Source organism: Bos grunniens, chromosome 4, assembly GCF_055505025.1.
Source record: "Bos grunniens cultivar Pamir isolate PY7600 chromosome 4, Bosgru_T2T1.0, whole genome shotgun sequence".
Taxonomy (NCBI): Eukaryota; Metazoa; Chordata; class Mammalia; order Artiodactyla; family Bovidae; genus Bos; species Bos grunniens.
The window spans coordinates 19,331,961-20,397,928 of NC_141168.1; the positions used below are offsets into that span (position 1 = coordinate 19,331,961).

Here is a 1,065,968-nt window from a genome sequence, read left to right on the forward strand (position 1 = left end):
ACGGTTTCAATACCTTTCAATAAACTAATTACAAACTGGTCTAATGATGCAGCCAAAGTGCCTTCAAAGTTGAAATATTTTTGTCACCTGGTCAAAGACTCCACTTGAGCTAGGAATGTTGACGGGGTCCATATCTCCCCACTAAATCAAAGCCAACTGCCAGTGGGCAGTAGAAAAAGGAACTAATCTCTAGGCACATATGTGGAACGATTTATAGACTGGTGCTTAATAAGAGCAGAGTACCTTGGAAAGTGCAAATGCAGAAACATGAATAGTGAATGCAGTTCTTTTACAGGTGAACCTTAATAGGCTAAAGGTACTCATGGGGATGGATGGAGGGGATGAAAGGGAGGCATTATCCTGACTGGGTTTTGTTGACAGCAAAGACTCTGCAAGGAGAGGCATGGTGGAAAAGCCTGAAGAATGTTTTGTTAGCCTCTCACCTAATATTGCTCCTCCATCATCATTTAGCCAAAATAGCAGCCCATGAATCAGTAATGAGCTGAGGTGAACTAGAACACAATCTCCCACAGGAAAAGCAGTCCTGTAAATAATCATGGCATTCCCTCTTTCTTTAACCTTACGACATGGCAGGAAGCCAAAGGCGCTCTGCTGTGTGAAGGGTGATTCTTAACACATCATACACTAACTCCCTGATTTTCTGTGAAGGCAAGGGTGCGAATGCTAATCTCCACTGCATAGAGTGTGAAATACTTAAATTCTCAAGAAGTATTCCATCCCAGCCCCAACTTTAAACACCTTGCTAAATCTTACTGAAGTATTGAAAACATAAATACAAAAGGACAGGCTCTGAAAATCACTGACTTGACAAATAGAAAAAGAAAGACCATTTTCAGTATTTCATAGAGTGCCCCAGCAAGCTCTCTCTTCCAATCATTCTGAGTTTTATGAACTTATTTATCCTTGTGTTCTTTAAGCCTGGAGGAAGGAAAGAGAAATGGAAAGAAATCAGCTATGTTTCCTTAAAGGACCTTCCACTGAAGAAAGTTTTCTCCCAATTACCAAAAACAGTCTTCCAGTTACCAAACGTGTCCTTATTCAATATGGTGACCATATCCTTCACACTTGGATTTTGACAGGCTTTCTTATTTGTCCTGATTGTATGAATCCTATCACACTATATTCCTAGAATGACATCATAATGTCTTGTTAATTCTGTAAGAATAGAACTCCAAACAGAATTTAATGCTCTAAATAGTTATCAAGTTCTACTAAATTGTGGAGGTATTAAAAAAAAAAAAGAACTATATAATTTCATTTATGGGTCCTTGACCATACGAAGCCTTATTTAAGAAAAGAAACATTACAGTCCTTTACCCACTGAGAAGACAGATTTCTTTAGGAATAAGAGATAACACATATTTTCCCATAATATGTAACTCTTGGTTCCATATATCTGAAAGTCTGAAATTGTTTCATAACTTCTTTGGTTTAAATGAAAAACAAAGGTAAATATGCTTTAGGAAGCACTGAATGAGGCAATATAAAATACTATCTTTCACCAATTGAATTATTTTAAAATAATTTCCAAACATAAAAATTCAAATTTTATCAACCTTTAGTTGTGGGATTCTCTAATGGAGTGAAACAAAGGGCTTTATTCCCATTAACTTTCTCCAGAAAATAATGCAACAGATCAGCATCCTTAGATGTGCAATATCGAAGCATTTGATCTCAATCTCTTTTTTCTCTGGCTTGCTTTTAATTTAATTAGTTTTAAGCCTTAAGCTTTTAAAAGTGAAATCAATCAGAAGGCGAGAGTGTAGAGAATCATGTTCCAACGCTTCTCATGTAAATTCAAATTTTAGATTCTTCTTTGGAGTAAAACAGGCTCCTCACTGTCTACAAGCTTATTTCTGAGTTACAAAAATTCTCTCCATGTTTTTCCCTATCTTATCATGTTTTCCTCCTGCATTCTCGTACTCAGTCTGGGCTGCCAGAGGACACCTTTTTCTTGCATCTGGAAATTTAAGCAGCAGACAACTTATTTAAGCAGACAGTAATGTCTCCAGGTCTGTCAAATAGATGCATTTTCAATCTTCCAGTACTTTCAAAGAAGACATAGAATCTTGGAATACATTTCCATAAAGGGTAAGGAGCATAATGTTATTCAGAGCATTTAGCAAGTAATACCTGCCTCATACTTATTGGACTTTAATTCTCCTAGAAATAAAATATAGGGAACATTTTAATCAGAGAAAAACTTGTCATGATCTTAGCAATCCATCCCCCCCCTCAATGTTTCTCTTCTTCCCAGTCTTTCAATTTTCCAAAAAAGGCACCAGAAGTAAAGTAAATGTTCAGTCCTATTAGGGTCACAAGTAAAATCATGTCATTCAAGAATATTTCAACACAAATGAATGCAAACTGACATGTGTTCCATTTTTTTAATTTAAAAAGAAAAATAAAGAACAATTAGCTCTCAATATCTAATTTCTATAATATAATTTTTAAAGGACAAAACCTTGACCAGCAGAACATTGATGTATTTAGATATATATATATCTCATTACAACTACAATATTAAATTGTTAGTAGGATTGGCCAAGGTTATATGCTCATGCTCAGTCACCCAGTTGTGTCTGACTCTTTGCGACCCCATGGACTGCAGCCCATCAGGCTCCTCTGTCCATGGGATTTTTCAGGCAAGAATGCTACAGTGGGTTGCCATTTCCTCCTCCAGGAAATCTTCCTGACCCAGGGATCAAACCCACGTCCTGTACTGCAGGTGGATTCTTTACTACTGAGCCACTGGGGAAGCCTAAGAGGGTTATATATCTAGGTTATTGCAATGTATTTTCTTTTGTTCTTTGGAAATGTTCATGGAAGCCATACAATCTATGTTAGAGAATGACAACATGGAAAATCCTGACATCATGTAGTTAAACTGGGAATGGAGGAATACCTTACAGAGTATAAACATGTAGTGACTGAATCCATATATGCAACTTGCTCTTGGTGGAGATATAAAATATTACATAAAATACATTAATTGCAACGAATCATTTGTCTCCTGTCTTTTGGTTGTCAGATCCATCAAATACAGGAGAAAGAAATCTTCAAGTATCTTAGTTTACGAGATTCTTAGAGAATTACATGAATATCTCAGTTGCTATAAATGACCAACAGATTGAGATGCTTGCAATAAATGATATAAATTTTAGACTTCTAAGTCCAGAGTTGTATGCTTTTAAGGTGGTCATAGCTAATAATTCAGCTTCTCATCAGTTTCATTAGAGATATGCCAATCTGCTATCTTGCAGCAAGGAGGAAGAGAGAGTTATTAGGGGTCTATTCTGGGATGTGGTCAGGAAGAAAATGGGCAAGTTGTGTGTAACTGTTCCGATTAAGAATTCCTGAAGTCTCTGAATTCCTTCCCTCTATATTAAGCTAAAAAATATCTGGCCATTTAAAGTAGATTTCTATTGGCACCATTTGGTTTATGAGTTAAATTTGGCAACTTAACCAACACTGGAAATTGAACCCAGACTCTGGTGAAGGCATCCTTATCAAGAACCTTGATCATATCGAAAATGGGATTCCACACTCCTAGGAAGTGCATTTCTAAAGCCCATTTGAACAAATTTTATTCTATGATAATTATATTGATTGAGATTAATTCCTAAAAATCTTGTTGAATATATTTCCCCTTCCAAATTCTGATTATACATTTCATCCCATAGTCTCTGTTTAGTTTAAATTCATTAATTTATGCTTTCCTGCGTACAAATTGTTTATTAAGTGCTCAGCACAGTTACTGGTGCCAGGGGTGCAGCAAAGAACAAAATGAGCCCCCCCCCCCCCTGCCACCAAACTCCTGTTTTCATGGAATTTACACTCTTGCTGGAAACACAGACAATGAACACAATGAAAAATGTTTTGGTTACATCCCACTGCATACAAAACCACCTAGTTCATCTCCTGCCTCTCCTGGTGGGCTGACTGGACTCATCTGGACTCAAGTGCTTTTGTTCCGTGTGATGTTAGCTTGAAGGGCTGGGATGTCCATTGTCCAACGCAGCTTCCTCATGTGCCTCACCTCTTAGTGGAAACAGCTGGAGAACTGGATTCAAGTGGGCCACTGGAGGGCTGGGCCTCTCAGTTTCTCCATGTAGTCCACGGGCTCACTCTTTCCGCAGGGTGTTGTCTGTCTCTACAGAGTCTACCCAGGGGAGTTACCAGCCTTTTCACGGGGTAGCACAGAGCCCTCCCAAGCACAAAGTCGGAAGTCAGCATGCCCTCTGAAGGCTTAAGCCTGGAACTGGCTCAGCATCCTTTCTGACAGATTCTCAAGGTTCAAATGAGTTGCAGAGCTGCCCAGATTCTCCAGGAGGGGGACTACCCGAGGGAGTGAGTCCCAGGAGGCGGGGTTCACTGGGGACTATGTCTGGGAACAAAGGACACAAAAAAGTAAAATATATAGTGGATGGTAGTTAAGTGCAACAGAGAAAATAAAACACCAAAGGGCAACACAATATTGGGCAAGTGTTGCAATTTCAAATATAACATCCAGAGGAAATCTCCAGGAGGAGGTGACATTCAAGCCCCCAAAAGTTGGAAGGAGGTGAGGGAACAAGTCAGGCAGGTGTGGGAACTTCCCTGGTCGTCCAGCCGTTAGGAATCCGCCCTGCAGTGCGGGGGACGCAGGTTTGATCCCTGGTCGGGGAACTGGGTTCCCACACACTGTGGAGCAACTGGGCTCACGCGCTGCAGCAACTGGGTCCACGTGCCATCCTCGCTGGCAGGAGAGTGTGGCAGCAGAGACGGCAGCAAGGGCGGAGAGTGCAGAGGCCTGCAATGGGAGCTCCCAGCACCTGAGCAAGAACAGGGAGCCTGGGGTGAAGCAAGCAAAGGGGAGAGGGGTAAGAGATCAGGAGGGTCAGGGGACATGAGGTCAGCACCAAGGCGCTTTGGCGCCACAGGATCCATTTAATTTCTCCTGTGGGGGACTCTGCTTCCTCAGTCAAGGAGGGGAAGGGCCAGGAATGTTGGCAAGAGCGCCGGTGGCTCAGGTTTCTTCACGCTTAAATGTTTACTAATATATCTGCTGCACAGCTCATATCCCATTATTTCCCTCGAGATCCATGCAAGATACGTGGCAGTATTCTCAATTGCCTTGATGTAACAAGCTGCACGGTCCATCTCCAGTTTGGTTTTCATCTGTCTCAGCCCCGTGACAACTAGTAAAAAGAGATGCATGGGGCATGGGAACAGGAAGACTCTGGATTTTAGTCCGTGCCTCCCAGTGAAAATGGTAATATTTGAGGTCACAGTTCCCTCAGTTTCATTTATCCAGAAACCAGATAAACAATCACAAAAGCCAACAGTTCCTAGAAGTTTCACCCACAGTGTTCCAGGCAGCCCCATCCATGACCTTATTTCCCAGCTCTCCTTTATATGACTTTAAATTTCCTGTATCAGAATTTTAATGTCGGTGCCATTGCTTTTTATGATATTTTAGCTTGAGAATTGATTCCACATACACCAGTCATCTCGGGGTGGGGGAAGGTCTGTGCCCTATTCTGTACCTAACAGCCTCCCCTATGCTTTTGTGCTCATTTCTGCATCCTTCAGTGTTCTTTGGTTACAAGCAACAGAAACTGCTATTCTTAAACTGAACTGTGTGTGTGTGTGTACACACAAAGGAATTCCTTGAAAGGATATTGAGTAGCTCAAAGAATTGAGTGGAAGAGCCTAAGGAAGGATAGAGGATCAGAGGAACATTGAGATAAAGACACAGACACCTAAGAATTCCTCACATGCCTCCGTTCCAAACTCTTTCGGTCCCTCCCTGCCCCTGCACTCTTGGGATGCGCTTCCTGGCGAGGAGCTGGGGTGACCTCTCTAGGGCCACGTGGCACTTCTCTTGTCAGAAGTCCATAGCCTTCTGATTGGCAGCCCACCAAAATCACACGGAGACCAAGTAGAGAAAGTCTTCAAAGAAGGACACACTTGTCAGAAATAAAAAGAAGACATTAAAAATGAAGATTCAAAGAATAAGTATTCTAGTTTTATTTTAATGACTTTCGAGTTAAAAATAAAGCATACTAGGAAATAAGCACTGACATCAGTTGGAACCATATTGTGCAGAAATTTGAATGAAAAGGAGCTTGTTAGGTGACAAAGAGTTGTTGGTATTTTTTAGTAGAAGATTGAAGTGAGAAACAGTGTTTACACTTGAAGAATTTTAGTCTGTCGCCTGGAAGTGGTTTATAAGGTGAATTTGAGTAGTGCAGCACTGAAAATGTGAAGACGATTTAGGAGGTTGTTGGACTTTTCCAACTGAGAAATAATGAAGGCCATCTGGATCTGTCATCCACTTTTGCCTCTGGCGACCCGCTCATTTTTTTCTGTTTCTTTTTCTCTTCTTCTATCCCTGTTGCCTGATTATTTTTGTTGTGATCCAAGGAGATTTGACTTAATAACACACTCTGCTTCATGCTTTGGGAGCCCGATGCCACATGGAATAGATACCTCAGAGAGTAAAGCCGATTTGGAGAGCTGACCAGTTGTCATAGACATCCTGCTTCTCTGCCTTCAAAGCCCTCTGTTTCCATTTGAATGATCAGGTTCACCTTGACTGACAGACTTAGTCCCAATACGGACTTTGTGCGAACCATCTTTGTCGTTATTTAAGATGATCTCATACAATAAGAAGAAATTCGTCATTACTCTCATGCTCAACTTGCATCCAGGTGTAAGAAACCTCCATTTTATTACCCTTTTCTACTACGTCCTTAATTAACTTCTCTGTAGTTAGCCTGGTATCCTTACCTTATAAATCTGGGCTCTGTTTTCTGCTCTCAAACCCTTGCCCCAGTCGACACCACCACTGTCCTCTGTATAGTCCTGCTCTGAATCTCTTCCACATCTAGACCGGCTCATCGGATGCAAATCAAATTTCCAGGCTAGGAAATTATCCCAATTTTGATTGAGCTTAGTGTACTTCCTGCCGTGTTTCCTGGGCTATATTTCAGTAAATATTTCACTTTTTTCCGGACTTCCCTGATACTAGCCTCTGGCCAACCTGTGGCCTGTGTCTGTACTTTCCAGATGCTGAGCGCTGGCTTTTATCTGCTGGGCTGGACTTTCCCCCTCCCATTGGCAACTCTGTCTCCTCTCCCATCATCAACTTTTCCTTTCCTTTCTTTCAGCAGCTCCTATCCATGTGTGGAGAACTCTGTTCTTATATGTAAGCCCTCCTGAATCTCCCTGCCTGCTTGAAGTTTTCCCCTTCATCTCCAGATAAATGCCAAAGTGTGCATGCACACTCAGTCGCAAAGTTGTGTTCAACTCTTTTGTGATCCCGTGGACTGTAGCTGGCCAGGCTTCTCCGTCCATAGGATTTCCCAGGCCAGAATACTGGGAAATGGGTTGCCATTTCCTTCTCCAGGGTATCTTCGCGACCCAGGGATCAAACCTGTATCTCCTGCTTGGCAGGTGGATTCTTTACCATTGTGCCACCTGAGAATCCTGTGCTAAGATAGGGAATTCATTTAAAGGGAAGAGAAAGGGACAAAGGAGAGAGTAAAGAAAATACAAAAGGGTGATGTAAAAGTTCATCTTATCTACATACTAATAGGGACTCTCCTAGATATCAATTACATAAAAATTCTAGAGAGAGCTACTAGACGGAGTTGTTTACCTGGAAACTGTTGGAGAACTAATTTGATAGAGAAAAGGGTAAGGAATGCTAAAACCAAAATACTAATTCTAATGCAGTGATTCTTTATGTTTTTTTGTTGTTGTTGTTCCATGAGCTCCTTTAGCAGTCTGGAGAAGGCTGTGGATCCCTTCAAAGAATGCTGTAAATGCTTAATATAAGCTATATTGGAATATAAATAATTCCAATTATATTGAAATGCAGTTTCTATACTTAGAAACATTTTTGATGCAGAAATATTTTTGCTTCACTATTAACTCACTAAATTAGATCTAGAGTTAAGTCTAATAACTATTGAAGATAGTGGTAATATGCATGATATTTGTAGCTATCTGTGATAACTGTAGTACAACGAGACTGTTATTTTCTTCATGACAAAGTCAAAAATCCTGCTTATACTCTTTTGGTTTGTTGCCTACATTTGCAAGGGAAGAGAATGTTTAATTTTAGTTCAGTTAGAGATGAGTGAAAATAAACATAATTTGTTTTCCTATTTAAGTCCTGGATTCCCACGTTTACTTCAGGCACTGGTTGGTTCAGAACCATATTCCAATCGAAGTCACAGTCATAAGCAAGACAGTAGTGTTGTACTGCAATCTTTAGTGGCCTCTTCCCTGGTGGCTCAGACAGTAAAGCATCTGCCCACAATGCGGGAAACCTGGGTTCAATCCCTGGGTCGGGAAGATCCTCTGGAGAAGGAAATGGCAACCCACTCTAGTACTCTTGCCTGGGAAATCCCATGGATGGAAGAGCCTGGTAGGCTACAGTCCGTGGGGTCGCAAAGAGTCAGATACGACTGAGTGACTTCACCTTACCTTACCTTCAGTATTTTATCAGACTGGGAACTGCCTTTCCTCCCTAACACTTCCTGAAATGTGAAAGTGTTAGTCACTCAGTTGTGTCCAACTCTTTGTGACCCTGTGGACTGTAGCCCACCAGGCTCCTCTCTCCAGAATCGGCCTGCAATGTGAGAGACCTGGGTTTGATCCCTGGGTTTGATCCCTGGGTCCGGAATATCCCCTGGAGAAGGGCATGGCAACCCACTCCAGTATTCTTGCCTGGAGAATTCCATGAACAGAGGAGCCTGGTGAGCTACAGTCCATGGGATTGCAGAGTTGGGCAGGACGGAGCTACTAACACTTTCACTTTCTTTACTGTCTGAGACACCAGGGAAGCCCCAGGCTCCCCTTCCTGCTAAGCTCCAAACACACCTTTCTTTTCCTCCTTGTTCCCATTATTTCCTCCTTTGGGATACTAGCTTTCCTTGTACCAGTGCCACCACGTGCTCCTCCAATTCTTACCGAGCTTCCTTTTAATTCATTGTTCTTGAACTCACACACTGGCTTATTCTTTAATTCAATGAACAGTTTTTAACTGTGACAGAAAAGGAATATTACATCTCTGCCCAGATCAGACTTTTATGTAATGAATGAGTTTCTGAAAACTTATTCTATTCTTTCATTCTGAAAAAATAAATATTAATCTTTACATAAGAGAGAAAATTCATTTCATGTCAAAGTGATTATTAAAGCCTGATATGTCATTATTTTTCTCATTATAAATTAACACTAGGATGGGAAAATTGTTTATAATATGGGTCTTTCATTCTTTATACTATCTCTTGTTTAGTGTTTGTACTAAATGTATGGTTCTCAAAAGGAAATCATGTTATTTCTGAGAGTCATAAAGATGTTTTTTCTGACATCTGCCTAAGCTCAGCTTCTTCAGTAGCTAACTACCATCAACTCTGCTTCGTAATTCCTAATTATGTTTCTCTTTTCAGAATGGTTTTTAATTTACCATACTTCAATTTCTAAAATTATGTAAATTTTTTTTTTTTTTTTTTGCTGATTTTCAGTAGTTGGGAATCTACATAGAGGAAGTCTCCCAGAACTTGAAAATATAGTTGAAAAAGAAATGGATTAATCAAAAAAAATCAATGATTACTAGGTCACATGCAAGGAAAACTTAAAACCAAAGGCTGTTTGATCCGGAAATTGAGTGGTGCAAGATTGATGTCACAGAATTATCAAAAAACGATGTGTCAGTAAGAACTAGGAGTCTGGAGGTGGTGGGGAGAGGTGAGAAATGATGAGCAGTATAGGTACAGAGGCATTGCAGTAGTCCATGTGGGAGTGCCATTATGAACATACTCAGCAGAGGGGAAACCTAAGCCAAACACCTTATCACAACCACTGCCTCGACAGAACTGATCTCATGGAACAAACATCTGAGCCCCATTTATGTCCACACGTGGGAAGAAAATCAGCGTCATGTCAGAATGAGTATTGTAGCCCAGGAGAGTTGTTTTCATCACTATAAATCAGTACGTGGGGATTATGATTTTTCTACTTCAGTTCTACATAGCTGAGTTGGTAAAGAATTCACCTGCAATTCAGGAGACCCTGGTTCGATTCCTGGGTCAGGAAGATCCACTGGAGAAGGCATAGGCTACCCACTCCAGTATTCTTGGGCTCCCCTTGTGGCTCAGCTGGTAAGGAATCCACCTGCAATGTGGGAGACCTGGGTTCGATCCCTGGGTTGGGAAGGTCCCCTGGAGAAGCGATAGGCCACCCACTCCAGTATTCTGGCCTGGAGAATTCCATGAACTGTATAGTCCATGGAGTCACAAAGAGTCAGACATGACTGAGCAACTTTCACTTTCTGTAACATGGTTAATGGGAGTCCCCTCTGCTTCTCATGTCCAGAGTTAGTATGCTGTTAATTCACTTGGAGTGAGTTGGGGTTAGTCCTTGAACCATGAAATGCTATTCAATGTAATGCAGTCCTGTGGTGTAATTTCCAGTGTGCAGTTTGCCTTTTCCAAGTGATACTTCTGTTTCATGTAACTGTTTTTGGAATTTTTACTGTTGATATAAGTCATTAAAATTGCCAGAGTCGAAAGTGCTCTGTATTAAAATATTTAAAATGATTCAACTTCATAGTAATACAATACATATTCACAGTAATATGTACTTCTTTACTCCAATATCTATTGGGATGAATAGAATTAAACCCAAGTTAAGAAACCCATCAAAATTAAATTACCAGGAAATTGTGTTCCCAACCAGTGGACTGCAAAACAAACTTTAATAACCCTCTGAAAGAAGTATCTTCTCACATTTTATGAGAGTGGAGAAAAGAGAGATTTCAGGATGATGCACATAGAGAGGAGAGTTCTTATATATCAAGAAAAATCTTCAAGATTGGAATGACACTTCTTACAGTATTTACATGAGCTGTATAAAGACTCATAGAAAATGTGTGTGTAGACTGTCATTATTATAGTATCTGGTCATGTTCTGGCTAGCTAAAAAGCCAGTTTGAAAGGAAAATTTTAATAGGGCAGAGATAAATAACATACAGCAACAGGAGATTTATTTTCTTTTGGTCATCCTGTCACACGATGAGCTCATTTTTAATGATACTCCAATGTATACTAAGCACAGCAAGTATTATTAAAGAATAAAATATTCTGCCAATGTGGAAAATATATGAGATGTGTGGTCTTTCTATCATTATCTTGATTAACTGGATAGAATCCATGAAAATATGTATTTGCTCTCTGGGTTTTCCAGCAAAATCCCTCACATAGTTTTCCTATCCAGGAACTCTGATTGAACTGTCCTGAGTGTATTTATTTAAGTTATTACTTTTTAAACAAATACTCTAATGTATTGCCAAATGATGTGCGTGTGCATACCGCTCTCCCTTCCCAAACACACCCTGCATTTGGCTGCCTCAAAGAAGAAAGCAGGACTGATGTAGCTGTTAGTCAGCTTGGGCTACTATGACAAAGACTGGGTGACTTAGACAACAGACACTTACAGTTCTGTAGGCTGGGATGAGAAAGATCAAGGTGCCAGCAGATTTAGTGCCTGGTGAGGGCCCCTTTTGTGGTTTGCAGATAGCCGTCTTCTTGCTATATCCTCGTATGGCACGGAAATAGATAGTCTCTTCTTACTAAGGGCACTAATCCTATCAACATGGGGGTTCCACCCTCATGAACTTATCTGAACCTAATTATCTCCCAAAGGACTAGTTACCCTCTTATTCCATTGGGAGTTAGGGTTCCAACATACATTTTGGGGGACACCAACAGCCAGTCTATAACAGCTGCTCCAGGTTAATCTCTGCCTAATGGTAAGTACATACTTGGTAGCTTTTGTGTTACATCAAAGCATCACATAGCAGTCCTGGTCACAAATCAGATTCTTTGTACATTCTCAATACTGACAAAAATCCCAAGGACATCTCTGATGAGTTTGAAATCAATACTCATGGAGTTTTATTAAAGAAGTTATGGAAATAATGGAATTATTCTACTAAGAGCTTTAATTAGATATGAGAGGAAACCCCATTGATTTATCAAGACATGAGGAAATCTTGGTAGATTTGGATCTGACCAAGACAAACCTGCAAAATGTTCCTTTACTAGCAGTTTTGAAAACCTCAAAAGCAGCAGGTCATGGAACTCTGCTGCTTCACGATGAACGTGAAGTCAGATGTAGTCTGATTGTCTCTTCCATTTAACCTAATATCTCCCCTGTTACTTACTATTCTATTTATATTGTTCACAATCACATCAGCGGAACCTCCAAAAAGGTCTATGTTAACAAGGGATTACTGAGCTCACAGGCTCAGCATGCAGTGCCAAATCATAACCTGGAGACACGAGTTGTCCACCGATTAAAGAGCTTTTCCAAGAGGGTGAAGTTTTGCTATATCACTGGTATCTCTCTGCAGCAATTGGTTTTCAGTTTCAATGGCACATTGTTTTGAACTCCATGATATCATTACTAGAAGTGGAAAATATATGAGATGAAGAATATATGAAAAATATATGAAGATGTAGGAGAAGTACATCTAACCTGAGGTAGCCAGCAAGGGTGCCCACACAGTCCTGGCTCTCTGTTAAACCCTCTGTTATTTTTGGTCAGTCAGTTCAGTTGCTCAGTTTTGTCCAACTCTTTGTGACCCCATGGACTGCAGCACGCCAGGCCTCCCTGTCCATCACCAACTCTCGGAGCCTACTCAAACTCATGTCCATCGCGTCAGTGATGCCATCCAACCATCTCATCCTCTGTCATCCCCTTCTTTTCTCACCTTCAATTACAGTGATTTCAGTCAGTCCTCTGTTGAACAAACCTAGAGCTTTCTAATTACCTAAACTAAGTAAAAATTTTGCAGGCCTCTAATTTTTATCTAGAGAAACCATGACCCACTACTTAATACCAACGATTTCTGCCAGTGAGAAAATTCCTATTACAGACTTGGGCTCTGCCTCTCTTTTCAGTATTCATACATATCTTGTCTTTGGTAATTTAGTGCCATCATGTGACCCATGACACTCAGGAGTCCCATCATCATCATTAAGATCAGGCAACCCACTCTGATAGTAGTGTCAGGGCTCCTCTGACCAATCTATTTTGCATACCCCTTGTGAAGGAAGTATCCTCTGGACTTATGGGGGGAGGTATTCAGGGAGTGGGTGGGCAAGTCTTCCACCACATTCCAGTCTTCCTAATCCTTTGCATACCTATGTTGGAAGGTCTAGCAAACATCTTATCTTTACTCTATGCAGATCACTTTTGGGTCCAGGTTCTAGTCAACCAAGCAAATGAAATGTTGAGCTCCTCCAGCCACCTTTGCCAATGTTTTGAGTACAGAATCGTATCTCAATTCATCACTAGCAATGTTTAGCTGCAATCCAACAGTATATTCCTTATACCTCTCATGAGTAGCTTAGAATCCATTCCTCTGCAGGTTTCCAAGATTTCTATTGACACAAATTAGCACATTTTTGAGGTCCTCCTCAAAAGTTACACTTTTTACTTTACAGTCTAAGATTGCCTTTACTCGAGTCCTTTTATAGCTCTGGAAACAATGAGAAATGGTGGGGGCAGTTCATAAGGAGGATCAGTAGTTCTCTAAATTTAGTAAAATTAAGAAATTATTCTGAAATGTTATCAGAGAAGCCCATTACATAGTCTTCGGGAAAGAGGAGATGAATCTCCCTGATAGGACATAAAGAGCTTTCTTTATGAGTCAAAGATACTTGGCAGAATTCAGGGAAAGTTTCCCAGCTTTAACAGAATCTGCCCAGATGTCCCCATTCCAATTTTCTTTTAACAAGCAAATGATAAAATTATTCTGGTAGAATCTTGGACTGGGCATATTCTTTCCCCAAATTCTCCAGTTAACATACAACCAACCAACCAACCACCTCGTTATGGTTATTTTTTCTAACACTTTTATGGCTGCAATGCTTGACCTACCAAAGTTGTGTGTTTTTTATAGACACTTTATTAGAGACATCTACAGGTGATAATTTAAGGAACTATCATGCTATCATCGACTATCAGTGTTTCCCTGAGCAGCACATCAACAACAGCACAGTAACAAGTACAAATAACACAGAATTCATTCAGAGAAACCCTCTTTGAGGTTATGCTTCTCTAGAACCACTTCCAGCACCAATATCTGAAATCAAGGGTATATGAAAGAAGCTGTTCTTAAACATGATATAGAACAAGAAATTTATCATAATATTAGGCTCTTCCCAATTGTGGGAACTGTAGGCAAATCTATGCAAACTGTTGCCTTTGGAGCTAGGTTGGGCTTGAAGTCTTTATGAAGTCAGAGAGCAGAGAAAACTGTAACTTGTAGAAATAAATCAGAATCCAAAAGTACAAACTGGAGCCAGAGTCTGTTCCTGGCTTACCTGGATGATGCTGGAGGCCCGCAGGAAAGCTGGCATCTTTTATAATGAAGCTGTAAATGCACATAGGCCAGGACCTGAGAGACCAAATGAGAAGATGTGATGGGAATTGGGAGGCTAGGTTAGATGCTGCCCCATGTCAGCAATTGAATTAGCAGACAAGGGACTACACACATGGATGCCACATCACCTTAAGTTCTATACCCACCATCAGAGCATTAGAATGGGTGCTTCTTCTAGTTCACCTTCTAAATCTTGCACTTATTTTTCCTGTGAGCATGTCCAATCTAGAAATTCAAGAACTTTTTATTAAACAAGTTTTGAATAACAAGTAAGGATGTCAGCAATTCAATTTTTTGCAAAAGTAATGGTAAGAAAAATCAAATAATGAACATTCAGAATATACAAGATACTTTTAAATCAATAGGGCTTCCTTGGTGTCTCAAATGATGGAAAAAAAAAAAATCTCCTGCAATGCAGGAGACTTGGGTTCGATTCCTTGGTCAGGAAGAACTCCTGGAGAAAGGAATGGTTACCCACACCAGTATTCTGGCCTGGAGTATTCCACGGACAGAGAAGCCTGGAGGGCTATAGTCCATGGAGTTGCAGAGTCAAACAGGAATGAGTGACTAACACTTTAAAACAATACTCAAGTGCATAGCATTGAAAGTGACAGGAATAAAAGTAAAAACCTAAAAATAAATTATTTAAAGTCATTATCAAACTTGTCCAGACTTTACAAATGTTACTTACTTAAACGGATTGGTTCCATAAATGAACAGTGTATCAGTCAGTGTTTGCTTATTTGTTTCTAATAAAGTTTATCAGCTCAGTCACTCAGTCCTGTCCGATTCTTTGGGACCTCATGGACTGCAATATGCTAGGCTTCCCTGTCCATCACCAACTCCTGAAGCTTACTCAAACTCACGTCCATTGAGTTGGTGATGCCATCCAACCATCTCATCCTCCGTCGTCCCCTTCTCCTCTCACCTTCGATCATTCCCAGTCTCAGGGTCTTTTCAAATGAGTCAGTTCTTTGCATCAGGTGGCCAAGGTATTGGGGTTTCAGCTTCAGCATCAGTCCTTCCAATGAATATTCAGGACTGACTTCCTCTAGGATGGACTGGTTGGATCTCCTTGCAGTCCAAGGGACTCTCAAGAGTCTTCTCCAACACCATGGTTCAAAAGCATCAATTTTCTGCACTCAGTTTTCTTTATAGTCCAACTCTTACATCTGTACATGACTACTAGAAAAACCAAAGCTTTGATTAGACGGACCTTTGTTGACAAAGTAATGTCTCTGCTTTTTAATATGCTGTCTAGGTTGTTCATAACTTTCCTTCCAAGGAGCAAGTATATTTTAATTTTCTGGCTGAAGTCACCATCTGCAGTGATTTTGGAAACCAGAAAAATACATTTCGTCATTGTTTCCATTGTTTCCCCATCTATTTGCCATGAAGTGATGGGACCAGATGCCATGATCTTAGTTTTCTGAATGTTGAGTTTTAAGCCAACTTTTCCACTCTCCTCTTTCACTTTCATCAGGAGGCTCTTTAGTTCCTCTTCACTTTCTGCCATAGCTGTGGTGTTATCTGCATATCTGAGGTTATTTATATTTCTCCCCACAATTTTGATTCCAGCTTTGCTTCATCCAGTCCAGCATTTCTCATGATGTACTCTGCATATAAGTTAAATAAGCAGGGTGACAATATACAGCCTAGACTCACTTTCCTGATGTGGAACTGGTCTGTTTTTCCATGTCTAGTTCTAATTGTTGCTTTTTGACCTGCGTACAGATTTCTCAGGAAGCAGGTCAGGTGGTCTGGTATTTCCATCTGTTTAAGAATTTTCCACAGTTTGCTGTGATCCACACAGTCAAAGGCTTTGGAATAGTCAATAAAGCAGGAGTAGATGTTTTTCTGGAACTCTCTCACTTTTTCAGTGATCCAATGGATGTTGGCAATTTGATCAATAAAATTTATAGGTTAATAAAAAAATCAAGGACATATACATAGGAAGAGAAGAGGGAGCAAAAATGCTCATTTGTTTTGAAAGTGTACTGATTTAGATTTCATAGTTAGACATTAATGCTATTGTTTGTATAATTATGATAAATAAATACATAAATATAAAGCATGAAAAAATACAATTTAAATTATTGATATAAGAAAGTAAAAAATAACAATAAAATAAGCCAAAAGAAACCAAAAAGAAGAAAAAATTATGGATAAAAAATGAATAGAGAAGAGAAAAACTTTAAATCAAATTAATGAATCAAAATCCTGGGAGGTGAAAAAGAAGAAACATAAACAAATCAAACAAATTATACAATCAAATACAAATGATAGCTAGTAATCAAACATAAAAATGAAGAAAGCACAAATCTACAAAATAAAAAATAACAAAGGGGAGAAAATCCACTTCCATCCATCATGGCTGAATAAGCTTGCATGGAACCAGCCCTCCATCAGGCAACAACTGTAAGGATTGTCAAGGCATAAAATATAATTATTTGAAAGTACTTGAGAAAGAATGTGAGCACAGAGATTTGGGAGGGGAGCCAGCACTTGAAAGAAGCAAAAGACAGAGGGCAAGTTTCCCTTTTATTATGGTTTTCAGCCTTAAGGCAGGTCATAATCTTAACCACACAGAATGGCAAAATCTCTGATAGGAAATCAGCATCCATTTTCATCTAGCAAGTTCAAAGAAAATGGGACAGCTGATAGATAATGAGAAAGGAATTTTAGAGAGGAGAGAACTAGAGAGATGGAGTCCCAAGCTTTGTGGAAATCCCGGCTCAAATCTCTGGCTGACACTTTGGTCATATAGACACATAAGGTAGACACAAAGCAAGCCATTAAAAAAAGAAAAAAATCAAAGACTAAATTGCAATGTCAGATGTCATCTTAGGGCTGGTAGTTTAACTTCAGGAGAGTTAGTTGACTGCTAAAATGAAAAACAAAACAAGTAAAAAACAAAACACCTCATTGGGAGATTGTAACAGAATCCAGTCGAAATGTTGGTGTGAAACTAGTAAAGGGTCAAAAGTGCACCGGTTACCCAACTCAATTCTGCAGGCTTTTCCAAATGAATGCATTTTACTTTTTTAGAGAATTTTGTTCCCTTCTGAGAAAGTACGTGAAGCTCAAGCAAAGCTCCAATGGCTGCAAAATGTAGGAAAGTTGTATGTAAGTAGTGGAGGGAAGAGCTGATGGATCTCCTATCTAAAGTACGTCCAAAGTATGCAATTTTATAATCACTTTCAGGATAACAGAAGTGAGCAGAAATTCGATATAATTTTAGTAGCTGTAAATCAACCTCAGACTTTAGGGTCAACTGGCTGGTTTTCCAGTTACGCCCATGTTCTGATAGTACAACTGAATATGCCCTACTTCGAAACTCCAGAACTACTCTGGAGTGCCGCTGAAGGTGACAACCCTCAGTCCACTCTTGTTCAGCTCACAGTCTCTCTGCAGCTCTCCACTCATCACACCTCTGTCACATCTGTTCTTCAGGCAGCACAGTATTCTCCTTCCTGGAGGTCACTCCTTCCTCCAGGAACTGGAGGAATTGGAGAGGAGGGAAAAAGAAAGAAAACGAATGGAGGAAAGGAAAACATCAATATATCCATGTGTATTGAATCAATGTATCTGTAGAGGGGATCAACAATCAATTAGAACGTTGTTCCCACATAATTCTGATAATCAACTATGACCCAGAAGCTCTTGTTTGGGACCACTCTAAAATGTCTCCATGCCATAGCCATATGGAGGCCTCCAACACTTGCTGAGAATTCAGATTCTTCGCTCAATCTGACAACTGTGCTGAAGTCAGAGATTTCCTTAGGAAATAACTGCAGAGGAATATACAAACATCACCCACCTCCTTCTAGACAATATAAACTCAGTTCAACATAATTACCATGCAATCACAAATGCAAGTCATGTGTAAAATTAAAATTTCTAGTTCTCAGTTCAGTTGTTCAGTCGTGTCCAACTCTTTGCGACCCCATGGACTGCAGCCTGCTAGGCCTCCCTGTCCATCGCCAACTCATGTCCATTGAGTTGGTGATGCCATCCAGCCATCTCATCCTCTGTCGTCCCCTTCTCCTCCTGCCTTCAATCTTTCCCAGCATCAGGGTCTTTTCCAAGGAGTCAGTTCTTCGCATCAGGTGGCCAAAGTATTAGAGTTTCAGCTTCAGCATCAGTCCTTCCAATAAATATTCAGGTCCAATCTCCTTTAGGGTGGACTGGTTGGATCTCCTTGCTGTCCAAGGGACCCTCAAGGGTCTTCTCCAACACCACAGTTCAAAAGCATCAGTTCTAGTAGCCACATTTTAAAAAGTAACAAGTGAAATAAATTTTATTAATATATTCTATTTAACCCAATACACCTCCAGTTGTAATCATTTTTATGTGAAATATGTATAAATAATTTTCATTATCTTTTTTCCATATTAAACCTTTGAAATCCTGTGTGTGTTTTAACATTTTCTGCAGATCTCAATTCTGACTGTAGCATTATTTATGTTTTCATTCTGCATCTTTATCCTCCATCCTCAAAATGTGAGTTTTGTGCTAGGAAAACATATTCCAGAGAAAAATGAAAATCAAAAGCCAAGCACAGTTGCGTGCAGTCCTGCAAGCCTCATGCAGCTCACAGTCTCTGTGTCTCAGCCACAGTTGGAGAGCCCAAGCTGAAAACCTCAGCCATGTGACGGGGTTCAGCAAAGTGACAGCAACCTCATAAGGGAGCCTGAAACTGAGGCCAGTAAACTTCTAGCACGTGGAGGGACCTGAAGTCCGGTTTGCGGAGACAAGGCCACCATCATGTGGAGCCTGTCGGAACTGCAGTGCGATTCACGTCCCCACTGCAGGGAGGAGACTCCAATGACCAAGATGTCAGTCAGTGCACACCACCTGCTCAGCATACCTAAGACATGTCCGCGAAACCCGGAGGGGATCCAGAAAACCTTCCGAGAAGACCAGTTAGTGTTTCAAAAGAAATAAGAGTCAGCCTGAAGTAATTAGATCTGTGACCAGAATCAATGAAATCATAAAACGTGAAACAGAGCCTTAGACAAACCCACGCCTCCTGAAAGCAGGGTTCATGTGGTAAAGTCTGAAGTATAGGATAGGGCAAAATTCACACTTTTGAACAGAAAACTTTTGGGTAATATAAATTATAATAGGAAATACAGATTTTAAGTAAAATAAGGGCTATGGGATGATGAGCATTTTTCTTTTTTTAAAGTATTCAAGCCAGTATAGTCAGTCATCAGGAAGATTTGCAATGACAACATGTTTTCTTCCAATTGGCAAATTGCTTTGACAATATTAAGGGACTTGTCCTACTTCTAATACAATTCTATACATAGTCTGTCTTCTAGTTTAAAAACACTGCATACAATAATATCCATATTGGCTCTTGATAATCACATAATCTTTTCTACAAGCTCAGAAAGTATGAGGTTGGTAGTATATCCTGGAATTATAAGAGAGTTTCAAAATATTCAAATACATAAGATGTAGTCTCATGTAATTGTGAAGTTAATGAAATGACCAGGAAAAAAAATGTGTTGAAGAAAATGGGTAACAATTATGTTTTATGCAAAAACGTGGTACTACGAATAATATCATTTTGTGTTTTCACCATTATCTTCCATTGAAAGATCTATGTTTTCTTTTCTCAGAAAGAACTCCCAAACACATGGATATCTGTTCCCTGGAAAATTCCAGGATATATTATTAACCTCACACTTTCTGGGCCTGTAGAAAAGATTCTATGATAATCAAGAGCCAATATGGATTCACTAATAAGTATATGTCAGAGCAAATTAGTCTGTTTTGATAGAGTTGACATGTTGAGTATAATGGCTTCTACATGGCATTTAAACAAAGTTACCCTTATTTCTAGTTATTATAATAATATAGTGAAATATATCTAGATTATTCTACTGCAAACCATTGAGCCATTGATCCAGAGATGCTTAGTTTTTTTTTTTTTTTTCCTGTATTTAGGAACATTTCTAATAGAATATTGGTAAATGTTTATCTTGTTCTTTTAATATTTTAGCAATGACATGACTAAACGCTTAGAAAATATGGTTATCAAATGTGCAGATGCCATCATATTTGGGGGATGGCTAATATGATAGACGTCAGAATGAAGTCTTAAAATGATTATGACAGGTCTAATTCAAAATGATGAAATGTAACAAAGATAAATGATCTTGTGTTTTAATAAAAACAGAAAATTCTACAACTGGATTGGAGAGACTTTTCTTTGGAATAATTTGCATAAAAGTGACCCAGAAGTTTTGCTTACTAAAAAATAAATATAGATTTGGTAAGATCCGTACACATTTATTTTACTGAAATGGAACTGTTGGGCCTGATAAATCAAATTTGGTAACAGTCCCCACCACACTCTGTCCTAGTCAGATAATATCTGACACATTGAGTTTATTTTAGTGCTGCATTTTTTGAGAGATACTGACAAAGTAAATGGTACACGGAGAAAGGGTTTTGAGATAGTAAGTACTGTGGAAGCCACTTAAAAAGGTTCATTTTAAAGAACTGCAGTTATTTCCAGTACAACAGAGTGGTTAAGCTCACAGATTATGGAGTCAAAGAGCTGAGTTTAAGTCCCATAATAGCCCATCAACTTTGGCTTTCTGACTTTGGATAAGTTATTTAGTTTGTTTGAGGCTCTGTGTATGTAGATTGTTTATAATAATAAAGAAAAAGAGTAGATGATGGCAGAAGTTAGATTTTGAAGAGATGATGGCAGTGGTGGTGTTGGGTTAGTCACTAAGTCATGTCCAACTCTTGTGACCCCATGGATTGTAGCCCTTCAGGCTCCTCTACCCATGGGATTTCCCAGGCAAGAATACTGGAGTGAGTTGCCATTTCCTTCTCCAGGGGATCTTCCTGATCCATGGATTGAACCCATGTTTCCTGCATTGGCAGGTGAATTTTTTTACCGCTGAGCCACCAGGGAAGACCAAAGAGGGGATACACAGAAGAAGAGATATTCTACCTAGCTCTGTAAGGTAAAATCAATAGAAGAAAGAGAATTTTAATATATTCTAATAATCTAAATGTGTTAATCACCAATTACACTACCCAATAATTTAAATCACCTAATTTGCATTTACAAGCAATGAGTTCTTTGTTCTTGCAGCTATTCCAGAAAGTTCAAAGTACCATCTCTCTGGAGATGCCTGCTGTCAGTTGGAGGTTTGACTATAGGTATGACCAGGCAATGGCACCTCACTCCAGTACTGTTGCCTGGAAAATCCCATGGATGGAGGAGCCTGGTAGGCTGCAGTACATGGGGTCGCTAAGAGTCAGACACTACTGATCGACTTCACTTTCACTTTCCACTTTCATGCATTGGAGAAGGAAATGGCAACCTACTCCAGTGTTCTTGCCTGGAGAATCCCATGGACGGAGAAGCCTGGTAGGCTGCAGTCCATGGGGTCGCACAGAGTTGGACACGACTGAAGCGACTTAGCAGCAGCAGCGGCAGCAGCACCAGAAGCATGACCACTAATTCCCATCTATGTAGCTATTCCATTTAGTCTTTCAACAAGCAGTTATTATCGCCAGGCACTGCACAACCAACAGACAGGCAGGTAGCCTGCCTGAGTCTGTGAGTCTAATGGAAATACGCACACATGCTCAAACAATCACATCACGATGGGCTAAGGGGCAAGCATGGAGCAGTGAAGTACAACAAAGGAGGGGAACCTAAGACTGACACAGTCACCTGTCTAGAAAGATTTCTTAGCACATTGCCCACCTCTGTTCTTATTTGAAATGCAACCCTTTAGAATGAAGACACTAGAATAGCTTAAAAGGTTTTTTCCTTGTTTGTTTGTTTTTAATTAGGCCGCAACAAATTCTCTTCTTCAAAATCTTATTCTGGTTTTCTAAACATGTCTCTCAGCCCCAAACCCTTCTGGGGACTCCCCTGTGGAAGTTTTCTGATTTCACCTTTGAGGGAAGTAGAGGGGAAAACACAGAATGCTTCTTTCCATCTTGTCTTCCTCTTCTCAGAGACTTAATTATTTTTTAAGAAATAGACCAAATCTCCCCATTTCTGAGAAGTGAGGAACAATCATTACGGATCTGTGATTGAGGTCCCAAATAATTTCTATTGACAACTATTTCTTCCAGTTATTAAATTAGCCTCCCTTTTGCCTGGACTAGGGTGTTTTATAATTGCTTTGGTTCTTTGGGAAAATACAGACATCAGTTTTCTGACTTTATTCCCTAGCTATATGGACGTCCTTTCCCTTAGACTGCTGCTTCCCTTGGCTTTCAGTAGGATGGACAACAAATAGTCATCCCATTTTGAAAAGGATAGAGGAACACAATCCGTTTCTAGGGTTTGAGCATTCTGCATCAAATCTGAAGGAAAAGAAGATACCTATGTGGAGAGCCGAATGGGATCACTGTGGACTTAAACCACAGCTTTTACCTAGGTTCTGTGTGCCTGCTAAGTTGCTGCAGTTGTGTCACAGTCTTTGTGACCCTATAGCCTGTAACCTCCAGGCTACTCTGTCCACGGGATTCTCCAGGCAAGAGTACTGGAGTGGGTTGCCAGGCCTTCCTCCATACCGAAGTCATAGCACATTTCAAAATGTTGTAGCTTTGTTTTCCCACTTTCTCCTCTGACCGCTGAATCCATTCCACATTCAGTGCACAGACTGATTAGGTAATGAAGATGTATAATCAATCACAACCCTGGCATAAAGACAAGGAAGACATCCTAGCCGGAGACATCTGACCCCTGGAGAGAGAGGACGTGCTAAGGTTGGTGGGTTGGCCAGAGAGGACATTTTTCTCCTCATACAAGTCACATTTGAATCATTGAAGTACTTCAGGAGTTATTTAGCAGAAAATTTTCTGTTCTGTTGTTATTTTGTTCAAATCTTGCTTTAATTTCTCATTTTATTATTGACTTATCAAAGCTTATGGCATGATAATTTTTGCTTTTTAAAATTTATTGAAGCTTTTTTCTTTGAGGAGAAGTGTATGATCAGTCTTTGTCAATGTACCAAGAACTCTTAAATGAGAGTGTACTTCAATTTTCAAAACATAATATGACTAAAGGGAATGAGTACAAAAAGTGGATACTGGATGATTTAAACCATGGCCAAGACAAAAACAACAGCCAGTTTTCAACAATTCTATAGGTATGTTAACCAGGATAAAAGTGAAAGTGAAAGTTGCTCAGTCGCGTCCAACTCTTTGAGACCCCATGGACTATACAGTCCATGGAATTCTCCAGGCCAGAATACTGGAGTGGATAGCCTTCCTCTTCTCCAGGGGATCTTCCCAACCCAGGGATTGAACCCAGGTCTCCCACATTGCAGGCAGATTCTTCAGCTGAGCCGCCAGGGAAGCCCAAGAATACTGGTGTGGGTAGCCTATCCCTTCTCCAGTGGATCTTCCCAACCCAGGAATTGAACTGGGGACTCCCACATTACAGGTGGATTCTTTACCAACTGAGCTATCAGGGAAGCCCACTTAACCAGGATGAAAATAGCATAAACCTGCAGTGGCCATCCTACAGCCCTTTCACTTCTTGAATTCTATCTTTTTTCCTAATAATTTTTCCATTAAATTACCTGGGTTATCTAGATACACAATCTTACTGTCTTCAAATAGTTACTGAGTTAGTTTTTTGGTTTCTGACCTCATTCTTACAGAAGGTAGTCTGAATATTGGCAGATTTTGTTCTTTTAAATATAACCAGAAAAATGTCCTATGTGTAACATTTTGATTTCAGATTTTTTTTTAATCCTGAATACCTATAGACATTTCTCTTTTGTCCTTATAATAAGAAGAAAAAAGTTATGTGGGTTTCAGTGTGGATTTATTTTCATTGAATTCTCTGGCACATGATGAACCCAATTCTATCTTCATGCTAATGTTTTTCTAATTGTTTGTTTGATTTTCAGCTAAGGACATTATGCTTTTTGTTACTGTTGTTTTAGATCTAATTATTCTGCTGCTCACTCAGGAACAACCATCACTCTGAGTTTGTATCTTCATTATTTCTTCTCATTATCTATTGTAGTCTAGGTTGTTTTCTTATCGTATTCTTTCCTTCTGCCTTATAGGAAACTTCTCAAGATTGTCTGGTATATCACCGAATCAATTTTCTGCAATGCTAATTCTGCTGATTAATGCTGTCAAAGGTGATTAATGTCCTTCTTCTCAGCTGTAGTTTCAGTTTCCATGGAATTATTTCTTACCCCACCCACCTCTAATACATTGTACCTTGTTCAAGTCTTAAACTGCCCAGTGCTCTTTTCCTGTTTTTTCTCTGTCCTCTCTAGGTTTAGAGTCCTTGCTCCAAGTTGATCAAACACAAAGCATGCTATCTCTGGAACATCCCAATGCCAGGGCTGTTCCTGACATTCTTGAAAGTCATCAAAATGTGTTGTCTACCTTCCCTTAATTATTTTCTGGAAATTGCATCCACTAACTGAAAGACAGATCTTGGTGGGGTAACGTGGGAACAGCATTCCAACAGCATAAAAACCAAGTTCTCATATAACAAGGAAATGTCTGATTAACTTTCAAAGAAGTAAACAAGGTGGCAGAGTTTACTCAGGAAGTCTTATGTTCCTTCTACTAATTTAGTAGTGGTTTGTCCCAAACTATATTTTTCATTAACTACAAAAACAGTGGAAAAAATTTTGGGTTTCAGTTTTATTGTGCTGTGAACTTATATATTGTGATCTCATAGACAAATTAATGGAAATGAAGTCAACCACTGTGCACAGGGAAAGATCCAGATTTTGGGGGGCCTGGAACTTTGGTAATCTTAAGAATCAATTTTAAAATTTCCTTTTTCAATAATAAATTATTAATATTGTAATGGCTGGATGTTCGTGCTTCCCCAAATTTCATATGTTGAAATCCTAACCTCCATTGTGGTGGTACCTGGAGGTGGGGTTTTGGGAGGTGATTAGGTCAAGAGGGTGGAGGTCCCCTGAGTGGGACTGTGCTCTTATAATAGAGACCCCAGAGTGCTCTTTTGTCCCTTCTGTCATAGCAAAGAGGAACTCACCAAGCATAGGATCTATTGGTGCCTCAGTCTTGGACATTTCATCTTCAGAACATCATGAAAAATGCTGGACTAGAGGAAGCACAAGCTGGAATCAAGATTGCTGGGAGAAATATCAATAACCTCAGATATGCAGATGATGCCACCCTTATGGCAGAAAATGAAGAAGACCTAAAGAGCCTCTTGATGAAAGTGAAAAAGGAGAGTGAAAAAATTGGCTTAAAGCTCAACAAAACTAAGATCATGGCATCTGGTCCAATCACTTCACAGCAAATAGATGGGGGAACAGTGGAAACAGTGGCTGACTTTATTTTTATGGGTTCCAAAATCACTGCAGATGGTGATTGCAGCCATGAAATTAAAAGACGCTTACTCCTTGGAAGGAAAGTTATAACCAACCTAGACAGCATATTAAAAAGCAGAGACATTACTTTGTCAACAGAGCTCCGTCTAGTCAAGGCTATGGTTTTTCCAGTGGTCATGTATGGATGTGAGAGTTGGACTGTGAAGAAGGCTGAGTGTCGAAGAATTGATGCTTTTGAACTGTGGTGTTGGAGAAGACTCTTGAGAGTCCCTTGGACTGTAAGGAGATCCAACCAGTCCATCCTAAAGGAGATCAGTCCTGGGTATTCATTGGAAGGACTGATGTTGAAGCTGAAACTCCAGTACTTTGGCCACCTGATGCGAAGAGCTGACTCATTAGAAAAGACCCTGATGCTGGGAAAGATTGAGGGCAGGAGGAGAAGGGGACGACAGAGGATGAGATGGCTAGATGGCATCACCAACTCAATGGACATGAGTTGGTGGTGGACAGGGAGGCCTGGCGTGCTGCAGTTCATGGGGTTGCAAAGAGTCAGACACGACTGAATGACTGAACTGAACTCAACTCAACTGAACCGTGAGAAATGAATGTTATTTTTGTCATAACAGCCTGACTAAACTAAGATAATTACCTATTAGGCACAAAAATAAATATCAGTTAAGAAAGGGAAAGGAAATCAAAAGATTATAAAAATTAACAAGCTGACAAATATTGGTTAAAGGATTACGCTTTTTCATTGTGGAGGCTCATGACAGTCTTCTGCTTGTTAGCTTTGGATGTTTCTGGTTAAGTAAATATTGCCACAAACCTCATTCCATAGTTCATCAGGCACTCTATCTATCAGATCTAGGCCCTTAAATCTATTTCTCACTTCCACTGTATAATCATAATGGATTTGATTTAGGTCATACCTGAATGGTCCAGTGGTTTTCCCTACTTTCTTCAATATAAGTCTGAATTTGGCAATAAGGAGTTCATGATCTGAGCCACAGTCAGCTCCTGGTCTTGTTTTTGTTGACTGTATAGAGCTTCTCCATCTTTGGATGCAAAGAACATAATCAATCTGATTTCGGTGTTGACCATCTGGTGATGTCCATGTATAGAGTCTTCTCTTGTGTTGTTGGAAGAGGGTGTTTGTTAGACCAGTGCATTTTCTTGGCAAAACTCTATCAGTCTTTGCCCTGCTTCATTCCGTATTCCAAGGCCAAATTTGCCTGTTACTCCAGGTGTTTCTTGACTTCCTGCTTTTGCATTCCAGTCCCCTATAATGAAAAGGACATCTTTTTTGGGTGTTAGTTATAAAAAGTCTTGTAGGTCTTCATAGAACCGTTCAACTTCAGCTTCTTCAGCGTTACTGGTTGGGGCATAGACTTGGATTGCTGTGATATTGAATGGTTTGCCTTGGAAATGAACAGAGATCATTCTGTCATTTTTGACATTGTATCCAAGTACTGCACTTCAGACTCTCTTGTTGACCATGATGGCTACTCCATTTCTTCTAAGGGATTCTTGCTCATAGTAGTAGATATAATGGTCATCTGAGCTAAATTCACCCATCCCAGTCCATTTGAGCTCGCTGATTCCTAGAATGTTGACATTCACTCTTGCCATCTCTTGTTTGACCACTTCCAATTTGCCTTGATTCATGGACCTGACATTCCAGGTTCCTATGCAGTATTGCTCTTTACAGCATTGGACCTTGCTTCTATCACCAGTCACATCCACAGCTGGGTACTGTTTTTGCTTTGGCTCCATCTCTTCATTCTTTCTGGAGTTATTTCTCCACTGATCTCCAGTAGCATATTGGGCACCTACTGACCTGGGGAGTTCCTCTTTCAGTATCCTATCATTTTGCCCTTTCAGCCTTACAAATAGCTGTGAAAAGAAGAGAAGCGAAAAGCAAAGGAGAAAAGGAAAGATATAAGCATCTGAATGCAGAGTTCCAAAGAATAGCAAGAAGAGATAAGAAAACCTGTTTCAGCGATCAATGCAAAGAAATAGAGGAAAAAAACAGAATGGGAAAGACTAGAGATCCCTTCAAGAAAATTAGAGATACCAAGGGAATATTTTATGCAAAGATGGGCTTGATAAAGGACAGAAATAGTATGGACCTAACAGAAGCAGAAGATATTAAGAAGAGATGGCAAGAATACACAGAAGAACTGTACATAAAAGATCTTCACGACCCAGATAATCACGATGGCGTGATCACTCACCTAGGGCCAGACATCCTGGAATGTGAAGTCAAGTGGGCCTTAGAAAGCATCACTACGAACAAAGCTAGTGGAGGTGATGGAATTCCAGTTGAGCTATTTCAAATCCTGAAAGATGATGCTGTGAAAGTGCTGCACTCAATACGCCAGCAAATTTGGAAAACTCAGCAGTGGCCACAGACTGGAAAAGGTCCGTTGTCATTCCAATCCCAAAGAAAGGCAATGCCAAATAATGCTCAAACTACCCCACAATTGCACTCATCTCACACGCTAGTAAAGTAATTGTCAAAATTCTCCAAGCCAGGCTTCAGCAATATGTGAACCGTGAACTTCCTGATGTTCAAGCTGGTTTTAGAAAAGGCAGAGGAACCAGAGATCAAATTGCCAACATCCTCTGGATCATGGGAAAAGCAAGAGAGTTCCAGAAAAACATCTATTTCTGCTTTATTGACTATGCCAAAGCCTTTGACTGTGTGGATCACAATAACCTGTGGAAAATTCTGAAAGAGATGGGAATACCAGACCACCTGATCTGCCTCTTGAGAAATTTGTATGCAGGTCAGGAAGCAACAGTTAGAACTGGATATGAACAACAGACTGGTTCCAAGTAGGAAAAGGAGTACATCAAGGCTGTATATTGTCACCCTGCTTATTTAACTTATATGCAGAGTACATCATGAGAAACGCTGGACTGGAAGAAACACAGCTGGAATCAAGATTGCCGGGAGAAATATCAATAACCTCAGATATGCAGATGACACCACCCTTATGGCAGAAAGTGAAGAGGAACTAAAGAGCCTCTTGATGAAAGTGAAAGAGGAGAGTGAAAAAGTTGGCTTTAAGTTCAACATTCAGAAAACGAAGATCATGGCATCTGGTCCCATCACTTCATGGGAAATAGATGGGGAAAACAGTGGAAACAGTGTCAGACTTTATTTTTGTGGGCTCCAAAATCACTGCAGATGTTGACTGCAGCCATGAAATTAAAAGATGCTTACTCCTTGGAAAGAAAATTATGACCAACCTAGATAGCATTTTCAAAAGCAGAGACATTACTTTGCCAACAAAGATTCATCTAGTCAAGGCTATGGTTTTTCCAGTAGTCATGTATGGATGTGAGAGTTGGACTGTGAAGAAGGCTGAGTGCTGAAGAATTGATGCTTTTGAACTGTGGTGCTGGAGAAGACTCTTGAGAGTCCCTTGGACTGCAAGGAGATCCAACCAGTCCATTCTGAAGGAGATCAGCCCTGGGATTTCTTTGGAAGGAATGATGCTAAAGCTGAAACTCCAGTACTTTGGCCATCTCATGCGAAGAGTTGACTCATTGGAAAAGACTCTGATGCTAGGAGGGATTGGGGGCTGAAGGAGAAGGGGACGACAGAGGATGAGATGGCTGGATGGCATCACTGACTCGATGGACGTTGAGTCTGGGTGAACTCCGGGAGTTGGTGATGGACAGGGAGGCCTGGCGTGCTGCGATTCATGGGGTTGCAAAGAGTCGGACACGACTGAGCGACTGAACTGAACCGAACTGAAAATCATGCCATGCCCATGATACCTGCTCTTTTATCTTGCAACCAGAAACTTCATAGACAAGTATGTGTATGTCTATATTACAAGCTTTTCACTCACCAGGGTAGAGGGTAAAAACATACAAGCATTTTTTCCCCTTTGCACTGAGCAAAGGACCAGAAGTAGCAATAGAATTGTTTTGTAACAGAATTACAAAATTTCAGAGTGAGCATGGATGTAAAAAATGGCATATGACCTTCTCACGAAAGTTTTATTAATTTCAGTTTACGTGAAAGATCAGAACATCACACACTGGCATCAAAAGCGGAAATAGATGGCATTTCCATTTAGTATCACAACTAGGCTGCTAGAAAGATATCAATACTCTAAATATATATTTATTTCTATTTGATGAATGCCTCTATGTATTTCTATTTAGTTTTGAATATTATTTTAATATATAATTATACATTAACATGAGAACTTTGGACTATTTCAAACTATGATGTTTCTTGATTTAAATTTAAAAGTCAATACAGACCTTACAGGAATAGCATACCCTATTTGTTGTTCAGTTGCTCACTTGTGTCTGACTCTTTGAGACCCCATGAACTGCAGCATGCCAGGCTTCCTTGCCCTTCACTACCTCCCTGAGTTTGCTCAAACTCACGTCCATTGAATCCATGATACCATCCAACCATCTCATCCTCTGTCATCCCCTTCTCCTCCTGCCTTCAATCTTTCCCAGCATCAAGGTCTTTTCCAATGAGTTGGTTCTTTGCGTTAGGTGGCCAAATATTTACCATCACGTTACTTGAGTGTAATTTCTTTTGATTTTAATTAATAGAATTGAATATCAAATTTTCAAACTGACATTTACAAATTAAAGATGGTTTTTATAACTGCATTAAAATGTTTTTGATTCTACAGCAGAATTAGTGACTTTTCAACTTTCCCTGAGGAATAATGCTTTTTTCCAAGTAAAACTTGGCAGGCAAGCAAATCAAAATAAAAACAATTGTAATAAAAGAGAGGCAACCCCAGAGTCTTGATTTTGGCTTTGTTTCTGCATATTGCTCCATATTTATATTGGCTCTCATCTATTTTCTATAAAGTAAATGGAAAAAAAATCTAGTATATGAAGAGAGGGAAAAACAAAAAGTTGCAATCAGACATCCCACACTAAAAGGAAATTCAGCCTCATCTTTGTTTCTATCTATTAAAGAGAGTCCTTCTTGTCACCGTTTTCAAAGCATTGATACTAAGTTCAGGATAAAGGAACATGGACATTCAGACAGATCTGAAAAAGATTGCTGTTTCACTATTCTTTTGCATGAAGGTTACTTCTATTCTCAACTATTTTATAGTAGAACGGCAGAAGCCAGTAATAGTTCAAAGCAACTTTAGTCGATCAAGTAGCAGTTGATATTTAGTAACTGGCCTAAGACTGGCCTATGGACTGACCAAAGGTTAAATAAAGCTCCAAGAAAAAGATCAACTTGTTCCTTGATGAAACTCTTGGTAACTTCGGTTTTTGAACCATTAGCCATCTATTTATCTATCATATTCTGAGTTTTAAGTCAGCTTTTTCACTTTCCTCTTTCACCTTCATCAAGAGGCTCTTTAGTTTTTCTTCTTTTTCTGCCATAAGGGTGGTGTTATCAGAATATCTGAGGTTATTGATATTTCTCCTGTAAATCTTGATTCCAGCTTGTGCTTCATTCAGCCAGGCATTTTGCTTGATGTACTCTGCATATAATTTAAATAAGCAGGGTGATAATATGCAGCCTTGTCATACTCCTTTCCCAATTTTGAACCAGTCCATTGTTCCAAGTCTGGTTTTGCTGCTTCTTGACCCACATACGAATTTCTCAGGAGACAGGTAATGTGGTCTGGTACTCACGGTTCTTGTAGAATTTTCCAAAATTTGTTGCGATCCACGCAGTCAAAGGCTTTAGCATAGACAATAAGCAGAAGCAGATGTTTATCTGGAACTTTCTTGCTTTCTCCATAGTCCAACAAATGGTGATGTGATCTCTGGTGCCTCTGCCTCTTCAAAACCCAGCTTGTACATCTGGAAGTTCTCAGTTCACATACTGCTGAAACTTAACTGGAAGGATTTTAAGATTAACCTTGCTAGCATTAGCATAATTATATGGTAGTTTGAACATTCTTTGGCTTTACCCTTATTTAGGATTGGAATGAAAACTGACCTTTCCCAGTCCTGTGGGCATTGCATTCAAAACAAAACAGCAAATTTGTTTTCCAAAATTCCCAAAGTACAAAAATTTCCAAAGTGCTGACATATTGAGTGCAGCACTTTTATGTCATCATCTTTTAGGATGACATCTTTTAAGTAGCTCAGCTGGAATTCAATTCACATTACCTATATTTTCTTCCAAAGCCTTTATGATTTGGTTTTTGCATTTTGAGCTACATAGAATTTCATCTGCTAAAAAAAAAAAAAAAGAATTTCATCTGCTATTAGAAGTGAGCTAGAAAATTCATTTGATTTTTTTTTTGCAAAATAACTAGCCTGTTGCCTAAGCCACTATTGAAGAATTAATTTTTCATATTTGAAAAATATTTTTGTCATATACTAAATTTGGAGAAGGGAATGGCAACCCTACTCCAGTATTCTTGCCTTGAGAATCCTATGGACAGAGGAACCTGGTGGGGTACAGTCCATGGGGTCACAAAGAGTTGGACATGACTGAGTGACTAACACGCACACATATACTAAATTATATTAAAGCTGATTTCTGGACTCTACTGGTCAGTTTATTTGTTTAACTGCCATATACTCTTCATTTCAGTCTATTGTTCTTACTCATCCAACCTCCCTTCACACTTTCATATACTTTCCACATGTACCAGACTCAGTTTCCAAAGTAGTCTTCCTATATTTCAGACTATGTCTAATAGTCATTACACTTGTGTTAAGAGTTTCTTACATCTTCCAACCTACACATACCATGTAGCACTTTCATGTTTTCAAAGCCTCGATTCAAGTCCTCCTTCTTCTAAGCAGTCTTGCTTTAGAGTCTTGTCACATTCTGAGAGCCTTCTCTTACGCTGCCAGGGAACTAAATCTATACTTTCCAGAGTAGTTTTCATATGGTTAATCACTGATTTACTTGCATGTCTCCTCCTCTAGAAAGCGCAGAGAGACTGTGGCGTGTCCAACTTATACACTCAGTGCCTGGAGCATAGTAGGTGTCCAATATATATCTTCAAGTGAATGAGTAAGTTATTATATTAAATGAAGTAAAATATTCAGAGAAAGGAAAACACATTGTTCCCTTGAATAATTCAGAACCATTTCAACTGAAAACCTGCGCCAAATGGTAAATTATAGAAACCAGAGAAGCAAGCAAAAGCTCTGTTTTTGTTAATGTCTGCTACACTTGGAGGAGGGGAGTGAGTGATTTCATGGCCAAAAGTAACCTCTCTCTAATAGGAAAAAAAAATTTTTTTAAAGAAGCATGCCTGGGGAAGGATATCAGAAACAAGGTGCTTTTAATCCTTTCAGTTTATTTTTTACCTTTGTTTTGGCCCCTGAAAACAGAATTCAGATCTTGGAGCAGAAAATGACAGTTTGATGTAAATTTTCTTGCATTAGGAGCACAGAGGGATATTGGACATGAGGGAAGAGGAAAGGATATTATGGAATAGCATAGTTCATATTTGGCCCAGATTGCTGGGATGGCAAACGCAAGGCTTGGAAGGTGTTTGTGACATAATCATTGATTAGAGTAATGAAGCTTTTGCATTGGAAAAAAAAAAATCACCAAGATGTAAAAACCAATGTCAGAGCAGTTTCTTCCCCAAATGATTTTATTCTGAGAACATGATTCTCTCATTCAACAAATATTGATACTTATTAAGTCAATACTCTATGCTCAAGATTGTATGAAACTATGAAAATTACAGCAGAATATGGCAAAGTCCACGCCCTCATTGAGATTCCCCTGTTGTGTGTTCAATCCACTGAAGAGAAATAGGGGCCAGTGGTAGTCCAAATTAATGGTAAGTTTAGGTTAGAGAGAATTAACATGTAGCTACTTGTTTATATTCTTTTCCTTGTATTTTTTTCCTTCACCAATGAAGAAGTTATTAAATAATTTGTATTTAATTATTAATTATTTTTCAAAAATATTTTCTTTCTTTTGTATGTACTCATCCAGTAGTTTCCATGTCCATTTGCCAGCAGTGACTTGGAGAAGGGAATGGCTACCCACTCCAGTATTCCTGCCTGGAGAAGCCCATGGACAGAGCCTGGTGGGTTCCCAGTCCAAGGGATCGCAAGAGTTGGACACGACTTAGTGACTAAACTACCACACACCCACCAGCAGTGACTACTGGTATGACAGGTATGATAGCTCAGAGGGAGCAAAAGTCTCTAAAGTGATTCTTGCAGCCTGGTATAGATGAGAATCAGCTGTGGGGTTTAAAAAATGGGCCTCTGCTTCGGGGACCCCAAGGTGAGACCCACTGTTCTATGGGACTGAATACACATACTAGGGACTGCTGATGACATCGGTACTTACAAAGTAAAGTGATGGCATTTGAACAAACAGATCTTTCTTCCCTTAGTGATTTCTTCACAGATACCAAGACGTTGATTGCTTCAGTGACGTAGCTGCTCCTATGAGAGAATGAGGAAAGAATTCCTGTTTTACTGTTGGTGGTAGCCCTATCCCACACATAGAGATGGTGGGAAACACTAATTGTAGATGAGAGAAAAATTTGCTTTTATACAACGTTTGCATTGAATAGATGGTATATGTAATTTTGATCATCACCAGTTAGTAACAGATATCACCCTCAAATAGACATTTAGATAATTGGTGTCTAGTTTAGTAGCTAAATTTCACTATCTGATCCATTAGGGACGGATACAAGTGGAATGCTGAGTTTTATATGTTCCATTCTCCACCCTATTTAAAAAGCCATTAAATCATTAACTCATTAATGGGCATATAAATCTTGCCAGTGATGTCATGCTTTTTCCTGTATATGTGTAAACCCTTATCCTTGCCTGACTGGAAAATCTCTCTCTGTTTTTCCCTCTCTCTCACACATGCACACACACACACACACAATATGCTCACACATATTCATTCAGGTACACAGATAACTTCTCTTTCAATTTTTGTTGGACTCCTCTCTCTCTGTAAAAACAATCAGGATGACAATTTAAAAAAAAAAGAATTTGAAAGAAATATTTTTCTTCCTCTTCTCCTCTCTGGCTGCCTCCCAGCAAACTAAGCTATGCAGTTCTGGATCCTGTCTGACACATCTTAACTACTGACATTTAGCAGATGCTTCTCCAAGAAAGGGGGGAGGGTGAAGGTGAAGCAGGGGTGCCATAGAAGTAATTAGACTAACGATGTCTCAATTACCAAGATGTTCCTGCAGTGGTCCCTTCTGTTAGCCAATCTGGATCAGGCTGTCTTTAGGGAAGGAAAGGTTGAGTGAAACGATGCATCGGCTTGTGTCTCCAATAGGGTAACTCCGAAAGTTTAAAGAAGTTGTAAGTCTAATTTCCATACCAAACAATATGCAGGTAAATCCAAGCCTTAATCTGTATAGGATCATTGAACTGGCAAAATGAGACTGAGGCAGAGAGTTTTGTTTTGCAACTCTCTCCTCAGGTGTGGCCGGTTGAGATGGCTGGTTTGATATGTGATGGTCTACATTAATGTTAATGATAAATAATTCACTTGTTTCTTTCTGGATGCATCTCACATACTGGTAATACTTCGATAAAGTCCAGAGAAGTCCAGGCTTTCTAGCTCAGCTCAGAAATTCAATTTATTCTTCCAGGAGTAACTTCTGTGAACATTTGTGTCAGCCCTCCTTACACTACTATAAGTGTGGTACTTTCAGTTCTACTTTGAACAAGCTATAACACCTACTGTTTTCCTTGTTGATCAATGAGTTAAACAAAATCTTTGATGTGTTGATTTTACATCTGTATAAGAGCCTTACATATATATACTGTTTAAAGAATTACCTTTTTCCATCCTCTTAATAACTGTCCCTCCCCATTTTTTTTTTGCTATTTTAGTTAGTAATTTCTATAGCTTGCACCAGAGAGTTATCATTATTAGAAAAAAAAAATTTTTTTATTAGAACAATTGATTTGTCAAAACAAATCATAATGAGAAGGTTGTTTTGAGATTTTAAGGTTAGCATAAATAAAAGTAAATAAAAGCTTCCCAGGTGGCACTAGTGGTAAAGAATCTGTCTGCCAGAGCAGGAGACAAAAGAGATATGGGTTCAGTCCCTGGGCTGGGAGGTTCCCTGGACTGGGAAATAGCACCCTGCTCCAGTACTCTTGCTTGGAAAATTCCATGGGCAGAAGAGCCTAGTGGGCTATAGTCTATGGGGCCATAAAAAGTTGGACATGACTGAGCACAAATCAAAATATGTCCATGAAATAGTAAAATATTCTTTTTTAAAGTATCATAAAATGTTAGTGCCTATTGCTAATGAGTGGAATTGAATGGAGTTAAGAGAATATTTATTAAGACTCTGGTGATACTCCTTCCTGCTGGGGATGAAACTACTAAAGGTATTGATTTTTTTAAGGTAATAATTTGGAGCTTTACTGTCTTTAGGTAATACAATAGGTAGAAGGAAATTTCTAATTTTTCAATGACTTCTTCAGCATTTTTTATTAGTGTCCAAATGGAACTACTGTGATTTCCATGACTGCCTATTATTTTATGCTATTTTCTTTTTGTGTGTTTTTGGTTTTTGATGCCTTAGTTTCAGAAGTAAACTTTCAAAAAACCCACTGCAGGATGAGTTACAGATGCTGTCACGCTTGGTTGTATTGTGTGCTGATTTTATTAGTTTCAGAGCCTGACTTCTGACCCCGCCCCAAGACTGTGTTCTCTGCTCTATTTACAGTCCTGTAATCTCAGAACTGCCAGCTGTAATGAGCGTAATTCCAGCAATCTGGCAGTGCCACAGCAGAAAGCGTTGAGGAGTCTGGATTTGCCGCGTGAAGGCATTAGTGACCTCTGTTATTTTGGTATTTGAAGATCAAAATGCTTCTTGGGACAGATGATTCCTCCTGCTAAGAAATTGAGGGCACAAGCAGGCATGGAATTAGTATAATTCAACATGAATGGAAAGTTACACATTTTAATTAATACTATTTTTAGGTAACTATTCAAAGACTGTAGTTAAGACAAAGTTCATTAGCAATATATTTTCTCAGTGTTTTTTTTTTTAATCACGTGTTAACCATTGATTGGCAGAATGTTAAGATGCTGCCCCCTTCCCCAAATTTTCATCCCTGGCATGCATGCCCTGTGCAATTCTCTCCTCTTCAGTGTGGTTGGGAACAAGGACCATGACAGGATATCAATCCAGTGATTAGGTCACAAATTGACTTTGAGTTCATCAGAAAGGAGATTATTTGGGGTAGGCCTGCCTGAATCAGGTGAAGAGGTAAAGGAGGGTCACGTGTTGGAATCCGTCTCTAGGCTGGCATGGAAGAAGGCAAGTGAACACGTGACCTGTCTTGGAGGAGGACATGTGGCTGAGGCAGCCTCTAGGAGCTGAGAGTGAGCTCCGTTGACAGATAACAAGGGAAATTTCACCCTGTAAGAAGTTGGATTCTGCCAACAACCTGAATATGCCTGGAAGAGCACCTCAAACCCCAGGTGAGCCTGCAGCCCTGCCAGCACCTGGGTACCAGCCTTGTGAGGCCTGAGCAGAGAACCCTGTTCCATCACGCTCAGCCTTCTGACCTGCAGCATCTGGGAGATAATGAATGGGTGGTTTTCAGCCACTAAGTCTGTGGTGATCTGTTATGCAGCAAAACAGACACAGCCACTCTTCAGAAGCAGGCATTACGGACTCCAAAGGACATGCTTATTGTAACTGCAGACCTTGAGAAAACGAGAAGAGAGGGAGGCCCTTAGGGAGAGTCCATGCTAATTAGTTTCAGTAGAGTAGCACAGAGCCTGCCTAGGACGCCCTGTAGAACTTGAACGCAAGCACCCTGTCTGGTACGACAAAGCAGTGCTTTTTTATGCAAAACTGGGTGAGGGATGACTTTCCCCCCATTCTGCTGTGGCCTGATCCTTTTGTAAAATAAACATAAATTGATAGAAAAGCAAAACTTATTAAAAAGGACATTCAAAATATAGGTCTCAATTTTTTACTATTCAACAGCCATAAAATTACTCTGCCAAACTGCCCTGTGATGGTGGTTTAATTGCTAAGCCATGTCCAACTCTTTGGGACCCCAAGGACTGCAGCCTGCCAGGCTCCTCTGTCCATGGGATTTCCTAGGCAAGAATACTGGAGTGGGTTGCCATTTCCTCCTCCAGGGGATCTTCTCGACACAGGGATAGAACCTAGGTCTTCTGCATCACAGGTGGTCTCCTGCATTGCAGGTGGATTTTTTACTGACTGAGCCACCACGGAAGCCCTAAATTGCCATACCATGTTCCAGATGTCTGTTCTCAACTTCAGTGGTTGTCTTATTGCACATCAGTTACAAATGAAAGACCACCAGCAGTATGGGAACTATGATATGAGGGGTGCTGTGTTAAGAGACATCAAATACTCAGAATGGCCCTTACTGCTGTGCCTAGAATGGATCTCTAGTGCTCAGCAAAGATGATTTGCCCATGTTCAGATAGGGTTGTGCCTAATAATAGAAGGATGCTATCCAGTTTGGGAGTTAGTTGGTTACTTCTTAGTTTGGCATAAACGGGCCCCTTGAACTTACAATAAAAAAAAAAAAAAACACACATATTGAATAACTCCAGCTCCACTATTTAAAAGCCATGGGGTCTTGGAAAGTTTCTTAGGCTTGAGATATTTCATTTCTCTTATTTATAAAAATGGCAATAATATTAGTAATCTGTCTCATATGGTTGTGAAGATTAATGAGGTAACATGTATGTACATGTTTTGTAAGCTATTAAGAACTCTACATGTATATGAATTAACAGTATTACTATTCCCAAATTCTCCCTCAATAATTCATTTCAGCATGCCATGCCCAGAGGAGAGGAAATTACAAAAATCTGACCATGTGTTCCAAACAACTTGGTTTTACTTGTACTAATAGTTTCTGGGAATGCTTGGGGACTAATGTGTGTGTGAATTGCAGATACTGAAAAGATCTCTTTGTTACATTAATAACAGGCTCCTCTGCATGTCTTGTTTATGTGCAGAAGGCTCCTAATTAATAACATAAGCGGGGATAATGGTCACTGAATTCCACCCTCTAATCACGGCCTCCATTTTGCAGTTACTCTCAGGGGTATGCGAGGCAGGAGTGAGCCGCGAATAACTCCCACCCTACTGCCTGCCGCCATCTGTGAGCTCCACGGCGTCACGACAACACAACTTCTAGAAATGGAATAGGGGAAGGAAGACAGCAGCCTGGGGCTTTACAACAAGAATCCGGCTCCATAACAGAGCACTGCTCAGTGAGACTGTCCAGCGGCGTGTTTATTTTAGACGTAAATAGAATAACAATTTTAGATCACTGCAAGTATTTCCCTTCACTCTTCTAAGATTAAAATATCTCTCTCATGTGTCTCTCCTACCTTCTCTCGTTAAAATCACTTTAAAACAGATTTACTGTCTGATAGTCTTATTCCAGTTTGAAATTAAAAGGCAGAAACAGTACTGGGGCCTCCTAGCTGGGTTTTTTTTTTGCCTTTCTATAGGAAAAAAAATATATTCCTTTAAATATGTTTCCCAGTTCACTATCCATTGCATATATTTCTTATTTTTATGAGTAAAACTACAAAAAAAAGAAAAAAAATCCTTCAGAGAGGAGGCAGTCTCTAGTGACTGACTTGCCATACATTACTTTGTTTATTTATTATGGCTTCGGTTTCATTCCACATTCATGCCTTCTGTATTATCCCAATAATACAGTTTAATAAAAAGATTCTGTTGTCTTACAGAATCCTTATGAAAACCGAGTATGCTTTGGGTGTGGGGGAGACCAAGAAATAATATATTTTATCTAATGACAAAGCACAGTTTTTAGATACAGTGGCTGCAGTTGGTGGGCGATCTACAGTTTAATAAGCAGACCTAATAGGCACACTCCCAAGCAAAGACCGATGGAATGTTCCCTATTGGTCGGGGCCACTGAACTTCAGCTGTTGACAGTGACCTCAATTTTTAAACAATTTTTATTGGAGTATAGCTGCTTTACAATGTTGTGTTAGTTTCTGCTGTGCAGCAAAGTGAATCAGCTGTATGTATGCATATATCCCCTCTTTGTCACCGAAGCGCATTGAATAGAGCTCCCTGTGCTCCGTTCTCATTAGTTAGCTATTCTATACATAGTAATGCATGTATGTCAACCCTAACTTCCCAATTCACCCCACCTCCCCGTTCCCCACTTGGTGTCCACACCATTAGTTCTCTACACCGTGTCTCCATTTCTGCTTTGCAAATAGGTTCATCTGTACCATTTTCCTAGATTCCACATATATGCATTTATATACAATATTGTTTTTCTCTTTCCAACTTAATTCACTGTGTATGATGGTCTCTAGCCTACCTGTGGGGCATTCCCTGACAGTCCATTGGTTAGGACTCAGTGCTTTACTGCTGAGGGCCCAGATTCAATCTCTAGTCTGGGAATGAAGAGCTCACAAGCCTCGTGGTTCAGTCAAAAACAAAGAACATACCTATGTCCCTTCAAATTACAACTAACAGCCAGTGGAACATTTAATAGGATTAAGAGTGTAACAATAACCCTGTATGTGAGACAGCAAAAGAGACACAGATGTATAGAACAGTCTTTTGGACTCTGTGGGGGGAGGGGGATGATTTGGGAGAATGGCATTGAAACATGTATAATATCATATAAGAAATGAATCACCAGTCCAGGTTCAATGCATGATACAGGGTGCTCGGGGCTGGTGCACTGGGATGACCCAGAGGGATGGTATGGGGAGAGAGGTGGGAGGGGGGTTCGGGATGGGGAACACGTGTACACCCGTGGCAGATGCATGTTGATGTATGGCAAAACCAATACAATATTGTAAAGTAATTAGCCTCTAATTAAAATAAATAAATGTAAATTAAAAAAAAGTAAATTGGTTAAATGATTTTAAAAAGCAAGTAACTGTGCTCTTCATCATAATTAAAGATCTCTAAAATGTGAGAAAAAAAAGAGTGAATAGGTTCATAAAAATGATAAAATAGAAAACATTTTAATGATAAGAACTCTGAATGACAGCATTTTAAGGTAGGTTCTGGTTACATCATAAAGTAAGGGGTGGGGGAGAAGAAAGAATTCAGTGAGTTTTCTCAGTTTTTCTGAACTCTATGCTGCGTGCTATGCTTAGTCACTCAGTTGTGGTCAACACTTTGCAAGCCCATGGACTGTAGCCTGCCAGGCTCCTCTGTCCATGGGATTCTCCAGGCAAGAATACTGGAGTGGGTTGCCATTCCCTTCTGGGGATCTTCCCAACCCAGGGATCGACCCCAGGTCTCTTGCATTGCAGGCGGATTCTTTACGGTCTGAGCCACCAGGGAAGTCCTCCAAATTCTATACAACTTCCCAAATCAGAACTTCTCTTCCTGTGCCAATTCATATTCTATTTTACTCAAAGTTTCATCTTACTCAAGTGAATTATGGGGTACCCATAGTTTGAGGTATAATTTAACTATGGCCTTCTATGCCCAGTTCAATAAGAACTCTTAGGTCTGTGGCCTAAAATGTGTTCATTTAAGTTCTGGCACAATACTAATTCCTGTGTTTATAGTAATATTAACAACCAGGGCATACCTCTACCAAGCACTCTGTGTAACTCTTAAGTCTTCCAAACAATACATCTTGTCAATATACAATGTCTGCTGCTACTGTGAGGTTGACACTATTCTGAGTAAGAAGCCAAGGACATGCCAGGTTCTAGCCACATCTTTAAATCTGCTATGATTTAAGTCTACTAGACATGGAACTGACTCAGGGAATGAATAAGTAAGAACCAATAACACGGTTTTACAAGGTGGCACCAAGGAAAGTTACAACATAGTATAGAAGCAAAAATTGAAAGTAAGGAAGATAACTGGTTTGGACATGAGTGGCTTGAGAATCCAGCTAGAAGGATCCTTTTAATTAGCTTGTTTGTCTTGCCTCTCCTCCACTCATTCTATAAACCTGTGTCCTGTTTCCTGGTCCAAGGTTTTCCTGGGAGAAATTATCTGCAAATATGTCTATCCAGGCACACTTTCTCAAGCTTGTGAAATGTTAGTTGCTCAGTCGTGTCCAATTCTTTGCAACCCCATGGAAAGCAGCTGGCAAGGCTCCTCTGTCCATGGAATTCTCCAGGCCAGAACACTGGAGTGGGTTGCCATTCTCTTCTTCAGGGGATCTTTCTGACCGAGAGACTGAACATGGGTCCTCTGCATTGCAGGCAGATTCTTTACCATCAGAGCCACCACGGAAATCCATTCTCAAGCTTAATCCCTGTGAATGTACCTTCTCCATTTCAGTATGTTTCTGAAGATTCCAGAGATTCACTGATTTCTTAGTCCTCAATTCCTCTATTTTTGCACACACCACTTTCTTATTCTAAGTTTGGCCATATCCATCTTCCTCCATACTCAGGTTAGTTCCCTCCCTGGATTTTGTATGTCGTGCTCTAATTTCCTTGTTTTTATGACTCAATTATTTACTTTTGTACCTGATGACTACCCTTGATTCTTTTCATCTGTGTGGCATTAACGAGAGCAGCTGGTCCTTCTGTTAGCTCCTCGCATTGACATCTCTCTGTTGTCTCACCTACAACTGGATAAAAATAGCAATAGCTACTGCCAGCTTTAGTTCCAACAAGACTTCAGGTTCTGCCTAGGGACACTATCATGTAATGATGATAAGACAGTGTAAATAAAGTGTATAAAATTCTCCAGGAAATAGGCAGTTTGAAGTAACAACGGGCATTTGACCATCAGATGGAAGAAATACAATAATTAGTAGGAAAGGTTTGGAGTATATGTACAAACGGGTTATTAAGATACTGTTGATGCACAAAATCTATAATATTATGAAAGGTCTTAACGGATCCAACATCTGTTGGATTATCGAAAAAGCAAGAGAGTTCCAGAAAAACACTTACTTATGTTTTATTGACTATGCCAAAGCCTTTGACTGTGTGGATAAAAACAAACTGGAAAATTCTTAAAGAGATGGGAATACCAGACCACCTGGCCTGCCTTCTGAGAAATCTGTATGCAGGTCAAGAAGTTACAGTTAGAACTGGACATGGAACAACAGACTGGTTCCAAATCAGGAAAGGAGTATGTCAAGGCTGCATATTGTCACCCTGCTTATTTAAAAATGCAGAGTACATTTTGCGAAATGCTGGGCTGGAAGAAGCACGAGCTGGAGTCAAGATTGCCAGGAGAAATATCAGTAACCTCAAATATGCAGACGACACCACCCTTATGGCAGAAAACAAGGAAGAACTAAAGAGCCTCTTGATCAAAGTGAAAGAGGAGAGTGAAAAAATTGACTTAAAACTCAACATTCAGAAAACAAAGATGATGGCACCCAGTCCCATCATTTTATGGCAAATAGATGGGGAAACAATGGTCATAGTGACAGACTTTATTTTTTTGGGCTCCAAAATCACTGCAGATGGTGACTGCAGCCATGAAATTAAAAGACGCTTGCTCCTTGGAAGAAAAACTATGACCAACCTAGGCAGCATATTAAAAAGCAGAGACATTCCTTTGCAAACAAAGGTCCATCTAGTCAAAACTATGGTTTTTTTAGGAGTCATGTATGGATGTGAGAGTTGGACTATAAAGAAAGCTGAATGCCAAAGAATTGACGCTTTTGAACTGTGGTGTTGGAGAAGATTCTTGAGTGTCCCTTGGACTGCAAGGGGATTCAACCAGACCATCCTAGAGGAAATCAGTCCTGAATATTCATTGGAAGGACTGATGCTGAAGCTGAAACTCCAATACTTTGGCTACCTGATGCAAAGAACTGACTCATTGGAAAAGACCCTGATGCTGGGAAAGATTGAAGGCAGCAGGAAAAGGGGATGCCAGAGGATGAGATGGTTGGATGGCACCACTGACTGGATGGAAATGAGTTTGAGCAAGCTCTGGCAGTTGATAATGAATAGGGAAGCCTGGCGTGCTGCAGTCCATGGAGTCACATAGAGTTGGACACGACTGAGCGACTGAACTGAACTGAAAGAATCTGCCTGCAATGCAGGAGCCTCAGGAGATATGGGTTCGATCCCTGGGTCAGGAAGATTCCCCTGGAGAAGGCAATGGCAACCCACTCCAGTATTCTTCTCTGGAGAATCCCATGGAGAGAGGAGCCTGGTGGGCTGCAGTCCATGGGGTCGCAAAGAGTCGGACACAGCTGAAGCAAATTAGCATGCAGGCAAAATTGAGTAGGTTTGTGTTTTGTTTTTTCTTTAGTGTGTTTATAAATTCCCTTTCAAAGGAAATATCTATGTTGACCAGATAGTAATTAAAAGCATGTAATGTAAAGGAATATTCTGCAGGAGAGATTTTATTACTCAACTTTTCCCAGCCTCATCGAGATACCAGTTATAAAAAAATAAAATCTATCCATTTTAAGTGAACAGTTGGATGAATTTTGCTAACAAACAGTTGGATGAATTTTGCTAACAGAATACTGACCAATTTTGGTCAGACCAAAATCATAATACATAGTTATTGGTTGTCGATTTTTCATAGAAGCCCTTTATAAGATTGCAGAATTTTCCTTCTAATCCTGGTTTGTTAAAAGTTTCTTTCTTTTTTTTTTTACTAGAAATGGGACTTGAATTTGGTCAAGTACATTTCTACACTGGATTGAGATTGTCAGATATTTTCTTCTTTTTTGGTTAGTATATTGTGTTGCACTGATGAATCCTTTGAATGATAAACCAATCTTGCATTCTTGGATAAACTCCACTTGATCACTATGTATTATCTTTTTAAATACAATATCATATTCAATTTTTTTACTACATTTTTTAGCATATTTTTACTGTCAAATTTTGCATTTATGCTCATGACAGGTATTTATCTACACCTAAAAATGTCTAGTTTTGGTATCAAGGTAATTTTGGTTTTGTAAAATGACTTGGGGGTTATTATGGACTGAATGTTTTTGTCCCTCCTAAAGTCATATATTGAAGCCCAAATCCTCAATATGATTGTATTTGAAGATGGGGTTTTTAGGAGGTAATTTGGATTAGATGGGGTCAGGAGAGTGGGGCCCTTGTGGTGAGATTAGAGCCATTATAAGAAGAGACTCCAGAGATCTTGAGCATGCCCTCTGTGTCTCTCCCTTTCTTCCTCTCTCTTCCCTTCCCCTCCCTCACGCATGCATAAAGAAAACGTTATATGAGCACACAGTGAGATGGTGGCCATCTACAAGCCAAGAGAAGAGGTCTCAGATTGAAATCTACCTTGATGGCAACCTTGATTTTGGACTTCCAGTTCCAGAACTGTGAGGAATGAATTTCAGTTGTTTAAGCCATTCAGTCCATATTATTTTATTATGGCAGCCCAGCAGACTAAGTCAGGGGACTGAGAGAAGCAATTCCCAGCATCATTGAGGAGGAGAAAAGGGTCTGGAGCCCTAGAGAAGGAGAAAGGGGTCTGGGGATCTCATGGAGAAAAAGACAAATTTTTTTTTACATTGCTTTGTTTTATTTATTATAACAATGTATCTTGCTCGAGGACATATTTCTCCTTAATAAGGTTTTCTGGTGATGGGAGTGAGTCTAGTAAGACCTTTTTATTGTTAGTTCTAATTTTGTTAATTTAAGATGTATCTTGTGGGAGTGGGTCTGGTAAAAGTACATAAGGCCTTGATAAGACTAGTGAGTGGGGGCACTCTCCATCCCCCTTCTGATGTCTATGTCAGAAGCTTTCTCTGTTTCTTCTCGCTTTAATAAGACTCTGCTACACAAAAGCTCTTGAATGATCAAGCTGGTCCCTGGTCCTGAAGCTAAATTTTCTTCTTCAGAGATCACAAGTCTATTCACTGTAAGCTATCAGGACATGCTGTCCATTTCAACTTTCTGGAAGAGTTTGTATAGAATGAGTAGTTTTTACTCCTGAAATGATTGGTTGAATCCCCAGAGAAGCCATCTAGGACTGGAGTTTCCTTGTAGGAGTGTTTTAAACTACAAATTTAAGTTCCTTAATAGATATTGGATATTCATATTTTTTTATTTATGAGTGAGCATTGATATATTGTGTCCTTCAAATAATTTGCACATTCATTTAAGTGGTTACATTTATTGTCTTTAAGTTTTAAAGAAATAGAATTTCCTTATCATCCTTTTAATAGCTATAGAATCTTTAGTGATGTCACCTCTCTCATTTATTATATATTTTTAATTGAGACGTAATCAACCTATAACATTTTATTAGCTTAAAGTGTTGAACATAGTAAGTTGATATTTGTATAAGTCTAGTTAACATCTTTCACCTAACATAGTTTCAAAATTTTCTGTATTATAGTTCATATTTTCTCTCATGGTTAGTAATTTATCAAATTTATTACTCACTTTAAGAAATACCTTTGGCTTCATTGATTTTCTTGTTTTTCTACTTCTTATTTTATTGATTGTCACTCTTGTCTTTATTATCTCCTTTATACTACCCTTTTGGGTTTAACTTGCTCTCTTTTTTTCTTGTTTCTTAAAAGAATCTTGAGTTAATTGAGTTGATAGCTTTTTGTCTTGCTGAAATACAGTTATTTAGTGCTGTAAATCCTCCCCTTACCAGGAGGCTTTAGCAGCATCTCAGAAATTTTGTTATGCTGTGCTTTAATTTTAGTTATTAAAAATATTTCCAATTTCTCTTTTGATTTATTCTTTTACCCATGACTTAGTTTTCAAAATCTGGGGATTTTACAGTTATCTTTCTGTAAGTGATTTCTAATTTAGTTTCCTCATTACAAAGGATATATACTATATGAATTGAATCTTTTAAAATTTATTCTGACATGTCTTAGGGAGTAAAATATAGTCTATTTTTATAAACACCCTGTGTGTGCTGGAGGAAAGTATATGTTCTGCCATTGCTGGGTAGTGTGTTTTAAACCTATCAGGCTAGGTTTGTTGATTGTGTTAAAATCTATTTTATAGCCTTAATATTCTACTTGCATTTCCTATCAATTATAGAGAGGGGGAGATATTTAAATCTATGACTATAATTGTGGGTTTCTCTATTTCACCTTGTAGTTCTATAGGTTTTCCTTCATATATTTTGAAGCTGTGTTATTAGGGTATTGTCTTCCCTAGTGGCTCCGATGGGAAAGAATCTGCTTGCAGTGCAGGAGAACTCTTTCATCTATTCTATATTTTTTATATTAGGCTATAAGCATTACATCAGGGTATAAATGTTTATGACTATTACATCCAGTTGATCAAACTATCCCTTTAACATTATGCAATAACTTTTGGGGGGCTTCCCTGGTGTTTCGGTGGTAAAGAATGCGTCTGCCAATGCAGGAGAGGCAGGTTCAATCCCTGGGTCTGGAGTATCCCCTGGAAAGGGAAATGGCAACACATTCCAGTATTCTTACCTGGAAAATCCCATGGACAGAAGAGCCTAGTGGACTGCAGTCCATGAGGTTGCAAAAGAGTCAGACATGACTTAGCAACTCAACAACAACAGTAACAGTTGGCTAATAATATTCTTTGATCTGAAATACACTTTATCTGATATTTATATGGCCACTCTAACTTCATTTGAAAGTAGCATGGTATAGCCTTCCCATTCATTTACTTATACCTTATTTTTTGTCTTTTTATTTGAAGTGTATTTCTTGTAGGCAGCAAATAATTTGATCTTGTTTTTTTTAACCCATTCTGAGAATCACTGCCTATTGACTGGCATAGTTAGACCATTTACATGTATTTTACGGACATTATTTGCAGGTATGTTAGATCTCCTAATGCTGTCCTATAGCTCAGTTCACTGAAACCCTGTTCATTTTTCCTCATTGTCTTTTATGTCTTTATTTTATTTGGATAGCTTCTATTGCTACGCCTTCTAATTCACTAATATTTTGTTTCCCAAAGCCTAATCTTCTTTTAATTTTATCCAGTGTGTTTTCACCAAACATACCATAGTTTTCATTACTAGCAGTTTGATTTGGGTCTTGTTGCCATCTTCCATGCCTCTACTTCAGTTTTTTGAACACACTGTACTTTCATTGCTATTCATTTGACAACTCTACTTGTAGTGATAATAACCACTATAATGTGCTTGTCTGCTAAGTCTAACATCTGTTTTAGTTCTGGGCAGGTTTCAATTAACTGATTTATGTCCTTGTTATAGATCTTATTTCCCTGCTTCTTTTCATGCCTAGTAATTTTTTATTGGATTAAAACACTGTGAGTTTTACCTTATTGGATGTTAGCTATTTTTCTGTTTCTATAAACAGTATTTAGCTTTGTTCTAGAATGCAGTTAGGTTACTTGAAGATAGTTTGATCTTATTGATTTCAGCTTTTAAGATTTGTTAGCTGAGACCAGAGCACTGCTCAGTCTAATTAAATTCTCATTAATGAGAAAAGAGCCTCTGTGTATTCTAAATGACTCATAAATCATCAGAATCCAGGGGAACAAGCACTGTTCCTTGCCCTGCATGAGCAGTGATAGTCTTACCTCTTATCCTTTTAAGCGGTGGTCAGTGATTTTCTCTGGCCTCAGTTTCCTCCCATGGTGTGCTGATCAGTATTCAGTCGAATACTCAGGGGAGGCCCTCTGTAAATCTACAGAGATGTCTGTGTATCTCTCTTTTCTCTGCTATTTTGTCCTGCACACTCTCCCTAGCCTCTGAGTTCTGCTTGCAAGGACAAAAGATGGAGAGAGAAATAGGGTTATACCTTGTCACAAATAAAACTCCAGTCGTGTTTTTCTGATGTGTAAATGTTTTAATTAAGCATTTGTTGACACTATTTCCCACAGAGAAGGAATCACAAATGTGGCTTATAATTTAAATATGGAAAAAAAAATTCTCATCCTGATAAGAAAAGACATCAGGATATTTTCAAGGAGATAAAAGGACAGAATAAAGAAGCAATATACTTGATTTCTAATATGTTCATCACTTGAAAAACCCTTTAATTTGAGACAAGGGAGAAGCTTAATTTCCTCAGTTCTAAATTTGGGGTAAGACAAATAGAAGGGATAAAAATGATGCTTAATTATCTAACAGCCTAAATATCTCAATTTGCTATAATTATAAGATAATATAAATTGAACTTAACTTGCAATGTGATTAATAATCATTTTTATTTCAATTAGTGATGCCAATAGACAGTGTCTAATTTAAATATGATTTATCTCCAATAATCTTTATTTTAAATTTTTTCTTTAGCACTTTCTATTCTTCATGTAACTGTGGCTTATTTCAGTTAAATTCTTAAGAATATGTATTCAAAGTATTATATAACATAAATAGAAAAACAAGTAAATATCTTTCATCTTTTCAGCATTGATTTGACTGTTGGATTCATAAATAATTACATAATTAGAACTCTTGAGAATATAAACTTTTTAGATTTTTAAATCACTGCAGATGGTGACTGCAGCCATGAAATTAAAAGATGCTTGCTCCTTGGAAGAAAAGCTATGACCAACTTAGACAGCATATTAAAAAGCAGAGACATTACTTTTCCGGCAAAGGTCCATCTAGTCAAAGTTGTGGTTTATCTAGTTTTTCCAGTCATGTATGGATGTGAGAGTTGGACCATAAAGAAAGCTGAGTGCCAAAGAATGGATGCTTCTGAACTTGGTGGTGTTGGAGAAGACTCTTGAGAGTCCTTTGGACTACAAGGAGATCCAACCAGTCTATCCTATAGGAAATCAGTCCTGAATATTCATTGGAAGGACTGATGCTGAAGCTGAAACTCCAATACTTTGGCCACCTGATGTGAAGAATTGACTCATTTGAAAAGACCCTGATGCTGGGAAAGATTGAAGGCAGGAGGAGAAAGGGACGACAGAGGATGAGATGGTTGGATGGTATCACCGACTCGATGGACATGAGTTTGGGTAAACTCCAGGAGTTGGTGATGGACAGGGAGGCTTGGCATGCTGCATTCCATGGGGTCACAAAGAGTTGGACATGACTGAGCAACTGAACTGAGACTTTTAAATTTATAATTATGTTTTAAGGATTTTTCTTAGTGTTTTATACTTTTGCACTGTTCATAGTATAATTTTAGTGAATAATGTATTAACCAGTTAATATACCATTATTTACATGGTTATCTGCCAATATTTATGTTGACTTGTCTGTCAAATTTTCATTGTTACAATATAACAGAAAAAATATCTTCATGCCACTTAATTTCCTTAAGATTAGTTTCCAGAACTTCTTGTCCTGTGTATAATTTAAAGGGTATAAAAGTCATATTGGCTTTTTGTTGTTTTTGGTGTTATACTAGGTTACTGTCCTAGAGAATTCATCTGTTTATTCATGATTTTTCAGTTCACCCAACATTTATAAAGGGCTATGTGTCTACCAAAAATATCAATATAATAGATACAATACAAAATTCAGTGGGGAGCCAAATAAATAGACTAGTAATAATAACACATGATAATAATACAATAATGCAATAATGCAAGTATCTACCAAAGACTGTAGTTATATGCTTAACTCAGCTTGGGATAATCAGAGAGATCTCAAAAGACAGAGCATCTATGTTAAGTCCTAAGGATGAGAAGAGGGTATTTATAAATGAAAAGTTGAAGGAAGTATATACTCGAAGAATGAATCACCTGTGTAATGTTTTCATTTTGATAAATAAAAAATAAAACTTGTCTCCTTGCATGACACATGTTGTCTTGTACCTATCACATTGCTGATTTTTTTTTCACATATCACCCTTTAAAAATATTTGGTGAATGAGGTAACCAGTGAATAAATGGATGAATTTCTAAGAACAGTAACTTAGTATTAAACCATTCTCATCAGCAGAACAATAAAATACCATTACCTAAAACATGTGACCTTTACCAATTGTCCTCAGATGACCTCATCCTCCTTATCTTTTAGATTTCTCTCTGTGGACCTTATGTTCTGGTCACATCAAGCTCTTTGCTGTTACCTGAACATAGCTCTGCACCTTGTGAAAGCACACTAATAGAACACCACACATTAATTAAAAAAAAGCAACAAAATCTCACTCCCATTCTCTATATAATACAAAAAAAGAGATAATGTTGACAAAGAAAAATAAATGAATTCACAGATTCATATTCTAGTACCATTTATGTAAATTAAGTACTATTTGGTGATTACTTTTATCACAAGGAAGGATTGCTAAGAAAGATTATCTTACGTGGATACAAGGCAGAAGGATGCCGCATGACCTTCACAGTCATGCTGTACGGATAAACCTGCCTAAGTATCTACTGACTTGAGAGACACATGCCCACTGATTAGCAGCAGACATTTTACAACTCTTTAAACTTGGAAGTTAATTTGTAGGAAACTAATTAGATGCAAATGATTTCTCCAGAAAAGATAAATCTGAACATTATACATTTTGCCCTGTAAGATAAGACAGCTTTGAATTTAGTTTGGTAATTTTATTTCAATATTATTCAATTTTTTCATATCCATATCTATATATCTTCTGAACTTCTTTTTGTGTTTCCTATACCCTTCACCAACTTTCTAAAATTCTAAAATATATTTTATTATACCCTTAATGATGGATTTTTTTTTCTTTCCTGAAGCTTGGAAAGCTACATTTTTATCTTTCTTTTCACCTCTGACTTGAGAGCTTGCATGTTTTACGTGACTTATCTTTTCCAGTGATAATTTCTTTAGTTCTTAATATTTTATTTTTTGCTTTAATTTCATATTTTAAGCACATTATTTTAATTCATGAAAACTGCTGGTCTACATTTTTCTGATGCCTAGTAACATATTTAATTTTGTTGTGGCTGCTGCTGCTGCTGCTACATTGCTTTAGTCGTGTCCGACTCTGTGTGACCCCATAGATGGCAGCCCACCAGGCTCTGCCCTCGCTGGGATTCTCCAGGCAAGAACACTGGAGTGGGTGGCCATTTCCTTCTCCAATACATAAAAGTGAAAAGTGAAAGGTGAAAGTGAAGTTCCTCAGTCATGTCCGACTCTTCGTGACCCCATGGACTGCAGCCTACCAGGCTCCTCCATCCATGGGATTTTCCAGGCAAGAGTACTGGAGAGGGTTGCCATTGCCTTCTCCATTTTGTTGTGGAGGGAGTTCATATTTCAGTCTTTCTTTTTAACCTGAGTCTGATGGGCACAAGATAATCCATCTTCAATCTCTAAATGGAGATTGTTCTTTATGAGGGATGGATATAGAAACATAGTGGTAGAAAATGGAGATGTGAGCATCTTAGAACCCACATTCATTCTCATTCTCATGTTGCGATATGTGCTCTGCTCTAGGCTAGTAGGAAGTCTTTCTGGCTTGTTGTGAAGCCATTGATATAATAGGTATTCTGTGCAATGATTTAGCATTAATTTATCATCTACTGATCAAGATCAGCAAAATCGGGACTTCATGACTCTCATTTATCGTCTTATGTTTTACCATAGTACCAGCCTACTAAGATTAGTCCTACTAAGGATTAGTCTGTGAAGATGTCATTGCTGCAGGTTTCTCTCTGTCCCCCATCTCCTTTGTCAATATGCTGTGTCAACAAAGATCTGACGACTGGCCTTCTCTTCTAAGAAAGGAGTACATGATTTAGCCATTCGTTGCTCTCATATTTACTCAATAAGCATTTGTCAGGCATTTATTTTCACTCTTATGGTGCAAAAAGGGCACAAGAAGTTGCCAGCACAGCCAGAACATGCTTTCGCCCACCTACCCTCTGTCACAGTTTTGTAGTCACGGTGAAAACTCATTTCAGGCAGAGGTAACAACCAAATAAAAATCCATTGAGCTCGTTGTGTTGCAAAAAGGCCTGTAGGACAGGGATGATGGAGCATGTTCTGAACCACATGGTGATCTGAGCCCATTCCGAGTCCTGTCTCGGCTCCTACCATCAGTCAGGGCTGATTTTCACTGCACTCAGCAACTCATCACCATGCTTTATACGCATGTCTGTTTTCTGCTTGACTTGTTTTAAGCTGTAGTCTCTGATCTAGTGCTCAGTTTTTCCCCAACAAGTGTCTCTGATTCTGCCTATGTGTGTGCACGTGTTAGCCACTCAGTCATGACCAACCAACTCTTTGCAACCCCATGGACTGTAGCTTGCCAGGCGCCTCTGGCCATGAAATTCTCCAGGCAAGAATACTGGAGTGGGTTGCTGCCGGGAACAGGAGATCCACCCGTGGCAAAGGTCATGAGGAAGGAGGCTCGGCATACGCAAAGGCAGGATTGAGCCTCAGGAGTCCCCCTGGAAATTCTCGAGCAACTACCCCCAAAAACCAGAGTGCCTACTTTCTGCTTTGTGCTCTCACCTACACCTCTGACTTTACGGGGGGCTGTCCCCCACTACCTCTCTCTGAAAAAAAGAGTTAACTTACAGCTCCAGTTAATAATTCCTGGATGTGACAGTGTTTCAACCTACAAACTCCTTTGGAAGTCCTCTAGCCTGCCTGAATAGGTTTTTCCGGCCACATGTGATTGTTCAGAGCCTCCCAACTGTGAGAGGCATGAGATGTTCTAAACTGTCTAAATACAGATTCCTTTGAGCAGTTAAAAGATTGATTAGAAATTGTATTGGTGAAGGCTTTTTCACTTGTTGGGCCAATGTTTGCTGCTAAGTCTCCATATCCCTTACCTACTGTGTCCCTGGCAGTGTATTGATTAATATAATTGGTGTATAAGAATGTAAGTAGTAGCTTTAATTTTTGTAACCTTGGACCCTTGAGTTAATACTTTTCTTGTTATAGCCCACCACACCTTTGCCCTGTAGGAATGCAATTTTAATGCTTTTTATTTTCGGAGGGTGGCGCCTGACTTTAGAATAATCACCTTTAGAGAAAAATAAGTTTTCTGAAGAAAGGGTCATAAAATGTTAACAGGCCTCCTGGCCAGAAGATGATGTAAATCACCTAAACTTTTGCATATGATAAGTTTGCAGGAAGAAAGCCTGGCTTACTGCATGACTCTACCCCTTCCCCCATTATCTTCTAAGCATAACTTAAGGTATAAAAACTACTTTGGAAAATAAAGTGCAGGCCTTGTTCACTGAAACTTGGTCTCCCCATGTCATTCTTTCTCTCACCTTCTGGCTGAATTATTCAGCCTCTTTTCTCCACTGAATTTCCTCACTGAGCTATCCTTATTTAACCACTCTTTAGATCCTTAATTAACGTTTAATTAAGCAATTGTTTCCTGATCCTCGCCGATGCTGTCCCCACTTCGAATTCCCTGGATCCACTGGGGCTGGACCCCGGCAGGTTGCTATTCGCTTCTCCAGTTGATCTTTCCAACCCAGGAACTGAACCTGGGTCTCCAGCTTTACAGGCAAATTCTTTACCTAGTCTGAGCCACCATGGCATACACAATTTGAGATCTCTTCCTACCACATCTCCTTGTCTTATATTTTTTACTTTATGTATTCTGAAGAAAAGAGGAAATGCAAAATTTTCGGATTGTCATCTGTTTTTGATTTTTTATAAATGCAGATTCATGTGGTCCTCAGGCAAAGGAAAAAAGGGTCAGGTTGATTCTCCCTGCCTCCAGATTTTTGAGCAGTAATTTTCCTTGGAATTTACCACTTTTCTGAGTTGGATCGTGTCACTGTAGTAGAGCTGATTAGATTTGGTGATGCCAACTCATGCTACAAATCTCGCACAAGATATAAAAGCATAATGCTGATTTACTAAACTTCACTGGGAATTATGACTGTAAAGGAACAGACACTGTTCACATCTCCCAAGTGCTTTTTTTTTTTTTTTTTTTTGCTTGAGAGCAAGCTACATAGAAAGAAAGCTTATTAGAAGATAATGTGGTGAGCATGAGTTGGTATAAAATGAGTTAGTACAATGCTGAGGATGTTTAGTGGTATCAGGCTTAATGCCTTAATGATTCTGTCTTTACAATAGGATCCCATCTATCAGAAAGACCCAGTGTTCATATCAGCCTGAGGGCTCCCTCATGGTCAGGGCTGAAACAATCTCAGCCAACATTTGCATCCTGTTTTCTTTCTCCCATACTTCTTCAACTGAAATAATTAATTTGATATATATATATAGAACATGATGATTTCCTGTCTTCTTTCCTTCCTTCTTCCAGGCATGTGGTAATATGCACCTTCCCACTCTGGTGAATGTAGGCAGGCACATATGATTGGCTTTGGCCAATTAATTGAGCTTGGAAGCCATTAAGAGCCTGCAAATGGTTTGCAACATTCCCCTTACCCTGCCAGGGTGATGAGTGAGGACTTCCTTATCCTATGCCTCCAAGTGAGGATGACTTGGAGGAGTCTCAACCAACCCTGAATCATAAAAATGATGTAAAGCTTTGTTATTTTAAGCTCCTATAATTTGGGTATTGATTGCTACCATAGTATTTTGGGTTCCTGGATCCAGTTTCAGTGTGTGCCTGTGCGTGTGTGTGTGTGTGTGTGTGTGTGTGTATGTGGTTTCCTCTCACACCAACAAGACATCCTTTGGACACAGCTAAATATCCTACATTTTAACAGAATTCTGACACTATCTACCTGAAAACAACATCAGAATTCACAGGTTAAGGGCTTAGTCCCACAAGACCCTCCCTCCCCTAATAAAGATGCCAGTCACAAGCCCAGGTTATCACCCATGCTTCTGACCAATGGGCTATAGATTGGAGGTTCCCAAGACCCCCTCCTTAGTTTTGATTAATTTGCTAGAGTGGCTCACAGAACTCAGAGAAACATTTTACTTACTAGATCACTGGTTTATTATAAAAGGATATAATTCAGGAAGAGCCAGGTGGAAGAAGTGCATGGAACAAAATATAGGGAAAGGGTATAGAGCTTCCAGGCATGCCACTCTCTCCAAATCTCCATGTGTTCACCAACAGGAAGCTCTCTGATCCCACTCCTTTTTTTTTTTTTGGAGTGGGGGAGGCCAATACATAGGCGTAATTGATTAAATCATTGGCCATTGGCAGCTAAACTTGGTCTTCAACCCTTCTTCCCTCCTTGGAGATCAGGGTGTGTATGTGGAAGAGAGTGTGGAGGTCAGAACTTTAAGTCTCCTTCTAATCACAAGGCTCTGATAACCAGCTGGTCTACAATCAGCTCAGCCATGTAACAAGAGACACCTTTACTTTCCTCACAGGAAATTCCAAGGGTTTTAGGAGCTCTGTGCCAAGAGCACTGGATAAAGGCCAGATATATTTATTATAAATCATAATATCACACATGGCACAGTCAGGTCTATGCTGAGAGCTACTGGTACCTTGATATACAGCGCTATCAAACAACCCGAACAGTGTGATATTGGCTTAATGGCTTATATGCTTGATAATGAAGAGTTTTTTTTTTTTTTACCATAGACCAGAAGAATGAGTGTCTTTACTATATAGTGGCTAAATACTTGGTAAAATGAACAACTGTAATAATGAAGTCATTCATATAGGCTTTAGATACACATAGATAATTGGAGAAAGAGAGGCAAGAGGAACAGACAGTAATGAAATATTCAAAGTAAGAATTACGATTCCAAAGGCATTTAGGTGTGGTCATTGCTCATGAACTGACTTCAATAAAATGGAAAAGCTAAAATTATGTTTTAGAAAATTGTGCTGTCAAAAGAATCAACAGCTTGGACTAAAATAGACCCTGACTGCTTCATACCTTAAAAGATCCCGGGGCTGTCTACCATCTATAGGCAAGAAGATAACCGAGAGAGTTGCTCAGGTTCCAAGAAGAACATCTTGATGATGTCCAAATCAGATACAGACAAGGAGAATAATGTAACTTTAAAAAAGCAGGGAGAGGGAAGGCAAGAGAAGATAAAGAAAAATTACCCAGGGAGAAAACTGGACAAGTTACCTAAAGAAGAGAACCAGTGCCTATTTGATAACCACTCTTCCTACCAACTTTGGAGGGCAGTGGATATTATCATTATGTTTTTTTGGAAACTTTTCAGAGTTGAGACAGATAAATCTCTATTTTCTGGGATCAAAGTTTTCTTTGTGACTACAATATGTCCTCTGCCAGAATATTTACAGCAGTTATCTGTCCTGGTTCCACTACTACATATTGGATTTTGGAGATGTTTATAGCCCTTCATATCAAGAGTCACATCTAGACTTAATACCAAGATACTGCACAAACCACCATATTCCTTAGAATATGGCTTGTGGAACTGATGTCATGATTAGAAAAGACTTTTGTACTAAGTCTCATGAGTTGGGGGTTACGTTTTACATGTGTGGGAGAGAAAACTAAATGTTTTCTTACCAGAATTGTAAACTATGGTAGTCCCTAGAGCTATTCACCAATTTTTTAGTTATTTCCCTTCTGCAAACCTACAATTGCCTAATCCTTTGATGAGAATCAGGACAATTTGACCTGGTTTTGCCTAAGGAAATATGAGTCGCTATGATTTGTGTGACTTCCAAAAAGAAGTCTTTAAAAGTCAGTGCATGCTTTGTTATGTCCTTCTCTCCCTGGTGACTGGCAAGGTTCCAGATGGTGAAAGCTCTGTCATCCTGCATCTCTGTGTGACTGATGTGAGATGAGCATGTAGCATGACCAATAAATAAAACTATAATGTTTTGCTACTAAAATTTTGGAAGTTTTTTTTGCTGTGGTACAGTATTCTTATTGATACCACCCCAAACTAGATCAATTAAAATAAATATTATATCCTATTTTCCTCATGATTGTGAGAGTCCTAGATAAAATATTAGCAAATGAAACCCAGTACTCTCAAAAATACATCATAAACATGCAATAATGTTTTAATAAAAAATTCACTGCATTAATAGATTATAGGGAAAAAAACCATATGCTCCCTGGTGGCTCAGTCCATAAAGAATCCACCTGCAATGCAGGAGACCAGAATTTGATCCCTGGATTGGGAAGAACCCCTGGAGGGGGAAATGGCAGCCCACTACAGAATTTTTGCCTGGGAAATCCCATGGACGGAGGAGCCTGGCAGGCTACAGTCCATGGGGTCACAAAGAGTCGGGCATAACTTAGTGACTAAACCACCACCACTATATTCTAAGAACACAATGATACTTTTAATAGAAAATGTATACATTTAATTCACTGCATTAATAGATAATAGAAAAAAATATGCTCATCTCAAGAGATACAGGAAAAATTTTTAATAGCATTCAAGACTGATTTAATAGGCTAAATTAGAAGGAAACTAACTTGCTACAAGACAACAAGACCCTCTACAATATGCACGATCATAAATGGGTAAGCACTGTAATTGTTCCCTATAGATTTAGGAACAAGACAGGGATTCCCATTTTTACTACTTCTATTTAACACTATAGTAGAAGGCCAAAACTGGAATAAAATAAGGAAAGTAAATTAAGATGTAATGATTGGAAAGGGATAAATAAATGTCTTATTACTGGACATGTTATTATTTTCACAGGCAATCTTAAAGCACCTAGAGGCAATCAACAGAATTAGAGCATGATAGCTGGAAGCGAGATTAAATGCTCAAATATAAATTCAGATCTAGCCAACAGCAACACACAATTTGAAGGACATTGAAAATACTTAAATGGAAGAAAAGATAGTATGTGTTAATAAATACAAAAACTTGGGATTATAATGATGGTGCTGGGCTGTGCTCAGTCACTTCAGTCCTATTCAACTGTATGCAACCTATGGAATCTTTGTGACCCTGTGAACAATAGTCCGCCAGGCTCTTCTGTCCATGGAATTCTCCAGGCAAGAATACTGGAGTGGGTTGCCGTGCCATCCTCCAGGGGATCTCCCCGACCCAGGAAATGAACCCATATCTCTGGTGTCTCCTGTTTCGCAGGCAGGTTCTTTACCCACCTGGGAAGCCCCGTAATGATGGTAGTTCTCCTCAGTATTATCTACAGAGGAGAACGTAGCTTTTCTATGAAGTTATATATCTAGTTACAAAGAATACAGCAAGAGGGTACATTTTGACATGCTCTAAGGTTAACGACCGTGTGAAAAGGGAGAAAATGAAATGAAGCTATCTTCAGATAGCTTCTCTAAATGAAGCTATCTGAAGATGGAAAGATGGATTCAGCTTCTATTTAAAAGCTATAGTTTCATCCTTATCCATGAAGTAAACTTATATATGACACTTATATATGACACATATATATATATGACACTATATATATAAGTAAACTTATATATAACAGACACTAGTATCCACAGTTCAGTTCAGTTCAGTTCAGTCGCTCAGTCGTGTCCGACTCTTTGTGACCCCATGAATCGCAGCACGCCAGGCCTCCCTGTCCATCACCAACACCCAGAGTTCACTCAGACTCATGTCCATCAAGTCAGTGATGCCATCCAGCCATCTCATCCTCTGTCGTCCCCTTCTCCTCCTGCCCCCAATCCCTCCCAGCATCAGAGTCTTTTCCAATGAGTCAACTTTTCGCATGAGGTGGCCAAAGTACTGGAGTTTCAGCTTCAGCATCATTCTCTCCAAAGAAATCCCAAGGCTGATCTCCTTTAGGATGGACTGGTTGGATCTCCTTGCAGTCCAAGGGACTTTCAAGAGTCTTCTCCAACACCACAGTTCAAAAGCATCAATTCTTCGGTGCTCAGCCTTCTTCACAGTCCAACTCTCACATCCATACATGACCACAGGAAAAACCATAGCCTCGACTAGACGGACCTTTGTTGGCAAAGTAATGTCTCTGCTTTTGAATATGCTATCTAGGTTGGTCATAACTTTCCCTCCAAGGAATAAGCGTCTTTTAATTTCATGGCTGCAATCACTATCTGCAGTGATTTTGGAGCCCGAAAAAATAAAGTCTGACACTGTTTCCACTGTTTCCCCATCTATTTCCCATGAAGTGATGGGACCAGCTGCCATGATCTTCGTTTTCTGAATGTTGAGCTTTAAGCCAACTTTTTCACTCTCCACTTTCACTTTCATCAAGAGGCTTTTGAGTTCCTCTTCACTTTCTGCCATAAGGGTGGTGTCATCTGCATATCTGAGGTTATTGATATTTCTCCCGGCAATCTTGATTCCAGCTGTGTTTCTTCCAGTCCAGCATTTCTCATGATGTACTCTGCATATAAGTTAAATAAGCAGGGTGACAATATACAGCCTTGACGGACTCCTTTTCCTATTTGGAACCAGTCTGTTGTTCTATGTCCAGTTCTAACTTTTGCTTCCTGACCTGCATACAGATTTCTCAAGAGGCAGATCAGGTGGTCTGGTATTCCCATCTCTTTCAGAATTTTCCACAGTTGATTGTGATCCACATAGTCAAAGGCTTTGGCATAGTCAACAAAGCAGCCACGGCACCTGTAAATACTATTTTGTGTTGTATTGAGTACAACTGCAATTAAAATCACAAGATATTTTGTATAAATTGACAATTTGTTTATGAAATATTCATGGGTGCACAAAGGGCCTAAATAGCTGAAACAATCTGAAAAAGCGTAAAGAAGGGAAAATTTCCCTAATGACTATAAAGACCTATAATAAAACAATAGGAAGTAAGGAAGTGGGGGTATTGTGACATGAATAGGAAAACTGGCTGATGTAAGAGTAAATGCAGTATCATGGCCCTTGCATGACTGGAAATGAGGTATATTTCCTCAGAGAGAAATGGGAGGGGCCATTTAATAAATGGATCTGGTGGCCCTCCACATGGGGAAAAGTTAGAATATAAAATAGCAGAATAAAACATCAATCCCAGAGTAAAGCACCATTTAATAATTTAGCATTTGAAAGAAAATATCTGAAATAAAATAGGAAATGTATTAAATAAGATAGAGCATTATCTGGAAACAAAATGATAAATTAGACTCAATTAAAATTAACCAGTTTTCTTCATCAGAGTCACCTTAAATAAAGTGAATATGAAAGCCACAAACTGAGGGCAATTATTTTCATATATAAAGTTGATGAAGGAGTAATATAAACAAATAACAATAATTAATCTTCTCCATACTAAAAAAGAAGATAAGTACCACTAGAAATATGACAAATAGATATGAGCAAATAAAAAACAAGGAAAAGAAACATAACCAATAACTTGTCCTATTTGGAAATTCTGTAATTAGAAAAATAAATCACAACATCAATAAAATACTGTTGTACAACCAGTTGTTGTCAAAAATTAAGATGTCTGAAAACATTGTAAAAGTCTTAAGAAATTGAGGCTTTCCAAGTGGCTCAGTGGTAAAGAATCCACCTGCCAATGCAGGAGACGCAAGATCTGTGTGTTTAGTCCCTGCAATGGGAAGATCCCCTGGAGAAAGGAATGGCAACCCATTCCAGAGTTCTTGCCTGAAAAATTCCATGGACAAGGTATGGGCCACAGTCCTTGGGGTTGCAAAAAGTTGGATATGACTGAGTGACTGAACATGCATTTACACTGGATATTTTATACGTTTCTGTATTTTATACATTTGCAGCAATATTGCTATATTACTTCTGTAATTTATTAGTTTCTAAAAGTAACACAAGGTGGGGGACCGGTTACACCTATCTCAGCATTATTCTTCCTGTCACTGACTTGCATGTTTGCATTTACATTTACCATACACTTGTCTTTAAAGTTTGCTCGAAGTTTATAGATTTTATTCTTGGTTGCAAACAACATTTCTATCCACTGATAAGACCTCCACCTTCATATTATCAATCCATAACCCACCACATCTTTAAAATCTGACTCAAAACTCACTCCTTTCAAAATATTTTTCCAATTAACATGCCCTTCCTGAATACTTTATTCTGCATGATGCAGGATTTAAGAAGTAATCTTTAATTTATGCTATAACTTTTGACAGTCTATTGTATGTGATGCCATTGCTTTTATGTTCCTTGAGGGTTTGTTGTGACTTTCATCACTATTATTTATATGATTAAGATTCAATAAACAATTCAATCATCAAATATACAGCAACTATCTACCTACCTACCTACTTACCTGCCTAATTTATCTATCTTGTTTGGAAGAAGCAAGTATAACATTTTTTCTTTTGTGTTCCTGAAATGTGTGAAATTAAATTGTATATTTTGCTAAACTCAGACTATACCCATATAGTTAGATTCTTTTTGCAACATTGTCTAATTTTCATTTTTTCTTTGTCACCTCTTGATCTGTGATGGATGGTTAAGTGTTGCTTTCTTAAATCCCAATTCACAACAGAAAGTATTGCTTCACTACACCGCCAAACACCTCAATGTCTCAATGCCATTATAAATATTTCATAACTTGCTATGTGGACACACACTCTTACTCCTTGTCTTATTTTAGTCACCTCCAAAATGTCTGCAGGGTTCTCTTTGAGGCAGTTTTTCTCACATATTCAATTTTCTTTCCTACTGTCTACCTATATATTATGAGACTTTTCCCCCCAGAAAACTGTTTCTGTGTAGGAGATCTTGCTATCTTGGGTAAAATGGTCAGAAAGTACAAACTGCAATCTCGTGCTTTCTAAGGGGAGATCTAATTACCCAGCTGGCACTGGAGAATACAAACATTTTCACTCTGGACAGTGTTTATCTGTTTTTTGCAAGTACATCACTTTGGAAAGCTACTTGCTCAGCTAATCTGTAACTGTCATGGAAATGTAATTTTGTCCCTCCTCCAAACCAATAGCAGGCACCTGGTAAGACTGCCTTATGCACCCATGCATTCAAGCCGAACTGTTTCCATGGAAACCTAGAAAACCCCTTGTGCAAGGTTCCTAGCGTCCTGCCACATTTCCCTTTTCTCATGCCTATCTCTCTCCATTCCCTCAGTGCACTTGGATGAGATTACAGTGCGTTGCAACAGCTCTGTGATAGAGTTCTTTTCCATTCTTCCCCTTTTCAATGACTCATTTTTGCCATGTTAGGGGGCAGAAACTGGGTCTTATTCATATGTGTAGCCTCCGTGGTACTTAGTCCAGTGCCTTAGGCTTAATGGGCATTCAAACCATACTTGTTGAATTGCATTGGATTAAGGGCTTATTGTTTTAGTTTTACCTTTGTGATATCTAAAACCTGCTCATTAAGTGCTTCCTCAACAGAATAACTGGTAAGATAAAAAGAGTCTGCTAACTGAATACAAGTTTAATCCAATAATTCATATATTTCCAAACTAAACATGAATTTTCAGCTCTCTCTCCTATTTTGAAATTTTTAAGTCTATAAAATCTAGCTTTGAAGGAGAGTGAATCAGTATTTATTGATCAAATACTAAATATTAATCATTTTTTAAATTTAATTTTAATTGGAGGATAATGTTTTACAATGTTGTGTTGGTTTCTGCCATACAACAACATGAATCAGCCATAAGTATACATAAATCCCATCCCTAGCATTTCAAGCACTTTAATTTTTATTTCCCTGTGAATTCAGTATTATCATTTACAGAAGCTGAGTATTAAAATCTTAGGAGATATAATATGTGCAATTTGAGTTATAATTTACATACTTAACCTGAAGATTTCTTTAAGCATCTATGTTGGCACAGAATTTATGATCAACCATTTGTAAATGGGTTTAAGAATCTTAGGGGAAAATAGTGAGTACAAAACTTAGTATTTAAACTTATTTATGAAAAGATAAAGCAGGCTAAAAGATATTCTTAAAAATTTTTTGGAAAAATTATTAATTGCAGAAGCTAAAAGTGCAACCTGAGGTATTCATGATGATTACCTTAAATTTGAGGTACACCCACATACATAAATAATAAATGCTACTATGAAGTGTTAAACAACACATAAGAATGCATATAATATTGACAAAGAATGATCAGGGTCAAAACAGTCTAAATCACCATGTTTAGAACAGAAGACACAAAATAATTATTCAGATATTAAAAAGGGGAACCTAATCTGAAATAATGTAACCCCATTGTGTCAGTGGAGACTGTGTCAGGGGTTACACCTGTACTTAATAGTAGTAAGCTACCTCCTCCCTGTCTTTGACAGTGTGGTGTCAGAGAAGCCCTAGTGTAGGGTAAGTGCTTACTCTCCACTCAGGGCACCAAGGTGTCCTTCCTTACGAAATGTCAACAGAGACCACACATAGAGGCTATACTTTCATCCCATCCTTGGTAAGGAGGTAGCCTACTCTTTCTCTGAAGGAAGGGTATCAGGTGAAGTTGCTCAGTTGTGTCTGACTCTTTGGGACCCCATGGACTGTAGCCCACCAGGCTCCTTTGTCCACGGGATTTTCCAGGCAAGATACTGGAGTGGGTTGCCATGTCCTTCTCCAGGGGATTTTCCCAACCCAGGGATTGAACTCGGGTCACCCTCATTGCAGGCAGACTCTTTACCTTCTGAGCCACCAAGGAATCCCAGGGTATCAGAGAAAGACCCACTGGAGAGTCAAGATCTTCACCACTGCTTGGCAGTAACAAGGACACTCCTACAGGGTCAGTGGAGGTCACGTGGGGAAGAGTGATGCATCGGACTGTCCTAGGCAGATTGGCATCAGTCAGTCTGAACTGAACTCCCATCACCACCCAGCAGCAACCAGAAGTCCCTCTACCTCAGGTGTAAACAGAAGCTGAAGGGAAACCTGGACTCGCACCCACAACTGAGAGTAATGACGGGTTCCTCTCTTCAACCACAGGAGCAGCGCTAGAGGGAACATGTTAAAATAGAAGATTGCAAAACAAATCCAGAGTCTTTTAACATAGCATACAAAATGTCCAGGTATCAACTGAAAATCACTTCTTATATCAAGAACCAAACATCTCAAACTAAATGAGAAAAGATACTGAGATAACAGAGATATCAGATTTACCTAATAAGGGTTTTAAAGCAGCCATCTTAAAAGTGTTTCAACATGCAATTATAAACATGTTGGAAACAAATTTTTTTTTTAAGTCTCAGCAAATAAATAGAAGGTATAAAGAAACACTAAGTGGAAATGTTATAAATAAAAATACCTAAGATTAAAACCCGATCATACCAAAAGTTGGCTAAAATGAAATGTGTCGGCCAAAAAAGGAAATACAGAACCCAGAACTCTCACATACTGCTTATGGAATATAAGAGGCACAACCACTTTGAACCAATGAAATAAAAATATACATCTATATGGAAAGACTAAACAAGAATGTTCCTAGCAGCTTTGTTTTGAACTAGCTCATACTGGAAACAATATACATATTCATCAACACATGAATGCGTAAACAAACTGAATGCTCATCCATTCAGGGGAATATATACTCAGCAATAAAAATGAACTACTGATATACATGACACGATGGAGAAATAGTAAGATATTTATAAAGAGTGATAGAAGCCTGGCAAAAATAAATACATACTGTTCTGACTTATATAAAATCTAGAAAATGCAATTAAATAGACAAGGACAGAAAGCAAATAAGTGGCTGCCCAGGTAGGGTGACAGGAGGCACGGGAGAAACAGATTAAAAAGTGACACAAGGATAGGTCGTGCCCTCACGTCAGTTATCCTCTGACCAGACCGTCTGTGCATACCTCTGGGAAAGGTGAGGAGGTGGTTTGTCTAGCTGACTGAGTGCGGGTTCTGGGCAGGCCCCTCTGGGAGTCCCCTCACCCTTTGTTGGGTCATGTGGCTGGTCTGTGCCCTCGATTGCCGAGGGCCTCTTCCTGAGTCGCTCCTGGAGCAGGAGCCACTCTGGGGTGGACACCGGGCTGCTGTGTGGCTGTCTTGGCACCTGCGTGACCTGCTGGCTGGTGGGTGGTGGAGTGTGGTGACTATTCAGGTCTCCCCTGGCCTATGAAGTCTGCAGGACTTGGAAAAATAGCTCTGGAATAAAAGGAGGCTTAGCGCTAACAAAGAACTACATCTGGTTCCATGAAGTATTTGCCATCCACATCATCCTACCCCCAACTCAGGATATCATTTCAGCAGTTTTGGTCTCTTAACTGAAACTTTCTCCAGTTAAATATAATTACTAGCCTCGCAGGAAATTTTGATTAGCAAGATTAGCTACAAGACAAAACTTCAGAACCTCATACTACTATCTGTTGTTGGGGGTGACTATATAGCCCCAAAGCCTTTCATTCAGTGGAAATATATGATCTGTGACCTTAGTGACTATAATTAGATTGAACCTAATCTTGTGTAGGAGATTGATGGGTATACTAAGTTACAGAAAATTTGAAAAGCTCTTCCTAATAAGAGAATCTTGCAAAGTTGGCATCCAGCTTTGACAAGTGTTGAATGTCTAGCTTATTGAGGGACTTTTTCACCACAGTTTCACCTGAAAAAAAAATGGCATTTAGAGCAACAGATCATGGATCTGAAAGTGACAAGCATTGTAAAAAAAAGGTCTGCTTGGTGAGCTCATTCTCTAGCAATAAAAAATTCAAGAACATGAAGCGTGTAGAATCTCTGGCCAATACAGAATGAATTATGCCCAACAGAAGCTCCAATACTTTGACCACCTGATGTGAAGAGCCAACCAGTTGAAAGAGACTCTGATGATGGGAAAGGTTGAGGGCAAGAGGAGAAGGGGATGACAGAGGATGAGATGGTTGGATGCCATCATCAACTCAATGGACATGAATTTGAGGAAGCTCCAGGAGATAGTGAATGACAGGGAAGCTGGCACGCTGCAGTTCATGGGGATGCAAAGAGTCGGACACGCCTGAGTGTCTGAACAACAACAACAATGCCCAGCAGAAGTGCACAGTGACAGATGAAGGGAAAATCAGTCAACCTCAGGAAGAACTTTAAGAAGTACAGCTAATCTTGGAATGATTAGAAAAGGATAACAAATAACTGAAAACATTAATATTTCAGGAAGATGATAATGGCATCTGTCATAGAAAGCTTCAGGAATCTTTGATTGACATTGTAATTTAATGTTCTCGATGTTCTGTCTGATTATTATGCCAGTTACAGAATATAAGATCATCTGCGGAGGACTGTCATAGTTGGATTTGGGTGGCTGGGGCAGAAGGATTCATTGAGCTCAGGATTCTGGCTTTTGTGAGTGATCTATGCCCACTGGGGGCCACACTAACTTTGACATCAATATGGTAACCTGTCTGAAATGAGGGTGACCAGGTTGCCTATGGAGGAGTAAACTGGTCCAGGTCAGAAATACATGTCAAAACTCACAGGGCTGTCAGTAGTAGGATTGCACCTTCTTCACTGCAGCCTGAATTAAAAAAAAAAAAAAAAAGTGGCACAAAGAAACTTTTGGACATGATGGATATATTCACTTTCTTGATTGTGGTAATGGTTTCATGGGTGTTTATACATATATATCAAAACATTAAATTGTAAACTTGAAATATGTGCAGTTTCTTACATGTCAATTATACCGTCAGTTCAGTTCAGTTGCTCAGTCGTGTCCGACTCTTTGCGACCCCATGAATCGCAGCACGCCAGGCCTCCCTGTCCATCACCAACTCCTGGAGTTCACCCAGACTCACATCCATCGAGTCAGTGATGCCGCCCAGCCATCTCATCCTCTGTCATCCTCTTCTCCTCCTGCCTCCAAACCCTCCCAGCATCAGAGTCTTTTCCAATGAGTCAACTCTTCACATGAGGTGGCCAAAGTACTGGAGTTTCAGCTTTAGCATCATTCCTTCCAAAGAACACCCAGGACTGATCTCCTTCAGAATGGACTGGTTGGATCTCCTTGCAGTCCAAGGGACTTTCAAGAGTCTTCTCCAACACCACAGTTCAAAAGCATCAATTCTTTGGCACTCAGCCTTCTTCACAGTCCAACTCTCACATCCATACATGACCACAGGAAAAACCATAGCCATGACTAGACGGACCTTTGTTGGCAAAGTAATGTCTCTGCTTTTGAAATTTATATAACTATTTAGAGTTGCAATTTTTCAACTTAATTGACAAAGTTCTAGAAACATCAATTTCTATTTTCTCCTTGCTGCTGCTGCTGCTGCTGCGTCGCTTCAGTTGTGTCCAACTCTGTGCGACCCCATAGATGGCAGCCAACCAGGCTTCCCCTCCCTGGGATTCTCCAGGCAAGAACACTGGAGTGGGTTGCCATTTCCTTCTCTAATGCATGAAAGTGAAAAGTGAAAGTGAAGTCGCTCAGTTGTGTCCGACTCTAGTGACCCCATGAACTGCAGCCCACCAGGCTCCTCCGTCCATGGGATTTTCTAGGCAAAAGTACTGGAGTGGGGTGCTATTGCCAAAGCTGTCTGAAGGGATCTTAATTTGGAATTATTTCATTGTTTAAAGACTTCTAGCCAATCAAAAAAAGTTGATTTCTTTTTATTTCAGAGGTTATCTTTCATTTCCACTCTAAATATCCACTTATAACACTTTATCACAGTCAAAAGTTTCTAAAAGAATATCATCTTTGATGTCGAACTTCCATGTTTATGGATATTGACAACTACTATGGCCATAATGGAAAAATACTAAAAAAGGCTTAAGTTTGGGGAGGAAAATTTTTTTAATTAGAGGAAGCCACATCAGTGGAAACAACAAAAACAAATGTAGATTTTACTTACGAAAGAAGCAACAAAATACTAATGCCTTCTCACTCCTAAGCTTCCAAATGTCCACAGTATTAGAATCAGCGATCTGCCACCTGATAGAAATCTCCAGTTGCTCAGGCTGTAGTGTCAACGGCCACATTACTTTTGTCAACAATGGAAACAATCAGAATTATAATCAGAAATAAACTATACCAAGAAATGTGCTTAGCATGGTAGATCTGAAGTATTGAATCACTGCATATGAGATTCAACCAGAGAAGCCAAGAGAAACTGAGCCCCTTAAAGGGCACAATTTAGACCTTAAGGTACACAATTCTACTGGCTACCATTTTAGAATTCAAGTCAACAACGCTTCACTAGAAACTGGAGAAATTGTCAAAGGAAAACTCAGATGTTGAGTTAGTTTTATGCGTGCTAATAATTTACTTACATATATGAAGGAGAAATAGGCTGTTGTCAATCACAAGGGCAAAAACAGATATATTAGAAAAAGAAGAGGGGAAGGAAAATCTGGAAAGACCGAGTTTTATTTTCAGATGTCGGCAGCTAGCAAAGAGGCTGATTGTGTCAGGATGTGTTGAGCAGCCTGATGGGGGTGGTCAGAGGAAGCCATTTTAGTTATTTGTGGATTCTTTAGGAAGGCTTGAGAGTTGAGCTGGAGCACAGAGGAGATGAGTGGAGATCCAGTTGAGTTTCAAGATGAGAGCCATTTTGTTTTCCTATTAAGTTCTATTTAATCAATGACTATTGGACAGATTTGTCTTCTGAACGTTGTGTTATGAGGTGAATGCTGTGAGTGGAATGTAGGAAGAAATTTGATAGAAAAGAAAAGAAATCTTACAATGTTGTAAAGCAGGCTTACTATAGAAATATGGTAGGATTGAAGAAAATAATTTCTTTACCAGATAAAATTTTGTTTTTTTTTTAATCCAAGTAAAAGTTTGTTTCCTTTATCCTGAATTTTACCGTGAAATCTGCATTTTCCCCAAGCAGGGTGAATTCAGGTGTTATTTAAAGAAAAATCCCAAATATTTATTATGCAAATTTCATTATTTACAATGTTTTAATTCTTGTGTTAAGAATTTCCTCCCCTTCATCCCCTTCATCTCATGCAGCCTTCTTTTTTTTTTTTCTTTCTTCAATTTTTCTTTTTTTTTTAAATTTTATTTTATTTTTAAACTTTACATAATTGTATTAGTTTTGCCAAATATCATGCAGCCTTCTTTATCTAATCATTACTCTGAAATTCTCCCTTTTTGTAGCAGCCTACAGTCATCCATAATCAACTTTCTTTCACAACCCTTTACACTCTTAAAACATTTTGATCTTTTAAAACATTTTGATGACTTGTCCTTTGGACTTTTCTTTTTTTTTTTTCTTTTTAAACTAAAATTATATTTAGCAAGTATTATAGGTAATTGGTAAATAATTAAAATTTAAACAGGACTAAAATGTGTGCAAGAAATATAAGTCTCCTTCCCATCATTGTGCTTCAGTTCTACCTGCTGTTATTAGTTTCTTCTCCTTCTCCAAACAGCTGGGAGCATATATGTACCTGCCTGTGTATGTGTCTTCAAATATTCTATTTATAACACAAATTATTGCATACTATTATATATAACACTTGGGATCTTGCATTTTTCATTTAAAAATATATGAAAACCCTCAGCATGGTAAATAGAGTTCAAAATACAAGTCAGTAAAATTCAAGATTGCATGAACAGTGGGTTTAAGAAAATGACTGGGGTGAGACTATAGAAATTAGCCTTCAGTGAGTCTTCAGGGCTTAATCTTTCTCAGTTTAAATTCACCCTTGCCCTGCGGCCATTTTCTGTTTCCACTTAAATATCCAGTTTAAATTCTGACCCCTGTTGCTGGCTAAACTATTCAATAAAGTGCCAAGAATTCCAGCCATCTATTTGCCTCCTGTTTTTCCAAACTGATCAAGAGGGGTTTGGCCAAGCAAAGTTAGGAGCCATAGGTTCCTGCTCTCTGCTTCCCAAACAAACTGGAGTTTCCAGTCATTTTGATGCTAGGCCTTACTCTCTTCTCACATCTCTTTCTAAGATAAGGACTTTAGTTCACCCACCTTTGGACTGGCTGGAAGCCAACAGCTAATAGCCAATCAAGTTACATCCAAATTAGGCTTCCCAGGTCTGTTTATTATTGTTGTTATTCCTAGTTTATCAAGGTTATTATTCCATATCAGTGAATATAGATACACCTCATTCTTTTTAATGGCCACATAAAAACCCTTCACTGTGTAGATACAGCAGGGGCAGACAGCCAGATAAGTTTGTTTTGCTTTCCAAATGACATTTCTGAGGCTGATCAATAATGTAGGTGCTGTATAACAGTGCCAAACTTCTCCAGGGCAGGTCTGGGCTTTTAATATGCCATGTGTATTGTTGCTGGAAATTTATGGGTGAGTTTCTCTAGTGTTTAATTTAAAGCATCTAGAGTCTGCATATTGTCAATATTCACAATTATTTTTCTCTATTTTCCCTTTTCTGTCTAGACTGGTTTTTCTCTAGGCTCACTGTATTGCTGCCATCTTCAGCCTTCTCTCCACCACCCTCTTGAATTGGATTCATTCGTTCCTCTACCCCATTCCTCTGCCTCTTCTAGTTTGGTAATACATCCTCCAATATTTTCCTAAGGAAAGATTTATGGGAAGATAACTTTATAAATATGTAGGTGTTTAAAAATAACTTTATTCTGTCCTTATGCTTGATTAGTAGTTTAATTAGGTATAGGAATCTAGATTGAAAGTAGGTTTCTCTCAGAATGTTTGAGATATGTACTTACTATTTTCTGTCATCTGAGGTAATTTTGCATGTTTATTTTATATTTTTATATTATCCTTTGAAATGCATTTTTAAATTTTTACTAAAGTACTATCTGTGCATAACCAAATACATGCTTTTAGGAGTCTCATAAGAATTGAGACTCATCAATTCTCATAAGAGTCTCATCAATTCTTATGAGAATTGATGCTTTCAAACTGTGGTGCTGGAGAAGACTCTTGAGAGTCCCTTGGGCTGTAAGGAGATCAAACCAGTCTATCCTAAAGGATTTATAAATTATCAATTTATAATAAATATCAATTTATCAATTATCAAAATATCAAATTATCAATCAAAATATTGATTGGGCTGTAAGGAGATCAAACCAGTCGATCATAAGTCATCAATTCTTATGAGAATTGATGCTTTCAAACTGTAGTGCTGGAGAAGACTCTTGAGAGTCCCTTGGGCTGTAAGGAGATCAAACCAGTTAATCCTAAAGGAAATCAACCTGACTATTCATTGGAAAAAGTGATGCTCAAGCTGAAACTCTAGTACTCTGGCCACCTGATGCCAAGAGCTGACTTATTGAAAAGAAAGACCCTGATGCTGGGAAGGAAAGAAGGCAAAAGAAGAAGTGGGCAGCAGAGAATGAAATGTTTAGATAGCATTACTGACTCAATGGACATCAATTTGAGCAGATTCTAGGAGACAGTAGAGAACAGAGGAGCCTGGCATGCTACAGTCCATGGGGTTGCAAAGAGTGGGACATGACTTAACAGCCATAACAACAAAAAAGAGTATTCCCCTATTACATTCCTGTCCCATCTACACAGATCTTCTTCTCCACAGTCAGCTACTTTCAATTCTTTTATTGTTTCTTTGGGTACTTATAGCAGTATTCCCTGCTATAAATTCCCTGCTATAGGGTGAGGGTTTGGGGTCCCAGGCTACTGTTGTGTACATGAAGACTAGGGAAAGCAGTTAAGGCTGCTACATTCTGGAAGGAACCCTGTTAGGACTTGCCAAGATAGTGAACATCTATGACTCCTAATTAAAAAACAAAACAAAACAGCTTATACATAGATATTAGCTGATAGAGAAATAGAAGAGGCAAAGTAACACAAATATGCCTGCACTGATTTATTTAAACACACAAGGAACTGAGCTAGGGAAACAACAGACTGGAGAGCGCTAGAAATAATCGCATTTGCATGCTTGCAGTTCCCTCTTTACTGAAAACAACAGCAGCAATAACAAGAAGCTCTCCTTTTCCCCATTAGATCTTACACTGACTCCCCTTTAATTTTCACTACTACCTGAGTGACCTCATGGTCCTATCCACATTCATGACTAAATTGGGCTCGTTAATTCCTCTTCTTGTACTGATATATCAATTTCATTGGAATTTTTTTTTTTTTTGGTGTGCTAACCGCTTTTCTTCCAAGCTTGTGTAAAGCAAATTATACTTCAACAATGCAAATTATACAGAGAATCATATATTTATCCTCTGTGATGTTTTATACATGCCAGTTGGTTTTAAACTGTCCTATTTTTCCACTGTTTTTGCTTTGTGTGTATGGGCAAATCTGTCCCTCCTCCTTCATCTCACGGTCAGTTTTACCACCTTACTGATTATAGCCAACATTTATATTAATATATCCCTATTTTCAGATTTAGATATTATCTCTTAATATCCTAATATGAAAAATGAGAATTTAGAAGCCTGTTTCCTATCTTCAGAATTTAGTTAACAGACCCCTTGCTTACATCAATATTTGCTGTTTATATTTGAATAATAAATAGTGTTCAGTTTCTCTGGTCAGTTCCCAGTCTTAGATCTTTTTCATTTTTCCTCTCTATCTTCCAAAAGGACACAGAGTTCATGCAGGGCAGCAGAACCACAACCAGCGAGGTAGAAAAGCCTTCTGTTGCAGACATTAGTCCTTACACTATTACGAAAGAAGGACATGTCTATGGAAAACTGTTGCCTCTGCATCTCTTGTGGAGCTAAATTCTGGTCAGAAGTGTTAGCAGTTGGGAATAAAAGTTGAATGAGGAGCAGAAGACAGCAAAGCAAACTAGAACCATGAGGGAAAAGTATAACCTGACTAATCGCCTCCAGCATCAATGGTCCACTTCCTGCAGAAAAGTTGGTACTATTTGCCATGAACTGCATTTGTGCTGAGACTGGGACTTCGAGAATTTGAAGAAAGAGATTTGGCAGAAATTAGAGGATTTATAGCCTGGCTACCCAGAGTAGCCAACAGATCAAGGATAACATTTGTGAGCTGCACTTGGTGAACTGGCAACTCTAACCAAGGACAATAAAGGAAAGGGAATTTTGGGAAAAACAGTTCCAAATTAGATTAACTGAATGACCACAGATGCTCAGAGATTTAAAAAAATGATTGGATCCATGAAATAAAAGATAATGTTGTAAAAATTATAGGATTTACTTTAAAAACTTTAGAAAGTAAGAATATGATGGCAGATTTGTATAATTCAGTATTATATTTATACATTTATAAATATTTATAAATAAATAAGATGCAAAATTCTCCAATGGAATGGACCAATAAAGCAAATAGTAGAAAAATTAGAAAGAAGAAAATAAGGTATTTACGGGGTCAAGTTAAAATAGCTGAACAATTGGATTCCAAGAGAGAGAACAGAGAAAACCAGGAGGAGAAAATTTTTGGTCAGGTCTGTAGAGAGAAGAAACAATTAATGGCATTGATAAATTCAAAGCCTCAATTCCTTTGCAAACACAAGGAGCTTTGAGTATAAGAAACCTGAGAAATTACATATATATATATATGTGTGTGTGTGTGTGTGTATATTTCTAATTAATCTAACCTCATAAAAGTCATAAGAGTCATACCTTTTGTCAGCTTTGCATTAGGTCAGAAGACATGCTCTTCTACAAAGGATACTTCCCTTCAAGAAGAAAGATACCATTACAACTAAGCCAGTTTAAATGTCAGTCACAGAATGATTGGTTCCAAGCACATAGTACTGAGCTATAGCAATTAAACACAAAATCAGGGAAAACCCTAGACAAGTCTCCAGCTGAGAGACTTGCAAGGTCCCTTGTTTAAGCCAAGCAGGGCTGTTTCTGCTAAATCTTTGCTCTTGGTAAAATAGTATTACATTCTTATGAACCAACTGCTCTTCATGAGACTCAGCATGTCTTAGGATTCCTGCCATCTGCTGAATTCCATGTATTTTACAGCAAGTACCTCATTTTGATTCTGGTGTTCTTAAAGCACATTCTTATTAAGTGGTATTTTTCATGCTAATTTCCCAATTTGTCTCCACCTAAGGGCTACTTGGAGCTCCAACACCATGCCCAGTGAACCAGCTTTCTGCCAATTCTCAGAGAACGTGATGTCTACTTAAGGAACCGACACATTACTAGAATTTTACACGAACATTTTATACTGAGAGTTACACATCAAAATTTAGGATATATAACTCATAATTTCATTGCCTGAATCCTCATGGAATACCATGTATCTTAATACCTACTAAATGTGGCCCATTGGTCAATGGAGAGGATATACTGGGTTTGGAGGGAAACGAGAAAAATAAAGACATTTCATTAACTTGCCATAAAAGTAATCTAATTTTAAGATTCTGAAATGATACCTTTCCCAATTTTTGTTGTAAAATTTTCCTTCATTTTGTGAAACGACAGGTTGTTTTATTTGAAATGACCTTATTTGGCCAAATAAAAATCCAACCACCAAAATAGAAAAATAAACATCATATGTCATTTTTCAAATGTTGAATTCAAAACACCAGTGACAAGCGATCTACCTCACCATGACAGGAAGAGCCATCTCTCCCAGTACATTACATTTTAGCGCTAATTGTACTTCTTTCCAAAACTACACAAATTAATCCCAACTATAAATCAAAGTCTGAAATGTAATTGATTAGAAAGTTGTATATGAAATAACTGGAATTTAGACGAGACCTCATTTTTTAGCTTTACATTTTCTACTAAAGTTTTATCTTGATTAACAAGTTGCATTTTGTCTCACTGGTTACAGGTGTGGCAGGTAGGGGAATCTAGCTTTTGCGCTCTGGCTCTGCCTTTTCTCCAGCCTTATTTCATGTCCATCTTCATCATCTTCATGAGGCAACAGGGAATGGGGTTCCTTTCATGTTCTTGAATATACTAGGGTCTGTCCCAATGCAGGGGCTTCACAGTGTCCTTCAGTTTGCTTGAACCATATATTTTGTTCATAATTATATACTCACTTTTCTAGTAGTTTGCCTTTTTTATAATAGGCATATCACAAATATTTCTTAAATGAATTTGTGCTGTGTCGATATACAAATTAGACAACTGATTAGAAAAAAGTAAGGATGGAGTTTCAGCAGTGGGGAGTAGAAAGAGATAAAACCACAGGATTGCTTCCCTATGTAAATAAGGATGCAAGGTATTGTTGACTTTTGACTAAAATAGCTGTAGCTATATATAAGTAATTTGAAGATGATCAGCAGATGGACTATTTCCTCCATATGTACATATTCTGCTCAGATCCCTTTTTGCTTGTTGGAATTTCTTTGAAGAATTCCAGTTTTCCAGCAAAGATTTTCCAAGCCCACAGTTTCTGCTAACACAAATTATAAATACATTTAATGCCAAGCTCTAATCCTGAGCTAGATGACAATTTTACATCTCTAATTCTGAGTCAGATGGAGGCATTTCACACGCCTGTGTGGCAGCAGTGGGTGTCCAAGCTGTTGAGCTTACTGATCCTTCAGCATTTATCATCTTATGGAAATTTTGAAAAGCATAAAAATGCTGAAAAAGCTAACCTTTAGATCGAGCATGGTGATTTCTAACCCCAGATCTGACAGTCATTCATGGGAATGATTACAGGATGAATTGCTAGAGGCTTTAAAAAGATTTGAAATTTGATGAGTCCCTAAACCTTTTTCCTGGTTTCATAATGAGAAAGACAAGAGGGCCCTTTTCTAGGAGAAATTTCACAGCACCCCTAAAGTGCCAGCACTTTAATTAGAACAATATTTCAAGTGTCAGTGGATAAGACTACTAAATAAAGCAGAAGGATAAGCTGCTGGAGGTGAGAAAGTCCTTCAAGGCACTTTAAGCTCTATTGAGAATGAATAAATGTGTAATATACATCATAGAGGAGAAGAAGAATAAAATATAATTTATTTCTCTAAATCTCAATATAATGAAATGTCATCTTATTTTTCTCACTAATGGACTACTGTTTTGCTTTCAATGATTGCCTTGACAATGCACTACATTTCTTTATAGACACTGGGTTGTTTAGCTTATTTCTTTTTTTACATTACTGCTTTCTCCACTGTATCTTATCCTAAATTTAGATCTAGTGCTTAGCTATGGCAGAGATATGCCATTTGCTTTATCTGGAATACCCTCTCCTCTTTCCCCACTGCTCCTTCACTAGACTTAATCTTGCACGATCTTTGGGAATCAGCTTAAATCTTCTCCACAGAGTTTTTTTATGATACTGGAATTGTCCTCCCCCAAAATGCTATATTCCCCAAGTTTCTTCATATCCTACCACTTGTTCTTTCTATTTCTGAGTTTATATCAGGAAGTCATATGCCTCTTTATCATCATAGTTAAAAGCTTAAACTGCAGAGTCAAAATAAAACCATATAGTCATTTTTGTAGCTAACTAGCTCTGTGACTTTTGAAAAGTTAGTTACCCTCTCTGTGCATCATTTTTTCATCTGTTAAATGGAAATGATAACAGTGACTGTTCATAGGCTTTCCATGATGCTAAAATGAGATAATGCATATAGAGAACTTAGTACTCTATATGCTATAGAGAACGGTACTTGGCTGATTATTTTTGCTATTATTGTTATTTTACATGATGACAGTTTTAGACCTAGCGCCTGGTTCATAGTAAAGACCTAAAATATATTTAGTAAATACATAAGAAACATTTTTTTTTGTCCCTTTCTATTCAGTAACTGAGAAAAAGTCATTTAAAATTTTAAAAAAGCAAACAAACAAATGAAACTCTTCCTTTCTAGTCCAGGTAAATGTAAGAGTAAAAAGGGTGGTATCTTTAGAGAGAGAAGACATGTAATTTAAAAAGACGTATCTTGCATTAATGTCAATACTATATAGGCAATTCTCGTAAAAAATTGAAACAAGGAACCCTGGTGACAGATGTCATTACAGCACAATATCTATATTTGGTTTCCATTACTGGTGCTTTCTAAAATATCACATATAGCTACATTTAAATATGCAGATAGCATTCTAAAGTATTCAGTATTTTAAATTTTCTACTTTCTGCTTTTGTTGCACAAATAAATTATCTGTCCTTACTGTGAAAATCTGCCTGTCCCTGATAGGGAAGAAATCCAGAATTTCTGAGTCATTACCTTAGCGCTTGTATGTAAAATCAGTGATTGCTGTCCTCGTTTAGATACTTCTATGGAAGACTGATACCTATTCAGGAGGAAAATTGCTTCCCAGCAAAAGAGAAACAAAAGGAAAACAAGGTTTACTATAGCCTTCCTTGTTAACAATATTGTAGATTTCCTAGTGCTGATTGGATTGAGTCTCAAATTCACCACCTGGCTTGCAGAGTCATGATGACAGTGAAAATGATTGTATCCTGCATTTACATACTACTTTGCTTTCTACTTTACAAAGTGTTTTAACAACAATCAGTTCATTTTCTCCTGGCATCTCAGTATGGATGCCAGAGGCAAACCAGCACAGACCTGCAAACCTTGTGCATATCATTGGCCCTTCCAGAATAGCCTGGATGGATCACAACGTGGCACAGTCAGGCTATGAAAATGTTGGTAAGTTGTTAAGGAGGGTGTTTTGCTCACTGTAGCCAAGATTGCTCTATTTTGGAAGACCCAGGGAAGAAACTTCTTACTACCATAACCTGGGCAACAACTGTGCTTCTCTTAAGCAATTTAATTATATGGACATTGTGCACTGCCGTATCGATCAGATATTCTTCTATGTGTTAACAGATAAAATGATAAAATCTGATTTTGTCGAAAACCAATAGCAAGGACACAAAGCTTATATTAAGCTTCTTTCTTGGATACCTTACATGTTTTTGTGCACTTTTTTTTTCTCATCAATTTCAAATTTAGGATATCTTGCCATATTTTATGTGTCACTATAAACAATTTTCACTGGAGAAGGAAATGGCAACCCACTCCAGTGTTCTTGCCTGGAGAATCCCAGGGATGGGAAGCCTGGTGGGCTGCAGTCTATGGGGTTGCACAGAGTCGGACACGACTAAAGCGACGTAGCAGCAGCATAAACAATTTTAACTTCTTTTTAAGTAAGGTAGAACACACATTATTAAAGTGTTTTCACATTTAATATTCTATTTGCTTTTCATATTAGCCCTGTGAAATAGCCATATTCCTAACTCAGTTTTATCTATCCATCCGTGTTTCTCACTATTTTCTACTCAAAACAGACATTTTCTGCAAAGTTTAAGGCTGACAGAGAACTGTGCGTGGGATTCTGTGCTCTGCAGCCCTGGATTCTGCTTTGTGTAATAGATCCCAAAAGCAAGCTTATGCAAGCAGGAAGCCCAGAATCTAAGCCAGGAGCCTGTCTCTCCAGCACTGATTAATTCCTATGTCTAAAAGCCATGTGTTCATTGTGGATGATAAGCTTGTTTCACAAACACAAGCTAACCACAGTAAGTAAGTTTGGCATTAGTTCTGCACAAACCCCAGTGAGAAGGATATTTGCCAAAAGGAAGGAGAACATTCTTGCCAATTTAGGCATGAATGAAATGTTTTGAGGCATCTGTAGAATTTTACTTACTAAATAGAGGAAACATACGTTTATAAAGCTGATTGAAGTTTATTCAACCAAACTTATTGCACTGAGGAATTCTAGATTCTAGGCTTGGAAAGTGGTCAAGACCTGTCCTTAGGAGCAGATACATATATATACAACTAAATATAAAACTACTAAAAGGCAAAGCATGATATTCTACTAATTCTGCTCCAAATATTTGTGTATAAAGATAGATAATGATACTATTTTGCAGTATCATAAAATGTGGTATCTGTTAATATATAATAATTATAGAAGCCTAAAAATTTCCAGGTCAGTTTTCTTCTCCTTCATAAGAAAGGGAGGAGAAAAGTCTGTACAGGAGTGGGAACCACCATATTAACAATGACATCATAGATGGATCATAAAAATTATTGTGTGTTCCTGTTGTTGTTCGGTCTCTAAGATGTGTCCAACTCTTTGCGAGCCCATGGACTGCAGCACTCCAGTCCTTCACTATCTCCCAGAGTTTGCTCAAAGTCATGTCCATTGAGTTGGTGATGCCGTCCAACCGTCTTATCCTGTCACCTCCTTCTCCTCCTGCCCTCAATCTTTCCCAGCATCAGTCTTTCCCAATGAGTCGGCTCTTCACATCAGGTGGCCAAAGGATTGGAGCTTCAGCTTCTGCATCAGTCCTTCCAGTGAATATTCAGGGTTGATTTCCTTCAGGATTGACTAGTTTGATCTCCTTGTTGTCAAGGGACTTTCAAGTGTCTTCTCCAACACTACAATTCAAAAGCATGAATTCTCTAATGCTCAGCCTTCTTTATGGTCCAACTCTCACATCCTTACATGACTACTGGAAAAACCATAGCTTTGACTATATGGATCTTTGTTGGCAAAGTGATATCTCTGCTTTTTAATAGGCTGTCTAGATTTGTCATAGCTTGTCTTCTAAGGAACAAGCATCTTTCAATTTCGTGGCTGCAGTCAATGTCCACAGTGATCTTGGAGCACAGGAAAATAAAGTTTGTCACTGTTTCCACTTTCCCCCCATCTATTTGTCATGAAGTGATGGGACTGGATACCATGATCCTAGTTTTTTGACTGTTGAGTTTTAAGCCAGCTTTTTCACTCTCCTCTTTCATGCTCATCAAGAGGGTCTTCAGTTGCTGTTCACTTTATGTCATTAGAGTGGTATCTTCTACATATTTGAGGTTGTTGATATTTCTCCTGGCAATCTTGATTCCAGTTTGTGATTCAGCCCAGCATTTCACATGATGTACTCTGCATACAAATTAAATAAGCAGGGTGACAATAAACAGCCTTGACACATTCTGTGTTCTAGTTTCACTTTTTGTTTTAATTTAGGAAAAATCCTCTTTTCAAAAAGATTTATTTTCATATTTGTGGAAGAGAAAGATGACGTGAGGCCACATGTATATGACTGAATTAGAAACATAGAGTTCAGAGCTGAAAGGACATTTGGGGATTATTTACTGCCTCTTCTTACCCTGGGGCAGAAAGTCCCTGATGCAACTCTGACACATGGTCATTGCCTGTAAGATAAACATCTCTCCATCCTCATCAGTTAATTCTTCTTGCTAATCTCAGGGAAATAGAAACCAGCCAAATCTTCCTGGTTTCGTGATTCAATTCAGGGTGATCATAAGAATATCTTATTGCACTTTTTAAAGAAATGTAAAGCTTTAATGATTTCATGGTTTTGAATGGGTCCCAGAACTCAAAATATAAGGATTCTCTTTTATACTCTCAACCTCATACTGGTTTTGGGGAAATCAAAGGAGCTGTCCTAAGGTAAGTCATCTTACACTCTTTATATCTCATGCTTCTTGGTAGATGCAGGGCAGCTCTATCCCCTTCAGTCTCCTTTTCTGTATTCTCAGAAGCCAGGCTAATACTTTTTTTGATTTGGAATTCCCCTAGCCTTTCAAGGAATACTACTGGTGTTCCAACAAGTTATATGTGTACTCTTCTACAATTGTCTATTTTTTTCCTTCTTCATGTTGGTCTCCATTCTCATACATTCAATCTTGAATATTCTTGCCCTTTCTCTCTCTTTCCTCAACTCCTCCTCTCATCACCGTATTCAGACTTTCTGGACCTGGATAATGACAGTGATTTAGAAAGAAATGTGTCTGGGATTCAAGGAGCCTGAGAATCTGTTCTTCCTCCTCCTAGCACTTGTCTATCAGGCAATCAAAGGGATAAAGTCCAGAAGCATCTAGAATCATGTGCAGTTGAACACATTAGTTTTCCATGCTTATGGACTTAAGGCACATACTCAAAATCATAGACATAGTTAGTCTCTCTAGCCCAACATTACTTCACATTGATTTTATTTTACTTAATTTTCAAGAACATATATGAGCATAAAGTATTTTCTCTAATAAAAAAATGTTGATTCAATTGTATATTTGAATAGTCACAGCCTATCTTTTTACATAGTGAATTCCTCATTTTCCACAGAGCAGCATATAGGAGAAGGGTGTATCTCCTCCTGGGCATTGCCATATAAATAACAACTTGGTAGTGTAGAGAATTCTGAAAAGTCAGTAGAATCCACCTCATTGTTCTCTGACACGTGACTACTATGGAAGGAGTGTCTGATTCTCATCAGAGCTCTCTTGTGTAACTCCTCCTTTAAGAGCTCTTCTCTGTTTAGATGCTAACAAATCTAATGAACAATAAAGGGAGAAGACACAGAATATTGACTATTAGATAAGAAAGGAGACACAGCCACAGAGACAGAAGATATAAATTTAGATGTACATAAAAATATTATAGACAATTTTAGTGCAACATATATGGAAACTTAAAGAAAATATTTTCCTAGAAAATTGTTGTTTAGCAAAACTGACCCTGGTAGAAAGAAATAGGAAGCTTAAATAGATGAATTTCATAAAAGAGACTGGAAATGAGATTAAATTTAGAATATCCATGCCAAATAGACTCCCTGCCAGGACTATATCCTGCTCATAGAAAGTGGAAATTATTTACACAGAATCGTGCTACAATAAAGCTCAATGCTTATGTACAATGAGGCTCTTTGAAATGGAACACCTAGGACTTCAGAAACCTGATATCCCTCTGGGTGCATTAGCTATAGAGGTATTCAAATAAAGAAAGCAGTTGAGATAACCAAAATTAAAAGTCTTTTAATCCGTAGTTTAAGTAAAAAAAGCAAGAAAATAAGCTAAGCATTTCCCTTTCTGGAATTTTCAAGGAAAAAGAAAAGGCTAGGAGTGTTTACAGTTTGGAATTAGTAAGAAATTGTTACTTGGTGTTGGTTTTTCTAGGAGCTTTTTCTATATACTTTTGCTTTTTCAGCTAAGTAATACTAAATTCAATTTTAAAAATAAATATTAAGAAAGACATTTTAAGATGATTTTGCACGTTTCCCAAATTAGCAGTTTTATTTGGACATACTACACCACTTTGTTTCAAAGGGTTGCACAGAAGGATATCAAAATAAGACTTGGATTTGTAGAGCAATAATTTTCCATGTTAAGCTAAGTGAAGTCACATGATGCAAGAGCCCTGGACATCCTTCAATTGTCCTTTAATAGGAGAAAGGTCTTACCTCAGTTACTACTTTTGCAATTCAACCTCTAAACCAATCATGAAATGCTTGACATTATCACAACCAGGCTACTAAATCATCCATACTCCCATAGACTGGAACCATCTGGGACCTTAATACCAGTCCAGATGAGATCTGGGCTCTAGTTTGAAAGTGAAAGTATTAGTCGCTCAGTCATGTCTGACATCTTGAGAACCCAGGGACTATAGCCCACCAGGTCCTTCTGCCCCTGGAATTCTCCAGGAAAGAATACTGAAGTGGGTAGCCACTTCCTTCTCCAGGGGATCTTCCCAACCCAGGGATTGAACCTGGCTCTCCCTCACTGCAGGCTCATTCTTACTGTCTGCATCACTGGGGAAGTCTGGGCTCTTGTTTGGGATATGCAAATTTAATGCTAGTTTGCTCAGAAAGCATCCACCCACCACCCACCAGGGCTGCTTACAGTCTTCTGCCTGCTGGCCTCTGCTTTGCTTTTAAATATCTATCTAAGGTATCAATTATATACCTTATAATTGTAAGAGTATAGTGAGAGTTGGATTCAAAAAAAAAAAAAAAAAGCTGAGTGCTGAAGAATTGATGCTTTTGAATTGTGGTATTGAAGAACACTCTTGAGAATCCCTTGGACTTCAGGGAGATCCAACCAGTCAATCCTAAAGGAAATCAATCCTAATATTCATTGGAATGACTGATGCTGAAGCTGAAACTCCAATCCTTTAGCTACCTGATGTGAAGAACTGACTCATTTGAAAAGACCCGGATGCTGGAAAAGATTGAAGGCAGGAGGAGAAGGGGCTGACAGAGGATGAGATGGTTGGATGGCACCACCAACTCGATGGACATGAGTTTGAGCAAGCTCCGGGAGTTGATGATGGATAGGGAAGACTGGCGTGCTGCAGTCCATAGGGTTGCAAAGAGTCAGACACTATTGAACGATTGAACTGAACTGAAGGTATATATACAGAAATTGTTATGGCAAACAAATACTATTTATGAAAAAAAAGGTTAAAACGTTTCTAGGAATTAAACTAGCAAAAAACTTAGAGTTTATTGACAAATCACTCAGGGAAAAATAGCAGAGAATAGAAAAGATGACTTGATTGTATGTAATGAATAACTTTGAATAGGAAACCTTACCATTGTAAAGATAAAATAAACTCAGATATCTATACACATTTATGCAACTTAATCAAAACATGATGAAATTGACATGAATAAAAATAATAAAAATTTTTGAACAAAAATATTGAAGAGGGACATACCCTTGCAAGCACTGACATATTTGTTACAATAAATAAAATCACATGTGTATGATAAGACAGGTTAATGGAGCAAATATAGAGAAAAAATAGCATCATGCGTAATGCTGGGTCCTTCCTTAGTGACATTTTCCATCTAGAAGCACATCTTTCAACTCCGGGGAATTTTTTGAATTTATCTTGTTAATAATTTTATCACCTTCACTTTTTTTTTACTCAGATTAGAAGTACTGTTAGCCATATTTGGAGCTCCTGGGTCTCCTAGACTCTTCTAACTTTCTTACATTATCTCTCTTATTTTCTTCTAAGTCTCTCTCCAGCTTTGCCCCACTTTCTAGGTGACTGTGTGCTCAGTTGTGTCTGACTCTTTGAAACCCCAAGGATTGCAGCCCGCCAGGCTCCGCCAAGTCCATGAGATTTCCCAGACAAGAATACTGGAGTGGGAGGCCATTTCCTTCTCCAGGGGATCTTCTCAACCCAGGGAGCGAACTCATGTGTCCTGCGTCTCCTGATTGCAAGTGGATTCCTTATTGCTGAACCACTGGGGAAGCCCCTTTCTAGGTGATTCCCTCAACTTTATTTTCCACACGTTCTACTGACTTTTGCATATTTACCATTGCGCATTTATTTCTAAAGAGTTTTTCGGTGTTCTTTGATACTTGTAAAAGCCTTATCTTCTTAGTTCATGATTGTGAAATCTTACTTTGTCTTTTTTAGGATGTCAATTATAGCTTCTTTCCTTCAGATTTCTCTTCTTAGATCTGGTTAACCACCTTCACTAAGTGGTCACATTTAGCCTCATTAATTATTCTTATTGGTGGACCAATCTAAATTTATGTGCTCTTTTAACATGATATAATAAGAATATAAAATAACATCATTTATAAAGTAGACCTGTTTTCAGGAAATACAAGAAGTAAAATGAGATCATGATGAAACAAATCAAATCTAGAACGTAGGATGTTCTGTCTGCAAGGCAACTGATTTGAACTCATCAAAATATTAAATGTTGTGAAGAACAAAAGACATAGGAACCGTTCTATAGTAAAGTGTTTAAGAGACACACACACAAAATGCAATTCATGAAATGGAATAAAAATGAAGCACCAATAAAAATCACTTGTGGGGTAATATGGAAGATTAATAATATAGAATTATTATCAATTTTTAGATGTGAAAGGACATTATATAGAGAAAGCTCTTACTTTTAGGAAATATATGCAGAATTATTTAGGAGTGAAATTCAGCACTTGAAAAGGGTGAGGAGAGAGAGGTCAAGCACAGATGTGGTAAAATATTCACTACACTATTTATTCTGCTTTTCTTTAGGTTTGACACTTTTCAAGATAAAAGTTGAAGCAAAGTGTTCTTTTCCTGCAGAGTCTGTTTATTCCACATTGTCTTTTTTTTTTCTTTCTGTTTGTTTTCCATCTTTCATGTTTGGAGGATTTCATTAGATGGCAGGTAATCCTTGGTTGACTGCTCACATTTAAGATTAGGAGATTAAAACACTGATCTTAAACTATGAATGTACTTGGGGTTTGTTTACTATGGTTTCACTGTTGTGTTATCTGTTGGAACTGGTTTTTTTTGTGTGTGTGTGTGGATAACTCTACTATAAATATTGTTATATATTTCCTCATGGCTTCTCAGATTCTCTAGAAAAGAATTTCTCAATTTCCCTTCCAGAGTGCTTAGCCTGGGCACCTGCGTGATAGTAGGAACACATACAAAAGCTAGGAATCTCATCATTCATTATTTAAACCTACAGTTATTTCTCCATTTCCACTTTGGGATGTACCCCAACTATACCTGTCTCTGTATTTCTCAAGTGCCAAGACCCTCAATTATCCTCTTCAGGAGCATAAATCTCAAGTAAGGAAGAGTCCAAAATCTGCTTAAGTATGGCAAGAAACAGCTGAGGGGGTATAGCCGACTTTGACACAGCTTCTCACTTTAATTTCACCTTCACTTCTATTTAGAGGTAGTTGGCATTGTCAGTTCTTATGCCTGTCTGGGATTCCCCGCTGCCAATGTAGGATTCTGCTTTCTTGTATTTGCTAAATCAGTTACCACCCACCCATCTGTTTCAACTTCCAAAAGTTGGCTGCATTTGCCTCTTTTTGAGCTATTTTTGTTCTTGTAGATTCCTGATGGCTTTTCAAAAAAAAATCCCTTATTTCCATCTTAGTGAAATAAAATAGGAATAAGCAAAGGAATATATGTGTGTATAACCCATCACTTGTAATAAACTTTTCTAAGAATATACTGATAAATAAAAACATTGAATATATGTTATTTTGAAAAACAACATACATTTTTATTTTTAAAAGCTATATTCAATAATCCCAACTTGATAAAATTAACTTATTTATAAGTAAAAAGAGTATTGAAATGACATATATCAAAATTATACTGATAAAAATTACTGAAGTAGGATTTCAGGTTTTTATTTTCTCTTGTTTCTATTACTATTTTTATAGTGATTATTTTTTAAAATGAAAACATGTGTAAAAGTTACATCATAAAAAATAGCAAATAACCTACACTTTTAATTGATTTCCTATTAGATAACCAGAATGCCAGAGTTAAAAAAAAACAAACTTAAAATAAAATTCATATAATTTCAAATAATGTTCCAAACTTTAATTATTAGTACACTATTATTGAATGATAAGTCCCTTCCTTGCAGAGGAAGGTATGGAATGGATGCAAAAGAGAACTAAAAATTCTCCACAACTCTATTCTAAGAATGAATTGCCATCCCCACTGTAACAACAGTCGGAAGGTCTAGTCTTACTCGGATGGCAAGCTCACTGTCCCTTCTTTCGTGGGCAATGAGCTTTTTGTCTTATTCAAACTAGAGCTTCCCAACCATGGCTGCCAGGTAGATGAGATGAAAGCCGTGTCAGCTCAAGTCCATCAGGCATAGATAAATCTGACTTTGAATATATCTTCATTCACAATAAATTCAGGAACACACTTGGAAGGAGAGAAGAAATCTTGAGCCCTTCATTTAAAAGTTTTCAGAGGACTTGATGGCACATGGCACCTAGCTCTGCTGTCTGATTGTCTGCCAACAGGAGGCCAGTCCCAGGAGACTGCAAGGTCATTTTCATTTGCCTTCTCTCCTGAGAAAAGACAGGCAGATAGGAACTGCAGTTTAGAGAACTTACTACTGGATTTCATTATTTGAAGTCTACATCAAAATCTGGTAATGATATGACACTCAATGAACTGAACATTTCCAAAAGGAAAAGGTGCCAAGAAACAGCTTTCAATAGCCAGGAACCTAGAATGCATAGAACTGGGTCAAGACGTACTTTGGTTTTTACCATATGGGCCTTCAGAGTTAAGGTCAGATGTCCTTCTAGATGTCCACTTTCAGATGATCTAATATCAAATGAAGGAGACAGTTCCAACTCATAGACTTTTTAGCTTAGCATCAATTTCCATTTTTTATACCAATTCCCTGTACTTTCTGCTGAAGCCTCTTAACTGGAACCTGACTATTTCTTGCCCCAAATTTTCTGTGAGTTTCCTAATCTTTTAGTTTCCATTCTACTACTGTGATTCCCATTCCAGGCTACCATTTTTTTATACTCTGGAAGTCTCACGTTTATTCCATCTATCTACCTGTTACTCTCTTTTAGCTGTCTTCTCTGAATGTAATCCTAGAGCTGTGTTGATTACTGAATCACTGTTAAAAGTGACAACATTCTTTGCCAACAACTCATGTCTAGAGACTTAGTTCTTGTCATGCATTTCATGTAAATCTTAATAAATAAACTCAGGAAAGACAAAGTAAGCATCTCTTTCCTAAGTGGAAAAAATATGGAGCAATTCTTTCACTTGGACTTCTTTTGATCATAGGTTTTTAAATCATCCAGTTCCTAGAAGATATTCTTTATAGTCTATATCTAATATCTCTTAAATTTGGAGTAGGATTCAGGCCACAAGCTGAAGCTATTGCAGAAGCATTCTGTAGGTTTTTGAGTCCTCAACTTAATTAAGTTTCCTCACAACTCGTCCTTATGCAAGGCTATGTCAGAACAGGAGTACATGTTCCTAGTTCACCTAGACCAAACACCTATCTTCTCAACATCTTGTGAGTTAACCATACTCCCTTCTCCTATCTTGCCCATTTACCTTCAGTCTTCAAATGTGATAAATGGTTTGGATGATGAATGATATGATCACTCTTGTTACAGAACTTTATTTTTATTCCTCCACGTGAACATCCAAAAACTTTGTCTTTGACTGAAACTGAAACAGTCACAGGCTTTATCTTTGACTACTGAACTGTAACACTGATGAACCACTAGTCTTGCTCTGCTTCAAGAATAGAGACAGTTCATTATCAGAATAAATCAGAAGCTGGGATCTGCCTTTATTATCTAGTCTGGAGGATTTTGGTTAATTAACCATTACAATTAATAGTTGATGTATTATTCAAGGTTTAATGCTTCTTTCAACATTTATTTACAGTCCTTATATGTTCAAAGCATGTTGCTGGGTACTGAAATGTTTTATAAGACTGACATGGAAGCATTAGTAGGGCAGTATTACCAAGTACTTATCATGATAAACTAAATGCTCATTGCACTTATTATCTCTCCAGGTGTCAAGAACCTTACAGACATTATTCTAATTCTCAACAAACATGCTAAATAAGTGGTGAATTTAAAAAGAGGTTAAGCAACTTAAAAATAAATACATCTATAACATCTAAAACAAGATTCCTGGGAGAAATATCAATAACCTCAGATATGCAGATGACACCACCCTTATGGCAGAAAGCGAAGAAGAACTGAAGAGACTTTTGATGAAAGTGAAACAGGAGAGTGAATAAGTTGGCTTAAAGCTCAACATTCAGAAATGAAGATCATGGCATCCAGTCCCATAACTTCATGGCAAACAGATAGGGAAACAATGGAAACAGTGAGAGACTAATTTTTCGGGTTCCAAAATCACTGCAGATGGTAACTGCAGCCATGAAATTAAAAGATGCTTGCTCCTTGGAAGAAAAGCTGTGACCAACCTAGACAGCATATTAAAAAGCAGAGACATTACTTTGCCAACAAAGGTCCGTCTAGTCAAGGCTATTGTTCTTCCAGTGGGCGTGTATGGATGTGAGAGTTGGATTATAAAGAAAGCTGAGTGCCAAAGAATTGATGCGTTTGAATTGTGGTGTTGGAGAAGACTCTTGAGAGTCCCTTGGACTGCAAAGAGATCCAACCAGTCCATCCTAAATGAAATCAGTCCTTAAAATTCATTGGCAGGACTGATGTTGAAGCTGAAACTCCAATCCTTTGGCCACCTGATGCGAAGAGCTGACTCATTTGAAAAGTCCCTGATGCTGGGAAAGATTGAAGCTGGGAGAACAAGGGGACAACAGAGGATGAGATGATTGGATGGCATCACCAACTCAATGGACATGAGTTTGAGCAAGCTTTGGGAGTTGGTGATGGACAGCAAAGCCTGGCATGCTGCAGTCCATGGTGTCGCAAAGAGTAAGACACAACTGAGCGACTGAACTGAACTGAAATGAACTACAGCATGGTAGAGATTAGATGTAAATTTAAGCCTGTTTGTCTTCAAAGTGAGACATTTTGATGATTACTAAAATTGCTGATTTACAAAAATATACAATACAGAGATGCAATGATAAATAAAATTAATTGTTCAGAAGGCCTTTTCAAAAATCCACACTCGCCTTTTCTTACCTATGTCTATACCATGTTCTTTCCAATTCCTTAGAGTCCTTCTGTAGTTTTCTCTGTACTAATTTAACCCTGTACGAATATAAAGATAGATATATAGATTTCTGTTGTGTGATTGCTTGTTTCACCAAAATGCAAAGATTTTATAGGTTATTTTATGTATCTTGCCTTTCTCAACAAAGCATATAAAAGTCATTCCCAATTATGTAATATGTCTGTCACTTTCAATTGCTACAAAATATTTCATACATAAATGTGCCAACATATGTCAAACCAGTCCTCTATTGATGGGCATTTATTTTTTGTCAGTTCTTGACTACTATGAACAATGCTGTTATAATTGTCATCAACTATAGACATTTGGAAATTATTTTTTTATAAAGTAGATTCACAAGAGTAGAATTGTTAGATTAAAATATTTAGGTGTTACTGATGTTAATAGATGTTTCCAGGTAGCCTTCCAATAAGCAGCAGACTTCTTATTTCTTTTATTAACTAATCAAATCACATATACACATACTTCCTGGAAATACATCTTACAGATGTGTATTCAGCTGTTTTGCTAGTATGATGTGCAAAGTAAAATCTTATTGTTCCTCCTACTTCTTCTCATATTTTAAAGTTTTATTCTGTCATGTTTTATAATTTAAAACAATAAAACCACTCACTTAAGGACTCTGCTCAATATTACGTGGCAGCCTGGATGGGAAGGGAGTTTGAGGGGGGAATATCACGTGCATAAGTATGGCTGAGTCCTTTTGCTGTTCCCCTGAAACTAGCACTACAGTGTTAAACCACATCCCAGTAGAAAATAAAAGTGTTTCTTTTTTTTTTAAAGTACAGTTTGATGAGTTTGGTAAATGTATACACACCACAAAAAAAGTTTCATCTGGAACTGACTCTGTAACTTGTAGGTTCCAGTGTAGAACAAAAATGTGGTTATGTTTGTTCAAATGTTATTAAAAAAATTAAATAGTGACAACTGAGCATTAAATTGGAGGTGGAGTCCTTCTGAGCGTGCGGTCCCATGAGACTGCACATGTCGCACCATGACTGGCCCTGCTCCATCACTTCTAAAACATTCCCTTATTCCCTTTCAACTAATCCTTAACACCAGGCAACCACACTTCTACTTTTTGTGCTTGTAGTTTTTCCTTTTCTAGAATTTCATAAAAATGGAATCTTATAGTTTCTAGTCTTTTGTGTCTGGCTTTCAATTTTATTCATTTGTCCTACTGTTTGTCCATTTCCCATTGCATTGATTTATGATATTTAAGATTTCTTCTACCTTCTTCCACTAAACTACTTTAGCTTTAATTTTTCATAGCTCAATATAGACACTTAGGTCTTCGCTTTTTCTTTTTGCCTTCTGATATAATCATTTATTTTTTTAAATGTCCACATAAACACTTTCTTAGCCACATTTCACAAATCTGATATGCTGAGTTATAATTTTTATTTAGTTCAAGACATTTTTTAACTTCCTCTGTGAATTCTTATTTAACCTTTTGGGCTATTTAGAAAATGTGCTTAATATTTTAAAAATTCTACATATTTGTAGATTTTCCAGATTCCTTTTGTTACTGATTTCTAATTTAATTCTGTTGATTTCAAGAATATATTCCATATGATTTTAATCCCTCTTAATTTATTAAGATGTCTTTTCTAGTACAGCATGTGACCAATACTTTTAGCTACTATGGGGCTTCCCTAATAGCTCAGTTGGTAAAGAATCTACCTGCAATGCAGGAGACCCTGGTTCAATTCCTGGGTTGGGAAGATCCACTGAAGGGATAGGCTACCCACTCCAGGATTCTTGGGCTTCCCTTGTGGCTCAGCTGGTAAAGAATCCAATAACTAGCAATAAAAAAGTCTATTTTTTATATTACTATATCCAACTGGGTCTCTTATGTTTACTGTTCTTATTATATTTTTCACCCTTTTACTTGCAACCTGTTCTGTCCTCGATTTTATGTACATCACTTATAGACTGTACATAGTTGGTTCTTGAATTTTTATTTAGTTGAACAATCTTTTGATAGAATATTTAGGTCTTTCACATTTAATATTATTAGAAGTAGTATTATATCTATATTTTTTAGGTGTGCCATTTTTACTTATTTGATTTGCTCTTGTGGAAAATTTTAAATGTGTTTATAGGCTTCCCTGGTAGCTCAGATGGTAAAGAATCAGCCTGCAGTGCAGAAGACCTGGGTTCGATCCCTGGGTAGGGAAGATCCCCTGGTGAAGGGAACGGCAACCCACTCCAGTATTCTTGTCTGGAGAATTCTAGAGGCTCCACAGAGGAGTCTTGTGGGTTATAGTCCATGGGTTCCTGGAGTCAGACATGACTGAGCAACTAACACACACACAGGTCAAAGATACAAGGTCAATATAAAAATGAGATGATCAAATCTGTAATAGTAAGGGAAATAAAAAGATAAGAAATGGCCTTACTTCTGACACCTTGATAAAGTTGTGAAATACTTTTCTGCAGAGAAAAGCATACACCAAATAATATTACTGAAATTAACTGAAGGATGCTGGAAAACGGTCAATGACAGGCAAAAATGTGAGAGAAGTTTTCTCACTTAAAAAAGTCAACAGACTACTTTGTACTAGGTAAAAAAAAAAAGTGACTAATTACTTCTTTGACTTGGGTGTATTCTCTTCACCCTGAGCTTGAGCTGAAAGTAGCAGACTTAGTTCAGACAGACAGCAATGGAGCTGTTAATGTAAAAGAAATGCTGTAACCAAGATAACAGATACTCCATATTTCCTTCTGACTGATAAACCACATGCTCATGTAGGAGACCCCCATGGAGCCTGAACAAAGCTCTGGAAGTCTAGGGAACTGTACAAATTTTCTATATCTTGAAATCTATCCTTATCCAGGCAACAGAAATGGATATTTTAATAGCTTCAAATATTTGATCTACAAGATCACAGGAATCAAATTGAAAGTTATAAAAGAGAGATAGATAGATACCTGCACACTGCACATGAGTCAAATTTCACAGATTGAATTAAGTTAATTTCTTATTAGTATAGGACAAAAAAATAACCCTCAGAAAAACAAAACAGCATATTGGAAACTATTAACTCACTTTCAAACAAAAATTACTAGGACATGCAAAGAAACAGATTTGTAACCCATACATTAGATTTGAAGACATAGCATTCCTCATAACATAGGGAAGTAATACCTTGAATTTCTTGGAAGAAAGAAATTAAACAAGTGTTTTCTGGTTTTCCTTTGTTCCCTAAACTATTTTTGATTCCTCCAAGTACTTTTACCTTATTTACTTAGCTTAGTCTTTCTATTCCATGTTCCTGGCTCTACTTTAACATATGGCATTCCTTGATCATCCATTCATGTTCAAGAATGAGGCCATGAAACACTGATCATGGGCTCTCCAATGGAGATACTGCTCTTTCCATTCTACCCCACCATCTTCTAACCTATATTTATTGGCCCATAAGAGTCTTTCTTGATTTCAGACTCAAAATGAAAATAGGGCTATGGTCTGAATGTTCATGGTCCTCCTCTCAAATTCACATAGTGGACTCTTGCCCAAGGTGATGACACTAGTAAGTGGGGCCTTTGGGGGGTGATTAGATCGTGAAGGCAGAGTTCTCATAAAAAGGATTAATATCCTTAAAGAAGAGGCCCAAGAAAGCTCCCTTGCCTCTTCCACCATGTGGACACAATAAGTCTGCAGCCCACAACTTAGAAGAGAGCTTTCACCAGAACTATACCAGGTTGGCATCTGTGGTATTTTGCTAGAGCAGCCTGAATGGACCAAGACAATCAGATAATACTTGAATGATAGAAAGAGCTGGGGAATTTTTCTCTAGATTCTCAGATAACAGAAAATTTGCAGTTTTGAAGACTGTGGACTCTCAAACCTAAAAATGAATTATCAGAAATAAATTGTTTTTCCATCCTACAACGTTTGGGCAGATCCATACTTACACCATTTTAAGAAGATAAAAGTCTCTTCTCTTTTTGAAAGATACTCAATTTAAGAATAGGAATAAATGGATTTTGCCTGCAAAAGATTTTATTTTTAAATGGCCAAACTAAAACAATAGAAGGTTTTTAGGTAATGAATAATTTACCAGGCTTGAAAAGAACCACCTTTCCAGGAAATCGACCAATGAGCTTTCTGAATGTAGCCTATCAGCACTTTCTGCAGTGTATGCATGAGAGTTTAATACAGTGAAACTTTTAAAAAGGAGAAAATATCTAAGTGAGTGACTTTCTAAATGTGTTTTGCAGAGTAGCAATCCCAGGAGACAATTCTTGAAAGAAAGAGTTCCCTAAGCAATTTACTTTGTTTTCCTCCTGGGACTTGCAGTACATACAAACACGTTCTAAGAAGTCAGCAGTAAACAAACTTGGATCACCTTTAAACTCCTTTCCAAATGCTTTGCCATAATAATCACTTTCACATTAAAACCCATGCATATGTTTTAGAACCCTAACACTGAATAGAAAATATTTGGGGAAATTCGCATCTTAAGTTCAGGTTCTATGGTGGTAAACTAGAAATGTGTGAAAATGTGAACGAAAGTACAGGTATTAATTATAGTACATTTTCATCAAACAAGTTTTCAGAATTTATGCTGTTCAAGTCAATTCACATTGGAAAGGATTATCAAAACTTTGAGCCTAAGTTTTTGTACTCAGACCCTTAACAACTCAGGCTCTTACTCCCATCATTGAAAAAAATGAAACTATTTAAGTAGTATCTGAAAATCCTCGAAACAAAACAATGTCTTACCAAAATATATAAGCAAAATGACCTTTATTTCTTTAGGAGATAAATATTTTGCTATCAAAATATCTAAAATATTGCTGTTTCATAAATCATAAATATCTTTTGTTAAAATGTGTTGATAAACATGCCTAAAAAATTATAAAAATGAGAAAATGCTGGTGCTCTAGTGCTATATACGGCATTGGAAGAAATTCTTGTTAGTGCGGATTCTGGCAATTCTAGTCTTAGTATGAGAAGAGAGTCTGTAGAGTTGAAAATAGAACTAAAATCAGAATTTTCTTTGATGTTTACACTTATTTTTAAGTGGCAAAACAATTATTTTCAGAAATAATCTTACTTAAAATTCTAATATTTAAAAGTAATCAGAGTTGTGCTGGAATGATTAAAGTGCCTTCCAAGCTCCCATGGTCCTGAGATCTCCTGCTTCACCCTGGGTAATGAATGTGAATGCGAAAGTTGCTCAGTCATGTCCAATTCTTTGCAACTCCATGGACAGTAGCCCAACAGGCTCCTCTGTCCATGGGATTCTCCAGGGCAAGAATACTGGAGTGAGTAGCTGTTCCTTTCTCCAGGGGATCTTCCCATCCCAGGGATCAACGCAGTTCTCCCGCATTGCAAGCAGATTCTTTACTGTCTGAGCCACCAGGGAAGCCGACCCTAGGTAATGGGTCAATAGAATCATCTTGAGAAGTCTATAAAATGTAGATTTCTGTACCTCTTTGGGAGTGACCTTTAGGCGTTTGAAGGAAAACACTGATAATGTTTAGTGTAACTTGATCTAATTTCGGAAGTCCCCTTCTGTTCTAACATATCCAGTATTTGGAAACACACTTTCTAAAATAATATGATTCTAAGATATGTCTTTTAGTATTTTCTCCTAACTTGAATAATTGTGGGTTTCCTTGCCATTCTCCTTGTAATGTCTTCTGGGAGTGTGCTCAGTAGCTTCAGTCATGTCAGACTCTTTGCAACCTTATGGACTGTAGCCCGCCAGGCTCCTCTGTCCATGGAATTCTCCAGGCAGGAATACTAGAGTGGGTGGCCATTTCCTCCTCTAGGGGATCTTTCCAACCCAGGGAATGAACCCACGTCTCCTGTGTCTCCTGCATCGGCATGGGGATTCTTTACCACTGAACCAGCCACCTGGGAAGCCCTATAAAGTGCTTCAGTTCAGTTCAGTTCAGTCGCTCAGTCATGTCTGACTCTTTGCGCTTAGTATCCCCAATTATCTGGGTCATTCTTGAATACAGAATTAGACCTTCCACTTCTTTAATTCTTTCAGAGCACAAAGTAGAAACATAAGAGCAATATTGATTAGCTGTTAAAGTATTACAATTACTAGTATTATAAGTGGTTACGAGACAGCAAAAGAGACACTGATATATAGAACAGTCTTTTGGACTCTGTGGGAAAGGGAGAGGGTTGGATGATTTGGGAGAATGGCATTGAAACATGTATAATATCATATATGAAATGAGTCACCAGTCCAGGTTCGATGCACGATACTGGATGCTCGGGGCTGGTGCACTGGGACGACCCAGAGGGATGGTATGGGGAGGGAGGAGGGAGGAGGGTTCAGGATGGGGAACACATGTATACCTGTGGCAGATTCATTTTGATATATGGCAAAACCAATACAATATTGTAAAGTTAAAAAAGAAAAACAGATAGTGGGAATCATAGGACTAGAAAGGTTTAAGATTCAAGAAAATGATTTTTTAAATGAAAATATTTCTGTCAATTAATTTGGAACATCAAATTCTATTTCAAGGGCACTAAGAAATTCAACTGGGTAAGGACAGTTCCTGGAAAATTCTTATGAAAACCCTACTAATCAAACCCTCTGCTTTATTTTATTTTGTACTCTCATTTCTCCAAATTTTGTTAAAGCAAAGGTTATCTTCTCAGTGCAACAGAAAGGAAATAAACAGAAAGAAAAACTAAAGAGGGACTAGGAATGGATTGTTCTTTCTGGCAACAGCATAACGAGATTAGAGATTTTTTTGTTGTTGTTCTGGTTTTAGTGAGGGCATTTTGATTTTGGACTAAAGGATTTTCATGATATTGACTTCTCAGCATGAGAAGATGAATCACTTTCATAAGTGTGTGTGTGTTTTCCTGGTTGTTACACCACAGTAAATACTTTAAAACTATAGATAAAGTCCTGGAAGCAATTCCACTAAATAATTAGAAAGTGTTTGTGTTTGCCCTTCAGGGAACAAGGCTTTCTAGAACACCTAGAAATCACTGTAGACTAAGTTGAATGAAACCATCTGATATTTGAAAAAAAAAAAATTCTTCCTTCCTTTTGGAGTCTTATATGTCCGAGTTAGAATTGTCTTCCTGTGGGCAATGATTAAGCTTTCTTCTATCCTATTTATTTTGTTTACATGCTTTGCACATCCATTCACTCTTGAAGACTCAGTTTTGTTGCTTGCAGCCTTCTTTGACTTTTCTGGGTGGCCTTATGCACCTCCGTCTCCCAGTTATACAGATCCGTGTAAATGCTTTCAACAGAACATTTCTCATCATATTGTAGCCGCGTGGCTTTCTCTGAACAACTGAAACAAATGAACAAAGATCACTGAATAACAAAGTGTTGATCATAGTTGCCATCTGTCACACACCAAGAAAATGGCACTTATCTCTGGACATCTTGTCTTCCCTAAGAGCTTGTATATCACACTCCTATTCAATCTATTTTCCATTGATGTTATTGGGAAGAGGGGATGTAGGTACAGTAGCTCTAGAGCAAGGAAAAATCACTCCTACTTTGTGTGATTCTCACCTTTGAACTGCTATGGATATTTACTGAGTTTTCCTGATCGCACAGTTGTACTGGACACGAATCCTTCATAAGGCTCACTCTTGTTTTATTTCCTTTTTCTCTGAAGTGATTCTATAATTACAATGCTATAATCAGGATTTAATATCAATTTCTGATATTGAATTCTACTAATCGTTGGAGTATAAGTTACAAATGTTGCTGTGACTAACCCTAACCCATACCCCAATCTGCCATGACTCAGTGAAAGCCTCACCTAGAAGCAGCTGTTTGTAGAGCACTTTAGGTTACAAACAAACAGAAAAAGGATAAAAAAGAGATTTAAAAAAACCCTAATCACTAACATGTGGTGTTCTTGACAGTTGATGTAAGAAGGCAGGTAAGTAACTCAGCTGCCAGCTGTTAGGTGCTCCAGAAATTTGATAATGTCCATCAACTTTGAGAGGGTTTCCCAGGTGGCAGAGTGGTAAAGCACCTGCCTGTCAATGCAGGAGATGCAAGAGACCTGGGTTCAATCCCTGGGTCAGGAAGGTCCTCTGGAGAAGGAAATGGCAACCCACTTCAGTATTCTTGCCTGGAAAATCCCATGGACAGAGGAGCCTGGTGGGCTACAGTTCATGGGGTTGCAAAGAGTTGGACATGACTGAGCAACTGTGTGCGCGTACACATCAACACTGAGAACACCGCAGGGGCCCAAGAAGGTCACGCATATACACGATGTTTTTCTGGGGGATATGATTGAGTATCATTTTCAAGTAAAGATAGTTGGCAGAACTATTATGAGTCTGGCAAAAAACACAGAATATAATATATACTAAATCAATAATAAAACTGTCTAGAAAAAGAAAGGCAAGATAATAAAAATGTCTAGCTACCCTAGCACCAGTTTAAGAGAGAGAATTTATGTCTCAAAATTATAGTGGATCATATTTTCACCTCCATGTGTAGATTCTAAGAATTTTATCGTTATTCAAAAGCCGAGATTTGAACATGAATGCTGAGTCAAAAAGAAACAGCTTTTAGAAACTCACCACAGTGACACTCCAGTAATAAAGAGCATATCTAGTATTCAGATCTAAGCTTCTAAAGACCAAATTCCAATAGAAGAAAGCAGAGCTCCTTGCAGAAATGGATGATGCTAAGACTAGGGCATGGAAAACATAAGATGAGTTTAGAGATTGTTGTTAATGCCAGAAACCAAAAACAAACAAACAGAAAGTCAAGCCAAACAAACAAAAATAGGGCTTATCAAACTGACACAGGAGCCAACTGCAAAATGTTTGCAAAATGTTCCAATGTTCCAAACTGAAACACTTTGAGCAATGAAATAAATAAATAGTAATAGTATTGCATTATACTCCAAAGAATAAAACTAAATACTCATGAGTCCATACTGATAAAAATAAACAATTGAATAAATAAGTAAATTGTGGAGAAGGAACAAATGATCCTTACAAAAGAATTTCAAATAATAATAGTTAATTCCCTCCTCTTCAGCAAGGACTAGACTTAGTGACTCACTTCTAAAAATAGAGCATTTAAAGGAAAAAAAAAAAGTATTTTTCTAGTGGAGAACCTTGGCAGACACCACCTTAACAGAATAATCAAGTTAACATAGTAACCAGTCACAATATCATACACTTTCTAATTTGATGCAATAAGATGACATCTCAACTCTGTAGTTTTTTTTCCCCCCTAAATCCATAACCCTAGTCTAATTATGAGGGAGCACTAAACACGTCAAAATTGGGGATATTCCAGTGAACATTTTACAAATACTCTTTGAAATTATCAAAGTCATACAAAACAAGTAAAGACAGAAACTCACAGAGAGGCTAAGCAGATATGCTGACTAAATGCAAATGGGTATCCAGGACTCTGTTCTGGAATGGAAGAGGGAAATAAGTGGAAAAGTCCAAATTAAGTCTATAATTTAAGTGATAGCATTTGAGCAATGTGAAGATCTGAGTTTTGACAGCTATGTTATGGTTAAGTAAGATGCTAACATTAGGGAAAGCTGGGGGAAGGCTAAATGGGTATTCTCTGTACTACCTTTGGAACTTTCTGTTTATCTAAAATTATTCCAAAACAAAAGGTAAAAACAAAACAAACAACAACAACAAAAAAAACCAAGCAAACTCAGTACTTAAGATAGAATCCTTATACAGGTTACATTTTTGATGCCTATATTAGAATGCGCACTTTCCTTATAAAGTGGGGAAGTACTTGCTCCAACCAGTATCTTTTATTCCTGGTCTCCTCAGTTTCCGGAAGACAGATATTCCAAGAACAACCTTGACCTTTATGATCTTAAAAGGGCTCACGAATGTAACATTGGTTCTGCAGAGGTGAACCAAAAAACACAGCTAATCGTGCTCAACTCTTCCTGTTCGTCAAGGACCTAGCATGCTTTAAAGAATGCAGAGGTTGGGGTCCTATTCTCAGTGGTTCAGATTCCATTGTCCCGAGGTGACTCCAATGTGTTGGTGTTATTTTAAGATCTTTAGGGGACTTTAGTATACAGTCAGTTTTGAGACCCACTGTATGTAATCTATTGAGGCATGTAGGAATTGGTTTTTCCAGAAAGATGAAATGAATGTTATCTTAAACCCCTAAAGAAAATCCACTGGTTAATTTCAAGGAAAAAAAAAAAAAGCCAAATGTGATTGTTCTACGAATAGACTTAAGTATTCATATATCACAATTGCACGGTAGATATGGGAACTAGCAGTAATACCAAGAATGGATGCCAAACTGTTTTTGTAAGTTGATGCTGGTATTTCTACTTTGAGTGGAATATAAAGATAAAGGGGAGAGGTGAGTCAATACAGGGTGGAGGAGATGTGTGAAAATGAGGAGCTGTCACTTCTTTCGCCCAAGGCTCCCTTATTAGCTTCATCCAACCACAGTAACGGTCTACTCTTTTTGGTGGCTGCCCATTCAGATTAGTATTCAGAGATCGCATTGTTATCAGTAAGTGACTTTCATGGCATATTAGCTACTGTGCATACTAATTTAGAATGATGGAAAAGTGGTGATGTGAGGAGTAATTTGCACTTGAGTTTTTACCATTTCCAGCTGACTTCATGATGCCTCTGAATATCAAGGACAAGGGAGGGAGGTAGAAGTTGAGAGAGAGAGAGAAAATATTTTGATTTTCCATGGGAGGAGGGCAATGTTGAGTGGAACAGAAATCTCATATGCAACATTCTCTATTCCAGAACTCATATAAGTCAGCTTTATTGAATTTTTAAATAGGAACGCAACTTTGCTTTCCTTGTATATTAACATTCAGAATTTATTTATTTGGTTAACAGGGATTGAGAATCCTTATGGCTCAAAACGTACATTTGATTCTACCATTGACTCGATGACTTGATCCTAGAGCTTGATGATCCTGAGGTGTTTTAAAAATGTATTTTGATTTATTGTGTTAAGTGCATGTTATAGCAATCCAGAAAATGTCTCTTGATCTGTAGCTAGATGTGAGACCCTATTCTAAGTCTGTGGGTTCAGCAATATGTTGAACAGACAAATTGTTAACAGCAGGTTCTGATAACCAGTAGATGTTTATGCTTATAATCAAGTCAAACTGAAACATTCAATTCATACACTGGTGATCAATAATGTTATAGGTACTGTCTAAATATTTTATTGAAAGATGACTTGTTTAAATGATTTCTTTCTGTATTAAGTTTTTATCAAAGAGGACTATTCATCAACTTACTCATTTATTCATTGCTTCCTTCCTGGATAACTTATGTTCATCAACTATTTCTGTAGCTTCTACCAGAGGAATGTACGTTTTAAGAGAGCCTGAAGTATGCCACAGTTTTCTTCTTATCCAGTACTTGTCACAATGCCCTATATATTATGAGATGCTGAATAAAGAGATTGAATGTTTGCTATATACTGGGTTAACAAATATTAAGATAGGCTTCTGATCTGTTTCAGCTGTTAAGGTTTCTTGCCTTGTTAATTGGTTTTCATTTACTTTTAATCCTTATTTGTTTGGGGTTTTTTGTTGTTGTTGTCATACCTCCCCCGTGGGCACTTGTATTTCCCTCCAATTATATAATTTTTTCTGCAGCAGTAACTCCAAATACCCCTCCAACAATTCTCCCAAATTCTGTGAATGATAGAAACCATTAAGGTTGTTTCAGTAGAAATTTAAATTATTCTCCATAGTGGCTGTACTAGTTTGCATTCCCACCAACAGTGTGGAGATTCCTTAAAAAACTGGAAATAGAACTGCCTTGTGATCCAGCAATCCCACTGCTGGGCATACACACTGAGGAAACCAGAAGAGAAAGAGACACGTGTACCCCAATGTTCATCGCAGCACTGTTTATAATAGCCAGGACATGGAAGCAACCTAGATGTCCATCAGCAGATGAATGGATAAGAAAGCTGTGGTACATATACACAATGGAGTATTACTCAGCCATTAAAAAGAATACATTTGAATCAGTTCTAATGAGGTGGATGAAACTGGAGCCTATTATACAGAGTGAAGTAAGCCAGAAGGAAAAACATAAATACAGTATACTAACGCATATATATGGAATTTAGAAAGATGGTAACGATAACCCTGTATACGAGACAGCAAAAGAGACACTGATGTATAGAACAGTCTTATGGACTCTGTGGGAGAGGGAGAGGGTGGGAAGATTTGGGAGAATGGCATTGAAACATGTGAAATGTCATGTATGAAACGAGATGCCAGTCCGGGTTCGGTGCACGATGCTGGATGCTTGGGGCTGGTGTGCTGGGACAGCCCAGGGGGATGGTGTGGGGAGGGGGGAGGGAGGAGGAAAAAAAAAAAAAAAAAAAAGATGGATATTATATGGGTCATTATAAAAAAAAAAGAAATTATTTATAGCTTTATATTATGAATATTATAGTATGTTTTGTTTACTGTTGGCATTGTTGTTTTTTCCTGACATTTCATTGAAAAATCTTTAATCCGGGTTGAAATTAACATTTCTTACACATATGTTCAGAAAGGAAATATGAAAAGCTTGTGCTAAAAGAAGTTATCATTGAAATGACTGGCTTTTTCCAGAATTTAAAGATAAGGAACAGTGTCTTTGGCCTTTCATGGAGAAGTAGAGGGAAGCAGGCATTTAGCCTAATTTCAAATTACAGCATCGTTGTCTTGGTTTTGTTCCTTAAAAAGTGCAGCCACTTAAAATTAATTTTTAATTATAGTTGAAGAGTTTGCTATCAGATTCTAAATAAAATGCTTAAAATTCAGGGTTATTCCATTATAGTGGAGGGCATCTATTTGCAACACGAGTTGAATTTTCATTCAGAGAACACTGAAATCTGTAGAAAAAGCTTTCCTTTACAGATTATGCAGACTCAGATCCACTTTTAGATGATATATTTAGACTATGAATTGCTGGGAGCCGGTGAGGCATTCCACTCGTGACAAAGGTCATGAGGAAGGAGGCTCGGCATACGCAAAGGCGGGATCGAGCCTCAGGAGTCCGCCCGGATATTCTCGAGCATCTACCCCCCAAAAAACCAGAGTCTGCCTACTTTATTGCTTTGTGTTCTCACCTCTGACTTTACTGGGGGCTGTCCCCTACCACCATCTCGCTCTCTCTGTCAAAGAGTTAACTTACAGCTCCAATTAATAAAGTTCCTGGGCAATTAGGAGTGTTTAAATCCAAACCCCTCTGATGGCTCTCTAACTCACCTGACAAGTTTACCCGGACTCCTGCAGCTTTGCATACGATTGTTTACAGTCTCCCAGCCTCGAGAGGCACGGGAAGCTTAAGATATTCAAATAGCTTAGAGCCTCTCAGAGAGTTAGAAACTGTCAGAATAAACTAGTAAAGGATTTCATTGATGAGTCAATGTTTGTTGCCAAGTTTTCACATCCCCTGAATTGTATCCTTGAATATGTATTAATTAATAGTGGGTATGTAGAAAAAATAAGTAGTGGCCTTGGTGTTAGTAACTTTAGACCCTTAAGGTAATAAATTCTTTCCTTTGTTGTAAACCCATTACACATCCGCCCTATAGGAATGCAATTTTATCTTCGGAAGGTGGCGCCAAACCTTAAAATAATTACTCTTAGAGAAAATAAGTCTTTGTTGATAAGTCCTTGTCAAGAGTCATAAAATGTTAGTAGGCCTTCTGGCCAGAAGATGATGTAAATCACCTAAACCATTTGTATACGATAAATTTGCAGGAAAGAAACCCTGGTTTTTGATAAGAATCAAAGACTGCTGACTTTGCATCCCCTATTATCCTCTATGTGTAACTTAGGGTATAAAAGCCCCTGTTAAAAATAAAGCTACGGGCCTTGCTCACCAATGCTTGGTCTCCCCATGTCATTCTTTCCTTTAACATCCGGCTGAAGTCTCCATCTGGAGCGTGGATATCCTCTGCGACCACTTATTTGCCTGGGCTTCTAAGACCCACTCGAGAAGGTGTCTAAGGTGGGGCACCTTCCGCTATTCGAGAGGGCGCCTGCGGCCTCCGTGGTCAGAGCTAACCTGGTGTCACGGGTTATATTGATTTTCCGCGTAAACCAAGCTACTCAGCCTCTTTTCTCCACTGAATTTTCCTACTGAGCTATCCTCATTCTATTACTCTTTATATCTCTAATTACCATTTGAATAGGTCGCCGACGCCGTCTCCCCTTCGAATACCCTGGATCAGCCGGGGCTGGTCCTCGGCAATGAATGAATTAGATATTTTGTATTATTTCCACATTTCATAGTAAAAATTTGAAGGAAGCATTCAACAGTACTTGCTACTTTTCTGTTTGAAGTAAACTTCTTTATATTAAAGACATAGGGGCTTTGAGGAGCAAATCTGCTCAAAAGTGTGGAGGCTTATTTATAATTAAATCCAAATATAATCGAAGTTTTTACATTTAATTACGGAATTATCTTTTCAGGAGATTTTGCTTCTGAATTACTACTGAAGACTGAGGGTTTGAGGTTATTTGGGTAAAATTACATGTTGTATGGGCTTCCCACAATGCAAGAGGCACAAGAGACTTGGCTGGGAAGATCCCCTGGAGCAGGAAATGGCAACCCACTCCAGTATTCTTGCCTGGGAAATCCCATGGACAGAGAAGTCTGGAGGGCTAGTGTCCACGGGGTCGCACTGAGTCAGACACGATGGAGCATGCATGCACTGCTATATGCTATATTCTTCACCAAAGTGGTAGAGAAGATTCTGACATGAATTGTGTATTTCTCCAGTTGTCAAACTCAGCAACATCACCAAAAATGGTGGGTTCTAACTAGCTGAAGTGATCAAATTAATTGATGGGACAACAGCCTTGAGAGTCATGAAGTAGTAAAACAGATGACAGTACTATCTTCTAATACTCAAAAATACTCAAAATGTAGTTGAGTATTTCTGGGCAATGAGACGCATCCAGATGATGTCCCCTAAGTGTCCTCGGTATGGCACACTGAGCACCCACACTTCTGGCCAGTAAAGAAAGAAAGAAGGAAGACGGGAGCTAGGACAATACCTCGACTCAGAAGCTAAGTTCTAGCTGCCATTTCTGTGGAGCAGTTCATGTGGTAAACGCTTTGGAGGAAAACTCTACATCCCAGGGAATGGCAGCGTTGATCTTGCATTTAGAGCTTCTTTGTAAACACTACGTTTCTCACCTCTGTCTGCATAAGCTTGTCTCTTCTTGCATGTTTCTGTGATACATGATTCTTTATAAAAAAATTTCTCCATAAGCTAGCTTGTGAGGGTTTCTGTTTCTTCAAAATAAATGGTAATCCTGATGGAGGAAATTTTCATATATTGAAGTTTAAGGAAGTCATACTGGCTTATACATAATGTAACTTAAACTTTACGCTAACTAGAACAGATTGGTTTAGGGCTTATCACACATACATGATCCATCTGCTTTAACCACTGAAGCAAATAGTACTGTCTGGGGTACAGAATGTCCATTTTGAAGGCAGAGGAACTGCTTCCCTTTCCTGGGATGTTCTTGCTCGCACTCCTTTGGTGATAAAGCGCCTACTCAGGAATCAAGGCCACACTGACTCACTGTGCGTGTGCTCATCTGTCTTTCTGCTGAAATTTTAAAAGCATGTACCCTTTCTTTGGTAGGACAAGATATAAAATTGTGCTGAAAACTATGCCTCTTTGGAACACTTCCTCAGAGCTATTTGAGAGACTGTCTCCTGGGCTATTGTCCTCAGGTTATCTAGAATAAAACTCTCTTCTTATTATAGACTGATTATTTCTGACACCAATCTATAACTTTAAACATGATATTCTACTCTGCAAACTGTCCTTAGTTAACCAAACAGTGTGAACAACTTTTCATGACAAGAAAACCCATCTAGGTTTTAATGTGAAAGTATCTGCATTTATGCCTACATCATAATTGATTTTAATTAAAATGCTTTGGATGATTTAAAATTTTAAATAGAAAGATATGTCCCTAAGAAACGCAAGAGAAATACTAAATGGAGCAAAGAAAATGCAATCACAGTTCAATCACTTGTGTCCATTACTGCTAACATGTTGGTGTATTTCACTCCAATTGTTACTGTTTTCAAAATTTCAAATCCCTCAAGTAATATTTTTCTCTGTTTAAAAATTAAAACACTACCAGGAATGATAGTCTTCTGTGACAAACACTGTCAATTCTTATTTTTTAGTTATTGAAATAAGGTGATTTTTAGTTTGTTGTGTAATCTTCCAAAATGTTTCCCATATATTTACATACATATACATGTACTCTTGAAAATTGTAAAAATATTTTATCTCTGTGTCTGTGTTAACTTATACTTGCAAATAGAAGACTTATTTTCTGTGCCTATTATTTTACCATTTTCTTTTTTCTTTTTAAATTGGAGGAAAACTGCTTTACAATGCTTTTTTCACATATATTTATCTAGTCCATTTCTTTAAACTTGCAAAGCATTTCACACTTAGTTAATTTTGCCTTCCTTCTTATTACTTAGATTTTAACAATTTTCACCAAAAATTCTTTGTTAAGAGTTAAATATACAAACAAGCATACACACAAAAATAAAAACTCCTTATATTGACAGGAGACATGTTGATTCGTATTTTACATGAGGCCAAGCAAATAATAGACAAGGATACCCATCTTTGATGATGGAATCAGTAGCCTTGTAAAACAATGCACAGCAGAATTTTTCCCTTAGCACAGAATCTAGGCACTCCTCTCTCTCCCAGAATAAGGAGGCTTTATCATGTATGGATGTGAGAGTTGGACTGTGAAGAAAGCTGAGAGCCGAAGAATTGATGCTTTTGAACTGTGGTGTTGGAGAAGACTCTTGAGAGTCCCTTGGACTGCAAGGAGATCCAACCAGTCCATTCTGAAGGAGATCAGCCCTGGGTGTTCTTTGGAGGGAATGATGCTAAAGCTGAAACTCCAGTACTTTGGCCACCTCATGCGAAGAGTTGACTCATTGGAAAAGACTCTGATGCTGGGAGGGATAGGGGGCAGGAGGAGAAGGGGACAACAGAGGATAAGATGGCTGGATGGCATCACCGACTCGATGAACGTGAGTTTGAGTGAACTCTGGGGGTTGGTGATGGACAGGGAGGCCTGCTGTGCTGCGGTTCATGGGGTTGCAGAGTCGGACACGACTGAGTAACTGAACTGAACTAAACTTTGAAAACTCTTCATATTGTCTATATATTATTACTTTCTCCGATATGTGACTTGCAGATATTTCCTCCTACTCTGTAGCTTGTCTTTTCAGTTTCACAGAGTTCTCCAAGGAGCAAAACTTTTTAATCTTGATGAAGTCTAATTTATCAAATTTCCCTTTTTGTGTCTCATGCTTTTGGTGTCAAATTTCAGAACATTTTGCCGAGCTCTGGAACCAAGGGTATTTCTTCTGAGTGTGTATATTTCTTTAAGTTTTGAAATTTTATGTTTGACATTTAAGTTCATAATGCAATTTAATTAAATTTTATATAAGATAAAAGATTTAGCTAGAGGCTTTGTTTACTTTGCTTGTAGATGTCCAGTTGTTTTAGCACTATTTTATAAAAAGGCTATTTTTCTTCTTTGAATTGTTTTTGCACTTTTATCAGAATCAGGTTTATTTGTGTGGGCATATTTCTGGGTTCTCAATTTAGTTCCATTGATGTATATGTCTATCCTTCTGCTGATGCCACACACTTGTTAACTGTGGCTATGTAAGCCCTGAAATCAAGCAGACTGATTCCTTTCAATTTATTTTTCTTTTTAAAAACTGTTTTAGCTATTCTAGTTTCTTTACCATTCCTAATACTGTTAGAATAATCTCATGTATATCTAAAATAAAATCTTGCTTAGATTTTGATAGGAATTATGTTAAATCTGTAGTAGCTTGGGGAGGATTGGTATCTTAACACAGTGTGCATCTGTATTAAATCAGATCTTTATAAAAATATTCTTTCATTAGCCTTGTTTAGCTTTCATCTTATATCTTGTACATATTTTCTTAGATTTATACCTAAGTATACAACTTTTTGAGTGGTTGTACAAGGCACTGTATATTTTAGCAAATTTGTGGTCTTCATGTTCATTGTTATTATGCAGAAATATTATTAATTTTGTATGCTTATTTTGTATCCTGTGACCTTACTGAAGTCATTTGTTATTATTAAGAGTTTTTTGGTATAGTCCCTGGGATTTTCTACATAGATAATCAAGTTATCTGCAAATAGGGATGTTTTTCTCCTTCTTTTAGGATCTGTATACTTTTTCTTTCATTTTCTTGCCTTACTGCACTGGATGGTACTTCCAGAATCATGTAATATGAATGGTAAGATGGGATATTCTTGTATTGTTCTTGAGCTTATATGGCCAGCATTCAGTCTTTTGTTATTAAGTATAATGCTAACAGATAAGTTTTCAAAGTTCTCACTTATCAAGTTGAGAAATTCCCCTCTAATTTTATTTTTCTGAAAGGACTTTAATATGAATGGGTGTTGAATTTTGTCAAATGCTTTTCTGCATCACATAGTCATGTGATTTTTACTCTTCAGCTTGTCAGTATGGTGGATTACATTAAGTGATTTTCAGATGTTGAATAAGTATCTTGCATTCCTGGAATAAAGCACAATTGATCATGATGCACCTATATTCCTGATGGGTGTTGGTCTGCAGTCTTCTTTTCTGTGCTATCTTTGTCTAGTTTTTGTAATACTAACTTCAAAGAATGAGTTGGGAAGTGTACCTACCCTTTTCTCTCATAGAGATTGTATATAAAATCTTCAATACAATCTGACCAACGTCTCCATAGACTAGTGGCTCCATAGACCATTTCCCAGAATTTCATCTACTCATCTTCATCCACACCGATTCCATGGAGAAACCTATTTGTCTCTTCCCTGTGTAGTGCTGCAGAGTCAGGCATAGAATTTCCATTCAATAAATATTTGCTGAATAACTGATTTTATGAACAGATGGAAAAATAAATAATAATTGACTCCTGATTTGTTTGGCCAGTCCATCAAATTAGGCCATAGTTCTAAAAAAAACATCAAATGCCAAATGATTCTCTTATTTCTAGTCCTTGTCCTGATATTCTGCCTTTTAAATCCATCTTTTTGAAATGGAGTCTTAAATTACTTTTTAAGGATTCAATGAAAATCATTCTACTTCTGTTTTAATGACTATCCTTGCTTATCACTGGGGTACACAGTAGGTAACAGATGGTCCACTGAAAATAGGTACTTTGAGGAAAGTTTAATAAGAATACTATGGAATATATATATATAATAATTCTGTACAAATGTGATGGCAGTGTTTAAGAAACCCAAGGAAGAGAAGTGTAATACCCTGGGGCTAGTAATGGTGAAGTATCACTACCCCACCTCTAGCCCTGAATTCCAAGGAAGGTATAAATTATTGAAGCCAGAGAGACTACCCAAACAGGTCTCTTATAGAAGGATGCAGTCAAATTACGGTGAGCCAAAAGGAAGGGAGGAAACAAATACTATAGTCTCATTCTCCTCTTACCCTCTGACACCACGTAAGGTCCCTTGTGGTGGTGGTGGTTTAGTCGCTAAGTCCTGTCAGACTCTTGCGACCCCAGGGGCTATAGCCTGCCAGGATCCCCTGTCATGGGATTATCCAGGCAAGATTACTGGAAAGTGCTGCCATTTCCTTCTCCAAGGGATCTTTCTGACTCAGGAATTGAAATTGAGACTCCTGTATTTCATGCAGATTCTTTACTGACTGACCTATGAGGGATGCCTGCAAGGTTCCTTGGATAACTTCAACTAGAAACTAGAGGGCAAAGAGCATGCTAATGCAGTGCATATAGATCAGCTTCCCAGAATCCAAAGAGTGGAATGGAGAAGGTAGCAGATCTGGAGGGGGCGAAAGAAAAATATTGGGCATGCCCTGCTACATGTTGTTAGGTCAAATTTCCAGATGTTAGGATGCTCTTTAATGACCAATGTTAAGGTCCCTTCTTATTGTGCTTCCTCTACTGGTCAATCTCTTCTCTGATGGATGGCCACCTATTGCTCCCTCACCTGTCTGCTCTAGCTGCATGTCATTCATTTAATTGGCTCTTTCTGGATAGCTTGATACAGTCCACCTCTTCTGTCTGACTTTTCCTTGCAGCTATGACTACTTTGAGTTGAAAAATTGTTTCTGACTCTTGAGGCAACTGATGTAAGAAACATGATTAGAACTCTTGGGAATGAATAAGGGAAATAGAAAACAAATGTCTCAGTTTTCATACTCAATAATTTAACTTGAAAACCTCAAAGAGCTTCTTAAGATTTCATCCAGAATATTTCTAAATATGGCTTTGATTTTTCTATCCTCTTCTCACCCCCAAAAGAGAAAAATAAATAAAAAGGGAAGACTTTAATTTTAGCAAGTTGGTGTCTAGTTAGGAAACCACATAACAGATATTGGTTATTCTTTTTTGTTTTAGGTTTTTTTTTTTTTTTGCTATGGACCATTTTCAAAGTCATTATTGAATTTGTTACAGTATTGCTTCTGTTTTAGGTTTTGATTTGTTTAGCTGCAGGGCATGTGGGATCTTAATTTGCTGGCCAGGACTGAACCTGCATGCCCTGCACTGGAAGGCAGTCTCAACCACTAGACCACCAGAAGGTCCCAGTCTTGGTGATTCTTGAACTACCTTGAAAAGCAAATATAGTAATTTCAATGGTTGGGTACCTTATTTTGAATTTTTTTTTACATTTACTCACTAGAATCTATAGCTGGTCCCACCAACACCACTTGGGGACTGGTCTGCAATGACAGAAACCTCAAATAGCAGCTGCTTATCTTGTGAAAATATTCTGAAATTCCTGATTCATACCTGAGTGTGCCTGCATGCTAAGTCACTTCAGTCATGTCCAACTCTTTGAGACCCTATGGACTATAGCCTGCCAGGCTCCTCTGTCCGTGGGATTCTCCAGGGAAGAATGCTGGAGTGGGTTGCTATTTCTTCCTCCAGGGAATCCTCCTGACCCAGGGATCAAACCTGCGGTTCCTGCATTGCAGGCAGATTCTTTACCCCTGAGCTACCCTGGAAGCTCTCATACCTAAGAGTAGCCCCTAGAAGAATTCTCTTATAAATATGAATTTATTAGGGAACACAATAACTTCTACTGTGAACACATATGAAATCTATTATCTATTAATTTTCTACTGCCTGAGAGTGCTTTTTTAAACATTAAAGAGCAATCTGTTTCCTTATTTAAAGGTAATCACATTGGTGTAGATCAGATAATGAACTCCTTATTGCAAAATTCAGACTTAAATTTAAGTAAGTAGGGAAAACCACTAGACCATTCGGATATGACCTAAATCAAATCCTTTATGGCTATACAGTGGAAGTGACAAATAGATTCAAGGGATTAGAAAAAGCCAGAGAATTTTAGAAAAACATCTACTTCTGCTTTATTGACTACACTAAAGCCTTTGACTGTGTGGATCACAACAAACTGTGGAAAATTGTTTAAGAGATCAGAATATCAGACCACCTTACCTGCCTCCTCAGAAATCTGTATGCAGGTCAAGAAACAATAGTTAGAACCAGACAAGAAACAACATACTAGTTCCAAATTGGGAAAGGAGTACATCAAGGCTGTATATCGTCACTCTGCTTATTTAACTTATATGCAGAGACATCATGTGAAATGCCGGGCTAGATGAAGCACAAGCTAGAATCAAGATTGCCAGAAGAATTATTAATAACCTCAGATATGCAGATGACACTACCCTTATGACCAACCTAGATAGCATATTAAAAAGCACAGACATTACTTTGTCAACAAAGGTCCATCTAGTCAAAGCTATGGTTTTTCCAGTAGTCATGTATGGATGTGAGAGTTGGACTATAAAGAAAGCTGAGCACAGAAGAACTGATGCTTTTGAATTGTGGTGTTGGAGAAGACTCTTGAGAGTCCCTGGGACTGCAAGGAGATCCAACCAGTCCATCCTAAAGGAGATCAGACCTAGGTGTTCACTGGAAGGACTGATGTTGAAGCTGAAACTCCAATATTTTGGCCAACTGATGCGAAAAGCTGACTCATTTGAAAAGACTCTGATGCTGAGAAAGATTGAGGGCAGGAGGAGAAGGTTGGATGGCATCACCGACTCAGCGGACATGGGTTTGGGTAGACTCCGGCAGTGGTGATAGACAGGGAGGCCTGGCATGCTGCGGTTGTTGGGGTCGCAAAGAGTCGGACACGACTGAGTGGCTGAACTGAACTGAATTACCCTTTTGACAGAAAGCAAAGAGGAATTGAAGAGCCTCTTGATGAGAGTGAAAAAGTTGGCTTAAAACTCAACATTCAGAAAACTAAGATCATGGCATCTGTCCCATCACTTCATGGCAAATAGATGGGGAACCAGTGGAAACAGTGACAGACTTTATTTTCTTGGGCTCCAAATCACTGCAGATGGTGACTGCAGCCATGAAATTAAAAGATGCTTCCTCCTTGGAAGAAAAGTTATGACCAACATAGATAACATATTAAAAAGCAGAGACATTACTTTGCCACAAAGGTCCATGTAGACACAGCTATGCTTTTCCAGTAGTCATATACGGTTGTGAGAGTTGGACCATAAAGAAGGCTGAGTGCTGAAGAATTGATGCTTTTGAACTGTGGTGTTGGAGAAGACTCTTGAGAGTCCCTTGGACTGTAAGGAGATCCAACCAGTTAGTCCTAAAGGAAATCAGTCCTGAATATTCATTAGAAGGATTGATGCTGAAGGTGAAACTCCAATACTTTGGCCACCTGATGCGAGGAACTGACTCATTTGAAAAGACCCTGATGCTGGGAAAGATTGAAGGCAGGAGGAGAGGGGCCTGACAGAGTCTGAGATGGTTGGATAGCATCGCCGACTCGGTGGATATGAGTTTGAGCATGCTCCAATAGTTGGTGATGGACAGGAAGTCTGGTGTGCTGCAGTCCATGAGGTTGTGAAGAGACAGACACGACTGAGTAACTGAACTGAACCGAAATCATTTAACTTCATAAATCACATGTTCTTCATTTGAAAAGGGGGATTATTATGCCTCCTGCTAAGAGTTAGGTGTAACAAGTAGCTTGGGCAAAATACAGTTCGCTGAAAATGTCACTAGGCTTTTTATGAAAGGGCGTTTTTTCCACTAATTATGGTTTCACTGTTTTGTTTGAGGTTGGCAGGAACTGTTCTGTTTGAAAACTAATGTCAGAGTATCTGACAATCTTAACAAAAGTCTAAAAATTTCATTTACTATAAAAATCTTGGAAGAGTTTAAGGGGAAAAAATGTTGTTCTGCCTTATCAAAAGCTTCAAACTCCTAAGAGCTGCACTGCTGTCACCTAATACCACAACGCTAGTGGCGTGTCAATACAGAAATGAATATATGTGTGCATATAATATACATATGAGTGTGTGTGTGCATATAATATATATATTTATGTATATTCCAGGGAATATGTATATTCCCTGGAAAGGAATAGGGGAGTCCAGTGTAGAAATATTATGATTTTTTTTTCTTTTTTCTTTCCTGTAGAATTTCTCTATATTTTTAATTTTAGTATTGAAACACAAGACTCTTGAAAACAGATTTCTCTGAAAAATATGCAGTTTGGTCATAAAGTGCTTATCTCCCACCGCTAAGTACAACTAGGATATGGAAGTCACTTCCTGGTTAAAATAGCACTGCTTTTTTTTCCTTAGTGTAAAAAGAGTTTATATTCATTCCTCATCCTCTTTAGTTCATTTAGTTGAAACACTCATACTTTTCTTGATACTTTTTGAGATTATTTAGTTTTTCGCTTGTATTGCATTTTTAGGCAGAAAAGATAGATGAATGAATTTACTCTGAGAGGCATTCCATTTAATCTCCTAAATGTATCTTTCGACTTAATACACAAAATAAAACTCTGCCCAGCATGAATTCTCTGTAACACCTACTGAGAGGTGTGCCCACTTTAATCTCAGGCACATACAGATCAGTCTCAAATCCTCAAATCACATGAGCTCTGGGCAGCTGCTTAAAGCATCATAAACTGTGGATATCAACTTTCAACCCATAACGTCAATTCTAATCTTCTGCAAAATATTTCTGATGGTAATTTGTTTAATCTTTAAAGTGCTGAGAATAATGAAATATTTTGACTGAACAAAACAAATGAGATCTCCTGAGGTAGTCAAGCAGGATGGTACCATCGGGACCTGAAGTCATTCTCCTACAGTTGCCCCAGTGCTCCCTTCACTCCACCAAAATAAAGAAGGACCATATAACCCACTCCAGTGTTCTTGCCTGGGGAGTCCCAGGAACGGGGGAGCCTGGTGGGCTGCCATCTCTGGGGTCGCACAGAGTCGGACACGACTGAAGCGACTTAGCAGCAGCAACAGCATATAACATAATATCCAAACCACCACTTTTGGGGGTGAAGGTACAAAAGAAATAATTAATTACACCATGCCAGCTGATGGAAACCAGATCTGGACACAGGAAACCAGGCCAAGTGGTTTCTATGTGCTTCCAGCTATGACAAACCATTTGTAGGATTCGAGTTCTGGTTGTACCACACACCAGCTGTGACTTTGGGCAATTACATGGTCTCACACAGCATCCAATTCCCCATCTATAAAAAGGGTATAATAACAACTTTTCATTTGATTATGGCCAGATTTAAGTACTAAAATGCCTGGCATATAAAATGAGTTATATCTGTATAAGATACCCATAATTTTATTACTGTGATATGTATGGTTATTCAAGCAAAATCCTATATGAAAGAATTTGACCATAACCAGAAGGAAAGAATAATTGCATTCTGAGTGTTTCAAAGTTAATTCTCTGTTCTGAAAAAGTGATCCTGAGGGTCCAGTGGTCTCACTTGTTTTAGAAAAAGGTCTGCTGGATTGATGAAATATTGACTGGTCTGCAAAGTACAGTCTGAAAAGTCCTCAAATCTTTAGTCCCTATTACAGATTTCCAGTTTAATAAGTGTTATACAGCTTTTATTGAGTGTCCATCCTTCTTGGGCACTCTGCTAGGAATTTTCAAACTCTACATAGTCACTTCTAATCCTCAAAATATTGCTTATACAAAATATGTAATTTATAGTATTACTGCATATATATGAATATGGATAATCTTTCTATATGAAGGAATTAAATGTCTCTCTCAAGGTCAAATAACTAGTTACTAGAGGAGGGGAGAGAGAGAGCAGTGACTATGTATCAAGTAGACAAATGCAAGCATTCTCTTTGTATTGTAAAGTCTACAGCCAGAAACAAGAATTCATTCACATATTCTGCAAGCATAAATAATATTGCAACTGTGAAAAATGTTATGGGAATTATAAGGAGGGATTTAATGGAGTTAGAAAATCAGGAAAGACATTCCTGAAAATGTCATACTTGACCTGAGATTTAAAGGATTACTGTGAGTTAACTAGGCAATGAAGGGTGAGGAGAGCTTTCCAGAAAATCCTACAAAGTGCCTCCACAAAGGTGCTTTGGCAGGAGAGGACATGATGAGGGTAATTGTGACCTATGGCAAGAGCAAGGAAATCACGTGGGAATGTGGTAAAAGGTGAGGATGGAGAGGAGGGAGCAGCTTAGCCTATGAAGGGCTTTGATAAAGGAATCTGGACATTGTCAAAAGAAGAACTCACTCTAGGGTTTTAGAGCTTCCCAGGTGGCACAATAAAGGACAGAAACTGTATGGACCTAAGAGAAGCAAAAGATATTAAATAGAGGTGGTGAGAATACGCAGAAGAACTACACAAAAAAGGTCTTCATGATTTGGATAACCATGATGGTGCAATCACTCACCTAGAACCAGACATCCAGGAGTTTGAAGCCAAGTGGGCCTTAGAAAGCATTACTACAAACAAAGCTAGTGGAGGTAATGGGATTTCAGTTGAGCTCTTTCAAATCCTTAAAGATGATGCTTAAAATGCTACATTCAACATGCCAGCAAATTTGGAAAACTCAGCAGTGGCCACAGGACTGGAAAAGGTCAGTTTTCATGCCAATTCCAAAGAAGGGCAATGACAAAGGATGTTTAAACTACCACACAGTTGCACTCATTTCACATGCTAGCAAGGTAACACTCAAAATCCTTCAAGTTAAACTTCAACAGTACACGAACCAAGAACTTTCAGATGTACAAGTTGGATTTAGAAAAGGCAGAGGAACCACAGAAAAAAATTGTCAACATGCATTCGATCATAGAAAAGGCAAGGAAATTCCAGAAAAAACATCTAATTTTTCTTCATTGACTAGGCTAAAGCCTTTGAATGTGTGGATCACAACAAACTGGAAAATTCTTAAAGAGATGGGAATACCAGACTTCCTGACCTGCCTCCTGAGAAACCTGTATGCAGGTCAAGAAGCAACAGTTAGAACTGGACATGGAACAATGAACTGGTTCCAAATTGGGAGAGGAGTATGTCAAGACTATATATTGTCACCCTGCTTATTTAACTTCTATGCAGAGTATATCATGTGAAATGCCGGGCTGGATGAAGTGCAAGTTGGAATCAAGATTGCCAGGAGAAATATCAATAACCTCTTTTATTCAGATGACACCCACCCTAATGGCATAAAGTGAAGAGGAACTGAAGAACCTCTTGATGAGGTGAAAGAGGAGAGTGAAAAAGCTAGCTTAAAACAACATTCAAAACAAAGATCATGGCATCTGGTCCCATCACTTCATTGCAAATAGATGGGGAAAAATGGAGATAGTGAACAGATTTATTTTCTTGGGCTCCAAAATCACTGTGGAGAGTGACTGAAGCCATGAAATTAAAAGACTCTTGCTCCTTGGAAGAAAAGCTCTGACAAACCTGGACAGCATATTAAAAAACAGAGACATCACTTTGCCAACAAATGTCCATATAGTCACACTTTGATTTTTCAATGATGATCCAGTAGTCACGTATGGATGAGAGTTGGACCATAAAGAGAGCTGAGCACTAAAGAATTGCTGCTTTTGAATTGTGGTTGTGGAAAAGGCTCTTGAGAGTCCCTTGGACAGCAAGGAGGTCAAACCAGTCAAGCCTAAAGGAAATCAGTCCTGAAAATTCATTGGAAGGACTAATGTTGAAGCTGAAGCTCCTTACTTTGGCCACCTGATGCGAAGAGCCAGCTCACTTTAAAAGACTCTGATGCTGGGAAAGACTGAGGACAAGAGAAGAAGGGGGCAACAGAGGATGAGATGGTTGGGTTGCATTCCTGACTTAATGGACATGAGTCTGAACAAACTCTGGGAGATAGTGAAGGACAGAGAAGCCTCGCATACTGCAGTCCATGTGATCACATAGTCAGATATGACTGAGTGGCTGAACAACAATAACAACAAATTTCAAGCAGAGGAGTTCAGATCTGCCTTCTGAACAGATCACTCTGGCTGCAGGCACAAGACAGATGAGATGGAATCAGAGTTGATATGGCAAAATCAGTTAGGCTGCTTTCATTGTATAATAGCATTGGTGGAAATGGGAGAAACAGATAATTTGATATATTTGATATTTATGAGATAAAAGTGGGAGAATTTGAAGCATGATTGTATGAAAGTCAAGGAAGATGGCTTAGTTTCCATTTTGTGCACTAAGTAGACAATCAGTTAAGAAACAGGGCTAATTTTGTGGGTGAACTTATGAATACCAGTTTGGATGTGGCAAGTTTTGAGGTATGTTTGACGTATTCAAGAGGGGTTCTGAAGTAGACAGAAAATAGGATATGCAGGTTTGGTGCTCCGTGGAGATGAATCAGATGGAGATAATATTTACGTCTTGTCACATCTGAGGTGGTAATTAAAGCTGGAGTTATGGATGAGATTATGTTTGGGGAGAATACTGAGATAAGAGAGGGCCAAGTGTGTATGAAGCCTTGAGGAATCTGAACTGCCCTTTGCTGGGAAAGCTGAAGCTAATTCTTAATGACCATCACAGAGGCTATTGAGAATTTCTGCTCTTAGATGGAGGTGAGCATAGGTGGCAAAAGACATTTTGGCCAACCTCGAAAATTAAAGCATCTAAGTTAACCCTAAACTTGAGTAGGCAAATGTCTAAATGGATCCTTTCCTAGGGCTGGATTGAACAGAACTCTTTGGCAAGGACACAGTCATCTCTGAGCCCATTCACTACGGTACTTTTTGTATATATCTGACAATAATCTGCATGAGTTTGTGTGGAATTTGACTTGCTTCTCCGTATTTGGAAAGAGGAAAGGAATTCCAGGTCAGGGTCTCAAAGTCAATCATTTGAGGAAAGTGCACAGAAAGAGGAAAGGTTTCCTACACACTTGGCCCACCAAGTATTTCTAGAAACCTGAGCACAAGTGGAGTCACTCTACGCAGGATTTTAGCTACTTGAGAAATGGAAAAGCAGGGGATAACAAAAGTGCTCTGGGGCAGTTTTCATGTGACTGAGAAAGTGAAATGAAAATTCTTGAAGGTAGAGCTAAGTGAAAGTGAAAGTGAAGGTCGCTCAGTCGTGTCCGATTCTTTGTGACCCCATGGACTATACAGTCCATGGAATTCTCCAGGCCAGAATACTGGAGTGGGTAGCCTTTCCCTTCTCCAGGGGATCTTCCCAACCCAGGAATCAAACCCAGGTCTCCCACATTGCAGGCGGATTCTTAACCAATAGCTATGAGGGAAACCTAGAGCTCACACTAATTTGTATCAAAATTAACACTTTATCAAGTGGGGGATTTGCCTGAGTTGGTATTCTTAAAGAATGCCAAGGAGTACCTAGAATCTGACTTACAAAATGTTCATATTCTAAACATGATGAATCATATGGCAAAATAGTATATTGTTGCATTTTCTGACTGGTATAATGCTCCATTTAGGAATAAAACTTGGTCAAAACACATCCAAGGACACGGCATGTAATTGTTATCATCTTCCAAGTATTTCTGGGATTTGGCACCACTGTTTGCTCAGTGCTGAATTTGGAAGTTGGAATGTCTTTGCACACATGCCTCGTGGACATCTAAGTCAACACTCCTTTAATATGTTGAATATTTTCCATTGGTTCATGTTTCATTCCTTTTAATAACCTTCCATTAAATTCCTACTACCATCTCTTTAAACGTGCTCTTTTCCTCTTATAAATAAAATGTGCAATATAGACCTAAATAAATATATATAATTTATAGCAATATTATATAGTATTATGTTAAAATCCTATCAAAACTGCAATTACTCAATTTATAGAATAAAATATGCTCTTATGTTTTCTTTAAGAATAAACAGTCCAGCTATTTTAGTGTGTGCATCGTCATTATTAAACATTCTCATTATGGGATTTGGAATTTTTATAAATCTAAATCTTTTTTTCTTCTTTTGAATTTTTTATTTTGTATTGGGGGATAGCCAATTAACAATATTGTGATAGTTTCAGGTGAACAGCAAAGGAACTCAGCTATACATATGCATGTATCCCTCCTCCCCCAGACCTCCTCCCATTCAGGCTGCCACATAACATTGAGCAGAGTTCCATGTGCTATGCAATAAGTCCTTGTTAGTTATCCATTTTAAATATAGCAGTGTCTACATGACTATCCCAGAGTCCCTAACTAGTCCTTTACCCTGGCAACCATAAGTTCATTCTATAAGTCTGTGAGTCTCTCTCTATTTTGTAAGTTCATTTGTATCATTTCTTTTTAAATCTTACGTATAAGGGATGTCATATGATATTTCTCTTTTTCTGTCTGACTTACTTCACTCAGCATGACATTTTCTAGGTTCATCCATGTTGCTGCAAATGGCATTATTCATCCTTGTTAATGGTGAGTAATATTCCATTGTATATATGGACCACATCTTCATCTATTCTTCTGTCAATGGACCGTTTAGGTGGCTTCCATGGTCTTGGCTATTGTAAATAGTGCTGAAATGAATACTGGGGTGCATGTATCCTTTTGGATCATGTTTTTCTCCAGATATATGTTTAGGAGTGGGACTGCAGGTCGTATGGTAGCTCTATTTTTAGCTTTTTAAGGAAGCGCAATACTATTCTCTATAGTGGCTGTACTAATTTACATTCCCATCAGCAGTGTGGGAGGGTTCCCACCTCTCCAAACTCTCTCCAGCACTTATTGTTTGTGGATGTTTTGACGATAGCCATTCTAGCTATCACCTCATTGTATCTCATCAATGAGATACCATCTGAAGTGGTATCTCATTGTAGTTTTGATTTGTATTTCTCTAATAATTAGTGATGTTGAACATCTTTTCATGTGCCATTGGCCATCTGTACTGACCTAGAGCCAGACATCCTGGAATGTGAAGTCAAGTGGGCCTTAGAAAGCATCACTATGAACAAAGCTAGTGGAGGTGATGGAATTCCAGTTGAGCTATTTCAAATCCTGAAAGATGATGCTGTGAAAGTGCTGCTCTCAATATGCCAGCAAATTTGGAAAACTCAGCAGTGGCCACAGGACTGGAAAAGGTCAGTTTTCATTCCAATCCCAAAGAAAGGCAATGCCAAAGAATGCTCAAACTACTGCACAATTGCACTCATCTCACACGCTAGTTAAGTAATGCTCAAAATTCTCCAAGCCAGGCTTCAGCAATATGTGAACCATGAACTTCCTGATGTTCAAGCTGGTTTTACAAAAGGCAGAGGAACCAGAGATCAAATTGCCAACATCCGCTGGATCATGGAAAAAGCAAGAGAGTTTCAGAAAAACATCTATTTCTGCTTTGTTGACTATGCCAAAGCCTTTGACTGTGTGGATCACAATGAACTGTGGAAAATTCTGAAAGAGATGGGAATACCAGACCACCTGATCTGCCTCTTGAGAAATCTGTATGCAGGTCAGGAAGCAACAGTTAGAACTGGAAATGAACAACAGACTGGTTCCAAGTAGGAAAAGGAGTACATCAAGGCTATATATTGTCACCCTGCTCATTTAACTTATATGCAGAGTACATCATGAGAAACGCTGGGCTGGAAGAAACATAAGCTGGAATCCAGATTGATGGGAGAAATATTAATAACCTCAGATATGCAGATGACACCACCCTTATGGCAGAAAGTGAAGAAGAACTCAAAAGCCTCTTGATGAAAGTGAAAGTGGAGAGTGAAAAAGTTGGCTTAAAGCTCAACATTCAGAAAACAAAGATCATGGCATCCGGTCCCACCACTTCATGGGAAATAGATGGGGAAACAGTGGAAACAGTGTCAGACTTTATTTTTCTGGGCTCCAAAATCACTGCAGATGGTGACTGCAGCCATGAAATTAAAAGACGCTTACTCCTTGGAAGGAAAGTTATGACCAACCTAGGTAGCATATTCAAAAGCAGAGACATTACTTTGCCAACAAAGGTTTGTCTAGTTAAGGCTATGGTTTTTCCTGTGGTCATGTATGGATGTGAGAGTTGGACTGTGAAAAAGGGTGAGCTCCAAAGAATTGATGTATTTGAACTGTGGTGTTGGAGAAGACTCTTGAAAATCCCTTGGACTGCAAGGAGATCCAACCAGTCCATTCTGAAGGAGATCAGCCCTGGGATTTCTTCAGAAAGAATGATGCTAAAGCTGAAACTCCAGTACTTTGGCCACCTCATGCGAAGAGTTAACTCATTGGAAAAGACTCTCAGACTGGGAGGGATTGGGGGCAGGAGGAGAAAGGGACGACAGAGGAGGAGATGGCTGGATGGCATCACTGACTCGATGGATGTGAGTCTGAGTGAACTCTGGGAGTTGGTGATGGACAGGGAGGCCTGGCGTGCTGGGATTCACAGGGTTGCAAAGAGTCGGACACGACTGAGCGACTGATCTCATCTGATCTGATCTGATTTCTTGGAGAAATGTCTTTTTAGATCTTCAATGAATTTGGCAAAATTGCATGTTACAAATTAATACACAGAAATCTGTTGCATTTCTATATACTAACAACAAAAGATCAGAAAGAGAAATTCAAGAAACAATTCCATTTACCATCACATCAAAAAGCATAAAATACTTAGGAATAAATCTATCTAAGGAGACAAAAGATTTGTTCTCCAAAAACTATAAGATGCTGATGAAGGAAATCAAAGAAGACATAAACAGGTGGAAAGATATATCATGTTCATGGATTGAAAGAAATGACTATATTGTCAAAATGACTATACAACCCAAGACAATCTACAGATTCAGTGCAATCTCTATCAAATGACCAATGGCATTTTTCACAGAACTAGAACAAAAAAAATCTCAAAATTTGTTTGGAGACCCAAAAGACCCTAAGTAGCCAAAGCAATACAGAACAACAACAACAACAAAAAAGGAGCTGGAAGAATAAGGCTCCCTAACTTCAGGCTATAGTATAAAGCTACAGTCATCAAAACAATATGATACTGGCACAAAGTAGACATATAGATCAATGGAACAGAATGCAAAACCCAGAAATAAGCCCATGCACCTGTAGTCAATTAATCTATGACAAAAGAGGCAAGCCTATACAGTGTTGGAAAGACAGTCCCTTCAACAAATGGTTCTGGGAAAATGGGACAGCCACATGTAAAAAATTAAATTAGATCTTTCCTTAACTACATACACAAAAATAAGCTCAAAATGGATTAAAGACCTAAGTGTGAGAGCAGACATTATAAAACTCCTGGAGGAAGACATAGCCAGAATGCTCTCTGATGTAAATTGTAGCAACATCTTTTTCGACCCATCTCTCAGAATCAAGGAAATAAAAACAAAAATAAATAAAATGGGACCTTGTGGCTCAGCTGGTAAAGAATCTGCTTGCAATGTGGGAGACCTGGGTTCAATCCCTGGGTTGGGAAGATCTCCTGGAGAAGGGAAAGGCTACCCACTCCAATATTTTGGCCTGGAGAATTCCATGAACTGTATAGTCCATGGGGTTGCAAACAGTCAGACCTGACTGAGTGACTTTCACTTTCACGTCATTTTCTTTCTTTTTTTTTTTTTAATTTTATTTTTTAATTAATTTTATTTTATTTTTAAACTTTACATAATTGTATTAGTTTTGCCAAATATCAAAATGAATCCACCACAGGTATACATGTGTTCCCCATCCTGAACCCTCCTCCCTCCTCCCTCCCCATACCATCCCTCTGGGTCGTCCCAGTGCACCAGCCCCAAGCATCCAGTATCGTGCATTGAACCTGGATTGGCATCTCGTTTCATACATGATATTTTACATGTTTCAGTGCCATTCTCCCAAATCTTCCCACCCTCTCCCTCTCCCACAGAGTCCATAAGACTGTTCTATACGTCAGTGTCTCTTTTGCTGTCTCGTATACAGGGTTATCGTTACCATCTTTCTAAATTCCATATATATGCGTTAGTATACTGTATTGGTGTTTTTCCTTCTGGCTTACTTCACTCTGTATAATAGGCTCCAGTTTCATCCACCTCATTAGAACTGATTCAAATGTATTCTTTTTAATGGCTGAGTAATACTCCATTGTGTATATGTACCACAGCTTTCTTATCCATTCATCTGCTGATGGACATCTAGGTTGCTTCCATGTCCTGGCTATTATAAACAGTGCTGCGATGAACATTGGGGTACACGTGTCTCTTTCCCTTCTGGTTTCCTCAGTGTGTATGCCCAGGAGTGGGATTGCTGGATCATAAGGCAGTTCTATTTCCAGTTTTTTAAGGAATCTCCACACTGTTCTCCATAGTGGCTGTACTAGTTTGCATTCCCACCAGCAGTGTAAGAGGGTTCCCTTTTCTCTACACCCTCTCCAGCATTTATTATTTGTAGACTTTTGGATTGCAGCCATTCTGACTGGTGTGAAATGGTACCTCATAGTGGTTTTGATTTGCATTTCTCTGATAATGAGTGATGTTGAGCATCTTTTCATGTGTTTGTTAGCCATCTGTATGTCTTCTTTGGAGAAATGTCTATTTAGATCTTTGGCCCATTTTTTGATTGGGTCATTTATTTTTCTGGAGTTGAGCTGTAGGAGTTGCTTGTATATTTTTGAGATTAGTTGTTTGTCGGTTGCTTCATTTGCTATTATTTTCTCCCATTCTGAAGGCTGTCTTTTCACCTTGCTAATAGTTTCCTTTGATGTGCAGAAGCTTTTAAGTTTAATTAGGTCCCATTTGTTTATTTTTGCTTTTATTTCCAATATTCTGGGAGGTGGGTCATAGAGGATCCTGCTGTGATGTATGTCGGAGAGTGTTTTGCCTATGTTCTCCTCTAGGAGTTTTATAGTTTCTGGTCTTACATTGAGATCTTTAATCCATTTTGAGTTTATTTTTGTATATGGTGTTAGAAAGTGTTCTAGTTTCATTCTTTTACAAGTGGTTGACCAGATTTCCCAGCACCACTTGTTAAAGAGATTGTCTTTAATCCACTGTATATTCTTGCCTCCTTTGTCAAAGATAAGGTGTCCATATGTGCGTGGATTTATCTCTGGGCTTTCTATTTTGTTCCATTGATCTATATTTCTGTCTTTGTGCCAGTACCATACTGTCTTGATAACTGTGGCTTTGTAGTAGAGCCTGAAGTCAGGTAGGTTGATTCCTCCAGTTCCATTTTTCTTTCTCAAGATTGCTTTGGCTATTCGAGGTTTTTTGTATTTCCATACAAATTGTGAAATTATTTGTTCTAGCTCTGTAAAGAATACTGTCAGTAGCTTGATAGGGATTGCATTGAATCTATAAATTGCTTTGGGTAGTATACTCATTTTCACTATATTGATTCTTCCAATCCATGAACATGGTATATTTCTCCATCTATTAGTGTCCTCTTTGATTTCTTTCACCAGTGTTTTATAGTTTTCTATATATAGGTCTTTAGTTTCTTTAGGTAGATATATTCCTAAGTATTTTATTCTTTTCGTTGCAATGGTGAATGGAATTGTTTCCTTAATTTCTCTTTCTGTTTTCTCATTATTAGTGTATAGGAATGCAAGGGATTTCTGTGTGTTGATTTTATATCCTGCAACTTTACTATAATCATTGATTAGTTCTAGTAATTATACTCAAAAGCTTTCACACAGCAAAGGAAACAATAAACAAAATGAAAAGACGACCCTCACACTGGGAGAAAATATTTACAAATGATGTGACCAATAAGGGATTAGTCTCCAAAATTTACAAACAGCTTGTGATACTTAAGAACATCAAAACAAATCATCCACTCAAAAAAATGGGAAGAACATCTAAATGTTTTTTAATATAAGATTTTTTTAAAAGACTAAGACTCTACACCATGTTTATATTTCTCTCTAATGAATTTTATATTTCTTACTCTTAAATAAAAAAGCAAAGCAGTGGATGCAAGAAAGATACCAGGTTCCCTTGTCATGACAGGTTTCCAGGAATCATTAAAGCTGATGTAACCATATCATCCTAGTTTGTGTGTTACATAAACTAACCTCTACCTGGTCAAGGAAAACTATTTGTTAAAATTGGCTTCCTCAAAGATATGTGCACATTGAACATAAGCTTTTTTGCATCATGTCTTAGAATCAGACTTTTGTTCTTCCTCAGTCCTCCCAAGCTTGTGATCATACAGAGCTTCTCACACACTGTCTTCAACAAAAGTCTTGGCAGGCTTCCAGATTTATGTCCAATACTTAATCATGACAAGTTCCCAGCTGATGGCAGTGTCCGCTCATATCCCCACAGGGCCTGGTTTAAAACCAGGTACACTGTCCAGACCTCTTCACAGGTCCACCCCCTTGTGAACGGCTATGAGAGGGCCCACAAGACCACATGCTTTTCAGTAATAATTACAAATGGAAACCATCCTCTACAAAGCATTTTTTTAAAATTTGCAGTTATGCTTTTGCCCATTGTCCATATTTTTGCTCTGTTGTTTTGTTTTGATATTTAAAGCATATGTATCATTAACAGCAGCTTTCAAAAATTATTTTTGCTTTCTGGTGTAGCAATGTCAACCCCAGCAAAAATCAAAACAAGAGCCAGGGAAACAATAATTTTGTGTTTGCTTCTGAAAATATTTATAAAAATTGCTTTTAAAGCAATGTTAGTGAAGACTTTACCAAAAATATCAAAAAGAGATGAAGAAAGTAAAAATTTTTAAGAAATTACAGAGAACTTGGAAAAAGAAAAGAATTTCTATTAAATAGGTATTGCTATTCTTTGAGAGAGCTTAGATGTTAAGATTTTTTTAAATCTCACTGGAATTTCTTATTTTATTGCTCTTGGTTCAGTCTTAATTTTATTCCTTTTGGTTATTTTTTCTGCTTAAGTAAAAACATTGTTTTAGATTATTACTTCTATGTAGGGTTAGAAAAAGTAAAATGGTTTTATTTAGCCATTTACTATCTGGCCTTTAAATGACCTCTTGTCCTTCTTTATTCATAAGCAGAATAATGATAATACTGAGAAAAGCAAAAATAATCTGGTTGATAGTTTTCCTTTTCCTGGAAGATGAGACTTGCATTCCAGTCTTGTTTGTTTTTCAGGATAACAGACATTTTGAATATTTGACCATCTGTTGCATATTCAAAGTAAATATCACTCCTAAGTTTTTATACCATTCAGAGGTATAAAGAGCTATAAACCTAAAAAAGAATGTCTGAGAGGGATTTTGGAAGGAATGTGCTGAGAAATTGTCACTTTTTTTCCCTTGTACTCAGCTTTCTAGATAGTCACATCGGTATTAAAAGCCTCATGTTGTACAGCTGTAGACTGTTCGGAGGCAACCATCACAAAGATATGTATTTGTAGATGTGCCTTCTAGGTGCTATAGTGTATTTTGGGCACCTTTTTTCACCACGACCTCATGTAATCACTGGCATGCACTGAAGAGATGGCTTTCGGGTTACTGGAATATATTGGTGGCAGACACAAAGCTAAGGCTCATAAGATCCTAAAGGCTATGAGAAAATTCTTCAGTTTACTGGCCATAGCACAGAGGAGATAGATTTTTTTCTTCAATATCATTTGGCTGACCTGAGGGTTCAGTATCTTCTCTAGCAGAGTTTCAAATGCTTTTGGAAGTAGCAGAAAGTTTATGCCTCTGGGCACCGTCAAGATATATAGTACAAGGTAAAATGTATGTTTGTACGCATCTGTATTTTTGAATATATATCTGTGTAGCATTGAGTGTGTGTGTGTGCATGCCTGAGTATGTGTGATTGTGTATGTGTATTAAGAAGAGGTTGAAGAAAAAAAAGTGAAAGCTGCTCAGTTGTGTCTGACTCTTTGCGACCCCATGGACTATACAGTCCATGGAGTTCTCCAGGCCAGAATACTGGAATGGTTAGCCTTTCCCTTCTCCAGTGGATCTTCCCAACCCAGGGATCGAACCCAGGTCTCCTGCATTGCAGGCAGATTCTTGACCAGCTGAGACACCAGGGAAATTCAGAGGTTGAAGAATTCCTTCTAAATTGCCAATTAATTACCATTAATTCTAAATGATGTAATAATGGAATGATTTATTCTGAATACGCTTAGGAGAATGTGTCTGCATACATATCTATGCAAAAATACATGATGTAGGACATCATATAAAGTGTATGTCTAAAGTATCTTTTATTGGCGATATCACAGAATTCAAGCATTCGCTGTTTTTATCTTTAAAGATTTGATATGTTAGTTTATCTTTATGTGAATATATCAATATTATTATTTTAAAACTCTGATGTTAAGATCATGGCAAAGTTTCTCAAGAGATAGAAAACATGAAGAATCTATTTATAAGTAGGCAATAGACTTTATGTCCAATAAAAACTTTCCTTCCATGTGGATAATGTTTTAAATGTAAATTTTTGCCATAAATAATAGATGCTTTGCTAGTTATCATAATGCTTTGGTAAAACTTTTAATTAGACTCAAAAGTCAGTTGTTCTAAAAGTGCAGTCCTCATCAGGATCAGCTGGGAATTTATTAGAAACCCAGATTTGCATATCACACCTCAGAGGGCTCAACGATCTGCAGGTGATTCTATTGCAGGCTAAAGTTTGAGAACTGCTGACATGAGGCATAATATAATACAGCCCTAGTAAAGATACTCATACCATCACAAATGTTAAGTACCCGCTCTACATACAAGAGCAGTAAGAAAAGCAAGACTTACTGTGCTGAAGATAATTAAGGATAAAGTGAATCATAACTTTTTAATATATAAATCATCCAACTATTATCCAGATTTAAATCATCCACCTCAGCAATCCATAATAATTCTTTCTGGACACAAACACAATCTATTCACTAACACCAGACTTCCCTGGCAGTTCAGGGATTAAGATTCCATGCTCCCAATGTAGAGGGCATAGGTTTGATCCTTGGTCAGGGAACTAAGATCCTGTATACTAAATAGCATGGCCAAAAAAAGTGGATGAGCTATTCAGTAACACCATCTCTTATATTATAGTACTAACTTGAAAACAATACTCATTAAAAAAAATCCTTCAAGATGACTTTCAAACCTATCCACATTATCAGTAAATGTATAGTTTAAGTATTCAGATGAGCTTCTGGGGAAATGGTGCAAGTATCCTTTTGTCTTCATGGTTTCCCATGACTTACTGTGCGTGTGTGTGTTTAAGAAGTCAAAGAATAGACATTCTAGAATGTCACTACTTAATAAATATCTATCTATATTCTACAACTTACCACATTATGCTTCTTCCATTTTGGCTGAAAAAGACATATATGCTATAAAGTGGAAGTTTCTTCATTATGATGGCAAGATGTTTTTCTCCTCTCAGTATTTTCAACCACCTAGTCAGGAAGAGCATTTGACAATTCATCAATACAGTATTCAATTCTAATTCTAAAAAGTTAAATGAGAATGTTTCACTGGAACAATAATAAGTTAATGAGAATTGATAGAAAACATCATTTTTCTTTTTTTCTAGAAATTATTTTGGTTTACATAAGAAACAGTAATTCACAAGGGTGGACACTGTGAGACAGAAGGTAAAATTTCAGAGTGGGTAGCCATCCAATAATGCCATGAAATTCAAAGAAAACTAGAGTTCAGTGAAAAATGTATTTCTCATTTTATGCCTTGGTATATAAAGGCTAATACGAATCTTTCAAATATTCAGTGTTTATGCTTTTTATATTAAAATACAAGTGCCTCTTGAGACTTCATGTCCACTAACTATCACTTAATGTCATAAAATTTGCTAAGTATGGACTCGTGCTAATGGACCAAAGAAAACGTTCTGTGGAATGTGGGTAGGTAGTTGAGTGGGCACCAAGGGAAGGATGAGAATTGCTATGGAGAAGATGTAGGTCACTTAGAGACAAACCATATGTTTTGTAATTTCTTAGAGACACTTTCAACATCATACTACATCACAACTTTTTGGCATTAATGTATGGAATGCTGTATTGCCCCCAGACTGAAATGAGTGGTTTGTAACAAACAATGCTTGTGCAATTCTTTCTTGTTTTTCAAAGTGTAAAACATTTTGAAGGTCATCCTTTCCTCCCAGGATGATTATTTTTTATTTCACAAAAATCAGTTAATTTGGAGGAGAGCAAAGCTGTATGTCAATGAACTGGTTGCAATCTCATCAGGCAATCAGACGTGAGATCAACACAGCTGTTGGAACCAAAACAGCCAGGAAGATTATAGTTAGAGGACTATCAGGAACACAGAGGCAAAAAGCATTGTTGTCATATGGGGTGACACCAGCAAAGATTTATTAATATAGTCCTCCAAGAGATATTTAAAATAAGTGCTATGTTTTCAAAAATTATAAAACAGTATAGTAGTAATATGGGTAGAGTTTGGGTTGTTGTTTAATGTCTCCCTTCAAAAGCAAATACTACTTTCTTTTAAAATTAGGTGTATAAACTCTACCTTTGTCACTCTGAAGCCACAAACACCATATTACATGCTCAGATTTTGTGTATAATATATTTATTTGCATACAGAAATATGTATTTCTATTATACATTTTATTACTTTATTTATAGAATATGTATATTAAGCGTACAGCATATTCCAGGAAGATACATTAAATATGCACACAGTTCATGCTATAGCGTGCACCCTTTTAAGAGAAGCATATTTGAGAGGCAAGGTATTGTATATACATGCTGAAAATACACTTCGCACAATTCATCCAGCTTTGGGTGCTTCCCTAATCTATTTGCAACACCAGTGCTGTGGGTGTTGAAAGGGATACTATCAAACTGGGGGAAAGGCAACTACCAGTGAACTAGTAGGAGAAAATAAAAGTAGATTGCATTTCTAAGTATATGTTGCCATCATTTTGAACTCCCATCTCCCCCAATGTCATATCTTTAGGGTCAAAAAGCCATGAATGGACAAAGAGCCAGGAGTATGTGGAAACTCCAGCTTTAACATTCACCAAAAAGCATATCCTACATGACTTATTATATTGATGACTTTTTCCTACCACTTGGGGAGGTGGCGTTAAATTAATGATGAACTGGTAAAAAGGCAATCATTTCTTTTTTCAAGAAATGAACTGGCTTTTTCACATTCTTAAACTCTTCTTTTAAGACCACTCTGGGATATTTACATTATTGCTATGAGGAAAGAAGAAATTCTTGACAGATATTTACCTTTCCAGTGAAGACAAAGGAGATGAATCATGTTGTTTTTGAAAGAGGCTCTTAATGTTTTTGAGAGGAAAAACAGCAGCTCCGATAGAAAGTGACCATATTAATTGCAACCATTTTAATAGCCAGTTACTTCAATTAACTGGACTCCGTGCACTCCTAATTGGACATTAAAATGTTGGAAACAATGTGTTGTGTGCATGGTATGGTGATTTGTCCTGTGTTCCCAGTCTGTAAATTACAAATACACCAGACTCAACGGATGACAGTGTGTCTGGTATGTGGCTGGTGAAATTACTTTTTTCAAACAGATGAACAATTTGCACTGATGTCCTAATAGAGATACAGGATGATTTTTCCCACTTATATAAAGCAAGCTCTAGAATTCCTTAATACAGGATTTCCCAACTTTGACTCTACTGACATTTTGTACCAAAAAAATCCTTAGTTGTGGGGTCTATCCTGTGCATTGTAAGCTGTTCAGTAACATCCCCAGAGCCTAGTCACTAGATGCCAAGAGCCCTCCCTTGAGTTGTGACAACCAAAAACGTTTCCACACATTGTTAAATGTCCCCTGGGAGGCAAAATGGTCCCTGGCTGGGAGCCACTGAAATAAACAAATCCAGTAAATAGTTAATGCAAGCCTCTGGATACAGTCTCCACATCTTTCTAATCATCTACTATTTTCAGTATTCTTGTCACTTTTTCTGATTCCAGTTGACAAATCATCCATGATGTATCAGTCTATATTCAATTCCTTTCTTTAATTTTTGGTGATTTCTTTTTCAATAAGGTTGTGGTAGATATGGTGAAGATCAAGAACAGAAGAAAGAAAAGATGCAATGGCAATGGACAGTTAGAGGCAGTTTGATTCATGATGAGTTGGATTGTTAGAGCAGACAAAAAAAAACCCAAATCCAGAATCCTCAATCCTTGAATCCAAAGAGTTCAACCCAACTAAAGCTGAATCTCCATCATAACAGCACAAGTTAATATGTGAAATATTCAGCCAGTCAATTGTTTTGTATACAAGAAACCAAATAGCACATTTGCTTGATGTACTTTCCCCTCAATTGATGCATTTACTTGAAAAAACAAAAATAAATATGGATTTAAAATGTAAAAGTTTATATTAAGGTAGAAAAAAGATACTAGTATGAACTGACGCTGTATGTTTATAAATAGAAGATTTGGTTGGGAGGGATGACTGAAGTTATTGAAACAGAAAGTTATTTTTATAAAGGATAACTTATGTACAAAAATTATTGGCACTTTGCTTCTTACTAATTGTTCTTTTTTGTTGTTATTTGCTTTGTGCTTTTTTTTTTCAGCTCTCAAAATTGTTGAGATGCCATCAGTGAGGCAAGTCACACAAAAAAGTTCTAATTAAGGTGCTAAAGTCTAATACTGACAAATTCATCATGCAACTCATATGGATACTACTGATCAAGATATCGTAGAGCTCATAAACCTAAAATGAAAAATATGAAATTTGAAATGGGTTTTATAAATTTAATTTCTATTGATTGGACCATCTTAGAAAATCTGATTGGAAGACTATAGGAAATACCGTAAGAAAAAATGTTGAGGGGTAAAAATAACTAAGCTTGAATCAGTATAGCTGTATATTTATTTGGGATCCCAATAAAAATGTCTGTCTTAGATGGACAAGGGTAATTGTTCCTGATATAACTTTTCTATGGTCTAGAATTTTAAAATGGTGAGAAGTGGTATAGGTACAATAAGAAACTCATACACAGGTTAATTGTTCCTGATACGATTTTTTTGTGGTCTAGAATTAAAAAATGGTGAGAAGCAGCACAGGTGCAGCCACATACTCTCAGGTTCTGTTGTGCTTGCTTGGCCTGTTTAGTTATCCATGACTTTTCTTCCATAAAGATTACTACTTCTATCAAGAGAATTTTGAAGTTAAAAAACTTTAAGGGGAATTGACAATTTGAGGAATACAAAACGTGTGGTTTCAGTAAGTGTTCTCTATTTTTTTTTCCTTCTACAGGTCATAAGACAGTTACAAATCTCACTTGACTATAAATTTAATATCATCCTTTATCAAGCATTGAAGAGAAAGTCTTATTTTCTTGGGATTGACCCCAAAGTCAGTGGTGTCATGTGAATAACTTAATCCTATTTAAGATTCCAGATGAATAAAGCAGCATTTTATTTCTGCTTGCAAAGGCCAAGAGTTCATGTTTTACAAGTTAGTATGTCATACATAGGTCAGGCAGATCAGGTTGAAACAGGATGCCCTTTCAACCTTCTATTTTCTTATCTCAAAATTCACCTGGCCTCAGTAAACTTTCTCTTAAAAAAAAAAAATGAACATTGTTGAATTTGATGAAACCTCATTTTAAAAAATTGACTTTGGTTTCTCAAGCATGTTTATATATTAGGTAGGCTATTCTATTAAAATAAGGGGCTTATTTAGTATAAAACCAGATTGATGAAAATATTTCACATAAAGAATCATAAGTGAATTAAATCTTCACAGTTTTATACCCCCAAAGAATGCAAAAGACACAGTGGGCAGGGGTGAAATTCGCTTTCTCCTGACTGTCTCTGCATTTAGTGAAAGTCCTGCAGATTTTGCACTTACACAGTGTAAAACATGGGAGTAAAAAATCCAATGCCATGTGACAAAAATAATGATGTAATCTAGCTAAGTTTTTGTTTGTTTGCTCTCTTTTTATGATGGGAAAGGGGAAAGATAAAAAAGATAAGCATTTATTATGTTGCAATTCTCCACATAAAATCGTAACAAAAGAATAATATGTGTTTAACACTCTGGAGGCCATTTCTATATCCGGTTTTGATCTTGTTTCTTCACTTCCCCATCGTATAATGGCTTAAGTCTCCAGGTTAGTTTGTAACTGTGGCCTTTCACTTGGGAACACAAAAATGAAAAAACACAGCGAGGTTATTATTCTTTTTGTGCAGAGATAAAATTATAGATTCAGAAGCCCTTCTTCAAGAGAGTACAAGAAAGCATAGGTCACTTCTTAAATCCACAATTTCAACATGTCTCCTTTATGGTCTCATTGTTCCTCATCTGACAGGGTTTCTAAGGTACAAGTTTCTCAAACTGGAGCATAGGCACCAAAGAGTGTCACTGCTGGGCTCCTCAATTGCACATTCCACGATAAGACTATAAAGTGCAATGGCAGAGATTTGAGAACTAGGAGCTCTTTTATTCTTTCACGAGGCTCCCCTTGACTACCTTTCTTCTCTACAAAGATGCTTTACCTCGTAGCGCCTATGTTCTTATAATGACACATGAGAAGGTGTTTAAAGGTCTTCTTGAAGGTGGCATTACAAAGTGCATAGCAGGCAGGGTTGATAGTGCTATTGATGTAACAGAGCCAATAACCAATTGTCCACACTGTGTTGGGGATGCAGGGTGCACAAAAGGTGTTAATGAGCACCATGACATTGTATGGGGCCCAAGTGATGATGAAAGCCAACAGAATAGCCAAGATCGTCCGGGTCACCTTCTTTTCCCGGGAAGGAGGAGGCTTCTTTTTGGCAGGCTGCTTAGTCATTTTCACAATCTTGCGAGCAACGATGTTCTGTTTTTCATCTCCATTCTGACCTGAAGAACCAACTAGCTCCACAGTGGTATTAGTTGGGGTACATTGGTCACCTTTTGGGGTCTTGGTGACAATTTTGATGCATGTTTGCTTTGAGTTCTCATCTTTGGAATGGCCCACAGAAGTGGAAACTGTGTTTTCGTCCTGGGTTATTTCATCATCTCTCATATTAGAGGCAACAGCACTGACTGAGGTGGAATCATTGGAGCTCTCTTTCTCCTCCCCCTGGACACAGTTTTCAGTTACAGCATCTCTAGGAGTTTTGCCATTCTGGATTTTGTTGTGCTCCAAGCCATCATCACTCCCAGGCATGTTGTTGTTGTTTGGCTTCACTATCCTTCCTTGAACCAGACTTGGAGAAACTGGATCTTGATTGGCTACAGGCTCCTTCTTGTCCTTCTTGATCCTGCTCTTACTGGCCCGGGATATGTGCCAGTATAACACAGTCATGATGATCACAGGCAAATAGAAGGCTGCAATGGCCGTGCCAAAGGTGACAGCCGCATTGGAAAAAAACTGGATGTAGCATTCCCCATCCTCCACAGTTCTCACCCCTACGATGAACTGCCAGAAGAGAATGGCTGGAGCCCAGAGGATAAAGGAGAGGACCCAGGCAGCTGCGATCATCATACCTGCCATTTTTGTGGTCCGCTTGACGGGATAAGTGAGTGGTTTCGTGACGCAGAAGTATCTGTCGAAGCTGATGATGAGCAGATTCATTACTGAGGCATTGCTGACCACGTAGTCCAGGGCAAGCCAAAGGTCACACACCACAGGTCCCAAAGGCCAGTAGCCAATCACAGTGTAAAGGGTATACAAGTTCATGGAGAAAACACCAATGATGAGGTCAGCACAGGCCAAGCTGAACAAAAAGTAATTGTTGACGGTCTGGAGGTGGCGATTGACTTTAATGGAGACCATGACCAGGATGTTCCCAATAATAGTCACCAAACTGAGGGACCCAGCCACAAGGACAATAAAAACCACTTCAAATGTCTTATAAGGACTGGTCAGAGCCACATTGTTAGAGGAGTTTGTTGAGTTATTCATTTTGTGTTCTCTAATCAGTAGCCAAGTAGTCAAAAAACATTTAAACCTGTAGGGAAATAGAATAAAATTAACAAATACATAATATAAACACTGCTTTAAAATACATCAGTTTTCTCCTTTTTGAACCATATTTTTTTACTCCAAAATCTTCCTTATTTCTCCTACATGTTTATTGTGACTACCTACCTCAGTTCCCTGCATAAAAAGCAAAACTTTCAATGAAGGATTCAAAAGATCCTTTCCGGCTGGCAAAGTATTTGAAGTATGATAACATTTTGAATGTACTGTACTGTACTGTAAGTCACTTCAGTTGTGTCCGACTCTGTGCGACCCCATAGACGGCAGCCCACTAGGCTCCCCCATCCCTGGGATTCTCAAGGCAAGAACACTGGAGTGGGGTGCCGTTTCCTTCTCCAATGCATGAAAGTGAAAAGTGAAAGCGAAGTCGCTCAGTCGTGTCCGACTCTTAGCGACCCCACGGACTGCAGCCCACCAGGCGCCTCCGTCCATGGGATTTTCCAGGCAAGAGTACTGAAGTGGGGTGCCATTGCCTTCTCCGATTTTGCATGTGTTCATATCTAAAACTGAATATCTGTCATAAGTGAATTTAACTGAGCATAAGATTGATGAATTGAACTAAATAGGCCAAAATTGTACATAAAACTTTCCAAAGCTCCAAGGGCTTTCTGGTATAGACATAAAGAATAATAAACCAATAGGAGGACAAGATTGTGGAGGAAGCATAAAACAGGCATTGAGTGTATGATTTTTATAGTCAATATTGAGTGTGTGGCCTTTTCCACCTGATTGCTCTTTTTCATAATAATACTGATAATGATGATAATAAAGGAAAGATAATCATGATACTTTGTTAGCCAATGCATTACCCCAATGAGCATTATTTTTTCTGATCTTCATTTTACATTTGCAGTTAGTGTCCCATAGTTAGCATATTCTTTGTAGTTAGCAATATTCCATATCCTAAAAAAAGAAGTTATTTATTAAATGTATATTGATACGATTATATCAATTTTTTTAATTTTTTTCAAATCAGTGCCAAGTCTATCACCTTATTGTTCTTTCAGGCAAATCTTTGACACAGTCAGGCTAGAATTTAGATTTGTTTGGCAGAACAGGAAACTGAAGCCTGGAAAGACTGAGTAATTTATACAAGGTCACATATTAGATAGAGATAAGACTATGAACCTTAGTTTGTTCAACCATTCACTCATTCACTCTGTCCTCACATTCCTATTAAGCAACTCTGGATTAAGCACTGTACTATACTCTGGGTATTCCTTGATGATTAAGACAAGGTCCTTGCCTCTGAGAGGCATATGCTTTGGTGGCATGATGGGTTGATAAAGAAGCAGTTATTAAACTGGAGTGCACTTTCTGTTGCCCAACCCTATTGTGTTTAATAAACACACGTTCACCATTTTCAGATAATACTACTGAAGTCTGGGGACAATGGAGCAATCTTTCATAAGGGACACAGGAAAGAAAGCTGTTTATCAAATGAACTGTGACACGTTTCTGGAGACACAACATCTGAAGGAAAAAGTAGCTCATGTTGACAAAATCAACCAGTTGTGTGGATCAGAAAGTAAGCATTATTGAGAAATTATTTGTTGTCATTTTGAGATTCAGAAATCTCCACTCAGGTCCCACTACTTAAAAATAAATATGGATGGCACAGTGGTGTTCCCTGAAACTCATGTAGAAAATCAAGCTAAGCTAAGCACCTTCATAGTACAAATAGCATCTAAACAATTGGATTATTCTTAGAAAGCAAGTTATCTTCAAGTATTTTTTTTTTAAACAGTGACTTAGGAGGAGTTTGGCCTCAATAAATAAGACCCAGAACTCAGAGGCCATAAGGAAAATATATGTAAACATCATATAAATTACTTGAAATTTTTGCATGGAAGAGTAAAAATAAAAATTGGGAAACAATATTTGTAAAAGCACATGATTACAAAGTTACCTAATCTCCTTAATATAAAAAGCTGTGAAATGAAATAAGGAAAGATGAGAAGACTAACAGTCTAAAACATTGACATACAGTTAGATCAATAATAAATTAAATGTTAATATTTAATCATATGAAAAGATATTCAACCTCACAATTTAAAAATGCAAGCATGTTGTCATTAGGAGTCGGTTTAGTCATCCCTTGACCAACCGTTCTAATGCTAAGTCATCATTCTAAGTCTCCTTCAAAATCAAAGACACCCAAATCAGTCACCCAAAGACAAATTAATATAGACTAAGAAAAAATGCAAACACAAACATTGGAAAACATTTCTTCATCTGCCTTTCTTAAAATTATTGGATGTTACTGGTTGGACTATTGGGGTAATTTCCTTGGAGGGAAACATATAATATCTCTGAAAATGTAAATACATGTATTAAAATTTTAAATGGAGAAACACTTGTCTCATGAATACTACATATAGGAATTTATATTTCAGCTATAGTTATAAAAATGTGCAAGAGGTCTACTCAAGGATGTCTATTCAGAAATATTATAGCAAAAAAAAAAATACAATTAGAAACACTAAAAGAATTCATTGACAGAGGTCTCATCATAAATTTCTTAAGGAAGACATAAGGAATTTGAATTTAATCTCTAAGTCATGGAGAAACTTTGAAAAGTTTAACAAGGAAAATAGTTTTGATGGGATGGAACTTACTGCATTTTATTCCAAAATTCTCCATATTTTGCTTTACTCGTTTCTAGTGAATCCTATTACCATCAAGTTAAAAATCTGAGCCATCTCCTGGCCTCCTGCCTCCCCCGCACCTCTTGCAGCCATGACCTGTCAACTCTACCTCTTAAGTATCTTTTGCAATTGTACCTTGTTTGCATTTTCAGTCCCATTTCCTTATATTAGGTCCTACTTACTTGAATTCTTAAAATAATTAGGTCTTTGATAAAATTTATAGTCTTTCCCCCTTGCATCTTTCCAGAAGTATCTCAGAACCCCCCTAAATATCCCACATGTGTATGTGTGTGCTAAGTCCCTTCAGTCGTGTCTGACTCTTTGCGACGTTATGGACTGTAGCCCGCTAGGCTCCTCTGTCCATGGGATTCTCCAGGCAAGAATACTGGAGTGGGTTGCCATGCCCTCCTCCAGGTGATCTTCCCAATCCAGGGATCAAACCCACATCTCTTATGTCTCCTGTGTTGGCAGGCAGGTTATTTTTACCACTAGCACTACCTTTGAAGCCCTAAATATCCCACAGTAAAGGCAATTGCATGAGAAATTATCTAAACACAACATTGTATGTAACATCTTCATGTCATTTTCCATCCTGGTCTCCTATCTTGAAAGCATCTCCCCCGCATCCCCTTATCTTTACGGCCTCACATTTCTCACTTGTCTGCCTCCTATTCAGCCTTCAGGCATCATCAACTCTGTGAAACCCTTTTGATGGCTCTTGGACTATTAATAGTTGTGTTTTTCCCCATCTCTGCTTCCATATCATGCTTCATATCATTTTATTCTGTTGTTACTCTTATTTGCCTATTTGTCTAGAGCTATTTGAATGTCAAGTGGAAAGCTCAGTTGATTATATTCCTTAGACTTTACCCAACATCCTCATCAGTCTCTGCAAGGTCCTCATTTTAATTTTATCAATGTTTTCCTTCTTTTCATTTCTATTTCTCACATCCCATTTCTCCTTTAGAACTTGTTCAAAATTGTTCACGTTGCTTGTACTATTTCTTTGGCTAGATATGCAACTCTAGAAAATATACATTTCTCCCTTTATTATCTTAGTTTACTAAATGATACTGTGTTCTAGATGTTGTTTTGTTTCTTTTTATTTTTCACTCAATATCATGTTTTAATGTTGCTCCAGATATTTCAAATGGATTGCTCCTAATTCCATAGTAAGTAAATAATAGCGTCTTTTCTTTTACATTTCTCTAATGATGGGCATGCAGGTTGCAACCTCAAACTGCTTGAAATAGTGCTGAAATTAAAATTTTCCTATTGTGTCATGGACTTGAGTTGCAAATTTCACTATCATATAAGCCTAAGTTAGGGACCAAGGCACTGGACAAAGGAATGGGTATAAGCTTTCTTCTGACTAAGTCATATTATTCTCTTGGATAGCTGCAGGGGATCCTACTCTGACCAGGTAAGTTCCATTTCTTAATAAGCTTTAAGCAATTGTTATTATGCAGCGTCCTAATATTTGCCAATCCCAGAAAGCCAACATGTAGTTTGTTTGTTTTTCTCTTAATTTCTATTTCTCTGATTACTAGAAAGGCTGAGTACTTTGTTTCATACAGTTAGTAGCCTTTCGGGTTTCAATTTTTACAGATCCCTGTATATACCTTCGACCCTTACGGCACCGACTGATACACCATCTAATTATTTTTCTTTGTCGCTAAGAAAACAGTGAATTCTGACTTCTGAGTCTTTGTAGCTCTACTATCCAACTCACTGCCTCAAACATAACTGGTGCTCAAAGTGTTTGTTGAATTAATATAGGATCAACAACTGTTATTGTTAATTCAACCCCTGTTTACCTAATCAGTGGAATTGTTTCAATAGCACTGCTTTTGGTCATTATTCATACAGTTGTTTATTCATGTAATTTACTTGAACAAAATAATTTAACTAATCCAATCATTATTCTAATGAGTCCTTATTAGATAATATAACAGTAAGATCAGAATTCTGACTTGTTTATAAACTTGCTTTTGTCTATTCATTAGATAAATTCATGGACATTTTTGGAAATGAGTTATATGTACATTTCAAAATGTTCATTTTTTTAATACTCTGATTGAAAAGTAACAAATATTTATTGTCCCATAACTTTTTTGACACTTTATTCTTCACATTCATTCTAATAAAACATAGAGCAATATTTGTTTTACTTAAAATATTTTGGGTGGCTTCCTCTGGTGACTTCCTCTGGAGAATTTTATATATATATATAAATACTTAAAAATAAACTAGCTTGATCTCTTATTTTATGGAAATAAGAAACTATAAGAATGCATAAGGGATTTCTTTCTTGCCATAACTTGTGCTAATAACAATATCTATTATCATTCTAAAACTTTATAATAATGTAAAGCTGCAAGATTCTCACTCTACCTTTTTCATATTGTTTATTTGGTAATTTGTTCTCTCCTCTATTGTTTACCATGAGCATGCTTTACATTTTCAACTAAAAAAATATAACATTGACAAAAAAAATAATGCTAGGGTTCTAAACATATGTTATCTCACTTAGTATTAACATATAAACATATAAAATTACAGGACAGGTCTTATCCTCCCCTTTATCCTTAGAAGTAAACTCAGGCTATAAGAAGAGATTAGCAAATTGTCTCATTTTCAAGGCCAGTAAGTAAATGTCTGCAACTCAATTCAATGTCCTTACCCTTTGGTTGGATACTGTTTCTGTCCCATCTTGAGAACTATCCTTTATCCAATAAAGGATACTAAGACAAATTCCACTTGTGTGTCCTGGAATGCTTACCCAGGTAGAACATAGTAAATTTATACAGTGTTAGCATACTTAGTTGCTATCATATCCTCTAAACTTCCAGAGTTATTTGCTTGTTTATGACCCACTCCAGTATTCTTGCCTGGAAAATTCCATGGACAGAGGAGCCTGATGGGCTGTAGTCCATGAGGGTGCAAGAAGTTGGACATGACTGAGTGACTGCTGCTGCTGCGTCCCTTCAGTCCTGTCCAACTCTGTGTGACCTCAGACACAGCAGCTCACCAGGCTCCCCCGTCCCTGGGATTCTCCAGGCAAGAACACTGGAGTGGGTTGCCATTTCCTTCTCCAATGCATGAAAGTGAAAAGTATCCAACTCTTAGCAACTCTATGGACTGCAGCCCACCAGGCTCCTCCGTCCATGGGATTTTCCAGGCAAGAGTACTGGAGTGGGGTGCCATTGCCTTCTGCGGACTGAGTAACTGAGCATGCACTAATGCTATATGTAAAAATGGAAAACATTTCACTCAGAAGCAAGCACAAGTATTTGAAGAACGGCATTCCTTTCTCCCCACATAATACACAAGCTAGCAAGTACTGCTTCTTTTCCATGAAAGAAAACAGCTTTCTTTTTTTGTAAAGCTCTAGGCATTTCTGTTATTTACATTTCTGTAAAAGTTTTTACCTCTGATGGGGCATCATAAGATTTTATTAAAGCAACAGTTTTTATATCATTGATGAAATAACATTATCACAACAGACTAAACAATGAAGAAGACTTTTAAAGGGCTCCATATCTTACTATGGCAAACATATAGTAATCCATTTGCATTTTACTATGTTAGTTTATGACTAAGTTCTGAAAGTACTACAAAACTTAGGAGAAGAAAATTTCTGTCCTTAGCTGCTTCACTACTTGAGTCCTCATACGTAGCAGTGAGGAATGTAGCACGGTTTAAGATTATCTTGGCAAAGCTGTGGGTGCTAATCTCTGCTCTTATTAGCTATGTGCTTTTTTGCCTTTTTTCCCTCAAACAAGAATAATAGCAACCCTATTTTTCTTCTAGACTTGTGGTAAAGGTCAAGTGAGACAATGTCTCTGAATTCTGATCTATAAATGTTAAACATTAAATAAACACTATTAATATTTACAATTGTTAAATGAGTTTAAATTAAACACATTTCTTAATAGTTAACAGAAAATTGTGTGTGTGTGTGTGGAATAGATTGAGAGAGAGGAGAAGTAGGTTATAGTGGTACTGGTAATACTTAATTATCATTATCAATGATATTGTTATTAGTCATATTAAATTCAGCATGATTACTCTTCACAGAAACTCCTAAGATAATTATTATTTTTATTATACATCTTTTCATAAATATTGAACTAAAGATCAAATAATTAAGAATTAAACCGACGTTCAAACCCAGAGAACCTGGCTGTAGCCTCAGCTACAAATATTCCTTGTTTGTCTGGGATTTACCTTTGGCCAGTGTGAAGGCGAAAGTGAAAGTGAGCTCAGTTGTGTCCCACAATCCATGGAGTTCTCCAGGCCAGAATACTGGAGTGGGTAGTAGCCTTTCCCTTCTCCAGGGGATCTTCCCAACCCAGGGATCAAATCCAGGTCTCCCGCACTGCAGGTGGATTCTTTACCAGCTGAGCCAAAAAGGAAGCCCGAGAATACTGGAGTGGGTAGCCTATCCCTTCTCCAGCGGATCTTGCTGACCCAGGAATCGAACTGGGGTCTCCTGCATTGCAGGCAGATTCTTTACCAACTGAGCTATGAGGCACCAGTGTGAGCCCCCAGATTTATCACTTTGACCTGCCATAACTGATCCAAGTTTAAGTTGGGTTGTTGGCTTAGACAACAGAGGATTATCATGTCCAGGCCAATACTGTGACTTTGGATAGATGTTCACAATAAGATAAACAGTTATTAAGCAAGATTCTGCACATGAAACTACATGATATTTAAGGTCTAGAGCATTTTTTTAAGTGCATCATCATAAAAACATATCACCAGGTAAACTGATATATAACTACTCACAAAAGTTTTCATGCCAATTATGTAGAAGTTCTAACACTGACAATCTTTTGGAACTCTTACAGAGAAAACGCTAATTTAAATGATTTTTAAAAAATTTCTAATGTATATTTGGATATGCAGTGGAAATTTTATTAAATAAATGGGGTTTTTCCCACACTGTGCTTGTCAGGCAAGATGCCTGATATGTAATGATTACTTCCATAGATGTATCCACAATGTGATAAGCTAACAAGAAACTTATTAATATATGAGCAACCTAAGCACTAAAATTTTCTGCACATTATTTTATTTAATTCTCACAATACTCTGAAAACAATAGTCATCTTTTCCAGCTTTACATCTGACAATGATCAGAGCTGGTAAGTACTAGGGCCAAGGTTCAAATTTTGGTATCTCCTATGGTCACATTCTTTCACTATGTCATACCAGGAAAGTGAGGCTGATTTATTTAAAAAGCCTCCTAGAAGAATTTTAAAAGTTGGAAAAAATGGAGCCTGTGATTGACAACAAGTGGAATCCAGGTAAAGAAAGTACGCAATGCATAAAAATGCATAAAAAATTTCAGAACAAGAATTCACATAAACTTGAATTTACAATTGTTTATACTTATTTAGGGCTTCCCTGGTGGCTCAGAGGTTAAAACATCTGCCCTCAATGCGAGAGACCTGGGTTCGATCCCTGGGTCAGGACGATCCCCTGGAGAAGGAAATGGCAACCCACTCCACTATTCTTTCCTGGAGAATCCCATGGACGGAGGAGCCTGGTGGGCTACAGGCAATGGGGTAGCAAAGAGTCAGATGTGACTGAGCGACTTCACTCATATACTTATTTAACTTTTAAAATGTAATCTTAACATATATACTTTTCACAGATTTCTAATTTCTTCTGCTATTTAAACACATTACCAAAAATGGCAAAGCTTTCTGGGTTTTCATTGTCCCTTTCTTTCAGACATTGATCTCTAAGAAGCGGCCTAATTACTGAGCAAACACGGGATAAATACATCAGCTTCAGTGGTTAGTGTGGCCTGAAATTCCCTCAAGTGAGTGCATAATAAGGCCCACTTTAGCTTTTTAAATTGCAAGTGTGCATGTGTGCTTGCTAAGTTGCTTCAGTCGTGTCTGACTCTTTGCGATCCCATGGACTGTAGCCTACCAGGCTCCTCTGTCCATGGGATTCTTCAGGCAAGAATACTGGAGTGGGTGGCCATGCCCTCCTCCAGGGGACCTTCCCGACCCAGAAATCAAACCCCCATCTCCTGCAGCTCCTACAGTGCAGGTAGATTCTTTACTGCTGAGCCACCAGGGAAGCCCTTTAAATTGTATACATGAGGGCTGAACACCACAATCCGTCCAGAGAGAATTAAAAGTTGACTTTGACAATATTGGGCTTACCTGGTGGCTCAGCTAGTGAAGAATATGCCTGCAATGTGGGAGACCTGGGTTCAGTCTCTGAGTTGAGAAGATCCCCTGGAGAAGGGAATGGCTACCCACTCCAGTATTCTGGCCTGGAGAATTCCATGGACTGTATAGTTCATGGGATCACAAAAAGTTGGACACTATTTGAGCGACTTTCATTTCATTTGACAATATTATGCCTAGATATCTAGCTGTCAATACAAAATAACCACTATTATTAAAAGATATGAACAAATATAAGGATGATAAAATATCAGACTGTCATCAGAAACAAGACTATACCAGGAACAAGGAACTAGTAGATAGTCTAGGAGTTGTTTTTGTTTAGTAAGTCATTTCTGACTCTTATGACCCCATGGACTGTAGCCTGCCAGGCTCCCCTGCCCATGGGACTTTCCAGGCTAGAATACAGGAATAAGTTGCAATTTCCTTCTCCAGGGTATCTTCTTGACCCAGGGATCAAACCTGTGTCTCCTGCATTGGCAAGTGGATTCTTTACTCTGAGCCACCCGGGATTCAAGGAGACTATTTAAACTATTTAAACTGATTATCTCTTCACTGCCTTAAGAACGAAATGCTAATATAATACCATGTTATCACCAGTTAGATTTAGAAAAGGATTTAGAAAAGGCAGAGGAACCAGAGATCAAATTGCCAACATCTGTTGGATCACTGAAAAAGCAAGAGAGTTCCAGAAAAACATCTACTTCTGCTTTATTGACTACGCTAAAGCCTTTGACTCTGTGGATCACAACAAACTGGAAAATTCTTCAAGAGATGGGAATACCAGACCACCTTACCTGCCTCCTGAGAAACCCATATGCAGGTCAAGAAGCAACAGTTAGAACTGGACACTGAACAACAGATTGGTTCCAAATCAGGAACGGAGTACCTTAAGGCTGTATATTGTCACCCGGTTTATTCAACTTCTATTCAGAGTATATCTTGTGAAATGCCTGAAGTATATAGTATATACTCTGTTTTAGATCTTCCACACTTTCCATTAGTCCCACTAATGTTTAAAACTTTTGGGATAGCAATTTAATAGGCCTGAAATTATTTATACATCAGTGAACAATCACACTGGCTAAAGATGGTGTTAGAGAGAAAAATAATGAAAAGAGAATTGGGGAGAGACTTTTTAAGGAAGTCTTGGGAGACAAAGTCCCTTTTCTCTAAAGAAAGGTTTCAACATACAGGGTTTTGATACTGATGCAATAGATGATAAAATTTGCGGATACTGTGATGATGCTTATGAATCTTGAAAGTCTTTCAATTTTACTTACAGGAAAAGAAGAGTTTTTTCCAGAGACAGTGCAGCTCTACTAGCTGATAATACTGACATTCCATACTCTGGTACTTTTTTGGCATCAGGGAGAAGTACAGTAAATTTCCACTTCTTTCCCTTTAATCGGGTTTTCTTTCAAGTGACACATCAGCAGTCAATACACATATTGAGAGCTTTTTAGGAGCTCCTGAATCTCACTACATGAGCAGCTATACTGGGAGTCGTGGCCTTAGAGAGTGATGGCAACCCTGCTAGGAAACCAGAGCTTTCTCTGTTTCTTTCTTGATTCTAAAACATCTTACTGAATTTCTGTTATGAACAGATCTTCATTTGCCTTCAAGGGCTGTGGAGGATCGCAGTGAAGGAGTAATGAGTGATGAAACAAAAAAATAGAACACATTCTTATCCACAAAGAGTTCATAATCTAGAGGACACACAAAATGCTGATGAAATATCCAGTTATGTAAAACAACCCTGGATTAAAACAATGACAAGTGTCAGGGCTAAGAATCCATGTAGTAAATTACAGAAGGCTTCCTGGAAACCTTTCCTAATATTTTGATTTCCCTTTTACTTCTCTTTTTTCTTTTCCTTCACCATTTGCTTTGCGTGACTTTTTGTTTTTTTTACTGTGTTCTCAAGATTGTACATAATATTTCTCAGGAAAGTACAATGTACTTTGGTGGAATCTACCCCAGTGCATTAGGCCTGACCACCTGCAGGTTCAGAAAGAGAAAATAAAACTTAGCCACTGGCTCACCTACACTGAGCTTTTAATTATATCTGAAAAGATGTGTTGAAAGTATTCTGAAAGCAATGTGTAGAGTTTTTCTCATTTAGAAAATTGCAGCACAGTATTGCAGATTTTACTGGATATGCATTACGTAAAACATTTTTAAAAAGAAAGTCTCACTTAAAACATTGCATTTATCAAGCCTTAAGGTTTATGCACTTCACTGAATGCAAGTTGAACTTTCATTTGAAAAAAGGAAAAAAAATGTAAAAGCAAATGGTAAATAAGCATGAAAGTAGCTGAAACAGCAATTTGATCCCCACATTAGTACAAATACAAAAGAATTCATGAGTTTTTTCAGTGTGAAAATCTTAAAGAATTTCTAAGTCCTTATTACAATGTAAACATGTTTGCAGTTTTGGCTGCCTGTCAAAAATAATACTATTCTTAGTGATGCTGGAACAAACTTCCATTCCCTGTTTGCCAAGCTATCTCCTGTCTTCTTCAAAACACATTCTAAACAGCACTTACTTTAGAAAAATGTCATGACTAAGAGGGAAAGAGAGCTAACAATGATTTAACTAGTACTCTTGTCCTTGTTTCTACGTCTATGCCTCCTTTTAGTTATCTTTTTTTTTTTTTAACACAACACACCTCCTGCCAAAAGGAAAAAGCAGTCTAGATAATTATAAACAAAGCACAATTTGGAATATATCATCCTGTTGACTTTTTAAAATGAAATTCCATCTGAATAAGTACTCCAGCCCCCATCCTTTTCTGTACCAGGAATTTGACTGAACTTCAACATTGATGATCAACATCATTCGGTAAATACGGCAGACAAAATAGTGTGTTCTAAACCAAACTTTAGCGAAAGTGGAGAAAGCCCTCTCTCTAAAGGTTGTTATGTCTTCACAAGGACAAGAAGTAAAAGGAAAAATGGAAGCAACTCTTGAAGAGCTACTGAAAGTTGTATATGATTAGGCAGCTGTATTTGAATTGATGTCTGTGTCTTTCTTACCATCTTGAGAAGCTGGAAATTTGTGTAGTCGGCTTTCTGTATTTTGTTTTGTCTTTTCCTAGTCGGCAGGCTGCTGGTTTAATAACTCTAAATTAGTTAATTCATTGCTTGAATTAAACATGCGAATCAGATTTTCAGAGGGATTGAGGCTTGTTATGACTCTGATAGAAGATTCTAGATTGAAAGCTGTTGTCCTAGAGAAGCTGAGCAATTTCAAACAATACATCCCTTCAGAGACTCTTTTCAATGGTGCACGTGCCTTCTGTTGAAAGCTGAGACTGAGCACAGCACAGGGCAATGTGGAACTTTGGACAGAACTCAAGGACAGCTTTGAAGAGAGGAATGACAATCAGTTTAGGCTCAGAGAAGTTAAAAAGTAAGTTAATAGTTTCCTCTGAAGAACAGACTGGAATTGTTAAGATAAATGGGATTAGAAAGGATTAGGAGGTACAGGAAGAAGTGAAATTTCTTCTGACTATAAATAAAATGCAAATTTAGATAAGACACATATAAAAGGTAAGTGGAGAAAAGGACACTTGGTTGTATTTAGGAATCTAGTATTTATTTTAAGCATATCTCTGCTTAAGGTTGCACTGCTTATGGAAAGAAAAAAAAAAGCTAATGCATGCATTGCTCTTTTCATAAAAATGCACATATGAAAAGTAAAGGTAAGTGGATTATATTTTACAGACAAAATTTTCTTGGCTATAACCTCCGAAGACAAATGCACCCACAGTGTAAGCTTAACTGACACCATCATTCCTCTGGTACTAAAACCTAGAACAGATAGAGTCCAAGAGAACAAAGGACTCCAAAAAGTTGACTCTTGAGTTTTCTAACTTTTCAATGACAGAAATGACACAGGCCTCATATACTGATGATTCACACCAGATTCAATAAAGCTGTAAAAATAAAGTAGTAACGAAGTATACAGAGTAATGGGCAGCAACTATTTTTATTGTTTCCAATCGAAATATAAAATGATTGTTTCCTCAGAGTCTGATTGCAGCCTATTTCTAGAACGGATCAAAATGACCACAGTATTATCCCACTAAAATGTGAAAAATGAGAGCATGAAGCAGATTAAAGTCTTTACTAAATGATCTAATGCCAATTGAGATGAGGAAACATAAAAAGCTACATCAACTCGGCAAGGATTTTTTGTATCCAAAGCACTAATTTAGAGTTAAAATAAAGCAAATTGGCCAGAGAGAATGAAGAACTTTATGTGGTAAATCAGGACAGTCAATTCTCCTACCTGATTAAAATGAAACCACTTTGTTCGTGATAACTACAGGCTAAATCATGACATAATTTACTATATGCGATACATGTGTCACATAGGTCATCACATGCGGTCTTAACTCTCTATTCCCCCAGTCCCACCCCCTTTCTTCTCCCAACACCATAAGTTCAAGCCCAACTATATATTTAAATTCCCTAACTCCCAATTCTTCAAGATAGGCTTCAACACTATGTGAACTGAGAACTTTTAAATGTTCAAGCTGGATTTAGAAAAGGCAGAGGAACCAGAAATCAAATTGCCAACATCTGTTGGATCATAGAAAAAGCAAGATAATTTCAGAAAAACATCTACCTCCACTTCATTGATTACGCTAAAGCCTTTGACTTTGTGGATCACAACAAACCGTGGAAAATTCTTAAAGAGATGGGAATACCAGACCACCTTAACTGCCTTCTGAGAAACCTGAATGCAGGTCAAGAGGTAACAGTTAGAACCAGACATGGAACAACCAACTGGTTCCAAACTGGGAAAGGAGTATGCCAAGACTGTATATTGTCACCCTGCTTATTTAGCTTCTATGCAGAGTACATCATGTAAAATTCCAGGCTGGATGAAGCATAAGCTAGAATAAAGATTCCCAGGGAAAATATCAATAACCTCAGATATGCAGATGACACCACCCTTATGGCAGAAAGCAAAGAGCCTGTTGATGAAAGTGAATGAAGAGAGTGAAAAGTTGGCTTAAAACTCAACATTCAAAAAATGAAGATCACAGCATCTGGTTCCAACCCTTCATGGCAAATAGATGGGTTAACAATGGAAAAAGTGAGAGACTTTATTTTCTTGGGCTCAAAATCACTGTAGATGGTGACCTCAGCCTTGAAATTAAGATACTTGCTCCTTGGAAGAAAAGCTATGACAAACCTAGACAGCATATTAAAAAGCACAGACATTACTTTGCCGACAAATGTCCATATAGTCAAAGCTATGGTTTTTGCAGTAGTCATGCATGGCTGTGAGAGTTGGACCATATATAAAGCTGAATGCCAAAGAATTGATGCTTTTAAACTGTGGTGTTGGAGAAGACTCTTGAGAGTCCCTTGGATAGAAAAGAGATCAAACTAGTCAATCCTAAAGGAAATCAATCCTGAATATTCATTGGAAGGACTGATGCTAAAGCTGAAGCTCCAAAACTTTGGCCAAAAATGTTGCAAAGAACTCACTCATTGAAAAAGACCCTGATGCTGGGAAAGACAGAAGGCAGGAGAAGGGGATGATGGAGGATGAGATGGTTGGATGGCATCACTGACTTGATGGACATGAATTTGATCAAGCTCCGGGAGTTGGTGATGGACAGGGAAGCGTGGCGTGCTGCAGTCCATGAGGTCGCAAAGAGTCAGACTGAGTGACTGAACTGAACTCCTCACCTTCAGACTCTCCAAACACTGAAAAATCAAAAGTCTCATTCAGAGGGAGCTAGAATTACAGGGCCTAACCATTTCTTTTCCCCAAGAAGCAATTTCCATATTGACCAAACCCAGTATGAAGTCTGACAAAAAATAACACCTGTTTTCTCAAACTATACCATCTTGGCTAATCATTACCCTCAACACAATTTATACGCCTTTATCCCTACTATGTTAGTGGAAAAAGTAGTTAACTTTGAGCGGTATATGTTATAGTGGTATTTACATACAATGCCTGGACCTAAATAATGCATGAGAAGGGAAGATTGTCAAATAAACTGCAAATGGATTGAGACTCATGCATAAATCTGCTAGGCAGGATGCTCTGTCCTTCAAGCACAATTGTACCATCAGCAAAGCAGTTTTAGTTTGTGCCATCTGCTAAGGTAGGATTACACATAGTTGGACCTTTAAGAGAACATGTTAGAAGAGGGTTCGGTAGGTAATTAACTCATTTCTGAAACATTGTAAAATCAGTGGAAACAGGAAGCTATGAGAAGCTGCCCTCGATTCCTTCATTTAACCAAGTATGTGCCAGTTGTCAGTGCCTTCACTGAAGAAGAATGGATATTGATCCCTTGAAAAACAAGTGAAAGAATGTCTCTGCTCTGAAAATGCTAATCGTCTGAGGAAATTTTCTCATAAAGTGTCACTTCCTCTTGAAGGAGAGAGCCGCAAAGACCCTCCGGGCCTAGATATCCCTCGAGGAGATGTGCTAGTGGAGGGCTGGCCTCTTTGCTCCGTCAGGGTGGGTCTAGCTTTTCTCTTTGTAGCTTTTATACTCAGATAACCATGATGGGCTTCTGGATGCAGGAGATAAACTTGAGGCTGAACTATGTCTGCTAGTTTCTAGCTGTCTGAACTTAAATGTGTAGAGCAACATGGTCATATGCTTTGTGAATATGTATAAAATGAATCTGTGACTTACATTTACCACATTCTCTAAATGCTGTTTGAAAAAAAAACAAACTATTTTTAAAATTTAACTCAGCAGTTCTGCTAATTGAATGAGAATACTTTCTAACAACAAAACAGAGTATTCATTCTGCCAAATGCTAGTTTTCTTGAGTTTTTCTAGGCCTTTTATTGTTTATCCATGCTATTTCTTGTGAGTTCTTAAGTGTTTATTCACTGTCCCTCATCCATCTTTTCTTCAGTGAGTATCCCAAGTAAGAGATAGCACAGGTTGTCTGAGGGATGATCACGAGGGGCCAATTCCTTAATCTCCAGTGTCATGCTATTCGTCTCCCATGACTGGCCAGAAATAAAGTGAAGTTGCTCAGTCGTGTCCAACTCTTTGCGACCCCTTGGACTGTAGCCTACCAGTCTCCTCTGTCCATAGAATTTTCCAGGCAAGGGTACTGGAGTGGGTTGCCATTTCCTTCTCCAGGGGATCTTCCCAACCCAGGAATTGAACCCGGGTCTCCTGCATTGCAAGCAGACGCTTTACCACCTGAGCCACCAGGGACTGGCCAGAAATAAGAATCTTTATTTATGTTATGGTTACTTTATACAAAGCATTTATTTAGAAATACTATTCCACAGACAGCAGACACAGCCTCATCATCTTAAAATCCAGAGGTCATGAATAGGTTAGAGCTGACCTCCAATAGCAAGATGAGGGGTTAGGACCCATTGCACGGACAGTCTTTGGGGAATGAGATGGCTCAACCCAACCTGCCGAGGAGGACCTCTCCAGGGTGCCATGGTGTACTTCCCATCCTTACTCTGGGTATGACGTCTATGCGTCTCTCAGTCCGTCTCCACTCTGGTTCATGCTTGGCTATCGGAATGGAAACATTTTGTCCAAGTGTTCCAAGGAAAGACTCATTTGTAGGCAGCCTCTCAGAGTCTGCTCTGCATAATAAAACATCCTCAGTTCTGTGTCTGCATTTAGGAATGTAACTTGTGAGCAGCCTGCCTCTGGCTCTTCCCTTGTTTGGTTCTTTCAAAGCCCACTATAAAGCTGAAAGGTGATCGCTTGACTCAATTTGCTACGTGTTGTGTTTTCTTTTTCTTTTTCGTATTGTTACTAAAATAACAAATGACGGTGCACAAAGCAGAACGTCACACTGGCATGGGCCTGTCTAAGGGAAAAGGGAGGGAAGATAAAGTGTCTAAACTACAGAAACACTCAAAAGAGGAATGTTGGGGGACAGGGACTGTGAGATGGAATGGGGTGAATTGTCAGTATTTTTGGCACAATGCCTAGTACACCCTCAGATTTCCAAACTGTTTTAAAATAAAGATTGGGAGCCACTTGAATAAAGTTTAATTTCTGTTTAAATATAATTCCAAGTTTGATAACCAAGTTTTCAAGAGCTGACTATAGTTAGCTTCATTTTTCTTACTATAAACTACAGACTCTTACTCAACTGAAAACAAACCTTTAAATGGCTACTTGAAAAGTTACTCAGTGGATTTACAGAACCCAAATAAAATTCTCACATGTTGAGGTTAAATACAAAAAATAAGAATCGTGTTCAAGAAAATGGTAATAAAATGGAAGTTGAATATAAAAGCCAGAAAATGAGAAATCATTAAATGTAGTATTGTACATGGTCAGGGTTTGGACAGATAAGAGCAACAAAATAGACAGACTCCTATTTTGTATCTCAACGGTAAAGCAAAGGGAAAAAAGGAAAGATGATTTCAAAGAAAGATTAGGGAAGTCTTCAAAAATATTTTGTTTAGATGCTTAAAAAAAGGATGACAAGGTGAAAAGAAGAAAATCCTAGTGATTGCGGGTCTAAACAATTAAGAACAATCAATTCCATTGGTGAAGCAGGAGCTTGCTGCTACTGCTGCTGCTAAGTCGATTCAGTCGTGTCCGACTCTGTGCGACCCCATAGACGGCAGCCCACCAGGCTCCCCTGTCCCTGGGATTCTCCAGGCAAGAACACTGGAGTGGGTTGCCATTTCCTTCTCCAATGCATGAAAATGAAAAGTGAAAGGGAAGTTGCTTAGTCATGTCCGACTCTTTGAGACCCCATGGACCGCAGGCCACCAGGCTCCTCCGTCCATGGGATTTTCCAGGTAAGAGTTCTCCAGCAAGAGCTTAAGAAAGCAGAAAAGAATGGTATATGGGCGATATGAGAGAACAGCCCCAGACTTAGTATTGTGAAAAGGAGAGAAGAGTTAAGGATCAGAGTAGATTCCATTAGTTTTGTGGATGTCGGGGAACTGGGTGTTTGGGAAACTTTCAAAAAGCTATCTATGGAGTATGGGAAAGGTGGGGTATGGCAGAGGACCCGAGGAGTATGGAGACTGATAAGTGGAGACTCCATAACAGTGAAGACCACTTATGTTAGATATTATAATAAACTATTGATAATGTTGATCAAGCTGGTATCATGAAATGTCATTGACCAGGATGTATAACTGGATTTCAATTTCAAGTTGATTTTTCTCATTGCCTCTGTCTCTGGCTTCAGCCTTGGCTGAGCCTATCCTTCCCATCATAATTTGAATACCTTCCCTTTGACAATCCAAAATTCCAATCTGGGCACATAAGCCCAATCTAAAGTTTTACTAAGCTTCTAAATTCTACAAGAGTAAGTTTTCTCAATGCTTATGTAGTGAAAATACCCTCTCAGCAGATCCAATTCAAGAATTAAATAACACAAAGGAATTTAAACCAAGCATACTAGCCAAGGATCCTCAACATTCATCTGCTGCTGCTGCTGCTGCTATGTCGCTTTAGTCGTGTTCGACTCTGTGCGACCCCATAGACGGCAGCCCACCAGGCTTCCCATCCCTGGGATTCTCCAGGCAAGAACACTGGAGTGGCTTGCCATTTCCTTTTCCAATGCATGAAAGTGAAAAGTGAAAGTGAAGTCGCTCAGTCATGTCCAACTCTAGTGACCCCATGGACTGCAGCCTACCAGGCTCCTCCGTCCATGGGATTTTCTAGGCAAGAGTACTGGAGTGGGGTGCCAACAACATTCATCTACAGGCATAAATAAAATCCTCCCTGGTGGCTCAGTGGTAAAGAATCCATTTGCAATGCAGGAGATATGTATTTGTTCCCTGGGTCAGGAAGATTCCCTGGAGAAGGAAATGGCAACCCATTCAAGTATTCTTGCCTGGGAAATCCCATGGACAGAGAAGCCTGGTGGGCTACAGTCCATGGGGTCACAAAAGAGTCAGACATGGTTTAGCTACTAAACAATGAAAATAATAATTAAAAGCTTAAAGTTAGCTTTGATTAGGTTGGGAGCAAAGGTGAAATGAGAATTACTTTCATAGTTTGCAAAATTGCCAACAGTACAATAGGTCTGTTGGAACTGTTGCTTAACTTCTTTCTGTTATTTAGAAAGTATATTCGTGAACTTTCTAAGCTCACATGAATTGCATAGCTTCCCTTGTGGCTCAGCTGGTAAAGAATCCGCCTGCAATGTGGGAGACCTAGGTTTGATCCCTGGATTGGGCGGATCCCCTGGAGAAGGGAAAGGCTACCCACTCCAGTATTCTGGCCTGGAGAATTCCATGGACTATAGGGGTCGCAAAGAGTCAGACATGACTGAGTGACTTTCATTTTCACTTTCTTTCCTCTACTTATCCATATGAGGACAATTTTCATGAAATCACAACCTCTCTCAAATAATCACCATTTATTACTGAATTCTACAAATTTGTTATAAGTAAATTTGCTAATAATTGTTTCTTGTTCACTAACATGAACCAGAAAATGATCTTAAGTTGCCAGATAGTATCAGTGTACCTATTAGAAAGGCAGTCTGTGCTATGTATTCTCTTTACATACCCTGTTATGTAGAGCAAATGGCATCAGATATGAATATCAGAGCAAAAATGTGCCGTGTGTTATGTATGACTGTGTGTGTGCTCACTTGCTTCAGTCATGTCTGATTCTTTGCAACCCTATGGACTGTAGCCCACCAGGCTCCTCTGTCCATGGGATTCTCTGGGCAAGAATACTGGAGTGGGTTCCCATGTATCCTGTGTCTCCTGCATTGCAGGTGGAGTCTTTACCTTGGAGCCACCTGTAAGCCCACAATTTACTATTAATGTATTTTTGAAGAATAATAAACAGTAAATGACTTTATTAATAATGACTCAAATGTTTTCCATTTTATGCTATATGATGAAAAATATATACATGACAAAGAAAAGAAGGATATAAGTACAAAATAGTGTGAATTGTACAGTTTAATGACCGAATTAAACAAACCTAACATGTGACATAAGCCTTGGCTCAAAATTATCAATTTATCTGAATAAGGGTTCCTCTAATTTTAAGATTTGATACTGTCTGATATTGGCAGCTGAATGACTCAGGAAACTCCCTTGCAGCCCTTACTTTCACCCCCAAACCCCCGTTTTACTTCCTTTTAGCTGGCTCTCTGCTGGTCCTATTGTATTCTCCTGAGTCACGGTGTGTGTGTTTTCTTATTTTAATTTAGGAACTTGGGGGATACTATCTGGGAGGGGTTTCTATTTTGAATCTGCTTCATCTCAAAAGAAAAATTTTCAGTTATGGATGATGACATCTATTTCAGGAATTCAAGCCAATCAACTGTAGACACATAACCACTTCACTCATGCCATTTCACATATTGATCTCTTTGTTTTTAAACAGCAGTGTGGGTCTACACTCATGACAAGAGCAGGGGTCTGGGATGTTAAATTATCTGCAGGCTCCTTCAGGAGATAGTACTTGCCTCCCTGGATTTGATTTTTGTCCTCTGTGCAGTGAGAATGTTCAACTCCAATGTCTCTTTCAGCTTAAATGCATTGTAGGACTCTAACTTTATGTTAATTTTCTTAGGATCCATATGGTGATGACTGGGAGGTCAGAAAGGATCATCAGTGGCTTTGGCCTTAGATCTATATTTTCCTTACTATTGTACTGCATGTAACTACAGGGAGAAAACTGCTCTGTCTTGAGTTTATCATATTTTGGTTTTGCTGTGCTTACTGAAGAGGCCTCTGCTCTGTGTCAGCTGGTTTTGTCACTGTCGCCATGCCTTCCACCCCCAACATCCTGGTGCATCTCAGCTTCCCTCTGTGACTTTTCATCCATGCAAGCCTGCAAATTAGATTCAAATTGCTATCTGTATCTTCATTTCACTCACAATATTGAAAAAGTACAAGCATGAACTAATTCTCTCAATCTAGCTCCATATTTACCTACCAACTCATTAAAAAAAATAGTGGCTTTAGCACTAGAGCAAGAGATCATGAATTAGGGAAGGAAAGTAATTTACTTGGCAAGTTTATTTGTGTATTCTCTCCAATGTCAGAGCAAAGGTTTGTCCTTGGGATAAGGGTATTTTCTCACAGTCTGGTCTCTCTAGCTGTCTGATTCCTCAATTAACTGACACCTCTGTGCTGGTGATTTCATCCTGGACTTACTTAGTGGACAGACTAGAAATGATCATTCAGTGACTTACATGCTGGTTTGATAGTATCATTATAATTATTGTCTAAATATCCCAGCAACAAAGGAGGGAAGTGAGAGGAAGGCTCTTGGAAAGGGTGTGTTTGAGATATGTAGCACTTTGCAGAGAGTAAGGAAGGGTATATTGGAGAAATCAAAACAAAAGTACAAAATCAGACAAGAATCAATTGGCTCTTGTATTGTGTTTTGTATTATACACAGCAGAATTCAGTGCCAAGGATTTCTGCATCATCTCAACTAATGATGCCGTTTTCTTTTTTACTTTATAAATACATGAGATTTATTTAATATATATTTTCCTTTGCTTACAGACTTCCTTCTGCCCTTGGATATTAAAAAAGTAAAAGTTATTGTGCATTTTCTTTCTTATTTTAAAATTACCACAGTAGAAATGTAATGCAAAAGAAAAAAAGATTCTGAATTATTCATACATGACAAATAAGAGCTATTATCTTCCTTACTTGACCATTCAACAATAATTTTCTTTTACCTAAATTCGAGAGATAAAATAGTGAATAATGTTGACTTGTTTCTTGTTACCAAAGACCTTACACAATGGTGCCTGTGAAGTTTTATTTCTATTGAAATTGTGTTGTATATCTTCCTATATGCACACACATGAGCATGCAATGAATATATTCACCTATGCACACATTTAATTTTAAAAGTTCCAGATCACATGGTAGAGATCAGTTCAGTATCTCAGTGGGGCAAGGTAGGGAACTGGAAGAGTGAGAAAAGTATGTTCCTGGCTGGTGGGCCTTGGGGGAAAGAGAGGAGAACTTCCACTGTCCAGTCCCAGTTGAGGTTGAAGTGTGGTCACAATATTGTTAGGTGTTCAGAACTGTAAAGATACACTGGAAATCTGGATTCCTATGTGTGTTCTCCTAATTTACAAATCTTGGCTCAGTGTTATAAAATACTGAGAAGCAAGCAAAACAAGTCTGTTGTGTGGACAGATTTGACCTCTAGGCCCCTACTTTATAACCTTTGACATTGACTCGCTGATAAAATTTTCAAATAAAGATAATAATGGACTTTAGGCAACTTTTAATGCATCATTCTAGTGGGTACCTAATATTTAGTTTTGTGATGATATCATGATTTAATTGAATAATCTTTTATTTGTGACATTTAGGTCCTTTTCAATTTTACACTCTAGTATACAATGGTGAAATGAGGTTTCATGTACATTTTTTTTCTTTTATAGATTGCTAATTGCTTTCTTAGGATAAACTCTTAAAACTTGGATCATTGGTCAAAATGATCTACACTTGCTGTTTTTGATAGTAAGATCCCACCAGCAATTGATGATTATGTTACTTTCCTACAGCTGTTTATAAAAATAAGAATTATCATTAAAATAACTTTGCAAACCAGGTAATAAAATATCCTATCAGTTTGAAGTTTTAGCTATGGACTATATGGAATATATACATGGCCTATACTTGAGAATAAGGTATGAAGATATGTAATCTTGATATTTTCCCCAAAGAGTTAAACAAATCACTCTAGGAACATTTATTAAATAACTTACACTTTCTCTGCAAATTTGAAAAGTTAATTCTGCAATCTACTAAATATTTCCAAAATTCAGATTTCTGGGCTTTCCATTCTATCCCATTATTTTATCCAGTTTATCTTTGTATCAATAATGTTAATTTTCCTATTTTAATTTTATATTTAGACACTCTAATTATAAGTAAATTCATTTATTAGTGAACTGTTTTAAATTATTTACTATATTTTCATGCTTTTAAATATAAACCTCAGAGTATTTTGTGAAATTTTCCTTATGGAATTTTTAGTGTGCTATTATAAATTAATTCGGAAAAAAATTAATGACTGTCTAGTAGTAAGTCTTTCCATCCAGTAATGTTTTCCTATTCAAGTTTTGCTTTTGTCCTTCTACAATGTCTTGCAGTTTTCTTCATATGTATTTGACACAAGTCATATTTATATATATCTTATTAAGAATGAACTTATTCTTAGTTGCACAATGAATATAATCTTGTCACCATATGTCTAACTGTGATATAATTCATATAGACTATGAGGGATATGTTAATGCAATTATTTTGTACTTGGCCATTTCTATATAATATAGATAGGATATATGCATATGGCAAAGCTATTGTTTTGCATCTGGCCACTTTCCACATACAGATAATTGATATTAAAAATCATGCTTATATATTTATTAAAGCTCATATTATTCCACAGCCTTCTCACCTTTGAATGAGGATTATTGAAATATCTTGTTGGCTAATCTCTTGCCTCCAAGTTTATTCTGCATAGAACTGAAGGTTTTCCAAAATAATGAATACAGTACATAAATCTGCACAGATCCTCTTTCCAATGAAACCAACTATTTCACCCTCTAATTAGCTGAGATTAAAGTTAAATTGCTTCTGTGTTAGGAGCAGAAAGTGACTGTTGTCTAATGACATCAGTTCAGTTCAGACGCTCAGTCGTGTCCAACTCTTTGTAGACATAAATACATCTATATTAAATAAGGTATTGATATGACTTATTTAGTGTGGCCCACCAGCAAGTTTGTAATAGTATATTTTAAGCTAAAGATATGATAGTGATTAAATTGCAATGCAATAGTACCTTTAAATAACTTTCATATGGAATAACCACCAAATGTCAATAAATGCAGACACAAAATACATTACTGACTCTTCTGAATTACCACTGATGTCTGAGCTCTGACACTTTTGATTATAAAAGTGACAGGATTATTTTTGTTTTAGAATGTCCCCTCATTTTCCCCGAGGTCTGTCAGATCGTGATGGGGAGGTCAGGGAAGGGGCTTGCACCCAGCAGCAGGTACACTCAGAGAGGCAGAAAGAGCATCTGGAACAGCAAGGTCCTGATTTCACCTTTCATTACTGAGTCCTCTGCATTTACATGACAGCACCACAGTCACAGAAATAAACAGCCTTTAAACAAAAGAGTGGAAACATGATCACAACAGTTTTTTAGCATTATGTTTATGAGCTAACCGATTGAATTTTTTGCTTTTCAGTGGGTGACTGTGACTTTTATGTGGACTGATTTTGTGAGCTCTTTCTTCTTCTGGGAAAAAAAACACACAACTATAGAAAGTATTTGGGGGTCTGTATTTCTCCTCATCTTACTTATGTCCTCTGCTTTTGGTTTCTATTTTCTTGATCACAGAACTTTGGAGTAAGAATTTGATGGCTAATGCATGTGAAAGTTTTTCTTTATTAGTGAAATATGGTCTAAATCTCACACTTACCCCATCTCCAAAATCACTGTAGATGGTGATTGCAGCCATGAAATTAAAAGATGCTTACTCCTTGGAAGGAAAGTTATGACCAACCTAGACAGCATATTAAAAAGCAGAGACATTACTTTGTCAACAAAGATCCATCTAGTCAAGGCTATGGTTTTTCCAGTGGTCATGTATGGATGTGAGAGTTGGACTGTGAAGAAAGCTGAGCACCGGAGAATTGATGCTTTTGAACTGTGGTGTTGGAGAAGACCCTTGAGAGTCCCTTGGACTGCAAGGAGATCCAACCAGTCCATCCTAAAGGAGATCAGTCCTGGGTGTTCATTGGAAGGACTGATGCTGAAGCTGAAACTTGAATACTTTGGCCACCTGATGTGAAGAGCTGACTCATTTGAAAAGACCCTGATGCTGGGAAAGATTGAGGGCAGGAGGAGAAGGGATGACGGAGGATGAGATGGGTGGGTGGCATCGCTGACTCAATGGACATGGGTTTGGGTGGACTTCGGGAGTTGGAGATGGACAGGGAGGCTTGGCGTGCTGTGGTTCATGGGGTCGCAAAGAGTCAGACACCACTGAGCGACTGAACTGAACTGATCCCATCTCCACGCTCTTCTTGGGCTTCCCTCATAGCTCAGTTGGTAAAGAATCTTCCTGCAATGCCGGAGACCTGGGTTCAATTCCTGGGTCAGGAAGATCCCCTGGAGAAGGAAATCCACTCCAGTATTCTTGCCTGGAGAATCCCATGGACAGAGGAGCCTGGTGGGCTACAGTCCATGGGGTCGCAAGAGTCGGATACGACTTAGTGATTAAACCACCAACCACCACCACCACCATGCTCTTCTTAGCCTGGGCTTATTTGGGTGATAAGTGGGAAGTCACTGGGCTAGAACTGGTTGCTTTCCCATCAGTTGCCATCCTTAACCCTTCACACACCTGTAAAGGGGCTGTGGCTTAACCTTCGAGGAAGTGTGTACATGTGCACAGCCTTCTGTCTCTCCACATTCCCCAGGGAGCTAGTACTGAGAAAAGCTGACATGTTTTTGGAATATCTAAAACAGGCCCGATGTCAAGGGTAATACTATTATTATCTTTTTAGATTTAAGAAAACTAAAGAACATACTGGAGAAGGAAATGGCAAAGGTAAGTAAATTTTCCAATGCCTGCTAGTAGTAGAGCTGACTTGAAACTAAGGGGCTCTAGTACGAAAAACTTTTTGCTTCTGATCAAGTAAACTTCCCACTTGTCAAAGCAGAAACATGCTTTATTTCTCTTTTTCTCTCTCTTTGTGTGTGTGTGTCTTTGTGAGAAGACGGTTATAACTCATCTTTAAACACCACTCAGTGAACTGGAATCATTATAAGTTCATCAGTATCAAATCTATAATGATTAATTTTATGTGTCAATTTGACTAGGCCATAGTATGTTATTTCACCAAATACAAATTTTTGGAGCTGCTGCTCTAAAACTATTTTGTAGATGTGATTAACATCTACAGTCAGTTGAGCTGAAGTAAAGGAGACTGTCCTCTATGATGTGACAGGCTTCATCCAATCAGTTGAAGTCTTAAGAGCAATAACAGGGTTGGAAAAGAAGAAATTCTGCCTCAGAACTGCAGCATCAACTCCTGTCTGAGTTTTTAACCCTCTGGCCTGCTCTACAGATTTCAGACCTTCTGGTCCCTATTAACTGTACCTCCAGTTCTTTAAAACCAATCTACATAGGTAGGTAGATAGACATAGTACATCTTTGTTATTCTTGGTATCTAAAGTCTATAAAATCCACTTGACTACTAACCCTTGCTCCTAGGGGAAATATAGGGTTAGGTTTCTGCAAACCTCTGGTCACAACATTTTGTCACTTAATACATAATCTTGCTTTGTGTGTGTATGTGTTACTGTTTAAAGACAGCTTGCATTGTATGCCGCATGCATGCTAAGTCGCTTCAGTTGTGTCTGACTCTTTGTCACCCTATGGACTGTAGCCCACCAGGTTCCTCCTTCCTTGGGATTCTCCAGGCAAGAATACTGGAGTGGGTTGCCATGCCCTCCTCCAGGGGATCTTCCCAATCCAGGGATCGAACCGGGGTCTGTTGCATCTCCTGCATTGGCAGGCAGGTTCTTTACCACTAGTGCCACCTGGGAAATATCTAAAGACATCTTAGTCAACAAATACTGCTGATTCATTAACTATAAACTCACAGCCGACAGCACTAGAATTTATGTCTGAACGATGCTTATCTAACATATGTATTTTCCCCATAAGGTACATCACAGCTTTCTGGTGTCTAGGAATATTAGACAGCACTGCAGCACTATGCTTGAGGATCATTTTGAGCAGGAAGATAACCAAAAAACACAAAAATGAGACACTAAATGAACCAAGAAAAGGATACAAGAAGGCACAGTATCAATTTCTTTGACTTCAGCTGAGAACATATGTGTCAAGTGACTCAGATTTTCACTGCTCTGTGTGTGTCTGGAAATCACCATGAAATCACCAAGTGTTGAATTGAGGTTACAAAGAAATTTTAGCAAGTAGGTGCATTCACAAATACAGAATCCATTCATACTGCTACTGCTAAGTCACTTCAGTTGTGTCCGACTCTGTGCGACCCCATAGATGGCAGCCCACCAGGCTCCCCCGTCCCTGGGATTCTCCAGGCAAGAACACTGGAGTGGATCGCCATTTCCTTCTCCAATGCATGAAAGCAAAAAGTGAAAGTGAAGTCGCTCAGTCGTGTCCGACCATCAGCGATCCCAAGGACTGCAGCCTACCAGGCTCCTCCATCCATGGGGTTCTCCAGGTAAGAGTACTGGACTGGGGTGACAAGCATAGCCACCTCAATCTGAGTTTTAGAGGTCACAGCTAGGCGTGGAGAACCACTGAAAGAGCCGTGTGGCTTTCACTATCCAAGGCTGCCATGAGGTTGAATTGAGGTCTATTTCAGGTGAACAGGTGAACACTTTCTTGGAGGGTTTCCCAGAACCCTGCCCGGTGGCCCCACACACCTCAGCTGTGGTCTGGAACAGGTAACCCAGAGCCGTAGCGCTGAGCTGCTACAGTCCTGTCTGACTCTTTGTGACCCCAGGGGCTGAAGTCCACTAGGCTCCTCTGTCCATGGAGTTTTCCAGGCAAGAATACTGGAGTGTTGCCATTTCCTCCTCCAAGGGATCTTCCCCATTCTGGGATCGAACCAGTATCTCTTGCATCTCCTGCTTTGGCAGACACGTTCCCCATCACAGTCCTGGAATCCATTCATAATGAATATCAACTATATGTGCACGTGTGTGTGTGTATTCTCTTGGTTCTGCTTCTTTGGAAAACCTTGACTGACACAATGATGATACCAAAACAACCACAAATAAAGTGAAATATTTAATAATTATGAATAACAACATAGAAAATGAAACTAAAGCCTTGTGAAAAATATTAATATTATGCCCCATTTAACAGCAGAACTTATTAGAACTTATCTGATAATTTGCAAATGTACATCTGAATCAAGAAAACAAAAAAGAAAGATGTGAGAGACCCGGGTTTGATCCCTGAGTCGAGAAGATCCCCTGGAGAAGGAAATGGCAATCCACTCCAGTATTCTTGCCTGGAGAATCCCATGGAGGGAGGAGCCTGGTGCGCTACAGTCCATGGGGTCGCAAAGAGTCAGACACGACTGAGCGACTTCACTTATTATATTTCAACCATTGTATGGGGAAAACATCTCAAATTATTTGTTAGGTGCAAATTCAAAACCTCAGTTGTTAGGCTGCCGTTAATCATCGAGTATACTGAATCCACTTACACTAGCTTGTGCCTACGGACACTATATGTACTGATAAACTGAGCGGCATCGCTTCTTTCATTCCTCTTAGTTCTGTTGTTAGATAGTATCATCACATGTGAAATAAGCATTTACTGACTGGAAGGGTTTTTGCGGGTTTTTTTGGTGCTTTATATGTGTGTTTGCAATATTATTATATATAAATTACAACCTAAACATATGCATATTGTTATATGTTTGTGATCTACATCTTTTGTAACCAACAATAGAATTTTGAAAATGATATTTCCTCAGCGTCAGTCTCACCCTCTTTATTTCCTCCTCTTTATGAACATGAAAGTCTCTGCTGCATGTTTCTCTGGCTTCCTCTTACCTCACAATTCTCTTTTCTTTGGTACTGAAATGAAGTTTATCTCTTTAGTAGTTAACAGATAAAGGTCAAGAGCCTATGCACTAATCAGAATGGAGGTTTGTTTGTTGATATCAAGACAAATATCCAAACTCAGAAAATTGTGATATATTAAGCAATGTGCTTAAAACAGTGTATGGACTCTCTTTCTGATAAGTAGAATCAGCTTGATTTGGAATAGCAGACACATCTTAATGAATAGGTTGTCTCTGGCGTGTGCTTAGTCACTTTAGGCTGCAGTTAATAAAATATCCTAACATGGCAACCTAGATTAATTGTTATTTTAAAAATCATAATAGTATCTGATGTTCAATTTGACCTGACATATCTATCTTTCCAAGGATTATTGTGACTTAATGCAGCTTAAAGTTGTGTCTATAAAATGTGTTCATTTTAGCAACTGAGGTTTGCTTTCATGATGAAGTGTATTCACCAAGTTCCCCTCACATAGCATCATTCAAAATTGATTATGCATATACTTCTATCAGGCATACATGTAGAAGAGTTTTCATCAGACAAAAAGAAAACCAGGAGAAGGCTATTAATTTGCATAAATATTCCCTCCAGACCTCTAGATGGTAGCTATAGAAAGCTAACCCAAGCCTGGCAATGTTCTGAAATGGAATAATTATGGAACCCAACTCAACAATTTGCTATAAGAACTAAATATGACCATGATAATGTGTTAGGGAGCAGACTGAGAATATTTAGAGTGACAAGAAATTACAGTACATAGGTTCAGCAGTGAGGAAGTGCAAAATTGAGTCTGGGAAGGGTGAAAGGAGGTGGCCAAGAGTCAGAAAGAAATTAAATTATGGAACACTCTGGTGTCCTGCTAAGGAAACTCAGACTTTATATTGTAGACGATGGAGATCTGGCAACAGATTCTAAGCAATGAATAAATTTACATTTTAAGTAGATCTATGAGACCATCCTGAGGGGGTGGATTCGAAGACACAAGATCCCTAGTAGGGAGGACAGTACCTAGGTCACAGCAACAATCCATGATAAAGAATAGAGATAGGGCAGAAATGATGGGAAAGGAAAAGAGATGTTAGGTTTTAAAGTGTGTGACAATGCAGAGGACAAAGGAGAAGGAGTCAAAGATAATACACGCATTTCTATCATTAGTGCGAACTTGAATTAGCAGAGGGACTTAATCTCCCTACAAAAGGCTAATGAGACTACTGTGGAGATCACTGACGTGAATCTTTAGCAGTGAGCTTTCAGGACAAGGTAGATTTTATTCTCATTATATAAAATGCTTCTCAATTAAGCATCTGGCTTTGCATAGGTTTACATTTACCACATATCACACTGAGATAGAAAAAGTCCTTAGATCCTAATGACCTAAGTTGGAATTCTACTTCAGTCATTAATCATTGTGTGACCTTGAATAAGTGAAGTAACTACCTTAACCTTCATGTCTTTAAATATTAAATAAAGAAGATCCATTAAATGTGAGGAGATATATGAAGGCAAGATGCAAAAAGAAAAAAACATGTAAGTAAATACTGAGTCCTTCACAGATCTTCCAGTAACATGCATAGAATAAATATGCAAAATACGGAGTCAGTGCAGCACTGTGATCAAGAGAAATGATTCCTAAAAGCAGACTAATGACGACTAGGTCCTGGCTCTATCATTTCTTAATCATGTGACTTTCAAAGCTGCAGAGCATCTCCATGTATTAAAAGTCCTCTTTTATAAAATGGGGAAAATGCTATCCAGCTAATTGGTGTGACAGAAAGACTATGGGAAATGATAAATATAAAGCATTGTGAATATTTGTTAAAATGCACAAAATAAGTGTTATGTATTATTATGAATGTGGAGATTTCTGTCTTTATATAACATACATGTATGTGTATATATATATAAAATATACATTTACATATGTAGACATTTATTTGGCTGTCCCATAGGAAATTGCTAATATTAAATCATTTTGAAAGACAAAAATGGCAATGGCTTGTAGTTTAATCACATATATATGATAATATTAAATCATATTTTTGTATATATTTATATATTTAATTACTTTATTTCTTTTCTTGCTCATCTTCTCAGGCAAGCAATGGCTTCAGGACAGAGTTGAATTAACTGACCTCTAAATTATGGTTGCTTACTCTGTTACCACAGTTAGAAAAGCAGTAAAAAGCAGTAAAGAATGCAGGCTGAGGCAGACTGTATCCCTGGATTCTAACTCAGACATATATAACTTGATCAAGTTACCTAACCTCTCTAAGCCTCTGTTACCTCCTCTACAAAATGAATAAATTATAATATTGCCATAAGTATTAACTGAGCTAATTATGTAGAATGTATAGCATAGAAGCCAATAGAGTGAGCAAAGATGTTAGCTATTACTACACAAATTATTAATTATTCACTGCAATTCCATTTCAACAGATGACTACATTAATTGTTTCTGTCATGCAACTTATTTCTTCCCATGCCCCAGGGGTTCCTTTCATGACCTCACTTCCTCCTCTTCTCTCTTCTTCCCTTTAACTTCCTTTCCTTTTCAATGAGAAACCACTGTGATTACTACACCTGAATTTCTCTGGATATATCTGTCTATAAAACAAACTTTCCTAGAAGAAAATGCATTGATTTTTAATATATATTTTAATTTTTAGGGGGATGAGATGTTTGTGAATTTAAGTATGATATCCATACACATATTTCATCTTACACTAGAAGGGAAAAATACTAATACAAAACCAATCTATATGCCTTTGTTCCCTACCTACTGCTAAGTCGCTTCATTCGTGTCCGACTCTGTGTGACCCCATAGATGGCAGCCCACCAGGCTCCCCCGTCCCTGGGATTCTCCAGGCAAGAACACTGGAGTGGGTTGCCATTTCCTTCTCCAATGCATGAAAGTGAAAAGTGAAAGTGAAGTGCTCAGTCGTGTCCGACTCTTTGAGACCCCATGGACTGCAGCCTACCAGGCTCCTCCATCCATGGGATTTTCTAGGCAAGAGTACTGGAGTGGGGTGCCATTGCCTTCTCCGGTTCCCTACCTAACTGCTTATAAAAAATGTAATAAAATAAAAATGTTGGAACTCATGGGATCAGTAAAGCAAGTTACACACAGTCCCTGAAAGAAAGAAGGACATAACTAAAGCCTGAATGTATTTAAGAGAATATTTAAGTGTCCCCCTAGAGGACAATTTGGTTATGACTTCAGTTCAGTTGAGCTGCCCAGTTGTGTCCAACTCTTTGTATCCCCATGGACTGCAACACACCAGGCTACCCTGTCCATCACCAACTCCCAGAGCTTGTTCAAACTCATGTCCATCGAGTAGATGATGCCATACAGTTATCTCATCTCATCCTCTGTCATCCATTTCTCCTCCTGCCTTCAATTTTTCCCACCATCGGGGTCTTTCTAACGAGTTAGTTCTTGGCATCAGGTGGCCAAAGTATTGGAGATTCAGCTTTAGCATCAGTCCTTCCAATGAATAATCAGGATTGATTGGTTATGACTGGAGGGATGCAAATTTTGAGGTTAGTCTCCTGGAAATAGTCATTGGCACCCGTAACTGATTCACCCTTACCTGGGTACAGTTTATACACTTGCCCTACCTCAGCCCATTGGCACAGTTGTGGTCTCTGTGCAGAGCAGGGGCAAATGTACATACTTGAGAGGCCTTGAGGTCGTACTGCTAGGACCATGCTAAGTATATTCTGGGTATGCAATAAATGGTGTTCAGTTAATCTAATAACTAAAAGAAAACCTGGGTGTAGCTCTGAGAGAATTTTTCTCCAGACCCATCTTCTGACCTCTAATTCTGCATGGCAAGTCTCTGGTTTCAGAAAGCCCAAATGCAGGACACAATGAGTAAGCTATGAGACAGCCTCCATCTGGGGAAGAAAGAAGCAGAATCCTAGAGAGGATGGGGCTGAGGGTGAGTCTGAAGCAAAAGAGGGAACCCTCTGAGTGGTTGTCTGCAGCAAAAGACCTTCTGAAGGTGGGATGCTGCTGTTGTAACAATCCCCCTGTGCTACTCTGGAGGGGGGCCACTGAGAAAGGGGGGATGTGAGCCTGGACTTCAGGGAGAGGAGGAAAGGAGAAAGGAGACAATTAAAAAGAAAGAATACCTGAAGGCAGCAAGAAACTGTGTCAAGGACATTGGAGATATACTTACTCAAATAGAACAGCAAACCATTTTTGTTTGGTTTGTTCTGGTTTTACCTCCTTTGCTTTGGTTTAACTCAATACAGGGTATGGGATATTTTGCATAGGTTTACAGATAGAATTTAAGTTAATAAATGAAAGAATAAATACTAATAAAAAATTAAATCCAATATAGGATGTTTGCATCTCATAACAATCAGAGTGAATTTGAACAACATAAAACTGCCACTTTGCTACAATTGGAAAAGGTCCCTTTAGATAAAGGAGGCTCAGATAAGGTGTATATTATGCAGGTGGTGCTGACTGAACCTGATCAAGAATCTCTGGAGCTGCCCCAGAGATTGAGGGAAGCATTATTTGGCATTTTATTAGATGTAAGTCTTTGGACAGTCACATAAATTTTTAACAAGATAAACACTGTCAAAAAATTACGATGAGGCAAATCATGGAAGAGAAAATATAGCTGATTTAAACTGGCCCAGTACATCTTAACAGATGAACCAGAGACATGAGAAGGAAGGAAGTCCATGTCTGGCAGACAGTTGCACGGTTTACAATGAATCGAACTAACCTATTTTCAGGACCTTGCAGAACCAGTATATATACTCTGCTCTTGTTGCATAAGAGCTTGTAGCTTAGGTTCTATTGATAGATACTAGGATAGAGTCCATATGCACATTGCTTAGATGTTTTTGGAGAATGAATGACACAGTAGGAAAGTATTAATATAAATAAAAAATGGATTACTTGGAGAAATAGAGTAGAATACTTTATACTTACGCCTTAAAAAAAAAAAAAAACTGCCTAGATAAGGATGTGTTTTGGTTTGGTACTTACACAGACATTGTTGGTTCCACTTAAGAAATACTTATGGAGTGGGTTCAGAGGCTGCTGAGAAGGATAATTACTCCATTTCCACCACAGCCTAAATTAGTCATAAATCATCTGATTGTATCTGTTTTTAGAATGGTGGAAGGATGGGCCACTTGATGTGGTTATTGAAGATTCTTTATATCAAAGAGATGAAATACGAGGCACAATCCATACTCAAGATCCCTTACCCTCTAATCCTCTGTGCTATGGAAAAGGTATTAGATTTTGTTTGCCTCACTCATTGGTTAAAAAAAAATTACCTCATTGGGAAGCTGGTCTTTGCCAAATGAATAAGGAAAATATTGATGTAATCTTATATGTTCTTCATCCAAAATGGTTAGTAGAGTAATTGCTGCTGCTGCTGCTAAGCTGCTTCAGTTGAGTCCGACTCTGTGCGACCCCATAGACGGCAGCCCACCAGGCTCCCCTGTCCCTGGGATTCTCCAGGCAAGAACACTGGACTGGGTTGCCATTTCCTTCTCCAATGCATGAAAGTGAAAAGTGAAAGTGAAGTCACTCAGTCGTGTCCGACCCTTAGTGACCTCATGGACTACAGCCTACCAGGCTCCTCCGTCTATGGGATTTTCCAGGCAAGAGTACTGGAGTGGGTTGCTATTGCCTTCTCTGTAGAGTAATTGAGTCCCATATAAAGCAGCACATTTACTTTGATATAGGGACCTCTAGTGAAATACTACATAAGGAACTTATAGAAATGCTCACATTAAAATATGTCCTAAACACAAGATAAACAAGTTAGGCTACACTGGAACAATCTCTAAGTTGTTGATTTAGTTTCTCTTAGAGACATTCTTGGAGAAGGCAATGGCATCCCACTCCAGTACTCTTGCCTGGAAAACCCCATGGACGGAGGAGCCTGGTAGGCTGCAGTCCATGAGGTCGCTAAAGGTCGGACATGACTGAGCGACTTCACTTTCACTTTTCACTTTCATGTATTGGAGAAGGAAATGGCAACCCACTCCAGTGTTCTTGCCTGGAGAATCCCAGGGACGGGGAAAGCCTGATGGGCTGCCATCTCTGGGGTCGCACAGAGTTGGACACGACTGAAGCGACTTAGCAGCAGCAGCAGCAGAGACATTCTCGGGAGACAGAAATGTAACTTCACTGGTTTCTTAAAGATCATGACTCAGGATATTGAAGATATTAGAGGTGGCTTTCAAACTGAGTTCTAGCAATCTCTAAAATCCTAGTATCTGGTCAAAAATAATGTGGTTGAAATGCACATGTTTACCTTCAGATTTCATCTCAATATTGTGAGTTGAAAATTTGGAATCAGGGTCTCCAATACCTTCCATGATGCTAGACCAGCATTTACAAAGTATGGAGCACTAGTTTCAGGAGCTGTTAACAGATATTCTTTAGAATGACCGTTTATTTCATCATAAAATAAGTTTAGGAAAAGTTGCAGCCTCAATTCTTTTGGTGAGTCACTGTTTACACTGCTTTATTAAAAATGTTGCAGTCAAGAAAACATTAACTTAGCTTATTTCAATATTTCTCAAAATTATTTAACCAGAGAACAAACATTCTTATAAGATATATATAATTTATATAAATATATATACATATACACACAGACACATGAATATATGTTTATGGGCTTTCCCAGTTAACACTAGTGGTAAAGAACGTGCCTGCCAATGAAAGAGACATAAAGAGACAGATAATTCAATCCCTGGGTTGGGAAGATCCCCTGGAGGAGGGCATGGCAACCCACTCCAGTATTCTTGCCTGGAGAACCCCTTGGACAGAGAAGCCTGGTGGGCTACAGTCCATAGCATTGCAAAGAGCTGGACATGACTGAAGCAATGGGGCAAGCAAGCACATATATGTATATACACTATACCTACACACATACTGTATATACACATACATATTCCATGGTGGTGGTGGTTTAGTCACTAAGTCGTGTCCGACTCTTGTGATCCCATGGACTGTAGCCCACCAGGCTCCTCTGTCCATGGGATTGTCCAGGCAAGAATGCTGGAGTCGGTTGCCATTTCCTTCTCCAAGGGATCTTCCCAACCCAGGAATTGAACCCATATTCCATAGAACACAGTTTAGGAGAACTATGCCAAATGAATCAATAAACTGATGGGACATCTGAATTGAAATAGTTGAAATTTCCTTGATATTCCCATAAATATTTTATCTCTTTGCATTTCTTTATACTGTTCCTTCTCCTTACAATGACTGTCTATCAACAGTAATCCACCCACTCCCCTGCCCTGTCCATATGTTGCATGAGACCTTTCAAGTTCCAGCTTAAAAATAATTTCTTGTGGAAAGCTTTTCCTAATACCTCAAGGCTACATGGGGTGCCCCTTCTCATATCTTTCCTAATACTGTGAACTAGCTCTGGATTAGTATTTACAACTGTTTTTACTTCTTTTATTTGAAGGAATTGGCTATAGCTTGTTCTTTATCATAAACTTGGTGCCTCTCATAAGACCCTGTATGTGGGAAATGATGAACAAACATTTGATAAATAGATGAGTGGGGGAAAAATCAGGGAGGCATTTCTTCAGACAGGTTTTGCTAATCAGGAAGAGATGTAATAAGATTTTAAGGAGAGAGGTTCAGGGAATCAGAGGAAACCACAGCTTCCCTTTAACATTAGAAACCTGTCCCAGAGGAATGGGTACCACACAACCAGTAAAATGATGGAATCAGTTCTAGGAGATGTTAAACTGTTAGTCGTGTGGACAAGAAAGCCCTTGGGAAGATTTATTCCGAAGTTGCTTACCAATCTGCTTTAGAAGGAAGCCATGTGGAGAGCTTCTTTTGGATTCCAAAGCAAACAGATGTTCTGTCTCCTACAATGATGCTGAGCTACTTATGTTTCTTTCCTTAAGAGCCAATAGTAGCACACATAGTACAATAGGAATTTTATGCATTTTCATGGAAAAGCAACTACACTATTTACATAGTCAATAGACTGAATCAGTTCCAGAAACAAAACTCTGTGAATGGAATTCAGAAAATGACTGTTCTTGAGGGAAATAAACTATTGCTGGTGGACACAGAGAATTAGAGGCATATTCTAGGGACCAAGTTAATTCGGGCCTGGGTGTGAGAGCAATCTCTGCAACAGGAAACAAGTCTCCTTCTTTCAATAAGCTTAAATTTGAATATTGCGCTCTGAAAAAAAGTAAAGCAAATGGCTCGTGGAGGGACCTCCTCTATAGTCACTAATGTTAAGTACCTCAAAATTTCAGACAATAGACTTGTCAGCTTTTCTTTTCCTTTTATTATATTTTACAAATAATAAACTTTATGCAGAGGTTAAGAGGCCAGCTTGTGCCCAATTCACACACCTGCTCTCCCATACATTGTCTGTGTTACTTGTGCAAATCCTCTGGTCACTTTCTCAGTCTACAAATCTGGAAAGTAGGGATGATAACACTATCACCTACATTATTAGGCTTGAGCAAGATTAAATTAGTTATTAGGTGTCTGGCATTTATAATAGTAAGCCCCCACTAAGTGTTATCTATTATAAATTTCACTTGTACTTATAATGCTAATGTTTATCATTTGTAAAGTGTTAATGTCACTCACCCTCTTTCTTATTCAAAATCTTCTAAGATATTTCCAAATCTAAACTCCTAACTTTGAAAATATTCTATCTTATATGCTGCTGCTGCTGCTAAGTCGCTTCAGTCGTGTCTGACTCTGTGCGGCCCCATAGATGGCAGCCCATCAGGCTCCCCCGTCCCTGGGATTCTCCAGGCAAGAACACTGGAGTGGGTTGCCATTTCCTTCTCCAATGCATGAAAGTGAAAAGTGAAAGTGAAGTCGCTCAGTCGTGTCCAACTCTTAGCGACCCCATGGACTGTAGCCCACCAGGCTCCTCCATCCATGGGATTTTCCAGGCCAGAGTACTGGAGTGGGGTGCTATTGCCTTCTCCATCTATCTTATATAGTACTTTATAAATCCCATTATTCCTTGCCATTCAGTCTAAAGCTCAGCCTGGAAGTTTCCTAAATATACTTCAGACATGCTTAGGCTTAGCCTAACCTTCAGGTTTTGTACATATGCCTCTTTTTTAAATAATATAATCCTTTTTTCTCTCTGACTGGTTAATATCTATCCATTCTTCAGGATCTAGTTCCAATGGAACTTCACTGGAAAGATTATTCTCTCATCTCTATAAACATGATACTTTATCTTCCAAACCAAATAAAACAACATTGTGTCACACACAGGTACTAATGTATCTTTCACATAGACATATCTCAATACACTCACCTTGAAAATATCAGTATAAACAAGAGCACCGTTACCATAGAGTATTGAAATTTCCTGATCTACCTACAGTGTGAGTGGAGAAGGTATTAAATTGCCCTACTCTATATTTTTGTTTTGTTTCTGTCAGTTGGCTCTTGTATTAAGAGCATTAATCATATTTTTTCCCAAACACTGCAACAACTTGCAAAAATGAGGCCAATAGGAAGAGATTAAATAAAGAAAAACATTATAGCATTTATAATGAAGCAGCAAATATTTGTTCCTTGATATTATAGATTTTGAAGGTAGTAAAAGAGAACATTTCAATATTTGAGAATGCCAATGTGATTACTTTATTGTTGAATTTTATCTTCTTTTATTGGGGACATTATAGGTTAGTTTTTTTCAAGCTAATCCCCAAACTGGGGCTTCCCAGATGGCATAGGAATCTTCCTGCAATGCAGGAGACATGAATATGATCCCTGGGTCAGGAAGATCTCTTGAAGGCGGAAATGACAACCTACTCCAGTATGCTTGCCTGAAAAATCCCATGGACAGAGGAGGCTGGCAGGTTACAGTCTAAAGGACAACAAAGAGTCGCACACTGCTGAATGACTAAACACAGCTCCTTTCTCTTTCCTTTCCTCCTGTCCTATTCTACTGGGATCTGTGATAGAGAAGGTATCAGTTCAGTTCAGTCACTCAGTCGTATCTGACTCTTTGCGACCCCATGAGCTGCAGCACTCCAGGCCTCCCTGTCCATCACCAACTCCCAGAGTTCACTCAAACTCACATCCATCGAGTTGGTGATGCCATCCAGCCATCTCATCCTCTGTCGTCCCCTTCTCCTCCTGCCCCCAATCCCTCCCGGCATCAGAGTCTTTTCCAATGAGTCAACTCTTTGCATGAGGTGACCAAAGTACTGGAGTTTCAGCTTTAGCATCATTCCTTCCAAACTGTACAAAAAAGATTTTCATGACCAAGACAATTATGATGGTGTGATCACTCACAGCCAGACATCCTGGAATGTGAAGTCAACCAGGCCTTAGAAAGCATCACTATGAACAAAGCTAGTGGAGGTGATGGAATTCCAGTTGAGCTATTTCAAATCCTGGAAGATGATGCTGTGAAAGTGCTGCACTCAAAATGCCAGCAAATTTGGAAAACTCAGCAGTGGTCACAGGACTGGAAAGGTCAATTTTCATTCCAATCCCAAAGAAAGGCAATGCCAAAGAATGCTCAAACTACCGCACAATTGCACTCATCTCACACGCTAGTAAAGTAATGCTCAAAATTCTCCAAGCCAGGCTTCAGCAATATGTGAACTGTGAACTTCCAGATGTTCAAGTTGGTTTTGTTAGGGGAAACCACCCACCCTGGCCAGGTAACCATTTGCATGAGTTATTTTATGACAGGAGATCCTGATAAGGAATACGGAACTAATAAGCCACCACCAACAGGAAGAGTTCGGGAAAGATCTAAAGGAGACACTACATGTCTGTCCACTTCCCAGAATCCCTCTTGCTAGCATCCACCTTGGCTGAGTGATGCGTGCACCACCAGGAAAGACTCTGAATTAGAAGGATTAGTCAAAGACCACCCGGAAATTAATCCTATCACCATAAAACCCAACATTGCAAGCCACGCAGCAGAGCAGTTCTCCTGGCGTCCCTTACCCTACTGGTCTCCACCTGGGTGCCCTTTCCCAATAAAGTCTCTTGCTTTGTCAGCACATGTGTCTCCTCAGACAATTCATTTCCAAGTGTTAGACAAGAGCCCAGTTTCAGGCCCTGGAAGGGGTCCTCCTTCCTGCAACAGTTTTAGAAAAGGCAGAGGAACCAGAGATCAAGTTGCTAACATCCACTGTATCATCGAAAAAGAGAAGGTATATATTTCTCTAATTAGAAATATAATTTTGTTTGGGAAAGGGCAGTGCACGATGTCTACACCCATTTACCCTACGTTTTCAGGGTAAGGAGAGTGAGGAGAACTTCTTCTGTGGGAGTCAAGTGACTCTCCGAAACATAAGCAGGAAAAAAGAAAGTGTGTCCTAAGTCACTTAGTAAAATTACTTTTCCAACAGAGTGTTATGTGTACCACTTCTCACATCATCTTACATCCTGACACATTCTGCGAGGAGTCTTCTTCAATTATTACTCACTCCTATAAGCTTTAAAGTACTTATTTTTGAAACTGCATAGTTTAGCAACTAATTATACACTGTCTTGCATTGTTCAGTCTGTGAACAAGCCAGAAGTCTGGAAATCATCCTTAAATTTTCCCACATTTAAGTTTTTCAACTCCTTAACATTCTATCTGCTTTATATTCTGTGCATTCGTCACCAACTTTTGTATGGTTACCGTCATTGTATTCATAGTCTCACCAGATCTCACCCTCAAAGGCCACCCAACTGATCTCTTGCTCTCAGGCTTACTGATTCAAATATATCCTCGACTCGGACCTCTCAAAGATCTTCCTAACTTACAAACCTAACTGTGCCAATCTGCTGTTGAAAAGTACTCGACAGAGAATGAAATCCCAACGTAGAATGGCCTACAAGGCTATTCAGGCAACCGTGCAATGGCTTCTGCCTGACTGCCAAGCCTTGTCTCAAGCCAGCACTGTATTCTCCCACACCACACTCTTACCTGAGTAATATACAATGGCGACATTAAGTTAACTACAGTGATTGCTATAAGGCAGATGTACTCAAGCCAGTGTGTTTTCATGCATTCTGTTTCTTCTAGTTGAATGCCTCACTGCTTAAATTTTCCTTCCAAGTCTTAGCTAAAGCATTCTCCCCTCAAATAAAGCCTTTTTTCACCACTCCAATAAAACTTAGATTTTTCTCCCTTATGATTTCCAGTACAATTTATGTATTTTCATTCTAACAAATTTCTTGCTGTGCAATGATGTTTGCAATTCTATGTACTCAGGGCTTGGGGTTAAGCACAGAATCTCCTCTTCTTAGCACAGTGTCTAGGGCCTAGAAGGTATTCAATATATGCATGCGTGCTGCTAAGTTACTTCAGTCGTGTCGGACTCTTTGCAACCCTATGGACTGTCATCCACCAGGCTCCTCTGTACATTGGCTTCTCCAGGCAAAAATACTGGAGTGGGTTGCATGCTTTCCTCCAAGGGATCTTCCCAACCCAGGGATTGGACCCATATTTCCTGCAGCTCCTGCACTGCAAGCGGACTCTTTCCCACTGAGCCACCAGGGAAGCCCATTCAATGTATGTTTATAGAATAAATGAATATCATATCTCTAGACTTAAAATATATTGACCTAAAATAAGGATCAAGATAATCTTCTCAGTGACAAAGTCAGCATTGTGTGTTTAGGAGAAGCTTAGATTGATTTACTCAAATGACATAAACACAAGCCACTCTCCAATTTTATTTCTTACATTTATCATGAAACACCCATAAAAATTAACAAAAACAGGAGACTGAAGCAGATGACATAAAAAATGTTTTCAAGGAAGGTAATTCAACTATTTTACTTTTTTGAGAATCAAATAGCATACTGATTATAAATTATTTGCTGACACATTAGACTATTAGACTATTGTTATATATTTTTTCCTCTATTATTCTATAATGTGATCAAATCATCCCAAGAATTAATTGGCTCTTTAGAAACAAAGGGCTTCCATGATAGCTCAATTGGTAAAGAATCCACCTGCAATGCAGGAGATCCTGGTTCAATTCCTGGGTTGGGAAGATCCACTGGAGAAGGGATAGGCTACCCACTCCAGTGTTCCTGGGCTTCCCTGGTAGCTCAGCTGGTAAAGAATCCACCTGCAATGTGGGAGACCTGGGTTCAATCCCTGGGTTGGGAAGATCCCCTGGAGAAGGGATAGGCTACCCACTCCAGTGTTCCTGGGCTTCCCTGGTAGCTCAGCTGGTAAAGAATCCACCTGCAATGTGGGAGACCTGGGTTCAATCCCTGGGTTGGGAAGATCCCCTGGAGAAGGGATAGGCTGTATTCTGGCCTGGAGAATTTCATGGACTGTATAGTCCGTGGGGTCGCAAAGAGTGGGACACAACTGAGTGACTTTCACTTTAGAAAGCAAGACAGACCAACAAATAGAGCATCATGAGCATCATCATCACAACCATTATTAATACTGCCAACACCACCATCTTACTTAAATCATCACTGTTACCACCATCATTAACACCACTATCACCATCACTGTTACCACCACCACTTTCACCATCATAACCACCACCATCGTTACCCACTACCATTACAACCACTGCTATACCTTCATCAGCAATAACATATATATGACATATAACATATATATATTGTCACAATATATATTAAATTCCAATCTAATTCATTCAAAGCTGAGTTCCATTTCGCAAAACTATCAGCCATAACTTTTTTTTTTCTTTTTTCTTTCTCAAGAAATTAAATCTGAGGAAATGCTAGGGGGAATGGAATCACTGGCCTGGAAAAGCAGAGTTCTTGGCAAGCGGCAGGCCATCATGTCACTGACAGAAGGAGAGAGAATAAATAATGGAAGTGCCACAGGCTATTGTTTCTGGAAACCAGATATATAAAGTATTAGATGCTGTTATCCTCCAGGTTGGACAAAACAAGGCAGAGATTCAAAGAAGGAGGACAGATGAGACAGGCTTAAAATGAACACAGATACCAGAAACATCCCCCAAGGCAGAAGGTAGAAGAGGCATTTAAGAAATAAATAAGGATTTTACTCTCACATAAAAAAATAAATCTTTTGGTTTTCTTTTAACTGTAAGTGGATTTATGTGCGTTTGAAAGATGGCCTTTATTGAACTTTAGGAGAAGAGCCAGGGTAAAAAAGAGTCATGCAGACATCCCCCAAACAACTGCAGTTCTATCCCTCTAAGGCTTACTATGAGTAGTGTCCAAATATCAGATCAATCAGGTACAAGACAGTCGAAGCGTTTTGCCCTTTTTAGAATCATGTAAACAAAGCCGCAGTTTTCAAATAGTTAAACATGCAGTTCAGAGTTTTTAATTACGCTTTCCTCCCTTTAGAGATAAACACCAAAAATACAGATAGTAGAGGATTCAAAAACAAAAAACATAAAAAGGATCTTGTAGCTTGTAAGGAACACAAGATTCATTTAGTTTGTTTTTAATGTAGAACTTCAGCAAACTCATAAAGAAAGCAATCACCAATTTCTTTTTCTTCTTTTCAAAGTACATCTATCCTCTTTCTTGTCATAGGTTTTCTTCCCGGTTCTTTTTATAACTATAGTTTTCTGTCATGTTTTCCCCAAACTTCTTCAGTGTATCTGTAACCTGTCAATCTACACTTATGGAAGTAGTGTGGTCTAAACAATGGGATGTAGTTAACAGAGTGTGGGAAGGGCAGAGTGAATCTGAGTCCCAAGCTATGCTGGCTTCTCTCTGTGTGAAAGTGTTAGTTGCTCAGTTGTGTCTGACTCTTGGTGACCTCATGAACTGTAGTGCGCCAGGCTCCTCTGTCCATGGAATTCTCTGCAGTGGGTTTTCATACCCTCCTCCAGGGGATATTCCAGAACAAGGGATTGAACCCAGGTCTCCTGCGTTGCAAGCAGATTCTTTACCACTGAGCCACCACGGAAGCTTACGGTCAAACATTTTAGCTTCTGTGGACTTCTGGTCCATCATCAAGAAAATGAACAATTTGATGTAAATGATCTCTGAGATTTGGTCTTAATTCTAATTTCTGGTTTTTAGGCTGGGAAATTTCAGCAATTGTCTTGAGAATTCTTTTAGTCAACATTCAATCTATTTTTTCAGTGCTCATAATTGCCAGACACTGAACTAAATGTAATATTAATCAGGAAAATGGAGAAGAAGAATTAATTTATTTTGCCTAATTTTTCCACTATTTTCCTCAGATGTTTTGAAATTTGAGGAAATAAAAAAGAACATTTATTCACCTTCTCTGTTCACAATGAGGGAAAAAAATGGTGATCTTAGGCTTATGTCACCAGCAAAATCTCTGAAAGTCACCAGTGAGGCAGTGAGTAAAACAGTCTGTGTCAACCCATAAAGAAAAAAGTGAAGAGAGAAATACTTTTGTTTTTCCTCCAATATATTGGCAAGGGCATTTTTGGAGGGGTAAAATGTTTTGACAATCAGATGCCATGGTGGAGAATTATATTTAACCTGCTAGCAAAATATAGGTTTGTCATTAAATGCTGCTGGATGAATGAGGAACTTGAAGGCAAATCAAGCTGAAAATTACTTTCTGGAACCTAGGTATTCAGTGCAAGGAAGTCTATGACATGGTCTCTGCACTAAGGTAGAACTACAATGTAGTTTGGAAGAATTATGTGTTCCCTGCCCTGTGTAGTCATGTGCAAGTTAAGTAAAATACAGAATTGAAACAGTTTATAAGAATAATAGAAGAAATATACTAAGCTAAAGATGGGTAGGTTTGAAGAAGAGTGGAGGGATATAATTTGTAAGGGAGTCATGAAAGCAGAAAGCGTCATGAAGAAAGCATGAATAAACAGATTTAGTTGAAGAAGATGAAGTATGTAAAGAATTATAAGGAAATAAAGATAGAAATACAGTTTGGAACCAAACCATAAACACACTGTTATGGACTAAAGGTTTGTGTGTCTCCCATGATTTATACATTGAAGTCCTGGCCCCAGAGAGGTGGAATTTGGGATGGGACCTTTGGGAGTAATAAGGGTTAGATGAGGTCTTTAGGGAGAGACCTGCATGATGGGATTAGTACTCTTAGAGAAGAGATGGCAGACATTCCTCCACCTCTCTACCATGTGAGGACACAGTGAGAAATCTTCAACCTGAATGGGCCAACACCTTGATTGTGGACTTCCCAGCCTCCAGAATTCTGAGAAAAAACTTACATTGTTTAAGCTACCCAGTCAATGGCTGTCTGAGAGACCTTACAAATAGCTGTGAAAAGAAGAGAAGCAAAAAGCAAAGGAGAAAAGGAAAGATATACTCATTTGAATGCAGAGTTCCAAAGAATAGCAAGGAGAGATAAGAAAACCTTCCTCAGTGATCAGTGCAAAGAAATAGAGGAAAAATAATAGAATGAGAAAGACTAGAGATCTCTTCAAGAAAATCAGAGATACCAAGGGAACATTTCATGCAAAGATGGGCATAATAAAGGACAGAAATGGTATGGACCTAACAGAAGCAGAAGAGATTAAGAAGAGGTGGCAAGAATACACAGAAGAACTGTACAAAAAGATCTTCACGACACAGATAATCACAATGGTATAATCACTCACCTAAAGCCAGACATCTGGAATGCAAAGTCAAGTGGGCCTTAGGAAGCATCACTATGAACAAAGCTTGTTGGAATGAAGCTTTGTTGGAATTCCAGTTGAGCTATTTCAAACCCTAAAAGATGATGCTGTGAAAGTGCTGCACTCAATAAGCCAACAAATTTGGAAAACTCAGCAGTGGCCGCAGGACTGGAAAAGATCAGTTTTCATTCCAATCCCAAAGAAAGGCAATGCCAAAGAATGTTCAAGCTATCACACAATTGCACTCATCTCACACGCCTGCAAAGTAAGTAATGATCAAACTTCTCCAAGCCAGGCATCACAGTACATGAACCATGAACTTCCAGATGTTCAAGCTGGATTTACAAAAGGCAGAGGAACAAGAGATCAAATTGCCAACATCCGTTGGATCATCAAAAAAGCAAGAGAGTTCCAGCAAAACATCTACTTCTGCTTTATTGACTATGTTAAAGCCTTTGACTGTGTGGATCACAATAAACTGTGGAAAATTCTGAAAGAGATGGGAATACCAGACCACCTGACCTTCCTCTTGAGAAACCTGTATGCAGGTCAGGAAGCAACAGTTAGAACTGGACATGGAACAACAGACTGGTTCCAAATTAGGAAAGGAGTACATTAAAGCTGTATGTTGTCACCCTGCTTATTTAACTTATATGCAGAGTACATCATGCAAAATTCCTGGCTGGATGAAGCACAAGCTAGAATCAAGACTGCCAGGAGAAATACCAATAACCTCATATATACAGATGACAGCACCCTTATGGCAGAAAGTGAAGAAGAAGTAAAGAGCCTCTTGATGAAAGTGAAAGAGGAGAGTGAAAAAGTTTGCTTAAAGCTTAATATTCAGAAAACGAAGATCATGGCATCCAGTCCCATCACTTCATGGCAAACAGATGGGGAAACAATGGACACAGTGAGAGACTTTATTATTTGGTGCTTTAAAATCACTGCAGATGGTGACTGCAGCCATGAAATTAAAACCTGCTTGTTCTTTGGAATAAAAGAACTTTGACCCACCTAGAGAGCATATTAAAAGCAGAGACATTACTTTGCCAACAAAAGTCTATCTAGTCAAAGCTACCATTTTTCCAGTTGTTATTTATGGATGTGAGTGTTGGACTATAAAGAAAGCTGAGTGCTGAAGAATTGATGTTTTTGAACTGTGTTGTTGGAGAAGACTCTTGAGAGTCCATTGGACTGCAAGGAGATCCAACCAATCCATCCTAAAGGAAATCAGTGCTGAATATTCATTGGAAGGACTGATGCTGAAGCTGAAACTCCAATACTTTGGCCACCTGATGTGAAGAACTGACTCATTTGAAAAGACCCTGATGCTGGGAAAGATCGAAGGCAGCAGGAGACAAGGAATACAGAGGATGAGATGGTTGGATGGTATCACCATTGATGGACATGAGTTTGAGCAAGCTCCGGGAGTTGGTGATGGACAGGGAAGCCTGGTGTGTGGTAGTCCACGGGGTTGCAAAGAGCTGGACACAACTGTGCGACTGAACTGAACTGTCATCAGTGCATTGACAAAATTCTAATAGGGAAAACCTTGCAACAGTCTCACTGGGTAAGTTAGGCTTTATGGTCTTTTCAAGAAATAATTAGTCTTCTCTGGATAAAACATTTGAATCACTTTTGAGCTGTAGTTTATCCTCTTGCTATATTCTAGCCCAAACACAGATGCTGAAAAATATTGTCAACTGGCTATTTATAATGAAAATGTACAAGATATATGACATTCTTCAGTTTTATCCTTTCAAAAACTTAAGTTTTTATTTACACAGTGTTATGAATTCAAGATTGTTCCCTGTCATCACCAGATCCTAATTTTCAATCTGTGCCTAAGCCATCAACCTAAACATACAGTTTGCTCATAACTGAGGTCAAGTTCACCAGTATGTAGGTTCTTCAATTATTCTTTTTCTGCATTGTGAAATATCAAGTCAACATTTCATCCTTCCTGTGTTGTGACACTTCTTTCATCCTACAGCAATTTTAAGAACTTTTGACACTGATTTCACAAGTACATCAATATATTGTTTTTAATATCTAAATTTAGTTTCTACTCAAAATACAATTAAAAGTGGTTACCGTGTCCTGGAATGTTTATGGTCTATGCAAAAAAAGCAAGGCACAGATCAGTTGTGTATACTGTTATTTGTGTAAAAAGGGTAATTTTTACACAAATTCAAGAACCTGCGAAGAATTATGCACAGAATTCATTCCATTCATTGGCTTTCTGGGAGGAAACTTATAGGACTAGAATCTGGAGGCCAAGAGCAGGAAAAATTGTATGTGACTATATGTATCATGTCGATTTCTATCATGTGCATCTATTTTTCAGTCAACAAAACTTTAAAAATTGAAAAAACATCTAGCAACTCCCGAGTTGGATTTTAAGAACCAATACGACTTAAAAATAGGAACTATCATAACATTGCTAATGTTTAACTTCACTGTATAGAAACATTACAACTAACTTTATACGACACGTGAATGTGTATGCATACTTGCGTGCTCAGTCGTGTCCAACTCTGCAACCCAATGGACTGTAGCCCACCAGGCTCATCTGTTCATGGAATTCTCCTGGCAAGAATACTAGACTGGGTTGCTATTCCTTTCTTCAGGGATAGAACCTAGGTCTCCTGCATTGCAGGCAGATTCTTTACCACCTGAACTACCAGGGAAGCACATTATCAGACACAATCATTACATATACATTGCTTTTTATTTCATTATATAAAGACATTACAACTCACATCTACCACAACCATCATTTCATCAAAATAAAAACAAAAATATGTGAAATCTGCAAAAAAAAAATAAGGAAAATATCAGAATAAAGAGTGTCTTTTAAATTAGAGCTTTATTAAAAATTCATCTAAATTGTTTTTATTATTAATATTATTATGTTTTACTTTGCAGAAGACAAACACTTAGGAGTCAGTGATTCAAACCACCAAGACTCTTTTATGCTAACTTTTCCTTTTTTGGCATCGATTATTATTCTTCCCTTTCAAGTTTACAGTATATTCTCCTTCAGAGAAAAATGTAGAAGCAGAGCAATACTTTGTGTTCCATTTCCCTTTAGCAGTCTGTTAAAATTATACTGTATTCCACAAAGCAGGGGACCCAGGTTTTTCCTATAGCTCTTTCTCTAAATAAAATTTTGTGGTTATTTTTGCCATGTACTTTAGTCTTTCTCTCTCTCTTTTATTTTTAATAACATGTCTTAGATTTTTATGTATTTTACCTCTAAATACTATTCCCACATTCCGACATGTCATTTCTTTGTATTTATTTTTGTCTATATGCTTCACATCCCAATTTATATATGTACTCCTTTAATACATGAACTGATCATAATAATGGCTTCTGTAGCTGACCACTGTGAGCCTGGTTTATGGAACTGTGATATAGACTCACACAAAATCTCAGTTTAAATTAATTTTGTGTTTAGAGGAGCTTCTTTTTTTTCTTTATCGTGATGTTTTAATTATATGTATTCTTCTCATTTTATTTCCTGGGCCCTTCTATTTATTTTTGAGCTATTTTTTTTTTCTTTCAGACTATATGGTTTCTGCTGCTAAGTCACTTCAGTCATGTCCGACTCTGTGTGACCCTGTAGACGGCAGCCCTCCAGGCTCCACCATCCCTGGAATTCTCTAGGCAAGAATACTGGAGTGGGTTGCCATTTCCTTCTCCAATGCATGAAAGTGAAAAGTGAAAGTGAAGTCGCTCAATCATGTCCGACTCTTTGAGACCCCATGGACCGCAGCCCACCAGGCTCCTCCGTCCATGGGATTCTCCAGGCAAGAGTCCTGGAGTGGCGCGCCATTGCCTTCTCTGTCAGACTATATGGTATCTGGACATAAAAATTTTACTAATGCCTCCCCCTCTCTTTTGAAGTCTCCTTTGCAAAATATAATTCCTATTATGTATAATAAAATGGCTGAGTCACCCGGAGAAGAGAATGGCTATCCACTCCAGTATTCTTGCCTGAGATATCCACAGACAGAGGAACCTGGTGGGCTACAGTCCATGGGGTTGCAAATAGTCAGACATGATGGGAGTGACTAACTAACTAATTATAATAAAATAGCATGGCCATTCTTTCTGACAATTTCTTTTTGTTTTATTTCATCCATCAATTTGCTTTTGTCAATGAGAAGGAAATCCATAGTATCAATTCCATTTATTACTTCAATTTTGAGGTATGGAATTGACAGTGAAACATGACATTCCCTTTTAGATTGTTTCTATTTACAAAAAATTGACTCCTAACTAATATATAGATTTGAATTCCCTCACCCTTAATATATGTTGCTTCTGTATTTGGATACCTAAGAATGCATTTTGACAAGGCAGTCCGTATAAATCATCCTTAACACCATTGCTTCTGTTTCTCTATTCATTACAATGTTTCTCTGTATTAATTTATATATTTCTATCCTTTAATGTGGGCTTCCCTGGTAACTCAGTGGTGATGAATCTGCCTGCCAATGAAGGAGATGTGGGTTTGATCTCCTGAATTGGGAAGATCCCCTGGAGAAGGAAATGGCGACCTTCAGTACTCTTGTCTGGGGAATCCCATGGACAGAGGATTCAAACATGACTTAGCAACTGAAAGAACAGCAATAATTTGTTTCTAATTTTCTTTAAAATATAAATTATATATAGATATATTTATCCATTTCTTAGACATTGCAATTAACTGATATTTATAAATTATTTGAAAATTATAGTCTCATGAAAATATGATACTGTCAGAGTTTACTTTTGTTCACTAGATATACCTGGGGAAGAATTACTTGGTTTGCTGTGTTAAAATGTGTGGCCCAGCAGCAGACAGCCAAAGTTTCAAAATAAGAATATCTCACAAATGAAATCTATTTCAATGACCAAATGTCATACGGACTCAACCAAACAGTCCAGGATTCAAATGGGAAGTGCAATGAAAGGACATAAGTACCACCGCAAGAAGAGGCTCTTTATGTTTACAACATTTGGAACCAATCAGAAATCTTTGATAAACTTCTGCTATAGCAAGAGTCTATCCAAGTCTAGACAGATAGGTAGATAGGCTGTTCTCAATTCCAGAAGCACATTAGAATGATTTAGAGAAGTTTTAAAATTAATGCTCTTGGCCAGTTTCCACCCAAGTGGTTTTGATTTAATCGTTCGAGCATGGGATCCCAGGCATTAGTACTAGGTAATCCTAGTGTGAAATCAAGGCTAAGATCCCTGGTAAGCAAAACCATGCCTCTAGGTGGGAACAGATGAGATGAACCACAGCTGACATATCTGAAGGAGATTATTGGGGAAGTATGTCTTAGACAAAGAAAAATCAACATCATACATTAATTTCAGCATATTTTTCCCTCTATATTCATCCTTAAAAACAAGATTTCTTAGATTCTGGGACATGCAGTAAATTAACTTCCTCTTGAGCTTCCATGAACACCTTTTTCTGGAGAAGCATCTATCACCCCCACCACAAGGTAACTAATGTTTCCCCAGAATCACAAATTTTTCCAGGATAGGGCCTATGTGTTCTTTAATTCTATTTCTTCATTGCTCATCACCATGCATGGTGCTTATGAAATGAGTGATTGTTTAATAAATGTATTAGTTAATGGAAAATATAAAGAGAAGGGCAAGCATTCTGGCACTGACGTCGCCGTTATTTTGGCTACCCTCATTTCATCTTTGATTTCTTTTCTTCTGGTCTAAACCTTCTGAACTCTTCCCTTCTGTTTCTTTTTGTTTTGCTCTTCTTGAACTCTTGGACAATATTTTTACTCAAAAGTAATTCTCTTCCCTCTGATACACACTTTTGCTCCCTACTCCCACTCTCCCAGGTAATATCACAAATTCAGTTCTACTAAGTTTGGCTAGCATTCATTCTCTGTAAATACTAAGTTAGTAACAAATACTAACAAAGGTCCGTCTAGTCAAAGCTATGGTTTTTCCAGTAGTCATGTATGGATGTAAGTGTTGGACAATAAAGAAAGCTGAGCGCCGAAGAATTGATGCTTTTGAACTGTGGTGTTGAAGGAGACCCTTGAGAGTCCCTTGGACTGCAAGGAGATCAAAGTGAAAGTGAAAATGAAGTCACTCAGTCGTGTCCGTCTCTTAGCGACCTCATGGACTGCAGCCTACCAGGCTCCTCTGTCCATGGGATTTTCCAGGCAAGAGTACTGGAGTGGGGTGCCATTGCCTTCTCTGAAGGAGATCAAATCAGTCCATCCTAAAGTAGATCAGTGCTGAATATTCATTGGAAGGACTGATGCTGAAGCTGAAACTCCAATATTTTGGTCACCTGATGTGAAGAACTGACTTATTTGAAAAGACCCTGATGCTGGGAAAGAGTGAAGGTGGGAGGAGAAGGGGACAACAGAGGATGAGATGATTGGATGGCATCATCGACTCGATGGACACGAGTTTGAGTAAGCTCCGGGAGTTGGTGATGGACAGGGAAGCCTGGCGTGCTGCAGTCCACAGGGTCGCAGAGTCAGACGTGACTGAGCAACTGAACTGAACTGAACATAAGTTATAAGTTAACTCTGGTGGTTCAGATGGTAAAGAATCCGCCTGCAATGTGGGAGACCTGGGTTCGATCCCTGGGTTGAGAAGATCCCCTGAAGGAGGGCACAGCAACCCATTCCAGTATTCTTGTCTAGAGAATCCCCATGGACAGAGGAGCAAAGAGTTGGACATGACTGAGTGACTAAGCACACACACATATAAGTTAAACATCTAAGTTAATTATAATTTAATCATAACTATATAAGGAACTCTGCATGGGCTTCCCTGGCAGCTCAGGTGGTAAAGAATCTGCCTGCAATGTGGAAGCTAAGGAAGATCCCCTGGAGAAGGGAACGGCTATCCACTCCAGTCTTCTGGCCTGGAGAATTCCATGGACTGTATAGTCCATGGGCTCACAAAAAATTGGAAGTGACTGAGCCAATTTCACTTCACAAGGTACTCTGCATAAATGTATATTTTCATTAGCCCTCTACTGACTCTTGAAACAGAGATGCTGTTGTTTAGTCCTAACACAATGCCATTCTCTAGTATGCGAAGCATATCTTCTAAGTGTGTACTTTTTTTTTCCCCCAAACTGGTTCCAAGAAAATGAAATTCCTACTCTTTTCAAAAATTTTATTTGTCCATTAAGTTTGAATTGAAAGGATGTTTTCACATTTAAATATGAGAAGTCTAACAGATGGTCTGTTAACAGCGACCGGGGAAAGGCTTTCTGTTTTTATTTAGAGTTTACCTAATTTTTCCCTCCCCTCCCCTCTCTACCACCACTCTCCCTGCTACCACACATTCAGTTAACAATAACATTATTACTCTAGAGTTTTAAACATTTGTCAATATGCTCCTCAGTGTAGTCCATCCGAGGACCTCCAGCTGTTTCATTACCTTTTACAGATAGTGGGAAAAGTGGCTTAGTAGCTGGAACCTGAACCCTTTCTGGGACTGGCACTGATGCCTGGTGCTCAGTGGTGACCGAGTCTTCGTGCCTGTCTTCTGCTCACCCCCTTCCTCTTTTCTCCACATACAAATCCCTAGCTCTTCTTCTGTGAGCTCCTCTCCCCTTCTTTCTCTTCATATTCCTCTGCTTCTTCCTTCCTCTCAGCTTTCCATTTCTGGACCCCTTTCCCTACTTCTTTCCTCTAACAAAATTTATCTAGATACCTCTTTCAGTTAAAAAGAAAAATTTGAGAATTTACTCATCAATAAATTCACATAATTTTTAAATAAATGAGTAAAGGTAAATTTAATCCTGTCTTAATATTTACATTAAAATATACTCCAAAGTATAAATTTTAAAGAATGAGGAAAAACTAAAAGAAGTGATATTTTAAAATCTTACTTTTTAATTTGTTATTTGAATGGGAACTTTCATTAAAAAGGTAGAATTAGAAATATTTTCAGTGTGAGCAATTTGGTTGAAGACGTATCATCATAAAATTATCTTGGGGTAAATTTTAGAATACAGTAATTTAAAGGTTTAAAGTGTTTTACTTCTATACTTATGAGTCTGGTTTATTGAGTCTAACACAGTGAGCTATAAACATGAAATTGTAAATATTTTATTAAGCATCGGCTCAACCATGCTTGGTGAAAATCACTCTTTAAGGTTATTTGAAGGATATCCCAGCTGTTTTTGGTAACTACAATTTAGTCCATTCTACTTTAAGATATCCTCTGTCAGCAGGGACTAATTCTCTGGTTCCTGAGTGAGTTGGGTTGGCTCCTGATCTATTTGACTCCTCCCCCTACTTGAGCACTTCGGAATGAGTGAGTACAGTGTTTTGGCCCTAGGACATTGTTTCCTCTGTGTCCAGGACCTCGTTCCTCCGGTGGTGTTTGAATCATGAAGAGGGAAGAGAGAAGGAGGAGCTCCTCTCGCAGTTTTTTACACCGACACTAGGTAGAGGCAGCCCTAGGTCCTAGCTCATTCTGGGCTTCTGAAAACTTCTGTCAACATGGCAGTCTCCACAAGGATGACAGAAGCAGTTTTCTAGGTCAGTGAGCAGCCTTATTCCAGCCCTTTCTATCTCCTAACACCCAGTCACAGAGAAGCAGTTTTGTCCATCTTCAGCCACTGGCAATAGCTCACTCCTTCAATCCCCTCTCAGGTTGGAGCACAGTTTCTTGGTCACCTGGTTCTGGGACAGCCACTGAGTTCCTGCCTTCTGCTATCTGTTCTCCTTCACCTGGAGCCTCAGGAACCAATGGGGGTAGCATCTGTACCATATGAGGCTCCCAGAAATTGGGGTGGGATAGTCAGCCACCCTTATTTTATCTTCAGTGTATGCTCGCCCTTTATCACACACTTCAAAAATCTCTAGAACAGAAAGATGTGGGAGAGCTGCTTTCTGTCCAAGCACATCTTCCACATTCTGGGGACACTGTGAAGCTTCTCTAACAGCTCTCTCACCAGCATCCACTCTCCACTCTGATGGAGCTCAGTATGGGCCTGTTGGGTTGGCAATCTCAGAACTGGACATCAGTATCCATATGTCTCAGGCATCCTTATCTTAATAGACAAATTCCTTGTTACTCTCTCACCTGAGTCACTTATCTTGGGCAAAAGAGCACAGCTCCCTTTAAAAGGTATACACTGTGATATATTTTAATGTAAAAATTAGTTCAGTTTTAGATACACTATTTATTTATGTTATGCAAATTTACTGATGGATAAATTCTCAGCTTCTTATTGAAGTGAAAAGATGCTTAAAGTGATTTAGTCACTAAGTCATAACCAACTCTTGCAACCTCATGGACTATAGTCCACCAGGCTCCTCTGTCCATGGGATTTTCCAGGCAAGAGTACTGGAGTGGGTGCCATTTCCTTCTCCAGGGGATCTTCCCAACCCAGGGATCAAACTCAGGTCTCCTGAACTGGCAGGAGGATTCTTTAACGCTGAGCCACCAGGGATTCCCTAAAGATGCCTATAGAGAATGGCATTAGAGTTAAGAAGCAAGGAAAGGAGTGTGGGAAAGGATGGTGAGAGGAAGGTAGAATGAAGAGAATATGAAGAGAAGGAAAAGGAAAGAAGCAGGGAGGAGAGGAAGAACCAGTCAGCATACATGGGGAAAAAGGAAAGCAGAGGAGAGAGATGAAAGGAAAATAGGTGAGGAGGGTGACTCAGATCACTGTTGTTCACCTGACGTCAGAGGCGATTCAGGGTCTCCAGGGCACAAATGAAAAAAGTCTCTCAGCCTCTTTTTCCAGACATTTTCAAAGGCACGGGAATGAATGGTGAGCCTCAGACAGACCATAGTTAGAGGCATACAGTCAAACTCTTAAAACTCTGGAATAACAATTTACTGTAAAATTAAGAGGTGTTAAGGACAGAGCTGGTGTCCCATTTCTTTCCAATTTCCATTGTAGGGCTGCTTCATGTAAATACTTATGTCTCTTCCAAACCCTTGCACTTCCTTACCCTTCTAATCTCAGCAGATGACCTTGTTCCTTCTTCTTTCAGTAAAATATCAGAAGTGAATTAAAGAAAACATCCACATGTTCTCATTATGCCATTGACACAGTTACTAGCACCAAGGCCACGTACCCTGCCCAGTCTGCTGCCACCAGGCATGAAGTTTCTGCACTCCAGCTAGGGACATCTGCCTGGTTCAATAGGCTTCATCTTCTCATCTACTCCAAGATGTCTCTCCATTGTCTCTGTGCTTCCCTCTCACTGGGCTATTCTCAAGTCAAGTCAAGTGCTAGTGCTCAGCCGTGTCTGACTCTGTGCCCCCATGGACTGTAGCCTGCCTGGCTCCTCTGTCCATGGGATTTTCCCAGTGAGAATACTGGAGTGGGTTGCCATTTCCTACTCCAGGGGATCTTTCCAACCCAAGGATCAAACTCACATCTTCTGCACTGCAGACAGATTCTTTACCACTAAGCCACCAGGGAAGCCTTTCCATCCTCATACAAATGTGTCCTTAATTAATGATAACCAAATTTGTGTTAGAAAATTAGTAGAATTATTTAAAATGATACCGGTGTAAACAGGTCCAAAATTGTCTCCAAATTGTACAGACTGCATAACATCAAGCAACCACAGTGAGTGACTGCTACTTTTCCAAATCAAGTGATCAAATTGCAAAGATTTAGTTGTTAAACCAGTTTGGTTCATAAAGTATCAAAAATTAATTTGATTTTCTTAGTGAATTTATAATTTTTTCCTGAATTGATACAATGTTACAAGATGTGGCTTCAATAAAATCCTTGTATTTTATTGTGAAGCAGTAAAGATATGAAAATTTCTTATGCAGTAACCAAAGTTACTGAGAGGTCATAATATTTTAAAATTGGTTTCAGAATTCTACAAAACATCTCATATTCAGTAAAGAAAACTTTTCAACTGACTGAGAAGTGGCTGGATGTTAGAAGTTTAATGCAATATAGAGACACACAGCCCTGGTACATGCCTGGTTTCTCAGATGTACATACCTTCCCATATATATTCGTCACTTGTCATAGGTCATAACTCTCTTCTGGTGTCACTGAACATTAGTCCAAAAGACAATCTGATATTTTTATAATATTAAGGATACTATAATATAATGTTTCTCTGACTTGAGTGTTTATCATTTTGTTTAATAATTTTGGCTCATTTGTAGGAGCAAATGAACTCAACTGGACCAGTAGTAAGTCAACAACCTTGAAATCAGAACCCACTGAATACTTTGTCAGTAATGAAACTACCTGGTTCCTTATTTAACAGAGATATTTTAGAGAAAACAACACGAAGACAGCTTTTGTACTGATAGAAGCGGGCTGCCTCCAAAAGATGTGCTCAACAAGGCACAGAAGAAACGGCCATTCAGAGAACTGGCTTCCTGCCCCAGGTGAGTTCCTCCATTATTTTGCTGCCTACCCAGAACAAATTGAAGTGGAGTTTTGGCACTTGGTCTACAGGGCTAGCCAAGATGGTTGACAACCCAGGCCAAAATACCTACTTTTTCCATCAGGCACTCCGGAGGAGAACTGGAGGTGGAAGAGTCTCCCCAGTTTTCTTGAGCAGTGGGTCCCGGGCTAACCTCACATTACCATTACATCACCTTCAACCAGCACGTGGCCAGTGTTTGCTGAGGGGGTCAGTGGGAAGAGGGGTCATCATCCTACTGCTTGCACGTATCCTGTGGTGCAAGGGGTATAATAACAATAAAAATAAAAGCAAAAAACAAACAACTTGCTATGGTCCCATTCCTTGTCTCTGTTCCCTGTCTATATTGATTTGCTACTTTAGTTTACATTAAACAGCCCTCTTAGCAACTGAATATATAGCCACAGGCAAAGGGACTGGAGTTGAGGCTCCTGTGTCAGCAGTCCTCATTAATTTAATAACAAAGGATAATATGATCTAACGACAGAAAAGAAGTATACTAGTAATTTTCAAACCCTGTGGGCAGAGGGGGAGTGGGAATGTGGGTAGAGGCTTCCTGCCATTTTGCAACTAATAAGCTCCACTTATATCTTTTTTATATATATTGGTATTCTGTAATGGAGAATTTTGAAGCCAGATATATTTCCAATCTGGGCTTCCTGTTACTATCTATACCCATTAATCTTAGGTCAGAGTCAAGCAGCTTTTCTAGATGACTAAGAGTTGGCACTTCCCCTTAAACAGTACATTTATATTAAGGATCATCTGAAAACAGTTCAAACTGAAAAGAAATAGTACATAAGAAAGAATACATAAAAACCAAGGAAGAATTAAAACAAAAAGCCACTGACTAACAATCCTTTCTCTTTTTTTCTCTCATAGAGGCCATATGCTACATTCTATGCCATTCCAGAATCTTGAAATAGAATTTATCCTTTCACAAGATCACCCTCCTTGTTCAAAACCCTTAAAATTCTACCCTCTGTGATGACAATTATAGTATCTCTTCTTTTCCCACCAAAAATCTACATCAGGGTGACTGAGAATCTAGACACTTTTCCTTTTATTTCTAACACCAAGAATGGTACAGGATGAGAAAAGACATTCAGTAAGTATCAGTTGATGCATTATCCCCACTTACTCAAGTAAAATAAACTATATAACAAAGAAATTAAAATTAAGTCATTATATATGCAGACAAGTATAGTGTTCATATGGTGATTTACAACACGTGGCAAAGATAATGTATGTTGAATATGCCACCTTGAAATTCAAGCATCAAGAGAACAAGTCCTCATTAAGTCCTCATTGTTATAAACTTAGTTTTATGACAGTATTTTTAAAAAAGAACTACCCTGGGGAATTCCCTGAAGTCCAATGGTTAGGGCTTTGCACTTTCACTGCTGAGGGTGTGGGTTCAATTCCCGGTTGCGGAACTGAGATCCCCCAAACTATGCAGTGCGGCCAAAAGTAAGTAAATAAGAACAGGCACCAAAGGGCATAAAGAACTCCTCACACTTTAGTGTGTGAGAGTAGTTAATCCAAAATTATGCAAAACCAACTGCTCAAACCACTACTTTCTAGGACTCCAACAGATTGACAGGACTAAATGTGTCTCTTTAAGAAAAGAACATGAAAAGAAAAAGGCCAAAGCATCCCTCGTGGGAATCAAACGGTGAACTAAGTTATGCTCCATCATGGTTGTGGATATACAGCTCATGGTTGGCATCTGATGAATAATATGCTGATAATGCATAGAGTAGAATGCATCTCATTCTATTTTGATATTGAAATTGAGACTTTGCCATTGTGGAAATAATAAACAGTTAAGCAGGGGAGACTGAGGGGGGAATATTCCAAAGAAGTAAACATGTACCAACTTGAAACATCAAAGGAATAGTTACTACAACTGCCATTTCCACTCACATTATTATTAATATTTGGATCAGCAACATAATTTATAAGAACTGAATTAATGCATTGATATGAATGGAGTATAAAATATCTTAGCTAGTAAAGGACAGTCAGGATACATTTTAGAATTTGGTCATGAGAAATAGACAGGAAAGGTGAAAGCTTTGCTCAAAAAATGAGTTACCTGGTATTAAAGGAAAACACAAATGTTTAAAACTCTTTTATTGCTAAATAAAATTGGGACTACTGGAGCAATAAGGGAAATTGTGGAAAATGGTTTATCCTGCAGTTCCTTTACCTGTGAAAATAATTAACATCCAGCTAAATGAAAATTATCATACAGATCAAGACCTGCTCCTTTTAAATTAATGTGCCGTAAAGAGGAGAAAACAATTGAAGCAGCCAGTGAGAAATGCTATTAGTGAAAAGGGAATCTAACTAAAGCATTTCTTTCTGTAACACATAAAACATGTCAAGGAATTTATAATAAAGCTTATTATTCAGATCCAAATATGTCATGACTTGTTTATATATCAGAATTAAAAATTTTCGCTTATGTTTTTGCCCATTAAAGTATCACTCTATTTTCATGGCTATATATTTTTGAATGGAGGCAATACTCAATGGATAAAGAGAAAGGAAGAGGATAATATGATAAGAACACCAAGGGAAAACCCCTCTAGGGTATCTATAAGCACTTGCCAAGCTTTTCTTGGCCATTTTCCTTTCTTGTTCTGCAAACCATGCCCAACTTCAGCTAGCAATCTATACTTTTATCCTAGAACTTCTATTCTAAGCCTCAGGCTCATATATTCTACCACCTACACCAAAGAGCCTAAAGAAACCAAGAAAGCAAAGTCCAATAAAAGGAGGACTCATTAATATCTTTAGGCCTGAAGAGGGAAGAAAGTGGAGATTCCTGAAATTAGGCTGAAACTCCATAGTGAGGGCTGCCTGACAGCTACTTCAGTCTTCAGTAGAGGGATATATTAATAGCAATCTACACTGACCTAGCATAAGGAGAGATAAGGTAATAAATATCATTAATCTAACTATCCTCTTGCTGTATGACCTTCTGGTGCCTTCCATTTGTTGAACTCAATTGGCAGCTAAAGAGCAAGAGGACTCGTGCAATGAAGTCTTATATGGGTCAGCTTCCTGGGACACGAAGCATGATGAAAGAGTGGAGAATGAAATACGCCCAGCATAGCTACCTTTCAAAAAGTTTTTCATGTTTTTCCTATATTCTACTCTTCTTGTGTTGCTTGTAGTTCCATGAACTCATTGTCCCCAGGGGAGAAATAATCAGAAAGGGGACTCAGAGAATCCACTGAATGTGAAGAGGAAAACACAAGAGGGTTAGCCAAAAGAAATCAAATAAACAAAGTAAACATAGAGAATCCACTGAATGTGAAGAGGAAAACACAAGAGGGTTAGCCAAAAGAAATCAAATAAACAAAGTAAACATATGTAAACATAGACAATAAGATGTAAGTCCATGGGACGTTGTGGAATGACAAGTAATATGGAGGAAGAAGCTGGCAGAATTGTGGAATGATTTACCTCTTTTTTTTTTTTTCCTCTATATTTTTCTTCTTTCTTTTTTTAAAATTTTATTTTATTTTTAAACTTTACAATATTGTATTAGTTTTGCCAAATATCAAAATGGATCCGCCACAGGTTACCCATCTTTTAGAATCAAAAGAGGGGATTCACCCTCTTTTGATTCTAAAAGATGAGCAACAAGTAAAAGAAAGAATGGTGAAAATTTGAGATTCCACACAAAGCTGAACATGTGCACCTGGTTTACTTGCTCAAGCAGTCACTAACTTTGAATAATGACATTTTGGGGGGAAATATACATATGCGTGTGCAATAAAGTAAAGAACAGGAGAGACAAATTGGTTGACCTTGGATCATGTCTGCTTCGATTTTGATAGCTTATATAGATGTCACTCAGTCTGTTAATACAAAGGAAGAACCCAAAGTTTTGACTGGTGTAAATAGCTGAGCTCTGAAGGCTCTATCATGTTTAAAAATCAATTTCTCCACCAAGATTCATTCTTCATTACATATTTAACTAGTTCAGCTTTGGCCCAAGCTCCCCTCTCATCATCATAGTCAGAGGATGGAGGTAAAGTGGATAGGAAAACAGCAGAATGCAGGTGCCTCTTTGAGGCAATAACCAGCTTCTTGGATAAGTCCACTGCAGGCTGCAGTGTTGATGGACCCACACTGAGGGGGATGGGAGGGTACAACCCTGAGCCCGCGGGCACCACCTTACTGATACTGCCATACTTTTCCCTGGCTGCGCTGTCTGCATGAAAAAATAATGACTACTTTTTTCAGGGCACACACCTGCTCTAGCATAGAATTAAAAATGATGGTTCCCATGTCTGTTTCCGCCACTGCCTATGAGCTCTCTGAAGACAGGAATCACATCTATCCTCTATATTTTCACTACCTGTCAGGTGAGTGCACATACCGGGTACTCAATAAACATTTGTCAAATTAATTAACATGCACATGGCATAATTAAATGTCCCATTTTATGTGATTTTTTTATGGGTTCCTAAGGATAGGTAAAATAAGTTAAACCACTCTTATAACCAAGATCTTTGTGATCTTGGAGAATCAGAGAAAAAAAGTGCACCAGAAAAGCTATTTCTATACTTGATTGATTTTGGTAACTTGAAATAGAGGATGGTGACCCCAAAAGGCATCTGAAACGTCTATTTGTCAGTACCAGGAAGTCAGTGGTGTTGATAATGACAACTAACCTAGGGGAATGTGGAACACCTAGATATTCAGTCACTGAATATTTATTTAAAAGAAGAAAAGAAGAAAGTCCACAAGGCTGTCGGAAGATGTCTGAGAGGGAGTCTCCTAGAGTATAAATTCTACTCATAATGAGTAGAGGATACTAGTTGAGAAGTCAGAAGATGAGAGTTTAAGGATTTAAGAACTTAAGCAGGCTGAATAATGCCCCTGCTCTTCAATTCCTCTTCTGTAAAACAGCATGGTTGGATTATAAGATCTTCAATAATAGCTTAATTAATTCTATAAATCAATACAGTGAATATGGTAATAACAGTAGAAAGAAGGTAGAAAGAAAACAAATTAGGTAAGAGAGAAATTAATTTAAAATATTGCTTTGAAAGGAATGTTTTGCATTCTGTAATGATAGAACATAGTGTAATTACCAATATTATATTTTATACCATCCTATTAGAAAAAGAACTATTTGTCCTGTACCAAATATTGGAAAGAGACACTGGATGTCTTCAAAGGACTTTTCTCTTCTCACATCCCCATAAACCCATCCATCGACTTATGCACTTATGACAAGCAGCCCACTCGCCACGGCATTCACCTCACAGAACACAGTGGGACTGACTAATGGACCACATTCTGCTCCTACCAACCCTGAAGATCTGTGGTTTCAATGCAATATTGAAGGGGATAGAAAGCTAGATCCTGTGCATCTGATGGGGGACCCATCTGAGTTGCTTCATAAACATTATTTTCTCCTCAATCTGACAGCCACTGAAGAATAAGGAGAGAGAAAAGAGGAAGAAAGCAAGACAGGGTGACCGAATCTAGAAAACTGACAGTAGGGAAAGAGAAAGAATGCATAAGACCACAGGATACCTCTCAGTAGAAACATACGACTTTTCTCTAGTTGAACTCTAGTTCAAGGAAAATGATTCAGTGCTTAAAATGATGAATAACGGTGGTGGGAAGGAGGGAGGGAATGGATGGATCAATGAATGAGTGAATTCACTGTAATATTGCCCTTGTGCAGTATTCTTCCTTTCCAGATCTCACATTATTATTTTAGGATATTATTAGGAAATGACAGAAAATCACTTCCCCCGGTCTTCTCACATGCCAATCTCCTACTCCCTCTTTTCTCATATGCAATCAAAGAGGGATGAACGACAAATTATCAAGTGCATTATAAATACCATGAAACAAAGAAGAAGGAAGCTGCAGTGATAAAACCTAACTCTGATCAGCCAGCCAGACTCTCTAGCAAGTCACATTTTATTATTTTCTGCTCCAATTGTCATTCCTCTAATGCCTATCATATATCTTATACAAGGTTTCAAATCTTATCTACAATGACCCCCATCTTTCCCCAGACTGGGAGTTCTGTGCTAGTGGTAGCTTTACAACAAACTCCATGTATCATCAACATTGACAGGGTTCTCTTGTAATTGATGTATGTGTCTGGCACATTTTGTTACATTTCTGTTGGAAAAATAAAGCTGAAGTAACAAAAGCCATCCTAGCTGGATATCCCACACAATCCTGTGCAAACAGCCTCACCCAGGTGGTCCCTGTCTGACGAGGAGGAATCTCAGTGGAAAAGAGGCCATGACATAATACAAAAGTACTGGATTAGTTCAGTCCTAGCTTAGGCTCTTCTACCAATTTGTTGCGTGGTTTTGTATACCTTACATCCTTCTTCTTGATGCAAACTCGGCGTTTCTAGAGTGGGAGTGTCTAAATAGAAAAGGGCAATAACCACAACAGAAAAATGAATAAGAAGTATTGACAGACATTTCACAGAATAGGAAACATTCATGATCAATAGACAAAGCGATGCTCAGCCTCATCAGTAATCAAAGAAATGCAAGTGAAAATCACCATGAGATACCATCTTACTCCCAGTAGGCATGGGCAACAACAAAGAAGTATTACATTACCAAGTACCAGGGCTTCCCTGCTGCCTCAGATGGTAAAGAATCTGCCTGCAATGTGGGGGACCTGGGTTCAATCCCTGGGTTGGGACGATACCCTGGAAAGAGGGCACAGCAAACCACTCCAGTATTCTTGTCTGAAGAATCCCCATGGACGGAGGAGCCTGGTAGGCTACAGTCCATGGGGTCACAAAGAGTCGGATATGACTGAGTGACTTTCACACTAAGTGGTGAAAAGAACATGAATGAACACAATCCCTTCTACATTGTTGGAGAAAGTTTCTCTTCTAGAAAACAATTCAGTCTTATCTTAAATATTTCTACTTTCTGCATCTAGCCATTTCTCTTAGGATAGTGTTATAGAAACAAGATTACATTTAAAGTCTGAATGAGTAATTGATTGACCTGTATTTTTACTTGTATATTTACCTGGATTTAAAGGTACAAAAAAGAGACTCATGAATGAAGGGAGTGATATGTGTGTGTGTGTGTGTGTGTGTATAAAGTTTTATTTCAGACTGTTTCTACAAACATCTAAATTGTTTATTTAAAAAGTCAGTGATAGTGAAGTTGACATTATTGCTGTATTTTGAGATAAAGAATCAGACTCAGAAATTAATTGACTCATTAGAGAACGTGTGTATTCAGAGATAGACATCAGCTCTAAATTGGTACAAAGGAATGAAAGTTCAGACAAGCCTGGGTTTGGGTTTTGGATTAAGTCTTTGCTGACAATAGTAATTGTAGAAGAAATATTTCACCTCTTTGAGTTTCTATGTCTTCATCTCTTAAAAAAAGGTGCTAACTATGCCTACATTCTGAAGTTTTTATGAAGAGTAAATGAGATAATTTATCTATAGTGTAATAAATATTCCTTTCTGATCTCTCTACCTTCTGTAACACAGGCTACTTTGCAACGAGTCACAGACAGCAAGTGCCATCTTGCTGCACCCAGCGCCTCTGTGTGACTGAGCACAGACACATCTTTAAATCATTGTTTCAGTGACTACTGCTATCCTGTCACTTGTTCTTGATGTCCTTCATCACTGTCCCAGATCCTAGCCCCTCAAGTTACTGCCTCCTTTCATTCCATCTTGGTTGCCTCCATGGCTGCCCTGCCTTCCCTTCCTGCTCTGAACCTCTGTGGACTGACTGTGGACTGATGTGAATTTACTTTCCGTCCCCAAGGATGCCTCCTCCCTAGATTATCCATTGGAAACTACTCATTTTCCCACTCTCTGGGTACTACAGGGCTTGTGGAAGGAGAACCTTCTAACTTCATTTTATTGTTCAAACCTACTTTGTCTCTACACCAAATAAAAACAAGACATTCTTGACTGTAGAAACAGTCTGAAATAAATATATAAAACTTTACACACACACACACTTTCTCTGCCTTCTCTGCCACTTAGTCAAATCCATGCTCATCCAATCACTTTTTCAGGAGACTTTGGCTCTTTCATGATGTTATTCTGCATCTCTGATTACACTAACAGCTTGGGTGACTTAAATGTCTATACCATTAACCCACGGAATGTCTTAGACTAACATTTCCTTGACATCTTCAACTCTGTCCTCACTTCCATTCCATTTTAGTGATCCATTTCCATTGGCAAAAGTTTGACTTTGTTATAGAATTATCCCATCTCTGAAATCTCAAGTATTATTACTCTCTGGCTACAACTTAGTATTCTTGCCCACTACTTTTTGTACTTCCAATATAATAATACTATCTTCTTAACTGTAGAAAGACCTCCTATTAGGCCCTATACTTTTCTTCCAGTTAATAATTTTAATCCTAACCTCATCTTATTTCCAACCTAGACAACATTCCATTGTCCATTGTTTCACCCATTGCTGTACCTGCATCGACTGCTCCTTGTTTTTCTATAGAATCCTTCTTGTGAACTGTGTTATTCCAGCTGCTCCAGTGGCAGAGTTAACTATTGCCTTCTGCTGCAAAAACTCAACCAGCCCTGAGGACTGGAACCATGCTTAGGACAAGATCTCAATCTCACCAGTGTCCTCTCTAGTCATCTCTCCACCCAAACTCCCTCAACAACTATTTCAAATCTCCACTCCTCTTCACGAGTTTTCCCAGCTCACTATTGTCTCTTGTCTCCTACAGTATCCGGAGCTGCAGCTATCAAGAGAGAAAGCACTAATCGTCTACCTTGCCACATGCTGACTTCTCTCTAGTTGTTTCCAATCTTTTCTCTTGTCTCTCTGGAGGGCAATCTCCCTTAGCTGCATTTAACCCCACTGCCAGATCCCATCAACTCCAGCCTCCTTAAGGTCCTTAATCTCTCTGTCTCTTGATCTTTAAATTATAAATGATGATAATATTATTGGGGGAAATCATTTTCATGAAAGAAGAAGAGTTTCTTAGCAGCAATCCCAGACAGGAAGAATCCTATCAGGCTCAGAGGTACATGACAAGAGTGCAGAAGCCTCCTGGGCAGATGGCCAAACCAGCAAGGATGAAACAGCTGTAATACATTTCCATGGAGAAGACTGTGTTGTTACTTTAGTTGATAAAAGTTCATAATAATCACTTTACTGCATGTCTACACTGACCTTTGTGATTATCAAAGTAGATAAAAAAGCCAAATACCTCAATTACTCTATTGTTTATTCCTCAACTTCACGATCTCTTTGTAATATTATTTCTATCCTTCTAATACTCTCTTCATCCCTAGATATTAAGAAAATGGAAAAAATTAAGGAAAAGAGGTAAATTTCCCCCTAGATTTAATATCTGTCTTTCAATTTATTTCTTCCTTAGCCACCTCTATATCTGAAAAAAAAAATCAATCTAAACTGTTGTTATAGTTGATAATTTCATGGTGCTTCAAGTGCTTGGTGGCCCTTATACATAAGATTGGTCAAACCCTTCCTCGATCTCTGAGACCATGATGGTTTGATCCAGTCTATCACCGAGGATGAGAAACTATGAGGATGAGAAATTGTTTAATTTGGTTGACATAAAATGGAGAATTTCATTGGGGCAGAAATTTCAATAGAATGAATCCAGTGGGTAAACTTCTTGCTATTCTGGGCATATGGTCCACCTAGGAAAGTAACTGTAATAATTTACTGATTGCCATTCTCTGTGTATGTACCTGAGAATCTGGAAGCTAACAGGCTGAACCAGAGGTGTCTTACGGAGTCAAGAAGTGGTCTTTAAAGTCTTGTTTCTTAGAGGAAAATGCTTCCTCCAGAAATATTCCCATACTTTTCTGACTTCAATTTGGATAGAGATAATTATGTGAGCACCCAAAAATTGTGATATCTCTCCTGATTCAAGTGCTTTGTAACTATATTTACAAATGAGTGGAGGGAGGTGCCTGCTAGGCTGCAGTCCATGGGGTCGCTAAGAGTCCGACACAACTGAGCGACTTCACTTTCACTTTTCACTTTCATGCACTGGAGAAGGAAATGGCAACCCACTCCAGTGTTCTTGCCTGGAGAATCCCAGGGATGGGGGAGCCTGGTGGGCTGCCGTCTATGGGGTCACACAGAGTCGGACATGACTGAAGTGACGCAGCAGCAGCAGCAGCAGCATCATTCTACTTGAGGTAAGTTTGAACATATTATAGCATGGAAAATAGAGGTACCAAGCTAAAATGTACAATTCATACTGGGAATTTATAAATACAAAACAAAACAAAATAAAAATCTCATTTTTTCCCACTGTGCTTTTAGTCACAAAAGAAAATCCTAGAACAGTAATACAGTTTATTGTCACATAAATAAACATATGCTGAAAATAAAATTATTTTTTTCTGAAATATAGCAACTAAAACCATTAAAAACATTTTAGTTATAAACCTTTTGCAGGAAGAGCCATTTTACACATCCCTATATCTCCTAATACTCTGCACAATGTTCTGTAGGCACTCCACAAATGCTGTGCAAATTTATACATAAATGACTTAATATAATGTGATTAATTCATATTATGGATTCTGATATTGTTTCCAATATCAAAGTCCCTGAAGATCACCTGATTATATTATCCAAATAGTCTACATTCATATAATACTTCTAATTTTCAGAATGTTTTCACAGGCAGTATGTAATTGATTCACAGAATAACCCTTGAAATAGGTTATTATTTCCAGCTGCTGACCGAGGTAACTGATTCTGAGAGTTGAATGACTTGCATGATGTAGATTTAGCTAAGAGCCAAGCTGGGACAAGAATCTCTCCCTCGAAGTTCCCATGCTGGTTCTCTTTCCATTCTAAAATGCTGCTTTTTTTGTTCCATATAATACAATCTATACAAGATGGGAATCATTGAGATGACTCTTGGAGGTCATTTGGATCAACATGTTATGGAAAAATAACCACACACCATCATGCCATGGTGCTTGAATTCTTTGATATTATATCTATCTGAATTTGAGTCTTGCATTACTAGGAATGTAATCTTGAACAATTATTTAACCCTTTTGATCTTTGCCTTTTTTCCTTCACTAACAAGTGAATAATAATACCTACCTTATCAAGTTATGAAGAATTAGCTGAGATACTATATGAAATGCTTGGCAATTAGCCATCACATAGTAAGTGCCCAATAAATGATTCCCGAGATGTAATAGTAAATATAAGATCGAGATGAGAAAGTCTTCAGGAAGATTTTCCAAGCTATACATGACACTGATGTCAAATCAAGGTTTGATTTTTCTTTCCTACTATCGTTTCTCTTGTTTCTAGTTGGCCTCTTTCTCACCAAGCCCTCCATAATCACTCATACACCATTTCTGGCACTTTCCACCCTATGCATCTTTATCTTAGAGGTTTTCACTTTGCTTTTCTGCACCTGTGTATCCAGGCCTATAGGTAACTCCCAGGAGCCTGGCAGATGAGGCTGCTTCTCTCCTGGTTTTTTTTTCATTCTGTGCTGTCAGAGGCACTTGTTTCCAGGCACAAAACCAATTTGAAGTCATGTCAATCTATTACTGTGGCTGTGGCTGTGGCTGTGGCTGGCAAGTGTATATTCCCATATATGAGAGTACTTCTACCTGCCTCAGAGCTGTGCAGGATTTTCAGTTTGGTTCTGTCCTTATGTTTGAGTATGTGTGCAGACATCCCCTTTTGTATATATAGGAAAGTGGTGTCTATTAGCCCGTGTGTTTCTTTGTACTTATAGGTATGCACATTATTCTCCTTTTATGATGTTTAGTTTGAATTACTTTGTATTTTTCACAAGTGGGCTGATAGACCATCTTAATCTCTGTTCTATTCTCCTGCTGAGCATCTATAATAACACCTGACACTACATCATATAAAACATGATTCTACCTTCAAAAGCTTTTTGGCTTTTGTTTCTCTTTTGTGTGTGTGTGTGTGTGTTTGCAAGAACCTCTTTTTATCTTCGTCTTCACTTTCACTTTTTACTTTCATGCATTGGAGAAGGAAATGGCAACCCACTCCAAGTGTTCTTGCCTGGAGAATCCCAGGGAAGGGGGAGCCTGGCGGGCTGCCCTCTCTGGATTCACACAGAGTCGGACACGACTGAAGCGATCTAGCAGCAGCAGCAGCAAAGTACTCTTGCCTGGAAAATCCCATGGACGGAGGAGCCTGGTAGGCTGCAGTCCATGGGGTCGTGAAGAGTCAGATACGACTGAGAGACTTCACTTTCACTTTTTGCTTTCATGCATTGGAGAAGGAAATGGCAACCCACTCCAGTGTTCTTGCCTGGAGAATCCCAGGGACGGCGGAGCCTGGTGGGCTGCCATCTATGGGGTCGCACAGAGTCGGACACGACTGAAGTGACTTAGCAGCAGCAGCAGCAAATTGTTCCCAGATTATACCAAGTTAAGGAATCACCAATTCAGGGACAGGTTTTTGGTCAATGCAATATTAGCTTGGCATCTGTTACCAGCCTAATAGGAACAGTACTCATCAGAGGTGCATAAATTAGCATAATTAGAGAATTATGCAAAGGCACTATATATACATATACATATACATATATATATATATATATATATATATATATATATATATAAGGGACTATTCCAGTGACAGAAAGTTATATTCCTAACATGCTTTTTGCTTCCAGTTTTGAGGAGCAAATAGCTATTGTAAACTAAATTGTTTCCACCAAAAACTAAAGAAACAAATGAGGAAGAAAACAGTTTCAGGAATAGTTAAAGGCATAGATAGAATAAAAGAAGCACAAAAGAAGAGATAACATGTCTAACAAGTGGTAGATTTATTCTGCACAGCATTACAGACAACCTCAGTAAGGGCTGGATGTCGCTGGGAGACAGATGACAGTTCAAAATAAGGAAGATCCCTGATGTCAGGTGTGCTTGTGTAATGGAATGGGCTGCATTGCAAAACAGGGCCACTCCCTCCACTTCAAGTGTCCACAGAAAGGCTAAACGCTGTCTGTTACAGGAACTGAGGACAGAGCTCCTATGTGAGCTGAGACTGGTGACCTCTAAGTTCCCTTCCAAACCTCAGAGGCCGTGATTAAAATGGAAATGTGAATACTCTGCATCTCCTAGTATGGAATGAAGACTCTGACAGTAAGAGGTTAGACAATGATGTGAAGGACAAAGAGTAAAAAAGGAGAAGAAAAGAGTCAAATAAAAAAAATTATCTGGTGCATTGTCTGTGGCCGCCCTAGTGAATGCCTGCGAACCAGCAAAGCATGAGAAAAATCAAAGAGAATAAAAAGATTTGGGAAAATCTAAATTACTTCTCTGCATTCCTCTTCACCATAGAGGATGATAAGCAAAGGCTTGCCCTGGGGTTATTCTTCCCCGACAGTGAAGGTGAGCCTCTGTCAAGGAGTGATGTGTTAAATGAAAGGGTAAAGGGACAAGAACTAAAAATGTCAGACATCACAGAGAAAGGAGGTGAGTTCTGAGAGAATGAGAGAGCAGCACTTTGGGCTTCCCAGAAAAAAAAAAAAATGTGTTTTATCTTTCAAAATAGGAACCTTGAAAACTGAGTCCTGCAGGGGGGCCCTGTCTGTCTTTTGGGTGTTAGTAATAGGACTGATGCTGATCCTCCAGGGCAGTGGCCAGGAGAACTTCCTAAGGGATGGAGAAGCATGAGTTTCTGGAAGCTGCCAGGACACGAAAGCCTGCTTTTCCCATTGCACAAAGAAGTGTAGAAACTACTGGCTGTGGTTTGCTCGGATGGGGAAAATTTCCAGCTCCATCAGAAGTTGGGAACCATTAGTGAAATGACACTCGATCCAAATGAGTGAAAACAGCAGACCTTATATATTGTATTTTTAATGTCTTTTTTTTTTTTTTTAATAGTTGCTCAGTCATGTCTGACTCTTTGCGACCCCATGGACTATACAGTCCATGGAATTCTCCAGGCCAGAATACTGTAGTGGGAAGTCTTTCCCTTCTCCAGGGGATCTTCCCAACTCAGGGATTGAACCCAGGTCTCCTGCATTGCAGGCAGATTCTTTACCAGCTGAGCCACAGGGGAAGCCAAAGAATACTGGAGTGGGTAGCCTCTCCCTTCTCTAGGGGATCTTCCCAACCCAGGAATCAAACCAGGGTCTCCTGCACGGCAGGCGGATTCTTTACCAGCTGAGCTGCCAGGGAAGCCCAGTGTCTTTGTCCCACTAGGTTGATGTGTGAAGAACCACACTGGGTGTTTGAAAGACTGCTACTCAGCATAATCGGCCTCCTTATACCCCCACATCCTCCAGAGGCTTTGCTCAGCCTTTGAAGGCCGAACAAGTATTTTTCAATTCATTTTCTCGATAAAACTACAAGTATCAAAAAGTAAGATAAACTGGTCTCCTAGGAAATGGAGGCTCAGAGAGGTGTACTTATTAGCCCAAAGTCACACAGCTAGAAATGGACTAAGCCAAGTTGTTAAGCCTGGATTATTTGACTCTAGAACCTGCAGGAATGTATTTTGGTAACTACGCAGAAGCACTCACTGCTCCTAGGACCCCTGCTCATCCTTACACTGGGTTCATCCTCACACCAGGCTTGTACACTGTGCCATGTTATCCTCTCACAGACTTTAACATGCCATTTCACTTGACTTTGCCTAGAGTTACATTATAGGTTTTCAGCAAACCAGTCAAACAAAACTAGAGGAAGACACTAATGCCAGGTTGTAAGAAGACAAACATTTTCAAGCCATGAAAAAACACAGATTCTTTACTGACTGAGCCACCAGGGAAGCCTAAAAAAAACAAGTAGGAAATTTAAATGCCCATTATTCAGTGAAAGAAGCTAATCTGAAAAGACTATATGCTATATGATTCCAACCATATGACATTCCAGAAAAGGCAAAACTATGGAGCCAATAAAAGATCAGTGGTTTCCAGGGGTGGGAGTAGAGGGATGGATAGTCAGGAAGGGTCCAGAGGATATTGTGAGCAGTGAAAATGTAAGATACTATAATGATACACTCATGTCATTATTTTCTTGCTCAGGCCTATAAAATATACAAGTGTGAACCCTAGTATTCTAATACAAACTATGGACTTTCAGTGATTATGATGAATCACTGTGGGTACATCAACTGTAATTAATGTAACACTCCTGAAAGCGATGTGGACAATACAAGAAACTACACATGTGAGCAGGTAGGGAACATACTGTGAACCCAAAACTGCTATAAAAAATAAAGTTTTACAATTGGCTGTGGGGAGGGGATGGAGGATGAAGAAAAACCTCTCAGATGTGTGGAAGAAATGTATGTGGAAAACCTCCCATACTGTCCAGGACAAGGTGGTTTGCTTTGAATGTCCTTTTTGAAATCATAGTACAGAGACCTGGATATTCGTATGTATCTTTTTAGAGCTTAACTTTCCTCACTGATGATGAAGGGACAAAATGACATTATGCCTGAGGCCTCTTTTGGTCCTACAAGCTAATGATTCTAGATATTGGTTGCAACCAGGTCATAAAATCTTTTGAATGCTAATTTAAGGTATCTGGACTTTATCCTGCCTACCATGCAGGAAGCACAGAAGGGTTTTCGTTTGGAGGCTGATATAACAGTGGTAGTATTTTTGGAAGATTAATCTCATAACACGATGCAGGATGAATTGTACTAAGAAAAGCTTGGTGGTATGAAGTTCAGATAAGAGGTTAATGCAGTAAACCCAGGCCTGAGCAGATAAGGAGGCATACTAGAGCCCAGCCCCGGAATCCTTATGTAGGACTATATTATTAACTGGGCAGGGTCAAACCCCTGTTCTACTTGACAGCCCTTCAAATGTTAGGGGACGACATGCTTCTACTTAGTCCCTGATGGTCCAGGTTAAACTTCCTCAGTCGTGTTAGCTGATCCTCAAATGAACATTCCTTCATGGGTAAAGATATTTCAGTCAAGCAAAAATTAATCACATGTCAGTTGTGTTATATAATCTTTCTAACTCAGTTTTTGAATATGCACTACAAAAATAATGGTATTTAATTCTGAGTGTTTTTGAAAAAATTAAATAAGAATGTTTTAGCTCAGACTGAAAGTTTCATAAATGTTCAGTAAATACTATCTCCTACTTTCCCCTCTGGAAATATTCCAGATTGTGAGTGTCTCTCTTAGCTCCTGATTCAAAATTAACAGGGATAATCATAATGATTAACTGACTTTGTGCCAAGCTGTACTTTGAGCACGTGGGCTATTAAATCTCATAAAAGCCCTCTAAGCCATGCATTCCTCTAAGCCATTAACTCCATCTTATAATTGGTGAAACTAAGACACAAGACAAGTAACTTTCCCAAAGTCACACAACTAGAAAACAGTCACAATGCCAGGGTTTAGCCAGGCTGTCTGGTTCCAGAGTCTATGTCCCTAACCACTATGGAAGGCTCCTTCTCCAGGAGGAGTCTGCCAAAGGGAGTGGTACTGTTAACTGTTCCTATTCAGGCATAACCTCAGATTGTATTCAAAGCTTTACAGCATCTGAATCATGCCATCGATATATTGATTTTGCCATTAAATAAAGTGACTCTTTCATAAAAAAAAAAACAACTGTTCTATCTTCTATTTGGTTTATTTTTCAAATGTGTAATAGTGCACTTATTCTCTTAAATATCATCTAATCAGTTTTGGTTCATTAAACCTACTGCTACTGCTAAGTCACTTCAGTCATGTCCGACTCTGTGTGACCCCATAGACAGCAGCCTACCAGGCTCCCCCGTCCCTGGGATTCTCCAGGCAAGAACACTGGAGTGGGTTGCCATTTCCTTCTCCATTGCGTGAAAGTGAAAAGTGAAAGTGAAGTCGCTCAGTCGTGTCCGACTCTTAGCGACCCCATGGACTGCAGCCCACCAGGCTCCTCCACCCATGGGATTCTCCAGGCAAGAGTACTGGAATGGGGCTCATTAAACCTACTACTGATGCTTAGATTTCTGATTCTAAATCTTAAAACTATTCTGTTCAGCTTTTATTCTCCACATTTTTTCTGGACTTTATCTGAGCTACGAATAAATGCATTTTGGTACAGAACAAACCACAACTAGTGATCCTGCTCTTAAAACTGGAATAATTTAAACATTAAGCTTCTTCACAAGTGTTCTTCTTTAAAAACTTCTGAAGCCATTAGCCAAAGGCCCAATAACACAGTTATCCTGAGGGACAAACAACCTACCCAGCAACAGAATTTTCCAGGATAGTGTGTAGAGATGTTAAAAGTACTCAGATCCTGACAAGAACCAGAAGCAAGGGCCAGGACACCTAACTCCATCCCACCCAGCTGGCCAAAATCTCCCGATTCCAGAAATGCCTTCCACTCTCACAGAGTGAAATCCAGTGATCCACTTACACCTATAGCCTGGCCCATGACAATGTTGATGCTTCTATACTCACCATCACGAAGCCATTGGGCTCGATTCTTCTTTATTTTTGGGACAAACTCTCAACTAGAGAACAACCATAGGAGATTTCCTCCCCCTGAACTAGATACAAGAAATGTCATCATGGACAATGTGTATGGTAATGAAAGAAAATGGGATCTATCCCCCTTCCAAAGCAATACACAACAGTCATGTTTGACGTCAAGTGTGACTTCAGGACCTGAAATGCTGTCTTTTCAACCTCATGTCATGTATTTATGTCAATCAAAAGAAAAATTTTCAAGCTTCTCTATTTGGATAAGTGCATATGGCTCATTTTCTCATCAGCTTACTTGAAAACCTAATTATACTGAACCAGATGTTGTGTTTAACACCAATGGATGTGGCAAGCAGTTGGTTTTTGACAGTGACACAAATGTCAATTCAAACTGCTTAGACTCTACCCAGGGAGCTGGAATTCAACGCAATCACAATCATTGCCTCATCTCTTATTTTTATCTTGTTAAATAAAAGAAGAGTGACCAAGTGGTGAATGTACTGTAATAAAGTGAATCTACTTTATTGAATAGACCATAACAAAATCACTAATATCCAAAAAAAAAAAAAAAAACTGAAAAAGGAAATAGCTGCAGTACCTTCTGAAATTAATTCTTACATTCAATTTGGCTTCTTGCTCATAAATAGAATTAAAGTGAGGAAAGAAATTTTTTAAAAAGCCAAAATTCTCCCTAACACTAAAGTTATTATCCTGTCTTGAGCTTATATATTTGAGTCAATGAGGATGGAAACTTCATTTATGTAGCCATTTAAAACTGTAAGTATTCTCTGTATAAATCACTGAATAAATCAGAAAGAAATTACAAAAGTCTACCTATTTTCATTCTAGTCAAAACCTCTGTCTTTGGGCCAAGAGACAATAAGAAAAGCATAAGTATATTAGTATTCAGAATGTAATGAAGTGCAATGTACTAGTTTAAATCACTGGCTTGTAAGAAACTCTATTCATGTTGACTGGCTTGATAGAAATGGTTTGATCTTGGAACTTGAAGGCATGTATGACCTTGATCTGTTTGAAATAGAGCAGATTATAGGAGAGCATAACACAAAGTCTCCAGCTATATCTAGATACCTCGATTTAGAGCCTTTTCAGCTTAGAAAGCAAGTAGAGACATAAAGAGATAATATGGAAGAAAATGCCAAATGTACTATTAGAACCACTATAAAAATGTTACAGATATTTGAAAATTATAACTGATTTGGTCTCTGACTGCAAGGTAATACAAAATAATTATCAAAAAATTAGAAAATGCAGAGAAGCAAATCAAAATGATAATTGTACTTAAGGCCTGTATTACTTCATTCTTCATTTTTATGTGTACACAAAATTCAGACACACATATATACACATACATGAGGTTCTTAAAGCATTTAGCTATGATTGATTTGTCTCTGTGTTGACTGATTTATGAATTTTAAATTATGTTATTCATTTAAAGGCAATTTGTATATTAACATTCAATAAAATGATTAGTAAGTACATATTAATCACTTATTATAATCAATAAAATTACAATGCATTGTGACATTTGTAGTTTCCACCTTTGTTCCTAATTATGGGAAATTTAGAAGCTAAGTGACATTTAAAATATTCCCTTTTCTCTAGTTATCTCCATTTCAGTACGTACATATCTTAATCTAAAATATGTCATAGGCAAAGACACCATTCATATCATCAGCAATAATAAACTACTTACTTGATATTAGGGGAGTACATGGCCTTGGAAAGGGATGCTTTACATATGCTGATGTATTAAGCAGTCACTTGTTTCATGGGCTAGACAGATGACGGAAAATCTTCACCCTATCCAACCCTATCCAAACATGGATTTAAATCTTGAAAACAAGTTGTTTTTCTTTTTTTGTTGAGTTACAAATAAGAGGAGAGTGGAAATGCTGGCTTAAAATTCAATATTAAAAAAAAAAGAACAAAAACTAAGATCATGGCATCTGGCCCCATCACTTCATGACAAATAGAAAGGGAAAAGGTGGATATAGTGACAGATTTCCTCTTCTTGGGCTCTAAAATCACTGCAGATGGTGACTGCATCCATGAAATTAGAAGATGATCGATTCTTGAAAGGAAAGCTATGATAAACCTAAACAGTGTATTGAAAAGAAAACACATCACTTTGCCAACAAAGATTTGTATAGCCAAGGCTACGGTCTTTCCAGTATTCATGTATAGATGTGTGTTGAACCATAAAAGAAGGCAGAGTGCCGAAGAATTGATGCTTTTCGATTGTGGTGCTGGAGAAGACTCTTGAGAGTACCTTGGACTGCAAGGAGATCAAACAAGTCAGTTGTAGAGGAGATAAACCCTGAATATTCATTGGAAGGACTGATGCTAAAGCTGAAACTGCAATACTTGGGCCACCTTATATGAAGAACTGACTCCTTAGAAAAGACCCTGATGCTGGGAAGGATTGAAGGCAGAAAGAGAAGAGGGTGACAGAGGATGAGATGGTTGGACGGCATCACTGATTCAATGGACATGAACTTGGGCAAACTCTGGGAGATGGTGATGGAAAGGGGAGGCCTGACATGCTGCAGTCCATGGGATCGCAGAGTCAGACACAACTTGGCAACTGAACAACAACAACAAATAAGCCAGTATGAAGATGCAACATGCATTACCCCCATCCTCCTAGTAGAAGAGGGATGCTAAAGCAGAGACAGTTGTAGGGTAAATACTTTTAAATGAAATATCACTGAGGGTTAATGACTGAGGCTCTGAGTTAGATCCACTCTTCTTTCTCCAGAAAGACAAAGCTTTCAGACTGATGCTTAGGTAAAGAGGAAATGAGCTGTTCCCTGACCTAATCCAGCTAAATCCATCATATTCTCTGAGGATATGAACACTTTCATGGATAGCTGAGCCAATCTTAGAACAACAGTGCTTCTTTTTGATAAAAATAACAATAGATATGAGCTTGAAGATGGTTCCCTGCCTTCGATTTGATTTAACCTGATAAAAAGTAAAACATAATTGCAGAGTGTCATCACCTAAGTAAACAGTGCACTCTGGAACAGCACCCAAAGCACTTCAGACTCAATGGGAGCAGCTGCTCTCTGAAAGGACAATTCAGAGTCTAATATGAAGTCAATGTGTAAAGCTCAGCCCCTGTAGTTGAGTTTCTTCTTTATGTTTGTTTAAACCTCAACATTAAGGTTTCAGTTGCATGATACTACCTACTATCTTAATCAAATCCCATTTGATTTCAAGTTATCCAATCTACTGTTTTATATCAGGGCTACTATGCAGTCCATTCAGTTGAGTACCTTGTTTAACCCCTCATTCTGTAATTGATGCTATACATTATATGTAAGAGAACAGTTTTCCATGTATATATACATATATATAGGTCTGATTCTCAGGTCTCTATTTTATTCTTTGGGCCAATTTGCTTATCCTTGCATAGAGGTATAAGGCCTTAATCAATATAGAATCATATCTTAATATTTGATAGAACAAAAATCTTCAGTTCTCTGATTCTCTATTTCTTTATGGAAATTTTAGAATTTGCTTATAAAGTTCCATAAAAATTCCTATTAGAGATTTTAATTAGAATTTCACTGAATCTAAAACACAATTAAGGGAGAAGTGATATCTTTAATAAAATTCTGTCTCAAACAGTGAATATAAATCTATGTCTATTTATTTAGATCATTAATACTTCTTACAGTTTTAGTGATTTTCCTGTTTAAGCCTTGTAATTATTTTTATATTTATTTCAAGATTACTTATAATTTCTGATACTATAGAAAATAATGTCCTTTGTGCAATTATATTTTCTGATTATTTGTGACTAAGGCATAGAAAAGCAATTTCCTTTTTGCATATTAATCTTTTGCTCATCCACCTTACTATAAACTAGTCTATATTTCTAATAATTTACATGGATATTGATGCGAAGAGCTGACTCATTTGAAAAGACCCTGATGCTGGGAAAGATTGAGGGCAGGAGGAAAAGGGTATGACAGAGGATGAGATGGTTGGATGGCATCACTGACTCAATGGACATGGGTTTGGGTGGACTCCAGGAGTTGGTGATGGACAGGGAGGCCTGGCATGCTGCAGTTCATGGGGTCACAAAGAGTCAGAAACGACTAAGCGACTGAACTGAACTGAACTGAACATGGATATTGTCTTAGTTTTCTACATAAGAAAGTCAAATTTTGTGTAATAATGACAATTTTAATTACTCCTTTCCAAACTTTATTCTTCTAATTTCTGTTTTCTTGTTCAATGTGCTGCTTACAACCTCCATACATTGTCAAAACTACTGTGATATTAGTGGATATATGTTTTCATTCCTGATATTTAAAAATACTTCTATTATTAAGAATATCATTTCTGAAATAGAATGGCACCATTGACTCTTATCTGTTTTACTAGACTGCAGGTTCTTCAAAGAGAAGTGCTACTTCTGTGTGTTCCTATTACACTGCATAGCATGGGGCAGGGGTAAGTTTACAGGATCAGGCATGACCTCTAGGCCAGTAATGTCCAGTGGCAATGAAGATGTCTCCAGCCTGGATCATGTCACCAATGTCCAGTGGTGCCTCCAGTGTGGACAGAACTGTGGCTGTTCAGTTCTTCCTATTGATAGATTTGAGGAAGTAATAGAAGGCCAAAAGATCTGACCTTATTTTTTATCAACACAATTTTTTTCAAAAGTTTAATCATTTTTATTTCCTTGAGAAATAAATGTAGGAATAATATAGGATAAAGAATTGTAATATAAAGAATGCTTGCTTAGCATTAACTAAGCATCTTTTTCATTTTAGGTATTGTACTAAGTGCTGGGGATGTGATGAATCATAAAGCAAGTCTTAGGCATAAGGAATTTACTATTCACTTAGGATCAGTTTCTCAGACTTGATTGCATATGAAAATCACTTGGAGAACTTCTGGGATATGTTGATTCCCAGTGTGTATCCCATACCAATGAAATCAGAAGCTCAAAAGTGTGAGACCAAGGAGTAATTATTTTTAGCTTCTCTGTGATTCCAACATTCAAGCAAGGATGAGAACCAATGAATTAAGGAGTCTGGCATATAAACCTAAGACATCTCCCAACTCTAGACTATACATTTTATCATCATGCCAGCAGGATGATAGAGATAAGAAATAAATACTTGCATCTTGAGGAAATAGTAGGAGTGGATTTCTGTGTCTTATCTAAGACACTCTTGCCTACCCCAAGGTCACAAAAATGTACTCTCTTTTTGTTTTTTTATTGTCTTGGCTACTTTAGTTTTCTAGTACATTTTGAAAATGAAAAGAACAAATTTTTCAAATGTGCTTCATTTTCTAATATTGTTATGGCTATTCAAAACCCTCTTGAAATTCCACAGGAATTTAAAAATTACCTTATCAACTTCTGCCAAAAGAAGTTTTAATAAAAAGACATTTGGAATTTTGAAAGAGATTATTTTGAAGCAGTAGGTCAATTCGGAGAGTTTTGCTATCTTAACGATATCAAGTCTTCTGATCCATGACCATGGGCTATCTTCCCAATTACTAAGGTCTTCATTTATTTCAACTATGTTTTATAGTTTTCACAGTACAAATTTTGCCCTTTGGTTAAATTTCTGAGAGATTTGATAGTTTTGATCTTATTGTGAATGGATTATTTTAATTTTATCTCAGATTTTTCGTTTCTTGTGTACAGAAATACAATACTTGATATGTATTGACTGTGTGTCCTGCAACCTTGCTTAACTCATTTATTAGATATAATAGTTTTTCTTAGGATTTCCTATGTATAGATCATGTCATCTCTAAACAGATAGTTCTACTTCTTCTTTTACATCTGGATATCTTTTTTGTTTTCCTTGTCAGAACTTCTCATATGATATTGAATAGAAGGGAAAACCTTGTGCAGTTGCTGATCTTAGGGAGAAAACATTCAGTTTTTCACCAGTAAGTCTACACATGGTTTTCCATAGATAAAAACATGAGGTGTTTTTATCAGGTTGAGGGCATTCCCTTGTATTCTTTCTTTGTTAAGCGTTTATCGTGAAGGGATGTTGGACTTAGTCAAATGCTTTTTCTGTGTTTTCTGGGATGATCATGTGTGTTTTGTGTATTTCATTGGTTTTACAAGGTGTACTATCAATACACATTATCAAGCTGATTTTTTAGATGTTAAACAGGTCTTGCTAATTTGAAACAAATCTCACTCAGTCATGATGTGTGATCATTTTTATATGTTGTTAGATTCAGTTGCTAGTATACTATGGATAATTCTTACATCTATATTCATAATAGATATTAGTCCATAGTTTTCTTGTGATGTCCCTGTCTGGTTTTGGTATCAGGATAATACTGATCTCATAGAAAAGGTTGGACAGTATTCTTTCTACTTCTGTTTTTCTCAAAGTTGGCACAGAATTGGTGTTAATTGTCCTTCCTTTTAAACATTGGTAGAATTCACCAGTGAGACCATCTGGGCCTGGTTTTCTCTGTGGGGAGTTTTAAATCTACTAATTCAATCTCTTTACTTCTATTTCTTTTAGAGTCATTTTCATTAGTTTGTATTTCTAGGATTTTGTCCTTTTTACCTATGTTAACTATTACAACTTGTTAACATACAATTGTTCAGTGTATTCTTTTATAGTCTTTTTTACTTCTCTAATATCAAAATGTAAACTTTAAAGTAGCCTATCATTTTTATGGTTATTATTATTACTATTATTTTACTGAATGAAACCTACATAGAACATCAACATATACAATTGATAAGTAGGGAGCTCCCCTAAAATTTCAGCAGCTTGATCCCCTTGTCCTCTGTGGGAGCTTCTGAGGCAACTCTGAAAGAACCTGATGATACCACAGAAAACAATTTGAAAGTTTTGCATGTAGGCTAAGCATTATGTTTTTTGTTCGCTTCTGATCAATTTACTGAATTTTAGGTGTATCCAGGATGCTCTTGTTTAGGGATCTGAATGTCTGGACTTGAAACATATTTTTCAGTCACTTCTCTGGAAGTGAAAATTGAAGCAAGACATTTAAGTAGTTAAGCCAAAAAAAAAAAATCAGTCTTCAAAGGATCAGGTTAAGGAAGTAAGACAGGTCTGCAAAGTAAAAGGGGAAAAAAACAGGAGTATCCAGGAGTGTACAACATTATAGGGAAGTAGGAAGTAATTTCAAAAAGATCTTTGGATTTAGTATCTTAGTAGAACATGGTGCTTTGAATGATCTACAATCAACGGTCACCAATCGTAATTATCTGTCCCTTTAGGATATACCTCACTCAGCCTCCTCTCTGATGGTACCCAAAGGCACCATCATAACTCCAGGAGATTCATGCCATTTCTATTTGCTGCCTTAAGCTGCTCCCACAGCTTTGATGCTCAGAGCTTGCCACTTCAGGAATCAAAATCTTTATCACTTAACTGCTATACTTAGTGCATTATCTCTCCCTGGGTTTCAGCTGTTCCTGCTGTGCATTTGCTGGAACAAAAATTCCTTTCTGTCTTTGTGCCCAAAGTAGTTCAACTGAATTGAAAGCTAAAGTATTGTCACTTCCCAACATACTTAAATTCTCTTATCAGAAAAGACACATTTTTGAATTTCCTATTTGTTATTTATACCAACTTCCAAAAGGGTTCTGAAGATGTTTATAAACATTAACTGTGTACATATCTAAGCCATTGAAACCAAGAAAAAATTAAAATAACTTATGTAATGAAAATAAAGACATAATTGTACCAGAAAATTTAGGATAAGACAGTTCTTAGGATAAGACAATTCTAAGACTGAATATTCTGTTAAATCTCAAGCCTTCTACAGATAAAATAAAGTCAAAATATTGAATAAAGGCCTTTCTGGACACTATTTTTTTAACTGTGTAACCAATAATAATTTTAGTTGAAGAACTCATATATTAGCCAAAAAAGAAAAAAACCTCCTAGAAAAGTGTTTCTCAAATTTAGTATGTGAACAAACCAGCCGAGATCCTATTAAAATGCAGATTATGATTCAGAAGTTCTGGGGCCTAAGCCTCTGAATTTCTAACTAGATCCTAGCCAAAGGTGAAACACAGTAAGATCCTTTTGGAAATTTTACTGGAAATTACAGTCCTAAAGTTAAAGGTGATATAAAGAACCCAACTAGCAAGTAATCTAGAATTTTAATTACTGAATTAATAATGCCTCTTCTCACTTAAAATGCATTTCAGACTCTTAACATACATTTAATATATAATTTTCAAGTATGGCTAGTGCAAAAATGAATAGGAAATAGGAATACTACATAAAAATTCAAATCAGCTCAAACAGATTGCAGCTCCACCTATCAGCCAGAGTAGTAGACAAGGAGGAAAGGTGCAGTGACTTGGGAACCAGACTAATCCCAAGAATCTTCCAGATTGATCAAATAAAGTTCTTTGATTAGCCGCAACACTCAGCTCTGTCACTGAATGTTGGGAGTCACTATTTATTTGCTGAATAAAATGACAATTAAATAGTGACTCCTACCAAATAAACTAACGCAAAATATGAAACATATAGTTCAGAAAACCTATAAACCAGAATGTCTACAGTTATATTCCTTTAAATCTATGGTATACAAGCAGAAATAACTTTTAAGAAATTAAGATTTGGCTAGATTATCACTCCCACAGGTGCCCACTTGCTATCACAAACCTTTGTTTCTCTGTTCTGTTTCTCATATGTAGCATATACTGAGCTTTCTCCTAAAATACAATTTGACAATCTCTGTCATTTAATGGAACATTCAGTCCATTTACATTTAATGCAATGACTAAGAGATTTGCTATTAATTTTCCCATGTAATATGATTATTATTTAATCCTCTTTGTGGTTTCTTCTTTATCCTCTTTCTTTTCACTACTTACTTAATGAATATTTCATTATTCTATATTTGTCTTTGTTAACTTGGAGGTTCATTACCTCTATCTCATCAGTAATCTTTTTTTAAGATGTATTCACCTATTAATTTTTTGCTGTGGTGGGTCTTTGTCGCTGCACATGGGCTTTCTCTAGTTTCTGTTGGAGGAGCTACTCTCTAATTGCAGGGCACAGTCTTCTCATTGTGGTGGCTTCTCTTACTGTGCATACACAGGCTCTAGGCATGCGAGCTTCAGCAGTAGTGGCTCGAGGGCTCTAGAGCATGGGCTCAGTGGTTCTAGCACACTGGCTTAGTTGCTCTGCATCATGTGGGATCTTCCCAGACCAGAGATTGAACTGGTGTCCTCTGCATTGCAAGATGGATTCTTAACCACCGGACCACCAGGGGAGCCCCAGTAATCTTTTTATCTCAATAAACAGACACATATATTTCTACTATTTGAAAGCAAAATACTAAATAGTCCACTCCTCTTCAACTTACTCTGTTCCTCAGTTCCACAATTATTTGCCTTCTCCATGGATACCTTTCTTTCATTTATGAGTCAGGGATTCCTTGTTCAATTATCTCCCGTCCACTTGGAAGCTCTGGTGTGAGAGATATTAAGTCTCAAAATGGCAAAAAGGAGAGAGGAAATAAAAGAGTGGTCAAAAGTGGGACTCCCTCCTCTTCCCAGGGCCTGAATTTCCTGAAGGAACCTGGAACCTGATAGAGGTGAGACCCCTCAAGCCTGGCAGAGGTGAGGAGGTGGCTGTTCATATGTCTTTATTTCTTCCAGCTCTTTGTGCTAGCAGTGAAAACATGGGTGGGATAAGGTAGGACAAATAAATTCCTTCTCAGGTAAACAGCTGTGTCAAAAATTAAGAGGCAAAATATACATTTCCTCAGGCGCTATTCAGAAAAACTATTGCGTCTCTGGAAGCACAGAGAGAGTTCCTATGGTTTTAATTTGGTTAAATAAGAAGTTTCGAGCCTTAGTATTCTTGTCCACAGTGCCTGCACCAATTTACATCCCCACCAATAGATGCACAGGTGTTTTCTTTCCTCCACACCCTCACCAATACTTGTTATACGCTCTTGTCTTGCTGATAGTAACCATTTTAAAAGGTATGAGGTGATATCTCAGTGTGATTTATTTTCATCTCAATAAAGCTCAAAAAATTGGCAAGTTGGGCTTAATTCAATTAGCAAATTTGAAGCTGTTTCCACAAAACAAGTTGGTAGTGGAAAAATGGTAAAATTACTAAAGACTTTATGTCTCTATTGGAGAAGGAAATGGCAGCCCACTCCAGTATTCTTGCCTGGAGAATTCCATGGACAGAGGAGCCTGGTGGGTAATGGTCCACGGGGTCGCAAAGACTTGGAAGCGACTGAGCAACAGCAGTATACCTCTAGTTGATCCTGGAAAACGCTACATTGCGATATAATAAACATAGTTTTGGTCTTTTTCTGGCCCTCAGAACAAGAATCCTAAAAACCTTGGAATTTTCTAAGTGATATAGGTGATAGAAGCATCTTTTGTCCTTAAGAGGCAAGCCTTGGTGGGTCCCTAGATATCTTCAGGCTGGGGGTTGGTACCAGAAAGATCAGTGAGTAGAAGCCCCACCCCTTAAATTCCAGAGGAAAGAGAGGGACCAGAAATTGAGTTAGTGTTTGATCATGCCTATGTGATGAAACCACCATTAACAACTCTAAAAGGCAGAGTAAAAGAAGCTTCTGGGTTGATGAGTACATGCTAGAAAGGTAACATACTTCAACTCTATAGGAACAGAAGCTTCTGTGCTTGGGATTCTTCTGTACCTCCTCCTGTGTGCCTCTTCATCTGGCTGTTCATTTGCATTCTTTATTATATACTTTATAATAAGCCAGTAATGGTAGGTAAACCTCTCTCTCAGTTCTGTGTAGCTATAGCAAATTATTGAACCTGTGGAAAGGGTCATGGGAACTCTGATTTACAGCCAGCTCAGAAGTACAGAAGATCAGGGACTTGAGACTGGCTTCTTAAGGAAAGGAAGTCTTGTGACACTAAGCCTTTAACCTGTGGAGTCTACACTAACTCTGGGTAGTTAGTATCAGATTTGACTTGACTTGTAGGGCACTCATTTGGTATCTGGAGAGCTGGAGAATTGGTTGGTGTGGCAATTTAACATTTAGTGTTACAAGTGTTAGAAGTAAAATCAGTTTATGAAAAAGAAAAAGATATGCTTCACCTCACCCTGTATAGCAGGTAAACAACAGAATCTAAGAGGAAAGGAGTTCCTTTCCTTGTGGTCCCGGATCAGACATAGCTAAGAACCAACATAAATGTTTACAGTGCTTTACTCCCTTGAGAAATACATCCGCATACATCTGTATTTCATCCTCATAGCAGCCCTTTGAGATAGGTGCTATTTTTATTTCCATCCTCATCTCAAGTTACATAATCTTATTCTCAGAGGTTAATGCTTTACCCCTGAAAAAGAAGTCAAAAAGAAGAGTGAAAAAGTTGGCTTAAAGCTCAACATTCAGAAAACTAAGATCATGGCATCCAGTCCCATCACTTCATGGCAGATAGATGGGGAAACAGTGGCTGACTTTATTTTTCTGGGCTCCAAAATCACTGCAGATGGTGACTGCAGCCATGAAATTAAAAGACGCTTACTCCTTGGAAGGAAAGTTATGACCAACCTAGACAGCATATTAAAAAGCAGAGGCATTACTTTACCAACAAAGGTCCGTCTAGTCAAAGCTATGGTTTTTCCATTGGTCATGTATGGATGTGAGAGTTGGACTATAAAGAAAGCTGAGCGTTGAAGAATTGGTGCTTTTGAACTGCGGTGTTGGAGAAGATTCTTGAGAGTCCCTTGGACTGCAAGGAGATCCAACCAGTCCATCCTAAAGGAAATCAGTCCTGGGTGTTCATTGGAAGGACTGATGCTAAAGCTGAAACTCCAATACTTTGGCCACCTGATGTGAAGAGCTGACTCATTGGAAAAGACCCTGATGCTGGGAAAGATTGAAGGTAGGAGGAGAAGGGGACGACAGAGGATGAGATGGTGGATGGCATCATTGACTCGATGGACATGGGTTTGTGTGAACTCTGGGAGTTGGTGATGGACAGGGAGGCCTGGCGTGCTGTGGTTCATGGGGTCGCAGAGTCGGACACGACTGAGCGACTGAACTGAAATGAAGTGGTTTAGCTGGCATTCAAACTAAATATCTGATTCAAAGTCATGGGCTCTTTCCAATGTATAACACTGTCAACAATATTATAGCTGTAGCTCCTTTGCTATACAGTCTTGAAATCATGAGTGAATTTTTCTCTGAAGAATATTTACTAAATAATCTCATTTAGAAAGAAATAGCAGCTGGAATAGCTGCACTGCTAACTCAGTCAATCAGTTTCATTATTTGCAATGAATACAAGTAAAGTGGGTGAATATTAGGAACATTGTTTTCTCTGATGTTTTGAAGAATTATGAAGCATGTGACCACGCTCCAGGATCAACATAGTATGGGATGTGCAAGTCGCCCTCAACATTCAGAAAATAATCCCTACCAACTATTGAATATCTACTGCTTTCCAGTCTCTAAGCTAGATACTTTACATATTTTCTTTACTTTAAAATCCAGCAAAGATATTACTCTCCTCAACCTACTCTTTGGAACCGTAAAGCTTAGAGTAAATAGACTGCCCAAGATCACACAGCCAGCAAACTGGGATTTAACCCCAGGTTTATTAACAATTATAGCAACTGAGGGGCTTCCCTGGTGGCTCAGATGGTAAAAACGAAGCTGCCTGCAATGCAGGAGACCCTGGTTCAATCCCAGGGTTGGGAAGATGCCCTGGAGAAGACAGTGGCTACCCACTCCAGAAGGCTTTCCTAGAGAATTCCATGCACAGAGGGGCCTGGCAGGCTACATAGTCCACAGGGTTGCAAGAGTTGGACAGGACTGAGCAACTAACACACACACACACACACACACACACACACACACACAGCAACTGAGAGGAACTTTTCTTTCTCCTCCTCCTTTTTCTTCCTTGGCTAAGGTTTTCTTGTTCTTACACATTTGTTTCTCCCTTTCCTGATCTGTTCTGTGGTATAAGGTTCTGCCTACCGACATGATAGAACAGGAAAGTTTTGTTTTTGGGAAAAGATCTGCAACACAAAACATAAACTCTGATTTCTACTTAGATGAATAGAAATTCTTTGTACCACAGACACTGTAGCATATCAGAAAAACATCACAACATTTATAATTCTGCTTTTGGAGTCTATATCATGAGCCTGACTTCTAGGATTAACCACCTTAAAGTAAGTTCCTGTGACATTGTGAAATTCTTTGTACAGAATTTAAGAATTTCCACTCTAATTCTTGTATTTAAATGTCCTACCAGTGATGAGAATGACAACAAGGGTGTCCTGAGCCCTCTGAGAAACACAGCTCTACTGCTCCTGTTTCCATGCTGACTTGAAACAGCTTGTCATTTCAGTGAAAACATTATTTTGGAAATGCTGTCTATAGCCGAGGCAGTACAGGGTTACTTATTCTATAATTTGTATATTCTGATATAACTGTTCCCTATAGGCCGTAATGCTCCTTTGAGGACTCTTTAAGAGTATAGTTTCCTCAATAATATTTATCTTCATTTTTTAAGCTGTATTATCAACAAATAGTGATGATGATCACTTTTGGTGCTAAAAAACCTTAGCGTTTAAAACACTGTAACATCCCCACCCTCCCCGCCACCCGCCCACAACACGCACCAACACACATGAAGAAACTGAGGTTTGGAGAAGTTCAGCGACTTGTCCAAGGTCCTACAGTCACATAGCACATCTGAGATCGTAACCCGGCTGTTTTGGCTCCTGGTCCGAAGCACTTTCTGGTACACCACTTATTCCTCTGTCTGAGTTACAGGTAAAATAGAAACAATAAGAATAAAAATAGCAACTAATTATGTGCTTACAGTGTATGTAGTCATTATTTAAGAGCTTTACATGATGCAGTTATTTAATCCTCACTACCAACACCATAAAATGGGTTGTGCAGTATTTGTCCCAATTATTATTCTCATTTTGCTCATGAAGTAGTTGATAAACTTCCTCAAGATTGATTGAAATTATATTCCTGAAAAGAACCAAAATTTGAACTCACACTTTCTAACATCAGAAACTGCTCTCCTGTTACACTACTAGCATATTCAAAGGTATGAACCAATTAGTGACTTTAAGGCAAACAGAAAATGTGTATTGTTGTCATTTGGATGGTAGAGACTGCAGCGGCAATGGGATCCACTGAATTTGCTAGCTTAGGAGGCATGGCGTGGTTTTCTAAGTTTATCCCTGGGTATAAATAGAATTTCATCAATTATGTCTCCATACATCTGACAGCTGCAGCAGGAACACCATCAGGAGGGATGGCAAAAGCTATAACCGCCTTGTTCCTGGATGCTCTCAGCAGAGTACAGACCAAAGTCTGCAGAGGAATGGAGGCAGATACAACAGATTCCTGGGACTTAATTCTTCTCCACAAATAGCTAAGCTTTTTCATACCATCCATTCCCATCACCTCCTTTGGAAGGTTTCATGCTAAAACTTTCATAAGCAATTTGAACCCCACGGTCTCAGTTAAGAGACATGGGATAATGGGGCTCTTTCTTTAACTTATTTACCTTAACAGCTAGTAAGAAAAACTCAAATGTGCGAAGTCCAATGTTTGACAGCTATAAAGCCAGGTTTATGTGATTGAATAGGGGCTTCCCTGACGGCTCAGATAGTAAAGAATCTGCTTGCAATGCAGGAGACCCAGGTTCAATCCTTGGGTAAGGAACATCCCCTAGAGAGAGGAACAGCTACCCACTCCAGTATTCTGGCCTGGAGAATCTCATGAACAGAGGAGCCTGGTGGGTTACAGTCCATGGGTCACAAAGAGTCTGACACGACTGAGTGACTGATACTTACTTATGTGATGGGATAGAAAGCATGAATTCTCACATTGGGACAGATACTGCACAGCAACCCATGCCAGATACTGGCACCAAAGTATATATGACTTTACCTGTCCATGAACAGAGGTCCACTCCTGCCTGACACTTCAGTTCAGTTCAGTTCAGTTCAGTCGCTCAGTCGTGTCAGACTCTTTGTGACCCCATGAATCACAGTGCACCAGGCCTTCTTGTCCCTCACCAACTCCTGGAGTTTACCCAAACTTATGTCCATCGAGTCAGTGATATCATCCAGCCATCTCATCCTCTGTCGTCCCCTTCTCCTCTTGCCCTCAATCCCTCCCAGCATCAGGGTTCTTTTCCAATGAGTCAACTCTTCACATGAGGTGGCCAAAGTATTGGAGTTTCAGCTTCAGCATCAGTCCTTTCAATGAACATCCAGGACTGATCTCCTTTAGGATGGAATGGTTGGATCTCCTTGCAGTCCAAGGGACTCTCAAGAGTCTTCTCCAACACCACAGTTCAAAAGCCTAACACTTAGTAGTGCTCAAAAATACACATGAATAAATTACACTTGAATTGTAAATAGGGGGTAGAACAACCAGATCAAAGCCCAGAATCAGAATTTTAAAACGGCAGACAATTTCCTCCCAAAAGGCAAATAGAAAGTGTAACCATATCTGGCAGCAAGCAGCAGTATGGAGGAAGTCAGAAAAGGTTTTCAGTCACGATAAGGAAATATTCAATGTTGGGCACGTAATCAAGAGAGGAAAAAGATGCAATGAGCCAAAGACAAGGACACCTGCGAGTGAAGCAAGAGCTGCCTTATCTTTTTTTCTAAAAAGCCTTGTATATTTTTGCAGCTACAGGAAAGGCCAATGACTTGCTTCCTAACATCCAGTCAATGGAGGAATCCTATCATACTGAGAATCATAAAAGGCTACATCTCAAAACACCCCTATTTCCTATCATGAATCTACTAACAATAAACCTTTTTTTGAAGCTGTTTATGCTTTCAGATTATTCCACTTTGGGGGAAAAATAAGAATCATCAATTAATGTACTCACTAGGAAGTTAAATCTTCTTTTACTTATCACTTAATTGTTCTGTGACCTTGAGCATTATTACAAAACTATACCAAATCTTAAATTCCTCTAAGTAACATGGAGCTAATAACAAATGAGGAGTTAGACATAATTTATAAATAGCACATAGTTCAGCTAAGATAAAGACCTGAATTTTTATTTGAGCAGAAACCCAATATGATGCAGCTATGAAAAGGCCTACATAAACACAGACTTTATGAATAAAAGTATGGAGTTCAGATCATGAGGAATAGTAGTCTTACTGCAGTCTTTATTCCTTAGGACACTTCTAGAGAGTTATGTTGCATACAGCCTGTCATATTTTAAGATGAACATTAACAAATACCTGTGTATTGGTTACCTGAAAGAAGGGATCATGTCTTAAGTATCTTTCTATCCTTTATACTTTCACACACAATACTTTATATTTAACAAAAGCTTGATCAATGATAGCTGAAAGGATGAGCGAGCAAGTGATCATGAAACCATGATAGCGTAGGTACAATTACAGAAGCTTGTTTTAGAGAAGAATAATTGAACTTTTAATACTTTTCCTCAAATACTCTGTTACTCCAGAAAGCAGAATCATAAAAGATAGATGGAATCTACGGAAAACAAAATCGGCTTTCTGCAAAATGGAGCTTCATAACAGTTAGAGTTGTTTGGAGTGTGACATGGGCAGAAATGAAACTGCATTGGAAGTGTCCAGCACAGTGAACCAAGCTGGAGCTGGCTGAAGGGATTTCCACATCACGCGGGGAGTCTGCTGATACAACGGATGGGTGAATTCCATCGGTCAGTCTATGATGTTATGATAACTGATCCCAACATGTAAAAGTAATTGCCAACCTAGAGCCTCTTGCTAGAGTACCACTGGGGCACAATTCCAAAAGATCTTAGAAATATATGTGTACACACCATACACCAACACAGTTTTCCCTTAGGATCACTGTATTCAGGTTAACAGATGGAAAATTATTTGTAACCTACCTATTTGTAGGAGATGAGAATACAAAAAAAAAAATGCAATTCCTTTTATTTTGTTTCTTAAATGATGAAAGCCTTTTTTAATTAAAAAAAATTAGAGAGTTGCTTGCAACACTAGTGAAAATATCACTAGGATACATGGTATATGTACATGCTCATTAATATATTGGCACATAGGTCATACCATGTAGCTTTGGGGTTCTTTAATGCAATGCAAGTCTCTTTGTGTTGAGTCTGTATTCAAGAGTGGCTTTCTAAGAAGTCACTAATCTCTCAGAGCCTAAGTTTGGCTGAAAGAGGGTAAACAACAGATTAGATTGAAACAACTCATCAGTTGCTTGACCGACAAGGTATTTTCACCCCTGACTCATGCAATCATTTTGTGCAGACACAGCAAGGAACATATGCTTGAGACAGGTTGAAGGGCTTACAGTCTATGTCACAACCACAGTGATCACAATAACTCAAACTATGTCTTTGAAATTTCACACCTTTACTGATCATAGTAGAAAGAAAATGGTAACCTTCTTAAGTGTTCTTTTAATCATTTATGCCCTCTGTTTTTGTTAGAAGCATTAGTTACTTTCCCTGCAGTGGCCATATATGTGGGTAGATCTCTGAAAGGAAACATCTTACATAAAATCTGGCATCATCTTTGCAACAATGACCTTAAAACCCTCTGCTCTAGTAAATTTACAAAATGCTATTGTGATTATAATTTATTTAAAGGTTAATATTTTCCAGACATTTAATATATGACATTTCATTTAATCACTTAATCATACATTACTCATTCTATGCATATCATATTATAATCTCCATTCAACAAATATATAAGTTGAGGCTCAGAGGATTTGGCAAGTGTTTGAGAGTTACTGTTTCTCATCCTTTTGTAAAGTGTATTTTTTCTAAAATGTCAAACAAACAAACAATCCCCAAATGGCCTTCTGTCAAGCTATATACCACAACATAAAACACAAGCAAAGAAGAAACAGCAATTCAACATAAAGGGTCTGTCTTTGGTAATGAGAATGGGGCGACAGTAAAACTCTAATTGCTGAAGAGGGAGGGAGTCAACTTTGCATCCCAGAGGAATGACGCCAAAACCAACAATTGAAAGATGAATTGCTCTTATCCAAACCTGTCAGAGGGAATAACAGGAAGTAGGCAGGATACAGAGAAAGGCCAGATCATGATGGCTGTAGAGTTCATCAAGGGCAGGAATGTGAAGGAACTGTAGATGGAGAGTGTCAGCAGATGGAGAGAGGGTGGAAAGACCTAAACTGGAATAAATCATCATGGAGAAGATCCCACAGGATGCTGAGTGTTACACAAAGGAGTTTTGATGTTTTGCTAAGAGGTATAAGAAGAATATCTTTAAATCAGTGGACAGATTTGCATTGTCAAGTAGTCACACTAGTTAGTATGTGAAGAAGAGCAAGACCAGAGAGGTAGCTTAGTTTTTTTTTTTTTTTTTAATATGTCTATAATAATCTAGAGGAAATACGATGTGGCACTGAACTAAGGTAGTGGCCTTGCCACATGCAGACATACTTGAGACAATTGTTTGTGAGGTAGAAACCAGGATATCTTTCTGATGAGACATGCTGCAGGAAAGAAAGCAGACATCAAAGTTGTTGCCCAAGCAGAAGAGGTTTAGAAGAGTATAGAACAAGTAGCACTGGTCTGGAAACAAGACCCTTGAGGATCTCCAAGGGCCTGGTGGAGGCTGGAGACCATGGCTTCTAGTGGCCCCAAACTTCATGGAGGGGATATTTCCAAAACAGAACGTGGAGGGCGGAATATAGCATTGGAGAAGGCAGACTTGCTTTTACTAGAAAAAGGAATTTTCTGAATGGGTGACGAGGAGGCAGTGGGGAAAGTTATTTGAAGTAATAATAAAGTATTGAAGGGATGGGTTGTGGAATTTAAACCACCTGAAGAGAGAAGGGAGCTGACAATGATGGGCAACATTGTTGAAGGTCTTTACAATATTGAGGAGTGCTGGTAACTGGAATAAGAGCTCTAGGGATGAGAAGTTGTAGAAAGTGAGTTGAATGCTTGAATTCAGAATTTAAAGAAGTCATGGGCCAGTTTCAGATGATGACAGTCTTCTGGGTAACTGTACGGGTGAAGGCAAAGTTCATTAGAGACGATGAGGAGCAGGGACGGATAGACTGTTCTGGATGGACATGAAAGTCACCCAGTATGTCAGGAAGATGAGGTGGAGGTAAAGACTGTGAGCCAGGTGTGAAAGCATCCTTAAAGGAGACAGGATGCCCCAGGGTTGGAGTTAAGATGTTAGTTAAGATCAGGAGGTTTTCAGGGAAGGAGCTGTGTGGAAGGAAATTTGTTCATGGCAAAAAAGAGCAGTGTGGAGGAGATGGTGGAAAGTTTTGGCAGAAGTGGGCAGACAAGATGTTTGTGTGTGGGAAGAGGAAGCAGCAAGTGCCATGAGTTTGAAGGCACAAGCAAAGCTGGGTCAGGAAGGGGGTATTCCAGCTTTCCAGCTTGGGCTTTGAGAAGCAATGACAGTGATCTACAGTGTGGTGGATTTAAGGGGACTGTAATTTTTTTCCCCAAGTGATTAATATGCAAATACAATTTGTGCATGCTCAGGGTTTAGGGTATGATGGGAGTGTGATTTAGTCCATTTGAGGGCAGCAGGTTCTGGAGAGCAGTGTGTACCCCAGAAATGTTCTAAGCTGAAGTTCTGAAATGCTATGGAGAGCTTCACAGATGTGGTCAGTATGGATTTACAATATGGAGAGGATGAGCTCCACTTACCATAGTGATTATGAATGCGCTATATCCTCAAGTTCTACAAATGGATGTGAAATCTCATTTAAGTCCAAAGTCTTTGCCACCTGCAAGCACTGGTGGTCAACCATTTAATCACCTTGTTTTCTCCCCCAAATTTACTAATAACTACAAAAGGAAGAAGGGGCTTTGCAGGTGGTGCCAGTGGTAAAGAAACTGCCTGTCAATGCAGGACATGTTAAGAGATGTAGCTTCAATCCCTGGGTTGGGAACACACCCTGAAGGAAGGCATGGCAACCGACTCCAGTATTCTTGCCTGGAGAATCCCATGGACAGAGGAGCCTGGTGGGCTATAATCCACAGAGTCGCACAGAGTCGGACTCCACAGCTGAAGTGGCTTAGCATGCACTCACATAAAAGGAAGACACTGAGGCACAGGTTTCAATATCTTACATAAGGGTACACAATTACTTAGCTTAAAGTATGTATTGATGGCAGCAAGAACTGACAATTCAGTTAAGTTCAGTGATGTTTGACTCTTTGTGACCCCATGGACTGCAGCACACCAGGCTTCCCTGTCCCTCACCAATTCCCAGAGTCTACTCAGACTCATGTCCATTGAGTCAGTGATGCCATCCAACCAACTCATCCCCTTTCATCCCCTTCTCCTCCTGTCCTCAATCCTTCCCACCATCAGGGTCTTTTCAAATGAGTCAGTTCTTCGCATCAGGTGGCCAAAGTATTGGAGTTTCAGCTTCAGCATCAGTCCTTGCAATGAATATTCAGGACTGATTTCCCTTAGGATGGACTGGTTGGATCTCTTTGCTGTTCAAGGGACTCTCAAGAGTCTTCTCCAACACCACAGTTCAAAAGCATCATGAATGTACTCATGATGTACTCTGCATATAAGTTAAATAAGCAAGGTGACAATATACAGCCTTATGTACTCCTTTCCCGATTTGGAACCACTCTGTTGTTCCATGTCCAGTTCTAACTGTTGCTTCCTGACCTGAATACATATTTCTCAAGAGGAAGGTCAGGTCTTCTGGTATTCCCATTTCTTGAAGAATTTTCCGCAGTTTGTTGTGATCTACACAGTCTAAGGCTTTGGCATAGTCAATAAAGCAGAAATAGATGTTCTTCTGGAACTCTCTTGCTTTTTTAATGATCCAGCAGATGTTGGCAATTTGATCTCTGGTTCCTCTGCCTTTTCTAAATTCAGCTTGAAGATCTGGAAGTTCACGGTTCACATATTGCTGAAGCCTGGCTTGGAGAATTTTGAGCATTACTTTACTAGTGTGTGAGATGAGTGCAATTGTGTGGTAGTTTGAGCATTCTTTGGCATTGCCTTTCTTTGGGAGTGGAATGAAAACTGACCTTTTCCAGTCCTGTGGCCACTGCTGAGTTTTCCAAATTTGCTGGCATATTGAGTGCAGCACTCTCACTGCCTCATCCTTTAGGATTTGGAATAGCTCAACTGGAATTCCATCACCTCCACTAGCTTTGTTCGTAGTGATGCTTTCTAAGGCCCACTTGACTTCACATTCCAGGATGTCTGGCTCTCGGTGAGTGATACCATCGTGATTATTTCAGTCATGAAGATCTTTTTTGTATAGTTCTTCTGTGTATTCTTGCCACCTCTTCTTAATATCTTCTGCTTCTGTTAGATTCATACCATTTCTGACCTTTATCGAGCCCATCTTTGCATGAAATGTTCCCTTGGTATCTCTAATTTTCTTGACAAGATCTCTAGTCTTTCCCATTCTATTGTTTTCCTCTGTTTCTTTGCACTGATCACTGAGGAAGGCTTTCTTATCTCTCCTGCTATTCTTTGGAACTCTGCATTGAAATGGGTATATCTTTCCTTTTCTTCTTTGCCTTTCACTTATCTTCTTTTCTCAGTTATTTGTAAGGCCTCCTCAGACAGCCATTTTGCTTTTTTGCATTTCTTTCTCTTGGGGATGGTCTTGATCCCTGTCTCCTGTACAATGTCACGAACCTCGTCCATAGTTCTTCAGGTACTCTGACTATCAGACTAATCCCTTGAATCTATTTGTCACTTCCACTGTATAATCATAAGGGATTTGATTTAGGTCATACCTGAATGGTCTAGTGGTTTTCCCTAGTTTCTTCAATTTATGTCTGAATTTGGCAATAATGAGTTCATGATCTGAGCCACAGTCAGCTCCCGATCTTGTTTTTGCTGACTGTATAGAGCTTCTCCATCTTTGGCTGCAAAGAATATAATCAATCTGATTTCGTCATTGACCATCTGGTGATGTCCATAAGTAGAGTCTTCTCTTGTGTTGTTGGAAGAGGGTGTTTGCTATCACCAAACTGGAGCGGCCACTGCACATCCCTGGAGCAACTGTGAGGAGATACCCCATTTCCAGGGGCAAAGGAGAAGCCCCAGCAAGACAGTAGGAGGGGCAAATTCATGTTTAGAATCAAACCCCATTCCTGCCAGAGATGCTCAGAGGGCTCAAACAAACCTTGTGCACACCAGGACCCAGAGACCCCACAGATACTGAGACAGAACTGTGTTTTAGCATCTCCTCTGGAGGTACGGGTCAGCAGTGGACTGCCACAGGGCCAGGGGCTCTGGGTGCAGCAGACTTGGGTATGGCATAAGCCCTCTTGGACGAGGTCATCATTAACCCCACTATAGAGCTGCCAGAACTTACACAGGACTGGGAAGTAGACTCTTGGAGGGCATAAACAGAAACTTGTGTGCACCAGGACCCAGGAGAAAGGAGCAGGGACCCCACGAGAGACTGACCCAGACTTGCTGGGGGGTGTCCAGGAGTCTCCAGTGGAGGCGTGTGTTGGTGGTGGCCTGCTGCAGGGTTGGAGGCACTGAGTGCAGCAGTGCATTCATGGGACCTTCTGAAGGAGGTCACTGTTATCTTCATTACCTCCACCATAGCTTGGCCTCAGGTAAATAACAGGGAGGGGGCACAGCTCCACCCATCAACAGAAAACTGGATTAATGATTTGCTGAGCATGGCCATGCCCATCAGAACAAGACCCAGTTGCCCCCTCAGTCAGTCTCTCCATCAGGAAGCTTCCATAAGCCTCTTATCCTTCTCCATCAGAGGGAAGACAGACTGAAAACCACAATCACAGAAAACTAACCAATCTGATCACATGGACCACAGCCTTGTCTAACTCAGTGAAACTGTGAGCCGTGCTGTGTAGGGCCACCCAAGACAGACAGGCCATGGTGGAGAGTTCTGACAAAATGTGGTCCACTGGAGAAGGGAATGGCAAACCATTTCAGTATTCTTGCCTTGAGAACCCCATCAACAGTATGAAAAGGCAAAAAGATAGGATACTGAAAGATGAACTCCCCAGGTCTCTAGGTGCCCAATATGCTACTGGAGATGATCAGTGGAGAAATAACTCCAGAAAGAATGAAGAGATGGAGCCAAAGCAAAAACAACACCCAGTTGTGGATGTGACTGGTAATGAAAGTAAAGTCCAATACTGTAAAGAGCAATATTGCATAGGAACCTGGAATGTTAGGTCCATGAATTAAGGCAAATTTTAAGTGGTCAAACAGGAGATGGCAAGAGTGAATGTCGACATTTTAGGAATCAGCGAACTAAAATGGACTGGAATGGGTGAATTTAACTCAGATGACCATTGTATCTACTACTGTGGGCAAGAATCCCTTATAAGAAATGGAGTAGCCATTGTAGTCAACAAAAGAATCTGAAATGCAGTTCTTGGATACAATGTCAAAAATGACAGAACCATCTCTGTTCATTTCCAAGGCAAACCATTCAGTATCACAGTAATCCAAGTCTATGCCCTGACCAGTAATGCTGAAGAAGCTTAAGTTGAATGGTTCTATGAAGACCTACAAGACCTTTTAGAACTAACACCCCAAAAAGATGTCCTTTTCATTATAGGGGACTGGAATGCAAAAGTAGGAAGTCAAGAAACACCTGGAGTAACAGGTAAATTTGGCCTTAGAGTACAGAATGAAGCAGGGCAAAGACTAATAGTTTTGCCAAGAGAAAACACTGGTCATAGCAAACACCCTCTTCCAAGAACTGACAAAGGCTTGATAAAATGGGAAAAGATGTAAAAAATCAAAAAAATCAGTCAAAAAGACACAACTCTCAGAATAGTTGGGGTTATTTACTTAGGGGCAAAGTGCCCCACATCTCTGAATCCCCTGGATGCTTCACTGCATTGATTTTACTGATCCTATAAGCATATATAAGTATTAGGAAACCCAGCTATTGAGGAAGTGAGGAATACAAAAAAGACAAGTAAGTCACCAGGAGTCTAATATCCAGACAAATAAGTAACTCAAAGATTGATGACTTCCATGACTGAAGTATATATAGGACACCATATGGCTGAAAGGGCTAAAGTAATGAGTGGAAGAAGACAAAGGGTCAGGATAAGTTTAGTACATGAGATGAAACAAAACAGGATCATGAAAGTTGAGTAATCACCAGCTAGAAATAGAGAGGGCTTTCTGGAAAAGTGTCAATGGCAACTCTGTGGTTCATTGAGGGAACTGTGTATTGTTGCACAGGGTTACAGAAATTAAGGGTGAGGAGAGAGAGAACAAACCCAAGTGGCAAGAAGAGACAGAGCGTCTTGAATCTATAATAATCCTGTCTCAAAAATTTTAAATCTAAAGGCATATACTCCCATCGTTTGGAAATTCAGTTACAGAAACATCTGTCTAGCCCAGTAATGCTGGACAAATGACTGTTGTCATATGGTGCTTTGAACTGAGGACAGGCAAACCTAAGTGTTATGACATTTCCTAGGGGTCTTCAAAGTTGTCTATTCAGCATAATAGAGAGGAAATGGCCAACTGTTTTATGCCACATCGCACTTTAGAAATAGCTGGCGGCACAAAAATTATGAATGTTCATTACGTGGGGAAAGTATTTGGACCATTAGTAATAGCTATTTCTCCAGATGCACCCAGATTTCCAGTTCGTAAGAAGCCATTCAGCATGATTTTCTCATATTCATATATAATTATGCAATGACATCAGGTGACCTCAGTGTGTGGCTCTCCCTAAGAGGAACCACCACCAATGAAACACTATCCATCACAGGAACAGCAGCGGCAATGAAGGGGGCTGTGAGTATTGCTAAGATACCTTTCCCATGGTATCAGCTCTAAGTAGTGAGTTCCCCCCTGACAGGAATGAAGCACGGGGTCATGAAGTTCCCACAGAAAGGTAAATCACTGGACTGCTGGAAATTTATTGCACCAGCCTTGAGAATCAACCCTCTCATTGACAATGCCAAAGCTTAGCTCAGGGACTTCCCTGGAGGTCCAGTGGTTAAGAATTGCTGCCTTCCATTGCAGGGGCCACAGGTTCAATCTCTGGTTGCGGATCTTAGTTTCCTTGGATGCTGTGTGGCACAGTCAAAAAATAAATTTAAGCATCTTTAATCAAAACTCACTTCAGGGGAAGATATTCATCACATGATTATAAACCCAACTTTATAAGCATGAAAATTTAAAGACAACAACAGTGAGATTGATGACTGTGGGGGTATAAATTCTAAAAGGTAGTATATACATTTTGGAATTTCAGTAAAATCTTAAAATTTAATAACAACATTTTATTGCTTTTTATTATTAAAAAGAATGAAACAAAACATAGTCGGTAGCAGTTTTTAGGTCAAAATTGTATCAAATATCTATATGTTACACAGAGAGCATAATGCATGAGCTGAAGTAGTAAATTTCAACTTTCTGTCTCTCCTGAGGTGTTAGTAATTATCATTTAATTCATTTGCTCATAAAGCCTTCCAAGACACTGAAGGACATAAAGCTTTAAGGTGAACAGTGCCCAGCTTCAGTGGTTTATAATTAGACTGGAAAGACAAGGCGTTTTATTCCCCAAGCACATGTTGGGTCTTTCTGTTTCCTGTTTCCTTCAATCACTTTCCCCATTCCTCAAAGCTTTTTCTGATACTTTCTCATTATAAATCACAGGTATTCTTAAACAAAGACTTCATATGTTGTATGTCCACTTCTAGTGAATTTTCAAGTTGACTGCCTCTGCTCTGTTCTGTGTTATCCACTAGGTACATATTTAGGACTCCAGGAGAAGAAACCAAAATGTGCACATCCAACATGACTCCACTTGCCTCTTTTCGGTTGGATCTCACCTACTCCCTAAGACTAATAACCCTGATCTTATTGGCTGATTTAGTTATTATGAGGGGAGTGAGTGAGTGAAAGTCACTCAGTCATGTCTCACTCTTTGTGACCCCATGGACTATACAGTCCATGGAATTCTCCAGGCCAGAACACTGGAGTAGGTAGCCTTTCCCTTCTCCAGGGGATCTTCTCAACCCAGGGATCAAACCCAGGTCTCCCACATTGAAGGCTGATTCTTTATCAGCTGAGCCACAAGGGAAGCCCAAGAATACTGGAGTAGGTAACCTATCCCTTCTCCAGTGGATCTTTCCAACCCAGGAATTGAACTGGGGTTTCCTGCATTGCAGGCAGATTCTTTATCAACTGAGCTATCAGGGAAGCCCCATTATGAGAGAAGACAGGTTCTAAATGGGAAAATGAGATGGAAAAAAATGTTTTAACCCCATATTGCAGCTTTTCCTAGGCTCTCCCTGTATTTTCTAGGAAGATAGTAACGCTGATTCACAATTGCTATTTATGATTAAGATTTTACATTGGCTCTGGTGAAAGCTATCAGCAATTTACTGCCCAAGCTTCTTTACCTCACTGTCCTTGTGAAGAGCTTCCCAAGTAGCACTAGTGGTAAAGAACCTGCCTGCCAATGCAGAAGATGTAAGAGACATGGGTTCGATCTCTGGGTTGGGAAGATCCCCTGGAGGAGGGCATGGCAATCCACTCCAATGTGCTTGCCTGGAGAATTCCATAGACAGAGGAGCTTGGCAGGTATAGTCCACAGGGTCACACAGAGTCAAACGTGACTGAAGCAACTTAGCATGCACGTACGCTCCTTGTGAAAGGTAGTAAATTGTGCAATAAAAAGCTCTGAGGATTTGATAATGCAGAGTAGAACCAGAGAGGGCATAACCAACTAATCTCCAAAGATCCTTTATGGCTCTGAGCCTGTGAACAGCCAGAAGCCAGTCTCTCCTTTCAATGGGGCTGCTGCTGCTGCTAAGTCACTTCAATCATGTCTGACTCTGTGCGACCCCATAGACAGCAGCCCACCAGGCTCCCCCGTCCCTGGGATTCTCAAGGCAAGAACACTGGAGTGAGTTGCCATTTCCTTCTCCAATGCATGAAAGTAAAAAGTGAAAGTGAAATCACTCAGTCGTGTCCAACTCCTAGTGACCCCATGGACTGCAGCCTACCAGGCTCCTCCGTCCATGGGATTTTCCAGGCAAGAGTACTGGAGTGGGGTGCCATTAGGTTGGTGCAAAAGTAATTGCAGTTTTGCACTGTTGAATTTTGCTGTTTGCTATTAAAATACATTCTTAAATGTGCTTATGTTAAACATCATTTTAAGGCACATTTCTCATTTTATTTTATTATTTTTTTTTTTGCTAATGACTTATTATTTGTTGTTTATTTTATATTTATTTTAAACTAGGGAAATGATGTTAGACAAAAAGCAAATATGAGCAATTTTCTTATTCAAGTTACAAAGGGGTCATAAAGCAGTGGAGACAACTGGCCCAGGAACTGCTAATGAAGGTATAGTGCAGTGATGGTTCAAGAAGTTTTGCAAAGGAAATGAGAGCCTTGAATAAGAGGAGTGCAGTGGCTGGCCATTGAAAGTTGACAGTGACCAGTCGACAGGATCATCAAAGCTGATCCTCTTACAACTACATGAGAAGTTGCCCAAGAACTCAAGGTTGACCATTCTGTGGTCATGTGGCATTTAAAGCTAATTGGAAAAGTGAAAAAGCCCAGTAAATGGGTGCCTCATGAGCTGACTAAATTAAAAAAAATCATTATTTTGAAGTGCCATCTCTTATTCTATGCAACAACAATGAACCATTTCTCGATCAGATTGTGACATGCGACGAAAAGTGGATTTTATACAACAACTAGCAACAAACAGCTCAGTGGTTGGACTGAGAAGAAGCTCCGAAGTATTTCCCAAAGCTAAACTTGCACCAAAAAAAGGTGGTCTGCTGCTGGTCTGTTCCACCACAGCTTTCTGAATCCTGGTGAAAACATTATATCTGAGAAGTATGCTCAGCAAATTGTTGAGATGCATCAAAAACTGCAATGCCTACAGCTAGCATTGGTCAACAGAAAGGGCCCAATTCTTCTCCACAACAACACCTGACCACACAACCAAAACTTCAAAAGTTGAATGAATTGGGCTATGAAGATTTGCCTCATCTGCTGTATTCACCTGACCTCTTGCCAACTGACTACCACTTCTTCAAGCATCTCGACAACTTATTGCAGGGAAAATGCTTCCACAACCATCAGGAGGCAGAAAATGCTTTCCAAGAGTTTGTCAAATCCTGAAGCACGCAATTTTATACTACAGGAATAAACAAACTTATTTCTCATTGGCACAAATGTGTTGATTGTAATGGTTCCTATTTTGATTAGTAAAGATGTGTGTGAGCCTAGTTATAATGATTCAAAATTCACGGTCTGAAACTTCACTTATGTTTGCACCAACTTAATATGGTCTCACATTATTATGAAGCTATAAGAAGCAAAGAATTGCATAAAGTTGATTATTCACATATTATTTTTCCTTAACAGGTCACAGGATAAGAGAAGGAAATTAGTAACATGGTGACTGATGCTGAATAGAGAAAAGATTTGAACACTCAAGGCAGGAAAAGAGGAGAAAAGGGATGCAAGAAAAGAGGGAGATAAGCAGATGGTAAGTAGACAAACACATAAAATGTACACAAGAAAGCAAAGAAAACTGAGGAAAAGTTAAAAATAGTGAGTGTGATAGAGTTGTATGTAGAAGTTATCAAGTATTCTTTTAAAATTCATAATATACTTCTTTCTGAAAAGGCCTTGGTGAGGTTTATAATAAATTAAAGGCATATTATAGAACCATCAATACAAGGGTCAAAAGAATAGGAGTCATAAAAACAGAGGTAGAAGTGATACCCAGGAAATCTGTGATAGAGAAAATTTCTAAAATGGAAATCTCTCAAATTGAGCTTTATGAGAGCTAGAGAAACTACGCACATGTATGCACACAGTTACTGCCGTGGAGGGGGACAATACAATGAAATGCCAATTTTCCTTAATCCTCAGCTGCAATAGGAATCCAGATTATATGTCTTTATATAAAGATCCTTACATAATGTAATAAATATAATACAGTAAATGGTATCGTCAGTGGTTGTTTACAAAAACACAGATACATTATATGCTGTAATGTTAAAAGTGAGGAAAATCTTTAAAAAAGTGAACATCTAAGGAAAAAGCAGATAAATAATAAGAGGGGAAAAGTGAGGAAAAGATAAACATTAAAGTGGGATGTATGGAGAGAGGATAAATAGAAAAATAAAAGAAAATATTATGAGAACTCAAAATGTTACAATACTTACTTACAGAAAAGGACAGAAAGGAAATAACGATAAATCAAATCTTTAGATAATACTCTTTAAATATTTGAAAGGAAGCTTTTTCTTCAATGAATTCCAGGAGAGATCCATTATAGAGTGAATGAATGCTTCTCTACAAAGAACTGTAGAATGTCTAAAATGAGGATTAGAAAACAGATGAAGAAACATAAGCAAAAGTCTAACAAAATGTGTTCTTATTTTTGTTTATTATTCTAAGCTAAAATTTCATTTCAAAGTGATGCAGCTGTTTCTCCAACTGCAGTGCTAAAGAAGGCAAATCAGATCTAATTTATGTGTTTACTCCCAATAATAATAATTCTGATATGAAAACTAAGACAGCAATTATAGAGATGGTCTAAGAGGAAAATCAGAACAACATTCCTCCTAATTAGAGGCACCTATTGCAGATGAAATAGTGAAAATAATACAGCAATGTTTCCTTAAATAAGGTCTATACCTCATTGATTACATCATCCACTACCCTATTTTTTTAAAGGGTAAATCATTACTCAATTAATTCAACAACTATGCAAAAGAACCTACAACAGGCCAGGTTTGGAGGATGGACAGAACTCATACAAAGATGAATATGATATAGTCATTAGACTATAGCTAATTCTTCCTCGCTTCTAAGTAAACAAATGTGATTTCCCAGTACATGCTTCAGATTATCTCATGGGACTGAAAAAGAAAGGGTATTTCTTCTTTCCAAAATATCTCCTGATTTGGAAATCATAATTGTGCTTGCTGCATTTCCTATTGTTTGGTGTCATGCTGTACTGAATTCACTGAGGCTAGTCATTGGCAGTGTGGACAAGAATTTTGTCACAAAGAATAATAGTAGGCATTTCTCTGTCGGCCTACTTCCCTGAGCTCCTGAGAATTTTGCATAATTTTCTCCCTCAATTTATCAATTGTGACCAGCATTTGGAACTTGTTGACATATGTGGATCTAAAGAAGAAATTCCAGTTAAAAGTTATGAGATCCCCAATCTCCCTATTAAAAACAAACAAACAAATATATTCCAGTCTTTCAAAAGTCTTTGAGTTTCTTAAAAATATACATATGTGACACCAAATGCAATCAATATGCCCAAATTACTGATCACTTCAATTTAAAACCTATCATTCAATTCAGGGAAGGTAAATTAGTCATGTCAAAGATTCATTATAGTCTCAGTACTTGAAAATTGAACAGACTTTTCTTAGTGAATTATTCAGTAAATTAATCTTATGGTGTGCATGCATAGCCTTAATTAATTAATCCCATTGAACCTAAGATTCATAATGCATGGATGTACTTTGTGACTTTAAGCAAGTAATGTAACTTTACGAAGCCATTTCTCCTTGTATTCTCCTTTCCCTAAACTATAAAAAGGAGCCTTGCAATAGCAAACATCTCTTTTCCCAAATATGACTCTTTTCTCTCCAAGTGTATTTTAGAGGAATGATGTGAGCATAGTAGTAGAAGTCTGTAAGTTAATTAATGATCTTGCTAACACAAAAGATCTGTAAGTCATGCCAGGGATTTTGCATGGATGTTTTGGTAGATGTATCAACCAATCCCTCCCTCTAGTCCACTAAGATATCACATAGGAGCCTAATTCTTTCTGTTCTGAAAAGAAATCGATGGTTCTCTAAAAAGACCTAAAAGTACCCATGGACTTAATTTTGCATTCACTCAGCCGAGTCTACTTCATTACAATAACAAACATTTAACTGTAACTTACAGCTTACCCAAAACCTGTTATTTGCATTATCTCTTCTGTTACCTTTCTGTATAGGAGATAAGGTAAGTTTTAGTATTCCTATTTTACAAATAAGGAAACTGAGGCTCAAAAGCCCACTGCTTATTAAAGCCGTCTAACACATTATCAAGGGAATGCTTGAATCAGCAAACCCCGTGTTCCTGCTCCTGTATAATTCTGCCTCTTCTTTCTGTATGTTACTGGGGTTTATCTGATTCCTTTCATGAGCTGCTCCAGGTGCAGGTCATGATGCTCCTACATGATTCTACTTTCAGACGTGGAAGAAGTGAAGTCATTTCCAGGTGGGGACACAATGCAAAAGCCTTCTAGCACCCTTCAAAGAACCCTGCTCTGCCTTTCTGAAACAAGCAGACTGACAGTGTTTATTCTTTTACTAACCACTATAATATGCAGTAACAAATGAAAGCTGTAATTGTTTTTCTCCCGAATATAACCTTTTCTTCGGTGCTGTTTTATGAATCCTTTGCAATCAGCTGGAAGGTAGATGAGTCTGAGGTTGCCACTTCAGTGATTGCGTAATCAGTCGAGAAAAATTGCATGAACCAGGAATGAGACTAACAATTGGTACAATAATGAAATGAAATAAAAGGAAGCAGAGGTAAGCAATTGAAAGAGTATTTTCGGAATCCCGATGCAAGGTAAGAGATTGAGTTAGGCATAAGAGGAAAGAAGTTCAAGTCATGTTTCATTTGTTTGTGTGATCTTCTGCCACAATGTCACCACTTTTCATTCAATACATCAAAATGGCACTGAAGGAAAGACCAGGTAATGAATGATCAGTAGGGCCTTGTTCTCGGTTCATTGAGCTACCAATCCAGATAGAAGTAGTTTCTGTATTTTGACATGAGTTTTGGGAAATAAGCCAAAAGTGGGTAGTATACTATATTGGAAAAAGAAAGGCATTTGCAGTCCGATTCCCAGATCTGCTATCCACATGTTTTGTCATTTCTCTTCAGCTTCATTATCTTTAAAAAGTAACACCTACTTCACAGCACTGTTTTGAAAATTAAATGTCACTAAAGTGAAAGCACTTAAATACACACATGGAAATAGTAGTTGGTTATCAAGTCTTCAGCAAAGTTACAGTATTAGGTCTCCAGTCTTGGAGGGTAGAGATAGCTCAGCTGTATTTGCTGTGGGCATAGGCTGAGAAGGAATATCTCTTCAAAAATAGATAAATGTGTTCCAGAGACCTCCTCCAGAAACTGAGAGATGACTTCAGCAAGATTTCCAGATTTATTTACTTATTTTTTTGCTTCGGAAAAGGATTCCTTTAAACAAGTTCTTTTTGCATAAATAGAAAACTGATATTCTGCCACCTTGAATAATAAATGGGCTAATCCATAATTTATTTTTATTCTGAATCTTTCAATCAGAAATATGCCAGCCACACAGAAGGTTCTCAAAAACATTTATCATGTAAATTAATAGAATAGTTTTTTTAATATTATGAAAGTACTGGGATAGATATTGAATACTCATTAAGTTAGATATTTTATAAGTAGTTAAATGTGTTAAAATACATAAATTACACATTTATTTATTATAAATTAATATACAAAATCAATTTTCCACTTTCATTCCATGTTTTTTCTCTTTTATTTCTACCTAATAGTAATGAGCTAAATAAAAGCTTTGCTCCCTGTTGGTGAGAAAGAGGAGACCTGCATGTACTTAGCAGTTGTTCCCACCAATGTAGAGCGACAGTACTGCTAAGTGTGATGAAGAGACAGCCCTGAAAGGACAGGAAGAGGGTGTGGGGCTGAGTTCTTTCAGGATAGGGAGCAGGATTTATTTTCTTTTTATCTCTCAAAGCAACTTTTTTTTCCTTACTGTGGTATACATGGGTCAGTGAAGGGTCATTTCCTTGAGCACATTTAGAAAATAACAAATGAAAACTATAAATATAATTTCACTTATCTTTTGCGCTCAACTGAGTACTCTACATTGCAAGTGACTAAGATTAAAAACAGATCTACTCTCATTTATTAAAGAAGGAAACCATTCACAGATTTTCATCCTTTAATTATTGCCCATAAAATATTTGTAAAACATGTCAAAAATTCAGTGGTCCCCAACCTTTTTGGCACCAGGGGCCTATTCCATGGAAGACAATTTTCCATGGGCTGGGGTGGGGGGGATGGTTTCAGGATGATTCACACACATCACATTCATTGTGCACTTGATTTCTGGTCTAACGCTGCCGCTGATCTGACGGGCAGTCCTGGTCCCCATCCTGAGGGCCAGGGCCCCTGAAAAATTGACAGAAGCACAACAGGGAGTCTAAGCTACTTGTGGTATGTGCTCCATGAGTATTTGTCAAGCTGAATATATTTAGAAGGAGGGAATAAGTCAAATAATAACTAGTTTATTCTTTGATAGCATCCAATATTAAAGAAGAAAATATTTAAAACATAAAAAAACACCACTATGTTACTAAGGGAGAATGGGGTCAGAAATATTTAATTGTCTTTTCTGATATTAAAAAAGTGTTTTCCTATAAAGAGCCTTTCACACAAAGGAATAAAAATTAAAGTCTATGCTTTAATCACATTTTTATTGCAAAGACAAAGAAATTATTCTAAATAAAAAGGGAAATCACCACTAGCCCATTATTATTATTTTATTTTTTGAAAGCACTGTCTATAGAGATAGATATATACTATTAGAATGAAATGGGAGAATTTTATGGGTAACCATTTGAAAATTCAGGGGGAGCTATCGAAAAAGCAGATGCCTTTGTCCACAGAATATCTAAAAAGCTGCCTTAAGACTTTTTCTAATCTATGTTGACTAGGATACCATAATCTGTATAGAGGAGAAAAAGAAAAAACAAGTTAAATTCACCTGAATCATAAGACTGCATATTTTTATGTAGTAAATATTACCTATGCATTTTTGTTGTTGATTTTCCTGCTGTTATACTTAATAAACTATCAATCTAAGATATTATATAAGATATATTATTAGGTTTTATATGTTCAAGTATGATGTTAGTTATGTGAAGTGACAAAACATTAATATTTAATTCATACCACTGTGAAAATCCAACATTTCATTTGTTGAGTAAAAACAATTCACTTCCCAAATGAATAATTTAGCATCACTGTGCAGTAAGGTGGTTGATTCTGTTACTTAGTCTTAAACTAAGGCTATTTAGATGGGAGTGATCAAAATAGCTGATGTTTTCTCTGAAAGTGACAGAAATCTTGAAATGTCAGCTTCACTATTCAGGAATAGAATTTGTATACTTCAACAACTAAATTATTAAGAAAATCTAAATTAAAAACACATCAATCTAATTGACAACTGAGTGACTATAATTTGAATGATTTCATTTGTCATTTTCTGTCTCATTCACACACACACACACACACACACGCCCCACTTTAATTAACCACACCAAAACCTAAGTCAGTCAGAAGTTAGAAACAACTCATTACTACAAAACACCAGTAGCACAGAAAAACAGAAACAATAATAAAGAGCCAGGTACAGGTTTTCAAGGATGGCAACACGCTGTTGAATGGTGAGAGGAAAGACTGAAGGCAGACAGGTTTAGCTGTGAATAAGTACCCACACGCCTCCAATCATGTTTCTTTCTATGTCCTCCTTTAGTAAACACAAAAGACTTTATTCTGGGAATCTGTGATGAAAAGGAATTTGCCATCTTCACGTCTTACAGAGTTGACGGGTGTAGTAAACTAAGCCAATAAAGCATTTGATGCTTTCATATAAGGACCTTAAAGTTCTGAAAGATGATTAAAATCCTGTCTTATTTTGATATAATCACTTGGCTTCAATGCAAACTCTCAAGAAATAAGGAAGCAATAGGTCATGTGGACCTAGAATGTTACTGAAAGAAAGAATATGTTATATATATGTTTATTATGCTAGTCAAAATCATAACTGATTAATATTTACTGAGCATTTATTGAGCTATGACACTATATGCAGAACTGGGCAATACTTTAAATATGAAGAACAAATGAATAGAAGGGGAGCTCTTTGCTTGAATTGCCTTGATATTTGGAATGCAAGGTTCCATTTGTTTTTTCCTACTTACTTGCTCCCCTAGCCCAAGTCCCAACTCAACTCCTCAACTTGGCATATGTCATTACTCACCCAGCTATTCTTGGAGTATGTATGATTTTTATTTTGAAGGTAAAATTTACTCATCCAATAACACTTCTTTCACCTGTTGTTAGTTATACTCTGCAAATGATCTAGAACATGACGATTTCAGTATCTTAAATTTAGCCTTTCCCTAACAAAAATGGTTGTTTATCCATGCATATTTGTATAGATTTGTGTCATTTACATGAGAAATAGGTATAAATGTGCATGTGAATTAAAGAAGAAAGCGTATCTAAAGGTACACACTCAGGTAGGTTTGTGTATAAAACTTTTGGTAGACATGCTTCAAGAATGTGAATTTCAAGAATGTGTTTATTCTGCATGCCTGTGTATATGTTTATATATGTGCTTGGCAGGCATATATACACATGGAGAAGATCTTGAGATGCAATTTAGCATACTTATCAACCTGAACTCTGTAGCTAAATCTTTTGCATTCCAATCTCAGGACCAATACTTATACGCTGTGTAACCCTGAGTTATTTATTTGAATTCTCTTTGCCTTATTTTATCATCTACAAAGTGGGCATAAAATTTTACCTACTTCCTGGAATTGTAATGAGGATTAAATAAAGTATCTTTTAAAAGTCTAAGCCCTGACACATAGTAATCAGTAAATATTATTGTCTTTTATTCTGTCTTCTTCCAAAAAGGACACATGCTCTGATTAATATAAATGTGCTTCCCATGTATGTCTCAGAGAACAACACTGTCTATGCCTTGTGTGTATTTATTATTTCCTCCTTTTCCTCACCCTCATAAAATGTCAACACCTTCCTCATCATTAGAATAAATAGTAGTAAGAATGGCTGGAAGCAATTATCGAGCCCAGAGTAATCACTGAGTCAATGAAATGAAAGTACAGTGAGGATCACATATGCCCCTGGCTGATAAGCATGTGCTGTCTGCTAAGTTGCTTCAGTCATGTCCCACACTATGCAATCCTATGGACTGTAGCTTGCCAGGCTCCTCCGTCCATGGGATTCTCCAGGAAGAATACTGGAGTGGGTTGCCATGCCCTTCTCCAGGGGATTTCCCTGAACCAGGGATCAAACCCATGTTTCTTACGTCTCCTGCATTGGCAGGTGGGTTCTTTACTAGCACGACAGCCAGATTCCAGCTGATAAGCATAGTAAATGTATTAGCACAATCAGCACTTACAAAAATAAAGTGGAAAATCTAGGCAAAGACTTGTCAACTCTTTAAGAAAACAAACCTGCTGCTGCTGCTAAGACACTTCGGTCGTGTCTGACTCCGTGCGACCCCATAGACGGCAGCCCACCAGGCTCCACCATCCCTGGGATTCTCCAGGCAAGAGCACTGGAGTGGGTTGCCATTTTCTTCTCCAATGAATGAAAGTGAAAAGTGAAAGTGAAGTCGCTCAGTCGTGTCTGACTCTTGGCAACTCCATGGACTGCAGTCTACCAGGCTCCTCCATCCATGGGATTTTCCAGGCAAGAGTACTGGAGTGGGGTGCCATTGCCTTCTCCGATACTTTTAAACTTTCTTGCTGTTCAATGCCAGTATAAGTTGTTCTAGCATTTCAAATCTGTGCATATTAAGGCATTCTCACCTATATATTAGAGGTACAGGATTATCTTTTATCCTCCAAGTCTTCTCTCATATCTATTTCGCCTCTTCCTTTCACTGACATATGCAGATTTTTGGATAGTAAAAATAGATTTCCTGCTTGTGCTTTGCAGGATATACATCAACCAAGCAACTTAGATTTGCAGATAAACATTGATCCTGTCAAAAATTCCACTTTGAAAATCAGGATCAGTTTTGTTCTTTTGGAAAAATAATGATCATTCAAAATTTAATCACTACACATAAGCATATTGTTATGATCAAAGTGATGAAATAAAAATTCTTCAATAACTATTAATTAGTCAGAATGGTCAATTCTACCTAATGTATCAGGGTAAAGGGTTTCACCTCTGTTATCCAACTGCTTCAGTTTTCCAATTTACAGGTCTGTAAAATCTTTACCACCAGTTGTTTAAAAAAAAAAAACCAAAAATTTATAAAGGCTATCATAATGCAATCTGAAATTTATTTATAAATAAACACAATTTCTTATGCCCTATGCTCCTTTGCCTTTAATCCAAAACTGCTAAAGCACTGAAGTATTGTATCATATTTAAGAATAGGCACCATGTAACTGTACATTTCATCTCCTAGATGTTTGATCATGAGCAGATTACTAAAGGCTCAATTATCTTGTCCCCTAAAAAAAGGATGATGATTAAAACTGTAATCTTACACAGTTGTTCTGAGAATTAAATGAGATAATGAACTTAGAGTTTCAGGCATATATTGAGTCCTCAAGCATTTAGTAGCTGTTATTTTTCCAATTTTCTATGTCTAAGCTGCTCTTTTCCTATTTCCCAAGTAGAAACTGATATTCATGTTCAAAGGTAAACACAAGTTATTCCTTTGTAAATTCTCTGTGACATCTCCAAGGAAGTCAAGCAGATTTTTCCTTGTGGAGAAATACAGAAGCATCACTAAGGAAAGGCAGAATGTTACCAGCAGAAGAAATAAGAAAAACTGGATAAGGGAGGGACTCTGTCTTGCCTAGTGAACTCTCTTTGGTCTTTCCTGAATCCCTGATAGCACCTTCATAGTCTGAGGAGATGAAACTTTTAAAATGGAAAGCTAGAGGTTTACAAAACTTTTTAAAAAAAATGTAGGATTGAGATATTTTTGTTGGAAATTTTGGATTGTCTCTTCTCTTATTCTTTTCCTGGTAGTGCCTATTTCATAGGTACTTTTGGATGAAACAGAGTATAGAACACAAGCATGTGACAAGATTGGCTTGGAGACTCAAGAAAGAGGTCAAACAGGGCACTTTGAATTTCATTTTAAAAATATACTCCTTTGTCATATAATCCAGCAATTCACTGCTTGGCTTATATCCAGAGAAAACTCTAATTCCAAAAGATACATGCTCCCCAATGTTCATAGCAGCACTATTTACAATAGCCAAGACATGGAAGGAACTTAAATGTCCATCAACAGTTGAAAATATAAAGAAGATGTAGTACATATACAATGAAATGCTGCTGCTGCTGCTGCTGCTAAGTCACTTCAGTCATGTCCGACTCTGTGTGACCCCATAGACGGTAGCCCACCGGGCTCCCCTGTCCCTGGGATTCTCCAGGCAAGAACACTGGAGTGGGTTGCCATTTCCTTCTCAAATGCATGAAAGTGAAAAATGAAAGTGAAGTCACTCAGTCATGTCCAACTCTTAGTGACCCCATGGACTGCAGCCTACCAGGCTCCTCCACCCATGGGATTTTCCAGGCAAGAGTACTGGAGTGGGGTGCCATTGCCTTCTCCAAATGAAATGCTACTCAGCCACAAAAAAGAATGAAATAATGCCATTTGCAGCAACATGGGTGAAAATAGAGATTATCATATTAAGTCAAACAGTGAAAGACAAATTTATGATATAATTTATATGTGGAATTTAAAGAAATGATTCAAATGAACTTATTTACAAAGTAGAAACAGACTCAAGGACATAGAAAACAAACTTATAGTTACTAAAAGAAAAAGTAGGTGGGGAGGGATAAATTAGGAGCTTGGGATTAGCAGAAATATACTACTATATATAAAATAGATAAACAACAAGGTCCTATTGTATATCACAGAATGATATTCAACATTCTGTAATAAATCATAATGGAAAACAGTCCAAAAAAGGTACTCTTTTCTGGATACAAAAGAAATAAGAGATCTACAGTGAAAAGTAGGAATATAAATATAACTAGAATATGCTAGAACATCACTGATTTTGTGTTTCTTAATAATTTGAATATCAAACAAATGAAGACCTTAGAAGATTTCGCACAAACACCCTCTAGTCAAGTGATAGTGATAGGTTCCCCAGATCTATGAAGACACAGCATTCTAGTTCTTTCCCAGAGAAGTGAACCAGCTTTTGGTCCTGGCTTCACATTATGGACTGGTTAAGAAGCACTTTCAATCTTGAAGAATAGAAAGCTTTGGATTTCAGATTTCTGTACTCATCTAAGATATCCATGTGTGAAAGCAATAGAAAATATACACATAGAGATGCACAGCCTCAAGAAATAGTAAGTTCATTAATACAAACTAAGTATTTAACATTTTTCAAGATGTTGAACAAAGAATTCAGAAATAGAGAGATCCTGCTATACAAGGACTAATAATCAAAGAAACCAGTGAAACAAGGAGTAGCAAAGTAGTGGTTAAACAGTACAAGGCAAATGATGGAAAATACTAGATAAGAGAAAACACGAATAGATGTATATGCATAAATAATAAAAATACCAAATTTTAATAGCAATAATTCTGTTCTAAATCTTCACATTATATCATGAAAGATATGAAAATAAGAGTGAAATAAATCTGTTAATTCAAAATGTATTACATTTAACTTTTAGCTTTTATAATTATCATAAATATAATAATAAGATATAGTTTTTCAAAGTAAAACTAAGAACAAATTAAAATTTGAAAACAGATACATATTCTCCAAATCACTATGTTGAGTGAGAGAAAGAGAGAGTTCAGAAAACCAAAGACAGAGAAGAAATGAAACACATAGGTAGTATAAAATGAAAGCAGAAAAAAATGAGAGAAGAGAAAATATGAAAGAATTAAACTACCAATTTAAAAGTAAATACTAAAGGATCAAAAAATAAATAAAATCTAATTATATGCCACTTAAAAAACTGACCTGGACAAATGGTACACAGAATTCAAAGATAAATTATGACAAGTGTGTCTCAGACAAAGTAGAAAAAAAGGGTGGCAATATTAGTTTCATATAAATTAAAATTATAAGCAAAAATGTTTTAAATAGAAGAGAAAATAATAATAATTATGAATAAAGTTCAAAATGTGTAAAAATAAAACAAAATCTATTGGAATATAATCTAAATAAAGTAGGTATTAGAAATGCAAACACAAATGTAGATCAGGTAAAAATTTCTAAGCAAAAACAAAAGAAAATGAAAATATGATGAATGTGGAGAATAGAAAACATGTGAGTATGTGTGTGTGTAACTGGCCCTCGTCTATAAAGAATACAAACTTCTTTTCAATTATTAAAATAAAGATGGTAACAATAACCCAGTGTACGAGACAGCAAAAGAGACACTGATGTATAGAACAGTCTTATGGACTCTGTGGGAGAGGGAGAGGGTGGGAAGATTTGGGAGAATGGCAATGAAACATGTAAAATATCATGTAGGAAACGAGTTGCCAGTCCAGGTTCGATGCATGATGCTGGATGCTTGGGGCTGGTGCACTGGGACGGCCCAGAGGGATGGTATGGGGAGGGAGGAGGGAGGAGGGTTCGGGATGGGGAACACATGTATACCTGTGGCGGATTCATTTTGATATTTGGCAAAACTAATACAATTATGTAAAGTTTAAAAATAAAATAAAATTAGAGAAAAAAAAAAATAAAATCCCGAACTGCAAAAAAAAAAAAAAAAAAATTAAAAACTGAAAAACCAAGAAAAATTTCAGAAAATAGATATTATAAGGTCACATTTCTGACCAAAATTCATTAAAATTAGAAATGTGTAAGAAAGTTTTAATTAAGAACAACAAAAGCAAAAATACTCAACACTTTAGATATTAAAAATTAAAGTGATTATTGAGTTAAAACAAAAAATAAAGTACAGTTTCAACACATACTACTATCTGCATTGAACATTTGATTTTGCTGTCATTGTACTATACACTTACAAATGTATCATCTTACTTAATCTTGCTAAGCCCTATAATGTATTTTCACTATTCCTTTCACAATATGTGCATAAATAAAACCTAAGCCTGTCTCCTTCCAGGATTATGTTCCTATTAACTAGACTATATTTTAAACTTTTAGAGGAGAACAAAGCAATTATTAGAGACAAATCCATAAATTATAAATGATCTCTATACTAAATTAGAAGGATATTTTAAAAGAAAGAACCTAAGTGTTCAAAGTCAGAAAGTTATAAAAAGAAAGGAAATAAAAATCCTCATGGAATTAGAACTAAATAAATAAATCATAAAATAAAAATCAATAGAATTAAGAAAATTAAAGTTCACAAATCTCTAGAAAACTATAACAAAAAAGCTGAGAAAAATATAACTAAAATTATGAAAAGAAAATGAAAACTCCTAACAGATTTTAGAGCTGCAAAGTTTAACAGAATCATATGTACAATTATTTGATAAAAATTATATGTATTTTCATTAAATATATATTCAATAGTGAATCCATAATTTATCAAAATTAATGAAATAAGATATATAAAATTTAAATAGGCAAATATCTTTGAAAATGTTATAATTAAACTTCAAATTTTTGTAAAAAATAATCTGAATTTTTTACTAAAAGTTTACAAGAGGGCCAGTTGAACATATGAAGAATTCATAATCTTCATGCTCCACTAATTAATTTCAATAATCAGTGTGACTTTAATATAAAATGAGCCAAATATAACTAAAAAAGGGTTTTCAAAACTTTATCAATCTCATTTTTTAAAGTAAATGCATAAATCTTTAGTAAAAGAGTAGCAAGTGTAATTCAACAGTACATTAAAAGAGCAACATATCATGACAAAGCCACTGAATTTAGAAGTGCATTAATATTTGGAAAACTAAAATTTGATACATCATATAGTAGTCCCAATAAGAGTATATTTATATATGTATAATAATAATACCAATGCATATCATATAAACAAAACATTTGATAAAGCTAATTCCTTAATCTTTAATATATTGTTTAAATCAAACCCCAATATCATGTCACTGGTAAAAGACTAATCGAATTCTTATTAAAATAAGACAAGCATGAGTATTTCAATATGGATTTTGTGTTGTAACAATAGCATAGATATACTGGAAGTTTTATAACATTAATATAAAATATCTCCCCAATTCAAAATAAAAAGAAGATATACACTTATTGCAAAGCAAGGAACACTTTTCATTATTTATGAATGACATATTTAAATACCAATTAAGCTCAATAAATGCAAATTTTAGAAAAAATGCATTATATATTATATTATATAAAATATATATATTTTAACTAGCTTTTATAAAAATTGTATCTTTTATGCTTATTTCCATCTTAGTAGAGTACATTCTGACACCATAGCTTTGTAATATCCACAAAAGTAACATTTTTTTTATGCAGAGATGGGAGACTTGTTCCCATTTGTGGAAAGGGGAAGAGTAAGATTTCTTTTCAAAGAAGATATGCATGTACATTATGGAAGACACCAATTTAATTCCTGAGAAGATGGGTTTAGAAGTGTCCGCTGCTTGTGAACAGCTCAACAGCATGGAGTCCTCCAGGTTGGTGTATCTCTAAACGTGACCCACCTGGAGATCCATGGTGTCGAACAATGAACTTTCCAAACCAGCAAGTCTCCAAAGAGTGAGGGGAGCTCCTCTTCACCTCCGTTGGTTGCAGAACACAGAACTACACCTACACTAGCCCAGTTTAGTTTCTGTCCTTTGCCTTATATATATCAGAATTTGCTCCATCCATTTCCCATTTCTGGCCCCATTTTAAAGCTCCTGGCCATGATGTATATCTTCCAGACTCCATATTAATCCTGGGCATGGACATTTGCCTTTAATCAATAAAAATAAATAAGGAAATGTATCTACCTTATCAAAAGGTCTGGAGAATACAAAATAGTAGTTTCCGTGCAACAAATATATTACAGTGTATTTGGTGGCAAAATATATACATGCATCTTGCCATGTGTTTCTGACTGCAGTTGTCATCTACATTCAGCACATAATATGGTGGAGAAGGGATGTCCAGTTAATAGTCATGTCCAAAGTCTGACATAGGGTTGGACCTGCAACTGGCTTTTAAGAACCTGTTAGTTTATGATGTGTAATTTCACACTCAGTGTTGTCCTACATTCCCCTCAATCTGAGATGTTCCATTATCCTGTAATTTGCTTCTGGTGCACCTGGAGCTGCATTTCACTGGAGCCTTGATGGTTTTCTTTTCTGCCTTGCTTCTGTGTGCCTCAGCTCCTCAAAGATGGGCATACCAGATGCTCCAGAGCCCTTCTCCAAACATAGCCACAAGCATCTTCTGCAAACACAGCCACTCTCCCTAGGCTGGACTGGGAATCCCTAGGTTGGAAAGATCCCCTGGAGAGGGAATAGCTACCCACTCCAGTATTCTTACCTGGAAAATTCCATGGACAGAGGAGCCTGGCGGGCTATAGTCCATGGGGTCACTAAGAGTCGGACATGACTGAGCAACTAATACTTTCACTTTTACTTTTCACTAGGCTGGAGTAAGGTGTAGGAAAAGAAAGTGCCTGCATGTGTGACATGAGTTCATTAGACCAGGGAAGGATTGTGTTTAAATACATGTATGCCATCTGCTTCCAATAATTAGAAGTATTTAATTGAGGTTATGTCCTTGATATTTCAATTAGGGAGTTAAAAAGTAAAACACTCATATCCTTTGAAGATACTATAGGTTAACCTCTAACTACTTATGAAGTTGTACATAAATCCAAACCCTTCTGAAATTTATCAGCATTATTAATTCTGAAAATGATTCTAACTACTGGCAATTGACTGCAAAATAGATGGATTGAAAGATAGATGGACAGATAGATAGCTGAGGTTAAAAGACACTGTGTGGATCACAACAAACTGTGGAAAATTCTTCAGGAGATGGGAAAACCAGACCACCTGACCTGCCTCCTGAGAAATCTGTATGCAGGTCAAGAAGCAAGAGTTAGAACTGGACATGGAACAACAGACTGGTTCCAAATTAGGAAAGGAGGACATCAAGGCTGTATATTGTCACCCTGCTTATTTAATTTATATGCAGAGTACATCATGCGAAATGCTGGGATGAATGAAGCACAAGCTGGAATCAAGATTGCCAGGAAAAATATCAATAACCTCGGATGTGCAGATGGAACCACCATTATGGCAGAAAGCAAAGAGGAACTAAAGAGCCTCTTCATGAAAGTGAAAAAGTGGAGAGTGGAAAAAGCTGGCTTAAAACTTAACATTCAATAAATGAAGACCATGGCATCCAGTCCCATCACTTCATGGCACATAGATGGGCAAACAATGGAAACAGTGACGGATTTCATTTTCTTGGGCTCCAAAATGACTGCAGATGGTCACTGCAGCCATGAAATTAAAAGATGCTTGCTCCTTGGAAGAAAAGCTATGGCCAACCTAGACAGCATATTAAAAAGCAGAGGCATTACTTTACTGACAAAGGTCTGCATAGTCAAAGCTATGTTTTTTTCAGTAGTCACATAGGGATGTTAGAGTTGGACCATAAAGAAAGCTGAGCACTGAAGAATTGATGCTTTTGAACTGTGGTGTTGGAGATTCTTGAGAGTCCCTTGGACTGCAAAGACATCAAACCAGTCATTTCTAAAAGAAATCAATCCTGAAAATTCATTAGAAGGACTGATGCTGAAGCTGCAATATTTTGGCCACCTGAGTTGAAGAACTGACTTATTAGAAAAGACCCTGATGCTGGGAAAGATTGAAGGCAGGAGAAGGGGATGACAGAGGATGAAATAGTTGGATGGCATCACTGACTCGATCGACATGAGTTTGAGTAAGCCTCGGGAGTTGGTGATGGAAAGGGGTACCTGGCATGCTGTAGTCCATGGTGTCACAAAGAGTTGGACATGACTGAGCGACTGAACTGAATTGTAAAGAAAGATCACAGTATGAATGTCAGTAGTAAATTATTTTCATGTTTTGATCTAAGAGTAGGCTTTGATGATATAGAGCTTGTTGAAAGCCATGAAAAGAGTCATCATCTGGTAAGGGGAAGCTGCTGTATTATAGACAGTTCTTCATTTATCTAATCAAGTTTAACTAAGAATATCATTTCATGATAGGATGAGAGAATGATCTAACCTATTGACAATTCTTCTTATCTAGGTATGTAATGGATTAATAAAATCAGACATATATACACACTCTTGTGTCATAAAGCCTCCAGTTAAAATAAATAAATTTATATTAAAATAAATAAATAAATAAATACAGGCTGCAGGATAATATTGTGAAAAAAAAAAAAAAAAAAAAACCCTGAATTTCAGTCTCATCTCAGGACTCTAACAATTTGTAACCAGCAACCTCTTAGCAAGCCACTTAATCTGGATTCCATGCTCTCCGTGGAATTTGGAAATTTGAACATGACTTTTTGTGAGATGTGAATAAGATAATATGTGTGCAAGTTCTTTGTAAGTTGTCAAGCTTGCACATTTAAGAAATATTTAATACTGGTATTTACTAACTGCAGCTGATCAGGAAGGTAAATATTACAGGCTCCTGTGAACAGTTGCTGGTCCGTTTGAGTCACTCTACCACCATTTAGCCTGCTGCTGCTGCTAAGTCGCTTCAGTCGTGTCCGACTCTGTGCGACCCCAGAGACGGCAGCCCACCAGGCTCCCCCGTCCCTGGGATTCTCCAGGCAAGAACACTGGAGTGGGTTGCCATTTCCTTCTCCAATGCATGAAAGCGAAAAGTGAAAGTGAAGTCGCTCAGTTGTGTCCAACCCTCAGTGACCCCATGGACCGCAGCCTTCCAGGCTCCTCCATCCATGGGACTCTCCAGGCAAGAGTGATGGAGTGGGGTGCCATTGCCTTCTCCACCATTTAGCGTAGTGCCTAACAAATACTACATAAATATCTGTTGGATGAAGAAATACATGTGGTTTTTTTCCCTTTTGATCGTATTTAGTATGTCTGTTTCAAATCTATCTAGATGGCAAAACCACAGTAACACAAAACTTGCCTCTCAAGTGCCCGTGTGTCTGAATTGCCTAAATCTATTTCCATCTTAACTACAGATGCAAACCCACTGTACCTTTCTACTTTTCCAAATACCAGGGGTTACCACTCTGTGTCCTTAATTTTGTGTGACTCACAGGTGTTTGGATCCTGAAAGGATGTTTTTCTCTCCCAGTGCAGTGGTCTCCATATAGGGGTGTCTACACTTCAAGAGTTGTACAAGGTAATCCACTGGCTTGCAGGAAGAAACCAGTGAGATAATTTTTATCTCAGCCTTTTAAAAACCTGTGCATGTATACAATAATACACAGGGGCTTCCCTGGTGGCTCAGGTGGTAAAGAATCTGCCTGCAATGCAGGAGACCCAGGTTTGATCCCTTGGTTGGGAAGATACCCTGGAGAAGGGAATGACAACCCACTCCAGTATTCTTGCCTGGAGAACCCCATGGACAGAGGAGCCTGGCCGGCTACAGTCCGTGGTGTCACAAAGAGTTGGACATGACGAAGCAACTAACACACACATGCAGACATACATAAGCAAATGATAGCCCATCTTTATCTATAATTCATAAATAAAAAGTCATCACGTCTTTCAGTTTCCTCCTGCTGACTTCCATATACCTGTATCTGCTTCTCTGTGTCCAACAGCTCTTTCAGGTGCCTAGGATGTCTGTTTTACTCAACCCTTGTGCTAAGCTGAAAATGCCCCAGGAATTCATCCCTTCTAGGTACAAGTAATGGAGAAGGCAGTGGCACCCCACTCCAGGACTCTTGCCTGGAAAATCCCATGGATGGAGGAGCCTGGTAGGCTGCAGTCCATGGGGTCGCTGAGGGTTGGACACGACTGAGCAACTTCACTTTCACTTTTCACTTTCATGCATTGGAGAAGGAAATGGCAACCCATTCCAGTGTTCTTGCCTGGAGAATCCCAGGGACAGGGGAGCCTGGTGGGCTGCCGTCTATGGGGTTGCACAGAGTTGGACACGACTGAAGCAACTTAGCAGCAGCAGCAGCAGGTACAAGTAAGTAAGTAAGCAAAGTTGCTCAGTTGTGTCCGACTCTTTGCGACCCCGTGGACTGTAGCCTACCAGGCTTCTCCGTCCTTGGGATTCTCCAGGCAAGAATACTGGAGTGGGTTACCATTTCCTTCTCCAGTGCATCTTCCTGACCCAGGGATTGAACCCAGGTCTCCCACATTGGAGGCAGACACTTTAACTTCTGAGCCACCAGATTATTTCAGCCATTGGTTTATAAATATATCAGTTCCCTCAATCCTCAGGCAAGATAAGTATAAGGCTAGTGTAGGCACCATTTCATATAATTTTCCATGTGTTCAAGCGCCAGTCACCCTCTGGGGTGCCCAATACAATGGAAAACTTTTTGTTGGTTGCCTCTCCTTCTGACTGGTGATAGAAGCAAGGTCCGATGCTGTAAAGAGCAATATTGCATAAGAACCTGGAATGTCAGGTCCATGAATCAAGGCAAACTGGAAGTGGTCAAACAAGAGATGGCAAGGGTGAATGTCGACATTTTAGGAATCAGTGAACTGAAATGGACTGGAATGGGTGAATTTAACTCAGATGACCATTATATTTACTACTGTGGGCAGGAATCCCTCAGAAGAAATGGAGTGGCCATCATGGTCAACAAAAGAGTCCGAAATGCAGTACTTGGATGCAATCTCAAAAATGACAGAATGATCTCTGTTCATTTCCAAGGCAAACCATTCAATATTACAGTAATCCAAGTCTATGCCCCAATCAGTAACGCTGAAGAAGCTGAAGTTGAACGGTTCTATGAAGACCTACAAGACCTTTTAGAACTAACACCCAAAAAAGATGTCCTTTTCATTATAGGGGACTGGAATGCAAAAGTAGGAAGTCAAGAAACACCTGGAGTAATAGGCAAATTAGGCCTTGGAATACGGAATGAAGCAGGGCAAAGACTGATAGAGTTTTGCCAAGAAAATGCACTGGTCATAGCGAACACCCTCTTCCAACAACACAAGAGAAGACTCTATACATGGACATCACCAGATGGTCAACAACAAAATCAGATTGATTATATTCTTTGCAGCCAAAGATGGAGAAGCTCTATACAGTCAGCAAAAACAAGACCAGGAGCTGACTGTGGCTCAGACCATGAACTCTTTAGTGCCAAATTCAGATTTAAATTGAAGAAAGTAGGGAAAACCACTAGACCATTCAGGTATGACCTAAATCAAATCCCTTATGATTATACAGTGGAAGTGAGAAATAGATTTAAGGGCCTAGATCTGATAGATAGAGTGCCTGATGAACTATGGAATGAGGTTCATGACATTGTACAGGAGACAGGGATCAAGACCATTCCCATAGAAAAGAAATGCAAAAAAGCAAAATGGCTGTCTGGGGAGGCCTTACAAATAGCTGTGAAAAGAAGAGAAGCAAAAAGCAAAGGAGAAAAGGAAAGATATAAACATCTGAATGCAGAGTTCCAAAGAATAGCAAGAAGAGATAAGAAAGCCTTCTTCAGCGATCAATGCAAAGAAATAGAGGAAAACAACAGAATGGGAAAGACTAGGGATCTCTTCAAGAAAATCAGAGATACCAAAGGAACAGTTCATGCAAAGATGAGCTCGATAAAGGACAGAAATGGTATGGACCTAACAGAAGCAGAAGATATTAAGAAGAGATGGCAAGAATACACGGAAGAACTGGACAAAAAAGATCTTCACGACCCAGATAATCATGATGGTGTGATCACTGACTTAGAGCCAGACATCCTGGAATGTGAAGTCAAGTGGGCCTTAGAAAGCATCACTACGAACAAAGCTAGTGGAGGTGATGGAATTCCAGTTGAGCTATTCCAAATCCTGAAAGATGAAGCTGTGAAAGTGCTGCATTCAATATGCCAGCAAATTTGGAAAACTCAGCAGTGGCCACAGGACTGGAAAAGGTCAGTTTTCATTCCAATCCCAAAGAAAGGCAATGCCAAAGAATGCTCAAACTATCACACAATTGTACTCATCTCACATGCTAGTAAAGTAATGCTCAACATTCTCCAAGCCAGGCTTCAGCAATATGTGAACCGTGAACTTCCTGATGTTCAAGCTGGTTTTATTTTTTATTTTTTAAATTTTATTTTTAAACTTTACAAATTGTATTAGTTTTGCCAAATATCACAATGAATCCGCCACAGGTATACATGTGTTCCCCATCCTGAACCCTCCTCCCTCCTCCCTCCCCATACCATCCCTCTGGGTCATCCCAGTGCACTAGCCCCAAGCATCCAGTTAAAGAAAAGGCAGAGGAACCAGAGATCAAATTGCCAACATCTGCTGGATCATCGAAAAAGCAAGAGAGTTTCAGAAAAGCATCTATTTCTGCTTTATTGACTATGCCAAAGCCTTTGACTGTGTGGATCACAATAAACTGTGGAAAATTCTTCAAGAGATGGGAATACCAGACCACCTGACCTACCTCTTGAGAAATCTGTATGCAGGTCAGGAAGCAACAGTTAGAACTGGACATGGAACAACAGACTGGTTCCAAATAGGAAAAGGAGTTCATCAAGGCTGTATGTTGTCACCCTGTTTATTTAACTTATATGCAGAGTACATCATGAGAAACGCCGGACTGGAAGAAACACAAGCTGGAATCCAGATTGCCGGGAGAAGTATCAATAACCTCAGATATGCAGATGACACCACCCTTATGGCAGAAAGTGAAGAGGAACTCAAAAGCCTCTTGATGAAAGTGAAAGTGGAGAGTGAAAAAGTTGGCTTTAAGCTCAACATTCAGAAAATGAAGATCATGGCATCCGGTCCCCCCACTTCATGGGAAATAGGTGGGGAAACAGTGGAAACAGTGTCAGACTTTATTTTTCTGGGCTCCAAAATCGCTGCAGATGGTGACTGCAGCCATGAAATTAAAAGACGCTTACTCCTTGGAAGGAAAGTTATGACCAACCTAGATAGCATATTCAAAAGCAGAGACATTACTTTGCCAACAAAGGTCCGTCTAGTCAAGGCTATGGTTTTTCCAGTGGTCATGTATGGATGTGAGAGTTGGACTGTGAAGAAGGCTGAGCACCAAAGAATTGATGCTTTTGAACTGTGGTGTTAGAGAAGACTCTTGAGAGTCCCTTGGACTGCAAGGAGATCCAACCAGTCCATTCTGAAGGAGATCAGCCCTGGGATTTCTTTGGAAGGAATGATGCTGAAACTGAAACTCCAGTACTTTGGCCACTTCATGCGAAGAGTTGACTCATTGGAAAAGACTCTGATGCTGGGAGGGATTGGGGGCAGGAGGAGAAGGGGACGATAGAGGATGAGATGGCTGGATGGCATCACTGACTCAATGGACGTGAGTCTGGGTGAACTCCGGGAGTTGGTGATGGACAGGGAGGCCTGGCGTGCTGCGATTCATGGGGTCACAAAGAGTTGGACATGACTGAGTGACTGATCTGATCTTATCTCATCTCATCTCCTTCCCTGTTTCACGTTCCCTCTTCCCTCCATAGCTCCTTGCACTTACTTCACAATCAAAAGTAGGGTTTTGTTTCTGGGAGAACTCAAATGAAATCATGGATCATTAGGTTTCTGTATTTGTTTTTATTTATTTAAACAGCTTTTAAACCTCCTGGAAAACAAAAGGAAAAATAATGACAATAATGAAAACTAACCACTCCTGTTTAAAGGTTATTCTTCTTGATCAAATATTTTTAAGTACTTATCTTCCCTCAGGAGTTTGCTAGATATTTGCATGAAAATATTCTTTAGTAAGCTATGAATTGCACCCATATCTACTGTTTCTCACCTAATCCATAATACTCTCTTTGCATCTTTCCTTCCAAATTTTAACTCTGGAGATTTTGAAGTTCTCAAAAACAGCTCTTTGAGTTCAAGGAATTGTAAAACAAGAGTGGATTACTACATTTTCTATTTTACAATGCACATAAGCACATTGGAGAGGAGTTTGCAGAATTTAATATTCTGCAAATACTGTGGTGTTGGAGAAGACTCTTGAGAGTCCCTTGGAATGCAAGGAGATCCAACCAGTCAATCCTAAAGGAAATCAGTCCTGAATATTCATTGGAAGGACTGATGCTGAAACTAAAATTCTAATACTTTGGCCACCTGATGCGAAGAACCGACTTATTGGAAAAGACCCTGGATGCTAGGAAAAGATCAAAGGTGGGAGAAGGGGATGACAGAGGATGAAATTGTTGGATGGCATCATCGACTCAATGGACATGAGTCTGAGTAAGCTCTGGGAGTTGGTGATGGACAGGGAAGCCTGGCATGCTTCAGTCCATGGGGTTGTAAAGTGTTGGACACGAATGAGCGACTGAACTGAACTGAACTGACATACATTCGCTGCTTTGTTTCTAAAGGGAGTAGTGGAATATTTCACAAGCTTCTTATATTAATGCTGCCTTAATTTCTTAATTTGATTGAGGGACATGTATTCTGGCTTTCAGTGACATGAATTAGATGCTTAAATGTCACATTTCTTAACCAACAGATACGCAAGATGTGACATATCTTAGAAAAAGTGCTCATATTGTTTATCTTATTGGGTACTAGATGGAGGTCAGGCAGGTTAATAACTAACTCACTACCAAAACCCACTGTGTTTAAAATCAGTAGCTTAGGTTCTTCTTGGGGTGAAGCCAATTGTTGGCATAAAAATGTTAATGAGTAGTCATTTGTGGTCTATGCTGTAACAAAATGTTCTCTCAGATGCCCAGTTGTGGGGTCATTTCAGTTTGCCAAATGATGAAATTTCAATACAGAAGCAGCTTTTCTTTTTAAATAATGAATAAGAGCAACATGTGCATAAGAACTCCCTAAAATAAAATTGTTCATTTTTGAGAGCAATAGTCTATGCTTACTAGCCTAATGTTAAAATTACACAGATTATAAAGTTTGAGAAATTACTAGAAATATATTCAAGATATTGAAATTCAGAATTGCATACTATTCCCTGGTGGTAAGCTTCCTGAGAATAAAAACTGTGGTATTTTGAAATAGCGCAACAAACTCACCATGAACCATAAATCAGCCAACTCCACTTTAGCACATAAGGCATGCTCAACATATAAATTATGACTTCATTATTAATTTCTTAGATTTTTCTATTCTTCTGTAAATATTTTATTTCTGTTTTCATATTAGCAAATAGATTTGAAGTTCTTTGAAATATTTCACTACTTTGTCCATCTTTATAATTATGGACACTCAGTCGTGTCCAACTCTTTGCGACCTCATGGACTATACAGTCCGTGGAATTCTCTAGGCCAGAGTACTGGAGTGGGTAGCTGTTCCCTTCCCCAGGGGACCTTCCCAACCCAAGGATCAAACCCAGGTCTCTGGCATTGCAGGCAGGTTCTTCACCAGCTGAGCCACCAGAGAAGCCCTTATAATTAATAGTATTAGCTTTCTTTAACAAATAAAAACAATGCTCATTTTAGCCTTTTAATTTACCACTCTGTATAGACATGTCACAGCATCAATTTCTCTACCTTTGGGTCTACTTCACTCAATAAATATTGAATAAATCCTTAACCTTCTTTTGATTTATATCAAATCATATATATTATGTCAAAATATGTTTCTTTCTCTAACCTTGAGAGTGAATTAGTCACTGGAACAGTCTCATCCTTTCTCTAACTGGATCACAGGAAAGCCTCTATATAATCTATTAATCTCTAATAATTAACACACAACTGAATACTGAATAATAGTCTTATAGATTTAACAATGTGAAAGAATTAGCTGCATGAATGATAAAATCAATGTACCAGAGACTTGGTTATTGATGTGATCTAACAGGGCTTCCCTGGTAGCTCAGCTGGTAAAGAATCGGCCTGCAGTTTGATTCCTGGGTTGGGAAGATCTGCTGGAGAAGGGAACAGCTACCCACTCCAGTAGTCTGGCCTGGAGAATTCCATGGATTGTATGGTCCGTGGGGTCGCAAAGAGTTGGATACAAATGAGCGACTTTCACTTCACTTATGACCTAACAATCTCTTCTACTAGTTGTGTTTAATGTTTGTCATTGGAGATAGCTTGTCATCAAGTTAAGATTATTTCCTAGATTTAACACTGAACTGAAAACATTTAACTGATAAATTTTTGTTTTTATTTCAACAAGCATATGATGCTAACATGAGCTTACCAGACAAGTATTCTAAAAAGCATTAGTTTGGACTATGAGAAATACATTATCTTTGAAAAAATATTTCATAATCTTCTATATTAATTCAATGTTAATTCATTCTGTTCTTCTATTAAATTCATTTTCAAGTCTTCAGGTGAAGTATCTAATGACCAGAAATAAGATCATATAGAATTTTCAAATAGCCTTTGCAATGTGGCCATTGCTGACATCAGTAGCATCCAGAAGTATTTAAGAGAGGAATGTATATCCTAGCATAAGCCACATTTTGTGATACCATTACAGAAATGGGCACAAAAATTAGGATGTTGATTTTAGAGATGACATTTAGAATTTTATTTTCTTTTGGTCAGCATTCTTATTAGAAAAGAAAACAGAAAAAAACACATTGAGGGGAGATAAAAATGAAGGATAAAAGTGGGGAGATAGTGATTACGTTTACACAAAAGTAAAAATGAAGACAGGCAGATATACAAATATGAGCTCTTTCCTGTGAAATGCCACAAAAGCCATGTCTGTTTCACTTTTTATGACAAATGTTAATGTTCGCTATAAATTGCTCTAACAGTTGTGTGGCCTGGATCCTTTATACTCTGAGTTACACCTAGATATCAAAGTCGAACAAAGAAAACAAAAAGACAGAAACGAATAAAAGATAAACTTCTTTCAATTAAGAAAAATGACCTAAAAATAGCTTTCCAGTTCAGGAGCTCATTTATTATAAATCTGCTTCTGTTCATCACTACTTGGCAAGTTTACTTCCTAAAGAGATATAGGGTGAGAATTTTTGATTGGGAACAAACGTAAGCTAAAAATAAACTGTATATATGAGTACATATACATAATAGCAGTTTGCTATGAATATGCCAGTAAATCCTAAGCATGTACCTTTGGTTTTCAGATCTCTCTACTACGGCTTGTATATCCAATAGCTTATCCTAACACTCCTGTATGTATTGCTTTCCATAAACTAAAAAATCATTCTTCTTACTAAAACTGGCCCCAGTTCTATCAGTCTCATTGCCTACCTTACATAACTGCTCTTCAGGCTTTATTATTATTATTATTTTTGTCCAATCTACCACTACCACCACCACCACTTACCCAACCACCCAGGCCAACCTACCCTTTCTCTTTAGCATTTTTCCAATCCATCACCTCTTTGTATTGATTTAATTTGGGTATCATCACCCTTTTTAACTTTGGTTACTTACCTGTCCTCCAAATTTTCAATCTTTCTTCTGTTTAAATCACTTTGCATACTTCAACCACAGTCATTTTTCTTAAATATCAAGCATTTCTCTTCCTTGATTAACCATCTAATAATGCCTCGCTTCCCTGAACTCAGCCTTGGTAAGGGAATAGTAAAGGCTCTTGGCGGTGGGTCATTGCCAATCTTTGTAGCCACATTTTCACCTCTCACTCTCCATCCCTCTTTAGTCTAGTTGTTCTGGACATACATCAGCTTCTATCCTCTGGTGATTCTTCAGCTTCATTTGAGGTTCCACAACCCTAAAGATGTTCTTGTGTACTTTTCCTTTTTAGCTAGAACCACTATGGATACACAGATATGAGTGTACACATGAACACACACACACACAAGGCAGAATTACAAACTCTAAAAGCACTGGAGCCTTATCTCTCTGGGTTACGTGCGCTTACACCTGAGTGAATAATATTCCAGCCTGGAGAGTCATTCTCCCACTCTATTGACTAGAAAAATAATCCCTCCTAGCGAGAAAATTAATGTTGCTTTAGATACATTGGAAGATTTCATTACGATGCTAGACAAGATTAGGGAATTCAGAGAAGTCATGAGACTTGAGAAAAGCAACACTTGCTTTAGCCTCTCATAACCACTGAGAAATCATGTCCCGTGTCTCAGAGAATTGTGGGACAGGGCTTTTCTTTATAACAGAAAACTGAAACTGATTTTCTGATGAATATTATCTCAGATCTTCCAAGGTCACCTAGTTCAGCCCTCTTGCTTTCAAATGAAAAGACTGAAGCCCAGATGAATGTGACCCTCTCTCTCAACAGTTACACTATTACTGTTGATTTTTTTTCTTTTAGAAAGATTTAGAGGTAATTTTCCCACTGCTCATACATTTTCATTTCCCTCCTGCATTCTCTGTGAAGAAACAGAAAGATGAGTCTTTATTATACTGTTGAAGCCCTAGACTATATGAAAAATGGAACAAGTAACAGAAATTTTGTATTCAAGACAGTCTACCCAAGAAGTCCCTCCAGGACAGGTGTATCAAATTAACTGATCTCACTGATGGTCTAAGGCCTCATGATTTGCATGGTCAGAAGCAGAGTTTTATATTCCCAAGACAACTAGAACCCAATCCATGTTTTATATGACAGAAACTATGTTTTTCTTCCCATTAAATTCTTTATTTGAACATCAAATATACTGAATAAATTGTTTATAGGTGCTTGAATATCTCACTGGATTCTTTCCTTTTTAAAGGTGTGAATGAGGTTTACAAGTGTGTTGCATTAAACACAGCAAAGATGTGACAGATAGGATCACTGCAGTAATCATATACATTAATGAAAGGGAATATTAATCCATCAAACACAATTTGGCATTTGAGTCCTTTGTCATAAAAAAGGAAAAAATGGTTTACCGAAGGAATGCCATTTTGGGGGCCGGGGCAGACTGTGGAGGGTATTGTAGTAGGGAAGTTTAGACTGGGTGACTCCTGCTATTGCAACGGAGAGAGATAGAGGGGAATCAGCAAATTAAGACAAAAACTCCAATTGTTTACTAAGAGAGTTATTAATTTTAATTTCAGAGAATACATACTAAGAAATGCAAACTGAATCATAGAAACAGTATAGCTAGAAGAGCAGAAACATCAGAAAATGTTCATAGAACTTACCTATCAATGCTGCATTTTACATATAACTCTTGACTAATGGAGAGATGGGAATGGAATGAGGGACAAGAGGCTATAGTTCCAAGTGTATACCAGGAAGAAAAACTGGGGGACTGGATTGCTAAAAAATGAAAGCTGTCAGATTGTATTTTATTTTAAGAGGGTTCTGCAAAGTTGTTAGGGCTTAGATTCTTGTTATACATATTCGTAAGTATGTATTACAGGACACATACAAACTATATCAAACTGGAAAAATGAGATCTATCCTAAGCACACAGCTTTATATTTCTACTCACAGGCACATTGTGAAGATCAAATGAGAGCAACACTGTGAAAATATTTGGTATAATTTTATAACGTTGTGAAAATATTGTTCCCAGGAATATTTGAATCCATAATAGTAAAATATTCTTCCCTAATTTTCTTGGCTTAGCCTAGAAAAAATATACCAATCTAGGATGAGAAGAGATACTTAGATATTCCAAAGCACTGTGAGTTATGGAATACTGACTCAGGAGAAAAAGCATTTAAAATAAGCTAAAGTGTAAATGTAAAGCCCATTCAACAGCCTTCAGTTTGTTAGCTTTGTTCTGTCCCAGCAACAATGACCATCGAGCCCTAGTGAAAAAATACTTGTCCTTTATGAAGAATTCTTGGGGGTTGGTTGAAGGTCACAGCTAAGTGTTGCACGACTATGGAATATATAATAGCTTACACACTGTTTATAATCTAAAGACACTAAGAACATTTTTCCATTTGAAAAATAAAGGCATACACACTGTACAAATTAAAATAGAATTCCAAAAATACATAAAGTGAAAGTCCACTATGTTTTTTTCTGAGAGATAACATTATATTTTCTGTATACCCTTTGGGATTGTTATAAATCTATTAAGATGATCATGATGCTATCACTAAATCCTATATAAAGAGTAAACAGGGTATTCTGAGATCAGATACTTTTGTTTTTATCATTAAAAAATAATTTGTAATCTCCTATGGTTTTGTATTCCAATTTTTTGTATTCCAGTTTTCATTCCAATCCCAAAGAAAGGCAATGCCAAAGAATGCTCAAACTACCGCACAGTTGCACTCATCTCACACGCTAGTAAAGTAATGCTCAAAATTCTCCAAGCCAGGCTTCAGCAATACGTGAACCGTGAACTTCCAGATGTTCAAGCTGGTTTTAGAAAAGGCAGAGGAACAAGAGATCAAATTGCCAACATCCACTGGATCATTGAAAAAGCAAGAGACTTCCAGAAAAACATCTATTTCTGCTTTATTGACTATGCCAAAGCCTTTGACTGTTTGGATCACAATCAACTGTGGAAAATTCTTCAAGAGATGGGAATACCAGACCACCTGACCTGCCTCTTGAGAAATTTGTATGCAGGTCAGGAAGCAACAGTTAGAACTGGACATGGAACAACAGACTGGTTCCAAATAGGAAAAGGAGTACATCAAGGCTGTATATTATCACCCTGCTTATTTAACTTCTATGCAGAATACATTATGAGAAACACTGGGCTGGAAGAAGCACAAGCTGGAATCAAGATTGTGGGGAGAAATATCAATAACCTCAAATATGCAGATGACACCACCCTTATGGCAGAAAGTGAAGAGGAACTCAAAAGCCTCTTGATGAAAGTGAAAGAGGAGAGTGAAAAAGTTGGCTTAAAGCTCAACATTCAGAAAACGAAGATCATGGCATCTGGTCCCATCACTTCATGGCAAATAGATGGGGAAACAGTGGAAACAGTGTCAGACTTTAATTTTGGGGGCTCCAAAATCACTGCAGATGGTGATTGCAGCCATGAAATAAAAAGACGCTTACTGCTTGGAAGGAAAGTTATGACCAACCTAGACAGCATGTTGAAAAGCAGAGACATTACTTTGCCAACAAAGGTCCATTTAGTCAAGGCTATGGTTTTTCCAGTGGTCATGTGTGGATGTGAAAGTTGGATTGTGAAGACAGCTGAGCGCTGAAGAATTGATGCTTTTGAACTGTGGTGTTGGAGAAGACTCTTGAGAGTCCGTTGGACTGCAAGGAGATCCAACCAGTCCATCCTAAAGGAGATCAGTCCTGGATGTTCATTGGAAGGAGTGATACTAAAGCTGAAACTCCAATACTTTGGCCACCTCACGCGAAGAGTTGACTCATTGGAAAAGACCCTGATGCTGGGAGGGATTGGGGGCAGGAAGAAAAGGGGACAACAGAGGATGAGATGGCTGGATGGCATCACTGACTTGATGGACATGAGTTTGAGTAAACTGCGGGAGTTGGTGATGGACAAGGAGGCCTGGTGTACTGCGATTCATGGGGTTGCAAAGAGTCGGACACGACTGAGTGACTGAACTGAACTGAAATGAATGGTTTTGTATAAAGATTCACAAGAAGGAATGTCACCCCCAAGCTGAGCATAGTTCAATGGTGATAGAGCCAAGAGGGCTTTTTCATGGGGAAAACTATAGCTTTAGGCTAAGAAAAAAGATAGAATAAATTAATTAAGACTCAAGAACAGGGAGCATACAGCCAGAAAAAAAGAATAGCATTCGACTAGAAATAGAAGTGAAGAATAAAATAGGACTATCTATGGAGAAGAGTGCTCCAGATCAGTCATCAATTACAATCACTTCATTGTACTACCAAGAGTTCTTTCCTCCCTATCTACCATCTTCCTTCATTTTAGGAAGGAGGGAGCTTCCAGGTCAACACAACTCCTCAGCCCATTCCCTATTTCCCTTAGGGAAAAATGTAGTCTATCTGTATGAGCAGAGTTTGGAAATTAAGCTGAGGTGGTCCTATTGGCAAGTAAAAGGCTTCTTTGAAATGCCCATGCTTCAGTCTATGAAAAACTGCAGGACAGGAGAGATGCACCCACCTGGCTTCAAGGTTGGATGTATAAACTACAACCTTCAGTGGTTTCAAGGAGGAACAATGTCTAGAAGCTAAAACCATATCAGGGAGCAACCCAGGAAGGAGGAAGTTAGCCCTGGTAACCTTGTCCTAACTGGTAAGTCAATGGCCCTAAATGGTGCCCCAATGGTAGAAAGAAAGAGAGAACTGCACCATTATTTTGACTCAATGCCATTATAATCAATCAACAGTATTGTTTTAATTAAGATAATTGATTGTTTCAGAAGCCCTGGGGCATAATGGAATTTTGCTTCCTCCCTTCTCAGAAAAGTCTTTGGGGCAATTCTTTGCAACACCTCTCCTCAGTCTAAAAGGATCAGCGCTAGAAAGATGACAGGGTTAAGGCAAATGTGGGTGCAACTGTCAGTAAAGTGGAGGAGGATAGAGGGCAGACTATAAGATGGTGGTGAGCAGACCTTTCCCAGAAGTCTGATGATAATTTTCAAGGAGGTTAATGGAATGGCATCTTTAAGAAGAGAGAAGAGCAAACGATGGACTTTTATTTGTTTCATAGGATGGAAGATAGAAGAGATAGAAATCCTTAATCTAATTTCAATATTAAAAAAAAAAAAACTTCAGTAAAAATTCCTTATTATTTTTCCTTCCTTGGCATCACTCTTAGATATCTTCAAATACATACAACTTTCCTCCATCTTGGTCCTTAAGCCTTAGCAGATTTATATGCAGATGAACTCATTGACACTGATTTGTCTGTTTTCTTATTTGTTTTTAAGTGTAGGCCTTAATTCTCCATTCTGCCCATGCCATGAATCTTCCCCCTGCCCTTGATCTTTCCCTACTGGTTTGCACATTCTTAATATTCAGGGACCATTAACCATAAGAATGCAGCTAGAGTCTTACAACACCAATATCATATCACTGAAGAGCTAGACGATAATTTTCCTTTATTTGGCACAGAAAGTAAATCTTGTTCTTCCAATCTTCTTAAAGTATATTCTCAATTTATGTATCAAAGCAAGAAATATAACTGACATTAGATAAATTTAATGAAGCACAATGTACCAACTATCAGTAATTTAAGAAAACAGTAATTTAAAATTCTTTAAATATAAATTATCATCAGAATTACCCAATGCAATTGATATCTGGCAAAAAACATCACAATATTGTACAGTAATTATCCTCCAATTAAAATAAATTAATTAAAAAATATGTGGCACATTAAAGGCAGTGTTTTGTCATTAGAATATTATTACATTGTATTAATTGGCATCTTCCATTAATTATAAGTGTCACGGCCCAATCTGAGTTTGGTGAGTCTGAATCTGAACCTTTATTTTTGATATCGGGGTATAACTGATTAACAATATCGTGATAGATTCAGGTGCATACAGAAGAGACTCAGCCATACACATACATGTATCCATTCTCCCCCAAACTCACCTCCCATCTAGGTTAACATTGAGCAGTGTTCCATTCAGTAGGTCCTTGTTGGTTATCCATTTTAAATACAGCAGTGTGTACATGCTCATCCCAAACTCCTTACTATCCCTTCTCCCTGGCAACCATAAGTTCCTTCCCTAAGTCTGTCTCTTTTTTAACTTACATCATGTGTCTTAAAGAAACACACATCAGAGTAAGAACTGCTGTTACTCACCTAACTGTAGGCTCTCACCTAAGCCTCGGGCTGAGGTTCTAAGGACCTTTCCAACAACTCTCAGCAACTGTGTGTTGTTGAGCCCAGCAAGCTTTTCTCCATGAGGAATTCCTTCCTCAGAAAAACCTGGATGAACAAATTTCCCCCTGAACCTATACGATTCTGGGATGTCCAAAGATACAGGAATGAAAAGATGACATAACTAGCAATCATAAAAAAAAAAACAACAGAAATTACAATAAATTCTCCCAAAGGAATAAGCAATAAAAAAGAATTATCCAATATATGTGCCTTTCGCCTCATCTTTCAAAGTCAAGCTTGGCATTTACCTAACAAACATTAATATCTACTATATAGCAGATAATGTTTTAGGCCCTGATGATTCAGTGGCAAACTAGAGAGTTCTTGCTCCTGCCTTCTAGTAAGATATTAAAGACATAAAAGTTACATAAACAACTGCATCAAATTCTAGGAAGAAAATAGACCGAGTACTAAGACTGCTTATAAATCAAGCCATTACTTTAGACTGACTCACAGGCAAAGGCTTTCTAAGGAGTAGCAATCAGACTGAACATGAGAAGATGCTTCCCATGCTTAAGTGAGAGTCCTACATGAAGAAAACAATAAATGGTGTATACTCTACACAGCAACTTTCAAGCTGAAATGGGCATATCATGTTCAAGAAACTGAAAGACAAACCAGTGTGGCCAATATCTCATGGCGAAGTTCTAGATCATCCACTGAAAATTGTAATAGGGAGTATAAAGAGGGGAGGGAGGGCAGAAAAAAATGAGGCATCACAGACTTTCCCTCATGCGGATGATAAGTCTTAATATTATCAATAATAAGCCATGTTGATAGCAGATACCCTTGGTCTTTTGTGATCTTGTTACTCAGTTTAGTGCGTAGGCTATCAGCCTTGGCATTACCTGGGAGCTTGCTTGAAAGATGGAATCTGAAACTTACTTACTGAAGCATAACCTGCATTGTAACAAGTTCCCTCAGGTGATTCATAATTATACTAAAGTTTGAGAAATACTGCTCTATAACATAGGTGACCAACATAGATGACTCAGACATAACTGGTGGGATTAGAGGTGGCCTTACAGCTAGGATGGGCTTCCCAGATGGTCTAGTGGTAAAGAATCTACTTTTACACGACTTAGTGACTGAACAACAATGTAAAATCTTAACAACAGGGAAAACTGGGTGGAGGGGGGTATATGAGAACTCTGTGTACAATTTTTGTAACTTTTCTATTAGCTCTGAAACGATACTAAATTTTTAGAAGTTTATTTTAAAAACAACGAGTACTGAGTTTCTAGATTTATCTAGTTTGTTGATGGTAGTGCCATTTCCTGAAGTAAAAAAGACAAGGAGACAAGTGGATAAATGCAGGAGGAAGGTTGCTAAAATACCTCCTAAAATACATTTTAGGAGGTAGCAACATTTTATTTTGGAGATGTTAGTGAAACATCCAAAGAGAGATGCTGGCAGGTGAGAATGGATATATAGATGATACCTAAAAAGGAAACGAGAAAGGAGAATAGTGGTTGCCAGGAGCTTGTTGAAGGTATACAAAAATGGGTACAGAGTTTCAGTCCAGGATGGCAAAAATCTCTAGAGATGGATAATGGTAATGATTGTACAACAATGAGAATATACTTTATGCCACTGAACTGTACACTTTAAAATGATTAAAATGGTAAGTCTTATAATGTATACTTTGTCACAATTAAAAAAATAAAATTACTCTGGGTGGCAGGAATATAAGGACTTATTTCATTATCCCTTTCTACATTACAAATTTAATAAAGAACACCAAACTACACACTAAAAGTGCTTTAAAAAAGGATGAAGTTTGAGAGGAAAATCTATTCTAGGTAGAAGGTCATCTTTTTCTATCTGTCCTTTCAAGAACCTCCTTTCTTTAAACATTATTGCCCCTTTAGGACAATTGCCCCTTTAAACATTATTGCCCCTTCTAAGGATGATAGTGTTACCTAGAGACAAAGATACTGGTTTGCATTTGAATCCTAGCTTCAGCTCCTACTGGCACGATGGCCTTGTTTATGTTATTCAACCTTTCTAAACCTCTATTTCCTTATCTGTAAAATGGAGATAAAATTTACCTGAAGTTTGGTGGAGACCGAGTGTGTGTGTGTGTATATATGTATATACATATATATACAGGGTTAAATTCCTGGGCCAGGAAAGATGCCCTGGAGGAGGCAGTGTCAACCCTCTCCAGTATTCTTGCCTGGGAAATTTCATGGACAGAGGAACCTGGGAGACTACAGTCCAGCGGGGGTCTCAAAAGAGTCCAAAACAACTTAGCAACTAAACAACTACAGCAATGATATACACACACACCGCAACTGGATCTTAAGATGTACTCAACAAAAGACAGCTTTAACGCAGACAGCATATTTGAAGAGAGACATCTGTTGTAGTTTACTTCGAGTGGACACAGCCAGAGTGGCAAACCCTGCACTCTCTTCAGGCTGGAAAGATTACTCACTAGAGGAGAACCCATGGTTTCTGGCTATCAGAATGAAGGCAAGTCCTCTGAGGCTTCTCCCTAGAACAACCCTGATAAACAGACTGTTTCTATTCATGATCTTTCTGCCTCTGAGTCACAAGTTCTCACTACTGCAGAACATGGCAATTTTCTACTGAGTACTGACATCCTTTTGGGATTCTGCAAAAAAAAAAAAAAAATTATTGAATTTGAAAGGAAGCCAATGATCATAAAAAATACTCAGTTCAGAACCTATATTTTTTCTCAGAATATATGATCAATATCATTGGTTAGTCTTAGCTATGCTGTCACAGCAGTACACCGCCTTGTACTAAAGGCAGTGACATAAAAGGCCATTGAGCTGATATCATGGTTCTGATTACATGTGACCACACCTTTCCTTAGATTACAATTCATTTACTTCCTTCCCAATCTATCTTAGCAGGATACAAGGCAGCACTTCCAGAAATTTTACTTAAGTGCAAACCAGACACTTCATAACTCTCCTCAAGGTTAGAAATATATTATTTTAGTTTGGAGGGAATTTCTTTAAAAATTTGGCAACTTTAACCTATGACTTGCAGTTTAAAAAAAAAAAAAAAAGACCTACAGAACAATTAATTGTGAGGTCAATGCTGAACTTTGGTGGAAAACAATGTGGAACAGCTGAGTATGCATAAGGTATGCTAGGGCAGAGAGAATTCTTTATATTCTTTCCATATTCTTCACTGGCTAATCCTAGTCAATTGAGAAGATATCCAAGGTCTCACGTCTGCCTTATGTTTGTGAGATATCTCTGGGTCCAAAAGGAGTGAGTCAGTCTAAAAATACAAGACGCATAATTTAAAAATATGTTCAACATAAAAAAAAAAGCATCCTGGAAACAGTACTATACAGATAAACTAAATAAATACAGTTGGAGATAACAATAATAATTTTAGTATACTTCAGTTGTATAGCATTTTAAGTGGTCATAAAAGGCTTCCAAATGTATTTATTTTGATTCTTGAATAACATTATGAAGTCAGAAGTACAGGTATTAGTAATATCCATTACAGAAATGAAGAAGCTGCAGAATTGGATGATGTCCTGAGAGTCACATTTTGGAAAAAAAGATAAATTGTACTTGAGTTGGAAAAACTGCTTTATTTCCTGATTCCGCCATTACTTAAAGTTGAGATTGAGAAAACTCTTAAATACTCATATTCCTCACCTGGAAATCAATGATAACACTACCTCACAGAATCAGGTGGCTCAGTGGTAATCTGTCTACCAATCCAGGAGATTCAGATTTGAAAGATCCCCTGGAGGAGGAAATGGCAACCCACTCCAGTATTCTTGCTGGGAAAATCCCATGGACGGAGGAGCCCAGAGGGCTACAATACATGGGGTCACAAAGATAGGACATGACTGATTGACTGAGCACATAGCGTATACACAGGATTATAAATGTAACAATAGAAGCAAAAATAAAAATGTGAAGGCAATACATGTTAAACAGGCATGTAATGCTTATTCTCTTCCTTAGCTCTAGAAGAACTAGACATGCTCCAAAGTCATCATCTCTGCATGAAAAGAAGGGGTTCCCCTGTGCATTCAAAGTTACCTGCAAAGGGCTAGCACTCGACAATGGCTGGGCATTCAATCTCACACCATCAGCTAGTCTCCTCGGAATACATCCAGCCACTAGCACTGAATATTGTAACAGTATTCAAGATCAATACTTCTGAAGGAAATGAGGACAGACAAATTGGGCCATGAGACAAAAAAGTTCTTTTTTGAATAGGTCATCACTTTAAATTGGAATAATCACACTAACATTTCTTTGAAGCTCCCAAGTCACTTTATTAACAGGAAAAACTATTCTTATGATTTTCCCATTGGAGGAAATAAAACAGATCCTAGCCCCAAGTTAAACTAAGGAAAACTGTGAGGCAAGCGGCTCATCAACAAACAGTCTGACCAGGAAATGCTAATCCCTCATTTCTCAAAATTCATTCCCTAGTAGACAAGGCTTTTGCCCTGAGGATTGAGGGCTGATGATTGGTGTGATTTGAAAAATGTTATTCTTACTCATCTATGTAATTTCTTTCTGAAAACCTGCTAAAATATTTCTCACTAAATTCCCATAGCTTCCAACACCAGAGGTCTACTGTTTGCTTTAGGCTGAAGCAAGGATTAAACCAGGAAGGTTCTCAGAGATTCTCACATCTCTCCTTTCCCCAGTACATGAATGTATACATTTATCAGACATCATGGGAAGAGGGTTTAAATACAGCAAGGCAAAGCAACACACCCAGCAGAGCCAGGGTAAGGAAGAAGAGTAAGTGCTCAGTCTTCTCTGATTCTTTTGTGATCCCACGGACTGTAGTCCTGCCAGGCTCCTTTGTCCATGGGATTTTCCAGGCAAGAATGCTGGAGTGGGTTGTCATTCCCCACTCCAGGGATCTTTCTGACCCAGGATTTGAACCCAAGTCTACTGCATCTCCTGCACTGGCAGGGGGATTTCTTACCACTAGCACCACCTGGGAAACCCAAGGAAGAAAGAGAACTACAACTGTTCATCTTCTTAATCTGTCCCTGAGGTAACTGTAGTATATCCAGAGAGTGCTCCTTAGGACTCCCAGGGGGAACCTTATGTTCCCCCCAGAGGATTCAAAAATCCTATAGGTATCTTTACCTCAAATTCCCTTTCCATAGACTCTCCAGCTAAGGTTGTCTCTGTGAATCAAAAAAGGCCATCCAAGTGCCTCTCAGGACACAGAACTTTTCTCTACATCTATGTCTTCTAATGTATCATAGAGACAGTCATAATGAGATGTTTCCGGGTAAAATTTAAAAGCTATATTCCAAAGTATCTCACAAAGAGGAGCTTCACAGAGATCAAGCATCAGAGACTTCCTCATCTTCCCTGAGTGGACACTTGGTTTCCTCAGGAAGGAGACAGAATTCTTCCTGTGAGGCAGGGTTAGAGGGGTTCTGAATTCTGTAACAAATTCTCTGTTTTTTGAAGGTGAGGTAATTCAAGAGAAAAGGATGGACCCATCATTCTTAATTTATGTTTCTATAGGATTTATCACATAATCCATCTAGAGGATTTACCACAACCAAGTTCCCAATTGACTTTTGTACACTCAAGGGCATTTCTGGCAATGGTGTAGTGGGTTTTCTGTGAGGAAGGATGGAAAACACACCCTGAAAACAGCTGGGCTTTCTGAACTCTCATCCAAGCTATATCACCCTAGACAAATCATCTGAGATTGCTAATTTTGAAGTTTCTCAATTTGTACTTATCCCCCTTTTAGTGTTTTAAGGAAAATGAATGAGGTGATGGATTTAATTCATTGTAAATTGAAAAGTGTTTTTTAAACAGTATTGTTTATTTTAGATTATCATTAAATAACCCACAAATATGACTTCAAGAGAGTAGGAGTCAAGCACAAAGATGAAGAGGTGGAATGAGTTCTAAAAGACAAGCTCAGAGATCTGATCCACTACATGCATATACATGGGATAATGGAATACAGAATTTATCAGTTAGAACCACTACAACAAATCGAGTTCCCTTAACACAAACTACATGATGTTAGGTTCTTAGGCTTCAGCCATTTTGCCTTTTCCAACTAAGTGGAAGTATAGTAGTTACACTTTGAGAAGCAATATAAGTGTCTGTGAAGCTTCTTCTAAAAGAAGGGACTTTTTTGTAAAGTGCCAGACACTAAGTATTAGAGACATGGGAAGCCACATTTGGTTTCTGTTGCTTATGTTTCTGCTCTTTTAAACAACTCTTTAACAATTCAAAAATCATTCTTGGCTAGAGGCCATACAGACACAGATAGAGGCTGTACTTGGCAAGAAAACCCAGGCTCTAAAACAATGCAATGACGAGCTTTGGGAACTCTAAAGCAACACGCAAATAAAAGGGATCATTTGCTCAAATCCACACTATTTTTTTTCTGACCTCCCAATGCGTACTTCACTTATTTTGATACTTTTTTTTATTCTGTTGTGATAGTCATTGCTTGATAAGCTAGAGTATAGTTATTCTCTTCATGCCTTACATACACATATTTAGAATCATTTTATATAAATGTATATATTCAAAATACTTTATATACAATCAGTGCTCAATTACAATGTTTGTTGTTGAAGCCATCTAGTCTATGACATATATTTGTTCCAGGAGTCCGAGCTGACAAAGACATGCCCCATCAATCCAGAAAAAAACCTCTTATTTTTAAACGCCCTGTTAACCCAAACTTCAGTTGAGTTAGTCCCACCCTTCTCCTCTATTGTTGCAGGAGTCTTAACACCTCTATCATAGCACCTATATATCATGTGTTCTTCACCACATCTCCAAGGAAAATTTGTCAGGGCTAGGATTATGGTTATTCATCTTTGCATCCTAGATGGCCAACAGAGTACCTGGTTGTACCTAATTTTACAGTAATGTTGAAGAACAAATGAATAAGCAAGTATTACCACTGTATCAGGGGCTTCCCAGGTGGCACAGTGGTAAAAGAATCTGCCTGCCAATACAGGGGATGCAAGAGACATGCGTTGGGAAGATCCCCTGGAGGAGGAAATGGCAACCCACTCCAGTATTCTTGAGAGGAGCCTGGTGAGCTACAGTCCACTGGTTGCCAACATTGGACATGACTAAGTACACAGTGCTCACCACTGTGTCAGTATCTGTCCCTTACACAGCACTTACACACACTTTCCATATAATAACTGATAATATGGGAGGAAGATAGAAAAGTAAGCTCTAAATACAGAATGAAAGTGATACTGACATGAGTAACAGATTTTTTCCTCAGTTTGAAATATGAATAATGTTCCCTTTATATGAATACGTACATATGTACATATACATACATACACACACACACACACACACACACACACACATGGGCTTCCCTGGTGGCTCAGACCATAAAGAATCCACCTGCAGTGTGGAAGACCTGGGTTCAACCCCTGGTTTGGGAAGATCCTCTGGTGGAGGGCATGACAACCCACTGCAGTATTCTTGCCTGGAGAATCCCCATGGACAGAGGAACCTGGTGGGCTACAATTCCTGGGGTCACAAAGAGTCGGACACAACTGAGTGACTAAGCATATATATCTCCTTGGATTTGGGATTTTTTTTCCTGAGAAGGATGGAGTCAAAGGGAATTCCTAGTCATGTTCATCTGTTTCAGCAAGCTGTATTCCAGCCCTCTCTGAAATCCACAGGGGTTCCACAGACAAAGGTAGAAAGCAGTGGAGTCCAATCTGATTCTCCCTTTCCTCCATCATTAAAAAGGTGCAATCTGCCAAAGAAGGATTGCCATCCCTATCTAAATCTTTTTCTTTGAATCTATATGAAGACAAATGAAACATTTTCTAAAATTGGAGGCAAATTAGCTTTCGGTCTCCTCAAATACAATTTCTCTGAGAACAAAGTCTCATCCGTCTTCTGATGTGATTAATCTTACTAGTACCAACTACTTGGGAGTTCACACTAGAGAAACATATTGATAAAACACAAAACGACTTCCTGAGGTTTTTGTTAAGATGTTCCATTTAATTTAAGGTCATCATTTATGTGGAATTCTCTGCTAGTGAGGCAAGATAAGCAGCTTTATTTCTTGGCAAAAACACTCTTTTGATTTTTGCCACTCAGTAACCCATAAAGAGAACACAGTATTTACAAACAAGGCTCTGACATGTTCTCCTGTAACTTTCTTGTGCTTTCACAGTTTCAAACGCCTCTTAAAATAGCTCTGCAAGTGCCCTCCCAACATTCCCCAGGAGCACATCACGTTCCGGTGTAAGTGACAGTGGTCTGAGAGAGCATTCTGTCACCTCATTGTGAATTTCTCTGGACCATGAAATACCCAGTGTCCCAGACAACACCAATTTTCAACTTATCGCCAACTGCTTCTCCTCTCCATTTTACTCTGATATAAAACAAAGCAAAAAAGACAACCAAAAAAAATGGGCATTTCATTTTGAAAATATTTGTGGCCAAGTTGATTACATTTATGGTTATCAAGACTTCAGGATGAAGTAATCTGCTATTTGGAAGAAAAGTACATGGACAGAATTAGGAGAGACGACATCAAACTACAGCTTTCCAATTTGTCTCTTTTTTTTATGCTAAAGATGGACAATTTTTGCCAATTTGGAAGTAGATATAACAACAAAGTTTCCTAATGACCTCATGAAGTGGAGAAACAGAATAAAGAGGTAGATTTTGGTGTCATTTTGGAGAAGGAAATGGCAACCCACTCCAGTATTCTTGCCTGGAGAATCCCACGGACAGAGGAGGCTGGCAGGCTTCAGCCCATGGGGTCACAAGAGTTGGACACAACTTAGTGACTAAACCACCACCATTGGTGACATTTATAAAAGGCTTCATCCATCATATTTCTCTCTGCTTTTAGCATTTGTCATATATCTCCAGGGAAAAAAACATTGCAGAACTTGTTTTCAATTATCTTTTATTATGTCAAGTTAAAAGGTTGAGTTGATATCTTTTGATGAGCATCAACATTATTAAAAAAAAATACTGGTCCAAATAGATAACTGAAAGGATTAATGAAAACTCTATTTATATTCTGTTTCAGTAGCAAAAATGAACAGATGAAATTTCCAAAGCTTCTGGAAAGCAGAATAGTTGATTCTTGCAAGATTGTAGTATCTCACTGAATCAGGGTTGATTCGCAGCAAGAACCCAGAAGAATGACATAATGATCAATCTGTATTATGAAAGGTTGACCCCCGTGTCATACCTGTTGTTAAAGTTTTGATTTTCACTCTTACTTAAACCTCAGCATTTCCAACAAAATGTTACCACTAAATCATGAGAAAGTGTTAGTCACGAAGTCATGTCCAACTCTTTGTGACCCCATGGACTGTAGCCTGCCAGGATCCTCAGTCCGTGGAATTTTCTAGGCAAGAATACTGGAGTGGGTAGCCCTTCCCTTCTCCAGGAGATCTTCCCTACCCAAAACACCCATGTCTCTTGCATTGCAGGCAGACTCTTTACATCTGAGCCACCAGGGAAGCTCCACTTTGAAAACATCAGGGAAACAGAAGAGGGGAGATGGAAAAAAGAATCAGAAGTCCCACAGAACTGAAAAAGACTAGCAAGGGGGTTGTATAGCTCAAGATTTTTTTTAGAAAGAAACTCAAGAATTAAGAATAATCATATAGAGCATTTCATAGGGGTAGACATGATGGGGTAATGCAACTGAAAATGCACTGGATATCAAAACGTTCAGGCCCCAGTCCTGGCTCTGTCACCTTAAACATCGTCACCGACAGAGCAACTCACTTCCATTTCTTGCTCAGTTTCCTTAACTGTAAAATAAGTGCATGAGACTATATAATTTTGAACACTTCACTAAAGACTTGACTCTGTGAAGTCAAAGGAATTAAAGACAAACTGGCAACAATACAATGGTATCCAAAATGCAAATTCTTAACCACTATTTTATACTGCCTGACAGTGGAGTATATCTTTTGTGAGATACTGGAACCTCAAGTTAGAGAAAAAGGTTAAAACCTTTTCTTTCTAAGCTCTCTAGTCAATAGTGAAGGCCAGTGGAAGTTTCTGGCTGCCAAAGAGCACAGCTCCACTATAACTAACAAGGCCGCAGAGTGCTATTATGACAGAATGCTAAGCCTGAGTAAAGAAGGGGGTGAAATTGGGCATGTGAGTATAGTATCTCCACTTCCCCAGGAATATTTCTGCAGGATGATAGACAGGGGTCAGGTAGGAGGGATAGCTAGGGATAGCAAAGCAATGTGATTTGCATAAAGTAAGTGCTAAGTAAATATTTGTTGAATTAATGAATAAAAGAACAAATAAATTCTTATTCCAATTCTATGCATAAGACTAAGACTACATAGTATGGCAGGGTATGCAGAATGTTACTCCATTTCATGATGTAAATCATTCTCCATCTTTTTAGATAATTCTCCATATTATCTTGTAGATGGAATGAAATAGAGTCCATTGTTTTTGATGTATTGAAAGTCCATCCTAGTATGAAAAAAAAAGTGGTATATTTAAATCCTATGTGATCTGTGCTAACTAAAATTTGTTTCAACATACCCTACATATAATAACAATCAAAATGAGTTACTTTAAAAGTTCATGTGATGGTTATTAATTACATTCAGCTTAAACAAAGTAATAATAATACCATATACCTACAAAGGTACCCCACAGAAAATTTTGCTCAAGCTTAGACGAAGTGTTGGTTTCAAAAGTGGGAAAACTTATCAGAAGAAAAGGGTTATTTTGAAAGAAAAATTTTACCTAGAAAGAGAATTTCTTTGAGCTATTTCAGAGAATGGTGACTTCTTGTTATGAAACCAATAGAAGAAGATTAGGGTAGTAAGAAATTTTGGATGTTCAGCAGAGGCAACAGAGGAAAAGATGGTTGGATAGCATCATTGACTCAATGATGTTTGAGCAAACTCCAGGAGATAGTGAAGGACAGGGAAGCCTAGTGCGCTACAGTCCATGGGGTTGCAAAGAGTTGGACACGACTTAGTGACTGAACAACAGAAAGCAGACTAAGGGCATAAAATCATCATTAAAAATATTTATTGACTTCTGCTATGTGTCAAGCATAGAACTAGGCATAAGATGCTGAGCAAAACTTTAAAAACCACAAAATGCACATCTTCCCTTTATGGAGTGTGTCTCTTCTTATGAAACCAGAGAATATCAATGACAACTTCATTCATTGTGTAAAGGACTTGAATAGAAGGTACATGTTTAAGCCAAAGAGTGAGCCCAAGCAGAGATACTAAAAGTCAAATTTTAAAAGCCTCTTAGGATTTGTCTTACTTTTCAAATAAATTAAGAATACTCTGTCTGCTACTGATAAAACAAGTTAAGTTTATGCTCCATTTAAAGGTCAGTAAAAGTATCTTAGGTAAGTTCTCAGGTTTTATTCTTAGCTTCATTATAAGTGATCTGCTGAGACTTGGAAGATCTTGGAAAAGAGAAACAGAAAAAAAAAAAAAGATTTGCAATGTCCATTCTTCATCTTCTCATAATTACAGACTCCAAGGAGCTGAAGAGTTGCCCACACTGGATAAACACACTATCTAAGTCTTTCAGCAAAGAGGCAAAATATTTTTGTTGTCTGATTTACTATATACATATATATAGATAGATATAGATATATAACTATCTATATAAATAGTGAGATTCCAAAATATACAGTGAAAAATATAATAATGAGAAATAAAACTAGTTAAATAAAAACCACAAGATGGCAAGTATTGAATGAGCCATCAAGCTAAGAAAAAACATGAAGGAAACATAAATGCATATTACTAAGTTTAAGAAGCCAATCTGAAGAGTCTACATACTATATGATTCCAGCTGTATAACATTCTGGAAAATGCAAAACTCTGGAGACAGTAAAAGGATCAGTGGCTGTGCCCGGTTAGGAGGGAAAGAGGTGTACATAAGGGGGAGCACAGAGGATTTTGTGGGGCAATGAAATTACCCTTTATGATACTATATTGGTGGATACATGTTATTACCTTTACATTTGTCAAAACTCTTGGAAAATACAACACCAAGAGTGAACCCTACTGTAAACTAGGAACTGTGAGTTCATCCATTGTAACCAGGGCCCCTCTCTAGTGGCTGATGTCGACTGTGGAAGAAGCCATCCCTGTATGCGGGCAGGAAGCATACGAGAATTCATTGTACTTTCTAGTCAGTTCTGCTGTGAACCTAAAACTTCTTTTTAACACACACACACACACACACACAAAGACGAGCAGCAAGGAAGTTATCTTTCAGTAATTATACAGAGTAATGAAAAATCATTTTGAATTTTAGATAACTGATCTATTGATATCATCTCATATTCAATTTATTGGGAAATTAAAATAAGAGCACATGGAGTTTGGGAGAAAAAATTTTTTAAAGTAGTCAAATATTTCCAGCAACTGGGATGAATAACCAACTCTAATTTAATTAAAAGAAGCAAATGCAGAAAATGACCTTTAGAAACTCTGGCCAGTATATGGCACAGTGATTTCAATGATCTGCTGTTCCTAAGTATTAGGGAAATCAGCTAACAGTCACCATCGAATATTTCTAAAAGTGCATCTCACACCATAAGGTGCCAAAATATAAGAACTGGAGCAATACCTAATAAAGGAGAAGACAGCAGGGCTGCCAGTTAGAGCCTACACTCTAGATTCAATATCTTCTAAAATCACGGGACTGAATCAGAGGGGGAAATGTCACAAACTTTTGTGTACTGAAAAAGCTGCCGAGAGGCAGGAGCAATTAAGCAGCTGAGGGTTGAGAAACCAAAGAATGATCCAAGAGAAGTGGATCATGGGAATTCGCATTGCGATACAGAAGCTAAAATAAGCCGGTGAACATCAAAGGGGAGACATTTGACAACATCCTTCTCCCTTGAAAATGACTCCTGAGATTCGATCTGAACACTTAAATGATAGAAACGATGTCATTTTATTTTGTTTGAATATGGAAACGCTGGAAAATAAATATGACCTCCTTTCTATATCACTTCTCGAAAATAAAAGTAATGTGAATTTTTAGTAAATTCCTACAGAGATAGAAGCCAAGGAATCTTCTTTTAAATGAGAGAGGTTTAAAGAGGAATGCTAAGGATGTGAATTTCTTGAAGAATGTGTTATGTAACTAACTGCAAGGGAGAATAATTATCACTTTAATTAATGAGGGCCTTGCTGTTGCTCCCTTGTGAAAGATACTCCTTGGTTAAAAGTGTCAGTATGTAAAAATATTGACTGATATTGAAATGTAAGAGTGTGAAATTTCAATTAATTATAAAAAAAATTAGCTGGTATTATCATTTACCAATAGACACTAATGATTCCTGGAGACTTAGGACACACAAACGAATAGTTAAGAGTTGACAGTGGGCATGTAAACAGGAATAGAATTAATCCACTGATGCTTTATCCCTCAGAATAATTAGCTGCTTTGGCCTTTTACATATGCAACGTGGAGGTTAATGTTAAGTCATAGCAGTTGTCTTGCAAAGAAAAGGAATAGGTAGCACAATAGGAAACAGAAGATCAAATAATATTTTAACAACACATAGTGTTTTCATAGTCAACAAAAGTGTTCCTATATATATTTGTATATGTTTTATAAATACTCACAGAGTCATGTTTTATGTCTTGGCAATTCCATACCTAGAAGCTATATTAAGACTTTTGTCCCCTCTGTACCTAGAGAGAGCTCCCAGGGGGCTAAGAAGGATAAAGCATCTTCAAACATGAAGCCTACTATCAGACTAAACCAGGAGGTGAGTGGCCAAGGTAGATTCTAAATATATCTAAGATTGATTCCTCAAGTATAAACTGTGTTTTCATGTTTCCATATTCTTAAGTCAGTGTGATGTGCCCCTTTTTCTTCCCTCTTTTTCCTTGACTTTATCAGAATTAGATGGCAAATAATACAATTGGATATTCTTTTAAAGAAACTCCTTATGGTAGTAAAACAAAATAAACAAACAAACAAAAATTTAATACTCATCTTTGATTTTAGATGTGAGACTGATGCCCAAAGCAATGAACTTACTCTTAGGTCTTAACAAGTTATTTTGTGTCCACTGGCAAGAATTTCTGCACTTACTTAGAAAGAAAAAACAACCCTCTATCACATCGGATTGGTGCAAGCTATAGGAATAGTATACATAAAGAAAATGGCACAGGGTCTAAACTGTGGTAGACACTCAAGAAAGAGTGGCTATGATTTCACTGTTTTTATTGTCTTTATTCAGAAAACGAAGATCATGGCATCTGGTCCCATCACTTCATGGGAAATAGATGGGGAAGCAGTGGAAACAGTGTCAGACTTTATTTTTTTGGGCTCCAAAATCACTGCAGATGGTGACTGCAGCCATGAAATTAAAAGATGCTTACTCCTTGGAAGGAAAGTTATGACCAATCTAGATAGCATATTCAAAAGCAGAGACATTTCTTTGCCAACAAAGGTTCGTCTAGTCAAGGCTATGGTTTTTCCTGTGGTCATGTATGGATGTGAGAGTTGGACTGTGAAGAAGGCTGAGCGCCAAAGAATTGATGCTTTTGAACTGTGGTGTTGGAGAAGACTCTTGCGAGTCCCTTGGACTGCAAGGAGATCCAACCAGTCCATTCTGAAGGAGATCAGCCCTGGGATTTCTTTGGAAGGAATGATGCTAAAGCTGAAACTCCAGTACTTTGGCTACCTCATGCAAAGAGTTGACACATTGGAAAAGACTCATGCTGGGAGGGATTGGGGGCAAGAGGAGAAGGGGACGACAGAGGATGAGATGGCTGGATGGCATCACTAACTCGATGGACATGAGTCTGAGTGAACTCTGGGAGTTGGTGATGGACAGGGAGGCCTGGCGTGCTTCGATTCATGGGGTTGCAAAGAGTCGGACACGACTGAGTGACTGATCTGATCTGATTTGATCTGATTGTCTTTATTGTTGTCACAGAAGAGTATCTCATTCAAAATTCTGAAATTTTCCCTAACACGGAAACATTCAGTCATGAAAAATATCCAGTCATGCTCACTTTAAAGTAAATGCAAAAGTGTGACCCCTTGCTTGGCACCCATCAGCCAGAGACAACAGAAGCTAAACCTACATCGTCCACTGTTCTCCCTGCCTTCAGTACTCCCAGGACACAATACAAAAGGAGAGAAAAGTCTGTAGTATTTAAGCTTACATGTGAAGACAAAAAGGCCCACACCACTGATAAAATCTGGTAGCAAAGTAATTTTGAGGATGAAGCAAGAAAACAGCAGGCAGATTTGGGAAGCACTTTGCCTTTGGGGCTGCTCTTTATTTTCTTCCTAAAATGAAACCAAATGTCCTGATGCTCTCCAAAGAATACAATTAAATAGAGTTTCCCTATCATTTCCTATTTTTACTCTGGCTATATGGTAGCAGAGCAGAGTATTAGAAAATCTTCATTATGTTCAACAATATGAAATTGTATGAAATTTATGTTCTTCTCTTGACAATCAAATTATTCCATGCTTAGCTTTTATAGAGAGTAGGAAAAATTAGCCTTTAGGTAATTCTTTAGCTTCTCATTGCATTCCTTCTAAAGAGTTCCTTAGTAGTTAATTAAATAATCAAGAAATTATAGGCTTTTCTTCCAATATTATTTCATCTTGTTTACTGACTTGGCATAGTTGATGAGGTAGGGGAAGGCAATTCTTTGCTTATTAAAGTGGAAGACAACTTCAGGACCGATGGTGAGCAATAACATCAGGAAAAACCACCATAACATTCCTTTCCTGGAGGAGGTTTTATATCAGTCTGCTACTGGGGTTCATTACAGTGCACCAACATTTTGTAACAGTAACAGTGAAATGTATCCCCATTAACATTTGTGACAATTTCTCCACTCTCCTCCACTAGAACTCCTGCATTAGAGCTCCAAGAGAGGAAGGGGAAGAGGGCCAGGTGCTTGGTCTGCTAGATTAGGAACAGAAATCTAGACAGAACCCCAGACAGGAGAGTGCACAGAGCAGCTCTGGAACCATGAAGACATCTTCCCAAGGAAGTATCAGAGAGAATGAGTAATTTTGGACAGAGAAAATGGAAAGACATCAAGTGCTTATTTCTTCAATAACCAGGACTGATTTAACTCTGTGGACATAAGGTATACGTAAGGACTATACTCCATCTAGACAAATAAGTGTCAGAGTCATATGACATAGAAGAGAATCATCTTTATCTTTGGATATTCTCCTGAGTTGTTACTCATCACATGTAACTGAAAGATCGAATAGTCTCTGACCACAAACAAGCTCTCAGTCTCAGTGCCTCATACAAGGAAGACTCTTGATGATATTGGTAGCAGCCTTTGGGTTGGTTATCCAACCTTTGTTATCCAACCTTTGTACTTCTCCATTGCCCTTTAGATGCCAGTTCTTCCATCTGATCTTATTTTAAAATGTAGTCCTGTGTTTACCCACCTCAGTATCACATGAGGTGCTAAACACACAGATTCTTGGGTCTGGCCCCAAATCTGCCGACCCAGAATCTCTTCAAGAAGAATAGGGTATTTCAAGGACTCAACCAGTGAATGAAACTCTTTGAAAGACTTCTTAGAAGACAGAGGTGATTTGATTCAAATAATTCAGAATCTGGTTGATGATGAATGTGGACTGCTGAAAAAGATCCATTTCTTCCATGAGATAAACATTTGAAGGGATCTAGGAGCCTCAACTTCAGAAACAAGAAGTTCTGCTCTACTGAACCCTGTAAATCCAGATGACTTCAAAATAATGCTCTGCTTCCACACAGTTTGCTGTTTATTTTCACTGATCTTAAAAACATAGATCTTCAGTTTTGTTTTTGCTGCACATTAGCCACGGGTTGGAAATTTGACTCTAAACTAGTTATTTGACCTATGGAGATGCCTATAATTTCCTTGATACAATAAAATGGAATGGGGGATTATGCACATTAATAGAGTTACCTATTATCTGCTCAAAACACTGGGGAAAAATAATGCTCTGTAAAGCTCTGATTCTAACACAGTTGAAATGTATATCACTGTCATGTATGCAAATATGGCCTCTGTTCTCAATACAGACATTATCAGCATCCCTAACAAATTCTGGTTAGTGCCCCATTACCAGTACCAGGTAAAAATCATTCAACTTGCCTAGAACTCTTGCAGGCTAACCATTCTGTAAACAGTTCATTTTAATATCCAAGAAAACAATTCTGCCAATCCCATACAGCAATGTACCTGATTGTGAGAAATTAAATGAAATTATAGGATGCTAAATATTCGGCAAAATATCTGCCACACCATAGCTTTTCTTACCTATTATTATTAGTTAGGGAAATGACTAGTTTAAGTATTATATTTATTACTGCTTATTAGTTTTATACTAATAGTAAATTAAATGAAGAGAAGGAGGAAAAAGAGAAGAATGAAGAGAAAACAAATTTGACCAATATTTACTTTGCATTTACTCTATGTCAGTCATTACACTAAGCTATTTATATATATGTATTATTTCCTTGTGTAGAAGGGGAATGGAGAAGTGGCTAACAGAGCTTGGAATAAAGGCTTTGGTCATCTATGGAAGATCTCATGTGGATTTGATTTTTAGTTTATCCTAGACAGTTGAGACAGTGAAGAATTTTTAACAAGAGAATAACATGTTCAGATTTGCATTTTAGAAAGGTTATTCCAGCAATGCGAGGCATAGATTGTACTAGAGAAAGACTGAAGGTGGGAGACCATAGAAACACAAGGCTCTGGTGACAGTTCAAGTAAGAGACGCTGAGGATCTAAAAAAGATGTGTGGATGGAGAAGAGAGGATGAAGTCCAGACAAATCTAAGAGATGTTTGATTTGATGACTCAGATGGTGACAGTGGAACTGGAGTGAGGAAGAAAGAAGATACTTCTAGCATGTCAACCTTACTTCTAATGTGTCATGTGATTTGTAAATAATAATAATATGCATATTATATATTCACACAATAATAAAGAGCAAAACTTTCAAGTTTCTCCAATAACAAAACAACAAATTACACATGCAAATATTATTTTATCATCATCATCATCATCAACACTATTATATATCCTATCCAGCAAAAACAATGTTCCCATTCTAAAGACAGAACACTTCCATTTTGAAATTTTAAAGACTTAAACATACGAAACAATCCATTAGCTTAGATATCTCATCCAGAGATATCTCAATATCTCCCATAACAAAACTGTCTTTGTAAATCCCACAGAAAAATTTTCACAATAATGTTAAACACATAAGGATCATAAATATCCATTTCCCATAACTTTCTAGAACTCTACACAGCAAACAGTACTTAATATGTTCAGGCAATGAATGTTTTCTACTAATATTTTTACTTAGAAACATACTAATTAATAAGAGTCTTTCTTGCTTTTGTCCACCTCAAATTATTGAAACAAAAATTCTCTCAATTTTAAAAAATGTTTCTTGCCCAATCCACAGTAGTGTGCTTCCTGTTACCGGACACCAGAGGGCGCCATTCAGTGAAAGCTTGGATTGGGGAGAGGGGGGCGAAAAACAAAGAAGGAATTCCATTGCTAATGAAAGAGACTGATTTTTTAGTGTGTACCCTTATCTACCATGAAACATTACCATGGTAACAGCACCAGTTAAGATGACTGTATATTTAGGTCACAGTATAAAAGAAGGAGCTTGAACATGTGTGCAGAAAAAGGGAAATGAAATAAAGACAAGAATATATCAAGTGTAGAAGGAGGCAAACCAGTCAGAACAAGCCTCACACACTTTGCTAATCATATGTTCACAAAGTCACACTATGCTTTTCAAAGCAAAGGTGGATGATCAGTTTTAACTAAAATCAAAACCTGCCATTCAAACTCAGAACTTCAAGCACAAACAATCTTAATATAAAGAAAGAGGAACTCATGTGGAGAGACAACTAGAGGAAAGTGGGAATGTGTATACTCTGAGGCAGTTCTTGGTTAACTGCATCACAATGGAAAACCTCTTTACTCACTTAAACACTTAAGGTGAGTTGAATTGGGTACTATCAAAAACTCTTTCATCCTCCTGCACCAGACAAAAGGAAATCTTGGTGTTGCTACAGGTGAAAATAGCATCTGCCAAAATACCAGGTAATTTCTGTGCCCTTACTTTCCTCTGCCAGAGGCAATCACTGGGTCAAGCAGGTTATGCCAACAGAAGAATCTAGTTGGCAATGAATCTTTCTTGCTTAGGCTTTAGGGAATACAACCAGAATACACAGTTTAACTGAAGGAGTGGGGAGAACACTGTTGGACTCTAAACACCAGAGTTGTGATTTCCTCAAACATAGGGGAACACGTACACTGTATCTCCACAGAGTAAGACAAAGCCTGGATTCCAACACGAGTCCAAAGACTAGAGTCCAACAGCCCTTGTTTGAATCCAGGGACTGCGACTTACTAGCTGTGTGATCTTGGGTCATTACCCGACCCCTCTGAAAGCCAGTTTCCTCATTTGTAAAATGGGGACACTAACATCTAATTCATAGGATTGTGGCTGTGATACAATAAGAAACTGGTTCATCAATTCACTCATTCAACAAATAGTTAATAAACTCCTAGAAGACAGACACTCTTTTAAACGCTGGGGATAAAGCCCTGACAGAAAGATGATATCATACATGTGAAGTGCTTAGGACAGTTTCAGAGACTTAGAACACACTATATGAAAATGCATTTCCAAGGGAAAATGACCTGCTTCCTTTGTTCCACACAAAACACACACTACCGTCCCCATGATCGCCATGTGGCCCTGCTGAGCTTTGGGGTGTGTGGTCAGTACCCTTGCTCTGATACCTTTTAAGGAAAGCAGTCCCCACATCTGCTGAGTGAACCGAAGGTAGACAAAATGGGAACAGGAGACAGGGAATAAACCAGGGGGTCACCAGGGGAATACAGATGGTTTTGATATAGAGAAGTCCACTGAGGAACACAACACAGGCTCACATTGCAAAATGCCAACTCAACTCCAATACAAAGTTAAAAGAAGAAAACCAGGTCCCTCAAGGAGACTGTGTGACAAAGTGTTTCTGTCAGTCTCTTGATCCTACTGAGTAAACTAAAGAAAGATTAAGATAAGAGTAAGAGTGGGTTTGAGTGGTCATATTTAGGCAGTTGCTCATGGGCATTCTCTCACAGGCATGCCCCAAGGACTGACATCAGTGATGGAGATTATTATGGGGCTCGTAATGGCATGCTCACAGATTCTTGTCCTCATTTTTTCCTTCCCATTCTCTCTTCAACTCCTTTATTAGAATAAGTGGCCTCCTCTTCTTCCTCTCTTACACTGGCTTCACCTTTGTTCACTGCTGTGGGTTAGAGTGACGTGTCTCCTGTTGGTCTTTCTCCAGGAAAGCGGGTTCCCTGCCCTCCCTCCCTTCTCTGTGGTCTGCTGTTTTCCCCAAAACTCTGAGACTTCGCTTCCCTCCTCCTGTGCTCAGAGGGTTGGCTACTCTGAAATTAGAAATGTAAAACCGCCACTGAAGTACATAGAAGTTCAGATAACCCCAGATGTTAGGGGTTATCTGGGCAAAGAAGGGGATAGGATCGTGTTTGGAGCAATGTGGGTTTTTAAATGTGAAGATGTCCCCCCCCATATTGACAGACTGTGGGGGCTCATTCCAAAGAGACTTTTACCTACATTTGACTGCTGGCTTTCCTACATATGGCTTCCCAGGTGGCTCAGTGGTAAAGAACCCACCTGCCAATGCAGGAGACTCAGGAGACATGGGTTCGATCCCTGGGTTGGAAAAAATTGCCTGGAGTAGGAAATGGCAATCCATCCAGTATTCTTGCCAGGAAATCCCATGAACAGAGGAGCCTGGCAGGCAACAGTATGTGTGGTCGCAAAGAGTCGGACACGACTGAGTGACTGAGCACACAGCACAGTCTCCTACACTTATCTCTGAAGTCAGCTGAGTTACAAACACATTCTGTGGGTTCTTTTAAACTTAAACTAGGATAGGGATATTCAAATTGACCTATTTTCTCCCTACAATCCCCCCAGACAACCTCAAACACACTTATATAAACAAACACACTTTTCTTTTACAGGAAGACCAAGCATTTTCAGGAAGCCCACCCTGAATTTTGGGATCCAAGGACTTTACCCCACTCCTGCCCCATCTCATTCACAGAGTTTTAAAATAGTCAGCTGAGTTGGTTGGTACTTCCATGCCTTTTTAGGGTCAAGTTTTACTTTTCAGCTTTAATTGGCATAATTGTTTAGCCTAATAAAGCATGTAGAGTCAATAGAAGTTGCTTATAGTACTGCCACAGCTAGACATTTACTAATAATAGTCATAACAAAAATTCATCTGATAATAGCATTACTTCTTGAATCCTTAGCCGTCAAATCCTGCAAAGCTGCTACATTGTTGGCACAAAATTCTTCCATCCATTTGCCAAGAGTCTCAAAAAGTCCACTTTCTGAATTGTAGCCTAATATAGTTCTTAGTGTGATCTACGGATTTAATTCTATGATTATCCCCTTGTGGTTACCACCCCAAAGACCCCACATACACACACCTAATTGCAGTTTCTTAACTGTGTCATCATCCTTATTATTTGCTTATCAATGAAAGTGTACTCTCTCTATATATCCTTCTATATATTTTCAGTATAATGCATATATTATATTTGATTGCCAACAAAATACAGTAGGAGGATCCTGTGGCCCAAGGTTGGGTGAATAGCTGCAGTGTACGAGGTGCCACATTTCAGAGCCCTCTCAAGGCAGGTAAACCGGAAAGGTCTGGAGCAAAGTGAGCTGCTGGTCCACCCCAGGACCTGGCTCTCTGAACTTCCCCAGAGAGAGGTTGCTTTCCTAAGGGTGGGCTCTCCTCTACGCAGGCGCTGAGGGGGCCAGAGCCTCAGGGTCCCCTCAGAGCAGCTGCAGCCGAGCTACAGTGCTGGGGGCCTCTGCCCTCAGAGTCTCCCCCTACACCACTCTCAACCCAAATTCAAGTTTTCCCCAGGCCTTTCCCATTGCCCCACTGTTTCTCTCTGGAATCTGGGCCGGCTCAGCCCTCCTCGGAGCCAAGGCCACCGCCGCCGTGACTGTGATCCTGGTCAAGGAGGTGGTCCTTGCCGCAGGCGCTTGGGGTTGTGGAATTGGGGGGCGGGGGCTGCGTGCGGGAGCGCGGGCGGGTGTGCGGTACAGCAGGGAGATGCGTGTTGTGTCGCTTGCTGCGTGTACTAGGGGATGGGCAAACTACACGAACCCACTGCCACCCAGCGCTAAGAAGAGCAAGAAAGGCAACACAAACCAGAAAAAGGCAAGATGAAAGGGAAATAGAAAGTCAGTGCGGGGGATTCCGGAGCTTGAGGACTTGAAGGCTCCGTGCTCTTGCTGCGCTCCCCGCGATTGGGCGGGCCGACTTGGAGCCCTAGGTGGCCTCCGTCACAGGCGGGCCGTGGCCGTGAACCGACTAAGGACACAGGAGGGCGGCTCGGGTGAGATGTCGGTCGACAGCTCTGCTTGACTTAGGCATTTACCTCCGTTTCTCCTCTCTCCTCCCTCCCCTCCATCCCGAGGGACTCCCCAGAGATATTTCCTTACAGGCAACCCTGGTCTCAAGGCGTGGGTCTGGCGAGCCCAGTGGACCCTCTTTTTCACGATTTTGTGGCTTAGAGCAGCCTGGAGGAACGCGACAAGCAGGGGGCTAGAGAAGGTTGGGGACGCTGTCGGGAGGCTGAGGCAGTGGGTGTGCGCTGCTTTCTGAGTCAGTGATTCCGGGGAATCTCGAGTCTTGACCTCTTCAGAGCTCTCCCAGGCAAGCAGCGTCCGGCCCCGCCGGGGACGCCTCAGGGGCGCGGGGCAGAGCGCACAGGTGGAATTGCTGCGCGATCTCCCCTGCGCGGGCTTGGACCGTCCGTACCTCGCAGGTTCCGAGAGCTACAAGTTATCTGTGATCGCCCGAGTCCGCAGGTGCGGACGGCAAAGGGATATTGTGGGTGCAGTCGTTCCCAATCTACAACCCCGAAGCCCGCCGGGGTGGCTCAGAGCTCATTGTGAGGTGGCTGTCGGCGCAGCCCTGGCACGGTCCGGGACCCCGCGGGCTTGGGGCTGAGACCCTGTCCTCTAGCCGAGGCGGACGGCCGACCTCATGTTCGGGCCGAAATGGGACGAGGTTGCAGAAGGCTTCCTCCTGCTCGGTCCTGGGACCCTCTCCCCATTCGTGTCCCCCCCGCCCTTGGCCACGCTCCTAGGACCACAGCGCGAAGCCTCCCTCCGGCCACCTGGCGCTGGCGCTCACAGAGCGGAACCCGCGGATCGTGCGGGGCCGGGGAGCCAGGCCTCCACCCTAAACGCCTGGGAGACGTGGCCAGACCCCAGGCTGGAAGAAACGTGAGGGGCAGGAGAGGGCGAAGCTCCCCGGTCTTGCGGACACCGCAAGGAAGGGGGAGTTGGTGACAGTGGAAGGGGTGGCGGGCTGGAAGAGGGCGCGACGCGCCGGCCGGCTCGGGCCCCCAGGCTGCCATCGCCACATTCCTCCGGACTCGGTGACCCGCGGAATGGCATCCCTTCCCGCGCTCTGCCTCTTCTGCTCCTGCTTTCCAGACCCGCCATCGCTGCCCTCAGTTCTCCAAGCCCCAGAAATCAAAGTTTCCGTTTGAGGATCTGGACTTGTGGAAGAATTTGCCAATTCCCTCACCTCAGTCCCCTCCGCGCCCGTTCCGGAGAATCGGGAGGTGCCAGGGTCCCTGGCGCTGGCCAGCGGAGGGCTGAGCAGCTGGCTGTCCTTACCTGCCGCCGGATTAGCTCCAGTTGCCTCCCCGGGCTGCAGTATCCCTGGCGTGGGCTGGCTGGCAGGAGCGTGGAGCCCTTCACAGGTTCGGGGCTGACCCGCCGCGGAGCTAGCGGCGCGCGGCTCAGAGTCCAAGGCCGGGCGCCGGCTTGCTCTCTCCCTTGATCTTGCAAACGAAAAGGAGAAGATTAGTTGGTGCCGCGACACTCGGAGGGGTGGGGCGGGGGGAGGCGGGGAGAGAGCGGACCCAAAGGCTCGGGCAAGAGCCGCGGGGCTCGGGCGCGCGCTAGCAGAGTCGCGCACCCCACATGCGTCCCAGGCACTTTACGAGTCTGGAGGCCCTTGGCGGTGTAGACTGGAGTTAAAGTGACACTGCCCCCGCCCGCCACACCAAAACACCAAAGGCGAAGAAGCAAAAAGGACTTTCAAACCTGGCTTTCACGAAGAAGAGGAGTCTGGAGAGCAAGACAGAACGGAGACCTGGCTGGACTGACGAGCTGGGCGGGATTCATTTCTTCACCAAAGTGATTGGGGAAGTAGTTATTAGTGTAGGGGCAACTAATTACTAATTAGTTCGGTGCCTCTGGCGATCTCCGAGTGGAATCTGCAGTTTCAAGGCTCTGGCCAACCCGCAGGCTGGCGTGTGTGCGTTCGTGTGTGTATGCGTGTCCGTGTGTGTCACGCGCACTCGCTGGAGCGGGTCTCTGCGTCCGGGCACCTTTGGTATAAAAAGAGAGTGTGTGTGTATTCGTCAGTGTGTGTTCGATTAGCTGCGATGGGCAGACAATTTCTGGAGAAAACATTTACAATTTTCTTTCAATATGACGGGATTAGTTGCTGTTGAAGGCGCTCCTCCAATGAAATCTTCTCTGCTCTCTGATTTGGCGGTTCTTCTGAGCAAATATGACAGCCTTTTCTCCAGGCTCCTTTCTGCTCCTTTCCACGTCCATCCCCAGAGCCAAGCTCTCCATCTGCAATTTCTACATCAGAACGTTCACAGTTACCACCATTGCCCAGTCCCATTCCTGCAAGTATGATTGCTATAAAAGTGACATGACATATTGGGAAGAACTCGGTGTTGCTTTCTGATTGCCGAAGACGCTTAAGCCCAGTTTTTCCAGGTGGGAAAATATTAGAATAAATCCTCTATGCTTTGTAAACATATAATCGTGCTGAACTATTCACAGATTGTTTATTTCTTTGGGACACTGGCAAAAGTATAAGAGGAAGAGGTAACTGTTTTCTTTCTTCTTTTACACTGGGGTGAATGCCCATGTTTTCTTTGACTAATAGGCATTAGATTACAAAGTATTTATGATCCTTTATGAAATTTGGGATCTCCATGAAAAAAAATCAGTATATAATTTTTTTTTCTGTTAAAACAATCTTAGCTTTTTATTTTTTAATTTTAATGAGAAATCCATTCCAAGAAGAATATTATTTTTAGGCTGTAGTCCCAATTGATAAAGATAAAATGATACAAAACAATATGATTCTAAAGTATAGTTGAGGACAAGACTTGCTTTTGTGAAAGTATGTGTATATAAGCATAGCATCAGTGTATGATATGCTATAAGGCTGCATTTTCTTTCATCTACCTTTGGCAATCAAATGAAAACAGCTTGAAACCTTAATTGATGTATCCAATTAAGTTCAGTTCAAATCTTGATGCCTAGGCCTTTGCTAGTTGTCAAAGGGAATACAGAATAGCAATAGTCACTGCCCCTGTCTTTTATAAGCTCCCCATTTTATTAGCTTCCCTGGTGGCTCAGTGGTAAAGAATTTGCTTGCAATACAGGAGCCACAGGAGATGAGGGTTCGATTCCTGTGTTGGGAAGATCCCCTGAGGAGGAAATGGCAACCCCCTCCAGGATTCTTGCCTGGAGAATCCCTTGGACAGAAGAGCCTGGTAGGTTACAGTCCATGGTGTCGCAAAGAGTTGGACAGGACTAAAGCGACTTAGTACACATGCGAGCATCTTATTGGCAGGGAAAGACATTCAGATGACACTCAAGATGAATAAATATGCAGCAATATAAATTCATCAATAAATAAAAATTGTGTGTATAAAAAGGTCTACCCTTTCTGTTAACTCATAGCCATCACCAGATAGGATATGGCACAAACTATTGTGGTTGATATAAGTCATCCTGAAATAATGCACTACATACTGCATGTGGCTTTACCTTCAGCCTCCGTACCCTCACCTCCCATCATCACTGGGAGAGTATAAGATACTTGTTAGAAAATCAAGACAGTTCTGTCCAGTCTTGACCTCAGCCTCCCCTAGCATTTGACCCATTACATCAAACATCTGATTTTGTCATTTCATCAGGGTATCTTTTGAAAATGAATTCAGATTTTCCTTTCTCTCTTCATTATTTCTGACTATTAAGCTTCCATAAGCTCAGGGAGTTGGCTTGGATGTTTAAAACAAAACAAAACCACATACACATCCCAAAGCAGAGAAGTAAAGGGGAAAGAATCCCTAGCCAGCAAAAGAGAAGAAAACCCAGTGATCTGTTGTTAATTCTGTTCTTTCAAATCATTAATGCCTTCTAACAAATGGGGTTTTGTTGTTATTTAGTCACTAAGTCGTGACTCTTGTGGCCCTATGGACTGCAGCCCACCAGGCTCCTCTGTCCATGGGATTTCACAGGCAAAGAGTACTGGAATAGGTTGCTATTTTCTTCTCCAGGGGATCTTCCCAACAAAGGATTGAACCCGCATCTTCTGCAATGGCAGGCAGATTCTTTACTGCTGAGCCACCAGGGAAGCCCACAATTAGGGCTACACATTCCAAACAGAGCAATAAAGCAAAAAGCCAATGAAATCTAATGACTATTTTCTTAGACTTGAATAAAATAGAGTCCATGAATCACTGAACAGTCATGTTTAATAGAAATCCTGATAGTTATGGCCTTTCGGAGAACAGCTGCAAATGGAAACAGCATTTTTATCAAACAATCAACAAAAATGTCCATTTTTTTTCTTTTAGGTCATAACTGAAAACACTTTTTAAAAAACATATACTTGTATCTATGCCAGTTATTGTGTGTTTCTGAAGAATTATTTAACCCTTATGTGCCTCATTTTCTCAATCTGTAAAAGGGATATAGTAATAGTAACATTCCCATTTTTAGAAGGAATAATGAGTTTTTATATAGAATAATGAGTGCATTCAGGTAATATTTTCAGAAGAAGGTCTCACATACAGCAAATTAGCTATAAGACTGTCAGTAAGGATTTAAAAACAGATTCTTGGGTCATTCCTCTGACCTACTAAATCAAAATATCTAGGAGTGAGTCTTGTGATTGGAAACTACTGCTCCTCAATTTCATGCAACAAGCATGTTAAACATAATCCATCAAAACACGGACCAGAAGAAATACCATTTTCCCCTTTCTAGTTTCTCTTTCTATACAAGAAAATATTAAGTATACTCAGAGCATTTTATTTTTATTTCATAAGCCAGTTCACTTTCTGAGATAAAAGAGTACGGCCCCCTCCCAGGAATACAGCTTTTACATTTATTAGTAACCCACAGTGTGGGACACTTTCAAAAGTGCTTTCTACAGACTTTATGGAACACATATCTATGGGTTTCCCTTATCTACATGCCTATTTTCCACCTCAAAGAACACTGAGAAATTAGTAATTTCCACTTGTGAGGCCAACCTTGTTACCTGTGACCTCAAAAACTTACTTTCAGGCATGTGCTCAAAAGAGATGACTTAGAATATTTGACAAAGCTCCTTTTTGAATATGACTGTCAATAAGATTACCACCAACATGAGGAAAAGGGGGATGAAGAATCTCATGCCTGGGAATGTGGTGCATATTTTTTTTGTGCTGTGCTGATCTCAGTGTGGCAATAATTAGGCTTCAGTAATTAGATGCACAAATCAGCACTCTGTCATCATAAGTACATTAAGAGGGTGACGAGTTCAGCTCAAGTGGTTTCCCACCAGGTATAGTGGCCATAACATTTTCTTGATTCTCTGCTTTCAAAGAACCAAGAAAAGGAAGGTGAGATCTTTGACTATATGGGGAAAATGAGCGGAGAGCAAGGAGACCTTGCCATGTCTTCATCTCCCACTCACACAAACTGTTCAGGATTCGAACTAGGAAAGTACAGCATTTATCAGCAGGAGGTTTGGGAAAGGCAGGCTGATTTTTCTGATGTTTGCCAAAGAAACCTATCTTTTCCTCGACCTCAGTTTGAAATATAACAATTCTGGGTTAAAAGTGAACCTCCACTAGCGACAGTCATCGCTAAAATGGGTGCTACAATTGCCCTCCCTGTTTTGAAATCTTAATAACAGTCCGATAATAGACACACTATTCTTCTTAGAGTTACTTGTTGTTTGTAGTTATTGCCCCTACAAATCTTAGAGAGTAATTTTAAATGCTCCTATTCTTTATCTAGAAAAAGATGATCTCTTTCCTAGAAAATCCTAAGCTTTTCTTTTTCAGTCCCTGCAGTAGGAGTTTCCATATACAAACGAGACTGATTCTGAGTGACGATGCTTGGTGACAGTTTAACAAACAATGCTTTGCTATTTTTCCCTTCTTCTTTTTCTTGAAGTTTGGTGTCACAGCTGTTTTAAACTCTTCCTTTCCTAGCAGTGTTGGTGTTATCCAAAGCCTGAAAACGTTTACTGCTGCTAATTCTAAAATATTTAAAACACAGAGCTCATTTCAAACAGGGTATATGAACAAGGGGGACAAAATGAAACACCACCTTGCAAGATGTTAAGCGGTTGCAATGGCAATAAATCAGTATTAAGAATGCAAGAGGAAAAGGCCGCATGGGACATGTGTTTCCTAGAGAAGCATTAGTGTCTGGGCATTCCTCCTTCCAAGATGTAGTGCCCACTTCCTCTTTGGAGGTAAACCTCTAAGATAGAGAACTGAAACATTTCAACTACATCAACCTCATGGGAGACTGTGACAAATAGCTTAAATTTCCCCTTTTCACAGCCTGAGTGAGATGCCATAATCTCAGATGGAGATAAGATTCTAGCAAGTTCAAAGTGAAAGTCTTACCAGATTCTTCTCTGTGTGGGGAGTCCTGAGTTATTTGAATCAATGACTGCATGGTAGAGAGTAGGTTGTGTGTATGTGAAAGTCACTCAGTCATGTCCAACTCTTTGCAACCCCATGGTCCATACAGTCCATGGAATTCTCTAGGGCAGAATACTGGAGTGGGTAGCCTTTCCCTTCTCCAGGGGATCTTCCCAATCCAGGGATTGAACCCAGGTCTCCCACATTAGAGGCAGATTCTTGACCAGCTGAGCCACAAGGGAAGTCCAAAGAGTAGGCTAAGAATTCTCAAAATCTTTCTAGTCTGTAAGGAAACTTAATTTCTTAAAATTTAGAATCAACCAATCACATCACTGTGGACAGTGACTGCAGCCACAAAATTAAAAGATAATTACTACTTGGAAGAAAAGCTATGGCAAACCTAGACAGTATATTAAATAGCAGAGACAAAGGTCCGTATTGTCAAAGCTATGATTTTTCCAATAGTAATGTACCAATGTAGGAGTTGGATCATAAAGAAGGCTGAGCGCCAAAGAACTAATACTTTCGAATTGTGGGGCTGGAGAAGACTCTTGAGAATACCTTGAAGAACAAGGAGATCAAACCATTCAATCCTAAAGGAAATCAGCCCTGAATATTCATTGGAAGGACTGATGCTGAAACTCCAATACTTTGGCCACCTGATCTGAAGAGCCAACTCACTGGAAAAAACCCTGGAGCTGGGAAAGATTCAGGGCAAGAAGAGAAGGAGGTGACAGAGGAGAAGGGGGTGACAGAGGATGAGATGGTTGGATGGCATCATGGACTCAATGGACATGAGTCTGAGCAAACTCTGGGAGATGGTGAAGGATGGGAAGCCTGGTGTGCTGAGGTCCACAGGGTCGCAAGGAGTCAGACACAACTCTGTGACTGAACAACAACAAAAATCACATACTCATGGGAATTCACATAATTCCTCAGGTTACATAGTCACTTGGTTCTTAAGCTAAATAAAATGGTCCTTCGAGGGACAGGTGGAATTGAAAACCTTTCAAAGATATCCTGGGAGGCAGCATCACAGAGGACAGCATCTTCACTAAATCTGACTTACTCTCTATTTCTTAAGAGTGACTGAGATAGTTGTGATGCATAAAGTTGCCTTCTACCAAGCAAGACTCAGCTGAATGTATCTGATATCCCCCGATACAGACTTTTCACTTTAAAAACAAGCCTTCTCCTACTAGTGCTCCCAAAGAAGAGTTCCCTAAAGCATTCCCTGATTTACTGTGCCTAATAAGACAGACCCTGAACACCTCCTTTCTTCTTCATTTACTCAGCAAGGTGACTGGTTTCCAGTTTAAGGGCCTCATTTAGAAAATCTCATGAACTGTATTCTATACATCCCTGCAAAAAGGAATGAGGCAAGCCTTCAGATGAAGTCAATGTATATGCTACATTCCTACAAAGCTTTTATTGACAAACATTTTCTTAGAAAGCAAGCTCATTTTAAAAGGATGCCCAATAAGCATGCACTGGTAATCACTGAACATTTGCAATAACAACCACTCAAAACCTACCCATAAATCTCCACAGCTGACACAGTGCGCTCTCCTGTTATTGATGCCAGGATATGGAGCAGACAGATTCCCTTGCATGACTGTAATCCCATGGAAATGTTTCTTGAGCAAGTCTCCTGTAAACAAGCTGCCATTGCTTTCCTTCCTTCTACAGCATTGTGAATCGCAGGAGACACTTCTGAGAGTCGAGTGTTTCTCAGAAGCCTATCATAAACTAAACATGAAGTATTGAAATTGGCTCAACAGAATTAGTATATCATGCAATATTCTCTTAAATATTAGGGCAACAGAAATAAATAAGATTCCTGCCCTTCTGAAAGCTAACGCATTTGGAAAGAACAACAGAAACAGAAATACTGCTCTTAGACACTTGTGATAAAACTTTTGATGCCATAATCCATGGGGGATTTGGGAAAGGGCCTGACACTTTCCTATCAGAGAGCTGATTCCAGAGGTGGACTTTACATAAGGTATACTCTATCTGGGATTAGGGAGCTATGACAAGATAGATCTTGGGAGAGACGATGGATGATAGAACAATATTTAATATACTTAAAGCTATTGTTAAAACCGAAGATGTATATTAATGACCATTATTAATAAACAGAATTTTTGTTCAGTCGCTCAGTGGTGTCTGATTCTTTGTGACCCCATGGACTCTAGCTCACCAGGCTCCTCTGTCCATGGGATTTTCCAGGCAAGAATACTGGAGTGGGGTGCCATTTATATTCCACCCCAAAATATGCCTCTTTGATTATTTTGAGCTGGTTATTTTTGAGAAAAGGCAGACATGGGAGAAGTTCTGAAAACGGAGTAGAAGTCACTCTTTTGTAAGAGACCTTTTTACATTTGTAAGGGAAATCTCCATTTGGAAGGGTATCTCCCTCTCCAAGAGAAGGATGACTAAAGCTCTAGAAATGTCTCATCTAAGGTGAAAGACAGGAGAAAAACGTACTCCATCATGTCTAGCTCTTTGCAACCCATAAACTGTAGCCTACTAGGCTCCTTAGTCCACGGGATTTCCTAGGCAAGAATACTGGAGTGGGTTCCCGTTTCCTTCTAAAGGGGATCTTCCTGACCCAGGAATCAAACCCAGGTATCCTGTACTGCAGGCAGTCTCCTGCCCTGCAAGCAGATTCTTTACCAACTGATCCACCAGGGAAGCCCATCAAAGGTGAAATGAAAGCTTAAATTGGAATAACAACTTTATCATTATTTACTGTGCTTTTTTTCTGGTAACCTCCCACAACTGGTCTCTTCTCTCACCACACACAACACCTGCTTTTGCCTTTACCTGGAGATGTTATTTAAGATGATGGCTTAGGCCAGTTCAGAGAGTTTCCCAGTTTTCCTGGGTCTCTCTTCTGCGTACTGAATGTACCAGTGGCTCAGCAGTAAAGAATTCGCCTGCAGTGCAAGGAGACACAGGAGACCTGGGTTCGATCCCTGGATCAGGAAGATGTCTTGGAGAAGTAAATGGCAGCCCACTCCAGTATTCGTGCCTGAAAAATCCCATGGACAGAGGAGCTTGGTGGGCCACAGTCCACAGGGTCACAAAGAATCAGACATGACTGAGTGACTGAACACGCACACAACACATACACGGTATTAAAATTTTGTTATTCTCATATTAATCTTTTATTTTAAGGGGATCTCAGCTCAGAACCTAGAAGGACAGAGGGGAAATTATTTTTCCTTCCCAATACCACCTACCAAAACTTGGGCTTGTGCTTTTGTAGTATCCAGGGTAGACAAAGGTAGTGAAAGTGAAAGTGAAGTCGCTCAGTCGTGTCCGACTCTTTGCAACCCGTGGACTGTAGCCCACCAAGCTCCTCTGTCCATGGGATTCTCCAAGCAAGAATACTGGAGTGGGTTGCTAATATCTAATTTGCACAGAGAAAGACAGGGGCACCCCTACATACTCTTTGTCCAGGGCACTATGCTCTAGGGTGGAAGTTCATTGAATCTTTCATGGCCCTAATTCTGTCTTGTTCTGTGTTTTGGAAGTCATAAGGTGACTGTGAATTTACTTAGCAGTGAGTGTCTCTGGCACACGGACATTTGTGTAATTTCTTGAGAAGAAAACTCTTGGGCACAGCTGTTAAGCTTATTCTAATTATATAATGGCATTGGGGATGAGGGTAATGTTACTAAGAGCTGGAATGCAGTCCTTGTTTATGGAATAAACTTAAAGCAATGGAAATCTTTTTGAGTCATAGTTTATACTTTCAGTTTGCAGAATAATACTAGGCTTAGCCCTGGGAATGTTCTCTTCAGTTTCTGTATGTCTTGCCCTAGCGTTGGTGCAGAGTAATGAGGGAGAGAATTAAAATGAGGCACAAAGATAAATTTTCAAGGTGAAAGTTGGGAGTATGCCACCCAGTATCTAAGAAGAGTGGGGCTTCCCTGGTGGCTCAGTGGTAAAGCATCCACCTGACAATGCAGGAGACACAGGTTTGATCTCTGGGTTGGGAAGATCCCCTGGAGAAGAAAATGGCAACCCGCTCCAGTATTCTTGCCTGGAAATCCCATGGACTGAGGAACCTGGCGGTGTACAGTCCATGTGGTCACAAAAGAGTTGGACACAACTTAGCGACTAAACAACAATCTAAGAAGAGCAATGGTGTGTAGAAATTTTTTTTCATCATCTCAGAAGTAGGGGTTACCTGAACAATACTAGGAAAATGAAGAAGATGAAAAATTGCTAAATTATAAACAGTAGACTTGCTTTTAAGGCCAAAACATGGGAAAGATGGGATCCAAAACTCTCCACAGAACAAAGCAGGGATCAGGTTTAAACTTCACTACTTATTAGATGTGACCTGGGACAAAATGCTTAAATCCTTTACACTTATGAAAGAAAGTCAAAGTGGAGCTGATAACATGAAGAGAACTCTCTAAAAAGGAGCCAGAAGCCCACTGCAGAAGTGTGACTGGTGCATGTCTCAACCCGGATAGAACCTGACCTTTTGACTGCTTACTGTCTTAGCAGGCATCTAGAACGTCTGCCAGAAACTCAAGATATTTATCAGACCCTTCCCCTAAAATAACTCATGATGGTCTATCTACTTATCAGACCCTTCCCCTAAAATAACTCATGATGGTCTATCCACTTATCAGACCCTTCCCCTAAAATAACTCATGATGGTCTATCCACTTATCAGACCCTTCCCCTAAAATAACTCATGATGGTCTATCTACTTATCAGACCCTTCCCCTAAAATAACTCATGATGGTCTATCTACTTATCAAACCCTTCCCCTAATAGAACTCAGGACAGCCTATTCGTCAAAGACAATGCTATCCTGCATCATAGTCAATCCCAGCTCCCACCAGACAACTTATGAACCTAATGGTGTTTGTCTTAATAAGCCCCTGACACATTTCTTCTCTGGTTTTACCCAAATCTGTGTTTCCTGAATTGCAGTTTTTAAGACTCAGATAAAGCTCTTTGTCCCTTGTAATCTCAATACTGATTATTATTCGACATACCTCAGTTCTCTCACATGTAAGCAACGTGCAGAATCTGCCCCAGAGTCGTCATGTTGATTAAATGAAATTGTATTTGTGGAAAGTATTTTGTAAAATGTGAACTATTATTGACTATGGTGGTGCTTGTGGTAAAGAATCTGCCTGTCAATGCAGGAGATGTAAGAGGTGTGGGTTCAATTCCTAGGTTGGGATGAGACTCCCACGGACAGAGGAGCCTGGCGGGCTACAGTCCATAGGGTCACAAGGAGCGGGAAATGACTGAAGGGACTGAGCACATACATGTAATTAAACTGTGATGTGAATGACTGCTTTCTTTTATCCTTGCCCATTCTAAGTTATCCCAGGCAGGTGTTTCCTTCTTAATTAAAAATAATGTCTACTTAGGAGAATATTACCTATTATGTGGCTGGGGGACAGGGAAGGTTTGGGGCAGGGTGTTATTCACTCATGTTATATGAGGAAAGAATCCATGTGTAATCTTACTAGAAAGGTGAAACCATCACTGGTTTCTCCTTTCCTTAACTTATTGATATTACTGATATCACTTATCAACTCCTGGTATGGAATGTCAAATCAAGGAACCCCTGTCCTTATATATATCCTAATGAAGAAATGAAATTTCTGCTCCAAAACAAAGCTGCCTGTCCACCCTGTGTCAAACACAGAACTTCCCACAGTTGCTTTGCTCTAGCTTCTAAAACCATGAGTAGTCATATCTGTTGGCTATAGGAACTAGTTTCCAATTCTTTGGACCATAAGTACCTTCTGACAGCCATAAGAGTGTAAACTAACTCTTTATGGGGCTTCCCTGGTGGCTCAGCAGTAGAGAATCTGCCAGACATTGCAGGAGACGTGCGTTTGATTTCTGGGTTGGGAAGATCCCCTGGAGAAGGAAATGGAAACTCTCTCCAGTAATCTTGCCTGGAAAATCCCATGGGTAGAGGAGTCTGGTGGGCTACAGTCCATAGTGTCGCAAAACATTCAGCCACAATCTAGCGACTAAACAACAACTCCTTTTAAATCTAAGGTTTCATTCAAGGGCTTTTTTTCTGACCACCTAAATTCACAAATGTTCTCTTATATCTCTTATATCTTTTTGCCTTGAACATTTTCTCAGTTGCTACCCTGGTTTTATGCATCCTACTGATTGGCTTGGGATTCACTAGATAATTTTAACCCCTACTTTCTACTTCCCAGAGATTCTGTATAAGTTTAGATTTGAACTCTTTGTTCTTAAAAAAAAAAAAAAAAAAAAACTAGTGTGAACCATGTTTCTGCTGTCTCTTTTAAACCTAACAACATCTATTACAAGTCAGGATGTATTCCCTGCAGCTGGGCTGTAGGCATGGTAAATCTTCCCCCAATCACCAAGTCAGTTTTCTTTAAGTATATTCAATCTCAAATTTATTTTGAAGTGGTTAATTGTTTAGAACTTGAACACCTAAAAGGAACATTTCTCAGTATACTATTATATGATTTTATATGAGTATGATGATAATTCTCATGGAAAAATTTTAAAACTTGTATTAAAATATGAGTTATCTTTGGCACTGGCTTATTACCTTTAGCCAGAACATTAATAGGCTGATAACATAAATACATTATTTCTATATCATTAAAAACAATCCCAATACATTAGACATTTTTTTACTATGACTGCTTAGTCACAACGACTTATTCTGCAATGTTAGAATTGGCAGAGTTTCTTATTTTATTTTCTCTCCTTTCCAGAACTTCTAATTGTTTTAACTGTTTCTAATCTGGAGACATTCCTGGTCAAGTTAAGTTGTAAACTAAGAAAAAATCATTGAATTAACAAAGTAATTAAGACAGAAAAATAGGAATAAATTATAAAAATGATGGCAGTAGATGGGAAGAGATTAGGGTGGGAGAGGGAATGTGGGAAAACATTGTGAGAAAGGCACTTATCAAGTGAAATTGAAACCCAGCTCCTATAAATCTGAGTTCCTTGCCAAATTAACGGTTAAGTCTTTACCTGAAACTTTACTGCCTTTCGTGTCCTGCTCCTGTTACCCATGGGATTGAGGCATATCAGACAAAAGGGGGAATTGAAACTAAGCAGGACCCTGCATGGCCATCACAAGTACAAACGCTTTCCTGTCCCTCATTTCTTGTTTGTAGAAAAAAAGGCTTTAGTCTCCTAGGCCTTCACTAAATCCCAAAGAGCAGACTCAAGCAGTTACCAGTTAGGGAAGTGAGAGAACACAGAAACAAAGGAAAAAGAGAAGAGCAAGAAAGGTAATGAGATTCTAAACAACAGTTCCAGAATAAAACAGTCCTCGTCCCTCCTCCAGGGACACACACAATCTCAAATACATCTAACACATGTATCTTAAGTTGTTCTGCAGAAAATGAGACCCTCACCCAAGTGGCGATGTATACATGCTGACCCGCACAGTAGATCCCACACTGGGTGGAACCAGAAGGTTGATGATTCAGTTCAGTTCAGTTCACTAGCTCAGTCCTTTCCGACTCTTCGAGAACCTATGAATCGCAGCACGCCAGGCCTCCCTGTCCATCACCAACTCCCGGAGTTCACTCAGACTCACATCCATCGAGTCAGTGATGCCATCCAGCCATCTCATCCTCTGTCGTCCCCTTCTCCTCCTGCCCCCAATCCCTCCCAGCATCAGAGTCTTTTCCAATGAGTCAACTCTTTGCATGAGGTGGCCAAAGTACTGGAGTTTCAGCTTCAGCATCAGTCCTTCCAAGGAACACCCAGGGCTGATCTCCTTTAGAATGGACTGGTTGGATCTCCTGTAGTCCAAGGGACTCTCAAGAGTCTTCTCCAACACCACAGTTCAAATGCATCAATTCTTCGGCACTCAGCTTTCTTCACAGTCCAACTCTCACATCCATACATGACCACTGGAAAAACCATAGCCTTGACTGCTCCTGCTACTGCTAAGTCGCTTCATTAGTGTACGACTCTGTGCGACCCCATAGATGTCAGCCCACCAGGCTCCTCTGTCCATGGGATTTTCCAGGCAAGAGTACTGGAGTGGGGTGCCATTGCCTTCCAAGAGCCTTGACTAGATGGACCTTTGTTGGCAAAGTAATGTCTCTGCTTTTGAATATGCTATCTAGGTTGGTCATAACTTTCCTTTCAAGGAGTAAGCGTCTTTTAATTTAATGGCTGCAGTCACCATCTGCAGTGATTTTGGAGCCCAGAAAAATAAAGTCTGACACTGTTTCTACTGTTTCCCCATCTATTTCCCATGAAGTGGTGGGACCAGATGCCGTGATCTTCATTTTCTGAATGTTGAGCTTTAAGCCAACTTTTTCACTCTCCACTTCCACTTTCATCAAGAGGCTTTGAGTTCCTCTTCACTTTCTGCCATAAGGGTGGTGTCATTTGCATATCTGAGGTTACTGATATTTCTCCTGGCAATCTTGATTCCAGTTTGTGCTTCTTCCAGCCCAGCATTTCTCATGATGTACTCTGCATATAAGTTAAATAAGCACGGTGACAATATACAGCCTTGACGTACTCCTTTTCCTATTTGGAACCAGTCTGTTGTTCCATGTCCAGTACTAACTGTTGCTTCCTGACCTGCATATAGGTTTCTCAAGAGGCAGGTCAGGTGGTCTGGTATTCCCATCTCTTTCAGAATTTTCCACAGTTTATTGTGATCCACACAGTCAAAGGCTTTGGCATAGTCAATAAAGCAGAAATAGAAGTTTTTCTGGAACTCTCTTGCTTTTTCCATGATTCAGTGGATGTTGGAAATTTGATCTCTTGTTCCTCTGCCTTTTCTAAAACCAGCTTGCACATCTGGAAGTTCACAGTTCATGTATTGCTAGAGCCTGGCTTGGAGAATTTTGAGCATTACTTTACTAGCATGTGAGATGAGTGCAATTGTGTGGTAGTTTGAGCATTCTTTGGCATTGCCTTCCTTTGGGAGTGGAATGAAAAATGACCTTTTCCAGTCCTGTGGCCACTGCTGAGTTTTCCAAATATGCTGGCATATTGAGTGCAGCACTTTTACAGCATGATCTTTCAGGATTTGGAATAGCTCAACTGGAATTCCATCACCTCCACTAGCTTTGTTCATATTATGCTTTCTAAGGCCCACTTGACTTCACATTCCAGGATGTCTGGCTCTAGGTGAGTGATCATACCATTGTGAGTATCTTGGCCATGAAGATCTTTTTTGTACAGTTCTTCTGTGTATTCTTGCCACCTCTTCTTAATATCTTCTGCTTCTGTTAGGTCCATACCATTTCTATCCTTTATCAAGTCCATCTTTGCATGATATGTTCCCTTGGTATCTCTAATTTTTTTGAAGAGATCTCTAGTCTTTCCCATCATGTTATTTTGCTCTATTTCTTTGCATTTATCGCTGAGGAAGGCTTTCTTATCTCTTCTTGCTATTCTTTGGAACTCTGCATTTAGGTGCTTATATCTCCTTTTCTCCTTTGCTTTTCGCTTCTCTTCTTTTCACAGCTATTTGTAAGTCCTCCACAGACAGCCATTTTGCTTTTTTGCATTTCTTTTCCATGGGGACGGTCTTTATCCCTGTCTCCTGTACAATGTCACTAATCTCAGTCCATTGTTCATCAGGCACTCTATCAGATCTAGTCCCTTAAATGTATTTCTCACTTCCACTGTATAATCATAAGGGATTTGATTTAGGTCATACCTGAATGGTCTAGTGGTTTTCCCTACTTTCTTCAATTTAAATCTGAATTTGGCAATAAGGAGCTCATGATCTGAGCCACAGTCAGCTCCTGGTCTTTTTTTGCTGACTGTATAGAGCTTCTCCATCTTTGGCTGCAAAGAATATAATCAATCTGATTTTGGTGTTGATCATCTGGTGATGTCCATATGCAGAGTCTTCTCTTGTGTTGTTGGAAGAGGGTGTTTGCTATGACCAGTGCATTCTCCTTGCAAAATTCTATCAGCCTTTGCCCTGCTTCATTCCGTATTCCAAGGCCTAATTTGCCTGTTACTCCAGGTGTTTCTTGACTTCCTACTTTTGCATTCCAGTCCCCTATAATGAAAAGGACATCTTTTTGGCGTGTTAGTTCTAAAAGATTAAGATTAAGATTCCTAAAACATCACCCTGTCACCTCACCATCAGCCAATCAGAAGAAAGTTCATGAGCTGCAACCCTCACCCTGAATGTCGTCTTTGAAAATCCTTCCCTGAAAGCCACTGGGGAGCTTCACCCTGAATGTTGTCTTTGAAAATCCTTCCCTGAAAGGTCTTTTGAGCATGAGCAGCCCATTCTCCTTGCTTGGCAACCTGAAATTAACACTGTAATTTCCTTTACCACAACCCAGTGTCAGTACACTGGCTTTGCTGTTGGCAAGTGAGCAGAACCGAATGCAGTTTGGTAACAAAATTAGATGTCCTACTGGAGTCATTATTCATGATCTAAAAAAGACAACTAGAAAGAACTCCTGGTGTCTAACACCAAGTGCATCCGTGGGAAGATGGAAAACTAAAACAAGCACCGAAAAGGCAATGCACCATTGTTTGTTTTGTGCTCCTTTGTTAAACTGCTAGAAACTACAGCATGGCTCTTATACTAAGGTGAAAGTTCTCAGCTCCTCCAGTTCAGTTCAGTCACTCAGTTGTGTCCAACTCTTTGCCACCCCATAGACTGCAGCATGCCAGGCTTCCCTATCCATCACCAGCTCCCAGAACTCCCAGACTCATTTCCATCGAGTCAGTGATGCCATCCAGCCATCTCATCCTCTGTCGTCCCCTTCTCCTGCCTTCAATCTTTCCCAGCATCAGGGTCTTTTCCAGTGAGTCAGTTTTTTGCATCAGGTGGCCAAAGTATTCAAGTTTCAGCTTCAGCATCAGTCCTTCCAATGAATATTCAGGACTGATTTCCTTTAAAATGGACTGGTGGGATTTCCTGGCAATCCAAGGGACTCTCAAGAGTCTTCTCCAACACCACAGTTCAAAAGCATCAGTTCTTCGGTGCTCAGCTTTCTTTATAGTCCAACTCTCACATCCATACATGACTACTGGAAAAACCATAGCTTTGACCAGATGGACCTCCAATGTATCTTAAAATCCATTCCATTGAACTCTAACGGTAAACAAGTAGCAGAAATAAAAATAGTCTTGCAAAAGCTTCTATTTCTTTTTGCTTGCTTCCTCCCTTCTGTGGTGACAGTTTTCTCTGTAAACTGCTTTAAAAACTTGGTGGCACAGACAAAGAGAACTTCCTCCAAAGAGCCTGGAGGTGTGTTGACAGGGTGGAGGAGAAACTTGGAATATATAGCAATCAAATTGCTAAAGGGTCACAGTATAGTACCCCAAACCAGCTTGCCATTCTGTTTCTCAAAATAGATCCGTTGTGAACCAGAGAAATTAATCTAAATGTTTTATTAAAGATATAAATAGCATCTTCTCTGCCAGTTTTACAAAGCACAGCAGTACTAGGGAGACAGCATTTTAAGCATTTCCATGTGTGTATAAACACGCAGAGCATTTATTTGGCTTTCATTTAGCCCTGAAGAATAAAAGTGACTGTATAGTATAGATAATACTTCATAACACAATTCCAAGGAACATGAATTTGTAGATGTATGGGTGGCTATTTTGGAGTAAGTCTAGAGTCTCCATTCACCCTCTCCTAAGTCTGCTCCCATCATTGCAAATGCTTACATTTTTCTTTAATAGTGACCATCTTGATTCACTTAAAAATAACTTGTTAAGCACTTATTTATGTGCACACTTTTGTGTCATAAGATCAACAAATGGCAAGCTTCAGATTCTCATATAAAGAATGTTCCTTGTACACAATAGTGCCCTATTACAATGGGATGAATTTGGTGAAAATGCACAGGGCCACATCTGGGAGCACCAATCAGCTTCTCATAACTAGGTCCTTTGAGCACTGGAAAGCCTCATGCATCATGCACATAAAGGAATGATCATGTGGCCAACATCAAAGGATTAACACATCCTACATTGCTGAATTGTAAATTTTTAATTTTAGGCTTCATAAATTTAAAAACAAATGTTAACTACGTGATAGATTTGTTCTGGAAAGTATTTCAATATAACCCGGCTTCCAACTGTAATGCAAAAGTGATGGCTTAGTAAAAAGTGCCCTGAATCCTAATCCCAACTCTTTCAAATTATATGGCCTTGGATAAGTAATTTATATCATTCATTTTTTACTGTCTTCATCTGCAAAATGGCAGCATGTTCATCCTAAGTAATTCCAGATTATTTTTTAAATAGTTTAGCACCTCAAGATTTATTATATTTTGAGAAACCAGTTATTTATAATACTCCTTTGGCTAATTTTAAGATGATTTTTATAATCTTCAGTGTTTTAATATGTACTAAGTTTACTAGGCAGAATAATGCCTCCCCTTCCAAAGATGTCCACATCCTAATCTCTGAAACGTCTGACTATGTTACCATAAATGGCAAAAAAAAGAGAGAATTCAGATGGTGAAAGAAATTAAAGCTGCTAATAAAGTTGACCTTAAGGGGAGAATATCCTGAATTGTTCTTGTTTGGTCCAGCGCTGTACAAGCCTTCTTAAAAGTAGGTAACCAAGATAGAAGATGCAGTATCTGAATAATGTGATATGAAAAGAGTTTCACTGGCCATTACTAACTTTGAAGATGGAAAGAACCATGAGCCAAGGGATGCAGACAGTCTGTAGAAGCTGGAAAATTAAAACAAACAAACAACAAGTACAGCAAAAAAGAAAAGAAAAAGGATTGTCTCCTGGAGTCTCCAACAGGAATGAAGCCCTGCTGACATGTTGATTTTAGCCCAGTGAGAGCTGTATTGAACTTCTGAACCACTGAATTATGAGATAGTAAACTTACATTGTTTGTTTTAAGCCACAAATTTTATGATATTTTGATACAGCATCCATAGGGAACTATGTACCAAGTTTCCACTTGTGTGGAAAGTGATAAAAGTATTGTATGCTTAACACCAATTTCAGGAGTCCAAAATTTCAGGTGAATTCTTATGTTAGTGGTAATTTATCTGTGCCAACTATTGTGCCCCAAAGTCTCAGCCAAATATACTGGCTACAATAACTCTCCCATAGTAGGAGTGAGGTGGGGGCTGCAAAAGCTTTGAAGAAGCATTTTATTGCTGCTTAATGTTCAGCACTTAGGACAGTTCAGCCATATTTACCAGTTTTGAATCAGTACCTTGGAGAGAGAACAGGATGCATTCTTTCATAATAGATTATTGAGATAGACCCAAATGATTATTCTGTGGTGCCAGCCTCTCATCATCAAATGCCCATACCTGAGTTTTAGCAAAGCCAACTGGAGCCAAAATATCAGATTTTCTCTGATCCAACGCAGCATACCACATGAAGCTTCTGTGAACTTTCTCAGTCTGAATTTCCTTCCTATGTCTCCCCATGGGCTAATGTCAATATCTGATTTGAACATCATAGTCCTTGTTGATAATCCATCTTCACAGTCCAGAAATCCTCTTGCCTTAGAATAAAGGTAAACTGAGCTCACTGCTAGATGGCTTGGATAGAAGATGATATGGGTTAAAAAAATCCAGTGTGTATCATTCATTCACTCATTCACTTATTTAATAAACAGCATTTATTTATTGTCTATCATAAGCCACATATGGTTTTATGTGCTAGAGATAAATTAGGATGACTAAGACAAAATTTTGCTTTCACGGGTAACTTGTAGTAAGAATAAGCAATAAACAGATAACTAGATATAATATCATTATAAAATGCAGAAGCAAGTAGAGAGACTAGTCTAGATTAGATAGTATGCTGTTTGTCAAATATTTATTGTTCTTCCTCCACATAGGAACAAGTCCAGACTGCAGTGGTTGGGGAATGGGGTCTTATGATTCAGTTCAGTTCAGTTCATGTCCAACTCTTTGTGACCCTATGGACTGCAGCACACCAGGCCTCCCTGTCCATCACCAACTCCCGGAGCCTACTCAAACTCACGTCCATCGAGTCAGTGATGCCATCCAACCATCTCATCCTCTGTCATCCCCTTCTCCTACCGTCTTCAATCTTTCCCGGCATCAGGGTCTTTTCCATTGAGTCAGTTCTTCTGATCAGGTGGCCAAAGTATTGGAGTTTCAGCTTCAGCATCAGTCCTTCCAATGAATATTCAGGACTGATTTCCTTTAGGATTGACTGGTTGGATCTCCTTGCAGTCCAAGGGACTCTCAAGAGTTTTCTCCAACACTGTAGTTCAAAAGCATCAATTCTTCAGCACTCAGTTTTCTTTATAGTCCAACTCTCACATCCATACAGGGCTATTGGAAAAACCATAGCTTTGATTAGATGGAACTTGGCTGTCTAGTTATAAGATCTGAGTGGAACTGATGCAGTGGAACTGAGCATTTAATTATCAACATGAGAACCACCAGGGCTCTCCTTCTCTCTAGTATAGCAACTGCAATTTTCAAGATGGCAGAAGCTTCATAGTCTGGGTCCTTGAATGATTTCCACTAACTACTGTGGATATATATAGTGGGCTGTAAAATAAAACTTTGTTTTTTTATGCCACAAATATTTGTCTTTCCCTTCACAATATAATCTGACATTCAGACAGAGGAAATAGCCAGTGTAAAAGGCTTTGAGATAGGCACAAGCCAGGCTAAAGAAAGTGCTGCACAACTCTGAACCAAGTTTGGACATGGGTCATAAATTTGGACAGTGCCAGCTTTTTTTCCCCTCATGCATAATAAGTTTTATTTCTTCATATGCTAGTATTTATTTTCAAAAAGTGGTAGATATTTAAACCAATATCTTTAAGTCTTAGAAATCCAGCATAGAAATATATCTTAGAACCTAACATCTTTCTTATCTATACAATTATGTTAATCAGGTACAATGACTACTTTTGCCACTGTCTTTATATCCTAGCCTAATTTCTTCTCATTATTTTCTTCATAACCTTGGGGCAATGCTTAGGAACTCATGTAACCTCTGAGTCACTGCAATGCTATAATTTTTAATGTTTATTTATATATAAATATTTATTAAAAAACTACAATATGCCAGATATTGGGCAAACCACTTGGGATAAAATAGTATAAAAAACAGAAAATTCAGTGTAGCGAAGAGACAAATATTAAGCACATAATCACACAAATACATGAAAAATAACAACTATGATAAATGCAATGGATAAAGATCTTATTGTTCTGAGAGTACATAATAGGGGGATCTGAATCTGCCAGGAAGGTCAGAGATTTGCCTGAGAAAGTGAAGACTGGGCTTACTTACATCTCATAGATAAGGAAAAATTAGTCAGTTGAAGAGTGGATGAAAATATTTGTTAAGAAAAGGGAACTTCAGCCCAAACCTTTTGTGGTGAGAGAGCTCTGCGGGTAGAAAAAACAAAAACAAACAAAAAAAAAAAGATTCAGAATGGGTAAAATAAAGAGATTTGTGGAATGCCTTTCCTGAGAGCAGACAGGTAGGGCAAGCATGGAGGAAGAAAACCTTGCATGTAGTGTTAGGGAACACGGCTTTTACAATAAAAGTAGTGGGAAACCACTGGAGGATTAAAGTGAGTAAGAAGAAAATTGATCAAAATTTGACATTATTTAAAAAATAATTCAGGTCACAGTGATAAAAATGGATGAGAAGAAAGAATGAGCAAATGTGGATGGGTAAATATGGCAGTTGCTTAAGACCAATGAACAGATGGTGATAACGTTGCTTGGGGCACTGTGATGGGAATAGAGAAAAGTGATGAGTTTCAAAGTGTCTTGATGAGGTAAATTTTATGAGATTTGGTAAAGAGTGAATATGATGGAGGAAGAGGGAGTTTTGAGGATGATACTTTGCAATCTAAATGATGATGTCATTGACTAAAACTGGAAGCACAGGAAGAGAACAAAGCTCTGAGGAGGTTTCATGTTGACATATGGAATTTCACAAACTTTACAGACAAACAGGATGATAAAGAGACAGTTGAAAATACAGATTCAGAACTCCAATAAAAGTCTAAGCTAGATATATAACTTTGTGATTCATTTGCTCCTAGGTGGTAATTGAAGCCAAAGCAAGCTGAGATGCCTAGGGAAAGATCTTAGAAAGAGGAGGAGAAAGGGTGGGAAGCAAGGGCCATTAATGGAACATTACCAGAGCAAGTAGAGAAGAAGCAGAAAGGGCAGGATTGAAACCAGAGCTGGATCAGGACAAATACCAGGAAATCTGGATTCTATCCACCATGGTCTAGGATGAAGGTTTTAGAAGGTTTGTGTTGCAGCACATAAGTTCTCAGTAAGAGAATTTACTTAACAAATTCATGATTTAGATTATCTGAATTCAAGAATGAAGGACAGTTCCCTTTTCCAAAGTTTGCTATTGTTTTTTTCCCACATGCTGTCCCAAAGTTGAGCTTTTATATACCACAGACTAACTTATATGCAGAGTACCTCATGAGAAATGCTGGGCTGGAAGAAGCACAAGCTGGAATCAAGATTGCCAGGAGAAATATCAATAACCCCAGATATGCAGATGACACCACCCTTATGGCAGAAAGTGAAGAACTAAAGAGCCTCTTGATGAAAGTGAAAGAGGAGAGTGAAAAAGTTGGCTTAAAGCTCAACATTCAGAAAACAAAGATCATGGCATCTGGTGTCATCACTTCATAGGAAATAGATGGGGAAACAGTGGAAACAGTGTCAGACTTTATTTTTGGGGGCTCCAAAATCAGTGCAGATGGTGATTGCAGCCATGAAATTAAAAGAGGCTTACTCCTTGGAAGGAAAGTTATGACCAACCTAGACAGCATATTAAAAAACAGAGACATTACTTTGCCAACAAAGGTCCGTCTAGTCAAGGCTATGGTTTTTCCAGTGGTCATGTATGGATGTGAGAGTTGGACTATAAAGAAAGCTGAGTGCTGAAGAATTGATGCTTTTGAACTGTGGTGTTGGAGAAGACTCTTGAGAGTTCCTTGGACTGCAAGGAGATCCAACCAGTCCCTCCTAAAGGAGATGAGTCCTGGGTGTTCATTGGAAGGACTGATACTGAAGCTGAAACTCCAATACTTTGGCCACCTCATGCAAAGGGTTGACTCAATGTAAAAGTCAATCCCTCCCCTGGGGATTGGGGGCAGGAGGAGAAGGGGAAGACAGAGGATGAGATGGTTGGATGGCATCACCGACTCAATGGACATGGGTTTGGGTAAACTCCGGGAGTTGGTGATGGACAGGGAGGCCTGGTGTGCTGAGATTCATGGGGTCGCAAAGAGTCAGACATGACTGAGCGACTGAACTGAACTGAACTGAACCCATTCTAAGAACATGACCACTATCATACAGTGCACTCAGGGACATGCAGGTGATTAACATACCTATGGGAAGAGAAGACCATGTAGCCTTATGTTTTAGGACTGAAATAAAGCAATAACTCACTTAGACAGAAGACAGACTCCCATCAGATGCAGTACTTAGAACATATCTACATGTTCCAAGCTAACAAACAGATATCTCCTTTGCTTTAAAGATAGACATTTAAAAAAAGACCACAATACATATTTGTAGGGGAATTTCTCAGACACTTACAGAGCTTTAGTAGACTCTGCTATCTGATTTCTTAACTAATAGAAGGTTAATTGCATCCAGTTATAAAAATTAAAGAATGGGCATATAGACACTAAAAAGAACGAATGACTAGAAACCAGGCAAAAGTGAAAAAAAAAAAAAAGGAAAATCAAGAGACCTTTCCGAGATCTCAAGAAATAGAGCTCTTTGGGGGCTATAGTAAGAACACACAACCTTTCTTACCACAATTGCCTGTACAACCTTTGCTGTATTATATATTGGCTAAATACTTTTACATCATCCTGGTGATCTTGAGGTTGAATTATGTCAAATCTATTCCTTAGAAGGACAGAAAAATTTGTACACATTGAAGATTAATTTCTATAAAGAAAAACAAATAATGACACTTGGAGTAAGCTTTAGTCATTTTGAAAATAAATCTATTTTGATGTGTCATTTTGAAAATAATGGAGTAAATTTTACTCATTTTTAAAATAAATCTTTTCAAAATAAGAAATAAATAAGTCATTTTGAAAATCTATTTTGACATGAGCTATAAATACATATGCATGTTCTAATCAATGCATTAGCTAATAGCATATTAGTACTTTCTGCTTTTAGACTGCTAGTGAGTTTGCTAGGACCACCATAACAAAATAATACAAATGGTGGCTTAAGAAATGAAGTAATATTGTGTCAAAATTCTGGTGGACAGAAATCTGAAGTCAAGGTGTTGGCAGGGTTATTTTGTTCTGAGAATTTCAAGAAAAGGATCTGTTCCAGGATTTTTTCTTTGGCTTGTAAAACATTGTCTTCATGTTCAATGGCATTCTCCAAATTTGGTAATTCTGTCTTCAAATTTAGGGCCCCAAAGCCTTTAACTTGTAAAAACCCTATTTCCAAAAAAGGTAACATTCTGAGGTACTGGGGTAAGGATTTCAACATATGAATTTTGGAAGGACACAGTATAATCTATTGCGCTGATAACAAAGCAAAATGAATAAATTATGAGACCAGTGCTCTAACCCCTGAGCAACAGAGCCCCAGTTGAATAAATAAATTAAAACAATATATTTTTTATCACCGTTAATGTTGTTCAAAGGCATGCTTTTCAATGTTTATTTTAGTAGTGCTGATGGGTTACTTTAAATTCACTTGTTTTACCAGTTTCATGATCAAAAGAAGTATTTAATAATTAATGATTAACCACTGTGCTTCCATAATACTTATCACAGTCACCCTAGTGCTCTATTCTTCCATAAACATCTCTTTTTCTAATCCTATAGGGTCACAAAGAGTCGGGGACAACTGAAGCAACTTAGCACGCATGCATGCACGATTTTCTGGTAATCTTCTTGGGGATGTGGGCCCTGTATTATCTATGTATACCTCCTGGATCTAGCATTGTGCTTGATACATGATATCATTGTACATGATAAGTTATTAGTAAGGCATTTTTTGAGGTGAACTGAATTGAAATGTTAGTTGAGATAAGTTTTCTAAGGGCCTATGGAACTGTTTGAGGCTAATTGATGCACACGAAAGACTGCCTTAGTCTCACTTACCAGGGTCTAATTTAACAAGGTAATAAAAAATTAACATATAGTGGTTTATTTAGACCAATTCTATTTTGTTTCTTGGACATTCATTGGCTCTGCACTTCAGGAGTGATTTTAATGATCTAGGATGATCTGGTCTCATGTCTAAAACAATGAACCCAAAGATTTGGTGGCCCAACTGTCCTCAAGAGTCAATCCAGTAGCATCTAGTACCTGGCAAATGAGTTTGGCACATTTAAAATTAATCATACTTGACATAATTTTCTCAAAAGCTAATGAAATGAGAGGAAAAAGTGTGAATGCATATGAATTGTATATAGTTTCTACATTATTCAGTAATTTACATATCGATCCTGATGTCATTTTAAGGTGATACAGGTCTCAGCTCTAACATCACCTTTTTCAAAGACTTTCCTGATCACACAATTTAAAGATACCTCTCCATCTCATTCATTTTCTACCACTTTATCCTTTAGAAATTTTCTTTTTCATGCTGACCACTGTTGAATATAATCTTTTGCATTTTTGTTTATCGCCTTCTGATCCATGCTCCCCAACTCTCTACTTGAATATAAACTCCACAATAGCAGATACCTAGCCATTCTTACTCACTGATATCTTGTTCATTAACCCTGGCTATAGTAGAAACTCAATTAATATTTGGTGACTAAGAATACATAGAACTGTACAAAAAGATCTTCATGACCCAGATAATCACGATGGTTATTATGATGGTAATCTAGGTGATCACTCACCTAGAGCCAGACATCCTGGAATGTGAAGTCAAGTGGGCCTTAGAAAGCATCACTATGAACAAAGCTAGTGGAGGTGATGGAATTCCAGTTGAGCTATTTCAAATCCTGAAAGATGACGCTGTAAAAGTGCTGCACTCAATATGCCACCAAATTTGGAAAACTCAGCAGTGGCCACAGGACTGGAAAAAGTCCGTTTTCATTCCAATCCCAAAGAAAGACAATGCCAAAGAATGTTCAAACTACCACACAATTGCACTCATCTCACATGCTAGTAAAGTGATGCTTAAAATTCTCCAAGCCAGGCTTCAGCAATATGTGAACCGTGAACTTCCAAATGTTTAAGCTGGTTTTAGAAAAGGTAGAGGAACCAGAGATCAAATTGCTAACATCTGCTGGATCATGGAAAAAGCAAGAGAGTTCCAGAAAAACTTCTATTTCTGCTTTATTGACTATGCCAAAGCCTTTGACTGTGTGGATCACAATAAACTGTGGAAAATTCTGAAAGAGATGGGAATAGCAGACCACCTGATCTGCTTCTTAAGAAACCTGTCAATGCAGGTCAGGAAACAACAGTTAGAACTGGACATGGAACAACAGACTGGTTCCAAATAGGAAAAGGAGTACATCAAGGCTGTATACTGTCACCCTGCTTATTTAACTTATATGCAGAGTACATCATGAGAAACGCTGGGCTGGAAGAAGCACAAGCTGGAATCAAGATTGCTGGGGAAAATAGCAGTAACCTCAGATATGCAGATGACACCACCTTAGGGCAGAAAGTGAAGAGGAACTAAAAAGCCTCTTGATGAAAGTGAAAGAGGAGAGTGAAAAAGTTGGCTTAAAGCTCAACATTCAGAAAACTAATATCATGGCATCTGGTCCCATCACTTCATGGGAAATAGATGGGGAAACAGTGGAAACAGTGGCTCACTTTATTTTTCTGGGCTCAAAAATCACTGCAGATGGTGACTGCAGCCATGAAATTAAAAGACGCTTGCTCCTTGGAAGGAAAGTTATGGACCAACCTAGACAGTATATTAAAAAACAGAGACATTACTTTGCCAACAAAGGTCCATCTAGTCAAGGCTATGGTTTTTCCAGTAGTCATGTATGGATGTGAGAGTTGGACTATAAAGAAAACTGAGTGCTGAAGAATTGATGCTTTTGAACTGTGGTGTTGGAGAAGACTCTTGAGAGTCCCTTGGACTGCAAGGAGATCCAACCAGTCCATCCTAAAGGAAATCAGTCCTGAATATTCTTTGGAAGGACTGATGTTGAAGCTGAAACTCCAATACTTTGGCCACCTGATGCGAAGAGCTGACTCATTTGAAAAGACCCTGATGCTGGGAAAGATTGAGGGCAGGAGGAGAAGGGGACAACAGAAGATAAGATGGTTGGATGGCATCACCGACTCAATGGACATGGGTTTGGGTGCACTCCAGGAGTTGGTGACCAACAGGAAAGCCTGGTGTGCTGCAGTTCACGGGGTCGCAAAGAGTCGGACACAACTGAGAGACTGAACTGAACTGATGACTCTATATGATTCCCCATGCCCCTAAACCAACTCTCTGACCTCATGTCTTACGAATCTCCCCACTATTCATGCCACTTAAAGCCCTAATAGTTTCCTTGCTCTTCTTCAAATATATCAACTACCATGTCCTACCTCAGAGCTTCAAGGTTCTTAGGGTTCTGAGGTCCAACAAACCTCAGAGGGTTGCTGTTGTTCAGTCAGTATGTTGTGTCTGACTCTTTGCAACCCCATGGACTTTAGCACGCCAGGTTCCCCTTTCCTTCATTATTTCCCAGAGTTTGCTCAAATTCATGTCCATAGAGTCAGTGAGGCTATCTAACCATCTCATCCTCTGTCACCCCTTCTCCTTTTGCTTTCAGTCTTTTCCAGCATCAGGGTCTTTTTCAATGAGTTGACTCTTCCCAACAGGTAGCCAAAGTATTTCAGCTTCAGTTTCAGCATTAGTCCTTCCAATGAATATTCAGGGTTGATTTCCTTTAGAATTGAGAGGTTTGAACTCCAGAAACACAATTCAAAAGCATCCATTCTTTGGATTCAGTCTTCTTTATGGTCCAACTCTTCATCTATACATGACTACTGGAAAAACTATAGCTTTGACTAAGAAAGGACATTTGTCTGCAAAATGATGTCTCTGCTTTTTAATACCCTGTCTAGGTTTGTCATAAGTTTCCTTCCAAGGAGCAAGCATCTTTTAATTTCATGGCTGCAGTCACTATCCATAGTGATTTTGGAGCCCAAGAAAATCCAGTCTGTCACTTCTTCCACATTCTCCTCTTCTATTTGTCATGGTGATGGGACCGGATGTGATCTTAGTTTTTTAATGCTGAATTTTAAGCCAGCTTTTCATTTTACTCTTTTATTCTCAAAAATAGGCTCTTTACTTCCTTTTCACTTTCTGCCATTAGAGTGGTATCATCTGCATATCTGAGGATATAGGTCATGCATATCCTCAGGTATGCATCAGTCGACTCATTAGAAAAGATTCTGACACTGGGAAAGATTGAAGGCAGAAGGAGAAGAGGGCGACAGAGAATGAGATGGGTGGATGGCATTACCAATTCAATGGAAATGAACTTGGGAAAACTCCAGAAGATGGTGAGGGACAGGGAGGCCTGGTGTGCTGCAATCCATGGGATCGCAGAGTTGGACATGACTTGGTGACTTAACAACAAACAGCAAGTATATGGTCAGTGCCAACACCATCCCAACTCTAGAAATGCCTCTGGGTTTTTCTGAGTCCCTTGTTGCAACTAAGTCTCAGTTTAGTCTTTCTCTCCACCCAAACTTGCTAAACTTACTTCCACATGTGTTGATCCCTAATATACTTCCTGTACCCAATCTCCATTTTAGAGTCTGTGCTCCTTGGATTTACATGAAGTGCAAGTTCCATGAGAACAGGAACTTTGTCTGTCACTCACTCTTATTTCCTGCTGCATCCCTCAGTGTCTAGAGCATGGCCTGAAAGGAGCTTGATTAATATCTATTGAACAAATAAATGAATGGGAAGACAGTCATCTCTTCTCCCAAAGAAGAATTTATGAACATGGATGAATTCTGTATTTTTTCACTGTAAGGAATTACAGAGGAACTATCAGGAAGGTTATTCAATGCCTTTGAAGCAAGAATGCTGCCAAACTATGAACAACCCCTACAGATAATCTATCTCGCATGCCACAATTCCAGTTTTTAGTGTTTTCACAGAAACAACCAGAGTTACTCAAGTGTGATTTCAGCTCATTGTGACCTTCCTACAAACTACATGAAGAAGGCATATGAGCAATTATCTTTATTTTCTAAATGATAAAACTGAAGATAAAAAAGGTTAAATTCACTCATCTTAAGACCACTTGTTAGCACATACCAGAACACCCAAACTCAGGTCTTCTGAATATTTTTGACATGTTCTTTTTCATTCTTTTGCTAACAATAAGCCCACCTATTAATGACTGTGTTAATTTCATGTAACTACAAGCATATACACATTTCTGACTTGCCCAACTTTTACCTAAAACTTAATGTCCTTTTTTAAGTGACCAGGCATCCTTCTTTGATTAAGACTCACAAATTACACTGTAGAGTTGAAACAAGTAGAAAATTAAATAAAAATATGCTATTGCTTTTAAGATTCATTTGTGAAGTTCTTAACACACACTGCAGGAAATAGAAATCATTATGCCATTGATCTTCAGAAGTCTTCTAAGAGCCAACAATTAGTCCTGTTACTATAGAAATGTCAATATGGCTTGTCAATATAACTTTATTTGTGTAAGTCTAAATTTAAACAGAAGATATACACGACATATTCATTATGCTACAAACGTATTTTATATTCATATAGAGATCTATCTTTATGCAGCCATGTATAAATATACAAAACAAAACATAAATTTAACCAAGACATATATAATAATTCTGGATAAACAGTCTTTAAATTACATTCAGTATTTTTGACTTCATTAAGGGTCACTTGAATCTTATGGCAGATCAAACTGAGAACATCTAATGATATTAAAACACCAAAGCTGTTTTAGAGAAACATCTTTCAGAGGAATGAATAATACAATGGTGGGCAGCCATGAAAATGCACTGCTCAGACCTTCTGCGCTGCTTGTGAGCACAGGTGACTGGTGACCCGAGCTGCTGTCCTGGGTCCACAGAAGTCATGCTTCCCATGCACTGCTCTGATGAATGGCTGAGTCTGGCAGAGGTGCCAGGGCAAGCCAAAGCTAGTGACATGTAGGACTACTGCTTTGACTCAAGGACTCCATACTGACCTGGATGAACCATTCTTGGAATCGTGCAACTGTCCAAGATTCTTTCACCCTAACCCTCCTTCCTTGCTTCTTAACATCCCAAAATATTAGAGGTGTGAAAGGGAACGTGTTAGTCACTCAGTCATGTCCAACTCTTCATGATCCCATGGACTATAGCCTGACAGGTTCCTCTGTCCATCGAACTTTCCAGGCAAGAATAATGGAGTGGGTAGCCATTCCCTTCGCCAGCGGATCTTCCCAAACCAGGGATCAAATCTGTGTCTCCTGCATTGCGGGCTGATTCATTACCACCTGAGCCACCAGGGAAGCCCATTAGATGTATATTGCTGCCTAAAGGATCTCCGTGCCTTGCCGGCTTCTTCCTCCAATAAATAAATCTCCTGGATGCAATCTAAACCCATGTAGGCATCTGTTCCTCAGCAGATCCACAGTAATGCAAATTATAACTGTATATCAGCAGAATGCTCCACTTCTACCTCTCCATTTCCTATACTCAAACACAAGACTCAACATACCTTTCAAAATGACCAGCATTTTGACTATCCCTCATTAAGTATCAAGAAACATTCAGAAATCACTCCAGTATTATATTTCAACCATCATACAGACCACATCCATCCTCATGATGTGCAAAAAGACTTTTCCTAATGTGACAATTTTTCATGGTTAATTTTTGGTATGGTTATAATAGGAAAAATAACTGTGGTTGATATTTCTAGAAATTGTTGCATGATATAGGTCCACCTGGGAAAAAGCAGTATAATAATTTCTTTTTAGCCTTGGAGGAAAAAAAATTATATTCAGTTCTAAATAAAGGAAGAAAGACTTGGGAAAATGTTGAGACCATGCTCATCATGATAGTCCATAAGAATGCCATGGCCAGCAGGCAGCTTGTCCCTGCTGGGCATGCTGGATGGAGAAACATATCTTCTGAGTGACAAGCTTCACCTTCAGTGATGGACACATGCAGCAGCTTTATTCCCTGATATATAGATAGTAACATCATAAACCTTATAATGTGATTATAAACGATTTTTTCTTCTGAAAACTATTTACATTTACTCAGATGTTCTATGTAAGAGTGTATGAGAGAGTACTTTTTAGTAATAATTGAAGCTTGGAACATATTTTTATCAGAGTAAATACACTGAGAGAGATATGGGCATTTACTCTAATGCCAGCAGCCTTTGGATAAATTACCATAGGACCTCTGAGTTAAAGTTCCTTCATGCAAAACAATGTTGTAATTCCTAGAGTCTTTCCTTCAAAGAGTTGTGTATATTCAGCTGAGCTAAAGTATTTACAAGGGCTGTATTAATTTTTAAAATGTCCAAAAATAAAAAATATTTTTCTCTTTACAAAAGAAATCTATGTCACAAATTTGACAAAATTTCAGTAAAGAATCTGCCTGAAGTGCAGGAGACCTAGGTTCAGTCCCTGGGTTGGGAAGATCCCCTGGAGAAGGAAATGGCAACACAATCCAGTACTTTTGCCTGGAAAATGCCATGGACAAGAGGCTGGTGGGCTATAGTCCACGGGGGTCACAAAAGTCGGTCATGAGTTGGTGACTAAACCACCACCAACCCTTCCAGTACTTCACTTGTTAAAAGAAAAATTGAGTTTAAATATAGGGGAAGGGAGAAGCTCCTCATCACCTTTCTTGCGAGTTGTTCATGTATGTTGTAGTTTTCTAGTCTTAATGCAAGAATTCTTAATGCAATTAAGAATTCTTAATTCTTTGCATTAGATCATCCCATTTTCATTTTCAGGCCAGAAAAAAGTTTTTTTTAGATATACCCTTTTAGTTTATAAATAAATGACAAGGCTCTAATAGATATCACCTAGAGCTTAAATGTGAATGCTCCCCCTTTTTCCCAGAACAGGATCCCATAGTGACATTAACATTTCCATTTCAATATATTTTATTCCACAAACTGAAATATCAGCAACAAAATTATATCTTCCAACCCCCTAGCCTCTGTTATCTACCCCACCTTTGATGGCTGACAAGACCTCCAAATAATCTTTCCCCTACTTCTAGCCCCTATTCCTTCATATCACTGCCAAATTACAGTTCCTAAAGCATCTGTTTGGCAGGGGAAGTCTCCTACTCAGAAATCATCAGTGATTTCCCATCAGATAAAGCTCATCTTCTTTAGCCTGACATTCAAAGCTATCTACCTTCTGAGTCATACTTGCCATTTCAGCAATATTTGCCATTATACACCTCTATGAATCTTTTTCTGTGGGGGGAAAAAAGGGTTTACTCACCAGTTTCCGAGCTAAGGTTGTACCATTCCACCTTCGTATTCCTTCACCAGAAATGTCATTCCTCCTCAAATATTACTTAATTATTATACTGAAAGGGTCTTGGGAAATACTGACTGAAGTCCTTTATTTTAAACTGAGATACAGAAAGATTGCTGCTGCTGCTGCTGAGTCGCTTCAGTCGTGTCCGACTCTGTGCGACCCATAGACGGAAGCCCACCAGGCGCCCCCGTCCCTGGGATTCTCCAGGCAAGAACCCTGGAGTGGGTTGCCATTGTCTTCTCCAATGCATGAAAGTGAAAAGTGAAAAGTGAAAGTGAAGTCGCTCAGTCGTGTTCGACTCTTCGCGATCCCATGGACTGCAGCCTTTCAGGCTCCTCCGTCCATGGGATTTTCCAGGCAAGAGTACTGGCGTGGGTTGCCATTGCCTTCTCCGACAGAAAGATTAAGCAGACATAATTCCTTTAATGGGTGAAAGTCGCACATTCTAGACCCACTGCTTAGAAATGTGATGTCTATGTTATTTTCACTGTGCTGGACAACTTGCAATGAGTTGGCAACTAAAATGAGGCTAATACCCAGATCCTAAGGACTGCAGTATCCCATGCAGTATTCTCTGAGACCTAACTTAAATGTGACCCCTGTCATAAATCCTTCATGACTAAGCCAGTTGGGAATTCACTCCAGCTTTTCTGAATCCCTATATCACTTTTATTGTCTCTATAATTCACTTGAATAATAACTATGTAGATTGTGATGTCTCCTAAATTTTCCTATTGATTTTTAAATTACAAGAGCACTACCTACTTGCTGTAATAAGTTGAAATTGCAAGGAGATGTATAAATTTAAAAAAAAATGGAAAGAGCATTAGCTTCTCAATAAGCTCCCCACCAAACTAACAACTGCTAGAATTTATTTTTGTTTAGACTTATTTTTCTATCTATCTACTAACGTATGTGATTAGTGTACCTAGAAAAAGAACGAGTCTATGCTTCACAGAGCTCATATTCAAGCTTTCCTGTGCACACTCTCTCTCTTTTGTTATCTCCCTCAGTGCACACACGTGCATGTGTGTTCACACACACAGGCTCATGTACACATATTTTAATATGATCATAATATATATAATTTTTTGATTGTTTCCAATGTTTTGCTATAATAAGCAATTTGATGATGACTATTTCTGCTCTTTTGTAGAATACTTATATAACACTGTAGGAGAGATTTATCGGAAAGTGGTCATGTCAAATGTACAGACACTTAAAATGTAGATAACACTCTACAAGTTCCCCTCCAAAACTCATCAACAATTCATATAAGGATTTATTTTTCCTCATACTCAACTAGATGGCTCTAGTTTTTGACAAAAAAAAATTCTAACACGTTATTATAATATATATTGTGTACATATATTGCATTTGTTTATCTTTTTAGCTGTTTTTAACTCATGCTTCTTTGTCTGTACATTTTCCTACCTTTTTATCATTTTCAACATTTTTTCCATCCTTTGAGCATTCTTTTGCATATTTCCCTATGAATTAGCTTTGTTAGTTGTTTCTTCCCTTATTTAAAGCTGAAGTGAAAACTTACAATGGAAATTTTCTTTTCACTTTTGTTTGTTCAGGAATTTTTAACAAAGAACTTGCACAGAGTAGGTGTTCATTACGTACGTATAGCCCGGATTTTTATGGCATATTGTCTAGCTGTTAATTTTGAGAGCTAAATTGAACAGAAATGAGATAACTGAGGACAGGTACATTTGATTTATGGGGTTTAGAGGATTGGCTGCAACCGTGACAAATTATTTAATTTAGCATGGTGTCCATAGAGCCAGGGTGCAGAGCCAGTTGACTGGATACTAAATTTGTATACACAATGGGCTGTAGAAGGAGGTCAGCTTTAAAAAGTTCACGGTATTATGGATATTCCTTTTTTTCACTGACCTATGGAGGCACTGCCACTTAGGAAACAATAACCTTCTTCATTACTTATTCCGCTGCCTACATCCCTCTTTACATGCACACTTCAAGGCTCCTTCCTATTTTGTTTTCTCACATTTGAAATTGATATGTTTTTAGTAGAAAACATGAACTACACTTCACATCAATTTGGGAGAGCTAAAGGCATATGCCCAATCCATTTCCTCTCTCTTAATCATCCAGGTGAATGAAAAATAATAATAAAATGAATATGCATTGTGGGTGGGACAAGAAGGAAAAACATAACTTGTATCCTTCTTCTGTGAAGCTTGCATCTATCTCAAGAAGGGACTTAGTCTCCAGGTGCCAGCTGCCTCTGCAGCACAGGGCAAACCTACTTTATATAGTTTAAGAAAGTAGCTAACCATTAGCTACCCAAGGGAAAAAAATCCATGAAATCGAACTCAAGTGTCTGTCAAACTGCATATTCTATCTGTTCTGTCACTGAACTCTTTTCCTTTCAATGAAAAGTATAGGAAGAACTTGGAGACATTTCCATCATTTCTTAACATCCAGAGCTTTCTCTAACACTGTCAAGAAGAGTTCCTGAGTCGGTTGCTGTTTCTCAATGTCCCCAGATAGTACAGATGCACATCACTGCTCTTCTTCCCCATCATTTCCTTTGTGTCCCTACTCCCACGTGACTAATTCCTCCCATTTTATAATACGAGCCACTACCCAATTACTACACTCCACTCATTACTTTGCCCTGCTGTCCCTTTCCTGTCAAAGAGTCCAACAACCCAAGGATAGAAATCAGTAGTTGTGTGCGTGATTCTACACGCTTTATTTATTTCTCAAGAATATTGGGGGAAAGCTCACAGCCTTTCAGCTCACTGGAAGAGGGAACACAGTTCTACTTCTGCAGTTTAAACTTGCTCCTTCCTTTGTGTTACAATCTCTCACTCTTTTCTTTTGTGATGTTTTTACCACCCACTTGAAATAATAGCATCTCATTTTAACCCTGCACTACTATTATACTTTCTTCTGTGTTTCACTACAGCGCACCCTTTGGTTCAATTATCTGAATATTTCCCTCTGCTATACTTCCCCTTTTCTCCTTTTCTCAGTGTTTTTTTTTTTTTTTTTTTTAAGAATTATACATTCTTACCTCTCTTCCCAAAGTCCCTTTAAGCAACAGCCCTTGATATTTCTTATGCTGGTTTGTTACATAAAGGTTTCTAAAAGAGTTGTTAGAGAGCCAGTGAGCTCTGTGATTTATGACTGTTGCTCAAGCAGTGGCATAACTGGAAGAACTGAACAAAACACAAAAATCTCAAGGGAAACAAAAGCTAATGTAAAATGCCATAAGCCTCTAGTTTCAAAGGCTCTTTACAATAATTCAGTCAAGCCTCAGTATTTTATATAAGGATACTGCAGCTCAAAGATGATAAGAAATTTACCTAAGGTCACACAACTAACGGGTAGCGAATTGAGAAAAAGGTAACTACACCCAAGTCTCCTGCTTACCACTCAGGATTCTTTCTCTATTTCTTTCATTACAATCACTTCACCCTTTTTCAAGGTCCAGAATCAAACACAAGCAATGTGAACCCTCTCTCATTAATCTGGGGGTGCACAGATCTCTGGCACACATCAAGGGAGCTATTTTCCACAGAAGGGATGTCGGTCTGACAGCAGCTCAGGAGCTCGCAGTTGCATTGTTTTAAGAGCAAACTGCCTCTCTGTTCTGCCTTCTAAATTATAGGGGAGGAAGAATCCAAGCTCCTAATAGTTTTAAATAGACTGCATAGAATGGCATGCTAACTTTGAATAACTGTGCCATCCAGGAGAGCCTCATCATCATTCTGGCAGACAAGAACTTGAGGCCAGAGCCAGAAGGGAGCTGATGGCTCTCAGGGTCCTTACCCAACTCTAAGCCAGAGAAGGTAACAGAGTTTCAAATCACCTTCCTTTAATATCATTAGTGTTTTATACCTGGAAAAAGGAGAAGACACTCCCTACTCTGGGCAGTTCATGAGAGTTGCGTGCAAGCATTTTCATTGGATTTGCAAAGCTGCTGTCTCCAGATTTGTTTCAAGATTGCAAGACAATGGGAAGGGAAGTGGGTGAAGAGGGTGCCTCCTCAACTATGAATAACATCCATTTCAGGAATGTTGGCCCATACTCATGGATGCTTACTTCCATGAGGGCACCCTTCCTTGGATGTAAAGTGGACCCTACTTATTTTAAGCTACCTGATATCATTCTATGACTGGTGCCATGCTTTTTGTTTTCCCTCTGTGTGTTTGTGGGCTTAGTAAGGAAGACTTCTGAGGGAGGGAAGTTGTTGTTTAGTCACTAAGTCATGTTCGACAGGATGGGAGCATTTTTAACTGTAGACTCTAGACATTCTTTTTATATAAACAAACCAAGTAAGGAACATTTGTAAAAGTGGCATATGTTTTTATTTGCTTGACACACAGGATTCTCTCTCATCAGGGGGAAAAAAAATCTCAAAAATTATATTGCTTTAGTTTAGACTTGCCAGATGAAATACAGAACGTCTAGTTAAATTTGGATTTAAGACGAACAATAAATAAATTTTTAGTATCAATTGTCCCCAAAGTTTCATGGGGTCCTAAGTCCATTTTTAACCATTTTAAAAAACTGAAGTACAGTTAGTCTATAATACTGTGTTAGTTTCTAGTGTACAGCAAAGTGATTCCTATATCTTTTTTTGGATTCTTTTCCATTATACATTGTGACAAGTTGTTAAATATAGTTTCCTGTGCTATACAGTAGGATCTGATTGTATATCTGTTTTATATATGGTAGTTTGTATTTGCTGATCCAAACACAATTTGTCCCTCCCTTACCCTTTCTCATTTGGTAACCATAAGTTTGAATTCTATGACTGTGAATCTCTGTCTTGTAAAAAGTTCATTTGTATCATTTTTTAAATTATTTTTTATTGAAGGATAATTGCTTTACAGAATTTTGCTGTTTTCTGCCAAACCTCAACATGAATTAGCCATAGGTATACGTATGTCCCCTTCCTTTTGAAGCTCCGTCCCGTCTCTCTCCCCATCCCACCCCTCTAGGTTGATACAGAGCCCATTTGTATCATTTTTTTTAGATTCTACATATAACTAACATCATACGATATTTGTCTTTGTCAAGTTTAGTTCACTTAATATGATCATTTCTAGGTCCATCCATGTTGGTATAAATGGCATTATTTCATTCTTTTTATGGCCGAGTAATATTTTATTATGTATATATGTACATACCATATCTTTTTATCCATTCATCTATGGATAGACATTTAGGCTGCTTCTATGTCTTGACTGTTGTAAATAGTATGCTATGAATACTAGAGTGCAAGTATCTTTTGGAATTAGAGTTTTCTCTGGATAAATGTCCAGGAGTGGGATTGCAGAATCATATGTAACTCTATATTTAGTTTCTAAGGAACTTTCAGACTGCACCAATTTACCTTTCCACAAACATTGTGGGAGGGTTCCTTTTTCTCCACACACTCAGCATTTATTATTTGTAGACTTCTTGATGATGGGCATTCTGTTTGGTGAGCAGTAACTCACTGTAGTTATGACCAACCTAGACAGCATATTAAAAAGCAGAGACATCACTTTGCCAACAAAGGTCTGTCTAGTCAAGGCTATGGTTTTTCCAGTGGTCATGTATGGATGTGAGAGTTGGACTATAAAGAAAGCTGAGCACCAAAGAATTGATGCTTTTGAACTGCGGTGCTGGAGAAGACTCTTGAGAGTTCCTTGGACTGCAAGAAGATCCAACCAGTTCATTTTAAAGGAGACGAGTCCTGGGTATTCATTAGAAGGACTGATGCTGAGGCTGAAACTCCAATACTTTGGCCACCTCATGTGAAGAGTTGACTCATTGGAAAAGACCTTGATGCTGGGAGGGATCGGGGCAGGAGGATGACAGAGGATGAGATGGCTGGATGGCATCACTGACTCGATGCACATGAGTTTGGGTGAACTCCGGGAGTTGGTGATGGACAGGGAGGCCTGGTATGCTGCGATTCATGGGGTCGCAAAGAGTCGGACACAACTGAGAGACTGAACTGAACTGAACTGAATAATTATTGATGTTGAGCATCTTTTCATGTGCCTATTGGCCATCTGTATGTCTTCTTTGGAGAAATGTCTATTTAGATACTCTGTCTTTTTTTTCTTTTCTTTTTTCTTGCTTGGGTTGTTTCTTTGATATTAAGCTGTATGAGCTGCTTGTGTATTCTGGAAATTACTCTATTGTTGGTTCCATCATTTGCAAATGTTTTCTCCCATTCTGTAAGTTGTCTTTTCATTTTGTTTATGCTTTTCTTTTCTGTGCAAAAGTTTTTAAGTTCAATTAGGTCCCATTTGTTTATTTTTGTTTTTATTTCCATTACTCCAGGAGACAAATTTAAAAAGATGTTCCTGTAATTTATGTCAAAGAGAGTGTTCTGCCTATGTTATTCTCTAGGAATTTTATGATATCTGGTCTTACATTTTATAGTATCTGGTCTTATATTTACATTTGAGTTTACTTTTGTGTATAGTGTTAGAGAATGTTCTAATTTCATTCTTTCACATGTAGTTCTCAGTTTTCTCCATTGTATAGTCTTCCCACCCTTGTTGCAGTTGAATTGACCATAAGTATGTGGGTTTATTTCTGCGATTTCTATCCTATTCTTTTGATCCATATGTCCAGTTTTGTGCCAGTACCATACTGTTTTGATTTCTGCAGCACTGTAGTATAATCTGAAGTCAGGGAGCCTGATTCCTCCAGCTCTGTTTCTCTTTCTCACGATTGCTTTGGCTATTTAGAGTCTTTTGTGTTTTCATACAAATTTTAAAAATTGCTTTTTTAGTTATGTGAAAAGTGACATTGATAATTTGATAGGGATTGCTTTGAATCTGTAGATTGCTTTGGGTACAATGGTTATTTTAACAATATTGATTCTTCTAATTCAACAACTTGGTATATCTTTCCATCTGTTTGTGTCTTTCAATTTTTTGCACCAGTATATTATAGTTTTCACAGTACAGGACTTTTGCCTTCATAGGTAGGTTTATTCCAGGCTATCTTATTTTATTTATTTATTTTTTTTGATGTGAGGGTAAATGGGATTGTTTCCTTAATTTCTCTTTATGACATATTATTCTCAGTTTATGATCTGTAATGCAACAGATTTATATATGTTAATTTTGTATTTAGCAACTTTATCAAATTCATTGATGAGCTCTAGTAGTCTTTAGGATTTTCTATGTATAACATCTTGTCATCTGCAAACAAACAGTGGCAATTTTGCTTCTTTTTCCAATTTGGATTCCTTGTATTTCTTTTTTTTCTCTGATTTCTGTGGCTGGGATTTCTAGAACTATGTTGAATAAAAGTGGTGAGAATGGGCATCCTTGTCTTATTTCTGATCTCAGAGGAAAGGCTTTCAGGTTTTACCACTAAGTATGATGTTAGCTGTGCATTTGTCATATACTGCCTTTATTATGTTGTAGTATATTTCCTCTCATAAGTACATTTTAAAAGTCTTCACTGTTTATCTGAAATTCTAATTTAACTGAATATTCTTGTATTTTTATTATAATTCTGATAACCCTCATTTAGATATCAGAATTGAACTAATTGTGGATTATTCTGCCTCTGGAATTTTGAGAAGTTGTAAGAAGCATGGAGCTGTTGATTCAAACTGACATGATCGATTCCATGGGAGGATTAAGTTGGTGTAATTCATGTAAGTTGCAAGTACAGTTTTTGGCAAATAAATGCTCAGTAAGTAGCAATGGCTTTTCCTCCCCCTTCTCTTCATTCTTCAAAAATATTTATCAAAATATTAATTGCAATATAAAGAATTATGGAATATCCAACAATGGAATCCTCCTCAGCATTATGAAGAAATAAACTCTGATATACATTACAGCATTATTGAATCTCCCAAATATAATTTTGAGCAAAAATAGCTAGATAAATGAGAAAACATTATATATTTATGGCATTATGATATCTAAGTGGATCATTTTGGATGTATCACTGCTATACAACAAAAATATTTTCAGTAATAATCAAAAAAATTAAATGAAAGATAACAATTGAGGAAAAAACAAGGCAAACAGCAAAAATAAATGAACTATAAACTATTAGTAAAATAATTATTAAAAATAAATAAATAAAAGAATACCATATATATATCTGATTTTAGTTTTATAGAATATTCCTTATATGTTTTCATAATTGTATGTGAAAATGTCTGAAAAACTATACCAAAATAGTGACTGTGATTATGCTTTTTTGGTGACATGGTTGGGTGTTTTCTCTTTGTTTAATATACTTAATTTCAAGAAAGTATAATAATTAAAATAAATAATTCTCAGAAAGAAATTTGGTTTAGTTCTGCATACGCTTTTTTTTTTTAACTTGAGTATATATTTTTATTTTCAGTAATGTGTGTTAAAACTACTTTTCAAAAAAGAGAACACTATCTTCCCTATTCACCTGTTTGAAATCAGAATTCACTTATAACTGGTAAACTCCAATACTTTTATAATGGCCTCATGGTGGTGCATGTGACCATACTCCTATTGATGATGCCTGGTGTGTTTTACTGAGTGAGAGACAGGAGTCTGGAGTATAGGATAAAGGAGATAAAATATAGAGAGAAAGAAGAAAAAATTCCATTTGGTTAAGATTTTGAATATCTCTTCAATAAACAGCACAAACATTATGGTGAAATAATCACATAAAATGAGATTAATATGCATGTCAAGCTAAAATACGTTATCCTTTTCCAAATATTTAAATATTAGCGATTAATTTCCATCCAGAATTGAGTAGCTTGTATCTCTTTACTTAGAGTTAAAAATTTTCTATACTGTCTTGAAGGCTCCAGTAGGAATGGCTATTTTCAGACAAATAACACAGGTCAAGTTGACTTTTGGTCCTTGATCTTTCAAGGACAATGACCATCAACCATTGATGGAACATGCTAATACTCCAATGGAGTACTTTAAAAATGTAACTATTTAGGCAGAGTGCCAGTCCTATTGATTCAAAAACTCTGTGAGTGAATCTCTCAAATTTTATTTTTTAAAATTCTACAGTTTATGTTGATGAATAGCCAGGGTTAAGCATTACTGCTCTAAGCATAGAGATCTACATTGTAAAAGAAGGAAAACCAAAAAGATGGCATTATGTTTTCTTCTCATAATTCTACAATGTAGCACTGGGTTCCTGGTAATTTTCTTTTATTGGAATAAGCTAGAAGAAGGTTAATTATCCTCATGATGTCTTTGTATCAGCAAAATAACATGCTGTTCTATAAGCTTTAGGGATCATACACTTTATTTTTCTCTTCATGTGTAGATATGGTGATTTGAAAGGAAAAATTTTTTTCAAATACTGAATCAACATTGAATTCTCATAGAAAAATGCTATTTGCTCCATTTGTTTCTTGTTCTTTTATTCTTCTTATTTTCTGGCAGTTATTGAGCTACTTATATATTCATAAGAATCAATTTAATTCATTATTGGATTATTATTTATACCACTCTATAAATTTCACAGTTGCTCTAAAGTTTACAATATGCATATTTAATTAATCACAACCTACCTTCAAATATTATTATATGGTTTTACATGTAACATACAAATCTTAGAAATGACAGTAGATTGTTACTTCCTGTTTTTGCATGATAATTTTCACCAGTGTTATTTCTTCATACTTATCAATTCAAATACATTGCTATTACTTACACAGGTGACCATAAATTACCTTTTAGAGCAACTAAAACTTTAAAATATTGCATTTTTTACTTTTATATTTATGCTAGCCATTTCTAGGAATTTTTATATCTTTGTGCAAACCTAAGATATTAATCTTGTATCATATTTGGTCTTCCTGAAAACCATTTTAAAAAATCATCTTGTAGTATAGGTGTGCAATAATGAATTCTCTATTTTTAACTAAAAATGTTCATTTCTATTTTATTTATTAAAGATATTTCACTATTAATACGTGTGTGGAGTTGATAGCATTTTACTTTTGCACATTAAATATGGTGATAACTTTTCTTTGGTTTTGCAAAATTTCTGATAATATGTCTGCTGCAAATCTGCCAGTTTTTCCTGTATACATCGTATGTACTTCTGTCCTCTGTCCTCAAGGTATTTTCTTTATCTTTGATTTTGAGCTGTAGATGATAAATAACACACATATGACATATGTGTCTTTCAATTCCCTTGATGTTCATCACATTGGAATTCTCAAAATTTCTTGTATCTGTAGTTTGATGTATTTTGCTATTTTTAGAAATTCTCAACCATTATCTCTTAAAATATGCATTGCTTCATTTTTATTAGGGTATGTATTACATTTATGTTAAGCCATTTGACATTGTTTCAGAATTTGGGATGTTCTGTTTTTATTTTTTTCCTCATTTGTTTTTCTTTGTGTTTTAGTTTGGGCAATTAATGTTGAAAAAATCTTCAACTTCACTGACACTTCCCTCAAGTGTTTTGACTCTACTGCTGGGTATGTAAAAGTGATTTTTCACCTCTGTTACTATGGTTTTTCATTTCTACATTTTCTTTTTATTTTCTTATGGTTTTCATCTCCCTGTTGAAATGTCACATTTCAATTTTGTCCTCTTGAGACTTGACTGTATTAGTCATGCTGCTAAGTGGCTTCAGTCATGTCCAACTCTGTGTGACCCCATAGATGGCAGCCCACCAGGCTCCCTCGTCCCTGGGATTCTCCAGGCAAGAACACTGGAGTGGGGTGCCATTTCCTTCTCCAATGCATGAAAGTGAAAAGTGAAAGTGAAGTTGCTCAGTTGTGTCCGACTCTCAGCGACCCCATGGACCACAGCCTACCATGTTCCTCCGTCCATGGGACCTTCCAGGAGAGAGCACTGGAATCGGGTGCCATTGCCTTCTCCAATATTAGTCATAGTTGTTTTCAAATGCTTGTCTGAAATTTCAAAATCTTGATCATTTCTGAGTCTGATTGTGTTGACTGCTTTGTCTCTTGGTGGTGGAGATGGTTTGGTCACTAAGTTGTGTGCAACTCTTGTGACCTAATGGACTGTAGCCTGCCAGGCTTCTCTATCCATGGGATTCTCCTGGCAAGAACCCTGAAGTGGATTGCCATTTCATTCTCCAGCTTTGTCTCTTGATTATATGTTTTCAATCTGCAATTTTTTCATGTCTCACAACCTTTGATTAATCAGTTTGTAGGATAGTAGAATTGAGATAAATAGTGTCTATGCCTGAAGTGCACATACTTCGTCTACTGCTAGACCTTCAGACTGGAGAGTTGAGTTAGTCTTAAAATATGCAGAACTGTTTGGGGGTTTTGTGGTTGTTATATTTTCAGACAATCATTGGCTTCAAATTTCTTTGGTGTCATCTAGTGCTTAATGTGGAAATTGATGTGAAATTGGATTTTTCTCAGGTTTCATTGGATAGAAGACTACTCTAGTTACATCCAACATATTCTGAGATGTGGGCTTTCCTGATAGCTCAGTTGGTAAAGAATCCACCTGCAATGCAGGACACCCTGGTTCAACTCCTGGGTTGGGAAGATCCCCTGGAGAAGGGCTAGGCTACCCACACCAGTATTCTTGGACTTCCCTTGTGGCTCAGCTGGTAAAGAATCTGCCTGCAATATGGGAGACCTGGGTTCGATCCCTGGGTTGGGAAGATCCTGTGGAGAAGGGAAAGGCTACACAATCTACTATTCTGGCCTGGAGAATTCCATGGACTGTATAGTCCATGGGGTAAAAAAGAGTCGGATACTACTGAGTGACTTTCACTTTCATCCTAAGATGTTAGGTTGTTGCTTTTACTGCATTGATAATCTTTTTAATTTATGAAACTTTTAATTTTTTTTTTACTTACTCAGTTCAGTTCAGTTGCTCAGTCGTGTCCGACTCTTTGCGACCCCATGAATCCCAGCACGCCAGGCCTCCCTGTCCATCACCAACTCCCAGAGTTCACCCAGACTCACGTCCATCAAGTCAGTGATGCCATCCAGCCATCTCATCCTCTGTCATCCCCTTCTCCTCCTGCCGCCAATCCCTCCCAGCATCAGAGTCTTTTCCAATGAGTCAACTCTTCGCATGAGGTGGCCAAAGTACTGGAGTTTCAGCTTTAGCATCATTCCTTCCAAAGAAATCCCAGGGCTGATCTCCTTCAGAATGGACTGGTTGGATCTCCTTGCAGTCCAAGGGACTCTCAAGAGTCTTCTCCAACACCACAGTTTAAAAGCATCAATTCTTCAGTGCTCAGCCTTCTTCACAGTCCAACTCTCACATCCATACATGACCACAGGAAAAACCATAGCCTTAACTAGATGGACCTCTATTGGCAAAGTAATATCTCTGCTTTTGATATGCTATCTAGGTTGGTCATAACTTTCCTTCCAAGGAGTAAGCGTCTTTTAATTTCATGGCTGAAGTCACCATCTGCAGTGATTTTGGAGCCCAGAAAAATAAAGTCTGACACTGTTTCCACTGTTTCCCCATCTATTTCCCATGAAGTGATGGGACCAGATGCCATGATCTTCATTTTCTGAATGTTGAGCTTTAAGCCAACTTTTTCACTCTCCACTTTCACTTTCATCAAGAGGCTTTTTAGTTCCTCTTCACTTTTGTTGTTTAGCTTCTAAATATTTGTGGTATTCCAGATAGCTATCTGTTATTAACTTGTAATTTAATCATATTGTGGTTAGACAACACACCTGGTATGATTTCAGTCAATTCATATTTATTTAGCTTTGTCTGTGGCCAAGATCAATTTAGTAAGTTTTCCCTGTGTACTTGTAAATAACATGATGTAATGTTGTACAGCATATTAAAAAGCAGAGACATTACTTTGCCAACAAAGGTCCATTTAGTCAAAGCTATGGTTTTTCCAGTAGTCATGTATGGACATGAGAGTTGGACTATAAAGAAAACTGAGTGCTGAAGAATTGGTACTTTTGAACTGTGGTGTTGGAGAAGACTCTTGAGAGTCCCTTGGACTGCAAGGAGATCCAACCAGTCCATCCTAAAGGAAATCAGTCCTGGGTGTTCATTGGAAGGACTGATGCTAAAGCTGAAACTCCAATACTTTGGCAACCTGATGTGAAGAAATGACTCACTGGAAAAGACCTTGATGCTGGAAAAGATTGAATGCAGAAGAAGGAGGAAACAGAGGATGAGATGGTTGAATGGCATCACTGACTGGATGGACATGAATTTGAGTAAGCCCCAGGAGTTGGTGATGGACAGGGAAGCCTGGTGTGCTGCAATCCATGGGGTTGCAAAGAGTCAGACACGACTAAGCAACTAAATTGACTGAATGTTGTACAAGTCTCCATCAGGTCGATTTTCTTGAACATTTGTAATTGTCTTGTCTTTATCTCTACTGTTTCCTTTTTTTAAATTTTATTTTATTTTTCAACTTTACATAATTGTATTAGTTTTGCCAAATATCAAAATGAATCCGCCACAGGTATACATGTGTTCCCCATCCTGAACCCTCCTCCCTCCTCCCTCCCCATACCATCCCTCTAGGTCGTCCCAGTGCACTAGCCCCAAGCATCCAGTATCGTGCATCGAACCTGGACTGGCATCTCGTTTCATACATGATATTTTACATGTTTCAATGCCATTCTCCCAAATCTTCCCACTCTCTCCCTCTCCCACAGAGTCCATAAGACTGTTCTATACATCAGTGTCTCTTTTGCTGTCTCATACACAGGGTTATTGTTATCCTTTATTCATCAATTTTTTAGAACTGTTGAAATCTCCAAATATAATTATAGATATGTCTATTTCTCCTTTCAGATCTATACATTTTGCTTCATATGTTTCAAAGGTTTGTATTAGGTGCATAAACATTTGATTGTTATATCCTACTCATAAATAGATGGTTCTGTTATTACAAAATTATATCCTTTATCACTGGTAATGTTCCCTGTTCTGAACTGGACTTTGGAATTAACAAAACTGGATCATTTTATTTTTAATAATATTTTAAAGTATTTTAAACTTCTATTTTATTCACAAAAGTGAAAAGTTAATCATTTAGTCATGTCTGACTTTTTGTGATCCCATGGACTGGGGCCTGCCAGGCCCCTCTGTCCATGGGATTCTCCAGGCACGAATACTGGAGTGGGTCAGGACTTCCTTCTCCAGGATCGTCCCAACCAAGGGACTGACCCCTAGCCTCCTGCATTACAGACAGATGCTTTATCGTCTGAGCCACCATATACTTACAAATTTAAAATACTATTTACACTTATATCTAAATGGACTTTTTGTAGATTATGGTGAAATCTAGCTTGTTTATTCAGTCTAAAACTCTTTGCCTTTTGATTACTGAGTATATACAATGTTAATGATTTATTTTCAAGGTTAAATTCTAGCAACATGACAACTGCTTTTTATTTTTCTAGCTGTTTCTCATTTCCTCTTCCTCACTTCCTTTTTAATTGATTATACTTTATTAATTAATTCATTTCATGTCTTTATTGGAGATGTGTGTGTGTGTGTGTGTGTGTGTGTATGCATGTATGCATGCTAAGACTCTTCAGCCGTGTCTGACTCTGTGCAACCCCATGGACAGCAGCCCACCAGACTCCTCTGTCCATGGAATTCTCTAGGCAAGAGTACTGGAGTGGGTTGCCATTTCCTTCTCTTTTATATATATATATATATATATATATATATATATATATATATATATTCTCCAGTATTCTTGCCTGGAGAATCCCATGGACAGAGGAGCCTGGTGGGCTACAGTCCATAGATTTTCAAAGAGTAAGACACGACTGAAGTGACTGAACATGCATATGTACACTTGTTATATTTTCTCAGTGGATTTTTTTAAGGTATACAGTATACTTTTCTAATGTGTATCAGTTCAGATATAGTGCAAGGATTCTACAATATGGTATATTTCTATTGTTCTTCCATCTGTCATTGTACAATTGTCATATTTTTTAATAAAAATTTTCATTTTGAGATAACTGTAGATTTATATGCCATTTAAGAAATATTACAGATAGGTCCTGTGTAACACTACTTGGCTTCCCCAAAAGAAAGTATCTTACAAAACTGTGATACAATATCCCAACTAGGACATTGGCTTTGATACAGTTAAGACACAGAACTGGTCATCAACTCAAGGATACCTCGTTACCATTTACAGCTACACCCACTTCTTTCCACTTTAAAATATTAGAAAGTAAAATCTAGAAATATATAAAAAAGCTAATATGCCACAAACAAGCGGAGTTCGTCTCAGCAATATAATGTTGGTTCAACATTTCTGGTTTTAAACAGCAAGGAATTACTCAAAAATCAACACCAGTGCATGTCAAAAGTCGTAGGAACCACACTGAAAGAACTCTCCAAATCTACAAGCTAGAATAGTTTAAACAACAAAATAAGCAATTATAGTATTGGCTTATAATCCTCTCAAACAATATAAATATCCATGAGTCCACATTGATATAAGCCAATGAACGGATAAGTAAATGAATGGAGAATGGTCAATCTTTATTATAGGAGAATTCCAAATGTTAAACAGAAGGAATGAGAGAAGTAAAACTTCTCTTCAGTAATAATTGCTCCAGGCATGTTCCACCAAGTCATGTTAAAATGTATAAATGAAACTTCAAGAAGCAACAGGATATTTGCACAAATTCAGAGTATTTCTCCCCAAAACACATTATTGCTAAGATGGTTCTAACAGATTTCCCCAAATTATTTGATATCCCTGCCTCCAAGAGGTAGAGATTCATACACCTCCCTTTGCTTGGACATAAGGACTCACTTTTAATAAATAAGAGTATCAGTTCAGTTCAGTTCAGTCACTCAGTTGTGTCTGACTCTTTGTGACCCCATGGACTGCAGCATGCCAGGCTTCCCTGTCCATCACCAACTCCCAGAGCTTCCTCAAACTCATGTCCATAGAGTTGGTGATGCCATTCAACCATCTCATCCTCTGTCGTCCCCTTTTCCTGCCTTCAGTCTTTCCCAGCATCAGGGACTTCTCCAATGAGTCAGTTTTTTGCATCAGGTGGCCAAAGTATTGGAGTTTCAGTTTCAGCATCAGTCCTTCAAATGAACACTCAGGACTGATCTCCTTTCGGATGGACTGGTTGGATCTCCTTGCAGTCCAAGGGACTCTCAAGAATCTTTTTCAACACCACAGTTCAAAAGCATCAATTCTTTGGCACTCAGTTTTCTGTATAGTCCAACTCTCACATCCATACATGACTACTGGAAAAACCATACAGTATAAAAAAGGGAAAAAAAAATAAAACCCAGTAACTTTAAAAAGAAGAAATCTCATAGATCTATATGAGATCTATGAGATTATCATTACTAAGTTCTGATACTTAGTATCAAACTATCAGTACTAAGGTCTAATGCTAACATGTACCTCTTGATATGTGATAATGATCAGGACATTATCCTTCTGTAGTAGGTTTCTCCCAAATCCATAATCTCATTCCAATTATAAGGAAACAACAGACAAAACTAACAGAGGGAACACTCCACAAGATACTTACAGAATACTTTCTTAAAGTGTCAAGATCATGAAAGAAAAGGAAAAGCTAAGAAACTCACAGATTGTAGGATATTGAGAATACATGATGATTAAAAGCAACATGGTGGAGGAATCAACCTACCTGATTTCAGACTATACTACAAAGCTACAGTCATCAAGACATTATGGTACTGGCAAAAAATCCAAAAGTATAGACCAATAGGGCTGGACAGAAAGCCTGGAGATAAACCCATGAACAAATGGGCACCTTATCTTTGACAAAGAAGGAAAGAATATACGATGGGAAAAAAGATAGTCTCTTCAATAAGTAGTGCTAGGAACAACTGGACACTTACATGTAAAAGAATGAAATTAAAACACTTCCTAACATCATACACAAAGATAAACTCAAAATGGAGTGGGTAGACGTTCCATTCTCCAGGGGATCTTCCCAGCCCCACGTTGCATCTGGATTCTTTACCAGCTGAGCTACAAGGGAAGGATAAAAGCTACAAAAACAAAATTCCTTATCATTTGTTTACATGGCAAAAATATGTACAGACATATTTGACATAAATCACAGCAATATATTTTTGAATCCATCTCCAGGAGTAATGGAAATAAAAACAAAATAAACAAATAAGACCTAATTAAATTTAAAAGCTTTTGCCACAACAAAGAAAGCCATAAACAAAATGAAAAGACAACTTACAGAATTGGAGAAAATATTTGCAAATAATGTGACTGACAAGAGATTAATTTCTGGAATATAAAAATGACACATACCGCTTAATATCAAACAATCAAGCAAATTAAAGAGGCAGAATATCTAAATCAGTTCAGTTCAGTTGCTCAGTCGTGTCTATTTGCGACCCCACGAATCGCAGCATGCCAGGCCTCCCTGTCCATCACCAATTCACAGAGTTCAATCAAACTCATGTCCATCGAGTCGGTGATGCCATCCAGTCATCTCATCCTCTGTCGTTCCCTTCTCCTCCTGCCTCCAATCCCTCCCAGCATCAGAGTCTTTTCCAATGAGTCAACTCTTTGCATGAGGTGGCCAAAGTATTGGAGTTTCAGCTTCAGCATCAGTCCTTCCAATGAACACCCAGGACTGATTTCCTTTAGAATGGACTGGTACAATCTCCTTGCAGTCCAAGGGACTCTGAAGAGTCTTCTCCAACACCACAGTTCAAAAGCATCAATTCTTCAGCGCTCAGCTTTCTTCACAGTCCAACTCTCACATCCATACACGCCCACTGGAAGAACCATAGCCTTGACTAGACGGACCTTTGTTGGCAAAGTAATGTCTCTGCTTTTCAATATGCTATCTAGGTTGGTCATAACTTTCCTTCCAAGGAGTAAGCATCTTTTAATTTCATGGCTGCAATCACCATCTGCACTGATTTTGGAGCCCCCCAAAATAGTCTGACACTGTTTCCACTGTTTTCCCATCTATTTGCCATGAAGTGATGGGACCAGATGCCATGATCTTCGTTTTCTGAATGCTGAGCTTTAAGCCAACTTTTTCACTCTCCTCTTTCACTTTCATCCAGAGGCTTTTTAGTTCCTCTTCACTTTCTGCCATAAGGATGGTGTCATCTGCATATTTGAGGTTATTGCTATTTCTCCTGGCAATCTTGATTCCAGCTTGTGCTTCTTCCAGCCCAGCATTTCTTATGATGTACAGGTAGAGTGCCTGATGAACTATGGACAGAGGTTCGTGACATTGTACAGGGGACAGGGATCAAGACCTTCCCCATGGAAAAAAAAATGCAAAAAAGAAAAATGGCTGTCTGGGGAGGCTTTACAAAGAGTTGTGAAAAGAAGAGAAGTGAAAAGTAAAGGAGAAAAGGAAAGATATAAACATCTGAATGCAGAGTTCCAAAGAATAGCAAGGAGAGATCAACGATCAATGCAAAGAAATAGAGGAAAACAGCAAAATGGGAAAGACTAGAGATCTCTTATACCAAGTAACATTTCATGCAAAGATGGGCTCGATAAAGGACAGAAATGGTATGGACCTTACAGAAGCAGAAGTTGTTAAGAAGAGGTGGCAAGAATACACAGAAGAACTGTACAAAAAAGATCTTCACGATCACGATAATCACTATGGTGTGATCACTCACCTAGAGCCAGACATCCTGGAATGTGAAGTCAAGTGGGCCTTAGAAAGCATCACTACGAACAAAGCTAGTGGAGGTGATGGAATTCCAGTTGAGCTATTTCAAATCCTGAAAGATAATGCTGTGAAAGTGCTGCACTCAATATGCCAGCAAATTTGGAAAACTCAGCAGTGGTCACAGGACTGGAAAGGGTCCGTTTTCATTCCAATCCCAAAGAAAGGCAATGCCAAAGAATGCTCAAACTACTGCACAGTTGCACTTATCTCATATGCTAGTAAAGTAATGCTCAAAATTCTCCAAGCCAGGCTTCAGCAATACATGAACCATGAACTTCCAGATGTTCAAGCTGGTTTTAGAAAAGGCAGAGGAACCAGAGATCAAATTGCCAACATCCGCTGGATCATGGAAAAAAGCAAGAGAGTTCCAGAAAAACATCTATTTCTGCTTTATTGACTATGCCAAAGCCTTTGACTGTGTGGATCACAGTAAACTGTGGAAAATTCTGAAAGAGATGGGAATACCAGACCACCTGACCTGCCTCTTGAGAAACCTATATGCACGTCAGGAAGCAACAGTTAGAACTGGACATGGAACAACAGACTGGTTCCAAATAGGAAAAGGAGTATGTCAAGGCTGTATATTGTCACCCTGCTTATTTACCTTATATGCAGACTCTAAACAGACATTTCTATTTAGACATACAGATGGCCAACAGGCACATGAAAAGATTGTTAATATCACTAATTATTAGAGAAATGTAAGTCAAAACTACAATGAGGTATCACCCCACACCAGTCAGAATGCCCATCATCAAAAAGAAGTTTACAAATAATAAATGCTGAAAATGGTGTAGAGAAAAGAAACCCTCATACACTGTGGTAGGAATGTAAATTAGTATAGCCACTATGGAGAACAGTATGGAGGTTCCTTAAAAAGCTAAGAATAGAATTACCATATGATCCTGGAATCCTACTCCTGGGCAAAAATCTGGAGAAAACTCTAATTTCAAAAGATATTTGCACCCAACTCTTCATAGCAGCACTATTTACAATAGCTAAGACATGAAAGCAACCTGGATGTTCACTGATAGATGAATGGATAAAGAAGATATGGTATACACGTACGTATATAGGCACACACACACACACCCCCATACCCCTACACACACACACACACACACACACACACACACACACACTGGAATATTACTCAGTCACAGAAAAGAATGAATAGTGCCTTCTGCAGCAACCTTGATGCACCTAGAGATTATCATATTAGGTGAAGTAAGCCAGACAGAAAAAGAGAAATATATGTAGAATCTTAAAAATTAAGAAACACATTAATATATTTACAAAACAGAAACAGACTCATAGACATAGATAACTCATCCAGTGCTTAGCAGAGGCTCTGGCACATGGTAGGCATTCAATAAATAGTTGAATAAATGATTTCGTCTTTCCATACCTGAAGTATTCAAAGTTGTTTTACTACTTTCCCACACAAAGGGAGGGAGTACCTTCCTTTCTATCAAGCAAGTTGGCAGGCAAAACATCTAGTTATAAATATTGTAAAAAGAAAAAATTTAAATGGGGGAGCTTTCAGGTACTCTGAGATTCTTCATTATAGGAAGCAGAAATGTGTCAGCTCCCTTATGTTTCTTTCTGCCCAACCCCCCAGCCCAGCAAAATTTCAAGCAACTCCACTATCGGTGTTAAGTATTGTGGCTGCTTCAAGGGCTCCCTTCCACTCAATGGATAGAGAATAAGGGGATTCAGACATGCCTGCAATGCAATCTGAGCAAGCCATTGTGTCCTCCTTTTCTTCCTTCTTCTTCCTCGATGTTTTGGTTGTTGATGTTGTTGCCCTTGTTAATTGAAGCAAGTTAAAATCCATTTTGCAATTTGCTGTTTATCAGGCAAATGATTCTTTTAGGCAATTCCCAGTGGGATTGAGTCTACATTTACATTTTGAGACAGTCCAGTTCAGTAACAGCAGATGGAACATCATAGTTAAAATTTTAAAAAGAGAGACAATGAAATGCATTCTGGAAAGTTAACAAGGCATCCATTGCACAAGCAAGAAAAAAATTACTAGAAATATTGCTGTTTAAAACTAAAAGCTGTACCCAGGGAATTGGGAGAGGCAGGGATGTGAAGAGAGGGAATGTTAAATCTCTCTTGGTCTGGATTTGTAAGTCTGCTTGTCACGGAGCCAGCTTATTGAGAATGGGACTCCTCTATGTGGATTTAATTTCTCGTAGTATCTAAAGTTCTTTTCTAGGGGTTGAGAAAGGAGTAAGTGGGACACAATTCCTTCTGGCTCTAAGAACACATTGTTTATACCTCATTATACATATATTAAGAGTATTTACTATTTGACTCTTTGTGGGATTATTACTGGACATCAGTTGCTCTAAACAGAGAACTTAATAACTGGCTCTTTATTAAAAATATGTCAGGTATTAAGGAGTTGATAGGAAAAAATTTAAATGACAAATGTTTCTCTGATTTGTAAGGCTCAGGCCATTTCTTGTATGACTAATTTTGACTTATTTTATAAGTCTTTTTATAGATTATGAAGAGCCTATGATCAGGGATTTTATAATCTTTTCATAATTGCATGAAGATATTTTTCAACAATAAAGACATATTTATACATGCATACTGTATCAGTGTTTAGAAACAACACTCACCTATAATCACACCATTCAGAGATGATTCCTGTTCCTCCAGCATGTTTTTAAGTTATGATCACAGACAACAATTTCAACACTGTTTTTATTAATTCATTTACTATATACTAAGTATTTTCTCATATCATGAATACTCATGAGTCTTTCTAAATCAAATATGATTGGATGTACAGTATTATATCAGCTGAATGTACAATTTTCAAAGAAGACTTCTAAGAGGTTTTTAAGCACAGGCTAATTGCCAAAGAAGGGCAATGTCAAAGAATGTTCAAACTACTACACAATTGTGCTCTTTCATAAGGTAGCAAGGTAAGGCTCAAAATCCTTTAAGTTAGGCTTCAATAGTAATGTGAACCAACAACTTCCAGATGTACAAGCTGGATTTAGAAAAGGCAGATGAACCAGAGATCAAATTGTCAACATTTGCTAGGTCATAGAAAAAGTAAGAGGATTCCAGAAAAACATTTACTTCTGCTTCATTGGCTATACTAAAACCTTTGACTCTGTGGATCACAACAAACTGTGGGAAATTCTTAAAGAGATGGGAATGACAGGCCCCCTTACCTGCCTGCGGGGAAACCTGTATGCAAGTCAAGAAGCAGTATGTTAGAGCAAGACATGGGACAACACACTGGTTCAAAATTGGGAAAGGGGTATGTCAAAGCTATACATTGTCACCCTGCTTATTTAACTTATATGCAGAGTACATCGTGAGTAATGCCAGGCTGGATGAAGCACAAGCTGGAATCCAAGACTGCCAGGAGAAATATCAATAACCTCAGATATACAGATGACACCACCCTTTTGGCAGAAAGCGAAGAGGAACTAAAGAGACTCTTGATGAAGGTGAAAGAGGAGAGTGAAAAAGCTGATTACAGCTCACCAAAAAAAAAAACAAAACTAAGATCATGGCATCTGGTCCCATAACTTCATGGCAAATAGATTGGGAAACAATGGAAACAGTGACAGACTTTATCTTCCTGGGCTCCAAAATTACTGTGCATGGTGACTGCAGCCATGAAATTAAAAGACACCTGCTCCTTGGAAGAAAAGCTATGATGAACCCAGACAGAGTGTTAAAAGCAGAGATACCACTTCACTGACAAAGGTCCATATAGTCAAAGCTATCGTTTTTCCAATAGTCATGTATGGATGTGAGAATTGGAACATAAAGAAGGCTGAGCACCAAAGAATTGATGCTTCGAACTGTGGTTCTGGAGTAGACTCTTGCGAGTCCCTTGGGCAGCAAGGAGATCAAACCAGTGAATCCAAAAGGAAATCCACCCTGAATATTCACTGGAAGGATTGATGCTGAAGCTCTAATACTTTGGCCACCTGATGCAAAGAGCCGACTCACTGGAAAAGACCCTGATGCTGGGAAAGATTGAGAGCAGGAGGAGAAGTGGGCAACAGAGAATGAGATGGTTGGATGTCTCAATGGACATGAGTTTGAGCAAACTCCAGGAGATAGTGAAGGACAAGGAAGCCTGGTGTGCTGCTGTTCATGGAGTTGCAAAGACTCAGACATGACTCAGTGACTGAACAACAACAATACCTGTGCTGAGTGGGAACTGACTGAGGTCACCTAACAAAATTTCAGTTTCTCTCTCCTATTACCTGCCAAACTCAAGACTTGAATATATTGTTACTGATGCAGTTAGATAAACTGGCAAAAATATTTACAGGCAAGAGTTAATCTTAATAAAGATCCTGTCATTTCAGTTGGAGCTTACCAATAATTTCCCTTAGAGATAGGTGAAGAGGGCTTTTTCCACTTTGGATATGATTTTATGAGTACTGTCAAATGACTATTCACCTTCAAATTGCTCCAACATTCTCCTACAATTTTGTTTGAAGTTCCCAGTGCTCAGATGGGTGTTTTGGATGAGACACTGACTGTTCCATGAAGTCCTCAGTTAGAAAAGTAGGGAGCACAGAGTAAGTCCTTGAAGGAATAGGGAGTCTCAGGAATGATGCACTTTAGTGTGGGTGGAAAGTGGAATAAAGGATATAGAGGTACAGTTCATAATGGAGTCCTGGATCACAGAGCACTAGTCAACAAGAGCGGGTCAGGAAAGTGGGGATCACTGAGTAGCCTTGAAAACTTAACATAGGAGACATGTAGAAACGGAAGGAGTAGGTTTGCAATACAGAGAGGAAGATGTAGGTGGGAGGACATGAGCAGAGCAGCTGCCTGAAGTTTGTTGGATGTGGGAAACCATAGGAGTTACGAGGCATTCAAGTTTAATAAAGTCAAGGTCAGGATATTTATTTATTTATTTATGGCTCTTTGGTTTTGTTGCGTGTTTGTGTAAATTAACACAAGTTTATGTTTTAAGTTTATTTGATGGAAGAGAAAATACTGAATAAGAGTAGATTTTAAAAACCCAGCTATCTCAGGACGCTTCCAGCATAATCATTCATTGTGCTTCACCTTCTGTGTGTGACAGTGACATGTTCTTGCAAAGCAATAGGATCTTGCATAAATTATTTTCCCCTTATAAAGAATTTTTTCCTCTACAGAGAAGAGATGCTATTTATAAAAATATAATTTGCCAAAACTACCTAACACATCTCCACATCAAAATCTAGACGAATTAACATGGTATTTAGGAAAAAAAAAAAAAAAAAGAACAACACTGCTTCCTTGAACATAGGTTTAAAAAACATATAAGTTGGATATTACTTAGTAAGGCTGAACTGTTGCAAGAGCACCAATTAACTTTAATAAGTTGAGAAACACCTACAGTGTATTTCTATCTTTAATGATAAATATACTTTGTTAGATCTACATAAGGAAACACATAGTTTATTAGAATCAATTTCAGTTCATGCACTCCTACAAAATCTTATCAAGATGGTAATTTCTATCTAATTTGATGAGGCAAAGAACCATAAAGCTGCTATGCCTCCTACCCCTTTGCCCTGAACTTCAAATTAAGGACAGGGTTTGAGAAGCACTTTTTCTGTACTCATGTCCATGCTTTGATGGAAAGATATTTGACAGTTAATTCTCTGTAGGGAGGAAAAGAGGGAACCCTGATTTGTAGCGTTTGCTGATGTCTACAGTGTAAATGTTCCCATCCTGGCCAAATTCAAGCTACCAGTGGGACAAAACTGGCTCCTCAAGTTCCCGAGAATCTAACAATTGTCTCTTGAGTTGTGAAGACCTGGCTCCAGCATACATCTGTTTTTTTTTTTGTTTGTTTGTTTTTTGTTGTTGTTCTTAACACAGCTCAGATAGGAAATACATTCATATCCCATTAGCAAATAGTCAGAAAAATTAATCTAGTTTCCCTCCTTCCTCTTCTCTTGCAGGGGTCAGAAACAAACCTCCAAGTGAAAAGGGAGAAGCACCAGGAGCCAAGTAGCTGGGCTCCTTTGCTCTCTGTTCATTTACACTTATGTATTTTATGAACCATGGACCATGGATCATGGATCACCCTGGTTGAGGAGGTCAAGAGAAAAGCCAGAAGCATTTAAGAAAGAAGTAGCTGACCCTTCCTCTAAGGATATAGAAAGATTGAATGAAGATTAGCTCTGAGTGGCATCCCAGTTTTGAGAGCTTACAGCAGCAGTTCTCAACTCTAAATGCAAATTAGAATCAGCTAGGAAGCTTTTATAAAGGCCTAAGACTAATTTCAATCACCAGAGATTCTCCTTTAATTGGTCTAGGGTGGATGCCTGGGTACTAGCATATTTTAAAGGCTCCCCAGTTTTGAGAACCACTGGTTTTTACATTGCTTGTAGTTATATTTCTAGGTAGATGATAATGAGCAGAAACAGATCTAAGGACAGGCAATGGGTAATGTGTGAAGAGGTAGAGATGTATATTTATGTTTTTAAAAGATAGTTGCATTATTATACTGAAACACCTAATATTGAATAGAGTCATTTGTCAAATTGATGTAAACAGAACCAGGCTAACATATTTCACTTTTGTTGAGAGGTGTCTTTGAGTTTACTGCTTTCCCTGGAATACTTTCTAAAATCTCTGACTTGGAACTCCATAGGTGCTACATTGTTAAGTCTTCAGTTGAACTTCTAAATAGCAGAAAAAAATACAGGTTTTTTCTGTCTAGATTCTATAATGGCCCCAAAGTCATAAAGAAAACAATAAAAGCCAATTAATTATATAACTCAAAAACCAATTCATTAGACCACATATGCAGGACTGTAAAAATGATGCACAATAGTTTTGTTATACTCATTACTTCTAGGCTAGGAGACGAGAGGAGTCATGTTCTTAGAGAGGGCTTTTTAGGGGTCAAATTTTGAACAGGTTGAGGTATTTCCTTCATATCTTCTGGAGAGAGGGGAAGGGGTATTTTGTTTTCACTTCGAATCAGTCAAGTAGTATTTAAATAGGGTCACTCAGAGAACTAAAATCACTGTAGATGGTGACTGCAGCCATGAAATTAAAAGACTTACTCCTTGGAAGGAAAGTTATGACCAACCTAGACAGCATATTAAAAAGCTGAGACATTACTTTGTCAACAAAGGTCCATTTGGTCAAGGCTACAGTTTTTCCAGTAGTCATGTATGGATGTGAGAGTTGGACTATAAAGAAAGCTGAGTGCCGAAGAATTGATGCTCTTGAACTGTGGTATTAGAGAAGACCCTTGAGAGTCCCTTGGACTGCAAGGCGATCCAACCAGTCCATCCTAAAGGAAATCAGTCCTGGGTGTTCATTGGAAGGACTGATGTTGAAGCTGAAACTCCAATATTTTGGCCACCTGATGCAAAGAGCTGACTCATTTGAAAAGACCCTGATGTTGGGAAAGATTGAGGGCAGGAGGAGAAGGGGACAACAGAGGATGAGATGGTTGGATGGTATCACCGACTCAATGGACATGAGTTTGGGTGGACTCCGGGAGCTGGTGATGGACAGGGAGGCCTGGCGTGCTGCAGTTCATGGGGTTGCAAAGAGTCAGACATGGCTGAGCAACTGAACTGAACTGAACTCAGAGAACTTGAGATGTCCCTTGCAGTTTGAGGGAACACCAGGGATAGTTGTTTGTCTCGTAGCACAGAAATTTAAAGGCAAAAGTTGTGGCTGGAGCTGATGGGAGAGAGAAAGAGAAGTTTCCATGGAAATCAGCTCAGCTTCCACTAGAAGCTAGGCAAGACCCAACTTTGGTTTGGATAATGAGGGCCACGAAGGAGGAAGTAGTCTGTGGGCCATTTGAAAGGGACCAAGAGAGCTTCCTTCCAGAGAGAGGCTGCCTCATTAAAAAGAAGCTGAAGAGGTACTCTTGGATGTAGAAGTAGAGAGCACTACCTTCAGTGGCTCATCATTGTCTGGCTAGAGCCATTGGCCGTTTGGAGAGAGGCACAACCAGATATTTGCAAGGGAAATTCTCTGGGGTGTTATAAAGTCCCATGCATGAAAGTCAGCTTTAAACCCTTCTAAACCCAGAGAACACCAACACCAGACTGTAGTTCAACATGCTAAGTTAAATCTTTTCTGCCCACATTTTATTCAACACTCCCTCACATATACCTCCAGTCAGGGATCAGCAAGAACACTCTTCGAGCGGGGAAGCAAGGAGGGTAGCATAAAAGCAAATGACAAGCAATAGGAAAACTCTATTTCTTCACTGAATGCTGCCTAACTTGAAGTAACATCACATGTGACAGTGGGGATGGGTGGGGACAAATACTTAATGTGTAGAGCAGTATTGAACTGAGCATTTTAATTATGAAAATGGAGACCTTCCTAGTAATTAATGGGACTAGAAGCCTTTTTTTAATATCCAAGAAAGTGAAAGTTATTAGATATGCCCAAGAACAGTGAAAACAAAAAACTGAGTCCAAATATAGGATTTAAAAGAACAAATGACAGGAAATAGTAAAGTTATATTTTGCAACACCCTATGGAAGCTTAGTCTTTCAATATACTAACTGTTCTATTCCACCAAAACACAGTGATTCCAGGAGACTGAAGTCTAAAAGCTCGTTAGAATATAATCCTTAACATAGTAACTATAATTTCCCCCAAAGTAATATAATCAAGATGAACATTAACAAAGGCCACTTGCACTTCAAGGTGTAGTGGAAAGAGAATTATAGGAAGAAAACCAAGGTTCTAGTCTGCACTGTGCCATTTTTAAAGTATGCATGTAGGGGAAAGTGATGTAACTTCTCTTAACCCACACCGGCTCTGAAACTGGAAATAATGATAGCTGATCTTCCTGCCTCCCGGAGTTGTGGGGAGAATGATGGAAGGAAATGTTTCAAAACCCAGCAAATTTCTATAAATGTATAATGTTTCTGTGACTATAGCAAGACTCACAATGTAATAAACAATTTAGAAGCCATGTACTTTTTTAGACGACTCCCATTGCCTTTTCATATCACAGGAATAAAATCTTTTCTTCACAGGATAATATTTTCTTTGTTGGTTCTACTCAAACATTAGTTCTCTGTCTTTTGATATAGTTGATATACTTGATATAGTTCCCTTGAGAGGTAGAAATCAGAAATAAATCTTGGAGAATATACACGTCTACATTTTAAACTAAAATTAAAGCACAAAAAAGGACGGAAATGGTATGGACCTAACAGAAGCAGAAGATATTAAATAAAGGTGGTGAGAATATACAGATGGTGGTGGTTTAGTTGCTAAATCATCTCCAACTCTTGCGACCCCATATTCAGTGGAGCCTGACAGGCTACAGTTCATGGGATTCTCCAGAGGAACTATACAAAAAAGGTTTTCATGATTTGGATAACCATGATCATGCGATCACTCACCTAGAGCCAGACATCCAGGAGTGTGAAGTCAAGTGGGCCTCAGAAAACATTATTACAAACAAAGTTAGTGGAGGTGATGGAATTCCAGCTAAATTATTTCAAATCCTATAAGATGGTGCTGTTAAAGTGCTGCACTCAATATGCCAGCAAATATAGAAATCTCACCAGTGGCCACAGGACTGGAAAAGGTCAGTTTTTGTTCCAATCCCAAAGAAAGGCAATGCCAAAAATGTTCAAATTACCACACAATTGCACTCATTTCCCATGCTAGCAAAGTAATGCTCAAAATTCTCCAAACTAGGCTTCAACAGTAAGTGAACTGAGAACTTCCAGATGTTCAAGATGATTTAGAAAAAGCAGAGGAACCAGAGATCAAATTGGGAACATCTGCTAGATCACAGAAAAAGCATGAGAATTCCAGAAAAACATCTACTTCTGCTTCATTGACTACATCAAAGCCTTTGTGTGGATCACAACAAACTGTGGAAAATTCTTAAAGAGATGGTAATATCAGACCACCTGACTTGCTTCTTGCGAAGTCTGTATGCATGCCAAGAAGCAACAGTTAGAACTGGACATGGAACAATGAACTGCTTCCAAGTTGGGAAAGGAGTATGTCAAGGCTGTTTATTGTCACCCTGCTTATTTAACTTGTATGCAGAGTATATCATGAGAAAAGCCGGGCTTGATAAAGTACAAGCTGGAATTTAAGATTGCCAAGAGAAATATCAATAACCTCAGATATGCAGATGACACCACCATTTTGGCAGAAAGTGAAGAGGAACTAAACAGCCTCTTGATAAAGGTAAAAGAGGAGAGTGAAAAAACTGGCTTAACATTCAAAAAACGAATATCATGGGATCTGGTCCCATCACTTCATGGCAAATAGATGGGGAAACAATGGAAATAGTGACAGACTTTACTTTCTTGGGCTCCAAAATCTCTGCAGATGGGGACTCCAGCCATAACGTTAAAAGATGCTTGTTCTGGAAGAAAAGCTATGACCAACCTAGACAGCGTATTAAAAAGCAGAGACAAATATTACTTAGCCAACAAAGGTCTATGTAGTCAAAGCTATGGTTTTTCCAGTAGTCATGTATGGATGTGAGAGTTGGGCCATAAAGATGGATGAGCACTAAATAATTGATGCTTTTGAGCTGTGGTGTTGGAGAAGACTCTTGAGAGTCCCTTGGACTACAAAGAGATCAAACCAGTCAATCCTAAAGGAAATCAATCCTGAATATTCTTTGGAAGGACTGATGCTGAAGCTGAAACTCCAATACTTTGGCCACCCGATGTGAAGAGCCAAGTGATTATAAGAGACCCTGATGCTGGGAAAGATTGAGGGCAGGAGTAGAAGGGGATGACAGAGGATGAGATGGTTGGATGGAATCACCAACTCGATGGACATGAGTTTGAGCAAGCTCCAGGAGTTGGTGATGGACATGGAAGCCTGGCTTGCTGCAGTCACAAAGAGAGACCCTGGGGTCACAAAGAGTTGGACATGACCGAGAGACTGAACAACAACAATTTAAAACTAACATAGATTTTTGATTAAAAATGTGATTGTAGGAAACTTAGAAATATATAAAAGAGTATAAAACAATTTAAAAAATCTCCCATAATCTCAACATTCAGAGAACAGTTACTGTCAGAATCCCACCATGATGCCAGCTCTAGGAAGGCAAGTGTTTGATTCTCATTGCCATCTTCCTGTGCTTGGGGCTGTGTCAGGCCCTCTGTAAGCACTCAATATGTATTTGAATAAACATGTGTTAATATTCTGCTATATTTCATTTTAGTTAATCTTCAATGTCTGCATAGATACATCAGCCAAAAGTGACAATTACAAGCTTGGGATAGTGCAGTACTGCACCAGTTAGGCTCTTTGGTTTCAAAGAGAACAGAGTAACTTCAGGTAATGTAACATTGCACACATACTTGGGAACAGTAATATAATTTGTCCTTATAGAGACAGGCATACAAATTAAGAAAGTCGTCTAGATGCCAGATGAGGTCTGCCTATCAGGTTGCAGTAGCAAAGCTTTGGCTTCATGATCTGGTGCTCTATCGCTGCTGTGATGTGGGTGATTTCCATATCAAGTCTGTCTTCCAGATGTTTTGTCTGGTTTACTTTTTGAGTAACATACCTACTAAAAACTGCTCAACTCTCTGTTTAAATTCTGTTTAAATTCCCTAACAGAGAAAAATCCAACTGTTCTGAATGGTCCCTATTATCCTTGAGTGACCGTAAAGTGTACTCAAGTACTTCCTGAGCCACTGGCTAGCACAGAACTTGGCAAGGTTAAAAGGTCAATATGGTTTTAACTGGAGAAGGCAATGGCATCCCACTCCAGTACTCTTGCCTGGAAAATCCCATGGACAGAGGAGCCTGGTAGGCTGCTGTCTATGGGGTCGCATAGAGTCGGACACGACTGAGCGACTTCACTTTCACTCTTCACTTTTCATGCATTGGAGAAGGATATGGCATTCCATATCCAGTGTTCTTGGCATTCCCATTCCAGTGTTCTTGCCTGGAGAATCCCAGGGAAGGCGGAGCCTGGTGGGCTGCCGTCTATGGGGGTCGCACAGAGTCGGACACGAATGAAGCGTCTTAGCAGCAGCAGCAGCATGGTCTTAACTATTGTATCCAGGTCATCATGGGGACTTAGGTGGGAAAAAAAAAAAAAACAAACCCTCTAAATAGACATGTCAGACATTCTGAGACCAGTCCAGATACAGACATTTTGCTGTATGTTGTTTCATAACCTACTTTCTTCTTTGGTATATTCTTATCTCATTTAATTCATAATGTCATAAGCTTGACTAAATAGCTGAATAGTGCCTCATAATAGGCACATATCAGATTTTTTAAAACTATCTTCTTATCACTCAATATTTAGATTGTTTCATATTCCCAATTATTATGAATAGTGTTGAAATGCAGAATTATGTTTGATAATCTTTTTCACATCTTTGATTATCACTCAGGATTAAGGCTCTTTGTGGCCATGACAGTTTTTCAGATGTTCCTTACTTTTGATTACCCTGACAGCTTTGAGGAATATCTTATTTTTAGGGCACAGATGACATTCCTGGGATAGTTATAGCCAAATCTAAACATTTTCTTATTATTGGTCACTTGAATTGCTTCCATTTTTCACTATTACAATTTTAATTCTGTTTAAAAATTGTTTCATTGTCTTCCTGAATTTATTTTTGTAGAGGATAAACCTAAAGTCACCCTTCTCATTCTTTCTATTAGTAATCTGCTACATTTCTTATTCATTTTCCTACCTTGGAGTGTCTGGATAGACATATAACCCTTTCTCCCTCATTTATTAAAAAATGAATAAAAGTTGTATCATCCAGAATTGAATTCTTCTTTCTTTGTAAGTAACCTGCTATTTTTAATTTTTGTTTTATTTTATTTTTTAGTCTTTAAGTTTCTGTAATTGCTTACTGGAGCATACTTTAATAGAAAACATTACTATATTTTATTTTCAATGATTTTAATTGACTTGAGTTTTTTTCAGATCTGAATTTTTTTGGGGGGGTTACTGCTCCATTTCCATTTGTTATTTTCTCATCTTTAGAAAGTCAAACTATCAGTAATTTATATCCAAAATGAAAGAGATATGTCAACTGTTCTTTTATATGTATATATTTTAAATATTTTAATATAATGGCTGACATGCAGAAAAAAAAAAAAAAGCTATAGATAACATACATGGAGGGCTTCCCTGGTGGCTCAGTGCCAAATAAACCACCTGCCAATGCAAGAGATGCAGGTTCAACCCCTGGGTTGTGAAGATGCCCTGGAGAAAAAAATGGCAACCCACTCCAGTACTCTTGCCTTGGAAATCCCATGGCAGAGGAGCCTGGAGGGCTATAGTCCATGGAGTCACAAAAGAGTTGGGCATGATTTAGTGACTAAACAAAAACATAAATATAAGTTATAAAGCATAATATGAAATGCTAACAATCCTATCAGACTCCACAATCAAAGCATCATGAACATGGCAACACCAGTGTCTGACACTGCACCCTCCTCCTTATTCCATTCCACACTTTTCTCCAAGGAGGTGAAAGAGGAAGTTCAGCTCAGTTCAGTCACTCAGTCATGTCCAACTCTTTGCAACTCCATGGACTGTAGCACACCAGGCTTCCATGTCCATCACCAACTCCCAGAGCTTGCTCAAACTCATGTCCATCAAGTCGGTGATGCCTTCCAACCACCTTATCCTCTGTATTCCTTGTCTCTTCCTGCCTTCAATCTTTCCCATCATCAGGGTCTTTTCCAATGAGTCCCTTCTTCGCATCAGGTGGCCAAAGTATTGGAGTTTCAGCTTCAGCATCAGTCCTTCCAATGAATATTTAGCACTCATTTCCTTCAGAATTGACTGGTTTGATCTCTTTGTAGTCCAAGGGACTCTCAGGAGTCTTCTTCAACACCACAGTTCAAAAGCATCCAGTCTTTGGTGCTCAGCTTTCTTTATGGTTCAACTCTCACATCCATACATGATTACTGGAAAAGCCATAGCTTTGACTAGACAGACTTTTGTTGGCAACGTAGTGTCTCTGCTTTTTAATACACTGTCTAGGTTGGTCATATCTTTTCTTCCAAAGAGCAAGTGTCTTTTAATTTCATGGCTGCAGTTACCATCTGCAATCATTTTGGAGCCCAGGAAAATAAAGTCTCTCACTGTTTCCATTGTTTCCCCATTTATTTGCCATGAAGTGATGGGACCAGATGCCATGATTTTAGTTTTTTGAATGTTGAGTTTTAAGCCAGCTTTTCACTCTCCTCTTCCACTTTCATCAAGCGCCTCCTTCATCACTTTCATCAAGAGCTGTGGCATAGGTAATGTGAATATTCATGTTGATAAAGCAATATCAAATTGTTTTTAATCTGCTTAACACATTTATACTCCCACTCTCAGTTTATAAAAATCCAAGCTGATCCATGACTATTTTGACATTTTTAGAAGTTGTCATTTTTGTCAATTTAATTGGTTTAAGACTCATGGTTCTCTTAATTTACATATCTCTGATACTAATTTTGCTCGTTTCCATATCATTTATGTATCCTCATCAGTAAAAAGTCTATTCATGTTTTAACCCATTTTTCTGTTGGAGTGATTTCTTATTGATATGTAGAAGTTTCTTAAGAGAACTTGATGACTTGGCAAACTCATTTTTGTTTCACTTAAAATGTTCTTATTTTCCCATTGTTTTGAAAGGTTGTTTTTCTAGGTATGCGTTTGCACTTGACAGTCTCTTTATTAAAATACTGTGAGTCTAATTCACTGTCATCTGGCTTCACTGTTGCTTTTGAGTCCACTATCTGCGTAACTGGCATTCTTTCATTTCTCTTTGCCTGCTTTTAATACCTTCTTTTTGCTTTTATTTTTCTTTGTTTTATCATGATATATAGAAGGTTTTCTTTTAATCCTCTTAGGGGTCTGTGTGTGTGTGATGTTCCAAATATCACTGGGGTTCTAGATTTCACAATTATATTTCATTTTGTGAAGTTTTTTTTTTTTAAAGAGTGCTGTTTGTTTCTTTTATTTCTTTAAATATTTTATATATCACTAGTCTATAATTTATAACTGACAATTACAGCATCTGTTTTTTATTGTTTTTGCTGATTCTTACTTAATATGTTCTATCTCTTTGAGTGGTTTATGTCTTTGATAAGATATTTTTGTTTGATTCTTATCTGTGGGACCCTTGTGGGTCTAAATTCAGGATGCCTCTTCTCCAGGGAAAATTTGCTTCTGCTTCTGTCAGGAGACAGTGTCTACTACGTGGGAAGTCTGGGGTCAGTACAGGCCATCGGTTCAAACTTACGCCTTTCAGCTGCCTCAAAGCTTGGTATCCCCACGGTAATACTGCTACAGACAATGTCCTCGAACTTTCTGTTGCTTACCAAAACCATCCTATTACTCTTTGGAGGGCTGAGTAGAATTGTGAACCTAGAAATAAGTCTTTCAAATGTGTCCTATTCAAATCTAATTCCATTTTTAGGGGGAGTAGGAAGAGGTTCTCAGAGCATCTACTGTCTATCAGTCATAATACCAAAACTTATTAATACTATGTTTCATCTCCTCCATTTCCTCTGCATTTCCTTAAGGAATATCTCAAGTTCATCTTGCTCACTAATTTTATGTAGTGCCTCTCTGACTTTATTTGTACTCATACATATTTTATTTCTGCCCTTTATTTAAAAAATTTTATGACAAGCTACTGTGACATTTTCATCAACTTTTTATTTATATCTGCCCCTCATAACTTTTTCTCATTTAAAACTGTAGTCTTATCAATTCTTTGTTCATTTCTCATATCTTAGAGGTCATATTCTCTTAAATTTTATTGAGAACACAAGAACTGTTTCAGTCTAAATTAGATATCTGTATTTGGAAATACTGCCTCAGAAGTATGTTAAACCTACGTACTATTTTCCGCTAATGCTGCAGATATTATTAGTTATCCCTCTATCATTTATCCCTGAAATAAAAGCTACCTTTTAGCAAAGCATAATACTCATGAAGAGCGAGATAAAGATGAAGATAAAGCTTTTTCTTCTCAACTGTTATCACTGTACCTTAATTGTTGTTAGAATCCTCTTGCCAGATATTAAACTAGAGAACTAGTATATAAATGTACTGACTAGTCAGATTTTACTGGAGTACAAAGTGTTCTGAAACAGAGAAATCTTGGACCTGGCATGTATTAGTCAGAATTCTCCAGAGGAATAGAACCAATAGGATATATATAGATACATAAGAGAAGAATTATTATGGGAATTGGCACACACAATTATAGAGACTATGAAGATCCACTATTGGCTGATATGCCATCTGCAGGCTGGAGAGACAGGAAAGCTAATGGTATATTTTGGTATGAATCTAAAGACCTGAGAACCAGGTGAGCCTATGGTGTAACATGAAATCCAGGGCCTGAAGCCTGAGAATGAGGAGAGGGATGGCACTGGTGTAAGTTCTAGAGTCCAGAGGCCTGGAAGCCAGGAGTTTCAGTATCTGTGAGCAGTAGAGGATGGATGTCGCAGCTCTAGAAAAGACTGTAAGACAGAAGTAATTCACCCTTCCTTTGCCATTTATCCTATGTGAATGATGCCCACTCACACTGGTGAAGGCATGGCTCCTTTACTCAGACTACTGATTCAAATGCCAGTTTCTTCTGGAAAATATTCTAACAGACACATCCAGAAATAAAGTTTTAGCAGCTATCTGGGCATCTCTTAGTTGACACATACAATTAACCATCACAAAGTGTATTTGTTTTTAATATAAAGGAAAGAATTTTTCTTGTGAATGATCTAAAGTTTTTTGTTTGTTTGTTTTTCTTCTTTCTAGAAATTGTTGTTTTAGACAATGCCCCCTTCCAAAGGGGCATTTCTTACTCAGTTTCTCCAGTCCTAATCCTTTTGTGTCCTATTTGCTGCTAATTCAATATCTTAATGCTCTGCAACACTTGCCCACTTCAACACTTCTTTGTGTTCTGATACTGGAAATTCTCTATTGGAATGGGTACGGGAAGAGAGAATGATGTAAAGATAGAAGGTGAGGAATAAAACTAACTCAGTAAGTAAATAAGTCCATGGAGTCACAGAGAGTCAGATATGACTGAGCAGCTAACACACATACAAGGATACAAGGTAGAAGAGGGACCACTGCCTGGATTTCTGGCTGGTATCCATTCTGGGGCTTCTAATCTAGATAGAAGAGTACACTGTGGGAAACAGCATCCCCCTGCAGTACTTTAAACCAGTCAGGAGATTTTCCTTTGAGCAGCATTGCTGTCAATATAAACTGCAGATTACTGGTTTCTTATTGCACTTTATGGATCTTAAATTACTATTAATTCTTTTCAGATTCTCCTGGTAACTTGTACCGCTTTACATACCCACCAGTAATGCACATGGATTACATTTTTCCATATAATTGCCAATACTTGTTATCTTTTTTAAAATTATAACCATCCTGGTAGATGTGAAATGATACACTGTTATGAAGCAAAGCATATTTGATTTGAATTTCTTTAATGACTAATCATGTCGAGCAGATTTTCACATAGGTGTGCGCCATTATTATATCTTCTCCATAGGGATGCATATTTAAGTTCTTGATCCTGCCCCACTTTTTTTGGCTGCACTGCACAACTTTTTGCACTACAGATCAGACCTGGGCTCTCTGCAGTAAACGCACAGGGTCCTAACCACTGGACTGCCAGGGAATTCCTTTGACCCATTTCTACCTTGAAGTGTTTGTCTTTTGCTGTTGAATTGTGAGAGTTCTTGAATATTAAACCCTCATCAAATATGTTGCTTGCAAATACTGTCTCATTCTGTAGGCCGTCTTTTCACTTTGTTAATAATATCCTTTGATGCATAAAAGTTTGTAGTATTGGTGAAGCCCAATTTACCTACATTGTTGTTGCTGTTGTTTGTGCTTTCGCTGTCAAATCTAAGAATCTATTGCCAAATTTAAGGTCATGAGAATATCCTCATGCTTTCTTCTAAGAGGTTTATGATTTTAGCTCTTATATTTACATTTCTGAACCATTTTGAGTTACATTTTGTATATTTTGTGAGGCCGAGGTACACCAATTCTTTGCATGTGGAAATTTATCCTAGTACCATTTGTTGAAGAAACTATTCTTTTCCTTCATTAAAAGGACTTGGCACCCTTGTCTGAAATCGATTAGCCATAAATGTATGGGTGTATGTCTGGACTCTCAATTTTACTCCACAGTTCTATTTCTATCTTTATGCCATTACCACATTCTTTTGATTATTGTAGTTCTGTGGTAACTTTTGAAAGTGGAAAGTATTACTATTCCAACTGTGTTCTTTTTTCAAGATTGTTTTGGCCATTCAGAGTACCATGCAACTCCATATGAATCTGAGGATCAGTTTTTCTATTTCTGTGGAAGAGGCTGCTGGGAATTTGACCAGAATTAAATTGACTCTGTAGATCACTTTGGGCAATATTCAGTTCAGTTCAGTTCAGTCGCTCAGTCGTGCCCGACTCTCTGCGACCCCATGAATTGCAGCACGCCAGGCCTCCCTGTCCATCACCAACTCCCGGAGTTCACCCAGACTCATGTCCATTGAGTCAGTGATGCCATCCAGCCATTTCATCCTCTGTCGTCCCCTTCTCCTCTTGCCCCCAATCCCTCCCAGCATCAGAGTCTTTTCCAATGAGTCAACTCTTCGCATGAGGTGGCCAAACTACTGGAGTTTCAGCTTTAGCATCATTCCTTCCTAAGAAATATTGGGCAATATTGCCACCTTAATAATATTAAGACTTTCAGTCCATACAAGTGGAATGTCTTTCCTATGTTTGTCTTCTTTAATTTTTTATAGACATGTTTTGTAGCTGTCAGTGTTCAAATATTTCACTAATTTGAATAAATAGGTTTCTAGGTATTTTATTCTTCATATACTATTGTAAATAGAATTGCTTTAATTTTTTTTCAGGTTGTAATTTCTTGGTAATATAATAGGCTTGTTTGTGTTAATACTGTACCCTGAAATTTTGGTAAATGTGTTTATTATCTTGAGTAGCTTTCCTACGGATTCCTTAGAGTTTTCTATGTATAGGCATACCTCAGAAATATTGCAGATTCAGTTCCAGATGGCCACAATAAAATGATTATTACAATAAAGCAAGTCACATGTACTTTTTTTGAATTCTCAGTAAGTAAAAACTTATGTATTATATTATCCTGTAGTCTATTAAGTGTGCAATAGCATTATGTCTAAAACACCAATGTGCATTACTTAATTTAAAAATACTTTATTGCTAAAAAATACTAATCATCATCTGAGCCTTCAGTGAGACATGATCTTATCTAGTGATGATCTTGCCTCAATGCTGATGGTTGCTGACTAATCAGAGTGGTGGTTCCTGAAAGCTGGAGTGACTATGTCTAATCCTTAAAATAAGACGTAGATTGACTCTACATTTCGCAGGTGATTTCTCTGTAGCATCAATGCTGTTTAGTAGCATTTTACTCACAGTAGATCTTTCAAAGTTAAAGTCAATCTTAAACCCTGCAGCTGCTTTTTGACTAAGTTTATATAATATTCTAAATCATTTGTTGTTATTTTAGCAATCTTAACAGTATCTTCACCAGGAATAGATTCCATCTCAAGAAACCACTTTTTTTTTTGGCTCATCCATAAAAAGCAACTCCCCTACTGAAGTCCTGAACTCTTCTAAGTCATCGATAAAGGTTGGAATCTTGTTTACGTTGATATTGTCATGAGTCACAAGTGTCCTTAATGGCATCTAGAATGGTGATTCCTTTCCAGGTTTACAGTTTCCCCAGATCCATTAGAGGGATGGCAGGTAGGTGGCGCAGTGGTAAAGAATCTACCTGCCAATGCAGGGGACGCAAGTCCCACCTCTGGGTGAGGAAGATCCCCTGAAGTAGGAAATGGCAACCCACTCCAGGATTTTTGCCTGGAAAAATTCATAGACAGAGGAGCCTGGCGGGCTACAGTCCACGGGGTTGCACAGAATCAGACACAATTGAGCACACACGTGACAGAAATAATTAGAGGAATAAATATCTATGGCAATTAAAGCTTGACAAAATGCATTTCTTACACAATACGACTTGAAAATCAAAAGTGCTCCTCAATCCATGGCCTAGAGAGTGAATTTTGTGTCTGTAAACATGTACATCTCCATCAGAGCTCTTGGGTGACAAGGTGCATTGTCAATGAGCAGTAATATATTAAAGGAATTTTTTTTCTGAACAACAGTTCCCAACAGTAGGTTTAAAATATTCAATAAACCATGTTGTAAACATGTTTAAGAGTATTTTGTTTAATTTCTACAGATGGTGGCTGGGACTGAGGTCACCCGAGGCATTATTCCCTCTTATATTTTACACTTGAGCTGGGAAATGCAAAAGCTAGAACAGCAATTGAGAATTTCTGTCTCTTTGTAACCTCTCCAAGTGGTCTCTCTAGCATAGCAACTTCAGGAAAGTCAGACTTCTTTGGGGCTTCTGAGATCTAAGGATGTATATAACAAGAAAGAATGAGGAAGAAACTATATCCCTTTGATGTCATAGATTCAGAAGTCATATAGCATCACTCTTTCCCTCTAAGTGTCAGAGCAGTCACAAGCTCTGATCAAATTCAAGGGTAAGAACATAGTCTTTATCAGTGTCCCACGTAAGAAGAGCTAGTAATATGAGAGATATTTTTGTGGTCATCTACTTAGTTAAATGCAATATGAGACTGTGATAATAGTAACATCATTCTGAACTCCAAATTCTTTTAGTGTATGTAATAGTTTTTGATATGTAAAATAATAAACTTTTGGCATAGAACAATACAACCAATCATTTCTGGAGCATTATTAATCTTTTTTGTGTCTATCTCAAATCATGTGGAGAAGGCAATGGCACCCCACTCCAGTACTCTTGCCTGGAAAATCCCATGGATGGAGGAGCCTAGTAGGCTGCATTCCATGGGGTCGCGAAGAGTCAGATACAACTGAGCGACTTCATTTTCACTTTTCCCTTTCATGCATTGGAGAAGGAAATGGCAACCCACTCCAGTGTTCTTGCCTGGAGAATCCCAGGGATGGGGGAGCCTGGTGGGCTGCTGTCTATGGGGTCGCACAGAGTCGGACACGACTGAAGTGACTTAGCAGCAGCACACAAAGATAAACAGAATTAAGAATGGAGATACAGAAATTCAAATGTATAGTTAGGTTTACTTATGTATGAATTTATAATTTACCTGGTCCTAACTAATTCCGGCCTTCCTTTCTTCAGACAAAGTTTACTGGTTGTAGCTATAACTATTGAGGAATAAACATATGAAAGGAGAACATGGAAACACAAAAACATCAAATAAAACAAATGGTCATGTAACTCATATATGGATGCATACTTTGCCTCATTCCATGTTATGGACCTGAGTTTTCAAAAAGATATATAAATGAAAAGATATCAATATTGAGCATTCACAGATTTACATCCTCATTTATTCTGTTTGAATACAATAACAAAAAACAAAGCACAAAATGCTTTTATCATTATGTGTTGGTTTCTGAACTTGTGCAAAGTGGTATAAGAGGTAGTACCAGCTGGATGGATTTACACTGGGAATGGCATGGTAACTCTCTGTAGAAGAAAGGACCATAAGGCAAGAGAGAAGTGATGAGAAGTACAAAAATCCTTGTGTGCTGGATTTTAAAGTGGAGGATGGTTAACTGATGGATGAAACAATTCACAACTGAGTTCTACTGAGGGGAACTTTGGTGAGACAGATGGGTGAAAAGAAGAGTTAAGAAATGTTACACTGTGAGGGAATGGAACTCTAAGGAGGACTTTCGTTTGAACTCCATTAGAATTTAAATAACTGTTCAATCTTTGTCTATTAGATTGTCTTTCCTTTTGAATAGGATACCATGTTAAAATAGATCAGTAGATTAAAGAAACAATTTCTTTATTGTCTGATCAGTCTGGATTTTCAAGAAAGAGAAGCAATAACTCATGCTGCTGCTAAGTCGCTTCAGTCGTGTCCGACTCTGTGCGACCCCATAGACAGCAGCCCAACAGGCTCCCCCGTCCTGGGAATCTCCAGGCAAGGATACTGGAGTGGGTTGCCATTTCCTTCTCCAATGCATGAAAGTGAAAACTGAAAGTGAAGTCGCTCAGTCGTGTCCGACTCCTAGCGACCCCATGGACTACAGACTACCAGGCTCCTCCATCCATAGGATTTTCCAGGCAAGAGTACTAGAGTGGGGTGCCATTGCCTACTCATAGAAGACACTGAAAAGAGCACTTAGCTGGGAATGATGAGATAGGAGTTCTCATCTGGGTTCAGGCAGAACAAAGGTTCTTTCTGCCTTTAAATTGTTAAGATTCTGTCTTATTTTAATTATAAAACAAAACCACCACAATATTGTACAGAAATTAGCCTCCAATAAAAATAGATAAATTAATTAAAAAAAGAAAGATATATAAAACTTATCTATTTTGCCTTATGCACTTATCACTTCCAAACACAAATTGCTTATAAATAAATATGCAAGATTAATTATAAATACATTTCTCCAGTTGGCAATCAATCATAAAATCTTCATTTTTCAAAGAAGTTCAGAATATACAGATATATATTATATACATGTATTATATATATAATAAGACATATATGATGCCTATAAATATTGGTCTTTGAATACCGGAAGTTTCAGGGAACTCAAGTTGACTTACAAAAGACTGTCTTTTCACCATGTCCATGTCTATAAGTGAATCCATTCCTCAGGCAAATTATCTGGCTCTCTTCAGCAATTCATCTTCACTTAACTGATCAGGAAAACTGAACACGGGTAGTTATTGTAGTTATCTGAGGGACCAATTCAACTGAATTTTAATTTGGTGTGTTTTAGGTCAATAGACACAGTTTAAGATGTCTGGGAGATTCACAGGGCAATTGTCCAAAGAGTTTGTAAGTTATTATAGTCTTATTTGTTATGAATTATTTCTCATGAAAGAAAATCTATTTGGAGCTAATTTTTTTTTTCAGTAATTGATTTACTGTGCCTTTTAAACAGCTTTAAAATAATACTTGGGTCTACAGTTGTTGCTAGCCTTTAGAAGCACAATGTGGCAAAACTCTCAATGAGGTAAGAATCAAATAACTGGGTTGTAGTCCTGCCTAAACTAACTTCAAAAAAATTTCACTATTACTCACAGTCTGGTTTCCTCATCAGTAAAATGAGAAGATTAAACAAGAGGACTGCTACATTTCTTTATACCTACAGTATTTGATTATCATGCCCTCTTTTAATATGCTTGTTTTAAAAGATATAAGTTGGCTCTGGAGGTAAAATTGATGCCAAAGTTGTGGTTACTGTCTACCTGCTCCATTCTTATTCTCCCTGAACTTCCCAAATGAATCAGAAAACAACACCATAGTTGTCATATCAGGGCCCAGCCCACAGATCCAGCCTGTTTTTCACTATATAATATGCACAAATAGCTCTTTGGAAACTAAGTGCAATATTTATTGCTGATCTTAAAAGAGAGGTAATGCCAAAGAATGCTCAAACTACCTCATAATTTCACTCATTTCACACGCTAGAAAAGTAATGCTCAAAATTCTCCAAGCCAGGTTGCAGCAGTGTGTGAACCCCGAACTTTCAGATGTTCAAGCTGGATTTAGAAAAGGCAGAGGAGCCAGAGATCAAATTGACAACATCCATGGATCATTGAAAAAGCAAGACAGTTCCAAAAACACATCTATTGCTGCTTTATTGAATATGCCAAGCCTTTGACTGTCTGGATCACAATAAACTGTGGAAAATTCTGAAGGAAATGGGAATACCAGACCACCTGACATGCCTCTAGAGAAATCTATATGCAGGTCAGGAAGCAACAGTTAAAACTGGACATGGAACAACAGACTGGTTCCAAATAGGAAAAGAAGTATGTCAAGGCTGTAGATTGTCACCCTGCTTATTTAACTTATATGCAGAGTACATCTTGAGAAACCCTGGACTGGAGGAAGCACAAGCTGGAATCAAGATTGCTGGGAGAAATATCAATGACCTCAGATATGCAGATGACACCACCCTTATGGCAGGAAGCAAAGAAGAACTAAAGAGCCTCTTGATGAAAGTGAAAGAGGAGAGTGAAAAAGTTGGCTTAAAGTTCAACATTCAGAAAACTAAGATCATGGCATCCAGTCCCATCCCTTCATGGCGAATAGATGGAGAAACAGTGGAAACAGTGGCTGAGTTTATTTTTTTGGGCCCCAAAATCACTGCAGATGGTGATTGTAGCCATGAAATTAAAAGACACTTGCTCCTTGGAAGAAAAGTTATGACCAACCTAGACAGCATATTAAAAAGCCGAGACATTACTTTGCCAACAAAGTTCTGCTTAGTCAAAGCTATGGTTTTTCCCATAGTCATGTATGGATGTGAGAGTTGGACTACAAAGAAAGCTGAGCACCAAAGAATTGATGCTTTTGAACTGTGATGTTGGAGAACACTCTTGAGAGTCCCTTGGACTGCAAGAAGATCTAACCAGTCCATCCTAAAGGAAATCAGTCCTGAATATTCATTGGAAGGACTGATGTTGAAGCTGAAACTCCAATACTTTGGCCACCTGATGTGAAGAACTGACTCATTGGAAAAGACTCTGATGCTGGGAAAGATTGAAGGCAGGAAGAGAAGAGATGACAGAGGATGAGATGGTTGGATGGTATCCCCGACTCAATGGACATGAGTTTGAGTAAACTCCGGGAGCTGGTGATGGACAAGGAGGCCTGGTGTGCTGCAGTCCATGGAGGTGCAGAGTCAGACATGACTGAGCGACCAAACTGAACTGATTGAAAAGAGTAGGAAACTGATTCAAAAACAATACATTTGAATCAGTTCTAATGAGGTGGATGAGACTGGAGCCTATTATACAGAGTGAAGTAAGCCAGAAAGAAAAACACCAATATAGTATACTAACGCATATATATGGAATTTAGAAAGATGGTAACGACAACCCTGTATGCGAGACAGCAAAAGAGACACAGATATATAGAACAGTCTTTTGGACTTTGTGGGAGAGGGAGGGGGGATGATTTGGGAGAATGGCATTAAAACATGTATAATATCATATAAGAAATGAATCGCCAGTCCAGGTTCGATGCAGGATACAGGAAGCCTGGGGCTGGTGCACTGGGATGACCCAGAGGGATGGTATGGGGAGGGAGGAGGGAGGGGGGTTCAGGATGGGGAACACATGTACACCCGTGGCAGATGCATGTTGATGTATGGCAAAACCAATACAATATTGTAAAGTAAAATAATAATAATAATAATTAAAAAAAAAGAAAAAAAGAGGAAAAATATCTAGATCAAAGTATAGAAGATCTGCACAGACAATAAGAGAAAAAATCATAGAATATGGAATCTATTTTTCAAAATGCAAGTCTACAAAAAAGCCTTCATTTTTACATTTAAAAGAATCATATGTGCATTCTGACCATTTTTTCCCTTTCTTTTACTTAAACTATAGATATATTTTCTCTTATATTGGGTATAAGTTTACTTTGGTTCTCCCTGGAAACCTGTGTACCTAGTAAGAACAATAAAAATGAATTAAAATGTATACATTTAAGTATATTGTAAGTACTACAGGCTTCCCTGGTGGTTCAGTACAAAAGAATCTGCTTGCCAATGCAGGGGCCGTGGGGTTCGATCCCAGGTCAGAAAGATTCCCCTGGAGAAGGAAATGGAAACCACTCCAGTATTCTTGCCTGGGAAATTCCATGGACAGAGGAGCCTGGTAGGCTATAGTCCATGGGGTTGCAAAGGGTTGGGCATGACTTCCATGACTAAACAACAGCAACAAAAATAAGTAATATACTATTATGAAAAAAAAAATCAATGTTGCATGTGGAGCGTGAACTGATATATTAGACATATGCAATTAACATCAGTGTGTTCTCAAAATAACTATTCTGTTTGTTGTTGGAAAAAGTGGATGAATGATTTTGAATGTTAATACCAAGATCTACACATCTCTTGTTACTAATAATATCTACCCCTTATTACTCCCCTTACACTACCCTTACCGTAGTACCCTTACTACCCTTACCCCTTATTACTACCCCTTATTACTACCTTGTCCCAACAGTTTATTCCCACCTGACCTGACCCATTAGCAGTGCTATTTAATTGAGTTTAGGTAGAGGAAATGTTTTTCCTCCAAAAAATATTCAATAGCAGATACAGCCAAGGAGTATGAACTCTTAACTTACATTAAACAAAGAAGCGTCTCAACCAGCATTTCTACATTGGTCCATTACATAGGAACTTCATTTCTTTAGTTTTTAAGAAAATAGTTTTACTCCACCTTTATGTTTCCTCCATCGTTTTTTCAAACACATACAGAATTAGAAGTAATTTCACAAAGAAGGAGGAGAAACCCATTGATGGCTGATGTGGTCAGAAATGTATTTACATCAAACAGACATTCAGAAGTTACACAACCAGAACATTTATGTTGCTAAGATTCCATGGTTTAGTTAAGCAATATCAGCCTCCTGTTACTATGGTCTATTAACTCTAAGGAATTACATAAAGTACCAACTACGCTACTAGCTCTTAAGTCCAGAAATCAGTATGCAAATAACAAGTGCACATTATCATTGGTGACCAATCACATCACTGCTTTTAAAATATGTTGGTGATTGGTCACTGTGCATCTGTTTTCGGCTCACACACAGACAACAAAGCACTTAGTGGTGCTGTGTCCTTGTCTCTCAGTTGTGTTGGGAGACACATCTCCTCTGAGTTGTTGAGAGACACACTCCTCCAAGTTGTTGTCTCCCTGTCTCCCAGATATTATACAAAAATGGCCAAAGACAAAAGTGCAGCAAAGTGAAAGGGGATGATGTTAGACACAGACCTTCAATTTAGCATAAATGGAGTCATACAAGAAACAGCAGATCATGAGAACATTGACACTGCAGCCCTCTGAGAGCCTCTAGACATGCAGTCAAAGGAACTTAGTGAAGGTCAACTTTTAATCATAAAAGAGGAATATGGTTGTGCCAAAAAGTACGCAGATGTCTCAGAGAAAGCGGCACCTGCAAAAAACCTCCCGTTAAAGATTCTGTCACAAATTTCATAATATTGAAAGGATAAAATGTTAGAAGTTGATCCAAAATTAAAATGGAATATGACAATTTACTTAGGCATTGAAAGGTACTTGCTCTATAACGTAAGTTACATGATGAGAAGAAAAAGGCAAGCACTGCTCGAATTAAGGGCATTCAAATTAATCTTTGTAAGAATTAATTCTCAAGATTTCTAATATCTTAAATCATAGTGTACTAAATAAATACATGTCTAGTGTAATATTTAGATATATAATTAATGAATATTTTATTATTTATTTAAATTTATAAAAGTTAAAATTTAAATTTTTATAGTTATAACATAACTGCAATACATAACAAATTTTCATTTAAAATTTAATTAAAAATCTAAAATTTTATAAAGTTATAGGCAACAAACACATTTATTTACTAAATAAATATTTACTTTTTTCACTTTCCTATACATGTATGACTAACAGAGTTTTTTAATGTGTTGACAAATATTTTTTAAGGTTAAACAATTATGATTTTTCCCATTGGTTCACACTGTTTTGCACAGTTTTGAATTGCACGGTCACTTTTGTGGTCCTAACCTACTGTACAAGGTGAAGAGAGCCTGTGTTTAAAATTGTAATTGCTGCTTCACGCCTTCCCCTCCTTTAGTCCCAATTCCTTCAGGCAACGACATTTACTTCTACTTGTGGCTTCTGATATTTATTTCTACATTTTCAAAAATGTGCTATAAATGCTTTTTCTTGACTCATTTCCACCTTTGCTTATTTTTTACCACCTTCTTTTGGGTTCTTTTTTATAACACTGTAGTATATCACGGCTGTGTAGTAATTTTTTCATTGAGTAAAATACAGCTTGTTTATTTGTTCTACACTTGATGGGCAGTTGGGTATAGACCTATTTTTATGTATATAAATAAAGCTTTTCAGAACTTTCTTTTATATGTCTTTTAATATGATTTGACATTGACAAATGAAGCATCAATATTTTATTGCACAGCCATAAATTTATTTTTTTCTAAATTTACTTCAGAAACCTTACACACATTTTTTTTACTGTACATAAAATTAAATTCATATAGTGAATTCCAGCATACATATCAGCTTTATACAACATATGGAATATAACCACTTTGTGCCTTAATGTTTGTTGGTAACAGTTTGTTTCTAAAATTACATATAAAAGAGTGATATTTATCTTTACTAGTCTTTTCTTTTTTTTTATCATATCATGGACCTGATTTCTTGGTCCTTCCTGGTTCTGCTTTACAAAGTGACAACAGAAAGTCCATCTGACAAGTTAGCATTTGGCTTTGGCTGACATGGTGTTCAAAATTATTTTTTAATACCCAATTGAAACTTTCAGAGCTTTTAATTATCTCCTAATATTAAAAATCTAAATATATATTAATGATTAATATATATATTATATGTGAATTTTCCCTTACAAGCTATCTCTTATGGAATATAAAAAATTATGAGTAGAATATTAAATGAACATGTTATTGAAGACTGAGGTAGGATGACAAACCACACTCCTTCTCCATGCTACTCCACCACCAAGAGCAGCATTAGTTGAGAGATACTGATGTCAAACAGAGGGATCATCGAAGTATATAGCTCTGTATTGGTAAAACTGAGTTGGAGAACATAGGTTGTCCTGTGGACAGTTATTATTTCCCCTGGAATTAATTTTATCCTCCTAGAACAGCATTTCCCACCACACCCAGGGTACAGTGTGCCACAGGAAGTGAAATAGAATACTTGCATCCTAAGGACAGGCTGGGAGAAGGCAATGGCACCCCACTCCAGTGCTCTTGCCTGGAAAATCCCATGGGTGGAGGAGCCTGATAGGCTGCGGTCCATGGGGTCGCTAGGAGTCAGACATGACTGAGCGACTTCACTTTCACTTTTCACTTTCATGCATTGGAGAAGGAAATGGCACCCCACTCCAGTGCTCTTGCCTGGAAAATTCCATGGACGGAGGAGCCTGGTGGGCTGCCGTCTATGGGGTCACACAGAGTTGGACACGACTGAGCGACTTCACTTTCACTTTTCACTTTCCTGCATTGGAGAAGGAAATGGCAACCCACTCCAGTGTTCTTGACTGGAGAATCCCAGGGACGGGGGAGCCTGGTGGGCTGCCGTCTATGGGGTCACACAGAGTTGGACACGACTGAGCGACTTTACTTTCACTTTTCACTTTCCTGCATTGGAGAAGGAAATGGCACCTCACTCCAGTGTTCTTGCCTGGAGAATCCCAGGGACGGGGGAGCCTGGTGGGCTGCCGTCTATGGGGTCGCACAGAGTCAGACACGACTGAAGTGACTTAGCAGCAGCAGCAGAGGTTATGAAATGAACACAAATGACTCCATAAAATTACCATAAATTTTTTCATAAAAATTCCAATTTTGAGAAATATTAAATTATCAGGGAAGAATTAAGGACCCCAAATTAGAGCAATTTTAAATCCTGAGAAATTAAAACCCTTAAACTCTCTTTTCCAGTTCTTTATTCTGGTTAGTTTCAGCCTTGGGAAACTTTCTCAGTTTCTGCTGAAGCTGAGGGTTCTGAGCAGAAGCAGCCTGAACTTTCTTCCATGTAAAATGTGTGGAATGTCACCCAAATATAAATCAATCAAATCTATGTTTCTCATGGGTCTAGATTTTTAAGGGTTCTAATTAATTTATAGATCAAATATACATCGTCTCTCCTTGTCAAATTCCACTGAAACATAACTACAAAATAATCTATACACACATATATGTGTATATGCATGTGTGTGTAGCAGGTTGCTTCAGTTGTGTCTGACTACACTTTTCTATCTATTCATTTCATGATGCAGAAGTCAGGACACAAAATTTAAGCATATATCTCTATCAAGTTTTATAACAGACTGACAAGTTAGCTCATCCAGAACTATCCTATAGAACATTTCCAACATGCTTCAGAAGGCTCAGGATGCCCAGTCAATAACTACTGCCTGTGTTGACCACCAATCTGACTTCTGCTATTACAGATTAATATTGCCAATTGTAAATCGAGTCCTACAAACTTTGGTGTGTGACTTCTTTTACTCTTTCATATCTGTGAGAGTCATCAGTGTTGGTGCATGGAACCCAGTAATCGAATCTTTGTCATTATTACATAGTATTCCATTTATAAACATAGTTCTTTTTCATTTTCAATTATTTTGATATATTGCACTTGTTTCTGGCTTTTAGCTATTATGAATAGAACTTCCATGAACAATCTTGTATATGTATTTCACTAGGCACACACATTTCTTTTTTTTTAATTTTTAAAAAATTTATTTATTTTAATTGGAGGCTAATTACTTTTCAGCTTCCAGATGTTCAAGCTGGTTTTAGAAAAGGCAGAGGAACCAGAGATCAAATTGCCAACATCTGCTGAATTATGGAAAAAGCAAGAGCATTCCAGGAAAACATCTATTTCTGCTTTATTGACTATGCCAAAGCCTTTGACTGTGTGGATCACAATGAACTGTGGAAAATGCTGAAAGAGATGGGAATACCAGACCACCTGAACTGCCTCTTGAGAAACCTATATGCAGGTCAGGAAGCAACAGTTACAACTGGACATGGAACAACAGACTGGTTCCAAATAGGAAAAGGAATATGGCAAGGCTGTATATTGTCACCCTGCTTATTTAACTTCTATGCAGAGTACATCATGAGAAACGCTGGGCTGGAGGAAACACAAGCTGGAATCAAGATTTCTGGGAGAAATATCAATAACCCCAGATATGCAGATGACACCACCCTTATGGCAGAAAGTGAAGAACTAAAGAGCCTCTTGATGAAAGTGAAAGAGGAGAGTGAAAAAGTTGGCTTAAAGTTCAACATTCAGAAAACTAAGATCATGGCATCTGGTCCCATCACTTCATGGCAAGTAGATGGGGAAACAGTGGAAACAGTAGCTGACTTTATTTTTCTGGGCTCCAAAATCACTGCAGATGGTGACTGCAGCCATGAAATTAAAAGACACTTACTCCTTGGAAGGAAGGTTATGGCCAACCTAGAAAGCATGTTAAAAAGCAGACATTACTTTGTCAACAAAGGTCTGTCTAGTCAAGGCTATGGTTTTTCCAGTAGTCATGTATGGATGTGAGAGTTGGACTGTGAAGAAGGCTGAGTGCCGAAGAACTGATGCTTTTGAACTGTGGTGTTGGAGAACACTCTTGAGAGTCCCTTGGACTGCAAGGAGATCCAACCAGTCCATCCTAAAGGGGATCAGTCCTGGGTGTTCATTGGAAGGACTGATGTTGAAGCTGAAACTTCAATACTTTGGCCACCTGATGTGAAGAGCTGACTCATTTGAAAAGACCCTGATGCTGGGAAAGATTGAGGGCAGGAGGAGAAGGGGACGACAGAGGATGAGATGGCTGGATGGCATCACCGACTCAATGGACATGAGTTTGAGTGAATTCCGGGAGTTGGTGATGGACAGGGAGGCCTGGTGTGCTGCGATTCATGGAGTCGCAAAGAGTTAGAGACGACTGAGCGACTGAAGTGAACTGAATACATTCTCTGGAATAACTCCAAGTATCTTAGATAATTTATTGTATAATTTCCAATTTTAAAGATATTTTGACCATTCTTACTAAACTTAGTAGTTTAACCTGAAAAGCAATATTTTGGTGTAAAGAGATCAGATTCTAATGTTAGACCAATCTGTGATCTAAAACTCACCTTTGTTGTTTTCTAATTGTGTGAACTTGGGCAAGATTAATTTCTCCATGCTTCAGTTTTTATTTGTTAATAGAGATGACAATGACTATCTAATTTCCAGTACTTGGGTAGTTTTATTGAGATAATGAATATAAACTTTATAATATGAATCTGGTATGGAGTTGATAGTCAGTATGTGTTAGTTGCAGTGTTTGTTTATCCCACATTTGTGAGATTTTATCCTAAAATGCAAATGTGACAATTATGTGCTTCTTCTTACTTAATTCTTTATGAGTAAGATTATGCTTACCAGTTCTTGGACCCCTTAATGTCAGAACAACAAAAGCTGGATCACAAATAGATGATACTTCCTTATGTGTGCATACGTATTTCCATTTCTTATTTCAGCTTTGAATAAAGGGGGGGGTGGTATTTTTAAGATAAGAGCTTGTAGGAAACAATACATTTATTCAGTCATTCTGAAAGATGGCCCAGGAGGTATTGTTCTGCTTACATAGGCTCTACAAATATATAATAATGCCAAAATGAATATTTGTTCCAAGGAGATATTTTATACCTCAAACATATTAAACATAACAAATGCCAAATGGAATTAAAGAGATGGAACAAAACTCAGTACATTCGTTTCTAATCTAAACTCGTCCCTGAGGTACTTCAGGACAGAATCAGAGGTATTCTGCCAAAAGAAAGTCTCCTTCTTTTAGTCCCACAAACACCATGTTATGAGGTGCTTCTCTGTGAGCACATCATCATTTATTTTGCAAATACAAATCAAGTAGAGAATGCTTGAGCAGGAAATACTGAAGGTATTATTCTAATGCCAATTATTTAGGATGGGAATTTGCAAAAAATTGTCCTCTAGGAAAATATACACATATACACAAACTTGAAGCAAAAAGACCTGGATTCAAATTCAAGCTTTAACTTTTCTACTAATATGACCATGAACAAAATTCAGTTTCATTACTTCTAAAATACATAATTTTTACAGTATAACTTTATATGCCACATAGATAGTAAATACCAAAACATATAGATTACTCTCCTCTGTTCCTTATTAAGGTAATTTTATACCTCCCAAAGAAAATCCTTGGGCAGTTTCTATGATCAATGCAAGAATTCAAATTTCAAAATATCAACAATAGGTTTTTGTTCACACATGTGACTCCTGCTTCTAACATTTATATTACCTAATAATCAGATCAGTTGAAAATAATAAATTAAATATGGAATTAAATGATATCATCAAAGTAATATTTTGATTTGGTTTAATCTTGATTTTCATTTTCAAGGAAGTTAGAAAAACATATAAAATTTGAAGGTGTAGTATACAATTCAATAAATATTTGTTACCATATGATCCAGAAATTCTGCTTCTAGTTATATGCCCAGGAAAAATGAAAATCTATGTACACACAAAAACTTGTACATGAATATTCAGTGACATATTATTCACAACAGCCCCCAAATAGATATAATCCAAATATCCATCAACTGATGAATGAATAAATAAAAAGGGTATATCCATAAATGTTGTATTTTCAGTCACTCATTCATATCTGATTCTTTGTGACTCCATGGACTATAGCCCACTAGGCTTCTCTGCCCATGGGATTCTCCAGGCAAGAATACTGGAGTGGGTTGCCATTCCCTTCTCCAGGGGATCATACTGACCCAGGGATCAAACCTGGGTCCCCCAAGTGCAGGCAGATTCTTTACCATCTGAGCCACAGGGAAGCCCCTACAATGTTATATTATTCAGCAATAAAAAGAAATTGAGTGCTGATATGGGCTACGTGGACAAATCTTGAAACATTCTTCTAAATGAAAGAAGCCAATCACAAAGGACCATAGATTGTACTATTTCACTTACATGAAATGTCCAGAACAGGAAAGACTATGTAGACAGAAACTATATTTCATAGGGTAAGGTGGGACAGTTAGAATTGTGAGATTGCCGTGAAGGGGTGAAGGCTAAAGGGGTATGGTGGGATTTTGGTGGGGAGTGTAACAAAACTGTTTTAAAATGGTGGTGATGAATGATCAACTCTTTGATTATATAAAAGCCATTGAATTATACACTAAATGGGTGATTCATGTGTGAATTATGTCTCAATAAAGCTGTTAAATAAATAAAACATGATCTCTGCTTTAGGTGAAGCAGACACATTAATAAATAAACTCTGATGGCTTCTGTTACAAAGATCCATTTCATTCACTCACTGATTCTTTCATCATTCAGCTATTCAGTGAGCCTCTACTCTATGTGAGGCACCATGCTGGGAACAGAACACATACACAGTGGTGAGAAAAATAGATAAGGTTTCTGTTCTCATGGAGACAGTCATTAATAGCACAGTGACTGCTGTTCCATTGATTTTTGTTTGTTTGTTTGTTTAAATAAATGAGAGTATGAACCTATTAATTTATGGGAGTTAGTTCCCAGTTCCTGTGTTCTTAATGGAATTAATTTAATTAAGTTTCATATAAAATATAATAGTTCCTAATAACAGTATCTTTAGAAAGACAGATATAGTCAAAAAAAGAAAAAAAGAAATAAGGAGCTTCACCTTAGAAAGACATTGATGCTGGCTTGAAATGCAATCATCTTGGACCAGCTATACAGATTTTTTTTTTATGTTAAACAGTCAAAAATAGTAACAATTTGGAGTTCATGTGCAAAAATAGGGATTTACATGATCAAGTAAACAGCGTACATGCCACAATTTACGAAAACACTGAGTCTTTCACCACCTCTGTGCTGCAAAAACCTCCTCCATTAGGAAGAGGTGGATCAGTGTATTTGCAGTTCTGTGTTTAGTTGCTCAGTCTGTCCAACTGTTGTGACCCCATGGATTGTAGCCTACCAGACTCCTCTGTCCATGGGGATTCTCCAGTCAAGAATACTAGAATGGGTTACCATGCTCTCCTCCAGGGTACCTTCCCAACCCAGGGATCAAACCCAGGTCTCCCACACTACACGCAGGTTGTTTACCATCTGAGCCAGCAGGGAAGCCCAAGAATACTGGAGTGGGTAGCCTATCCCTTCTCCAGGGGATCCTCCTAACCAGGAATTGAACTGGGGTCTCCTGCATTGCAGGTGGATTCTTTACCAGCTGAGCTACCAGGGAAGCCCAGATTAGTGTTTATTATGGTCCAAAGGACATCCTGGCAAGAAATGAAGAGTTAGTGGGAGAGTCAACTCAAAATCTTGACTTTTCCTTTTCTCTATGTTAATTAGTTTATCCCAGTCAGAATCTGTACCTTCTTCCAAGATGGACAGATCTGTTAATGTTTTATTTGTCCCATCCAGCTCTCCCTTCTACCATTCCAATTCACTCAGAAAACTAAGGGGAAATTAGAATGAATCTCAGTAAGAAAAGGGCATGGGACAAGGACTTATTTTAGTTTAAACTAAAAGGGATTTTACTGATGCTACATAAATAGGCTTATGAGAATATACTCTGCGGATGTTTGGAATCAATGTACATCAAAGGAAACAATGATCCAGTTGACAGTATAATCTTGAAATTTCAGAGAACTTGGTGTTCTGACCCCTGCTTTGCCTCAGCTGTGTGATGTTAGGCAAATTAACTCCTCAATACATTAGCTTTTCTCTTTTGTTAATTGAAGGAATTGATCCAGAAGATTTTTCAGTTTGTTTTAGAACCAAATTTAGTATTTCCTTCATTATGTTACAGTTGACTTACAAATCCTTCTTATATATTTTGGAGTATAGATGAGGATTAAGAGAATAGGGTTTGTAACAGATAGAACTGGAAATGAATTCATATTCTATTACTTATTAGAAAGCTGTTTGTGCCCTGGAAAATGTATTTATATGCCCCATCATCTCATCTATAGAGGAAGAAAAGAGAATGACCTCATAAAGTTATTTTGAGGATTTTAAATGATACCGCATGCAAAAAGCACCTGGACTACACTATGTACTCAATAAATGAAAGCTATTACTATAATTGATCTAGACTAGATGAAAATTCATTTTATGTAAAGTATTCTGCTTGGCATCTTTGCTTTTATATTTCTCTTATATGCAAGGTGTCCATCTGATAGATTATAATATTTTATACATTATACATTATAATATTTTCTTAATATGCTGTCTGTCTCTAGTATAGGCTAGCCAGAAATGACTTCTAAACTATAGGACAATCTTTGAACCAATGAGTTGCTCCAATTATTTGACTGTTACCTCCTCTCTGTCACAATCTTGAGATGTCTGTACTGACAATGTGGAAATATCACGGGGGAGGTGCAATGTGGAGAGGGAGAAGATAATAAGCTATGTAAAGAATACTAATCTAGAAGTTGGAAGAGAAAAAATTAAAGAACGGAAATAGTGTAAAAAGGAATGCCTTAGTTTTAATGCTTTATGTTATTGTGTTTTTCAAGTCTTTTACAGAGAGCAAAATTATTTTTATCATCGGAAAAATTATATAACATATATATAAAAATATATCACTGTATGAACACAATATTTTAAAAATTCAAAGTAGCTCCCAAAGAGAGAAGAGCAGAGGCTAAGCAGATTTCTTCTCCTTTGTTTAATATCAGACCTAAGGCATGCACACATATACATATACTTCACCACCATGCATATATTTAGAGAGATCAAATCAGCCAATCCTAAAGGAAATCAACTCTGAATATTCATTGGAAGGACTGATGCTGAAACTTCAATACTCTGGCCACTTGATGCAAAGGGCTGACTCACTGGAAAAGACCCTGATGCTGGGAAAGATTGAAGACAGGAGGAGAAGGGGCCACAGGGAATGAGAGATTGGATGGCATCACCAACTCAATGAACGTGAGTTTAAGCAAGCTCCAGGAGAGGGCGAAGGACAGGGAGGCCTGGTGCACTGCAGTCCATGGGGTTGCAGAGTTGGATATGACTTAGCAACTGAACAACAATGCTCCCAAAAAAGAGGCACATATCTACATCTATTTACAGTTGAACATAGGTTTGTATTCACTAAACATAAAAATCCTTTCAATCAAATAAACACATACACAAACTCTTATTGGTGTTCATCCAAATGCACAGGCATGCAAAGGCTGATGCCCATACTTGGAGAAAGCATCTGCAGCAGCTGAAACGAATGCTTCAGTGTTAGTGAAAGGGAGAGGGGGATTGTTCTCACAACAATCTTTAAGTCTTTGTACAGTGTTTGTTATAAAATCTGGATGTGTAAGGTAACCTAACTCGCCACTAAAACGCTTAGGATTTTCAAACTAAAAAAATTAACATTATATAGTGAAATCAGTGTTTTCATCTCCTTCCTAACTTTATATGCAATGACTTTCTAAGTGCTCTGGGACAGTGTAAAGTAATGAGCTTTTGGCCTCATTACAGCGGTTTGATGGGCTGGGCCTCTGGGAAGCAGCAAGGGGAACTTCCTGGGGTCCACAGAGAATGCTGAGGAAACAATGTCCTCTTTGGAATGAAGTCTATAAGCTTTGATTCTACAGACTTGTTTAAGAGTTCAAATGAGCAAGTTTCAGACATGCTAATGAAAGGTCCAAGAAAAATACCTGCTGGGCATAAACATGATTTTAACCCAGCTGTTGCAATGAGTTAAAATAGCATTGATAGCAGTGGTACTCAAAAATGAGGTTCTTCAAATCACTTGAGGGGCTCCACAGATGGTGCACTGGTAAAGAAACTACCTTCCAAGGCAGAAGATGCAAGAGACTGAGCGGGAGATGGAACAGAGGCGGATTTGATCTGTGGGTTGGGAAGATCCCCTGGAGTAGAAAATGTCAACCCACTCCAGTATTCTTACCTGCAAAATTCCATGAACAGAGGAGCCTGGTGGGTGACAGTCCATGAGGTCACAAAGAGTCAGACACGACTAAGCACAGCATACACACACACACACCCATAGAGCCTCTAATTTACTAGATCTGTAGTTGGGGCTGAAGAATTTGTCTTTCTATCAAATCCCTAAGTAGTAATGATGATGCTGGTCTGTGGACCACACTTGAGAATTATGCCTTAGAGAGAGCAATTAAAGGAAAAACGATATATCAGAATCTTTCTGGGAGTGGAGCTGTGATCTGAGCAGAAATATGTAATTTTGCAAAGTTCTATAGAGGATTCAAATTCATTCCTCTCTCATTCCCAACCCAAACCCTCCAATCCTCCTTACCACTGGACTGACAACTAAATCCTGGACTAGGTCAATTAAGTGGTTTCACAGAAGCAGATAATGCCTAAAAACCTTCAGAAAATCATAAGCATGTATTATAGACAAAAATTTATTATGAAGTGATACATAAAATGGACAGAAGCCCATGGCAGCTGCTCATCATTGCCAAGCTAGCATAGACTTTGGAAATAAATACTGATTTCTTTTTTATGCTAATGTGAAATAAAAGTATTAAGTGATGTGAAAGTCATAAAGCAAAAGAAGGACATTTATGGAAAATTAGTGGCCAAGACTTGCTCTCTGGTAATGTTGGTAAGTTGTGTAGTCTTGGCTAATTACATTGGCTTCCATACCACAGTTAGTAAAGGATAGTTGTAGGTGTCTTTAAGCGTGGAGAGAATGCATAGAGAAATTAGGACAAATTAAGGAAAAATCCAAATAACAGCAAAATGCCTTCCATTAAAGGCGAGAGAAAGAAACATCCAGAGGAAAAAGCTTAGGCTTCAGTGTCTGAAATCAAAGAAAACAGTTTTAGCTCCCAAAGCTGTAGCTATGGAGCAGCTAGTCCTCTAGGCACTGAGTCAATGATGTGGCTGATTGCTTCTATGCACAGAGTCATTATGACTGATACTGGGCAAGTTGCTTAACCTCTTTTGGTCCCAGTTTCCTCATCTGTAAAATGAGGAAGTTGGAATAGATGATTTCTAAAGTCACTTACAGGCCTAACATTTTATGATATAGTGCTTGACTGGGAATGGATCCTCTCACAGGCTACTGTGTACAGCCGTGCATGACTTAAAACACTCCTGTGCAGGGTGCCAGCTTGTCTTCACGATGCAAAGTAAAAACAGCTAGCTTTAAACAAAACAGTGAAGTCATCCAAGTTTTATTTAACCTTTTTAAAGTCTTTTTTAAACTGACTATCAAGCCCTTTTAAAGTCCCTTTCAGGCAACCTGGGTTTCTTTGAATTCTCTTGTTGCCCTTTCTTCACACTTTGCTTTCAAGGGCATACTGGGCACTGGTAAGGATGCAGGCATCGTTTATTGATAATTGACAACCTCTTTAAGGTATGAGTGGTTGTAGTTTGATTTGAAAGAAAAAAAAATGTTTAAAGTTAGATGATGACACTGAGACTTAGTGCAGACAACAATTAAAAATCCAGGGGAAGTGCCTGGGTAATCAGCTTTGGAAATGCAAGCAAAACATTGGAAACGAATCTGAGAACTAACCCAAAAGACTAGCGATACTCTTGGTAAACCTGATCCTCAAACACATTCTCACATGATCCAGAAGAATATCAGACTATGTTATCACAAAGGACTAAAAAAGTCCAAGCTTAGTTTTGGGCAAAAAATATTGAAACAATTGTAACTACCTTGTCAAGGGGGTATACTGGCATATAACCAGAGGAAATCCTAACAGGATCCTGCCCACTGCTCTTAAAGTCTTACCTAATATTACCGTGAAATCTTCCTCTAAGGCTGACCACAGAGGAAAACCTGATCAGTTGGTCTAGAATCCCTGAAGGTTTAGCTGTATTTTTCTGAACTTCTTTCCAAACTTCCTTCTATCTCCTTAGGCAGAACAATTTGAAAGACCCTGAGCTGGTGAGGAGAGATGAAGGAGCATATGGCGGGACTTACTGGCTTTAACTTGGAGCCGTCCTTGCTGAGCACTGGTTTGCCTCCACACCTATGTGACTTTCCTGTATCTCTGGCTCTTCTCATCCACTTTGTAACCACACACAAGCACATGGCTATGTTCCTATGTTGTTAACTGGCCACCCAAAGCTGAATGACTTAGAGTTATTATAGCCACAGTCCTATCACCTACAGCATATAGTATCAGGACTTCAAGACAGAGAATAGTTGAAAAGGCTCCCAGATAATTCAAATTAGAGGCAAAGATAAAGAATAGGAGAGAATCCTAGTAATAGGCTGTAGTGGGTAACATGAGGTGGTTCAAAATTCAGAACTAGAACAGTGCCTCTGAATACATATATTATTGAATATATATAATACAATTGTATAGTTGATATAGTTTAAAGATACTATAAGTAATAATAAAGGAGAGAGTTTTTAAACTTGGCTTTACTATGAAAGAATAATAGTAACTTCAAAAATTTACATATATTTTCCCAATTCCTAATTATGATATAAAAATCACATTGTGTAGCAATTAAGCTACCATATTACTAATGACTGACAGCAGTTTGTTCTAAGTTTTATATGATTACAACATTAAATTCTGGTCAAATATCCTATGATTCTATGTCTTTATTATTCATTTTCGCAGAAAGTATAGTTATCTGTTTGTAACTCAAAAAGAAATTAAAGGAAAAAGTGAATGATTAAACTGTTTTGTTTATAGATTCAGTCTTAAAGATAAATGAATATTGGCCTCTTTAAGATCGCCACTCAGAGTAAAAGATAAAACTACTGCTTTTATCCATTTTCAAAACATTAGAAATAAGCTCTTTTTGTGTGAACTGGGATGCAGCTCAGTAGTTCAAGTTTTGCCCTTAATTGTTTCCTTCATGTACACATGGCTTGGAAGAGAACCAACAACCTGATCCTTTTACTTCTACATCAACTGGCTGGAATAAACCCAGACTGAATATTTTAAAATAATGACAACTAATTTTTCTTTACTCTTCAATGCTTTTATATTGACTATAGAATTCAAGACTCCCTTATAAAACTATCAAGGGGCCTTTGAAGAGATTCAGATGAGTTAATTGATTAATTTTAGCTCCAAATCATTCTTCATATTTTAGCCAAGTGTGAAAACGCACACTACTTTCCACCTGTCCTTGGCTTATTATAGACTAGCTGCTGATCAGAGATAACACACAGCATATCTAGATGGACAGGAAAGCCTGGTGTGCTGCAGTCCATGAAGGTCACAAAGACACAACTGAGTGACTGAACTGAAGTGATATCTAGATGTGGTGGGATACAGTTAAGAAGCTGGGCATGGTACATCTAACTTAATTAATGCAGGGCTCAATCAGAATACCACACTACCATGAAGAACAGAGTAGGCCACACATTTTCAAAAAAAATGCCCTTCTTCAAGTAGAAGTGGCCATTGGAACAATTGAAGATAGTTTATGAGGACAATGACAAAGGGATGCTATAAAAGTGAAAATAATGTGAGAGTAGAAAAGTGTTTTCAAACTTTAACAATTCATATTACAACCTCATACTTCTGCCACATCCACACACCACTTTCAATATTATTCACTAAATAATTTTACTTAAATGTAATTAAATAGACTCATTTTTTAAAATTAGCCTCTTACTCTGAGTTATTGTCCCTGGTCACAGTGCTTCCTTTCCTTATATCCATATCTCTTGAGGTCTTCCAATCAAGAAATAGAGTCTACTTCTCTGTCCTTTGAATCTGGGCAAGCCCTGTGATTTACTTTGGCCAATTAATGTGGTAGAAGCAATGCGATGCCATTCCTGAGATGTTAGGCCATAAGAGATTTTATGTACCTCTGCTGGGAATCCTACCTCTATCATGGAATACTTTGCTGTACTAATGCCTAATGGATGCAACCATCTACACTCATTGGAAAAGACCCTGATGCTGGGGAAGATTGAGGGCAAGAGGAGATGGGGGCAACAGAGGATGAGAGGGTTGGATGGCATCACTGACTCAATGGACATGAGTTGAGCAACTCCTGGAGATAGTGAAGGACAAGGAAGCCTGGCGCGCTGCAGTCCATGGGGTCACAAAGAGTCAGACGTGACCTAGCGACTGAACAACACCACCTTTTGTAGTTCTCCTTCCTCAGTTGAAGACAATCTTGGATGGGGGAAGATTGAACCTTGGCAGAAACAGTAACAAACATTTATTCTCCTTTCACTGCTGATCATTTGTTTCTTTATAGAGAGGTCAGACTCCTCCTTAAGCTGTTTTTAAGGAAATTGATTTTGAGGTGCATTTGGCTCTGGAGGAATGAAGAGGAGACAAAGCAGCACTGTGAGAAAATGGAGACTTGCCACTGGATTGACCCAGATAAAGGTCTAAATTAATAGGGGTCAAGATGACCTTCATCAATGCTCAGCTCAGCTAAACGGAAAACAGATCTGGATAAAGAACAGAAATACTGTTCAAGAACATGGTATGCACTTGGCTAATGTGTCTTTAGAGATGTGTGTTAACACAGCTAATTTTCGTTTGCTTGGAACCTTAAATGAGAACAATACTAGAGTTAGGTGGCAGAATATCTATGCTAGGGCTTTCCAATATGACGGACATATACAACACGACAAAAATTACTGCATCCTCCAAGTCTAGAGTGTAGATAACAATGCTAGAAAACTAACTTAGAGGAAGTACTGATAAGTGAAGGTTCTAAGAGAGTTTTCAGAGTGCTGTGAGTTTCCTTTATACCCACAAAGGAGTAGGAGATACTTCCTCCAAATAAACCCAGGTGATATGAGAGATTTAAAGCAAAATTTGAGTGTGTATGTGTATAGACATGTGCTTAATTTGCTTCTCTGGAAAAAGTTAATAGTGATTATCCAGTTAAAGCTGCCTATGACAGACAAATGAGGAAATGATTAAAATGAGAGCAAAAAAAAAACAAACCTATGGAGAAGACTATCAGTACCTTGGTCAAGTGACCAGGTTAGCATCGATGACTAGAAATAATGTCAGTAATTGGGTATTTTTGATATTCTGTGATAAAATTGGCACTTTACTTCTTGGTCTTCCTCCTCAAAAATTCATAACCCCAATTCATTATGAGAGAAACATCAGACTAATTGCAATGGTTGGACATCCTACGATATCCTACCAGACCAGTACTAAACATTTTCAAGGTTATCAGAAACAAGAAAAGTCTGAAAAACTTTCACAGCCAAGAGAAGCCTAGAAGATATAAGAATTAAATGCAATGCAATTTCTTGGATGGATCCTGAAACAGTAAAAGATTAGGTAAAAACAAGAAAAATACAGACAAACTATGGATCTTAATTAATTATATTGATATAATTAATTAGTCACTATGTCATGTCCAACTCTTTTGCAACCCCATAGACTGTAGCCTGTGAGGTTCCTCTGTCCATGGGATTTCCCAGATGAGAATACTGGGGTAGGTCGCCATTTCCTTCTCCAGGGGATCTTCTTGACCCAGGTATCAAACCTGCAGCTTCTGCATTGGAAGGCAAATTCTTCACCACCGAGCCACCACGGAAGCCCTTTTGGTTCATTAACTGCAGCAAATATGCTATTACTAGTATATGAGATTATTATTATGGGAAACTGTATATGTGGTAAAAGGGATGATATGAGAATTCTGTACTACTTGCTTAATTTTTCTGTAAATTTCTAACTGTTCTAAAAGATAGAGTCTATTCAAAAAAGTAATAACAGGTGGATGAGCAGCAGAGCCCATCAGATGAGTGGTGAATTTACCATGATTTCATTCCATTACCTCCAAGGTTAAATTCAACTCAACCTAAATCCTCGAAGTGGACATTAGATCAGGTAGAGAGGATTTTAGAATAAGCTTTCTAGTTCTGGCCTAAGTATCAATAAAAGTCTTCTAAGATTCAGATGCAATGGAGGAATTATCCATTTTTATTTCTCTTTTCTTTCCTTTGTTCTTTTACATTCTAGCCTCCAAACAATCCAATAATATAATAGCAACAGGGTGTTGGGAACCAACAGAAAACTAAAACTCTGAAAGAAAGCCAACTTAATCTCATTACCAGAGGAATTATGGCCCCAAGAGTCAAGGGGAAAGCTCTAGTACTTCTCTGTGTCTCTGTCATTCTGTCCCTTGACCCCAGATACAGGCACAGTACAAAAAATGACACAGCACAATAAGGCACATAAAGCTTGACTTCCTTAATGGAGCAGTCAAAAGGGAGTACTATGAAGATTGCAAAGAGGGAGGAACTTGGGAATGTGACCTCCTAAAGTCAATGTTCAAACTACTGCACAGTTGCACTCATCTTACACGCTAGTAAAGTAATACTCAAAATTCTCCAGGCCAGGCTTCAACAGTACATGAACTTTGAACTTCCAGATGTTCAGGCTGGTCTTAGAAAAGGCAGAGGAACCAGAGATCAAATTGCCAACATCTGTTGGATCATAGAAAAAGCAAGAGAGTGCCAGAAAAACATCTACTTCTGCGTTATTAACTATGCCAAAGTCTTTGACTGTGTGGATCACAACAAACTGCGAAAAATTCTGAAAGAGATTGGAATACCACACCACCTCACCTACCTCCTGAGAAATCTGTATGCAGGTCAGGAAGCAACAGTTAGAACTGGACATGGGACAACGGACTGGTTCCAAATCAGAAAAGGAGTACATCAAGGCTATATATTGTCACCCTGCTTGTTTGACTTATATGCAGAGTACATCGTGAGAAATGCTGGGCTGGAAGAAGCACAAGCTGGAATCAAGATTGCAGGGAGAAATATCAATAGCCTCAGATATGCAGATGACACCACCCTTATGGCAAGAAGCAAAGAACTAAAGAGCCTCTTGATGAATGCGCAAGAGGAGAGTGAAAAAGTTGGCTTAAAGCTCAACATTCAGAAAACGAAGATCATGTCATCTGGTCCCATCATTTAATAGCAAATAGATGGGGAAACAATGTAAATGGTGACACTTTATTTTCTTGGGCTCCAAAATCACTGCAGATGGTGACTGCAGCCATGAAATTAAAAGATGCTTGCTCCTTGGAAGAAAAGCTATGACCAACCTAGACAGCATATGAAAAAGCAGAGACATTATTTGCCAACAAAGGTCCATCTAGTCAAAGCTATGGTTTCTCCAGTAGTCATGTACAGGTGTGACAGTTGGATTATAAAGAAAGCTGAGCACCAAAGAATTGATGCCTTTGAACTGTGGTGTTGGAGAAGACTCTTGAGAGTCCCTTGGACTGCAAGGAGATCCAACCAGTCCATCCTAAAGGAAATCAGTCCTGAATATTCACTGGAAGGACTGATGTTGAAGTTGAAACTCTAATACTTTGACCACTTGATGTGAAAAGCTGACTCATTGGAAAAGACCCTGATGCTGGGAAAGATTGAAGGTGGAAGGAGAAGGGGATGACAGATGAGGAGATGGTTGAATGGCATCACTGACTCCATGGACATGAGTTTGAGTAAGCCCCGGGAATTGGTGACGGACAGGGAAACCTGGTTTGCTGCAGTCTATGGGGTAGCAAAGAGTCAGACACGACTGAGTGACTGAACTGAACTGAACTTCAAGTCCTACATTAACTCCTGGTCTCCTCCTAAGCTGAACATATGTGAAATTGACCTTTTACAGAGTACCTAGACTCTGATAACCAAACTGTAGAATGGACCACCATTCAAGACCCAGGCTGTTCACAGGGTGGTGCACACATGGCATAGATCCTAGAAGTAGGGATAAGGCTTTGAAAACTGAGCTGATACTGGAATCACAACCCACAGAAGGTAGGTCAGGACTTTCAGACTGAACCCAATCAGGATGACTGCCCACGTAAAAGAATAATTAGTGTTATCTACAGGAATTATAGAGGAGCCTGATGGGCTAGAATCCATGGGATCACAAAGAGTTGGACACGACTTAGAGACTAAACCACCATGACAACATATATTAAGGCAAACAGTCCTATAACACAAAATTCAAAATGTCTACAATATAGTCCAAATGTACTCTAGTCTATGAAGAAGAAAAAAAAAATTTCAACTTGGCTGAGAAAGAACAATTAGACTTAAATACTGAGATGCCAAGGATGTATCATTTTCTATCTAAAGACAAACCAAACGGAAATTTTAGAACTGAAAAATATAATAACCAGAAATTTAAAAAAATTAACAAATGAGCTCAATAGCACAATAGGGAAGACAGAGAAAAATTCAGTGAATTGGAAAATACATCAGTAGAAATTATTAAGAACAACGAAATGTAAATTTATGGAAAAAATTAAACAGAGCCCCAGACACATTTGAAAATACCAAAATGTCTAACATTCTTGCTATGAGTGCACGAGAGAAAAAAAAAGAATGCAGAGGGGGAAAAAATTAAAGAAATAGAGATTGAAAACATCTCAAATTTGGCAAAAGATTTTGAAGAAGCTCAGGAAATCTCAACAAAGATAGCCCCCCCGCTAATCCACATCTATACATATCATAGTTAAATTGCTTATGACCAAAAATAAAGAAAAAAACCTGAAGTGCACCCAGGGAAAAATGATGTATATTTTTACTGGAATGATGACTCACATGACTGTGGATGTCTCATCAAAAATCATGGGGCCAGAAAAATGAACAAAAATATTTCTGAAATGTTGAGTGTAAAGAAGTATAATGCAGAATTCTACATCCAGTCGAATTAACCCTCAGGAATAAAAATCAAATAAATATTCTTAGATAAACAAAACTAAGAGGATTTGTTAGTAGCAGACATGCTGTGATAGAATTGCAAAAAAAAAAAAAGAAATCTTAAAACAGAGGAAAACTGATACCAAAAGGAAACTTAAAACATCAGGAATGAAGGAAGAGCAACAGAAATGGTCAATATCAGGGTGAATATAACAGACTGTTCTCCTCCTAGTTGTACAAGATATGTTTGACAGTTGAAATCAAGAACCATAACGCTGGCTGGTGACGTATTTTCAGTGTTTGTGGATATAATGTGCACAGATGACTACAACACAGAGCAGCGCGGAGGGTAAAGGGATCTACGTGATAGAAAGATTCTTGAAATGTAAAACCATCAGTAAAATTATAATATGTGCATTCAATTATTAGAGAAACTTCTAAAAAGTGTACAAAGGGAAATGTAAATTAAAACTACCATGAGATACTTCTGTCTACTTATTAGAATGGCTAAAATAAAATATCCTAAAAATACCAAGTGTTAAAGAGGAAGAGAACCAATTGGAACATTGCTGGAGGGAATGAAAAATGGGCCAGCTATGCTGGAAAATAGGTTTTTGCCATTTTTTTTTTATCAAGTTAAACTCCTACTTATCATGTAACCTAACAATCTCACTTTTAGATATTTACACTAGAGAAATGAAAATTCTTACTCATGCAACTGCACACAAAAGTTTGTAGCAACCAAAATGGCCTTTGGTGGGTGAAAGGATGAGCAAATTATAGTATAATACATTTATACAATGGAATACCACTCAGCAGTTGAAAGAAGCAAGGAGCTATTGATATATGCAACATCTTGGAAGGATCTCAAGACCATTTTTTGCTGAAAGCACCCATTCTCAGAAAGCTGCATTCTATTATATTTACATAACATTCTTATAAAGACAAAACTACAGATCAGATCAGCAAGTTGCCAGGTTTAAGGGTGGGAGAGAGTATTACTACAAAAGGAAAGCAAAAGAAAGTCTTTTAAGGTGATAGAACTGTTTTGTATCCTGATTATGGTGATAGATGAGCAAATCTAAATTTGTTAAAAGCCACAGAACTGTATAGATACACATTAGTTTTATTGTGTGTTAATATAAAAATATATTTTATAAGGCATTCACAGAAATGAAAACAAGATTAAAATGAGAGGAACCAAATGAAATCTATACCTCTATAAGCACCAAAGATAATAATACAGAATATTCTGTCATAAAAATGTCTTTTGAACTTGAGAGGTCAGAGAAAGCAACCTAATAGTGTTAAATTCACAGAATGTTCTCCATTTATTGGGTAAGTCAAATAAAAAAATCACCAGGACAGATGGCATTCAGGCCAAATGTTTTGAAGGAACTCTTTTAATGAGGATGTTCATAGCCTTTCATTTTTTTGAGTCATAATCTGTTTCACCTTTGAATTTCCAGCTACTGCAACACATGTAGTCTTTTATATTTTCTGGCCATTTACTGACAATCATGAGTACTTATAAATGTGAAATATAAATTAATGATATTTGAGTCCAAAACAGAGGGATAAATTTAGATTTCTCCTATAGTATTCAGTGAATGTTTGTTCATGAAATTATCCTAAAATAGTTCTATCAGATGTGCTGTGGAGGGGAGAGACATACATGAGCTTTATACAGAAAACTTATTTCTTGGAAGACAATCTCCTAGACCTTGTGAAACTATAAAGCAGAGGAGGAAATCACCTGCAATCATGAAGTGAATTCAAGATAATATGGTGTACACACATAACTCATACAAATAATAGGAGGAAAAGAGAAAGGCATTCTGTTGCTGTTGTTGTCCAGTTGCTATATCGTGTCCGACACTGCAAACCCATGGACTGTAGCATGCCAGACTCCCCTGTCCTTCACTGTCTCCCAGAGTTTGCTGAAATTCTTGTCTATTGAGTCAGTGATGCCATCCAACCATTTAATCCTCTGTCATCCCCTTCTCCTCCCGCCCTCAATAGTTCCCCATATCAGGGTCTTTTCTAGAGTCAGCTCTTTGCATCAGGTGGCCAAAATATTGGAGATTCAGCATCTGACCTTCCAATGAATATTCAGGATTGATTTCCTTTAGGATTGACTGGTTGGATCTCCTGCAGTCCAAGAAACTCTCAAGAATCTTCTCCAGCACCACAATTTGAAAGCATCAATTCTTGGGTGCTCAGCCTTCTTTAGAACTCTTGCCTGGAAAATCCCTTGGATGGAGGAGCCTGGTGGGCTGCAGTCCACGGGGTTGCGAAGAATTGGACACGATTGAGAGACTTTACTTTCACTTTTCACTTTCATGCATTGGAGAAGGAAATGGCAACCCACTCCAGTATTCTTGCCTGGAGAATCCCAGGGACGGGGGAGCCTGGTGGGCTGCCGTCTATGGGGTCGCACAGAGTCGAACACAACTGAAGTGACTTAGCATCAGCAGCAGCAGCCTTCTTTATGGCCCAACTCCCACATTCATACATTAATTACTACAGGAAAAACCATAGCTTTGACTATACAGACCTTTGTTAACAAAGTAATGTCTCTGCTTTTTAATATGCTGCCTAGGTTTGTCACAGATTTTCTTCCAAGGAGCAAGCACCTTTTAATTTCATGACTGCAGTCACTGTCTGCAGTGATTTTACAGCCCAAGAAATTAAAATCTGTCACTGCTTCCACTTTTTCCCTTTCTATTTGCCATGAAGTAATGGGACTAGTATTCTGGGTAACTTAGAAATGAGAAACTGATGAAAAATTTTAAAAATCTTCCCTTCTAATTATGCCTTCTATTCATATTTATTCATTCCCTTCAGTGGAGAGAGGAAATGAAATGAATAAATATAAGATAAAGTTTTGTTTAAAGTAAACACAGCTCTTTTTGTGTAATTATCTAGCAGGATTATTAAAGTAATCTTCAAAGAGGCAACTCCATCCTCCATTGTTACCAAAGGCTGACATTTTTATAATTCTCTTTCCTGTACTCTTTGACACTTTTATGAAAATCCTGAAATGACCTACTCTGGAAGAAAATGGATTAATCAGACTTTAAAGGAAGTCCTTTTATGAATGTGAATGATTCTCCTCATTTACTTGAGGGCTAGATTGCTAACAGGGTAGCTGTTTCTCTCTCAAATGTGGGAAGATCTTGAGGCAGAAATTGACCATGCTCCTTTAGGACTTTATTTTAGAAAGGAGATGCAAAGTTTCTAGGTCTGGAAATGAGAAGAAGTGGGTATGGGAAGAGAGGAATTTTGACAGCTCAATCTAAAGAAAATGGATCCCCTAAACAAATGGTAATTTATAAAAAGTGATCATAGATTATGAGTTCCAGGTTCTAGCTACATGATAGACACTTCATATATATAATATACATAAATATATATATAGTTGTTGTTTAGTCACTAAGTCATGTCTGACTCTTGTGATCCCATGGACTAGAGCCTGCCAGACTCCTCTGTTCATGGGATTTCCCAGCCAAGTACTGGAGTGGGTAGCCATTCCCTCCTCCAGGGGATCTTTCCAACACAGGGATGGAACCAGGTCTCCTGCATTGCAGGCATATTCTTTACCATCTGAACCAACAGTGGACATGAGTTTGAGAAAACTCCAGAAGACAGTAAAAGGGAAGCCTGGCATGCTGAAGTCCATGGGGTAGCAAAGAGTTGGACATGACTTAGCGACTGAACAAAAACAACATGAAGTAGACACTAGCATTATCCACCTTATGTAGATGAGGAAAATAAGGCACTAAGAATTAAGAAAAGCCTTTAAGAACACACCACAAGTACATGGAGAGGCATGATTCACACTTAAGGTCTATTTTTTTTAACTTCTTAGCATCCGGTCCCATTACTTCATGGCAAACAGATAGAGAAACAGTGGAAACAGTGGCAGGCTTTATTTTTGGAGGCTCCAAAATCACTGCAGATGGTGATTGCAGCCATGAAATTAAAAGATGCTTACTCCTTGGAAGGAAAGTTATGACCAACCTAGACAGTATATTAAAAAGCAGAGACATTACTTTGCCAACAAAGGTCCTTCTAGTCAAGGCTATGGTTTTTCCAGTAGTCATGTATGGATATGAGAGTTGGACTGTGAAGAAAGCTGAGCACCAAAGAATTGATGCTTTTGAACTGTGGTGTTGGAGAAGACTCTTGAGAGTCCCTTGGACTGCAAAGAGATCTAACCAGTCCATCCTAAAGGAGATCAGTCCTGGGTGTTCATTGGAAGGAGGGATGTTGAAGCTGAAATTCCAAGGCTTTGGCCACCCCATGCCAAGAGCTGACTCATTGGAAAAGACCCTGATGCTGGGAAAGATTGAGGGCAGGAGGAGAAGGGGACGACAGAGGATGAGATGGTTGGATAGCATTACTGACTCAATGGACCCATGTTTGGGTGTACTCCAGAAGTTGGTGATGGACAGGGAGGCCTGGCATGCTGCGGTTCATGGGGTCACAAAGAGTTGGACACGACTGAGCGACTGAACTGAACTAGCCTCCATTTTCCATAGTCTATACTCATTTATTGACTAGTTGAAAATGAGACTCTATAGTTAGAAAGCAAAAGATAGTGGTCAAGGAGAGTTAAGGGGAAATGAGGAAGAAAGAGCGAAATGAAGCAGAAAGAACCAGTTACAGAGGGGTGATTCAGTCCTGATATGAGAGATGAGAAAGGGTGGTGAAAAACTCCACTTTATAAAACAAAATGCTCCCTAAGTATTTTCATTTATATTAACACTTATACTACTTTCAATAGGTACAATTTGGTGGGCCAATGTGAAACTTCTTGTAGTAAATAAGAAAATTTGAAAGCTATGGCCTTATCTCCAGAAAAATTCAAACATACATAATATACATTATTTTGAGGATTTTCAGTCCTAGAAGTCATCTTTGAAGACGGCGGTCTCAGGGACCTTCCTTTTGTTATTGTCTTAACTGTATTGAAATGATTTTCTCAAAATGCTCAAGCCAGGAAAAGAATCTGTCAGCAGTATCTAAAGTTTACAACAAAGTTAATTAGAAGGTTCTAAAAATGCTAATGATCAGGGAAGCAATCGAGAAGAAGAATAAATCATTGTAATGTTAACGAATAATTGTTCTTCCTTTGTAGCCCTCACTCCTGCTACCTATAAGCAGATGGCCAGGTCATTATATTTTTCATTTTATGTGCTTGATTGAGTAGGAAGTAGAATTTACATTTAAAAATATTTATAGTGATTTTTTTTTAAAATCCCAAAGTCTTGCAATTTTTATGCTGGATTTCTAGAAGAGGAAAGAGAAAGAAAATTTTTGAGGGAAGGAAAAGGGGAAAATAAATATAATTATAGCTGAGTGGGCTCTATTTTATGGCATTTTGCAAGAAGGTGATCTTAGTGCTGGCGACTTCTGGGAGCTTATGGAAAGACAGGACCCTAAGCACTTCTTAGGCATGGAAAACTTTATGTACTGCCAAGCTCCTGTCTCCATGGAATTCCCCAGGCAAGAATACTGGAGTGGCCATTCACTTCTCCAGGGGATCTTTCTGAACCAGGGATGAAACTTGGGTCTCCTGCATTGCAGATTCTTTACCATCTGAGCCATCAGGGAAGCCCTAAGTATGTCACCAAATAGAGAGTTGCCAGAGAGTAATGACTATTGCAGTTTTGGAAAATACCGTGGTTAGTGGAAACCCATTTGGGCCTAAGTCTTAAAGAACTTTCTAGAATATTTTATTCAAAACAAGAGAGCAAGACCTTTGTATGATTGGTGAATAGAAAATCAACCTTTTCAATAACTTAAACTAATAGTCCCTGGGGGTACAAGAGTCAGACATGACTTAATGACTAAACCACTAGCACCACCAAGTTTCCAGATGGGGCTTTACATCCAATTTAATTTGATTTAATGAAAAAAGTAACATTTTTATAATGTATTTTGACATACTTTATTACAAAGTGAATATTGATTTTATGTAAGGGATTTCACTTTTGGTGAAGTAATATATTTCAAAATTGTATCCAGATAGTCAAGTCAAATTTCAACTCCAATCAGGTAAAACTAGTACTAAGGTGAGCATAATCATTTGTAGAAAAACCCCTCCCACCTACAATCCCATCTCAGAAATACCCACTAGCCCTCACATAGTCCCCTCTAAAAGCAAGAAGTTAGATACAGATGCATTTTACATTCTAGTAGAAATTAGACTACAGAAAAGAGGAACTAATAATAGTGGGCCTTTCTGTTTTCTAGTGTTCAAACTTGCTTCTAACTGAGAAACATGTCCTGGAGCTTGAAATGAAAATCGAATTGGAGAAACTATCATGTTTTCTGAACATAGTCTGGGCTGCCCTTTGGCATGGTTTTCTTTGATTCTTTCCAGCTCCCCTTTGTCTGCTGTTATCTTCCAATGCACCAAATGTGCCTTCTGCAATTAGCATGCCAAGCTTTCTGGCTGACCCACTGTCCTGGAATGAAATCAATGTTAATGGTTCCTGTGATTCTGGTTCCTTTTGCTTTTATTGATGTTTCCTTCTCCCTTCATTCCACCTCCAAACTAATTTTCATTCTATTTCAAAACAACCCAAAATGATGAATTATTTTGTGCTTTTCTGCAGTGGTAGGATTTAATTGGGTTTCCCTGGCTGAGTTCAGTTCCTGGCACAAATAAGTCAACTCCTTGAACAGGAGGGACAAAAGGTAAGAAGGTGAATAATGTGCCCTGAGCAGTTTGAAAGTCTGCTGAAAACAATTATGTCACCCACATATCTCCTTTCACCTTTCTTTTTCTTCCTTTTTTTTTTCTTTACTTTTTTGTTTTGGAAAAACATTTCCAGTATTACATGGAATAACATTAAGATACAGAAATGTTGCAATGGCATTAATAGCAAAAGAAATTAATTACTTTAATTTTCTGTTTACAGAAAAATAAAATAGTATAACATTCTTTGCAACTTTATGAAAGTAGTATTGATAATATCTGGTCCTTCTTTCTATTGAATAAAGAAAAGTTAAAAGGAAATACCAAGCACACCATTTATCTACAGAAGTGTAACAAGTTACTGCCATTCTGTGGCTGTTGGTGCAGTTCTGTTGGCTTTTTTCTGGGTTTATCACATGGCAGCAGCCAGCCAGCATCTTCCTTGGGGCTGCAGGATCCAAGATGATCTCACTCCTATGCCTGGGCTTTGTTGCTGACTGTCAACTGGGGATCCTCTCTCTCACTTGCTCAAAGGTCTTTCTATCATTCATGGGCTAGGTAAACTTCTTACGCTGGAAACATTCCAAGGGCTCAGAAATGAAATCTGTACATTTTATTGAGCCTTCAGAAACTTACACAATTTTATTCTATAGGTCAAAGAGAGTCTTGATGCCAGCTCAAATTCAAGGATTAGGGGAAGAGACTCTGCCTTTTGATTGGAAGAATTTTAACAAATGTCTGATCATATTTTATTTTCCACAGTGAGCAAGTAAAAATTGATATCAAAATTATATGTCAAAAAGCCAAGTTCAGCTTCTTGAAGGAAGTGATTATGTTTTATATTTATTTTCACATTTCAAGCTCAGAGTGCAACCACATAGTCGATCCCATTATCTGTCTATTGAACAAGTAATGATGCCTATGGATGGAGAAAATATAACAAAAATAAAACAGTGATAATTCCTTATGATTGACTAAGTAATGTAGGTTTTTTATGTTTTTTGTATGTGAAGTCATTTGTTATGTAAGATTAATTTGGGCAGACCTGCAAGTCGAAAGATTCTATGAAGACCTACAAGACCTTCTAGAACTAACACCAAAAAAATGTCCTTTTCTTCATAGGGGACTGGAATGCAAAAGTAGAAAGTCAAGAGATACCTGGAGTAACAGGCAAATTTGGCCTTGGAATACAAAATGAAGCAGGGCAAAGGCTAATAGAGTTTTGCCAAGAGAACTCACTGGTCATAGCAAACACCCTCTTCCAACACACAAAAGACTCTACACATGGACATCACCAGATGGCCAATGCTGAAATCAGATTGATTATATTATTTGCAGCCAAAGTAGGAGAAGCTCTATACAGTCAGCAAAAACAAGACTGGGAGCTGACTGTGGCTCAGATCATGAACTCCTTATTGCCAAATTCAAACTTAAATTGAAGAAAGTAGGGAAAACCACTAGACCATTCAGGTATGACCTAAATCAAATCCCTTACAATTTTACAGCGGAAGTGACAAATAGATTCAAGGGATTAGATCTGATAAACAGAGTGCCTGAAGACCTGAGGTTTGTGCCTGGACAGAGGTTTGTGACATTGTACAGGAGGCAGTGATCAAGACCATTCCCAAGAAAAAGAAATGCAAAAAGACAAAATGGTGTGTGAAGAGGCCTTGCAAATAGCTGAGATGAGAAGCAAAAGGAAAAGGAGAAAAGGAAATTCACGCCAGTCAGAATGGCTGCGATCCAAAAGTCTACAAATAATAAATGCTGGAAAGGGTGTGGAGAAAAGGGAACCCTCTTACACTGTTGGTGGGAATGCAAAATAGTACAGCCCCTATGGAGAACAGTGTGGAGATTCCTTAAAAAACTGGAAATAGAACTGCTTTATGACCCAGAAATCCCACTGCTGGGCATACACACTGAGGAAACCAGAAGGGAAAGAGACACGTGTACCCCAATGTTCATCACAGCACTGTTTATAATAGCCAGGACATGGAAGCAACCTAGATGTCCATCAGCAGATGAATGGATAAGAAAGCTCTGGTACATATACACAATGGAGTATTACTCACCCATTAAAAAGAATACATTTGAATCAGTTCTAATGAGGTGGATGAAACTGGAACCTATTATACAGAGTGAAGTAAGCCAGAAAGAAAAACACCAATACAGTATACTAATGCATATATATGGAATTTAGAAAGATGGTAACAATAACCCTGTATACAAGACAGCAAAAGAGACACTGATGTATAGAACAGTCTTATGGACTCTGTGGGAGAGGGAGAGGGTGGGAAGATTTGGGAGAACGACAGTGAAACATGTATAATATAATGTATGAAACAAGTCGCCAGTCCAGGTCCAATGCACGATACTGGATGCTTGGGGCTAGTGCACTGGGACTACCCAGAGGGATGGTATGGGGAGGGAGGAGGGAGGAGGGTTCAGGATGGGGAACACATGTATACCTGTGGCAGATTCATTTCAATATTTGGCAAAACCAATACAATATTGTAAAGTTTAAAAAATAAAATTAAATTAAAAAAAATCATCTTAATGCAGAGTTTCAAAGAATAGCAAGGAGAGATAAGAAAGCCTTCCTCAGTGATCAAGGCAAAGAAATAGAGGAAAACTATAGAATGGGAAAGGAAAGAGATCTGTTCAATAAAATTAGAGATATCAAGGAACATTTATGCAAAGATGGGCACAATGAAGGACAGAAATGGTATGGACCTAACAGAAGCAGAAGATATTAAGAAGAGGTGGTAAGAATACACAGAAAAACCATACAAAAAACAACTAAATGACCCAGATAACCATGATAGTATGATCACTCACCTAGAGCCAGATATCCTGGAATGCAAAGTCAAGTGGGCCTTAGGAAGCATCACTCCGAACAAAGCTAGTGGAGGCAATGGAATTCCAGCAGAGCTATTTCAAGTCCTAAAAGATGATGCTGTGAAAGTGCTGCACTCAGTATGTCAGCAAATTTGGAAAACTCATCAGTGTCCACAGGACTGGAAAAGGTCGGTTGTCATTACAATTCCAAAGAAAGGCAATGCCCAATAATGTTCAAACTACCATACAATTGCACTCATCTCACATGCTAGCAAAGTAATGCTCAAAAGTCTCCAAGCCAGGCCTCAACAGTATGTGAATTGTGAACTTCCAGATGTTCAAGCTGGACTTAGAAAAGGCAGAGGAAGCAGAGATCAAATTGCCAACATACGTTGGATCATAGAAAAAGCAAGGGAGTTCCAGAAAAACATCTACTTCTGCTTTATTGACTATGCCAAAGCCTTTGACCGTGTGGAACACAACAAACTATGGAAAATTCTTAAAGAGATGGGAATACCAGACCACCTGACCTGCCTCGTGAGAAATCTGTATGCAGGTCAGGAAGCAACAGTTAGAACTGAACATGGGACAACAGACTGGTTCCAAATAGGAAAAGGAGTATGTCAAGGCTGTATATTGTCACCCTGCTTATTTAACTTATGTACAGAGTACATCATGAGAAATGCAGGGCTGGATGAAACACAAGCTGGAATCAAGATTGCTGGGAGAAATATCAATAACCTCAGATATGCAGATGACACCATTGTTATGGGAGAAAGTGAAGAAGAACAAAAGAGCCTTTTGATGAAAGTGAAAGAGGAGAGTGAAAAAGTTGGCTTAAAGCTCAACATTCAGAAAACTAAGATCATGGCATCTGGTCCCAGCACTTCATTGAAAATAGATGGGGAAACAGTGGCAGACTTTATTTTCTTGGGCTCCAAAATCACTGCAGATGGTGACTGCAGCCATGAAATTAAAAGATGCTTGCTCCTTGGAAGAAAAGCTATGACAAACCTAGACAGCATATTAAAAAGCAGAGACATTACTTTGCCAACAAAGGTCTTTCTAGTCAAGGCTATGGTTTTTCTAGTGGTCATGTATGAATGTGAGAGTTGGACTATAAAGAAAGCTGAGTGCCAAAGAATTGATGCTTTTGAACTGTGGTGTTGGAAAAGACTCTTGAGCATCCCTTGGACTGCAAGGAGATCCAACCAGTCCACCCTAAAGTAGATCCGTCCTGGGTGTTCATTGGAAGGACTGATGTTGAAGCTGAAACTCCAATACTTTGGCCACCTGATGTGAAGAGCTGACTCATTTGAAAAGACCCTGATGCTGGGAAAGATTGAGGGCAGGAGGAGAAGGGGACAACAGAGGATGAGATGGTTGGATGGCATCACTCAGTGGACTCAATGGACATGAGTTTGAGTAATCTCCAGGAGTTGGTGATGGACAGGGAGGCCTGGCATGCTGCAGTCCATGGGATCTCAAAGAGTCGGACATGACTGAGTGACTGCATTCAACTGAACTGACTCTACATATAAGTTAAATAAGAAGGTTGACAATATATAGCCTTGACGCACTCCTTTCTGAATTTGGAACCGTTGGTTGTTCCACGTCCAGTTCTAACTATTGCTTATTGACCTACATGCAGATTTCTCAGGAGGTAGGTAAGGTGGTCCAGTATTCCCATTTTTTGAAGAGTTTTCCACAGTTTATTGTGGTCCACACAGTCAAAGGCTTTGGCATAGTCAATAAGGCAGAAGTAGATATTTTTCTGGAACGCTCTTGCTTTTTTGATGATCCAGTGGATGTTGGCAATTTGATCTCTGGTTCCTCTGCCTTTTCTAAAACCAGCTTGAACATCTGGAAGTTCATGGTTCATGTAGTGTTGGAGAATTTTGAGCATTACTTTACTAGCGTGTGAGATGAGTGCAATTGTGCTGTAGTTTGAACATTCTTTGGCATATATATATATATATATATATATGTAGAGTACATCATGCAAAATTCAGATCTGGATGAAGCACAAGCTGGAATCAAGATTGCTGGGAGAAATATCAATAACCTCAGAAATGCATATGACACCACCCTTATGGCAGAAAGCAAAGAAGAACTAAAGGGCCTCTTGATGAAAGTGAAAGAGGAGAGTGAAAAATCTGGCTTAAAACAACATTCAGAAAACTAAGATCATGGCATCCAGTCCCATCACTTCATTGCAAATAGATGGGGAAAAAATGGAAACAGTGACAGACTTTATTTTGGGGGGCTCCAAAATCACGACAGATGGTAACTGCAGCCATGAAATTAAAAGACACTTGCTCCTTGAGAGAAAAGCTTTGACAAACCTAGACAGTGTATTAAAAAGCAAAGACAGGAGTTTGCCGACAGAGGTCCATCTGGTCAAAGGTATGGTTTTTCCAGTAGTCACGTATGGATGTGAGATCTGGACCATAAATAAAGCTGAGCACTGAAGAATTGATGCTTTTGAGTTGTGGTATTAGAGAAGAGTCTTGAGAGTCCATGGACTGCAAGGAGATTAAACCAGCCAATCCTAAAGGAAATCAGTCCTGAATATTCATTGGAAGGACTGATGCTGAAGCTCTAATAATTTGGCCACCTGATGTGAAGAGCCGACTCATTGGCAAAGACCCTGATGCTGGGAAAAATTGGAGGCAGGAGGAGAAGGGGATGACAGATGATGAGATGGTTGGATGGCATCACCAACTCAATGGACATGAGTGTAAGCAAGCTCCATGAGACAGAGAAGAACAGGGAAGCGTGGTGTGCTGCAGTTTATTGGGTTGCAAAGAGTCAGACACAACTGAGTGACTGAACAACAACAACTACCATTATCAGTATTATTTCCATGTAACTTATAAGGTGATCAGATGAAGACAATACCTCTCCTTGTAGACACTCTATAAACCAGGGGAAACTGGCCACCTGTATTAGTTGATTTAGGTGGCAAATATTTATTACACTATTATACATTTCATAGGTGCTAAGTTTGTATGTTCAGTGCTAAGAAACCTAGACATGGTTCTTCCCTCCTGAGAGCTTACAGTCTGGGTTTGTGGTTGGGGTAGCACATATTAGACTAGTGAAGGAAAAAGTTACAAACCTTTATAAGTGGTATCAATGGAAAGGACAAGGTGCTATGAATAAGTACATGGGACAGAAGGCAACATTCTAGACCAGATGGTCAAAGGATACCTTTCTTAAGTTATATTTAAGATGAAATTAAAAAAAAAAAAAACAACATAATTCAAGCCCAGTAAACAGTGGCAGAAGAACAGTATAAGCAGAAGGGGAAGCAGGGGATCAAATGCATATGATGAAACAAGAGCATAGCAACCTGTGAAGTAGAAGAATTTCCTTTTCTTGGTTTCCTAAGCTGATTATCTAGCCTTTTCCTTTGCTAGCTATGTGATTCCAAGAAGTTTACTCTCTGTGACTTAGTCTCTTCATTGACAGAGAGAGGTAATAGTAATTACTTTATAGGATATTATGAGGGTTAACATGAAAGTGCTTAGCACATGATAAATGCTTTGTCAGTATTACTGGAGAAAATTGGGCAGGCTGACTCAGTCAACAAATATGTGTTGAAAATCTACTACACACAGGCCTGCTAGTGATACTCCGGGATCACTGGCTCCTGTATCTCTGCTACAAACCTCTTTTTGTTTTTTAAGCCCGTAGCACAGTGTATATTTGTCATGCAGTCATGTCTGACTCTTTGCAACAGGCTCCTCTGTCCATGGAATTCTACAGGCAAGAATACTGGAGTGGGTTGCCATTTCCTTCTCTGGGCACAACGTAACTTAAAATGTCCAGCTTTTTGGGCAAGAGTTCCTCGATGGGCCTGTTTGGTTTCTTAATGATAAAGGCTTACATTTTCCATTCATAACGTAGCCCTCTCTTTCCCAAAGCTCGGAACTCTGTAGCTGGAGCTTGGAAGCAGGGAGTCCCTGAGAGGGGCTGGATCAGCGGGCTTTCGTGTGATCTCACATTGCACCCCCAGGAATCTTGCACTGCTCCCCTTTATTCACTGCTGCCAGCCTGTGATTTTATCTTCACACAGTTTCTCACTGCTTGCCCTTTATCCCTCCAGTCCTCTTCACGTGTCTCAGAAATCTCAGCTCTACCTCAGACACACAAGCTGCAAGTCCTTCTCCTCTGGCCCTGGAATTGTCGCCTATGCCCTCAGTGGGAGAAGCAGTGGGTGAGAGTTCAGGAGAGTTAATGCTTCTGGGGTAATCTTGGACCAAAGGCAGATGCAGCCAATGAACAAAGCCTTCTCTTTCTTCCCCGGCCCTTCTTTTATAATTATGACACTCGTAAGAATTTCATCCATTTCTCCCAGCAGCCCTAGTAGAAACCCCCACCAAACAGCCTGATGTTGGCTTTTTCTCCTTCCCAGAGTGGTCTTCACAATGGCTTCCAGTGGTAGCCCTTCAAATTACTACTTACACTCCAGCCCCCCAAACAATGGTCACCTCAGGACCTCACAGTACTTTTTGTCTTTCTTTTCTTTTTTAAAATATATTATATGATTTTAGAAGCTATCTAATGAGTCATTTGGAAATTCAAAATAAAATAAAATAGAAGACATGTATATATATTTTTTTCTGTAGCACATTTTATTCTCTATCCATATAGGTTCACACAGACACACACACATGTATGGATGTGTGTGTATGTATATATATCTTTCCACATATGCATATGTACACAAACATATATTCTTCCATGAATCCTTATGTTTAAAGGGAAGAAATTATTTTCTTTAAAAGTTTCAGAATATTAAGAAGTACATATTTTAGAAATACAAAGCAGGTAACGTTGATGTTTCCTCTCTCTGTAGCATTGATTATAGTGAATGCACACATGGAAATCTGAGAACAGTATCATAAGATTATATTCATTCAGTGTTTCTGATATGCCACCTTGGGAATCCAACTTTGTGTCCGTTGCTTAGGAAATATTTTTGAAAAATATCACAGTCCCTCTATAACTAATAGTACATTTTCCCCCTTTCTTTCCTTTTGAAAGTATAAATATTGTGCAATTCTAGGAACTATAAGAGTCATTTGTAAAACTCAAAATAAAATTTAATCAGAAAATATTTATAGATCAGCTATGTAGAGAGACAACTAATTTTAAATTTTTTGAAATGCACACAGTTTCAAATAGTCTTTCTTTTTTTTAATTATTATTATTATTATTTTTTACTTTACAATATTGTATTGGTTTTGCCATACATCAACATGCATCCGCCAAGGGTGTACACGTGTTCTCCATCCTGAACCCCCCTCCCACCTCCCTCCTTATACCATCCCTCTGGGTCATCCCAGTGCACCAGCCCCAAACGACAACCCTGTATGTGAGACAGCAAAAGAGACGCAGATGTATAGTCTGTCTTTCTATCAATGCATTTGTAAATACATGTTTAAGCTTAAATACATTCACCATTTTAAATATGTAAACTATTGGTCGCTATCTTATCTTCATCTGTTCTCTTATCTTCTTCTGTTCTCTTGCTGTAAGATCTTCTCTCTGATTATCAAAGGTTCTATAATTTTGATACAATGAAAAGGTGAATATTATTGATAGGAAAAGCATACCCCAATGTGAGAGAGAAAAAGAAGCAGAGTGATGGTGATGATGATGGGAAAATTGAGAAGAGAACCAGAAAGCATACACTAAGGCATTAACGCTGAGTATGTATTTTTACTGTTGTTTATGGTTAGTAGTATCTGTACCTCTTAATTTTTATTATCTGTACCTATTACGATGCTTATATATAGACAGCTTCTACTGAAAATACATACTTGTATATGACAACTTTTATGTCATCATGTGTATTATATAACAAATATTGCAATATATATGTATATGTGCATTTGCTTACAGAAACTTGAAAAAAGCACTGATCTAGTTCTTATCTGAGGCAAAAAATTTTTACTCTACTGAAAAACAAAAGAAACACTTCGTCTCTCGCCAAGGATAAATCAACTCAGATGCCAACAAAAGATTTCAAGATTGCCTGGAATTTCCAAGTTCATGAATGCTGAGTGGTCTCTAAATTTGGAAATCTGTTTTTTCCCGTTGCTAATAATAAATCTTATGAAGTATCCTACACAAAGCATTAGGTTCCCTAAATAAAAACTATAAAAGTCGCCTCTTTTATTTATGGTCATGCTGTTTCAGATGCCCACAACCAATTGTCTCCCCTCCTTTGGAGACTGGAATTCTTTTTGTCTCTCTTCAGTTTCACCTTTGCCACTGTTAATTCTCTGGCAAATTTGGTAATAGTGAAAATAAAACAGGCAATATAATGAAAGATGGTAAGCAAGTAAAATATGTAATTTAATACCTTCAAATCCTCCTCAATGTGTTCTTTGAGTTAGTTTTCCAGTCTGTGGGATCAAGGATTTTTCCTTCTTCATATTTTACTAAGTATTCACCCTTAAAAAAAAAAAGAAAAGAAAGGAAGTTGAGAATCAAGGGTATGTCACTGTTAATGGAATGATGGCATCCAGACTATGAAACACATTTCCTGGGATTCCCATCAGCCTTTGCAACATCTTTATAAAATGTAAAGGGAGAGAAGGTTGAGGGCACAGATTGCTTACTTAAGACCTCTTCCTTCAACCTGCCCTACCCTATTACACTCTGTGGAAGGTCTTTTTTAGGGGTGCCATTCTTTATTTTTATACAGAGCAAATGACCTCTATGGTAAGTTTTGTAGGGAACAGACAGATCCACAGCCTGCTCTGAAAAAGAAGAAAAGAACACAATTTCTATCTTTCTATCTGTCTCTCTCCAGCCCGGGGTAGCTCCTCTCGGCCGTGCTCCTATGCAGTCGCTTAAAGCTCAACATTCAGAAAACTAAGATCATGGCATCCGGTCCCATCACTTCATGGCAGATAGAAAGGGAAACAGTGGAAACAGTGGCTGACTTTATTTTTCTGGGCTCCAAAATCACTGCAGATGGTGACTGCAGCCATGAAATTAAAAGACGCTTACTCCTTGGAAGGAAAGTTATGACCAACATAGACAGCATATTAAAAAGCAGAGACATTACTTTGCCAACAAAGGTCCATCTAGTCAAGGCTATGGTTTTTCCAGTGGTCATGTATGGAGGTGAGAGTTGGACTATAAAGCTGAGTGCCAAAGAATTGATGCTTTTGAACTGTGGTGTTGGAGAAGACTCTTGAGCATCCCTTGGACTGCAAGGAGATCCAACCAGTCCATCCTAAAGGGGATCAGTCCTGGGTGTTCATTGGAAGGGCTTATGTTGAAGCTGAAACTCCAATACTTTGGCCACCTGATGTGAAGAGCTGACTCATTGGAAAAAACCCTGATGCTGGGAAAGATTGAGGGCAGGAGGAGAAGGGGACGACAGAGGATGAGATGGTTGGATGGCATCATCGACTCGATGGACATGGGTTTGGGTGGACTCTGGGAGTTGGTGATGGACAGGGAGGCCTGGCGTGCTGCGGTTCATGGGGTCACAGAGTCGGACACGACTGAGCAACTAAACTGAACTGAACTGATCTGTCTCTCTCTCTCTCTCCATTTTCCTCTTTCACTACTGAGCATAATTTTCTTTCTGCAACTGAGGAGAGTCAGGCAGAGGGCTGGGTTTCCTGAGAATAAGTGTGTGGGCACTCTAACTCTGTTCTTTGTAATGGCTGAGAGCCTTGCCAGACTGCTATAATGTATTGATACCTCCGAGAAGCAAGGAAAAGTGTGAGATTTTATTTGCTAGATGGCTTACAGATTAATTGAGTTCCATTCAGCCTTGAATATTGTACAGTTTTTCTTATCCTGTACTATTTTTTAAAACTGTATAAGTGATTCTTTCTTAAATATAATATTTTTTTCTTCTTTTGAATTAATTAGTCCAGCTGGCCCATCACATCAAAATCACATGCAGAAATTTTAGGCTGAAAAGAATGAAAATATATTACTCCTCTAACTTCAACAATAAGCAAGATTTTATCATACTGATTTCTCCAGTAATATAACCCAAACACAGAGGTTGGCTCTCAGATGGCCCAGTAGTAAAGAATCTGCCTGCCAATGCAGAAGACACAAGAGACCTAGGTTTGATTCCTTGGTGGGGAAGATCACCTGGAGTAGGAAATAGCAACCTGCTCTGGTATCCTTGCCTGGAAAACTGCATGGACAGAGGAGCCTGGCAGGCTACAGTCCATGCGGCCAGAAAAAGCTTGCAAGTGTACTTCAATTATTTTAACAATAAAATGTCTTATTTTTGTTATTCTTTTCTTTACCTGAGAATGAGGAAAAAAATTGTTTGACTTACTTTGGTCTTTAGAAAATTCAGTTTTATTTGAGTTGTACATCAATGAATGATAGGATGAAGTGAAGTCAAAAAATTTGTCAAGAACTTCCACCCCTAATGGAACAAAAGCACTTCAAAGAATTGTTTTTATTAAATGAGAAGTTAAACTAATGTCATCTGATCAGATGGTGGCTCAGATGGTAAAGCATCTGCCTATAATACGGGTGATCCAGGATCAATCCCTGGGTCGGGAAGGTCTCCTGGAGGAGGAAATGGCGACCCACTCCAGTATTCTTGCCTGGAGAATCCCATGGACGGAGGAGCCTGGTAGGCTACAGTCCATGGGGTCACGAAGAGTCGGACACAACTGAGTGACTTCACTTTCACTTAAGCTAATGCCACACACACTTATATCATTCAGAAAACAAAATTACTGGTAGTCATATAAGGGTTTTCAAAATTCAGAGAAGTAAGCAATCCACACAAGCCAGAGGAAGAATTGTCACTGATGAGATAAAGTGTGCTTTTAAAAACCACTACAATATTGTAAAGTAATTAGCCTCCAATTAAAATTTAAAAAAAACTATATGTAAACTCCAAAAAAAAAAAAATGTGCTTTGAGTGATGGACTTTATTTGGTTATACGGAGGGAATGTCTTATTACCAAAGCGCAGGTGGAGGGTATCAGGGAACAGCTGTGACAAGGCAGAAACCATCCTGCCTAGAACAGGAATTTCATGTGAAAGAAAGGTGGGGAAGTTGGATACGTTTGGAATATAGGCTGAGGAAGTAGACAGGAAAGGTGGTGAGATAAAAATTAGAGCAAATTCTTAAGTACTCAATTGAGAGGTTCAGATTTGAACATTCAAACACTAAAAAATCATCGACATTTTCTGAAAAAATAAGGATTTTCATCTCTGCAAAGGAGAGAGAGAACTAAGACATGAAATATAGGAAAAGGAAGGGATAGATAGCTATTTGCAGTTTTCTTTGCTGGTGATGAAGATGAAAGTGAAAGACCCTGAAATGGAAGCATATAAACCATAGTAGCAGCGAAAAAAAAAAAAAAGCCACAAATCACTAGAGAATAGAGTCAGAATGATATAGACCTGACTTTGACCATGGCTGAGCTTTTTACACCACTAAATGGCCTCATGGTAGTTGGAACAATACAGGAGAAAAAAGTTCAGGCAAAGAAGACTATAAGAGAGCCTCAAAGCATAGGAAATACTCTTATTTTTTTACTATTATAAATGGCTGAGAAGATGAGGGAAATTTTTGTCTATTTTAAACTAATCTGTCTTAAATCAATCAAGTTAATTTATTAGCTAACTAAATTAATTTTAAATTAACAGTCACCAGCTTACCTTATTTCCCCAGTTCCCTGTAATCACCTCATTAGTCCTCTTACTGCCAGATTAGACACCGTGCTTATGTCGCATGGTCGTCTATAGTGTGCTCTTTCTCACGCTATGGATTTCCTACCTCCCTCAACTTTTTGAGCACTTGCTGTGATATTTTCATATTCAGTGTTTCTATCTCTCTCACTGCAGCACACTGTACATTATAAATGCCTTACCATTCTCATAATTCTACTCTTATTTAGATAAAAATTCCTCCAAAAAATTATTTCAGATCTTTTCCATTCCCAACTTTTTCATTTTTCTCCTCCAAGCTCTTTATATCATTGAATTGAGAAGATGAAAGTAGAAACAACCTACACGAGCTTTATTATGCACTTGTCTTCACTAAAGTTAAATGAATGTCTCTAAAGTTATCCTTTCAATTTCCAGAGAATTAATGTTTTACACTTCTTTAGGCTGAATTCCCTCCCCTAAATGCTGGAACCAATTACTTCATGCCTCTTCTGGGGTTTTGTTTCTATCACAGATATTCATCTGCTCTTAAGTAAAATTTGGCTTATTATTTACCTTTGGGGAAAAAAATACACACAATTTACTGAGAGAAAATATTTGTTCTATCAATCAGTAGAATTTTAAATGTTTGGCTTCCATTTTCCAAATTCCTATCAGGAGTCTTTGCAGGATGATTGACTAACCATCCATGACTACCTCTTCTCCTGCTTGAAATCTCATTCAAATGTGAGGAAACTCTAAAAACAAGTTTGTACCACTAAATCCATTGTACCACTGCAAGACCCAGAAGGGTATATGATTAAAGTATCAGAACATCAAGGATTATCCTGACAGCATAGAAGAGAGAGTTTTTGAAACCTAACCAAGCTTATTCACCTGCAATTTATGACAGATTAAAAATAAAAGGGTGACCAAGTAAGTGAGTTTACTCCTCAGAACTTCCAAAGTTTTCCAGTTCCAAGCAGCTGGAATTGGGAGTAGGACCAGCCCTGTCAAGTAGCCGATTAATTCAAGATCTGTGGAACAGTTGGAGTAGACTCCCAGAAAGGAATTTTCCTAGAAGATAAAACCAAGTAAAGAGCTTGCCAAGTAAAATGGAAGTTCTCCCCTAGGAGACACTGCGTGGAAATTGGGCCAAGAAGGAGATACTAAAGTGAGTGAAAATAAATAAATAAATAAAACCCCAAACAAACCAAAAAAAAAGTTGTGCCTATAAATTCCCTTCTCCTTCTAAAGAAAACCCAATCACATACAAACTTTCTCCCCATTTTAATCCTCCCTTCTACCTTTTCTCTTACCTTCACAATCAGGGTCAGAATTCACTGTGGGATAAAAAGCATATTAACCTGTGATTTAAAAACACCTGATATGTGCATGGTATGTTCCTTCTATTCCCAGAGATAAGAAATAGAAAGCCCAGAGATAAAACCACGCACATATGGACACCTTATCTTTGACAAAGGAGGCAAGAATATACAATGGATTAAAGACAATCTCTTTAACAAGTGGTGCTGGGAAATCTGGTCAACCACTTGTAAAAGAATGAAACTAGAACACTTTCTAACACCATATACAAAAATAAACTCAAAATGGATTAAAGATCTCAATGTAAGACCAGAAACTATAAAACTCCTAGAGGAGAACATAGGCAAAACACTCTCTGACATACATTACAGTAGGATCCTCTATGACCCACCTCCCAGAATATTGGAAATAAAAGCAAAAATAAACAAATGGGACCTAATTAAACTTAAAAGCTTCTGCACATCAAAGGAAACTATTAGCAAAGTGAAAAGACAGCCTTCAGAATGGGAGAAAATAATAGCAAATGAAGCAACCGACAAACAACTAATCTCAAAAATATACAAGCAACTCCTTCAGCTCAACTCCAGAAACATAAATGACCCAATCAAAAAATGGGCCAAAGATCTAAATAGACATTTCTTCAAAGAAGACATACAGATGGCTAACAAACACATGAAAAGATGCTCAACATCACTCATTATCAGAGAAATGCAAATCAAAACCATTATGAGATATCATTTCACACCAGTCAGAATGGCTGCGACCCAAAAGTCTACAAATAATAAATGTTGGAGAGGGTGTGGAGAAAAGGGAACCCTCTTACACTGTTGGTGGGAATGCAAACTAGTACAGCCACTATGGAGAACAGTGTGGAGATTCCTTAAAAAACTGGAAATAGAACTGCCTTATGATCCAGCAATCCCACTGCTGGGCATACACACTGAGGAAACCAGAAGGGAAAGAGACGCATGTACCCCAATGTTCATCGCAGCACTGTTTATAATAGCCAGGACATGGAAGCAACCTAGATGTCCATCAGCAGATGAATGGATAAGAAAGCTGTGGTACATATACACAATGGAGTATTACTCAGCCATTAAAAAGAATACATTTGAATCAGTTCTAATGAGGTGGATGAAACTGGAGCCTATTATACAGAGTGAAGTAAGCCGGAAGGAAAAACACCAATACAGTATACTAACACATATATATGGAATTTAGAAAGATGGTAACGATAACCCTGTATACGAGACAGCAAAAGAGACACTGATGTATAGAACAGGCTTATGGACTCTGTGGGAGAGGGAGGGGGTGGGAGGATTTGGGAGAATGGCATTGAAACACGTGAAATGTCATGTATGAAACGAGATGCCAGTCCAGGTTCAATGCACGATACTGGATGCTTGGGGCTGGTGCACTGGGACGACCCAGGGGGATGGTATGGGGAGGGAGGAGGGAGGAGGGTTCAGGATGGGGAACACATGTTTTAAAATTATTAAATTAAAATAAAATAAAATAAAATAGTCAAAAAAAAAAGAAAAAAAGGAAATAAAAAGAAAAAAAAAAAAAAGATTAGGGTTTTGAATCCAGGACTTTCTGTTTGAATCCAGGCTCTTCATGATAATGGGTAGTTACTTCATCTCTCTAATTTGTACATAGGAATAATAACTTACTACAGTAAACACACACACACACACAAATACTTAACCAAAAAAAAAAATAAAAATAAAAAATAAAAAAAATAAAAACACCTGAATGTAACATGTTGCTACATCTGGGCTGTTAGTTATAATTGGGAACATACTAAAATCTCAAAAACCTGAGAGGAAACATAGGTAAGAAAGAGAAACAACAGACTGAATACATATAGTCCCAGGAAAAACTAAAGCAATAAAGGAAATAGCAGATAACATCCAATACAGGATGTTTAATCATGTCAAAGATACTAAAGGATTGCATATCTTTAAAACAAGAATGGGCTACAGTGGCTGACTTTATTTTGGGGGGCTCCAAAATCATTGCGGATGGTGAATGCAGCCATGAAATTAAAAGATGCTTACTCCTTGGAAGGAAAGTTATGACCAACCTAGCTGCTGCTGCTACTGCTAAGTCGCTTCAATTGTGTCCAACTCTGTGCGACTCCATAGACGGCAGCCCACCAGGCTCCCCCGTTCCTGGGATTCTCCAGGCAAGAACACTGGAGTGGGTTGCCATTTCCTTCTCCAATGCATGAAAGTGAAAAGTGAAAGTGAAGTCACTCAGTCGTGTCTGACTCTTAGTGACCCCATGGACTGCAGCCTACCAGGCTCCTCCATCCAAGGGATTTGCCAGGCAAAAGTACTGGAGTGGGTTGCCATTGCCTTCTCCAATGACCAACCTAGACTGCATATTAAAAAGCGGAGACATTACTTTGCCAACAAAGGTCCATCTAGTCAAGGCTATGGTCATGTATGGATGTGAGAGTTGGACTATAAAGAAAGCTGAGCACTGATGAATTGATGCTTTTGATGTGGTGTTGGAGAAGATTCTTGAGAGTCCCTTGGACTGCAAGGAGATCCAACCAGTCCATCCTAAAGGAAATCAGTCCTAAATATTCTTTGGAAGGACTGATGTTGAAGCTAAAACTCCAATATTTTGGCCACCTGATGCAAAGAGCTGACTCATTTGAAAAGACCCTGATGCTTGGAAAGATTGAGGGCAGGAGGAGAAGGGGACGGCAGAGGATGAGATGGTTGGATGGCATCACGGACTCAATGGACATGAGTTTGGGTAGTTGGTGATGGACAGGGAGGCCTGGCGTGCTGTGGTTCATGGGGTCACAAAGAGTCAGACACAACTGAGCAACTGAACTGACAATAAAATTGAAGTAACTAAGTTAACTGAGTTTTTGAGAATTATAATGAAACAGAGAAAAAACTCCCCTTAACTCCAGTGTCAACAGAGCAAAATAAGAAACAGCTGCACAGTGACATTGGTCTTAAAGAGTATATACAGAGGCATGCCTCAAAATTAAAGAGATGAAAATTATGAATAAAATTATGAGAATGCAGTTAAGAAACATGGGAAACGAATCCAGGAAATCAAATGATCATTTCAGTAGGAATTATTAAAAAGAGAAGAAAAGTTATTTTCCAGAAGAAATATTTGGTGCAATGATTATTATTAATTTTTTTTACTTTACAGTATTGTATTGGTTTTGCCATACATCAACATGAAAAAAAATTTGGTGCAATGAGCAGAATTGTCTAAATGTCACCCTAAGAATTCACTGGCAAACCAGTAGTTAGTACTTCATACTTCCACTGAAGAGGGCACAAGATTGATCCTGGTCAAGGAACTAAGATCCTGTAATCTGTGCTGAACAACCAAAAATAAATAAAAATAAAAATGACCCTAGGGCTTCCCTGGTGGCTCAGTGTTGACAAATCCACCTGTGATGCAGGAGACACAGGTTCAATCCCTGATCTGGGAAAATGTTACATGCTGCAGAGCAGCTAAGCCTGTGACCCACAGCTACTGAGACTGTGCTTCAGAGCCTGGGATGCACAGCTACTGAGCAATGTGCCACAGCTACTGAGGAGTGTATGCTCTAGAGCCTGTGCTCTGCAATGAGAAGCCACTGCAATGAGAAGCAAGTACACTGCAACTAGAGAGTCCCCCTGCTCTCTGCAACTAGAGAGAAAGACCATGCAGCAAAGAAGACTCAGCTCAGTGAAAAATAAATAATAAATAAATACAATTTTAAATAATAAAAATAAAAGCAGCAAGCTTAAAACTATTTTTTTTTCTTTTCTCAAAACATTAATTTTAATCGGAGGATAATTATAATATTGTGGTGGCTTTTGCCATACATTGACATGAATCGGCCACAGGTGCAAATGTGTCCCCCCCCATCCTGAAAAAAGTAACTCCGGATGTTATTGTAGGTTCCCCAGACAAATTGGCTTCTTCCACCAACCTTGGCTTCCTATAATGGGCTCAATGCCACCCTGTGCCAGGCAGCTGGTTTCTTAGACAACTCTCCTAAACAACTAGAATCCTGACTCCAGACTACTCCGCATCAAAAAATATTTTATTTCCCTGAAAACACTGCCCTTCTGCTTGCACCATAACAAAAGAGAAACACAGGGGAAAGTGGCCTTCAACAGGAGCCCAGCGCTACATTGTGGGTCAGCAGTACCCAGGACTCAGGACATTCTTCTGCAGGCAGTGGGAGAATGGGAAGCCTGTGCCTTTGCTTGCTTCTATTCTTGTTGGGCCTGGACCTGTGTGTTATCCCCTTTCTCACTAAATCCTGTTCCTTACACCACACAAAGAGATACTGTGAGGTATCATAGATGGAGACCTAGAAGGGACTCACCATGCACAGCAAATTATTATTGAATCTTCAGAGAAAAGGGCCTACAATGTTTTACAAGATAATTAGTTATTGAAACATATTTTTGAAAACATATATGATCTTCAAGGGTGGAAGAAAATGCCTGTATTTTCATATTCTTGGGTCAATTACAATTACAGAACCAGTTAATCTTGAATTTAATGGAGTTCCAAATGTATTTCAAACAGAAATTAAAAAGGAACTCAATAGGTCAATTTCCAAGTTCATGTGGAAGACACAGTGTAACTAAATAATGAAAATATTTTGTGTAAAACTATAATGTGTAGTGTAGTGGACACTGTGCTTTTCGTGGACACATTCCTCCTGCTGCTACAAGTTCTGCTAGCCCCCAGTAGCCTGTCCTCTCTAGGAATGTCTCTTGGCCAAAGAAATCACTTCACCCAGGATTTGTGTTCCTTCGAACAGGTAGCCTGCATCCAATTACTAGCTGATGCAGCAGTATAATCGTTCAGCCCTCCCATTTTAACTCCAGACATTTCTGGGGTGGCTCAGATGGTAAAGCATCTGCCTACATTGCGGAAGATCTGTGTTAAATCCCTGGGTCGGGAAGATCCTCTGGAGAAGGAAATGGCAACCCACTCCAGTACTCTTGCCTGGAAAATCCCCTGGACAGAGGAGCCTGGTAGGCTACAGTCCATGGGGTCACAAAGAGTCGGACACGACTGAGTGATGTCACTCACTTGTCACTCATCCTTTCTTCAGAGCTCCCTATGGGCTCAAGAGTGGCTTAATGTGACATTTCAAGCACATTTTCTCCCTCAGTCCATTCCTGCACCAGTCTCCTCCCCACAGATGCTAATCACCAGAGCACTCACTAATCAACTTCCTACATACTGATCTCCCTCTCAGAGTCTTTCCAGAGAACCAGACTTGTCCCATCAGATGTAGATAAAGGATGGTTGAACAGTGATACCAATATTTCAATAGGCAACTGAATCAGGAAGAAAATAGAAGGGCAAGAAACAGACACATGCATATACTATAGTGATTTGGCATATCACAAAGGCTTTTTGTGTGTGTGTGTGTGTTTTACAGAAAATAATGGATTTTTATAGACATGGTTGGGGACAATGACTGTCTACACATCAAAGGAAAACATAGTCAATTCTTTATCTTATATAATAAGTAAATTAAAATTGCATATAAATTAAAGATGTAGACATAAAAATCAAAGTGTGAAAACACCTAGAATTAAGTATCAGACAACATTTTATAAGCTTGAATGGGAACAGGATGTTAGCATAAGGCTTCCCAAACAAAACATGAAATTCAAGTATCAATTTTAAAAAATGATTGTCAGATTCAAAATTTTTTATTTTTTTTACCTTTACATTTTGACCTAATTTCAGACATACACAAAGTTGCAAAAATAGTACAAAATATTATCATATATGCTTCTCCCATGATGAGGCAAAACTGTCTAAGAAATATTTAGTACATTTGATTTTTTAAAAAATATGATTTAGCAATTGTGAAACTATTTGTATTGTAGGACTGAGCAAACACATAAATATATTGTAGATAATGAAAGCCAACTTTCTCACAGTCACAGAAAAAGTTTATTCTAGTGAGAACACCAGAATAAATGCTGTGGTAATTAGTGGCATTAGTGTTTATAGATAGCTATATAGATATCATGATTATAGATAGATAACCACCCAGGCCTGGTTTCTCCATGGGCCTCAACTGTTCAAAAGTAGATTTCATTCCACTTCTGTTATCTTGATTCTGAGTATTCCCACCTTTCCCCCCATTTCAATTATTTCCATAACTAATTTAAATGTGTTTGTAAGCTTGAGTTTTCCCTTAGAAATAAATTTCTCCTTGTTAACTCAAAGGAACCTCTAACATTTGAAATCATATGTAACAAAGTGAAATAAAACATTCTAGACAGTGTTTACAAGAGGAATAACTGCCCTTACTAATTTCACAAAAGTATCCCACAATACAAATTATCAGTTTTGTCCTTAAGGATAGATTCACTTTTATCTTTTCCATCTGGATTAATTTTCCTTTCCGAAAACCCAGCATTGACCTCAGCTAAAGAGAGTCCTACGGCCGTGCTTGTACAGTGTGATAACATGTGTTTAACTTTTTAGAAAAGGGATGGGTCCAATAAAATCCTCTTTGTGAAAATTTAAATTACAGACAGAGAAAGTAAGAATCAGACTGTGGGGATTATGAAAGGCAGTTCTTGGAGATACAGACTTTGGGGGTATGGCGGCCATTCTGTCCCGTGTGCCCTGATGAGGCTTGCAGTATCACTGTGGGTACAGAGGACAGAAGAGATACAGGAGACCAGGCATTTGCAGAGAAAGTGGCTAGACAGTTTATATATTTACTGGTTGATTTTTTATGTCTATTAAGTCTAACTATAGAGTTAAGTCTAACAGTTGCTCATAGTTCTTTAATATAGAATGCCCTCCATGCTTAAGATACCTTGAGTGGGTTTTTGTTCCTTGCAGTTAAGGAATTATCTGACAAGACGTTGTATCACTGTTAAAACTGAAGATAGTTGATGGAAGAAGTTATGCAGTGTGGATCTTTACTAAATAATAGTGTTAATATTAGTTTAAGTTGTATATAATACATTTTAAGTATTAATTTAAAACATGTAAATACATTTATAATATACAAAATACAACAAAAATTATCATATTGATGATAAAATAATGAGAGTGAAGTCTCTCAACTGATGTTCTCTCCATAGTTTATTGTGGAATTTATTTATTGATATGTATTCTATGTTGTTTTCAGACTTTGACCCAGATGTTTTGAATAAAGAAAGAACATAAAAAGGAGTGCTTCAGGGGTTGGAAATTGAAAAGATATATAAATATATACATAAACATGATCTCCAATGGTTCTAGAATACCTGAAAAAGTCTGTCCAATATAATTCTCTAGCACATGCTAATAACCTTGAATCAAAGAGCTATGAACTACTAAACTGAATTTAGTATTGTGAAAAGTTATCCTTTTTAGAATTCGGGAGGGAAATTATCTACTTCCCTTAAAAAAATAATTAGCATGCCCTGGAATGGTCTATATTTCCTTGACCAAAAGCATTTGAAACAAATCTGGCTAGATCTGAGAAACCAAAATATAAGCAGGTATCTAACAACTGAGGAAGAAGTTTAGTAGGATTAGGGAGTTAGGGAGTTATTTCTCTCAAGAGTCATTTTAGAAGATTTGAAGCCTGCAGACAGTTACAATCTATTAATTTTCATCATGGGCTGCTTTATTTTTTCTACATAGTGTTCAGCAAGTGCAAAGCTACCACTCAGCTCTAAATATTCACTAATCAATAGAAAATTATCTCTTACTGAGGCCAGGATGAAAACAAGCCAACAAATAAACCACTGTCTTATCTTCACTCCATTCTTAACTTTATCTGCACTCTCTCCTGGTATGAGCCTTCAAAGCATATAGTGATAATTTTTTGAAAACACACATACACAATTCCACACAAAATTATCTTAGAATGTTTCATGAGTAAAATTCATTTCTCCTTTGTGGACATCCTATAAATAATAAACAATAAACCATTGAGACAAGCAATAAAATTAACATATAGCATATAATTACATTGTTTTCGTGCTAGATGTTTACATTTTTGTAACAAAAATTAACACAAGCATTTTTAGTCTCATTTTACAGATGAGAAAACTGAAGTTCTAAGAAATTACTTCTTATCCAAGGTAACAGTTAATTAGATACTAAGTGATTGATCCAGGATCATGAAACAAGACTTTAAAATGTTAACCATTCACTTTGGCCACTATCCATGGGATAATGTAGAAGTATTAAAGTATTTTGCTAGCCACATTTTCTAAGATGGATCTATCAGTTGGCACTGTACTCTGTAGGGTGACAATATACAGCCTTGACGTACTCCATTTCTATTTGGAACCAGTCTGTTGTTCCATGTCCAGTTCTAACTGTTGCTTCTTGACCTGCATACATATTTCTCAGGAGGCAGGTCAGGTGGTCTGGTATTCCCATCTCTTTCATAATTTTCCACAGTTTATTGTGATCCACACAGTCAAAGGCTTTGGCATAGTCAATAAAGCAGAAATAGATGTTTTTCTGAAACTCTTGCTTTTTCCATGATCCAGCGGATGTTGGCAATTTGATCTCTGGTTCCTCTGCCTTTTCTAAAACCAGCCTGAACATCTGGAAGTTCATTTTTCACGTATTGCTGAAGCCTGGCTTGGAGAATTTTGAGCATTACTTTACTGGCATGTGAGATGAGTGCAATTGTGCGGTAGTGTGAGCATTCTTTGGCATTGCCTTTCTTTGGGATTGGGATGAAAACGGACCTTTTCCAGTCCTGTGGCCACTGCTGAGTTTTCCAAATTTGCTGGCATATTGACTGCAGTACTTTCACAGGATCATCTTTTAGGATTTGAAATAGCTCCACTGGAATTCCATCACCTCCACTAGCTTTGTTCGTTAGTGATGCTTCCTAAGGCCCACTTGACTTCACATTCCAGGATGTCTGGCTCTAGGTGAGTGATCATACCATTGTGATTATCTGGGTTGTGAAGATATTTTTTGTACAGTTCTTCTGTGTATTTTTGCTACCTCTTCTTAATATCTTTGCTTCTGTTAGGTCCATACCATTTCTGTCCTTTATTGTGCCTGTCTTTGCATGAAATGTTCCCTTGGTAGCTCTGATTTTCTTGAAGAGATCTCTAGTCTTTCCCATTCTATTGTTTTCCTCTGAGGAAGGCTTTCTTATCTCTCCTTGCTAGTCTTTGGAATTCTGCATTTAAATAGGTATATCTTTCCTTTTCTCCTTTGCTTCTCGCTTATCTTCTTCTCACAGCTATTTGTAAGGACGCTTCAGACAGCCATTTTGCTTTTTTTACATTTCTCTTTCTTGGGGATGGTCTTGATCCCTGTCTCCAGTACAATGTCACAAACCTCCGTCCATAATTCATCAGGCACTCTATCATATCTAGTCTCTTAAATCTATTTCTCACTTCCACTGTATAATCATAGGGGATTTGATTTAGGTCATACCTGAATGGTCTAGTGGTTTTCCCTACTTTCTTCAATTTAAGTCTGAATTTGGCAATAAGGAGTTCATGATCAGAGCCACAGTCTGCTTCTGGTCTTGTTTTTGATGACTGCATAGAGCTTCTCCATCTTTGGCTGAAAAGAATGTAATCAATCTGATTTTGGTGTTGACCATCTGGTGATGTCCATGGGTAGAGTCTTTTGTGTTGTTGGAAGAGGGTGTTTGCTATGACCAGTGTGTTCTCTTGGCAAAAGTCTATTAGCCTTTGCCATGCTTCATTCTGTACTCCAAGGCCAAATTTGCCTGTTACCCCAGGTGTTTCTTGACTTCCTACTTTTGCATTCTAGTCCCCTATAATGAAAAGGACATCTTTTTTGAGTATTAGTTCTCAAGGGTCTTGTAGGTCTTCATAGAACCATTCAACTTCAGCTTTCTCAGCATTATTGGTCGGGGCATAGACTTAGATTACTGTGATGTTGAATGGTTTGTTTGGAAACAAACAGAGATCCTTCTGTCATTTTTGAGATTGCATCCTAATACCACATTTTGGACTCTTTTGTTGACTGTGATGGCTACTCCATTTCTTCTAAGGGATTCTTGCCCACAGTAGTAGATATAATGGTCATCTGAGTTAAATTCACCCATTCCAGTCCATTTTAGTTTGCTGATTCCTAGAATGTCAACATTCACTCTTGCCATCTGTTTGACCACTTTTAATTTGCCTTGATTCATGGACCTAACATTCCAGGTTCCTATGCAATATTGCTCTTTACAGCATTGGACCTTGCTTCTATCACCAGTCACATCCACAACTGGGTGTTGTTTTGGCTTTGGCTCTGTCTCTTCATTCTTGTTGGAGTTATTTCTCCACTGATCTCCAGTAGCATTCTGGGCACCTAGAGACCTGGGGAATTCATCTTTCAGTGTCCTATCTTTTTGCCTTTTCATACTGTTCATGGGGTTCTCAAGGAAAGAATACTGAAGTGGTTTGCCATTCCCTTCTCCAATGGACCACATTTTGTCAGAACTCTCCACCATGACCTGTCTGTCTTGGGTGGCCCTACACGGCATGGCTTAGTTTTATTGAGTTAGACAAGGTTATGGTCCATGTGATTAGGTTGGTTAGACTGATTAGTTTTCTGTGATTGTGGTTTAAGTCTGTCTGCCCTCTGATGTCCTCTCACAGTGCGTATCGTATCACTGGGGTTTCTTTTACCTTCTGTAGTTTACTTTCCCTAAAATATGATATCATTTTCATGCTAACTTTTACATATATTAGATTGTACTTTTTGCTCTTATTTTTTGCTGCCTCATATCCATAACCCACAAAAACATATTACTGCTTCAGAAATATTTGAGTAAAACATAAAATGAGTCATGAAGGTGCAATTTGAATTATACAACTCAGAAAATTTCTCAAAATACATCAAGCATGAGTCTGGCATGAAAAATTAAATTTGTTATTATAGTCACAAATGTAAAAATGTGAATATTTATATAAGCACCTATATCATAAAATTACAATAAAATGTCTGATAGTAAATATCTGAATATTATATATTATTAGAGTGAAGGGTCAGTTGAATAACATTGACATAGACCCAGTGAAGTCTCCATAATTAAAAGTAAAAAAGAAAAAGGGACAACCTAGAGGCTTATTTTTCCTGAATTAGTAGAAAAATATAATCCAGTAAAAAAAAGTAATTAATTTTAAAGATAAAAAGAGAGAAGAAACTAAAACTATAGTGCTATCATTCAAGATTTTAGTCCTGAGACTTAAGTATAAATCATAGCATAACAAAATATTTGCAAAATCAGATAGAATATTAAGAACTAATGTTCTATTCAAAGAGAAAATTGAATAAGTTATTGTAAAAATTCTCTCATGAAGTTATATTGTTGGTTATCAAGTAATGGAACTATGTACATCATAGAAGAACAATTAACATTACAATATCACTCCCTCAGATAGTTTTGTTTATAACTGTACAAAACCCTTGAGGTATAGGATATGACTATGCTCTTAGAACATATGTGGTACCTATATCAAGATGATCCTGCTTAGTATTTGTTTGATATGCTACTAAAAACTGCATCTGCTTGGAAAGAGATATTTCTTTTATTTCACATGTGTTCTCTGTGTCATAACTTATCTATAGAAGGAGGCATTAATGCCAGTAGTAAAGGAGAGTTATCAATATGTCTTCCAAGAAAAGGTATTTCTGTGTGAAGAGAAGATATTGACTATAAAAAAAAAATACACAACCTAAATTTTGAGAATTATGTTTTGTTTTGCAGACAAAATTGAGGGCTTAAGCCCAGGGCACAGCCTCTTAGAGAACTTTGAGGGACTGCTTCAAAGAGCTAAGGGAGAAGATGGAGGAGTTTTTGCAACACGACCAGATAGTGGGATCACCAAAAGATTACTGTTAATTAAAGAAAACCAGATATCTCAAGTTAATGGCATATCTTTATACAGGAAGATTCAAGAGTGGGGGTTCACTGAAATCCTTCCCCTGATATGCACCTCAGCTATCTGGGATCAGTATCCTATTCTTTCCCTTCCGGAGTTCCCTCATGGCTCACCACGGGGGAGGCTTTAGTGGCTTGGAGTCTGCAACATCTTTTGTTTAGCAGGCAACAGTTTTCATTCATAATACCAATCTACATAGGGTTTTAGTCACAGGCATTGGTTGGGAGTAAAAATTCTATTTTTTAACCATAATTTGGTGGTGAAAGAAACAGTAAATATCTTAAATTTGTTCAAACCATATTCTCTGGGTCTACATATTCTTAACATGGTGAGTGGAGAAATGGGCAGTGAAGACAAACCTGATTCCCCAGATGAAGGCTCTTGTACTTCAAAGTTAAAGATACTCATCCAAATTTAAAGAGATATGAGGGTAAAACTACTTCTTAATGAATGCCAAGCTGGATCAAGCACAAACTGGAATCAAGATAGCCAGGAGAAATATCAATAACCTCAGATAGGCAGATGGTACCACTCTAATGGCAGAAAGTGAAGAAGAACTAAAGAGCCTCTTGATGACACTGAAAGAGCAGAGTGAAAAATCTGGCTTAAAACTCAACAATCAAAAATGAAAATCATGGCACCCGGTCCCATCACTTCATGGCAAATAGATGGGGAAAAGAATGAAAACAGTGACAGACTTGTTTTCTTGGGCACCAAAATCACTGCAGATTGTGACTGCAGCCATGAAATTAAAAGATGCTTGCTCCTTGTTAAGGAAGCTATGACAAACCTAGACAACATATTAAAAAGCAGACATCACTTTGCTGACAAAGGTCTGTATAGTCAAAGTTGTGGTTTTTCCAGCTGTCATGTATGGACATGAAAGTTGGACCATAAAGAAGGCTGAGCACTGAAGAATTGATGCTTTTGAACTGTAGTGTTGAAGAAGACTCTTGGTAGTCCCTTGGACTGCAAGGAGATCCAACCAGTCAATCCGAAAGGAAATCAACCCTGAACATTCACTGGAAGGACTGATGCTGAAGCTGAAGCTGCAATTCTTTGGCCATCTACTGTGAAAAGCTGACTCATTAGAAAAGATTCTGATGCTGGGAAAGATTGAGAGCAGGAAGAGAAGGGGGTGATGAGATGGTTAGATAGCATCATCAACTCAGTGGACATGAACTTAAGCAAGCTCCAGGAGACAGTGAAGGACAGGGGAGGGTGCCTTGCTGCAGTATGTGGGGTTGCAAAGAGTCGGACATGACTTTGTGACTGAATAATAGCAATGATTGATTCTTACATATAAAGTTAAAATATCCTTTGAATTCATATGGCTTGCTTGCGTGGCACAAGTTAGTGACACACCCAGCATGTTGCAGGGTCCCAGCTGTTATTTAAGTATCGCAGTATTATTTTTAGTACTGGAGATAAAACCATGGTGTATCTTAAGAAAAAAAAAAAGCCCATCTCAGTGTCTATTAAAGTTCTCCATAGAAGCAGAATCAATAGGAGTTCTAGCTAAAGAGAAAGATTAATTTCCTATGAAGAATTAACTCACATAATTATGGAGGCTGAGAAGTCCCGCATTCTTTCATCTGCAAGTCTGCAAGCTGGAGACCTAGAAAGTCTGTGGTATAATTTACTTTGAGGAATCTGAAGGTCTGAGAACTAGGGGAGCTGATAGTGTAAATACCAGTCTGAAAGTAGGAAAAAATTGACAAAATATACCAGCTCCACACTGAGGCAGAATAAAGTGGCAAATTTCTCCTTCCTCCACCTATTGTTCGATTTAGGGCTTCAAGGGATTGTGGGATGCCCACCCACACTTACTGATTCCTCAAATAATTCAAATGCTAAACTCACACAGATACACAAAGAAATAATGTTAAACCTGGGCACCCGTTTATCCAGTCAAGTTAACACATAAAATTAACCGTCACATAGGATAAGTAAATATATTGCTGAAAGTTTTATTTTCTCTATGCCTTTATTATTTTCTTACTCACTAAAGAAATTCACCATAAATTACAAGACATATTTTTTTAACATTTATATCTAAATATTATTACTACATCCTGTTGAGTGTATAATCCTCCCAAAGAGTAGACTAGGAATTCATTTGCCATTATCCTTTGTGTAGCAGCTTTTGACTGAACCATACTTAGCAATTTGTTCCAGGGAAGAGCACTGAAAGGAGTTACTGATTTCATTAGAATCCAGTTACCCAGAACTACCTGACAAAGCGCTCCTTCTGGATGCCTTTGCCAGTGATGTGCAATTGTAACTTAATTGTAGCTTTTTTGCTTAGTGCAAAAATGCAAGCAAAACCTAATTCACTGCTCCAGGTCTCCATCACCAAAAAAGAAGATTCATTTATTTTTCTGTACATGCACAGTAGGGAGAGATTCCCTATAGTTGAGGATGTATTCGCTTTGTAATTTTAGGTTAACCAGTTCAGAAGAGATTATATAGGTGCTTCAGAGTCTTCACCTACAAATGAACAAGCCCTTCCGAGAAAGGACTTTAGCAGAAAACTACTCAAAGCATCTTATGATAAAGAAATAATAGAAATGATAAAATAAGTCAGAATACCTGGGCTGGAGGTGTTCTTATACATCCGGGAAATCATAGACCATAACTCAGTATTTTCAGTTCAGTTCAGTTCAGTTGCTCAGTCATGTCCAACTCTGTGACCCCATGGACTGCAGCACTCCAGGCTTTCCGGTCCATCACCAACTCCTAGAGTTTACTCACACTCATGTCCATTGAGTCAGTGATGCCATGCAACCATCTTATCCTCTGTCAACCCCTTCTCCTCCTGCTTTCAATCCTTCCCAGCATCAGGGTCTTTTCAAATGAGTCAGTTCTTTGATTCAGGTGGCCAAAGTATTGGAGTTTCAGGTTCAACATCAGTCCTTCCAATGAATATTCAGGACTGATTTCCTTTAGGATGGACTGGTTGGATCTCCTTGCAGTCCAAGGGAATCTCAAGAGTCTTCTCCAACACTACAGTTCAAAAACATCAATTCTTTGGCACTCAGCTTTCTTTTTGATCCAACTCTCACATCCATACATGATTACTTGAAAAACAATAGCTTTGACTAGACGGACCTTTGTTGGCAAAGTAATGTCCCTGCTTTTTAACATGCTACCCTTCAAAGGCACAACTGATATTTTCCTGAAGATGCTGTGCTAATTCACTTACTGTAATGCTAATCATGTTATACATATATAAAACTAACATTTACACAGGCACACACACACACACACACACAATACTGTCTTGAAAGTTTGGTACTACAAAGAAGTCTAAGGTGATGTAAATAATCATGTAACCTGTTTGAATGAGTTTCATTTTCATATATCAGTATTGTCTATATTTCAAGGTATCTTGACCCTGCTGCATTTTCTTGCCTTCTTCCTGTTTGACAACAGTCCCCTGCAAAGTGTTTTGAGTCCCAAGTGAATTTTTTTTTAATTAAGTAGTTTATTTTAATTGGAGGATAATTTCTTTACAATATTTGGTGGGTTTCACCATACATCGATATGAATCACCCACAGATGCACATGTGTCCCCCCATCCTGAATCCCCTTCCCACCTCCTTCCCCACCCCATCCTTCTGGGTGGTCCCAGAGCACCAGCTTTGAGTGTCCTGCTTCATGCATGGAACTTGCATTGGTCATCTATTTTACATATGGTAATATACATGTTTCAATGCTATTCTGTCAAGTCATCCCACTCTGGCCTTCTCCCACATAGTCCAAAAGTCTGTTCTTTACATCTGTGTCTCTGTTGTTGCCTTGCATATAGGATCATTGTTACCATCTTTCTAAAGTCCATATATATGCATTGATACACTGTACTGGTATTTCTCTTTCTGACTTACTTCACTCTGTATAATAGGCTCCAGTTTCATCCACCTCATTAGAATTGATTCAAGTGTGTTCTTTTTTATAGCTGAATAATATTACATTGTATACATTTACCACAACTTCCTTATCCATGTGAATTTTTCACGGACACATTGCTGTTACTATTGTGTCCACCTGACACCATGGCAGCCACTCCCAGCCATGGCCCTGGCCTCCAATGTATTGAACATGAGACTCACCCGGGAGGTTTCACAAATCTTACTGTTCAGTTTGCACCCCTCATCAATTAATCAATGTCCAAGGAGTGAAAAACAGGTTTGGGTACCTGTTAAAAGATCTTGGGCAATTCAAAGTACAGTACCATTTGCGAATCTTAGATCTATTCCAAAAGCTGTCAGACTAGTCAAGCTGCATAGTGGCTTATGGGGCAAATGAATTAGAATTGTTTTCCCATCTTTTCTGCTATAGTCTGTTCTTGGCGGTGTTGGTTATTTTCCTCTTGTCTCTCAGCCATACACACACCTTTTTGTTTTCTCCTCAACTCTGTCAAGGATTGGAAGCTTCCAAATTATTTTTTGGACTCCTTTGCTAACTGGGTTTTGATTAAATTCTGCCAATGGGAGTCAATGGCAGCTGACTGGAAGTCAGAAGAAAGAGAAAAGAAATTTTTTTCCTGCTTCTGGATCTGGCAGTTACTGAGCTACCAACAGCAAGTCAGCAGTGTTGGAGGGACTGCATGCTCCTTGATCCATGGCTGCATTAGCTGTAGTGTCCCCCTTATGGGTCTGGGAAATGACACTTTGCTTTGCCGCCTAAGGAATTTCAGTGCCTTCCTGAATTTACTTGCATTTCCTTCTGCCTTCCGTTCCTTCTCCATTCCAACAGTTTAGAAACATTTAGGTCTGAAATATTTAGAGTGATTCTTTCTCGTCAGCTTTATTGAGGAATGAAATTGAAAGTGAAAGTCGTGCAGTCATGTCTGACTCTTTGCGGCCCTATGGACTATACAGTACGTGGAATTCTCCAGGTCAGGATACTGGAGTGGGTAGCTTTTTCGTTCTCCAGGGAATCTTCCCAACCCTGGGATCGAACCCAGGTCTCCCACACTGCAGGAGGACTCTTTACCAGCTGAGCCACAAGGGAAGCCCAAGGTGAGAGGAAGGTGTCCTTAATTGACAAATAACACTGTCAGATATTTAGACTGTGCATCACGATGATTCCATATACATTTTGAAAAACTTCCTCCCATCTAGTTAAATGACAAATACATTACCTCACATGTTTATCCTTTTTGTGTGTGAGAACATTTAAGTTCTATTCTTATATGACATCTTTGAGTAAATTATAAAAAGGCACTTACTCTGGGGAAATTAATTTTTTGAAAAAAGAATAAAAGTACACTTTCCAGGTAGATTCAGCCCATAGGCACATGCCATGGGAAATGAGTATTTTCTTTATGGGAAGAAAGTAGAGACAAGGGGCTGCACTGAGGGGTGTGCTCAGCAGATGGATCAAGTTTCAGTCCCTACCCACCCCCCTCTGCAGGCACCATCATGCTTCACTCTGCTACCCTGGGGGCATGGAGTGAGGACTGTGATACCCAGAATCAGGCTATGGGAATTTAAAGAAGAGATGACTGAGGCATTTTAAGGGGTAGGAAGAGTAGGTGTTTCTACTGAAAAAGAGGGAAGGAATGGTGAGTGTGGTAAGAAGAAAAACAATAACGTGAAATGCCACCGAACATCGTAGGAGTTCAGGAGGAGGTGCTACCCTGTGTTGATTCTGCAAAGATGACAAATATATTCAAGCCATTACTAAACTAGTAAGTGATGCTCTCAGATGGTTTAATCATTTCCATTTCTCTCTGGCTCAGGTTATGACCCCTAAAACAACCTGACTATAAAAACGCAGCAGGATCCCATTTTAAATGTAGGCAAACCACTGAAAGTGGAATCACCTTCCTCTTCTGTTCTGGCTTTGAAAACCCAAAACTATAAACTAAATTCAGTTTTTGTGAATATAATATTCTAAATGCCTTTGACTTTGAAACATAAATATTTGTGACCCTTTTTCACAATCTTAAAAAGAAGCTTTTTCACATTCACTGAGCATTCATTTCAATATTTTCTATTACAGCCAGTCTTGTTCATATTTCTCCCCTTCTATATGCTCATGAATTTAAATACAACACTAAACAAAATATAACAACACCTTAAATGTTTTTCTTCTATCATCCTTCTTTTATTCCTGACACATTTTTAACCATTAAAAGAGATTAAGTGACTGACTGGCTAACATTTATTTTGGGCTGTTAACAGGGAGAAACATATAGAAATAGTCTGTGTACCTTAGTGGATCATAATCTCTTATTTTTGAATCAGAAGTTATTTTATTTCCTGGTTATAAAAGTAATACACACTCATCATAAAAATTCAGATAATGTAAGAATTTGTTCTGTCATAAAGGAACTTGACTGGGACCCAGAAACAAAACAATAAAAATATTCTCTAATGAAAAATAAATTAATTATAAACAAATAGTACATTTTTTGTAACAAACAAAATGAAAGCATAAAAGCAACAGTGATATTTTGGTTTTGCTTTTAAAGCATCTAGCAGTTTACAAACACTTTTAAATACTTAAACATGAAGTGTTATTTCTACTGTTGCTATATTCTGAGTACCTATTTCTGCTTACTAAACTGCAGCTTGATTTTCTGACCTATGATTCATACAGTGTATTATGATCTTACAAAACAAAGTTTATTACAGAATAACTTATCTTTGTAGGTTGTTTGAAGGAAAGTTAGCACTGCTGCTGCTGCTGCTGCTCAGTCGCTTCAGTCGTGTCCGACTCTATGCGACCCCATAGACGGCAGCCCACCAGGTTCCCCTGTCCCTGGGATTCTCCAGGCAAGAACACTGGGGTGGGTTGCCATTTTCTTCTCCAATGCATGAAAGTGAAAAGTGAAAGTGAAGTCGCTCAGTCGTGTCCGACTCTTAGCGACCCTATGGACTGCAGCCTACCAGGCTCCTCCGCCCATGGGATTTTCCAGGCAAGAGTACTGGAGTGGGGTGCCACTGCCTTCTCCAAAGTTAGCACAGTCCATGTTTATTATTCACAGTTTTTGCTGTGTTTACCATTCACATTAGTTTCCTAGGACGTTCTAAGAAGTTACCATACACTGCCTCAGAACAACAGACATGTATTTTCTCACATTCTGAAAGCTAGAACTCTAAAAAATCAAGGTATAGCAGAGTTACACTTTGTCCAAAGGATCTGAGGTAGAAATCTCTTCCATGCCTTTCTCCTAGCTTTTGGTGGCTGCTGACAATCCCTGGTATCTGCCTCCAATTTCCCCTGGCATTCTCTTCTCTATATGTGTCTATATCTCTGTATCTGCACCTCTCCATCTTCCCCTGCTTATGTGGATCCCAGTCACTGTATTAGCCGCTACTGCTGCTCTTTAGTCACTAAGTCGTGTCTGACTCTTTGCAATCCCATAGACTGTAGCCCACCAGGCTCTTCTGTCCATGGGGTTTCCCAGGCAAGAATACTGGAGTGGGTTTCCATTTTCTTCTACAGAGGATCTTCCTGACCCAGGGATTGAACCCATGTCTCTTGCTTGGCAGGCAGATTCCTTACCACTGAGCCACCTGGGAAGCCCAGCCATTGTACTAGGGCCCAGCTTACTTCCGTATGATCAATCTTAACTTTATTACACCTGCAAAGACCCTATTTCCAAACAAGGTCATATTCACAGGTATAAGGGGCATGGGTTAGGACTTCAATTTATTTCTTTAGTAGACATAATTCCACCCATACTGTTTTGTGACATTTGCTATTATCTATGTCTTCCTTCTAGAATTTTTCTTGACTACTACCTCTCTTTAAAGAAGCCCTCTCAGACTTCCCTGATGCTAGAGTGGTTGAGAATCTGCCTGCAGATGCAAAGGACATGGGTTTGATCCCCGGTCAGGAAGATTCCATACCCCATGGGGCAACTAAGTGTGTGTGTCACAACTACTGAATCTGCATGCCTAGAGCCTGTGCTCTGCAACAAGAGAAACCACTGCAATGAGAAGTTCTTGCACTGCAACTAGAGAAAGGCCATGTGCAGCAGTGAAGACCCAGTGCAGCCATAAATAAATAAAAATTAAAAAAAAATTTAAATGGAGGTCCTCTCTTGATCTCATGGTAAAGAGAAAAGCGTTTGTGCAGAAGTTAAAGCAGTGGCTCTCAACCAAGAATTATTTCGTTTCATGGGATATGTTTGCCAATATCTGAAGAAATTTTTCATTGTCACAACTGGGAAGTGAGGAATTTGCGACTGGCATCCACTGGGCAGAAACACTTCTAAACACAATGGACAAGGCACCCCCTCATCCCCATAATAAGGAATTGTGGTCCCTAATGTTAACGGCACCAAGATTGAGAAACCTTGTTCCAGAGGTTTCACAGAGCTGTTCAAAAATGCTTTCACTCAGGATTCCTACTTCATATCTTCATCAGAATACACAGTGTTGAGCTGAGGTTGGTGATGGGAATTTGCAAACACAGACCTGGGCTGGTTGGACAGGACCTTACCTTACAACTTAGACTTTCTACTCTGTTGGTTGTTAAGAACAGATGACAGAAGCACCAAGGAAACATTGGAAAATGACAAAAACTCAGGCTCCACTTTTATCTGGCAAATCAAAATTGACAGTGGTTTGCAGAAATCTATTCTTATGAAGTTTACTGTCTATTAGAGTAAGTCAGAGAGTACAAAACACATAGGTGTAAAGCTATTTTTCTATTATAGAAAAAGTTCCCAGGGGAATCTATGCATAAGAAAGACCGATAGAACTGATTCAAATGTGTTCTTTTTTATAGCTGAGTAATATTCTGTTGTGTATATGTACCACAACTTTCTTATCCATTTGTCTGCCAATGGACGTCTAGGTTGCTTCCAAGTCCTAGCTATTGTAAACAGTGCTGCGATGAACACTGGGGTACACGAGTCTCTTCAATTCTGGTTTCCTCAGTGTGTATGCCCAGCAGTGGGATTGCTGGGTCATATGGCAGTTCTATTTCCAGTTTTTTAAGGAATCTCCACACTGTTCTCTATAGTGGCTATACTAGTTTGCATTCCCACCAACAGTGTAAGAGCACTCCCTGTTCTCTATACCCTCTCCAGCATTTATTGTTTGTAGACTTTTTGATAGCAGCCATTCTGACCAGCATGAGATGGTACCTCACTGTGGTTTTGATTTGCATTTCTCTGATAATGAGTGATGTTGAGCATCTTTTCATGTGTTTATTAGCCGTCTGAATGTCTTCTTTGGAGAAATATCTGTTTAGTTGTTTGGCCTATTTTTTGATTGGGTTGTTTATTTTTCTAGTATTGAGCTGCATGAGCTGCTTGTATATGTTGGACAGAGTAAAGTAAGTTAGAAAGAAAAACACCAACAGAGCATATTAAAGTATATATATGGTATTTAGAAAGATGGTAACGATGACCCTATATGCAAGACAGCAAAAGAGACACAGATGTAAAGAACAGACTTTTGGACTCTGTGGGAGGAGGCGAGGGTGGGATGATTTGAGAGAACAGCATTGAAACATGTATATTACCATATGTGAAACAGATGACCAGTCCAAGGTTAATGCATGAAACAGGGCACTCAAAGCCAGTGCACTGAGACAATCCAGAGGGATGGGACGGTGAGGGAGATGGAAGGGGGGTTCGGGATTGGGGGACACATGTACACCCACAGCTGAATCATGTCAATGTACAGCAAAAACAGTATTATAAAGTAATCAGCCTCCAATTAAAATAAATAAATTAAAAAATAAAAAGAGATTATATATATATATAAAGAACAATGGAAATATAATGCTTAAACGACTAAAAGAGGGAATAAAGGAAAACACTTATTATTTTATTTTATTGTAAGTTAAGTCAGAAGTAAACGTGTCTCCATATTAGAGACAGGATCAATGACTAGAAGAGGTATGTGAAGAATGAACACAGGAAACCATCAGTTCAGTTCAGTTCAGTCGCTCAGTCGTGTCTGACTCTTTGTGACCCCATGAATTGCAGCACGCCAGGCTTCCCTGTCCATCACCAACTCCCGGAGTTCACTCAGACTCACGTCCATTGAGTCGGTGATGCCATCCAGCCATCTCATCCTCTGTCGTCCCCTTCTCCTCCTGCCCCCAATTCCTCCCAGCATCAGAGTCTTTTCCAATGAGTCAACTCTTCGCATGAGGTGGCCAAAGTATTGGAGTTTCAGCCTTAGCATCAGTCCTACACATTATCTTAGTATAATTCTCCATTCTGTCTCCTGGAAAATAGAGCTCTGGGTACCATGTTCACTTGAATGCTTCTTGAGCATCCCATGGCCTTGAAATGTGGTCCTTGAGCCCGGAAGTCTGATTCGCTGAGTGTTAACCTCTGTAGTGAGGTAACTGCTTAACATTGCAAACCAGAACCAGTAAGAGGAATGCTGGCAAATACTGGGCAATCAACAAATGTGTTAAATGAATTAGTAAATAAACAAATGCTCTGAAATATAAAGAAAAACTCACTTGATCTTAATGGTCCTCCAGAACAATCTAGTATGTTAACCTAGCATGTAGTCGAACATATTCTTCCATGTTAGCAAAAGAGATATGGTTCCATCAATCCTGGGAAAACTAGAATAAAGAGGAAAGTCTAAGAGTTGGATATTGTAACTGGAATGATGAACAAGCATGATGAGTTAAATGTAATAAAATGAAAATGTATCCTTGTCTTTTAGCTATCTTTTTAAAATGAATTAGTTTATTCTAACTCACAGTGCACAGTCTCTACCTGCTAATGAGAAAGCTTGGTCTTCTGTTTTGCCAGTGTGTTGAACCTGGCCAACTCAGACATTACTGCCTGCCCCCTGGATCCTTCCTTTCTCTGTTCTACTTACCCCTGTCTTGCAAAACAGGGCTTTGGATCCCTTTAGACTGAATTGAGGGAGAAGGGTATATGGCTTTCTTGATGAGGAGAGTGAGTGACCAACTAGCGCTACAGAGCCTGCCTGATATTTAAGTCTTTCTTTCCTGGGTACTTTTCTTAGTCCTTCAGATGCCCCCTCCTCCTTTCACTGGGCCATGACAGCTGGACTACATATACCTTTTTTTGTAATCAGTCAGCTGCTCCCAATTTAGCCTCATGTTTTTCTCCTGGATTCACTCCACACAGAATTCTCCCTGTTAAAATCCCCACCGCTATGCCAGGCATTGTAAAAAGCAATGTTGGAAAGGACTCCAAGTCATCTAACTCTTTTAACTCTGGACCTTGGAAGAATCTTTGGGGAAATCTTGTGCATTCTTTAAGATACGGGCTAAGATAGTCTTTGGTGAAAGTGTAGTTTGCATTGTCATTCCAAATCTTTCTCTCTCTCACAATGCTTCAGGACAATAGCTACTGTGCCCCTCTTTAAGACAACCCAGACTCATGTCAGACAACATTTACTGAGTATTCTAACTGCAGAGAATGGTTTCTTTGAGACTGCTTGTTACTCAACTTAGGACAGAAGGGAGTAGGCCCCTCCTCTGTCTTCGTAGGGTGGACCCAAGAGAGTGGGTGGCATCTCTTCACAGATCCACAGTTTCACCTCTCAACCCATTTTTTATCGTCCTTGTGAATTTGAGAGCTCTCAGTCTAACGCATGGTTTTGAAATTCCACATCTACTGGATCCAGTTGACTGAACTGAAACTGAGAAACAAAGAGGCCAATTGTATGAGCATTACAACCCATAACTGCATCTTCTTCCTTTTTTTAAATAGTAATTTAGTCATTGGAAAATGACTATATTCAGGTTTTCCCCTCATTTTAACGTTTCGATTAATAAATAAATGAAAGGTATGTTAACTTCTAAGCATGGCTATGTAAGTTTTTGCATGGCTAAGACACCATGTGTCTTAGCCTAGCCAGACACATGTGTCTTGATGCCTAGCCAGATTAATTATATAGTCTCTTGGGTGAAATAGCCCCTAGAATGTTCACCTAGCAAATCTTAACCCATAAAATGGAAGTAAAAAGTATTACCAAAAATCTAAAATAAGTTTTAGCTTCAAACTCAGGTAGTTGATCTACTAACTCAAATAAGTTAGTAATATGAGGCAGCATTACATACAACAGACACAGTGATGTTAAAAATGTAAATTGTGTTAGAACTGGCCTTACTTAATCCTCCAGTGCCTCCAATGCCTTCTATCTGAGCCTAAAGTGAAAACCTAGGTCCTTACCACAGTCTGCAAAGTTCCAATGTGATCTGGCCTCTGCTTACATCCAAGTTTTTTTCCTCTCACTTTCATCTTAAATCAGTATTTTCCAGACAAACTAGCTTTTTATGTTCCTCTTTAACTTGCTACTGTTTAGGGTCTTTGCACATTATGGTGTCTCTGTGCCAGTAGTTCTTACCTGGGAGCGTGTTTGCCTCTGAGGGTACTTTTGGCAATGTCCAGAGACATCTTGGTTGTAACAACCAGGGTTGGGTAGTGCTATCAGCACTAGAGTCCCAGAATAACTCCCATAGCAATTTATTATCTGCCCTCCAATGTCAATTGTACCAAGATGGAGAAACCCTTCTTCTCTGTCTACAGTGATCCAGCTTAATATATTCCCATGGCTTCTCCTGCTTTTCATTCTTGGCTTAAAGTTTCACAAAAACAAAACATCCTTTCTACCACTCAAGCCAACATAGCCCAGGCTCCACCCCACTTTGTCTTAGGTCACCACCATATTTTGCTTAATATGAAGTTTATTGTTCTATTGTCTTTATTCTTCCATAATTATTCTACACATTTCCTGCTATATACCCTGCATCTGAGCAGTGCCAGGTACACAGAGATCTCTATTAGATTTGTGTTGGATTAATGAGACAGAAGAAAATTGCACATGAGAGAGATAATAAATAGCTAACATTTTTTAAAAGATTTTTTTTCCCTGAAACAGGTGCAGGGCCAAAAAAAAGTGGGAAAAGATTTCAGGGGGGCCTTTCCTGGTGGTCCATTGACTAAGAATCTGTGCTCCCAATGCAGAGGGCGCGGATTCAATCCCTTGTCAGGGAACTAGATCCCACACGCTGCAACTAAGAGTTCACATGTAGCAACGAAAGCACCTGCATGATGCAAAGAAGATCGAAGATCCCATACGCCACAAATACATAACAGAAATAAACATCTTTTTTAAAAAAGAGCTCAGGAATTCATTTACAAAAACAGCAAGTATTTTCAGAAGCAATGGATTAGTTTCACTGATGTCGTAAAGCTCAGGAAAATCAGAAAAGACCTAGAGCACAGAACACACTAACTTTTCTGTAAAAATAACATGTTCATACAATGTCAACTCACACTTCCATACTGCACTCACATACTGCAGTGCATAAGGGGCAAGGTGGAGTAGGGCCAAGAGGTCCCTTGTGAGGAAGGAGAGGAACGACTTAGACAACACTACGGGAGCTGAGGATTATATTTTCATTTTCTTGGAATTTAGTCAGTCCCTTTGCTATAAATTAATGTCAGATCAGTGGCTTATATGTGCCAACTTTTTCAGAGCACACCAGATGAATTTCTCCTTTCTGGTTGGGTGCCTGAAAAGAAAAGATGGCATTCTTACTCCCCACTGGTTTGGTGGCTCAGTCATCTGATCAATACAGGAGAGAAGAGGACATTCCCATACACAATTGAAATGCTACTGAAATGTGATCATTTTTAAAATCATTACCTATGCTGTTCTGACTTTTAAGGCAGCAAGATTTTTCCCATTTCCAGAACAATGGGTATTCAGGGGTGGGAGTGGAGGTGAGGAGAAAACCCCGGCAGGAGTGAAGAGGTTAAACCTATAGCTTATGAAAGTACCCTGATTCACCTCAGTTTTACGTTTAGTCAAGAGGTAGATGTTCTACAGACCAATGATGGGAATCTGAACCTCGCAAATATCTGTAGCTCAGTTGGTAAAGAATCTGCCTGCAATGCAGGAGACCGGGTTCAATCCCTGATCAGGAAGATGCCCTGGAGAAGGAAATGCAACGCACTCCAATATTCTCGCCTGGGAAATCCTATGGACAGAGGAGGCTGGCGGACTACAGTCCATTGGGTCGCAAGAGTCGGACATGACTTAGTGACTAAACCAATGTTTATGGGCATTTATGTTCTGTTCTCAGAAGACTCTCCACTGCTTTATTAAAAGGTCTAATTTTTTTTTTTTAGGTATTCTGAACTTGGGGAATATTCTCTATGTATAACTGATATGGGCATCAGTTATAAAATTGGTGTAAATAGGGATTTATTTCAATTAACTTCATAGAATTTGGTGGTGTGTTATTCACATGTTTCATTTTTAGAGAGTACAAAGATTTAGTAAAGAAGCCTATGACTCACCAAAAGCCACATGAAATCTTTGAGCTGGTGATAAACTATTCCTGAGCATCCTGTTACATCATCTGAGAAGAGAAGAGAAGAGGACAGGTGTTGTCTCCTTAGGACAGGAATTCCAGCAAGCAAAATAAAGGAAATTAATCAATGCTATCTATAATTAGAGTTCATGGGAAGGAGTTAGGAGATATATAAATATGGAAAAGAGTACTACTTCAGAAGGGAATGATTAATGAAGCATGGTAAAGAAGGACAAACCTGGGAAATTCTGGATTTTTCATAACTAAGCAGTTAATAAACTCTAGAGTCTGAATTTGAAGAAGTAGAAGACTAATAAGAGACTTTCACCTTCTTTTTCATCCCAAGTTAACTTAGGAAAGGAGTTTAGTTTTTATCTTCCTTAACTCTGTTTGAAACATAACAGGTGAGGAGGGATGACCATGATCAGAATATTGCTAAGTAAAAATGGCAACCCACTCCAGTATTCTTGCCTGGACAATCACATGGATGGAGGAGCCTGGTAGACTACAGTCCATGGAGTTGCAAAGAATCGGACACAACTGAGCAACTTCACTTCCTTTCTACTTTAAACTTGTTTTAAATGGAAAACACTAACAAAGAGAAATGTAGAATTTCTACATTTACCTGGACAAGTGATCATTTATATTTGCCACTTGCTTTACTTCACATAGAAATATGAAGTATTTGCACAAAAATATTCCATATATGAGATGAGGGTGAATTGAAGATGAAAACACTTTGTTATTTGGCAATCATTACTTCCAGAAATGAAGTTTCTTTGGACATTGGGCTTCCAGCTCTATGACAATGGTTTTATAGATAGCCAAATTTCCTGGGACTGATCCTTGACTTTTCACATCAAAACTAGATGATCCCTTTCTATAGGAAGATGTGCAAGTGGATCATATCTCCCTCTTTGAGTCTGGAAATTTATATACAAAGGTGATAATGTTGATTGTATATATTTATGTTGAGACAGAAAGATAAAACAGGAATGCTAAAAGAAGAAAAATAATTGACTAGGCTGGATTTCACATCAAGAAAAAAAAAAAAAAAGAGAGAGCGAGCCAAACATACTGTCTTTAAAAGCATGTGGCAACACCCAGGTATTAAAAAAATAACTTTTCTGTTATAAGAAATATATCAACAGCTAGTAAAGAAAAGGTTTGATAATGAAGTCCTGGGTTACATGAAAGTAATAAAAAAGTGTGATGAATAATTCTTTGCGAAAACTCTATAAGCAGTTCTGGGCCATCTGTCAGAGGAGGGAGAGACGAGGACATAAAATCAACCCCAGTGAGCCCATTTCTTGCGTGCAGGGGAAGTGTCTCCCAAGCTGCATTGACAATGCTTGAGGGCACAGCAAATAAATGTGTTCTTTTTCTTTGATGTTCACGTCTGTAGCTGTGTTAGTCCACTTCAGCCTCGGGACACATGGCCATGAAGCTATCCTAGGCATTAACAGTGACCACTTTGAGAGCCTGGCATAGCCCTCCCCCATAAGAGAGCTCTCTACCTGCATATATGTATGGCAGGTAGTCACCTGTACTATGAAATTTGATAGGGACTCAAAATCTTCATCATATTTTCCCCTATCATCGTGGGGCTGGGAAGCTTTAAAATTCCAGTAGTCAATTCTTTCTGTACAGATTTCCCAAAGGTTCTTAATAGTAAAATTAATTATGCTAGTACAAATACTGATCTGAGCACCTTGTTAGCTAACTGGTAGCAGGACTTTTAAATTTTATGATATTTTCTTTTTCTGACTAATTCCCTGTCATATAGCAAAAGTGATAAGCACAGACAGCTTCCATGGCAGAATTAAGCAAGGGAGAAAGAAGTAGGAAAAATTCTGTCCATCAGGTTCTGACTAGGATGGTAGAAACCCAAAGCATGAAACAGAAACTACCTGATTAGGGGAAGTCAAAAGAAATTAGGGTGACAATTTAAAAATATGTTTTCTGGCTGTGTTTTCAGGTGATTTTTAGGGTTCTTTATCTTTTCTGAATGTTTTCCACACATCAGTTGTTATATCAGACTCATGTTTTCCTTGGCGACTTCAATCTTGGCAATACTGAAGCTGTTTAGTCTAATCTGGACTGGTGTTTCTCTAGGCCAACTCATGGTGGTCAACGTGGGATCTCCCCTCACCATCATCATGAAAAATTCTCTCTTCTGAGGTATAGCCCATATCTCCTGAGCTTCATACATCTTCCTTTTCAATTGCTTATTCCCACTACTTCTGAGGAAAAGCACTTAGGATGTAAATTTTTGCAGACTTTGTAAATTGACTAGCATCTTGACTGACGATAGAGTTTTAGGTAGAATTAATTTCCCCTTTAAATTTGAAAGTAGTGTTTCATTATAGTCAAATTTCTAGTGCTGTGCAGAAATTTAATTTGATTTTTATTCTTATTGCTTTTCAGGTAATGAGGGTTTCTTCTCTCCAAAAACTTTGAAAATCTCTTATTGTCTTGTTTTTAAAATGTTACAGTAATGTGTGTTGAGTAGAGTCTGCTTTACTGTCATGAATTTGGACACTTGGTAGGCATTTTTAATCAGCAACCTGTTATTTTTCCGTTTTTAGTACTTCTCTTGAATTGTTCATAATTCCCTATCTTTGTGTTTTCTGTTCTCATCAACAGAAAGTTTCTATTGATCTATTTCTATCTGGATTTTTAGACTTGGTGGCTTATTCTCTAACTTTATTATCTTACCTATCCTACTGTCTTTTTATTTTTGCTGTATTTTTCTATTTTTGCTAAATGTCTGAAACTTTATCTTCCAAAATTTCTAGCAACTTTTTCATTTCTAGTATTATATTTTTAAGATTTGGGGAAAGGAAAGAGAATTGCTTTCTTTATTTTATGAATATCCTAGTTTGTAATTTAAGTTTTTTAATGAAGGGATTTAATAATAATGTTAATTATGGAAGTGATTTATCTTTTCTTATCTGTGTGTGTATGAATTTTTTCCTAATACTTTCATTTTTCCCTCTTACTTCCTTTCTCTTCTTTTTTTGTTTTGTTTGCATGTTATGGACTTGTTTTAAGTATCCAGTGATTCCTAAATGTCTGTTCTTCTTTAAGAGTAAAATATCAGAAAGTTATTTGGAGGCAGGTTTTTTCCATGCTTGGCTTTGTTGCAGGATGATCTGGATGGGCTATTTGACTGGGTAACCTCCAGTTAACAGATTTATTATTACTGCTTACTTAACTGGATCAGTTTCTCCATAATTACTCAATTTTTTACTTAGGAGGAATCAACTTAGCTACCAGAATTTTCTTGAATCCAAGTAGTAAACAGGGGAGTGAAGTGTTTATCTTTTTAGGGGAAAACTTTCATTTAATCTCTCTGTTTTCAGTATGTTATTTCAGACCTCATGTGTGCTGTTGTCTACAAAACTGGTTCTCTCTCATTTAAGTTTTATCTTCTAATAATGGATGAGACCAAGAATGGAGACATTAGCTAACTGCATTTTTATACAAATGTTCAATTAATTCTACTCTCTTAAGCCTCATACTGCACCCTCCCTTTTAGACCTATACAAGGTGAGTTCCTGAGATTTTCTGGAATTCCATGGTACAAATCAGCATGATTCTGGTTCTGAGTTAGCCTCGTAAATTCTCTCTCTGTTTCTCTCCTTCATTCTTTCCCTCCTCCTCCATCCATCAATCATGTCAGCAATTTGTTATTAGGTTATTTGGTAAGGAGGCATGAACTTGCTCTCCTTTTACTTGCATGAGTATTAAACCACTTGAAAAATAAGACTAAGAAAGGTGTATGGAAAACAAAATCTACATTGTGAAATGTTGATGTTGACATTAAATAGTGTTTCTTTTACCTACAAGAAGGTGAACTTCCTATTACAGAATCTTGGAATGAGAAGACTTACCCTTTCAGCAGTCCTAGACAGAAGCCGGTCTCCATCACTGAGACAGAGCTACTCACAGAGATCCAAACCACAGCATGTATCACTTGCTCTGCCAGCTCCTTAGAAAGAAAGGAATCTACTGGCCACACAGACCCACTTTCTCCGTCCAGTCTTACCAATCAGATAAGGATATTCCACGTGCCCTTGGGCAGAGTGAATTAATAAGTAATAAGAGGCCAAGAGAATTATGCTGAATGATCTCCTTTTACATGGGAGTAATCATCAAGAGTAAGGTAGAATCATCAACACTTTCAATATTCCCCAGGTTGTGATCTTTTAACTTTTTGGCTTAACCATTAAAACTGTGGTTAGTTGGGAATATACCACCTCCTCTTTGGAAGAGATTAGCTGTCCATCAATATAATGCTTCATGATGCATTTAACATCTGCTTCTTTGGCTTTCTCTTTGGATATACATCAGAAGAGTGCATTAACTAAATCATCTCTAAGGCCACTCTGTACTCAAGGCTGAAAAGCCACTCTTCATTTTATATCCCTTCTCAAATTATGTTACTTTATCAAAGATCCTCAATGAGACCAAATGACATCATAAGTGTATTTCAATAATTTCCATAATATATTACATAAAATCACCATAATAATAAAATTCCAGCACAGAGATGCATCATATAGATATATATAGATAGAAATATAATCTAGAACATCTTTATCTCCTGTCATCATCAAATACCCTGGAAGAAAACAGATCCAACTATTAAATTCACTTGCAAGTCAAAGCCCAAGGATTAAAATATTTGTAGATCCAAAATTAAATTATACTGTACTTATGTATTAATATTGCAAAGAAATAAAAGTCCATTTCAATTTCTTATTTCTGCTGAATTTCAAAGCTCAGTTTTATTTGTATCAGAGATCAAAAGTAGTGGGAAAAAGTACTTGAGTTTGGATCAGACCACCTAGGTTAGAATCCTGTGGACATTACTTGATTATTGGGTGACTATGTCTCTCAGATATTTCATCTAAAACATGGAAATGATAATCATATCCATCTCATGAACTTAATGTGAGTTTTACATAAGGTAACATCTTTCCTTAAAAGAGTACCTTATGTGTGTGCTCAGTCACTTCAGTCCTGTCAGATTCTTTGTGACCCCATGAACTGCAGCCAGCCAGGCTCCTCTGTCCACAGGATTTCCCCAGCAAGAATACTGGCATGGGTTGTCGTTTCCTCCTCTAGGGGATCTTCCTGACTCGGGCATTGAACCTGTGTCTCTTGCATCTCCTGCATTGCAGGCAGATTCTTTACTGCTGAGCCACTGTAATAAACTCTTAATATAGTTTTAATATAATTTCTTTAGCAGCTTCAACCAGGACTGTCTTCCACAGAAACTAGTAGGACTCCTCTGCATCCTTGGAAGTTAAACTGATCAATGCCAAGTCTCTGAGGTTGCTTATTTTAGAATCCATATCATTAACAGGACATCTAAGAATATGATGACACCAATTCCATACTCATCAAAATAATACAAAATCCTAGAGCAGTTATCCCAGGCAAAATTATATTCCCAGAAGTCAGTGTTCAGAGTTGCCAAAGATCAAAGCACACTCTCAGTGCTAACTGTTGAGAGCACATTAATAGAGAATATGTTTCTTTAGTCTTAGAATCATTCAAGTAGTTCGGAATCCATTGACACATGATTTTAAAATGCCCATTAAGATGCGACTTTGGGTGCATACATTTTCTGTAAATGGTGGGGTGTGGAGGGAATCTATAAATACAATCACTTCTTTTATAGAGTGGCATTTGTGTAATAGCAGCTCTGCTTATCACATATTTTGAACTTGGTGCCTTTCTTTAGTTTCTAGTATCTTCATAATTTATTGGTTTCCTTTCCCATTTTGAATCCCCTGTGTCCATGTGTCTAGGACAAAATTGAGTGAGAGAGAAAGAGAGAGACATACACAGAGATACTATCTGTAGCCAGCTACCCTTTCAAATGCACTCAATAACTTCACCTTTCCAAGGGAAAAATTATGAGGAGTGAAGAGAGATCCTGCTACAGTGCACCTGCTGCTTGCATGTGCTTAGCCATTCAGTTGAGTCAGACTCTTTGTGACCCTTTAGAACTGCAGCCCGCCCACCAGGCTACTCAGTCTGTGAGATTTCTCAGGCAAGAATTCTGGAGTGAGTTGCCATTTCCTCCTCCAGGGGATCTTCCTGACTCAGGGATCAAACCCACATCAGCTGTGTCTCCTGCACTGCAGGCAGATTCTTTACCTGCTGAGCCATCTGAGTCAGTTACCCCAAGAATGAAGATAAAGTCCACTAAATTTATTTCACAGAGCTTAACATTCAGTCTTGTGGGTAACTTTTTATTTTAGCATTGTTTTCCCTTTGTCTAATTTATGTTCTTATATTTATTCATTTTCTCCTTTCTACTTTCATTAGGTTAATTCTGTTTTGTTTCTCTAACTTGTTGAACTGGATATTTAACTCATTAATGTTACCATTTCTTTTATTCTAGACTCCTTTTTATTCTAGACTCCAAATTTGCATCCTACAAATGTGGGTAAGTAACATTTTGATTATAACTTAGTTAAAAATTATCAAGTCACCATTTTAATATATCTTCTTTGATCGTGAATTACTTAGAAGACTATTTCTAATTTTCTGTTCTATAGAAAGCTTTAATTCATCTTTTAATTTTGTTGTCTAACAATTGTATTTGATTAATAAAATGGGTTCTGCATAATTCTAATTCTTTAATTCTTACTGAGACTTTGTAAAACCCAACGCTACAACTGTCCTTTATTTGTTTATAAAGACTATGATGTATTAGCTAATTGTTGGGTGCAGCGTTCTCATGTTGTATGCGCTCTGCTCCCATAGATGGGACAACCTCTAACACTCCTTCCCCTTATCTCTACTTTGTGCTTTCGAGCCCAGGGAGACTGGGTTTATATCCCAGTTTAATTCCCTAGTGAATTGTTACTTTTTTTTTTTTTTATTATATAGCCATCCTCTTCATAACTCTTTGATTTTTTTTGTTTATTTCACATCATACATTTTTATTTTTTGAGGCCTACTTCACATATAGCAAAGTTCACCCTTTATATAGCATTTAAGTCCTGTGTTTTAACAAGGGCATAGTAATGTAACCACCACTAAATCAAAATGTATAATAGTTTCATTGACCCTCCAATTCCCTTATTTTTCTTTGTAGTCAACCTGATCTCTCACCCTTAGTCCTTAGCAACCACCACTATTTTATCTGTTTCACTATACTTTGCCTTTCTAAGAATGTCACATAAAGGTAAACATACAGAATTTTCACTTAGATTAATGCAGTTGAGATTCGTCTGTACTGTTGCTTGTATCAGTAGCTTGTGCCTTTTTGTTTCTGATTAATATTTGATTATACATATTTATCATAATTATGCATTTACCTATTGATTCAATGCAATCCCTACCAATAGCATTTTTCACAGAACTAGAACAAAACATTTCACAATTTGTATGAAAACACAAAAAAAAACCCCAAATAGTCAAAGCAATCTTGACAAAGAAAAATGGAGCTGGAGGAATCAACTTTCCTGATTTCAGACTATACTTCAAAGCTACAATCATCAAGACAGTATGGTATTGGCACACACACAAAAAAGAAATACAGACCAATGGAATAAAATGGAAAGCCCACAGATAAACCCATACACCAAAAGGCACCTTATTTTTGACAAAGGAGGAAAGGCTACGCAATGGGGAAAAGATAGCCTCTTCAATAAGTGGTTCTGGGAAAACTAGACAACTACATATAAAAGAATAAAACTAGACTACTTGCTAACACCATGTACAAAAATAAATTAAAAATGGATTAAAGACTTAAATTTAAGGCTATAAAATAAAAGCTGCTAGAGGAAAACAGGAAGTATACTCTTTGACTTATGACAGCAAGATCTTCTTTTATCCACCTCCTAGAGTAATGGAAATAAAAACAAAAATAAACAAATGGGACCTAATTAAACTTAAAAACTTTCGCACAGCAAAGGAAACAATAAGTAAGACTAAAAAACAACTCTCAGAATGGGAGAAAATAATTGCAAACAACTGACAAAGGATTAATCTTCAAAGTGTATAAGTAGCTCAAACAGCTGAATATCATGAAAACAAACAGGCCGATCAAAAAAATGTACAGAAGACCTAAACAGACACTTCTCCAAAGAAGACATTCAGATGGCTAATAAACACAAGAAAAGATGCTTAACATCACTGATTATTAGAGAAATGCAAATCAAAACTCTAATGAGGTAACACCTCACACTAGTCAGAATGGCAATCATTAAAAAATGTACAAAGAATAAATGTCGAAGAGGATGTGGAGAACAGGGAACCCTCTTGTGCTGTTGTTGGGAATGTAAATTGATATAGCCACTATGGGGAACAGGAAAGAGATTCCTTAAAAAACTAGGAAACTTACTCTTGTGCATATAGCCTGAGAAAACCATAACTGAAAAAGACACATATATCCCAATGTTCATACCAGTGTACACGCCTACTAAGTCACTTTAGACCCTTTGTGACCTTGTAGACTATAGTCTGCCAGGCTCCTCTGTCCATGGGATTCTCCAGGCAAGAACTCTGGAGTGAGTCACCATGCCCTCCTCCAGGGGATCTTCTCAACCCAGGAATCCAACCCAAGTCTCCTGTGTCTCTTGCATTGGCAGGTGGGTTCTTTACAACTAGCACTATGTGGGAAGCCCCATTCATAGCAGCACTATTTGCAATAACTAGGACATGGAAGCAGCCTAGATCTAGATGTCTATTGACAGATGAACGGATAAAGAAGATGTGGTGTGTATATATACACACATGTATACATACACTGGAATATTACTCAGCCATCAAAAGAACAAATCTGAGTCAGATATAGTGAGGTGGATGACCTAGAGCCTGTTATACAGAGTCAAGTAAGTCAGAAAGAGAAAAACCATTACAGTATATTACCACATACATATGGAATCTAGAAAATGGTATTGATGAACCTATTTGGAGGGTAGGAATGGAGACGCAGATATAGAGGACACACGTGGACACAGTAGCATAAGGAAAGAGTGGGATAAATGGAGAAAGTAGCATCGACATATATACCCTACCATGTGTAAAACAGAGAGCTGGCGAGAAGTTGCTATATAACACAGGGAGCCCAGCCCAGAACTCCGTGATGACCTAGAGGAGTGGGAAGAGGGGAGGGGACGGAGGATCAAGAGCTGATATATGTATCGTTATGAGGGAGGTGGTATCTGTAAAATTACGGCAGGTTTTTGTTGTTGTACAACAGAAACCAACACAACATTGTAAAGCAATTTTCCTCCAATTAAAAAATAAAGGAAGAAAAAAAGAAGAAAAGGTGAAACTATATATATATAGTTTATATAGCCAATCTTTTTAAAATTTAAAGAAAGTTTATATCGTTTTCTTCTCTATTTCTTCTTATTGCACAGATATTTCCTCCAGGTTCATTTTCTTACATTTTACACACAGGTGCTTCATCTACTATAGCCGATAATCCTAATATGTGAGAGACTATGAATGTTGTTCTACTGAATTTTGCTCATTTCCTTATGTGCTAAGTCATCTTTCATTGTGCTTTCATATTGGGTGGTTCTTTATCCACATGGGAATCCTATGAGGCTCTGACTTTGCCTCTGCAAGGCACTAAGGGAAAAGACTGTTTAATGATTTGTGGCCAATTTAGCTCCTCCTAAGTTTCATGCAAGAGTTTACATTCAGCTACTGCACATTACAGCTAATTCATGAGACTTACCCAGGCCTTAGAATTGGTGTTCTTAGAACACAGTGTTCTGGCCAACTAGTACAACAAATATGGCATACAGATAGAAACCTATTTTATACCTCTGTGCCTCTTTAAGGTATAAAAGATGATTCTCAATATCTTGGAAGAGTGATTACACCTGCCAGAGTTTATAGCTCACTTCCTGGGAGCGGCTTAACACTGTACACAACCTGTCTAATCATATTTCACACAGGAGTTACCTAGCAGCATTGAATACATAACAGAAGAAGACATTTAAAAGATTGCACAATGCAGTTACAGAAAAAAATAAGAAAAGAAATGACCCATCCAATCTCATATATCCATCTGGTTATAGAACATAGACAAAGACTCAAGTTGGTTTTAGGTGAAATGTATTAAGTGTTTCAACAGATATGAAGATCCTATAAGCTCATCTCTTAGATCTGGACATCTGTAGCCAAAGGAATCAATTCTCATTTAGTTTTCTGCCTTATTCCCTTTTCCACATCTATTATCTTACTCCAGACTCCTCATTAATATGGATGCTTAGGATCTAATTATACTTGTTACAGTGTTAAACTAGATAAATTTGTTTCAAATATTCTTTGCTGGTTTTGAATTTTAAAGATTATAAATCTAAATCTCGTTACAGTGCAATAATATGTTTATTTATATGTACTAGAGTACCACACTAATCTTGAATACATTAATTTGTAACATCATTTGAGACGAGCTAGAGTTCATTTGTGTTCTACTTGTGAAAAATGCATTTTGGAGCAATTGGATGGCATATGCAAACTTTAAGAACTGTAGTTAAGCCATTATAAAAGATGAAATTATTTTTAATTAACATAAAGAATCTATTTTTGATAGTTTGCATGCTAATTATGAATCTTATCTTTCCAATAAAGGAAGTCATGGATATCCAGTAAGGCAAAGCTTTGTTAAACTGGTTCAGTCTGTGTGGCAGATGAATTTTTTTAATTAAAAGTGTCAAAAATTAAGGCATTACAAATTCCAAAACTGCTCCAATTTTTCACTTAACTGCAAAGAATTAAAAGGGTGCACTAAGATTGTGAAAAGTTATATTGAGAATTCATTCATAGTCTTGGAGAAGGGAAAGGCTACCCACTCTGGTATTCTGGCCTGGAGAATTCCATGGACTATATAGTCCATGGGGTCACAAAGAGTCAGACATGATATATATATTCATAGTCTTACAAATTAAAAGAACAAAAACAGTGATAGAAATAGTTTGTGCATGTCTTTAAAGAAGCTAGCTTGGAAAAAGAACAAATTGAATTAAACCAAGTCTAACCCTGTGAAATGGAGAAGAATGAACCCTGAGAGTTATCCAATTGCTAATTGCCGCCTCTCTCCCTCTTTTATATGAAAACAACTACCACTCTTATGAGCCACTTTTTCTAGGCAAACTTTCCTGACTCAAGGTCTTAACTGACACCATTAGTCTGTTTTTCCAAAATACTAGCATAATCTCTATCACAGCACTTCTCACATGACAATTCAATAGTTGGTTCCCATATCCAGACATCACATACCTAATCCTCCCAAACTATGGTCATTCAGTCTTAATTTGCTGTCTTTGTTCTCCATATTCTTATTCAAACACACAATCCGGCACAGAGTAGGCACTTTACAAATATGTGGGGCATATAAGTAGCCAGAATTTAAAATTCAGTTCCTTAGACATAGACTGCAATTCTAGAAATATTCTACATATTGAACAAATTGTATCAGAACAATTATTCATATACTTTATTTTATAGGGAGTCTTTTCAGAGGAACAAAAAAGCTTATTCCAAATAGTTACTTTTTGTTTCAATACATTTGGTGCTTTCATAAATATGGCTAAAACCTTTACAAACTTCGTACAATTAAGTAACTCTGACTCACTGAGTTAAAGAATGGCAATTACACAGGTATAAGAAGTGAGAGAAGAAAGTCAATGAAGAAAATAGAAGAAAAGAAAGCAGAGATATAAAACATTCTTTAAGCAACTGAGGAGAGTCAGTATCAATGCAAGTTGAATGTTATATGGGTCCTGAATTCCGGGAGTTAGAGTCCTTATTTGAGAACAAAAGATGAAAAGTAACTAACATGTTACTAAGGCCTAGGCAGGGAAGAAAGCTACAGGAAATTCACTTCTGTGCCCATTGTACTCCCAGCTGATAGATGACTACTAATAGGAGGGTTATAAATGATTCCTGCTTGGCCACTTAGTAAGTAATCAGCATAAGGAAAGTCACTTAAGCATGCTCACTTTCTGAGGTAGTGCTACCATGCAGAATACAGAATTATAGAGATTGAATATTGAAAAGAAAAGTATATATTGAAAAGGCCCGATATATGGTAGGAACTCAATTTAAGTTTTTAGATAGTGTGGTGTTATTCTTTCTCTTTTATTTTGGATAATAATAGATTCCTTCATATTATCAGAAACATTCAAACACTTTAAGAATTAGAATATTCTTTTATGTTCTCACAGAAGTAAAGCTACATTTGTGTGCCCTACATGTATCACCAATTCCATGAAACACCAGGGCTAAGTGTTAGGGCTGCATTTGGGTCAGAAAAGCTGGAAAGGAACAATTACTTCTCAAGTTCCTGTCCACCCCGAAGTATCTGTGCTACTTTGCTTAATGGTGGAGGAAGTAAGTGATTATGTTTCCTCTCTGTTCTATGTTGAAATACCATAATTAATACATCTGTGATACTTGGGATTCCTGCTGTCCTGAACACATTATTGAAATCCAAATTCAGATGTCTCTTCGATTCTAAATATATAGTTTCTCTTCCCATTGCTTCCATTACTAAGGAGATAGATAATAGAACAGAGGGAAGGAAGCACCTTAATCTAAATTAAACAGAAGTGAACTATGCAAAACATTTTCAAGAGGGAGTGCCCTCCCACCAGATATGATATTGAATAATGCCAGAAACATATGGTTAAGGGAGAGAGGAATTTGACATTCAGGTGACTATCCAACTGTGGGCTGAGACTTCTTTTTTTATTTTTTCACTTTATAGTGGAGTACAGTTGATTAACAATGTTGTATTGGTTTCAGGTATACAGCAAAGTGATTCAGTTATACATACACATGTACCTATTCTTTTCCAAACTCTTAGGCTTAGATTTCTCAAGTCCACTTACATACAGATAAGCCTGTGCTCAAATATACAAACCTATAGAGACACCCTGACAAACGCACATGTGGATGATCTTACTAATACATTCAAAGACATGAATAGAGTAGGTAAACTTGTGAGCAAGTGAGTAGGAGGCCAGACAGGGAAGCAGGAGGGTAGGTAGGTGACGGATGGGGATCAAGGAAAATGATAGATAGGGCAAGGAAATGTGAATGGGCTCCACAGAGACCAAAGCTTGCTAGTGTGCAATATATTTTAACTTAGAACATGAACACAATCAGTTGTAAGAGCCAGAGGGATCACACCACTTTTCATGAGTGAAAATTCTAAATTTATCTGTGCTATTTGGAGTCATCATATATAGTCATGTTGGTCTTCCCAAGGTGCTGTCTGTCTGATACGAATTGAAACATTTAATTTAAAAAGACTACATCTGGTGATTATTTATTTTCCCCATAAAATAAATAAATTCTTTTTTGTACAGAAGACAATTCTTCTGTATGTAGTAACAAATGCATCAAGCCTTTAAATGGCATTATCTTGAAAGCATTAATCACATTCATTTTCCAAGTGCTTCCTTTGCCTCTTGTTGCCCGTTAGGCTGGAGCAGCACTTGACATGCCACTTGACATCTCTGCATATCATGTCACTGGGATATAAATGTCCCATTTGAAACAAATCAGGAGTTATCATCTGCCAATTAAAAGGTTCACTAGAACTCCACCTATGATATTCTACCATCTCACCATTGGGAAGTATGCACAGTGAATATTTTGTAATTTATAGCATCAAAAGATTAATTTTATATAGAACAGAACATCATTCTGACAGCTGACTTGTTGCTGGGACAGTGTGGACTCCCTCTAAATCAGCATGCTCCAGAGATTTCTTAAGATAAATACAGTGGCATGACAGCCCCGGGAGCTCTGCCAAGTAGTCTGGCCTCATGAGAAGTAACTCTGCCAACGTGGGGAATTTCTCAACCAGCCTGTGCTATTAAACAGAGGTGGAAGAGTTGGCACCACAAGATGAACTGTCTTCATCTTTGGGGTTGACCTTACACATCCCCAGGGCTCTGGTTCTATGAGTTAGCAAAAGGAAGGCCTGGGGAGATCGCATTTTCCAATTGCCTCCTATTCTCCTGGAGCCTGAGATGACTATACCAGTGATGGCTTCCTTAACACCCTTGATCTTTCCAGACACTGGCATCAGCAGAATTCCTAGAATAAGTAACATTTAATAAGTGCAAACTATTTGCTGAGTAACGTGCTAGTCACTTCACCTACAGCATGCCATAGAGCACTAAAGGCCATTCTAACAAATTGGCATTCTTGGATTCATTCTACATGTAAATCCTCTACTTTCTGAGGCTCAGAAAGGCTAAATAACAAAGTCCATCTTGATAGTTAAGTGCAGGACCAGGATTCAAATCCTGCCAAACGACCACCAAATCATGGAAATTTATCATACCAGGCCTTAACATAGGAGTTCATGTGGAATGCAGCCCTTGTGTGCCTGCACAGCCGCCAGCTGCAGTATATTCCAGACTGGGAATCATCTCCAGGGCAAGTCTGGAAGGAGTCCGTTTCAGAGTAAACACAGGGCATCTATTTCCCTGGCAGATGGCTGTCTTCGTGAATCTTCCTTCCAAGGGTGTAACTGTGCTGGGAGGGATGTAGATTTTCATCAGGCAGGAAAAGTCATGGCATAATCTGAGGAGGTGTCTGTTTTCTGGCAAATCTCGCTTCTCACCAAGTATAGTCTCAGAGGCTGGAGATGAAGGTGAGAAGAATGTTCTCTCATCTCTTTTCTCAGGAGGATTGAGGGCCAACTTCCTGGCTTGGAGGCAAGACAGTTTTTCTCTACAACCACACTCCAGCCGCTGCAATCCCAGTGTGCCTGCTTAACACATACTTCTTCAAAGTTGTATCATTTAAGAAGAGAGCAAGTACGAAATTTCGGGAGTCAGTGTGGCACTTTTAGAATTAACACTGTTCTGAGGTTCCAATATTTTTAAAATAGGGTGTCAGGAAGAAGCTGAGAAGGAGGGGATTAGCTGCTACTTTTAACTGTGTTTTTAGTAATGATGATGCTGAAAACCTTCAGTTCTGTTGACTTCACCCCCTTGATGTGTGGAATTTTTGGTGAATTAAGTCCTTGTCTCAGAATTAGATGTGAAGCAGTCTGGGCTCCCACCTACCCTGAGCACCATGGCCCATGGCCTGCCTCTACAAATAAGGATAACCTCAGTGACAAGAGACACAAGCTTTTCCTTGGAATGAGGATGGGTGTTGGGCCTGACATATATTTCTTCAAATGAAACCTCCCTGTAATCAATAATAACACAGAGTAAAGGTAGCTAGGTAGGTTTAGGAGGGCTCTCAGGGTGTATTTCCAGTATAAAATCATCTGGTTCTTACAGAATCCTTGACTTCTCTGATACTATAACAAGAAAACCACAGATAAAAATACTCAGAAGGAAAAAAACATTGTGAAAATGATAAAAAATAAATAAAAATACAAAAAAAGAGAACAATTTTTTCTTCTTGACATTTCAATTCTTAGACTACAGAATATATATTAAAGATGCTGTACAGTATCTTTGAAATAATGCATTTTAACCATCACAGGAAGAGGATGGGACTTCTTTCCTTCCCTCCAATTTAATGTAAAAGTTCTGAGGAAAAGGATTGTGTTAGCTTCTTTTCATATCTTTGGCAGTAGCTAGCAAGTTTCTCATACATGATAGGCATTAAAAGTACTTATTGAATTTATTGCATTAAATTGCCTTAAGTCACACAGAACAAGACAAGAGGAGGCTGGATGGAGCCTGGATTTTTTTATAACTAGCACTGTGATTTTCTCATTACACTATATGTGCTGTGCTTAATCACTCAGTTCTATCCAACTCTTTGCTACCCTGCAGACTATAGCCTACCAGGCTCCTCTGTCTATGGCGATTCTCCAGGCAATATACTGGAGTAGGTTGCCATGCCCTCCTCCAGGGATTGAACCCAGGTCTCCCACATTGCAGGCAGATTCTTTACCATCTGAGCCACCAGGGAATCCCAAGAACACTATATAGTAACAACTAAAAGAAAAAAAGTATACCTATATGTTGAATACTATGCAGATTTTAAAATCTCCAAAGATATGTTTTGATGATGGTAATTTGATTTCTGCTTCCTGAACTTTAGCACATTCTGAAGTAATCACTCATATTTTATAAATTGCCACCTATATTATACAAATGATCTAATGATAAAACATGTACGAATCTTTAAAGCATCATGTCCTTATAGATATTATCATTATTGATGAGCTCTCTGCTCATGGGATTTTAGGTATCACCATAGTTAGATGGGATGAGTCAAAATTCTTTTGACCAATGAAACTTCTTGGATAACCTCATAGCCAAAACCTGAACACTTAGTCTCTAGACTTTTCAGTTTATCATAGACTAATTAAAGTTACATAAAGAAACCAAAAGTAGAATGTCACAGAGATCAAAGGAAGAAAAGTTTTAGGGATAAGGAAAGGCAATAGCCTTTATTAGCAAGAAAAGTGGATCCTGGTAACTGAGACGGGACAAAGAAATGATAGGGATGGTGTCAGACGACATGGCAGAAGCTATGTGAAGGGTTAGGGCTTGAATAGTAAAATACATTAGACTTTAGTCTTAGGAATCATTCCATTAAACACCTTTAAACTACATGTGAAGATATTGAGAACAGAGACAAAGAGAAAGAGCGGAGAGACAGTCACTGATAGAACAAGGACTGGAATTACATTTGTTTTGGCACAGGTTTGCTATGCAGTTACCTGAAAGGCAGTGACAACTCAAGGGCCAGATATGCAACAAACTGATAGAGGTTTGGGGGCTTGGAAGAGAAGGAGAAAGTGTGAGTGGTTGACTCTGGAGGAGGAAAATCCTATTGTAAGAGAGCTCAGCAGGAAGGAATAAATACAAAGGAGGTAGCTTAAGACTGCAGAAGGTTTTTTTAATTGTTTTTTAAACAGCCTCTAATTTTTCAGACTTACCTGAACCCAAAAGCTCCTTTGAGATGACCACATAGTATAGTTCAGTGAGTGTGGCACCAGGGCCTTGCTTTACAGGCAATCATCCAGTTTTCTAGGGGATGAGATGACAGAACTGAAAGCAAAGTATTTTATGTCTGTGAACAAATTGGATTACTGTCTGGAAAATCAGTGACTGAGCCCCATCTTCAAGAAGCTCTCAGATTTTCTATTGAAAACAGAAATAACACTGATACTTGATGCTTCTAGTTTGTAAATAGAGTCACTTAACGGCTATGTGTTCATGTGGTTATTTTCAAGGGGGTCTTTGTACTCTCATGCATGCCCATGTTTGACAGTAATAGGTAAATTATAAACAGCTGTTAACTTGCTATTTAATGTTACAAATATGGGCTTAACATAGGGCTGCATAACTGGAATCTGCTTTAGAGCTTTTAAACACAAAGAGATAGGACTTCCCTGTTGGTACAGTAAGTAAGAATCCATTTGCCAATGCAGGGAACATGGGTTCAGTTCCTGGTGAGGAAAGATTCCACACACCACAGAGCAACTAAAGTCCATGAGCCACAACTACTGAGCCCATGCACCTAAAGCCCGTGCTCCATAGCAAGAAGCCAACACAATAGAAGCCTTTGCACTGTAACGAAGAGCAGCCTTCACTCGCTGCAAGTAGAGAAAGCCCACACGCAGTGATGACAACCCAGTGCAACTAAAAATAAATAATGAAAGCAACCAAAGTTGGATTTTATTCTACCACTTTCCCCCCCTTTTCTATAATAAGAGGATAATAACATTATTTACTTCATAGGGTTATTGGAAAAATTAAACAGTATAATATATATAAATAAAGCACTAGTTCAGTATGGACTTTTAATAAACAATCATATCATTATTGTCATTGTTGTTATCAGTTTTTATTTGAACACATATTTGTGGGGTTTTTTTACACAATCTAAGAAAGTGGTCATGTATGGATGTGAGAGTTGGACTGTGAAGAAAGCTGAGCGCCGAAGACTTGATGCTTTTGAACTGTGGTGTTGGAGAAGACTCTTGAGAGTCCTTGGACTGCAAGGAGAGCCAACCAGTCCATTCTAAAGGAGATCAGTCCTGGGTGTTCATTGGAAGGAATGATGCTAAAGCTGAAACTCCAGTACTTTGGCCACCTCATGCGAAGAGTTGACTCATTTGAAAAGACTCTGATGCTGGGAGGGATTGGGGACAGGAGGAGAAGGGGACAACAGAGGATGAGGTGGCTGGATGGCATCACCGACTTGATGGACGTGAGTTTGAGTGAACTCTGAGAGTTGGTGATGGACAGGGAGGCCTGGCGTGCCCATCATGGGGTCGCAAAGAGTCGGACATGACTGAGCAACTGAACTGAACTAAAGAAAGCAATAGAGAAAATAGACAAAATAATTAACAAGTACCCACTGTGGGCCATATGAATTATTGTGCATGATCTCACTCTAATCATCTCAACACTGTATCAGGTAAGTTCTGTTGTTCTTATTTGGATGTGAGGTCCAGAATGCTATATTTAACTTGCCATAAACTCACACAGCTTATAAGTGGCATATACAGGAGTGGATATACAGGATTTAGTTGCTGGAAACTACAAAAAATACCTTAAACGATAGCTTGATTTCTGGTCCTTAGAGTCTGGGGAATGAATATCATTCTTGAACTGCCACCAAGAGATCCTCCCCTTCCTGGGAAGGAGGGAGGTACTTACACAAGCCCAAGCAAATGAACACTGTCACCACACAGCCAAAGCAGCCTGTCAGCCAGCCAGAGGCAGACACTGACTGCACAGCTGACATCTGTATCTCATATTAATCAGTGACCCAACTTGGCCAGAGACACAAAGAAGCAGCAAATAATCTCAGCTTCTCTGTGGTTCTTCCATCTGTCTATCAGAAATACGTCAGCATGAGTATTAATAAACTGATGTCTTCAAGGGAAAAAAGGGTCATCAGCAGAAGAACCAAAAACAATACCTGATACATGTTAGATGTGCTCAACATTTTTGTTCAAGGCAGTATTTTTATAATGTCATGCATGTTTGTCCTTAAAAATCATGTGTGCTATTTGTTAACTATTGCCTCTCATTCCTTCGAGGGCTCCTAGGTGTCTCAGTAGTAAAAAATCCACCTGCCAATGCAGGAGACCCAGCTTTGATCCCTGGGTTGGTAAGATTCCCTGGAGAAGGAAATGGCAACCCACTCCAGTAGTCTTGCCTGGGAAATCCCATGGACAGACCTGGCAACAGTCCATGGGGTCACAAAGAGTTGGACACGACTTAGCAACTAAACAAAAAAACATTCCTTCAACTCATATGAGCAATTCCATCATGCTCTCTTGGGGCTCCTCAAGTATGTACACAACATCTTTGGTTAACAACAAACGACAATCAAATAGAAAGTGATTTTGCTTTGCTCAAAAATGAACCATTTATTAGAGTTCTCCCTCAGTTCATTTTTGACACTCTTGATTACAGAGCTTCACCCTTGAGCATTTCTTTATATCATCCCCTAAAAGAGCCCTGAAGATCCCCTTTACCTATCTTTGTTAATCTGAAGATTCTGTTAATTTCTAGGCATCCACGTACTTTTCTCCTTCTCCCTGGACTCTATGTTATCTGCTCTAACTTTCAGATAAGTAGTCTCCAGGCATATATTATAGGACCTGTTAAGGTGTCAGATATACAAATATGTGCTTGTGTGTGTATATGTGTGTACAGAGAGGAAAAGAGGCAGACAGAGGAATAGACAGCCAGAAACAGAGACAGAGAGAGAAACAGAGAAACTGGTGTCATCAGTAGAAACATGGCCAAACAGTTGCATTGTCACTAAAGGAAGTGAAGTGTCTTCATGGAAGCTAGGATGCAACAATGAGGAAAGACTGAGGCAGTATCCTCATTTATTCACTTAGCCATGGACTGAGACTTTTAAAGTTTTTGAATGTCCAGTTAAGTGGGATTTGTGCATCATACCATTTAATATACTGTACCTTAATCAGCCCTTATAAAATAGAAAGAGTCCTAAGAAAGTTCCTTTAGGGAAACTGTTGTTTGACCATAATAGAATACTGCTAGAATAAATCAACAAGAAGAAGTTGGAACTGGCACTTCTACTTAAGTATCTGTGAATATCTCTGTCAGGAACTGTAGACACAATACTTACTGCTGGCAGTGTGCTTGCTAATATTAGAGAACTAAGCATACAATCCACCTCTTTAAAGTAGACATATTAAATATAGTTACCCAGATAACTGATTTTTATTTTATTTTGCTTTATTTTATTTTCTAAATAACTGATTTAAAAAACTTGTACTATGGATAGAACGTTTAAAATTGGATATTCTGTGTGATTTTGTTGTTGAACCTAAGCAAAGTGAATAAAACTTATTAACATACTTTAATAACTTAGAAGTAAAGCAAAAAACAAACTTGAAAACATGCTTTTCTATCCAATGTAAAAATCTTCTATGCAAGATTGGATTTATTTGTTAAACATATGAAAGTGTAATCTCTTCCTTTAAATTCACAGGAAAAATTTCTTGACATCAAAGATTCTTGCAGTCATGAAATAATTTTTGTGTGATGCATAAAAAAACGAACAGAGGTATTCTTAAAGTAACACCAAATCTGTGTCTGGAATGTGTGGAGGTGGAGACACAAAACAAAAATTTAATATTTATAAGTTGGCCCTTTAAGACAATGGGGAAGTGATTTCAGATACCAAAATACTCCAGTGAACAGCCTTTAAAACACACTCACGTGTTCATTAAGATAATTGAAAGGGGACAGCACCAATGAATTGAAGTATGCAGTTCAGTTCAGTTCAGTTGCTCAGTTGTATCTGACTCTTTGCAACCGCATGAATCACAGCATGCCAGGCCTCCCTGTCCATCACCAACTCCCGGAGTTCACTCAGACTCACATCCACTGAGTTGGTGATGCCATCCTGCCATCTCATCCCCTGTCGTCCCCTTCTCCTCCTGCCCCCAATCCCTCCCAGCATCAGGGTCTTTTCCAATGAGTCAACTCTTCGCAAGAGGTGGCCAAAGTACTGGAGTTTCAGCTTTAGCATCATTCCTTCCAATGAACACCCAGGACTGATCTCCTTTAGGATGGACTGGTTGGATCTCCTTGCAGTCCAAGGGACTCTCAAGAGTCTTCTCCAACACCACAGTTCAAAAGCATCAATTCTTCAGCGCTCAGCTTTCTTCACAGTCCAACTCTCATATCCATACATGACCACTGGAAAAACCATAGCCCTGATTAGACGGACCTTTGTTGGCAAAGTAATGTCTCTGCTTTTCAATATACTATCTAGGTTGGTCATAACTTTCCTTCCAAGGAGTAAGTGTCTTTTAATTTCATGGCTGCAAACACCACCTGCAGTGATTTTGGAGACCAAAAACATAAAGTCTGACACTGTCTCCACTGTTTCCCCATCTATTTCCCATGAAGTGATGGGACCAGATGCCATGATCTTAGTTTCTGAATGTTGAGCTTTAAGCCAACTTCTTCACTCTCCACTTTCACTTTCATCAAGAGGCTTTTTAGTTCCTCCTCACTTTCTGCCATAAGGGTGGTGTCATCTGCATATCTGAGGTTATTGATATTTCTCCCAGCAATCTTGATTCCAGCTTGTGCTTCTTCCAGCCCAGCATTTCTCATGATGTACTCTGCATATAAGTTAAATAAGCAGGGTGACAATATACAGCCTTGACATATTCCTTTTCCTATTTGGAACCAGTCTGTTGTTCCATGTCCAGTTCTAACTGTTGCTTCCTGACCTGCATATAGGTTTATCAAGAGGCAAGTCAGGTGGTCTGGTATTCCCATTTCTTTCAGAATTTTCCACAGTTTTCCACACAGTCAGAGGCTTTGGCATAGTCAATAAAGCAGAAATAGATGTTTTTCTGGAACTCCCTTGCTTTTTCAATGATCCAGCAGATGTTGGCAATTTGATCTCTGGTTCCCCTGCCTTTTCTAAAACCAGCTTGAACATGCAAGGGGTAAGTAATTATTATACTGGAAGCTGGAGAAGTAAACAGGGTTAACAGAATGATTCACTGTTCTGTTCTAAAGAGTGTGGTCTCTTGAGATGATAGGAAATTGCCTAGTAAGCAAAGCATCACAGTCAGATGTATGACAATGAAAGATTACCCAGGCAGGAAAATGGTATACTTCATAGGAGTTAGTAGTTTGGAAGCAGTCAGCAAAGTAAGAAGATACTTAAAGTATTACAAGGTGGTAGATATTGAGATAGATCCTAAAAAGAACAAAAGCAATGAGGAAAGATATGAAGGGGAAAATATAAAGACATATGGAATATAAATAAAATAATTTGTGATTTGGTTGAGAAGGGAGAAAAGGGTAGGGCTAATGAAGTTCTGTAGAAGAATTAGAATTACTTAGTTTAGATACCAGCACTTGGGATTTAGGAGTCAAGCATTTGGTTTTAGTTATATTATATGAAGAAGCCCTCAGAGATCACAGGTCATCCAATGTCTTCTCTCAGAATTATCTTCACCAATTTCTAAATAGTAATGTTAACCCCTACTATACTATTTCTAATTCCTGATGCTATGATGATCATTAATGATAGAAAAACAATGACGTTAGGCAAGACAAAATATAGGTAAAGCTTGTTTATACAGAAAACTAAATAAAGATGTCCAAATTGTAGAACTGTTCTAAATTTTCAAATGATCATGCTCATTTAAAAGCACTCGATGAAAAATACTGAAGAAAAAATTGCTATAATTACTAAGCTCTTGGTGATGGTGACACAAGCCAGGCTGCAAGTGACCAGTTGCTGATATTGCAAAAGTCCCTCTGTGCACATGCGCAAGGCAAATTACTGTGACTGAGGATAGTAAATTACTCTGTCAGAGCCTAGAGTGTGTTGGGAATACCATAACTTTATGGAATAAAGATTGCTTGGTATAGAGTAGGAAATGCTCAATGTGTACACGCTGGTAGACATATTTAGACATAACAAGAACAAGCAGAGACAGTAAGAAATGTCTTCAGAAGAACTGCTATATCATTTTACCTTCAGTTTTCCAGTAGTACAAAAATCCACATACCTAATTGAAACTCAACATGGGTTTCCAGCAAATTACTTCCTACTAAATTATAATGACAAACTTTTGGCATTTTAAAAAAGTAATACATTGAAAAATCTGATTTTCAGTGTGAGAGTTATTGGGGAAATGTGTGTGCCATGTTCCAGTTCAGTTCAGTGGCACAGTTGTGTCTGACTCTTTGCAACCCCATGAACTGCAGCACACCAGGCTTCCCTGTTCATCACCAACTCCCGGAGCTTGCTCAAACTCATGTCCTTTGGATTGGTGATGCCATCCAACCATCTCATCATCTGTCATCCCCTTCTCCTGCTGCCTTCAATCTTTCCCAGCATCAAGGTCATTTCCCATGAATCAGTTCTTCCCATCAGGTGGTCAAAGAACTGGAGCTTCAGCTTCAGTCCTTCCAATGAATATTCAGACTGATTTCCTTTAGAATGGACTGGTTTGATCTCCTTGCAGCAGTCCAAGGGACTCTCAAGAGTCTTCTCCAACACCACAGTTCAAAAGCATCAGTTCTTCAGTGCTCAGTTTTCTTTATAGTCCTACTCTCACATCCATACATCACTATTGGAAAAACCAAAATTTTGACTAGATGGACCTTTGTTGGCAAAGTAATGTCTCAGTTTTTTAATGTGCTGTCTAGGTTGGTCATAACTTTTCTTCCAAGGAACAAGTGTCTTTTAATTTCATAGCTTCAGTCACCATCTGCACTGATTTGGGATCTCAAAAAAATAAAGTCTGTTACTGTTTCCACTATTTCCCCATCTATTTGCCATGAAGTGATGGGACCAGATGCCATGATCTTAGTTTTCTGAATGTTGAGCTTTAGACAACTTTTTCACTCTCCTCTTTCACTTTCATCAAGAGGCTTTTTAGTTCTTCTTCACTTTCTGCCTTAAGGGTGGTGTGTCATCTGCATATCTGAGGTCATTGATATTTCTCCCAGCAGTCTTGACTCCAGCTTGTGCTTCCTCCAGCCCAGCATTTCTCATGATGTATTCTGCATAGAGGTTAAATAAGCAGGGTGACAATATACAGCCTTGACATATTCCTTTCCTGATTTGGAACCAGTCTATTGTTCCATGTCCAGTTCTAACTGTTGCTTCTTGACCTGCAAAAGATTTCTCAGGAGGCAGGTCACATGGTCTGGTATTCCCATCTCTTGAAGAATTTTCACAGTTTGTTGTGATCCACACAGTGAAAGGCTTTGGTGTAGTCAATAAAGCAGAAGTAGATGTCTTTCTCTTGGTGACTCAGATGGTAAAGCATCTGCCTGCAATGTGGGAGACCTGGATTTGATACCTGGGTCAGGAAGATATCCTAGAGAAGGAAATAGTAACCCACTCTAGGACTCTTGCCTGGAAAATTCCATGGATGGAGGAGCCTGGTGCGCTACAGTCCATGGGGTGGAAAAGAGTGGGACATGACTGAGTGACTTCACTTCACTCTTCTTTTTCAATGATCCAACGGATGTTGGTAATTTGATATCCATTTTATCTGCCTTTTCTAAAACCAGCTTGAACATCTGGAAGTTCACGATTCCTATACTACTGAAGCCTGGCTTGGAGATTTTTGAGCATTATTTTACTAGCATGTGAGATGACTGCAATTGTGCAGTAGTTTGAGCATTCTTTGGCATTGCCTTTCTTTGGGATTGGAATGAAAACTGACCTTTTCCAGTCCTGTGGCCACTGCTGAGTTTTCCAAATTTGCTGGCATATTGACTGGAGCACTTTCACAGCATCATCTTTCAGGTTTTGAAATAGCTCAACTGGAATTCCATTACCTCCACTAGCTTTGTTCATAGCAATGTTTCCTAAGGCCCCACCTGATTTCACATTCCACAATGTCTGGCTCTAGGTGAGTGATCACACCATCATGATTATCTGGGTCATGAACATCTTTTTTTGTATAGTTCTTCTGTGTATTCTTGCCACCTCTTCTTAATATCTTTTGCTTCTGTTAGGTCCATACCATTTCTGTCCTTTATTGTGCCCATCTTTGCCAAGAGAATGCACTGGTCATGGCAAACACCTCTTCCAACAACACAAGAGAAGACTCTACACATGGACATCATGAGATGGTCAATATCAAAATCAGATTGATTATATTCTTTACAGCCAAAGATGGAGAAGCTCTATACAGTCAGCAAAAACAAGACCGGGAGCTGACTGTGGCTTGGATCATGAACTCCTTATTGCCAAATTCAGACTTAAATTGAAGAAAATAGGGAAAATCACTAGACCATTCAGGTATGACCTAAATCAAATCCCTCATGATTATACAGTGGAAGTGACAAATAGATTCAAGGAATTAGATCTGATAGACAGAGTGCCTGAAGAACTATGGACGGAGGTTAGTGACATTGTATGGGAGACAGTGTAAGACCATCTGCAAGAAAAAGAAATGCAAAAAAGCAAAATGGTTGTCTGAGGAGGCTTTACAAACAGCTATGAAAAAAGAAGCAAAAGGCAAAGGAGAAAAGGAAACATATATCCTTTTGAATGCAGAGTTCCAAAGAGTAGCAAGGAGAGATAAGAAAGCTTTCTTTAGTGATCAGTGCAAAGAAATAGAGGAAAATAATAGAATGGGAAAGACTAGAAACCTCTTCAGGAAAATTAGAGATACCAAGGGGACTTTTTATGCAAAGATGGGCATAATAAAGGGAAGACTCTTAGGGGAGGTGATAATTCAGTTAGATCTTAAAAGACGAAGAGAGATTGTCAGTTAGAAAGAAAAGAGGAGACAGAAAACAGGCAGACAGAAAATGACATGTAAAACCAGTAGATTCTAGCTTGAGTTGGCCACACTGAAAGCTTTATTTGGCTACCTAGGGTGAGTAGTGATTCAGAAAGGCATGGAAAAGCCAAATTATCATGTGAGGACGGACACAACATGCATAGCGGGAAAGAGACACTCCAGTTCGATTGGCACAGGTCTTGTGTGGTGAGCAGAAGAATGTGATTTGCTCCCCTGGAAAAGAGGAGTGATTGAATGTTTCAACCTGAAACAAAGTAATGAAATCATAAAGGTCATTTTGATTCAATAAATAATGTAAAGGAACAGGTATTAGTGAAATGGGGTCTCATGAGAAGGCTATTAATATAATCAAAGAGAGAGGTATACCTTTGTGTACTTTATGACTCTGTATATTGTGTCTTTGTGCTGTGAGGAAGATATCATCTACCATTTTCACAAAAGAAAAGACCAATGGAAAATTGAACTAAATCATTAGTGGTCAGTGAGAAATTAGAGGCCACTATAAAATCTGCCCCTAAACCCTGCCATTTCTTTCCAACATCTATGGTTTCCTTTTTCTTCTTAGCAGAAAGCAAAAACATAAGAGATAAATAATACTTATTTGCCAATTATTCCTCAAAAAGCTGACAATTATTAATTGGAAATATTTATTCTACTTTCTCATGCATCTTATGCTTTCAATAATTTAAAAAATCAGCAAGTATTAATCTTATATTGCAGATTAAAATGTGCAAGTGTATGTAACAATAAGATTAATTTTAATCTCCACTTTGTTAGTTTATAAACAGTATTCCAAACGGAGATGTTCATAAGGCAGCAAGGCAAAAGTTATTTTCTTCATAAATAAAACTTCTAAGGAAATCATAAAAGTGCCTCTCAAAAATCATAGAGTCCAAACTCAACACTATGCTGTGGTGGGAGACAGAACCTAATAGTAGAAACTTTAGAAATACTACTGAAATTCCAGAAATAAGTAAGTGATTCTAGGACAAACTGGATTTTTTGAGGCAGATCTACAGACCATTAAAATTGTTTTCAAGGTACCTTAATTGTCTGACTCCAGGAAAAGCCGTAAATAAGCTGGAATACCAGTTCCGCTCTTACCAAAGGGGCTTTGACGAAACTATTCAGCGTCACTTCCCTCTTTTAGGTCTTCCAGGTGGCTCAGCAGGTAAAGAATCTGCCCGCAATGTGGGAGACCCAGGTTCAATCCCTGGGCCAGGAAGATCCCCTGGAGAAGGGAATGGCAACCCACTCTAGTATTCGTGCCTAGAGAATTCCATGGACAGAGGAGCATAGTTGGCTACAGTCCATGGGGTCCAAAAGAGTTGGACACCACGTTCACTTTCACTTTTTCTTTCCCTCTTTTATGAATCAATGGCAGCACTTAACTTCATCAAAAGACTGTTTTGAGGGGTAAATAATTTTTACCAATTGGACCAGTGTCCAGCCAAAAATATGTGCTCAATAAACGTAGCTGTTATTATAATCATGAGGCTTCCCAGGTGGCACAATGGTGAAAAAAAAATCCACCTGCCAATGCAGAAGATACAGGAGAGATGGGTTCAATCCCTGGGTCAGGAAGATCCCCTGGTGTAGGAAATGGCAACCCATTCCAGTACTTTTGCCTGGAAGATTCCATGGACAGAGGAGCTTGGTGGGCTACAGTCCATGGGTCACAAAGAGTTGGACATGACTGAGAGACTGAGCACACACACACACAAGCATTTAGAAATCACAGAATCGGAGCTGAAAGGAAATTCAGCAATTACCTACCACAACCACCTGATTTTTCAATTGAAAATACTGAGATCTAGACAGGAAGTATTTGTCCAAGGTCATATAGCCAATCCATCACAGAGTCAGGACTCTAATCCATATAATTTAGATTCTGGTCTGGTGTTCTTTCCACTAAAACACACCAACTTCAGTGCTGCAAGATATTCTGACACATTGTGAGTGGCTTTACTGCAGATGTGTGATGCTTCTGTTTGGCATAAGTGTATGCAGCTGAAACTCAAGCAATTTGTATGTGCCCAGGGAAAGAGCAGAATAAATAAGAGTGAGCCTCCTGTTGGGGCACAGATAAAAATCAAGCATAATTATAATTTGTACTGCTCTCTTTCACCTTTGGATTCTTTGGGATTTACAGATCTTTCTGATATAGAAAGCTGAATTCTTTGAAAGACAGGTAGTGTAAGACACATGCCCTGAACTCCAGAGTGAATAGCAGCTGAAACAGCTGCTTAAGCCCCAGCCCCATCGCCAAGCACCACCCCCGCTTCTCCAAGCTGACAGATAGCTGCTGGCAGCATCTGATCTGTCAGCATCTTCACTCCTCTGGAATGAACAAATAGTCTGGGCCCTGATCTGAGACGAGGAAAAGCAACAGCATCATCATTAGGAACTCTGCCACTGACGTCCATGCAATAGTAGTTCATGACAATGAAAAAGAGGCACGTAGTTGATAGAAAAGTCCATATTTACATTAAATTACTGTGTGAATAATTGTCTGGCTCATCTTCAGGAGAGGAGAAAATCTCCCAACAGGACTTTGTTCCAACAGTATCAATTTCAACTTTAATCATTTTCAATAAAGGCTCGTGTGTGTGTGTGTGTGTGTGTGCTTAGTTACTCAGTCGTGTCCGAGTTACTCTTTGTGGCCCCATGGACTGCAGCCCACCAGGATTCCTTTTTCATGAGATTTTCCAGGCAAGGATACTGGAGTGAGTTTCTATTTCCTACTCCAGGGGATCTTCCTGACTCAAGGATCGAACCCACATCTCTTGAATCTTCTGCACTGGCAAGCAGATTCTTAACACTAGCACCATGTGGGAAGCCCTAGAGAAAGGCTTGGCTCTGTTTTAACACTGGAAACACAAGTTTAAAAAAAGTAATAATATTACTTTATATGGAAGAGGTATCACCACAATTCAATGGATGTTTATTTTCTGCTTGCATGTTCAGTCATGTCCAACTCTTTGTGACTGTATGGATTGTAGCCCACCAGGCTCCTCTGTCCATGGAATTCTCCAGGCAAGAAGCTGGAGTGGGTAGCCGTTCCCTTCTCTAAGCGATTTTCCAACCCAGGGATAGAGCCTGAGTCTCCAGCATTGCAGACAGATTCTTTACCAGCTGAGCCATCAGGGAAGCCCATGATTACCTACCAGTCCCTAATAGGTAGGGTTCCCATTGGCCTAGAAATAGTCTTTAAACACATATTTTATGAGGTCAGGCAGTTTTACAGAACAGTTAAGAACTATTTTGCCTCTTAAAACACTGAGAAAACAACAGCTGTATTCAAGAATTAAGAGAGAAGAAGAAATAGCATAACAACATTTTAAAGCTTCCCAAATACTTCTGTATACTATATTTTATATAATCTTCACAAATCCAAAAATGTACATATTTTCTCTCATTTTTTTACTGAAATTCTGTAATGCAGTGAGTTAATGGAACTTGCCCTAAACAAGTAGCTTTAACCAGAACCCAAAACCAAGCCTTTGGATTTCATGTCTGAATATCCATCACTAGTTTATGTTTGCCTTCTGAGGAGGATATAGTGACCCCAATTTAACCCATATTTTAATGAAGAAATGATAATGTTAAAGCTCATTACTTATTTAAAGTATATTAATATAAGTACAAACTAAATACAAATTGATTGTCAATATAAACTTGCATTAAAAGAATAAAAATAGTTCTGGAATGAAAAAGAGAAAATATGAATGAAAAATAAGTCTTGGAATGGAGAGATGGAAAAGTATGGGGCAAGGAATCATATAGGAGTTAAACTCTTTCTGCAATTTTTGAAGAATATAAATATCACTATATATAAAATAAGCAATGATGACCTACTGTATAGCATAAGGAACTACATTCAATATCTTGTAATAACCTATAACAGAAAAGAATTTGAAAAACAATATATGTATATATATGAATCTTTTTGCTGTACACTTAAAACTAACACAACATTGTAAATTAACTACATTTCAATAATGGAAAAAAAGTTGAAAAGGAATATATATACCAAACAAAAAAAAAGACCAAGAACTGGACAAATAGTCTCTTCCTTTTGAGATGGTGCCCCCTTCCTAATACCAGGAAGGGGTGAATGAATCTTAGCAACAGAGATAACAGAGGAGTCTACATAAACAGGACTTTAGTAGACAACCATTTTCTTTTATTCAGTTCAGTTCAGTTCAGTCACTCAGTCATGTCCAACTTTTTGTGACCCAGTGAATTGCAGCACGTCAGGCCTCCCTGTCCATCACCAACTCCCAGAGTTCGCTCAAACTCACATCCATCGAGTCGGTGATGCCATCCAGCCATCTCATCCTCTGTCATCCCCTTCTCCTCCTGCCCCCAATCCCTCCCAGCATCAGAGTCTTTTCCAATGAGTCAACTCTTCCCATGAGGTGGCCAAAGTACTGGAGTTTCAGCTTTAGCATCATTCCTTCCAAAGAACACCCAGGACTGATCTCCTTTAGGATGGACTGGTTGGATCTCCTTGAAGTCCAAGGGACTCTCAAGAGTCTTCTCCAACACCACAGTTCAAAAGCATCCATTCTTTGGTGCTCAGCTTTCTTCACAGTCCAACTCTCACATCCATACATGACCACTGGAAAAACCATAGCCTTGACTAGACGGACCTTTGTTGGCAAAGTAATATCTCTGCTTATGAATATGCTTTCTAGGTTGGTCATAACTTTCCTTCCAAGGAGTAAGCGTCTTTTAATTTCATGGCTGCAATCACCATCTGCAGTGATTTTGGAGCCCCCAAAAATAAAGTCTGACACTGTTTCCACTGTTTCCCCATCTATTTGCCATGAAGTGATGGGACCAGATGCTATGATCTTAGTTTTCTGAATGTTGAGTTTAAGCCAACTTTTTTACTCTCCTCTTTCACTTTCATCAAGAGGCTTTTTAGTTCCTCTTCACTTTCTGCCATAAGGGTGGTGTCATCTGCATATCTGAGGTTATTGATATTTCTCCCCGCATTCTTGATTCCAGCTTGTGCTTCTTCCAGCCCAGCGTTTCTCATGATGTACTCTGCATATAAGTTAAATAAGCAGGGTGACAATATACAGCCTTGACGTACTCCTTTTCCTATTTGGAACCAGTCTGTTCCATGTCCAGTTCTAACTGTTGCTTCCTGACCTGCATACAGGTTTCTCAAGAGGCAGGTCAGGTAGTCTGGTATTCCTGTCTCTTGAAGAATTTTCCACAGTTTATTGTGATCCACACTGTCAAAGGCTTTGGCATAGTCAATAAATCAGAAATAGATGTTTTTCTGGAACTCTCTTGCTTTTTCCATGATCCAGCGGATGTTGGCAATTTGATCTCTGGTTCCTCTGCCTTTTCTAAAACCAGCTTGAACATCTGGAAGTTCGCGGTTCATGTATTGCTGAAGCCTGGCTTGGAGAATTTTGAGCATTACTTTACTAGCGTGTGAGATGAGTGCAATTGTGCGGTAGTTTGAGCATTCTTTGGCATTGCCTTTCTTTGGGATTGGAATGAAACCTGACCTTTTCCAGTCCTGTGGCCACTGCTGAGTTTTCCAAATTTGCTGGCATATTGAGTGCAGCACTTTCACAGCATCATCTTTCAGGATTTGAAATAGCTCAACTGGAATGTCATCACCTCCACTAGCTTTGTTCATAGTGATGCTTTCTAAGGCCCACTTGACTTCACATTCCAGGATGTCTGGCTCTAGATGAGTGATCACACCATCGTGATTATCTTGGTTGTGAAGATATTTTTTGTACAGTTCTTCTGTGTATTCTTGCCACCTCTTCTTAATATCTTCTGCTTCTGTTAGGTCCATACCATTTCTGTCCTTTATCGAGCCCATCTTTGCATGAAATCTTCCCTTGGTATCTCTAATTTTCTTTTATTAATGTCTTTGCATTGTGTTACCTTCCTACAATTTACAGTTATTAAAAGCCTAAGCCCCTTTTCCTTTGTCTTGTCACCTCTCCACAAGTTTATTATTCTTTTTTAAAATGGTATATAAGGCGCTGGGTCTAACCACTGCTTTGAATTTTCACTACCTTTTTTATGAAGACTCCATATGCATAGTAATAAACTGTTCTATTAATCTGTGTTTGTCAGTGTAATTTGTAGACCCAAGATACAGAACTTAAGAGGATAGAGAAAAACTTTATTCTCCACTACACCCTCATAAACTTTTCATGAAATATAACTTGCCATGCTCTTGAAATGCCATTCAAGTTATAACTGTAAATTTATTTTTTATTTTTCCAGAATTAAAAAGTATACTATAGGAAAAAGACAGTTTTTTCCTGAATACTATAGGGACCTCAGAGTTGACTGACCCTCACAAATGAAACAATAACGCTTCTGTGGTTTGATGGGCCTGACCAAATATCCTGTGGCACAGGAGGTGGAGAAGAATCTAATGTCCCCAGCTTCAACTCTCTGACTGTGTCTCCAGAATTACAGGGACCTGCTCTCATCAATAAAGAAAGTAGGTTTTACCTTGAAAATATCAGCTTCACAGCAATGTAGTGCTAGAGGTGCCAGTGTTTTGCCTGGTCATTTTCTGAACCTAATAGCACTTAGAAGATGACCGTTTAACTCTTTTGATATTTATTCAAGCAGTAAATTGAGAGGTGAATACACTGATTTCCTGAAAACTTTAAATTAACCTCCTAGTGGCTCTCTAACCAAATGAAATAGAATCAACAATAGCCAGAAGACTGAGTCATCCTGCAGAGAAAGCTTTCAAATGTAGTGCATTCGCCTTATTTTCTACTTTAAGAGCTGTGTAGTCTGGAGGAAAAAATAAAGATGAATGTAAGGGGAAAAGCTGTTCTTTTATGATGCTTTGTTCACAACTTATTTGTAAGAGGAAGATATCCAAATTAGTTACATATATACATATGCATATAATCATATGCATATATCTAATGCCTGTACTTGGGCATAAGTATAGGCAATTCAATGTATCTTGCTTTTGTGTGCATTTCTGTTCTCAAATGTAATGGCTTAGCTAGATGCCTTCTGTTTTTACTCATGGTTTCAGACCATGGAAGTGATCGTTGGGTTGATCTCTTCTCAGTTCAGTTCAGTCCAGTCCAGTTGCTCAGTCGTATCCGACTCTTTATGACCCCATGGACTGCAACACGCCAGGCATCCCTGTCCATCACTAACTCCCGGAGTTCACCCAAAATCATGTCCATTGAGTCGGTGATGCCATTCAACCATCTCATCCTTTGTCATCTCCTTCTCCTCCTGCCCTCAATCTTTCCCAGTATCAGGGTCTTTTCAAATGTGTCAGCTCGTCAATCAGGTGGCCAAAGTATTGGGGTTTCAGCTTCAACATCAGTCCTTCCATTGAACACCCAGGACTTATCTCCTTTAGGATGGACTGGTTGGATCTCCTTGCAGTCCAAGGGACTTTCAAGAGTCTTCTCTAACACCACAATTCAAAAGCATCCATTCTTCGGCACTCAGCTTTCTTTATCGTCCAACTCTCACACCCATACATGACTACTGGAAAAACCATAGCATTGACTAGACAGACCTTTGTTGGCAAAGTAATGTCTCTGCTTTTGAATATGCTGTCTAGGTTGGTCATAAGTTTCCTTTTAATTTCATGGCTGTAGTCACCATCTGCAATGATTTGGGAGCCCCCCAAAATAAAGTCAGCCACTTTTTCCACTGTTTCCCCATCTATTTCCAATGAAGTGATGGGACCAGATGCCATGATCTTCGTTTTCTGAATGTTGAGCTTTAGCCAACTTTTTCACTCTCTTCTTTCACTTTCATCAAGAGGCTCTTTAGTTCCTCTTCACTTTCTGCCATAAGGGTGGTGTCATCTGCATATCTGAGGTTATTGATATTTCTCCAGGCAATCTTGATTCTAGTTTGTGCCTTATCCGGCCCAGCGTTTCTCATGATGTACTCTGCATATAAGTTAAATAAGCAGGGTGACAATATACAGCCTTGACGGCCTCCTTTCCCTATTTGGAACGAGTCTGTTGTTCCATGTCTAGTTCTAACTGTTGCTTCCTGACCTGCATACAGATTTCTCAAGAGGGTTAGTATTTCTCTTGAAGAGTTTTCCACAGTTTATTGTGATCCACACAGTCAAAGGCTTTGGCGTAGTCAATAAAACAGAAATAGATGTTTTTCTGGAACTCTCTTGCTTTTTTTGATAATCCAGCAGATCTCTTCTAGGGGCATGCAAATTTTATGAAATCCAAACATATTTGAGAAATGTAAACACATTTGTATTGACTAAGAACTATAACCAAGGATTGAGCTCTAAATTGAATTTTTTAATGTTTTATAGTATCAAAATCTGTTCATATGCAATATTTCATCTACCTTTCACAATCCTGTAAGGTAGATATTGCTAAAATTCTTATTTAATAAATGGAGAACCTGCAATATAGAGTTATTCTGTCACATTTTTACAAAGGGTATATAGTTGGTTATATACCATAGATTCACTCACTGTGAGGGCTGTAAATAGTTATCTTGTGCCATAAGGTGCTGGATGGTAGAGAGGAAAGAAAACTAATGCAAAATGCCAGTATTGAGGAGAGACACAATAGTGAGGAGATAGATAGCAGATAATTAAAATACAGTATTGTTGTTTGCAAGAAAGTAAATCCAGAATGCTATGAAAATGTGTAAAAACAAAACAAGGCAGCTCATTCAGTTTAGTTGTTTGCATGTGTATTAGGAGAGGCTGCTAGAAGGTAGATAATTACAATTTTAAGGACTGATGAAGTTAGATACTATAGGTTGAGCACTGCAGAGGGCAATAAAAGTAGCAACATCAGAACAGAATAAGGAACAGACTTCTGCACAATCATAGAACCATGGAATCCACAAGCCGTCCGTACAGGACGGCTGGAGCACAGGATACAAGGGTGAAGTGACAACTAACGAGACTGCAGATGTGAGACCAAGATGACAAAAATGTTTATGGTAAGAGACTGGAAGGCAGTTTGAAGCAATGGGAAATCATGAAGATATTTTAGTAGGTACCTAAGGTTCTTAGATTTTTAAATATATATATTTAAAATATATATATATATATATAAAGAGTTTAAGTTTAATATATGAACCTTAATATATTAAAGAGTTTAATATATATACATATATATATATATATATATATATATAAAGAGTTAAAGGAGAGTTAAGACTAGAGACTGAAGCAGGCCAGGGTCTCCACTGAAGGCAGTGCAGATGCTGAGAAGAAAAAGGGCACAAAGCCTATGAAGGCAAATTCAGGACACAGGACAATACCAAGTTTTCAGACTTGAACCACTAGGTGGATACTAAAGATATAAAATGTTGATAGAGTTCAATTTTGAATGTTTTGAATGCTCAAAGGGACATTCAATAGAGTTGGATATAGAAACCTAGAGACCAGAAGCCTGTACTAAAATTATATTTTACCTCTGTCAGTGTTTGCGTAAGGAAAGAGATTAAGTTAATCAGGCAGAGTATTAAAAGTAAAAACAGGAAATATCTGAAGAGAAATCTCTGGAAAAGAAAAATATGAAAACAAAGTTGAGAGAGAAAGAAAGAGCGAGACTGATTTTTGTGGAAAAAACTGGAAAACCAACAAAAAACCCAGATAGTTTTGAGCAGGTTGGAAAGGTCAAAGGGACCAGGTCCTGCAGTGGTTAAGTCGCTCTTGATAAAAGTTACGATGGTGAGCTTGGGAAAGCACTTTTAGTAAGATGGCGCAGATAGAAGTGTGTATCAAGATTGATTTGGGTGAGCCACAGATGACAAAAAGAAGACCAATAGCACAGACCACTTCCTAGAAACTTGGATGGAAGAGAAGGGATGAAATTGGCCAGTACACAATGAACCTACAGGGCTAAGCCATGAGCTCAAGTATTCTAACTCCAAATTTCTGTGTTCCACTACTGTTCTGTATTGTTGTTTTTTAAGCATGATTTTTTTAAATAACATATTTGTATTGTTTCCTTCTGAGAAGATTAGTTTAGCTGGTGAGAACATGGTGCTAACAAGGCAAAAAGTTCTCCCTGGACCCTAGGTCACTCTTGTCCCTAGTTGATAGCCTTGTAAATGTATATTTTCTGACAGAGAAAATGTGGAGCAGAAGGAGGCTCAGAAACTTCATACCATCCTGTACAAACTATAGGTCACAGATCAGTAGTATCCACTGTACATAAAAGGACAGGTTCTGTCCCAGGAAGGTTTTACTTTGAATAGACACTCACTTTCATATGGAGTTTTCAGGGAGCTCTTTCAATTTATGGACTTAGGTTCAGAGACGACCCACTGAGAGATGAATATGTGGTCAAGAAGTCATGAAGTTTCCATCAAGGAGACTATCATTTTAGGATCAGTTCAGTCAATCAGTTTAGTCACTCAGTCATGTCTGACTTTTTGTGACCCCATGGACTGCAGCATGCCAGGCTTCCCTGTCCATCACCAACTCCTGGAGCTCACTCAAATTCATGTCCATCGAGTCGGTGATGCCATCCAACCATCTCATCCTCTGTTGTCCCCTTCACCTCCTGCTTCAATCTTTCCCAGCATCAGGGTCATTTCCAGTGAGTCAGTTCTTTGCATTCAAGTATGAGATTTTAGGATAGGTTGTCATTCAGAGTCCAGAGGTTAGGTACTAGTCAGCAATGGGAGGAAATCTTTCAATTCAAAAAATAAGGACCAGTGAGTATTGGCTGTCTCATAGGCAAGAGCACCAACCATCTTTAAGACTACCCACAGACAATAATTATAACATTGACTCTGAAAAGGATAGTGGAGGCAAAGGACATGACTTGGCTTGTGTTACTGATACCTGGAATTTTCCAAGATTTCTTGTTTTAAGGATCCCATTTGATCTTAGCTAGCTATATGGTGCAGAGAAGGCAATTGCACCCCATTCCAGTACTCTTGCCTGGAAAATCCTATGGATGGAGGAGCCTGGAAGGCTGCAGTCCATGGGGTCACTGAGGGTCGGACATGACCGAGCGACTTCACTTTCACCTTTCACTTTCATGCATTGGAGAAGGAAATGGCAACCCACTTCAGTGTTCTTGCCTGGAGAATCCCAGGGACAGGGGAGCCTGGTGGGCTGCTGTCTATGGGGTCGCACAGAGTCGGACACGACTGAAGCGACTTAGCAGCAGCAGCCGCAGCAGCAGCAGCTATATGGTGACTTGGCTATAGTAAAACTCCCAGGAAGGCCAATCAGATGGTAAGTCACTTTTGTTTTATGTGGTGGCTGCATGGCCAGTAGTTTGCTCTTAATAAGCTGGGGAATATCATTTCGGGCTGATGACCCTAGAGTCTCAAGAAGACCTTGGATTTTTGTCGTTATGAAAGGTCCATCCATTTTTAGTTGACTATGCCTGAATGGCATGCAAATGCAAGCAGTTTCGTTGGTGGGGCCAATCTAAAAATATTATGAATATTCTTCTGAAATTTGCTTAAAATATTGTCAGGGGAAAAAAAAACATGACAGTATAAATGAAATAGGAACATCACAGTGTTGGTAAATGTTGATATTAAGAATGTGTATATTGATATTATAAGATATACATATGGTGGTTTAATATACTATCTTTCTTTTTGTGTTTATTTAAAAACTTCAAATGAAGAATTAATGTTTAAAAGGTAATACAATGGCATGCTGGATTTTTAACAAATAATTCACATTGTATTATGGTTTTCCCAACCCACTGACGATACAACACTAGCTGCGGGGTTTTGGACAGCCTGTTTGTTCAGTGTACCTTGCTAAAAGAAGGCAAACTTAGTTTACCCTTCTCTGTGGAGGAGCATGGAAGAAAGCTGATCCAAGAATGCACACAAAGTTCCAGTAACAGATGTGACTTGCTAAGTTACCTTTATGATATAGGTCACCTTTGGAGCAACAGTAGACACTTCTCTGTATAGACCCGAGAAACCACAGTGAAGTACTAAGTTCTAGTGACTCTTTTTGGTGAAGTAGTCAAACCAGGTTGCTGAACTGTGAAACACTGTTCTATAATATCCCTGCCTGCATTGTCTTTTATATAGAGACTGATTGATTTCTCTACTCCTGGAAAATGGTATTGTTTCAACTGCATGACTGTGGCAAGTTTTAGAATTACAGTCATTTCTCAGCAATGCCCCTGGCCAAATGTAATAAGGTCCATCAGCAGGGGTCAAGTGATCTCATCCAACCAACCTGTCCTCTCACTAGTGCTGGATTTAAGGAACTTAAAGTCTAAATCAATTACACAGTCTAACAAAAGAACAGCAAGGCAGTCCAAATAAAATAACTGACTATAGCTTTATAACCTCCAGCAGAGAAGGCCTTAAAAAAGGCCTCTCCCCAGGATGGGAAATCAGAAATGGAGCCTGAGATGAACAGTGGGAAATGCAGCCTGGGGTGAGAACCTGGTCCTAGCTCTACACTGATTTCTTACTGATCTTCTCCATATATTTCTCTTAAGTCTGTTCTGGGCACCTATATTCCCATCACCCCACCCCCCCCCAGACTTACAGGAGTAGCTGCCACAGAATAAGTTTCTTTGGCTGTATGTGTTGACTCTGTGTGCGAGCTCCTCTGCTGGATCTCCCCAGGCTCTGCTGAGGCTGTCTACTAGCGGCCTTCTTATAGCTGTCTGCTTGCCCATTTTTACATCTTTTTTTACAACTCTTTTTTAAAATACCCAAATGATCCTTTTACTCTTGAGACTTCATGGTGTAGGGAAGCTACAGATATGACAGCTCATGAATAAGACAAAGACCCAGGTAGAATGCATTTCAATCTGACCAAGGACTTGGTCACTCCGAGACTGTTGTGTTTGATAGCCAATGTGGTCACCTGGTCACCAGCCATCTTGGTGATCTATTATTATCACCAGAAGGATGTTCTACAACTAGGATGGCCTGTGTGCGTGCTCAGCCATGTCCCACTCTTTGCAACCCCATGGACTGTAGCCCTGGCAGGTTCTTCTGTCCATGAGATTGTCAAGACAAGAATAGTGGAGTGGGTTGCCATTTCCTCCTCCAGAGGATCTTCCTAACCCGGGTATCAAACCCACATCTCTGGCATCTCCTACATTTCTAGGCAGATTCTTTACCATTGCACCACCTAAAGGGTGACCTTTTAGGATGGGCTGTAGAAACTCCTTCATCCGTTCCTTATAACCATATGGCTATAAAATGTGGTATGCCCATTGTGGTCAGCAATGGTTTTACCAGGGGCACAGGAACACAATACAGTACACTTAGGGAAATTTACAGGCAGATAAAGTAGTTGGATGTATGTTATCCTCCAAGCCTTCATCATCCCACAGGAAGGAGTAGTTTAGCCACTTACCTGGAGTGTGCTCCGGGAGGAGGAACCTGCTTTTACCACTCTACATATTTATAAGATAGATGGGAGGGGTAATGCAGTTCCTAGTTGACTATACAACAGTGGGAGCTTCCTGGATAGGAATAAGGCCTTTTCATGCCTGAGTTTATCTAGGTGAGTCTGCATACTAATGCTCTTGGTATCAGCTAAGGATCTTGGGTTCCCATAAACTAATTCAATCCTTCTGAAAGAACTCATTGTTAAACTTCTAGAAAGAAAAAGGCAGAAAACACAATAGAACCATATGAGACAAAATATTTGTCTAGACTCACTTATAATATGTTTTTGCCATCTGTTTTTCTACCTGATGTTTCATTCAACCAATGTTTCTTACATAACTGTCTTCATATCCCTTATATAACCACCATTTGGGGTGGGGACTTAATAAAAATTCCGGTGTCTGAACCCTATCTCAATTCTACTAAATCTGACTATAGAAAGATAGAACCTAGAAATCTTCTATTTTAACAAGTTTCTAAAATGAGGCTTAGGGACAATGAAGTTTAAGAACTACTATTCCAGATCAGTTTTTCTTGAATCTTATCAACTGGGACTTTTGTTCAAAAGACAATTCTCATGTGTCATTGGATAACTACTGAATCAGATCCTCCAAGGGAGTTTCCAATAATCAAGGACTAGATCTAATTCATCTTCACATTAATTTTAGCCCAGTGCTCATCATACAGGAAGTATATTTTTTTAATTAACTGAGTTGTGTCTAGAAACATAACTATGAAGGTATTTTAAGATCTTATTTAAGGGACAGTGAAAAAAAATAGAGCCAAAGAATAATTTGTTTTCAAGTAATGGAAAATTATTTTCCTAGGAGAAGTAGGCTGAAAGAAAGTAGAATCAAAATAGTACTGATCTTAGGAGTTTAAAAAAGAGAGAGAATTTCAGAAAAAGATATTAACACCATCATATACTGTGGTGAGATTGGGTTAAGACACTGGCAGAGAGTATGTCTCTCCATCTGTGAACATGAAGTATCCTGATGACTGAGGATCAGTGTTAATCACCAGCTGAGGGTGGGGTCAAAGCATTCTTGATAGAGAAATGAGTAAATGTTGAGTGTGGGAAGGAACTGGTGCAATTTATTCTATCAAAGGCTGTGGTGACAAGAGGAAGGAGGAAGGAGGAAGATAAGAGAGACAATAACTTCAACAGTAACAAATTGAAGAAAATGATTTATTTATGATAACATGAGTATATCTGTGGATCAAGGGAGAAAAGTCAATACAGAGAGAAAATCAGGAGACATAAATTAAATGTAGTTGGGAGAATGGATTAGATTTAGGAAACTGAAAAGTTTTAAGACTAGAAAAATGTCTGTTTATTATTACAAGATTTTTACCATAACCCTCCATGTGGAACGCTAGGCATGGTCTTGTGAACCTCATTAGGCCAAGGCTACTTTTAAATAACTGAAGTGGACCTTCATGACCTTTATCTCTACAGGTCAGTACTCTCAGGTATCATCCATCATCCTACCAGTATATAATATTAGGAAAGACAAATCTAATTTTCTCCCTATATTCTATTCCTTGCTTATGCCAACCACCTCTAGGCCTTCACAGGATAGTAGTCAGGATAAAAGAAATAAAACCTTTCAAGTATGAGATTGTACCAGGATCTTTTTTTTTGGTCATAATTTTTACATATAGCAGTTAGCCAAGATTTTCCAGAAGAAAAGGCATTTAAATTTGAAACCTGAATTATTAGTAGACAGTCAATGAATGGAAGTAACTGGAATGGTGCATGCAATTGCCCAGAGGGAGAGTAGTGCTCTTAAATAACTAAATGCTTAGTGCAGTCGTAGCAAATTATAATACTGAGTTGCGCATGATAAGGCAAAGGAGAAGAGGGAGAACATTAAAAACTCCTATCTGAGATAGCATTGGAGGATTTTAAGATTCTGAAGGATTTGATTTGCATTTTCAGAAAAACATCAAGCGGGGTTGTAATATAAAACACTGACGGAAGACTGTAGAACTCAGGGAGTCTTACAGAATTCTACCAGTATAATTCAAATGAGGTGACATGACGGAGTGAATTCCTTTAGTGGAAGCAAGGATAAAGACCAATACAATATTGTAAAGTAATTAACCTCCAATTAAAATAAATAAATTTATATTAAAAAATAAATAAAAAGTAAAAAAAAGAAAAGAAATATTAATAAGTTTGAGAGAGATTGGAGAAGGAAGCATTATCCTTCTATTTAAGAATGAATCTATTTTTCCTATAGGAAGGAAGAAACTTTGCACCCACATTTACAGTATCTCCTGTTACAGCTTTCTAACTTCTCACTAAGAAAGCAGAGATGGCTAACATTATCTGTCAAAATCCAGGAACACTAGACGTGCATGTGACGCACTCAGTCGCTCAGTGCTGTCCAACTCTCTGAGATCCTTTGGAGTACAGCTAGCCCAGCTCTTCTGTCCATGGGATTTTTCAGGCAAGAATACTGGAGTAGGTTCCCATTTCCTCCTCCAAGGACTATTCCTGACCCAGAATCAAACCGGAACCCACAACTCCTGTGTCCCCTGCATTACAGGCAAATTCTCAACTGCGACCCACTCCAGTATATTTGGGCTTCCCTTGTGGCTCAGCTGGTAAAGAATCTGCCTGCAATACAGGAGACTGGGTTTGATCCCTGGGTTGGGAAGATTCACCTGGAGAAGGGAAAGGCCACCCACTTCAGTATTCTGGCCTGCAGAATTCCATGGACTGTATAGTCCATGGGGTCACAAAGAGTCGGACACAACTGAGCAACTTTCACTTTCACTTTTCTTCTTTAGTGCGAAGTCATCAGTGAAGCCCAAACTACATTTATTTAGTGTTTAAAGTTCTTATGTCTTAATGAACAAGAGCCATGATGCACTTTCATCTTTCACGTTCTGCCTTAATAAGTGTGGTCTCTAGGGGCAAGCCAGCAAATCTTTTCCAAGTAATAGAATTTAGGGCTCCTTTTGAGGTCCAGCCATTATTCCACTTCTTCACCAACATGCCTGAATATATAGGCCCCAACAATGAGATGTGGGAGAAGGTAAAAGTTATCAATTAACAGCAAACACTGACGAAATTTTTACAGAAGAGTCCTGTTTTATGGTTTGGATGAATATTCCTCAGGACATAGGTATGGCCCTGTCATTTTTTGGTCAGGTGGCTGATGGTTACATAGTTTCCTCTGCAGTCACTGACATTTTATACTAAACGGTCAAAGAAACAAGAGACTTCACTTAGGCTACTATTCTTCAGTCTGTTTTCACCTCAGAGGCTCTCCATGGAGCATGGCAGGAAGACACATATTAGGCATTTGCTCAACTGTCAGTTAAATGATAAATATCAGTCAGGATGAACTGGCTTATACTGTCAAAAATAAACAATCTCCAAGTGTTGGTAGCTTAACACACCAAAGTATATATATATATATATATATATATAGTACTCCCGTCTATGCCCAATGTGGGCTGACAGGGAGTCTGCTCATCACAGTTGCTCAGAGAGCTGGGATATTAAAGCTTTATGTCAGCCTATGCTTTCCAGATCATAATAGAAGTGAAACGGAATATGGCAAATCCCTCACTGGATTTTAAAGGCTCCAGTGGGAGGAGATACCTGTCACTTCCCCCAAATTTCATTGTTCAAAGAAAGACTTAATTTCAAAATGTGGTGTGGAAGTGCAGTTCAGCCTTGAGCCTGGAAGCTGGAAAGCTGTCAATACTTGGTGAACATCACTAATAACTTCCATGTAATATCCTGCGTCCCATTTGGTTGTTGCATCCTTTGTCTATACTCACACGTTTGAGAAACTTGGAGTATCTAAAAACAGAAAAGTAGGTTTTATGAACAATATCCCACCTTGGACCCCTTTTAATACTTCAGAGTTATAATCAAGTGTAGTTGATAACTTATTATGAGGTAAAGGTGTGGAGAAGGAAATTTCACTCCAGTATTATTGCCTGGAAAATCTCATGGATGAAAGAGTCTGCGGGGCTACAGTCCATGGAGTCACAAGAGTCGGACATAACTTAGAGACTAAACCACCACCATAGAAGGTATGGAGAAGGAGTAACTCAAGAAAATTCTTGGGTTTCAGTCTTGAAGAATCTAGTGGGTGATGATGCCAGGTTAAGCATAGAATCAAGGGACATGGTGACCCATGACCCCAAGAGACATCTTCAAATTCTGTGCCTCATGTTATAATACACTGCCACAACATCACAAATCGCAACATGGGAGAAATATTTATGACTTTTAGAATTGTGATAGTTATTATACTTGATAATACATAAAATTAGCTAAAAAACATTTTGAAACATTTCATAGTATATTTTTGAAGTGAAGTGAAGTGAAAGTTGCTTAGTCGTGTCTGACTCTTTGCAACCCCATGGACTGTAGCCTGCCAGGCTCCTCTGTCCATGGGATTTTCCAGGCAAGACTACTGGAGTGAGATGCCATTCCCTTCTCCAAGGGATCTTCCTGACCCAGGGATGAACTGCAGTCTCCAGCATTGCTGGCAGATTCTTTACCCTCTTAGCTACCAGGGAAGCCCATAAGCATAGTTTTCACAGGTGTAAAATTTTTTAAAGTAATTAACAAGTGCCATTTCATGGAACGATTAAATAAATACCATGTAAGATTATATTATTCCCCATATCCCCACCCAAAATCAACCTGTCTCAGGACTGCCCAAACCATTTGAGTCACATTATGCACAGCACCATGCCTTTAGGATCATTCATAGAGTCAGAAAACATGAAAGGCAGAGAAGGTTTCAGGAAAGAAACAAATTCAGTTTTTGCAAAGTTGAAGGCTTGCTGCCTATGAATCATGCAAGTAGAAATGTTAACAATGGAAGTTAATATTCTTATTTCTTCCCCCTCAGCCAGACTTTGAGTGTTACCATTTCTTCTGGGGCCTCATAATAGATTCAAGAAGTTTCCTCTTAAAGGAAGACTCTTGGTTTCATATTCCAACTCATAAAACTTATAATTCTTTCTGTTTCTTTTGCATAAATGACAGGTGGGAAGCTGAAATGTTATCACAATTTGAGGTGGTAGTGGAGTCTTCAGTGAAGTCAGATAACAAGAGAAAGTGTCATCTAAGTGCCCAATTAAGAAATTTTTCAGGATTAGTTTTTTATTCGTAGAATTTTTTTAAATATTTAAGCATTATTGAGAATAAGCAAGAACATAATTATTACAAATTTGGCTTGTTTAATAAAACTGCTATTTAAGAACCAGTAATGTACTGATGGGGCTTCCCAGGAGTTGCAATGGTAAAGAATCTGCTGCCAAAGCAGAAGACACAAGAGGTGTGGGTTTGATCCCTAGGTCAGGGAGATCCCCTGCAGTAGGAAATGGCAACCCACTGCAGGATTCTTGCCTGGAAAATTCCATGGACAGAGGAGCCTGGTGGACTACAGTCCATGGAGTTGCAAAGAGTTGGACATGACTGAGCAACTGAGCTCAATATATTGACACAATATACATATTCATGTTCCTTCAATATGTTTCTCAATATGTTCTTCTTTGAAACAATTTAACCATTTTAAAAGTCTCCAAATATTTTTACTTTGCTAGGTTTTCCCTCTTGGCTAATATTCAGGCCTACAGGCCTCTTTGGTATGTGTGTGTGTGTGCGTGCGTGTATTATCAGACTTCACATCTTTTACATTTTACCAGTAAATATTCTACAAATCAATGCAAGAAATTCTTAGAGAAACATAAGTAAATCAAAATAAAGATGGAGCAATATTCATGCCTTGAACCTCATCATCTTTGGTAATTATGTCTACTATTTTGAGGGAGGAGAGAAATAATTAATCTATGTTTGACTATTCTTTATGCATCCTGTCTTCTCTAATAATATTCTCTTACCAATTTATATTCCTCCCTCTTAAATATTTAAAAGCCTTCTAATTTTCCATCCAGTGTGTACCTAGGCAGATGCAGCATGTTTAATTAAAGGATTTGCCTTTACCTAGAGTTTATAATAGGTTTCTTTAACCACTTCAGAAAAATCTTGCAAAAACAAGTTATTATAAAATGCTAAATTGACTTTCAAATTTAAACAAAGTATCTGGAGTTATATTTATTACCATGTTAACGTGGGTCCCAGGATTATCTGTGGTTTTACTTCTCCACTTTAGAGTATCTGAATGACCAAAATGGATTTGTGACCATTTATAGAAATTTAGAAAAATATTTTTACTGGGGTATAGTTGCTTTACAATGTTGTATTAGTTTCTGCTGTACAATGAATTGAATCAGCTATCAGATCAGATCAGATCAGTCGCTCAGTCATGTCCGACTCTTTGCGACCCCATGAATCACAGCATGCCAGGCCTCCCTGTCCATCACCAACTCCCGGAGTTCACTGAGACTCACGTCCATCAAGTCGGTGATGCCATCCAGCCAGCTCATCCTCTGTCGTCCCCTTCTCCTCCTGCCCCCAATCCCTCCCAGCATCAGAGTCTTTTCCAATGAGTCAACTCTTTGCATAAGGTGGCCAAAGTACCGGAGTTTCAGCTTTAGCATCATTCCTTCCAAAGAAATCCCAGGGCTGATCTCCTTCAGAATGGACTGGTTGGACCTCCTTGCAGTCCAAGGGACTCAAACACCACAGTTCAAAAGCATCAATTCTTCGGTGCTCAGCCTTCTTCACAGTCCAACTCTTACATCCATACATGACCACAGGAAAAACCATAGCCTTGACTAGATGGACCTTTGTTGGCAAAGTAATGTCTCTGCTTTTGAATATGCTGTCTAGGTTGGTCATAACTTTCCTTCCAAGGAGTAAGTGTCTTTTAATTTCATGGCTGCAGTCACCATCTGTAGTGATTTTGGAGCCCAGAAAAATAAAGTCTGACACTGTTTCCACTGTTTCCCCATCTGTTTCCCATGAAGTGGTGGGACCGGATGCCATGATCTTTGTTTTCTGAATGTTAAGCTTTAAGCCAACTTTTTCACTCTCCACTTTCACTTTCATCAAGAGGCTTTTGAGTTCCTCTTCACTTTCTGCCATAAGGGTGGTGTCATCTGCATATCTGAGGTTATTGGTATTTCTCCTGGCAATGTTGATTCCAGTTTGTGTTTCTTCCAGTCCAGCGTTTCTGATGATGTACTCTGCATATAAGTTAAATAAACAGGGTGACAATATACAGCCTTGACGAACTCCTTTTCCTATTTGGAACCAGTCTGTTGTTTCATGTCCAGTTCTAACTGTTGCTTCCTGACCTGCATACAAATTTCTCAAGAGGCAGATCAGGTGGTCTGGTATTCCCATCTCTTTCAGAATTTTCCACAGTTTATTGTGATCCACACAGTCAACGGCTTTGGCATAGTCAATAAAGCAGAATATATATATATATATATATATATATATATATATACACACAGAATATACAGAATATATATCTCCCCTCCCACTTGAGTTTCCCTCCCACCCCCAACCCCTGCCCATCCCTTTCATATAGGTCATCACAGAGCACTGAGCTGAGTTCCCTGCACTATACCGCAGGTTCCCAATAGCTATCTATTTTATACATGGTAGCTCACATATGTCAACCCCAATCTCCTAATTCATCCCCTCTCCAGCCCCTCCCCAAGCCTACGTGACCTCACACATGTCAGAATGATCATCATCAAAAAGTTGCGAATAATAAATGCTGGAGAGGGTGTGGAGAAAAGGGAACCCTCTTGTACTGCTGGTGGGAATGTAAACTGACACAGCCATTATGGAGAACAGTATAGAGCTTCCTTAAAAAAGCTAAAAATAGAACTATCATATGACCCAGTAATCCACTACTGGGCATGAAAGCGAAAAAGTGAAAGCAAAAGTTGCTCAGTCGTGTCTGACTCTTTGTGACTCCATGGACTATATAGTCCATGGAATTCTCTAGGCCAGAATACTGGAGTGGGTAGCCTTTCCCTTTTCCAGGGGATCTTCCCAACCCAGGGATCGAACCCAGGTCTCCCGCATTTCAGGCGGATTCTTTACCAGCTGAGCCACAAGGGAAGCCTGCTACTGGGCATATACCCTGAGAAAACCGTAGTTCAAAAAGACACATGCACCCTAATGTTCATTGCAGCACTATTTACAATAATCAGGACATGTAAGCATGTCCATCGACAGATGAATGGATAAAAAAGATGTGGTATATATATACACAATAAAATATTACTCAATCATAAAAAGGAACAAAATTGGAGTATTTGTAGGGACTTGGATGGACTGAGAATCTGGCATACAGAGTGAAGTAGTCAGAAAGAGAAAAACAATATTATTACATATATTAACACGTTATAAGGAATCTAGAAAAATGGTATGTGTGTGTGCATGTTAACATATATGTGGTATGTGTTTGTGCATTTGTGCATGTGTGTGCACTTCAGTCATGTCCGACTCTTTGTGACCCTATGGACTGTAGCCTGCCAGGCTCCTCTTTCCGTGGGATTCTCCAGTCATGAATACTGGAATGGGAAGCCATTTGAAGGATGGTATAGATGAACCTATTTGCAGGGCAGGAAAGAGATGTAAGAGAAGAGATTATTGAAACTATAAAAAGAACTTGAGATTTTCAAGTCCAAAATTTCACTTTTTTTTTCAAATATGAAGACATAGAATTAAAGAGAAATATAGTGACATAAGGAAAGTGATGTTACAGAAGGAGTTTATACACTTTATCCTCTAATCAGTGATTTTTCCATAATTTTATTCTGTAGGACTATTTAATTAGTAGCAGAATATTTTCCTGTTATAAAAGAACATTTAACATTTTAATAGGACTCTCTGTTTCTTCTCGATAACTGAAATGTCTTGCTTTGGCTTAGATGGTCAAGCATCCACCTGCAATGCAGGAGACCCAGTTTCAATCCCTGGGTCAGGAAGATCCCTGGAGAAGGGAATGGCTACCCACTCCAGTATTCTTGCCTGGAAAACCCCATGGACAGAGGAATTTGTTGGGCTACATTCCATGAAGTCACAAAGAGTCAGACATGACTGAGACTAACAATTTCACTTTTTTTTTTCAGTTATCAAAAAACTTGTATACTGTTAAAATTTCTTCTTCTTCTGTTACCAACAATTTGTATTATAATTTTGGTCAGCTAAGAAAGCACTCAAATGTACTGAGTGCAAAAATAAATAAATTTTTATGTTTTGCCCACAGGAGTCATGAGAGAATTTGCTGAGGTGCATTTGAAAATCAAGATATGCTGTGTTTGTCCCATGCTCTTATTCTGCCTCTTAGGTAAACCAGTAGGGAAATAATGAACTGGTTTGCCATGTCTTTGTTCTAAATTCATACTCACCACTGAAGATTCCACTTACCCTTCTAAGTGCTACAGGCTATTTGACTAAAAATCCATTCAAAGACTTCTTGTTTTCAGTGATGAACATGAAGCTTTAATTTAATTTCTGGGATCCACATTTTCTTTCTTAAAACAGAAACAAAAGCAAAGACAAAACAAAGTAATACAAAACAAAAAATCTGAGGTGCTTTGACAACTCTGGACTAATTTATAAGTAGGTCATATGGTCTTCCAGAAACAAATCTTCTCAGATTTTATGTGTCTGACAAAGTATTTTGTCTTTATTTTGGAAGGATATTTTCTCTAGACATAGTATTTTTAGGTGACTTTTTTTTCTTTCATCACTTTAATAATGTTGTTCCATTGTCTTATGACTTGTATTTCTGATAGAAAGTTTGTAATAACTCTGTTTTCTTTTCTCATCTTGCAGACTTTAATAGCTTTTTCATCATTGATTTTCAGAAATTTTACTATGGTTTACAATGGTGTGATTTTGCATCTATTATGTTTGAATATTTGGGCATTCTACTGAATATTCTTTTTCTCTGAAGCACCTGGATTTGTGTTTTTAGAGTTTCCATCAAATTTGGAAAGATTTTACCCATTAATTCTTTATATATTTTCCATTATCATCCAAATTCCAATTTACTTGTTACACTAATTGATATTTTCCCACATACTCCTGAGTCTTTGTTCAGCAATTTTCTTTCACTGTTTCATTTTGATAGGTCTATTACTATGAGTTTATAGATTTTGTTTTCAGCAGCATCTAGTCTGCTACAAAGCTTATTCAGTGATTTTTCTTTACTTTCAATAATGTATGTTTGATCACCAGAAGCACTTGCCTCTTTTTTGTATCTTCTATTTTTCTCTACTTGTTATGTTCATGTCTTCCTTTAATTCCTAATATTATGTATATAACATTTTAAAAACTTTTTATCTGCTAATTGTTTTATTCCTCTCCTTTCTGAGTCTATTTCTACTGACTGAATTTTCTCCTAACTATGGATCACATTTTCATCTTTATTTATGCCTAACAATTATTATTATTATTTTTTTTTTTGATTCCTGACTTGTTATGTTGTTGAGTGTCTGGATTTTATTTTTTTATTTTTTGGTTTTTATTTTTTTTTTATTTAATTTTTTTTTTTATTTTTTAACTTCACAATATTCTTTTGGTTTTGCCATATATCAAAATGAATCCACCACAGGTATACCTGTGTTCCCCATTCTGAACCCTCCTCCCTATTCCCTCCCCATACCATCCCTCTGGGTCTGGATTTTATTGTTTTCTTTATAGTATGTGGAATTTTGTTTTTGCTGTGATTATATTACTTGCAAATTAGCTTGATATTTTCCAGGTTTGTTTGGAGAGATCTCTAGCAGTTTTTAATCCAGAGTTTTAAGCCATATTTCTAAAGCTTTACTCTTTTTCAATTTCTATTAAAAATACCCTGGTGTTCCAGTAGGATTTTCTACTCTGAATAAACTTGAATGTGTCCCAGCCTTATGTGGACTTTGGGAATTGTAAAGCTTTTAGCTTCTCTGACATTCTTTGCCTAGCTTCCTAGATTTCACCCAAGTCATGCTTACCCTTTAGCAACAGACTCTAGGGGACCTTGTGTAGATTTTTGGAACTCTTTTGCATAGCTATCTGTTTTCCAATAACCAGCTTTGAAAATTCTGACTGACTTCCTTGTTTGAAATCAGATCTTTGTTTTTTCAACTCAGCAAGTATCTAGGGCTCTGCTTGGGTTCTCCCTCTGCACCACCAGAAACAAAAGTAACTCTATGCAGAAAATCTGGTTTAAGCATATGCTATGCTAAGTCACTTCAGTCGTGTCCGACTCTGTGCGACCCCATAGACGGCAGCCCACCAGGCTCCCCCGTCCCTGGGATTCTCCAGGCAAGAACACTGGAGTGGGTTGCCATTTCCTTCTCCAATGCATGAAAGTGAAAAGTGAAAGTGAAGTCACTCAGTCATGTCCGACTCTTAGCGACCCCATGGATTGCAGCCTAACAGGCTCCTCCGTCCATGGGATTTTCCAAGCAAGAGTACTGGAGTGGGGTGCCATTGCCTTCTCCAGGTTTAAGCATAGACTACCTCTTTGTCTCTCCTCTCTTGAGAATCCCAGACATGTGTTGCCAGTTGTCAAATATCAAAAATAGTACAGTTCATTGTTTATGGCAGAAAGACAAGAACAGTACTGCTTTCTTCATTATGCATCAGTATCATCTATATCTTTATTTATTTCATATAATATATACCTATGCACTACCTAGAGCTTGAACCATATAATACTTCTTAAAAGAGATCACACATCATTCATGAAATTTTCCACCAAGCTTTGGGCCCCACATGTACATTTTTGTACTGGCTCTTTTTTGATCTTCCCAGAAGGTATCAGTAAATGATTTTCAGACAACAAACAAGAAATTTATTCTATCCTTGAGTGGGCCACTTTATTTATGGATTGAGATGTTGACTAGATGTCATAGATGCCATCAAAAAAAAAAGGAAAAAAAAAGTTTGAACGTGTGAGGAAATGACAAACTCTATCGATGTCTGACCTACAGATGTTTTAAAATATCCTCAATTATAAGTTGAATTCTCATTTCTTGAGTGTAAAAGTGTAAAATAGCAATCTTCAAACTGATAAAACACCGTCTTGCTCATCACAGAGCAGCTTCATATGAGTGTTCAATTTCCAGGGCATAGTCCAAATGAGCAAAGATTTAGTGTCTCAATTAGATTCTCTCTGAGGCAGAGCTTCCTCCTACCTTGGAATGAGGACCTGATTTTTTTTTTGGGGGGGGGGGGGTTGTTTTATTTTAGATAAAACAGACAGGGTTGGAAAAGACTTAATAGAAGGATTAGACTTAATAGAAGCCAGTAGTAACACACATTAAAAGAGACTTTCTTCTCTGTATTTCACACAACCCTCTTCTGTAATGGCCATGAAATTTCAAATAACTCTCTAAATCTAAATACTAGGAGATATAGTTTGTGATGAATATATGACCAAAGACAGGAGAGAAAAAATGGGAAGGCGATGAAAAAAGTAAAATAGAAAGAAAACCAAAGACATTTGTAGGTCAAAACATAAAGTGTCTGTGAAAATTGGTGTCAGAGAAACTTCATAAGATGTGAATATGTATTTATACTTCTTTCAAATATGCAGTTTGGCAAAAGCAACTATGAAAGGCTTAAGATGTAACAATTGATATGTTTTCTAAGAAGTGTTTACTTCTTGAAATTGCTGTGGTTTTCTTATGTTCACTAATGTCTATCCAATGTCCTAACAATGGTTCCATTGATTTAAACAGCTGGCATTGAAGATTTTAACTACCATCTGAGCGACTTCACTCACTCACTCACTCATAGTTTCTTTATATCATTTGTCTAGCAGTCATCTTTGTCAATCATTAAATTAGTAACACAAACAATACAAGCTTTTGATAAAGGGAATGTCACCAGATTTTGAAGCACTGTGTGACAAGTGTAAGGAGAAACGCTGGGAAATAAAATCCTAGGAAAAACAAAAGGGAAGAAAATGAGAAGTAAAATAAGCTTTAAGCCTCTATGAAATGAGCAGTCTGTTCAGTATAAAAGTCACAATCAAAAACCTGCCTTTGAAGGTTTTACAAAAACAACAATAATAAACATAAATTAAAAAAAAAAAAAACAGAAATACACAAAAATTTTTGAGCAAACTCCCAGAGATGGTGAAGGACAGGGAAGCCTGGCATGTTGCAGTTCATGGGGTCAGAAAGAGTCAGACATGACTTAGTGACTGAACAACAACAATAATATATAAAAATAACCAGAATAAAGTACATGCATAATCAATATCTAGCAATACATATTATTACTAAGGGCAGCACCTCAATCAATGTGTACTGTAGGTTAGCTGGATGCTCCCCTGCTGACTGTCTAGATTCACTCTCTGCCACATTCTAGCTGGGCTTCCTTTTCATTCCCACTTTCAGATGGAATGGGCTGGAACAGTGACATTGGAGGAAGACAGTGCAGAAGAGGGACTGTAAGTTTCTTCCTTGCCTGAATCAGCTGGGCAGTAGCTGTGACCTTCCATGACTACAGGTCCACTTGGACAGCTCCTCTACCGTAGTTCAGCTCCCACTGGCTCCTGGAGTACTGATTGCTCACCAGTCCTATCAACCTTAGTAGCAATAACCTCCTGGCTATTGCAACTCTTAGAATTTGGTTGTTTACCTACAACTCTGTAAGAAGTTCCTTCATTACTCTCCTATTTTGAACCATATGCAGTGAGTTTTGTTTCCCACCAGGAATATTACTGATACCACAGGTATTTGTTATATCCATAAGAAAAGTGAAAGTGTTAGTCGCTCAGTTGTCTCCAACTCTTTGCAACCCCATGGACTGTAGCCTGCCGGGCTCCTCTGTCCATGGGATTTTCCAGGCAAGAACACTGGAGTGGGTTGCCATTTCCTTCACCAGGGGATCTTCCCGACACAGAGATCCAAACTGTCTCCTGCATTGCAGGTAGACTCTTTACCATCTCAGCCACCAGGGAATCCGTTAGGAAGGATGCCATTAATGTTTTCCATTGTCAACAATAAATACACAAATATAGTTGTGTATGTGTGTATATGGGTTTCCTAAGTGCTTAGTCTCTTAGTCATGTCCAACTCTTTGCAACCTCATGGACTATAGCTTACCAGGCTCCTCAGTCCATAGGGATATTCCAGGCAAGAATACTGGAGTGTGCTGCCATGCCCTCCTCCAGGGGATCTCCCCAACCCAGGGATTGAACCCAGGTCTCCCACATTGCAGGCAGATTCTTTACCATCTGCGTCCTAGGTGGCTTAAGTAAACAATCCTCCAGATAATACAGGAGATGAAGGACACACAGGCTCAATCCCTGGGTTGGGAAGATCCCCTGGAGAAGGAAATGGCAACCCACTCCAGTATTCTTGCCTGGAAAATTCCATGGAAAGAGAAGCCTGGTGGGCTACAGTCCATGGATCACAAACAGGTGGACACGACTGAGCAACTGAGTGTGCACGCATGCATGTGTGTGTTAAAACATCAACACCTTAGCTTACCTAAGGAAATGCAGGCTGATTCATTCAGCTATCAAGAAAGTCCAGTTAATATGGAATATTAGTATAGAAATACATACATAGTTCTAAGAGGCACTGAGCTGCTGCTTTTGGAATGGATGTCAAGTAGGCCAGCCAGGTACATTTCTAGTCCCAGTGCTTAATAGCCACAGTGATTTTAGGAGAATTATAAAATTGTAGCCACTGGATTTTGGTGTATGGGTGTTCATTAAGAACAGAATGGTTATGAACCTCATATTCCTGAATTCCCCTTATGTTGCTTTTGTTAAATTGTCCTTTGAGCACAACCAGTGATAAGATTAAACTAGCTCCTAAAGCAGGCTTTTACAGTTTTGATCAGTTTTAACATCGTTTATCTCTCCTGTTCGTAGAAATATTTCTCCTTGTGACTCCCCTACTAGTCCCAGTTCTACTCTTTAGTGTCATTCTCAGTGTACTTCATTTCATCTTTCATATCACATGATCATCTTTAAGATACTTGAATATAGTTATTATGATCATGCTGAATTTCCTCTTTTCCACTAACTTTTTCAACGGTTTGACAAACAATTCCCTAGTTTTAGGATCAGACAGCACTTAAAATTAATTTATTTCTATTTCCCCAGATTGTCTTTGTCTCCCTGAGAAGATCCCATTAATTACAATTTGTTTTTGTACAGACTTACCTCTGCATTTTCCTAAATTGCATCACTCCACCATCTGCCCTGACAGGCTTTTCAAAAAACTTCCTGTGTTTCTGCACAAGCTCCTCATTCACCTCCACATTAAAGCCATCAGTCTGAAGACATACAGATGACTGGAAATAAAATTTTCCCTAATTTGACATGGCTTCCCTGGTGGCTCAGCTGGTAAAGAATCCGCCTGCAATGTGGGAGACCTGGGTTCAATCCCTGGGTTGGGAAGATCCCCTGGAGAAGGAAAAGGCTACCCACTCCAGTATTCTGGCCTGGAGAATCCCATGGACTATGTAGTCCATGCAGTCTATGCAGTTCTGCATGGACTACGCTGTCCATGGGGTCAAAAAGAGTTGGACATGACTGAGTGACTTTCACGTACATGTTAATTTGACGTGAATTTAGCTACACTTGGCTATGATCACAACTTATACACCAAGTAGGATTATATCCAGGTCCATGTGAAAATGGGGGAGAAGTGCTTGGTCTTGTACTTTTTAATCTCACCCTGGCTTTATAAAATGGGATGCATTTCCTTTCACTAACTGATCCATAAACAATATTGTGCCACTCTCAGGTACCAATCAGGATTTGGGTGGTGGGATTTCATCACATATCAGATTCAAAATAATTCTAATTCTAATTAGAATTCTAACTTTTCTAATTCTAAAGACTCTGAGAGTCTTTGGAACCACTTTCCAAATTTTTTCTAACCACTAATAATATTGGCTCCTGAGAAATCCGAATGCAGGTCAAGAAGCAACAGTTAGAACCAGACATGGAACAATGGATTGGTTCAAAATTGGGAAAGGAGTATATCAAGGCTGTATATTGTCACCCTACTTATTTAACTTATATGCAGATTACATCATGTGAAATAACAGGCTGCATGAAGCACAAGCTGGAATCAAGATTTCTGGGAGAAATATCAATAACCTCAGATATGCACATGACACCACCCTTATGGCAGAAAGTGAAGAACTAAAGAGCCTCTTGATGAAAGTGAAAGACAAGAGTGGAAAAGCTGGCTTAAAACTCAACAATCAAAAAACTGGGATCATAGCACCTGGTCCCATCACTTCATAGCAAATAGATGGGGAATCGATGGAAACAGTGACAGACTTTATTTTCTTGGGCTCCAAAATCACTACAGATGGTGACTGTAGCCATGAAATTAAAAGATGCTTGCTCATTGGAAGAAAAGCTATGAAAAACCAATACAGCATCTTAAAAAGTAGAGACATTGCTTTCTGACAAAAGTCCATATAGTCAAAATTATGGTTTTTCTAGTAGTCATGTATGGATGTGAGAGTTGGACCATAAAGAATGGCTGAGCGCATAAGAATTGAGGCTTCTGAACTGAGATGTTGGAGAAGACTCTTGAGAGTCCCTTGGACTACAAGGAGATCAAACCAGTCAATCCTAAAGGAAATCAGTCCTGTATATTCATTGGAAGGACTGATGCTGAAGCTCAAATATTTTGGCCACCTGATGCAAAGAACTGACTCATTGGAAAAGACCCTGATGCTGGGAAAGATTGAAGACAAGAGAAGAAGGGGACAACAGAGGATGAGATGGTTGGATGGCATCACCAACTCAATGGACATAAGTTTGAGCAAGCTCTGGGGGTTGGTCTGACTCTGGACAGGGAATCCTGATGTGCTGCAGTCCATGGGGTCACAAGGAGTCAAACACAACTGAGTGACTGAACTGAACTGAATAATACTGGTTCAGACAGTAAAGAATCAGCCTATAATGTAGGAGACTTGGGTTCAATCCCTGGGTCAAAAGATACCCTGGAGAAGGAAAAGGCAACCCAGTCCGGTATTCTTGCCTGGAGAATTCCATGGTCAGAGGAGCCTGGTGGGCTACAGTCCATGGGGTCACAAAGAGTGTGACACAGCTAAGCAACTAACACTTTTACTTTTTCAGTAATACTGTCATCAATTGCTTTGTTCTAATATACAAAGCCTGGAACCAAACATGTCTTGTTATAAAACTGAAAATAAAAGTGTTAGTTGCTCAGTCATGTCCAATTCTTTGCAACTCCATGGATCGTAGCCCACCAGGCTCCTCTGATAATTGAATTCTCCAGGCAAGCATACTGGAGTGAGTAGTCAATCCCTTCTCCAGGGGATTTTCCTGACCCAGGGATACAACCCAGATCTCCTGCATTGCAGGCAGATTCTTTATCATCTGAGCCACAAATATCCATTTCAAGGATTAATTTAAAATAGCTATTATCTCCAATGTGCAACGGTCTCAGCTGGACCTGGGCACACAGAGGGGGTGGGGACTAATTCTGTGGTCTGACTGTTGGACCCTTCTCTTCCCTTAAGTACCTGGGCTTATACTCTGTCCTATTGTAGCAAAAGGAATTGAAATGTAAATTTAAAAAAAAATACAACTCCTATAATGTCTCTATTCTTTTACAATCCAAGAAAAGATAAGATGAAAACAAAATGTGTGAAGGAATACCGGCAGTACTAGTTGCTTGAATCATAGGCACTGAGTTACATTTCAAGCTATAAATTGTCACTACAATTTTTTGTTTGTTTTTCTGACATTTTATAGTTCCAAACAGCAATGAGAAGCCTCTCATTTATTCCAGGCCTTACCTAATATTATGTATTAAAGCATGACAGCTCATAATGACTAGAACTAAAATGAGACAACATGGTATTATAAAAAGAGTGCTGGCCTGAAAACCATGGGTTCTAACCCATGTTAGGGTTAGAAACGGCGTTACATTTCTAACAGTACATAAACTTAAATGATTCTTATCATGTTCTAGACTCTCAATTTCTCACCTATAAGCAAAACGCTGGAATTTGATGGTCTGAAGTCTTATACCCCTTGTTTTCTGATTATATTAGTTTATTTTGAAAAGCTGGAGAAGGAAATAGAAAAAGCCAGCTTTCCCAGTTGCAAAGGGAGTAGATGCTGGCACAGGAATTCAGGACTGTATATGAAAATGTGTGATTATAGTACAATCATTATGATTCATCAAGAGAATAAATTCCCTTGTTGGTTACACACACACACTCTTTCCTCCCCTTCCCACTCACAACTTTTACTTCCTGGTTTAAGAACAGTCTAAAAGTAGGAAAAGGGTGTGGGTGGAGTGGGAAGAAGAGAGGAGGGATAGGGAAATGTTCTCTATTTGGAAGAGACTTTTAGAAACTCTTTTTCATGCTCATTTATACCACCTACAGTGCTTTTATTCTCCCTTGCTGAATGTTTGATTATCCTAACCAAACAGAAAGTAATAAGTCAAAATAGTTATCGTCACTCCTTTTCAAGCATAATAAGCTCAGTTAGAACATTTCCATATATACACAAATGATGACTTAATTCACTGAATAAAATTAAAAGGAATAAAAATTAAGAGACTCAATCATGCCAACAAGAGACAAGGAAAATTCCATAATAATGCAACTTAATTTCTATGCCTATGAGTGAGAGAGAAATGATCAAAATTGACCTTTGAAAGCAATTTTCCACTTTTTGTTCTCTGATATAGCAAGTCCACTATGATAGCAATCAAATAGCTTAAAAGTGGAGCTTGTACGTAGGTTTTATAACATAAAATATTCAGCTCAGAGCCTTTCTAGATGAGGGTATTTGGTTTTGGTACAATCTGGATCACAACAGGAAAATCACTGGCCTTGTAGTTCTCAAATATTTGTGGGAAGCTCATGACAATAAGGAGGTGGTAAAGAGGTGGGATTTAGCTGAACTTTCTGTGGACTTTGAAATTAAATGCAACTTCTGCTGGGAATAAGATAGCACAGACTCATTTCTCTCTGTTTCTTTTTACTAAGTACAATAAAAACTCGGGGGGTGGGGAGATGCAAGAGGAAATCACAGGAGAACACAGAAAAACAGAAATTGGAAGCCAAAGTAATTAAGGGTCCTGGATTGAGGAACATCATAGTATTTAGTGCTTCCTACAACTTCCCACCTAACCAAAGAATGTGGCCCAGACCCTCCATCTCCAAGTTGGCAACAGAAGGTAACTGTCATGGACTGAATGTTTCTATTCTCCCAAAATTCATATGTTGAAGATATAACACTCAATGTGATGGTATTTGCAAATGCGACCTTTGGGAGAAAACTAGGTTTAGATCAGATCAAAGAGGTGGGATCCTCATGATGTGATTAATGCCCTTATAAGATGAACAGGAAATTAAGATATGTACTTTGCTCCACAGGCATGCAGGAAGGAAAGGGTATAAGAGCACACAGACAGAGGGCAGTCATGTATAAGAGCGCTCACCAAAACCCACCCATGCTAGCACCCTGATATTAAATCTTCCAGCCTCCAGAACTGAGAGAAAATAATCAGTTGTTTCAGCCACTCAATCTTTGGTATTTTGCTAAACAACTCCAGCTAACTAAGACAGTGGCCCAGGTAGATCATACTTCTCCAGAAAGAACAGGACTTCCACTGATACCAGGAGAGATGAGGGACCAGCAAGGAACTGATCAGGAGCTCAACTAACAATAACTGGCCAGTCCTTCCCTGCTAATCCAGATACTCCCTGCTACTATTGAGACTTAAGTGGCTAAGGGCACCCAAAGGGTATCATTCAATTAATCATTCAGCAAATATTTACTTAATAGCTGCTTTATGCTGTGCACTTTCCTAAGTGCCAGGATATGTCAGTGGAAAAAACTGATACCAAAACATCTACAGATACATACCTGACATTATTATTCAATTAAGAATTTTTAAAAGACAATTGAAAAAGCAGAATTTAAAGATTATCTGCTACTAAGTCGCTTCAGTCATGTCCGACTCTGTGTGACCCCATAGACGGCAGCCCACCAGGCTCCCCCGGCCCTGGGATTCTCCAGGCAAGAACACTGGAGTGGGTTGCCATTTCCTTCTCCAATGCATGAAAGTGAAAAGTGAAAGTGAAGTCACTCAGTCGTGTCCGACCTTTGCAACCCCCCAGACTGCAGCCTACCAGGCTCCTCTGTCTATGGGATTTTCCAGGCAAGAGTACTGGAGTGGGTTGCCATTGCCTTCTCCATTAAAGATTATCATAGTATGTCTAAACACAGACATTTATAAACAGATTAAAATTCAGATCATTATTTTTATTTATTTATATGACTATGCCAGTTCTTAGTCTCAGCATGTGGCATCTTTTGGTTGCAGCCTGTGGAATCCAGTTATCTGACCAGGGATGGAACCCAGGCCCCCAGTATTGGGACAGCTGTAGTCCTAGCCACTGCACTACCAAGGAAATCCCTAGATCCTTACTCTGAATCTAATTCATTTTTCTAAGAAATTGGCAAAACCTTAGACAGGGATTACTAATATAATTGTTTCTTATCTTCTGCTCTGTCACCCAACCTTTGCAAATTTTCTTTCTTTATCTTTTTGCCTCACACAGCCATAAACCTGGCAAGTTTGTGATGAGTTATCATTTCCCTTTATCAGAATTCTTAGTCTCTGTATCAATGTATATTCGCATTTGTAGATTTTAAATACAGTTTTATACAATACTAAGAAGATTGCTCCTCTCCAATGTACTCTGTGAAATGCCAGCTGCCTGCTTTAATCTAGAAAGGCATCTGCTGTTGTCATGGGTGGTGTTCTACTCTATGATCAGCATTCAAGGGCCTTTTACTTTTCTGAATATTCTCTGGAATCTGCTCAACATTGTGGCAATGGGAATAGTTTAAAAACTTTTAACATGTTGGAATAAAAAGTAATTTCCTAACTGAATTCAAGCTTAAAATATTCCACGTGGAAAAAATCACAGAATCATGGAATCTGTTATTCTATTAAACATCCAAGTGACTACAGCTTTCTGAGGATTAATTATTTAAACATTTCAGGCTACTAGATAACATATTCTCCATGTTAAAATGGAGAATAATGGGACATCATTCTTTTCCCCACCCCCACCACCAATGTATCACATTTGCTTCAGATAAAAATACTGTCCATTCAATCTAAAATAATGAAATGTCATTTACCTAAATGATTTTAAATGATTTATTTTAAAATCTTTTTCTGAACAAACTTTTACATAATAATTGCAAACTCAGTTGAAGACTTCCTCTATACCCTTTATGCAATCTATGGTTGACATTTTAAATTATTTTGTTACATTTCTAAAAACTAAGAAACTGACGATGCTATATTGTTATTAAATAAACTTCAGATTATTTAAATTAAATTATTTTTACTATGAATGCCCTCTTCCTGTTCCAATCTCTGGTCTCTGATAGTTTCTTGGTCTTTATTTGTATGTTGTGATCTTGGCAGTCTTGAGGAGAACTGGCCAGAGTACCCTATAGGATGTCCTTAATGTGGGTCTGTCTAATGTTGTATCTTATGATTAGATTGAGGCTACATGAGCCTGGGGAAAGAATTCTATACATGTGATCCTGTCACATCAAATCATCACGGGGGGCTTGATCTCCACAAGGCATCACTGATAATGTTAAATTTCATCACTTTGACAAGATGTTGTGTGTCAGGTTTCTCCACTGTAGAGTTATCATTTTTCCCTTTCTGTACTCTATTCTTTGAAAGTATAGTTCTTCTATGTTTCCGTTTTTAAATGAATGAGTCACAGAAAACATAACAACATTTGTATAGCCACCATTCAGATTTAAATAAGTTTTTAAAATTTAGACATTTTGCCCCATGTCTGTTTTCTTTTTGCATACTTTACCTTTCTTTATTAGCTCTTTTAATTGTTAAAAAGAAAAAAATCTTTGAGGTAGATTTTGTCATTGTTGTTCAGTCACTCAGTCATGTCTGACTCTTTGCAATTCCATGAACCGCAGTATGCCAGACTTCCCTGTCCTTAACCATTTCTTGGACCTTGCTCAAACTCATGTCCATTGAGTCCATTATGCCATCCATGCATCTTTAATAATAAAAAAATATTAACATATGGAGTTGATATTATTTATATGTTACTACATTATTTCATTTTCTATTTTTGCTTTGTAGAGACAAACTGATTTAAAATGAATGTTCAGTGAAAAGAAATAAATTTCATTTTGGCAAATAAAGCTTGACTACATGTATATAAATTTTAAAAAGAAAAATAAATATTGTATGAATATCTGCATATATAGCATCAAGATCATTGAACCAAAAAGGTTTAATATTTTTCTTTTTTTAACTTTGCTTCTTAAAATTCTTTGAGTTTAATTCTTATTTAAGTATATCATTAGTAATATTCCTTTAACAAGAGTTTGATAACACTGAACTCTCAATCTATGATGCCCCCAAAATTATCTTTATTTTACCCTAAGTATTGAATGACATTTTAGCTGGATATAGAATGCTAGGATGACAGCTATTTCTTCTCATAATTCAAAGATAATGATAGATAGGGATAAAATGGGGCCTCCCAGGTGGCTCAGTGGTAAAGAATCTGCCTGCCAATGCAGGAGATGCAGTTTCAATCCTTGGGTCGAAAGATCACCTGGAGCAGGGAATGGTAACCCACTCCAGTATTCTTGCCTGGGAAATCCCATAGATAGAAGCCTGATGCACTACCACACATGGGGTCACAAAGACTCAGACACAACTGAGTGACTAAACAACAACAGGGATAAAATGCTATCATCAAATAGTCATTCCCTTGAAGGTTAACTACTTTTTTCCTCTGTTTACTTTTAAAATATTAGTTCAAGTTGTATGATTTCACTAAATGTATCTAAAATATGATTTAATTTTAGTTATGCTGCTTAGATGTGAGAGTTGGACTGTGAAGAAGGCTGAGCACCGAAGAATTGATGCTTTTGAACTGTGGTGTTAGAGAAGACTCTTGAGAGTCCCTTGGACTGCAAGGAGATCCAACCAGTCCATCCTAAAGGAGATCAGCCCTGGGTGTTCTTTGGAAGGACTGATGCTAAAGCTGAAACTCCAATACTTTGGCTCATGTGAAAAGCTAATTCATTGGAAAAGACTCTGATGCTGGGAGGGAATGGGGACAGGAGGAGAAGGGGACGATGAGGATGAGATGGCTGGATGGCATCACCAACTCGATGAAAGTGAGTCTGAGTGAACTCTGGGAGATGGTGATGGACAGGGAGGCCTGGCGTGCTGCAATTCATGGGGTCACAAAGAGTTGGACACGACTGAGCGACTGAACTGAACTGAACTGAACTGATGCTGCTTAGAAGTCAGTGTCCTTTTTTGATTCACCGAGAATCTATATTTTATGGGTGGCTGTCTTTCCAACTATGACTCTAGTCTACTGAAACTTTCTTTTAGGTGATAGATAGAACTTACCCATTTTCTATTTCTAGTACAAGGCAGCTCTTCATGTTCTGACTTTATTCTTATTGATCAGGTTATCTTATGCTTCTGGGTAAAATGTGTTCTTCCTGATAGAAGGTGTTCCAGGACATTAAGGCTTATGTGGTTTTGATGCTTTATTGAGTGTTTGAATCTAAGCCCACTCATCTCCATAATTTCTTTTCCTTCTTTGTTTCAAGGAACTAATACCTTGCCATTCAAAGTTCTGAGTATGTGTATTCATTTAAAATAAATTATATCTTATTTTATCCAGAATTTCAAAGTGTTTATAGGAGAAGGAGTAGAATAGCTAAAGTGGCCAAAGTATTGGCCACTGATGCGAAGAACTGACTCATTCGAAAAGACCCTGATGCTGGGAAAGATTGAAGGCAGGAGGAGAAGGAGACGACAGAGGATGATATGATTTGGATGGGATCACTGAATCGATGGACATGAGTCTGAATAAACTCTGGGAGTTGGCAATGGACAGGAAAGCCTGGTGTGCTGCAGTAAATGGGATGACAAAGAGTCAGACACTACTTAGTGACTGAACTGAGTAGAATGGCTCTGTCATGTTATGACAGGCTGTCATATTAACTGGAAACACCTGAACACCATTTCTATATAAGGTATTTTTTCCTATGGAGATAAAAAAGAATACTGACCAAAAGTATAATATCTACTTCCTAGATGTTTGAATTCTAATTAGGGATATCAGACACATATTCATAGACTATAAAAGGAAAAAATGTTATTAGCATTGCATAATGATTTAAACAGAATAAATTAGTTACTAGAAACCTTGGCTCTTAAGTTAGAATTCCTAGATTTAAATATAAACTCCAGCATTTGACAAATATAAAAAATTTTCATAAAATAGGTCAAAACTGGTTTCAAAATTAACCTATGACAAGAGTGATTTGATAGAAAGTGGATTCTATGATAAGGATTTGCTTTGAAAAAAGTTGTACTATAATTGGAACCCACTACAAGAGTGAGAGTTGTATGACCCAATGTCAGCCAAAAAATAGTAAGAATCTTGGGGAGTTGGTGATGGACAGGGAGGCCTGGCATGCTGTGGTTCATGGGGCCGCAAAGGTCGGACACGACTGAGCGACTGAACTGAACTGAACTGGGGACTAATGCAAGAACCAATATGTACTAGTTAGTACATATTGCTGGACTGGAGCCACTCAGCCCTTGATAATTAGGAGATAACAGGAGGCCAACAGAGAACCTCTTTGGAGTGGACAGCAGAAAAGTCATGGACTAAGGAGACTCAACTCCTTGAGGAATAGAAGACATTATTTCAAAGGAGTTGAAATCAGAAGAGTGCAGCAAAGGGATTTGCATGAAAGCAAAACAGGCTTAATTTATCTGCCAGTCCTAGACAGCATGAAGATATTTTACAACAGTATCAGTGCAATGCAAACTTCCTGTTTCCACCATTGCCATGACAAGTGGGGAAAGAGATAATCAGAAAAGGTAACCACATTTCAATGCTACTGACTCTCTCATATAAAAACACTGAGTTTTTACATTACCTGAGAGTCAAGAACAAAATGACAGGATTGCCAAAATCTTAATTCAGTGGCACAGGAAAATTTTCCCTAGCTGAATTAAATTCCAGGGGACAAAAGTAAAGTATTTTTCTAAATACACATTTCAAGGGCACCTTTTTCCTCTGAATCCTCTTTAATTGAAAATGGCCTTCCACTATAAATTTTGTAATTTCTCCTCCATTCCAAATTTTGATTAAAATTTTAAAATCGGTACTATGTAAATAGGATGAGTTATTCATTGCAAGTATTGTGACATTAATATTGTTTTTCTAAAGAGCTAAAATTGTCTTCTTCTATTCAAGGTGTTAATTCAACATATCGCATAATGTAATTTAATGTGCTCCTTTACGTTTAATTTTTCCTTGACTCCAGCATTATTTAGGAGCTTTTTCTATTATTATGCCATTTTTATTTATTTCTTCTTCATTGTGCTCATATGCAAAAAATAAATTTTTAGAATCCAATCTTTAAGGAATTAAGGTTATCAGTGGGAATAATTTTTAAAAGCCACTGTGAACTACTAAAAAGAATAGAAAGAATAGACGCCTATGTAAAGTAAGATACCTGATATATGCTACTTAATCAATGTTTATTTTTTTAGCACCCCTGTCTACTTATTTGTTTTATGTTTGTTTCATAAATTAAACCAAAGGGAATAAACACATTGTAAATATTTCAGCATATATGTCTATCACATAAGGAATTTAAAATTTTATAACCACAAGACCTTTAGCATACTAACAGCCGATTATTTCCTTTATATCATTAAATGCTGACTCAATGAGCAAATTTCCTATTTATCTCAAAAATATTATTTTATGAACAGCATTTTTGAGGCATCAAAAACACACTATCCTGCATTGTACTAGCTTTATATATCTCTTGAGCAATTTTTTTAAGATATATGCTACTTTTTCCATTTTTTTATGTTATCTATGTGTCAAATTAACCAAATCGTTTGTTCTGTAGAGTGTCCCACTTTATGGATTTGGCAGACTTATATCCATGTTGTGTTTTTAACATGTTCCTATATCTAATATTCATCTTTAAAACTAGAGAATTGGTTAAATTTTGATGCAATGGTAAGAATACTCCATAGATGATGTTCTGTATTTCTTATTGTATCACATCAGGAAGAAGGAAATGTCTGATTGTTCCATGTTTACTAATATTAAGACTAACCAGTTGATGTGAGTGGTGCCCACTTCATTATAAAGTTCTCATCAGTATTTCACCAATTGGTTTCAGAACCAATGGCTGCCTAGATCCATTATTTTATTACAGTCTTGAAATGGTAATTTACTACACTGCATGGTACTCTCTTTATTTAACCTTGGAATTCTTATGTAAAGAACTTTTCCTCATCAACTATTTAATTATCTTTAAGTACAGTCTGTCTATAAAAATGTTTCTTTTTTCCTTTACTTACTCATTTGAAAAAAAAATGAGTTGATACTATAGAAAACTTCAAAAATGAAAATATAAGTTTATGTTTTTATTCTGTTACAGTGGATATTTTATATATTTGAGCTGTTTCGGCTAATGCAATTATATTCTTTGTCAGGTTCCAACTATTCCATCTTTGATCTGTTGGTGTTCCCTTCAGATAGATTCTTTTGTCCATTTGAGACTACTATGACTGTTTTAAAAATAGATTTCTTGCCTTCTGATATGATGAAATATTTCAGATTTATCTTGTATATTTGGGCTTCCCTTGTGGCTCAGTTGGTAAAGAATCCTCCTGCAATGCAGACTTGGGTTCAGTCCCTGGGTTGGGAATATCTCCTAGAGAAGGCAAAGGCTACCTACCCACTCCAGTATTCTGGCCAGGAGAATCCATGGGGTTGCAAAGAGTCGGACATGACTGAGCAACTTCTACTTTCACTTGTTTCACATATTTATCATCTTGAACTAGAATAAGTTTTTTCTTCAAAGAGTACTGATTCATTTTAGTAAGAAACATTTACAGGCCATAATCTGAGCCTTAAGAATGTTCATTTCTACTGGACTGATGTTAGTGTTAAGCTTTTTAATGTACAAAACAAGCATATATTTTGGAAAGAGTAAAAAAGTAAAAACATGTTATTTCATATTCAAAGATAAAATAACAGGATTAATACTTAATCTCTTTGACTTTATATCTTTGTTTTATTACAAAAAAATGGTTTCCCAGATATTATATAATTACTTATTTGATCTATCCAAAGATAAATATTTTTAACAACAACAAAAATTGAGGTCAGCCAAAGATTTATTTGTGATTATATATATAGGCTTCCCTGATGGCTCAGCGGGTAAAGAATCTGCCTGCAATGCAGGAGACACAGGAGATGTGGGTTTGATCCCTGGGTCTAGAAGATCCCCTGGAGAAGGAAATGAAAACCCATGACAGTATTCTTGCCCATGGACAGAGGAGACTGGTGTGCTACAGTCCAAAGGGTCACAGAGAGTTGGACATGACTGAGCACACACACACACAAACACACGTATCTATATATATTATATATTTTTTTAAAAGATACCATGGGGTTGCAAGAGTTGGACACGACTTAGTGACTAAACCACCACCACCACCACCAGATACTCTGAGGGATATATGGTTAATATAGTCATTTTAATATAATTTGACATAATTAAACATGTTTATGCTAATAATTTCTTATACATTTAGGTTCACTTCTTTTACCCTTTTTTACTATTGAAATTTATATGGTCTTAGAGAGCCTTATACTATACCAAACTTGTGAACTATTGGTAAGTTGAAATTCCCATCTGCAACCTTTGGTTTCCCCCAAAATTAGTATATCTATTTTCAGTATAGATCCATCTATATATATTTAACTATCTACATATCTTATTCACATGAATATTCTAACTATTTATGGATAAATATTTTCTGAACCAAAAACTGCAACAAGGGGTCTGACCACAGGACCACCTAGTTTAAATAGGCACTGCCTCCCCAAATCAGGAATATGGCATTGTTGAACTTTAATGCTCTACATGTTATCAACCAAATTAATTTTTAGCAGATGATGTCAGAAGTTTTTTTGTCTCAAGGACTGAAAGATTGAGGATCATAATGCAACAAAAGGAATATAAAACTAAAGTAGAATCATTCACTTCAGTTAAGTTGCTCAGTCATGTCCAACTCTTCATGACCCCATGAACCGCAGCACGCCAGGCCTCCCTGTCCATCACCAACTCCCAGAGTTACCCAAACTCATGTCCATTGAGACGGCAATGCCATCAACTATCTCATCCTCTGTCGTCCCCTTCTCCACCTGCCCTCAACCTTTCCCAGCATCAGGGTCTTTTCAAATGAGTCAACTCTTCACATCAGGTGGCCAAAGTATTGGAGTTTCAGTTTCAACATCAGTCCTTCCAATAAACACCCAGGACTGATCTCCTTTAGAATGGACTGGTTGGATCTCCTTGCAGTCCAAGGGACTCTCAAGAATCTTCTCCAACACCACAGTTCAAAAGCATCAATTCTTTAGCACTCAGCTTTCTTTACAGTCCAACTCTCACATCCATACATGACTACTGGAAAAACTATAGACTTGACTAGATGGACCTTTGTTGACACAGTAATATCTCTGCTTTTTAATACACTATCTAGGTTGGTCATAACTTTCCTTCCAAGGAGTAAGCGTCTTTTAATTTCATGGCTGCAATCACCATCTGCTGTGATTTTGAGCCCAAAAAAATAAAGTCAGCCACTGTTTCCCCATCTATTTGCCATGAAGTGATGGGACCAGATGCCATGATCTTCGTTTTCTGAATGTTGAGCTTTAAGCCAACTTTTTCACTCTCCTCTTTCACTTTCATCAAGAGGGTCTTTAGGTCTTCTTCACTTTCTGCCATAAGGGTGGTGTCATCTGCATATCTGAGGTTATTGATATTTCTCCTGGTAATCTTGATTCCAGCTTGTGCTTCCTCCAGCCCAGCATTTCTCATGATGTACTCTGCATATAGGTTAAATAAGCAGGGTGACAATATACAGCCTTGACGTACTCCTTTTCCCATTTGGGACCAGTGTATTGTTCCATGTCCAGTTCTAACTGTTGTTTCCTAGCCTGCATACAGCTTTCTCAAGAGGCAGATCAGGTGGCCTGGTATTCTCATCTCTTTCAGAATTTCCCACAGTTTATTGTGCTTCACACAGTCAAAGGCTTTGGCATAGTCAATAAAGCAGAAATAGATGTTTTTTCTGGAACTCTCTTGATTTTGCAATGATCCATTAGATGTTGGCAATTTGATTTCTGCTTCCTCTGCCTTTTCTAAAGCCAGCTTGAACATCTGGAAGTTCATGGTTCTTGTATTGCTGAAGCCTGGCTTGGAGAATTTTGAGCATTACTTTACTAGCATGTGAGATGAGTGCAATTGTGTGGTAGTTTGAGCATTCTTGGCATTGCCTTTCTTTGGGATTGGAATGAAACCTGACCTTTTCCAGTCCTATGGCCACTGCTGAATTTTCCAAATTTGCTGGCATATTGAGTGCAGTACTTTCACAGCATCATCTTTCAGGATTTGAAATAGCTCCACTATAATTCCATCACCTTCACTAGCTTTGTTCATAGTGATGCTTTCTAAGGCCCACTTGACTTCATATTCCAGGATGTCTGGCTCTAGGTGAGTGATCACACCATCGTGATTATCTTGGTTGTGAAGATCTTTTTCATAGCGTTCTTCTGTGTATTCTTGCCACTTCTTAATATCTTCTGCTTCTGTTAGATCCATACCATTTCTGTCCTTTATTGTGCCCATCTTTGCATGAAATGTTCTCTTTGTATCTCTAATTTTCTTGAAGAGATCTCTAGTCTTTCCCATTCTATTGTTTTCTTCTATTTCTTTGCATTGATCGCTGAGGAAGGCTTTCTTATCTCTTCTTGCTATTCTTTGGAACTCTGAATTCAGATGCTTATATCTTTCAATTTCTCCTTTGCTTTTTGCTTCTCTAAGTAGAATCGGTAATTTAGTCTTAAGGTCTCCAAAGGACTGGTGTACTGTTCTGTGCTTACAATCTCAGTTGTGTACGACTCTTTATGACCCATGGACTATAGCCCACCAGGTACCTCCCTCTGTCCATGAGGATTCTCCAGGCAAGAATATTGGAGTGGGTTATCATACCCTCCTCCAGGTGATCTTCTCAACCCAGGGATATATCCAGGTCTTCTGCATTGAAGGCAGATTCTTTACCATATGGGTCACCAGGCCTTAAGTGTCTTAATAGATTAATTTCACCCACATTACTGTTTCTATAGGCATTTGAGTATCGAGAGGACCAGGCTAGGAACTGTTCATCATCAAACACAATGAATTCCAATTAGATTTTCCAAATATACTTTTCCAAAAGACAACCATATTGTGTTCATTTCCTGCCTCAAGTATTATTCCCTTTCACTTCCTCCACTTTAAGAAGACATTTTTTTAATCCTACAGCTTCATATAAGCCTTATAGGTAGTCAAAAGCAAGGGTTTTCAAAGTGTTTTCAGGCAATCCTTAGAGCCTCATGTGCTTCTCATGTTCCAGTCCCATCATGGGACTCTGAGTGGGCAGGAATCTGGATCTCAGCCCTGTATTACCCAAAATAGATTCTTCTTGATACATTTCATATATAATTTGGTTCTTTGGAGACTTTATCTGAAAAAGAAGCATTTTTGTCCTTAAAAAGAAATTCAAATTCTCAAATTCACCAGTTTAAAAATGAATATATTAGCCTCATTCTCTCCCTATGAAGTGTCATAAACATGTCAAATACAGCCTTAAAGGAGATAGAATGAGTGTTCCGTACCTATCTTTAGGGTAATCACACAATAGCACAAGTCATCTGCATTCAAAGTCAGAACTCTTTACCACAAATAAACATATATATATTTAAACCTAATGGAATACCAAAAGCTAAATCCTATTCATTTATAAAGTATAACTTTATTATTATCATCACCAGGTTGTTTTCCACTAAGACACATAAAATATCCTGAGCAAGACAAATTTTGTATGTTTGTGTGAAACACTAGCGAAGTTCCTTGAAGTAGCAAATTGGCTCTTAAAGACACCATCTTTTTTAAGTGAAGAACATTGGTCAATAAATTTGTCACAGGAAAAATCCTCCAGCTCTGAAAATATAGTCTAAGTATTTTATTCTCCATTCTCAGACAAAAATTTCTGTCTTTGAATTTATTTCCTAATGATGTTTAGAGCTTGGAATACCAAAATAACTCACACTATGTGAGTTCTTCACAAAGAACTGTTAAATGGAGCTTTATAAATTTCAAACAAATGCCTTACAGAGACCATTTCAGATACTACATATTTACCTAAAAATAAACAAACCATGTTCTCATGGTCTATCTTAAGATAATACTATTTACAGAGTTCTAGAAAACTCTTTCGGAGAAGGCAATGGCACCCCACTCCAGGACTCTTGCCTGGAAAATCTCATGGACGGATGCACTCCATGGGGTCGCTAGGAGTCAGACATGACTGAGCGACTTACTTTCACTTTTCACTTTCATGCATTGGAGAAGGAAATGGCAACCCACTCCAGTGTTCTTGCCTGGAGAATCCCAGGGACAGGGGAGCCTGGTGGGCTGCTGTCTATGGGGTCGCACAGAGTCGGACACGACTGAAGTGACTTAGCAGCAGCAGCAGCAGAAAACTCTTTAAATCTAAATCTAAAAAATTCATTATCTCCTATTCGTGTATCTTCAAACTCATACATAGATTTATAACTTCATTTAAGTTTGCCTTCATTTAGATTAATAACACCATAATTTAAAATTCACATATTCAGAGAGAGCACTCATTGTTACCCAAACTAAGGGGAAAGTATCTTGATTAGGGAATGATTCATTAAAAACGGAGTGGTTATCTGATGTATCAAATAAAACTGCAAGAATTTTCCAAATTTTAAAATTCTTTTGCCAAGTTTTCTTAGGTATATTTGAACATGACAGGCCCTGTGTTTTCATTTGAGGGGTTGAAAAAAAAGAGTGAAAATAAACATTAAGTTCTCCAAACAACTTAAGGCCTAGATGGTGTCAGTAGTGAGGTAAGAGAGAAAGGAGACATTCATAATGGACATGGGGCATGACTCCCAACTCCTGATCACTTTCTGTCCACCTGCTAGTTTATTTTGTTGGGAGCCCTCCCTAGGTACCAACATCAACGTGGCTAGCAGCAATGGCCCACTGAGTGTGTGCTGTATTAAACTGGGCTGGCTTTTTCCTTTGTTGTTTCTGTGCCCTGCTTCATTTTTCTTACATTTCAGTATTTGGGCTTCATTATGGGCCAGATGGTCTTTAATGAAGATTCATTGTCCACTGTAACAGCTGCTTATTCTTAATTCCTCGAGTACTGTCCATTGTCCCATTTATTTGGTGTTTGTAATTGGTCTGTATTGCTAATGTTTTAAAAAACTATTTTAGTTTAGGGTAATCATTAACAGTCAAGGCTTTGCATACATTACTCTTGACTATATGTACAATGTTGTACAGCAGATCTCTAGAGCTTATTTATTGTGCTTCAGTTCAGTTCAGTTCAGTCACTTGGTTGTGTCTCACTCTTTGCAACCGTATGGACTACAACACACCAGGCTTCCCTGTCTATCACCAACTCCAACCATCTCATCCTCTGTCATCCCCTTCTCCTTCCACCTTCAATCTTTCCCAGCATCAGGGTCTTTTTCAATGAGTTAGTTCTTTGCATCAGGTGACCAAAGTATTGGACTTTCAGCTTCAGCATCAGTCCTTCCAAAGAATATTCAGGACTGATTTCCTTTAGGATTGACTGGTTGAATCTCCTTACAGTCCAAGGACTCTCAAGAGTCTTCTCCAACACCACAGTTCAAAAGCATCAATTCTTCAGTGCTCAGCTTTCTTTATGGTCCAACTCTCACATCTATACATGGCTACTGGAAAAATCATAGCTTTGACTAGACAGACCTTTGTTGGCAAGGTAATGTCTTTGCTTTTTAATGTGCTGTCCAGGTTGGTCATAGCTTTTCTTCCAAGGAGTAAGCATCTTTCCATTTCACGGCTACAATTACCATCTGCTGTGATTTTGGAGCCCCCAAAAATAAAGTTAGTCACTGTTTCCTTTGTTTCCCGATCTATTTTCCATGAAGTGATGGGACCAGATGCCATGATCTTCGTTTTCTGAATGTTGAGCTTTAGCCAACATTTTCACTGTCCTCTTTCACTTTCATCAAGAGGCTCTTTAGTTCTTCTTCATTTTCTGCCATAAGGGTGGTATCATCTGCATATCTGAGGTTATTAATATTTCTCCCGGCAATCTTGATTCCAGCTTGTGCTTCATCCAGCCCAGCATTTCTCATGATGTACTCTGCATATAAGTTAAATAAGCAGGGTGACAATATATAGCCTTGATGTACTCCTTTCCCAGTTTGGAACCAGTCTGTTGCTCCATGTCCAGTTCTAACAGCTGCTTCTTGACCTGCATACAGATTTCTCAGGAGGCAGGTAGAGTGGTCTGGTATTCCCATGTATTGAAGAGTTTTCCACAGTTTGTTGTGATCCACACTGTCAAAGGGTTTGGTGTAGTCAACAAAGCAGAAGTAGATGTATTTCTGGAACTCTCTTGCTTTTTCTATGAGCCAACAGATGTTGGCAATTTGATCTCTGGTTCCTCTGCCTTTTCTAAATCAAGCTTGAATATCTGTAAGTTCTTGGTTCACATACTGTTGAAGCCTGGCTTGGAGGATTTTGAGCATTGCTTTGCTAGTGTGTGAGATGAGTGCAATTGTGCAGTAGTTTGAACATTCAGTTATTGTGCTTAACTAAAGCTTTATGCCTGTTCATTTTTAACTTGTTTACCCTTCCCACCACAGCCCCTGGTTACCACTATTCCATGCTTTGATTCTGTGATTATGACTCCTTTAGATACTTCATGTAAGTGGAAGACTATTTGTCTTTCTATGACTGACATAGTTCATTTGGCATGATACCCTCAAGGTCCATATGTTGTTGCATATTGTATAATTTCTTTCTTTTTGCATGAGTATAACAAACTTTATGATACTGAAAATGATTTGGGACTAGGTAGAGGAGGTGACTGCACTGCATTGTGAATGACTTTGAGATAGTTAATTTTATGTGATGTGAATTTCACCTCATGGAAAATAAAGAATCAATTTTTGTGAAAAAAACAAAAAGCCCTCATAGCATTGAAGAACTTGAAGGTGTTAATTTTACTACATATAAATTACACCTGGATAAATATGACTTAAAATAAAGAGTAAAGGCTTTGGAATCAGTTGACCCGGGGTTCAAAGCCCAACTCTGCCACATATTAGCAATCTGTGAGCTTAGGCAAATTACTTAAACTCCCTGCTGTTGAATTTCTTCATGTGTAAAATTGTAATAGTAATAGTGTCGAGGTTGTGTGAGCTGTGGTGGAATTAAAATGACATCACTATATTTGACCTCCAGGGGTGGCAGCCAGGAGGATCAGCCCCACGTCCAAGGAGCCATGGCTGCGCAGGCACAGGAGGGCCTAGAGGAGCTATTCCACGTTCAAGGTCAGGAAGGGCAGCGGTGAGGAGATACCCCTCATCCAAGGTAAGGAGCAGCGGCTGCGCTTTGCTGGAGCAGCCGTAAAGAGATACCCCACGCCCAAGGTAAGAGAAACCCAAGTAAGATGGTGGGTGTTGCAAGAGGGCATCAAAGGGCAGACACACTGAAACCATACTCACAGAAAACTAGTCAATCTAATCACACTAGGACCACAGCCTTGTCTAACTCAATGAAACTAAGCCATGCCTGTGGGGCAACCCAAGAAGGGCGGGTCATGGTGGAGAGATCTGACAGAATGTGGTCCACTGGAGAAGGGAATGGCAAACCCCTTCAGTATTCGTGCCTTGAGAACTCCATGAACAGTATGAAAAGGCAAAATGATAGGATACTGAAAGAGGAACTCCCCAGGTCAGTAGGTGCCCAATATGCTACTGGAGATCAGTGGAGAAATAACTCCAGAAAGAATGAAGGGATGGAGCCAAAGCAAAAACAATACCCAGCTGTGGATGTGACTGGTGATAGAAGCAAGGTCCAATGCCGTAAAGAGCAATATTGCATAGGAACCTGGAACGTCAGGTCCATGAATCAAGGCAAATTGGAAGTGGTCAAACAAGAGATGGCAAGAGTGAATGTTGACATTCTAGGAATCAGCGAACTAAAATGGACTGGAATGGGTGAATTTAATTCAGATGACCATTATATCTACTACTGTGGGCAGGAATCCTTCAGAAGAAATGGAATAGCCATCATTGTCAACAAAAGAGTCCGAAATGCAGTACTTGGATGCAATCTCAAAAGCGACAGAATGATCTCTGTTCATTTCCAAGGCAAACCATTCAATATCACAGTAATCCAAGTCTATGCCCCAACCAGTAACGCTGAAGAAGCTGAAGTTGAACGGTTCTATGAAGACATACAGGACCTTTTAGAACTAACACCCAAAAAAGATGTCCTTTTCATTATAGGGGACTGGAATGCAAACATAGGAAGTCAAGAAACACCTGGAGTAACAGGCAAATTTGGCCTTGGAATACGGAATGAAGCAGGGCAAAGACTAATAGAGTTTTGCCAAGAAAATGCGCTGGTCATAGCAAACACCCTCTTCCAACAACACAAGAGAAGACTCTACACATGGACATCACCAGATGGTCAACACCAAAATCAGATTGATTATATTCTTTGCAGCCAAAGATGGAGAAGCTCTATACAGTCAACAAAACAAGACCAGGAGCTGACTGTGGCTCAGATCATGAACTCTTTAGTGCCAAATTCAGACTGCAAGTGAAGAAAGTAGGGAAAACCACTAGACCATTCAGGTATGACCTAAATCAAATCCCTTATGATTATACACTGGAAGTTAGAAATAGATTTAAGGGCCTAGATATGATAGATAGAGTGCCTGATGAACTATGGAATGAGGTTCATGACATTGTACAGGAAACAGGGCTCAAGACCATCCCCATGGAAAAGAAATGCAAAAAAGCAAAATGGCTGTCTGTGGAGGCCTTACAAATAGCTATGAAAAAAAGAGAAGTGAAAAGCAAAGGAGAAAAGGAAAGATATAAGCATCTGAATACAGAGTTCCAAAGCAGAGCAAGAAGAGATAAGAAAGCCTTCCTCAGCGATCAATGCAAAGAAATAAAGGAAAACAACAGAATGGGAAAGACTAGAGATCTCTTCAAGAAAATTAGAGATACCAAGGGGACATTTAATGCAAAGATGGGCTCGATAAAGGACAGAAATGGTATGGACCTAACAGAAGCAGAAGATATTAAGAAGAGGTGGCAAGAATACACAGAAGAACTGGACAAAAAAGATCTTCACGATCCAGATACCCATGATGGTGTGATCACTGACCTGGAGCCAGACATCCTGGAATGTGAAGTCAAGTGGACCTTAGAAAGTATCACTATGAACAAAGCTAGTGGAGGTGATGGCAATCCAGTTGAGCTATTTCAAATCCTGAAAGATGATGCCGTGAAAGTGCTGCACTCAGTATGCCAGCAAATTTGGAAAACTCAGCAGTGGCCACAGGACTGGAAAAGGTCAGTTTTCATTCCAATCCCAAAAAAGGCAATGCCAAAGAATGCTCAAACTACTGCACAATTGCACCCATCTCACATGCTAGTAAAGTAATGCTCAAAATTCTCCGAGCCAGGTTTCAGCAATATGTGAACCGTGAACTTGTATGGGGAGGGAGGAGGGAGGAGGGTTCAGGATGGGGAACACACGTATACCTATGGCAGATTCATTTCAATATTTGGCAAAACCAATACAATAGTGTAAAGTTTAAAAATAAAATAAAATTTAAAAAAATAAAAAATAAGAAGTGAAAAAAAAAAAAAGAAAGAAAAGGCAGAGGAACCAGAGATCAAATTGCCAACATCTGCTGGATCATGGAAAAAGCAAGAGAGTTCCAGATAAATATCTATTTCTGGTTTATTGACTATGCCAAAGCCTTTGACTGTGTGGATCATAGTAAACTGTGGAAAATTCTGAAAGAGATGGGAATACCAGACCACCTGACCTGCCTCTTGAGAAATCTGTATGCAGGTCAGGAAGCAACAATTAGGACTGGACATGGAACAACAGACTGGTTCCAAATAGGAAAAGGAGTTCGTCAAGGCTGTATATTGTCACCCTGCTTATTTAACTTATATGCAGAGTACATCATGAGAAACGCTGGATGGAAGAACACAATCTGGAATCAAGATTGCTGGGAAAAATATCAATAACCTCAGATATGCAGATGACACCACCCTTATGGCAGAAAGTGAAGAGGAACTCAAAAGCCTCTTGGTGAAAGTGAAAGTGGAGAGTGAAAAAGTTGGCTTAAAGCTCAACATTCAGAAAACAAAGATCGTGGCATCCGGTCCCATCACTTCATGGGAAATAGATGGGGAAACAGTGGAAACAGTGTCAGACTTTATTTTGGGGGGCTCCAAAATCACTTCAGATGGTGACTGCAGTCATGAAATTAAAAGACGCTTACTCCTTGGAAGGAAAGTTATGACCAACCTAGATAGCATATTCAAAAGCAGAGACATTACTTTGCCAACAAAGGTCCGTCTAGTCAAGGCTATTGTTTTTCCTGTGGTCATGTATGTATGTGGGAGTTGGACTGTGAAGAAGGCTGAGTGCCAAAGAATTGATGCTTTTGAACTGTGGTGTAGGAGAAGACTCTTGAGAGTCCCTTGGACTTCAAGGAGATCCAACCAGTCCATTCTAAAGGAGATCAGCCCTAGGATTTCTTTGGAAGGAATGATGCTAAAGCTGAAACTCCAGTACTTTGGCCACCTCATGTGAAGAGTTGACCCATTGGAAAAGACCCTGATGCTGGGAGGGATGCGGGCAGGAGGAGAAGGGGACGACAGAGGATGAGATGGCTGGATGGCATCACTGACTCAATGGATGTGAGTCTGAGTGAACTCCGGGAGTTGGTGTTGGAGAGGGAGGCCTGGCGTGCTGCGATTCATGGGGTTGCAAAGAGGACATGACTGAGTGACTGAACTGAACTGAAGAAGCTCAAATCTGCTCCTAATGAAGTCACCTTTGTCTACAAAGTCCTTGAAGTTAGCACAAAGCCAGCTGGGATGCTGAGTCCAGGCTCCAGAGGAGAACCTGGGAACTTAATCTGGAAAAGTATGGGTTTTTGTTTTCCTTTTTGATCTCAAACATAGCAGGTCAAGCCTGTTCCATTTATACCTACTTGAAAATTTAAATTTCATTTCAATTAAACATTTCAGTGGTAAAAATAAATAAATAATAAAACTATACGTTCTAGTGACAATGGGAAAAGAATGAGAAAGATAAAACCATTGATTCTAAAGCTTAGAATGGAGCCAGCTCTCAAAGGCCTGCTCACCGAGTGAGAGAGGGCAGAGAGGAAGCTGTTAAGTTTGGGGCTGTGTGCAGATTCTCATGCATTAGGACTGAGGTCCAGTAGGAAACCTGAAATTGGGTCCAGATTTGGACCTTTCTTTGTAGAGATGGCATAACTTAACCTTAACAGCAACTCAGTTTTAGGGAATGACTGAAGAGAGGGTTGAGAAAGGAGCAGAGAGGAATCTTGCGTGCCTTTCCTTAGAAGTCAGCAAATCTTTTCCTTACTGGTTCATTATAGATATTCAATGGCATAATGCAGGGAAAGTACAGATAACAATGCTGAAAATAGACCTAGCTATGATAAGTAGGAGACGGCAGAAATATTTGTTGAATCGACTTTATCATTTTCTCAAATTGTCTATCCTGCTTTCTTTCCTTTGTCTTCACTGCAGGAAATTGAGTTTTGGGCTGCACCATGACTTTGTAGGAGATGGCTGCATTTTAACCTCTTTAGAAGCATTTCCCATAGAGCTTCGTGCAATCAGGACATAAAGGTAAAACGATCTGTATCATTGCTTTGAAAAGCTCAGGACCATTCTAATTGCTTAGCAGGAGAGAAAGACTGTGCAGAGGTCTGGAGCACTAAGATGAGCTGTTATGAAAAGGGTTACATGTATCTTAGCTCTGTTGGTTCTTTGAAAATCAAAACGTCTGACAATACACCCTGGGGAAGCAGCTGTGCCTGTTCTTTTCAGGCAGATGAGCTTAATACTTGCTATAGCAGTGATTTCAGACACACTGCCTTTCTGGAAATGAGATTGTATTTAAAAGAACAGGCTCTTGTCATCTATCTCTTTTCTTCCAATGAATAGTAAGAAAAGATGATGTTTCTGAAAGGAGATTTTGATGTTTATCGTCATTTAACATGTTTGGAAATGTAGGACTAACCCCACAGATACTGCTCATTCTCTTCCTGAGTATACGCCTGCAGTTCCAGAAGATGTCAACTTAAATCTGAATCTCCCTACAATAGGGATTTTCCTTAGGCATGAAGCTCTGAAAGCATCAGTGACAATCAACAATTCCATCCCTGATGCTCTTTTCCTATAAAACTTAACTTCTTGCTCAGTAAGTAGCATAAATGTAAACATTTTTATTAGACATTTCTCATGACCTTTAAGGATGCTTAAAATAAGTTGTTTAGAGAAAGACTGAAAGAAGCACAAAATGTAACTATAAACTGATACCTTAGATACTAAAACCTCTTATTATCAGTCAAAAATCATCTCTTAACTTTGGTTTTCCTTCTCTTTTGAGTGAAACTTTGACTTTCTTTCATTACAGGTTTTGGAAAAAATCATGCCCGACCAGTTAGTCACTTGTAGTTTGTGTTTGAGAAGTCCTATCACACCTATTTCAGCTTCTCACTTAATTGAAAGTCATTAGTGTCAGATCTTCTTACTGGTTTTCATGATAACTTAATTAGCCTGCTCCTTTATGCAAGAGGAATTAAGTTTATATTTTCTTTCACTCTTCATGCTCTCTGTTTCTTGATTTTGCTAAAAAAATATATACCATTTATTTTTTGACCTATGTAAAGTCTGTCTTAAATTCTATGACAATTCCTTGCCAATAGGAAAAAAGGTAACTTATCAACCAATGTGGTATTAATTCCAGGGCCTACTCTATTCTTCTTCATCAATATTTAACTACCATTCTATGACTTCGAGACCAAGGCCTACAGTGGAACACTTCCCAGATACTTTTAATACCTTTATAAAATACTTCTTAAAAATAATCCATGCTATTTTTGACTGTTGTGGAGAAACATTGAGCATGTTGAAAAAAACAGGAAATGGATTTGGGGAAAGGCAACCCAGTAAATAGATTCAGTGTTCTGTGTTGTCATACCCACAAAATGTTAGCTTAAACTGCCCTTTGAACAGCGCCTATGAATGCACCACTCTTTTCTTATTTTTCATTTCCTTCCAGCTTCTGAAAAGGGCTTCCCAGGTGGCACAGTGGTGAAGAATTCACCTGCCAATGCAGGAGACATGGGTTCAGTCCTTGGGTTAGAAAGATCCCCTGGGTTAGAAAGATCCAGTATTCTTGCCTGGGAAATCCCATGGACAGAGCAGCCCGAAGGGCTATAGTTCATGGGGTCGAAAAAGAGTCAGACACGACTTTAGCGACTAAAAACAAAAACAAACTTCTGAAATTTGTAAAGATTCACTAATCTCTGAGGAAACATAGGGGCCAGTGTAATGCTGTGGACATTCAAGAAAGGGGAAATTCTGTATCAGAGAATTGTCTTAAATAAATAAACCTAAAAATCTTTGGCCAAAATTACTACATGTCAGTTCAATTCAGTAGCTCAGTTTTGTCCGATTCTTTGTGACCCCATGGACTACAGCACATCAGGCTTCCCTGTCCATCACCAACTCCCGGAGCTTGCTCAAACTCATGTCCAAAGAGTCGGTGATGCCATCCAATCATCTCATCCTCTGTCGTCCCCTTCTCCTCCTGCCTTCAATTTTCCCAGCATCAGGGTCTTTTCCAATGAGTCAGTTCTTCTCATCAGGTGGCCAAAGGATTGGAGTTTCAGCTTCAGCAACTTCCAATGAAGGTTCAGTGTTCATTTCCTTTAGGAAATCATTGATCTCTTTGCAGTCCAAGGGACTCTCAAGAGTCTTCTCCAACACCACAGTTCAAAAGCATCAATTCTTTGGCACTCAGCTTTAATTATACTTTCAATTACACTTAAATTGTTTAAGATGGTTTTGGCATCTGATGTAATTTTTGTATGTCTTATTTTGACACATATCAGTCTTGTGTAGATATTAAAAAAATGTTTTACATGTGCCTAAAACTTGGCCACCTCATGCAAAGAGTTGACTCATTGGAAAAGACTCTGATGCTGGAAGTGATTGGGGGCAGGAGGAGACGGGGATGACAGAGGATGAGATGGCTGGATGGCATCACTGACTCGATGGACATGAGTCTGAGTGAACTCCAGGAGTTGGTGATGGACAAGGAGTCTTGGCGTGCTGTGATTCATGGGGTCGTGAAGAGTCGGACACGACTGAGCAACTGAACTGACTGAAAGTTTATGAACTGAGCAAATGACTATAATAATCTAAACCTTTAAGTAAGTAACTCTTAAGAAGACTTTTTGTCTTAAAATATAGCAAAGATATTTTCTTCAAATTTGAACAGAATCGTGTTCTTTAAATTGTTGGTACCAAGAAACTGAATGGCTTATATAAAGAGTCCTAGGTTATGCAATTTTTTTTTTTACTGTTGCATAGCCATTTGTTGAAATATATTAGCTACTCAAAGATTCATGATTACAGTCAATAAAAGAGCAGTGTATCCACAAAGGAGAGAGAGAGAGTCAGGTGGCAAGATGATGCAGAGAGAGAGAGACAAGGAGAGAGAGTGAGTATCATTTTTCAGTATCTTCTATGGTGTGTCTTGGTATGACTGAGAATATCCTTGTTTAGCTAGAACTGTTGAATTAAACAATTCCAGAGGAAACATTCTGCTTTGGTTATAATCAGATCACATTTTTTTAGGAACAGAGCAAAGTGGTTTTTTACCCTGGAGATAGATAAATCTGGTTTTAGTCTGATAGGCTGTTTCATCTCTCACACCTAAGTTTCTTCTGTATAAGATCAGGATCACAGTTTCTACTTCATAATTTCTATAGGATTAAATGAAATGTCATATTAAAAAGGTTTAGTATGGATCTCAGCACTTTTTTTATTTATATATTTTTGTTGTGTTGTTGTTTAGTCTCTCAACTGTGTCTGACTCTTTGTGACCCCATGGACTGTAGCCCTACAGGCTCCTCCATCCATGAGATTTCCCAGGCAAGAATACTGGAGTGGGTTGCCATTTCCTTCTCCAGGGCATCTTCCCAATACAGGGATCAAAATTACATCTCCTGCCTTGGCAGACAAGATTCTTTACCACTAAACCATCAGGGAAGCCTGTTTTTTATGTAGACATGACTGAGCGACTGAACTGAACTGAACTGAAGTGAACAGCTGGGTGTGATACCAAAGAGGCAGACAGTATAACAAGGATATCAGGGAGATAGACAGCAAAAAAGAAACTGGTTAAAACCACTGTCAGCCCAGGATGATTGAATGCCTAAGGCTTTGCCATCTGAAAACCTATGGGATGCAGCTTAAGCATTACTTAGAGGGAAATTTGGGAGAAGGCAATGGCACCCCACTCTGGTACTCTTGCTTGGAAAATCCCATGGATGGAGGAGCCTGGTAGGCTGCAGTCCATGGGGTCACTAAAAATTGGACACGACTGAGCGACTTCACTTTCACTTTTCACTTTCATGCCCTGGAGAAGGAAATGGCAACCCACTCTGGTGTTCTTGCCTGGAGAATCCCAGGGATGGGGGAGCCTGGTGGGCTGCCGTCTATGGGGTCGCACAGAGTTGGACACGACTTAAGTGACTTAGCAGTAGCAGCAGTAGCAGCAGAGGGAAATTTATAGTGGCAAATGCCTACATTTAAAAAAGAAGAAATCCCAATTCAGTAACACAACATTCCATGTTAAGAAACTTAAAAGAAGAGAAAAGTAAACTTCAAATGAAAGTGAAATTGAAGTTGCTCAGTCGTGTCCAACTCTTTGCTACCCCGTGGTCTGTAGCCTACCAGGCTCCTCTGTCCATGGGATTCTCCAGGCAAGAATACTGGAGTGGGTTGCCATTTCCTTCTCCAGGGGATCTTCCCGACCCAGGGATCGAACCTGGGTCTCCTGCATTGCAGGCAGACACTTTAACCTCTGAGCTACCAGAGGTAGCTTAATATAAGCACAATAAAACTTAAAATAAGCACAATAAATGAAATTATTTATTTACCAGAGGTAGCTTAATATAAGCACAATAAAACTTAAAATAAGCACAATAAATGAAATGATAAAAATTAAAGTGGATATAAATGAAACAGGGAATACAAAAACAGAGAAATCAGTAAAACCAAAAGTTGGTTTTTTGAAAAAGGGCAACAAAAATGACAAACTGAGCTAAACTAAGAAAAAAAAAAATAAGGCTTCAGTTACTAAACTTTTTTTTTTTAAACTTTACATAATTGTATTAGTTTTGCCAAATATCAAAATGAATCCACCACAGGTATACATGTGTTCCCCATCCTGAACCCTCCTCCCTCCTCCCTCCCCATATGTAAGAGAGACATCACTACTGGCCTTGCACAAATAAAAAGGACTACAGGGTAATAATTATACCTCAACAAATAAGATCTCTTTTGTTGCTGCTAAGTCGCTTCAGTCGTGACCGACTCTGTGCGTCCCCATAGACGGCAGCCCACGGCTCCCCCGTCCCTGGGATTCTCCAGGCAAGAACACTGGAGTGGGTCGCCATTTCCTTCTCCAATAAGATCTCTTAGCAACGGACAAATCTCTAGAAAGACACAAGAGAGTGTGACTTTTGCAGAAGTGGAGACATATGAATCAATGTAAGAATGGGCCCAAAACAGTTATATTTATGGTCATTTGACCTTTTGACAAGGGTGCAAAGAAAGATAAATGGAGGAAGAAAAGTCTTTTTAGCAGTTGTTATTGGTACAACTGGATATAATGAAAAAGAATGAAGCTGAACTGTTTTCTCTCCATCCACAAAACTTAACTCAAAATGTATCATGGAACTAAATGCAAGATTTAAATTATAAAACTCTTAAAAGATAGTATAGAAACAAATATTTATGAGTTAGACAAAGCATTCTTGGATATACTATCAAAAGCATATAATAAAAGAAATGATAGGTCAAATGATAAAAAATTTTTAAGTGCTACAAAGGACACCATTAAGAAATTGAAAAAATAACACAGGAGAAAATATTTGCAATTTTACGTCTGATAAAGAGTCTTGTATCCAGAATGCATGAACTCATCATAATAAAAGGAGAGCTGACCTATTAAGATAGTGATATGAGCAATAAGTACATGAAAAAAATGCTCAAGATCATTAACCATCAGGGAAATGCAAACTGTAACTCTAATGAGATACTGTTTCACACTAGGGTGACTTTAAGCAAAATGACAACTGATTACAAGTGTTGACAAGGTTGTGGAAAAATTGGAAACTTCATACATTGGTGGTGAGAATGTGAATCACCACAGCCTCTTATATCTGACAATTCTTTTAGTAGGTTAAAAATAAAGTCAACATATGGTCCATCATATATTGGCAGAGGATGTTCTGCCATATGAAGGACCTTCACCATATGAAGGACAGGGTGTTCCCTGTCCATTATCTCCCAGAGTTTGCTCAAACTCATGTCCATTGAGTCAATGATGCTATATAACCATCTCATACCACCATTCCTAGATATATATCCATGAAAAATAACTTCCATCCATACAAAAACTTGTATGTGAATGTTTGTAACAGCATTGATCATAATGGCAAAAAAGTAGAAACAACCTAAGTGACCACTGACTGATAAATGGATAAACCAAATTTGGTATACCCACGCAATGAAATATTACACAATAATAAAAAGAATAAAGTACTGATACATGTGACCACCATGGATGAACTTTGAAAACATGGTTGTTTCTCAGTCGCCAAGTTGTGTTCGACTCTTTGCAACTCCATGGACTGCAGTGCACCAGGCTTCCCTGTCCTTCATTATCTCCTGGAGTTTGCTCAAACTCATGTCCACTGCTGTTAGATGCTGTTAGATCCACATGCTGTTAGATAGCATGGTAGATAGCATGGTAGATGCTATCTAACCATCTCATCCTCTGTGGCCCCCTTCTTCTCTTGCCCTCATTCTTTCCCAGCATCAGTGTCTTTGAAAGAGGAGAGTGAAAAATCTGGCTTAAAACTCAACATTAAAAAAACTAAGATCATGGCCTCCAGTTCCATCACTTCATGGAAAATAGATGCTGAAAAAGTGAAAAGAGTGACTCTTGAAAACATTAAGCTAAATGAAAGAAGCCAGAAAAAATATCAAATATCATATTTGTTCCATATTCTTGGGCTTCCCTTGTGGCTCAGCTGGTAAATAATCTACCTGCAATGCGGGAGACTTGGGTTCAATCCCTGGGTTGGGAAGAGCCCCTGGAGAAGGGAAAGGCTACCCACTTCAGTTTTCTGGCCTGGAGAATTCCATGGACTATATAGTCCACGGGATCGCAAAGAGTCAGACATGACTGAATGACTTTCACTTTCACTTCCATTCGTAGGAAATTTGCAGAATAGACACATCTATAGACATGGTGTGGATCACAATAAACTGTGAAAAATTCTGAAAAAGATGGGAATACCAGACAAACTGATCTACCTCTTGAGAAATCTGTATGCAGGTCGGGAAGCAACAGTTAGAACTGGACATGGAACAACAGACTGGTTCCAAATAGGAAAAGGAGTTCGTCAAGGCTGTATATTGTCACCCTGTTTATTTAACTTATATGCAGAGTACATCATGAGAAACGCTGGATTGGAAGAAGCACAAGCTGGAATCAAGATTGCCGTGAGAAATATCAATAACCTCAGATATGCAGATGACACCACCCTTATGGCAGAAAGTGAAGAGGAACTCAAAAGTCTCTTGATGAAAGTGAAAGTGGAGAGTGAAAAAGTTGGCTTAAAGCTCAACATTCAGAAAACGAAGATCATGGCATCCGGCCCCATCACTTCATGGGAAATAGATGGGGAAACAGTGGAAACAGTGTCAGACTTTATTTTTCTGGGCTCCAAAATCACTTCAGATGGTGACTGCAGTCATGAAATTAAAAGATGCTTACTCCTTGGAAGGAAAGTTATGACCAACCTAGATGGCATATTCAAAAGCAGAAACATTACTTTGCCAACAAAGGTTCGTCTAGTCAAGGCTATTGTTTTTCCAGTGGTCATGTATGGATGTGAGAATTGGACTGTGAAGAAGGCTGAGCGCCGAAGAATTGATGCTTTTGAACTGTGGTGTTAGAGAAGACTCTTGAGAGTCCCTTGGACTGCAAGGAGATCCAACCAGTCCATTCTAAAGGAGATCAGCCCTGGGTGTTCTTTGGAAGGAATGATGCTAAAGCTGAAACTCCAGTACTTTGGCCACCTCATGTGAAGAGTTGACTCATTGGAAAAGACTCTGATGCTGGAAGGGATTGGGGGCAAGAGGAGAAGGGGACGACAGAGGATGAGATGGCTGGATGGCATCACTGACTCGATGGACGTGGGTCTCAGTGAACTCCGGGAGTCGTTGATGGACAGTGAGGCCCGGCGTGCTGCGATTCATGGGGTCGCAAAGAGTCGGACACGACTGTGTGACTGATCTGACCTGATCTGATAGACATGGTAAATATATTACTGTTAAAGGCTATGGATGGAGAGTGAGGGCCATGGGATGGGAAATGATTTATTATGTTTACAGGGGATTTTTTTGTACTGATAAAATTGTACTAAGATTTGATTGTGGTGATGGTTGCATAACCCAGTAACTATGCTTCAAACCACTGAATTGTAGACCCAAATGGTGAATAGTGTGACAAGTAAATTGTAGCTCATTTAAACCATTTTAAAAGAAATGAAAAAGAAACTGACACAAGTTCTGCATCAATGGTCCGAAGAGGAAGAGAAAGAGAAAAGGGAAGAGAAAAGGCAAAAATGAGCAAGTTGGTGTGCAGGAAACTAGATGGTTTTTGACAGGAGAGAAATAATCTCTGGTATAAAGTCAAAAATGTCTTGAAAAGTTCCTCTGAAAAGACATAACAATTTTCCTACATAAGTATAAGAATTTTGGTGAGCAAAGCATTTCAAAACAGATAGAAAAAACCTAAAACACTAATTTACTGTAGTTAGAAACCTATTATTTTAATTGTTCTATAATCATAGTTCTTATTTTTTCATGTTATCAATAAATCCAGAAAATATTCTCTTTTTTGTTTACTAAGTATTTCCTGTGATTTAAATTTGCTTTCATTTGTCATGATTTTTTATTCATGTTCCTTTTGCAAGTTCTGAATATATTTGCTTATTTATACTCACATCACTAGTAATAAGAATAATAATATCCTGTAATCAAAAGTTTTTGTTATTAAATCAGCCTCTAATTTTCTTTAGAAGTCTACCTATTCTTGCTTTTAATAGAGTGATAATGTCTCCCTTTTAATCTCATACCATATCTCATATCCAACTGTCACAATTTGAACATTATCTATTCATGGACTTTACTATTATAATCTTAAAATCACAATGCTTGAAAGTCACTCTAGAAATTATCTTGACCACTTCTTTATGTTTATCCTGGTTTTTACCTCCTATCTCATTTCCACAGATAAAAATTCTTTGTTATATCTTTTATTTGTTCTGATAGCTCACAATTTTACATGATTCAAAGCAACCTTCCATTTTCAAGAGCAGTGGAGAACAGCTATCTTCTTTTAATATTCTTTTATATATGTAAGTGTGTTTTCTGTCATCTTTCAGACCTCTGCTTACTATAACCCTGACTTCATTTGTCAGTTAAAAAGACAAAATAGAACAAACAAAAATTGGTAAAAATCTGTACTTAAATGTGTAGTATGAAATAGGTAACATTAATGCAATATTGTATTAAAAATAATAGCTAGCATTTGCTATTCAAAGCAACTTATTGTGTTCTCTATCATCTAATATTTTACAACATTACTTTGAGGAAGTTCTATTATTATCTCCATTTTATAACTGAGGAAACTGAGGGGCAAAGCTATTATTTGCTCAGCACCAACTAAGACATTTGTGATTATTTTAACACTTAAAAATAGAAAAGGTAGATTAATACAGAAAACTGAAAACACTCCAAATAATTGAAAGATAGATCAAATAGATGTTATTTTTGTAGCAAAAACAATCTAGTGAATCCTCATTTATGCATCATTCATCTTTAACAGCCATCAACTTTCCACTAACCTTGCTTCATTTATAACATTTACTCAAACCTCTTAAGTTGTAAATATTAAATATCTTGATGCAAATCTCAGAATTCACTGATATCTTAAATGTTTATTATGCATCTCACAAAGACAGACCTCCTCTTAACATAATCACAATACTAAGAATACTCAAACAATACTCCTGTAATATCCTAAAATGTATAAGTAGTGTTCACAATTCCCTGATACATCAGTTTTTGACAGTTCGCATTAAAATCCAAATAAGGTCCATATACTGTAACTAGTTAATGTGTCTCAATCTATAGATTTCTCCTTAATATGTAGTTTACTGTTATTTTGCAATCTGTTTGTTCAAGTTACCACTCACTCCCTTTGACCATGGAGCTTCTCCACCAATCTATATTTTGAAGAGTACATCACAGTCATTTATTTCAACAGATCTCTTTCACCAACACTTTTTGAACTTTCTGTAGTTAATTCTAGAGCCCTGACCACATTGTGGTTTTAAGCTTTAGCAAAAGTATTTCATAGGTGATGTGGATTTCTTAATTGGAAAACCATGTCTTTCTAGAAAATTGAGAATGCAGAGAAAAATCTACTATCCATATTGTTTAGTTAAGATCAAACATAAGAGTGAATAGAGAAGAAAATTTTACCTGAAATTTAACATGCAAAACAGATTCTAGAATATGGACAGACTTAAACAGACTTAAAAATACATAAATAAAAGTATTTCCCTGAAGCTCAGTCAGAGTTTACTGGGCCAATCAACATGGATGAAGCACTTTGCAATCCTTAATTTGAAATCTTTCAAACTGACTCACAACTTACAAATAGGTAGACTTTGTTCTTTGTTCTTTCATGGTTTGTGCTCTTAACATTCACTACTAAAGGTAAGTCCAGCATCATTTGTCACACATTGCTCAGTGACATTGTTTAATACCTATAAAATAAAGCATGAAATCAACTTTGAAAAGTAGTAAAGAGTACTGACAGTAAGATCAATGGCAAGCTTTCCTGAGGAAAGAAGGGGCTTGAGAAAGAGAATTTGTTGATAGTATCACAAAATGAATTTTTTTTTTTTACTTTTGAAAAATTTAAAACAAGGGAAGTCTACTGCTATTTAATTCTAATCCCAACTGTATAGAATGGATTGCAAGAGAAAAGAAACCATTAGTCATAAATTTTGTAATCTTCCATCATCCTACCTAGGAGATAATGCAGCTCCTATTTTTGGCCAAACTTCCTCTTGTTAAATCTGAAATTAATGGATTTGTACGAAATGGTAAGAGATCAGGGGATAGGATTAAAACATCATCCTGGTGGAAGAACACCCTTGCAATATGAATTGCTTTTATATGTCATGGATATTTTTCCTCTCTTCTCATCCAAAATTCATATGGAGCCCTGGTAATGTCATCTCAGTCAGTGTGTTGGCAAAATAGAGATTTTTATGCAGGTTTGTATAGAAATCAATTCTCTATTAGACTCTTCCTTCCATCATATTCTTTCATCTGTATTCTTTACATTGGAAGATGATTCTCAATCTTCATTCTGCCTTTCTATTCCTTTTAGGGATTTTTCCCCCCCTCAATGGCATGGAGCTCTCTGGCATGTGAATCTGACTGTATAAAAATAAAGTTCATGTTCAACTGTTTAGCTGAATCAGAAGAACAAGAGGGTCTCAGAGTTCGAGGTATCCATGGTTTTGATGGACTGTAACCACTATAAAGTACAGTATTTTAGGACATGGTACTTTTTATTCAAAAGACATAAAGGTTGTTGGATATAGTAAAATTAATATAGTCTTTAAGATCTAGAGTCCAGGTTTATATTTCAGATCCATAACATGAATTGGCATGTCTCTTACTCTTAATTTAAGAGTGTTTCCTCAAAAGTAAAAAATGAAAAGAACTTCATGTTTTTCTGGCAAAGTATTAATATCACATTAAATGTCTATAAAATTATGAATTAAAAATCACATTATTTTATATATATATATATAACATATAGTATCCAATATATTATATATACACACAGTCTTAGCTTTTCATGGTACTGTAGAACCATAAAAATAACCATGCAAGCTGAAACCAGGAAAATGTTAATAATATATGGGGAAAATGCAATTTTCTTTAAAATTTTTGTTGGTGTTAAAAACTGCTTTATTCTTGGTTATAAATGTATAGAAAAAATGAAAAAAATAACAAAATTAATATTTCCTTATTATGCTGTGATTTAAAATATTAGAAGAATTAGGAATGAAAATCAAAATGCTTTATTTCTTTGTCAATAACAAACATTATCTATGTATACCTATGGCTGATTCATGTTGAGGTTTGACAGGAAACAGCAAAATTCTCTATGGCAATTTTCCTTCAATGAAAAATAAATTAAAAAAAAAAAGCAAACATCATCAAGAAAAGATTTTTGGGGGTTGCACCATGAAGCACGGGGGATCTTAGTTCCTGACCAGGGATGGAAGCCGGGCCTCTGCAGCGGAAGTGTAGAGTTCTAGCCACTGGCTGTTGTTGTTCAGTTGCTCAGTCATGTCTGACTCTTTGCAACCCATGGACTGTAGCACGCCAGGCCTCCCTGTCCCTCACCATCTCCCAAAGTTTGTCCAAGTTCACGTCATTGCATAGGTGATGCCATCCAGCCATCTCATTCTCTGACACCCTCTTGTCCTGCACTCAATCTTTCCCAGCATCCGGGACTTTTCCAATGAGTCGGCTATTTGCATCACATGATCAAATTACTGGAGCTTCAGCTGAAGCATCAGTTCTTCCAACAAGTATTCAGGGTTGATTTCCCTTAAGATTGACTGCTGTGACCTCCTTGCAGTCCAAGGTACTCTCAGGAGTCTTCTCCAGCACCACAGTTTAAAAGTATCCATTCTTTGGCACTCTGTCTTCTTTATGGTCCAGCTCTCATAACTATACGTGACCAGTGGGAACACCATAACCTTGACTCTCCAGACCTTTTCCAGCAGATTAATGTCTCTGCTTTTCAACTTACTGTCTAGGTTTGTCATAGCTTTCCTGCCAAGAAGTAATTTTCTTCTGATTTGATGGCTGTAGTCACCATCTGCAGAGACTTTAGAGCCCAAGAAGAAGAAATCTGTCAATACTTCCACCTTTACCCCTTCTATTTGCTAAGAAGTAATGGGGTCAGCGGAGAAGGCAATGGCACCCCACTCCAGTACTCTTGCTTGGAAAATCCCATGGACGGAGGAGCCTGTTAGGCTGCAATCCATGGGGTCGCTAAGAGTCAGACACGACTGAGCGACTTCACTTTCACTCTTCACTTTCATGCATTGGAGAAGGAAATGGCAGCCCACTCCAGTGTTCTTGCCTGGAGAATCCCAGGGACCGGGGAGCCTGGTGGGCTGCCGTCTATGGGGTCACACAGAGTCAGACACAACTGAAGTGACTTAGCATAGCATACCATAGCATAGCAATGGGGTCAGATGCCATGATCTTAGGATTTTTAATATTTAGTTTTAAGCTGGCTCTTTTACTCTCCTCCTTCACCCTCAAGAGGCTCTTTAGTTCCTCTTCCCTTTCTGACATTAGAGTGGTGTCATCCATGTATCTGAGGTTGTTCATGTTTCTCCCACCTATCTTGATTCCAGCTTGTAATTTACCAAACCCAGCATTTCTCATGATGTGCCCAGCGTATAGGTTAAACAAACAGGGTGACTCCTTTCTCAATCCTGAACCCATCAGTTGTTCCATACAGGAATCTAACTGTTGCTTCTTGACCCCCATACAGGTTTCTCAGGAGACAGGTTAGATGGTCTGGTATTGCCATCTCTTTAAGAGCTTTCCACAGTTTGTTATGATCCACTCAGTCAAAAGCTTTAACATAGTTGATGAAACAGAGGTAGATGTTTTTCTGGAATTCCCTTGTTTTCTCTATGATTGAGCAAATGTTGGCAATTTGATCTCTGGTTCCTCTGTCTTTTCTAAACGCAGTTTGGATGCCTGGAAGTTCTTGGATCATATAATACTGAAGCCTAGCATGTAGGATTTTAAGCATGACCTTACTAGCATGGGAAATGAGTGCAATTGTTCCATGGTTTGAACATTCTTTAGTACTACCCTTCTTGGGAACTGGGATAAGAATTGACCTTTTCCAGTCCTGTGGCCACTGCTAGGTATTTTGGATTTTCTGACCTATTGAGTGCAGCACTTTGATCACCAGATAATTCCCTATCAAGGAATAGTGCTTGAATAGTGCTTGCTTTCTTCTGTGACATTTGACTCAGAGTAAGTATCTTTCCAGGACTTGGGTGAATAGTCATTCTCCTTTTTTAGTTTGGATTAACTTCCAAAATTTTACTCTTCACATTTTCAATGTCATGTAATATCTTAGAGTCCCTTCAATGTGCAAGATGTGCCAATGTCACGTGCCAATGTCACATCCTTTTTTCTATTACAACTAATTCTCAATTTTCTTACGCCATTATTACTTTGTATTTCTAGGCTACTCTTTCATCTTGTTGACCAACTTCCTCTTTTGATTATTCATTTTTGTAAAATGTCACATGGGCTTATCAACGGGAGACAAAAAGGAGATGTAAACAAAAACGTCCCTATGTGTAAACAGATGTGAAGTGACTGATTACCTATTGACTGTGAAAGAAATAACATAGTTGGTAGCTGACCATTTGTCTTGATTTGTGGATCTGTGGACTGAAAAGCTAGTGGTGAGGTTTGTATTTTACACATTACTCACAGAAAATAAACTGTGGTACTAAAATTTGAACTGTGTTGTTGGAGGGCTAATATGTTTTCATTAAACCATGGTAACAAAAATGCATGTATGTCAAATCACGCAAAGTGAGTGTTGTCGTATATGATAAAGATAGTTTATTCAGTTTCTTTTGAGGTGTTATTACATGTAACATTATTAACTAGGACTAAGAATTAATTTGCCTTCACAGACCAGATTGATACCAATAAGAGTACCAGTTATACTGATACAACAGAAAGTTCTGTTTTTCCATGTTGGCTCTATCTCTTTAGAGATTTTGTGTTAATTTTTTGCTGTGTTGACTTAATATCTCTGATGGGTCAAGAAAATCCTTTGAATTGCAATTTGTTCAGCTTTTTTTTCTTGTAAGGATGGGAGCAGACTGCTTTCAGGCTTTCTTCTCTGAGTAAAAATGAGATAACTATATAGGACTCTAAGCAGTATGCCATAGAGTCTCCTTTGACAGAAAGAGGGGACAAGGGGAGGAGCCAAGATGGCGGAGGAGTAGGACAGGGAGAACACTTTCTCCCCCACAAATTCATCAAAAGAACACTTAAATGCCAAGTAAATTCCACAAAACAACTTCTGAATGCTGGCATAGGACATCAGGCACCCAGAAAAGCAACCCAAGTCTTCGAAAGGAGGTAGGAAAAAATATAAAAGACAAAAAAAGAGACAAAAGAGGGAGGGATGGAGTTCCATCCCAGGAAGGGAGTCTTAAAAAGAGAGAAGTTTCCAAACACCAGGAAACCTCACTGCCGAATCTGTGCTGAGCTTTGGAAGCACAGAGGGCAACATAACAGGGAGGAAAAATAAATAAACAATTAAAACCCGCAGATTGCGAGCCCTACAGTAACTCCCTCAGCGGAGAAGCAGCACAGACGCCTGCACATGCCATTAGCATGCGGGGGCTGAGCAGGGAGGCACGGCGCGGGCTGCATCACTTAGAGTAAGGACCTGGCCTGAATACCCTGAGCGCTATCTGAGCGAAATAATTTGGGCTAGCAAACCAGACTGTGGTATATCTACCACGCGAAAAGCCAGCCCTAACCTAAGACACCACCAAGCCCGCACACGGAACAAAGGACTGAACAGAGAGATAGCTGGCTGCAGATCTTCCCCCTCCAGTGACAGGCAGCCAGAACCAGAAGGGGGCAATCGCAGCCCTAGAGAGACATTATCTATAAAACTGTAAGCAGGCTTCCTTGCTAACTAAAACTTCTTGGGGGTCTGGACGGTCAACATCTGCCTGAGAAGGCGCGCCGGTTGTACACCTAGATAACCGAGTGGGGAGGCGATAAGTCCCAGCAATCGCGCTCACCAAACACCTCATCACCTGAGCTGCTCGGACCTGGGAAGGGCACAAAATGCAGGCCCAACCGAGTCTGCGCCTCTGAGGACTACCCGAGTGCCTGAACCTGAGCAGCTTGGACCTGGGAGGTGCAGGCAGCCCAGGGTCCGCCACGGATGGTTCCCGGTGAAGCAACCTAGAGCCTGAGCAGTGTGGGCAGGGAGGCTACACGTGCCGTGAGCCGGGCCAGACCCAGTGTAGCTGAGGCACTGCGAGCACACGCCAGTGTTATTTGTTTGCAGCATCCCTCCCTCCCTCCCCACAGCGCGACTGAACAAGTGAGCCTAAAAAAAAAAAACAAGTGTCCTCCATATCCCCTTTGTGTCAGGGCGGAAACCAGACACTGAAGAGACCAGCAAACAGAAGAAGCTATAACAGAGGGAACCGCCTTGGAAGCTACAGGCAATAGATTAAAATCCTGTGGTTACTACCAACTACATAGGAAGGGGCCTATAGATCTTGAGAAATATAAGTCGGACCAAGGAACTAGCCAAAAATGAACTGAACCCACAATACTCACAACAAAACCAGAGAAAGTCCTAGATATATTTTTACTATTTTTACGATCATTCTTTCTTTCTTTTTTTAATTTTTTAAAAAAATTTTAAGTCCTCTATTATTCCTTTAATTTTCACTTTTATAACCTATTACTTTGCAAAAAAAAGACCCTATTTTTTTTACAGCAAACTTCATATATATATTTTTTATAATTTTTTGACCTTGTTTTTTTTTTCTTCTTCTTCTTTTCTTTAACATTGTATTTTTGAAATTCCAAACTCTACTCTAGATTTTTAATTTATGCTTTTTGGTATTTGATATCAATTTTGTACCTGTATTTTCTTTATAATTTTTGCGACTTTGTTTGTTTTTTTCTCTCTTTTTCTTCTTCTTTTTTTTAACATTGTATTTTTGAAATTCCAAACTCTACTCTAGATTTTTAACTTTTGCTTTTTGGTATTAGTTATCAATTTTGTACCTATATTTTCTTTATAATTTTCACGACCTTGTTTATTTTTGTTTGTTCGTTTTTTCTCTCTTTCTTTTCCTTCTTCTTTTCTTTAACATCGTATTTTTGAAATTCCAAACTCTACTCTAGATTTTTAAGTTTTGCTTTTATGTATTTGTTACCAATTTTGTACCTTTAAGAACCCAATCTTCAGTACCCATTTTTCACTAGGGAACGAGATTACTGGCTTAACTGCTCTCTCCCTTTGGACTCTCCTTTTTTCTCCACCAGGTTGCATGTGTCTCCTCCCTAACCCCTCTCTACTCTACCCAACTCTGTGAATTTCTGTGTGTTCCAGACGGTGGAGAACACTTAGGGAATTGATTACTGGATGGATCTGTCTCCCTCCTTTTCATTCCCCCCTTTTATCCTCCTGGCCACCTCTGTCTCCTTCCTCCTTCTTCTCTTCTCTGTATAACTCCGTGAACATCTCTGAGCAGTCCAGTTGTGGAGTGCACATAAGGAAGTGATTACTGGCTAGCCCACTCTCTCCTCTATTGATTCCACCTCTTCTCATTTGGGTCACCTCTAACTCCCTCCTCCCTCTTCTCTTCTCCATGTAACCCTGAGAACCTCTCTGGGTGACCCTCATGGTAGAGAAACCTTTCATCTTTAACGTAGATGTTTTATCAATGATGCTGTATAGAAGAAGTTTTGAAACTACTGTAAAAATAAGACCAATAACTGGACGCAGGAAGCTTAAGTCCAAACCCTGACTCCAGGGAACTCCTGACTCCAAGGAACATTAATTGACAGGAGCTCATCAAATGCCTCCATACCTACACTGAAACCAAGCACCACACAAGGGCCAACAAGTTCCAGTGTAAGACATACCAAACAAATTCTAGAGCAACAAAGGAACACAGCCCTGAGCTCCAAGATACAGGCTGCCCAAAGTCACCCCAAAACCATAGACATCTCATAACTCATTACTGGACGCTTCATTGCACTCCAGAGAGAAGAAATACAGCTCCACCCATCAGAACACCAACACAAGCTTCCCTAACCGGGAAACCTTGACAAACCACCTGTACAAACCCACACACAGCGAGGAAACGCCACAATAAAGAGAACTCCACAAACTGCCAGAATACAGAAAGGACACCCCGAAATCAGCAATTTAAACAAGATGAAGAGACAGAGGAATACCCAGCAGATAAAGGAACAGGATAAATGCCTACCAAACCAAACAAAAGAGGAAGAGATAGGGAATCTATCTGATAAAGAATTCCAAATAATGATAGTGAAATTGATCCAAAATCTTGAAATCAAAATGGAATCACAGATAAATAGCCTGGAGACAAGGATTGAGAAGATGCAAGAAAGGTTTAACAAGGACCTAGAAGAAAAAAAACAGTCAATATATAATGAATAATGCAATAAATGAAATTAAAAACACTCTGGAGGCAACAAATAGTAGAATAACAGAGGCAGAAGATAGGATTAGTGAATTAGAAGATAGAATGGTAGAAATAAATGAATCAGAGAGGATAAAAGAAAAACAAATTAAAAGAAATGAGGACAATCTCAGAGACCTCCAGGACAATATTAAACGCTACAACATTCGAATCATAGGGGTCCCAGAAGAAGAAAACAAAAAGAAAGACCATGAGAAAATACTTGAGGAGATAATAGTTGAAAACTTCCCTAAAATGGGGAAGGAAATAATCACCCAAGTCCAAGAAACCCAGAGAGTCCCAAACAGGATAAACCCAAGGCAAAACACCCCAAGACACATATTAATCAAACTAACAAAGATCAAACACAAAGAACAAATATTAAAAGCAGCAAGGGAAAAACAACAAATAACACACAAGGGAATTCCCATAAGGATAACAGCTGATCTTTCAATAGAAGCCAGGAGGGAATGGCAAGACATACTTAAAATGATGAAAGGAAATAACCTACAGCCCAGATTATTGTGCCCAGAAAGGATCTTATTCAAGTATGAAGGAGAAATCAAAAGCTTTTCAGACAAGCAAAAGCTGAGAGAATTCAACACCACCAAACCAGCTCTCCAACAAAAACTAAAGGATATTCTCTAGACAGGAAACACAAAAACGGTGTATAAATTCGAACCCAAAACAATAAAGTAAATGGCAACAGGATCATACTTATCAGTAATTACCTTAAACGTAAATGGGTTGAATGCCCCAACCAAAAGACAAAGACTGGCTGAATGGATACAAAAACAAGACCCCTACATATGTTGTCTACAAGAGACCCCCCTCAAAACGGGGGACACATACAGACTGAAAGTGAAGGGCTGGAAAAAAATTTTCCATGCAAATAGGGACCAAAAGAAAGTAGGAGTAGCAATACTCATATCAGATAAAATAGACTTTAAAACAAAGGCTGTGAAAAGAGACAAAGATGGTCACTACATAATGATCAAAGTATCAATCCAAGAAGAAGATATAACAATTATAAATATATATGCACCCAGCACGGGAGCACCGCAATATGTAAGACAAATGCTAACAAGTATGAAAGGAGAAATTAACAATAACACAATAATAGTGGGAGACTTTAATACCCCACTCACACCTATGGATAGATTAACTAAACAGAAAATTAACAAGGAAACACAAACTTTAAACCATACAATAGACCAGTTAGACCTAATTGATATCTATAGGACATTTCATCCCAAAACAATGAATTTCACCTTTTTCTCAGGTGCACATGGAACCTTCTCCAGGATAGATCACATCCTGGGCCATAAATCTAGCCTTGGTAAATTCAAAAAAGTAGAAATCATTTGAAGCATCTTTTCTGACCACAGTGCAGTAAGATTAGATCTCAATTACAGGAGAAAAACTATTAAAAATTCCAACATATGGAGGCTGAACAACACGCTGCTGAATAACCAACAAATCACAGAAGAAATCAAAAAAGAAATCAAAATTTACATAGAAACGAATGAAAATGAAAACACAACAACCCAAAACCTGTGGAACACTGTAAAAGCAGTCCTCAGGGGAAAGTTCATAGCAATACAGGCACACCTCAAGAAACAAGAAAAAAAGTCAAATAAATAACCTAACTCTATACCTAAAGCAACTAGAAAAGGAAGAAATGAAGAACCCCAGGGTTGGTAGAAGGAAAGAAATCTTAAAAATTAGAGCAGAAATAAATGCAAAAGAAACAAAAGAGACCATAGCAAAAATCAACAAAGCCAAAAGCTGGTTCTTTGAAAGGATAAATAAAATTGACAAACCATTAGCCAGACTCATCAAGAAACAAAGGGAGAAAAATCAAATCAATAAAATTAGAAATGAAAAAGGAGAGATCACAACAGACAACACAGAAATACAAAGGATCATAAGAGACTACTATCAACAATTATATGCCAATAAAATGGACAACGTGGAAGAAATGGACAAATTCTTAGAAAAGTACAACTTTCCAAAACTCGACCAGGAAGAAATAGAAAATCTTAACAGACCCATCACAAGCACGGAAATTGAAACTGTAATCAAAAATCTTCCAGCAAACAAAAGCCCAGGTCCAGATGGCTTCACAGCTGAATTCTACCAAAAATTTAGAGAAGAGCTAACACCTATCCTGCTCAAACTCTTCCAGAACATTGCAGAGGAAGGTAAACTTCCAAATTCATTCTATGAGGCCACCATCACCCTAATACCAAAACCTGACAAAGATGCCACAAAAAAAGAAAACTATAGGCCAATATCACTGATGAGCATAGATGCAAAAATCCTTAACAAAATTCTAGCAATCAGAATCCAACAACACATTAAAAAGATCATACACCATGACCAAGTGGGCTTTATCCCAGGGATGCAAGGATTCTTCAATATCCGCAAATCAATCAATGTAATACACCACATTAACAAATTGAAAAATAAAAACCATATGATTATCTCAATAGATGCAGAGAAAGCCTTTGACAAAATTCAACATCCATTTATGATAAAAACTCTCCAGAAAGCAGGAATAGAAGGAACATACCTCAACATAATAAAAGCTATATATGACAAACCCACAGCAAACATTATCCTCAATGGTGAAAAATTGAAAGCATTTCCTCTAAAGTCAGGAACAAGACAAGGGTGCCCACTTTCACCATTACTATTCAACATAGTTTTGGAAGTTTTGGCCACAGCAATCAGAGCAGAAAAAGAAATAAAAGGAATCCAAATTGGAAAAGAAGAAGTAAAACTCTATTTGCAGATGACATGATCCTCTACATAGAAAACCCTAAAGACACCACCAGAAAATTACTAGAACTAATCAATGATTATAGTAAAGTTGCAGGATATAAAATCAACACACAGAAATCCCTTGCATTCCTATACACTAATAATGAGAAAACAGAAAGAGAAATTAAGGAAACAATTCCATTCACCATTGCAACGGAAAGAATAAAATACTTAGGAATATATCTACCTAAAGAAACTAAAGACCTATATATAGAAAACTATAAAACACTGGTGAAAGAAATCAAAGAGGACACTAATAGATGGAGAAATATACCATGTTCATGGATTGGAAGAATCAATATAGTGAAAATGAGTATACTACCCAAAGCAATTTATAGATTCAATGCAGTCCCTATCAAGCTACCAACGGTATTCTTCACAGAGCTAGAACAAATAATTTCACAATTTGTATGGAAATACAAAAAACCTCGAATAGCCAAAGCGATCTTGAGAAAGAAGAATGGAACTGGAGGAATCAACCTACCTGACTTCAGGCTCTACTACAAAGCCACAGTCATCAAGACAGTATGGTACTGGCACAAAGACAGAAATATAGATCAATGGAACAAAATAGAAAGCCCAGAGATAAATCCACACACATATGGACACCTTATCTTTGACAAAGGAGGCAAGAATAGACAATGGATTAAAGACAATCTCTTTAACAAGTGGTGCTGGGAAATCTGGTCAACCACTTGTAAAAGAATGAAACTAGAACACTTTCTAACACCATACACAAAAATAAACTCAAAATGGATTAAAGATCTAAACGTAAGACCAGAAACTATAAAACTCCTAGAGGAGAACATAGGCAAAACACTCTCTGACATACATCACAGCAGGATCCTCTATGACCCACCTCCCAGAATATTGGAAATAAAAGCAAAAATAAACAAATGGGACCTAATTAAACTTAAAAGCTTCTGCACATCAAAGGAAACTATTAGCAAGGTGAAAAGACAGCCTTCAGAATGGGAGAAAATAATAGCAAATGAAGCAACCGACAAACAACTAATTTGTTTAAAAATATACAAGCAACTCCTACAGCTCAACTCCAGAAAAATAAATGACCCAATCAAAAAATGGGCCAAAGAACTAAATAGACATTTCTCCAAAGAAGACATACAGATGGCTAACAAACACATGAAAAGATGCTCAACATCAATCATTATCAGAGAAATGCAAATCAAAACCACTATGAGGTACCATTTCACACCAGTCAGAATGGCTGTGATCCAAAAGTCTACAAGCAATAAATGCTGGAGAGGGTGTGGAGAAAAGGGAACCCTCTTACACTGTTGGTGGGAATGCAAACTAGTACAGCCACTATGGAGAACAGTGTGGAGATTCCTTAAAAAACTGGAAATAGAACTGCCTTATGATCCAGCAATCCCACTGCTGGGCATACACACTGAGGAAACCAGAAGGGAAAGAGACATGTGTATCCCAATGTTCATTGCAGCACTGTTTATAATAGCCAGGACATGGAAGCAACCTAGATGTCCATCAGCAGATGAATGGATAAGAAAGCTGTGGTACATATACACAATGGAGTATTACTCAGCCATTAAAAAGAATACATTTGAATCAGTTCTAATGAGGTGGATGAAACTGGAGCCTATTATACAGAGTGAAGTAAGCCAGAAAGAAAAACACCAATACAGTATACTAACGCATATATATGGAATTTAGAAAGATGGTAACAATAACCCTGTGTACGAGACAGCAAAAGAGACACTGATATATAGAACAGTCTTATGGACTCTGTTGGAGAGGGAGAGGGTGGGAAGATTTGGGAGAATGGCATTGAAACATGTATAATATCATGTATGAAACGAGTCTCCAGTCCAGGTCCGATGCACGATACTGGATGCTTGGGGCTGGTGCACTGGGACGACCCAGAGGGATGGTATGGGGAGGGAGGAGGGAGGAGGGTTCAGGATGGGGAACACATGTATACCTGTGGCGGATTCATTTCGATATTTGGCAAAACTAATAACAATATTGTAAAGTTTAAAAATAAAATAAAATTTAAAAAAAAGAGGGGACACTGGGCACATTACAGGGCATATTACTTACTCCTGGAGCATGGTTTTTAATTGGGTAATACTGTACAAAACATAAGTATCTATGGACAAATAAATTGTAATAAAGCCTATACAGCAATGAACCGAAAAAATAAATTTATACACATATAAAATTAAAAGACTTAAGAAATGTGTCTTTAAATGAAAAGGATACAGAAAAATACTGAAGGAAGCATTTGCAATATGCATTGAGATAAATGCACATATAAGCAACATTCAGTTCAGGTGAGTTCAGTCACTCAGTCGTGTCTGACTCTTTGCGACCCTATGAATTGCAGCATGCCAGGCCTCCCTGTCCATCATCAACTCCTGGAGTTTACTCAAACTCATGTCCATCGAGTAGGTGATGCCATCCAGCCATCTCATCCTCTGTCGTCCTCTTCTCCTCCTGCCCCCTATCCCTCCCAGCATCAGAGTCTTTTCCAATGAGTCAACTCTTCGCATGAGGTGGCCAAAGTATTGGAATTTCAGCTTTAGTATCAGTCCTTCCAAAGAACACCCAGGACTCCTTTAGGATGGACTGGTTGAAACTCCTTGCAGACCAAGGGACTCTCAAGAGTCTTCTCCAACACCACAGTTCAAAAGCATCAATTTTTCGGTGCTCAGCTTTCTTCACAGTCCAACTCTCACATCCATACATGACCACTGGAAAAACCATAGCCTTGACTAGATGGACTTTGTTGGCAAAGTAATGTCTCTGCTTTTGAATATGCTATCTAGGTTGGTCATAACTTTCCTTCTAAGGAGTAAGCGTTTTTAATTTCATGGCTGCAATCACCATCTGCAGTGATTTTGGAGCCCAGAAAAATAAAGTCTGACACTGTTTCCTCTGTTTCCCCATCTATTTCCCATGAAGTGATGGGACCGGATGCCATGATCTTCGTTTTCTGAATGTTGAGCTTTAGCCAACTTTTTCACTCTCCTCTTTTACATTCATCATGAGGCTTTTGAGTTCCTCTTCACTTTCTGCCATAAGGGTGGTGTCATCTGCATATCTGGGGTTGTTTATATTTTTCCCGGCAATCTTGATTCCAGCTTGTGCGTCTTCTAGCCCAGAGTTTCTCATGATGTACTCTGCATAGAAGTTAAATAAGCAGGTTGACAATATACAGCCTTGACGTACTCCTTTTCCTATTTGGAACCAGTCTGTTGTTCCATGTCCAGTTCTAACTGTTGCTGCCTGATCTGCATATAGGTTTCTCAAGAGGCAGGTCAGGTGGTCTGGTATTCCCATCTCTTTCAGAATTTTCCACAGTTTATTGTGATCCACACAGTCAAAGGCTTTGGCATAGTCAATAAAGCAGAAATAGATGTTTTTCTGGAACTCTCTTGCTTTTTCCATGATCCAGTGGATGTTGGCAATTTAATCTCTGGTTCCTCTGCCTTTTCTAAAGCCAGCTTGAACATCTGGAAGTTCATGTTCACGTATTGCTGAAGCCTGGCTTGGAGAATTTTGAGCATTACTTTACTAGAATGTGAGATGACTGCAATTGTGCGGTAGTTTGAGCATTCTTTGGCATTGCCTTTCTTTGGGATTGGAATGAAAACTGACCTTTTCCAGTCCTGTGGCCACTGCTGACTTTTCCTTTCACAGCATCATCTTTCAGGATTTGAAACAGCTCCATTGGAATTCCATCACCTCCACTAGCTTTGTTCGTAGTGATGCTTTCTAAGGCCCACTTGACTTCACATTCCAGGATGTCTGGCTCTAGGTGAGCGATCACACCATCGTGATTATCTGGGTCATGAAGATCTTTTTTGTACAGTTCTCCTGTGTATTCTTGCCACCTCTTCTTAATATCTTCTGCTTCTGTTAGGTCCATACCATTTCTGTCCTTTATCGAGCCCATCTTTGCATGAAATGTTCCCTTGGTATCTCTAATTTTCTTGAAGAGATCTCTAGTCTTTCCCATTCTGTTGTTTTCCTCTATTTATTTGCATTGATCATTAGATATCCATTTTTTTCATGTAGATATCTATATAGTAGTAAAAATAGCAAGGACTTAGAGGTCAAGTGCAACTTATTTATAGATTTTGTAAAATTAATTTGCAAAATTTCACGTATCTTTTGACTGAATTTCCAAGAAATGTAACACCAAGGAGGAGTTGACATTGACTTGCACTCTCCTGCCACATCCCAAATGCCTAGAGAATACATACTTTCCCTTTCCATTTTCTTGATTTGGCTTGGAAAACTTCCTCTTCTCCCACCATTTTTTGCTTGTCTTTTAGTATATGTCAGTGGTACTTACTTCTCCCTAACATCCTGACAGGATCCCTATGAGCAAAGGGCATCACCTGCCGCTTCCCCTACCAATGCATTGCTCTTGCCAGTCCATCTGCCCAGCACACAGGCCTTCCATATGCGTGTGATCACACATGCCTTGGGTCACAATTAATAAGAATAATGATTTTTCCTGAATGATTTTACACTCGATCTTTAAAAAAGTATTCTGCTTTATTCTCCCAGCAAGCATGATACTTTACTCTTATAAAGCACCAGTTATTTGTTTATACTCTCTACTTTGCTCCTTTGTTTGATATTGCATATTCTACTTCCCTTCCTTTATGAGCCCTTAAATACACACTAAGAAAAGGCATCTATTTGGAGGGCCCCTCCTTCCTCTGTTTCATCTCTTTAGGTGCTAATGAACTCTGTTCAGTGCTTAATGATGGCCATTGGCTCTATCATCCTTTTAGGGCTCTACTATTTGACACTGAATATTGACAATAAAATCTAAATTAAATGAACTGAACTCTGGATTATGGTTTATCATGATGTCATACTATACTAAGAGGTAAAATAATCCAAATTTTTAATTTTAAATGGTGGTAGAACTGACTACTCCTGCATTTTATGAAAAAATATTTACTAGTTGAAATAATAGATATAATAGTTATACTACATTACATTTTATATCAAGATCACGATGTTTGGTTTTCACTTTGATTTGAGAAAATTTCATTTGCTATAGTTCATTTATATGACATTGTCAGCTTAGAATGGATTAGAAGTAATACACATGATAAAATATTGGAACCATTTCCCTCTTGGTTTCTGTTTAATGTTGAAAATATGAAATAAGAGACAGTTTCAACTTCTTTCCCTTACACTCACACATCCCAGACTGGCAGTTTAGGCTCTGGTCCAAGGTGTGCTGGAAATTCAAGCTGACTTGGGAGCCTTTGGACCACTGCAATGCTTTTTCTATCCAATTTACAGAAACATTCATGCCTAAGGCCCTTAGCCTGCAAAAGCTAATTTAGGATTGATGTGACAGGAACTCTAAGCTTTTGCTGGGAAAGTAAGAAATAAAACATGCAATAGAAGAAGAGAATGAAGAAGATTAAAGCAGTACATACTGACTTTCCCTATACTACCTCCATATATACCTAGTCTTTGCTTTTTCTTATATTTGGGTTTGGATTTAGTTCATCCATCCATAAATTTTTATTTTCAAATATAAAGTTTCATTAAATATTTTTACAGAGATAATCAAATGAAAAATATTAATATTGCAATGGCAATGTAACACAGTCACTAACCTTGGGTATTGAGTAAGAAACATAAATTCAAGGCAGTGGTCTGAGCCCAATTAGCTATGTGACCTCGGAAAAATTATTTAACAATCCTAGACTCAGGTTCTACATCTATAAAATGGGAATTATAATAATACCCAAGTCATAACATCACTGACTCAATGGACATGAGTTCGAGCAAGCTCCGGGAAATGGAAGGACAGGGAAGCCTACATGCTGCAGTCTATGGGGTTGCAAAAAGTTGGACATGACTGAGAAACTAAACAACAGCAAAGTCATAACATTACTGTATCTTTACGCTGAGACTAGGCCACCTCATTTTCCCTTCCTTCACTCAAAGAACGTTTCAGTTCTCTCAGTTCTGCTCTGTACCCCCAAAGAATTGTTCCCTAAGGGTTTACTTATATGGGATTCTGTTTCTTTTGTCTTTAACTAGAGTTAGTTAAGGAGAAACATAGCAGGATATCTAAGAATGGAAAGAGATAGAGCAGATTCTTTCCCTTCTGCTATAGACTAAACATTTGTATCCTCCCAAAGTTTACATGTTAAAATTCTAATGCCCAATGTGATAGTTTTTGGAAATGAAGTTTGAGGGGAAGTGACTGGTCATAAAGGTGTAGCCTTCATGAATAGCATTAGTGCCCTTATAAAAGATAAACAGATAATACCACTCTAAGGGCAGAATATGAAGAGGAACTAAAGAGCCTCTTGATGAGGGTGAAAGAGGAGAGTGAAAAAGCTGGCTTAAATTTCAACATTCAAAAAACTAAGATCATGGCATTCAGTCCCATTACTTAATGGCAAATAAAAGAGGAAAAGTGGAAACGGTGACAGATTTTATTTTCTTGGGCTCCAAACTCTCTGTGGATGGTGACTGCAGCCATGAAATTAAAAGACACTTACTCCTTGGAATGAAAGCTATGACAAATCTAGATAGCATATTAATAAACAGGGACACCACTTTGCTAACAAAGATCCATAGAGTCAAAGCTATGTTTGTTCCAGTAGTCTTGTGTGGATGTGAGAGTTGGACCATAAAGAAGGCTGAGCACTGAAGAATTGATTCTTTCAAGATTCTTGAAAGTTCCTTGGACTGCAAGGAGATCAAACCAGTCATTCCTAAAGGAAATCAGTCCTGAATATTCATTGGAAGGACTGATGCTGAAGCTGAAGTGCCAATATTTTGGCTCTTCATCTAGTGTGAAGAGCTGACTCACTGGAAAAGACCCTGATTCTGGGAAGACTGAGGGCAGGATAAGAGGGTGACAGAGGATGAGATGGTCAGATGGCATTACCGACTCAACGGACATGAGTTTGAGCAAACCCTGTCTGAAGGTCAGGGAAGCCTGGCATGCTGCAGTCCATAGCGTAGCAAAGATTCAGACACAGATTAATGACTGAACCACAACAACAACAACCAAGGATGCTTAAAAAAGCTCCCTGACTTCTACCATGTGAAGCTTACAGCAAGAAGACAGCTACCTGTGAGCCAAGAACAAGGGGCTCATCAGACACCATTTTCAAGTGCCTCAATCTTTGATGTCATGTTTCCAGAACTATGTTAAAATTTTTCTGTTATTTACAAGCCACCTGCTCTATGGCATTCTGTTATAGCTGCCCAGACTAATAAAAGTCCCTCTCCTTAATTTCTCAGTGTGGTCCAGTTTTCCAGCTCCTGTTGGAAGCTCTCCCCTCAACAGCTTCAGATCTCTTAACAGATATCACTTTCTTTCTGTGTCCTTTTAAGTTTAGGGACAGTAATGGCTTTTGACTATTGATAGACTCTAGACAAATGAACGTCATTCATTTGTTCCCTAACCTTCTCTTTAGTTTTGGAAATAAACTTTCCATCCCCAAATAGCACTTGTAAAAGCAAGACCAAGTTAGTTTTGTTATTTGGGGTTTTGATAAATATAAACTTCATAATTCTATGAATAATAAGCATATTATCTCTCACCCAACATTTACATTTTATTAAGGATTCTTCTGTCACTCATAGTGTGTGTGTGTGTGTGTGTGTATTCCATCTTTATGAATATTTTCTATTTCTGTTATTATTCTATTATAATAGAAATAAACAGCAGAAAACAAAACAGCACACGGATCTTCAGGAACAGAAACATCATGGATCTGAAAAAGTCAGTAATTTTAAAATTATCTTCCATACCATATCTAATTTGATTTAATTATTCTTCTTAATTGCTTTACAGGGGACAGTCTATGGTCACACATACACATCACATACACATCACATGTGTATGATCACACATGCCTTGGGTCACAATTAATAAGAATAATGATTTTTCCTGAATGATTTTACACTTGAAGCTCTCTCTCACTTTACAATAAGGCCAATATATCTCACAATATTTTTGACAGTCTTTTTCACGTTCATATTATGAGACACAACGCAGACCCATCTGATAGACCCCCAGGTGCATCTGATGCATATGAAACCATCCAGGGTCTCCTCCAGCTCTCCTAGTTCTACAGGCAAAGGCAGAATGAATGATTCCCCTAGCACCTTAAGAACTGTGAACTTTGCACTCTTATATTCTCATGACTAAAAATGAAGGCAGAGAAAAAGAAGAATTGAAACTGTTTGAACTACAGGCTTTCACAGCAGCACTGCAGTTTTAGCAGATGCAAGTGCTTTATATTAACTGTGACAGGAATTGCAGGTCCCGAGCCAAAGGAGAAAATAAATGTTTACTATTCAACTGGAAAGCTAAAAATCAAAGGCAGGGAGTGGGAGGCAAACAGACATAAAATCATGGATGAAGGTAATGTCATGGAGCTCAGTTCAGTAAATTTGTGCATATCCACATTCATATAAATCAAAGTAACTTGACCATGCAGATGTACTGGATTTGTTCCTGTTGGGTGCCAGCATTTTATCTGTGCAAGTAGACAGAAACTACCCTAAGTTTTATTAAAATTACTAGTTCTCCAACTGTATATTCTGTTCCCTCAGTGATTTCTGGTTTGAAATTCTTAGTTCCCTCAGAAGAGACTAGCACTACTCTGAAAACACTACTACAATAAATAAAGGAATTCCTAGACTACTGAACATACAGCAATAATATAGGTTATACTTTGAAAAAGTAATAAGTTGACTCTGCCATGTTTTTGGATCCTTGTAGAACAGTCTGAGCGGGGACCACTATAGTCCTAAATTAACAACCAAGTTAAACCCAGTGTTCCTAGAATTATTCAAAGAAAGGCACAGTGTTTGAACTGTTCCAATGAAATCAACAGAATTACTCTAGGGAATATATCAATCAATCAGGCCTCCATGATTCTTCTAGTTTTAGACAGCTCTTAAGAAACTTGAAGCTCCCAGAAACTTTGAGTGAATTAAACACCTAGGCTGCATGTGAAAAGACCTAAAGGTTGAACATGTACACAAATGTTTTTCATATATGGCCAGGCAGAAGCTGTAAAAGTAATTTTACAAAATATGCAGAAGCATGAAACACTACAGATCCATTAAAGAAATATGTAAATTAGTGTAGGTACACACTTGAAATAAACCAGTACTCATAGAAATGAAAAGTGGAGTTATTGATAATTATACCTAGAAAACAGGTATAAGCCATGTCCATTTTGGATAAATTAGGATGTATGATCACCAAAAGATAATTCAACATGGCTAAAGTATGGAGTACATAGGAGGAAGTCATGGAATTGAGAGTAGGTATGCAGGAACTGGCAAAACATGAAGGCTCTTGGGTGTCAAAGATTTTTGGACTTCATCTATAGACGATGAGAAACCATTCTACATATCTTCTAATTTGGCAGATTACATGCCTTATCAATATGTTCCTTTATATAAATCTGAAAATCAAGTACAAATATACCTGATTCAGACTAAATCTTCCAAGTTTTTCATGTTCCAGATATTTATCTACCTACTGAAAACTGCTTACGATACTTGGGTTAAAAGAGAAACACTATGATGAAACATAGTCATTGACCTCTGGGGAGAACAATTATTTATATAAACTAACTAGGCTTACTAAAATTCAGAATAAAATAAGTTAGATAAGAGAGTACACTCGGGGTCTCTGCTTTTTGTTTTCTACAGAATATGCAACATAGGACTCTCTCAATAGGGGCTCAAAAACTGTTTATTTGGACTATTTGAACTTTAATTATTTTCATAAGTACAGGCGTTCCCAGTAAAATGGATTATTACAGTAAGATGCCTCCATCATTTGTAACCCAACTGTTCGCAATCCATGACACTAAATAAGATCAGCATTGTTTTTGTCACTGTTCAGTCACTAAGTCATGTCCAACTCTTTGCAAACCCATGGACTGCAGCACAGCAGGGTTCCTTGTCCTTTACTATCTCTCAGAGTTCGCTTAAAATTATGTTCATTGAATCGGTGATGTTATCTAACCATCTCATCCTTCACTGCCCTCTTTTCTTCTTGCCCTCAATCTTTCCCAGCATCAGAGTATTTTCCAATGAGTTGGCTCTTCGCATCAGGTGGCCAAAGTATTGGAGCTTCAACTTCAGCATCAGTTCTTCCAATGAATATTTAGGGTTGATTTTTAGGATTGAATTTTTAGGGTTGAATATTTAAGATTGACTGGTTTAATCTCCTTGCTGTCCAAAGGTCTAAGAGTCTTCTCCAGCACCACAATTTGAAAGCAACAATTCTTCAGCACTCAGCCTTCTTTAGGATCCAACTCTCATATCTGTACATGACTACTAGAAAAACCACAGCTTTGATTATATGGACCTTTGTTGGCAAAGTGATAGCTCTGCTTTTTACACAGACAGTTAAATTAGAAATTGTATTAGCCCAGTTAACTTTATCAAAATGCATTTTTTTCATTTTTTATTTTCCCATGAAATCCAGCCTGCAGGATCAGTTGTTTCCAAGTGTACAGGCAAAATCCATTTCCTAATGTATAGCAATGTTATCTAGGGGAGTTCTTATGCAAGCAATTTTCTGAGAAATATAATAGGGAACAAAGAAAGTGGAGTTGGCTGTCTTTAAACAGTGTGAACAAGGCATTAGATTGTTTTGCTTTCCTGGAAGAACAAGATAAACATACATGTCATCTGAAATTATACCTGTCATAATATAATGAAATAGCATACATGGGGTTTTCCTCCAAACTATGATATTTTACTTCATTATAAATACTGCTCTAATCTTTTGATTCAAAATATGAACTTTCAAATTTCAGAGCTTAGTTACATTGCTAGTTCCTGAAAAACAAAGTAATGGAAATGAGGGAGAAAAGTCACCATTATAAATTAAACAGCTATAGTACATCCCAAATATGACAGTTATGTTATTTACATAAATTTGAATATATGGAAGCTTGAAGCATTGACTAAGAGTACAACTATACCCTAGATCTATTTCAAGGTAGGTCTTAATGTCTTTCCATAATATAGATAAAGTATTTTTTGATGCTTAAAAAATAATATTTTATTATTATTAGAATTTGATGTCTTCTTCAATTCAACTGAATGTATTGTAGATAAGTACTAAATAATTCAGAATTTTAAAGTTTTCAATGGAAATTGGGCAGCTTTTATAGCCCAATTTCCATTCATGCCATAAATCCATTCATGCCTAACTTCATGCAGTAAGAGATAACATAGTAGTCTAAAAAGATTAATGCAGTTGTAAAGTTTAGATTATGAAATGATTTTATAGGACCGAGAAGAATTTTAACTTGACTAGTGAGATTGGAATGAGTCATGCAAATTCCTCAGATGATTAATATATTTAACATACCATGGGGCTTCCCAGGTGGCACAGTGATAAAGAATCACCTGCCAATGCAGGAAAACACAAGAGACACCGGTTTGATCCCTGGGTTGGGAATATCCTCTGGAGTAGGAAATGACAACCCACTCCAGTACTCTTGCCTGGAAAATTCCATGGACAAAAGAGCCTGGCAGGCTACAGTCCATGAGGTCGCAAAGAGTTGGACATAGCTGAGCACAAACACACACACACACACACATACATACACATCATAATATATCGGCTTTCTCCATTACTGCATTCCATTGATAGTAATATAAACTAAGGTTGGAGAGAGATGACCAGAAAATTCATTAGCAACAAAAACCAAGATTAACCTAGAGGTCTCTTGAATCCTGATTTAGGATTCCTTCAATTAGAGATAAGGGTGGGATGTGTGTGTGAGAGAGAGAAACAGACAGACAGAAAGACAGACACAGAGAGAGAGGGAATTCACACTGAATATTAAATATTGAATGCCACTTAAAGTCTCAAGAACATGATAATAAATATATTGCTTGTAGATTACAATTTTACTTCCATTCTTATAGCTAATTAGCTGTATTTTGGTTGTTTATTTTAGTTGTCAAGAATGAGCACCTGAAACTTTTATAAGAACAGTGACTCATATTGATACTATGAACCCAATGACCACAGGGTTGCAAAGAGTCAGATACGACTGAGCAACTAACAACACACACAATCATAAATGTGTACCATTATTCTTCATTCTAACTATAGGATAAATGGGTCCTAATAAAATATCTTAGAAAAGTTTAAGTAGATAATTCATGAAGCATTTTTCTTACTTTTTGATGGGAATGAGCTCGTGGTTTCAGACAGGAAATACCAAAACTTTGAAACCTTTCTCACACACTAGCAAGAACAAAGAGGCTCGATATCAACTATCTAAATAGGAGATTAATCAATTAATTAAACAGATTAACTCATCTTCTCACCTGACTCCTCCCTCCTCAAACTCACAAGCCAAGGCAGGATTTGTCCAATAGCTAGAATTTTAGTAGATTTCTGTACCAACTGAATCTACCTTGGTGAGCTTGACCTGAATTTCTCACCTCTTTCAGTGGGGCAGATATCTACCACAGATGACTTCCTACCATTCCCAGTAAAGAAAAGCCTAATACTTTTTAAGATTTATAAAGCTCTATAAACATAGTTTATTAAGACTTCTGGAGTGAAAGGTACTCTCTAAATATAAGATATTAAAGTGCTTAATCAAAAGCACCTTTTTATATCCTCCATCAAGCTGAATAAACAAAAATGCAAAAGAACATAATATATCACTGCTGGAATATCCATCACAAATAGCCACAACTTTTCCATTTTTGGTTAGGTCTATTTGTAGAGCCTTAAGTTACAAAGATTTCCAAATGCTTATTGAAATGTAATACCACCTTTTTCACCACCACCCCCACCCCTACCGCATCTCTGTCAGATGTAATCACTTTCTAAGAGCTGACATAAACAAAGTTACATGTTCTTGCTTTATGAAGTTGATCACAAATCTTCAGCTGGAGGACTTATCTTTCACTTTGCACTGGATTTATAACATAAGACAGAAAAATGTCAATAGTCCATATGTAAGGAGTGTGAGGATGAATATCCTACCTTTCATAGCCAACTAAGCTTCAGAATAAGTTCCAGCTTCATACCTGATGACTATGTTGAATGTAACATCTCTGTTGTATTATTTACAAAGACTAGTCTTGGAGGCTGGGCTGGTTTTAGCCTTTTTTTTTTTTTTCTGTAAGTGGAAGAGTATATGTGGTATGAAAGAGCAAAAGGAAATAACTTCATAAGTCTGTTTCATTTGAAAAATATTGTATCAGACTCTCAAATTCATGAAATCAAGAATAAAGAGTGAAAACAAATATTATAGCATTTAGAATAAGAAAACTTGCCATAAAATGGGAACAAAATGCTAGGTAAGTTTCCAAAAAGAAGAATTACTATGAACAATGGGAAAGCCTTCTTGGATATGGATATGACAATAGAGAAGGGCTTTCAAAATCTGATGCCCTTTTGTTTGACAGGTAATTATTTAGGGACATTTGAAAATAAATACAAAAACTATATAACATCAGGCTGAACTTAAACATATCTCAGATTCTAGACCTTAAGAACAGCCCAGTGGGAGAATAGTAATAATACAGAAGTTGGCCTCCCAGAGAAACACAAAAGAAGTACATGTTTAGCCCTTTGTCTGTAGCACACAGCTCTCCACATATTTTCCCACTGCTCTTCCTTATCTGGCTTCCCTGGTGGTTCAGACAGCAAAGAAACTGCCTGCACAGTTTTCCACACCATTGACTGTAAGCCTCCTTGAAACTCAGGACTCTGTTCTTCTCACTATGTTGAATCTTACTCACCACTGCACCCTTAGCACAAAAAAAAAGAGAAAGGTACAGAACTAGCATTCAATACATTTTGGATGAATAAATGAAGTTATTGTGCCTATGACGTGAAAGGTGAAAGAAGCTACAGGAATCAGGAAACAAAGGTGGAGCAGGGATTATGGATCTATGTTTACTCCAAATTTAAGACTTGCTCTTCTCCAGTGCTTAAATTTGGTACTACTGGATCTCTAGAGAAAGCTTGTGCTCCTCAAGGAAATCCAGCACTGGGATGGACAAAAAAGCAAGAAATGGACAGCTGGCCTTTAGGCTGCTGCATAAATATCACAATATTAATATCATAGTCTTAATCTCCAGAAAATTAGAGATACCAAGGGAATATTTCATGCAAAGATGGGCACAATAAAGGACAGAAGTGGTACAGACCTAACATAAGCAGAAGATATTAAGAAGATGTGGCAGAAATACATAGAAGAACTATACAAAAAAGATCTTCATGACCCATATAACCACAATGGTGTGATCATTCACCTAGAGCCAGACATCCTGGAATGCAAAATGAAGCAGGCCTTAGGAAGCATCACCACGAACAAAGCTAGTGGAGGTGATAGGATTACAATTGAGCTATTTAAAACTTTAAAAGATGATGTTGCTAAAGTGCTGTACTCAATATGCCAGCAAATTTGGAAAACTCAGCAGTGGCCACAGGACTGGAAAATGTCAGTTTTTATTCCAATCCCAAAAAAAGGCAATGCCAAAGAATGTTCAAACTACCTCACAATTGCACTCACCTCACCACTAGCAAAGAAACGCTCAAAATTCTCCAAGCCAGGCTTCAACATTATGTGAACCGTTAACTTCCAGATGTTCACGCTTGATTTAGAAAAGGTAGAAGAAGCAGAGATTAAATTGCCAGCATCTGTTGGATCATCGAAAAAGCAAGAGAGTTCTAGGAAAATATCTGCTTCATTGACTATGCTAAAGCCTTTGACTGTGTAGATCACAACAAACTGTGGAAAATTCTTCAAGTGATGGGAATACCACACCACCTAACCTGCCTCCTGAGATATCTGTATGCAGGTCAGGAAGCAACAGTTAGAACTGGATATGGAACAACAGACTGGTTCCAAATAGGAAAAGAAGTATGTCAAGGCTGTATATTGTCACCCTGCTTATTTAATTTATATGCAGAGTACATCAAGAGAAACACTGGGCTTGATGTGCTTACAAGCTGGAATCAAGATTGCTGGGAGAAATATCAATAACCTCAGATATGCAGATGACACCACCCTTATGGCAGAAAGTGAAGAAGACCTAAAGAGCCTCTTGGTGAAAGTGAAAGAGGAGAGTGAAAAACTTGTCTTAAAACTCAACATTCAGAAAACTAAGATCATGGCATCTGGTCTCATCACTTCATGGCAAATAGATGGGGAAACAGTGGAAACAGTAACAGACTTTGTTTTTTGGGGCTCCAAAATCATGCAGATGGTGACTGCAGCCATGAAATTAAAAGATGCTTGCTCCTAGAAAGAAAAGCTATGACCCACCTAGACAGTGTATTAAAAAGCAGAGAGATTGCCAACAAAAGTCTGTCTAGTCAAAGCTATGATTTTTCCAGCAGTAGTCCAGTATGGGTGTGAGAGCTGGACTATAAAGAAAGCAGAGTGCCAAAGAATTGATGCTTTTGAACTGTGGTGTTGGAGAAGACTCTTGAGAGTCCCTTGGACTGCAAGGAGATCCAACCAGTCCATCCTAAAGGAAATTGGTCCTGAATATTCATTGGAAGGACTGATGCTGAAGCTGAAATTCCAATACTTTGGCCACCTGATGTGAAGAACTTACTCATTTGAAAAGACCCTGATGCTGGGAAGGATTGAAAGCAGGAGGAGAAGGAGACAACAGAGGGTAAGATGGTTGGATGGCACCACCAATGCAATGGACATGAGTTTGAGCAAGCTCCGAGAGTTGGTGATGAACAGGGAGGCCTGGCATGCTGCAGTCCATGGGGTTGCAAAGAGTCAGACACGACTGTGTGACTGAACTGAAGTGAACTGAGCTGAACCCTCCGGTGTCTGTCCAGAAAAGTCTGGTGGGAGAGCACCAGAGATGGGTGACAGGTGACAGAGGCTGCTGGAAAGTACAGTTCAAGCACACAACACATTGTAGACTTGAAAGAAAAAATGAGGACAGGAACAAGGTGTTCATAAAAGTAAGATCTTAATGGTTCTGGTCTATATTCTTTATATTCAGTCAGAAGAGTAAATACATATCTTAGAGTGTAAGCATAGTGAAACATTGTTTAGTCCCTAAGCCATGTCTGACTCTTTTTGACCCTATGGACTGTAGCCTACCAGGCTCCTCTGTCTGTGGGATTTCCCAGCCAAGAACACTGGAGGGGATTGCCATTCCTTCTCCAAGGGATCTTTCTGACCCAGGGATCAAACCCACATCCCCTGTCTCCTGCTTGGTAGGCAGGTTCTTTACCATTGAGCCAACAGGGAAGCCCAAACAGTGAAATACTGAGGTGGAAAACAACTATTTGCTTAAAGTGTAGCTTTGCACATTATAATAAGAACTTTCTTAGCTTTAAAAACTTTTTGTTAATAAATGTTTATGGTAGATGTTTGTTTTTTATCATTTCCATGTACTAGCTGTCAGGGATCATTTGGATAATGTATTTATGAAAATCTATTCTTAGTCACATCTACTTAGAGATACTTGGTATTTTTGATGTTCCTAACAAAGCCATTTCTCTCACACACTTTTTAAAGTTAACGCAGATTTAATTTAAGCTCTACTTCTTTATCCTGCAGGCATTTGTTATCTTTTTTGTCATGTAGAATGTTAACTTGTACCACTCCTCCTGCTAGACAAGAAGTTGGGATATTTTCTATGTATTCCATTGGTCTATTTTTAGAATTATTCATACTTTTAGAAAAAATTATAATAACAATTATTTCTAAAAGACAGATGTGAAGTGTAAATTAAAAAGTAAGAAAACAAGTATATTAGTTGGAAAAAGTGATTAGCAGGCCCACAGCAACAAAGATATTTCTAGAATACTATATACAGTGTGGCCCTTCTGACCCAGCCATTAGCAGGGGATTCTATTTTGAGTTAGTTTTCTATGAAAAAAAAAATGTGTTGTTCTTACCTTTTCACTTATTTATCATGTTCCTTTTATACAGTGGCATTATTTACAAATAGGTGCCATGGTTAGAAATCAAGGGGATCTGTGTCCTATTAATACACTGTATCTGCCACCAATTGACAAGATTTAAAATGACTAGTCATCTCTTTTGAACTGAGACTGTTTTTATTTTTATTCACTCATACTGAATGAATGCTTTTTACTCTTCAAATTGTGTTTCTGCCACAGGAGGGGAAAAAAAATACCTCTTCCATAGGAAGACAGAGAAATAAATCCCAGGTTTTGACTACCAAAACACATATATTTTTGTTAAAATAGCAACACACATATAAAAACAGAGAGAAGATATTCTTAGAGGAAAAGATTAAAGAAATTAAATGTATTGAACTCCTGTATCTAATTACTGTAATTTGCCTGGAGTTACAAATGTTGACCCATTTTATGAATTTGGAGTCTATGTTTAGCTTTTCTCAGGACTACTGACTTTTCACACTCTTTGTTTAGAAGCTTCTACATTGTCTTCTAGGATCATAAAGCACAACATTTTGGGAGTGTCATAATGGCAACCCAAAGGGATATGTTTACCTCCTCTCCCGAGGGTCCAGAGCACACAGTGCTGCTGATCACTTTCTCTTTCATAAAATTCTCACCTTTCTATGGCATCCTCTCTTGTGAAACACCTTCCGTTCTTCCCATTTCATGTGTTCTTTACAGACACCTTTCATTCCGCTAAGTTGCATCAGTTGTTGTTTGTGACCTTCAGACTCTTTGTGACCCTATGGACTGCAGCCCTCCAGGCTCCTCTGTCCATGGGATTCTCCAGGCAGCAATAATGAAGTGGGTTGCTGTGTCCTCTTCCTGAGGATCTTCCTGACCCAGGGATAGAACCTGCATCTCCTGCGGCTCCAGCATTGCAGGTAGATTCTTTACCACTGAGCCACTGGGGAAGGCCACCTTTCATTCTATTTGCCTCTAAATGTTGGTACTTTACTTGTCTTTGTTCTCAGCACTATGTTTTTCTTCTTTCTTTTTTAAGTGAAATTATCCAAATATATGGCTTAAGCTATCACCTATATGCTTATGCTTCTCCATCCTAAATCCCCAACTGGACCTTTCTCCAGAGCTCAGATGCATATAGTCAGCCCTATTAATCATTTTAACTTGGCTATCCACACTCTTACTTAGTATTGTAACTGAACTTATTGCTCATATCTTCTCTGACACAGTATTTTAAAACTTTTTATCAATTATCTCATACCTCTGCTTAACACACTCCACAGGCTATCCTTGAAATTCTTGACAGAGCTTAAGGTATTGCACTTAGTATATAAGTTGTGCATGATTTCCTGCTGTCTACTTTTCTATTCTCCTCTCTCATCCATTCACCTGTATTCCTTGATTCTTCTTGCCTTTTTACTCACTTCTTTCTCTACAATCTGCATTATTATCTGCCCTTACTTCCTTCAGCTCATAAGCACCTGCCTATCTTACCAAAAGTCAGTACAAATAGTAACTCTTCTAGAGAGTCTTCCTTAGTGCCATGTCTACTTTCAATATGTTAATACCAATTCAAGGCTCTTAGCAGATCACACTTATGTTGTTTAGTTGTTAAGTCATGTCCAACTCTTTTGCGACTCCATAGACTGTAGATGCCAGGTTCCTCTGTCCGTGGGATTTCCCAGGCAAGAATACTGGAGTGGGTTGCCATTTCCTTCTCAGGGAATCTTCCTGATGCAGGGATCAAACTCCTGCCTCCTGCATTGGCAAACGGATTCTTTACCACTGAGCTACCAGGGAAGCCCAGACCGTACTTATACCTGTAGTATTATTTGCACTACATATTAACTATTGATTTTCTTGTTCATTAATCTAAGACATCTGTGAAACCTTAGAGTCATCCTTGACATTTCTTTTTATATCATAAGTGAAAGTGAAGTCGCTCAGTCATGTCCGACTCTCTGCGACCCCATGGATGGTAACCTACCAGGCTCTGCAGTCCACAGGATTTTCCAGGCAAGAATACTGGAGTGGGCTGCCATTTCCTTCTCCAGGGGATCTTCCCAACCCAGGGATCGAACCCCAGTCTCCTGCATTGTAGACAGACGCATTACGGTCTGAGTAACCTACACACAATTCATCGAGAAACTCTCTTGGCTCTACCTTCAAAACATATGCAAAATCTAGTCATTTCTTACTACCTCTTCTCTACTTTTCTAGCCCAAGCTACCAACATGAGTCTGGATTTCTGCAGTAACTTTCTAACTGGTTCCTCTTGATTCTAAGTATTCCATTCTCAACACAACAACCAGAGTGATCCTTTTAAAGTATCAGTCAGCTTATATTTCTCTGCTCAAACTCTGTCATGGCTCCCCATTTCACGCAGAGAGAAAGCCACATCCAGAAAGGGCCCACATCATGAAGTTCTCTAAACTTTCTTACTTCTGCCTTATCTTACTGGATCATAATATCTCAGGGCCTTTTCACTGGGTGTCCCTCTTATTAAAATATCCTTTCCCCAGAGAGCCACATGAATAACTCATTCTGTGGTCTGTGCCCAAGTGTCATCTTCTCAAAAGAGAAGATTTTACCATTCTTAAAATCACAGCCTGCAGCTCACTCCAACACTAGCCCTCTTGGGCTTCTTCACATTAATATACTCACTTTCTTCATAGTATTTTTACTTTTTCACATAATATCTCTTTTGTTATTTATTTTTTGTTATTCCTTCTAGAATATAAGCTTCACAGGGGCAAGGATTTACATTTTATTCACTGATGCATTCTAAATGCCTAAAGTAATACCTGACAAATAATGAGCTTTTAATCAATACTTGCTAAATCAATGAGTAAACAAGCGAATAAGAGAATGATAATAGAGTCCATGAACTATTTCTCTATTTCTAGACACAGCAGAGTGCCTGACATATCCAGTAGACATGAAATTATTCCTGATAGAATATATATATGAACAACTGATTAAAAGAATAGTTGGGAGATCTTGTGGGGTCTCCACCATTTTATAAAGATAAATAAAATATAGTCTCTAAATTAAATATGCTCCCTGTCTCTCTGGAAAAGGGTAAGAAAGACAAATTATGCTGTTGTAAATATGAACCTAATGTTCAGAAATAATTACTAATCTTAGCTGTCCTATTCTGTCCTGCAAATTATACTATTGTTGACCAGCTAGACTTTGATTATCAGCATTCTTCACAGTTTTCACCAAGACCCTAAGTATTTTTATGTCTTCAATTCCCTCTTGCTTCATAGGATCCTAATATTTCCTCTAATATGAAATCCTCAAATCATTCCCATGATTGGGCCCAATAAGATGAAATTTCCTCTTTTTATGTTCTGGTCACCAATTTCAAAATTGGTGGATGGTTTCCACAGCACCAGCAAATAATTCTTAGATACCAAAAGAGTATCTGAGAATTCAATTTGATTCTTCCACTATATACTTGGTAGGTAGCATCAGATTCCACAGGTTAAAGGTTCAGTCACACAAGACTGTCCCCCTCTCACTTAGGATGCCAGAGGCAAGTCCAGGTTGTCACCTGTGCTTCTCACCTACAGGCTACAGATCAGAAGTTCCAACAATCCCCTCCTTGAGTTCAATTAATTTGCTAGAGTGGCTCACAGAACTCAGATAAACATTTTACTCACTGCTGCTAAGTCACTTCAGTCGTGTCCGACTCTGTGAAACCCCATAGACGGCAGCCCACCAGGCTCCCCCGTCCCTGGGATTCTCCAGGCAGGACCACTGAAGTGGGTTGCCATTTCCTTCTCCAATGCAAGAAAGTGAAAAGTGAAAGTGAAGTCGCTCAGTCGTGTCCGACCCTCAGCGACCCCATGGACTGCAGCCTACCAGACTCCTCCGTCCATGGGATTCTCCAGGGAAGAGTACTGGAGTGGGGTGCCTAGATTACCAATATATCTGGAATCTAAAAAAAGTACTACAGATGACCTTATTTGCAGGGCAGGAATAGAGACACAGACATAAAAACAGAGATGTGGACATGGGGGGAAGGGGAGTACGGGATGAACTAGGATTAGGATCGACAATAGGATTGACACTGTGTTGTGCTTAGTCACTCAGTTGTGTCCGACTCGTTGTGACCCCATGGACTGCAGTCCGCCAGGCACCTCTGTCCATGGGGATTCTCCAGGCAAGAATACTGGAGCGGGTCACCATGCCCTCCTCCAGGGGATCTTCCCAATCCAGGGATCTAACCCAGGTCTTCCACATGGCAAGGGAAATCTTTACCCATCTGAGCCACCAGAGAAGCCCAAGAACACTGGAGTGGGTAGCCTATCCCTTCTCCACGGGATCGTCCCAACCCAAGAATCAAACCGGGGTCTCCTGCATTGCAGAAAGATTCTTTACCTGCTGCTGCTGCTGCTAAGGTGCTTCAGTCGTGTCCGACTCTGTTCCACCCCATAGACGGCAGCCCACCAGGCTCCCCCGTCCCTGGGATTCTCCAGGCAAGAACACTGGAGTGGGTTGCCATTTCCTTCTCCAGTGCATGAAAGTGAAAAGTGAAAGTGAAGTCACTCAGTCATGTTCGACTCTTCGCGACCCCATGAACTGCAGCCCCCCAGGCTCCTCCGTCCATGGGATTTTCCAGGCAAGAGTACTGGAGTGCGGTTTACTAGCTGAGCTACCAGGAAAGTCTGACAAATATACACTACTGTGTGTAAAATAAATAGCTAGTGGGAACCTGCTATAAGCACATGGAGCTCAGCTTGGTGTTCTGTGATGACCTAGAAGGGTGGGATGAGGGGTGGGGTGGGAGGGAAGTCCAAGAGGAAGGGGATATATGTATACATATAGCTGACTCACTTTGCAGAAGTGAGTACAGCAGAAACTAATACAACAGTGTAAAGCAATTATACTCCAATAAGAAAGGATATAATTCAGGAATATCCAGGTAGAAGAGACGTATGGATGCATGGGGCAAGGTATAAAGAAAAGAGCAGAGCTTAGATCTTCAATGTCCTCTTCAGGTGCACCACTATCCCTAAATCTCCACCTGCTCATGAGCCTGGAAGCTCTATGGATCCTGTCCTTCAGAGGTCTTTTTGTTTATTGTGTTTTTAGGGGGAAGGCTTTGTTACATAGTCGTGGTTGATTAAATCACTGACCTCTAGCAATTGATTTAACTTTCAACCCCTTGCTCCTCCCCAGAGTCTGTGATGGCAGGCGGGGTTCTAAAAGTACCAACACTAATCATATGGTCGGTTCCCTGGCAACCAGTCTAGTCCTAATATTGCCTCAAAGGGCTTTCCAAAAGTCACCTTGTTAACATAGCCAAAGACTCCTTCATAGCTCTTAGCACAAAACACTCCAAAGGGCTTAGGAACTTTGTGCCAGAAATGACAAAGACTATAATATATATATATATATATATATATATATATATATGAAAGTGAAAGTCACTCAGTCATAATATACATATGTATTTCTTATTATAAATCTCAATGCCACACTTCCAAAGAAAGAAGATAGTATTATAGTCTTGTGGATTATATAGTTTTGGAAGATAATAATACTATAGTCTTGAATGAGATAGTTATTCCTCTGACAGAAAAGAGTCATTTGAATGCTTTGCTTTTGATCTATGTTTGCTCATAGTTTGTCATGTTTGGATTGATGGTGATGATTTTATTAGTTTTAGAATATTATTTCCATCATGTAGATTTTTGGGTAAAATAAGTGGAGAAGATGATCAACAAAACACAATTTTTTCCTTTTGTAATTTTGAAATATATTCAATTTATATGAAGTGCTTAAGATGGAAGAGTTCTCATAAATGTGAGTAAGAATATGGAAAGGTGAGAAAGGAGAAACCTAGATAAACAAAGTAATTTTACCCAAATAGAATACAGAAAGTTTTGAAATGTGTGAAACATGTGAATCTTTTTTAATTTCAAAAGCAAGTCTTTTTGCATCTTGGTTTGAGCAGATTCTCTGCCACTTCAAGCTTGAAAAGAGAGAAATGATAAAGCCAGTTTCAAAAACAGATACTGCTGCTCAAGATAGTGGAGGTTTATTATTTATTAAGCTGTGATGAGAAATGCCTTTGTATGGTGTCACTCTGTAATATCTACAGTAGTGGGTCACTGGTCCCATGGTTAATCAAATTCAAACTTACATATTAAATTAGCCCAACATTAATCACTAGAAAAAGTCCAAAGATAAATGACTGAAAAGGGCATTTAAATGAAGGGAGTAGCTTGAAGATAACAGCAAGCAGGACATATAAATAAAAGCAAGGATAATTACATTATCTTTTAAGCAAAGATCATGGAAATCTCTACCTGCTTGAATTATGGCAAAAGTCAATTAGTCCATAAGTCGGAATTTTTTTCTGTTGGACTGTACCAAGCCTAGAGGATATTATTACTTTTGACATCACTAATAAAATAGAGTTTTTTCAGCTAATATTTAGTTTTCTCTAAATAATACCATCTTCAGAAAATCTTCTATCAATAGAAAGGCCTACATATCTACCATGTATAGATTTCTAACTGTTGTCACAAAGAGAAAAGATCCAAGTGAAACAATTGAAAACTGAGACAATGGGCCTGTGGTTTAGTGGAGATTCAGATATTATCCAGAGGAGGCAATGGCACCGCACACCAGTCCTCTTGCCTGGAATGCAGTCCATGGGGTCAGGAAGAGTCGAACACGACTGAGCGACTTCCCCTTCCCTTTTCACTTTCATGCACTGGAGAAGGCCATGGCAACCCACTTCAGTGTTCTTGCCTGGAGAATCCCAGGGACGGGGGAGCCTGGTGGGCTGCCGTCTATGGGGTTTCACAGAGTCGGACACGACTGAAGTGACTTAGCAGCAGCAGCAGCAGCAGATATTATCAGAAAGAGTGATTTGGGAATTACATGGCCCAGGTTTGATTTCTTTACCACTCACTGTGAGACCCAGAGAGGCCCCTCAATCTTTGTTGACCTCAGTTGTTTGAGGTTTAAAAACTTTAAAATGGAGTTCATAATATCTTCTTCCGAACACTTTTGTGAGAAGTCAACAATATAAAGTTTATGTAAATTCTATTTATAATACCTGAAAGAGGATAATTAATTGATATATCATTGTTACAGACAAGATGACGATGACATTGAACTTTTTAAAAAAGGTAATTTTATGACAATAATTCTTATTAATTACATTGTCATTTAAATACCCACACATATTAATCTGTACAAGACCACTCCCCCATCATCTTCCACCCTCCGTTTCTCGCTGGAAGGAGCAAAACAAAGCCCAAATCTCTGCATGCTCCTGACAAGATGCCTACTCCTCCCCTCCCAGCAGCCCAGTCCTGATTGCCTTGAGATTAACAACACTAAGATCACAGTGCTCTTTATAACTGTTTTCCTCTGTCACAAAGGAAGCTCACAACTCCCGGGTTAACCCCTCAACCTCAACTTCCAACCTAAACCTCTCAACCTGCATCTCTAATTCCCTAGAAATTCATTATCTTTTCATTTCTACATAACTCCTCAAACTCATCCACTCTTAACTCTGGAAATTCATAGCCAGCCATCAGCAAAATTTACCACATTCTCCATCTGTTTTTTATATTTCCCTTTTTGACTTCTACTGAAACCTGACTTACCCAGCAGCCCTAACAATTAATGTCTATTTTGTCTTCATTCCCTCCCTAACACCGGGATCATAGTCCCCTTGCTTTTGCTAGAATGTCCTGCTCCTTTTTTTCCCTATAACAAACATTAAAATAAGCAAAACAAATTTACATTAAGTAAAACAAATTTTGATTCTTCTGTAGTTATACTATCATATCTCTCCTTGTTATAAATCGTTGCCAGTATCACTTATGCTTATTCCTCAAAGATTTTAGCTCTTGACTGATTGTCACTTTCTGTAACAATATACTTGAGACAATGCTTCATGGTTTAAATTTTCATGTAAATGCTTATTTCAAAATTTCAATTCTCTAAAATGAGTTTATTCCCTACCCTACCACACCCATAACTTCATATCCCAGACTTTGTCTTTACCAAAAACTACAACCCCCTCAAATCTAATTTTAAACATCCCACTCTCCGTCCACCATTTCCCATCTTTCTAGCTCCCTCTATTCAATGTCTTAGCTTGTAATATTCTTCAACCCCCTTGGAACCTATAATCCATTAATCCTGCCTCCCCTTCACTGCCCCTTTTCCCTCAGTCTTTTACTTCTCTCATTCATCACATGATATATCATGGTTCAAATTATAATCACTCCTTATATTCACCTCCAATATTTTGACCTTTTCTTTTCTCAACAAACTTGGTTAAATCCAGTGCTTTTGCTATTTTGCAGATGAAAGTGTTTGGAGAAAATTACGGGCATGCTGGCTAGTCTTACATTCAATGCATATCCACTAACTTCAAATGGACCCTTCCTGGCAACCCTTCAACACTTCCTCACAGACAACCATTTCACAAGTTATTCACTTCAAACCCATGGCCCCTCCTCCTCAATATTTATGTTCAGCTGATGGCCTACCTTCTCTTTCACTAAGAAAACAGAAGAAAGATTTCCACCATTTCTCACCATACATCTACCCACCCACCTATATCTGCTTCCTCCTGTCCTCCCTGTTATGACAGTTGAAGTGTCTAAACTCTTCGCTAAGTCCTCCTGTTCCATCTGTTGGTTATGTCCCATCCTCTCTCCCCTACTCAAAGACATCATTCCAGCATTTCTCCTCTTCTGTAGTATCAACTTTCCCTTCACTGAAGCAACACTCTTATAAGCACACAAACCTCCTATAATTTCTACTATCCTAAAAAGTCATTTTAAAGACTTCAACTCCCCTCCCCTTTCATTTATCACCTAATTCCTATGATATTTTTAAAGTAGAAATTTTTTTTAAGTTTTATGTCTTCTTTGTTCCCCCCAAAGCCTGATTAAAGCAGGTTTAACTCCCCAAAACACCACTAAAACTTTCAAAGATAGCAATGGCCTCTTCTTCCCAAGTTCAGTGTTCAGTTTTCAGTTCCTCCTCTCACTTATCATCAGGATGGCATGTTTCAATGCACAGTAACTCCTTCCTCTAATTAGTCAAAAAAAAAAAAAATATATATATATATACAGTCATCCAAGTCTCTGCAGCCCTCAAACCCTACATCCAATTCATCATTAGATCTTATCATCAATTCTTTCAAAAGAAATCTAGACTCTAATTCATCACATCCACTGCAGCCACCCGAGTCCACGCCATCATTATCTGTGGCTGGGTAACTGATGTGACTTGCTGTCTCTCTGCTTCTGTCTTTGTCTACACTCTATTCTCATGAGTATAGTGGAACTGGCCCTCGTGAAGCATGGTTAATTTCCATCCCCTTAAAGTAAGCTATAGCAGGGGTCATCAAACTACTGCCAGCAGGTCAAATCTAGCCAGAACACTATAGCACACAAACCAAGAATCCTTTTTAAATTTTTATGGGGGAAGCAGGAGCAAATGTGGAAGAAGAGGAAGAGAAAGAAGAGCAGAAGGAATGGGAGAAGAACAATATATTCTAGAGACCTTAAGCATCCTGCAAAGTTTTAATATTTACTGTCTGGCTCTTTTTTTGCCATCCTCAGGCCTACACAAGCTCCTTCTCTCTAAATCTCTCACTCACTCTACTTTAACCATATTAATATCCTTGCTTTTTTTGTTTTGTCAATATTTCAGAGAAGCTTCTGTCTCAAGGCTTTGGACTAGCTATTTCCAATGTTACGCTTTCCACAGATAACCATGTATCAATAGGCATCTCCTTCTACTTTTGGCCTTTATTCAAATACCACCTCTTCCAGGAGATCTTTGCTGTTACTCCCTTATAAAACTGCAATGCTTCTTCTCCTTACTACTTCTTATTTCCCTTCCCTGCTTCATTTTTCTCTAGAGCTCTTATTACTGTTGGTTATCAAACAAGCCCCCATACAGGGAGGGCAAAAAGAGACCAAAGAAAAAGGCAGAGCAGTCCAGACTGGTAGAAGTTTTAGTCAGCAAAGGAACTTACTTACAATGCTTGTCTTGGGTACCACAAGACGACAAACTCCACATCCACTGCCAGAATCTTAAAAGAAGTTTTTATAGAGGATTTAAGGGGATTCAGTCACTTATACAGTCCAGATGGTCCCAACCACACACTACTTTCTCAAGGCTGAGTCCTTGAAAGTGGCTCTGACTGTGGGAATAGTAGACAGAGTGTAAATTCCAAGGACAGTGGAGGAAGTCAGGAGCCTCCAATTGCCTGAGTCCAGCTCATGGGTTAACCAGGGGTCAAGTCCTCTCAAAGACTTCCTCCAACAACCACTGTTTAGCATACTGTATATTTAACTCATGTTTCATTGACTGTCCACCCACAACCACAATGTTAGATCCATGAGAAAAGGGATGTATGCACAATTTATTCACATCTATGCACCTAGCATAATGCCATTGCCTCACATATAGTAGGGCCTCAGAAAGTATTTGCTGAACAAATAAATCATGTACTGTAAACTGCTAAGTTTTGGTCATATAAATATGCTTATTTATATGCTTATTCTCTATAGCTCTGTGGGTAAGGTAAAAAGTGCCAAAATTTCCCCTTTATTTGCAATATATTTTGCTTGTGTTTATTTTTATCATCACAAGACTCATTCTAGTATGCCTAAGCTGAACCCAGTATAAGTGGAAAGCATTCTTAGCAGGGACAGACAAGAGCAGAATGTTTTATTATGCATTTAAGTAACTGCTTCTCTTTGTCTAATCTTCTAACAATAAACTGACCCTCTTCTATTTACATAAGTGCCGTTGTCTCATCTGCTTATTTCCTTTTGATTTCTTCATTTTAAAACTATTTATAGAAAAGTGGATAAAATAACTAAAGGTATTTAAAAAAAAGATGACATTTTATATTCTGAGTGAAAAGTTCAGACTTATTAACCAGGAAATTATGAGTAACTTAATGAAAGAGTGAGTAAAAGATCAGAAATATGAGCCCAGAGGCTACTCCCATGCAAACATGGAAAAGCCATCACCAATCACCCTTCATGAAGGTGCTGGCAGGGATGATAATGCTGGACTATGGAGCTTAAAAAGAATGTCAACAAGGTCATCATGGAACGCTTGATTCTTGTATCAACCAAGTAAGACCTCTTGTTTTCATTCATGATCTTAACTGTAGATATAAATAAATGATGAATTTATCACTAGCAAAGCCCATTGCTATGGCTTCCCAGGTGGGTGCAGCGGTAAAGAATCCACCTGCCAATGCAAGAGACAGATGCAAGAGACATAGTTTCGATCCCAGTCAGGAAGATGCTGCTGGAGAAGGAAAGGGCAACCCACTCCAGTATTCTTGCCTGGAGAATCCCATGGACAGAGGAGCCTGGCAGGCTACAGTTCATAGGGTCTCAAAGAGTGGTACACGACTAAGCAACTGAGCACCAGCACCAAAGCCCGCTGGAGTCCCTGGGGAAAAGAAGATGAACTCTAGGGGACAAGGTCTAACCCTTTTTTTTTTTTTTTACATTTATTTATTTATTTATTTTTACTTTACAATACTGTATGTGAGACAGCAAAAGAGACACAGATGTATAGAACAGTCTTTTGGACCCTGTGGGAGAGGGAGGGGGGGATGATTTGGGAGAATGGCATTAAAACATGTATAATATCATATAAGAAACGAATCGCCAGTCCAGGTTCGATGCAGGATACAGGAAGCTTGGGGCTGGTGCAATGGGATAACCCTCTCTTTTGTGCTTCGTCTAGTTTCACTTATCTGCAGGAGGCTGTGGTCAGACGCCACACACCTGACACATTAGGTGAGCGTTTCCAGCCAGAGACGCTGCTGGATACTTCCATTCAAGATGGCAGAAGCGCCCGTGGCAGAGCCGTCTGAAGAGCCAAGCCGTGAGGGAAGCGACTGCTGGAAAACTGCCCTTCCCTCCACAGACAACGGGAGGAGTAACAAAGATCAGTAAAACTTAGGCGGACCAGCTGCACAAGCAGGAGAAAATGCCCCGTGGAGTGTGACAGGAACAGTTTGGCTGCAGTCAGTTCCCAGGATAAGCTGACGGGTGCAACGTTCCACCCTTTCAGCTCTTGTTCAGACTTGGGAGAAGCTAAAAAGTCAGGGAATTTTAACGGAGAGAGAAGCCTGACTAACTTTTGGTCAAGAAAAGCAGAGGGTATGAAATGGACAATTGAGAGCAATCAGTCAGCAGGAATGAAAACCTTCTCTACTCCAGGAAATGTGGTTTCTCTATTCTGAACCGGACCACAATAGACAGGGGCTCCTGCCAGTTTTATAGACCAAACCCAATTTTACCAACACCAGCTCCTCCTGCAATCGGAGACTTTCACTAAGCAGAAGGCACTCCCTTTGAAACACTGTCACCGGCAAAACTCATTAACAATTCCCGGGAAATAGAATGTGGGTAATAAAGTCTAACCTATTTTTCCCTTTGTGCTTTCTAGTTTCACTGGCTCATAAGGTGGCCAGGCCGAGAGGCCTCCCAGATGGTACTTCAGATCTGAGTCCATACCGCAAAATGGCTGCCGACACCTCAGCCAGCAGACCGTGCTCTGCTCAGGACACTCAATTCAACATGGCGGCAGCCGGCCGTGTGCAGAAACTGCACTGGGCGCTGCAACCTTGAGCAAAAGCAGAGCAGCTGTTCCCACCTGCGAGAGCTCCACCGCTTGCCCCGCTGATGAAATCCTTATAAAGCAGCCCCACCCACAGCCTGTCCGGAGAGCACCTGCCACACAGCAGCTGCTTGTGCCTATCCATTGTTTGATGAAAGAGTAAAACTTCCTGTTGGTTCTGAACTCAACTCCTTCTCCTTCTACTAGTGAGAGTGACACCAGGCAGGAGCACCCTTGCTGGGGACTGACTCAAAAGGATCGGTCACAAATTACAGACACATCTTTGACACAAATTTCATGACAATGATTTATTAACTCATCTCAGATTTCTAAGACTCCTTCTTATTCATAACCCTGCTAATTAATTTCCCTGTTTTTTCCATTCCTGTGAAGCAAAATTCTCCTGGCCCTCTGTGGTTACATTCGCTTTCAGTTCCTCTGGATGACTCTGACTTTTGTCCAATAATCTCAGAAGCTGTCACTGTCAATAGTAATCAGGAAACAGATGACAAGCCAAAATGAGGCAAATTGAGGTGAGTTGAATAAAAGGTCCATTTTCAAAGGTATGGGTAAGATACATGGGGAAAAAATGCAGTGATGTGGTACCAGAGGTTATGAGATCAGGCAATATTCTTAGGCCTGAAAAATAAAAGGAACAGGAGTAATAAAAGAACTTGGAGAAAGTGCTCCACAGAGAGGGTCACCTAAGAGAAACGGTGACCTTTGGTAGAGGACTGTCTAACCATGGGAAATTGGCAAGGACTTCCTCCCAGCCTCCAGACCTCTTGTTGGTGCCTCATATTGGCAAAATCCCGCGGGAAACCTTAGAACAAAGAAAGACTGCTGATGGTCATTGTCAGGTCATTGTCCCAGGACACTGAATTGGTAGAGTGAAGAATGAATCTGGAGCATTAAATGTCATTATTGGTTAGTTGCAATCTGAGTCAATAAAATGCTTTTCACAGACAGTTTCCAGATCAAGCAAAATGAACTCAGGATTACAAAGAAGGAATTAGCATGTTAAAGAAACAGCACATAGCTTTCAGTTCATATTGCAAAAGGTACTTAATATGTGGGATCAGATTTTCATTCCAGGTAAATTCCTAGGAGGATTTCTGTAAATTTTTCAGGTTAAAAGTTAATCATGACTATGTTCATAAATTTGTCAAACAGCATGACTAACAGGGCATAAGAATCTTTATTAAATAAACCTCTTTCCTTTGCATCTACAGCACGACTCAGTGGGTTTCTGAACTGGAATGACGTCTCCCTTTCTGATCCTTTGCTCCTTCCAACCTTGCTCTGTCCCCACTCCCATTCCAGGTCACTGTCCAGCATACTAATGCCAAGCCTGCTTTTACCCAAAGTGCCTGTTTCGTATGCTGTCATATATATACTGCCAGTTGGATCTCAGCCAGTGGAATTAAATGAAATGGTTTTCTGTCAGACTGAATACTAATTATGTCTTCATGCTGAAGCTAGGTCTGCATAATGACATCATTTGCAAGTAGGTTGGAAGTTGAAGCTCAAATAGTTTGCTCTTAGATTTATGGATGTAAGCAAAGTGATTTTATGCTGTTTAGTCTACCTGTTTTGTGTGAGAGTCTGCTTGTTTGATAGATTTGGCTTTGAAAATCTAAGGTTTTCTCTGGGCGATATTGTGTTAAGTAAATTTTTTCATTGCCTAAATCAGTTGTCAAGGCTTCAAACCCACAACTAAGTTCCCTAGGGAAACCTTTGGGCCACTACTTTTTTTTTTTTTTGGTATTGTCAAGAGCCTGAGATTCCCTTCAGGTATGCATACATGCCTAGCATGATAAAATATCTGATTCTCTGAGACAGCTTGGTTTACGTCTGTTGGTTACTCTCAAAACTTTCCCACTTTGTACAATGTCTGCACTTTGAGCTCATCAACCTGTCAGAAATAATAGTATCCTTCACCCTTCAAATAATGCTCACATGTTTATTGTGCTCAATTAGCTAAATTACTCACAAATCCATGTTATGGTGAGAATGAGTAGAACCCCTCCAAGGCCCTCATTTTTCTCTTGGCATTTTAATGGTCTTTTTATAGGAATAACTGTCCTCATGGGAATAAAAAGACAAGAAGCAGATTAAACGTTAGGGAGGCCCACTGGGGACAAAAGTTCATTCAGGAGAAAACACATGATGTCCATTTAATTCAAAACATGCACAACAGGATCCTTTCTAGTTCAGGGCATCTTGTTAAGTTTATGATGCATTGAAAGACTAACATGTGAATCCTATACCCCAACATCTTGTAATTATATGGAATCATGGAAACAGAATCAGGCAAATGGTTAACAGATGTCATTTTTAAGTCAATCTGTATTAATAGAGGTGTATAGCCTTGGAAAACCATTTAACGCTTGTGGATATTGAATAATGGTAATATACTAGATGATCACTGGTTGATACAGGCTCTAAAATTATCTTCTCTTCCGAGACTGTTATATGTTTGGATTGAAATAATTCTTTTAAGCTCTAAAGAATTTACTGTTATAATACAAACAGAATTGCTTTCTATTGCTGTCAGAGAACAGCAATTATTCCTGAGCATCATGACATGTTCTACTAATTTTTAGAATGGCAGTAACAAGTTAGGCTCTCAAGAGTGGTGAGTTTTAACATAAATATTTGGCCTATGATTTGAAAATACTTTTTTCCCAATGAGTAATCTGTAGTGTTCAATCAGCCCACAAATGTCCCTTATATGGCCTATATCTATGTTTAACTGAAAGGAAGTTTGTGTTCCTTTCCACTTTGTTATGTAGAAGCAGGCAAGAAGCAAAGTCAAACAAGCAAATGTCAACAAGGTTGAAGGCAGTGAAACACAATGTCTGGGAATTCTGAGGTCAAGACTCCAGACCAATGCCCTGGGCAACTCAGTGACAATCTACTACTGACTCTTTTGTCAAAAAATCCTTTCTTTTATTTCCTTTTACCACTATAGCTACAAGGTATGACTCAATGTGACCCTCCTGAAGTTGAAAAAGCTCTGACCCTTCTAAGTTCATGTTCTGATGCACCTGGGGAAAGGAAAATCTCTCCTTTCATAGCTGTGTTGGAGAGTAATCCATCATGAGAGTGACCATTAGGAGGTCTTAGTTATACCCTGCGTATTTGGTTTGTAAATAGCTTTCCCCCTTATACTTCAAAGTTTTTAAACCCATAGGTTCACTAGATTTCCTGAAAGAGGGGCCAAGATGCTGACCTGTACATGATATGTACGATTGTGTTCTATTCTGGTGTTCATGCCATAAAAGGAAGTTTTTTAGAAATGAAAATATCTTCCAGAGAGAACTAGCCAACAAATAGGAAGCCAGATCAAATGGGTAATGGTTCATTATCAAAGGCTATCTGAAAACATAACTCACCTCCAAATATTTCAAGATCCAACAAATAGGAATCAAAAGATCAGAGTAAGAAAAATCTTTCTGATCTTTTGTGCTATCCTATGATGGCATGAACTATTTGGGAAAACATGTTTCCCTTCCACACTGCTCCAAAAATAAGTTAAGGTCATATTCAAGGATAAATGGAATATTGGAGATTTTCATGAATTAAGTGCAGACAAGAATATATAGGAGAGAGCAGGCTCTTAGTGGTTCCATAAGCATATGTCAACGTAGTGTAGAAGGAAGTTATATATAGAAGGTTGAACTACGTGATTCAGAAGAACAGAGTCAAAAGTGATTTAAAACTCTAGACCAACTATCTTACCCAGATGCAGAAAATCTTTCTACAAGAATTCTGACACAAGATCATCGACACTAGTTTTTATTGTTTGATGTTAACCTTTCTGGTCAGTACTTCTTGGGGAAGCCTGTTCTTTTAAGAGATAATCATTTTTGATAAAAGTTCTTTAAATTGAGCTAAAATCTAGTTCTGTTTAATTTCTTTATTCTGAGCTTTATAGCCACTGGAATGGCCCAGGTAAAACCTATCCCTTTCTAACATCAGCCCTTCCAAGTAACTGGAGGCAGCTCCTATGAATCTTCTCTTGTATAACAGTTAAGAACGTGGGCTTCGAAGCCAAATAGATTTTGGTTTGAATCTTCTATTTAAAACACAATAGCTACAAAACAAACAAGCATGATAGCTTTTGCTTTTGGACAAATTACTTAAATGCTCTGAGTTTATTTCCTCAATTTTAAATATGAAAATCCTACTTATTACTTAAACAGGTTATTGTGAACTTCTATTTTGAGGAGATCCCTCAGAAGTTGTGTTTTTTATTTCCCCCCCAACCCCCCACACCGCATAGCATGTGGAACTTCCCTGACCAGGGATCAAACCAGTGGCCCTGCATTGGAAGCACAGAGTCTTAACCACTGAACCACCAGGGAAGTCCAACTTTTTTTTAAGTAATATAGGTGATTCCCCTGGCAGTCCAGTGATTAGGATCCTCCACTACTGGAGGATGCAGGCTCAATCCCTGGCCAAGGAACTAAGATTCCACATACTACCTGGCACAGCCAAAAAAATAAAAAAGATTTCAATTAAGAATATTAGAGAAGTATAATCTTGGCATATAATATATATTCAATTAATTTCCTCTCATATCCTCTTGGTCCTCAGAATCTGCCATTTTCCTTCAATGGTCTGTATTCCAGATTCCTTATGATCATATCACAATCCATTAAGTTCACTTCAATTCTAAATCCTAGAGGATACCAAATCTTTGTATAGGTGAAATATAGACATTTCCATCAGTGGTTCTGGACTCTTTGTGATTCAATGCCTCTTCTTATGTGTGTGTGACTGTGCACTCAGTGTGTGTTCGACTGTGCGATCCCATGGACTGTAGCCCACCAGTTTCTTCTGTCCACGGAATTTTCCAGGCAGGAATACTGCAGTGGGTTGCCATTTCCTACCCAGGGGAGCTTCCTCTTTTTATGGTAAATATTATATAATGCTGTCTTTACTATCGCTAAAAAGATTAATAGAAAATCAATCTATCTACAAAAAATAATTTCAAAAATTAATATCCTAAGTGTAATACGAGACATTTTAAGTCGACATATAATAAAATAATGTGTACTTCATTATTTAAATACTTTCACAAGACTACAATGGCAGACACAACAGAAAAGAGATTTGCGATCCATATATATATTTCCATAAATGCACTTATTTCAAATGCCAGCTGATAGTTGATACAGGAGCAAATAGTGAAGCCACCAGTGACATAATTTTTTGAAATTGTAAACAGGCCCTGGTAAAGTTCTGAATAAAAACCAAAGAACAATCTTTCCACATAGTAGTTATACACCTGGAAAAAATAATACCCTGCAGAAATAGTTTAGGATTAATGCTATGTGAAATTAGGTTTTAAGCTTAGATGATTATAAACAACTTTTACTTATCCAGGAGAACATTTGAAGCTCATAAATGATATAGGACAATGCCTTGAAGGTTTGACCTGCCTTGTGCATTGCAATGTATCTGGCATTGCTGGCCAGTAATGCTGAACATACAAGAAGCACTGGGACAATTTAAAAATATATTAATAAATACACCCCCAGATTGCCAAAACCCCTCCATTAAGAGTTACTATTTGAAGGGTACCAGAGTTATCTACACTTCTATTCTTTATCTGAGTTATTTTTTTTAAGAAGCAGCTATGTTATCATTCTGGTGACCTATCTGGCAAGTTTTAAATTTTGAACCCATGCTACTTCTTTCAGGAATGTCCTTGATTTTACTCCTTAAAATAAGCCATATCTATCATACTTAGGTAATTTACATTAAAACCAAATTCTGTATCTTACATTTATTTTTGCTAAATTTTATTTTCTTTGTTTCACTTTATCTTTTCAGTCAATCATTTTGCATCTTGATTCTGGCATATTATATTATCTCTTCTTGGTTTCCATCACCTGCAAATTAGGTAAGTATTTCTCATCTGTCTTTATCCAACTTGCTAGTGAAAATGAGAAATCAGACCAATGAATGACAGCATTTTATGGAACTTGACTAGAAATTTCCCTCTGTGTTGACATAGCTGATGACACATTACCTTTTTATTAATAACTATTATAGCTAGAAGAGATTTATGACACATGTGGTCAATGGCCTTGCTAAACCTAAGATAAATTATGTTCCTGTATTATGTATTTCTCTTAGAAATAAATTATATATTTTCCTTCCATGTGAAATTAGTAACATTACTAATATTACTATCTACTTCTAATTTTAGGGCAAAATGCTTACACAGTGAACCTGAAGTACTAATAATGCACCTTTCTAAATAATTTCACGTGCTTCAGTTTAATAATAAGAATTCTGACATAAATATACACAGTTTTAAAACATTACTCTATTAGTTTAGTTGCTACAACAGCTAGACTCTGACCTCTCAGCTGTCTCATGTGACAGAAGTGCATTTCTTGCCCGAAGTTGAGTCAGGTAGGGATTGCAGGATTCTGCTTCACTTCTGATTCAGGCAGCCAGATTAACCTATGTCATTTTCAATACACAGGACCCAAGCTCAATCTGAATACTCACGAACATCCAATAAAGCAAGGGAAAAGAGAGCAGAAGGTCATGGAGCAAATTCTTATGGGTCAGGTCAGAAAGTGGCACGTACCACTTCTGTCTACATTTCACTAGCTAGAACTCACCTGGTCACACCTAAGTTTAAGGAAGCCTGGGAAATACAATCTTGCTGTTTGCCTAGAAGGAAATGGATTTTGGTGAACTAGTAGATATCTCTGCCAATTTATTCTTAAAACTGCTCTGGAGAGTTTCCTTCTCTGAGCCCCCACGTTTCAGGTGGCCCTACATTTTGGAATGCCTTCCAGAAAATATTCTAAGTCACCCTCCTGTGCCTAGGACTAGCCAGGGGCAGCAGTGTTCTCTGGACAGCTAATCTAGAGCCTGGACCTGGTGCCACATGTGCCCCTTTCACTGGAAGCATCAACCTCCAAAAAGTTTAAGTCCCATTCCAGAAGCTGGACCTGCCAAAGCTAATAGTGCTTTTCAGGTGTGGTGCCCTGTGTGAATACCAGGAGCTATGTGGGCTGTAGTCCCCGCTTCTCCGCTTCAGGGTATTCTTAGATCCTATACCAGACTGTGGGGTTGACTAGATGTTCCATGGACATGGTTCTGACACATTGGTTTAGGACAGCTTTGATCCAAGTTAGCATGGCAGACAAGCTCAGAGCTCTGGGCTATGATGGTCTGCTGTCGGCCCTTGGACATGGGTCCTGTGGGGAGATCCCTACATGGATCCTCACCCCTCTGTGTTGGACCTCCACTTTATATAGCACCAAGGACAGCATGGATGCCAGCATCCAATATTTAATCTTGGGACTCCCCTCATCAGCATCCAAGGAGGTCACCAAGCCTCTTCACAAATTTTGAACCACATTCCAGGTAATCTATGGGAGTGACTGCACATAATTCTTCTAAAGGTGATGAGACATTTACTCCACAATGACATGAGGGCTTCTTGATTAATGTCTTCTGGTCTCCCATCAATGTGGTAAGGTTGTGCTCTTCTGAGTCAGACTTCATGCTGGATGAAGGATGACTATTCCTTGCAGAATGGAATCATTCTCCTTGCTTTGAACACTGAGTCCTTGCCTCTCTTCACTGGTGGCAGTGTTTAGAAGGCAGAAGTATGGGCAACACTGAATAAGATCACATCTTAGGAATGTAGTGATTACTGCCTAAAGTAGTCAAGAGAAGATGTAGTTGGAGATATGTTATTTTATATTTGCAATCACAAGTTTAACATGACCAGAAAATGGATTATTGTTTATATTTTCCTTTACACTCTGGATAATATTCGTCTCTGTGTTCATTATCAGTGAAGCATAGTAGCAACTTTTGAGTCATTAGGAACCAGTATTCATGGGCTGCACAAGGGAAGATGCAGTACCCTGGGTAATGATGCAACCAGCATTAAATAAATGGTCTTCAGGAACTGCAGAAGCAAGAAGATACATATTGTTTCTGTGCAAACAGAATTCTAAAACCATGGTATTGTGAACAGTATTATTACTACTTTTTTCTTTTAGTGATAGATATGAAGTTAGCCAGCCTTCCCAGGTGGCACTGGTAAAGAACCCGCCTGCCAATGCAGGAGGCATAAGAGATGCAGGTTCAATCCCTGGGTCAGGAAGATTCACTGGGGGAAGGCATGGCAACCCAATTCAGTATTCTTGCCTGGAGTATCCTCATGGAGAGAGAAGCCTGGCAGGCTACAGTCCATAGAGTCGCAAAGAGTCAGACAGGACTGAAGCAACTTAGCATGCACACATGAAGTTAGCCAGGAATAATGCATATAGCAATGAATTGCATTGACCCATAGATCAATTTTGGGAATATGTTCATATAAACAGTTTTAATTCTTCAGATCCATGACTATAGGATGTTCGAAAATTTATGCAGATCTATAATTTCTTTCAATGATATTCTGCAGTTTTAAGTGCATGCTTGTGTTAAATTTGTTCTGTAAAAATTTGGGGGTTTGGTGCTCTTTAAATGGAAGTATTTTCTAATTTGATTGTTCATTGCTAGTGTACAGAAATATAATTGATATTTGATTACTTATTTTGTGTCCTACACCCTTGCTGGATTTATTACATATTTAGTGTATGATGGTATCTGTTTTCAGTGTTCGAGTAGTCAGTTTATAACTCTGCCTTAGTCTTTACTTCCTGCTTGTACAAAGCCTCAAGTCAACCAAAGGTGAGAGCCTGGGATCTTCTCAGGTTTTTCTCAACATGTGCATAACCCTGCACATGCTCTTAGCTGTGAATATGTATGTGGCCTTGTAGATTCCCAGGAATATAGTAAAGCTCCTTAAAGCTCTTAAGGATATCTTATTTTTCTTTTAAGTTTTTTGATTAGCAGCTGCAATGATACACATTTGCTGATTTTTTTTTTATAAAATGCCCTCTGGGCAGCTCATATGAAAAGAACTCCAAGTCAGGTCAAATGATATGAGAATGGAGCTTTTCTAAAATGGTCAAATAGTGGCAGATCTGGAAGAAAGGGGTTTTGAGGTACACCAAACTCATTATTCCAGCTTGTGCTAAGTTGCCGGTTTTCACATCTAACATAATTGCTTTTTAAGACTATTATTGAGCTGGGAGAAGGGGATATTAATAGGGTAAGTTAAAAAGCCTTTGACTATGTGGATCACAACAAACTGAAAAATTCTTAAAGAGATGAGCCAGACCACCTGATCTGTCTCCTGAGAAATCTGTATGCATGTCAAGAAGCAACAGTTAGAACTGTACATGGAACAACAGACTGGTTCCAAATTGGGAAAGGAGTAAGTCAAGACTGTATATTGTCACCCTGCTTATTTAACTTATATGCAGAGTACATCACATGAAATGCTGGACTGGATGAAGCACAAACTGGAATCAAGATTGCTGGGAGAAATATCAATAATCTCGGATACACAGATGACACCACCCTTATGGCAGAAAGTGAAGAAGAACTAAAGAGCCTCTTGATGAAAGTGAAAGAGGAGAGTGAAAAAGTTGGCTTAATATTCAATATTCAGAAAACTAAGATCATGGCATCTGGTCCCATCACTTCATGGCAAATAGATGGGGAAACAATGGAAACTGTCAGACTTTATTTTGAGGGGCTCCAAAATCACTACAGATGGTGAAGAAAAGCTATGACCAACCTAGACAGCATATTAAAAAGCAGAGAGATTGCCAAAAAAAGTCCTTCTAGTCAAAGCTATGGTTTTTCCAGTAGTCATGTGTGGATGTGAGAGTTGAAAAATAAAGAAAGATGAGCACTGAAGAACTTATGCTTTTGAACTGTAGTGTTGGAAAAGACTCTTGAGAGTCCCTTGGACTGCAAGGAGATCCAACCAGTCCATCCTAAAGGAAATCAGTCCTGAATATTCATTGGAAGGACTGATGCTGAAGCTGAAGCTCCAATACTTTGGCCACCTGATGTGAAGAACTGACTCATTGGAAAAGACCCTGATGCTGGGAAAGATTGAAGGTGAGAGGAGAAGGGGACGGCAGAGGATGAGATGGTTGGATGGCATCACCGACTCAATGGACATGAGTTTGAGTAAGCTCCAGGAGTTGGTGATGGACAGGGAAGCCTGGCAGGCTGCAGTCCATGGGCTCGCAGAGTCGGACACGGCTGAACGACAACTGAAAAAGTGACAAGACTCTGGGTTCTTATTAAGAATCTACTGTTTATCTTTTAGTAAAAGCATTCCTCAAATTGTTGCAAGTCATTAGTTAATTTCCAGATTTCTGAAAATACTGATTTTGAGAGATTTTGCCAGTGTTTCTGTTTTTATATAAAGCAGCAAGATCTTCAGAATACTTTGCTCTTCCAATTTGGAAATGAGATGTCCACACACACAATGCTTAGAAAGAATCCAAACACACACAAAAATGCATACTATGTGAGTTCATTTATGTATTGTTCAAAGTCAGGCATAACTAATTATAGTAGGAGAAGTCAGAATAATTTTCCTTTGAGGAAAGCAGCACAAGGAGGGCTTATCTTGTATTTCTGTGTTTAGTAATCTGGATGCTGGTTACTCAGGTATGTTCAATTACAATATTCATTATCTATATATTATGATTTGGGTATTTTTTGTATGTTTGTTACGCTCCAATATAAAGGGTGTATTTATGATCAAGAAATTAGGGATAAGCTTTTAGGTATTGGTGGGATAGGCAAGAGTCCTGTAGATAACTTTAGAGATATTTGAAAATGTTCCAGTGCTGAAGTTGTTAGGTGGTTCTTGCATGTTCTTTTAATTATGCATCAAATTATGTTCTTCTTGTTCAGTTGCTAAGTCATCTCTGACTCTTTGTGACCCCCCATGAACTGCAGCACATCAGGCTTCTCTGTCCTTCACTATCTCCCTGAGTTTGCTCAAACTTATGTCCACTGAGTCAGTGATGCCATCCAACCATGGGATTGAAGCCATGGGATGGATGGCTTCAAAACATGGCTTCCTTATGTTGAAGCATTTCCATATAAGCTCAGAGATATATTAGTTCCTTGGACTGAATTTGCTATGATTTTCAAAGGCCTAAGGCATAATATGTTTATAGATATATTGTTGTTGTTCAGTCGCTCACTCATGTCAGATTCTTCTGTAATAAAGATTTTTTTCCTTTCATGTGCATCCAATATTATATCATAAAATTTATTTAAAACACTGCCAGCATTGTCCAATAGCCATTAATAGACATTGAGGTTTAAATACTGCAGTTTTTCACCCGTTATTTGGATATTTAGAGTAGTTCCAATATTTTAGTTTTATGATGTTTCAATTAGTATGCATAAAAATAAATCTTTGAGTATACATCTGATATTTCCTTAAGATATATTCCAAAAGTGGATTTAAGGGGTCAAAGTACATAAGCATTTTAAATACTCTTAGTACATAAAGTCTATTGCTGCAAACATTTTACATATTAACTCCCCACTCTCCTCAGAAACACATGAGAGATATCACTTTTCTGCCTGTTATTGAACATATACAAACAATATACAAAAATTTTAATATATATACATAATTATGAACGAATATATTCATAAAACATTAATATACTTATAGAATAATATTTATATATCTATCAAATATAATTTATTTGCAAGTTTGCAATATGTTGGTGTTGGATAGGGAGTTGGTGATGGACAGGGAAGCCTGGCACACTGCAGTCCATGGGGTCACAAAGAGCCAGACACGATTGAGTGACAGAACTGAACTGAACTGAACTGAACTGTCAAAGGAAGCATATCATTGCATTTTATTATGTAATTCTGTGAGTAGCAGTTGTGTTGAATATTTTTCAGTTTGTCTTATTTTTTATTGACTTGTTTCCGATATTTAATGATTATTTTTATTTATACTGCAGTGTTGCTATTATTCTTACTGATTTGTGAGACCACTGAGCATTTCTAATTCTTCTTTCTAAGGTCTATGATCCATATTTGATTAAGCCTTATGTTTAATTTTCTTTGATATTTTAACCTCAAATATTGTTTGAGCACATTTGCTAACATTTCAGCCACTTGCATTTCACCAAGCATCTTTTCATTGATGTTCAGAATGATGTACAGAATAGTTTTCCTCATGACTTCCTTTCCTTTCTTAAAATAAAATTTCAGCCTCAATAGCATCAAAGGTAATGGAGCTCTCACAGAGTTCTGTATGTTGTGATCCTTTTTGGGTTCTTAAAGCTGCCTTTGAAAGAAGATGCCAAGGGATGAAAACAGAACTTTATGTGCTCCTGCAGCCCTCTTCCCTTCCTCAACAGTTATAGTATCAGCATTCAAATCTGTCTCAGAGATCATCAGAAATAATCCCACCAAGACCCTTGTCCCTTTTTATGTCAGTCACCATAGAAAATACAGGATCCCCAGGTTACCTGGGGCTTCCCAGGTGGCACTAGTGGTAAAGAACCTGCTGGCCAATGCAGGAGGCTCAGGTTAGATCCCTGGATTGGGAAGATCCCCTGGAGGAGGGCATGGCAATCCACTCCAGTATTCTCGCTGGAGAATCCCATGGACAGAGGAGCCTGGTGGGCTAGAGTCCATGAGGCCACAAAGAGTCAGACACGACTAAGTGACTGAGCAGTAGCAGCAGGTTCTCTCTCATCACGTGATTATCTTGCCTGCATTGTTTATTGTTCATTGAAAAAGACCTTGATGCTGGGAAAGATTGAAGGTGGGAGCAGAAAGGGATGACAGAGGATGAGATGTTTGGATGGTATCACCAACTCGATGGATATGAGTTTGTGATGGACAGGGAGGCCTGGTGTGCTGCAGTCCATGGGGTCACAAAGAGCTGGACACAACTGAGCAACTGAACTGAACTAAACTGACTGACATTGTTTATGAAGTCTGAATTGACCCAATCTCATATTTCACCCTCCAACTCCCACACTGAGTCACTGTGCCCTCTGGACCAGTCAACTTAAAAATCTTAAATATCTTCAACTTCTTCTGTGAACCCAAGCAAGGCTGCTCCTGAGGATATTTCTCTCCATGCAATTCTTTCAGGTGTGCATATTCATCATTGTTCTTCATATCTCCTTAAAAACCCATTCCTTTTTCTAGGTCTCTAAAGAAATTAATCACCTAAATCTTTGAAGATGTAGTCCATGGATCACCTATCCCCACCCCTCTCTAAAAACTTCATAAATATTGATACTTTTAATATCATGATAGATGCTCATTCAATACCTCAGCCTGTTGATTCATTGAACTCCTCTCCTACAATGACCTTTGCCTTCACCCAGCCTCCAGCACTGATTCCCATGGTTGAACTGCCTTGAAGTTGGCATTACCACTTGCAGCACACTCCTTATTATCCAAATATCAAGCCTCATCCTCTTCATCCACCACCTCTCACCTTTTCAGTTCATGCTTCTTGGCTCTCTCCATCCTGCCATTACTGTTCTTTTTTTCCCAGGATAAATTTCAATTCTGCCACCACACTAACACCCTGCATTCACACTCAACTCTCATTTTCCTCTCTCTCCACTGAACATGTTTGTAAATTCCCCAATTTTGGTTCTAATCAATTCTTCATCCACTTTTTCTCAAGCCCTTGAATGGCTGAAGTCAGACAGAAAAGACAAAATCAGTCTCACTTTAAATTCCTGATCACTAAAACCAAGTGGGCCCGGCAAGTCACCCAATTCTGCAACAGTTCCTCAGGCCATTCAGTCTTTTACTCCCCTAAATAATTTATATTTTCCCTTTTGTCCTCAAGCCTTTAACCCCTTAAAGTGAACTTCCTCATAGTTAATCACATTGTTTCTATTTCACAGAGGGTATAAAAACAGAAAGTAATTTCAGAATCACCAAAAAGTGGAATCAACAAAATGTCTATCTTCTAATCAATGAATCAACAAAATGTGATATACCCATGCAGTTAAAAATTATTGAGTACTACAATGGAATGGAATACAAATAAATGCCGGGACATGGATGAAATCAGGAAACATTATGCCTAGAGAAAAAAATACAGTCACAGAGACCACAAATTGTATAATTACATTTATATAAAATATCCAGAAAAGGCAACTGTGTACAGACAGAAATAAATTAGTGCTTGCTTTGAGTGGGTTTAGAATGGAGAACACAGAGTGAATGAAAATGTGTACAGGGTTTCTTTTGAGAGATAAAAATGTAAAATTAGATTGTAGTGATGACTGCACAACTATGTGAATATATTCAAAACCATTGATTTGTGTGCTTTCAATGGGCGAATTATTTCGTATATGAAATGTATGAGCTGTTTAAAATAAAACAGAATCAGAGAGCAAGTATTTTTTAAAAGTGCACACTTTCCACACTTAGTTCATCTGGCAGACTATATTCCTTCAAATCACATCTTAGCTGTTGGGCTTGAAAGTTAAAAAATGGGGCAGAAATGATTAAAGGTAGTTCACAAAAGAGAGAGAAAGAATGAGAGAACATGGAGAGGAGATAGCAAATCATTAGACAATTAATTTGAAGGATTCTCATTTGGATTGTGTTGACTCTGCAGGTTAGTATGGGGAGTAGTTCCATCTTAATAATATTGTCTTTAAATCCATGAATATGTGAATTTTCCCTTTATTTTTAGATCATATTTAAATGGCTCTCAACAATGTTCTCTAGTTTTCATAATGTTTTATACTTATTAAACTTATTCCTAAGTATTTTATTCTTTTTGCTGCTAGTGTAAATGGAATAGTTTTAGGAATTTCATTTTCAGATTGTTCATTAAAGTGTATAGAATACAATTGATTCTTGTATATTGATTTTGAAACCTTGATCAATTATCTTACTAGGTCTCATAGATTTTCCCTGTTAAAGATATATCTTCTTCAAATAAAAGCTTTACTTCTTGCTTTTCATTTTGTATACTTTTAATTTCCTTTTCTCTCTTAATTATTCTGTATAGAACTCCAGTACAATTAAGTCGAGAGAGCAGACATTCTTGTCTTATTTGTAGTCTCTGTAGTAAAGAATGCAGTCAACAATAAGTATGCCAGTGATGGGTTTTTAAGTAAACTTAATCAAATTAAACAAGTGTCTGTCTATTTCTAGTTTTTTCTAGGGTTTTTATATTGAAATGTGTTAGATTCTTTCAAATGCTTTCCAATTGAAATGATCATGTGCTTTTTATTCTTTTCTCTTAACATAATGAATCATATTGACTTAATTTATATTTTGAACCAATCTTGGAACAAGATCAGAATATATATGGAACAGATACTAGTCTTTAAAATAAGCCTTGATGAATTTGAAAGGCTAGATTAATACAAAGTATGTTCTCTGACCACATGAAATGAGATTAGAAATAAGTAACAAAATTAATTAGAAATTGAAAACTAAATTGAAATTAAACAACACATTCCTAAATGCTCAATGGACCAAAGAGGAAATCATATAGGAAATTATAAAATACTTTGAGATTAACACAAATACAAAAGCCTTGGGAATGTATACATAGAGGCAAATTTATATTTATAAATGCCTATACTAAATTTTTTTTTTCTTCTCAAATCAGTAACTTGAATTTCTACCTTAAAAGACTGGAAAAGGAAGAACAAACCAAACTCAAGCAAACAGAACAAAATGATAAAGATTAGAGAAGAGATAAATGAACTGGAGAAGAGAAAACCGATTTTAAAATAAATAACAACAAGACTTTTTTTGCAGGAAATGACAGAATGATTCTAAAATTCACATGGAAATTCAAGAGACCCAAAATAGTCCAAACAATCTTAAAAAGAAAATAACAATGGATTGTTGATGGATTCACGTTTCCTAATTTCAAAACTCATGAGAAAGCTATAGTAATCCAAACAGTGTGGTGCTGACATAAGGATATACATATACATTAATGAATTTGCATGAAGAATTCAGATATAGATTGCATTTACACCCAATTGAATTTGACAAGCATATCAAGAAAACTCTGTTGGGGAAACAATTGACTTTTCAACAAATTGTGCTAGAACAACTGTTTGTTTACATATAAAAGAAAATTTGAACCCCTACCTCACACCAAACTCAAAAGCTAACTAAAAATAGATAACAGTCAGTGTATGGCAAAACCAATACAATATTGTAAAGTAAAATAAATAAATAAATAAAACTGAGATAAAAAAATAGATAACAGACTTGAATATAAGAGCTAAATCCATAAAATTAATAGAATAAAACCTAAAATTAAATCTTTGTGTCCTTGAATTTGACAATTCTATTAAACTAAAAGCAGTTTTCCTGCTGGTCCTTCTTATATCTTTTTCTTCATGAAAATATGCACACACATTATCATTTTCATCACCAATTTGTTTCAGCTCAGCTCAGAATGCTTCTTTGCCTAAATCTCAAGTACTGAGAATTCTCTCTCTGGATGGAGTATTCTACCTTCACCACTTCATATGTTGTTTTAAACTTTCGATTTAGCTTCAGAACTATTCCTACTCCTCAATTATTTACAATTCTTAAAATTTTCTGTTCATATCTATATCAAGACTGAGCTTCAGGTTGACTATATCAAATCTTCTCCCTAGAGGTCAAGACCTTTTTCTTTTGCTTGGTACCTAGTATGTTTAATTTTCAGTGACAATTTTCAGCCAAAATAAACATTTTATATTATCCAGCTTTTAATCCAAATCTCCAAAGCAATGAAGATATAGATAGATAAATATAAAGCAACCAACTGGCTGCATTACAAATTCATGCTATTTGCTATCTCAAATGTAACTGTAAATAACTTACCTAGATTTTCTTAGTTTAATCTGTGTTTTCTTACACAGAGTTGCTCTCTTGTGAATGGAACATATGGCTCTTCATATCACTGCTTGATCTCACCTTCTCCTTTGATGAAAGATTAACCATCCCAAAAGAACTCCATCAGCTTATCTGCCATCAACTTCAATGTGTTTCTATAACTGTTCATTATGTAACCATTTTATCTCAGAAGACAAGAAATTTTCTTTTTAATTTTCAAAGTCCTTCAAACTTCACTTGATCTTACCTATGTCATGTTCTATTGGAACTGCCTCCATGGTCTTTACATACACACCTTCAATTTGTCTATTCATTAGACTTCTTTGTAAATGTTCAGTCATTCCATATAAAAATAAAATTGTCCTTATAAAAATAAAATGCTACTTGACCTCAATCCAATTTCTCTTCTACTAAACTAAAATATTGATTACACTCTGCTTCCAATTCTCCTTCTAATCATTCCTCAACTTATGATAAGCTATCTTCAATCACAGTATTAAAAAATCCCTAATTGTTACTGATAACAGTCCAGTGACCACTTTACAGTGCCTTTACTTTTCTGAAGCAGCACCCTGTGGAACAGTTACTGTTTATGGAAATGGTGACATCACTCCCTTGCCATAAACTCAGTTGATGGACTTTCCATCTTTTTGACAACTACTCACTATTCAGTTCACTTCAGTTCAGTTGCTCAGTCGTGTTCAACTATTTGCAACCCAATGGACTGCGGCATGCCAGGCCTCCCTGTCCATTGCCAACTCCCAGACTTTACTCAAACTTATGTCCATTGAGTCGGTGATGCCACTCAGCCATCTCATCCTCTGTTGCCCCTTTTCCTCCTGCCTTCAATCTTTCCCAGCATCAGGGTCTTTTCAAATGAGTCAGTTCTTCGCGTCAGGTAGCCAAAATATTGGAGTTTCAGCTTCAGCATCCGTCCTTCCAATGAATATTCAGGACCGATTTCCTTTAGGATGGACTGGGTGGATCTCCTTGCAGTCCAAGGGACTCTCAAGAGTCTTCTCCAACACCACAGTTCAAAAGCATCAATTCTTCAGTGCTCAGCTTACTCACTCTCTTTTCCCTCAATTTTTCCATACTTCAGTCCTTAATACAATGTCCTTCTATAGTTTCAATTTTTAATTCCATGGATGACTCTTGGAAATTTGTCTTTTACCTTCCTGATATTTACACTTGTTCAGCTACATTCAGGAGACCTCCCCCAAACTGTACCTCAACACTAAACTCCTACTCATCATGAACATTCTCAAACTTTGTCTTGATCCTTGCTTCCTACATCAATCAATATCATCACCTTTCTCTTACTCATTCAGGTTTTGAAGATCAGGGTTATCAGCGATATTTTCTCTCTAGACTCTCTCATATATAATCAGTGACCAAATGCTATAGAATCTATAAGATTTTGACTTATCTTAATTATGCAGTTTATACTTTTTACTTCTTTTCTGGGACATTATAATATTTATCATCTTGCTTCCAATTTTCCACCCTTGAAAAATATGATCCACATTGTCATTGGTTATTTTTCTATAACACAGATTTTATCCAGCCATTTACATAAAACTCAAATGTGGCAATTATGTGCTTATATATTCATATATACTCTATGCCAATAATAGCTAAACATGCAATATCTAAGCTACCCTTGAGTAAATCTTTGAGGGAAATAATATTATCATCAAGAGAGAGATTAGTGAATTTGCTACAAACCACAGGGTTAGTGAGTAATAAAGGTGAGAGGTGCAGTTTAAATTCTGGTCTGCATCCAGAGATCAATACATACTGCCAAGCAAACTAAACAAACAAAACAAAAAGCAAAAAACTTCATTAGGTCTCTGCATGCATGCTAAGTTGCTTCAGTCATGTTTGACTCTTTGCAACCCCATGGACTGTAGCCCGTCAGGTTCCTCTGTCCATGGGATTCTCCAGGCGAGAATACTGGAGTGGGTTGTCATCTCCTCCTCCAGGGGATCTTCCCAACCCAGGGATTGAACCCCCGTCTCCTGTGGCTCCTGCATTGCAGGCAGATTCTTTACCGCTGAGCCACCAGGGAAGCCCTCATTGGCTCTCTACTAAAATCTAAATTCCTAAATTGGACATTCAGTTTCATCCATAACATGAATACAATTTATCCTTTCAAGTTAATATTTCTGTTTGCAACTTTCAAGTCTTTGTACAATAAGAGATTATATAAATAAAAGTGTATAATATTTCTTCCAGCTTCAGTTTTTATATCAGTGAAAGTTTCATATAGTAGATCATCTCTATGAACACATTCACTCTAACCCTATATGATTCTATACTGCTTTTCCCACTATAAACATCTCAAAATAATGCCCCAGCTTTACTGAAAAAAAAAGAAAAGAAAAGAAAGAAACAGTAAACCACAGAGACTTTCTTTTCTTTGGCTTATACTTTACCCTCTACACAGAAATTGTAATTCTATAACTCTACTTGTCCAAATCTTTCATAAAGCTTTAAAAGCATGCTCATTCATAAACATTTGTCTGACACCATAATTAAGATAAACGTATCCCTCTGAACCTCCTATTGAATTTGTATTTGCATTGTAATACAATACACACAACCTTACATCTTATTTAGCTTGTGCCTTCCTATCTGTCACTAAATAAAAAGTTCACTTAGTTAAGAAACTATATTTTACCCAGCTTACAGTAATACTTTGCTATGATTGTTATGTTGCAAAAAATGACTACTCAATACATTTTTAATGAATGAGTTGATTACCAACTCACTAGCTTAATTCACTTTCATATGTTTTAGCTAAATGGAAAAATAGATAAGAATAGTGGTTATTAAGAGCTTAGATGGTGAGTAGTTCAATCCTTATGCCACTACTGGCTTAAGCTCTGAGCCTTATTTTCTCCATCCATAAAATGGTGACAAAAACAGCACGTATTTCTTAGGGTTTTCCAATAAAAATTACTTGACTCAATTCATATGAAGAACTAAAAGAGTATTCTCGTGTTTTAAGCCCTCAATAAATGTTAGCCATGATTATCAATTAACATAGATATATATATACAATAAAACAACAATATGGACTTTAAAGGCAGATCTAAAATTGTTTCCAACAGATGTGCTTTTATGTGCTTCGCATGCAACTTCCTGGCAGGTGACAAATAACAATAAACTTAATTAAGGGGTGACTTTTCTGGTCAGTATAAAGGACAGAGCAGTTTTAATCCTGGCAAGAAGCAGAGTCTGGAAGCTTTTCATATTTAATCATTTTCTTTAACATGAATAAGTCGAGTGCTCCATTAGTTCTGGAGAGGAGAGTATAATAGAATCAGTTCTATAATAGGGGCATTAAGCCCTCCTGCATTATAGGAAATTGTTGAAAAAGGCTGCCAGGCTCTGATTTCCTTGCCAAAATAGGGCTACAGATACTCAACAGTAACATCCATCCTGATTAAAAAAAAAAAAAATTACTTTAAATAGCAAGAAATTCAAATGGCAGCATAGAATGTGAATGTCAGTTTTGAGCAAGAGTAGAAATCAAAAGATATAGACACACTCCGTTCTTAAAGCAGGTGCTTATTAGCACTATCGCTTTATTTAGATGGTTTAATCAAGATGAAATGGTATTTCCATTGCTTGTTTTTAATTTACATTGCCTCGGCAAGCTAGAATAGAAATTTAAGCTAATATCAACAGTCTATGTAAAACAGAGACTTTTTTTACCTTTTGAACGTTGACATCAAAGAAGGTCAACTCTATAATAGTAAATTGAAAAAAATTTCGCCACATCAGTTTTTTTTTTAATTACCTTACTTCAGAATTGGACAATTTCCCTTCAATGACAGGCTTTATTACCACTGCATTTCTTAAAGGCACTATTTTGTCTATTCATTATACACTGCTTTCCAATTCGAGAGAGAAAATTTTGAGTTCATCTAATACCTGCTAGGAAAATCCTGATGCTGGCATTTACCAGCCTGGCCCCAAACCCATGTTATTACTGAAACTCTGTGCAGGGCATAGGCTATAGAATGAAGAACAAGACAAGTAACTGTTCAGAGGCAGAAGAGCCTCTCTATAACAGTGCCAGCAACCTCCCCAGAAGCAATATGCAGCGTGGAGCATGCATCAGGTGACATTGCTGTGCTTTAAACTGAAAGAAAACATAAGCCCATTGACAGGCACACAGACATCCCTTAATAAAATATAAATTTGACAAGCTGACTCCACAAGCATGCTTTCCTTATCAAATCTGTTCTAATCATTTGGTAGTCACACTTCTCATATACAGCCTGCTCATATCCCCATCTACTGAAATGAAATGGATGCACTTGAGCAGCCCCAGAGAGAAACATTTCCCAACTGGTGTTCCCGCCTGCTTCTCGAGAACAACTCCATGAATCCACATGGATTTATATCACCAATGGATCCAGATAGCTAACATCAGCTCTCTCTCCACATCACATGCAAAAGAGTTATTTATTCTTTCTTTGGCCTCAGAGTACTTTATCACCCTAAACATCTTGTTCTTCACGAAGACATTTTTAAATAAAAAATCAAAAGTGAAAGTAAAATTATTCAATACTACTACAAATGCATTCTTTCAAAGAGCTTATATCCAACAGATGTCTTATTTAACCTTCCATTTCATTCAACAATCTATTAATGCTTTTGATAACAGTGTTCCATTTTCTTTTCTTATATCTTTTAAATGAGAACCAGTAGTGCCTTTTCAGATTGGTTCTTCACTAAACATTATCAGATCTTAATAATTCAAAAAGAGAGAACAATAAAAATTCAAAGAAAGAGATAGTGCTTATAGATATTATTATAGTAAGATAAGGGTGGAGAAATTTTATCTCTACATTTTTATGAAACATATCTTTCCATGAAGAAACCTAAAAGATAATTCTTAATAGTATCAATTCATGCTAAAAGAACTGATTTCTCTATTTTCCTGCTTCCTACCATCTACTTGCCCACGTCAAATCCTTGGCTCTAAGAATGTCTTACTTACTTACAAATAAATAAGTAACAAGAGGCTGAGACACTGACTTGGGAAGTTGGAGAAAAGTAAGAAGTAACAATTTGAAGGTTACTTGAGCTCCATCCTCTAAAGCCCAATTATGTATCTTATAATATAGCAAGGATATGTTTATATTATGTGGTAAAATAGACAAAAATGGAATATAGATAGGTAGTAGTTTAAATTTACTTTGTGACTTTTTTTATGTTTATGGATGTTGTTACTTTCTTTTAAATGGAGGAGGATACCAAAGATGACTCTAGAAAATAAAGCACAGCAGGGTGTGACAACAAATATCCAAAGACCATAGAACTACAGTAATGAGAATGTGATACCTTATAAGAAACCACTAATGTTACCAGTAACACTGAAGAAGCTGAAGTTGAACGGTTCTATGAAGACCTACAAGACCTTTTAGAATTAACACCCAAAAAAGATGTCCTTTTCATTATAGGGGACTGGAATGCAAAAGTAGGAAGTCAAGAAACACCTGGAGTAACAGGCAAATTTGGCCTTGGAATATGGAATGAAGCAAGGCAAAGACTAATAGAGTTTTGCCAAGAAAATGCACTGGTCATAGCAAACACCCTCTTTCAACAACACAAGAGAAGACTCTACACATGGACATCACCAGATGGTCAACACCGAAATCAGACTGATTATATTCTTTGCAGCCAAAGATGCAGAAGCTCTACACAGTCAACAAAAACAAGACCAGGAGCTGACTGTGGCTCAGATCATGAACTCCTTATTGCCAAATTCAGACTTAAATTGAAGAAAGTAGGGAAAACCACTAGACCATTCAGGTATGACCTAAATCAAGTCCCTTATAATTATACAGTGGAAGTGAGAAATAGATTTAAGGGCCTAGATCTGATAGATACAGTGCCTGATGAACTATGGAATGAGATTTGTGACATTGTACAGGAGACAGGGATCAAGACCATCCCCATGGAAAAGAAATGCAAAAAAGCAAAATGGCTGTCTGGGGAGGCCTTACAAATACCTGTGAAAAGAAGAGAAGCAAAAAGCAAAGGAGAAAAGGAAAGTTATAAGCATCTGAATGCAGAGTTCCAAAGAATAGCAGGAAGAGATAAGAAAGCCTTCCTCAGTGATCAAAGCAAAGAAATAGAGGAAAACAACAGAATGGGAAAGACTAGAGATCTCTTCAAGAAAATTAGAGATACCAAGGGGACATTTAATGCAAAGATGGGCTCGATAAAGGACAGAAATGGTATGGACCTAACAGAAGCAGAAGATATTAAGAAGAGGTGGCAAGAATACACAGGAGAACTGTACAAAAAAGATCTTCATGACCCAGATAATCACAATGGTGTGATCACTCATCTAGAGCCAGACATCCTGGAATGTGAAGTCAAGTGGGCCTTAGAAAGCATCACTACGAACAAAGCTAGTGGAGGTGATGGAATTCCAGTGGAGCTATTTCAAATCCTGAAAGATGATGCTGTGAAAGTGCTGCACTCAATATGCCAGCAAATTTGGAAAAGTCAGCAGTGGTCACAGGACTGGAAAAGGTCAGTTTTCACTCCAATCTCAAAGAAAGGCAATGCCAAAGAATGCTCAAACTAGCACACAATTGCACTCATCTCACACGCTAGTAAAGTAATGCTCAAAATTCTCCAAGCCAGGCTTCAGCAATACATGAACCGTGAACTTCCTGATGTTCAAGCTGGTTTTAGAAAAGGCAGAGGAACCAGAGATCAAATTGCCAACATCTGCTGGATCATGGAAAAAGCAAGAGAGTTCCGGAAAAACGTCTATTTCTGCTTTATTGACTATGCCAAAGCCTTTGACTGTGTGGATCACAGTAAACTGTGGAAAATTCTTCAAGAGATGGGAATACCAGACCACCTGACCTGCCTCTTGAGAAATCTGTATGCAGGTCAGATTAGAACTGGACATGAAACAACAGACTGATTCCAAATAGGAAAAGGAGTATGTCAAGGTTGTATATTGTCACCCTGCTTATTTAACTTATATGCAGAGTACATCATAAGAAACACTGGACTGGAAGAAACACAAGCTGGAATCAAGATTGCTGGGAGAAATATCAATAACCTCAGATATGCAGATGACACCACCCTTATGGCAGAAAGTGAAGAGGAACTAAAAAGCCTCTTGATGAAAGTAAAAGTGGAGAGTGAAAAAGTTGGCTTAAAGCTCAACATTCAGAAAACAAAGATCACAGCATCTGGTCCCATCACTTCATGGGAAATAGATGGGGAAACAGTGGAAACAGTGTCAGACTTTATTTTTTGGGGCTCCAAAATCACTGCAGATGGTGACTGCAGCTATGAAATTAAAAGACGCTTACTCCTCAGAAGGAAAGTTATGACCAACCTAGATAGCATATTCAAAAGCAGAGACATTACTTTGCCAACAAAGGTCTATCTAGTCAAGGCTATGGTTTTTCCTGTGGTCATGTATGTATGTGAGAGTTGGACTGTGAAGAAGGCTGAGTGCCGAAGAACGGATGCTTTTGAACTGTGGTGTTGGAGAAGACTCTTGAGAGTCCCTTGGACTGCAAGGAGATCCAACCAGTCCATTCTGAAGGAGATTAGCCCTGGGATTTCTTTGGAAGGAATGATGCTAAAGCTGAAACTCCAGTACTTTGGCCACCTCATGCAAAGAGCTGACTCATTGGAAAAGACTCTGATGCTGGGAGGGATTGGGGGCAGGAGGAGAAGGGGACGACAGAGGATGAGATGGCTGGATGGCATCACTGACTCGATGGACGTGAGTCTGGGTGAACTCCAGGAGTTGGTGATGGACAGTGAGGCCTGGTGTGCTGCGATTCATGGGGTCGCAAAGAGTCGGACATGACTGAGCGACTGAACTGAACTGAACCAAACTGAATGTTCTGATTAAATGTCAGATTCACGAAACTTAAGGAAAGTGACCTAAACCAAGATCATCATAATTTCTCCTCAGATCACTCTCTCCTGAGTATCTCTTTCTACTATTGCCCTAGAACCCAGAATACATTGGTTCAAGCTGGTCCCAAAGAACCTCCTTGGTCTCCAGTTTCAGGGAGATATGGTGAGACATTAAAGCAAGTACAGCAAGGAGTCTCAGGCCACAAACTATATTACCTTCTTCTGTTTAAGGACCTTTATCCACCTAGAGTTGTGACTCTGCCACAAGGAGCATATAGAGATCAGATATAAGAGTGTGTGTGTGTGTGTGTGTGTGTGTGTGTGTGTGTGTATTAGGGAGTTGGGAGAGCACCATCAGAGAGTCAGAATAATTTGACCAAACAAGACTCCACTAAGGCACCTGTCATCACTCCTGGTCCTTGGAGAGCTCAACACACAAACTGCTACAGAGATGACAATTGATGCTGTTCACATGGCACCTCAGGATCTGGTAGCTCTTTCCACCATGCTTTCATCATATTGAGTTTAAAGTAACCATTTTATTCTGCTGCTTTGACAACATGCTAGGGTTCAAGAAACTGTGACGTTATCTAAGACTACCTCTGCCCAGATGCATTTCTTCTCTAGGGTCTTGACATCTTTCCAAGGAGTTCTACACCCCCAGAAATTAGGTCTCACTCTCTGATCCTAAAGAAACATCAGGAAGTTTTTTCCTCATCCCAGGATTTCTCCAGGGGAACCAGTCTGGAGAAATTGATGATTCAGCTTCATTTGCTTCCATTCCACTCTCCCAATTCTCCTAACTTTATTGTGTGGCTTTTATTTTTCCTCAGGACCTAAGCTTTGAAATGCAGCTTAGAGAGAAACTCTTTTTTAAAATTTTGGGTTGTTTTATCTATCCCTAGTGAGAAGGAATAATGACCAACTGAGCTACTTAATGAAGGCAGGTCAATAAGTTAATTTAAAAAATCTAGAAGGAAAGAATTTAAAATGATACTTTTTTAAAAGCTAAAGAATAAAAAAATTAAGATAAGGCATAGAAAGTAAACTGAAGTTAGATTATCTTTCCTGCAAGGAATAATTTTACTCTTTAGTTACATCTCCTGGTCAAGTTCCTTTCATAGCTTCTTAGACACTTTATGCAGCTCTTGCCACCTAAATGCAAATGCTCTAACCTCTGCCTGATCTGAACACTAAGTAGAAGACAGCAAGGGATTAGGGCATAAAAAGGAGCCTCACCTTGACAAGGTTCCCCTTCTTGACCCTGTGATTTATCTACATAGTAATGAAATGTTATAACCTAAGTTCCATGAAGGTAGGAATCGTATGTTCCTTGTTCATCGCTCAGTCAATTCAGTTCAGTGGCCCAATCATATCCGACTCTTTGCAACGCCATCAATCTTTCCCAGCATCAGGGTATTTTCCAATGAGTCAATTCTTCCCATCAGTTGTCCAAAGTATTGGAATTTCAGCTATAGCATCGGTCCTTCCAATGAATATTCAGAATTGATTTCCTTCAGGCCTTTCATTACTCATTTCCTGCATTGAAAACTGAGCCTGCTCCATAGTAGCTGCTCAATCAATATTTTTTTTGGATAACACATCTTGTAAGATCATGTATTTATATCCATGAAGATATATTTCAGTAATTCCTGCTGCTAAACACTACTCATTATTCTGAGGTTCTCTGAAGCACCCAGTTAAAAAAAAAAAAAAAACAAATAGACCACCACCACCAACACAAATTGTAGAAAACTATTTGAAAGGAACTATTGGAATGAGTGCAGACACAGTTCTCCTAGTGGCATGGAAGACTGCTCCTTCCACTACAGCCCAGAGATCCATAGATTTCCCCCAAATTTCAGATGAACTATGAGGATGCTCTAATCACATAGCAAGCATGATAGAAGGAAAATATTTTCTCAGAGATCTTAACTCATCCAAATAAGCAGCAGCAGCTATAGCTCCTCAACTCCTGTCAACATATTCTGAACCATAAAGGCAAAAACAGATTTCCCATGAGGAGGATTCAACCTACTGACCATTCATAGCTATCTTTCAAACCTGCTCCATTAGTCGCTCTCCATATTATACTCTAGAATTAGAGCACAGAAATAGAGTTATGATCCAAGTACTATCTTGACAAATTCCTGATATGAATCTGAGCCTCATGAGTTTTCTTATCCATCCCATGTATTAGATCCTTTTCTGTGATACTAACATTACCTGACAAACCTAGACAGCATATTAAAAAACACAGACATTACTTTACTGACAAAGGTTCATACAGTCAAAGCTATGGTTTTTCCAGTAGTCATGTGTGGATGTGAGTTGGACCATAAAGAAGACTGAGCACCAAAGAATTGATGCTTTTGAGCTATAGTGTTGGAGAATACTCTTGAGAGTCCCTTGGACAGCAAGGAGATCAAACCAGTCAACCCTAAAGGAAATTAGTCCTGAATATTCATTGGAAGGACTAATGCTGAAGCTTAAACTCCAAAACTTTGGCCACCTGATGCAAAGAACTGACTCATCAGAAAAGACCCTGATGCTGGGAAAGATTGATGGCAGGAGGAGAAAGGGGAGACAGAGGATGAGATGGTTGGATGGCATCACTGACTCAATGGACGTGAGTCTGGGTGAACTCTGGAGTTGGTGATGGACAGGGAGGCCTGGCGTGCTGCGATTCACGGGGTCGCAAAGAACTGGACACAAGTGAGTTATGACCAACCTAGATAGCATATTCAAAAGCAGAGACATTACTTTGCCAACAAAGGTTCGTCTAGTCAAGGCTCTGGTTTTTCCTGTGGTCACGTATGAATGTGAGAGTTGGACTGTGAAGAAGGCTGAGCGCTGAAGAATTGATGCTTTTGAACTGTGGTGTTGGAGAAGACTCTTGAGAGTCCCTTGGACTGCAAGGAGATCCAACCAGTCCATTCTAAAGGATATCAGCCCTGGGATTTCTTTGGAAGGAATGATGCTAAAGCTGAAACTCCAGTACTTTGGCCACCTCATGCAAAGAGTTGACTCACTGGAAAAGACTCTGATGCTGAGAGGGATTAGGGGCAGGAGGAGAAGGGGACGGCAGAGGATGAGATGGCTCGATGGCATCACTGACTCGATGGACGTGAGTCTGGGTGAACTCTGGGAGTTGGTGATGGACAGGGAGGCCTGGCGTGCTGCGATTCACGGGGTCGCAAAGAGTCAGACACAACTGAGCGACTGAACTGAACTGAACTGAGCGAATGAATTGAACTGAACTAAGCATTACCTGGAAGTTGAATTCTTCACCAATAGGTCCTGGTCCCAAACTTGAGTTCTTTTCTCCTCTAACCTTTTCTTCAAAGATCTAGCTGACATGACTCAATACAGTATTCTTTTAGTCACTGAGTTAAACTCATTTTAGTAAACTTAAATTTTTATGCCAGAGGAGTGAGTGTTTTATTTTTCCACTAGTGACTATAAATGGGACATTTTATTGAAAATATCTCTTGAGCTATTACTTGAGTATTATAACTAGAATGCCCTGCCAATGGAAAATGAAACATACATCCATTATTAGTTCCATAATAATGTTAATAATATGAGCCAAACTCAATAAGCCTAACTAAATATGGATCTACAGAGTAATCTCCCGGATATACAATAAGTGCTACACACAATGATTCATTTTAACATGCAACAGTGCAGAACAATCTCATGTGATGGGGTAGTTACATTCTTAGAATACTGCAGCTTTCATTAAAATGCTTTCTCTAAAAGGAACACAGGCAAAGTATGGAGCTACATCGCTCATACCTGGAGACAATCCAAATCTATGGTGTTAGAAAACAGATAAAAGATTAGAGCCCATTACAGATTCCTGAATTAATGAGGACGCTTTCGAGAAGCTCTGCTACAGAATGCACTTTCTGAAAGCAGCCTGCTCTCTTGTCATCTCAAAGCTTGCTGACTTTGCTCTTTTTGCCTGGAACAACCTTCTGGTCATTCTTCAAGTGGATGGCTCCTTTTCTTCATTAGAACTCGGCTGATACATCAACTTCCACATGAAGGTTTATTCAAGCCTCAGTCCCCTGACCATGCCAGATGCCTCTCCTCTAAGCTCCTAATCGCAGTGGGTTTACCACTCTTACAGCATTTGTCACAATGTTGCCATTGTGTATTATTTATTGTCATGCCTCATTATGTCAAAAGCTGCTTCAAGACAATAAGCATGTCTTTATCTCTCTGATTCCTGACCTTGTAGTTGGCCTGATATATAGCAGGAGCTCAATAATCATGTGTTGATGCCTCTTTCTTTGGCCAATTCTTTCTCATAGCTGAGTCCTCAATTTAAATATGACTTTAACCAAAAGGCCTTCTTTGACATTTCAGTTTACTTTGGTATCCTTGTGATACCCACACTATATTCATCACAATTGTAATTATATAGTTATTAGTGTGATGACTGTTTGAAGCCTTTCCCCATTAAGCCAAAAGCTCTATGAGGACAGGCACTGTGTCTCCCCTGTTTGAAGTTATACCCCTCTTGACTTACTGAGCCTGTTACATAATTTACACTCAAAAATAGTTATTGACTCAATTACTAATACTTGCTACAATAGGGATGAACTTTGAAATCATTATGTTTTCAATGAAAGAAACTAGTCACAAAAGACCACATATCACATAATCTCATTATTATAAAATATCTATACTAGACAAGTCTATAAAGACATGAAGATTAGTGGCTGCCTATGACTGTAGCAGGGGAGAAAGAAGAAAGAGGAGTGAGAAATGGTAGTGACTATTAATGGGAACAGGGTTTCTTTTTGTGCTAATGGGAATATTTAAAACTTAGATTGCAGTGGTAATGTCCTAACTCTGTAAATATACTAAAACCTATTGACTTGTGTACTTTAAATAGATGAATGTCATGATAGGTGGATTGTATTTCAATAAAGCTACTGAAATAATTATTGAATAAATAAATACTTGAATTAATAGATGAACATGAAGTTCAGGGATCCATCATTTAGCAAAAGGAACATATTTCTGGAAATGGAAACCCTTCTACCCTTTGTCCTTTGATCTTAATCTCTTCAAAGATGCATTTCTGGCATTGACATAAAACTGTCAATCATGTTTCCTTTATTTTCATATTCTCTGAATCCATGCAGTGATGCTTGCTATAGTTCCTTTCAGCTTTCTCTCATATAATTAATTGATCTCTGGTCCTCTGAGGCATCAATGAGTTTTATAAGAATTTCTGCCAAACCCTAACTGTCATGTGTTTCCTCTGTCCATTATTTTCACTCACTATCTCCAACACCACAGCTCAAAATCATCAATTCTTCAGCGCTCAGCTTTCTTTATAGTCCAACTCTCACATCCATACATGACCACTGGAAAAACCATAGCCTTGACTAGATGGACCTTTGTTGGCAAAGTAATGTCTCTGCTTTTGAATATGCTATCTAGGTTGGTCATAACTTTCCTTCCCAGGAGTAAGCGTCTTTTAATTTCATGGCTGCAATCACCATCTGCAGTGATTTTGGAGCCCCCAAAAATAAAGTCTGACACTGTTTCCACTGTTTTCCCATCTATTTCTTGAGAGTCCCTTGGACTGCAAGGAGATCCAACCAGTCCATCCTAAAGATCAATCCTGGGTGTTCATTGGAAGGACTGATGCTGAAGCTGAAACTCCAATACTTTGGCCACCTCATGTGAAGAGTTGACCCATTGGAAAAAACCCTGATGCTGGGAGGGATGGGGGCAGGAGGAGAAGGGGACGACAGAGGATGAGATGGCTGGATGGCATCACTGACTCGATGGACATGAGTTTGGGTAAACTCCGGGAGTTGGTGATGGACAGGAAGACCTGGCATGCTGCGATTCACGGGGTTGCAAAGAGTCAGACACGACTGAGCGACTGAACTGAAATGAACTGAACTGATGGGCCACTGAAGAAAACTACATTTAAACGACAACTAGGAGTTACCAACTGACTTCATTGAAATGCCCCTTTTCCTCCTCCTCTACTGTGCCACTTGTAACATAAGTGATGGCTGTAACTCTGGCAGCCACTTTGGATAATGCGAATGAGTTCCATACCTTCAGAATGTCAAGATTCAGTGGGAAGGAGATTGTGAAACTTTTCTCAGTTTAATTATACCAAAACAAAAATTTCAAAATATGGGTGCATGCATGTGTACTTGTGTGCTCAGTAATGTCCAACTCTTTGCAACCCCATCTACTGTAGCCCACTAGGTTCCTCTGTCCATAGGTTTCTTCAAGCCAGAATACTAGAGTCACTGCCATTTCCTACTGTAATATATGGATATATCTTGTCTAAACTCTGAGGAAGTAACCTTTAAATCAAGGAGAGAACATTTTATTTCTATAAGGAATAACTGAATTCCACAAGAAGTGCCACTGAATACCTTGAGGAAGAAAACATGAGTTGTCATATTAGAAGGAAGCATTTAATTATTAATTCTATGTTTTATTATCTGTGAGAACTTGGAGAGTTAATTCATCAGTGGGTCATACTATTTTTCATCTGTAAAACAGTGTTAATAAAACTTACTGTGTTATCAAAGGATAAAAATTACACAATATGTTTGATAGTACCCAGCAACTATTTGGGATATTGGAAATACTTTAAACATGTTGTTTCTTTCAAACATAATTACTTGAATCAAAGAGGTAATCCAATCTTATCTTTCCAAAAGATAACAGTTTAGTCAATAACCAATCAAGAACTGTTACATGTGTGCTTCCAATGTACCATAAAATCTCTTGAGAGTCATAAAAGAAACAAAAGTAAAAGGCACATTCTTGCCATCAGAGAACCTACATTAAGTTAGAGAGTCATGACTGATCCAGGAGAAACCACAGAGAGCACTACACAGCAGCACCTATTTAACCTGGCATCACGTGCTAACAGGGGGCTTCAGAAGACTATCAGACTGAGGGATACCATTGGGAAGGAGGGTAGTGGGGAAAGTTTCATGAAAGAGGGTATACTTGATCAGAACTTGGAAAATCTCAATAGAAATATTTATATATAATAATTCACGAATCATTATTATTGTGTCAAAACACCAGTGTTGTTAATTCCTTAGTTCTCCTAGCCAGGGTAATTCATACCTATTCTAGACAGAGAAAATATATTCAGACATAATGCAACTGAAAGAGGGAAACAGCAGTTCACCACTCAAAAGCCAATAAAGAAGTCAGGTTGGTGGAAAGGAAAGTTTGCTTTATTTTGGATGCCAGCAACCAGAAGGGGAGGGCAGACACCTGTCAAAAGGTCAGTTCCACCTCCTGGCACTCAGTGGACAAGAGTTTTTATAGGCTGAGGAAGGGGCTACATGCAGAAATAGCAGTCAGTTCTGACAACGTCATCTCGACTGAGTACAGTGACTCTTCAGTTGCATATTGATTTATTCCCATTTCTTTGAGGCCAGCTGACAGAATTGTGGTGGCATAAGTCATGGCTGCAATCTGGTCATCATCTACTTAATTTCATCTACTAGGTGGGGATTTCAGTATCTATAAGACACCCCAAAGGATATGGCTTGAATATTATCTATAGCCTTTGAGAAGGAACTAAAGGTCTTTGACTATGCCTTAAATGACTAAACTACTGTTATTTGGTCTTCTTTGACTGCTTTTCTTTGTTTCTGCATGTTCTCACTTCTATGATTAAACTTATTCTTCAGCTAAAGTTTTTCCACAGGTGAAAGTCAGGCTGAGGACATTGAGGGGCAAGAACCGTAGGGTCCTACTCCATTTAAATAACAGTTAAACTATGGCTGCTGCTGATACACTATCCAAGCCCATTCCTTCCCACTTGGGAAGGAATGACATCAATAAATGACATCAATGGTTAAATGACAAAATCAAAGACACTAAGTATCATCATACAGTTCTTTTGGTCAAGGATTAAGGGGACAATTCAACCATGGCAACATCTACAAAAAGGAAAGCTGGGGAATATATCTTTTACAATGGGGGAGGGGAACAAATATTAATAGAAGGCTGGGAATGAACTGCATTCATTTATATGGAATGAAAGCAAAAAAGAATAAAATAACAGACACACGTGTAATATAGATGAAAAATTCTTTGGAAAATGCACCCAAACAAAACAGAAAGAAATGTAAGGCAAATTTTTCTATATGCTTAAGGAATTTAGAGATAACTTGAGTTCATGAATTAAGTGGTGAGAGAGACCAAAAATAATGCAGGATATCAATGAAGGTTCAAAAATAGAATACAAAGGAAAGGTAACTGACAAGCCTACCAAAGAAACTGAAGAGGAAATTAAAACCTTTAAAGTATTTGAAATCCCATTAGAAGCAGAAAGGAATTGAATTACAGTAGAGTAAGTCTTTTCAGTGGTAGGAAAGTAAATCTTGGGGGAGAGGGAATCACATAGAATTCAGAGTAAAAAGATGAAGAGATCACAATGACTAGACAGAAAACAACAATAAGAAAAGACAATTCAATTTTTGAATAATTGCTCTTGTGAAAGAAAATTAGAACACAAGGTATAAATTTTAAATATATAATAGAAATTTCCTGAAATAAAGAAGACCTGAATAGTCAGATTCCAAAGAAAGATGACTGAAAGAAATATGTACCTATCCCAGTGAATTTACAGAAATCCAAATATAATGAAGAAATTCCCTAATTATTCAGGCACAGCCTGCATGTCATTCGGAAAGAAAACAATCAGTAAACTGACCTCTGACTCCTCTCCCAAACGTTAGATGGCATTGTATTGATCTACAATATATTAGGAACAAAGAGATGTAACTCAAAACTTCTACATGCTTCTAAGTTTTTATTCCAGTTGGAGGATATTTTCATAAACTAGAAGGCATTTTCCTAAGCAAACAAAAAAATCAGGAAATATAGCAGTAAGGTTTTCTTCATTTCACACCCACTTGAAGATGGAAAATCTTAGGAATCAAAAGCCAAAGTAGCATGAACAAATTCTAACTAAGTGGCTAAATTAGGGAAAGAAAAGCCTGACAGAGCACTAAATACATATAAAGGTATAAAAGGTCAATAACGATACATCTAATGAGGAGTAATACATGGATATTTTATAAATTCTGAAAGAAATTTACCTACTTAATAATGAGTTGCTGAAAATGGACAAGGACAAAAGTCACAGATATGCCTAGAGGAAGTGGAAAAAGAGGAGAAATGAGGTAATATAAATGAACAAACTTTATTATTTATTATCTGCTGTGAAATCAATACATTCACTTCTACATTTGACATTAAGGCCTATGTACATATATACCTCAGAAAGCTTTTCTTAATTAATAATGCCAAGAAATAGAGGAAAACAATAGAATGGGAAAGACTAGAGATTTCTTTGAGAAAATTAAAGATACCAAAGGAATATTTCATGCAAAGATGGGCACAACAAAGGACAGAAACGATATGGACCTAAAGGAAGAATAAGATATTTAGAAGAGATGGCAAGAATACACAGAAGAACTGTACAAACAACATCTTCATGACCCAGATAATCACAATGGTGTGATCACTGACCTAGAGCCAGACATCCCGGAATGTGAAGTCAAGTGGGCCTTAGAAAGCATCACTATGAACAAAGCTAGTGGAGGTGATGGAATTCCAGTTGAGCTATTTCAAATCCTAAAAGATGTTTCTGTTAAAGTGCTGCACGCAATATGGCAGCAAATTTGGAAAACTCACAGTGGCCACAGGACTGGAAAAGTCAGTTTTCACTCCAATCCCAAAGAAAAGCAATACCAAAGAATGTTCAAACTACTGCACAATTGCAGTCATCTCACATGCTACCAAAGTAATGCTCAAAATTCTCCAAGCCAGGCTTCAACAGTATGTGAACCAAGAAATTCCAGGTGTTCAAGCTGGATTTAGAAAAGGCAGAGGAACCAGACATCAAATTGCCAGCATCTGTTGCATCATAGAAAAAGCAAGAGAATTTCAGAAAAACATATACTTCTGCTTCATTGACTATACTAAAGCCTTTGACTGTGTGGATCACAACAAATTATGGAAAATTCATAAAGAGAAGGGCATACCAGACCACCTTACCTGCCTCCTGAGAAACTTGTATGCAGGTCAATAAGCTACAGTTAAAATAGGACATGGAACAATGGACTGGTTCCAAATTGGGAAAGGAGTACATCAAGGTTGTATATTGTTGCCCTGCTTATTTAACTTCTATGCAGAGTACATCATGTGAAATGCTGGGCTGGAAGAATCATAAGGTGAAATCAAGATTGCCGGGAGAAACATCAGTAACTTCAGATATGCAGATGACACCACCTTTATGGCAGAAAATGAAGAGGAACTAAAGAGACTCTTGATGAAAGTGAAAGAGTAGAGTGAAAAAGCTGGCTTAAATTTCAATATTCAAACAACAAAGATCAGGACATCCAGTCACATCGATTCATAGCAAATAGATGGGGAAACAGTGGAAACAGTGACAGATTTTATTTTCTTGGGCTCCAAAATCACTACAGATGGTGCCTGCAGCCATGAAGTTAAAAGACACTTGCTCCTTATAAGAAAAGTTATGACCAATCTAGATAGCATATTAAAAAGCAGAGACATTCCTTTGCCAACAAAGGTCTGTCTAATCAAAGCTATGGTTTTTCCAGTAGTCATGTATGGATCGGAGAAGGCAATGGCACCCCACTCCAGAACTCTTGCCTGGAAAATCCCATGGACAGAGGAGCCTGGAAAGCTGCGGTCCATGGGGTTGCTGAGGGTCGGACACAACTGAGCAACTTCACTTTCACTTTTCACTTTCATGCATTGGAGAAGGCAATGGCACCCCACTCCAGTGTTCTTGCCTGGAGAATCCCAGGGACGGGGGAGCCTGGTGGGCTGCTGTCTATGAGGTCGCACAGAGTCAGACACAACTGAAGCAACTTAACAGCAGCAACAGCATGTATGGATATGAGAGTTGGACCATAAAGAAAGCTGAGCACCAAAGAATTGATGCTTTGGAACTGTGGTGTTGGAGAAGACTCTTGAGAGTCCCTTGGACTGCAAGGAGATCAAACCAATCAATCCTAAAGGAAATCAGTCCTAAATATTCATTGGAAGGACTGATGCTGAAGCTGAAGCTCCAATACTTTGGTCACTTTATGGGAAGAGCTGACTCATAAGAAAAGACCTTACTGCTGGGAAAGACGGAAGGCAGGAGGAGAAAGGGACAACAGAGGATGAGATGGTTGGATGGTATCACTGACTAAATGGGCATCAGTCTGAGCAAGCTCCAGGAGACCGTAAAGGACGGGAAGGAAACCTGATGTGCTGCAGTCCATGGGGTCACAAAGAGTTGGACATGACTAAGCGACAGAACAGTAACACCAACATATATATACATATTTATATAAGCTTCAAACCCATCACTTTCTTAGGTTGTATAGGTATTACTAGGATTATAGTTTCCAAGTGAAAAAATAAATATCAGGAAATAAACATTAGAAAACTAAAAGCAAGCCACAAAGAAGAATGAAAAGAATCACTTATTAATTCAAATTCCTACTATGATTCAAGCACTGTATCAAAATCTAAGTTGCTGTTAAGTCACTAAGTCGTGTCCAATTCCTTTTGACCCCATGGACTACAGCACACCAGCCTTCCCTGTCCTTCACTGTCTCCCAGAATTTGCTCAAACTCATGTCCATTGAGTTGTCATACCATCTAACCATCTCATCCTCTATCACTCCCTTCTCTTCCTGTCATCAAAATTTTCCAGTATCAGGGTCTTTCCTAATGAGTTGGCTCTTTGCATCAGGTGGGCTTTTGATTAAAATTGTGTGACTGTCTTGAGTTTGATTAGAATTAAACTTAATTCGTACATTTATTAATATGCTTGCTGCTTGGAAGAAAAGCTATCACAAACCTAGACAGCATATTAAAAAGAAGAGTCATCACTTTGCTGACAAATGTCTGTATATTCAAAGCTATGGCTTTTCCTGTAGCCATGTAGGATTGTGAGAGTTGGACCACAAAGAAGGCTGAGCACTGAAGAGTTGATGCTTTTGAATGTGGTGCTGGAGAAAACTCTTGAGAGTCCCTTGGACAGCAAGGAGATCAAACCAGTCCATCTTAAAGGAAATCAACCCTGAATATTCATTGGGAGGACTGATGCTGAAGTTGAAGCTCCAATCCCTTGGCCATCTGATGCGAACTGCTGACTCACTGAGAAAGACCTCAATGCTGGGAAGGATTGAGGGCAGGAGAAGTGGGTGACAAACAAGGAGATGATTGGATGGCGTCATTGACTCAATGGACATGGGTTTGAGCAAACCAGGAGATAGTGAATAATAGGGAAGCCTGGTGAACAGGACTGCTCATTAGACTATTTCAAATATTTTCTAATTTCTTTGTTATGGCCTCTCAGATACATCCACCATTTAAAAGTGGACATTTTTACATGGGATTTTGTTTAAAGTATCTTTAATATTAATTTTGTATTTTGATATGCTGCAGTCCATAAGGTCATAAAAACGTGGACACAACTGAGCAACTGAACAACAAATCCAAGGACAACTGATTTCCTTATACTGTCTTTCAAATAAATTTTAAATCTTCTCAGTGTCTTTCAATGAAGTTTCTAAACAATTTTCTAGCCAAAGACGATGAATTTCTTTTGTGAGACCTATTTCTAGTTACTTGTATTACACTGCTCTAGTTGCCTTAACAAAATACCATACCCTGGGTGAGTTAAACAACAAATTTATTTTCTCAGAGTCATGGAGGATGTTAAGTCTAGTTCAAGGTGCTGGCTGATTCGGCTTCAGTGCTCTCTTCCCAACTTACAGATGGCTGCATTCTCACTATGTCCTTACATAGTGGAGAGAAACAGAGAGAGAGACCTCTATGCTGTTTCTTATAAGATCACCAATGCTGTTGGATCAGGGACCCACCCTTACTGACCTCCAATAGGGCTTCCCAGGTGGCGCTAGATAAGCGACTCGGGTTCAGTCCCTGGATCGGAAAGATCCCCTGGAGGAGGGCATGGCAACCCACTCCAGCATTCTTGCCTGGAGAATGCAATGGACAGTGGAGCCTGGCAGGCTATAGTCCATGGAGTAGCAAAGAGTCGGACACAACTAAAGCTTTTAGCAAGCACACAGGACTTCCATTAAGGCTGGGGGTTGAGACTTTTGCATATGAATTTTGGTAGAAAAAAATTCAGGCCATAGCAATACTTTAATGTTTGTTGCTATTGGAAATGGTAATTTAAGTGATAGGTTTTAAAAAAGATCTTTCTTAAATCTGTTTGTTGGTATTAAAGAATTCGGTTGTACCAGCTCCTATTTCCAAGCTTTGGAAGCCTGGGCCTTTTAACATGACTACAGAGGGACACATCAAGCTGAGGTAATCTCACACCCACCATGTGATCCAGCCACTCCGCTATCAGGAATCCACTCAAAAGAAATAAAAGTATATGTCTGTACAAAGACTTATACACAAATTCTCTAGAAGCTTTATTGTTAACAGCCAAAACCTTGAAATAATCCAAATGTCCATCAACATGTGAATGAGTAAACAAATTATAGCATATCTACACAGTATTATTCAGTAATAAAAATGATGAACTTTTGGTATATGAAACAACAATGGATGAAGCTCAAAGTAATTGTGCTGAGTGAAAGACGTCAGATAAAATAGTTGTATGTGATTCCATTTATATAAACTTATAAGAAATGCAAACTAACCTATATGACAGAAAGCCAAAGAGAAGTTGTTGGCAGATGCTAAGAAGTGATCAGTGCAGGGTGAGAGTGAAGGATTACATGAGCATGAAAAAACTTGGAGTGGGGGGCTGCGGTGATGGCTATGTTCACTATTTTTATTGTATTTGTTTCACATGCATATGTAAAAATTTATCAAAATGTATATGTTAAATACGTGTATTTCTTTCCTGTCAATTCAACAAAGCATCCTTTTTAACATTTTTCTTGTCTATGAGCACTTACAAAGTTAGGTAAGAAACAAATTGAGCTTTGCAACAGCACATTTATTTAAACAAATAAAAAGTATATAGTCATACAAATAATAAATAGATAGTAATGTTATTTTAATACAGTTCCAACACTGCTTTTATAATAAGGTACCTACTATTTAAATATGTTGTCATAGCAGCTCTGGTTGCTCATAATTTATATTTAAAATTTTTTACTCCTTTGATTTCTCATTGGTCGGCTATCTTGCCTTGTAGTAGAGGTTTTGTTTACTTTTATTATTCAGTGATTACAGATTTTGATGTAATTTTTAAATTTAAAAAACTAAATCACCAACCTAAAGATTTTCAAATGTGCATTTGGGCTTCCCATAACTTAGTGGAAGACATCTATCTTATTTTTTGCTGTTTATTTTATGGAAATATCTTACAAAGAGGTAAGAGTTTTTCCAAATGTTCAAGTGACTATTCTTTATATTAACTGCAAAAATTCTTACCATTGCACTTATAACATTCAACTATCTTTAAATCTCATAATTAACTAACGTTACTAAGAATTTTTATTTTAAAGAAATTTAAGAAAGTGTGGTTCTTATTGACCACATATACTGTATTCCTCCAACAAGCCTTTCATTAAGGTTTCTGTTACTCCGATAGTTCCTTCATCACACAAGCTTTCTATGGAGAGTCTACATCACTGTGTGAGATTCTCCACCACTAACTTACCACACTATCCATGCCTTGTTTTGTACCAGGAATTGTATATTCTAAGTAAGTACAGAAATAGAATTTCCAGTGAGATACAAATGGTATATAGGGTGGAAAGAGAAAACTGATTAGGAGACAACTCCTAAATTTCTACTGAGAGGCACTTTGGTATTAGATTTTCGTTTTCAAGCCAGATTTATACAATATTTTGTTGGCTGAAGCTATTAATTAGATTGACCTAATCAATTAATTGTGATTTTTCTGTAAGTTTGTCCATGTAACAAACAATAGAAAATTTTTTTTTCTTATAATAAACCGCTGACTGCTATCCATAGCTTCCAAGTGAATAGCTTTCTGTTTTATTTGTCATTATTATTTTAATGAGAAGTTAGAAAAGGACATAGTGGAGACTGTTAATCTCACTCCATCATATCCCAGATGGGCTGAGACTTTTATCTAAGTAAAGCTTGATTTGCATATGATTTTTAATCATACAGGACATGGAGTGAGAAACTAGAAATCCATGGTAGCATAAACAGAGACCTGGAGGAAAGAGAAATTTATTCACCTAAAAGTAAAACTGGAAAGAAAATAGCAGAGCAGAGACTTTGAAAAGCATATGGAAGTTAATCAGAGAAATGGCGAGTTCCTAAAAACTGTCACCAAGGGTGGAGGTTTACTTCCCTCTCAGTGTTTCTTGATGGACCTTGAGGGTGCTCGAGACCTGACATGCCCCATCATTTGAAAGTGTCAGTTGTTGGAAATGTAAAAAATGCCAGATAATTGATTGACCTCGTTAATAAATAAATAAGAGCCAACTGTTAGCCAAAAAGAAGATACACTGTAAGCCTTTGGAGACTTGAGGGTTTCTGAAATTTATCATCAGTCAAATAAGATAAGCTGATACTTAAAATATTATTAAAGGTAGCCATAATAAAACTGATGGTAGTTAAGACACCTTCAGTTCAGTTCAGTTGCTCAGTCGTGTCCGACTCTTTGCGACCCCATGAATCGCAGCACGCCAGGCCTCCCTGTCCAACACCAACTCCCGGAGTTCACTCAGACTCACGTCCATCGAGTCAGTCATGCCATCCAGCCATCTCATCCTCTGCTGTCCCCTTCTCCTCCTACCCCCAATCCCTCCCAGCATCAGGGTCTTTTCCAATGAGTCAACTCTTTGCATGAGGTGGCCAAACAACTGGAGTTTCAGCTTTAGCATCATTCCTTCCAAAGAAATCCCAGGGCTGATCTCCTTCAGAATGGACTGGTTTGATCTCCTTGCAGTCCAAGGGACTCTCAAGAGTCTTCTCCAACACCACAGTTCAAAAGCATCAATTCTTTGGCGCTCAGCCTTCTTCACAGTCCAACTCTCACATTCATACATGACCACAGGAAAAACCATGGCCTTGACTAGACGGACCTTTGTTGGCAAAGTAATGTCTCTGCTTTTGAATATGCTATCTAGGTTGGTCATAACTTTCCTTCCAAGGAGTAAGCTCTTCTAATTTCATGGCTGCAGTCACCATCTGCAGTGATTTTGGAGCCCCAAAAAATAAAGTCTGACACTGTTTCCACTGTTTCCCCATCTATTTCCCATGAAGTGACGGGACCGGATGCCACGATCTTTGTTTTCTGAATGTTGAGCTTTAAGCCAACTTTTTCACTCTCCACTTTCACTTTCATCAAGAGGCTTTTGAGTTCCTCTTCACTTTCTGCCATAAGGGTGGTGTCATCTATATATCTGAGGTTATTGACATTTCTCCCAGCAATCTTGATTCCAGCCTGTGCTTCTTCCAGTCCAGCATTTCTCATGATGTACTCTGCATAGAAGTTAAATAAGCAGGGTGACAATATACAGCCTTGACGTACTCCTTTTCCTATTTGGAACCAGTCTGTTGTTTCATGTCCAGTTCTAACTGTTGCTTCCTGACCTGCATACAGATTTCTCAAGAGGCAGGTCAGGTGGTCTGGTATTCTCATCTCTTTCAGAATTTTCCACAGTTTATTGTGATCCACACAGTCAAAGGCGTTGGCATAGTCAGTAAAGCAGAAATAGATGTTTTACTGGAACTCTCTTGCTTTTTCCATGATCCAGCAGATGTTGGCAATTTGATCTCTGGTTCCTCTGCCTTTTCTAAAACCAGCTTGAACATCAAGAAGTTCACAGTTCATGTATTGCTAAAGCCTGGTTTGGAGATTTTTGAGCATTACTTTACTAGCGTGTGAGATGAGTGCAATTGTGCGCTAGTTTGAGCATTCTTTGGCATTGCCTTTCTTTGGGATTGGAGTGAAAACTGACCTTTTCCAGTCCTGTGACCACTGCTGACTTTTCCAAATTTGCTGGCATATTGAGTGCAGCACTTTCACAGCATCATCTTTCAGGATTTGAAATAGCTCCACTGGAATTCCATCACCTCCACTAGCTTTGTTCATAGTGATGCTTTCTAAGGCCCACTTGACTTCACATTCCAGGATGTCTGGCTCTAGATGAGTGATCACACCATCGTGATTATCTGGGTCGTGAAGATCTTTTTTGTACAGTTCTTCTGTGTATTCTTGCCACCTCTTCTTAGTATCTTCTGCTTCTGTTAGGTCCATACCATTTCTGTCCTTTATCGAGCCCATCTTTGCATGAAATGTTCCCTTGGTATCTCTAATTTTCTTGAAGAGATCTCTAGTCTTTCCTATTCTGTTGTTTTCCTCTATTTCTTTGCATTGATCGCTGAAGAAGGCTTTCTTATCTCTTCTTGCTATTCTTTGGAACTTTGCATTCAGATGCTTATATCTTTCCTTTTCTCCTTTGCTTTTTGCTTCTCTTCTTTTCACAGGTATTTGTAAGGCCTCCCCAGACAGCCATTTTGCTTTTTTGCATTTCTTTTCCATGGGGATGGTCTTGATCCCTGTCTCCTGTACAATGTCACGAACCTCATTCCATAGTTCATCAGGCACTCTATCTATCAGATCTAGGCCCTTAAATCTATTTCTCACTTCCACTAAGCAAATTCTAAACTAGCATACGTTCATATGAAGATGAAAGGTGTATCAAAGGCCTTTGTAGACAGAGACCATTAACTTAGGTGCTTAGAGGTAGTCTGTCAACAATAGATCTTTGGGTTAAAGTCAATAATCTCCTCTACTTAGTGGCAAGTTCTTTGATCAACTCCTTTGAAAAGATGTGCTTTTAAGCAGAATTTTCTGCATCATCTGTTTAATGGAGAGTAACAGAATAGCAAGATGGGCATGTGACCTTATCTTGTCCAGCTTAGGTGGTGATAAGCCATGGAGATTCTAGCACCTGGCTCACAGTCTGGAATTAATAATCATTTCTGGCAACTTTTCAGAAATAAATCACACTGTAAAAATTATTAATAATCACATGTATGGTATCTGGTAGTGCAGTAAGGAAGAAGAGAAGCAGAACACAGATGATGCAATTAGCTGCATCAATCCTGTGTACTAAGACAGTGAAAGATGCTCGGAGATCCCTAAATCCCACCAAAGAGAACAGTTTTAGCTACTCTACATTGTTCTGTGCCTTTTCTTGAAAAGGGTGTCTGATGCAGATTATTTAAAAATACTTTTTTCTCAGAAAATAAATCACTTTGATGAAAATGTAATGTTGATAACAGTATAATCCTTTCCTCTCATGGAATATTGACAAATCTCAACATAATTTTACTTGCAATAACCAATGAGCCCTGTCTTCTGCTCACAATACTGTGCTAAGCACCTGGAATAAAAGGATGGGTCAGGTGTCCTCCTCCTCCACCCTCATGTTATACGCCACATCTCTACACCTTTGCACTGATTGTGCTGTGGTGGGACTGTCTTTACAATCTGCCCCTCTCCCTCTGCAGTCACCACCATGAACATCCTGATGAGCAGGGCTTGTCTCATTCATCTTCATGTCCTTAATACTCTGTCTATTGCTGTGCCTCACACATGGCCTGCATCCCATCCCATCTTTATCTGTTCTACTAGGACATGAAACCACAATCTTGTAGTAGAGATAGGTAACAAATGCACCTATCGCAACCATAGTAGAAAGTTAGGTGTGATTAATACTAAAAGGTGAAGGTAACTAGAAATCATTCTTCAGAGTTTCTTCAAGCCCAGAAGTGAAACTCTCTGCAAAAAAAATACTCCTTCATTTTCTATACATGTCACTAAAATAGTTGGGGATACTCAGCACTCCAACTTCTTGGTGAACTTGGAAAAAAATAGGAATTAAAAAAATGAGATAGATAAAACACAAGGTGGAAAATTTTCAATCTGGAAAAAGCAATAGATCAATGCATTTGGTCAAGTAACCAGGCTGCCATCTACCCAGCATAAAAATCTTTGGTGTATCCAACTGTGCTCATAAATATACATATTGTAAAAATGATACATCTGTATACTGTGGAGAAAAGTTGCTACTCCTGTTTATAACCTTAACTGACTTCATTTCAATGTTATAAGCTTAACTTTATTTTTTCAGTACTACAACTGAAAAAAGTCTGGTACCAAGACTACCAGAATGAAGTCAATGGTATCTGTCTACTATTTCACATTATTTCCTCATTCTTTAAACTGTAGAGCAGGAAAATCCACTGAGATTTCCCCAGATGGTAAAACCGAGTAGCATAATCCTTGAGTTTATTTTTCTCTTTAAACATCTGTCATAAAGATTGAAATCAAATGAAGATAATGTATGTTAAAGTGCTATGCAAAGTTCAAAACATTATACAAATGCGAGATGGTATTTTTATCATAATTTCCATGTACACTTGTCTCTCTGATTACATGATTTTGGCACTGTTATGGATTTGAATATAGGATCACCGAAAACAGAAACAAATGTTGAATCTAAAAGCATTACTTTAGTTGGCCGTGATTCTATGCTGTTATTATTTCTCAGTGGTACAATCTATTCTATTATCCAAGAAAAGTCTACCAGGACAATTCCATGCTCCATCTTTGAACATGAAACCAAATATTAAACTGTAACTCTCTTTCTAGGTTTTATTAAACTCTCTTTGTTTTGGAAAGCGAAATCTAAAATGCACTGGCCATGAAAGTGCCTCCTCTTATTCCCTCAAGAAAGATGCTCTAAATGCTTGACTTATTAGAGCTCTTGGTCCCTTGTTTACAATGTCAACACTCTTGATGTAAGTTGACCCTGACATATCAGAAAGCTATGGACTTATCAGACTAGTAGGTCCTATCAAAAGGAGTGAGAAGCCAAACTAAATGATACAATTGCATAAAGAAGGGACAATTTAAGCACCAAAACAAAAGGCGATAAATGCAATAGATTAAACATATTCAATACATTTAAGTCCATGAGAGCATCATGATACTAAATACAACACACACTACTGGTCAGCTTTGGGAGATGCTAGATAATTGGCTTATTATTTTTAAACTGATTAAATATATTTTAACTGATACTTTTATTTAAACTGATATATAAAGGGAAGTAAGTGTTTACCCTGCTTTTCTTGCATAGTCTTCACATTATGGTTATAGGAGAGTTGAAGAAAGGATGTTTCTTTTTATATGTCTTTCTTCCAGCTAATAATGAATGACAGAATTTAATTACGAACATCATATAACATCCAGTGGATTAGTGAATCTATGCAATGGATGCCAACAGCTGCTAATGTTGCAGAAATAGAGGCAACCAAACATCACATAGCCCCTAGTGGAAGAGCACAGCAAAGCACCACCTATGCAGTAGTATTGCAAAAGTAAATAAATAAACAGGAACCTGAATCTGATCAGGTCTCCAGATCTAACTAACGAACTTTAAGTAATTCAGAAGTCAGAGAAACATACAAAATATATTAAGCGACACTGTGTGGATGCAATCAGAAAATTTAAACTGTGAGAAGTTCTACAGGATCCATATATATAAATACATATGTAAAATTTATTCAAAACAATATAAAATTTCACAAACTGTAGAAATGAAAAGAGCCTTAAGAGAAAAGGACATGCAAACCAGTTAAAACACATATATAATGATTCAAACAAAATGAAAAATTAAAATAAAAGGAAAGAACAAAGGAAAACTAGAGTGAAGTCAAGAAATAAATTTAAAAATAATTTTGGAAATGTGACTACAATCTGAATACCTGATGATTCTAAGGATAATGTTTATATTTTATTGATATTCCTTTTTAGTTATAATATTCTTTTGTTAGAACAAAGAGGCCTTATTCTTAAAATATACATATAGCAAATTATTTAGAGATAAATTGTGGTTGCCTCAAAATAATTCAGGCAGAATGAGTACGGGTATAGATGAGACAAGATTGGCCAGGAATTTAAAATGGTTGAACTCAAATGAATTGAAAGGAGAGGCATATTGAATTTACTGTTCTGTTCTTTTTGGTTCTGTATATATTTTTAAACGTCCACAGTAAAGTACGTTTTTAAAAATCTCCTGGTACAACCCTGCAATCAAAAGTGAGAGAAACAGACTGATGATCCTAAGAGCCTCATAGATTATGGTTCTCAGTTAAATATCTTATTTTTGGCACGCTGATGAAAACCAGAAAAAAAATAAACATCCTCTCCCCAAATGGTCACAAGAAACCAGAGTCAAGATGTTTACTGCTGAGTATCCCTTCCTGTCATCTGAGAGCATTCAGTGTTGATTTTTTGATCCAAAGATATCTTTAATAAAACAGAATGATTGATACAGTCTCTCAAAATGAAAATTAATAAAAATCTATGTAAGGTAATTTACTTCTGTACAATTATAAGTCAAATTAATGGATTTTGGGTAAAATGCAGACATATGAGATAGTTTAGTAGACAGTAAGCTCAATGGAAGTCAGCCATGCAATGTGGCCTCCATAAAGAGAGTGGACATTTCAGTGAATTCATAGCCATATACTGGGACAAGGTGTCAGTCCCAATTTGCTCTCTCTCTCTCTGTTAGAGACAGAGACAATATCTCTGCTCTCTATTAGAGACAATATTGTCCCCATTAAAGGTAGCTTACCACCTTGGAAAGATTGGAAAGATTCTAGGATTAGTTACATGGTTAGAAAGTCTAAAGACTTGCCATATCAGAAAATTTTGAAGTAAAAACATGCTTATTTTAGAAAAGAGTAGGTGTGGGGGGTGGGGGTGGCAGATAGGTCTATGTTGAGAATGGAAAAACTGCCAAATAAAATGAGTAGTTCCTCCCTACTGCACCCAGTGGGGAAGGACTACAGGCAGCCCAGAGCCAGGGATCATAGGAAGGTTTCAACTGTAGACCAGCTTGCCAAAAGCAGAGCCCCGCCCCCTCCCTGGAGGCGTGCGCGTACACCCTGGACAACCCGCTTGTATTGTGTCATAAAAGGAACGATTTTCAGTTTCTTATAACCCTGAGAATCTGAAATCAGAACTATACTTTATCATACCCATTCTGCTTGTTTGGCTTTTTTCTCCTCTTGTTCTAAGTGGCAGGTATATTCAGGGATTATTACCAACCTATTTGTGTCCAAATCACAGCTTCCATTCTTTAAAATTAGCCACCTTTCCCTCCTCCTGCCTGACATGTTCCCTGTTGTCATGATGTGTGGCTTGGAGGAGAGCATTTGATCACAGATAGGTGGTTGTTACCTAGTTTGAGCTCAGCAAGAAGCAGATGGGTGACAAGAAGGAAAAATCTTCTATATATACACACCTAAGCACAAATGATGGGGAAGGGAAGAATCAAGATAAAGAACATGGCAAGTAAATTGTAGCCATTACTTGTAAAGTTTTTGAGTGGAAATAAAAGGCTTAGATTGCAGTATGTGTAAGTAGAAACTCTGCCCTGTAGATTTAGGTTTCTAATTTACAGGAGAACATTGGGAACTTTAAGCCAGTGGGTATATTTGGTCTATGTCAGTTCCAGTGCCCTGCATTATTCTGTTGTCATTCCTTGACCTAAAGAAGGTAAGACTATTGTCAGCACTCTAAAAACACAGATATACAGTTAATAACATTGACTGATTTGGGCATTATTCTGAGATGATTGATTTCTGGCCCTCACAAGCCCTTTGATTTTGTTTTGAAATATGTAGCAACACAACTGAGTATTCTTTTTCCCTTTCTTCCCCCAATATAATAATCAGAACAATTTGTTGAATTGATAAAAATAGAGAACTTTCCTCCCAAGCAGAATACATTCTGCTTTTATATTACCCAAGATATTTGGCCAGATTTTATGAATGCATGACATGACCAAACCTAATAAAACCTGATAAATCTAATGTACACTGAAGACAAAATATTAGACTTCTATTTATGTATGCCAGTGAAAAGTTATTTCTTTAATCACATCATGCCACCACTAAAGCTAAATAATTGGAAATGAGTAATACAAACAATAATTGGGTGTTACAAATAAGTTTCAATTGCACAGCAGAATTTAGCTTTATATACAGCTATGCTATGCTATGCTATGCTATGCTATGCTAAGTCACTTCAGTCGTGTCTGACTCTATGTGACCCCATAGATGGCAGCCCACCAGGCTCCCCCGTCCCTGGGATTCTCCAGGCAAGAACACTGGAGTGGGTTGCCATTTCCTTCTCCAATGCATGAAAGTGAAAAGTGAAAGTGAAGTTGCTCAGTCGTGTCCGACTCTTAGCGACCCCATGGACTGCAACCTACCAAGCTCCTCCATCCATGGAATTTTCCAGGCAAGAGTACTGGAGTGGGGTGCCATTGCCTTCTCCATTATATACAGCTACTGGAATCCAAACTCTGGTTACATGCTTTATTAACTATGTGATATTTGTGAAGTCTCACCTTCCCTATTTGCCGGGAGCCGGCATATTGCATATTGAGTGCATATTGCATATTGAGTGCATATTGCATATTGAGTGCAGCACTTTCCACAGCATCATCTTTCAGGATCTGGAATAGCTCAACTGGAATTCTATCACTGCCGGTAGCCAGCGTGAGGAACTCCGCCCATGACAAAGGTCATGAGGAAGGAGGCTCGGCATATGCAAAGGCGGGATCGAGCCTCAGGAGTCCCCCATCTACCCCCAAAACCAGAGTCTGCCTACTTTTTGCTTTGTGCTTTCACCTACACCTCTGACTTTACGGGGGGCTGTCCCCCACTACCTCTCTGAAAAAAGAGTTAGCTTACAGCTCCAGTTAATAATTCCTGGGTGTGACAGTGTTTCAACCTACAAACTCCCTTGGAAGTCCTCTAGCCTGCCTGAATAGGTTTTTCCAGCCACATGTGATTGCTCAGAGCCTCCAAACTGTGAGAGGCATGAGATGTTCTAAACTGTCTAAATACAGATTCCTTTGAACAGTTAAAAGATTGATTAGAAATCGTATTGGTGAAGGGATTTTCACTTGTTGGGCCAATGTTTGCTGCTAAGTCTCCATATCCCTTACCTGCTGTGTCCCTGGCAGTGTATTGATTAATATAATTGGTGTAAATAGTAGCTTTAATGTTTGTAACCTGGGACCCTTGAGTTAATTCTTTTTCTTGTTATAGCCCACCACACCTTTGCTCTGTAGGAATGCAACTTTATCTAATGCTTTTTGAGGGTGGCGCTTGACTTATCACCTTTAGAGAAAAATAAATTTTCTGAAGAAAGGGTCTTAAAATGTTAACAGGCCTCCGGGCCAGAAGATGATGCAAATCACCTAAGCTTTTGCATATGATAAGTTTGCAGGAAGAAAGCCTGGCTTGCTGCATGACTCTACCCCTTCCCCCATTATCCTCTATGCATAACTTAAGGTATAAAAACTACTTTGGAAAATAAAGTGTGGGCCTTGTTCACCGAAACTTGGTCTCCCCATGTCGTTCTTTCTCTTACCTTCTGGCTGAATTATTCAGCCTCTTTTCTCCACTGAACTTCCTCACTGAGCTATCCTTATTTCAGCCTCTTTTCTTCACTGAATTTTCCTACTGAGCTATCCTTATTCTATTACTCTTTATATCCTTAATTAACGTTTAATTAAGCAGTTGTTTCCTGATCCTGGCCGATGCCATCCCTGCTTCGAATTCCCTGGATCAGCCGGGGCTGGTCCCCGGCACCTATTAGTGAAACAAGACATTAGGAATGAGGTCATCTTGTTGATTCCTTCTAGTTTCAATAGTTTTTGAATTGAGAAACTAAAGCTGAAGTGTATGTATATCTTAAGTTTAAAAAATTCATAGAAATACATATGGGAAAATATTAGAAGAAAACATACCCAAAAGATAACTCCCTGTTTGGCAGAGGGGAAGACAAAATACTGCATGAGTAATTTATTTTTCTTTAATTTGTTTTTTCATGTTTTCTAAAGATTTCATAAATCACCAAGTGATACATGTATAATTGGGGAAAACAGACACTTTTTCAGAATTTAAAAGCGATATTTATGTCAGGCCACAACTCTGTATAAGGACATGAGACATCAAATGTTGTCAACACAGAAAAATGAGGTTTGCTTCGTATGTGTTCCTTGTTTAGGATAAAGTCCAAATAGAGCATAGCAGCAAAGTAGTTCCAGTTGAATAAAGCCAGTGATATTGGTAATGTCACTGGGCTAGTTATGAATAAACAATAAGAATCAGGGACTAAAATTAAGCAAATGGTTTAGATGTCACAGTATTTTACACTATAGTTTAAGCATAAAATACTCAAGTTCTAGTTTAAGATGTTTTGCTAGATTAAAAACAAACCAACAGGTTTGGCTTATAACATATCAATTCATATTCCACACATCCCTGAAGTTCATCATGGGGGTCGGCTAGACATGGTTTCATTTATTTCAAATACTTAGTTGGAACTTGAAGATTTTGACACTCATATCTGAGGTCCAGGACCTGGTTCTAAATTTGCCATTAAATGATCCACAATTTGCTGTAGACGGGTGAAGAGTCGATTATGTCATATAGTCACATTGTTTTAGCAGAAAGGAAAAGATAATCAGTTCCTCTGGCAGAGAAAAGGGGGTTCATAAATAAAAAAACAGAGGATGTGATGCTTATGCTGAATCCTGGCAGATGGTTGGCTGGTCCTTAGAAAGTAGGGAAGATGGGCAAGTGAGAGATGGGGAGAGCATTCCAAATAGAGAAAGATAAAATAACAATAAATTATAAAGAGCTTGTATTGATCACTACAGAGTGTGCATCTCAACATTCAGGCAATGAGTCAGAGAAGGACTATTTCAAGGCAGTAAGAGATTCAGATTTTGCAAAGACTACTGCGACAAACAATGCAGAAAGGAGACTAAGGGGTTGGGGAAGTAAAAAAGGCATACAGGGGAAAAAAATGAAATATTAAGAATATACATGAGGCTCAATTTAACTCTTCTCATGGTATTCATTTCTAAATTGAAAGCGCATGTTAATTAGAAAATATAAAATAAATATTTTTTATATTCTGTCCAACTTCCAGGATATATCTGATTGATGCTGCCATTCTAAGCTGGGATTAGTTTTCTTTAAGCATGAATTTCCAAAGTATATTATATTAACACAACTCATTGAGAAATGATTTCCTATTCTTCTGTTAACATAAAACTCAGAAATGACTATAACAAAGAGAAAAGTAGAATAGACTCTAGTAGTGAAGATAGTTCTGAAGTCTAATCAAGCTTTCTTTTGCTCTTTGTGATTGAGATAGAACATCCAATGTAGAAAAGTCTTGGAGACAGGGAATGCCCTGGACTGCTTGAGGGAATGTAGGTCGTGAGAGGGGTAATTATGGTATCCAAGTGGAAGCACGAAAGGGAAAAATTCATGAAATACACATGCTTTCAGGTAACACAAATGAAGGCCAAGAAGAGTAACAGAACAAGAAGGACAGAACAACAGAATGCTACAACGATTGAGTCTGGTCAGGCTGAAGACTAGCAGCAAAGAGAGGCTTCTGAAGGCTTAAGAGTTGCAGCATGATGAGAAATGGACACCTATGCCTATCTGAATACACCTAGGATGCCTGTGGAGGGCACAGCTGTTGCTTAGTTGCTCAGTTGAGTCTGAGTCTCTGAGGCCCCATAAGAGCCTCTTGATGAAGGTGAAAGAGGAGAGTGAAAAAGCTGGCTTAAAATTCAACATCCAAAAAACTAAGATCATGGCGTCTGATCTCATCATCTCATGTCAAATAGACAGGGAAACAATGGAAACAGTGACAGACTATTTTCTTGGGCTCCAAAATCACTGCAGATGGTGACTGTAGCCATGAAAATAAAAGACGCTTGCTCCTTGGTAGAAAAGCTATGACAAACCAAGACAGCATATTAAAAAGCAGAGACATTACTTTCCAATCAAAGTAGTCTTTTTTGTTTTTGCATTAGTTATATATGGATGTGACAGCTGGACCATAAGGAAGGCTAAGTGCTGAAGAACCGATGCTTTTGAATTGTGGTGTTGGAGAAGACTCTTGAGAGTCCCTTGGACTGCAAGATCAAGCCAGTCAATTCTAAGGAAATCAATCCTGAATATTCATTGGAAGGACTGATGCTGAAGTTCATTTTGGCCACCTGATGAAAAGAGCCAACTCATTAGAAAAGACCTTCATACTGGGAAAGATTGAAGGAAGGCAGAAGGAGAAGGGGACACCAGAGGATGAGAGGGTTGGATAGCATCACTGGCTCAATGGACGTGAGTTTGAGCCAGCTCTGGGAGATGGTGAAGGACAGGGAAGCTTGGCGTGCTGCAGTCCATGGGGTCCCAAACAGTTGGACGTGACTGAGCAACTAAACAACAAATGGACTGTATCCCACCAGGCTTCTCTGCTCACGGTTTTCCCAGGCAAGAATACTGGAGTGGGTTGCGATTTCCTTCTCCAGGGGATCTTCCCAACCCAGGGATTGAAACTTCTTGTGTCTCCTGCATTGGCAGGCAGATTCTTTACCACTAGCACCACCTGAGAAGCGCCCATGGAAAATGCAGGGACTGGTATAAACAATCAAGTCTGGGGTCACATCAGGAGAAAAGATCCAGAAATATACAGAAGGAACTGGTGGATACAAACAGGAAAACCATTAACAAGTAGTAACATGGTGGGAATCAGGGAACAAGAAAGACAACTGTGATCACAAAAGAGGGTGGATCACATTCACATATTTGATAGGGAAAAAAGCACCATATGCTTTGACTTTGGGATAACTGAGAACTCCCTCCAGGAACTTGGACCAATTCCTTTACCTTGTTGTTTGCTTCTGCACAGAAGAATGAATGTAATTATATCCTCTACAGCAGAGCTGCTGTGCTACTTCAATTAGAACACTGGGAAAAGGCATTGAGACCACAGATGAAAAGCTCCATAACAGCACAACTTATAAAATCAGGAAGAGGATGTGTGATTCCCAGCTGCAACCATTAGACAATCCCTGTTCCCAGCACAGCGCTGAGGTCAATGGATGAAGCTGGTTCACAAAAAAAGGACTTTGGCAACAGCAAGAGCTGCATGAATCAAAGTCATGAAACAAAACAACCGTCAGCTGCATTCAAGCCCCATTGTGGAAGGGAATCAATATTTGACAAACACTTTGTAAAGGACACAAATTAGAAAGGCAAAACATTTAAAAATATTTCATAGGAATCAAACTACAGGAAGTAAATATGCAAAGAAATGGTCTTAAGCATCGCTGCAGGCATTCCTTGGCACAAATGCTGACATACACCCTATAAGCAAGAACCTAAACTTTTCTGTGAGAGTGCCCTGATAGTAATGATAGATTCTGGATCAAGTATATCAATAAATATTTGACCTTAACGAGGAGCAAACTGTATCCAATTGCCAGACCAGGCAAAACCCATGGTTGCCAGAGACTTATTCAATAAACAAATTTGATGAGTAATTCTAATTAGTAAGAAGCAACTGCTCCTAGGGATTCAGTGATTATGTGACGGACTGATTTTTAAAGCAGGAAAAATATGACTAATTCATTGAATAATAAAAATGACTTTCATGTGGGTAGGTTATTCAGATGTTCTTATAGCAGAAGATAGCAAATTTTTCTGTAATGAGCCAAAGGATAAATATTTTAGGCTTATAAACAATACAGTCCTCTGTAAGGCTGCTCATCACTCAGCTGCGCAGGTGTTGTGTACAAATAGCCACAGACAGTATGTTAAGAAACAGGTGTGACCGATTCCCAATAAAACTTATACACACAAATGGCAGGTTCAACATAACTCACTGTGTTTGCTGACCACAGTCCTATTGTGTAATCCTAACTATTCCCAAGGCCACTGCTGATCAAGTGAATACCAACAGTTAACAGCAACCCAGATGACCATCAACAGAGGATTAGATCAAGATGAGTTGCGTATATGCAGTGGAATATTATTCAGCCATTAAAAACAATGAAATACATTATTCTTGTTTAGTCGCTAAGTCGTGTCCAACTCTTTGCGATCCCATGGACTGTAACTCGCCAGGCTCCTCTGTCCAGGGGATTTCCCAGGCAAGAATACTGGAGTGGGTTTCCATTTCCTTCTCCAAGGGATCTTTGAGACCAGGGCTAAAACCCAGGTCTCCTGCATTGGCAGGCAGATTCTTTAACACTAAGCCACCTGGACTAACACAATATTGTAAGTCAACTATACTTCAATTAAAAAAAAATGTAGCTTTTGTAGCTTGCCCTATCTCTTCCCAATTAATCATCCAGCCACCTGATAGAGCCCATTTTAACTCTGCATAGTTAACACAGATAAGAATTTGCTATTTTCTGATATTTTTATCGTCTTTTCCTCTAGACCCCCCAACTCTCCAGGAATGATGCAATGTCATTGAAAGCAAAGACCCTATCTGGGATCTTCAGTACCTAGAACAGTATCTGGTACTTAGTAGGGCCAGTAAATGTTGTTTGTAGAATAAACCTATACTAGGTGGTTAAGGGGGGGCTTTCCCTGTTATCTCAGATCTTTAGCTAAAGCTTTGGACAATAGGCAATTGATATGCCCACCTTCCTCAAAAAAATCAGTAGGCTTATCCTTACAAGATTTATTACAATGCACGGATAAGGATCTCATCCTCCTTCTACTTTCTACCTTCTACTACTACCTCCTTCTACCTTCTACCTACTAGAAGACTAGATATTCAAAAGAAAGACATAGATTCAAGGAACCATGGACCTTGGTAGGGACAATTTTTTTTACTGCATTTCTGTCCTACCTGACAGCGACCCCCAGATTCCCATCCTTCAAGATAATGAGGGGTCTGGAAGAAAAGAGAACTGACACCTCATTCTCCTACTGGTTGCATGCTAAGCTTCAGAAAATCACAGGCATAAGTCCACACACTAGGAGAGCTGTTATCTGATATTGAAACTTAGAGACGGAATATCACTATGACTAATGCCTATTTCTGGCCTGGAGTATTCTGATAGGAGGAGGTTTCTAGAGCAAGGCAAAAAGAGAGGGCATTTGATGTGTATTTCTGCCCTTTGGAACAGCAAAATACATGATGAGGTCAAGCTCAAACATCATCAACCCACCTTGTGGTGATGCTGGTGGGCAGTGATGAGCAATAAAGGGACACAAAGCTGGACTTTCACTTGCTTTGGTTCAACTTTGCTTTGCAATCAAGGACAGAAATCATATGGACCTAACAGAAGCAGAAGATATGAAGAACAGGTGGCAAGAATACACAGAAGAACTATACAAAAAAATCTTCATGACCCAGATAACCAGGATGGTGTGATCACCCACCTAGAGCCAGACATCCTGGAATGCAAAGTCAAGTGGGCCTTAGGAAGCATCACTACAAACAAAGCTAGGGGAAGTGATGGATTCCAGTTGAGCTATTTCAAATCCTGGAAGATGATGCTGTGAAAGTGCTGCACTCAATATGCCAGCAAATCTGGAAAACTCAGCAGTGGCCACAGGACTGGAAAAGGTCAGTTTTCATTACAATCCCAAAAAGAAGGCAATGCCAAAGAATGTTCAAATTACCTCACAGTTGCACTCATCTCACATGCTAGCAAATCAGTGCTCAAAATTCTCCAAGCCAGGCTTCAACAGTATGTGAACCAAGAACTTCCAGGTGTTCAAGTTGGATTTAGAAAAGGCAGAGGAACCAGAGATCAAATTGCCAAAATCCACTGGATCATTGAGAAAGCAAGAGAGTTCCAGAAAAAAACATCTACTTCTGCTTTATTGACTATACCTTTGACTGTGTAGATCACAACAAACTGTGGAAAATTCTGAAAGAGATGGGAATGCCAGACCACCTGACCTGCCTCTTCAAAAATCTGCATGCAGATCAGAAGCAACAGTTAGAATTGGACATGGAACAACAAACTGGTTCCAAATTGGGAAAAGAGTATGCCAAGGCTGTATATTGTCACCCTGCTTATTTAACGTATATGCAGAGTATATCATGCGAAATGCTGGGATGGATGAAGCACAAGATAGAATCAAGATTTCTGGGAGAAATATCAATAACCTCAGATATGCAGATGACACCACCCTTATGGAAGAAAGCAAAGAGGAATTAAACAGCCTCTTGATTAATGCGAAAGAGGAGAGTGAAAAAGCTGGCTTAAAACTCAACATTTAAAAAACTAAGATCATAGCATCTGGTCCCATCACTTCATGGCAAATAAATGGGGAAACAATGGAAACAGTGACAGACTTTATTTTCTTGGGCTCCAAAATCTCTGCAGATGGTGACTGCAGCCATGAAATTAAAAGACGCTTGCTCCTTGGAGGAAAAGCTATGACCAACCTAGACAGCATATTAAAAAGCAGAGACATTACTTTGCCAAAAAAGGTCCATCTAGTCAAGGCTATGATTTTTCCAGTAGTCATGTATTGATGTAAGAGTTGGACTATAAAGAAAGCTTGAAAAGTGAAGAGAAATCTCTCAGTCATGTCTGACTCTTTGCAACCCCATGGACAGTAGCCTGAACCAGGCTCCTCCATCCATAGGATTTTCTAGGCAAGAGTACTGGAGTGGGTTGCCATTTCCTTCTCCAGGGAATCTTACTGACCCAGGAATTGAACCCAGGTCTCCCACATTGATAGACAGACGCTTTACCATCTGAGCCACGAGGGGAAAGCTTAGCGCCAAAGAACTGATGCTTTTGAACTGTGTTGTTGGAGAAGTCTCTTGAGAGTCCCTTGGACTGCAAGGAGATCAAACCAGTCCATCCTAAAGGAAATCAGTCCTGAATATTCATTGGAAGGACTGATGCTGAAGCTGAAACTCCAATACTTTTGCCACCTCATGTGAAGCACTGACTCCTTTGAAAAGACCCTGATGCTGGGAAAGATTGAAGGCAGGAGGAGTAGGGGACAACAGAGGATGAGATGGTTGGATCACATCACTGACTTGATGGATGTGAGTTTGAGCAAGTTCCAGTAGTTGGTGATGGACAGGGAAGCCTGGCATGCTGCAGTCCATGGGGTCGCAAAGAGTCAGACATGACTGAGTGACTGAACTAAACTGAACTGAACTTGCTTTGTCTGGGCAGCTCCTGCGAAGGATAGACCCTGAAGTCAGGGTATTTTCCATGTCCTAAAAATGTTTAGAGGTAAGATCTTTGAAAAGAGATAGCCACAGAATCTCTCCAAATGTGCTCAGATGACAGCTACCCTTTGAGTTTCTGCTGAACAGACAACTATAAAACATCAACCAGGTAAAACATTACTTTGTCTGTTACTCATCTGTCCTCCTACCTCGATAACATCGATTATCTCACATTTGGGGGCTGGGCAGTGAGAGGAAGAGTGAAAAATCAAAACATGTAAGAAAATAGATTATGCTCCTTTTCCATGCATTCCTGAGGATCAGAAGGAGTGAGAAGTATAAATGTGATCTAAATATGAGATTCCATTTTCAAGTCATATAGGACTGGATTTTAGTACCTAGCAGAGTTTTAATGACCAGAATGAGATTGTTTTAATAATCAAAGTGAAATCATAGAATCCATAATAAGATGTCATCAAGGGACATGGAAATGAGATCTAGAGAATGTTTAAACACATTGACTGGAAAAAATAAAACCGAAATAAAAACCACTTTCTCTTCTACCAAAATTCAATCCAGTAAGTAAACTCATTAAAATCACTTGCTTTTTCTTTCCCAGGCTTACTAGTCATTCAAAAACAAAGGGTTTCTTGTGTCTCAGTCAACAAGCTTTTCCTACAAAACATAGATTGAAACTTGCCCTGTAGGTATAACCTCATTCATGTTGCCTCAGTCAGGCACACAACTTGTTCAGCTGGCTACTGCTAGTATCTCTTTAATAATGTTCAAAAACTAAATTTTCTCTCTTCCAAACCAAATACCTTTTCCAGTTCATTTAATGGTGTTCTATTGCCCCTAAAGCCCAAGATTTGGCAATTTTGTCTTTTTTATGCTTTTCTCTCTTGCTTCCTATAATCATTTACTGTCTCTCAGTTAACACTTTCATGTGTTCTCTGCTTTTAACCATCACAGTTGCCATCCTAATCCAACTAGCTGGACTACCATAACAAAGCGCACTGTTTCCCCTCATCAGCCAATGTCCATTTGAAGAGACAATGCACTCAATACTAAATTGCTGAATACTACCCAAGGGCTTCCATGGTGGCTCAGGTGGTAAAGAATCTGCCTGCAATTCAGGAGATCTGGGTTTGATCCCTAGGTCAGGAAGATCCCCTGGAGAAGGGAATGTCTACCCATTCCAGTATTCTTTCCTGGAGAATCCCATGGACAGAGAGGAGCCTGGCAGGCTACAGTCCACGGGGGTGCAAAGAGTCTAACACAACTGAGCAACTAACACTTTCACTTTCTACCCAAACCTTCACCTACACTGTACTTCCTGCTGCTAAAGTCAGCCTCACCTTGACAGATCTCTACAGCCAATAAATTGGTATATGTCCTACCTGATCACCCCTCACTTTATGTATAAAAACCTGTTACCTATTCACCTTTCCATAAAAGTACCATTCCTTCCCACATGCTAACTTTTTTACTGTACCTCCCTCTGCCTCTGAAGAGCCTTCTGAGGAAAAGGAAATCTGGGCATGAACCTAAGAGACAATATTTTATAGTAGTCCAGTCATCATCCAGACTGACATCTTCAAAAAATGGGTCATATTAGACATTGCATTCCTTAGGATTCATCTAAACTCTAGAATCATAGAAAAAGGAAGCTAAATTCTAAAAATAACTCCTCAGAACAGAAATTCCCAAGCATTCTGTGATTCTGATTTAGTAGCTCTAGGATGGAATCTATACGTCTGTATTTTAATAAGATGACTAATTGATTCTGTTGGTCAGATAGGTATGAGAATCTTGGTCTTCTGCCCAAAGGTGCTTGGCCTGGGATCCAAATCCTAATCAGGAGTGGTGAGAGAACTCAATACATAACACACACCACAACCAGGATCATCCCTGAGTTTTGACACAATGAAGGGGGAATCATACTATTTTGAACCCCTGTTCATAAACTACATCTCCCAAGAACCAGATAGCAATGGTACCAGCTCATGTTCCAGGCTTTCTTTAAAAAGTAGATCACTGGTCCTTGGTTCCATTCCGTATGATGCACAAATACATAATCTAAAGGAATTTAATCCATTAGCATGGCAGCAATGTCCTAATATGAGTAATTTGTGATTCCCTTTCTGAAGAGAAAAAGGTGACATACCCCAGTCCACCCCTTCCCCTCCTCTTCTGGACACAACTTTTAAGTATAAAAGAGTTACCAATGAGAAAAATTTCAGGCTCCATATCAAAGTAGGAGAATGGATAAGACATTTCACCCAGCTGGAGAATGGTCCTTGTATAAAGAATATTCACTATTCACCCAGTTGAATAGGCCAAGACACTGAGTCACGGAGTCCTGGGCTCTTGGACAGAATCTGTGAAGGACTATCTCCAGAGCTAACAAGTATCTTAGTGTTACAGCTACAGTGATGATTTGAACAGAATAAAATATGGAGCCTCCCTTTCACTTCTCCATTCCCATCCCTAACTTATGCTAGGACGGACAGAAAATCCTTACCACATTTCTTTCTGGAGAGTTCTTTCTATTTGAGCTGAGGTATCTGTATTGTTGTTGTTGTTTAGTTGTTAAGTTCTGTCCGACTCTTTTGTGATTCCACAGACTGTAGCCCACCAGGCTCTTCTGTCCGTGGGATTTCCCAGGCAAGAATACTGGTGTGGGTTGCCATTTCCTCCTCCAGGGGATCTTCCTGACCCAGTGATTGAACCCATCTCTCTTGCATTAGCAGGTGGATTCTTTACCACTGAGCCACCTGGGAAACACCTATATTACATTAGCACTGCCATAATATTATGGCAATTGCCATAGCACTTGGTGATTAAAAAGATCAGTTAGGCAACTTTTGGAGGCTGTGAACCAGGTGAGACTAATTAGGGCTTAAGAAAGCCAGACTGTTCTCACTGTCCCTGCTGAGTCCAGGCCAGGAGTAATTCATCTGCTCCCCTATCAAAGCAGAAGACCAAGTATTACTCCTCTGGGGAAGCAGAGGCCATACTCCAAAACACACCCAGAAAATAAGCGGCCAGGGATTTGCTATTTAACAAAGACCTAATACCTTTTCATTAGTGACCAGTTAAAATTGATTCAAATGCAATTATTTTTTTAAAACGTGACTTAAGTAAACGATTTTCTCACATGAAACAAGCCCAAAGTTGAGCAATTCCAGAGATGATTCAGAGGCTCAGCAATGTCAGGACTCTGACTGAACATCTCTGTCACTGCCTCTCCTTTCCCTCATGGTCACAGGGTGGCTTCATTGATTCCAAGCAACATAACTTCATAGAGAAGTATTCAAGTAGAAATAAAGGGGTTGGAGAGAGGAGAGATGTTTTCATACCCTAAGGGAAGAAAACATATCTCCAAAAGACCTGATTCCCTTACATCACTAGTGAGAGACACATGTTTTCCCCTAGACAAATTAATGGCAAATAAGAATTTGATTAACATGACTGGCTTAAGTCAATCACATTCCATAACCTGTGATTTATAATCTTGCTGCTAGAACAACAACTAGTTGGACAATGGACTGTCTGTAGGGAAAATGACATCCATACAATGAGGAAGGCTGCTGCTGCCGCTGCTGCTGCTAAGTCACTTCAGTCGTTTCCGACTCTGTGCAACCCCATAGACGGCAGTCCACGAGGCTCCTCTGTCCCTGGGATTCTCCAGGCAAGAACACTGGAGTGGGTTGCCATTTCCTTCTCCAATGCATGAAAGTGAAAAGTGAAAGTGAAGTCACTCAGTCGTGTCTGACTCATGAGGAAGGCAGTGTCCTTCATTTTATAGAGGTTAGAAGGGATAAGGGATGATGTGCACATCGTTTAGTTTTCCCAAACAGTTGTTAAGTGTCAGCCTCATTTTTATGGAATCTGAAGTAAGTGAGGGGTTCACCAATGGGATATTAAGGTAGAATTTCCAGCAACAGTTTTTAGGGTACTGCTTTGTTCAGTTCAGCTCAGTCGCTCAGTCATGTCCGACTCTTTGCGACCCCATGAATCACAGCACACCAGGCCTTCCTGTCCATCACCAACTCCCAGAGTTCACTCAGACTCATGTCCATGGAGTCAATGATGCCATCCAGCCATCTCATCCTCTGCCATCCCCTTCTCCTCCTGCCCCTAATCCCTCCCAGCATCAGAGTCTTTTCCAATGAGTCAATTCTTCGCATGAGGTGGCCAAAGTGCTACAGCTTCAGCTTTAGCATCATTCCTTCCAAAGAGCTGATCTCCTTCAGAATGGACTGGTTGGATCTCCTTGCAGGCCAAGGGACTCTCAAGAGTCTTCTCCAACACCACAGTTCAAAAGCATCAATTCTTCGGCGCTCAACTTTCCTCACAGTCCAACTCTCACATCCATACACGACCTCAGGAAAAACCATAGCCTTGACTAGATGGACCTTTGTTGGCAAAGTAATGCCTCTGCTTTTTAATATGCTGTCTAGGTTGGTCATAACTTTCCTTCCAAGGAGTAAACGTCTTTTAATTTCATGGCTGCAGTCACCATCTGCAGTGATTTTGGAGCCCCCAAAAATAAAGTCTGACACTGTTTCCACTGTTTCTGCATCCTGCTTTGTCAGTAATGCAAATATTAAGATGCCAAAAAATGCATTTAGAAGAAGTCTAAACTAATGAAACTTCCATTAAGTCACAAGACACACACCTTTGAGAATATAGGGTGTCAGAGTTCCAAAGGGAAGAGAAATTGTTTTATTGGTAATATCATCAAGAGGCTAAAAAGATAAATGAAATCTGTGAAGGCATGCTAGCTTACTTCAGAAAATAAGGTGCCAAATACCCTAAGCACTATTAGACCTAGAAGACATTAGGATGGAAGGGGAAGTGCCAAGTCTCAAGCTTTCATATGAAAATAAGAACTAGAGATGGAAAGTAACTTCCATACCCCACTCTCTTATCAGTGGCTAAGAGAATACTGAGTTGCAATGAAAGGGAAAGAGTAAAGCATCTCATTAAAAGATGAGAAGAGAGGTACGTAATGCTGCAGAAATTCCCACACAGCAATAATTGTGATCAGAGTGTTAATCAACACTTTATTCATCGGATGTGACCTATGTTCTTACGAAGACCAGGCCTCTCAAGAGTTGTACCTCTCTAAACCACAGTTTCCAAGTGTGGCCCCCAGACCAGCAACATAACTGTCATCTGGGAACTCCTCAGAAATGCAGATTATCAGGCCTTAGCTCAGCCCTCCTAAATCTGAAAGTCTGGGAAAGTGGCTCAGCAATCTATTTAACAGCACTCCAAATGTTTTTTCTACTGCCTGCTAACACTTTAGAGCCACCCCCAAAGTTTCCGGTATTTTAAAATATTAATATTGAAGCCAGAATCAGAATGTTGAACTGGCTTCTTTGGTCCCAGGTTTTGATTTCTATTTTGGTTCTCATTTCTGGCTGCAGAATCCAGTCCCTAATCGATATTTCTGTGCACTAAGCTGCTTTTGCATGCTACCTACTACAATATATGTAGACTGTTTCTAAAGGTGAATTACAGCCTTGTCTTAAAAAGTAATGCTTTTCCATTAAAATAAGCTTATTGCTCTACTTTGCAAAATCATTCAGGTCTCAAACCGAGAAATGGTCAATGAAAATCAGTTAACACAAAGAGCGCGCTCTTCTAAACGTAGTTTCTTTATTCAGCAGAAATAAACAAACTTGTCTTTCATGCATTCTCTTTATAAAACTAAGAAACTTGTGTCCAGGTGTCTTGTCTAAAAAAGAATTCCTATGGGAGTTCTTGGTCATGCTCTTGAAGGGGGAATACTGTGCTTATCTCCTTTCCCCAGCAGAGCACAAGCCAAGGCTATCATCAGAGCCACATTCATACTGTTCTCCCAAGGAGCCACATTTAGCAGACAACTATTTTCTTCTCTCTCAATAATAATGCCTACACATAAGGACAATTAGCTAAAGGAAGTACTTAACATATTTTAGAGCTTAATTTTCCCTCCTCAGAGCTTCAATTTGTACAACTCAAATATAAAATGCACTCCTAAAGGTTTTTTCTCTTTGCCTTTGGTCCATTTACTCTATTCAACTATCGGTACTGAGAGACAGCTCTGGCCCCTGGTTTGGCAGATAAAGATGGTATTTAGAAAAAGCCCTTCAGATGATTCTGATGTCCTGCCTTCTATCACTTCCCATTGCACACCATTTGTTATTCTATATCTAGTAGACCACAATCTCTGGGTGAGCACCTGGTATTCTGAGAAACACAGGCCCTAATACTGTGATGAGAATCAAGGCCAGAGGAGAGAAGATGGATACCATCTAGAAATGAGATTCAAGAATCAACGATCATATCTCTTTTAGTGTAAGGAATTTGAAGACAATGACTGTGCACAAAGCTCATCTTCAGGTTCAGTTCAGTCGCTCAGTCGTGTCTGACTCTGCGACCCCATGGACTGTAGCAAGCCAGGCTTCCCTGTCCATCACCAACTCCCGGAGCTTGCTCAAACTCATGCCCATTGAGTCGGGGATGCCATCCAACCATCTCATCCTATGTCATCCCTTTCTCCTCCTGCCTTCAGTCTTCCCCAACATCAGAGTCTTTTTTCCAAGCAGTCAGTTCTTCACATCAGGTAGCCAAAGTATTGGGGTTTCAGCTTCAGCATCAGTCCTTCCAATGAACATTCAGGACTGATTTCCTTTAGGATTGACTGGTTTGATCTCCTTTCAGTTCAAGGGACTCAAGAGTCTTCTCCAACACCACAGGAATATCCACACATCTTCAGGTATATCCACACAAATCTATCTCAGTTTGCATAGTCCTAAACCTCCAGGAGGCAGTAGGTAAAAGCTAAAGGAAGCCTTGGAGTGTGTGGAGAAGGTAAGGGGAAAGAATTCCAGGAGACAAGAAGGTATTTTAGCTAAAATGTGAATTGTTGAAGCTATACTTGCAGATGGATTGCCCTGTAATCCAGGGCAGTTAGGATCTGTTATGATTTCTTGTCTAGTTTCAGAAGTAGTTTGTATATAAGAAGTCTTACATAAATATTGAAATGAAACTGCCACTTATTTTGTATATTAATTTATTAGGATAGTGATAACACTCAAGTTGGCTTCTTCAATCTTCTGTACAGCAATGCTATAAAGAAATCAGCAATGGGTATGGTTCCAACTCCAAAAGCCAATAGCAATACAATTTCTGGTTCCTTCTTCTCAACTAGGGGTTTTGTAAAATGTTAATGTCAGAATGCTTACAGTCTTTGTTATCTACACTTTATGGTTAATCAACCTTGGGATGAAGCTAAAGCCACTTGACCAGCACTACTGTTGGTGTCATAACTCATGGTGATGAAGAGATATCCAACTAGCACATCTGCCTCCATCTCGCTCCTAGAAATTCTTGAATTTGGTACAGGTCAGATGACCTCTTTTAATAGAACATGGCTCAAATCATCCTGAGCTTATAGCACAAATCCTCAAGAAAAAGCATTATAATGCCCAAAGGGCCAAAGTTAGTTTTTATTACAATGGTCGTGGCCCTTTAAAGGTCAATTATATCTGGAAATTTCTTTAAAATTATTTTAAAGATATTTATTTAATAATTTGGCTGTTTCAGGTCTTAGTTGCAGCATTTGGGATCTTTGATCTTCACTGCTGCACAAGGGATCTTTAGTTGCAGCAGGAGAACTCTTACTTGCAGCATATGGGATCTAGATTCCTGATCAGTGACGGAACTCAGTCCCCTTGCATTGAGAATTCAGTCTTAGCCACTAGACCACCAGGGAAATCCCAATGCCTGAAAATTTATTCCTTAGTATTTAACTTTTCTTAGAATTTAAATTTTTATCCCTAAGGAAGTTACTATGAAAAAAAAAGGGCGGGGGGTTGAGAGACACTGCCTTTGAGACTCTTACATCTTTGCTGACTTACAAAATTTCTACTCTGCCTTGACTACGTAGCTTCCTCCCAGTGGCTTTGAGCCAGCTTCAGGGAGGGGTGTGATTTTTCACAGGTTTGAGTCTCACAGCAGTTACAAATGTCAACATTACCTTCTAGAGGAGACCACCTGGAAGATGGTAGCAAAAAGTTCTAATCCTTATTATATTTCTAGCAGATAAATAGTCAACTATGACAATACTCATCTAGAAGATTCACAGAAGTGAAAGCATAGTAACAAAAAATCAAGCAGGGATATGACATTACTTATTTAACTGTTTATTTTTTATTTTGTGAAATAAAATTCCTAAAACTTGTATGTAGGAACTGCTCACTCTAATAAAAGTCTTTAATAGCCTTAGATAAGATTCAAAGTATAGTTTCTGCGGAGAGAAATAGACTAGGTTTATATCAAATGACAAGGTCAGGGTAAAAAGAAAAAAGAAAAACATGATACAAGAGGGGATAAAAAGTTTTAGTATAAAGAAGTTTCTTCTTTCCCTAAGAGAAAAAAAGAACATGGTATTTCTTGCAGCCAATGGTGAGAACTCTCCTAAATTCTTTAATTAGGAAATATGGTTTGAGAGACAGAGACACTGATTGAAAACCTAATTTGCCAATTGTCTTAGTCATTATTAATAGCTGCTACCTTCTCTCATTTAATTAAAAAAGATCTCTCATATTAAAATTGTAAAGTGCTTAGTTCCTTGATACTTTAGCTATATATATATATATATATATATATATATATATATATATATGCTGCTAAGTCACTTCAGTCGTGTCCGACTCTGTGCGACCCCATGGACGGCAGCCCACCAGGCTCCCCCGTCCCTGGGATTCTCCAGGCAAGAACACTGGAGTGGGTTGCCATTTCCTTCTCCAATGCATGAAAGTGAAAAGTGAAAGTGAAGTCACTTAGTCGTGTCTGACTCTTAGCAGCCCCATGGACTGCAGCCTACCAGGCTCCTCCATCCATGGGATTTTTCAGGCAAGAGTACTGGAGTGGGGTGCCATTGCCTTCTCTGAGATATTAGCTATTCTTTCCCTTTCTGTTCTAACACCTGGGAAAAACATATATATAACTTGTTCTATGCAGCCTCAAATGGCTACTGATCTCTTCCTAACAACTCTGTATTTTTACTGAACTTGACTCTGCTTGGTAAGAGTGGTTTACACAAACTTATCTAGAGCCAATGACATTCAGGTCAAAACCTACGGATGCTCCAACAACTATACCCACAATTTGCTTGATCTATTGAAAGAGCAAGCTTTGTTTGAAGAATCTGGCTCTGCTGATGCTTTAGTAGCCTTGAGATGGCAAGCAATATAGGACTAGAGTATAATTTGTAGTTGAAACACAGGTGGGCTTAGACTCAGACATTTAGAATGATAATGCCAAATTATCATAAAAGAATAGAAAGGTAATTCACCAGATTTGGTTTGAACCTTAAAACTCAACATTCAAAAAACTAAGATCATGGCATCCAGTCCCATCACTTCGTGGTAAATAGATAGCGATACAATGGAAACAGTGACAGACTTTATTTTCTTGGGCTCCAAAATCACTGCAGATAGTGACTGCTGCCCCGAAATAAAGACACTTGCTTCTTGGAAGGAAGCTTTGACAAATCTATACAGCATATTAAAAAGCACAGACATTACTTTGCTGACAAAGGTCTGTCTAGTCAAAGCTATGGTTTCTCCAGTAGTCATGTATGGATGTGAGAGTTGGACTATAAAGAAAGCTGAGCGCTGAGGAATTGATGTTTTTGAACTGTGGTGTTGGAGAAGACTCTTGAGAATCCCTTGGACAGCAAGGAGATCAAACCAGTCAATCCTAAAGGAAATCAGTCCTGAGTATTCATTGGAAGAACTGATGCTGAAGCTGAAGCTCCAATATTTTGGCCACCTAATGGGAAGAGTTAACTCATTGGAAATGACCCTGATGCTGGGAAAGATTAAAGACAGGAGGAAAAGGGGATGACATAGAATGAGATGGTTGGATGGCATCACCGACTTGATGGACATGAGTTTGAGCAAGCTCCAGGAGTTGGTGATGGACAGGGAAGCTTGGCATGCTGCAGTCCATGGGGTCACAAAGAGTAGAACACGACTGAGCAACTGAGCTGAACTGAATGTGAAGGTAGAAGCAGCATCTTTCCATTGACCATATCCAAGTCAGCTAGATATTTAAAGAGCCTGGCTAGGACTTCATAACTGGGAATTGACAAGGGAGCTTCATGTAACCCATTTAAATCAATAAGGACCTGTCAAGGAGTCAATTTTGTGTTTGGAGTCTGCATGGTTACACCCAAATAAATGCAGAGCCTTAAAACAATTAGACTCCCAATGTTGATATCAACTTGAAGGTGAATAACATCCCCAAATTGGACACTTTTAGAATTCATCTCAGAACTCCAAGAATCCATATTGAGATATCACCCACAGAGCAACTGGAGGTGAGGAGTAGCCTCAAATTTAGCCATGCCTCTATCTACCATTCATCAATCTCAGAGTGAATTTTTGTCTCTTCTGAGAGGACAGAGTAGAACTGAATGGAATCTGGGTGGGTTGAATGGCTTTGTTTCTCACATTCTTCCTCCTGAGACATTAATCATAAACCGGCTGAAGAAGTTGAAGTAGGGAGTCATGGTAGGGCAGTAACAGCTATGAGACATCTCATCTGGTATAGGAACATTTTATTGGAATGATAATTGGATTAGTTCTCAGAATACCAGAACTGTTGGCAGACAATGAACTGTACTGTAGAATTATGGCATATATCAATGTGTCAGGAATCATCCAGATGCAATCAGACAAGTCTTTGTCACCATAGTGATTAGATGATTTCTTGGAAGGAGAGCTAGCACATTGTAGCAATACTTTCTGTGGCATTTTCCACCACTTCTTGAATTGAAGAAACTTTACAAATAGCCAGTTGGTATCTATAGGTTCATACCACAGGAAACTTAAAAATATCCCAAACTGGTTTCTCCAGAGATTCATGAAAATTAATTGTATCAAGTGTGTGTGCTAGTGGCTCAGTCATGTCCAAATCTTTGTGACCCCTTGAGCCTGACCCCGCCAGGCTTCTCTGTCCATGGAATTCTCCAAGCAAGAATACTAGAGTGGATAGCCATTCCCTTCTCTAGGGGATCTTCCTGACCCAGAGATCAAACCCAGGTCTTCTGCACTGGAGGAAGATTCTTTACCATCTGAGCTAACAGGGAAGCCCCAAATGTGGCACAGATACAGGTTAAGGATATGAATTTTAAAAAAAAATTCAGGTTTTAATCCTAATACTGCTAGTTATCAACTGTACTGCATCAAATTACTCAAACTAAGTCTCAGTTTCTTCATCTATAACTTGGTGGAAAATAGGATTTGCTTCAAAAGACAGAGAAAAAGTAATTGTTACCATATTGCATCCCTCACTCTATTCTATGGGCAATTGATTCTCATAATTAGATTGTTAAGCTTATAGAAACTACTCTTCATATTTTGAACTATCACAATAACTGACTTTTTCAAGGATAGAAAACAAAAATGAAGCAACTTGAATATTATTCAAACACTCTCCATCATTTGGTTAAGTTTTAGGAGCTGGACAGTACTCAGACTACCTAAAATGATGCTGACAGTGGCAAGGCAAGAATTCAAGTCACTCATATTTTATGTTATCTTTTGTGCAAACATCAAGAAGGTGATTTGATAGGTGATGAGGTCAATATAGTTAAGGTAGTTTGACCAACATCTCAAAACAAGTCTTAAAAGCAACTAGTAAAAGCTACATCTTTTAAACAAAAGGACTCTGAGTTACCCCTTCTCTTGGCTTCTCAGTCAAACTATGGCATCTTGACAAACACCCAGGGAGGAGTATTACCCATATTGCACTGACACATTCATGGAGCCAAATTTCAAAGACAGCAGCATTGTTTACTGAGTCCAAATAGTTGTACCAGCAGCCAGCTGGGCCAAGACTCATAGGATGGGCTCCCCAGCTGCCCTTTCCTGAACACTTCCTCTGAACAGTTACCACCACCTTCTCCTCTGAACCTGTACTTTAACAGGCAACCTTGAGTAGGAAGGCCTAGAAAGAGGAGTCTCTGGAGAAGCCCAAGAAAGAAAAGGGACATGAGAAGACTCCTGAGTGGACTCTTATCTCTAGTCAGGAATTTCTGGGAACAGAACCTGAAGTAGGAAAACCTCAATGAGCAACAGATCCCAAAGGACTCCCTGCCAACCAGATTAAGTGAAGTGCCATCAGGTACCTCTGGGCCATCTCACCTGCTTGTTACAACTAGCTTCCTAGCAACCTAGAGGCATTGGTCTTTATGTGAAAAAGTGGTGGAAGTGGTACTTACTCAGTCATGTCCAACTCTTTGTGACCCCATCAACTGTAGCCCAACAGGCTCCTCTGTCCATGGAATTCTCCAGGCAAGAATACTACAGTGGGTAGCCAATTACTTCTCCAGAGGATCTTCCCCACCCAGGGATCAAAGCCAGGTCTTCTGCATTGCAGGCGGATTCTTTACCATCTGAGCCACCAGGGAAGTCTGCTGCTGCTGCTAAGTTGCTTCAGTTGTGTCCGATTCTGTGCGACCCCAGAGACAGCAGCCCACCAGGCTCTCCTGCCCCTGGGATTCCCCAGGCAAGAACACTGGAGTGGGTTGCCATTTCCTTCTCCAATGCATGAAAGTGAAAAGTGGAAGTGAAGTCGCTCAGTCGTGTCCGACTCTTCACAACCCCATGGACTGCAGCCTACCAGGCTCCTCCGTCCATGGGATTTTCCAGGCAAGAGTACTAGAGTGGGGTGCCATTGCCTTCTCCACCAGGGAAGTCTAGTGGCCTTTATATCCATCCTCAAACCATTCAGTAGCTATTGCAGGCCCTGAAATCAGGCTGGATATACAGGAAGCAAGAATGATAGTCTACACCTGGAACTCAGCCAGACCCTTCATGATTTAAGAAAGAGCCTCAAGGAGGAAGGAGTGAGCTGTTGAAAGATTTTCAGCTCTCCTTAAGAAGGCACAAGTTGTACCCCTTTAGAGAAGCTTGATGAGGCCTGGAAGGGAGTTATAACTCACAAAGATTCAAGGTATACTCTCCCTGTAATCAACAACTGCCTTAAGTTGGTGAATAATTTGATTAAATGGAGTTTTAAATCAAAGACATAAGAGTTTAATTAGGAACTATTCTTGTCATACTGAGGTTAACAGGCAGCTGTGCTGATTTTATTCCCCTGCCAGGATTTTTACAGACTCACAGAAAAGGGGGACTTTGAAACCAGCATTTAATGAAATGTATAGAAGGAAACAGTTACCACTGAAATAGGTAGGCCACCAAGTGTTTTCCAAGCCACAAGGACTGATGAGGTAAGAGTCTAGCAGAAGAAAGTATGTGTCCTGGAGGGTGCTAAAAATTGCCCCAGACAAGCAGAGCTGGAGGACTCTCCTTCCAGGTTTTACTTGCTGTATTTTAATACTCCATTTATTTATTCCCTTTGATACTTTTTCCCTGCTTCCCAATAGTTTAATTCTCTGGTTGCTGAACCTCGAGCCTTACAATTTTCAAATATCACTGTGCATAAAATACATTTTGCAAAATTTTTAAAAATGCAGATCACCCCCTCTCCCAGCCCAAACTCCACCTCCAACTTTGTTTGATAGGTCTGGGTGGGACTCGTTCATCTTCAGCAGATCTCCTGGGTGATGTGATGCAGTTGAGACACTTCCCAGTCCCAGTGTTTGTGTTCTTGCAGTTATTCACCCTCTACCATCCGTATTTCCTATGACCTATATACACTTCAAGTGATCTGTTACCTGCTTTTTCCTATCCCCCTGCTTCAGGGATCACCTGATCAACTATGAATCTTTGATCAGTAACAACCCTGGGACATACAGAAAGGAAGACAAAACCTGTGTAGCTGTGGTTTAGTCACTAAGTCGTGTCCAACTCTTGCGATCCCAGGGACTGTAGCCCACCAGGCTCCTCTGTCCATAGGATTTTCCAGGCAAGAATATTGGAGCGGGTGGACATTTCCTTCTCCAGGGGATCTCCCTGATCCAGGGATTGAACCTAGGTCTTCTGTACTGCAGGCAGATTCTTTACCAACTGAGCTACAGATATTTGTGTAGCTGTGGCATTCCCCAAAACAATGTTAGTATTTTTATCAAAAGGGTCAGATCCAAATAAGTCCAGAACTTGGAGAAATCCCTAATTCCGGAGACTCATGAACTTCTCTCCAGAAAGTCTCCATGGTCCCAGGAATGTAAAACAGAGGTGGCTCTACCAGAAGAAAACCCTTAGATCACAAAACTAGAAGGGGGCTTTGAAACAATTTAGAACCTTTAGGTCAGAAAAGCAAAACTCAGAGAGATTAAGTAATAGAATCATGGCAAATGTGTTATTTAGTGTTTAGTGACATCTCTGAGGGTACAATCTGCGTGACTGATCTCTTTCCATGGGTGGTGAGTGTGCACGTGTGTGGACTGGAGGAGTAAAAACTCTATAGATCCTTGAACAACACTAAAGATCAACGTTATAGATCCTTGAATGAATCTGACTGCTCTGGATTGTAACCAATTTGCCATTTTGGGTCTACTCCAATCCCAACCACCATATGGACGTTCAGAGATCCACACTGCTAGCAAAGACTGGAAAGGGACAAGCAAGGGGTTTTGGAGAGCATTTATGTCTATGAAATAGGTTTGCTATGATTCTGTCTAAAAGTCATACACCGAAAGAATATGCCTAAAATAATATTAAATGTACTCTACCTAATAATATACCATACAAAAAAGCAGAGGTCTAGACAAGGGAAGAGCTTATGCGAAATCATCCATGTGTTCAGAATTGGAATCACATCGAAGTCCACATCTAATTTCAAATGGCTTGGTAACTGTTATCACCTCTGTTATCAATCACAGTTATGGTCATTCTTGATGAGCGTTCCTGAGAGACATGAGTCTTATATTTTAGATATTTTCAGAAGGCATTTCTGTAATTTAAAAAACCTTTGTAAGAATGAAAAATTTACATAATAATAAAACAAGCATTACTCAAAACTGTATGCCTTAGCTATGAAATTACATTTTAATTTCTGCTCTCCTGGCTCTTCAAGTAAATAATACTTTTAAATGCAATTCGGCCAACTCCAAATTCCTCCCCTAAAGTACATACTTCTTATAAAAAAGTATGTATACTGTCAATATGAACTATGACAAAGGCAAGTAGTAGGTCCAGCCTGACTTTGTCTTGTATATCTGTGGTATGTGTGTATATGTTTCTGTGTGTGCCTGTGTGTGTGAGAGAAAGAGAGAGAAGGAGAGACAGTAAGAGAGAGGGAAATTCAGCTTGGAGTGTCTTTATAGAGTGAGACTTTATGAGGGAAAAATATAACATGTTATATTAATAGCATTAGAAGTATCAAAATACAAGAAAATAATCACAGTAAAAAAACAAATCACTGGCAGAACCAAAGATGTCTTGGGTAGAATGCTTTTCCTCACCATTCATTTCTAAGAGGAGTACTCTTTCCTAACCCCACTCTCACCCCCCTTTCTCATTCCTGATTACCAAACCAGAGGAGGAAACCTGAGCAAGCTCATGTACCCGACACTTTAGCCACTTGGATGAGTCTGTCCCAAGAGACTTCACTGCTGCTATGTGGTGGAAGTCTTCCTGGGTATTGATGGGTTCAGTTCAGTTCAGTTCAGTCACTCAGTCACGCCCAACTCGTTGTGACCCCATGGACTGCAGCACGCCAGGCCTCCCTGTCCATCACCAACTCCCAGAGTTTACCCAAACTCATGTTCATTGAGTTGGTGATGCTATCCAACCATTTCATCCTCTGTCATCCCCTTCTCCTCCTGCCCTCAATCTTTCCCAGCATCAGGATCTTTTCAAATGAGTCAGCTCTTTGCATCAGGTGGCCAAGGTACTGGAGTTTCAGCTTCAACATCAGTCCTTCCAATGAACACTCAGGACTGATCTCCTTTAGGATGGACTGGTTGCATCTCCTTGCAGTACAAAGGACTCTCAAGAGTCTTCTGCAACACCCCAGTTCAAAAGCATCAATTCTTCAGTGCTCAGCTTTCTTTATAGTCCAACTGTCACATCCATATATGACTACTGGAAAAACCATAGCCTTGACTAGATGGACCTTTGTTGGCAAAGTAATGTCTGTGCTTTTTAATATGCTGTCTAGGTTGGTTGGAGAAGGCAATGGCAACCCACTCCAGTGTTCTTGCCTGGAGAATCCCAGGTATGGTGGAGCCTGGTGGGCTGCCGTCTATGGGGTCGCACAGAGTCGGACACGACTGAAGTGACTTAGCAGCAGCAGCAGCTAGGTTAGTCATAACTTTCCTTCCAAGGAGTAAGCATCTTAATTTCATGGCTGCAGTCACCATCTACAGTGATTTTGGAGCCCAAAAAAAATAAAGTCTGCCACTGTTTCCACTGTTTCCTCATCTATTTGCCATGAAGTGGTGGGACCAGATGCCATGATCTTAGTTTTCTAAATGTTGAGCTTTTTTGTTTTTAGGGTCCAGTATCAGTAAGCTGTTTAGGCAACAGATCTCAAGGTTTGTTATTTTTTACCTTTTCCCTTTTTTATGTCTCCAGTTACACTGGACTCTTTTGAGATATATTTATATGCAGAATAAGAACCCTCCAGAAAGCCGTGGGAGAGAAGGGCACAGTGACATACAGTTCCCAGGCTCATCCAGGCGGGGCAAAGACCCTGATACTTGGTTTAGTGGCAGCTGCTCCAAGCCCTTTCTCCAAGCTTGCTCCAGGTCCACCTATTTAGTAACTCCTATGCCCTTCTTAAGTCAAATTCTTGAGCCTTGCCTACGATTTACTGAATCAATAGTGGTCATAGGGCCCAGAGATGCACACATTTAACAAGTTTCTCAGGTCATTCCTTCTTATACAAAGCTTGAGAGGTACTATTACAGAAATACTTTCTTTACTACACAATACTGTCCCCATATGAGAGCACTTGATATCTCTCAGGGAAGTTTCAAAAACCTTTCTCAAATATACAGCTCTTCAGCAAGCGTGTGCTGATTTTAAAAATTTCCTTTCTATCCTAGCAGTGCTTCTTGGTTGGAAGTCCATGTATAGACTAATAGAGGTTTCTGAAACTTCCAAAATGTATGAAGTGAATATGTGTGTCTTTCTAGAAAGAGGGTTTATAGATTTCAAGATTTTTACAACCCAAAGCATTCTTGGAGTTGCAAAATTAGATAATATCCATCCAGAAAGACTGATTTGTTCTCAACAGCTCTTCCGGGTCCCTAAACGTAACAAAGTACAAGGCTGAGCAGTTAAACTTTTGTTAAATGGCCTTATTTGTCTGCATGTCAGTTCCTTATAATTAAGCATACTTTGACTAATTTGAATTAAGTGTGCCTGCATTTTAAATTTCCCATGCTATTTGCCTTATACAAACAGAGAACAAAAGGACAGGACCGTCTGTGCTCCCTTTTCAGTGTTAGTTACCTCTGAGGAGCATAGGTATCTTTGCTTTTCTGTGGAATAAATTAACATCTCTCTGATGAGAGTCACAGATTCATCTGATAACAGGTGCAGAAAGAAATCTTTAACCTCTAGACAGATTAAGAATAAAGGAGGACCCTAGGGCACAAAGCAGATGTTGTAAGCAATCACAGAGACAGAAATTTTAATCAGTTCTTCTGTTTTCAGAGACAATTCTGTTTCCTGGATTAACAGGGAGCTGCTGTGAAGTTGAATTGCCCAGGTGTGGCAAGACACTGTCCTACCCTCCTAACCTAGGGAAGCTTAGAGAACCACGTTCTTTCTAAAACTTAAAGTTATCTAGAAAAGAGTTGCTTGTTAATTTTTTAAAGTAATAATTCCTGTTATTAACAGGGATTAATTAACAAAGCTTAACATACAACCTGTTAAGCTTTGGAGTTAAACAGAGGGTTTTAAGGGGAGGGGGAGGGTATCTGGGGAAGGCTACATACTTCTTCCATAATTTTCAATGGATTAAAAATATTTAATACATAAAGTTGATGAGCATTACATGAAAATATATGCAAAACAATTTCCATTTGGCATTACTTGCTGTTACTTTCCTTCCCCTTACCAAGCTGCATGGGAAGACTAAACATTTCAAATGATCTGAATTTCATTCCAGTAGTGTTGCAGGCAGCTTCTAAAATGTCTCCCAAAGATCCGCATCTCCTGATATCCATGATCTTCTGTGCCCCCCACCCTTGAGGATGGACTGAACCTAGCAACTTCTTTCTAGTGGTAAAATGGTAAAAGTGATGGGATATCCCTTCAAAAACTAGGTAACAAAACATTATGACTTCCATCTTTCTGTCTTTCTCTCTGCCCCTGCTCTGGAAGAAGCAAATTGCCACATTGTGAGTAGCCTTATGGAGATGCATTCCTATCAAGTGTAGGGAAAGAGCAAATTAGCCAAGATGGCATGGTCAAGCTCTGTCACCCCACAGACTCTCACTCTTGCCCCACGTTTTATAATGATTCTGTAACAGCTGAGATCACTTACAGCACATGTACAACACGAGGTACTCACTTAGCCATGGGCTTTGTATAAGCACATACAAGCTCCACCTGGAAAGGCCTTTTGGTTTGGTTGTTATGGCTGCTACATTAGCTAGGACAGAAGGTTGTGTTACGGCTGCTACTACAGCTGCTGCGTCAGTTCGGAGAGAATAAATGTTTTTGCAGTTCCTACAGCTTTTTACCAGAGAAAGCGATGGCACCCCACTCCAGTACTCTTGCCTGGAAAATCCCATGGACGGAGGAGCCTAGTGGGCTCCAATCCATGGGGTTGCTAAGAGTCGGACACAACTGAGTGACTTCACTTTCACTTTTCACTTTCATGCATTGGAGAAGGAAATGGCACCCCACTCCAGTGTTCTTGCCTGGAGAATCCCAGGGATGGTGGAGCCTGGTGGGCTGCCATCTATGGGGTCGCACAGAGTCAGACATGACTGAAGTGACTTAGCAGCAGCAGCAGCAACACAGCTCTTTACATCTTCATCCAGCCTTTTAGCTCATGCTTTGCCTGCCATGGGTTCAGCAAACAATGTGCACTGTTGACGAGAATCACAAACAGCTGACAGAGAAAGAGGTCTTTGCATCCAGTACATCCATATAATTTCACTCTACAAATGAGAAAATGGAGGTCTTAATTTGCTTATAGCCACATAACTAGCTAATGGGAGCAAAAATTAGAACCAGATCTACTAATCTGCAATTCAATGTATAGTCTGGTGCTGTTTATGGGCCAGTAAATTCCAGGTAGTATTGAAAAAGCACCAGTTTCATTTACTCCAATAAAAAAGTGGAATCAAATTAACCAGCAATGAATTATTAAGCTCTCTTTGGAGGCCCATGTAAAATATAAAATACATACTGAAAGAGCAACAATAGACTGACAGCAAATTCTTCCAAAGAAATAACAGAATTTCAACTATAATGGGAAGATCTCTTTAAAATTTTAAAGAAAATACTTCTCAACCTAGAATTCTACATTTTTTAACTATCCTTCAAAAATGAAGCTTAAGATTAAGAGGTTTTCAGGAATCTAATCATTTATCACTAGCAGGAACACTGAAGGGAGTTTTTGAGGCAGAAAAAAAAAAAAAGGTTCCAAACAGAAACACAATAATGTAAAAAGGAATAAAGAAAGAAAAGGCTAAACACACTGGCAGAAAATGAGTACTGAATGCATAAATAATAGTAATAATGATTTGGAGGGTCTAAAATATATTTTGCATAAAAATGCATGACAGCAATATTACAAAGAGGAAAGGATATTTGGAGTTTGAGTGCTCTAAAGCCTTTGTATTTTTTTTTTCTTTTTTTTTTAATTTTATTTTATTTTTAAACTTTACATAATTGTATTAGTTTTGCCAAATATCAAAATGAATCCGCCACAGGTATACATGTGTTCCCCATCCTGAACCCTCCTCCCTCCTCCCTCCCCATACCATCCCTCTGGGTTGTCCCAGTGTACTAGCCCCAAGCATCCAGTATCGTGCATCGAACCTAACCCTTTGTATTTTGCTGGAAGTTGGTAACAGGACATATTTAAGTTGGATTTAATAAGTCAAAAATATATTATAATCTCAAGGCTAACCACTAAAAAGAATGGTAACACTGACAGAGAAGGGAAAACTGAAAATTTTCAAATATTTGAAAAATACAAAATAAATCAAGATAAAAGAAGGAACAAAGAACCTGTGAGGAAGAAACAAAAACAATGGAAATGTAGATTTAACCCAATTATATTAGTAGTTTTATCAACATAATAGACTGAATATTCCATTTAAAGGACTATAATATTCAAGAAAAAAATAAAACTGAACTATGTGCTCTTTACAGGAAACACACTTTAAACATAAGGATACAGAAATTTTGTAGTCAATAGACTGGGAAAATATATAACCAATGTAAACAGTGTATCAGTAGTGAAAAACTAGACTTTGGGGGAAAATTTTTTAATTAAAACTGAAAGAGTTGGAAGAAACAATCATTTTTGGAGCTATTAGAATACACTTTTCAGTAATTAAGGTAAAAACTGGTAAAAAATAAATCGGTAAGGATACAGAATATTTGAAAAACCTGATTGATAAAAATAACCTAATTAGCCATAACACTACACTTAAGAGCTACAGAGATACTTTACAAAAGTTCACAGAATGTATATGAAAATTGAACATCTGCTGTGTCATTAAATAAATCTCAACAAATTTTGAAAAACTGAAATCATAAACAGTGCATTCACTGAACATAGTAAGCCAAAAACAATAATAGAAATTTGAATTTTAAAATCTCAAATATTTAGAAATTATGCAGTATACATCTAAATTACCCTCGAGTCAATAACCAACACAATGGAAAGTAAAATGTCTTTGAAATACTAAAATTTGTAAAATGCAGGTAAAGCAGTGCTTAGCAGAAAATTTATAGCATTATGGAGAAGGGAAAGGCTACCCACTCCAGTACTCTGGCCTGGAGAATTCCATGGACTAAGTCCATGGACTCACAAAGAGTCAGACACAACTGAGTGACTTTCACTTTTCACATGTAGAAAAGAAGAATGAATTTGAGCTTCTATCTGAGGATGCTATGAAAAGAACAGCAAATTAAAACTAACAAATAAGAAAGGAAATAAAAATAAGAACAGAAACCAATGAAAAAGTAAGCAAACATAAAGTTGAGAAAATCAGGAAAGGCTTTGAGGATTAACTGAAATTTAAAGTCTCACAATCCTATGTCAGGGTTGGGAGGTGGGTCAAAGAGTAGGGGACAGAACACAAATGATCAAGATGAGGGATAAAAAAGCCACCATTACTTCAGATGCTACAGATGTCAAAAAGATAAACTATTGTGATCAATTTTATACCAATAATTGTGATAATTTGGATGAGATGTACATGTTATCCCAAGAGCTGCATTATACCCAAAAGCTGCATTATAACAGCTGAAAAAAAAAACAAAAAACAGAAAATAGAAGCCCACAGTTCCTTGCCAGGGAGGCTTTCTCAACATGGCTATTCAGTACATTAAGCTACCAAGTAGTACCTCTTGTTCCAACCTCCTGAGACACAGTCTTATGTAGTATATATAACCACAGGAGTTACAGATCATCTTTGTCTCATGATGTAGCCTAATCAAAGGGGTTGCCAACATAATGTGGCAAATATTAATTTTCCATATTATACTGGTTAAGACAAGTTACAAGTACAATCTTTATGTGGGGTTGGGGGTGGGGGAAGTGATATATTACACAAACATATGGCTACCATGAGGCAGAGATCATTAAGGTCATCTTAGTATCTGTCTATCATACTGTGCCCAGACAATATGACTACTGAGCTTGTTATAAGAACATTCATAATAGCATTATTTGCAAATGTCAACAAATTAGAAATGACTCTAACATACATTACAGCAGAATGGATGATAAATTATGGTATATTCTAATACTAGAAACTATACAACAATGAAATAAATGAACTATTGCTTCACTCAACAATATGGCTAAATTTCCTAGACAAAATGATGAACTAAAGACATCAAACACAAGTATCTGTGGTATGTGTGTGTGTGTGTGTGTGTGTGTGTGTGTATGTGCGCAACTGATTGTGTCCAACTCTTTGTGAACCCCCTGGACTGTATCCTGCCAGGTTCCTCTGTCCATGGAGTTTTCCAGGCAAGAATACTCGAGTGGGTTGCCATTTCCTCCTCCAGGGGATCTTCCCTGATCCAGGAACTGAACCCGTGCCTCTTGTGTCTTCTGTTTTGGCAAGCCCATCCTTTACCACTTTGCCACATGGGAAGCCCCATGTGTGGGTGTGTACTCAGTCACGTCCAGCTCTTTGTGACCCCATGGACTATAGCCTGCCCGACTCCTCTGTGTAAGGAACTTTCCAGGCAAGGATGCATCTGTGGTATAATTTCATTTATGTATGATTCAAAAAGCGACAAAAGTGGTTATGGAAATAAACCACTTTTGGATAGAATGACAGGTAAGGAGGGGGCTTCTGAAGTAAGGGAAATGTATGACTTAGTCTGAGTCTTAGTTAAAAATTTATCAACATTTAGATTTTGCATATTACTTCATATATTCTGTCAGTTCAGTTCAGTTGCTCAGTCATGTTCGACTCTTTGGGACCCACAGGCTGCAGCACACCAGGCCTCCCTGTCCATCACCAACACCCAGAGCTTGTTCAAATTCATGTCCATCTAGTCAGAGATGCCATCCAACCATCTCATCTTCTGTCGTCCCCTTCTCCTCCCGTCTTCAATCTTTCCCAAGATCAGGGTCTTTTCAAATGAGTCAGCTCTTTGCTTCAGGTAGCCAAAGTATTGGAGTTTCAGCTTAAGCATCAGTCCTTCCAATGAATATTCAGGATTGATTTCCTTTAGGATTGACAGGTTGGATCTCTTTGCAGTCCAAAGGACTCTCAAGAGTCTTCTTCAACACCACAGTTCAAAAGCATCAATTCTTTGGTGCTCAGCTTTCTTTATAGTCCAACTCTCATATCCGTATATAACTACTGGAAAAACCATAGCTTTGACTAGACGGGCCTTTGTTGGCAAAGCAATGCCTCTGCTTTTTAATAAGCTGTCTAGTTTGATCATAGCTTTCCTTCAATGAGCAAGCGTCTTTTAATTTCATGGCTGCAGTTACCATCTGCAGTGATTTTGGAGCCTAAGAAAATAAAGTCTGTCACTGTTTCCATTGTTTCCCCATCTATTTGCCATGAAGTGATGGGACCAGATGCCATGATCTTAGTTTTTTGAATGTTGAGTTTTAAGCCAGCTTTTTTACTCTCTTCTTTCATATTCATCAAGATGCTCTTTAGTTCTTCTTTGCTTTCTGCAATAAGTGTGTTGTTATCTGCGTATCTGAGGTTATTGTCACTTCTCCCAGCAATTCCAGCTTGTGCTTCATCCAGCCTGGAATTTCACATAATATACACTGCATAGAAGTTTAATAAGCAGGGAGACAATATACAGCCTTGACGTACTCCTTCCCCAATTTGAAACCAGTTCATTGTTCCATGTCCGGTTCTAACGGTTGCTTCTTGACCTGCATACAGACTTCTCAGGAGGCAAGTCAGGTGGTCTGGTATTTCCATCTCTTTAAGAATTTTCCACAGTTTGTTGTGATCTACACAGTCAAAGGCTTGGGCATAGTTAATAAAGCAGAAGTAGATGTTTTTCTGGAATTCTCTTGCTTTTTCTATGATCCAACAGATATATATTCTATGCTTAAAAACAAAAATTATCCCAATCTCTTTGAGTTATTTTTTATTTCCTGTACAAAAACATCAACTAGTATACTAACGCATATATATGGAATTTAGAAAGATGGTAATAATAACCCTGTGTACGAGACAGCAAAAGAGACACTGATGTATAGAACAGTCTTATGGACTCTGTGGGAGAGGGAGAGGGTGGGAAGATTTAGGAGAATGGCATTGAAACATGTAAAATATCATGTATGAAACGAGATGCCAGTCCAGGTTCGATGCACAATACTGGATGCTTGGGGCTAGTGCACTGGGAGGACCCAGAGGGATGGTATGGGGAGGGAGGAGGGACGAGGGTTCAGGATGGGGAACACATGTATACCTGTGGCGGATTCAGTTTGATATTTGGCAAAACTAATACAATTATGTAGAGTTTAAAAATAAAATAAAATTAATAAAAAAAAATCAACTATTCTTGATTGTTCAACTCTTCATTAAGACTTTTCCTTCTTACATTTCTTTCAAAAAAAATAAACAGACTCTTTAAATGGTCAATATGCACTTTCAGAGAAACAAGGAAAAGTGAACAAACACCTACCAGCTTCTCTTACATGTGGCACTCATGCCCTGGTTTCAGGGAGCACATTTTCTCTTGTTTCATAACCCTCATGCTCATCCTCTAAAAATCTCATGACCCCGTGGTTTGGTCAGCAATTGGTTGTTCAAAAAAGTGATTATTCAACCAGCATTTTTAGGTACTGTAGCTAGGAGCCTACAGTGTAGGTTTCTTGAAGCATAAGATCATCAAAGAATAACACCAATAAAATCCACTCTTTACAGGCTCATAGGTGAATGGAGAGGAGAACTACTAGTGTGAATATGGAAACATGAATTAAATGCTGCAAGTGATCAAGGAAATAAACAGTTCATATAGAAAATACAGGACTGTCTACTCAAAGTGTCATGCAAACTGGTATGCAGGGATGTGTAAACAGTTCCCTGAAAGCAATGGTCCACAGCAGCTAATATTTAACTAACATCTACTTTCTGGGCACTGTTCCAAATGCTATATACATATATATATATATATACTTATTTAATTTGCATATCATCCAAAGACATAGGAACCATGTAGCCAACTCTACTTTGTAGACGGGAATAAACAGAGGTAAAAAAATAATTTGTCCAAGGCCAAAAGCTGGAAATAGAAGTGTAGAAGTTTGAATAGGAACCCTGGAAGTCTGTGCTTCTAACTGCTTTGCAGCAGCAGAAATAAAAACACCACCACCACGCTTTCAAGACTCCTCTGAAGAAGGCAAGCAACAGAGCAGGGCTGGAGAGTAAGAGGTGAGGCTGGAAGAGTAGCAGGGGCAAGAGTGTTATTCCATAAATTATGTTTGTATTGATGAAGTAGGGATCCTATGGAACACTTTAAGCTATTGAGTCACCATAAGATTTTTATTTAGAAAAACCACTTTGGCAGCAATTGGGGTAGAAGGTATATAAGGTATAAATCTAAGACCTCACTAGAGCAGTGAGGATAGGGGTGAAGAGGAGTAGAACCCAGAGAAGGGGTTCACAAAGTCCAGGCAAGAGACTGGTGTCAGCATTACTTGGAACTGATCGAAATGCATACGTTCAAGCTCTGCCCTAGACATTTGCATCTGAAGTGTGGGAGTAGGACCAGCCTTTCTGGTCACCCTGGTTCACACAAAAGTCTAAGAACCACAGGCTTAGGGGATTCATTTTTGGCCCAGGGTCCATGGTAGACTTACCTGAAAGGTGCTCACGGCTCACTGTCCCTCCATCCAGCCATTTGAATGTAGTAGATCTGGTTTGGTGTTCCAGCATGTGTGTTTTTTGTTTTTTGTTTTTTTTTTTTTTGAAAGTTCCTTGGGTAACACCAATACATCCCCTGATTAAAAATAACTGAAACAGAAAACGGAATCTGATCTGGTTCTTTAGTTACTTAGTTGGTTAGTTCAGTCATTCAGTCGTGTCTGACTCTTTGTGACCCCCATGAACCGCAGCACGCCAGGCCTCCCTGTCCATCACCAACTCCCAGAGTCCATCCAAACCCATGTCCATGGAGTCAGTGATGCCATCCAGCCATCTCATCCTCTGTCGTCCCCTTCTCCTCCTGCCCCCAATCCCTCCTAGAATCAGGGTCTTTTCAAATGAGTCAGTTCTTCGTATCAGGTGGCCAAAGTATTGGAGTTTCAGCCTCAGCATCAGTCCTACCAATGAACACCCAGGACTGATATCCTCTAGGATGAACTGGTTGGATCTCCTTGCAGTCCAAGGGACTCTCAAGAGTCTTCTCCAACACCACAGTTCAAAGGCACCAATTCTTCAGTGCTCAGCTTTCTTTATAGTCCAACTCTCACATCCATACATGACCACTGGAAAACCATAGCCTTGACTATGGACCTTTATTGACTAAGTAATGTCTCTGCTTTTGAATATGCTATCTAGGTTGGTCATAACTTTCCTTCCAAGGAGTAAGCGCCTTTTAATTTCATGGCTGCAGTCACCATCTGTAGTGATTTTGGAGCCCAGAAAAATAAAGTCTGATACTGTTTCCACTGTTTCCCCATCTATTTCCCATGAAGTGATGGGACCGGATGCCATGGTCTTCGTTTTCTGAATGTTGAGCTTTAAGCCAACTTTTTCAGTCTCCACTTTCACTTTCATCAAGAGGCTCTTTAGTTCTTCTTCACTTTCTGCCATAAGGGTGGTGTCATCTGCATATCTGAGGTTACTGAGATTTCTCCCGGCAATCTTGATTCTAGCTTGTGCTTCTTCCAGCCCAGCGTTTCTCATGATGTACTCTGCATATACGCTAAATAAGCAGGGTGACAATATACAGCCTTGACGTACTCCTTTTCCTATTTGGAACCAGTGCATTGTTCCATGTCCAGTTCTAACTGTTGCTTCCTGACCTGCATACAGGTTTCTCAAGAGGCAGGTCAGGTGGTCTGGTATTCCCATCTCTTTCAGAATTTTCCACAGTTTATTGTGATTCACACAGTCAAAGGCTTTGGCATAGTCAATAAAACAGTAATAGATTTTTTTCTGGAATTCTCTTGCTTTTTCGATGATCCGGCAGATGTTGACAATTTGATTTCTGGTTCCTCTGCCTTTTCTAAAACAAGCTTGAATCCGGTTCTTTACTCCTCCGTAAGTAGATACATGCCCACCTTGCACACAGGGTATTCCCTGCTTCAGAAAACGCTGAAAGAGTAACTTACTAATGTCCCTTAGAGACAGTCTCTATCTCTAAGTCTAAATCTTTTCCCGAGAATGCCCCTTCATGTCTGCCTATTTGCATACGGATGATCCTGCCCTCTAATTCACATGCCGTTTGGATGTTTAAACTTCATCTAGCAATAAAAACAGGGAAAGTGGCACATCTACTAAATGTTTATTTCTGAAATGTATCAGATAATGGTTTTTGAGTGAATGATTCAGTCCCTAATAATAACACTGTATTAGCTAGTGGATCCAATTTAACCTGAATTCATGGGAATATTCAAACAGCTGTATACTTGTCAGTACTGAAATTTAAAAAGCAAACAAATCAGCAGCAGAAGAGAGGTAGGCAACTGTACAAAGATCAGCTTCACAATGGCCTCATTTCATACCTGTCTCCTTCCATCACCAGACTCATCTTTCTTAGACCATTTGAGTCTCTTTCTTCGAGGCTTGCACTGCTCTTTACTCTTGAAACAAGCAGATATAACCACCAAAATATAGACATTCCCAGTGGCTGGTGAAAATGTCAAAAGCCATACTACCCCTGGGGCACACTCTTCACCTCAGTATCTCACTCAAGTTTTGGCATAAAGTCCAAACTCCTTAGTATGGCTTATAACAGAACGGCCATGTCTATCATTCACTGCAAAGCATCTGAGAATGAGAAGCGATGCTAACAGTAATGACAGTGGGAGAGCTGGGCAAACTGTGACTGCCCCAGTCAAACAGGAATCCCCATTAGCCCCACATGCGGCAGTTCAAGACCAGTTCATGACCTGGCCTCTAGTTCCATAACCAGCACTTCATTAATGTCCACCTTGTAACACATACTATTTCTAATCCGTACAAAAGTTCTGCAATGCTTTATTATTACCCTTATTGTACATATAAGGAAATGCAAAGAAATTCAACAGCTTACAAGACAGTAAACAGGAAAAGGCAGAACCAGAAGTCAAATCCTGATGTGTTTGGTTTCCAAACTTTTCTTCAGGTGGGTGTTTATTTTTAGTGCCATTGCCTTCTCCAATAAATTCCTAGAATAGAATAAATGGGGAGTTATTGAAATTCCCACAAATACCAAAATCTGTTTTTTTCATGTGAGTGTATAGCACTCTTCCCGAAGAACAAATCAATCATAACAAAATCAAAGAAAATTTAGATAGAAGTACATAAAGTCAAAAATATAACTTCCCCTCTGCCCCAACTCTAAGTTAACTCAATCCCCCTCCCAGAGGTAAACACTGTTGGCAAAATCCTGTTTATACTTTCCAAAGTTTTTAAGATGAAAACATAAATGTGGGTTTCTCTTTTTTCTTGGAATATATACATGAAGCACTCTCTTAATACTTCATTAAGAAATCTGGACAATTTTAAACCAAAGATATAAAGTACTTTCACATACCAATCTGCTGACAAATAAAAATGTTCATATTAATTCTTAATAAATGACTAGGAGACATCTAGCAATAAACTCATGGGAGTGGAAGAACAAAATATATTTTACGCTTAGTAAACTTCCTTCCTTGGTTGGCATCTTCAAAGAGTTCAAAATATAATAATGAAAGGCTGAGCCTGTTATGTGGAGGTTGAAGAATACATCTTTGATTCCTGGGACTGGGTTATTACTTTGAAGCCCCAACTCTGCCGTGAATAACCTGGGTCACCACACTATTATTCATCTGAGCCCCAGCCTTTAAGTTAAAAACCAATGAGTTCAACTTCATTAGACGAAAAACCCCATGTATCTAGATGATGCTAATGCATCAGCAACACCAAACAGGGCCCCCCATTAGACAAACTCTCTACCCTCTCTTGTCTATCAGCTTGGCCATTTTCATCAAAACAGAAAACAAACATCCAAAGGAAAACTTTATTGCAGAATTACTGAACTGTGGAAGGAGGATCATTTCTTCCCTCACCCTGCTAACTTCAGGGCTTGTTCCCACGAATATTCACTTCTAGAGGGAAAAGAGAAACACAGTTTTCATGATGGATGTTTCTTTTCCACTACTGAAGTTTCCTTCTTGGGAAGAGAGGTCACAATAATATACCCTATGGGCATTCTCTACAAAGTCCCTTGTGTCTCTTCTCATAAAAGTGTCTCCTCCCCATGACCTTGTCTGAACTTAGTTATTTCCCAAAGGCTGCATCTCCAAATTCCACTACACTGGGGGTTAGGAAATCACACTTTGAAGGAGTCACACAGCTCAGTCAATAGCAGTAGTTCAACTCCATTCTTTTTCTGATCATAGGAGTGAAACTGCCCACCAGAATCATAAGTGTTGGGTCCATCTACATTGCAAGTCTCACTGGCCCAAGGGGGATAACTTGCCTGATCCTTGAGCTCACTGTCAACAGTTCCATGTTTTTCATAGAAAAGTCAAGTACTTTGTCCTGGTCTTTATCTACAATAAAGGTGATACCATGTACACAGCATACTTTTTGTGGTCCTATTCATCAGTACCAACAATTGTCCCTTCTTCCAACACATGTAGGATTGTGACTGTCTTTAGCCATATGCTTTAACTGAGGGGCAGTTGGTTCTTTGAGAGTATTCTTCCCTCCCTATGAGTACACATTTCTGTGTGTGTACTGGAGGGGGAGCTGATGGTAGTGGTTCATCCATAACTATACTTGGCTAGTATTCTGCACACATGCCAGAGGCACTTTTGGGCAACAATCTGACAGTGCAGCACGAGCCTTCTTTTCATGTAACACATCCTCCACAACACATGCTTCTTTAGAAATGAGAGACTCTGCATGACTCACCAACATTCAAGGGTAAGGTCACTGGTAGAAAAACCAAGTAAGCAAGGCACACCTCTTTCAAAGAAAGGACACAACCACCAAAAGAAAGAAGGGTCAATCCTATCAGTAAGAACACATTAAGGCAAACATCACAGAAAAGCCTTGATACAGTAGGTTAAGAAATTAGCAAACATTTTAATCTCAAATAATGAGATAGCAGGGACAGCTCCAGGATTGATTTGTTCAAGTGGTTCATTGACATATCAAGAACTCAGGATCTTTTTTACTCTAACATCAGTAATGTGTCAGTCACTCAACATAACTTCCTTTATGGTCACTAAGAGATTACCACTGCTCAGGCATCTCATTCATGGAGACATAACAAGATTCACTGGGAAAAAAGGGGCACATCTCTTCCCATGTGTCCTATTTTAAGAACAATAAATCCTTCACCCAAAGTCCTCCAGCCAATTCCTTACATTTCAGGAGCCAGGACTTGTTCATATCCTCCCCCTCAATAGCATCACCAGCTCAATGAATATAAGTTTGAGCAAACTCCAGGAGACAGTAAAGGACAGGGAAGCCTGGTGTGCTGTGGTCTATGGGGTCGCAAAGAATAGGACATGACTTAGTGATTGAATACTAACAACAAAACCTATCAGTGAAATAAAGGGAATGGGATTAGTATGATTCACTTTGGAAAAATCACATTTTATACCTGAATTACAATGGAAACTCAGAACTAAACCAGCAAGAAAGGAGGAAAGCCGATTGAGTTGGCAACCAGTAGTGTCTGTTATACCTAACAGTCAGGACTGATGGATAATGCAAGAATATGCTCTTGGTAGAATATAGGATCACTTCTTACATCCAACTGAAATCACCCCCGCCCCGTCATGTGTGCTTGAGAACTTCAAGGAAGATAGAAGACTGGGACTAAAACATTTGGGATGTTATCAGTTCCATCAGCATTTTGAGATAAGAAGGCAGTGATCACATTTAATTAAATTATGTAAATCCTTTCCCAAATGGCTGTTGCTCTTGTTTCCTTTCATAATGGATGAAATGAACAAATAAATTATAGGACTACTCAGATTCCATTCCTTGGGAACTGTCACAAAGTCCTTGCCAGTGAAACCAGGGGGGCAGATACAGAACACTGACCATAACAGAATTTCAGCAGGACAGTAGCCTGACCAGCTTATCCTGAGGTTTAAATTAGATGTACTTCTGCCAATACAGGAGAAAAACCAGTTTGCTGTTCTGACAGTACCTTTGCTGCAACCATTTATGTAGAATATACACAATTAGTCAAAAAGTGTTGGCAGTGATGTTATTCATATTAATTAAATAAGAACCATCTGAGAACACTAAAATTTATCCTATTTTCAGCTAACAATTAAGGACTGTTCATAATAATCAGGCTCTTGAAACATTTTCTCTAAACATTTCAATTTCTATTAACCATTTTAATTAAATTCAAGTTGTAATAAAAATATAGAATGGTGCTGCCCTCTTTAAGCTATGATGTTAAGAGCCAGCCTGTGGATTTTTAAACAGATATAAGCTGAGTTTCTAGGTAGAAGGCACAGTGACACAGTATAAAAATGAGATATTCCATGAGAGAAGGCATGGAAGTTTCATCTCTGCTACTTAACTCTGTTTCTTACACATGTCAATCAATTACTGTCAAACTGCTCATCTCTGAAGTGGGAGTAATATTATCTGTTGTGTAAGTTTGCTGTATAAAGCACTCAGAGCAGTACCTAGCACATAATAGGTACTTGAAGATCAGAGACATTAGTATTTATAATGGGTTTGAAATAACTTGTATATACTTTCCACTGTTATTCTATCTAACCTAAACCTAGAAAACACAGATAGCACTAACATTATTTTTATGATTATGTAAATTAATTTGTAAATGTATAAGAATTCAGACCACAACACCCAAATGAACAAACTTAGAATCCCCGTGATGGCTCATTTTATATGATAACCTGTTAACTACATGCCATGTCTAGATATATGGTAACACATTATTCCAGATGATTCTATGAGGATATTTTTTGGATGAGATTAACATTTAAATCAGTTGACTTTAAGCAAAGCAGATTGCCCTACATAATATAGGTGGGCCATATCCAATCAGTTAAAGGCCCCAAAAGAACAAAAGTACTGAGCTCCCCTGAGCTAGAGGGAATGCTGCCAACAGACGGCCTTCATACATGAACTGCAGCATCAGCTCTTCCTGGTTCTCCAGCTTACCAGCCCACCCTGCAGAGTTTGCACTTGTTTTCATGATCACAATGAGAAGTCCATAGCTCAAAGGGCAAAGATTCTGCCTGCAGTGCAGGAGATCCAGGTTCAATCCCTGTGTTTTGAAGATCCTCTGGAGAAGGAAATGGCAACCCACTCTAGTATTCTTGCCTGGAGAATCCCATGCACAAGGAGCTTGGCAGGCTATAGTCCATGAGGTCACAAGCATTGGACACAACTTAGTGACTAAACCACCACCATAATCACCTAAGCAAATTCCTTAAAATAAATTTCCTCTGCATATATAACCCAACAGTGGCCACAGAACAGAAAAGGTCAGTTTTCACTCCAATCCAAAAGAAGGGTAATGCCAAAAAAGGTTCAAACTACTGTACAAGTAAGTGAGCAAGTGAAGTCTCTCAGTCGTGTCCAACTCTTTGCGACCCCATGGACTGTAGCCTATCAGGCTCCTCCGTCCATGGGATTTTCCAGGCAAGAGTGCTGGAGTGGATGCCATTTCCTTCTCCAGGGATATTCCAGACCCAGGAACCGAACCCAGGTCTCCTGCATTGCAGGCAGACGCTTTACTGTCTGAGCCACCAGGGAAGCCAAAACTACTGTACAGTTGCACTCAATTCACAGGATAGTAAGGCTGTACTCAAAATCCTTCAAGCTAGACTTCAGCAGCACATGAACAGAGAAGATTCAGATGCACAAGTTGGGTTTAGAAAAAGCAGAGGAAACAGAGATCGAATTGCCAACATTTTTTAAATCATAGAGAAAGCAAGGGAATTCCAGAAAAATATCTACCTGGAATCAAGATTGTGGGGAGAAATGTCAGTAACCTCAGATATGCAGATGATACCACTCTAATGGCAGAAAGTGAACAGAAACTAAAGAGCCTCTTGATGAAGGTGAAAGAGGAGAGTGAAAAAGCTGACTTAAAACTCAACATTCAAAAAACTAAGATTGTGGCATTCGGTCCCATCACTTCATGGCAAAGAAGAGGAAAAAGTTGAATCAGTGACAGATTTTATTTTCTTGGGCTTCAAAATCACTGCAGTGACTGCAGCCATGAAATTAAAAGATGCTTGTTCCTTGGAAGAAAAGCTATGACAAACCGAAACAGCATATATTAAAAAGCCGAGACATCACTTGGCCAACAAAAGTCCATAGAGTCAAAGCTATGGTTTTTCCAGTAGTCATGCATGGACGTGAGAGTTGGACCATAAAGAAAGCTGAGTGCTGAAGAACTGATGCTTTTGAATTGTGGCGCTTGAGAAGTCTCTTGAGAGTCCCTTGAACTGCAAGGTGTTCAAACCAGTCAATCCTAAAGGAAATCAAACCCTAAATATTCATTAGGAAGACTGATGCTAAAGCTAAAGTTCCAATACTTTGACCACCTGATGAAAGAGCCCACTCATTGGAAAAGACCCTGATGCTGGGAAAAGTTAAAGGCAAAAGGAGAAGGGAGTGATAGAGGATGAAATTGTTAGACAGCATCACCAACTCAATGGACACGAACCTGAGCAAGCTATAGGAGATAGTGAAGGACAGGGGAGCCTGGTGTGCTATAGTCATTGGGTCAAAAAGAGTAGGTCATGACTTAGTGACTGAACAACAACAACATATATGCACATCCTTTTGGTCTGGTTTCTCTAATTGGGGCTTCCACAATGGCTCAGTGGGCAAATAATCTGCCTGTAATGCAGGAGACACAGGAGACATGGGTTCAATCCTTGGGTCGGGAAGATCCCTTGGAGAAGAAATGGCAACCCACTCCCGTGTTTTTGCCTGGAAAATCTCATAGACCCTAAAACCCCAGCTAATATGTTTCCTCAGGCAAAAAGTATCCTATTGTGTGTTAGATCCTGACAGCCCCTGTCAGTTATGATAGCATTATGGCCCTTCGTGATAGGCAGGTTCTCCTCTCACTAGGTATGTCCCCTGCCAGTGATTAAAGGACAAAGTAAACTCTGTTCACATTCCTTACAGCCAGAACCACAATCTACTATTCTCATTAATTCCCTTAAGGACAATTCAGTCTTGGAAATATCAGAGGATTAAAACCCTATTTACTAATTGTCTAAAAATATATATCTACCTTCAAAATATCCACCTGCAATGCAGGAAACCTGGTTTCGATCCCTTGGTTGGGAAGATCCCCTGGAGGAGGAAATGACAGCCCACTCTAGCATTCTTGCATGGAGAATCCCATGGATAAAGAAGCTTGTCAGCCTACAGTCCATGGAGTCCCAAAAGAGTCTGACAGGACTGAGCGACTTACACTTTCTTAATACCCACATGTCTATTTCAAAATTTATCCAGGCTTCCTGTCAAAAATGTATTGTCCAGCCACTTAGGTCTCTTACCTCCTGCCCCTTATCTATCTATCTATTGATAATCTTCTGGTTTATTACCAGGTTTTGCCTCTCTATTTTGTTATTTTTCCTAAGGAAGAGACCGACTTGTTAGAGGAATGAGATATAATTTCTAATGGCAAAATTTGGGTCACTTTTTAATTAATTTGTGGGAATATATCTATCCTTAAAGATTGTTATACTTTTTTGGAAGTGGTCTATAGCAGTTCAAGATAGAGATTAAGAAGGGAATTTAAATCATTTCATTTAAAAACAAAGAACAAGAAAAATATAGGATTTTTTTTCTTCACACTCCCAGGAAGAGGGCTTGAGAACTTAATGTTTATCTAATCTTTGGAGCTTATCTCTTTGAACCTAGTTTACATCCATAAAACCCAAATCCATAGTACGACTACACATCCTAGTCAGAGTAGTGGTGATAAACACAGTTTAGGTTAAGACAAATGCATAGAACTGAGACATAATAGACAAGTATTTGGAAACGGGAACTAGACTGTAGAAATATACGGCTGTGTAATAAATAGGTCACTTGCATATTAATGAGCTCCTATGACCTTGGAATTTGTTCCTGAATCCTCTACAAGCTACCCTCTCTTGTAATAGTGTATTATTTGGGAATAGCATATTTGTGTTCCATTTTCTTAGCCAGGTTGAAAATAAACACTCCCATGAGGCTTAAAAAATCCATTTTGAAATATCTAGACAAAACTATTCAAGGTGTGGATTTGGAGGAACTATCTCTCTGAATATCTGAGATATGTCAAATGTTTAGGTATAAGCACTGAAGGTTATCAATACTACATTAACCTTTTAAAAAGAGTGTGAATACTTTTATCCCTAAGTTTTGAAGGAAAAAAAATACAGTGGAAAGAACTCTAAAGCTGTTCCCCTAAGATTCTGTTTCCTGGTTATTCAATCAAACACTATCTAGGTAGGGATATGAAGGGATTTTGTAGATGTAATTGAGGTTATGGACCTTAAATTATGGAAAGTAGCCTGTATTATCCAGATGGACTCATTCTAATTACCTGACCTCTTAAAAGCAGAGAAATTTCTCCAGCTCAAGTCAGGAGAGAGGAGACAGAAGAGGCGAGTCACACTCAAAGGAAGTTGCAGTCATCCTCCCAAAGCTGAGAATGACCTCAGGCTGACAAGCAGCAAGGCAACTGAGACTTCAGTCCTACAACCACATAGAACTAAATTCTGCCAACAACCTAAACGATTTTCTCCCAAAGCCTCCTGATGAAAACCTAGGGGGCCTAAAACCTTGAGGTTATACTATGGGATCTGGAGCACAGCTCATGGGTCCTCTGGATCCCTGAACTGCAGAATAGTCAGATCATAAATCTGTGTGGTTTAAGCTGCTAAATCTGTCATAATTTATTATGGCAGCAACACAACACACTAATCTAGTACTTAAAAATAATTTCTCATCTTCCTCCATTTCCTCTATTCCTTCCCCCTTGATAGGAGCAAAAGCAGTTTTCAGAAAATCTATGCTTTGCAGAGGCACCCTACAAATTTAAATTAGCCAATAGCAATTATTCAAATTAGCATTTTCCCCTAAAATCAGACTGGTAAAAGAAACAAGCACACATTTCCACTGAGAAGAAAGGACTCCAAATTCGCATTCTGTCATTTACTAGTTTACATGACTTTGGATACATTTTTAATCCTTTAAAACATTATGAGGACTAAAAATGATTTTTTTAAGTGAATATCTCATTTATAAGAGATTTTAAAATAATTTTTAAAAATACAGAAAGATAAGACTCTGTTACCTAAATCCATCATTTCTTGAGGAAGCAATCTATGTTTATTGTAAAACAAATATGAGAAACACCACATGAGATTAATCTTTAAAAAAAAAAAGATAAAAGCATATTTTAAAATTTCAGAATAATTCCTGTAAATATTCTGCTGCAAATATCCTTCCAGACACTCAATTTTTGCAGCATATAACATACATATAAGTATTAAGAAAAGGTGGCAAGGATACACAGAAGAACTATACAAAAGTATCTTAATGACTAAGATAAACACAATGGTGTGATCACTCACCTAGAACCAAATATAGTGGACTGTATAGTGGGCCTTAGGAAGCATCACTATGAACAAAGCCAGTGGAGGTGATGGAATTCCAGCTGAGTTGTTTAAAATTCTAAAAGATGATGCTGTAAAAGTGCTGCACTCAATATGCCAGCAAATTTGGAAAATTCACAGTTGCCACAGGACTGAGAAAGGTCAGTTTTCATTCCAATCCCAAAGAAGGGCAAAGCCAAAGAATGTTCAAACTACTGCATAATTGCACTCATCTCACATGCTAGCAAAGTAATGCTCAAAATTCTCCAGACTTCAAAAGTACGTGAACCGAGAACTTCCAGATGTTCAAGCTGGATTTAGAAAAGATAGAGGAACCAAAAATCAAACTGCCAACATCTTTTGGATCATAGAAAAAGCAAGAGAATTCCAGAAAAACATCTACTTTGGCTTCATTGACTACACTAAAGTCTTTGACTGTGTGGATCACAACAAACTGTGGAAAATTCCTAAAGAGATGGGAGTATCAGACCACTTTACCTGCCTCCTGAGAAATCTGTATGAAGGTCAAGAAGCAACAGTTAGAACCGGACATGGGACAACAGACTGGTTCCAAATTGGGAAAGGAGTATGTCAAGGCTGTATATTGTCACCCTGCTTATTTAACTTCTATGCAGAGTACATCATGCAAAATTCCAGGCTGAATGAAGCACAAGCTGGAATCAAGATTGTGGGGAGAAATAACAATAACTTCTGATATCCAGATGACACCACCCTTATGGCAGAAAGCAAAGAGGAACTGAAGAGCCTCTTGATGAAAATGAAAGAGTAGAGTGAAAAAAATGGCTTAAAACTCAACATTCAAAAAATGAAGATCATGGTATCTGGTCCCATCACTTCATGGCAAATAGATGGGGAAACAATGGAAACAGTGACATACTTTATTTTCTTAGGCTCCAAAATCACTGCAGAGGGTGACCATAGCCATGAAATTAAAAGATCCTTACTCACTGGAAGAAAAGCTATGAGCAACCTAGACAGCATATTAAAAAGCAGAGACATTCCTTTGCCAACAAAGGTCCTTCGAGTCAAAGCTATGGTTTCTCTAGTAGTCATGTATAGATGTGGGACTTGAACTATAAAGAAAGCTGAGTGCCACAGAATTGACACTTTTGAGCTGTGGTGTTGGAGAAGACTCTTGAGAATCCCTTGGGCTACAAGGAGATTAAACCAGTCCATCCTAAAGGAAATCAGTCCTGAATATTCATTGGAAGGACTGATGCTAAAACTCCAATACTTTGGCCACCTGATGCAAAGAACTGATTCATTTGAAAAGACCCTGGTGCAGGGAAAGATTGAAGGAAGGAGGAGAAGGGGACAAAACAGGATCAGATGGTTAGATGGCATCTCTGAGTTGATGGACATGAGTTTAAGCAAGGTCTGAAAGTTGGTGATGGACAGGGAAGCCTGGCGTGCTGCAGTCCATGGGGTCAGAAAGAGTAGGATATACTGAGCTACTGAACTGAACTGAATGCATATATAATAAACAATGTACATATATAGTATAGCAGGGAAATATATTGATGATTTTTCTCTTTTCGTATTGCTATAAAGACATCAGAAAGAATGAGTACTTCTTTTTTCCAAGGGAAACTCAAAACTGAGTTTCACAGACTGAATTTTACATACATACCTTCTCTTCCACCTGCCTAGGGAGAGAAACTTCCCTTTACTGCGAAAATAAGGTTCACTTAGGTCCTTGTGACGGGACCATCCTGGACATCGGAGGAAGAGGCAGGGCATCCAAAGGGAATGCCTGCAGTGACCTCTCAGAAGATCCAAATCACACTCAGCAAAGATCAAGTGCCAAAACAAACCTCTAGCTGATAAGATCAGAACACTTGCCACCTAAAAATATATCATAGTGAAATTTTAAAATGTGGTGCTTCTTATATCCAAACTGTGTTGTTAATAATATACTCATATAAAATTTCACAAAAATTCTAGAACCTCTGTTTTCCACTTCGTCTTTATATTTTTTCACATCAATAAATATAGTTACAAAATGATTTTAATAACTATGTAGTGTTTTTTTGGATAGATGTTCCATAGTTATTTTATTAATAAATATTTTTGGACATCAGTTAAATCCAAATCTTTACTATTGTAGACAACTGTGCTGTCAAGCTCCATTATCTTTAACAAAATGAAAGAGTAAGTCAAGGTGACCTGTGCTTTACCAAGACCAAAGCCAGGAAGCCTAGAGGCACAGTTGATGGAGGTTGTAACTAGGATACTTATTTGCTTCCCCATGAGGGTGAAAGGTATCAATAAGATCTGCCACAGCATATGGACTCTTTACAGCTTTCTGATAGCTCGCTCTCTAATACTTATTTTTCAGTGCTTTTTTCTTTGTTTGGTTTCCTCAAAGACAGATAGCATCTTGCAAGCAAGACAACAAATATATTGTTTTCCATAGTCTCAGACTCTCTTCAATATTCTGCAAACAGTAAATGCATAAAAATATAATTACAATTATACTTTATAATTATTTTCCTGGTGAAACATATACTAAGATAAAACATGGACTAAATTTGTCTTTAAAATTATATTATGACTTGGCTTCTCTAAAAACCATAAACCTATGATGGTTGAATGCTGTTTTTAATATCTAAAATTTTATTTCATGATATGTGGTTAGTCCTCTGCTATTTTTTAATGCAGTTGGACTATGAGTGCACCCTCTAATATCAACAAAGACAGATAATTTTGCTATGGAACCTGTATGCCCAGTTATCTTCCTGGTGGTTCAGATGGTAAAGAATCTGCCTGCAATGCAGGAAATTCAGGTTTAATCCCCTGGTCTGCAAGATCCCCTGCAGAAGGGAATGACTACCACTGCAGTATTCTTGCCTGGCAAATCTCATGCACAGAGGCGCCTGGCTGACTACAGTCTATGGGGTAGCAAAGAGTCAGACACAACTGAGCAGCTAACACTATGCACACTATGGTTCAATAAATTTATCTTATATAACTTGATAAGCTCATGTTTTATTGTATTTTACTGCTGAAATTTTTTGGTTTCTTATCAGTTCCAAGGAGTTGAATTTGCTTAAATATATGAAATTATGTCCCCAAGCAGAAACTTCAAATACATTTAAATAAATATAAACATTGGGCAAAAGATATTGAGAGAAGGGAAATCCCATGTACTGAATCCAGCAACAGAATCTTGATATAATGCCAAACCAAATCAATGAAATATTTGATATAAGTTCTCCTTAGTCCCATTCTCCCCTAGCTGTTGTGCTTTTCTGTCCAAATGGCTCATTAGCTATTAATACAAAACTTCAGACAGACAGCTGGTGTGTCCTACTGCCTGGCTTCTGGCTGCTTTTCCCCTGAACTCCATAGGCAAGCAATGAGTTCCCAATATTGAAGAGTTATTATTTCCAAGTAACCAGGAATTAGCTCTTAGTGCAGAATCTAAATTTATCATCATGTACAACCTGGTCTTTAAATATCTTAATCTGAAAAGTTTCATATAACTAGGAGAAGGTGGAAGTATCCAGAAGAAACTCAGTAGTCTCAGGAGGCAAGCCTTGCCAACACTGTGCTATAGGGTGAGTCCACTGCTCCCCAGCAAAGGGGTCTATTCAAACTTCCCTGCATTTTAAATCCTTTAACAGGCCTCAAAAATCCATATTCACATAAATTATTTAATGGATAAAGAATGCAATGAAAACCACTATGTTTTTCCTCCCACCCTGAACATGTTACAAGTGTATTTTCTATTTTCCTAGCCTTTAAAAAACCGTTTACTTTATATTGGCGTATAGTTGATTAACAATGTTGTGTTAGTTTCAGGTATATTGCAAAGTGATTTAGTTACACATATACATGTGTCTCGTCTTTTTTCAGCAGACTGGTTCCAAATCAGGAAAGGAGTACGTCAAGACTATATATTGTCACCCTGCTTATTTAACTTCTGTGCAGAGTACATCATGTGAAATGCCAGGCTGGATGAAGCACAAGCTGGAATCAAGATTGCCGGGAGAAATAACAATAACCTCAGATATGCAGATGACACCACCCTTATGGCAGAAAGCAAAGAAGAACTAAAGAGACTCTTGATGAAAGTGAAAGAGGAGAGTGAAAAAGTTGGCTTAAAACTCAACATTAAGAAAACTAATGGCATCATGGCATCTGGTCCCATCACTTCATGGGAAATAGATGAGGAAACAATGGAAACAGTGAGAGACCTTTCCTTGATGGGTTCAGTTCAGTTCAGTCCCTCAGTCGTGTCCAGCTCTTTGCGACCCCATGAATTGCAGCACGCCAGGCCTCCCTGTCCATTACCATGGGGGTGGCCTCCAAAATCACTGCAGATGGTGACTGCAGCCATGAAATTAAAAGATGCTTGCTTCTGGGAAGAAGAAGCTATGAAGTGAAATGAACTGAAGTGAAAGTCACTCAGTCATGTCTGACCCTTTGCAACCCCATGGATATACAGTCCCTGGAATTCTGCAGGCCAGAATACTGGAGTGGGTAGCCTTTCCCTTCTCCAGGGGGTCTTCCCATCCTAGACAGCATATTAAAAAGCAGAGACATTACTTTGCCAACAAAGGTCCGTCTGGTCAAAGCTATGGTTTGTCCAGTAGTCATGTATGGATGTGGGAGTTGGACTGTAAAGAAAGCTGAGTGCCAAAGAATTGATGCTTTTGAGCTGTGGTATTGGATAAGACTCCTGAGAGTCCCTTGGGCTACAAGGAGATCAAACCAGTCAATTCTAAAGGAAATCAGTCCTGAATATTCATTGGAAGGACTGATGCTGAAGTTGAAACTCCAATACTTTGGCCACCTGATGCAAAGAACTGATTCATTGGAAAAGACCCTGATGCTGGGAAAGATTAAAGGCAGGAGGAGAAGGAAACGACAGAGGATGAGATGCTTGGATGGCATCACCAGGCTGATGGACATGAGTTTGAGCAAGCTCTGGGAGTTGGTGAAGGACAGGGAAGCCTGGCGTGCTCCTCCATGGAGTTGCAGAGTCAGACACGACTGAGTGACTGAACTGATCTGATTCTTTTTTCAAATTCTTTTCAGGTTTAGGTTGTTACATAATATTGAGCAGGATTCCCTGTGCTATACAGCAGGTTCTTGTTGGTTACCCATTTTAAATATAGTAGTGTGTACATCTCAATCCCAAATTCCCTAGCTACTCCCTCTGTCACCAGACAAAGGCATTTTCTATTTTCAAACAGGATAGTTTTAAAAGACAGAAATGTTATGAAAGGAAGTAATTCAAAGTGATGAGTACTATATAGGAGAGAAGCTTGACAATTCTGCCCTAGCTTTTCTTGGTGGGATAAAGAATAGAGGATCACGCCTATACACACACACATAAATAAGCATACACTGCCTGGAGAATCCCAGGGACGGGGGCACCTGGTGGGCTGCCGTCTATGGAGTCGCACAGAGTCGGACACGACTGAAGCGACTTAGCAGCAGCAGCAGCATTTGTTTTGGTTTTTTAACCACATTTTTCATAAAAGCCCCAGATGATGAAACTATCTCTTTCTGAGGCCATATCCATGAATCACTGTGTAGCTTCCAATTGCTTAGAGACCCCCTGCCCCGCAAAATCTGGTCTTCCTGATTTGTCTGTCTCCCAAAGAGTGACTTCACTTTTACTTTTCGCTTTCATGCATTGGAGAAGGAAATGGCTACCCACTCCAGTGCTCTTGCCTGGGGAATCCCAGGGATGGGGGAGCCTCATGGGCTGCTGTCTATGGGGTCACACAGAATCAGAGACAACTGAAGTGACTTAGCAGAAGCAGCAGCAAACAGGCAAACTCCAGTAAACATTAACATAAAGGTCAGTCTTGAAAGTCATTTTAAATACATGGAAGATTTTTTTAAAGTTAGGCTTCATTTTAACTGGCTTATCAGGATTAGTGGACAGAGACAGAAGATGCTGCATCTATACCTGGAATGCCATGTACTCATGACTGCTTATACTTTTCCACATTTGTGTACTTGGATGTCACTGTAGCCCCATGTATTTTGCTAGAATATTCTCTGGTCCTATGCACAGCTAATGTACATAATCAATATTGTAAATTGAATGAATAACAAGAAAAATATACCTGAACTATTTGACTTTCCTGTCTGTTTCAGCATAAACAAATAAAGGAGACATAGTAAAAATTATTTGGATCCAAATATAATCTTGGGCTTCCCTGGTAGCTCAAGGGATAAAGAATCTACCTGCAATGCAGGAGACTCCAATTCAATTCCTGGGTCAGGAAGATCCCCTGGAGAAGGGATAGGCTATCTACTCCAGTATTCTTGGGCTTCCCTGGTGACTCAGATGGTAAAGAATCTGCCTGTGATGCAGGAGACCTGGGTTCGACCCCTGGGTCAGGAAGTTCCCCTGGAGGGGGGCATCGCAACCCTCTCCAGTATTCTTGCCTGGAGAATCCCCATGGATAGAGAAGTCGGCGGGCTGCAGTACATAGGGTCACAAAGAGTCAGACACAATGAAGTGACTAAGCCCAGCACAGCACAGAATCTTAGGCTTCTAAAGGGAAAAAGGGCAAAACAGCTGGTGGGTAGAATGAATTTCATGTTAGTAACACATACAACCGGAGAAGGCAATGGCACCCCACTCCAGTACTCTTGCCTGGAAAATCCCATGGATGGAGGAACCTGGTAGGCTGCAGTCCATGGGGTCGCTAAGAGTCAGATATGACTGAGCGACTTCACTTTCACTTTTCACTTTTCACTTTCATGCATTGGAGAAGGAAATGGCAACCCACTCCAGTGTTCTTGCCTGGAGAATCCCAGGGACAGGGGAGCCTGGTGGGCTGCCGTCCATGGAGTCGCACAGAGTCGGACACGACTGAAGCGACTTAGCAGCAGCAGCAACACATACAACAATATGTCTGAACTCAAATTACTGTTTCACTTAGAGTCATTCCAGTTTTAATATTCTTACTCACAAGAGTAAGATATCTTGCAAGCCTTCTGACAAAACTTGATTTATAATTTGCTAGATTCTGTTGCATGAATCCTTCAGCAAAATTGTTACTGAGCATGACAAATGGAAAGGAACTGCCATTCTTCATATTTTCTTCTTTGTAGATGAAACTTTTGATTTAACCAAAAATAAGAGACTTGCCCTTGAGAGTCTAAAAAGTAGTCTTTGGAGTCAGTGGTGTGCCTCATACAAAGCACATTTCAAAGTAGTAAATTCTTCCTGTGCTGTTTCTGTGGAATATATGCAGAAATGTTTCTTCGGATGCCAAGGCAGCATTGGGGAACCAACTTTGGTGTACTGAAAGGTTAATAACGGAATCATTTTTCTCTGTAGTCCTTTAGTGTAAGAATGAAGTCACATCAGTCATATCCAGACATGACTGAGTCAAGTTACTCTGACTCCTCTGTCCATGGAATTCTTCAAACAAGAATGCTGGAGTGATAGCCATTCCCTTCTCCAGGGGATCTTCCGACCCAGGAATATAACATAAAGCTCTAATTTTAAATAAATAAAACTACACAATGATTTAACTTCTGATGACCATAAGTAAGATGATCTTTCAGAAACCAACAATATACTCTACCCATGCCCTGAATTAAATCATTTGTAGCAAGGATGAAAACACTCATGGCCAATTCATTAGTACTTTTTTGCAAACCCATGACTTCTAGTTCTCCCCCCAAAATTAAGTGATCTACTTAAGAAAGGTTAATGAGAAGAACACGTATATTTCATTTCTGCTACACAATGTTTTTGGTTCACAATGTTAGATATGGTTTTTAAGAACATTTGTTGTCAGTTGTATAATCCAGCCCACTTTTAAATACAGCATTATTTGATTTCAAGTCTACATGCTAGGTGTGAGATGGGTATAAATGAAGAAAAAATTCTTTGATGGTTTTACACCCAAAGATGATATTTATCTATGTTCCTCCTCAATTCAGGAAACATATATATATATATATATATATATATATATATATATAAAGCTACCATGTTTAGAGTGCTTAAGCATGTCAGGTATGGTGGTATTTTCCATGAATTATTTACTAACTCTCATAGGAATTCTCTGAACTAGGCATTACTACTATGTTTTATAGATGAGGAAACTCAGGTGTAAGAAAATTAATATGTCCAAGTTCAAATGGTAAGTGATGAACTTGTAGCCTCACTTTTTCTGACTTTAAAGCCACCTTATTTTGTTTTCAATATTTTTCTATAAACTGGTATAATTCTAACTTCTTTTCCTGATTAAGTGATTTTTAAAAACAAGTGAGGTTTTGAAATCTTAAGTCACCAAAACAAAAGAGTAGACTTAGATTCCCAAATATTAAATTTATTATAGTTATCAAAAACAGAATGCAATTTTTAAAAAGATTTAATATGTTTAAAGAAATGAAATAGGCAATCAAAATATGAGCTGGTAACAGAGAGATGAAACCATAAAAATTTATCAGTTTTTTTTTTTTCCTTCTCTGCTCTACAGTAGTTTTATTCATATCTCTGTTCAGAGCCAAAATTCACCATGGAAAACTATTTTCCTCTTCTCAGCATCACTTTTTTTTTTTTTTCTTTTTTTTTTCACTTTTTTAAAAATCAAAACTTCAAACATATACAAAAGTAGAGAGGATAATATGACAAATAATAATAAATCTCCATTTGCCCAGCAATAATATTCAGCAGTGATCAACTGATATCCACTCTTATCTACAGCTCCTCCCCAAAACTCCCAATATCCTACTGGATTTTGAAGTAAATTTCAGGTATCATTTAATCTATAAACATTTTTGTATTTAACTGTAAAAGATAGTCCTTAAAATATATAACCACAATATCACTGTCACCATTAAAAATATTTCCTTTCTTCAATTGTTTAATAATGTTGTTTCATGATTTGTTTTTATCAGGATTCTAATGAGATCCATACACTCCCCTTGTTTTTACATCTGTTAATTTTAATTGACAGATTGCTCTTTCATCATTTTTTCCTTTTCCTTATAATCTGTTTATTGAAGCAACTGGGCCATTTATTTCATATAGTTTATTACAAACTGAATATTATTGACTGACCGTCTGTGGTGTTACTTAATATTTCTTCTATTTCTTGTATATGCTGTTAATCAGTAGTTAGATCTAAACTATCAATTCAAAAGTCTGTTTTTGTTTTAGCAATAATGTTTTATGGGTGATATCACACACTTCTATCAAGAGATATGTAATATCTGTTTGTCTCTTTATTGATGTGAATAATTAATAACTATTGCCTGGATACTTTATTTCAGTAGAGGCTGAAATATGATGATTCTCAATTGAATCATTCTTTCTTCATTTATTTGCTAAAAAGCATCTATAAAGAGAATGCTCTCATCAACCTTGAGATGTAATCCGCAAAGGAAATGCAGCATAAAAGGTTGATTCTATTCCTTTATTCACCAGTTTTCAAAACAATGCATTGGATCTCCAAAGCTATCCAAAGACACTATTGTTTTATAAATTATTATTATTATTTGATATATTTTAATTTAATACATTTATTTTTCTTATTATCAAATTGTCCTAATTTTGGCCAGTGATAACTTTTTCAAGTTGACTCTTGAGTCTTTTTGGTCCTAATAATCTTGTAAATCTTTCTTGCTTCTTAAAAGAAAATCATTTTTAACTTTTTCATTTTTATTTCTTTTTTATTTCTTCACTTTAAAGTAAAGCTTCCTTGCTTTTAGCCATACCAACTGAGGCTAATACATGGGAGTGAGCTCAAAGCTCTCCATTGCCATGTAACAATTCATGGACAAAATGAGTAATAGAATCACCCAGTAAGCCCATCAGAACATAGAAAATAATGCATAATTCTTGGTTTAAGACAAGAATTTTGGTTTTTTTTTTTTAATGAAGCAACATATAATCTTTAAAATATTATACTGACATAAGTTCATCATTGTTAAAATTTGTTCACTTTTATTTGGACTTACAACTTCATAGCAATATAGAGAGCTGTTTGACATCCTTTTATAAAACTACTTGGTACTCTGTTATATGAACTTATGCTAGACAACCAGCACTCTAGTGATAGCATTCAGTCTGTTCTGATTCTTTCACCATTACAACAATGCTTTAGTGAAAGTGTCAGTGAAAAGCACATGTTTCTTTTTACATTTTTTCAACATCTGTTTTGATAAAGAATAATAAAATATTATGGAATACAACAAGAACCAAAGAAATGAAAAATATGGAAGAATGAATAAAAAACATAGAGAACAGATGGGAAAATCACATTTGTGATAAGAGTTACAGAAGACAAGAAGAGTCTGGGCAAAAAGCAATACTTGGAGAGTTAACGGCTGGGAATATTCAAAAGGGATGAAAGATTTGAATCATCAGAGTTGGTACACAGACACCACGTAGTTTAATCAAAAGAAATCCTTTGCTAGATGAATGATGGTAAATTATAGACACCAAAGACAACGTTTTCCAAGGAGACCAAGAGAAAAGAAAGAAAAGACCGCAAAAAGACTATATTTACGCTGACAGCTACTTTCTCATTGGCACCAACAGAAACTAACAGCAAACTATATTCAAAGACTTGTCAGAAAACACCTGTCAACCTAAAATTGTATATCCAGAAAAGGCTGTCCTTCCAAAGTGAAGGCAAAATAAAAATCCTTCAGGCTTAAAAAAAAGAAAAGAAAGAATGATCCTGAGGAATTTCACCACCTAATAGATCTTCATTAAATGAAAACCTACAGGATGTACTAAGAGAAGAAAGAAAATGGTCCTAAAAGAAAGGTCTACCATGAAAGTTACACTGACAAGCAAAATGTGGTTGTAAACATGTGGATAAATGTGTCAACACAGATAGATAGATAGATAGATAATAGATAATTTGTAGGATTATAAAAGTCATATTACAATACCAGATAGTACAATGATATTTGGGAAATGGATTATTTGAGTTAAAGCCTTTTAAGCTACTCATTTTGATATACGATGGGGTCAAGACATTGATTAGTTTTATAATTCATATGTACATTGAGATTTTAACAGTGCCATTAACAACTTGAAAATAAAAGTATAAAACTACCAAACACATAGAAAATAAAAAAGGAAAAATACAACAGTTTTTTAATCTTAAACAAGAAAAATGAAACAAAAAATGCACTGTAAATGGAGAACACAAATATGGTGATATGGATAAAGTTAAATTAAATTTAGTAATCCAAATAATTTAAATGAATTAAGCTTATTCATTAAAAGGAAATTAGTCTCAAAAATTTTTACATTTCTGGTTCTATACTGCTTACAAGTTACATATACATATCATAAAAAGAGAAAGGATGAGAAATTATGTGCCAGGCAAATACTATCCAAAATGAAGCTACAGTTTCTTTCGGACAAATAAAACTTAAAGCCAAAGGCATTGATAAAGAATCCAGTTTACCAAAAAGGTATATCAATTTGAAATCTGTTGCTACAGAATAATACAGCTTTGAAATAAGGCAAATATCACCATAAATATAGGAGGAAATTGATAAATCTATCATCATGGCGGGCAGATCTCAGTAATCAGTAGGTTGATCAAATAAAAAAGAGATCAGCTAATATAGAGAAAATCTGAACCATACATTAGCCAGATTGATCAATGGATTTGTATAGAACCACATATTCAATGTTGTAAACTACATTTTTCTTTAGCATAAAGGGGTTTCTATGGAAATTGTCCATATGCTAAGCTATGTTTTATGAAACAAGACTCTCTCCCTCTCTCTCTCTCTCTCTCACACACACACACATACACACACACAAAGAGCCTAAGAACTGGAAAAAAATTTTCTAAGCACAATGAAATTTACTTAAAATACACCAGAAAAAAACTTCAGATTGATCAAATTTAAAAAAAAATTAAAGAAGTAATCATAATAGAAACTATAAAGAACCTAAAAGTGAATAACAATTTAAAAACTGAATATTTTAAAATGTATTAAGGTAGTTAAAATTGTCCTTAAAGGAAAAATTTAGTCTTTGAACCCATTTTTTTTTTTGAAGAAAAGTTCTCAAAAATTTTATTACAAAACTGAACCATGACAGAATATAAGCTTACACATGTAAATAGTATTTACATTATATGCAAAATATATTACAGCTTTAATTTATGAACCGATATATCCTGGTTTTTCTTCTTTTTCTTCTCAGTTTTCTTTGCATTGCTGATTTGCATTTTCACTTGATCTTGTAATTTAGAAAAGAATGCCTGAGATGATTTTAAGGCTTTGTCTTTACCTTCATCCTTTAGCAGAGAGGCTTTTCCCGTCTTGGTCAGCTGTTTCAGCTTCTCAGAGGCTACTGCTTTGGTGTATCTCCCTGCCTGGTCTGGGTTATTCTTTTCAAGAAGTCTTCTCCGCTTTTCTTTCTCCTTTATTTTCAAATGCTTTTGATATTTCTTTTTCCTCCTTTCTCGTTTCCTGTCTGTAGCTGTTTTCTCAGCAGCTGTTTTTATATCTCCAGCTTTATTTTTCTCCTTGACCTCCTCTGGGGCCAGGAGGGCTGCGTCACTGACACTCACAGGGGCAACCTCCTCCATGGTGACAGCGGGCAGATTTGATACCACTTTAATTTCTGGAACAGGTGGCTTGGGGATGAAGTGGAAGTTTGAGAGCACATCCAACTTTAAGAAGAGGGAGTCCATCATCTTCTGGATTTCTACATGCTCTGGATTTTCTTCCTCTGCTGTTTTTTGCTGGTTGAGTTTGATGTACTCCTGTTCGTAAATTTCAGCAAGGCTCAATTTACTCTTTTCGTAGTCCAGTGTTAAACGCTTTTTATACTCAAATGCATCCTCTTTAGGCTTTTCTTTGCGTACGACATCATCCCAAGCCTGATCTTTTATCCTCTGCTTAATGATATCCTCTAGTTGGAGAGTGGTTTCCTCTGTGATCACAGGTGCCATGCGCAGGGCGTGGTCGAAGTGCAGGGTCTCTTCCAGGAGGCTGTTCTCGGGCCGCTTCTGCGCTGTCACTTCTCCTTGAAGCTGCCAAGGTTTCTTCTCCAACAACTCTTTTTCCAAAGATGCAATTTTTTCATTCATCTTTTCTTGTCTTTTTTCAAAAGAGGATTTTACTTCATCAGAGTCTTTCTGTACATTTAAGACATTTGTATCTTCAGTGTCCTCATCATTGGGCAGAGCAAAGGTCACTCTTTTCGAGGTTTCTTTACGTTGTTTACTGTCTCCACTTTCTTCAAGGTCATCATCTTCATCCGTCTCAGAAATGCTTTCTTCTCCTTCAGCAATCTCTTCCTCTTCATTTGAAGCCAGTTCATTCCCATCATCATGGACACTTGCTATGTCTTCATCACTTTCAACTGGATCAAAGAAATCTTTGTATTTCAGGTTTCTGGAACTTTTACCTGACTTAAGATCCTGGCCTCCAAACAGTCCTCCTTCATCTTCATTGGAATCCACATCTTCAGAAAAATCAATATCATCTTCCTCTTGGTCATCTCTTTGTTCCTCTTCTTTTTCCATGTTTTCTAAAAAGGTCTCCATCTCAGAGAGCTTGAAGAATTTATCATCTACTATGGACTTCTCGTTGGTTTCCTAGGCACTCTGCTTTGCACCTTGCTCTGACGTTCCAGTTTGCTGATATCAAAATCAAGATCAGAGTCCTCATCGCTGAAATCTGGGCTTTTCCTCAGATCCAATTTGCTTGAGTTTTTGGCTCTCTCATCTGCTTCAGGATCATCACCACTCAGGTCTGACACTTCCACCTCCTCTGCTTCCTCCACCTCCTCCTCCTCTAAATCTTGTTCCAGGTCCTCCTGGCCAGCAGCCTCCAGCTCCATCATATCCTCTTCACACTCCTGCTCTTCACTCTCTGGGAGAAGACTGATGTCTTCATCTTCAATGGTTTCACTAACTGCACTCTGGAAGTGCTGTAAAATTGGTTCATTTTGCAGTTCCAACTGTTGCCAAATCTGCTCATCATCGAAATTATTTATCATCAATTTTTCTAAAGGACTCCCATGTTTCCTGTCATTCTCTAGTACTTTATTAAAGTCATAAAGTACTTTTGTTAAAGAAGTATACTTTGATGCCAGTTCATCTTGAATGGTGAGGAAACACTCTGGGCTGTCAGTGGCTTTACCGACCTCCCTCAGGCACCGCTCCAGGGTCCGCCAATGCCAGGCTGGCCGGGCCATGGCTAACTGCCCCTCGGGACACAATGCTGCATGCAAAGGAAGTGCTGAACCCATTTTTGAAATTTAAAAAAAACTGAAAAAGTACTGAACTATTAATTCAATTTAAAAAGTTAAAATAACAGAATAAACACCAAATATAGTAGGAGGAAAGGAACTACTCTAGTCTGAATGTCTGTGTCTGACTTGCCCCACCAAATTCATACGTTGAAATCCCAACTTCCAAAGATGATGGTATTAGTAGCTAAGATCTCTGAGTGGAGATTGGCAATGAGGGTTTCACCCTTCATGAATGGGATTCATGTCTTTATAAAACAGGCTTCTAAGAGTTCCCTTGCTCCTTACACCACATGAGAACATAGCAACAAGGCACCAGCTATGAACCAGGAAGGGAACCATCATCAAAAGGCTACCATGCTGGTGCCTTGATCCTGAACTTCCAGCCTCCAGAACTAAAAGAAATAAATGTCTGTTGTTTATTAGCCACCCAGTCCAATGTAGTATAGCAGTCCGGATGGACTGAAACAGGGTTTGGATTTAGGGGAAAAAAAGAAGTTAATAAAATAGACAAAAATACAAAGATACAAATTGCAAACCAAACTAATACAGATACTCAATTTAATGTTGTCTATACGGAATATAACAAAGGGAATAAAAAGGAATATAGTTTGCTTACATTTAAAATAAAAAAACAAAGAAAAACTGAGAAAAGCTGAGCTTATATATTTTAATAAATTTTAAGTCTAGTGAAAGAGGGGGTGGTATTAGTCCCCTTACTCCTAAATCTAGACATGTGATTATTCAGACCAGAATCACTGAAAGAGCAGCCCTGGATGGAATTACATTTTTGTGAGGCCCAAGTATCTCAGGGGAAGTAGTAAGACAAAAGATGGCCAGGGAGGCAGTAGGGCTCCAGATAAGGAGAGGAAAGCCATCGAAGGGAACATGCTCAATACAGAATTTGTGCAACTTTAGATAAGGTTCAATCATCAGACCACAGAAAGAACAGTTAAAACTGGACGTGGAACAACAGACTAGTTGAAAATTGGGAAAGTAGTATAAGGTTTTATATTGTCACCCTGCTTATTCAACTTGATGCAGAGAACATCATGCATAATGTCAGCTGGATAAATCACAAGCTGGAATCAAGAGTGTCAGGAGAAATACAAATAATCTCAGATAATCGGATGATACCACTCTAATGACAAAAAGTGAAGAGCAACAAAAGAGCCTCCTGATGAAGGTGAAAGAGAAGAGTGAAAAAGCTGGCTTAAAACTCAACATTCATAAAACTAAGACCACAGCATCCAGTCCCATCACTTCATGGCAAATAAAAGGGTGATAAGTGGAAACAGTGACAGATTTTATTTTCTTGGGCTCCAAAACCACTGTGGACTGTTATTGCACCCATGAAATCAAAAGACGCTTGCTCCTTGGAAGGAAAGCTGTGACAAATCTAGACAGAGTATTGAAAAGCAGAGATACCGCTTTGCCAACAAGGATATGTATACTCAAAGCTAAGGTTTCTCCAGTAGTTACGTACAGATGTAAGTTCAGTTCAGTTCAGTTCATTTGCTCAGTCATGTCTGACTCTTTGCAGCCCCATGAACTGCAGCACGCCAGGCTTCCCTGTCTATCACCAACTCCCAGAGTTTGCTCAAACTCATGTTCATCAAGTCGGTGATGCCATCCAAGCATCTCATCCTCTGTTGTTCCCTTCTCCTGCCTTCAATCTTTCCCAGCATCAGAGTCTTTAAGATGTGAGATGTGAAGTCTCACAGATGTGAGCGTTGGATCATAAAGAAAGCTGAGCACCAAAGAACTGATGCTTTCGAACTGTGGTACTGGAAAAGACTCTTGAGAGTCCCCTGGTCTGCAAGGAGATCAAACCAGTCAATCCTAAAGGAAATCAACCCTGATATTCATTGGAAGGACTGATGCTAAAGCTGAAGCTCCAATACTTTGGCCACCTAATGCGAAGAGCTGACTCATCAGAAAAGGCTCTGATGCTGGGAGGGATTGAAGGCAAAAGGAGAAGGGGGTAGCAGAGGATGAGATTATTAGATGGCATCACCAACTCTAAGAACATGAGTTTGAGCAGATAGTGACGGACTGGGAAGCCTGGAGTGTTGCAGTCCATGGGGTCACAAAGAATCAGACACAACTTAGTGACTGAACAACAACAAAATTAGACCATATGACTCAGTGGGAGATTACTATCCTGTCATCTGGCAAGTTTATAGATATGGAATGCAATGATTTGATCTTGAACTGGTTAACCATTTTCCTCACTATCCCGCCTCCTTATCTTTCTGCTATGCTTTAATACTGCAAATCCTGAGAAAAATATGTTTTAGATTGTTCCAAGTAGTTGAGATAGTTGGCAAAACAAATCTCTAACAAATTTAAACTTCCTAATCTGATCAAAGAAAATATTGAATATGGTTTACTGTCAAGATGAGTTTCAGCTTTTAGGAACAAAAGGATGAATTCATTAAAAGAGGCTGAGAATCTCTACATTGAACACTGCATTTTATTAACAAGTTTAATGAAATCAGCTCAAGAAATCACAGGAGAGATTTTTTCCCCTTAATTCAGCTTTATTGACTTACTTTGATTCAAAGCACCAATATTTATGTGGCAGAAATTTTCAATTGCTTCTTAAAATTTGGTTTATTGGGTTTTATATGAGAAATTATGCTAAGAAGGTGGTTCAATGAGTAAGCTTTTTGTACACATTTTCATAGAATGTTTCTTCTCTCCCAGCAGTAAATATTTTCACCTGGTAGCACCCCTGACTTGCAGTTACTGTTGTGGAAACAACTGGGACTATTCTGATGTTCAGCAAAGACATTTTTGAGTGGGTGGATGCCATTCTAAACACACATACACCCCCCAAGAAAAAAAGGAAGTGAGATCAAGATGGAACAGCAACTTGGTGAAAGAGAATAGAAGGGAAGGAGGGAGAGAGAAAGAGATTATTGATTGTTTCTGGGAAGAAATTTGAACAGATACTTCACCAAGGAAGAAAATGGATGGCAAGGAAAAAAAAAAAAACAACACACACACACATCAAGAGATTCTCCCCATTTTAGTCATCAGGAAATGCTAATAGAGACCACAATAAGTTACTTCTATATATCCACAGAATGACTTAGAGGAAAACTAAGTGTTGGTGAGAATGTTTATCTAGATCTCTTATACACTGGTGATGGGACTGGAGAACGGTACAGTCATTGAAAAGTGCTTTGACAGTTTCATACAAAATTAAACATATGACTCAGTAGTTCCACCCATAGGTATGTACCCAAGAGAAATGAAAATATACTGCCACAGAAAGACTTGTACACTAATGTTCATAGCACCTTATTCATAATAGCTTAAAATGGGAACAACTCAAATAGCTGGGAACAACTCACATAGCCAGGAACAGAGGAATGAATAAACAAAATACACATTAATAAAAAGAAATAAACTAGTGGAACAGGCAAGAAATCATGGATATATCTCAAAAAGATCCTAGAAGCTAGATACTAAGTACATACTGCATGACTACATTCATATGACACTCCAGGAAATGCAAACTAGTCTATAGAGATATGAAGTAGATTGGTGGTTGCCTGGAGTCAGACATGAAGAAAAATGGAAAGCAAAAAAGCATTAGGGAATTTTGGAGTGATGAAAATATTCTGCACAATGATTGGTATAATACTGACAAAAATGTTTACACTTACCACAACTCACCAAAGTTTACATTCAAATTGGGTCAATTTTTTTGAATATGAATTATACCTCAAAAAAATTTAAAGGTTTCTAAACACATATACATACAGAAAGTATTTAAGAAAAATGAAGAGGATGGTGAGAGAATTAGAATCAGCTTTATTTGCCTTTGAAAAATAATATGCTATTTGTCTTTGAAAACATGTCAGAGTTAGTGGTAGATGCAATAATTGCCATAGCACTTTAGGTAAAGTAGAAAGGAAAGGTCAAAGTCAGTCCTTTAGCTCTGAATCAAGTGGACAAAACATCTCCAGTGCATGTTGGTCGTTCCGATCAACTGTAAAATTCATGACTTTATATTCTTTCAGCGCTAATATTTTATGATTCTTTGTTCTGTGATAATATATTGAAATTCATTTGTCAAATATACAGAAACCTTACAGCTAGAAAGGACAGCTATCTAATACTCTGGATGACAGCTTCAGGATTCAAAATCATTTTGATATACAAAAACAATGGACTGAAACCAACAAGAAATTTAAAAGGACAAATATCTCAAAGTTAGATTTAAAAATTCAATTCTGCAAACAGATTTTGGATAATCTGGCTTCCTTTAAAGAAAAAAATTATCCGAAGGAGAAAAATCCTTTGTAATGGATTATCTAAGTGTGTATGATTTCATTTATACAAAGCTTCAGAAAATGTAAACTAATTTATAGTGACATAAAGATCACTGGTTGCCTGGGGTCAGAGGTAGAGATGCTATTAACAGCAAAAGAGCATTTGGGAACTTTGGAGTTAGGGAATATTATAACTTATTTTAAAATGATCAAACCAGATTGTCAAATAACTACTAAAAATGTCATGCAATATTAGACTACATGAAGGGAAGTAAAGATCCAGAACATTGTAAATAAGAGCCTCATTGAGTTTTGTACTGGTCAAACCGTATCTAAAATATATTCAATCATGAGTATCAGGTTATAAAGAAGTTGCCTATGAAAGACAATCTGATGGGAAATTCTCCAAAACATGTCACGAATTACAAGACTAAAATGAAAAGAGTAATAGTAGTTTCCAAATATTTGAAGCATCACAACATGCAAGAGGAAGAGGAACAGAAAATGTGTGCTTTAAAAATTTAAGATCATACATCAGAAATTAACACAACATTGCAAAGCAACAAAACTCCAATAAAAAATTAAAGTTCAATGTAAGTTACAAAGAGGTAGAAATACCTTAAAATAAAAAAGAAATCAAATATGGCAGCTAGTTCAAACGTCTGGACTATCTCTTGATGTACCATGCACGGTGTAATTGTAATTGTGCAAAGGATGCACAGTCAAATTACAGAGATATTATAATAAGAACCCTACCATTAAGTGAAAAGTAAGACTGATGCCAGTGATTAGAAAATGCCATAGGCGGAATTCAGTGCAACCTTACTGATGGAAAATATCTGGAGAGGCAAAGAAAAAAGGGTGGAGGGGATGGTGGAAAGTAGGAAGGAAAAGACAGTGTATGTATTGATGCAATGATGCTGCCAACATTTAAAAAAGGAGGATAAAATAGTGTAGCATGCCACAAGACACTAACCTGGCTAAAATGCAGTGTTCTCATTAAGAAATAGTGCCCTAAACAGCCTGGGTAATTAAGGAAAACCTTAAAATTATGGCAGGTGATTTGACACTTGACTATCTGAGCCAAAAGCTAGAAGGTGTTGCTTTCAAATATGTTTTAGAGTTGAACGCCTTGCTTCCTTGTTTACATCATTAATAAAAGGAGGTAATTCGTGGGCAGATACTGCCCATGAGATTAAGAAGGAAAAGAGAAGGAAGAAACAAAAGTGGGGAGAGTATTGAGAGAAAAATACCAAAAAGATAAAGTAGTTCAGTTCAGTTCAGTTCAGCCACTCAGTCGTGTCCAACTCTTTGCGACCCCATGAATCGCAGCATGCCAGGCCTCCCTGTCCATCACCAACACCTGGAGTTCACTCAAACTCATGTCCATCGAGTCGGTGATGCCATCCAGACATCTCATCCTCTGTCGTCCCCTTCTCCTCCTGCCCCCAATCCCTCCCAGCATCAGAGTCTTTTCCAATGAGTCAACTGTTAAGATAAAGTAGAGTTATCATCAAACAAATTTTAGCTCAAGTTTGATAAATTCAGTGTTGAACTCTTTTTTGTATGTGCAGGGGGAAATTAAGAGAATGCAGCAACTGATGGGCTAATAAAGAATTTGTGGACAATGGAATACTATCAACAAACACAGCAACAACTGGAAGAGAAAAGAAAATGTATGAGGAAGGGTTGATCTTTTGAGTTGATCCTTCTCTACCCACAGAAGAAATGCAAGGCACTCAAGAAACTGCAAGCTGATGTTTGTTCTGAGTGAGAGAGAGACAGCACAAGCACATCTGAGGTTTTTATTTGCTCTCTTTGTGTTTCTCTGTATTTGTTAAGATGGATGGATTCTCTGCTTCATTGAGCACGATAGTTAAAGCGAATGAAAATTAAATGTTGACTCAGTCTGATTAAAATATAAATCCAAATGCAGCACTGAGAGAGAGAATCAAAAAGTAAGGAGCAAGGGATTCATTAAATATTTATGTATACAGAAATGTGGCTTTTAAATATCTTTATAATGGGTTAGATGTTTGTAAAGTCATAGACATGACACTTTCATTTTAGCCTGCATATTACACCCTATGAACTTAAAATTCCAGAAGCCAGATTTACCTACAAAGGCCAAAGAATTTACATATCCCTAAAGCTTGGGGCAGGAGGTCAAAGAGCCCAAGCCCTTGTCATTTTTATAAAGGAAGATATGGTTTTAATTAAAAACCTGTATATTCAAATAGCCAGTATATGTAAGAAAATCTGTAAAACTTCAGATCTAGTGAAATTAAGTTAATAATGTTGTCTATCAGTTCAGTAATTTCACTTCTAGAAAAATATTCTAAGGAGATTAGGTAAGAGTATGAAGAAGCAAGTATGAAAATGTGTGCTATAGTACAGACAATTTGAACGCCTACTAAGAGGAAATGGAGGTAAATAAATAATAAGCTTATTCATAAAATGAAATACTAGGTAACTGCTTAAAAGGATGAATGCATCATAATTCATTAATATGCCATTATATATTGCTAAGTGAAAATAAGATTGAAATATATGTACAATATGCTATGCAGGGGATTCCTCGGTAGTCCAGTGGTTAGGACTCGGTGCTTCTCTGCCATGAGCCAGGATTTGATTTTTGGTTAGGGAGTTAGGATCCCACAAGCCACACACCACTGCTAAAAACAAACAAAAAACGCTATGCTATACTATACTTATAATATATTTTCATTTAGGTACATTAAAAAATCTATGAAAAAGTCTAGAAGGGTGTGTTTTTAACTATTAATTACATCTAGCTAGCATTATATAGAAGTTTTCATTTCTTTTACTACTAGCTCCATAGAATGAAGAGGCTGGGCGAAAGTAGAAATGACACTCAGTTGTGGATGTGTCTGGTGGTGAAAGCAAGGTCCTATGCAATATTCCTTACATAAGGAATATCACCTAGGCACCTATAATGTTAAGGTTCACAAATCAAGGTAAATTGGACTTGGTCAAGTAGGAAATGACAAGAGTGAACATCGGCATCTTAGGAACCAGTGAACTAAAATGGATGGGAATGGATGGACTTAATCCATATGACCATTATATCTACTACCATGAGCCAAAGTACCTTAGAAGAAATGAAATAGCCCTCAGAGTCAACAAAAGAGTTTGAAATCCAGTACTTGGGTGCAGTCTCAAAAACAACAGAATGATCTGTTCATTTCCAAGGCAAACCATTCAACATCACAGTGATCCTAGACTATGCCTCAACCACTATTGCCAAAGAAGAAGCTGAAGTTGACCAGTTCTATGAAGATCAATCAGACCTAGAACTAACACCAAAAAAAAAATGTCCTTTTCATCATAGGGGATTGGAATGTAAAAGTAGGAATTCAAGAGACACCTGAAGTAACAGGAAAGTATGGCCTTAGACTAAGTACAAAATGAAGAGGGCAAAGGCTAATAGAGTTTTTTCAAGAGAACGCATGAATCATAGCAAACACTTTCTTCCAACAACACAAGGGATGACTCTACACATGGACATCACCAGATGGTCAATACCAAAATCAGATTGATTATATTCTTTGCAGCTGAAGATGGAGAAGGTCTATATTGTCAGCAAAAACAAGACATGGAGCTGACTGTGGCTCAGATCATGAGCTTTCATTGAAAAATTCAGGCTTAAATTGAAGAAAGTAGGGAAAACCACTAGGCCATTAAGGTATGACCTAAATCAAATCCCCTATGATTTTATAATGGAGGTGATAAATAGATTCAAGGGATTAGATCTGGTAGACAGAGTGCCGAAGAACTATGGGCAGAGGTTCGTAACATTGTATGCTGCTGCTGCTAAGTCACTTCAGTTGTGTCCGACTCTGTGAGACCCCATAGATGAGGTGGTAAACAAAACCATCCTAACGAAAAAGAAATGAATGAAGGCAAAGTGGTTATCTGAGGAGACTTTACAAATATCTGAGAAAAGGGAAGTAAAAGGAAAGGGAGAAAGGCAAATATTTATCCAACTGAATGCAGAGTTCCAGAGAATAGCAAGAAGTTATAAGAAAGACTTCTTAAGTGAACAATGCAAAGAAACAGAGGAAAACAACAGAATGGGAAAGACTAGAAATCTCTTCAAGAAAATCGGAGATATCAAGGGAACATTTCATGCAAGTGTGGGCATGATAAAGGACAGAAACAGTAATGACCTAATAGAAACAGAAGTCATTAATTAAAAAGTGGCAAGAATACACAGAACTATACAAAAAAGATCTTAATGACCCAGATAACCATGATGGTGTGATCACTCACCTAGAGCCAGATATCCTGGAGTGTGAAGTCAAGTGGGCCTTAGGAAGCATTACTATGAACAAAGCTAGTGGAGGTGATGAAATTCCAGCTGAGCTATTTCAAATCCTAAAAGATGATGCTGTTAAAGAGCTACACTTTATATGTCAACAAATTTGGAAAACTCAGCAACGGCCACAGGACTGGAAAAGGGCAATTTTTATTCCAATCCTCAAGAAGGGCAGTGCCAAAGAACATTCAAACTACCATACAGTTGCACTCATTTCACAAGGTAATGCTCAAAATCCTTCAAGCTAGGCTTCAATAGTACATGAAACAAGAACTTCTAGATGTATAAGCTGGATTTAGAAAAGGCACAGGAACCAGAGATCAAATTGTCAACATCCGTTGGATCATAGAAAAAGCAGGGGAATTCCAGAAAAACATCTACTTCTGCTTTATTAACTATGCTAAAGCCTTTGACTGTGCAGATTACAACAAACTATGAAAACTTATTAAAGAGATGGAAATGCCAGACCACATTACCCATCTCCTGGGAAACCTACATACAGGTCAAGAAGCAACAGTTAGAACCAGACATGAAACAATGGATCGGTTCAAAACTGGGTAAAGAGTATGTCAAGGCTATATATCGTCATCCTCCTTATTTAACTTATATGCAGAGTACATCATACTAAATGCTGGGCTGGATGAAGTACAAACTGGAATCAAGATTTCCAGGAGAAATATCTGCAACCTCAGATATACACACAGATCATATCACCCTAATGGCAGAAAGTGAAGAGGAACTAAAGAGCCTCTTGATGAGGGTTGAAAGAGGAGAGTAAAAAAGTTCACCTAAAACTCAACGTTCAAAACATGAAGATTATGGCATCCAGTCCCATCACTTCATGGTAAATAGAGGGGGAAAAAGTGGAAAAAGTGAAAAAAGTGACAGATTTTAGTTTCTTGGGCTCCAAAATCACTGAGGACAGTTACTGCTGCCCGAAATCAAGACACTTGCTCCTTGGAAGGAAAGCTATGATAAACCTAGACAGCATTTTATAAACAGAGACGTAGCTTTGCCGACAAAGGTCCATATAGTCAAACTATGGTTTTTCCAGTAGTCATATTCAGATGTGAAAGTTGGACCATAAAGAAGGCTTAGTGCCAAAAAATTGATGCTTTCAAGTTGTGGTGCTGGAAAAGACTCTTGAGAGTCCCTTGGTTTGCAAAGTATTAAACCAGTCAATCCTAAAGGAAATCAACCCTGAATTCATTAGGAGGACTGATGCTGAAGCTCCAATACTTTGGCCACCTGATGTGAAGAGCTGACTCATTGGAAAAGACCCTGTTGCTGGGAAAGACTGAGTGCAGGAGGAAAAGGAGGATGAGAATGGTGATGAGATGGTTGAATAGCATCACTGACTCCTTGGACATGAGTTTGAGCAAACTCTGGGAGATAGTGACAGACAGGGAAACCTGGCATGCTGTAATCCATGGGGTTGCAAAGAGTCGGACACGATTTAGTGACTGAACAACAACTACATGCCAGTTAGTGCATTTGTTCTTAAATAATAATTTAATGCTTACAGAAAACACAGCAGGAAAGGTCTTGACTGAATAAAGAAAAAAGCAGATAGTGAAACGGAGATAAAAGTTCATGACCAGATAGCTTGTGTGGATGTTTTCTTTTGAATGGCAACTAAGGATAGTGATGACAATAATGTTCCTATTATAAGGGCTAGCCTGCAGAAAGTAGGAACAATGAAATATGAATGGCAGTTTTGAATATGCCCAAATACTAAATATATAAAGATGGAAATGTCAATACATGAATACATCCTAAAAGCTAGAAATGCCAGATTAAGGATAAGACTTTATCATCCTCTAAACTCTTGCTACTCAGAGTTTGGCACATGGGTCATCAGCCTTAGCATCACCTGGGAGCTTGCTTGAAAGATAAATCTGAAACTTACTTACTAAATCATAAGTTACATTTTAACAAGTTCCCCTAGGTGATTCATAATTATATTAAAGTTTGAGAAATACTGCTCTACAACATAGATTTTCAACAGAGATTACTCAAACATAACTGGTGGGATTAGAGGTGGCTTTACAGCTAGGATGGGCTTCCCAGGTGGTTTGGGGGTAAAGAATCCACCTGCCAATGCAGGAGATGCAGGTTCAATCCCTGTGCTGGGAAGATCCCCTGGAGCAGGAAATGGCAACGCACTCCAGTATTCTTGCTTGGAAAATTCCCATGGACAGAGGAACCTGGCAGACTACATACAGTCCATGGGGTCGCAAAAGAGTTGGACACGACTGAGCACACATGCATTACAAGTAGGATAGCAGGAATCGAGCATAAACCTATATCCTGTTGTGTCTATGCAGTCATCTACTGGGGTATTTACTGGTGAGAGTGTAAGGCTGGTGAAGCTTTTCCTCCTGAGTTTATTTAGGTAAAGGGGGGAGGGGATGGTTGTAAAAGACAATTCCAGAAAAATAGATCTGCAAACCCATGACTGTATGCTCCAGGAGACATTGGTGCCTAAGATTGATGGCAAGTTGTTAGACAGCCATGAGGATTTACATCCTATTGAAGAGAGAATTCTGCTCTGTAGAGAATTGTAAATGTGAACTGAGACTATAGGCAGGCTGGCCTCTGCCTCTGCCAGCACCTTGACACACCAGGAGACCTAGAGGATAGGGTAAGTGAACGTGCTGGTCCAGGGAGGAGGACGGCACCAGAAAAGGCGGCCGGCCCAGCTGCCTTGTGGTGACATTATGACCATAATGATAAAAGTCTGCTTTATACTCCCCCAGACTCAGGCCAAGATATAATTTATAATTGTATTACCAAAAAAAAAAAAAAAATAGCCTGGGTAATGAGGGTGGCCAGCAAGGGCAGAAGCAGGGTTTGAATTCACCTCAGTTTCTAGGGGGTCCATAAGAGTCTGTCAGAGATTCAGCCTTAGCCCACAGGAAGCAACCCCAGCTGTGGGGCAGGGAGAGAGACCCAGCCTTGAAGGAGCCAACTTTTGAAGAAGCACCCTCTCAGGTGGGAGGAGAGGCTAGTAGTCCTGCCATTGCAAGAGAGAAGTGGGGCTCCAACCATTCAAAAGCAAGCTCCCCTTTCTCCCACCTTCTACTACGGCATTGCCTTTACAGAGAAAGGTTTGGGAGAATCTCAAAGGTTGGTGCAAACATAATTTTGGTTTTGCATTGTCGAACTTTGCTGTTTGATACTGGAATACATTCTTAAATGAATGTGGTTATGTTATACATCATTTTAACACATATTTCTCGCTTCATTTTTTTTTCTTTTGCTAGTGACTTCCTAGTTGTTCATTTTACATTTATTTTAGACTAGAGAAATGATGTTAGACAAAAAGCAAATTTGAGCAATTTTCTTATTCGAGCTCAAAATGAGTTGTAAAGCAGCAGAGACCACTCACACCAACAATGCATTTGGCCTAGGAACTGCTAGCGAACATACAGTGCAGTGGCGGTTCAAGAAGTTTTGCAAAAGAGACAAGAGCCTTGAAGATGAAAAGTGCAGTGTTCAGCCATCAGAATTTGATAACGACCATTTGAGAGGATCAACGAAGCTGGTCCTCTTACAGCTACACAAGAAGTTGCCGAAGAACTCAATGTCAACCATTCTACAGTCGTTCAACATTTGAAGCAAATTGGAGAGGTGAAAAAACTTGATAAATGGGTGCCCCCTAAGCTGACAGCAAATCAAAAAACTGCTGTTTTGAAGTCATCTTCTCTTATTCTGCAGAACAATGAACCATTTCTCTATCGGATTGTGACGTATGACAAAAAGTGGATTTTATACAATAACCAGTGACAACCAGCTCAGTGGTTACATCTAAAAGCTCCATAGCACTTCTGAAAGCCAAATTTGCACCAAAAAAGGTCATGGTCACTGTTTGATGGTCTCCTGCCCATCTGATCCACTACAGCTTTCTGAATCCCAGTGAACTCATTACATGAGAGAAATATGCTCAGCAAGTTGATAAGATACCAGCACTCATCAACAGAAAGGGCCCAATTCTTCTCCATGACAACGCCAGACCACACACAGCACAACCAGTGCTTCAAAAGTTAAGGGAACTGAGCTACAAAGTTCTGCCTCATCTGCCATATTCACCTAACTTCTCACCACCTGACTACCACTTCTTCAAGCATCTCAACTTTTTGCAGGGAAAATGCTTCCACAGCCAGCAGGAGGCAGAACATGCTTCCCAAGACTTTGTTGAATCCCGAACCATGGATTTTAACACTACAGGAATAAGCAAACTTATTTCTCATTGGAAAAAAGATGTGTAGACTGTGATGGTTTCTATTTTGATTAGTAAAAATGTAACTGGGCCTAATCACAATGATTTAAAATTCACGGTCCAAAACTGCAATTACTTTTTCACCAACCTATGCCTCCTAGGGACAGTGAGCATGCTGAGCTGAGAGGAGGCACATAACCTCTTTACCTGCCTTGAGAAAATACCCTGAGGTGAGCCATATGGACAGTCATCACACACCTGCTCAGAAAATTCTATCAATGAACTTGCCTACACCTCTTCTTTCACTCCTCCTTCCGTGCCTACCACTACCCACCATTAGTTTAAAACTAAAATCAGTTTGTGCATTCCTTCCCCTGCATATGGATATGGAAATTAACTTATGAGAAGTCAGAGCACAGCGTAGAGTGATATTCTAACCATGGAATGGGGTAGGAGTCTCAGTTAAACTGAGAGGGGTATTAATTTTTACTACTCTATTTACCTTTTTTTGTGGGGCTTCTCAGGTGGCTCAGTGATTAAAATTAAAAAAACAAACAAACAAACAAACACCTGCCAATGCAGGAGACATGGGTTCAATCCCAGGGCTGGGAATTCTCCAGGTCAGAATACTGGAGTGGGTAGCCTTTCTCTTCACCAGGGGAATCTTCCCAATCCAGGTATCGAACCCAGGTCTCCCACAATGCAGGTGGATTCTTTACCAGCTGAGCCACAAGGGAAGACTTTAAACTGAATTACTGAAGACACTGCCAGTCACCCTCATTTGAGATACCTTCATCTTTCTCAAATCAGTATCTCAGGAGAGCACAATTAGAAATTAAAAGGGTGGGAAGGAAAAATATCCTTAGATTAGTAGTTGTTCATTACATATTCAATGGGGGAATGGTAACTCCATTATTCTGGATCAGTTGTTAGCCCATTTGAACAAAAATGTCCTTCTTCAGCAACAAAATGGCTCCAATGGGTTGAGTTTGGCTGAAGAGCTCTGAAATGCCAGAAGCTCTGATTTGGAGGTGTGAACAAGACAACTTTGCAGAGACTTTTTCACTCTATTGTACTTCCTTGGCATTCACTTGTATTTCATCATTCAAAATGGATAAACATTTTATCCTACTCCAAAACTTCCTCAAATCCTTGGAGGAGCAAATCAAAATCACTCCCCTATGGGTCCAGTAGCAGGCTGAGAGGTATCAGAATGATTCAGTCATTGAATCTGCCTTGGATCATTTTCCAAATCTTCTACACTTAATTATACTTGTCCTCTCTTTGATTTCATGACAATCCATGGAAGAACAGCTAAATTATTCTAGAATGATAGGTAAAGAGTGACAGTCCTGAGTCACAGTCAATTCATTTTCTTAACTGAAATAATCACTGCTTCTTGCAACATCACTTGGATTGAAATATGAAGGATTTGATTTGTTCTTGAGGGTTACTGAAAAAGCTAAACCATAAGATCTCTGAAAGAATTATTCCTCTCATTGTAAAAGCAGAGTCAGATACACTGGGCAGTTATCTGCTTCATTATTTGTCCACTGTCAATCACAATAGCTGAAACAGAAATTAATGACAGAATAGTTGTCTTAGGTGTGCTATATAAATAATGTCTGAATGTATCTGTCATGGACATATGTTATTTTTCCAATTTTTATACACAGTGGATCGATTTGCTGCCAAAAGTCTACAGAGCAACCATTTCACCAGCTTACAAACCGTTCTACCATGGGAGAGGAAAAGAGAGGGAGAGAGATGTTTTTATCAAGGAATACTGTCTTGTATATATGCAAATAAATAACTGTTTTCATTTTGCAAGGCCCCACTGAAAAATGTAAAGTGTTCATTATGCTTCCATGATACAATGTATTAGTAAGTATCCAGCTATTTAAGTTTTCTTTTTCAAGTATTTTACACCCACCTAGAATTCTGCACCATGCAGCAATCGAAATATAACACATGTCCACTCCAAAATGAACCAACTGGCCATTGTAAACTGCTTCCATTCTAAATGAAAAAAAAAAAAAGTGTGTAGTCACTTACAGGGCAATAACCAATCATTGGCCTCCAAGAAAGGAGAAAACCAGAATGCACTGTGTAATGTAAACATTCATAATGACTTAAAACTCTTATTAAACCTATTTTGTGAATTCTAGTATTTTAATTATTTAAATGTTAATTCTTCAAATGTCAAATACTTAAATTTCATAGTTTTATTTTTTAAATTATCTGTAATGACAGGAATATGAGGGTGCAAATAGTGAAAAAAGGGAAAGTCTTTTAGAGGTTTTTAAAGATTCAATTAAACAGTCATATTTATACCTTTCCCCCCTTTATCCTTTTTTTCTTTTTGCTGGAAAAGCATTAGTTAAACCACTTTGCAATGGTAGACGACTACAGTCTTTAAAGGGCTTTAAATACTAAATTTCTAATATTTTAAATCTACCTAGAAACAAACATCTATATGTCATATTTTAAACAAAGAAATAAGCTAGTTTTTTTTTTTTTTTTAACTCATAGATCTACCCATAAGAGAATACAATGAATAGAAGCAGATGGAAGGAAGGGTGAGTGGCTCCCAACAATATACAGAAAGACAAGGTAAATCTTGCAAGTCAATTCACTGTAAATCAATAAACTGATTTACAGATAGATAGATAGGGCTCAACAAATATCAACATAAGGCATTTCACAATCCTTGTGAAAAGATTAATCTGATACTGACACCTGAAAATCTCATTATAAAATTGACCTTTGGCATGTATTTGGGGGCAGCTCTAAGAGAAGGATCCAGCATAAATATTTGGAATCAATAAGATTCCTAAATTGGACTGGGTATATACTACATATACACAGGGCCGATGTCTCCTGAAGAACACAGTGCATACTTCAAAGGTTCCACAAATGGTTTCAAAAGGCATATAGACATTCAGTTCAGTTCAGGTCAGTCGCTCAGTCGTGTCCAACTCTTTGCGACCCCATGAATCGCAGCACGCCAGGCCTCCCTGTTCATCACCAACTCCCGGAGTTTACTCAAACTCATGTCCATTGAGTCAGTGATGCCATCCAGCCATCTCATCCTCTGTCGTCCCCTTCTCCTCCTGCCCCCAGTCCCTCCCAGCATCAGAGTCTTTTCCAATGAGTCAACTCTTCGCATGAGGTGGCCAAAGTATTGGAGTTTCAGCTTCAGCATCAGTCCTTCCAATGAACACCCAGGGCTGATCTCCTTCAGAATGGACTGGTTGGATCTCCTTGCAGTCCAAGGGACTTGCAAGAGTCTTCTCCAACACCACAGTTCAAAAGCATCAATTCTTCAGCACTCAGCTTTCTTCACAGTCCAACTCTCACATCCATACATGACCACTGGAAAAACCATAGGCTTGACTAGATAGACCTTTGTTGGCAAAGCAATGTCTCTGCTTTTGAATATGCTATCTAGGTTGGTCATAACTTTCCTTCCAAGGAGTAAGCGTCTTTTAATTTCATGGCTGCAGTCACCATCTGCAGTGATTTTCGAGCCCAGAAAAATAAAGTGAGCCACTGTTTCCACTGTTTCCCTGTCTATTTCCTATGAAGTGATGGGACCAGATGCCATGATCTTTGTTTTCTGAATGTTGAGATTTAAGCCAACTTTTCCACTCTCCTCTTTCGCTTTCATCAAGAGGCTTTTTGGTTCCTCTTCACTTTCTGCCATAAGGGTGGTGTCATCTGCATATCTGAGGTTATTGATATTTCTCACGGCAATCTTGATTTTAGCTTGTGCTTCTTCCAGCCCAGTGTTTCTCATGATGCACTCTGCATATAAGTTAAATAAGCAGGGTGACAATATACAGCCTTGATATACTCCTTTTTCTGTTTGGAACCAGTGTATTGTTCCATGTCCAGTTCTAACTGTTGCTTCCTGACCTGCATATAGGTTTCTCAAGAGGCAGGTCAGGTGATCTGGTATTCCCATCTCTTGAAGAATTTTCCACAATTTATTGTGATCCACACAGTCAAAGGCTTTGGCATAGTCAAAGCAGAAATAGATGTTTTTCTGGAACTCTTGTTTTTTCCATGATCCAGCGGATGTTGGCAATTTGATCTCTGGTTCCTCTGCCTTTTCTAAAACCAGCTTGACCATCTGGAAGTTCACAGTCCACGTATTGTTGAAGCTTGGCTTGGAGAATTTTGAGCATTACTTAACTAGCGTGTGAGATGAGTGCAATTGTGCGCTAGTTTGAACATTCTTTGACATTGCCTTTATTTGGGATTGGAATGAAAACGGACCTTTTCCAGTCCTGTGGCCACTGCTGAGTTTTCCAAATTTGCTGGCATATTGAGTGCAGCACTTTCACAGCATCATCTTTCAGGATTTGGAATAGCTCAACTGGAATTCCATCACCTCCACTAGCTTTGTTCGTAGTGATGCTTTCTAAGGCCCACTTGACTTCACATTCCAGGATGTCTGGCTTTAGATTAGTGATCACACCATTGTGATTATCTGGGTTGTGAAGATCTTTTTTGTACAGTTCTTCTGTGTATTCTTGCCAACTCTTCTTAATATCTTCTACTTCTGTTAAATAACATCAACTCCCATAGCAAAACTTATTTCCTCTTTAATCAGTATGATTATGTCAAGAAACAAGTCTTATTTTAGTGCCACTGTATCATCAAAAACTCTCTGGCATGTGGTAAACTATTTTAGTAAACAAAAAACAAACAAAACAACAACAAAAACTCATAAGCAGACTTCTATTTAACAGATATCCAAATAAACATCTACTTCCTGAGTTGCAAGTCACAAACCGACATTAGGTCATGGTATTTCACCAAAGGTGTTCCAAGCAGTCTTGCTCTGCTTGGACATGAAATAGCCTTTAAGGAGCTTCAGACTGAGTGACTTCACTTATTGGAGAAGGAAATGGCAACCCACTCCAGTATTCTTGCTCAGAGAATCCCAGGGAGGGTAGAGCCTGGTAGGCTGCCATCTATGGGGTCGCACAGAGTCGGACATGACTAAAGTGACTTAGCAGCAGCAGCAGCACACACATGACTCTAGAATTGACTGACAAAAGGAGTGTTCTGTGTTTTCTTGAACTCATACTTCTGTGGTCAAGATCTTTATCACATGAGAAATATTTTAGCTTTAGTGTTTCATCACAGCTGATGATGCAAGTACATTCAAGGGACATTTAAATTTTGTTGAGCCTTCTTTTCTTTCACATCTCTACCTTCAACCAGTCCTGATACCACATAAGGCAGAGACCCAGCATAATGCTAAGGTAGATATTCTGTCAACTGGATACAACAATGATCTGTTACCTGACCAAACAGACTGATCCCCTGCCACTTTATATTTAATAATCAAGATCAAATAACATAACAATAGCAAATACTTTAAAAGAGCCTAATAAATAATTTGCAAAGAGAATGTGACCTCGATAACATTAAAGTACCTGTCTGATCAGCTTCCTGAAGTGCATCAGTTTCCAAAATTTCCCCTTAAAAACCACGGCCAATCAGATCCCACCCTCAGGGACTCCACATGGTGGCCAAGGCCAGTACTCTAGGCCATGCTACCCCTCTCCCTGAGTGGCATCGCCTGCCTCCTTCACATTGGAGTCTCTGCGAGTGCGAGGCTCATCTTCTCCAGGAAGTCTGCTTCACTTGTCATATGCAGTGTTCAGTTTTCTCTCACCCTGGTCCAATAGCACTTTCCATGTGCTTCTAAATTATAACATATAACACACCATGGGCATATTTTTTTGCATGTCAGTTTCCCAGAAAAACACCCTTCCCTCAATGCAAGGTTATAGAGAACAGGACTCTATTATCAACCATCTGTGGATCTCCAGCCACAAAACCTACCAAGGTGTTATACTCTGGGAGCAATGTAATACCTCTACATTGAATGAATGCATTAGTGCATGACCTCAGAATTGTTGCAAATTTCTGCACTAGGGGAAAATCAGAAAAATTCTCTCATCCTCTCTTATATATGGTAGAGGGTGGAGGAAATGTCTGGTATATGAATTTAAAAATGTGACTGAATGAATCTCTAAGCGGTGTTCATGAGGAATCCAAAATGCGATGAAGTCCAGTTTCTTATGTTTTAAAAATCCTTATTATTAAATACCTCCTACTTTAAATTTTTAGCTGAGAATGCTATACTACTTACTTGTTTATACAACAGTCTGGCATTTTTCATTTAAATTTAAATAAGACCCTCTATCATTTTCCCTTAGTTTGTTAGTAGCTGTCACGTATAAAATAACCACAAATAAAAGGAGGTGGGTGGAATATAAATGTTCAGAGACAACGCAGCCTGACAAGAGGAGGTGAGAAAGGACGCTGCACAGCACTGGCCGGTTCCCCAGGGGACGAGGAATATGGGGCAAGTCACATCAGGAGCCTCGTGGCCGTTCAGTACAGATACATACACATATGCCAGTGTGCGCACACTGGTTTTCTCTTGGAGGTGTAATCTTTTAGAATCTTTTGATTCGCTATGTTGTGCAGGCCTCTGCTGCTGTAACTTAAAATACCACTTTTTTTTTTTTTTTTTTTTGCTTCATGAAGCTAAGGCTAAGTTCCTTCCTGAAATCCTTCCTCAGCTTCTAAACTCTTACCACAAAGAAATTTAATTTCAGCAAGGGAAAGTCAGAGAGGAAGTTTCCCAGGTGGGAAGCAAATGAGAAGGGGAAGAGGAGAAGGACGTATTCTGACAGAATCAGAGCACCAAAGCATTCTGGGGCCAGTGTCACCGAAATACTTTATGCTCAGGTGTGTTAACAGGCTGGGACCCTGAAAACCTAGGATCTGGGTTCCCGGTTGGCCTCGGTTCAGGTTAGCTGGGTAATTAAGCGCATGTCATTTCCTATTCTGTGACTTGGTTTAATTACCTATAAAGTGAGGAATTTGTCTTTTCCAGGGTTGATCTTCTGTGCCTCAGGGAATTTCTATAAATTATTATTTCATACTTTAATTTGCATCCCTGGTGGCTCAGACGGTAAACCGTCTTGCTTACAATGCGGGAGACCTGGGTTCGATCCCTGGGTCGGAAAGATCCTCTGTAGAAGAAAATGGCAACCCACTCCTGTACTCTTGCCTGGAAAATCCCATGGATGGAGAAGCCTGGTGGGCTACAGTCCATGGGGTCGAAAAGAGTCGGAAACGACTGAGCGACTTCTTTCACTTTTCACTTTCACTAGTAAATGAGAACCATTGACTCATTCAAGGTATATTAATTGGCCTGGAGTCTGCTAGGTCAACAAAAATAATGTGGTTAAAAAATAGAACTGATATGTTCCTTCTTCGTGCCAATTTAACAAGGAAAAGCTTTGCTTCAGAGTGAAACAACATGTTCTAACTGGCACCACAATGTACAATATACATCACAGGGAAAGTACTGCCAAGCAGGGAAAAGCAAAACTTTAATTTTTTCCACTTGGAATTAAAAGTGTTTTTCATTGCATTTTATGCCTACTTCTTTAGAGTTTCAACCAGGTGCTATAAAGCTGATGAAAGAGAGCTTAGAGCGTTTGATGACACTTTACATTTTTATCTCCCTGGGCTCTACTGCACAACGGTGAATTCAGAGTGGTGCCCTCTAGTGGAGAAACACTCTGGTTGCAAGTTCCTTTTCCTGGGAGGAGAATCATCAGAGCTACAACCATTTGGGATTTTTGTGTGATGGGGGCACCATTTCAAGTGATTTATGTCTTTATTCTTATCTGTGATACTGTATAAAGAGCACACAAGACTTGGTTAAAGAGTCCCAAGTCTGAGTCCTGGGTTGCCCATCACATAACTATGTAAATTTCGGAGTTAATTTCTGAAAGTCCCAGAGTTTCCATCAGTTATGTGAGTGTTACCTTCCAAGATGGGTTCTAGTATTAATTAAATGAAGTAATATATCCACATGTGCTTTTTAAAATGTAAAGTATCCATTTTTATTATAAGTAAAGTTAAAAATAATACTGAGACCTTTCATGATTAAATCAATATTAATAAAGTTCATCTCTGAATACTAGGTAAATCAGCATATATTTGAATTGTTTTTAAGTTTTTTTCATATTTATCATCTTTGTCAATCTCCTCTCATACTTACCCAGCATCTTCTCTGAACTCATAATTGCATTATTCAAGTAAAAAAATCTTTTATGAAATTTAAATAATTTATTTAAGAATTATCTCAAATCAACTGAAGAGTTAATAAGAGATCTGCCAAGTTCCTGGACTTAAATAAACGCAAAAATTACAAGTTAACAAAATCAAATAATTTAACTAAAAATGTCACCTATAGAAATTCCAGGCTTCCCTTGTGGCTCAGTTGGTAAAGAATCCACCTGCAATGCAGGAGACCTGGGTTTGATCCCTGGGTTGGGAAGATCCCTTAGACAAGGGAAAGGCTAGCCACTCCAGTATTCTGGCCTGGAGACTTCCACGAACTGTATAGTCCATGGGGTCATAAAGAGTCGGACATGACTGAGTGACTTTCACTTTCACTTCACAGAAATCCCACTTTAAATAAATATATAGAGAGTAAAAGTATGATAGAAATATGATACTTTAACATTAGTCCAGTTGAAGATGAAATTCCTTCCCAAAGAGCTTTTCAATAAGCTACTTCTCTACAGCAGAAGCACCTAAAATGTATGAGTGATTATCTATGGATGGTAAGATTATCTGTCATTTTTTCCTTCTTTTTATTCTTGTATATGTTAACAACATATCACCAAAATTATCTTTATTAGGGGTAAAAGCACTATCCTAAATGAATTCAAAGTAACAGGTAATTCTGTGGGACGTGAAATTGACAGAGATGTTTATCACTTTAACTACCTAAGAGGGTGGAAACCTCCCTTCCTCTCTCCCTGGTGCTGTCTCCAGGTAGCACACATGTCCCTTGTTACATGCAGACAGTGGCAGGCTATACACTGGCAAAGCATTCCTCCTGTTTTCCCAGATGTCTTTATGTATCACCCCAGTCCACACACTCTATCTGTCCTTCCTCCTGCTCTCCATCACATGGTTTTAAGACTAAGAACTTTTAAAATTAAAAGCACAGTCAGTAATTATGTAATGTAACACTTTTTTGTCTGAAACTAATCAATAAAAATTCTACTATAACCAAGCAAAATAAATGATCTTTCCAGGTCTGCCTCTATGGTAACACCACAGAATCAGAGAGAAAAGCCATGTTCAAGATTAGCCAGGAAGACAGATGGAGAGGAGATGCCAGGAGCAGAGCAGTGACACTGAAAGCGGGAAGGTAGGGCTTAACTGGGGCAGATGTGAGAGTCTGAATCAGGTGGCAGAAGCAAAGTACAATGTGGGAAGGAGAGGGGGGAATTAGTGTTCAGCCCGGCCCCTCCAAGCGCACTCTGTCCTCCTGTGTAGGTTCTGAGGCCAACTTAAACCTCCGGGAAACCCTAGACTACAGAACTGCTATGTTCTGAGCCACGGGAAATTTCTAGCTTCCCGAAGACACTGGATTATTTTCCTGAAACCCCTACCAGCCAAATCAAGGCTCTTAGCTCTACTTTTCTCAGAACACCCTGAACTTTCCTTCACAGGACTTACTACAATTTAAGCATAAATTTATTTTTGTGAGTAGTGAACCTTATAATCAACAGGATTCTGATAGAAGGGTTAAAATGGTCCCAATTTATAGATGATCACCAAACTCAGAAGGACTCTGTGGATAGGCCCTCAAAACTACTAGCCTGGTTAGCATTTCCAAACCTCTCCAAAAGTCAGTCCTGGATTGGACAAGTATGTGTAAAATCTCACAAGTCTCAGTTATTATCATTCAGGTTCAGAATTACTGTAAATCACCTCATCAACCTCTTTAACTTTTATAATAGATTTTATAATTAGTGCCCTGAACCACAAGAAACAAAGCAGAGCATAAGAGAGAAGACATATTTCTCCTTATTAAATACCTGTGATTATGGATCTAGAGCAACCCCATAATCAAAAATAATGAAATTACTTGTAGGAGTGGACCTGCACTGCTCAGTCAATGCTATTCTGTCTGCTCTGCATAATCTGTGAACTGGAAACTAATTATCTAACTATAAATGGGCCCACTTTAACCCTTAATCCTCACAGCATTAACCAACTAATCTATTCAGCACACAGTCTCACTCACCATGAGAACCATAAAGCAACTGTCCTAAAACTGTATGCTTCTTCTCAATTTGCTCTTCCTCCTCAAACATCTGAATGTCCCTTTGATGGCCCATCTGAGTTCAGCTTCCAGCAATCAAAACAGTAGCTAGATAGAACCCTCCCAACCAATCTAATTATGAGTTAAAGAAAAAACAAAGAACAGAGAGGTGATTGTTAAAAAAAAAAAAAAAAAAAAACAATCAGTTAATCTCTCAGGAGTCTAGAAAATAGGATTTCTCTCTAAAGATATCAAAATGAATTTCTGACTTCTGCTAATCCATCACCAAAGGATTAGGGCTCCTACCAGAATTGTGTGCACAGGCTGTGAGGAATTGCTCCTTTGGTCTAATACCTTGATCAGCCCTCTTCTGTTTTCCAACGACTTTTCTTCTTGTGAAGTATTTTTGGCCCTAGAAACCAAAGCAGGGTTATGCTCCTTCTTTTAGAAAAGAATTTAAGTCAAGAATGCCTTTAAAAAGAACCCCATATAAGTGAAAACATACAGTACTGTGAAGCCAAAAAAAAAAAAAAAACCAAATGAACAAATCTAACAAAACAGAAATAGATCCACAGATACACAGAACAAACTAGTGATCGCCAGAAGGGGCGGGGGGGATGGACAAAGTACGTGAATGGATTGAGAGGTTCAAATCACTAGATATAAAATAAATAAGTCACAGGGTTGTAACATACAGCACAGGGAATATAGTCAGTAATGATGTGTATGGTATGCGACACATAAAAAAATCAAATCACTATATTGTTACACCTGAAACTAATATAATATTGTAAGTCAACTATACTTTGATGAAATAAATAAGATAAAAATACAATGTATGATATTATAATGGCGGATACATGTCCTTATACATTTGTCCAAGTCCTCATGACACTAAGAGCGAACCTTTAAGTAAACGATGGACCTTGGGTGATTCCAACCTGTCAAGGTAGTAACAAATGCACCACTCTGATGAGGGGTGTTGATAATGTGGGAATTGTGCATGTGAGGGGCAGCGAGTATATAGAAAACTTCTGTACCTCTCTCTCAATTTTCCTGTAAATCTAAAAGTACTCTTTCAAAAAAGCAAATCTTGAAAAAGAGAGAAAGAAGTATTCACCCCCAAGGAGTTTCCTTACCCAAAATGTTTATCATGGAGCATTGGTTTTCATTCCATCGTCGTCACTGTCAATAGAGCACACAAGGGTAGGAAAGGCGAGCTTTGAGGGTCTCCCTGAAGGGGTGAGTGGCCCCTGTAGACAACCCCTTGTTTACTCTGCCTCACTTCATAGGGAAGCTTAACCACCTGTTCTTTGAAAGGGTCTCTCCACAGGCACTTTCATCCCTTCTCCCACTGTTCATCCTCATTCCCACTGTGAAGTACTAAAGAGATCGATACCATTAAGTAGGTCATGAGGCTGAAACCTTATGATGAACAAGCTTCTTTATGAAGATAATCCCCATTTCGCTAAAAGCTTTACATCCTGGGGAAACTAAAACAAAAACTACCCTTGTCATGACTCACCAAAGAGAAAAGAGACTAAAAGGTGTTTGTAGTACACTCTATGCATTTTACGGTCTGTTCACTCACAATGATCCTGCTTTCTTTGGGACATTCCCCTGAGAGTATCTTTTTTCTTTTTTCCCCTGTAATGACGACATTGTCATAGTGCTGTGATGTGGCTATAAATGATTGGCCAGAAGTTGGTATCTGAAGGAAGCTGGATCAAGTAAGTGTGTACCTTCAGAAATCTGGGTGGAGTTCTGAGATGTCCAGTCAGTTCCTGGGTTGTGATGGATAATGGTGGGAGTGGAAACATTGTAGTGTCCACAATCCAGAAGGGAGGCCTCCAAGCTTCTACTGCAGAAACCCATTAACTATCCCTAGTTCCCAGTCATCTCAAAGCACAGCTCTTCATTTTTTCCCAGCTCCTGTGAGATACCACAAAATTCTTTTTTCTATAAGCTAGCTACCTCACTTCATTTCTATAATGAATAATGACTTACTTAATGCATCTTTTGCTAAAATCTCATTTGAGTGGCACAAAGTGAAGCAAATTATTTGTACTTGGTCTTATTTCTGACACAGGTAACCATCATTGCCTGTGTTGCTGGAGAGGGTATGAATATTCAACTCTCCCCACACTTCCCTATGAAGGAACACTTTGTGTCCAGTCTCAGTATCTTCTCTGGTCTTGCATTTATGTGCTTCTTTGGATTGGCAAAGCAAGCTATATAGAAATTCGCTCTCTTTCTCTACAAATTTGCTGACTTTATCCTGAAAGATTATAACTCACCATATGATTGTAGAAGTGAATTCTGGGAAACTATGTAGAAGGATCCTGGACTTTGATGTGAATGACAACTCACCAATCAATTCACTGTCTGTCTCAGACCTGTGTGTGTGCGTTTTGGTCGTTCAGTCACGTCCGAATTTTTGTGACCCCAGGAACTGTAGCTTGCCAGGCTCCTCTGTTCATGAATTCTCCAAGCAAGAATACTGCAGTGGGCAGCCATTCCCTTCTCCAGGGGATCTTCCTGACCCAGGGATCTAACCCAGGTTTCCTTCACTGCAGGCAGATTCTTTACCATCTGAGCCACCAGACCTGCATTGCTACACTTTAGTAGATGGCAGCTACAGTTAACTTGACAAACACTAGGCAGCCACCAGCCTGGAACTTGTGTAACTTTTTATGTTTTTCTTTCTTCTTATTTTTCATAAACCCCTTGGCACCTCATGCATAAAAGAAAAGGATAAAAGCATGAATAAAGTATAGATAAATAAATGAGATTCCCATGTGAGGTCCAAAGGTTGAATAATGTTATCCTCCTCTGTGAAACCCAGCAGAAGAAACACGCATATATATGCATACACATACACACATACAAATATGTTTCTTACTATTCAGTATCATATGTTTACGTTTAAATTTGTACGAAATGTATATAATAAATATGTATATAACATAGGAAATACAGATGTACATATGTATGTACATATATATGTATGTAGAAAGTGAAGAGGAACTAAAAAGCCTCTTGATGAAAGTGAAAGAGGAGAGTGGAAAAGTTGGCTTAAAGCTCAACATTCAGAAAATGAAGATCATGGTGTCTGGTCCCATCACTTCATGGGAAATAGATGGGGAAACAGTGGAACAGTGTCAGACTTTATTTTTTAGGGCTCCAAATTCACTGCAGATGGTGATTGCAGCCATGAAATTAAAAGACGCTTACTCCTTGGAAGGAAAGTTATGACCAACCTCGATAGCATATTAAAAAGCAGAGATATTACTTTGCCAACAAAGGTCCGTCTAGTCAAGGCTGTGGTTTTTCCAGTGGTCATGTATGGATGTTAGAGTTGGACTGTGAAGAAAGCTGAGTGCCGAAGAATTGATGATTTTTGAACTGTGGTGTTGGAGAAGACTCTTGAGAGTCCCTTGGACTGCAAGGAGATCCAACCAGTCCATCCTAAAGGAGATCAATCCTGGGTGTTCATTGGAAGGACTGATGCTGAGGCTGAAACTCCAGTACTTTGACCACCTCATGCGAAGAGTTGGCTCACTGGAAAAGACCTTGATGCTGGGAGGGACTGGGGGCAGGAGGAGAAGGGGACGACAGAGGATGAGATGGCTGGATGGCATCACTGACTCAATGGACATGAGTTTGGGTGGACTCCAGGAGCTGGTGATGGACAGGGAGGCCTGGGGTGCTGCGATTCATGGGGTTGCAAAGAGTCGGACACGACTGAGCAACTGAACTGAACTGATATACACATATAGATGTATATAGATGAACTAATATATGTATATAAATGTGTATGTGTGTGTGAGAGAGTCACTCTGTCTTATCTGACTCTGTGACCCCCATGGACTGCAGCTCCTCAGGCTTCTCTGTCCATGGAATTCTTCAGGCAAGAATACTGGAGTGGGTTGCCATAGCCTTCTCCAGGGAATCTTCCCTACCCAGAGATGGAACTCAGGACCCCTGCATTGCAGGCAGATTCTTTACCATCTGAGCCACCAGGGAAGCCCATAAATATATGTATATGCATGTAAATATATATGTATATATCATAGGAAATACGCATAAGAAAGCAAATATTTTTATCCCTCATGCATATCCTTAGAAGGGACTAATCAGGAACACTTTAAAATGAAGGCAAAAACCACATGATTCAAAAAGGAGATAAATTAAACTCATGAGCTGGTCTGTATTCTGCCCATTTAAAATAATTTAACATGAGTTTCAAAGTGCTATTGTAACCAGGTTCACTTCACTGAACCTATTTGCATATTCATCTGAATGCAAGCACAAGATTAAAGTGAATTGCTGTTTAGCTTTCTTCTCTGGAGTTCTCCACAGGATCCACACTCTTGCTGACAGGCACACCAAAGCCCCTAGGGAAGCATTTACAAAACGGGTTTACAAATTTGTTTATCTGCAATACACTCCTTGCCAAAACAAAAACTATCACCAGGATCCTGCAACTGAAGCAACTCTTACCATTTAATCAGCTTCTCCTACTCATCCTTCACTCCACTCTTATTCTGTACGGTTTTAATTTGAGCTTATCATTATCCTATTTAACATTTTAAATGTTATTTCACGTGTGTAGCAAGATATCGAATATTCATTAGGTACCTCTTACACACTTAGTTTTATGTTAGGCTCTGGGTAGGCTCAGCAAAAGTTTTAATACATTGTTTTCTTATCAGAAGAATAAAACATACACATATTAACATTTCAAATAACATAAAAGGATATTAATTTGACTCAGTTCACCCCATTTTCAATACCTCTTCTGAGTTTTAGCCACTTTTATTTCTCTTGAATCCTCCCAGAAAGTACATGTTTGTTTATATGTGTAAGGCTGAGGATATATAGGACACCCTCTGATGTATACATATCTCTCTCTATTAATTTAATCTTCAAAATAGCACATAACACTGATTTTTAATAAAATAAGTGTCTGACAATATATTCGTTAACTCACCATCCCTTGATATTCTTTTCCCATTAATCCATTCTAGTGTTGGTCGCTCAGTCGTGTGCGACTCTTTTCAACCCCATGGACTGTAACTCGCCAGGCTCCTCTGTCCATGAGATTTTCCAGGCAAGAATACTGGAGTGGGTAGCCATTCCCTTCTCCAGGGGATTATCCCAAACCAGGAATCAAACCCAGGTCCTCTACACTGCAAGCAGATTCCTTACTGTCTGAGCCATGAGGGAATCCATTCTAGCTTGGATATTTAATTCTATGCATGGCTTGTCACTTCAACTTCTACTGCATTAAACAACATTTGGTCACGTTCCAGTTTAAACATATTGAATGAACTTATTTCTGAAACATTAGGCCCATCTTGAAAAGGATTACTCTATAGCTTGTCTATTTTAGAATTTTACTGTATTTTACTGGGGTTTTTTAAGGAAAGGCAACTGATAGCACTAGGACAGGCTTAACCAATGATTTTAACATTGGATCTGAAATGCTGTGAGAAATATTTTAAAAATCCCGTTTATATATCATATGTTCCTTCATTCACTTCTTTTAAAATAGTTGCCTAATATACACCATACCCAGACAGCCAGGGTTTTCCCGGTGGGTGCAGTGGTAAAGAATCCGACTTCCAACACAAGAGACATGGGTTCAATCCCTGGGTTGGGAGATCCCCTGGAGAAGGAAATGGCAAGCTGCTCCAGTATTCTTGCCTGGGGAATCCCATGGACAGAAGAGCCTGGTGGGCTACAGTCTGTGGGGTTGCAAACAGTCAGGCATGACTGAGCACCAGCACCACCGGAGAGCCTTGGTAAAGGGAGAAGCGCTAGCTTTAGAAAGATCAGAGGAGGAAGGGAGGGCCTACAGCTCAAAAAGTGTGCTCGGGTGGGACTAGCAGGGAGCAGTCCCATCTGCATGCATGGAAAGCTACAGCTTGTGCACAGAAAACAGACAAGGAGAAAACCCGAAAGCAGCAATTTGGAAACCAAGGTCAACTCTGCAGGTCAACTATGCTTTCACAGCAAAGAGGAAAGCTGCTTGAGCAAGATTTAGATGTTATAAAGAAATGAAGCTGCTACAGAAGTGAGTTCATCTGTCATAGAGATTTCTATGACATTGAAAACTGCTGTTACTGACAGTGTTAAAATAACCACATATTTATGTTGTCCAACAATAGATGTAAAAGAGTTTTAAAATGATAATACCAGTTTCATTACTAATAACCAGAAGCCTGAATAATCTTTAAAATGTGTTTGCAACTCTATTGTTCTTAAAATATATTACACTAAATATATGTAGTCAAAGATTGCTTCTAAGCTACTTGAAATAATTTATTTTCTCTATGGTTAATATCGTCAACTTTATATATATAGTTAAGTACATTCCCTTTGCTTTTTAATTTGTAGATACTCTACTGTGTCTTTTCAATTCAATTTAATTTTTAAAATGTAAACAATTTATGTTTCCAAAGTCAACATTATTTTAAAAGGTGTTTTCAGAGAAAGCTTGCTTTAATATCTGTTCCCTTTTTTGAGTGTTTTTTTAAATACATCTGCATAGATACACACAAATGTCATGGGTCTAATATACTCTTCTGAACCTTGCTTTTTTAAAAATAATTTTACTTATCTATTTATATTTGGTTGTCCAGGGTCTCCCGTGCTGTGTGGGGGCTTTTCTCTAGTTGGGGCACATGGGCTTCTCATTGCAGTGGCCTCTTTTGTTACAGAACGTGGGCTCCAGGGCACGCAGGCTTCGGTAGTCGGAGCGCATGGGCTCTAGAACCCAGGCGCAGTAGTTGTGGTGCCTGGGCTTAGTTGCTCCCATGGTATGTGGGGTCTTCCAAGATCAGGGATCGAACTCTTGTCTCCTGCATTGGCAGGCAAATTCTTTACCAATGAGTCACCAGGGAAGCCCTGAATATTGCCTTTTTCACTTAACAATACATCCTCCAGATCACTCCATATCAGCTGATAGTGTCCTCATTGCTTTTTGGGACTGCATAGTAATCCATTGGGGGAATGAACTATTTTATGTTTAGCCAGAGGAATGAACTATTTTACATTCAGCCAGAACCCTATGAATTGATATCTGTAACATTTCCAAGCTTATGGGTTAAAGCATTTTTAATTGTTGGATTATATGGATATAACAGAACTGATTTAGCTAGTATCATATTTCTAAACATGTAAGTTATTTCTAATATCTTCCCATTACCAAAAAAAAAAAAAATCCTCCAAGTAATAATTCTTTAGCAAATTACCACACAATTGCACTGATCTCACACGCTAGTAAAGTAATGCTCAAAATTCTCCAAGCCAGGCTTCAGCAATATGTGAACCATGAACTTCCTGATGTTCAAGCTGGCTTTAGAAAAGGCAGAGGAACCAGAGATCAAATTGCCAACATCCGCTGATTCATGGAAAAAGCAAGAGAGTTCCAGTAAAACATCTATTTCTGCTTTATTGACTATGCCAAAGCCTTTGACTATGTGGATCACAATAATCTGTGGAAAATTCTGAAAGAGATGGGAATACCAGACCACTTGATCTGCCTCTTGAGAAATTTGTATGCAGGTCAGGAAGCAACAGTTAGAATTGGACATGGAACAACAGACTGGTTCCAAATAGGAAAAGGAGTACGTCAAGGCTGTATATTGTCACCCTGCTTATTTAACTTATATGCAGAGTACATCATGAGAAACGCTGGACTGGAAGAAGCACAAGCTGGAATCAAGATTGCCGGGAGAAATCTCAATAACCTCAGATATGCAGATGACACCACCCTTATGGCAGAAAGTGAAGAGGAACTCAAAAGCCTCTTGATGAAGGTGAAAGTGGAGAGTGAAAAAGTTGGCTTAAAGCTCAACATTCAGAAAACGAAGATCATGGCATCCGGTCCCATCACTTCATGGGAAATAGATGGGGAAATAGTGGAAACAGTGTCAGACTGTATTTTTCTGGGCTCCAAAATCTCTACAGATGGTGACTGCAACCATGAAATTAAAAGACGCTTACTCCTTGGAAGGAAAGTTATGATCAACCTAGATAGCATATTCAAAAGCAGAGACATTACTTTGCCAACAAAGGTCCGTCTAGTCAAGGCTATGGTTTTTCCAGTAGTCATGTATGGCTGTGAGAGTTGGGCTGTGAAGAAGGCTGAGCTCCGAAGAATTGATGCTTTTGAACTGTGGTGTTGGAGAAGACTCTTGAGAGTCCCTTGGACTGCAAGGAGATCCAACCAGTCCATTCTAAAGGAGATCAGTCCTGGGTGTTCTTTGGAAAGAATGATGCTAAAGCTGAAACTCCAGTACTTTAGCCACCTCATGCAAAGAGCTGACTCATTGGAAAAGACTCTGATGCTGGGAGGGGTTGGGGGCAAGAGGAGAAGGGGACAGCAGAGGGTGAGATGGCTGGATGGCATCACTGACTCGATGCACGTGAGTCTGAGTGAACTCCAGGAGTTGGTGATGGACAGGGAGGCCTGGCGTGCTGCGATTCATGGGGTCGCAAAGAGTCGGACACGACTGAGTGACTAATCTGATCTGATACGGACCCTAAATTATTTTATAGAATAAGCTTCTAGAAGTGAAATTTCTGGTTTAAAACTTTTACACTTGTTTAATGTTTTATCTTCATTGATTTAAGTCCTATTTAATGGCCTATAGAATAATCCTGAATTTGACCATTCAGTAATATCATTCTGTCATCCTGAACATAAAGTTTTTTCAAATCTTACAGATATCAAAAATTTACAGATATCCAAAGGCTGTATTAAAACAGAAATAAAAACTATTCTAATATATGAATCTATTCTCCACCATGGAAAAATGCCATTGGGTTCTTATACCTATAACATGGCAAACAATTTGCTCTATCAAACTGAGTAAATAAATAAATGCAAGTTTTTATTGAAGGTGTTATACAAATGAATTTTATCTTCAGAGATTGTTTCAATTTAAGTAGTTATTGAAATATAATGTGAATATTTACTTTGGGTTATAAGGACATGCCTTTCCCTGTTTTACATATGCACTTTTGCCTGTGATACAAATGTAGAAAACTTTGAAGCTATTGCCAAGTTCCTTACAAACCTGAAGTTTGACTTTTCTGAAGAAAATGAATGTGCTCTACACTGTTTTCATTGAGAGGCTACCAGTAGGGATAAAGTCATCTCTGAGTCAAGTGTAGAAATTCAAGAAGGAAAGAGAGTTGGGATGTCTTCCTTCCTCTAGACAGTCATAAGGCCTCGAATAATTTCCCCTGAAGATGCATCCCTCAGAAAACATATGGCATAGAGGAATTCACTTGAGAATTCCACATAAAGCCATGTGTAGAGGAAGCCCTGGAGGAAATCGAAATGACTAGTCAATGTTTTGATTCTGACCAGGGAAACACGTAATGAACCTAGTTTGTACCTAGGGAACCACATACCCAGTGACAGACTACAAACAAATCAGCCAACGCCTGAGAGAACAGCTGGTATAAAGATAAAAGAGCTACTGTTTACCAAAGATAGATTCAACAGAACAGAGATTCTTGGCCAACAGAAACTACTGGTACACAAGATCCAAAAAACTATCTGAGGAGCCATCTTATAGAACACTGATATGAAAGCAACTCTGCTGCAGACCTCATGTGAGCTTCACAGCAAGTACAATTAAAGGAATAAAATATGAGGTGGTGCTGGGGACAGAGAAGATAGGCAATATGAGAAAACAGGCTATAAGCAGAGCTCCACTGAATGGAGCAAATAATTCTGGCAGGTGGAGATTCTAGCAATAAAGACTCTCCACCCTAATCAGTAAACTCAAATATCTTAATGAAATAATAATTCATATTTTAAGGCAAGACAAGAAAAATGTGAACATACGGTTTTTCTCTGCCAGTTTGGGCCGCCTCCCTCCCCTCCCGTGCGTGTTGTGTGGCTGCATTATGCATCAACCAGACCTCCCCAAATGCACACATACTTGCTCAACCATAAAGATTAATTTTTCTTCTTTCAGAGCCAGCCACGTAACTCCTTAGAAGATAATATTGCTTTCTCAGTCGTGTAAGGGATCACGGTGATCCACCACTTGCCATGTACCTGCAGATATCTTTGGTGAACTTTATGAGTAATTCCAGTGTATTTTTTCCCTTAAAGATAGCAATTGGTACAGGACAGACTCAGTCAGATGACCTGAGGACATACTGGTCCACACCTAATGGAAGTTTTGAGCTTAAATACACAGGACTTTATTAATGTTACTAGTGGTATTACTTGTATCCTATTTTACCAGGTTATTTCTTGCCTTGCCAAACGTGTGACTGAGCCTCTAACAAAAATAATGATGACTGATGACTAGGCAAGTTGAAATGACTGATCAAATATACAGTCTTATAAGGTCAATGGTTGTTATGGTGTAACTATGGATACGGGAAGAAGTAACAAGGGGGTCATTTGCAGGACCATAACAGACTAGCAAGACAGATAGTCCAGAGGCTTCTGGATGCTGTTAACAAAGATAGTCAGTAATAGCACAATAAGTGGCCTATCAATGAAATCCTTGCCTGACCTGAGAATGAGCATTCTGAGTATCATGGGACACACTGATGATGAAATGCCTCCCAAACCCTGGTCGAAATGAAGACTGAAGGGGAGGGAGAATGGAGAACATGGCCCACCATCCAGCTCTACAAGAATCAAGTCATTAGCCACAGCAGGCACTGACCTATAGCACACCCACCCTGAAAGGAATTCAGGGTGAGGATCAGGATGAGGCATTTTGTGCTCTGGTAAAACTGGTAGAACTGACTTTCAGACAGATATACTCAGGAGAAAATTCTGTAAATCCTGTTTCTTGCATCTTCCTATATTCAGAGAAGCACTAAAGCCATTAACTTAGATATACTATTTCCTACAAATAGCAGTGACCTTCTATCAAGATGTATGCTTGAACTGCATCCACCCCTTGGCCAATATCACATATGTACTGGCCTCTCCCTTACCTCTTTGGAACAGTTTTCAGAGCTCTCTGGGTTATGATCCCCAGGTTGGCACAGGTAAGTTTTTCCATTTCTTTCTTAGATTGACTATCAATTAAATGTTTTATTGACAGTCTTATAGAGCCAAATACAAGACATCATTGCCTGAAGCCAACCAGATGATAGGAATGGTGAGTACGCTGAGGCGCTAAGGGTGTTCTCCTACCTAAAGACAGCAGGGGCCATGCTGGCTTAGCTAATAGTTGCCTCTAAGGAATTTGGATCCAGTATTGCCATACTGCAGGGCTTCCCTCATGGGGCGTCCCAGGTGGCAGCAGGGGTAAAAAACCATCTGCCAATGCAGGAGACTTAAGAGATATGGGTTCAACCACTGGATATGGATGATTCCCCGGAGAAGGGCATGGCAACCCATTCCGGTATTCTTGCCTGGAGAATCCCATGGACAGAGGAGCCTGGCAGGCTACAGTCCATGGGGTAGCAAAGAGTTGGACATGACTGAAGCGACTTAGCCCACATGCACATTGCCATACTGTCTGATTTTTTTCAGGAAAAGCTAGAAAACATTTGTGTGAAGAAATCAAACCATTATGTTACCAACACAATTTTTTAAGTTTTAAAAAAATTATGTATAAGCCAATCAAAACATGTCCACAGGGCCCTAATTTTCTATCTCTATAATTTTCCTCAGGCTACTGGGCCTTACCATCCTCTTCTCCCAAAAGGAATGAGAGAAGCTCAGAAATAATGAACATTACAGGGAGAAACCATCTATTTTTAAAGGGCAATAAATAATTCTTATTTACCTTTGAATTGCACAAGCTTTGTGACATCCCAGCTTAACAATGTTCACTCAAAATAACTTCAAATATCTTTTACTTTGTTAAAAAAAAAAACAAAGCTGAAATAGGACTGTCACTTCCCAAATTTCAAACTGGTTCTTAATGGTGCAATTCAAGCCTTTTTCATCTTGCTAATGAAAATGGTACACTGACTAGGCATTTCATGCATTCAAAAGTGCTGACACAGCCCTCTGAAAAGAAAAGACCCATACCTTCCAGTAATCAGTTGATTAATCTTCTGACTGAGATGATCAAATATTTTGTGACTGCACAGATAGAAAACATTACCTGCAAGGTCAGCCTAGTGTATTTTGAGAGCACAGATTGGAGTTGATATTTTACAGCTCCCAGAAGAGTATTAACTGTATTTCTATCTCTTTTCAAAGGCAATAGCTATTTTTAATCTGAAAAAAATTTTTTCTATATATTAAAAAAAAATCACCCTGCCTCTCACAACCCCATTTCTGCAAATATGATTTTTTTAGAATGAGGGAATTTACAGTTGCAAAACACACTGGAGGTCATTCAGGTCAAACCTCTGATTCAGTGGGGAATTCATGCTATAGAGCCTCAACAAATGACGAGTAGTCTCTGCTTAAGGAACTGGTGAAACTGAACCAACCTCTAAGGATTTAGGCTCCCATGCAGAATAGTAAAACTATGACCTGGAATGCTTTCTCTTCCCCAATCTCAAGTTCACACATAACAAAGTGAAAGATCCTGGTTTCCCTGGAGGCTCAGTGGTAAAGAAACTGTCTGCCAATGCAGGAGATACGCGTTCTATCCCTGGGTCAAGAAGATCTTCTGGAGAAGGAAATGGCAACCCACTCTAGTATTCTTGCCTGGGAAATCCCATGGACAGAAGTCCATGGGGTTGCAAAGGGTCGGACATGACTTAGCAACTAAACAACAAGAAGGATTTGGGCTTGTATGCAGAATGGCAAAACTGTGGCTTGGAATGCATCTCTCACCCCATCCCTGCTATTAACTCTCGCTATCATGTTCTGCTCTCTCCTTAGTAATCCTCAGCACCAACAAACACCCAATGGGCTGGCGTCCCAAGCATCATTCGTGACTCACAAGTATCTGATTATTTAAAGCAGTGAAATATCACATTTGGCACCTCTCCTGAGAGGCAGCTGCTGTGTTTAGCTGGTGTGGTGAGCAGTTGGTGGGTCCTACCCACTGACAGGCCAAGTCAAAAATAATCAGTGCCCACGTCAGCAGTCAAAACGACACAGTTTCACTGAAATCCCCAAATCTGTGGTACTAATGTGGGCAAAACAGGAAACAGAAACCTGTGTGAAAAACAGAAAGGCAGACCACCTTTCCAGTTTGCTGGCCTTTTGGTCTCCTTAAAGAAGAACAGATCACTTGTCTTTATAGAATTGGTCTGAAATGCTTGAATCTGTGTCGAAGATATATTACCATCATAAGTCAAATGAATGTATTATGCCCATTTATTTCAAACCAAAGTAAATTGTTTCAATTTTTAGAGAAAAAATATATTTGCTATGGAAGTTGGACATTTTAAAATATTGATTTAATGTGGTGTCGAATTTCCAATAGTAAGGGTATCTGTGGTTTCTAGGGCTCTTAAAATAATGTTTTGGAAGCTAGCTGTCTTCATTTTCCCTATTTGTATCCATGACACAGCTATTAATCTTTGGACAGTTACATATTATTAAAATATCTTCCAATTAATGTCTTGTCCTTTCACTTTCTTTCCTGGTTAATTTACACGGAAAAGAAGCACTTAATTTGATGCATTCAGTTTTATTAATCTTTTCTTGTACATTTTGTTTCTTATGTGTTTGTTTAAGAAATATTTTCCATCCTAACATTTAAAATAGCGTTTGATATTTTTCTCCTAAAAGATTTACAGCTTTGCCTTTCAGAAATAAGCCTCATGTGAGGTAAGACTCAAACTCTATTTCTGTCAGCATGATAACAAATTGTTAGACCTATATTCTCACTGACTGATGACGCCATATCTGTTGCATTATCAGCATGTCATAAATGTAGATTCTGCTCTGGGCTCTCGATCCTTATTCAGGAGTTACTTTCTCTATGAAGCATAAATACCACTTCATTAAATGCTGCAAATGCAGACTAAGTCAATATCATAGAGAGTAAGTTCCCACACCACATTCTTCAGGGAAGTTTTGGCCATTTTTCTTTTCCTCAAATTTTTAGAATCAGCTTGTCAAGCTTCTCAAAAATCTCTATTGGTACTTTTATTAAAATTGTGTTGAATCTCTAGCTTAATTTGTAGAGAACAGGCATCTTCTGATGCTAAATTTTCTAATTCACTAATTAAATATCTTTATTTATTCTATTCTTCCTTAATGTCTTTGAAGAAGTTTTATAATCTTCTCTACAAAATCTTATGCAGTTTTTGTTAGATTTATTCTTATATACTGTTATACTTTTGTGCTATTGCAAAGATTATTTTTGAAGTACATTTGTTTGTTGATAGTGTATAAAAATTCAATTAACTTTTTTATATCTTACAGTCAGAAACATTGCTAATTAATTCTACTAATAAGTCTAAAAACATTTTGAAGGTTTTATTTAGATAATCATTTTTTTACAAATAATAATTTTCTTTCTTCCTGCTTTGTATCTTTTATTATTTTTCTTTTGTAATATCTTGGCTGCCCTTAATGTAATGAAGATAGAAAATAAAATAATCTTAAATTTCTTTGGAAAAAGCACTATTTATTAAGGATATATGATCGTACTGTTCATAGTAGATTTAGTTCAGAGCATTTTACTCAGGATTTCTTGTGTGACTTTAGAAGTAGGATAACATTCACTTTCTAAAACTGTATTCAAAGAATATTCTTTTGTTTTTCTATTTCTTGGAAAATGTATAACATTAGGACTACCGCTTGAAAGTTTGATAGGGTTCTTTTGTGCAACTAGCCTTTTTCACTGCGGGAAGAACTGAGATTACTCAGTTTTTTAAATGTTACAGAAATTGTCCTGCCTTCTATTTCTTCTGGAGTCAGTTTGGACCAATTATGTGTTTCTCAGAATTTGTGTTTCATTGATGCTTTTAAATCTGTTGACATAAACGTGTGTAGTAGCTTCTGATTACCTTGTCAATCTCTTTCATATTTGTAATTATGACCCTTTTCTCTATCTAACATGGGATATTTTTGCCTTCTCCTTGGCTTTGGATGGGTCTCATCAGATATTTATTTTATTAATCTTGTCAAAGAACAACTTTTGGTTTTGCCATTCTCACTATTTATCTTTGACTTCTTATTTTGTTAGTTTCTGTTCCTGGTATAATTATTATCTTTCTTCTATATTTTCTTGGGTATATTCTGCTGTTCTACGCTCTTCTTAAGATAGTTAGCTCAGTAATTTTAAATCCTTTCACAGTTGTAATAGAAACCAAGTAAGTATTTGTGACTAACAATAACAGATGTTTTTATATTATATTTTTATAGTTGCTGAAATCTCAAAATATCATTTACATTTATAATTAAAGTTACAGTTATTAGAACCACCACTAAATCTTACTACTAATAAAGGCATGTCTGTTACTAAATCATACATTTTTAAAAAGACTTTGATAACTATTCTTATGTAATGGATTTTATTTTACTTTTACATATTTTATTTTATACATTGCTGTTGCTGTTGCTGTTAAGTCGCTTCAGTCGTGTCCGACTCTGTGCGACCCCATAGACAGCAGCCCACCAGCTCCGCCATCCCTGGGATTCTCCAGGCAAGAACACTGGAGTGGGGTGCCATTGCCTTCTCCAATGCATGAAAGTGAAAAGTGAAAGTGAAGTCGCTCAGTCGTGTCCGACCCTCAGCAACCCCATGGACTGCAGCCTTCCAGGCTCCTCCATCCATGGGATTTTCCAGGCAAGAGTACTGGAGTGGGGTGCCATTGCCTTGGAATTACTATTATGTGAAGGAACCTATAAGCTCATCAGATTTCTACAGAGAAAAAAATGTGTAAAATCCCTTTGGTTAGATCTTAATGCAGGATTAGCAGGTTTGGCGTCAACACTTTGCCAGGAGCCAAAGTCTCCAGGTATTCAGTGACTTCATAGGTGTTTTCCTTCATGTAGTTTGCTTTCTTTTTCATAACTTACCCCTCTGTGAGTTTTCAGCTCACTTAGTTTTTATTTTTGTTAGGGTTTTTTGTTTGTTTGTTTATTTTTGCCATTGGATATTTCTCTTATTTTATAGCAAACCCAGTGATAAATTAAATACATTACTGGTGATTTACCAATTACACATTATATTTTAACAAAAAAAATCCCTTAGATTATGTAGCCCATTGAAGTGAAGTGAAAGTCACTCAGTCATGTCCAAGTCTTTGCGACCCCGTGGACATACAGTCCATGGAATTCTCCAGGCCAGAATACTGGAGTGGATAGCCATTCCCTTCTCTAGGGGATCTTCCCAACACATGGATGGAACCCAGGTCTCCTGCATAGGAGGCAGATTCTTTACCAGCTGAGCCACCAGTGAAGCCCAAGAATACGGGAGTGGGTAGCCCATCACTTCTTCAGCTGATGTTCCCGACTCAGGAATCGAACCGAGTTCTCCTACATTGCAGGCAGATTCTTTACCGGCTGAGCTACTAGCCCATTATTCTGCTACAAAAAGATGTCTCATCCAGAATTTTCCAACTTTTACTTAAGCTGGCTTGGGAAAAATGTCTATCATAATTTATTAAAAATTCTGACCTATAGATTTATAGTCAAAACAGATTCTGTCCCTGGAAGGACAATTTTCCACAGTGAGATCTTATACCTCTTACACATCTAACCTGAAATAGTCTTTTCTAATGGCAAAATTCAAAATTTTAAACATGGAAAACTAGTCTTCAGATTTTAAACATCAGTTGCTGTTTCCTGGTTTAACAGGGACATATACAACCTTCTCTCTTTTTTAAAAAATTGGAAACAACCCTTTCTTTAATGAAATGGAAACTCTGGATGCTCCGTGTCTTGGTCCTCCACCTGGCCTGGTCTCCACCATGCCTTCTCTGCTCCCTCAGCCTCACAGCCAGAGCTTCAAAGTTCTCAGAATCCTGTTTCCTGTTATATACTATAATATCCATACGGATTGATCAGTTATTTTTTCTGTATCTTTCAAAATTCTAAATCTCAGTGCCATTTTGTTTAACTTCTTACCTAAAAGGGTAAAGGCATTCCACTGGTAGAGGAATAATTTGTTTCTTGGAACACAGTATATACTTAAGATATAGTATTTTGTACAATATGCATAGTTGTTGTTTAGGCTCTAAGTCATGTCCTACTCTTTGTGATACCATAGATTCTAGCCCTCCAGGCTTCTCTGTCCGTGGGATTTCCCAGGCAAGAATACTGGAGTGTGTTGCCATTTCCTTCTTCAATATGTACAGTATATGATATTAAACATACATATATATAGTATAAGATATTAAACATGCTTGAGTCATAATTATTTTCCTTTGTTTTCAAGTAATTCTGCACCTGGTTGCTCTAATTCGTATTTCCCTTCCTCTTTACACTTCCATTGGTTTTAGTTATTTTTGTTCTATTTAGGCCTTTCAAATTAAATAGGCAAAAAAAAATTCTTGTTTTAACTTACATTTTTATGACTAGTGCTGTTGAATATTTTATCTGTGTTCTTAGAAGAGCTGACTAAGATATTCCAGCAAAAAGTCATTCTCCTTTCAAATGTACCTTATTTTTCAGACTTATGGCCAGTTTATGGTTAACTTAATAATTAACTACCAGTTTTCATATTATCAGCTTTTTGACTGACTTCTATGATGTGATTATTTTCCAAAGTGATTAGATCCAATTCCTTGTGCCTTGCTTCTCAAATTCTTTTATGGTTTCTTTCTAGCTAATTTGTTTTAATTATCTAGGGATCAAACTAAATAAACTGAATGATTTGAAGTACCTGAATGATGGCATCTGGTCCCATCACTTCATGGCAAATAGATGGGGAAACAGTGGAAACAGTGGCTGACTATTTTCTAGGGCTCCAAAATCACTGAAGATGGTGATTGCAGCCATGAAATTAAAAGACGCTTACTCCTTGGAGGAGAAGGCAATGGCACCCTACTCCAGTACTCTTGTCTGGAAAATCCCATGGACGGAGGAGCCTGGAAAGCTGCAGTCCACGAGGTTGCTGAGGGTCGGACACGACTGAGCGACTTCCCTTTCACTTTTCACTTTCATGCATTGGAAAAAGAAATGGCAACCCACTCCAGTGTTCTTGCCTGGAGAATCCCAGGGACGGGGGAGCCTGGTGGGCTGCCGTCTATGGGGTCACACAAGAGTCGGACACAACCGAAGTGACTTAGCAGTACTCCTTGGAAGGAAAGTTATGACCAACCTAGACAGCACATTAAAAAGCAGAGACATACTTTGTCAACAAAGGTCCATCTAGTCAAGGCTATGGTTTTTCCAGTAGTCATGTATGGATGTGAGAGTTGGACTATATAAAGAAAGCTGAGTGCCAAAGAAATGATGCCTTTGAATTGTGGTGTTGGAGAAGACTCTTGAGAGTCCCTTGGACTGCAAGGAGATCCAACCAGTCCATCCTAAAGGAGATCAGTCCTGGGTGTTCATTGGAAGGACTGATGTTGAAGCTGAAACTCCAATACTTTGGCCACCTGATGCGAAGAGCTGACTCATTTGAAAAGACCCTGATGCTGGGAAAGATTGAGGGTAGGAGGAGAAGGGGATGACAGAGGATGAGACGGTTGGATGGCATCACCGACTCAATGGACATGGGTTTGGGTGGACTCCAGAGTTGGTGATGGACAGGGAGGCCTGGCGTGCTGCGGTTCACGGGGTCACAAAGAGTCAGACACAACTGAACAACTGAACTGAACTAAATGATGGCATCAGCTATTTTAGGGGTAGAATATTTTTATAAAACTTCAAAATGGTCATTTGATTCAGTTGTAGCTATAAACACTTACAGATATAATTGGAGGAGAGAGAGAGAGTCAAATCCAGCACTCCTTTTTTGTAAATCTGACAACCAATATCCAGAAAGGAAAACTGATTTACCAATATTACAGAGAAAGTTATTGGTAAATCTAAGATTTAAACCCAAATATCCTGGGTCTTTTTTACTGACTTATATGGATTTTGCCATCATACAATTTTTTTCCAAATTGGAAAAAGAAATTATGACAAACAACACATTTTTATATTCAGACTGACATTTACATGTCAACTTTAGAAAAATATTAAATTTTCTCTGACCAGGATGTCAACCCATTAGAGTGGGAGGTATATGTTAAACCCACATTGGTTTTTGCTTGATAGTTTCAAACTCTTAAAAAAATTAGGCTATATCCCATTTAGTAAGTGCTAGATAAACAGCCATAGATTGAGCCTGCCATAATGATGTTTCTGGCATAATTTTAAAATGAATCTATTTCAGTGCCTTTATTTTTTTTTTAATGAGCTTAACTAGAGTTAGTGATTTAATGAATGACTTTTTTCTGCACAACATCTGAACATGGAACTTAGTCCCTATATCACTTATACCAAACCCAACCCACACAAACAATTTGGGTGTATAGTAGATCTTGTTAAAAAGCTGGAGGCTGCTGCAGCTTCAAATTTCTACCGGCATGTATGTATATTAAGTCACTTCAGTCATGTCTGACTCTTTGCGATCCTATGGACTGTAGCCTGCCAGGCTTCTCTGTCCATTGGGATTCTCTAGGCAAGAATACTGGAGCAGGTTACCATGCCCTCCTCCAGGGGATCTTCCTGACCCAGGGATCAAAGGCACGTCTCTTATGTCTCTTGCATTGGAAGGTGGGTTCTTTACCACTAATGCCATCCGGGAAGCTTCAAATTTCTACCTAGAAGGTGAATATGAACATTCAGCAATCAGGTTGGGAGAAGAGGTAGGTAGGGGCATGTTTTGAAGATGCTTTTGCAGATCAGCTCACTATTTTGGTTTAGATTGTATTTTTCTTTGAGGGATGAGGAAGGCATTTGGATCTAAGAAATGTCTTCACAGGGAAGAACTTTCTGGTCAGCCTGCTATTAAATGAGTGTCCTGGACCTTTCCGGATGACATAGCATCCAGCACACATCACCTTATGCCTCCTTCTTCTTCCACCTTTCCCCCTTCTCTGCCTTCACAGCTCTCTTTGCACTTCATGAAGAGCCAAAAAAAATCTTTTCCACTGACATATTTGCCCTTTTCTTGGATGTCTTGGTGCCAGTATGCCTTCTACAAACATTTAGATAAAATTCCAGCCAAAAACAGTTCACTATGTATGAGCAATTCTAATGCCAGCCATTTAGGTAATAACACTTTTTCACCACAGTCTACAATAAGCAGAGAATCAGCTACGAGGGCTTAACGCAGACATACAGTTTACCACGGCACGTAACAGTTTCTAAACTCTAAGTAATCTCTAAAACCATAGCATGTAGCAATCTTTCAACTCTGCTTACCTTTCTCTGCTAAGCAGCTTCAGCCACGTCCGACTCTTTGCAACCCTATACACTGTAGCCTGCCAGGCTCCTCTGTTCATGGGATTCTCCAGGCAACAATACTGGAGTGGGTTGCCATGCCCTACTCCAGGGGATCTTCCCAGTGCAGGGACTGAACACATGTCTCTTACCTCTCCTGCACTGGCAGGTGGGTTCTTTACCACTAGTGCCTCCTGGGAAGACCTATCTTTCTCTACTTTCCTAAATTTGTTACATTCCCGATCAATTGCTTTTCTACCTAAGAAAGTAAACATTATCTTGCTTGTTCTACCAATTTCTCATCTTGTTTTCAAACAGAGTCTTTCTCAGCCCTCTTCTCCACTGAAAAGGCCCCTTCTCCCAATTTCCTGTCTGGCCCCAACTGGCTGCCACCCCTTGCCTGGCTCTCCTAAATCAAGGAATAATTAATCTAATAATTCCCAATGTTTAAAGAATTCTGAAAATATATTCTTCTCCTTCTTTACTCATGGTTCTCAATTTTCAAATCAAGCACTCAAATATTTATTATTCTTTTATTCTAGATCTTTCAAGTGAAAATGATGGTCTCCAATTTACATGCTCCCATTAGCACATGCGGCAGTAATTTAAAACTCCTACATTGAAAACACCCCGAGTGTCTTCCCACCAAAAAGATGACAAGTGAACAACAAGGTTAGAGAATTTTCATCAAAAATGTCCACGTCTTTGTAATGATGTTATACTGTTTCTCCCAAAACCAAAAGGATATATTTCATTATCCTCTCAGATACTGATTTTTATAAAGAAGTGTTTAAAAGTCATTCTACCTATAGTATCATATTCTGATCTCATTTCCCCCTGCTTTTCAGTCTCTAATAAAAATCACCACTCAATCCATATGTGAAACCATCCTGTAACAAGGGAATTTAAGTTTTCCCTAGTGGCTCAGTGCAGAGAAGGCAATGGCACCCCACTCCAGTACCCTTGCCTGGAAAATCCCATGGATAGAGGAGCCTGGAAGGCTGCAGTCCATGGCGTCGCTGAGAGTCAGACACGACTGAGTGACTTCACTTTCACTTTTCACTTTCATGCATTGGAGAAGGAAATGGCAACCCACTCCAGTGTTCTTGCCTGGAGAATCCCAGGGATGGTGGAGCCTGGTGGGCTGCCATCTATGGGGTCGCATAGAGTCGGACATGACTGAAGTGACTTAGCAGCAGCAGTGGCTCAGTGATTAAAAATCCACCTGCCAATGCAGAGACACAGGTTGAATCCCCGATCCAGGAAGATCCCATATGCTCTTCACAGCATCTAAGCCCGTGTACCACAACTATTGAGCTTGTGCTCAAAAGCCCAGAAGCCACAACTATTGAGCCCATGTGCCACAACTACTGAAGCCATTGTGCCCAGAGCCCATGCTCTGGAACAGCTAAAGATACCACAATGAGAAAGAAGCCTGTGCCCTGCAACTAGACAGTAGCTCCTGTTCTCCACAACTAGAGAAAAATCTGAGTAGCAACAAAGACCCAGCACAGCCAAAATAAATAAATAAATAAAATCAGTTTAAAAATTTTTTTTAAATAAGGGAATTTAATGTCCCTGGGAGAAATGTTTTTGTTGTGCTCAGTTAAGTGGCTCAGTAGGAGAAGAAGCATTTGTAAGGCTTTGCAAAAGTACTGATTCAGTACTTCCAAACAAATTGCTTCAGGAGTCTTCAGATCCATCATATCCTTTGACGATGGATCTTCATTGTGAAAATAACTTTCTTTAATGAATGTCTTAAATCAGGCACTGATTTCATGAAATATTCTCTCTAGTTCTTATTTCTTCTTTCTGCCTTTTAATATAACTATTTGGCTAGCCAAAGAAGGAATTTAATTCAGGAGGAGTGGGAAGGAAGGCAGACGGGAGAGAATGGACAAAATCTCAGAAGCGAACAAAATTAATTTTGAAGTGCTGTATAATCTAGCGAGTATCAATACAAGAGGCAGCATTATGCTCAACAAGTGGATATTTTACAAGAAATATCACTTAAGTTTTAGAAATTCTGCAGTGACCAGTCAGTTGAGGCAGGCATGATATTGATGAACAGTGATTCATAAGGTGAGATTCAATGCAAAATATATTGTGCATCTCCCACCTCATGGAACTTTTCAGGTTAGAGTTTTCTTTTTTATCTAGTTCTCAAATTTAAGCCAAAATTGAGATGTTAACTCCATCAGGTAAGGGATAAATCTAGCAGTTCTCCACTTGTATCATAAAGGAAACTAGAGATTTGAAAGAAAATCTTCAAGGCACCAATCCTGGCCTTCTAGTGATAGCTAACTAGTATGATAAGTTTTCTATGGTTCTTTGGGTCTTCAAAAATCCTCAGTTTTTTTCCCTTTATTATCAATATTTCTTTCTCATCATTTAGTATCAATATGTATACACCATGTGACCCTGACTTAATATCTTATTATGTATGACATTTCAAACCCTATCAGACTGCAGCCCACCAGGCTCCTCTGTCTATGGGATTTTCCAGGCAAGGATACTGGAGTGTTTTGCCATTTCCTTCTCCAGGGGATCTTCCCGAGCCAGGGATCAAACCTGGGTCTCCTGCACTGCAGGCAGATTATTTACCAACTGAGCTACCAGGGAAGCCCATCAAGTACTAGGAAACAACCAAATATGTCTTCAGACCCTGAGAAAATCTACTTCCATTTTTTGCAGGTTAAATCATCCCCATCCCAATAAGTCTCCACACAGAACATTATTTTCTAACTACATATTTTGGTTTGTCCCTTAGAGAATCTTAAAAATGTTCACATGTATCTAAGCTCCTAGAACTGATAATAAGATTCTAACTAGTTTCTGACTAGTGAACATTAATACAACTTCTTCTACTAAATATTCTAATACAGAAATAAGCAGTTGAAAGAATCTTATCTCCTAATGATCCTCGGTATCCCACAGGTACAAAGTAGGCTTGTAGCAACTCTTCCCCAAGTCAACCATATGGAGAAGAAACCATAAACTCCCACCACTGCCACCCTCTTTGTGATGGGAATAAGCTCACAAGCCCTTGCTGCTCCCTATTCTGTGGGTTACCAAGGAAACTGCATGTCACATAAATACACTTGGCATTTGAGAGGTGTTCCCTGAAGACCTACTCTTCCATCTGCTTTTAATGAGATCTTTTTACTGACGCACAGCTAAGTAACATAACAAACTCTAACCAACGGTTCCCTGAATTCATAGACGTTCCTTGCAGTAGGGGAATGTACAATGCCAATAACATGGTAAAATTTGGTGCAAGCAATGGTCCCTCCTACGTCCAGGGGTCAGAGAATGCTTATAAGCTGAATGTCTTAGAAGCCTCTTCACAGACCAACCCTCCTGAGAAAGATCAAATCAGAGATACAGTGTTTCTTCAATGACAAAGCCCTCAGCTGTCTTCATCCTCATGGGCTTTCATTCCACTCTTCTTCCTCTCATGCCAAAGCCCCAGCTCCTCTGAAGTCCAGGATCCATTGGAGGGTATCAACCATTCATACCTCCATTTGATTCCACATGGCACAGAGGGAGGAGGAATTTTAGATCCTAAAGTTAGGGTAAGAAGGGGCTGGAAAAAAGCCTCATAGTTGTCTGGACTTCAAACTGGATATGTGAAAACTGGTAAGAATTTCTGTACTAAAAAGGTGAATCTACTACCAACATATCTCCTATTTCTCATACTGAAATGGTGTCTGAATCTTTGCTAGCTTAAAACTCACTTTAGAAACACTTCTAGCATAGCCAGGCTTCAGGAAGAGAATATAGGTAGAGGTGGGAATGAAGAAAATCATTCCAACATAAGTTAAAAAGTAAATTTTAATATTCATTTATCCATATCCAAAAACATTTTTATTTTTACCATAGAAAATTTTGAACACATACAAAAGCTGAGAAAACAGTGCCATAATTCTTACATACCCATCACCCCGCTTCAACAATTATCAAGCTCAAGTTGTTTTGAAACAAATCCCAATTATTATATCATTTCATCCATAAATACATCAGACTGTACCTCCAAAAAGTCATAACACCATGACTCTTTTAAAACATAACTATAATAACATTATCCAAAAATAGCAAAAAGTTTAGTACCATCAAATATCCAATTAGTCTTCAAATTTCTCAAATTGTCTCACAATTTTTTAATGTATTTGCTCATATTAGGATCAAAATGTTCTACACTTGGTTGATACAGCTCTTAAGACTCCCTGAATCACAAATTCAACTCTCCATCTTATTTCATTCTAATGCGCTTGTTGAAAGAATGAGAGTATTTTTCCTGTGTACTTGGCCCAGCCTAGATTTTGAAATTTCATCCCTGTGGTCATTTAGCATGATTCTCTGTCCCATGTATATTGATTAGATTCAAGTTCCTTTCTTGAAAAGAATACCTTGGGGTGTGTGTGTACTCAGTCATGTCCGACTCCATGGACTGTAGCTCACCAGGCTCCTCTGTCCATGGAATTTTCCCAGCAAGAATACTGGAGTGGGTTGCCATTTCCTACTCTAGAGGATCTTCCGAGCCCAAAGATCGAATCCACATCTCTTATGTCTCCTGCACTGATAGGCAGGTTCATTACTACTAGCGCCATGTGGGAAATCCTAGGAGTACCTTAGAATGGTTTATGTACCTTCACTACAAGGCAGTTAATGGCTGAGTGTCTCTATTTCATAATGTTACAATGCACTGCAATAATTACCTAGATTGTTTTAATTCTTTAGATGGAACTCTAAAAGATTTAGGCAAATTGCAATGTGTGTATCCTAGAAATAAGAACTGTGGATTCAAAGATGAATAAGATATGGTCTTGCTCAGTAAAATCTTATAACTTAAGGGGTGGGAAATAAGAAGCAGAAATAGAAACCAACTGTTATAATGCCAGGCAGGCTCTGCCAATACCAGATAAGTTGGTAGTATGAGGTTGTCTAATAGAAAAAGATCCACTGGCTAAGCAGTAAAGGAGTGCATCCCAGATTAAACCAACGTCGGAAAGAAGGAGGCATACAGAAGACCACTGGGAGTATATAGTGAAATTCAGCCTCTCTGATCATCAATACTTTTTTTTCAGCTATACAATGAGAAAGCTGATTTAAAACTTCTTTAGGGACTTTCCTGGTGGTCCAGTGACTAAGACTCTATGCTTGCAATGCAAGGGGGCTAGGGTTTGATCCTTGGTCAGGGGACTAGATCCCACATGCTGCAACGAAGATACAGCAAAACTAAATAAATAAATAAATATGCAAGCTTCTTAAGTTTTATTTGTCCTTCCTTTCACCTCTAAGTTTCTAGCAAACCATATATTTAACCTACAATATGCCCAAAATACTCACATATTTGTAGCAAAAGGATAGTTAGCAAATCAAATGATAACAAAATTTGATATGAAATTATTTGCTATTCACTTCTCCAATGAAAGTGTCAGAGGAAGATAAGTCAGTGGTTAAGATATCTGAAGCATTTCTGCAAAATATTTCTGGCTAACTTCAAAATATGATCACTCCAATTCTTCATTGAGTTAAATTTAATATTAAAACATGACTTTCCAAGCACTCAGTGGATTGTGGGCAGGAGTATAAATTAGAATAATAACCATTTGAGGAGGAAATTTGGAAATATCTAGTAATAACATAAATTTACATACATTTCTGGCATTATAATTTAGGCAATAAATTCTATATGAACACTCACACAAATATGCAAATATGATGACTGTATCTTTATTTGTGATAGTCGTAAACTGAAAACAATTGGTGGCATTGTTCAGTTGATAAGTCATGTCTGACTGCGACCCCATGGATTGTAGCACACCAGAATTCCCTGTCCTTCACTTTCTCCTGGGGTTTGCTCAAACTCATGTCCATTGAGTTGGTGATGCCATCCAACCATCTTATCCTCTGTTGTCCCCTTCTCCTCCTGCCTTCTATCTTTCCCAGCATCAGGGTCTTTTCCAATGAGTCATTTCTTCCCAGCAGGTATCCAAAGTATTACAGCTTCAGCTTCAGCAACAGTCCTTCCAATGAATATTAAAGGTTGATTTCCTTTAGGATTGACTGGTTTGATCTCCTTGCAGTCCAAGGGACTCTCAAGAGTCTTCTCCAACACCATAATTCAAAGGCATGAATTCTTTGGCACTTAGCCTTCTTTATGGTCCAACTCTCACATCCATACATGACTCATGACTACTGGAGAAACCATAGCTTTGACTATATGGACCTTTGTTGACAAAGTGATGTCTCCGCTTTTTAAAACACTATCTAAGTTTGTCATAGTTTTTCTTCCAAGGAGCAAGAGTCTTAATTACATGGCTGCAGTCACCATCCTCAGTGATTTTGGAGTCCAAGAAAATAAAACCTGTCACTATTTCCAGTTTTTCCCCTTCTATTTGCCATGAAGTGATGAGACCAGATGCCATGATCTTGGTGTTCTAAATGTTGAGTTTTAAGCCAACTTTTTCACTCTCTTCTTTCACTTTCATCAAGAGGCTCTTTAGTTCATCTTTGCTTTCTACCAGTTTCCCTGATAGCTCAATGGGTAAAGAATCCATCTGCAATGCAAGAGCTGCAGGAGACGTGAGTTCAATCCCTTTTGGGAAGATCCCCTGGAGAAGGAAATGGCAACCCACTCCAGTATTTCTGCCTGGGAAATCCCATGGACAGAGAAGCCTGGTGAGCTACAGTCCTGAGGTTGCAAAGAGTTGGACACGACTAAACACATAAGCACATTAAATTGGTATCATCTCCCTATCTGAGGTTGTTGATATATCTCCCAGCATCTTGATTCCAGCTTGGCATTCATCCAGCCCAGCATTTCGCATGTTGTACTTTGCCTAGAAGTTAAATAAGCAAGGTGATGATCTACAACTTTGACATACTCCTTTTCCAATTTTGAACCAGTCCACTGTTTCATGTCCGATTCCATTTATTGCTTCTTGACCTGCATACAGGCTTCTCAGGAGACAGGTAAGGTGGTCTGGCATTCCCAACTCTTTAAGAATTTTCCACAGTTTGTTGTGATCCACACAGTCAAAGGCTTTAGCATAGTCAATGAAGCAGAAGTAGGTGTTGCTCTGGAATTCCCTTGCTTTTTCTATGATCCAATGGAAACAATTACACCCATCAAAAGAGGACTAATTTTTAAGATGCTAGTGATTTGTTTACAAAAAGAATACCCTAGATTTCCAACTACTTATATGAACATCACTGCACAGTTTCAAGTGAAATCAATTAGTATACGTATGTCCTGTTTAATTCTTAAAGTGTCTTTCTACTTGTGTATCTCTATGTATGTGTGTATGTATATTCATGTTTTTAGTAGAAAATGTCTGCAAGTATGAAAAAAAAACAAAAGTTTTGTCAGTATTTTACTTTTAGAAGGTATAACTAAGGGTGATTTTCCTTACTACTACTTCTATATTATTTGAATGCTTTACCTATATTTATTCTATATTATTTGATTGCTTTTCAAATTAGAAAAAGGGCAACAATTTTTTTTAACAAATGCTTTTATATTCCCAGGTACATTTCCTTTGTCTCCTCTCTCTTCTGCTTCAAATCCCCCATCACATTGACCATGTCTTATCTTACCACAAACTCTAAGTAAGTAGATAAGAAAACCCTTGCTTGACTCACATGTTCCCCTGGCTTCTGTCCTATCTCCTTCCTTCCCCTCACAAACATGTCCAATTCTGAGGCCACTCACACGGCTGTCCTTCCACACCTCTCCTTCACTTTTTGACCCAATATCACTGGGCTTCTCTCCCTGTCACTCCATATCACTCCTGTCACTGCACTAAAATTTCCTTGATTAAAGTCATCAATGGCTTTCTGATTGTCAAATGATGTGAGCCATGCTGAATTTTCATCTTGGACCTCCCAACTACACTGAACACTTTTCAGCACTGTGTTCCCAAGACTTTCAAGAATTTCCTCCTTGAGATACTGCAACACCATCCTCTTGGCATGATCTTCACACCTGTGCGATCACGTCTAGAGTCTCCTCTCATGAATCCACTCATTTGTGTTACTCCCCAAATGTTCTTTCCTTTGTCCTAGCTCCCCCTGATTCCATCCTTCTCATGTCCTCAGGGTTTTTGATCTACTTTTCATGCCCTCTTATGTATCTTCCACGTCTCCCTTCATCCCTTGATGTCATGTCACCGAGCTTGTGTCACTCCATAAAGTAAACGCACACATAATCATCCTATGCCCTCTGTTCTCTACCTCCACACAGAGTGATTTTTCAATTTTTCTTTTCTTTCAAAGCCTAATTTCTTAAAGGAGGATGCTATTTAATCATCACCCACTCACTCTTCAGCCTGAAGGTAGATTTGGTAAAGAGCAAATGAAGCTGAATGTCAGGGCCTCTCAGTGCATGGACCCCTTCCAAGGCTTTATACATGGTTTTGAATTCATAATTGTGTATTCTTTTTCTTATAAAGAGCCCCAAATTGTACAGAAGGCTACCCATAATTTGGATTCTTTCCTCCCTCAGTACATTAAAAACTGGCTTCTAATCTAAACATTCCTCTGAAATTACTGTGACAGAGACCACAATTTCATTCCTAGCTTATAAATCCTTAAGTAATTCCTAGTCTGTTTGACCTCGTGGTGATTTTGTTGCTGTTAACCATCCTTTCCATCTTCCAACTGCTTTTTTATTTATTTTTATTTACTCCTTTTATGTATACCTTTTTAGCTGTGCTGGGTCTTCCTTGCTGGTGCAAGCTTTCTCTAGTTTCAGTGAGCAGGGGCTACTCTCTCGTAGTGCTGGGCAGGCTCTTCATTGTGGGAGCTTCTCTTGTTGCAGAGCATAGGCTGCCTGGGCTGCAGTAGTTGTGGCTCACAGGCTTAGCTGCCCCATGGCATGTGGAATCTTCCTGGACCGGGGATTGAACCCAAGTCCCCTGCAGGCAGACTCTTAACAACCACCAGGGAAGTTCTGCCCTTTCATTTCACTTCCATCTTTCCCTGGGTCTTTATACATTAATATCCTCTTCTCTTACTCCTTTTCTCTTTGCTGGCCTACCCGCACATTGAATGAATCATCAGGGCTATCAAGTACATCTCTGAAATTTTCCCTTCCATTCACTGCCACCCTCTTTTAGGCTTGCTCTCAGCTTCTACTCTCATAAGTCCCTAAAGTTATGTCATCTCTCTGCCTTCACCCATCCCCACCATTAAAATCCTTAAATGTGGCCTATAGCTTGAGGATGAAATTCAGACTTTATAGTGTACAAAATCTCCATGGCATGTTCTTGCCCTTTCTAGCCTCATCTCAAAACATGGCTCAATTACTACTCTAAGCTCCAACCAAAATACTTACTTTTCCTAGAAGGCATATCCATGCTCTGTACCTACTGCTTTCTGTACCTAAAAAATGATTTCTCATTCCCTTCTATTCTCCTACCTATCATTCTATCTAATTCCTACTCAACATCTAATATTCAGCTTAAGAATCACTCCCTGACTACCTTCCTTTAAATTAAGTTGGTACTACTTATCTATGCTACAACAACACCTGTTTTCTATACCTGCTAACCTGCAGTATTTATCACACACCTTGCAATTGTTGATTTAGTTGTTCCCCAACCAGACAGAATTCCTTAAGAACAAGGAACATGCTTCACTCATCTTGTGCATTTAGCACCAAAAATTATGCTTGGGACAGTAGGCTCTCAACAGGTATTTGTGGAATAAATGAGTAAATAAATTAATGAATGTTCAAAACACTTGAATAGAATTAGTTTGGGAATCTTTTTCCCTCTAAATCTTTCTGCCTAAAGCTTCTTTTAAAATTTAATCATAAGCTGAATACCTTGTTCTCTGTCTCAAATGAAGCTACTAGTTTGATTCTTTTGAATAGTTTATGTCCATAAAATATTTCTTTTCATCAGTCTAATTAATATGTATTCAGTGCCAAATGGTATATGTACTAGGGTCTTTGGGGTTCCAACAAGAACCAGAGAATGAAAGATATTCTTACCAACCAGGTTAATGTCATCTGTGATTATCAGCCACACTCCCAAGTTTTAAGACAATTTATTCACGTTAAAGGAATCAATGGTAGTACAAGTAAGTAAAATATCTATGGAGATATAATTTCAACAAATAGCATTACAAAGAATGATAGTTAGCAACAAAGTTAGGGTTATTAGAGTAAGAGATCTGAAAACCTAAATTCATGACCCTATAACCTCAGTTGCTTTTTATCTAGAAATCGAAAAGATAATTCCTTAGCCTGCTGTTGGCTTCATGTCTTCTCTAGGACACCCTGAAAAGCATCATACACAGGATATGTTCCAGGTGAAGGGCAAGAGAGATCGGCAAAATAAAAGAGAAGACACATTTGATGATAACAGGATATTAACAAAGTATATATTATGAATAGGAAACAAAGCTGGGATAAAGTATATTTGAATCATGCCCCAAAATGAAGCAGACAGCTGATGAATATCCACTTCCTTCTCTACCTCTAGGAAGTAAAGTTATGATTATGAAGAGTCATTGGAGAGCGGGGTTTTGGTGTGTTCTGCTCTCCAATGCTCATTTTCTCTCTTTTTTCAGAGAGTGCTTTGGTTCATGAAAAAACTGGATCTCTACAGAACACAGACTGCTCCAAATCAGAGTCCAAAAAAAAAGAAACAAAGCAAGTTAGTATGCTGTAACTTGTAGTACTCGCAGCATACTAGGACTTACTCTGCACTCTTTCAGGTCTTAGGCTCAAAGGATAAAGTTAGAACATGAAGGTTTTCTTCTAGGTTAGCCTGCCTTATTAATGTGAATAGGAAAACAGCCAAGATTTCAGAGGTAGCATTCTGATCTAGAGTAAATATTACTCATTTTAAGAAAACTCTACTAAAAAATACATCTTTATGTATTCATTTATGCCTTCAACAAAGAGCTAGTAAATACCTACTATGAGCCAGGCATTGTCCTAGGTACTGGGAATACAAAGTGGACAAAATATATAAAAGTACTTTCTTCACTAAGCTTCACTGCAAGGCAAGCAGCCTGGCAATCAATGAAGTAAAATTCATAAAGTGCCAGATGAGGTAAGTTCTATGGAGAAAAATAATACAGAGGAAGTGGATGGAGAACACTGGGCAGAGATGGTCATTTAAATAAAGTTGATTTTAGAAGCCTTCACAGAGAAGATGATATTTGACAAAGACCTGGAGGAGATGAGGGAATGAGTCATGGGCACATTCAGGAAAAGAGGGGATAAGCCCTGGGGGTACCTGGGAGATTAACTTTTCAGGAAAAGAGAACAATCGTGTCAAGTTTCTGAGAAAGTAGAGTTTTAGAGAAAGAAGGATATGACTGAGTGGGAGGAAACAAATGGAAATGTGCTGAGTCACATGTTCACTGTACAGACTGAGTGACAGGTCCACAGGGTTCCGTTTTCTATTATCTTTGCTATTAGACGTGTTTGAAATTTTATACAGTATACATTTTTAAAAGCAGAATAAGCTGGATCATTACATAAAATGAAAAACAATCTAGTTCAAAATATATAAAAGTGGGGCACTTCAAATTTGATGTAAAAACAATGACTTTCAAAGAAAATCTCCATCAATTCATATTTGTGATGATCAAGGCTTTCTGTGCCTATTTTTAAGCATTTCAATAATGAAGAAGGCACTGGGCTGGGAGAGTGGACACAGGCATTCTAGGTTTCTCTCTGCCACTAACTGACCTTGCAACCCTGAGCTAGTGAATTGAACATAAGGGCCATGCTGTTCTGTCTCCCTCTCTAAAATAATAAAGGAGTCAGACCAGATGGCCACAAAGGTTTCTTCCAAATCTAAGACATAATCTTTGTGATGGCTGATTTGCATTAATTTTGATTTTAGTGACTGCCTTGAAGCAAACATATGTTACTAAAGGGTAAAAAAAAAAAAAAAGAAAAAACATTGTACCAATACAGAATCCTGAGAGATACAAAGAGCTGCCTGAGAATTAGGCAATTCCATTATTTCAACTCCAGACTCTTCTTACAAGATAAATAATAAAATGTAGAGCATAATCTCTGCAGAGATTTGAAAGCTTTTTCAATAAAGGCATAGACAGAAAATACTTTAGGCTTTGGTGCCAAAAAGTTTTTGTTACAACTTCTCAAGTCTGCCATTGTGATGCAAAAGTGTCCATATGGAATATGTAAGTGTTGGGGTTCAGGGGGCTTTGTTTCAAAAGCTTTATTTACAAACCAGGCAATAGGCAACATTTATCCCACAGGCTAGAGTTTGCCAAGCCTGGCTCTTTAGCATAGACAGATATTAATAAAAGGATCTTAATATAACCAGAAAATAATATAGAGATAGTAAGTCATATTCATATTCCTCTGCTTCACATTAATGCTCATTTTCCTGTAGCTTAACAGTGATTAACAATAAGATCTAATGTTGTTGAGTTTTATGTCCTAAGCCTAGCGTTTTCTCATCATTCTGCTGCTTCCACTCCAGTGCAAGCCCAACATCTCTTAGTTGAATAACTACAGGTTATTCTTCAATTGCTCAGTAGTGTCTAAGTCTTTGAGACCCCTGAACTGCAACATGACACGTTTCCCTGTGCTTCACCATCTACTGGAGCTTGCTCAAACTCATGTCCATTGAGTCAGTGATGCCATCCAATCATCTCATCCTCTATCATCCCCTTCCCCTCCTGCTGTCTATCTTTCCCAGCATCAGGGTCTTTTCTAATGAGTCAGCTCTTTGCATCAGGTGCCCAGAGTATTGGAGCCCAGCTTCAGCATCAGTCCTTCCAATGAATATTCAGGACTGATTTCCTTTAGGACTGATGGGTTTGATCTCCTTGCAGTCCAAGGGACTCTCAAGAGTCTTCTCCAATACCACGGTTCAAAAAGCATCAGTTCCTTATTGCTCAGCCTTCTTTATGGTCCAACTCTCACATCCATATATGACTACTGGAAAAACCACTGCTTTGACTATACAGAACTTTGTTGGCAAACTACAGGTTGCCATATTGCAATTCATTCTCTATCTAGCAGGTAGAAAGATCACTTGTTTGAAGGAATCAGATCATTTCAATGTTCTGCTTAAAACCCTTCTTGGCTCTGGGACCCCCTTACCATGGCCTCTCGGACCTTCCGCTATCTGCCCTTTCTGCAACTTCATTCAAAGTCAATCTTTCTCTCACTTTCAATTCTCCAAGATTTCTTTCTGTGTCATGAACTCCTATCTCAAGGTGTCTGCATTTATCAGACTCTCTGGCTGCAATGCCTCTTTTACAGATTGCCATGTCCAGTTCAGTTCAATTCAGTCGCTCAGTCGTGTCCGACTCTTTGTGACCCCATGAATCGCAGCACGACAGGCCTCCCTGTCCATCACCAACTCCCGGAGTTCACTCAGATTCACATCCATCGAGTCAGTGATGCCATCCAGCCATCTCATCCTCTGTCGTCCTCTTCTCCTCCTGCCCCCAATCCCTCCTAGCATCAGAGTCTTTTCCAATGAGTCAACTCTTCGCATGAGGTGGCCAAAGTACTGGAGTTTCAGCTTTAGCATCATTCCTTCCAAAGAAATCCCAGGGCTGATCTCCTTCAGAATGGACTGGTTGGATCTCCTTACAGTCCAAGGGACTCTCAAGAGTCTTCTCCAACACCACAGTTCAAAAGCATCAATTCTTCGGCACTCAGCCTTCTTCACAGTCCAACTCCCACATCCATACATACTCTTGCATCTTCCCACACATGCTGCTGCTGCTGCTAAGTCGCTACAGTCATGTCCAACTCTGTGCGACCCCATAGACGGCAGCCCACCAGGCTCCCCCGTCCCTGGGATTCTCCAGGCAAGAACACTGGAGTGGGTTGCCATTTCCTTTTCCAGTGCATGAAAGTGAAAAGTGAAAGTGAAGTCACTCAGTCGTGTCCGACTCCTAGCTACCCCATGGACTGCAGCCCACCAGGCTCCTCCGTCCATGGGATTTTCCAGGCAAGAGTACTGGAGTGGGGTGCCATTGCCTTCTCTGAACAGTAGGTAAATGAGTCCCCAAATTCAAAACTGCATTTGGTCTTAGTTCATCCTCTAAAAGTAGGCCTTTGTTACCCTTCCTAAACTGAAGACTCTCAATGTGTAAACAAAAGCAAAATGTCACTCTGATGTCTCTACAGGTGACCCATAGAGACTATGGTTGAGCAGTTCAAATACATGTAGTACAGGGCTCCTTCCACATCTTAGTACTGTGGAGGCAAAAGTCCTGCTCCCATTCCTTAACCTATTCCCATTCACAGCTCCCCAAACCAAGTCAACATGCTTTCACCCAGTTTTAAATATATATACGCACACATGCATGCTTGCGTGGACTTTTTAAAACAGCATGACGTGACTGGACTTATTTGTGACCACTGAAGAGGAGATCTCGGTGCGCTGCCAAGATATCCATTCGTCAAAATGGCAACATCACGGTGCTAGGTCCAACCTCTTGCTCACAGAGATCATCAGCTTCTTAGAGATCATGGTTTCTTTGAGAATCTGATAAAGCTGCAGATCCTGTCCTCCTAAGATATCTGTAGTTATGTGTACACAGACTTGTGTGCGTGTGCACACATGTACATACACATACTCAATGGGATATTAAATTCAGAATGTTCGCAGACTTCCTTGAGGCCCATAGATCCCCAGCTTTAGAATTCTGAATTCCCAATTTAAGAAGCAATAGCTCCAGCTGTGTGAAGTAATCAGTATCAGGCCATGATCTAGTCTCTTCCTTAAGAAACCAACCCTATCATTTTTTTCCTTAAATGTTATTTAAGACTTTAGATATTTAGATGCTCTCTTTATTTCATTCTTCCCCTCTCCAGTGTCTCTCAATACTCATGTATATGTTTTTCTCTCTGACTCTCTGTTCTCAATATCTTAATCTCTTTCACAGGGTTTGTCTCTATCTTTATCTCTCTTTCCTTCTCTTTCTCTCTCTCTCCCTCCCTCTCACACACACACAAAGATGAACATCATTTGTGAGTTCTATCATAAGTCTGATTTAAGAATATGACATTTGTTTTAACACCATAGCCTATTTCTCCAGAATTGCTCTACTCTGTACTCATTCAATCAATTCTAATTTTTCCAGATCATTTACATTCTTTCTATTGTTTCACTCTTGCTGAATAACAATCTCGCCATCTGGCCTGTAATAGTTCAGTGAACGAACGTCAAAGTTCTAAATGTAAAAGTTCTTTACTAACAAAAGTTAGTTATTTTTCCAGTCTTCACCCTGTGGCACAGCATGGCATGCTCCAGTGCGCTGACTGCTAATTGAATCTCCAATCACATTTAAACACGTCTACCTAAAAGCGACATGTACAATGACATAGGAATCAGATTTCCTACACTGATGTCTACACTTTCTCTCCCCAACAATGGAACATCACTGTGTGGCTATGCATGTGGAACTAGAGCCTGCATATTTCTATGTAAAATATAAACATAACTTGCTCATGTGCACACATGCACAGAAACACACACTTGTGATGAGCTAAGTTTGTAGAAGGAGGAGGTAAGAGTGAGTTGAATGACTACAGAAAGGAATCATTGTTTGCAGTTGACTAAATCAGTTGACTCACTGATCCTCATCCATAATGTGCCTGTCCAGTCACCCAGTGGTAATTGTGACTTGACTGTTGCTAAGCTATTAATAGGGCTTCCCCAGTGGCTCAGTGGTAAACAATCTGACTGAAATGCAGAAGCTGTAGGAGAAGCTGGCTTGATCCCTGGGTTGGGAAGATCCCTGGAGGAAGGCGTGGTGACCCACTCCAGTATTCTTGCCTGGAGAATCCCATGGACAGAGGAACCTGGCAGGATATGGTCCATAGGGTCTCAGAAGAGTCATACTCAACTGGAGCAATTTAGCATGCACATAAGCTATTAATAATATAGTTATAAATCTCATCTTCATGTATTAATTGCGGTCACACTATTAGGTATTATCTCCGTATCTTAGTGATGACTTGACTGTGCTGTATTCCTCTACCTGTGGCCACAGCAGCTCCTCTCCTTGGCCCATAGCTCTCCACATGTTCTGGCAACCATTTCCTCCAGTTGTTCTCTCAAACCTGAAGAAAGTAAAGGCACTTCTAATTGTGCTAGATGCTATTTCCTAGATGCTACCACATTCCTTGTTGAATCTCTCAACCCTGCCTGTTCCTCTTCATGAATAAAGAGCCGCTACATTAGACTCTCCTCACTAGTCAAGTCAAAGGAGTACAGGCTTATTCAACGGCACAAAGGTAGACGCTAAGAAAGATGATGTAGTCATGTAAAAGCTGGGTAGATAAGATGGAGAGGAAGGAGGGAAAATGAGGAAGACATTAATGTTGCTTCCAGTCAGGAGTCAATGGAGACCATCTAAAGCCAAGCACTAAAGCTCTTTTATCAAGTTATTGTTATAACGATCATTCTTGAACAACAAATACACAAAACAAGGCTGGTCAAACAGGCAATTCAGTCAAGCTTTTAAAACAGAAAGAATAGCTACTAAGACAAAACTAAGATAAACGTATTTCTGATATGAGAATGTACTCAACTTGACAGCATAAAAAGATGTTTACACACATCTTTGATCACAAAGCCTACTATTGGCCTGGGACAGTCACAGGCCAGTGGCCAGCCCAGACGCCAACCCCCCTCCCAGGGCAGGGCAAGGTGGGTGGTGGAGCAGGGGGTAGTGACTTTACTGACAAGATCTGCTGAGAGCCATTGTGAACCCTGTAGCTAGAGTCAGAGGATAATCACTGCCAGGACCACTGCCCCATCAATCAGTCACTTCACTCATTCAGCAAACTGCTTTCCAAAACACTGGAAAAAATTTACCTCTACAACGTAACAGAATTTATCTCACCATGCATGCTGTTCTGCTTTTTTTTTTCTTTTCAAGATTGGTGTTTATTTTTTTAGAGTTTGGTAACTGTAATCTTTGTTTACTTTCCTTTTGCACTTTTATTATAAAGTACATTTCTAAGAATTGTATCTTTTCACTGACTTCTGAATACTAATTTGTTCCTATCTATACTATGCCAAACCTTTGACTGTGTGGATCACAATAAACTGTGGAAAATTCTTCAAGAGATGGGAATACCAGACCACCTGACCTGCCTCTTGAGAAATCTGTATGCAGGTCAGGAAGCAACAGTTAGAACTGGACATGGAACAACAGACTGGTTCCAAATAGGAAAAGGAGTTCGTCAAAGCTGTATATTGTCACCCTGCTTATTTAACTTATATGCAGAGTACATCATGAGAAACGCTGGACTGGAAGAAACACAAGCTGGAATCAAGATTGCAGGGAGAAATCTCAATAACCTCAGATATGCAGATGACACCACCCTTATGGCAGAAAGTGAAGAGGAACTCAAAAGCCTCTTGATGAAAGTGAAAGAGGAGAGTGAAAAAGTTGGCTTAAAGCTCAACATTCAGAAAACGAAGATCATGGCATCCGGTCCCATCACTTCATGGGAAATAGATGGGGAAACAGTGGAAACAGTGTCAGACTTTATTTTTCTGGGCTCCAAAATCTCTACAGATGGTGACTGCAGCCATGAAATTAAAAGACGCTTACTCCTTGGAAGGAAAGATATGACCAACCTCGATAGCATATTCAAAAGCAGAGACATTAGTTTGCCAACAAAGATCCGTCTAGTCAAGGCTATGGTTTTTCCTGTGGTCATGTATGGATGTGAGAGTTGGACTGTGAAGAAGGCTGAGTGCCGAAGAATTGATACTTTTGAACTGTGGTGTTAGAGAAGACTCTTGAGAGTCCCTTGGACTGCAAGGAGATCCAACCAGTCCATTCTGAAGGAGATCAGCCCTGGGATTTCTTTGGAAGGAATGATGCTAAAACTGAAACTCCAGTACTTTGGCCACCTCATGTGAAGAGTTGACTCATTGGAAAAGACTCTGATGCTGGGAGGGATTGGGGGCAGGAGGAGAAGGGGACGACAGAGGATGAGATGGCTGGATGGCATCACTGACTCGATGGATGTGAATCTGAGTGAACTCCGGGAGTTGGTGATGGACAGGGAGGCCTGGCGTGCTGCGATTCATGAGGTGTCAAAGAGTTAGACAGGACTGAGTGACTGATCTGATCTGATCTGATACTACTAAATTCTCTTATTGAGTGATTTTTCAGCATGAATTTTCCAAGCATATGCTTGCATCATCAGAGAACAATTTTACATCTCTTTTCTAATTTTTTTATCTCAAGTCCAATATTATATCCTTTAGTCTAATTCTGTAAGCTACTATCCCAAGAATATTGTTAAATAATAGTGATGTAAGTGGATACTTTTGTTTTATTGTTTACTTTAATGAAAATGGTGCTAATGTTTCTTAAACACTTGCTGGCTTTGGAATAAGAAGGATATATTTTATCATTTTACAGGCTTTAAAAACCTTTCATACCCAATTATCTATAGTTTCTGAGGTATAGACCAGTAATGTGGTTTAGAATGATTCACAGATAGCAACTGTTAGCAAAAATAATTAGAAAATAATCTGCTTTTTGAAATAAACCCTAAGAAAATATTTAATAATTACAGCCATATAGAAGAGTTATATACAAAGATTTTTAGCCCTGTGTGTATATATCATAGTAGCAGCAGGACAATCTAGCTCCATATGGTAGTGAACCAGTGTTCACTCTTTCACTGAACCAGTGATTCAGTGAGGAATGATTCAGTGAGGAATGATTCAGTGAATCAGTGTTAATGGTACCACCAACCAGAGGGAATACAACACAGTCATTAAGATATACACTTAAGAAATACATAGTAACATTATTAAATAAAAAGTATAAATTATACTGCTAAGCATAAATATGCAAAAATACAGATAGAAATACAACATATGAAAAATCATGGAGCTTTAAGTAACAGAACCATAATGTTTAACCATTTTTTCTACTTCTCTATATTGTAAAAATTTAATGAGAATGTATTGCTTTTATATTAAAGAGTAAATAGTAAAATTTATTGGATGTAGGGAATTTGGTATCAAGGAGGAGGTTAAGCATAAACTACTCCAGCACTCTTAAGTTACTTTGATTTTAGATTCAAGGAAAAGAAGTGCAACCAACTGTTGACCAATGATACATGCAGTTAATTGTCAGTTAATTATTTGGGCTTTTTTTTTTTTTTTTCAAAATTAGTTGGCAAGAGCCTCAATAGAATTAGCCATGCTAACCAGATATTTTGGCCATTCATATGCTTAGCTGGAGAACAAGGCTATAGAGAAGATGATTCTCTTACACCGGAAACCAGAGCAACAGTTACAGCAGGTGCCTGGTTGTGTCCATTTGACCATAGGGAGGAGTGTGACGTCAAGTGCGCACGCTGACATTTTCTTCCCCAAATGTATAAACATACCTCTACTTACTCTACCTCTTTTTCTTCCTTTCCTGCCCTTACACTGTAATTATCTATTGTGAGCTTCGTATTTCTGCTCTGTTTTGCAGTCCTATTTAACTTTGAGGAGCAATTAACCATGGCAAGGGAAATGGGGATATAGAAAAGACTTATCTCAAGACTCACCTAAAGAAGGTGGTGATCCAAGCCCCATCCGTGGATACAATCTACAAGCTTCAGAATTCTAGACGGAGGCAGTTTCTCACACTGCACTTGAGTGCACTCCTTTTTCTTTTGTCCTCTCTGGGTTTTATTCCCTTATTTATTGGTAACACGTTGTACCCAGACAATGAAAAACATTCCTTTTAAAGATTCCTTTAAAGACTAAAAATAATTATTCAATCAAAATAGCCTGCTCAAAGGTCTGACGCCCTTCAGTTTTGTGTCTGTCATTTTTGTCTTTTACACCAAAATCTTTCAAGTCTTTCTCTGATAAATTTTCTAGGTCTTAGGCTCCAATTCTCATTTGCACATTGCTCTTCACATTGGCAGCTTGCCTTTCCATTATCTTTCAACTGAATAGTTTTATAAATTAGTCAGTGCTTTTCATATTAACAACCTGACAGCTCTTTCTGTGTATAATAACTTGCTGACATGAATATAACTTTGATTTGATGTTGACAGACAAATCTGTACCACTGGTGGATTTTCAAGTTTTACAGGAATAGCACTCAAAGGTGGCCATGAAGTTATTGGTATGACTGATTCTGTGGCAGTAGAATTGAGCCATAGACCCATGCAGGACTAGGATACTTGATAATTATGGAATTATCAAGTTTTTGTCAAATTATTAAATATTTTCTAATTATTTAATGAAAACTATAACATATAAATGCCATTTACAGCACACTTTCACATTCATACTTTATTCTATCTTTCAAATGACCTTGAGACTGAGGTATTATTGTTGCTAATAGCATAAGAGTCCAAGAATCTGAGGTGGAAAGAGAGTGAATAGCTGCTTTCCAAAGCCACTTAACAAATGGCAGAAAAGACATTATTGTTCAATCAAATTCTTATCATCACGGATGGGCAGTAACACCTGCTCCTGTAAAGTAAACCTATTAAATTTTAATAGCAACAATATGATCCTGCTACTATAAATATATTGAAGCAAGGCTACTGACTGGTCTGCCATTAATATCTTTTATTCATTCTTCTAATTATCTTGTATATGTGCTGTCATTGCATAATTGAAACCAAACTATATGCATACATTATTATCTATTTCTTTTTCATATAAATCATAACATTCTCTTTGAAAACATCATTTTAAATGTTTCCATAATCACTCATCTCATTTAACCATCCTCTTACTGTTAACCATTTAAGCTATTAGTAATATAAATGTATGTTTGTGTTTCCAGGATCATTCTTATGCATAAGGTATTTCACTTTATTTCCTTAGATAAATTTCTATCAGTGAGTGAAAAAGTACTACTATTTTCTAGGTTCTCAACACACTTTGGAAAATTACTTTCCAAAGGACGGTGTGATTAACATTTCCATAGCAGTTTATGAGAAAATACTCTTGCAAGAATTATTATTCATGTTTTTTAAATTTAGATAAGTTCATAGTCCAAACATATTGTTTTGTTGTTTTAATTGACTTTTTATGACTTGTGACTTAATATTTTCCCATATGTATATACCATTTTGCTATTTGTATTTTCACTAGTATAAATTGTTTGTTGATTACTTATTTTTTGGAATCTGTCTTAAGTGCACAATTTATATATGTGCCTTGTATAGGTCTATTTGTTAAACACTTTAGCCCTTTCTCTGTAATATGTTTTGTAAATATTCTCCAAATGTGTAGTCTGCTTAATACACTGGTCTTTTAATTGTGAGCAACAGATTTTTTTTAAAAAGACATTTAATTTGTTGTGAAATCTAATACTATTGCCAAGGTGATGTCTTTCATTGCTTTTCAAAATACAAGATGTCCATGCAGAGGGTTGAAAAATATTTATTTATATTTTTCTGTTTTTTGTTTTTGTTTTTGTTTTTTTTTCTAATTTTATTTTATTTTTAAACTTTACATAATTGTATTAGTTTTGCCAAATATCAAAATGAATCCGCCACAGGTATACATGTGTTCCCCATCCCGAACCCTCCGGTCTCTTATGACTTGGGGTTTTATTAAAACTATTACTTCAAATTTTTCATTGAATATACTCTAGTGCTATTGAAAAAACTTACGTTAATAATTGATACTGATTAATCAACAGTCTTAATAAGATTTATTGGATGATTCACATATCTCACTGATTTTTGATGTTTAATCATATAATTGTCTTTTACATAAAAGAGTCTCTTCTGATCTAGTTATTTTGTCACTTTGGTTTATATACTGTCATTTTTATGGTTTAAATTATTATAGCATGCTGCTGCTACTGCTGCTAAGTCGAGTCAGTCGTGTCCGACTCTGTGCGATCCCATAGATGGTAGCCCAACAGGCTCCTCTGTCCCTGGGATTCTCCAGGCCAGAATACTGGAGTGGGTTGCCGTTTCCTTCTCCAGTGCATGAAAGTGAAAAGTCAAAGTGAAGTCTCTCAGTCGTGTCCAACTCTTCGCAACCCCATGGACTGTAGCCTACCAAACTCCTCCGTCCATGGGATTCTCCAGGCTAGAGTACTGGAGTGGGGTGCCATTGCCTTTTCCGTATTATAGCATACGAAGAACTTAATATCTGAAGAATCTCCTCTATTCTAATAGAATAACTTAATCTATTCTAAATATATTTCAGAGTAAATAATTAACTTCAGAGTCATGGACAAGAGTTCTCAGGTTGTCCTGACCTTTTTCTCTTTTGAAAAGAGTGGATAGTACGAAGCCAGAAGATATGAATACAAACTCTTTGAAAGATATACAAATCTGCTGGGGTTTTCTCTCAGTGTTAAAATACTTGGTCCTGTCTGTCACTTTTTGTAAGGAAGCTGATAAACAAATGAAGGGCTCCTTACTAAAAGCTTCAAAGTTACTGCCGGCCTCAGGCAATGAATGCAACCAAATACCCAGTGGGAAGAGGACAGGTAGACAGTAATAGGGAGGGGACTGCCTTCAGTGAAACACAGAGAACTCATGACTTATTTTCCTATACAATGTTTTTATTACTTCAATTTCTATGGAAAAAAAGGAAGAACATAGCTGGTTTGAGTTCAGTTGTATGATTTAAAGAATTGAAGAACTGATGCTTTTGAACTGTGGTGCTGAAGACTCTTGACTTGGACTACAAGGAGATCAAACCAGTCAATCCTAAAGGAAATCAGTCCTGAATATTCATTGGAAGGACTGATGCTGAACCTGAAGCTCCAATACTTTGGCCACCTGATGCAAAGAACTGACTCACTGGAAAAGACCCTGATGCTGGGAAAGATTGAAGGCATGAGGAGAAGGGGACAACAGAGAATGAGATGGTTGGATGGCATCACCAACACAATGGACATGAGTTTGAGCAAGCTTGGAGAGCTGGGATGGACAGAGAAGCCTGGCATGCTGCAGTCCATGGGGTCTCAAAGAGTCAGACATGACTGAAGTGACATAGCACCCACACAATCCCAACATGACATGACCCCAGGCCATGACATGATTCAAACATAATTATCTCTCAAAGGCCCCATCTCCAAAAACTATCATGCAAACTGGGAAGCAGGGAGGACACAATTCAGTCAATAGCATTCTGCCCCAACTCCCCCAAAATTCACATCCTTCTCACATGCAAAACATTTATTCCATCCCAACAGCCCAGTTTTAATTTGCTCCAACATCAACTCTCAAGTCAAATGTCCAAAATCTTAAGTAAATATCATCTTAGTCAAATATGGGGAGATTAAAGGTACAATTTATCCTGAGGCAAAATGTATCTCCAGCTGTGAACTACACAAAGCAGACAGGTTATGTGCTTCCAAAATAGAATGATGGGACAAGCATAGGATAGATTTTCCACTCAAAAAGGGAGAAATCAGAGGGAAGAAAGAGGTGATGGGCCCCAAGCAAGTTCAAACCTAGCAAGGTAAATCTCATTAGATTATAAGGCTTGAATATAATCCTCTTTGGCTCCATGTCTTGCCTTCTGGCCCTATGGGGGCGGCAGCATCACTTCCAGGGATCTGGTACCAAAATCCATATTAGTCAATGTTCCCAGAGAAACAGAGCCAGTAGGATATCTATTAATATATGTATATATATAGATATAGATATACACACATACATGCATGCTAAGTCACTTTAGTCATGTCTGATTCTTTGTGACCTTATGGACTATAGCCCATCAGGCTCTATCCATGGGGATTCTCCAAGAAAGTATACTGGAGTGGGTTGCCATGCCCTCCTCCAGAGGATCTTCCTGACCCAGGGATCAAACCCACATCCCTTACGTCTCCTGCACTGGCAGGTGGGTTCTTTGCCACTAGGGGCACCTGGAAGCCTGTGTGTGTGTGTGTGTGTGTGTGTGTGTGTGTGTGTGTGTGTGCCAGCTGGAGACCCAGAAGAGTTCATGGTATATTTATAATTCAAGTCCTAGTCCAAGTCCAAAAGCCTAAGAACCAGGAAAGTCAACAGTGTTCAGTCTGAAAGCTGTCAGGCTCAAAACCCAGGAAGAACTAACTTTTCAGTTCAAGTCCAAAGGCAGGAAAAGACCAATGTCCCAGCTTATATTGTCAAACAGCACTATATTCTGGCTTTTGTTCTATTCAGTAATCAACTGATTGGATGCGATCCATCCACATTAGGGAGAGCAATCGGCTTTACTCAATTCAAGTGTTAATGTCATTCCAAAACATCCTACAAATATGGACACACTCAGAATAATGGGTTGCCAAATGTCTGGACACCTCATGGCCCAGTTAACACATGAAATTAATCATCACAATGTTCTTCTTGATTTGTGGATTCCCTTTGACTACAAAGAGTGAACACAGACAAGTATTATGTCTATTTGATGAAATTCATCTTATAAATGCTTAGCTCTGGCTCATATCTTCTGTCTTCATGATTAGCATAATCTGCCTGCCAAGGGTAAAATGCTCAACATATGGATGTTTTTAAATCTCTAACAAAATGTTTCAATTTTATGTCCTGGAAAAGCAGCTGTAGTTTGTTAGTTTATAATAGTGTTATTGGAAAATGTTACATAAGTTAATATTTCAGATAACCACTCCCATCTTTTTATTGGCCTTCTAAGGAAAAATTTCTCCTCTGCCCACTTTAGGTATCTGATTGGACCAAAGAATTAAACTGATAGAAGATAGACTAATAGGAGAAAAGCATAGTAATTTTATTTAGCAATTTTTTACATGGGAGATTTCACAAAAAAATAAAGATCCAAAGAAGCCATCAGAACCAAACACTTAACACACCATGGGAAAAAGAGTGATAAACTATGAAAAGGTGACAAGAAGAAGGATTTGAGGCTGGGCAGCTAGTTATGGAAAAGTAACTAGTAAAATAAAGGTTATTCCAGTAAGATTTGTTTCTATAAATTTCTCTGCCTCAATACCCTGTCTCTGCTGATAAAAATGTTCTCCTTCTTCCTGGTAAGGTTAGGCACTTGCTTTTAGGAAGAAAAAGCAAGGTCAAAGTGCCCCTCTTATATCTACTGTTTTTAAGGTGACTTTAACTCAAAATATGGAGAAGGAAATGGCAACCCACCCCAGTATTCTTGCCTGGAGAATTCCATGGACAGAAGAGCCCAGACTCCACGGGTCCACAAAGAGTCAGACACGACTGAGCGCCTAACACTAACTCCAGTGGTCATGTATGGATGTGAGAGTTGGACTATAAAGAAAGCTGAGCACCAAAGAATTGATGCTTTTGAACTATGGTGTTGGAGAAGACTCTTGAGAGTCCCTTGGACTACAAGGAGATCCAACAAGTCCATCCTAAAGGAGATCAGTCCTGGGTGTTCACTGGAGGGACTGATGCTGAAGCTGAAACTCCAATACTTTGGCCACCTGATGCGGAGAGCTGACTCATTGGAAAAGACCCTGATGCTGGGAAAGATTGAGAGCAGGAGGAGAAGGGGACGACAGAGGATGAGGTGCTTGGATGGCATCACCGACTCAATGGACATCGGTTTGGGTGGACTCCGGGAGTTGGTGATGGACAGGGAGGCCTGGCGTGCTGCAGCTCACGGGGTCGCGAAGAGTAGGACACGACTCAGTGACTGAACTGAAGGACAGTTTAGAGAAATTTTGAAATTATCTTGCAAAGCTTTTACTTGTACTTCTAACATACATATTTGTCATTTGTTGTTCTCCTTGTATATATAGATTAGACAATTTCCCAACACAACTGCAAGTTTCTATAAAGAGTTTTCATCTATCCATCCATTCATTAATCCATCAATTCATTAAATACATATACACAGACACACACACCTATACACACACATTCACACACACAAAGTAGGAGAGAAAGCAAGCATTAACAAATATTATGAACAAAAATAAACAGATCCCTGCCCTTGAGCAACTTACAATCTAGTGGAGAAGGAAGATGTTAATGAAAAAATCAGATAAATGTAAAACTGCAATGCAGTGAGGATACGATAAGAGGATTTCACCTAGCCAGGGAGATCAGAAAGAACTTCTCTTGGAAAGGAATGATGGAACCAAGATTTATTCAACAGATAAATAGAAATTAACAAAGGAAAACCTGGAGAGAGTTGTTTAGTCTTGGTCAAAAACCTGAGGATAGAGCATGGCCTGTATACAAGAGAGAAACTTAGCCGGTAGATGTGGAATGAAGAAAGCTTGAATGAGAGGATGAAACCAGGTTGAGAGATCACGAGGGGCCTTTTAAAAATTCATTTTGGGAAGTGACAGGGAAGGAAAGGAAGAATTCAGATAATGAATCCAGGTGAGTAAGAGAGGTTTGAAAAGTACAGAAGTTAAAAAATAATTCAGCCTTATATCCAGAGACACCAGGGGACAAAGAATGGGGCCTGGACTTGCAGGTGTGGAAAGGTGAGCTGGAGACAGTGTCCTGGAGATCGAGAAGTCCTCAGAAACAGCAGTGAAGAGAGTTAGCCTCTCAGGAGTGGCTGCCTGGGGGTTTCTCTCCTACTTTGTGTTGTCAGTGAGTATAGGATACCCATGGACTAAAGGAGATTTAGAACCACAGAGCGGTCAGAGAACTGCAGTGAAGCCCTGCCATCAGTACAACTGCTTTGCTGTAGACCTTGAACCTTGCACACACTAATCCAGAGAAGATCTCTAATCCCCAAATTCACAAGCTTGGAGAAATCCTCTGGTTTCCCAGGTATCTCACTTCCTCCTGAATTAAGTTTATTTCAGGCATCACACTTTTTTGCTTAGATGTTCACACTACAAGTAATTCTCTTTTTTTAAACTTTACTAGAATATTGCCTCTCAGTGAATGGCAAGTTAAAAAAAAAAAAAGAAACTAATATTATGTAACTTCTGAAAATGTTTGCTTTTCACAAACAAAAGCAAAAATCAACAAATGGGACTACATCAAGTTCAAAAGCTTTGGCATAGCAAAAGAACCAACAAAATGAAAAGGCAGCCTACAGAATGGGAGAAAATTTTCACAAACCATATGTCAGATAAGGGGCTAATATCCAAACTGTATAAAGACGTAACACAACTTAATAACAAAAACAGTCTGTTTTAAAATAGGTGAAAAACTAAATGGAAAATTTTTCCAAAGATGTATCAAAATGGCCCTCAGGCACATGAAACGATGCTCAACATCACTAATTATCAGGAAAATGCAAATAAAAATCACAGTGTGCTATTATCTCACATTTGTTAGAATGGCTGTCATCAAGGAGACAAGAAGCAATAGGTGCTACTGAAGAGGAAGTGAAAATAAACCCTTTCCCCCTGCTCCTGGGGAATATAAACTGGTCTAACCACTATGGAAAGCAATATGGAGGTTCCTATACAAGTCAAAATAGACCTACCTTACAATCCACAATTCCATTTCTGTGAATATACACAAAAGGAAATGATAACTATAATTCGACCATGTATACACACCTATGCTTATGGCAGCGCTATTCACAGTAGTCAAGATATGGGGACAACTCAAATGCTCATTGAATGCTGAATGGATAAAAAAGATGTGGTATATATACAAAACAGAATATTATTCAACCATGAAAAGGAGGCTAACCCGCCACTTAGAGCAACATGGATGAGAGTGTTATGCTGAGTGAGATAAGCCAGGCAAAGGAAGATAGATACTGCATGATGTCACCTATATGTGGGATCTTAAAAAAGCAAAAATGTAAAAGAAAAATCAGAGTAAAATGGTAGTTACCAGGGGATGGGGGTTGTTTAGGGGACAAATTTTTAAAACACTAAAATAGTCATAGAAATTTAATGCACAGCTTATTGAACATAGACAACATCGAACTGTATGTTTTATGATAAATATTGTTACAGTGGCAATAATATTATAATTTATAAATGTTTCAAAATAACATGAAGCCTTAGATTTGTACAGTGTTATATGTCCAATTAATAAATAAAAATAATAAACAAATAAAAACTATTACTTTTGAAAGAAAAAAACAACGGAGCAACCCAGAGAGGCAAAAGTTGAGGGTCAGCTGCTGCCACCACTAGCTGGGTGATACTCTTGGAGCGTGAGCAAGCCAGACTCACACTTCATCCAAATTACTGGTGACTTCATGTACATCTTCAGGGGTGCTGCCATAAGCATAGGTGTGTATACATGGTCGAATTATAGTTATCATTTCCTTTTGTGTATATTCACAGAAATGAATTGTGGATTGTAAGGTAGGTATATTTTGACTTTTTTACCTTGTTGCCTTCTTATAAGGATGTGAGTAGGTTAAGAAGGCCTGCAAAACTGAGGTGTTTATATTCCCTCTGTTCTTTCTAGAAATTACTACAAATTCTTAAAATATTAAGCATAACAAAAATTACCTTTTTTGCCTCAGAGAAGTCGTTTTAAATTGCCTATTATTGCTTTGACCTAACTGACCTCAATAATTAACCTAAAAATACTACAATATTTAACCTAGAAAATACTACCTCCACAAAATGAAATAAACAATCAAGAAAGAGAAAGCAAAGTTAAAAAAAAAAAGGAAGAAAAGACCAAAGTAGCACACTAAAAAAATAGTTCTCAGATCAAAGGCTCAGAGAGTGAGATTTATTGTGGGCACAAAATAGCTAGTCAGGAGAGCCTATGTCAAGTGGACAAATTAAATCATCTAATATGTAAGTGAAGACACAGGCCATAATGTCTAAATTAAAACTGCACATATCAATCATGTGCTAATTATGACCAGTATAGTCAACCTCATTAGGTAGACACGTTGTGGTTTTACTTTTAAATTTAAATAGCTGGACAGAAAAATCATCAGAAAGAATAACATGATAATTATACAGTAACAAGCTATCATTTGAAATAGGATATTGATCACTGGGACGATGCACATTTGTTATGCACTAATGCACTTCAACATACCTAAGTGGGATGATAGATCTGGAGTAATTATACAAAAATAGACAGCACATTTATCACTGTTTGTGGTTATTTCATAGCATTGGCATTTCCATGAATTACAACATGTCATCTCACATGTATACAAATGTTAAATCACTTATGGCAACAATTAACCATAACAGATGCTGAAGGGTGGCTCCTGTAAGACATTCAATTAAAGAAATGAATTTGGTGTTTAGGCTGTGCAATTAATTTGACAGGCATGCTGTAAGTTTTAAAGGTGATTCATATTTCATTCATTTTGTTGTTTCCATCTATAAAATGTTACTGACACGAGATAAATAAGCATGCTGAGAGTATGAAGTATTTTTCAATTCAGAAATAGGCTGTGATGTAATATTTGTGCTGGGGAATACCAATTAACCTAATCTCTGGGAGGAACAGAGCTATCACTTCATCTCCCAAGACATATTGCTATCCAAGTGTCTGAGCAGCTAGTAAGATTATTTACTAATTACTCTGGGACTAACCTGGAGAAGGAAATGGCGACCCACTCCAGTATCCTTGCCTGGAAAATCTTATGGACAGAGGAGTCTGGTGGGCTGCAGATGATGGGGTCGCAAAGAGTCAGGCACAACGGAGCAACTAACACTTACTTACACACTGGGACTAAAGTAAGGAAAAATAAAAGGATGGGGGGGAAAGGCAAGGTAAGACACAGAAATACGCATATACAAAGAATAATCAAAGAGAATGGACAATAATCTGAGAAAGAACAGAGAGGAAGAAAAAGAATTAAATTTGTAAACAAAAGTTTCATTCAAATTTTATTTAATTCAACAAATATTTAAAGAGCATCTACTAAAAGATAAATCACTTTGACCTTCTTTGTCAATATCAAAATCAAAGTCTTCACTAAAAGGTTCTTTAACTCATTTCTTCCTTTTTATTTATACCACCATCACTTAAGTTCAAATTCTTCATTTTTATTCCAGAATTTTTTTAAGAGGGTCATACGAATTTTCTGTCTCTCAGCTTGCATTTTCAATGTATCAATGTCAGATTAATATGTCTAAAACTGTTTTTGAAAGAATTATTCTTCATTTCAAAAGTTTTCAGTTGCCTACAGAAAAAGTTCAACTTGATTCAATGTTTTATACTGTCAGTAAGAGTAGTATAAATGGGGTCAGTAGTTGTAAATTAGGCTCTCAAAAAAAAAAAAAAAGAAAAGAAAAAGCCCTAATTTTTACATTAGCTGATTTCTGTGGTGTAAATGCTTCCACCATAGCTGATTTCTAAGTATCATCTGATGCCACTAAACCAGCTGGAATTCTGAGACCAGATAAGGTGTACAGTGCAGGGCTGCCAAAAGGAATAAATTACTCATTTTATCCTACAGAGTGGATGCCAAATGCTTCCCCCAAAATTGTTAGGTTCAAAACAGCTGTGCATAATACACGTATGTCAAAAATAAAATAAAAATTATAAACCATAATTAAATAATATCAAATCCCTTATTTGGAAATAAAGAGGGTTTACAACTTGTATCTTCCCCCACTAAGTGCTAAACAAAAACTTAATACACAAAAATAAAGAAGAACCACCTAGGAACTTAACTAGTGGTCCAGTGGCTAAGACTCTAAGCTCCAAATGCAGGCAGCTTGAGTTATATCCCCAGTCAGGGAACTAGATCCCACATGCCACACACCCAAGAGTTAACATTCTGCAACTAAAAAAAAAAAAAAAAACCAACTCACAGGCCACAACTAAAAGATTTCTCATTGCACAACTTGCCCCTCACAACCAGCACACCACAACCTGCCCACAGCAACAAAAAATGGAAGATCCCATGCACCACAAGCAACACCAGCACAGCCAAATAAATACTACAAAAAGACAGGTTTCGTTTTTGGTTTTTTTGTTTGTTTGTTTAGTTAAAAAAGAAGAAGAAGATCCACCACCTAGATGGCTGTATGTCTCTGTGGAGTCCTAGGTCACATTCATAGGCCATAAAGTATTTTTGCATATTCAACCCCGCTTTAGAAATTCCACTGCTCTTCAAATCTCTCCCAGGTGATTCTGGAAATCGTGAACAGTTTTTGGTGTGTTTTGTGAATCAGCCCCCTTGCCTGCCACACAGTGTAAGCCATTTCATTTCTCCCTTGGCCCTGCTCTCGATGGGTCCAGTCCCCTGTCTCTGCCAAGACCAAAGGCAGGAAGTCTGCTGCTGGCACCCTCCAAAAGCACAGACTCCACACCTGCCCTACCGAGACACCGCAGAGTGCCAGCACCTGCCAGCATCTCCACCAGGCTGCCAATGCTCTATGTCAAGGACTGACACTTGAGCAGAGGGCAACTGTGCCTGATGTCATCAACCTTGTTATCTGCACTCAATTCCTTGTCTCTCAGCCTAACAAAAGCTGCTGGCATTGTCTTCTGTTGCTGTGAAATTGTTGGCATGAATGCTGCCGATGCTTGGCATCCTCCGTGGTCCAACCCTGTTAATGTTTTCTTGGCCTTCCACTGCTGCTTTATCCTGCAAGCTTTTGACACAAGTCCATGAGGCCAGTCAGAAGATGCCCAAGGGGAGGAAACCATGTTTTCCAAAGAACCACACATACGACCAACAAACCTGACTATGCCCTTTCATTTCCCGTTAGGTAGAGGTTTGCCCAAACAGTGTAAACAGGGGTAAAGATTCTGATTTGGCCTGAAGATGAAGACTGGCAAGGCTTTCTGGCCTGCTAGAGAGCAATGGCACCCCACTCCAGTGCTCTTGCCTGGAGAATCCCATGGACAGAGGAGCCTGGTGGGCTGCAGTCCATGGGGTCGCTAAGAGTTGGACACGACTGAGCGACTTCACTTTCACTTTTCACTTTCATGCATTGGAGAAGGAAATGGCCCACTTCAGTGTTCTTGCCTGGAGAATCCCAGGGACGGGGGAGCCTGGTGGGCTGCCGTCTATGGGGTCGCACAGAGTCAGACACGACTGAAGTGACTTAGCAGCAGCAGAGAGCTGGAGACAGAGACATCTTTCAGACCCCCCTGGCCTTGAGTCTTTTTCCTCCCTCCTGAAAGGAGGTGGCCATGCAGATACTAAATCAGTAGAGTCAAATCATGGTAAGCTCTCCCTTATGACTGTTAATGCAGATTTTTTTTGGAATAGAAATACAGGCAGAGTATAGAATAATTTGTTTCCTTTATGAGTTCTGGTGTATATTTCCTGTACTAAAATTGTCATAGGCACCAATGTACCCCAGAGAAGACTACAGACAAAAGTGGAAGTGCTAGTCACTCAGTCGTGTTTGACTCTTTGCAACCCCACGGACTATAACCCACCATGCCCTTCTGTCCGTGGAATTCTGCAGGCAAGAATACTTGAGTGGGTAGTCATTCCTTTTTCCAGGGGATCTGCCTGACCCAGGGATCGAACCTGAGTCTCCTGAATTGTAGGCAGATTCCTTACCATCTGAGCCATCAGCAAAGCCCACTATAGACAAAGGAAATACACAAATATATTGCCTTGATTCCTGCCACCATCAGTATTATAGGCAAAGTAAATCAAGAACTTATAGCATGCCGGTCGGTGTGTGGTCTCTTGCCACTAATCTGACCCACAGCAGCCGTGTTAAGAGAAGGCAGCAGCACCCCAACAAAGGCAGAATTGAAAACCAAAGGGACACTCCAAGGCATCAATTCCAAGGGTATAAGCATAAGCTAAACCAAGGCCAAAGTATCAGTTTTGTAAGCAGCCGGTAGAATAACCAGCTTAAGTCTCTAAGCAGTTCCTTGGAGCTCCTGGCTCAGCCATGTCACCCCCATAACGCAGAACTGTCCTTCAAACTATACGGCACAGACACGTGGGGCTCACTAAACACCCATGTGCTTTCCCCCACACCTTGCAAAGAGCAACTATTTAGCTGATTCTGGCCAATGGACAGTGATGGAAAGGACTTGGCTCTCATCTCAGCCAAAGCATTTAAGAATTGATGAGCAGCTCTCCAGCCTTCTCAGCCATGGTGAATGCAGAAGACACACACAGATATTCTTGCTTCCCCGTGCCCGGGTAGAAGAGGGACCATATAGGGCCCAGCCCCCCACCACTGTTGGACTTTAATGAGTGAACAAACATTTGTAAAGTCGTTAAGATTAGAGGACTGGTTTTTTACATCATTATGTCCCAACTATCAAAGTATCACCAGCAAAGCCCACTGGGGTCCCGGGGGAAATCAGACAAAATTCAGGTGATGAGGTCTAACCTCTTCCTTTGTGCTTAGTCTAATTTCACTTGCCTCTTGGGGGGCTATGAGCAGAGGACTCTCGCACCCACACTTCAGTCCAGAGTTCCCAGTGTAAACGGCTGAGCAACACCTCAAGCTATGTGAGCTGCATCTGGAAGTGCTGTTGTGGCACCTCAGCCCAAGAGGCCAGGTATGTGCAGAGACGGTGCCCCAACCTGGCACAGAGATCTGGAGCATGCGCAGAGCAGCTGCACCAGCCTCGCGAGAGCTCCGCCCCCTCCCTGCAGACCAGATGCCTCTAAAGCAGCCCCACCCACCATCTCTGCCTAAAGGGTGGGTAGGAAGTGCGGGGGCTTCCACAGTAGCCCAGTGGCAAAGAATCCACCTGCAATGCAGGAACCATACAAGATGAAGGTTTGATCCCTGAGTGGGGAATATACCCTGAAAGAGGGTATAGCGTCCCACTCCAGTATTCTTGCCTGGAGAATCCCAAGGACAGAGAAGCAGGGTGGGCTACAGTCCATGGGATCGCAAAGAGTCAGACATGACTGAGGCGACTTAGCGATCCCCCGCCCCCACCACACACACACACATGCACGCGCGCGCGCAAAAAGGGATGGGGGAAACAGTGAGTGTGTGCCCTATAGCAGCGCAGCTCACACCTCTCCATTCTTTGATTAAAGAATACAACTTTGCTTCTGGACTAACTTCATCTTATTCTACTGACTTGAACACCACTCATTGGAGAAGACCCTGATGCTGGGAGGGATTGGGGGCAAGAGGAAAAAGGGATGACAGAGGATAAGATGGCTGGATGGCATCACGGACTCGATGGACGTGAGTCTGAGTGAACTCGGGGAGATGGTGATGAACAGGGAGTCCTGGCGGGCTGTGATTCATGGGGTCGCAGAGAGTCAGACACGACTGAGCGGCTGAACTGAACTGAACTGAACTGAACACCTCAGCAGAAGGACTCTTGTCAGTGCCTGACTCAAAAAAGTTAGTAACAAAATCTTTTACATCAGATCTTGCCAGTCTCTACTAATGACCCCATTTCCCTGGTTTGTCTATTCTTTACTTAAGATCCCATATCTTATTTCTAGTTGATCCTTTGGATATTCCTGTATTTCTTGGACTACCTGTACTCAGACTATGAACTTGACTCCCTTTGATGAAACCAAGTGTCGTTGTTCAGTCGCTTAATCGTGTCTGAATCTTTGCAAACCCCGTGGACTGCAGCATGCCACACTTCCCTCCCTTTCACTATCTCCCAAAGTTTGCTCAAACTCATGTCCACTGAGTCAATGCTTCCATGCAACCATCTCATCCTCTGTTGCCCCCTTCTTCTGCCCTCAATCTTTTCCAGCATCAGGTCTCTTCACATCAGGTGGCCAAAGAAGTGGAGCTTCAGCTTCAGCATCAGTCCTTCCAATGAATATTCAGGACTGATTTCCTTTAGGATTGATTGATTTGATCTCCTTGCTGTCCAAGGGACTCTCAGGAGTCTTCTCCAACACCACAGTTCAAAAGCATCAATTCTTCGGCACTCAGACTTCTTTATGGTCTAACGTTCACATCAGTACGTGACTACTGGGAAAACCGTAACCTTGACTATATGAACCTGTGCTGGCAAAGTGATGTTTCTGCTTTTTAATAAGCTGTCTAGGATTGTCATAGCTTTTCTTCCGAGGAGCAAGCGTTTTTTAATTTAATGGCTGCAGTCACCATCTGGAGTGATTTTGGAACCCAAGAAAATAAAGTCACTGTTTCCACTGTTTCCCCATACGTTTGTCATGAAGTGATGGAACTGAATGCCATGATCTTAGTTCTTGAAATGTTGAGTTTTAAGCCAGTTTTTTCACTCTTCTCATTCACCTTCAGCTAGAGGCTCCTTAGTTCCTCTTTACTTTCTGCCATTAGTGTAGTGTCATCTGCATATCTGAAGTTACTGATATTTCTCCCAGAAATCTTGATTTCAGCTTGTGATTCATCCAGTCTGGCATATTTGCATGATTCACTCTACATATAAGTTAAATACAAAGGGTGACAATATACAGCCTTGATATACTCCTTTCCCAATTTGGAACCAGTTAGTTGTTTTATGTCTGGTTCTAACTGTTGCTTCTTGACCTTTTTCTCAGGAGGCAGGTAAGGTGTTCTAGTATTCCCATCTCCTTAATAATTTTCCACAGCTTGTTGTGATCCACATGGTGGTGGTCTACTAGCTAAGTCATGTCTGACTCTTGCGACCCCATGGACTGTGGCCCGCCAGGCTCCTTCATCCATGGCATTTTTCTGGCAAGACTACTGGAGTGGGTTGCCATTTCCTTCTCCAGGGGATTTTCCCAACCCATGGATCAAACTCTGGTCTCCTGCATTGCAGGCAGATACTTTACCAACTGAGTCAAAGGCTTAGTGTAGTCAATGAAGCACAAGTAGATGTTTTTCTGGAATTCCCTTGCATTTTGTATGATCAAATGGATATTAGCAATTTGAATACTGGTTCCTCTGCCTTTTCTAAATACAGCTTGTACATCTGGAAGTTCTTGGTTCACGTACTATTGAAGCCTGGCTTGAAGGATTTTGAGCATTATCTTGCTAGCATGTGAAATGAGTGCAATTATATGGTAGTTTGAACATTTTTTGGCTTTGCCCTTCTTTAGGATTGCAATTAAAACTGAAATTCTCCAGTCCTGTGGCCATTGCTGGCATGTTGAGTGCAGCACTTTAACAGCATCGTCTTTTAGGATTTGAAACAGCTTAGCTGGAATTCCATCAACTCCACTGGCTTTATCTGTAGTAATGCTTCTTAAGACTCACTTAACTTCACACCCCAGGATGTCTGGCTCTAGGTTATCTGGCTCATTAAGAGCTTTTTTGTATAGTTCTTGTGTGTATTCTTGCCACCTCTTCTTAATATCTTCTGCTTCTGTTAGGTCCATACCATTTCTGTCCTTTATTGTGCTCATCTTTGCATGAAATGTTCCCTTAGTATCTCTAATTTTCTTGAAGAGATCTCTAGTCTTTCCCATTCTATTCTTTTCCTCTATTTCTTTGCATTGTTCATGTAAGAAGGCTTTCTATCTCTCCTTGCTACTCTTTGGAATTCTGCATTCAGAAACCAAGTGACTCAGGGGCAAAAAAGAGGAGGACCAGGAGAGAGCCTTAAGACACTGTGTGCAGAGGTAGAGAATACTTTTTTAGGAAACGTGTTCCTCTTCTACACCTAAACATTGCCAGAACAAGCTCTGTTTGATCTCAAACCAGAACCTTCACTATATATTTGAAAAAAACAGCACATTATTTCTGTGTTAAAACTACATTCACAATGACCAACTCTTTGCAAAGCTACATTTGACTACTTTTTCAGAGCTAGAACCTCAGTAGAGCACCACACAATTCTTATCTGTGTGTAACCACTACTAGAATCAACATAGTTATGATACACAAGAGTTAGTTGATGTTGTTAATAATCTAACATTTAGAAATAGGAAATGTTCCCACTTCTACCTAAATGTCATGTGTAAATGATTCTGGACAGATACCTGTGATGAGAAGAAAATGATTATGGATTAAAAAAAAAAATACCCTGTACTACTCTCTCACCATTTGAAAAGCATATAAAAAATATTTATGAGATACTTTAAAGAGCTTATTTTGCTAGTGTCAACTCTAAATGACCATTTCCAGTGTTCTCTAGAGTATATTTTTATAACAGTATCAATTTATTATAAAGGTCAATCTTTTTTTCTCTTTCAAATTCTTTCAAGTAGATTTTTAAAGTCTATTTTCTGAAGTATTTAAAATTCTAATAAACCACTGCAAAATTACCAGGAAAGTCCTATGGGGTTCTTTTCTAAAAACATACCATTTGATGCAACATGAACCTGGGTTACAGTAAAACATCATTAAGAAAAGGTCAGCTCTGAAAAACAAAGAACAAAGATTAAAAAAAAAAAAAACCAGGCATCTTGGAAACACTAGGGTCAACAGAGTTTATTCAATGTAGCCTTTCAGAGTATAAAGCTTGAAGTTCTTAAGTGATAGTTTTCCAAGGAGATGAAAACTCCCATTTTGTGTTAAAACTGATCTGCTATTCTCTCTTTATCCCATCATTTTGATGAATAGTCATTTGGTTGGATTTTTTTTCCCCCTGGATACTGTGTCTCTCAAATATGAAAGGAGATTTTCATTGTTAAGACCACTTTTTAGTGATCTTTGCAGCCACAAATTCTATTTTGGTATGTAGTGCTCAAATACAGAGATTTGCTGAATGAATAAATGAGTCTTTTCTGGGTCCCAGGAGAGGTATAAAAGTGAAAAATACTGTCAGTTAGGTCACTTATCTACAAAGCACCACTAACTGGTTTGATGCTGAGTTTTCTAAACAGACCAACTATCTCATTAATGAACAAGCAGGCTTGGGTGTTTTTCGCCCCACACCCAGCCCTCAACTGTCTACTGAGAATGGGTCAGGGCCAAGGAAAAGAACATTCTATTTATAGGCTGTGCCCGGGTGTAGAGCTCTGTCTGCAGTGAGCCTGGCTGAGTGCATCCTTTCTTCTTGGCAAGACTTCTTTGATGCCACACTTGGTAGACGGCTCCTCTTGAGGGCAGCCTGCCCGACCAAGCAGAACTCTAGATATTGAGGTCATTGCTTTCTTGTTCTTGCTCCTCTCTGGTTTGTTTGTTTTCTCATGGAGGGATGAAATTCCTACATGCACTTAGGAGGAAAGGGGCAATGCTCATATGTTTTGAGAACACAGATCTATTTCTAGCTTGGATTAAAGCTGCCGCCTGCAATCCAGCCAAGATCACTATTCATATTGCAATTTGTGCCCAAAGCCCCAGCGAATAACCTCAGATTCCTTGTCCTCCCTTTATCCTTCACACACTTTTCTTTTCTTTCTCAGAAGCCTTGATGGCTCAGATGGTAAACAATCTGCCTGCAATGTAGGAGACCTGGGTTTGATCCCTGGGTCATGAAGACCCCTGGAGAAGAGTGTGACAATCCACTCCAGTATTCTTGCCTGGAGAATTCCATGGACAGAGGGGCCTGACGGGCTACAGTACATGGAGTCACAAAGAATTGGACATGATTGAGTGATCAGCACTTTCTCACCCTCAAAAAAGTAGTAACTGTTGTATAATAAACTTTTACACACTTCTGAGATTCTGTCATTTCTCTTTTTACCTAGGAAATTATATTTCCACAACACTCCCCTTAGCATAGCTCAGATCTGCTTCACTTCTGACAACTCAACAGCATTGTTTCATATCTACAAACTCCAACCAGTATAGAGTTATAAGGAAGCCCAATAACTGATCATCTTATTCACCATCTTGACTTCCCTAGCCCTTTGTTAAAAGAAAAGGAAATATAACAAATAAAAATAAGGTGAGTTTAGTATTTATTCATTATAAGTTTTACAAAGGAAAATATTAAAACCTGGAAATTTTTATCTAGTTTAAAAATAATAGAAATGTTGCCTTTCATATATTCTTAAAAATATATTCAGGCCAACATTGTTCATGATGAAAGATCATCTTGAAGGACAGTGTCACATCTATCTCAGCCAGCAAGGAGATGTGAGGGGAGTTTTATTTTTTTAACCTCTGCTAGGATACCTTCTGAATTGCCATAGTAATGTTTCAGTATTGTTTCTGAATTGATACCACCTGTACAGCAACCAATTAGGCATACATAAAGGGAAATGGCTGAATCACTATGGCCAAATAAACCCATGCAGAAAGGTCCTTTGGGGCATTTTACACTACAAAGTCCCTCTTAACACTGTAAAATGGATTTGTGTAGAAAGGCCCCTGAGCCTACTTTGGCCCACTGTGGGGTCGATTAGAAACACCTAAGCAATAGTCCTTTCCTGGTGGCTCAGAGGTTAAAGCATCTGCCTGCGATGCTGGAGACCTGGGTTCTATCCCTGGATCGGGAAGATGCCCTGGATGAAGGAAATGGCAACCCACTCCAGTATTCTTGCCTGGAGAATCCCATGGATGGAGGAGCCTGGTGGGCTACAGTCCTCGGGTCGCAAAGAGTTGGACATGACTGAGTGACTTCACTTTCACTTTCAAGCAATAGATTAAAAAGCACCAGATTCTTGAGGAGAGATCATTGCAACAAAATCCTATCTTTTCTGTCCATCTACAGAAGCCAACAGCAACTGTACCTTCCATCTGTTGCCTAAAATCCACTCCTTTGCTGTCACTTTGATAAGACACTATGTATGGAACAAATTTCAATCCTTTAAACAGAGAGTTGGGAGAATGAAGTCAGTCTGGTACATGGGAACTAGATCAGAACATGGATTCTAACCCAGAGTCTGCCACTTATGTGTGTTACCACAGGCAAAGTGCCTAACCCCCTGAGCTTCAGTTCAACTTTCATACATAAACTGGGTACATTCTGAACCTCTTAACTAGCTTTCAGAGCTGCTGTAAGGATTGTTGCTGCTGTTGTTCAGTTGCTAAATGATGTCTGACACTGCAACCCCCTGAATTGCAGCAGGCCAGGCTTCCCTGTCTTCCACTGTCTCCTGGAGTTTGCTCAAATTCATGTCCATTGAGTCAGTGATGCTAGCTAACCACCTCATCCTCTGTTGCCCCCTTCTCCTTTTGCCTTCAATGTCTCCAGTATCAGGGTCTTTTCCAATGAGTTGATTCTTTGCATCAGGTGGCCAAGGGATTGGATTGCTACAAGGATTAAAGGTCTTCCCAGGTGGCTCCCTGGTGGTTCAGTCAGTAAAGAATCCACCTGCAATGCTGGAGACACGAGTTCAATCCCTGGGTTGAGAAGATCCCCTAGAGGAGGGCATGGCAACACACTCCAGTATTCTTGTCTGGAGAATCCCATGGACAGAGGAGCCTGGTGCCCTACAGTCCATAGGATGCAAAGAGTCAAGACATGATTGAAATGACTGAGTATGCACACGTAAGGATTAAAGCTGTGATTCTCAAGCTTTAGCATACACCAGATCACTTGAAGGGATTGTTACAACAGATGGCTAGACCCCAGAGTTTCTGATTTAGTAGATCTGGGTTGAGGGGTGGGCAAGAGTTTCTAACAAGTTTCCAGATGCCATTGATGCTGCTGGTCCAAAGACCACAGGTTGAGAACCACCGAATTAAAGGAAAAGAGATAGATGTCCTTCTGTATAAGAAAAGCTCCAACATCTGTGCTTCAGGTCCTATCTTCTTCTGCCTTCCCAAATGTCTGTCATCCTAAAAAATCCATCCCATTCCCTTCCCAGTGAATTATCACTACTTCCTCAGATCTAGCTCTTTAGGCTGACCCCATGTTAGGCCTTCAATTTTTTTTTTTAATCAATGAAATGAAGTAATATATTTTAAAGTGTTTAACAATAGTAAATCAGTATATACACATGGGAATATGTGTTAATCATTGAATAGACTATCCTGTTACAAAGATACCCAAGAGTGAGCCATGGTAGGGCAATCATGACCTATGAGGTCCTTCAAGGATCCAAGTGTCTTCCAATTTGTTGTTCTACCATCTTTTGAGGGTATTGTCTTCATCTATATGGTTAAAAACAGTTCATCACTATACTCATAAAAACAGTTCACAATTATGACCATATTCCAGGCCCTCTGCAAAGGGAAGAGGAAATTTGGGCAAGGGAAATGACCCATCCCCTAAGACATCCACTGGCCTACATTTTGACACCTATCTGCAAGCGAGGCTGGGAGATGAAGTCTCTATATGGTCATTCATGTGCTCAACTACTGTTAAAAGATAAAAGGAAAAATGTATACTAAAAATAGAAATATTCATACAAGATCCTTTTTGGTCACTACAATCTTCCTGCACACAGAACACACTTAATGCTCCTTCCCAAAATTTATACCCTAAAGACCCATCTTAAAAGATCTTAAAGACCCTTTCAGCCTTAAGCTCAAAGGTCAGGATCTCTGACTTGTGCACAAGAAGATGAAAAACAAATTCCAGGAAGAGCGTTCATATTTAAGAATATTATCTTGAAGTTGTGCATTTCACTTTTCACATTCATTGACCCTAACTTAGTCAAGCTGTCTGCAAAGAAGACCAGAAAATACAGTTTCCAGCAGGGGTAGAGAGTTGGGAGGAAGAATGTATTCTGCTAACTCATAGGTTTTTGATTGATTTTTTTTTTCAATTTGGAGGAGGAAGGAAAATTAGTTGTAATTAATCTCTATACAGGTATGTTTTTTATCTGTCACATTGTCTTCCTCATTGTGGATGTTTAACAATTCTTTGCTGAATTGTCATATTCTAAATATAAAAATCAATACCAGGAAACTAGATGTGTAGACCAGAACACTCACCCTTTTGAAATAATTCACCAATTAGTTTAATGTGTCCAATATGTCATACTATTTCTTAAACATTATGGAAATGGACAACTAGTTATGTTAGTTGAGATTTTAGCATGATTAGATTTTTAATGACTACTATTGTGAACAGAGTCCTCTATGATATGTTACAGGTGAAAAATGGTGATGCAATGTCATTAAAACTATCAGCCATCTTTCGAAATTCAAAATCAAAAACAGAAGGGCCAGAATTTATTTTTCTTCTGATGATCTGCCATATAAGTATACACAAACAATATCTACAAATAGGCATAAATAGTTATATCATTTATTAAATATCACATTGATTTATGTGTAATTTTCTATGCCTCCCAACAATTCTACAAAGGTGGTACCTTTGTCCTTAGTCTTAGAATAACAAAATTCAGAGAGGTTAAAAGAATAATAATAAAATTCAGAAAGGTTTGGTAACATTTATTGACACTGATATCCCACAAGTTTGGTAATATCAAGAACTGATTTTTTGAGTGTTTAATGATTGAGTAGACAGTATGTAGGTGCAGTCTCACCGAATCGAACATTTGGGGCAACAAAGACTTGGTGTAAAAAAATAAGCCATTTTTCTCTTATTAAAGTGTATGATGCACAGACCTGACAACTTTGACTATTACTGAGAAACAGTTCTGTCATGGTATTATACCTCCCATATTGAATTATATTTTTCTTTATAACTGGGGGCATTAACATGAAAACAAGACTTTGTTTCCAAGAGTGTAGCTGTTTATGTATTGCCTGAAGTCATGATTCTTCCTTTGGGTATGACAATTACTTCCATCATAACCAATTGAGAAATGAAATATAAAAGCAAAATTGTTTCTAAATTAATGGTTTTTAAAAGTTTCCCAGGGAGTTGTCAGACAACTCTAAATATCTCTATGCTCCATATCAATTTCCAACCTGAAAAAATGGTAAAACTATACTAAAAAGAAAGTGGAACCATTGTAAATAAAATTAATTTTGCCCCCGGACTTCCCTTTCACTTTTCACTTTCATGCACTGGAGAAGGAAATGGCAACCCAATCCAGTATTCTTGCCTGGAGAATCCCAGCGACGCGGGAGCCTGGTGGGCTGCCATCTATGGGGTCGCACAGACTCGGACACGACTGAAGCGACTTAGCAGCAGCTGCATAAAGGAACAAGTTTCTAAATTACAGAAAAGAATTTAAAGTAGAATTTATGCTAATATTTGTAGCAGATATTGTTTTACACAAGCAAAGGGTCTGTTTCCAACTTAACATCTCCAACTGAGATGTACTTTCATATGAAGTCACTATCATTGGGGCCACAGGCATTGTGACTAAGCTGATGTGAGAGGAAGATTTACATACACAGACCTCTGAGGAATCACAACTGATCAAAGTAAACTCATGTACACACACATGTTCCTCTGTGATCGAGGCTCCCCTCCCTTGCAATTGTAGAGGACCAAATATTCTCTGCCATCTGTAAAGTACCTAGTGTTCAGAGTGGGTGGCACTTAGTAGCTCTGAATTGATATTATTTGGAATGGAAACGTTCTTGAACCATTTAGTCACTATTGCTGAGTGCCTATGTATGCATTCATAACAGAGCCTTTTCAGAGATCATCTTATCATGATTGGCCCCACCCAATGTCTAAACACATGTACACCTTCACATTTTGCTGTTGTTATTGTCGTCCTTACTACAAACAGTCATTCTATGCATGTTTAATGAATGGGGAAATATGAATGTTAATGTTATAAAGAACCAGGTATTAACAAGAAAACAGATCAATGAATAGACCATAAATAGGATGTTCAGTTCAGTTCAGTCACTCAGTCGTGTCTGATTCTGTGAGACCCCATGCATTGCAGCACGCCAGCCCTCCCTGTTCATCACCAACTCAAACTCATGTCCATCAGGTCGGTGATGCCATCCAGCCATCTCATCCTCTGTCGTCCCTTCTTCTCCTGCCCCCAATCCCTCCCTGCATCAGAGTCTTTTCCAATGAGTCAACTCTTCGCATGAGGTGGCCAAAGTACTGGAGTTTCAGCTTTAGCATCATTTCTTCCAAAGAACACCCAGGGCTGATCTCCTTTAGAACGGACTGGTTGGATCTCCTTGCAGGCCAAGGGACTCTCAAGAGTCTTCTCCAACACCACAGTTCAAAAGCATCAATTCTTTGGCACTCAGCTTTCTTCACAGTCCAACTCTCACATCCATACATGACCACTGGAAAAACCGTAGCCTTGACTAGACGGACCTTTGTTGGCAAAGTAATCTCTCTGCTTTTCAATATGCTATCTAGGTTGGTCATAACTTTCCTTCCAAGGAGTAAGCGTCTTTTAATTTCATGGCTGCAGTCACCACCTGCAGTGATTTTGGAGCCCAAAAAAATAAAGTCTGACACTGTTTCCACTGTTTCCCCATCTATTTCCCATGAACTGATGGGACTGGATGCCATAATCTTCGTTTTCTGAATGTTGAACTTTAAGCCAACTTTTTCACTCTCCTCTTTTACTTTCATCAAGAGGCTTTTTAGTTCCTCTTCATTTTCTGCCATAAGGGTGGTGTCATCTGCATACCTGAGGTTATTGAGATTTCTCCTGGCAATCTTGATTCCAGCTTGTGCTTCTTCCAGCCCAGCATTTCTCATGATGTACTCTGCTGCTGCTGCTGCTAAATCGCTTCAGTCATGTCCAACTCTGTGCAACCCCATAGAGGGCAGCCCACCAGGCTCCTCCATCCATGGGATTTTCCAGGCAAGAGTACTGGAGTGGGGTGCCATTGCTCTGTATATAAATTAAATAAGCAGGGTGACAATATACAGCCTTGACGTACTCCTTTTCCTATCTGGAACCAGTCTGTTGTTCCATCTCCAGTTCTAACTGTTGCTTCCTGACCTGCATATAGGGTTCTCAAGAGGCAGGTCAGGTGATCTGGTATTCCCATCTCTTTCAGAATTTTCCACAGATTATTGTGATCCACACAGTCAAAGGCTTTGTCATAGTCAATAAAGCAGAAGTAGATGTTTTTCTGGAACTCCCTTGCTTTTTCGATGATCCACCAGATGTTGGCAATTTGATCTCTGGTTCCTCTGCCTTTTCTAAAACCAGCTTGAACATCTGGAAGTTCACGGTTCATGTATTGCTGAAGCCTGGCTTGGAAAATTTTGAGGCCAGGGGTGGCGGCCAGGAGGAGCTACCCCATGTCCAAGGAGCAGTGGCTGCGCGGGTGCAGGAGGGCCTAGAGGATCTACTCCACGTTCAAGGTCAGGAGGGGCAGCGGTGAGGAGATACCCCTCGTCCAAGGTAAGGAGCAACAGCTGCGCTTTGCTGGAGCAGCTAAGAGATACTCCACACCCAAGGTAAGAGAAACCCAAGTAAGACGGTAGGTGTTGCAAGAGGGCATCAGAGCGCAGACACACTGAAACCATAATCACAGAAAACTAGTCAATCTAATCACAATAGGACCACAGCCTTGTCTAACTCAATGAAACTAAGCCATGCCTGTGGGGCCACCCAAGACAGGCAGGTCACGGTGGAGAGGTCTGACAGAATGTGGTCCACTGGAGAAGGGAATGGCAAACCACGTCAGTATTCTTGCCTTGAGAACCCCATGAACAGTATGAAAAAATAGGATGTAGATGTCTTAAAAAAGGAAATTAGAGGGGATTAGGTTAGCCAAGATTTGATACATGATCCTGGGACTGTGGTTTATACACCCTGTCCTAGATTCACAGATCAGAAAGGTCCAGAAGACCTTGAATGTTAAGGTGCAGAGCTTAGAGCAGTCCAGAAGTGTAGATGATTAAGATTTTATGTTTAATAATTACACTTGCAATAATTTTTATGAACTGATGATGAGTCATAAGAAGTTTACAATGTTTTGCGAAAACTGGAACAGAATTCTGAAAGAGTGACTGGCATGTATAAAAACCACAAGAGGGAGTAAATTTCAAGCTCTGACCCTCTACCATAAGAGAAGAAGGATCTTGTGTGCTCAGTGCTTGGCATAACCCCTGACATATACTAAATATCCAACAATCTTGGTGACATACATACAGGATGTCACCAGAAGGATGACATCAGGATGAATATGTGATCATTCACGTGACTGGTGAGAAACAGTGTCACTTACAGAACTGAGAAATCAGAAGAAGGTCTCCTTCTCTTGAAAGTGGAATCTGACAGACCAGCAGTGAAATGGAAAAGTATTAAGAGCAACCCTAGCATTTTTGAACCTCTCATTGGCCCAGTTCAGAATTCTCAGCTAGGGATGTAGCCCCAGGAGACATTTGACACTGACATGACTGGGAAGGGGGTAGGGTGCATTTAATGGGTTGAGTATAAGGATGCTGTTAAGCATTCTGCAATGCACAATGCAATCCCTCCAAGGAAAGAACTGTCAAGCCCAAAATGTCAATAATGTCAGGTTTGGGAAACCTTGACCCAACTGAATGGACTTCTCCACTCTTTCTGACTCCTATCTATCTTTCAAAGCCCAGCTGTTGCCTCTTACCTGGAGCTTAACTGAACCATTCTTCTCCATACTTCTCAAGAGAACTGAGTGCCTCTTCACCTGGGGTTCCTTTTCCCAAAGTACATTTTACCTATCTCTAGCCTTGAACATATCACAAAGCATTGTAATCACAGTTATGCATCACTTTGGCTGAACTAAAATATAAAAATCACTACTACGAATTAAGCATAAGGTCATATAGTAGAGGTCAATTTCACTGTGGCATGTGTCCTTCGAGTACAAAGGTAAGAAGTATTAGATGGAGAATTACCATCTTAGCAATTTTGAATCAAAGAAAGAAAACATTCAAGACCAGTCTGTAGACCCACCTACTAAGATGAACAGGGATAAGGGAAACAGGCCTATGTGTAGAGACTGACAGTGGATGTCCTGGGGATACTCAAGTGTTCAAGCGGTTTAGAAATACTTGATCAAAATCCAACCAAATAGGGATAGGAAAGTTTAAATGATGTGGTAGTGGTTTAGTCACTACCCAACTCTTGATACATGGACTGTAGCCTGCCAGGCTTCTCTGTCCATGGGATTCTCCAGGCAAGAATACTGGAATGGGTTGCCATTTCCTTCTCCAAATTTACTCATTTGGCTGCATGAGGTCTTAGTTGCAGCACAGGAGCTCTCTAGTTGTTAGTTGCCCAGTAGCATGTGGGATCTTAGTTTCCCTGCTACTGCTGCTAAGTCGCTTCAGTCGTGTCAGACTCTGTGCGACCCCATGGACTGCAGCCTACCAGGCTTCTCCATCCATGGGATTCTCCAGGCAAGAACACTGGAGTGGGTTGCCATTTCCTTCTCCAATGAATCAAAGTGGAAAGTGAAAGTGAAGTCGCTCAGTCATGTATCAGGGATCAAACCTTTGTCCCCTGCATTGCAAGGCAGATTCTTAACCACTGGACCACCAGGGAAATCCTGAGTATTTCATTAAATAAATGAATGAAACGAAAAGACAGATAAATATGCTCGTAATCAAGTGTTCTGGCATGTAAACAAAAACCCTGAACAGGCTATTGGCAGTGGGGGCAGGGGGAGTGATGTGGATAGAATATCTAGGGATGGGAGGCCTATTCTTACTCTATGATTCAAGAAGAGGTTTGATGAGAGGGTCTGGGGGAAATTATGCAAGGCCCTGGACCAGGAGGAGGCAGCAGTGGGGGTCACTTACCAAAAGCAGATCTAATGATGTGAGCTGAGAGATGGGTGACAGGAAGAGTAGGCAGGAATTGAGTCTGGCAGGAATTGCTACCTTGGGAGACCTGGTACCAGTTTTGAGTGAAACATGAAACAGAGATGGTAAACTCTGCAGCCAGGTGAAACTGATAAGGATCTTACCTCTGAAAATGGTGGGATCAGTCTTGTTCTCCCAGTCAGAGTCATCACATCATTCACAGAAAAAAGATTATATTACAGATAAATATATATTATATTATAGACAAAAATTATAGAGACTGAGAGGAATAATAGTTAATTTAACATGGTAAGATGTTAACATTTTCCCAAATGCAACAAAAAAATTTTTGTAATATTTGGGGAACATTGCTCCGGATTTGAAATGGCTTCAAAAAAAAGTCCTCTGTGATCTGCCCCTACATGGGATGGGAGAAGTGCTGTCCTCTGTAAGTTTCAACCAGGAGAGGAACTTCCTGAGTATCTCACCCAGTGGGTTGACCAGGTTGATGAGATGGTGGCTCAGAGGAGGTCCCACCATCCGAGAGGACCCTAAATTCTCTCACTGTCTGATTATTTCCTCAAAACAGTGCAAGCAACAGGCTCCCATTTCTATTATAATGACACAAGTTGTGCCCATTTAAATTGACAGATACTGCATTAACCGGGAGACTAGTTACCCACAGAAAAACAAAACCCTTCAGTGGTCCTCACTAAGTAATCCCTTCCCTAATCTCCCAGCAAGAATCTCCCTCACAAACTTTTTAAAAAATTCCTCCTATGAATTAACTCTATGTGCTTTAAAATACAGAGAAGTATGCTCAAATTCCATTTAATGTGTCATTAGGGGCACTTCCAAGGTAAGAGCCTCTCTCTTCCCAAGTGTTTCTAAGCACAGTGAACAAGCCAGCTGTCTATATGGAGGACTGAATCTGCCTATTTTTCATGTGGCCTGGAAACCCCACTTGTATTAGGACATTAGAGGCAGTTACGGATGCTCTTAAACAATACATCTGTTAATTCTCTCATCTGATGCATTTCCAGCCAACTCTAAGTAGAAAGGAGGAAAAAGCTGATTACACATAGCCAGTAGCTAGAATCACTTAAGCTAAATTAATAGTCTATAAATAACTTTGTCCTTCCTTTAAAAAAAAAAAAAAGAGAGAGAGAGTGACATGATGAGGTTAGTGAACAATCAGAGGAATGGCCTATTTCAGGTTAGGCTGTCAGAACCTGAAGAAATTTCAAATTAAATTCAAGGAAAATGTAACCACCTAGTGTCATATGCTGCTTGTAGAGAAGATGCAATAAAAGTCTATTAACTAAAATTCCAGTACCACTCCTTTATCAGCACACTTGACAGTCCTTCTTTCTGTAGCAGCTAATATTGCATTATTTGGTTTTAATGTAATTTTTTATGCAGTGAATTAGATTTTAGACTTCTCAGGGACCTTCCACCCCCAAATTTGTCATCTGAAATGCAAAAAAGGAATCCATTCATTTGGGTGAGTCGTAAGCCAACTGTGGATAATTTACAGCATACTAGGAAGTAATGTATTAAGATACCTTGCCCAGAGCTTGGCAAGGTGAAGGGGGAATAAATTTCATGGTATGAGTGGGTGGCCAAAATAAGTTTGGATCTTGATGCCTTGGCCCTTCCACCATCAAGAGATCAGGCGCCTGATGCCCTATGGAAGTGCAGTCAATAACTCCAATGGTGACACAGAGGAAGAAGACATGGAAGAAGCTGGACACTGCACAAAACAAACTCTACTTCATTTATTCCTTCAGTCAGTCAAATAAGAAACATTTATAGCATCTCTAATAAATGCAAACTGCAAGCTTTGGTGTGTCTTCCAGTTTTGACCCACATCTGTCTTGCATTAAAGACACAGATGATTGCCCCATAATTCCATGACAACTACTCTTTCTTTCAAATCTTAACCTTCAATATTTCAAGGGTAGAAAGGCTAAAAAAGCATATGAGCAAGTATTTTCTTTCATCCCTTACCTACATTAACAAAGCATTTCCTAGGGCAAATCATGATATCAAATGTACAGTATACCCAGGATTATTCATCTGTAGCTTTAAAATTCTTTGAAATCAGGACTTTGAGAATTTTAGTGACACTGCAAGCTTTCCACCAAATTAAATTTGCATCACAATATGTCTGAGATCCTCCACTACAGGACAAATGCAGCTTGTATTAATGGGAATTAAGGTTATTCATCCAAACAGCTGAAAATTGCCCTGGTTTAACTCTGAAAGACTTTGATGGGTATCCTTTTTAGTTATTTCTTCTAGAAATGACCAAGCATTGAAAAAAATTAGGCACTTTGTTATTTTTTCCTTTGCCAACTCAGAAACTAGGTTATTGCTTCCCAAATTCCAAATCAGAAATACCCACCGAATTTTTTTTTTTTTTTTTTTTTTTTTGAGATGCTTCTTTCTTCCCTTCACTGTACTATCTACATCATGGGTGCTGTGCTGGATACAGGCCACCTCCACAGCCAGCTGAACAAATGATTAAACATGGCATAGGGTGTGCTGCGTTGTGAAGTGAGCCCCCTGCTCACAGTGCCAATTAAGAGCCTGGGATTTGTCTGTTCTGTTTTCCTGCGCCCTGGCCACTTGTTACGGCCTGCGTTCATGTCACCTTGCTGTTTGGGGCCCTGGACAGACTCTCTTGCTCACCACAGTCTTGGCTCACCAGCAGTTGACAAACAGATCCTTCTCAGCCTTGGTTATCTCTTTGAAATCATCTCTAGGTAGCGTCTCGGAAAACATTCTTTTTTCCCCTCAAAATCTTTTTCTCTAAGTTGTGTTCTGCAGTGTTGATACAGACTAAAATAGTTAAATTAGCTCTAAGTCTGTGTATTTGTCTCTGAAGTCACCTGAAAAGCTCTGGCTACACTTTCAATTTAAAATTTTTAAATACCCATGAGCGGTCATTACCTTTTAAACCTTTTAAAATTTAGGTTTCTTATTTCAACTATGGTGAACATGGAAATAGAGGATGGAGCCTCTGATTGGCTGAGGAGGCTGCCGCGGGGCAGGAATGTGGATGGTACCCCTATGATGGCAGCCACTGGATGATGCACTTGTGAGTTACACTCTGAGGGTGTGCGCCAGCTTGGAGGGGACATATGCGCCCACCTGTATTAACCCTGAAAAGCTAGGGTTGATCCCTCAGGTGAGTTGGCAGAACTCCAAAAGGGTAATTGATTCAAGTAGTTAATCATCCCAACCCAATGACAAAGATATAGACAGGATATATTTCTCAAGCTGTTTAAAAACTAGCAAATCAGCAAACATATGCTAAACTTTGACCATTATCCACATATGCAAAGTAGTCTTGATGTACATTAATTAAGATCTCATCAATCTAGGGAAACTGGTAAATAAGATGACAGAGTTTTGGACAAGCATTCTTAGTAGGTTTTTTTTCTTTTTTTTTTTTCCAGCAATCATCCTGTTCATTTGATACCAAACAGATGGCTGGACAAAGGTACTTGAGACCACATCCCAAGGATTATTTGCCAACTGCTGGGTTCTGTGTGCCAAGGCTTACAGTCAAGAAGTTAAATTCCTTTGACAAAAAAGAAGAAATAAAAATCCTCCTAGAGTAAACACACAGAGAACTCATATCTAAATCCTGCAAGGCTGGCTAAATTCTAATTTTATCCTTTTCTACTACCTACACTACTCTTTAGAGTGGGGTCAGGGGTATTTATTACTTTAGTTTATGTGCAAACTTTAATTCCAATATGAAATCAAGTGAAGTTATTTAAAAATCAAAGCTGATGTTAACAAGATGATCTTTTTCATCCTCCCAAAAGAAACTAATGAATCATTGTGAATTTATTGTGGTAGAAAGACAGTGGCTGCTGGCAATTATACTGATGAGCAGAAATCCTCACAAGTGGGTACTTTAAAGCAATTATTTTCCATTTGGTTCTAAAAAAGCCTCTGAGTACAACTAAGCTTTGATTACCTGGCATCTGAAAATATACATTCTCAGAGGGATATTTGTGATGATTATTTTAGTGGAAAGAAAGTAAACAGCTACTGTTTGTGAAACCTCAGTTGTGAGCCTCTTTAAAGTTTAAATATGAATCGTGCAAAAGATGGAGCTCTGACTTAACAGACTAGCACAATACTATTACATTATGTTCCCAACTAGAAAGAGTCAAGAATTTATTGGGTTTCTGAGGATCAAAACGCTGTTTGAAATGCATTCTCTCAAGAACATACTTCTTCCAACTCAAAAGCCAATGGCATTTTTAATAACAGACTCTCCAGCCTTAGGACCAAAACTCATTCCTCCATTTTTTCCTTCTTGGCCCCAGGTTCATAAAGAATGTTGTATCAAAAAGTGACAACGCAGAGGTCACTGGAACAAAAATTGATCCCTCCAAGAGACAGAAGCCAAAGGCCATCCAAAGAGGGAATCAGGTGGAGTATTTTGTACTTGATTTATTTTTCAAGTACAGAAAGGTTGTGGGTTCTTATGAAGAGGTATTACCTTCCTTTCTGTCTAATTCAAGTTCATTGGTATTCAACGGAAGCCAAAAGACCACTTTTTAAAAGGAGAGGAGAATGTGTACCCAAGGTTCAAAACCATAAGAATGAGTATTCAGATTTGTAAACTCAGCTCATAACTCCAGGTCTGGAGATTGTGAGTACAAATACAGATTGAAATAATGAACTTTTTCACTTGTCTTTTCCCCAAATAAGAGAAATATTAAAGAAAATACTGATGATGCAATTCAGTAGAATACAGAGAGACAAGAAAAGGGGAGATGTACTGGATTGTGTAACCAGCAGTTACCAAAACCAGAATCACCATTTTCATAACCATTTATATTTGCCAGACCCATCATGGTTTAATGTAGTACCAACAAAACTGTTAAAATTCAACATTCAGAAAACTAAGATCATGGCATCTGGTCCCATCACTTCATGGCAAATAAATGGGGAAACAATGGAAACAGTGAGAGACCTTATTTTGGGGGGCTCCAAAATCACTGCAGATGGTGACTGCAGCCATTAAATTAAAAGACATTTGCTTCTTGGAAGAAAAGCTAAGACCAACCTAGACAGCATATTAAAAAGCTGAAGCATTCCTTTGCCAACAAAGGTCCATCTAACCAAAGCTATGGTATTTCCAGTAGTCATGTGTGGATGTGAGAGTTGGACTCTCACAGAAAGCTGAGTGCCGAAGAATTGATGCTTTTAAACTGCGGTGTTGGAGAAGACTCTTGAGAGTCCCTTGGACTGCAAGGAGATCAAACCAGTCAATCCTGAAGGAAATTAGTCCTGGATATTCATTGGAAGGACTGATGGTAAAGCTGAAACTCCAATACTTTGCCACCTGATATGAAGAACTGCCTCATTAGAAAAGACACTGATGCTGGGCAAGATTGAAGGCAGGGAGAGAAGGGGATGACAGAGGATGAGACGGTTGGATGGTATCACAGATTCGATGGACATGAGTTTGAGCAAGCTCCAGAAGTTGGTGGACAGGGAAACCTGCCATGCTGCAGTCCATGGGGTTGCAAAGAGTCGGACACGACTGAGCGACTAAACTGAACAAAGCTGTTACTGTGATGATGGCCCTATGAAAGGGGCCAATTACCTAGGCTCTCACAGTGAACAAATCATGGATCTTGAAATAGGTGCCAAGTGTTCATTTCTTTGTATTTTGTTCTCAATATGAGAACAATACATAATCATTTCAGAGAAAGTAGAAAAAATATTGAAAGTGTTTTAAAAAACCATGACTTCAATCCCTAGAGAAAATGTTAAAACGTTATCATTCGTGCATATGTAGGAAGTTAATTCATCGTGTCCAACTCTTTGCTACCCTATGGACTGTAGCCCATGGCTCCTCTGTCCATGGGATTCTCCAGGCAAGTGTACTGGAGTCTGTTGCCAAGACTTCTTCCAGGAGATCTTCCCAACCCAGAAATCGAACCTGTCTCAAGTCTCCTGCAATGGCAGGCAGGTTCTTTGCCACTAGCACCACTTGAGAAGCCCAAATGTTATCATAATTTCTCAGTTTTTCTGTATGTTGTTTTGCCTACTAAATACTAATTTGTGTTTTTCTTTAAAATGTTATCATAAGCATTTTCCATATTTGTAAAACCTAAACATGAACACCCTATATAATGTCTGCATAGTATTTAAAAACACTATTTCTCACTTTTAAGTTCCTAATGGCTAAACAGTTTGAAAGTCATAACTTGATGGGGAACACATGTATACCCATGGCTGTTTAATGTCAATGTATGGCAAAAACCACTACAATATGGTAAAGTAATTAGCCTCCAATTAAAATAAATTAATTAATTTTTTTAAAGTCTTAACTTTTGCACTGTTATAAATTATCTTATAAAAACATCAGCAATTGAATTTCTGACCTTAAAGATACGAACATCTTTAAAACTCTACACATATTCCCAAACCACCTTCTTGAAAAGTTAAAATAATTTGTACTCTCAGCAGTGTCTGCAGTGCCCACTACATATTTGCCAACACTAGGAATTCCCTTTAAGAATAACTTTGTATATTTAATTAATGCAGTTTATATCTCATATTTATTTGTAAGCTTTGACTATGAAGTAACCCAAATGGTTGTCTAATGCCTACTAATTATTTTATTGTTTCTTTGGTGAAATAAGCATACATGGTCTTCACCTATTTCTTTATTGGAATCTCAGGGGTTTTTCTCATTGATTTTTAAGACCACGCCCAGCATGCTTAGTGGTAGAACCCTAGCACTGCATGAAAAGAAATAAAAATTAATTGAATTACTTCTTTATAAATCAATGTTATTAAATATTTTTATATTTGTCACAATAATTTTTCTTTGCCATCTTTTAAGTTAACATGCACAGTTTAAACTTTCAAAAGTAGCTGAATCTGCTTTTTATTTTTTGCAAATTCTTATTTGTTTTAAATATAAAGGGTCTTACCCAAAGTAGAGCTCAGATAAAATGTCTGAGTTTCTTTCTAAGCATTTTATGGCTTAATATTTATAAGTTAATTATGATCTGGAATTTATTTTAGTATTGGATAAGAGTTGAAGACAACAGTTTTACTTAAAAGTAAATGACCTAAACCTACTTATTAAATAACCCTTGCCTTTCCCAAAGATCTGTTAATAGGGTTAGGGTTAGGGGCGAATTCATATATGCACTATCTTTTTTAGTATTGTTCTGTTTCTTTGATCCTTCTAAAGGTGCCTATGACTGTATCCCATTGATTAATGTGATACTATAGGTTTACACTGATTTAATATCTTACAGCAGCAATTTAAATCAATCATCTTTTCACATTAAATAATCTATTCTTGTATATTTATATATTCCCACATAATTTTTAAATATATTTAAATAATAAAAGTTTAAAATTTTGTTAGAGAAATAAATGCACATTTTTTTAAAAACATGCGCAAGGAATATGCACAATCATCCCCCAGTTCATCTATCCCTACTCTTTGTTCCTACAAAAACCTAGGTTTCACTCTTCTAAGGGTTTATGTTTTAAATTCATCTGGCTCCAAGACTCTAAATAATATGCTAAAATTTATCTATTTCAAGCATTTTTTTCCAACAAAACAAGTTAAGATTCAAAAATGTGACTCTGTAAATCCCTCCCTGATTCTTTCTACTACAGTTAATCCACTATTACAATTCATCACTGTTACTTTTGGAACTTTAAATCATATATTTTAATATTATTCTTGTTCAAACAACTAGAGATTTTCTCTGGATTCCTTACTCCACACAGTATTTATCGTCCCTGTCTATTTCATCACCAATTTTTTTGTCACTACTTCCAAACTTCTTCCTTGCACACATTTATTTTAGATTGACTAGTTTGATAAAATTTATGTTCTTTTCCTGCAACCAAAGTTACACAGATTTTTCACTAACTTATAGTGTGATTCCATAATACTCACTATGACTGTCCTAACAGTTCTTCTCCTACCCAGATAAAAAGTAAAAAATGTTTCACCCTAAAGTTTTCACTCACTAAAATGAGGCAGTGAGTTCTCTTTCTCTCTAGGGAAAGTGGACTCAACAGGACCACTCAGAGAGCTGATGAGTGTGCCCTGTATGTAGGGAGACCTAATGAGCTGGTGTCTGACTCCTACCTAGAAATTCCAAAGAGCAAGACACGGGGTTGCCGGCTGCTTTGATAGAGAAATAAATGAGACTTGGCTGTGCTGGAACTGGTCAGTATTCTCAGAGTTTGTTGGAGTGTGAGTATATCTGGAGGACAAGAAAGACAGAAAGTGAGAAACCATAGAGAAAAAGAATTGAATATTGTTTGATGTAAAGGGTCTAAGGAAGAATCAAGCAACCAGTGGAAATAGAGATGCACTAGCCAGTCTCCAGAGAACTTCAGCTGGGTGATCCCAGCAATGGAGAGAGTCTCTGAAGAATCCTTTAAAAAGCATCACTGGATATGAAGAAAAGTGAGCTTCCATACCTGGCCAGGTCTAGAGAACACAGGAACTAGATCACAAGGGTACCAAAAGTTTCCTGCACTTTCCTCTCCTCCCTCCCCTTTTCTGATCTGTGAGAGCTGGAAACTACTCATCAAGGGAGAAAAATTCTCTTACAGGAAGAAATAGAAGAAGCCTTAATATTAAAGCAAAACAAAAAAGACTTTTAAATATTTCATACTAAGACTACATCTTGTGATTTGTAATGAGAAAAACTTCTAGCATTCCATAAAAGCTACCACAACCTGCCAGACTTTCCATCCACGAAGTGGAATAATTAGCTCTGAAGATCGATTTCAATGGAAAGAGAACAGAAAAAAGTTATTTTCCGTCTACTCATTTTCTGCTCATTTAAAGCAACAATCATTCAAAGGTTAAAACTCAGATGAGATTTTGGGGTAAATGACTTTTCAAAGAAATTTTTACCCTACAGTTCTGATTCTCGTTTTTCATCTTTTACTGGTATCTACATTATCTCAAGAGTACAGACAGGACTAGATGCAAAAATAAATGTAATTTTGAAAGGTTGCATGCAAATATATTTTAATTGCTTCATAATTACTTCCTGTTTCCACTGAAATTATTTTAGCTTCACGTCTAAAGTTTTTCAGATGGCCAAAGATTCCAAGTTTATATATGCTTTGGAAAAAAAATTGAGACATGTAAAACCAAAAGCAGACAGCTGTTTCTCACTAGCTATTTAATACATGGTAATGAGTGTATATGAGGGGGTAAGTGAGAAGCTCAAGAGGGAGGGTATATATATTGCTGATTCACAAGGCTGTACAGCAGAAATAAACACTACATGGTAAAGTAATTATATTCCAATAAAAAAGAAAGGAAAAAAAAGCCAATACAAGAAATTTAAGAGAAGCTAATGTTTTGAATCCTCGTGAAAGTGAAGGTGTTGGTAGTCACTCAGTCGTATCCAACTCTTTGTAACCCCATAGACTGTAGCCAGCCAGGCTCCTATGTTCATAGAATTCTCCAGATAAGAATAGTAGAGTGGGTTGCCATTTCCTTCTCCAAGGGATATTCCCAACAACACAGATTCTTTACCGTCTGAACCACCAGGAAAGCCCTTTGAGTCCTCATGGTGTTTCCATTTTGATACAGATATTTGGTCCACTTATTTATTTCATAATCTTTTGTTAAAGGATCCTATATAAAGAATTTTAAATCCACGTATAATTAATCATATTCATTATCTCTCTCAATCAATAGAGTCCACAGAAAAGTAGTGTATGATAAGGCCACAACTTGCTAAGTCTCACTATAAATGACCATTGTTGACTGGAGTTACTCTAGCAGTAAAATGATGATCAAAAATACCATTTGCCTTTTATGTTTCTACAGTTTATAGAAGTTTATAGAATCATTATTCTCTGCCCTTCTCAGCAGCCCTTTTTATCCTACCCTTAACAGTTCGTTTATAGTTTCTGCTTTTCATAGGGATTTAAAGCACCTTAAAATAAAATGCATGTATACAGCAAAGTTCTGGGGGTTGAAATAATGTATCAAAGATATAAGAAGGAGTAGAAGAAAGCAAAAATGCTAAGCATAAGGTATGATGTAATTATTGTGATTGCCTATTCAATTTTGCTCTGAATTTCCTCAGGAGCAAGAAAAATAACAACAGCAAAAAACCCAGGCTAAAAACTTTCTGTTATTTGATTGAAGAAAGCAAAGCAATTTTATAAGGGAATAAAAGAGATAGAGAGAGAGAGAAAGAGAGAAAATGGGCACATGCATTTCTTCCCAGGTTATAAATTCTAAATGGACTTACCAAATGAGACTGTATACAGAAGTAATAGGCAATATGCCTTTGACCAAAATTATCTACCAAATACAGACAAAACCAAAGATAAAGCATTTAAATCTGATTTAGACACAGTGGTTGTTCAGGCGATATGATAATGTGAAACAGTTATGTAATTTTCTAGAGCTCTGCCCTGATTCAAGGGTAGGCCTGATGATTAGCCAGAGCAGTGAGTTGATATCCTGTTTCTCCAACAGTTTTACTCATAAGGGACTGACCCCCATTGAGTTTGAAGCAGAAGTTGGTTGGCAGATGGTTTGAGGTCAAGCACCTCAGCAACAGTGTATGAGAGCAGCATCATTTATCACAGGACAACCACATGCTCAATATCACACTGGTGGGTAGCAACGCCAAAGCACTGGATCAGAGATCATGCCTTGAGAGACATGGCCAGAGTGGCAAATGTTCACCTTTCTTCAGAAATGAAAATTCTATCATCGTCCATGTGTCTCCGAAAATATATTGACTTCTTTCTAAGGTTTAAGTCAAGAGTAGCATTAGACAACAACAGGTTTCCAACAGTATCCTGTGAAAAGGCTTGAAACTTCGGGTTCCTAGGAATGAAAAGCATTCTTTTCAGAAGCAAGGTTATGTCTATTCAAACTTCAAAATATTTTTCACATGTGCTGGTCTTTCTCTAAAAAAAATGCCCCTCAACTCCTTGGTATTTCACAGTTTCAAAGCTTTTAAACTAAAACCCCTAACATAACCTGCTTTATTTTTTTTAAAAAGAATTCATTTTTTAAAGTGTTTTGATCATGCTAATATATTTTAAAAGTCAATTAAACATAATCTAAACATCTCAAGAGAGAGGAAGATTTATTTCTTCTTTTATCTAAAACCACAGACACAAAGCCCTTGGTAAATGCATTTTCATGCTGTGCTGGGAATACATAACATCCAGGCTAACTGCTTAAATGTCATCCAGCAAAGTGCAAATCCAGTGTGTAGTTTGGAGGAACAATGTTTGAAAATCTAATACACCCAGATTAATGACGAGTCATAGTTATATACAATGATGTTCTTGTGCCAAGAAAGAATGCTAGCCAGATGAACTTGAGAATAGCTTAGAAAACTTGATTGGAGAGTTTCTCGTCTAAGAATGGAATGTACAGTCTATTAGAACTCTCTTAAAAATTAATCAAAGTCCAGAAAAATGTTTTATACTAAACTCTAAAAGAAGGTCAGATTCATGTTTTGACAGCTGAATAAAAATCAGATAAAGCCAAATTGTTTATTAGCTCCAATATGCCCTCAGCTGTCAAAATAGTCCCAACAGGGAGAGGAAAGTAAAAATGCAAGCTCACCAAACAGGGTCATCCTAACAAATGAAGACCGCTGGACCCATTAAATCTGTTAAACATTTTATTCCATGAAAGTAAAAATACCTCTGTAAGCAAAACATCATATCCCCCTCATCAGTCTCTTCTCTGACCATCTTGGCTCCTGAAACCTGACTAAAATGTCAGAGGCATCTTTTGCAAATCTATCTCCTACTTAAGGAAGGCCCAAGCAGATGGAGAATCTCTTTTCAATGTCTGCAATATATCCTAACACAGAATCAAAATTCATTATGAGACATATTTGTACCTCAAATAACAATCTGGGTGAATAACTACAAATATCAGGAATGCCACCATGAAGGACAAAATCAAAAAAGTGGGGGAAATGAACAGACTGCAATTAAATACATAAGAAATTGATAATTGTTATAATCTAGGATTATGGATTATCTTTTACTTTCCCCAAAATTCTATACTGAGAATGTATTGACTTTTGTATAAAAGAGAACATCTTAAAGATTGTCTTATAAAATAGTTGGGAGAAGAAAAACAAAAATACACAAAACGTATCAAGGAAAAAAATTCAGAAGTAGTATATCAACATGTGAAAAGAATATGTTGTCAAATGAACATAAAACTGTAAGAAACAAGCAGAGCGCTGAAGCTGGTTCAGGGTGGCTTCCTGAAGGAAGTGACTTTCTTGGCTCTAGGAAACAAAGTTATTATGCAGCAGAGCATAATAAATTTATGAGGATACCAGAAACCCTGGAACAGATGTCATATGCATTCATAAGACTGCTGAGTCTGCAATAAAGAAGACAATTGCCTGCACATTGCAAGACTATTTAGAAGAAAAAAAAAAAAAGACTTTTTTTTCAAAAGCAATTGGGAGGCAGGAAATCTTTTTACTAGGAATTAAATGACCTAAGTTTTTGTGCTGGCCTTGCCATTTTCTTGACTTTTAAGTAATTCACATGAATTTTCAGAGTCTCAATTTCCTCATCTGAAAAATAATGACAATAATTATACAGATTCCCACCTTCCTTTGTTACCATAAAGGTCAAATGATATGATGTCTCTGAATATGAAAATGGAAAGTGCTACTTGTGTAAAAAGGATTTTTATGAAGGACATGCTAATATACATCTGTCAAAATTTCCCCATGGCCCAGTCTTCACCTCTAGACTTCTCATACACTCTCCTAAAAGAACCTCATTCACATGCATGGCTTCAACCACCATCCATATCCTGACGACTCTCAAATCAATATTTCTAACTCAGCTCTGACTACTTATTAGCTATTTCCACAAATGATCCAAATGCACTTAAAATCAACACGTCCAAAGTGAACTGATTCTTCTTCCTCTAAAGTCTGCTCCACATACGGTAAGTTCTATCTGAGCAAAATGCAAGGTCCACAAGAGCGCTGTCTTAGGTCAGGTTCCACAGAAGCAAACTCTGAGATGAATATTCATGTGAGGGGCAGAGAGAGAAGTGTGCTCCCAGGAGAACACTGTAAGGGAGTAAGGAAGAGAAAACTGAAGGGAAAAAGTGGAAGCCAAGAAACAGTGTGATTGCAGCAAAAATTCTAGCTTCAGCCTGATCCTGTGGGGGAGCCCTGGGGTGTATTTTACATTTCCAGTTTGTTCCATCTCAAGGAAGGGGAGCTGAGCTTTCATATTCTGGGACAGTCAGTCTCTGGCTAAAAGCCATCTCACGGTTGAGCTGGGGAAACATAAATTCCCAGGTACTTGCAGTCTCTGCACAAGTGAGCCATCAAGTCATCTCCCAAAGAAGCGAAATAGCACAGAAGCCTGGAGAGGAAACAGAGATCTGAGAGGGTGTGAGCACAGTGCGTGCTGTTAGCATCCCCTGAATTACATGACCCAGGAGCCTGCAGCACTCCGGAGTCCTCACTTCCATTCATTCTGTGCACTGCTCCAGTCCCTAAGTCCTACAGAGATCCAGGAGTCCCCTCAAAGTGATTCCCACCGCTCCTTTGCTCTCCTTTGAGACTGCATCACATTGAGCTTGAACCACTAGGACAGCCTCCTACCTGGTCACTGTGCCTTCTCTCAAAGCCACCCCTCAGCTAAACCACAAAGCAAGCCTCCAAAGGACAGGCTGGCTGATATTTCCCAACACAGAAATATATAGATTCGATTTGCCCTCCCCTATTTAAAAATCTTTCACTTATCTCCCCATCATTTTAAAGATGAAATTAGAATCATTTTGCAGACAAAGGTCCATGTTGTCAAAGCTATGATTTTTCCAGTAGTCATGTACGAATATGAGAGTTGGACCATAAAGAAGGCTGAGCATCAAAGAATTGAGGCTTTTGAACTGTGGGGCTGGAGAAGACTCTTGAGAGTCCCTTGGACTGCAAGGAGACCAAACCACTCAATCCTAAAGGAAATCAACCCTGAATATTCACTGGGAGGACTGATGCTGAAGCTGAAGTTCCACTACTCTGGCCACTTGATGCAAAGAGCCAACTTATTGGAAAAGACCCTGATGCTGGCAAAGATTGAGGGCAAGAGGAGAAGGGGGCAACAGAGGATGAGATGGTTGCATGGCATCACCGACTCAATGGACATGAGTTTGAGAAAACTCCCGGAGATAGTGAAGGACAGAGAAGCCTGGCGTGCCACAGTTCACGGGGTATCAAAGAGTCAGACACAACTTAGCGACTGAACAACAGGAGAACGTCTTAGCTTCATACACCCAGCCACTTGTGCTTTCATCTCTGTCTCAACAGCTCAGCGGTTTATACCTTTTTGGTCTTAGGACCTCTTACACCCTAAACATTTATGTAAAGACTCAAAAGGCTTTGAATTATGTGAATTCTAGCTACTAGCACAGCAACAAAGATTCAGCACAGCCAAAAATAAACAAATAAAAAAATTTTTTTAACTAATGAGATAGAATATGGAAGAAATATTAGAGGCCTAAAGGAGGTTAGTGAAAAAGAAGAAAAGAAAATAAAGCAATTGAGAGGGGCCTAGGAGGTAGATTAGATAGGACTTGATTCTTAAATGTGGTGGTCAAAAGAAACAGAAGAATGAAGAGCGACACACGTTTTCAAGACATGAATTTGATTAGAAAGAACATAGAGCTTTATTTAAAATCTGGTTTCCCCATTTAAAAGATGCGTGGTCTCAGAGAAATTTCTTAGACTAAAGTTATAGTTTTTTTTCAGGAAAAAAAATGTAAAAAAGGTAAAAGCTTTAACTAAACCTCAGAAGTTGTTGTGAAACTAGATATTGTATAAATAACAGCTATTGTGGTGCCAGACACCTAATAAAGTATGCTTATTTGCTCCTTCCCTGTTTGTTCTTTTGCCCTATTTCTTTACTTTTTTTTTTTCTCAATTTCTTTGATGTCTGCATGCTTTTGAACTTGGACTAGAGAATTGGTAGAGACTACTGTTAGAAACTTGAGTGTTTTTTCAAAAATGTTTGATGGTGCATTTACATGAACACAAAATAAAAATGAGGGGCTTTGCTAAATTATAGGTGACCGTGTGCCTCCAACCCTTTCACACATATTCTCGCCTTCGGTTCTTCTCCTCCTTCTAAGACCTGCTTACATTTCAAACTGGACCATGAATTATTCCTTAGGGTAAAGACCCTAACCAGTTCAAGGAAACAGCAGAGTTGCACTTCCAGATGATTATGAGGAAGAGAAATTAATATTTATTTTTTTCCTTAATTTGTTTCTTTTTCCCCCCAAGGCTAAGAGTAAGGCTCAAGATGCGAAAGGGAGTCATCCACCTCCCCAACACAATATTTTTCCACTGCCCTCCTCAGAGGCTCTATCTGACCCCTCATGAATCATTTACAACCAGTTGTCCTTCTCACTTCCCAACAATAGAAAATAACCCACAGGGTTGTATAACGATGTTGTCCATCCTTTTCCAGCTCTCATTTATCTCTCCCTCACTTCATCTCTCTCACACACTCAGTCATCCACACCTACCAAAATAGCTACCGCTCCACTCTCAAATGACTGCACTTCTGATTTGCACGAATGTACACATGTCCTCGTGTGTTTCTCTATCTAAGGATGTGGATTGGTGTCCTAAAAAGTAATTCCATTTTTTAAATCTTTACATCAATAATAACCATGGAGATACATTTCTTTCCATGATCACAGTTTGAACTGTTGTTTTCTTCTCTATCAGTTCCTTTTGGTAATTCTGACTTTCTCGAATACCATTTTAATTTTAAGATCTAAAAAAAAAGAGGAAACACATCATTTTTTACAATGTGGAACACAGATTCCCTTTCACATCCCCAGAAGGTGTGCCTAGAGAATGATCTTTGCCTGGAATTACTTTTACCAAAAATAGTTAATGGTGTCAATAATTTAGCTTTAAGGCAGCTTTAAGGCTTTAAAGCTCCTTCCAGATTGCTGGACATTTAGCCAAATGAGTGGTACAACCTTGTTGGTGTGACTTTGGACATCAGAGCACTATATACATACCATGGCTATAAGCAATGAATGGCTATTACTCAATTTCAAAACACTCTTTTTTGTTAAAAGTAGTGACATGTATAGGAAGCTAACTCCCCAAGCCTTACTTCAAGGTATTCATTCTCTGAAATATACCACTTGAAAGGCTCTCATACAACTCAAGTACTTACATCTACTATTAAATAAAAGAAATAAAGGTTCTAACAACTAAGAGGACTTCAATTTAGTAAATTATTTGAGTTTCCAGCAAAAGTTTAATTGTAATTTTGATAATTTGACCATTATTCATTGCCTACGTGTTTAGTATGAGTTAGACTCCATACAAGATTCAAGCATTCTCTACTATTTAAATGGTATTAATTTAAAAGAAAGGACAGATCAAAACATCTTCACTTCTCCTGAAGGCATGATACTTATAGAATGGCCAAAAGCCTCCCCTGCCCACTAACTATAACCACTTCAATTTTTAGGTTCAGTTTTGCTGACTATATTAAAAATGCCTGCTGTTACCTAAGTACAGTACTGTCCCACTGCCTCTCTTGGCTGAATTCTATTATCACTAAGCATCCTATTGAAGCCTATTTCTCCTGCTTGAGTATCTTCTAATTTATCATTTCTGCCTTACTTGAGTAGCAATATTCCTTGAGACAACAACTATCTTTCACTTTACTCATCACTTCCTTTTTCTGAAATACTATGTTAGTGACCAGGAAAACTGGGGCTACTTATCCACTTCTGGAGTACCACCTGCACTCGAGCAATTATGTGGTAGACTGGACAAGTTCAAAGACCCTGTGCTGAAATGATTCTAACAGGAGGGAAAGAGGAAAGTCTGATCATCTAACCCAGGGTTTCTGTAGGTCTAGAGAACTGTAATGCTCTGAGTCACAGAGGGCATCTGAGAACCCACTCAAGAACAGATTGAAATCCTGAGTCATGGCACTAGAATGGAGGCCAACCATTTCACCTCCCTCATTCGGCAGTGGGAGAGCTTGCTTAGATCCAGACATCCTCGTTCAGCTTCAGATTATAGCTGGGAAGCCTAGAAAAACTGGAGCAGTCGGCTGACTCCATGCGCTACTGAAGGGCCTGTTGTCCTCTCGTCTATTTGGCAATGCTGTAAAACAAACAGGGCAAAGCCTGCTTCACCTGTAGTCTCCTCAATGTGTTATATACCACTGGGTCAGACAAGCATCTTTGCATGGCTAAAACACAATGTGGTAGAAACAAGAGGAAACCAGGTCATCAGTGAGACCAAAAACAGACCGTTTCAACAGATCAATCAATAAATCTGATAAATGTCTAATCCAGCTAATTATACAAATGTAAACTCATCCAATTATCTGACTATTGGAAGGATCTTTAGACTTTGTGACCTTAGATCTTTGGACTTTATAACTCTCTACTTCCATCTAATGTCAGAGTATAGACAATGCAGAAACTTTCTTTTAAAGGGGGAGATTTCTCCCCCCAAAATGTTCAAATTTCAATATAGCTTTATGGCTGCTTATGACACTTGAGCAACAAACGTCTCCAGTAACACTTCTTTTTAAGACAAGGAGCTGAATCACAACTAAATGGCATGCATGTGAAGAGTAATCTGTGGAGAACTCATGTCTTAATTCTTGTTAGCATCTCCACTGGAACTTTCCCTCTGGCCTCCTTCCAGAATCTACAGCTTTGCTTCCCAAAACAGGATCTCAACACCTGCACTATAATAAAGTTACCTGAAAAGCAAAATTTATTTGGTCAAAACTCCTTTACTTAAGAAGGAGCTTTGCAATTTTCCTGATGTGTTTTTTAAGATTTGAACTTTTTATAATTATTCCAAACCTAGGGCACTTCTGTTGATGAAAAACTCCAGTCATTCAGTAGCTATGTAGACCTATGCCCTCAAGGAATGTGCAATTAAGTAGGGAGATCACAAAATAAATACACATAGAAAAGCAAGGAATTTAGGACTGTAAGTGATGCTAAGATGCCTGTGGTACCAGCTGTGACCCCAGAAGTTTAGAGAAAGGGGAGATGAGGACCTCAGTGAGAACTGGAGCAGCCTTCACTTATGAGGGTGTAGTTAGAGAAAGATAAAGGGTGCTTGGAAAAAAGGGAACCACGTGGTTAAAGGCACAGAAATAAGAACATCCAAGTGTCAGGAAAGAGACCAATGTGACCAGAGTACAGAATGCATACATGAGATGAAATATGGTCTGAGAGACTTGAAACCAAGCAGAAGAATTCCAACAGAAAACCACGGCAAATAGGTTCAGTGAAGTGATCGACTTGAAGAAAGTGGTCTTTGGGGAAGGTGAGTGAGGCAGAAGTGTGCACAATTCTTCAGGAGGAGATTGTCTGACATGAGACAGCCCACCAAGAGTTGTACCTGAACGGCGGCACTGAAGAAAGTAAAAGAGAGACGTGCAATATTTTCAAAGGTGGAACCCACTGTACTTAGTGAGTGGAAGCAGGAGATCAAGAAGCATTTTAGTTTCTTGGAGAATGTGAGAGATAAATTAAGAGAGTGGCAAAAAAAAGAGACAGAAAATAAAGGAACATGGAAGAAATGATAACAGGATAAAATCCTTGAAAACATTACATATGACATGATGGCAACAGTCTTGAGTGGTAATGTACACACCAGAGGTTAGAGCGATAGAACAGGATCAGAGACAAAAATTTCTGAATTGTCCAAATAGACATAATAGTTAAATTTACACACACACAATGATGTCTTAGGGAAAAGTGTCAGTGAGAGAGGTAGGCTAAGGATCATAGCTGAAATTTTCCATGTATCCAGTTAGGAAGGAAGGGGGAAAAAAACAAGTTTCCTCTCCTTGGGGAGCAGAGAAGCAGCTGGAAGCAACAGAGAAGTCAAAGAACAAAAACAAAAAAAACCACAGAGCTTTTCAAAAAGCCACAGTTGGTCAATGGTGTCCAGTGCTACGGAGAGGTAAAGGACCACAAGAACTGAAAGAAGGCAGCTGAACTTGAGAACTGAAAGTTTTGGTCAGCAGCAACCAGGGTCTAGGGGGTGCAGGGAACGGAGTCAATGAGGAGAGAGTTTCAAGTCTGAACTAAGAAGCGTTCTAGAGATGGATGGTGATAATGATCACATAATGGTATCAATGTACTTAGTGTCACTGAACCATATACTTAAAAATGTTCAAGATGGTACTTATGTTATTTTACCACAAATAAAAGTGAAAGGAAAAAAGGCTTTGGCCATTGCGTATACAAAAATCTACATCTCACTGTGTGTAGTTTGGAGAGGGCGCTATTTTCTTGTCCATTTCAGAAGCACATTCTTTTTTTCTGCCTACAGATAAGATAATGGGGCTTCCCAGGTGATGCTAGTGGTAAAGAATCCACCTGCCAAGGCAGGAGATGCAACACATGGGCAGAGGAGCCCGGCAGGCTAGAGTCTGTCAGGCTGCAAAGAGTAGGACATGACTGAGCAACTGAGCATTCACCCACTCACATATAAGAAAACAGTCAGTTCATAACACAGAAATCTTCAGCAGTTCCCAATGGTTAACACTGCTCAATATTTATTCAGATATACTTTTATCAGAGAAATACCTCCTTTGGAAACAATTGCTCATGAAGACTTTTGCTGCAAAAAAGGAAAGAAATAGCATATGCTTGTCATCAAATCCAGACAACTACATCTTTTGTCTGCAAACTTCTGAGTATGTAGATCATATTCATCCTAGTCTCTAAATGTTAGAGTTAAAGGGAACTTACATCACAGTTCTAATGTTCTCACACTGAAGATGGATAAGGGGCTTCTCAGGTGGCACTAGTGGTAAAGAACTGCCAACGCAGAAGACATAAGAGACTCGAGTTCAATCACTAGACAGGAAGATCCCCTGCAGGAGGGCATGGCAACCCACTCAAGTATTCTTGCCTGGAGAATCCCATGGACAGGGGAGCCTGGCAGGCTACAGTCCATGGGGTCACAAAGAGTCGGACACGACTGAAGTGACTTAGCACACATGCATAAAGATGAAGAAACCAAGGTGCAAAGAGGCTGAATGATGTGCACAAAATCACCCACAAACCAGTGCAAGAGCTGGAACAGGAACCCAGGTCTTCCCAGCCCTGCTCAGAACCCCCTCAACCAGGTAACCCTCTTCTGAAGCAGAGTTTTCCTCTGCTTAATAATAATCTGTGTAGGAGTCTCATGGAGGACTCACACTGATAACAGTCTCTGTAGGGAAAATAATTCTTTATTTCAGAAAGAGGACATAAACTACATTTGTGTACATTTCAAATTAATTGCTGTATTAGATTATTATGCATTCCTATTAGTCTATCAGTCTGCAAATGACTGAAAGACATGGTTACAATGCTGTGCTCAGTAGATACTCATAAATAGAATTAATCACTTAATTAGGTATTTTACCAGAATTGTCAGTTCAGTTCAGTTCAGCTGCTCAGTCGTGTCTGACTCTTTGCGACCCCATGAACTGCAGCACACCAGGCCTCCCTGTCCATCACCAGCTCCCGGAGTCCACCCAAACCCATGTCCATCAAGTCAATGATGCCATCCAACCATCTCATCTTCTGTTGTCCCCTTCTCCTCCTGCCCTCAATCTTTCTCAGCATTAGGGTCTTTTCCAATGAGTCAGCTCTTCATATCAGGTGGCCAAAGTACTGGAGTTTCAGTCTCAACATCAGTCCTTCCAATGAACACCCAGGACTGATCTCCTTCAGGATGGACTGGTTGTACCATAAGCTAATATTATTCCTGAAACTAGAAAACCGTATGATTTATAACCTGAAAACTGGTTTTGCCCCTAAATCATTTGCAAGATGGGAGTGGGAAAAAAGGTGAAAAATAAAAGAAGTGAGGGTCACCCTAACCATTCTTCATGTTTCTGAATCTGTTCCTTTCTCACAAACCCATCTCTTGGTAATTTTCTTTTTGATGCTTAAAAAATTTTAGTATGTTTGACTGTGCTAGGTCTTTGCTGCTGTGAGGGCTTTTCTCTAGCTGTGGTGGATGGGCTTCTCACTGCAGTGGTTTCTCCTTATGGAGCATGAGCTCTAGGGTGCACGGGGGTCAGCAGTTACCAGGAGTGGGCTCAGTAGCTACAGCTTCCCGGCTCTGAGCACAGGCTTATCAGTTGCAGGCACACGTGGGTTAGTTGCTCCACGACATATGGGATCTTCCCGGATCAAGGATCGAACTTGCGTCTCCTGCACTGGCAGGTAGATTCTTTACCACTGAGCCACCAGGGAAGCCCTTACTTGGTAATTTCAAAATTACAGACTTACTGAAGGTTATTCAGAAACATAAGAGTGCTGTTTTCCCCTATGGATTCACAAATTACCATGTCTTCTATAAAGAGAAAGGATACTTGGGGTTTACTTCCATCTCTTGGGTATAACTAATAACAAATAAATGCTTGAGAACTGCAGAGTGACATCCCTCTGAGCAGGATCCACTCAGAACCTGAATATGGCACACTTTCCTCATAATTGGATGTACTCCATCTGAGGTAAGTATAGCAAATAGGCAGCTTTAACTTGGCAGAAGGGGATCCGTACATCCACAACGGGACTGATGGACATCTGAAAAGTCAGCCTTAATATCTCAGCCAAGTCACTTCTGGCCACTTTTGTAGCTTGCTTTAAATGAAACAACTGCACTTGGAATTCTAGGGAGAATGGAAGTGGAATTCTTAAGTTATAGGGTGAGAAAAATCACCTCAAATCATGAACAAAGTACATACTGAATTGCGAGAGTACAAAGGCTCTAACTGCCTTTCAAAGTGGATGTTTTTCATCAAGAAGGAAATTTCTTTTGAGTTATCCAAGATAAAAATTGGATTTATGAATCTCACAAATATGGCAGTAAACACCAATTACTAGTTTGTGATAAGTAATAGTAAGCCTTCAGTGCTGATGGCTTGAAAATGTACAATTTACCTCTATGGTGTCCTCACTGTTACTGGTTAGATTGCTGGTCACATTTCCTAGATCTTGGTACCTTCTTTTCCAGAGGGTATAATTCTGGTATACCCTGGTATAATAGCTGGTGATCACAGGGCTAGATTTAGAGTAAGGGACGGAAAGATTTCTTCAGGCACTATCAGCTGAGACTCAGCATACAGCATGACTTCCATATGAAATGTGATTTTCTCCCCCTAAAAATATTCCATTGCTAAAATAATAACTTGAATGACCCTATAAATAAGAAAGTGAAGTTGCTCAGTTGTGTCTCTCTTTGTGACCCCGTGGACTGTAGACTGCCAGGCTCCTCTGTCCGTGGGATTCTCCAGGCAAGAATACTCGAGTGGGTTGCCATTTCCTTCTCCAGCGGATCTTCCCAACTCAGGGATCGAACCCGGGTCTCCTATGCTGTAGGTCGATGCTCCAGGGAAGTCCATAAATAAGAACTCATGCCATATTTTAATAGCCAAAACATCATTAAAAACAACAACAACAACAACTTTTATCTCCTTGAGGATGAAAAACGCTTTTTTGAATTAAGAAGAAATAAGCAAAGCTCACCCACTGGTGGCTCAGTGCTAAAATATCCACCTACCAATGCAGGAGATGTGGGTTCAAACCCTGGGTTGGGAAGATCCCCTGGAGAAGGAAATGGCAACCCTCTCCAGTATTCTTGCCTGGGAAATACCATGGACAGAAGAGCCTAGTGGGCTGCATAGTCCATGGGGTTGCAAAGAATCAGATACAACTTAGCAACTTAACAACAAGCAAACCTGAAATTTCACAATATTATAGAAATTAGACAATGAGGCTAAGATATGGAAATATTTTTGTGAAAGAAATCAGAGAAACATTCAAGTCAAAACTGCCTTTATTATTGAAGAAGAAAAAATAAAAATTAATTAGGATAAGCAATTAACTCAAAAAGCTTGGAGAGCAAACCAAACTCTCAAATATTCAGTTCAGTTCAGTTCAAAAACTCAGTTGTGTCCGACTCTTTCCGATCCCATGGACTGTAGCATGCCAGACTTCCCTGTCCTGGAGTTTGCTCAAACTCATGTCCATCAAGTCGGTGATGCCATCCAACCATCTCATCCTCTGTCATCCCCTTCTTCTCCCGTCTTCAATCTTTCCCAGCATCAGGGTCTTTTCCAATGAATCAGTTCTTCGCATCAGGCGACCAAAGCATTAGAGCCTCAGCTTCAGCATCAGTCCTTCCAATGAATATCCAGGACTCATTTCCTTCAGGATTGACTGATTTGATCTCCTTGCAGTCCAAGGGACTCTCAAGAGTCTTCTTCAACATCACAGCTCAAAAGCATCAATTCTTCAGTGCTCATCTTTCTTTATATTCCAACTCTCACAACCATAAATGACTACTGGAAAAATGATAGCTTTGGTTAGATGAAACTTTGTTGGCAAACTTTTTAATATGCTGTCTAGGTTGGTCATAGCTTTTCTTCCAAGGGGCAAGTGTCTTTTAATTTCATGGCTGCAGTCACCATCTGCAGTTATTTGGGAGCTCCTCAAAATAGTTAGGCACCGTTTCCACTGTTTCCCCATCTATTTCCCATGAAGTGATGGGACCAGATGCCATGATCTTAGTTTTCTGAATGTTGAGTTTTAAGCCAACTTTTCCACTCTCCACTTTCACTTTCATCAGGAGGCTCTTTAGTTCTTCTTCTCTTTCTGACATAATGGTGCTGTCATCTGCACATCTGAGGTTATTGATATTTCTCCCAGCAATCTTGACTCCAGCCTGTGCTTCATCCAGCCCAGCATTTCGCATGATGTACTCTACATATAAGTTAAATAAGCAGGTGACAATATACAGCCTTGATGTACTCCTTTCCCAATTTGGAACCAGTCTGTTGTTCCATGTCCAGTTCTAATTGTTGCTTCTTGACCTACATACAGATTTCTCAGGAGGCAGGTAAAGTGGTCTGGTATTCCTATCTCTTGAAGACTTTTCAAAAGTTTGCTGTGATCCACACAGTCAAAGGATTTGACATAGTCAATAAAGCAGAAGTAGATGTTTTCTGTAACTCTCTCGCTTTTTTGATAATCCAACAGATGTGGCAATTTGAGCTCTGGTTCCTCTGCCTTTTCTAAATCCAGCTTGAACATCTGGAAGTTCATGGTTCACATACTGTTGAAGTCTGGCTTGGAAAATTTTGAGCATTGCTTTGCTAGCATGTGAGATGAGTGCAGTTGTGCAGTAGTTTGAACATTCTTTGGCATTGCCTTTCTTTGGGATTGGAATGTAAACTGACCTTTTCCAGTCCTGTGGCCACTGCTGAGTTTTCCAAATTTGCTGGCGTATTGAGTACGGCACTTTCACAGCATCATCTTTTAGGATAAAATAGCTCAACTGGAATTCCATCATTTCCACTAGCTTTGTTTGTAGTGATGCTTCCTAAAGCCCACTTGACTTTACATTCCAGGATGTCTGGCTCTAGGTAAGCGATCACACCATTGTGGTTATCTGGGTCTAAAAGATCTTTTTTGTATAGTTCTTCTGTGTATTTTGCCACCTCTTCTTAATATCTTCTGCTTCTGTTAGGCCCATACTGTTTCTGTCCTTTATTGTGCCCATCTTTGCATAAAATGTTCCCTTGGTATCTCTAATTTTCTTGAAGAGCTCTCTAGTCTTTCCCATTCTATTGTTTTCCTCTATTTCTTTGCATTGATCACTGAGGAAGGTTTTCTTATCTCTCCTTGCTATTCTTTGGAACTCTTAATCCAAATGGGTATATCTTTCAAATATTAAAACAGCAAAATCTGTCAGCAATATTAAAACGTCGCTCCATGTTGCAGAGCAATATAAGGCATATCCATATAATAGAATGTTCTGGAGCATTTTGTGTAATGAGGTATTTTCTATAAGTATTCATATGGCACATATCCCAAAGGATGTTAAATGAAGAAGTTTCTGAATCACTAATGTTGTCTCTAATCATTTGTTTCCTTTTTTTCTTTTTTTCTTTTCTGGGTGAAAACACACATCTATTCCTAGATAAACTCTAAATGAAGCAAGAAATGGATAAGGGAAGTGGGGAATTGAAAGTCAGTAATGGGGAATGGAGAGTAACTTACTTTTTACACTTTGTATGTTATTTTCTTTTTCACGAGAATGTTTTATTTATTCAAATAAATAAATTTAAAATAAAAGTGGTCCAGGAAATACCTTCACCTACCAGCTCATTTTTTATTCTCTTTGAAGACAGAAAAGTTTCTTCCTGGTCATCAGCTCTCCATTTCCAGCTCTTTTTATCTCACTCTGCTTCAAAGATGAGCCCTTCTAACCTGTTCTCATTCTCCGCTGCCCTCTTCTCCTCTTACCTTCTACCTTTCCCAGCATCAGTGTCTTTTCCAATGGGTCAGCTCTTTGCATCAGGTGGTCAAAGTATTAGAGCTTCAGCTTCAGCATCAGTCCTTCAAATGAATATTCTGGGTTGATTTCCTTTAGGATTGACTGGTTTGATCTCCTTGCAGTCCAAGGGACTCTCAAGAGTCTTCTACAACACCACAGTTCAAAACATCAATTCTTCGATGCTCATCCTTCTTTATGGTCCAACTCTCCAATCCACACATGACTAATGGAAAAACCATAGCTTTGACTAGGTGGACCTTTGTCACCAAAGTGATTGCTTTTTAATATGCTATCTAGGTTTGTCATAGCTTTCCTTCCAAGGAGCAAGCATCTTTTAATTTCATGGTTGCAGCAACCCTTTAAGTTGGCTAAAAATTGAATCTACTCAAAGGCAGAAAAAAAAAATTCAGTGATATTGCAACTCATAAAAAAACAATGTTTCCTGCAGTTTGAACTTTAAGTCCTTTTGTGTGATTCTTCAATTCACACTTTCTATTCACACTTTTCATCTCACATTCCCTGCATACCTGAGCCTTTGCCAGCTTCTGAAGAGGTCATTTCCCTAGCTCTTGGCACCCCAGATTTCTACCCAGCTTCAATTTCCTTCAAAAATTGTTGGATACATTGACATGTTGATGGAAGTTGACATGTTGAAACCACTGATAGGTTTTTTAAGAGTAACCTCCCTAAGAAGTGGGATGTGTGTGTTCAGTCACTCAGTGTCCAACTCTTTGTGACCCCATGGGCTGTAGCCTGCCAGGCTCCTCTGTCCATGGAATTTTTCAAGCAAGAATATTGGAGTGGGTTTCACTCTAGGGGATCTTCCTGACACAGGGATCAAACCCATGTCTCCTGCACTGGCAGGTGGATTCTTTACCACTGAGCCACTAGGGAAGCCAGAAGTGGGACAACACAGCCAAAATGACTTCTGTTCCTATGAAAATGTAGAGGTGATTTTCTTTCCTTGCACAAATGTTGAATGAGAATTGCCTCTAAGTGCAAAGCTGAGCTGAGTTCCCACTTACTAGATGAAGAATCCAACTCTTTTACGTTTATAGCCGAAATAATTATAGCTTGCCTTTCCCATAATATCCTCAAATAAAGAGAAGTGATTATTCTCTGCCTGGGAATTTCCTTTGCTTTTCTGGATACTATGTGAACCACAACACTCCATGCTTATGTTCATCATTTTCTAAGGAATCCATAAGTCTTAGGATAATACAGGATAAAACCCAGAGCTCTCAAAGTTAGCCCCAAAATAAATCGAACCTACAAAGAAACAGAGAATGAATGGCCCTGGAATAAAGCCTTCATCCATCTGACATAAATATCTGTCTCCTGGAATAGCTGAACAGAATTCATACCTGGACTTCCTGCTTCCAGGGCCAGGAATATAGAATATATTTATAGATGTATAGAATGTAGAATATATTCTATAGCCAGCTACAGAATAGCTCCACTACCCCTTGCCATCAGCTATTATTACTCCATCAGTCACCTTGATGACTGTCTACACCTGACACCCTTCTCAGTCTGTTGTAGCTCACTCCAGGTGCAACTTTGCATTAAAAATATTCATCAACTGTTGGGTACCAGAGAGCAAACATACAGGAGACAGTGTTTATCCTAAAGGAACACACAGAGCTGTGAGAATTCAAACAAATAAGAAAATAAGAATAATTTAAGTAAATAAGTTTTATAAGTTAACATATAATGTTATATAACCTTACTTTTCCCCCCAAAAGCCTCAGTCCTATCTTCTCAATTGCATTATAATCTATTTTTGTGCAGGAATCACAAAAAACCTAAAACAGTTTTCTTGAACAACTTTTGAAAGAACAGATGAAATGCAATTTTCTTTGGCATTATTATTAATATTTTAGTACAATGCTGGGTAGAAAAGAATCATTTCTTTAACTACTGAATGCAGTATACTATATGTAATTTAATTGACTTATAATTTGAGCATATGTATTGTATTGGTTTGCTAGGGCCACCATAACAAAATACCACAGACTAGGTGGCTTAAGGGCTTCCCAGATGGTGCAAGTGGTAAAGAATCCTCCTGCCAGCTCAAGAGATGCAAGAGACTTGAGTTTGACCCCTGGGTCAGGAAGATATCCTAGAGAAGGAAATGGCAACCCACGCCAGTATTTCTTGCTTGGAAAATTCCATGGACAGAAGAGCCTGGTGAGCTATAGTCCATGGGGACACAAAGAGTTGGACACAGCTAAGCATGCACACACCACACCAGGTGGCTTAAACATGGAAATTTATCTTCTCACAGTGCTGGCAGCTGCAAAGTCCCAAATCAAGGAGTCAGCAGGTTTGGGTTTTTTTGAGGCCTCTCTCCTAGGTTGTGGATGGTCACTGTGTCGCCCATGACCTCTGCCCTGCACACATGTCTGTGTCCTGATCTCCCTTCCGTGTAAGAACATCAATCATACTGAAGTCGTCGTGGTGGTTTAGTCGCTAAGTCGTGTCTGACTCTTTGTGACCTCAGGGACTGTAGCCCACCAGGCTCCTCTGTCCATGGGATTGATTCTCCAGGCAAGAATACTGGAGTGGATTGCCATTTCCTTCTCCAGGGGATCTTCTTGACCCAGGAATTGAACCTGGGTCTCCTGCATTGCAGGCAGATTCTTCACCAACTGAGCATATACAGACCCCATATGACCTCATTTTTACTTTCATTAACTCTTTAGAGGTGATACAGGTAAACTTGTATCTCCAAATACAGGTACTGAGAATTCATTTTAAGGTACTAGGAGTCAGAACTTCAACATGAATTTGGAGGGGGCATGGTTAAGTCCATAAAATTTACTGAAATACACTAGACTCTCACTATAACACTGTTCTTTAGGACTATGTTATGGAATAACTAGGTGAAACTTTACAATAAATTTCTTCAGAGACTAAAATAAAAATCCTCCCAAAGTCAACTGATACCATAGTAAGTCAGCTACATGATGGCAAAGACATATTAGCGTCAGGCACAGGCAGAGAATGCTATCAAAATGATGTCAGAATAACTCAAAAAAGAACATTAAGGCAGATGGAGTCAAATTACAGCTGCTACAGTGAAACATAACCCCGTGCTGTAGGATTCCCTTGTGAAATGAGATAAATTAAAACTAATTTGGGTGAAGACTAATATAGTTCAGTGTAGAAATTGTGCTGTGCTGTCACTTCAATTGTGTCTGACTCTTTGAGACCCCATGGACTATAGCCCACCAGGCTCCTCTGTCCATGGGATTCTCCAGGCAAGAATACTGCAGTGGGTTGCCATGCCCTCCTCCAGGGGATCTTCCCAACACAGGGATCGAACCTATGTCTCCTTCGACTTCTGCATTGCAGGCAAATTCTTTACTGCTGAGCCACCAGGGAAGCCTGGTGGTAGAAATTAATTATAGGCTATTTGAGAAGATAATATCATGGCATTTTAAGCCATGGTATCAGTGGAAAACAAATCATGGCTAAGAAAAGACTTTGTAAAACCAACTATAATTGATAAGCAAAATGATTTGCTATTGATTCCTGAAGGATATGCCAATAAGGCACAAGCACGCTGAAAAAAAACAAAGTAAGTACTTTTTTAAAAAAGGAAAAGAATTTAAAAAAAGAAGGAAATTTCATTTCAGCCTAGACTAGCAGTCCTGTTAACAAACATCAAGGAATTCATTTGGCAGAAGAGGAAGAGGCGGAGAGAGATGAGGAGTTTTCAAATATTGAAGGCTGTGGGTTCTAGGCTGATGACTCAGCTTTCTGAAGCAGGCAATTCCCTGTGCAAAGCCCAGCTCAGCAGCTCTAAGGAGGCGAATTGTTAATTACTCATTCATCTCACCAAGATAAATTAGCCTGCCTGTCCTGGTGTGAGAAGATAGTGGCTGCAAAGCCCACACAGGAGTTCGATGGCCAGATGTGACCATTTGTAATGAGGGCTTCCTGGGACCCACTAAGAGTGTAAGGCCACCTGAGACCCCTCACCAGCAGGGATAAAAACTGGGAAGCACAGGGTTGATGACAAACGAGCAAGAATGACAGCATGCAGGCTTACCAGTAAGGGTGACAGTATAGTATATTGTCCAAACTGAAAAAAACTGTGGGAACAAAAGGAGGTTCCATTAATAATTACTCTGAGACCACAGGGGTGGAGTGAACTGGAGCTGCCCCAACTAGACCCGAGTTGGCAGACTCTTTATTATATATAAGTATGTATCATAATCAAAGAAAATCAAAAGGATTTTTCATTTCAAATCTCTTAAAAAGTACAAGGGCACCAAGAGGAAATTGGTAAAAGATTGTGACTTAGCAAGAAATGACAAGACAGTCCTGAGTGATCCTCTTGGGAAAAGGCAGCCCATACTTGCTACATCCAGGAGGAAACAGCCAAGAAAGATCCAGAAACCAATCAACCGCCTCAGGAGAAGAGATGCATCGTGGGGGCTGGTGACTCACTGCTGAGAGACATGACTGCTTATGAAACAACAAAGCTGAGCAGACAGTAAGCAATATTCCTGGTGCAGATATTTAAGAAAGAAGCTTTTAGAGGTATAGTATCTGTTCATTTTTAACAAGTGTTTACTGCTACTGCTACTGCTAAGTCACTTCAGTCATGTCCGACTCTGTGCGACCCCATAGACGGCAGCCCACCAGGCTCCCCCATCCCTGGGATTCTCCAGGCAAGAAAACTGGAGTGGGTTGCCATTTCCTTCTCCAAAGCATGAAAGTGAAAAGTGAAAGGGAAGTCGCTCAGTCGTGTCCGACCCTCAGCAACCCCATGGACTGCAGCCCACCAGGCTCATCCATCCATGGGATTTTCCAGGCAAGAGTACTGGAGTGGGGTGCCATTGCCTTCTCCGTAAAGCAACTCTGCTAAACATTCCTATAGGTATGAGTAACTAGACAGACACGGTCCCTACTCTCAGGAGCTTACTTTCAGGTGGGAGACACACAATAAAACACATAAACTTATGTCCTTATAATCGAGGTAAGAGCTATGAGGGTAATGAGAACAATGCTGTAATAGACAATGTCCATGCGTGGTGAGTGAAGTGATAAATAATCAATAAGGAAAGGCCTGAGACAATGACTTCTGAGCTGAAGTTCAGAATGGAACTCGTCATGCAAAGATCTTGGGGAGAAGAACATTTCATACAGAAGAAAAGAGCTGCTACAACAAGTTCTACAATCAAAATTAGCCAACGTAGCTGAAACAAAGGAAGGGAGGGAGACAGTGATAGAAAAGGGGATGGAGAGTCTGAGAGGGACCAGATAATGTAAGAATTTGGGGTTTTCTTTGCATGGGCCAAAAAGTCATTAAAAGTTCTCTGCAGGAAAAGACGCAATCCAATTTACCTTTGAAACCGAGCACTTACAAAATTGAAAGAGACTTGCAGACTTAGAAAACAAACTTATGGTTGTCAGGGGGAAGGGATAGTTAGGGAATTTGGGAAGGTCATGTACACACTGCTATATTTTAAATGGATAACCAATAAAGATTTATTGTATAGCACAAGGAACTCTGCTCAATATTATGTACCAGCCTGCATAGGAAGGGATTTGAGGGAGAGTGGATACATGTATATGTATGGCTGAAACCCTTTACTGTTCACCTGAAGATGCCACAGCATTGTTAATCAGCTATACTCCAACACAAGATGTTTTTGGTGTTAAAAAAAAAAATAAAAATTTTTAAAATAAACAAATAAACTGAGCGCTCTGGCTGATCCCTGGGGACCAGGTTCTAACCAGATAGGAGAATATGGAGGAGTCAGTGGACTGACTGGAAAGGGTCACTTTTCATTCCAATCCCAAAGAAAGGCAATGCCAAAGAATGCAACTACCACATAACTGCACTCATCTCACATGCTAGCAAAGTATTGCTCAAAATTCTCCAAGTCAGGCTTCAACAGTACATGAACTGTGAACTTCCAGAAGTTCAAGCTGGATTTAGAAAGGGCAGAGGAACCAGAGAGCAAATTGCCAACATCTGTTGGATCATCAAAAAAGCAAGAGAGTGCCAGAAAAAACATTAATTTCTGCTTCATTGACTACACTAAAGCCTTTGACTGTGTGGATCACAACAAACTGTGGAAATTCTTCAAGAGATGGGAATACCACACCATCTTACCTGCCTCCTAAGAAATCTGTATGCAGGTCAAGAAAGAACAGTTAGAACTGGACATGGAACAACAGACTGGTGTTCCAAATCAGGAAAGGAGTATGTCAAGGCTGTATATTGTCACCCTGCTTATTTAAGTTCTATGCAAAGCACATCATGCAAAATGTCGGGCTGGATGAAGCATAAGTTGGAATCAAGATTGCCAGGAGAAATATCAATAACCTCAGGTACACAGATGACACCACCCTTATGGCAGAAAGCCAAGAAGAACTAAACAGCCTCTTGATGAAAGTGAAAGAGGAGAGTGAAAGAGTTGGCTTAAAATTTGACATTCAGAAAACTAAGATCATGGCATCCAGGTCCATCACTTCATGGCAAATAGATGGGGAAACAATGGAAACAGTGAGAGAGTTTATTTTCTTGGGCTCCAAAATCACTGCAGATGGTGACTGCAACCATGAAATTAAAAGATGCTTGCTCCTTGGAAGAAAAGTTATGACCAACCTAGACAGCATATTAAAAAGCATAGACATTACTTTGCTGACAAAGGTCAGTCTAGTCAAAGTCATGGTTTTTCAAGTAGTCATGTATGGATGTGAGAGTTGAACTATAAAGAAAGCTGAGTGCCAAAGTATTGATGCTTTTGAGCTGTGGTGTTGGAGAAGACTCTTGAGAGTCTCTTGGACTGCAAGGAGATACAACCAGTCAATCCTAAAGGAAATCAGTCTTGACTATTCATTGGAAGGACTGATGCTGTAGCTGAAACTCCAATACTTTGGCCACCTCATGTGAAGAGCTGACTCATGTGAAAATACCCTGTTGCTGGGAAAGACTGATGGCGGGAGGAGAAGAGGATGACAAAGGATGAGATGGTTGGATGGATCACTGACTCGATTGACATGAGTTTGAGCAAGCTCCGGGAGTTGGTGAAGGACAGGGAAGCCTGGCGTGCTGCAGTCCATGGGGTCAAAAAGAGTCAAACATGACTGAGTGACTGAACTGAACTGAAGTGGACAGTTACAGATATCAAGCAAAGAAGTGATTTGCATAAGCAGAGATGGAGAGAAGCTGTTTAGTTTGGGCTCTGTTCTGCTTGTGGTTCTGAAGTAGAGCTTGTGAGAGAGAGAAATGGAGACCAAGGTGGGCTTTTACTTGGTGAGCTGAAGGGATGGTGCCGTACACTGAGATACTGAAAACTGGGGAAAATACAGGTTTACTTCTTCCTTGTAAATATTAAACTTGTTGTTCAGTCACCAAGTCATGGCAGACTATTTGCAATCCTATGGACTATAGTACACTGGGCTCCTCTATCCTCCACTATTTCCCAGAGTTTGCTCAAATTCATGTTCATTGAGTCGGTGATGCCATCCAACCATCTTCTCCTTTGTCTCCTGCTTCTCCTTTTGTCTTCAATCTTTCCCAGCATCAGGGTTTTTCCAGTGAACCAGCTCTCCCCATCAGGAGGCCAAAGTATTGAAGCTTTAGCTTCAACATCAGTCCTTCCATTGAATATCCAGGGTTGATTTCCTTTAGGATTGACTGGTTTGATCTCTTTGCAGTCCAAGGGGTTAAACATCAAGAATATAATTTTATATAAGACTCTAAATGAAAGGAAATGCCAGAAGTTGAATTATAAATTTTGTAATCATTGAATATAAATGTCATTTAAACCGAAGGACTAAATGAAATTAGCAATGGAGGAAGAACAAATAGAGAAGAGCATGTGCCCAAAACCCAGCTATGTGACACTCAAACATTTAGATGATGTGCTGATGCAGCCAACTCAGACAAACAGGAAAGAGTAGCCAATGAAGTAGAAGGAAAATGCAGAAAATGCCATGTCATAGAAGCCAAGAGAAGCCAGTACATTACGAAAGACAAAGCAGTCAGCTATATATACACTGCAGAGTGATTGGGTAAGGAGAGACAGAGAGCCATCTTTGGATTTTATAACATGGAGACAGATAATGACCTTTTCAAAAAGCACAGTGGGCAGAGAGTCTCTACTGAAATTGAGAAAGTAAAGAACTGGAGACCGAAATTTCAGAAAGGTCTTTCTAGAAATGTTGCTAGGAGTCCTATCTTCTCCTGTAGATTCACGAGAAATTAATAACAGTGCTCCTAGAGTCTAGTTCTGGAGGTTCATTCCAGATTGCTTTTGTAGCTTAGCAGAGCTGACTCAGTCAGTCAGAGTTAGGTCAGTAAAAGAACAGGCTGGCACAACAGGTATTAAGTTCCAAGAGTTCTCCCTTTCTGTTAAGACCACTTTTGAATAGAAAGTGCTCATTGTTATCTAGATAAATGGTTAGTAAACGGGCCTCACATCAGACGCACCACCTCCTGTGTAAATAAAGTTTTACTGATACACAGCCATGCCCATTAATGTACAGATTGGCTCTGTCTGCTTTTGCACTACAGTAGAGAGTTGGGTAGTTGTGACAGAACCTATGTCTCACAGAGCTAAAAATACTTTTTAGTCCTTTAGAGAGAAATGTTTCCAATCCTGATCTAACAAATTCCTACAAATATATGGTACCTATAAACATACAGATCCTATAGAAATAAATTTATAAATAGAATGTATATATATATATGTATAACTGAATCACTGCTGTACAGCAGAAATGAACACAACACAATAAATCAACTATGCTTCAATTAAAAAGGGAAAAATAGAAATTTAGTTTCTATAAACATGGAGAGTTTTACAGGGGCAAAGTCTTCACTGGATCATTGGTTACAGTGCATCCTGTCCAGCTATGCCCAGCTTGAGTCAACAACTCTCTAGCAAAAGAAGTGCTTCAGGGAGCATGCATGCTCTGCTACTTCTCTGCTTGCACATTTTCCCCATCTATTGTTGCTGAGTCAGTCAGTTGTGTCTGATTCTTCCACAACTCCATGGACTATAACCTACCAGGTTTCTCTGTCCATGGGGATTCTCCAGGCAAGAATACTGGAGTGGGTTGCCATTTCCTTCTCCACAGCATCTTTCCAACCCAGGGATTGAACCTGTCTCTCCTGCACTGCACATGGAGTCTTTACCACTGTGCCACCTATGAAGTATTTTCCATTACATCCCATTTTATATCTTCTCCACCCTAACTATAGTGGCCAAGGACTAGGACCCCTTTACCACATGACACGTAATGACGTGACCATTTTTTTCGACATTGTACTGCAGCTTTAAAATAATAGTATATGGGAAGTAGATTATAGATTATTAGAAAATGGGGGATAATATAGATATGTTTTCATTTTCCAGACCAAAACCTGAAGTTTCAAAAAGGATAGGATTTTGGCTAGGTATGCTGATTATCACTGATGGAGAGAGATATTTGACTGGAATCCTAGGTCGCTGAATCCTTGACTAGCTAACTCTGGAACAGGTCACACTGTATGAGGAGAGACGTATATTCAGAGAATAAATTCCAGGAACATGCAAAGCTCTTTTCCTAGCTAATTCTGTGTTATTGCAGTGGGATCTACTTACATGGTGAACTGGGTGCTGAAAGTTCAGTGTGGGATTTGGTATCCAAATTAACAATTTTCTCTTGTCCTCCCCAGGGTACAAACACAAATAGCTAGCTAAATCAGCACCAAACCATCAGCTCAAATAGGAATCAGAGGCCATTGCAAGGCTTCCTTTACCACTCCTCAAACCTAGAGTTTGGGCTTCCATGGTGGCTCAGCAGTGAAGAATCCATCTGCAATGAGGGAGACAGGTGTTTGATCCCTGGTTCAGGAGGATCCACTAGAGAAGGAAATAGCTACAGTCCATAGGGTCTCAATGAAAGCCATGGACTGTGGTCCACCAGGCTCCTCTCTCCATGGGGTTCTAGGCAAGAATACTGTACTGATGTGGGTTGCCATGCCCTTCTCCGGGGGATCTTCCCAACCCAGGGATCGAACCCAAGTCTCTTGTGTCTCCTGCACTGGCAAGCAAGTTCTTTACCATTGCACCGCCTGGGAAGCCCACTGACCCATAAATCTAGATAAATAGACAGGTATCAGTACACATCTTCTTCCTTGACTTTGGAAAGAGGGAGTAGGGCGTGCATCCTTGGGTTCCACCTAGAGGTTATAGAATGTCTCTGACAAAAGATATATCATGATTACTAATAAGAAAATAATTTGTTATTCTGATTGAAAGGACTTTTAATTTGAAATTGAAAAGGAAGATGAAATATTCTCAGTTAAAATGGGAAAAAGTATTGACAGTCCACATTGCTTCTGACATTGGAAAAAAAAAGATTAACAGTGGATGAAGTGCCAAGTAATTCAAAGGAGAACATAGCTGAAAGCACAAGAATCTACATATGTTTCAATAGATATACCAATGCATTCGATCTAGGTTAGGGGAAAAAAGTCAAGGTGAACTTGAGGCTTAGCAAAGAAGATCAATTTTACCTCATAAGCATGGTTGAGACCCGATGGTACAGAATTCATTATGAAGTCAGTGATCAAAAGGTATATCTTGTTCAAAAGAAATCAATCAGATGGAAATGGAAGCAAAATGAAACTGCAGCTTAAGGAATTTGTAACTGAATGTAAATCTACAAATATGAGGATGTCAGTGCCTAGGAACTGTTAGGATGAAGGAAAAAAAGGAGATTTGCAGGCAGACTAACATAGTGGGTGTGTTGCCACATGAGAATATATTAATGTATTTCTGAAATGGATAACAAACCTAGACTGGAGTTATGACAGAGATATATAGGATGTTAGAAGGGATTCTACTCTCCTGGCTTCAAGTGTCGGTGAAATAACTTTCATCCCAGGAAGGGCCAGCATGACTGTAAAACTTCTCTTTTTCCCACCTCTCCTTGACTTCCCAGCATTGGAAGAAGAGGAAATTATCCATCTGGTTAAGTAGAAAGACTCTGAAATCAGTTGATTTGCTTTTCTGATAGGAAAAAGACAATGATACAAAAGTCAGGTGTCACCTGTTGTCTTAATCTCTCTGACCCCATTCTCAGGGCTCGGTACAGTTAAGACAGTGATTCCTTCCCTGGATGGATAATCATCTACCTGGTTAGGAGCTCCACCTTGAAGTTACAGACTACTACTGAGAACAAGAATATCATGGTGACTGCCTTAAGGGCTCCTCTCCCCACAAAGATTCCCGAGATCCAATCAGGAAGTGCAGTGGTGGTTGCAGATCCAAACCACCTGCTCCAATCGAAGTCTAGTAATAATAGTAATGGAGATAGATCTAGATACAGTAAACTCATTTGTCTGTTTTGATATCTATTTCTCACTTGGAAATTTCTAAATTTCCAATTTCTATTTCTCCTAAAATTCTAATAATGGGGTGTGTGTGGGTATGTGTCTGTGTGTGTGTGTGCCCTCAATCATTCAGTCATGTCCAACTCTTTGTGACCCCATGGACAGTAAGCCTACCAGGCTCCTCTGCCCATGGCATTTTCCAAACAAGAATATTGGAGTGGGTTGTCATTTCCTACTCCAGGAGATCTTCCCCACTCAGGGATTGAACCTGGGTTTCTTGTGTCTCCTGCATTGGCAAGCAGATTCTTTACCATTGTGCTACCTGGGACCCTCAGGAGTTATTTCCATTTTTTAACTATTTAAATAATCAAGAAAAATAGTTCTATGAAAAATTTTATTTTCAGAGCTCATGGCACTGGGCTCACCTTGGTCTTATGTATCCTTTTATCTTGAAAGTGAAAGTCGCTCAGTCTTGTCCGACCCTGTGACTCCATGGACTGTATAGTTCATGGAATTCTCCAGGCCAGAATACTGGAGTGGGTAGCCATTCCTTTCTCCAGAGGATCTTCCCAATGCAGGGATTGAACCCAGGTCTCCTGCATTGCAGGCAAATTCTTTACCAACTGAGCCACAAGGGAAGCCCAGGAATATTGGAGTGGGTAGCCTATCCCTTCTCCAGCGGATCTTCCCAACCCAGGAATAGAACCAGGATTCTTTACCGACCGAGCTTGCTGGAGATCTAAATCCTGCATTTTCTTGTGATCCAGCTCAGATCTCATTTGTCTATCACAGCCTAGAAAAGTTGAGTTTTCTCTTTTTTTTAATTTTTTTTTTATTTTTAAACTTTACAAAATTGTATTAGTTTTGCCAAATATCAAAATGAATCTGCCACAGGTATACATGTGTTCCCCATCCTGAACCCTCCTCCCTCCTCCCTCCCCATACCATCCCTCTGGGTCGTCCCAGTGCACTAGCCCCAAGCATCCAGTATCATGCATTGAACCTGGACTGGCAACTCGTTTCATACATGACATTTTACATGTTTCAATGCCATTCTCCCAAATCTTCCCACCCTCTCCCTCACCCACAGAGTCCATAAGACTGTTCTATACATCAGTGTCTCTTTTGCTGTCTCGTACACAGGGTTATTGTTACCATCTTTCTAAATTCCACATATATGCGTTAGTATACTGTATTGGTGTTTTTCTTTCTGGCTTACTTCACTCTGTATAATAGGCTCCAGTTTCATCCACCTCATTAGAACTGCTTCAAATGTATTCTTTTTAATGGCTGAGTAATACTGCATTGTGTATATGTACCACCGCTTTCTTATCCATTCATCTGCTGATGGACATCTAGGTTGCTTCCATGTCCTGGCTATTATAAACAGTGCTGCGATGAACACTGGGGTACACATGTCTCTTTCCCTTCTGGTTTCCTCAGTATGTATGCCCAGCAGTGGGATTGCTGGATCATAAGGCAGTTCTATTTCCAGTTTTTTAAGGAATCTCCACACTGTTCTCCATAGTGGCTGTACTAGTTTGCATTCCCACCAACAGTGTAAGAAGGTTCCCTTTTCTCCACACCCTCTCCAGTATTTATTACTTGTAGACTTTTGGATCGCAGCCATTTTGACTGGTGTGAAATGGTACCTCATAGTGGTTTTGATTTGCATTTCTCTGATAATGAGTGATGTTGAGCATCTTTTCATGTGTTTGTTAGCCATCTGTATGTCTTCTTTGGAGAAATGTCTATTTAGTTCTTTGGCCCATTTTTTGATTGGGTCATTTATTTTTCTGGAGTTGAGCTGTAGGAGTTGCTTGTATATTTTTGAGATTAGTTGTTTGTCAGTTGCTTCATTTTCTATTATTTTCTCCCATTCTGAAGGCTGTCTTTTCACCTTGCTAATAGTTTCCTTTGATGTGCAGAAGCTTTTAAGGTTAATTAGGTCCCATTTGTTTATTTTTGCTTTTATTTTCAACATTCTGGGAGGTGGGTCATAGAGGATCCTGCTGTGATGTATGTCAGAGAGTGTTTTGCCTATGTTCTCCTCTAGGAGTTTTATAGTTTCTGGTCTTATGTTTAGATCTTTAATCCATCTTGAGTTTATTTTTATGTATGGTGTTAGAAAGTGTTCTAGTTTCATTCTTTTACAAGTGGTTGACCAGATTTCCCAGCACCACTTGTTAAAGAGATTGTCTTTAATCCATTGTCTATTCTTGCCTCCTTTGTCAAAGATAAGGTGTCCATATGTGCGTGGATTTATCTCTGGGCTTTCTATTTTGTTCCATCGATCTATATTTCTGTCTTTGTGCCAGTACCATACTGTCTTGATAACTGTGGCTTTGTAGTAGAGCCTGAAGTCAGGTAGGTTGATTCCTCCAGTTCCATTCTTCTTTCTCAAGATCGCTTTGGCTATTCGAGGTTTTTTGTTTTTCCATACAAATTGTGAAATTATTTGTTCTAGCTCTGTGAAGAATACCGCTGGTAGCTTGATAGGGATTGCATTGAATCTATAAATTGCTTTGGGTAGTATACTCATTTTCACTATATTGATTCTTCCAATCCATGAACATGGTATATTTCTCCATCTATTAGTGTCCTCTTTGATTTCTTTCACCAGTGTTTTATAGTTTTCTATGTATAGGTCTTTAGTTTCTCTAGGTAGATATATTCCTAAGTATTTTATTCTTTCCATTGCAATGGTGAATGGAATTGTTTCCTTAATTTCTCTTACTGTTTTCTCATTATTAGTGTATAGGAATGCAAGGGATTTAGAACACCCTAAACACTCCACCAGAAAATTACTAGAACTAATCAATAACTATAGTAAAGTTGCAGGATATAAAATCAACACACAGAAATCCCTTGAGTTTTCTCTTGACTGTAAATTTCTTAGAGCAGAAAGCAACAAATCACAAACTTCTTTGTACATAATCATCTTCACTTTTAAACCTGCTCCCACCTCTGTCAATTAGTTAGGAGCCTCAGGGTCACTCTAGGCTCCTCTTCAATTCACACTCCTTTATGTCTTCTCTGACAATATGCTCCATTTGCCCTGTACCATTCCAGTTAATGCCAGATGCCCCTGGTGTAATTATCAAAATGCCAGCTTTCACTCTCCAAAGTACCCTTGATAGATGATAAATTATATGGTTATCCTAGACCCATATCCAACTCTGCTTTCTTCCTATGTTTTAAATTGAGTCTCCCTTTTTCTCCAACCTTAAAATATAAGTTTTAGTTCAAATGCCCATCAAGTCTCAAAATTGTTAACAGCCTAATTACTCTTGCAGAGGCAATACTTCAAATCCATCTTTCACAGCTGCCAGAGTTTCTGTCTGAAACTCAAATGTGTCAATGCTACCTCCTTATTGAAGACCATTCCATAGTTCCCAAGAGAGGCTCAAACTGCAATGTCTGGCTTCCAATTATATCTAATATCTCACTCATTTCTATTGTAAATCCTCTTTTGGTCTCTGCCCATCTATCTCCTCTACCTGGAAGACCCTTTCCTTCACTGCCTCCTTTCCTCAACCTTTATGACAAATTGTTGTTAATCAGAACTCAGTAGAAGCAGCATATTTTACCTCATCACCTCTGATCACCCCTGGTTTAGATTATAGGGCATTTCTCTACATAACAACTTGTATTCATCACTATTGAATTTATAGTACCATGTTTTTATTATTTACATCTTTGTTTCTCTCACTGGATTAGGAGATCCTTGAGAATGAAGAATTGCTTCTTCCTGATTTGGGGGACAACAGTTAGAAATACCAGTCTATGTAGACAGTCCAGAATTTTTCTCACAATATTTATTACAAAACATCAAACAGAGAGAGAAAAATAATACTAGAAGCATGTGAAGAGCTGCCACTTGGATTTGATCATTATCATTTACTAATCTGCTTCATCAAATCTCTATTCATTTCAAAGCTATGACAAACCTAGACAGCATATTAAAAAGTAGGGACATCACTTTGCTGACAGTACTCATGTATGGATGTGAGAGTTCAACCACAAATAAGGCTGAATGACAAAAAATTGATGCTTTCAAGTTGTGGTGCTGGAGAAGACCCTTGAGAGTCTCTTGGACAGCAAGGAGATCCAACCAGTCAATCCTAAGGGAAATCAACCCTTAATATTCATTGGAAGGACTGATGCTGAACCTGAAGCTCCAATACTTTAGCCACCTGATGCAAAAAGATGACTCACTGGAAAAGACCCTGATGCTAGGAAAAACTGAGGGCAGGAAGAGAAAGGAGACAACAGAGAATGAGACGGTGTAATGATATCATGGGCTCAATGGACATGAGTTCGAGCAAACTCTGGGAGCTAGTCAAGGACAGGGAAGCCTGGAGTGCAGCAATTCATGGGGTCGTAAAGAGTCGGACATGACTTAGCAACTGAACAACAACAGTAAATTGAAGACACTGATACATTTCACTTCTAAATCTGTCAATATGCAAATCATTAATTAAAGTTCATTATTTTTTCTTTTAAACATGCATTCATACAATGAAATGCATAAATCTTAAGTGTGTAGTTACAGAGTTTTGATAAACATATTTATGTAACTTATTTTTTGTCCATTGAATTATGTTTGCATCTCTGTCAAAAATCAGCTGACTAAATTTGTGTGGATCTATTCCTGAGTTCTTTATTCTATTATACCAACTGATGTGTCTATTCTTTCACCAATACTATGCTGTCTTGATCACTATATCTTTATGATAACTCTCAAAATAGGACATTTTTAGCTGATATCATTTCCTTTCAGCTTGAAGAACTTATTTCTATACAATATAGTTCTAGTTCAGGTATACTGGTAACAAATATTCTTAGTTTGACCTAAAAATGTCTTCATTTTGCTTTTATTCTTGAAGGATATTTTTTCTCGACAGAAAATTCTGGATTAACAGTTCTCCCTTTCAAGCTCTTTAAATATTTTTGTTCTAGTGTATTCTAGACTCCATTTTACTCTAATAAAAGATCAATAACAATTTGGATTTTCATTCACATTTATAAAATCTGTTAATTTTCTCTGGCTACATTCAAGACTTTCTCTTGATCACTGATTTTCAGAAGTTTGACTATGTTTTGTATGGCTTTCTTTGTATACATTCTGCTTAGGTTTTTCTAATCCTCTCAGATTTAAAAATCTATCAAATTTCGTGGTGATGGCCTCCACCAAAGTAAAAAAAAAAAAAAAGGCCATTATTTGTGTAGGGCAAACTGAGGCCTTTACTCAGTTTATAAACCATACCAATAGGAACTTACCTAGAGCCATCTGCTTTTTCTAAGTGTTGATTCCCCTTCAGAAACTACCTGCATTTTGTTGCTCTCCAGCACTTTCTGGCCATTGGTTTTGATTTTTAGTTTTGTCTTGATTTTGTCTAGACTTTACAGTTGTTATCTGCAGAAGAGTCAGTCAGATAGAATCTTACTCAGACATTATTAGAAACAAGACTCAACAATTCATAAATATTTATTGAATTAAACTTTAGTCTGGCACCTCAAGGACAGAGATCTTTATCTATTTATTTATTAGTATATCACAAATGCCGAGAATTGTGCATGGTATATTTTAAGTATTCAATAAGCCTTTGTTGAATAAATGAACAGATAAATGGTTATTACTGTAATGCCTTATACACAATTGACATTTACATTTCCCATGTACCTTAACTAACTTTCCCAGAAATTGAGCATATACTAAAAAGCAGTATAACCCATAATCTCTTTCCAAAATTAACAACTGTTAACATCTTGTCATATTTGTTTTATGTATCTTTTTAAATGAGAGATTCATAAAATTAAATATAAAGTAGAAGATCCCTTAATATATTAACTTTTTGCCCTAACTTTGGGCTCCCGTGTACATATCTTTTAATCTCAGTTACACAGTATTCATTAATCTTTCAATTTTCCAAAGGAAGGAAGGAACATAAAACTCAGAATACAAGTGATTCTTCTAAAAGAGTTTAATAGGCAAATACATCAGAAAAAAGTGCAATATGCAACAAAATAAAACTTTATGTCAAGTCTTCTCAGAGCTGTTCGGCTGGCCAAAAAGTTTATTCATGTTTTTCCTTAAGATATTACAGAAAATTTTGAACTTTGGCCAATCCAATAATATTAATCCATGTTGTAAACCACCGAAGATCATGTGCAATGCTGCAGTGCATAGCACTTCCCAAACCTACCCAACCTTGGAACACTATCCTAGAACACCTCACAGGACGACTGTTCCCTGAAACTCACTTTGGGGAAAGCAAATATGGAAGACTGCAGATGGTGATTGCAGCCATGAAATTAAAAGACACTTACTCCTTGGAAGGAAAGTTATGACCAACCTACATAGTATATTGAAAACCAGAGATATTACTTTGCCAACGAAGGTCCATCTAGTCAAGGCTATGGTTTCTCCAGTGGTCATGTATGGATGTGAGAGTTGGACTGTGAAGAAAGCTGAGCACCGAAGAATTGATGCTTTTGAACTGCGGTGTTGGAGAAGACTCTTGAGAGTCCCTTGGCCTGCAAGGAGATCCAACCAGTCCATTCTAAAGGAGATCAGTCCTGAGTGTTCATTGGAAGGACTGATGCTGAAGCTGAAACTCCAATACTTTGGCCACCTCATGTGAAGAGCTGACTCATTGGAAAGGACTCTGATGCTGGGAGGGATTGGGGGCAGGAGGAGAAGGGACGACAGAGGATGAGATGGCTGGATGGCATCACTGACTCGATGGATGTGAGTTTGAGTGAACTCCAGGAGTTGGTGATGGACAGGGAGGCCTGGCGTGCTGTGATTCATGGGATCGCAAAGAGTCGGACACAACTGAGTGACTAAACTGAATATGGAAGAATCCCATATTCCTGATGCAAAAACTTGGGACATGAAAAGTCATCCTTTGATCAAATGGATCAGCTTCCTACTCTTTTGTTCCCCAAATTATCCTTCTTCCACTGAGCCTGGACTTCATTCCTACCTTTCCATTACATTTGCCTTAAGTCAAGTCAGCCATCGTCCTCAGTTATTTACATGTTGATCCAAACATAAAAGAGAATAAAACAGCTGAGCTGACTGAAGGAGCGATTAAGAACCTGGAGATATAAAAGGCAATTGCTTTCAAGAGGATTCACCCAGCACACAGAGCTTTCTTTCATGATTAAATTCTTTTTGAAATCCTAAATCAAAGGTACAGCCTATCAGAGAGCTAGGAAATCCATAATAAAAAAAAGTCATTGATGAGAGCCATTTTGTTATTATACTGAGTGCTTTTGACAGCATTTGCTGCCTAAGCACATGCGGGAAATGGCAATACACGCTGAACGCTTTCTTTATATACAAAATTCTACAATAAAGTGCCCAATGATAGAGAAAAAAAGAAATCAAACACAGTTGGCAAGTCAAAGCAAGCAGAATTAATGCCTCCGAACCACATCCCAGGCATCTCCAGCTCCCCAAGGAGACTGGCTGGAAACTATAGCTTTCGTTCAGTCCTTTCAGAACTCTATTAATTTTTTTCTGCTCGGCTGAGTCAGGACTATATAGGAGACAGGCAAGGGGCAGGACAATCCTTTTTTAAAAGTCTTCAAACCAATCCTGAATAGGCATCAGTAATATTCAAGAAGTAACAAGCATGAGTCATAAGTATCCTTGGGGACCCAGAAACATTTTCTAATCAAGGACGGAAGAGTCCCAAACTGGGACAGAACATACAAGCCAGGTTAATCGGTTATGCTGTTTCTCTTGATAAATATGTCTTCCATTGTGGTATTTTCATTTCTTGTTTTCACTTTGGAGACACTGATGTCAAAAGCAGTTTAGGGAAGGGTATAAGGAAGTGAGGCTTCCCAGGTGGCAAGAGTGATAAGGAACCTTCCTCACAATGTAAGGGAGATAAGAGACACAGATTCAGCCCCTGAGCTGGGAAGATCCCTTGGAGGAGGGCAAAGCAACCCACTCCAGTATTCTTGCCTGGAAAATCCCCACGGACAGAGGAGCCTGCTGGGCTACAGTCCATGGGGTCACAGAGTCAGACGCGACTGAGATTGAACAACAACAACAAAATGCAGAAGGAAGTGACAGTCAGAGTGATGGGTCCTTAGACCTGCCCTAGTTTGGCAGACAAGAAAGTAAATTGGTAAAACCAAGTAAGCCTTTTTATGTGGAAACCCAGAAATCCACCCCGTGTGATTAGGGGGATCAGGTGAAAAGCAGAATGCTTTCTGGCCACAGCGTTCATCGTGGACTAAGAACTTATCATTTTCTTTCCTTTTTAAAAAGTGAAAGCAATAATTTTCTGATTGCCATAGAAATGTTTTCCCATTGATTTCATCATACCAAAAAGAGAGGTAAAGTGAAGCAAGGAAAAATCCCCCCAAGTTCCAATATGCCTAGATCAGTGCTGTTAACAGCTTGGTTCATATTCGTCTAGATTCCATGATACACAGATCACACACTTATAGTATGTTATAAAAATGGATTCCTCCTTTGTACACTATTTTATAACTTTATTCCGCTTAACTGTATATCATGATCATCTTTCTGTATCAATAATTTCAACATCATTTCGAATAACTACAAAATATACCTTTAATTGGCTATATCACAATTCACCTGCCTAAGCTCATGCTGAATATTTAATTTTTCACTATTATAAATGTACTTACTTACACAGCTTTGTTTATTTCATATTTATCCAGGGGAAAAAAATCTATATATACAACTGCTAGGTCCAGAGCATACACAGATGAAATCTGTATACATTTTGCCAGGTTTCCCTGATGGCTCAGCGGGTAAAGAATTCACCTGCATTGCAAGAGATGCAGGAGATGTCTGTTGGGAAGATTCCCTGAAGAAGAAAATGGCAACCCACTCCAGTATTCTTGCCTGGGAAATCCCACTGGACAGAGGAGCTTGGTGGGCTACAGTCCATGAAGTCGCAAACAGTCAGATACAACCAAGCACACGAGCACATACATTTTGCCAGCAGGGGAGTGGAGAGTATATTAGTTTACACTCACACCAACAGTATGTTAGAGTCAGCACTGAGCTTCCGTACTTGGGATCTGAGATGCTTCTCACCCAAACTGGGGCTTCCCCCACATGATAGAATCTGAACTCTCAAGAGAATCTGAACTCAAGGACAGAGTCTGACACTTTACCTTTATATCCTCCAATGCACTAAATGGCATTGGTTCTACACTGGATACCCAAACAAGGTTCTGATAAACAGGCCAAGTTCCTATCATGACCTCCAGACCCTACAGTTCTGTTCACCCCCATCACCTTTCCAGCTCCCTCTCCCATAACTCTTCCCCTTTGCTGGCTCCAACCACATTGATAGCATTTATGTCCCTCCAACATACTTAGCACACTCCCATCAGAGCCTCAGCATCTGCCTTCTCCTCTCTCTGGAACTTTCTTCCCCTGATACCCACGAGACTCATTCCCTTAGGATGCTGCTGAAAGGCCCCTTTTTTTATCAGTGAGGTTTTCCTATCTTAAATTCCAACTCCCTCAACCTTCTCTATCCTCCTTCCATTATATCTACTTTCTCCAGTGTCTTTGTTACCATTGGTGCTAGTGGTAAAAAACAAACAAAAAACCCTGCCTGCACAGCATAGCACAGACCTGATGTATGTCTCTTGCTTACCTTGTTTCCCTTCTGCCTCTGCCCACTAGGGCAGGAATTTTTTCTGTTTTATTCACTGTTGTATCCCTGGTACCTAGAAGAGGTGCTCAGTGAATATCTATTAAATGGAGAAGTTAATTTATGAAAATAAAGAATGAATGAAGATATCGGCAAGCAGAAAGTTAATTGCTGGAATTATAAAGGAGGGCACAATGAAAGCATACTTGTAGGTGAACAGAATAAGCTAAATAGACCTGATAATGTCTGCATCATCTGAGTTATACAGCCATTCAATGACTGCCCAAAGTTGGAAGTAGAAGAATACAGATAATCTATGAAAAGCTTATAGTCCTTTTGGGAACATAAAACTCGTGATAGTTTTTACAAACTATCATAAAGTAATTGTTGTCTGTTTTTTAGTCTATAAGTCGTGTCCAACTCTCTGAGACCCCATGGACTGTATCCCATCAGGCTCCTCTCTCCATGGGATTTTCTGGGTAAGAATACTGCAGTGGGTTGCCATTTCCTAATCCAGGGAAATAAAACTCAGACCTTGCCCTCAAGGACTCTATAAGCCAGCCATGTTGATTACCACTTAATACCAGTTAGGGGGTGCTATTTGTAGCAGACATGAGAGGCCCTTGACCCAGACGAGTCTATAAGGGAGGATGGGGGCACTGCCAGGAAACGTGGTCCCCAAGTCCAGATGTGAAGAACATATCAAATAGAAATCAGCCAGACAGTACAAAGGAATGCTTGCAAGAAGGAGAGAGCCACCTGTGCAAAAGCACAAAGGCAAAGAGAAACTGTGAAACTGCAGGGAGGGGACCGCCACCCACCGAGGCAGAGAGCCTGAGACAGAAGCGGGACATTTGGCTGGAGAGGTGAGCAAGCCCAGCGGAGGGGAGGGAGGGGGGTTCTCTTCCGGGTCCATCTCTGCCTCAGAGACACTGGGCTCCACGGGAGGAATTAAGAAGGACAAGTCAGTCCAAATCTTTAATAAACTCATTTCACTACATTTCAGACATACGGAATGGGCTAAAAGAGAGCAAGAATTCATTTAATAGGATCTGAAGCCTCTGCCAGAACCTGCAGACTAAAGTAAAAAGATAAAAGGAGAGATTCAGATCTCAGCCCTCCTTAGGGCTGCAGAAACAGGTGCCCTGGGCGGCAGAGTGGGCAGGGTAGCCAAGCGCCCTGCATTCCCGCGGTGGTCCTAGCTGCTGCCTCTGGAGAAGCGGAAGCACTGTGAACAGAAATCTGAGATATACAGGGGGAGTTGGCTTATTTTCCCATCATTTCCTTCCCTCTTGTAGCTCCATCTGTTCTCTCATGGCTAGTGATTCATAGGGTGCTTGTCTGATCAAAATTGACATTCATTTAATAAAGAACTGAATCTATGACGAACTACAAAAGCCTTTCTACTTTGTGTTGTTTATCATCATTTTCCCTCCATTTTGACAAATAATTGGGGAAATGAACACAATTGGCCTCTAGCCTGAGCGTATGTACTAAAAAAAAAAAAAAAGTAGTTTCATTACAGTAGCATTTCTGCATGCCAGCCTCACCAGGAAAATTTTAAAATTCTGATGCTTTAATCTCACCCTCAGACATTCCCATTAAGTGGGTTTGGGAAGGTTGCACGATATAGTGATTATGCTGCTGCTGCTGCTAAATCGCTTCAGTCATGTCCGACTCTGTGCGACCCCATACACGGCAGCCCACTAGGCTCCTCTGTCCCTGGGATTCTCCAGGCAAGAACAATGGAGTGGGTTGCCATTGCCTTCTCCAATGCATGAAAGTGAAAAGTGAAAGTAAAGTCGCCCAGTCCTGCCTGACTCTTAGCGACCCCATGGACTGCAGCCTACCAGGCTCCTCCATCCATGGGATTTTCCAAACAAGAGTACTGGAGTGGGGTGCCATTGCCTTCTCCGATAGTGATTATAACATACCTAGAGTCCCTTGGACTGCAAGGAGATCCAACCAGTCCATTCTGAAGGAGATCAGCCCTGGGATTTCTTTGGAAGGAATGATGCTAAAGCTGAAACTCCAGTACTTTGGCCACCTCATGCGAAGAGTTGACTCATTGGAAAAGACTGTGATGCTGGGAGGGATTGGGGGCAGGAGGAGAAGGGGACGACAGAGGATGAGATGGCTGGATGGCATCACTGACTCGATGGACGTGAGTCTGAGTGAACTCCGGGAGTTGGTGATGGACAGGGAGGCCTGGTGTGCTGCGATTCATGGGGTCGAAAAGAGTCAGACACGACTGAGCGACTGATCTGATCTGATCTGATTCAATCTTCTAGGAAGTCCAATTATAAAGATCATATTTGACAGTGTATCATCTCAAATCTTCCAAATTTATTTCACCATGGGACCAACTATTTTTTGGCAGATCTTTTTGTTTGTTTGTTTTTGGCCATGCTGAGTGGCATGGAGGAACTTCCCTGACCAGGGATCGAACTCTCACCCACTGCTATAGAAGCACAGAGTCTTAACCACTTGACCACCAGGGAAGTCCCTGGCAGAACCATTATTAACATCTAACAAAACACTAATCTTCAGCAAAAAATAATTTGAGAAGTGCTAGTCTTTCTAAGGAAACAAATTCCCAGGAATAATTCCGTATATTATTACCATTTCTTATTTATTATCAATCATATTTGAATAAAACCCTAGAGAGAGGAGAGAGGCCTGGGCTTTCATTAATCCTCCTCATTTAGGTATAATTATTTTAAGACAAATGATCAGCAAATAAACAAGCATGAAGACTTTGCTCTTCTACAAAAGACCACTTTTTAAACAGAGTATGAAGGGCTTTCCAGGAGGCTCAGTAGATGAACAATCTGCCTGCAATGCAAGAGACTCTGGTTCAACCCCTGGGTCGGGAAGGTCCCCTGGAGGAGGAAATGGCAACCCATTATAGTATTCTTGCCTGGGAAATGTCGTGGACAGAGGAGCTGGTGGACTACAGTCCATGGGGTCACGAAGAATCCCACACGACTGAAGTGACTGAGCACACACAAGAAGCCCATTACCCACTGATTCTGTCTTTCGCTCATCCAGTTGAGCTACAGTAAAATCTGCTCCAAGATAGCAAATAATATTTTCTCAAAGCAAATGTATCAATAATTTACAACTCTGCCTCATTTTTATTATGACCTCTGGGCATAGGTTTGTGATCCACAAAATAACTAGTCCATGTAAGTAACGTAATAAATATTAAATAAACCCTTTGGAGGCAATCCATAGCAGTGAAAACAGCACACCCTCTTGAAGCAGACAACCTGAGTTTAAAGCACATCACCAGTACTTATTCCAGAGAAGGCAATGGCACCCCATTCCAGTACTCTTGCCTGGAAAATCCCATGGATGGAGGAGCCTGGTGGGCTGCAGTCCATGGGGTCGCTAAGAGTTGGACACGACTGAGCGACTTCACTTTCACTTTTTCACTTTCATGCATTGGAGAAAGAAATGGCAACCCACTCCAGTGTTCTTGCCTGGAGAATCCCAGGGGCAGGAGAGCCTGGTGGGCTGATGTCTATGGGGTCACACAGAGTCGGACATGACTGAAGTGACTTAGCAGCAGTAGCAGCAGCCAGTACTTATTAGTTTTGTGTCCTCTGGCAACCTTACCTCTCAGATCTCAAGTCTGGCCACTAAAGTGAAGATACCGGAAATACCTAATTTTCAGGACTCTCGGAGGACTAATTTATATACAGAAGCTAATGGACTTAAATACGGTACTCCTTGAGCTATTTCAAATCCTGAAAGACAATGATCTGAAAATGCTGCACTCAATATGCCAGCAAATTTGGAAAACTCAGCAGTGGCCACAACACTGGAAAAGATCAGTTTTCATTCCAATCCCAAAGAGAGGCAATGCCAAAGAATGCTCAAACTACCGCACAATTGCAGTCAACTCACACGCTAGTAATGCTTAAAATTCTCCAAGCCAGGCTTCTGAAATATGTGAACCGTGAACTTCCAGATGTTCAAGCTGGTTTTAGAAAACGCAGAGGAACCAGAAATCAAATTGCCAATATCCGCTGGATCATCAAAAAAGCAAGAGAGTTCCAGAAAAACATCTACTTCTGCTTTATTGACTATGCCAAAGCCTTTGACTGTGTGACTTACAATAAACTGTGGAAAATTCCAAAAGAGATGGGCATACCAGACCACCTGACTGCCTCTTGAGAAACCTATATGCAGGTCAGGAAGCAACAGTTAAAAATGGACATGGAATAACAGACTGGTTCCAAATAGGAAAAGGAGTCCATCAAGGTTGTATATTGTCACCCTCTTATTTAACTTCTATGCAGAGTACATCATGAGAAACACTGGGCTGGAAGAAGCACAAGCTGGTATCAAGATTGCCAGGAGAAATCTCAATAACCTCAGATATGCAGATGACACCACCCTTATGGCAGAAAGTAAAGAAGAACTAAAGAGCCTCTTGATGAAAGTGAAAGAGGAGAGTGGAAAAGTTGGCTTAAAGCTCAACATTCAGAAAACAAAGATCATGGCATCCGGTCCCATCACTTCATGGGAAATAGATGGGGAAACACTGGCTGACTATTTTTCTGGGCTCCAAAATCACTGCAGATGGTGATTGCAGCCATGAAATTAAAAGACGCTTACTCCTTGGAAGGAAAGTTATGACCAACCTAGAGAGCTTATTAAAAAGCAGAGACATCACTTTGCCAACAAAGGTCCATCTAGTCAAGGCTATGGTTTTTCCAGTGGTCATGTATAGATGTGAGAGTTGGACTATAAAGAAGGCTGAGCACCGAAGAATTGATGCTTTTGAACTGTGGTGTTGGAGAAGACTCTTGAGAGTCCCTTGGACGCAAGGAGATCCAACCAGTCCATCCTAAAGGAAATCAGTCCTGGATGTTCATTGGAAGGACTGATGTTGAAGCTGAAACTCCAATACTTTGGCCACCTGATGCGGAGAGCTGACTCATTTGAAAAGACCCTGATGTTGGGAAAGATTGAGGGCAGGAGGAGAAGGGGATGACAGAGGATGAGATGGTTGGATGGCAACATCAACTCAATGGACATGGGTTTGGGTGGACTCTGGGAGTTGGTGATGGACAGGGAGGCCTGGCGTGCTGCAGTTCATGGGGTCGCAAAGAGTCAGACATGACTGAGTGACTGAACTGAACTGAACTGAAATAATTTCTAAAGTAATGACAGTTATTTTTATTAGAAATTGCTTCAAAATTTTTTCCAGGTATAATGTGAGGTAACGTTTTAAAATAAAGGCATCTTTCTTTGTTCAGGAGTATTTTTGAAAGAATGAGCATTCTGCTGGAAACTCAAACATATATAGCCCTCTGGTATAGTTGAGGTCACAGTCATTCTCATAAATCCTCAATTTTCTATTCCTGAGCAGATACTAACAATGAACTCCTTTACATTTGTCTGCACAAGCATCTTATGGCCAAAGGACAGGTTAATGGGCAGCCGAATTTGGAGTTATTGACAAAAACAAACATACTTTATGTCTACTCTCAGGCTATATTTTTGAGTAAGAATATTGAAAGACTGAAGAAATTGTAGGGAAAACTCCTGCAAATATCTATTCCAAATCAGATCTAAAATACTCAGAATGCTCCAATCCCAGAAACTCACTTCTTTGAGCCAATGACAATGCTGTTTTATTTGTGTTCTTAGAGACCAAATGTAAAGTAACCTGGAAATGTAAATATAATGAGTAAGGTATTCCATCTCACAAGGTAATCTACATCGCTATTTATTACAGATTTCTGAACTGTGACCACTCTTATCTTTACAAATGGATTCCCACTCTAGGACACTTTATAAAGGAGCCAAGAAGAAATGGTTGTCTTCTTCTCTCATTCAAACTCCCTGACACTGAAGAATCCTTGAGTTGCTTCCTTTGGGTTAGAGCTTAAAGTTAAAAATTCTTTAATTCTCTCCTTTTTTAACAGTTTTATTGAGGAATGATTGACATACAGAAAGCTATAGATAGTTAATGTACACAACTTGTGAGTTTGGAGATAAGTTTCCCCGGTGGCTCACTGAAAAAGAAATGGGTTCGATCCCTGGGTCAGAAGATCCCCTGGAGAAGGAGATGGCAATCCACTCCAGTATTCTTGCCTGGAGAATCCCGTGAACAGAGGAGGCTGATGGGCTACAGTTCATGGGATCACAAAGAGTCAGATATGACTTAGCAACTAAACAACAACAACAACAATACATCCCTGAAACTCCCATCATTATCAATGCCACAAGCTTGCCCAGAAGTTTCCACTTGCCCCCTTATATATTGAGGGGTTTCTTTTCCCTTTTGTAGTAAGAGCACTTAACATAAGATCTGCTCTCTTAGCATTCAATACAAAATTATTCATCATGAGCCCTATTTTGTACAGTAGCTCATCACAAACTATTTTGCAAAGTGGAAACAATCTATCTTTTGACCAACATTTTCCCATTGGCCCATTCCCTGCCCTCCTCCCTGGCAATCACCATTCTACCCTCCACTTTTATGTGTTTGACTATTTTGAGTCCTCATAAAGGTGAAATCATGCAGTATTTGTCTTTCTGTATTTGGCTTATTTCACTTAGCATGATGTCCTGCTGATCCATCCCCAATGTGGCAAATGGGAGGATTGCCATCTTTTTTCAGGCTAAGTAAGATTCCATTGTATGTATATGCCACAATTTTTAAAACTGGAGGATAATTACAAGATTGTCTACATTTTTTAAAATCCATTCATCTGTTGATGGACACTTTGATTGCTTCCCTGGTTTGGCTATTGTCAATAATGATGCAATGAACATGGAAGTAGAGATACTCTTTGAGATTCAGATTTCAACTCTTTTGGATATATGCCCCAAAGTCGGATTGCTGAAAATTTTTCACATGACCTAGAAAACCAACTTGTCTGTCTGGTTGCCACTCACCCTCTGCTCATTTCTAAGTCTTCGTACTCCAGTCATATTACACTACCCTTTCCTCCAATTCTCCTGTTAGTCTAACTACTTATTCAGTCCCCTTTCATCATCTTTTTGCCATATCCAGCTGGGTTTTTGTCCCTATTAGTCATTATGAAACTTACCATTACTTCAGTTCAGTTCAGTTCAGTCGCTCAGTCGTGTCCGACTCTTTGCGACTCCATGGACTGCAGTATGCCAGGCTTCCCTGTCCGTTGCCAACTCCCGGAATTTACACAAACTCATGCCCATTGCATCAGTGATGCCATCCAACTGTCTGATCCTCTGTCGTCTCCTTCTCCTCCCGCCTTCAATCGTTCCCAACATCAGGGTCTTTTCCAATGAGTCAGTTCTTTGCGTCAGGTGGCCAAAGTATTGGAGTTTCAGTGAATATTCCAATGAATATTCAGGAATATTCAGGATTGATTTCCTTTAAGATGGACTGGCTGGATCTCCTTGCTGTCCAAGGGACTCTCAAGAGTCTTCTCCAACACCACAGTTCAAAAGCATCAACTCTTTGGCACTCAGCTTTCTTTATAGTCTAACTCTAACATCCATACATGACTACTGGAAAAACCATAGCTTTGACTGGATGGACTTTTTCAGTAAAATAATGTCTCTGCTTTTTAATAAGCTGTCTAGATGGGTCATAGCTTTTCTTCTAAGAAGCAAGCGTCTTTTAATTTCATGGCTGCAGTCACCATCTGCAATGATTTTGGAGCCCCAGAAAATAAAGTCTCTCACTGTTAACATTGTTTCCCCATCTATTTGCCATGAAGTGATAGAACCAGATGCCATACTCTTAGTTTTCTGAATGTTGAGTTTTAAGCCAACATTTTCACTCTCCTCTTTTATTTTCATCAAGAGGCTCTTTAGTTCTTCTTCGCCTTCTGACATAAGGGTGGTGTCATCTGCACATCTGAGGTTATTGTTATTTTTCCCAGCAATCTTGATTCCACTTTGTGCTTCATCCAGCCGGCATTTCACATGATGTTCTCTGCATAGAAGTTAAATAAGCAGGGTGACAATATACAGCCTTGTATATTTCTCCCTGAGGACTGGGGCTTTTCCTATCTTTTTCACACTATCACCAGCATCAATATAATGTACTTTAATAAATAAATGAATATGATGAATATAAAACAAGTGAGGGAAGAAGTTGAGCTTTTAACCAGCTTTCTGCTTTTTCTGATCTTGCTATTTACCTCACAGAAGGAAAGGGAAAGAATGTGCTATTTGTAGCATGTATATTTTATGTGAGCTGTATCTTAATGTACAAGTAATTTCACAGGCATCAGTCAGAGTTTTTTACTCCAAGAGGCTACTTCAAAAAAGCCTTTAATTTTTAATATTCTACTTCTCCAAATAATAAGAAATGTAATTAGCATCCCATGTTTGTCCATTAAAATGTGTGTAATATGTAACTGTTAGCCATGGTAGTAGAATCTGAAAATAATTTAGTAAGTAAACATATTTAAATGACTTACTGTGTATACTTTTTTCAATAAAGAGCCTGATGCTATAAGTAAGCTGTCAATCAATGTTTTTGCTAATTTTCTTCTGTGAGTGTGCTTTATTCACATTTTAAATTTCAAATGAAACAAACATATAAAATAAAACAGAATACATGCATTACATTTCTATTCATTCTTTACTTCTGTTTAATGGTAAAAGCCTGCTGGTGAGCATGGACCTGTGTCAGCAGTCATCCTAAATTACAGCCATAAAATCCCCAAATGAAAATCATCATAAAAGAGCAACCTAGTTTCCTATGAAAGAATAAACCATTATTTTAAATTAAGTGCTATATTTTAGATTTAAATTAAATGTCATTAACCTTAATTTTTATGAGCATCACTGTTTATGTCTCAGCAGATCTATAAAATGGAAAGTTAGATGCAATTACTACGAAATCAAAGCTATAAAGTTTCACCTTGGTGGTACCAACTAATATGTAGATGGTTTATGTAGACAGAAAACTACATGCATCCTAGGGAGACAAATTCTGTCCTGATAAACTGAAGTCTCTTGTTCATAATCATTTGTTATAACCTTCTTTAGAGCATCCATCCTAGATTCTTAAGGGCCTTATCACCCCTTGACAATCCATGTCAGTCATGGGATTCACTCTTTCTTTTAGTTTTAAAACTTAATTACCTATGATTTTTCATGACTATTTGTTTCAGTTAAAAGAATTTTAATTATTTTAGGCCCCAGGTTGACAATAAAGGGTAGAATGGGGTTAGGGTTAGAGTTTTCAGAGACTCCACCATCCAGAAATAATTTAGTATCTGCTAAAAATACATGTACTCAATATTGTGGGCTTCTCAGGTGAGTAATTAAAGAATCCACCTGCCAATGCAGGAGACTCAGGTTCATTCCCTGGGTTGGGAAGATCCCCTGGAAGAGGAAATGGCAACCCACTCCATTATTCTTGCCAGGATAATCCTATGGACAAAGCCTGGTGGGCTCCAGTCCATGGAGTCACAAAAGAGTTGGATACAACTTAGCAACTAAACGGCAACAACATTCAGCAGAGTATGGAGAGTCTCCAGATTGTGGTCACAGGAAAGCTTTGATTTAACTCTCAGGTTTCTTACTAAGTGATTCTGCCCTATAACCTTAAATAATTGGCTTTAACCTGCAGGTCTATTTCTCTGACTCAGTGTTTTTATGAGGGCTAAACAAGATAATATAAATGATTATTGTGGTGTCCAGCAAATGGTAAATTCTCAAGATATTTTAGTTATACATTATTATCTGTAAAGTAATGAAATTATCTGCTAGAATACTCAAGACCCCCTTGTAGATTTTAACATATTTAATTCTATAAGTACTATTTATAAATGTATGTCACCAAAGCTAATTAAAGTGATAGCCATAGTTATTAGCAGTGATGAATATGTGTCTTTAACTTTGGCTTAAAGCTCAACATTCAGAAAACAAAGATCATGGCATCTGGTCCCATCACTTCATGGGAAAGAGATGGGGAAACAGAGGAAACAGTTCTTTTTGGGGCTCCAAAATCACTGCAGATGGTGACTGCAGCCATGAAATTAAAAGACACTTACTCCTTGGAAGAAAAGTTATGACCAACCTAGATAGTATATTCAAAAACAGAGACATTATTTTGCCAACAAAGGTCCGTCTAGTCAAGGCTATGGTTTTTCCTGTGGTCGTGTATGGATGTGAGAGTTGGACTGTGAAGAAGGCTGAGCGCCGAAGAATTGGTGCTTTTGAACTGTTGGAGAAGACTCTTGAGAGTCATTTGGACTGCAAGGAGATCCAACCAGTCCATTCTGAAGGAGATCTGCCCTGGGATTTCTTTGGAAGGAATGACGCTAAAGCTGAAACTCCAGTACTTTGGCCACCTCGTGCAAAGAGCTGACTCATTGGAAAAGACTGTGATGCTGGGAGGGATTGAGGGCAGGAGGAGAAGGGGACAACAGAGGATGAGATGGCTGGATGGCATCACTGACTCGATGGACGTGAGTCTGAGTAAACTCTGGGAATTTGTGATGGACGGGGAGGCCTGGCGTGCTGCAATTCATGGGGTCGCAGAGAGTTGGACACAACTGAGCGACTGAACTGAACTGAACTGAAGAACTCCATAAATAATGTGTGATATTTTGGTATCAAATAAATAAAACTAGCTTTTACCATAAATTTTATCATTTAATTCTTAATTTGTAATACTCAAATGTAAGGCCCATCAAAATGCTGTTTTTAATCTAATAATTTGGATAAATTTATGGGAGAAATACAGTCTTATAATTCAATTCCATATCTGTTATTTGGGATTTTTAAAATTCATTCAACAAATATTAGTCGAACTTTAAGCACTGTGCTAGTTGGAAATAAACAATGTTAATTATGTTTATTATATTTTTGATAGTTAGATTCCCAGGAGAGTGAACAAAATCCTATGTAGTGGAAGTGGGAACTGTCAGTAGAAAACATAAAATACAACTCTTTTATAATGCTAGTAAGTGTGTGCCTGTCTCAGGAAGGACCCAACATGCAAACAGCTGAGCTCAAGAGTATTAAAATAAAACACATGGGTACAAGCCCTCTGAAGAATCAGCAGCTAATGGGAGATGGCAGAGGTGTGTCAGCAACAAGCTCTCAGGCCCATCTACCAAGTAGACTTATTAACTCGGGACAGGCTGGTTGCTCTCCAGAAAAGGACAATTGTCATAGAGGTAAGTGAGAGAGCACTTTATACACTTTCTTATTCTTCATTTCAGCCCAGTGAGAATTTGGGCTTGGCTGATTCACTATGTCTTCAAAAAGAGAAACAATTCCAAAATTAAAGGGAAATCTATCTTCCTTATGCCATCTTTTCCTTTGGACTTTAATCTTAATGAAAAACATTGGTAAATTATCTCTTTTTTTCCATGGCCAGCCCTTTATGAAAGATTTTTCTCAGAATTTGTATTTTTAATTATGCCTAATTTTAAAACTGAGATTTACATAAATATCAACTGATCCACGAGCTGAGGGAAAATGCCTCACTTTGATATGAAGTATTATTTTTCTTGGGTAATGGGGTGTAATGCCATTGTGTCAGACAATGGTTCTCACTGTGAACCCATTGAAGGCAGCTCAACTTGTGAGCTGATCATTACTCCAGTGAAAGAAAGAAAGGAAGAAAAGATGGAGAGGAAGGGAAAAGACAGGGAGAAGGAAGAGAGAGATGAGAGGGAGGAAGGGATGAACAGATAAAGTCAACTCCAGATAATACTGTCAACAACTGGAGTGTTCCTGGTATATCCACAGATGAGACATTTATTCCCAAGACACACCAATTTTTTTCTTTGCTCAGGTTATAGAATAATCATTCTTTAGGCCAAATATGCATCATGATCACATGAAAACTAGAGTAGGCTGTGTATTTGAAAGTCAGTAACTTCAGAGAATGTGCCTCTTTTTACATTTTATCAGTCTGTTGCTAGAATAAAGAAACTCGAAGTTGCTTACAAGTGGCTAACGAGTTCTATAATCAAGACTTATTAAGGAAATATGAAGCTTACTACTGAAAGAATGGGGAAGTTCATTCAAATGGAAAACCTACTATTTGGTGAGCTACAAGATCATGAGTCCTTGGGGAAAATTGAAAGAGGAGTCATTTGGTCTAATGCATCCACATTTAAGCATAAGTGCAAGTAAAGATTCAATAACAACTAAGTTTCCCCCAAGAAAAAAATTCATTGAGATTAGAGCTCTCAGTAGATATCTCTGTTAATTATGCAGAGGTTGAGACAAGATAATTATAATTATTTCAGGGGTAGAGACCATTGGATACCCTTACATAGTTGTAGAATGAAGTTTGATGTGGACATGAATCCCATACATAGTTGTAGAATGAAGTTTGATGTGGACATGAATCCCATTCCATCAAAGCCCACTAATTGAGGCTTTCAGAAAAATAAGTAAATCATTCCAAACACTAGAAAGAGATAATGGCTTTCATTTCCCTTGATCTCAGCTTAAACTTACTTATGCACAAGAGAGAGTACACACTTAATGTAGCCTTCTAAGCACATGACTCAAAATGTCAGATTACATGGAAGGTAATGGAAAGCAGATCTAAAATAAAATGCTGAGGAAGCCCACTTCATCTCTTCAGTGGATCTTATTGGCATTTAGAACCACCCTTTAATGACCATCTGTTGGGTTTGCTCAGAATCCCTTCCGCTTCTTTTGCTAAGTGTACCCTGCTTTTCCTTATTGCACCTTCCCTCTTCCACCCCATGTGTTCTCTGTGGGATGTTGTCAATCTCGATGTCTAGTAATTAGGCAAATTATTTTATAACCAAAGAAAGTTGCTCTGTCATGTCTGACTCTTTGTGACCCCATGGACTATACAGTCCATGGGATTTTCCAGACCAGGATACTGGAGTGGGTAGCCATTCCCTTCTCCAAGGGATCTTCCCAACCCAAGGATCAAACCCAGTTCTCCTGCATAGAGGGAAGCCAAGCCACACTTCTAAAACAAAGTTTACCTTTTTCTATCCAATACTAGGCTTCCCTGGTGGCTCAGACAGTAAAGCATCTGCCTGCAATGCGGGAGAGCAGGGTTCAATCCCTGGGTTGGGAAAATCCCCTGGAGAAGGAAATGGCAACCCACTCCAGTACTCTTGCCTGGAAAACTCCATGGACTGAGGAGTCTGGTAGGCTACAGTCCATGGGGTTGCAAAGAGTCGGACACAACCGAGCAACTTCATCCAATACTAAAGGATTCAAAAGGAATCTTGCTCCATGTCCTACCTAACAATGCCTGATTCCTCTTAACTCAGAGCCCCTTCAGTTCAGTTCAGTCATGTCCAACTCTTTGCAACCCCATGGGCTGCAGCACGCCAGGCTGCCCTGTCCATCACCAACTCCCGGAGCCTACTCAAACTTATGTTCATTGCTTCATTGAGCCCCTTAGAGCCTTCTTTCTGGGTGTGCAAAGCAGAGAAAGCTAGAATAGCAGAGGCAGAACTGAACCATGGCTTCCAGGCTGTGAGAAAGCTGGGGAGCATCTAGTAACTAAGCCAGAGTCATGTATTTCATCTGTTTCTCCCTCTTTTCTTAAGCCATGCCTCCAATGACATACACAACCCAAAAAATGGAGAAGACAAGCATCACAAAGTAGTTTAAACAATCCCCTGTCCTACAGAATCTTCAAGGAGAAATTGCCACTGAAATTTTATTGGTGCTTTTCTTATGATGGCAATTTATACAAGGGCTATAAAAATGTATCATTCTCTTAGACCCAAATATTCTGCTCCTGAGAATTTTTCCTAAGGAAGTCACTCAATAGAAGGAAAAACTAAGGGCACATTAATGTTATTTGCAGCTCCATCTAAAACAGTAAAGCATCAGAAGCAATCTGAATGTAAAGCAATAATGTTTAAATAAATTATTGTGTATAAGCCAATGGAATATTACACAGCCATAAAATTATAATTACACAATATTGATATCATATTCAGTAAAAACATAAGATGATGCACTCATTATTATGGTGACAATTATGAAAACTAAGAATGCATGGAAGTAAACATTAGTATGGAGTACAAAAAAATCAAAGTAATCATATTAGGATTGTGAGGTCACTGGTGATCTTTCTTTTGTCACAATTTATGTTGTTATTATAAATCAACAGCAGCAATGACAAGAATCTGCTTTCTCTTTCAGGAGAGAAAAGTTATCTGTAGTCATACACTCATTCCCTAAAGAGGCTTTTCCTCAGCAGCTCCCAACTCTGAGGGCCAGAGTTCACTCAGAATTAGGGAGTCAAGTGTGCTCTGGCCAACATTCCTCCCCTTGCCCCATAGAATTAGGAAGCATTACATGGCTTTGCCACCTGCTCTTTCTGTAATAACCATATTTCATCCAAAAGGGTACACTCATTTCCTCCCACATATTCGGTATCCCTGAAATTGAAATAAATTTTCTAACTGATGGCGTCTTAAAATTGCTGCTTTCCAGGTGACAGGTGTGATGAAGTTGTAGCTACTTGCCCACAGGTAGGACTTCCCAGGTAGCTCCATCAGTAAAAAATCCATCTGCAGTGCAGGAGACCTGGGTTCAGTCCCAAGGTTGGGAAGCTGCTCTGGAAAAAGAAATGGCAAACCACTCCAGCATTGTTACCTGGAAAATACCATGGACAGAGGAGCCTAGCCAGCTACAGTCCATTGGATCGCAGGAGTTGGACACGACTTAGCAACTAAACCACCACTGCCCATATGCAAATTGGTGATAGATCTTCATAACTGAATCAATATTGTTAAATAAATGAATGAATGAGTGAAGGCTACAACTCCATTTGGGCATCTATGAAATAAAAGAGTCTATGACCTTTTATTTTCTCCCGAAAATAAAATTTGTGAGTTTTCTCCCGAATATAACATTCTGAAATTTTAATCTGTTGACAGGCTACTTAATTGATATTTAAATGATATTTAATGGAAACTATATAGTCATTGAGCAATAAGTGCTTATTTAATGTGCACTCTTGGGTGGTTCAACCAGGAATACCTGTATTAATTCCTTACCTATCAAAGGTTGTTGTCTTGGCCCCCAGAGGAGAAGAATTCAATCCGGGGCCAGAGACGAGGCTTGATCTCTCAGAGCTTTTATGTAATAAAGTTTTATTAAAGTATAAAGGAGATAAAGAAAGCTTCTGACTTAGGCATCAGAAGTGGGCAGAAAGAGTGCCCCCTTGCTAGTCTTCAGCTGGATGTTATATAGTCACTAGCAGTCTGTTAATGAAAGAAAGGAATGTCTTAAAACTCAGAATGGCACCAGGCCCCTCACCCATAAGATGCATTTTGGGATAATGTTGGCACCAAATGGCTTATCCTGGGCCATAAAATGTTTAACTTGAATCTTGAAGAAGGGCAGACCACCATACAAATAGTTTCATTTACATAGATTAGGGGAACAATATCTGAGTATAACATACTGGTTTGTCAAGTAGGTTCTGAGCCAAGAGGCGGAACCGACTTGAAGACAAAGTTTGGGGTAAATGCATACTACATTAACATAGCTTAAGAGAAACATTTCCATAAGAAAAAGGCATTGGTTATCTCTAGGTTTGAGAACAGTTAACTTCAGGTGAAACCAGGTGTCATTATGGCAACACAGTATTTGAAGAGAAACCTCCTTTCAAATTTGTATAGAGAAGGAAAAAACATCGCTAGTTTGTTTCCTCCTGGCGCTTAAGAGAGATAAAAATGTCTGACACTTGCAGGCTATTTCCTCTGTTTGGAGACCCATGGCCTTCCTGCCTGTTACCTTCTCACCTAGAGGGTAGGTGTGTTTGCCATTCAATTTTGTCCAGCTCTTTGTGACCCCATGAACTGTAGCCCACCAGGCTCCTCTGTCTGTGGAGTTCTCCAGGCAAGAATACTGGAGTAGGTTGCCATTTCCTCCCCAGGGGATCTTCCCTACCCAGGGATCAAACCCAGGTCCCCTGCATTGCAGGTGGATTCTTTACCGTCTGAGCCACCAGGGAAGCCCCTGAGGGTAGGTACCTAATGGAAAATGGAAATACAAGCACTGTGTTTCTCCACAAGGTCAGTTCTACAGGGGACCTTGCAGATAATTAAAAAAAAAAAAAAAGATTCTCGATGAAACAAATGTAGGAAATGTTACCTACCCTCTTCTTTCTTAAAGCAGCTCTCGTGTTCACATTAGCATCACAAAGGCTCTGGGAAGTCCCACACTAAAAAAAAAAAAAAAGCTACTTAGAGCATTTCCATTAAAGCACCATATAAGCCTGGGAAATCTATTTAGCCTGACTGTGCTTCACTACTTCTGCACTGTGGTAGTATTGGGCCTTGCTTCCTACAGAAAATACTAGGAAGAACTGATGAACACAACTAAGAGGCACTTAGCATGTGGGAAACTGCTGCCCCTTGAAAACATGAGGAGTCTTAGGTTTGTGCCAAACACAAACAACTGTTCCGTGGCCTTCCTTTCCTGAAGCAGGCCAGTGTTGTCTCTCGAATTGAAGGGATGAAATCACACTCTGGCCAATACAGAGAAATTTAAGAGGGATAAATGGAAACAGACACAGAGAGCAACAGCCAGAGACAGAGACAGATCTCCCCCAAATAAGGTTTCTTGTGAGACTAATGGGGCTTGCAACTTATAGGCCTGAGAGAAGACCTAGCCACATATGATCACATATTTTCAAAAATTTGCAAACAAGAGATATTTAAATTGCAGTGATTTAGATGACAGTATCTTTCCACTCTGATTTCCCATCTGTTATATTTTCTCCTATATTAGGCGATTTTGGTGTAACTATGAATCACTTTGGGCTTCCCTAGTGGCTCAGCAGTCAAGAATCTGCCTGCAATGCAGGAGACTCAGGAGACCAGGGTTCAATCCCTGGGTCAGGTAAATCCACTGGAGAAGGGAATGACTACCCACTTGAGTATTCTTCACTGGAGAAGTCCATGAACAAAGTACAAACACTGTCCACAGGGTCACAAAGAGTTGGACATGACTGATAGCGCGCATACACACACACACACACACATAAATCACTTCGGGTTTTGGCTAACAAGTCAAATTAGGAACACATTGAGTTGAGTTTGGGTATAATTGTGAATCACTCAGGTTTGGGCTAAGAAGTTGAGTTAGGGTCACACTGAGTTGAGTTTAATAGGATTTATTTATATCACTTTGAGTCATTTCTCTTAAGTTGTGACCAATCATCCCAATGTGGAAACAACCTACAAAAATGTTCTTATAGTCCACTATATCAACCTACCCGGCATCATGATCTGAAAGTCATGCTGAGAAGTTAAGCTGTGATGTTAGTATGTCCTATGGCTGACCCAGCACCAGAACTGATGGGTTGTGAAAGGGAAATAAGGCTTGAAATGTAGGAAATCAAAGTCTAATTTTTATAATATTTTATACAAAAGATCCCATTCTTATTAATGCATGATCAAAACTAAAGTCTTCTCCTAGCAAAGGTGTACTTAGTTATGCAACAGATACAAATATAAATGCACCATATATTTTTCCCTTTTTTGATGAGAATTCTTTAATGGGATTTATCAGAATGTCTGTGTTTGTAGAGTGCAAACCTGCAACTGTTACATGTTTTATGTATTCCAAGATACTAGATTATACCTCAGAATATCTCTCACATATTGTCCTGATAAACTCTAGTGGTTCTAGATGAAACAGCACAAATACTGTCATTAACACAGTGAAAGAATGAAGAGAGAAGTGCAAATATTCACTAATAAGTCAAGGTATATGATATAAGATTCATGTAACTACAGTACCTTTAGCTCAGTACAATAGAGAAGCAATTTAAAATACATTAAACTACTCATTTGTACTTTAATTTCAGATTCTTTTTTTTTTTTTCAGAATTATGGATAATACCAAAATGCAAGAGTGATTTTTAGAAAGAAGTCAAATATAAACCAAAAGTGAATAGTGATTGAAGTTTCAATATCACCAAAATACTAATTATATCATCATGGAAACTATAATTTGTAGATCAATATCATTAACATGAGGAAATGAATTACACCAGGATAGTCCCAAAACAGAAATTTAAAAAGCTACAGAGAGATGTATATTGTCAAACACAAAAGCACAATCTGCATTGCTTAATGAATGTTGTCAGATCAAATAATATTCCAGATTAGAAACCTTCTGCATAAAAAAACTTCAAATGTCTGAAATCATAAAGTTCATATACAAAAGGGCTCCCCAGGTGGTGCAAATGGTAAAGAATCCTCCTGCCAAGGCAGGAGACGAAGGAGACTTGGGTTTGATCCCTGGGTCAGGAAGATACCCTGGAGTAGGGAATAGCAACTTGCTCCAGTATTGTTGCCTGGAAAATCCGATGGACAGAGGAGCCTGGCAGGCTACAGTCGATAGGGCCACAGAGTTGGACATGACTGAGCAAAACATAGTTTAAAGAGGTTTTCCTTAATCTGAGACAAATCCCAAATATTTTCATAACATCATCAATAAAGGGTTTAAACTGAAATAAATGTTTCTAAACTACTAGTAACACAAATCAATTTTGTTATCAATCATGCTAAGGGAAAAGCTATTATCTTTCTACTCTCTACAAAAGATGACATTTAAAAATTTATTGTCATTTGAAGAGGCAAGGAGAATGCAACCCAAAAATGTAGCAATTACAAAAGTGCACCAAGAAGGTAAGTAATAAAAATAGTGTTCTTTTTTCAGGATTTTGTGATGATTTGGGAATTTGTGATGCATCCTAAAATGCGTAACTTGTGATTTCTCATTCTAAATAAATCTTTGTTTTGTATCTAATTTAAAGTTGCATTTCTTTTTCTTAAAGAAAGCTCTCCAAACCATTAAAGCCTCAGACCTGGGCTTGCTTCTGATTCATTCTTTTTTAGACTCTAGTGTGTGGATTCATGTGTCAAACAGATTGACCAGTTGACTATTTGATAAAATTTCATATTGACTCAACTCATATTGAATTTAACCACAATGTATCCTACACCTAGACCTCCCAAATAGGCTTCTCTGAGTCCAAATCATATCCTGATATTGAAACAATTTCTTGATATGAAAAAAAAAACTAATCAGAGGAAATACTGCTCTCTGTTCTGGAAGGTTCAGCTCTATACATTGGGAATGATTCCATAGCATTACTTAGACATTAGATTTTTGAAGATAAATTTTCAAAGTTTTTGTTGTTGTTGTTCATTCACTAAGTCATGCCTGACTCTGTGACCCCATGGACTGCAGCACATCAGCTTTCCCTGTCCTTCACCATCTCCCGCAGTTCAGTCAAACCCACGTCCATTGAGTTGGTGACACCATCCAACCATCTCATCCTCTGTTGTCCCCTTCTCCTCCTGCCTTCAATCTTTCCCAGCATCAGGGTATTTTCCAACAAGTCAGTTCTTTGCATCAGGTGGTCAAAGTATTGAAGTTTCAGCTTCAGCATCAGTCCTTCCAATGAATATTCAGGATTGATTTCCTTTAGGATGGACTGGTTGGATCTCATGCAGTTCAAAGGACTCTCAATAGTCTTCTCCAGCCCCAGAATTTGAAAGCCAGTTTCACTGGGAAAGACTCAAGCAATTATGATGCTGTTCCTAAGCAAGGTGATATAAAGCTAATATTTGCCCCCTGGCCTGCTGCTATGACACTACAAATGGATTAATAGAGGAGGTTGAAGACGTTGCGATTTATCGTGGGTCTCTTCCTGCTTAGAGCAACTCTGCAGACTGAAACAAATCCCTGGAATATGCAACCCTTCCTCACTGCCACCCACTCCATACAGAGATCAATAACTCACTTTCTGTGCAATGTTAAGTAAAGTATGTGGAGTTTGAGGGAGATAGAAAATCTTTCCTAAAGATTGCCCTAAGTTCTAAATAGTCTTGGCTGTGACTCAGAAAAATTTAATTGCTTGCTTTCTTTGCTCTCCCCAATCTCTTCTCCACTGTAACAAAAAAGACTAAAGAAAATTTTAAAAGAAAAAAAAAGGCAGCAGCATACTAAACATGCAGAAGTTCGATAAGGATAAAAGAGTAGATGGGATAAAATATATCAAATTAAGATTCTTATGTTTCCAGCCAGGCCTCCTCCTTTCAGTGCTTAATAGATCATTAAAAATAGGTACACGCATCCCATCTACAAGAGTTAGTCTTCATAATTAGTGGTGGTACATGCCACACTCACAGAGAGCTATTTACAGAGATGACGACTCAGCAGCGTCTTGGTAACACTTCTATTTTTTATTGTTATGTTGATGAGCAATTGGAATGGCTGTAATTAAAATGACACCATAATTCGATTTTTAGTGATCTGTTCACTGTCAAAATTAAATATATATGGCAAGGAAAAGGAACCAGGCATGGTAAACAGTATAAAAGGAAAACCAATGTCACTCGCATGCGACCATTCCACAGTCACACAGGAGAATCACCAAAAAGTGTGTGATATGGTTCCTTTTCTTACAAAGTGGTTTACATATCCTCTTCCATATACTATAAATTATTTTTGAACTGCTCTGACCTCCTCAAATGACAAGTGTATCATCAGCCCTGCAAGAATTCCTCCTTGACTTGGCTGTAAAATCAGGTTAATCATGTGCTAGCTGGCTTGATCAGAGAAGGCAATGGCAGCCCACTCCAGTACTCTTGCCTAGAAGATCCCATGGATGGAGGAGCCTGGTAGGCTGCAGTCCATGGGGTCGCTAGAGTCAGACACGACTGAGAGACTTCACTTTCACTTTTCACTTTCATACATTGGAGAAGGAAATGGCAACCCACTCCAGTGCTCTTGCTTGGAGAATCCCAGGGATGGCGGAGCCTTGTGGGCTGCCATCTATGGGGTCGCACAGAGTCGGACATGACTGAAGCGACTTAGCAGCAGCTGGCTTGAACCTCTGTGACAATGTAGGCTGTGAAAACCCTCCAATTCTGAGGGATGGTGATGGGAGAAGTGGAGACTGAGGCCATCTGGAGAGTACTGATGGGATGAGCCCTTTCTCCAGCTAGATGGAAGTGACTAGTAGCCCTGTGGGGCCATAACTGCTGTCCAAAATATGCAGAAGAAATGACCAGGATGAGCTGGTCAGTCATTCAGTCATTTAGGCTTCCTGAACTTCCAGCAGGAAACCCATCATCTATCCCACTCTCCCTCCCTCCCAGCAGGTGAACCTCTGAGCCATCCAGCACACATGGCCATCTCCTTCTCACCTCCATCCACAGGGGAGCCAGGGCACCACTTGAGAGGGCTGAAACAGAGTCACATAACAATACAGGCATCAAGAGGAAGAAAAGAGCCCCCCAGTAGAAGCAATGTTCCTGCAGCAGAAAAGACTGCGCAAGAACACATCTGCATCACGGCAATGATGACTCTAACTCTGTGCCAGTTCATGCATAGCATACATCTATCAATGCCAACCTGGCCTTTCTATTCCAATTCCAATAGAGCAAGAGAAAATCACAGCTCTGACAGCTATCTATCATGTCTGTCATTTTCCTGTTTCAGCAAGACAGGGGAGAAATGATGACCTTGGAGACTTTGTGAGATATAATCTATTTCTCTCTCATTTTCTTTCTGAAGAAGAGGGACTTCACATTACTCATACCTTTTTATATCTATTTCATCAAGTCTGAACATCTACATAAATGTATGATATTATAGTCATGATCATTAATATTAACTCCCAATTAAAATTGTTAGCTCTTCTTTAGAAAGAGAAAACTTGGTAAAATTCTTAAGACCTAACAACCTAAGTTATCTCCACCCACTTAATCTTAGAAAATCCCAGCTTCTTCTCCTTTAGCCTATATTTAATTGAATGGAAAGCTGACACACCAGACCAGAGCTTGCATAGATGCTGCCTTTAAAGGACTCACAAGTCAGAAAATTATTACAGCAATGTGACGATTTCAATTACAAACATATATTCAGGATGCTATGTGAGTTGAGAAAGGGAAATCTCTTCCCTCCTCGCAGTCTTCCAACTACGCTGTTGCTCACTCTATGCATGTATGGATGTGAGAGTTGGACCGTGAAGAAAGCTGAACACTGAAAAATTGATGCTCTTGAACTGCGGTGTTGGAGAAGACTCCTGAGAGTCCCTTGGACTGCAAGGAGATCCAACCAGTCCATTCTAAAGGAGATCAGCCCTGGGTGTTCCTTGGAAGGAATGATGCTAAAGCTGAAACTCCAGTACTTTGGCCACCTCATGCGAAGAGTTGACTCATTGGAAAAAACTGTGATGCTGGGAGGGATTGGGGGCAGGAGGAGAAGGGGACGACAGAGGATGAGATGGCTGGATGGCATCACTGACTCGATGGACGTGAGTCTGAGTGAACTCCAGGAGTTGGTGATGGACAGGGAGGCCTGGCGTGCTGTGATTCATGGGGTCGCGAAGAGTCGGACACGACTGAGTGACTGAACTGAACTGAACTGATACATGTAATATTCCTGCACGTCCTTCATTCACATCTTGGCTTAAATGACACTTCTCCAGAGAAACTTTCTCACTTCCATCCTTTCAGGTATGGTCCACCTGTTAGATGCTCCCATTCACAGTGCCTATAATTATGAAAATAAAACAATCTAAATTGACTACTGGTTGGATGTATATATCCGCAACTGGACTGTGACTGTCTGACTCACTGTTTATATGCCCAGCATGTTAAAAAAAAGTGGGGGTGGGGGTGAGGGGGGTGGGGGGCTGGGAAAACAGCATATTTAGGATATCTTAAAGGATAAATGGACTTCAGAAAACACACATAGCAATCAAAGAAGAAATTATATTCCTGAAAAAGGAAAAAGCGAGTAGAACTTCACATCCATATGGAAAAGCATATTGCCTTCAGAAAACTAACTGGCTGATAGTTCCTTATGATTAGAAGTCAAAGGGGGTAGATGATAAAACAGGCAGGAACCAAATTATGAAGTGGTGACACACCAAGGAATTTAAACATAATCCTGTTTGTTTGGGGCAGCCACTGAAGACTTATATAAGAAAGTAATTTGATGAATATTTTAGAAATATGACTCTGGCAATCATGAGGAAAGGAAGAGATTTGACAGGAGGAAAAAAAAAAAACCCTCACTGAGAAAGTTATGTGAAATTGTGACTATCTGAATTAAAGTAGGACCTGAAATGTAGAGGAAGGGATGGATTTGAGGAGCTTGAAAGAAGTGGAAGTGATAGTTATTTGCAATCATTTGGATGTGGTTGGAAAGGGAACAGGAAGGGTAATGGATGACACTTGGGATCCTGGACTGGGTGACCTGTGATATGAGTACACTGAGATGTTGGTAAACAATATTGCGGATTGGAGGTGTAGGTTTGGGTTGAAGATAATAAAGTTAATTTTGCATTTACTGAGTCTGAAGTGTCTATGAGGCTTCCAGTAAAAGGAGGACAATCAACAAATGAATACACGGACTAATATCTCTGGAGAGACGGGTGGGCTAGAGTTGGGGATTTGGGAGCCCTCAACCAATAAGTTCCCCGGTGGCTCAGACAGTAAAAGCATCTGCCTACAGTGCGGGAGACCCGGGTTCGATCCCTGAATCAGAAAGATCCCCTGGTGAAGGAAATGGCAACCCACTCCAGTATTCTTGCCTGGGAAACCCCATGGACAGAGGAGCCTGGTGGGCTACAGTGCATGGGGTCACTAAGAGTCGGACACGACTGAGCGGCTTCACTTTTTTCAACCAATGGTGATTGATGCCGTGAGAGCAGATGAGAGGATAGGGAGAAGGCAGAGGATGAAAAGCAAAAGGGGCCGAGTACGGAGCCTTAAAGAACACCCACACTTAACTTCTCTGGCCTCTTACCACTCGCCATCCTCTGCTTGCTCAGCCCTCATCGTCTACAACAGCCCTCAGCCGCCCTACTCTCACAGGCCTTCCTCTCACCCTCATACCTTTCATAAAGAAGTATCAGATGCCTCCAGAGGGAAGCAGGAAAAATAAAGGTGGTAACTCTCAAGAATATGGCACAATCACAGATAACATGGATGTGCTGATGATTGCTATATTGGTAACTAGTGCTGCCAAAAAAGAGGTGCCACACTGAGTGGCTTAAACTATAGAAATTGTATCAGTTCTGGAGGCTTGAAGTCCAAGATCAAGGTGTTGGAAAGTCTGACTTTTTCTGCATCCTGTAAGAGAGAATTTCTTCTATGCTTCTCCCCTGCCTTCTCGTGGATGGTGGCCACCTTTGGCGTTCCTTAGCTTGTACTCACAAGGTATCTACTTTCATATTCACATGCCATGGAAAGTTGTTAAAGGTACCATAGTTATTAATTTTGATAAAACATCAGTAAATTATTTAAATACTATCTCAAAATCATTAAGGGTGAAGCAAAGGGCCCTTAGTAATCCAAATGCCAAGTGTCTGGACACCATAATATGACATGATCAACATGCGAAATTTATAGTCCTTTCTATGCAACAGAAACATGGAATCAGACTTTTGGTAGATGTTCCTCTCACTATTTTGGCTCTATGACTATCTACATCATTGCCCCCATGGATTTTGTAATGGCTTTGTGTGAAACGAACCCATTTATCTCCAATGATGTAAGACCCAGCTGTTAGGATTGCAGCCATCAGTCCCTGTTGAGTCACTGAGGCATCAGATGGGGCCAGTGCTCCCAAGATCATTAAGTCATGGCTTGGCACCCCTAGCAACTGAGTCTCCAGGGTGGTCTTTTCAGAGCTTGTGGCATGGCTGGGTGCAGGGCCAGCCCAGGGTGCATGCCCTGTCCCATGCAATGGTGCCAGCCTGATGTTCCATACTGTATTCCATGTTCCTGGGTAACTTTTAAATGAAATCCTGCTTTATGCTTTCTATTGGTTTCAAATCTTCTTTCTACCATCTTAGAACTGAATTTGTAGATGCTGACATACCTCTAAATCCCATTGCCCACCTGAGAAAGGGATCAAAAGCTTATACTTCTTGTTGATACACACAAGGCTATACTCAGAGCCTTTAGGCTGATGAGGGTTTGCTCCAGTTTTTCTGAGGGCATTTTTAGTCAGAACAGGTTTTGCCAAAAAGAATCATAGCAAACAAACCTTTACTCTTCCTTTGCCTCTGCACTTTCTCCTGCCCCAAAACCTACACCCACACATTTAATTTCTCCCTCACAGTATAATTATAAATATTTGCATAGTGCTTTACATACTCCTGTGAGGAACTATAACCTCCTAATCCCATGAGGTGGCTGCAGCTCCTGTGAGCCTCCACACAACAAAATGTTGTTGTTCAGTTGCTCAGTCATGTCCAACTCTTTGCGACCCCATGGACTGCAGCACACCAGGCTTCCCTGTCCTTCACTATCTCCTGGAGTTTGCTCAAACTCATGTCCATTGTGTCAGTGATGTTATCTAACCATCTCATCCTCTACCACCCTCTTCTCCTGCCCTCAATCTTTCCTAGCATCAGGGTGTTTTCCAATGACCTGGCTCATTGCATCACATGGTCTAAGTATCAGAGCTTCAGTATCAGTCCTTCCAATGAATGTTAGGGTTGATTTCCTTTAGGAATGACTGATTTAATCTCCTTGCAGTCCAAAGGATTCTCAAGAGTCTTCTCCAGCACCAGACTGGAGGGCCACAAAGACAGCCTTCAAATACTGAGATGTTTTCATTTATTTATTATTATATTTAGAGAGCCACAAATCAATTAACCTGTTAACTTCAGTGAAACTGGTGTGGGAAATAAAAGGTTCTCTTGCTTTAATTTAAAATTCCTTCCCCCTCTTCCTCCTCAAGCTAATTCTAAAGTTCTTTCAGACTCTCCCAATAGTCTGTATAAAATAACCTATATCAAAATTCCCACCTTGCTAGTCACAAAATAGGAACAATACGTATTTTGGCATAATATCTACTCCCTGACTCAGAGCCAATGATGCTATATAAAATTTTAAGTGCAGAATCCTTAAAATTAAGTTACTGCCAAACCAGAGAGGACATATATTGTGAATCACTGAAGAGAAAAATTACAAAGGGCTTTGGTTGGCTGCATTCAGCTAGGTTGATAGCTATGGGATGGGGGGTAGGAGGGGAAGCAGGGGAGCGGAGTTAAAGAAAATGAAAATCTAGTTTTACAGAAAATTGGTCAGGACATGGTTGGAGGTGGCAGAAGAAGTCCTAATGTCCAGGATGACCTAATAGAGCAGGCCAGTTCTGGGAGGGATGAGGGCACAGTCAAAGAGATGAAGTAGGCAATAGAAAAAAATATTGCTAGGAGCACGGTGGCCAATTTGTGAGGACTGTGAGGTCATCATGTTCTCTGACCAAAAACCAGTGGAAATAGCTAAGTTCCAAAGGCTGACTGGAGGCAAGAGAAAGGGCCTGAGGAATGAGAGAGCAATGCCGACAGGGAGATGTTGAGAGGGAGCGCTGAGTATTTTGAACCAGACAAGATTGGGAGAATGCCATCCTTCTCACCAGAGAGGCACCTCACTCACAAGGCTCTTTGGTCTTCCTGCTATCATGGCTGCCAGTCTGCCTCCTGTACCTGGAGTGACATTGATGGTCACTCAGGTGATGGAACACCCTTCTGTCTGGGTATCCAGTTCTTGTACTTTCTAATTGAAAGCCAGATTTTTCTATGGATGAGGCCAGAAGGTTAATAATAGCCTTTTACTCCTTAAGACCGTTGCAAAAGGCTATTTACCAGCTCCATTTAACTCCTGAAATCTCCTCATCCCTTCACTCTTGCTGGAATTGTATGAAATTTATTTTCAATCACTGTTTGAGAGGAATCAGTAGCCTTCCCTACTCCTCACTTGAACCTTCTCAGATGATGACTCAAGTGCCAGCAAGTGAGGAGGGCTATTCAGTATTGCGAACATCTGCTTATTACCCATCTCCACTGTCTATAGCATATATCCTCAACCCAGCAGTGAGAATCTATATTTCAGCCTCTAAAGCAATGCCTGGATTTGCATGTGGCTCATTTAAATGTGCTTATCTGTACAGGAAAGGGTCAGGTTGGGGCTGTTCCACAAAGCAACAAGAACCCCGAGGTAAACACTTTGAGACTTCAAGACCCCGCCACAGCAACTCCTTTCACTTTTTTTATTCATGGGATAACGCAACAAAGCATTCATCTAAGATCTAAGAAATGGGACAAGATGTTGCATTTTATTTGGTCTTGGATAGATTAAAGTTGAAATGAATCAGAAAATAGCAGACAGCAAAAGCACCCTGACAGAGTTTTCCTTTTTCCTAAATAAAAAAAACGCAAAAGGACTGAACTCTTGAGCTATACGGTACATCACAGATGCTGCTGACCAATAAATCAAAAAGGTAAAGGACATCTAGAAAACGCAAACATAAGCAATTTGACCGGATCCAGATGAAATGCTGCCAAAAGTGCTATCAGGAACTGCCTGGCTCCCTGCTCAGTCTGCTTTTTCTCCTTTTTGCTCTGTCTGTGGGCTCAGCACTGCCCACATGCTGGCCTCATCCTTGTCCAGTGCAGAGAGTGTAATAATAAAGAGCCCTTATAAGGCTCACAATACGTAATAGCAAGATCACTTTCTTGCTGTGTATTTCCTAATTGAATGTGCAGTCCAGCCTGGGTCTGGGCACTGGTATATTCTGTCTGAGCCTCTGGGCCAGTTTCCTGGCCTTCGTCACTCAACATGACTGTAGGTGTGTTTCCTGAGCGCCAGCATTCCTGCAGCTGTCCTCCAGACTCTTCTGTGGCTAGACTCCTTTGGACTTTATTTCTTCCTTGCTATTCCGTGTCCCTGTTAAGGTCTTGAACCTGGTGAGCTGTTCTGATACATGCGTTTCCTGATGTCTGTAGACTTGAGTGCTGTCAAAGCTCACCTCTGGACCATTTTTAGGCCTTACTCTAATTGCTACCCCAGTCTCTGCAGTAAAAGCATGAAGGAAAAGATTCAGGAGTTACAGGGGGATTATTTATTATTATGAGTTTATGGATATTTGCTAAGAGCTAGAGATAGCTATAAATATAAATCCATATAGATGTTCTCTACTATATTAGGGGAGAAAATTATTACCCTTAGGCAAATCTGAATAATAACCGAAGTTAAGATACAAAGTAGGAAATGGGTTGTAAGCAGTCTGAGGACAAAGAATTAATGAGTATTAAGCAAGAGGGGCAATTTAAAAAAAATTTATTCCAAACAATGAAATATTCCACAAAATAGAGACTGCAACAGTGCTTTGCAAAATAAATAAATTGAATAAATGGTTTCCCTGGTGGCTCATATGGTAAAGAATCTGTCTGCGTTGCAGGAGACCCAGGTTTAATCCCTGGGTTGAGAGGCCCTGGAGGAGGACATGGCAACCCACTCTAGTATTCTTGCCTAGCGAATCCCATGGACAAAAGAGCCTGGCGAATCCCATGGGCAGAAAAGCCTGGCAGGTTACAGTCCATGGGGTTGCAAAGACTCAGACACAACTGAACAACTAACACTTTCTTTTCACTTTCCCTGTGGCATATGGCAAGTCATGCCTGGGTTTGTTGGAAGCTGTGGTTGCACTTTCTCTAACAGGCCACCTATTTCTACTGTCATGAAGCAGCTGATGGATTAAGGGGTTCTATTCTGTTGTACTTCATCACTGACCTCATCCCCTTTTTCTTTCTATTTTAAGTGTCTACTGACTCCTTCCAGGAACTCAGGGCTTAGAGGAATGGGCAGCTTTCACTCATAAATAAACTTGAAGTCAAGGACCCATCGGCTCAGAAGTTTTTGCCATACTGATGGCAATCCTGTTTCTGTCACAAACTGATAAATTAGCACAAGAGTGGGATTATGTAGCTATGCTCAAGATACCAGGAGACTGGGAAACTGCATCAGAATATGCTTCCTGTCATCAGTACTCTTCCAGGTAGGAAATCTAACATTATCAAAAGTGCTAATGACAACTACCTCATGTAGAGGTAGGTATGCACTGGAAGTTGTGTTCTTGAACCTGACCCTGGAAAAACACTTACATTCAAGCAGTTTTAAAATACTTGGCAAATTGACTAATGCAACAGATTTTTTAAAAATCCGAGAATATAAATGCAAAAATAATTGCCAGACTGCAGGACAAAAACCCTTAATACAACAAATGACCTAACACCTATAATTCAAACTTAAAAAGAATCACTGATGTTGACTGCCTATGTTTAAAAAAAAAAGTCACTGCTGTTTTTGTTAATAGAAAAGTTCGAGAAATGACATCCAAGGGTTCAAGACTCCTTTGGAAAGATGACAGACAGAAGGTGACGTTGGGAGCTGATCAAGTACCAAACCAACTATTCATGGTAAGAGAGAAGCATCAGCCTGAGGACCAGTTACCGTAATCGGGCTAATGGAGACCTCTGCTCACTGTTATCCAGAGAATATTTTACATAGTGACACTTTTTTAAGGCTGGGCCCACTACTAGCTGACCTTTTAATTTTTAATTAAAGAAAAAGAAGGATTTTGTAATCAATGATCCCCTTGAGAGTCTGATGAATTCTTAAGCTTCTCCCTAGTGGAGAAAAATGCAGATAAAATACAAATTTTACAAACAAATTTAGAGGATTTGTGGGTTAATGTCCAACTTGTGAATCCACAAGTCATATATTTAAAAATCCCTACATTAGGATAATTTTTTAAGATGGTTATAAACAAAATAATCTGCTCATGAACACTTCAAAGGATATAAATAAGAATAGGGAATGATGTCTTAACACAGTCCAAATTTGTATCAGTTCAGTTCAGTCACTCAGTCGTGTCTGACTCTTTGGGACCCCATGAATTGCAGCAGGCCAGGCCTCCCTGTCCATCACCAACCCCCAGAGTCCACCCAAACCCATGTCCATTGTGTTGGTGATGCCATCCAACCATCTCATCCTCTGTCGTCACCTTCTCCTCCTGCCCTCAATCTTTCCCCGCATCAAGGTCTTTTCAAATGAGTCAGCTCTCCGCATCAGGTGGCCAAACTACTGGAGTTTCAGCTTCAACATCAGTCCCTCCAGTAAACACCAGGACTGATCTCCTTTAGGATGGACTGGTTTGGATCTCCTTGCAGTCCAAGGGACTCTCAAGAGTCTTATCCAACACCACAGTTTAAAAGCATCAATTCTTCGGCACTTAGCTTTCTTTATAGTCCAACTCTCACATCCATACATGACTACTGGAAAAACTATAGCCTTGACTGGATGGAGTTCCAGAAAAACTAGACTAGAGAGTTCCAGAAAAACATCTATTTCTGCTTTATTGACTATGCCAAAGCCTTTGACTGTGTGGATCACAATAAACTGTGGAAAATTCTGAAAGAGATGGGAATACCAGACCACCTGATATGCCTCTTGAGAAATTTGTATGCAGGTCAGGAAGCAACAGTTAGAACCGGACATGGAACAACAGACTGGTTCCAAATAGGAAAAGGAGTACATCAGGGCTGTATATTGTCACCCTGCTTATTTAGCTTATATGCAGAGTACATCATGAGAAACGCTGGACTGGAAGAAGCACAAGCTGGAATCAAGATTGCCGGGAGAAATATCAATAACCTCAGATATGCTGATGACACCACCCTTATGGCAGAAAGTGAAGAGGAACTCAAAAGCCTCTTGATGAAAGTGAAAGAGGAGAGTGAAAAAGTTGGCTTAAAGCTCAACATTCAGAAAATGAAGATCATGGCATCCGGTCCCATCACTTCATGTGAAGTAGATGGGGAAACAGTGGAAACAGTGTCAGACTTTATTTTTGGGGGCTCCAAAATCACTGCAGATGGTGACTGCAGCCATGAAATTAAAAGACACTTACTCCTTGGAAGGAAAGTTATGACCAACCTAGATAGCATATTCAAAAGCAGAGACATTACTTTGCCAACAAAGGTCCGTCTAGTCAAGGCTATGGTTTTTCCAGTGGTCATGTATGGATGTGAGTGTTGGACTGTGAAGAAGGCTGAGCACCAAAGAATTGATGCTTTTGAACTGTGGTGTTGGAGAAGACCCTTGAGAGTCCCTTGGACTGCAAGGAGATCCAACCAGTCCATTCTGAAGATCAGCCCTGGGATTTCTTTGGAAGGAATGATGCTGAAGCTGAAACTCCAGTACTTTGGCCACCTCATGCAAAGAGTTGACTCATTGGAAAAGACTGTGATGCTGGGAGGGATTGGGGGCAGGAGGAGAAGGGGACAACAGAGGATGAGATGGCTGGATGGCATCACTGACTCGATGGACGTGAGTCTCAGTGAACTCTGGGAGTTGGTGATGGACAGGGAGGCCTGGCGTGCTGTGATTCATGGGGTCACAAAGAGTCAGACAGGACTGAGCAACTGAACTGAACTGAGTAGATGGACCTTTGTTGGCAAAGTGATGTCTCTGTTTTTTAATATGCTATCTAGGTTGGTCATAACTTTCCTTCCAAGGAGTAAGCGTCTTTTAATTTCATGGCTGCAATCACCATCTGCAGTGATTTTGGAGCCCAGAAAAATAGTCAGCCACTGTTTTCCCATCTATTTGCCATGAAGTGATGGGACTGAATGCCATGTTCTTAGTTTTCTGAATGTTGAGCTTTAAGCCAACTTTTTCACTCTCCTCTTTCACTTTCCTCAAGAGGCTCTTTAGTTCTTCACTTTCTGCCATAAGGGTGGTGTCATCTGCATATTGAGGTTATTGATATTTCTCTTGGCAATCTTGATTCCAGTATAAGATTGGTCAACCCAAGTGCTATCACATGTCAGATATAATCTCCAAAATGTTCTAAGGGAACTATTTCATTATAGCAACATCTACTAATAGAACCTCCCTAGGTTACTATGTGCTACTATTTTTTTTAACCTGTCCATCTCTTCTTTACCCTCATATGTATTCATCTCTCTTCTCTTTGTGATTTCTCTCCTTTGACCTCCATCAGCCAATTTCTTATTTTCTTTCTCGGTGGCTTTACTCCTGCCCTAGGAAGTATAAGGCAGGAATACATTTCTCTATAGCTTTAGAAACCTAACTACACCAAATAATCAACAAGTTAATAAGCTTCTTGAAAAGTTTCCTCAATGTCACTAACAATGTATATTGAACTTAAAATTGCAAAACCAGGTCGCTCCCACAAACTATAGGAATGAGACTGAGCTAGTCAATGCTGAAGCATGTCATTCATTACAGAGCTTTCTGTCACAGTTTCACTGGCTCGGCCATGGACAGAGAATGGATAACTGCTATATGATGATCTGAAAAAGGACATTCGGGAAGAGAAGTGATCGGAAACCCAGACAGCAGAGAGAGTAATCAGAGACTAGATGGCTTTCTGGAATAAATACATCATTTGGATTATGTTTAAAACAGCAGAAGACTCTGAAAATAGCAGCAGCAGCAGCAGCCAGGCTCTGAAGGATGCGTTTTAATATATATACAATATGCAACAGACATTTGTCACACATCCATCTTCCCAGCCATATGCAACACTTCTGGCTGGTGAGCACAGTCAACAAGGTCGTCTTCTATCACAAAGGACTAGCACGATTTTACAAAGCACTATCAGACTTGTCAAGTAGGTCTAAAAGGACAGTGAAAAGTGTCGGCTACTTGATTCGATTACGATTATGAGCAAAAACTGAAAGAATGCATCTGATTGAGGTTTTGTCAGGGAATTGGTAAAGCATGGAAAAGCACAGAAAAGAGGAAAAAAATGAAGTAGGCAAGCTGGACCCAGTTCATGTCACTTCCCAGAGTGATTCAGCCTTCAAAACAAACAAAGAAACATTGTGAGCACTTACTAAATGCAAGGCAGTGTTCCATGCTGTAAGCCAGTGATTTTCAAATCCAACTGTCCATAAAAATTATTTGGGCAAGCTTTAAACAAATCAGATTCCAGAGACTCTCCTTAAAACTTCTAAATTGGGGAGACGAGAGGGAGGTTCAAAAGGAAGGGGATGTATGTATGCCTATGGCTGATTCGTGTTGGTATATGGCAGAAACCAACACAATATTGTAAAGCAATTATTCTCCACTTAAAAATAAATAAAACTTTTTAAGAATTCCAAATCAGAATCTCTGAACTAGCGCCCTGGACTTTAAGTTTTTAAAGGGCACCTCAGGTGATTCTGATACAGCCAGTTTTGAAACTGCTGCTAAGGACATACAGAATTAATAAGACATAGTCCCTGCCCTCCTGTACTTGACAGTACAATTTCTGAGAAAATGTATAAGTGTAGATAAAATGAGAAAGTATCAAGCATTACATAACAGTACAGCAAAGCAAGGGATATCACAAACGCAGTAGATAATAATGTTCACTTTTCTTTGTCCTTTGACCAACCCCTGAGAAATAAAAGTTATGATACCAAGACTGTCTGGGACCAAAAAAGAAAAAAAAATCTCTCCAGTTTACTAAATTATTTCAGGTTCAAATCAAAATTTATATGGCTGTAAAAGGCAAATACTGTGTAAGGAAAAAATTCAAGTAAATAAAAAGATTTATCTGTAGCCAAAATGATTTCTCCTGTATTCATAAACATGTAAATCATTCCCCAAACTAACCATTAGCACAGAGCTAATGATTAAGCAACATTTATAATAATAATGAAAGCACATTAGAAGAATGTGTTGACATCTTTCAAATTTTGACAGCTCCTAAAAAATAATTTTTATTTTAGCTTGTCTAATTAAATGGACTACAGTTGCTTGGCACTGACCTAAAAATCTGACTAAAAATTATAAGCTCATAATTGTATGAAAATAAAAGAGAAGAAGAAATAGAAGAGCATAAAAATTATAACACATTAACCAAGTTCTTGATAAATAACATAGGTTTCACATTCAAAACCCTAGTTCTGGTCACTGGTCTTGGCTCTTTGCCCTGAACCTGCTCAGGTAACCTCCAGGTGTGAGGCAGACCCTGGTTACCAAACAGCAGTTCCCTGAAGTCATCTGCCAACAAGCCTTGACTTTGGAGTTCTGGCTGCCCTAGAATTCCCAGGAGCCCTGTTAGAACACCCTACCTCATTACCTTGAACCCTTTAAAGGTAACTACTTCTCTGGGCTATGATATGTTGATGCTTACCCTCCTTCTGGCCCACAACCCTTGTTCATCTTTAATCAACATGAATTTCACAATGTGGACAATATTTCTAACAAGAATTTCACTTGCGCTTGAAATGTCCTACCTAGTGGCATCTTATTCCCCCAGATAGATTGTTCTGAGATATTAATAAACCAATCATCAACTATTTTTGCTCCCTTAGCTCATCATTAGTTAACTTCAAAAATACAAAAGAATTTGAAGTTACCTATTCTCTGAAAATTTAAAATAAATAAAATACCATATTTATGCACAAGAAACCATGAAAAGAATATAGAGCAAGGGTAAAAGTTGCGTGTGTCCTCCAAATATAGGATAATTTTTTAAAAGAAGCTGTCTCTAAACTTCCTGCATATAAACATTGTATCTTGAGTTTTTGAGAATCACATCCTAGCCCTAATTCTGCTCTCAAACTAAATAGAAGACCTTACCTAAACTGCTTTGCCTCTCAGAGACCCCGTTTGTTAAAAGAGAGATTGAATTAAATCAATGTTCCTGAGTAGAGAGGGATATGAGAACCATCATAAAGAATTTCTAAACTCATATCATCCATCTTATTGTCTAGAGAATTCAGACATCACCTGCCTTATATCTCCACATGAGAGCACAGCAGAATATGGGAGACCTGGGCAAATTTCATTTGAAACAGCATCCCCATGTAATTCTATTATTGCTCCCTGCCTTCAATTGCCACTGACCTGATGGTCTTCAAGGACTTCTCTATTTCCCACATTCTCTGTTTCCAGAAAAAACAGCACTAGGACTTCCCTGGTGGTCCAGTGGTTAAGAATCCACCTGCCAATGCAAGGGCCAGGAGTTTGATCCCTGATCCGGGAAGATTCCACATGCTACGGGCAACCAAACCCCTGTGCCACAACTGCCAAGCCCATGTACCCTAGAATCTGCGTTCTGCAATAAGAGATGCCACAAAAATGAGAAGTCCATGCAGTGCAACTAGAAAGCAGCCTCAGCGCCCCAAATCAGAGAAATCCTGTGCACAGCAACAAAGACCCAGAGCAGCCAAAAATAAAAAATTAAGTATTTTTTTAAAAAAGAAATACACTTCTTAAAAAAAATACCATACTGGAAAACCTTGATCTGTACCCTTGATATATAAGAAGGCTTTAAGTAGGCAGAGGCAGTTATTCTCGAGCCTTTGCGCACATAAAACTTTGATTTAGAGAGCATTTATTCAGTACCTAGTTTGTCCCGAAGCAGTCCGACGGAGTCAGTGGTAAGCAGATAAACACAACTGCACATGACTCAAAGCCAAAGTCCCTGATCCGATGAAGCTCGTCTTCGCTAGCCCTGTCCCAGAGATTTCAATTCAGTAGAGCTTAGATGTAGACCAAAAAGCTGCATTTGAAGATGAAGCCCAGGCAACCCTTATACAGATGATCCAAGGACCACATTGAGAAACATTAGATTAAGAAATCAGATTGCCAGATCGCTGGAACTCAAAGCTTTTATAAAGTTGGTGGACTCTTTTTAAGAACTATTCTGATTCCATGTGCAATAACTTAACTATACCCAGAGTGACTATGGAGCACATGAGTATATCCCACTGAGCACAAGTATATCCCACTGAGTTCATTAAAAGTGTCCTCATTTCAACCTCCCCTCAGTTAAGTCCCCACAAGGCCCACTTCAGCACTGCCTGACACCAAAAGAAGACAAAGCAGGATGAAGAGACAGTCATCCCAACTGCACTTAAATATCTTACTTTTACCAACCTTGCAAACACAAATGGCCATAACACATTGCTGGGGCTCTCCCCAGAGACGTGGGAGAGACCCCATCAAGTGAAAGGTCCTGAAACTTAGGCTCCATCAGCCTTACTGTAAGCCTCCTTCTGCTTGGGGTTGGGAGGGGTGGCCAATCTTGTAAAGACAGAAGCAGACACAAACACGTGTGAACGAGATCATGTGGGATCTGAACTTGATGCTAGCTCCATTGTAGGAGTTTAACAAATATTTTTGATGGATTATCATCAAAACCTGTTTGATGTTCCCCAACAGTAGTGACTCTTTAGGAAGGAAGAGATAAGGATTGTTTCAGATTGCTCTTTGGAAGTGGGATGTATATGTATTCGTCTGAAAACTCATATCCAATATTTCAATTGTTTTTTTTTTTAATACAAACTACAGAAGATTAGATTGGCAAAATCTTGACTTGGAGGATATACAGACTATATAGAGTGAGACAGCATTATAGCAGTTGTGTAGTTTAAAAAGGTTAATTCCTTTAAGGTTCAAGAGGTGGGAACTGAGGTGTCTCAGTTGATGGAGGACAGGTAGGATCGGAGAAGAGCTTGATTTAGTCTCTGTCCCAGTTCCTGCCTTTGCCTTCCCCAGATCCCTCTGAAGGCAGATGAGTGGTCAATCCAGAGAGGAGACTGGACGTTCACAGGACCCAGGCTCCCCTTGGGGATAGGAAGACTGAAGTCAAGAGTCTAAGAGATTTCCATGCTATGCTAAAGAGGTTAGATTGATCCTAGAGCCCGTGGGGCTGATAGTGATGAACTTGGAGTTTGGCAAGATAGCTCCAGTTATGGTAAGGAGGTTGGACTGGGGCAAGAAAGCCAAGTTGAGCCTAAAGAAGGGTCAGGAGTCTGTGGTACTGGTCCAGGCAAGAGGTGGTGAAGGACGAACAAGGGCAGTGGCAATGATGATGAAGATCACAGGACCTGGAGCTGCAAGGAGGGAGGGCAGTGCCAATACCATTTCCCTCTGGCCCCAGCTCTGGCCCCTCCACTCAGTCAATATTCTCCTACCACCTTCCAGAGATAATCACTTCTCACAAGTCCTCAAGGGCCACGGTTCTATTCCAGCTTTATACCCACATCTGCCTAACAAGTTCTGTTCAGTTTAAGAGAAGAGACTGGGATCAAAGAACATGAAGGACTCTACAAGAGGGTAGGGCCAAACTTCCAATACCCAGCTACTTTTTTTCCTAAAGGATGATCAATATCATGTGCCAAACGGATTTCATCTTCCAGGACTGAATTTTTCTGTGTTGTAACGATATAAAACAACTTTAAACTAATGCCTAGCCTGTCTGGATTTCTTCCTTCCTCTCAGACTCCCCCAGGCAATTTCCCATTAAGTTATACAAGCTTCAGAACCTTCCTTCTTGTGCCTACAAGTTAGAGAACTGCCTCCTCCATCCAATTAATTTCCCAAATATACTAAGTTGCTTGTTTCAGAACCATCCCACTCCAGATCAAGGGCTAAAAAGATCCATCTAGATCACAAAGGATCAGGAGCCAGCTGGGGCATCCTCTACAGAACACAGGTTAGTGTTTAAAAAGTAAATAATGAAGATCTGTCTGCACCTGCCTTCAGTGCAAGTTTTCCACAACTGCTAGAGGGTGGGGAAGATGGACAGTATTTTCTAATTTTAAAAAAGTTGTATTTTCTATAATACATTCACAAAAAAAGAAAACCTGTGAATCTCTGTACTCTTTGTTCTGAGAAAACGTTGTATGCATGTATTTTCTATGTATATTAGATATGTATTCTAACAATGCCCTTCAAAAGAGTGAGATGTCTGTGAGATTCTAAAGTCATTTTAAGCTTGCCTTCTCATTACAGCTCATAACTAGAAGGAAAACGGTGCCACCATCTCGCGTCTGGTCACATTAAAGAAGACGTTAAGGTCCAGAGAGGTTGAGAAACTAACTCAAGATCACACAGCACTTCCTCAGGCATAGAACTCTAAAGTGGGTTTCTTTCAACAATAGCAAGCCTCGCCCTTACACAATGGAGAGATGTAGGATCAGAAATGGTTAGCAATCAGACAGACGGGGCTTAGACAATGTGGGATCCCAGACAACTTATTTAACCTCTCTGTGCCTCTTGAACTTATCTAGGTAATAGGAATAATCACAGTTGCCTACCTTATAGAACTACTGTGGGAATTACATAAAATATGCTAAGTATCAGCATATGTAGGTATGTTATAAATATAAATTACATCAAATATAATGATAATAATAATATCAAATTTTAATGGAAGCAGTCATTAATGTATAACTCCTGAATGGTCTATTTTCACTGAATTTCTGGTAAGAAATAAAAGCCCAAATAAACAATTGAAAAATCCTAAATGGTTTTTAGGGTAGTACAACAAGCCAACAATTATTTCCATAATTTGAAGGTTGGTGCTTAAATGTATGTACTTACTCTGCCTTTTCAGATAAAGCCTCTCTAGTTTCTCCTCAAATACTTCTATATGCAAGCTGCCCCAAGACTTCTCTGAGGCCGGCAGATACAAACTGTGTATAAGGATCACTACTGCAAAGTTGCTTCAACAAATACTCCATGCTTTGCTCTTCATGTAATTTTCCTGGATTTTACTGTATTAGGTTCTATGATATTCCTGTATTTGAAGCTGACTGGATATAATCACTGATCTCTACAACACAACAATGTCCTTTCCCTTTTCCTACCAGCCCTTTCAGAATATAGTAACAGAGTCTCCAAAATGTAATACATTCCTTCTTATTTTAGAATTCCTAAATTCTTATTTTAGGACAAACTTGGTTTGGTTTTCAAACTTGGATGCATGTTGGAATCACACGAAGAACTTTATAAGGTACCTATGCCTAGATCCCACCCCCATAGGGTATAAGTTACTTGGCATGGGCTAGAGCCTAAATATTGGGAATTTTTAAAGCTTTCCAAATGACTCTAAAGTGCAGTCAAGGTTGATCATCTCTGATGGAGGGATTTCATGTGGCTGCAGAGATCTGAAGCCTGGAACCGAAGCATTCCTTTCTCTGGGTGGCCTCCTAGAGCTCCCCAAAGTCGTGTTGTCCACATGTCCCTCTGTTCCCTAAAAGTATCTCCTTTATAGCATCTCTCATGATTATTTGCTTCTATGTACCTCCTTAATTCTGCACTGTGAGCTTCTGAAAGCAGTGATCATTTTTCTCTCATTCCCAACACCTCACAGAAGCTGGCACATAGGAGGTGCTCCATGAACACATGTCCCATCAAACTGAAAGAGTTTATCCCTTCTACCTCTTTGACCAAAGTAACCAGGCAAGAGCATCTCTTTCCAGAAAGCCAGACTGAGATGCTGCACATGCAGCACCTGAAGTATCCCCCAGAGGAACCCCTCCACTGAACCTGCCCCTCACCAGTAAGTCAGAGACAGGCGTGCATAGCTCCATAGCTGACAGTTTATAACTTGCAAAGTGTTCTTTCTGGAGGCTCAAGAGTGAATGTAATTAAAACCTCTGCGTATTACCTCTTCCATTGTCCCTGGTACTGGTCCCTGCCTGTTGTTCAGATAAGACAAGACTGATGAATGTGAATATGTCTGAAGTTAAAGCAGGCAGTAGATAATGAAAAAGGCTGATTGGAAAGTCCTTATCAACTGAAGAGAGTCCTAAGATATGCAGAGCAGGAGGACTGCACGTAGTCCAAAGTCAAGAAGTGAAACAGCTGTTGCTGCAAACTCCTCAGGCTTCTCGCCACTGGCACAGAACAGTCCCCTCAACTCCAGAGAGAATCATAGTCTACAGAAAGGCACACTCTGGAGTTGTACAACTCAGCAGCTTTAATGGCCTGTGATGGGAAGATTCCCAACACCTGTAATGCAAGGCCACTTTCACTGTAAATAAACTGCAAAACAAAATCACTTACGGTGATGATTGCTACTTTCATCCCATATCATCCCATATCCCATCTGACTCACTCCCACACCTCACCTCTCCATTCGGACAGTCTGGTCAATTCCTGAGAACCTCTACCTCTGAAGTCCTGTTCCAAGCTCCCGTCTCCTCTCAGCCCCGAGCTCTAACCTAGCGACATGGACATTGTTAAAACCACTGGAATTTTGGTGGATTTCTATACTGCAAATATTGATTGCTGCCTTCCTTCGTGTTGTTACCTTGCTGTGACGGAACAATGTTAGAGACTCAGCCTTCACCCCATTCCTGCCATGGCAGAGGACAGTCAGTTTTTAACGCATCTATCCATCGTCACTCCCATTGTTCAAAGGCTCCTCCCAAGTCAGTAGGGTGTAGCGATAGAGGTGACTGACCTTGGCATGGGATGGTCTGGGTTCCAATCTCAAGTTCACTACTTATAAGTACTAACACTTTTGGCAAGTAGTCATGCTTCAATATTCTCACCTATCATATGTGGCTGATAGTAATAGTATCCACCTCATAAGATTGCTATGGGGCTTAGCTACTAACCTTGTAGACAAGTACCTAACATGGATACATCAGTATCATTCACACATGTGAGTTTTGGGGTGAGACTGACTTGGTTAGAAATATATTCATAGCACAAGTGAGCATCTGGTCACCTCTCATTAGTTTTCAAGATACGTAAGTTCTTCCTTGCCTCTTTCCTTTTCCAGCCTTTAACTTACAATGTTCTAGAGACTATCTATGTTGTATTCTCCCCTTGTTGATTAAATTTACTTAACATTGAAATAATGTCTTTCTTTCTACTGTAAAAATGGTATCCTTCTGTGGATCTAGGACTATGGAAATTTTCTCTACTGTCAGATTTCTAGTTTACACTCTCCGCTTCCATTATTTTTCTCACTGGCTACTTTCTCCAGTTACAACCTACCCAAGTCTACCCCAACCACATGTTCTCATCTCCTACCACAACCAGGAAATTACTATTTCCCTTTGTAATATTTTAGGATTTCCCTGTAGCTCAAATGGTAAAGAATCTGCCTGCAATGCAGGAGACCTGGGTTCGATCCCTGGGTCAGGAAGATCCCCTGGAGGAGGGTATGACAACCCACTCTAGGAGTCTTGCCTGGAGAATCCCATGGACAGGGGAGCCTGGTGAGCTATAGTCCTTGGGGTTGCAAAGAGTCGGACATGACTGAGCGACTAACTACTGCTACTGCTTATAATATTTTATTAATGCTGCTGAAATATAGAACTGATGTAAAAAACCAATATCATACTTTAAAAAAAAGCTCTTGGAACTATACATTTAGATTTTAACAAAGGACTCCATGTAACATTCCCACATTTAAAATCACTTCTTGGGATTTGAGATATTTTCCTAAATTGGAAATAACAAGATAAAGCTTAGGTGAAATCAAATAGTGAAATAAAGAAACTGAATAGGATACTGCAAGATCAGGACAGGAAGGAGGGGACTGTAGTTTCAATTCCCTCCAAGTATGGCAACAGAAAAGTGGCAAGGACTACTGTAAGTTAAAAATGCCAATGAATGCTACCTCCAAAGGCGTCTCTGACTCAGATTCTGTGTGTCTCCTGCCTGTGTGTTCTTGGAAATTATTTCCTGCTTGGTTGTAACTTGATGTAGCTTGTTCCTTTGGGTGGAAAAGATGCAATTTTGGGAGAGCACATTATTTCTAAGAGCTTTTCAGAGCAATGAGCTACCCACAAATGACTCATCAGAAAAGCTTTCAGATCCCAGAATGGCTAAGTTTATCATCTAAAAATGCTCCCAGAGAACTTTTTTCTCTCCTTCATCTTCCTGTCATTTGAACTTTCACCCACTGGTCTTCCAGCAGTGTTTCTCAGGGACTCATGAGTCGGGCACACATCTCCCAATGAGTTCATCCCCTCAGTGAGTTCATCCCTCCTGCCATGCCTCAGCATCCCACAGCATGATGGGCGGCCACAGGGCAACGATGGCAACTCTAGGGAGAATGGCCATCTGGCCATGTGCACCAAAACAGAGAACCACACACCTTTTTCACTTAGTTTGGAAGTGTGCTTACAGTTAACAAATACTTGCCCTGGCCCAGTCTCCCCAACCTCTGCTGCTGCTACTGCTAAGTCGCTTCAGTCGTGTCCGACTCTGTGCGACCCCATGGACTGCAGCCTACCAGGCTCCCCCGTCCCTGGGATTCTCCAGGCAAGATCACTGGAGTGGGTTGCCATTTCCTTCTCCAATGCATGAAAGTGGGAAGTGAAAGTGAAGTCGCTCAGTCGTGTCTGACTCTTTGCGACCCCATGGACTGCAGCCTACCAGGCTCCTCCATCCATGGGATTTTCCAGGCAACAGTACTGGAGTGGGGTGCCATTGTCTTCTCCGCTACCACTGTTTTATAAGGAACTCTCTCATTCTGTAGTAAACTAGGAGTAACTTGGGCCCTGAATTAATCACCCACCTCTATCAACAAATGTTACCAATGTACCCCTTCATATTTCAGTTAATTGAGACTATTTAAGAAGAATGGGATTTGTTGTAGTTGTTGTTCTGTCTCTAAGTCATGTTCAGCTCTTGATGATCCCATGGACTGCAGCACTCCAGGCTTCTCTGTCCTTCACTGTCTCCTAGAGTTTGCTCAAATTCATGCCCATTGAGTCAATGCCTTGCAACCATCTCATCCTCTGACATCCCCTTCTCCGCCTGCTTTCAATCTTTCCCAGCATCAGAGTCTTTTCCAATAAATCAGCTTTTCACATCAGGTGGCCAAAGTATTGGAGCTTCAGCTTCAGCATCAGTCCTTCCAATGAATATTCAGGGTTAATTTCTTTCAGGATTAACTGGCTTGATCTCCATGCAATCCAAGTCTCTCAAGAGACTTCCAAATGAGACTTGGGTGGGTAGTAAAAAAGGTTAGTGTTTTTGAGGGGAAAGGGAGATTGGCAAGAACCAAGGTATAGAAAACTTGGAGACTGACGTCTCATGTCAAACTTGGAAATAAATAACAAAACATATAAATCTAAAATGTTGAATATTGTTTTGTGTTAAAACAGTTCTAAACAGAAATTAGGCAAAGGTTCTTTAAGTAACAAATGAATCTGGAGATCTGGATTAACAGACTGAATGCCTTGACTGGATGGTCAAAGCTATGAAGTAGGAAAGCTCTTTGAAATCATAGGACAAAATGGAATGTGAATCTGTGTAAACAGTGAATCTGTGTAATTGAGGATAAACTGTAATAGTTGCATTTGTTTCTTAGGGCCACTGTAACAAATTACCACAAAATGGATTGTGGTAACACAAATACAAATTTATTGTCTCACAGTCCCAGAGGTCAGAAAGCCAAAATGGTCTCATTGGGCTAAAATCAAGGTGTTGGTAGGGCTGGGCCGTGTTCTTTATGTTCTAGGGAAGAACTCATTTCCTTGCCCTTTCCAGCCTCTAGAGACCACTCCCACTCTTTGACCCGTAGTCCTTTCCTCCATCTTCAAGGTCAGCAATGGCCAGTTAAGGCTTTATCACATCCTATCACTCATACAGTCTTCTGCTCCCTTTTCCACATTTAAGCATCCTTTTAAGTACACTGGACCCACCCAGATAATTCAGGACAGTCTTCTTAAAGTCAGGTCATCAGCAACCTTAATTCCATCTGCTACAATTCTTTTTTTCCGTGTAAGGTAACATTTTCATAGAATCTGGGAACTGGGATGTGGACATCTTTGGAGGGCCATTACTCTGTCTACCACAAGAACTTTTTAAAAAAGCATTAAGAGCGACTTCCCTGGCAGACCAGTGGTTAAGACTTCACCTTCCAATGCAGGGAGTATGGGTTAGATCCCTGGTCAAGGAGCTAAGATTCCACAGGTCTTAGGGCCAAAAAACCAAAACATAAAACAGAAGCAATGTTGTATTAATAACAAATTGTATTAATAAAGACTTTATTGTATTAATAGACTTTAAAAATGATCCACATCAAAAAAAAAATCTAAAAAAAAAAAAAGGCATTTAGAGAATGACAGTCAGTGAGAGAAGAAAACCCAGTGGAGAGAAGGGAAACGGGAACTCACAGTGTAGCTCACAAATTAAGGTAGGAATTATGAATTGAAATGAGTTTAGGAACTAGCTCTCCAAAAGAACTGTATTAGACTACACTTTGTGTTCTAACTCGGGATCATTTGTTATGCTTCCCCATTGAAAGGGTAGGGGTGGTTGTTGCCCTTTTGTGAATCCATATTAAACGGAACAAAATTCTTTAATGGAGATTACTAATTCACTCATCAATCAAGGAAAGATTCAAGCACTGCTGTTCCATGAAGCTCTCCCTACCCTGTGGGCAGAATTAACTTCTCTTCCTTGGATCACTGTCCCTTGTGCTTTCCTTTCCAACAGTACTTATTATCTATAATGTAATTTCCTGTCTCCCTGCTGGATGATGAGGTCCTTTTGACCACAGGGGCCATGACTTAGACATCTTTGTGTTCTAAGTACCCAGCAAGATGGCTAGCATAAGGAAGGCATTCAACATGCCTTCCTTACTGAAAGAAAACCTGTGGGATGAATTGAGAATATTCTGAACTACCTCCAGGTCTTAGGGGAAGGTGACCGGATGGTATTTGGGGATTGGAAAGTAGATGATAGCTTTAAAAATAAGAATAATGCACAGTAAATCTTTAAGTCCTGAGATGCATCTGAGAGAGGGAGACAGGAAACTGAGAGGAATTAAGAAATGAAGACATTTTCCCTGATAGACTGCAGATTGAAGAAGCAAGGTCAAACTCGGATGAGAAAATTTACCTGCTGTGCCTTTATACATTCTGGACTACACTTAGCACACAAATGAATGTGGGAAAAAATACCCCAAGCACCAAAATGACAGATCCAGGAAGAGGAGTGGAATATTACATAATTTTTAAGCAGTTAGAATTTTTGGTCAATGAATGATATATGTTAGAAAAATGTCCTCCATATACAATTTATTTTCATACTACTTTAAGGAAAATGTTGACACTAACCACCTAGGAAGAAGAACAAATTTCTGAACTTCTTCCATTCCTTCTGGAAATATAAGATTGATTTTGAAGTTTCATGAATTCCATGTTATATTTGGAAGAGAAGAGAAACTAAAACTCTGATCTAGCAAGAAGAAGAAATGGAAAAGAGGGGTCAAGTTGTCACTGAACCAAGTTAGTCTTGCTCCATGCACAGCAAACCAAAATGCTGAGGTTCCGAGGGTTGAGGTAAAAAAGAGGGCTTATTCAAAAAGCAGGATAAGAAAGTATCAAAATATCTTAAAAGGTAGTTTCATTTCTAATTTTAATTATGGACCAAAGAAGTTACAGTAGAGAATTAGTAAGTCTCCATTTTTTATCTTGTACCTAATGACCAACAGTCAATTAGAAAGAGTAAGTGAACAAGGAGACCAAGAAAATCAGACTGTGTTCCATGAGCATGAGAATAGTGTGGAAGAGAACAGTACACCAAACAAGGAGGGAAAAAAACAGGTCATGAATAGTGTCCAGTAAACTCCAGTATTTTCAATGCAGGCAAAGAAAGAGGAGTTCATTAAAGTACTTGATAAGGATAAACTGAAGAGATGGGAGGAAAATTATGAGAACAATGTCTGGGAAACCATAGAGATGAGTGTTTCAAGCAACCAGTCAACAGTAGCACCAGATACTGCAAAATAAAAAACATACGGTCAATAAGGTGACCATAGGTCTAAATATTTCCCCTGAGCATAACACAAAAGAAAGAATTCACTTCTGGAAATATTAGACTTTTCCTCCATATAGTTTATTTTTTAGCATAAAACCTTAATATCCCATCTTCACTCCAAATACATAAATTCAAACACACACACACATTCCTATTGATGCCTCACTAAAAATGACAAATGTTCAAGTAGGTAAGAAGAAAAAACAGTAATGCTGTTTTCATTTTCATAAAGGTCAGTGGACCAATTGGCTTCATTGATTTGGAAAGAAAAGCAACTAAAGCATTCAGCCACAAAGCTAAAGGTTAGGGCATGGTTAACTGACAGCAACCGTGCCATTTTCAGAGCTAGACAGGCAGTTTTCCAGCTAATCAAAAGTGAATTGTCTTCATCAGGTAAATCTCATTAGATCTAAATTATCTCACAATATGACTTCCACTAAATCTGAAGACCAAAGTCTATGGATTAGAAGTACTGTGCCAAAGAAAGAAAAAGAGAATAATGGGTATGAGTAATTAATCATTATTCATAAAGCATTCACTGCATCATGAGACAGGAAAGGTAGAAATTATTAGTTGGGTTTCCACATAAGGAATAGAGCTGAAGGTAGCCACATGATGACAACAGCAACACAAAAAGAATCTTAGAGGAAAGTTTGAACTCTAAATCACAATCACATTTTCTATACACGAAAAAAATTTTGAATTGTTGATGAAATTGTATAGATGGGCATGCATCAAAACAAACCAATTAAGGATAGACTAAGTGCTCTGCTTCCCTGGTGGCTCAGTTGGTAAAGAGTCTGCCTGCGATGCAGGAGACCCAGGTTCAATCCCTGGGTTGGGAAGAGCCCTGGAGAAGAAAAAGGCAACCCACTCCTGTATACTTGCCTGGAGAATCCCATGGACAGAGGAGCCTGGCAGGCTACAGTCCATGGGGTCGCAAGAGTCAGACACGACTGACTGACTAAACATAACCTAAGTGTTCTGCTAAAGCTGCTCACACTCACCAGTCATCCTAATGTGTGCATTTCTTTCCAACTCCATGTTCAGTGATATTGTGCTGGTATTTTGAAAGCAGGCTTACAAGGAGCATTTTTTCCCAGCTTTATTCAGGTATGGTTGACAAAGAAATATTGTATATATTTAAGGTGTGCAATATGATGTTTTTGATATAGGTACACATTGTGAAGTGATTACCACAATCAAGCTAATTAAAATATCCATCACCTCCCATGGTTATGTGTGTGTGTGTGTGTGTGGTTAGAATACCTGAGATCTACTCTCTCAACAAATTTCAAGTGAACAACACAGTTGTTAACTGCAGTCACCATGCTATATGTTGGGTCTCCAGATTTAACTTATAACTAAAAATGTATACCATTTAACCATTTGAATCCTGTGTTCTACATAAACTGTCATCTAAAGTTCCCTCTGATTTATTTACTCTCCCTTTGAGAATTTTATGGGTAAATTTTATCATAATACTATTATGGGAATAGATGCTGTAGGACCACTTCGGGCTTCCCAGGTGGCTCATTCATAAGGAATCTGCCTGCCAATGCAGGAGACATGGGCTTGATCCCTGGGTCAGGAAGATCTCCTGGAGATGGCAACCCACTCCAGTATTCTTGCCTGGGAAATCTCATGGAGAGAGAAGCCTGGCAGGCTCAGTCCATGGGGTCGCAGAAGAGTCACGACTTAGCAACTAAACGACAACAAAGGACTTGAGGAACTGAGGCTTCAGAGGTGCTTAGTCACATACACACTATGGTTGCCAGGGGCTGTTCCCTTGCCAACGAGGCAGTTCATTTATCTATATCTATTGACAGTATCTGTTCACTATACTCGGGGGTTTTGCTCCCAAAATTTAGAAGTATTTTAGGGGCACATAATGCCCAGAAAAAGTTCTAATACTAATATGGAAAATGTGCTTGAATTACCCAAAATATATTATTTAACTTTGCTAATTTTCATTTCTTTACCTTCATTTGCTTCCAAATTCTTCGCTGTTGCTCATTTTCCCCACTCCCTTTTAAATTTTCTTTCCTATCATACCTTTACTCCCTGCGATTTGCTTCCTGTGCCCCAAACGATCATCTCTGTTTTAAACACTATTAAGATCATTTTAAAGTATTAAAATATTCATGGGAATAGAAACATAATCTCTTTAATACCAAGTAAGTCCTCTGACAATGGCCAGGCTTGGGGAAAACATAATTAAGAAGTCAGCTAGAGGAGTTTCCAAGGAAATTAGTTTTAAATAGATGGAAGTAATTAATCAGTAAAAACAAATACCTGATGGAAGGAGAGAGGTTTCCCTGGTGATTAGAAAAGAACAATTAAGGCTAGATTCGGAATAGTGACCGGTGTGCACACTGTGTAGTAATCTCTCCTCTCTGGCCTTTGAGGGGCTAAATGGAGCATAAAGCTATCTTCCCATGATTCAGATAAACACAGAGTAAGCACTGAATAGAGGACAGCAGGACTGGACAGCCTGCAGAGACTCAGTTATAGGAAAACTGTAGGAACTTGAACACTGTGAAGGGGTTGCTAGGTGTCTCAGAGCCACGAATAAGCCTCAAACAAACAGGAAAATACCGAGGGTTCAGCGTTAGGGCTGGATTAGATAAATTTTGGAAACAGTACAAGATTCGTGAAGTAGCTACTGACTTGTGCCAGGTGTATCTATTCATTTAAAAACTGGTTTAAGCTACATCATATTTATTTAAATAAATGTCTGTTAATATTAAACAAGATTATGGGCACAAATGCATTCATCTATGCCTCTGAGAAGCCCAACTGTTCAATCAGCCATTCAAATAATAGAGGCGATCCACTTTGGCTGGGAGCAATTTATCCAAAATGCAGCTGTACCCACTCTCTTAGTTATGCTCCTGCTGCTGCTGCTGCTGCTAAGTCACTTCAGTCATGTCCGACTCTGTGTGACCCCATAGATGGCAGCCCACCAGGCTCCCCCATTCCTGGGATTCTCCAGGCAAGAACACTGGAGTGGGTTGCCATTTCCTTCTCCAATGAATGAAAGTGAAAAGTGAAATTAAAGTCGCTCAGTCATGTCCGACTCTGGACTGCAGCCTACGAGGCTCCTCAATCCATGGGATTTTCCAGGCAAGAGTACTGGAGTGGGGTGCCATTGCCTTCTCTGAGTTATGCTCCTACCATTCCACTAATAAGGGCTTCCCTGGTGGTTCAGATGGTCAAGATTTTGCCTGCAATGCTGGAGACCCGGGTTTGATCTCTGAGTCAGAAAGATCCCCTGGAGAAAGGAATGGCTACCCACTCCAGTATTCTTGCCTGGAGAATTCCATGGACAGAGGAGCCTGGCAGGCTATAGACCATGGGGTCACATAGAGATGGATATGACTGAGCAAGACTTATTATGTAACCTTGCCCTTCTGCCACCACCACCCCCACCCCCAGCAAATGTTAACTTCTTAAGGGTAGGATTTAACTACTTTGTTCAATATTATGTTTCCAGCACTTGGAATGGGTGCTTGCATGCAAAAGGTATTCAATAAATATTAACTGAATGAATGAACTGTAGGCATAGTAACAGGTTATTAAGAACATTCTTCAGTATCCCATCTGTTGCAGTTCCAAACACTTCAAGCAATGGTACCACAGAGACTCAGCTTCACAATTCTCCATTGCTGCTGCACCTTCCCTGTTCTCTGTTTCCATCTTGAGCTCACCCATACCCTTTCTCAGACTTACTCTCATTCCAAGTCCAAATAGTTTTTTTTACTACTTTTCTCACAATCAAAAGTCATTTGGACAACCTGGAAAGTCATTGGATAAGGAGTACATAGATAAAAGTTTCCTGCAATCACAATAAAGAACATCTTCCTATTTCCTGCCTTCCATCAGTCAATTCAGAAGTTGTATGAAACATCAACTAAAAGGGTATATTATGGACGGTGCTGGGGATGCAGGGAGAAATGGATATCTGCATTTATCAAGGTCAAAGTAATATGAGCAGCGTTGTTTATCTCAACCTGACAAAGTGCTGTAAACTCATATTCCAACTGCAAATTGTAATTCTAACAGCAATCTTGAATTCTAACCTTGAAGATGTCTTGCTTTTTGACTTGAATTCCTTCTCTCTTAAATGTTTTTCATTTAAGAATTGTACTATATGATGCTAACTTGCCTCTTTAATCCATAGTATATGACTACCAACCCCAAATATTTTGATCATAGAAACAGGATAGTAGACTGTGACTCATTCTCACCAAACTTTCAATTTATATCCCTTTAATGATATAGACTGAATGCATCTTCACTAAATGCATACATTGAAATTTGTTTCCCCAACATGATGGTACTAGGAAGTGGGGCCTTTAGGGAGTGATTAGAGCATGAAGGTGGAACCCTCATGAATGGGGTGAGTGTCTTTATAAATGTGACCTCAGGAAGCTCCCTTCCCCCTTCTATCATGTAAGAGCACATAGACAGCCATCTGTGAACCAGGGCAGCCCTCACCAGACACAGAAACTGCCAGTAACTTGATCTTGGACTTCCTCCAGAGCTGTAAGAAACAAATTTCTGTCATTTATAAGCCAATTGGTCTATGGTGTTTTAATTAAAGCAGTCTGAAACAACCAAGACATATAACGATGCAGAAAAACACAAAATCTGGCATGAATTATACAAAAATATCTAAACTAACAGTAATACATACTAACTACAATTTTCATTATTTAAAACTATTTTCCTGAGGCTTAGGACTCAAAGACTGCCTTAAAAGCACACTAAGCTGTAATTGCTCTGATCTTCTGGGACTTATGTTCTGAGCAAGAAGAGCCATATTAGCTTCTCTCTTCAGAACCTTGTACTATATAATGCAGAATATAAAATGCTGATACAGAAGATGAGTGTTGATAACACTATAGCCCTGGGTCTAATGACACAAGACAAGAATAGAAGAAATAAAAGCAAAATGAATGGCCCTTGGAGGAGCACCTGTATAATCATAAGGAATTTGATTTTAAGGAATTTTGAATTTAAGGGACTAGATCTGGTAGATAAGAGTGCCTGATGAACTATGGATGGAGGTTCGTGACATTGTATAGGAGACAGGGATCAAGACCATCCCCATGGAAAAGAAATGCAAAAAAGCAAAATGGCTGTCTAGGGAGGCCTTATAAATAGCTGTGAAAAGAAGAGAAGCAAAAAGCAAAGGAGAAAAGGAAAGATATAAGCATCTGAATGCAGAGTTCCAAAGAATAGCAAGGAGAGATAAAGCCTTCCTCAGCGATCAATGCAAAGAATAGAGGAAAACAACAGAATGGGAAAAACTAGAGATGTCTTCAAGAAAATTAGAGATACCAAGGGAACATTTCATGCAAAGATGGGCTCGATAAAGGACAGAAATGGTATGGACCAAACAGAAGCAGAAGATATTAAGAAGAGGTGGCAAGAATATACAGAAGATCTTTACAAAAAAGATCTTCACGACCAAGATAACCATGATGGTGTGATCACTCACCTAGAGCCAGACATCCTGGAACGTGAAGTCAAGTGGGCCTTAGAAAGCATCACTACAAACAAAGCTAGTGGAGTGATGGAATTCCAGTTGAGCTATTTCAAATCCTGAAAGATGATGCTGTGAAAGTGCTGCACTCAATATGCCAGCATATTTGGAAAACTCAGCAGTGGCCACTGGACTGGAAAAGGTCAGTTATCATTCCAATCCCAAAGAAAGGCAATGCCAAAGAATGCTCAAACTACCGCACAATTGCAGCCATCCCACACAATAGTAAAGTAATGCTCAAAATTCTCCAAGCCAGGCTTAAGCAATACGTGAACCGTGAATTTCCAGATGTTCAAGCTGGTTTTAGAAAATGCAGAAGAACCAGAGATCAAATTGGCAACATCCACTGGATCATCGAAAAAGCAAGAGAGTTCCAGAAAAACATCTATTTCTACTTTATTGACTGTGCCAAAGCCTTTGACTATGTGGGTCACAATAAACTGTGGAAAATTCTGAAAGAGATGGGTATACCAGACCACCTGACCTGCCTCTTGAGAAACCAATATGCAGGTCAGGAAGCAATAGTTAGAACTGGACATGGAACAACAGACTGGTTCCAAATAGGAAAAAGAGTACGTCAAGGCTGTATATTGTCACCCTGCTAGCTTCTATGCAGAGTACATCATGAGAAACGCTGGGCTAGAAGAAGCACAAGCTGGAATCAAGATTGCCGGGAGAAATATCAATAACCTCAGATATGCAGATGACACCACCCTTGTGGCAGAAAGTGAAGAGGAACTAAAAAGCCTCTTGATGAAAGTGAAAGAGGAGAGTGAAAAAGTTGGCTTAAAGCTCAACATTCAGAAAATGAAGATCATGGCATCTGGTCCCATCACTTCATGGGAAATAGATGCGGAAACAGTGGAAACAGTGTCAGACTTTATTTTTGGGCTCCAAAATCACTGCAGATGGTGACTGTAGCCATGAAATTAGAAGACATTTATTCCTTGGAAGGAAAGTTATGAACAACCTAGATAGTATATTCAAAAGCAGAGACATTACTTTGCCAACAAAGGTTCATCTAGTCAAGGCTGTGGTTTTTCCAGTAGTCATGTATGGATGTGAGAGTTGGACTGTAAAGAAAGCTGAGCACCCAAGAATTGATGCTTTTGAACTGTGGTGTTGGAGAAAACTCTTGAGAGTCCCTTGGACTGCAAAGGAGATCCAACCAGCCCATTCTAAAGGAGATCAGTCCTGGGTGTTTTTTGGAAGGACTGATGCTGAAGCTGAAACTCCAGTACTTTGGCCACCTCATGTGAAGAGTTGACTCATTGGAAAAGACTCTGATGCTGGGAGGGATTGAGGGCAGGAGGAGAAGGGGACAACAGAGGATGAGATGGCTGGATGGCATCACCGACTCAATGGACATGAGTTTGGGTGAACTCCAGGAGTTGGTGATGGACAGGGAGGCCTGGCGTGCTGCAATTCATGGGGTTGCAAAGAGTCAGACACGACTGAGTGGCTGAACTGAACTCAACTGAACTGCAGGAACACCTGGTAGAAGGGGAAGGAAGAAGGTTGACACAGAATGCATGAAGAAAAGCACTTTTCACCTGACCACCACACAGAGAACCTGAGAGACACTGCAAAGAGCCTAGATAAGTTCAGTAGCTCTATATCTGATCAATGCTTGTTGGGCCTTGGAAACTCAGGTACATTTTGTGTCAATATTTAGGAAAGAATAAATTCAATAACCACATGGGCTGTGACGGGCTAAATTATACCAGAAACATTATTTATTATCAAGATTGAGTTTATTTCTCCTCTTCAAAATTAATAATATAGAAGGTATATCAAATTTAGAAAAGTGCTTATCACAAGCAAAGTACTTGTTTCACAAAAATAAGTTTTTATTATCAATATGCTGTGGGGAAAAAAAGTGAATTGAAATGGAATAAGGAAAGACCATAAAGTCACTTAAAATATAATCACAGAACTGGAATCTACAAATGGGGGTGCTTCAGAGACAGAACAAAGTCTACTGAAAAGAAAATCAGTAATATGGAGAGCAAACTTGAGAAGGATTTCAAGGATACAGACCAGTATACTTCAGGTACAAATTATAAAGATATAATTTGTGTATTTGTACAAAGATACAATTTGTATGGGCTTCCTAAGTGGCTCAGTGGTAAAGAATCCACCTGCCAATGCCAATGTTGGATCCCTGGGTTGGGAAGATCCCCTGGAGAAGGGAATGGCTGTCCACTCCAGTATTCTTGCCTGGGAAATCCCATGGACAGAGGAGCCTGGCAGGCTACAGTCCACTGGGTCGCAAAGAGTCAGCCATGACTTAGCAACTAACAACCACAACAATAATTTGTATATTTGTATAATTTGTATACCAGCATATGTATGGTAAAAATTATAAAATAATGAAGATTATTTTTATAAAATTGAGTATATGAATAAGAAAATGCACACAATCCCAGAAGGAAAACAAAGCCGAAAATACGGAGTTAAAACCACAACTTACATTAGAAGCAAATGTCCTTAGCTTAAATAAGATACACCAAGTCCGTGAACTGAAAGAGCCTACCATGTACCAGGTGAAAACAAGAATGCATATTGGAGCATAAGCTGGCGGATTCTTAAAAAGTTGAAGAAAATAATCATGTAAACACCTAAGCAGGAAAGATCCAGTCATCTTCAAAGGAAAAAATAACTTTCAGGCTAAACTCAGACTTCTCCACCCCCCTCAACCACATGAAACAGAATAATTTTTTAAACTTTATTTGATAAAATTTGTGAATCAAAGTCAGTTATTTTCATTTGTTTAAGCAAAGGGAAAGCATTTGTGAATAGGTAAAGATTCAGAGAAATCTTTAAAAAGGATGGATAAAACTCATATAAAAGAATTGGTAATGATCATATCGACTTAATATCAATCTTAAGCATGGGACAACAACAGATACATGTACAAAATGATTGTTAATAGGGAATATATAGAATATTAAAATAATGAGTCAATCTATCATAATCTCTCTTAAGCAAGCCATTATTGGAAACCAGGAGGAAAAGGACAAATTATTTAACCTATATGCATAAGGAAACTCTAAAATTAATTTCTTGTTTTAGATTTTGCAAAAAGAAATATTTTTGAAGTATTTTTTAAGAAGTAAAACCATCCACTAATAACATTTAAAATAGGATATATAAGAAAGAACCCTTAACTTAGTATAAATAAGTCAAAAACAAGTTATAAAAATAAATGTTAATGATTTATATTATATTAATAGGAAGCAAACTCTCCTTAATGACTTAAAAACAAACCTCAACTACACTTCCTCTCTCATTGAGTTAATTTTGCTTCTTTGTCCTAAATTAATTGGTCATATTTGTGTGGGTCTGCTTTTGGTTTCTCTATTTTGTTTCTACTGTTCTATCTTCCATGCCTCCACCAATGCCAGACTGTGTTGATAACTACAGCTGAATAATAGGCCTTAACAATTAAGAAGAGTGGTTTTTTTCCTTTTTTTCCTCCAAAATTGTTTTGGCTATTTCAGGGCCTTCCTCCTACACTATAGATTTTAGAATAAGCTCATTTATCTCAACAAGAAGACCTACTGAGATTTTGGTAGAAATTGTGCTAAACTTAATGTCAGTTTAGGGAGACTTGACCTTTACTATGTTACACCTGAATGCAAGCACTTTTAAAGCATCAATCAAAAAAAAAAAAAAACACTAAAAAATAATTCAAGAATCATTAATAAAATTCAAAGGTACATAACTAACAAAATGATGGATAATATTAATATTCTTATAGATAAAACATTCACAGAAATCAATACTTATTCTCAATATACTAAAAAAGCAAACAAAAACACAAAATACCTGAACAGGACAATCCACAGAAGAAGATTTAAAGGCACAACTCCACTAATAATCAGACAAATTTAAATTAAGACTAAAACCAAACTAAAATAATAGTTTATACCCACCAAACTGACAAATACTTTCATATTCAGGGCTGAGTTATTAAAATGGAGTAAGGCAAGTTCTTAATCACTTTTAGTAACAGTAATACTGGTATGAGTATTCTGCAAAGGCATTTGGGAATATCTATCTGGAATCTTAAAAAAAAGTTTGTCCTTTATCCCAGTATTTTCACTTATAGAAAACTACCTTCATAAAAATAATCAGAAATGCAGTCAACATTTTATATAAAAAATGTACATCACAAAATTGATTGTAATCAATTGTGAAAAAGAGGGGAAAAACTCAATGTCCAATGATAGAAAATCTTTTAATAAATAATTATACAGCCATATGATCCAGTATTATGCAGCTATTAATAAATTATGTATTTGAAGAATTTAGTGGTGTGATTCGGAGAAGGCAATGGCACCCTACTCCAGTACTCTTGCCTGGAAAATCCCATGGACGGAGGAGCCTGGTAGGCTGCAGTCCATGCTAAGGGTCGGACATGACTGAGCGACTTCACTTTTACTTTTCACTTTCATGCATTGGAGAAGGAAATGGCAACCCACTCCGCTGTTCTTGCCTAGAGAATCCCAGGGACAGGGGAGCCTGGTGGGCTGCCATCTATGGGGTCGCACAGAGTCGGACACGGCTGAAGTGACTTAGCAGCAGTGGTGTGATTATTTACCATATAGTATCGCATTTAAACAACTATATACAAATATGTGAATGTAATATGAATTTAAAATATTTGTTTATTTTATATAGAAAATAAACTGTTTGAAAATATACAAAAATAATTTGTCAGTATCATAAGATTCTAATCAGTTTCCTTTTCCTATTTCTCTCTATTGCCTGTCTCTACAATAAGCGTGTAATGTATTCACTTTATAATGAGAAAAGTATTTCTTCATAAAGTACCAAGCAACTTTAGTCAAGACCTAGTTTTCCTAACTCAGATCATGAGCTGATGTAGAAGTGACCTACTTGTGAAGTCCTTCTGAGGGCTGTTTGTTTGTGTGGGCATAGGAGCAGCTGATTCCCTCAATAGGTAGAAATATTTTTCCTAATGAATAGTTTCAGGAATGAACTGCTGACTACAATTGAAAAGGAAGATTAGAATAAATCACAGAAACGGCACTAATATGAAGTTTTCCCAATAGAGAGTAGTCCCTTTAGGGGACTCAGTGCCTATATCCTGTGGATTCTCTGTGCTGTTTCTAGCATGGAGTTCCTCAAAGTTCCCACTGCTGGAGAGAGCTGGAAATGAGGTGAGGCACACACCAAGCCACATATGCATGCCACTTGGATCTGAGTCACTCAAAGATTGGTGGCCTGTTCCATAAATGTCTTAAAACTGCCAGAGAGGTACAGTGGGCTCAAGAATTTTTTAAATCATTTGTATGCAAATTATACCAAGAACAAAACTTAAAGCACACTTCAAAGTATTAAAAGTTCAAGCCTCATTAGCATCATAACCATACTCAGCAATTACTTAGCGATTTAAAGCAAACTTCAGGCCACATGAAATTGTGGCCTTTGAGTGATACAGTATATATCAGGTTGACCATCAGGACACTTTCGAATGTGAAGTGGATGGCATTCATAGTTAGGCTGGGACAATAAATGTAAACCAGAACTGGCTGGGCAAACTGGGATATATGATCCACTGCCTCAGAATGATGGTATTTTAATCCAGTCATATCCCATTCATGCTTCAACATCATAAAGACATTGGATCTTCTTTAAATTAATAAATAGCTACCTACTAGTACAATCTGTAGAACTGGCAGAAAAATCCTTAAAAATAATTACCCAGTACTCCATTACCATATAAGTATTACTGTGTGAATCTTCTGTTTTTCTGACAAGTATTTTAGGGAGGAATACTGTGATTTCGAACAGGTGACTTTGAGTCCAGGGCACACAGAAAGATGTGTCAGCAAGTCCACAGTAAGTTTAAGGCAATATAAAAAGATATATATTCTAAAAAGAAATAGCACCCCCTGCATGGCTCCATTTGGATGATTTACCCTTCACGGGCCTTCTCAACTCTCATGACCTTCCCCACATTTTCCCCCCAACACTCAGTTGTGTACCCAAACCCCAAAATCTGACTCCAAAATATTGCATTTCAGTGTTTCCTGCAAATAAAGACCTCTACTCCAGGCCTCTTATTCCCTCAAAATCTATCTTCCTGCCTCATGGAAACTTTCACTGCTTTGAGCATGTTCTTTCTTTAAGTCATTAGTCCTTCTCGATTTCTCATCTAATCCTGGGTATGATGATACACGTGGTAAGAGGCATAACTAATGCTAGCTGTTATATCAGACAATTCCAAGATCTCAGAGGCTTAATACAGTAAAAGGCTTTTTCTTGCTCTGTTGTTGTTCAATTGTTAGTCCAGTTCAGTTCAGTTCAGTCGCTCAGTCGTGTCAGACTCTTTGTGACACCATGAATTGCAGTACGCCAGGCCTCCCCGTCCATCACCAACTACCAGAGTTCACTCAAACTCACATCCATCGAGTTGGTGATGCCATCCAGCCATCTCATCCTCTGTCGTCCCCTTCTCCTCCTGCCCCCAAACCTTCCCAGCATCAGAGTCTTTTCCAGTGAGTCAACTCTTTGCACGAGGTGGCCAAACTACTGGAGTTTCAGCTTCAGCATCAGTCCTTCCAAAGAACACCCAGGACTAATCTCCTTTAGAATGGACTGGTTGGATCTCCTTGCAGTCCAAGGGACTCTCAAGAGTCTTCTCCAACACCACAGTTCAAAACCATCAATTCTTGGGTGCTCAGCTTTCTTCACAGTTCAACTCTCATATCCATGTATGACTACTGGAAAAACCATAGCCTTGACTAGATGGACCTTTGTTGGCAAAGTAATGTCTCTGCTTTTGAATGTACTATCTAGGTTGGTCATAACTTTCCTTCCAAGGAGTAAACGTCTTTTAATTTCATGGCTGCAATCACCATCTGCAACCCCAAAAAATAAAGTCTGACACTGTTTCCACTGTTTCCCCATCTATTTCCCATGAAGTGATGGGAGCAGATGCCATGATCTTCATTTTCTGAATGTTGAGCTTTAAGCCAACTTTTTCACTCTCCTCTTTCACTTTCATTAAGAGGCTTTTTAGTTCCTCTTCACTTTCTGCCACAAGGGTGGTATCATCTGAATATCTGAGGTTATTGATATTTCTCCCAGCAATCTTGATTCCAGCTTGTGCTTCTTCCAGTCCAGCGTTTCTCATGATGTACTCTGCATATAAGTTAAATAAGCAGGGTGACAATATACAGCCTTGACGAACTCCTTTTCCTATTTGGAACCAGTCTGTTGTTCCATGTCCAGTTCTAACTGTTGCTTGCTGGGGTCCAGCCCCAGCTGATCCAGGGTATTCGAAGGAGAGACAGCTTTGGCGACCTATTTATTTATTTATTTATCAAAGATAAAGAGTAATAGAATGAGGATAGCTCAGTAGGAAAATTCAGTGGAGAAAAGAAGCTGAGTAGCTTGGTTTACACGGAAAATCAATATAACCCATGACACCAGGTTAGCTCTGACCACGGAGGCCACAGGCGCCCTCTCGAATAGCGGAAGGTGCCCCACCTTAGACACCTTCTCGAGTGGGTCTTAGAAGCCCAGGCAAATAAATGGTTGCAGAGGATATCCGCGCTCCAGATGGAGACTCAGCTGGAAATTGAGGAGAAAAATGACATGGGGAGACCAAGCTTTGGTGAGCAAGGCCCGTAGCTTTATTTTCAACAGGGTTTTTATACCCTAAGTTACACATAGAGGATAATAGGGGATGCAAAGTCAGCAGTCTTTGACCCTTATCAAAAAGCAGGGTTTCTTTCCTGCAAATTTATCGTATACAAATGGTTTAGGTGATTTACATCATCTTCTGGCCAGAAGGCCTATTAACATTTTATGACTCTTGACAAAGACTTATCAACCATAAGACTTATTTTCTCTAAGAGTAATTATTTTAAGGTTTGGCGCCATCTTCTGAAGATAAAATTGCATTCCTATAGGGCAGATGTGTAATGGGTTTACAACAAAGGAAAGAATTTATTACCTTAAGGGTCTAAAGTTATTAACACCAAGGCCACTACTTATTTTTTCTACATACCAACTATATTAATTAATACACATTCAAGGATACAATTCAGGGGATGTGGAAACTTGGCAACAAACATTGGCTCATCAATGAAATCTTTTACTAGTTTTATTCTGACAGTTTCTAACTCTCTGAGAGGCTCTAAGCTATTTGAATATCTTAAGCTTCCCGTGCCTCTCCGGGCTGGGAGACTGTAAACAATTGTATGCATAGCTGTAGGAGTCCAGGTAAACCTGTCAGGCGAGTTAGAGAGCCATCTGAGGGGTTTGGATTTAAACACTCCTAGTTGCCCAGGAACTTTATTAATTGGAGCTGTAAGTTAACTCTTTGACAGAGAGAGTGAGATGGTGGTGGGGGACAGCCCCCAGTAAAGTCAGAGGTGAGAACACAAAGCAATGAAGTAGGCAGACTCTGGTTTTTTGGGGGGAAGATGCTCGAGAATATCCACAGGGACTCCTGAGGCTCGATCCTGCCTTTGCGTATGCTGAGCCTCCTTCCTCATGACCTTTGTCACGAGTGGAATGTCTCTCGCCGGCTCCCAGAAGTTGCTTCCTGACCTGTATATAGGTTTCTCAAGAGGCAGGTCAGATGGTCTGGTATTCCCATGTCTTTCAGAATTTTCCACAGTTTATTGTGATCCACACAAAGGCTTTGGCATAGTCAATAAAGCAGAAATAGATGTTTTTTCGGAACGCTTGCTTTTTCCATGATCCAGCAGATGTTGGCAATTTGATCTCTGGTTCCTCTGCCTTTTCTAAAACCAGCTTGAACATCTGGAAGTTCACAGTTCACATACTGCTGAAGCCTGGCTTGGAGAATTTTGAGTATTACTTTACTAGCATGTGAGATGAGTGCAATTGTGCAGTAGTTTGAGCATTCTTTGGCATTGCCTTTCTTTGGGATTGGAATAAAAACTGACCTTTTCCAGTCCTGTGGCCACCGCTGAGTTTTCCAAATTTGCTGGCATGCTGAGTGCAGCACTTTCACAGCATCATCTTGAAGTGGTCAAACAGGAGATGGCAAGAGTGAACATCGACATTCTAGGAACCAGCGAACTAAAATGGACTGGAATGGGTGAATTTAACTCAGATGACCATTATATCTACTACTGTGGGCAGGAATCCCTTAGAAGAAATGGAGTAGCCGTCATGGTTAACAAAAGAGTCCAAAATGCAGTACTTGGATGCAATCTCAAAAACGACAGGATGATCTCTGTTCGTTTCCAAGGCAAACCATTCAATATCACAGTAATCCAAGTCTATGCCCCAACCAGTAACGCTGAAGAAGCTGAAGTTGAAAGGTTCTATGAAGACCTACAAGACCTTTTAGAACTAACACCCAAAAAAGATGTCCTTTTAATTATAGGGGACTGGAATGCAAAAGCAGGAAGCCAAGAAACACCTGGGGTAACAGGCAAATTTGGCCTTGGAATACGGAATGAAGCAGGGCAATGGCTAATAGAGTTTTGCCAAGAGAACACACTGGTCATAGCAAACACCCTCTTCCAACAACACAAAAGAAGACTCTATACATGGACATCACTAGATAGTCAACACCAAAATCAGATTGATTATGTTCTTTGCACCCAAAAATGGAGAAGCTCTATACAGTCAGCAAAAACAAGACTGGGAGTGGACTGTGGCCCAGACCATGAACTCCTTATTGCCAAATTCAGACTGAAATTGAAGAAAGTAGGGAAAACCATTAGACCATTCAGGTATGACCTAAATCAAATCCCTTATGATTATACAGCGGAAGTGAGAAATAGATTTAAGGGACTAGATCTGACAGATAGAGTGCCCGATGAACTATGGATGGAGGTTCGTGACATTGTACAGGAGACAGGGATCAAGACCATCCCCATGGAAAAGAAATGCAGAAAAGCAAAATGGCTGTCTGGGGAGGCCTTACAAATAGCTGTGAAAAGCAGAGAAGTGAAATGCAAAGGAGAAAAGGAAAGATATAAGCATCTGAATGCAGAGTTCCAAAGAATAGCAAGGAGAGATGAGAAAGCCTTCCTCAGCGATCAATGCAAAGAAATAGAGGAAAACAACAGAATGGGAAAGACTAGAGATCTCTTCAAGAAAATCAGAGATACCAAGGGAACATTTCATGCAAAGATGGGCTCAATAAAGGACAGAAATGGTATGGACCTAACAGAAGCAGGAAGATATTAAGAAGAGGTGGCAAGAATACACAGAAGAACTGTACAAAAAAGATCTTCAAGACCCAGATAATCACAATGGTGTGATCACTCACCTAGAGCCAGACATCCTGGAACGTGAAGTCAAGTGGGCCTTAGAAAGCATCACTACGAACAAAGCTAGTGGAGGTGATGGAATTGCAGTTCAGTTGTTAAGTCATGTCCAACTGTTTTCAACCCCATGGACTGCAGCAAGCCAGACTTCTTTGTCCTTTATTATCTCCTAGAGTTTGCTCAAACTCAATCCATTGAGTCAATGATGCCATGCAACCATCTCATCCTCTGTCACCCTCTTCTCCCCTGCCCTCCATCTTTCCCAGCATCAAGGTCTTTTCCAATGAGTCAGTTTTTCACATCAGGTGGCCAAAGTATTGGAGCTTCAGCTTCAGTATCAGTCCTTCTAATCAATATTCAGGATGGATTTCCTTTAGGATTGCCCGGTTTGATCTCCCTGCTGTCCAAGGGACTCTCAAGAGTCTTCTCCAGCACCACAATTCGAAAGCATCAATTCTCAAAGTCAAATGCAGTCTGGGCAACTCTTGGGCAGAAACTCTAGGGTCACTAGAGACCTTCCATTTTAATACATGATTCCTCATACTTTGCAGAAGAAGAAAATGGAAAATCAAATCTTTGCTGGAGATATTGTTAAGGGCTACGTCAAAAGTAGATTATATTACCCATGTTTCGTTGACCAAAATTGAGATCCTTACCCAATTTCAGGTAAGGCAGGGAAATGTAGGCTGTGTGTCCAGAAAGAGGAAATGAGATAGGTGAGTATGTAGCCATGTCTCTGTCATTGTATAACTTTAACTTTCACTATAGTTAACTCACTCACCAGGTATCTTTCTCCTGCAACTATTTAGAACATGTTATTTGTTGGGGCAGGGGGCATGATTCATCCCACATCATGAAGGGATACAGAATGTGGGATAAGGGTACGTTGCAAACCCAGGTCATCAACCTATAAACACACATGCATAGCTATACGCACAAGTAAACAATTCACAAGACAGTTGGGTCTAGTGAGCAGTTAGAAATATAGGCAGCCTCACTAGCATACAAAGAAATGTAAATTTTAAAAATAAGACACTATTTTCAAAATTAGGTGAGAAAAGACCAAAAGATAATATTAAATATGAAACAGAATGTAATGAAACTTGGCGCCTAAGGGAGGCAGTGGCAGTGAACAATCTTCCAGAGACAATTCAGAAATAAGTATCAAGGAGGGGCTTCCCAGGTGACTTAGCGGTAAAGAATCCACCTGCCAATTCAGGAGACATGGGTTCAACCCCTGGGTCGGGAAGATCCCCTGGAGAAGGAAGTGGCAACCCACTCCAGAATTCTTGCCTGGGAAAATCCAGGACAGAGGAGATTGGCAAGCCACAGACCAAGCAGTCACAGAGTCAGACATGACTGTGCAGCTCAACAACAACATCAAAAATCATCACTCAAATCACTGAAGAAGTATTTATTGAATATTTACTAAGCACTGGGCACTGTTCTAAATCCTCTAATCTAGTAATTTCACTATTGGAAATGTATCCAAAAAAATTAGTGAACATGCAGACAAATATTAATGTACAAGGAATTCAGTGCAGTGTAAAAACAGCGTAAACTGACTAACAATAGTGACAGGAATAAATACTTTCTGCTACATCTATATTTTAAATTATATAAAATGAAAAAAGAAAAATGTGAAGACTGTAGTCTAAATAAATTCTACTTGTATAATTTTATGAAAAGAGGAATAATAAAAATCTTGCACTTACATATGATACCAACTTCTCCTGTATATCTATTCAGTCAACATATATTTTTACTTTCTGTCAAATATGTGCTAGGACTTATAAAGAGAGAATCTGTAAGACCTCTGAGTGAATAAAACTAAAGGTCAGCTGGTTTTATTTCCCATTACTGTTTCTCCATTTCACAGAAATTGCTGAAGAACAGGCCAGCATATAGTAGAGTGCTTTGTGCTTTGGTCATGAATAAAAATTTGTCTTAAAACATAATGGAAGAATAGAAGTCAGAAAAAAAAAAGTGCAATTTCAGCCTCAAGTACATTCTGTTTAAGAAGAGATGGAAATTTGAATTTGAATTCACCTGTGAGGGCAGGCAGGTCCTTTAGAGGAAAGGAAAAGGCTATAGTGAGTCTTTTAAATTATGCATGGGCAAAGAGAAGATTTTGCTCAAGTGAAGAAGTTTGGAAAATCTGACATTCAAAATCTGAAAAAACTAAATGGAAAAGAGAGGAGAGGGCAATATTTTGGGGAGAGAAGATTGCTTCTGAGAGGCGTCAGGGAGGAAGAGATTCTCCTCTACACTTCTGTGTTCTTCTGGCTGGTCTAAGAATTAAATTGACATAAAACAGATTAACAGGAAAAAAATCACACAAAAATTCAAAAACATGTACACATTAGAGAGACTTAAGTCCTTTATCTAAACTTTTTAAAAGCAGTTAAGGGGAAAGTAACAAGAAAAACTTCCTGAGTCTTCTATTTCTTAAAAAAACAATAATATTACTCAGCCATAAAAGGAATGAATTTGAGTCAGTTCTAATGAGGTGGATGAACCTACAGCCTATCATACAAAGTGAATTAATCAGAAAGAGAAAAACAAATATCGTATAGTAATGCATATTTATGGACTCTAGAAAGATGGTACCAGTGAAATTATTTTTAGGATACACAGACATAGAGAACAGACATGTGAGGAAGGAGAGGATGGGATGTATGAAGAGAGTAACATGGAAACTTACATTACCATATGTAAAATAGACAGCCAATGGGAATTTGCTGTATGACTCAGGGAACTCAAACCGGAGCTCTATCACAAGGGGTAGGGGAGAGGTGGGAGAGAGGGTCAAAGGGAAAGAGACATTGTACCTATGGCTGATTCATGTTGATGTTTGGCAGGAAACCAACACAATTCTGTAAAGCAATCATCCTTCAATTTAAAAAATTAATTAATTAAAAAATAATAATCAGTCTAAATTAATCTTCATGTCAATGAAACACATTTTAGTGTGGCAAATTTCTCTCCCCAACCGAGGAAAGGGTTGAAACTCAGGGGACTGGAAAGCAATGAAGAGAATATTTATTAGTTTCTGGGGTTGTGCTGTACCTTTAAGGGGATGGTAAGGAGGAGGGTGACAGGTTTTCACTAAGACCAAGGGTTCTGGGCCAGGCTGAGCCCCATGGAGGCCCAGGTGGCCATGTATACGTGGTTCAGAGTCAGAGCAGGGCCGACTCTGGATGGAGCCTGGCAATTTCCGGACCACGTCGTCAGCACAGACAACAGTGTTCTTATTAGTGATGGTAGTGACAGGCCTTCCAAGTACTCATGACCAGTAGGCGTGGCTAGTTGCGATCTGAAGCAGAAAAGGATAAAAACAGACGTGATGGCATTTGATACCTGTGCCAAAACAATGGATGAGGGCACTCTCAGGTGATCCTGAGACTCCATCATCAAACAAGGAGAGGCTTAAAGCTTTGTGATCAAAACATGAATATTTTATTTGCTTTGCTAAGTTGTTTCAGTCGTGTCTGACTCTCTGCGACCCTATGGACTGTAGCCTGCCAGGCTCCTCTGTCCAAGGGATTCTCCAGGCAGGAATACTGGAGTGGGTTGCCATGCCCTCCTCCAGGGAATCTTCCCAACCCAGGATCACACAAGTGTCTCTTATGTCTCCTGCACTGGCAGGCAGGTTCTTTACCACCTGGGAATAAAAGCAAGAACATGGGTTTACTGTTCCTTTAATGACCAAGTTTCCACCATTTTCCACAATGAACACATACTTCTTTTTAAAAGGACAAATAGTTTCACACTCTCTCTGCCTCTTATTTTCCCTATGGAAAGTGAAGACTAAAGAACCTCATTCCCATCCTCAACTGGGATTCCCCTAACCACAGACATATTCTCAGGAAGGTCGCCCATCACTTTCTAATGCTCAAAGCCAAAGGTAACTTCCCAACCTTTTTTTTTTTTTTTTTGTCTTCTTAGTTACACTAGATGCCATCAACCACCCTACGCTGAAAGTTCTCCCCTGAAGTCCCTGACTCTACTCTCTCTTCCCATTCCTCCTTCCATTCTGTCCACTCTTTGTCCAGCTTCTGGGCACCTCTTTTTCCAAACTGTCTTTCAGAAGCTGTTTTTTCCAGAAGTCAGCACTGAGTTGTCTTCACCTCCCTTACAAATTCTCCCTGGGCCATTTCATCCACACCAACCTATAAACTCTCATAGTTTCACTTACAGTTAAATCCAGAGAGCCTAAAACTGTTCCTTAAACATTGGAGGTATGGTCCTTACTTAGTCAGATTTCACGTAAGATCATTTTTAACATTCTCCTCACCTAGGCAACAAAATTATTTTCAGAAATCATCACAAAATAATTAGTAGTAATCATAATTTTCACAGTTTGCTTTTAATTTTAATACAACACACAATGAAGGATAAATTTGCATTTTAAAACATTATTCAGTGGCAGGGGATGGGGAACAGGAGAGGTTGGTAAAGACAAACTTTCAGCTATAAGATGAATAAGATCTGAGGAGCCAGCATATAATGTGGTGACTATAGTTGATAAAATGTGTTGTATGACTGAGGTTTGCTGGGAAGACGGAACTGAGATGGTCTCACCCAAAACAAAACAAAAAAAGGAGAGAGAGCGGGGAGAGATAGATAAGTGAAATGATGCATGTGTTAATTAATGAGATACAGTAATCCTTTCTTGATGTCTATTTGTGTCAAGCCACTGTGATGTACAGTTTAAATATCTTACAATTTTGTCAATTATACCTCAATAAAGCTGAAATTTTAAAAAAAATGTTTTAAAACTTTATTCAAACTGAGTAAAATATTTCAGATATGAACTAAAATTCACACTTAATTTCCCACTGTTTTAAATTAAAACACAAATGTAAAATTTCCAAGTGTCAAATGGCATGACAGAATTGGCATAACACAAGTTCTGTTTCTTCACCTTCACAATTCATTATGCTAGCATTGTTATATCTAATCTACTGTTTAAATGCAAAAATTGCATCATAAAGAATGAAGACAAGAACTCAAGCACCAGTGTACTTCAAGTAATTCCGAACAATTATAAACTTACTCTTGAAACAAAAGCATGAGGCTGAGCTCCCATGTGTCAAGGGATGAATACATAACAAGGAAGTCTTTGAATTAATTCCCCCATGTAGAAGACAATGTTTGTGAATATCGGATAAGAATTAAAATGTGCTAATTTGTAGCTTGCAGATATATTGCTAAAATCAATAGCAACCACAGCAATTGTTTAGAATTTAAATGAACAAAAGACTTTTTTCAAGGAGGAATAGTTTATTACTGGCATTGTGGCACTTTGAGGACAGTAATAAGATCAACACTTACTCAGTTTTACTCTGTAGAGCCAATACACCGTCTCATTGCCTGCACCCCGGCCTGGCTGCTGTTAGTATAGTATTGACAACAGATATTTGCTGAAAGGCTGAAGCCATTTATCCCATGATTCTAGGGCTGCTTCTTCAGCTGAGACTTCTAAAGAGGCCCTGTATTTCTTCTAGGCCTGTATTTCTGTCACCTGACATGGGGAAATGAACAAGATGGCGCCAGACAGCCTCTCTCGCCCCCTGTTCTGTGAACAATGACTCTGCACCGCTGTGTAACAGCTGAGCTCGCTGACAGCGTTACACATGCGCGTCACGAGGTACTCGCTTGTCCGCCAGCTACTTTGTGCGGTACACCCGCGTGAGCGTCACCTGGAAAAGCCCGGAAGGGTTGTGTGCAGTTCTATTGTGTTATGTTATGTCTGGTGCTACCTCTGCTGTGCTAGCCAGGAGAGAGGAAACGTGTCAGCAGTTCCAATGGCTCCTCGAGTCTTCTTCCAGCCTCTTAGCTCCGCCTTGCCTACCCTGGGTTCAGCAAACAGTGCGGACAGTGTGACACAGCGAGACAGTTGCACTCTGAGCCGGAGCAGCGATACACCTGAATTCACCTGACTGTCCCACAGCAACCTCAGGTCTGTGGCCCCAAAAGTGCTCCTTTTTCTGCTCCTCATTGGTGAATGGCACCAAATTCTACTGTTTTCAGCCAGAAACTTGAGATTCCTGTCTTCTTATTGCTCCCAAACCCAGAAGCTACCTATTTCACTTCTTACACATTTCCAGAACCTATTCTCTACCTCTCCATTCTCACTAACCTGGGCTAATTCTTCATTTGATCTTCTGCCCAAGACCATTATAAAACAAAGTATTCCGTCTATTTCAGTCTTTCTTCATGCTAACCTCCCTGAACTTCCCTAAATCCCTCATCTTTAAAAGGGGTATTAATCTCTAGTGCAGAAAATTACTGTGGGGATTAAACAACATGTATGGCGTCTGGCCAACAGAAGATTTCAAAAGTAATATGAATTTTCCTTCCTAAAATATTGCTTGGTACTACTGCCTCCCATTTCCGTATATTTTCTGAGAGCAATTTTATTTTGAGTCTGACTTGATGAAGCACCATTATATATGTATAAAAAGCCAAATTACGCAGATAATTTTAGTTGTATAAATGCAACCTAATTCAAAGTATTCCCAAACTCATTTATTCATTTTTATCATAGAAACAAACACTCACTGTTCATTACAAACAGACCCAACAAAGTAAGGTCTGATATTGACATAGACACATATAGACACAAGAAGACATCTGTGTTCTCAAGGACTTTGTCATTCTATACACACGTGTAACTCATAATGATATATGCATGAGAAGTGCTAAATGAATGCACATGCATGAGAGAGAGAGCGAGCTCACCAAGCTGGGTGAGAATGCTATCTGAGGAGGAGAGAAACCAAGATGTGACGTAAGGAAAGGTATACGTAGTCCCCTCTTAACCTCAATTTCTCTTGCTGTAGTTACGGTTTCCCACTGTCAACAGTGGTTAGAAAATACTAAATGGAAGATTCCAGAAATAAACAACTCATAAGTTTTAAATTGCCCACCGTTCTGAGGACTGGGATAAAATCTCACGATGTCAGGACCATCCCTACCAGGATGTGAATCATCCCTTGGTCCAGCATGTCTGCCCATTAGTCACTTCTCGGTTACTGTCACTGTGGGGCTGGTGTTCAAGTCTCTCTTATTTAACAAAGGCTCCAAAGTGCAAGGGGCGCAATGCTGGCAATTTACATACACCAAAGAGAAACTGTAAAGTGCTTCCTTTAAGTGAAAAGGTGAACATTCTCAGCTTAATAAGGGGGAAAAAGCGATATGCTGAGGTGCCAAGATCTACAGTAAGAACAAATCTTCTGTCTGTGAGACTGTGAAGAAGGAAAAAGAAATTCATGCTAGTTGTGTTGTTACACCTGTTGGGGCTCAGGGTAGGTCACCCCAAAATATACCACAATGGCATATTGATTATTTTGAATTGGAGCTGCTTCAGAAGCAGCTGATACAAGAAAGAAAATCTGACTCTCCTTTCTGTCTCCCCGCAAAGAGGGAAATACATCTCTCATGTAGAAAGTCCACCCCCTGTATCTGGAGGTAAAAGTACCCTTATCATCAGAGACTGGGAATTCAGAGCCCAGAAGCCTGTGTAAACCAACTTTGTTGCTTCGCTTATTTTAATCCACTACCCCAACACCAAACTCTGTTTACTCACTGATTAAGCACCCAAACCAAAGTTTCTTAGCCTAGTCAATTCCTCACAAATTTGTTTCTTTGCTTAAAAAGTATAAAAACTGCCTGCTTTGGTTATTTCTATGGGACCTTCATACCCATGAATTAAAATGTGTTTGTTTTTTTTTCTCCTTTTGATGTGCCTTGTGCCAATTTTCTCGTTACTCCAGCCACAAGAACTCAACAGGAATAGAGGGGGAAATTTACCCCTCCTGACACACCTCAACTGGTCAGATGGAAAAGGTGTTATGTTTGTACAGTAAGATACTTTGATGGGGAGAGACCATATTCAGATACTTTTATTACAGTATATTGTCATAATTATTCTAATTTATTATTAGTTGTTAATCTCCTACTGTGCCTCATTTATAAATTAAGCTTTATCATAAATATGTCCATATAGAAGAAAACATAGTATATATATATATAATTCAGTACTATCCAAGTTTTCAGGCATCCGCTGGGGGCCTTGAAGTATATCACTAGCAGATAAGAGGAAACTACTGTAGAGCTATATTCTCAGGTAGGAAAAGAGAGATAAGTACAATTCCAATACAAAAAGGAACCACAATTCCTTTACAATTCCACAATTCCAATACAAAAAGTTCTGAGATAGGAGTGCTAATGGGACAAACAGCCTATCTTGAAGAAGACATGAAAAAATATAACAAGAGTGAGATTTGGGGAAAAGACTAAGCGTGTGTGGAGGAAATTTAATGCCAACAGAAGGTCTTTTCTTTGAAAGTAGTGAAGTATCAGTATAGAAATTGTGAGAACCTCCTCACTAGTTGCCCTGCTTTTGGTCATCTTCCTGTATAATCCTGGCTTCCCTGGTAGCTCAGACTATCCTACAATATGGGAGACCTGGGTTCGATCCCTGGGTTAGGAAGATCCCCTGGAGAAGGGAATGACTACCCACTCTAGTATTCTGGCCTGCAGAATTCCATGGACTGAGGAACAGTTCATGGGGTCACAAAGAGTCGAACAAGACTGAGCGACTTTCACTTTCTGTATATTCTATCTTCCACTTAGTTGTCCTCATGACATTTCTGAAACCATATCTCACTATGTCATGTCGTTGTTTAAAATTTCTTCAGGGTTCTCCAAAGATGATATACCAGTGGCCAATAAGCCCGTGAAAAGTTGTTCAGTATTACTAATCATTTGGGAAATGCAAATCAAAAACTACAAAAAGATACTACCTCACTCCTATTAGGCTGACTACTATCAAAAAACAAAACAGAGAACAGCTGTTGGGGCGCATGTGGAAAAATTGGAGCCTTTGTGCATATAAAGGTTCCAATGTTTCCACATGCGCCCCAACAGCTGTTCTCTGTTTTGTTTTTTGATGTGGGAATATAAAATGTACGGCCACTGTGGAAAATGGCATGAAGGTTCCTCAAAAAACTAAGAATGGAATTACTACATGATCTATAAATCCCACCTCTGTATACAACTGAAAGAACCGAAAACAAGGACTCCCCTGGCACTCCGGTGGTTAAGACTTCACCTTCCAATGCAGAGGGTGTGGGTTCCACCCCTGACTGGGAAGCTAAGATTCGGCATGCTTCCAGGCCAAAACAGAAAACAGAAACAAAATTGTAACAAATTCAAGAAAGACTTTAAAAATGGTCCACATCAAAAAAAAAAAAAAGAATTGAAAGAAGCAGAGTCTCCAAGAGATATCCACACATCCCTGTTCCTAGAAGCATTATTCACAACAGCTAAAAGGTTGAAGCAACTCCTGTGTCCATCAACAGATGACTGAACAAACAAAGGAGGTATGTACATACAATAGAATTATTCAGCCTTAGAAGAAGATTCTGACACCTGCTACAATTCAGATGAACCTTGAGGACACTGTGCTAAGTGAAATAAGCCATCACAAGAGTACAAATGTATATGAGTCCACTTATATGAGGTATCTAGAGTAGTCAAATTCATAGAAACAGAGAGTAGACCGGTGGTTGCTAGGGTCTGGCAGTAACATAAAAATGGGGTGCCATTTAATGGATACAGAATTTCAGATTTGCAAAATGAAAACAGTTCCGGAGATTGGTCTCATAACACTACTAAACTATACATTTATAAAATGGCTAAGATGGTAAATTTAACATTAGATATGTTTCACTGCAATTAAAACTAATTTTTTTACATTTCTTTCATGGGTTTCCACCAACAGGATAAATTTGAACCCCTGTAGAGCCATGTACAAATCTCTCTACAGTCTGAACTCTTTCTTCTGTGGAAAAACAAAACAAAACATTAGACTATACTTGAGTTTTGGGGGGAAGGGGGGAAATTAGGTATCATTTTATTCTCAAATGTGTCCTGCTGTGAGGAAGTAAAGAGTGGAATGACTCTTAAAATAAGAAGGGTATTTATAATCTTTGAATACAGTGCTTCTTTAAGAAACACTTATTAAAATTACTGTTTACATCAACTGATGCAACGTTTGAACCATCATTAATTTTCACAATAGCCACTCTTTTATGACTTAAGTAATTTATTCAAACAACGTTTCACAAACATTTGGAACTAGGGAGTCTTCTAAAAGTACCTTAATGCATGTAACAAGAAAGTAAATTAAAAGTTGATTAGCACTAGGAGTCTTATCTTCTCTCTGCATGTCAAAACCTTGACAGAAGTCTTCTATCTAGCTAGTAAGCACCTTCCTGATTAAAAGCTAATTTCCATTTTTAAAGGCTAAAGTCATATTTCTGAGCCTCAATTTCCTTCTAAAAAGGAGCATGGATGCTGCGTTAGCTCAGGGTGCCAGAATACAGTACCACAGACTGTGTGGCTTAAACAACAAAAATTTGTTTTCTTACACGTCTAGAGGCTAAGATGTCTAAGATCAAGATGCCAACCAATTCAGTTCCTGGTGAAACCCCTGTCCCCGGTCTGCAGACAGCCCCTTCTCACTGTGTCTCCACGTGACAGACAGCACAAGCAGTCTTGCGTTTCCTTTTACAAGGACACTAAGAGATGCTGTGAAAGTGCTGCACTCAATATGCCAGCAAATTTGGAGAACTCAGCAGTGGCCACAGGACTGGAAAAGGTCAGTTTTCATTCCAATCCCAAAGAAAGGCAATGCCAAAGAATGCTCAAACTACCGCACAGTTGCACTCATCTCACATGCTAGTAAAGTAATGCTCAAAATTCTCCAAGCCAGGCTTCAGCAATACGTGAACCGTGAACTTCATGATGTTCAAGCTGGTTTTAGAAAAGGCAGAGGAACCAGAGATCAAATTGCCAACATTCGCTGGATCATCGAAAAAGCAAGAGAGTTCCAGAAAAACATCTATTTCTGCTTTATTGACTATGCCAAAGCCTTTGACTGTGTGGATCACAATAAACTGTGGAAAATTCTGAAAGAGATGGAAATACCAAACCACCTGACCTGCCTCTTGAGAAATCTGTATGCAGGTCAGGAAGCAACAGTTAGAACTGGACATGGAACAACAGACTGGTTCCAAATAGGAAAAGGAGTACATCAAGGCTGTATATTGTCACCCTGCTAACTTCTATGCAGAGTACATCATGAGAAACGCTGGGCTAGAAGAAGCACAAGCTGGAATCAAGATTGCCGGGAGAAATATCAATAACCTCAGATATGCAGATGACACCACCCTTTGGAACTCAAAAGCCTCTTGATGAAAGTGAAAGAGGGGAGTGAAAAAGTTGGCTTAAAGCTCAACATTCAGAAAATGAAGATCATGGCATCTGGTCCCATCACTTCATGGGAAATAGATGGGGAAACAGTGGAAACAGTGTCAGGCTTTATTTTTGGGGGTTCCAAAATCACTGCAGATAGTGACTGCAGCCATGAAATTAAAAGACGCTTACTCCTTGGAAGGAAAGCTATGACCAACCTAGATGGCATATTCAAAAGCAGAGACATTACTTTGCCAACAAAAGTCCGTCTAGTCAAGGCTATGGTTTTTCCAGTGGTCATGTATGGATGTGAGAGTTGGACTGTGAAGAAGGCTGAGCGCCGAAGAATTGATGCTTTTGAACTGTGGTGTTGGAGAAGACTCTTGAGAGTCCCTTGGACTGCTAGGAGATCCAACCAGTTCATTCTAAATGAGATTAGCCCTGGGATTTCTTTGGAGGGAATGATGCTGAAGCTGAAACTCCAGTAGTTTGGCCACCTCGTGTGAAGAGTTGACTCATTGGAAAAGACTCTGATGCTGGGAGGGATTGGGGGCAGGAGGAGAAGGGGATGACAGAGGATGAGATGGCTGGATGGCATCACTGACTCGATGGATGTGAGTCCGAGTGAACTCCAGGAGTTTGTGATGGACAGGGAGGCCTGGTGTGCTGCGATTCATGGGGTCGAAAAGAGTCGGTCACAACTGAGCGACTGAACTGAACTGAACTGAACCCTATCAAATTAGAACCCCATCGTTATAACTTCATTTAACCTTACTTACTTCCTTACTCCAAACACAGTCACACTGGAAGGTTAAGATCTCAGCATCCAAATTTGGAGGAGGTAAAAATTCAATCTGAGAGCTTCCATGGTGGCTCAGTGGTAAAGAAGCTGCCTACAGGGCGGGAGACACAGGAGACACGGGTTTGATCCCAGGATATGGAAGGTCCCCTGGAGGAGGGCATGGCAACCCAGTCCAGTATTCTTGCCAGGAAAATCCAATGAACAGAGGAGCCTGGCAGGCTACAGTCCACAGGGTCGCAAAGAGTCAGACACCACTGAGCGATGAAACAACAAAAACAATTCAATCTATAGCTTTTTCTCCCCAGCATAACCTCTCATCACCAACAACACAGCCCACCCCTGGAGTATTCCAGGAGGACAGTTGAAAGGCCACTCTTCTGTGCTCCCAAAGGGTTCTGTGCATCCTCAAAAATATCTCTGACTGATTTTTATTTAAATTTTGGCCAGTTTGTGTATCTTCTTCAACCGAATATAAGCCACTAGAAGACAAGAACTACTGCTGCTTGATGTCTGCATCCCCAGAAACAGCACAGAACTTGCCCCTTAGGAGATACTCAACAGTGTTTAGGAAGCAGAATTGAACTATTAAATTGATTTGATGAAGGGGCTTTGACAGAGCTGTGTTTGACAAACATTAATCTGGCCAAAATGTGCAGGATGGACTGGAGGTGGTGTATTAGTTTCCTATGGCTGCTGTAACAAACTACCACAAGCTGGGTGGCTTTAACAACACAGGGTTACTCTCTTATAGCCATAGAAATCAGAAGTATGAAATCAGTTACACTGGGCTGAAACCAAGGTCCAGCAAAGTCATGGTCCCACCAGAGGCTCTAGAGGAGAACGGTTTCCTTCCTTTTCCAGCTTCTGGAGCTGCTCTGCTGACACTCCTTGGCTCAGAGCCCCTTCCTCCATCTTCAAAGTCTGCAGGGCAGCATCTTCAAATCTCTCCCTCTCCCTCTCTGCTGAGACTAGCGCATGGCCTTCTCTCTTCTGTGTGTGATGAAATCTCCTCTGCCTCCCTCTTATTAAGACCATTGTGATTACATTGAGCCCATCTGGGTAATCCAAGCTGATCTCCCTTTCAAGATCCTTAGCTGGATCTTCCAAGTACCTATTAACATACAAGGTCACATTCACAGATTTCAGGGATTAGAACCCAGCTGTCTTGGGAGAGGAGCATAATTCAGCCTATTACACATGGGTCGAGTGGCAACAAATTAGTTAGGAAACTACTAATAACACCTGCCAGATGCTTCCCCCTTAGCTGCACTTCTAGTCCTGGGTTTTACAGGTCAGTTTGCATCAATCACATGACTCCCATGTCCCAGTATGGCACCATAAGCTCTTTGAGAATATTTGGCCTAACCATCCGTGCTAAGTGAATTGCAGCATTGATCAGTGACCCAGTGAATTTATTTCACAAAGGTCATCTGTTTCAATTAGATCAAACATAAAAATTAAACTACTTTCCTTAAATAAAACTTTTTTAGTTGAATTATTTGGGCATTTATTGCAACTCATTATTCAGCTCCACCATGGGTCATAAGAGTTCATCATTTTAACTCAGATGGGAACCAAGACAATTTCCATTTTGTTCATAATTGGGACACCAAGAACCATAAGTGATAGTAAGGGTAAATCTGGGTATTAAAGCAGGCAGCAAACTAATAACCAAGTGGCTTTAGACATTTATCTGGAAGTGATGACAGATGGTTCCTGTCCCTGGGATACCTCCAGGGTAGAAGGGTTTATCTGCAGAGTTGACAAATAAACAGATCTTATAGGACTCATATAAAACCAAGTTTCTTAATTACAGACTAGTAAAATGTCAGCTGGCACAGTAGGGCAAGGGTAAGTGCTCATGAGAAGGTGCCATTTAGAGGACAATAGACTCAAATGGAAGAGAGAGGAGGGACTTTGACGGGTCCATCCCAATAAACAGCAAACATTGTCAGGCTCACAAGAAAGAACTATTTCCAGTGTGAACTGTGATCTTCATACACCCTGCTGAGATCCACTCACTCTTTCAAGTTTTCTGCCTTTTAAACAAAATGCAGAATTAAATCTTTCAAGGTTGCCACATGTTATTTGTGATTAGCCTCTCTTGATGCTGAAAAGCGTATTTATCTATGGCTTTTAATCAGCAATACAAATGACAAATAGATGAACACAAAACACACACACACACACACATATGCCTCTTATCTGAATGGACAGATGCAGAAACATGCCGCCCAGAATAAATTAGAGCCAAATGAACTCAAGATGAAACAAGCCTGGGGAAAACATTCCAGACCCACTAAAGAATGTGTTGTCATCAAAAATGCCCTGATCCCCTTTGGAGGGAGAGAGATATTTACAACCTCTATTCAGGCTCAGCTTGGGACAGAGGGTAAATGAGAGTCTCACCAGGCAAAAATGAGCCTGGGTCCCCTGGAAAAGAGAGCTTCTCTTTGGTTCTTGACCCCAGGAGCCTCCTGAACCCATGGAGGGAAGGAACAGCTAAGGAAGAGAAACCTCTGAAACAAGTTTCCACTGAAAAACAAAACAAAACATGGTTTTCGACTTTTGAAAATAAAACATTAAAGGCAATAATTTTCTTTCATCGTTCTGAAATAATGTTTTAGCAGTTGCATTGTTGAAACATGACTTCCTATCGCTATCTCTGTCTGTTAATATTCTTCAATATCAGGACAACACAAACAGATGGGGAAAGCTGGAACAACAAGCACAGCAGTGCAGGGCCTCAGGGTCACAGGGTGAGTGAGAGGTGCCTAAAAATGTTCCGTGCTCCCCAGGCAGAGAGGTGGAGAGAGGTGTGAAATCACCTCTGTGTGAAATCACCCAGGCCACGGAGGACCACTGTGTCTTTGATCTGGTGTTAATACTATCTCAGAAGGAAGAACAGTTCCCAGACTCGAGTAGAGAATAAGGGCTGTGCTGGGTGAGAGTGATTCTTCATTCCAGTTCAGCCTGCAGATGCCAATGGCAGAGACGCCACTCAGCATCTTCCACTGTATCTACAGTGAAGTGAAGTGAAAGTCGCTCAGTCGTGTCTGACCCCTTGGACTATACAGTCCATGAAATTCTCCAGGCCAGAAGACTGCAGTGGGTAGCCATTCCCTTCTCCAGGGCATCTTCCTAACGCAGAGATCAAACCCAGGTCTCCCACACTGGATTCTTTACCAGCTGAGTCACAGGGGAAGCCCAGGAATACTGGAGGGGGTAGCCTGTATCTCCTCCAGTGGATCTTCCCGACCCGGGAATCAAACTGGGGTCTCCTGTATTGCAGGCAGATTCTTTACCAACTGAGCTATCAGGGAAACCTATCTATAGTAACAGCCTCAAATCTATTTTTATAAGACATTTTATTTTCTAATGTAAGTTTTACTACTTTAATAAGTAAAGCATCGCTACTGACAATAACTTAACTTTTGTTAAATGTAAAGCACGCATCGTGTGAAAGCTGAATGACTAGAGACAAGACACTTTTCTTATTTTCTCCTTTTAGAACTCTGCTTCATATCTTTTCACTAAGATGGCATAAACCCATTGAGGAGGGATATTTTTATGCTTTATTTTTTTGGTGTAACAGTCTAACACAAAGCAGATGCCCAATTAAAAAAGAAACACTGTTAGTGAAATTAAACAAGAACTTTACTGGAGGCTCAGGCAGTAAAGAATCCGCCTGCAGTGCAGGAGACCTGGGTTCGATTCCTGGGTTGGGAAGATCTCCTGGAGAAGGGAACGGTTACCCACTCCAGTATTCTGGCCTGGAGAATTCCAAGGACAGAGGAGCCTGGCAGGCTACAATCCATGGGATTGCAAAGAGGAGGATGCGACTGAGTGACTTTCACTTTTCACTATCTAAGAAATATAATCTCCATCCATATGAGTTGAAATATGTAATTCAGAGTAAGAAGCAATCCTAGGTATTGTTTAGTTCCAGCAATGGTTTGCCAGTGACTGAGTATCTATCAATATTCTGAGTTTGTGTTGCTGGCACTAATTCCAGAATATTGAACCCTGATTTAGATTCCACACTAAAAAGAGAAATTGATATTCGAAATTGTGTTCAGAAGGTTAAGGGTCTTGAGATAATCTCTTGCAATAATATTAATATTATTACTATTAATGTAACAACAAACTGAAATATAAAACCTAGACAAACTTTTGAAAGCTCATGCTATCTTAGTGTAATTAAGCTTATTATTGCTGGGAAGGCAAACCAGGACCTATCATTGATCTGAATGAGAACTGAGCTATAGTGTAACCAGTCTTCTCACAAAGCAATGACCTCCATGTTCCGAAACATTTTCCTATTCAAGCTTGTCAAATGCCAGAAACAAATAGCTAACTACTGCAGGCAGGCACTGTGCTATAGGATTTAAACACATCATATCTGGCTCTTAACACGTAAAGGCAGATATTATCCTCACTTTACAACTAAGAACTTGAGGCTCAGAGGTTAAGAAGCTTAGCCAAGGTCATAAAGCACTAGAACCATAAGGAAAGTCTGCAAAATCTCAGAGACCATTAAACAGTTAAGAAATATGAGGACCATAAATAGCTCCTGGGCTCTTCTGAATCAGGCTCACCAGGGTCCTATAACCGGGATTAAACCACAGCAGGAGGTAAATTCCAGTCAATGCCAATATTGACATTGAATCAATAGTAAGTGAATCCATAAAAGAACATTTTAAAAATCAAGTGGCAAACCCAGCATTCAAACCTAGATCTTTGAGATGCCAAAATCCTAAGTCTTTCCACTATTTCATGTGGCTGCAAGGGGTCTCATCCTTCATATTCCTGTTGGCTCTAAAATTCTTCAATTTTGATACCACATACCCAACATAAAATATATAATACCTTTTCAAAAAAGAAGAGAAAACCTGCCCCTCCTCACAAAAATAAAAAGACCCACGTCACAAAAATAGGCTTTAAACATATCATATTCAGCGCTTATAACAACACATAAAGGTAGATATTATCTTCACTTTGTAGCTAAGAACATTGAGACTCTGAGGTTGAGAAGCTTAGCCAAGGTCATAAAGCACAAGAGCCAAAAGGAAAGTCTGCAAATTTTCAGAGACCATTAAACAGTTGAGAAATATGGGGACCATAAACGGTTCCTGGGCTTCCCAGATGGTGCTAGTGGTAAAGAACCTGACTGCCAATGCAGTGGTAAAGAACTGTAGCAGACTTGAGAGGTGTGGGTTTGATCCCTGGATCGGGAAGGTCCCCTGAAGAAGGAAATGGCAACCCGCTCCAGTATTCTTCCCTGGGAAATCCCATGGACAGAGAAGCCAGGCAGGCTACAGTTCTTGGGGTCACGAAGAGTCAGACACGACTGAGCACACACACACACACACACACATCATTACAGGGATTACTGCAGTTCAATGTGTATTATGAACAGATAACTCTGATTTCAGCTTGAGTCCAAAGCAACAAGAGTTTATTTTATTGAATCCCATTAGTCCAGCATTTTTATCTATTTATAAGGCTTTCAAATTAAACAGAAAAAAGTAGTTAAAGAAGTACTCTTGACTGTTTACAAACTTAATCTGCCTGTTAATAATTCATTTTTATTAATCACATTACCAGATTTCCCTTCACTGAACTAACAGAGGACATAAACTTTTGTGGTATCAGATTTCAGCCAGTGTCTGCTGTTGACTCATCTTGCGGTAGCTCATGGGAGAAAAAGGCTTCAATAGCAATTATTTTTTGTTCAGTGACTCTGTTTTTTCTGGATAAAAGGATTTAGTTTAATACCAAAAAGAAGTCATTTATGGATTAACATCTGATTTTATCATAATAACCTGAGCCACTTCACTTTTCCTAAGGACTTTCCTAATGCACAGTAAATGCCTTGGTCGGTTTCCGATTATATTCAAATCTTTCCATACAGTTTTAAAGCTGTCCTTGTGTAGGAAGTAGGATGGCGTCACCTTACATCTCCTTTTCAAACATCAGTGAGGACTTCCCTAGTGGTCCAGTGGTTATGAATCTGTGGCCAATGCAGAGGACACGGGTTCTATCCCTGGTCCAGGAGGATCCCACATACCTCGGGGCAGCTAAGCCTGTGAGCCATGACTACTGAGCCTGCACCCTGGAGCCTGGGAGCCACAACTACTGAAACCCGCCCACTCTAGAGCCTGTGCTCAAGAACAAGAGAAGCCAATAAGAAGTCTGCACACCTCAAACAGAGAGAAGCCCTCCTCGCCGCAACCAGAGAAAGCCCGAGTTCAGCACTGAAGACCCAGTGCAGCCATAAATTATTAATTAACTAATTTTAAATGTATCAAACACCAAATAAACCAGGAAATTAAGCCACAACCTTCTGTGAAAATTAGTGGAAGTTGTGGGTCTTGTTCCCACAAAACTTCACATAGCACAGATACACAAAATCTTGGAAATAGTTCCATACAGTGCATCAGAAAAATTTCTTCTCATAAAATGACGGGGAAAATCTTGAGTTGAATTTCCCTTTCCTGACAACCACCATAGCCATCTCTACCTTCTCCCTGAAAACCTAACATGAAGAAACTATAAAAATAGAATATGTAGGAAAATCATCTCTGATGGTCTGGACCACTCTTGGTTCACAAGCTGGCCCTAGACACAGAGGGCAAGGAGACACTGAAGGAAAGGCCAAGCATTCCCGACTGGCAGGACGCGGGCTGAATAAATACGGGAACATACCTTTCAGGTTGGTCTCAGGCGCTGCAAGCAGAGTTGGTCTCTGGGCTGCCTGCCAGAATCTCAAAAGTTTAGAGGCCCCAAGAGGGTTCAGCCACCTTTTCAGGGCAGGTGGTCTCAGCAAAACCCTCCTCTCTCCAGGGCGCCTTCTTCAGAATGGTTCCCACTGCAGAAGCACTGGCCACAATGTATATTCCAAGGACTGGGGAGGGATGAGGACGTCCCATTGCCCGGAGGCAGCTACCTCCAGAATTCACCTGTCAGTCAGGTTATTCTCCAGGATCTCCTGCCAACAACCAAGCATGACCTGTAGAATCTTCATCTGATTTCTAAATAGGGCAACACAGCTGGGTGTGGGCTCCTAGTTTCCACTCTGAAGCTAGTACCTGTTTCCTTGTTAGTGGTTTTAAGGAAGGAACTTATTCAATTTGTCCTTGAAATGGTTCCAAATATCATAAGGCCCTCATTTGGTGTCTATCATTTCAAATTCTCTGATATGTTTCAGAAGGTCTATAACAGTATGCTGCTGCTGCTGCTAAGTCATTTCAGTTGTGTCCGACTCTGTGCGACCCCATAGATGGCCTCTCACCAGGCTTCCCCGTACCTGGGATTCTCCAGGCAAGAACACTGGAGTGGGTTGCCATTTCCTTCTCCAATGCATGAAAATGAAAAGTGAAAGTGAAGTCGCTCAGGTGTCCAACTCCTAGCGACCCCATGGACTTCAGCCTACCAGGCTTCTCTGTCCATGGGATTTGCCAGGCAAGAGTACTGGAGTGGGTTGCCTTTGCCTTCTCCCTATAACAGTATAGTATTTGCCATATCCACTATACCCAAAAATCCTTTAAAAATTCTGCAGACTAACATTCCTGGTCAATGGCCATGTGACAGAAGTCTCTGTATCTAGGAAGAGATGGGATTGATAAACTGTCAAACACCACCCTCTTCCACAGGACCACGAAGTCAGCCCCTTCTCGCAAAGATAAAACAATACATACAGATTACAGAGAAAGGGAATAAAAACATGGAAGTTCTGCAAACTCTTAAATGTTGCTCTTGCCCTGATTGACTAATCATACTTATTACTTTGTAATGGTGCATTAGAAGATAAACCTTGCCTTTCAGGAGAAAGGAACATTGTAATTAGACATTATAATAGACAATTATCTCTATTTTTTAAAAAAAGAGTAAAGGGTGACGCCGACCATAGGCAAGCAGTCAAGCTAAAACAAAACTCAAGTTGTTGTATGACAGAAATAAACAAAACGTTGTATAGCAATTATCCTCCAATTAATTTTTTTTAATTCTAAGAAGATAAAAACAAAGATCTGGACCATGAGACACCTCTTTTGACCTTTTTAAGCTAATATAGAAGGTTTTAAGGTCAAAAGAGGTGTCTCATGGTCCAGATCTTTGTTTTTATCTTCTTAGAATTAAAAAAAAATTAATTGGAGGATAATTGCTATACAACATTTTGTTTATTTCTGTTAACAATAACCCTGTGTACAAGACAGCAAAAGAGACACTGATGTATAGAACAGTCTTATGGACTCTGTTGGAGAGGGAGAGGGTGGGAAGATTTGGGACAATGGCATTGAAACATGTATAATATCATGTATGAAACGAGCTGCCAGTCCAGGTTCAATGCACGATACTGGATGCTTGGGGCTGGTGCACTGGGATGACCCAGAGGGATGGTATGGGGAGGGAGGAGGGTTCAGGATGGGGAACACATGTATACCTGTGGCGGATTCATTTCGATATTTGGCAAAACTAATACAATATTGTAAAGTTTGAAAATTAAATTAAATTAAAAAAAGAAGAAGGTTTTAATACTGCTCAAACTTCAAAAGAAAAGAAAGAGATCTCACTATCTGAGACTATTGGGACTATCTAATGGTTATGTAATGTAATTGTAAGTATAAAATAAAAAAAGGGACTTCCTTAGAAAACAGGCTTCCCTTGTGTCTCAGCTGGTAAAGATCCACCCGCAATGTGGGAGACCTGGGTTTGATCCCTGGGTTGGAAAGATCCCCTGGAGAAGGGAAAGGGTACCCACTCCAGTATTCTGGCCTGGAGAATTCCACGTGGCAAGAGTCGGACACAACTGAGCAACTTTCACTCATTGGAAAACACTTTTTGCCTGGAACTTCATGTCTTATAAGGTTCATTGCTTTAAAAAAAAAGGACTAAGTAATTAACTGTGCTCTGGCAAAGAGAAGGAAGTCTGCCCAATCTCTGATCTAAATATTCTAAAATTCCTAGAGTAGAAGTATAGCCATAAACAAAAAAATATTTAATCTTAATACCAGATGTGTAAACAAACAATCAATGAAAAAGTTTATATTTCATAATAACAATCCTCAGGATTACAACATAAATATGAATCTTTAAAAATTAAAAAAGTATTTAAAACTAGGTTAAACCTTTTTTCTACAATATATGTTAAAGGAAATGTCCAATACAAAGACACCTCATTCTCAAGGAACTCAATTCCAGTATTTTAAAGCATTTAATATATTTTGACAGTAATGGAATCTAAACATATCAGTTCATTACATATGTACATTTTCCCACCTCCAAAGTGGTTTGTTTCATAGGCTGAATTTCTAAGAAAAAAAAAATGATAAATGGACAGTTTTAAATTATTTTTAGAGAATCTCTGAATCAGTTAACATATTCTTACTGCAGGTACTTAGATAATGCTTAACCTGAGAAGCAGGTAATAGGAATAATTAAGAAGCAAAATAGCAAAAATGAAAAAAAACCAGAGATGTTTTAAAAAAGAAAACAGGTAAATATTTTATAAACATGCTATAGAAGCTTTTGTGTTGAGATATTTCCAATAGCATTATAGACCTGGGTCAAAGGACATTTCTCAAGAAGTTCTTTAAATTTTCTTAGTAATTTTGACTATAATTAGGATAAGATGTTTCCAGGAGGATGGTAGTGTGAAAGCCTCATTGTCTAAATTGCTAACAACCTCTTTCCCATATGGTTTTCTGGGTGTTAATCTACTTCTCCATTCAATTGCTCTTAGAAATATAAAATAAGCACACTGTCAATTAACATTTCTATTCATTATTGAAGCTCCAATGTACAATCAGAGCAGCTTTTAAAGAATTTCAAATAATATGTTTTCTCAAGTGTCTGAGAGATTGAAAGGGTTAAATTTTATCTCTCTGCATACAAAAGTATAAAATGAAGCATATGTTTTAATAACTAACTAGATTCCTTAAGAAAGCTGTTTGCAAACCGTGATGATGAGAGTCCCAGATTTCTAAGAAGTAAAGAAGAGACTATTCAAGGTGAGAGAGGCACAGACACTGAGGGCAAAGGCTCCCTTTTGCTTCACTCCATCCCGTAGCTACAACTGATGCACTGGGATCCCTCATAGCACTTTACCTGAAAATGGAATTCTGCTTTAGAACAAAGGCAGTTTTCAAGAGAGGCACTGAAGTCATAGCTAGCCAGATGACAGTTTTCTAGGATAGAGAGAAATAAATGGTGATAAAAGAAGAAACAAGGAGAGAAATGGAAAGGTTTATTATAAATATGTAAACCTGAAAAAGGGACAGAGGGAATCCTGGCAAGTATGCAATAGCCAATCACTTTCAGACTCTCTTTAGCTTGAATATTTTTAAAATTTACTAGTTGAGTTATATAATCCCTTGGGTACATCACTCTGGTCTGGGAAACACATGTAGTCATATGCTAGTGTGTACATAAAGCCTCAGGATAAATAAATGTCAGCTATTATTATTCCTAGAGCACCAACCTCATTTGAATTGTATATTAAAACAAATGTGGATATATTATTGAATGAACCTAAAGTTCAAGTAAATTATAAAATAAAACACTAGTCTTGGAAATTTTATCCTTGCAGAGAGCAACTGGGATCTACACTCACAGGCCCCCAAGATGTGCATTTACTCTTCACTACCATTTGGAATACTTTTCATTGAAATGTACTAAATTACAGTGAAGTCCTGTCATAACATACCCAATGACAATGCTAACTAGAAGACAAAGTGATTGACTATTGGCTCCTGGTTCTCAAAAGAGGCAAGATAATGTTCTTACCTTCTGCAGTAGGGAGGGGAGAAGAGAGGAAAAAATGAATGCTCAGTATATGTTTATTTATAATAACCAGTCTGTTTCTATATAGCTGATAGATGAAAAAAAGTTTTTTCCCCTTTTTATCATATAACAACTAGAAAGCTGATCAAAAAGTATTGTTTTTCATTATTTTTGCAGTAATGAGATTGTGCATGTTATGCATTTGCAAATTTTTGGACCTTATTTATAGCATTATGGCAGGGTGTACTGTGCTTATTCTCCCTGGAACCGTTATTGATCAAGACATAAATCTATCTAGATTGTAGTTATCTGGTCTATAAAATTCAAATTTGACTATATTATGGATAATAATTATGAGAGACAAATGCTTCCATCTGCCTCATGACCATGGCAAACACGAGCCTGGAAATAGTCTCAGATCCTTTCTCTGTGTTTTCCAGGAAACCACAGCTGATCAACAGGGGATAGATTGTACAATATTTGCTATATCTGGACTAGATTATCCTCAAGTATTCTACAAACTAAATTTTATACTTAATATGCCAGAGATGAGTCACAAACACATAGCCCTTCTAAGAAAAGCCAGTCAAATTGTGTTTGTTTTTTTTTTAATTGAATATACTTTAACATATACCTTTGCATAAATTTAAGGTGTACAACATGTTACTTTGATACACTTACATATGGCAACATGATTGCTGTTGTAGCAACATGTAGCATCTCATATTCTTTATATAGACTTTCTTTGGCCCTTGTCATGTGCAGGGATAATGGCAACCAGCCACACTGGTCACAACTGATCCTCAGGGTAGAGAGCATAAATCAGAAGTAATTACATACAAGTTGGTCGCTGGAAGACAACCACCTCTGAAACCCCTCTCTCAGGAATTGAATCTTCTCTCTTGGCACATGTATTTCCAAGAGATACATGCAGTGAAAGACTGTCAACCTAATATCAGGTTAGATCCCACATGATATAAAGCTAACCTGTCATTCCTCTTCTCCGTAACACTCTCCTGTATATCCTAGTCAAAAAAAAAGAACCAAGCCCTAGTGTAACAGGGACATTGAGGTCCGAAAGGTTAAGTAACTTTCCCAAAGTTACACAGCACAGGAGTTAAGTAATGGCTTCCAGTTGTTTCTCATTTCATTTTACATGTTCAAAATTTAGATTTGAATACTGGAGTTTAAGGTTTCCCTCTGTAGAAATGCAAATCAAAACTACAACGAAGCATCACCTCACTCAGGTCAGCACGGCCATCATAAAAAGGTCTATAAATAATAAATACTGAAGAGAGTATGGAGAAAAGGGAACTTTCCAGGGCTATTGAAGAGAATATAAATTGGTGCAGCCAAGTGGCTGCCATCATAAAAAGGTCTCTTCAGTATTTATTATTTATAGACCTTTTTATGATGGCCGTGCTGACCTGAGTGAGGTGATGCCTCGTTGTAGTTTTGATTTGCATTTCTATAGAGGGAAACCTTAAACTCCAGTATTCAAATCTAAATTTTGAACATGTAAAATGAAATGAGAAACAACTGGAAGTCATTACTTAATTCCTGTACTGTGTAACTTTGGGAAAGTTACTTAACTTTTCTGACCTCAATGTCCCTGTTACACTGGGGCTTGGTTTTTTTTTTTGTTTTTTTTTGTTTTGACTAGGATATACAGGAGAGTGTTATGGAGAAGAGTATCCCAGGGACAGTGGAGCCTGATGGGCTGCCGTCTATGGGGTTGCACAGAGTCAGACACGACTGAAGCGACTTAGCAGCAGCAGCAGCAGCATGGAGGTTCCTTAAAAAACTGAAAATAGAATTACCGTATGATACAGCAATCCCACTCCTGGGCATATATCCGGAAACAACTCTAATTTGAAAATATGCATGTACCTCAATGTTCACAGCAGTACTATTTACAATAGCCAAGACATAGAAGCAACCTAAATGTCCATTGACAGATGAATGGATAAAGAAGATGTGGTACATATACACAATGGAATACTACTCAGCCACACACACACACACACACACACAATTAAATAATGCCATTTGAAGCAACAAGCATGGACCTAGAGATAATCACACTAGGTAAAGTAAGTCAGAGAAAGACAAATATCATATTTCACTTGTATGTGGAATCTTTAAAAATTATATAAATGAATTTATTTACAAAACAGAAATAGACTCACAGACATGGAAAACAGACTTATTGTTACCCACGTGGAAAGGGAGGTAGGGGATAAATTAGGAGTTTGGATTAACACATATCCACTGCTGCTGCTGCTGCTAAGTCATTTCAGTCGTGTCCAACCCTGTGTGACCCCATAGACAGCAGCCCACCAGGCTCCTCTGTCCCTGGGATTCTCCAGGCAAGAATACTGGAGTGGGTTGCCATTTCCTTCTCCAATGAAAGTGAAAAGTGAAAATGAAGTCGCTCAGTCGTGTCCAACTCTTAGCGACCCTATGGACTACAGCCTACCAGGCTCCTCCGTCCATGGGATTTTCCAGGCAAGAGTAACTGGAGTGGGGTGCCATTGCCTTCTCCAATATATCCACTACTACATATAAAATAGTGAACAAGGATCTACTATATAGCACAGGAAACTATATTCAGTGTCTTGTAACAACCTATAATGGAAAAGAATCTGAAAAAGAATTCCTATAGATATTCTTTTTCATATCCTGAAAACTGAACTGCTTTTCTATACGTTGATATTGGCTCTCTTTGGAAAAGGCCATGGCACCCCACTCCAGTACTCTTGCCTAGAAAATCCCATGGACAGAGGAGCCTGAAAGGCTGCAGTCCGTGGGGTTGCTAAGAGTCAGGCACCACAGAGCGACTTCACTTTCACTTTTCACTGTCATGCATTGGAGAAGGAAAGGGCAACCCACTCCAGTGTTCTTGCCTGGAGAATCCCAGGGACGGGGGAGCCTGGTGGGCTGCCGTCTATGGGGTCACACAGAGTCAGACACGACTGAAGCGACTTAGCAGCAGTAGCAGCAGCAGAGTTTTTTGTGAGGATTAGAACGTAGCTGTATAAAGCAGCGCCTGACACTTGCCCAGCATTTTAAATGTAGCCATTTGTATTTGGTCAGTCTGAGGACACATGTGGGTAAGAGGGAAGGAGTGAAAGACTGACCTTGAGATTTGTCAGATGAAGGACGGTGGGCATGGGAACACTGCTAATCAAGATAGGAAACATTCATTTCCTTTGCATAACTGTATCTCAAAGTAAAAACAACATTAAAGGAACTATCAGAGAATAGAAATGTTTAAGCTTTAAGAGACTTCCAGAAACCATCCGCCCATCTCTCTACCCTTATACAGGCAAACAATTCAAAATAAATAGTTATCTCTTTTCTTCTTTGAAGCCACTGGGGAAAGAAAATACATAACCTTCCTGAACATTACATTTCAGTATTTGATCCCTTTGCGTTTCCATAGATCTTCATTAGATCCAACTGGAATCTCTCTTGCCTTAGTGTAAGCCGTTTTCATCTTATCCTGTTCTTTGCTGACAGAAAACGTGTTCTTGTGTGTGTGTGTGTGTGTGTGACCAAAACTCTTCCTAGATGGTAATTACCTCAGCCTTCTCTTCCAGAAGCAAACATATCTCCATAGCTTCCATTTTTTTCATAGCATCAGTTTCCAGCTCATTCATCCTTCTCATTCTTTCCTGACCTTTTTTTCCCTTTTGCTACAGCTATCTTTTCTTTCTTTCTTTCTTTTTTTTTTTACAAAAGATGAAAACTATGAGAATTATTTTCTTGCCTTGAAAAACTGAATTTCTTACCTTTGAACTGGTTGAATTCTTCATCTTCTCTACCAAACAGAGCAAAATGATTGTTTAACCCAGAGGTTTCACACCCTGGGAAGCTTGAATTTTCAATAATTAGCTGTTAAATTACCTTTGTGCAGAAAGAGGGAGAATGTACAGCAGTCTTTTTAAATGTTTTCCTCAGACTCTTCACATGCTAATCATAATAAAACCTTGAGACGCTGAAACAATGCCGATACATTTAGAGGTGCATAAAGATTAAGTGCTAAAATAAAATTCTTGTTTTAAATCTGGGAAGTCTGTAATAACCTCACATTTTTACTGTTCCTTAAGAAATAAACACTGACTTGAATACAAAACAAAACAATTGAAGCTGAAAATTTTAAACTGCGGGTTGGCAATGGCTACCTCTAGAAAAGAGGGCAAGAAAGCTGGGGTTTGCAGGGTCACCCTGGATGTGGGCAGAGGTTCTTAGCACTTTCACCCTGACAAGAGGTCAGGACCCTAGGGCAAAGTCAAACAGCCTTCAGTTAAAAGGAAGCTGACAGAGGGATGAAATCTTTTTAAGTACAGTTAGACAACAAAGGGGATATACAGTATTCAATAACTGTGCTCCCCAAAGACCCACTGAAAGAAAATGGAATAAAGAAACTAAGATGTTTCCCCACACAAACTTAATTAAAGTTTTTCTCAAAGGTTGGTCTGATTTTTGTTTTTTGGTGGGGGTTGCGGGGGTGCGTGGGGTGGGGGGCAGCAGCATGAAGGAAAGGAGAGTGGAGTTTTCATAAAATCTGAAATCTGCTTCTTTTTTCAATCTTTCACCTGGGGCTTTAAAAAAAAAGTTGTTTTTTTATATATCCTCTCCAATCTTTGCTTCTAGCAGGCATAGTTCTCATTAAATCTCCCCCCCCGCCCCCCAAAAAAAGCTTTTCCTTTGACTGATGGCTTTTTTTAAATGCTTAATCTGGTTTTTCTTGTAATTGAATGGCAGTGCGTCCAATATACCCTTCGCTGTTGCAATGAATCACCATTTCCTGCATCTCCTTAATACAGTTAAGGGATGTCAGAATTATCTCAGGGGTGGCAGGTTTTCCTTATCTTAGGATGATAGCAATGTCTCCAGTGAAGAGAACGCCTCATTGCTGTTTTTAAAGACTCCTCTGCAATATTCAAATCATTCTGAATTTAAAGAGTAAGAAAGGCCTTTCAAAGAAAAAGAAATGGCTAGAAATTATTACTGGAGTCAGGCACTAAAAGTGCAGAACTTAGTCATTAGCTGACCCAGGGCTGGGATCTACAAGAACTCTCATAGAGATCTGAGCTTCTGAGCAGCAAGACAAGTCTGTGGATTCAACTGTGGTACATCCAAGGAGTTCTCCTGAAAGGAAGCCAGATTTGTGACAGTAGAAATGGCACCTTGGAGAAAGCTGACTATTTGTTGCCTGCTTTTTCACTAAGAAAGTCAAAAAGGTTGAAGTAGAAGCTTTCTGAGCACCACGCCTTTCTAAGCTGCAACGCCCCACCACGCACGTGCACACACATGTACCATGACAGAGTTCAACTTCTCACAAGCCTCCACTGGCCTTGAAACAAGGGAAAAAACCACACCTTCTCTGGGTAAACAATGAGATCAGCAGGATTTAAGACTTTCTCTTTGTGATTCCTCCCCTTCTCTTCTGAAGCTCTTTGGAGTACCCAGTGACCATCTTGCTGATCTTCTCTGCAATCAAATTCAAAATGAACTAGACATCAAACATCCTTTACTTTGGCTCACTAAATGGATTTTACTTTAGCAGGAAATAAATATCCTGAGTGACCTCTGTTGTGGTCTGGGAGTGGGTTGGAAAAAAATTTCCAGACATGAGACAGAATGAGAAGGAAATAAAGTTTATTAGAGTGGGAGATGCTGTTAGAACAGTGGGCCAGCTCAAGGGAGAACCAACATTGAACAGGGGTCCTTAGTCCACTTTTATACCCAGGGTACAAGGAGTGGGATAGGGGTCTTGTGGGTCATTTGATGATTGGATGAGGCACATATACTGGGTGGAGGGAAGAGTAAGGCAGATACCTTCTCCCTATGAGGTAGGAGGGGAGACACATTATACTGCTCAGGAGGACCTGAAATCCATTAACAGTTACAACATGGGGGAGGGAAGGATGATTAAGGGTCTGGTTTTTCCTTCCTGCATTCCAAGACCCTCCTTGGTTTTATATGCTCTTTCATCCTTTGGTCACCACAACCTCTTCCATGCATTTCTGTTTTTTTATGTCTTTGTAAGCTCCGGGAGTTGGTGATGGACAGGGAGGCCTGGTGTACTGCCATGGGGTCACAAATAGTCGGACGTAACTGAGGGGACTGAACTGAACTGAACTGATGTCTTTGACACATAAAAACACACTGAAAATTTTTGGCTCAAGGAGACCCCTTGCTTTCCCTGAAATCTTACTGCACTTTCTGATACTGGATTCTGTCATGGATAAGAAGCCAGAAGAGACACTTGTCTAAATGGTGCCATGCTCTCCTAAGACAAAGCTACCCAGTTGCCCAGCTGGAGCTCATGAGCACCCCTTTCCCATCCCCACCAGTGGTGCTCAGTCATGTCTGACTCTTTGCGGCCCCGTGGACTGTAGCCCGCCAGGCTCCTCTGTCCATGGAATTTTCCAGGCAAGAATACAGGAGTGGGTTGCCATTTCCTTTTCCAGGGGATCTTCTTGACCCAGGGATTGAACCCATGCCTTTTGCATCTCCTGCATTGGCAGGTGGACTCTTTACCACTAACGCCACCTGGGAAGCCCCAACCCAGGTATTCCTTAAAGGCCAGGGAAGTGTCTTATCATTCTCTTATATCCAGCTGGAAGAAGTAAGCCCCTGGACCTTATAAAAAGAATTTTACCTGTGAAATTAAAGTTATTGAGAGATGGTAGCTGTCACTTACCTTAAGCTCATCTTCGCTCAACCAAGCTGACCTTTCATGTGTTTATTTAGCTCAGATGTGTCTCTACTCAGAAAGCTCAAGACATATTTGCTTTGTACCTAGAATAAAGATTAAATATATATAATCACTGAGCATTTCTTAGGCCCCAAGGTAGAACAGAAACTCATCAGATCCACTGGACAGACTCTTCTCTAGGGTAGTAATTACTATTACACTGCCAAGACTATCCTTGTCATTTCCTTCTGTAGACCACATGATTTGAAAAATTTTGTCTACAACAGGCACATATTAAGGAATAATTTATTTTCTTTTTTCATTAATCTAATAGATGCAGCTGTCAGTAGTCAGAACTCTGGATAGATTGAGATAAATATATTACAACGATGGATTTGTACAATCCCAGCCCGAAGCAAAGAATCTTAACATTTTAATTAGTCTGTTAATGCTATTATGAATAAGCGTGTCATTCCTATTTTATTTTTAGAGACATCAGAAATAGCTCATAAATCCTCATTACTATCCTGGGAGCTACTAGACGAGGACAAAGCTCCCAGACCATCCATCCCTCTTTGATTACCTTTATCCCTCGGTATTTCTCTTTTCTAGTGCCAAATTGTGAAATACCAGTGAAACATTCTGGCGCATCAAACAATTAATGCCTTACCCATGTCATTGTCTAATATTTCATGTCTTCATTCCTGCTTCCCAATAAAGTATTAACATGGGTTCCTAAGGTGGTAACACCCCTCACCCCTAGCTTGGCCCTGATGCCCCTGTGCTTGTGTACAAGACAGCAAAAGAGACACTGATGTATAGAACAGTCTTATGGACTCTGTGGGAGAGGGAGAGGGTGGGAAGATTTGGGAGAATGGCATTGAAACATGTAAAATATCATGTATGAAACGAGTTGCCAGTCCAGGTTCGATGCACGATACTGGATGCCTGGGGCTAGTGCACTGGGACGACCCAGAGGGATGGTATGGGGAGGGAGGAGGGAGGAGGGTTCAGGATGGGGAACACATGTATACCTGTGGCGGATTCATTTTGATATTTGGCAAAACTAATACAATTATGTAAAGTTTAAAAATAAAATAAAATTTAAAAAAAAAAAACAAAAAAACCACCCTCACAGATAGTGATGTCTGTGAACTAGCCTTGCAGGTTAGTTTTCCTGCAATGAAACTATGTTCCTGGGACATTTTCCCAGAAATGGCCAAGTACTTCGGTTTGGTTGAAATGCATCTTTGTACAATAAGGCTTTGTTAATTCAGTGGGGGAAATCCAACTGCTTCTAAGAATAAAGTAGTTGGCTTAAGAATTTTTTTTCTTTCTTTTATGTAAGTAATTTGTTTATTTATGGGCTTCCCTGGTGGCTCAGAGGTTAAAGCCTCCGCCTGCAATGCGGAAGACCTGGGTTCAATCCCTGGGTTGGGAAGATCCCCTGGAGAAGGGAATGGCAACCCACTCCAGTATTCTTGCACGGAGAATCCCATGGATGGAGGAGCCTGGTGGGCTACAGTCCACACGGTCGCAGAGTTGGACACGACTGAGTGACTTCACTTTCACTTTAAGTAGTTGGCTTAAGAATTTTTTTTCCTTTCCTTTATTTAAGTAATTTGTTTATTTATGGGCCGTGGAGGGAAGCATTATACAAACAAAACATCATTTAATTAATTGTACCCTATACATTTCAAATGGTTTGACTTGGGGTTGTGGACTCAAGATCTGACAAAGCCATTGAAGGGGTAATGCCTAACGCTATCCTATAAACTCCAACTTGTTGTTGTCGTTCAGTCATTAAACCATGTCCGACTCTGCAACCCCATGGACTGCAGCATGCCAGGCTTCCCTGTCTTTCACTGTCTCCTGGAGCTTGCTCAAATTCATGTCCATTGAGTCAGTGATGCCATCCAACCATCTCATCCTCTGTTGCTCCCTTATCCTTTTGCCTTCAATCTTTTCCAGCATCAGGTCTCCAAATATTCTACTTTAAAAAAAAAAAGACTTTGTTCTATCCCTAGAGAAATATTTGTAGCACAAATTTAGTCTGTGTGCTGTATTTTCTTTAAAATACTGTTGTCTGTCATAAAACACAGGGGGGCTAGAATGGCTAACCACATTGGAATGACACTGACATATCCACTGCCTGGCAACCATTCCTAGAATTGCCTCGCTCTTTAACCAGGAATGGGGATTTGAAGAGAATCCTATTTGCTGCTTTAAGCAAAAAGAGATTTCAAGTGATATGCCCATGATTATCTGCATTCTGTCCATTACTATTTCCTCTGTAAAGTGTATCAGTGGCTTTAGCCAGATCTTAGTGCCTTCCCTCCACTTTCCTGGGTTCAGTGAGAGGAGAAGTCATGCTACATCTGATCACTCTGCAACCTCCCTGACGCTCACCAGGTTTGCTGGAATAGTCCTTCCTCAACATGCTACAGAAGCCAGGTCTCTGTCTATGCACCACGTGTGTCCCTAATCAGGACAAGAAATGTCTCTTAGAAACAGGAAATGAAAGACAAAGCAAATGGATTATGATCCCTTACATGACTTAGAGGAAAAGAGAGGCTCTGTTGAGGTTTTAGAGGAACAACATCTTGAATCAGCACATCCTCACCAAGATAGGGATCCTTTCCAGTGTTCAGTATCTGTTACCTTAGTTCTCTAATGCCTATCAATTGAAAGAAGCAGTAATTTGTCATGAAATTATAGCCAAAAGTAATTGTATGGCGTTTTCATGACAGTGAATCTCCTTTTAAGACTTTTACACCCATTCATGAGAGGAGGTCATGGCAGGCAGGTGTGTTTCTCTCCCAACAGAATAACGTGGTGCCAAGAGGCTATTTTTCTTGAGTTACCACTGAACTAAGCACTTACTGGTGAAACATCCAGCCCTCTGGGCTAGTCAGCGGGAACAGACTCCACCACAGGTCCTGCTGTTTATTTACTCTCATTGGTCAAATGTCAGCACATCACTGTTTTGCCTGTAACACTAAACTGTTCATCCCCTAGAATGTGGAGAAACTGAAGCAGGTCAGAGGCACCTATGCCAGGACACCAACTCCAAGTCAAAACATCCTGCCCGCGACATGATGTGGCTCCTCCTGGAGGCCTGTTTATCCGTTCTGTCAGAGTTCTGAGCCGCCATTGGCTTTTAACTACCTTCCAAGGAACATGTCCTGACATTGATCCTTGTTCGTCTTTGGGGTCGTAAGATCTAATCTGCTCATCCAGTTCTAGCCCCCTGTGATCTCAGGAGCCCTACAGTGATATATCTTGTCTTTTTTTCAGGTTTGGACCTCTATGACCAATCACCCCACAGGAGCCCAGACCAACACAGTAGACCTCACTTACCTTCCTGGGGAGCTAAGGTCACATTTCCTGTGTGCTAAAGATTTGCCTAAAGGAACATTAATTCCTCACCCCCAAAGTTAACTGAAATGATCACAGTTTTTTACAAGGCAGCTCTATGATATCTATATCCATTCCTCTTCAAATTAGAGTTTTCTTAAGGCAGACACCATGTCCTTTTAGCCACAGTTCCTGGAAATCTCCTTCTTAAAGTGAGAATTCCAGAGACACTGGTTGAATTTAACTGAAACAAACGCTTCAGATATTATATATTTTTTAAAAAAAAAGGCTTCAGGGACATCCCTAGTGGTCCAGTGGTTAAGACTCCACCTTCCAATGCAGCGGGGAAGAATTTGGAGAGAATCCTATTTGTTGCTTTCAGTGAAAAAGATTTCACTAGTTCGATCCCAGGTCCAGGAGTTAAGATCAAAACTAAAACAGAATCAATATTGTAACAAATTCAAAAGACTTTAAAAATGGTCCATATGAAAAAAAAATCTTTTAAGAAAATAATAATAATTTTATAAAAAGCTTTCCTAGGTCCAGTTGGACTTGCTACTGTGTGAAGGAATTTGAGTGATTTAGTGCACAATTCCCCATGTGTGTTAGGCCAGGGATGAGATGGGGAAGCAGAAATGGAGTTGTCCTCCTCACCCCGTGTCCCATATCTTGTCCTATAGCCCCTTTGAGAAGCACTGCATGAGAGATGTCACTGAAGGTGGCATGCTGCCTGCACACATTAAAGTGAGAGAAAACAGGAAGGGTATGTGAATCACCCATTTAGTGATGGATAATCTTAAAGAGCTTGTAGCAGCAGCATCCATGTACCAGGAGACAGGATGCTGAGTGACAATAGAATTTATCAGCAGCCTGTGAATGTTGAGATGAAATAGAACAGGTAGTGAAGAACTAAGACAGACAATGTAACCCACCATGAAAACAAGGAGCCTGGCAGCCGGGAGTCACTGCATCCAGCAGCTGGCTGCAGACTGAGCACTGCTTAGGGAATTGTAAATAAGCAGGCAGATCTCTGCAAGGCAATGATGGTGTTATCTGCCTTAACTGTGCATACACACAAATGAAATACTGGGACCTGCTCCCTGACGCAGAGGGAGCAAACCTCATGGAAAGAGAAGGCCTCATACTCCTCTTGGGGGACATGGAAAGTCCAGCCCCGTGTATGCAATCCTGCCTTCTGACATGCATCCTAAAGACCTGAAGAACAATCCAGGCTTCTCTGCACACTGAATCCCCAAAACACTGAGAACCTCAGGCAACAGGGCTCAGCTCTTCCAGGAGTCTTCCTGAGGTGTACATGACTATAGTGGCACATGCACACACATGCACACACATGCACACACACTCACAGGCCTCTGCACATGCAGGACTAGATGTTCCCTTCTGTGCTCCCATTACTTTCTACCAACAGTTATAAGTGCCCAGAGGTTGCCATAATGAACTCTCACAGCACACCTAACAGAATGGCTACAATAAAAACTGGTGACAACACCAAATGCTGGTGACGATCTAGAGAAAGTGCATACATTGCTGGTGGGAATACAGCCACTTTGGGAGAGAGTTCAGCAATTTCTAAAAGAGAAAAAATTAAAAGTGTACCTTTATCATAGGACCCAACAATTGCACTCTTGGACATTCATCCCAAAAGAATGAAAACTTCCTGACACAAAGACTCAAACACAAATGTTCATAGCAGCCAAAAACTACAATCAGCTCAGACATGCTTCAACCAGTAAATAGTCTGAGAAATCACAGAAACATGCCATAAAATACTATTCAGCAATAAAGAGGAACAAATCATTGATAAATACAAGAAGTTGGATGACTCTCTAGGGAATTATACTAAATGAAAAAAAGCAATTCCAGAAGATGACATTCTGTATGACTACATTATACTCTTTTGAAATGATGAAATTTCAAAAATCATGGACAGATTAGTGGTTGCCAAGGGTTAGAGACAGGGCAGAGGTAAGATGGGAGACAGGCAGGTGTGATTATCGAAGAGACACAGAGGGACCCTAGGGTGTGGAACAGTTCAGAATCTTGACTGTGGTGGGTAAATGCATCTATACAGGTGGTAAAAATTATATACATCTTAACACACACGTTTACATACACACACGAACACAAGTACAAGTAAAACTGAGAAAGATCAGTGGATTGTATCCATGTCAGCATTCTCATCATGATATTGTACTATTATTTTGCAAACTGTTGTAACTGATGGAAAATGGACAAAGTATACAAGGGATCTCCACTCTATTTTATACCTTACAACTGCATTTGAATCTTCAACATCAATGAGAGAGAAAGAATGAGAGATAGACTGACTGAAAAGATATAACAACAAATTGCAACATGTCCCCTTGTTTGAGTTTGTTTTAGGCTATAAATGAAACTTTGGGGACTTCCCTGGTGGTGCAGGGGTTAAGAATTTGCCTGCCAATGCAGGGGACATGGGTTCCATCCCTGGTTCAGGAAGATCCCACACACCACGGAGCAAGTAAGCCCACTAAGCAGTGTGTCACAACCACTGAGCCTGCACTCTAGAGCCCATGCTCCCCAACTAGAGAAGCCACCACAATGAGAAACCTGAGCACCACAAAGAAGAGTAGCCCCCACTCACAGCAAGTAGAGAAAGCCTCATGCTGCAACAAAGACCCAGCGTAGCCGAAGATTAATACGTTTTGAAAAAGAAGAAACTCTGGAGAAACTGGGAAAATATGAGTATGGACAAGATGCTAGTGATACTGGTAGTGACTGTTAAATTCTTTGAGGTGATAACAGTATAGTTCTTAGAAGGTAGATGCTCATATTTTGAGATGAAGTGACATGAGTCTAAAATTTCCTTTTGAATGTGTGTGCATGTATATACAGGTATACATGTATAGATATATAAATAGCATTATTTACTTAACACTTTTATATTTTTAACTGTTCATTTTTAAAAGTTGGATAAAAGTTGAAAATGTTGTTGAAATGATTATGGCCAAAGAAATAATCAGAAATGGTGTCCAAGGGAGCGGCGGAACGCGGGCCCCGGGGTCGGCGGGAGGCGCCCGCGCTCCGAGGCTGCGGTGGGCCTCGTGGTGAGCTGGGGCCCGGTTCTCCCCGCGCGGAGAGCGCGAGCCTCGGCCGGGGCCGGGGGCGGCCCGTGCAGTGCCTGGTCCAGTCATAGCTTTAAAAAAAAAAAAAAAAAAGAAATGGTGTCCAAGATTAATATGACAAGGATTATCTATGTTCAATATTATTTATAATAGCAAAAAGAAAATAGAAACAGTTGGAATATTAAGTAACTAGAATATGAGCTCTGGAGAAGGAAACAGCAACCCACTCCAGTATTCTTGCCTAGAGAATCCTGTGGACAGAGGAACCTGGTGGGCTGCTGTCCATAGGGTCACACAGAGTCGAACACAACTGAAGCGACTTAGCATTCATGCATGCATTGGAGAAGGAAGTGGCAACCCACTCCAGTATTCTTGCCTGGAGAATCCCAGGGACAGAGGAGCCTGGTGGGCTGCCGTCTATGGGGTCACACAGAGTCGGACACAACTGAAGCGACTTAGCAGCAGAATGTGAGCTCTAGGAAGACATGTACTTTGTCTCGGTCCCTGAAGTATCCCCAGCATCCAGGACATTGCCTGGATACAGTTGTTGTCTAGTCGTGTCCAACTTTTTGTGACCCCATGGACTAGCCTGCCAGGTTCCTCTGTCCATGGGATTTCTCAGGCAAGAACACTGAAGTGGGTTCCATTTCCTTCTCCAGAGTATCTTCCCAACCCAGGGATTGAACCCGTATCTCCTACATCGACAGGCAGAGTCTTTATCACTGAGCCACCAGGCACTAAGTAGAAACTCAGTAAAAGTTAATCGATTGAATAAATGTGTAACGTTAAGATAAATCATCATGTTGCTCTATAACAAAATATTAGCAAACTTTTAAAAGCTGCTTTTAGACAATATATAGTAATTAACAACATGGGGAAATGCCCAGCGTAAAGCAGTTCATTAAATTCTGTCTAACTCCAAATGCTAAAGATAAATGAATGGGTGGAAGACAAAAGGACAGCTTAGTAAGTCATGAAGAGGGGCTATTCCTTGGTGTAAGGCTATGAGGGGTTTTGATTCCTTATAATACTTTTTTTGTTTTCTAAGTTACCATAAAAGTTTTATATTATTTTTTAAATCAGAAAAAACTGAGTAAACATGTTTTTAAAACCTTGAAATCCAGTAGATAGGGCTCAGATCCTTGATTCTCATTTTCCATCAAACATGGACACTCTTGTATCTGTGTAGTCCTGGATTTGACACAAAATTCTTTCCCCCATACCATGTTAATCTGGATCTAAAAGTCAGGCTTCCACCTTAACTCCCTACCTAACACTGCAGTTCTGAGGACCCTGTCTCAGGACCTAACCAATAACTGAAAGTGCCACTACCCTGTTTGGCTCCTTTTAGCCATCCTCCCCTTAAAAAATGACCCTGTCCTCCACGCCTCTCATTGTCCACCTCCACAGACATCAGTGAATGAATGCTCTCCTGACACTGACTGGTTTCTGGATCTCCTCTCTACTATGCCCTGATTGGATTAGTTCTCTTAGAAACAACGGTTGCTTTAATCAGCCTGGGCTCATTTATCCTTTTAACCACAGTCCTAGATGACTGGTTTTCCTCCCAGGGCCATCCTCTGTGGCTAGCGCTCTTCCAGCCTGATTTCCTCATCAATGCCCTCTGTTAAAGTTCTCCAATGGTTCCTGTGAATATTCATCGTCTTTTGGACATGACAGCTGTATGGGCAGAATTATATCCGCAAGACCAAAATAGTTCATCTGTCTCTTCACCATAAGTCTTCTATCCTATTTTTTTTTTTTTACCTGACAACAATAAGATGGCTCTGAGAATAATATAGATTGTGATTCTCATTCATCTCATGCCTATCAAAGAGATAGGACTTAGGTTCAATGTCAAGTCAGCGGGTCTCTAAGAGCAATGAGGTATTGTCAATTATGTGCAGAATTCAGATGACCTTTTATTGGGCTCTTTGAACAACACAAGCCAAGGGAGAAATTTTAGGGGATAATTAAACTCATCAGAGCTAAAGGAAGATTATTATATGTGAAACTAAAAGTCCTCCTTAATCATTACTTTGCGTGACAAGGAATAGGGACAGAGTAAAAGTGTCCTAAAATAAATGTATGGATAGAGAAATTGTTGATGCTATTGAGGTGAGATGATGACGTTCTTTAAAAGTTTTTAGAACTGGATAAATGTTAGTTTATAATGAGTTTCAGTGATAAAGTGTTCACTAAAGTTCTATCTGCCTGCCTTTCAGACATTATCAGAAAGCGTTTTCCTCAGACTAAGGGGGAATCAAAAGTGACAAGCCTTTATCTGTTATATAAAGTTCCAGGGCCATTTTGGAAGAGAGAAGAGAAGAGTATTAGCAGGACAGATTGAATATAATGAAATATTAAATTGCCACCAATATATACAAGACAGTGTGATAAACAAACCTTAAGTCACAAACTAATGTTCTTTTTTCTAGAACAACATACCATATCAGAGACAGGCAGAAAAATAAGCTCTTTATCCTCACAAACCCATGTCAAGAAACTTAACTATTCACTCGCCTGAGACAGCCCACATTTAAAATAAGGAGCTAGTTCATCCCTGCTTGCCTGAAATGTGATGCTGCTGAGGATCAAGGGAGCAACCTGGTCCAAATCCTTTCTCAGAGCCTCTGATGCTAAGCCTGCCATCCTGTGGCAGCCACATTTGAGGAATTTGAGGAAGCAGAGTCAGGTAAACTGCAGCTGCAGCCCTTGATCCTGATCTCAGAGCCACAGGCCTAGGAAGAGTACACTTCACCTACCCTCCTGACCAGTTTCTCTTTTGACAAAAACAAAATTGTGTATGAACTTGCACAACTCACTTCTATTCAACATGGGAAGAGTTAATTATATTTAAGAAATAAGTTCTTTATTTACTCCAGCTGCTGAGATACTGTTACCAGATTGGTGGATAAGTGACATTCCTGTTACAGACAGTGCAAGAAGATGAAGGGCTAGATCTGTGCCGGTGAACGAGCCCCCCTCAGCACTCTGTCTTCACTTACCTCATCTGCCTCCATGATGGCATTTTCCAGTAGAAGGGCTCCATGGAAGCAACGAGGTAGAACAACTTTTCATTATGGGAGACTGTACATTTCAGGACATTTAGCATCTGTGGACCCACACCAACTAAATGCTAGTATTTCTCTCAGGCACAGTGACAATCCAAAAGCCCCTGGACATTTCTGAATACCCAGAGGGCAATCTGACCCCAGCTAAGAAATATCGGTGTATAATGGGGCTCATATAGAGTATTTTAGACCTAGCAATTTGGTCTCTGTGCCTGATTTTTTAAATAAATATAAACTTGTTTGTTTTAAAATACAATGAGAAGTAATACCAAGTAAAAATGCAAAGCAAATTTGAAATATACATGAGTACTTTGTTTCAAATGAGTTAAAATTCAACAATCTAAATTTGTTGACTTCTTTTCCTCCCTCTAAGAGAAAGCTTCAGTCACCCAAATATTGATTTTATCACCCAACAGTTGTCTCAGACTTTTCAATTTTTAAATTTTTTTAGCTTTATTAGAGTAAAATTGACAAAAGAAATTGTATATTTGAGATGTGCAACTTGATGTTTTGAAATATGTATGCACTGTGAAATAATCACCACAATCCAACTAGTTGATATATCATTTCATATAATTACCATTTTCTGCGTGCACTATGAGAACACTTAAGATCTCACAAATTTGAAGTATGCAACACTGTATTGTTGACTAAAATCACATTACTGAACACAAGATCTTCAGAACTTATCCATCTTATAACTGAAACTTTGTGCCCTTTGACCAACATCTCCCACTTTACCCACCCCTTCAGCCCCTGGCAGCCCCCCAACTCCTTTATCCAGGCTGAGAGTAAAACAATATGCATGATGCAAAAGTATGCACAGCGAAGATGAGTAAAGAGAAAGAGAGCAAAAGCCAGCCACCACCACCACTCTGCCACTTCTGCAAAGGCTTGGCCTGCAAAAAGGGGGAAATAAATCTAATGATGAATTTTAATGAACATTTAAGGATAGGTTAATATCTAGGAGTAGACATTCTAGTCACAAAGTTGAGGCTGTGTTTGTGACATCATTTAAGAGAGAACAGTAAAGATTTTATCCAGAGCCAGGGAAAGATTACTTTCACAAATAAAATTTCTAAAGGAGAGCAAGTGACAACAAATTTGCATTTTGATTACTTTATGAGTCATGCTCATTCAGAATATCTCTTACACTATTTTCATTATTCCCATACCACCCAATCTAAATTAATCACTGTGCTGTGATAGTCACTGTCAATCCTATTATTTGCTTCATAGCACTGACCTGAGATGAAATTATCTTATGGACTTCTTGGCTTCCTTTGGTATCTTTCACCCCACACTAGAATGCAGTCTCCTTGATGGTAGGCACCTTGCTGCCTAGTTCTCGGCTAGATCACAGCACCCAGAATGGGGCCAGATACATCATACTCAGCAATATATCATCAAGACTTAATAATCATTTCATAAACAAATGAAACCTGAGTGTGTGATTAACCTCAGTGCTTTTTCAATTCACCTCATTACTTCAATTACATTTTCAGATCTAATGAGTGTAGCTTATTGCCCCAAATCTGAAGACCCAAGGGTCCTTTTTCCAACCAACAAAAGGAACAGACAACAGGCAAACTTAAGCTCTGAAAGTCAGAGGATGGGAGAGGTAAGGATTTGAAAAGAAAAAGAGGACCTAATACTACAATGAGATCTGAATCAACAATAAGGCAGGCTGAGTACTGTAGCCAATGCACTTGGGCGCCCAGGTCTCTTCCTCTCATCCTTCATGTGACCCCACACTCTCGATACAATACTCCTCCCCATAAACCCCCACCCAGCAAAGACGTCAAATGCCTAGGCTATTTATTTATTTATTTTGGTTGCACCTAGTCTTAATTTCCAGGTGGCTCAGTGGTAAAGAAACTGCCTGCTGATGCAGGAGACATGGGTTTGATCCCCTGGCTGGGAAGATCCCCTGGAGGAGGAAATGGCAATCCACTCTAGTATTCTTGCCAGGGAAATCCCAAGGACCGTGGAGCCTGGTGGGCTATAGTCCATGGAGTCACAAAGAGTTGAATACGACTGAGTAACTATGCACATGTGTATGTACAGTTTTAGTTATGGCCTGTGAACTATTAATTACAGCATATTGGATGTAGTTCCCTGATCAGGGATCAAACCCAGGCCCTCTCCATTGGGAGCACAGAGTCTTAGCCAGGGGACAACCAGGGAAATGCAACACATGCTATAATTTTGATCATTTTATGTACTTTAAAAAGTGGGGGGAGTTAATTTGCCCTAGATGATAAGAATATTTTTACAAAAGACTTAGTCCTCAGGTTCAATCACAGTTCTTGGTTTTTGCAGTGAATAATGTTTATGTAATTATTATATTGTAAATATTTTTTTGTTTTCAATGTGTAAAGTCAATAGGCATAGTACAGAAGCCTTACTTAACGTTACCAGAAAAGAATGAAAAATGTTATTGTTGAAAATGTAAACAGTATACCTACAGAAGTTGGGCTTCCCTGTTGGTTTAGATGCTAAAGACTCTACCTACAATGCAGAAGACCCAGGGTCAATCTCTGGGTTGAGAAGATCCCCAGGAGAAGGGAATGGCAACCCACCCCAGTATTCTTGCCTGGAAAATTCCATGGACAGAGCAGCCAAAGAGTTGGACACGACTTTCACTTTCACAGAAGTTAGAAGATTATGAAGGACAATGTAGAAGTGAACTGAGCGCTAATTTCATCTTAAATAGTGGAAAGGGAAAGAATATTATCTAGTGATGAATCAAAGAATAGAAGTTTATGTTTATAATTTAATATGATAAATTATATATGAAATGAAGTGAAAGTCACTCAGTCATGTCCAACTCTATGACCCCGTGGACTACAGCCCACCAGGTTCCTCAGTCCATGGGATTCTCCAGGAGTCTTGGATTCTCCACTCCAAGAATACTGGAGTGGGTAGCCATTCCCTTCTCCAGGGGATCTTTCCAACCCGGGGATCAAACCCAGGTCTCCCACATTGCAGGTGGATTCTTTATCATCTGAGCCACCAGGGAAGCCCAAGAATACTGGAGTAGGTAGCCTATCCCTTCACCAGCAGATCTTCCCAACCCAGGAATTGAACCAGAGTCTCCTGCATTGCAGGTGGATTCTTTACCAGCTGAGCCACAAGAGAAGTACATGTATACTATATCCCTAACAGTTTGGATGAGAAGAGAAAAAATGAAAAGATGATATAAAAATTTTACATAATCCTCACACACCTTGGATTCCCCCCTTTTGCTAGCTAAGCCCTGTGTCTCCTCCTTTAAATGGCATTTCCTTAGAAGGGTCTTTCCTTGTTCCCATACACATATACACTAAGGGAATACTTCTCTTATAAACTCACTAGTTCATTATGCTTCCTGTTTGGTAACAACCATCACATCTATAAAGTGAAAGAGAGAGTCGCTCAGTCATGTCCAACTCTTTGCGACCCTATGGACTATACAGTCCCTGGAATTCTCCAGGCCAGAACACTGGAGTGGGTAGCCTTTCCCTTCTCCAGGGGATCTTCCCAACCCAGGGATCTGTTGTTACTTGTTTAATCTATTTCTCCCTCCAGTTAGAGTGTAAATCCCATGAGGGTAGAAGCCAGTTCTTTTTCACTGCTCTGTCTCCACCACAGAAGTTTCTCAATAAATACTTCTTGATGGACTAAATGCTGCATGCAAAAAGTATATGTGTAAATAATCTAAATTCCTTATCTTTTATATTGGGGAGTTAGTAAATAATATTTAAATCTGGTAAATAAATCAATGCTAGTATAAAATATAATTAGTATTACAGAGACAACTTCAATCCCCAAACAAAAATGAAGTCTGAAAATGAGGGCTGGGGAGAGCTGAAAAAGACTTTTAATTTTGATTTTCATCTTCCAGTACTGCTTCAGTGCTTTTATAAACATATATTACTTTTATAATTATATTTCTTAAGACCCAAGGTTCAATCACTGACTGAAAACCTTATTGTATAAAAATTAATAAAAAAGAAAGATGTAAATCACAAAATTGAAAGGCTCTCCAGATTAAAAAAAGAGTAGGAAAATGAAAGCAATACATGTACAAGAAATAAAAATAAAATAAGCTATAAAATTTATATCAAATTAATATATTCAAACTGAGATGAAAGTAAAACTAAAGAAAATAATGTCATTGCATATCAATCTTCTTTGAAATAATGGATTTTAAAAACGGTAATAAATGCTCAACACCAGGCAACCAGACAGGAGCTTAATCTCATAACTGGTGAAAATGTAAAATGGCACAAATATTCTGGAGAACAATATGGACGTTTATAATAAAAATGACAGAAACAAACTATTTTCTTCTTGTATGGGAATCCTATGGGAATTATACTCTAAGAAAGAGAGAATAATTTTAAAAAATTAAAATTTTAGTAAAAGCACATATTTAACAAACTATATTGTACTAGCCATAAAAATACAATACAATCAACAATAATACTTATGAAACAATGTGTTTAGATATGTAATTTTAGATTCAACATAATAAAAAAGATAAGAGCTGAAGGGTATTATGGGAAAAAATCTAAAACACATAAACATGAAATAAAAGTAATTTTTCATGATTTCCTAATACAAATAGAATCAGAAAAGTAACATAAATAGCAATAAAATCACCAGAATCATAATCAAACCAATATAGTTAAAAGAACTCTTTCAGACTTTTGAAGTTTAACAGTATGTCTAGAGTTGTCTAAACAACTGAACAGAATGTGTGTATTAATTTTTCTAAAATTTCTAATAAAAACGAATTTACAAAACATTTTTCAAAGCATATTTTAAGTAAATGGCTCTGAAATACATGTATTAGCACAGAAAGCTCCTTTGAAACTCTGATCATCCGAAGATGCTCAAATGTGTTAATAGTTATTCTAATTACCTAGTTATTGACAGCTTCCTATGTTCCAGACACTAGCAAGGTGTCAGGGAGAAACTGAAGACAAAAAAGCATCCTGAGATATTTCTGGTAATTGGATTTTGGTAATCCAAGAAGTGAATGAGATTGAAAAACTAGTTCTGATGTAATTTTTTAGATGTAATGAAAACAACTGTAGTTTTTGAAAATAGCCTATAGGAAAATAAAAATTCAGGGAAAAACACAAATATACATCTCCAAGTATAAATATAGCTGAATATATGAAAATGCAAATGAAAAGTTCAATCACAAAAGAGAAAAGTGTCTGAGGAGAGGAAAAGAGAGAGAGCAATTTCTCTTATCAAGTGAATCGCAATTACTCTTCTGTCATCAGGCCAAATTTAAGGACCCTGCAAACTGCAGCCCAGCCAGAGAGTGCTCTTGCTGCTTCTGTCCAGAAAGATGAATAGCCTCTCCCCATTGCTCATAACTGAGCCCCCACCTTTGAAATAAGGGTAATCTTTGTCCTATTAGTGTGGTTTTTTTCCTTAAAGTTCTTTATCTTTCCAGGTGTGAAGTGGCCTATGGTCTAATTCGTGCATGCATGCATGCTGTCACTTAAGTTGTGTCCAACTCTTTGAGACCCCATGGGCTGTAGCACAGCAGGCTCCTCTGTCCATGGGATTCTCCAGGCAGGAATACTGGGGTGGGTTGCCAAACCCTCCTCCAGGGGATCTTCCCAACCCAGGGATCAAACCCACGTCTCATTCTGTCTCCTGCATTAGCAGGAGAGTTCTTTAGCACCAGTGCCACCTGGGAACCCCATGGTCTAATTCCGGGGTCCTTAACCTCCAGGACCTAATGCCTGATGATCTGAGGTGGAGCTAATGTAACAATAATAGAAATAAAGTGTGCAATAAATGTAATACCCTTGAATCACCTCTAAACCACCTCCCATCCCCAGCCCATGGGAAAATTGTCTTCCACAAAACTGGTCCCCAGTGCCAAAAAGGCTGGAGACTGCTGGTCTAAATCACTCTTCACAATATGGTATCCAAACAAAGTTCATTCTTTCATTCAGTTATTTATTCACTCATTCGATAAATATTCTTTGAGTGCCTGGCACTGTGCTGGCTTGTGTATTCAGTGGTGGAAAAGGGCTCTTCACTCCCATAAAGATAACAGACAAGAGTTAATGGTTTGATATAGAAAAGCAAATACAAAGCTCCTTCACAATAGGTCTCCAGACGTCAAATTTTGATGGCATTGTCTCCAGATTATTGATAGGAAAGTGATGGATGTCTAAGGAAAACAGGGCCCAAATTATTCATTTGACTGATTCCAAAGTCAACAACACAAATCACTTGTCCTCGGGTTGCTGAGGACAGGAGAAACAGACAGGCTGCTCACACCTTTAGTCAGACAATATGAGCTCCCTCAAGTTTCAGAAGGATAAATGCAGGAAATTTTAAGAAAGATACCAATATTGTTTTCCAGGCAATACAGAAAAGTTGCCTCGATAAAATAACTGACATCCAGTCCTAGAAATTATCTCTTTGGCTAATTAAATCTGAAATAGGATGCTTTCTTCTTACATAAATGTGGCTGAGACATAAGTATAAACTCAAAGAACACTAGAGATAAGCTGACTTGGACCTAGAGAGCCAAACAGATGCTGAGGATTATATTAATAACTCAAGATTGTGGCCGGGTACAAACTAGAATCCAGTTCTCCTAACACCTAGATTTCTTTAATTATTGTTCTTGTTTTCTCCCACTTTAAAATACTTCCTCTAGGAAGGACTAATTTTGTCTAAAGATAAGAGAATGAGTTTATTGGGGTTTTTCCTTACAGTCTTATACTTAACAAAACAAATTTCTGGTACATAAAAGCTGTCACTTCATTTACCATCATGCACAAAGCTAAAAAAAAAAATTTCATATGTTTTAAAAAGAGAAATCCAATAGTCTATTTTCCAATGTGTGTGTTTTGCTCAGGCGTGACTGACTCTTTGGGACCCCAAGAACTGGACTATAGCCCACCAGACTTCTCTGTCCATGGAATTTTCCAAGCAAGAATACTGGAGTGGGTTGCCATTTCCTACTCCAGGGGATTTTCCAACCCAGGGATCAAACCTGCATCTCTTGTGTCTCTTGCATTGGCAGGCAGAGTCTTTAGCACTGTGCCACCTGGGAAGCCCAGTATATTTTCCAAAGTAACAATTAATAATTTGGATACTCTTAACCATGGTAATCAATTAGTATGAGTGGCCTTTAGAAACTGAAATCTACATTCTATACTCAATATACTAAAATTTAATGTCCCAGATGTCTCAAAAAAGGTTGTTTTTTCACAGAAAGCCTTTAAATACAGGTTCATATTACTAAATCTACAACAGAATTTCACTCCTGTAAATGTTTTCAATATGTAGCTTTACCCAAAATGTCTCTTACATCTGGCCCTTTGCATTTGAGTTTGCAGCATTCCTCTCTTTACTGGAACTGCTCATTGTGAAGGACTATGATTCCAAAGCATTCAGGCAAGATCATTTGCTAGAATCAAATCAAAAAGTCCAAGGACATAGAAATTTAAGACTTCATGTAAAAATACAGACATTATTTACATTTTTATACATGAAACAGGAGGTCTGTAATAATTTTCTACCTCAATAATCATCTAGAATTTATGGCTATATAATTTCCAAGAATATGTGGGTTTCCCTGGTTGCTCAGTGGTGGAAGAATCCACCTGCCAGTGCTGGGGACATGGGTTTGATCCCTGATCTGGGAGGATCCCACATACTATGGAGCAACAAAGCCAGTGTGCCACAACCAGAGAAGGCCCTCACACAGCAACGAAGACTCAGTGCAATGAAAAATAAATGAATAAAAAATGTAAAAAAATAATATATGTGAAATATGCTCAAAAGATAAAAGAGAAGCAAAGAAGCACTTGTGTAAATTTTGGTCTAGATGATGACAAAGCTACCGCTATTCATTTATTTATTCAACACATATTTATTGAACATATACTATGTACCAGGCAGAGTGCTAGGAGTTTGGAATAAATCAGCAAAAATGAACCGAAAAAAGACCCCTGCCCTCATGAAATTTTACTGGGATTGTAAGTAGACATACAACAAACAATGAACCTGATAAATGGGTTATTATATCCTATGTGAGAAGATAGCATGCATGCATGCAAGCTAAGTCTCTTCAGTCATGTCCAACTCTTTGCAGCCCAATGGTCCTATAGCTTTCCAGGCCCCTCTGTCCATGGGATCCTCCAGGCAAGAATACTGGAGTGGATTGCCATGCCTTCCTCCAGGGGATCTTCTTGATCCAGGGGTTGAACCCTCTGTCTCTTATGTCTCCTGCATTGGCAAGCAGGTTCTTTACCACTGGTGCCACCTGGGAGGCCCGGGAAGATGGTACATGTTAACAAAAAGGAAGAGTCAGGTAGGATCAAGTGATGTCAGGAGTGCAGGGGGTCAGAGCAGTTTGTAGCATTGAAGAGAGTGGTCAGACAGGCTTGTTGGGAAAGGCAGACATACAGGCAAAGACTTGAAGAAGTTGTGCAGCGGAACCAAGAGGATATCTGAGAGAACATTCCAGGAAGAGCTCGTAAGGAATAAAGTACAGAATATATTTGAGGAGTATTAGGTGGCAGGTGTGTCTCAGGGGAGTGACACAGTGGGAGAGTATTAACAGAGGAGTCGGTGCGGCAGGGTGGGGGGACGGGAACAATGGCAGTAAGATCATGTTGGATCTTTGGCTCTGATTGAGATGTGGATTTGAAGGGAGGGGTGTCATGAACTGATGTGCATTTTAACAGGATCACTCTCAGCCACTGGGTTGAAAACAGTCTGTAGGAGAATAAGAAAAATAGAGAAATCATCCAGGAGTCTCCCTCTGCAACCCTAGTGACAGATGATGATGGCTCAGGTCAGGGAGATTATAGTGGATTGGTAAGAAATGCTCAGATTTTGCATATAATTTGAAGGTTTTCCAATAGAGTAAATATAGAGTATGAGGGAAAGAGACAAGCCCAAGATGACTGCAAGGATGACTGGAGGAATCAAATTGCCATCAGTTGAGTTTGGGAAGGCTACAGGTGGAGAAGGTAGAGAGATCAGTTGCCTAATAGTCAAGAGTTTGGTTTCACACAGGCTGAGATTGGGATCCCTCTGAGGCTCCCAAGTAGAAATGCCAAGTAGGTAGTTGGGTAGATAAGTCTAGAATTTAGGAAAGAATTCTGGACTAGAAGTACAAATTTAAGGATCATCAGCAAACAGATATTATGTAGATCTATAGTATGTTATCTGGTCCTAAATGAAATAGATCTAAATAAAATCACCCAAGGAGTAAGTAATCATAGAGAAAAGAAGAGCATGGTCTGAACCCTAGGGGTTCTCCAATATCAAAGGCTGGGAAGAAGAGGAGAAAGCAACTAAGGAGACTAAGAAGAAGCAGCCAGTGAGGTAAGAGTCAAAGACCCACCTAGTGAATGGCTTGGATCAAGGAGGAGGGAAGGACCAAACACAGCCAATGGAAAGAGGTCCTGGACTGACGAATAGAACTGACAAGATGTAGGCCACTGGTAGACTTAATGAGGGCGGTTTTGGTGAAATTTGTATAAATGAAAGCTTGATTGGAGTGGTTTAAGAATGCATGGAAAAATAGAAATTGTAAGCAAAGAGCTTAATACAAACATGTTGGAGGGAGTGGAGTCAGAGAAGATTTTGTTTCATTTAAGAGAAAAATTATGTTTAAATTAAAAGGGGAAATGATGCATAAGAGAAAGGATAAAGAATTGCTAGAGCAATGTCCTCAAGTAGGCAAAAGGGGATGAGATATACTGAGCAAAGGGAGCAACTAGCTTTTGAGAGAAGCAAAGATGCTTAATAGGAACAAGCAAGGAATCTGAGGGTATGGATGTGGGTGTTGGTAGGGAGGTAACTGGGATGTGGGCTTTTAAGACATTCTCCTCTGATTACCTCAATCTTCTCAGTGAAATAAAGATTCATCCCTGGGAATGAGAACAAGAATGCAAAGCAGAGAAGAAAGGAGAGAGTCCTGCTAGGTGAGTGAGGAGGGAGGGAACAGGGGATGGATAATTCAATAGCCTAAGCAAGGAAATGGCAACCCAGTCCAGTATTCTTGCCTGGAAAATCCCATGGACGGAGGAGCCTGGTCCATGGGGTCGCAAAGAGTTGGCACGACTGAGCGACTTCACTCTCTCACTCTAACCATTTCAAGAACCCGCTGAGCTTTACAGCCCTGAATTTAAAGTAAGACAAGACATGACCGTGTATTTTTCTCCAGAGATATTCAGTTGCATGATTGCAAGTTTGGAAAGGCAGAGAGATTCTATTTTTCAGGGTTGTGACTTTGCCAAGCATGTAAGGGGCCAAGGAAGACAAGGATATTTACGGCAAATGCACAAGAATAATCGTGATGATGGACCATGAAATTGAAGCTTAAGAACTAGAAGCAATGTAAAGCCATGCACTCTGCCTGCCCTTCTGTTATTGTCTTGCTTTATCTTTTTAAGGACCAGACCATATTCCCTATAACTCTTTACAGAAACTACACTTTATCTGTGATGACCAGTAAATTAATATGTATTGTCAAGTTACTTCTGGGTGTGCAAATGTAGCAGGTTCTCCAATCTTCAGTCATCCTTCCAGACTAAAGCCCCACTAGATCTGACAGATGGTCTATAAATTTTATATTTGAAACACCATATGTCATGTACCAAAGCTCTGTGCATATTTAGCTTCAAGTTTTCAGGTTTGGGTGATAATGTAGTTGATAGCACCTGTGCTTCAAAATCTGCCATCCAGAAGCTTCAGTTTCTCTTCCCCACACATTCATCACTTTAACCAGATGCTCCCAGTTTCCTGGTTCCTCAGAGCACAGTCTGGCTATCCTGGGGTCTGAATCCTGTTTCACCAGGTCTTACGTAAGAACCCTGGTCCAGGAGCAGAGAGCTGCCATCTGTCTGCTTCCCTTCTTCATTTCTTATAGATCTCTTGACTCATAACTACTCTTTCAGAAATATTTGAAAGATGAATTAATTTTCCACAGTCACATGGAAGGCTTCATTTCTGCCCCACAGCTGTCTCTGACCCTTTTTATTACTGTTACCATAATCCAAGTTACCTACGTATTCACCATTGCTGGAACTGATAACGTATTATTCCATTTGAGTTTAAATCCTAAGTGCAGACACTACTAATCCTGGTTTAAAAACATAGAAACTAAAGCCCCAGGACATCCTTATCCCAGATCACTCGATAATGAAGTAATGAAAGGAAAACTGACAATCTTCAGATTCCCATTTCAATTCATTCGAGAAAATATTTTTAAAGTACATATGGTTGCAGGTTATGGGTGTTCAGGTTGCTAACTTGAAAAAAGAGTCATATTGCCAATGATTCAAATAGGAATTTAGCCTAATACTGATGCCCCATCACTTAATTCAATATACAGAATCAAAATATTCCAGCAAAAATGTTAACCTTATTTCCCATTGACTTCTTCTTTAAAAGCCAAAATAGTTTTGTTATAAGTAAAAAGGCAGACATGGATATGATGAAATCACATCATAAAATGCAGCAAATAATTTCATTTAAAGGCAAGTGCTCTATTTTGTATCAGTTCAGTTCAGTTCAGTTGCTCAGTCATGTCCGACTCTTTGTGACCCCATGAATCGCAGCACGCCAGGCCTCCCTGTCCATCACCAACTCCCAGAGTTCACTCAAACTCATGTCCATCGGGTCAGTGATGCCATCCAGCCATCTCATCCTCTGTCATCCCCTTCTCCTCCTGCCCCCAATCCCTCCCATCATCAGAGTCTTTTCCAATGAGTCAACTCTTCACATGAGGTGGCCAAAGAACTGGAGTTTCAGCTTTGGCATCATTCCTTCCAAGGACTGATCTCCTTTAGAATGGACTGGTTGGATCTCCTTGCAGTCCAAGGGACCCTCAAGAGTCTTCTCCAACACCACAGTTCAAAAGCATCAATTCTTTGGCGCTCAGCTGTCTTCACAATTCAACTCTCACATCCATACATGACCACTGGAAAAACCATAGCCTTGACTAGATGGACCTTTGTTGGCAAAGTAATGTCTTTGCTTTTGAATATGCTATCTAGGTTGGTCATAACTTTCCTTCCAAGGAGTAAGCATCTTTTAATTTCATGGCTGCAATCACCATCTGCAGTGATTTTGGAGCCCCAAAAAATAAAGTCTGACACTGTTTCCACTGTTTCCCCATCTATTTTGTATAGGACTATTCATAATTAGCTTCCCAGATGGCGCTAGTGGTAAAGAACCTGCTTTCCAATGCAGGAGGCATAAGAGACAAGGGTTCCATTCTGGGGTTGGGAAGATGCCCTGAAGGAGGGCATGGCAGCCACTCCAGTATTCTTGCCTGGAGAATCCCATGGACAGACGAGCCTGACAGGCTATAGTCCATGGGTTTGTGAATAGTCAGACATTACTGAAGTGACTTGACACACACGCGTTCATAATTAATAATACAATAACATTAACAGGTGTGCACATTCTTTTAGTGCTATCAAATACACTGTGCTCAGCTCTGAAGATACAGAAGCAAAGGAAATAGATACAGCTCTTGTCTTCAAAGATATGCAGTCTAGTGGCGAGAAGCAAACAAATACATAGTTACTATGGCATCATATCATGAAAGCAATACTAGGCCAGGACTAGGCAAAGATCCTCTCAACTTTATTGGACATTGTCAACAAAACATTTTTCTAATTAAAAAAAAAAAAGATGCTACCAAATAGAAGGTTGAAAGTAATCATTTAGTCTAAAACCAGGAGTCTTGGTAATGAAGTTATTGGTCCATTGTTCTGCCTGTGAAGATGCAATTCCCTATATTTAAAATAAGACGAAAAAACCTTAATTCTTCCAGCTTGATATCCAAGTTTACTCCTTTACAATACTGGTCTAACTTTTACAGTTTTAATTACTTCTTTCCAAGGATATTTACTTGTCCATGTCTCCTACTACATCCTTGGCAAAAATCATGTTCATATCTAAATGAAACAACTGGTTTTTACACATACAATTATCAGACATTCAGAATAGTCATTCTCACACAGGAATGTGGAAATAAACTGAGGGCATGCATAGAATTTAAATAGGATTTACTTTAGACCGTGAGTGGGTGGCTACATACTAGTCAATTTGTAGGTTTCATTGAGGTTCCTCCTTTTCTGTCATCAATCAGTCCTAATAGTTCTTAAATTGAGAAGGAAGTCATTTCATTCCATTGTCAGAGGTAAGGCTTTAAGTGCAAACACAAGATCTTCATCTTTTAGTCTTCAGTCACAGCTTTGTTTAGAGATATCCCTGAACAATTGACTCCCATTTTTAAAAACATCTATTGAATGTTTAGTGTGCATAAGACATAGGGATTAATTATGAGCCACCAAAGAAACCAATTTGGGGTACCGAATGAATATTCAGCTCCTCATAATATGCTCACCTGTCCCACAGGAGAACTAAGTTGAGGACAACAAAATTTGCTGCTCTAATGGATCTGTGATAACCCAATTCCTGTCTGTCATGGAAATGGATAAAAAAAGTACTCTCAAAAAAGGATTCACTATCTTTTTGTGATCAAGTTCACTTTTTCAGATGGATATCTTGTGCTCAAAAAAGATTAAAATTTTCATCTAGATTAACTCCTTGAGTGGGCAGAAATTCAGATGCCACATGAGTGGGCACAGGAAAAGAGGAACTCGGGGAAAACATTCTGAGACATACCAAGTTATAAATATTTGCAGCTTGTTAGTCCTCTGGTTTTAAACATGAGAACTCTGGCATTTTGTTGCTAGTAGCCAGATTCCCCGTCTCTGGGTGATGAAACACCACAGGAGAGTTCGAAAATCAAGAACTGTGCAATTGTTTCTCCCCACCCAATATATTCCAGGAGAGAGCATTTAGTGGTCACAGACTGCACTAGAAGAAGCGTGTTCCTTACCGCTGTTGACAAATGGATCTTCTAAGCTGCCCTGTCTTCTTTTGAAGCCAGCATCTAGTAATTAACCCTTCCATCTGGCAGCATCTTTTCCATACTTCTACTCAAGAGACGTTTCACGTTCCTAATAGCTGTGACTTCAGCAGCCCTCCCGGTAATGATACTTTTTTGTTTCCGTTCCCATTTGCTCAAATGCTTTCCTCTAATTTAGTGACCTGAGCAGGGATATTAGGAAAAGTGGAAAACAATCATTCAGAAACTCATTAAAATATCTCAGCACAAAATGAGAGTGGCATGCATGAGGGGAACGAGAACAGTGGAAAGGAATAATAAAGATCTCAGAGTCATTACTGCTACTGTCAGTCTGGTTTTAGACAACCGTAGACTTTGACAAAAAAGAAAAGTCAGCATGGAGTTTGGAAACAGTAGGAGCTGATCAAACGAAATGTGAATGTAACCTTGTACCATCCTGACTACAGGTTCCGTCTACCAAGATAGTCTTTAAAAAGAAATCCATCCTCGTCTTCACAGGTTCAAGTGCTATTAATATGAAAAGTAAAATCCACTTCTGGTTTTTTTTTTTTTTTTTGCTAGAAATATTCTGATGTAGATTTCTAAGTACAACATTCCCAGAACAAGAAAGTGAGATTTTCACATCACATAAACCACTTACTTGTTAGCTGTTAACTCAATCAGTTATCCTGTGGGTATGTCAGTGTTCCCAACCATAAAAGAGGCACTTAACCCCTTACATTGCTGGGAGGATTTAGGAGGTAATAAATTCTTTTTTTTTTAACCAAGAAAATCAAGTTTTTTTTCCAACTATAATGAGATATAGTTGATTAATAAAATTGTAAGATATTTAAGGAGTCCCTTATGACATATAATTGTGAAAAGATTCCCAACATCTAGTTAATTAACATATCTATCACCTCACATATGTATCTCTTTTGGTGGGGGGGAAGAGGTGTGAACATTAAAGTTCTACTCTCTTAGCAAATTTCAGTTATACTACAGTGTTATCAGTTATAGTCACCATGCTTTATTCTTGGAGCCCCAGACTTGATTCATCTTATAGCTGGGAGTTCGTACCATTTTACCAACCTTTCTCTATCCCCACCCCGGGCAAACACTTTTCTGTTCTCTCTGTTTCTATGAGTCTGACTTTTTTGTTTATTCTACATATAAATGAAATCAAACAGCATTTTTCTTTCTCTTTCTGACTTGTCTCACTCAGCATAAGCCCTCTATGTGGTCAAAACTGGCAGGATTACCTTCTTTCTCATGGCTGAATCCTATTCATACACACCTCATCTTTATCCTCTCATCCACTGATGGACACTTAGCTTGTTTCCATTTCTTGACTATTGTAAATAAGATACAGATAACTCTTTGACACCCTGTTTTCATCCTTCTTTGGCTATATCTCCAGAAGTAGGATGCCTGGAGCATATGGTAAATTCTCCAAAATAAAGCAATCGTCCTTAAGATTTCAGGTCAGTCATCATGTTTTCCAAAAAGACTGCCCTGAATACCATTTTTTATTCACACTTCATTCCACACCAACCCCAACTCCCCGCCCACACACACAATACTTTCTCAGAGCATCACATAGTTTCCCTCCTAGCACACAACATAGTTTGCAGTCATGCATTGATGTATTGATTGCTTCCTTCTAATCTAAACTCCATGAGGGCAGAGACTATGCACTTTGTTTACCATTACATACCACCTACTTTTCCATCACAAGGCCTGGCATATAGTAGGTTGACAATAGTGAATCAAACGGAAGTTTTAAACCTCAGATCTGGAGAGGAGAAGTTAGAGTCTGATAAATGTATAATCGAAGAACCCATTTTTTTCCCTGATTTTTTCCTAGGCTTATACCGTGGAGACAATGGCCAAAACACATCAAAACACTGCCCAAAGTCCCACAGAGGAGCCCACCTTGTCTTTATGGCTTTCCTGCCAGTCAGTGTTACAACTGGGGCCCCTGAGTTGGCACTGTCCATTCTGTATCCCACAGGACTGACTATTATTTTCGTTACAAAAACCAAAACTCATGAGTTTTAATTCTAACAAGGCCTTCCTTTGCTTCTTTTAAAATAAAATTTAAAAATAACTCTACTTCACCTATACAATTCTGTCTTCAAATTTGTATATGTACATTATACTTATCCATTCCAGTCCTTTCCTTTTATTCCTATAATAAATAGACACATACATAAATATTTTTTAAACTATAAGCATTCAATAAATAATGTGTCTAAAAGAACTATGTTCTTGCAAAATGAATAAATTGTATTTATTCAGTCATACATACTGAAGCAGGCAACTCATTTTCTCAGCCAATTCAAAAATGACATGATAATATGAGTTCCAAAAATCTTGCTTACTTGGTATAAAGAAAAATATTCAGTTTACCAATTGATCATTTTTCTAGACATAACCAGTTATAATATTTTCTTAATCTTGAAATAGGATGATTATTATCCTATTTGGATCATTATCTGGAAAAATTTTTTTTTTTTTACCTAAACAACTTGTCTAATGACACAGTTGTCTAAATATTTCATTGTTTGAGTCACTTACTTTGACTCTGACAAAACCTCTTTGGCCATTATCTTTAAACAGTGAACCTCATGGTCTTGGTTACTGGTCATTCATTTGGTTAATCATTCATTCAGCCCACCTTTATTAATCATCTGCAGTATATCAAGAACAGCACTAACATTCTGTGGGCTGAGAAAAGCCCTTCCGGAAAACCAAGAGTTCCCCTTTGATAAGAGCATCACGACTTCCATCCATTTTATATAGAATCTGAGGGCTTCCAAATCATCTAGGGTTTTCAATGTGCCCATTTCTTAGTATCCAAATAAACTAGGCCAAACTTATAAACAGAAAATCTAGTCAATTTCTAAATATTTCTGGGGATTCTCTGGAAGTGCTTACATGTCTTAACTGATTCTTGTCACCCCAGAATGCAGATGGCTGTTTTCCTTCCTCCCAGATCACGCCTGGATGTGTCTCTACTGCTTCACCATGAGTTTATCCTCTCCACACCTGGAGGAGGAGACACAGCCACCAGCCCGCAGTTCCCAAGGCAGCTTGCATACAACTCAGGCAATAGACTATTAAGCTAATCAGCTTTACTGAAATCCGAGAATATCCTAAGAGAATGATAATGCAGAACAGGAAAACAAAACTCAAAAGCAATATCACTGCTCTTGGAGGGACCTGGGTCCCATCCCTGGGTTGGGAAGATCCCCTGGAGAAGGGAACAGCTACCCACTCCAGTATTCTGGCCCGGAGAATTCCATGGACTGTATAGTTGATGGGGTCACAAAGAGTTGGACATGACTGACTTTCAGTTTTACTTTTGGAGTCCACAGGGGGCTATTTGGGGTCCTGAGCCTCAAAGCCCATCCCCAGGCCTCAGCCTGTCCCACTTCACATCTTCAGCCAGTTGTTGTTAGTCATTCGCTAAGTCATGTTCAGCTCTTTGCGACCCCATGGACTGCAGTAGGCCAGACTCCTCTGTCCTCTGCTATCTCCCAGAGTACTCAGATTCATGTCCATTGAGTCTGTGATGCTATCTAACCATCTCATCTTCTGCTATCCACTTCTCCTTTTGCTTTCAATCTTTCTCAGCATCAGGATCTTTTCCAGTGAGTCAGCTCTTCACATCAGGTGGCCAAAGTATTGGAGTTTTCAACCCCAGAGAAGCCTGAAAATCAGTTAGTTAACAGTTTGAGAACCCCTAAAACCAAGACAACTACCCTTTGCTTTATTATGATTCTCTTTATCCTTATTCCTTCCTTTCAGGTCATGCTTAAGGCTTGCCTTCACATAATCTATTATTAAAAATAACTGTTTTCCCAAAAAAAAAAGGGTACTTCTAAGATGAATTCTGACACAGTTCTTAAGATATAGGAAACACTTGCAGTCAACATTTTGCTACAGTATTTGGGTTTTCTGTGTATTTTCTGTGTATTTTCTACATCTATTATATTCTATCATAACTTTTTTAAACAAAAAATTATTTGTCCTTAAAAAAATGTGAATAATTCAACAGGAGTCCTTGAAGTTTTCATAACAAATAAGTGACCAGAACTTTAGGAAGAGCAACCAGCCTGCAGGAGGGACCTTGCCCCGAAAAAGAATTTACTGTTGAGACAATATAACATTTTCATTTTTGGATGCTCTTAAGTTATCTCCTACTAACACCCTTCCTTGTTTCTAAAAGACCAGTGGGACAAAATTTTCGTAGGTTTATTTGAATACAGTACTTCTTTAAGGACTTAGAAGCAATAAACCCTCAACACTGAGCAAGGGAACTCTATTTTAGTTGAACATCTTTGGCCTAAATTAAGAATTTATTTCTTCAGCAGGTTTCTATGAGAAACAGACTGTTCCTATTCCTTTCCTAGACATCACCCTCCTGACAGCCTCTTAGCCCTAACTAATAAGGGGGAAAAGAGGATGCAAATGTGTTCCTATGCTAGATCATTTCCTACAAGTTCCTCTCATTATTATGCTGCCTATGCAATCTCAAAGCACCTGTAAAGAAAGCTAAAACTGAAATCACCTAGCCAGGTGTGCTATATACATTAAATGTCAGTGCTGGATAACTGACCACTTTTCAACTTTTGTCTAGATGTTTTGAGGCCTTGAAAATATCAAACCCAACCTAAATTCATCCAATGTGATTAAACATAACTGTTTGTATTGGGCCTGCTAAGCTGCCTTGGTTTTTTTCAGTGTGACAGAGCACATCAAGGAACTAATATGAACGTATTCAGGAATCTGGGATGTGTTCTTGGTTACACTGTATCATTATCTATCGATTCCACCTCCATCATTTGCCAGCTAGCCTTAAATTGGTATATTTATTCTCTTGAAAAAGAAAGTATTTTTCTGATGATTGAGTATGCACAATAATTGTAAACAAAAGTGAAAATACAACATAAAAAAGAAAAATCAGCCATGATTTCACAATCCCAGAGAGAATCAATTATAATTTAGTACATTTCCTTTTTACCATGAAATGTGTATACTAGAGTCTAACATTGGTAATCCATTGATGTTACAATTTAAATTTCTTTATCTACCAGAATTTCATGATATTTTAAAGTCTTGGTCTTTTCCCAATTCACAAGCATCCTGATGAGCAAGAAGCTCAACTGGGTTCCATCAAAGTCCTCGGGGCAGGACAGACAGTACCTTCTCCTGGACATATCTTGATGCTGAGGGACAGCCAATCAGAAGCCAGGGAAAAGCTCTTCCCAAGATGTCAGAAACAGAGATGTGGTCCCATAATAGATTCTCAGGCTTTGGAAAGGAGTTGCTGACTTCAGCATGGTGTCTGTGGCTCAGATTTGCCTTCTAGATCATTTCTCATTGATTTGTGCTCAGCATCCCAGGAGGCAGGTAGGGCTAAAAGCCAAAGTAAATAAAAGGGCTGTTCACTAATATTTTTATAAAACATTGGGTAAAGTAGCTCTTCTTTGGAAGTCATGTGAAAAACATAAGAGAAAAGGAGGCAAGATTCACTTCTGTTCAGAACCAAGCATGGCTCTGGTTCACTGAGACCCCAGGAAACATTCCTTCACCTTGGCCACTGGTGGCCTTTCAGGCACCCCTGGTGGAGTCCCCTGGAATCAGTGACAGCTCAGATGAAGGCACTGAAGGCAGGAGATAGTCACTAAAGGCAGTTTTAAAGACAATGAAAGACCCGTCAACAGTCTCCACCCACAGGGCCAGTTTGGGAGAGGGAAAAAAAAATCACAGGCAATGCAGAGTAGCTTGTTGTTGTTGTCTAGTCACTAAATCATGTCCAACTCTTTGTGTAGTAGCTTATTAATCAGCAAATGTGAAATAAGCCAGGGGATGGGTGTTAGCAGTGACAGTAGTGGGCAGGGAAGGCTTTTTAGACAGAGGTGCTACAATAACGAGTGGAAGTAAGAAACATGGGCTACATCCACCAAAGGGAGAATTCATCGGCCCAAGAAAATCCTTTTGTAGAGTTTGCTTACCTTATAACACCTACATAAAATTTTACTCCTGACAAGCCAACAAATATTTTTTTTCTGTTTTCAGTAGATAACTTAAATGGTTCCAGCATTCTCTACATATTCATTATGTGTATACTTGAAGTCTATGAACAGTCTTTAATCCTTATTAAGTTAATCCAATTATTTTGGCCTTTTCTGAAGCCAATCCCAAAGCCATTTCTTCTAGAATGAATGTAAACATCCCTAGCTCTGGAGTATGGCCAAGGAGAGGCACTGGATGAGAGTCAGAGTGAGACTTCCTTCTGTCCCACCCACCAGGGAGTTTATTGTTTTGCCCAGCAAAGCCAGAAAGAACAGAACAGAATGCATCTACAATAAACCCATTTGCCAATTTCTTTTCTTAAAAGCAACTACTACTTGCTTCAATCCTGAACAAATAAGGAGACAGAAGGACTAATGTTCTCTCAGTCATCTGAGTCATCTGTGAATTAAATGATTGTGAAATAGTAAGTAAGGAGAACACATTAACTGACGAGCAGCACGCGCTGAACATTTGTACCATGACTGTAACCATGGGCTGCAGTTTTCTCATCACAGACAATTTTGGTTGAACTTCTCTGAGAGATAGATAATCCAAATTCGCTCTTCACTGTCAAAAAAATGCTTGATGCTGAGTCAATCAACCTGACAGGATATAATGATGGTGATGAGAATTATAGCACACTTATGGAGGATACTCAGTGCCAGGCACTCATCTAAATGCTTTATTTGAGGAATTCATTTAATCCTCACAACAACCCTATTAACTAAATGCTATTAATGGTCCCATTTAAGATCAGTAAAATAAGGAACAGAGAGATTAGAAACCTGTTGGGGTAAAATGTAGTAAGTGGAGGAGCTAGACTTCAAACCCAGATACCTGCCATTACAATTAGCAACTTTCCAATATCTTCCAGCTTCCCTGGTGGCTCAGATGATAAAGAATCTGCCTGCAATATGGGAGACCCAGGTTTGATCCCTGGATGGGGAAGATCCTCTGGAGAATGGAATGTCAAGCCAGTCTAGTATTCTTGCCTGGGAAATTCCATGGACAGAGGAGTCTGGTGGGCTATAGCCCATGGGGTCTCAAAGAGTCGGACACAACTGAGTGACTTGCACTCACTCAGTATCTAAACCAAAACTTTAAAAGTTCAATTTACTGTCTTGCTATTGGTGATTTTTCAGAATTTTGACGTTGCTTCAAGTAACTGAATTGTTTTCATCTAAACAACTTCAGCATGATGAATAAAGTAATTACATAAAAGGCAAAACATAAAAATTAAAGAGATTCTGCAAATTGAATAGTTTTTCATTTTTAGATAACTGAAGTTCAATCAAATAGCTGTGCAAGAATATGAGATTCAACCATTTGGATTTTGTATAACACAGCTCAATGTTTATTGGGATGAGATTAATGTTATGAATAATCCCATTTTCTAGAACAAAGAAAAAGAAATAAAGGCTTGAATTAGCCACAGATTAAGTTTTTGGTACAAAATCTATTTTTTATTTCCTTGTTAACAATTAAAAACCGTGTATGGTAAGGCATTGTTTTTTCCTCCCTTCTTGCTTCCCATTAGTACTTGGGAAACTTTCAGGTAAGAATCTGGGTTTTTAAGCAGCCACACTGCTTAAAAGCACCTCATAAGCTGACAGTCACTCACTGACTCTCCTGATTTCCACCCTTCCTGCCCTTAACTCGTTGAGACTTACTATTTACTTATTTGGCTGTGCTGGGTCTTAGCTGTGGCATGTGGGATCTTTAGTTGTGGCATGTGGGATCTAGTTCCCTGACCAAGGATCGAACCTGGGCCCCCTGCACTGGGAGTTCAGACTCTTAGCTTCTGGATCACCTGGAAAGGCCAAGACTTATTTTCTATGGCCAGTTTTCTATGAGCAAAAAAGCAATTGAAGTATTCAATCACTCTTTTATTTTCTCTCAATATATTTTACTAAGTAACAATTAATATCAATGATTTTATTAAAAGTGGATTCAGTTTATCCAACAAACTGAAGGATACCCGGAAGTCACTCTATTTGGAGGACTTGGCAATATTAACAGGACTGGCCCCAAAGCACAACCACCTGCCGTGTCTTTTGTGTTGCCTTGTCGTTCCCCATACCTGTGCATCTTGAGCTCTCAAAAACGTGGGTTGGATTTAGTTAACTTGCAACATGAAACCCAAAGCTAATAAACAGATAAGGTACTTTGTGCTGCCAAACTTGAATCTGGTTACAGAATAGGTCCTGTGATGACTGCTAGTTCTGAAGAAGCTTAACATATAGGACTAGAGAGAGACAGGGAGAGGGAGAGAGAGAGGAATAGGAGTAGCGTGGGAGGGTTATAGAACCCCGGGTGGGTGATAAATGCAAGAGCTGAAGCATGGCAGAAAAAAATCAGAACATGGGAGCCTCAGGGACACTGGAAGAAGTGCCACCAAGGATAAACCTGTGTCAGAGAGGACTCTTCCATTCTGTCTCGGTTCGCTTGAACTTCTATACCATAGACAGGGTGGGTTAAACAACAAACATTGATTTCTCCCAGTTCTGGAGGCCAGGGAGCCCAAGACCAAGGCATTACAGATTTCGTGTCTGGTAAGAGCCCCGTTCCTGGTTCACAAATGGCCATTTGCTCTCTGTGTTCTCACATGAATGAGGGGGTGAGGGAGTTCCCGGGATCTCTTTGATAAGGGCACTAATCCCACTCATGAGGGCTCCACTCTGGTGACTTACGCATCTCCTCAAAACCCCACCTTTTAATACCATCACTGTGTGAATTAGGATTTCAACGAATGAATTTGGGAGGGACACAAACATTCAGCCTAAAACACATCACTGTTCAGGTTTAAGTCCAGGACTAAAGCAGAAGATAGACTTACTGTCCATTTCTTCAGCACCCCACCCCTGCACCCTCCTCTCCTTTCCACTTTACTTCCAGTTTGCTGTCTCTGTTGGATCATTATCCATTGGGCTTTAAAAGCATGGGCTTAAAATTTCCAGTTCAATGCCTTTTTGTTAAGATATACCCATGGAGCAGGTTTCTTGAGAAACCAGCTATTCATTCCTTATGTAAGCAACACAACAAGTAGACATCTTAAAAGAGAATCATAAAGCAATTTGGAGCAAAGAGCAGTGCATATGTGTGAATGTGGAATCGACCCATAAACAGAAAGCCATCATTAGCGAGATGGTATATCCGTCTTAGCCCAGGACCCACTTTACCCTTTCAGTTCAGTTCAGTTCAGTTGCACAGTCGTGTCTGACTCTTTGCGACCCCATGGATCACAGCACGCCAGGCCTCCTTGTCCAACACCAACTCCCAGAGTTCACTCAAACTCATGTCCATCAAGTCAGTGATGCCATCCAGCTATCTCATCCTCTGTCACCCCCTTCTCCTGCCCTCAATCCCTCCCAGCACCAGGAGTTGACTCTTTTCCAATGAGTCAACTCTTTGCATGAGGTGGTCAAAGTATTGGAGTTTCAGTTTTAGCATCAGTCCTTCCAATGAACACCCAGGACTGATCTCCTTTAGGATGGACTGGTTGGATCTCCTTGCAGTCCAAGGGACTCTCAAGAGTCTTCTCCAACACCACAGTTCAAAAGCATTAATTCTTTGACGCTCAGCTTTCTTCACAGTCCAACTCTCACATCCATACATGACCACTGGAAAAACCATAGCCTTGGCTAGACGGACCTTTGTTGGCAAAGTAATATCTCTGCTTTTCAATATGCTGTCTAGGTTGGTCATAACTTTCCTTCCAAGGAGTAAGCATCTTTTAATTTCATGGCTGCAGTCACCATCTGCAGTGATTTCGGGGCTCCCCAAAATAAAGTCTGCCACTGTTTTCACTGTTTCCCAATCTATTTGCCATGAAGTGATGGGACCAGATGCCATGATCTTCATTTTCTGAATGTTGAGCTTTAAGCCAACTTTTTCACTCTCCACTTTCACTTTCATCAAGAGGCTTTTTAGTTCCTCTTCACTTTCTGCCATAAGGGTAGTGTCATCTGCATATCTGAGGTTATTGATATTTCTCCGACAATCTTGATTCCAGCTTGTGCTTCTTCCAGCCCAGCGTTTCTCATGATGCACTCTGCATAGAAGTTAAATAAGCAGGGTGACAATATACAGCCTTGACGTGCTCCTTTTCCTATTTGGAACCAGTCTGTTGTTCCACGTCCAGTTCTAACTGTTGCTTCCTGATCTGCATACAGGTTTCTACTTTACCCTTTAATGTACTCCAAATTGCTCCTCACCAGGGTTCGATGGAAGTTCATTAGTTTCATATACTGCAAAACTGATCTTTACCTAAACAAAATCTTAGAGCATGCTTCAGTAGGACAATTCCCAGAACCTGCCATTTTTGAAATGCTTTACTGCTTCCTATCTGTTCCTCCCCTCGTCTGACACTAAATCTGAAACACACACCTGACCCAAAAGAGAATAAGTTATCCTTAGGATATGGATTTTGTTTTCCTTTCCATCCTTAAACATTTCTCCTTCTTTCTCTCTCTTTGTTTTGACATTTTGTATTGTGGAATAGATCATGCATAAAGAAATATATACAATGTTTACACACAGTTTAAGGGATAATATGACACACATCTGTATGATTTAACTCTCTTCCTCTCTCAATGGAATTTTTAAGCACTGACTGGACTTATTTAGGAAATAAGGATGAAAGGAAGAAAAGGAAGAAAATATATGTAAGAGCCTCCTGAGAAATAAAGTTAAGAAAATTCTTAAGGAAAAAAAAAAGAGGATATGGGCTGAGGTTATTTCATTGTATCCTTGTGAGACATGCATTATTTTCATTGATATAAGATAGTCCTGTTACTTAGTAGTGCTTGACAGGTATTGCAATACAGGGCCAGGGTACATGAAAAAAATAAAATTCTTGGACTGTGGAAATTTTCCTTTCTAAGTTGAAAAAAGAATAAAAAAAGACCCAATCGCCCTCTTTGACTTTGTCCCCTTCCCTTTTTAAATTTTCTCTCTTCTTTTCCTCTCCCATCTTTTTTGTCCCTTATCTATCTCCTCTTTCCTGAACCTTAAGTAACATGAGACAGTTAAGAGACAAGCCACAAGGCAGAGAGCACTCTGAACTGGTCTGGCAGCTGCTGACATGACTTGGGGCAACGAATCCAAGAGATATGAGGACGTGTAATCCTCTCCCAGTGTTACAACTACACGTTTCATAGCCATTGTGGTGAAAGAAAGCTGCTCCTGGGATCAAGACCAGGGTCACATACCCAGCTCTTCTCCTGGCTCTGTTGCGACTCCAACTCTGCTTCTGCCAAGGAAGTTTTCTCACCCTGAGGTGTTCCCTAAAGTACATCAGCTAATGGAGTCTTTAAACTCTATATGAGTTGCCTGAAGCATTTTTTTTCTTCTAAAATCAATAGTCACATAAATGGAAGAGAAATCTTAAAAGGAGCAGATGTATGTATGCGTGTGTGCTGTGCTCAGTAGCTCAGTTGTGTCTGACTCTTTGAGGCCCAGTGGACTGTAGCCCATCAGGGTCCTCTGTCCACGGGGTTTCCCAGGCAAGAATACTGGAGTGGGTTGCCATTTCCTACTCCAGGGGATCTTCCTGACCTAGAGATGGGACCACATCTCCTGCATTGGCAGGTGGATTCTTCACCACTGTGTCACCTAGGAAGCCAAATTCACTTTACTGTATAGCAGAAAATAACATAACATTGTAAAGCAGCTATACTCCAATAAAAATGTTAAAAGTAAAAAAAATTTTTTTTAATAAAATTAATAGTCAAAATGCTTTATGCATTGTCCACTTGTCACCTGGAAGAGGACACTCAGCTTTCCTTCGAGGATGGAATTGCCCTCCCAGACAAGCAGGATACCCAAGATTTTTTTCACCGGTACTAAGCTTTGGCAGTAGAGGGCAGTAGAGTGGTTGAAAGTAATAACCTGTCATCCATTGTTGTGTTGCCTATCCCGTCTGGCATCATTGGGATTTTCCCAACTTCTTTGGAAACTTCCTACCCTGAATCCCTCCACTCACTCCCCTATCAGGCATTTTCTCTCCCACGTCTCCCTGTCCATCCGGAGAGAAAAGCAGCCATCTGACCCGGACATCTAGGGGCAGGATTAACGATTCATCTCCTTTCTGGGTAGCCAACCTGGTCCCACGTTCAGCGTTCAGCGATCAATCATGGGGGCTCACTTCCCTGCCTCCCACCTCCCCTGAGAAGAAACGAATAATCCGACAAAATGCATGGTTTCCAGACAGCTGAACTTCTATGCCCGACGCTAGAAAATTTTAGCGTCAAGGCTGAAATTAGAATCTGATACCTGTCCCAAACACTGAGTGTTTATTATTAATGATAATAATGTTTATTGAGCATGTGCCAGGCACTATTCTAAAAACTTTACATATGTTTGTTCATTTCATCCTGACCAGAAGCTTTTTACTTTGATATAGTCCCACTTGTTTATTTCTGCTGTCGTTGCTTGTGCTTTGGGTGTTATCGTTGTTGTTCAGTCGCTCAGTCCTGTCTGACTTTCTGCAACTTCAGAATGCCAGGCTTCCCTGTCCTTCACTGTCTCCCAGAGTTTGCTCAAACTCATGTCCATTGAGTCGATGAGGCCATGCAACCACCTTATTCTCTGTCACCCCCTTCTCTTCTTGCCCTCAATCTTTCCCAGCATCAGGGTCTTTTCCAGTGAGTTGGCTCTTCCCATCAGGTGGCCAAAGTATTGGAGCTTCAGCTTCAGTATCTGTCCTTCCAATGAATATTCAAGGTTGATTTCCTTTAGGATTGACTGGTTTGATCTTCTTGGGTGTTATATCTTTTCCAAAACCTTGTGGGACAGACATCATCACTATTATTTCTACTTTACAGATGAGAAAACTGAAACTCAGAATAATTAAGGAAGAGCTTGTGAATGGTGGAGCCAGGATTTGCTTCTAGGAAGTCTTATTTCAGACCTGGAACTTAAAAAAAAACACTGACATTTTCACTGCTCTGTGGTAAAAGAAAGAAATAAGAATAGCACAGTGTATTTTTCTTAAAGCTAGATTTATTCAGTCTAAAATACTATCCTTTATTATATTCTGTGCTTCTCATTTTAGAATATTAAAAAAATGCCCTTTCTTTTATGAGAAAATGGTGAGAGTACATGGTGGTTGTTGGGGTTTTATGAATTTTATTGTTTAATAGAATATACTTTCGAAGTTGTTTATATATATGAAATTTCAGAGCTCAGAAAGCACTTCCTTGCATTTTCTATCTGCTATTAGGAATTCTGGGAGAACCTTGATGCTTTTATGCTTCCTCTGCAAGGTTCTGGCTCCTGAAATGGGGGATGGGGAGGTAGAGAATGGCTAAAATGTATTATGTTCCTTGTACCAATAAGAACTCATTTGATTGCAAGTAAATAGCTTAAGTAAAAATTAGTATATATTAATTTAGCTGAAGTATTTGGGGGTCAGTGATTCCAACTACGTTTCAATTATAGCTCTTGGATTTGCTCTCTACCATGTTGCTGCTGTTCAGTCGCCAAATGGTGTCCAACTCTTTGCGACTCCATCAACTGTAGCCTGCCAGGCTCCTCTGTCCATGGGATTTCCCAGGCAAGAATACTGGAAAGTGAAAGTGAAGTTGCTCAGTCATGTCCATCTCTTTGTGACCCCATGGACTGTAGCCTACCAGGTTCCTCCATCCATGGGATTTTCCAGGCAAGAATACTGGAGTGGGTTGCCATTTCCTTCTCCAGGAGATCTTCTTGACCCAGGGATTGAACCCTGGTCTCCAGCAAGGGATTTCCATTTCCTTCTCCAGGGCATCTTCGAAACCCAGGTATCAAACCTGTGTCTCCTGCTTGTCAGATGGATCCATTACCCCTGAACCACCAGCAAATCCCACTCTCTACTACAATATTGGCTTAATTCTGAGGCTCTGTGGGGCGAGGTGACTGCCAACAGCATCATTCTCTATGTTCAAGTTCAAAGGGAAAGTTTCTCTCCCCAGTAGGTCCCACATTGGGTTGTCTTCAATTGCACTGATTTATGTTGATCCCTGAAGGAGTCACACAGCCAAAGGTACATTGATGCTACCTGACCAGTTTTGAGTTACTCGTTATACTCTTGAGGCTGGTAGTAGAATCAGCCCCACCAGCAGCATGTCCTGTGACAACAGGAAGAAGATGGTTCTCTAAAGGGAAAATTAGACACTGTCACCAAGAGAACAGATGCTTAGTAGTCCAGCTAGCAGTAGTTCATTTCTCACCTGATACATGTCATTCACTGGTCTTCTCACACACCACTTCATTTAACTCTCCTAACAATCCTATCAGAAAGAAAGAAAGTGTAGCCACTCAACTGTGTCTGACACTTTGCAATCCTGTGAACTGTTGCCCACCAGGCTCCTCTGTCCATCGGATTCTCCAGGCAAGAATACTGGAGTAGGTTACCATTTCCTTCTCCAGGGGATCTTCCTGACCCAGGGGTCAAACTCGGACCTCCAGCATTGTGGGCAGATTCTTCACCATCTGAGCCACCAGGGAATCCCGACAGTTCTATCACACAAATGATAATTTACCAATGAAGAAATTGAGGCTCAGAGAAGCCAAGAAACATGCAAAATGTCAAAGACTAGTTACTGGGAGATCCAGGAATCAAATTCTATTCTGACCAACTTCACTGCCCAAGCTCTTGATTTTTTTTATTTCCTAATTTGCATATCACACCCATCTCTTTATTATTAAAACTGAGCCTAAAATAAGCCACGCTGTGTATTTAAGCTATAGTTTGGTCAAGGGGCTCAATGAGCACCCTTCCCAGGTCCATTCCTACAGAGGGGTGAAGCGCTAGCAAGCACCGACTTCCTTCTCCCGCTTCACCAAGGACTAAGAATTCTTTAAGTATTTGTTCTTGCTGTCCTTACCACTGTGGAAAATGCAACGATCAGAAACACTGATTAAGTCTCATCTCTGGGTTGAAGAGAAATGTAATCTGGGACAGTTCTAGAGGGATACTAATCAAAGAAGAAAACAATGGTTCCTCTAAGTTTGATCCAGAATTCTCCACTGCGTTAACCATGTAACACCCACTCCTCACGGAATAGGTCCTTTAGCCTTAAAAAGGAAGTGCACTGAAAGAGAAGGATTTCATGACTAATGTATTCAAGAACAGTTTCTCTATTCACTTACAGCAAACATCATGATCACCCCACAAGTGTTCCAGGAAACTATTCTCTGAAACAGTAAATCTGTCCAATCAAAATTAAGTGTTCAGAGTTGCAAACGGTATTCAATGCTTCATGCAAAATCTAAAACAAGACCATTCTTTGCAGCTCCAGATACCATTAGGCATCCAGACCTGGGTCATAAATAAGATTGCTTTAATAAAATACAAAGCCATGACTGAATTTAATATGAAAGGAATGTGAGATCATTAATCTCCAGATTCATTCAATGTGAAAAATAATTTTCACTATTTTCCAAGGAAAGTATTCATATTTAGAAAAAAAAATAGTAGTCATAAAATAAAAATAATTAGAGATTTTGATATAAACGTAAAAGCAAACTAGTCACATTCAATTTTGGCTGTCACCTAATATCAGGCAGAATGGTCTGTAGCCTCACATGGACAAGATTTCATCCTGGAGAGTTCCTTGCTCAGCTGTCAGTCCACACATCATCTCCTGTGGCTCCAGAAAGCTGACTTGGGTCTACTTCTTCCTCCTTCTCACTCCTCTCTGCTCCTAGCCCCTCTAAGCGTAGATAATGATCATGCTTGCTGGACATTTTAGTTCTAGTCACAGACATCATGATGCTCCAGGGTAAGCAACTTTCATGTCTCTTCCTTTCCATTTCTTCATGGTTTGAAGAAGGGCATTCAGCTTAAGCCCAAACTATGTTCACCTGTGAAGTTCAGATATGTGGGGGTAAATTAATAGGGGACTTGCCAAAAATTGGGGAAAGAAGGACTAAGTACTTCTGGGGAGAGAGTACATCCAAAGAGAACGAGGCAGCCAACCACAACAACCTTGATCCAGTTTAAAAAAAAAAACCTTGGCTCTTCAAAGGGCCGTGAGTATGGGTAAGGACCGTGTCTGCTTGGAGAGAGCAGAAGTGATGCCCTAACAGCCACGGTGAAGGTGCCTGGTGGGAGAGTGGGGAGTGGTATTCAGTGGACTTTCAAGGCCCCTCATGAAACCTCTAAGCAGTGGGGCTGGAGCAGAGTAGCAAGAATCATGTGGCAACTAACCAGAACTTTACCAGACACTTGTTTTTCAGTGTACGGGGACTCCCCAAATACCTGTATAATGAGGGGGAAATGCAGGGGCCTGCTATCCTATACTCAGTTCAGTTCAGTCGCTCAGCTGTGTCCGACTCTGCGACCCCATGAAGTGCAGCATCCCAGGCCTCCCTGCCCACCACCAACTCCCGGAGTTCACCCAAACTCATGTCCATCGAGTCGGTGATGCCATCCAGCCATCTCATCCTCTGTTGTCCCCTTCTCCTCCTGCCCCCAATCCCTCCCAGCATCAGGGTCTTTTCCAATGAGTCAACTCTTCACATGAGGTGGCCAAAGTACTGGAGTTTCAGCTGTAGCATCAGTCCTTCCAATGAACACCCAGGACTGATCTTTAGGATGGACTGGTTGGATCTCCTTGCAGTCCAAGGGACTCTCAAGAGTCTTCTCCAACACCACAGTTCAAAAGCATGAATTCTTCGGCGCTCAGCTTTCTTTATAGTCCAACTCTCATAGCCATACATGACCACTGGAAAAACCATAGCCTTGACTAGACAGACCTTTGTTGGCAAAGAAATATCTCTGCTTTTCAATATGCTGTCTAGGTCGGTCATAACTTTCCTTCCAAGGAGTAAGCATCTTTTAATTTCATGGCTACAATCACCTTCTGCAGTGATTTTGGAGCCCCCCAAAATAAAGTCTGACACTGTTTCCACTGTTTCCCCATCTATTTCCCATGAAGTGATGGGACCAGATGCCATGATCTTAGTTTTCTGAATGTTGAGCTTTAAGCCAACTTCTTCACTCTCCTCTTTCACTTTCATCCAGAGGCTCTTTAGTTCCTCTTCACTTTCTGCCATAAGGGTGGTGTCATCTGCATATCTGAGGTTATTGAGATTTCTCCTTACATGCCTTCAAATCTCACTCCAGCTGCTTTTGTTGAAAAATAGATGTAGGAAACTCCTGGTCTCCCTTTCTCAACTGGTCCCTGGAAATCTCAAACTCAGGTTCAGTATTACTAAGAGCATTCCAACCCTTCAAATGTAGGCTGTTTATGAAGGAGTTTCAACTCAATGGTTATTAACATGAAATTGTGTTTTTTATTCAAATCTTTATTTCAGTTGTGCTTTTCCTAATAACCCTTCCTAGCAATGACTTCTTGGCACAGTCCATAACTTAGCAATCACTTTTAGTTATTAATATTACTTATATTAAGAATTCTAACACCTTAGCTGATTGAAAATTTTTCACCTCCCCTTCTTCCAGATCGCTAGATCCACAAGTCCTGGTTTCTTGGCATAAAGAATGAACATGATTTAACTCTGAAATAGCTTCTCTCCTCTTCTCTTTTCAAGACCTGGCTCCTCTAGCCCCTTAGGGGCAGGATAGAGAAAAAAGTGAAGACAGTGATCATGTTCATGAGGGCCGGTGTCCTGGCCTCTGGGTTTCTACATGGACACATAGTCCTCTTGGGGCAATGCTAATTTCACCTTGTGCCTCCCCAACCCCTGAGGACCCCCACAGAAGAGAAGCCCCCCATCTCTAACGTATTCCATCTGCAGCACGTGCGTCCAGCCCTTTCTGGGTTGGGTGGCCCCTTGCTTGGCCCAGCAGCAACTGGGCAGCCCTGTGCTCCTGCCCCCTCCCCATGTGGTCCTTCTGTGCCCTCAGAGGGACTACAGTGAGCCCGGCCACATCCGGGTCTCCTCCAGCACCTCCTCCTCCTTACTCCAGAGCTACTGCTCACTCTGCTGGGTATCACTGTTCCAAAAAGCCTTCTGTTCAGGAGTCTCCAGGCTAGCAGCATCCAGGTCCCTCTGCCCTATGCCGTAAGGAGGCATGTGTCAGACTCACCAAAACCTTTCCCACCTGCTCTGTACCACTCCCAGCTCAGTACAGGATGAGCCTGCAGCTTCTGGAGCTCAGCACTGACCCATCAGGGCGAAAATACAGATGCCTCCGACTCCTGTGACTGATGCCCCTTGAGAGCCCTTCCTTTGGCTTCTTGGAGAAGAAAGAACCTCCCATGGGGAAGGGGGAACCTCTCACCTGGGCCCTAGGGACACCCTGCATCCCGCATCCAGACAGGAGTGGACAGGGGATTGTGGTCATGATCTCTTAGTGAACAAAGCTGAAGGGTCCCAAAGGTGGTGACCCTTTGATAATGACCTTCAGGATATGGGGTACTTTTCTGTTTTGTCCTCAGTTTTGCATCTGCTGTAGTTTCAGCACTAGAAGACAAAAGCATTCTCAATTTTCTGTTAACAAAGTTCAATGTCTCAGTAAGAGCTAAACTATATTTAAAAAAAAAAAAAAAAAAACCCTCTGGCCTGGTGCCAGTCCTCTCTACACCATCAAAGAGCCACATCCCAACCTGCCACCTAAAAGGACCTTCTCACTTAGAGATAAACCTCATCCATAGTCTATTGGCACAACTACAGTGAGACCTCCAACCGTTTAGGGAATATAGCAATATTTTTATACAAACACCTAATACGTAAGACAGTAAGAATACCATGTACACAGACAACAATGTGACTTACAATTGGTTCAGTTCAGTCGCTCAGTCGTGTCCAACTCTTTGAGACCCCATGGACTGCAGCACGCCAGGCTTCCCTATCCATCAGCAATTCCCAAAGCTTCTCAAACTTATGTCCATTGAGTCGGTGATGCCATCCAACCATTTCATCCTCTGTCATCCCCTTCTCCTCCTGCCTTCAATCTTTCTCAGCTTCAGGGTCTTTTCCAATGATTCAGTTCTTCTCATCAGGTGGCCAAAATACTGGAGTTTCAGCTTCAGCATCAGTCCTTCTGATGAATATATGATTTACAATACCATCTGTTATTCTTATAACTTCACAGATTGAAAAATTGAGATCCCAAAATTCCCAAATTGCATAGAACTATCAAAATCACCACTTGAGATCCAATAACATCAGACTACTCCATAGCTCAGTGAAGAATGACGTTTTTGGATTCCCAAATGAAAGTTCTAAAATACCTTCCCAATGACATCTCTTGCTAATTTTATCAAAAGGTTATTGGAGGAATTCTGATCTTCCAATCTACAAATCAGAATGAAATTTCTAGCACTTTCATGTAAATTTCATGTAAGCCTGATAGGTTTTAGACATGCATATAAATGTCCCTTGTTAAGTTGAAGTTCATCACACAGGGTGTAGTATTTTTCCCTGGATTGTTCTTTCATTTTAAACATATTATTTAGGGAATATTATAGTCTGGCATAATCTAACACATAGAAAAGTATGTGAGTGCCTAAAATATTTTAGGCACCAAGTTGGTTTCAAACACAAAACAGGCTTCTCATTTATCTAAAAATAAACATAAAAGATCAGAACCTTTTGTCTGCCTGTAGCTTTTTTCCTAGCTTTTCTGACACACTTGTAGCTGTTCTGTTGATAAACTGCAATTAGAAAATGATTCATTTGCCCATGACGGTAATGTGAGAGCCTGTTTGTGTTTTTGTTAGCGATCTCCTATGGAGATGGAAAAATGCAGCATCCAAATTAGAGTATAAATCCACCCCCTCAAAGAATGCTTCTAGAAGCCTAGATTTTTTTTCGCTTCACATTGTGTGTTAATGAAGGCAGTTGTTGGTAAGATTCCCACGCCCATATCAAAGCCAGGTTAGCCCAATACCTGGTCGCTCCCTAAACCGCAGTGCACAGTGGCCAACAAGTATGCCATCAAGTTGTTTCACTGCTGCTGTTGTTATTTGTTGTGGTTTATCCTACAGCAAAGTTTGGCACAGAGCAGCCTTCCCAGGAAGCCAGAGGTTCTCAGTCTAGGTAGCACATGAGGGTCACCTGAGACCTTTTAAAATCGTCCAGACCAGGTAATTCAGAGTCTCTGGGAGTGGGATCCAAGCATGGGTATTCTTTAAAGGCCCCAGATGATTTCAGTGTGCACCACAGATAGGGATCCACAGCTGTTAAGATAACCATGCTGACTGTGTGCAAAGCAATGTGAAACAACAGCAAAAAACGTTGACCGCTAAAAATAATAATAATAAAAAGTTGACCACTAAATGAGAACAGTTCAACGTGGTAATCAAATAAAATTTACCACGAAGTCTTCTTTCCACTTCCTGTGCTTATAAGTAGTAGCACTGAGCTTACCTGAAGATGAGGTCTGAGAAATTTGTGAATATACAGAAGACTGGAAAGGTAGATGGGGCCCTAGAATGAAGGGCCGTGAACACAGGATTAGAGCAATGGGCTTTACTCCAGTCACTAGGGAATCGGCGAAGGTTTGGGTGCAGCCGTGTGACATGATTAAAGGGATATTTTTAGGAACACCAGTCTGCCAACGATAGTAGGATCAGAGAGGGAGAAAATAGAGCCAAGGAGACCAATTAAGAGTCGATTAGAGTCGTTCAGAATTGAGGTGCCAGAACAACAGCCCTGGGAATGGAAAATAACTGTAACCGTTGAAGACCAACAAGTAATTGAAGGGATAATGGTAGAGGATTGAAAGTTGAGGCTTCAAGCCAGGTCAGAGACCAACAGGGAAGCCAGGAAGAAATAGAGTTTGAAAATAAGAGAAAATGATTTTCACATTTCATCTGCACTTACCACGAAACATGTAAAGAAAATGTTTACTGGGCAGCCAGAAATATGAGTGTGGGGCTCAGCAGAGCTGGCAAGACAAGTCAAAGCCAGATGTTTCCTGTTCTCAAAATTCAGAGAGGGATTAGCCACCAGACTCAAGTCTTGAAGGCAAGAGTTGATGGGAACTTGTCCAGTGTGTGCCTGGACCTCCCCTTCTTCACTGTCACCTGACCCAGACCATCAGTCACACAGGAAGTATCTGCTTCCCCCACCACTTCTGGACCCAAATGAAACATCCCAGGTAGACCATAGACCTGCATCCTGAACCCTGCTGAGGGGGCAGGGGACTCAACCCGGAAGTACATGGAGTGGCCTTCCCAGCGAACGTTGGCCAGTAGGAAGCAGGAGAGAGAAGGCACCAGGTGCTCCTCCCTTCCTCTCCTCGCCCCACTCACTGCTCTGAGGCAGGGTCTCTGCACAGCCTCATTCCTGAACACCTGCTCCACAGCCTTCATCACTGAGGATGGCCAGGGCAGGAGGACCTCATGCCACTGCCACACACCCCCCCCACCTCCTCTGTCAGGGTTCCCTCTCCCTCATTCCAGCTGCCCTGGGTTGGCACGTCCCAAATAAAGCCTCGGCACTTGAAATCCTCCCTCCAGGACCTGTATTTTATTTTTTGTTTCTTTTTTTTTAAAAATTTAGTACAGTTTTACATTTACACAATTACTATGAAGATAGCACAGAGAGTTTCAGTGTATCCACACCCACGTTCCCTTATTAACACATTAGCATGGTACATTTTTTTTTACAACTAATGAACTAACACTGATACAGTATTATTAGCTGAAGTTGATATTCATATCAATGTATTGCATTTTAGAAAACGTGGTGTGTGTGTTAGTCTCTCAGTCAACTGTTTTTGACCCTGCGGGCTGGAGCCAGCCAGGCTCCTCTGTCCACGGGATTCTCCAGGCAAGAATACTAGAGTGGCCTGCCATGCCCTCCTCCAGGGGATCTTCCCAACCCAGGGATCAAACCCAGGTCTCCTGCATTGCAGGCAGATTCTTTACCGTCTGAGCCACCAGGGAAGCCCTTAGAAAACCTGGCTAACTACATAATACTTAACCAGGGTCACTCTAAATTCAATGCACACCTGGAGGATGCTGGGGTATGGCTCAGATCACACAGGTGCTGTGAATTCCAGCCCCAACTTCATGGAGAGCACGCTTACAATTGAAAATTCTCAGAACATTTTTTAAACTACTGACACTCATTTGCCAAGACAGATGAGACAGGTAAGTCTCCTTCTACTGGGAACTTGTTTTTCAACCGTAACAAATTCAAGTTTCTCACTAGACCTGTCTCCTTTCTTGGGCACTGAGCTATCTTTGTTTTCTTTCCTGCCCCTGACGGAATACAGCTCAGGCTCCAGGCCCTTTGTGATCTGGGAAAAACTAGAAGTATCCAGGGCTCACTCACTGCTGGGGACTCATGCTTCCTGCATTTCTGGTCACTGAATGTTTTTCTCTTTTACTTCACACTTTTAAGAAGTTGTTTCTTTGGTTTCAAATTCAGCATTTTAAGTACCCAGTCCTGGAAGAGTTTTCTTGGGACATATAGTCCACAACGTGGCCAGAAAAAAAATTTTTTTTGAGAACATTCTTTTTTTGAAACTATCTTAAACTTAAAGAGAAGTTGAAAATACAGTATAATTTTTCCAGAAACATTTAAGGTAAGTTGCCAACACAATGCCTGCGTGCGTGTTTGCATGCTCAGTCACTTCAGTTGTGTCCAACTTTTTCCACCCTACGGACAGTAGCCCACCAGGCTTCTCAGTCCATGGGATTCTCCAGGCAAGAATACTGGAGTGGATTGCCATGCTATCATCCACCAATCCCCAATTACTTTCATATGGGTTTCCCGCAATATATATATATTTATATTAAATATATAAATATATTTTATTTTTATTTATGTATATATTTTATATAATTTTATATATTATATATAAATATTTTATATATTATAAAATATTTATATATAATATAAAACTATTGTTTTATATATATACATATATATATATATATAAAAACAAAATAATATTAATGTTATCCTGGAAAGTTATATAACCACCAAAATCAAGAACTTGACATCCTAATCCCCAGTTGTTCAGTTGCTAAATCGTGTTCAACTCTACGTGATCCCATGGACTACAGCACTCCAGACTTCCCTGTCCTTCACTATCTCCTTGAGTTTACCCAGACCTTGTTCAAATTTTGCCATTTGTCCTAATAATGTCCTTCACAGTAGAAGGATACAATTCAGAATCAAGTTCTCCATGCCCTTGTTGTGTTTTCTTATTCTCTCTTGATCTGGGAACAGTTCCTCCTTCTGGCCTTGACTTTCATGACCTTGTTAACTTTGTTAATAGAGGCTCGTTACTCTGTAAAATCTCCTTCAACCAGAGGGTGTCTGATGTTTGTACAGAAGCATCATGGAAGGGAGGCTGTTACTACTATTGTATTTTTTCAGATGGCACATAATTTGGTTTGTCTCAGTACTAATTACATTCACTTGATTGAGCTTGTGTCTACTGGGCCACTTCATCAGAAAATACCTCTTTTTTCTTTTGTCTTATACATCATATGTATTTTGTGGGGATTTTAACATTATGGAAATTTTCCATTGCTCATCAAAATTTCAATGTACTCACTTGGTAACCTCTAATGGTTTATACGCGTTGTGTTGTAAACTGTTACTGTCACTATCTGACATGACAGGGATGCTCAATGTGATCCAGGTGTCCCCTCTTGGGCTCCCAGGCCATCCCAGTGGAGTGCACTTAGAAATACATGCATGCATGTAATGCATGCGTACATTTAAATCTGCATTTGTTCCTATATCCACCTATACTGAGAACCTCGACTCCACACAGATGCCTTTAACTCCAATCCAACCACTACAGGATTCTTTACAATTTTATCTCTTTCTACTAAGTAATTCAACAGTATGTGAACTGTGAACTTCCACATGTTCAAGCTGGATTTAGAAAAGGAAGAGGAACCAGAGATCAAATTGCCAACAACTCTCTTGAGAGTTCCAGAAAAACATCTACTTCTGCTTTATTGACTATGCCAAAGCCTTTGACTGTGTGGATCACAACAAACTGTGGAAAATTCTTCAAGAAATGGGAACACCAGACCACCTTACCTGCCTCCTGAGAAATCTGTATTCAGGTCAAGAAGCAACAGCTAGAACTAGACATGGAACAATAAACTGGTTCCAGATAAGGAAAGGAGTACATCAAGGCTGTATATTGTCACCCTGCTTATGTAACTTATATGCAGAGCACGTCATGCAAAATGCCAGGCTGGATGAAGTGCAAGCTGGAATCAAGATTGCCGGGAGAAATATCAATAACCTCAGATAGACAGATGACACCATCCTTATGGCAGAAAGCCAGGAAGAACTTAAGAGCCCCTTGATGAAAGTGAAAGAGGAGGGTGAAAAGGTTTGACTTAAAACTCAATATTCAGAAAACTAAGATCATGGTATCTGGTCCCATCACTTCATGATGGGAAAATAGATGGGTAAACAATGAAAACAGTGAGATACTTTATATTTGGGAGCTCCAAAATCACTGCAGATGATGACTGCAGCCATGAAATTAAAAGACGCTTGCTTCTTGAAAGAAAAACTATGACCAACCTAGACAGCATATTAAAAAGCAGAGACATTACTTTGCCAACAAAGGTCCATCTAGTCAAAGCTATGGTTTTTCCAGTAGTCATGTATGGATGTAAGAGCTGAACTATAAAGAAAGCTGAGCGCTGAAGGATTGATGGTTTTGAACTGTGGTGTTGGAGAAGACTCTTGAGAGTCCCTTGGACTGCAAAGAGATACAACCAGTGAATCCTAAAGGAAATCAGTCCTGAATATTCACTGGAAGGACTGATGCTGAAGCTGAAACTCCAATCCTTTGGCCACCTGATGCAAAGAACTGACTCATTTGAAAAGTCCCCAGTGCTGGGAAAGATTGAAGGTGGGAGGCGATGGGGACAACAGAGGATGAGATGATTGGATGGCATCACCGACTTGATGGACATGAATTTGAGCAAGCTTCAGGAATTGGTGATGGACAGGTGCCGGGGTCCAGCCCCGGCTGATCCAGGGTATTCGAAGGGGAGACGGTGTCGGCGACCTATTCAAATGGTAATTAGAGATATAAAGAGTAATAGAATGAGAATAGCTCAGTAGGAAAATTCAGTGGAGAAAAGAGGCTGAGTAGCTTGGTTTACGCAGAAAATCAATATAACCCGTGACACCAGGTTAGCTCTGACCACGGAGGCCACAGGCGCCCTCTCGAATAGCGGAAGGTGCCCCACCTTAGACACCTTCTCGAGTGGGTCTTAGAAGCCCAGGCAAATAAATGGTCGCAGAGGATATCCACGCTCCAGATGGAGACTTCAGCCAGAAGGTGAAAAGAAAGAATGACATGGGGAGACCAAGCGTTGGTGAGCAAGGCCCGTAGCTTTATTTTTAACAGGGGTTTATATACCCTAAGTTACACATAGAGGATAATAGGGGATGCAAAGTCAGCAGTTTTTGACCCTTATCAAAAACCAGGATTTCTTTCCTGCAAATTTATCATATACAAATGGTTTAGGTGATTTACATCATCTTCTGGCCAGAAGGCCTACTAACATTTTATGACTCTTGACAAGGACTTATCAACAAAGACTTATTTTCTCTAAGAGTAATTATTTTAAGGTTTGGCGCCATCTTCCGAAGATAAAGTTGCATTCCTATAGGGTGGATGTGTAATGGGTTTACAACAAAGAAAAGAATTTATTACCTTAAGGGTCTAAAGTTACTAACACCAAGGCCACTACTTATTTTTTCTACATACCAACTATATTAATTAATACACATTCAAGGATACAATTTAGGGGATGTAAAAACTTGGCAACAAGCATTGGCTCATCAATGAAATCCTTTACTAGTTTATTCTGACAGTTTCTAACTCTCTGAGAGGTTCTAAGCTATTTGAATATCTTAAGCTTCCCGTGCCTCTCCGGGCTGGGAGACTGTAAACAATCGTATGCATAGCTGTAGGAGTCCGGGTAAACTTGTCAGGCGAGTTAGAGAGCCATCTGAGGGGTTTGGATTTAAACACTCCTAATTGCCCAGGAACTTTATTAATTGGAGCTGTAAGTTAACTGTTTGACAGAGAGAGTGAGATGGTGGTGGGGGACAGCCCCCAGTAAAGTCAGAGGTGAGAGCACAAAGCAATAAAGTAGGCAGACTCTGGTTTTTGGGGGGAAGATGCTCAAGAATATCCGGGGAGACTCCCGAGGCTTGATCCCACCTTTGCGTATGCCGAGCCTCCTTCCTCATGACTTTCGTCACGAGCGGAATGTCTCTCGCCGGCTCCCGGCAGACAGGGAAGCCTGGCATGCTGAAGTCCATGGGGTCACAAAAAGACTGAACTGAAATGAACTTAGTGACTCTCTCCCTCTCTCTGATAGTTGGGTATCTGGCTCCCAATTATCCTTAATATATTTATTTATTTGAGCAACACCCCATATATACCTGGGCTTCCCTGGTGACTCAGACAGTAAAGAATCCGTCTGCAATGTGGGAGACCTAGATTTGATCCCTGGGTTGGTAAGATCCCCTGGAGGAGGGCATGGCAACCCATGTCAGTATCCTTGCCTGGAGAATCCCCACGGACAGAGGTGCCTTGTGGGCTACAGTCCATGGGGGTTGCAAAGAGTCAGACACAGCTGAGCGACTAAGTACGACACAGCACAGCCATGTATAACTAATCTCCACTCATATGAACACCCTCATCACCCTACTCAGCTTTGCCACCAGCCAGACTGACACTGTCCCCCACATGGGGACGGACCCTTTCCTGGGCTCGGCTCTGACACAGGCAAACCAGGCCAGGCAGCCCCTGTGCAGATGACTTTCTCACGCTGCTGCAGGGAAGCCCCTGACCCCACTCGAGCTGCCACAGAACCCAAGCTGTACACAGTGTGGATACTCGCCTTACTTAGGCTCTGTCATCTCATTCTGGGCCACCACGACTAGGACCTGCCCGCCCCAGCATAAATGCCTGTCTTGCCCTGATAGCTTTAAAACTGGACTACCGAGGAAGAAAAGGGGAAGAAGAGGTACCAGAGATGTTTAGCATGCATATTAACAAATTGTAAAATAATTCTATTGTTACCAATGATTGTTAACAATGATCCTATTGATACCAACCAGGGTTCTTGGCCTCCTTAATCAATAGAAATTGAAATAGACTAGACAAGAAATTCAGGCAAGGCTTTACAGGGTTTCTTGCTGCAGCAGGAAGGAGAGAAAGGGCAGATCTCAGTTGCCAGTACATGGGAAGTGCTTGGCTGTAGCATATTTTATTCTGGATGTGTATATATCTTCAGAAATGCTCTGTAAACAAAAGTAGAGTTAGACATAAGTTTGGCAGAAGTCAACACAATTCTGAAAAGCAATTATCCTTCAACTAAAAAATAAATAATTTTTTTTTTTTAATGTAGAGTTAGAATTTCTAGGAGCATTTCATGAAAAGGGTGCAATCTCTCACATACAGTCATCTCTTGGTATCCACGTGGCATTGATTCCAGGACCTCCCATGGATACCAGAATCAACAAATGCTCAAGTCCTTTGCATTAATGGTGTGGTATTTGCATACAACTTGCTCACATGTGTGTGTGCTCAGTTGCTCAGCTGTGTCCAACTCTTTGCTACCCCATGAACTGTAGCCTGCCAGGCTCCTCTGTCCATGGGATTCTCCAGGCAAGAATACTGGAGTGGGTTGCCATTTCCTCCTTCAGGGGATCTTCCCGATTCAGGGATTGAACCCAGGTCTCCTGCGTTGGCAGGCAGATTCTTTACCACTGAGCCTCTATTCTGTGCATTTTAAATTATCTCTAGATCACTTATGTAGCTTACCAGGTGCAGGAGACTTTAGAGACACAAGTTCCCTGGGTTGGGAAGATCCCCTGGAGGAGGAAATGGTAATCCACTCCAGTATTCTTGCCTGGAGAAACCCATGGACAGAGGAGCCTGGCAGAATACAGTCCATAGAGTTGCAGAGTTGGACACAACTGAAGTGACTTAGCATACATGCACAGATTACTTATACTACCTCAGCTCAGTTCAGTCTCTCCATCGTGTCCGACTCCTTGAGACCCCATGAATCACAGCACGCCAGGCCTCCCGGTCCATCACCAACTCCCAGAGTTTACTCAAACTCATGGCCATCGAGTCGATGATGCCATCCAGCCATCTCATCCTCTGTGGTCCCCTTCTCCTCCTGACCCCAATCCGTCCCAGCATCAGAGTCTTTTCCAATGAGTCAACTCTTCGCATGAGGTGGCCAAAATATTGGAGTTTCAGCTGTAGCATCAGTCCTTCCAAAGAACACCCAGGACTGATCTCATTTAGAATGAACTGGTTGGATCTCTTTGCAGTTCAAGGGACTCTCAAGAGTCTTCTCCAACACCACAGTTCAAAAACATCAATTCTTCAGTGCTCAGCTTTCTTCACAGTCCAACTCTAATATCCATACATGACCAATGGAAAAACCATCGCCTTGACTAGACGGACCTTTGTTGGCAAAGAAACGTCTCCGCTTTTGAATATGCTTTCTAGGTTGGTCATAACTTTCCTTCTAAGGAGTAAGCGTCTTTTAATTTCATGGCTGCAATCACTATCTGCAGTGATTTTGGAGCCCCAAAAAATAAAGTCTGACACTGTTTCCCCATCTATTTCCCATGAAGTGATGGGACCAGATGCCATGATCTTCGTTTTCTGAATGTTGAGCTTTAAGCCAACTTTTCACTCTCCTCTTTGGCTTTCATCCAGAGGCTCTTTAGTTCCTCTTCACTTTCTGCCATAAGGGTGGTGTCATCTGCATATCTGAGGTTATTAATATTTCTCCTGGCAATCTTGATTCCAGCTTGTGCTTCTTCCAGCCCAGCATTTCTCATGATGTACTCTGCATAGAAGTTAAATAAGCAGGGTGACAATATACAGCCTTGACGGACTCCTTTTCCTATTTGGAACCAGTCTGTTGTTCCATGTCCAGTTCTGACTGTTGCTTCCTGACCTGCATATAAGTTTCTCAAGAGACAGGTCAGGTGGTCTGGTATTCCCATCTCTTTCAGAATTCTCCACAGTTTACTGTGATCCACACAGTCAAAGGCTTCGGCATAGTCAATAAAGCAGAAATAGATGTTTTTCTGGAACTCTCTTCCTTTTTCGATGATCCAGCGAATGTTGGCAATTTGATCTCTGGTTCCTCTGTCTTTTCTATAACCAGCTTGACATCTGGAAGTTCATTGTTCACGTATTGCTGAAGCCTGGCTTGGAGAATTTAGAGCATTACTTTACTAGCATGTGAGATGAGTGCAATTGTGTGGTAGTTTGAACATTCTTTGGCATTGCCTTTCTTGGAATGAAATCCTTTCTTGGGATTGGAATGAAAACTGACCTTTTCCAGTCCTGTGGCCACTGCCAAGTTTTCCAAATTTGCTGGCATATTGAGTGCAGCACTTTCACAGCATCATCTTTCAGGATTTGGAATAGTTCAACTGGAATTCCATCACCTCCACTAGCGTTTTCGTAGTGATGCTTTCTAAGGCCCACTTGACTTCACATTCCAGGATGTCTGGCTCTAGGTGAGTGATCACACCATCGTGATTATCTTGGTCCTGAAGATCTTTTTTTGTACAGTTCTTCTGTGTATTCTTGCCACCTCTTCTTAATATCTTCTGCTTCTGTTAGGTCCATACCATTTCTGTCCTTTATTGAGCTCATCTTTGCATGAAATGTTCCCTTGGTATCTCTAATTTTCTTGAAGAGAACTCTAGTCTTTCCCATTCTGTTGTTCTCCTCTATTTCTTTGCATTGATCGCTGAGGAAGGCTTTCTGATCTCTCCGTGCTATTCTTTGGAACTCTGCATTCAGATGCTTATATCTTTCCTTTTCTCCTTTGCTTTTCTCTTCTCTTCTTTTCACAGCTATTTGTAAGGCCTCCCCAGACAGCCATTTTGCTTCTTTGCATTTCTTTCCCATGGGGATGGTCTTGATCCCTGTCTCCTGTACAGTGTCACGAACCTCATTCCATAGTTCATCAGGCATTCTATCTATCAGATCTAGTCCCTTAAATCTGTATAATGATAAGGGATTTGATTTAGGTCATACCTGAATGGTCTAGTGGTTTTCCCTACTTTCTTCAATTTCAGTCTGAATTTGGCAATAAGGAGTTCATGATCTGAGCCACAGTCAGCTCCTGGTCTTGTTTTTATTGATTGCATAGAGCTTCTCCATCTTTGGCTGCAAAGAATATAATCAATCTGATTTCAGTGTTGACCATCTGGTGCTGTCCATGTGTAGAGTCTTCTCTTGTGTTGTTGGAAGATGGTGTTTGCTATGATCAGTGCTTTCTCTTGGCAAAACTCTATTAGCCTTTGCCCTGCTTCATTCTGTATTCCAAGGCCAAATTTGCCTGTTACCCCAGGTGTTTCTTGACTTCCTACTTCTGGATTCCAGTCCCCTATAACGAAAAGCACATCTTTTTTGGGTGTTATTTCTAAAAGGTCTAATACAATGCAAATGTTATGGAAAGAATAGTAAATACAATGTAAATGCTATATAAAAAATTGTTGGCACACCTCAAATTGAAATTTAATTTTTTGGAACTTTCTGGATTTTTAAAAAATATTTTTGATCTGCAGGTGGTTGAATCTGTGGTTATAGAACCTGTGGATACTGAGGAATGACTATATTAATAGTTGCATACATACAAAAGAATTAAATACCATCTCTTATGTTCTACAAAATTTTTAATTTTATAAAATAGCTAGAAGAATAGAAGATCCCAGTCAATTTCTACCAAAAATTAGACATGGTATTGGGGATTCTGAACACATAAACCATTCTAAGTCTAGATTGGAGAAGGGAACTTTTTACTGTAAAGATACTGGGACTTCTGCATGGAACCTGACTTTTGAGAAATCTAACCCTGGATAAATCCTGCCAATATTGGAGATAACAGAAAAACAAGCAAATCAACAAAGCATATGGGCTAATAAAATATTTTATTGTAAGGGAAAGAAAATATAACTCTGAATACAGAAGGAGAACACACATTGAAAATTATTTTCTATAGGAAACAATATATTTTTACTGTGGTAAAATATACATAAAATAAAATATATCATTGTAATCATTTTTAAGTGTACAATTCAATGGCATTAAGTACATTCATATTGTTATACAGCACAGAACATATTTTTTATATTCCTTTACAGTACCTTCCCCTCAAAAAAATTTACAGAGATAACTTCTGAGATTTTTTTTTTTAATGCAGGAAGCCTGTAGAAGAGAATATAGCACAAGGAACTCTGCTCAATATTCCGTAACACCATAAATGGAAAAACAATTTGAAAAAGAGTAGATAAACATATATCTATATCTGAATCACTTCACTGTACACCTGAAATTAACACAACACTGTTGATCAACTATACTCCAATATAAAATTAAAAAATAATTTTAAAGAGAACAAATTGGAACAAAGACAGAAACAAAAGGGACATGGTTAAAAACTAAACAGTAATACAAGTTTTAATGGAATGGCATTAAAATTCATATTGCAGGCAGTAAAAAACAAAACTTATTAAATAAGAAATCCATTCAGAGGTGTGGAGGACAAACCGAAGAAAGGCTCCCAGAACAAAAAGAAAGATGTATGAAATATTAACATTGAGAGAGGTGGCAAGAGAAACGAAAGAAAGAAGTTGACTGATGTACGGCAATCTAGGCAGCCCTATGCCCCATCATGGTGATTGGTTCAGAACAGACGAGTGACCCATGATTAGCCAATGAGAGTGAAACAGATTATTTTAAAACACAAATCTATGTTCACAAAGTTATTAAACAAAAACAGCAAAGAAAGGTTAAAAAGACAAAAAACAGCGATAATAAATTTTTGAAATTGAGGAGGACTTTTCCTGTTGTCTCAGAATTTGTTTACAGCCCCAAAGCTGAGTATATTAGGAACCAAGTATTGCCAAATTCTAAAAAGAGCCATACGTAGCTCACATATGCTTCCAGGGCTTATAAGACACTCCCACCTCCTTGCCCCAACTTGCTTATGTAAAGAAAAATGAGCAACTCACAGGAGGCTTAGTTGAATTTTGAGTGATTTTAGAGGAGGCGTCATTAGGAAAGTGTGCGGAGGCTTTTCTTTCCCCTTGTGAAGGAGGGGAGGGAGCATAAGCCCCCAACTCCATGAATACAATCTAGAAAGGTTGTGAGTGCCTTTAAGAAGAGGAGCCCCCCAACCAAAAAAAGAGACCTTTCTGTTTTGTAAGTAACTATCATAACATTGTTAATCAGCTATACCCCAACATAAAATAAAAAATTAAAAAAAAAAAAAAAAGAGGAGACTTGCATCTCAGTCTCCTGTCAGGTACTCAACATGTTAAACTGCAGAAACTTGTAAACCCCTCCTGGTGTTGACATCAGAGCAGAGGAGCAAGTAGAGAAGAAGTTCTTTGAAGTTTGACATGCATCCCAGGGAGTTGAAGGGCTTCCCTGATGGCTCAGATTGTAAAGAAAGAATCTGCATGCAATGCAAGAGACCCAGATTTAATCCCTGGGTCGGGAAGATTCCCTGGAGAAAGGAATGGCTACCCACTCCAGTATTCTTGCCTGGAGAATTCCATGGACAGAGGAGCCTGGTGGCTACAGTCCATGGAGTCACAGAGTTGGACATGACTGAGCGACTAACACTTTCACCAGGGAGTTTGGGGGTGGTGAAAGAAAAGTGTGTGGTGCTCCTCTGAGAATTCTGAGAGCGGGAGTCTGGCTGGAGGAGGTGGAAGGAGGAAGAGAGACACAACAGAGTGGCAGAATAAGAGAGAGCGTTTTCTCTGGGCCAGGAGGACCTGGAAAGGCAGGCAGGCTTGACATTGTTAAAGAGACTTCTCCAAAGAGAGCTGCTTTCTAGGATGAGGAAACCCAACAGGAAGAAGTGTGCTGCTGGGGTAAGAGTTTGGGGCAGGGGTCCTAAGATGACAGCAGAATTATGCAGTGGGTCTCTGATAGTTCATTTTATGTGTCAACGTGGATGGGCCACAGTACCCAGGTATTTGGTCAAACACTCTTCTAGATGTTTCTGCAAAGTTTTTCTCTTGACAAAATTAACATTTAAATCAGTCAGCTTTGAAGTAAAGCAGATTAGTCTCCACAATGTAGGTGGGCATCATCTAATCAGTTGAAGGCCTTAACAGAAAAGAGACTGGCCTCCTCAGAGAAAGAAGGAACTCTGCCATCAGACTGCATTGACACTTGAACTGCAACCTCAGTTCTTCCCTGGGTCTCCAGACCCAGTCGGTCTACCCTGCAGAGTTCGGCTCACCATCCTCCACAATCATGTGAGCCAATTTGTAAAATCAATCAATCAACCCCTCATATTTGCTCACTCTCTCTTCCCCCTCCCTTCCTATATGTGCACACACACACACACATCTTATTGATCTGTTTCTCTGGAGAACCCTGACTAATACAGGGTGCTATCACACAGAAAGTATCTAAGCCAGGTGGTGTTAACCAAGAGATTACTATAACACAAGATTAGTTTGTTTGTTTCTTTTTTAAGATTTTTGATTTTTCTCTTATTGCTTCTCCTATGCATACACCCCCACCCTACTGCAGAAGACCTGCAAAATGAAGGGAAGAGGAGAAAATAATGAGGAAAAAAATCGATGCTGCCTGTTATCAGTGTCCCCTTGGTGTCCTGAGCTAAGGGTTCTTTGGATGGAGATGGGGGTGCCTGGGGAAAGCCACAAATGGATGAGGAATTAGACTTTTACCTTAGACTGAAATGAACACTGTGGTCATTTCATCAGAGAGACAGGGAGAGAAATGTGCAGGGCACATTTAAAGGCAGAGACCTGAGAGAAATAAAGCTGTTCTTAATTGTCTCCCAAGTATTTCACAATTTCAATAAACCAGTTACTGCTAGGTCAGAAAAATACCAAAATATAGGGGAAGGAAAAGGGAAGAAAACAAAGAACAGAAAGAGAGCTTGAGAGGGAAGGGGAAAAAGCCATCAATAAGCAGGGGAAGCAATATAATTACCAAAGTAGGAAGAAGTCAAGGCAAAAAGTCATTAAATTGGACTATGGATCACTATATGTTAATTAAAGTATAACTCACAATAAAATTGAAACAGACATGAACCTAATAAATTAAGTAATAAAGCATAGATATGAATAAAAAATGGAGGTAGGAGAAATGTAATCTTCTAAAACTGATTCTAAAAATATTCACCTGAAGAGGTCAATAGCCAGAGAAGAAATTGAAAAAGTTATCAAATAATCATTTTCCATAACAGGTCTAAGTTATTTCATAGCTACATATCCAAATACCTGAAGGAACAGATAATCCTCAGGCTACTTAATTTTTTCAGTGCAAAGAAAAAGATGAAAAGTGACCCAATTCATTTTGTGAATCTAGCATAACCAACTCTGATCCTAAAACCTAACAAAAATGTTTTAAATAAGAAATCTATACATTAGTCTCATTTTAGGCATGCTAGTTCTAAATTAAAAGACTAGCAAATTCAATCTAGTTGAACTTTATAAGAATAACACACTATGATCAAATAAAATGTATCACAAAATGTAAAAATTGTTAAATACTAAGAAATTAAAAATATCAAACCAATAATGCAGTAGGAGATAAACCATAAGATCATGACAGCATATGCAGAATAGGTATTTAATAAAATTCCAAATTTGTCACTAACAATCTGTCTTAAGCTTAGAGCTAATGCATTTAACAATGAAATATCAGATATAACCCCATTAAAATAAGAAGAAAGTATATGAATTCATATCATCACCATTATTTAATCTTCTGGAGGCTTTAGCCGGTATAAGACACAGAACAGGAAGCAAGAGACATAAACCTTAGAAAAAAAGGAATCTTTCTTTGCAGACAAGAAATAATAATATGTCTAAAATTTCCAAGCGGATCAATTGAAAATCTAATGCAACATAAACACATAAAAGTCTATCACGTTTAGGTATGGCAGTAATAACTAGTTCAGTTCAGTTCAGTCGCTGAGTCGTGTCCGACTCTTTGTGACACCATGAATCGCAGCATGCCAGGCCTCCCTGTCCATCACCAACTCCCGGAGTTCACTTAGACTCACGTCCATCGAGTCGATGATGCCATCCAGCCATCTCATCCTCTGTCGTCCCCTTCTCCTCCTGCCCCCAATCCCTCCCAGCATCAGGGTCTTTTCCAATAAGTCAACTCTTCCCATCAGGTGGCCAAAGTATTGGAGTTTCAGCTTCAGCATCAGTCTTTCCAATGAACACCCAGGACTGATCTCCTTTAGGATGGACTGGTTGAATCTCCTTGCAGACCAAGGGACTCTCAAGAGTCTTCTCCAACACCACAGTTCAAAAGCATCAATTCTTCGGAGCTCAGCTTTCTTTACAGTCCAACTCTCACATCCATACATGACCACTGGAAAAACCATAGCCTTGACTAGATGGACCTTTGTTGGCAAAGTAATGTCTCTGCTTTTCAATATGCTATCTAGGTGGGTCATAACTTTTCTTTCAAGGAGTAAGCGTCTTTTAATTTCATGGCTGCAATCACCATCTGCAGTGATTTTGGAGCCCAAAAAAATAAATAACTAGTTAGAAAACATAATTTAAAATTCCCTTTGTATTACAGAAAGAAAAACAAAACATGTAATACCTAGGAATAAACTTTTAAAAATAGGACTTGCCTGAAAAAGAACTAAACTTTACTAACAGACTTTCTTGTATAAAAATCACATTGAAAAATAAGAAAGAAAATAGAGAGGTAGATTAAAGCAAAAATGACACCATTTTTCACCTAGCAAATTAAGTTTTTTTGGTTTATTTCAGTTCAGTCACTCAGTCGTGTCTGACTCTTTGCGACCCCATGGACTGCAGCATGCCAGGCCTCCCTGTCCATCACCAACTCCCATAGTTTACCCAAACTCGTGTCCATTGAGTTGGTGATGCCATCCAATTATCTCATCCTCTGTTGTCCCCTTCTCCTCCTGCCTTCAATATTTCCCAGCATCAGGGTCTTTTCAAATGAGTCAGTTCTTTCCATTACGTGGCCAAAGTATTGGAGTTTCAGCTTCAAAATCAGTCCTTCCAATGAATATTCAGGACTGATCTCGTTTAGGATATGACTGGTTGGATCTCCTTACAGTCCAAGGAACTTTCAAGAGTCTTTTCCAACACCACAATTCAAAAGCATCAATTCTTTGGTGCTCAGCTTTCTTTATACTCCAACTCTCACATCCATACATGACCACTGGAAAAACCATAGCCTTGACTAGATGGACCTTTGTTGGCAAAGTAATGTCTCTGCTTTTTAATATGCTATCTAGGTTGGTCATAACTTTTCTTCTAAGGAGAAAGCATCTTTTAATTTTATGGCTGCAGTCACCATCTGCAGTGATTCTGGGGCCCCCAAAAATAAAGTCAGCCACTGTTTCCTCTGTTTCCCCATCTATTTGCCATGAAGTGATGGGACCAGATGCCATGATCTTAGTTTTCTGAATGTTGAGCTTTAAGCCAACTTTTTCACTCTCCTCTTTCACTTTCATCACCAGGCTTTTTAGTTCTTCTTGGCTTTCTGCCTTAAGGGTGGTGTCATCTACATATCTGAGGTTATTGATATTTCTCCCAAACATCTTGATTCCAGCTTGTGCTTCATCCAGCCCAGTGTTTCTCTTGATGCACTCTGCATATAAGTTAAATAAGTAGGGTGACAATATATAGCCTTGACGTACTCCTTTTCCTACTTAAGTCTCTGTTTTTAATGGAACCACCCAATACTGGCAAGAGTGAGGTTAAGTAGATACTTCGTGGTTTTACACACTACTGGTACCATATAATTGCAACAATTTCCCTGAAAAACAACTTGTCCATGTATATCATTAATATTAGTTATGATATTACATTTGAACATAGTAATTCTCCTTTCAGGGATCCTTAGGGAAATATTTGGATATATCAACAATGATTTGTTCCAAGGTATTCACAGCAACATTAAAGCAAATAAAAGGGATGAGGGTAAGTAAATTTATAACATTAAAAATAAAAATTTATAACATTAGAAAAATAATGAGGCACATTATATTTTTATATATTATTTTAATGGTTTGTAATATTTGTGTATACTATTTATAAATATATGTATAAATTTACCATGAAAAATGATGTCTACAAAGTTTTGGGAACTACTTACTATTATATTGTTAAGCAAAAAAAAATAAAATCAGTATATAAAATCATATCAGTAACAATTTATGTAATCTCAACTTATTTTTAAAAATGAAAATATAATGATCAAAAATAAATATGTCCAAATACTGTGAAAAATAGCTGTCTTGGTGCTGAAGTTAAAGGTAATTCTTCTGCTTTTTCATGCTTTTTGATATTAAAATTTTAAGAATATGTAGTATTACTTAAAAAGAAAAATAACTTACAAGCATTCATAACCTGGGGTTGATTGATGGATGGCTTCAGGGTGTCCATGGCTCAGCTAAGACTGCAAATACATTTTTTGTGCTAGTGAATTTGCTTGGAGAGAAAGTGATAGTTTCAAAGGGTTTCATCATCCCAGGATAGAAGCTGCTGATTTAAAACTTTCAGGAAGTGATTTAGAAGGGTCATTATTATATATTGACTGTGTTCTAGATTTGCAACCCCCCAGAGAAGGCAATGGCAGCCCACTCCAGTACTCTTGCCTGGAAAATCCCATGGATGGAGGAGTCTGGTAGGCTGCAGTCCATGGGGTCGCTAAGAGTCCAACTCGACTGAGCGACTTCACTTTCACTTTTCACTTTCATTCATTGGAGAAGGAAATGGCAACCCACTCCAGTGTTCTTGCCTGGAGAATCCCAGGGACGGGGGAGCCTGGTGGGCTGCCGTCTCTGGGGTCGCACAGAGTCGGACACGACTGAAGCAACTTAGCAGCAGTAGCAGCACATTCATGCTAAAGGGTTAGATATTTTAAACATCATTATTTTCAAAACTAAGCCAGAAAAATTCTACTTGTCTTATATTCAAATGGAAAAATTCTCAAGATATTCATGAGTATCTTTCTCATTTAAATTATAACCACTACTAAAACTGTAATTCCATAAATATTTATTGAGCATCTATATAAGCAGGGTCCCATGAAGCATGAAATGCTTTTTCAAATAAGAACTCCAAGTTCAGGGTACACTGAAATAAGGAATATATATGATACCTTCACATGATTTGTTTATTTATGTATGCTTATATATGTGTGCACATCAGTTCTGGGGGTCTTATTTTTATTCATGTCTTATTTTGTTTAAAAAAATATTTAAGGAAGCTTACCAAAAAAAAAATATAACATAGAATGAAATTTAAAATAAGTAGGTGAGTCAATTGGGACAAAGGCTAAAATGAGGCAGAAAAGGTAAGATGAAGCCAAGAGTAAGGTCAGAACTCCTAGTTCATGCCAAAGTTTCAAGTTCCCTTGTAGTCTAAACAAGAAGGTAAACATGATCTGTTACATGAGTCTTCGTGCCTGAAAGATAAAAAGAAACCAGTTACTCAGGAGAAACCCAACTATTGCAAATTGTACCGCCAAAGGGAAAGTTCTCCCATGGGCCTTCATAAAGAGGGCACTGTAATATAATGAACAACATCTTCTCAAGGTTAAATAAGGAACAACAACCGGATGTAAAATACACAGGGAAATATGTGGGTCGTACCAGGCGTCACTGAAGAGCTCTTCCGTGACCACGTACTTAAAATCACAATTCCCCATCCCCGTTCCTAGCTCCTTTTGTTCCTGTAGCACTATCATCAATGAGGCTTTATCTTTTTTAAAATCTCTCTCCCCGCTCCATTAACTTAAATATAAATTCAATGAAGGCAGACATTTTGTTCTATCTCATTCATCCACATTCCCAGGGTTCAAAAGAATTTCTAACACATAGAAGTTGTTCAATATATATTTATTGAATGAGTGAATTCATGAATTATCATCATATAATTATTAGTGAGTAATATCATTATTACTATCAACATGTCATTCTCATTAGCAGGATTCACAGAACTCTTTTGCATTATATTCTTCAAGGTGAACAGAGGATAAAATTAAAACATAATTTTGTAAAAGCGATTTTATGAAAGTCAGATAATGTGGCATAAGAATGTAGCTTTCAGGAGTCAAGATATGAATTTCAAAACATCTAAAGGAATCAATAAACTGCATGTTTTTAGACAATCCTTCTTAAATAAGAATGTAAGTATGATGAAACTACAAGTTGGGGTTATATTTCCTGAAAGCAGTTGGTAAACAGCTATTGTGTGTTCCTGCAAATGGCACAGCTGTATGGTTTGATTCAACTAAGCTGAGTTAGAAATTAGAGCAAGGAATCTAAAAATGAGGTATTCCTGAAAGTAAGTTTTGATACTTGCAAAGACAGGCTAAGAGATAAACCCCAGCCAGAACCAAGGCTTTTTTCAGAAAGAGATTAGATTACCATGTTAACATAAAGACATTTATATGATGTTGGTGCCAAATGGATAGATTCATAGCCCTAAAAGATTTTCACCTAGAAAAAATTTAAAGTAGGACACCCAAAAGTTCATCTGAGCCACATGACGTCTTAGTATAACTCCCAGAAAGTAACATAATCTTTCAGTATGTTATAATCATGAAATATACACTTAATTAAGCAAGTAAGTTAGCTTGCTAGATAGGGCTGTTTTCCATAAGGAATTTAAATATGGAGAGATGTTTACATACTTGAGAACATTAATTACATAAACAATGTTCTATAGTGATTCTTCCTGAAACTGTTATATAACAGAATCAGTTGTCAGTTCAAGTCAGTCCTGGTTGTCGATAATAAAACCGTATATCAAGCATCCAGGAGAACCTTTTTCTTGCTCTCAGGGCTTAGAGATGGAGAGATGGCTCACTGAGTTCAACGTGAACAGGTCCTTTTCTTTTTTTTTTTAAGTGAACGAGAGGAACCATAACACCTCTCTTTTACTCCTGCCAAATATTGTTTGATTCATAAAAGCCCATGCACACCAACCTGACTCCCAGTGACAGCTAATTCCCAGTGATGCACAGTGGGAGGTGTGTGTCTATCGCAGATGCTGAGGTGCGCCTCCAGGTGCCCCTTGAGGACTGAAGGATTTATGACCCCAACTCCTGGAAGTGCTGCCCACAGTCCTGCCTCAGCTGTCAGCCTCTTTGGGAATCCGCTGAGGCAATGGGTGCCTGGCCCAAGTGCATGGAGACCCCTGGGCACCCCTGCTGTGCTCTCCTGGGCTGTCCATCTCTGCGTGTCCAAATCCAGCCTGCCCATAAGGCCCTGCTCAAATACCACCCTCTTCCAGAGGCCTCTCCAGATTCTTTCCTTTTCTAAATGTTCTTTTCTTTTCTAAATGACCGTGCTCCCTCCCCAGGTAGGGTTGCCAGATAAAATACAGGACACCCTGTTAAATTTGAATGTCAGGTCAACAGCAAATAGTTTTTCATAAAGGCATGTCCCAAGTATTATATGGGATACACTTGGACTAAAAAACTAATCATTGTTGATCTGAAATTCAAATGTAACTGAGCATTGTGTATTTTTATTTGCTAAATCTAGCATCCTTATGTCCAGGCAGCCAGAATCCCATAACTGTTCTTCACAGAAGGATAAAGGCCAGTCTCCTTGCCTCAACATGGGAGAGTTCTGAGGGGTCTTCCCAGTTACAGAGTTCCCCTGGGGGACAGTTGATGTTTTCTATTGAGGCTGTATCTAAGTCTAGCTTCTCCCTCTGCGCAATCCTGCTTCTTTGTCTACATCAGTCATTAAATCCCAAGTGTTAGTTGTTCAGTCATGTCCAGCTCTTTGCAATCTCATGGATTGTAGCCCACCAGACTTCCCTGTCCATGGAATTCTCCAGGCAAGAATATTGGAATGCGTAGCCATTTCCTTCTCCAGGGGAACTTCCCAACCCAGGGATTGAACCTGGGTCTCCTGCATTAGACACAGATTCTTTACTGTCTGAGTCACCAGGGAAGCTGATTAATCCCAAACAGCTCCCCCTAATAAATTTCCTGCATAAGCAGACTCTCCCTCCTAGAGTCTGCTCCCTGGAAACTCAACTTGAAATAGGGCCTGAGGATGAATAGAGTGGTTTGGCTAAAAAAACAAGGTGAATGACTAAGAGAGGTGGCGAGTGGTCCAGAGAGAAAGATTCAGGTCAAGTTATGAAGAGTATACACAAACACTATATATGGTTGAATATTGCAAGACGGACTAGTTCATAAGACACACGACCTTATAATTTAGAAGTTAGTATCTGGGAAATCCCAGTTGTTTGTGACTCCCCGTGGTAGAGGGTGGGGGGTTGTGGAAATGGAGGTCAAATGGTGAGGAGTTTTTACTTTCCTCCCATCAGTGCTTCCTACACCTTTCTACCAAGGCTGGGTGAACCTCCATGGTCTGTGGTGGCATAAAATTCCATTGAGGTCTTTTCTTCAAATACTGGTGCAAATCATGACTTCCATTTCATCACTTATTGCATTGCATTGCATTTTAAAAACGATTTTTCCAAAATTATTCCATTAACTGACTTCCAGGAAGATGTCCCCATGTCCTGTAGCTTCATATACTTCACAGAACCAGTCACTCACACCTGAGGGCATTTGTATCCCAGGGTGAGTGGCACTGCCTTTAAGAGGTCTGTTTCTCTCCTTTCCTTCAGGGTCTATTCTAAGGAAAGTTATGTAAGCCTCTCTTGAGTCCAGAATCTCTTTCTCCCTCTAGCTTTCTCCTGGCTAAAAGTTTCTGCTCGTGTGAAGAAAAAAACTGTACCATGGCAGCGCATCCCGACTCCCACTGCTTTTCCACACGGACTACAGACTTCTTTAACGGGCACACAGTGCCTGAGGTTGATGTATATCTTTTGTCTAGGTTGCCCCTAGCAACACTTGATAACTAGATTCCAAAATTATATTTAAAGATATCAGATCAGAAGCTGAAACAGCCCCCAAATATAATTGAGTGATATTATTGCCACATAAGTTGGGGCCAGTTCACCTCAACATACTGTCTGCCACATGCCCATGCCCACACAGAAGTTTGACATTTTACTAGGTAGACAGGAGCACAGTTATGGGGAAACCTGAAGTTTTCTCCATGGTACAATCTTCATTCTAGATTACCTATAAAAATCTTCATTTGAAAATCAGGTAAGATTCATTTGAAAATCATTTGAAAGTCAGGTAAGAAAAAATAAATTTACACTGAGCCACACTAAGCTTCCCTTTCTGTACACGTGTACATTAGCCAGTCAGTTGTGAACAACTCTTTGTGACCCCACGGACTGTAGCCCTCCAGACTCCTCTGTCTGTGAAATTCTACAGGCAAGAATACTGGAGTGGGTTGCCATTTCCTTCTCCAGGGGATCTTCCCAACCCAGGGATTGAACCTAGGTCTCCTGCATTGCAGGCAGATTCTTTACCATCCGAACTACCAGGGAAGCCTTCTGTATATGATTCCCCATGAAAAGATATTGGTTAGATGACCAAGATATAATTTCTCCTTGCACAAATCTATTCCCCAAATTCTGTGTCAGTTAATGCAATTTCTAGCAATACAACAACAATTAATCCTGCATCCTAGCCATTCTTCTATGAAGACTAAGTTGCTGCAGAATTAACAAATTTTTTAATACTTGTAATATTTCCTGAAGATGAAAAATAAATCAGAGTGTTCATAGACTGTGAAATGAGTCCTGTGTTGATGAGAATTGTAGATAATTGTCTCATATATAGGACAGACAAATGTTAAAATAAATGTAATTTCAAACTCTGAGTCTTAGAAGTGACTTATTTCTACATGAAATAAATTTCTCTCATAATCATATCAATGCAATATTTATATTCCTTGTTAAGTAGAAGTAGTAAAGGTACTTCCTTCTTTTGGAGCAGACAGAAAGGAAGAATACTTACCTCTAATTACCTGTAAAATGTTAAGATAATCTTCCACTTGGGATATCATGAGAATCCTAGAAAAAGAAATAGCATCATATTTATTTTATAGGGGAAAATAATCACCTATCTACTTCTCATGATACAAAAGATATTGTTTCAAGCTCACTTCCAAACTCTCTGCCTGTTTCAAATTTCTTGAGAAATCTACATGCAAATTCTTAGGCAGCTTTTGAAACCAAATACAACCAAGATTTATTGGTTCTCCTTCCTCTGTGAAAATCTATTGTGTCCCTTTGATTTCCTAAAAGACCTAAGAAAACCAACCTTAGAGGGCCTTCTAGACGTTGTTAATACAAAGTTATGAGCGATCACTTCCAACAGACATCAGACACCCCCTCCTCTGAAACTGTCAGCAGCACCACCAACCCCAAGGTCTTCTGGAACTAACAGGAAGCTAATATAAACAGTGAAAATGAGTCTCAGAGAGGTGCTGACAAAAGAGAAGAAAGGAAAGTCACAGGGGAAAATGAAGAACATGAAGAGGTCACTCTAAAGACATCAGTGCCTAGGGCAGGGCCTGGCAGGCCACTCCACACTCAACAGATATTTATTGAATGGTGGAGCTCTTTGTTATCAACTGAATAGTCTTCCCTAGAGCCATGAGCAACCTGCCACACAAAGACAGCATCCAGGGATAAGAAAATCAGTGGGAAAGGGGTTGGCAAGGTGGGTGGTGGAGACCTCTCTTCTGTTCACTGCTCTGCCACAACTAGATGTCTGACTTAGGGAAAGTCACTTACATGTCTGAATCTCTAATTCCTCAGCTGAAAAGTGAGGGGATTAGACTCTGATCTGTAAGATTCCTTCAAATTCAAAGTCTACAATCCCTATGACACAAAAAAGGGTGCAGTCATCACACAGTGCCTTGGCCTTGACCAGAGGTCAGGTTTGGCCTGTCGTCCCGCACATTCTCTGTGGCCGTGACCTCTGACCCTATCCTGCTGCAGTTCCAGCCCTACCTTCCTTCCATTTAAGGGTCAGCCTGTCATGGGACCACCAGCACCAATAAGTTTAGCAACTGACCTGCACAGGGACCTAGAGAAAACCACTCTCCCCTCAATTTATATTCTCAAAGGTTTTTTGTTGTTGTTGTTGTTGTATATTACGGACCTATACTTCTTTTGTTTTGTTTTGTTTTTAGTTTGGAAATAACCCTGTCAATGGATACATAAGCTGTTTCTTTGGCATGGTAATATTGAGGTTACGAATAATAGCCTGATATACCTTCTCTCTGTTCCAGGAAGAGATGCTGAACTCTAATCTTAGCTATCTATCTCACTGACTGTGGGCTATTAATCATCAAAAGACCAAGAGAAAGAATTTAGGTATAACCCAAAGTCAGTCCTGGAAAAACATTCCCAAGAGCATTGTCCATTGCTAACAATAAGTTCTACAGATGTACACAAAAGGAAAAGCTGTACCCATTTCTCTCTTCTCTTTCACTTAACCCTGGCATAAAAGCAACAGATTCCTCATAAACAGACTGAAAAAAATAAATCATTTACCACTTATAGGGCCAGATTCAGGAAAAGAAAACATTTATGTAAGCCACTTCCTGAATAGTCAGCTTTTAATGACAGCTACAAAGCCTCCTGAATGTTGTACCCTAAGGCTCCCTGAGGATCCTAAAACACAAACAAATGTAAATAATGGTCAGAAAGTCTTTGTAAGTTGATTAACCTCCTTTAATTCTGACCTGTCCCTGAGATATGATCAAGTGAGCTCATTAGTAAAATCCCTTTTTCAATAAATAACAGATGTTTTTTTAATAAAATAGACAACCAGATGGGTGGCATCACTCAGATCCACACCTCATTTTTACCACTCAGCCAGTTATCATTATAAACACTCAATGAATTATATGGTTTCCTTAGGGTGGAAATGCAGGGGAGGAAAACAAGTTCTTGTTCAATGGACATGACTCCTTTCAAATAAATTCCAGAAGAAGAGGCTTTGGCTCATTAATTTTTAAATCTGCTAAAATGTTCAATTAGCGGCAAAGCACACTTCCAAGTCTAGTTTGTCAACACAGAATCTGAGAACACAAATTTAAGGAGACATAAATCAGTAAGGTTGAATCCTCTATATTAATAATCAATGACTTCCTCCAGAACAAAAAGTGACTAAAGTCAAGGTATTTTCAAGAAAATATCTTGATAGATATCAAATAATAAAAGTCTCTAGGGTTCTAACTGAGCAGAAAACTTATCAACTTCTTTTCTATACACAACTTTGCTCAGGGTCGTGAAGCCAAAGCCTTTCCATAAATGCAGGGACTGAGTCCACTGGAAGCAGCAATTCCCTAAGAAGATCACAGGACTTAAATCAGTGGTCCAGATATCCTGGGAAGTTGTTTTCTGGAGTGAAGCAGAAGTAAGATTTTGAAACCAACCAGCTTTAACATTATAAAATGATCTCTTTCCATCCATTCCTAATTATATTTTAAGGGGAATAATTAATTGAGAAAATGAAATAAATTTCATCTTATTAGATAATGAAGGGCATTTTGCATCAAGCAATAAAATTGAACCTCCTGCAACAAGTCAAAACCATGATAATAACTTCAAATCAACTTATAAAATAAACCAAGGTGAGGGGGAGAAGTCCTTGAAGTAATGTCAGGCCAAATTGATATTTAGAATCCACAAATTTTATAAAGGGCATACATCAACAGAGACATCAGGTATTTCCCTGCATCCAGTCTCAGCTTACATTTGAGTTTGTTACGATGGAAAGGGGAGAAGTTCTTAATATCCTGCATAGATTATTAGATTAAATAAAAGGTGACCTCAAGTTAATTTCATCAGGTTACTTTATTCCTTCCCAAAACCAACCTGAAATAAGGCACAGTAGAAATGGGACTTTATGGGGATGGTTCTAAATGTTGAAAAGGAGGTCATTCAAGATGGGGAAGGGGGAGGAGAGGGAAGGACAGGGTAGCCAGATAGCATCAGGGGAGCATCGAGTATAGAGGGTGAGGAAGTAGGCAGGTAGTCAAGATTAGCTTTCCCCAAATCCCTCCTGGGGCTGGTTCCACGTGGAATGCTCTCAAATCTTTCTGCTCTATCCCCACCTGCCTCCCTTTCCTGAAGTTTAATTTGAGAGTTACTTCCCACCAGTGTTTATATGGGAGAAGGCAATGGCACCCCACTCCAGTACTCTTGCCTGGAGAATCCCATGGACGGAGGAGCCTGGTGGGCTACAGCCCATGGGGTCGCTAAAAGTTGGACACGACTGAGCGACTTCACTTTCACTTTTCACTTTCATGCATTGGAGAAGGAAATGGCAACCCACTCCAATGTTCTTGCCTAGAGAATCCCAGGGATGGCAGAGCCTGTTGGGCTGCCGTCTATGGGGTCGCACAGAGTCGGACACGACTGATACGACTTAGCAGCAGCAGCAGCAGTGTTTATATGAGGATACGAGATGACACCTCCCCCCAGTTATCAAACACCATCCTCAAGGTTAAACAAATAGTTGTACTTGGCTTTATCTCCATTTTGCAAATTGCATTATAATTGACCCAAAATTCTCCTCTATGTAGCGGGGAATGAGGGAAACAGCCGTCAAGTATCTACTTCTAGCTCCTTTTCAACCCCGGCACTTGGTCAACCTATACCTTCCTAAGGTGGCAAAATACTGAACTTAGCAAAACTATCCATAAACAGGGATATCTTTCTTTCCCTCCCATCATTTCCAGAACCTACTAATGGCAAGCACACATACAGATTTTTTAAAAGGTGAAAAACACATTAATAGATTTTGGATTTCCCAACCATTGGAAATAGGTGTGCCCCTGTGGTCATGCATGGATGTGAGAGTTGGACTGTGAAGAAGGCTGAGCACCAAAGAATTGATGCTTTTGAACTGTGGTGTTGGAGAAGACTCTTGAGAGTCCCTTGGACTGCAAGGAAATCCAACCAGTCCATTCTGAAGGAGATCAGCCCTGGGATTTCTTTGGAAGGAATGATGCTAAAGCTGAAACTCCAGTACTTTGGCCACCTCATGTGAAGAGTTGACTCATTGGAAAAGACTCTGATGCTGGGAGGGATTGGGAGCAGGAGGAGAAGGGGACAACAGAGGATGAGATGGCTGGATGGCATCACTGACTCGATGGACGTGAGTCTGAGTGAACTCCGGGAGTTGGTGATGGACAGGGAGGCCTGGCGTGTTGTGATTCATGGGGTCTCAAAGAGTCGGACACGACTGAGCGACTGAACTGAACTGAACCAATGTTTACACCAAAAATGGTTCTGAATAGATATGTCCTTTTGAGAAACCCTTGTTAAGGAATGACCCTCAACATTGTATGTATTAAAGTCTCTCATTCATGTCCAACTCTTTGCAACCCCATGGACTGTAACCCACCAGGCTCCTTTGTCCTAGGGATTCTCCAGGCAAGAATACTAGAGCGGGTTGCCATGCCTTCCTCCAGGGGATCTTCCCAACCCAGGGATAGAGCTCAGGTCTCCCGCCTTGCAAGCGGATTCTTTACCATCTGAGCCACCAGAGAAGCCCAGATTCTCAGCTCAATGCTCTTAATGGCCTGAGACTGTATCCTGCTGTAAGAATCTGTTAGATCCTGTTGAGTTATCATCCATCCTTCCACAGAACACAGTGGTATGGACACAGATTCGCTCTTGCTTTTCTTAGAGAAGGAGGAGTTTTAAGTTGGGAGTAATCAGTAGCAGTCTGCCTCAGTCTTTAGGATTTCTGGCCCTGAAGCTCATCTGATGGCCTCAGGTATGCCTACTACAGTCCTGGTACCTCACCACTGATGTTGTGAAGTGATAAGCCAGAAAACTCAAAAATGCCTACAGCTTTTTAATCAACCAGAGATTGTCAGTGGGTTGACGAAAAGGGATCTCCTTAAAAATAAGTATATATACAGAGCACTTGACAGACCACAAATTATTTTCATAGTTTAGATGACAGAATCCTCACAATCTTATGAGATGGGAAGGTAATTTTATCTCCATTAAAAAAAAGAGACTTAAAAAAGTTAAATGGGATTTTTATAATTGTAGGGTTGGTATGTCATAGGGATAGAACTTGAACCCAAAATTCCAGATTCCAAGGCTGAGTGTGCTTTTCGTGGTGTCACAGTGCCTGTCATATCAGAAATAAAGAAAACTGAGTCTGGAAGCACAGGGCATACCAGTTGGCTTGCTTGACTCTTATATTTAATTGTATTTTTATCTTGTTACATGCCCTATATTTTTATAAGTTGTCCCACATCCTTTGGGAGAGCAAGGGAAAAGAAAAAAATTAGAAGAGAAAGAGGAGAAGAGGGAAAGGGGAGAAGGCAGGAGAGAGGAGGACAGCTGGAGCTCATATTCCCCATCTTCACTAAGCATTTTGTACTATTTACTTGTTGCAGACGATATTCTTATGAATATGGATATCATATTACTTCAAGATACTCATAGCTCATTGCTGTGGTTTTCTAAAAATGTGTTTATGTGTTCTAGTAAGTAAGACAAATAAGACTAACTGTTCTTATACATTTCTCAATTTAGAACTGTAAAATAAGTAAAGCAAGGGATAAAATTCATTTGTTTCTGTAGCAAGTTCCCTACTAAGCCCTTACTACACTACATCATAATTACATATTAGTCTATCTCCCCTAAGAGACATGTCACGCTTGCCCATTACAGTATCCTGGCACATGGCAGTTGTTTAATAAATTTTTGTTGGATGAGTAAATATGATTAAAGCAAAGTCATGTTATTACTCACGTGCCTAAAACTGACTCTCAGCTCTCTGGAATCTAGTACATAGACTTAATGAATATATGTTAATAAAACATATAAACATGTGAATGCAAATTATTGTCCTATAAAGTAAGGTATGAAAAGTATTATTTAAGTGGCAGAGAAAAGTGTTATAGGAATTCCAAGAGGGGAGAGCTTTCTTTTAGGGGAGCACCCAGGGAAAGATTTATGGAAAAGGTGATTGTCACTAGCTGGAGGCCACAGAGGACATGTGTTTCAAGCAGAGAAGACTTCACAGGAGCAGAGGAAATGTGGGAAAAAGCAAAAGAGTTGAGGAGACAAGTTGGCTAAACAAGTCAGTTGAAACTGAGGGATGATGGTGATTGGTATGAAAGACGTTGCTGTTATTTCCCAACACCCATCAACCCCCTCTTCCTTAACATCAGAACCTTGATGTTAGCTGGTCCCCTCCCGCCTTGCTGCCTCACTAAGAGATTACATTCCCATCCTTTCTAGAAGTTAGCTGTATCCATAGAGCTATGTTTTGGCCCACAGAGTGTTACCTGAAGCATCTTGTGGACTTCCAGCACAGCTCTGTAAATCCTACAGGGGCCCACACTTCTCTTCTTCATGACGTAGCTAACGCTCGTCTGTGTGAACTGAAGCTTTAACAGCCATTTAGGGCCATGAGGATGGAACACACAGCCTAAGGTTGGTGAGTGCTCAAAGAAGCCTTGGTCCCTGAGGATTTCATAGGGTCCCATACCAGGCCTGCACCACCTACTACTGATTTTACAAGAGAAAGAAAGAATTTCTACAAAGTTCAAGACTCTCATGGCTGTTTGTTAGTCACTAAGTTTGTGACCGTATGGACTGTAGCCCACCAGGCTCCTCTGTCCATGGGATTTTCCAGGCAAGAATACTGGAGTGGGTTGCCATTTCTTCCTTCAGGGGATTTGCCCATCCAGGGATCGAACCTGAGTCTCCTGCCTTGGCAAGTAGATTCTTTACCACTGAGCCACCAGGGAAGCCCTCAAGAATTTCATACCAAATTTTAATATTATGTGAAGCAAAACCTAATCGAAATGGGTACATTAAAAAAATGTGAGCACAACACATATAAACACAACCACACTATATAAAAATATAACCCTACTGCCTTTCATGTTCAGCCAACTTCTCCACTTGTCACTTTTTGACTTTGCTAAACCCAGATGACACAGCTCTGCTACATTTAAGTAATGTTTACCACCAACATAGCCCCTGAGAAATCTTCTTCAATAGCATCGTCGAAAGCAATTTTCTAGCATCTGATTTTGGTGTAAATCATTAAGATTTTTGCTTTGGCATGCTGCAATTACAGCCAGGCAGGGCCGCAGCCTGGAATTAATCAAGAAATCGCAACCAGGTCAGCTTCAAAGGACTTCATTCCCGTGGGAGATGATGGCAAGGGCAGGGAAAGTTGTGACTGAAACTTAACCCACAAGGCAGAGAGCTGCTTGTTATCCTTGCTGCTGCTGCTGCTGCTGCTGAGTCTCTTCAGTCGTGTCCAACTCTGTGCGACCCCATAGACGGCAGCCCACCAGGCTCCCCCATCCCTGGGATTCTCCAGGCAAGAGTACTGGAGTGGGTTGCCATTGCCTTCTCCTGTTATCCCTAGCAGATATAATAAATACCAAAATCTAGATTGAAAGAGACAATTGTGCAGCAAGATAAATTTATTTGCAAAGCAAAACCTGGAGTCTTCTGCGTAAGTGCAGGAAAGCCAGTTCTGTGATAGGAGCTCCGGGGAACATTAAAAAGGAACACACAGAAGTAGACAAAACAGAGTTTGGGAAAGGGTGGTGTTGATGAGAAACAGGAGCCATATGATAACAGCAATTAACCTGAAACTGAGTTAATCAGTGGGCTTCCCAGGTGGCTCAGTGGTACAGAAGTGAAGTGAAGTGAAGTGAAGTGAAGTGAAGTTGCTCAGTTGTGTCCGACTCTTTGCGACCCCTTGGACTGTAGCCCACCAGGCTCCTCCGTCCATGGGATTTTCCAGGCAAGAATACTGGAGTGGGTTGCCATTTCCTTCTCCAGGAGATCTTCCCAACCCAGGGACGAACCCGGGTCTCCTGCATTGCAGGCAGATGCTTTACCATCTGAGCCACCAGGGAAGTCTCAGTGGCATAGAATCCATCTGCAAATGCCAGGGGTTTGATCCCTGGTTCGGGAAGGCCCCCTGGAGGAAGAAATGGCAACCCACTCCAGTATTCTTGTCTGACCTGGTTGCGATTCCTTGATTAATTCCAAGAAAATGCCATGGACAGAGAAGCCTAGTGGGCTATAGTCCCATGGGGTCACAAAGAATTGGATACAACTGAGCACCTGAGCACACAAAAGGAGATGAGCATATCCTGTCTGATTAGTTATCCAATTGCCCCCTTTCTGGGTGACCTGAGTGGCCCCAGAAGTTATTCCAACATTTACCAGTGACTTGGAAAGTCCCCGTTGAAAAGTAGGACTCATAGGAGCTCGGGGAAGGGCACATAGCTTCCTACTGACTGGACCCGTCCCTGACTCAGTCCAACCTGGTTTTCTCATCTGTTTCTGATCCACTACCTCCATCTTCAGAAAGCTCAAACAAAACCCATACTTTTATCACAGTTTAAAAGCATTTCCACATAGATCTTTTGACGCTCATTAACACTTCTGGCCAGGAACTGAGTCCCAAAGTTTCACTTCTTTCACAAGCACCACTAAGTGATTCATTTTTACAAGAGTCTGCTCCAGGTGGCGCTGGCGGCGCAGCTGCAAAGTCAGAGGGAAGAAGGAGAGGAAGAGGGAGGGGAGCCCGCGGGAGCAGTGGCAGAAGCCAGAGTACAGGGAACACTTGAGAAGAGCTGTTTGCTTTGGATGAGGATTCATAACCCAGAGAAGGAGGAGGTCAGAATGGAAAGGCTGTGGGGCTCAGATTGTGGAGGACTGCTTCGAATGCCAGGCAGAGACCTGTGTTTTGATTCCATGGTCAATGTGAAGTCAGGGGGTATACATCTATGCAGGCTAATCACATGCCTTAAGAACTGGCTTTGGGGAAACTAACCTGATCATGATATGTAGGTTGTATACACGTGCAAAAGCTTGAGACTAGGCAGAAACTTTGGGAGAAAGTTTGTTCTGTTGTTGTTCACTCACTCAGTTGTATCTGACTCTTTCTGACCCCATGGACTGCAGCACACCCGGCCTCCCAGTCCTTCACTGTCTCCTGGAGTTTGCTCAAATTCATGTCCACTTGAGTCAGCGATGTTATCTATTTCATCCACTGCTTCCTCCTTCTCCTTTTACCTTCAGTCTTTCCCAGCATCAGGGTCTTTTCCAATGAGCCAATTCTTCACATCAGGTAGCCAAAGTATTGGAGCTTCATCTTCAGCACTAGCAGGAGAAAAGTTTACAGGGTGACAAAATTTTCTGTACACATTTGTACCTCCCCCCGCCCCCCGCCCAGTTTTTCTTTATGGCCAAAGCAATTCCTAAGCTGAGGTTTCCTTTACTTTTGGATGTCCCTACATTCAGAGCCTAAGCCAAGTCTGAGCATTTGAGAAGCCCATGTGCACGCCTCTTAAGGGACCATGCTCTTTCTCCAGCAGCTGCCCAACGTCACCACAAAACAAATAAGTGTGACTATTGACAGAAAGCAATAACCCTTCCTACATGTGTTGAATAAATTGCCTATTAGCAGTCCCACACCATAATTCATGTCCGATTATGCAGATTCAGCCCTTATGAATGAGTGGGAAAATCTTATCATTAAGTGAAGTTCTATACCAAATCCCTAAGCATTTTCTTATTATTTCCTAAAGCTGTTCCTCCTTCTGGCTCATCCCTGAACTTTCTGAGAGCTAGTTGAATCAAAGATAAGCAAGAAGTTCGTACTCTCTGTATACCATCCCTCTGGGGAAGAGCCTCTTGGGTGCTTGGGATTTATATTATAGAACCACAATTTAAATGCAGATTTTTAACTCCCATGTTGAGCAGCCAAGAAGGAGGTTTCTGACTTGATTAAAATACCGATGCATAAATTTTATACTTAACAGTCTTCTTTCTACAATGGGGTGGTATTGAAGAGATGTTTTTAATGAACTTGTGGGACATGCATGAGGTCTCCAAGAAAGTTTATTGTTCATAGATTGGTTTTCTAAGTCTTAAAGGAACAAGGGTCTGCTACTTTTAAAACAGTATTTTTAACCATGTCTCTTACCAGTGTAAGCTTATAAACTGATGGGACATGTTACTACTTGGTCTTGTTGGGGGACAAGGGAAAACAGCTAAGAGATAGGAGATAAAGTGTGGAGTGAGCAATCAGGCTGAATAGGGTTTTTCAATTTGGGGCTGGGAAGATGTCAAGTATTTTGAGCCTAAATTTCATTATTTATAAAGGGTGTTTACCACGATGAATGAGATAGCAACCAGACAGCACCTGAAACATAGATGTTACACAATAGACATTATTGCCATACTCCTGTATTCAGGGCATCTGGGTTTGCCACTTACTTTATGAACTGTATAAACCACTTGACACTCTCATCCTCAATTTCCTCTCCTGTAACAATAAGAAAGTCTAGGTTAGGGGATCTCCTAGGCTACTTCTGGGCTTCCCTGGTGGCTCAGCCGGCAGAGTCCACTTGCTATGCGGGAAGCTGGGTTTGAAGCCTGGGTTGGGAAGATCCCCTGGAGAAGGGAAAGACTACCCTCTCCAGTATTCAGGCCTGGAGAATTCCATGGACTCTATAGTCCATGGAGTCACAAAGAGTCAGACAGGACTGAGCAGCTTTCACTAGGCTGCTTCTAGTCCTGCTGCTTCTAGTCCTAAAAACAATGACTCTCTGACTCTAAGCATCACAATTATTGTACTAATCAATATAAATACGAACACATACATGGAGGGCAAGCAGTGATAAGTGATTCACTATATTACTTGCTATGTAGACAGCAAATAGTATGAGAATAAGAGAGAAAGGGGGAAAGCAAGCAAAACTGAGCTATTCCTTATTCCCTTTCCTAGCTACACATGCGCCATCGCTTCAAGGAAAAGAAAGGGGGATATCTCGGGGAGAGATGGTGAAAAAAAGAAAAAGTCAAGAAGGAAATTAAAACAGAAGAATATATAACAAATATCATGCTTGATGTACCATATAAAGCAGAAGATAAATAAAAATTCTATCCTAGAGACAACAGAGCCTCTTTTTTTTTAATTTACTGGAGTATAGTTATTTTACAATGTTATGTTAGTTTCTGCTGTACAATGAAGTGAATCAGCTATCTGTACACACATATCCCCTCCCTTTGAGGTCTCCCCGCACACTATCCCACCCATCTAGGTCATCACAGAACACAGAGCTGAGCTCCCTGTGCTATACAGCAGGTTTCCACTGTCTATTTCACCCATGGTAGCGTATATATGTCAATCCCAACCTCCCAGTTCATCTAACCTCTCCTTCGCTACCCTGTGTCCACACACCCTTTATCCACCTAGTCAGCAGAAATTCTTAAGGCCAAAAGGTCAACATTTTTCCTTCTCTTTCACATTTAAAGATCTTATTGTCATGAAGACAGCCTCGGGACTCAAGTACGAACAACTCTCAAAAGCAGTTCTAATTCTGTTAGATCTTGTTCACAATGACTAAGCAATCGAGTAGACAAGTCCAGTACACAGAGGTTTGAGAGGACTGTACTGCTTCTACACCCAGACATTGAGAAATGGTGTTGAGAAAAGTCTTAGTGAAAGTGTTAGTCTCTCAGCCATGTCCGACTCTTTGTGACCCCATGGACTGTAGGCTGCCAGGCTCCTCTTGTCCATAGAATACTCCAGGCAAGAATACTGGAGTGGGTTTCCATTTCCTTCTCCAGGGGATCTTTCTGACCCAGGATTGAACCCTGGTCTCCCACACTACAGGCAGATTCTTTACCATTTAAGCCACCAGGGAAGACAAAAGACAAAGAGAATGAACGTCATTTGTGTTTGTCAGCTGCCAAAAGGAGATTGTTGTTGAAAATGTTTTAAATTATAAGGACCATCCATACCCACTCCTTAGGAAGCAGTAGGTCTTCCTTCATTAGGCAACAACATTCTTGGGAACTCAGTAAGAGAAAAGGTTCAACCACAGGCAGTACTCAAGCAAAAGGCATGTGGTTATTCCTCAAGAAAGTTCACCAAAGACATTCTTGGCATTTTATCATTCTATTACAGACAATGAAGAAAGGAACATGTTGGTTATACTGAATTCAGGATACTTATGCCTAATTAACCAAAAGAAGCAAAAATTACTCTACCACCACCAGGAAGAGCCATGTTGATAATGTGTTTTGAGATCTTAAGCCAAAAATTGATGAACTTGATCACTTGATAAGAATCCCCTCAAAATTACATTTCTGGTAATACTATTTGCTACCCATGGACAGAGGAGCCTGGTGGGCTACCATCCATGGGGTCGCAAAGAGTCAGACACGACTGAGCGACTTCACTTCACTTCTTCATAATAATCTTTCTCTGCCTCCTGCCAATATTTCCATGTCTCTCTTTACTGAGTGGACTTGTCAATATCTCTCTGTTCTGTGTTTTATGTATGATTCACATGCTGCCTGCTACTTCTATTTTTGCCTTTTGCCATTTATGAGCTTGAATTCTTTGCAATCTTGCCTCTGACCTCAAGATGATCCTGTTATGACCCTGTCCCTGTAGAACCCAACTTTCCCCATCTGCTAAGACTGGAGCAGAAGGATTTTCAGGATTCTGCACTTCACCACATGAAGAGACTTGGCATTAAGACACTAGGGCGCTGTTTCTCTCAGAGAGTCGGCAAGGTCAAAACTAGATTCCTAATAACATTAAGCACTTTTTCACTGTTGAAATTTGCAAAAGCAGTAGTGGATAAAACTGCTGCCACCATAGTACAAACCAAGGCCGTGGATCCAGGTACACACAAAAAGCCCTTCTGCCACGTCCAGGAGCAAGTACCATGTTGTCTCAAGGAAAAGCTCTGTGTAAATGTTTGGGTTGCGATTGAACTTGCTGCTTTCTCCATGGAACGCCATTTTGAGTTGGCACAACAATTGATAAACTAGAACCTACTCAGGCGTGGCAGATATTTTTTCAAAAATGAACAGAAGGAGCCTATCACTTCAAGGAAAATGATGACAGTGTTCGTTTCCAATAATAGCATTTGTGCTCTCAGGCAAAAATTCAAATTTCAGAGAACTAGAATTCACGACCTGAACTTGACACGTCCCAGGACTTAAAGATCTTTTTCATAAGATCAGTGGTGATATTGATGAATATGATTTTTATATTATATAATTAAATGTGTAGATATTTGGAAGATCTATATAGCTCCATGAATCAATATTTTCCAAAACACCAATGCACACTGTTATAAAATCATGCATGTGTAAAAGATCCACTCAAAGTGCAAGACAGAGCAATGGATTTTAATGTAATAGAGTAGAAAAGTTTATTAATGTGGTTTCATATTTCATATAGCAAATAACCTTTCAGAAAGTACAACTTGTCAAGCTTTGTTGTAATATCCACAATCATCTGAAAAACCTCAACGTACTTCTGTTTTCAACTATATATCAGTATGAACAAGATTTTCTTCTTGTATATTGCTCAAAACACAGTCTCAACAGACTGAACACAGAGCCTATATCCTGTGGAGTGCAGCCTCAATAGCTGGTTAGATCCCTAGTTCGTAGGTCTCCCAGACTCCCTGTAGGTGCCCCCTCACTTGTGTTTGCTATAAGGGCTCTCTGTATCCCTTACTTTCCATTGACCATCTAATCATCCAGCAACACTAGCTGTTAAATACTATTGTTATTGCCATTAACCCGAGACAAGGTGATTCCCATTAATCTGGCTGGTATGTGGCAACACAGAAGCTAAAACCAAGGTGGACCAACTCCAGAATCCAGCCTCCCACCTACCACACTTCACTGTTTCTGTGCCAGGACCGTCTCCAGGTGAGGAATATCTTCAACTGAGAGCTTACTCCATGTTCTTCAAACCAGCTGAAAAGACTTCATGCCTCTTTATTGATCTCCTGAAACTAATATTTTTCCTCCTAGTTGTCCCTCTGAACTAAAATATGAGTTGGTATGATCTGAATGGTATTCCCCCCAAACCCATATGTCAATCTGGAGTCAGAGTCTTTGAAAGGAACTTAAATTCGAATAAAGTCAGAAGGGTAGGGTCCTCACAGTTGGGATTAGTGCCTTTATAAAAGACAGCAGAGAGCTTGTTTTCTGTCTCTCACCCCTCACTTGAAAGCACCAAAGAATGGCCATCTACAACCCAAAGGGAGGGCCTCACCAGACACCCACCCTGCTGGCACCTTGATCTTGGACTTCCAGTCTCCAGAACAGTGAGAAATAATGTCTTGTTGTTTAAGCCACCTAGTCTGTGGTATGTGGTTATAGAGGCTCAAGTAGACTAACACATGAGCACACAACTTTGTTTTTTAGTTCTCCATTTCACTTTAACTGCAGTTAAGGTGCCTCCTGGTTTAGTTTTTCTCAGTAACACATGATTTCCCAGGCAAGATTACTGGAGTGGGTAGCCAGTCCCTTTTCCAGGAGATCTTCCTAACCAGTGCTGTCCTGAAAATGAACAAGTTGATAGAGGACTGTGTTCTGGCAGAGTGGCTATCCTTCCCCTGTAGGTCTTCAGGCTCTGGAAGATCCACAGCCCTGTTTCCAATCATAGGAAGCAGAAGAGATTCGCCCCTGGAGTTCCTACACACACGTTACATTCTCACTGCTTTTAATCTTCTGTTTTTTCAATGTCCATATTCTCCTAACTTCTTGGGAAACATGTAATGATATTTAATTTTAATTCCATGGCTACAGTGGATTTTGCTGATTAGAAATGGAGGCTTCTTGATGCAGTACTTTAATCCTCTTTAAAGACAGTGCCTGGGGCTCTCTGTAGCTGTAAATTATAAAAACAAAAGCTGGATTAAAAAATATGCATGTGCAGTGAATAATTATTTAAAATGCAACATATCAGGCTTAAAAAGTATGTAATAATGTATCCTTGGGATAAATGAGACATTATAAGTATAACTCTTGATTATTGGTTGCTCTCCTCTGGTTTTATAATGTAGACAGTATGTATCCCGCTAGGCTCCTCTGTCCATGGGATTTCCCAGGCAAGATTACTGGAGTGGGTAGCCAATCCCTTTTCCAGGAGATCTTCCTGACCCAGGGATGGAACCCAGTCTCCTGCATTGTAAATTTTCTTTACAATGTAAAAATTCTTTACCTGTAAAAATTCTTTACCATGTGAGCCACAGGGAAGCCCAATAATAAAAATCACTCCAATGGGAAAAATTAACCCATGTCTTTCTCTTCTTGGGCCCAGAGATAGAGACAGATAACAGACTTGAGGAGACTTTCTGCTTCTATAACAATAGGCGCCATCTTCATTATTTGCATGATTCCTCCATTACTTGTGCTCAGAGAACATTTTTTTCTTTCAGACACGTCTAAATTTACAACCACATGTGTAATTATTTGCCATGAGACTGTAAGCTCTGAGGGCAGACCCCATGTTTATTTTTTTCTACGTCATACTCCTAGCTTAGGGTGATGTATAATTCCAGGTTGCTTGGAACTGTCTCAGTTTCAGCATTAAAGGTCCTGCATCTCAGGAAATGTCTAGGTTGCAGGCAAACCAGGATAGCTGGTCTCCATGTGCTAGCACCCACTTCAATAAGCAGGTTTTGAATGAAGGAACTGCCATAAGTAGTAACGTGTGTCATGCCTAAAGGAAATAACATGCATTAAAGATAGAACCAGGTGTTTGTTAGGAACATGACTGTGGAGCTAGATAATGCTCAGTCACTAAGTCATGTCTAACTCTTTGTGACCCCGTGGGCTGTAACCCACCAGGTTCCTCTGTCCGTGGAATATTTCCAGGCAAGAATACTGGAGTGGGTTGCCATTTCCTGCCCCTAGGGATCTTCCCACTCAGGGATCAAACCTGCATTTCTTGCATCTCCTACTTGGTAGGTGGATTCTTAACCACTGCACCAAAGATAGCCTGGGTTCAACTCCAAGCTCCACCACTTACCATCTGTATGAATTTGACCTTGGGTTACTTCCTATGCTGCCATCTCCTCATCTGTAAAATTGGAAGCTAATGGTATCAACCACAAAAGGGCTGTTTGAGAATCAAGATTGTTAACGTGTGTAAAGCACTTAGAACAGTGCCCACTGAGTGTTATTAAAATTCATGAAAATCTCTAATATAGTACTTGGTCTGGTAGATGTCTGAGTTTATTTAAATTAGCATGGGCAGGAATAAGCCTAGGCCAAATTGTGAACAAAGTGAAATTGTTCTTCAATTGACTGTTTTCTAGGCTAGTGAGAAACCAGACCAGGTGCCTCACTCCCGGCTATTCCATATAAGCCCCAGCTCACTCAGCCCCCACCATGGAGCTCTCTCCCACCATCTGCTCCGGACTCCTCCCTTCCTTGTTCATCAACACACTCTGTATCTATCACTGCCTTTGCCCTGTTACAGAGCTGAGTTGCTGGTGGTTGATGAGTTCGGTTGTGTTGCAAAGCCTCTTCCCCATCTTACTTCATGTCCCTTCCACAGGGATTTAATTTAAAGAGAACTCCCAGAAACCTCATCCTTAATCTAGGGGAATTAATCTCTAATAATTGGGACTTGACACTATGTGGAAGGCGAGGAGAGAATTTGAAAACAGGGTCATTTCAATGGCATCTTGCAATCACCATGAGGACAACTGCCTGCTCCATGGAGAACTGGTTTGGCTGCATGCTATCTCTGAAAAGTGTCACTTTGAGAAGCATATTCATCACTGGTTATCTAATATGTCCTGATGTTGATTAAGTTGGAAAGCTGCAAACAGATGAAGACTTATCTCTTACACTTGAGTAGACGTGCAAGGAAAAGTAGCCTGAAGAAATTATTTGGAGAGAATAGAAGCTTTCAGCAACCACCTATTTGTTAGGGAGAATTTCTGGAGGTGGACAATGCTTTGAGAGATGCTTGAAGGTGAAGCTCAGGATGAGTGAAGAACACTTCCACTGTGACCTTTACTTTTACCTGGGAAAGAAGTTTTAACCATGCCCAGCCAAACACACAATTGTGAAGTGACCAAAGATTAATTGTAATTTCCCTCTATTGTTATGGAATACTCTTGTTATAACCTGGTCTTGGGCATTAGATGCCAGCTAAACCCACCTTGAAGACCATATAACCTGTCTTCCTGTATAGTTTGTCTTCCTATGCTTCTGACTCCCCTCTCATCAGAACTTACCTATTCTATGTCTCATTTCTTCAGAATCTTATTCCAAGCAAACCTAACATAGTTGTACCAAGAGCTGATGGATATTGGTTCCATGTGACCCCTCCCATTCATATCTTTGTAGTGCCTTAACGTGAAGGTGAGTCTCAAGCATAACAGATTTTAGATAGAATAATAGGCATATAGAGAAAATTCTTAATGAAGAGTGCATATTATACTGTAAAATACATTTTTAAGTTTCCCATTAATAAAGTTTCCCATTAATAATTGGACAAGGTAGAATTGAGAACAATAGTCTCTTTCTATGGCAAGATTTTTTTTTTAATTCTCATTCTATTTTGCATTTGGTGAGTGTTTAAAGATATGTCACCTTTAGTTTGGGGTTTTAATTTTACAGAAAAGAAATGTTAACAGTTCAGGTTGACACTTGGTGACCACCTACTGCCCTTCTAATGCTCCTTTAAGAAAATCAATGCAAACAATAATAGCCCTGAGTACTCCAGGGACAAGAATCCTACCTCCTTCTTTAATAAGCCTGGACAGGCCTTGACCAAGACCACGAAAAACAAATGTCAATGCATAAGGAATTGTGTAGAAGCTCTGAAGTTCAAGGTTAACCACAAGAACTTCAACAATAACATTACTGGTTAAAATATAGCACACAGTAACCAACAAACTTTAAACAGAAAATGCTTCCTGGAATATAGTCAGTTACTTGGGTTATAATATAAGCTCCGTTTCCTTTATTCAGTTTTCCAGAGGTGTGGAAATCCAAGGTGTGGTGTCTGGTCCAGATCTGTGGAGTGAATTCTCTCATAGATGATGTCATCTGGAGGGGGTGGGATGGGAGGGTGGGTACATTTTGACTTATTCTCCTCACAAAATATTTTCCTTTCCCAACTATCACAGAAACTGAAATTTTTGTTCACTTTCCCCCAAGGTGGAGTCTCTCTAAAATTCTCTGAATACCACAGAAATGGCAACACATGAAGCCAAAATCTATCATTAGGACTTTCTGATTGCCATGGAGGAGGGAATGAAAAGATAACCATAGTATTCTGATATGGAAGATCTACTGAATAAATGAGACTTCTCAATAAAAGTGGATTTATGTACAAGTGATAAAAGCTGAGTTGTGTCCCCACAAAATTCATATGTTGAAGTCCCAACCCCTATTAACGTAGAATGGAACCATCTTTCGAAATATGATCTTTACACAGGTAATTAAATGAGGTCATATGGGTGGCTTATAAGCCCTGTGACTGTATTTGGAAAGAGAGACTTTCCAAGAAATGATAAAGGTATAATGAGGCCAGTTGGGTTGAGTCCTTTCAAGAGGAGGAAGAGACACCAGGGATGCATCAAAGAAGAGAAAAGACCGTGTAAGGACACAGCAAGAGGGCTGCTGCCTACAAGGCAAGATCGGCCTTGGGAGAGACCAAACCCGCCAAGCCACTGATCATGGACTGCCAGGCTCCAGAACTGTGAGAAAATAAATCTCTGTCATTTAGGCCACCCGATCTGTGGTATCTTGTTATAGCAGCCCAGGCAGACTAATCCCACAAGGATCCCACTCATGAATGAAATGATACTGCGTTTACTTTCTTCCTAAGTACAGATATGCAGATGACACCCGCCTTATGGCAAAAAGCCAAGAAGAACTAAAGAGCCTCTTGATAAAAGTGAAAGAGCAGAGTGAAAAAGTTGGCTTAAAACTCAACATTCAGAAAACTAAGATCATGGCATCCAGTCCCATCACTTCATGGCAAATAGATGGGGAAACAATGGAAACAGTGACAGACTTTATTTTGGGGGGCTCCAAAATCACTGCAGATGGTGATTGCAGCCATGAAATTAAAAGATGCTTGCTTCTTGGAAGAAAAGCTATGACCAACCTAAACAGCATTTTAAAAAGCAGAGACATCACTTTGCCAACAAAGGTCCGTCTAGTCAAGGCTATGGTTTTTCCAGTAGTCATGTATGGATGTGAGAGTTGGACTATAAAGAAAGCTGAATGCCGAAGAATTGATGGTTTTGAACTGTGGTGTTGGATAAGACTCTTGAGAGTCCCTTGGACTGCAAGGAGATCCAACCAGTCCATCCTAAAGGAAATCAGTCCTGAATATTCATCAGAAGGACTGATGCTGAAGTTGAAACTCCAATACTTTGGCCACCTGATGCGAAGAACTGACTCATTGGAAAAGATCCTGATGCTGGGAAAGACTGAAGGTGGGAGGAGAAGGGGACAACAGAGGATGAGATGGTTGGATGGCATCACCAACACAATGGACATGAGTTTGAGTAAGCTCTGGGAATTGGTGATGGACAGGGAAGCCTGGCGTGCTTCCATGGGGTCCATGGGGTCACAAAGAGTCGGACACGACTGAGCGACTGAACTGAACTGAACTGAACTAAGTACAGATAACCATACATGCTGGGTTTAAGGGAGTAATTCAGTGCCCAGTAGAGCTGCGTATAGTGCTCATCTACTTGCCTAAATGATATGATAGAAGAACAAATAAGTAAACAAACTAATTGTAACAATATCAGATATATTTAAAGAGTTTCCTGCCTGAAAGGTAAATAGTGGAGGAGAACAGGAAGTAAAAGCTTTTCTTTTGCTGGTTGTTTGCTGTTATTCATTAGTAATGTTACAAGAGTAGGACAGGGGAAATATTTTACCCTCTACCTTCTAGGCTCTTGGCTGAGACCTCTCTGTAATACAGAATAACAGGAGTAAAAAGTTTAGTATGTATTCCTTCTGTAAACAGGGGAGATACCCAGGAAAACTGAGGAACTCTCTGAAAGGGACCAAGTTACCATCTTACATACCACGTCCAGCTAGAAAAGGCAGTTATGGGAGGTGACCAGGAAAAGCACAGGAGATAAGGGTAAGGTGGTCATGCAGATTTGTCTTCAGTAGGTACCTTTTTCATTTAAAAGAATTTCTTGTTTAGTCATCCTCTTTCTGTACAAAAAAACCTTGTATTTGTACCCTTACAACTAGAGGTTTCCCTTCTAATGTAAATGTCTTTTACAAAAGGGGAAATATACAGTTCAAGATTTTCAGAGATTGAAGTTTCCTGTGTCTGAAGTTTCTTGAAATAATCAACTCAATATAATCCATATGCCAAATAGGCATTTTGGGGGAGCTCAAATTCTGCTCCCCTTCACGTGGTTGACTAGCTATCAGCCTAAACTCAGACCACAAAGATTCCAACTTTCACCACAAAACAATTTGCTGGCCTTAAATCACTAAATGTTGTAGGTAGCAAATATCTTCCTCTATGTCTCTGCATGTCTCTCTCTGTCCCCCTTCCTCTGTCTCTACTCATATAGTAGAATAATTTTATGGAGATGAAGTAATGGTAACAAGTAAACCAAAAAGGGCCTCATCTTGGGAGGCTGTAGCAGATCCTTTTGGTGACTAGTCCATATAGCTTTGCACCCAGCACTTCAGCACACACCAAGAATTCCAGGGCTTCCCTGGTGGTCTAGTGGTTAAGACTCCCAGTGCAGGGGAACTTGATTCACTCCCTGGTCAGGGAACCAGATCCCACATGCCCCAACTAAGATCTGCCACAGCCATATTTACAGAAAGAAAAGAATTCCATCTGTACCTTACTGCTGGATGATTCTTGTAACTGCCAAAACCATGTCCCCAAGTCCATGCCCCACACATGCACACTGCCCTCTAGATACCATCAACCAATGACTACAGGCATTAGAGCATAAATACTCCAGCCCCCTCTCCCCTTGGGTGGATAGCTGATGCATGTGCTACACAGATTGCAGATGGCCCAGTTGCCTACACTAGTAGCTTACTAATTAAGTTACCTTCACTGTCTGTCTTCCTTCTCCTCATTTTCTCACTTGTCCTTCACATCCCAAATAAACTAATTGTACTTGAATCCTTAATTCAAAGTCTGTTTTTAGGCAGAGCTAAATTAGACAGGATAAACAAGGATTCCTAGTTTGGAATTCCTAGTTACCCCACTTGCAAGGTTGCTGCTGCTGCTGCTAAGTCGCTTCAGTCGTGTCCGACTCTACGCGACCCCATAGACGGCAGCCCACCAGGCTCCCCCGGCCCTGGGATTCAGGCAAGATAATAATGTCCCTAAGTCACAGTTTACCTATTTTTAAATGGAAACTGTTAATACCTACTTTGTAGGTTTAAATGAAATACTGTATATGAAGCATTGAGTCTGGCACATAGCATTTGCCTAGTAAGTGAGTTTCTCCCTCTTTGGGTTGGCTCTCCATGCAAGAGATTTCAAGCCAGCAAAGAGGTATATCATTTGGAATTGCCGTGTAGCAAATCACCCCCAACTTAGTGGCCTAAAACACCAATATTATGTAACTCACAGTCCTGATGGTCAGCAATATGGGCTGGGTTCAGTTGGATGGTTTTTCTACGGATCTGAGTAGGGCTCACTCACACAAACGTGAGCAACAGTGAGTCAGCTGGGTACTTGGGCTCCTGGGAGTCAACTAGCTTCTGGGGAGACCAGGTTGATTGAGCCATATGTCTCCTATCTCCTAGAAGGGTAGCCCAGGCTTCATATGGCAGCTCAAGTCCCCAAGAGCAGCAAGAGGGCAAGGCCCCTTATGCACAGGTGTTTCGCAAGTCTCTGCTTGCTATTGTCTCTTTGGCCAAAGCAAGTCTGGATGCAAGGAGGAGAGAAAGATTCTTCTTAATGGGAGGTGGTATGAAGTGATGTTGAAAGCTTTAAATATAAGTGGTGCAGCAATTTCTGGCCATTTTTGCAATCCATCAGAGACTCTGCCTTATATAAATGAAGTGAAAGTCACTCAGTCGTGTCCAACTCTTTGTGACCCCGTGGACTATACAGTCCATGGAATTCTCTAGGCCAGAATATTGGAGTGGGTAGCCTTTCCCTTCTCCAGGCGATCTTCCCAACCTAGGGATCAAACCCAGGTCTCCCACATTGCAGGCAGATTCTTTACCAGCTGAGCCACAAGGGAAGACCTAAATAAATGAAAGGCTTGCATAAAATGTCTGGGGACCATCAAAGTGATGTCCCCTTGCTGAGTAGCTTGCTCAAGAATTGAAAGGCTGCCTGGCTCTCACAGAACACAAGGTAATCCCTAAGTATTACTAAGTAAATTGAGGAGGCAAAAAGTATAGCTTTTATCTTTGATGGAAGCTAGAAATTTATGTTGGAAGATGGTAAATTGAAAAGGTCATTCTGGGACTTTTTTGAGAAAAGGTTTTTAAAACCCAAAAATATATGTTATACTAAATTGTTTAGATGTGTTATCACCATTTTTCTGCCATTATTAATGTAGTTATATTAATCACTGAAATGGATGTCCATACTTCTAAACACAGGTGTTCACACAAACACATTCTTCAAGATTCTGCCTAGAAATGTGACTATAATCAATCTAGGGAACCATTTTAAGCTAAGCTGCTGCTTCCTTCCACCAAAGACCAATTAATTGCAAGCCTGAAGACTACACAAGGTAGATAACAATAATTTCTGCTTCCTCATGAAAGCAAATAATTTTTCTAAGTTTACTGTGGGTCATAATTACTCATCTTAATTTTGGTAATAATTACCCTTATAAAATTCCTTATAAAAATGCCTTTATAAGACTCTGTTTTATAAAATTAATTCCTAATAAAAAAAGAAAAAAAATTATAAATAACCTCAGAGGGGAAAATGGTGCCTTGGAGTTGGTAAACTGCAAGCAGAATTTCTGGCTGCCAAACAAAATTTGGTCTACTCAGTAAAATCCAGAAAGGCTTGGAGCACAGCCACAAGACTGAAATCATTCTTAGGCTCTTGTAATTGCATTTATTTCTCATTAAATTGCTGCATACTTCTGGTATCTTGTTAGACTCTGTACATAATTAGGACAAAAGAATCAAGGCTTGAGAGTCAGCCTTCCAGGAGTCTCCTGAGAGGACTAGGGTGGTGGTGACAACCTCCTCCCCTCCCCTCTCCCAAAACTAACAGCAATCAGCTTGAGCAAGACTCACACACTTCCTCTAAGTAATGCGATCAGGACTCAGGGCAACAGGTGAGACAAATGAGTAAGTCTCATTCCCCCACATGTATAAACGGAAGAACAAGTCAGCGCCTTGGCAGCCACGGTGCAGCTCTCTTGGGGGCCCCTCTAGAGGGACCAGTCTGAGGTCTGAGTCACCCTCTCTCAAAATGGAATCCACGAGGATGGCTTTTTGGCAGGCAGAGCGAAAGGGAAGTTCCGGGCATAAGGGACCTCTGGGTTCAGCTAACCCATATCTAGAGACAGATTAACTGCACAGTGAGACAGGATGACACAGTGGAGGGTGAATGTACTGTTTATCATCCGAACCAGGATATGCTTAATTACGTCCGGAAACAGGCATAAACCGGACCTGCCCCCAGTTTGGGCAACGTCTATATGAGAAAGCTAATAATTTCTCTGATGACTTAGGGGCATTTTTTTTTTTTTTCTGGTCTTGTGAGACATACCATCAGACCAAGCAATGACAGAGCAGGAATCAGCTCTAACCCGTCACAGGGCCGCTTTCAGTACCCAGCCTCCCAGCAGGACTGTCACAAGCCATACCGAACATGGACCCTCCGTGTGAGTGGTGGGTACAAGTGGTCGACTGCAGCTCCCAGGGCCACATGGGCCCCCTTCCTGTGACTTTGGAGAGAGTCAAGAAAATATACGGAGGTTATTCTAGCTGTGGTCTCTACTCTATTCATATCAGCAAGCACTGGGAGAAAGAAGGATTTGTATTCATCCCTAACAAAGATGCTCGTGCACGTGTGTGAAGTCACTTCAGTCGTGTCTGACTCTGTGTGACCCCATGGACTGTAGCCCACCAGGCTCCTCTGTCCCTGGGATTCTCCAGGCAAGAATACTAGAGTAGGTTGTCATTTCCCTTCACCAGGGGATCTTCCTAATCCAGGGATCGAACCCATGTCTCACGTCTCCTGCATTGGCAGGCGAGTTCTTTACCACTAGCGCCACCTGGGACACTCTATGTGTCTCAGCTAGTAAAGAATCTGCCCGCAATGCAGGAGACCTGGGTTCGATCCCTGGGTTGGGAAGATCCCCTGGAGAAGGAAAAGGCTACCCACTCCAGTATTCTGGCCTGGAGAATTCCATGGACTGTATAGTCCATGGGGTCGCAAAGAGTCGGACACGACTGAGCGACTTTCACTCACTCACTCATTCACTCCACCTGGCTAAGGGGGGCCAAATTGGTGGTTTGGCAAAAGTGCTCAAATACTAAAATGCTCTCTAGGAAGTCTCAAGAATTCTAATCACCCTCCCCATGTCAGGCCTGGGGGTCTTTTTGGTATTTTATCTCCCTGTTCATACCAGGGATCTTGCCATGCCCCTCTGGAATGATCTAGCCACATGCATCTGTGTCTTCAGGAGTAGCTTCATTCATTATCCCCACAGCTCACCCTCGGTCCTTGTGCACTGGCCTCGGGGGTTCAGATGAAAGAGAAGGCTGCACTGTGCTTTTACACCTCTTTCCCTTTCAAGACAAGAGTGGGATTAGAATTTTAGTCTTCCTTTTGATTATTAGCGAACTTCTTTTCATCTAGGCACTTCATGGGAGGAAAAAACACCCTCTCCTGCCCTAGGTGAATGCTTATACCACAGATGACAGTGGGAAGATCTTTCGAGGGCTCAGTAAGTATTAAAGTATTAGAGTTTTATCTCATTTGAAAGAACTGACTCATGCCGACTGCAAGCCGAGTTTCTTTTCTACTGCAAAGTTACCAAATACTACTGTATTAAAAACAGGTTTGTGGACATGATGCAAACTGCCATGAAATCTTTACAGCTAACACTCACTTCATCACTGCCACACACCGTGTTGGATCCTGCCCCTCCTAGTAATACCTATCACCTGAGACAAAGCTTTCTTTAATCCTTCCATGCTCTCTCTCCCCCACATCAGTCACCTTCAGTCCTTAAGGACCCGCCTCTTCCTTTCATTTCCATTTCCCTCAGCCCAGCTACTGACCTGTTAACCTCACACCAGCACTAGAGCAACAGTCATCTAACTGGACCCCCAGTCCTCAGCCTCATTCATCTTCATTATCAGTCCTGCCCTTGAGCTAAATTAGCTTTCTCAAATCACTATCTCTTGGAATATGTCATCACCCCTTTCAATGCCTGTAACTGGTTCTTTCTTACTTTGGAGAAACTTTCCCAGTGCTTCAGATCTGCCAAAAATCCAATGTCAATCCAGTCACCATTGCATCCCTTACTATTCACTCCCCCCAAACAGGCCAGAGACCCTGCCATTCCTCCTGTGGGTTTGGACTGCTTCCCCAACTTTCCCAATGCTTCTCCCATTGTCCAGGTTAGAGGTCAAAGTGGTGCTGTTGCTAGTTTTGAAGAAGGGGCCCACAAGCCAAGGAACACAGACAGCCTCTAGAAGCTGGAAAGGCAGGGAGATGGAATCTTCCCTAAAACATCCAGAAGGAAACCCTGCTGACACCCTGACTGTAGCCCAGGGAAGCCCATTTCAGACTCTGACCCTCCAGAACATATGGATGATAATATGGTGTTCTAAGACCCCAGTGTGTGGTAATTTGTTATGGCAGCACGTCCCAATCACTCAAAAGTAGGCAGATGCTATGCTAGAAGCTGAACGCTCATTACTTCCCTCTGTTACCCCATAGCCCTAGGGACAGTTACTACTGTTACTCCATTTTATTTACAAGGCAAAATATTTAAGTTACAAAGGTAGATAAACAATTAATAAGCCCATGAAAAGATATTCAACATCATTAGTCATCATAGAAATGCAGTTAAAGCTGTAATAAATATCACAATAAGTATCATTAGAACGGCTAACATAAATCCTGACAATACAAAGTCGTTGAGTGACACGGTTGGAGCTCTCGAACAGTGCTGATGGGAGCATAAATTAATCCAACAGCTTTAGAAAACAATTCAAAGGATCTACTAAAACTGAACCTATGTGTGTCCTAGGATCCAGCACTCCTGGATATATACTCCAGCTGCTAAGTCAATACAGTCGTGTCCAACTCTGTGCAACCCCATAGACGGAAGCCCACCAGGCTCCCTTGTCCCTGGGATTCTCCAGGCAAGAACACTGGAGTGGGTTGCCATTTCCTTCTCCAATGCATGAAAGTGAAAAGTGAAAGGGAAGTCGCTCAGTTGTGTCTGACTCTTAGTGACCCCATGGACTGAAGCCTACCAGGCTCCTCCATCCATGGGATTTTCCAGGCAAAGAGTACTGGAGTGGGGTGCCATTGTCTTCTCTGGATATTTACTCCACAGAGTGGTATAGACATGCTCACCAAAAGCCAGGTGCTGTGTGTTGGAAGCATTATTTTAACTGGGAACCAAGCCAAGTGCCCACTGACAAAAGAATAGAGAAATTGAGATGAATTCATACAAAGAAATGAAAAAAAAAAATAACCCACAGTTCCAAGCAACATAATACTGAGCAAAAGAAGCCAGACACACATGTGTATACATATGGCTGATTCATGTTGATTCATGGCAGAAACCAACAGAACATTGTAAAGCAATTATCCTGCAATTAAAAATAAATTTAAAAAAATAGATGTAAAAAAAAAAATTCAGGACCTCTGGAATATGCCAACTTTTGTTTTGGCTTTGTGTGTATAGTTTTTGTGAATCTGTTTGCTCTTCTTAATTGAAGTATAATTGCTTTACAATCTTGCATTAGTTTCTGCTGTTGCTTATTTTTGAAAGAAACTGAAACTGCTAGTAAAATAAATGCTTTGTTTTGCTTTGAAGTTTTGAAGTTGTTCAGGTGTATCATGGTTCATAGGTTTATGAAGGATGCCACGAATTCTTTTCAGTCTTATATGAAATGTACAAATTCGGGGCGATGATAGTGTTAATAGTGTCTCTTACTGCTGCTAAGTCGCTTCAGTCATGCCCGACTCTGTGCAACCCCACAGACAGCAGCCCATCAGGCTCTGCCGTCCCTGGGATTCCCCAGGCAAAAACACTGGAGTGGGTTGTCCTTTCCTTCTCCAATGCATGAAAGTGAGAAGTGAAAGTGAGAAGTGAAAGTGAAGTCGCTCAGTCGTGCCTGACTCTTAGTAACCCCATGGACTGCAGCCTACCAGGCTCCTCCATCCATGGGATTTTCCAGGCAAGAGTCTCTTACTACCTTATGTAAAACTTGAACATTTTCATCAATATTACCATCATCTGTTTAATACTCCCAGTGTATGTTCTCAAAGTCTATTTACTTAAAATTGTATGCCGTGCTGTGCTTAGTCATGTCCAACTCTTTGTGATCACCTGAACTTCAGCCCGCCAGGTTCCTCTGTCCATGGGGATACTCCAGGTGGGAATACTGGAGTGGGCTGCCATTTCCTTCTCCAGAGGATCTTCCCAACCCAAGGATGAACCCAGGGCTCCTGCACTGCAGGTGGATTCTTTACCGACTGAGCCAGTGATACAACTAATAAGCTGTGAAGTCTAAATTACACACACACACACAAAAGAAGCCAGACACAGAGTCAATTTTTATGAGGTTCTAGAACAAGTAGCACTAGACAATGGTGTTTGAAGTCAAGATATTGATCACTCCTGGGAACCAGAGATGGAGAAATGCCAGCTTGGTGTTACTAGATTTTATAGGTAAAGAAACTGAGCCCTAGGAAAGTTACCTAAGGTCATGCAGACAGCCACTAAGTCGTGGAGCCAGAGGTCAAACTCAGAGTCTTCACACCAAATCCCATGAGTCTCTCAACCCTTTCTCAACTGTGAGTGAAGGCAGGCTCCCAAGGTAATAATACTAGGAAGAGAAAAGGAAATGGCATTACCACCTCCTGGCTGGCACACTCATGGGAAAGGAAGGCTGTTGCTCTTTTCAGTGGACCCTCTAACTGATAAAAAGAATAAGTTCTTTGCTGAAGCCTGGCAAGCAAGCAATTTCTGGGAATTCACATACAGTGTTTCTGTTTTATTCTTGCATTTTTTTAAGAACAAAACTTTATCTTTTAGTAGGCTCTAGGAATTAGGGGCAGAGAAGGCAATGGCACCCCACTCCAGGACTCCTGCCTGGAAACTCCCATGGACAGAGGAGCCTGGTAGGTGCAGTCCATGGGGTCGCACAGAGTCGGACACGACTAAGTGACTTCACTTTCACTTTTCACTTTCATGCATTGGAGAAGGAAATGACAACCCACTCCAATGTTTTTGCCTGGAGAATCCCAGGGACGGGGGAGCCTGGTGGGCTGCCGTCTATGGGGTCGCACAGAGTCGGACACAACTGAAGTGACTTAGCAGCAGCAGCAGCAGCAGGAATAAGAGGAGGGGAGAATGGGAGTGAGGTGGCTCTGGGTACAAACCTGACCCTTTCTTGCTAAACAGCCTGCCCGAGATAGAGGAGAGGATCCCAGGATGAGATGATCCCTCCAAATATTGCTTCAGATTCATGAATAGATTTTAGTCCAAGATCATGTCTATCTTGGTTCACATTCTATCATCAAGGAGTTACCCTTCAGTTCTGTCTCTTCTAATACCCCTTCTTCCGACATAGGACCTTATCTGCAAATCCAGTCAGCTCTACCTGCTAATTTATATCCTGAATCCTTCTATTCCACCATCTTCATTGCTATCGCCAATGGCCACCCCTTCATCATTTCTCATCCAGGTTATTGTCACAGCACCCTGCTTCTGCTACTGCTGCTAAGTTGCTTCAGTCATGTCCAACTCTGTGCAACCCCATAGATGGCAGCCCACCAGGCTCCCCTGTCCCTGGGATTCTTCAGGCAAGAACCCTGCTTCTGCTGCTGCAACCCAAAGTGCTTCTCTGCACAACAACCACAGATCACAGTTACAGTAAAACCCAGACCCTTTCACCTGATTTCCAAAGTCCTACAAAATCTGACCCATGCCTTCTTTTATAACCTCATGCCATGCCAACCTCGTTTTAAGGCCTTTCTGTTCATGCAATAGGTCAAGTTCATCCAAGTCTTAGGATCCATGAGCTTTGTCCTCATGTTCTCTGCTTCAAATGCTCTGGCCCCAACCTCCCTCCAAATGGCTGAATCCTTCTCAGCATTCCAATATCACAAAGTCACCTCCTCTGATGTTCCAGTCTAAAGCAGCCACCTAGTTGCCCTCTGTCATATTCCCCTTAATAAGTTTTCTGCATCGAACTCACTGCTATGTAATATTTGTTTCTTTGTTGATTGACTGCTCTTTTCATTTAAGCTTCTTGAGAGCAGTGACATTGTTTTTCTTGTCTTCACAGTATCCCAGTGACAAGAACAAGGTGCTCACTAAATGTTCCTTAAGTGAATATATAAATGAATGACTTCCTGGCACTTTGCCTGGTGTGTTTTTAGCAAATATTTTTTGAATGAATGCATAGTAACCTGGGTTTAAGTTATTACAGTTTTCTGCATTTTCTATTCAGTTTGATGACACAGTTAACTCTAGTATTTGAACATTCTGATTACAAAGCCTCAATTTGACATACATAAATGAAAACCTAGCAAAACTTGCAGAGACAAATCTGAGATCCAAAAGTATGCAGTGCAGCTTTGCTTTGAACAAAAAATAAAAGCTTTCTGGCTCTGGGTCCCTGCTTTCTACACATTCTGAGATCAACCTAGCACACAGAAGCACAAATGAACTTGTAAAATGCCTTCATAATGATCCCTTACATTTGCATAGCTACCTAACAAATACCGCTCAAGTTTCCTGTCCTTTCCTGCAGGGATGAAATTAAGATTATAGTAAAAATCATAAAATGGTAAGCACTAGGGGGTGCTCTGCTCCCCAGTTTCTCTGAGAGGGCTCTCTGACCATACTTTCGATCCCCCTTCAAAGCTGTCACAGCAGTTATTCCCTGGGGTTGTCCTCCATGTGCTCCTCGAACTAACCTCCTTTTCACTTCCCTCCTTTCTCACTTTTATTCACTCTGAAAAAAATCTCCGGTTGTTGCAGCTATCAAGATCCCACCAAAGCCTTCGCTGGTGAGGCTCCCTGGCATGCCCCCCCTCCCTCAGGAGCCTTCATCTCCTCTGTGAGGTGAGTGCCAGAGTTCACATGATAAAGGGCATAACGTGCTCTAAATGACACCAGAGGTCATTTTCCATCACTGCTGTGACTGCAGCTACCAACCTGCTGAGAATTTCCATGTGGTCTCAACATTTGCCAGGCATTTGAAAGAAGCTATGGCTTTTAGTATCCGCTTGCTTATTAATTGGAAACTACCCGCAACCCATCCCTCCCCCAGGAGAGACAAGTTATATCATGCTCAGAATCAGGATACCCTCCCAATGGCCATTACTCTTGAATCAAACTTGTATACTTCAGCTTTCTCTTTTTCTAAAATAAGCCATTTTTCAGGGTGCGGGATGGCCAGATATATAAATAAATCATTGGTAGATATGCCCTACCAGACCTTGGATACCCTGAGAGGAACACAGCTTACACTTATATTGACACCATTGCTCCTCAATTACTCACATATATCTCATTTGCTTCTCATAGCAATAGTGTAGTGGAAGCAAGAAGGCAATTTCTACAACTATTCTACATGTAAGGAAATAGAAAAAAGATTAAGTGAGTTGCCTGAGATCACACAAGCAAGTTACTGCTGGATCTGAATTTCAATTCAGGCCTCTAGACAACAGCTCTAGAGCTCTTCTAGTATAACAAGGTCCCTCGACCATCTCTGAATCCAGCTGCTTCCCCAACTCTTCCACAACCTCAACCACACTTGAAACATCTCTTGAATCTTTTTAGAGTTCTACTGATCTCCAAATGAAAAGTTTAGTTTTCACTTTGGGGTCACTGAACCTATTGCCAAGCCCCCAGTTCAGCCTCTCATAAGAGTCACGGATGCTACAAGGCTGAATTCTTACTGGTTTTAAATAGAATCTGGGAATTCCCTGGTGAAGAGTCCAGTGAATAAGACTCTGCCCTTCCACGGCAGGGGATGTGGGTTCAGTCCCTGATCAGGGAACTAAGATCCTGTGTGCCACACAGCGTGGCCAAAAATGTTAAAAAGTAAAATAATAGTTTTAAAACATGGTTTAAAAAATAAAATAAAACAAAATGGGATTTACAGCCCAAATCCCATAATACCTAGGCATTATAATACAGAGTCATCCACTATACTTATTCAGAATAAAGGCTCAGTCAGAGCTGAGCAAATTGAGCCCCTGTTAAATTGTATCCCGGTGCCTTTACTCCATAACTAAATAAGTTTTCCTAAAAAAGGATTTGCCTTTCTTTTATGAGTACATGGATTGCTCCCATATTATTCAAAAGGATGATGACATTTTTGTTTGTTTGTTTGTTTTTTGCGTCACATAGATGATGATCTTCTCTGATCCTCAGTTTTCTCATCCATGAAAAGGAGAAAGCAACACAAATTCGTAGGGTTATGGTAAGCACCAAAAAGATAATCATTAAATACCAATACAGGGTGTGGCGCACAGACAGCAGACGTCAGTCAGGGTTTCCTTACTTCCTACAGAAAATCGAACAACTAGAATTTCATACACATTCTCTGTTCTCTTCGAGTTTACCTGATGTGTTGTAAAGAATCTGTACAAAATCCTTCCTCAATTATTTTTTAATCCTTTGCCTTGTTAGAAGATTTTGCTACTTCCTATTAAACAGAGTAAATTGATCTTGGCCAAAGTCAGAATAATGTAACTCCTGACTAGCGATTTAACTGAACATTCCAACTATAGAAGGGTTGGAAGCAGGGAGGGAGAAATGGAAAGGGAATCTGTCACCTTAACAGGAAATCAATCACTACTGACTAAAATCAACCAATCAAGAAATAGCAGTGAAAGCATATTGTTTAGCTGTGTAGAGAGAAATATGAAAAGAAACAGCTAAATTTGTTGAAAGCGGTTGTTTCTGGGAAGCACCTAGAACATTGCTCAGCAGATTGTGTACTAATCAGAACTATTGCAGTTGCCAGTGACAGAAACTCAGATTCAATTAGCTTTAGCAAGAAGAGGGATATATTAGTTTATATAACTTAAAAAAAAAAAAAAATCCATGGATCAAGGCAGCTGGAATCACGTTTTCAAATAATGTTTATATAATATCATGGCAAATAGATTGGGAAACAGTGGAAACAGTGGCTGACTTTATTTTTCTGGGCTCCAAAATCACTGCAGATGGTGACTGCAACCATGAAATTAAAAGACGCTTACTCCTTGGAAGGAAAGTTATGACCAACCTAGATAGCATATTCAAAAGCAGAGACATTACTTTGCCAACAAAGGTCCGTCTAGTCAAGGCTATGGTTTTTCCTGTGGTCATATATGGATGTGAGAGTTGGACTATAAAGAAAGCTGAGTGCAGAAGAATTGATGGTTTTGAACTGTGGTGTTGGAGAAGACTCTTGAGAGTCCCTTGGACTGCAAGGAGATCCAACCAGCCCATCCTAAAGGAGATCAGTCCTGGGTGCTCATTGGAAGGACCGATGTTGAAGCTGAAACTCCAATACTTTGGCCACCTCATGAGACGAGCTGAATCATTGGAAAAGCCCCCGATGCTAGGAAAGATTGAGGGCAGGAGGAGAAGGGGATGACAGAGGATGAGATGGTTGGATGGCATCACCGACTCAATGGACATGGGTTTAGGCGGACTCCGGGAGTTGGTGATGGACAGGAAGGCCTGGCATGCTGCGGGCGCATGGGGTTGCAAAGAGTTGGACACGACTGAGCGACTGAACTGAACTGAACTGAATATCTGCAAGAAATGGTCTCTTGTTCTCCTTCTCTCAGCCCTGCTTTCTTTCCCCTGGGTTGGCTTAATTTTCAAGGACACTTTCCCTAGTGGGAGCAAAGATGGCCCCTGTAGAGCCAAGATTACTTGGCCTTAGCACCCAGACTCTGAGAATAGCACCTCATTCCTGGTAGTTCTAGCAGAAATCCCAGGAAGGGCTCTCATTGACCTGGATTTGGTTGTTGTCCATCCTTGAAGCAGTCCCTCTGGTCAGGGTAATTTTATGCTGATTGTCTGAGCCTGCATCACATGCTCACTCTTGGAAACAAAAATGAGGGGCCCCATCTAAAGCACATGGAGAGGAGAGCAGTTCTCCAAAAGCAAGGTGGGATATGTGATGGTTAATTTTATATGTCACCTCGGCTGGGCCACAGGACCCAGATATTTGGTCATGTTGCTATTAAGATATTTTTTAGATAAGATTAACAATTTAATCAGTACACTCTGAGTAAAGCAAATGATCAGGGTAGGTCTCATCCAATCAGTCGAAGTCCTTAACAGAAGGAAAAAACTGACTGCATGTCTGCCCTCTCCTTTTCCCCTTCCAAGAAAGAGGGACTTATGCCTACAGGCTGTATTCAGACTCAAGCTGAAACGTCAGTTTTTCCCAGTCTGTAGCTTGCTTCCTATCTTATGATTTTTAGGCTTGCCAACCTCCAACTATTTCAAGAGCCAGTTCATTAAAATCTCTCTTGAGATAGAGCTGATAGAGATATTGGTTTTGTTTCTCTGGAGAAACCTAACTAATATAGAAACATATAGATATAGACACATTAACCTAAAGAAGGAAATAAAGATGCTAGGTAGACCAAAAAAAAAAAAAAAATATATATATATATATATATATATATACACTCATTGATAGTTAACAAGTGTTACAAAAGGTGAGTTGGCAGATTTTTTTTTAATAAGGCTATCATTTCTACCTTAAGTGGGAACACAGGATGCCTGAGTGTACATAAATCCTTAGCAACAAACACCCATGTAAAAGTAAAGACATGATTTATCCAAAGTATGTAACATGTGTCTAAAATCCAGCTTCCTATTCTTTTTCAAATATAGGAGATAAAATCAGTTTAGAGACATCACCAGACAAGGATATGGACAGAAGTGGATCCAAAAAGTGCTTTGTGGATGACCACAGATCTCTAACAACCCAGAGCAGGAACTGGTGCCACAGCCAATGTATCTGATAGATTCCAACCAGGCTGAGGACTCTGTGGGAACATGGATGTACACTGGACCTTTAGGGTTGCATGTATGGAGACTTAACAGAACCTTCAGCTGTCCTGGTTTCTCTACTATCTGAAGTCTATTGTTTGGGTTCTTTTGCTTGAAAACAGAATCTTTTTACTAAATCACAACCTGCATTTTTCCAAGTGAGAGAACTGGTGTCAACATTTTAGGGATCATGGAAACAGATTTTTTTCTAGGTCTTTGGATGGGAGTCCAAAGTGTTCTAAGAAAAGCAACCTTAAAAATTACTCCAGGACATTTCAGTCTATGACACAATGATTGCACAGTGAAGGCTGCTTTACAGCTCCCTCAAAGGACACTGAGGAAGTTAATAAACATTTCTCACCCACCATAAACAATAAAAAATAATAATTTTTAATGCCATTTATAGTATGCCTTTCACTGAGGCACACAAGTTTTTTGGTTTTGTTTTTTTAATGACAATTTCAGGAATTTTACTGGCCTCTGGTCACACCACCTTGCAGTTCAGTCTATACTGAAAATAGCTGGCATGCTAGCACCATGCCAACACCCACCTAAACACACTAGCTTCTCATAAAACTTCCCTGAGGGCAGCATACAATGAACAATTTAAATTTCAAACAATTCTTGAGTGAAACAGGGAACCGAGATGATGACAAAGCAAGTCAATAAAGACTGGGACAACAAATCTAACTTGAAAGTAATTTTCTATATTAAATAAAAATGCAAAAGATTCAGCCACAATTCAGTTTTCTGCTCATAAAAAGTCATAGCTATGAAATGATCAAAATAAATAGATAAAATTAAAATTTAAAAAGTGAATAAGAAAGACAAAATTGGAGCTGAAGCTCCAATACTTTGGCCACCTGAGGCAAACAGACAACTCATGGGAAAAGACCCCAATTCTGGGAAAGATTAAAGACAGGAGGAGAAGGGGGAGGCAGAGGATGAGATGGAGGGATGGCACCACCAACTCAATGGACACAAACTTGGGCAAACTCCAGGATATAGTGAGAGACAGGGAGGCCTGGTGTGCTGCAGTCAATGGGATCAGAGTCCAACATGCCTTAGTGACTGAACAACAACAACAAATGAAACACAATTAAATAAATTGATGTATTAAAAAGACTGATAAAATGGTAAACTAAGTTTTAAAAACAACAAAAAATGAGTCTTAGGTAAAAGAATATTCTAGAAAACATAAAGAGCATGAGAATAACTTAGAATATCAATTAAAAGAATATCAGAAAACAAAATAAAATTATAAACATTTTTAGAAATTCAGAAGTCCTATGATTAATACCCTATTGAGAAGTAAATAGGGTCCCTTGAAGCAAGACAACTCACGGTAGCCTTTCAAGAGGTTTTATATCTCTGGGCAAATATTCCTAAACAGAGGCACGTGGTCCAGAGAGTGTCTCAGAGTAACTTCTGTAGATCACATTTCCAATTACTAATCAAACCCAAAAAATCACCTCATAAACAATACAATCACAGAAGTCAACAACTTCTTGGCAGACTGCCTGGAGAGGAGAAAAAACACTTTCCCAGGAACCCCTCTAAGACTGTAAGATCTCGGAGGACTGGACCCCATCATGAAGCACAGAGCCTGAGGGGAACTCAGTTGAACTGGACAGAGTTGAATCATTCCATAAACTTCTAACCTTAAGGAAAGTGTGTGCTCACAACATAATTAAGCTACCCCTTTAATCTCAAAGCACGTCACCAGCTTCATTCTCTTCTTCCAAGTACATCATGGAATGCATCTCATATCAAGCTAGGGCAGCCCAGTTCCTTCAGGTTTTCAGCACCTAAATGAGAGTCTTGAGGACAGAAATTGTAGGTAGACCAAGGCCACACATGGGAGTGAGCATTTTCACCTTTCTCAGAATCTCTGGGGGTGCTAGTTCAAGGTGAGATTCTTGGGGCACATCACAGACTTAACACATCAGAATCTCTGAGTTTGCTGCCCAGGAATCTGCCCAGTGAGTAAGCACCAAGTAAGTGACTGGTATGCTCACTAACACTAGAGAGTTACCAACTTCAAGGGAAAGTAGGATCAGGGAAAACTAGAGTCCATAAGCCAAAGATGCCCACTCTGGGTAGGAGTAAGGATTTAAAGCAGAGACTGGCGAAATCCAGCAGCAAGAGTAAGGTCACAGGAGTCAAGGTCATAGAACCAGAAAGGTAGCGTTCAGGTCTCAAATTATTTTCTGGATCCCAGTGGCATCTCTTTGGAAAACCACAGTCACCATCCCCTCCAGGCATGCCTCTGCAGCTATTAAAGGCGTGGTGTGCTAACAGATTACAACTCCTTACTAATTAAATTGTAAGTCATGTTTCAACTGTCTTAAAAAAAAAAAAAAAAAAACCCAAGGACACTAAAATGCAGGCATATTGAAGCTAGCACAGAGTCACTGTCTTAATCTTCAAAGAACACAGCACCCCAACAAAATCTATATCAGAACTAAAGCAAAGAGTCCTTGAGAGCTGGAGAGGGGAGTTGTTAGTGTGATCAAGTGCAGTTAAATATTGCCAGAACAAAAAGCCCTGAACAGACCCTTGAAGTCTTGGCAACAACCTGAGAACCTTCTTTCCAAATGTATAGTCTGCTCAAAAGATTGCAGTGCCACACACCTTAAACCTTGTGCTCAATTCTAGATTTCTCCTAAAAATCTGGGTCTCTCACAGTTTTTGCACAATAATGCTAGTTTCTCCACTAATTTTAATGGAATACAATCTAGAGTTCCAGACCTAGGAGCTTCCTGCGAGGTCAACACATTGTCCCTCTACTCTACGAAAGAAGGCAATTACAAACATTTTTTACAAAAGATGTCTCTGCTTGCCACACTGGTTCATGCTAGGGATTAAAAAATAATAATAATAATCACAAGACCACCTTTCATATATGATTCTCACCCGTGTCAATTTCTCATGGTGAGGAAGAGAGATAACACATACTTCTATTAACTTGGCTTCAGGCTTCCATGGGACATCATCACTATAGCTCATGACCTCTCCTCACATGCTCACTCATTTTATTCCATGGTGGGTGGAATGATTTGTAAGACTACTGAGGTCTTCGACCTCATTTTCCCATTCTTCTTCCTTCCTTGCAAAGAGCTCTGGCCTGATCCTCTATCTCCTCAGGGTTGCAAGGAAGCCCCTATTTTACAACTGGGTAGGTGAACCTCCTTAGTTCTGGGATAAAAAGCCAAGAAGTTCAGTATTCCCAAAGGTTTAAATCATAGTCTCCAAATTAGCCTTTATTACTAACAAAGGGGATATTCAGAATTCCATCTGCCTTATTCTTTCTCTCTCAATTGGTTAAAGGAATTGGAAAGGAAAAGTGGAATAATGTATTCAGTTCAGTTCAGTCACTCAGTTGTATCCAACTCTTTGTGACCCCATTGACTGCAGCACACCAGGCCTCTCTGTCCATCACCAACTCCTAGAGTTTACTCAAACTCATGTCCATTGAGTCGGTGATGCCATCCAACCATCTCATCCTCTGTCATCCCATTCTCCTCCTGCCTTTAATCTTTCCCAGCATCAGGGTCTTTTCCAATGAGTTAGTTCTTCGCAGCAGGTGGCCAAAGGATTGGAGTTTCAGCTTCTGCATCAGTCCTTCCAGTGAATATTCAGGACTGATTTAGGACTGATATTTAGGATGCACTGGTTGGATCTCCATGCAGTCCAAGGGACTCTCAAGAGTCTTCTCCAACACCACAATTCAAAAGCACCAATTCTTCGGTGCTCAGCTATCTTTATAGTCCAACTCTCACATCCATACATGACTACTGGAAAAACCATAGCTTTGACTAGATGGACCTTTGTTGGCAAAGTAATGTCTCTGCTTTTTAAAATGCTGTCTAGGTTGGTCATAGCTTTTCTTCCTAAAATGGACTGGAATGGACTGGAATGGGTGAATTTAACTCAGATGACCATTATATCTACTACTGTGGGCAAGAATCCCTTAGAAGAAATGGAGTAGCCATCATAGTCAACAAAAGAGCCTGAAATGCAGTACTTGGATGCGATCTCAAAAACAACAGAATGATCTCTGTTCGTTTCCAAGGCAAACCATTCAATATCACAATAATCCAAGCCTATGCCCCAACCAGTAACGCTGAAGAAGCTGAAGTTGAATGGTTCTATGAAGACCTACAAGATATTCTAGAAATAACACCAAAAAAAGATGTCTTTTTCATTATAGAGGACTGGAATGCAAAAGTAGGAAGTCAAGATATACCTAGAGTAATAGGCAAATTTGGCCTTGGAGTACAGAATGAAGCAGGGCAAAAGCTAATAGAGTTTTGCCAAGAGAAAGCACTGGTCATAGCAAATACCGTCTTCCAACAACACAAGAGAAGACTCTACACATGGACATCACCAGATAGTCAATACTGATATCAGATTGATTATATTCTTTGCAGCCAAAGATGGAGAAGCTCTATACAGTCAGCAAAAACAAGACCAGGAGCTGACTGTGGCTCAGATCATGAACTCCTTATTGCCAAATTCAGACTGAAATTGAAGAAAGTAGGGAAAACCACTAGACCATTCAGGTATGACCTAAATCAAATCCCTGATGATTATACAGTGGGAGTGATAAATAGATTCAAAGGATTAGATCTGATAGAGTGCCTGAAGAACTATGGAAGAAAAGAAAAATTAAGTCATGAACATAATAACTACATAGCCCCCTACTCCTACAAAAATATTTGCTAAGTTCTCGCTGAATACTGAAGACAGGTATCAGTGGAATAAAACTAGCCAGCATGGACAGGTACAAGGGCACATGGAAATGGCTAAGAAGCAAAGTGGCTGCTCTGACAAACTGTCTAGAATCTAGGCAGACCTGCAGACCTTCATTCCCCTGCTCATTGAAGTATAGGGGGAGTAGCGAGTTTGCTTGCTGCAAATATTCATGAATCCTCCCACGTGTGGAAGATTTCTATTTCAACTGTGTTGTGAATAAGTGACTTATCTGCTTGCTAAGAGCATTTCCCAATTCTAGTTGACTTGTCTCATGATTTAAATGCAGAAGAAAAGAGTTTAAATGGATTCATTTTTAATTTTGACCTCTAAACCCCAGGCCAGGGCTGTGGGTCTCTTTGATAACTTAAACATTCATGCTTGCGTCAGAAGGCACTTTCCCAGTAGTCATGCCATAAATCTGCAGGATGAACTGTGAGTCACTCCTGTAGGTGTGGAGGTGTTAGTGTGTGATTACATAAGCATTCCCAATAATGGAAAAATTACTGGAAATTATGACAAAGGACAAATAAAAGCAGCAATGTCTATCGAAATGTTGTATCTCCCTGTCATAATAAAAGATGGTCTGTGTATAAAGTAGTTTATAACAGCTAGCAAGCAAATCAACACTTTTTAGATGATGATCAGCCGAATCATCATGTACCAAAGAGGAAAAAAAAAAAGAACAAAACACAAATAGAAATAATAACTAGTTGTCTGTTATTGTTTAGTCACTCAGTCGTGTCTGACTCTTTTGCCACCCCAGGGACTGTAGCCCTCCAGGCTCCTCTGTTCATGGGATTTTCCAGGCAAGAATATTAAAGTGGGTTGCCATTTGCCTCTCCAAGGGATCTTCCTGACCCAGGGATTTAACCTGTATCTCCTGTACATCCCTTGCATTGCAGGCAGGTTTTATACCACTGAGCAACTGGGAAAGCCCAATAATAACTATGAGAGGTCCTCACTTTTACATTGTTTCCTCCAATGAGTTGGATTATTTCTTCACAGAGTAAGGAAGTCCATGATGTATACAAAGCAGTTCCTTTTGTTTGTTTGTTTGTTTTTTGTTTTCTGAATGTAGAGGTTTTTTTTTTTTTAATTTTATTTTTTTTAACTTTACAATATTGTATTGGTTTTGCCATATGTCAAAATGAATCCGCCACAGGTATACATGTGTTCCCCATCCTGAACCCTCCTCTCTTCTCCCTCCCCATACCATCCCTCTGGGTCGTCCCAGTGCACCAGCCCCAAGCATCCAGTATCGTGCATCGAACCTGGACTGGCGACTCGTTTCATACACGATATTATACATGTTTCAATGCTATTCTCCTAAATCTCCCCACCCTCTCCCTCTCCCACAGAGCCCAAAAGACTGTCCTATACATCAGTGTCTCTTTTGACAAAGCATTTCCTGTGTCTACCTTAATGAGTCTCTACTAGGCTGTCAAGTCATAGTGGTCAAGGACCAAAGTAATTCCTTGGTTTGCATTTAGCACTAAAGCATGTAAATAGGTTTTCATATTTCTTTCTTGGTGGTAGCAGTAGTTTCGTTTTAAGGGTTCTGTTTTTTAACATTTTGTTTCCAGCTCCATGCACCCAGCATCTGCTGGGCACCTTCTCTTTGGCAAATACTGTGCTAAGACCTGAAAACAATGTTGTAAAAAAACGAATTTTTTTTATATACAGACTCAGGCTGTATATTCAAGTTTCTCAGGGTCAGTAGATTAATATAGACATTCTATCTTCCATCAGAGTGGTCCCCATAGTTTCCCCGGGGAACTTAAAGAGAGAGCTTAGAGGTCCACTCTGCCACCCTCCATTCTCTTTCCCCTCAAGCATGTCTCACTGGGCTCATTTCACTCTTTCAACACCTGTTTTATTTGCCTCTACATCAATGCCACGCATCAACTTGCAATATCCTCTAAGCAGGTCACGGGTGTTTTTCAGTACAAAAATAGGTCTTACTTGTTTGATGTCATTCAGACCAAGGAGACAGTACCTAGGCTAATAAACTGTTTTGTCTCATCTTCCTAATGCTTATTTGAAGACATGAACTATGTCTGATTTTTTTTTTTTTTTTTTTTTTGGTGATAGCCAAATACTCCAGCATAGCACAAATTCCATAGAACACTCTTAGGAGATATTTGTTGAATGAACTAATAGGATCATGAACTACTCAGAGCAGAAGCACTTTTGTCTGCTGGTCTAATCCCATTCTCTTCTGGCTCTGGAATTTTGTTCTGCTATTCTGTTTATTCTTCTAAGAATGATTTCATCTATCTCAAAGTGTGTTATAAAAATGAAATACTTTGAAATGCTCTATTCAGTTCTTGGCTCTCAGAGAGTGCCTTAGTAATAGCAGATGTAGTATAACTTAACTCTCAAGATTAGAGGATTAATCTCAGGATGAAGGAAGACCACATCTCCAACTCTTACTTTGAGGGGTCAAGGAAATTGAACCTCCATACTCTGGCCTGAAATGTGTCTCAAAAATGCTCAATTTGTCAGATTTATAGGTGGAAACTAAAGGAATTTCTGAGGGTCTGTGTGAGAGCTTAGCAAACAGTGGTTTTTAGCTTAGGTGTCGTGAATGGGCTTCAACCAATTCATTAATTCCCAAATGCTAATCCAAAATGTATGTGTAAGCATGAAGATGAATTTTTCTGTGCAATGATTACACAGCTTTGATTAGATATTCAAAAGAATCAAGGGCTCATGATAGAGTTAAGAACTCCTGCCATTGAATAACCTTAGGGTAAGTTCTGGTATTCCCTAAAAATCATTGAAGAGAATTTTCTTCATGAGTTGAAGTGTCCAGGAAGATCCTTGCACCTAGGGCAGATGTCATATTTCATGAAGTCAAAGAATTAGTGATTTTAAAAAACAGAGAACTGAGAAAGAAGGGAAAGATCTGATATCCAGAGGCACAAAATAGCAAGATGCCCTATGAAGGAACAAGTTCCAATGATTAAAACCTGACACATGCTCACTCAACACTTGGGCTTGAAACATATTAGAAAGAAATGTCATAGCAATTAATAAGCTTCCATTATACCTCCTCTCCATATTCATTGGGGAAAAAATAAACAGAAGATGAGCAATTGCAAAAATCAAACAGCTGAGTTTTGTTAGTTCCATAGGAAATTCCAAAGAGAACGTATTTCTTTTTTAATGAAATATGCCACCAGCAGCCATGAGATAACATAAAGGAAGTTTGTGGCAATATAAGAATATTGTTTCACGGGGCCAGCTCCGTAAGTCTGATTTCAATCACTTCAGATTTCAGAGGCCCATAAAGTGCAGTGTTTCCAAATATTCTTCTCTTACTATTACTATTTAAAACTACCCGATTATTTCCTTAACTAAAATTTTACCACTGCTTTTTTTCAGTGCTTTTATCCTAGTTTGTTGTTTGTTATCATTCAGTTCAGTTCAGTTCAGTCGCTCAGTCCTGTCCGACTCTTTGCGACCCCATGAATCGCAGCACGCCAGGCCTCCCTGTCCATCACCAACTCCTGGAGTACACTCAGACTCACGTCCATCGAGTCGGTGATGCCATCCAGCCATCTGATCCTCTGTCGTCCCCTTCTCCTCCTGCCCCCAATCCCTCCCAGCATCAGAGTCTTTTCCAATGAGTCAACTCTTCGCATGAGGTGGCCAAAGTACTGGAGTTTCAGCTTTAGGATCATTTCTTCCAAAGAAATCCCAGGGCTGATCTCCTTCAGAATGGACTGGTTGGATCTCCTTGCAGTCCAAGGAACTCTCAAGAGTCTTCTCCAACACCGCAGTTCAAAAGCATCCATTCTTTGGTGCTCAGCTTTCTTCACAGTCCAACTCTCACATCCATACATGACCACTGGAAAAACCATAGCCTTGACTAGACGGACCTTTGTTGGCAAAGTAATGTCCTAATGAGTGCTATTTTATTGAATGCTTTTTTTCTGTATCTGTTGAGTTATTTATATTTTTTATTAAATTATAGTTAATTTACAGTGTTTCAGGTATATAGCAAGTGGCTCACGTGTTATATATATACATATGAAGTGAAGTGAAGTGAAGTGAAGTTGCTCAGTCATGTCCAACTCTTTGTGACCCCGTGGACTGTAGCCTACCAGGGTCCTCCGTCCATGGGATTCTCCAAGCAAGAGTACTGGATTGGGTTGCCATTTCCTTCTCCAGGAGATCTTCCCAACCCAGGGATTGAACCCGTGTCTCTCGCATTGGAGGCAGATGCTTTAACCTCTGAGCCACCAGGGAAGCCCTATATATATGTGTGTGTGTGTACATATACAAATATATGTGAATATATATACTTTTTCAGATTCTTTTCCATTATAGGCTATAGGTTATTACAAGATATTGAATATAGTTCTCTATGCTATACAGTAAGTCCTTATTGTTTATCTATTTTATATATAATAGTCAGTCAGTTCAGTCACTCACTCATGTCCGACTCTTTGCAACCCCATGGACTGCAGCACACCAGGCCTCCCTGTCCATCACCAACTCCCGGAGTTTACTCAAACTCGTGTCCATTGAGTTGGTTAATCTCAAACTCCTAATTTACCCCTTCCTTCTCCACCCTTTTCCTTTTGGTAACCGTAAGTTTTTTTCTATGTCTGTGGGTCTATTTCTGTTTTGTAAACTAGCCCATTTGTATCATTTTTTTAGATTCTACGTATAATGAACATCTTATGATATTTGCCTTTTTCTGTCTGGCTTACTTCACTTAATATGATCCTGTCTAGGTCCATCCATGTTGCTGCAAATGGCATTGTTTCTTTTATGGCTGAGCAGCCTGCCATTGCATATATGCACCACATCTTCTTTATCCACTCATTTGTTGATGAACATTGAGGTTGCTTCCATGTCTTGGCTATTGTAAATAGTGCTGCTATTAACATTGGGGGGCATATATCTTTTCAAACTAGAGCTTTTTCTATATATATGCCTGGGAGTGGGATTTCTGGATCATATAATAACTCCCTTTTTAGTTTTTTTCCGGAAAGTTCCTACTGTTTTCCATAGTGGCTGCACCAATTTACATTCCCACCAACAGTGCAGGCCACGCTATCATCCCTCCCAAGTTCAGAGACTCCTGCGCTAGGCCCTAATTCCAGATTCCTGAGGAAAGATTTCTGGCTCCACTTGAACCAGGGGTTCATAACTGAGGCAGAGAATGACATTCCCTTGTGTAAAACAGCTTCCAGGGAGGCATTCTGAGCTGGGACACACTCCAAAATGTATTGCCGTATCCAACATGAAGCTTTTAGTCATCTTGATTATATTATATGCCCTAGATTCTAAGACATCAGCCATTGTAAAAAGCATCAGTTACTGAAAACTCTTCCAGGAAAAGCAAATAGCATATTAAATATATATATATATATATATATATAGAGAGAGAGAGAGAGAGAGAGAGAAGAAAGACTACAAAAGTTTGTATCTATTCATATCATAACATACTACTTTCTTCTCCAGAATCAGTATGACCATCAAAATTTGTCTCTAAGCTTCATTTGCAAAGTATAAAAATAATTCTGAGTCACTTTGGGGTCATAAAGATGTTCTAATTTTCATCACTCAACTCCATTGTCTTGACAATTGTAACATTTTTGGATTGCCCATATAATTTAAAAGCACATCGAAGAATCTGGAATTTTGCCTACATTTCTGCTTTGATTATGCTTATAGGATTTTTTAATGGACTTACATATTACTGGAATTTAAACTGCTTTTCTTGAAAGTCAGCTAAAAGCTTTTATCTGATGTTCCGAGCTTGAGAGATAGACCTTCACAAAACTGGTTGTATACACCTTTCTCCTAGCTTTGAAAATTCCATGATGTATTCTGAAAAACCTGGCCTTTTCTAATACCTTTAATTGCATTGCCTGATGAGTAAAATGTTGTCTTCTATTAAAAAAAAACTTATAGTTTCTATGTGGCTGTGTGGTGCAGGCTTGTTTAAAAATATTTTTGTTGATTCTTACAGTTACACTTCTAAATTTGATTTCAATGATATAGCACCTGTGGGACTACCAATGGTTCTAACATAACTAAGGTCAACATCTACCCTCCACATCTAGTAAAGTTGGTACATGAACACAGGTAAGTGATGGCAACTAGTCATGTTCTCTCACAAGCACCTGGAAAGTCTCTTTGGAAAGGTTTTCAGACACATCCTGATTTTAGAAATGTCACAATGTGGGAAATGTTCATCTTGATATCAAGCTAATAGCTGATATTCTTTTATTGAGATAATACACGATAGACTTTTTCATGTAAGTAAATCACATGGTTTAATTCATTTAATCTGCACAACAATCTAGGAAGTTATAGCTCTTATGCCCATTTTACAAATGAGGAAACTGGTCATAAGGTTAATTAATTTCCTGAAGACCACCAAGTTAGATAATAATCAAGTGAGATTTGAGGCCAGCCCATCCGATTCCATATCCCATGTGTTTAACCAGTGTGTCAAAATGCTTCCTAATTAATTGCACCATAGCCAAGAAAAGTCATTAAGAGAAAATTAATAATCAGAATCAATCTATCTTGATATTATTCAATAACTGAGCTATTGCTGTTTAATCCAAGAAATGCAGACAGCACTACTAAGCAGTTAATGTATACATCAACATCATTTCTGGTACTAAGTTGGATAAATCACAAGTCACATGTACTTAGTTCTCTCATCTTAAAATGAATGGAACCATGTAAAATGACTATAATAATAAGTGGAAAATAACTCGCAGTTAAGGGGTTTTGAGGCGCTGAGCTCTTGTTTCACCTCTTCTGGTCCAGGCGGCTGGAGCAGGACAGTGCCATCCTAACCATCACTTTCACAGGATGAGGGACAGAGCAGATGAGCATGAAAAGGCCCCTGCCCCTTTCTTTTTTATTTATGTATTTGCTTTTATTGATATATAGTTGCTTTATAACGTGTTAGTTTCTACTGTATAACAAAGTGAATCAGCTAAGCATGTACATATATACCCTCTTTTTTTAAATTTCCTTCCCCTTTAAGTCACCACAGAGCATTGAGTAGAGTCCCCAGTGCTATAAATAGGTTCTCATTAGTTACCTATTTTATACATAGTATCAATAGCCTCTTTTACACATAGTATCAATAGTGTATATTGATATTATGTGTATAGTCTCAATTTTCCAATTCATCCTATGCCTCCATTTCCCACCTTGGTATCCATATGTTTGTTCTCTACTTCTGTGTCTCTAGTTCTGCCTTGTAAATAAGATTGTTGATACCAATTTTTTCAGATTTCACAAGTATGTGTTAATATATATGCATTGTTTTTCTTTTTCTGACTTTTTCACTCTGTATCACAGTTTCTAGATCCATCCACATCTCTACAAATGACCCAATTTTGTTTCTGTCTATGGCTGAGTGATATTCCATTGTCTATATGTACTGCATTTGCTTTATCCATTCCTCTGTAAATGGACACTTAGGTTGTCTCCATGCCCTGGCTATTGTAAATAATGCTGCAGTGAACACTGGGATGCATGTGTCTTTTTAAATTATGGTTTTCTCTGGGTATATGCCCAGTAATGGGATTGATGGATCATATTATAGTTCTATTTTCAGCTTTTTAAGGAACTTCCATGCTGTTCTCCACAGTGGCTGTATCAATTTACATTCCCACCAGTAGTGCAAGCTGCTGCTGCTGCTGTTAAGTCGTGTCAGTCGTGTCCGACTCTGTGTGACCCCATAGACGGCAGCCCACCAGGCTCCACCATCCCTGGGATTCTCCAGGCAAGAACACTGGAGTGGGTTGCCATTTCCTTCTCCAATGCATGAAAGTGAAAGTGAATAGTGCAAGAGGGTTCCCTTTTCTCCACACCCTGTCCAGCATTCATTGTTTATAGATTTTGTGATGTTGGCCATTCTAGCTGGTGTGAAGTGATATCTCATTGTAGCTTTGATTTGCATTTCTTAATAATTAGTGATGTTGAGCATCTTTTCATGTGTTTATTAAGGCTCCTGCCCCTTTCACATCAGGACTAGTACCAAAGGAATGGGAATGGTACCAAGGGGTGGAGTGTGGGACAGGAGGATGTCACTCGCCTCAAAGCATCAAAGGACAACTCAAGCACAGTAGCTATTGCAGAACATTAATGTCATCTAAGGGCCTATATTATCTGTCAGGAAACTCTGATGCTTCCTCATCCAGACCTGCCAGGATGGGTTAGGAAGGCCTTACTCTGTGCTGTGCTGTGCTTAATCGCTGTCACGTCTGACTCTATGAGACACCATGGACTGTACCCCGCCAGGCTCCTCTGTCCGCAGGCTCCTCTGGGGATAATCCAGGGAAGAATACTGGTGTGGGTTGCCATGCCCTTCTCCAGGGGATCTTCCCAACCCAGGGATTGAACCCAGGTCTCCCGCATGGCAGGCAGATTCTTTACCATCTGAGCCTCAGGAAGCCCAGGCCTTACTCTAGCCACAACCAATAGCAAACATCTTGCCTATTCATTTAAAGTGCATCAATAAAGCTTGCAATATTATACTTCAAGCGCAAGGAACATTTGCAATACAAGCATAGTAACTCAATCAGGGCACCAGCAGGTTCTTAAGATTTCCTTCCCTGATTCTGAAAACCCATCCTGGAAAGCTTTATAGACTTTCCAAAGTCAATGTGGTTATTTGTTTTTCTTTAATAGTTTATCTAATGACCTAAAGAAACACATGATCATTGTTTAGAGAACTAAATAGAAGGCACAGCAACTTTCTGTGTGGGCTTTAAATGTGTTTGCCTTATTTCTCATTTCCTATTACTTTCAGGCTCTGGGCTTGCTCTGTTGCCCATCCTTATGGCTTCCTTCCTTTGACATTTCCATCTCCCTACAGCTCATCAGGCTCATCCTTGTGACTTTTAGGTTAAAACCGGTTACCTTCTGGTTGGTGTATCCTTTTCTTTCTTTCATTTATATTTTTCATTCATCTGTGCTACAAACACTGATTGAGTCCCTGCCATGTCCCAGATGCTGCTAAGTATGTTTGTCTGTGGTTCTCATTCACTGGGAACATTGCGGTCAGTTCAAACAAACACTAGCTTCATTCAGTAACAAACAGAAATTCAGTTCTATTCTTCCTTGGAATTGCAACTGGCTTCTGCATTGCCTTGGGACACCCTTAGAACAGAACCTAGATCTGCCTGTCTTTAAGTATCATCCCTGCTGTGCAGCGGGAACCTCAGCCTTTGGAGGATTATAGATTTTGGCCTTGTTCTCTTCCCATCCAAATTCTATATCAACTACCAGGTGTGAAATCAGAAATAAGTTTCATAAATTCTCCAAGTCTCTGTTTTCTGCATTTAGTAAACGTCATTGTGCCTTTACCTCAGAGTAGTTCAGAGGATCAAACGCTACTGTAAGTAATGACGAGCCAGGCAGTCGTAAATGTTACTTCTCCAAGGACCTACCCCGTTCTTATTTATGTATTCCTCCCATTTATGTTGTGTTACATATTCATTCTTCATCTGTTTACTGATCCCCTATTAGGTGCCAGGCCTTGGGCCAGGCTTTGAGGACCCAATGGGAAACAAAATGACTCTATGACACATGCCATAGAGTTTACTGCCTGGTGAAGATAAACTCTTAACTGAAAACAAAGAGAGTTAGACATTTTTCCTCTCAAACGGGGCAGAAGAGAATGACAGTTCCGGAAGTTCTAAATAGGAAGATCTTACAGGCACTCTCGGAGAAGGCAATGGCAACCCAGTCCAGTACTCTTGCCTGGAAAATCCCATGGACGGAGGGGCCTGGTGGGCTGCCGTCTATGGGGTCGCACAGAGTCGGACACGACTGAAGCGACTTAGCAGCAACAGCAGCAACAGGAACTCTGATGGAATGGAGACTTATCTCAAGGCTTTATTAGCAGAACAAGGTAGCTTTCTACTAAAATCTCTGTCCATGGGGTTGGGACTGGGAATGCTGATGGGAGGTACAACCCTACCCGCACTGCACCAGCCAACCTCCCTGCAGAGAATGCCTCCTTCTGCTTACACCTGAATTGCTTCAGCTATTGATACTGCAGGCCTGCCCTGTGCATGGAGGTGTTTCAGGCTGCCCTCACTCATGAACCAGACAAAAAGAAGATTCCATGGCTTCCCACATCCTTGTCCAGAGTCCCCAGCTCTCCTGCCAAACTGGCTTCCAGGAAGGCAACCAACTTCTCTGCCGGTTCATCTTTTCTCCCCTGGCTGTGGATGAGGAGACCTCTTAAGCCAGCTTCCTTAGTCACTGGATTCTTTTTCTTCTACTCACGAGTCCTTTGCTTATAAGGCAGCCATACATAGTTCATTTAATTACTAGTGACAAAACCTATTTTTTTATTTCCTTTGTTCTTGGGTTTCGAAGTGAAATACTTTTGTGCATATATATTAGGAATATCTGTTTAGTGTTTCTTTAGGCCACATTTCACATACCTTATCTCATTTAACTCTTAGGACAGCCCTGAGATATAGGTGTTATTACTCCTCCTATTTTGAAGATTTAAAAAAATCAAAGCATAGATTGACATGCAGGAGTCTTCAACTCCATAGGCTCTTTCCATTAGCCCAATAATGAAGAATTACTACAAATATTCTGCAGACAAATTCGTAAGTAGAATAGGACACAAAAATTGTATGTGCAATGGCCAGCTGATGCATGCACTGAACTTGCCTTTATTTTTCACTTGTTAAATATTCAATCCTAAGCACTCAGGCATCTTCTATTCTATAGAGAGCACTTGAGTCTAAATTTTGAGAAGCAATATCTCAACTTATTCATCCCTATCAAAGGGCCATTCGGTAGTATATTTTCTTAAGCATCAGTAGACCAGAGGACTTTATAAAAGTAATGGAGTACAATTATTACCATGCACATCAATTCTTTGTGTCTGTGTTACATTTATTTACTGACAATGTCCCCCCAGTGTCAGCACTATATCTGTAATACAGCTTTAGAAGAGAATTGTGTTCTCCTCTGACTCATACATCTCTAACAAAATTACTTGCAAAGATCTAGTTCTCAATTACAAGCACAAAATAGCCTACATTTTAGCATATATCAAACCCATCTAGTTCAACAAGTGTTCTCTGACACTGATTAGGGCGAACAGAGAACACTGATTAGTGTTCCCTGACACTGATGTATTTCATCAGGATGGGACAAGTCAGTAAACCTTACAAGTTCCCCTAATATCATATTATCAGATTGTATTTTTCTTTTAGATCTTCAGTTTTTGCCTTCACACCCTAAAATCAATAGCAATCAGTTTTAAAGTAGATTTTTTAAGGCATGTGTAACTTTGAAATGGACACCTCACCATTCAGATGGGAAAATTTTAGCAAATTTGCCCAAGAAAACTCCTCTAATTTTATAAGTGAAGTTTTGGGGATCAACCAACTTACTGCTTTATTCTTACTCACCCTAGTAAATGTTCAACAGTATAATATATCCTAAATGTTACAATATGAAGGTCTGCCTTAGTCTTCTCAAGCTGCTATAACAAAATACTATAGACTGGGGGAGCTGAAACAACAAACATTGGGAAGTCCAAGATAAGGTGCTGCTATGGTCACATTCTGGTGAGAGGTCTCTTCTTGGCTTACCAATGGCTACCTTCCTGCTGTGTCTTTACACAGCAGAAAAAGTCTTTGCGAACTCTTTGGTCTCTTCTTCAGTTCAGTTCAGTTCAGTCGCTCAGTCATGTCTGATTCTGCGACCCCATGAATCGCAGCACGCCAGGCCTCCCTGTCCATCACCAACTCCCAGAGTTCACTCAGACTCACGTCCATCAAGTCAGTGATGCCATCCAGCCATCTGATCCTCTGTTGTCCCTTTCTCCTCCTGCCCTCAATCCCTCCCAGCATCAGTCTTTTCCAATGAGTCAACTCTTCGCATGAAGTGGCCGAAGTACTGGAGTTTCAGTTTAGCATCATTCCTTCCAAAGTAATCCCAGGGCTGATCTCCTTCAGAATGGACTGGTTGGATCTCCTTGCAGTCCAAGGGACTCTCAAGAGTCTTCTCCAACACCACAGTTCAAAAGCATCAATTCTTCTGTGCTCAGCTTTCTTCACAGTCCAACTCTCACATCCATACATGACCACAGGAAAAACCATAGCCTTGACTAGACAGACCGTTGTCTCTTCTTATAGGGCATTAATTCCATCATGAAGAATTTACCCTTATGACCTCCTCTGGACCCAATCACTTCCCAAAGTCTCTACCTCCAAATACCATCACAGTTGTGTTGGGGCTTTAATACATGAATTTTCAGAGGACATAAACATTTAGTCTATGACAACGTCCTAATCATCTAGGATGATTCTTAGATTCATTCTGTGATGATCTAAAAGGCTTTAAATTGCTGGTCCTATTACTGGCTTGTGTTCACTCCAAACTATAACTAAAGTATCCTTTGCTAATCATAATAAAGCAACAAAAAGCCAGGGTATGACCAGGGAGGAAGACTAAGAGGGAATAAGTTAGGATAATAAAATGAAGAGACAATTAGGAGTTCAGGGACCTGGATCCTGTATAGCTCTGTCACTATTTCTGTCTCCTTAAACTGCATCATTTGCTTGGGCAGCACCTTACTTACCAGAAAAATGAGTGAGGCAGAATGATCTCTAAAGTATCACCAGCTTCAATAAATAAAGATTCTATGATTATATGAATAATTTATATCCTGAGATTGTTGAGAAAACATACCACAGACCTCACTGAGGAAAACTTTACAAAGAATAAGTGTGAACAAAGCCATAGTGAATAAATAGTGACTACTTACTGAAATAGTTATCTTGCTAGCTTCTCTGTTTCTAAGGGGAACGAACTTAAGTGAGATCAACAAAACTTTCCTGCTTAGAATAGACCAAGTAATAAAATGTGAATTTATAATCTATAATACAAGTAATGCTTGCCATCTGTTGGGTTGATATTCTGTGCTGGGCATTTTATGTCTCTACTTCCTGTGATCCTTAAACAACCTTGCAAAGTAGACTCCATCACTGCCTTCTTCTCTGCTCCAATCACATTAGTTTTCTGGGTCCTTCAGATACAACAAGCTCACTCCCACATCTCCTGGCTCATCTTGCTTCTAGTTTTATCTCATCATTTGGGTGTCTACTCAAATGGCACATATCATCTGAGAGTTTTTCCCTGGCTAAGTACCTACTCTGCCTTTACTCATAGTCACTTTCTATCCCATTGCCCTATATTCTTCATACCACTTATCACTATGTGAAATTATTTTATGTGTGTTTTTTCTCCCTCCACTCTCCACCCTGGCTGCACTGTGAGCTCCATGAAGTCAGGTACTTAGCTTGCTCACAGCTAGATCCCCAGCACTTAGGACAGAGTTAGCTTAGTTTCTACACATTGAATAAGTGAAGGTCATCCTCACTTTACAAATACAAAACTTCCAGCCCAGAGAGGTTCAAAGACTTCCCCAAGGCTACATACCAAAGTGCAAGGGCCAAGGTTTCAAGTCCAAGGTTCCTGAGCCCTAACATCCATAATCTTCCCAGTGTTTTCCCAAATTCATAGATGTCGGCATCGTCTCTACAATAGTTTGGTTTTTTTGTTTCGTGGTTTTGTTTTTCTGGTAATCTAAAAGTAAGCATGTTCAGAATGATATATCATGTCAGCTTATTACTTTAAAAATGAATACAGATCCCAAATTTTAGGGCTTGGCTTGCTCTTAGATTTGCCACAACGTTAACACCATCTAAGCAAACATACAGAGGAGGCTTATTTCCAAGAGAAGACTAAGTGATGTAATGACATACTATAGGAAATAAAAGTTTTACAATAGTTCAAATGGGAAAAAATGGTAGAAGAATGGAATCATCACTTGACTTATGATGATTTAAACATGCCAAATTCAAATGAACCTGTGTCCTAGCATCTAGCACCAAGACACATGAGCAGAATTGTCTGAAAATGGTCCTAAGAACTCACTCTGAGTCACCTGAATCACAAGCCCAGTGTCCACCTTCCCCCAGCAGGACAGTCCGGCCAAAACCCAACTCTACATGGATTCCTTAATGTCTCCAAGCAGCTGGTTTTCTCAGACAACTTTTTTAACACTGGAATCAAAAATTCAGATATCCTATGGAGTTGAGTAGTCTGTCTCACTTCTAACATGATGGCTTTGCTGCATTTATACTATTAAAAAGGTACAGCAGTAGGGGGCAAAGAACCTTCCCGAAAACACACATCCACAGCATGTCCAGTTAAGCTTGCTAACTCCAACCACCTCCCTCCATAGCCAACCGTATGTCTTTCTTCTCATAGAGTCTTGCCTTGTAAGTTTCCCCCAGTGAGACCTGTTCCCTATTCATTCTGGCTGGCATTGTGAAATTATTTCTGAACCCTCTTGCAAGACGGATAGTGATCGTGAAAGGAACTATCTTCAATGAAAGGTGGTAGCTACAAAGTATCCACTCACATAATGAAAGGTAATTTAGTTTCTAACAAACCAGCATTAAATAAGTATCCCAGATTTGGATTCTGTTGATCTTATAGGTTGTATCTAACTAGTTTGTAAATTTGATTTGTGTTATAGTTATATAAAAGCTATAAGCATAAACTGTTGATATCTGGTTCTGGATTTATTCATATGGTCATACCTCATTTTATTGGGCTTCACAGTTACTACAGTCTGGGGGGGGGAGCTTTTTTTTTTTTTAACAGATTAAAGGTTTGTGGCAACCTATGTCAAACAAGTCTATCAGCATCATTTTCCAACAGCATTTGCTCACTTCATGTCTCTGTGACATATTTTGGTAATTCTCAAAATATTTTCATTATTATTATATTTCTTATAGTGATCTGTGATCAGTGATCTGTGATGTCACTGTTGTAATTGATTAGGGGCATTGCAAACTGTGCCCAAATAAGGAGTTTGGTGGGATATATATATACCACACCTTCTTTATTCATTCATCTGGCAATGGACATTTAGGTTGCTTCCAAGTCTTGGCTACTGTGAATAGTGCTGCTATGAACATAGGGGTGCATGTATTTTTTGAATTACAGTTTTGTCTGAATATAAGCCCAAGAATGGGATTACTGGATCATATGGCAATTCTATATTATTTTATTGGTAAATCTCCACACTGTTTTCCACAGTGGCTGTACCAATCAACGTTGCTATTGACAGTATAAAAGGGTTCCCTTTTCTCCACACCCTCTCCAGCATGTGTTATTTGCAGACTTTTTAATGATGGCCATTCTTTCCTGATTGAGGTGCTACCTCACTGCAGTTTTGATTAGAATTTCTCAAAGAGTCAGCAACGTTGAGCATCTTTTCATGTGCCTGTTGGCCCTCTCTATGTTCTCTTAGGAGAATGTCTATTTGGGTCTTCTGCCCATTTTTTAATTGTGTTGTTTTGTTGCTGTTGTTACTGACTTGTATGTGCTGTGACTAGCACATTTCTGTTTTGCTATGGAAAGAACTCCCTAAGAGGGTGCATCTTGGTAACAATGAGTTTCTGCAGTATTTCAGTGACACTAAGTAGCATCCCAAACATGTGGGTATGAGTAAGCCTGAATGAGGAGGATGCTATTCACCCCTCAATATTAGGAAATATACTTTGGGCTGAGTTTCCCTTTGCAGTCATGAGTTGTACTGAGTCACACATGATCACATGGTTCTCCCAGAGGTTGATGGGAGAACCCCTTGATATAGAATATTTTAGCCTTAAACTACTTCAGCAAAACCTGACCTTATCAAAATTTAAGATTTGACTGGAGTACAGGAAGGGAACATTCTATAATACTCCATTCCTATGGGAGGACTGAAAATATTCCCTTGAGTTTCCCTATGGAATCAAGCAGTCCCAGGCCCCCTTTCTGACACCAACACTAAATTTGCCTAAGAAACTTAGAACAGTAAGAGTTTTATCAGACACAGAAACCAAACCAAAAAGTACAAACGTGAAGGATAAATCACTGGACACATTCATTTTTCTCTCCCTCATTGTACTTTATCAAATCTACAACCCCTAGTTCCATTTCTGCTTCTCCCTCTGCCTTTAGGGAAATCTTGCCAAGCATGTGATCCCTTGGAAATTAAGCCCTAATGACTACATCTCTAGTCAAGTTAAGTTGGGTTCTTCTCTCATTTGTTTTTCCATAAATCATTTGAGCTTGTGAGTTTGCCAACAAGCATGATTCATAAATTCATTTGCTATTGAGTTTCTCAATATAATTTTAATTCTGTAGTTTAATGAACTGGCTTATAACAATATTCTAAAGACATCAAACCTCACTGTTGATCCTATTTTGGCATGCTGTGTTCACCCTGCCTCCTACCTACATGTTTATTCTTTCAGAGAATTAACTTATTAAGTCAAATTTCCAGAAGAAGACAATAGTTAATCCCACTGCTGTTTCTAACTCAAAGCAAATGCAGTAATTGGTTTTGTATAGAGAAGAAGCAGCCAACTACATTAATATATAACACTATCAAAACATATATGTCAAATGCTATTTTAATGTGCTATTGTTTAATAAATTATCCAAATATTATCAAAATGTAATGTTTCCATGTACTTTAAACCATGCATCTGTTTAACACTTCTTTAGGAAAGTTTGCATAATTATTTTCCTGTTTTGTATTGAATTAGACTAAACAGACCAGTAGAAAGCACCTAGGAACTGTTCAGATATCAGAGATAAAAGCTTAAAAATAGAACAACACTTTTTAGTGTTTATTAAAAACATTCCCCATAAGGCTTTTGAAAGGAATCATTTGAAAAGCTATAGCAGTTTAGTTGTTCTGGAAATGAGGTTTTATTAAAGAGAGAGGAAAAAAGCAAGGTGTTACCAAAGAGATGGAGTTTCAAAGAAACTGTGAGTTAAAATTAAAACGTAATTTAATGTCTCAGTTCATAGGACTCTTAAGACTTCAGCTCAAATTTTAGACACGACTAAAAATATGATAGGAGTATTCTGATGACCACACTCTTCTTCCCTCAGTGACCCTCACTGACCCTCCTGCTCAAGCCCTTCATTTGGAGAGACTCACAAAAGAAGACTGCCTTCACACCTTCTTTATTGAGCATCTCAAGAAACGCCCAAGAAATTAAGATGTAACCTGTCACAATTAGGAAAGGAAAATAGACAAAGACTCTAGTATTAGAGGAAAAAAAAAAAACCTCACCCAGAGATAAGTTTAAGTATTGCTCAAAGAGGCCGTGTGTGTGTGTGTGTATGCGTATGTGTGCATGTGTGCTAAGCCGCTTCAGTCATGTCCGACTCTTTGCGGTCCGTGGACTGTAGCTCACCAGGTTCCTTTGTCCATGAGATTCTCCAGGCAAGAATACTGGAGTGGGTAGCCATGCCCTTCTCCAGGGGATCGTCCCACCCAGGGACTGAAACCGTGTCTCTTAGTCTCCTACATTGGCAGGCAGGTTCTTTTCCACTAGTGCCACCTGGGAAGCCACATATATATATATATATATACACACAAACACACATATGTATATAAATGTATGTGCATATATATATCACAATCCATATATCTATATACATGTATATGGATGAATATACCATATGTCTATGTATATATATTTGGAAAGAGAGAGCATGTGTTTTCTTTAGGAAGATTCTGTTCATTTCTGGTTTAGTCTTTCTCTGCATAATCCTTTAAACATATATATTTCAAAGAGCGTCTATATGTCAATATCAGTATAGATATGTTACAGTAAAGATATAGATACAATACAGATACAGATATGTTAACAGTAGCAACATAAAGAGTTTTTACAATACTTTAGGATTGAAATGTACACACTGCTATATTTAAAATAGATACCCAACAAGGACCTACTGTACAGCACAGGGGACTCTGCTCAATACTCTGTAATAACCTAAATAGGAAAAGAATTTGAAAAAGAATAAATGCATATATTTATGTATTTATCACTTTGCTGTACATGTGAAACTAACACAAGATTGTTGACCAACACTGCTGCTGCTGCTAAGTCACTTCAGTCGTGTCCGACTCTGTGCGACCCCATAGACGGCAGCTCACCAGGCTCCCCCGTCCCTGGGATTCTCCACGTAAGAACACTGGAGTGGGTTGCCATTTCCTTCTCCAATGCATGAAAGTTAAAAGTGAAAGTGAAGTTGCTCAATCGTGTCCGACCCTCAATGACCCCATGGACTACAGCCTTCCAGGCTCCTCCATCCATGGGATTTTCCAGGCAAGAGTACTGGAGTGGGGTGCCATTGCCTTCTCTGTGATCAACTCTACTCCAATACAAAATAAAACTTTTAAAAAATACCTAAGAATAAATTTAACTAGAAAGAAGCAGAACCTTCTTGAAGCAAATGTTTTATCTATATTGAGGTCCATAAAAGACTTAAATACATCACATACCCTGTTCTTGGGCTAAAAATCTTAAACTTGTAAAAATGTCAATTCCATTTAGATTAATCTATAAATTTAGTGAGATCCAAGTAAAAATACTGGAAAGTCTTTTAACCTTGCATAACTGCAATTTTTTTCCTTTTGTATAATTTTCTTGGCTAATTCTTTCAGAAAAAATTAAATAATGACAGTAATAATTGTCACCTTTTTTATTTTACTATACTTTCCATCATTAGGAGTTAGGCCAACATTGGTACAACATATACGTACTGTAATTTTTTAGTTACATGAAATAAACTTAACACTGAACTTCTTAAATTCAATCAAACACAGCTTATCTGTCTTTCTACTTTCTTTTGGTGGCTTCTTATACCACCATACACTCCCATCTCTTCTTCACTATGGTCCTTTGCTGTCTATACCTCTTTATTCTGACGTCTAAAAGTTGAAGATGCCTCAGAATTTCTCTTTATCTAACTCTTGTTCATGTAATCTCATCTGGTCCATCGATAAAATCCTAAATTAAAAGAGCCAACCTGGGCCTCTTTCCCAAGTTCCTTCCTCATATCCAACTCCCTTAATGACATCTCCACTTGCATGTCAAATAGGCATCTCAAGATTACCATACCCAAAATAGGACTCTCTGTTCTCTCTGCCCCCAAACCTATTAGTCACCTCACACACTTTGTCTCAGTAAATACCACCAACAACCCACTCAGTTGCTTAAGTCAAAAGCTGAATGCTTCTTGATTCTTCCTTTTCCCTCATACAGTCCTTTTGGCTGTACCCCCAAAATACCTTTCACATGTCTTCCTTTTGATTTCTATTCCTCCATCCCAGTGCAAGCCACCATCATTCCTAACCTAGACCCCTACAGCAGCCTCCTGGCCAGTCTCTCTGCTTCCGCTCTACTTGTGTCCCCGACCCCACAGCCCATTCTCCACGCAGCAGCCAGAAGGATTGTTTTAAGCATTAACCACATCTTGTCACTCCTCTGCTTAAAGTCCTCCAATGACTTCTCCTTGAAAGTACCATAAAGTCCAAGCCTTTCTCTGCACCCCAGCCAACAAATCCCTCGCTGGTAGGATTCCCACTCACTCCTCCAACCTCAACTCACACCACACTCTTCATCACAAGTTTCCAGCTTTCTGGCCATGAAGAGAGAAGGATCTGATTAACTTTTGATTTCCAAATCAATAATTTTCTCCTGATTCTGGTGTTTAAATATACAATTTTTTCAGTGCAAAGTTATGATATTTTAAAGGAGTCCTCTATTTTACCCACCCTGTTGTCACTTATTGATTTATAGCTAGTGTTGTATTTAAACAATTCTTGTCCTTTGCACTAAATCTAAACTCCCTTCTACCACATATAGTCAATGCTTCCCCACTCCATCAGGTGCACAAAATATCTTTACTGAAATGAGCTTATATTCAGTGAAACAGGCAGACCAAAAAAAAAAAAAGGTTGGATAGAAGGATAATTATGCTGTACAAATCCCTCCAGGGGATCTTCCCGACCCAGGAATCCAACTCCAGTCTGGTAGGTCTCTCACTGCAGGGGGTTCTTTACCACCAGCGCCACCTGGGAAGCCCCATGTGGAAACTGACACTCCTGCGAAATTTTGTGCATGTGCAGCTGAGCTCAAAGACTTTCACACACGGCTTCTGATTATGGGTATCTAACTGAAGCAGTGCAAGTGTGGGGGTTCCTGTCTCCTGCTTATCTTACCCTTTTTCTTACTCTCTAACTTTGAGTACTTCATGCTTCCTCCATCCCACTTCCTCCACCCCAAACCAGAAGTCACTCAGCATCTTCACTGGCACTTGTCTGGTGTGCATTAGTGAAAATGATCCAAGGCTCATTGTAAGCATTTGTCATTTAAACTTTTACAAGAATAAAGAAGAGAAGGGCTTTGTTTCCTATAAAGGCTTTGGGAAACTTAGGGAAACCCTCCATAGTCACTCTGTGTTGTGCTTAGTCATGCAGTCACTTCCGACTCTTTGCGACCCGGTGGACTATAGCCTGCCAGGCTCCTCCGTCAATGGGATTCTCCATGCAAGAATACTGGAGTGCATTGCCACGCCCTCCTCCAGGAGATCTTCCCAACCCAGGGATCTTCCCAACCCAGGGATCGAATCCAGCTCTCCCACATTGCAGACAGATTCTTTACTGTCTGAGCCACCAGGGAAGTCCCCATAGTCACATTAGGTTGTGTCTTTTAGGTAAAATGTACACATTTTTTAAGGACACTTGTATATCCAAGCATGTTTTGCAAAGTCCTTACATTGATTATTTAAGGTGGTAGAAGAAGTAAGTACAGAAAAGTGGAATTAACCATTGTATTCACTTCCTACTGCTGGTGCAACACCTTTCCAAAAATTTGGTAGTTTTAAACAGCACAAGTTTATTTTCTTCTCATTCTTGAGGTCAGAAGGTCAAAATGGATCTCACTTGGCTGATCCAGGGTTAAGCCAGCCTTCTGTTCTTTCTGGAGGTTCTAGGGAGGAATTGTTCCTTGTTTTTCTGCCTCTAGAGTCTGTCAATATTCCTTGGCTCGTGTTCACCCTCCATCTCCAAAGTAAGCATCTCATGACCACTGACCTCTGCTTCTGTCATCACACCTCCTTCTCAGATTCAGACTCTCCTCCTTCCTCCTTTTGTTTACAAGGACCCTCGAGATTATACTTGGGTGAGCCTGGATAAACCAGGATAAAATCTTCATCTCAAAACCTTTCATCACATCTGCAAAAACTCTTTTGCTGTATAAGGTAACATATTCTCTGGTTCCAAGGATTAGGACACGGACATCTTTGTGGGAGAAGGTGTAACTAGTTTGCCTATCACAGTGATGAGGGGGAAAAGAACAAAATAGAGCAAGAGAAAGGTAAATTACCAGTAGAAATAATAATGGGTCTGTAAATTCCATGCATGTGAGATTAGGAACTCCTTGTTTCACCAGAGTGTTGTACAAACCAGTGATTCTCAGCCTTAGGTACACGTTGCAATCACCTAAGACGTTTTTAAACCTCCTAAAAACTAACCCAGAGGCTTCCCAGGTGGCTGTGTGGTAAAGAATCTGCCTGACAAGTAGGAGATGGGAAGTGGGAAGATATCCTAGAGAAGGAAATGGCAAACCACTCCAGTATTCTTGCCTGGAAAATCCCATGGGCAGAGGAACCTGGTGGCCTACAGTCCATGCGGTCACAAAAGAGTCAGACACAACTTAGCACCTGAGCATGATCACAAATAACCAACCCACACCCCAGGCAAGTTAAATCAGAATCTCTGAACGTGGGGAACATCAGGAGTCTTAAATGTTTCTCAGGTGATTCCATTTGGCAGCCGAGTTTGAAAACCCCTGGTCTAGGTTCTTGATGCTAAGTAAAAACCTCTTCCTGTGGGTTTTTATTGTTCCTGATTGGTTACGGGACCTAGAGCTCTCCCAGTTGGCTGCTGCCTAGTTCCAGCTACGTTCAACCCTGACTGGGTGCTCCATTCCCAGGTGAAAGATGCCCCATTCTAGTTACTGTCTCCAAGGGCGCCTGTCTTCTCCTTCAAATCCGACCCTCCAGGCTGCCAGAGGCTGTCACCATCTCACTGTGCTCTCCACCTACCTCACGATAGAAACTGCTGCCTAAATCTCTTCTACCCCATCCTAACTTCCTCCCAAAGTATGGTGACAATGCTTTGCTCTCTGGAAAGGTCATTCCTAGTTCCTTGGCCCTGTCTCTCTTTTAGGCTTCCAGCATCCAGCAGAGCAGCCTCTGAAACACCCAGAGGGTGGAAGCGAGGACACTGAAAGAAACAGAGGAAAAACACAGCTGCCTAAGAACCTAAGAATTGAGAGGTTAGTTCCAGACAGAGTGTGTGTGTGTGTGTGTGTGCGTGCATGCATATGTGTTTTAAATTCCATGTGTAAAAAGTACAAGTGATTATCATTTTGAATAACTCATGGGAAGAAAAGCTGTAACATCTCATCTTGATTCCACAGAAAGTAATACCAAGTGATTTTCATGAATTGTTTATTACTTGCATAATCATTGCATAGCATGAATATTATATATAATTTTATGCTGCTAAGTCGCTTCAGTCATGTCCAACTCTGTGTGACCCCATAGACGGCAGCCCACCAGGCTCCCCGCCATCCCTGGGATTCTCCAGGCAAGAACACTGGAGTGGGTTGCCATTTCCTTCTCCAATGCATGAAAGTGAAACGTGAAAGTGAAGTCGCTCAGTCGTGTCCCACTCTATCAACCCCATGGACTGCAGCCTACCAGGCTCCTCCATCCATGGGATTTTCTAGGCAAAAGTACTGGAGTGGGGTGCCATTGCCTTCTCCGACAATATACCCAATTAATGCCAAATGAGTCCTGTTCTATCCAGTGATTCTTCAAGGAGCTTTTTACAATGTTCTGTCTGATAAGATGCCACCTTTTCCTGTGACCTGGTGTAGAAACAAGACTGATTAACTGAAATATTTTCAGTACACTGTTCATAGGTACAGATAGTGTATAGAATATCCATTCTTCCAGCAGGGGGCTGTCTCACCATTAGAAGTGTAGCTGGGAAAAATTATTTAAAATTATCCACTTCATTGTACATTCACATACCCATTCACCAAAATATCATTGAGTGTCTACTAACTGCCAGATTCTATTACTTTTCAGGAATACAGTAGGAAGCCCTTGGTCTCAGGGAACATAGAATCTGATTTCTAAATTTTAAGTAAAAGCTGTTATTACTAGGACATTCATTTGGGGATTGGGTGATTCTGGTTGCTGAGAAAGTACTTTGAAAAGATTTGGAATACACATTAAATTTGATTTTGTTCTCCTCTGTGCTCTGAGAGATATATTTCCTGTGGCAACTAGAAAGAGAAACTGCCTCTGTTCCTTTGATATACTCTTCTGAGATCCAGTCAATGCTCGATTCTGAGAGGAAATGACTGACCTAAAGGTAGAAGCTTCCTATGCCAACAATTTCAAATTGCTTGTAGAATCGATTATTCTAAGAGCTGGTGGTGTCCCTGATGGTTCAGCGGTACAGAATCTGCCTGCACAGCAAGGGACACGGGTTCGATCCCTGGGTGGGGAGGATCCCCTGGAGAAAGAAATGGCAACCCACTCCAATATTTTTGCCTGGAAAGTTCCATGGACAGAGGAGCCTGGTGGGTTACAGTCCATGGGGTTTCAAGAGTCGGACACAACTTAGCAACTAAGCCACCAACCACCACCATTCTAACAGCAATGAGAGAATGAGATACAATATTCAAGATGCAGAGACCATAAACATCACCTCGTACAATGCTTGTCAAGTGGTTTTATATAGGAACTAGTCAAGAAAACTCAAGATTTTTCAGGTTACATTTCTGTCTTCCTTCCCAATGAAAATGACACCATTGCTTCTTATGGGAGAAAACCGTTCCTACGACTTGGATTTCCCACTTTAATGAGTTTTTTAAATGCAAATTAGAAGATTGGTACTGTTTTAACAACCAGTAAAACATTAACATGAGAACATATTTGAGAGGTAAAACGTAACGGCGGCTTCTAATCTTCCTTCTTAACATTTCAGGCTGGATGCAGCTTCAGGGCGACAGAATGTACCTTGATCCCATATCCAGCCCTCTCATCTTGCAGATTAAGGCTCTAGAGCCCAGGGACAACTCAGGATTTGTCCGCATCGCACATTGAGTACTCAGGACATCCTTTTTTTTTTCCCAGAATTAGTTCTTAAAGATTGTGAAACCAGAGATTCTGCAACTTAAGTTAACCAATTCAACCAGCCCAAAGTGAAAGCCAGTTCAGTAACCCCTCTGAAAAGACATCACTTAAGAAATGACAGATTGCTAACCGCCTTCACCCCATCACAGGAGCCCGCTCCATCCTGAGAATTATCATCTTATAAAATCACACTTTGGGCCCAAAGACAACTTCTCATTGTTTCTGGTTTTGTTCTCTGCATCTGTATAAAGGGTTGCACTATAATTATTTAAGAACAACCATCATAACTTCAGTTCTCTTTTCCAAGTTAAACATCCTCAATTTTTCAGGCATTTTGCATTTCCAAAGTTTCTCCTCAAATCCCACCCAGATCCTAACATGTGATGTCTAATGTGAAGTTATTTCATAAGAATGTGAAAAGCAGTGAGTACAAAGCAGTGAGTGGGATATTCAGAGAAACAAAATATGTCCATTTCCCAGAAAATGTTTTATCTACAGATGAGAGAAAAAAGAATAATCACTCTGAACAACTAAAGGAAAAACTTCTTGCCTTCATGCCATTTCGATCAATAGAAGGGCTTTTTCAGTTTAGCCAGTTCTTCAACCTAAAGAATGAGTTTATTTGGGGGGGAAAAAAATCAAGACATTTCATCCATATGATAGCAATTTACAAATCAACCCAGAAACTCCAGATACCTCTCCTTCCACCTGAAAATCCCAGAGGGGTCCAAATGGATCAATGTGTAGCTGGAGGTTCAGTGCTCTTCTGGCAGTATTACATTGTCCTGAAACACATATTCTCCACTGTCTGGGATATAAGAGGTCTTTGGACTAAAATAATAAGCATACCAGAAAAACCACCAAGGTGTCATCTTCTATTAGTAAGTAATTCTGGGTGTGTTTATATAAATCAGTGAGTAAAAGATACTCTTTGCAACAATTTCCAAATACAGTTCCTAAAACTAGTTTTAGCTGTTTAAATATGGTAAAAATGAATCCATTGTCCTCGGGCTCTTTATGATTGAGCAAATCAGTAGTTACTCAGAATAGTCCAGTTTAAGGCCAGCAAATCAGTATCGACAAGTGTTCAAATTTCACACTAGCCCTTCACAACTTACGAGATTTGTCCTTTGAATTTTGTTAGTCAGAAACCAGCCATGTGTTCATCTTTTTACCTGTGTGTCAAGGCAGAGTTTCATTTCAGAGACTTACAGTGATCATATATATTGTACTGAATCGGAAGTCAGAAAACTGCATTCTAAGTCCATCCTCTGCAACTACTCCTTACTCCTGTGGGTAAGTTATTCCTTGGAATCTGTTGCCTAACAGAAAGCCCTCACGTTAAAAAAAAAAAAAAAAAAAAACTGTCCTAGTAGAGTTCAGTTCAGTCACTCAGTCGTGTCCAACTCTTTGCGACCCCATGAACTGCAGCACGCCAGGCCTCCCTGTCTATCACCAACTCTCAGGGTTCACTCAAATTCATGTCCATTGTGTCCATGATGCCATCCAACTATCTCATCCTCTGTTGTCCCCTTCTCCTCCTGCCTTCAATCTTTCCCAGCATCAGGGTCTTTTCAAATGAGTCAGCTCTTCGCATCAGGTGGCCAAAATATTGGAGTTTCAACTTCAACATCAGTCCTTCCAATGAACACCCCAGACTGATTTCCTTTAGGATGGATTGGTTGGATCTCTTTGCAGTCCAAGGGACTCTCAAGAGTCTTCCCCAACACCACAGTTCAAAAGCATCAATTCTTCAGTGCTCAGCTTTCTTTATAGTTCAACTCTCACATCCAATCATGACTACTGGAAAAACCATAGCCTTGACTAGACAAACCTTTGTTGACAAAGTAATATCTCTGCTTTTTAGTATGCTGTCTAAGTTGGTCATAACTTTCCTTCCAAGGAGTAAGCGTCTTTTAATTTCATGGTTGCAATCACCATCTGCAGTGATTTTGGAGCCCAGAAAAATAAAGTCAGCCTCTGTTTCGCCATCTATTTGCCATGAAGTGATGGGACCAGATGCCATGATCTTAGTTTTCTGAATGTTGAGCTTTAAGCCAACTTTTTCACTCTCCTCTTTCACACTTTCATCAAGAGGCTCTTTAGTTCTTCTTCACTTTCTGCCATAAGGGTGGTGTCATCTGCATATCTGAGGTTATTGATATTTCTCCTGGCAATCTTGATTCCAGCTTATGCTTTATCCAGCCCAACGTTTCTCATAATGTACTCTGCATATAAGTTAAATAAGCAGGGTGACAATATACAGCCTTGACGTACTCCTTTTCCTATTTGGAACCAGTCTGTTGATCCATGTTCAGTTCTAACTGTTGCTTCCTGACTTGCATACAGGTTTCTCAAGAGGCAGGTCAGGTGGTCTGGTATTCCCATCTCTTGAAGAATTTTCCACATTTTGTTGTGATCCATACAGTCAAAGTCTTTGGCATAGTCAATAAAGCAGAAATTAACTTCCTAGAGTTGTTATAAATATGCAGTAACAATAATACATGTGAAAAACATTTCTCAAAATCCTACGTGAGACATTGTTATTATTATGCTTTGTATTTACTTGATTTTCTCCTTTATTTATAAGATATAACCACCTGTAATATTTTCACATTTCCATCTTTATTATAGCTAAACAATAATAAAACATCAACACAGTGAAGTACTTTTCAAATGTTAATTTTCATAGTTTGCCAAACATACAATAACAATGCTCTACCTTTGATGTTCCTACCATTTCATTTTACTTCTTCTAACAAGTACAGAGAATGATGAATTTAATTATTAATGATTTCAGATTAACTTCTCTAACATAAAGCACTCAACTTTTATAATATATGTAGAGCAAGTATAATAAGCACAGAAATATGCAATTGCTTTTTAGGAAATATTTGTTTCCAATTTAGGTTTCAGAGTAATGTGGAAGACTAAATTATATCATTTTTAATGGCTGTCAGGTAAAACTCTCAGGATCAGTAGTAGATTAAGAAATAGACAGGCAATTATAGAAAAAAGAAAAGTATACTTTAAAAGCACTGGACCTTAGGCTCTACCATTATTCTGTAAACCACAAGAAGCCCACACCATTATTGCTGAAGTAATATTATCAGTAATGCTCTATAATATTCCTGTATACAGCTAGTTCTACCCTGTTTTAACATTTGTAAGTATAGATTTTAATCCCACTTTTTCATTTTTATAATCAACAAATAAATCCATGTATGTTCATCTTGGTGATAATTTATAATTACTTTCATCCTGTATTTTATCTTCATTTTTTTAAAGTCATATTTAGGAAATGTTGTTCAGTGTATACCTGTAGGGTCTTTCTGGCACCCAGGTTTGGGTGCCCCATCCCCATTTTCTCTGACTGAACTAAATTCTCAGAATTTCCTTACTTAGTGTGTGTTAGTCGCTCAGTTGTGTCCAACTCTTTACAACCTCATGGGCTGTAGCCCACCAGGCTCCTCCATCCATGAAGTTCTCTAGGCAAGAATACTGGAGTGGGTTGCTATTTTCTTCTCCAGGGTATCTTCCCATCCCAGATTGAAGCTGGGTCTCCCACATTGCAGGCAGATTCTTTACCATCTGAGTCACCAGGGAAGCTCCAAATAATTAGAAAGTAAAAGGAACTAGGTTCCACCAAGACTTGAACTCAGATTGCTGGATTCAGAGTCCAGAGTGCTAACCATTACACCATGGAACCCCTCAGCTACTCAACATCTGCTGTTATTTGTAGCATGCCCCTCTGGCCACTTCCTATCCTATTCCAGCTACATCCAGGTGTTTGGTGTGTGCTTCTAGTTATCTGCAAGCCAGCTGCTCCCTTCATGGATCCAATGAAAGAGCAGGTAGACAGGATGTCTTCATCCTCAAAAGAAAAATCTGAAAATAGCCTTAGCATGCTCCTTGTCCAAAAGTAGAGATGCCAGGGGGTCCTTAATTGTTTGTGCGTGAGTTCATTCATTTAGAGATGTTGTAACAAAGTATCAGAGCACCACCTCTAGAACAGCTTCCATTCCTAACTCTGCTGCTTATTAGCTATGATCTTGGGTGACTTAGTTCAGTCTCTTAGTCATGTCCGACTCCTTGAGACCCCATGAATCGCAGCACGCCAGGCCTCCCTGTCCATCACCAACTCCAGGAGTTCACCCGGACTCACGTCCATCGAGTCAGTGATGCCATCCAGCCATCTCATCCTCTGTTGTGCCCTTCTCCTCCTCCCCGCAATGCCTCCCAGCATCAGAGTCTTTTCCAATGAGTCAACTCTTCACATGAGGTGGCCAAAGTACTGGAGTTTCAGCTTTAGCATCATTCCTTCCAAAGAAATCCCAGGGCTGATCTCCTTCAGAATGGACTGGTTGGATCTCCTTGCAGTCCAAGGGACTCTCAAGAGTCTTCTCCAACACCACAGTTCAAAGGCATCAATTCTTTGGCACTCAGCCTTCTTCACAGTCCAACTCTCACACCCATACATGACCACAGGAAAAACCATAGCTTTGACTAGACGAACCTTTGTTGGCAAAGTAATGTCTCTGCTTTTGAATATGCTATCTAGGTTGGTCACAACTTTCCTTCCAAGGAGTAAGCGTCTTTTAATTTCATGGCTGCAGTCACCATCTGCAGTGATGTTGGAGCCCCAAAAAATAAAGTCTGACACTGTTTCCACTGTTTCCCCATCTATTTGCCATGAAGTGATGGGACCAGATGCCATGATCTTCGTTTTCTGAAAGTTGAGTTTTAAGCCAACTTTTTCACTTTCCTCTTTCACTTTCATCAAGAGACTTTTTAGTTCCTCTTCACTTTCTGCCATAAGGGTAGTGTCAGCTGCATATCTGAGGTTATTGATATTTCTCCCAGCAATCTTGATTCCAGCTTGTGTTTCTTCCAGTCCAGCGTTTCTCATGATGTACTCTGCATAGAAGTTAAATAAGCAGGGTGACAAAATACAGCCTTGATGTACTCCTTTTCCTATTTGGAACCAGTCTGTTGTTCCATGTCTGGTTCTAACTGTTGCTTCCTGACCTGCATACAAATTTCTCAAGAGGCAGATCAGGTGGTCTGGTATTCCCATCTCTTTCAGAATTTTCCACAGTTTATTGTGATCCACACAGTCAAAGGCTTTGGCATAGTCAATAAAGCGGAAATAGATGTTTTTCTGGAACTATTTTGCTTTTTCCATGATCTAGCAGATGTTGGCAATTTGATCTCTGGTTGCTCTGCCTTTTCTAAAACCAGCTTAAACATCAGGAAGTTCATGGTTCGCATATTGCTAAAGCCTGGCTTGGAGAATTTTGAGCATTACTTTACTAGTGTGTGAGATGAGTGCAATTGTGCGGTAGTTTGAGCATTCTTTGCCATTGCCTTTCTTTGAGATTGGAGTGAAAACTGACCTTTTCCAGTTCTGTGGCCACTGCTGACTTTTCCAAATTTGCTGGGATATTGAGTGCAGCAATTTCACAGCTTCATCTTTCAGGATTTGAAATAGCTCAACTGGAATGCCATCACCTCCACTAGCTTTGTTCATAGTGATGCTTTCTAAGGCCCACTTGACTTCACATTCTAGGATGTCTGGCTCTAGGTGAGTGATCACACCATCATGATTATCTGGGTCATGAAGATCTTTTTTGTACAGTTCTTCTGTGTATTCTTGCCACCTCTTCTTAATATCTTCTGCTTCTGTTAGGTCCATACCATTTCTGTCCTTAATCAAGTCCATCTTTGCATGAAATGTTCCCTTGGTATCTCTAATTTTCTTGAAGAGATCTCTAGTCTTTCCCATTCTGTTGTTCTCCTCTGTTTCTTTGCATTGATCGCTGAGGAAGGCTTTCTGATCTCTTCCTGCTATTCTTTGGAACTCTGCATTCAGATGCTTATATCTTTCCTTTGCTCCTTTGCTTTTCGCTTCTCTTCTTTTCACAGCTATTTGTAAGGCCTCCCCAGACAGCCATTTTGTTTTTGGCATTTCTTTTCCATGGGGATGGTCTTGATCCCTGTCTCTTATACAATGTCACGAACCTCATTCCATAGTTCATCAGGCACTCTATCTATCAGATCTAGGCCCTTAAATCTATTTCTCACTTCCACTGTATAATCATAAGGGATTTGATTTAGGTCATACCTGTATGGTCTAGTGGTTTTCCCTACTTTCTTCAATTTCTATCTGAATTTGGCAATAAAGACTTCATGATTTGAGCCACAGTCAGCTCCTGGTCTTGTTTTTGCTGACTATATAGAGCTTCTCCATCTTTGGCTGCAAAGAATATAATCAATCTGATTTCGGTGTTGACCATCTAGTGATGTCCATGTGTAGAGTCTTCTCTTGTGTTGTTGGAAGACGGTGTTTGTTATGACCAATGATTCTCTTGGCAAAACTCTATTAGCCTTTGCCCTGCTTCATTCCATATTCCAAGGCCAAATTTACCTGTTACTCCAGGGGTTTCTTGACTTCCTACTTTTGCATTCCAGTTCCCTATAATGAAAAGGACATCTTTTTTGGGTGTTAGTTCTAAAAGGTCTTGTAGGTCTTCATAGAACCGTTCAACTTCAGCTTCTTCAGCATTACTGGTTGGGACATAGACTTGGATTACTGTGATATTGAATGGTTTGCCTTGGAAACGAACAGAGATCATTCTGTCATTTTTGAGATTGCATCCAAGTACTGCATTTTGGACTCTTTTGTTCACCATGATGGCTACTCCATTTCTTCTGAGGGATTTCTGCCCACAGTAGTAGATACAATGGTCATCTGAGTTAAATTCACCCATTCCAGTCCATTTTAGTTTGCTGATTCCTAAAATGTCGATATTCACTCTTGCCATCTCTTGTTTGACCACTTCCAATTTGCCTTGATTCATGGACCTGACATTCCAGGTTCCTATGCAATATTGCTCTTTACAGCATCGGACCTTGCTTCTATCACCAGTCACATCCACAGCTGGGTACTGTTTTTGCTTTGGCTCCATCCCTTCATTCTTTCTGTAGTTATTTCTCCACTGATCTCTAGTAGCATATTGGGCACCTACTGACCTGGGGAGTTCCTCTTTCAGTATCCTATCATTTTGCCTTTTCATACTGTTCATGGGGTTCTCAAGGCAAGAATACTGAAGGGGTTTGCCATTCCCTTCTCCAGTGGATCACATTCTGTCAGATCTCTCCACCATGACCCGCCTGTCTTGGGTTGCCCCACGGGCATGGCTTAGTTTCATTGAGTTAGACAAGGCTGTGGTCCTAGTGTGATTAGATTGACTAGTTTTCTGTGAGTATGGTTTCAGTGTGTTTGCCCTCTGATGCCCTCTTGCAACACCTATCATCTTACTTGGGTTTCTCTTACCTTGAGCGTGGGTATCTCTTCACGGCTACTTCAGCAAAGCGCAGCCGCTGCTCCTTACCTTGGACGAGGGGTATCTCCTCACCACTGCCCTTCCTGACCTTCAATGTGGGATTGCTCTTCTAGGCCCTTCTGCGTCTGCGCAGCCAGGGCTCCTTGGACTTGGGGTTGGTCCTCCCGGCCGCAGCCCCTGGCCTCGGGTGTGGGGGCGTGGGGTAGCTCCTCCCGGTCACCGCCCCATGACTTTAAAGTGACACACAGGGCTTTTCTCTTTTTAAAATTTTTACTGCAATATAGTTGATTATATGTGGTTTTGGAAAAGGCAGAGGAACCAGAGATCAAATTACCAACATCTGCTGGATCATCGAAAAAGCAAGAGAGTTCCAGAAAAACATCTATTTCTGCTTTATTGACTATGCCAAAGCCTTTGACTGTGTGGATCACAATAAACTGTGGAAAATTCTTCAAGAGATGGGAATACCAGACCACCTGACCTGCCTCTTGAGAAACCTGTATGCAGGTGAGGAAGCAACAGTTAGAACTGGACATGGAACAATACACTGGTTCCAAACAGAAAAAGGAGTATGTCAAGGCTGTATATTGTCACCCTACTTATTTAACTTCTATGCAGAGTACATCATGAGAAACCCTGGGCTGGAGGAAGCACAAGCTAGAATCAAGCTTGCCAGGAGAAATATCAATAACCTCAGATATGCAGATGACACCACCCTCATGGCAGAAAGTGAAGAAGAACTAAAGCGCCTCTTGATGAAAGTGAAAGAGGAAAGTGAAAAAGTTGGCTTAAAGCTCAACATTCAGAAAACTAAGATCATGGCATCCGGTCCCATCACTTCATGGCAAATAGATGGGGAAACAGTGGAAACAGTGGCTGACTTTATTTTTCTGGGCTCCAAAATCACTGCAGATGGTGATTGCAGCCATGAAATTAAAAAACGCTTACTCCTTGGAAGGAAAGTTATGACTAACCTAGAAATCATAGTAAAAAGCAGAGATATTACTTTGCCAACAAAGGTCCGTCTAATCAAGGCTATGGTTTTTCCAGTGGTCATGTATGGATGTGAGAGTTAGACTATAAAGAAAGCTGAGCACAAAAGAATTGATGGTTTTGAACTGTGGTGTTGGAGAAGACTCTTGAGAGTCCCTTGGACTGCAAGGAGATCCAACCAGTCCATCCTAAAGGAGATCAGTCCTGGGTGTTCATTGGAAGGAATGATGCTAAAGCTGAAACTCCAATATTTTGGCCACCTGATGCAAAGAGCTGACTCATTTGAAGGGACCCTGATGCTGGGAAGGATTGAGGGCAGGAGGAGAGGGGGATGACAGAGGATGAGATGGTTGGGTGGCATCACTGGCTCAGTGGACGTGAGTTTGGGTCCACATCCAACTCCGGGAGTTGGTGATGGACAGGGAGGCCTGGCATGCTGCAGTTTGTGGGGCCGCAGAGAGTCGGACACGACTGAGTGACTAAACTGACTGAACTGAGTGACTTACTTAAACTCTCTGTGCCTTAATTTCCTCAACAAAATGTGGGAAATAATTGGACTTACTCATAGAGTTCTTGCAGGAAGTAATTGAGTTAATATGTGTGAAATACTTAGTTCTTGATACTTAACATGTGTCCTGTGTGGTTCTATTAGTATGACTCTTTTTATTACTATTATTATTCACTCACTAATTAAATATTTACTGGTCCCTTCTAGTGCTGTTACTTGAGGCATTATTGTACAACCCTGAGGAAAGGAAACAAACAACCCTTGTTGAACCTAGACAAACGCAACTCAAATAATCTCACAAATATACGATAACAAACATGATATAAATACATAAGGGAAGATTGCCCCCCTGAAAATCATGAGTCGTATTTACCAGCTTTCTTTTTTTTAAGTTTATTTGGCTGCATCGGGTTTAAGTTACGGTCTGTGGAAACTTCTTTGCATCATGTGGGATCTTTTGTTGCAGTATGAGGGCTCAGCAGATGTGGCACACAGGCTTAGTTGTCCTGCAGCACATGGAATCTTAGTTCCTGGACTAGGGATCAGACTCACGTCCCCTGCATCGCAAGTAGATTTTTAACCACAGGAGCACTAGGGAGGTCCCTGCTGAATTTCTTAATACCTGTAGTTCTTCCATTCTTTCCCAGGTGACAGGAAGAAGTGTGCTCAGTTACAGACTAGTGAACTAGTAATGACTTATCCTTGTGCCCTACTTCCAAGAAAAAGCCTGGCTCCCATTCCTCTCCATCTTGTTTTAAAATACCTCTATTTGATAGTAGAACCCATATCTCATGATTCCTGCAACACAGAGCTGCCCTTCTGAAGCTCAGCCCAGGCCCTGGTTCTATTTAAACCAGCAGCCCTCCTGGGCTCTGCCGCTCAGATAGCAGTGGACTTTCATTGTTTGGAATGTTGCCCGTCTTCCCACACCCTTCTACTGCACACACTTTAGGACACTCGTACCTGGCTTCAAGGGCTTCCCATGTGTGCTAGTGGTAGAGAACCTGCCTGCCAATGCAAGAGACGTAAGAGACGCGGGTTTGATCCCTGGGTCAGAAAGATCCCCTGGAGGATGGCATAGCAACCTACTCCAGTATTCTTGCCTGGAGAATCCCATGGACAGAGGAGATTGGCGGGCTACAGTCCATGGCATCACACAGAGTCAGACATGACTGAAGTGACTTAGCACACAGGCACGCATCTGGGCTATGACAATCACCTCTTACACGACCTACCTATTTCCCCCATTAAGCAATTGTTTTTTGAATAATCATTTGTTGGTTATTATTTCCAACAATCAATTCTTCACATAACAAAGTGGCCTGTTGAGAGTACGAACACAAATCCTATCATGTCACCCCCCTACTTAAGACTTCTGGTGCTTCCTGATGGACTTAAAACATAATCCAAGCTCCTGACCCTGGACATGAGCCTATACCACTTGGCGCCTTAGCTCCCCTCTCCTGCCTTACCTTCCACTCCTACTCGTCCTCTCCTCCTATAACACTAAGCTCCCCCCACACTGTCTTCAAACACACCACAATGGCTCCCACCCAAAGAGCTGCATGCATCTTACTTTCTCTGCCTCACATCCTGAACCTGGTCTTGGCAAGACTGGCTTTCTCTTCTTCCTTCTAGTCATACCGAAACACTTCTGTCTCTGAGAAGCCTTTTCTAGCTTCCCATTTAGAAAAACAAGTCCTTCAAACTTCCCCAGTCATTCTCTGCAAAGCACTACCCAACAGGACTTCCTGTGATGGGAATGTTGGAAATGTTCTATAATCAGTGCTAATCAATACAGGAGCCAAGAGTCAAGCCACATGTGGCTATAGGTCAGTTGAAATGTGGTTCCTGCAGCTAAGGAATTAAGTTTTTAATTTTATTTCATTTTAATTTATATTAATATGAATAGTCCCATGTACAGATCTATAGCAGCACTGTATTTTCTTTTTCTCAGTGCACAGTAACTACTTAAATTTATGCTCATTTTTTTCATATTGTTGCAGGAAGAAGAGGGGCATGAGGGGAGAGTCATGTCCCAGGACCTGAGGAGTCCCTGGGACTGGCTGCCAAGTGTGGGTCCTTGGTTTCATGCAGGAAAGAATTCAACAGTGAGCCATAATAAAGTGAAAGCATGTTTATTTAGACAGCTACATTTTCCAAAAGCAGAATACAGTTTATCTCAGAAAGTGAGAGGACCCTTGGGAGAAACACACTCCACAGAGTGTAGACCATCTGAGAAGATGAGAGGCCCCAGGGTACCTGGTTGTCAGTTTTTATGTGCTCAGATGCTCAATCGTCTCTGACTCCTGCACATCATGAACTGTAGCCCACCATGCTCCTCTGTCCATGGGATTCTCCAGGCAAGAACACTGGAGTAAGTTGCTATGCCATCCTCCAGGGGATCTTCCTGACCCAGAGATCAACCCCACATCTCCTTCATTGGCAGGAGAATTCTTTACCACTAGCACCACCTGGGAAGGCCATCAGTTTTTATAGGGGTAGGTAATTTAGTAGGCTATGTGGGAGGATTATTCAAACTATTTTGGGAAAAGAGCAGGGATTTCCATGAATTAGGCCATAACCCACTTTTTGGCCTTTCATGGTGGGCCTTTGAATAGTCATGCTGCCTATAGATATGCCATTTAGCCTGATGATGTGTTATACTGAGCATATTCTGAGGCTCAAGTTCTAGTGGAAATTGACTCATCCACCATCTTGGACTTAGTTGGTTCTAACCAGTTTATGTCGTGTCCTCAAAGGCTGTCATTCTTTTAAACATTGTGCCTTACCTCCTTCCTGTCTCAGTAAGTTCCATAAGGGCAGGAACCTGGTGTACCTAGAAAAAGTGCTGGACACACTTTCTTTTACAGTATCAGTTGTCTATTTCTGCATAACAAATAAGCACAAACTCAGTAGCTTAAAACAGCACTTATTTATATCACGGTTTCTGCAATTCAGGAATTCTGACATGACTTAACCAGTGTGCTCTGCTCCAGTGTCTCTCACAGGTCTGCAGTCAAAGCATTGGCCAGGGCTGGGGTCTCACCTGAAAGCTAGACTGGGGAAGGATCTGCTTCTAAGCTCATATGGTTGTTGGCTGAGTTCAGTTCTTTAAGGGCTCTTGGAAGACAAGTCTGTTCCTAGCTGGCTTTTTGCCTGGAAGCTGCCCTCAGTCCCTGTCTGTGTAGGCAGCTCTTCCATTCCAGTTTACTTTATCAAACATGCAAGCCAAGAAGGAAACAGAGAGATTGTGCTAGCAAGAGAAAAGTTGCTATCTTATGTAAACTGACCATGGAAGTGACATGGCATGACCTTTGCTGCATTCTGTTGGTTAGAAGCCAGTCACTAGGCCAGCCTATATTCAAAGGGAGGGGAATATACAAGTGCATGAATACCAGGAGGCAGAGATCATTAGGGGCCATTTTAGGGGGGTCTGCCTGCTGCAGGAGGTTCTTAAACGTCCTCTGGATGAATGAGTGAATGAATGAAGATTCTATCTTGACTGAGTGGCTGTTGCGGGTGTAGTACTTTTATTCCTCACTGTGGAGTGTAAAGTCTCTTGAAATGATCAAAGAAAAGATAAGGAATCCTTCCCTGAAGAAATATGAAAATTAAAACAGCAATGGAAAAGGATACTTTTCACAAATTAGGTGGGTGTCTACTTCATAACTATTAAGAGGACAGGCTCAGATTCAAAGCCCAGTACTGCATTTTACCAGTCATGCCCTCAAGTTCTCCATGCCTCAGCTTGCTCATAGCACACAGTTGTCAGGGATCAGTGAGTTAATAGATGTGGTGAATTTAGAACAGTACTTGGCAGAGGATAAGCACTCCAGTTACTATTGTTATTATTACTGCTACTGCTACTACTAAGTTTTGTGTTGAAAACAAATTTTCTGCTTTTACAGTTGTTAATGAGATTCTTATAAGTTAATAATTGTATCATTCAGGGTTTTTAGTTGCAGGCAACAAAACCCAACTCCAGCTGACTTAAACATGAAATGGGGTTCATTAAAGATGTAAGGAATGACTCCCAGAATCACTGGAAGAATTAAAGAGCTGGCATAGGTCTATGCAATCAATAACAACACCCCAAATCATAAGGCAGAACCTGTCTGGTGTGACCCCCCTCTTCCCTCTTTCCCTGCTATGCCATTGTCATCTCTGAATCTCAGATTTATGGCTTGCACCTCTGGCAGCCCCAGTTCCAAATGCTGTCCTGAGGAACTCAGTCTTCCTTCAGCTGTCACCACCATAGAACTGAACTCTTATAGCCACCATGTCACTGGCTGTGGGCTCCAAATGGCATCATCTAACTGATGGAGGCTAGGTCTCAGAGAGATCCCAGAAGAGCAAGGATATAGCATCTTCTTCTATGGTTGTGGCTAAGCCCACGTCCTTCCAAGATTCATTAGAAGGGGGATTTCTAAAATCTAAGATGAGCATCTAAATTGTAGATGGCCAAAACTATTTTTAAAGATGAATGTCCACTAAAGTGGTCATTAATGATTTCTCCATAATGTTGTTCAGTCACCAAATCATGTCCGACTCTTTGCAACCTCATGGGCTGCAGCACGCCAGGCTTCTCTGTCCTCCATTATCTCCTGGAGTTTGCTCAGACTCATGTCCATTGAATCAGTGATGCCATCCAACCATCTCATCCTCTGTCACTCCATTCTTCTCTTGCCCTCAATCTTTCCCAGCATCAGTGTCTTTTCCAATGAGTTGGTTCTTTGAGTCAGGTGGCCAAAGTGAATGATTTTTTTTAATACATGGGCAAATAATCTGCTTGCAATGCAGGAGACACAGGAAATGCAGGTCTGATCCCTGGGTCGGGATAGTCCACTGGAGGAGGAAATGGCAACCCACTTCAATATTCTTGCCTGGAGAATCCCATGTACAAAGGAGTCTGGTGGGCTACAGTCCTAAGAGTCACAAAGAATCAGACATGACTGAGTAGTTAGACACATATTAAAATTTCAGGAAGTTTCTGCAAGGAAGTTCTCTTAAGGATTTACATCCTTCTTTATATTCTTTTCAAAGTTATAATGGTATTCTTGGACCTGAAATGAAAGGTTGGATCAAAATACTAATTGTTTAATTTATTTGCATTACTATTTTTTCACCAATGGATTTTCCTTCACCAGGAAATCATTAATTGCATATTATACTTCTCCAGCAATCCTTGTGTTCTTTCAGCATTCAGAAGCTGTGATATTACAAGCCTCTTGCCCTGTAAAAATTAAGTGGTCTTTATTCATGACTTCCTTGAAAGAAGTTCAAAATCTTATTGCTTATGGTATTTTAATTTTATTTTTCTAGGAGATAGTCATGAGAGCGTCTCTCATCAGAAATTTGAAAGAAATGGCTCTGGGCCCTTGTGATTCAGCACTAAAGTTAAAGTTAGTCACGTAGTCGTGTCTGACTCTTTGTGACCCCATGGATTGTAGCCCACCAGGCTCCTCTGTCCTTGGGATTCTCCAGGCAAGAATACTGGAGTGGGTTGCCATGCCCTTCTCCAGGGGATCTTCCCAACCCAGGGATCAAACCCAGGTCTCCCACATTGCAGGGAAACTCTTTACCGACTGAGCCACCAGGGAAGCCGTGATTGAGCACTAGTGAGCTTGATATGAAGTAGAGGCTCTCCACATGTTAAAGATGGAATCGCTGACACCAACATCAAGATCATTTTACATGCTTACCAACAGCTTACATTTAATGTAAAAGAGGAAGACAAGGTATTTCTGCTCCAGGTAATATTCTACTGCCATTATCTCAAGAATCTGAAATTTTTCTCTAGTCTTTTACCTTGAAACCATAATTCCCTCTTTTATTTATACCTGATTTTTTGTTGTTGTTTAGCGACTTAGTCTCTAAACATGACTTAGTCTCTAACTCATGTCCATTTCTTTGCCACCCCATGGATTAGTAGCCCACCAGGCTCCTTGGTCCATGGGATTTCCCAGGCAAGAATACTGGAGTGGGTTGCCATTTCCTTTTTCAGGGAATCTTCCTGACTATAGAGGGTCACCCAAAAAGCACTTGACAAGTTGATTGCATTCCTTTAAAAAATACTTTACAATAGTTTGAAGCAATAAAAAAAAAAAAAAAAAACTAAAATGCAATCATGTGCAGGCTGGTAAACACGAAGTTTAAATCTTCATTATTTAATTCAGCTTGACCCATCTTAAATAGTGGCTCAACCAAGGCAACTTTGTCCTTTGGGGGACATTTGGTAATGTATGGAGATACTTTGTCACAACTAGGGATGGGGAAGGGCAATGCTACAGACACTGGTAGAGGCCAGGGGTGTTGCTAAACACCCTACAATGCTCAAGACAGCTCCCTACAACAGACAAAAAAAATCATCCCACCCAAACGCCCAGGTCAAGAAACCCTAATGTGAACACAGTGACTTTCCCAGGCGTTTCCAGTTTTCCTTCCTCACGTCATAGTCCTTTCCCTTCCTGGTCTAGAGATATCTTGTGGCTATCAGGTCTTTAAAGAAGCAAGATTCTCTCCAAATGGTCGCCCCAGAGCCCAGCATCAAACTTGAACTGTAGTAGATGAAGCCTGCTCTTTGGTTCTGAAAATTCTTTGGGCAAATTTGCCTCGGTAAATACCCCTTCAGTTCAGTTCAGTTCAGTTGCTTAGTTGTGTCCAACTCTTTGTGACCCCATGGACTGCAGCACGCCAGGCTTCCCTATCCATCACCAATTCTGGGAGCTTGCTCAAACTCATGTCTATCAAGTTGGTGATGCTGAAAGGTTGTTGCTGAATCATGCAAAGATGCCGGGATTCTTGGCCCCTGGAGGAGAAGAATTCAATCTGGGGCCAGAGATGAGGCTTGATCGCTCAGAGCTTTGTGTAATAAAGTTTTACTAAAGTATAAAGGAGATAGAGAAAGCTTCTGACATAGGCATCAGAAGGGGGCAGAAAGAGTACCCCCCTGCTAGTCTTCAGCTGGATGTTATATAGTCACTAGCAGTCTGTTAATGAAAGAAAGCAATGTCTTAAAACTCAGAATGGCACCAGGCCCTCACCCATAAGATGCATTTTGGGATAATCTTGGCAGCAAATGGTTCATCCTGGGCCATAAAAAGATTAACTTGAATCTTGTAGAAGGACAGATTACCATACAAATAGTTTCGTTTACATAGATTAGGGGAACAATATCTGAGTACAACATACCAGTTTGTCAAGTAGGTTTTGAACCATTAGGCAGAACCGACTTGAAGACAGAGTTTGGGGTACATGTATACTACATTAGTATAGCTTAAGACAAACATTTCCATAAGAAAAATGCATTGGTTACCTCAAGGTTTGAGAATAGTTCACTTCAGGTGAAACCAAGTGTCATTATGGCAACAGAGTATTTTAAGAGAAACCTCCTTTTAAATTTGTATAGAGAAGGAAAAAATTATCCCTAGTTTGTTTCCTCCTGCCAATTAAGAGAGATAAAAATGTCTGACACTTGCAGGCTATGTCCTCCCTTTGGAAATCCCTGGCCTTCCTGCCTGTTACCCTTTTAATGCCGGTCAACCATCTCATCCTCTGTTGTCCCTTCTCCTCCTGCCTTCAATCTTTCCCAGTATCAGGGTCTTTTCCAATGAGTCAGTTCTTTGCATTAGGTGGCCAAATTATTGGAGCTTCAGCATCAGTCCTTCCAATGAATATTCAGGACTGATTTCCTTTAAGATGGACTCCTTTAGGATTTAGGGGTAGGTAATACCGCTTGGTTTTTTTTTTGTTTTTTTTTTTTTAGATATAAATTTTTACTCCCCGACGGGGTCTCCCTGCTGGGGACTTGGTGGCCGCCCCGACGCCTCAACCATCCTGGAATCGGCACCCCTGGGAAGAAGTGGGAGTCTCCCCACCACACAAGCTCGGTCCAGGTGCTCCCGACCGGGCCGTCCTTGCACAGGCTCCGTTCCTCCAGGCCACACTGGAACTCCGGGCTGGGCGCCCCCCAACAGCTTTGACTCTACCACTTGGTTTTGAGCCTTTTCTGAAACACTGTTATGTGTATTTGAACCTGAGATTTAACACACTTAACTGCTGTTCTCAGCAAAGATGCACATTTGTACACCCACCTCCACCGTTTCTCTGAACAGTATCATCCTAAAGCCCTGATGGGCTTCCAGCTTCTCCACCTAGAGCTCATGTGGCCTTGGAAAGTCAGACAAGCTCTCCCTGCTTCATTTCCACATCTGCAAGATAATATAATGAAACTATTAATAACTATTAACGACAAGGTAGTTTTATGGTCAGATGAAATAATACAAAAGCATTTCATAATCAGTGACACAGTAGAATGCTTTTGCCATTATAGTTCTTTTTCTTGCCAGTTCTTTTTCACACCTTACTCCCCTGTGGTTAATCTGTGTGGCCTTCCTGATAAGGATGTCACACAGAATGCCAGTCAAACATTTGCTTTTAGCAACAAAATCAGCATATCTATAACATGAGTTTTTGTTACTCTTGCTCCTACCCATAGAGGCAGTGAATCTATTGATGCACAATTACATGTTTTAAAGCATAGAAAAGGGATGACAAGGGACTTACTTCCCTGGCGGTCCAGTGGTTAAGACTCGCCTTCCAAGGCAGACAGTATAGGTTCAATCCCCGGTTGGGAGCTAAGATTCCACATGCCTCCTGGCCAAAAAGACAAAACATAAAACAGAAGTAATATTGCAAAAGGACAATATTGAAATTGGCCCCTCCCCAAATCTAGCAGAAAACAACATTATAGACATGATTCAGGATTTTTACTAAAAGACACCTGGGGATAGAAAATAAAATGAATTATCACAAAATACCGTATTTTCTCTTAGGCACAATCTTATGATTTCTAGTTAGGGAAAAAAAGAAAAGCCACCATCAAATAAATCTAAGAAAGGACAAAGAATATACAAAATTCTATAATCTCTGAAATAGAAATTTACTCCAACCCATAGAAAATAAACATAAATGTGTCAGATCAATACCTAATATTTGTGTTGGGCTTAACATTTATAAAACTTTTTTATTGATAACTTGGTTTATGTTATAAAAACACAGTTCATGGAAGTTTGAATTAGCGTCTTCCTTGTCCCTTAGGATGTTTCTCAAAACTTAGTATAAATAATCCATTTACCTTGGAAAGCCTTACAATGTTGAGACCACTGTTCATAGAGTCATTGCTATAGCTAAGCATTTGAAGCTTTCCCAAAGAACTTGAGTTCCCCGTTGCCTCTGTCCTCCAGTATTGAATGGGAAAACAAGCCACACAGGAAAACTATAAGAAAATGAGTGACGCAAAGGACAATCCCAGTCCGCTGGCTGTGAACATTGGAAGGTATTAATGAGTTGGCTGTTGATGAAAAGGTCAGTTTTCATTCCAATCCCAAAGAAAGGCAATGCTAAAGAATGCTCAAACTACCACATAATTGCACTCCTCTCACATGCTAGCAAAGTAGTGCTCAACATTCTCCAACCCAGGCTTCAACAGTATGTGGACCATGAACTTCCAGATGTTCAAGCTGGATTTAGAAAAGACAGAGGATCCAGAAATCAAATTGCCAACATCCGTTGGATCGTCAAAAAGGCAAGAGTTCCAGAAAAACATCTACTTCCGTTTTACTGACTATGCCAAAGCCTTTGACTGTGGATCACAACAAATGTGGGAAATTCTGAAAGGGATGGGAACACCAGACTACCTGACCTGCGTCCTGAGAAATCTGTATGCAGGTCAAGAAGCAACAGTTAGAACTGGACATGGAACAACAGATTGGTTCCAAATCAGGAAAGGAGTACATCAAGGCTGTATATTGTCACCCTACTTATTTAACTTATATGCAGAGTACATCAGGAGAAACACGGTGCTGGATGTAGCCCAAGCTGGAATCAAGACTGCCAGGAGAAATATCAATAACCTCAGATATGCAGATGATACCACTCTCATGCCAGAAAGTGAAGAACCAAAGAGCCTTTTGATGAAAGTGAAAGAGGAGAGTGAAAAAGCTGGCTTAAAACTCAACATTCAGAAAACGAAGATCATGGCATCTGGTCCCATCCCTTCATGGGAAATAGATGGGGAAACAGTGGAAACAGTGGCAGACTTAATTTTTTTGGGCTCCAAAATCACTGCAGATGGTGACTGCAGCCATGAAATTAAAAGATGCTTACTCCTTGGAAGGAAAGTTATGACCAACCTATATAGCATATTGAAAAGCAAAGACATTATTTTGCCAGCAAAGGTCCATCTAGTCTAAGCAATAGTTTTTCCAGTAGTCACGTATGGATATGAGAGTTGGACTATAAATAAAGCTGAGTGCAGAAGAATTGATGCTTTTGAACTGTGGTGTTGGAGAAGACTCTTGAGAGTCCCTTGGACAGCAAGGAGATCCAACCAGTCCATCCTAAAGGAGATCAGTCCTGGATGTTCATTGGAATAACTGGTGCTGAAACTGAAATTCCAATACTTTGGCCACCTGATGCAAAGAACTGACTCATTGGAAAAGACCCTGATGCTGGGAAAGATTGAAGGTGGGAGAAGGGGACAACAAAGGATGAGATGGTTGGATGGCATCACTGACTCAATGATCATGAGTTTGAGTAATCTCCAGGAGTTGGTGATGGACAGGGAGGCCTGGTGTGCTGTAGTCCATGGGGTCACAAAGAGCTGGACATGACTGACCGACTGAACTGTTGATGACAGAGCCTTTTGAACAGCAGGTCTTAAAGACCCATCCTCTCCGCTTATCATGTTGCTCCCCTGAGTTACCTCGCAGACTTTACAGCAGCATGAAACACTTACCCCAGAGACTGAAGAGTGACTGATTCTATTCACAGCAAGGTGAATCCTGGGTGTCAACTATCCAACTACCCACATTTGATATCTACTTGTAATTCCTAGTAAACCACCTTTCAATTTTATAAAATGTGATTCTTTCACGCCATATGTATTCTTTGGTAAGTACGTATAAAGAAGACATTTCAGGATTATTTAGTAATGTTATATATGCAGATACTTTGATGTGTGTATCCCAAATGGAAAATCCACTCCCCTGCAGCTACAAGCACATTTTTGGAAATTATTCTTGATGTATATGAAGTGAAGTGTTAGATACTCAGTCGTGTTCAGTTCTTTGTGACCCCATGGACTGTAACCTGCCAGGCTCCTCTGTCCATGGGATTCTCCAGGCAAGAATACTGGAGTGGGTTGCCATTTCCTTCTCCAGGGGATCTACTCCAACCCAGGGATCAAACCTGAGTCTCCCACATTGCAGGCAGATTTTCTTTACTGTCTGATCCCCCAGGGAAGTCAAATACTGTGTCTCTATATTATTACTGGAATCAGCACTGACAATTAATGGTGCCTGCTCTTGAACACATATTGTTGTTTAATAGTCCAGTGAGATTTCAGCTCTTCAAGAGGTCATTAGTTGTATCATGGACTCAACCGAATGTGGCAGACTTTGCAAGCTAAATCTCTGATTCTTAATCCATCCTGTCTGGTCTAGTTCCCTAAGGGTCCATTTCAGCATTTGCTATCACTTGTGGCAGCATGATCTTTGCCTTTTCTATCTAGGTTCAGGATTGCAAAAGTGACACCTCAGAGACTATTCATCTCAAACCCAGGAATATGCCTGAAAATTCAAGTGCTGCCAAAGCTGAGTAGTGGTCCCTGGCACTAGGAGCCACATCAGTTCAATTCAGGTCAGTCGCTCAGTCGTGTCCGACTCTTTGCGACCCCATGAATCGCAGCACGCCAGGCCTCCCTGTCCATCACCAACTCCCGGAGTTCACTCAGACTCACGTCCATAAAGTCGGTGATGCCATCCAGCCATCTCATCCTCTGTCGTCCCCTTCTCCTTCTGCCCTCAATCTTTCCCAGCATTAGGGTCTTTTCCAGTGAGTCAACTCTTCGCATGAGGTGGCCAAAGTACTGGAGTTTCAGCTTTAGCATCAGTCCTTCCAAAGAACACCCAGGACTGATCTCCTTTAGAATGGACTGGTTGGATCTCCTTGCAGTCCAAGGGACTCTTAAGAGTCTTCTCCAACACCACAGTTCAAAAGCATCAATTCTTCGGCGCTTAGCTCTCTTCACAGTCCAACTCTCACATCCATACATGACCACTGGAAAACCATAGCCTTGACTAGACGGACTCTCTTCTTTCACTTTCATCAAGAGGCTCTTTAGTTCTCCTTCACTTTCTGCCATAAGGGTGGTGTCATCTGCATATCTGAGGTTATTGATATTTCTCCCAGCAATCTTGATTCCAGCTTGTGCTTCATCCAGCCCAGTGTTTCTCATGATGTACTCTTCATATAAGTTATATAAGCAGGGTGACAATATACAGCCTTGACATACTCCTTTTCCTATTTGGAACCAGTCTGTTGTTTCATGTCCAGTTCTGACTGTTTTTTCCTGACCTGCGTATTGGTTTCTCAAGAGGCAGGTCAGGTGGTCTGGTATTCCCATCTCTTTCAGAATTTTCCACAGTTTATTGTGATCCACACAGTCAAAGGCTTTGGCATAGTTAATAAAGCAGAAATAGATGTTTTTCTGGAACTCTCTTGCTTTTTCAATGATCCAGAGGATGTTGACAATTTGATCTCTGGTTCCTCTGCCTTTTCTAAAACCAGCCTGGACATCAGGAATTTCACAGTTCACATATTGCTGAAGCCTGGCTTGGAGAATTTTGAGCATTACTTTACTAGTGTGTGAGATGAGTGCAATTGTGTGGTAGTTTGAGCATTCTTTGGCATTGCCTTTCTTTGAGATTGGAATGAAAACTGACTTTTTCCAGTTCTGTGGCCACTGCTGAGTTTTCCAAATTTGTTGGCATATTAAGTGCAGCACTTTCACAGCATCATCTTTCAGGATTTGAAATAGCTCAACTGGAATGCCATCTCCTCCACTAGCCTTGTTCGTAGTCATGCTTTCTAAGGCCCACTTGACTTCACATTCCAGGATGTCTAGCTCTAGGTGAGTGATCACACCATCGTGATTATATGGGTCGTGAAGATCTTTTTTGTAGAGTTCTTCTGTGTATTCTTGCCACCTCTTAATATCTTCTGCTTCTGTTAGGTCCATACCATTTCTGTCCTTTATTGAGCCCATCTTTGCGTGAAATGTTCCCTTGGTATCTCTAATTTTCTTGAAGAGATCTCTAGTCTTTCCCATTCTGTTGTTTTCCTCTATTTCTTTGCATTGATTGCTGAGGAAGGCTTTCTAATCTCTCCTTTCTATTCTTTGGAACTCTGCATTCAGATGCTTATATCTTTCCTTTTCTCCTTTCCTTTTCACTTCTCTTCTTTTCACAGCTATTTGTAAGGCCTCCCCAGACAGCCATTTTGCTTTTCTGCATTTCTTTCCCAGGGGGATGGTCTTGATCCCTATCTCCTGTACAATGTCACAAACCTCATAGGTATGAATTAATAAAAGGAAAAACAGCATATTTTCCAATTGGTTGTATTTTGTTTATAACAATATATTTGTTTCTATAAACCAAGGTAGTAACAATAAATTATTCTCTAATAATTAAATATAAAGTGAAACATAATTCAGAACAAGGAAGAAATTCACACATCTCAGTAAAATGTCTGCAGTAAGTCAAGATCTTCCCATGTCTCTAAATTTCTCTTTTTGGTCAAGTTATCTCACTGTCTTCCTAAAATGGTCAAGGCTGTTTAATCTCTAATGACTCCCATTCTAAAAATGAATCTAGATCCTGTGAAGTGGTGGTACCTAGGCTCTAGCACTGTATTTGACAACTCAAGTTGTGTGCCCAGCCCAGACATTGTGACCATCCAGATTCACAGCCATCCCCATTCACCCATCCACAAGCATACACAGCACGGTCTGTATGCTGCCCCTAGGCCCAGCTTTGACCTTGGACATCATCAACACTTGCTACCTGGAACTCAGTGCTCATACCCAAGCACTAATTTGTGAGTGCTTAATCGGGAGGAGCCTGGTAGGCTGCAGTCCATGGGATCGCAAAGAGTCAGACACAATTGAGCAACATCACTTTCACTTTTCACTTTCATGCATTGGAGAAGGAAATGGCAACCCACTCCAGTGTTCTTGCCTGGAGAATCCCAGGGATGGGGGAGCCCAGTGGGCTTCCGTCTATGGGGTCGCACGGAGTCAGACACGACTGAAGCGACTTAGCAGCAGCAATCGGGACATGAAGGACAGAGTTCTTTGAAGCCTCATCTCTCTCTCTCTCGTTTTTTTAAAGGTATTTGAACCATATGCGAATATATCCATTCATATTTTTTATAAAGTTTTTATGAGTTTGTTACAATATTGCTTTCGTTGTTTATGTTCTGGTTTTTTGGTCATGAGGTGTGTGGAATCTTAGTTCCCTGACCAGGGATCGAACGTGTGCACACCATGCATTGGAAGGCAAAGTCCCAACCACAGAACCATCAGGAAGTCCACCGTGAAACCTCATCTTGAAATGGTTTACATATAAGGGTCTTAATTCTTCATGACGTGGAATCTGAGGCATGCACGCATGCTCAGTCACTCAGTTGTGTCCAGCTATTTTGTGACCCCATGGACTAGCCCACCAGGCTCCTCTGTCCTCGGGATTCTCCAGGCAAGAATACTGGAGTGGGTTGCCATGCCTTCCTCCAGGGGATCTTCCCAACCCAGGGATCTAATCTGCAGCTCCTGCATTGGCAGGCGAATTCTTTACCACTGAGCCACTAGTATACTCTAAATAAAAACTTGACCATAGCAAGAGAAATAGGAAGATGAATTTTATACTCATTAGACTGTCTGTGTGATGTTAGTGCCATCTTAGCACTGCATTGTTTTACCACATTGTCAGTAATATTCTATAGGTCATTCTTTCATCTCCCCCAAGAAAACCCCCACAGCATATTCAGCAATCCACAACATTGTTGGGACTTGCCCTGGCTATTCATATACACCTCCCTACTAGCTGAGCCCACCCAACTCCTAATTCTGCCAAGCCTATACCCGCCTTAGCCTTTGCAATTGCTGTTCCTTCTTCCTGGAACGTTCTCCCTGCAGAAGCTTCAGTGGCTCACTCCTTCTCATCCAAGTCTCAACTCAAATATTCTGCTTCAAAGAGGCTACCTTTCATTACCCTACTTAGCAACTTTGCATCCCTTCAACAACATTCACTATTATAACACCCTTCTTTCGTTTCTTCATAGCACTAAATACTACCTAAATTAGCTTACTAATCTACTTGTTTATTATCCCCCACTAGACTATTGATCTACTTGAGAACAGGAATCTTATCTGTTTAGTTATCACTTCCTTCTCAATTTCCCAAACAGTGTCAGGCACTGAATAAATATTTATTGAATTAACTACTTGTTGTAAATTCATATTATGTTTGAATATCTGATAGAACTATGTCTACCTCATTGCTCTTTCTTGTCACCTGCCTTTATAATATTTTTTATTGCAATGACTGCAATTCATTTAACTGAATTGGACATAAGCTCTACTCTAGATGTTGAACATATCTGGATATGCTCTCGGAGAAGGCAATGGCAACCCACTCCAGTACTCTTGCCTGGAAAATCCCATGGACTGAGGAGCCTGGTGGGCTGCAGTCCATGGGGTCGCTAAGAGTCGGACACGACTGAGTGACTTGACTTTCACTTTTCACTTTCATGCATTGGAGAAGGAAATGGCAACCCACTCCAGTGTTCTTGCCTGGAGAATCCCAGGGACGGTGGAGCCTGGTGGGCTGCCGTCTCTGGGGTCACACAGAGTCGGACACAACTGAAGCGACTTAGCAGCAGCAGCAGATATACTCTAGATATTAGATATCTGCTCTAGATATTAGATATTGTCACCCTGCTTATTTAATTTATATGCAGAGTACATCATGTGAAATGTCAGGCTGAATGAAGCTCAAGATGTAATCAAGATTGCTGGAAGAAATACCAATAACCTCAGATATGCAGATGACACCATCCTTACAGCAGAAAGCAAAGAGGTATTAAAGAGCCCCTTGATGAAGGTGAAAGAGGAGAGTGAAAAAGCTAGCATAAGACTCAACATTCAAAAAACAAAGATCATGGCATCTGGTCCCATCAGTTCATGGCAAATAGATGGGGAAACAATGGAAACAGTTAGAGATTTTATTTTCTTGGGCTCCAAAATCACTGTGGGTGGTGACTGCTGCCCTGAAATTAAAAGACGCTTGCTCCTTGGAAGAAAAGTAATGACAAACCTAGACAGCATATTAAAAAGCAGAGACATTACTTTGCTGACAAAGGTCTGTCTAGTCAAAGCTACGGTTTTTCCAGTAGTCATGTATGGATGTGAGAGCTGGACAATAAAAAAGGCTGAGCGCTGAAGAATTGATGCCTTCAAACTGTGATGCTGGAGAAGGCTTTTAAGAGTCCCTTGGACTGCAAAGAGATCAAACCAGTCAATCCTAAACCAAATCAGTCCTGAATATTCATTGGAAGGACTGATGCTGAAGCTGAAACTCCAATACTTTGGCCATTTGACGTGAAGAGCCCATTCTTTGGAAAAGACCCTGATGCTGAGAAAGATTCAAGGCAGGGGATGGCAGAGGATGAGATGGTTGGATGGCATCACCAACTCAATGGACATGAGTCTGAGCAAACTCCAGGAGACGGTGAAGGACAGAGAGGCCTGACATGCTGCGATCACAGCATGTCACAAAGACTTGGACACAACTGAACGACAACAAGTCACAAAGTCACAAAGACTTGGACACAACTGAACGACAACAGCAACAACTACTTAGATATATGACTTAATAAAGCTAATTTTATTTTTCTGATTCTTAAATTAATATTTGTTGATAGAAAACTTAGAAAATATGGGAAAATATACAGAAGAAAGCAAGATATCAACCATACTCCCATAACTCAGAGAATGACACGATTAATATTTGATTCCTTCTAGTTTTTATATGCATACACACACACAGTTAACGGTTCTGCACCCAATTCTATTGTATGTGGAGAAGAGACTGGGGGAGTGTGAGAGGGGTTTCTCCACACCAACAAGAAACATTCAGATATCAGCTGGATGTCCTACAGTTCTACCCAATTATGACACTATCTAAAATGGCAGCCAACTCCAGTATTCTCGCCTGGAGAATCCCATGGACAGAGGAGCCTGGCAGGCTACATCCATGGGATCACGAGAGTCGGACATGACTTAGCAACTAAACCACTAAACCATCACCACCACCACTGGGGCATAGCACCAGATTCCAGAGGCGAAGGGGTCAGTCCTACAATCCTGCCCCTCCCCACCTCAGTTTCAGATGCTAATCACAAGCCCAGGTTGTTATCTGTGCCTCTGAGAGTTCCATCCCTCTAATCACGTGGTTGGTTCTACTGGCAACCAGCCCCCATCCATAGATGGGATCCCAAAGTTATGTTATTAACACTATAAAATTCACCTTTATAGTTCTCAGCACTTAGGAGATTCTAAAGGTTTTAGGAGCTTTGTGTCAGAGACAAAGACCTAATATATATTTCTAATGATAAGTCACAATGGCACCATGATACTCCTTTTAAAAATTTATTTCTTTATTTATTTTTGACTGTGCTGGGTCTTCACTGCTTCATGGGCTTTTCATTAGTTGCGGCGAGCTGGGGCTTGTTTCTGGTTGTAGTGCTTGGCCTTCTCACTGCGGTGGTATCTCTTGTTGCAGAGCACAGGCTCTAGGGCATGCAGTTGTAGTTCCTGGGCTCTACAGCACAGGTTCAATAGTTGTGGCACACAGGCTTAGTTGCTGTGTGGCATGGATTGAACCTTTATCTTCTGCATTGGCAGGTGGATTCTTTACCACTGAGCTATGAAGGAAGCCCTTAAAATACTCTTATAAATCCATTTTTGTATGTTTTTATTATCTCAAGTTTAACATGCATACCATAGTTCCCCAGTACTGCTGAACATTGTCAGTGCTTATCTGTGGGAAAGTAAGTGGTGTGGTTTAAGAGAGAGATCAGAGACTGCAAGAAAGACTGTTTTCACTTTTTTACTCTATGTGCAGTGATGTTTCCTTAAAATTTTAAAAACAGGCATACATTCACATAGTACTTTTGCAAATGGAAATTGAAGAACATGGCCCTCCTAAGATCATGCTCTGGTAGCTCAGGTGGTAAAGAGTCTGCCTGCAATTCAGGAGGCCCCAGGCTTGATCCCTGGGTCAGTAAGATCTCCTGGAGAAGGGAATGCCAACCCACTTCAGTATTCTTGCCTGGGAAATCCCATGGACAGAGGAGCCTGTAGGGCTACAGTCTGTGGGGTCGCAAAGAGTTAAATATGACTGAATGACTTTCACTTTACTTAAGATTATTCTTTTTATGTGTTATTTTGAAGCAACCTCAAAATTTGTTCTGAAAACTCTTTAGGCCTGTTTCCTGGCATTATCTTGACTCATCACCATGCAAAATTGAGGTGACTATTCAGACACAAATTTTGGTTAATTAAGGTCTTTCTTTAATTATGCTAAGAGGATTCACCCATATATTAATTCAAGAAATATTTATTGAGCACCTACTATGAGCCTGTGAAATGAAAATATTTCCTGCCATATCAGTAGACAAGAAATGTCATAGCCATCAGTGCTTTCTGGCCTCCAAATGTGAAAGTGTGTGCTCTGTGCTAAATCACTTCAGTCCTGTCCAGCTCTTCACACTTCCTGCATTGGCAGGCGGGCTCTTTACCACTAGCGCCACCTGGGAAGCCAGGCAAAATGCTAATGAGGGCTCCCCAAACTGTGATCCAGCAGATGCTGCAACCCTCTGTGTTGATTGCTGAGGAGCTGGGGCAATGCAAGAAGCAAGGTAAACAAAGAAACAGGATTGGCCTCAGATAGCTGAGGTATACATGAAAGGAATGAATACAGTGAGCCCAGAGACTTGATTGTTCAGACTGCCTGCTCCCTTTGTTGCAAACTCATATATAGCCTGACTTCCCCTCCTGCCTCCTTGGAGCAGTTTTCTCAGAGCTACTGAGATGCTGTCTCCTGGGCTCAGAGTCCTAAACATTCCCACCAAATAGAATAGCTCTCTTCTTTTAGGTTGTGACTACATGTTTTAGTCAACAAGCCAGTGTAGTGATAAATATTTGGTATATACCTTACAGCAAGATAGACAAGATTCTTATCCTCATTAAGCCTACTTTCTAATGCAAAATGCAGACAATAAATAGGTACCATTCAGGATAGGCTAGATTATTCTGCAGTAATATACAACTCATTGATACCACTTGTCTACCACACATTGGCAGGGGAATCTGCTTCTCATGGTTACTCAAGAACTCAGACTGAGGGTTTCTTTACTGGAAAAGAACATCGGAGGAGCCCCCAATGGCAATTAAATGTTTGTGGGAATTCTCTGACTGTCCAATGGTTAGGACTCTGCACTTTCACTGCTGAGGGCCTAGAATTAAGAGATCTCGTACGCCATGCTGTCTGACCAAAAAAAAAAAAAAAAAGAACTCTTAAGGCCCAAAAGTGATATATCACTTATGTTCCTGGCTCATTTGCCAGAACTAGTCACATACCCCTACCCAATCACTAGGGGGCCAGAAAGTGCTCCCAAAGGGGAAGACTGAGCAAGCAAGACCAATGACTACCACAGTCATCCCTGCTCATCAGATATTAGGTTTACTTTTCTTCCCATATGCAAAATATACGCATATTCTCTTCCAGAGAATAAACAAAAAATTTCATCCTATCACAACATCAAGCTCAAAGTCCAGGATCTGACAGTAGTCAAGCCTAGATTTGTATCTTCTCTGGATCTAGAGACATATGAAGAAAATTTTGCACCACACCCCTTACCTAATAGATAATGACAGAGGAGAAACTGGGTAACTGCCATAAACACTCCCATTTGAAATGGAGAAAAACAGGAGCGATAGCAATCAGTGTCCGGCAACTGTGGAATCCTACCAGGCAGACACTGCAAGGGTGTTGCCTCCCAGTCTTTCCACTAGGGTGGGGGATGTTACCTTTTAGGCCCCAGTTCTGATCCATGGTACACTCCCCTCCCCCACTGTATTGTTTTTTCCCAGATCCTTAGCTCCATCTTCTACCTTCGAGGGAAGGTCTTTTCCTTCATTCCCCTGTGCCCTATAGACGTTGTTCAGTCGTTCAGTCGCTCAGTCGTTCAGTTGTTCAGTCAACTCTTTGCAACCCCATGGACTGCAGGATGCCAGGCTTCCCTGTCCAATTCCTGGAGCTTGCTCAAACTCATGTCCACTGAGTCCAAGATGCCATTCAGCCATCTCATTCTCTGTCATCCCCTCCTCCTCCTGCCTTCAATCTTTCCCAGCATCATGGTCTTTTCTAAGGAGTCAGCTGCTTGCATCAGGTGACCAAAGTAATGGAGCTTCAGCTTTAGCATGGGTCCTTTCAACAAATAATCAGGACTGATTTCCTTTAGGATTGACTGGTTTGATCTCCTTGCAGTCCAAGGGACTCTCAAGAGTCTTCTCCAACACCACAATTCAAAAGCATCAATTCTTTAGCGCTCAGCCTTCTTTGTGGTCCAACTCTCATATCTATACATGACTACCAGAAAAACCATAGATTTGACTATACAGACCTTTATTGGCAAAGTATTGTTTCTGCTTTTTAATATGCTGTCCAGGTTTGTCATAGCTTTTTCTCCAAGGAGCAAGTGTCTTTTCATCTCACTGCTATCACCATCTGCAGTGATTTTGGAGCCCAAGAAAGTAAAGTCTGTCACTTGTTTCATTTCCCCATCTACTTGCCATGAAGTGATGGGACCAGATGCCATGATCTTAGTTTTCTGAATGTTGAGCTTTAAGCCGACTTTTTCACACTCCTTTTTCACTTTCATCAAGAGGCTTTTTAGTTTCTCTTCACTTTCTGCCATAAGGGTGGTGTCATCTGCATATCTGATGTTATTGATATTTCTCCCAGCAAACTTGATTCCAGCTTGTGCTTCATCCAGCCCAGCATTTCTCATGATGTACTCTGCATTTAAGTTAAATAAGCAGGGTGACAATATACAGCCTTGATGTACTCCTTTCCCAATCTGGAACCAGTCCTTTGTTCCCTGTCCAGGTCTAACTGTTGCTTCTTGACCTGCATACAGGTTTCTCGGGAGGCAGGTAAGGTGATCTGGTATTCCTATCTCTTGAAGAATTTTCCATATTTTGTTGTGATCCAGACACTCGAAGGCTTTAGCATAGTCAATGAAGCAGAAGTAGATGTTTTTCTGGAATTCTCTAGGTTTTTCTGTGATGTTTTTTGATGTTGCTTTTTCTGTGATGTTGGCAATTTGATCTCTGGTTCCTCTGCCTTTTCTAAATCCAGTTTGTATATCTGGAAGTCCTCATTCACGTACTATTGAAGCCTGGCATGGAGAATTTTGAGTATTACTTTGCTATCATATGAAATGAGAGCAACTGTGTGGTAGTGTGAACATTCTTTGGCATTTCAATAAAAACTGACCTTTTCTGATCCTGAACATAAAGAATAAGTCCTCAGGTTTTGAGCAGTTTCGTCAAACTACTTCCTGACCACAGAAAGGTGAGGACCAAGGGTCATTTTAAGTTTCACTTACAGTTTCCTTTAGTACTCACTGGTAGATATTTTGGCACTACCCTAAAAATTTTAGTCATCTTCTTTATTTGACTCAAGTCATCTGAGACACAAATTTTTATATCTCTCTTGTGGGTAACTTGAGCCCATGAAGCTTTGTTAACAGGAAGACCTGGGCCAGTGTATCCAACTTACTGGGCACCACTTTAATCCACTCAGAGGTTTTAGTCATGAGAATTGGACTGTGAAGAAGGCTGAGCGCTGAAGAATTGATGGTTTTGAACTGTGGTGTTGGAGAATACTCTTGAGAGTCCCTTGGACTGCAAGGAGATCCAACCAGTCCATTCTGAAGATCAGCCTTGGGATTTCTTTGGAAGGAATGATGCTGAAGCTGAAACTCCAGTACTTTGGCCACCTGATATGAAGAGTTGACTCATTGGAAAAGACTCTGATGCTGGGAGGGATTGGGGGCAGGAGGAGAAGGGGACGACAGAGGATGAGATGGCTGGATGGCATCACTGACTCGATGTTTGAGTGAACTCCTGGAGTTGGTGATGGACAGGGAGGCCTGGTGTGCTGCAATTCATGGGGTCGCAAAGAGTCGGACATGACTGAGCAACTGATCTGATCTGATCTGATCTGTGACAGTAATATCCTTGATTTGATCCTTGACATAAGGCTGAATTCTAATTAGCCTTTGTTGCTCATCTCATTTAAAGATAAGAATCATTTGTATCTTCCAACAGTGCAAGTTTCCAAATTTCTGGATTCTTTATAATCTCTTCCATTTATAACTGTAAACTTAACAATTACTCTCTGATTCATCTTTTCCTATAATGTCTTATGTAATCAATAATTACCAACATTCGAATGTACCTAACAAACATATACAGAATATTTTATCTGACAGTATCAGAATACACATTCTCCTCAAGTGTACATGGAAAATTTTTTAGGATAGATTATATGAAAGTGTTCGTCACTCAGTCATATCCAACTCTTTGCGACCCCATGGACTGTCACCCGCCAGGCTCCTCTGTCCATGGGATTTCCCAGGCAAGAATACTGGAGTGCCTCACCATTTCCTTCTCCAGGGGCTCTTCCCAACCTGGGTCTCCCACATTGCAGGCAGATTCTTTACCATATGTAAAGGGGAAGAAGCCCTTATGTAAGGCAACAAAACAAGTCTCAAAAAATTCAAGATAGAAATTATATCCAGTATCTTTTCTAGCCACAGTGGCATGAAACTGGTAACAGGAGGAAAGCTGGAAAATTCACAAATATGTGGAAATTTTTTTTTATTAACTTGTTTATTTTAACTGGAGGATAATTACTTCACAATACTATGGTCATTTTTGCCATACATCAACATGAATTGGCTATCAGTATACATGTGTTCCCCCCAAAATATGTGGAAATTAAACAACACAATTCTGAACAACCAGTGGATCAAAGAAGAAATCAAAAAGGAAATTTAAAATATCTTAAACCCAATGAAAATGGAAACACAACATACCACAACTTATGGGATATAGCAAAGCAGTTATATGGAGGACATTATGCAAGGTGAAATAAGTCAGACGGAGAAAGACAAATACTGTATGGTCTCATTTAAATGTGGAATCTGAAAAATCCAAACTCACAGAAACAGTAGATAGATGGTTACCAGAGGCTGTGAGGTGGGGGAAATGGGTGAAAGTGGTCAAAGAGTACCAAATGCCAGTTATAGGATGAATAAGTTCTGGAAAATCTAGTGTGCAGCATGGTGACTACACTTAACAATACTGTATTGTATACCTGACAAATGCTGAGAGAGTAAATCTTCCAAATTCTCACCACAAGAAAAAAAGTAACTATGAAGTGACGGTTGTGTTAACTATCCTTGTTGAGGCAATAATTTTGCAATGTATACATATGAAATCATCATGCTGTATATCATACACGTATTCAGTGTTATGTCAATTATATCAAAGTAAAGCTGGAAAGAAAATAAATAAAAACATGTCCTTCACCTCCCCAAAACCCCACCCCACCCTCACCAGGCAACACATAAAAATAGTTACCAACACATGCCACCAGCTTTCCATTTCCCATTCTCTTCCACCAGAGCCACACGTTTACAGCATACATTCATTATCTGCCTTCCATGCCTCACCATGCTATCACAGGAGGTTGTTTTGCCAAATGTTTCTTTCCTGCGAATATGAATCACCATCCATATGGCTTCCAATACCACTTCCTTTGTTGTGTACCACCTAGCCCCTAAATCAATGCCATCTATTGAAGACTTGTGTTCTAGTGATAGCCCACCACTGTCAGTCAAAATTGGCTCAGTGTTGCTGCAGTCATAAACACCACAATCTCAGTGGCTTGAAACAATGAAAGTTTTATTACTATTTTATTTATTATGGAGTGGCAGGGGAATTCTGCTCATCGCAGTCGCTTAGGAACACAGCTGACGGCCGCCACTGTTTTGAATGTTGCTGGTTGCTGTGGGAGAGAGAATAGGGCCCTCTGAAGGGTCTTGCATTGGCAAGCCTGGAAGTGACTCATGTTACTTCTGCTCATAACTAATAGGCCAAAATTAGTTACATGACATTATCCAACCACAAGGAAGCCAGGAAGAGGAATTCTCTCTTGTGCCTGGGATGCCAGACAAAGGAAAAATTGCTGAATGCCTGCCAAAACAGGTAACCAAAAAGCAATGAATATATTTGTGATAAGTGAGCTAAATTTAAAAAAAAAAAAAGTAGGTTATAGGCTAGACACGATTGAGAGACCTATTTAAAGTGAATAGTCTGGGAGGCATCTCTGAAGAAGTAACATTTGCATTGAGACCTCCAAGTGAGCATGAATTAAGAGAACATTCCAGACAGGAAGCAACAAGCTTAACAGCCCTAGGCTGGAATAGGCTTGATTTTTACTGAAACTGCCAGAAGATGAGATCTATGAGAAACAAAAAAGTAAAGGGATGTGAGGGGAGTGTTATGGATGGGAGAAACCATCAGGGTCAAGTCACAGAGGACCCTGAATGCCAGAGCAAACTAATAGAATTTATTCTAAAATGCAATAGGAAGTCATTGAAAGGTCTTAAGAAATGCATGTTTGATTTATATTTAAAAAACTAACTGGCTCTGTGGTAAATTACTTGGAAAAGAGTGAGAGTGAAAATGGGGATGCCAGCTGGGATGCGATTGTAGCAGTGCAAGAGATGACAGGGTTAGTAAGGGCCGTAGCGGGGTAGTCAGCAGGGAAGATGCCAAGAAGTGAACCACTTAAGATATATTTTGCAGAGCTTACTGATGGATGAAATAAAAGAAAGGTTGGGAACGGCAGGAGTTGTCTACGACTTGCATTGTCAAGGATGAACAAAGCAGGACATTAGTTAATGTGGTAAGAACAGATTTTTATTGGTAATAACTACTGCTGTAAGGAAAAAAGAGTCCCACATGAACTGAACAAAACTTCAATCTGTACAGAGATGAATAGATGTTTTAAAAGGAGAATGAGGGAAAGGCGGGAGAGTCAAGTCAGGGGAGTAAAAAATTACAAAAGATTAGTTAGTGTCAATGTGTCTGAGTGTTTCAATCCCATGCACTGTAGCCCGCCAGGCTCCTCTGTCTGTGGAATTTCCCAGGGAAGAATACTGGAGTGGGTAGCCATTAGGAGGTTATGACAACCCACTCCAGTATTCATGCCTGGAGAATCCCATGGACAGAGGAGCCTGGCGGGCTACAGTTCTTAGGGTTACAAAGAGTCAGACTCAACTGAAATGACTTAGCACACACGGACGCAGTCAGTGTCGATGCAATTAGGCCAGCTGTGTCTGCTAGTGGTGACGACTGGAGTTAGGATTCTACCCTCCTGCAGAAGCTGGGGGAGAGAGGTCCCAGTCTTGGGTGTTGACTGGAATAAACAGGGGCTTTGGCACCCTTGAATTTTCTCATCCAGGCACTTTAAGAGGATTGGGATTATTTTAGGATGTGGCCTCGAGAGGACCTATGTTCCTGTTCGAGTCTTTATAGACAGAGGTTGAAGGCTAGTCAAGGGGCTTCTGACTATAGTTTAGTCAAGGAGAGAAAATTTGTTGCTATGTTTTTGGTTTTAGTGGCAGGGTGCTTGGTGATGTCATTCACAGAGAAGGGATGGTCTAGGGGACAACTAAATTTAGAACACAGAAGAGACCAAATCTTATTTTGGACACATTAAGTCTCAAACATTCAAATGAGTAAGAAGTTAAATATCAGAATGGATCACATAAGAGAAGTCTGGACTAGAGATATAAATCAAGAGCTTTCAGCAGGATGTAACTCAGAGATCACAGAGGTGGGAGTTAGAAGAGACATAGGAACCTCAGGAGTTACCCAACAAACTCATCCTTGAGATTTCTTTCCAGAAATGTATCATCGTTAGGTATGTGAAATTGTATTTCTAATTGTCAGAAAGGAAAATTAACAGAATAACAATCAAGGTAGCTATTAAATATTTGGAGATTTTTTTCTATTTTTCTTTTGGTTTGAATCCTATCTCTATTTGCTACTGCTAAATTATAGGGCTTCCTGGGGGGTGTGAGTGGTAAAGAACCCACCTGCCAACTCAGGAGAGGTGGGTTCTATCCCTTGTTTGGGAAGATCCCTTGGAGGAGGGTATGGCAACCCACTCCAGTATTCATGCCTGGAGAATCCCAGGACAGAGGAGCCTGGCAGGCCACAGGCCATGGGGTTGCAAAGAGCTGGACACAACTGAAGTGATTTCATAGATAGCATATTCAAAAGCAGAGACATTAATTTGCCAACAAAGGTTCGTCTAGTCAAGGCTATGGTTTTTCCTGTGGTCATGTATGGATGTGAGAGTTGGACTGTGAAGAAGGCTGAGCGCCCAAGAATTGATGCTTTTGAACTGTGGTGTTGGAGAAGACTCTTGAGAGTCCCTTGGACTGCAAGGAGATCCAACCAGTCTATTCTGAAGGAGATCAGCCCTGGGATTTCTTTGGAAGGAATGATGCTAAAGCTGAAACTCCAGTACTTTGGCCACCTCATGCGAAGAGTTGACTCATTGGAAAAGACTCTGATGCTGGGAGGGATTGCAGGCAGGAGGAGAAGGGGACAACAGAGGATGAGATGGCTGGATGGCATCACTGACTCGATGGACGTGAGTCTGGGTGAACTCTGGGAGTTGGTGATGGACAGGGAGGCCTGGTGTACTGCGATTCATGGGGTCGCAAAGAGTGAGACACGACTGAGTGACTGAACTGAACTGAACTGAAGCGATTTAGCCACACATGCACAAATCATAGGTAATATATATGCATGTATTGAACACTGTTCTCATACACACTTAACATACATGGAAAACTGTACCGAGATGGGTTAAAAAACTTGCCTGAGGTGACACAAAATTAATATAGTTTGGGTCCTTTATTAAAACTAAGCATTCTGGTTCCAGTCTGTTTTCTGATCCCCTATTCTCTACAGCAAGCCTAGAAAAGTAGCTTCGTTTATCATTTATCAGTTTCAGTTCAGTTCAGTCGCTCAGTCATGTCCGACTCTTTGCAACCCCATGAACCGCAGTACGCCAGGCCTCCCTGTGCATCTCCAACTCCTGGAGTTCACCCAAACTCATATCCATTGAGTCAGTGATGCCATCCAACCATCTCATCCTCTGTCATCCCCTTCTCCTCCTGCCTTCAATGTTTCCCAGCATCAGGGTCTTTTCCAATGAGTCAGCTCTTCGCGTCAGGTGGCCAAAGTATTGGAGTTTCAGCTTCAACATCAGTCCTTCCAATGAGCACCCAGGACTGATCTCCTTTAGGATGGACTGGTTGGATCTCCTTGCAGTCCAAGGGACTCTCAAGAGTCTTCTCCAACACCACAGTTCAAAACCATCAATTCTTTGGTGCTCAGCTTTCTATATAACACAACTCTCACATCCATACATGACCACTGGAAAAACCATAGCCTTGATTAGACGGACCTTTGTTGACAAAGTAATGTCTCTGCTTTTCAATATGCTGTCTAGGTTGGTCATAACTTTCCTTCCAAGGAGTAAGCGTCTTTTAATTTCATGGCTGCAATCACCATCTGCAGTGATTTTGGAGCCCAGAAAAATAAAGTCAGCCACTGTTTCCACTGTTTCCCCATCTATTTCCCATGAAGTGATGGGACCGGATGCCATGATCTTAGTTTTCTGAATATTGAGTTTTAAGCCAACTTTTTCACTCTCAAGAGGCTCTTTAGTTCTTCTTCACTTTCTGCCATAAGGGTGGTGTCATCTGCATATCTGAGGTTATTGATATTTCTCCCGGCAACCTTGATTCCAGCTTGTGCTTCATCCAGCCCAGCGTTTCTCATGATGTACTCTGCATATAAGTTAAATAAGCAGGGTGACAATGGGTCATAAATAATAGACTATATATATATGCATATAATTGTTCCAATAAGAGTTTTTATTGCCTCTCTCTGTGTTGATATGTGCACACCTGGATCATTAGGGTTTAAGCACAATTCACCTAGTGGCTGTGCCCCAGGTTATTACAGTCAGTCTCTAGGAAAAGTGGAACTGGTTTTGCTAGAATGGTCCTGAAGCCTCAAAGCAAAACAACAAAAATTCTTAAAACAAAATTTTTTAAAAATACACATTGTACCGGTCAGTTAAGTTTGCTCTGCTCTGTGGCATCAAACTAAAGTCTTAAGTCTCTGGACAGCATTTGCCAGTCAGAGAGATGAGTCAGTTTTCCCTCCACAGAACATTATGTGTAGTATTGACAGACACACAGCGTTCACATCGTTGTCTTAAGTATG

At 39.2% G+C, this 1,065,968-nt stretch overlaps 1 protein-coding gene, 2 long non-coding RNA genes, 2 other non-coding genes and 2 pseudogenes across 10 annotated transcripts; 3 read left to right on the forward strand and 4 right to left on the reverse strand.

The window, feature by feature from the left end:
* Positions 1–129,107: 129,107 nt before the first annotated feature.
* Positions 129,108–888,836, reverse strand: CHRM2 (cholinergic receptor muscarinic 2). 4 transcript variants are annotated; one of them, XM_086395414.1, is made up of 7 exons: positions 888,648–888,836; positions 686,519–686,604; positions 648,943–649,057; positions 405,199–405,290; positions 293,236–293,784; positions 292,712–292,970; positions 129,108–134,493 (listed from the first exon to the last, which is right to left on the reverse strand). In XM_086395414.1, exon 7 carries the CDS (start codon positions 134,445–134,447, stop codon positions 133,050–133,052), a length of 1,398 nt encoding a protein of 465 aa, XP_086251540.1. In that variant the 5' UTR covers positions 134,448–134,493; positions 292,712–292,970; positions 293,236–293,784; positions 405,199–405,290; positions 648,943–649,057; positions 686,519–686,604; positions 888,648–888,836; the 3' UTR covers positions 129,108–133,049. The 4 variants fall into 4 exon arrangements, with proteins under 4 accessions (XP_086251540.1, XP_086251537.1, XP_086251538.1 ...); XM_086395411.1 differs by having other exon boundaries at positions 292,804–292,970; positions 888,648–888,835; XM_086395412.1 differs by lacking the exon at positions 686,519–686,604 and having other exon boundaries at positions 292,804–292,970; positions 888,648–888,835.
* LOC147373732 (U3 small nucleolar ribonucleoprotein MPP10 pseudogene) lies at positions 668,601–671,699 on the reverse strand (annotated as a pseudogene). Its single transcript, XR_015162016.1, has one exon. The product of XR_015162016.1 is annotated as a U3 small nucleolar ribonucleoprotein MPP10 pseudogene (transcript).
* LOC147373733 (histone-lysine N-methyltransferase SETMAR pseudogene) lies at positions 683,674–684,660 on the forward strand (annotated as a pseudogene).
* TRNAR-GCG (transfer RNA arginine (anticodon GCG)) lies at positions 854,800–854,871 on the forward strand. The gene has a single exon. It is a non-coding gene; the product is annotated as a tRNA-Arg (tRNA).
* Positions 888,837–960,972: 72,136 nt separating the features above from the next.
* Positions 960,973–965,896, reverse strand: LOC147373735 (uncharacterized). The gene is made up of 2 exons (XR_015163055.1): positions 965,839–965,896; positions 960,973–961,398 (listed from the first exon to the last, which is right to left on the reverse strand). It is a non-coding gene; the product is annotated as an uncharacterized LOC147373735 (long non-coding RNA).
* Positions 965,897–1,026,387: 60,491 nt separating this feature from the next.
* LOC147373736 (uncharacterized) lies at positions 1,026,388–1,045,948 on the forward strand. Of its 2 annotated transcripts, XR_015162017.1 has the most exons (4): positions 1,026,388–1,026,546; positions 1,026,783–1,026,891; positions 1,043,187–1,043,370; positions 1,045,383–1,045,948. It is a non-coding gene; the product is annotated as an uncharacterized LOC147373736 (long non-coding RNA). The 2 variants fall into 2 exon arrangements; XR_015162018.1 differs by lacking the exon at positions 1,043,187–1,043,370 and having other exon boundaries at positions 1,026,399–1,026,546.
* TRNAQ-CUG (transfer RNA glutamine (anticodon CUG)) lies at positions 1,032,405–1,032,476 on the reverse strand. The gene has a single exon. It is a non-coding gene; the product is annotated as a tRNA-Gln (tRNA).
* Positions 1,045,949–1,065,968: the final 20,020 nt, after the last annotated feature.

Bases quoted from the DNA above. Each gene is read 5' to 3' on its own strand.
- CHRM2 (XM_086395414.1), bottom strand. From the start codon at position 134,447: ATGAATAACTCAACAAACTCCTCTAACAATGTGGCTCTGACCAGTCCT.